This window comes from Lissotriton helveticus, chromosome 6 (genome assembly GCF_964261635.1).
Source record: "Lissotriton helveticus chromosome 6, aLisHel1.1, whole genome shotgun sequence".
In the NCBI taxonomy this organism is placed as follows: Eukaryota; Metazoa; Chordata; class Amphibia; order Caudata; family Salamandridae; genus Lissotriton; species Lissotriton helveticus.
The window spans coordinates 88,397,263-89,550,695 of NC_136067.1; the positions used below are offsets into that span (position 1 = coordinate 88,397,263).

General features: G+C 45.8%; 2 protein-coding genes and 1 long non-coding RNA gene across 3 annotated transcripts; 1 reads left to right on the forward strand and 2 right to left on the reverse strand.

Moving 5' to 3' along the window:
• The first annotated feature begins 38,154 nt into the window (after positions 1-38,154).
• On the forward strand, positions 38,155-51,732 carry MRPL14 (mitochondrial ribosomal protein L14). Its single transcript, XM_078646704.1, has 2 exons — positions 38,155-38,250; positions 50,685-51,732. Exons 1-2 carry the CDS (start codon positions 38,174-38,176, stop codon positions 51,049-51,051), a joined length of 444 nt encoding a protein of 147 aa, XP_078502830.1. The 5' UTR covers positions 38,155-38,173; the 3' UTR covers positions 51,052-51,732.
• A 117,820-nt stretch (positions 51,733-169,552) lies between these two features.
• Positions 169,553-851,025, reverse strand: LOC144762194 (ATP-binding cassette sub-family C member 10-like). The gene is given in 24 exon segments (XM_078647347.1): positions 169,553-170,491; positions 191,478-191,590; positions 192,199-192,296; positions 193,173-193,318; positions 202,960-203,213; positions 280,621-280,781; positions 298,339-298,508; positions 304,645-304,988; positions 345,881-346,067; positions 389,051-389,177; positions 435,688-435,993; positions 453,005-453,082; positions 493,165-493,354; positions 527,719-527,817; positions 577,390-577,561; positions 659,336-659,415; positions 681,005-681,156; positions 767,783-767,939; positions 783,743-783,970; positions 849,436-850,441; positions 850,443-850,626; positions 850,629-850,723; positions 850,725-850,796; positions 850,958-851,025. Coding segments are annotated over 24 exon segments (4,623 nt in total). The 3' UTR covers positions 169,553-170,355.
• A 74,053-nt stretch (positions 851,026-925,078) lies between these two features.
• LOC144761229 (uncharacterized) lies at positions 925,079-1,057,377 on the reverse strand. The gene is made up of 3 exons (XR_013595638.1): positions 1,057,243-1,057,377; positions 929,241-929,303; positions 925,079-925,157 (listed from the first exon to the last, which is right to left on the reverse strand). It is a non-coding gene; the product is annotated as an uncharacterized LOC144761229 (long non-coding RNA).
• Positions 1,057,378-1,153,433: the final 96,056 nt, after the last annotated feature.

Here is a 1,153,433-nt window from a genome sequence, read left to right on the forward strand (position 1 = left end):
GCCACAAACATGCTCTTTAGCTGCAACAAATACAAATACAACAGAGAATGCTGCTCTTCCCATATCTACTGTGAGCCTCTCTCATGAACCTACACGGTTTCACAACAACTCGGAGAATGATAGCCATGTAACAGCTTCCATGCCTACACCTGAAGGGGAACCAAACTTACGAGACTCAAACGACGCCTCTCCGCTGGATATCATACTTCAGCTATTAAGCAATCAACGGACTGAGGCTCAAGAACATTATTTACAATTAAGAGAAGACAATAACAAAGTACAGACAACTCTACAAGAACTGACTGGGAAATTTGGAGGAATCTCACAAGATATGGCGGAATTACAGCAAAGAGTTGCTGATGTGGAAGAAACAAGCTCCAGAAATGCATCCTCATCCGATAAACACGAAACACAGATTGCGACTCTACAGCAAAAAGTGGAGGACTTGGAGAACAGACAGAGACGTTCGAATCTTAGAATCTTCGGCATACCTGAAGGAACAGAGGGATCTGACCCGAGGGCCTATCTAGTGGGGCTACTTCAGAAAGCTTTCCCTGATCTGGCGGACTGGGACTGGGACTCACAAATCCAGAGAGCGCACCGTATTCCTATAATACAGAGAAACAGAGGGGGCCTGTTCCCCCGTCCCTTCTTGGCTTATTTTGGCAACTTCCTACTCCGCCAAGCAATCTGGCAGAGAGCTCGTCCTAACACCCCGGTAACTATTGGTGCAATCTCGATTTTTGTCCGCTCTGATCTTAGTAAGGAAACCATGGATAGGCGATGGTCGCTACGCAAGCTGATAGATCCCATTAAGGCAAGCGGTGCCCAAGTATTTCTTCAGGAACCAGCACGTCTAAAGGTAACAAAAGGGGGCTGCACCCACTTTTTCACGGACAGAAAAGAAGCAGAAGCATATCTAGCTGACACTGATGCTGGCTCAAGCAAGACTAACTCCAATACGAAGAACTAAGTACAACAGCAGAGACACCGCTCGAGAACTTCTTCTCTCTTTTTGCTAGAAGCTCCCTTTTTTCTTTTTTTTTCTTTTTTCTTTTTTTTTTTTGGTATTTCTTTCTCTCTAGCGTTATGTCTATAAATTTGCTATAAATTTGCTTAGTTAGTGTGTTTACACCACTTAAGATTAATACTAGTTTACTTCTTTTTTTTCTCTTTTTGGTGGACATATAGATTCTGGATTGTCTAAGCGCAGAGAGGGGGAGGGCTTAGGTGCAGAGCTGCCAACCAGCTGCCCATTCAGCGGCAGCAGATGCTGAGGGCTGGCTCTACCCCGGTCGGGGTAAGAGCTAGGGGGGTGGGGGGTGGTGGGGGGGTGTTCTCCGCACTCTGGGGGGTTGTGGGCGGGGGAGGTAAAATAAAAGAAAAAAAAAGTTTGCAGGCTGAGGGGGTGGAACTAAACAATGATATTGGAACCTTTTTTAAAGAAATTGGTACACAATACAGGAGACTAAGTCAATGGTTTGATAAGTATAAGATAAACCTCGATAGTAAAGCTTTACTTCCTTTTCTTTCTTATTGTTTTCTCTTTTGGGATAAGTCAACATATAGATGTATGAAATAAAATGCCTAGCCTGGAACGTTGCTGGGCTAAATAGCAAGAATAAACGAATGCTGATAAAAGAAGAATTAAAATTACATAACTTACATGTAGCTCTTCTGTCCGAGACACATATTACAGGAAAGGATAGAAAACTACTTAACCATTTAGGATACGAAGTTATCATCAGTTCATCATATTGCCAACCTATTAGGGGAGTTGCTATACTCAAAGATAAACGATTTAAGGCTGATACAATACAAACCTCTTGCGACAAAAACGGCAGATGGGCAATTGCTCAGATACGGCTGGAGAATGCTTACTATGTTTTGTGTGTGGTTTATGGAAGTAATGTAGATGAACCTACTGTCTTTGACGAATTAAACATTAAACTCTTAGACTGGGAGGGAGAACTTATTGTTATGGGAGACTTTAACTGTATCATGGATTATAGAATAGATACTACTAGATCTGGGGGACAACAAAGAATGCACAAAACAAGGGCTTCTATACTGGATATGTGCTATATACATAACTTAAAAGATGCATGGAGATACTTATATGCCAGCAAGCCAGGATATACATACTACTCGGCACCCCATAAATTATGCTCAAGGATTGATATGGCATTTATAAGTGATAACTTATTGAACACAAGCTCTATGATCTTATGCCCACGCATCTCCTCCGACCACAACGCTATAATTTTATCATTTAAAACAACAGAGCACAGAGCCACTTCTAGGCCATTTTCCTTTCCAAGACACCTAATATCAGACACAGAATAAAAAAAAAAAAAAAATCAAAAAAAAATCACTGTGAGCTATTGAAGGCTAAACAATTAGCGTATTGTTATCAGACACCCCCATGACCAACTTCATTGACTTTAAGCCTAATGTCCATTCACCATACAGCTAGATACTGTGGTTTGAACAAAACACTTTGGTTGGGGGCGCTATGACTGAGCTGCCATGTTTGTTAGTGAGAGTGCAGTCTTTGGGTATGTCTGAACATGTGTGCATATGAAAAGGATATATTTGTATGGGTGACTTAGAGCCTGGGTCATTTGAACTTGCAGCACAGGACATACCGTTGGCCATATGTGGCACCGTTACACGTATAACACAAACATACAATATATATTTTTTTTAATGGGATACATTTAAAGTGCATAAAAATGTTCTGTAAAATGTTCAAACTATGGAACTATTTTTCTGCACTGTACGTTTCTCTTATTTCAAAAAAATGTTGCATTTTTCAGTTATACCTATGGCACTGTGTCTACTGGCCACTTGGAGGAAGAGACCTGTTGTTTGTAAATAGGACACTTAGAAATGGGAGAAAATTAAAATGAAGTGTTAGTTACTCATTAAGGTAACTTACTTTTCTCACATTTAAAAGCATTCAGAAATGTAATTTTGTTCACAGCTGTAATTTTGAGTTGACAAGGACTTTTATTTAAGAGTTAAATACCTCAGTGCTTCAGTTGTTCACCTTTGTGCCCCAGCCTCAGTCATAAATCTGACTGAGCACTGCTCCTTATCAGGCCCTTCTATCTGCAGCCTGATGATAATAATGTAAAATAAACACAGCCTTCCCTTAACTTTGAAAGGAAAATATGACCTTGTACTTTATTAATAAACCCAAGGCTGTGAGCTACTCTGAAGGTGTCTGGGAGCTACTGGTGGCTCACGATCGACAGGTTGGAGACACCTGCTTTAGAGACTGACATGCGGGCCATGGCTCTGGAGTGTCGGTTGTGAAGCATAAAGCATGTCTGGGACACTCCTCTGGCCCCTGTTCAATCTAGTGTATGTGTGCATGGGCTCTGGTTTTACTCTACTGAGAATGGTCACCAGATAGAAAAGACAGACCTATATTCTTGACTGGTCCTTGCATGTTCAGATGAGTATAGCATGTGTCTCGACAGGCTCACAAGGCACCTCTTGGCTCAAGCTGCCTTGATTCCAGAGGATATATGGTAGAGCATTAAGGCTTGATAATCTAGATCCTGCCTCATGCTTGCTGCGCAGGTAGATGGTATGCATGTAAGAGTGGAGGGTCGGAGCTGGACTCAAAGCCTGTCCACCAGGTGGGTGAGATCCATGCCAGAGTCAGGATAAAGTAATGTCTGCTTTAGTCCTTTAGGGACAGCGTTTCTTTAATGCACACAACTTTGTTCCAAATTGAGAGGGTGGACTCATTTAAATGCTCAAAGTTGTTTTTTGATGGGCACAGTTTGTTTTACCTCTGCTGTGTTTTCCCAAAGGGAGTCATAAAACAGAGGTCACCCTGCTGACACTGGAACCGACTAGCCAGCGCTCCTCATCCCATGGAGGTGACAGTCTGACTGTCCCTGGCCTCCTACCCAGAGCTTTAACTAGAGCTTTGAGTAAAAAATTAAAAAAAGATGGTAAAGAAGCCTTAAAAAGCCAGAGTTCTCTGGCTTCAGATTGATAAGTTAGTGTAAAAACGTGGTACTTTGCCTTCTGCAAGTGAGGCTTTTCACGCAAAGACCAAGGGAGGGTTGACAAACAATTTGCTTTGACTTACTCTTGGAGTAATTTATGAATGATTTACTCCTGGAATCCAGGAATTTGCCAAGTCACCGAAAGAAGAGACACGTTATTGTGAGCAGCTAACAGATGCACACTTATGAGCCCAATCCATTGGATGGTTGGAAGCTAAATAAAATAGTGAACGTCTTTACCAAGGTTACCATGCTGGGAGTCCTTGTCGGTAGAACATTACATTACATTACATTACATTTACATTTGTAAAGCGCTCTACATACCTGTGAGGGTCTCAAAGCGCTGGGGGGGGGGGGGCTGCAATTGATTGAAGAGCCAGGTCTTGAGGAGGCTTCTGAAAGCCAGTAGGTCCTGGGTCTGCCGTATGTCGGTGGGGAGAGGGTTCCGGGTCTTGGTGGCGAGGTAGGAGAAGGATCTGCCGCCGGCTGTGGTTTATCGGATGCGTGGAACTGTGGCGAGGGCGAAGTTGGCAGAGTGGAGGCTGCGGGTGGGGGTGTAGAAGCTGAGTCGGTCGTTGAGGTAAGCTGGTCCGGCTTTGTGTAGGGCTTTGTGTGCATGGATGAGGAGTTTGAATGTGATCCTCTTGTTGACGGGGAGCCAGTTCAGGCCTCTCAGGTGGGGTGTGATGTGGCTGTGTCGGGGGACGTCGAGGATCAGTCGCGCTGAGGCGTTCTGGATGCGTTGCAGCCGTCTCAGGTGCTTGGTTGTTGTTCCTGCGTAGAGGGCGTTCCCGTAGTCTAGTCTGCTGGTGACGAGGGCCTGGGTGATGGTCTTTCTCGTGTCGGAGGGGATCCATTTGAAAATCCTGCGGAGCATTCGGAGGGTGGTGAAGCAGGATGTGGAGACGGGGTTAACTTGCTTGGTCATGGAGAGGGCGGAGTCGAGGATTACCTCCAGGTTGCGAGCGTGGTCGGTGGGTTCTGGGGCTGTTCCGAGTGATGTTGGCCTCCAGGAGTCCCAGGCTGATGGGGTGGGGCCAAGGATGAGGACCTCCGTCTTGTCTGAGTTCAGCTTCAGCCTGCTATCCTTCATCCATTCAGCGACGGCCTTCATTCCTCTATAGTGGTTGGCTTTGGCGGTGTCGGGGTCTTCGGTTAGGGATATGATCAGCTGGGTGTCGTCAGCGTAGGAGATGATGTTGAGGCTATGTTGTCGTGCGACGTGGGCGAGTGGTGCCATGTAGATATTGAACAGCGTCGGGCTGAGGGGGGATCCCTGTGAAACGTCGCAGATGATCTCGGTGGTCTTCGAGTGGAATGGGGGGAGGCGGACGCTCTGGGTTCTGCCAGAGAGGTAGGATGTGGTCCAGGCCAGGGCCTTCCCTTGGATTCCGGCGTCATGGAGGCGTGCTGTTAGGGTGCGGTGGCAGACTGTGTCGAAAGCTGCTGATAGGTCAAGGAGGATGAGGGCGGCTGTTTCTCCTTTGTCCATCAGGATCCTGATGTCGTCGGTGGCGGCGATGAGGGCGGTCTCGGTACTGTGGTTGCTGCGGAATCCGGACTGGTATGGGTCCAGGATGTTGTTGTCTTCGAGGTAGCGGGTCAGCTGTCTGTTGACTATCTTCTACGTGACTTTCGCCGGGATGGGGAGCAAGGAGATGGGCCGGAAGTTCTTGAGGTCTTTGGGGTCCACCTTGGGTTTCTTCAGTAGGGCGTTGATCTCGGCGTTCTTCCAGCTCTTCGGGAAGGTTGTTGTCTCGAAGGAGATGTTTTCCGGAGATGGAGTGCGATGGTGGTGCTTGCTTTGTTGAAAACGTGGTGGGGGCATGGGTCAGATGGGGATCCGGAGTGGATGGAGTTCATGGTCTTGATGGTGTCTTCGTCGCTGTTTCTGGACCAGGCGGTCAGGCGGCTAGTGAGGGTGGGGGTCGCAGGGATGGTGGTCTCGTGGCGGAAGTGGGGGTGTCGGAGTTGAAGCTGTCGTGGATGTCGGCGATCTTGCGGTGAAAGAAGGTGGCCAGAGAGTGGCGCAGGTCTTGTGATGGTGGGATGTCGTTGCTGTTGGAGCTGGGGTTGGAGAGTTCTTTCACGATGTTGAAAAGCTCTTTGCTGTTGTGTGCATTGTTGTCTAGGCGGTCCTGATTAGTTGGTGGTGCCTGCAGGTGGCGTTCTTGTGGGCTGTGTAGCCGTCTGGTGTTCGGTCGCAGAGCCAGTTCTTCTCCAGCTTCTGACAGGTGCGCTTTGAGGCCCGGAGGTCTTCGGTGAACCATGTGGCTTTCTTGTTAGTGTGGTTGGGTGCGGAGGTCTTGAGTGGGGCGAGGGTGTCGGCGCAGTCGTTGATCCACTGTTTGAGGTTGATGGCGGTGTCGGGGTCGGTGGGGTCTGCGGGTGGTCCCAGGGCGAGGGTGGTGGTCATTTGGTCTTTGGTGATCTTGCTTCAGCAGCAGCGTGGTAGGTGTTGGGTGTGGTGGTGTGTGGTGGGTTTCCTGAAGGTGAAGTGGACGCATCTGTGGTCTGTCCAGTGGGGTTCGGTGGTGGGGTTAAAGGAGACGTGGGGACTTGTGGAGAAGATGGGGTCCAGTGTGTGTCCAGCGGCGTGGGTGGGTGTCGTCACAAGCTGTTTGAGTCCAAGGTTGTCGATCAGGGCGGTGGAGTTGGCGTCGTTGTTGTTCTTGAGGTGGAAGTTCAGGTCCCCGAGGAGGATGTAGTCCGCGGAGGCGAGGGCGTGGGTGCTGATGAGGTCGGCGATGGTGTCACTGAACTGTGGTCGGGGTCTGGGTGGTCTGTAGACGAGTGTTCCTCTGAGGGTAGTGTTGGGGTCGGTGTGGATCTGGAAGTGCATGTGATCGGCGGTGGTGAGGGTGTCGTCGGTGTTGGTCGAAACTCTGAGGGTGTCCTTGTGGATGATGGCGATTCCCCCTCCCACTCCGTTGGTGCGGTATCTGCGGGAGATCTTGTAGCCCTCTGGGATGGCTATGGCGATGTCCGGTGCCGAGGTGGCATTCAGCCAGGTCTCCATCAGGAAGGCGACGTCGGGGGTTGTTGAGTCTAGGAGGTCTCAGAGTACGATGGCGTGCTTGCGAGCGGAGCGGGTGTTGAGGAAGATGCATCGGAGGTGGTTGGGTTCTCTGGTTGGTGGTTTGGTGGGCCGAAAGCTGGTGAAGCTGCAGTTCCGGCAGGTGAAGGGCCCTTGAGTGCGCTTCGAGATGGCCTGGTGGGAGGGGTGATCTCGTCCGGGATTGAGTGCGTGGAGGGTGCTGGAGTCGTAGCGCAGTCTGGTGCTGTGGCGGCTTCGGGGTCCAGGGGTTCTGGCTCTGGGCGCGGACGGGCGCAGACGGGCTTGCCTTTGGCGCACTGTCGGCGCGCCCGCTGCGCGTCCGGGCGGCGGTTGCCATTTAAGGTGGAGAGGGAGGGAAGCTCAGCTGGGAGGCGGGAAAAAGGGCAGGAGAGCGGGCGCGAGGAGAGGGGAGGGGCCGGGAAACCAGAGGGAGACAATGGGGAAAATGGCAGAAGTAAGCAAGAACCGGTCACAAAATAAATGTAGAAAAAGATAAATACAGAAAAGGATAAACAGTCAGAATTTGGCAGAAATATGGCAGTAGCTCACAGCAGCCTCGAACCCACGAGGCAGGGGACCAGGGGTAGCAGCGGCTCACTGAGGCTGTCGGGGGAGAGCGGGACTGTGACCGAGGGGTATTTGGGAAAGTGTTGATGAGTTGGAATGCTGTACTTGAGGCTTTCCGTGCCCAGCATAAAACGCTCGCCTGCCATAGCGATCACTTTGGGGTTGTCCCGGGGGCTGCCAACTACTAGCATTCAGGGCAGAGTGCTCTGGCTCCCGCATTGCCTGCCTTACAGAGGCAAGAGTTAGTTGAACAGATGCTGCTCCTACCCACTATTTCTGTACCTGCAGTCACACAAATAAACACTTCCGCTCTTCGCCTGGTCCTACTTAACCGTAGCGCTTATGATAGTGGCACTGGTCCCCTGACATTACCCCCATACTTATTTATCATTTACTTCCTTCCCCCTCCTTGCTCCACTGACCCTGCTCCCTCTGGTGACATTCCATCTGAGTTACCTAGCCATTCCTGCCTGATAGTTCCCCTCACTGTTCCTGTCAACTGTTGGTTTCCTAATTCTTGCTGCCTCTTCGCACTGTCCCTGGGGTCTATTCCATGAACGCACTGATTACTTTAATTGCGAGGTCATGGCATGGCCATTTCTTAGCCATGCTGTGATTTTCTCTCTGAGTAGACAGATCACTCTATTTCCTTCCATGTTTTATAAATTGAATAAAAACTTAAAGAAGAGGTATTTGGAAAAGTGATGTTTGTAAGTAGAATGACATGAGCTGGCAGCTAGGAATTCCATAAACTAGCCAAAGCATTTGTGATACATTTGTCGCTAGAATGTGATTTCAGTATATTCAGCAGATCCTGTGGTGACGAGAAGCGGTCCGTGATTATTGATGCCATTAGCAGTTCCAATCGGAGATGACTGCCTTTACACTTGTTCTAATTAAAACACTTAGGAGGTTGGAGATGTTTTTTGAGCTAGCATAACGTTATGGAAGACTTCTTTGGGTTAAATCAGGCTTTGTGATTGTCGAAAGACTTATGACAGCGAAAACAAATCTATATATAAAGGAACACTAGCTGTATACAAGAGAATGATTCTGGAAGAAAAAAAGAAATACTTTGAGGAACAAATCGAGAACTCAAAAAACTCAACAAGGCAATTATACGAGGTGGTAAAATCATTGGCTGGGAAATCTGAAGATTTAGGCCCCCCTCCTTCGCAGGAATTTTGTGATGCCCTAGCTAACTTTTTCTACTCAAAAGTACACGATATTTATAGTGAGTTTTCAGTAATGACTACTTCTATTAAGTTGAAGGGTACTTCTTTAGTCAAACCTCTGGACAGTGCATTCTCCCAGTTCAGAGAGAGAAACGAGGAACAAACAGCTGATATCATCAGGCTTATAAAAACAGGCTCTGCCTTAGACCCATGCCCTCCAAAAAAAATTCCCCCAATAATTGACTTAATTAGTGAAGTTGCAACACAAGTTTGTAACAAGCTGTTTATGTAAGGGGTTTTTCCGGACAGATTGAAGAACACCTTACTCAAACCTCTTCTTAAAAAATCTGGTCTTGAGAAAAACACGTTAAAAAATGATAGACCCATTGCTAGCCTGCCGTTTCTAGCTAAAGTAGCAGAGAAAGCAATGAATAAACAACTGTCCGAATATATTGAACATAACATCTTACTTGACGACTCCCAATTTGGGTTTCGTAAAATGCATGGGACTGAGACTGCACTTATCTAGGCCACCGATGATATTAGGATCATCGGGGACCAAGGAGGGGCCGCGGTGCTGGTCCTGCTGGACTTATCCGCGGCCTTCGACACGGTCAATCATTCTATTCTGATTGACCGTGTCGGAGAAATGGGCATTCAGTCCATGGCCAGTGCCCTGCTTGCCTCTTTTTTGTCAGGCAGATCACAGGCAGTAACTTTAGGATCCTTTAGATCTGCGGATCTTGCTCTTCCATGTGGTGTTCCCCAGGGCTCATCCCCAAGTCCGACACTTTTTAATATCTACGTGTCGGACTTAGCTAGGGTTATTAAAAACTACCGGATGAGCCTCACCACATATGCCGATGACACTCAGTTGGTGCTTGCCATCAAGAATGATGGAGAGGAGGTGGCAGCTCGGTTTCAGGAAGGTATGCTAGCAATTAAGGAATGGATGGCCGATAACTGTTTACAACTTAATTAAGGGCATAGGGAGTACTATCGAATAATTGCCATTCAAATGGGCATATCACTGAACCTGTTAATAATTAACATCTACAACAATATGTCATTACAGGGTCTGGAGAGAGCATTAAATGAATTGTCCAACACGGTTGTGTCTATTAAAGAGCAGTACGGGGGTGAATGGGTTATTGCTTTTATGGGCGATTTAAATTGTTATTCCTGTCAACATGCCTCAATGGGACTATGTGAGTTTTCTTCCACCCCTGATAATGACCAGCCACGCCCTGATGGACAACGGAGAAACAGCGGCCCTCATCCTCCTGGACCTCTCCGCGGCATTCGACACTGTCTGCCACCGCACCCTAGTACAGCTCCTCGGCAACGTCGGAATCCAGGAGAAGGCACTGGAATGGATCACCTCCTTCCTCGACGGAAGAACACAGAGAGTCCGCCTACCACCGTACAAGTCAGAAGCCACCGAGGTCATCTGCGGCGTCCCTCAAGGATCCTCGCTGAGTCCCACCCTCTTCAACGTCTACATGAGCCCCCTCGCGGCCATCGCACGCCAACACAACCTCAACATAATCTCCTACGCCGACGACACCCAGCTGATCCTCTCCCTGACCAACGACCCCGCCGCTGCCAGAGCCAACCTGCACGAAGGGATGAAAGATGTAGCCGAGTGGATGACGACCAGCCGCCTGAAACTGAACTCAGACAAGACGGAGGTCCTCATCCTGGGCTCCTCGCCCTCCGCCTGGGACGACTCCTGGTGGCCCCCCGCCCTGGGCACCGCACCCAAACCGACGGACCACGCACGCAACCTGGGCTTCATCCTGGACTCCTCCCTCTCCATGACCAGACAAGTCAACGCCGTCTCCTCGTCATGCTTCAACATCCTGCGCATGCTACGGAAGATCTTCTGGTGGATCCCCACCGAGACCAGGAAGACGGTCACCCAGGCCCTCGTCACCAGCCGACTGGACTACGGCAACGCCCTCTACGCCGGAACCACCGCCAAGCTCCAGAAGAGACTCCAGCGGATCCAGAACGCCTCAGCCAGACTCATCCTCGACATCCCACGAAACAGCCACATCTCCGGACATCTGAGAGACCTGCACTGGCTCCCCGTCAACAAAAGAATCACCTTCCGTCTCCTCACCCACACACACAAAGCCCTACACGATCAAGGCCCGAGCTACCTCAACAACCGAATCAACTTCTACGCTCCCAAGCGCCACCTCCGATCAACCAGCCACGCCCTCGCCGCCGTCCCTCGCATCCGAAGAGCGAGAACAGGAGGAAGGTCCTTCTCCTACCTGGCCGCCAAGACCTGGAACTCCCTCCCGACCGACCTGCGCCTGACCCAAGACCACCTCTCCTTCAGGAAGAAGCTCAAGACCTGGCTGTTCGAGCAGTAACGGCACCCCCCCCCCTAGCGCCTTGAGACCCTACGGGTGAGTAGTGCGCTCTATAAATGTCTTTGATTGATTGATTGATTGATTGATGATACCCCAAATCACTTTATGCACTCTAAAACAGGGGAGGTATTAAATAATTTTTTAGCACATTTTAATTTAGCCTTTGCAAATGATTTATGTTTCCCACCGAAACCCTTCAAACCTTCCTTTCATGGAAGAGGTACAAATTCTACCATTGATTTTGTACTTTTTTCCAAAACATACGCTTCCCTGATATCCTCTTGGGATACACTTGACCATTTATATGGTGACCATTATCCCTTAGCTCTTTCTATCCTCTTACCATCTTCTACTACTCTCCATCAGTCTCATCCCATAACCTATGAGCAACCAATCACATTAGGGGCGACAAATGGCTATACCCTAAAATGGGAAAAAATTGATCCCGCAAGCCTCCTTAAGAACCTCTTGCAGTTGAGGTGGGACGAGGTGCACATTTGTCTATCCCCTATTGAACACCCCCAAAAAATCCTTAAAGCGTTTTTAAAAATTCAAGAAAGTCTAAAAAAGCTACTTACTCGTCAGTTCAAGCCAGGTCATTTTACTCCAAAAGGATGGTTTGATAAAGATTGCACGCGAGCTTTAAAAATTCTGAAGAAAGCCTTACAATCTATACCAAAGTCACCATTGGATATTCGTCCGGCTAGATCTCGGTACCGCCTTGACATAAAGAGTAGGAAAAAATCTTTGAAAGCGGAAGCTTGGCAGGCACTGTTGTCAACTAGTGAAAGCCGTGATTCCTCAGCTTTTTGGAAATTTGTTAAAGCCCCACTTCCGTGGGTCAAAATGCCCGAGAGGAGGTTAGATCTGGCAATTGATGGAGATACTTGGGCTGCATATTTCCAAAAGCTGTATAGCAAACCTAGTCTTTCTGACACATCTCCAGCGGATCCCACTCCTTCTTTCAATGGTACCACAATGGGTCTGAGAGAGGGATCTCCTAATATTGTTTTCCTTTGTGAGGAGGTTACTCTCGCCATTAGAGAGAGCCCTTCTGGCAAGGCCCCCGGCCCAGACGCCATTCCAGTGTATGTCTTGAAGGCCAAAATAGACTTTTTGGCCCCGTTATTAACTTCTGCCTTGTACTGCGCAAATGCTTATGGCCAAATTCCAACCTGGGCAGAGGCCATTGTGGTACCCATATATAAAAAAGGAGATAGGACGGTAACAAGAGGGTACATGCCTATCTCCTTGCTTGATGCGCTAATGAAAGTCGCGGGACGTATCATCTTAAAACGTATCCAAAGCTGGACAGAGGAGGCGGATCTACTTTCTAGATTTCAATATGGCTTTCGAACTGGTAGGGGCACAGTCGAACAGAGAATTTATACTTTCTAATGTCAAAATACATGGAGGCTAAAAATAGTAACCTCTTTGTAACATTTATAGATTTGAGCTCTGCGTTCGACTGTGTCGACCATGACCAGTTATGGAGTGTTCTTAAGCAACTGGGGTTGAACTCATCCATTCTTAACTTTATCATGGATTTGTATAGAGATGCGGGGGCAGGGTGCAGTATGGACAGAGAGGGGAAAGTTCCCCTAGATTCACCATTGCTAGAGGTGTGAGGCAGGGGTGCATATTAGCCCCACTGCTCTTCTCTCTTTACATAAACGCTGTTGGCGACCATATGCGGAGGGATGAATGTGACTACCCTAAGGTGGAGGGTCATGCCGTCCCAATCTTGTTATATGCCGATGACGCGGCTCTATTGTCTCAAACAAGGTTGGGGCTGCAAAGGGCTGTTACGAAATTTACTCACTTCATGCAAGAAAAGGGTCTGAAAGTAAATATCGGTAAGACCTTTTCCCTGGCTTGCAGTAAGGGTACCAAGAAAATCCGATGTCCGATATTTATTGAAGGACAAAAAATAGATACCGTAGAACAATTTCCTTATTTGGGTATCTATTTTCATAGAAAGGTGACCTGGCAGTCTGCTGTAAAAGCCAGGACGCTTGCCCTTACTAGAGCGACTGGGGCTTTGCGGGATTTTGCTAGCAAAATAGGGGGGAGACCTGTCAAGCAGCTTATTACCATCTATAAAGCAAAATGTGTAGCAACGGCAATCTATGGGGCTGGACTCTGGGGAATCGACACTATAACATCTATCCAGAAAGTTGAAAACCAGTTCCTAAGGTACTTGCTAGGGATCCCGAAGTCAACATCTATTTATATGATCCATATAGAGCTGGGGCTACCGTTTATTTCTGACGTAATTAAGACTGAGCCCTTTCTCCTCTGGCACAAGATTTGGACCACCATAGAGACAGCTTTTAACCGAGAAATAATTGTTGACAGCCAAAAACTAGATGGGGCTAAACATATAAAATGGTTGTCATACGTTAAAAGGTTTTGCTTTGAAATTGGTTGCCCAGAGTATTTCACTGACCCTCTGAGCTTGGAGCATATTACCCGGAAAGCTTTGAGAAAGCTCCTAATGGATCACCTAGAGGCAAAAAGATGGACTATTCAAAAATCTCATAAAACTGTCTTGGATTTTCAAAGGATTACCTTGTCCCAGGGTCTACAATTAAGTGACATCACTTGCTTCACAAGAATGCTCCTCTCTAGACTCAGATTGGGCTCCTTTTTTCGGCTTATTACTTTTCCCTCCTGCAATGACTGGTCCCGAAATTTGCCCCCTTGCCCATGCGATGACATTTCACCCCAATCCAATATCCATTTTATATTGTTTGGTAAATATTACCTAGTCCCCAGAAAATTCTAATTGAAACCATTATTGAAGACCTGGGGTCTGCGGTCCTGTAAAGATGCTTTTGACCGATTACAACAACTGGAGAACAGGGATGTGATATTTACTATGGGAAAATTCTTGAAATTGCTGCTAAAATTCAGAAATTCGTTAATTTAGGAATCTGTTACGATGGGTCATATGGATTTGCATAAATATCTATCGTTCTTTTATTGTTTTTATGGAAAATGTAACCCCTCTGTTCCTTGAAACTCATGTTTCTTTTATCGATTTACATTTGCATTTCTTAAAACTTTTAATGATAAATTGATTATTGTAATGTACGCTTTTATGATATCCTTGTGATAATCGAATAAAGCTGATTTTGATTTGATTTTGATTGATTTGACTTAATTCAGAGAAGACCGAAGTAATCATCTTCGGAAAATTATTCCCATTGTGGTCTTCCGTCTGGTGGCCTTCGTCAATGGGAACTCTACCAACCCCTGTCCATAAGGTTAGAAATCTAAGGATAGTCTTTGACGAAAAACTGAATTTTACAAACCATGCTACCCAGATAACATCGGCCGCCTTCCACAAACTTAGGCTTCTGAGGAAAATCCTGCCATTTCTTCCAGAAAATGCAAGGAAAACGGTGGTGAGTTCCTTGGTATTGTCAGCTCTGGATTACTGCAACGGTTTGTTTATGAATCCTCAATCTAAGGTGGTGACCAAATTACAACTGATTCAAAATGCCGCAGCAAGGCTGCTGTCAGGCACCCCGAAATACAAATCCGTTAAGCATGTAATAAGGAGCTACCACTGGCTAACTGTAAGAAATTGGATTAAATTTAAAACTTTATGCCTTACTTTTAAAGCACTTCACGGTCTTGGCCCGGTGTTTCTCAGACAGAAGCTTATCCTATATCAACCCAGGAGATCACTCAGATCCAAGGATCTGCACCAACTAACAGTATCACGGACCAGGACGGCCACCTGGGGCGATAGATGTTTTACAAACACCGCGGCCAAACTTTGGAACACTCTGCCAATGGTGATAAGAACTACCTCATCATTGTTGCAATTTAGAAAGTTGTTAAAAACTTGGCTATTTGACCAATGATCATCTCTTCCATGGTATTACTTTTGAAATCAGACAATCTTCCTACTGAGACAAGAAGTTGAGCTACAGCGCCAAGACACCCACGGGTATAAGTCGCGCTTTATAAATCGTAAAAATAAATAAATAAATAAGTAATACATTAGTGGTGTAGAAATGTTGCCCCAAAGAACAGTCCTGTACGATTGAGCCAGAGGCTACCCAGATTGCTATGTTTGAAGACTCTGTGTACAGTGTGATCTCTTTCAGAATTGTTGTGTGTGGGAGAAGCTGTAGTAGTATCTCTTCTGACATGGAGCTAAGCTTAGTCATATCAGCGGTATAGAAGAGTGTAAGGATGTAGGTTTACACTTTATGCTGCGTACAATCTCCTTGTTTGGCTCCATTGTCTGAGCATTCGGTATCCACTTATTGGAGTAATATTAGAGCAGTATTGATTAGAATACAGTTGCTTATTTATTTAGGGTATTGATTTATTCTGAGCACAGGATGGCCGAGTGGTTTACACAGCATAGCACAGAAATGGCAGTAAACAAAAAAGATGACATAATAATTGGATTTTTCAGAAAAATACTGGTATCCTTGTAGTGCAGGTTTGTGGAGCCCAGATAAAACAGGCGGGTACAGATTATGGGATTTCTTATAAGAAGTGATGAGTAAGGTCCCTTAAAGAAAGGGAGATTGATGTGACCTATGGGATATAAATTGGAATAGCCTTCATATTCAGAACACAGAAAGGAGGTAAGTATCCTAACGGAGCTAGGCAACACCAGTAACCTCATATGAGGTGCACCACGCCCACTGGGCTAGAATACCATTGCCCTAAACCTCTTAACTTACTCTTACAAAGAGTAACATGTGAGTTTTATAAACATCAAGAAGTGGGGAGGTTCTGAAGATGGTCTGTGAAATGGTGGCTCCTATCACACGGTTTTAAATGTTGCAATTCTTATCACAGTTTTGCTTTTTGCCTTTTCTATAGATAGAATGTCTGCCATTTAAAGTGCTATCAGCCAGCTCAAGGTTACTCATTTCGTTGAATTAAGAAAGGATAGTGAGCCTATCAGAATTTGGACCCTTGGCCCCTCAGTTCACGAGGATGTTTTTATTCAACCCTGACAAGTACCACGCATCACGGGTTGAACTAACTTTTTATGTATAAATCACCGCAAGTTCCCTAATTAGTCACGCATATCTGTTGTCTTCAACTGATTGGGTGGTTTCTTAATAACAAAGACCTTTCTAGTCCCATAATTGGCACCACCTCCACTCCTATCCGGCTGAATGCAGGACGCCTGCCCGACGTTCACTATGCTCTTTATCCTGCTGTGCTGTGCTGTGCCAGTGAAGAGAGAGAGCAGTACAGGGGCATGCACAAGGCGCCACAGCCCTCACGTTGTTACCCCCCCAGGTGCGGTTATCATGGGGGGGGCTCTCCCATTTTTGCAGCCTATGAGCAAAGTCATGACAAGCGGCTGCTGGCTGGCTGGCTGAACCCTGCTGTACCCAGGCAGCCCATGTTTTTCTCGAGAAGCGCAAGGACAAAAATTGAAAAGTATCAAAGTGCTGGTGGCAAAGAAAGCACATCTCAACCTGGTGTTACCAAAATTCTAGAGAAAATGATCAACGGGTACATCACAGATCTTCTGGAAACCAACCAACAACATTCTTCACCATACCCTGACCGGTTTCAGCGCGAGCTGTTGAACAGAAACCACTCTTCTCAGGGCCACAAAGGATCTGAAAATTGTCTTGGATCAGTGACATTGATCCTCCTGCCACTTTAAATACGTTCTCCTACCCAACCCATCATCGGAGATTGGAAGAAGTTGGTATTACAGGGAAGGTGGTTGGCTTAATTTTCTGGATAAATGTAGCCTCCAGGTCAGCAAGGGGCCATTCCTCTAATCCAGAAATCAGTGGCACTGTGGAGTCTCGCAGTGCTCATCCTTGAGCCTTACACGTTTTTAACATTTATGTCCTCCCCTTATCAGATATCATGTTTTTCTTCATTTTCAAGATGGCATCTTACGCCGATGATACCCAGCTGATTGTTATGCTGTCACCAGATATGGCCTCTGTTTCCATGAGACTCAACAGCTGCTTATCAAAGGTGTCTGAGTGGATGGCATCCAGCTGTTTAGAAGTAAATGGCAGAAAAACTGAGGTTTTGGTCTTGGGGAAACACACCAAAGCCCTGGGATCAGATCATGTGGCCATCTCCCTTGGGAGAGTGCCCATCCACTAAGTCAGAAGTAAAGAGCCCAGGGACGACCTTGGACAACCTGCTGACCATGGCCTCCCAAGTAAAAAAAGGTGGATGGCAGCTGTTTCAGCCTTTTGAGAGCCCTGAGAAAGGTCTTCAAATGGCGCCCAGTAGAATCTTGCAGAATCGTGATTCAAGGTCTTATCCCCGTCCCACCTTGATTATGGCAAAATTAGTAATAAATAAACAACTGATTATTCATAATGCTGCCGTCCGGATACTGTTGAGTATTCAGAGAACACAATCAGCTGGCATTGTGCTCAAAATGCTTCACTGGCCGCCCATAAGCTGCAGAGTACAATTTAAGGCACCATGCATCTTTCATCGGGCTAAGCATAACACAGGCCTGTTTGTCCTGCAGGAAATGCCCCCCCCCCCCATCATGCCAACAGGGGCCTGCGATCAAACAACCTTGAACTACTTCTTGTCCCCAGAAACAAGAGAGCTAGAAGTGGGGGTAGGTCTTTTGCTTACTTTGTACCCAGGCTTTGGAACTCTGCATATCAGCCTCAGAATGGAGGTCAATTTTATGAGTTTCTGAAAAAACCTTAAGACCTTTCTTTCCCCTAATTCTTTTTTTAACTTACTCACTGCACTCAGTCAGACCGCGTTGGACAGCTCAATTTTGGGTAACCATGTGCTCTACAAATTCTGTAGAATAGAATAGATTAAAGGCTCCTGGAAAAAGGCACCTTCCATGTATAAACGGGTACGAGGAGTCAGCATGGGGGCAAGCTGTGCACCCAGCGTTGCTTGCCTCTATGTGGGGGAATTCGAAAAACAAATATCTACAATGAAATGGCCCCCTTCCACGAGAATGTTAAAATCTGGTCTCGATTTATCGATGACGTGTTCTTTATCTGGAAGGGGGACAATGAGATGTTGGACGAGTTCCTCATGTGGCTGAATGCAGCGGATCCGAACCTTAGATTCACCCTACACGCTAGCAAAACAAGGATTGAATTCCTGGATATATGGGTGGAACATAAGGAGAACGAGCTCAGGGTTTCACTATACACTAAACCGACCGCTAGGAATACGCTACTTCAATATGGCAGCTTCCATCCCCGATGTCAAAGAGACAGCATTCCTTATAGTCAATTTCTTCGGATTCGACGAAATTGTATTGACATCTGGGACTTTCTAGCACAAGCTGACATTCTGAAAGCCAAGTTGAAACATCGAGGATATCCACCAAAACTAATAAAGGATTCATTCAAAAGGGCAAGGTATACTGACAGAGAACGTATCTTTGAGCCCAAACAGAAGGACTGTAAGGATCAACTAGTGTGTATCACCAAACACTCCATTCTAGACCACAGGGTCAGACAGGTGATCAATTCTAATTGGCACCTCCTCAATTTGGAAGAAAAAAAAGTACCTTTGAGCAAACCTATCTTTGCCTTCAAAAGAAATAAAAATCTAAAGAACTACCTAGTCAAAGGCAAACCAGTGGGACCTCCCACTAACCAACAGACTTCCATTACCAATATGAATCCCATCTTTGGCAACCACAGATGTGGTACTTGCCAGGCTTGTCCGCATGCCATAGTAGGGGATACCATCACGACCACTGACCGAACCATTTCTGTAGCTCGAAACAAAAAACGGACTAACTGCCGCACTGCGAATGTGGTCTATGTAATCTTATGTCCCTGTGGCTTACCATACGTGGCAGAAACGGGACGAGAATGTCGCCTACGTATAGGCGAACATAAATCTAACATCAGGAATGAGAGAACTGTGGCCCCCATTGTGACACATTGGATGGAGAAGAAACATTCGGAGAAAGAACTCAGATGGTTAATTCTTGTGAAAATCCAAGCAAAAAGTCAATCCTGTAGCCCTGCGAAAGAAGCGAGAGGTCTTTTGGATTTTTATGTTAACTCAGTCCAAAAAGGCCTCAATGAGGAATGTCCTTGGTCCCAAGCCATAACATAAGATCTCTATGGCCGTCTTACTTCGGCCTTTATTTTCCATATATTCAATCTAAGCCTGTTATTCTGACGCCACTGTTACCATTGGATAAGTTACTAAGGGGACATATGAGAGGGAATCCCTCACATTTATAAGGGGGAAAACAATCCCTTGACAAACAGAAAACTCCCGGCTCGAGGGGCCTCCTGATTACACCTCTCTATGGGAACAGCTTTTTTAAATAAACCTACGGGACAGACCTGTAAGGTAATCTGATCTCAACCCTCAGACAGTATCAGGAGACCCTCTCTGGCATAGAAAGAAGAGCGCGTCCTATCCTCACCATGAGGGGCTATCTGATTACACCCCGTTATGAGAACAGTGTCCTAATTTATGGTTTTTGATCACACTCCTTTATGGGAATAGGGTCCCAATTTATTAAATATATGGAATAGACCGGCTGGACTATTTCCATCCTGGCGACGCTTGAAAACTGACCCGTTCTAACCATCTCAGTCCTCCGTTGATGATATTGACGGGGTTGGCCCACACAGGCTTAGATCGAATATTTGGAAAATAAAGGCCGAAGTAAGACGACCATAGAGATCTTATGTTATGGCTTGGGACCAAGGACATTCCTCATTGAGGCCTTTTTGGACTGAGTTAAACATAAAAATCCAAAAGACCTCTCGCTTCTTTCAGTGATCTTGTCGGGGGTGGGGCACGGCTTCCGGAGTTCCACCTGCGACGTACTCCTGTCTAAGAGCCCGCAAAGGGATGGTGCAGAGATAAAATAGTTTTAGTCCCCAAGTATACAATAGGTGTTTGCAAAATTAAAGGCTCCACTCTCTCCCAAAGATGGTACCTGCTAAATTTATATTGTCAGGATAAAGTAGATTTGTTCTTCTGGGTTACCGTTTTTGTCGCAATAAGGGCTCGCAATAATCCACCGGTATCAGGGGAGGAAAATGACTGTCGAGGATCAAAAGAGCAAATAGTTTAGCCTCAACGTCATATGGGGGCTAAATGTCACAAAACCTCGATCTCCCCAATAGGCTACACTTCTTTCACTCGTTTAGGTCAGAATATTGTGTAGGTCCCCGCCAAGTTAATCAAGGAACAGGCAGATTAATATAAACAGTCATGGAGGGGTGGGGGGGCAGAGCCTCGCATGTCTACACACTCCCCAATAGGTTCAATTTCTTCCCCTCGTTTAACTCCCATTAACAGGGAATAGTCAATTAAGGGGCTTAAAAAAGGAACTAGTGACCCGTTGTTAGGTATGCCGAGTTCGTCATGGGTTTATTTTTATTTATTTATTTGCTTGTTAAGCGCCTGAGTCAATTCCCGAAGGGATATCTCTGCGCTGTTGCTTACATTGGACAATTTACTGTGTGACTTGAAGCTGTATGAGGGAGTTTTGAATAATTCTATGGCAGGGTAAAGAGGTAAGTTTTGAGTTTTTTCCTGAATAGTTCAAGATTCCTGATCTGTTTCAGTTCAGAGGGTAGGGAATTCCAGAGGATAGGTCCTTTGTGAGACAGAGCTCGACCTCCCTGTCTGGCTCTTCTTATCTTAGGGACCAGTAAAAGTTAATGGTAACTTGATCGTAGTGTACGTCCGGGGGTGTATGGTACAAATTTTTCTTTTAAATATTTGGGGCTAGTACCAAACAGGAATCTATGTATCAGACTACAGATTTTAAATTTGATGCGCTGCTTTACTGGCAGCCAGTGAAGTTGGTGAAGTAGAGGGCGGGAAGGCGTTCTGGGAGGGGCATTGAGAGCCAGTCTAGCTGCCGTATTCTGGACAACCTGAAGTTTATGTAGCTGTTCTTCATTTGCCGATAGATATAGTCCGTTGCAGTAATCTATTCTGCTTATTATAAGGGTTTGGATGAGTGTTTTTCTATGATGGTCTGGCAGAAATGGGAAGACGCACCGCAATAACCCCACCACATGGAAGCAAGCACCTACCACTTGAGTGGTGTGCTCCTTAAGCAGGAGCGCCTGGTCTAGTTTGACGCTGAGGTTTTTTGCTATTGGCTTGGGGTTGGGGACAGGACCTAGCTCCAGGGGCCACCATTCTGGGGACCACAGAAGAGTCGCCCCCCCCAAACAGCATAACCTCGGTTTTGGGCACATTACATTGGAGGAAATTTTGAGCCATCCAATGTGCTACTGCTCTCATCCCATCCGCAAATGATGACTGAATTGCTGGTGTGAGGGTTTGAAAGGGAAACAAAAGCTGGGTGTCATCAGCGTATGACACCGTAGTGAATCCGTAGGATCTTATCAGATTTGCTAAGGGGGCCACATAAATGTTAAAAAGCGTGGGGCTGAGTCACAAGCCCTGTGGCACTCCCTTAGTTAGCACTCTTGATGGTGAAGAATGAGAACCCAGTCTGACACCTTGAGTTCGGCCAGACAGGAAGCTTTGCAGCCATGATAGAGCCATTCCTCCTACCCCCACATCACTCAGTCTTTCGAGAAGAAGTTCATGTGATACCGTGTTCATGTGATACCGGGTTTCGGTTCCTTTCAGCTTCCACCTCCCGAGCCACAATCTGTGTCTACAGAGAATGCAGGGAGCATATAGTAAGCATTAAATGCTAAAACCCTAGCTTGTGGTCAAAGCAAAGCGGTACGGCATTCAGATTAATTAGCCGTCATTCTGTTTTGGTAACAAAACTAAACAGGTACTATCCTTGAGATATCGTGGTGCGTTTAACTCTATAGATCTGTACTCGACATTTGAAGACTAATGCAAGTTTTATTCCATTTTATTTTGTGACCATTTTTCTGTGGTGTTTAGACGGTGTTAGCTATATTTTGGAACTCCGTAAACTGTACTCCACCCCTTATATGATCGCTGAGGGGACCCTCCACTAAAACGAACTTGATCAAGGACCCTTAGTACTCTTTTTGGGTAAGTGCCCTTATCACGGAACTAGGCCCTGGGGGAGGAAAGAAAACTTAAAAGGAGGGAGGAGGGGAGACACTATAATTCCCTGTGACTGTGAATAGGCTTGATATTTTAAACACCTTATGATTATAATGAATCATTAAGCTTATCCATCTAGTCACTAGATCGTTGTAAAGTATGTGCTCTCCTGCTGTAAGGAGATGGGTGATAGTTGAAAGTGAATACCAATATGGTACTGTTATAAATGTTGATGGCGATGATAAATTCTTAGTTCTCTGTGCTTTGAAATAGGCGTTGACCTTTATGTAGATTCTACTTATCAATAAATGATCACCTTGAGAGACCAGCAGTCCTCCGAGCCAAATGAAATGTGTTTTATACTGAGTCTGTGTGCTAGAAAGAACCTCCAGCACTGAAAGAATTAAATGTTGTGCAAATCTATTTATCTTTTGTATTATAGTGTTGTCCTATACACCGCGGTACCTCTTCACCCTGACGAAGGTGTGGCCTGACCTGGCCATTCACCGAAACGCGCGTTGGCGCTACTTGTGTCTGAGGCAGAACTCTTGTTCCATCTTGGATGGTCCCTTTTCCCAACCTGACCTGCCCTACACCCCAGATCGTCAAATGAAGCAATCTCCACCTTATTTTCCTTTATGGGCACAGATGTACCCTGGTGTTGCTGTTTTTAAATGTATGGAAGATGGTATGATGATGAGAAGTGAAAAGGATATGTCTGAGAATTGAGTGTTGATGAAGAGTGTGCGGTGTGTGTGGGACAATATCACTGTTTATAATGACATATAACCAGATATGTACCTTTTGTATGAAATAATTTATGTAAAGCATTCCACTGAGAAAAATCATATATACTTGAAAAAAGATAAAAAATGAATAAATAAAATGATTTGAATATAATCTATATTGTTGGATGCTATTTTGGCTCTGAGTGTTGGTCAATTACGATGTATATATACCAGGGATCCCATTATAGGACCCATATAAAGTGGCAGGGTATACTACCTTTTTCTTGTGTTGCTTTAGTAAACCAACATTGGCCTAGCCAATGGGCCTCGCCTTTTGGACATTATAAGTGTGTAACCATGCAGCACATTATCATGAGTGCTGTGCTGCGAGGGAATGAAGAGCTATACTGTATTGCTGAATTACATTCTTAAAGTACCTGTTTTTTGTGCAGATTCGGGTGGGAAATAAGCAGCTGTCGAGTTCTGCAAGAGTACTGAAAACTAGCTGGCAACGAGTGACTAACTTGATTGGTGTACAAGTCCGTACACACCAGCATTTTCCCTAAGGACCTATGCGTGAATTTTCATATGGACTGCTATGTATTGAACTAAATTCAGCAAGGGAAGGCGAATATAGAAAGGGGTGTTGATCAGAGGATATCTACATAGGAAGGAAGCGCCAATTGGAGAAGTAAGGCATTTTTTTTGTCTTCAAAATTCAGTGACTGTACTCCATGTGCCAAAGCGACACTTTCAGAGTCACGAGAAGCTCAACAGTTAATTCCTTTGCTCCAGCGTCTGCGTGACCCAGCTCATTGGCACGTTCTGGTACTCTCAGCGGCAACACAAGCTTATGGGTGAACAGCTGCTTTCCTGGTGTGTGCACGAGAAAACAAAATGCTTGAAAAGATGGCCCCGTCATGACACGTGAGGTGAATGATGTCATTGTATATGGCGTGCGGCCACCATCCTAAATTTGGGCAAATTCATTAAAAAATCATAACTGGAAATCACTGTAAATAGATGTGGTCACAATTCTCTCTGCGAATTGGCAGTTCGTAACAGGAAAATAATACCTAGCCATTGGAAAGTGTTGCATCGTTGGGGGTGTCTGACTTATTCAATAAAGAATTCATGAAACTTATATGGAGTCTGCCTTTAAACACAGTGCCCATAAAGCATTTTGTTTGATATAACGTAGTGGTGGTAATTTGTTTCTAAAATGTCTGCCATGTTTTCAGTGCTAATGACTCAGTTGCGAGCACTTGTCCCTTATCTGTGTCTTCTACTACCCTCCTACCTCCATGAACTCAAACAAAAACGGGCAATAAGCGCTGCCTGGCATCGGAGCTCAGGGCAACTGAAAACATTGAGCGCTCGTGAGGTGGGCTTAGACAAAGGAAAAAGTAGTCCCTTTTACAGTTGCTGTAGTGAGACAAGTGTAAGGGTACAAGTAATGGGGTTCTGCTCTGTGGGAGTGAAAAACTGACAAAAAGGAGGGACAAATAGGAAGGATTAACCACTTGAAAGCAAGGTTTTATAAAGGACACTGAAAGAAACAGATGAAAAGCAATGGGCGGGCTGTAAGCTCACAAAGTATATACAATGTATCTCAAAGTGACAGCGCAAGTGCTGTCTAGGTTTGGCCTAAAAAGAAAGATTCTTTTTACAACAAAAGAAATGGGGATGTGCATGTTAGCGGAGTAATCTAGAGCATGAAAGTCCAGTCTGGTGGATTAAAGTGCCTGCTGCAATAATGTGTATGTATACTTCAAGCCACAGGTTCTGATGCTGTAAAAGCCTTCTGCCATGAACCCCCAAATAGATAACTTTTCATAAATCTGGCAGAATAGTACTTATTTTATCAGCTTTATCAATTTCCAAGTTAAGATTCTGAACAAAATGGAAATACGCCTGACCGAAGATATCAATCACCAAATTCTCAGGATTGGAAAAGTTATCACTTTCCTTGATAGAGCACACACTAATCATCCATCCTCTTCTGTATGTGTTAAGAGCTAAGACAACTTAATAAACTTTCTATACTACTTTTATTTGCAGCTAAAAATATTTTCAGGTTTGTATGCCCTTTCTCTAAAAACCTCAAACCTTTTCCTCTTTCAAGATAGATAATCAAAATGTCTATCTACTAGACCGGATGCTTCTTTTCTTTTCTGTTTTTTTTTTGCTTCATTCCTTGTTTTATTTTGAGAAACACTTGAGCTTGATCTGATAATGCAAAAAAAGCCTTATGCATTTGTGTAAAAAGGATTCATCCCTGTCTGCAATTTCATTTAAATGGTAAACGTCCTCTCTGCTCTAAACCCCTTTTCATATTTTCTAAAGTTTTCCTTACTTTTCTGTTGTAATTCAGAAAAGTAATTGCTTTCTCTAACTTAGCATTGGGATAATTTAGAAATCTCTTCATGGAATGATATTGACGGCAGGCAAATACAAAACATGAGATAACTGATGTAAGAGATAAGTAAATTAAATGTACAACAATTTGCTGAATTATATTTGACAGCGTCTATATTTAACTTGGCTACTAAGATTGTTCCGTCCATTAAGAATGTTTGCAAGGCTCCTAGGTCTGCAGTTCCATCTCAGTGTGCGATACTGTAAGTATCAAGATTGGCAAAGATCTAGATTGTTGTGAATATTATCTCCTGATTTCAATGTAGATGTTAGGATATTTTCTTTAACCTGTGTTATAATCTAGAGATTAGTTTGATAATTAGGCAAAATGCATTGGTTTAAAAAATATGAGTAAATGTGCATCATTTTTCCTAGACGCTCGGAAGGCTTTTGACTGAGAGTTCCTTTGTGGACTTCTCAATAGCAAGTTGGTTTCTCTGAAAAACAAGCATTAGAAATGCAATATGTCTCGGATTTATTTGAGTTAGAGGTAATGGCATTGTAAATGGCAATGTCTTTTATCCATGTGTTATGGAGTGTATGCATGTGGTGTGTAGTAGAAATATGTGGGTTGGATTGGAATTTTATCAATGGTGGCATGCTGCTCTTTAGATAAATTTGTTTAAAAGTGAAGTGCCCCATACTGCGATTGCTACAATAGTTTATTGTGGATGCGTTAACAATTGATGTGTGCACTGATGGCTGTTGGTGTGTGTGCCTGTAGAAATTGTTCACTGATGGATGGTGGTGTGTGTGCTTGGTGGAAGCGTGCACTGCCGGCTGGAGGTGTGTGTGGTTGTGTGTGTGGTTGTGTGTGTGGTTGTGTGTGTGTGTGTGTGGTGTGTGTGTGTGTGGTGTGTGTGTGTGTGTGGTGTGTGCGTGTGTGTGGTCTTGTGTGTGGTCTTATGCATGTGTGTGTGGTGGACTTAGTTCGAGTGTTCGTATCCTGCACACTCACACACTGCCCCTACACACTCACACTGTTCACCCTGCACACTCACACACTGTTCACCCTGCACACTCACACACTGTTCACCCTGCACACTCACACACTGTTCACCCTGCCCACTCACACACTGCAGTCACACTCACTCTGCACTCGCAGTCACTCTGCACTCACTCTGCACCTGCAGTCACTCTGCACTCACTCTGAACCTGCACTCACTCTGAACCTGCACTCACTCTGAACCTGCACTCACTCTACACTCACTCTGGACCTGCACTCACACTCACACTCACACTCACTCTGCACTCACTCTGCACCTGCACTCACACTCACTCTGCACTCACACTCACTCTGCACTCACACTCACTCTGCACTCACACTCACTCTGCACTCACACTCACTCACACTCACTCTGCACTCACACTCACTCTGCACTTACACTCACTCTGCACACACACTCACTCTGCACTCACTCTGCACTCACTCTGCACTCACTCCAGCAGTCTCTCCCATCTGCCCCGCAGGACTACTAGTGTGCTATGCACCATCGTAAACTACCTTCTATGGGTCATTTTGAGGTCTCATTGCTCCTTCTACCAGAGGAGGGCTAATGGTTTCACAGCACTAACTCATCTACTAAGGAATCAGCAAGTGTTGCATTTTCTGTAAACGGTAAAAAGCACAATTTTCTGGATTTGAAACTGAAAAATACCTTATTGTCAATGTCTTATCCAATAGACAACTGCTACCAGTGCCATGGTTCGAAATGATGAAGGGTTTGTACACTGGTCAAATGCGTAGCAGTGCACAACATTATTTAACACACTTGAACTCAACTCAACAATTGAAATGAAGAGGAAGGAAGCAGACAAAAATGGCATTTTGGACACCAACTTAACGAAGGCTGCATAACAAAACCAATGGATTATGTATATGTGACATTATTTTAGTTGCACACAATAACTGCAAGCTATATACACTGCCACCTTTCCTCAAATGCTTAATGATATTCCTGAAACACTTTATAAATAACTAAGAGCTCCAGGAGGCCTGCAAGGTCCACCCGTCAGCCGCATGCCACTGTTCTACACATCCACTGCAATGACAATCCGCTATACTAGGTCAAGTAATGGAACATTGGCACCCTTGGCACACAGCAACAGCCAAAGAGGGATCTTGAGCAGTCAGAGGAGATCCCATAAACGTCAGAAGGAACGCACCAAATACATCTGCACAGGCACCAGAGACGTCCAGGGAGGTCACCCCGAGGACCAGTGAAAGAGGTCCACTGCGATGACAGAAAGGTTAGTGGGAACACAAGGGGTCCATAGGAATATCGAGGAGGAATACAGGAACATCAAATAAAGGCCACAGAAAGACCAGAGAGGGCTAGACGCAGGAATTATGGGGGTCCACAAGAACACTAGCCGAAGGACGCACAGAAATACTGCTATTGGGGCCACAGGAACATGAGAGGGGTGCCTTAGGGACATGCAATTGGGCGTTCGGAACATGAAAATGCATCACAGGATTGTAACAGGGAATGACAGGAAGGCGACAAGTAGTCACAGCTAGACTGTAGAGGGCCACACTATGACAAGAGCAGTTTAAAGCAACATACAAGAAGGCCTCAGAATCTAGGCACGCTCCTAACATCCATATGTCCAGAACATGGAGAGGTGTGAACAGGAGCGAGCGCAGCTGAGATGTGTAAATGTTATAACATTCACACACCACAGATCAACAAAATGTAGCACCAAGGGGATTCACAAGCACAACAAAATCAAGGTGCACAGTCCATGGAAACACCAGCTTGAAGCGCGTTCTTAAGAAATGTCAGAAGGAACGAGGAACATCTATTTAAAAATAAATAAATAAATAAAGATCGTGCTTTTAGTGTGAATAAAAGTACTCAATAGATATGCCTGTGGAATAATAGCTAAACTAACGATAAACAACACACCCAGAAATACTCACGAACGCCATGTACCACAAGACAAAAAGCCACAGGAATGCTCTAAGAAAGTGCAAAGAAATACTCAAGAAGGCGCCCCTTCTTGGCAGAGTCCTATTTCTAAAACTTATTTTTAGAAACTTTCATTGCCCAAGTGGATCCCTTAATTTGAGGCGTGTGGGAGTGTTCTGGCAAGAAGCTTCCAATAAAAGTATGTGCAGAACAAACAGCATTTACAAAGGGAGTTAAGGCCTGGCGTGCCAGGAGTATCTGAAGTATTTGGGATTCTCACACTGCTGAAGAATGCGCGAGGTGATGTCTCCGAAATCCATAGAAGGCCTCGTCCTCCAGCGGCCAGCCTGTTTGAAGCATCTTCTCACGCAGAGGCTTTCAACGCGGCCACAACACCTCAAGGAACAGGAGCAGAGGGCAGCGATTCCGCCCTCGCTGCAGTGAGAGCAGCAGCAGGGCCATCTTCACACCACCAAGACCCAGCACCCGGGGGTACCCTGCAGCCCAGGCTGGAATGTGGCAGCACAGGCTCAAACATCATCTGCTGTCAGTGATCTGTTTTTGTTTCAAAACTCCTTCAGTTCCACTTTTATGAGCTTGTAATGTTTTAAAAATGCAGAGCTGGCTGAACACTGTGCATGAAAGGAGGCTGTCGGGACTTGAGATTTATGGACCCAAAAAAACGCAACGAAAACCCGACAGCAAACCGTGTGAGGCTCTGGGTGGCATCGCGGTCCCTCGCCGGTCTGTGTATGGGCCCGTGGCAGTGTGAGAGAGAAAAGAAAATGCACGGCGAAGAGCGGGACGGTTCCTGGAGGCACGTCTGCACTGCGTGGGGGCCTAGCCACGAGAGCACACAGCAAAGAATGGTGCACGCGCGCCCAGCATCTGTCTTCAATTACCGCGGGCCCTGACAGCCACGATAATTGAAAAAATATGCCCTTCTGCTGCGCGTGTCCGCACGGAATATGCAATAGGCGGAGCTACTCAAACGCCTATGGCCTATTGCGTGCTCTCTTCCGAAAACACACGCACGAGAAGGCCAATCGAAAAGCAGTTGCCATAAAAAAAGACGAAAAATCACGAGCAGCCAGGAATCTGTTAGGTAGCTTTTCCGAGACCCTCACACAAGGACTCTTAGGCTCCGCCTACAGTGCTACGCAGTGTGACGTAGGCCCGAGCCCTAAAAATGTCTTACTGTTTGATCGCTACTTTATGAAAAGTATGCCACTGCCATAAAAAGGCTTTTAAATATAGAGGGAGTTAAGCATATTCATTCAGAATACGAGATGACATTGTAGTGTTTGTGTGGTGTTTTTGATTGACTACAAAGGCTTCAAATTCAGGGCGCCAGAATGTGCCTGTGTGCTAAACTTCAATTAAATGTGACACTATAAAACTGGCTCCCGGTGAATGCAAGAGTCTACTTTAAAGAACTCCCTGCAGTACCCACGGCCATCTGGGGGCAAAGGGTCTGCATAACTACAGAAACTAGCACCGACAGGAGCTTGGGCTCCCAGCACACCATCTGCCGGCTATAGTATGGAGAAGGCCCAGGCTGTGGAATGGCCTTTGCTATATCCTAAGCACAGTAGCAAACACAAGCACTTCATAAGAACCTTGCATTTCATAAAAATCCTTAAAACTGACCTTTTCTAGCTCACCTCCGACCGGTCGACATACAACTGTGGTTCATGATTGAATAATAATGGATTTGGAGGCTCCATTCCCAAATTGTCTCTACTCTTCCCACCTCACAACAGACAACTGTGTCACAACTACAGCGCTCTCAGGTTACTGTAAGATAATGTATATTTCATCCTTAAAACAGTCTATTAAATACATATCTGAACCTGAATTCTAAACTCATTAAGTGTGTTAAATTGCATGGCCAATTGTGTGGAGGTCTTAGTTTACGTATTTATGTAAGTTTTGCCATTGTGGTCCTTTCTCTAACTGTGGCTAAACATGGCTTGGAAAAAAAAGCAATGTGGATGTCTTAAATCTCATAGAGGAGATAAACTTAGTTTTTGGTCTAGGGAGACTGTATAACTAAAACTGGAGAGTTAGTTTTCATTGAAGTTAACCAATTGCGGGCAGGTAAATACTAAAAATATGGTAGCATTGCACAGGGTATTGCTCACGTCCTCCATTGCAAACTGATAGTATGTTTAGGAAATGTATGCACTAATCAATAAATGTATCTGGGCTGATACAAAAGCTAGTAAAATAAGAATGAAAAAGACAAAGATTAAATTGCTGTTAGGTGAATTTGGCCTCTCTAACCCTTTTAGTTACTTTAGAGGTAAATCTTGGAGGTGAGTTTGGGGAGGTTTTGGGTTCTCTGGTATAAAAATATGGGCAAAAGTAGACCAATCTGCATTAAAACGTCATAAAAGCTCACATTCAAACAAACACCTAAATGTTTGTGCTGAAGAGATATTGTTCGCAGGGGCATCCAGTATTGAAGAGCCCTGCAATGCAGAAACACAGTCCTTGTAACATTGTAGAAACTGAGCATTCCAGAAAAGGCACCTGACAGGAAGACAACTAGGTAACACCATGCTCTAAACTTCTCAACGGGAAAAGCGAGTTTCCTTACTCGCATTGCGGACCCCACACTGGGAAGACCTAGAAAGGGATGAGAGCTCCAAGAACAGTGGGTGCCAGAGAGTCACTCTGTTGACACCTAATGCTGTGGAGATCCAAGAGCCTGGAGACGGGCCCCTGTATCTTCAGTTCTGTCCGCATGGCACACTTGGCAAGACCTAGGGTACCTTGCGGCCTCACTGCAACCAGCCAATGTCACTTAAGTGACCCATCTTTTGTATATGCAGTACTTAGCTTGTGTCATTTGGTGCAGTGGATGCCTTTAGCTTTTATATTTGGCCACTAAAAATATTCTCTCCTCTTGCAGGTGACAGTATACCATGTATTAAATAAACCACTGTATATGGCTTCTCCTGTCCCCCAAAGACATGTATCTGGAATAACTAACAGAGAAAACTTACTCTCTGTGAGGGCACGGGGATTCGGGAGGTGGGGTTGAGCTTATACAAGGGATATCTGGAAGAAGCAGGACAGAAGGTGAGGACAGGGGCACGTTGTAGCCTGCTGGTGTGAATAGTGGCCAGGAACTGGGTAAACAATAGGAAGGTAATAGGGAGTATAGAACAGAAGAACAATGGGCAAACTATAATAAAATGACAGTTTTTATGCTCCTGCAAGAGCGATTTGTCTGTAACTGAAAAGAGATCACAATAAAGCAAGGAACAGTTATTCTCAGTGTCTTGAGAAACAACCAGCAGCACTTCTGGAAGAAGATCATCAAGTGAGTTTCTGTAGATGAGGCATTACGTCTGAGGCCCTACTGTCTCCTTCTGGTTGTACTAGGATTAGAACACAAACACAAGAGACCACGCTGAAGGGAGCAAGAGGGTCAGAATTCAGGACCTTGGCTAAGCTAACTAGGATTAGCTTCTAACAAATAGTGAATTGGTAAAACGTGATAGAATACAGGAAGAGCAGGACAGTCAACATCACAAACTAGGAAAAGCAGTCTGGCAACTTAAACAATGAGAGACAAACATGAGGCGCAAGGGTAGGAAGTATGCAAATAGACAACTTAAATTAATCTAGTTAGAGTACACCCTCCCTGACATAAAAGCACAGACTTCGCCAGGACTTCTTCTCTGCCGTGCCGCAGCCCTAGTACTGCAAGGTCTGCCACCCATGATATCTGCCGTTGCAGATGGACTGACTGGCCAGGATGCACCTGAGAAAGGTGATGCATCTTTTTCAGTTTACATTTTTTTTCAGTGCTGCTTTTTGGCTGTGCACGGTGTTCTAGCAGCTGGTGGTAATCGAGGAAACTATGTTTACTGTGTTGTGGTGGAGACGAACAGGTAAAGAGTAATGTTTAAGATAACTAGGTGCTCTAATATACCCAGTATGAAGGTCTACAGGAATATTATTGCATGGAATAAAGCCTTTGTGATTGCTGTTGATGAGGCTGACTTCTTAGCAATGCAATGGTCTGCAGCTAAGTCAAGCACTGCATTCGTGCTGACCTGGTTGGTTGAATGTATCTGTGGATTTCTCTAGTGTGTATCAGTCCAGGTGAGAGCCCTTGCACCACAGCCAGAACGAAGGGGAGAGGTCCAAGTAGGAAGCACCCCAAACTTGGCAAAGCAGCTCTGAATAGGGCAGGTTCCTTTCCTTCCCTTCCTTTCCCTGACCTGATGGGATGTTGGGGATAGTATATCTACACCACCTCTGTGATCTAAAGTCTGTTCTTTTCTTTCTGCACCTTCGGATGTTGATTCAGAGCTCCATCGATTCCGGTCAACCTGCCATCCTGTCTGTACGCTCAAAATTTCCAAGTGCACTAGGGACATTTCCCAGCAGGGTTCAAACCCTGCTGGGACTGTTAACGCCAGATTATGGTGACCGATACCCATGAAGGCTGTCACTGGTGTCTCAGCATCATGAGACTGTTGTGTGAGGTTGAACATTAAGGCCATCCTCGATCGCAAAGCCAAACTTGCCATCGCAGGACTCCGAAGGAAGTTGAAGAATGCACAGTCCTGTTCAAAGTTGATGGTACAGACACGCTCCTGCTCCCAAGGCCAATCTCACGATGGACCTCGTCAAAGTAATGAAACTCTGGTAAGTCAAAGAAGTCCAAAAAACATAACCTGTCCAAACACCGCTCTCCTTCATCCCGCCATGCCCACCATTCACAGTCGCATGATGCGCTGAGTACCTCTAGGTCACCAATTCGCTCACCCTTTTAGGAACCAGCTCCGATCCTGCTTCTGTTGCACCCGATTTGTCTGGACCATCCGCGACGCTAGTGTGGCTTCATGAGCTGTAATCTGCCCTGTATAAAATCTTTGGTACTCCTCCGGATCCCTCTGGTGCACCTTTGGCCCTAAGGATCATAGGTGGCCTCCAGTCAGGCTACAACTGGAGTTTTCATCCCAGACACTGACTGTGCAGTTCGACTGTTACCCAAGACTGGCCCCATCCTCGAGCTGTGTTGCACCAAACCAAGCCCCAGTGCAATGTTTGCCGCCGCCTGCACTGTGACCCACCCCGACTGCCCGAGTCTCAATGCCGACACTAACACCGGCAGTGGAGGCAATATTCGTATCAGACCAGGGAGCTCTACCACAACCCTCCTAGCTGCTGAGGTCACAAGCAACCTACTTTTACTCCCGCTCAGATCCTGAACATCATTATGATGATGATAATGTTGAAGATGAGAGCCCTTCCATGAAACCATGTTTATGGATTTGCAGGATGCCAATGGTCTGGACGCCTTACCAGACCTTTCTACCCCTAATGCTGCCACAGAAGAATCTTCTCCCTTCGCTGCAGTAATTCGGTGGGCAGCAGAAGTCTTTACCTCACCCTTCCAACCACAAAGGTCAACATTCGTCCTCGCTGAGGTCCTTTTTCCAGGCCAAACTAATCTGGGTCCTCACCTCCCTTTTAATGACACCCTATCGGACATACTGCTGGACAAAGCCAGGATCTAGCCCCCCAGTTAACAGACAAATTGCAAGGTGACATAGACATGCCCCTGAAGATCAGGACTTCCTCATCCAACACCCCACCCTGGAAAGTCTGGTGGTGCTGTTGTCTACAAGTGGACTCAATTCCAGCACGTTTCCAACTACCCCATCAGACAGGGAGTCAAAATAAATGGAAACATTTGCCTACCGCATGTTCTCGCCCATCAGCCTTGCCCTCTAATCAGTAAGTACCAGCTGCTTGATGCGGAGGCTCTAGCATGTGTTGTGGGGCAGAGTGGAGGACATCTTGCTAGCTGTCCCTGATTACATCGGGGCAACCCTGCAATGCCCCATTACGTACCACCAGGAAGCATGTGGTACTACATATATTAAGCTCTGGAAACAGCCAACTGTCTTGGTAGGGCGGTCGGGACCAGCGTAGTGCTTACGCACCACGTCTTGATTCTCTGATTTGGCTTTTCGAATGATGTCCAGCAAGCCTTAATTAACATGCCCTTTGATGTCTCTAAACTCTTTTGGAGCAAAGGCAGACCCTGCCTTGGAAGATATAAAGAGAGCAAAGCCACTGCACACTATCTAGGCCTAGCTCTGCCTGCTCAACGCTTCCTCCAGCAGTTCAGTCACTTTCAAGGCTTTGGCAGGGGATACCAGCAGAGATGCCAGAGTGTGCCTCAACAGTAGTATGACTCTCACCTCTTTTGGAGGTAGAGGCAGAAGAACAAGCCAACAGCAGCAAGGTTCCCAGGGGTAACACATTACTCAAACCCCCTTCCCCTCCTGCAGCTGCCACAAATATGCCTAAATAAACCCCCTGTCGCTCATGAACACCTGGTGGGAGGACATATCTGCTATGAATTATGAAACCCGTTTATCCCCTACCCAGTCACGTCCCCCTGATATTCCTGCCACACCACAACACCTCCCAGGGTACCACATGTCTATACTCTGCTGAGAAGTTCAGGCTCTCTAAGCCAAGGAAACAATAGGGTGCTGATATTAGAGATTGGGACTGACTGCTACTCCATTATCTCCTAGTTCAGAAGAACAGAGGCCTTCGTACCTTCCAGAAGAAAAAGTTCAAAATGGTCACCCGGTTTCTAATTTTGCCTGCTCTGGATCCAGAAGACTGGATGGTGGTGTTGCATTAGCAGGACACTTATTCTCACATCCCTGTCCAGCAATCCCACAGACGTTACTTGTGGTTTCAGGTAGGCCAAGACCACTTTCAGTTCTCTGTCCTCCCCTTTGGCCTGACCAGTGGACCTCAGGTGTTCATTAAGGTAATGGTGGTGGTCACAGCCTATGTTCGAAGGTTGGGACTACTAGTGTTTCCATACGTCAAAGACTGGTTGCAAGCTTACCTCAAACAATGGTCCTTCATCTCCAGACGACGAACGACCTGTTGACAACATTGGGCTTTCTCATCAACATGCCGAAGTAACACCCAACTCCTTCACAGAAACTCCCCTTCATCAGTGCCATCTTGATTACGATGCTCAACTTCCTTTGGCCTTGGTCTCATCTCAGTGAGAGCAGGTCTGGGGCTTCTGGGGTTCTTGGCCTCCTACATCCTGCATGTGAAACATGCAAGATGTGCAGTAGAATCTGAAAATCTGTGTGCTCAGCAGCAAGGGAACCAGTCTGATTCCATCCAGGTGTCAAAGAAGACTGCGAACGATCTGTAGTGGTGGCTGCTAATCCGCATTTGGCCTGGTGGCAGCCGCCTCTTCCTACTTCTCCTAGAGTTAATGATCATGGTAGATACATTGTTGCTGGGTTGGGGAGGTCATGTGGGAGAGAAGGAGATTAGAGGACTGATCTCTGGCGAAGGCTCATCTCCACATCAACTTTCTGGAGTTGCAAGCGATTTGCTTGGCATTTAAGGCATTCGTCTCAACCGTCAAGGGAGAACGGGTACCGCTGCTTACAGACCATACGACTGCAACAAACGGGGAGGTTGGGGCTGAAGGTCCTGTGCCAGGAGTCTCTATGACTCTGGAAGTGGACGAACACTCAAATCATCTCCCTGACTGCCCAACACCTGGGCGAATCTTTGAACACCAGGGCATATGAACTCAGCTGACGGTACCTAACGGATTACTAATGACAGTTCTACTTGGAGGAGGTACAGGGCATCTTACAAATATTGGGAGAACCCTGACTTGATCTATTCGCCAACAAAGAGAACGTACAGTGTCCAAAAGTTTGCATGTTGGTGTTCCCAAGTTGGGTCTCCCTCAAAGACACCATTCACCAGGACTGGGACAAGGGACTCCTGTACACTCCCCCCCCCCCCTACCCCCCCCCCCCCCCCAAGTAGTTGGTGCCATCTTGGTAGCCAGGTGTCCATCTATCAAAACTGTCTATGTAGAACGCTGGGAGGAGTTTTTTGTCTATTTTCTTCTATAATGTCCAACCCTTGAATGCAAGGTTCTTACCTGCCTGATACGCACCCCCTTTGAACCGATGTACAGTTGCTTTCTGTCTGCTCTCTATATAGACAGTGTTTCTCATTGCTATAGCATCTGCCCTTTGAGTGAGCCAGCTCTTGCCCATACATCAATCATATACATCTTTTTTTCCGGACAAGCTGGTCCTCCGGCACGAATGCTGCTTTCGTTCAAAGGTAGTCACACCCTTCAACATAGACTTTTTATGCTCCACCTCATCCCTCTAAACAGGAGGAACATCTCCACGTCATGTCCCTAAGATGGTGCTCAGCTTTTACATTGATTGGACCAGAGACCATTGATTAGACACTGGAAAGGGGAAATTGATGCAGAAAAGGCCCATCTCTTGATGCATCATTTTATGTATTAAGATCTGCAATTGGCTAGCCAAAAAGCAACCCCAGAAGGCTTGAATGCTCACTTCAACAGAGCAAAGGCTGCTAACTGGACATCTGTTGGGCTGCCACATGGGCGGCCCTCAACACGCTCATAAAGCTCTGCTGCCAGGACAGCCAGGTCTGGAAGGATGGGCAGGATTTTCTGGGCTGAGCCATCCCACAAACCCACCACCTGGTCAGGTACTGCTTTGGTATCTATTTAGAAGTTGAGGAATCTGCGGTTAGTCTCCATCAGAAGAACATGTTGCTCACCTTGGTAATGCCTTTTATGGTTGAGACTCTGATTCCTCACCTGATTCTACCTCCTCCCCATTCTGTGGAATGGACTCCTAAAGTCCATGAATAAGATCCCGATTTAGAGTTCTGCACCCTGGCATAATCTGTTTTCTATGGGGTCCATGTCGGTATGACGGAGATCAGAAATAAACAGACATTGATGCACAGAGGTGGCTCAGATACAGTGGCCCTGATGCCACATCTGGGGTGGGACAGACCAGATGCTGAGCTGCACGACTTAACCTACCGAGACATGAGGGAATTGCTGTCAAAATCCTTCTGATCTAGCCTGGCACCTGGGGGAATTCACTAGGTGAGGAATATGCGGTTAGATGGAGTGTCTACCAGAAAAGGCATTAGAGAAGGTAAGTAACTTGTTCACTTATGCCATAATTCATTTTAATTGTGTGACAGTAACTGTCTAGCACAGCTGCCGGTACCAATGTTGTAGGTGGACGACGGCCTCCAACGAAATACTTAGGGCACTTTTTTGTTTGAATGCATATTGAGGATTACCAACTATGGTGAACAACAGAGATTTAGAGACCGAGGTCTATAAAGTATTTAACTTGAATTAGAATAACAGGATTTCTGTTTTGATATGTGTAAGCTTCAGGTAGGTTCTAGACTTCCAGGAATGGATGTGGTGTAATCAGTGTTTGAGGCATTGACTGTCTGGTGTCGGGGAAACATAATCTGGTTTTGCGTCATTAGAGTACTGGTGATATTTAGTGTTCTTCTTTGAGCATTAGCCTAGCGTGTTTTAGAGGGGAACATATTTCTTATATCTGTAAATGTAGAGTCTTTATCATAACCACAAGTATTACCTCAATCACCCTATTATTTAAAACCTATGTGCACATCGCATGGTTTGGGACCAAAATTGATTCTTTTGATACAGGCATACACATACTATTATTACATAGGACATATTTTCAATTTTAAAATTAAGTAAAATGAATTGATTTGCCCAGTTACCGAAGCTGAGATTAAAACCCATGTCTCTGCCTGCAATTACATCATATCTCCTCTCAATCACAATCGAGCTGTGATTTCAAGAAGTTTACTACTGGCTTGTTCCTGATGAGATTACCTCTTTTCTTTTGTGTGTGTTGTTATGCTACCTAATTTTCAGTCTGTGTCCACACTTACAAGATGTGGTAAGCTTTGTGTTATCCAAGTCTTGGTTTCAGCCAGTGTTGTGTTTTTTCTCACACAGGGGAAAAGAAAGAGGGACAGCCATGGCTCTACTCCAGAGAAGTGCAAGTGCGCTCTTGAGTCGCACAGTAAGCAGCGCCCTCTGCCTACGCTCATTCAGGTAATATTCCAATTGCTGTGCAGAAAGTGTTGAAAGTTGCATCCTTGGGGTTGTGGGGAGGTTTTTTGCTATTGTATTCTCTTTTCCATGTATGACATCACAGATGCTTCAACAGTAGACATCCACCATTACAAGGAGGGATAACGCATCTAACCGCATATGCAGGTATGTACTCTGAGTATGTCCTTTTCAAACATCCCAAGAGTTTGTGGATTTGGAAAACAGTGTGGTGTGGAGGACATCACCGCTTATGCTGACTACACTCTATATGAATCAAGCTGTGAAGTCATCTGCTATGAGACTGTGTTTGACACAGCGTGGATTGGAGGCACTCGTGAATTTTCCTAGTTGTTAGTAAAGGAAAGACCATACATAATAAACAAGCAAGATTGGCAGCATAATAATGTAATCAACTATCAATGCCAGCATCTCCATCCTCATCGGAGAACTTAACTTTCACCTATAAGACCGCATTGATCCAAACTCTATGGCCCTTCTAGAAAACCTTGAAAACCTTCGCCTTACCCAGCACATTACCAAACTCACTCACACAGCCAGACTTCTATTGGACCCAATTTCCTTCTCAGCCCACATCACAATCGACAAGCCAGCAAGTATGAGCTGGACAGACCATGCCCTTGTCAGTTTCGAATAGCCAATCTACACCATCACAGACCTATCACCATCGAAACCACTCTCTCAGCTGGAGAAGGACCTCAGAAAAGGAGTGGGCTCTGCCCTCCACGAGCACTGACCTGAGCACACCATCTACTTGCTGAAAACCTCAAGAGCTGGATCACTGCATTTGCGGACACCCTGGCTCCCCTCAACAGCAACAACCCAACGGCAAGAGCTGGATCACTGCATTTGCGGACACTCTGGCTCCCCTCAATGGCAACAACCCAACGGCAAGATCCAGACGATAGGCCAGCTGGTACACAGAGCAATTCAGGCTGATGAAACGCCACTGCAAGCAACTGGGATGAAAATGGAAACAAATTAAAGACTCTGCAGCTAAAGGAATCTTCAAATCACACCTAAGATGCCACCACCAGCAGATGGGGAACACCAAGCACTTAGCTCTTGCAGATTGCATCAACATCAGCACTAATGGCAGCAAGGAAATCTTCACCATTATCAAAGATTTAATTGCGCCTCCAGCAACATCAACCACTCACAAGACCTTTGCAATAAGCTCTTGGAATTCTTCTGTAAGAGAATCCCCTCCATCTATAGCAATTTCGACCCTCAACCAGACCCCGTCAGCTTCACAACTCAGTGACCTCGTGGCCTGCTGTCACCACTATCAAAATCGCTGCTACCATGAAAGCCATCCACTCGGGCGCTCCATCTGACCATTGTCTTAGGACGCCTTCACCATAGGATTCCTATCGATCAGTGAAGCACTAGCACCCATTCTCAATACCTCCATCAACTCAGCCACATTTCTGGACACCTGGAAACATGCCACCATCATGCCTCTGCTCATGAAACCACCAGCTGATCCAGCCGAGATTTCCAACTACACACCCATCTCCCGCTTACCATAACCTGCATAGGACTTCGAGAAACAATTCAACCTATGCCTCACTAACCACCTCAGTAACCACCTGCTCCTTGACACCCTGCAGGCCAGTTTCAGGCCCAACCCCAATACAGAAACAGAGCTCCTTCCCGCCTGTGACGACATCATCATAATACTTGACAGAGGAGACACAGCAGCCCTCATTCTCCTGGACCGCTCTGCAGCATTTGACATGGTCTCACACCCCATCCGCATCAGGCAACTGCACAATACTGGCACCCAATGAACCAGTCTCTGCTGGATCTCCTTCATATCGGATAGAACACAAGCTGTCAGCCTGGCACATTAATCCTCGGAAGTCTGCAAACTCATCTGCACAGTCCCTCAATATTCATCACTCGGCCCCACTCTCTTCGGCCCATACATGATTCCCCTGGCTAGCGTCATCCACGCACCCAACATAAAAATCCTTTCCTACGCAGATGACCTGCAACTCATTCTCTCCCCCTGGGACAAGACCCTCCCAACACAGGAAACCAGTTCAAAGCCTGCATGTCTGAAATCGCTAACTGGATGAAAGCCAGCCTTCTCAAGCTCAACCCTGACAAGACAGGAATAGTGATCTTCAGCAAAAACACCTTATTATGGGATTCCAACTGTTGGCTGGCCAAACTCAGACCCACACCCAGAACTAACACCAAGAACCTCTGAATAATTAACTGCAAACTGGACATGGTCGCACAGGTCAACACTGTGACTGCATCCTGCTTCCACAGCCTGAAGATGCTGAGGAAGATCTTCAAATAGCTCCCAAGCAACACTAGAACAACTGTCGCTCACGCCCTAGTCACCAGCAAAGTGGACTATGGGAATATGCCGGGATCACCAAGCAACTCACTAGCCAACAACAAGCCATCCAGAACTCAGCAGCCAGACATCCTCCATCTATTACACAGAACTCACATCACACCACAACTCAAGGAAATACGCTGGCTCCAGATACACAAACGCACCCAATTCAAACTGCATTCTTACACATTAAAAACACTACACTACCTTGGCCATGGAACCACTGGCGGCGTGGGTCCGGATGGATGCACAGCTGCGGGGCATCGAGTGGAATGCGGGACCATCCGACAGAATTGCGCTCTACGCGGACGATGTCCTATTTTTCCTTACAGACCTTAATAGATCCGGTCCGCGGGTCCTTGACATTATGCGGATTTTCGGGGAGGTATCGGGCCTTCGACTGTGGGTGCTAGGGGAGCGTCGGAATCTGGGGTCCTGGACCGGGGCATTACAGGAAGCAACGGGAGGTATTAAGTATCTGGGGATATTCCTGACAGACATGCACGGAGTCTCCTGGACGCGCAATGTCGTGCCCGTATGGGAGCGTATCCGCTCGGACATGACTGCGTGGTCCCGTATGCCTCTAAACGTGTAATGCCGCTCAGCCATCTTTAAAATGGTGGCCCTCCTGCATCTCATATACCAACTACAGAATCATCCGTACCCTATATCGCCGCAGTGGTTCCGGCAGGTAGACTCGGCGCTTAGTAATTTCCTCTGGGCTGGGGGAGTAGCGAGAGTGGCGCTCCGCACATGCTTTCTCTCCACGTACTGTGGCGGCCTGGCAACGTCGGACATCCTGTCCTATTATCAGGCTTCCCACCTGTTAATACTGAATGACTGGTGGTATGGGGATCGAAGTGATCCCGCCTACGCCCTGGAGCGATTCCTGATGGACCCAGACACACTGCACAATTTACTGTATTCAGCTGCTAAAAAGAAGAGGCTTCCGATGGTCACACAAATAGTATTCCAGATATGGCGTGGTGCGCTTCGTCGAATGGGATGGTGGAATAGACTGACGAGGGAGACCCCATTGTGGCAGAATGGGCAGCTGCCGGGGCTGTAGTCCCTGCAGGGCTTCCGTGGCTGGGACGCGATTGGCATCTCGGCCGTTGGGCACGTGGTCAAGGGCACGACCCTCAAATCGTTTCAAGAGCTACGCGAGGAATACGACATGCCCCAAACCCAATTTTACAGATACCTACAGCTCCGTCACGCCATTGCCCCTGCCCTGAGAAACCTCGACTCGCTGCCCGAATTTAGCCCCCTGGAGGTTAAGGTATTCATGGGGGAATTGGAAAGCAAGAAAATCTCAGCAATCTACCAAACACTAGTCACACATTGCTCAACCTCGCTGGATGCACTGAGGGCCAAGTGGGAAAACGAACTGGGGCATTTGAGGAGGAGGATTGGAGAGAGGCGCTTGAGGCTCCCAGAGAGGCGGCCATTGCGGTACGACTGCGATTCATTCAGTTCAAGTTTCTCCACAGGGCATACTATACCAGGGAACGACTGTGGAAGGCCGGCTTGATTGTGTCTCCTGATTGCCTGAGGTGTGGCAGAGAAATGGGCACGTTCCTGCATACAGTTTGGGCGTGTGATGGTCTACGGAGGTTCTGGATGGGAGTGTGGGACTGTTTGTCGGAAGTGCTGGGCTGGGACTTACCCCGCACACCGCAACTAGGCCTTCTTCATATCCTGGAACAGGTGGGAGGCAAACTTTATAAACACCACTTGTTGTTGTTGGGTCTCATGGTGGCCAAGAGGGATGTGGCCCGTGCCTGGAAAGACCCCAGAGCCCCCTTATTGGGAGTATGGAAAAGGGGACTTGACTTTTATATGGGATTGGAGCCCCAGATCTTCGAGGCCAGGGGCTGCCCCCGGAAACACTATAAAATCAGGAAGAGGTGGACAGAGTACAGGGAGCTGTTGCTGGAGCTGCCAGCATCCGGTGGACCGGGTGAAAGACACTTGGACATTGAGCCCGCGTGATGAGAAATACACACTCATTGTTTTTCTTTTGCTATACTTTTTTACACATGGACTGATTAGGCGCTGTGCAGAGGGAGGGATGGGGGGGAGTCTGGGTGAGGGAGTTGGGGGGGATGAGGGGAAGGGGGACTTGGGGTTAGTTCTTACATATAAATGACTGATTGAATTGCTTGCAATGTGATTGTTAATTTCATGCTCACAGTCTTTCCGGGTTTTCGGAACGCTGTATGTCTTATGTAATTTTTCAACAGCTCAATAAAATGTTGTTCTGAAAAAAAAAACCACTACACTAGCTTAAAGAGTCGCATCTTCTTCCACCAAGCATCTAGACACCTCTGCTCTTCAGGACTCGCACACAACCCACATATACACAGAATCAGACCAGGTAGACCGGTGCTCTCTTACATCGCTCCTAAAGCGTGGAACGACCTTCCACTCCACATCAAAACCTAATTCTCTCTTCTTGAATTTGTTAAGAAGACGGAGATCTGGCTTTTCAATTAACCAACCTGCCATTGGCAGGGCTAAGTACATACACATGCTTAGTGCCAGGATATACCCTTCAGGTAGTCCGCCTTACAAATACACATTTGTTAACAATATGGTCTTGCCATAAAATCAAGAGGTGCTTCTATTATTTCCTTCCAACTACCAAAATTGACCACCATCTTCGGTCTCGATCATTATTTCATTAGAAATGTTCTATTATGAAATAATTAACGTATTACTATTTTTTCCAGGAAACTGTACAGTTTATTAATATTTAAAATATTGATATCTTCATTACTAATACCAACAATGAAAACAACCATAACTCTAATGCTAATTTATAAATGCATAACTATTATTCTTCTCCTTCTCCTTCTCATCTACTGCTTTGACATGCCCTTCTTTTCTACCATCTGTCTTCCTCTTTTTTGCTGCCACCTTTTATGTTCTCTGCCTTTTCTCCCTTCATCTGGTTGTTGTCCTTTACTTGTTTAGTGTGTTTTTTTGTCCTTTTCTCCTCTTATTATTTTTCTCCTGTTGTTAAGGCCGTACTTTTAGAGCGCACGGCTACCCCAAGGGTTGTCGCGGCGCTTTGGCAAAGAGACCTGAAACCTAAAAACACAAAGGCAGCAACACCACAGTCGCAGTGATTACGCGGAAAAGAGCATGGTCTTCAGCTCTTTCCTAAAAGCTAAGAGACTCTTAGCTTTACGGAGGGAGAGAGGGAGCTCGTTCCAAAGGCGAGCTGCCACAAATTGAAAGGACCGTCCTCCCATCCGAACTCTTCTTCCTTATCCCAGTCTCTTGTATTATCATCCTCATTCTCCTTTTCTTCTTCCTCCTTCTATTTTCTGTTCTTTAGGTGTGTATGTAGATGGTATTTCTATAGTACAAACATAGTCAAAAAGGAAACAGCGCTCTTTGCATGGTCCAAGAACAGCAACGAGTAAGAGGAGAGAAAGTAGGGTTGTAGATTGTTAATGCATTGTGGTGTATTGCGTGTTAAAGAGGACAATCTATGGCTTTCCTAAATTGGAGTGGCTTCGGGGCAGTCCTAATCAAAACAGGGATGTTGTTCCAGATACCGTGTGCATAGATCGAAAAGCCCTGCTACCTTGTGTTTACCTTTTTACACTTCTTAGTCTGCTCTTGTCCTGGCTGTGGGTGTGCCAAGAACCACCAAAAATGGTGAGCTTGTTTGCAAGATAGGCGGGGTTGCCAGTCATGATGGCCTTGTAAATAATGCATCTGGTTTTGGAGACGATGCAGGCCAGTATGGAGAGCATGTGGAGTTCCATCAGGACATGGGTGATGTGATTGTATTTCCAGAGGCTCTGGATAAGACATGCTGTGGCACACAGTGTGCCCTTAAAGGGGGGCCAGTATGGAGTCTAGGAGGCCTTGAAGTTGGGCATTGACACTATCCAGATCTGAGAAGATAAAGGCTTGAACAGCAGTGCTGAAGTGGGTTTCTGGAAAAAATGGGTTGACTTCTTGTAGAAGAAAGATCTGGTACCAGCCAGTCTTAGCTTTTTGGCAGTGTGTTCCTTGAGCATGAGGTGGGTGTCCATGGTGAACCCAAGTGGCTTGGCGTTTGGTTGAGGTTTGAAGCCATCAACATTCATGTGATTGAGCGATGTTTGTATGATTTCTTGTTTGTTGTTCTCGGCAAATAATGGTAATTCTGTCTTGGTTGAGTAGAGCTTCAGGTAGGTGCTGAACATCCAGGTCTGGATGACATTCGGGCAGTGCTTGTTGGACTCTGTAGCAAGTGAGGCTTTCAAGTAAAGTTGTTTATCATCAACATATCTGTGTATCTTGAATGTTTATTCTTCTCCTCCTTTTTCTCCTCTTCCTCCTTCTTATGTACTTCTTTCTACTTGACATTCTGCCACAGGTTTCTTAGACTTTCTCAGTAAAAAGATGTACCGGACATTTTTGGCTGTTTGTCCTTACATTTGCTCCAGACAGTTGGAAAAGTAGTTTGTTTTTGAGAATTTAGCCATCCGATGTGGCAAAAAATGGCAGGATTCCGGGAAATATATTCCTTCAATAAAGCCACACTGTTTTGCTCAAGCTTGTTTAAGACCCCAGGATTCTTGCACTTCCTCCTCCGCTCGATCTTAGCTACGTGAAGACAGTTATCAGAGGCTTGCCTCTGGGGCTCCCTGTTCGCTCTTGAGACCTATCACAAGAGGCATAGAGGGGGTATTGGACTTGCCTCTTAATAGAAAAAAATGACATTCAAAAACCAGCCACCTAAAAAAATGTAAGATGCTAGCAGGGATGAGTAGGTCTATTGGTACCTCTCGTGATTGTCAGCTAGGAGTAGAATCTCATGAATCTGAATGTTTTTTGGATTTCCAAATTTAGGAGCTTGATAACTGTGGGCGTCGATGGCATGTGTATCATTGGCCTATTTATAGTATTCGCATAAATTAGGGGTGAACTGTACTCGGTTCCTTCTTGTGGAATATACAGACATTGATTTATCGGTTCTTGAGTAATATATTATGTCCTTCCTTTTTCTCCTTCTTCATTTCTATTCTGTCTCATGGTGGGCCATTTATTTAGATAATTGCCACCTCCCAGAGTGGAGGTTTGCCACCTATATGCTCTGGTTTTCTGCCACAATATATACATTTCCTTGAATTAAAAATGATTTATTGGACTGGCCCTAATTTATAAACTCCCCAAGTAATTCAAACAATCATCATGACTTCGGTCTGTGAGTGAAAACAAAATGGCTACACGACCTCAAATACGGTGACGTTCACTGTAGTTGAAATAGTGACCAAGATGCACCTCACCTGCCAAGCTTGTGATAGCTTAACAAAACTTGCATTAGCAAGAAATCTCAAACACGAGACGCAGGATTGCAACACTTTGAGAATGCAATTGTGTTAGAGCTGGCTATTTCTGGTAGGCTAAGGCTGACGCCAAAGCCAGGCAGAAACCACCATTCTAGTCAGGGCAAGGGAGTCACACGCCAAGATAACCCCTGCTCACCCCCTTGGTAGCTTGGCACGAGCAGTAAGGCTAAACTCGGAGGCAATGTGTAAAGCATTTGCGCCAGCACAAAACAGCAACAACATCCTAGGCACACCACAAAAGGAACTCCACACAAGGTTATATAAAAACAACTTCTGTATTGTCAAAACACCTCAGATAGAAATCACACATGTACATTGTGCCAACTGGCACGGGCAATATTCACAAGGGACTATTCACAAGACAGGGCCACTGTCAGGATCAATACTTTTAGAAATAGAAATACTGTCAGAAATTAGAATATAGGATATAAAATCACTGTAGCACAAATTAGCAAATATAGCACACAACCAGTAACTACTGGTAACAGGTAAGTACCACCTACGCAACCCTAACCACCTTAGGAGAATGTCACGCAGGGGACCAGGACCTCACTAGGACCACCTGTACTGGAAAGAACAACCACCTAAGAATAAAATACATTTAGGGGTATAAGCAAGAACACATTACACATGATGCATCAAACATTCAGAGGTGTAGGGAAGGAAAAACACATGATGTATCAACCAACACATTCAGAGGTGTAAAATCCAGGAAGACACATGATGCATAAAAACATTCAGCGGTGCCAGAACATAACTCCATAGCGCAAAAACACATGATGCCCAAAAACATTCAGAGGTGTAAGATCAAGGTGCGTAATCATATTAAATGCATTACATTTCCTAGCACCACATCACATTGCGCAAAACTCACATTAGGCAATTACCATCACATAATAATCACATTGCGCCTAAATAAAATCACATACCAGCCCCCATCTAATAAAGGGACTAAAGAGCCCTGTGTCCAGAATGTCAGAGCGCGCTGCCAATGCAGCGCCAGTCAGGGGTGCGCCACCGGCGCAAAACCTAAACGTTGCAGGTGCCCACTACTTGCTGGGCACCTGAGAACAATCACTAGGGCCTAAACGTTGCAGCTGGCACCAAGTGCTGCGCAGCTGTAGCAGGCCTGGCACCACTGTGCCACCTCTGTCCCACACAGGGACTCTCTCTCCAATTGCGCCTAAACGGTGCAGCTGCCCACTAATTGCTGGGCAGCTGGAGACAAAACTGCGACAGGGCCCTCACTGGCCCTTGGACACATCTGCGCCATCTGTTGGAGCCCCACAGGCTCTGAACTCTGCGCACGTTGGAGCCACACAGGCTCTGAAAACACTTGTGTCCCCCAAGAGCCTCACTGGGCTCTAAACATCATGTGGGCGGTGAGCCCCTCTGGACTCTAAACAATAAAATGCCCTCAAGAGCCTCACTGGGCTCTAAATAAAGTACATGCGGCCACGAGCCTCGCTGGGCTCTAAATCAACAATGTGCCCCCTAGAGCCTCCGTGGCTCTAAACACAAAATGGCCCGCCGTTGGAACCTTGCAGGGCTCAAAACAAACAATGCCCCTGAGCCTCTCTGGCTCTTAAGCAATCATGCCCAATCGTTGGAGTCCCGCTTGGGGGACTCAAGAGATAATGGCCCCCAGAGCCCTCGGGGCTCTACACACAATCTGGGCCCTGAGCCCCTCAGGGCTCGCAACCAATGCCCCACTCGTGGGAGCGGCCCTCTGGCAACCGGGCCCGCTCTAAAAAGAAAGAAGAAACTGCCCCCTGCACTCACCGGGTCCTCGCTGGTGCTGCGGGAAACACTGCCGGTCTCTTCCGTCAGGCAGCGCGGGGCTCCTCTTCAACACCGGAGCCCCTCTTCAACACCGGAGCCCCGCCTGCACTCTCAGCCGTTCTCCTTCCACCAAACCTCCGGGGCTCTCCCTACACTCTGGAGCCCCGGGGGACTCAACAGGCAGCTTCCTTCTCTCGTCTTGCGGCTCCGGTGGGGGCGGGACTTGCGGCCAAGCCGCGCTGGGATTGGCCGGCCGGCCAACCACTTCCGGGTCGTCTCGGGCAGCGCGGCGGCCCATTTCAGGCACTCGTAGGCTGGGGCTGAATTAACCGAGGAGTGGGCTCCCTCGAGTTAAAATATAAAAATAGCTGCCAGGTCCCTGGCAGGGTGGGCACCTGCCAGGGGACAAAATAATCACAAATAAGCGAGTGCCGTGGGCACTCGCTAGGGCAACCATAAGCAGGGTGGGCACCTGCAAAGCAAATAAAGCGCTCCCAGCGCTAAATGGCAAGATAAAGCGCTCCCAAGCGCTAGAGCAAAGAAAAAGCGCTCCCAGGCGCTAAGGGGGGGGGGTGGCAGAGTCCATCAAGCCCCCAAGGCAAAGACTCCCATAGCAAAGGGGTCCCAGCAAAAAGTCCTTCAGGGGTCCAGGACAAGTCCATCAGGAATCCAGGGGCTGGGCAGGGCCCAGGGATTCCCCTGGGCCCAAGCAGCAGCACGCCCCTGGCAGGATTCAAGTCAGAAACAAGAACATTTTTAGAGTGTCACAGCACCCTTTTTATACCCAAAATCCTTTGTCTAAAGGGTGCAGGCAGTGTGAGAACCAGCTAGAACTGGTTATAGGGAATTCCTTTCACTGGCCAGGCTAGGGACATCAGACGCACCCCAGGGGGTGGAGCCAGCATTGTGTGAGGAAAACCCAGCCTCACTCAGGACCCTCAAACCAGACGGTCAATCCACAAGCAGGCCCAGGCTCACTCCTCCCCTCACATCAGCATGCTAAACACTCCATTCACCACCGGGGCAGACCCTCCCAGACTCTTGGAGCCAGGCTCACCAGCCAGCCTCAGCCAATCACACACCAGACACAAATTACACAAATATGCCAACTTCTAAAAGTGGTACTTCTACACTAGACACAATCATGCCGCATATACCATTGCGCAGCATTCAATCTCACAAGTTCGCACATACCAAACTCGACCCTGCACTCCCCACACATCAGGAACTAGCATGGGCATACATATTTCCCATTCATTCCTATGGGAGGGCAGGTCACTCACAACACATACCGGGAGAGCTCACGCACTTTACACTGTACCACAGTGAAAAAGTGCGCAGAGGCCTAAGATCACCAACTCCAGGTCACAGAAACAGGCTAGGAAAAAGCAAAAAGTTTCGGGGTGAACCTGCCAAAAGGGCCAGGTCCAACAAATTGGCAGTGTTACCCAATCTGAGCACGAATGAGCCATGCACTGATGGGCACGTGGAAAGTGGTGATCAGGTTCGAATTTGTCAGAGGCTATAATGATGTTTGGTAAAAGAAGATCCCATTTCTAAACTAAATTCTAGGGACACTTAAATTGAACCCACAGCCATTCTAGAGCCAGGTAGCATGAAGCCATAACAGTTTTACTGGATTGCACTATAAATTAACACCACGCATTCGCTCGTCCGGTACATTATCTACCTTCTCACGCTCTTGTCTTTTGCCCGAATACTCTATGCATGGTTTTCTCTGTGTAATTACCAATTTAGATAGGTTGGTCAACCACAATGTTCACTGTTTCTTCTGCTTGCTCAGTGGTATCTGCTCTGGAAGTCTACTTCCAGGGGGCTGTTGCAGGTTATTCGGACCTAGTTTTGCAACTTATTGTAATGCCATTGCATTATACACAAGATTATTGTGACTAAGGGGCCTATTACGATTGCGGTTTTTCCGCATCCTCCGGGCCGGCGGAAGCCACCGCTGGCCCGAAGGATGCGGAAAAACCGCAGCGGACCCACCAATACATTAGGATGGCTGGTGGGTCCTGGTTTCGTTCCGCAGCTTTTCCGCCGCGGTTGGCTTACAATCGCGGCAGAAAAGCTCTAATATGATGGCGGTGTCTCTCAGACACCGCCAGCCATATTAGGATGGGTTTAAAAAAATGCTTTTCCGCGGCGGGTTTTCCGCCGTGGAAATGCATGTGGAACTTCACTGCGGGGCCCGTTGCGGGCCCCCTGGGTGAAGGTGGGGTGGGGGGTGCACATGGGAGGTACCTATGGTACCCCCCTGCATTTGTATGCAGAAATCGGCATACAAATGCAATGTATGCATTTTTACCATTGCGGCGGGTGCTGCTTGAAGCCGCACCCGCCGCAATGGTAAAAATAGAGGATGTGACCGCCAGGGTGGCGGTCACATCCTAATTGGACAGGAGGGAACTCCGCAGACCATGCGGAGGTTCCCTCCTCCTCTATGGTCGCGGACGGACTCAAGTCCGTCCACGATCATAATGGGCCCCTAAGTTTGTAGTATATTTTCGTATGCTTTTGTTTTATTTTGATTCTTTTTTCCTATTAACCAGATTGATATGTTTTCTGTTTCTACATCTTTATTGGATTTCTTTCTGTAACCTCATTTTGATGATATATTTCTGCTAGACGTTTGTTTCCCTCTATGGTGATACAGACCAAATTACTTATACCACCCCCCAAAAAAATACGGTAAAACTTTACTAGCCAGTAAAAGTTTCTCCATTGCAACAGATTAATCCAAGATCCACAATCCTTCCTCTACATTAATAATGAACCTGTGACTCCAGAGCTCAGGATGTGTATCTCTTGAACACTGGAACCCTTCAGTTGTAATGCTTATGGTTGGATCCATCCAAGTAAAAAGGCTTTCATTTGTTCCTTACCTCTTTTCATTCTTTCAGCATCACCGCATCCTGCAGTGCCATTCAGAAGATGACCCGTGTTCGCGTGGTTGACAATAGCTCCCTTGGCAACACCCCCTACCACCGACCACCAAAGTGCATCCATGTTTATAACAAGAATGGAATCGGCAAAGTAGGAGACATGATCTTGCTGGCCATAAAGGGGCAGAAGAAAAAAGCGCTCATTGTGGGCCATAAGATGCCAGGCCCTAGAATGACCCCAAGATTTGATTCCAACAACGTCGTCCTCATCGAAGACAATGGGAACCCTGTGGGCACCCGCATCAAGACACCAATTCCCAATATTCTGCGCAAGAGAGAAGGGGAGTTCTCCAAGATATTGGCCATTGCTCAGAACTTCGTTTAAAGATTAAACGGAAGACAGGCAAATTGGGTGGAACACAAAAACAATGCATTGTCCTCTTCCTGCTAAGGCGACATAGGTTGAGCTAAGATCCAGATTGGAACTCCTTCCTTATTATTATTTGTTTTTCATTAAAAGAGCCAAGTTTGCTCTGTTGCTTGAGAGGTCACTCCGGTGTGTTATTTAAACATTGCTGCAAGCAGTGCATATGTTAAAAAACAAAAAAAGGTGTCTTTTCGTTCAACATGTACCTTGTGATAAGAGTGCATACTCCTTGGTTTCCTCTCAGCTGAGCTGGATTAAAGTACCCCAACAGAAAGTGTTACAGCTTCCTCTAGGGGTGATCTCCTGTACTCTGCCTGATATATTACTGGTATCTAGGGCTGGGCCTATTGGACCTCCATATGATAACACCCATTCAGGCAAGCAGGCATTCAAATGGTCTCCACTGTAATTGGTTATGTTTATTTACCTCCTAAATATTGGTTGTGGAGCTACTGAAAACCTGGTTAGATTTTACCTTTTAGAGGCTTGACGGGCTGAACCCTAGTGCTGTCTGAGCCTGGCCCTTTCTGGAGGGGGTGGGGGAGGGAGTCTAGAGTGATGTGTGCTTTCTATCAGTGGCAGCTTCAGAGAACTATTCGAAAATTTGTTAGAAAACTAAATAAATGAATACAAAAACTGTAATAATAAGTGTATCTTATTGATTTAACTGTTGGCGAAAAGGTTATTAATGAGCATCTGAATCCAATTCCTTAGCCCAGCTTTGAATGGGAGGTGGTATGAGATCAAAGGAAGGTTACAGTGTAACTTATTTCCTCCAGAAAACAGTCTTCGGCTCCCAAGCTGTGAGCTGAGCTTTTAAGCTACAACAGAGTTAATGCTGGTCATACATTGAGCGAGGTCTTTGGGTGTAGCCGAAGCCCATGTTTGTTCCAAGTGGTGCTCTACTGACGGCGCTATTCATCCTGATCTCTGACCTGCCTCAGGGAGTAGCCTATCAGCCCAGGTTAGGCCACCTGGAGATAATTGGTAGTATTCAGGAGGAGGAGCAGCAGCCATTACAGTAGGCTACCTTCAGTCCAATGTGTCCTGTGCACGAACTGAGGTCTCCCTTTGCTACAAAACAGGACTATGCTATTGCAAGGAATCCTAAATGGAGAAATACTTTTACAAATCAATGATGTTACAGAACTATGCATAAACAGGAACAACTGCAGTGAAAGAAGTTACATAAAAGTACATTGGCAGAAACCGATGCAAAGTGCAGTTACTGCAAACATAAATCATTTTAGGTCGCTTTGTAAAAACCTAAACCCCATAACATTATTTATTTCAAGATTATTTAAAAAGAAACATTTACTTTAAGAGGTTATAGATGCTATAAAGGGACAGGGATAGGGTTATTAGGTGTACAGTTTAGGGGTGCATTGGGTTGGAATGAGGGTTCAGTTTGTGGTTAGAGTGAAGATTGAGGATAACCGTACCAAGTTCAGTTTAGGGTTCGGGTTGGGGTCAAGCTTTGGTTAGGGTAAGGATAACAGTGTTAGGGTTCAGTTTGGAGTTAGGTTATGGATATAATTAGGATAATTTTAAGACAGAGAAAATAAATTTTGGTTGCAAGGAAATGAGATACATCAGTTTAGTTTTGAGAGCAGCTGGATTGCTAATGAAAATCCTGAGTTTCCAGCGGGTCTCACAGGCCGTGGTGAGGCTTCACTAGCTCCTCGTGCATCGAATTATTCTCTTTAAAGGGCTTTACGTTACCTATAAAGTGCTTTACGACAAGGTCTAGCCTTCTTAAGAGAAAAACTTAGAAGGTACGTTCCCAACAGGACTCTTAGGTCAACAATCTGGTGGGACCACCGTGCAAGCTCTCCTCATGGGGAGGTAAGAGATTTTTGGTTTGTACAACTCAAAACTGGAATCGGTTTTCTTTGGAAATAAAATCTACCCCCTCTCTCTGGAGTTTCTACATGCTTTTAAAAACTTGGCTCTTCACTTCATCTTAACTGTGTTCTTAGTTTTCATATTTCATAACGCCAAGACACCTCTGGGTTTTTGTTCGTTCTTTACAAAACTCAAATCAAATTGTTCTAATGATAAACATATGTTGATCTTTTTAGTAGACGTTTCTCTGTAAAGACATTGTTTGTAAGGGATATCAGCAGACTTCACATCTGGCTCGGGTCTTGTGATGTTTTAACAAATCCTTTGTCCCATCTCTTTCCATAAGGCAGAACAACGAGAACTGTAATTTCCTTTCTGCAGCAATGTGTATCTCTGGTAGAATGCAGAAGAGCTCTTTTACCCCGGGCTTTAATGAGCCCAGCATTTTGAATCAAACTGTTTGTTTATCCCACTTGTTCAAGAGTAAATTTGTTTTGATTTGATATGGACAGGTCCTGGTAAACTCTACAATGAGTTGAATGAGCGGAAGCGTTTTTTTAGGTTTGTATCCTGACTTGCTCATTGCATTAGAAATGGTAATCATTCATTGCCTTGAAATTAATTGCGTATAGCAGCAATATGCTTTAACCTATATCTCCTTTCAGAGAGGTTTCTAGTTACAATCTTCTATGTTAATAAGAATACTCCAGCTCTGTGAGGTTCCAGCTTCGTATGTCCCTGTACAGCACTTTGCTCCAAAAGACAAGTGGCGAAGATCTTGTGAAATAATCTTGGTGGATTTTTCAGATGTGTGCTCTGCGATGTCATTAACTAGAAGCATAAGTAGAACCATATGTATGTTCTTTGAGTGTTGCACACTACAAGAGTTCTGGAATATAAGGCTGCTGTTTTGGGGCTATTGGATGGAGGTGATCTGTAGGAGAGAGCCCTGCTATTCTCTGCCATGGTTATTGGTTAGCTGGTAATTGTGAAGCCACTCTACCTTTTATGAGCCAATGGAGAATAAGATGCAGTTGAGGGGAAATATAATTAGAACAAGGCAGTCAAATGCTGTCTTAAAAACGTTTGCCAATTAACTATTCTGATTGTTGCTTGAAGAATATTGATTTGTTCTCGACAGCTAGAGAAGGTATTAAGCTGATTTCCCGCAATGTAAAGTTGTCTTGCAAAATGTTGTGTTCTTGTTTTCAAATTATGTGTTTTTGCAGCATGAATCCTTTACTAGATTCACATGCTGCACATCTGTTCCACTATCTAGTGGCTTGGTCCGGGATTGTAATGTGTCACATTTTTTTGTGGGCATCATTGACCACCATTTTGTGTTAAATACATCCATTGTGTGCGTCCAACAGCTTATCAGAAGTTCCTGTGCGTCGTCACCATCTTCAGATTGTTCTTTTTGCTATTAGGTCTGGAAGCACACAGGAGGAGCTCCGAAGAATCTTGAAGGCTCTGTAGAGAGAGAAGGGAAAGAGCATCGAAAAGCACATAAAATAACCATAGGCCATAAGGAACATTGAAGCCCATGACGAGAGCTCCCCTTGGGGAGGAGAACCCCATTGCTGGAGGACACATGGCCAGAGAATGCAGATGAGAGGGACAGATAAGGGATCTGGAGAAGACCCTCTTTAAATTCTGCCCACACTGCTACCACAAGTTTGTGCAGAGGGATCCACAGGAGATCTGTAACCTGTATCTCTCAACGGATCACAGCGCAAAGACTATTTCCAGTGGATGGTCACAAACCATGGGGAGCTGGGAGAATCTAGTGTTTGTCACATCAAGGATTCAGAAGAAAGAATGGTGGAACCTGACGAACGTGTAGGGCCACCTTTAAAGCTACCAACTCCCTCGGTGACCATGAAAACAAATGTTATGTTATGTTATGTTATGTATTTGTAGAGCGCGACAGCTGCCCCAGCGACGGGGCGTCCCGGCGCTAAGAACCATATCATAACCAACTGAGAGGGGAGGAGAAAGGAGGCCTACCGGGGGGGGGAAGAGATGAGTTTTAATAGCTTTACGGAAAGCTGAAAGGTTGTCGAGGCAGCGGATATGGAGGGGAAGGGAGTTCTATAGCTTTGCCCCCAGCAATCTGAATGATCGTCCTCCGATGCAACAGAACTTGGTGTGTGGGACCACGACTAGATGTTGCCCTCTAGAACGGAGGTTGCGTTGGGGGTTGTAGGGTGTTAACAGCGGGCGTAGGAGCTCGGGGCCCTCAGCTTTCAAAATTTTAAAGGCGATGGTGAGGGCCTTAAATTGGATGCGGGCTTCCACGGGCAGCCAGTGAAGTCTGTGAATGGTAGCTCTCGCGGAGCACCTTCTTGGCAAGCCCACTATTGCCCTGGCCGCAGAGTTCTGTATACGTTGAAATCTCTTGGTTTCAGCCTTATTAGCGCCTAGCAATAGGACACTCGCGTAGTCCAGTCGGGCAAGGATGGTCGATTGTACAATGAGTTGCCGCGTTTGGGGGTCGAAGAAGCCAAGGATGGGGTTGAGGCTTCTCAGTAGCCCAATGCAAGTCGCGGCAACTTTTTTGGTGTGGGACTGGAAATTTAGCGCAGAGTCCAGCCAAACTCCTAGGTTTTTTGCCAGGGTTTTAGGGGGAGGGGCTGGGCCCAGTGAGGGGGGCCACCAGAGGTCACTCCAGCTGTTGGGGTTCTTGCCTAGGAGCAACACCTCCGTTTTTCCTGCATTCAGTTGCAGGCAGTTTGCAGTCATCCAATTGGCGACGGCGGCCAGTCCATCCCTGAATCTGGAAGCATCGGGGGAGGGCGCCTCGTTGAGGGTGATAATCAACTGTGTGTCGTCGGCGTACGACACCATTGTGAGATCCCACTTTTTGGCTTCCTCCGCCAGAGGCTGCATATATAAATTAAAAAGGGATGGACTGAGGGCGGAGCCCTGTGGGACTCCCTGTCCTATAGCTTGGGATTGAGAGGTAAAAGGAGGAGCTGATACCCGGAAGGACCTATTCGAGAGGAACGATCGCAACCATTCTAGTGCCAAGTCTTGGATCCCGATCTTTCCCAGGCGCTTTAGAAGGATGTCATGGGAAACCGTATCAAAGGCCGCGCTGAGATCGAGCAGTATCAGCGCAGCACTTTGACCGGTGTCCATGATTTTCCGCAGATGCTCCGTGGAGGAAAGGAGAGCGGACTCCGTGCTATGGCTCGGCCTGAACCCGTGTTGGGAGGGGTCCAGGATATTATTTTCCGCCATATGGTCATTTAATACTTTGTTCGCCTGGGCCTCTGCTAGTTTGGCCACCCAGGGGAGCAGTGAAACGGGTCGGTAGTTCTCCGGTTTGGTGGGGTCTAGGGAGGGTTTCTTTATGATGGGAGTGACCCAGGCCTGTTTCCAGGAGATGGGTACTGTGGCCGAGGCGAAGGAGAGATTGAGGAGTGAGGTCAGAGAGGGGAGGAAGAAGTCCAAAGCTCCCAGAAAATGGACTGGTCTCATAGGATCTGCAGGGGCCCCGGATTTCACCTTCCTGCAGAATTTGGCTAGCTCCTCGTGAGAGATAGCTGGCAGGCAGGTGAGCCCGGAGCCCTCGAAAGGGGCGTTGGGAGAGTTAATGTACTCTGGAGGGTTATGAGTGAAGGAATTGTAGATCTTCCTCACCTTATCAGTAAAGAAAGTGGCGAGGTCTTCGCACTGCTGCGTGGAAGAGATGTAGGAGGCAGGCTTATCTCCATTTTTGAAGTTTTTGGACTATTTTGAAGATAGTTTTCGTGGGGTTAGGGCTTGCTCTGATCTCATTAGCGTAGAAGGCTGCACGAGCTGTGCATATGGCTTTGTGGTATACTTTGAGCACGACCAGGTATGATTTTTTTTCCTCGAGCTTGTAGTCTTTAATCCAATGTCGTTCCGCTCTCTTACATTCTTTCCTCAGTATTTTCAAATTCTCATCGTACCAAGGGTTGGAGGGTGTGTTACGTCCTTTAGTCCACTTGGCTGGAATAATAGCATCCAGTCCCTTGGTGATCCACTCCTGAAAGGCAGCATACGACGTATCAATGTCGTTTGTACCCTCAAAGTTAGGTTCTCCTAGGCTGGCAGCAAGATCTATTTTTTGGAGTTTGTGCCAGGGTCGTTTCAGGCAGGAGGCGACTGCCTTTATAACGGGTGGGGTAGTGATCGGGATAGAAAATGTGACCAGAGAGTGATCAGTCCAGGCCATGGGTTTGGGAGAGTCAGCTCTGGCTTCTGGGATGTTGGTAAAGACCGGGTCAAGTATGTGGCCAGCGACATGCGTGGGCGATTGTACGAGAGGGATCAGCTGCAGGGCTGATAAGTCCGCTAGGAGATTGCTGATATTAGTGTCTGAGGTATCGTCTAGGTGGAGGTTAAGGTCCCCTAGGATTGTAAAGTTAGCGGAGCTAGTGATCAATGCGTGGGCTGTCTCAAGGAGCTCTTCTATGAACTTCGAGGAAGGCCCCGGGGGTCTGTAGATAAAAAGGCCAGAAAGGGAGCAGCGGGGGCTCGTGGAGATTTTAAAGCACGCACATTCGCTGCCAGTAATGTTTTCCTTTTGAAAAATGCAGGTGAAGGAGGTCCTATAAATGGCGGCAATGCCGCCTCCTCTCGAGTCTCTATTGATAAAGGTCATGGAGTACCCATCCGGTAGTGTTAGATTGGGGATACTGGTTAGATCATCTCTAATCCAGGTTTCACATAGAAACATGATGTCTGGGTTCTCGTCTATTAGAAGTGTTCTTACCTCCGCATGGTGTTTGACCAAGGATCTAACGTTGAGCTGCGAGATCGTGAGTGAAGCTTTGTTCCTTCTGGTAGCTTTGTGGCTCAGTAAACGTGGCTCAGGTATAGCTAAGTTACAGCCCTTACATTGAAGAGCGGTTAGTCCCATGCCTCCCTCTAACTTGTCACATCGTGGGCCTGGGTTGAGTGACCAGAGTAGGTTCCTGTCGTATACGTATGCTGCCTGAGGTTTTTGTGCAGGGGTCTGGTGAGAGGCGAGGACTTGGCGAAGACGGGCTTGCCTTAGGCGCGCAAACGGCGCGCAAACGGCGCGCCCGCTGCGCCCGTCCGCTGCGCGTCCGGTGATTACACATGCTTAATAGGAGAGAGTGGGGCGGGGGGCGTGGCCTCGGAGAGGGCGTGGCCTCGCTGCACGCCGTCAATGGCGGCAGAGACTGCAGGTGATTGTTATTTTCCTGTGACAGCGCTAGGTCCGCTGTGTACAGGGTTCACAAGGCACGACGTAAGGGTGCCAGGCAATATACGCAGGTGCAGTTTTTTAAAAGAAGCAACACAAGTAAACAAGTTATCAGTGACACCAAATATTTTAAAAAGTCAAGAATCTCTCTCCCGGCTTTCCGCCTCAGGAGGGTAAGTAGTTCTGTAAATAGCGCTAGCAGTCAGCGCTTTTATATGAGTGGGGCGGGGGGCGTGGCCTCGGAGAGGGCGTGGCCTCGCTGCACGCCGTCAATGGCGGCAGAGACTGCAGGTGATTGTTATCTTCCTGTGACAGCGCTAGGTCCGCTGTGTACAGGGTTCACAGGGCACGACGTAAGGGTGCCAGGCAATATACGCAGGTGCAGTTTTTTAAAAGAAGCAACACAAGTAAACAAGTTATCAGTGACACCAAATATTTTAAAAAGTCAAGAATCTCTCTCCCGGCTTTCCGCCTCAGGGCTTGGAAGCACACATGGGGAATCTGAAGGTCAGAGGTGTCTGGAGCACTATGGAAGTTGTGAAATACATAACCTGGAACCAAAGACGGACTTCCTAGAGCTGAAAGCCTTTCAGGTGCATGTGAATGGGTAGACTTTGCTTATACAGATAGACAATACGGTTATGTTCTACCTTGTTAGGGAGGGGGCATTTGAAGGGGTGGATAGTGCTTATACATATGGCCAACACAACAGCCATGTTCTACCTTAATAAGCAGGGGGGACAAAGTCCTTCCCACTGTCAAAACTAACGCAGGAGATATTGAAGTGGCCAATCCAATGGAACACGACCCTGGTAACAATACAACTTCTGTAGACGGATAGACTGAGCAGGCAAGAGAACACCTCCCATGAATGGAAGATAAAGTAGGAAGTGCTGGGCAGAGTGTTCAAACAGTTTGGAACACCAAGTATAGACGTGTTTGCAATCCTGGAAAACGATAAATGGTTAGCTAAACCGCACTGCTAGTCTGAGGGGAATGCCCTGTTGATAGACTGGTCAAGGAAATTTGCCTATGCCTTTCCATCGATTCCCCTGATCCCAACAGTGCTTGACAAGGTCCGACAACCACGAAGGTCACTCATACTAATTCTTACACAATGGGCTAGACTGCCATGGTATTCGGATCTACTGGAGATGTCCAAAGAACAAATCATACCAATCAAGGCAACCCAGGACCTGTTAACCCACAGCCAGCCACACTTGACCTAGTGGCGTGGCTCCTAATTATCTAGAGTTTGGGCACCTTCAGCTGCCCTCCGGGACAATGGAAATCTTGAAGGAGGCATGGAAACCGAGCACCAGAAAGTGCTAAATGGCCAATTGGACTAAATACATCCACTGGTGTAGAGACCAAGAAAGATTAGAGACCAGGACCGAGCATAGGACAAGAGTTAACCTATCTTACCCATCTACTGGATGGCCGCCTGACTTTTACATCACTAAAGGTCCACCTTGCCACCATTGTCGCTTCTACCAGAGGAACAACAGGGATCAGCCTCTTCACACTGCCAGTAATGAAAAGATTCCTGGAAGCATCTAAGAGTGTGGCGCCACCAAAAACAGCACCATCGCAAATGTGGAACCTGAATATAGTATTCAAACAACTCATGTCAGAGCCATTTGAACCAATGCGCAAGACTGAATTTGACGGTTTTAACCATAAAGACAGCGTTCCTAATAGCCATCACATCACTCCACAGGGTTAGCAAACTGCAAGCACTGACGATCTACAACCTTACCTTCAAATCCACAAGGACAAGGTTGTCATGAGAACAAATCCACAGTTCTACTAAATGTGGTAGCGCCTTTCCATGTCAACCAGAGCATCCCAACTACCGGCCTTCTATCAGGACCCTAAGACCTAAGTAGAGAGGGTACTTCATACCTTGGACATGCGTAGAGCGTAGAGCACTTGTTTACTATAATAATAATAATAAACTTCTTTATTCGGCTTATTCGCAGAGGAAAAGCCATAAAAGAGACAATTCACACAATACAGTTTTACATGAATAAAACAGGAGAAACACACAATTTCATTAAAATCGTACAAAAAAGTGATAAAAATAAAAAAGAATTGGTTATCATACATTTCATCAGAAATCAACTCAAAATTTCGTAAATGAGGACATTTATAAATTTTTCCTGTGCTTCATGATGCATTTTAAAAAGTTACTCACAAAATAACAGACACTTTCAGTTTCCAGCATTTGGAGTCTAAGAAAGGCGGGCCTGCATTGTCTCAGTCCCCAGCTCCTCAATATTGGTAGTAACCAGATTTTTCTATGCGGATGATGGTATTTACAAAGCATAATCACATGTAGATTGGATTGTATTGATAGTCCGTCACACGGACAGGGTGGCAAAATAACTTCCCAGCAGTTTTTCGATGGGAACGTAACCAATCTAAAAAACGTGTTTAACCTAAATCTGGTCATTAACATTCTCTCATATGTTGGAATTTGGAGTGTCAGATACGGATGAATGCCATGGGCTATTTGTACCATATTTGCATGGGCTACCGCAGTTTTTAATGATTCAGATGCCAGTCTTAGAGACTCCAAGTGTCTTAAAGCTAATTGTTTGAGATCTCTCTTTGAAATGTCCATTATGGATTCTGGTTCAAGGAAGTAGTTCTCAAACCCTAGATCCTTGAAAAAATCTCTTACATAGGAAAGCCATTTTACTTTAGCGGATTTATCGAGGGGGCCATCGAGTCAGCAATGATGGACTTGTTTACTGCCTACAGGAGTGCAAAGCAATACAGAAGGGGAACCAGCAGTGTTTAATTTGTAAAAAGAAAATAAGTGCCGGGCTCTCGTCCGGAGGCAGCTTGCAACAGATCATTTCTCTTGTTAGCGCGGACTAAAACAGAACCAACTACTGTCCTTGAAAGTGGGGAGAGGATGTGGGGTAATGGCCAGAGCTGCCGACGTCGGAGCTGGGGAATCTGGTTCAAGTCTCTGTGTCAGCTCAACATTATGTGAATGTGGGCAAATCACTTACTCTCCTGCTAAATGAATGTCCTTAACTGGTACTCAGGAAAAGCGCAGGTGTTGATGATTATGTGCCAGTGCTGAGCACCGGAAATCACTGTCTCAAATTAAGCACTGCTTCAAACCATATAGACCCCTTCAGCCAGATTAATCCTCGACCTCCCCCCGACGAACCCCCATCCCCTCAGGCAATTCTATTGGCTTCCCGTACAGTAGAGATGCCAATTCTAGCAGCCGATCAACACACAACGCTACATAACCAAGGGCCCACCTACATTAACCACTGCCTTAGCTTCCACAGACCGTTGAGAAGACCACACTCCAGTTCCCTGTCACTTACCCACACTCCCGCATCTACCAAAGCAGAGTGGAGAACGCTCCTCCTACATCAGCAAAGTCCTGGAAAAGCCTCCTCACACAGCTCCTGACCATCACATCACTTCCGGAATTCCGAAGTGCCCTCAATACCTGGCTGTTCGAATGAGCCTTCCGGGACTTGCAAGCGCCTGGATACCCAATCAGGTGATTAGCAGCACTTTATAAATCCTGATTGATTGATTGATACCTGGGTATCTCCAAACACCTTCACCAGACATTACTGTGTGGATATCGGTTAGACGAAAGCACAGGTGGGACACAAAAATACTACGGCATATGTTTGCCAATTCACCCACATTTCAACCTATCGTTTCCAGAGAACCATACACTGCTACTTCATCATATGTACTGCATGTGAATCCAGCAAAGGATCTGTGCCGCAAAACAAAATGGTTATTTACCAGTAGGTGTAGTTATGCAGCCTGGAGAGTTTTCTGGATTCACATGCCACCCTCTCTCCTTCCTGAAAACAGGGGGGAGGAAATAAGCAGGCGAGGAGAACAGCGATTCAAGACTAGAGGAAGTTTAAGGAACAGCACACGCAAAAAAGAGAAAAGGAGAAAAAAGAATGTGAAGATGATGGCAACGCGCAGGAATTTCTGAAGTGCTTTCTAACACACATAAGAAGCTACCACCATCATGTAGGATGTAAGCAGTCACAGCACATCAATTTGCATACTATGTTCCATGCTCCTCCTAGTGGGAAGTAGTGCCTTTCTCCTGAAGCAATACCAGAACATGTTCCGTCTGTCAGCCGAGTATGCTAGAGTGGGCTGGATGCCCATGCTGCTTGTGTGCTGTTCCAGAAGCATAACCTGACCCTAACATTCTTTTTTCTGCTTCCTTCCAAAGACGACCTACTTTAAGCCCTTTTTTAGCTGCTTGACCTTGCAGTGGTGTCCCAGCCTGTTAACAGTCAGTGGTCACTCACTGAAGAACAAGTGATTAGACACCCCAGAACACAACACTCACGACCCTCTCAGGGATTGCGGTTGCAGGACACACCCTTTCGCTCTCACATTCGTACTAGTCCTCGATAACATCCGACAGACACAAAAAAAGTTTAAAATGTTTATTTTAACTATTGTGCTCTAGAATGCAGTATACCTGCAACAATGAGTAAGAAAATGCCTAACACAAATACGGTTAGCATAGTAAGTCCATAAATCATAAAAGGAGCTGTCATTATATAAGACAGGGTAGCATTACCTCCCCCCCTTCTACAGAAGCAAAGTGAATATCTATCAGAAGATCTCTGGCTGGGTGTTAGCTGAAGACCCTGTACCTTAGCATACACAGATGACAGTTCTACATCTCAGGGGCTTTCACGATCTCTCTCCTGAAAAGATTTATTTATGTTTATAAAGTTTCTCTCTCCAAGTGTGTTTTTACCTATTCTGTACATAGCTATGTGACAAAGTATGTGTTCCCAAACAGCTGCATTTGGATGTTTTGTCTCGGTGCTGAGGCCTGACCTGAACAAAATAACAGGGGGTATTGTCGTTCCGCCTTGTCTATGGTGTGCAGATTAAATCCCAGGAAAGAACAGAACGCGAAAACAACGGCAGGTTCTGTGTGAAAGTACAGCGTGATGCGAAGTAAAATATGTTTGTATAGTAACATGCGCAAAGCAGAGGACAGTCTGCAACGTGCTTTTGCAAACCTAGGGCAACAACAAGGTTATATGTCCCCTGCATGGGACATATAACAGCTTTATCTTGTTGAAGCATGTATGTGCTCTCTTAACTCACATCCAGTTTTGGGCACGAGTCTATAGCAAATTATCCTGACTTCGGTTGTGGTATAGTTTGCGAATGGATTAAGAACATTTTAGTCATGTTTTTCTTTTACTTAACATTCAATCTTCGGCCTCCAGTGACCGGGCTGTTTCTGCAGTCCATGAGAATGCTTGTGGGCATATTTGTTATCAGGGCTTCATTTTTAATCTGTTAAGCTATAAAGTGTCAGGAGGCGAACAGCCTCTCTCCCATTGCATTTGGCCATGACCCAGTCTATTTATTGCAAACCTGGGGCAGGACGCAGATGTGCAAACCTGGGGCAGGACGCAGATGTGGATGTTGCATTGGCTGGTGTCTGGGTATGTCTCTACTGCAACAGCATGAAGGGCCCACCTTGCATCCTTTAGTTGCAGAACTGTACAGAGGGGTTTGTAAATATGTTTCCATTTGGTGCCTGGAGCCATAGGTTGTCATGACCTGCTGGATGCATGTGAAGCAGCTGCATGTGTTGACCGTGGCGTAGAACCAAGGAAGGTGACCATGCAAGTGTACTGTGTTGTGGACATGGGTGTTCACATTTTGGGTTGTGTGCAGGGGGTCATTTCCCTGTTGTGAAATGAAATCATGTTGTGGTATTGTGTGATGTGATAATGAGTGGAGGTTGTGTTAGAGGTATCTACGAGACAGTGGTCCCCTTCTAGCATATTTGATCCACACTTCCTAGATGCCTTTTAATAGTCCTGTTTTAATTTCCTTCCCGAAGGATACGTGGTCTGAGGGAAGAGAGTTCCAGAGGCTTGGAAGCTCGTTGCTCCCTTTTTCTTCTTTTTAAAAGAAGCACTTTGAGTTAGCATTTTTTGGTTCTGAAGCTGTGGCAACAGCTATATTTATTTAGGAAGATGGGCATGAAAGAAATTAGGCCCTTTGCCATGGTGGCATGTGTGACTGAGTATCTGGTGTCTACAGTAAGCCTTGTAGTTTGGGGAGATGTGTTTTCCGCCGTTAAACTGTAGAAGGAGCCTGGCTGAGGCTTTCTGGACTCTTGTCTTCTTCTGAAGTAGGCTAGGCGGCCCAATCTAAATGTGTGGTGGTGTAAATGAAGTGCAGAACTGTATGAAGGAGGTTGTTAATAGAGATGGCTAACCCGGAAGAGAAAAGTACTTCTCTGGCACCTCCCACTAACGTTGTGAATATCTACTGATTTTCTGCGAGGATAAGATATGTATTATAGCTTTAGAGCCCTCCATAGCGAGCTTTAACAGCAATTAAAGGCCCGCTACTTGCCTTTAACAAGGGAGGAGGCCTTTAATGGCCCGTAGAGCCCTCTACGGAGGGCTCTAAGGCTATTAGAACATTCCACCCGTACATGGCAGAATGTTAAACTTTGTAAATCAAAGGCCTCACGGAGCCCAAGGGGGTTGAAATCCCCTCGAGCTCCGTGAGGCCTTTTGTCCAACAGCTGAAAACAAACTTTGGAATGTTGGAGCGTGGGGCTTCTACCGGGCATTAGAGGCCCAGAGTACTGCATTGTTTTTAATGGAACTCCCAACAGTCCAATGTTCTAACATATAAATGAATCCATCATAACGGCTCATACCATTTGACTCCATTCCATCACCCCGTCATATGTTCTTTCATTTTATAATCCTATCACAGAAAGAAAATAATACTACCGGCCAAGAAAACCAAAGCCTGTACCCCCCAGGTGGATTATTGTCTAACTGCATTAATGACAAATGTAGACCTGGGCGAAATGAAAATTACCCTAGCGTAATCTGCCTAATTTGGCGAATTTCATGTTACACTTGCTACGCGAAATTCCCAAAATTATGCTAAGATGCAATTCTGTGTAATTGCACATCGTTCGCAGTAAATATTTACCATGAAAGGACAGAAACAGAACGTGAGCAGCTGTTGTTTTACAGACTTTTGTTTTTTGCACTGTTTCTTTAAGTGTGAAATGCATCCTTGTGTCAAAAATGTATACACGAAAACATAGTAGTAGATGTAAATTATAGTGCGAATTGGCTGATTTGCATTTCATGGATCACTGAAATAATATCGAGTGACAAAATATCGACTACCAAACATATCGAGGAAAAAATATCTACAGACAAAATATTGAGTTTGTATCTACAAACAGGTAAGTACAAAAATATTGAGTACAAAATATCGTTTACAAAAATATAGTTTTAAAAAATATCGACTTTATTAAAAACAGTTAAATTAAAATGTAAAATTAATTACTTAAATATACTTACAAATACTTAAATTAACTTATAATAATTAAATATTAAATAAAAGTTATAACGATCATATTTGTAAAAACATATATATATATATATATATAAACATAATATAATTAAATAATATCCAATATTACTAACGTACAATAGCAAAATGTAAAAAATACTATTCCCACTCCAGTGGGTGCAACAGTGAGCAAAGTGTTGGATAGCGTAGGGGTAAAAAATACTATTCCCACTCCAGTGGGTGCAACAGTAGGGAAAACGTTGGATAGCGTAGGGGTAAAAATTACTATTCCCACTCCAGTGGGTGCAACAGTAGGGAAAGCGTTGGATAGCGTAGGGGTAAAAATTACTATTCCCACTCCAAAGAGTGCAACAGTAGGAAAAGCGTTGGATAGCGTAGGGGTTTAAATTACTATTCCCACTCCAGTGAGTGCAACAGTAGGGAAAGCGTTGAATAGCGTAGGGGTTAAAATTACTATTCCCACTCCAGTGAGTGCAACAGTAGGGAAAGCGTTGGATAGCGTAGGGGTAAAAATTACTATTCCCACTCCAGTGAGTGCAACAGTAGGGAAAGCGTTGGATAGCGTAGGGGTAAAAATTACTATTCCCACTCCAGTGGGTGCAACAGTAGGGAAAGCGTTGGATAGCGTAGGGGTAAAAATTACTATTCCCACTTCAGTGGGTGCAACAGTAGGGACAGCGTTGGATAGCGTAGGGGTAAAAATTACTATTCCCACTCCAGTGGGTGCAACAGTAGGGAAAGCGTTGGATAGCGTAGGGGTTTAAATTACTATTCCCACTCCAGTGAGTGTAACAGTAGGGAAAGCGTTGGATAGCGTAGGGGTTAAAATTACTATTCCCACTCCAGTGAGTGCAACAGTAGGGAAAGCGTTGGATAACGTAGGGGTAAAAATTACTATTCCCACTCCAGTGAGTGCAACAGTAGGGAAAGCGTTGGATAGCGTAGGGGTAAAAATTACTATTCCCACTCCAGTGGGTGCAACAGTAGGGAAAGCGTTGGATAGCGTAGGGGTAAAAATTACTATTCCCACTCCAGTGGGTGCAACAGTAGGGAAAGCGTTGGATAGCGTAGGGGTAAAAATTACTATTCCCACTCCAGTGGGTGCAACAGTAGGGAAAGTGTTGGATAGCGTAGGGGTAAAAATTACTATTCCCACTCCAGTGGGTGCAACAGTAGGGAAAGTGTTGGATAGCGTAGGGGTAAAAATTACTATTCCCACTCCAGTGGGTGCAACAGTAGGGAAAGCGTTGGATAGCGTAGGGGTAAAAATTACTATTCCCACTCCAGTGGGTGCAACAGTAGGGAAATTAAATACTTCATATATTATTTCAATAAATATAAATTAATATCTATCAAAAATTAATTAAAAGTAATTACAAATTGAATATAATATAATAATTAATCTATTAAAATTACAAATTAAATTTAATTATTACAATTATTTAACTATTAATACAAATTAATTACAAATTAACAATTAATAATTTAACATTTAATTTACAATAAATTCAAATTAAATACAATAAAATAAATAGATTTATTTAATTGTTTATAAATAAATTACTTCCCATCCTATTCCCCTATAAACCCACAACCCACTACAGAAAATAAATTATTAAATTAACATAATTGCCAATTAATCAATTAAATAAAATTAATTAGCAATTCTAATTTTATTAATTACCCATAAAAAATTAATTAACAATTAACTCTACAACAATACCAATAAATATGTTTGCATATTTAATTAATTATAAATAAATTACTTCCCACCCAATTCCCCTATAAACCCACTACAGAAAATAAATTAGGAAAATTAACATAATTAACAATCAATTAATTTAAATTAATTGCCAATTAAAATTTAATTAATTGCCAAATATAAATTAATTAACAAATAATTAAAAATTAGTAATAAATACATTTACATATTTAATTAATTATAATTAAATTACTTCCCACCCTATTCCCCTATAAACCCACAACCCGCTACAGAATTAAATAACGCAAAAATTAAAAAATTAAAATGTCATTAATTATAATTTATAACCTAAATACACAATTTTAACACATATAACATAAACACTATAAAAAATTCAATATTATTAAAAATTCGATAATTTTAATAACCTATATTATATACTTCGATATTTTAACTGTCTATGTTTTTAAGTCGATATTACTTTACTTTCCTTAAAAACGATATTTTTGGGGGCGTAGTTTGGACGCCGAGGAAAATGGCGCCTTAGTCCTTTTCTCCTCCCGTAACGGTGCTTAACAATCGGCATCGGAACCTCTCTAACTTGCCTCACCCTGGTGGGAGTACCGGTACAGTAAATCGGAATGTGAGGGGAGTGTGGCAAGCCGAGTTTCAAAGGTGAAGGAGCTCGGAAACTCACAAAACTAGAGGAATCTCGGAGCGCCCATGCTGCGGCGACGCTGACGGGAGAGCGTGCGTACGGGGTCTCCAAGGCCAGCCTTCGTGACCGATGCACTCACCAATGCGCTGCAGATCTGGAGTCACTGAGTCCGCTCTACCTCACTGGAGATCCGTGAGCAGTGGCGGCTGGTGACATTTGAAAGTAGTGGGGCGAAAAATTACTGTCATACTAAAATTAAAGAATTGCGGGCACTCAATACCTGACAATATGTCTAGTGGTACAGTACAGTCTGACTGTCAGGACTGGAAGTCCAGTTCTGACGACGCTCCGCCGCCTAAGGAAACACATAACAAAGAGGCCCCAGCCTCCGTTTTCCGACGGTGCGCCCTTGCCTAGGCCCAGATATTGACTGCCAACTCAATTTCTCATAATGTGAGATCATTATCAATAACTTATTTGCTGGATAATTAAGTGACAGAAGGGGGATATAATTACATCAAATGCTTTCAACTTTGGCGCCTCTGTGTAGCTGCTAATTGCCGCATTTTCCGAAGGAACCCTGCTGCCCGGGCCTGCCCATCGGCATCATTTCAATTAGCTGGGCCGTTAATATTTCGAGCCTTATGGTTCGAAATGGAAGAACCGCCACTGCTCGGCAGTGTTAGCAGAAACGTGTTGGTAGTGATGACAGAGTAAGGGTTACGAAGGATGACAAAAAATGTGCTCTTCAGGTGTACTTAGCTTTTTCTTGCAGTTTTATGAAGCACGAAGCTGACAAGAAGGTATTGGAGCGCTTTATTAAGCACACCTGCATTCCTTTTTTTTTCATTTTTGCCACGGGGAGATGAAGTTATGTGACCAGAATCACCTGATTTTGAATCAACGGCTGGATTCGAACCTGAGTCCCGTCGGGCCCCAGCGCCACATCCTCTCGCATCTTATTTAAATTTAAATCCTTTTGTGATTGTTTTTCATTTTTAACCATCTTGTTTAATTTTACTCACGCATACAGCCCGGGCTCTTAACGTTTCATTTACACATATACAAACCTATAGGATGTCGTTTACTAACAGGAATCGAAGCACTTCAGAACGTCTCAAGATTTTTTTTTTTTTTACAAAAAGCGGAGCCACTGTTAGTTACTCAAGCAGCCAAGCAAATGAGACTCAGGTGGCAGGCATGTTAATGTGTACGTAGCAAGCCTGCTCTTATCTGACTCCGTGGCTGCGTGAGCGAAGCAGATATTCCTAAGCACTACAACAACAAATATATTTAAAATAAAAATAGTAAACTTACTGTCCGTAGAGACTCCGTCCCGACTTCTGCCGCCATGGTTCAAGTCCTGCAGGCAGTACGTCATCAGGAAGGCGGCGCGGTAGGCAGTCTCCTTCTCCACCGCCGCAGGTTGATTGGTGCGGCCGGCTGCCCCAGGCTATGTAATTTTCTCAGCAGCATACAGAGAGTCAGGGACTGGGTGCGTTACTCGAGGGCAGGGGGGAGTGGCTTGGGGGAGTGGCTTTCCCACTGTAGTTAATACTGTCTGTCTGGGCGGCCTCAGGCTGTCCAAACAGTCAGTATTCACAACAGTGGGCAAGCCACTCCCCCAAGCCACTCCCCCTGCCCTCGAGTAACACCCACTCTAAACCAGGAAGTTAGTTCTGCTTTCTCGCCGTGCGAGAAGGCAGAAACAAATGGTAGTTATAAATAACTACCATTTGTTTCTGCCTTCTCGCACAGCGAGAAAGCAGGGGGGGCGGCGCCCAAACGCCCCCATGGAAGAGCCGCCACTGTCCGTGAGTACACTTGCGCTCAGACCGGCGAGTAACGGCTGACATAGCTGACACGCGAAGCCTCTACCAGAACAAAGCCTTTACCAAGATGGCTGCCGCCGCTCTCATGACGGCTTGATGCGGCTCAATTCCCCCACTACGTGTGCATGTGACAACGGCCAACACCCGCACCAATAATGACCCCCGCATCTTGAGTGAAGAGGAACTGGGCATTTAAGGGATACATTTCTAGCATATCTGGCATTTTATGGCGCAAGCCTCCAACGCACGGCGCTATTAATGATGCAACCACGTGTTTTGGCAAACCCGAACACCCAATCATGACGGCACATTCTATAGCAAGCTTTACCAAGCTGCAAATGATCACAAATGAATGCAGATGAATGCTGGCTGGTCCCTGCAACTGATGTTGATGTGCTCCTTGATCCCTGGTTTCCTGTGTGGGTCAACAACGCTAGGTACACGAATAAGGAGGTGACCTACCGATCCTTTGCCACTGACAAGCCTCATACAGCCTCCTAGTCACTCACTGTCATACTACTGGGCCCAAAGGGTGGCGGTGTAGATTTATCTCAGCTGCCAAATTTAAGGTGGAGAAGAGCACCAGGGAATCCCACTTAATCAGGTGTTCTGCTGTAAGTTCTCCGCTATTTGCCCATAAATACCGTCTTTCACGAGGGGCCACACAAGCACTGGAATTGATACTGGGACAATGGATTCCAAGGAGCAAAACTCCCTGAAGAGAGTCAAATCTGACCACTCAAACCCAGGTTCTCCTAACAAGACCAAAAAAGTCACACCGGACGCAATAGACTTGATCCTAAGCAAGCTGGATGCGGTGAAAGACCTAGCCAGGTCAACCAAAGAAGAGGTTGTGGCAATTAGACAAGACATAAGGGACACCAACGCTCGCCTTACAGAGACGGAATCAAGGATTAGTCGACTCGAGGACATCGAAGTTAATACGTCTGCGGCTCTGAAACAATTGTGCATATACTCGGATTCCACTGCAAGAAAGCTGGCTGAATTGGAGGACAGGAATAGAAGGGGGAACCTGCGCATTTTCGGGGTTCCGGAGGGATCCGAAGACTCGGAAGGCTCATGTATCCAATTCCTGGAATCATGGTTCGCACAGGCTACAAATCTGACCTTTGTTCATCCTCTAGAATTCGACAGGGCCCACAGAGTGCCGGGAAGGATCACTAAAACGCAAAAAGGCCCCAGGCCTATAGTGTGTAAACCGCTGCGCTACCAACACGTGGAACAAATCCTTGCCTTTGTCCGGAAACACAATCATAGCTTGTGGAAGGATGCGAAGATCTACATCTCACAGGACTACAGTAAGGAAACGGTGGATGTGAGGAAAGCGTTCCTGGCGCTTCGACCACATTTGAAATCAAGGGGCTACCAGTTTGGCTTTGTAGGTCGGGCAAAATACAGAGTGATCGTGCGGGGGTCTCCACACATCTTTTCAGACCCCTTGAAACTAAGACGTATGTTGACTGATCTGGATGAACGTGACATGGATACCAACAACATGGAAAATGGGACAGCTTCGGCCTCTGGCTATAAATGAGTATCCTTTTGCTTATATTGTCTATGTGAAATTTCACTGTGCTCTCACAAGCTAACATGTCTATCAGTACAATCACTCTGCATACAATATCTGCAGGTTTGTTGCTCTTGACTGTTGGTAGGAAGGTCTGGCAGTTAGCTACTCATTCTCTTTTGCTCGGACTTCCGCAACGCTGATAATTTAGGTATAGACTTTATACTAGCTCTCCGCCATTCCTAGGCATAATTTATAGTACTCAACTTGCTCGCTACTGTCCTACATCAGTCGCCTGATGGTGTGTTAGACCCAATAGGAGCTCTTTACCTTAAATCAAGTAGGCCCTTCCAAATCTGTTTTCTTAGAGTTTAAGATGCACAGTCTCAGAAATATTGATGACTACAGTTAGCTTATGTGTGGAGCCCTTTGCTCCTTTTACAGTATAAAACTGTTTTCTCATTGTTATGCATAAATGTTCAGTGTTGGAAGGGGGTTACCTTGAAGATAAACCTGTGACATTTCTCTCATGGGGCTACTTGAGTTATCACTATGTTGAATGTACACAAAATTGTTCCGATGTTTCTATTATATTAGCATATACGGGAGGGAACACCGCGGTTTTCCTCAAGTCACCATGCTTCTGTTTGCGATTGGGGAGGGGGGTGAGGGGGTGTGGGAGGATTGGGGGGGGGTATGTGTTGTATGTATTGGTTTTCATTTTCTTGCTTTCTCTTTTTCTTTATTTATGCCGACAAGATTTGGCGTTTGCATGTCATCCTTATAAGCTTGCTCGATTACTCGACATTTCTATGGTTCGGGTGCTACACTGAACAGGTCATTGAGTCTACAACAATCCATGATCTCACTGTATCACATAGAGCTAATTTCTCTGAGAATCATGCCAATATATTCTATCTGTAATTCTTTAGAATGACGCGCTCTACTATTGATACGCCACTTGGGGTGGCCACGACAGACAAATTAAAAATTCTGTCTTTAAATGTGAAGGGTTTAAATCAACCCGTTAAAAGGCAAAAGATACTGGACTATTTGCGCAGGCAGAAAGGAGATATTGTGTTGCTACAAGAAACCAAATTAGACAGCAAACAATTCTATACGTTAAGAAACAAATATTATTCTGAAGTAGTAGGCTCTGATGCGGTGGGGAAGAGAAATGGAGTATTGATATTGATAGCTAAACGTTCAAAAGTTGAGTTACTCTCTTCATCAGCAGACGAGAAGGGTAGATGGGTTACGACCAAACTAAGTAGAGACAACACAGAGTTCTATGTCACCAACATCTATGCTCCAAACACTAGTGACCTAACTTTCTGGGAGGGGTTAGCAAAACAGGTTGAGACTATTCCAGACTCTGCTATACACATACTGGGGGGTGATTTCAACTTTCCAATGGACCCACTCCTAGATAGGGATTCACGATGCACTTTCAAATCTAACAAGTCTCACAAGGCTCTCCTTAACTTGTGCCAACGTTTCCAACTGGTTGACACATGGAGATTACAAAATCCCACAGATAGGGACTATACGTTTTACTCGTCACCGCATGATTCCTATTCGCGTATTGATTACATCCTAATCACACAGAATGGGGTTCCGAGAATAGAGGACTCTTCTATCGAACCAAGGGTTATGTCCGACCATTCGTGTATCTCCCTCTCCATAACCAACGCCAAGCCTTCTTCACGACAAACATCGTGGCGTTTAAATGACGAAATACTGAATAAAGATAATCATCGACTCGCTATCCAATCTGCCATTCGCTCGTATCTGGAGTTGAATGAAAGAGGGGATACTTCTGACTTAGTTCGATGGGAGGCATTAAAAAGCACGATCAGGGGGTTATGTATCAAAATCCGTTCAGCAATGAACAAGGATCACAATGCTAAACTGGAAGCACTGGAGCGAGAGATATCGGATCTAGAAAACAAACATCTAATAGATAGGGACAGAGTAATTCTCAACACAATGACAGCTAAGAAATATGAATACAATAAACTTGTTAGCGAAAGAGCGGGCGTGTGGTTAGACAGGAGATATAGACTCAAAATTTGCGAATCCAACAAAGCGGGTAAGAGCTTGGCCGCTTATCTAAAGTTTAAAGTCCAAAAGAATTCAATTAATGTCATTAAGGACTCATCGGGGGTGGGCCACTCTGAACCAGACGAAATAGCAGAAGTTTTCAAAGACTTCTACGAAACCCTCTATGCCAAAAATCCATCTGTAGAGGAGGGTAAGATTCAGGACTACCTGAACGAATGTGACCTACCGAAACTCTCCCTAGATGATCAACAGAGGCTCAACGAACCAATTACGGCAATTGAAATAGAGAAAACAATTAGTACTCTAAAATGTGGTAAAGCTCCCGGCCCTGACGGCTTCACTGCTAAATTTTACAAAAGCTTTGCCTCCTTGCTGGTGGACCCCCTCCTCCATTTGTTCTGGGAAATAAGCGATACGGGTCCAGTAAGAGGAACTCTGGCGGAAGCTACTATCGCTGTCCTCCCGATAGAAGGCAAGGACCTCTCCCTTCCAAAAAATTATAGACCTATTTCCCTAATTAATCTAGACTGCAAGATCTTAGCCATGATTCTCTCGGCACCCCTTCAACGTGTTCTCCCTAACCTGATCCACCCTTCTCAAGCAGGGTTTCTTAAAAATAGATTATCCAGTGATAACACCAGAGTTCTAGCGCACGTCCTGGAGAAAGCTAAACTCTTAGATACACCAACGGCGGCATTAACATTGGATGCCGAGAAGGCTTTTGATAAAGTGGACTGGGCCTTTCTCGAGGCCGTGTTAAATAAATTCAATCTAGGAGCAACGTTTACGAAACTTGTCATGTCACTTTACGCCTGCCCCACTGCAAAGGTTAGGGCGGGTGGCTCTTTCTCCTCTTCCCTGTCCCTGAAGCAGGGTACGAGACAAGGATGCCCCCTCTCCCCATCCTTGTTTTTGTTAGCAATTGAACCGTTCCTGTTTCATATAAGGCATAATGATGCAATTGCAGGTATTCCATTCCAGGATTGTAACATAAAACTGACCGCGTACGCGGATGATGTGCTAATTTTGTCTGAGAGAGTGGATGAGGCTATTCCGGCACTCATGCATACCATTGATGAATTCTCCAAGGTATCGGGCTACAAGCTAAATAAGGACAAAACGGAGGTCAAACTCCTCAACAATATTGGGAATAGTGAGATCCTTGGAGACTCCGGCCTCACCTGGCAACCACACTGTTTCAAGTACCTAGGCCTTGATTTTGGGAAAGATTTAATTTCAACACTGAGAATCAATGAGGAACTAACCCTGAAAAAGATCTCAACACTATTAGATGGTTGGTCACCCAAGTTTCTCTCCTGGTGGGGCAGAGCAGAGACTCTCAAAATGATTTCCACCCCTCTGGTGAACTACCTTGCTAGCATGCTTCCTATGACTTTTACGGACGACTTTATTAAGAAAGTGGACAGGCTGTTTGGTGAGTTTTTGTGGCGGGGGAAGAAAGCCAGGATATCTATGAAAAATCTGCAGATGGCAAAAGAAAAAGGCGGCCTGGGTCTCCCCTCGTTCAGGAACTACCAGACCGCTTTTCTTTGCAAGCAGGGAACCTTATGGCTAGTGGACTCCCCACCATATGTTCCAGTGTGGCTAAACATTGAAAAATCTATCATAGCACATGCTCCTTTACCGACCCTTTTTAGTATGAACTTGTCACATCTACCTCATTCCAAATATATCCTACTGAATACCAGACAAGCTTTACTACGGCTCAATCAAGCCCACAAAACTAACCTCACTATCAAAAAAACCACTTGTTTGTCACTTTGGAGGAACCCTATGTTCAAAATAGACGGCGAAACCCTTTTCTGGGAATCATGGTCTGAAAGGGGCATTAACATGGTTAAAGATCTCTACGAGGGAGCGCAACCCATTCCCTTCTCGAAATTACAGACGACATATGATTTGTCCCCCATAGACTTCTACCACTTCCTAAAACTGAAAGCTATCATTTCCAAACGTAATCTCACCACCGACACTCCTTGGCTTGTGACGCATCTTCCACACTTTACTCATGTTGGCCACTTTGTATCTAGAGTCTTAAACTACTCCTACCACTGCCAGGGAAATCCCACAAAAAGGCGGAAGGTAAATGGGAATCCGAACCCAACACGACGGGGATAGTGTTAGACTGGGACATAATTTATAAAACCGCCCTAGCTAACAAAGTGTCCCCAATTCTCTGTCAGACAAAATATATGTTGCTGAACAGGACGTTCTGGACTCCACAGAGATTGTTTAAATGTCATCTGAGAGACACGCCTAATTGCTGGAACTGCCAAACAGGGGTAGGGGATTTCGCACACATGCTTTTTCTATGCCCTATCTTACAGACATTCTGGGGGAGGATTTTCGATTGTATTCGCCAAACCTTCCACATCAATCCCACTAGGGAATTTATTTATGTTATCTTAGGAGCGCTAGACCCACAGCTTCGTGGCATTCAGGACCGCCGACTTCTTGATCTAATGCTGACACTGGCTTGCAAGGTCATCTTGTGTAAGTGGAAAAGCTCGTCAGAAGTTACCTTTGCAATGTGGCGGGAATGGCTCTTCTTCTTGAGAGGGGCAGACAACCCAGCGTTGCAGTCGACTACTTGGCGTCCCTCAAATACAAAACTATGGAAATCCCTCGATGCTAAGCATTTTCAATATGACCCCCCGTGAGGCAACGGGTGTGACTGTGTTTTACTCTTGTATGATTCCCTACTGGTTCAGCTTGCATCTGGCCGTCTGAGCGACCCTATTGCTGCTAGCTTGGATGCCATGTATTTGGTTCTCTTATCTTATGTTTCTTTTCCTTAAGTGTAAGTGTCATTTAATTAACATGTATCAATCCACCTATGTAATTGAAGCTTTTTTGTAATGTTTTGCCTTTGTTTTATCCTAAAATTTCAATAAAAATGATTTGAATTAAATAAAAACGATATTTTTGATGTCTATATTCTGTCCAGTCGATATTTTGTCCATTCGATATTTAAAACTCGATATTATGTCCAGTCGATATTTTGAAGTCGATATTTTGACTGTTTACCGCATTTCATGTAACTGCATAATTTTGCAAATGGCGCAGGTTTCTCACACCCATTGAAAAAAGAAAAAAAAAAGCTTTTCCCTGTCCACGGGAGAAGTCACAAAAATAATTAACACTTATTCTCTTAACTGCACGTTAGCTATATCTTTCAAACATCCAGTCATTACCTTCCTCAAGAAACCTACAGCTGACCACAATGCGCTCTCCTGCTAAAGACCAATTGGACAATTTGAAAATTCCAATATCCAAGCAAAGTCATGGAAAGTGGTCTCCAGACAACTGCAAGACTGTTTGGAGCAGAACTTCAGTCTGAGCAATCACTAATCTGGAGTTAGACCTTCTCAAGGCACAGAATCAGCACTGGCAAATGTGAAAGATGACATCCTTATCGCCGTTGACAAAGGTCACCAAGCAGCTGTGATGCTACTTGTCCTCTCAGCCCCCACCATCACAATAGAGAAGTCAACGGTGGTGTGCTAAGGTGGTGGAATGATGGAGCGGCAAAAGCCCAGCATTGGCTGAGTGCACTAGCAGTGGCTGCACTTCTTGACAGTGAGTTACAACTGCGGAAGGTGAATGTGTAGGTGTAGTGTGTTTTGTGGTAGACATGGCTGTTCACCTTTTAGGTGATGTGCAAGGGTCGTGTCCCTTTGTGAAATAAATTAATGTTGGGGTGTTGTGTTACTGAGTGGCGCGCGTGATGAGAACAGAGGTTGCGCTGACTCATGTTGTTTGTCGTTGTTTTAAATTATTTGATGGGGAACCTTCATCAGGGTTCAGGCGAAGTTGTGTTAGCCATGTCTACAAGACAGTGGTTCCCCTTGCAGCATATTGTGCCCAGGACCCACTTTTCCTAGACACCTTCTAATAGCCATATTTCCATTGTCTTCCTGAAACATAAGCGCTTTTCTTCTTAAAGAGGAGCAGCTATAAGTACACCTGAAGCTGGGACTTGAGGGAAAATAGGCCCTTTGGTATGGTAAGCTCTATGTATGACTTGCCTAGGTGAATAATTGTAAATCTAATCTACATTATGTGTCGCATCTGGTAGGTCGCTCCTCTTCCGCTGCAGCGCCACCTGTACTTGTGCCCTCCTGTTGCCTCCTGCCTCCTGCCTGCTGACTCGCTCCTGATGCCCGCACCCGACCTCCTTCTTCGCTGCTGCTGCCGCTCTTCTCCCGCTGCTGTGTGCCTGTGCCCTGCCCGTTTTCTGCTTCTGGTTCCTGTGTGCCTGTGCCCCTGCCCTTTTTCACTTCTGTACCCAGTGTGTGCCTGTGCCCCTGCCCGCTTTTCCAGTTTGTATTGCCTTTCCTTTTCTTCAGCTTCTTTGCCGAGTTTGTCTTCCCGCCACTGCCCCCGGCGGCCCCACCCCCCCCCGTGCCCATTCGCTGCCCGGTCAACCCGCCTCCCAGCTTATCCTCCCTCCCCACCTCCCTTTATTTGGCAGCCGCTGCGCAGTAGAGAGAGCGACCCTTGACCTTCCTGGTAGGTCGCTCCCCCTCCGCTGCAGCGCCACCTGTACTTGTGCCCTCCTGCTGCCTCCTGCCTGCTGCCTTGCTCCTGGTGCCCGCACCCGACCTCCTTCTTCGCCGCTGCTGCAGCTGTTCTCCCGCTGCTGTGTGCCTGTGCCTGTGCCCTGCCCGTTTTCTGCTTCTTGTTCCTGTGTGCCTGTGCCCCTGCCCTTTTTCACTTCTGTACCCAGTGTGTGCCGGTGCCCCTGCCCGCTTTTCCAGTTTTTGCCTTTCCTTTTCTTCAGCTTCTTCGCCGAGTTTGTCTTCGCGCCGCTGCCCCAGGCGGCTTCGCCCCCCCCGTGCCCATTCGCTGCCCGGTCAACCCGCCTCCCAGCTGATCCTCCCTCCCCACCTCCCTTTATATGGCGGCCGCTGACGCGCCAAAGGTGCACCTAAAGCAAGCCAGTCTGCGCCCATCCGCGCCTGGACCGCGCCCAGCGCCAGTACCCCTGGCTTCCCCACCATCCGTGTCGCCTGCCTCCGCTACGACGGCAGCACCCTCCTCGCTCTCAACCACAGACGGACCTTCGACTGCTACAAGGCCACCCCCAAGCGCACCCACGGCCTCTTGCTCACCACCACTTCACCAGACGTCGCCTTCCTGACCGAGACCTGGATGAACGAAACCTCCGCCCCAGTCATCGCAGTGGCCATCCCCGACGGATACAAGATCTCGCGCAGAGACCGCACAAATGGAGTCGGAGGAGGCATCGCCATAATCCACAAGAACACCATCAAGGTCTCCACAAACACCGACGACACCCTCACCGCCACCGAGCACATGCACTTCAAGATCCACACTGACCCCAAGACCACCCTCAGAGGCACCCTCATCTACAGACCACCCGGCCCACGTCCCCAATTCTGCAACTCCATCACCGACTTCATCAGCACGCACGCCCTGACCTCCATCAACTACATCCTGCTCGGCAACCTGAACTACCATCTAGAGAACAACAATGACCGCAACTCCTCCACCCTGGTCGACAACCTTGCCACCCTCGGAATGAAACAGATCGTCACTACCCCGACCCACATCGCCGGCCACACGCTCGATGCCATCTTCAATGCCAGCCCCCACGTCGCCTTCAGCCATGCCACCGAGCTCACCTGGACTGACCACCACTGCATCCACTTCACCTTCCAGAAACCCGTTACCCACCACCGCACTCTACAGATCCCCCGCCGACGCTGGGGCAAAGTCACCAAGGAACGACTAGAAACACACCTCGCACTCAACCCTCCGACCAGCCCCACCGACCCCGAGGAGGGGGCCCGCTCCCTCAGACGCTGGATTGAGGACTGCCCCAACACCCTAGCACCCATGAAACAACCCACCGAAAGAGACACCAGCCAGAGAGCCAGCTGGTTCACCCCGGAGCTCCTAGCCTCCAAGCGCACCTGCCGAAAACTCGAGAACATCTGGCTCAACGATAGAACACCCGCCAACCGCACAGCCCACAAAGACGCCATCCGCAACCATCACCACCTCATCAGGACCACCAAACAAAACCTCATTCAAAGACCGCCTCGACAACAACGCACACAACAGCAAAGAGCTATTCAACATCGTGAAAGAACTCTCCACTCCCAGCTCCTGCACCGACATCCCACCTTCACAAGCCCTGTGCGACACCCTCGCTGCCTTCTTCCACCGCAAGATCACGACATCCACAACAGCTTCAACCCCCGGACGCACCCCACGGACCCCACCACGACGAACACCCCGAGCTCCTCCAACCACGATCCCCTTACCTCTTGGACCAACGTGAGCACCGAAGACGTAACTAAGACCATGAGCACCGTCCACTCAGGCTCCCCGTCTGACCCGCTCCCCCATCACATCGCCAACAAAGCAGACAGCCTCATCGCACCCCACCTGCGCAACATCATCAACCTCTCCTTCGAGACCGCCACCTTCCCGAAGAGCTGGAAACACGCTGACATCAACGCCCTCCTGAAGAAACCCAAAGCCGACCCGAGCTACCTCAAGAACTTCCGGCCCATCTCCCTGCTTCTGTTTCCGGCAAAAGTCATGGAAAAGATCGTCAACACCCAGCTATCCCTCTACCTAGAAGACAACAGCATCCTGGACCCCTCCAAGGAGCAACCACAGCACCGAGACCGCCCTCATCGCCCCCACCGATGACATCAGAATCCTACTCTACAACGGCGAGACAGCGACCCTCATCCTCCTGGACCTCTCTGGCGCCTTCGACACCGTCTCCCACCACACACTACGCACACGCCTCTACGACGCAGGAATCCGAGACAAGGCCCTGGACTGGACCAACTCCTTCCTCACTGACAGAACCCAGAGAGTTCTCCTCCTCCCATTCCAATCCGGAACCACCAAAACCATCTGCGGCGTCCCCCAGGGATCCTCCCTCAGCCCAACTCTGTTCAACGTCTACATGGCCCCCCTCGTTCGCATTGCCAGAATACACAACCTCAACATAATCTCCTACGCCGATGACACCCAGCTAATCCTCTCCCTCACCAAGGACCCCTCACCGCCAAATCCAACCTACCTCTGGGCATGAAGGCCGTCGCCGACTGGATGGAGGCAAGCCGACTCAAGCTGAACATGGACAAGACGGAGATCCTAATCCTCGGGCCCAACCCCTCAGCGTGGGACGACTCCTGGTGGCCTGCATCACTGGGAACCCCCCCGGCACCAACCAACCACGGACACAACCTAGGGGTCATCCTCGATTCCAAGCTCAGCATGACCAACCCGGTCTCCTGCTTCTACACCCTCCGTATCCTCCGCAAGATCTACAGATGGATCCCGACGGACACACGGAAAACCGTCACACACGCCCTCGTCAGCAGTCGACTTGACTACAGAAACGCCCTCTACGCCTGAGTCCCGTCCAAACTCATCAACCGACTCCAAAGAATCCAGAACGCCTCCGCGCGCCTGATCCCAGGGCTTTAAGTGGGGGCCTGAGCGCCCCCAGTTTTTTTTGGAGGGCCTCGAAAGGGGGCTCTAGGGGGCTCTATTTTCGGGCCTCAAAGGTCAAAGGTAGGGTGAGCAGACGTCCCAGTTTTTGTTTGGTGTTAATAGTGTCGGTAACATGTCTTGATAGTGAAATACTGCCAATTTCGTTTTTCACTATTGAAATGCTATCATGCCCATAGGAGAACATGGGAAATGCTTTGTAACATGTTTACCTGCATATCTTCCCATAACCGCAAGATAGACATATGGAATCTGGTATCCCTGAACTCAGGCGCGCAACACCCATTGGACTCAAAGGGCTACAGCCCCCCCCCCCATCATCTGTGGCAGCCCGGGATGAGACGCTTCCCGGGCACACACAGCCGCACCCGAGCACTTCACAGGTCTTTAAAAGACCATTTGCATATTAATGAAGAATTGTTGTTGTCTCACTCCTTCTAAGAGCCCCTGCAGCTCCACTCTGACTATTGCTTAACCCCTTCCGCGCTAATGACAAAGCCAGCTCGTCATGGGCGTTACCTGCGCTACGCGGATGACGAGCTGGCTTTGTCATAAACAAGCCATTTTTGAAATTCCAGCGCACAGCGGGAATTCGCGGTAGCGCGGAAGCGGTTAAAGATTCAGCCTCCCCCCCCAAATTTTTTTCTTAGCCCCCCCTGAAATTTGGCTGTAGTTGCGCCTCTGCCTGAACTCAGAATTTAATAACACATCCTTTAGTGAAGATGGTTTTTAAATTCTAAATTTGGAAATAGCAAATGTTTTTTTAAAGTGTTTGGTATTTTATGTCTTATACTTAATAAATATACTTTTTTGCCTATTTTATTATCCTTTGTTGGATGCGACTTCATGATTTTCATAAGGAAACAATACTAGTTAACTTGATTTAGACCACGCCCCTACTTGGCTAGGCCACGCCCCTTTAAGAAATGTGCCTCGCCCCTTTTAGAGCACCCCTAGTTTTTTCCCCCCACTTAAAGCCCTGCCTGATCCTCAACGTCCCACGACGAGACCACATCACTGTTGTATATTGTATTTCTTCTATTGCCACGTTTGCCCTCATTACCTTTACTATGTTTACTGTGTCACGTCACATAATTCCATCATGGAACGCTCCGATGGTATTTATGTGACGTCACACATTCCACACCGGCATTCAGCTGTTCCGCTTTGTTAATCGCTGACGTTCTGCCGTTTCTTTGTGAGCCTGTGTATTTACATAATAAATACCTAAATCATCTATCCAGTGTCAGACTCTGACTACAACAAGTGGCGACGAGGGCTAAGAAACGAATCTGATGAGGAACAGGCTCACGAAGGAAAACTGTATCGGGTTTGAGAAAATCACCCGCAGCGGTTAGAGAGTGAGATGCCTAACCGGTAATGAGCATGAACAAGCGAAGTAAGTAAAATACCTGCGCGCGAAAGCACAGCTGATTGAGAGCTACGCGCAAGGAAAACAATCGATGGATGCATGACAGAGCTTCTGACAGACCTAACGCGTGAAGCATTCTGGGAGTGACACGAGCGTGTTAACCATTCCCATTGGTTGTACAGCTCCATACGTCACCATTGCAGCGTCTAAGCGGCCATTTTCATCGGTCAATTTCAGTTCTGAGGCGGAAACAAGCACAAGTGTTTGAAAAAACTATTTTGAAGTGCAAATAATAAAATAAACAGCGCGCCTGTATACTAAGCATTTCTAAAAGTGATATGAATGACTATACAGGGAAATATTAAGGAATATCCCATAAAAGTAAAGTGAGGAAAATAAAACTATTTTAATTCTGTGACATTTGTGAAAGGATTGAAAAGAGGGACTGAGCATAAACTAATATAAAGTACTACAGCCAGCCATCTGAACAGAGTATAAAAATGGCGCAAAGCAATAATATATGTGTGCCACCACTTTTCTTAGAAGAACCAGGAAAGCCAGCTATGAAGTGGAAGAGTTGGTTAAGAGCATTTGAAAATTATATTGTGCCTATTGATGGCAAGAAATACGATGCCGAAAGGAAAAAGTCGCTATTATTGGGTCTATTAGGAAAAGTTGGTCAAGAAGTATTTGACAGCCTGCCAGAATTTGAATATCCACCAGGTGTATTTATACCTATGAATGAGTATGAGGAGGCTATAAAAAGGCTTGAAAAACAATATGATGAAGAAACTAACATTATGGTGGGAAGGCACAAATTCGCTTTGAGAAAGCAGGAGGAAGGAGAGACTGTAGAGGAGTATATAGCGTGCCTAAGAGTACTGGCAAGAGATTGCGAGTATGATGATTTGACCGATACGTACATAAGGGACCAGGTGGTGTTTTACTGCTATTCTAAAAAAGTGCAGGAGAGATTATTAGCATGTAGGAAACCAACCTTACAGGAAGTAGTGGACATTGCCAAGGGGATTGAAAGATCATTAATTTCTACTAAAGAGTTATCTTGTACCAGTGGTAATTCTAATGTATTTTACTTACAGGACAAGAGGAGAAATGAACGCAAAGGTAATGAGAGAACATGGGGTGATAAAAAGGTAGGAGGCAGAAATGTGAGTTGTTATAGATGTGGTTCTCAAGAACACCTAGCTGATTGTAAGGCATGTCCCGCCATAGGAAAGAAATGTATGAAGTGTAAAAAATACGGTCATTATACATCATTGTGCAAAACCAAGAAAGCAACAGGTAATGTTAATGTGAATGCTGTTGGAGATTTTGACGAGGAAATGTGTGGAAGCATAGTGCTATATGTGGAAATGGTAGATGGCAAAATAAAAGGGCCAATAGGAGAAGGTAAAATAGGAGATGTAAAATTACAATTCACTGCAGACTCTGGTTCACCCATTACAATTATATCAGATAAAATTTTTGATGAAAAGTGGAATGGTATTGAACTACAGGAAACTGATGTAAACCCAAAAGCATTTGGGGAACAGGACATAGACATGGTGGGCTACTTCAATGACACTGTGACGTAAAAGGGAGAACAATTGAGACCAAAGTGTATGTAGCCAAGAGAGGTAGAATACTGGTAGGGTGGAAGGATCTAGCAAAGATTGGAGTGATCCTGCAACCAGGTTCTGATGATCCTATAATATTGAGGGAGGATTTTATAAATAGCATAAAACTGGGAGTAAAAGAGAATGACATGGAGGAATTACTGAAGAAATATGAAAATGTATTCAGAAATGAGATTGGTTGTGTAAAAGGTTTCACACATGCAATTAAACTGAAAGATGGAGCAATGCCAACAAAGCATAGAGTGAGGTCTGTACCCTTGTCAATAAGGAAAGAATTAAAAGGTGTATTAGAAAAACTGAAAGGAGAGGGAGTAATAGAAGAAGCAGATGCCTCTGAATGGGTGTCGGCTATTGTCGTTTCAAAGAAGAAGAAAACAGGAGAGATCAGGCTGTGTGTAGATCTAAGATCGCTCAACCGAAACATTCTGATAAATTGCCATCCACTCCCCATGATACAAGACATACTACAGTCTATAGCAGGGTCAAAGTACTTTTCATTGATTGACCTGAAAGCAGCTTACCATCAGGTTTGCTTGACAGAAGAATCAAAGAAATTGACCACTTTTGTGACTCCTTTTGGGGCGTACAGGTACATCAGACTTCCATTTGGTCTTGCCTCTTCTTCAGGTGTGTTTCAAAAACTCATGGATAGTCTTTTTGGAGAATTAAATGGGGTTGAAGCATTTCAGGACGACATCTTGATCCATTCAAAGACTGAAACAGAGCACCTTAAACTAATGGATCAAGTACTAAAAACACTAAATGAAAGGGGCATGACTGTGTCCAAAGACAAGTGCAAGTTCATGGAGAGCAGTATTGAGTATTTGGGACATGTATTGACTTCAAATGGGATAACGCCAAAAGATGACCTGGTGGAAGCAATTAGAGAGGCACCCCAGCCTCAAGACAAGGAAACACTTAAGTCCTTCCTAGGATTAAGCGAATATTATTCCAAGTTCGTTCAAGCATATGCCACCAAAGTTGAACCACTGAGAAAGCTTCTCAGAAAAAACGTGAGTTATCAATGGACAGAAGAACAAGATAAGTCTTTCAATGAAATAAAAAATGACATTGCCAAGGCTCCTGCCTTAAAACCTTATGACCCCGAGTTAGAAAATGTCATCACAGTTGATGCCAGTGCAAAGGGCATAGGCGCAGTTTTCTGTCAGAAACAAGGGAAGAAGGAAAATACAATAGCTTTCATTTCCAGGAGGTTAAGTGAGGCCGAGACAAGCTATAGCACAATTGAGCGGGAAACACTCGCATGTGTTTGGGCAGTGCAAAGACTCAAAAGTTACCTGTGGGGAAAAAGTTTTGAAATTATCACAGACCACAAACCATTGATTTACATGATGGATGGGGAAGGGCGTGGCAATGGCAAAGCGAGTTCCAGGTTGATAAGGTTAATGTCAAAATTGCAAGAGTATACCTTCACCATACATCACATAAAGGGGGGTTTGAATTGCAGAGCTGATTGCTTATCACGATTGCCGATAAAAGGTCCTTCTGAAACTACTCTTGACGAAACTGAATGTGTTGTAGCGTGGGTCGATGCAACTGAAATGTGCAACGGGTCAGTAACTGAGGAAGAATGGTTGAAGTGCCAGGAAGAAGATAAAGTAATGGAAAGAGTGTTGAGTCATGTGAAAACAAAGTGGCCACCAGTCAGAAATCTTCATAAAGAATTGAGAAGCTTCCAACAAGTTAGTGATGAGTTAACTATCGAAGGAGGGTTTCTAAAGAGATGTGACCTGTTTGTGCCACCTGCAACCATTAGATCTAAGTTAATATCTCTAGCACACAAGGGCCATCCCGGAAGTAGCGCAACGAAGAGTCTGTTAAGAAAGCACTACTGGTGGCCAGGAATGGACAACGATGTGTGCAGTTTCATTGACAGGTGCGTACAGTGTCTGAAAGCTGATAAGCACTGGAAGACCAGTAAAGGAGAATTGCAGATGGTGGACATACCAGAGGAACCTTGGTCGAAAATAGCAATTGACTTTGCAGGACCATTTAATTTGCTACCAGAATACGAAAAGTACATGATAGTTCTAACAGACTATTACTCGAAATGGGTTTATTTTAAATTTGTGAAAAATGTGACCACAGAAAATGTGATAAAGTATCTTAAGAAAATTTTTGCTATAGAAGGCCAACCAAAAACCTTGGTGTCTGACAATGGAACTCAGCTAGTGTCAAAGCAAATGACTGAGTTTTTGGAAAATATAGGTGTAAGGCAAGAAAAAACACCGCTTTACAGCCCAAAAAGTAATGGCCAAGTTGAACGCATGAACAAATTCATGAAGGAAGGTATTCAATTGGCAATGCTTCTAAATTGAACATCAAAAGTTTTCTAAGAGATAAAGTAAACACGTACAATATCACACCAAATGGTACTACAAAATTCACCCCATTTTACTTAATGAGAGGAAGGAGGTGCAAAAGTGAACTTACTCCCAAGTTTGGGAAAGTGTACAAAAGTGATGTGTCTACGGAGAGCATAAATGACAAAACACTCAAAGTGAGGGAGAACATTGTGAATAAACAGTTAATGACTAAAAAATATTCTGATGAGGTCAATAAAGTGAAATATAAGGAAATGGAAAAAGGAGACTGGATTCTAGTAAAGAAACCATTCAAAGTGAACAAAGGAGAATCTATTTTCAGTAGACCAGAACAAGTGAGTAGAGCATCCAAAGGGGCAGTATTCATAGATGGAAAAGGATGGCGCTGCAAAGACGATGTTGTAAGATTAAAAAAAGGTCAGGAATCACTAATAATGAAAGGTATGGAGGATGTAGAAAGCAATTTGGATGACAGCATTCTGGAATGGGATGAAGTGCCTGTGCACCACAGTGATCAAACTATCAATGACAATGTCAATAATCAAGGACAAGAGGAAGAGAGAAACACAAGTATGGATGATGGACACGAGAACATAGAAGGAAGATCATATGTTTTGGAGGGATCCAAAGAGAGAGAGGGTTGCAAAAGAAATGATAATGTAATGGACAACAGACATGTTGACATACGCACCCATACTAGGTCTGGTAGGGAAATATGTATTCCCAAACGTTATGACAGTTATATATTAGAATGATTATCCTGTACCACCCTGTAACAGTTACCTGTGATAGATGTTTTGTTTCCTTTGACGAAGGGAGATGTTGTATATTGTATTTCTTCTATTGCCACGTTTGCCCTCATTACCTTTACTATGTTTACTGTGTCACGTCACATAATTCCATCATGGAACGCTCCGATGGTATTTATGTGACGTCACACATTCCACACCGGCATTCAGCTGTTCCGCTTTGTTAATCGCTGACGTTCTGCCGTTTCTTTGTGAGCCTGTGTATTTACATAATAAATAGCTAAATCATCTATCCAGTGTCAGACTCTGACTACAACAATCACCCCGCACCGAAGAGACCTGCACTGGCTCCCCGTCGACAAAAGAATCACATTCAAGCTCATGATCCACGCACACAAGGCACCCCACAATACCGGCCCTGCCTACCTCACTGACAGACTCTCCTTCTACGTACCCAACAGGAAACTCTGCTCCGCCGACCTGTCCCTGGCCACCGTCCCGCGCATTCACAGAACCACTTCCGGGGACAGATCCTTCTCCCACCGCGCAGCGGAGTCCTGGAAGGCCCTCCCCCTCCTCCTACGTCAGACCACAGACCTCCCGGTCTTCAAAAGACTGCTCAAGACCTGCCTCTTTGACTACTAGCAGCAGCGCCTCCCCTCCCCCCCCCCCGCGCCTTGAGACCCTAGCAGGTAAGTAGCGTGCTCTACAAATTCTTGATTGATTGATTGATTGAGTAATTGTAAATGTAATGTGTAAATATGTGTCCTTTATCTCCTATGTATCCTGCACCCCGACCCGCACTATTCGATTTTTCACTTGGTGATTCTAAGCCTTTTTGTACAACGCAAGGTTCCCTGTAAAGCGCTCTGATACCCTAACGGGTCAAGTTTGCGCTCTATAAAACACAATAAAACAATAAAAAAGTGTCTCCAGAAGACTTCGTAGTTTGGGGAGATGTATTTTCTGGGAATCAAGTGTTGAAGGAAGCCTGGCTGTGGAATTCTGGACCCTCGCAGTCTTCTGAGGTACGCTGAGAGGCCCAATGTGTTGTCGTTATCTAGCCAAGAGAATAAGGACGATACTAGCCTGAACTCTTTGAGGGTGTGGCAGGTAGGGGAGAAGTCATAGGGATGGTAGAAGCCTAATTTGATTACCCTGTTGATGTGTGGCTCAAGTGACAGTTCTGAGACCTTGCGTATCCCAAGGATTTTTTTTACTGTCCTTGATGGGGAAAGTGCAGGGGACCTTGGTATTTAGCCAAGAGGCAGTAGGTAAGGATATTTATTTTTGAACTTTTTTGAACTTGTGCAGTCAGCTGAGAAGGTTGTTGTAGACATACTGGTAACCTAGATACTCTGAAAATGATCTGTTCGTCACTTGCATAATTATAACATGTCATTCTAACTGAGCCAATTAGCAAGATTAGGGCTGTCCTGGTGCATTGAAAGGTGATGAGTTGTGCCTTGAGGAAAAACAGGTGACTGGACTGCTTTCCGGGCAAAAAGGTAATGGGTCATGTGGACATTCAGATTATGGTTTCCTAGGATCCAGTCTAAGGCAGATGGTTGGATACCCAGGTAGTTCAGTGCGGTAAACATAATCCAGTGCTTTACTATGTCAAATGCAGCTGGGAGATGCAGGAGTATTGGGATCCATTGGTTATCCTCCTTGGTTATGGTTTTTAGGTCATCCTAGATGGAGACTACACTGGTTAGGTGTCTTATTGGTCTGAAACCTTCATGTGCCTGGTGAAGGTGGGAGTATGTATCAAAGTGTATAATGAGACAACATACTCCCAACCATACACCCTACATGGTGTATCTTGTGTCCCATGTAGGCCAGCGCTTCAGGCTATATATGAGTAGTAAAGGCACTATAAATGCTGCAATGCAATACAATAAAATATGTTAATTGAAAACATAGCGCACCAGTTTTTTGGCCTGGTAGTGGTCAATAGTTGGCGAGTTCTGTATCTACAGAGGGTTTTTGGAGGAAATAGTCTGATTTGTTCTAGTTTGAATTGATCCCAGCTTTTGCATTTGATTGAAGACTGCAAAATTGTTTTTTGAGGTCCAAAGAAAGTTTAGTAGCTCTTTGATTAACACCAAATGGCAGGGGTCTAGGAGAGATAGGCAGGTCTTCTAGTTCGTATTAACCGCATGCGCGCTAGCGGTTTTCCCGCTGCGCGCTGCGATTTTAAAAATCCCGCGTTACGTGACAAGGTCAGCTCGTCACACGCGCAGCGCAGGTAACGCCCATGACGAGCTGACCTTGTCACAAGCGTGGAAGGGGTTAAATGGTGTAGTTGAGAAGTGACACAAGTTGTACATCGGAGGAGCTGGATTTTGGTTGTGTCCGAAGCCTGGGTTTGGAGAGAGTTGCTTTCACCTGGAGCGGTCTTGTACTGTAAGCTATTAAAGGTGTGTTATGAAGTCTTTTGGAGTGGAGTAGTTGGTCGGTTTGTTGCAGAGCTCATGGGTAAAAGGAGAAGTGTTGGAAATTGCCTTTATGATGCACGTTTTGCTGATCCCAACAGGTTGCTGCAGTTTACCTTTTTCTAATACCTGTTGTTGCGCTGAAGGGTTCACGTTGTTGCGAAGCCAATCTACCGTTTATGGAGTGGAAGGACTGTCATTTATGTTCAAAGCACTGGTAATGTTTTTTAAATTTAGTGGTGGTAGAGTAGGATTTGGAGTGGTTCATCTTTTTGACGCATGAACATTTCTTCAGTGATGCAATGGCACCAAGGGTCTAGTTACAAACGGTGTTGAGTGCCTGCGTGGAAGAGCATAGGCTCAGGAAGTAGGGGGTATGCAGGGTGCTGATACACCCCCAGAAATACCCATGTTGGAGTTCTGAACACAAATGAGCAACAACGATGCCTTGAATTGTTGTCTTCTTCTTGCAGTGCGTTCTAAGCCAGAGGTCAAATGTCAGGCTATGTCCTCTGACAACTTGCTGCTTATCCTTTTAATATGGAGAATAGAGGCTGGATGGAGTACCAGGGGTGTGAAAGGAAAGGCTGCAGAATGTAATTTTATTCTAACACAATAACATTTAAATACATGTAAATGTATTGTACAATTATTTCAAAATATATCAGCAGTTAACAAAGCACAAATGAATCCCAGTTTCTCTAATTCTGAAGTGTGATGAAAGCAAAGATTTTTAATAGGATTAAACAAATTAAGACACTACTTGCTGATGTGCAAATGATAGGTCGATGAACGCCAATTCTACACTTAGTCGTTGGTTCACTATATAGTTTTATCAGTAAAACTGAACGTCTTTGAAAATGTAGTGCCCATATCAATAGAAAATGTGCGGTCTATAAATGACCGTGTGCCACCATACCATGCTATATTAATATATGTGCAACAGTGTGATCCAAAATAGGCCACCTGCTACAGACCAGACCTTTACTTCTCTCCTGCTGAATAGGCAGGGCTCATTTGCTACATTTGTTCTTTATGTGAGACTTGAATATTTCACAGTCCCTATAACTTCAGGGATATAACGCAGATAACAGCACCCCCACTCTGAACATTGTTCCAGCCTCACTGTGGGAGAGCCTGAATCGCCGGTTCTGAGAGTGAGGTTAGGGGCACCTCTTGTTTCCCAGTTTTGTCTAAATGTTGTAGGGCGTTTGTAGTTTTCTGGAGAGTGTAAGATGGTGAGATTGAGACAGGATTGATTGTGAAGTGACCCTTGATTTGTAGTATTGGTCATTCTAGCGCAAGAAGGGGGTGGTTGAGAATGATGTGTGCTGCTATTTCCGATAAAAGTTCTGCACATTTTGGTTTGTAGGAGGGTAGTTTGTATATGAAGTGAAACCGCAGTAGTGTAGAGGATGACTGAGTAGTGTAGGAGGACGCCCTTAAAGGCTGGTGGGAGGTTTGACAGGCTTGGTATGTTTTGCGTATGTGCAAGTGAAATACCTTCATTACACTTGGTGTGATTCTTGGGTATAATTCCAGAATAGCATGGTTGAATGATCATCGGACATAAATATTGTGACCTAATGTGATAAAGATCAATTTACAATGGTCAGGCGATTTCAGTAGTTGTTTCCTAAGTTAAATTTGCCCGGCGTAAAACGCCTCTAATACCGTACGAAGTTATTCAATAAAGAGGCAGGCGCTGGAGACTGGAAGACAGGAAACAAGTTTTATTCCGGACGAGTAGAACACGTCAGATCGGACAACAAGGTATCGTCTCGAGGTGCTCTCTCAACCTCTCTGAGACCTGGTCTTTTATACACTGGTTTAAGACATGTGAACGTCCTTTATTACAACAGGGACATTGTAGAGCATGAGAATGACATCAGAACGATATCCCCGGCACCCCCCAGTTCCAGCCCACTCCAACACATGACAACAGTAGAGACCCTTTCCCCTCATATGATTGGGAGGGGCTATCACGCAGCTGAGTGTTCTGCCGATCTCTTTGGAATGTGTGCGCCTGATCGAATCTCCGGGGGTGGGGATGTCATGATCAATAGTGGCTTCTTTCAGGAGAGGCGAGTGCATGCAGTAATGGGCAATAAACTGTATCCTCGGGCTAAAGGATGACCAGCAGTCAGTGCTGACGATCAGGCTCAGAGGAAGGGGTCATCAAAGGAGGGGTATTCATGGACGGAAAGGAGGTGTTGGTCAGGCGCGGGGTGCGATTCCCTGAGACCGAGTCATGGGAGGGGAGGGTTCATGACTTGTGCATGCGAGTGCGGGGGCAGCCAGGGTGCGCGGGGAAGGCGTGCATGGTCAGGGAAATGTGCTGACGGGCAATCGTGAACAGGGAGACCATGGTACCTAAAATGGCTGTCGTGTATGCTCGTACGTGGGTCTGCAAGATGGCGTAGATGATGTTCAATACCCGAACTAAAATTCCACAGTCCTCCCTTTAACATGTCTCGCCAGCTTGTCAGTTCGGATCGATCCCCATGAGCCCACGCACCTCTACCTCGTATAGGGGACTCATGTGCTCAGGTTTAAAGTTCAAAGTCTTCGGGCACATACAGTTGGAAATGAGTGCACATAAAGATGGTAAACATTGAATACCTAAACAACACCCACATAGTATCATGATTGGTATTAGTAAAAACGTGAACAGTCTCCATCCCCAGTTCTTTAAAGTGTCCCAGAACCAGCCTCCAAGCGACCATCCTTCCTGTTCCTGGTGAACCTCCGAGGACAGTCTGTGGAGGTGTTCGATTGCTTTGTAGACTGAGGGTGAGTTATCTGGCACGTAGGTGCAACAGCTGGAGCCGATGATACGGCATGCACCTCTACGGTCGGCCAGAACCACATCTAGAACAAGACGGTTTTGAAGAGCCACCAGGCGAACTGCCTGAAGTTCAGCCGTGTTGTTGGCGAGGATGCCAGCGGTGATATTAATGGTTGTTTCTAATGCCTGAGTTAGGTGTCGGATTGCGCGGCTATTGGCCATTGGTCCCCACAGAGGAACAAGTCCCTTTGCTGCATCCAGGAACTGTGCTCCGGTGGAGTCAGCTTGTTCAACATCTCCAGCGCGCTTTTGCCGGTGGTGGTTGGCTGGAGCCACATACGTGGGAGGAAGAATGAAGGCGATGTAGCACGTACCCTTCCAGCCTTTTGGGAGCCACGTGTAAGCTTTGGTGCCACAAACAAAGTACATATTCGGGGAAGCAACAAAGGAGGGGGGGGTCAGCTGAGGCCAATGTTTTGGTGATGCGGCAAGAACTGTGACCCACCAGCTGCGTTCCTTGTCCTTCGAGGCATACGAGTCCTGTGACATTGATGACAGACAGGGCCGCAGTCAGGGTGGCAGCCGTTTGTTTCCGTAGGTGGGAGAAGGTGGATCTGGCTGGATTGTGGAGCACCTGCATTTCGACCCTTTCTTTGGCAGGGATGTTCGTAAGGAAGGTTGAACCTGACATTGCGGGACAAAAGGGCTTTCCTGTGTTGTTCAGCCAGAACCCATAGTAGAAGTGCGACACTGTCTGACCAGAAGCGGCGTTGTCCTTGTGGCTTTCTTGCATGAGGATCAACCAGGCGAGGCAAGAGCCGTGAACTGAGAAAGGTGAAGGAATAAAGGGGATGGAGTGTCCGGTAGCATGTGGGAGCAACCCACAGATCCAGCAGTTTGTGGCATTTGCAGCAAGGTTGTGCTGATGCAACAGTTGTACAAAGGAATTGTTCCAGAATTCCCTACGCCTTTCTCGAAGCTGAGGTGAAAGGGTGATCAGGTGGTGCTCTTTCACGGTGGTTGGCTGGACAGTGGTTGGCAATATTAGGTGAGCGGGTGTGCTTTCCTCCAGGATCCAGAAGGAAGTCATGAGGAGGAGGCAGAACAGGGAGATAATGAAGAAGGCGATTGTCTTTGATTTGTGCAAATTGTCAGTTTTTGGATTCCTATAGTGGGTATTTCCTGTTGCTTTCGACGTCTTCTTATCTGGCGCTTCCATCATCTTCTTATCTGGCGCTTCCATCATCTTCATCTTCAAGGTGCTCGGTAGTGGGCAGAACCACAGACTTAGTTTAGCTTCTCTCCAGGTAACCCTTGGTTGCTTTGGGTCACCGTTCTGAGATTTTTAACTTAGTCAGTGGCCTACTTAGCCGAAGCTCCCTCCTTTCGACGCAGGAAATACCCTTCTCGAGATGGCACAGTGGGATCAGAGTGTTTTGCAAGTTCAAGTGCCTCGGTATCAGGATAGCAGTTCAATGATGGTCGGTCTTTGTTCAGGAGCTCTTCCTGGGTGCTGACGTTGTCTGTCGTGGCCAGGGTCGAGGAAATCTTTTTGCAGTGGTGGGCGTGCAGCCAGTGCTTCTTCCCCTCCACTCGAAGAGCCGTCCGAGTGGTGATCAGTACTTGCCAGGGGCCCGTCCACCGGGGTTCCAGACTCTTCGCTCGTTGAAAATTCCGGATTAGGATGTAGTCACCCGGTTGGATATCGTGACCGGGACCCCTGGAAGTATCGGGGATGGCCTGCTGCACCTGTTGATGAATGACAGACAATGTCTTAGTTAACTTGTACAAATAATCTGACAGCAGGACGTCGGGGACGTCATGAATGGAGGTTGGTTTGAGGGCAGTCCAGAGGTTCATAGGCCGTCCAAACACAACTTCGTAGGGGGTCAAGTGATGCTTAGTGGGGGTGGAGCGCATCGATAGTAATGCCAGTGGAAGGGCATCTGGCCACTTAAGTCCTGTGGTGGCCACTATTTTTGACAGTTTCAGTTTTAGTGTAGCGTTGTGTCGTTCAACCAGGCCAGCGGATTGGGGTGGAAGACCGCATGGAACCTTTGTTTGACCCCCAACCCCTTCAGGATAAGTTGGATAACTTCAGCTATGAAGTGGGGGCCATTGTCGCTCCATAAAATTCGACAAAGGCCGTAGCGAGGGAAAAACTCCTTCAGTAGTACTTTGGCAGTAGTCATGGCAGTGTTATCACGGGTCGGATAGGCTTCCACCCATTTGCTGAAGGCACATACAATGACTAATACGTACTTCAAGCCTTGGCACCTCTCTAGTTGGATGTAATCCATCTGGAGGACCTCAAAGGGGTGGTCGGGGATCCCAAACCCTCCCCGGGGTACCACAGTTCCTTTCCCGGGGTTGTGTTGTAAGCAGATAAGGCACTGTTGGACTAGGCGTTTGGCTGAGTCGGGGATCTTGCCGTTGTGCCAGACTTTGGAAATGAGTTCGATCATGGGGGCAGAACCTATGTGTGCAGGGGAATGTGCCATTGTCAGTATGGGGATCAAGTATGCATCAGGCAGCAACCATTTGTTTGTGTCCTTTGTCCGCCAGCAGCCTTCATCGTCCCTTAGACCCACCCGTGCCCACTCAGTCAGTTCGTGTGGTGTGCTGATCGATTGGATATCCCTGATCGTTTCCCTAGCGTTGGTCCATTTTTCTGCTTGTGACCTGGTCACATACATGTGTGTCGTGGCCCTATTCTCAGCTGTGGTTCGGGCAGTGATGTCGGCTAGTGCGTTTCCCTGTCCAACTAAATCTGTCACCTTCTTGTGTGCCTGACATTTGATCACTGCTAATCGTGTGGGGAGAAGGACTGCTTCAATCAGGGCGGAGACTAAATCTCCGTGAAGGATGGGTGTACCATGGGACGTCAGGAATCCCCTTTCCCTCCACAGGATCCCAAAATGATGAACTACCCTGAAGGCGTACTGGCTGTCCGTGTAAATGTTCGCCGTGGTTCCTGCTGCTATGATACATGCTCGTGTGAGGGCAATTAGTTCTGCTGCCTGTGCGGATCGTTGTGTGATGCAAGCAGTTTCAACTACTGTTCGAGCAGTCGTTACCGCATAGGCAGCGGAAGTGGTGCCGTCTGGGATTTTGATGCAAGAGCCATCTACCCATAGTTCTCCGTCAGGATCTGTGAAAGCAACGTCTCGGAGGTCAATTCTACTCCTAGTCTGCTCGTCTGTAAGAGTCACGCAGTCGTGTATAGGGGGCACATCGGGGTCATTTTCGGGCAAGGGTAACAGTGTAGCAGGATTTAATATCGTGCATCTCTTCAGAGTGATGTGGGGTGCAAGCAAAGTCAATTCGTATCCTGTCAGTCGTGCACTAGTCAGATGTTGAGTCTTTGTCTGGTTCAAAAGCGTGTCAACTGCATGGGGTACTAATACTGTGAGAGAGTTCGAAAGTACAATTCCCTCACTCTGTCGGATAGAGAAAGCAGCAGCGGCTACTGCTCGAAGGCAGGCTGGTAGAGCTCTGGCGACTGGATCAAGAGTGGCAGAGAAGTAGGCACAAGGGCGCTGTTTGGTGCCGATGGGCTGGGTTAGAACGGACAATGCGCATCCCTCCCTTTCGTGAGTGTAGAGGGAGAAGGGCTTGGAGTAATCTGGTGTTCCTAGAACGGGTGCCGAGCAAAGGGCATCTCGCAACTCCTTAAAGGATGCTTGGCATTCGGGGGTCCACGGGAGTGGGAACGGAACATCTTTGGCCAATAGGGAAAGTAGGGGTTTTATAATGAGACTGAAATTTGGTAGCCATTGTCGGCAGAAAGAAGTAAGGCCTATTAATGAACGGACTTGCTTCTGTGTTTTTGGAATAGGGGTGTCTAGGATGGTTTGGATTCGGTCGGGTGTAAGTTTTCTCCCTTCTTTGGACAGGAGATGACCTAGGTATGTTACTTGGGACTGACAGAACTGCAGTTTCTATTTGGAGACTTTGTGGCCATTCTCCGCGAGAAAGTGCAAGAGTTGGATAGTGGCTGTGATTGCAAGTGGAGTGGTGTCGGCCGCCAAAAGGATATCATCGACATATTGGATCAACACCACTCCATCTGGTAGCTGGACGGCGTCCAGCTGCCTTTTTAGGGCCTGGCTGTAAATGCTGGGACTTTCAGTGTAGCCCTGGGGAGCTCTACAAAATCGGTATGAACGGTTTTTTAAAGTGAAGCCGAAGAGATAACGGCTGTCTGGATGGATGGGGATAGAGAAAAATGCATTTTTAAGATCTATAACGGTGAAGGTGGTGGCAGTGGACGGGATGAGGGTCAGAATGGTGGCGATGTCTGAGACTACGGGGTACTGTGGCACCACCACTTTGTTGACTTCTCGCAGGTCGATGATGAAGCGGTACGCTTTCTCATCCCCCTCACCTTGCTTCTTAACAATGGGTAGGATAGGACTATTGCAGACATTACTAACCACTTCCTCTACCACTCCTGCATTTACCAAGGACTGAATGATCGCTACCAATGCCTTCTCGCCTTCGGGCGATATCCGGTACTGTGGGAGTTTCGGGAGTATTGCATCTGGTCGAACAGTTATGTGTACAGGATCGATCATCATTCGTCCTACATCCGAGTCGTTTCTGGCCCATAGGTGCAGGGGTATCGAATCGAGCAAGGATAGGTCAGCATCTGTTAAAGTGTACATATGTCGTGCGGGGTAGGGTCCGGACATGTTCGGGTTGTCGTACAGGATAACTCGGACTCCTTCCGGGGAACACCTAATAGTGGCTCGAAAATGTTTCAGTAAATCAATACCCATAATAGCGCCAGGGGAGTTGGAGGAGAGCAGAAACGTCGTGTCAGTGGGATTGTTTCCTAGGTCAAAGGAGATAGGTACAGACAGGGGATTAGTGGAGGGCGTCCCATCGAAACCTATCGAGGTAATGTGTGAGCCAGACAAGGGTGCCCTTGGAATCAGTCGTTTTGATAACACACTACGTGTCGCTCCAGTGTCTACCAAAAATGGAGACTTTGTACCCAGGACCTTAGCGGTGACATAAGGACCTTGCTGGTCAACACAGAGCTCGACTGGATCCCTCCCTTGCCCCTGGCAGTCCTATGCAGAGTCGTGATCATTGTAGCCATCGGACTGTTGGCACTGATTCTGTCGGGGGCGGTCAAATGTGTTTGGTCTACCAGATCGGTCATTGGTGGTGTCGTGGGTCTGTCCTCGTCCCTGCCCTCCAGTTTTGGGGCCATTTGCCATGTCCCTTGTCTCTTTATTTTTAATCAGTTCCCGAAGGGCTAGGCATTGAGACTTCCAATGTCCAAATTCTTTACAAAATGCACATTGGTTCTCATCAAGGTCGGTTCGTGGAGCGCCAGGGGTGGGGTTGCGGTCTCTAGGGGTCGAATTCCTAGGGGCATTGACTGGTAGTTTCCCCTATACCGTTCCCTCCCTGTGGTCACTCCCTGTAGTTGTGCAATCATTACTCGTTCCTTTAGGTCCTTTTTCTTTTTCTCAGTTGCCCTTTCGTTCTCGTTCTTTTGGTGTTCGTAATACTGAGCCATCTGAAGGATAGCTGCAGGTTTAGAGGCTCCCCAACTACTTTCGCTAGTCTGTAACTTTTGGGAGACCTCTTGCGATAGCCCCTTTACGTAGTTCTGCACGAATAGGTGTTGTCCGGTTGCGGTCGTCATGTCTTGGCCACTGTAGTCGGAGAACACGGTTTCAAATCGTGAGAAGTATTCTGATACGTCCTCCTGAGGTTTCTGGCGGCAGGCTGTGACTATCGACCAGTCTACCTTCTTTTCTGGGATTAACGTTTTTAGCTTCTGCACTATTTTGTCGGGGAGTTCCAATATGTCTTTTACAGGTTTCTTTCCGGGCTCTCGCTGCCTATCTAGTTCGAGTTTTGTCCAGGTGTGTCCGAACAGATCTGTGTGGTCGGCTCTCCGGATTTGCTTCCACACATCAGCCGGCAGACACAACGCGAAAAACAAATCCATGTCCGCTAGAGTCATTATGGTTGAGCCCAAGGCTGTGCCTAATTCGGTATAGAATGCTGTAGGGTTCTTTCTTAAATCGGGCAGGGTTTGTCTAAAAGTTAAAATATCTTGTCGATCCCTTGGTTGGTAAACCCAGTTGTACACAACCCTCCCTTTGGCATCTGCATGGTTGATATCATCGTTTGTTCCCTGACCTCTTGGGGGAACCCAATAGGGGGCGGCTTCTCTGATAGGCATCATGGTGTTGGCTGCTTCTAATGAGGGCTCAATCGTCTCAGGGACTGTGATCTTGACCTCTGGTTTCTGTTCCGCGAGGTGGCGGAAGACCTCAAGCGTTTGCATGAAGAGGTCCGTCACATCGCTTTCAGCCCCATCTCCGACATCAACCCTTCTATATAGAGCCGTCACTTTAGCAGGACCCTTAGTCTGGTACCTATCCTCATATGCGTTCAGGGTGTGGTAGCTGAACCGTAAAATAAAATGCCGTCTGTGACTACCGGCATGCGAGTTGTGCATATTCATCGTATATTCTTCGCTCTCTTTTCGTTCTACCAGGGTTTTTGCTATTTGGTCGATTCCATCCCGCTCATCTTTGCTCAACCTGTTTGGTCTGGCTGTTGGATGCCTGCTGATCTCATGTTCTTCTGCTGTTGTTACCAACGCGGTTGGTGCGAAGGCCGTAAGAGCCGGGGCACTAGCGCTAGGGTTACTCACACCTGCATTTTGAACTGGTGTGTGTTGTGCTAGAGGTTGGCTGGGAGCATAAGGAGGAGGCATGTAGATAATTGGAGGACCGAGCAGTAACTCGTCATTTGCTCGCTGTTTGGAGGGAATCTCCGGGTAGAGCGCAGCGGTGGTCCTGACAGGGCATTGACCTGTCAGTCCTGGTTCTTGCGTTTGTTTAACTTCCTCTCTTCTTCTTATTTCTTCATCTAGTTCTTTTGCGGCTAGATGGGCTGCTTTTCCTAATTCTTTCACTGTTTTTACTTCCTCTCTTTTCCTGCGATGGTCTGCTTCTTTGCGCCACATGGCAATACTAACGAGCATAGTGGGTGTTACCTTATTTATTTTTACAGCTGCTTCTAGTGTTTTTATTTTATTTTCATCAAAAGAACCTATCAGTGGCCACTGGTTTTTAGGATCCCTTTTTGTATATTTATGCCATAACTTACTATAAGCTATAGCGACTAGTCCTTGCTTAGTAAACATGTCCTTATTAGGGGTGCCCTCCAGTGGAGCTGGATGGTTCATCTCTAATAAGCGGTCTGGGTTGACCCAACTATGAGCCAATGGGGAGAAGATAGGCATGACGGATTACAATGGGGGGCAAAAGCCTGCACTACCTATCTTTTCACTATTTGCAAAAACTGGACAGAATATTCTATTCTACGCTGTTTGCAAACAGAGAATACCTCCAGAAAGAACCAATTCCAAACAGTCAATGTTTGGCCAAACAATCAATCAATGAGGAACGAAATAGGTACGACGTGTTAAAGGTTTGCGTTACCTACCCTTCACTCTCTGCAAAGGGAGAGAGAATATTCCTATTCTTCCCCGTTTGCAGGCAGAGAAGATTCCTAAGAGAACCAACTTCGAACAATTCAATGCTCGATTCAATCAATCAATCAATGGGGAGAAAAAAAGAATAGGCACGACGTGTTAAAGTTTTGCGTTGCCTACCCTTCACTATCTGCAAAGACTAAACAGAGTATGGCGATTCTGTGTTTGTTTGCAAAATAGAGAATTTCTCAGAGACAGTCAATAAGTAATACTAGTATTTTCAAACAATCAATCAATCAATTTCGCAATTTGCCGTGTGTCACGACCTTACCCGGACCGCATGGACAGTTTCTCGTCTTCCGCTTCCAGCGCCCGATCGTCCTCTATTCTCTGTTGCTCTCACGGCACTCCTGGTGGTTCCCAGTCAGGACCGTAGATCACTCGGGAGAGGTCTGCTCGGAATCAGTGAAGTTCAGATGATCGGCTGTCAGACGAGGGTCTATCGGACAGGAGCTCTTCCGATCGTTGCAGTCGTTCACTCTGTCGTCGGGACCTCTCCCACTGGATCCACGTGTCGCTGATGGGCCCCGCGTTTGGGGCGCCAATTGATAAAGATCAATTTACAATGGTCAGGCGATTTCAGTAGTTGTTTCCTAAGTTAAATTTGCCCGGCGTAAAACGCCTCTAATACCATACGAAGTTATTCAATAAAGAGGCAGGCGCTGGAGACTGGAAGACAGGAAACAAGTTTTATTCCGACGGAGTAGAACACATCAGATCGGACAACAAGGTATCGTCTCGAGGTGCTCTCTCAACCTCTCTGAGACCTGGTCTTTTATACACTGGTTTAAGACATGTGAACGTCCTTTATTACAACAGGGACATTGTAGAGCATGAGAATGACATCAGAACGATATCCCCGGCACCCCCCAGTTCCAGCCCACTCCAACACATGACAACAGTAGAGACCCTTTCCCCTCATATGATTGGGAGGGGCTATCACGCAGCTGAGTGTTCTGCCGATCTCTTTGGAATGTGTGCGCCTGATCGAATCTCCGGGGGTGGGGATGTCATGATCAATAGTGGCTTCTTTCAGGAGAGGCGAGTGCATGCAGTAATGGGCAATAAACTGTATCCTCGGGCTAAAGGATGACCAGCAGTCAGTGCTGACGTTCAGGCTCAGAGGAAGGGGTCATCAAAGGAGGGGTATTCATGGACGGAAAGGAGGTGTTGGTCAGGCGCGGGGTGCGATTCCCTGAGACAGAGTCATGGGAGGGGAGGGTTCATGACTTGTGCATGCGAGTGCGGGGGCAGCCAGGATGCGCGGGGAAGGCTTGCATGGTCAGGGAAATGTGCTGACGGGCGATCGTGAACAGGGAGACCATGGTACCTAAAATGGCTGTCGTGTATGATCGTACGTGGGTCTGCAAGATGGCGTAGATGATGTTCAATACACAAACTAAAATTCCACAAATGTCGTTTCCAAAGATATCACCCCGTTCGAGAACCTACACCCAAAAGGATGATAGACATGTAAACTATATTTAGGTCATGTTTACGGAGGACATTATAGTTGTCCCCAATATTCTGTCACAACTGATTCTTGTGTACTAGTTGATAGACAACGGGCATACCATCATATGTGATGGGGACACTTTAGAAAAGGAGTTAACTTTCTGAGGATCTTCTCTGGTAATAAGAGAGTAAATGTGTTGATGTGACAAAACTGACAGTTTTAAGCCCAATGTATCTTGTCGCTTGTTTTAACCATTTGTAGCAGTTGATCGCCCAAACCGCTGCCTGTTTTTGAGGAAGAGGGTAGCGCGCACTCCTACACAGTGTGTGCTACCATCATTGTAAGGTATCCAAACACTGCCTAGCTTTAATGCAAAATAAGGGGCCACCAATCCTGCATCTAGTATTGAATTTCATCATGAGTAGGACCTGGTTACCAGCACCACGTACAATACCCACTGATCCTCCAATGTGGAGGTGTTTACGTAGGGCTTTGCTTGGTCCAGAGTTTGAAAGGGGATTCAGGTTGGCTTCTTCATTATCAAAGATTGTGCAGGGCTTGAAGACCGTGGCAGACAGGGGGTTGGAGGCTTTGGAGAAATTGGTGGTCTCGCACAGGCACATTCATTAACCTCATGCGTGCGGCGCATTTTCCCGCCGTCCGCTGAGTTTTTTAAAAACCCGCGGTTCATGACGAGCTCAGCTCGTCATGAGCGTACGACAGGCGTACCTCATGATGAGCTCAGCTCGTCATGAGCGTCTAAGGGGTTAAACAGTGTGGGTCCCATACCAGTGGCGGTGCGTCCATTTGGGGCGTTGGTGCGTTTCCCCACTAATGCCACGGCCCCATTTAGAAATCGTTCTACTTCTGACGCTAATTGCAGCAATCAGGACTCCTGATTGGAATTAGCGTCAGAAGTAGAACGCAGGCGCTGAAGGGGGTGGGGCTGCGGCAGCATTCTCAGGGTTGAGTGATTGTGCGAATGTTCGTTTTTGGGTTGATAATTTTTACGATCAGCCCGAACATGCGCACTAGCCTTCCCCTTAAGAGACCGAGGGTTGGTTCATGCGCAGCCCATAGTCTCCTAATGGGCCAATCCTGGCGTGCTGGAGCACCGTCTGGATTGGCTGAGAGGGGTTGCCAGCCACTCATGCAGAAGACGTTGAGAAGGCACCAACGCACCGGACCTCGGCCCATGAGCAGGCAGCAGAGGCGGCGCGGACCCGCCTGGTCAGGTAAGTTTTTTAGTTTTTTAGTTTTTTTTAAATACATTTATTTTTAAACCCGCTTCGGCCCCCAACACCACCCCCTCCACCCCCACACCCCCTGCGAGTATTGCGAGCCGCGACGGAGGACACCGCGCGCCAAATTTGATAAATGTAAAATTATCTGTAGTTTCTCCAGAGGGCAGAAAACTCCTGCTTAGTCGAGTTGATGTTAAATCTCGGTGTACACCAAGACACATTTAAGTATGTCACATATGAGCTCCCAACTCATTTCTAATAATAATGCTTGTGGTACAGAGGTGGGCCTTAACAATTAATTTCAGCAATAAGTGGGAGAACGGAATTAAGTTTTCTCAGCAGAATTTTTATCAAATCAAATAAACTTTATTCGGTTACACAAGGTCAACCATAAAAGTTACAAAACTACATATACATAGAATGAGACATATTAAAACACAACATAAAAAACAAACCCACTCCAGGGCAATTTCCAGTTTCAGAAAGAAAAAAGGTCCAAAAAAGTACATAGCTACTAATTCGAAAAATCAGACATCCCATAAAACATCATAATAAAATAGGCCTGCTTTCCGCCTGCATCCTTTGGAAAACTAGGCCTTCTTACTGTTACATACCCAGTGAAACATCAACCCCCACATTATACATCCAAACAAGCCCTTGATTTCATTATGGATTTTAAATAACCCACAATAAAAAATATACAATTCTCATTCATTAATTGAAGTAACAAAAGGGCTGGGCCAACCTGACTAAAATTCAACTTGTTTAAAATAGGAACCAGGAAATATTTCAGTGGAATTGAATTTTTTTATACAAACGAACATGAAGTGTAGCAAATTCTGTGGAGATTGACCGTCGCGGCCACAGGATGCTAACACTTGTCCTCTATAACAAACCTTGGGTCTAACCAACAGGAGGTGAAAAAGGTTCACCCGGAACCGAGTTAGTAGAACCTTCTCATGTGTGGATAGGGACCCTAGGAGGTAGGGCTCTGTAAGTGATGTTGTTTTAAGCATTAAAAACCTGCGAACACTTGGTTTCTTGAGTTCCTGCTCATCCCTATCCAATTTCTTCAGTGATAAGAAGGCTTCCCTGACTAGTTCCACATCCTTCTTGGTAATGGTTTCAGGTTTGTAAAATAACTCAACACGACCTACCCCCTCTAGACTACTTTTAGTATAATTAAGTCATGGAATTTGAGATACTTTATCAAGTGACAAGCAATATCGTGTGGATGAGGTTTAGCTCCTGGTTCAACCAGCATTTTAACCAAAATACAAGAGGGCGCGAGACCAGAGTGTCACTCAAAAACGGACCCCCAATTCTTCATGGGCCGCCAAGTTAGAAAGGCTTTAATATGACCCCAAATTTCACTTCCATAACTGGCTATTGCCAGGCTATTAGCCTAATACGCTTTTAGCATAGCACCAATTGGTTTCCTCCCTATTTTAGTGAAAAAATTAATAATTGCCACATTTGCCCTGCCCAAACTCCCCTTTTTTTCATAATTTGGGGCCCCCATTGTAACTAATCATCCAGGAGAACCCCTAGATAAGAAAAAACATTTTTACGGGGAATAACAGAAGAACCGACCCTAAATTGGAAACTTTTTTTTGATCGGGACCCCACTTGCATAATGTAAGGTTAATGGCCCGATCAGACATAAAGTTAAAAAATGCCTCAATTACTGATTGAAGGCCTAATGCCGTCCTCGCTAGAAGGATGTCCTCGTCCGCATAAAGTAGGACGGGAAGTCCACGCCGCCCTATGTATGGAAACTCTACCTCCATATTTCTTAATACTTTGTCCAGATCATTTAAATAAAAATTGAATAAAAAAGGGGCCAGTATACACCCCTGCCGTACACCCCTTTTTATTTCCAGGTCTCTAGTAACCCTGAGGTCCTGGGAGAATCTCACATTAGCCTTAGATGACCTGTGCAGATCCTCCAAAAAGTCAACCAGACTATTCTCTACCCCCATTGCCCTCATGGCCTGCCACAGCTTAATCCTGTTTACACAATCAAATGCTGTGGACAGGTCCAGTCAGGCAAGGTATACAGTACCTGGTGGCGCAACTATATATTTACTCAATATCAGGGATAGATTGAGGCGTTGTGGCCACAGTAGAACGCCCGGGGCGAAATCCAAATTGGACATCTGATAACATCCGATAACATTTTTTGCTCCTCCACCCAGCTAAACAATCTATCCAAAAGTATACTTCCCATAACCTTGACCACTGAATCAAGAAGGGAGATTGGTCTATAGCAATAGGTGCTATTCCTATCCCTCTTCTTGAAGACGGGGACGATGGTAGAGGTAGCCCAGGACTCATGGCAACTATTTTTTGCGGCGGCGTTAAGCACAGCCGCTAGTATTGCTGCCCAGAATGAAGGGTCAAACTTAAATAGGTCCAGGGGAATACCGTTGGGGCCCTGGGCTTTATTGCTTGTTAATCCTACAATGCCTTCCACCACCTCCCCAGTTCAAAGTTCACTACGGGGGCATTCATATCACGGCCAACCTGTGGGAGAAGCTCTGTTGGCGTCTCAAACAGTTTAAAATGGAGCACCCATTCCTCCTCTGTAATATGGGAGTCAAGGGCCCTCACGTTATCCTGATCAAGAAGGGGGCCATTCACGATGCTCCAGAACCTGGAGCTGCTCCGGAGGGTACTAGACTCTAACAGCTCCCTCCAGGCCTCTTCCTTCATTTCACCTTTCCGTTTTGCAAGGGATTCTTTATACTCCTTCCGGCATACTCGCACCTGGGAAGAATTCCTAGGGTTTGCTGACAAGGCTTCCCTCAGGTTTTTTAGCGGCCTTGGAGCAAGCGGATTCAAACCATCTAGGTCCAAGAGGCCCAGTTCTACCAACCGGGACACTTAAAATGTTTCCAACTTTTTTTTACAATGAATTCATATGCTTTGATAACCTCGCCTGCGGAAAAGCCTTCATCCATGCACAACCCTACCTCATGGGCGCAAGATTCTCTTACCTTACGATAAAAATTATCTGGGAAATATGCGACCATTTAAGACGACATAGACCGTCCGTTGGTTTAAGCGTACCCGTGGATGCTACTCCACTAATCTGTGCTATCAATGGACCCTGCAGATAGACATACAGAGGGTTGTGATCACTGTATACACTCTCCTCAATATTAAAACCGCTAAATGATGCTTGCAGAGAGGAGGAAATTAAAATATAATCAATGAATGACCCCCTACCTCTTCCATTAAAGGTGGGAACAGGGAAAGTACGATATGGGTCAGAGATGGTCATGAGGCACATCATGTCCAAATCACTTATCAAATTGTTTAATGCCTCGCCTTGTGTTCAAAATAAAACCCCTTTAGACGTGGGAAAGCCGACTCGGAAACACTGGTGAGCATAGGGTTTCCACAAGGGTGAATGTTAAGGTCCCCAGTAATAGTTAAATTATGTAGAACAGTGCCAAAAAATGTGTTAATAAAAGTGCCCAAAGTAGCAATATTACTCACACCAAAGGGGCAAGCCACAGAGTTATAGAAGTTGATAAATCCCCAGCTGTTGTCTCCCCTTTTTAAGATCAATGCCAATATTCCTAGACTAGGGGATGGAAGGACCTGAATCTGACAGTCGACCGCCAGGGAGATGTAAGTTACTAGTCCACCCCTGGGTCTACCCCCAGCTGAGGGGATGGCTGGTACAAAACAAGCCCTGTAAACATCCAAAAATAAGTCGCATTCCACGACCAGGTTTCTTGGAGGTTAATCACGAGGAATTGCTTCACAAATTTTAGCCATAGAGGATCCTGAAACTTGCTTGCTAGCCCTGCAATATTCCAGGATAAGACATTTTTATTTACAGATACACCTATATTCTCCTCCACTATCTCTTGTGGTTGCTGGGAATTTAGGTCAGGTCAGGACCCTCTATCGAGACATTCCTTAGTCAATCACAGCCCTCCATCCCTGTTAGTGATGAAAATCTGTTATGTAGCTTTATCATGGAGCTTGCACCATGCTGTCCAGCTAATAAGAATGGAGTATGGACCGCAGGGATCGATCCTTGTGACAACCCACCTTGGGAAACTGACATTTTAACATTGCGGGGTCTTTCCCTGGGATGATCGGCTTTATAGAAGTAACCTAACGGGAATGCCCTGATTACAGATCCTGGCTAAGTAGAGGCCTGGTGTGCGTCCCCAAACAGTATCCTACCCGCGGTATGTGGGTTGTCAAAATTAATAATGACACAGTCACCCATACCTATTTTGTTATGGCTCCCGATCCAGTTCACCCTACAGTCCATGATAATATTTTGGGCCACTCTAATTGAGAGCCAGTGGATTGTTTTATTTTTAAGCTGCCCAAAGTCTTCACTCCCCTCCCCCCCCCCCCCCCCCCTCCCCGCTCGGGGGAGAGGTGGAACATTCGCCAAGACCACTACGTAGGGGGTAGATTCAGGGGGAAGATCTATTACAGTTAGACTCAGCAACTGCACTCACTGACTTCACTGTCCTCATATTTCCCGACCCTGGAATTATGGCGGATGTCAAGGACACTGCCGGGGCCGCTACCACTACTACATACCGGTATATCCCTGCTAAAGCCTACTGCGGCGACCTTTCAATCATTCCCCGCAGGTGCTACAAGATGCTTTGGCGGATGAATTAAGGGGGAGGCCATAGAGATCGGCTGAATGGTCGGTTGATTGATCCGAGACACAAAAGCCCTTACATTTTTCTGACCTGGGTCAGCACTTAGATCTCCTAAGGGGGGGTGCTGTGGACTTATTAATATGCAAAGCTATGGAATCCTCAATCCCGGTGAACCTCTCAATAATAGGGTCCAATTTTGCATCCAGTAAGTTAGACAATGATACCTGGAGAGCCACTAACGCCCCGGGTTGGGGGATTAATAGGGGGAGCTGCATCAAATACAGAAGATTTAGCACCCAAGGTGGATTTAAATTTTTTAGGTTGTCCCCCTATAGATTGAGTTTTTCTTTTGGTGCCACCCCCCAACTGCAGGGTCCCTTTCGTTATCTGGGCTGCCTTTTCTCTCAGTAAAAAGGGGGTAGTTTCACTATGTTGCTAGATAGGCTGGCATCAACTACTGAAGGGTCCCTACCCCCAACAGCTTTATTACTTATTACAATGACAGGTGATAAAGGAACTGACAACAGAGGATCGTTAAAATGAGTAGGTAACAGATTAGAAGTCCCAGCAACATTCTGGTAGTCCATACTTAAATCCTCACATAAGTCCATGGAGAGCTCAGGGCAATGACCCTGATTAGCAGGACCGTCATTCACTTCCGTCCCTGGTACACAGCAGAATTTTCCTTTTCATTAAAAACATTATTATGCTCTTATTTATACTGCAGATTGTAGTGTAATGTGCCGCTTATCGTTGTACTTTCTCTAGCAGCTAGTTGTGCCTCATTTTAAGTAAATTAGGAATGAAATAGTTTAGTGTGTATAATATTATTTTGAGATATAATATTTCATTACTTTCTATGTACACTAGTTAATGCTACCAGGGCATCAGCCGTGTGACGTGATCCGTAAGGACCACAGTGGTGCTAGGCTTCATCGTAAAGGGTTACCATTTTTATGATGTATGCTAATGCAATTCTTTTTTTTACTTTGGTTTCAAAACATTTTTCATACTTGCTCTTGCTGTGAAAAGCCCCAATGGTGGCTTTAGTTAATCAGGTGGGCCACTGAGATCTGTATGTTGATTGGTCATTTTGGGATAATGCATGAGTCGCCCCAGTAAATGTGTCCAACTTGTCCGGCTTATCTGGACAGGACTTCTCTTGACTTTACGTGTGAAAAAGAGGGACGGACTCGTCATTCGCTCTGTTTTTAAAGTTGACTTTCTTTTGATATTGCATGTTAATTCTTTACTAATGCATGCTGCAGGTTGGCCATTGTTTGTAGCTTGTATGCTTTGGTTGGTGTACAGTGGTTGCTGGTTCAGATTGTGAAGTGTCCACATTTCCTAGCACCAATAGGATTGGCTGTCAGACTTGTTGAGATGGTGCTGTACTCTTTCAGCAACAAGAGCAAAGCTGTGTGAAGTGAGGTGAGGGGAGGTGCAGAGACCAATCTATGTTTATTAGGCCCAGCACTGATTGCTTTATTAACCTTCGGGCTTCCTCAAATTTGCTTAAAAATGCACCGTTTGTCCACACTTTAAAAAATATATATTCTTGGGGGGGAATAACCCCCCCAATCCCCCTACAGGTTGTTCGAGCTCGCTGGCCGCAGTGCAGTACAACAATAATGTAACTCGCCACCACTTTCAAATGTCACCAGCCGCCACTGTCCCATTCCAACATGGCAGTATCTGTCCAGTGTTTCCATAGTTCAGAGCAATCTCATTCCTTATCCACGAAGGCGCCTCAGTAAGTGTAGGCACACTTCCTCTTCCGAGGCACTTGAGGTAGAAACAGTATCTAAGCACACCTTCACAAGAACAAAGTGCCTAGCAATATCTTATGTTGCGAGGGTTTTCTCCACTGTCCTGAGTTTGTTTACCTAGCCCTTGCCGCTCTTTCAGGTTCCCCTTCCAGGCACACTGGGAGATTATTTTGTTGCGCTTTTATTATTGTTTTTCCTCCTTATGCAGGCTTGCAGTTTACCTTCCTGGGCAACCATCTTCAGCTTCTCCTCAGTCAGCTGACTCAGACTCCACGAGGGTGAGTGTAATTTGGTAGATGAATATTTGCAAAAACATCTGTTACTGCTTTTTTGCCTCTTTCTACTCTTGTGTTAGCTTCTGTTTAGAAGCTTGAGTGTTCCCTGAATGTGTGCGTGTCTCCTTTCCTTTAGTTGTCCTCCCCCATCCCCCCGCTGTTTGTCCCGAGTCTAGCCTGTCGGATTTTCTATATGTTCACCAAGTAATAACTAGGTCTGATGCTACAGGGAGGCAGGGGGTCAGCCTTGGTCAGCATTGGTTCCTCACATTCATGACAGGTCGTCCGAAAAATTCCCATGCAAGCAGTGAGAATAGGTTCTGGAAAGGTGGGAGCATCCGGTTGCAAGGCCATCCTTACCTGGTACCATGTGAGATATTGTGTCTCATTCAGGTGCAGACGTGAAGAGCCTTGGAAAGTGCATCAAATTCCCAGGTCATGGACCAAATTGTTTTCTACTTCGGACTAACAAAAGTTGGGGGCTCAACTCAATTTAGTAGTTTGTCCGAAGAAGCAACTCCACCATATGACTGAGCCCGTCTCCAAATAGTGAAATTGAAGACCCTTTCCAGAGGGCACTTGTGTGGGTAGAGGTGGTGGAGGGTCACGGTCGCTACAAGCCCCTTTCAGAGCTCTGAAGCGGAGGGTCACAGTCGCTACAAGCCCCTTTCAGAGCTCTGAAGCGGAGGGTCACGTATGTTCTTAATTCCCTTTTAAAGCTATGAAGCGGTGGGTCACGTGCGGCGTAAGTCCTTGTTGAAGTTCAGAAGGCCATTTTTTGCATTTTTAAAAAATTTTGTTTTTTGATTCCACCAACAATATGGTTTTAGGGCCGGTGAAAATGAGTGAGAGATGAACTGCCGTTTTGGCCCATTCTCTTTTGTCCAAACAGAGGAACCATGTTGACATTTTTTCCATTTAACAACACTTTAATATTAAGGACATTTATTTTAATAAATTCGGGTACGTGGCGCTTCTGCAAAGTGTATCTTCACCCTAGAAAAAAACTGTAAAAATGCACATGTATATATCATTCAATACATTTTCATAAGAATCAGGCTGATGGTTAAAAACAATATGCACAAAACATATTGAAGGCAACATGTGAACGCTGATTGAAATAACAGCGGCCGTGATGCAGAGCAGAAAAAAATAGTAACCAAACAGGTTTACTTTCTACATCATTATGAAAACACCTCCTGTAGCAGCAGCCTCGAGATGGGAAGCCAGGTGAGGGTGTGATCTCGTCATTTCACCTTTGAGGAAGCTTGGAGTTGTCCCCAGCAGGAGGACACGCCCAGGATGGAATCTTCCAAACACCTGACTGAAATGGATGTCACTAACAGTGATACTGATTCAGCCCTGTCTCATTTCAGGATCTGCGCCCACAGTGGGAGAACCAACTCTACAAGATGCAAAGACTGTAAGAATTTCAGGAAACTGTAGATTAAGATAATAAACATTGCATCCTTTCAAGAAAGAAAAAGAATTGCCTGAGAATTCATGGCCAAAATGTGTGTCTTTAAGGGTTGGAGGCCGGACAGCACACCGAAGGACAAACTGGTTGCAAAGGGGGGACTGTTGCTATACAGTAGCTAATAAAGCCTGTTATATTTGCAATACCCAGGTTGTATTCTCTTGTTATTATTTGTTACATGTTCTAATTCTATTGTTAGCTTCCAAGCAATCAGTTGCACCGTGTTGCTCTGGAGGGCTGTTGTTCCTGTTGCTATGCTGCAACCCTATCTACATTAAACTACTTAATGTAACTTGACATATTGGAGTTCTTTCAATGGAGACGAGGGAAAGAACACTACTCACAACAAGAGACAGCAGCACAGAGGAGTTGTGTTCTTGAACCGCAAAAATGGTTTTTTTTGAAGGTGGGAATTCAAGAAAAGGAAGAAAAATATTTAAATTGCTCTCTACAGGAGAAATACATTCGGGAAATGGATAGTTGATATAACTGGATTATTTCAAGGAGAATCTGGATTTCATATTGGAGGTCTTTGTAAAAGAAAATATTCTTGGATCCAGAGGCATTGAAAGGAAGTTTAACTGTTTAAAAAAAAAAAAAAAAAGAAGAAACAAGGGCAGATAAGGCTTGGAACTTATTCGATGATTTCAAAAGGTACTGTAACTCTTAATCATACACTTATTTGCTCGTAAGACTGGCGAATTTCAAATGAAAATAAACGCTCTTGCCAACTAATACGTGCAAGCATCTTTTGAATGTCATTTCTGAAGCTTCACGCGCTCTGTGCAGCAGTGGCGGCTGGTGACATTTGAAAGTGGCGAGGCGTAGCACGCGTGCGTACCCGAACAAACCCCCCGACCCCCGAAAAAATTGTCTTTATGTATGAACTGGCTTGGCTGTCCCTGCTGGACTGTTCTGTTTGGAGCAGGGTGAAGACTGGTTTGCGTATAGCTGGGTCCAAATTAAGGTGACATGGTGTGCACAAAAACAACGAATTGGAATGCAGCCTGTGTAATCACCTGATGAATTCAAGAATTCCATCCATCACTTTTTTGTATTCTTTAGGATGTTTATTAAGGTCAGCTTACATGAATCTCCTAGTTACTCGTAATAGAAAATCGCATGAAATAAATACAAAAATACAAAAAAACTGCACGATTTTTAAAGCAAAACTACTAATCCCAGAATGCAACATCCTGTTTTATTGCAGCTTGGAAAATGTTGTCAGACTTGGTTAGTCCAGGCTGGGCTTCCCAGATGCTTTGATGTATGTAAATCCTATTTGGTAAAACGTGTGTTAACTGAGTGGCTCATTTAGATAATGAAGGGCGTCCAAAGGAAGGATTTAAAAGGCTGCTTCATTTACTTTTCGGTTTCTCTCTTTAAACGAACCTTGATGATTGAAAGGGCCTGTCTCCTGGCTTGTGCTGCAAATGCCAGGGCCAGTGGAAGAGAATGCACCATCTGGGGCCTAAAAACATAAATTGCTCTCGTGCTGAACACTTTTGCCCCGGTGCTGGGTAATTTTGCACCAGCTTCGGGCAGTTGGTCTTTTTAGTAATGCACACCCTGATAAGAAAGTAAATAGAGCAAAGTGAACACGAAACAAACGGTCTGTTTAATTATTGCACCTAATTACATTTAATTGGATTTATATAGCGTTTACCGCCCCTTAATACATAACGATTAAGTGGTCTCCGTTACTTATCAGTGCCAGGATTGGCTATGAAGCAGCGTAACTCCCTGCCCCATTCGGAGACCGGAGGCTGCGGCATGAGGCAACCCTCGGTCTCTCAAGGGGGAGGCTACTGCGCATATTCGGGCTGGTCAGAAAAATGACCAGCCCAAAGCAAACATGCGCGCCAGCGCCAGTAGCACTGCTGAGCAGCTGTGAGCACGCACGCTCACAACAACCCGATCAGATACAGCCCCACCCCCTTTCTCCCTGATAAACTAAATCTGGTGCGGCCGGTGAAGTTTCAGATGGCGGTGCGCATTGGTTGGTGGGGCAACGCCCGAACGCCCCAATGGACGCACCGCCGCTGCTGTGCAGGCAAGAGCGGCATTCAGCAACTTCGGCGTCATTCTTTTTCTTCAGTTCGGATTCTCGTCACCGAAACTTGAATACTGGGAAGACTCGCAAAGCAATCTGGGACGCACAGTGATTTTTTGTTGGAAGTGACGATAGCACGCAAGGAAAGTGGGGGCCATTTTGTTTTCCTTAGATACATCCTTAGCAACGATAACGCTAGCTGTAATGGGAAGCAATAGGTTTCTGCTAACGCTGTGTATATCGAATTTTAAGAAGGACATTTGATTAAATATTTGAAGGAAGATTAAATACAAGTAAGTTAATCAATTTATTTACAACAAAAGGACTTTTAATTTAAATAGCATTTGGCAAATATCTTTAAAAAAAAAAAAGCACATTCAGTCATCATTTGCACTTGAATGAATAATAATTAAAATATATATAAGGCAAATAATTTTTTTTAACACTGCAGTCTACAGTGTAAATGAATCTGTTTAATCTCAATGCTTAAATATACCAGTTATTAAATACATAAAAAAAGAAAACTGCAAAAAAAGGAAAAATATATATATATATTATTATTATTATTAAAATGCAGTTTGAACCACCGACTACATTTTTACGGTGTAAAGGGGAACCACCACTACAATTGGCAAGATGGAAAGAAGAGTTTATAAATGATAGGAAAGCTGTAGATGGAGAAAGAATGGGAGCAGAAAGAAATAAAAGTATTTTGTTACACTGTGTTGGCTCGGAAGGACAGATGGTGTTTAGAGCTTTGCCTCAAATAACTGTTGCAGAGAATGGAGAAGCTACCAATGTGTACAATGAAGCTTTACTTCGGATGGAGAAAAGATTTAAACCCACAAGTAATATTGCGTTTAATAGGTTTACATTTTATACTAGGATACAAGAAGAAAATTAATCATTTGATGACTTTTTAACAGCTCTACGCACTTTAAGTTTACATTGTAACTTTGGCAGCATTTCTGATGAAATGATTAGAGATCAGATAATAGTTCATGTCAGATGTAAAAAAATTATTATGGGTGATCCTAAACTTTCGGAGGCCATATCAACTGCAACAGCTTTTGAACAAACAAAAATGGATGCATACAGTTAAGAATATTAGTAATAAAAATGAAAAAGCAGAAGAGGTTTGTGCGGTAAAACATCAAGATGAGATAAAAAATTATATACATAATATGAACTCTTTGTCGAGTCAAAATTCAAATTTTAATGGTAATAAAAGATTTTAGAGAAATGGAAAAAGTATATCTTGCTACAGGTGTGGCTATAAAAACCATATGGCTTCATTTAATGGATGTCCAGCTATTAGAAGAGAGTGTAAAAACTGTGGAAGAGTCGGACATTTTGCAAATATGTGCAGAGACCAAAGATACTTTTCAACTCCATATCGTCCCAGGATTTCGTCTATGATAGAAGAATCTGGTCAAAGTGTAAATAATGAGGGAATGGAAAAATCTTGGAAAATACGACAAATTCAGGGTTTGTTGTATCTGTTCGGAATAGCATAGCAAATGTGGAAGATTCAAATAACATGCCCATTACTAATTCTCCAATGTGTATTGTTCAGGGATCAAATGTGGAGTTGAGTCTCAAGGCTGACTGGATCACCATGGACTATAATTTCAAAACAATATTTTGAAGAAAAGCTTAGCGGAATTTTTTATATAAATAAAATTACTCCATCTGATATAAATTCGGTAAGCTATGATGGTTCACGCATTGACATGGTGGGTTATTTTGAAACATTGTTGAATTTTAAGAAAAGAATTGCAAATGTACATCTATATATTGCTGTGAGAGGAATAAATGTACTTGGTTGGAGGGATCAATGGAAACTGGGAATAATGTTGATGGATCCAGTGGTTTTGGATGAGTCTGTATGTACTAATTACATTTTTGTTACAGGTGGTGAGGGTATGGAATTATTTTTAAAAGACACGTTCAAAGAAGTTTTTACTGATTCATTGGGAAAACTTAGACTACTCTCATCAGATCAATGTTACACCGGTTAGACAAAAAATAAGACCGGTACCGATTAATGTAAGGGAAGAGCTTAAGGAAATGTTAACAGAACTTGTGGCAGAAGGTATTATTAACTGCATCGATGCGGTGCATTTTCCCGCTGTGTGCTGGAAAATGCAAAAAACCGCGTTACATGACGAGCTCAGCTCGTCATCAGCACACGAGCGCCGTAGCTGATGACGAGCTGAGCTCGTCATCAGCATCAAAGGGGTTAAACCAATCAACTCATCTGAATGGGTTTCACCCATAGTTTTGGTCCGAAAACCAGATAAAAAATAGAATAATTGTGGACTGTCACCCATTACCTAACATAAATGAGGTAGTTTCGATGTTAGAGGGGGCCAAAGTTTTTTCTACATTAGACTTGAGATCGGCATATCATCAGGTTCCATTGACAGATGATTCAAAAATGTTAACAGCATTTATAACTCCACAAGGGTTATATCAGTACACAAGAATGCCCTTTGCCTTAGCCTCAGCGGCATCAGTATTTCAGAGAATCATGTTTAACATTTTTGGAGACATTGATAATTTCGTCAAATGTTTTCAGGACGATATTTTAATCTTTTCAGAAAATGATCAGGATCATCTTAAACATTTGTCTGAAGTGTGTTATAGGTTAAAAAGAAATGGTTTGACTCTGAAAGCTCACAAATGTAAAATGTTTAAGAAAAGTGTAGAATATTTAGGTCATACTCTCACAGGTGATGGTGTTGTACCAAACAAAATCTAATGTTGAAGGTATACTGGATGCTCCAGCTCCTAAGAACAAAGAGCAATTACTATCTTTTGCGGGCATGTGTGAATATTATTCTAAGTTTGTGACAAACTTTGCTACAAAAATTGAGCCTTTGAGAAGGCTGTTAAGACAGAATGCTGTATTTGAATGGACGGAACTGCAACAAGATGCATTTACTGAAATCAAACAGGATATTGTAAACGCACCCACCCTCAGACCATTTTGCATGAAGACACATTGCATTATCACTGTAGATGCAAGCCTATATAGAATTGGTGGTGTGTTGTCACAAAAAAGTGGAAATGAAGAATGGAATGTGTGTTTTGCCTCAAGAACTTTGAATGAAACTGAAAGGTGTTATGCTGTTATAGAGAAGGAGTTACTGGCAAGTGTTTGGGCTATAGAGCATTATAGAAATTACATTTGGTGAACCAGTTTTACCTTGAGGACAGATCATAAGCCTTTGGTAAATATCCTTTCACCTGGTGGTGGTTGGAATTCTACCACAAGAATTGCCAGGTTAACTTCAAAATTACAAGAATATTGTTTCAAAACGGAATTTGTGCCAGGGAAGAAAAATGTACGGCTGACTTTGTCCCGTCATCCTTGCGAGTTACAATAAAAAAAAAAAAATGAAAGATGAAGATTTAGATATTGTCACCACAATTCAGGATGTGGTAATTGGAGCTTTTTCATATATTTCAGAAGCAACATGGAAAGGTAGTAAAAAAAAATGATGTGTTATGGCAATTGGTCAAGAGGTATATGGTGGAAGGTCTGGCCTAAAAGAAATAATATTTCTGAAGAACTTATGCCCAAGTTTCAGACGAGTTAAAGTTGGATGGGGATTTCATTTATAAGAGTCGAAAATGTGTACCACCTGTTGGAGTGCGAGAGACTATTCTTAAATTAGCTCATAATTCCAATCCAGGTATGTCTGCAATGAAACACTTAATTAGAAGTTACTTTTGGTGGCCAGGAATGGATCGCATGGCAGACCGTGTAGTTAGAGAATGTGTGGTTTGCACTTCAGGTGATAGAATGCTGAACGTCAATGTTCCTCCCTTTAAAAGTGTGGATTGGCCACTGGAACCTTGGAAAAAACTTGCTTTTGATATATCTGGTCCATTTCTTAATTTACCATTGGATTCACGCTATGCTTTAGTGGATTACCACTCAAAATGGCCAGAGGTTAAGTTGGTTCCAATGGCTACCACTAATAAAGTGTTGGATTTCTTTAAGGAAGTTTTTGCTTGGGAGGGTTGTCCCTCAATCATTGTTACAGATACCGGGGTTCAACTGATTTCTAATGATATGGAGAATATCTTAAATGTCACAGTATAAAATACATTACAACATCCTTGTATGCACCACATGAAAATGATCAGGTGGAACTCTTCAATCCACTATTAAAGGGTTATATTTCTGAAGTGATTAAGGAAAGAGAGGATTGGAAAAATATGTTGAGGGAAAGATTGTGGATGTATAGAATTAAGCCACATTCTATTACAGAGGTTAGTCCATTCTGCCTTTTGAAGGGCAGGGATCCAGCTTCAAATATTTGTCCGTGGTGGCTTAAAGAAAAATGCGGAAATAACATAAGGAATGATTATAATTGATTTGATACTAGCTTAAAAGTAAAGAAAAAACAGAAGAAGTACAAAGTATGGTATGACAAGAAGTGGAACACTAAGCAACATAACTTTATAGTAGGAGAATGGGTGAGAATTAAGAAACCAGGTTTATTGGGTAAGTGTATGAGTAAATTCTCTAAACCCATTAAGATCACTAGGATTTTTAAAAACTTTCTTATAACTCAAGATGGTAAGTTGTGGAATATCAGACGTGTTTCTAAATGTCCTGAAAGTTTTAGGGCCAAAGTCATATCAACCAATGACAAAAATGATGATTTGGATTGTAATTTAATTGTTCCAAATACTTCTCATAATGTCCAACCAAATTGTTCTGATACCACCTATGTACCTGATGATTCGGTGGCTAATAGGGTCAAGGACTCTACACGTTCAAGATTGTTACCTGTTAAATGGGTAGATTATGTTAGATAGTGTGTTTGCATTTATGTTCATTGTTGATTCCATACTTGTCTTGTTTATTTTATATAAGAGAGGTATGTTATATTTGCAATTCCCAGGTTGTATTCACTTGGTATTATTTGTTACATGTTATAATTCTATTGGTACTCTGCTTTAGAATGTTAGCTTCCAAGCAATCAGTTGCATTTTTGTTGCTCTGGAGGGCTGTTGTTCCTCTTGCTGTGCTGCAACCCTATCTACATTAAATTACTTAAGTTTAACTTGACATATTGGAGTTCTTTCAAAGCCTAATCGGAGAATTTAGATTTTTAACTTAAATATGGCGATATCAAACTTTAAAAGGGCCTTCCTGCTCATTCAAACAAATATCCTGGGAGACAGCAATTTTATCTGGGTTTTGTAATGTACCACAAGGTTGCAGGCTGGTCTTACAGAGTGCCTGGAAGCAAATTTAAAAGAGTCTGAGAACCGAAAGGAATCTAATGTGAATGAGGAACATGAGGGACCTACGGGCTTTCACCCATGGATAGCCCAGTCTGAATGAATAAGAACATACAAAGGTGCATGGTAAAAGCAGGGAAACTGGATGGTTAAATAGTTCCACCCTCAAACCTAGAGAGATCCATGGCGATCAAGTACAAATATAATTTTAATCTGATTACACTATGAATAAAGAGACCTTTCAGTTTGTACACATAGTGAGACAGCTGCAAGCACACCTGTATTTAACTTGGCGAATCTCCCAGGCTGCCGGTTTCATTCATACCCAAGGGATGTGTACTCCGGTTGTTGGTAATCCATTGAGCTGCCGCTTGCCAACATGTTGTCTCGCCATCACTTGCCATTATTGGCTGTGTGCTATGTTTTAAGCCAGGGCGGTGTTTGGCTCATTCAGAGATTGTGACCTGTGGTGCCCCTGGTCTGTTTCTGAGGTGTAGTGTGGGCTACACTTCACATCTTTCTTCCACTACTCAACATCTCCTGTCTCTTAATCTCAGTCTTGCAGATTTATTTCATCCCGATTTTTTCCATTTGTCTCATTTTTCTCGATTTCTCTTCTCCTTCTTTCGCCCTTTCTCTTGCCAAATATCACAGTCTGAGGATGGACTATATGTCCTGGACCCCAAAAATGAGTTCCTGTGCCCACTGCCTTCAACCATCGGCACAAATTAAGCAGCACGTCTCTGTTTCTGGCCTGCTCAGGACCAGGTGGTCACTTTCAGAAAGCGGGGGAGCCATCCAAGTCCTCTGGCACCAACACAGCCCCTTTATTTCAAAGGGTGGAGATGAGCAGGATGGCCTGGTGTGGTTCTTTCCCAGATTGGGGCAGTGAGCTGCAGACAGCCACTGCTGCCTTGTCTGCCTCCACACAGGTCTGCAGTCCTAGGCAGGAGTCCGCAAGTATAGCTCAGCGAGACCCACTTTAGAGCAGGCGTCTCCAGCCAGTCAGTCACAAGCTATCAGTAGCTTACACTCACCTTCACAGTAGCTCAGGCTTGAGTTCATTTTTAAATACGCATAGTGTGACATTATCCTAAAGGGAAGGCTGTGTTTGTTTTATATTATGATAATCAGGCTGCAGATAGCTGGGCCGGATAATGAGCAGTGCTCAGTCAGATTTATGTCTCGGGCTTGGACACGTAGGTGAAGAATCAAAGCACTGAGGTATTTAACTCCTAAATAAAAGTCCTTGTTTTGGAGTGTGAGAAGAAAATTATGTTTCAGAATGCTTTTAAATGGGAGAAAATGAAAAGTTACTTTAATAATTAAGTTAACTATTTAAATTTTCTCCCATTTCATTGTCACATTTACAAACAGCAGGACTCTTTCTCCCAGTCGCCTTTAGACACTGTGCAATATTTAAACTGAAAAATTCTTTTTTTTTTTAAATGGGAAAAATGCAAAGTGAAGAAAAATATTTCTATAAACATTAAGTCTTAGTGTTTTTCTCGACTCGTAATTAAGCCAATAACCTCTTAATATTTTATGAAGCACGTTTCTTCAATTTAAATTCTTCCCATTCAAACAAAAGACTATATTTTTTGTGTTTATAAATATGTACTTGTGTCTACAGGCCACTGGCAGCACAATGCCTGCTGTTTGTAAATGTGATACTGAGAAATTGGAGAAAATTTAAATGATGAATTTTAAGGAATCTATAAAAACTTAGAGTTGATCCTTCAGTTAAATGTTCTCCTATTTCAAAGTGTTGCCTTTACACACAGCAGACATCTTGCTCTCAGGGGCTAGTAGACACAATGACATAGTTATAAGTGAAAATTTCAGCCATTGTAAGTGTATGAAATTTAAAGTGCAGAATTTCCCCCCATATTACGAACATTTTTACATAATGTTTTTCTGCACTTTAAATTTCTCATTTAAAAAATTTGTTGTATGTTTGTTTTATACATGTAACGGTGCCACTTATGGCGAAAGATATGTCCGGTGCCACAAGTACATAAAACATAGCTTCTCAGTCTTCCATACACATTATCACATTCGTATGCACACATGTTCATACACCCTCTAAGACCACGCTCTCACTGTCACACATGGCAGACCTTTCATAGAGCCCTTAGTCAAAGTATGTTGTTCAAACCATAGTATCTGGCTCTATGGACATTAGGTTTAAAGTCTCTGTTGCTGGGCATGAGGGTGTCTGGTAGCAGTGTGCAAATAGCTCAGCCTTCAGGAGCTCACAATAATGTTCACAGATCACAAGTAGCTCTCACTACAGAACAGGTTGAAGACCCCCGCTATAATGCAATACAAGCGCCAGATTATAAAATAAGTATTGCCACAGCCAATAGACCAGAGTTTAATGTGCGAATACATGTAACATTAGCACATTAGAACTAGACACATGAGATGAAGCCAGCAGGATAGGACAGGTATGTCCATACTTGTACGGTAGTCTCTCCTGCAGCTCAATGGAAGCCCTCTAGGAGCGGCGCAAGATTACAGTCTAATAGCCAGTAACATAAAGTGAATAATGAATATATTTTACTGGGCTGAGCCAAAAAGTGATTGACACAATCTCAAGCCAATGGCAAAAAGAGGATGGTCGAAGACAGTCAATGGTTAAAAGAGGCAGGACCAAAGCCCACTCTGACTGAGCTAGGAAGGGTTTGTGGGGGCTAACCTAATCAATCATTTCTTTAATAATCAGTAATTTCTTTATGGTCGAACGTGCCCACAGAGTCCCCGGAGGTAGACCTAAGCCGGGGACCCCCCACCCCCGTCCAATGATTGCTAGAGTTTTCAATTACCGGGACAGAGATGCAATCTTCCAGGCTGCCCGCACCGGTGCCCCACTCTGATTTGAAAATGCAACTTTATCCTTCTTCCCGGATTTTACCACGCTGGTTCAGAAACCACGGCAGAGCTTCTTGACGGTGAAGAAAAAACTGAGGGATAGGGGTATGAAGTATGCGATGATGTTCCCAACTCGCCTCCGAGTGGTGTTTAAAGAGAAGGCCTGTTTTTTTTTTACAACCCTGATGTCGTGGCAGACTGGTTGGACACTATAAACATGCCAGACTCCGAGAGTCAAGACCGCACTGAGACGGACGACTCATGATTTCGTAAATAAGGGGACTAAAAGGGATTGATCTGTTGTCAGTTGCTGAGGGGTTTTGGGGAGGGGGCTATACTTATGCATCCCCTGTCTTATTCTATTCTGCAAGTACATCCAGGGGATCGGGTGACAATGTTGGTCGGGGCGGGTGGGGAGGGGTAGGCGGGTTTGTTCAACGGCCCTCCTCTGTTTTCTACTTTTAGTTAACTATAGATTAGATTGGGGCGACAGGCACACTGCTAGTTGGGGATGAGCATTGGCTTTATGCAGGGGTGCAGGGTGGGGGGGAACTTAGAGTTGTGGGGTATCAGGAGTTTCAGTTTGATTTTAATGTATGTCTCTTTTTTTTTGCATCGGTGTCATCGACAGACCTAGAAGTGGTGTATTATTATAATGTCTTCTAGTAGACCGGGATTGGGGATTGCCACACTCAGTTGGAATGTGAACGGGCTAGGGGATAAGATAAAAAGAGGAATGGTAAACCAGTTGATTAGGAGGCGCTCCCCGGATGTGGTGTTGTTGCAGGAGACACATCTTCTGGGTAAGCGTTGTATGGCATTACATAAAGGGGGGTACAAGCTAGTGGCGCACGCACAGGATTCACCACAGAATCAAGGGATGTGGGGATACTTGTTAAAAACTCCTTTCCGCTGACCATTCAGGCCACATGGGCGGACAACCGAGGTAGATACATTGGTGTCTCTTGATTGTGGGAGGGGAGAACTGTTACTTTCTTGTCTGTGTATGTCCCACCGGCCCTACAGGCTAACACCTTTCGTGACCTGTGTAAAATATGTTTGACTCTGCCTTTTGGGATGCTGATCATAGGAGGAGACTTTAATGCTGTAATGAATGGAGAAGTAGATAGACATCCTGCCCGAATTCTGCCGCCCTCCCGGCGGTGGTTGTCGGACTTTGTAGAAACCATGGGGCTTGCTGATGGGTGGAGATTGAAAAACCCAGGTGAAATACAATATACGCATGCCTCAGCCGCACATTACTCCCCCCCAAGGATAGATTATGTCTTGGTGCCGGCGTCACAGGTGGCATGGATCCGAGAAGTGCGTCATCTGGCTAGGGGGGTATCTGATCACTCGCCGGTCTGGCTTAGCGTTGAGGTGGGTCAGAGAGACATGGGTAGAATTTCCCCCATTAGCGCTTGGCAGCTGAGAGACCCTGACACTAAGAAGGAGATTATACGAATTACTGAAGGATATTTCCAGAATAACGTAGGAACAGTGTAATCAAAATGCTCCCTGTGGGAAGCATACAAAACCGTCATTAGAGGGGAAGTAGTATCTATAATCTCGGGGAAGAAGAAAAAGACCCGGGCAGAGGTTGACAAGGTGGAGGCAGAGTTGATGGCCTTGGAGAGGGAGGTGTCGAGAGATGCTGCCCCAGAGAAGATGCACCGTTTGAGATTCCTCAGAGATGAATACAGGAGTCTAGCCAGAGACAGGGCCAAGATGCAACATGCAGATACCCAGAGTAGGAATTATGAACACGGTGACAAAGCTGGGAAATTGATCGCATGGCTGGAAAGGGGGGGTGGGCATCGCGACTGGTACCGGAGTTACAGGCGGAGGGCTTATGTAGAATAACAGATCCGCAACAAATAGTAGAGGAGTTCTCGACCTATTATAGGGCAGTATATACAGCGGAATGTAAGTTCATAGAGACTGACAATGCAGATATGATACATGATATCCCGATGCCCACACTCTCGGAGGAAGACAGGGATTATCTGGATTCCCCCTTCACAAACGACGAAGTTGCACAGGCCATTAGAGGGATACACTCCGGGAAGGCCTCTTGCCCAAACGGGCTCCCCATAGAGCTATATAAAGTGAACGCTAACAAGCTAGCTCCTTTCCTTCGAGAAATGTTTCTTGAGAGTAAGGAAGAGGGTCAGCTTCCATATGATCAGCGAGTAGCTAATATTATAGTCATTCATAAGGACGGTAAGCCGAGGACAGAGTGCTCCTCTTATCGGCCAATCTCACTTTTGAACGCCGAGCCGAAGGTGCTAGCAAAATTGCTGGTGACTAGACTGGTAGAGGTTATTACGACCCTGGTCCATCCGGACCAATCTGGTTTTATGACCTGCCTCAATACAGCCCTTAATATACGTAGGTTGCATGGGATTCTTGGTGGCGCGTCAAAAATACATGAACCGGCAGTCCTGTTATCATTGGATGCTACCATGGCCTTCGATAGAGTTGAGTGGCCTTATCTCTTCGCAGTCTTGGGTAAGATGGGTATTGGACTGGAATTTGTAGGTTGAATCCGTCTCCTGTATTCTGGTCCCCTGGCCAGAGTGGTGGTGAACAATCATAGGTCTGCTGACTTCCCTTTTGGAAGGGGCACTAGACAGGGATGTCCTCTCTCCCCACTGTTGTTTGCGCTGACACTCGAGCTGATGGGACAGGTCGTTTCAGGGGCTGAGGTGGACGACTGAGTGGGAAGATAAAATATCGCTTTACGCTGACGACATCCTGCTGTATCTTACCACCCCCAGGAAATCCCTGATTGTATTTCTGGATGTTCTGGCCATACTCGGGAGGTACTCTGGCTTTGCCATTAATTGGACGAACGATTCAGAAAAGGGGGTGGTGATGAACAGAGTGTCTGAATTAAGCAGACCACTCTTACCCAGTCCAAAGATCAGGGCTTGATCCATCACCGTTATTTATCTCACTGCCCCATCCCAGCTCAGAACCTGGCTATATGCAAATTAGTCTGTCCCTGGCCCAGTGCATCATGGGAACAGGGCAGACCAAACTACCAAGCCAATTCTTCACCAGAAAGGAGACAAGCTACCGGGGACCGGTTTCTGGCATTTCAGCCTCTTCGGCCCGGCTTGCTTGAATCCTGATGGAGCAGTGAGAAAGGGACTCATGTCTGAGTATACCCTGCCACACCTATAGTGGCCAAAAACGATTCAGAAAAGGGGGTGGTGATGAACAGAGTGTCTGAATTAAGCAGACCACTCTTACCCAGTCCAAAGATCAGGGCTTGATCCATCACCGTTATTTATCTCACTGCCCCATCCCAGCTCAGAACCTGGCTATATGCAAATTAGTCTGTCCCTGGCCCAGTGCATCATGGGAACAGGGCAGACCAAACTACCAAGCCAATTCTTCACCAGAAAGGAGACAAGCTACCGGGGACCGGTTCCTGGCATTTCAGCCTCTTCGGCCCGGCTTGCTTGAATCCTGATGGAGCAGTGAGAAAGGGACTCATGTCTGAGTATACCCTGCCACACCTATAGTGGCCAAAAACGATTCAGAAAAGGGGGTGGTGATGAACAGAGTGTCTGAATTAAGCAGACCACTCTTACCCAGTCCAAAGATCAGGGCTTGATCCATCACCGTTATTTATCTCACTGCACCATCCCAGCTCAGAACCTGGCTATATGCAAATTAGTCTGTCCCTGGCCCAGTGCATCATGGGAACAGGGCAGACCAAACTACCAAGCCAATTCTTCAGCAGAAAGGAGACAAGCTACCGGGGACCGGTTTCTGGCATTTCAGCCTCTTCGGCCCGGCTTGCTTGAATCCTGATGGAGCAGTGAGAAAGGGACTCATGTCTGAGTATACCCTGCCACACCTATAGTGGCCAAAAACGATTCAGAAAAGGGGGTGGTGATGAACAGAGTGTCTGAATTAAGCAGACCACTCTTACCCAGTCCAAAGATCAGGGCTTGATCCATCACCGTTATTTATCTCACTGCCCCATCCCAGCTCAGAACCTGGCTATATGCAAATTAGTCTGTCCCTGGCCCAGTGCATCATGGGAACAGGGCAGACCAAACTACCAAGCCAATTCTTCACCAGAAAGGAGACAAGCTACCGGGGACCGGTTTCTGGCATTTCAGCCTCTTCGGCCCGGCTTGCTTGAATCCTGATGGAGCAGTGAGAAAGGGACTCATGTCTGAGTATACCCTGCCACACCTATAGTGGCCAAAAACGATTCAGAAAAGGGGGTGGTGATGAACAGAGTGTCTGAATTAAGCAGACCACTCTTACCCAGTCCAAAGATCAGGGCTTGATCCATCACCGTTATTTATCTCACTGCCCCATCCCAGCTCAGAACCTGGCTATATGCAAATTAGTCTGTCCCTGGCCCAGTGCATCATGGGAACAGGGCAGACCAAACTACCAAGCCCATTCTTCACCAGAAAGGAGACAAGCTACCGGGGACCATAAGCGTGGAAGGGTATACTCAGATGTGAGTCCCTTGCTCATTGCACCATCAGGATTCAAGCAAGCCGGGCCGAAGACGCCTGAAATGGCAGAAACCGGTCCCCGGAAGCTTGTTTCCTTCCCAGTATAAGAATTGGCTTGGTAGTTTGGTTTGCCCTGTTCCCATCATGCACTGGGACAGGAACAGACTAATTTGCATATAGCCAAGTTCTGAGCTGGGATGGTGCAGTGAGCTAAAAAACGGTGATGGATCAAGCCCTGATCTTTGGACTGGGTAAGAGTGGTCTGCTCAATTCAGGCACTCTGTTCATCACCACCCCCTTTTCTGAATCATTTTGTCCACCATAAGCGTGGAAGGGTATACTCAGATGTGAGTCCCTTGCTCATTGCACCATCAGGATTCAAGCAAGCCGGGCCGAAGACGCCTGAAATGGCAGAAACCGGTCCCCGGAAGCTTGTTTCCTTCCCAGTATAAGAATTGGCTTGGTAGTTTGGTTTGCCCTGTTCCCATCATGCACTGGGACAGGAACAGACTAATTTGCATATAGCCAAGTTCTGAGCTGGGATGGTGCAGTGAGCTAAAAAACGGTGATGGATCAAGCCCTGATCTTTGGACTGGGTAAGAGTGGTCTGCTCAATTCAGGCACTCTGTTCATCACCACCCCCTTTTCTGAATCATTTTGTCCACCATAAGCGTGGAAGGGTATACTCAGATGTGAGTCCCTTGCTCATTGCACCATCAGGATTCAAGCAAGCCGGGCCGAAGACGCCTGAAATGGCAGAAACCGGTCCCCGGAAGCTTGTTTCCTTCCCAGTATAAGAATTGGCTTGGTAGTTTGGTTTGCCCTGTTCCCATCATGCACTGGGACAGGAACAGACTAATTTGCATATAGCCAAGTTCTGAGCTGGGATGGTGCAGTGAGCTAAAAAACGGTGATGGATCAAGCCCTGATCTTTGGACTGGGTAAGAGTGGTCTGCTCAATTCAGGCACTCTGTTCATCACCACCCCCTTTTCTGAATCATTTTGTCCACCATAAGCGTGGAAGGGTATACTCAGATGTGAGTCCCTTGCTCATTGCACCATCAGGATTCAAGCAAGCCGGGCCGAAGACGCCTGAAATGGCAGAAACCGGTCCCCGGAAGCTTGTTTCCTTCCCAGTATAAGGATTGGCTTGGTAGTTTGGTTTGCCCTGTTCCCATCATGCACTGGGACAGGAACAGACTAATTTGCATATAGCCAAGTTCTGAGCTGGGATGGTGCAGTGAGCTAAAAAACGGTGATGGATCAAGCCCTGATCTTTGGACTGGGTAAGAGTGGTCTGCTCAATTCAGGCACTCTGTTCATCACCACCCCCTTTTCTGAATCATTTTGTCCACCATAAGCGTGGAAGGGTATACTCAGATGTGAGTCCCTTGCTCATTGCACCATCAGGATTCAAGCAAGCCGGGCCGAAGACGCCTGAAATGGCAGAAACCGGTCCCCGGAAGCTTGTTTCCTTCCCAGTATAAGAATTGGCTTGGTAGTTTGGTTTGCCCTGTTCCCATCATGCACTGGGACAGGAACAGACTAATTTGCATATAGCCAAGTTCTGAGCTGGGATGGTGCAGTGAGCTAAAAAACGGTGATGGATCAAGCCCTGATCTTTGGACTGGGTAAGAGTGGTCTGCTCAATTCAGGCACTCTGTTCATCACCACCCCCTTTTCTGAATCATTTTGTCCACCATAAGCGTGGAAGGGTATACTCAGATGTGAGTCCCTTGCTCATTGCACCATCAGGATTCAAGCAAGCCGGGCCGAAGACGCCTGAAATGGCAGAAACCGGTCCCCGGAAGCTTGTTTCCTTCCCAGTATAAGAATTGGCTTGGTAGTTTGGTTTGCCCTGTTCCCATCATGCACTGGGACAGGAACAGACTAATTTGCATATAGCCAAGTTCTGAGCTGGGATGGTGCAGTGAGCTAAAAAACGGTGATGGATCAAGCCCTGATCTTTGGACTGGGTAAGAGTGGTCTGCTCAATTCAGGCACTCTGTTCATCACCACCCCCTTTTCTTAATCATTAATTGGACGAAGTCAGTCCCCTTTGTTATCAGCAGTGATCCCCCAGATGTCCCTACAAATTGCCCATTGAAATTGGAGTCAGTGGGGTTTCGGTATTTGGGCATATACGTGACAATGGATCCAAGGATAAGATATGATAGGATTTTGGGGCCCCCATTGGCCAGATTCCGGAGGGATGTGGCGAGATAGAAATCATTGCCACTCTCCCTGTTAGGTCGCGCTGTACTGTTTAAAATGATGGCCCTTCCCCGTTTCCTATACGCGCTCCAAAACACAATGGACCCAGTGCCCCCCTCATATTTCTAGGAAATAGAGTCCCTTCAGAGACGGCTTCTTTGGGAGGGCAGATCACGCTTTGCGTTTTCCAAGCTTACGCTACCCTTGTGCAATGGGGGGGGATTGGCCTGCCAGACCTCCAGAAATATTACTGGGCCTCCCAGCTGGCGGCGATTAATCAAGCAAACTATGGATTGCCACTAGACCCCGGATATGCGATAGAATGTTGTCAGATGCCAGGAGGTGAATATAAAAGAGCTCTCTAGGCCAGAAAGGGCCGATTTTCCCCTGGTCGGGCCGGCGGTGCATGCAGTACAGGTGTGGCACGAGGCTAATCGGTCTCTTAAATGGGAGGGGAGAATAACTTTGGCTACGCTGCTATGGAATTCGGAAGGCTTGGGAAGCTTGTGGAAGACGAAGGGCTTTGACAAATGGGATCTTATTGTGATCTCTCAAGTCAGAGATGTGTGGGGAAAATACGGGATCCTTAGTTTTGATGCCCTACAAAAACGGCACCCAACTGCACGAGAGTGAGTGGTAGCGATACACACAGGTTAGACATGCGTTGCTTACTAATATTCCCCTTGGAGCTACGCCTCCAGAGGCTTCTCCATTAGAATAATCTTCCAAATAATAATAATTTCTTTGATCTATAAAAAACATATTAATCACACTGAGGACCCACTTGTAACCATTAGGGAACAATGGGGTGCCGATGGCCTAGAATTGGACGATGAAGACTGGAGGGAGGTGGTTTCTTCTCCGAGAGTAGTGGCCATACAGATGAGACTCAGGTTGGTGCAATTGAAGATCCTCCATCGTTCCTACGTTACAGGACCTAGACTGGTGGGAATGTGTTTGGCAGTGAATGGAGAGTGCCGAAGAGGATGTGGGGAAATCGGAACGTTCATGCATATATTATGGAACTGTACTGACATACAGAGCTACTGGGTCAAAATACAAGACAAGATATGGAGAGTGATGGGAGTGGAATTGGGGTTGGAGGCTCGATGCTGTATCCTAAATGTCTGGGAGCCGACTGATCTTAATTCACACGGGAAGCAATGGGTTACACTGGCATGTGCGGTAGCCAATCGAAACATCGCTCAGCAGTGGGGAGCCAGTCAGGCTCCCCAGATTGGAAAAATGGATGGAAGATTTAGATTGGTGCATGTTTAGAGAAAGATCAGTATATGTTGCCAGGGGGAGGCCCGGGAAATGGGGGAACATCTGGGGCGCTTGGAATAGCTACAGAGGAGATATTTGTGATCCCCCAACTGTAAATGAAGATACTGTAGTGTTGGATTCGCATTGATCTCTGAGAAACATTACGATGTGTATTTTGAAGAATGGAAGATGTATAAATAGATGCTGTGTTGTCGACTGTCACCTGATGCATTTAAATGTAATTCTTGTATGTGTTAATAAAAAGAATTTAAAAAAAAGCCAGCATAAAAAAGAAAACCATGTATTATTATTAAAGGCATAGTAAAGAATAAGACATTTTTTGAGGCCTAGTCCTGAATGAGCAATAAAAATGGGAGCTCTCTGCAAAAACAGAGCATTTGTATGTGATATGTCTAATAAAGGATGCATTTTCTCCAACAACTAAATTGACAGGTGTTTCCTAGTTAACATTAAAACACAGTTCTTTATTATGAGGCTAAATTTACCTACAAATGTTCAATGTTCACATTATTGTGACGAAGACACTCGCAACAACCAATGACAGAGAGCTAAGGTTGAGGGTAATCTCTGTCCCTGCAGCCCTCCAAACTGGTCCTATGATTTTACATCGGAGAAGAGTGCTGTACGGCATTAAATCGCACTTAAACGTTGTGAGCGAACATTACAGCGCTGTCCTATTCTTCCGATGGCTACTTTTAACCTGATGCCCTGTAATAAACGTGACCAGGGGGCATATGTAGGTAGCCGTTTGCGATTCGCAAACGCCGAAATTCGGCGAATTTCAGCGTTAGCGAATCGCAAACGGCGTTTTGATATGTAGATGCATATTAGCAAAATAAGGAATCACAATTTTGCGATTTCTTAAATGCTATGTAGGAGTCAATTAAAAAATGCGATTCAGGCTTAAGGAATCGCAAAATACCACCTACTCCAAGTAGATGGTATTTTGCGATTTCCTTTAAAAATGCATTTCTTTTAAAAATTCTAAGTGCCATGTGGCGCACAGACATGCCCTTAGGGCATGTCTGTACGCCACATGTACTTACAGGCACATTCCAGGGGTGCAACAGGTGTCCTTTGGACACCCTGGCACCCTTGGAATTGAGATTCTCAAATTGCGATTTTCTCATAGAAAATCGCAATTTGAGAATGTATCCCCCTTCATTCCTATGGGCCTCTTGGCCCATAGGAATGAATGGGACACTCATTCCTTAATTCTGATTCGCAATTTGCTAATCGCAATTAAGGAATATTAGGTAATCGCAAAAAAATTGCGAATTATTACCTACATTCCATTTTGCGATTCTCAAATATTGATTCCTTAAAAATCGCTATTTCAGAATCGCAAAATGGAGATTACCTACATATGCCCCCAGATGAGGTATTCTTTAGGCATTTGGAATCCGAAATTTGTGAAGAACCACTGAGAATGGAGCAGGAAGTAATTTCTTATGTGATGCCGCCACCTGGTGGTTTTCACACATTATGGCAAACAGTTTATAACGGATGCTCCCGTATATGGATCGCTGTGAAAACACTACTTTGGGTTTTCGTGGAGCAGAAAAAGAAGTTCACGACCCTCTGCGCCAACACGAAAATTCTATTTATCAGAGAGAATATGTGTAAAATGTCTTTTAAACCTGTAAAATTCTGTGCAATTTACTCAATCTGCTTGTCATTCAGCCCATAATAGGAGATATTTATTGGGGGTAATAATGCATTCATGATTGTTAGAGGGCTGAGATATTGATACACAGAGATATGGACGAGTCTTATATCACCCACTCTTCTATTAGGCACCTACCTTTGCCCCCTATGACCTTTCATTTGCCCAAAGAGAATTGAATGGTACATATAGGCAGGGCCGCTGGGATTATGCGATTGTGCGGTGATAATTATAGGTTTGTTTTATTTGCTTCATAATCCATAATCTGCCGCATAACTGCAGATTTTAACAATGTTTCTAGCTCACACAGATCAAAAGTTAATAAAAATACAGTCACACGTGTTGCTGCGCAGGGGAAGGTCCTTTGCAAAGCTGGACTGGTCACCTTTCTGCTGTTTATTGCTTTATTTGGGTATTTAACTAGTACTAATGAGGTACAACCAATGCCCAGACAGTGTTACCAACTTTAAAAATTATTAAATAATGAAGTAATAATATTACAAAATCTGCTGCATTATGCCGCCTAATTTGGCATTTCTTGCCACATAATTCCAGTGGGCCTTCATATAGGTCATTGAGGGCCCATAAATAAAAACTCGCCCCACCTCTTTTTTTGTTGTGTGGCACTCACTCTTGTCTGACCACTTGGCAGTTTTTGTCCTTCTCATTTTCTCTCTCCTCCCCATATTTCCTCTCTCACACCTCCCCCACACTTTCCCTTTATGTCTCCAAGGTTATGCAGTGGGGAGAAAGAGGTTGGATCGGAGAGGTGCACAGTGGGAGCTTCTGTTTGGGGAAAAAGTAAACCTGAGATCAACATATTGTAGCATCCTCCCCAGCCTCGGTATATGTAAATGATTACTCCGCATGGAGCTTAGTATTACAAGTCTTTATTCCTCAGTGTGTAACCGTGAATTCAACATTCTACATCATGAATTCTGTTAACCACACCCGAACACTTATGTCACGGTTCTACGGAGTCTGTCAGGAACCGAAAGGGGCCGTCATCTCTAACTCACAAGACACTACATCTCCCCCCGCCCCCATGGCAAATAAAAAAATATTACATATATCCATTACAACTCTGTGATAAGTGTGGCTCGAATCAATCACCCAGATCGTGTCCTATGAGACTGTGAAGAGATAGGAGAAGTGCCTATGACTGGGGCTGGAGATACAGAGACCGGCGCAGCAGTGGGCTTTCGGAAGTCTCAATTGGAACTGTCGCATTTCTGACAGCTGGAGTTGGCGAATGATGAGACATATGCTTGAAATTTCCTGTAGTCACAACTTTAAATGGTTCAGCATCAAATGGGACATCAGACGTGTTTTCTCATCTGTCTTAGTAGGTCTCGACCTCCTTCTGTAAACACACTGGGCAGACATATAACCTGCCAAATAGCACCTCGCAAATTGCATCGCATTTGAGACTCGCAATTTGCAAGGCACTATTTGGCATGTACAACAGTGTATTTAACATTGCTTGTGATTCCCAAAGGGGTCACAAATTGTGAGGTTCATGAATATTAATGAGACTCTCACGAGCCTATTGGGAATGACAGGCCCTCCCAGGGATGGTGGCCCGCTGGGCTCAGCAGACCACCATGTCTGGGACTGCTTTTAAATAAAGCAGCTTTTTTTTTTTTAAAATGCAGCCCATTTTCCTCAAAGGAAAACGGGATGCATTTAAAAAAAAAAACTGCCAGCCACTGCCAGCCCTTAAAAAATAATATGGAATGCATTTGCAAACGGGGAGGAGTCCCCTGGAGACCCTTTCCCATTTGCGAATGCATTACCACCTACTTGAAGTAGAAGGCAATTTGCGCGTGTTTTGCGACCGCAATTGCGGTTGCAAAACATTGGTACATTGCTTTGTGATTGCTATTAGGAAGGGAGCGCCCCTTCCTAATAGCAAGTCGCAAAATAGTATTTTTTCTGGTCGCACATTGGCCCATGCTTCTTAGCGTACGGAAACGGGTCTAAGACCCGATTGCGCATGCCAAAAAGCGTCGTGAATCTGGCCCACTGTTATTAGCACATCGGTGTTTGTATGCATAGATTTTCATCTGGTGTTTGTGACACAAATCTGTTTGACGAAGTTTACCATCAATTGTTGATCTTTCATTGGTCCTTTGTGGCAACTTGATCATCATGACTCTCCTGAATATGAAGGTGGCAGTACTTTCACCGGTCGTTGAATGGGGAGTCGACCGGTAGGCATGAAGAACAGAATGAAGAGCTGATTTGAGATCAAGTTTCTCCAGTGCAGCAAGCTGAACGGTCTTCTTGAGTGGGCTCATAAAAAACACTTGACAACGGCATTTGCTTGTGGCCAAAGAGGTGTGCTTTTCTGATGCTTAACCCCTTCCATGCTCATGACGGAACGGTTCCGTCATGAGCGTCGGGTGAGCTGTGCTCATGACGGAACCGTTCCGTCATGAGCCCATAGGCTCATTAGAACCTTCAGCACAGCGCGAAAATTCGCGCCGCGCTGAAGGGATTAAACACTGAGATGATTAAAGAAGTCTGAATTTTCAACTGTTGAAAGATGGGCTGTTTTCAGACTTTAGGATTTAAGGAACACCCAATGTTGCGAAAATGTAATCTAACCTCTCGATAACATTTACCTGAGTGATCAATGAGAGGTCTTCTACCAAAGGAAAATGAAACTATTCATCAATGACCACCATCAGGTGATGTCCATTGTCAAGGGGTCCAAAGATGTCAGTAGCGATTCTATCCCACACATGCTTTGGAAGATCAGACATTTCAATGGATGCTGGGCTGTTTTGGGAGATAAGCAGTTGCACAAATGACAGACCTTGAATTCCTTTCCAAGTCTTTTGTCAAGTTGAGGAAACCAGACTCTGTCTCGGAGTGCTTGTTTAGTGGCGACAATTCCACAATGTCCTTCATGTGCTACTCAATTACTTGTCGCAGCTTCTCCTGTACGACAATTCTCGAACCTCGTAAGACCATACCTTCTTGAGTAACGGACAGTTCATCGTTCACATTTTAAATTTCTGATATTCACTATCATTTCTAAGAGGTCGAGTGTGCTGTTTCCAGGATTGATTCCAGGATTGATTTTCAATATGTCTTTAAGTATCAGCATGTCACTATCTGTGCTCGTGGCAGTAATGATTTTTTTCATTGAAATAGCGGCAAGTTTACTGGAATTTACTATGAAATTAATGTATGCTTCAGCAGCTTTGAAAGTGTTGCCATGGCACTTATAAAAAATAGGCAGCAGGACTTTGAACTTTCCCTTGTCAGTGCACAATAGTGTAGTAATATTCCTGTAGTTGCAAACCCCAGCGTTCAATACAAGGAGACATCTTGGATTTAGGACCGAAAAAGATGGTAAGCATTGCTTGGTGATTTGTAGCAAGAGTTAAATCCTTTCCATATAAAAATACGTGGAAATGTTCACAAGCCCACACCACTGCTAGATGTTCTTTTTCAGGTTGTGAACTGGTACATTCAGTTTATGACAAACCTCTGCCAGCATATGCCACAATATGCCTTTGAGCATTTGGGTGTTTATTGTGTTGGACAAGGATTGCGCCTAACTCGACCGGGCTTCCATCAAGAACAACCTCTGTATGAAGTGTTGGATCAAAGTAGGCCATTTCAGTGGCGTTCTCAAATGCATGTTTGATTTTCTTCAAGCTTTGTTCAAATTCATGTGACCACTGAAATTAAGCATTTTGTTTTGTTAAGTTTCTTAAGGGAACACTCACTGTGGCACAGTCAAATATGTACCTGGAACAGTAACTGGCCATGTCAAGAAAAGAACGTAACATGGTAATATCTTGTGGCGGGCAGGTGGCTGACAAAGCCTGTACTGTAGCGGGCTCTGGAGTCATTCCCCCATCAAAGAAAATATGGCCAAAGAATTTGAGTTTTGTTTTGTGGAGCTCACACTTCTCTGCAAACAAAGTTAGACATGCATCAGCAAGTAATCAACACACGTGTGCAAGAGCTTTATCATGTTCCTTTCGTGTTGCCCCAAAGACCAATATGTCATCACTGTAATTGAAAGCCTTTGTGACAGGCTGTATTTTATGTAGAATGATATCTTGAAAAAGTTCTGCAGCAGATGACCCACCGAAACATAATTTTTTATACCTGAACATGGGTAGAAAAGGTGTAATGTCCCTGCAAATTTCTTCACGTTCCAAATAGACTTTAGCACCATTTAGCTGTGTGTTCATGTCGGCAATGTGTGGACCTGCATGTCCTTCTCTTTCAAATGTCTTGTTACCTTGATGCTTACCAATGCAGATGCATACCTCTCCTTCACTGTCCTTTGTGGTCATTACCACTATGGGTGTAACCTATGGTGTCGGACCAGTAGATCGCTCAACAATATAATGCTTTAGTAATGTCTCAAGTTCCATTTCAACAGCTTCTTGCAACTTAAATGCAATTCGATGATGTCTTTGAGCAACGAAAGTCCTCATTGATATGCACTTGCACTTCCATGGTCTTAAGTTTTCTTAATCCATGAAACAAAGATGGAAACTGACTTACTATTTTGTGATGAGTATTCATGTTGTAGTTTACAGATATCAGTTTCATATCAGCTGCAGTACTGAACAGACAGTCAACGCAGTACCTTGAAGTACATGAATGAGAGCTTGTAAGTTTGTCTTTTTGTGTTTCATTGTTGCTACGAATGAACCTTGACTTTTTGATGGCGTTGATGTAGCCCATGTATACACTTTAATCTTCAAAAGTGAGAGACGGGGCACTGGAGACAGTACGCGGTACTTCTCCTCAGGCATAATGTTTATCAGCACACCACTGTCTATAAATAAAGATATGGAGCAACCGTTCACCTGTAGTGTAATTTTAGGACAATGTTTGAATGACTTTTGTGGTTTGACATGCAACTTTTCTTTGACTCGTCTTCTTCCTTGCATGTGGCCAGGGCGACATGCGCACGTTTCTCTGAGGTTAAAACAGACATCGCACATGCATCCTCTTCACTCTCTCTTGACAAGGGCTGGACACTTACCTTCATCTGTAAACGTGGTTTCTTTTTCTTTGGAGACATCACTTTGTGTCCTTCAATCAAGATTATTATGAGGATTCTTGGTAGTAACATCAGGTGTGCCCTAGACCAGTAGAGGTGATATATTTTCATTTGGAAACCCTTTTGAAAAACAGTCAGTGGCTTTGCGAGTTTTTTGGGCGCTTAGGGGCATTTCTCTTAAATATGACCCCTTCCCTAATGTGACAACAATTTCAAAACAACAGACCCCGGGTCTTCCTTTTTCTCACACAGGCCCGCAAGAAACTTGCTACAGAGAAGCAGACCTAGCGATCGGATAGTGCCTTTAGAAAGTAAAGTGCCACCCTACATTGTGCAAAATTATAGCGCCTTAAGAGTGGGAGGATGAAAACTTTCCTTTCAGTCTGGTAAAAACTACAAAATAATACTAAGTGTAAATCTGTCTGAGGTGAGTGGTTATCACACGGGCAGGGGGACAAGTCTGAGTGTTTAAACCTGTCCTCAGGGAAACCTAGCATCAATGACATAAGATTCAAGCGGAAGCACAGTAAAATAAATCCATCCTGAACAATAGTAATGCGAGAGAGGTACGAAAATCCTTCCACTAGTCTTGGTGAGATAAGATCATATGCGAGGGATGCCTTTTGATGTTGGTTATTTTCCCTCCATACCGAAATAGCCCTCTGCATATATAACTCAGTGAATTGCTGTTTTGAGACACTCCTGTAAGCCGGGGGGTCCCTAAATAAATTTCCCTGCCCGATTGCAGTCAATTCAGCCTCTACATATTTGAGCCAGCCAATCTTGTTGCAATGATCCAGTTTAAGACAGTCAACAATTATGCGTGGTGTTAAATTTACAGTGGGCCTATGCCAAATTGAGAGCCACAGCAATATTGGCCCCAGTCTGATGGAATCTATCAGATAGGGTAGCCCTAATTCCAGATGTAAAATGTAGTTTGAAAATGAATGGGGTACTAATACCCTATTTTAAAAAAAGGTGTCTTCTATACTCTGGAGTTGCCATCCCCCATACACCCGCACCATACATTGCCGCTGCCTTTGATTTTGCGCGGTAGATATTTTTAATTATGTCCAAGGGACTGGCTCCCAATTTCCTGGCAAAGCCCTTTATAGCTTGGAGGCTCCTTTCCATGCCTAGTGCTCTTGCCTTCACCAGGTTTATCCAGGAGTGTTTTTTATCAAATAGGACCTCCTAGGGTTGAGAAGGAGTCTACTACTTCGATTTTCTTAGAGGCCAGATGGAAATGGGGAGATTTTGCACCTCTGTCAGCTCCCGCAATGTTAATGAAAGATTTTGATCAATTTATTTTAAGACATTGTAAGGCCATAAATGAAGCATACAATGTTAAAAGGCTTTGTAGGGCAATCCCTGTCCTAGCTATTAGGACTCATTGTCCAGTATTGGAAGGGGGTGTTATCAAATGTAGGCACGTCCGGTGGTGAGCCAGTCAGGGCCGCCCCCACCCCGTTTGTATAGATAGAAAAAAGAAACGGGGTGAGAACGCATCCCTGCCTGACTCCCCTCTCGATCTTAAATGAGAGCCTTCAGTCCCCGTTTGCCCCGTGCCTCACGCAAGCAGTGGTATTGGCATATAGCTGTCGAAGGAAGCTGATTCTCAGGGGATCAGCCCCTAACCCCTCCAGCATGGGCCACAGATTCTGGTGGGACACACAATCAAAGGATGCTGACAGGTCCATGAAGGCCATATAGATCTTCCTGCCTTTTACTTTGGTATACTTATCTAAACAGAGCGATAGGTATTGATCCACTGTCCCCTTACCCCTCTGAAACCCATATTGTGCGTCCATCAGAATTTTATGCTCTTGTGTCCAGTCCTCAAGTCTAGCTAGTAGGTGAGTTTGGCAGTGGTGTCCAAGCGGGAGATGGGTCTTTAATTCTTCGGGCTGGCCCTGTCTCCTTTCTTGTAAATGGGGACTATTGCGCTCTGGTTCCAGGATGGAGGTTGACCCGCATCCGCTATGGCGTTGAAGACGACTGTTAAAAGGGGAACCCACATATCATAATTCTCCTGGAAGAGGTCAAGAGGGACCCCATGTGGGCCCGGGGCCTTCCCTGCAGCACAGGCCTCCAACCCTCTGCTAACTTCAGGAAGGTAACATCTCAGACTCCCTTGGGGTAGGGGAGCTTGCTCTGCAGATAATGGCACGGGCAAGGAGCTAGAACCAAAGACACATTCAAAGTGCCTCTCCCATGAATCCTCATCTCTGTGTGAGTCCAGCGAGGGGTTCTTGTCGTCTGAAATAAGGGGCGTTTATTACCTTCCAAAACTCCCTGCTGCTGCCTGAGACAGCAGCTTGCTTCAGATCGTCCCGGGCGTTCTTCCTGATATCCTTCTCTCTTTTCCTTCTGGCCTGCGTATATTCAGTGCGTAGCAATCTTATCAATACTGGGTCTCAGTTGTGGGCCTTTAATGCATTGGTAAGGGCTTTTTTGCTGCAGAACAAGATTGATCAAACCATCGGCTGGTTCAAATGAAATTTGCCGGCTTAGTACGTGTGAGCGCTACTTTTAGTTTCCTTAAGAGGACTCTAAAGTAGGTGACTAATTGCAGATGAGCCAACCCCTCGTCTAAGCAGTGTAAAATTTCTCCCCTTGCTTGCGCTATTATTTCTAGTACCAGTTACAGCTTCTCGACCTATACCCATTTTAATTGGTAGCCGTTCTTCCTAGTTAGGTATATGGTATCCACCAGCAATTGATGTTTATTCTCCTCACAGAGAAAACTTAGATGAATGAGTAATAGCATGATCGCTAAAGCATGTAAGTTGGTTGTCAAGGTGGGCCACTTTCCCACTTATTGTGGAAGAGACTAAAATAAAGTTGATCGTTGACTCATGGTTACCCGGTTTGATGTTTTCCCCAACTGGCCTGCTTTTATGTTCTTAATTATTTCTAAATTACTCGTAAGTAATGAACAAATTCATTGTGTGAGAAATGGGTGAGGGGGTTGCCCTTACAATCCTCTAGGCCAAACACCTTAGCCATATTATGCATGCAGAGGTGAATATTAAAGTCCCCACCCAGATAATATTAAGTAGGCCCTTTTTTTGGGTACATTAATTTTCCTTAGTTCTCTGGTTAGATCTTCTTCTACCTTCATATTTCTCCCAAATTCATTGTTATGAAAATGTATTAAAAACCAAGGATCTTCGTTTCTGTGCTTGAGTTGGAAAACCTTGAAATTAGTATTTGGCGTGCCAACCTGCCTCACCTGTAGGGGTGTGATTTTAGAAATGAAAGTTAGTAGTTCCTCTTCGCTCTGCCTGACATTAAGGGCACTGCAGGAGTATAGAAAGTACGGAACCCTGGGAAAAAAACGGCTCCTGAGCCCATGTTTCTTGGAAACAGATAATCGCCAGGGATTGCCTGAGATTATGCCATTGATCATCTCCTATCTTTGACACAATCCCTGCCACATTCCAATATGCTAAATTAGTCTTGTTTTTACCTGCTATCATTCACGGAGTTAGGAAAGTAGGAGTTACCTGCATTCCATGTACTGGAGTAGGTAGTGTGGCTACTCTCCCGGCAGATGGAAGGGTAAATGGTGGTAGTCAATCGCAGGAATCCAGGTCTGAGAGGGGAGCAAATCTATTTTGCAAAATTACCCCCAAATTAGTATTGGTGCCCTCCACATATCCCGTGAGCAAGTGGCCTACCCTTGGCCTGACACTGTGTCCATTACCTGGCGCTATACCCTGCATGTAGAAATGCTCTAACGGTAAAGGAATAATCTGGGTACTCCTAACAGACGATCAGGAGAGGGTGCTTAACAAGAGATGGCTCTCGTATGGGTTGTTGAAATTTATCACCACACTATCTCCCACAATGGCCTTTGCTGAACCACCCAACCAGCCCACTCTCCTAGCCATAATAATTTTATTTGCCAGCTGATGGTTCGTCCGTCCAGTGCTCTTGAGGTGGTATGAAAGCCAGTGCAAGCATTTGTCCATCAGCTGGGTCGTAGATTCAAACTGGTTTACCCGAAGAGGGGGAACATTGGTGAGGTTCAGTACCAAGGGGGAAGCTGCCGGTGGAAGATGGAGAACTGGTAGAACATGATTGTCTAAGGTCATAAATAATATGTCTTGTGGGTCATTTTGTATTTTTTTTACAACTTTGTTTTATTGATTTTTGTCATTGGAGCAAATACATTACAATTCCCAAATACTCCCATGTTAACGCGGGAGAAGATAGACCCGGACTCCCACCCATCTCCCTGAAGTTGAAGCGATTCAACAAAAGGTCATCGGGATAGCGAGTGTCCGTGAGTGCTGCGAGGCCGAAGCTCCGGTCCCATAGTCTCGTACCCGCCCCCACAATGCCCAGAACAGAACAAGAACACACTTAACCTTAAACACCCCCCCTCCCCTAACGGTGAGCCATATGGTGTTTTCATAGGTCGTCAGATGTGAGGACCGCCAAGTGTTTTATTCCCAGAGGCATCTGATGGGGACGATTTGTCGGTTAGTCGCAATAGACAGACACACTTTGGGCAAGTAACTTTGTTGAATTCCATTGACGGGAACGACAGAATAGCTTGCCAGACCGTGTGGAAGGATGCCATGGACTGCGTGAGGGTGACTTGAATGCATTCCATACCCAGTGTGTACCATAGTTTATGCATATAAAAACAGAAGGTGTCCCTTTGTTTAAGGCAAGTGGACCCCTGGTAGGATCCAACAGGTTGCGATGTTGAACATACAACCTTTGAGGACAAAAGCACCAACCACACAGGATGAACTCACTACTATAATAGGGACTAACAACAGGTTAAGAAAATATTTCGACAATGCCACCAGCGTCAAAAAAAATTATATAAGTCTTAACAGAACCATCAATACACAATTTACACCACAGTATATAAAAAATGTATTCACTGGTTTGTTGTTTAAAAATAAAACATACATGTTTATTGTGTTTCATACAGTTATTTCAACAATTAGCAGCAATTCAATACATACATAGATTAAGAAATCACATTACTAAACAGATAATACACAAATTATTATTTTTTTTAAATTGCACAATACGTTTTTTGTTTTTTTTTCAGAGTTTTATATAGCGTGAACTAGAACCGAACCGAATCAGTTATCAGAGCGCTTTACATAGCACCAGTTACGTTACATGAGGACACACTTTCATTTTTTTAGGCACGGGGAGATTAAGTGATTTGCCCAGAATCACAGGGGGTTTTTGGCGTCGTTACCGAGACTCGAACCAAGTTCCCCAGGTCCGAGGTCGAGCGCCTTAGCCGTTAGGCCAACCCCTCTCCCCTTTTTAAAATTGTTCGTGAGAACAAATGTCGACGCGGCGTTTCGGTTTTTGGCGATAAGCACCTTCTTCAGGACAGTTTCTCAGCTAAACATACTCCGGATTCCCTCTGAGTAATTAGCACTGCGACATCCTGATGTGGGTGCAGAAGATTCAAAAGGTCACCCCCTTCTATAGTTCAGGGTACATAGTTGTAAACAATTTCTTGATTCTGTTACACAGACTCGTAGCCTGTCCAGGAGGAGCCACCGAGTTTGCTTCTGATAATAATTTTCACTCTTCAATCGAAATTAACAAAAAATCGCTGCAGCTGCGGACCTACTTTGCTTCGTTCGTCGGCGTTGCAATTCTCGTGGGTTGACCTCACGTTTAGTATGCAATCAGTTAAAAAATGGTCGGCCTCCCTCCTCCTCCACGGACAGCGTCTTGGGGTTCTGGTATAACCCGTTATAACCTGTTGTAGTCATAAGCACCTACCCTCCTCCCCGGTGGAGAAAAGGATAATGTACTGTATGCTACAGGCCTTGCTTTATACACCTTCAAAAAGAACTGAAAGTAAAAGGACTTTGGCTGTGCATCCTGGGATACCGAGGGTCTCTGGAGAGTTCCTTAAAGGCATGGTATCCCTTTTCCAGACACATAATGGTAGCCTATGGGGGCTTGTCTGTCCAGCCCTTCCTCTCCATCATTTGAAGGATTTTGGTGAAGGAAGGTTTCTCTACGGGTGAAACTTGGCAAGTTGTGTAAAATTAGATTTTATTTGGCTATTCTTTTCACTTTGAGTTGAAGTACTGGCCAGTGTAGCCTTGTAATTATAGGCTGCATTATTTGTCTTTGAATTTCTCTTAAGTGTCTATGCAGGACTGCAAAGGAGACAGCTTAAGAGAATATTTTTGATTGCTCCGGGGTCCCTGCACATGGGTGGGACTATTCACTAGATTATGACTATACACAGAGATCCCCTACTACAGAACAAATCTTGCTACTATCCAAGAGGTTCAAACTGAAAGACTCATCACCTTTGAAGAATTTGCAGTGAGAAAAGAAGGACTATGCAACAAAGCCATGGAACTTGTGCCTCTAGAATCCCAAATAACAGTTAGTCAAGAAACTCCCGTCTACAATGATGTAGCATCTGACTATACTAACATGTCAAGGGACCAAGCAGCTCCAGCGATTTCAAATAATTCGGATGCAATACCAACAATTGACAGACCTGCCTCTGCCTATTTCATCAACTTTGATAACTTTTCTGAGGATCCCAGTGAGTCCGAAACAACGCCAGCAAATAAAACTTTCAAGGAACAATTAACGGAACTTTGTCACCAGCTTGCAAATACATATCTGGTTTCACCATGGGTTGAATTTTAGATTGTGTTAGGTGTACTTTTTCTCCTACTATGGCCGATTCTCGTTTTAAGTTTGGGAAAGCTGATAGATGGAAAATATAGTAAAATGGACACAGCAAGTAAGAACATCAACTTGCTCTTGAAGCCACACAAATCATCTCATCGTGAACAAAGAGACCTGTCATCGGTGAACATCACAGCCGTTCCTCTACCTGGTGGTATAGCATGGGATAGAACTGATTATGACATTTATGGCCCTGTAAAGCTGCTGAAAATTCCACACCTATTTAAGGTTTCCTTGAGTGATTTCGTTTCACCCAGCACATTTTCTGATGATTGGGACTTTGAAACTGTTAATAGCATGATGGCAGACTTAGAAATGTCAGCAAAATTTACAAAACATGAATATTTAGAAGGTTCATCAGATTATGAACAAATGTATTGTTTTAATAATTTTGGTCACCATTATTTGCACAAATCTGCAAATCCTAGAAACGTTTTAACTTATAATCAATGGGAACATTGTCCAACGCCACCAAAGGGTAGCTCTAAAACATTTTATGAAAAATTTCCGTACTTTTCAGGTTTCAATACTACTAATCCAGAAACATTTTACTTTAGAAATATTAATAAGAGAGGAATGAAAAGTATGATGACTAATACAAAGCAAATTTATTCTGCTGCCTTTTATGCTCAACTGTCCACATTTGGTTTTAACTTTTGGAAAGACAACATTGAGACAAAAACTGTCTGGGGCACAAAGGACTGGCAGGTGCAAGGTTTAAAAGCCTTATTTAGAGCCTGCATCATCCCAGAACAAATAATGTTTTTAAATGAAACTGTTCAACAGATGTCTTGTCTTGGCCTCGCTAAGATAAAAGATTTAAACAAACCGTCCATACCTAAACCCACACCTGATAGTAATGGAACTACAGATGAGGCGGTAAACTCAAACTACATTTTACAACAGAACAGAACTAATCCTGATTGGAAAAAATGGTTAATCTGGCCCACATACACGATTAACTGTCAAGATAGATTCCTGAACAAGACACAAGGGTTTACAGTAACTAGGCCAGATCCAAGATATGTACAGAGACAACATCATGGGATAATAACAACTTACAGTGTAGGAAAACTGTGCCTTGAGTGGCTACAAAAGTCCACAATCCCAGAAATAAAACAACACTTAACTTTACTTAAAGATGGCGTTGATTTGAGAGACTTCTTACAAGCGCCTCGTAAACCACGTCATAAACGTTTTACATACGCCGGTATATACGCTGCTTATAATGAAACAGAAAATCACGCAAATGGAAACAGCAGAACGAATACGAGAAATTGATCGTAATAATTTAGAGAAAGCACTCTCTGTAGTTGACAATGGTTTAACAACTCTGTTGTCCAGAATGCATTCTTTGGACAGCATTGTATCCTCTGCCATAGACATAATGGAACAGGACTTGCTAATGTTACAACATGGCCAGTCTCAATTGCGTTCTATAATGCTGCTAGGCTGGACGGTACAAAACCTTTGTTCAGGATATGTGCCTTGGCGTCTTATCAACACCACGTCATTGTTTACTGGATTGAACCTTACAGATAAACAAATCTCTTTGGCACAGAGGGGAGAAGACTATACGGTGCTGAGCATAGAAAAACTGGAGAGATTACCACTGACTTTTTCTGAGAAACCAGCCGTTGAATGGATAATACCTGGCACCATCACGATACCAGTGACAATTTTCCAGTTTCAGCATTGCTTAAAACACATACCAGCAGGCCTGTATGAAAGGGTAGGTAAAGAATACATAAAGTCGACCTGGGATTTACCATACACACACAAATGTTGGAGTGGGGAAAAGGAGGTGTTTCTTAGTGGTAAAAATTGCAACAACGCACTAAGCGGAACTCTTCTATGTCAAGGCATTAATTACATGGAGCCTGTGATGGTTCTCAAACAACTTATCATGCCACCTGCAGGGTTCTCCGGCAGCAGTGATAGATCCAATTTTAAGGCAGCTTTCCAATGGGAACTGCATAATGTTGAATGATCGCAGCTGTTGTGGAATGAAGCCAGGAATAGCCTATCTCGTTAGTGTGTCAGCCAGGGTCACTTGTTGTATGCAAGTATTGTTTCCTGAAACTAAGACAGATGGGGAGTCGCCGCAACGGCCTTCACTGAACATCTCTTTTATACGAATTGATACTTTAAGCAGAATGAAAGCCATTCTTTTACAAAAACTGTGCCACTGATCTCGTCCAAAGAGACATATGATCTACAAGTTGCAAGGTCCTCTGCAGAGATACATGCCTCATTATCAACAAACTGCCCCATACATTTTGCAGAAATGTTAGGTTGTATCTTAAACATGTCTGATACCAGTGGTATAGTACATGTATTTAAGACAATTTTTTTGGGACTGCACCATTTGAAGCAGTCCTAGACATTTTTCCAAACTTCGTGCACTCTTCCTTCTGCTCTATTATGGCAAGTCCAGTCACCGGCGATACCCAGATTACCAAGGAGAACGCTCTTCTGGCAATGCAGTATCATGATCGCATAACACAAATTCTTGGCTTGGCTAGTTTGAGAGATCTGAATACCACATGGTTCCTATCGTTCAGACCTATCTGGCAAGATTGCATCTTAAGATGCCTGCTTTGTGGAGAGGAATGCGTGTTGGATATCTGTCTAACACTTCCATCAGCACTGCCAACGGATGTTGACGCTTTGCTTGGTTCGGTAATGGCTCATGCATTGTGTTGTCCCCAAAGGTACCAATCCTGATGACGGCATTCATTGAGGTCTCACCAGCAATTCCAGCAGAGGGTGAGATACGTGGACCAACAGGCACACACGTACCATCTACTGCGAACATTGCTAATGCGACTGACGCTGATGGCGATGCTTCTCATCTGTGTACAATTGATTTACTTAATGAAGTGGTTCAACTTTCATCTACTGTGGTAGACAATGTTTTCTCCTGGCACCGAGAATAACTTTTGAAATTAGCACACAGCGTTCTATGAACTCTGAATTCAACCTTCGCTTTTCAAAACGAAACTTCTAACTTTGGAACTGCATTTTTCTATGATTTGATTTATTTTTTATCCAAAATTGGATTTTTTGGCACAAAGTAATCTGCTTAAAGTAGAACTATTCTTAGAGAACAAGAATTCTTTGAATACTTCCTAGAAACAATATTGACCTTATCGGCAAACCAAATCAGTTTATATATTCTGCTATGGGATGGTCTCGACTTTTTCTTCTGTAACTAGGAGCCATTTCATAAATGTAATTTCATGATTCATTCGGTTAGCATTGTCAATATCACACTATATGGTTACAATGAGATCATTGATTTTAAATGTGTACTGTACAAATGCTCATTATTTTGTGTACATCCATTTTTAAAAATGCATTTTATGTATTTTTGGGTGGGATTGTAAACACATGCTTTAGATAATGTTTTAGTGCTTAAGATTTAGTAATATTGAACATAATAAAGTGGAGTGGGTGTTGTATAGCGTTTTAGGACCCTAGTGTAATTTTCCAGATTCATGCCCTTCTATAGGTTTAAATCACCTTGTCTTTACATAGGCATAGAAATCCTAACCATATTTAGACATGGCCCATGCATTCCAAATACGGCATGGCTACTTCCACTAGTTCCGAAAAGTCACAACATTTTCTTGGAAAAACTCGGCTTCAGCAGTTGGGGACTTCCCCTTGCTTGAATATTGATTTGTCCAAGAACTCATGGAGTTATCAAAGAACTGAAACTCTTTGATGACGTTATTATGTCCACCTTTAAGTCAAACTCGGCACCTTCAAGGTATAAATATGCCCACACTTGCCATAGCAAACACACAGTGGTTTGGAGTAGTTTGACTATCTACTTGCCCAACTCATCCTGCTGCAGCACATGCCGAAGGAAGCCGACCCTCCAGCAGACGTACTGAGAGAGACGATGTCTTTTCTCTTGCCGAGAAATCCAGCTCCAGTGTTTCCAATCTCCGCTTGCGGGGTGTTAGGAAATCGAGTCCTGAGAAAGAGAGATACCAGACCGCCTTCATTCTAAACCAAGGTACGGAGCTGATTAGACCCTAAGAGAAATCTTGGATAGATTCTTGGCTAAAAGAATACTAGATTTATGCTACACCTCACTTACTCCTTTCCTCGTATTAGACTTAGGTTAGGTACATCGGGGTAGGCGTGTTTTAGAAGCACCAGTTGAGTACTTTTTAACCTTTTGTTATTTATGTATGTATTTTATGGCTTAGAAACCATACCATGCTTTTACAGTATTATTTCATAATACTCTTCTTGCTGTACGCATTATACTTTACAGCCAGTATTACGATTGTAGCAGTTCATTTCTTCTGCACGAGAAAGAAGACTGTTCAATAAATACTTTTATTGAAAACGCCCATCTCCCTATTTCTCTGCACCTCTGGTGAAACGAAGCATGCACGATTGACTGAGTAAAATATCTATCTATTGTTTCCACAACTCTGAAGATCAGTTTTATCTTGGGAAAACAAAGATGACATGTTTATGCGGATGTCAGAAACTAATCCCTTCTTGTTCATTCGAGAAAGTTTCTAGTGACCTCTGAGCTAGCTGGCACTTACAATTAAGTCTAGTATATTCGATAGCGACCTAGTAGACACAAGTCCTACATCATATCTATAGGATATATTATTCCAATGCGCAGAGCCTATTGGGAATATAGGAACTACACTGCAATTGTTGAATGGGGTTGATTCTGTGGTGTGCTGCTTTTGACACACTGGTGTTGATTATCCACACAGTCCCATGCCACACAATTTAACTCCACACATTTCCAATCCACGCCACATATTTAGAGACCAAACCACATATATCAATTCATCAACAAAATTACACAACACACCACAAACATCCAGTCCACACCACAGAATTCCATATCTGCCACAAAATTTGATAGCACACCACATATTGAAACTCCACTACATACCATTCCACATAATTACACCTCATACACACAATCCCACCCCACATAATTCCACTTCACTCAAGCCACATAATTCCACTACACACCAAGCCACATAATTCCACTACACAAATACTCTTCACACCACGCAATTCCACTACACACAATTCCACAACTAACAATTCCAATGCAAACAATATAATTCCACTACACACCACATAAATACACTCAATACACATGGGTAAAATATAATGCCATTTACAGTGCCAGTAGCTCTAACTCAAGCAAATGCAACACCATAATTAAATTCCACTGTATACATTTTTTACTGAGCAATGGCGGTGTTTTTCACTATCCTGTGAGATTTGTGCACACTGCCAGTGTACTTACTAGGTATACATCTCTTCATAAACTGGGAAAGTGGGATGGTCTTCATTAACCTGTGAAATAATGTGCGTACTGCCCGTCTAGATATCACGTGTACTATGTAATACCTAATCAGATAAATAAGTGCACATTGCCGGTTTAGATATCAGATGTACTATAAAATACCTAACTCATACTGTATGACTTTTTGCTACCGTGTTTGGCAGGCCAGCCATAGACTCCATGTAACCAAGAATAATATGAATGTTGTTAACTGTATCATACACAATGAAGATTGTCTGTGTATCTTATGTATGACATACGTTAATTGTATCATATACAATGAATAGTGTCTGTGTCACATATGATGGTTTAATACATGAAATGGTATTAGTCAAAAATCAGTGTTCGAATAATTATTCCCATGAATGGGCCTTCATTATAAATAATAATAGCTTCATATGAAGAGAATACATTCTGACCCATTATTTGTCCATGTATTTAAAATAAACGTTGTCCGTATTATGCCTGCACCAATTAGTCCATCTCTTTAGAAAGGACTCTATGTAAGTAGAGAAGTCAGGCAGGAGGAAGATATATATATATATATATATTTTTTTTTTGTATATTCTATCCGGAGAACACATAAATCGTGTTCTGAAATCCTATGCACTGTATTATGGATCCCCATATGAACCTTTCTCATCTTTTGGAATTGGTGGGCACTGAATTATTAAATTATTACCCTGGCGAGCCGGGTAGTAGTAGTCTCTCTACTACCTCTAATGCGGCCCCGGTGTTAGGCCCCACCCTCCCTTTCCCACCAGGAAGTTTACTTGGCCCTGTCAGTTGGGGCGGAGATCCGAGCGGTGTGTGGCAAAACAAATCGACGTCTGTTCAAGCGTTTAAGGTAAGCGCTCTTAACTATACTCTGCTCCTTGCCCTGGGTGCCTAGAGGTTAACGTGACGCATTAGGGCCTAATACATAATAACTCCATCGGTATTTCCGTTTCTTTCTGCAGAAGAGGTTATGCTGGAATAATACGCGCAACCATGCAGTCAGACATATCCTTCGAGGTAAGCCTGACGTTTCTTAAAATTACCTGCCGTTGGTGAAGGTTTCCTGTCAAAAAACGGCTTGTATACCAATGCCTTCCATTCTTCTTCCAACTAAATAGTAAGCCTTAAAGGTCCGGGGTTTTGACGCAGAGTACATCGCGCTTGGCTGCCGAAATAGGTGACGGTGTCCAATTCATTTCATTTTTACCGCTACAACGTAGATGTTGAGGTAAGCCCCGCTTCTGAAACCATACATTTTAAATGCTTACAATGTTCAATACTATCTCCATACCTAATGCCCTCCATCCTATCTAAAGGCAGAAGATCTTGTGATCAATCAAAATCCATCTTTGGGCAAGACGCCTCGAGAACCCTTTGTGTTCAGAGGTATGTTCGAATTTATATTAATTACGAGGTACAAATAATTTTTTCCAAAAATGTATTGAAAAATTGAACCATTTCTTTGATATTGTCTTCTCTGCACAGGCGTCTTTTACTAAGCCTTACGAGTGGACAATACGAATTAACTTTGAGGTTCAAGGTACGATCCGTACAACTGAAATGTATTATGTTTTATTGTATAATTAGGCACCGGTAAATCTAACAGATTCCTTCTTATTGGTTATAGAGAAACGGCATTCAGGTCCATATCACACATGAAATATACGCGCTTCCAGATTTTATAGAAGCACATGTGAGGTATGGCATTTTTTCAATTTAAAAAAAAAAAATTTTGGTAAGAGACTACATCTGAAGCCCTTTGGTTGAATGTACTTTAGTAATGTAATGCCTTTTAGTGTTGAACCGGAGATCGTTCAACTTAATGTATGCCCTATAATTGGTTGCAGAGAGACAGCATTCAGGTCCATGCCACATATGATTGACTCGTGCTTCCAGACAACACACAAGCGCTCGTAAGGTACGTCCCTTTTTGAGCCCAAGTTGGGCCAAATATGCAGCTAGCGCACTCGTAGTATATATATTTCAACTGGTTGTCTCGGTAAATTGGAGTCTAGTGGAGCCCCTTTGGGCAATCTAATAGTTTCCTAACAACGCAATGATAAAAGGTGTGTCTGGCGTGTTAGACCGATAGATGACAATGGTTTTCCTTTTAATTTTTGTGCAGGATCGTATTGCAAGTTCCGGGAAATATCATCACCCCCTGGTTATTCTGTTCCTCTCGCCCTCTGCGATAGGTGAGCCAATATTGGACTCTATATACCCTGATTGCAGTTCCTTGCAATACTAGAGCCATGTGTTTAATGTTCTTTGGCAATTTGACAACGCGTTTTTTAACTGATATGTTTCGCAAAATCCGCCTTCCTTGTATTCATCAACAGGGTGGGTGTGTGTTAATTGATCTCTTTTAATTACTTTTAGGAAGTTGCCCACCCACAACTATTTTGTCCTGAAGAAGACCCGCTTTGTAAGGACCATCATCCTACACGTATCTTGGGTCGAAACGTAGACCACACAACTATCACCAACTCCTACCCCAAGCTAGACTTTAGCGGCTGAAGGCGAGTTAGGTTGTCTACATCAGTTCGGTTAGGACTCTGTATGAGCCTTATGCTGTGGCCCTTGGCTCAGGAACCACATGGACTTAGTTTTTGAAATTGTGAATAATATTTGTCACTGAATGATTCTGACTATCCCCCCCCATCCTACTTTATCCTTGACACTTTCCCTCACTTCACTTCCCCTCCCCGTTGTGTATGTGGGCACATATACAAAAAGCTTGTTGAAACATTGTGATGTGTTTTAACCACTGTAAGGTAATATATGCAAATTTGAAATAAACTCTTTTGCATTTAGTAATTTTGTTTCTTGAAATAACTGTATCAAATTTAAATTACTTGTTCTTTGTCTGGGACCCCTTCCCTTTGTACCACATAATTAAATTCCACAACACAAAATGCCATTCCACATAATTCTACTGTGACACACAATCACACTCAACATAATTGCAGAGCACTTAATACCACATAATTACTATCCAAGTAACTCCACTAGACAAATCCACTCCACACAACACAATACCAAAACACACATACAATTCAACAACTAACAATTTCAATCCAACCCACATACATCCACTACACTCCAAACCAAAACACAAGGTAAAAGACATTGTCATTTACTGCGCCAATAGCTCAAAATCTCGCAAATGAGAGACCTATTGCACTGTAAATGCTTGTTAATAATCTGGTTTCATGCCTGTATTAATATCCCAATGCTCGTTTACTTCAGCAGGTTTTCAATTCAACAGGCCCTATTCTAAAATTAAAAATGGCAATCAGGAGTGGCTCCATTTTTCTTGAATACAAAATGTTTGCAATCTAGTTATGCATTAGACCTCTGTAGTGACACTGCAGTTATTACAAGGGAGTTAACTGACAGACTGCTGCTGTTGCTGAAAGTACGTTTGATTCAGCAGGTCAGAATATTTTACTGAGATGGATTAGGAAGATATTTGAGAAATCACAGAAATTGTCACCTCATTTTAGTTTCTAAAGCACTAACCATAATTTCTGTGATAAAACGAAATCCCTAATTTTTATATTTAATCCAGTATCCTCTAAAGAAAATGCTTTTAGTGTTACCACTTTCATCAAGATGGCTTCAGGTGTACGACATTTTCTTCCTAAAAACAGAATGTTAGCACTGAATATAATTCATTTGTACACTGGGGGAAACTGCAATTGATTAATTTGGAGTTAACAGACAGGCTGCTGCTAGTGTTGGATGTACAATTTACTCTGCATGTCAGATTCTTTTATTGAAAAGGGTGATGAAGATATTTGGAACTCATAGAAAATGTGTCCTGATTTTAGCTTTTTAGATCACTAAACATAATTTCTATGACAAAAAGAACCTCCACATATTGTTCCTTTTTAACGAAAACACTTGAAATTTTGCAGGTTTTACTCTTTCAAGATAGCTTCAGATGAGCCACAGTTTTGTCATAAATAAGAATGTTAGCTGCCGTAGAATACTGGAGAATATACTTGGCAGGCCGCTTTTGGAAGTACATATTTTACTGTGATAGTGTGAATTTCCACATAATGTACTTTCATTTCACCTTCTCTTTATTATGTGAGAACATTTTTCATAGAGTAAAATCATCTTAGGACACACCACAAATCCTAAAATTAGTATGGTACCATCAACAAATGATTTATATTGTGGTTAAAATCTGTTATCACCCTTTGTAATTGTAATTGGAGGCATTGAAGCAATTTACATTGAATAGTACGCTACTCCAGAACCCAAGGTTAGTAGTTATTCTAGCAATCATTGTTGGTTATTGCGATTAGTCATGTGTTTTCAAGAAAATGTTTTATTCATTTACCCCAGTTAGTTTGTGATATCGTAAAACCAGATAGGTGAAATCATTACTGGGAGCAATGTGGTTTCAGATAAATGGTTGATGAGATTGATAGGCAGGCAGAGATTAGGCAATGTTAGATTACAGGAATAGGGTTTTAACGAGGAGAGGTTATGATCAATGAAATGAGGTATCAGCCAATTGCAGAATTACAATAAAAAGGATTGAAGCAGGCAGGCATGAGATTGAGAGGCGGCTACCCTTTATATGTGCTATTTGGCTCTTGGCATTCACTAACATGCATTTCATTGGCGATCATGCCCCAGAGCTCTGTAATGGCTGCCATAACATGGTGCCCATGTTGGGGGGCCAACCAAGCAAGAAGCGGCTCCCTTGGGGACCCGCTCAACCACATGCCCCTTACGGTCAAACGCGAGCTCACCTTGCCCCTTTATATTTTTTTGTAAATTATTTTTTAGGACGCAAGAATCATGGGCCCGATTCACAGAACTAACTTAAGACAAAATCCTACACTTACTTCCATTTTGGTATTCACAGAAGGCACTTACTCGTTTTGGTATTCACAGAAGTCATTTAGGAGTCCTAAAGTTAGGAGTCATAACTTTATTACTCCTAAACTGAGAAAAATCCTAACTTTAAGACTTTCGGTATTCACAGATGGCATTTAGGAGTCCTAAAGTTAGGAGTCCTAACTTTAGGACTCCTAAAGGCCTTCTGTGAATCAGCCCCTAGTCTCTAAGTCCTGTAATGGCTGCCACAAAATACTGTTCTATCAGGATTGACTAGTCCATTTAAATACATACTTTCTGAGAAATGCTCCAACTTTCTGCCCCGTCTGGTATAATTCCGTTGGGTATCTGCAGTGGGGCTATAGGGGCCGTTACCTCCCCTTTATAGCCCTGATTTTGTGTTTTAATCCTACCAGGGGTTAACAAAAAGAATACAAAAATTGAGGGTTGACCCGTAGGTTGTTTTAATTACATGTATCTGCACTGTTTGGTCCTGTCTTTAAGGGGAATATATTTCCCTCCTTTTTAGTTGTGTCACGTTTTTACGTGCTGTTGTGTGTTCTGTTACTTTTTCCAAAAAAAGGTCTATCCAGGTCAGCTCCTATCCTGAAAGTTTGGGGGTGATTCGTAAAGCAGGGGCTGAGAAAAAAGGGGGTCCCAAAACGCGTTTTCCCCATGTTAATTTCCATAGGAAATTTTGCGACGAGCTATAGCCTGAACTGCTGAACGGAATTACCCCAAATTTGGCAAAAAGGTAGAGCTTGGTTCAGAAAGCAGCCTTTATTTAAATGGTGTAAATATGTTCAGTAATTTTTGAGAAATTCAAAAAATAAGAGTAAAAAAAATCAATTTCACATTGGAAACTTTGGGGCAAGGCTACAGCCGAAACTACTGAACGTAATTTCCCCAAATTTGGCAAAAGGGTAGTGCTGGGATCAGAAAGCGACCTCTTTTTAAAATGGTGTAAATCCATTCAGTAGTTGCTGAGAAATTAGAAAACTTAAAGTTTTGATATCTGGGCTGAGCCTAAGTCAGGAGCAAGAGCTTCACTGTAATTGGCTGCCAACACTCTAAACCAGGAAGTGTTGGCAGCCATCTTGTGGCTCGGTAGAAGTGAGTCACCAGAAAACAGAGAAACAAAGGTATAAAACAAGAGAAGGGGGCATGGGTAGAAACACCCTGACCCCCTAGGTCTGCTCAGGGGGTCCCAGAAGGACCCTCAGAGCCAAAAAAGGGTTATAAAAAAAATCAGCACAATTCACGCTGGGGTCGTGGGTTCTCACATTTTATTTTAATGAGGCCTCTGGGTGGGCTTGGTTCCGGGGCATTTCTTAAAAAATATTAGCGGGGGCTCGCTGGTGTTGGGGGGCCCGCTGGGGCCCCTGCAGCCCCGCGGCTTAACTCATGTTGGGAGGGGAGTTGCGTGGCCCCCCTCTTGGAGCCCTCCATGTGCTTCTAACTTTGGCGTCGTTTGACGAATCTTTACGGAATTTACCAAAAAGTTTCTCTTTTTTGATCAGCTCTTATCTTGAAAGTTTGGGGGTGATTGGTCAGGGGGACACTGTGAAAAAAGGGGGGTCCCAAAACGTGTTTTCGCAATGCATTTTCCATAGGAAAGTTTAGACAAGGCTACAGGTCAAACTGCTGAACGGAATTAATCCGAATTTGGCAGGGAGAAAGGTCTTGGTCCTGAAAGTACGCTTTTGTTTAAATGGTGTAAATCCGTTCAGCAGTTTTTGAGAAATAACAAATTTGACAGATATTGATATTTGGGAATTCTGACATCTGATTGGCTGAGGGGTTACGAGCACGAGCCTGCGGCTGTTTGGCTGTGAACGGTTGAAACTAGGAAGTGTTGCTAGCCATTTTGTGATTCAGTCCGTCAGCTCGTATCTGTCCCTCTACAAGCCATCGGGTCTGTAGTTCTACCTCTGCGAGGCAACACTGAAAATATACTGCAGCTCTGTCTATGCGAGATACCCCTTTCACGGTCCCTCTTCCCTACATCACCGGCTTGAGGCTCGCTCCCCACGTCACAGGAAACCAGGACCTCAGTATGTTGTGGTGTACCAAAAATACACCTCGGTGCACAGAAACCCCTATCTGGATAGCTATAGTATGTCATTTGTTCTTCGTACTACAGCGGAGCTACCAATGATTAGATATCCTAGAACAATGCGACTCAGCTCCTCTCAGAATTCGTGGAAACAAGACACTCTTTCGCTTAGACACTCATACCTGTTCAGAATGTGAGTAACCAAAGACTTTGTATAGTTTAAAATGTTTATTTCAACTAACGAGCTCTGTAATGTAGTACACGTGCTAAGGTGAGCAAAGAAATGCATGTAAACAATACAATCACCATAGTTACAATTGCATAAAGTACGAATGGGGAAAGGATATTATAATGTCAGTGGATTAAGCCAAATAGCGCTTAACACCCTCCCCATGCTACGAGCTATGTTTATTATATCAGTGGAAGACCTCTGGCTCATTAGTTCACCGTAATACAGCAGAGCTACGAATGATTAGATATCCTAGAACAATGCGACTCAGGTTCTCTCAGAATTATTGGGAATAAGACAGTCTTCCGCTTAGACACTCGTATCTGTTCACAATGTGAGTAACTAGATACTTTGTATAGTTTAAAATGTTTATTTCAACTAACGAGCTCTGTAAAATAGTAGTACACGTGCTAAGGTGAGCAAAGAAATGCATGTAAACAATACAATCAGCATAGTTACAATTGCATAAAGTATGAATGGGGAAAGCATATCATAATGTCAGTGGATTAAGCCAAATGGTGCTTAACACCCTCCCCATGCTACAAACTATGTTTATTATATCAGTGGAAGACCTCTGGCTCATTTGTTCTCCATATTACAGCGGAGCTACCAATGATTAGATATCCTAGAACAATGCAACTCAGGTCCTCTCAGAATTTGTAGGAACAAGACACTCTGTCGCTTAACACTGATACTTGTTCACAATGTGAGTAACAAGAGACTTTGTATAGTTTAAAATGTTTAATTCAAATAACAAGCTCTATAATGTAGTACATGTGCTAAGGTGAGGAAAGAAATGCATGTAAGCAATACAATTAGCATAGTTACAATTGCAGAAAGTATGAATGGAGAAAGTATATTATAATGTCAGGAGATTAAGCTATATAGAGGTTACCACCCTCCCGATGCTACTGATGGAGCAAGGATTCGCACGTATAGCGACTTGCTTGTACTCATGAACCTCGAATAACGTTAATAATATAACCAACATGTTCGTTTTACTAATTTGTATATTTTCCCTTTACACAGGGTATTCGAATGAAGCTTGCTTATGTGTTTACTATTGTTAATACGCTTGCAACCTAAAATGGCCGCTGCTACGTGGGAATTTAGACTGCGCATGCGTCGGTCATACCCATGTGACGTAACGTATTAGTTGTCTTGGTGGGAAACTGTTTGCACTTGTGCAGTAGAGCTAAGATGGCTGCTTTGTGTTCTCACATGCGAGAAGCTTGCATTGCTGCTTTTGCTAAACTGTTCGATTATGCTTAATCTTAATGCTATAGTTTATTATAAAGTAATGGGAGTAGTGTAGAGACTCATGGTATACAGTGAAGTCATTTATTCTGTGTTCTAAGACTGTTTCCTTTTAACTTTCCCCCACAGCGTAGATCTACTGAAATAGTGCCACTAACGTTGGATTTCTTTTATATAAAAAAGGGAACTATCCTAAATCCAACATTACTAAAAACAAAATGGAACCCTGTAATAAGAAAAGCCAAAATCCCTGAAAATGCCAATAATTGGGGAATTGCAACAGAAAATAGGTTCTTGGCCCTTTCAGGTCTAAGTCAATGTGATTGACTGGAAAAAACAATGACCACAGGGAAATCAAAGAAGATCATAAAGGCTAAACACAGAAACAATAGCATCCCAACAACATTAGGATTGGACTGTTGCGAGGGACAGACTACTGACCCTAGGGATCATGCCTCTAATGTAGTTAATAATAAATCATTAGCTGATTATAGTAGTACTAATGTTGTTGTACCTAGTTCTCTATCCCGTCCGTTTTCCCATAATCAGACTATTCCCCTAAAAAAGAGGAGTGTGGAAAGTGGAGGTAGCATTAAGTTTCTATCATGGAACATTGCGGGTATCCTACATAAAATAGAGTCCCCAGACTGGTGTGAGTTCATTGACAGCTACGATATTGTGTTGCTACAGGAAACATGGTCAGTGCCACCAGTCTTTCGACAGGGCTTTTTGAACTTTTATGTGCCCGCGAAAAAGAATACTAAGGGACGCCCTTCAGGGGGTCTACTCATATGGATACGCCAATCCCTGCAATGTATAATCAAGCATACCCATATTATCAATAGTGACCTACTCTCTATTGTGCTCAATTGGGGCGATGGCCACAAGATGGCAATATATAATATTTATGCAAGGGGAACTCAAGGGGCACATTTTCTGATATAATAGGTGCCTTAGATAATGATTTAGAGATGTTAGCTACCCAGTATATCATCTTGGTGGGAGGAGACCTAAATACAACATTTGAACCTCTAGGCTGTGAGGATAGTGATCTGACTCAAGAGGAAGATACTAAGTGGGGAATCCCCCAGTTAGATCTTCCGATGGTAACAAAGTGGACGGAAGTAGCTGTCCAGACTAAAAGTTTATGCTTATCCAGAGGACTGAGGGCTGCCAATGGCCGCACCCTTTCTGACCTACAGGGTAGGCATACCTTTGATAACCTAAGATCGAGTAGTAGAATAGACTATATTTTGGTAGATGTTAGAGGTTGGAATAAAGTTATCGATATGCAGGTTATCCCCAGGTTGGAGAGCGATCACAACCCCTTGTCATTGCTATTCAACATAGAACAAAAAGTAACCTGTGAAAATCTAGCTAGGAACCTGACGACCTTAGATGTTGTTCCAACCAGCAATCTCCGCCATATTAGATGGATAACTTTAGTAGATAATCTAGAGGCTAGGCAGGCGCTCGAGGGGCTAGTCATTGATGAAGTAACCAGACTACAGATTTTAACGAATGATATAAATTTTAAATCATGGATTGAAGAGTCTCAGCCAAAGTTTTTTGCTAATATACAGAAGCTATTCTTCAAAACAACCAAGAAGAGTAAGGGTATAGGACCACCCATAAAAAGGGGCTGGTATGATCAAGCTTGCAGAATTGCAAGACAAAATCTTAGTTTAGCATTAAGATCTAAAGTAGGAGTTTTAAATGCAAGGGACAAATATAGGAAAATTCAGATCCAGGCAAAAAAGCGGTGGGATGAGAATCTTTGGCTGGACTTGAAAAAAGCATGTGCTGAGAAACACCAGAAAGAGTTTTGGGCCATATTAAAGTGGGGATCAGGGGGCATAGCAGACTGTCCAAAAAATCATGTACCAAAGGAGTCCTGGGTGGACTTTTTCAAACCCCAATATGCAGACAACTTAGGGTCGCATACTGATTTCCCCATAGAAAGGGTATTTTTTACTAATGAATTATTCACGATGAAAGATGTACAGGAGGCAATGGATGGAGTGACCAGAGGTAGGGCGCCAGGTATTGATGGAATACCGGCGGATGTTTTCTTAGCGGACAGAGAAAGCTGGTGTAAATACTTTGTGTGGCTTGGAAATGCCATTGCGCAGGGGGCAAAGATACCAGCAACATGGAAAGGCGCGGAAATAATACCAGTCTACAAAAAGGGGGATAAGGCTTTACCAAGTAACTATAGGCCCATCAGTCTTATTGATTGCGCCCAAAAACTGATGGGCAGGATGGTACAAAACAAGATACAAGCCTGGATAGTCGATAAGGACATCCTTTCCCCATATCAAGCTGGTTTTCGCCCCTTAACTTCCTCTGTCGATCAGGTATTCCACTTTTTAACCATATACTGGAAAAATGTAACCCTGCTAAAAGGTCCCCTTTTTGCTGTCTTTGTTGACCTAAAGTCAGCTTTTGACCTGGTCCCTCGACAAAAACTTTGGACTGTCTTAAGGGAACTAGGAATAAGCCCCGAACTATTGACTTTGCTTGTAAGGCTGCATGAGAACAACTATGCCCGGATTAGGTGGGGTGCCCAGGGCGATGTCACGGAATCCTTCCCTGTGGAGAGAGGCGTGAGACAGGGTTGCGTCCTGGCCCCCACCTTATTCTCTCTCTACATCAATGGCATAGTTGACTTCTTGAAGCAATCTCCGACGGATGCTCCACTATTAGATGGGAAACGAGTCCCAGTACTAATGTTTGCAGACGACACCTTGCTGGTCTCGCGGACCCCTAGCGGCCTACAAAAGACATTAAACGCCTTTGGTGAGTTCTGTCGGATTCGGGGCCTGGAAATAAACACATCTAAGACTAAATTTATGAATTTGAATCCCTCCATGAAATTCAAGGGGAAAATGGTTTACAACGGGGCCTATTTGGAAGAAGTGGATGCCTTTATCTACCTAGGCATCTCTTTGAATGCTAATATGAACTGGAGATCACATATGGACTTGGTAGTGCTAAAATTCAATCAGCTGGCAGGGGCAATAGCCCAAAAACATAAATCTTCATACACCAAACCAATTCAGCCCATACTGGAGATTTATGGCATGAAAGTTCTGGGTGCATGCCTCTACGGTTCAGAACTATGGGGTTTTTCCAACTTGAACACCTTAGCAGTTGCAGAGAACAAATTCTTACGGCGCATAATTGGTGCTCCTCAGAGTACTCCCTCGACCCCACTCCATTACGATCTTGGGAGGAAAAGGATCGAGGATATGGTCAGACTGCGTCCCCTTCTGTATTGGAGGCGCATAAAAACTACTCCTGAGTTGAGCCATTACGCAGCTGCCCTCTTGGATGTTGTAACTCTGATACCTTTCACAAAGTTCTTTGGCTTAAAGAAGTGAGGACATTACTTCAAAAGTTGCACCTTGAACACTTATGGTCTGCAGTAGACCCAGACGATTTTCCGTCTAAGATTATGTTGAAAAAATTGTACTGGGACATGATAAACAATGCTGCATTGACTTCTGATCAATCATCTGCCTTGACATCCCAGTTCCTGGAAGTTAAAACAATCCCGAAATTTGAACAGTTTTGGGATTTGATCTCCAAGCCCCTAGATAGGAAACTGTATTTCCAGTTTAGAATTGGCTCTTTACCCCTAAATGCTTTCACAGCCAATTGGTGTCCGGATAATGTAAATACTTGTTCTTATTGTAAAAATCATGTAGAAGATATCCCACATTTTCTATTTGTATGCCCCTTATATGCTGCCCCAAGGAACAGATGGTTGAAGCCTGCTTGCAGAAATTTGGGCACTAGGAAATGTTTGGACGCTTTAAGGATTTTAAGATCAAACTGTGCCCCTAATCTTGCAATTGCAGTGGCTAAATACATGGGGTGGGCATGGATAATACGCACGCGCACTTTAAAACTTCTATGAACTATTGAACTACTAGACCCTGTGATTTAAACTTTGTGCTGTGTCTCTATTTTAAAAATGATTATTTTTTGTCTTATTCGTCAACAAAGTATAAACTGCTTAGAATTTAATACTTTTTTATTTCTAGATTAGTATTTATATTTGTATAGCTTAGGGATATGCTTTTATGACAATGTTGTCGAATAAAGTATTTAAACTTGACTTGACTTGGTTACCACCCTCCCGATGCTACTGATGGAGCAAGGATTCGCACGTATAGCGACTTGCTTGTACTCATGAACCTCGAATAACGTTAATAATATAACCAACATGTTCGTTTTACTAATTTGTATATTTTCCCTTTACACAGGGTATTCGAATGAAGCTTGCTTATGTGTTTACTATTGTTAATATGCTTGCAACCTAAAATGGCCGCTGCTACGCGGGAATTTAGACTGCGCATGCGTCGGTCATACCCATGTGACGTAACGTATTAGTTGTCTTGGTGGGAAACTGTTTGCACTTGTGCAGTAGAGCTAAGATGGCTGCTTTGTGTTCTCACATGCGAGAAGCTTGCATTGCTGCTTTTGCTAAACTGTTCGATTATGCTTAATCTTAATGCTATAGTTTATTATAAAGTAATGGGAGTAGTGTAGAGACTCATGGTATACAGTGAAGTCATTTATTCTGTGTTCTAAGACTGTTTCCTTTTAACTTTCATGTATCGAAAACTTTGGGCCTGAGAGACGGGAATACTCCATTTTGAAAGTCCTTTGCGCACGGCACGCTATAAGAGGAGGGCTGAAATCATCTCTCATTGAATCCCAGGCAGATGGCAACTCCAGCCAAGATGCGCCTGGGAAGACGAACCCTAACCCAGCCAGAAGGAGCTGGACTGTACTCAAATTATTACATTGCATACAATGTTAAATTTACCATTGGTATGTATAAAGCATATGTCATGAGAACCTGAAATTCAAGGGGCGTATACGAAATTCAAATGAGGAGCCTGAGACAGTTTAAAATTTAGGTGGTGTGATGACCTGTCCTTTTCCTCTGTCCAATCGAAATTGGGGATCCTTATACTTGCAACATTTGGGAGGTGGTACACTGACCTGGAAAATAGTATAACTAGCCTAGGTTTAGCTAGAGAAATTGTCCGACTTGTCCGAATAGCTGACCTGTCACTGACCCAACGCACTCAATAGCTGATTGAGAACAGAGGTGCTGCGGAGCACTCTGTCAGAAGACTCGCTGACCCAATCGGGGTTCTGGGACCTGAAGTGCTGGCGAATACACTTTGCTGGGGAATTCGATAACCCAATCGGGGTTCTGACTGATAGCTGCAGAGAGGGTGTAGCGCAGGCGTTGCAACTGAATGCGGGTGCTGGTCTAAACTTTGGTGGTCCGGTTCTGATCCAAATCTGGTTTTCCTGTCCTGTCTCTGACCTGCACTTGCTGGCCTACTGGCGTTTGCAACTTTCGGGGTTTCTATCCTTAACTGACCCGTGGCCAGGGTTGGTCTTTACTCCGTTCTAAGTAAATATAAATCTGTGAGGGAAACAAATAGTACATTTGCGTCCTTTTCTTATCTTTCCCTTAATCTTGCTGAAGTTATAATCGCATATGTTCCTTTTTTCCCTTTCCTTTGTGACAAAATACCAAGTCGTAAACTTGACATTATTAGCGTGTTCCATTTTCTTCCCTCCTCCTTAGTCTTGGGTGTTAAGTACCGTTTTCTTTTGAATAAATAGATGATCATTTTTCTTTACCCCTCCCTTAGGCAAATTGAAGCGGTTGTCCTGAATTATTAGCGTGTTCCAATTTTCTTACCTTCCCTCTAGTTACATGGTAAATTCAGATACGTCATAATAATTGGTGTTTCCTCTATTTACCCACCCTTTTTGAAAGTGGTTCAACTGTGACTTATAGCATGTCCATTATTTTTCCCGTCCTTTAGAAAATACCTTACCAAGTCTAGCTTTTATAAGTGCATTTCAGTATGTTCCTTGTTCTTACCTTCCCTTAAGGCTTCTAAATGGTTGGCATCATATATCTTTTGCATAGTTATACTCTTTTTATGATTCTGATTATTGATAGCTTGCTTGCTGTAAACCTTTGGCTCATGACAATTGATGAAGATTAGATAAAGGTTTTAAAAACTTTCCGAGTCTGTGGTCATTACATGAGTGCAAATGTTATTGTATTATTGACTGCCTTTCTTTACAACTAACTCCCTGATCCATTGTGATCATAGGTATCAGTGTCAAGGAGTGTAAGTCAAGGTATTGGATCTAGGAAATATACAAATTCTGGTAGTCAACGCCCAGGTTACCTGTTCTAAGTGATTGTAATAAAATTGTATATGGGCCCAGGTAAGTATCTTGTAAAAGTATAGACGGGTGACCTGTGCTCTATATCACTACGAGCTATGTTTATTATATTAGTGGAAGACGTCTGGGCTTGGACAGCGGAACCCCCTACCTCAAGTCTTATATGATAGGATTTACATCTCCGGAGAAGCACAGGTGTTCGTCGGTAAAGATTGTTCTCCAAGTGTGTGCAATTTGCATCCTGTGCAATAGTAAAAGCACTCGAAATTTCAGAAGCGGAGGTCTGTTCCATGTTATGTCTTTCATTTTAGGCACGGGGAGATTAAGTGATTTGCCCAGAATCACAGGAGGTTTTGGCATCGTTACCGAGACTCGAACCCAGATCCCCAGGTCCGAGGTCGAGCGCCCTAGCCGTGCAAGGTACAAACTCATGCTAACTTAGCAAAGTTCGTTGGCACCTCGTAATCCCCACGACACCCTCCCCTTTGGGCGGTCTAATGCACAATGAGCAAAGTAGAACACAGAGTCCAAAAAGTCTGAGCCAAGAAGAGCAAATATCCAATTTAGGAAAATGAAGAAGGTAAAGAATGTCAACATTGTTGAAAACAGAAAAATGTAATAATACCATGGTAAGAGAGATAAAAAACATGTGGCACAGCCAAATTAATCCATCAGTGTGTAAGAGCAATAAGTTGCAACAGCTTCCAATAGTAAATCATTATTTTCGTCTGAAAAAGTAGACGCTATCCAATTGTGCAATTCGAAGGACAAACATGTTTATTGATTATCGTGGATGATGTCATCAGTGATGTCATTTGAGATGTCACTGACCATGTCATGAATGATGTAATATGTGACGTCATCACCAGAGCATTGCGGGTGCACGAGTAATAGTTAGCTGAACTAACTATAACGGGGGAATTTCTATGGTTTTGTACGAGTGAAATGTCCAACTAACTATAACGTCCCTAAAACCAATGTTTTTTTCGGTGAATATATATATACATTGAGGAAGGAAGCGCAGCTTCCGAAACGCGTCTGTGCAAGTAAAGTTGCTGTTGGAAATCCAAGATTCCCGTGTGTGCAGTCCTTATTTCCAAACCCGGGACCGGGGAAGGATTGAGCTTTAATTTATAAAGCGCGAGGCTCGGACGCGCTCGGACCGCACCCGCCCACAAGAGTGCCACGCATTTTGGGGCAGAGAGCGAAGATATATATATATATATATATATATATATATATATATATATATTTACATATATATATATATATATATATATATATATCTTCTATATATATGAAGAAAGGATCCCAACCTGTCACTGGACGACAGGCTACGGCAGGGTGCAGACCTCAAGACGCCACATCAAACGGTCAGCAAGGCTCAAGAATGTATCAACTCCAGTGAGTATGCAGGAAAACGTTTTTATTTTAAATGACGCGTTTCACTCCACAAGGGAGCTTGTTCACATATATATATATATGAGATAACCCACAACAAAACAACAGGAAATCATCCGGCACTCCAATGTAGGAAACCGACTCAGTTTATTATATATATATATGTATATCTATATCAAAATTGTTTATTGCGGATATAGAAAATACATAGAAAAATGGAAAATCTGAGAATAATAGCAGGATAAAACATTAGTAAGGTTAAAAACAGTAAATGACAGTCAGTGCATGCAAAGTGCCAATGCCAAAAGAGTACATTAGCACATAAAAAGCAGAATACAAAGCAGCATGGCATTCAGGTTAAATATGAGTCAAAAAGAATAAGAACTTAGATCTGAAGTGCAATTAAAATGCACTGATAATAGACACAAAATAATCAGTACTTCATTACTGAGCACCACAAATACGGGAAAGCCAGACAGCTTGCAAAAACGTAGTCATTGCAACCTCACTGGTATCAGAACGCAAGATTCAAATTGCAGGTGCATATTGCTGGAAGCCCAAAAGTTTGCGTAGAGGTTTTGCCAATGCTTGCATGATTTGGCATAAGCGGGGCAAAAAAGCAAAGTGGTGGAGGGTTTCTTCCGCAAGGTTCTAGGAGGGGCACTCACTTGAGCTACAATACTTCTTGACCCACATCATACAAAAACTGTTCACTGGGAGAATCTTCTACCTCCATTTTAAATAGAGTTGTAATGGGGTAGAGCCAGGGAGAGTGTAAAAAAATTCATAAGCAGGTTTAATCTTTATATCTAAAAACAAATCAATCATCCTCTGTGCTTTGACACTTTTCAGACACAAATTCTCTTTTAACCTCTTTGCTGCTAGGCGCCCCCCATGCTAAGATATTTCTGGGCAATTTGGGGTAGTTCGCGCTGAGGCCCCTGTAACTTTTTGTCCACATAAGGTATCCATGTCAAATGTGCATCCTTTTTTCAAATCCCCAGAGGATTCTAAAGGTACCCAAGCTTTGTAGATTACCCTGAAGGGGACACAGAAATTAGCCAAAATACAGTAAATTATTTTTTTAAATGGGAAAAAAGTGCTGCAGAAAAAAGCATCAGTTTTTTCCCCTGCAAATGGTATCAACAAAGGCTTTGGGGTGCGGAAATAACCATCTTCTCAGCTTTCAGAGACAGGTGACTTTTGTCAGAAAACCAACATTTTCTACACAATTTTTGCATTTTACTGGGGCATAGCCTATTTTTGCTACTTTTTATGCTTTCAACCTCCTTCCAGTTAGTGGTAGAAATGGGTGTAAAAACAATAATGGATCCCGGAAAGCTATAAATTTCTGACAAGTAGACAACATTCTAAATTTAGCAAGGGGTCATTTGTGTAGATTCTTCAAGGTTTTGTTTTTAGAAACTAACAGTTGAAAATAAAGAATATTGAAATTGAGTTGAAAAAACAGCCATTTGTGCCAAGGTTTTCACCTGTAACTTCTTCTAAGTATGACCGTTTATTTAAAGCAATATACCGTTACATCTGCTGGACCCTTCTGGTTGCAGGGATATAGAAGACTTGTAGGATCACCAAGAACCCGAGTAACCAGAGTCAATAGCTGAGCTGCGTCTTGCAATGGTTTTTAATTGTGTATATAGCAATTAATTAGATAAAACATAAAGAGTACCAAGGAACCCTATATACTTCCGAAACGGGAACAAAACATAGAGTTTAGAAGCAGTAGTTATTTGCACTTCTCCAAAATTGTGTGTTCCGATACAAGCATGTTTATTCAAGGTAATTTTTCAAAATGACTTCTTTTTTACTAATTGTCTTACATTTCAAAGGCAGAAATGCAAAGAAAGTCAATTGGTTATAACACTTGTTCTACTATTCTGTGTTCCCCTAAGTCTCCAGATAAAAAGGCTAAATCACTTGTGTGGGTAGGCCTAGTGCCTGTGACAGCACACAGCCCAACACACAACATGGACACATCACATTTTTCCAGTGAAAACTGACCCTTCTTTGTAATGTGCCTAGGTGTGAATTTTGGACCCTAGCTCAGCCGGCACCTAGGAAAACCCAGCATGCCTTTACATTTTTGAAAACTAGATACCCAGGGGACTCCAGGATGGGTAGCCTGTGTGGCTCTTCCCAGGTTCTGAATCCCAGAATCCTTTGCAAACCTCAAACTTTGTAAAAAAAACTATATTTTCCTCACATTTCTGTGATGGAAAATTCAAGAATCAGCGCACAAACTTCCACCCACCCAGCATTCACCAAAGTCTACCGATAAAAATGGTACCACACTTGTGTGAGTAGGCCTAGTGTCCGCGACAGGTAACGTCCCAAAATGCAACATGGACATATCCCATATTTCCAGTGATTTTTTTTTTTCCCCCAGCTAAATCTAAGGTTTGCAGGGGATTCTGGGTAGGAAAACGTTGAGATATCCACACAAGTCACACTTCCCTGTACTCCCCAGGGTGTCTAGTTTTCAGAAATGTCTGGGATTGGTAGGTTTCCCAAGATGTTCGCCGAGCCCAAGATCAAAAACACTGGTGACTCCCTCGTGAAACAAGGTCTTTTGTAATCAATAATTTTGAAATTTCCATAGTACATTTTGGGCTGTTTACTGTCACGAGCACAAGGCCCACCAACACAAGTGAGGTACCACTTTTATCAGGAAACTTGGGGGAGTGCTGGGTGAGTGGAAGTTTGTGGATCCGCGCAGATTTCAGGAATTTCCATCATAAATGTGAGAAAATGTTTTTTTGTTGTTGTTTTTTTACAAAGTTTGAGGTTTGCAAGGGAATTTGGGTAACAGAACCTGGTGAGAGCCACACAAGTCGCCCCATCCTGGATATCCCTGGATGTCTAGTTTTAAAAAATGGAAAGGTTTGCTAGATTTCCTCAAGTGCCAGCAGAGCTAGGGTCTAAAATCCACAGCTAGTCACATTAGGAAAAAATGTCAGATCTCAGAGGGAACTGTGCAAGATCTGCAGTTCTGGCTAATGAACAGCGATTGGATCAGTGGCAGACCCTCTTCCCCAACCCGAGCTGCCTGTAGTGAAAGATGCTTCATTCCTGGAATTATGTGGCCATCTAGGAGTTTCCCAGGCGGCTAACGCTTGGAGACGCTTTTCACCTTCAGTGGAGCTTTGACCTTTTGTACGCATTTCCGCTAATTTCACTCCTGTCCTTCTCAAGAAGATCAGGAACGACCAGGCCTAAATCCTTTGTGTGGCTCCGGATTGGGCGCGGACAGTCTGGTATCCCAAGCTGTTGATGATGAGCATTGGTCCTCTGGTTAAACTACCCTTTGGGAAGATTTTCTGTTGCAGCAACAAGGGGAGGATTCTACACCCGAGCGTTTCTACCTGGTGCCGCTTATGTATGTACCACGTACTTCACTTCTGATGACCCGGCAATGCCCACGAGGAGCCAAATGTCATCACCTACCCACGCACAGGAGTACTGCTTGAAAATTAACGGATCCAGTCTGACTCCTTGAAAACGACCCTCAATGTATTTACCTGCATTGTCAAAACTCCATTGTAACAGTAACACACTTTTGACAACAATCTTGCATACTTTGGTTGTTGACAAGTCTAAGTAATTGCCCTTAACAGTTAAGAAATATCTTTTGGGAAATACATTAACTCCGGGTTAGGCATCCCCATATCTCACAAATAACAATTCCTCTGTTCAACTCTTCTGAGTTCAATAGTAGATAATGCCTGAACAGTAAGAAAATATCCTTTGGGTGTGAGGTCTCAGGCAGGAGTTTGTCATATAGTTTTAGTTGTTCTTTACAATTCTGCCATTCACATTTCCAACATCAGAGAGCGGCCCGTCTGGAATACTCTGCCACCAAGCGATTTGCTAACAGCAGTGCAAGAGCAGGGAATTTTTGTTTAGTATGCATGTTGCTGGGACCCAACCAAACAGAGCACCACCAGGGTAACTCGGCTTGGGAATTGTGGTATTTTGTGCATTGTATCTGTTGTGTATCTGTTCCCAAAAGGCAACAACCTTAGAGAACATTCGCTCAAGGTGAGGGGACCCTGCTCCGTCCTTAACACATTGTTCACAGCGGGAGCTATTGTGCAGTTCCATTTATATAGTACTAGCAGAGTGTAGTATATGCAGTGTAGGAATCTGAAGTGGATTATTCACAGTCTACTGCTAGGCAACAATTTATCTGTCTGTAAGCAGCAGTATTCCCAAATGTCATCTGTGAGGGCAGTGCCTATCTAGATCCTAATAACATTCCTCCCTTGCGGGAACAGCGTGCAGGGAAATTGCTCCCAAGGTCTCCCAGTATAGTGTTGTAATGAGCTGTTTGTGAGTCTTTGCAGTAATAACCTTTGCAGTTTATCTAATCCATGTTCTATGGGGAAGTCAGGTGAATTGTTGTTACAGGTGCCCTTGATTCTGTGGTAGAGTGGGCTTTGAGGGTATCAATAGAGATGCTATGGCCTTCTGTCTACATGTCTGCCCAGACATGTAGTTTATGCAGGTAAACGGCCGTTTTTTTCTTTAACTATGGGGATGAAAGGGTGCAATGACAATGGTGTTAAGGGCGTGCATTATAGTTTGTGTTTGGTCTTGCTAATGACGCTTGTCCCAAGCTGTAGCTGCACAGTGTACTGTACTGATTTCTTAGGTTTTGATAGAGCCATAGACCCATAGAGTGGCCTGCAGCAGAACAGGCCCTTCCACATCCCTTTCCACTGTAAGATGAGCCATGTAGCGCTGAGGGTTGAACCAATAGCATATGAAATGTGCCTATGCACATAGATAGTACAGTTCCATATTGGGTACTGTGGAGCCTACCTGTTTGTATGGCTTAGTGTTTGCCAGGAAATTCTAGTTTATTTTTGGCAATGCCAGTTTGATCAATAGAGTGGTAAGAGATGCAAAGAAATTTTATTTAAGATAGATAGGAATATTGAAAAAGTAGTATAAGAATTTGGGGCAAACACACATTGTGATTAATCCAAATCCTAAAGCTGTAGTGAGTGGCAACTGGCTATCTGTTAGTTTTGTGACCAAGGGTGCTCATTGCATTACCATTGTTAATCCTTATGATTTTGTCCTTATTACTGCTTATAATCTATATGTCTAGGTATTTAAAGGGTTCATCTTGCTGTTTCAGTGGGAAATCAAGTTCTGCTTCTCGGGTCTTCTGAGTAAGGGGGAATATCACTGATTTACCCCAATTAATTGTCAGGCCTCACAAATTTCCAAATCTGATGATTTACTGCATTATGGGATTGAGACTGTTTTGAGTGTTTCTGAGGTAGAGTGTTCTACCATCCGCAAAAGACATGGAGTGAGGCCAATATGGGTCATCCATAAATCTTGAAGAATATTGCGAGTATTTATTTCTGAATTTGGCAGCAAGGGGTTCAAGCGCGGTTGCAAACACAATGGGCAATAGAGAGCACCCCTAATGGGTGCCCCGTCCTATTGGGACAGAGAGGGAGATTTGGCTGTTCATATATAGTTTAGCGTTTAGATTGGTATATAATAACCTGATTAGTTTTATTGGGATAGGGCTTGAGATTCAGCTGTTCATATATAGCTTAGCAATTGGATTGATATATAATAACCTGATTAGTTTCATTGGGATAAGGAAGGGGATTTGGCTGTTCATACATAGCTTAGCACTTGGATTGGTATATAACAACCTGATTAGTTTAATAAAAGGCTTAGGCATACCCATCCAAATCAGTATCGTCATCAGTTAGGGCCATTCAAGGTCAAACACCTTGGTGTCATCCAAAAAGACTGCCACTGCATTAGTTTCAGGTTTAAGCTAATAGAGGACAACAAAGATAGTAAACAGGTTATGTGTTCTATTCGCTACAATTTTTGCAAATACTTTTCATGTCACAAGTAATTAGTGACTGGGTCTGTACAAGTTGCAAATTTCCACACATCCGATTTCAGGATGACAATCAGAATGGCTTCCAGCAGAAATTGATGACCTCCTTGAAGATGGACAGTAGTTGAGGGGCTAGTAAATCAGCATAGTGTTTATAAAACTCTGTAGGAAGCAAGTCAGACCCCAGAGCCTTGCCATTTGGATGTCCTTGTATCACCGCCTTAATTTCTTCTATCATAAGGAGCTCAAACTACCACATTGAGTGTTGACCATCCATATCTGATGTGTGTTCCCTCCTAATCCAGACACTGCAAACTCTGCCTACTTATGTTATCGTCCTTCCAGGTCGCCACCCATTAGCCTCTAGTTTTCCCTAATTCTCCAGTCATTTTGCTGCTTTTGTTTCTCCGCCATAATATGCCATTCCTGACCATTCCCGCAAGTGAGCGCCTGACTTCACCACACCCCCTTTCTTCTATGCCGTATTCTGACTCTCTGATGGTACTCTAGAGAGGATCCAGGTCAAGAGCATTAAAACTGTGGTGGGTGTGTTCCCCCGGGCCAGCATGGTACAACTACCCACACTGGCCAACATTTTGGGCAATGCACGCCCCATGTTCCATGCCAATTCAGTCCTAAACAGTGTCAACAGTTTGCCAGGTAATATCATTATGGAGGTTACCCACCAGGACAGGAAGAGTGACACTGTCACAGTTAATGCAGGGTTGTACTCTGTGGCCAGATGTCAATAACAGTTCATTAGCAGGCACCAGACCAAGCCTGAATCTATGATACCGAGGTTGTCTAACCCAGTGCCGATCTGTTAACCAATGCAGCTCCTTCTCCATACTCTCAGCCAGCGCCTTTGCTACATTGCTACACTGCAGCGCACTGGCCTTTCTGTCATAGCTGTTCGCCATGGACAAGCCGGTGGAAAGCAGAGTCTTTCTTGTTACACAGCACTTGAGGGGAGCCCATCTCCACCACCTTCCCAGCCTGCATCACCAACACCCAGTCGGAGTCCATGATTGTATCCAACCTGCATGGAGAGAAAGGCAAGAGAGGTGCATTAGGGAAGATTGTAACTGGGAAGAGAGCGACAGTACTGGAACTGCAAGGCTGATCCTCATATAATGAGTTATGGAAGCTTTGGAGTAAGGAGAGTGCAAGTCCTAGTGATTCCCTCACTCAAGGCTCAATGGCTCCCACCACACAGCTACTGTTACCTGCAGCTGGACACGCTCAGGTGGAGCATGAGTATAAAACAGACAGGAAAATTACAGTAATTCATAGAGGTTCATCCTGTAAGCCTACCCATCATTTAAAACATAGTCAACCTCATTTACCACTCATCTAATTCAATGCAATTTAGTGTTGTGAGCCTTTAAAATAGTAAGTAAATGTGATGCTATCTTTTGAAGTGTGAGCGTCTGCACAAAACATTATTAAATTGGGGCTGATGATGATGTTTACTCAGTGAATTGTGAACACCTGTCTGTCTTACTCCAGTTGTCCAGGGGTGAAAAATACCCATCTCCAACTATTATAACTTTATAGGTGTCTCTATCAAGAAAGTAGCAGGAGGAACAAGATGCTATATGAGGTAATGGGAAACTCGATTGGCAGCATAAAGTCCTTTCGGCATATAATACAATGAGCAAAATGAAAGCGAGGACAACAGTGTACAGAATCTTACAAAGCCTCTACAGACAGAATATACTGACAGTGGCAGTATATAAATGATCCAGGTTTTAATATACGCAGAAACGCAGACAAGCTCTGCTCATTCCCTGCTTGTGTGACCTGAAGAATTCATCAGAGATAGCTGACAACTTCACACTGTGCTGCAGTAACAAACATACAAAGATGGCCTAAGCATTATACACTGTGTCAATCAATCAATCAATCACTCTACACACACCAGGGGCCCGATTCACAGAATGAACTTAAGACTAAATCCTAAACTTACTACTATTTGGTATTCACAGAATGCACTTACTACTTTCGGGATTCACAGAGTGAACTTACTACTTTCGGGATTCACAGAATGAATTTACTACTTTCGGTATTTACAGAATAGATTTAAGACTACTAACTTTACGTCCGCACTCGGGCTGGAAATTCCGGCCCGGAGGCGGAGTTTCCAGCCCGGAGGTGGAGCTTCCGGTTTGGGGGCGGAGCTTGCGGCCCAGAGGCAGGGCTTCCGGGCCGGAGGCGGGGCTTGCGGCCCAGAGGTGGAGATTTCAGCCATGGCTAAATCCCCACATCCGAGCCAGAAGCTCCGCCTCCAAGCCGCAAGCCCCGCCTCTGGGCTGCAAGCTCCGCCCCAAACCAGAAGCTCCGCCTCTGGCCTGGAAACTCCGCCTCCGGGCCGGAATTTCTGGCCTGAGTGCGGACGTAAAGTTAGTAGTCTTAAATCTATTCTGTGAATCCCGAAAGTAGTAAGTTCACTATGTGAATCCCGAAAGTAGTAAGGGCATTCTGTGAATACCAAATAGTAGTACGTTTAGAATTTAGTCTTAAGTTCATTCTGTGAATCGGGCCCCCAGATCACACACCATATAACACTTTGCCTCAACTCATTCTTCTGCACTTACACTGAAGGCCATATGGTATGTAATGTTTACAACGTGTTTGGTAAGTCCAACAAGGGCTATTCGAACAAGTTACTTACCATCAGTAACGCCTTTTCTGGTAGACACTCTATCTAACCACAGATTCCTGACTTGTGATTTTCTCTAGGAGCCAGACTGGATCCGGAAACTTTCCAGCAACTCCCTTGTGTGTTGACAGGTCCACGTCAGATCTGTCTGCTCTGGAAATGACATTGGCTCCCCATAAATATGTCATCTCAACACATTTGATGTCAGTTTCTTTCTGATCACTGTCCGTGCTGTCGGACATGAACCTCTGGAAGTCAGATAGTAGTGTTCACATGTTTAGATTTGAATATGTACTAATGAACAGTATGAGTCCTTTCCACAGAACTGGTAGGAGGGTGAGTCGATGAGGAATTGCAGTAAGAGTCTTTGCTAGAAAAGACTTTACCAAAGGTAAGTAACTTGTCCATATATAGACATTTTTAACTGCAGATTCCTCACCTTGTGAATAGATACCAATGCACTTTCTTCTGCAGTGGATCTGTGGAATGGGTCAGACCAGGAATTCATGCAAAACAAACTGGGTAAAGTGCCCTTCCCACCGGGACGTCCTATCCAGACAGTAGTGAGAGAGACGCCCATATTGCGGCCTAGCAAATGTCCACAGTTGATATACCGTGCACCAGCATTGTGGTAGCAACCTTTACTCTGGTGGAGTGAGCGCATAAGCAGATCTTGATGCATAACACATACCATCTTGAGATGGTCCTCCCCTGCACTTCTCTTCCTTTCTTAGCTGCAGAGATACTGATGAAAAGTTTGTTATCCTGTCTATGGTTTACTCTACATAAAAGCTAAGAGCCTTCTTAGGGTCAAGGCCATGGAGCCATTCTTCCTCCTTGGAAGGGTGGAGTGGTACATATAAAGCTGATTGCTTGTCCTATATGACAGGCAGTGACTACCTTGGACAAGAATGCCACTTTTGTCTGCAGGACTATATTGTTTGGGAAAAAGATGTATAAGGTGGAAGCACTGACAGTTCACTCACTCACCTGGCCTAGGTTATGGTGATGGGAAATGCCATTTTGTTAGTGAGGAGGCGAAGACAGCTACTGCGCATGGGTTCGAAGGGAGTGCACATGAGGTAAATGAGTACACACATTAAAGTCAACTGAAGTTTTGGCTGGAACATGTGGATGGGCCCCATCAGAAATTGCATCACAACCGGTTACTTGAAAAGGGATGGCTGAACAGGTAAATGTAGGAAGGCCAAAAGATAACCTTTAACTGTAGTCACAGAAAAGCCTTGCTGGGCTGGAGACAAAACAGAAGAACATCCGATAACTGTGCATTCAGGTGTTTTTTCAGGAGGAATTCAAAGAAACAACCTTCTACCAGCGCTCTGCATAGACAGATTTTGTGGATGACACCTGGATGCTAAGCTGACACCAACCACTTCAGGAGGAAGATCAAAATCTCCACACATTTAGGTGTAAGTTGTGCAGGCGTGGGTGCAAGACTCTGCTCTCCTGCTACGACGTGAGATTCTCCCACAGGGGCATCTGTATCAGAGGACAAACGCTCATGTCCAGAAGTTCCAGGTACCACACTCTTGTTGTTCAGTCTAGAGCCACTAGGACAACCTAGGTCCTGACTCTCTACATCTTCTTCAGCACCCAGGGCAAGAAGGGGAGAAAAATCATATGAGTCCTGACCCTCAAAGCTGGCTAAAGGCATCTCTGAGGGAGGACTGCTGGTGGACCTTCAACGTGCAAAAGTTTCAACACTGAACATTCTGTGTGGTGGCGAATAGGTCAAGCCAGGGTTCCCCCCTTTGCTGGACTCGGCCTGCGCCACCTCTGAGAGTAATTACTATTTGTGATCCTCTGGTCAATGTCGAATGACTTTGTCCACCCTGGTGTTTAAAGATTCTGCCAGGTGCCAGGTAATAAGGGAGATGCTCTTGGAGTTTCCACTTTCAAGAGATGCAAGGCCTCTTAGCACTGAACCCCCGGTGCCCTGTTTGTTGCAATACCACATGACAGTTGTGTTGTCCGTGAGAAGCTGCACCCATTTCCCCTTGATGGTTGGGAGGAAAGCTTTCATTACCAAATGACGCCTGCAAAGCCAACAATTGGGGCCCACTTCTCCCAGATGATCTACCAAGCCCAGCAATGATGAATTAGTCACAACCATTAGCTCTGGGTCAGCTACAAAGAGTGGGCTGCTGCTGGTCCAACTGCCGTTGAGCAGACACCACTCCAGATCTTTTTCAGTCTCCTTCAACATTTGGATGGAGTCTGATAGGTTGCCTTGTTGCTGAGCCCACTGAGACTTCAGATCCGACAGCTGAGTTTGCATGGGGCCACCAGCCATCGTCCACAAGCAGGATGCAAGAGGCAAAGAGAGAGCCACTCTCACTGAGATCCAGGTTAAAGGCTGCAACAAAGGGATCATAGCCCGAATGTCCTGGACTCTAGATGGAGGGATGGCTCAGAAAAGCACGATATCCAGGATGGCTCCGATGAAGAGGTGGCATTGTGAAGGGCTTAGATGTGACTTTGGAACGTTGATGAAAAAACCCAGTAATGTCAACAGGGCGGTCGTTGTCTGCAAGTAATTGACAACTACTTGAGGTGAGACCACCTTCAGCAGCCAGTCATCAAGGTATGGGAAGACTATTATTCTCAACTTCCGTAGATATATCCACTACCATTACCACCCGAGGTGCGCTGGTAAGGCCAAAGGAGAGCACATAGAATTTAAAGGGCTCTTGGCCTACCTAAAACTGCAGGTAACATATGTAGAATTGTAGAACAGGGTTGTGTAAATATGTATCATGCAAGTTCAGTGCTACCCTCGAGTTTCCTGGATCGAGGGCAAACAGAATGTGGCCAAGGTGAGCACCTTCAAGTTGTTCTTCAGGAGGCAGAAGTTCATAGAGTGAAGCTTTTGGATGGGGCGAAGGCCTCCGTACTTTGTCGGCACGCGAAAGTAAGGTAAAAAGTTACATGTAACTCTGGTTCTCCAGCATTGACATCTATCATAGATTCACATGTTTGAATCATTCCCCATCATTAGATTGGGAACCCTCGATTATAATGCTAATATTGCAGTGTAGGCCCTACACACAAAAACATTGACATTTCTCACAGACTTTAGTAACTCATTTAACTCATTATGTATGAACCAAACTGCAGTCAATCAGAGACCAGCACCCTTAGACTGCCCCCGGCTAGAAGCTTTCAACTGCCATATTTTTCTAGCTCCTACAAGAACATAAGATAAGGATAAATAGAAGCCTCATGACAAGAAAAAGAGGGTGGGTTGCATGTGAATTCATGAGAGATGCCAAAGCTGGAGAACCGGAATTATAGCTAAGTAACTTTTTTCCTTCTCCAACATTGGATCGTTCATAGGTTCACATGCTTGAACTAAGATTATCATAGTAGTAGACAATGTGAAAACAGTAGATGGGCATGAGGCTTACCTTATTGAAAACATAGCAGAGCCCTTTCGACTGCCGTATCTCTTTTAACATCCACGTCAGTACTGTAATGCTAGGCGAAAGCTTGGTAGTTCTCCAGGTGGCATCCTTGCAGATGCCAGCGAAAGTCCTGCAAAACGAGCTTTGGTGGCTGCGATCAGTCTTGTAGAATAAGCTCTTACTGATCTTGTAAGAGACTTATTCATGCGCTCATAGGATTTGTGATGCAAGCAATTATCTATCTTGTAAGAGTCTGTTTCGTAACTGGACCACCTTTATTGCTCAAAAGTCTACAAATAATTGTTTGGTTTTTCAAAAAGACTTTGTGGCTTGTAGATAGAACTTTAAATGTCTTATGACATAGAGGAAGTGCAATGACTTTCCTCTTCAGTCTTTGGCTCTGGAAAGAAAGCAGGAAGCCCTACATTCTGTCTCAAACGAAAAGTCGATTGTACCTTCAGAATGAACTTTGGATTGGTTATAAACATGACCTTTTTCTTTGAAAAATGGCTCTTTACAAGATGGCGCTTGTAACTCACTCACTCTTTTAGCAGAGGTGATATCTAGCAGGAAAACTATGTTCCATATACATGTTGGATACTTGCTTTGTGGATTGCCTTAACACCTTGCCTGCTAAGGCAATTCCCGCTGGGTGCTGACTCTTCTGGATTCCCATTGTTCATGACAAGGTCAGCTCGTCATAAGCACAGCTCCAGTAAACTGCATGACGAGCTGACCTTGTCATTAGCATGGATGTGGTTTTAAAGGGTTGAGTCATTATCTACCTAAACCGTATTCAACTGCCAATCAGGACCCAATCTTGGAGATGGGGTAGAGTATAAACTCCTTAACAGTACGTTTGTAGAATAAAGAGAACTCATTGGGTTTCCTCAAAATGTTTTACAATATAGCTAGATGTATGTTGATTTAAGCAATAGACAAGTCTTGCTTGGCTAGACTTAATAGATATGGCACAAATTCATAGGGTAACATTTGAGGTGGGTCTAGCTTTTGTTTCATAGCCAACATATTAAAGCGTGTCTGTTGGAATGGGAAAGTCCTTTGCATGGTATGGTAAAGACGCGTACCTCTGCCCTGAGTCCCCAACTGTATTGTTGTCTGGATCCCTAATGCAGCATACCATGTAATGATCAGTAGTAGTGAGCAGGTCATTTTTACCCTGTGTCATTGGAGTGAGGCCTATAGGCTCACTCAGCTTTTTAAAAGTTCAACTTCTGTGTGTTTAACTCACCCTTGGCCTACATCAGGTTGAGTAGAGGTGCGTGCGTAGATAAAATGCGCTGAATGCATGTGAGCGCTCAAGACATACACTACACAAAGGGTGCAGTGTGGAACAGTGTGCACATGGCAAATGTGTGTGTGCTGGCAGAGGGTGTTTAATGTGACATAATCTGGTGCAGTACAGAGAGACTGCAGTTTTGAACAGTGTACACAGATTTAGTGCGTGTGCTGCATGTGGAAATGCTGGTGGTAGCATGGTACATGGTCACAGCAATACTAGTACATAAGTGTTACGTAAATTTGCTCTTAACTGCTGATTTTTAATTGCTGTTCCTTGTTTTTAAACTGTATCTCTGTCTATTCTGCACACTACAATTTTTGTTTTTAAAAAAATGCATTTCTGCTTACTTGCAAACTAAAATTTTAACTCATATAGAACTTTATTCTATAAATACATTTTCGTTTAAACTACTTGCCGTGCTTACTTTGGTCTAAACTGTACCTGTGTTGGTCTTTTGCCTGGTTTCCTTCGATTTTGCACTTTGTGGTATGGCCGTTCCTAACTCCCAGCCACTGTAGCCGCACTAACGCCTCTCGGTGGTAGGTAGGCGTCACCCAGAACGACACTCTAGCTGCTCTCTCTGGTCCCTGACTCTATTTCAGTGGCCCGAGGCAAGCCCGTCTGCGCCTGTCCACGTCCAGCGGCAAGAAACTATGGGCAAAACGCTAATACATTAAAGAAGAGAATTACATACACAGCTGCGCAACTTCATAAATACAGTAAATCCACCTCTTCTGAATGCACTGTATGTATTCCCCCATACCTTGGCTTTATTTGCTCCCAATGTAACTTTACACTGGGTCCCATGCGTTCTATAAAAACTATCACCAGCACTGGTCTTCAGGTCTGTCGCAGCCCTGTACCTGCCAAGACGGCCTGTAGCCAGAATTTTCATTTTCAGAGCCTCAATTGTCGCTCTTTGACCAAAAACAAATATCATATTTTTGATCTTCTTAGCACGGAACTTCCAGACGCATTATTCCTAACCGAAACCTGGCTCTACGCAAGCTCAGGCCCAGATATCGCCACATCCCTTCCACCTGGATATGTCATTGGTAGGAAAGACCGGGACACAGGCAAAGGCAGGGGAATTGCTATAATTATTAAATCTATTTATTTTTGTAAATTTGAAGTCCTTTCAATCATAGATTGTGAAGCTGTCTTGTTCAAACTTTCTGTTTTTCCTCAGCTGACCCTGTCTGGTATTTTAATCTATCGCCCTCCGGGGAACCCAGGTCCCTGGGTTTCCTCTTTTTCTGAGTTCATTGCACCCTACAATTCTTGGTGATTTGAACCTCCACTTAGAGGACGATCAGAATTACATCTGCCGTACCTTTTTGTCTGAATTGGAGGTTTTACGTTTACGGCTATGTAACCTGGCCCTTCTCACAGGGCGGGACATCTTCTTGATCCAATTTTGTCTAATCTCAGTTATGATTGCAGTATTCCTGCGTCTCGGTTAGACTGGTCCGACCATTTTTTTATCTTATTTAATTTGCAGTGTCCTACATCTAGGGTAGTAGCTTCTGTGACTAACTCAGGTAATTTCAGACTCAGGGATAAGCTGAACATGCAATCAATCAATCAATCAATCAATCAATCAAAGCATTTATATAGCGCACTACTCACCCGGAGGGTCTCAAGGCGCTGGGGGAGGGGGGTCCGCTACTGCTCGAACAGCCAGGTCTTGAGTTGCTTCCTGAAGGCGAGGTGGTCCTGGGTCAGGCGGAGGTGGGTCGGGAGGGAGTTCCATGTCTTGGCGGCGAGGTAGGAGAAGGACCGTCCCCCTGTGGTGGCTCTTCGGATGCGGGGGACGGCGGCAAGGGCGTGGCCGGTCGATCGAAGCTGGCGTTTGGGAGCGTAGAAGTTAAGGCGGCTGTTGAGGTATCCTGGGCCTTGGTTGTGTAGGGCTTTGTGTGCGTGGGTGAGGAGTCGGAAGGTGATTCTCTTGTTGACCGGGAGCCAGTGCAGGTCTCTCAGGTGTCCGGAGATGTGGCTGCGACAGGGGATGTCCAGGATGAGACGTGCTGAGGCGTTCTGGATCCGCTGGAGTTTCTTCTGGAGCTTGGCGGTGGTTCCGGCGTAGAGGGAGTTGCCGTAGTCCAGACGGCTGGTGACGAGGGCCTGGGTGACCGTCTTCCTGGTCTAGGTGGGGATCCACCGGAAGATCTTACGTAGCATGCGCAGGATGTTGAAGCACGACGAGGAGACGGCGTTGACTTGTCTGGTCATGGAGAGGGAGGAGTCCAGGATGAAGCCTAGGTTGCGTGCGTGGTCTGTTGGTTTGGGTGCGCTGCCTAGGGCGGGGGGCCACCAGGAGTCGTCCCAGGCGGAGGGTGAGGATCCCAGGATGAGGACTTCCGTCTTGTCCGAGTTCAGTTTCAGGCGGCTGTTCTTCATCCATTCGGATACCTCTTTCATCCCTTCGTGAAGGTTGGCTCTGGCGGTGGCGGGGTCGTTGGTGAGGGAGAGAATCAGCTGGGTGTCGTCGGCGTAGGAGATGATGTTGAGGTTGTGCTGGCGTGCGATGTCTGCGAGGGGGCTCATGTAGACGTTGAAGAGGGTTGGACTGAGCGAGGAGCCTTGAGGAACGCCGCAGATGACTTCGCTGGCTTCAGATCTGAACGGGGGGAGGCGGACTCTCTGTGTCCTTCCGGCAAGGAAGGAGATGATCCACTCCAGTGCCTTCTCCTGGATTCCGACGTTGCTGAGTCGCTGCACTAGTGTACGGTGGCAGACAGTGTCGAAGGCCGTGGAGAGGTCTAGGAGGATGAGGGCTGCTGTTTCTCCGCTGTCAAGCAGTGCTCGGATGTCATCGGTGGCTGCGATCAGGGCGGTCTCGGTGCTGTGGTTGGCCCGGAAGCCGGACTGCGAGGGGTCGAGGGATCCGTTCGTCTCGAGGAAGGCGGCCAGCTGCTTGTTGACGGTCTTCTCGGCGACTTTAGCAGAGAACGGGAGCAGCGAGATGGGGCGGTAGTTCTTGAGGTCGGTGGGGTCGGCTGATGGTTTCTTTAGTAGAGCGCTGAGTTCGGCGTGCTTCCAGCTCTCCGGGAAGGTAGCGGTGTCGAAGGAGGTGTTGATGATGTCCCGCAGGTGGGGTGCGATGACAGCGTCGGCCTTGTTGAAGATGTGGTGAGGGCAGGGGTCGGTAGGAGATCCGGAGTGGATGGAGTTCATCGTGCGGACGGTGTCTTCGGTGCTGATCGGGGTCCAGGCGCGGAGGGTGGTGGTGGGGGGCGGTGGTTCAGTCGTGGCGTGCGTCGGTTGAGTGCTGAAGCTGTTGTGTATGTCCGCGATCTTGTTGTGGAAGTAGGAGGCGAGGGAGTTGCAGAGGTCTTGCGAAGGGGTGATGTCGTTGTTTCCGGCGTTGGGGTTGGAGAGCTCTTTAACGATGTTGAAGAGTTCCTTGCTGTTGTGTGCGTTGTTGTCCAGTCGTTCCTTGAATGCGGTTTTCTTGGTGGCGTGGATGAGTTGGTGGTGTTTTCGGGTGGCGAGCTTGAGGGCAGTCATGTTGTCCGGTGTAGGGTCTCTGCGCCATGTTCTCTCGAGGGCTCGGCAGTTCTTCTTGGAGCTCTTGAGTTCGTCGGTGAACCATGGGGCTTTCTTGCTACCGGGTCTGCTAGGCGGGGTCTTCAGAGGGGAGAGGTCGTCTGCGCAGTTGCTGATCCACTTCGCGAGGTTGGTGGCCGCCTGGCTTGGGTTCATTGCGCTGGTGGGTGGGTTCTTGCTCAGGGAAATCGCGAGCTGGTCGGCTGTGATCTTGTTCCAGCTTCTGCGTGCAGCCTGTTGCTGGTGGTGGTGGATCGTGGTCCTTCTGAAGCTGAAGTGGACGCAGCTGTGGTCCGTCCAGTTGAGTCCGGTGGCGTTGCTGAAGGCGATGTCCTTGCAGGATGAGAAGACGGGGTCGAGTGTGTGTCCGGCGTAGTGGGTGGGGGTGTTAACCAGTTGCTTGAGTCCGAGGTTGGCGAGGTTGTCCAGCAGGGTGGTGGTGTTGCGGTCGTTGTTGTTCTCCAGGTGGAAGTTGAGGTCCCCGAGGAGGATGTAGTCGGCGGAGAGGAGGGCGTGCAGGCTGATGAAGTCGGCGATGTATTCGCTGAATTGTGTGCGTGGTCCCGGGGGTCTGTAGATGAGGGTGCCTCTGAGGGTGGTCTTGGGGTTGATGTGGACCTGGAAGTGCAGGTGCTCGGCGGGTGCAAGGGTGTCGTCGGTGTTGGTCGTGATGCGGATGGTGTTCCTGTGGATGATGGCGATGCCTCCTCCGGTCTGGTTGATGCGGTCCCTTCGGATGATCTTGTAGCCGTCTGGGATGGCGATGGCGATGTCGGGTGCTGAAGAGGCGTTCATCCAGGTTTCCGTGAGGAAGGCGACGTCTGGTGAGGTTGTGTCGAGCAGGTTCCAGAGCTCGATGGCGTGTCTGTGGATGGAGCGGGTGTTGAGTAGGATGCATTTCAGGTGGCTGCTGCTGTTGCTCGTCTTGGTCTTGGTTGGTGCAGGAGTATTGCTGGTCCGGATGCAGGTGAACTTGCAGACGTTGCAGCAGAAGGGTCCGTGGGTGCGTCTCGGGGTGGCTCGGTAGCATCCTGGGATTCGTCCGGCGTTGAGTGCGTTGAGGGTGGCGGCGTCGTACGTCTGGCGGGTGGGCTGGGGTCTGCGGGGGACGGGCGTAGACGGGCTTACCTTTGGCGCACCTTCGGCGCTCAATCGGTGCTCCCGCTGCGCGCGTCCGCTGCGCGGTCGCTCTGGGGGCGTCATAAGAAGGGGGACGAGAGGGCGGGTCAGCTGGGCGGCAGGAGCGGCACGGCCAATGGGCCGGTGGTGGGTGGGGCCTGTGGCGAGCTGCGGCGGGAAACTGGCGAGCGGGCGGCTCTGCTGAGGCTGGGCCGTTCGGGGGGACAGGGGGGTGTCTGCGGCGAAAAAGGCCGGCAAGGCTGGCAAGGCTGGCAGGCAGGAGCAGGCAGGAGCAGGAGGCGGTAGGAGGAGCAAGGGGGTGACCAGGCCTGGTGAGAGGCGCAGTGGTCACTCCCGAGCACTCCTTGCTGTCCCCTTAAGAAGGGGGACGAGAGGGCGGGTCAGCTGGGCGGCGGGAGCGGCTCGGCCAATGGGCCAGTGGTGGGCGGGGCCTGTGGCGAGCTGCGGCGGGAAACTGGCGAGCGGGCGGCTCTGCTGAGGCTGGGCCGCTCGGGGGGACATGGGGGCGTCTGCGGCGAAAAAAGGCGGCAAGGCTGGCAGGCAGGAGCAGGCAGGAGCAGGAGGCGGCAGGAGGAGCAAGGGGGTGACCAGGCCTGGTGAGAGGCGCAGTGGTCACATGGAGTCTCTTAACACTCTCCTGGTCACTAGCATACCTGATACCACTTTATCCGTGCTCTCATTAAATGCTTCTGTTTCGGACTGGGTAACCACGGCCATTGATACTTGTTTGCCCCTTGTGTCAAAACGTTGTTTCACACATCATCCTCCAGCCCCATGGTTTACAAACGACCTCAAAATCACCAAGTCTAAGTGTAAAGCTCTAGAGAGAAGATGGAGGAGATCGTACTCTCCTACTCGCAAAGATGCTTATTAAGCTGCTCTCAAAGGTTATCACTTAGACTGCAAAACGGCACGCACCTCTTATGTTGCAAGTACAATTACTCAGGCATCAAACCGTCCCCGGGCCTTATTTTCTGCAGTAAAGAAGCCTAATGGTTCCGATACTACCCCACCTCCCCCTGTTCTTGACGAAAGTCAATGCAATAATATCGCTGACTTCTTTATCCAGAAGGATGAACTCATTAACAGGTCACTTTTGGCTTCTCCCTCCTTGTACAGTATGACTTCTCCATCTGACCTGATGAATTGCAGTACTTCCAATTTGACAGCTAAACTTTACTCCTGGGATCCTTTTCATGCGACGCCCTTTCAAAACTGTTTAAATAGCGTCAAGTCTGGCTCTCCACTCGACCCTTTGCCCATTAATATCCTACCCCAGCTCTCTTTAACATTTAAAGACGCTGTTATAGAACTTCTCAATGCCTCTATGCGGGAGGCTACGGTTCCCCCTGAGTGGAAGCGGGCCATGGTCGTCCCTTTACTGAAAAAAGCCGGAGCAGATTCTTCTGTACTATCGAATTTCAGGCCTATATCTCTGCTCTCTGTATTTTCAAAAATTTTGGAAAAACATATCTATACGCAACTGACTGAACACATAGAAAAAGTGGGTTATCTCCATTACTCTCAATCCGGGTTCAGAGCCAATTTCTCTACCGAAACTGCTCTGCTTGGGGTCACTGAGAAGTTGCGCCAACATCTTGACCGAGGGGAAACAGCGGCACTCATTCTATTAGACCTGAGTGCCGCATTTGATACCGTGTCACATAACTTCTTGCTTAATGCCCTCAGGTCACTTGGGCTCGATAGCATCGCCTTATCTTGGTTTGCCTCATTTCTCAGTGGTCGAACCTTTCAGGTTTTTTCTGCCAAGTCATCATCTAAGATCTGCGCATCAGCACACAGAGTCCCACAGGGGTCCATTTTAAGTCCCTTGCTTTTTAACATCTACGTTAGACCCCTGGCTAAAATCGTGGAGGAGGCAGGATAATCCCTCTATTCGTATGCTGATGATACGCAGATTGTTTTTTCATTGTCCACCACCAAAGACGCATCTGCCCTTCAGTGCGGCCTACGGCAAGTGACAGAGTGGATGCGCCTCAATTTATTGAAGTTGAATGGGGACAAGACGGAGGTTGTTATCCTAGGTAAGCATAAGGACCTATGGGGCCCTCACCACTGGCCTCACGAAATGGGTCTCTTTCCCGTTCCTGTCACTCATGTCCGCAATCTGGGCTTCATCATTGATGAAAATCTTTCCATGAGACAACAGACGGCTAATGTGGCTGCCATCTGCTTTACGATCTTGAGATGGATTCATAAGATCATCTGGATGCTCCCTGTCTCTACCCAACGCACGGTAGTCCAGGCACTTATTACCTCTCGCCTCGATTACGGCAATGTTCTTTACCTTGGTAGTTGTCAAACGGTACTGAAAAAGTTACAGGTAGTGCAGAACTCTGCAGCACGCCTTCTCTGCCAAGTTCCCCGACAGGCTTCCATCTCGCCTTATCTGCAAGAGCTCATCCTTCCCTACAGTCCTTCACGTCCCCTGCGCTCTACAGCTCATGGGGACTTTGTTATCCCCAGATTCAAATTAACAAGAATGGGAGGTTGCTCCTTCTCTTGTCTTGGCCCCAAAATCTAGAATTGTCTTCCTGTGACTCGTAAAAATGACTCGTCTTATCTCAGCTTTCGAAGAAATCTTAAAACGTGGCTTTTTTAGCAGTAAATGTGCTTGTAACCACTCGCTTTCTAGCAACTTGCGTCCTAGGCGCCGGGAAACCCTTTTTGGGTATCTGCACACACATTACAAATTTAATTTATTAATAATAATAATAATAATAATAATAATAGACAGTGGATTGTGCTGTGAATGTATGCTGAGTTCAGAAGAGCCTGTACTGGTACAGTACAAGGAATTCATTGGGTTCCATTTTGAGAAACCCAGGCTTCTTTGTATATTGCTGCATTCTTCCAAGCTGGGTAGGACAAGCACTGGATGAGGGGGGATGTCGGCAGGTTGTCCCTGTGCAATTCAAAGGGTTATTTGATTCAGTGACAGATCACAAGAAAAGGGCTTGGACACAGTTCTGGAAGAGAGAGATAGGGCTGATAAGAGATTCATAAAGGGTAGGGCTGAGGGACCAGGATTAACATTTGATGCACGGATCACTGTGGCTGACATCCAAGTGTGAACTCTGGTCACTTCCAGGAATCTTGTTGTGAGTTATTCAGCTTCAAAGTCCTGAGTGCTGTGATAGCCATCCTTCGGGAGGAAGCAGAAAGGAGAGATGTCCATTTCAAAGAAGTAGAACCTCAACATAAAACTTCAAAGGTCCAGATCCTAAATTACATTTTGTGTTTGGCAAAGAACTATAACTAGGATAGTCTGAGACCCCATACTTTGTCATCTGCCGAGCAATCAGTTGGGCACATGAGGAGGGAAAGCTCTGCAAGACATCTGCCTGTGACCAAGGGTAGGGGCCTAGCCTACTAGTCTCCCTTCTGGGTGTGCAGAAATTACCTAGGGAAACCAAGATCACCGGCCCTAGAATCTGGAGCAACAGCAACTGCTTTCTTGCTAAAACCGGTGAGCCTGTTAGGGAGAGGGTCGTCAACGAGGTGTGAGGCGCTGTGCCACACTGAACAGGCCATTGCTTGTGTGCCACACTGTGCAGTTATTCAACCCCGTATGCTAGGAGGGGCCGCCGTGCACCAAGGACAGTGCTGCAACGATTGACTTGTTGCTTGTGTGCAGCGCTGTGGAAGTTGGCGACCCCGTATGCCAGAAGGGGCTGCTGTGTACCAAGAAACTGTGTTGCATCGATTGGGCCGTACCCAACCGTAACCACAACCCCATAGTGAATAGGCAACCTGAGGCAGAGTGACCGGACAGTGAGGTTCATTGGAGCGACCCCGTTTGCCAGGAGGGGCAGCTGGAAGAGCTGAGGCCGGAAGTTCTGGTCGTTGCTTGTGACCCAAAACTGCTGTTACAACCAAGATGAGGGAGGCTTTGTATCCAAGGAGACTCGAGGGCAAAGGAGATGCCATCGGAGCCCCGCCGGAGCAAGGAGGTTACCCCTATCCCAGAGCAAGAAAGAAAAAGACATACTGCGCATGGCTGGAGGTGGAGCAACTCTGATCTTCTGGACTCTGATATGCGCGGCTCAGGAGAGACAGCCGGCACCTACCAGGAGCTGTGAACTCGTGCAGACCGAGTTTGCCAATTCGGGTTAGGACTGCACATCACCGCTGCCAGGGTTTGTACCATCAGAGCAGGTAAGCTGAGAACTGGGTCTACCACCCCAGGGGATATAAAGCCTTTGGGGTTTGCAACCCTACTTGACTCTAAGTGACTACACCTTATTGACTGAGTCCAAGAGGGGGAGGTCCATGAACAGAGCCTAGTGGTTTACATTCCCTGGATGTTGCGGCATGTGAGTGGGAAATAACAGCACACCCGTAACATGGGACCTGGGTAGCTGGGAGAGTGGCCTGACAACTACAGCGTGCCTGCCTCATTGGGGACTGCGTTATTGCAAATTGCATGTCGTTTACCTTTGCATGTGTAGAATTAGAATTCAAATACTTTTTTTATACAAAATAGGTATTTGACTGGACATTGATTTATTGTGTGCACTGCGTGCACGTCGAGTTATGAGTTGTGTTAACTGATCTGTATCTACACTTGGGAAGGAAACCGAATCGAGGAAGCTCTCAATGCTCATGCTATGCTACTAACTGACAGTCAGACGTAGAAGGAGGTGTTTGACCCAGTTCAGCCTGATCCATAGTACGGTGAGCCCCAGGACATCAGGAGTAAAAGGCTTCAACCACCTCAGTTGGGCCCAGTAACCCCTGCTGGGCCAGAGGCCCCCTGAACGAGGTTCCGACAATTGGCGACTAACGTTTGAGGAGTCAAAAGATACAGAGGTGGCATTAGCCATTTTCAACTGGCAGCAGCGTTGCAATAAGTCCAGTTTTTTTCTGTTTACAGGCAAAGGTGACACACTTAGGAAATGTAGAACACAGGGTTGGAAATTGACCTCAACCCTATCTCCATTGATCAGATGAAGGATTTATGTAGGAACAGAGGGTGGAGGATTCCCATGAGATAGGGACAGAGCCGTCCTTGCTCATTTCATCAGGGACCAGTTTGAGATACTGGGTGAAAGAGAGGAGGCTGTAGCTGACTCTGGGGAGTGAACCATATAAGGAACCCAGGAAGAAAATGTTGTGGATTCAGGCTTTAGGATCCCCTTAGCACAGATATATCACAGACGCAAGCTGAGAGTGTCCCCTAATACATTTTCCAGAGTTTCACCAAGACACTCACCACATTTTGTTTCTAAAATATCGCAGGTGTGTTCACCACCTCGAATTTCAAGGTTACCACTGTCACCACTTCCAGGAATAAATCCCTTGGGTGAGTTAAGTTCAGCAAAGACCTTGAGCTCACAGTTGGCTCTTTAGAAAGCTAAAGCTGAGGAAGATGAGGAAGCCAGGAAGTTTGAGAGGGAGAAGCTATGACTAGCTCACCAGGAAAAAGAGGCGAGGAGGCTGGAGAGACGGAGGAGTGGGCTAGGGGAGGAGAAACAAAAGGAAAAGGAAAGAGAGCTAGAAAGGGAAAGGATAGCCCTTGAGAGAGAGTGAAACTTAGGATGGCAGCAATGACAACTTCATCTGGGATAAGTGACTCTACTTCCAGTTAAGGCCAGGTGTTGGCCAAGCTTCCAAAGATCTTGTACATGTGGATGTGAAAGGTCAGGATATTTTGGAATGGTTTGAGGGCTTTGAGGTTGTTTGTTAGACACAGGCCTTGAATGAGGTGTCTAAGGTAGCTGCATTAATGGGGCGCATACCATTAGAAGGGACAGCCGTCTTCGGAAAGATGCCTGTGGCAGACCAGATGGTCAATGAGTGAATGAAGAAAGCTCTTGTTAGGAGGTTTGGCTGAAGCCAGCTCAATACTTGCAAATATTCCATGACTACCAAAGAGCAAATGGTATTCATGGTGTATTGTGTGATTGCAATGAGAGGTTTAGAGGGATGGATGCCAAGGATTTTCAGTCCCTTAACCAGTTGATGGTGACACAGCGACTCAAGGAGGAGTGCTCTACCCTACTTAGGCAATACCTGTCTGATCTGAAAAAAAGGCATCCAAGAAAACTTTCTGTGTTAGTTGACAAGTGGTTAGCTAACAGGGTTTACAAAGGGTTGGAGAAGCATAGTTCTAAGCCAAAGGGGGAGAAAAACTGGTTCCAAATCGGAGGGTAAGTACCAGAGTATTTTCCATGGGACTCAAGGTGGGCCCAGGAAACATGGCAATGTTTGTCCAGGAAGGAGCATCATGAGAAGGGAAAGTAAGGCAGCCCTTCTATGTCCAAGATGGTGACTTTTTTTAAGTGGCACAAGGTGGGACTTTACAAAAGAGATTGTCTAGAGAAGGAACTTGACACAGACACACTCTTGATAGCAAGCAAGTTACACGTGGATGAAGATATCCGTGAGGGACTGGTTGCACTCAATCTAGTAGTTATAGACATTTGGGAGAGGGCCCCAGAGGCTCTGAAGCACATTCATTCTAACACACTGGGCTTTGTGCAGGAAGTTAGTATCAATGGGTGGAAAGTACCTGCCCTGAGGTATACTGGGGGCCTTCCACACTATGGTTGAGATGAAGTATCTTAAGCCTGATGAGATACACCCTGTAACCAAGGATACAGAATTGGTAGCCAGTGGAGAGGGCTTGGAGTATCCACTTGCCAGAGTTGAGACTGAGCTCAATGGCAAGGTGGCCATGGTTAATATTATAGTGAGGGTAAAGCAAGGAGCTGGATGTCTCTTGGGCAATGATTTGATTATCCCTGGCTTGGTGCCAGGGCCAGAAGCCTTTATGGCTTGGACGTCAGCTGTGTTGATCAGAACACAGGCTGCATCACAGTCCCACAGTGAGGCTGGGATCATCTCTGATTTGCAGGGACCAGGACAAGGTGGCTTGCAGGAAAGGGAAGACTCTGGGAAGGCAATAGCTGTGGAGACCATTGCTTCTGCTCCACAGGGAGAGAAGGATGAGACTCCCAAAGCGGACATGTACATGTCTGGGTTGCTTCCAGAGTTGCAAGGGTTGTTAGCTGCTGGAGGGCCCACCCAAGAAGATTTCCACAACTCACAAGAAGAGTACCCTACGCTTGAGGGACTTCGGAAGGAAGCCCAAGAACAGGTCAACAAAGGGGTGGTAGGGAAACACAATGGGCCAGATTCACAAAGGTAAACCTATACTTTTGTGTCAGTTTACTACTTTTTGGTATTTACAGATGTAAACTTGGACCACAAGTATAACTTTACTACTTTGCTAGTATTTACAAAGATAAAGTTAGACCAAAAGTCTAACTTAACTACTTTTCGGTATTCCCAAAGTTATGTTTCTACTAGTAAAGTTAGACATTTGGTCTAAGTTTACTTTTGTGAATACTGAAAAATAGTAAAGTTAAACTTTTGGTCTAAGTTGACTTTTGTGAATACCGGAAAGTAGTAAACTTACACAAAAGTGTAAGTTTACCTTTTTGAATTGGGCCCCAAATTGGCTGGCACGATGGTCTACTGTATAGTGAACTGGCAAATCCTAAAACAGGTCCTAGCAGGAGGCTAGGGGTTCCATTAGTGCACAGGAACTTCCTATTATAACTGGCCCATGAAGTACACTTAGGGATTAGAAAAACCCAAGAAAGGTTCAACTCTGTTCTACTGGCCAGAGATGCACAGAGACACAAAGCAGTTCTAAAGAACCTGTCCTGCTTGCCAACTGAATGGTAAGACAGGAGGGACGACAAAGACACCGTTTGAGCCTCGACCAGTTGTCGATATTCCATTTGAGAGGTTGAGAATAGACATAGTTGGTCCGTTTGATCCCCCCTCATAATCAGGCAACAAGTATATCGTGATTGTGGTGGATCATGCCACCAGGTATTCTGCAGCTGTACCTCTGAGGAGCATAACTGCAAAAACAGTAGCAAGAGCTCTCCTAGGGTTTTTTTCTACGGTCGGATTTCTAAAGATGGTAATTTTCACCCGGGGAACCAACTTCATCTCTTCTTACATGAAAGAGATGTGGGAGAGGCTGGTGTGACATACCACTTCTCCACAGCATACCACCTACAAATCAATGGCTTGGTGGAGCGGTATAACAAAACACAGAAGAGTATGATGAAAAGTCTACCAGAGAACATCAGGAGGAAGTGGGATCTTCTCTTGCCATGCCTCTTATTTGCCTACAAAGAGAGTCTGCAGAAGGGAGTCAGGTTCAGTCCCTTTGACCTCTTCTATGGACACCCAGTGAGGGGTCCACTTGACTTAGAGAAGGATGGCAAGCAACCTCGAAAATCCCACAGAAGAATGTGGTAGTCATTGTGATTGGCCTCATGATGCAATACAAGTCAGGCAAACGGAATTCTTCAGGCTAGCCAACCTACTGATTAAGGAATGGTGCAATAACGAAACTATGCTGAATGAGTATCAAGAAGGACAAAAGATGTTGGTGCAGAAGCCTGTTCGTCCCAGGGCTTTGGTGGACAAATAGTGTAGGTCATACTAGCTAGTTCAGAAAGCGTCTGAGGTAAACTACTTTGTGGACACAGGTGCCACAAGGGAATTCAAGAAAGTGTTCCATGTGAACAACCTGAAGCCTTAGTTCCACAAAGACTACACAGTGAATGTCACGGCTATGGCAGAGAAAGTGGAGGAAGACAGCGGTCCTCCTCCTGACTTCCTGCATAGTGACATGAAGGAGTGTACTGTGGAAGTGGTGCAGTTAACTCATGAGCAGCAGAAAGAGTGTAAAGATGTGTTGGAAATGTTTCCCCATCTCTTCTTGCTGACTTCTGGGTTAACACTTAACATAACATAACATTAAACATAACATAACATAAACATAACATAACATAAACACTTGTCTGTGTGCATGACATAGACAAAGTAGACAGTCTGCTAGTAAAGTGCAGGATGTACAGATTGTGTGACCGGATTCAGTGATGCATTGAGGCAGATGTTGCCAAAATGTTGGACCTGGGATCACTGAGAGATCTCATGGTCCTTGGTCTAGTCCTATAGTTTAGTATCAACGAAAGGGTCTACTGACTTGCAGTTCTGTGTGGACTACAAAGCCCTCAATTAGGTAACCAAAACCAAAGGCCATTCAATTCCCAGAGAGGATACGCTTGTGATTCAGTTAGGTGCTGCCAAATACTTGAGCACATTTGATCTGACCAGTGGTTATTGACAGACTGCATTAGCACCAAGTGCAAAGGAGAAGACTGTCTTTTCTACCCCAGAGGGGCTGTATCACTATACCACTAAACCACTAACAATTCTCTGTAAAATACCCACACTATGCCCCAAGGCATTCACACGGCAGCCAACATGGTATACATCCTTTACAACGCAACTTTTACCACGCAGTGCTGTTACAACGCAGGTTTTACTACGCATACCATTACAACGCATTACATTGGGGGGCTCTCTAGGATAGGGAATACGTTTAATTTACTATCCAACACCTTCCCTAGTGTCCACGGGGACTGGAGTTGGAATAGTAAATTAAACTATTCACTATCCAGCACCCCCAAGTGTAATGCGTTGTAATGGTATGCGTAGTAAAACCTGCGTTGTAACAGCATGCGTGGTAAAAGCATGCGTTGTAACGTCATACATTCGCCAACATCCTTCATAATGCACTTCACTTTACCTACACTATATTACACAGCACCCACAAAGTACTCTACATCCCTCAAACTGCACTCTACAGTGCACTGCACTACACCCACATTGCACACCATAGCACTCACTGCACTATACAGCGCTCCGAACATATAGATTTTACTTTAGTGGTCTACCTGCCACTAGGACTTTGTCCCTAACTGTCCCTAGTCATGCTTTACTCTCCTTGCTAAATGATGGGCCCTCAGCAAATAATGTTCTATTTACAATATGGTGGTAATGAACTCTTGACTAGTAACTATGAAGCATTTTGTGGAGGGTATTCTGGTACCTGTGAGCGATTGTAAGCACAGTTTTATCAGCAAATCGTTCTCTGATTGTCTGCTGCAACACCCGGTCAGTCTTCTGGTCCACGCTTGCTGTGGCCTCATCAATGCAAAGAACCTGCACCAAAGGGAGAGAGGATGAGCGGAGAAAGGTAGCTTTATTTTTCTTTAAACCTTGGGGAGGGGGTTCTAGTGGGATTTAACAGTTCTGCCTGTTTTCTGATCTGGGTGAATACCAAGGGTAGTGGATTTGAGAGCTGTGGCTTTTCCTGTCTCGCCAATCCACCAATATATTTTATACTTATACAATACCCACAGTATACAACTGCTCACTGATGTTCTTTGGTTGTCACCTTCTTCCACTGATCTAAGAACCATCGCTTCTAGGACCCAGATTATTTTGCTTTTGTGGGAGTCAGCCACAGTTTATAACAAGACTGGACCTTTAAAACCCCAGCGTTTAAACTACCTGTTCTTCTACCTTGGTAGCAATATCGGTCTTTGGCTGACTGTCACATTTTAAGTGCTTCTTTAGACTACTACAATATTTTGATCTCTCAGCTGGAGTCAGAGAACCTGAAACGTGGATGATTCTCAATTAAAATGTCTGCTTGTGTTTTGATGCATGGGGCCTCTGTATACTTGGGGAATGCTGCTTTTTCTCTCTTAGGACACTTTTCCTGAAGACATACTTGGTCTTTTCATGGTAAATCAGGTGTACCATACCTTGGCATCCGTCAGGAGAGCTCTTGCTAGGCAGAGAAGCTGTCTCTGCCCCACCGAGAAGTTCTTCCCTTGTTCTCCTACTTCAGCACTGAGTCCACCTGCATAGGGACAAAACATGATGCGAAGAAAAATGTCAGACTAGCAAAGAAAAGCACGAGAGACCTCCATTACGTCCACTTTTCTCGCCAATTTATTTCCATCATGTTGTATTTCTTCATTTTGCATTTGTCACCCTAAGTGGGAAGGGTATGCCCAGACGTGGACCCATGCTCACGGTGCCACTGGATTGAAGCTAGCCTGGCTGATGAGGGGTGATGCCCCAAAACTTGTTTCCGGTCCAGGGAGGACCTGGCTTGGCAGTTTGGTCTGGACTGTTCCCATGAGGCAGAGGGTCAAGACAGATTTGCATATGGCTGGGCCTATCGTGGGTTGTCATGGTGAACAAAAGAACAAAGGATTTAACCCATATCTATTGACTGGGGGTGAATGTTTGATTTTCTCTGCATGACGGTCCATCATCTGGGTGTCTTTTGTATTTCTTCATTGAGCATAGGCTCTTGGAAGGCTCATGGGTTGCAACTCCTCTCTCATGTGATGCTTTCAGAGAGTAATGAAGTCCACATTTGTAAAAGTCCACATTTGTAAAGCGCACAATCACCCGTAAGGGTCTCTAGGCGCTGGGGGCCGTCGGGAAGATTAAGCGAGCTATTGCCCAGAGTCACATGGTGCTGAGCTAACCTGCCGCCGGAGCCGGGGATCGAACCGTGGTCCCCAGATTCCAGCGTCAGTCGCCCTGGCCGCGGCGCCACACCTCTAATAGGATCCACTGTAGAGAGCGTTGGCTTGACGTTAATATCCGATTAAGAGTCAACAACACAATTAAGACCTAAGGGATGTACAACTGGATGAACAATATAATAATGGCAGTTTCTTACAGATTACTCTACATGGATAATGACCTGAACTACACTTACCCATGCAAGCTACCACCTCTTTCAGGTGGCACTGCTCCAGGACTTGGTACAGCACAGTGTCCAGATGACTGCCCCTTGGGTCTAGGTTCTCCCGGATCGTTCCACTGAAGAGAAATGGGTCCTGGGGAATGATGGCCAGCTTGGACCTGTGCATAAAAGAATGTGAGACATATCACTTAAATTAAAATTTTGCTTTGACGGGAACAATGGAAAATGCTACTTGTCCAGTATACATCTGTTCTTGGCATGTAGAGCTGTAGATTCACATGCTTTGCATAGCCTGCCATCTAGTGTCTGGTCCGGATGTTTGCACTGTGTTTTTCTTCTAAGAAGTCTTTCCAGTCACGAAGTCGGTGACTCCTCCTTTCGGTGATAGTGCGCTTGGGCATCAACTCCAATGTTAGATTGTTTTCCAGCAGAAGGTGATAATGGAGTTAGTAAGAGTAGTAGAACAGAGATGTCCATGTGTATGTATCTAAGTAAGATATAACTGCAACAGGTACAGGTACCCGGGGAGGTGGGTGGGCGCATGTGAATCTACAGCTCTACATGCCAAGAACAGAGGCATACTGGGTAAGTAGAATTTTCCGTTCGAATCATGCTTTGCGTAGACTAGAAAGCAGTAATCTATTAAAGTAGTGGCTAACCTGTAGCTGTTGCAGAGGTTCAAAAGAGTGTACGTAGAACTGCCTGGACCACACCAACTTGTTAGCACATCTACACAATAGTGCTTTGTGAATGTGTGCGGTGTAGACCATGTTGCAGCTTTACAAATGTCATCAATTGGGATGTTTCCTAAGAATGCCATAAAAGCCGCTATTTTACGAGTGGAGAAAGCTCTAGGTGGAATTGTTACTGTTCGTTTTGCTTTTGCATAGCATGTTTGAATGCATTTGACTATCCACCGTGCAATACCGGATTTTGAGATGGGATTGCCTTTATGAGGTGGGGCAAAAGCTACAAAAATTTGTTTTGTCTTACGGAAAGGTTTTGTCCTTTCTATGTAATGGAGAAACACTCTTTTAACGTCTAAGGTGTGTAGAGCGCGTTCTGCCACAGAATCTGGCTGAGGGAAGAACACAGACAACTCAACAGATTGGGTGATATGGAAGGCAGATATGACATTGGGTAAAAATGTAGGATTAGTCCGAAGAACCACTTTGTTTTGGTGCATCTGTAAACATTGTTCCTCTATGGTTAGTGACTGGAGCTCACCCACTCTTCTCAGTGATGTAATAGCTATGAGGAAAGCAACTTTCCAAGTGAGGAATTGCAGGTCACATTTGTGCAATGGCTCAAAGGGTAGACTCATAAGTCTGGTGAGGACAATATTGAGGTTCCAGACTGGGGCAGGTGTAAGTCTTGGAGGAATGACTCTTTGGTGTCCTTCCATATATGCTTTAACAGGCACTCTGAAGAGAGACAGATGTTGTCTATTTTGAAGGTGCTATTGCTGCAAGATGTAAGCATATGGATGTGTACGCTAAGTTTGAACGCTGTAAATGCAGTAAACAGCAGATGATGTTTTGAACTGAAGCATCAAGCTTGTTGATTTGATTGTTATTACAATAAATAACAAACTGTTTCCATTTTACTGCATATTAAGCCCTTGTAGAAGGACATCTAGCCTCTTTGATAATGTTTATGCACTCTGGCGGAAGATTAAGGTAGCTAACCTCTATGACTTCAGGTGCCAGCTCGCAAGGTTGAGATGACCGGGATCTGGGTGTCTTATCTCTCCACGCCTCTGTGTGAGGAGATTGAGTGTGAGATGTAGTGTTTGGCGATGGACTACTGAGAGCTCCAACAGGGTGGTGAACCACAGTTGACGGGCCCATGTGGGAGCAACTAGGATTAGTGTCAGGGTCGCCTGTCTGAGCTTCCGAACCACTAGTGGAATGAGTGAGAGAGGCGGAAAAGCGTAGGCAAATATCTCTGACCAGTTCATCCATAGTGCATTGCCTTTGGGAAATGAGTGTGGATTCCTGGAGGCGAAACTTGGGCATTTTACATGTGGCGGACAGGACAGACCCACATTTAAAAGAATTGGAGGAGAACTTGAGGGTGGAGTTCCCACTCGTGGATTTGTTGTCTCTGCCTGCGGAGCAGGTCTGCGATTTCGTTGTCTACTCCGGGAAGGTGTTCTGCAAGGAGATAGATTTTGTGACATATGGCCCACCTTCAGATGGTCTAAGCAAGTACTGACAGTTGGAGAGAGTGTGTCGCCCCTTTATTTGCATGTAATACATGGCTGTCATGTTGTTTGTACGCATCAGGACAGCTTTGCCTACAAGGTGAACTTGAAAGGCTTTGATTGCTAGGAAGACTGGTAGCAGCTCTAGATGGTTTATGTAAAGCTGCTTCTGCTGCTGACTCCACATGCCCTGAATGGTGTGTGCTTGGAGACGAGCTCCCCAACCAGTGAGAGATGTGTCTGCTGTTAGCACTGTCTGTAGAACCGGGTCAATGAAGGGCCGCTCCTTGGAAAGTTTTGTGGATTCCACCACTGCAGAGAGCGACGAGTGCAGCCGTCCACCAACACTACATCTGATAACTGACCCTGAAACTGATTCCACTGACGTGCTAAGCATTCCTGGAGGGGACACATTTGAGGTCTTGAATTGGGAACTATTAAGATGCAAGACACCATCATTCACAGTAACTGCATGAATACTCGCGCTGGTAATGATTGACTGGGCTGGAAGAGAGAAATGAGAACTTGAATTTTGTGAATTCTGGCTGGATTTGGGCAGGCTAGAGCTTTTTGTGTATCTAGAGTTGCCCCCAAATATGTCTGTGTGGGGGTGGGTTGGAGATGGGACTTTGGTAGATTTACTGGGAACCCAAGGTCGTGTAGCAGTTGTACTGTTTTGGAAGTGTGTTGTTGACATTTTGCTTGTGAACTGGCTTTGATGAGCCAGTAGTCCAAGAATGGGAAGACATGAATGTGTTGTCTTCGTAAATGAGCTGCGACTATTGCCAGGCTTTTGATGAAAACCTGGGAGCAGTGGTGACTCCGAACAGGAGCAATTTCAATTGGTAATGTTGTCAGGCCACTACAAACCTGAGGTATTTGCGATGAGCGGGGTGGATTGGAATATGGAAGTAGGCGTCCTTTAAGACTAAGGTTGACAGAAAGACGCCTTGCTGAAGGAGTGGAAGCACTTGCTGAAGTGTTACCATGTGAAAGTGATCTGATTGGATGTATAGATTTAGATCTCAAAGTTCTAGTATAGGCCTTAGTGAGTCGTCCTTTTTGGAAATTAGGAAGTATAGGGCGTATACTCCGGTCCCTTGATATTGTAATGGGACTGGCTCTATGGCTCCTTTTTTGCAACAGAGAGAGACCTTCTTGTTTGAGTAAGCTCAGATGTTCTTGAGACATACTGTGTGATCTTGGAGGAATGTTTGGGGGAGTGGCTGTTAGTTCCAGGTAATAACCATATTGGATAATTTGTAGAACCCATATGTCTGAGGTGATTGTATTCCAGACAGGTAGAAATTGGGAGAGACGTCCCCCGACAGGTGTGGAATGATCGGGGGTAGAGGAGGGAAGTCACTGTGGTGATTACAGAGGAAGTGTATGTTGAGTTGCCTCTGCCTCTTCCCTTGCCATTGTTCCCTCTAAAGCCTCCCCTAAAGTAACCTCTTGAGAAGGACGATTGATTATTGCCCTTGTAAGAGGAGGAGGGATTTTCTGAGGAAATGGTTTTGGAGCCACCCCTGTAAAAGGAGTGATGAAAGAATCTCCTATTGGAGGGAGTTGCAAAGCCCCCATGGATTCTGCGACCTCAGTATCTTTTTTCATCTTCTCTAGAGAAGTGTCCACTGTAGGACCGAAGAGGTGCTCTTTGGCAAAGGGTTGGTTTAAGATGGAGGTTTGAACTTCAGGCTTGAACCCTGAAATTCTGAGGCAAGCATGTCTGCATAATAATACACTAGTGTTGAGCATGTGGGCTGCTGTGTCGAAGGCGCACCTAATGGAAGTGTTAGTGATTAGCTTCCCCTCCTGAATTAGGTTATTGGCTCTGGTTTTGTACTCGTCGGATAAAAACTCTTTTAATTTCTCTAGCTCATCATAGTGAACTGTATCGTAAAGAGCTAACAGAGCTTGAGAATTTGCAATGTGCAAGTGATTGGCTACTTGCCATGCTATACTTTTGCCCAATGCATCAATTAATTTCGACTCCTAATCAGGAGGAGGAGCATCACCTGTAGCCTGAGAGTTTGTTCATTTCTGAGCATTGTGGACAACAAGTGAGTCTAATGGGAGTTGACCCTTAATGTAAGTGGGGTCAGTAGGTGCTGGTTTATATTTCTTCTCAATTCTGGGCGTGATAATTCATGCTCGCACAGGGTCCTTAAAAATTTCGTTGGTAAGCTTAAGCATTCCCTTAAGCATAGGTAGGGTCTGTCATGACCACTGACAGGAACTTAAGGTTTCAAATAGAAAATCCTCTTCAAGTGCCTCTCTGTGTAATTCCACCCCATGGTATTGAGCAGCCCTATTAAGTAATCTCTCTATACCCTATGTTGTCATCAGGTGATGAGGGTTTACAGGGGTATAGATCCGGATCGGTCTCTGTGCACGGATATGTATTATAATCATCCCATGGGTCATTTATGTCCTGTGGCCTATCTTCATCCCCATCCCCATCCCCTTCATGTTCTGGGTTAGGTGATTGAGGTTGTGGTGAATCTGTGGGTGTGATCAGCAAATTGGGATCACAGGGTGAAGGAGGTGTAACGAGAGGAGGAGAAGGGTTAGTACCCACATTCTTGCGCTTTAAAGGAAAGTGGTAGTCCTCTTCTATGCCCATTTTCCTTTTTTCTGGCATTTTCACATGAATATGTCCAGTATCTGGATGGATAAACAGTTCTTTTTATTTTGGATCCATGTTTGCAGGTGTAACATCTACATGAGGCTCTTTGGGTGGAGCAGTAGTCTTTTCTTTGGACACCACAGTTTTCGGCGTCAAACGTTTCGACTCCAAAGGTTTCAGCACCGAAGATTGACTTTTTTAGTAACGTGGGAAGGGCCACACCGACATGCTTCGTTTTCGATGCCGAAGATTTCGGTTCAATATCAACATGCTTTGATTTTGATGCCGAAGATTTGGGTTCAAAAATGGAAAAGTGACTTTGCACACCTAATAGTTAATGTGATAAAGTTTGTTGAAACCAAAATGTAATCAATTTTAATGAGATGTGCGTGCATCCACTGAAGGAGAGATGTGGCCCCCCGATCGAAGATTTGGGTTTGGCATTGGAATGTGGCCAACTCGATCCCGAGCCGCAAGGCTTCAATTTATGTTTTGGAGCCGACCCGGAGGGCGGCCGTCCAAAACGTTTTCTTGGTGCTGACCTTGGCCCGACAGCAGAAGAAGGACAGGAGCCTTTTTCTTTAATACGTGGCAGTACTCACAATACATTGACCCGGTGTTACTTAGTGGAGTAGTGTGGCTCACTGGTTAGAGGCGGCAGGCCCGAGAGCAGAAGTCAGCCTGGGACCAGGGTTCAATTCCCGACGCGGCAGGGTCGTGGATCTTGGTCAGCGGACTTGATAATTCTCGCTTCGGTGCTTACTCTAATCAGGGGTTCCACTCGGCAACTCTGGGCATTAGCTTGCCTAATCTCCACAACGGCCCCACCAATTCCGGGGATGCCTGGCTCCACCTTGGGGACTCCCAGCAAGGGACCATCCCACAGGGAAAGCCAGGACGGGTTCCCCAGAGTTATACAGCGCCGGGACGCCCCGTTGCTGGGGCAGCTGTGCGCTTTACAAGTATACTACATTTACATTTACATTTACATTTACTTGGTCTTCCGCGTCGGATTTGGCTTCGGACATAGAGATGTGTTATTTCTCTACTTCAACTTCCTGTGCGTGGGATTCTTCGTGGTTAGAGTCTTCTCCAAAGATATCTGGTGCAGAGCCGTTTTGCTGATGCATTTCATGATGTCGAGCCCGAAGGTCACAGATTGTCTTCTTTGATTGAAATGATCTGCAAGCTTTGCAGTCTCGTTCGTCGTGTTTCAGGGATAGACAGAGATTGCACACTTTGTGCAACTCGGTGCACAGAAATTTAGCGCAACACCCGGGACAGAATTTGAACGGAGTCCGTACCATTGACTGCTGATGCGCCCGACGCGGGTAGGCCTTACGGCCCTCCGCAAAACATCTGATTGAAGACTTTGACTATAAACAATACGTGAAGATGGAAAACGCGATTGAGAAACAAAACCGTCAAGGGTAAGTGGATTGCATGTCAAGGGGAACCCGAGAACGGTGTTGAACCGAAGCGCCGCAATTCACATCCGAACCCGATGATGGAAAAAAACTATCTAACAATGGAGTCGATGCCCATGAGCACTATCACCGAAAGGAGGAATCACTGACCTCATGACTGGAAAGACTTCTGTGAAAAAAACAAAGTGCAAACATCCGGACCCAACACTAGATGGCAGGCTATGCAAAGCATGTGATCTACAGCTCACATGCATCAAACATGAAATTATGTTAACCAGTTAAGTCCATGAGCAAATAAGATGGAAAAAGTTGAGGAGAGAGTGAGGAAGAGACAGAGAAACTTTCAACCTTCCCTCTCTTGTTTACAGACATTTCATGGGTGACTTACCAGGCTGAACAAATGTGCAAGTTCTGGAAATCTGCGGAATACTGCACCTTTTATTGGCCATTGAGATACAAGTAGGGCAACTGGCTAGGTGATACCACCTTTGTCATTCAGGAAGTGAAAACTGGACAGTGACCCTGATCTTCTGTGTCTTGTAGCTTTCTTTACTATTGCCCAACCTAACAGGAAATCTATATCTCGGGCCTCATAGAGAGAAATTCTTGTCTATAAAACTACAAAGAGATTTGTTGGCACTGGTCATCTGAATTAGAAGTTTGGCACTAGTGGCAGGAAGGTTTTGAGCTTTTTTTATGTATGTCGGCAACTGAATAAGGAGCCTCAAGTCAAAAGAGCCTGGATGGCAAATCTTCATTGTCACTGAAGGCCATTGAAGGGATCTTCGTGTAACAGCAAGGTAGACTCTCCTAAGTTCTAAAATTAGCCAGACTATCTGCATAGGCTGGTTGAAGAGGCACTGTAGTCCAATGTAATAGAACTGCAGCAGAACTGACAGGCGTTCCTAACCGCTCCTTCTGCGAAGGGGATCCCTTTGAATTGGAGAAGAAATCCAAATATTGGAGTTTGGGGCAGAATGGCTTAGAGAATTTTGTAAATTTGTGTTTCTGTTCATGCAATATCCATCATGTAGGAAGGACAAGTACATTGATGTGAAAGAAGCTACATTCCTGCTCAGAATTTAGCTATCTGTGCTCAAGAAGCTTTAATATGGGCAACATTCTTATTTGGCTGAGAAATTGGAGATTTCTAAGATGTTTGGCTGCTTTTTTATTCTGTAGTCGAACACAAAGCGCCCATAAACAGAAGAACATCACAAATACGTGAGTGAGGTGACACCCGTGTTTGGGCCCTCAGTTTTTATATATCTGCCTGTGCTGGGAGCTTACATATCTAATTGAACCTTTTTGTACTCTTCTGTTTTAATATTTGGGAAACCTAGTCTAGGTCAACCTGCTAATATGTGCTATTAAATGTGCACATAGCGTACCCTATTCAGACACCCATACAGATCACAATGGAAGATTTTTTAAGTAGGCTAGGGAAGGTGTGTTCATCTCTGTCGATGTACCTTGACTTTCCTAGTGCTGGACTTGCACGCACCTGACACAATGAGGGGGCTAGTGACACATTTTATCTCTTGAAGCATATTTAACCGCTACCGCGTTTTCCCGCTGTGCGCTGATTTTTAAAAATCGCGCTGTTTATGACAAAGCCAGATCGTCATCCGCGTAGCGCAGGTAACGCCCATGACGAGCTGGCTTTGTCATTAGCATCGATGGGGTTAAGCATTTCCTGGGGGTGACACCTAAATGCAGTGCTCCTGGAAGGCATGTCCATATTTATCTAAAACCCTGGAATCCAAATATTATTTTTAAAGAACATTTAGCAGGTTTGTACCCAACCTCTTGTCTGGGGCAGGGATGAATACGTCTATCACAATGTCTGGCAGGCAGCCAGCCAGTGAATATTCTGGCTGAAAATGTCACACACAAGATAGAGCCATTAAGTGTGACACCCGAAGTGGATGCCTGACTGATAAGGGCAAAACCGGTCTTGGGTAGCTTGAGGTCCTGTTTAGGAATCACCTAGATGGGCAATTCAGGCTTGACTGTTCATATTGTAACAGGGTCAAGTCTGATTTGCATATGGCTAGGTCCAAAAAGAGGTAGCATGGTGTGCAAAATACCAATGATCTGGTATGCTGCCTGAGTAATCACTAGGAGCTGAGATAAATTCAAACATTCTTTCCATCACTTTTTTGTATACTTTGGCCAGATATTGTCATTAGGTCCCATCTCACCACTGTTGAGAACTTAGGACCAGATGTACTAAGAACTGGTCGCATAAAAACTGGTTGCAATTTGCGACCAGTAGTTTTGTGACCAGTGTGGTAATTTGCGAGCCAACCCTGTACTAATAGGCGGTTCACAAATTACTGATTCCTAGTGGGTCACAATTTAACCACCTCATAAATATTATTGAGGTAGGACACAAATTACGACTCACTAGGAATCGCAGCGGTGTTAATTTCTGTAAAATAGAATGTGTTTAGAAGAAATTTGAAAAGCATACATCTCATTTTTTAAACGTAGACATTCATCCATGGGACCACTCGCTACTTCTAAAAATGTCCTCGTCAACATTCATAAAGGGGTTGGAATCCCTTTGTGACCCGTTCCTATTTGCGAATGGCTTATCACCTCCTTTGAGGAGGTGGTAAAAGATAATTGTTTTGCAACCAGTATTCACTTGCAAAACATTAAAACATACAAATCCAATTTGGTACTTGGAAGGGAGGCCATTAGCAAGCCCCTGAATTGGTATTTGGTTGCAAACTTAAATTGAGATCTGGTAACATGTTTCTGAATTGCAATTTAGTTTTGCATATAAGAAAAGGTATTTCTGGGGTCGCACATGACCCGATTTTGAGAATCAGACCTTTTGCTACCAGAAAAAGCTTTATACTTTTGGTCCTTAAATCCCATCAGATGTCCTGTACTGGACAATGGATTAACAGAAGAGGTAGAATCAATTTTGTGCTGAAATAAAAATAATATGGCCCTCTTTTTTTATTTTTTAAGTTTATCTGGAAAATGGATTACGGAAAAGAAAAAAAAAGCCTAAATGTGGTTCTAAGGCCATCTAGAAACAGGGAGGATTCTTTCCATATACCTAGCAGAACCACTTGTTTCCAGCTAGCCTTCAGCCTCCCATACAGCAAAACAGTCTGGGGCAATCAGGCTGCCAACTATTGTTGTGAATAGGTTGGCATCATCCAATCTCGGGGGTCTAACCACATAGACTTTTTCCAAATAATTGATGGCAGCAAATAAGAAAACTAAAACAGAATTCTGTTCACCAATTGGTTGTCATCAGCCAATCAGAATATGTTCAGTGGTTAGTTAGACTCTTCTGATTAGTCCTGATCAAATAAATAATGCATAGGGTATTACACGCTCAAGGAGAAACTCACCATAGATTTGTTGCTGCAGTATCTAGACTTACACCATAGAATTAATTAAACAAAATATGTGCAAAATAAATAAAGCAAACCTTTTTACTAGAAATATACAACTATGTAATACGTCATAAGACTTGTGTTACACAATTTGATGTATTTCAGCCTATCGTACCGCAGTGCCTCCAGTCCAACCAACTGGATGTTGATATTGTCTATAAGAATCTGCCCTTCTTTCAGCTCCATCATCCGAAACAGGGCCATGAAGATGGTTGATTTGCCGGATCCAGTCCGTCCCACGATGCCCAACTTCTCTCTGGAGGAAATAGTGAAATCCACCCCATCCAGAGCATTAGGGAGCCCCGGACGATATGCTAAGAATGCATTCCGGAATTCCACCTGCCCATGAGTTGGCCAATTGGAAGCAACCTGCCAAAAAAGAAAGACAGAATGTAATTTTATCAGAGCCAGCTTTACATACAGTCAAATATCTTTGCAGTTATTTCACTAATCCAGTGTTGGAATCCTTAAACACTTGTCAAGAATCCAGATCTGTGAGCAGACAAATTAGATTGATCCTGCCAGTCAAGCGATGTTTCTGGTGAATTGAACATTTTCTAGCATAGGTGAAAAATAATTTTCTATTCCATTAAGGATACGGAAACAAGGATTATGCATGCTCTTCCTTGCTTAATTTTAGCTATATTAAAAACAGTAAACAGAAATTCAAAGGACTACAATGACCAAGGCACTTTGAGAAAAAAGTATATTTCCCATTATCAATTCAGTCCACTAGTGACAGTTTTTTTTTGGTTCTACATTAAATTAGGGACAATCTTGTCTCATGGAAGGGCAGGGTTGTAATCATTTGTTGATTTCAGGACATATTGCTTGTGGTAGTCATTGTGGCACTGAATGTATCGTACCTCACTGCCTCCAGTCCAACTAATCTAGTCCCTACGTGCCAGAGGGTTCCCCCCTTCTCCACTAACCGTAAAGGTAGGCCCTAGCAATCTCAAGTATAACTAGGGAAGGCACCCCACAATGCATTTGTATGTATCCTAGCATCCAACTTTAGATTCTGAAGCAATACAAATAGCATAATTTAAATTTAAAAAGATGTTGAACACAGAAATATTTGAGGTATTTTTCATGAATCGTTGTCTTAATTTTTCAAGTAGCCAGTAGGAGTGAATGCCTCGCGTTACTTAGGAGTTCTCATCAGGACCCAATTTAGCAAACCACTCCGTAACGACTATGCTTTTCCTAAACAACGTACTCTGTTGGCTATTCCTAGGCGGAGACGTATGAGGCACCGACAAAGACGCCTGAGCTTCTCTACCAAAGGTACGACTCCTTCGCCCTTCACTTAGGAGCCTTGTAATGTAGCATTTACGCTTTCTTGAAAATGACGGTCCCCTCTCTTATGTTTTAGAGAGATGCCTGGCAATTCAATATACACAACAAATACAGATTAAAAAGACAGCAGGACATTGGTGTATAGAACACAGTAAGTTAATAAGTTGGGTATAAATGGTATTGCGGTATTTACTGTTGAGAGAGCTGGAAGAGATATATGATTTTGTCAATCTCTTCCTTGCTAGATTGGTGTATCCGACAGGTTAACTCCATTTTCCTCCATTTTCTCTTGTGGATAAAGAGGTAAGATAAGGAGGTGCTAGTTATTGGTGAAGGCAGCAGTGAGCTAGCAGTGTTTCATATCCTAAAGAAAGGTTTCTTTCTTTTATTAAAGATTTTTGGTCCTGATGAGAACTCCTAAGTAACGCGAGTTCGAAACGCGTAGACAGTTTATAAGCCCAAATACAGAAAGTCACTTAAACTGGAACATAAATAGGCTTTTGTTGTTGAAAACATGAATTATGTAATGGCTTTGTTGTGAATATTGTTTATTCCAGCGCTCATTTAATACTTCTTATCTTTTGTTGTTTGTAATGGTATGAGAGATGTATGTCTGAAAGTCTGAATGATGAATTTTTGAAATGTACTGTTGTAAATAGTAATTGTGGTGATTTATAACAAATATAAAATTGAAAAATTGAAAATACTAAATAGAAAAGTTTAAAATATAAAATGATGAAGTCAATTAAATAAAAGAAAATAAGAAACACAAAAACATTGCGTTTGATTCGGATGTTTTGAGATAAGTCTTTAGGTTAACATAGTAGCGGCATTTGCACTTTTTTTGTTTATTATAAGCTTGTGGCAAGCTGTGCCGTTGGGAGCCCTGACCCTTTGGTGGTTTTTCCAGTTGTTTTGCAGGTAGTTGCCTGTGTGGTCCTCTTCTCAGTAGAAGTAGTACAGCTAGGATATTGTTTATATTTAACTTTTTAGCAGGAACCAAGTGTCTGCGCCCGTGTTTTTTAGTGTGTATGGTGACCTTGTGGGAAGATTGGATTGTAGTTCGTTGTGAGTATGTCTGAAAATGAAACGTTTGCATATAGTGAGGAACATATAAAAAATCTGCTTTATTCGCCTCTGCATCTTTGAGTGTCTCTGCTCAAAACCAGAACGAAATAGACAAACTAACTCGGCTAAAGAAAAAGCAAATCCGTACAGACCTTCATGGTCATTTTTTGCTGCAACATTTGAGAGGTGGAACAATTCCAAATGGATTACAGATTAAAAATGTTCCAGTGATCTTTACTGAGGATCCCCTATACAAAAAAGGCTACAGCTACATTGAGACTAAATTTTGTCGCGACTTAATGGTATTGACAATTGAATCTAAATCACAGTTGGAAGAAATAGAGGCTTTGGAAATTGCAATCTCCACAAACCAACTAATTGTCGACGCAAAAACATTATTGAAAAAGGTTCAAAAGGATATTGGAGACTTTAAAGACTATACAATAAATCAAAAGACAGCACAATTCGACAAAGATAAAAGGAACTTTAACCTTGAGAAAGTATACCCCTTTCTCCAACCTGATTTTTATACCAGGCCTGAGGCAAGAAGACACTTGCAAGAGTAACAAGGGAGATCATCACATAATTTTATTACATTTTCCGACACGTCCTCATCTGGAAGCAGCAGCGAGGGAGACAATTCAACCCCTCGGAGAAATAATAATAGACGCGGAGGATTCCAGCAGCAACATCAAGGATTCCAACAAAAACACCAAGGCTCTTCTTTTTTAGCCAGAGGCCAAACAAAACCTCGCGGAAAAACAAGGTTCAATCATCAACCATGGGAGATGTCAACGAGACGACAGAATTACAAGAACTGACTCCCTCCCAGATATTTAACTTGTCTAATAAAATTCTAACAAATGACGAAGAAAAAATCTTGAGAAAAGGACAAACATTTGTCCCAACGAGACAGACTGACTTTGTTAAACTTAAGACAGAAGTCATTGAATTCTGCGAAAAGTGAGGTTAAAATCCTTCTTTTTGGAAAATATACATCAATCTCCAACGGAAACAACGGGACTATGTAACAAATCATCCTTTTGTCCACCCACTAGTAAGGTACCAAAAGAGGTTATTATATTTGAAAGAACTATATTATCTGCTGTGACTAACATGGAAACAGAGAAAAAATGGATCAAACACAATCTCTCCCAAGTAGAATCACAAGCATTAATTAACCTCAAAAAAGATACTTCGGTCGTGATAAAACAGGCCGATAAGGGTGGCTCAATTGTCATTTGGGACAAGGATTTATATATCAATGAGGTTAATAGACAATTGAATGACGGTACAAGTTATCGCAAAATAAACAAAGATCCTGCAATGGATTTGAAAAATGAACTACACAAAATCATCGATGAGGGCTACAACCAAGGATTCCTAGGCAAAAAAGAGATGGAATATTTAAAAATCAAACATCCCAAAACGCCATTATTTTATGTGTTGCCAAAAATACATAAAGACGAAAAAATGCCACCAGGACGACCACTAGTCGCTGGATGTCAACCACTACTGGAACCTATCTCTAAGTTTGTTGATTTCTTTCTTAAACCTTTTTTACCCCATGTCAAATCATTTATTCAGGACACTACGGATTTTATCAACAAATTGGCCACAATTAATTTTGATGAATAAAATCATTGGATGGTGACTATGGACATCACGTCCTTATATACACAAATTCCACAGGATGAGGCAATTTATGTGTTAGAAGCTTTTTGGAAGAAAGAGAGAGACCTCACAAAATACCCACTATCTTTATCCTAAAACTTGCTGAGTTTGCTCTGAAAAAGAATTACTTCAATTTTAACTGAGAGTTCTTTTTCCAAACAGGTGGCGTGGCGATGGGATGCCCATTTGCCCCTGAATTGGCAGTTTTATTCATGTCCAAATACGAAGACACCTTTGTTCACCATAACAACCCGTTCGCCCATTGGATACAACATTGGTATCGATACATAGACGATATCTTTTTCATCGGGACAGGCTCGGAAGAGGACTTAAAGAAATTCCATGATTGGATTAATAACAGAGTACCATCAATCAAGTTCAGTTTGGATCATTCTAAAGTAAAAATGCAGTTTTTAGATGTAGAGGTGTACCCCTCGGAAGGGGGCCTAGTAACAACACTCTACAAAAAACCAACGGATCGCAACAAGGCTCTACATTTCAAAAGCAATCATCCTCCCAGCCTCAAAGATAATCTCCCCTACGGGCAATATTTAAGAATTCAACGCAATTGTCAGTATAAGGACGAATATTTGAGACATGCAGCAAACCTTACAATTAACTTACAACAACGTGGATACCCCAAAAAACTTTTTTTTAAATCTCAAAAGAGAGCATGGTGGACACCACGCGAAAGCTTGTTGGAAAGAATATCCAAAAAAGAAACAGACAGAATGGTCTTTGTCTCTACATTTTGCCCCAATTCCAATGCATTAAAGAAAGTGGTCAAACAAAACTGGCATTTACTTAAGAATTTGGACGAGGCATTCAATAAGGAACCACTCTTTGCATTTAAAAAGAACTGCAGCATCGCCAATCAGTTGGTGAGGGCTGCGTTGCCACAAGAAAAAAACCCCGACCTACGCTCGATGCTAGGCTTACCACCAATTCAAGGACACCACAGATGTGGGACCTGTTCATGCTGCGACACTATCAATCAATCAGACATTTGTATAGTGCGCTACTCACCCGGAGGGTCTCAAGGCGCTTGGTGGGGGGGGGGTCCTCTACTGTTCGAACAGCCAGGTCTTGAGTTGCTTCCTGAAGGAGAGGTGGTCTTGGGTCAGGCGGAGGTGGATGGGGAGGGAGTTACATGTCTTGGCAGCCAGGTAGGAGAAGGATCTTCCTCCCGTTGAGGCTCTTCGGATGCGGGGAACGACGGCGAGGGCATGGCTGGCCGATCGTAGTTGTCGGGTGGGGGTGTAGAAGGTCAGGCGGTCGTTGAGGTATCTGGGTCCTTGGTTGTGGAGAGCTTTGTGTGCGTGGGTGAGGAGTCGGAACGTGATTCTCTTGTTGACGGGGAGCCAGTGCAGGTCTCTCAGGTGTCCGGTGATGTGACTGCGGCGGGGGATGTCCATGATGAGGCGTTCTGGATGCGCTGGAGCCTGTTCTGGAGTTTGGCTGTGGTTCCGGCGTAGAGGGAGTTGCTGTAGTCCAGACGGCTGGTGACGAGGGCCTGGGTGACCGTCTTCCTGGTTTCGGTGGGGATCCACCGGAAGATCTTGCGTAGCAGGCGTAGGATGTTGAAGCATGACGAGGACACGGCGTTGACTTGTCTGGTCATCGAGAGGGAGGAGTCCAGGATGAAGCCCAGGTGGTGTGCGTGGTCCGTTAGTTTGGGTGCGCTGCCCAGGGCGGTGGGCCACCATGAGTCGTCCCAGGCGGAGGGCGTTGGCTGTGTGCTGAAACTGTTGTGTATGTCTGCGATCTTGCTGTGGAAGAACGATGCGATCGAGTTGCAGAGGTTTTGCGAGGGAGTGATGTCGTTGTTTCCGGCGTTTGGGTTCGAGAGCTCTTTGACGATGTTGAAGAGTTCCTTGCTGTTGTGGGCGTTGTTGTCCAGTCGTTCCTTAAATGAGGTTTTCTTGGTGGTGCGGATCAGTTGGTGGTATTTTTAGGTGGCGTGCTTGAGGGTGGTCATGTTGTCTGTAGTCGGGTCTCTGCGCCAGGCTTTCTCGAGGGCTCGGCAGCTCTTCTTGGAGTTCTTGAGTTAGTCGGTGAACCAGGATGCTTTCTTACAGCCGGGTCTGACGGGGGGGGGTTTAGTGGGGCGAGGTCGTCTGCGCAGCTGGTGATCCATCTTGTTAGGTTGTCGGCGGCTTGGTTGGGGTTCGTTGAGCTGGCGGGAGGGTTCTGGCTCAGGGATGAGGTGAGTTGGTCGGTGGTGATCTTGTTCCAGCTTCTGCGGGGAACCTGTTGCGGGTGGTGGTGAGTGGTGGTCCTACTGAAGCTGAAGTGAACGCAGCTGTGGTCTGTCCAGTGGAGTCCGGTGGAGTGGCTGAAGGAGATGTCGTTGCTGGAGGAGAAGACTGGGTCAAGCGTGTGGCCGGCGTAGTGGGTGGGGGTGGTCACCCGCTGTTTGAGTCCGAGGTTGGCGAGGTTGTCCAGCAGGGTGGTGGTGTTGTGGTCGTTGTTGTTCTCCAGGTGGAAGTTGAGGTCTCCTAGGAGGATGTAGTCAGCGGAGGGGAGGGCGTGCGGGCTGATGAAGTCGGCGATGTCTTCGCTGAATTGTGCGCGAGGTCCTGGAGGTCTGTAGATTAGGGTGCCTCTGAGAGTGGTCTTGGGGTCGGTGTGTATCTGGAAGTGAAGGTGTTCGGCGGTAGTGAGGGAGTCGTCAGAGTTGGTCGAGATGTGGATGGTGTTCTTGTGGACAATGGCGATGCCTCCTCTGGTCTGGTTGACGCGGTCCTTCCGGATGATCTTGTATCTGTCCGGGATGGCGATGGCGATGTCGGGCGCTGAGGAGGCGTTCATCCATGTTTCTGTCAGGAAGGCGACGTCAGGAGATGTGGAGTCGAGGAGTTTCCAGAGTTCTACGGCGTGTCTGTGGACGGAGCGGGTGTTGAGCAGGATGCACTTCAGGTGGTTGCTGCTTGTGCTCGGCTTGGCAGGTGCGGTGCAGGTCCGGGTGCAGGAGAACTTGCAGGATTGGCAGGTGAAGGGTCAGTGGGTGCGTCCTGGGGTGGCTCGGTGGCAGCCGGGGATCCGGCCGGTGTTGAGACTACTAAAGAAGGAACAGTATTCACATATAAACAGACCAGTTGGAAACATGAGGCATTCTCTAACTGTAAATCCTGGTACGTAGTGTATGGAATTGTATGTCCATGCAATTTAGTATACATTGGAAAAATGAACCAAGAAGTGCGTTTACGGAGACAACAACATAAATCGAGAATAAAAAACAATGTATTGACTGCACCTCTAGTGAATCATTGGCGAGACAAACAGCATAAAGACAGTGACCTAGTATGGACAGTTATCTCGAAAGTTGAAAATGATGCCAGAGGAGGCGATTGGGATGAAAAACTTACAAGAAGGGAAGCCATGCTAATAGTAAAATTCGACACAGCGATGCATGGACTGAACGAATTGATGGAAATGTTCAAATTATGAGATCTGTTTTTCATTTCACCCTCGATAAGTCATTACTTCATTCCCCCGGGTGAAAGAGATTAAGGCTATGAACATCCTATTTCATCATCACTCACAGGATTAGTTAAGTATATGCGCTAAGTAGTCATTTCATTGGTGACCCCCGCACTTGGTTTCGCATCACGACTCTACCCGGAACTTACATGGATATTCGCTATCCATTTGCCGACATCCTGAGCCTCCCCCTTGGTTACATGCCCTATGGAACTTAGAACGAGCTTGCAGTACCCCTTGTTTGGCACCTACACTCACACGGATCACTTCATTGGAACATAGGCTTCCGCTTTGAGAAACTACCTTTCCCAGGGTGCCCCCATAACAGTGAGATAATACTGGTTACTTTCCCTACCCGGATTACACCATTGTTAAGTTTAAATACATTTTCGGCTTTCATTTTCATTCCTATTTTTTTGCATTTTTTTGCATTATCCTGCGAATTTTCTAAATAAAATATTGCCCAGAGGATCACCATCCGCATGCAACATGCATATGTACAGTGAAGGAGTGCTTTAAAACACATCGCGGTACACGGAACTCCATCTCCCGAGATCCCTTTCGGACCCGGAAGCATGCGCGATTCAGACGCGGCTGTTGTTTACAATGAGGAGACCTGTTTGAGGCTCCGCACATCGACCGGACTAGGTAAATAACTTCTTCTTTTCCTTTTAAGTTTAGTTGCTCACCCAATTTAGCAAACCACTCCGTAACGACTATGCTTTTCCTAAACAACGTACTCTGTTGGCTATTCCTAGGTGGAGAAATATGAGGCACCGACAAAGACGCCTGAGCTTCTCTACCAAAGGTAAGACTCCTTCATCCTTCACTTAGGAGCCTTGTAATGTAGCATTTACGCTTTCTTGAAAATGACGGTCCCCTCTCTTATGTTTTAGAGAGATGCCTGGCAATTTAATCTACACAACAAATACAGATTAAAAAGACAGCAGGACATTGGTGTATAGAACACAGTAAGTTAATAAGTTGGGTATAAATGGTGTTGTGGTATTTACTGTTGAGAGAGCTGGAAGAGATATATGATTTTGTCAATCTCTTCCTTGCTAGATTGGTGTATCCGACGGGTTAACTCCATTTTCCTCCATTTTCTTTTGTGGATAAAGAGGTAAGATAAGGAGGTGCTAGTTATTTGCCCTGTTCCCATCATGCACTGGGACAGGAACAGACTAATTTGCATACAGCCAGGTTCTGAAACTGGGATGGTGCAATGAGCTAAAAAACAGTGTTGGATCTAGCCCTGATCTCTTGTCTGGGTGAGAGTATTCTGCTTAATTCAGAGACTCTGTCCCTCACCACCCCTTGTTGTAAATTATTTTGTCCACCCTAAGCGTGGAAGGGTATACTCAGACATGAGTCCCTTGCTCATTGCACCATCAGGATTCAAGCAAACCGGGCCGAAGACGGCTGTAATGCCAGAAACCGGTCCCCGGAAGCTTGTTTCCTTCCCAGTGTAAGAATTGGCTTTTGTAGTTTGGTTTGCCCTGTTCCCATCATGCACTGGGACAGGAACAGACTAATTTGCATACAGCCAGGTTCTGAAACTGGGATGGTGCAATGAGCTAAAAAAGCAAAAAGGCTTTTGTTGTTGAAAACATGAATTATGTAATGGCTTTGTTGTGAATATTGTTTATTCCAGCGCTCATTTAATACTTCTTATCTTTTGTTGTTTGTAATGGTATGAGAGATGTATGTCTGAAAGTCTGAATGATGAATTTTTGAAATGTACTGTTGTAAATAGTAATTGTGGTGATTTGTTTTTTTGTTGTGTACATAAGGTCTTAACAAATATAAAATTGAAAAATTGAAAATACTAAATAGAAAAGTTTAAAATATAAAATGATGAAGTCAATAAAATAAAAGAAAATAAGAAACACAAAAACATTGCGTTTGATTCGGATGTTTTGAGATAAGTCTTTAGGTTAACATAGTAGCGGCATTTGCACTTTTTTTGTTTATTATAAGCTTGTGGCAAGCTGTGCCGTTGGGAGCCCTGACCCTTACGTGGTTTTTCCAGTCATCAAACATGAGGGCCAGATCCACCAGCTGAGCCTACAATCTTTGAATCTGGCTGCATTGCTCATGAAGTCAGACAATATGGGCATATGACCCTTCCTCCAGAAAATATGGAGATTCTAAAATAAAAAGAAGGTCTCTCAACAATATCTTGCTATGTCTAAAAATGGAATGTGGTGCCTTGATAAAGGTCATAACCTTATCTCATGTCAAGAGCTTTACCATATCAATGTTTTAAGCACAATCTTACTTTGAGACTATAAAAGCCTTCCCAACGGACTTCTTTATTCAAAATTCAAGTGGTAAAGGACTTTTTAGAGGGTCTAAAATAAGTCTATGAACCAACAAAAGTCACCTTCTCCACTCTAGGAAATCAACCTAGTTCTTTCCAAATTAAAGTGTCCACCATTTACACCTATACATATGTCCACATTGCGGCACCTTTAATGGAAAACTATTTTTCTTATTGCAATCATTTGTACTAGAAGGATTAGCGAATTGCAGGCTTTATCAGTTGATGAGTTTTTTAAAACTATTTTTCTCTCTTAATAGAGTAGTTTTAAGGATTCATCCCTCTTTTTCTACTTAAAGTACTGTCAGATTTTCATACCAACCAAACCATTACTCTTCCAATAAATACTAGGAGCTCGATGCACAAAGTTACTTACGTGTAGTAAAATTACGAGTGCAGAGTCTCCACATTCATGGTGGAATCTCCTCACTCACGGCGGAATCTGCACATGGCACACTCCGCCATAGAGTGTGGAAATTCCACCCTGAGTGCGGACATTCCGCCTAGAGTGCGGAGATTCCGCCATGAGTGTAGAGACTCTGCACTCGTAACTTTACTACATGTAAGTACCTTTGTGAATCAGGCCCTAGATTCACTAGATGTTAGGAGAATATAGCGATTTTACTTACACAGAATTAAAGGCATCAGAAAAACAAGAGTTATTCATTAACTATGTTGACATCAGACAAGGATTAGATACTTCCAAACAATTCTTTGCACCCTGAATTGCACCATGTATTTCAGTATTTTACCAGCTGGCAAATAGACCCTTACCTGGTAGACCTAAGGCCTATTCCACTAGAGGAAAATCAAATACTACAGCTTGGATTAGAAACATTCAAATCACTGTGAGATGCTACATGGAAACCTGTCCACGTATTCACTAAACACTATTGCCCAGACTCCGATACTCAGGCAAAATCCAAAGTAGCTCAGGAAAAACTTAGGAATCTTTTCAAATGATTTCCTGCATAAAAATGATCTCCTTCTGTCTACAAGTACTCTTGTAGCTATTTCCTGCCAAACAGACGCTGTATACAATGTATACCCTATTCTAGCATTTACGACTATAAATGAAGATCCTATGATGCAAAAGACAATGTTAAATACATGTAGTTCTGTTTTTGCATCACAGATATCTTCCCTGAAATCCTTAACAACCCACCTGCCTCCCAGGCTTTTACAATATGGGGCGGTCGGGTTCTCACCTATCAATAAAAACGAACTGGCTCTGGGAGGCAAACAACCAGTGCAAGGCATTGTGGGAAGGGGTGAATCCCAGGTTCATAAGACACAGTCTGCCTTTCCCCTTACCTGTCAATTTTGTACCTCTATTTACACTTTGTAAATAGATTGCTTTGTATTTTTGATACTTTAATGAAATCCTTTCTAATATTCTACTGCCTTACAAGACATTGAGGAAAAAGTTAGGCCTCTAATAGGGTTTCATTGCATTTCACATTATTACATCCATGAACAGAGACTCTGCTGCTTTCTGTGGAAGAAAACTGTGTGAAAAGATGTTCTTGGGTTCTGCTCTCATCATGGCCTACAACTCTGTAAGCTGAGTTTTTTTGTTTATGATGAGCAGAACCATTACAATTAGAGGTTGAACGGTATAAAACCCTCAGGATATGCCCCCTGCTCTCAGTATGAAAGTTGATTCCAGGAGCCATCCTGAACGTGTCTTTCACCTACAACACATGCTGCTTCTGCAGCAGAACTCTGATAAGGAATAGCCAGAACCAGCTGTCCAAAGGTATGATTTGCGATCCATCCTAAGAAACTTGCAAGACAGGTTTTGCTACTGAATGCTTAACTTAGTATAGCGCTTAGAAATAGCTCTACGGTGTTAGAAGGTGAAAAAGTCACTAACAATGTTAGAAACATTTATCTTGCTTTCGCTGACCATTACATGCTTAACTGCTTTTATTCTCACAGTATGCGTATTTACCGTACATATTTTATGCACTGGGCTGAGAAATTGAAAATAAACATTTTAAAGTAAATGTCCCCCTTTCTTAGTACTATCTTTGAGTGTGTTATTCATAAATGAAAGATTGTTTGGATTTCCACTGCATCTGTGAATTCATCTACAGCAGTGGTCTTCAAACTTTTGGATGCCTAGACCCCCCTGTCAACATTTTCAGGCGTAAGGACCCCACTCCTGACAACAATTTCTACACCTGTCGGCAGGGCTACTGGAATTATGAGAAAGGTGAGGACCAAATTACGTGACAGGCTTGACTAAATTTTGTGGAAAGAAAATGTAAATAATGTTAAGTGATGCCGCGTATTTTGGGATAGCACTGCTTCATTATTTTGACATTTTTTACACACGGTAACTCTGAGGAAAGATTTCACCCCATTAGTACCAGTTTATAACCAAAATACAGCAATTCACATCAGAAAGATGTCTAGTCAACCTTTGTGATGAGCCTTCCACTCCGCAGGAATACGTGCTGCCACATTAGAAGCTCAACTGGCCCAGGCCAGGAGCAGCAGGGGTCCCTTAAAACCCTCGCAGTCTTCTGCAGAGTTAAGCAGTTTACCCATGCCGCTTTCATCTCACTCCCTCCCTTCCATCTCTCCCTCTCTCCTCTCCCAACACCGGATCCCTCTCTCACATTGCAGGCCATTTTCTTTCACTCCTTTTTACAACTTCTGAACTCTTCCCATTCAAACTCTCACTTCACCTTTAATCACCTCTTGCCATTCTGTCTTTTCACTGCCCTCATCTCTAACAGTCTCTCGCATTTACATCATGGCCTCTCTGGCCCCGTCACCTACCGTGCCCCTCAGCACTTCTCATTCACCTCAATTCTCTCCATTCAAATTGTTGTTTGTTTGTATCTTACACCTCTCCAGTCCCCCCATTCATCTTTCACATCTCCCGTGTTCTTCCACACCTTCTTGAACCAACGTCCCTCTCCCCTGTTACCTCAGTACCAGTGCCTAATTTGAGCAGGTGGTTTCCAGTGCTCTGCACTGGCACCTAATTGTGCACACTGGCACTATGACAGTCTTCCACATGGTGGCTCTGTCTGTGTAATTTAGAGATGAGCAGAACATCTGGTTATTAATTCAATATACATTAAAAACGATAAACTCCTGACACCCATGCCATTCTTATAGCTTTGGGGGCTTGAAATAGTCTGAATAGTCACACTTGTACAAATGTTATGGTTGGTAGTTGCATAGCTATTGTCATTGACCGCTCAGGCAAGGCAATGAGTGGGTGGTTAAAGTTGCAGTGGCCTACTGGTGAGGATCCTGGCACATATTTTATTACAAATTAATCACTTCTCAGCACCAACCCCAGTACTCCCTCTCTTCCCTCTATCGCTGCTGTCCCTCACCCATGTCGCAACAAATTGTCATTTTAGGTCACAGATCATCTCTCAGCTATCTTCTCTCACAGTTTAACAGTAGCCCTCACCTTTCGCTTACACTCACTTCTTGCGTGTCCACACTTCCCTTCGGCACTTCACATTTCTCCTCATCCCTGACATCTTCAATTGAATTCTTTCACTCCCTTGCTATCCTCTCTCATCCTCTCATCTCTCCTCACCGAGCATACAGGTCGGACCCGTATGCTCCTCTCGGCCTGTGCCACTCTGCTTATTGTTGCCTAATTCAGGAAGGCATGTATTGTCTATTTTGCTGTTTTGGTGCAGGCTGCGCAGTTATGGAACTTGCACCCTCCTTTGCTTCGCTTCACCAAGAATCTAATATCCTTTAGGAAGATATAAAAACCTGGCTATATGTTCTGTAGGTTACCCCATTTGGCTGGTTCTCATTCCCCCTCTGTGTGTTTCTCATTTGCTGTTTCCTCCTTCTCCATGAATTCCCTCAATACCACTCACCAACAATGCACCTCATCTCTCTATAGCACCCTTCTGACAAAACATTTAATTTTTTTATAGCGCTACTTATAGTTTACTCACAGTCAGTTCTGTGATATGCATGGTACAATTTCTTTGTAGCAGGCACATTAACCCTCTGTCCTGTGTGGGTGACAGGAGTGCCTATGTGAGTGCACCGCGAGTGATGCGATGCTGTGAAAGTAGGGTAAGAGGAGTGAATGCAGGGTGAGTGATGTGACCATATGAATTTGGGTGCGGATGTAAGTGTAGACTGGGACGAATGAATGCATGGTTACAGATGGGCCTGTTCGAGTGAGATTGCAGATTGAGCAGTGAGGGGGACAGGCGAGTGAAGTGTCACATGAGTGCCGGGTGACTAGTGTGCTCGTGTGACTGCAGGGTGAGGTATAGGGTGAACAGTGCAAGAGCATTGTGAGTGCAGAGTGATCACTGTGAGGGCAGGGTAAGTGGGTGAATGGTGTGAGTGCATGGTGATCAGTGTGAATGCATTGTGATCGCTGTGAGTGCAAGATGAGCGTGAAAGTGGAGAGTGAGAATGAGGAGTGAGTTGTCTGAATGCAGGGTGCATTACTAGATACTTGAAGTAACTCAGCTTGTTATTGACGGCGGTGTAGGGTTTCAGATATAAGTTAAACTATTGCTATTATGGCATTAATCAGGGATCGAGGGTGGGGGAAATAAATAATGTGCTGGTCCTGCAACAAACTTCCGGTCTTATGATTAGGGTTGCCAGCTCATTATTTTGAAGTCCCAGACGGTACAAAAATAATCAGCCACCTAAATCTGTATTTTCAGTATCTATCTGCGCATACTTCGAACAGCAAATATTGGTAAACAACCTTTACAACGCAACTTTTACCACGCAGTGCCTTTACAACGCAACTTTTACAACGCAAACCATTAGAACACATTGCGCTGGGGGGCGCTCTAGGATAGGGATTAGGTTTAATGTACTATCCAACACCTTCCCTACTATCCACGGGGACTGGAGTTGGAATAGTAAATTAAACAATTCACTATCCAGCGCCTAAAAGCACTATGCGTTGTAATGGTATGCGTGGTAAAAACCGCGTTGTAAAAGCATGCGATGAAAAAGCATGCGTTGTAATGTCATACATCCGCAAATATTATTAGAAAGCACTTTTAATTGTGTTCTAGGGCTGCCTCAATGATCCATGACTGATAATTAAAGAGAACAAAAGCAGAAAAGTCACATAACGAATGAATACATACTTTTTTATTTATAACTCTACTTAGTGTCAGAGGGGGTCTTTGCAGGCTCTTTAAAAAATACACACCTGGCATTTTTCTTTTCGCAACCCTACTTTATATTCCTTTTCATTAAATGCATTCTCACACTACAGCAGTAAATGTAAAATACAAATGTAAGGAATAGGCAGAGTGGGGGCCCAGGGGGTACTGGAAACAGAAAAAAGCTAAGCGTTGGTAACTAGTTTACAAAGGCATGTAAATATGCAAATGGTCTTTCAAGACCTGTGAGAAACTCGGGTGTGCTGGAGATAAGACTCCAGACACTGTCCAGCTGAGACCACAGCAGCTCGGGCTGCACTGAGGCAGCCCGGGCTGAGAGACACGACGGGGGAGGAGGAGGGCTGACACCCTTGTAGTCCTATGGGCTTCGGCACAAGTGTGACTGGGAATGCGCTACCCCCTTTGAATCACTCCATGGCCCCCCTGGGGGTCGTTTCCCACAGTTTGAAGACCTCTGATCTACAGGGACTAAGAGTAACCTGAAAATCCTGCCTGCAAAGATTGCTCAATGCGTTTCTGTTAGGGCTGCAATCTAACAGGCTTTCTAATTCAATGTTGATGCACTGAAATAAGTTCTTGCGTTAATCCTAAGTCCTTGCATTTAGAAAACTGACCCCTGCGACTCTGTGGACCCCCCAGATTTTGTGTCTGTAATAAAAGAGCCACTCTTGTGATTTTGGTACCCTATGATGACCCTCAACCACCACCATTTTAACTGACTTTAGTGTGTTATTTTACCCTAGCCTTAACGTAGGATGGTCCTGCATATGCCTGCTTCTCTTCTGTCCTGTAATCTTGCTTTCAATGGGAGCTGTTGCGGAGTGGAACAGTCTTGCCAAGAGCAGAGCGTGTGGGATGTGCATTTGAAGACGTGCAGTTGTGGAGGAATGTGTATTGTATTGTGCATTGGTGAGAATTATGAGTTCTTACTTTTGGCTTTGACATGGTTTAATGTCATTCTGTTTTCTTACTTTACCTTGCTTTATGGCAGTGCCTAGCTTAAACATGCTTTCATGTCATCTTGCTTTTCAATTCCATCTTGATATGGGCCTTTCTGTGTGTATGGCCTAACTAACTCCATTTTCAAGACTGAAGCTATTTTCTGTGCTTGCACGTAGCTGGAAAGTGGCGAGGGCATGTTTTGCTCCTCCTCCTGTTTTTCACACTTTACTGACTAGAGAAAACCGGTTCTTATCAGAGGAATGTACTTGGTTCGTCTCGAAGCCATAGCAAAGGCCTGATCAACCGATGCCGTGGCCTTGGAGCAGACTGGTAGGGCTCTCATGAGCACGAGGGGGCAAGGCTTGCTAGAAGCTTCGTTATGTTCGGATTTGTATTAAGAAGAGAAGCCTCCACTGGTCTGGCTGGAGTTTGGATTCCGAGTGAGGACAGACGTGTCGATCTCGGATTGAACCCTGATTGCTGAGCTCTGTTTCCCGGCTGTGTGAAGACTTCCCCCGGCCAGAAGTGGGCAGTGTATGCATCAGGTGTTGTATTGAGTTCTGTGGTTATTGCCATTGTGATGTGAGCCAGTGGCTGTGCTAGTTTGAGGTGTTTTCTTTGTGGTGTGGGAGGTGCACAACCAGAGTGATCCTCTACTCTGTGTGTATATATATATATATATATATACATATATATATATATATATATATACACAGAGTAGAGGATCACTCTAAATATATATATATATATATATATATATATTCACTGAAAAAACCATAGGTTTGACACCAGTTATAGTTAGCTGGAAATTTTACTGATATAAAACCAATGAAATTCCACGTTATAGTTAGTTGGACTCACTATAACTTGCGCGTGTAATGCACTGCTGATGACGTCACATATTACATCACTCATGACATCACTGATGACACCATTCAGTGAATGTGTGTCTTTCTGAAAAATAAATATGTGTTATATATGTATATATTATTGAATATCTTAGTGAATACATATATTACTGAGTAATGCTTAAATATTTAAATATATGTATTAGTGTTTCACTTTGTGTATAAGTGGCTGCATGGGTTGATGAGTAGGTACATGTGTATGTATATAGGTTATTAGATGTTTTTCTTAGTATCAGTATGAGTGTTTGCATGGTTTGGTGGGGGTATTACTTAGTACATAGATGCAAGAATGACTGAGTCTCTGTTTGTATGTGTTTTGAAGACAGCATATGTGCAGGACTGTATGGGTGGATTAGTGTGTATATGTCTGTGTTAGTGAGTGAATGACTGTCTTATTAGTGTCTTTATCAGTAACTACATATGTTTTAATGTAGTATATGTGAATATTGATGTATATAAGGGACTATATGTGAGAGTGAGGGATTGTAAGAGTTCCTGTTTAAATTAGTATGTGTTTCTATAAGTGATTTTTTAAGAGAGTAAGTATGTGTAAGTTTCCTTAGAAGTAAAGTGGTAGTGTGTGTATAGCTGTTTATGCAAATAAATGGATGTTCAATAGTTTATTTGCATGTGTGAGTATGTGTGTGAATAACTTTTGGATGACTGTCGGTGTGTAACAGGATGTGTAGGTGTATCACTACATATGATTAGTGAATATATGTATGAGTGACTATATAGAACTGTTGGTGAATTAGTGCATGTGTATATAGATGGTGGAATTATTGAATTGGTTGTTGTAACTGGTATGGGTATCTCCATTTTTTTGAAAATTTTAGTTTCTATTTTTGAATATGTGTTTCAAGGGTTAGATTACAGTGAAAGGAGGTCTGTCACTGTGTCACAAGGATGGTGTCATCAGTGATGTCATGAGTGATGTAATATGTGACGTCATCAGCAGTGCATTACACGTGCAAGTTATAGTGAGTCCAACTAACTATAACGTGGAATTTCATTGGTTTTATATCAGTAAAATTTCCAGCTAACTATAACTGGTGTCAAACCTATGGTTTTTTCAGTGAATTTCATAGGTTTTGTAAATCCTACTTCCTAACTATAACGTGTGTAAAACCTATGGTTTTTTTCAGTGAATTTCATTGGTTTTTAAAATGCTAATTCAGAAATATCTCGTGTATACAACCTATACTTTTCTCAATAAAGTTCTGGCAATATTTTTTTCAGAAACAAGCCGTTTTCTTCACTGTTCAAGTTGCATAGAGACTCCTTGTAAAGCGATACAGAATTAGAAAGTCTGTACCTTGCCTTTTTTTCAACGCATTAAAATTTGCCTGTAAATAAAAATAGCCTTTCTAAACTTTCGTGCACGACCCGGTGTGCGCACTCTCGGCAACAGTTCTCAATAAAATGGATAGCGCATTTCCAGGCTTTCGTGCGCGACCGACTGCGCGCACCCGCCTATATATTTCGTGAAAACTTTGCAATCTGAACTTATTGAATTTCTTCATAGACCCATCAAAGAACTTATAATACGTCAAAGAGACTAAACCTAGGCTTCTTTTTTAATATTATGAACATTTTCATTAAATGGAGCCGAATGTCTTTTTAAACTTTCGTGTGTGACCAAATGTACACACCTTGGTATTTTAAAAAAAATATATAAAAGGTTTTATACTTTAACAATTGTATGCTTGAATCGAGCTCAGAAGATATATTAAATCCGGATATGTTTGGATTTACTCCTTTTCACGTTTTGAAACTTCGCTGAATTAGACCGCTACTTCCAAATGGCGTACGTGACCAGATACTATCACCGCCTACACGTCCTGAGACGCGTATGTGAAGTCATGTGACTTGAAAACAACACTTCCAATTGGTTCTTAGTAGTTTCTATTCTGCAATTTACACGAAGAACTCCACCCACTTCTCTCACTATCTTTTCTACTCTCAAAAGAGAACAACGTTCAACACCCTTCGGAAGACTTTGCTGAAATGGCTGCCGCCCCGCATTCATCTTCCGAATCTGAAGGAAATGAGCGACTACCTTTAAAAAGAAAAAAGGAATCTTTTATTTGACAATTTTTCACTTATCCTGAAGAACAAAAGAAAGTGAATGCGCCAAAAGTTACCTGCACGATATGCAATTCGGTTCTCTCAAGAGGAAATCCAAGAAAAAAATATTCCTTTTCCATACATACCATGGTGCGGCATGTCAAACAAGTGCACCCTGTGGAATTTGCACAGGCATCGACAAGAGCCCTGGCCACGCTATTACCATCAGAGGTGGCCAGCACATCCTCTGATCGACGACCTGTATCTCCATCGAGTGCTGTGATGGACTTGAGACCATATCTTGCAAAGGTGCACATGAAATGCAACGAGTGTGGACAAATTCTTCTGTACGGAGAGCAGAGCCTCATTCTTACTAAACTAAAAATTGAGAGTCATAAATGCCCCGAGAAAAGATAAATTTCTTCATTTCATTTTGATCCTGTGTCACACATGAAAATGTTGTTGCAAGTTAAAAAAATCTAAAACTGCATGACACTGTTCCTGTCAAGGTAGCATAGCTGGCGGCCTAGGGGTGGAGGACCGTTGTGCAAATACCCCGGGGAGGACTCTGGATAGGCTTGGTCCCTGAGATTCTTCGATGTCACTGCCTTCCACAAATGGCATAAGTCCTGGATGTTCGGTGCCATACTTGAGGGTTTGACCTAAAGACACGTCCTGCGGTGCCCTGGTCCAAAATCAAAAACAACATAACACTTGTTTAAAAAAAAAAAAAAGTTCTTTTCAGAACTAACTCATTGTACCAAAAACAGCTCCAGGAGCATATTATAAAGGGGGTTTATCTCCCCTTTTTTGGCTTTCGTTCGTGCGCGACCGTGTGCGCGCACCCGCCTATATATTTCGGGAAAACTTCGCGATTGCAACTTATTAAATTTCTTCATAGACCCATCAAAGAACTTATACTACGTCAAAGACAGTAAACCTAGTTTTTTTTTTATTATTATGAAAATTTTCATTAAATGGAGCCAAATGTCTTTTTAAACTTTCGTGTGTGACCGAATGTACACACCTTGGTATTTAAAAAAAAAAAAAAAAAGGTTTTACACTTTAACAATTGTATGCTTCATTCAAGCTCAGAAGATATATTAAATCCGGATATATTTGGATTTACTCCTTTTCACGTTTTGAAACTTTGCAAATGGCGTACGTGACCAGATACTATCACCGCGTACACGTCCTGAGACGTGCATGTGAAGTCATGTGACTTCAAAACAACACTTCCAATTGGTTCTTAGTAGTTTCTATTCTGCAATTTACACGAAGCACTCCACCCACTTCTCTCACATCTCTACCCTGTTATCTGCAATTGTGAACATCAAAAGGAGCTCCGCTACGCCCCTGTAAGAGGCCTCACTCCCACTGCTGCAACGACTTAGCAGTCCTCCAGATGCACAGGAACAGCCCCTCCGATCCATTGATGTTCTGTGTCGGTCTCAATACCACTTACGAAATGAAAATAAGCACTGAAGAATATTTATGCTGTAGCAGGAGGAGTACTACATGCTTGCAGAATGCATTCTATTACCTATAAAAAAGTGAAACACCCACGCTACAATCATATAGAATACTTCCTCTAAAGAAGCCTGTGAATAACTTTCGAACATCAGGTTAACCTTTTTTTACTCTCTCATCATTGTTAAAGATAAGTATTTACAATACTATATTAAACAATGCCATGATTTTTCCTTTTTAATTTTAAAAATCTTGCAATCTTTCACAAACCCAATACTCATGGCTTCTTTTTCGTGACAAAAATCTTGCAATATTACATACCTACATAGAATAACAGAAAAAACATAACACTACAAAGGCCAAACAGTCTACTAAACGCGGATTTGTAACCTATGGGGCAGATTTATGTTAACTACTTCATACCCAGATATGCACCAGTTAATGTGCACCACAGTATGGTAGTGCTCCGTTACCCATGGTGTGCCACATTTGAAATGTGCCGCACCATGGTACAAAAACACCATACATGCATAACACATCTGTGCTCAAAAACTAATACATTGCTAGAGTTGCATCGCAACTGTGATGCAGCTCCAGCAAGGCTCACCAATGCACTATATTCACAATGCTGCGTCAATACCTACGCCTGCTTCAAGCACATGCACAGTTTTGAAACACCATGGGCCTGAAAGTCACTGAGTGAAATATCATACATTACAGTCAGCCACTTTCAAGACGCATTCCTTCAGAGGAACACTTACCGGTTATTAGAGGTAGATCGTCCGACTCCACCGGAGGACACCCCTAATAAAAAGACATATATATAAAATGCGGACTAGCCGCTGTATCGTGCTAGTAAACTTTAACTTAAAAATCGTTAGAAAAAACAAAAGGAATCGAGCAACATCAGTAGGCCACTGATAGGATCTCTTTTTCACCTCGCTAAAATAGAAACATTAGGAACAACCCCTCATGAGAAATACGAAACTAGTGAGAGAAACCGAGCTCGACGCCATGATGGCTGCAAGATAGCTCGGCTCCGCCGCCCACCCCGCCCAAAATAACGACAAACCCTATACAAATATTATAAATAAATACAACACACCAGCAAAGTAACAGGGTAAAACGTTTTATTAAATAACTATTTACATGGCAGCCTGCTGCAACATGAAAACAACACTTCCAATTGGTTCTTACTAGTTTCTATTCTGGAATTTACACGCAGCACTCCACCCACTTCTCTCACTATCTTTTCTACTCTCAAGAGAGAACAACGTCCTACATTTTTCGGAAGACTTTGGTGAAATGGCTACCGTATCTCATTCATCTTCCGAATCTGAACAAAATGATCGACTACCTTTAAGAAGAAAAAAAGAATCTTTCATCTGGCAATTTTTCACTTATCCTGAACATCAAAAGAAAGTAAATGCACCAAAAGTAACCTGCACGATATGTGACTCGTTTCTCTCAAGAGGAAATCCAACAAAAAAATATTCCTTTTCCATACATACCATGGTGCGGCATGTCAAACAAGTGCACCCTGTGCAATTTGCAGAGGCATCGACAAAAGCCCCGGCCACGCTATTACCATTAGAGGTGGCCAGCACATTTTTTGATCGACGACCTGTATCTCCATCGAGTGCAGAGATGGACTTGAGATATTTAACTATATATGGTCTATAACCTAGGCTTTTTTCAGTGAATTTGCTCCGCCGCCCACCCCGCCCAAAATAACGAGAAACCCTATGCAAATATTATAAATATATACAACACACCAACAAAGTAATAGGGTAAAACGTTTAATTAAATAACTATTTACATGGCAGCCTGCTGCAACATCTCCGCCAGGAGACGGCGTGGGGTGCACTGGAAGGGAGAGGCGGCGCGAACGAGCCTCCCCCACCTCCCCAGGTGGAGGTTTCTCAGCTACACCCCAGCGCTTCACTGATCTCCTTGTCCTCAGTCAAGCATCAATAGTAAGATTTTCATAGGTGAGTGTAGGTTCATAGTTTGCCATCCACAGACTAAAAGCCTGGAGTGGCAGTGAAAAAACCATAAATAGGTAAGAAGGAACGCAGAGGCTGTAGGAAGGACTCTGCATATGCTTGGTCCCTGAGATGCTTCAATGTCACAGCCTTCCACAAATGTCATAAGTCCTGGATGTTGGGTGCCATAGTTCAGGGTTTGACCTAAAGACACGTCCTGCGGTGCCCTGGTCCAACCATCACATATACCTGCGCCAGGAGACGGCGTGGGGTGCACTGGAAGGGAGAGGCGGCGCGAACGAGCCTCCCCCACCTCCCCAGGTGGAGGTTTCTCAGCTACACCCCTAAAGACACGTCCTGCTGTGCCCTGGTCCAACCATCACATATACCTGCGCCAGGAGACGGCGTGGGGTGCACTGGAAGGGAGAGGCGGCGCGAACGAGCCTCCCCCACCTCCCCAGGTGGAGGTTTCTCAGCTGCACCCCAGCACTTCACTCGACATAGGCGGCCGGCTCCCGGGGTCCGGCGGAACTTTTAGCCTTTTGGTGACTCTTCCATTCTGGACCTTGTCCCACAATCCGTTTGACCTGAAGACACGTCCTGCGGTGCCCTGGTCCGACCATCACATATACCTGCGCCAAGAGACGGCGTGGGGTGCACTGGAAGGGAGAGGCGGCGCGAACGAGCCTCCCCCACCTCCCCAGGTGGAGGTTTCTCAGCTACACCCCAACGCTTCACTCGACAAGCTGAGTTGCGCCCGCTCCTGCGGCACAGTGCCTCGCTCGGCCAGCTGAATTACGCCTCCTCTTGCTATACAGCGTCTCACCCGCCATCCGGCTGAATTACACCCACTCTTGCGGTACAGCGACAGGCGGCTGCCACGGAGCTCAGGAAATGGCGGTCGGCTCCACAGACTTGGGCCTGGCCTGCAAGGATGGCTCTGGACAACCCTGGAACTCGGACGCTTGACTGCTACGGCATGGGCCCCATTCCCAAAAGCGTCCCATCAGCCTTGAAAATTCTACAAGAGTCACCGGGGCCTCACACTCCCGCAGAGTTCCGGTGGGGAGCTTCTGCCATGATTGCTCGCAGAATGGCCACGACGTAGCCACGGGGTGCTCTCATGCTGACGCCAGCTTCAGTCTGAAACTTCCAGAAACACTGTAGACTACCAATTCAATCAGTTCCGGTGGAGCCCCAACGACGTATCGCGTTGTTGCATAATGCGTCATATGACACGCTGCGTTAGCGCACCCGGAAGTGCTCCGGTGCGTGAGGCGCGAAGCGCAGCTTCCCGGAAGCAATCCGGGGCGCGGCGCGGAGCGCGTAACGTAAGCATAACAGGTCATGTGACTTGTTAATAAAACTTTTCATTGGTTTAGAAATATTTTTTGTCCCAAATGATGAAAACCCCTCCTTGTTTCCTCTTGGCTCCTGCCCCCTCCCCAAGTCTTGCTCAGCCAGCTGAGTTTCGCCCACTCGTGCAGCCTACGACATGGATACGCCGGGGCGTTATGGATCAGTATGAGCAAATATACACTTGGGGATTCACAAGCAACAACAAGCCTTTGTATTTGGGGCTCTAAATCAACAACAGTGAGAGAACAGAACAGAACTAAGCACTCAGGGGCTACGTTTAAACGTAACATCATCTCCCCAGAGGTACATCACCTTACACACACATGCACTCTGATCTCCTTGGCCTCAGTCAAGCATCAATAGTATGATTTTCATAGGTGAGTCTAGGTTCATGGATTTCCATCCACAGACTAAAAGCCTGCAGTAAGAGTGAAAAAACCATAACTAAGTAAGAAGGAAGACAGAAACAGAATCTTCCTCTGCAACATCCGGCTCTGCATCGCTACTTACTTATAAATGCAGAAAAAACTCAATTAACACAAGGGCTCTTTTCAGAGCCACCTTATATCAAAGCACTCAAACTTCTGATTTATCTCCATTTTCACACTCTTCTAAATAAGTGTGCGCGCCTGAGTGCGCGCACCCCGCAACTTTAAAAAAAAAAAAAATATATATATTTTCGCCTTTAAGGACCTTACTGCACACCCTGAGAAAACCTACGCAGCAAAACAATCTCTACCTTCTCCCCTTTCCATGTTCCAACGCTTTCAAATGAACAATATATTTACTCGCAGTGACAAAATGGCGGTCAACACTTCCTGATTTCCTTCGAATCGAACGTTAACACACGTCACGCAGCAAAAAAAAAATTCCGCTCGCGCGCAGCCGTTTGAGTGCGCGCACCCGTGCGCGCTTACAGATATATAATTGACTTTAAGTTTAATATTTTCTCAGCAACTACTGAACAGATTTACACCATTCCAAAAAAAGCGTAATCTGCGAGCCGGACTCTACAGTTTTGCCAAATTTCTTATACATCCATTCAGCCGTTCGACCTGTAGCCGTGTCTAAACGTCCTATGGAAAATAACATGGAGAAAACACGTTTTGGGACCCCCCTTTTATCTCAGCCCCCACTTCACCAATCCCCCCCAAACTTTCAGGGAAGGAGCGCAGCGGACCGAGCCATCTTCTTTGAGAAATTCGCAAAGATTCATCCACCAGGGCCAAAGTTAATCCAAATAGAATGTTGAGGATTTCCTATGGAAACTAGGTCCTAACTATAACTACCTACTGGCGACCGCCAGTAGGTAATATATATATATATATATATATATATATATATATATATATATATATATATATATATATATATATATACTAGCAGCCCGTCCCAGCGTTGCCCGGGGCAGAAGGGGGCTGGGGGCAACATTTCAGGCTTGGGTGCACTCCCGCCCCGGCCCCCACCCGCCCCGACATTGCCCAGACTGCCTCCCGGCTCCCGCAGCCCGCCCCAGCATTGCCTGGGGCAGAAGGGTGCTGGGGGCAGCATTTCCGGATTGCGGCAGCGTTGCCCGGGGCAGAAGGGGGCTGTGGGCAACATTTCAGGCTTGGGTGCACTCCCGCCCCGGCCCCCGCCCGCCCCGACATTGCCCAGACCGCCTCCCGCCTCCCTCCCGCCTCCGCCTCCCACCTCGCCTTTGCCTTACCTGAGCCGCCGCTCTTCCCCGCGATCCGGACTTCACCGCCACTCCTCGCTGCTCGTCACCGCTCCTCCCCGCCTGTCGTCATCACGCACGTTGCGGACATCGCTAGGTCGCGGACAGCGCTACCTCGCGGCCGGCGCTACTTTTAGGGGACTACTTTGTTTTTAAAGTTTAATTTACGTTTTTATTTTTTATTTTATGCAGCCTATGTCCATCTACACACCCTGAGGATTACAACAATGTATTGGGTGTGTGGATTGGCGCTGTTGTTCCCGAGTTTACCTTGCCAAAAGGTTTCTGTTCTCTCTTTATAATAGTAGTATAGATATATATATTACCTACTGGCGGTCGCCAGTAGGTAGTTATAGTTAGGATTGTTTTCCATAGGAAATCCGCAACATTCTATTGGGAATAACTTTTGCGCCGAATGAGGGATCTGCCTGTAATTTTCCTTAACTTTGCCTCGCTGCGCTCCGCTCCTTCCCTGAAAGTTTCGGGGGGACGGTCAAGCGGGGGCCGAGATAAAAGGGGGGTCCCAAAACGTGTTTTCCCCATGTTAATTTCCATAGGGCGGTTGGACTCACTTTTAGCCCAAACGGCTGAATGGATTTCCACCAAACTTGGCAAAATTGTAGGGACTGGTACCCCGATGTGCCTTTGCTATGTCTCATGATATATGCTCCAGTGGTTTTTACGAAAATTAACTTTGAAAAAATATATATTGGGCTACATTGGGCTATATAAATGTTAGAGCCCAAATGTAGCCCAATGTAGCCTAATGTAGCCCAAAGATGGCCACCAGAGACAAAAAAAACAAATGTAGCCCAAATATCAGCCAGATGTAGCCCAACTATAGCCCAATGACAGAATGTCCCAGAGTGTTCTAAAGAACAACTAGAGCGCTAACAGTCTTACTTATGACAAAAGTATGGCACACCTGAAGTCATCTTGATTGGAATAAAGTGTTAACACTTAAAACATTTAATTTGCAAAGAAACAAAATGAGGGGGTTCATTTTGCCATAGAAATTATGATTAGTGCTGAAGAAAGAAAAAGTAGGGCACATTTTGAGTGACTTCTCAAATCCTCTTATATTTCATTAAAAAAATTCTGATATGCAGTCTCCCAAGATGGCCACCAGAGACAAAAGAGCCCAAATATCAGCCAGATGTAGCCCAACTATAGCCCAATGACAGAATGTCCCAGAGTGTTCTAAAGAACAACTAGAACGCTAACAGTCTTACTTATGACAAAAGTATGGCACACCTGAAGTCATCTTGATTGGAATAAAGTGGTAACACTTAATACATTTAATTTGAAAAGGAACAAAATGAGGGGTTTCATTTTGCCATAGAAATTTTATATATATATATATATATCATTCCAACACCCCCTCCGACAGTGAGAGTGCAGAGACCAACAACGGAGAACCAGCGAAAACAGCATTTATTCCATAACAGCAGGTAGGAGGCTTCCTTGTCTCCCGCTTAAAAGCGAATGCATTTCGGCTTAGGTCAGCCTTCTTCAGCGCCGCGAGTGAACTGTTACAGGTGGTGGCACATTTCCCTGATACAAATACCACGCCCCACCTAATTAGTCCTGCATTGCTCCACCCCTTCTGGTCCAAATACCAATTGCAATAGTCCTTGGTAAGACGCATCATGCACCGCGACTACCAGTCCCAGAATGCATTAGATATGTTCATTTCTGGTGGTTGCGTGGGGATAGGAAAAATGCTGTGATGGTATGGAATGAACTCCCCTCTCTGCCGCTGCAGAACAAACTGCTTCCTCCTGTCTCCTACCGTCTCACCCTCCATACGTCTGGTGTCATCTGAACGGGGACTGGATGAAATGCTATCCTGCCCAAAGCGAAGTCTTTTTTGCCGACTCCTTACACCGCTACAGTATCTCCCAGACGAGGGGGTGGGCTCTGACATATCCCGGTACCCCAGGTAAATCCAAGCACCGCCGAGGCGGCAACCAGCAAGTCAGGGCCAACTTTGAAAGACGGGAGTCTCCTTGCACGGCGCTGGAACCCGCGCTTAATATCATTCCAACACCCCCTCCGACAGTGAGAGTGCAGAGACCAACAACGGAGAACCAGCGAAAACAGCATTTATTCCATAACAGCAGGTAGGAGGCTTCCTTGTCTCCTGCTTAAAAGCGAATGCATTTCGGCTTAGGTCAGCCTTTTTCAGCGCCGCGAGTGAACTGTTACAGGTGGTGGCACATTTCCCTGATACAAATACCACGCCCCACCTAATTAGTCCTGCATTGCTCCACCCCTTCTGGTCCAAATACCAATTGCAATAGTCCTTGGTAAGTCGCATCATGCACCGCGACTACCAGTCCCAGAATGCATTAGATATGTTCATTTCTGGTGGTTGCGTGGGGATAGGAAAAATGCTGTGATGGTATGGAATGAACTCCCCTCTCTGCCGCCGCAGAACAAACTGCTTCCTCCTGTCTCCTACCGTCTCAACCTCCATACGTCTGGTGTCATCTGAACGGGGACTGGATGAAATGCTATCCTGCCCAAAGCGAAGTCTTTTTTGCAGACTCCTTACACCGCTACAGTATCTCCCAGACGAGGGGGTGGGCTCTGACATATCCCGGTACCCCAGGTAAATCCAAGCACCGCCGAGGCGGCAACCAGCAAGTCAGGGCCGACTTTGAAAGACGGGAGTCTCTTTGCACGGCGCTGGAATATATATATATATATATATATATCTATATATATATATATATATGTATATATATATATATATATATATATATATATATATATACATATATACACTGAAAAAACCATAGGTTTCACACCAGTTATAGTTAGGAATTAGCATTTAAAAAACCTATTAAATTCACTGAAAAAAACCATAGGTTTCACACCAGTTATAGTTAGGAATTAGCATTTAAAAAACCTATTAAATTACTCGCATAAAACCATGGAAATTCCCACGTTATAGTTAGTTGGACTCACTATAACTTGCGCGTGCAATGCACCTCTGATGACGTCACATATTACATCACTCATGACATGGTCAGTGACATCACTCATGACATCTCAAATGACATCACTGATGACATCATCCAGTAAATGTAAATGTAAATGTAAATTGATACTTGTATAGCGCACTACTCACCCGCAAGGGTCTCAAGGCGCTTGTACGAATACCGCTGTGGAACCCATCCTGGCTTTCCCTGTGAGGTGTCCACTCCTGGGCACCCCCAAGATGGAGGCCAGGCATCCTTAGCGTTGTGGGGGCCGTTGTGGAGATTAAGCAAGCTATTGCCCAGAGTTGCAGAGTGGGACTCCATGATTGGAATAGGCACCGAGGCGAGAATTATCAGGTCCGTGGAATTTTGAGCCCAAGACCCACCGAGGTGGGGAATTGAACCCTGGTCCCGGGCTAGACCTCTGCATCAGGGTCTGCCGCTCTAACCATTGAGCCACACTTCTCCACACTTCTCCTTTTTTAAGAAAATGTTAGTTTCTATTTTGAATGTGTGTGTCAAAGGTTATTTTATGCTGATAGGAGGTCTGCCACTTTGTCACAAGGATGTTGATATATTCACTGAAAAAACCATAGGTTTCACACCAGTTATAGTTAGGTGGAAATTTTACTCGCATAAAACCATTGACATTCCCACGTTATAGTTAGTTGGACTCACTATAACTTGCGCGTGCAATGCACTGCTGATGACGTCACATATTACATCACTCATGACATGGTCAGTGACATCACTCATGACATCACTGATGACATCTCAAATGACATCACTGATGACAACATCCTTGTGACAAAGTGGCAGACCTCCTATCAGCATAAAATAACCTTTGACACACACATTCAAAAATAGAAACTAACATTTTCTTAAAACAGGAGAAACCAATACCAATTACAACAACTTATTAGGTAATTCCAACATCTACATACACATCAACTCATTCACCAACAGTTCTATATAGTCACTCATGCATGTACTTACTCCTCATATGTACTCATACACCTATACATCCTGTTACACACTAATACTCATCCATATAGTTACTCACACACAAATTCACACATGCAAATAGACTATCAAAAAACCATTTACTTGATTATACTGCTATATACACACCACTACACATACTTCTACAGAAACGGAAACATATTTAATCTCTTAAACAATCAATTATAAAAACACATACTCACTAACCCACCCATACACACAATCATCCACCCATACAGTCTTGCACACATGCTGTCTTCAAAATACATACAAATAGTGAGTCACTCATTCATGCATCTGTGCTCTAAGTAATATCCCCCACCGAACCATACAGACACTGATACTGATACTCAAAAAAACAACTAATAACCCATATACACACTCATGTAGCTACTCACCAACCCATGCAGCCACTTATACACAAAGTGAGACACAGATACAGATATTTAAATATTTAAACATTACTCGCTAATATATGTATTCTCTAAGATACATTTAATAAGTCAGTTAACCAATCAATTTTACACAAAAAAAATCCATTTAGACATTTATTTACCCATTTATTCTTCCATCAACCTTTAGATATACATATATAAAAAATATTTATTTTTCAGAAAGATACACATTCACTGGATGATGTAATCCGTGATGTCATTTGAGATGTCATCAGTGATGTCATGAGTGATGTCACTGACCATGTCATGAGTGATGTAATATGTGACGTCATCAGCAGTGCATTGCACGCGCAAGTTATAGTGAGTCCAACTAACTATAACGTGGGAATTTCAATGGTTTTATGCGAGTAAAATTTCCACCTAACTATAACTGGTGTGAAACCTATGGTTTTTTCAGTGAATTTAATAGGTTTTTTAAATGCTAATTCCTAAGTATAACTGGTGTGAAACCTATGGTTCTTTCAGTGAATATATATATATATATATATATATATATATATATATATATATATATATATATATATATATATATATATATATACATATATATAAAATTTCTATGGCAAAATGAAACCCCTCATTTTGTTCCTTTTCAAATTAAATGTATTAAGTGTTACCACTTTATTCCAATCAAGATGACTTCAGGTGTGCCATACTTTTGTCATAAGTAAGACTGTTAGCGTTCTAGTTGTTCTTTAGAACACTCTGGGACATTCTGTCATTGGGCTATAGTTGGGCTACATCTGGCTGATATTTGGGCTACATCTGTTTTTTTTTGTCTCTGGTGGCCATCTTTGGGCTACATTGGGCTACATTGGGCTACATTTGGGCTCTAACATATATATAGCCCAATATATATTTTTTCAAAGTTAATTTTCGTAAAAACCACTGGAGCATATATCTTGAGACATAGCAAAGGCACATCGGGGTACCAGTCCCTACAATTTTGCCAAGTTAGATGGAAATCCATTCAGCCGTTCGGGCTAAAAGTGAGTCCAACCGCCCTATGGAAATTAACATGGGGATAACACGTTTTGGGATCCCCCCTTTTATCTCGGCCCCCGCTTGACGGATCCCCCCGAAACTTTCGGGGAAGGAGCGGAGCGCAGCGAGGCAAAGCTAAGGAAAATTACAGGCAGATCCCTCATTCGGCGCCAAAGTTATTCCCAATAGAATGTTGCCGATTTCCTATGGAAAACAATCCTAACTATAACTACCTACTGGCGACCGCCAGTAGGTAACATATATATATATATATATATATATATATATATATATATATATATATATATATCTTTCTGATGTCTTGCAGGGCATCCAGTGTATCTTATCTTATATCAGGTATTGCTTGTTTATTATTCAGTATTATAGTTTGCTCAGTTATTGATTCATGCCTTTAGATTATAAGTTTGTTACATATATTTGAATCTTATTCATTTGGTATCTGAGACAGTCTTTGTTTAGAGAGTATTATGTAATAAACCCCAAGCCTTATTCTAAAAGTGATAGTCTTCGCATTTTGTTAAATAAAACCTCTTTTCAAAAGGTGCTGTTTGTTTGTGTTGACGTCTTGCTGTGCCAGGGGTGGTAAGAAATGCTCAAAAGTGTATATTATTCAAAGGTGCAGTGGTATATTTGCGGGATTGGGTGTGGGTTACTGGTGAGAAGCCACATTCAAAACAGTGTCATTTTTAGATATCATTTCGCAGACTCCCACAACCTGAAGTGGTAGCAGTTGACCTTCACCTGCATGTAGGGGAAGATGGCAGCATGTTCTCTTTTTTTAAATTAATGTTTTAAATCGGAGGTACAGCTAACAAGCAAAATCGAATAACTTTACATCTGTTGTCATTCTCAAACTAAACAAGCATTGCAAGAGCCATTAGGTCTCGCTTTTGGGACCATATAAGTATTTAGCAATGCAGCACATTATCCTGGGTGCTACACCATCTACTGTTTCATCAAGTGCCAAAACTTCCTGCTGGACACTAGCATGAAAGTCTAGCAAACAAAACAATTTTGAAAATGTACATATTGAAAATCACCAGCTGAAACAAATAAAATGATGAGACACCAACAATTTGCTTAATAATGCTAGTGAAAACACATTGCAGTTCCTCTTTCCAGTTCGTTATCTGTCCAAACACCCATTTGGTAGCAAGTAGCAGGTACACCCCAACTGCATGGTATTTAGTAAATATCAAAGGGATCGCTAGTGGGCTGCCAACTGTCGGGGTCACACTGAGATAGAGAATATGCACGGGCACCAAAATAAAAATGCTGCCCATTAGTGAATTAAATAGCTGAAAAAGTGTCATCTATAAGCTAATTATAATGCACGTTATTATGCAAAAGGAAAATATTAATAGACTACTGCGTAGAATATCTGAGCAAAGCAGTAAAAAAAGTATATAGATATGTAAGTCCAATTCAGAGAGGACTATATTAATTCTATATCATGCATTGCAATATTTTTACTTTCTCCCACTGGAAACTTGTTCTGCCCAATAAAAGTTAATGTGTACATGTTCCCCCATGTTTCATTAAAACCCTCCCATATTGTTGCACCAAAATACATTTAAGCCTTCCTTGTTTATGTACATGAGGGCATACATTGCTCATGTTCATGCTTATATTAGGTGAATCGCTTCATTGCCATCTAAGAGAGGCATAATAGACTTTCAATGTCCCTCTCTGTGACATTACAGCACACTGCCTATGCTAATTTGCAAGCCCTATCCCTCTAAATCCTATTTTTTAGGTCTCGGCTAGGCAGCGCATGCGCTGTCTCGTCGAGAGATGCTGTATACAGTATAGCGGGGGAAGCTCTGCCCACTTTCCGCCTATCATTTTGATTGGCCGCAATTCTAAATGCTGCATTTTGATTGGGTTCTGGGAACTTAATCCCGCATCCTGACGGCCATGCCGTCATTTTCCTCCTTCCGAGGCTATCGGCCCCTTTACTTCCAAAACAGTTTTGTTCCCCTGCCTCTCCCCATTCCCTCCCGCAGTCTGTGACTTTTTAGACCACGACCCCCCCCCTCTTCTGTTCGTGCCTTCTTTGACATCCACATTTCTGTTTATAATGCACTAGGTCTCGTGTAAATACAAGTCCTATTGCATTTTAAATGCTTGTTTGTCCTCTGATTGGTGGGTAAATTTGCACTTGTTTTTGTTTTGCATGCGCTCGATGCCTCTGGGGCTGCGCCTGCACCGAACACACGGTATGCCATTATTTGTAATGATATCCCACATGCGGAGGTACGCATGCATTGAAACAAGTACAAAGGGCCAGATGTAGGTAGGCTTTTACCGGTCGGTAACGCCAGAAATCGGCCGTTACCGATCGGTAAAAGCCTTTTACTATTTAGGAGGCTATTTTACCGATTCAGTAAATACCGAATCGGTATTTACCGAATCATCATTTACCGATTCGGTATTTACCGAATCGGTAAATGAAATGTCGGAAGCACTTCAAACGGTACTTCTGGGCTCAAAGGATTCGTTATTTACCACCAACTATTAGTTGGTGGTAAATAACGAATTCCTATGTAAATGCAAATATGTGCATTTACACCTGTGCCATGTGACAGACATACATGCCCTTAGGGCATGTATGTGTGTCACATGTGCACACCAGCACTAATCAGGGGTGCAACAGGGTGTCAAAGTGCCACCCTGCCACCCTTGTCTTTTTCCCTATTTTACCGAATCTGTATTTACCGATTCGGTAATTGACATTCATTCCTAGGGGCCTCCAGGCCTGTAGGAATGAATGGCAAATACCGAATCGGTAAATACCGATTCGGTAATTACCAAATCTTAACGATTCGGTAATTTTTACCAAATTTTTATCTACATTGCAATTACCGATTCGAAAATACAGAATTGGTAAAATTCGGTATTTTCAAATTGGTAATTTGCAATTACCTACATCTAGCCCAAAGTCTTTAATATATTTAATAGGAGAGTGCCGGCACTTCTCAGGGAGAAACAGGTTACCTAAATAGGGAGTGCCTGCCCTTCTTTATTTGCAGTCAAAGCAGTGAGTATGGAGCAATTATCAGCTGCCCAATTAAAGAAAGTTATTGCAAACCCTGTCTGAGAGGGCAAATGAACAGTCGCAATGTGTGGTATTATTAGTGCACAGCGATAAATACATTATTACTTAAGGGGAGCTGAACATGGGATTTGACATTCTAGTCAGCGCACCCTTCTCGGAGCAACGGGTTTTAAAGTTTGCCCTAGATCACAGGGCGCCTATTCAAGTGCTCTCCCAGATGTGGGAAGCCTGCAAGCACGTCTTCCAGCTCAACTTTTCACTTACTTTTGTCTGTTAGCTCTTCGCATGCTAGGATCTGTGATGGTAATAGAAAATACAAGTCCCACAATACAATACTTTCTTAAGTAAAATTAAGTACTGGCTGTATGTCTCAGATGACTTTATTTGTTGTGAGAATATCTGGTGATTTGATTAGCAGGCGTTACTGTCTTTCTACGCCCTTCCTCTGGATTAACACACCTATTCCGTTCCTGCCTCCGGTCATGTTTATATAATTAAATAATATTATCGCAGTTTGTGCTTCCCGCCACCACAGGGTGACAGCTCATACCCTGAGGGTGATAGCCAACCTGCTTCCTCTGGATCTGCTGGAGTGGAAAAATAAATTCTCGCCCCCCACGCAATGTCTCTCAATAACCATTCCGGATTTAGGTCGGCAGTACTGTTCTCTTGCCCATTCAGAAAAATGCCCCTTGCTACTTACTAATAATTGGATTGCTACTTAAGAGTGCTGCTATTAAAGTTTGCCAGGTTGCAGGTTGTTCTCCTGAAATGTAATGGGCCATTTGAGGATTGAGAGAGGCCATCTGCAGTGCCTGCTGCGCACACACCTGAGAGATTCTTCTGATGGGGCCTTGCATTACTCAGGTTTACGATGATTCTTGTCAGTTCATACACCTTGAGATATTCAGGTTAGACTACATGCAGTGCTCGGCTGAAGTTCCTATATCTCCTCTTTCCCGTTTGTATATGTTTACAATGTATGTTTTATGTGTAATTTACTGCCATTTTGTCGGGCCTGAACATGTGATGAATGCAACTTCCTGGCCCACACTTAGTTTAAATTAGACCTAAAATGTCAAGAGGAAATCAGCGTGATCTTGTTTGGATGGAGGCGAGTGGCGCAACAGACTGCTCCTAATGAGATTTAACTTATTTTAATGGAAGACTCTGGCCAAAAAACCTGGCTTGAGTGAGCATTTCAAATACTTATTGGAGCCGAAATGTGTATTTTTTTTTACAATAGGGTCCTCCCTGTACCATTCAGTATCAGTTGCTGTTATCATCCCTTTCACACTGCATACAAATTTTTATAGTGTAGCAGTGTGTAACAGCTTTCAGATGGGTGCTTCATGATAATTTTAAAGACGGGATTGCAGATTATTAAATTTTACTTACTTTAATGCTAATTTACACAAATTCATTAATGGAAATGCCTGGAGGCTATAACATTTATTTCCACTGGTTGGGGAAGAGCACCATTCCTGGAGGTACTACAATACCTGGTTGATGCATAGAATGGAAACGTTTGATGTGATCCTCATCAGCTGTTTTCCTGATTTTAATTTATAATAAGTGTACCGCGGCTCTGTGTGCAAGGATGTGGTCTTTTTAAACCATACTGCTTACTTTTTGTGCGATAATGTGCTTCATCGCTAAATACTTATAAGGTCCCGAAACCGAGACCAATTGCATTGCAAATGCTTGTTTTTTTTGGGCTCATGCCCCCTGTACTCTGCATTTTAGTGATTGCAGTTTTGCTGTTTTTAGTATCTGTATGGACTTAAATATACAAAAGTGATGTTATTACAAGCCTTAAAATAGCAAATGTGTCACATATTGTGGCTTAAGTGAGGACGGAGGGGCAGGAGACTGACTAGATAAGTGGTGAATTAATACACCAGCCTCGTCGCACTCACACTTCCTTGAAGGCTTGTTCAGGGTCCAGCAAAGTCTCTCTAACACGCTCCATTTCTGAAGGGAAACCAACTGTGGCAAGCCTGGGAGAGAGCCGCTTGATCCAGTCATTTTTGCAGAGCTTGGGTAACTGTTGTCTTGTGATGCAGGCGGCATGTCTACATGTGAAATGAGATGGTATTGCAACTTTCAATCCTCTCACTCTTGAATGGGATTAGAAGTGTTTGTTTATGTTAGCTGCTGTTTATGGCTTTCCCTGACAGTGCTCTGTGGATAACACATGCTCCTGCAGTTAGCAGATATTTCATTTCCAAATTCAGGGGTTCTGTGAGAGGCACAGTGATCAGAGCTGGCTCACAACTTTTTGTGTATTAAGTTTATGTGCCGGTCAGTAGTGTAACATAACTTGAGCCACCGCAAAAACCATGGACGCCCTTCCTTCCCCCAGACTGTCAGGATCTCTCAGGCCAGAATAAATTAAATGACGGGTGTCATGTATTCATATTGTAATCTCAAATTGTATATAGTTTTGTATTATCATGTTTCACATTCTAATCACGCCAATGTGTAATATTGTTTTAAACCTTCGTTGTTTAAACAATATAGCAATGTAACTTGCTTTTTATGCACTGACTTTTATTCACTGCTCTGGGTAAAAGCAGCTTGTTCTGCTAATCCTTCCCTAACTTTCCAGAAGTGTCAAAGGCAGACAGGCTCGCTGAGTTATTCTTGGTTATTGAGTGAGTCTGTTACATTCTTGCAACATTTCTTCCAGTCAGCCTGTTTATTCTTAAATCTATGGTGACAAGAGTCTCAGATAAGATTCAGATCAGTTCAGTGTAAAAGGCTTTCCGTACAGAAATACATGTAAATGTTCACAAGTCCGTACCACGGCAAAACTTTCTTTTTCAGGCTGTGAATAAGCATGTTCTGTTTGTGACAAACTCCTACTTGCATACGCCACAATATGCAGTTGAGCATTTCTTTGTCTGCTGTGAAAGGATGATGCCTAACCCAACTGGGCTAGTGTTGACAACAGCCTCTGTATGAAGCTTCGGATCGAAATATGCAATTTCAGTAGCATTCTCAATGGCTTGTTTGATTCTCTTAAAACTTTTCTCACATTCATGTGATCAATGAAATTAAACATTTTTCGTCAACTCTCAATGGAGCACTTACAGTGGCAAAGTCTTGTATATATCTGAAACTGTAACTGGCCATGCCAAGAAATGAATGCACTAAGGAAACATCTTGTGGGGAATCAGCATTTGACAGCGCTAGTGTTTTAGCAGGGTTGGGTGTCCTACCCCCGTCAGAAAAGATACAACCAAAGAATTTTACTTTTGTCTTGTGAAACTCACATTTACCTGCATTCAAAGTAAAACCTGTATCCGCAAGTAAGCGATATGCCTGGGTTAGAGCCTTATCGTGCTATGTCATTGCTATAATTGAACGCATTTATGACAGGCTGTATGATACGTTGAAAGATGCCTTGAAAAAGTTCTGCAGCCGATGACACACCCGAACTTAGTCTTTTCTATCGAAACAGACCAACATGTGTGGAAAAGGTTGCAATGTACCTGCAATTTTAACCTTTATTTAAATCAAGGCGAGAGAAGACCTTTGCACCGTTTACTTGTGTATCATGTCAGCAATGTGTGGAGTTGGATGTCGCTCTCGTTCAATTGCCTTGTTTGCCTGACACATGTCAACGCATATGCATACAACCCCTTCACTGTCCTTTTTTGGCATTACCACTATGGGAGCTACCCATGGTGTTGGACTAGTAGAGCGCTCAATGATATAATGCTTTTTTTAATGATTACATTTCTTTTTCGACAGCATCTTGAAAATGAAAAGCAATGTGACTATGTCTTTGAGCAACAGGATGGCTATCCTCATTAATATGCAGCTTTACTTTAATAGTCTTAAGCTGTTCTAAACTGTGAAACAACGAAGGGAATTGTCTTACTATTTCATGGTGGGCATTCATGTTGGATTTTATGGAAATCAGTCCCATATCTGCAGCTGTGCTGTAAACTGAACAGACAGGCACTTGACGCTGTACCTTGAAGCACATGGATGGGTGCTTGCACCTTCGTTTTATCGTGTTTCATTGTCACTACAAATTAACCTTGACTTTCTAAGGGAGTTGATGCAGCCCATGTATACACTTTGGTTTTCTGTGCTTTCTGGAGCAGTAATGGAGACAATTGATTATATTTCTCCTCAGGCATAATGTTTATTTAAGCACCATTGTCGATGATGAAAGGTATCAAACAGGTATTTATTTTCAGTGAAATCTTTGGACAATGTCTGAACGACTTTAGTGCATTAGCATGTGGACTTTTCTTTGACATTTCTCTTCACATGCAGATCCTTTTCTGAGCTAAACATCGACATGGCACAGCCATCTTCTTAACTTTCACTTGATAATGGGCTAGAAGTGCCACTTGATGATGATTTAGATGACAACCGACTTTGTTCAGTGTCGATTTGTCTTAAGTGATGTTGCTGCTTGGCTTGTGGGTGAGTGTCGAATGTTTCTTCTGGAACATACCGGCGGCCATTTTGTCTTTGCGCCGTGACGCACTATTTTTACTTTGCTCTGCAAACAGTCACAGTTTCTCCTAACCACAACCGTTACATATCAGTCCAATGGTGGGACATTTACCTTTGTGTGAAAATGAAAACCCACATCTAAAATACAACTTCTTTTTAGGTGTAGACATCACCATGTGTCCTGTAGTCTTTTGCTTACTTTTCATACTCATGACTGATTCTTTCTGGGTACCTCCGGCATCCATGTCAGCAGATAGTCTATTATCGGCGCGCTCTCCTGCTTTGGCAGCCATTAACACTCGCTCCAGACCAAGAGTTTCTCTAAGCTTTCATTGTCTGAATGAATTGGACAAGTATCCATCAAATACTCTAAGATGTATAGATTCTTCATCAGTAAATTCATTGAACTTAAAGTGTTTGATGAGTGTGTTGAGTCTCTCTACAAATTCACTGATGGTTTCACCAACTTTCTGTCATTCTTGACTGAAAATGTATCCTTCATAATATAAATTGGGCATTGGAATGAACTTGCGATTCAAAGTTTCTTTATTCTGACAATGTGATTTTTAGGTCAGTTTGTGGCATTTTCCTTATGACTTCTTTTACACCATCACCAGCAAGGTTTTTGAGGTATATGATAATCTTTTTGTTATCAGTATCTTCAAGTGCATTAATGAAATCTTCATATGTGTCTATCCAGAGATCCATCTATTGCCAATATTATGCTTTCAGGCGGTATTAAACAGCTGTGGTGATTTCAGGAACGCAGTAGTGTTGTACATCAGTGCGGAACTTAATGACACCACTTGTAGATAGCTGTGACTTAGTTTAGGCAACTCATCGGTGAGGCCTTGCGACGTGCTGTCCACGAGATCATATTTAATGGTAGCTGGAAACAAGACTTTCTTCGCTGCCATCTGAAAAATTTCACTATTACGAAAGTCACTCTTGGCTCTTTATTCTTCGAAGACTGTGAAGTTGTTCTGAGCCCCACTCAGCAGCTTTGGTAACTAGCCACTTTGGGTATGGATGGCTCAGTAAGCACAGCCTTTCACATGTCTCCTGGTGCCACTTCACCGCGTGCACCAGTACTAGGACTCTCTGTGCTTGGTTTGGTAAGCCAATTATTTCCGCTTTTCTATATATCAATTTGCACTTTCTGATGCATAGTTGGTCTCCTCCTTGTAGCAGTTCTGTTTCCAGCGTTATTTCGCAATTTATGATTATCAATGACGGCTCTTTGAAAACCTGTATGTATCAGCCTTCAGCACAGTCACTCCATATAACTTGATCATGCGTGGATGCGCGGTACATTTATGTGTGCCTGACTAGCAGATTCTCGACCATCAATGTGAAGATTCTCTCCAACGTTTTCGTTATCATCAATTGCATAACAGCAGCTGGAGCTGCGCTTTCACTCCAAGTGTATTAAGTGTTAATTCTGTATTTCGACAACAGCACACGTGGCACCCACAAGCAATTTGCTTGGACCACGGCAAACTTTCTGGGAGAGCACTGTCGATTTTTGGGCTACTTATCCCCTATCTTGTCGCCATTTGTAGCTTCTTCCCCAGACAAGGTACACACGGAGCTTAGTACTACACATCTTTATTCTTCTCCGTGTAACTGCAAACTCAACATTCTAAATCAGCTTTCATTGCATTGCGCTCTAACACCTAGGTCATAGCTCTACAGAGTCCATCAGGAGCCAAAAGGATTCCGTCATTGCTAACTCGCGAGACACTACAATTATTCATAAATATATTGCACATATTGCGTATTCATATTTGACAATGAAATGGCCAACAAGCATGATCAAATAACATTATATCCAATATCACACCAAAGATAAAAAATCATTCATGAATATATTGCAAAGATTTCGTATTCATATTTGACAATGAAAAAGAAAGGTATACAAAAAATGAAGTTTGAACATGCTAACATTAATACATATATATGAGAACACAAGTGATCACTTACTGCTGGGCATGCAAAGTGCTCCCAGTTTACTAAATTTCAAGGCAATCCCAGATCACAAAACAAACAACTTCACCCATTATCTTACTCTCTCCTAATCCATTCTGAGAAAGAAAAAATTAGTCTAGTCCTCCAATGTAAATCAATTTTTGACGCCTCAATAGTGTTTCTTGCATAGGATAGTAGCCTAACAGTGCGAGTACAGGCTCACGTGGGCTTTGAAACTGTAGGTGATTTTCTAGGTATTGGAAAATTGTAGCCCAGAAATTCTCTAATTTGGGACATTACCATATGATGTGGGACTAGTTTTCAACCTCAGTAGTGACCTCTAGAACAATAATAGGAACACTCTGAATGTTTTCCTATTTAAAAATGGAGATGTCCCATAGATTAATAATTTGGAAGAAATTGCATTTTACAAAAACTAGAAAAGTTCGATTCATTCATTTTATTCCATATTTCTTGAGTTAAAATAATATTTTCCCGTTTCGCCCATTCACTTTAAATGTTTGTAAAAAAGTACCCCATATCAATGCTCATGAGGTATTTTTTCCACTCCCCTAACTTTTTTAGTACTGTATGTTCAATTCCGTTTGTAACCAGTTCCTTATTTCTGTGGAAAGTATCTGGGTCTGTTGTCTTTAATACGCCACAGATAGCTTTGCAGGACCACTGTAGACAGTGGTGAATCTTTAGGGGTTGGAATTTCAATTTAAGCTCAAATTTTCAATCTAAACTGTCTGGCAATTGTGAGAAACCATTTACCCTCCATTAACTTACAATTTTCTGATCCATCACATTCAGTTTACCAGTTTCTATGGTATCCAAACAGGTTGCAGAGTTAACATAGGGAATGGAATAGCTTTTATAATACTGGGCTTTCCGTTTAAAAAAATCCTTGCACTGTTTTATACTGCACTTTCTTAGGAGATTTTATCAATCTTAAAATACCTTTTATATTGTTATCTCTTAATACCATGATCATCAAATCATTGTCAAAATGAATATATGATACTCCCCCAAATCAAAATGTATATTGTGCAAAATGTGCATTATAACAAGTTTTCAAATTTGGAAGTGCTAATCCTCCTTTTGCAGTGTACTTATGTAAAGAGCCTAAGGCAAACTTCAGGTTAGAAGCTCGCCACATAAAAGACTAGATCAGAGACATAAATTTTTCAAAAAAAGGTTGAAAACATCATTCAAATCAAATCAAATAAAACTTTATTCGGTTTTTGTCAACCCATAAAAGTCACAGATAAAAAAATACAATACAGAAAGTGCTTTACGAAAAAAGACATTGATTTCAGAAGAGAACAACTTGACATGCTTAAAAGACATGCAAACCCATCAAGGCCCGCCAAATCGGGTCATTTAAAATTTGAAATCCTTGATCAGAATTTAGATCTGTTTAAGTATGTCAATTTTGTTAGGCATTTTTTAAACATGACACCTCGCCCTATAGGAAAACAATTTCTTATCAGTATAAAGTGCATAGTGCCTTTGACCATGGTGTCCCAAAGAAAACAGCTTAACACATTTAAAATTCGTAAGGACACCTGAGAATATTACACAAGGTGCAACTAAAAAGAAATAAATAACAGAAGAATTGCCATTTTAGTTAGAGCTACCCAGCCTGAAATAGGAAGGGGTATATGCTTCAATTTTGCTAAACCATTTTTACTTTGGCAATAAGAGGTTTATAATTCATATCATCGAGGTTCTCTATATTTTCTGAAAATCTAACTCTCAAATAGCGTTTTAGCAGATTGTGTACACAACTTTGTAGCTTTTTTTTCTTCTGTTTTTAATAGCATTTTGATTAAAACATTACAACCACAGAACAAGCCAGTTTGTAGTTACATCAATCATGAGCCATGGTGTAGACATTTGCCATATGGTAATACAAATATGCAATAGATGGTCACGTTATGCTTTCAATAAAGAGGTACACATACTTAACGTCCGTATAGTTTTGAGGGGTCTGCGACACCAAAAAATAAATCATACAAGGGTATTCAGGCCTAAAACATCAATTAGCCGCCATGAGAGACATACAATCCCATCTATACACAACCATTTGCCCCACCTCGCTATAGGAATTGTGATATAACGGCCTGCCATCTGGTATGAAGTATCCAAGTACCCTCCCAACCACTCCGAAGGCTGCACAACTGCAGTGTTTTCGACTTCAGCAGCCTCTTTTTGTGTCTTGACCCATTGTAGGTAAGGTTCCCAAATGTCGCGAGGTCGGGAAGTAGGCGGCATAAGCTCCAATTGTGTGTGGCCGTATGCTACATCGGCCAGCCAACCCCGATCGATGGCGCCCTCCTCCTGCCCCAGTGTACAGCCACTCGTCTTTTAGCAAAAAGGAGAAGTAAACATGCAGTTTCCGTGATTTGGGTGGAGTGTTTTTGACATATCCCAGTATGCCCAGCTCGGGGGATGGGGTATCCGATCTTCCAACAATCTGATTCACCGAGATAAAGATCTTAGACCAATAATCTGTAAGAGCCGGACAAGACCATGTTATGTGTAAAAAAGAGGCGGGGGAAAAACCACATCTCCAACAGCCATCCTCGTCTCTGAGTCCCATCCTATGTAGACTTATGGGTGTCCTATAGAATCTGTGTAGGTATTTAAAATATATCAAGCACAGTCTATAATTAGGCGAGAGTTCCGTAAGTTGACCGCAACAGAATTCCCATTGGTCTTCGGTCAGCGGAGACGGAAGGTCTTCATTCCAGTACTGCAGGGATTTTGGCTGGATCACTGGCGCTGTGGCCTGCAGTTACCTGTAGAGTCTGGTAACGAACTTGCGGGGAGACGGGGATCCCACCAGGTTCTCCAATGCAGGGAAGACCGGGGTAGCCGACGGGAAAAAATCAGTAATGGCTCGGCATGCTGTAGTCTGTGATACTAAAACATTTCCTAGAAGGGCACATCCTGTTCCTCTTCTGCTGCCAGAGGGGGCATAAATTCGTTATCAGGAAATAAATCAGCATATGTGTAAACGTGAAGCTTTTGTTCCAGGGATTTGCTAATCCCCCCTGCAATACATGGCAGCATTGGGTTCTGCGAAAGCGAGGGAGCATATAATATTGGGATTCTCGCGCTTTTACGCATCACTTCCCATACCCATCTCAGTGTGCCAGCGGAGTCTACATCCCCTTTGGGACGTCGCGCCTTTGCACAGATGGCCACCTTCAGCGGGACAGGCACAACCATATCTTGTTCTACCGCTACATGGGGTTGGAAGGGGGTCGGATGGACCCAGAAATGCAAGAATTGGGCCTGAGTGCAGAGCGCATAGAGGTGCATGTCCGGGGCGCCCAAACCACACTGACTCAGAGGAAGAATCAACATATCCCAAGAGACCCTAGACTGTCCACCCGCCCATGCCAAGGCAACGAGATGTGATTTAAGAGTATTGAAAAACTGGGATGTAAGTGGGATCGGAATGTTTGCAAAATGACCAAGTTAGCCAAGGCTATCCTCCCAGTGAGTGACAGAGGCAGCCTCGCCCATATTTTGACCTTCTCCTCAAACCACATGACAGCCCTCCATTAGTTCAAGTTCCAAATTTCCTGAAAGTCCCGGCTTATCCATATACCCAGGAATTTAACCGCCTCTGCTTCCCATTGTAGGGGATACTCGGAGTAGACCTGTGGGGTAATTACTGGTCGAAAAATTACCGATTTCGACCAGTTAACAGAGACCCCAGCCAATCGGCCAAATCTAATAAATTCACGCAACACTGGGTCTAGATTGACTTCCGGGTTAATAAGATAAAGGGTCACATCGTCTGCATATAGCGATATAAGGAGGCTCCTGGAGCTAAACTGTATGCCCCGTATTGTGTGGTGGTGTCGGATGCAGGCAGCCAAAGGCTCCATTGCTTGAGCAAATAGTAGCGGGGAGAGGGGGCATCCGTGCCTCGCGAAATAGGGAAGGGTTCAGAAACCAAGCCATTCACCCTGATCCTAGCTCTAGGCATTGTGTATAGCAAACAAATCCTGTTAATGAAGAGCGGACTGAAACACATATGCCACAATATAGCAAATACATATGGCCACTCAAGGGTATCAAAGACTTTGGAAGCGTCCAAAAACACCACTGCAGCATGAACGTCCAGATGAAGATAGTGTAGAGTTGAGAAAACGGTCCGTATGTTGTGTGATGTTGAGCTGCCCGGAATAAACCCCGATTGATCAGGGAGTGCTACCATAGGGTGCAGTGGCTGTAACCTGTTAGCTATCAATTTGGCCAGAATGTTGACATCAACGTTTAGTAATGAAAGGGGTCTGTAGGAGTCCATCTCCTTTTCTGGTTTTCCGGGCTTTAACAGTGTGATAATCATGGTTTCTCTCATGGTTTTGGGCAGTATTCCCTCCTCTAAGGCCTCTTCATATACCGCCAGTAGTCTGGGTGCCAGCTCTTCGACATAAGTTTTATAAAAGGCCGTGGTCAGGCCATCTGAGCCAGGGGCCTTGTCTAGAGGCAGGCTCTTTATGACTTGGGCGACGTCTTCCGTAGTTATCGGGAGATCCATATATTTCCTGTGAGTATTGTTAAACCAGGCTAGTGCAATCGAATCCATAAAGTATTCCATTCCCTCCAGCCACGCTTCCTGAGTGGCAGTGTATAGGTTGGAGTAGAAACCGGAGAAGGAATTTAAAATTTCCCCCTGGCCCCTAATTGTGGTGACCGAATCTACCCGCCAACGTGCGGCCCGCCCTCTCCATATCTCCTGGCCTCTGTATATTTACCCAGAAACTTCACCTCACACTGCGTCTCATCAGCATAGTCTAACAGCTTAGTTTTTAATAAACCAGAGATTTACAGATACACCGGTTACATAAAATTGTGTCTCAAGTTCCTTTATGCTAACCTCTAGAGATGCAAGCGTGCCTGTTATGGCTTTCAATACTCCCGCCTGACGGGCTATGCATTGGCCTCTAACTACAACCTTAAACGCCTCTCAGAGTGAAGCCTCGGTACCCACCGATCCTGAGTTTAGCTCAAAGTATTCAGGGATATCTTTTTGGATCTCCTCCTTAAAAGTTTCATCAAGGAGAGCATGGGGCGGGAAACGTCAGGAGAATGCACACCTCAGCAGGTTCGGGATCAATAATCTCAATAAATTTCTAAACCCACTCCTGAGGCGGAAGCCGGGAGCTGGCGGTACGAGTGCATTTACCTGTTCACTGTTTTTAACTTGTTGTGTCACTTATACTTCTGTAAAATTGTAAATACTACTTAAGCATAGCCTACCTCCTTCAATCCTCATTTGGGGTAGAAGCACACTGATCGTGTGAGAGCACAGCCGATTTGAACGCTGTAGCGCTCATTGTTTACCTGAGCGGCCGCCATCGCCGGCGTGCTCGCTGACCATGCCCCCTCGAGGCCACGCCCCCGCCCAGCCTATAAGACGCTGAAAACTAGCGCCTTTCACTAATTTCTAAACCCACTCCTGAGGCGGAAGCCGGGAGCTGGCGGTACGAGTGCATTTACCTGTTCACTGTTTTTAACTTGTTGTGTCACTTATACTTCTGTAAAATTGTAAATACTACTTAAGCATAGCCTACCTCCTTCAATCCTCATTTGGGGTAGAAGCACACTGCTCGTGTCAGAGCACAGCCGATTTGAACGCTGTAGCGCTCATTGTTTACCTGAGCGGCCGCCATCGCCGGCGTGCTCGCTGACCACGCCCCCTCGAGGCCACACCTCCCATAGGTAGATATGTGCATGTACAGGAAGCGCAGCGGACGAGCGCAGCGGGAGCGCCGTTTGCGCGCCTAAGGCAAGCCCGTCCGCGCCAAGTTCGCGACAGACGCAGGAAACTCTGGTCTTACACCCCCGTCAGTAAGGTACCAACCCAACGACCTACACCGTCTACGCAGGATAAACAGCTGCACTTGTAAGATCGATATGAAGAACATAAATGGACCCTTCAGCTGCAAACTCTGTAGGTGGTCTTCTTACAGAGACCCAGCCAAGACACTAATTCCTGAATTCAACCCTATAGATAATAGGTCGCACTTTAAAGGAGGGTTGATCAACGCTCGCTCCATGTGTAGCCACAGCCAAGATATAAAAGACCTTATCCTAGAGTTAAACCTCGATTGCCTCCTTATAACCGAAACCTGGTTAACTGATAATAGCAACCCTGATCTAGCCAACGCCCTTCCCCAGGGCTATACCATCTTTAGGCAGGACAGACTGAAGGGGAGAGGTGGATGAGTTGCTGTGGTGCTAAGACACGGTTTCAACTGCCACACATTCAACTTAGACCCCCTAAAAGATACGGAAGGCCTTGGCTTCTCAATCAAACTGAACGAAACCTCCTCCTTCTCTGGAGGACTGATATACCGCCCCCCCTGGTAATGCTAACAGATTTCTTGACACTCTTAGTGACTCTTTGGGCCACCTTCTCATCAGATACCCACACTTCACTCTTTTGGGTGATTTTAATCTACACCTCGATTCCAAAACTGACTTACAGGCCATCAACTTTCTACAGACCCTAGAAATTTTCAACCTCCAACAAAGGGTTACACAGCCCACTCACCAAGCTGGTCACATACTCGATGGGGTATGTACGAACCTTCACCTTTTAACAACCCTACCTCCTGTCCCACAAATATGGACTGATCATAGTCTGATCCCGTTCTGTATCGAAACCTCCCGGCCCCAGAATGCTAGTAAACTCCGTTTACACTCGGATAACCACGTCAATTGGAAAAAGATAGAGGAAAATTTCGAACTTAAGCCCATCACCCAAACACAGGTCCCTAATCTTACAGGCGACGCTGAACATGACTCTAAACTCTTTCAGAGCTGGATACAGCAGGAGATCAGAGCTCGCGAACCTCCCAAACGTCCCCGAAGAATAGAGGAAAAACTTAAGATAAACGCTCCCTGGTTCACTACTGAATTAGCCAAAGCCCATCTACTATGTAGAAAAGCCGAACGCAAGTGGCGGATAACGTATGACACGGCAGACAGACTCTCCTACATCCAGCTGAGGAAAGTATATCACTCCAACATTAAAACCGCTAAGAAAATCTTTTATACTAACGCCATCATTGATGCCAAACAAAAACAAAAAACATTGTTTTCGATTGTGAAGACTTTCACCCATCCCAGAGCGTTACAACCTGAAATTCCCCCATCCCAAGAGTTTTGCAACCAAATAGCCGACTTTTTTGAGGAGAAAATTGACACAATTCAAAAAAAAATTCACACACCTCAAGTGGCTCAGACTTCAACCTTGTCTGTTCAGAGAGCAAACCCAATCGGAAGTCTTAACACTTTCACACCGGTCAGTTTAGACCAAACAAGAGAAGTAATTCTGGCATGCAAATCAGGATCGCCGTCTGACCCATGCCCCCCAGAATTCTCCACCAACTAATTGATGTGGTGAATCCAATCATAAACAAGATTGTTAACTCCTCCCTCATCACTGGGATCGTGCCACGTGAATGGAAACAGGGAATAGTAAAACCCCTGATGAAAAAACCTAATAAATCCCCATCTGACCTTACAAATCTACGCCCTATATCTCTCCTCCCTGTTCTAGGAAAAATTACCGAACAAATGGTCTATAGAGAACTTAAAAGTCATCTTGAAGCATACAACGTACTCCATTCCCAACAGTCAGGTTTTCGTCCCCATCACTCTACCGAAACCGCACTGATTGAATTGACAGACTCTATAAAGCTGCTGCAGGATCAGAAGAAGAACGCTGTTCTGATTCTTCTGGACCTCACAGCAGCGTTCGATACTATTTCGCATTCCATACTGCTAAGCAGACTGAAAGATATCGGTATCTCAGATGTGGTCCTTGCATGGATTACTTCCTTCTTAACAGATAGAACCCAAACGATCGCCCTGGGTCCCTTTCTCTCTAAAGAAAAGAGGGTCCCATCGGGAGTGCCCCAAGGCTCCATCTTGAGTCCTCTACTCTTTAATATATACCTGATCCCTCTTATATCACTGATTGAGTCATTCGGCATACTGGTAACATCGTACGCCGACGACACTCAACTCATCGTACCTCTAGAGGAACATTCCACCAAGGCCGAACAAAACCTTAAAAACTGTCTGAAGGCCGTTTTCCATTGGATGGATAAAAACCACCTAAAATGCAATTCCAGCAAGACAGAAATCCTCCCTATGGGAAAAAAGGCTAACTTCTGCCCCAGCCTATGGTGGCCGGAAGACTCCGCTGCTCCTCCCCAGACTGTAGCAACAGCAAAGAATCTTGGAGTCCTATTCGACACTGAACTATCCTTCGACCAACACGTCATGACTGTTGCCGGCCGCTGCTTCGGTATCATAAAGTCTCTTAAAAAGTTCTTCGACTTCTTACCCACGGACTCTAGAAAAACTGTAGCGGTGGCTCTAATTCTCGCCCGCCTAGACTACTGCAACGGTCTCCTGGCAGGCGCAAAAAAATCTACACTTAAAAAACTCCAAAGTGTACTCCACTCGGCAGCCAGACTAGTTTTAAAACTACCCAGAAAATCCTCAATATCATCTGCCTTAAAAACTCTCCACTGGCTCCCTCTGCATAAAAGAATACTTTTTAAGATTCTTATTATTGCATTCCGAGCATTCAATAACACAGGTCCTAAATATCTCATCAGGGGTTTTCCCCACTACAACCCTAACAGAACCCTGCGATCCTCCAATGACAATCAAATCATGCTAGCAAGGTTTAATCTGAAAACCAAAGGTGGCAAAACCTTAAACTACCTGGCCTCTAAAGCCTGGAACTCTATGCCTAAAAATCTTAGGTCCCAAACCCAAGAAATCCAGTTCAGGAAACTACTAAAAACCTGGATCTTCAATCTTCCAGATGATTACACTAGGGCCACCATCTAATCTTAACCTTTACTAGGTAACTGTCCTCCTACCAAGAAATCAGCGCCATGATGCCCCTTTCAGAGCGACCGTTGCGCTCTACAAATACCACTACAAATAAACAGGGAGCGTGGTCGGACAGGGAATGCGGCATGTGATCCACACTAGTAGTCCAAGTAGCAACATCCCTAGATACCAGCCAGAAAGCGGCACCATGCATTGTGATGATCGCAAATGCAGGTACCTTCCCTCAGTGAGTGGTGTCTGCTGCGCCATATGTCCACCAACCCACCGTCAGCCATTATCGCCTTCAGGGCGGAGCTAGCCGCCGGGTGTAGAGTCCGGGCAGGTCCTCGTCCGTCAAGCGCATCATCTAGGATGGCATTAAAATCCCCCCCCACCCCCATAAAATTGTGCTGCAGCCAGTCGACCCTGACGTTCGTCCAGACATTATTAAAGAAATCTGGGGAGTCCACATTAGGGCCGTATACAGCAACAATAACTATGGATATACAACACAAGGTACCCTGTATTAAAGCATATCTACCCTCTGGGTCGCCACTTCTCAGCCCCTCCCTCCAGTCCAGCCCTGGCTTAACCAATAAGGCCACCCCACGCGCATAATTTGAGTAGACCGCGGAGTATATATGACCCCATGTCGAAGTCTCTGGGATGGCGTGGTGTTCAAATGTGTCTCCTGTAATAAGTAGATGTCTATGTTGTGTTGCGCCAAATAAGCATGGACCAGCCTCGACTCCCTACCATCATTAAGCCCTTGTACATTCACAAGTTAGACAATTTAAGATATTATCAGACATATGTGTGATGCGTGCCTGCAGTATCTATCATGAATCACAACAACGTGACCCTTTCCCTCCCAAAGTGGCAACGGCTAATCACCAATTGACATTCGTACTGGCATTTAACAACAAAACAAACCCCCCCCCCTGCCACCCACCACCCACTCCAACCCCCCAATCAGGTTGTAGATGACCCACCCCAGCTGTAAAAAACTCCAAAGATTCAGCAAAGAAGGGAAACTTCCCATGGGGGAGTAGCATTACCGGCGAGCTACCTTGTATTGTACAAGGTGGCCTTGAAATCTGTGGATGTCTCAGTACGTCCAGGGCCACAGTGTTTTAAAACAGTAAAAGTCAGCATGGCAAAGGACTACAAAACCTGCAATTACGATTAATATATTGATTCTCCGGGCCCCCAGTAAGGCAGCGTAGCACAGTCAGTATGCATGAAAATACGATACCCAAATCAGTCATTGTCACTTAGATGACATCCTGCCGCCTCCGTGACTTCTTGACGCCCTCTGTCTTTCTTCGCTCTGACATGCTTGGCGAATTTCAGGGCAGACTTCGGATCAGTGAAAAAGTGGGCAGTTCCGTCTAATGACACTTTAAGCTTGGCTGGATACAGGAGGGAGTATGGGATCTGTGCATGCAGAATAACTCATTTTGCCGGGAGAAATTCCCGTTTTGCCGCCTGCACCGCTGGAGTGAAACCCGGGTAGAACGAGATCTTGTTACCTTTGTGGGTGATCTGTCCCTTTCCCCTGGCCTTCCTCAGGATTAGGTCTCTGTCTTGATAATTCAAAAAGCTTCGCTATTATTGGCCTGGGTGGCGCACCAACAGGGGTTTTCTGTCCCAGTGATCTGTGCGCTCTCTCCACCACAAAGATCGATGAGAGGTATGGGTCAAATAATTCATGCAACAAATCTGCGATGTAGGTCTCCATTTTAGATATAGCAGTCTCTGGAATTCCAGTTACGCGAATATTGTTCCTTAGTCTCCACCTGGAACTCATGGAAGTCGGTATGTCAGTTTTCCAGTGCGTCAAGGCGGATCTCATGTGTGGACACCTGCGCCTAGACAGAGTCCAGCTGCGACGTCAAAGTTTTGTGTTTATGTTGCGGAGACTAGATCTCATCCCCAACATGAGCGTTCTCAGATTCTCTCCTTGATCCTCTGCCTGAGAGTCGCGCTGACCCTAAGCCTGTGTCTCCTTATCTGAGTCCGCGTGCCTGGTGGAGCACTTGTTTTCAAAGTTCAATTTCGGTTGTTTAGCATCTTGTTTACCCATAACGACAAAGGCGTTGAGCGTTTGGCAGGAGTAATCAATCTAGGCAAACCCAATATCTCCCGGGGGGCTACTTTCTGGTACTTTCCTGGACCCCAAAAGACAGAGTGGCGGTCTCACTTGGTTACACCTCCACTCTCAGCCTCACTGCCTAGCCCCGTAGTGCATGCATTCGGGACTCAACCACGCCAGGGTATTCCTACCGCATACCAGGGCACTGTCTGGCCGCCTCCCATGTAAATAGTCACGGCTCCACGGTCTCAGTAGAGGCAGGGATGAAAGCCGCTCTCAGCTCGGGCCTCAGCAGCGGTAGTAGCACGTATGGGGCCGTCATCCACCATAGACTTATTATAGCGCAGCTCACGCACTTGAGGTGCAGGACAACTTGCAGCCAGACTCGATTCTCCCTTTGGTTAGCACCGGTTCAACACCCCCGCACACAGGCAAATTCACTTCCACACCTCAGCAGCAGAGGGTCTCCAGCGGCTTCAGCGTCAAAAGACAGTGTCATCTCGTCTCACTCAATCTCCGCCAGCCAGTCCACCAGCAAGGGGTCACCTCATAAATCCCAATGCGTAGTCAATAAGAGCCGTAGGGCCCCATGTGCGCTACGCCCACAATGTAGATCAGTCCCAGGCACGACGATCCCGTAAGCTAAGCAGAGATCACGGGCAAAGGGCACAGGTTTCAGAAAATGGCAGTCCTAGACGTGCCTGCAAACTATCCTCAGGCGCCGGAGCTCGTGTAATGCTTGCAAGGGGTGTATGCTCTCACTCCAACCCCTACCTCGCACCGCCCGGGTCGTACTCCACAAGTCTCAGCAGTATCTTCCAGAGAGCGTATGCGCTGCACTCCCGGCCAACGTCGGGCCCGCCCTCAGCCGCACCTCAGGGTCCGCACACCGGTGATCTCCAGGCAAAGAAATTGCCCACGTCGCTCGCCCCCGCCCGGCGGCAGGGGGCACCCAGCAGCTCTCCACTCTACGCCCGCGAGGCATCTTGTCGCGGGCAGGCTATTCCCCCAGCAGCGTTCAAGAGAAATCCCTCTCAGCAGCGATAGGCCTATGAGACTCCAGCAGCCTCGGGCTCAATTTTCATCACACCCCGCCAGCAGCCTAGCACGGTGTCGCACTGTCCTCCGGCACCCGCACCTCCGCTCACTTAACTCAGCCCCAGGGTGCAAGCAGGTCCCCGAAACACTCCCTGTGCAGTCTCCACACTATCAGCTGTCCCTGCAGCGGACCTGGGCAACATTCTGACGATCCGAAATGTAGGATTTAATCAGGATTTTATCCCAGCTGGCAGAGCGCACTCAAAGAGCGGCCATTCCGCTGCACAGCAGGCAGGCCCCCCCCCCACAACTTTGTAGCTTGGGTAATGAACTATCTTTCTGGCAGCTACATAGGATAATTTCAATCTTTGTTCTATTAGGCTTAAATAACGACCGCTGCGCGACAGCAGGAGTGACCCCTGACCCTGCTTGCAGGACAGGTCGCTCCCCTGCTGCCACACAGCTCCACCTGTGCCCCTGCGCCTCCCTCGCTGCTGCTGATCCTCCCGCTGTGTCAGCCCGTTCCCGCCGCTGCTCCTCTGTGGCCCGCCCCCTCGCCACCCCGCTCCCACCTCCCAGCTGCTCCTCCCTCCGTACCCGCCTTAAATAACGGCCGCTGCGCGACAGCAGGAGTGACCCCTGACCCTGCTTGCAGGACAGGTCGCACCCCTGCTGCCGCATAGCTCCACCTGTGCCCCAGCGCCTCCCTCGCTGCCGCTGATCCTCCCGCTGTGTCAGCCCGTTCCCGCCGCTGCTCCCCTGCGGCCCAACCCCTCGCCACCCCACTCCCACCTCCCAGCTGCTCCTCCCTCCCTACCAGCCTTAAATGGCAGCTGCGGTGCGGCCCGCAGCAGGAGGCGCGCCAGGTGCAAGCCCGTCTGCGCCCATCCGCACATGGACCGCGCCCAGCGCCAGAACCCCAGGACCCCGCACACACCACGACGCCAGACTCCGATATGATGCCAGCACTCTCCTTGCACTCAACACCGGCCGTGACAACCGCTGCTTCCAGGCCGCCCCACTGACCTTTCTCTTGCCGCACCTGCAACTTCACCTGCAACAGAACCATCAAACCTCCAAGGACCGGACCCAACCACCTTCGCTGCATCCTCCTCAACACCCGCTCCACACGCAAACACGCCGTCGAGCTCTGGGACCTGCTGGACACCTCCACCCCAGACGTTGCCTTCCTGACCGAGACCTGGTGGAACGACTCCTTGGTGCCCGACATCGCCATAGCCATCCCGGACGGCTACAAGATCACCCGCACGGACCGCGCCAATGGAACTGGAGGAGGTCTTGCCATCATCCACAAGTCCACCCTCCAGTGCTACACCCATTCAGACGACACTCTCCACACCGCTGAACACCTGCACTTCCGGATCCACATCGACCCCAACACCACCCTCAGAGGACCACTCGTCTACTGACCCCCCGGACCTCGAGCTCAGTTCTGTGACTCCATCGCTGACCTCGCCAGCACCTACACACTCGCCTCCACGGACTACATCCACCTCGAGAACAACAACGACGCCAACTCCGCCACCCTCATCGTCAACCTCACCAACCTCGGCCTCAGACAACTCGTCACCGCACCCACCCATGCCACCGGCCACATGCTTGACCCCATCTTCGCCACAAGCACCCACGTCGCCTTCAACCACACCACCGAACTCCACTGAACCGACCACCACTGCATCCATTTCACCTTCCAAAAACCAACCGCGCACCACCGCACCCAACAGCTGCCCCGCCACTGCTGGAGCAAAGTTACCGAAGACCAGCTGACCTCCACCCTCGCCCAGAACCCCCCCACCAACCCAGACACCGCCGCCAGCAACCTCAGACAGTGGATCGACGACTGCGCCAACTCCCTCGCCCCGCTCAGGAAACCCTCCAACAACCACACCAGCAAGAAAGCCACATGGTTCACCGAGGAGCTCCAGACCTCCAAACGCACATGCCGGAAACTGGAGAAGAAATGGCTCCATGAACGCACACCGGACAGCCGCGCAGCCCACAAGGACGCCATCCGCAGACATCACCACCTCATAAGAACAGCCAAGAGATCCTCCTTCAAAGCCCGCCTGGACAACAACGCACACGACAGCAAAGAGCTATTCAACATAGTGAATGAACTCTCCATCCCAGCGCCAACACCAACGACATCCCGCCTTCACAAGATCTGTGCGCCTCACTGGCCACCTTCTTCCACCGCAAGATAGCCGACATCCGCGACAGCTTCAACACCACGACCACCCCAACAGCGCCAGACTCCAACACCCCCTCGAACACCACCAGCACCAACCACCTGACCTTCTGGTCCAAAGCCAACGATGACGATACGCGCAAGGCCATGAACTCCATCCACTCAGGATCACCATCGGACCCCTGCCCACACCACATATTCAACAAAGCGGACGCAACCATCGCACCCCGACTACGGAAGGTCATCAACATCTCCTTCCAAACAGCGACATTCCAGGAAAGCTGGAAGCACGCCGAATACATAAGGGACACCAAGTATGTACTCAGTATACTTGCTGACATCATGTGGGAAGACACCATGACATTGGTGACCCTGGATGTTAGTGCCCTGTACACAAGCATTTAACACAACTTAGGTCTATTTGCACTGGAACACACACTGAATCCTTGGCCAGGCCAGCCTCTGGGAACATACTGGCATGCTTTCAGAACGGACCAATCTAATTCACGAGAACAATGTCTTCCTCTTAAGGATGAGTGGTACAAGCAAATATGTGGAGTAGCCATGGGTTTGAAATTCTTCCCATCATATGCGAAACTCTTCATGGGGTGGATGGAGGAACAATGGATTTGGGGCACAAAGGGCACTGATTGGAATGATTCAATCCTCTACTGGTGCAGGTATATTGACCACTGCCTCATGATCTGGACGGGGAGTACTGAGAGGTTGTCTGATTTTCTGACCTACTTGAACAACAATGATGCTAACATTCGCTTTACCAGCAGTCATGGTAAGCGTTCAATAACTTTTCTTGACGTGGAACTGTTTGTCTCCAAAAACAAGATAGAAAGTAGACTACATAGAAAATTAACAGCATGCAATAGCATATTGCATGCCAGGAGTGCACACCCACAACACTAGATAGATGCCATACACTACAGTGAATTCATACGCGCCAGGTGCAATTGCAGTACAAACCCTGACTTCAAAATCTGCCTTAAAAGCATGGAGGACAGTTTTAAATGCAAAGGCTACAAACAGAGGACTATTAGCAAAGCCACTAAACGAGTCTCCAAGATTGACAGACAATATACTTTGAATGACAAAACAGGGGTGTGGAATTTATTAAAATATCTACTTGTCCATGGGGCAAGTTGCTTCATAAATCTACTTGTCCTGTAACAAAATCCACTTGTCCCTTTGGTGCCATGTAGTGCGGTGACAAATTAGGGCAGCAATCTCATTATATAAGAGCTCTTATATAGCCTCTCTCATTATGATAGCGCTCATACCATAGTAGTGTTTGAATACTAGCAATCCCTTTATGTTGTCACGTTTCGGCAGATCTACATACTGAGACTGACGGTAGTGGTAAGCAATAGTTCCAGTGTTGGAATGCCCTTTTGAGTCGGAGTAAACCTACTAATTTGCATGTTTTAAGGTTTTAACAACTCTGCTCTAATCTTTTCCCATACTGAGAAATGTTGGAAATTTACTCTTGATAATGGCAAACGTAAACCTTCTTCCAGAGTTGGGGAAAAAGTGGTTGGAGGGAAAATGAACTTGCAAACACTTAGGTTTTCGCATGAGCAAATCTACACATGCATATTTGCTCATGCTAAAATGCAGTTCACAAACATTTTCTAGGAGTACGATTTCTTGCCCTACTTCTGCCAATTCTTGTGAATTCACGAAAGCCATATAGCTGTGCTTAATGCAAGGACATATACCAAGGGTGCACTTTTGAGACTTTCTTTAATTATTATAGGTTCCATTCCATCAAGGGGGGTCTGTCAAAAAGCCAGGTTTTGAGGTTTCTTGCGAAGATGGGGAGCGATGTTGTCTGTCTGTGGTGGAGCGGAAGGGCGTTCCATGCTTTGGCAGCGAGGAAGGAGAAGGAGCGGCCTCCCGATCTGGTCTTTCTGGTGCGGGGGACCACGGCGTAGGAGAGCTGGGCTGATCGTAGGGTCCTTTGGGGTGTGTGGAATTTGAGTCGGCTGTTCAGGTATGCTGGTCCGGTGCTGTGGAGGGCCTTGTGTGCGTGGGTGAGCATCTTAAAGGTGATTCTCGCCTCGACAGGGAGCCAGTGGAGTGTGCGCAGGTGCTGGGAGATGTGGCAGTGTTTTGGCAGGTTGAGGACCAGTCTTGCGGCGGCGTTCTGGATGTTCTGTAGCTTGCGGATGAGGTTTTTGTTTATTCCGGCATAGAGTGCGTTGCCGTAGTCGAGTCTGCTGGTGACCAGGGCGTGAGTGACTGTCTTTCGGTGTTCGAGGGGGATCCATTTGAAGGTCTTACGAAGGAGGCGGAGGGTGTGGAAGCAGGAAGATGAAATAATATGAGAAAAACAACCTAGGCCGTCAGCAAGAGTTAGTGAACAATTAGTCCAAACTATACAGAGAGAGGAACAATGAAATATAATTATATATTAAAAATATATGTTTAATTAGCATAGATAAAAATCATATAGTAACTACCTCAAAGATCTGATTGTCCATTCTCGATTTACGGCCAATAATGTGCGCTCAGAATTTGTTCAAAGATCAATTGATGACAACTTCCCAGTCAGGGGCACTGTTAAATGCTCATCCTGCAAATCATGCAATAATATCTTAACTGGTGAATCTTTTGAACACAATGGTTGTCAGACTAGTGCCAGTGATATGTGGAACTGTAAAACGGCCAACTGTATATATTTCATCCTTTGTCCCTGCCAACTGGGCTATGTTGGTGAAACCTCCAGACCTATACAAACTAGACTTACAGAACATAGGTCAGCCATTCGAACAAATAAGAGTGTGGCTCCGCTTGTTAAACACTTTGTAGAAAGCCAACATGGCCCTGATGATTTTAAATGGCGCATTTTAGAAAAGATAAGACTCCCAAACAGTAAAGGTGGCGACAAAGTCAGGAAGAAGAGGGAAGTCTTCTGGATTTTTTCCTTGGGTACCTTCCAGAGAGGCTTGAATGCCGAGATCCCCTGGGAAAATGCCATAATATGAATCTTCTGGTATTCTGTTAGGGTTGTATTACACGTTTATGACTGCGCGTTCTATACCCTTTAGTCCTTACTATGATACGGGGAATTTTAGGAAATCAATTTCGTGTTGGAATTATCTGTTGAAATCTCAGTATATCCCCATGGTCAATTTTAGCTTAGCATCAAATAATAGTCTCTTCTACGAAATTTAGAAATTAACAAATATCACTTGTTAACAGGCTAGTGTACATCTTCCAATATAGATTCATTTTATTTATTTATTTATTTCTTTTGTAATTAATGGTCATATTATTATCGTTTCTATTTTCCTTTCAGTTTTAATTCATTTTTCATCCTTTGCTAGTTCTGTTATATTAATTTACAGGTTTATAGTTAAATAATTGGAATTTTAGTTTGAGTTTATCCTTTCAGTTTTAGCTTGATATCTGCCCATGCATACAATATATTCTGGATCCTTTATGTGCTTCACCACCTCTGTGGCTCCAGTCTGAGCGCCATCTTTGAATAGGGTAGTTGCTAGGTATTGTAGCCTTTTCGCCCTTTTCTTTGATATTATTGACAAACCACTAATAAAAATAAACTAACGTCAAGGAATATCCCCTTATTTCTTCCTTATCCTTGCAATATAGCTACCGAAAGAATAATAATCGTCATTCAAATTCTTGTTATTTGCCATTCTGAAACGAACCATTTCCGCAGTATAGTCCGTTTTTGCTTCCCACAACGAGTAGGGATCCTAGCCCGTCATCACTGTTCTTTGCAATGTCCGATCCGGTATTTTTCGCGCCATTTTTAGGGGCTTTAAATACAAGCCCGAGTTAGAACGTTCATTTCTTTTTATCGGCGAAGCGGATTCCTTCCAGCCAGGAACAGCACCATCTTGCTGCACGCTCGGCTCTGATCACTAAAATAGGTAAGAAATAGCAGAGGAGTGACGTTATTTAATCGGTTACCGCTCAGTTCTGCTTGTTTTTAATCCGCCTTCCCTATTCTACAAGTCCAAACTTTTGGGTTCTTTTTTATTTTTCAGTTTTCTACAGCTCGTAAATATCCAGTTAGAAGAGGCGGCCTTAACCCTTTGTAAAGACCACTGTTTCCGAACTGAAAGAGGTTGTGATATGTTATATAAGGTATTTTTGTTGGCTATACCTTTTCTATTTAAATAAATCTTTTTGTGTGGGTAGAGCACCCATAGCTAATTTATCATTAGTAACCATTTGTCTGTACATTGTGTGCATATCTTTCCCTCCACAGTAACAGACTATCAAGCAAATTTTTATGATACTGGTCATCTTTGGGGTTACCAGCCTCCCCCCCCCTCCTTTTTTTGAATTAACACGTCAATCCAGGAACTTAAGGTAATTAAATAGTGTTACATCACTACAACGTAACCATAATATGTCACCTCTCTGGCATCAATTTGGTGTCATAGTCATTGCGACATGTGAGTTTTTCCAGCTGATCTCACTCCATTCTTCGTTTACCTTGTTCCTTAGTGATGTGATTTGTGACGCCAATATAAAAGGTGTTCATTTACACTTTTTACCGCTGTAGAAAAGCTATCCGGCTACTCCAACCAACCTTTCCTTATTTGTTTATACAAGATTACTACAATGATTACAACATAATTTATCAGGTAATGAAGTTATCTATTTTGTTTCCGTTTATTAAAATCACTCCTTCTTATAGTTAGGCAGTAGCAAATATTCGATATGAGCATGTTACTTGCTACATACTGTCTCTTTAATATCTATAGACCCGAGATCATATACCCGGATTCGTTATGAATCCGATGACTATGAATTCAATCTACATAGCACTTCTTTAGCTACTCATCTAATAGAAACTGAAACAATGAACTTATCTTTTCTATAGTGCTATAGACTAGGTCCTAATCTATCATTTATCCACTGTAGTGAATAGGACTGAAAGAACAACATCATATATGTATATTTTCTTTATATCTATTCCGGAAATATGATGGTTGAGAAATGAGCTCTTTTCTCAACTTTCTTTTAGTTAAGTCAATATGTCCAGTATATTATACAACCATGTGTGTTCAAAATGATTCCACTATATCTTATATATTTGGATGTTTTTAATTAACCAGGAATTAGCCTTTATCAAGTGGCTCCCCTTGTGAAAATGAAACTATGAGATGATGCTACCCAATTTCTGATGTACTAAGCAAGAACACAATACTTCTGATGTAAGTTGCTCTTGAAAAACTCATATATGCCATATCATGTTTTGAACTATCTGTTACCTCTTTTCAAAATGTATGTATTATACCACCATCAAGAAGAAGGCACCTATCTGTTTTCTATATACATATCAAGATGTTTTGAATGTTATCTAACTGAGCACTGAGAAAATATTTTCAAGTAAATAACTGTCTATCATATGACTTTAGTGTCCAAATTCATAAGTCTAGAACTTTCAGGTTGAGAGGAACTTTGATTTTAATAACAAGGAATGTGAAATTGTTATATCTTTGCATTTGTTTTTTGGCATTTATGTAAAAAATGTTTTTCTTTCATGTATATTTTTTTTTTAAACATAAATTGCTCTCTAGTATACTGATATATGTCTTTCTTGTAAAATGTATTTTCAGAGTTATCACCAGTGACTCCTGAGGAAGGCGTTTTTTCAGCCGAAACGCGCGTCGAGTTTTTTGTAATTTTTATTATGACATCTGTGTATGAACTGTTTTACTTGTAATGTTTATGATTTATATATGCTGTGCATTTATTGTGAATATAATGTGTGAGGTTTCCTTTATCGTATCATATAGTTTCAACGTGTTTGTAGTTACTATATGATTTTTATCTATGCTAATTAAACATATATTTTTAATATATAATTATATTTCATTGTTCCTCTCTCTGTATAGTTTGGACTAATTGTTCACTAACTCTTGCTGACGGCCTAGGTTGTTTTTCTCATATTGGTTCTTACCCTGCCCTAGGAGTCTGCGTACCTTACTACCCAGGGGGTCCTTGTTTAATTCTCACTGAAGCAGGAAGATGAGACAGAGTTGATCTGGCGGTCCATTTTGAAGTCGGAGTCCAGGATGATTCCCAGGTTGCGTGCGTGGTCTGTGGGGGTTGGCAGGTTTCTGAGGGCGGTCGGCCACCAGGTGTCGTTCCAGGCGTCGGGGTTTGGGCCCATGATGAGTACCTCTGTTTTGTTGGTGTTTAGTTGTAGGCAGCTGTTTTTCATCCATTTGGCGACGGCTTCCATGCCTTCTCGAAAGTTGCGTCTGGCGGTGTTGGGCTCGTTGGATAGGGAGAGGATGAGCTGGGTGTCGTCTGCGTATGACACGATGTTGAGTCCGTAGGTTCTGACGATGGGGGCAAGTGGAGCCATGTAGACGTTGAAGAGCGTCGGGCTGAGGGAGGAGCCCTGGGGGACTCTGCAGGTGGTAGGTGTGGGGTCCGAGAGGAATGGGGGGAGTCTGACCCGCTGCGTCCTGCCGGAGAGGAAGGAGCAGATCCAGTCGAGGGCCTTGTCCAGGATTCCTGCGTCATAGAGTCTGCGTATTAGGGTGCGGTGGGAGACTGTGTCGAACGCCGCTGATAGGTCGAGGAGGATGAGGGCTACTGTTTCTCCTTTGTCCAGTAGGGTGCGGATGTCGTCTGTTGCGGCGAGGAGGGCGGTTTCCGTACTGTGTTTTTTTCTGAAGCCGGATTGGGAGGAGTCGAGGATATTGTGTTCTTCAATGAATGTGGCGAGTTGGCGGTTGATGGCTTTCTCGATGACTTTCGCTGGGAACGGGAGCAGGGAGATGGGTCTGTAGTTTTTGAGGTCGGTGGGGTCCGCTGAGGGTTTCTTTAGGAGGGGGTTCACCTCGGCGTGTTTCCAGTCGTCGGGGAACGAGGCAGTCGCCAGGGAGCGGTTGATGGTGTGGCGGAGCATGGGTGCGATGGTGCCGGAGGCTCTGTTGAAGATGTGGTGGGGGAAGGGGTCCGTGGGGGCCCCTGAGTGGATTGACTTCATTGTCTTCAGTGTGCCTTCGGTGGTGAGGGCTGTCCAGTCATCAATCGCTGGTTTCCGGGTGTCGGGGGTGGTTGGTGAGGGTTCAGTGTGTTGGTTGTCTTCGTCGAAGTTGTCGTAGATGCTCTTGATTTTGTGTTGGAAAAAGGTGCTGAGTTTGTCGCAGAGGTCTTGTAAGGGAGGGATGTCGGTAGACTCGCTGGTGGGTTGGGCGAACTCCTTGATGATGCTGGAGAGTTCCTTGCTGTTGTGTGCGTGGGTGGAGATTCTGTCTTCAATCTCTTTTTTCCTCGTTTCTCTGATGAATTGATGGTGGGCGTTGGTGGCGGCTCTGAAGTTGTTGTGGGCTTCTGTGGATTTGGTGTTTCTCCAGGCCTTTTCGAGGCGGCGGCATGTGCGCCTGGATTCTCGAAGTTCGGTGGTAAACCATCTGGCTTTCTTGGCACGGGTATTGTTGTTTTTCTTGAGGGGAGCTATGGTGTTGATGCTGTCCGAGATCCATCTATGCAGGGTTCGGGCTGCAGTGTTGGGGTCGTCGTTTTCCGCGATGGTTGGGGTGGAGTTGTTGAGTGAGGAGGTGAGCTGGTCGTCTGTGATTTTGGTCCAGTTTCTTTGTGGAAGCAGGTGCTGGTGTCTGTGTATGGTGGGTGTTCTGAAGGTGAAGTGGACGCAACGATGGTCGGTCCATGGGAGTTCGGTGGTGTGGCTGAAGGTGATGGAGTTTCCTGTAGTGAAGAGGGGGTCGAGGGTGTGTCCTGCTGAGTGCGTGGGCTCGGTCACGATCTGGCGGAGTCCAATGTTGTGGAGGTTGTACAGGAGGCATGTGGTGTTGGGGTCCAGTTGATTGTCGAGGTGGAAGTTGAGGTCTCCCAGCAGGGTGTAGTTGGTGGATGCGATGGCCTGCGGGGAGATAATGTCCGTGATGGAGTTGGCGAAGGGTCCGCGGGGTCCAGGGGGTCGGTAGATGAAGGTTCCTCGGAGGGCGGCGGTGGGGCTGGCCAATATCTTGAAGTGAAGGTGTTCCATCAGTTCTGTGGACTCGTCAGGGAGTGTGCTCAGGCGGAGGCTGGATTTGTGGACGATGGCGATTCCTCCTCCTGGGTGGGTGGCGCGGTCCTTCCTGGAGATCTTGTATCCTTGGGGGATGGCGATGGCGATGTCCGGTCCCGAGGTGGTGTTGGTCCAGGTTTCGGTGAAGAATGCTACGTCTGGGGTGGTGCTGTCAAGTAGGTCCCAGATTTCTGTGGCGTGTTTGTGGAGGGATCGGACGTTGAGGAGGATGCATTGCAGGGTCTTCGGTTCGGTTGTGTTCTTGTGGGCGGGTTGTGCTGGATCCGTGTTCTTGGCGGTGCTGCAGGTGTGCCGGCAGCGGTGACAGCTGAAGGGTCCATGGGTGTCGGCTGGTGATGCTAGCTTGCAGTTGTTGTTGCAGCCTGGGTTGAGTGCGTGGAGTGCTGCTGGGTCGTAGCGTTGGCGGGGCGGAGGTCCAGGGTTCCTGATGCTGGTCGCGGACGGGTCGCAGACGGGCGCAGACGTGCTTGCCTTTGACGCGCCTTCGGTGCACCAGCGGCGCGCCATTAAGTAGTGGTCGGGGAGGGCTGGACAGCTGGGAGGCGGGAGCGGGGAGGGGAGCTGGATTTGTCCGGTCGCGCTGGGGGGGGAGGGGCCGCGGGGGCAGCAGCGGCGGGGAAAGGTAAAGGGAGGAAAGAAGGGATAATGAAAAAGGGAAAATAAGCAGAAATAAGGCACAAAAGAGCAGAGATGCAGAAAAGAGCAGAAAGGTGAAAGGTAGAAAGGGTAGAAAAACGAGTGAAGGATCAGAGGGAGAGAAAGGGAAAATGGGCAGAAATAAGGCACAAAAGAGCAGAGGTGCAGAAAGGTGAAAGATAGAAAGGGTAGAAAAACGAGAGAAAACGAGTGAAGGAGCAGAGGGAGAGAAAGGGAAAATGGGCAAAAATAAGGCACAAAAGAGCAGAGATGCAGAAAGGTGCAGAAAGGTAAAAGATAGAAAGAGTAGAAAAGCGAGTGAAGGAGCAGAGTGAGAGAAAGGAGACAGAGGTCCACTGTACCACCAGGGATGAGGCGCAGGGAAACCTGCGGGTGGAGGAGGGCCTCGATCACCAACACTAAAGAGTGCAGGGGCAGGGGCACCTCACTTAATGGTGGAGCTGCGAGGGTGGGAGAGCAATTTCACTGACAATGAGTCAGTGGTCTTGCTCGCCTGTCCCCGCAGTGGCCGCCATTAATTAGGGGTCGGGGAGGGCTGGACAGCTGGGAGGCGGGAGCGGGGAGGGGAGCTGGATTTGGCCGGTCGCGCTGGGGGGGGAGGGGCCGCGGGGGCAGCAGCGGCGGGGAAAGGTAAAGGGAGGAAAGAAGGGATTATGAAAAAGGGAAAATAAGCAGAAATAAGGCACAAAAGAGCAGAGATGCAGAAAAGAGCAGAAAGGTGAAAGGTAGAAAGGGTAGAAAAACGAGTGAAGGAGCAGAGGGAGAGAAAGGGAAAATGGGCAGAAATAAGGCACAAAAGAGCAGAGGTGCAGAAAGGTGAAAGATAGAAAGGGTAGAAAAACAAGAGAAAACGAGTGAAGGAGCAGAGGGAGAGAAAGGGAAAATGGGCAGAAATAAGGCACAAAAGAGCAGAGATGCAGAAAGGTGCAGAAAGGTGAAAGATAGAAAGAGTAGAAAACCGAGTGAAGGAGCAGAGTGAGAGAAAGGAGACAGAGGTCCACTGGACCACCAGGGATGAGGCGCAGGGAAACCTGCGGGTGGAGGAGGGCCTCGATCACCAACACTCAAGAGTGCAGGGGCAGGGGCACCTCACATAATGGTGGAGCTAAGAGGGTGGGAGAGCAATTTCACTGACAATGAGTCAGTGGTCTTGCTCGCCTGTCCCCGCAGTGGCTGCCATTAAGTAGGGGTCGGGGAGGGCTGGACAGCAGGGAGGCGGGAGCGGGGAGGGGAGCTGGATTGGGCCAGTCGCGCTGGTGGGGAGGGGCCACGGGGGCAGCAGCGGCGGGGAAAGGTAAAGGGAGGAAAGAAGGGATAAAGAAAAAGGGAAAATAAGCAGAAATAAGGCACAAAAGAGCAGAGATGCAGAAAAGAGCAGAAAGGTGAAAGGTAGAAAGGGTAGAAAAACGATTGAAGGAGCAGAGGGAGAGAAAGGGAAAATGGGCAGAAATAAGGCACAAAAGAGCAGAGGTGCAGAAAGGTGAAAGATAGAAAGGGTAGAAAAACGAGAGAAAACGAGTGAAGGAGCAAAGGGAGAGAAAGGGAAAATGGGCAGAAATAAGGCACAAAAGAGCAGAGATGCAGAAAGGTGCAGAAAGGTGAAAGATAGAAAGAGTAGAAAACCGAGTGAAGGAGCAGAGTGAGAGAAAGGAGACAGAGGTCCACTGGACCACCAGGGATGAGGCGCAGGAAAACCTGCGGGTGGAGGAGGGCCTCGATCACCAACACTCAAGAGTGCAGGGGCAGGGGCACCTCACTTAATGGTGGAGCTGCGAGGGTGGGAGAGCAATTTCACTGACAATGAGTCAGTGGTCTTGCTCGCCTGTCCCCGCAGTGGCCGCCATTAAGTAGAGGTCGGGGAGGGCTGGACAGCTGGGAGGCGGGAGCGGGGAGGGGAGCTGGATTGGGCCGGTCGCGCTGGGGGGGGGGGGAGGGGTCACGGGGGCAGCAGCGGCGGGGTAAGGTAAAGGGAGGAAAGAAGGGATAAAGAAAAAGGGAATATAAGCATAAATAAGGCACAAAAGAGCAGAGATGCAGAAAAGAGCAGAAAGGTGAAAGATAGAAAGGGTAGAAAAACGAGTGAAGGAGCAGAGGGAGAGAAAGGGTAAATGGGCAGAAATAAGGCACAAAAGAGCAGAGGTGCAGAAAGGTGAAAGATAGAAAGGGTAGAAAAACGAGAGAAAACGAGTGAAGGAGCAGAGGGAGAGAAAGGGAAAATGGGCAGAAATAAGGCACAAAAGAGCAGAGGTGCAGAAAGGTGAAAGATAGAAAGAGTAGAAAACCGAGTGAAGGAGCAGAGTGAGAGAAAGGAGACAGAGGTCCACTGGACCACCAGGGATGAGGCGCAGGGAAACCTGCGGGTGGAGGAGGGCCTCGATCACCAACACTCAAGAGTGCAGGGGCAGGGGCACCTCACATAATGGTGGAGCTAAGAGGGTGGGAGAGCAATTTCACTGACAATGAGTCAGTGGTCTTGCTCGCCTGTCCCCGCAGTGGCTGCCATTAAGTAGGGGTCGGGGAGGGCTGGACAGCTGGGAGGCGGGAGCGGGGAGGGGAGCTGGATTGGGCCAGTCGCGCTGGTGGGGAGGGGCCACGGGGGCAGCAGCGGCGGGGAAAGGTAAAGGGAGGAAAGAAGGGATAAAGAAAAAGGGAAAATAAGCAGAAATAAGGCACAAAAGAGCAGAGATGCAGAAAAGAGCAGAAAGGTGAAAGGTAGAAAGGGTAGAAAAACGAGTGAAGGAGCAGAGGGAGAGAAAGGGAAAATGGGCAGAAATAAGGCACAAAAGAGCAGAGGTGCAGAAAGGTGAAAGATAGAAAGGGTAGAAAAACGAGAGAAAACGAGTGAAGGAGCAAAGGGAGAGAAAGGGAAAATGGGCAGAAATAAGGCACAAAAGAGCAGAGATGCAGAAAGGTGCAGAAAGTTGAAAGATAGAAAGAGTAGAAAACCGAGTGAAGGAGCAGAGTGAGAGAAAGGAGACAGAGGTCCACTGGACCACCAGGGATGAGGCGCAGGGAAACCTGCGGGTGGAGGAGGGCCTCGATCACCAACACTAAAGAGTGCAGGGGCAGGGGCACCTCACTTAATGGTGGAGCTGCGAGGGTGGGAGAGCAATTTCACTGACAATGAGTCAGTGGTCTTGCTCAAAGGGTTTGTGTTGCAGGGGGTTGGGTCTACTTGTCCCAAGGACAAAATACACATTAAAACGTGTTGCCCTTGACCCCAAACAATATGTCCTGGGTGTCGGGCTATAGGAATTCCACATCCCTGCAAAACTAAAGGAGGGAAATCGAACACCATACAAATGATCACGGACTATAATCAGCTGAACACAACACTAACTCGCAGCTTGAAGAGACATTGGCACCTAGTCTGTGCTGACAAAACTCTGGAACTGTTCATCGCCTCCAAGCCAGAAGTGAGATACCGTCAGGGCAAAAGTCTCTGGAATCTGTTGAGTCCCAGTTACTCCAGATTCAGGACAAATACACTTTGGCTCACACCACACATGTTGGGTTTCTTCAAATGAGGACACTGCACCGTGTGCAGATGGACTGCTGGCAAGAAGAGGGATTTCACTGACCCAAATGGCCATACCTATAAAATAGGCACACACATCAGCTGTTACACCAAGTTTGTCATCTATGCGATTGAGTGCAAATGCAAACGCTGATACATTGGAAGTACTATCAGGGCACTGAAGGATTGCATTGGGGAACACATGAGGGCAGTGAAACAAGCTGACGCCAGATATCCAGTAGCAACATACATCGGTGAATGTCCTGCACAGGACAGCCACAGAGCCTTCTCCTTCTCCAGGGTTGATACCGTACCTAGAGATGCTAGGGGAGACAATAGAGAGCTGACACTCAGAAGGAGGGAGGTCACTTGAATCATGCACCTCAAATGCGTGGAACTGGATCTCAATTCCGATCATGAATTGCAGAATTTCCTGGGTGACTGATGTGTATGTTCTCTCATCAGCATTGCGTGTATTCTGGACATATGATTCTCTTTTCTTAACGTTCTCCTCTCACAACACTTGATCCGTACATTGCTAAGGATTCTATGTTTGAACCTAGTAAATGAGGTGTGCCCTCTAGGAACTCAATTACATACCCAGCATGGGGATAGGACTGTGTCTGTAGGTCCTGTCCCTACTCCTGATTAACTAATTGGGATGTGTTATGCTACTCGCTGCTTTTCCATACTACTATACTGTGTGCCTGTCGCACCATAGTTTGCTGGAATCTCCTTTAGTTTGGAACACAATGCATAACATTTTTTCTTGAACATAGCTAAAAGTCGGGTGTGACTGTCTCTTAATGTTGCCACTAGTTTAGGATTTGATACTCCTAGTTTTTGTTCTCTCCCCATATAGTTATACTTATATTATGGATGACTGGCTTTTACGTAACAATTATCCTTCACAGCATCTTGGAACAAGTTGGTTCACTAATACAGTCCAAAGCAATCAAGTTGATTTTGATCTATTCCTTATAATCACTCAGGGAACTAGCTTCTATAAATGTTCACTTTATTCAGAGTGACAATGAAACACACGCTCAATAAGGCCGCCACCTGATCGAGTAATAGCACTTTGACACGCACAGATGGAGAATAGCTTTCTCCACTGAGAGATACAATAGGCTAATGTAGGTGCCTTAACAGAATGCACAAAACGTAATAATCGCCCACCACTTGAGACTACGAACACTGCCATTAATGGGCAATCGTGTCTAGGTCTGCTTGGACAAAAATAGGATAGGTGGGCAGTCCAAGATGGCCAACGCACCACCTTCACTACAGCCTCCAATTGACAGAGCACCAATTTCATAATTTGTCCTTCTCTATTTTGCCTACTTTACCTACTTAAGGAGAGGAGATCATTCAGCTGGTGAACGCCGTCCATCTCACATGCGGGAAACTTCACCAGCTGCTTCACCAGTAAGAGATTCCTTTGAGGGCCCAATACTCATGGCCACAACCTCCTTTTCGGTTGGGTGGTTCAAGCAGCTCATTACTATGGAGTACTCCCTACATAGGAATTTCTCCTCAGTAACTCAACCTATTTGTTCTTGAATCCACTCTAGGATCGGGTGACCAGGGGCAACACAATCAACGCTGACTGACAACAATAACCGTACGAAAAGAGTCTCAGAATAATTAGTAGCTGCATAATTTGAATACTTGTCTACATCACAGAATATAGGTAGGTGCAATTAACATTACAATGTTAAAACATTTTTTGAGCCCTAGTTTCCCTACCATAATACTGACCTTTGATTATTACTTTGTGCCTTATCCCCGTTGAATCTGCTTCATGAGGAAACTTTAATTAAATGGAATTCTCGTCTCTGTTACCCTTGAGACCATCTACTACTATTTACCTTCAGGATGGAAGAACAACCGACAATAAGGTTGGTTTTATTACTATCAATCCACACATTATGTGTTTTCATGTCATGGTTGTATTCTGGAGTACTAATCTCTCTGATTGAACCCTTTTCCCTGCTTTCCTAAAGGACCGTAATCATAGGAATTTAGGTAACTCTATCCCTTTTTTCCTTCAATACTTGCATGGACTTTGGACTGGCGACATTAAGGGGGCGGAATAGGCCCACAAATTCACACTTGCACCATGCACAAGTCACCATTTTAAGTAATGACTATTCAGTTTGTCAGAATACCATACAACCACATTAATGCTGTCACAATGATAAGTAACACAATTTCACTAGTGCTTTCCAAACCTGGGGCCATATTATCAAAAAAGGGCGATACATTATCGACAATTTTATCGGCAGGAAACTGCCGCTAAAGCGGCGATAATGGGCTTGATAATATGCCCTTGTGAATTCCCGTAGGAGCCCAGGTTCTGGTGTTAACAACAACAAGCCTTGGCAAATCCAACAGTTGGGTTGCAGGACACAATGTTTGTTTGCAGACCAGGAAGGTCTGTGGGACTAACCCAACAGGGGTAAGTCAGGCCAGCCCTCAGCATGTAGGAGAGCCATCTGGAATTGATGGAGACCTTCGAGGACCCTCTGGCAGCAGGCACAGGGGTATGCAAAGGAGGCCTCAGCAGAACACAGAAGATGGAAACCCATGTCGCAAGGAATGCAGAGTAGATGATACTCTTAGAGCTGTGCGATGCTTGAGGCTGGGGCTTCTTGGAGCTTGAAGATCTTCAGTCAGGAGAGATGACAAGCCTTGGCAACGGCAAACATGCGGTGCACAGGGGTTTAGGTCGGCTGTAGGAGGATTACAGTCTCAAAATTTGCAGGGAAGACTGGTCAGGCCTCTGAGGAGCCACCAAACCACCAGCAGCTGTGTTGCCGAGCTGTAAGGATCAGCAAACCAGTCGCCGATGTTGAGGTGCCGGCGGAAGCAGGGAGGTGACGTCTTCACTCCAAGGGAAACTCTTATTGCTCAGATGCATAAAGAGTTGTAAAAGACTCAGAGGATGCATGTACAAGGAGTTGCAGAAACTTAAAATAGCACAGAGATGAGGTTGCAGTAGGAGCCTCCCTACCGGGAGCAGTTTTGTTTTGGTTCCTGGCTCGATCCAGCAGCAGAGTTCCAGTGTCCAACTGCAGAAGAGTCTTTAGACAATCTTAAGACGACAGTTCTTCAAGATGTACTCCGAACGGATCTAAGGACCTAAGGACCCACCGTCAGTGGAGCCCTTAAGTAACCCTAAAAGGGGAAAGGCCACCTTCTGTGGTGACCCACCTATCAGAGGGGGCCAGGCACACTACTCTGAGGACCTAACCAGTCTGATGCTCCAAGGGGGCCAAGATTCAATATGGCAGAATCAAGTGGCCACCAGGAGGAGCTCTGGGCATCTCCCAGGGGAGGAGCTGCACAGGGGGGTGGTCACTCCCCTGTCCTTTTTGTAGTTTTGTGCCAGAGCAGGAGCCAAGGGCTCCTGTACTGGTGGAAGCTGGTTAATGCATGCAGGGCACCATATGTGCCCTTCAATACAATATGGAGGCCCTTGCAAGCACCCCCACCCAACCTAATTCTAAAGAAGAGATGGTCACACCTTTCCACTACAGGAAATCGATTCTGCCTTCCCCTGCCTGAGTTAAGTTCATCAGCAGGGGAGCAGAACAGTGTCTGCGGTCGGCAGCAGCACGAGTTGGCAGGCAGACCCTGCAAGGCTATACAGATAGGTATGGGGGGGGGGTCCTTTAAGGAGCTCCCCCAGTACATTGTGGCATGCAACTAGCACTGGAATCGGTCTAATTGCGTGATTCTAACATGTTTGATTCCGAAAATGAACAGGTTCGAATTGGGCCAGGGAGGAAGAAAGCGCTCTGACAAGTGAAGACAAAAAAACAAAACAGCGCAAGCCTGTGGCCGAACCCTGGGCAGAAATACTTAGAAACTTGGAATCTAGGGACTCCAATGAGGCAGGGAGCAGTAGTGATGGACCCTCAGTGGCAGAAGAGAGGGAGCATCCCCCTATTCCCCCTCTGGGTGCAACAAGGGACAGCCAACCTAGCTTGTAAGAGCCAAAATGAAAGGAATGTAGCCTGGGGGAAACCGGGCCCCAGTGTCATTACCAATTTGGAACTGGTGGGAGTCCTGGCGTGCGCTCCCTCGTCTCCCCCCGCCTCCAGCTAATCGGACAAGTAGCAATAGTTGTAGAGACAGATGTGAAAAGGGGGACCCCGGACAAGGCATAAGTAGCTTGCAATTGTTATAATTGTTTGTTACATAATTGCTAACCATATAGTGAAAATCAGCAGGAAAAGATCATAGAACAGTACAGACTGCGCACCGGGGCTCAGTACGGACCTGGAACACGAAAACAATCTAGAAGACAAAGGTATAACCACAAGTATAATATCTAAGCATACACAATGTAAGAAAGATTGATTAGATGATAGGTTACACAGTAAACTGAAGTCGGAATTTATATGATGTTGGATATGTGATGCTCCTTTGTATCAACCTGATTACAAACAATGTGAAATATGTGGTGAACTGTAGACTTGCTTTAAATATTCAAAATGCTAATTTAAAAACAAAAACATGACCAGGTTCGAAGAAGCCATTATGTAGTTTGACATCTCAAGCTGCCAGTGTCCAGTACATACCTTAAGAGGGTTTCCCCGCACCCACTGGAATGGAGATCAGGTTTGTAGGGGTACCTCTGCTCCTGCAGGGGTACCCACACACTTAGAACCATGCACTAAGCCTGTGGGCTGTACGGCCTACCTTAGGGGTGACTTACAGGTCTTAAGTGCAGTGACCGGGATATAATGAAAACCTTATATCTAAAGTGAAGGGTGCATGCACCATTTCACACATTTATTTATTTATTTATTTATTTTTTACATTTCTAGAGCGCTCTGTTACCCGGAGGTGTCCTGGCGCTAACCGATTAAAACTGGTGCGTGTGGGTAGGTGTTTAATGGATAAAGAGCCAGGTCTTCAGTGCCTTTCTAAAGGATAAAAGATCAGGCAACTGTCTAATGTGGAGGGGAAGCTTGTTCCAGGCTACTGCCGCTCCTAAGGAAAAGCTCCTGCCTCCCCATCTTGCTCTCTTGACTCTAGGGACTGATACCAATGCCTGCTGACCTGATCTGAGAGATCTTGCTGGTTTGTACCAGAGAAATAGTTCCTTCATGCATCTGGGGCCCAGATCATGAAGTGCTTTGAAGACCACACAAAGTGACTTAAAGGTAATTCGTTTCCGCACTGGCAACCAGTGAAGTTTTGCCAGGTCCTGTGCCACAGATGCGAATTTAGGTGTATCTGTTATCAGGCGTGCGGCAGCATTCTGCAATGTCTGTAGTTTATTTAATATGCCAACTTGGGCGTTCAGCATAAGGCTGTTACAGTAGTCTAGCCGAGATAGAACTAGACCGGTGACCACTGTTTTTCTATGCTCTTGCTCCAAAAATGGTAGCACTTTCCTAATTGTTTTAAGAACAAAATGGGTGGATGATACCAGGGCATTAATCTGAGGTTTAAAAGATAATGAGTCATCCACCAGAATGCCAAGATTTTTCACCTTAGTCACTGGGGCGGGCAGGGTTCCCATTTCTTCAGGCCACCATCTCGGGGACCCGAAGTTATCTTTGGAGCCAAAGAGTAGCACCTCTGTCTTCGAAGAATTTAATTTAAGACCGTTTTGAGCCATCCAAGCACCCACTTCTCCCATGCAGCCTTTGAACCTATCCGTCGTGCTGTCTAAGTCCCCCGGCATCAGAGACACCACTATCTGCGTGTCGTCCGCATAAGCTGTGAGGTTGAAGCCAAAGGTTCGAATTATCGGGGCTAGAGTGGAAGCATAGACATTAAAAAGGGTAGGACTCAAGGAGGAGCCCTGGGGCACTCCACAAGGAAGCGTAAAGGGGCAAGATTCAAAGTCCCCCAGTGCCACCACCTGAGTCCTGTTGGAGAGGAAGGCCTGTAAGATCTTCAGCGCCTTACCTTGAACTCCGCAGGCCCTCAATCGGTCCACCAACAACTTGTGATGGACCGTGTCGAAGGCCGCGGAAAGATCCAGCAGGATCAGGGCAGCTCTACCTCCTCCGTCCAACACTCATCTAATGTCTTCCACTGATTTGATTAGGGCGGATTCCGTGCTATGTTCTGCACGGAAACCGTGTTGGCAAGGGTCTAGATGTTCTCCTAATCTCAGGAAGATGCTTAACTGGGTGTTTAAAAAGCCTTCAATAATTTTAGCTGGAAGGGGCAATCTTGCAATAGGCCGATAATAGTTTAGGTCGGCTATGTCCAAATTGGATTTTTTAAGGAGGGGTAAAATGGAAGCTCGTTTCCATTTTGCAGGGAGTTCCCCTCTATCCAGCATGAAATTAAGGAGGGGGGTGAGTCCGGCTGCAATAGTGCCTGGCGCTAATTTAGCAATGGAGGCCGGGCAGGGATCATGCGGGGAGCCAGATTTTACCGTTCGAAAAAGCTCCTTTGGAGCATTGCTGGCTTCTTTAACCTTTTTTGTAAAAAAATCTCGCTTAGCTTGCTGGATCTTCTCTTTGTACGCTCTTTGCTCAGTGTTCAGAATTTTTTTATCTGACTCACTAAAGGTTGTCCGCCAGATTTTTTCCTTTTTTTTGCACACAATTTTAAGGTCCCTGATCTCTTTCGAGAACCAGGGGGCGGAAGGAATCGACCGTGTGGGGAGAAAGGTTTTAGGGGGAGCAAGTTGTAAACATGCATCCTCAAGCCATCTCGTGTACGCCCTGGTTGCTTGTTCCGTATTTCCACACTGCGATAGCAGCTCTGCAGACACAGTTTGCATGGAGTCCCTTGGGTGGCATAATACATGCTGCAGCCCATGGGAGACCCTTGGTCTACCAATGCCCTGGGTACCTCAGTACCATATACCAGGGACTTACAGGCAGGGCCGGACTGGCCGTAGCAGGCACCGGGCAATCCCCCGGTGCGCCGCACGGGTCTGGGGGACGGTGCCAGTATTCCAATTGTGGGGTGTAAAAAGTATTTAACAGTCAATTTGGAGGAGAGAGCACTGGGGTATTGGTTAGCAGGATCCCAGTGAACTACAGTCAAAACAAACTGACACCAGGAAAAAAGTGTGTTTAACTATGCCCGAAAGATCCTACTGTCCTACAATGTACACAATTGGGTTAACTCTCTGGCATCATTTGATAATAAAGCAACATCATTTTATTTTTCTGTGACTGGTTTAGGCATGTGTGTAGAGCGGGGCGAGGCCGGAAAGAGGCAGGCACTTAGAAGTGTGCATGTAAGTTTGGCCGACCTCTTAGGTCGGCTAAACAGACATGCGCATTTCTATTTCTCAGCCGGGTTGGAAAAAAGCTGCAGAATCCCAGGCAGTGTCTGAATGGCAGACCAGGCTGCTCAGACCAAATCCTGGTGCTGCTTTCATAGCACGAAAGCAGCGTCTGGATTGGGCTGAAGTAGTTGTCTTGCCTGGTGGGGAGGGGCTCACGTGCATGCTCTAGAGGTGGGGCGAAAAGGGGGCAAGGAAGAGAAACCCGGGGGCCCTCTGTTCTTCCCAGATGCCAGACTGCAAGGCCTTGAGAAGGCTGGCTTGCCCAATGGCAGCCTGGTAATTCTCCTGGGGCTCCGCTGAGATTTCTAGCTCTGGTTCAGTTCACTTTCACAGAGGGTGGCAACCTTCTTGACCCCTTGGCCAATCAGTACCCGCGCCAGGACTTTCAAGAGTTTCCAGGCGGGGTGGGCACAAATCACCCTACTGGTGAAGGTGCAGATGATGGCAAGTCCCAGGAGCACACCCAGCCTACAAACCACACCCAAACCTAGTCCGACTGCTTCTGTGAGCCAGGGCTCAACCTGAGTATGGCAGGAGCCTACGCTGCCACAGCCTCGTAGAAAGCAGCCTTTCCCCATCCTCTCTTACCAGGCACCTGTGATTGTGTACATGCTCCCTTGGTCTCCACTGTGCTTTAGCCATTGGGGGCGAAGATGGAGTTGGAGCTAGGTTGAAGGTTGAGGCAGCGTCTGACCTCCTGTGTGGCCGTCAGCCTTCTGTGTTGTTAGGAGCAAGTACGGTCAGTAGCAGAGAGGGGTGAGGGGAAGAACACGCAGCGGGAGCAGCTCCTGTCAAGTTGAATGCACCGATGGACGGCGATATGGCAGCGGCCGCCTCAGGGGTCCACGGTGCTCTTGTTCTGGTGGATTTCAGTCACATGGCCAGAACTTTCAGCCAGAGCCGTGTAACCGTGGTAGAATCTGTAGCTTCTGCATCTCAAACCGCATGGCTCCAAGTGCGCCGACCACTCCACTGCAGCAGCTCAGACTCCTCCTCCTCCTTGCGTCATGCCGAAGTCCTCCACTATCTACCTGGAGTAATTTCAGGGACATGGCAGACGTTCGATCTTACTACAGGGCAGAGCAAACACTAGTTATTAACAACTGGCTGAATGGTGGGTGGGATGACCACATATTTAGAGGGGAGGTATCACTGCTTGGCCTGGACCACATTCTGGACTTTCCATGTGGCGCACCTATTCAATGGTCACCAGGGTGGTCCTGCAGGCATGGAGACCAGTGCTTCAGTAGCCTGATTAGGATCAGAGGGTGACACCTTTGACCCCCCCCCCGGGAGGCCAATGGCTGACACACTTGGAGGGGCTTCATGGTTGGAACCATATCGGATTATCAAAGTTGGGGGATTTGTGGGGAAGAGCATGAATTAAGATTTTCCAGGAGCTCCAAGCTTACAAAAATCCCAGTTCTACTGCTACCGACAACTACGCCTTTAACTTTCTTGTCACCGGGGAACTCTATCTGATGTTCCTGAATATAGTCCACTAGAGGATAAACTACTCATGGGTCCCTTGGGAAGGAGGGATCTCTAAGAACTACAAATTGCTATAATTTTTTTCCCCGATCTCATCTCGGGTCTTAAAACATGCTGGGAGAGGTAGTGTGCCACGATGAATAATAGTGATTGGGGAGACGCCTGTTTGGCGCCCATGCACCTGTGCCATTTTAGCCGGACTGTGCCTCATTCAACTCAAATACTTCCATCTTACCCACCTCACGCCCCAGCGGATGTTATTGGTAATTGGGATTTCTAAAGTGCATAATCACCGACAGGTCTCCAAGCGCTATGAGAGAGATCCTAACCTCGGCACATCTGCAGGAGTGTGCATCGAAAACTTGGCTTAGATTGTGCCCGAGGCTTCAATAAAAGGAGTGTTTTTAGTTTCTACCTTAATGGGAGGAGGACAGGTTCCTTACGAAGGCTTGCAGGTAGCTTGTTCCAGAGTTGAGGAATCATTGTGGAACAGGCTGTGCCCCCTTTGGAGGAAGTATTAAAATGGCCGGCATCCGAAGGATGGAGGGTCCGCCCTGGCACAAAGTTTACCAGCCGGTTCTTAATGTATGCTGGGGCCTGACCATGGATGGCTTTGTCGGCTGTGCATAGACCCTTGAACCTGGTTCTCTGCTTGACCGGAAGCCAGTGCGGCTGCTGCAGTAGGGGGGTGACGTGAGCCAGCCTTGGGAGTCTGAAAATCAGTCTGGCAGCATCATTCATGATTACCTGGAGTTTCATTAGCAGCTTCTCCGGGAGGCCAATATACAGAGAATTTCTATAGTCTAATCGTGACATAATCATTGCAGACACTGCCATTCGGAGTGCCGTGAATGAGAGAAGGGGGGGGGGGGCGAGTCTCCCTAGCTGTCTTAGCAGGCCCACGCATGTTCCCACCACGGCTGATACCTGGTGAGACATGGAGAGCTTGGTATCGATTTTTATGCCTTGGCTTTTTACAACTTGGGCTGGCTTGGGAGGCCCACAGATTACCTGAACATAAATTATTTTACTGCCCGGAAGTCAATAGGTATTCTTTCCACATAGTATGGGGTTGTCCAGTTATATTAACGTACTGGCAAAGAATGTTTACCACCCTGTCGAGAGTCCTTGGCTGTCACATATACCCCTCACCAAGTCTCACCTTGCTAGGGATCCTGGAATACTTGGGGAGTCGCTGTGGGGATCACAAGATAGTAGGGATTGGAACTGTGACTGCAAAAAGAGATATTGCTAAATGCTGGAAATCTCCAGGTACTCGCTCCCTAGCAGAATGCATTTAGCAATAGACTGCTGTGCGAAATTAGGAGGAGTGCATATACGTTGCACAGGGATATTCCCCAAAACATGGCCCAATCTGGGGGAGAGAGTGAGATTATTAGGGCCTGCGCTAGATGACACTGGATCTTAAGATTCAAATGTATGTCACCGATGTGAACTTAGATGGCTTTAGTGTGAACCATTGTGTGCACTGTTCTGATTTATTTTGTTTATTTCAAAACAATAAAATGTGATATTAAAAACGAAAGTCTGCCGAACCCCTGAAGAGCCTGATCAGTTATCTATGAGCGTTCTATCCCCTGTGCTTTTACTTCTTTCTTGTCTGCTTCTTTTCTGAGCCTGTACCGGGTTGCAGAAGAGCCGCAGGTATGCACACATCTCTACCTTCTGAGTCCTATGTTCAGGGCCTGTTCTTGTGTTTTAGGGCCCTATCCAAACTTATTTATTTTCTCAGGGCCTTCTCCAAGTATTGTTATGATTTTGCCCTTGCTTTCTCTTCTCAGATCCTGTTTGGCTACTTCTAAAATTCTAGGCACCGACATACTCTTCTCTGTCTCAGGTTCTGCCTTAAGTATCCCTAGGTTTCAGTAAATTGTACCTCTTCTTAGGGCTGTAACTCCTGCTTTCTTTTCTCAGGGCCTACTCATAGTCCCATGGCCTCCACTGTTTAAGCTGTCTGTCATCAGGATTCAGCTGCCCTTGTTCTCCTATTTGCCACATCAGTGAAAGCAGTCATTTCCTTTTCAAAAGTCAACATTATAAATAATAAGTTTGTGCGTGGTGTTAGAGTGTTGGAAAAGTCACACAGACATCACTGGGGCAAACAACATGTTACCTGCAGGACCTCCTCTTCTGGCTCCTTGGGGATCTCGGTGGAGTACTCCGCGATTCGCTCAACGCTGACCATCATGGTCTCCGTAAGTGTGAAGTAGAAGATGAGTTTTGACAGCACACTACTGATAGAGAGAGAGTACGTGAGAGCCAGGCCTACGAGTGCTGTGGAAACCAAGAGAAAAACAGAGATCTTAGAAACGGAGGGAGTGACAGTGAGGGAGCTGCACCTGTGTGTAAAAAGACCTAGATGGGGAGAAAATACACCAGAGGAGGAGTGGGGTAGTGGGTTAGGTATACAAGGGTTTTTATTTCTACTAGTATGAACCAAAGTACAAAGTCACAGAACACTGTTCAAAAGTGGAGTTTTACTATGGAGAGTTAATATTGGGACAAAACCTATCTGCATGGCTTGGAAATGCTGTGCCACCAAGCCTTGAATGTTTTTCTTGCCCTACCAATGTTTTTTCTCCAGTTAACCTGGCCATCCACAGATAATCCGGAGATGTTCCACTTTTGCTGTACTGTTCATGAGAACATAATAGCTCTGCTGATGAGGGTGGAGGAGGGGGCCTGGGCGACTCAAAGGAAATCTTTAACTTGAGTGAGGAAGGTTAATATCCTCTTCATTCCTTTTCATGATGAGAATGGCAGTGTAATTTTACTCCAGCGGCACATGCCTTTTATTTTTATACTGCCAACTGGATCACCCCTGTAGCATTAATTAAGTCCCCACTAAATGGGTTTGTGCCTATTCTTAGGTATAACCCGTGTGTGGATACTGCATATGTGTAAGTGTTTCACGAGGGAATATGGTATTTTGGTGTCCATTCGTGAAGCTGCGTATCTTCTGCACAAGATGGTGCATCTTACTGCAGATTTGTCTTTGTCCTCTTGTAGACCTAACGAACTGCACACTCCCTCCTTGGGGCCCATTCCATAAAACGGGTGTTACTTGTGGCCGCCACAATATTTAACATAGGTTTCCCTTGCTCTTTTGAGAAGCGAGGACCTGGAGATTTCCCTCTCTAGTTGTGAAGCTGGCTGTCGCCCAGCAACTATACCTTTGTGTTGGGTACACCCCGCACATGGCAGAAAGGGAAGATGCATTTCCCCACAATTAGTAAAATGCCTAATCTTTTTAAAAAGGCAGCAGCTTAGGAGGCACATGTGGCTTGAGCATGCCACTATACATGAATGCCTGACATATTTGTCCAGTAAGCTGTTTGAACTTCCAAACTACCAGGGCGGAGCACGCGTTGCCAGGAGCTAAACCTCTTTTGACTTGTAACTGTCTTGTGCAGGCTGAGTAAAGGCCTGGAACCTTCAGAAGAAGCTTTGGAGATGTCACCTGCAGAGAAGAGAAGCTGGCAAGCTCTGAGGAATAGGTGATCCCTCAATGAAGAATCTGTCTTGATCCCAGGAATATCTGTTGAGGGCCCAGCAGATTAAAGAATCTCTGTGGATGATGCTTTATTGGCCCAATATCACACAAGAGCCCCATTATACCTACAGCCAGCCTGGCCAGGAGACACTAGACAGAATCAAGGCTCCAGAGAATCATCAACTCGGCTGTGGAATAACTATTCTTCATGCTACTGACCATGCACCATCTCTATCCCTGGGGAAACAACCTTTACAATGCAGTCATTACATCGCAACATCCTTTACATCGCATGTCATTACAACGCAGCCATTACATTGCATGTCACTACAATGCATGTCATTACAATGCATGTCACTACAACGCAGGCATTAATTCGCAAGTCATTACAACTCATACCAGTACAACGCATAGTACCCGTACACTATCCAACACTTACGCTACTGTTGCACTCACTGGAGTTAAAATAGTAATTTTTACCTCTACACTATCCAACACTTACCTTACTGTTGCATTCACTGGAGTTAGAATAGTAATTATTACCCCTATACTATCCAATACTTACCGTAAATGTAATGTAATGGTATGCATTGTAAAGGTATGCGTTGTAAAGGTATAATGCGATGTAATGGAATGCGTTATGACGGTAGTTTCTGAAAATGCAATGTAATGGCATGCTATGTAAAAGAATGCGTTGTAAAGGATGTTGCGATGTAAAAACTGTGTTGTAAAGGCATGCATTGGAAATGTATGCATTGTAACGTCATACATTCCTATCCCTGTACCTTCATGGTGCCAGAGGAATCAAGAGCAGAGCCTTCTCAAACACTGTTTGAAGTCCAGTTTATTTGTCTGTGGGGTTTCTTTAGAGGAAGTTATCTTGATTGTAGGCTGTTTGAATAATCTATCTAACCCTTGCAGTTCTGAGTATCTGTACATTCATAGTATTGGTTAATCTAGTGGGAAATGTTGAAGCACTGGTAGCCAGACTTGTGGGCACCTATACTCCTACAACTGCGGCAGGTTGTTTCTGAGAAACAGGCCTAGAATGATAGGCACCCAAGGGGCTCTCATAGTGGTTGCTGATTCTATTGCAGGACCGGAGGCTTCGGATTATGCTTTTCTTTCTTTTATTTGCTACTCACAGCAGCCAATGAAAAACGTTTTGTATGCAAATAAAACTAAATTTCCCATGATGCTTGTCCATACATCACAGCCTGTATAGCCCAATAAGAGCTGCTGTATCCTGTTTCTCCTCCTCTTTCTTTGCTGCTCACGCAGACAGTTAAGTGCTCGGAACATTATGCTATGATTGATGTCTTAGTTGACTGTTTGATTATCTTTGACGGTATTGCCAGTATGTTTGCGCTCATATCGCGCTATGTTAAATACTTGTGCCAAGTAGGTGCTTTGGTTGTACTAGGAGTATGTATTTCTTGACTTAGCGCAGAATTGCCATATTTTTCTTGAGCTAGCGCTCGCGGGCGCTATTACTTATTAAGGGCGGAGCGGCTCCCGCTGGGAGCGGTGTACTCCGCGGAAGCTTTGCTTAATTAACGGTGCGGCCCCTCCGGCCATGTTTTACCTCCCCCTATGGCCTGCGAGCATGGTAGAGTTTCTCGCGGGGAGCGGCGTACTGGTGTTGCGCCTTCTCCCGCAGCAGAGTCTGTGGATTGCTCTGTTGGCCCGTTCGGGCGCCGCTTCAGTCCCTGCTGGCCGCTGAATACCGCACGGCTTCATGGCTCACTTAAACAAAAGGCAGGCGCGCGTCGCCTTGATTAGCACATTCTGGGACTGAGGGTACGGCGGTGTATCCGCAACGCAGGTGGCCTTATCAGGCTTAATTGTACTCCCGCTGAACTCCAAATGCCGCGCTGCCCTCGATAGCCTCCCTCCCCATTGCTAGGGTCCACAGGCCTCATCAGGTTCGCGCTTAATGGTTTTACATAGAGTCAATGTTGCCTTGGGGCAAGGCAGTTGCCTCTTATCCCAGTGGTGCAGGGTTCGATCCCAGGTTCTCCGGGTCATGTTTTCAATTACAAAATGATATTAAAAATGTATATTTTATATATATTCATATTCTTCCTACAATTTAGGTTTGATATTCTCCTGTTGTATGTTTTCACTAGTTATACTGAAATGAATTAGTGCGCTTGGTAGCGTTTTTGGTTTCACCCACCGATACCACATTCAGATCGCTCCCGTGGGAGTGGAGATGTCGTGCTAATTATGCCGGCAACATACTGGATTGGACCCGCGCTTGATCTTTATGGGAGGCCTGGGCTCGGCCGCACACTGAATCAAATGCTCCCTCAAAAGCTGAAATGCGGCGCTGGCGTTGCGCCATTGTGAAATGAATAACTGTGGTTTGTGTCTAGATTTTTGCTCATGCGATTTCAACGATTATGGTTTCTGAATTACTATTTTTTCCTGTCACTTCCATAGGGTTGTTTGGATTATTGCGCGGTCTCGCGCTTTCTCTGCCAAAGGCTTTCCCTAGTAGCCGAGTGCGGGTATGGAGTCATAACGCTCCGGTGTGCGTAACCCACTTGAGCTTCATTTGGGCTATTGGGCCTACGCACGTCGCACGCGTCCCCTGTTTGTTTCTAGGTCACAGTGCCTCGTGCTTTACATGAGCAGATTTCCTGGTAGCATCCAGGCTATAACAATAGGCTGGCCCTCGGAATGCGCACAGGCTCCTGGTATTTCACTATGACTCGGACGCCCATTGGGCTGATATAATGACTACAGCTTTGCTGAGGAGCTGATACATTATTCATTTCTCTGTTTTAGTGTGCACAGGGTTGGCTCCCCCTCTACTTCTTCAATTGTGCTGTGCTTTGCACTACTTTATTCAATACGGATATCCCTTGAGGATGATTGGTGGGATATATATTTGGAGGATGACAACTAATCGATAGGAGCGCAAGAATCTCCGGAACTAATTATGTTGACACTCAGGTTCTCCACGTTCTTGTGTGGTCAACAGGGCCCCAGGTATGACATTCCCTAACTCAGCGTTATAAGGCTTGATTGACGCTCATCATCGTTCTTCGACCACAAATCCTTGAGCATGATTTTGTTTTTATTTTAATTTTATTTAAATTTTTTCCTATCTCACCAATACGTTGACGGATGGTAGGGCATCCGCGCGCGTGCGACGGGCATTAGACTAGGGCGTTGCGACCTCCTTTTTTTGGGTACGGTTGAAGAATTGCCCGACGGCGCCGCCAGGCTCCTTCTTTTCTAGTTGTCTCAGAAAGGGATTATCCAGACTTGACAGGCTGCAAAACAAAATCCTAGTCGTAGTCAGCCACAATCGGTGATAGGCGTCGGTATGACGCCATCTGCGCCAGCGCTTCCGAGAGTCGCAAATCCTTTCACAAGGTTGGGCTCCCTGACATCTGATCTACGTAGGCCCTTTGCAACAGATACCTCTGGGACACATTCGTTATTTGTCGCATCTATAATAGGTAGACGTATTTTGCTTGTGGTCACATTCCTACTAGTTTATCAATTCCTTTCCCATCATATTCCAAGGCTTCTTGCATATAGCGTTCAGGAGAACGTCTAGTGGTCGCCACCTTCCCTTCTTTAGCGGCCGTTATGGTGGCCGTTCTGAGGGTTGATGATAGGTATATGTTATCTCAAGCTCTCAGCTCTCTGGTGCTCACCAAGTACCAAGTTATTTTACCTTTCGAGTTAGCGGGATATAAATATATGGATAGGTCTATCTTTACACAGTCACAGGCCTTGGCCTCACACTTTCCCGACATCGGATTATGATTTACTGGACCATAACCTTCATACAATTGTGCCTCTTAGATTAGATTTCCAGGTTTATCTCGGTCCTATGCAACTAAGTTATTGCAAGACCCAACCTACAGTGCTATGAAGAGTTTTTTTCCAATGGTATCAGTGCAGAAAATTCCATTCGGGCGAGTGCCAAAGTGGCGTTGCGTTTGGCATCGTCACTCAAACAGTTTTTCCGATCTTTCAGTTATTCGGGTTCTTTACCGCGCAGGCCTCTTGACGCTTACTGTTCAGCATGCGCAATATCTCGACTGCAAGAACTATCAGCGGGTATAGGCATACAGGGTCAACTTCTTAGTGGACTTGTTCCAGGACCCAGGGCATTCTGCCGAAATTCTCAGATTTAGGTCACTACGGAATACATCCTATAGCATACAGGACAGTAAAGGACTGGTACCTCGGGTGCATTCAGAGGGCGATGGGTGGCAACTTCATCCGAGAGACAGTCAGTAATTGTAAGCCTTTTGAGTTCTTGCTCACAGATCCTTTTGGGGCAGGACTGATTCGTCAGTTACAGGCATTCCAGTTGGAGGTCAGTACCATTAGAAAAGAATGTAGGTCTGGTCTCACGAAAGTCGATGGAACTGAATTTGTCCCCTCCGATTTCTGAATATTTCCGGCGACTGGGGTCGCAACTTTCGCGCATGGAGGTCTCCATTTTGTATTTCCAATGCTCCTTGGGTCGGCGGCGTCCTGCTCGGTTTCCTACCTTATCTCTACAATTTTTCCCTTTTTTCTCATGCAGCAGCGCTCATGTGGATCGGGGCAGATGTCCTTTATAATTCACCAGGGAGCTACAGTTCGCAAGTTGATCGTTGCCTTTAGTAAGCACGGGTCAGGGTTTGACACATGGCAATGTGGTAAGTACAGTTTTTCCACAGGTGGTATATATTCCGACTTTGCTTTTTAGTTACGATTAAGTTTCCGGTATCTACAGTACTTTCCAGGTTTTTCGAACGCGCTGAGGGCGTTCATTTCGTATTTCTGGGTCCTTCCACTCACGCAATACGTTTCGGCATTAGAGGGTCGCATTTGTTGGTATGTACACCATGCAGCAGCTCTGTGAGGACTGATTTCACTAATTCGTGAATTATTTATCAAATAATGTAATGGGAATTAAGTAGCGTTCACTTTATAGTCGTCCGTTGTCTGCGTCTCACTCTCGGTTCAGAGCAGGTTGCTGAACTTGCGTCGGGTCTTTCTTTCGAGTTCTTTTTGGTGACGTAAAAATCCCAGCCCGGATTAATTCTCGTAATTTCCTATTTTGTTAATAGATAGATAATAGCATGTCGAACGGAAATTAACTATTGTCAGGCTGTGTTACGAGTCATTCCACCTCTAGGTGTTCCTACGGCGAGACAAGCCCTCGATTTACAGGTACAGTAGCTACTCTAGGAAGTTTGCACTGTAAGCAATGTCTGGACTGCATGTGGTCAGGGCCTGGTCACATGAAGTCTTCGAAATAATGCACTTTATGGGTGTTTCTTTCCATTCTTTAAGGCTTGCAACAATGACCCTCGGATTTACTATCTGAGGTTTTTTCCGCATAATTGTTCATATTATTGTTGATTATTACTGACATTTTATATGTGGGTACGAGGCTATTAAAGCCGATGGTTGAGGGCATTTTTGCCAGGATTTGGTGTTCAAAACCAAATGTGAGACGCAGTCTGTTCAAAGGGACCATACTTATCATTCTTGTTTTCATGATTCCCATTGTTTAGGAAGTTCCAATTCTACTGATTGATTTTTCTCAGGCTATATTTACACAGTTTATTATGTACCGGTGGGAGATATATGACTGTAGTTGTGTGGATAAGCGTTAAACTAGCATAATCCAAAGCCTCCGGTCCTGTAATAGAATCAAAAATTAGCTAGCATTCGCGCCAAGAATTTTCAATTCTATTAAGGACACGGAGGCGAGGATTATCACACCCGGTTTATTACAATACTGGTAATAATTACCCACCCGCATGTACTTGATATTCTGTATCAGCAGAAGTTACGGGTTTTCCCTGTCTCATTTCTTTCAGCTTCGAGAAAAGAAGAAGGAGCAGGTGTTCTTCTGGCTTAGAAGACGTAAACGTCCCAGTTTAAAGATGGTTCTTTCATGTTGAAGGATGATTATTGGGACTCATATTCCGCGGATTGGACTGGATTTATTAATGTGTTGACTATAAAGGTTCGAGCAAAGAAAGAGGAGGAGAAACAGTGTACAGCAGCTCTTATTGGGCTATACAGGATGTGATGTATGAACAAGCATCATGGGAAATGTAGTTTTATTTGCATACAAAACGTTTTTCATTGGCTGCTGTGAGTAGCAAATAAAAGAAAGAGAAGCATAATCCTCGCCTCCGTGTCCTTAATAGAATTGAAAATTCTTGGCGCAAATGCTAGCTAATTTTTGATTCACTGCTAGTGAGGGTTTTATGTCTTTTTAACATCTATTTTCCTCAGCTGTGCTCGGTCCTGATTGGTCAGGTTCTACGAATCTGTGACGAACCTGGGTGGAGCCAGTTGTGCCCCCCAGGTATGCACGTAGCAGCACGGACGCGCTGTATGGTACGAGTGGTTTTTGGAGTGGGGAACTGTTTGATCAGCTGTATTTCACTGTGCTAAAAAGTTGACTGTGAATGCTGCCATTTCCTCGCAGCTAGCGAGTGTTTTATGTCTTTTTAACTTTCCATTTCCTCTGCTGTGCTCAGTCCTGATTGGTCAGTTTCAGCCAATCTATGACAAGCCTGGGTGGAGCCAGTTGTGCCTCCCCAGCTACTTGATACACGCCGCAACACAGACGTGCTGTATGGTACGAGTGGTTCTTAGAGTGGGGAACTGTTTGATTAGCTGTATTTCACTTTGCTAAAAAGTTGACTGTGTATGATGCCATTCCCTCGCTGCTAAGGAGTGTTTAATGTCTTTTTTACTTTCATTTTCCTTGGCTGTGCTCTGTCCTGATTGGTCAATTTCAGCCAATCTGTGACGAGCCTGGGTGGAGCCAGTTGTGCCCCCAGGTACTTGCTGCACGCCGCAGCATGGACGCTCTGTATGGTATTTATTTTATTTATTTATTTATTTAATGCATTTTTATAAAGCGCTGACTTTACCCGAAGGTGTCAGAGCACTGTACAATAGAACTAGTTACGTTACATTTGAGAACTGTTACAGTAATGGAACAAAACAAAAGTAGCAGGCCATTGAATCAAACGACGCAGGCAAAAGGAACACAATCTCAAACACAGCAAGCACAGAATGTACGGGCAAAAATATGAATGTATATGACAAAGTTACAATGACTAAAGAGCTTCCTGGCGAAAAATAGCAGGTCATAGAATCAAAACAATGCAGGTAAAAGGAACACAATATCAAACGCATCAACCACAGAATGTACAAACAAAATATAAATATATGTGAAAAATTTACAATGACTAAAGAACTTCCTGGTGGGGTCTGAGAAGGAGGGAATTAATTCTGAAAGTGTCTTTGGAATAGAAGAGATTTGAGGTCCCCTTTGAAGATCTGGATGGAGGTGATGGCATGGAGCGAAGGAGGAAGCGAGTTTCAGATTCTCACCGCATTACCTGAGAACGATTATGCCATACATTTTTCCCTGTTGAAGGAGGGGGACTCAAAAAGGAACTTTTTCTGATTCCGAGAAGGTCTTGAGCCTCCAGACAATTTCAGTTTATTCGCCAGATAGCGAGGGGAGGAAGAGTGCAAAGCTTTGTGGGTGATGCACGCCGTTTTGTATATAGCTCTAGCCTCGATGGGAAGCCATCGGAGTGAAGACAGGATAGGAGTGATGTGATCACTTCGTTTGGACCCTGAAATGAAGCGAGCTGCTGAGTGGAGGATGGATTTGAGGGGGGAGAGGTGAGATTTGGGAAGGCCAGTCAGAAGAGAATTACAATAATCCAGTCTAGAGAGAACTAGCGATTGGACCAAGGTTTTTAGGTCATTCTCCGGGAAGAACCGACGAATCCCCCATAGAAGGCGCAGCTGATAACGTGCGGTCTTGGCAATGGAATTGATGTGTGGGATTAGGTTGAGTCTTATGTCAAGTATGACACCTAAGGATTTAGCGCAGTCCACAATGATGGGTTTACTGTTGAGTAAATACAACTGATCTATCCAGGATTGAACAGGAGGCGGGGAGAGAGAGCTAGACAAGAGGAGGAATTCCATTTTGGAGGCATTGAGTTGGTTAACTAACATCCAGTTGTGAATAGAGTTGAGAGTAGAGTTGAGTAGTGAGAGATCATGAGGGGAAGACACCTTGAGGTAGATTTGGGTGTCATCCCAAAGAGATGGTAGAGGATTCCAGATTTGCTTAGGGGTGGAGCAGTGGTAATCTGGTCTGATTTGGATATACAAATAATCAACAAAGTCCACCTCATATAAACTTAGTGTATATACTGGTGTTAGTGGAATACACTGTGTGTGTTAAAATACCCCTCACACACCAAAAGGGCCCTTGGTGTCATGCTTCATCATCGGGGTCTTCCCGCACTGCTGCGGGAAGGGGCAGTGCTGCGACAAGCGACTACGCTGGAGCACCTTTTTATGTGGGTACTATGTGAGTGGATAGGAGTGAGTGTCAGTGGGGTCAGGAGTGATAATAAAAAGTGAAGTTAAAAAATACCTGGCCAAGTGGTAGAAAAAACTATTTAATAAACACTGGCTGGTATTGTTAAAAGGGGTGATGCGGAGAGATAAAGCAAGTTACTGGGCTTACTCTCCTGTGTGGGTCAACATGTTTCGGGGCGCCATGCCCCTTCGTCAGGACCGGGTATAGATCCCCCTGTCACTCACTAATGTTATACCACAAATAATGGGTGTAATTAAATGTTTCTATTTATCAATGTGTATAGATATAATTAATAAATACACGTATTCCTAGCTATCTCAGAAGTTCTGATGTAGTAAGCCTGAAAGAACAAGAGCACATAGTTATTAGTGCGCGGATCCCAATGCGCTGGACTTTTGGTCACCTGTAAGGAAAGCAAAATGAAAAATCACACACATGCAGACTGTGGTACATGGCATCCCAGATGAATCTGGAAAGTGCCATATTATCAGTCATTTTTGTGTTAATGACAGACAGTTAAAACACACATACACATTAAGACACCTTACGTTTGCTATCAAAGGAGGAAGTATTCTATTCAAGATACATACTTTGGAAATGAGGAGTCAGTGCCCCATGAGCCAAGGCTGGGCGAAGGGTAATTTTGGGGGTCCAACTGCAATTGGAGAGAAAAATGGGAATGAAGGAAAGAAGGGTTTGCTTGAACCTTGTTGTGCTGTAGGCAAGCTAGTTTTTACGTAAAGGTAGCGAACAAGGGCTCCTAGCTGGTCCATTCGGCTATGCCGTACTTACTCAACCCCCAGCACCACGGTGCTTCCTCCTTCGTCAGTGGCTTCCGTGTTAATGAGAAGCCGGGATGGGGCGGGTGTTTTATACTCTGGGGTTAATTGGGTAATAGCCAGTTAATTGATTAATGACTGCAACTCGGGATAGGTGTGTCCGGGAGGGCGAGTCATAGAACACGGTTCATGCGGTGGCCATTCTTAAATGTTTAGTTCTGTGAGGAAAGGGACTCAATATGTTGAACTAAATGCACGCCCGAAACTCTACCGGGTGAATGAGCTCGCTAGGTTCTATTCTTTACAAGTTAAATTCGTCTTAGGGAGCAGGAGCTATCGCTAGTGGCAAGGCGGGGTTCTGAACGGAGGGCGCATGCGCGAAAGAGTCCTGTCGTTTGGGACGCACTGCGCATGCGCGGGGGAGTGTTGTTTCTACGCGCGTGCGCGTGCTTTGGTCTCTGATGCCTCAGAGGAAACGAGGCTCCAACATAGATGTAGAAATAATACGGGGTGTTGTACTCACTATATAATCAGTGATTTTGAGCAATTTAAAAGTTTAAAAAGGGGTTTAATACCTCCCTGGTTCTGCTAAGTTAAAAAAAGCTAGTCCAGAGGATGCTGCCATATTGAAGGTGATAAAGAGTGTGATAGGCACTTCTTATGTTAGGTCAAGTTAAATTTTGAGTTGGGACCAGGGTATTTCATCAGTCAGGCCTGTCTGGTGAGTACCCAAACGGTACACCCAACGTTGTTCCTTCGATAAAAGATCCTTGTCGTTCTTGAAAGCCTCAATGACTGTCCATTTCAGATCATGGATGCTGTGTCCCATTGTCACATAATGAGTGGCCATTCTGGTTGTAGTTTTTTTGCAGCGCACATTGCTGCGGTGTTCTCCCATGCGACTTTTACTCGCCTGGTGGTCATACCCACATATTCTTTCTTGCACGGGCAAGTGACCAGATAGACTACGTTCCGGCTATCACAGTTTGTGAAAGAACGTTGCTCCCAAGTGGACTGGTTGGAAAAGGTGATGCTGCGGCTTTTATGCGTGTATGGACAGGACGCACATGAGCCACATGGATAATGCCCGCTGACAGTTGTTAGTTTTGGGGGTTCATCATTAGTGAAGTTTTTTGGTCTTGTATGGACCAAAAGATCTTTTAGATTCTTACCCCTTCTGTGTGAAAACATGGGTTTTGGAAAGTTCAGTTTATCGCAATTGAGTATTTTCCAGTGCTTGTTTACAATCTTTGTGATCCGGTTCGAATTAGTATTGTATGTTGTAACGCAAATGGGGCGTTGGTCAGGTTCCTTTATCACTGTTGGTTCTAACAGAGCCTCTCTGTTGTTATTGCGCGCTCTTTTGAAGCCTTTATTGACCACTGTTCTTGGGTAGTTTCTGTTCAACAATTAGCTCTCTAGATCAGCTGCTTGGGCTTTGAAATCTTTGATGGCACTGCAGTTACGCCTCAGGCGAAGGAATTGCCCATAGGGTAGGTTGTCACATAGGTGACGTGGGTGAAAGCTGCTGTAAAGTAACAGGCTGTTCTTTGCAGTGGGTTTGAAGTGGGTACATGTTTCTAATTTCCCATTGATGGGATAGATATTCAAATTAAGGAAGACAAGGTTCTCCTTGGAGACTGTATGGGTGAACTTTAGGAACCGGTCTTGTTGGTTCAGCCAAGTCATGAACTGGTTGACTGAGTCTTGGTCTCCCCTCCAGATGACTAGCACATCGTCAATGTATCTTTTCCATGTCACCACATGGTTTTTGTATGGATTCTGGTCGTTCAGGATTTTTGTTGTTTCAAGGTGGTGTACATACAAACCGGCTAGGCTGGGGGCACAAGTGCTCCCCATGCTCGTGCCGTGTTTCTGTAAATAGTATGTACTTTCATACTGGAAAAAGTTTTTTTTCAAGGATAGCGATATACACTCAAGGACCACCTGTCTTGGTGTGTGGTATTCCCATGGTGTAGAGAAAAGGACTTCCTCTATTATTTCCAAAGTTTCTTGGTGAGGGAGGCTTGTGTAGAGGCTCTCCACACCGAGGCCCAAAAGAAGGTCCTGTTCTGGATCGAAAGGTACTTCTTTGACCAATTGTAGGGCGGCTTTGGTGTCCTTCAAATAGGTATTCGTCATTTGCACTATAGGTCTCAGGAAAGCGTCAGCGAATTTAGACAAAGGTTTGAGGATTGACTCAATCCCGGACACTATAGGGCGGCCCGGAGGGTAGGGGGCATCCTTATGAATTTTAGGTATCGTGTAAAAATAAGGTGTCTTTGGATTTTTTTGGATTAGGAAATCGCTCTCCTGTTTGATTAACCAGTCATGTGCTCTGGCTTCCTCAATCATTATGAGGATACAGATTCTGACTTCTTCAGTCGGGTCTTCTCTGAGTACCTGGTAGTTGCGTCTGTCTTCTAACAATTTCCTGCACTCTCTGTCGTAATTGGCATAGGTCTGTATGACCGTAGCCCCGCCCTTGTCGGCTGGCTTAATTACGATATCTTGGTTGTTAGCAAGTTCATGGAGTGCGACTCTCTCCAGTCTGGTAGTGTTGTTAAAGGTGTCCCCCGCGTCTGTCGGCAATTGTTCTAAATCTGCCATGACTGCCTTCTCAAACGCTAGGAGTTCAACTGGTAAGGTGGAGTCTATTGGAGTGAAGGTGGATTTATTTTTTAGACCCGTATCTGATTGGACAGTGGTCTCATTGTCAGAATTCTGAAAAAAGGCTTTTAGCTTTAATTTCCGTATAAACTCCTTCATTTCTTGACATAATTTAAATTTGTCCATCTTGTTGGTAGGGACGAAACCTAACCCCTTACCAAGGAAATTCTCTTGGGCCTCCGTTAGTTGGTGGTCTGACAGGTTTACCACTAGGTTCCTCGACTGGTTGATGCTGTTTGGCTCCGGGTTGACACACCCGGGGGTATCACTGGTTCTATCCCTGGTTGTTGGTTCCAATGGACCTGTGTGCCTTTTCGATTTCTGCCCCTTCGGGGTCCTGGGCGCTGGCCTAAAAAAGGCGGTGGGCCATAGTAGTTAAATGGAGGCACCTGTTGGTCCCATGGTTGGAATTGGTTACCCATATACGGTGGTCCTGGTGGGTATTGCATATAGCTTGGGGGTCCTTGCATGAAGGGGGGTGGCCCTTGATAGGGCCCCCAAGTAACCCCACAGTATAAAACACCCGCCCCAACCCGGCTTCTCATTAACACGGAAGCCACTGACGAAGGAGGAAGCACCGTGGTGCTGGGGGTTGAGTAAGTACGGCATAGCCGAATGGACCAGCTAGGAGCCCTTGTTCGCTACCTTTACGTAAAAACTAGCATGCCTACAGCACAACAAGGTTCAAGCAAACCCTTCTTTCCTTCGTTCCCATTTTTCTCTCCAATTGCAGTTGGACCCCCAAAATTACCCTTCGCCCAGCCTTGGCTCATGGGGCACTGACTCCTCATTTCCAAAGTATGTATCTTGAATAGAATACTTCCTCCTTTGATAGCAAACTTAAGGTGTCTTAATGTATATGTGTGTTTTAACTGTCTGTCATTAACACAAAAATGACTGATAATATGGCGCTTTCCAGATTCATCTGGGATGCCATGTACCACAGTCTGCATGTGTGTGTTTTTTCGTTTTGCTTTCCTTACAGGTGACCAAAAGTCCAGCGCATTGGGATCCGCGCACTAATAACCATGTGCTCTTGTTCTTTCAGGCTTACTACATCAGAACTTCTGAGATAGCTAGGAATACGTATATTTATTAATTATATCTATACACATTGATAAATAGAAACATTTAATTACACCCATTATTTGTGGTATAACATTAGTGTGTGACAGGGGGATCTATACCCGGTCCTGACGAAGGGGCATGGTGCCCCGAAACATGTTGACCCACACAGGAGAGCAAGCCCAGTAACTTGCTTTATCTCTCCGCATCACCCCTTTTAACAATACCAGCCAGTGTTTATTAAATAGTTTTTTCTACCACTTGGCCAGGTATTTTTTAACTTCACTTTTTATTATCACTCCTGACCCCACTGACACTCACTCCTATCCACTCACATAGTACCCACATAAAAAGGTGCTCCAGCGTAGTCGCTTGTCGCAGCACTGCCCCGTCCCGCAGCGGGGTGGGAAGACCCCGATGATGAAGCATGACACCAAGGGCCCTTTTGGTGTGTGAGGGGTATTTTAACACACACAGTGTATTCCACTAACACCAATATATACACTAAGTTTATATGAGGTGGACTTTGTTGATTATTTGCACTTTCAGAAGAGGAGGATTCGCCCACCTCGGTGCCGTCTGGCACCACCTCTTCACTCCCCCCTATTGAGTTTATTACTGATGTGGATATAACAAGGTCCAGAATTGAGCCCTTGGTGTAATTTCCGAGCAGTGTTGGGCAAGATCATTAGCTGAGAGAAAGGTTGCAAGCTTGTCGAGTCTTCCACGGAGCCCCAGTGGAGATTGAAATCACCTAGGAAGGTCTGTTTGTCGCTTTGTGAATATTGGTCACTAATGAAGTCGATAAATTCCTCCATGAAGGAAGAGCAATTACCAGGCGGGTGGTAGATGGTATGAAACCTGAAGGGTGAGCCATGATAAACTTGGAGTTCTAGGGAAAGGCATTCAAAGGTGCGAAAGAGGATGGTGGGAAAGGCTTTGATTTGGAGGGCGTTTCTAAAGATAATCGCAACACCTCCCCCGATCTTGCCTGTTCTGTCGTTTCTGAGGATAGAGTAGTCAGTAGGAATCAAAAAATCAAATGAAGTGTGAGAGGAGTCATTAAACCAGGTCTCATTGAGAAAGAGCATGTCGAGATTGTGGTGAGTGATAGTGTCAGAGATTTCCAGTTTGTGTTTGGTTGCAGATCTGCAGTAATGGAACATACAGTGTAGCTCTGACGCAACTGTTTTGGTGATGTGCGTGTCTGGACTGATGAGGGGGATAGAGATTAGATTCTTGAATGAGGGTGCCCCTTGAGGGGGAGGCTGGTGAGTTCTGATGGAAGAGATGGTCTGAATGGCAAAATTGAGTAGAGTTGTTAGGAGAGGCGAGTGGAGGGGAATTGACATTGATAGTCTTGTAGGAAGCCAGTAAGTTGGTGATGGCTGTGGAGGACAGATTGTGGTTGGCTTTATTGGGGCGCGGGAGCAAGGAACTCCTCGGGATGTTATTCCGGGAGGGTGATATCTTAGCGCATAAGAGTGAAATGGATGCTTCAAGCTGGGAAATGAAAGAGATGAGAGAATCAAGTTTAGTTTCCAGAGAGAGGTGTGCTGAGCATGGAGTGAAGGGTGGCTCAATGGTTAAGGGAGAGAGTGGCTTGGGCGAAGGAGGACAGGAGGAAGTGGAGGACCGTGGGGAGTGTTGGGGAGCGATGGTCGAAGGTGGGGGAGGAAGTGAAGTAGGCGAAGGAGGACAGTGGGCTGTGGGGGACTGGGGAGAGAGATGTGATGCAAGGGTCTGAGGGGGGGAAAGGAGTGGATGGAGTTACCGTGATATTTTTACTGGAGTTGAGCAGAGGTGAAGAATAGAGATCATACATAGGAGGAGAAAGTTGAGAAGTAGAAATGGATGGCTGGAGGAGGAGGGGGGAGGAGTGGGGTTATGGGAAGGCCATGGATGCGGTGAGATGAGAGAAGGGGCTGAACAGGTACGGAAGGGAGGGAGGGAGGTCAAAGGGGGGCCACAGAAGTGGGGAGAAGAGAGAGGGTGCATGCCAGGTACCATGGGTAATGAAAGTACGGGTGGTTCTTAGAGTGGGGAACTGTCTGATCGGCTGTATTTCACTTTGTTGAAAAGTTGGCTGTGCATGCTGCCATTTCCTTGCTGCTAGCAAGTGTTTTATGTCTTTTTAACTTTAATTTTCCTTGGCTATGCTCTGTTTAGATTAGTCAGATTCAGCCAATCTGTTCTGAGCCTTGGTGGAGCCAGTTGTGCCCCCAGGTACTTGATGCATGCCGCAGTGCGGACGTGCGCCAAAGGCAACCCCGTCTGCGCCAGTCATGACCCAGGCACTCTGCCCCTTTGCCCTCCCCCAGGTTGGTCTACTTGCATGAGGCCCTTCTTGCTTTCCACCATGATGTGCCCTCCCGTGGGAGTCATAGCTGGTCTCCAACCGCCTGCCTCTCCCATTGCAATTCGTGTCAGTTCAAGGCCAGTACCAGCCTGTTAACACCGGCTCCCCCCTCCCACAAGAGGTAGTATAAAATCTGCAGCCTAAACTGCCGCTCCCTGGTTAAGCACATTGTGAGGGTCTTCTACCTCCTACAAGTAAGTCTCCCGATATTCTATTCCTTACAGAGACTTGGCTTTCTCAGGATTCTGTTGCCTTTCCGGCCCTGGCCCTGCCCGCTGGTTATGCTATGAACCATCTGAACAGAACAGTAGGGAGAGGTGGGGGCACTGCAGTCATATATAAAGATTCCTACCCTTGTAGTCTCACCTCCCCAGCTCGTCTGGGGAGGTCTTGAGTGGACTCCGTTGACGTCACATTCAGAGTTTGACGTCGCTACGAAGTCGCACAACACCCTCTAATGACGTGCAGGGGTACTGCTGCAAAAGAATTCTGGATCCAGTTTGGCACCTGGGAGAATTCTAAGATAAGGAATCGGCAGAGAGATGTCGCTATCATATTAATGAAAATGTAAGGCGGACGAAAGTCCCATGAAAATTTTATGAATTTGTTTAAATCTGATCGTAAAAAGTTTTTTGAATTCTGGAAAACATTTAGTATTTTAATGTGAGTATGATAATGGATAGCGTGATTTATTAACACATTGTGATATAATGATTTGTTGTAAACCAAAATAAACATCTAAAATCAGGGACAAACTAGGAAAAAAGCAGAGAGGAACCGACAAATAGAAGCTCTGGGGAGAACATGCAAGGGAACACTTGTTGCGAACTGTTAAATGACTAAATAAAAAACATTTGACAAATAAAAACATACATCCACATGTGCAGTACCACTGCATAGGTAACAGCTAAAGATAGAGCTAGAGATCATAAGAAGGTGCGACAACCCACAAGGCAGATGGAAAGCCTTAAACCCTGCTTCTCTGGTAACAATGCTCTAAGTGCCTTTGCATGCACGACGCCTACTCGCCTGGAGGAGAAGAGGGGGTGTTAGTAAAGAAAAAATACCTGGACTGCCAGATTCCATCTGGTGCTGAATGATGGCGATTATTGCAATAGCTGTGATGACAACAACACCGATCATCTGCAGACGGATATCCAGCCACTGCATGGCTGTGTCACTGGCAAACTTACAACGCTGGTTTATCTCCAAGCGCTCCTCGTTCTCCTGCTCGAGCCTGCAGGAGATCAGAGCAATGATCAGAGATCTATGGGCCTGATATAACGTAGAATTGAGTAGTGTCACAGGGAATTATCAGAGAATCCGCTAACCTTCACATGAGCAGATATCAGTGCAGAATCAAATGTTCCTGCATATCAACAAGTAAACAGAATCAAAAATATTCACTACTGATGATAGACAGAAGGAAAACAATTACCCTTCTTGCTCTTCCTCTGACTAGCAAATACCTGCAGCCACTGAAAGGAACAAAAAGAGTATCTAAAATAAATCAATCCCTTTAGTGGTACTCAACAGATCCCTATTCTCACCCTGTCTCTGCCTCACTAGTGTATACCCACCTGTTCCATTCATGCCAACATACACTTTTCTGATATGTACAGAATTAGCATATACTCTGAAAGGATGGTAGCATGCCACAAGAGGGAATGCGACAGATTATCGCTACCATTATATCGTCCAGATAAGTATATATAGGTAAGTACAGCCTTACTAATCTTAACTTCACACCTATGTACCCTGGAACCAATTACATTGTTGAAAATAAAGACATCTTTCAAAGAATATATCCAGTCTCACAACTGCAAAGCTTCCAAAATATTTCCAATTTACCATTTTTAAGGATTGCAACCGGAGCAAATATTTTAAGCTGCAGAGGATCATGACTAGCCTGATGCCACCAGGTGTCTGGGAAACTTTGAGTGACCCGGAATTAAAAAACCCTGGAGCCTCCCAAGAAAGAGCCTTTTGGCAGTAGCTTTATTATTGACGTACCAGTCCAGGAGACCTTGTTTGAGTGAACAGTCCCCGTATCCCCAGGGAGCTAAGTAGGGGCTAAAACCCTGGAATGCTTTGTCCAAATCTCCATCATACAGGGAATATACATAACCCTGTACTCTCAGTCAATAAACCATTTAGAGTCCACCAACCAACAGTGTTCATGGTTAATCAATCAGGGACTTTGGATCTATTGGCCAAGTTTAGTGGATCATATTGGGTTTGTTCACGGCCTTCAACAATATTGACCATGGGGGCTGCTCTGCCATGTAGATTGGACAAAGTGCTTTACAACAGGTTCCACCCAGATAGTCAACATAGGTTCTCATGTTACTGAAGGGTCATCCAAAAACTCAAACTGACAGTAGGTTTTGCATTCTCCGGTCCGTGGTTCTGTTTTTTCTTGGGCATGTTTTCCCTCCTGAACATTATGTTCCTTTCTTAAGAATGGTACAGTTTTATACTGAGAGCGATTGGTTTTCAATGACTGATTTGATTTTTCCTAGAACAATGTTTTTTTTATTTGTAGAGTAGTATCAATCCAGGCTGTGATTTCTTTTTTCTCATGCAAATGTAAGGTTTTTTCCTGACAGTGGTTTGGCATCTCACCTTACCCTAGACAGGTTGTGCTCCCTCATCACAGTTTTTACAGTTCTTTTCTTGTCTGATAGTGGTTTTGTTTCTCATCTAGTGGTTTTAGTTTCTCCTGAAAGTAGCTTTGTTCCTTCCTGCCAATGCTCACTTTCCATCCCAACAACACTGCCTTTTCTTCTGACAGCTGTTTATTTTCTTTCCTGGTTGATATTCTTTTTCTCATGGCAGTAAATCTGCTTCTTTCTCGACTATGGTTCATTCTCTTTAATTCTAATGGGTTAATTTCTCTCTTGGTAGATTTCAAGCGATTCATAGATACTATCAGAGCAATGCATACTGGAAAATGTTATTTTGTCTCAAGATTATTTGCACCACATATTAATATGAATCCTGTAGCATCTTACTTCTCCCAGGTATTTAGTGGAAACCTGAGAACAATGCTTCCAAATAATTCTGAGCGTTTCAATGGGCCCGCAGGGATAAACTCAGGCATTACTATTTACTAGGAGCAGCTCTTCCTAAAATCTCAATATTTAACCAAAATCTCTTTTTGGTAAGAATCAGCAGAGCAAAATTACTTAAAAAAGCTCTCTGGAACAGTGCTTTACCTCACTTACCAAGTTTATCCCAAACTTGACTGTCTCCTGGAATACTAACGGTCTCCTATACAGGATTAAGTGCTCTGCAGTGCTGCGTTATTTTAAGTGGAAGAGGTGTGGCGCAGCGGCCAGGGTGCCTGACTCCAGACTACGGGGTTCATGGTTCGATGGTTAGCCCAGCACCATGTGACTCTGGACAATAGCTTGCTTAATCTTCCCGAGGGTCCCCAGCGCCTGAACACCACTTCGGAGGTAGCCGTGCGCTTTACAAATACTGGTATTTCATTATTTCACTAAGCGATACCAGCCAGCAGTTGTCCTACTACAGGAAACTCATCTACTGGGCTTGCAATGCACTTTTCTGGTTTGCTTTGGGTATGACAGGGATTTTCACTCTCTGTTTGTGAGAGGTTCCCGGGGGGCAACTATACGGATACACAAATCCTTCTTTTTGGTTATCACTAAGGTCCACAGGGATCCCCAGGGGTGATATGTAGAAGTTGAGTGTCGCTTGACGGGCAAACAATATAACTTACTTTAATTCCTGTTATGTTCCCTCAATATTATTGCAACCTACGCGCCAGATGTTACAATCCTTTATCCTGACACTCCCTTGGGGATCACAGTGATTGGCGGGTACTTTAACGTGGTGCCTGATCCAGATATTGATGCCTCTGCACTTTGTATCCTCTGTATTGTCTGTTTGTCCTCCTGGGCGGATTCTATGGGTCTGTACGATACATGGCACTCCTGGCATCCTGCAATGCAAGCTTATATACATCAATCGACGGCTCACGGTCCGGAATCGCGAATCGACCTGCTGTGGTTGCCAGCTGTAGACCTCCTCTCTATCCAATCGGTGTGCATTCTTCCGCGCTGCATCTCTGACAATGCGCCTCTCTTAACGGAATTGGGTGTTCAGCCTGTCATCATCCGCCCCGCCTGGAAATTCAGTGCCTGGCACTTGCAGACCCATGCATGTGTCACATTTGTGGAAGAGGAGCTACAAGCCTTCTTCCAACTTAATGTAGACTCGGTGTCTTCTGCGGTTATGTTGTGGGCATCCACAAGCCCTCCCTCAGGGGTCACCTGAAGGGCTATGCGCAGCATAGTGAGGCCCATCAGCTGGTGTGGATAGCTTATCTTGAGGGCCAGATACCTCAGCTGGAGGCAGACTGCCACCGTTGTGACACAGAGGAGACCCGTCGCCTCCTGTCTGTCGCTCGCGCTGATCTGAGACAGATCTCCCCTGAAGAGGTGAAGCAGTGCTGGAGGGCCTCGACCCAGAAACTGTACGAATCAGGTGATAAACCTGGCAAGTCGTTATATTGGTTAGTGACCCCCCAGCATCTCTGACAGGGTGTTGCCCCCGGTTTGGGACTCATCCTGGAGGGGCTGCTTGAGATTGCTCAAGGTTTTGAGGGCTTCCATCAAGCTTTGTATGCCAGACGCATGCAGTTCTCATCAAAGGTAGAACATCTCATTCCCTTTGATATTCCACTGCCGTCCATTACCGTTTGTATATCCTGGGAATTAGAGCAACCCCTCACTGTAGAGAAAATAGGCTCTGCCATGACGGCTTTGCAATCCGGGAAAACAGCAGGCCCAGATGGTTACCCCATTGAGTATAATAAGCAATTTCTGGACATTTTGACCCCCCCAGCTCCTCAATTTTTGTGCTGCCGCAATACAGCGAGGCTCCTTTCCACCAGATCTGGACTGCACCACAAATGTGATTATCCCTAAGGAGGGCCTTCCCAGGGACTAATGTTCATCCTACCATCCCATCTCTCTTATCAACACTGACATGAAGATATATGCCAAAGCCCTAGCGATTCACCTGACCCGCACTCTCCCTTATCTGATTAACGAGATCGATGTGGGTTTAAGGTGGGTCTGAGCACCCGCCACTGTATTCGCAGAGTGCAGGTGTCTCTCTCTCAAACACAGGACTTTGATGACACATTAGCCCTTTTGCTTATTGATTTTTCTACGGCCTTTGACTCTGTCTACTGGGACTTTTTGGACGCAGTCCTCCTGGAGCGGGCTTGGGAATTACATTTCGTCTGATGATCTGTCTCCTTTACTGTACCCGGACGGCCCAAGACCAGGTGAAAGGCGTTTTATCCACCCCCTTTCCTATCGGACGGGGTAAGCACTAGGGCTGCCTGCTTTCTCCCCTATTGTTCGCGTCTTTGGCGCGTCTTATCAGGTGCAACACGCAGGGGTAGACGGGTTTGAGGACCTCATAGAGTTACAGGCGGATGACATTCTCTTGTTTCTAGGGGACCCTTGGACCTCTGGACCTTGATGCTTGGAAATCCTTCACCTATATGGCGATGCATCAGGCCTCCAAATGAATGCAAGCAAATCCACTTTGGTGGAGCCGAGGGGAGTTGCAGAGTGGCAATCCTGGTGCCCAGACATCCCCACCCGACACAATTCTTTCAAGTACTTGGGGATTCATGCATCCCACCTCGCCAATCTAGCATGAGCTCTTAACTTCTGGGGGCTTTCTCAAGCTCTTGATCGGGGCCTACACCGTTGGGCCACCCTACCCTTTAATCCTTTGGGGCACATTGCGTTGTTCAAGAAGGTGTGTCTCCCCTGCTATTTATATGTCCTGGGGAATTATCCATATCCCATTCCCCACAGATGGTTCCACTCCCTGATTTCCAAATTTATGCATTATGTTTGCGTGTGAGGGTGTCATAGAGTTGCCTTTAAATTGGCGCGTAAGTCCCCTTTGATTGTGGCCTCGGAATGTCTGATCCTTTCATTTACTACTTGGCAGTGCATTCGGTACCAATTAATTACTAGTTTACGGGTGGTTGGGATGATCTCGCTTATCGTCTGGAGCTCCATCTTTGCTCCACCTTGTCGGCTTTGAGGATCTAATAGACCTCCACTCTGGAGCACGGTCGCCCCTGACATAACCTTCTTGGATATAAATATCCCTCGTTTGCTGGAGTGCAGCCTTACGTCTTATTCAATGGGATCAACGTCTGACTGGGATGAGACCCTATGGCAGGGTACGTGGCTCCGACAACTCTCTGCCTTGGAAGGTTCCCCCACTGGGACCGGATTGGTATTTCTACTTAGGTGACGTGTATAAAGGGGACAAGTTAATGTCCTTCCAGGACCTGAAAGATCAATACGCCTTAGCTAATTCGCAACTTTTCCGCTTCCTTCAGCTGTGACATGCGCTACGATCACATTTCTTCCTTGACACCTCCCTCCTCAAATATAGTCCACTTGAAGCCAAATTTTTCTTGGGGCGCTTGGGGAAAGGTGCCATCTCACTGATCTTTCGCTCATTGGTTATTCATGCCCCAGATGGCTTGATCTGCTTAAATATAAATGGGAATGCTGGGTGGGGGAACTCAATGAGGACAACTGGAGGGAGGCGTTGTCTCTAGCCCCGCAAATTGGTAATCTCTTACTGTATGCGCCTGATCCAACTGAACTATTTTCATGTGGCTACCTCTCCCCACGCTGCCTGCAACAAATGTCTCCCAATGCATCAATTACTTGTGGGCGATGTGCATTCCTGATGGCAGATTTTTTTCATATGGCGTGGGTTTGCCCGGTGCTGCGCCCCTTTCGGGACGAGGTGGATCAGGAGGTCTCGACGGTCCTCAGGCGCTTTCCGGATTTTGGTCTGTGCACTGCACTGCTGGGGCTGATGGAGGAGCTTGGAGGTACGCGGGCTGAGCAAATGTTTATTGGGGTGGCCAAAAGGGATGCGGTCCGGGCATGGAATCAGCCAACACCCCCCTCGATCTTGTGTTGGCGCTGGGGGGTAGATTGGTGTGCCCAGAAGGAAAAACCTATTTATGTTGCTCGTGGGTGTCCTCACAAACATGAACGAGTGTTGGGGAAATGGTGCTCATTTCATTGGCTATTGTTGTGATGTACCTATTCTCATCTGCTGAAGTGTTGCCATGTCTTGAGATGTCACTTTATGCAGTCTTTTCTGTATGCACCAATGAATACCTGTGCCGTAAAATTTGTAATAAAGTTGATTATTAAAAAAAAAAGCTCACTGGAATGCTACAGAACAAGTACCAATTAATCACCTGAGGTTCACGTCAATGAGCTATTCAGTGTTTCATCAAGTGCCAACAGGAAACATGCTAGAACTGAATTGTCGGAGTCGCTTACCTGCTTGTAGCCCGGGTGGCACGAATGGTGGTCAGCCCGGTAAGGGTCTCAGAGAAGTGCGAGTAGATGGGGGACAAGGTGATGCTGTAAAGTCGTTTCAGCTCCCTCGAGGTGTGGCGGTAGTACTGCTGGATATAGAAGTAGAGGACCGCCAGTGGCACCAGGACCAGTATGATCCATGGTAGCCCATAGCTTATCATCACTACCTTGCCCATCAGGCTGAATAAAAACATTAGGAATATGTTGAGGTAATAGGCGAGGTTGTCATCAGTGAAGCATAAGTCGGATGAGAAACGGTTAATAATTCGACCCATCGGAGTAGTGTTAAAGAAGGCCATAGTCGCCTAGTAAAAAGAAAGAAACATTACAGTGAAAAACTTATCTTTGAGCTATAATCAGATAACAAACTAGTCATACAGTCTATCCTGTACAAGAGCCCATTTTGATGGTCCAAAACATTAACCATTTTGGTGAGTGTACCTCATATATTCGCAAAAAGAGTTTACTGTGGTCTGAAAATGCTTTTCTTAAAGTTTGTGAAGATATTGGGGATGAGGAACCAAGTTAGTGATGATGTCTCAAAAGTGTGCATTAAAATGGAACTTAGTTAGTGACCTATCTATAATACGTTTTCTAGAATTTTCTAGACAACAGGAGTCAATATCCTCCCCCCCCCCCCCCCTGTAATTTAAGACTCAGTCAATGCACCAATCAACACCAGAATATCAGTTGGGCTGCAGCCAATACACAAGCCATTGAGCAATATTTGTGTTAAGATGTGCTTCTGGTAATGATCTGTACCAAGAATTGAGACAGGGACACTAAGTGGAAATCCAGAGCGTCTTTCATAAATGAATCACACACTTGAGGAGCATCAGGGAACAGAATGTGCATGTTAAAAAAATACTTTTAAAAGCTCATTCTAGTGCCTCATGCATGATTTGTAAGCACACAGGATATAAACAATACAGCACAGTGTTAATGAACGAATTCTCTCTTACATTAGGGAATACTGTAATATGGTTATTATATTTCTGGCACTAAAACCCTCGTATGCTACCTCTAAGCACTATACCAGTTGTGGCATGTTAGGAAATAACTAGCCTACCTTGAGTTTTGCAGGCAGTGCACACTCTATACCTGATTCAGAACAGCAGGGCGTATTGTTCTGTCTGAACAGCAAGCCTGCTATGTCTGCCACAGAGCAGCTGTGTCTCAAAGAAAAAAACACATCCGCTCGAGGAGCGGGTGAAGGCCACTTGTCACCGTACTGTAACCTTCGATTAAGATGGTGCTGAAGTTGTGCTCATCCTGTCTTGATAGTGCTAGAGCCGCAAAGATCTCCTCTCTAACATCTAGTCCATAAGGCTCACTTCTATAATACTTTCAGCAGAATCCTATTAAAGGCTGGTAGGATAAAGAGTCCGTAATAAGCTGTGCAATGCTTTTTCAGCTATTTCAAATTATTAAAAAATATTCTTTATGGAAAGCAAAACATAGCATGCAGTTTCTAATCCTGTAGAAGCTATGTTTGCTTTTCAATGGGATTGGGATTGGGATGGGGTGCAAACTATCACCCTGATAGACCAAAAACCTTTCAACCCGAACAATCAACTACTTGTGACATGTGATATTGTATCGTTGTATACTAGCACCCCACAAGAGCCAGCACTGGAGGTGATGAGAGATGTCTTGAACCAACGACCTGCATAGATGGCAGTCCCCACAGGATTTATCATCTCCCAACTGACCGTATGAATGAAGAAAAACGTCTTCTTTTTCCAAGGGTGCCATTACATACAGACAAAGGGCGTGGCAATGGGGGCAGCCTTCGCCCCAGACCTAGCCATCATCTACATGGACAATTTTGAGAGACTATTTGTATTTAATAACAACCCCTTCTACCACTGGGTGGATCTGTGGAAACGGTATATCGATGATATACTGATTGTCTGGAATGGAGGTGCAATTGAACTGGGCCGCTTCCATGAATGGCTGAATCAATGTCCTCAAGATATAAAATTAGGTATATGTATGGAGCAGGTGTTAGAGAGGTAATCAATGCTATGGCTATCAGTAAACCCAGCCATCAGAGGGTGAAGGTGGTAATGTCTGGGTTGTCAGAACAAGTTGGGTGAGCCAGTGAATCCTCAATGCAGTGGAGCTAAGGACATATATGCGTTGTTCAAGGTAGCAGGGGGAGTCACCAGGTGAGTGAGGCTATGTAAGGAGACTTCTTGGAGGTCCTGAGGAATGGGTGAGAGGCTAGAGTCCATTGAAGGTTTGAGAGGGTCACTATGGATAAGGGAATTTTGAATCACGGAGAAACTTTCAACAAAGATTCCTAATTTACGATCAGAGGCTTGTATGAGGATAGTCCCATTGTTGTAAATGGATATGGTAGCAGTCGCGCTGAGTGCCAGTGACGGGGCTGCAGAAAGTCTTAAGCCATGAAGACATTTCTTAGCAGAGGAGATCCTGAGTAGTGAGTAGAAAGCCTTCCTCCACTGGGCTCTTCGTTGAGCATAGAAAATCAGATCGCTTGTGATAGCTCCTTTATTTTGGCAGAAACATGGACCAGAGATAAAGGTTTCTTGATAAGATTTAAGCAATCTGTGTCGGAGGGATTTTACCATGTTTTTTGACAAGAACAAAGTGGGTGTAAGGTCCTTCTCCTACCTTGCAGCCAACAAATGGAACGCGCTCCCCCTCCACCTCCCGCAAAGCCAGACACCGGACCATTTCAGGAAAGACCTCAAGACCTGGCTCTGTGAATGAACCCAACGGAGCTGTACCCTCACCCTCAGCACCTTGAGACCCTAATGGGTGAGTAGCGCGCTATACAAAACACTGATTGATTGACTGATTAAAGAACCAACAATAATGGGGTTTATAGTAAAAAATATATTACAAAGGGAGAAATCGGGAGGAATAATGAATTGAGAGAGAATATGGCAAGGATTGGAGTCATGAGTAATGTTATACACTGAGGGCCCAATTCACATAGGTAAAATGAGACAAAACTCTAACCTTACGGTGAAATAAAGGAAGTGTTCACTACCATAGAAAACTTTATGCCGTGTGCAGACACATAAACCGCACAGAAATTCACACATATCTTGACAAGACAGCGGTCTGATAGCTCCTCCCCCCAGAAGCGGTGCTCGTGCCCGTCCACACGCCATAAGCGGAGGAGGGCAACGTTGCAGCTGGACAACACAGCAATAGCATGGCAGAATGAACACACAGGAAATTCCTATCCCAAACCCTCACAATATAGGAAATAAAAGAAGTGGTATCAGATTTGCTGAGAGGAAAAACTGCAGGTGCAGATAGACTCCCTGCTGAGCTATACAAGATGTACTCTGACCTGCTGGCACCTCACCTTCTGAAAATCTTTACCAAAATCGCCAACAGGTCACTTTTTCCAGTGCTGCAGGAGGCTATCCCGATAGTCTTGCTCAAACCATCTATACAAGAAGATAGCTGCAACTCATATTCCAACTATCACTAATTAGTTGTGATCCAGTCAGTCAATCAGTCAGTCAAAAATATTGTTTATTTGTGAGACAGGCTTTTTAAACATCCTTGCATATATATTGTCCCAGTTACAAATACAGATAAAACTGAGTTACACTATACATTCACACATCATAGAAAATACAATATATACAACAGCATCCGAACAGATGATCAAAATACACACTCTAAAAAAATATTAAAACTTATTGACACTCAGTGTGCACAATCATGGTACAGTAGTCTTTCAATATCATTAGGGATCTTGCCAATGCACAAGCTACATCCCAAAATTGTATTTCAAATAGAAAACTCCATGCAGTCAATCTTGATCTTATATTGTACTTTAAAAAACAAGCATTAAAAAAAATTACCACTGTGTCAATAAAAACAAGCACTGACATAGCCAATAGCCTTTGGTATCTTGTAAGTTGGTAGTTAGCCAGCAGATATTCTTATGTGCAGTAATATAAAGTGTTGCATGGCTAAAAATTTATAAGGTCCTGAAGTCGATACCTATTGTTTTTTTTATAGCAAATAAGACGTAAAGCAAAACATTTGTATGTGTAGGAGTACAGGTTTGTAAATGCAACCTATTGTTTTTGTAATAGCATTTTAGCATTTGGTTCCATGATTGTATTACCCTGTTATTTGTATTGTTTATATTTTCTTTGCACTATAGTTCACATACAACTAAAAACAGGAAAAGATAATCCTTCAAGCTGACAGTTCTTCACTGAAATCGCCAAAAGATGGATTCACTTTAAACATACTAAAATTCAGGAGAGAATAAAAGCCTTAGTGTTGGAAAATGTATAAATAATGGATTCTCTAGTTGGTAGCCTCAAGGTTCGAAGACAACACAACATCACAAACATACATGAGTACTCAACACCAGTCCCATCCACTGGTCTTGAATGGTAAAACCAATTACCCACTTCCTACCATCATCTGCGTTGCAGCTAGGTCTGCTTTTTCTGAGCATTTCTATAGTTCGTAACCATCCCTTAGGCTCACCCATAAAACTCTCCTGCGACGTGAAAGAAACAAAAACAAAAAACGTATCTTGAAAGCAAAATCCTGCTTCCTCAGATCTCAACTAGACGAAGCAAAAACAATCCAAGTAAACTCTTCAACATTAACAGACAAAAATCCAACCCTCAAATGAGACTGTCTCAAACCCCTTATGTGAGAAATGTGAGGAGTGCTCTCAATTCTTCACAGATAAGACCAAGAAGATAGAACAGTCATTGACTAATGAATCTATGGACATGCTCTCATTTTCAACATCACTACCTGGCTATTTCGAGAGCTCCTCTGACAGCTCAGTGGACCCCCCACATCCCTCCTCCATCACGACAGAAACCAAAAAACAAAGCCACCTGGAATGAATTATGGCCAGTTATAGCCTCCTACTGGAAAATAATCTGACCCAAAATTGCTCAGAAGAAACACACCATAAAGGAGCAATCCTGGACACAATTATTACCAAAAACAACGCAATCTCCATTGACCACATCATTCCCATAGAGTGGTCAGACCACCACATCATTCTCCTACACATCAACCTAATGGTCCAAACTCAACCCCCCAAGCAGGACCCCCCAAAATGGGTCTGGTACACAGCTCAGATTACTCGGTCTGACCTAGAAGAAAGAATAAGTTCGCTCCTCCCCAGCTCGACTGATCACCTCTCAACTACTGAACTTACCTCTCTCTCTACAATGTCAATCTGACGCTCACCCTGGACCACCTTGCCCCCCTGAAATAAAAAAAAACAAGATCATCCCTTCTAGATCAGGGTTCACCGTTGACATCAATGAAGAAAGAAGACAGCTCAGAGCCTCAGAAAGAATCTGGAGGAACAATCCCTCCACCCGCCATCGTGATCAACTCAATGAAGCCCGCAGGAACTACAAAAAGCACATTAAGAATAAAAAGACAGCTTTCTTCTGTTCTGCCCTAAACACAGCTAAAAACCGTCCCAAGTAACTCTTCAGTATCATCAGGAATCAAACATCCAAGTCTACGTCCTCTTCAATATTGGCATCCAAAGAACAATGCAACAACTTTGCCGCCTTTTTCAATGACAAAATCGCCAAGATCGACCTCTCGCTTGGCTCAAATCTCTCCCCCGCCACTGAGATCAAGGCGCACGAAATTAAGGATAGTTCCTCCGTGAAACACCCTAAACACTGGTCCTCCTTCATCCCCATTCAGGAAGCTGAGATAATCAATCTAATCTCCTCTGCTAAACCCTCATCTCATGCTCAAGAGCAGCTGGCCCCGTGTCTGGCCAAAGACCTGAAGCTCACCCTAGCCCGATATGGTGTAAGATTATAAACAGCTCTCTGAGCTCTGGAATTGTACCAGACTGCCTCAAAGTAGACCAAGTTACGCCACTACTGAAAACTGGGGATATGAACAACTTTAGACCTGTTTCAAATTCACCCCTCCTGTCCAAAATCCTGGAAAGATGTGTACTCCCCCAGCTGACCCAAAACCTGGATAACATCAATCTCCTAGACCCTCATCAATCGGGCTTCAGAAAAGGCTGTAGCACCGAAACCGCAATAATTAATGTCCTAGACGATCTACACAAGTAACTGGATTCGGTTCAATGCTGCCTTCTCATCCTCCTAGACTTATCAGCCGCGTTCGATACAGTCGACCATTCTCTGCTCCTCAAGGTCCTCCAAGAAAGGGCCGGGCTTGAAGAGACAGTCCTCCACTGATTCTCCACCTTTCTTCAGAACCGCTCACAAAGAATAAAAATCAAAAACTTTGAGTCCGACCTCCGACCAGTCACTAGAGGTGTCCCCCAAGGGTCAGTGCTTTCCCCTCAGCTTTTCAACATTTACATGGAACCCCTTACCTCACTACTTAGGAATTCTAACATCCCTTTCCACCTATATGTGGATGATACGCAGCTTTATCTGGAAACCACCTCCATCGACGACATCCAGAGACTTAATGACACGCTCAAAGAGGCTCAACATTGGCTCACAATCAACCACCTAAAACTCAATCAAGAGAAAACAGAAATACTCCTCATCTCCAACAGAGACGAAAAACCCCAAATTGAAGAATGGCTGAAAGCCATGGACGCCCTCAATGGGACCCTCACCCCAGCGGACTCGGTAAAATCTCTAGGTATCACCCTAGACTCGAAAGTGAACATGAAAAAACACATTTCAAGATCCGCCAAAAGTGCTTTTCTCAACCTGAAATTACTGTACAAAATAAAACCCTTCCTTCCCCCTAAAGATCTCCAACAAGCCACCCAAGCACTGGTGCTCTTCAAAATTGACTATGGGATCGCAACCCTGACCGTAACAGCAAAATCTCACCTAGCACCTTTAAAAATAACCTTCAATGCTGCAGCAAGAATGGTCACAGGAAATAAGAAATTCAACGACATCTCTCCTGCACTCAGGAAACTTAAATGGCTCCCAATTGAACTGCGAGCCGGCTTTAGAACAGCCTGCCTCATGCACAAAGCCCTACACACAGGCAAACCGGAATACTTAGCCGCCAAACTCAAAAGAGCCGGCCAGTCCAGGAACCTCAGGAGCTCTAACATCCTATTACTCATCCATCCAAAAAGCTCGCAAGCAAAATACCGCAGCTAAATCTTTCACTGGAAGCACCCAAAAAATCTGGAACTCCATCCCCCCTCACATCAGAATGATTCCCTCATTCCCTAAATTCAAGAACCTGCTCAAAGTCCTCTTCCTAGACCGTTCTCGAGCGAAAAGATAAGATCCAAGTAAGCTCCTTTCAAGCTTCTCCATCTTACTGTATTCTCTTAACTGTGGACTCTGACCCAGAAAACCTCCTGGTCTCCCGTCCTGGTTAACATAGAATCCGATTAGAAGCTTGTCCTGAATGAGCGACTTCCTACCCGCCCCATGCTCGTTCGCTCTCGTATCTGATCTATTACCCGGCTCGAACCTGCATGGTATATCATAATATTTGTATTGTATATCTGCACATAACTGTACATGCTGTAAAGCACTCTGATACCCTCAGGTCCAGCTAGCGCTATATAAAACTCCTAAAATAAAAAAATAAAATAAAATAAATCTCTAGTACGAAGCCTACTGCCCTTCCTCCCTAATCAAAGATATCATACTCCTTATCTCACATCTCTGGTCCTCAATAATCAACTCTTCCATGTCAGTTTACATCCACAGATTTAGAGGCACGCAAGGAAAGTGCATACAATCTATAGGTTAGTAACCATGAGAGTAATCAAAGGTATTCCAATTCAAATTTTCTTTCTTTTATTTTCCGATCTTTTTCTTATCAAAGCGGTGACATGTGTTTCATCCTATGGACTTTTTCAAGGCTGAAAACAACATATATGCATATAAAAACACACAATACAGTCTGGAGTCAGACATCAAATATTCATAAATAGCAGTCCAGGTTCCCACGACAAATTGTCTGTGTACAGAGACAACCTTTTGGTTCTGTTTGATAGCAGAAGAGCCCAAAGTCAATCTGGATAAAAGAACAGGGACAAACCACCAGACACATTGTTTGTGAAATTAAACACCTATATTAAGGTATATATATAGTGAGCATTCTGCAAAGTGCAGACCAGAGACAGGGCAGAACGCGTAAAGTCTCAATAGTGCATTTTCAAATACTCCCCAATTGCATTAGAGGTGGAATACAGAGTGACAGGTCTAATATTATTATTATTATTATTATATTGAAATGTATAAAGCGCGCAGCTACCCGGAGGTTTCCCGGCGCTAGGGACAAGATGAGAAACAGGGGAGCAGCACAAGAGATTTAGCAACAGAAGATTGGACAATCTATTGGTTAAATAACCAGGTCTTCAGGTCCTTACGAAATTTAAGGTAACTAGGTTCTGTACGCAGGTGAAGTGGAAGAGAATTCCAGAGGGATGGAGCTAAGTAAGAGAAAGAGCGTTCACCCATTCTGGCTCGTTTAATCCTGGGTACCTGAAACTTATGCTGGTTAAAGGAACGGAGGACACGAGAAGGGCAGTAATGGTGTACTAATGTTCTAAGATAAGGTGGAGCCCTACCAGAGTTAATTCTGTGCATAAAGCACAGAGCCTTGAACTTTGAACGACTTTCGATGCGGAGCCAATGAAGGTTACGCAAGGAAGCCGATGTCGAAGATTTACTAGGAAGTTTGCACAATAGCCTGACAGCTATGTTTTGCACCATCTGAAGTTTCCTTATTACTTCCTTGAAGGTAAAGAACGTTGCCGTAGTCCAGTCTAGATGTTATTAGTGCCTGGACTACGGTTTTTTCTGTATCGTGAGGGAGCATCCATATGATCTTCCTCAACCACTTGAGGATAGTGACACAGGTAGCCGAGACTCTGATCGCATGTTGCTTCATGGACATTTGGTCATCAAAGATGACACCAAGATAACGAGCCGTTTTGGAAGGGGATGGAAGAGAACCCATCTGAGGAGGCCAATGGTGTGAGCCCCATAGAGCTGTGTTATTGCCGAATGGCAAAAGTTCGGTCTTCCCCCCATTAAGTTTTAATTTATTTTCAAACATCCATTTTGCAACATTATTGAGTCCAGAGCATATGGAAGATGGATTAGAATGTGAATTTGCAGAGAGTGAATATATAAGCTGGGTATCATCAGCATATGAGTAGATGGTGAGCCCAGCTTGTTCTGCAATAGTGGCTAACGGGCTAATGTATAAATTAAAAAGTAAGGGACTCAAAATGGAGCCCTGAGGGACACCGTATTTAGAGTAATGTATTTTGGAAGCAGATGTAGTAGAAAAAACGTGAAAAGTTCTGTCAGAAAGAAAGCTAACAAGCCACTTTAGAGCCAAGCCAGTAATATCACAGGATTGAAGGATGTTGAGAAGGATCGTGTGGGAAACCGTGTCAAAAGCGGCACTAAGATCGAGTAAAATAAGTACCACGGTTTCCCCTTTGTCAACTTGGCCACGAATAGTCTCAGAGACACCTAACCGTGTCGATTCTGTCGAGAATCCTGACCTAAAGCCAGACTGAGAATGATGGAGGAGGTTCCTTGATTCAATGTATTTGGTAAGGTGAAAATTGATATGTTTTTCTAAAATTTTTAGAAAAGACCGGCAGCAAAGATATAGGGCGAAAGTTCGATGGATTTTCTGGATCGGCATTTGCCTTTTTTAGCAAAGGTACTATCATTGCATGTTTCCATGCCTTGGGGACCTTAGCTTCCCTTAGGGATGAGTTAAGAAGTTCTAAAATAAGATTAAGATTGGAAGTATCCAAAACTTGTAGAACTTGTGGGGGGACAGGATCCGTAGGGGAACCAGATTTAATATTGGTAATAATATCGTTAAGTGTAGAAATGTTAAGAAGGTCCCATGTTGTTAGCTGCTGATTGGGGTTGCTGGACGTTTGGTCTAAGGTATCAATTTTGCTGGGGGTAGCCTGTTCAGCCGATGGTGTAAATGTGGGAGTTTCGTCACAAAAATCAGCATAGATATTATCGATTTTAGTGATAAAGAATTCCGCCAGAACATTACATTGCATGTAATCCAAGCACTTTTCCATGTTGACATCGTGCTGTGACATGCATGTATGTAGAGTGAAAACATGCCTCCGGAATTCTTACAAAATAAATTACTTATTATCCCAACAAATGGGAAGTGAAAACGAGCCGGAAAGATCAAGCGGCAACAATTCCTAGCACGCACTGAACGCCATACCATATTACTGGTAGAAAATCTGTAAAAAACTGTAGTGCAAAATAACAACCCTTTGAAAAGACCAATCCTCCTAGGCCTCCTCTGCCAAATCTGGAGAAATAATGTAACAAACACTCCATGTATACATACACCGTAATGAGACCAATATGAGAATAAATACCTTATCTGCTATCATACTGAGTAACCATAGTGCTCCTTATACTCCTTCAAATCCCGGAATCCATAGCATGAGTGCAAACGGTAATTACAACCAAAAAGATATCAACTCTTCCATGTCACAAGGTGCAGTTCCAGACTGCCTGAAATCAGGTCAGGTTAATCCACTCCTCCAGAAAAATGGAGCGGACTCCAAAGTTCTGAACAACTTTTGTCTGGTGGCCAACCTACCCCTTCTGGCTAAAGCACTAGGAAAATGCATACTACACAACTCAATCAGCACATTACATGGAACTTAGTTAGTGACCTATCTATAATACGTTTTCTAGAATTTTCTAGACACCAGGAGTCAATATCCTGCCCCCCCCTGTAATTAAAGACTCAGTCAATGCACCAATCAACACCAGAATATCAGTTGGGCTGCAGCCAATACACAAGCCATTGAGCAATATTTGTGTTAAGATGTGCTTCTGGTAATGATCTGTACCAAGAATTGAGACAGGGACACTAAGTGGAAATCCAGAGCGTCTTTCATAAATGAATCACACACTTGAGGAGCATCAGGGAACAGAATGTGCATGTTAAAAAAATACTTTTAAAAGCTCATTCTAGTGCCTCATACATGATTTGTAAGCACACAGGATATAAACAATACAGCACAGTGTTAATGAACGAATTCTCTCTTACATTAGGGAATACTGTAATATGGTTATTATATTTCTGGCACTAAAACCCTCGTATGCTACCTCTAAGCACTATACCAGTTGTGGCATGTTAGGAAATAACTAGCCTACCTTGAGTTTTGCAGGCAGTGCACACTCTATACCTGATTCAGAACAGCAGGGCGTATTGTTCTGTCTGAACAGCAAGCCTGCTATGTCTGCCACAGAGCAGCTGTGTCTCAAAGAAAAAAACACATCCGCTCGAGGAGCGGGTGAAGGCCACTTGTCACCGTACTGTAACCTTCGATTAAGATGGTGCTGAAGTTGTGCTCATCCTGTCTTGATAGTGCTAGAGCCGCAAAGATCTCCTCTCTAACATCTAGTCCATAAGGCTCACTTCTATAATACTTTCAGCAGAATCCTATTAAAGGCTGGTAGGATAAAGAGTCCGTAATAAGCTGTGCAATGCTTTTTCAGCTATTTCAAATTATTAAAAAATATTCTTTATGGAAAGCAAAACATAGCATGCAGTTTCTAATCCTGTAGAAGCTATGTTTGCTTTTCAATGGGATTGGGATTGGGATGGGGTGCAAACTATCACCCTGATAGACCAAAAACCTTTCAACCCGAACAATCAACTACTTGTGACATGTGATATTGTATCGTTGTATACTAGCACCCCACAAGAGCCAGCACTGGAGGTGATGAGAGATGTCTTGAACCAACGACCTGCATAGATGGCAGTCCCCACAGGATTTATCATCTCCCAACTGACCGTATCAATGAAGAAAAACGTCTTCTTTTTCCAAGGGTGCCATTACATACAGACAAAGGGCGTGGCAATGGGGGCAGCCTTCGCCCCAGACCTAGCCATCATCTACATGGACAATTTTGAGAGACTGTTTGTATTTAATAACAACCCCTTCTACCACTGGGTGGATCTGTGGAAACGGTATATCGATGATATACTGATTGTCTGGAATGGAGGTGCAATTGAACTGGGCCGCTTCCATGAATGGCTGAATCAATGTCCTCAAGATATAAAATTAGGTATATGTATGGAGCAGGTGTTAGAGAGGTAATCAATGCTATGGCTATCAGTAAACCCAGCCATCAGAGGGTGAAGGTGGTAATGTCTGGGTTGTCAGAACAAGTTGGGTGAGCCAGTGAATCCTCAATGCAGTGGAGCTAAGGACATATATGCGTTGTTCAAGGTAGCAGGGAGAGTCACCAGGTGAGTGAGGCTATGTAAGGAGACTTCTTGGAGGTCCTGAGGAATGGGTGAGAGGCTAGAGTCCATTGAAGGTTTGAGAGGGTCACTATGGATAAGGGAATTTTGAATCACGGAGAAACTTTCAACAAAGATTCCTAAATTACGATCAGAGGCTTGTATGAGGATTGTCCCATTGTTGTAAATGGATATGGTAGCAGTCGCGCTGAGTGCCAGTGACGGGGCTGCAGAAAGTCTTAAGCCATGAAGACATTTCTTAGCAGAGGAGATCCTGAGTAGTGAGTAGAAAGCCTTCCTCCACTGGGCTCTTCGTTGAGCATAGAAAATCAGATCGCTTGTGATAGCTCCTTTATTTTGGCAGAAACATGGATCAGAGATAAAGGTTTCTTGATAAGATTTAAGCAATCTGCGTCGGAGGGATTTTACCATGTTTTTTGACAAGAACAAAGTGGGTGTAAGGTCCTTCTCCTACCTTGCAGCCAACAAATGGAACGCGCTCCCCCTCCACCTCCCGCAAAGCCAGACACTGGACCATTTCAGGAAAGACCTCAAGACCTGGCTCTGTGAATGAACCCAACTGAGCTGTACCCTCACCCTCAGCACCTTGAGACCCTAATGGGTGAGTAGCGCGCTATACAAAACACTGATTGATTGACTGATTAAAGAACCAACAATAATAGGGTTTATAGTAAAAAATATATTACAAAGGGAGAATTCGGGAGGAATAATGAATTGAGAGAGAATATGGCAAGGATTGGAGTCATGAGTAATGTTATACACTGAGGGCCCAATTCACATAGGTAAAATGAGACAAAACTCTAACCTTACGGTGAAATAAAGGAAGTGTTCACTACCATAGAAAACTTTATGCCGTGTGCAGACACATAAACCGCACAGAAATTCACACATATCTTGACAAGACAGCGGTCTGATAGCTCCTCCCCCCAGAAGCGGTGCTCGTGCCCGTCCAGCTGGACAACACAGCAATAGCATGGCTGAATGAAACACACAGGAAATTCCTATACCAAACCCTCACAATATAGGAAATAAAAGAAGTGGTATCAGATTTGCTGAGAGGAAAAACTGCAGGTGCAGATAGACTCCCTGCTGAGCTATACAAGATGTACTCTGACCTGCTGGCACCTCACCTTCTGAAAATCTTTACCAAAATCGCCAACAGGTCACTTTTTCCAGTGCTGCAGGAGGCTATCCCGATAGTCTTGCTCAAACCATCTATACAAGAAGATAGCTGCAACTCATATTCCAACTATCACTAATTAGTTGTGATCCAGTCAGTCAATCAGTCAGTCAAAAATATTGTTTATTTGTGAGACAGGCTTTTTAAACATCCTTGCATATATATTGTCCCAGTTACAAATACAGATAAAACTGAGTTACACTATACATTCACACATCATAGAAAATACAATATATACAACAGCATCCGAACAGATGATCAAAATACACACTCTAAAAAAATATTAAAACTTATTGACACTCAGTGTGCACAATCATGGTACAGTAGTCTTTCAATATCATTAGGGATCTTGCCAATGCACAAGCTACATCCCAAAATTGTATTTCAAATAGAAAACTCCATGCAGTCAATCTTGATCTTATATTGTACTTTAAAAAACATGCATTAAAAAAATTACCACTGTGTCAATAAAAACAAGCATTGACATAGCCAATAGGTCTCGCCTTTGGTATCTTGTAAGTGGGTAGTTAGCCAGCAGATATTCTTATGTGCAGTAATATAAAGTGTTGCATGGCTAAATATTTATAAGGTCCTGAAGTCGATACCTATTGTTTTTTTATAGCAAATAAGACGGAAAGGAAAACGTTTGTATGTTTAGGAGTACATGTTTGTAAATGCAACCTATTGTTTTTGTAACAGCATTTTAGCATTTGGTTCCATGATTGTATTACCTTGTTATTAGTATTGTTTATATTTTCTTTGCACTATAGTTCACATACAACTAAAAACAGGAAAAGATAATCCTTCAAGCTGACAGTTCTTCACTGAAATCGCCAAAAGATGGATTCACTTTAAACATACTAAAATTCAGGAGAATAAAAGCCTTAGTGTTGGAAAATGTATAAATAATGGATTCTCTAGTTGGTAGCCTCAAGGTTCGAAGACAGCACAACATCACAAACATACATGAGTACTCAACACCAGTCCCATCCACTGGTCTTGAATGGAAAAACCAATTACCCACTTCCTACCATCATCTGCGTTGCAGCTAGGTCTGCTTTTTCTGAGCATTTCTATAGTTTGTAACCATCCCTTAGGCTCACCCATAAAACTCTCCTGCGACGTGAAAGAAACAAAAACAAAAAACGTATCTTGAAAGCAAAATCCTGCTTACTCAGATCTCAACTAGACAAAGCAAAAACAATCCAAGTAAACTCTTCGACATTAACAGACAACAATCCAACCCTCAAATGAGACTGTCTCAAACCCCTTATGTGAGGAATGTGAGGAGTGCTCTCAATTCTTCACAGATAAGACCAAGACGATAGAACAGTCATTGACTAATGAATCTATGGACATGCTCTCATTTTCAACATCACTACCTGGCTATTTCGAGAGCTCCTCTGACAGCTCAGTGGACCCCCCACATCCCTCCTCCATCACGACAGAAACCAAAAAACAAAGCCTCCTGGAATGAATTATGGCCAGTTATAGCCTCCTACTGGAAAATAATCTGACCCAAAATTGCTCAGAAGAAACACACCATAAAGGAGCAATCCTGGACACAATTATTACCAAAAACAACGCAATCTCCATTGACCGCATCATTCCCGTAGAGTGGTCAGACCACCACATCATTCTCCTACACATCAACCAAATGGTCCAAACTCAACCCCCCAAGCAGGACCCCCCAAAATGGGTCTGGTACACAGCTCAGATTACTCGGTCTGACCTAGAAGAAAGAATAAGTTCGCTCCTCCCCAGCTCGACTGATCACCTCTCAACTACTGAACTTACCTCTCTCTCTACAATGTCAATCTGACGCTCACCCTGGACCACCTTGCCCCCCTGAAATAAAAAAAAACAAGATCATCCCTTCTAGATCAGGGTTCACCGTTGACATCAATGAAGAAAGAAGACAGCTCAGAGCCTCAGAAAGAATCTGGAGGAACAATCCCTCCACCCGCCATCGTGATCAACTCAATGAAGCTCGCAGGAACTACAAAAAGCACATTAAGAATAAAAAGACAGCTTTCCTCTGTTCTGCCCTAAACACAGCTAAAAACCGTCCCAAGTAACTCTTCAATATCATCAGGAATCAAACATCCAAGCCTACGTCCTCTTCAATATTGGCATCCAAAGAACAATGCGACAACTTCGCCGCCTTTTTCAATGACAAACTTGCCAAGATCGACCTCTCGCTTGGCTCAAATCTCTCCCCCGCCACTGAGATCAAGGCACACGAAATTAAGGATAGTGCCTCCGTGAAACACCCTAAACACTGGTCCTCCTTCATCCCCATTCAGGAAGCTGAGATAATCAATCTAATCTCCTCTGCTAAACCCTCATCTCATGCTCAAGAGCAGCTGGCCCCATGTCTGGCCAAAGACCTGAAGCTCACCCTAGCCCCGATATGGTGTAAGATTATTAACAGCTCTCTGAGCTCTGGAATTGTACCAGACTGCCTCAAAGTAGACCAAGTTACGCCACTACTGAAAACTGGGGATATGAACAACTTTAGACCTGTTTCAAATTCACCCCTCCTGTCCAAAATCCTGGAAAGATGTGTACTCCCCCAGCTGACCCAACACCTGGATAACATCGATCTCCTAGACCCTCATCAATCGGGCTTCAGAAAAGGCTGTAGCACCGAAACCGCAATAATTAATGTCCTAGACGATCTACACAAGTCACTGGATTCGGTTCAATGCTGCCTTCTCATCCTCCTAGACTTATCAGCCGTGTTCGATACAGTGGACCATTCTCTGCTCCTCAAGGTCCTCCAAGAAAGGGCCGGGCTTGAAGAGACAGTCTTCCACTGGTTCTCCACCTTTCTTCAGAATCGCTCACAAAGAATAAAAATCGAAAACTTTGAGTCAGACCTCCGACCAGTCACTAGAGGTGTCCCCCAAGGGTCAGTGCTTTCCCCTCAGCTTTTCAACATCTACATGGAACCCCTTACCTCACTACTTAGGAATTCTAACATCCCTTTCCACCTATATGTGGATGATACGCAGCTTTATCTGGAAATCACCTCCATCGACGACATCCAGAGACTTAATGACATGCTCAAAGAGGCTCAACATTGGCTCACAATCAACCACCTAAAACTCAATCAAGAGAAAACAGAAATACTCCTCATCTCCAACAGAGACGAAAAACCCCAAATTGAAGAATGGCTGAAAGCCATGGACGCCCTCAATGGGACCCTCATCCCAGCGGACTTGCTAAAATCTCTAGGTATCACCCTAGACTCGAAACTGAACATGAAAAAACACATTTCAAGATCCGCCAAAAGTGCTTTTCTCAACCTGAAATTACTGTACAAAATAAAACCCTTCCTTCCCCCTAAAGATCTCCAAGAAGCCACGCAAGCACTGGTGCTCTTCAAAATTGACTATGGGATCGCAACCCTGACCGTAACAGCAAAATCTCACCTAGCACCTTTAAAAACAACCTTCAATGCTGCAGCAAGAATGGTCACAGGAAATAAGAAATTCGACGACATCTCTCCTGCACTCAGGGAACTTAAATGGCTCCCAATTGAACTGCGAGCCGGCTTTAGAACAGCCGGCCTCACGCACAAAGCCCTACACACAGGCAAACCGGAATACTTAGCCGCCAAACTCAAAAGAGCCGGCCAGTCCAGGAACCTCAGGAGCTCTAACACCCTATTACTCATCCGTCCAAAAAGCTTGCAAGCAGAATACCGCAGCTAAATCTTTCACTGGGAGCACCCAAAAAATCTGGAACTCCATCCCCCCTCACATCAGAATGATTCCCTCATTCCCTAAATTCAAGAACCTGCTTAAAGTCCTCTTCCTAGACCGTTCTCGAGCGAAAAGATAAGATCCAAGTAATCTCCTTTCAAGCTTCTCCATCTTACTGTATTCTCTTAACTGTGGACTCTGACCCAGAAAACCTCCTGGTCTCCCGTCCTGGTTAACATAGAATCCGATTAGAAGCTTGTCCTGAATGAGCGACTTCCTACCCGCCCCATGCTCGTTCGCTCTCGTATCTGATCTATTACCCGGCTCGAACCTGCATGGTCTATCATAATATTTGTATTGTATATCTGCACATAACTGTACATGCTGTAAAGCACTCTGATACCCTCAGGTCCAGCTAGCGCTATATAAAACTCCTAAAATAAAAAAATACAATAAAATAAATCTCTAGTACGAAGCCTACTGCCCTTCCTCCCTAATCAAAGATATCATACTCCTTATCTCACATCTCTGGTCCTCAATAATCAACTCTTCCATGTCAGTTTACATCCACAGATTTAGAGGCACGCAAGGAAAGTGCATACAATCTATAGGTTAGTAACCATGAGAGTAATCAAAGGTATTCCAATTCAAATTTTCTTTCTTTTATTTTCCGATCTTTTTCTTATCAAAGCGGTGACATGTGTTTCATCCTATGGACTTTTTCAAGGCTGAAAACAACATATATACATATAAAAACACACAATACAGTCTGGAGTCAGACATCAAATATTCATAAATAGCAGTCCAGGTTCCCACGACAAATTGTCTGTGTACAGAGACAACCTTTTGGTTCTGTTTGATAGCAGAAGAGCCCAAAGTCAATCTGGATAAAAGAACAGGGACAAACCACCAGACACATTGTTTGTGAAATTAAACACCTATATTAAGGTATATATATAGTGAGCATGCTGCAAAGTGCAGACCAGAGACAGGGCAGAACGCGTAAAGTCTCAATAGTGCATTTTCAAATACTCCCCAATTGCATTAGAGGTGGAATACAGAGTGACAGGTCTATTATTATCATTATTATTATTATTATTATTATTATATTTAAATTTATAAAGCGTGCAGCTACCCGGAGGTTTCCCGGCGCTAGGGACAAGATGAGAAACAGGGGAGCAGCACAAGAGATTTAGCAACAGAAGATTGGACAATCTATTGGTTAAATAACCAGGTCTTCAGGTCCTTACGAAATTTAAGGTAACTAGGTTCTGTACGCAGGTGAAGTGGAAGAGAATTCCAGAGGGATGGAGCTAAGTAAGAGAAAGAGCGTCCGCCCATTCTGGCTCGTTTAATCCTGGGTACCTGAAACTTATGCTGGTTAAAGGAACGGAGGACACGAGAAGGGCAGTAATGGTGTACTAATGTTCTAAGATAAGGTGGAGCCCTACCAGAGTTAATTCTGTGCATAAAGCACAGAGCCTTGAACTTTGAACGACTTTCGATGCAGAGCCAATGAAGGTTACGCAAGGAAGCCGATGTCGAAGATTTACTAGGAAGTTTGCACAATAGCCTGACAGCTATGTTTTGCACCATCTGAAGTTTCCTTATTACTTCCTTGAAGGTAAAGAACGTTGCCGTAGTCCAGTCTAGATGTTATTAGTGCCTGGACTACGGTTTTTTGTGTATCGTGAGGGAGCATCCATATGATCTTCCTCAACCACTTGAGGATAGTGACACAGGTAGCCGAGACTCTGATCGCATGTTGCTTCATGGACATTTGGTCATCAAAGATGACACCAAGATTACGAGCCGTTTTGGAAGGGGATGGAAGAGAACCCATCTGAGGAGGCCAATGGTGTGAGCCCCATAGAGCTGTGTTATTGCCGAATGGCAAAAGTTCGGTCTTCCCCCCATTAAGTTTTAATTTATTTTCAAACATCCATTTTGCAACATTATTGAGTCCAGAGCATATGGAAGATGGATTAGAATGTGAATTTGCAGAGAGTGAATATATAAGCTGGGTATCATCAGCATATGAGTAGATGGTGAGCCCAGCTTGTTCTGCAATAGTGGCTAACGGGCTAATGTATAAATTAAAAAGTAAGGGACTCAAAATGGAGCCCTGAGGGACACCGTATTTAGAGTAATGTATTTTTGAAGCAGATGTAGTAGAAAAAACTTGAAAGACTCTGTCAAACCCACCAGCTTTTGAAAGTCTTGTCATCTGGGTTTTTGGCCCAGTGCTAGATGGACATCTAAGGAAACCTACCAAACCCACACATTTCTACAAAGTAGACACCCGGGGGCTTTCAAGGAGCTATGGCTTGCGTGGATCCACCAACGTTCTCTTACCCAGAATCCCTTGCAAACCTCATTTTTTGCTGAAAAAAAAAACATTTTTATGTTATGTTATGTTATGTTATGTTAATTAAAATTTATAAAGCGCGCATACGCCCAAGGGCTTCTTGGCGCTGGAAAGAGATTAAAAAACAACATAACAAGGGGTAAATCAACAGAAGTCTCTATTTCAAGTATGCCTGTTTGAAGAGGTGAGTCTTAAATGCCTTTCGAAAGTCAAGAAGGTCCTTGCTCTGTCTGAGAGCTAGCGGCAGGGAGTTCCACAAGGTGGCTGCTAAAAAGTGAAAACTACTGCCTCCCTGTCGTTTTTTCTTAAAGCGTGGTACCTCAAGTAGGCCTTTATGTGCTGATCTCAGGCTACGTGAGGGAACATACCTTCCAATCAACTGCCTGATAAAAAGGGGACCCTTGCCTTGCAGTGCCTTGAAAATAATGCACCCTGCTTTAAATTCGGCTCTTTGGGCCACAGGCAACCAATGCAAGGTCTCTAAGCCTAATTTGATCGATTCCCATTTAGGTACATTGCAGATCAGTCTGGCGGCCTGATTCTGCAGGTACTGCAATCTTCTAAGTTGGCCTACGGGTAGGCCAAGATAGAGACTGTTTGAGAAGTCGATATGGGATAGGACTAGGGCCATGACTACCTGAATTAGAGCGGTGTGGGTAAGGAAATGTGCGATTTTCCTAATTTTCCTCAGTTGGAAAAATCCAGAAGAAACCACGGTTCCAATCTGGGATTTTAAAGTAAGGTCCTCATTGATGGTAACCCCCAGGCTTTTTACTGTTTGAGATTTCTTTGGGGGGAGACCCAAATCAGCAGGCCAAAAATTAGGGCTCCAGCTGATTTCGCTCTTACCGGGCAGAATCAACTCAGTTTTCCCCGGATTTAACTTGAGATGATTTAAGGACATCCAACTCTGGATGAGGGTCATGGTGGCCTGAAAATCCTCCACAGCATTTGAAGAGTTGAGTACAAAGACTAGCTGCAAGTCATCTGCATAGTTGTATACAGTGACTTTGTGTTTTCTTAAAACAAAAAGAAGGGGCCGCATATACAAATTAAATAATAAGGGAGACAACGATGAGCCTTGGGGGACCCCACAAAAGGAATTGGTTTTAGCAGCAGAAAAGGAGCCTAGGCAGACAGCTTGGGTGCGTTCAGATATGAACGATTTTAGCCAGGCCAAGGCAGAGTCTCTAAGACCTGCCTGTTCGACACGGTTGACCAGAATGGAATAGTCAACCGTGTCGAAAGCCGCAGACAGGTCGAGGAGCACCAGGGCTTGGTGAAGATTTTTATCAGCGTTGGACCTCAAGGTGTTCTGGACAGCCAGTATTACTGCTTCAGTGGAATGACCAGGCCGAAATCCTGCTTGGTTAGGTTGAAGATAGCCCGATTCCTCCACAAAGCTTGAGAGGCAGTTTGTAACATGAGCCTCCAACATTTTGGAGAGGAAGGGCAGCAGGGATATGGGCCAGTAATTCGTGAGGTCCAGCGGATCAATACCAGGTTTCTTAGTGAGAGGTATCAGTAAAGCCTGCTTGAAGCTGCTGGGCACTATCCCAAGGGTGAGAGAGTTGTTAAGCAAAGGTATCATGCTATTAGGGATGGCCCGGCCAATTTCCCTCATAATTTGAGGGGGACAGACATCCATAGGGGAGCCTGATTTGACTCTAGACAAAAGTTCTAAAAAGACTTGCAAATCAATAGGGGGAAAGGAGTGTAAGGTTGAAGCATTAAAAGAAATGTCGTCCACCGGGGCACAAGCTGGAAGTGTGGAGATGTTCTGTTTAATCAATAAAATCTTTTCACTAAAGAAGTCATTCAGGGAATTACATAATGCTTGGGTAGGAACTACGGGAGGAGAAGTTCTGTCATCATTACATAAGTCGTTCACTATCCTAAAGATTACTTTCGACTTATTGGTAGCGTTTAAGATTTTAGATGAGAAGTAGGCGGTCTTTTGGTTATGTAGAATTTTTTGATAAGCCTTCCTGGCTAGGCAATAAGTAGCCCTGGCTAGAGGACAATACTGGGAGCGCCATAACCTTTCCTGTTGCCTCACTTCCAGTTTTAATTTTTTAAGCTCAGGTGTGAACCATTTGTGTGCGTCCGAGCTCCTAGAGCTGCAAAGACGCGTAGGGGGAGCAAAGATGTCAATTGCTGAAGTAAGCCATTCTTTAAGCCGATGATCGGCCAGCTCCACATTAGTGGTCTCAGGGGGAAGGGAAGTATTTAAGAAATTTAAAAAAGCTGACATATCCATGGAAGTCCATTTCCTAATGGTCTTACTGGTTTGTAGCTTGAATTGATTGGTCTTATCTAACTGAAAAGAGAAGCTTATACTAAAGTGATCAGACCAACAGCACGGTTTTATGTCTATCGAAGATAGTGATAGGTTCAAAGACCAGATTTGGTCGAGACTATGACCTTTCTGATGAGTCTCAGTGCGAATGTGTTGTATCATATTGAGGTCGTCAAAAAGGTCTTTCATCTCTGCATATTCAACTACTGGGAGTCAAGAGGGGTAAAGAAGACTGGATCGCCCTCCACTCAATCAGACACTAATTCAAAAAATGACCCAGTCCTCAAGGCAACGTAAAGGTAAGGCCTGCTATAAACAGTTCTAGATCGTCCAAAGCGCTCTCTAGTTATATCCCTATTTGTAGAGATTATACCACCGTTTCAGGCTATTGCCAACGTTAAAAATTAAGCCCATCTCTGATAAACAAAAAACCTTTTAACACAATACAGACATTCATTCAAAGGGACAACATTAAGAAAAAGGTGTGAATAGCTAGATGACACCTCACGGGCGCACCACCAATGGGGCCCCTGGTTGGTACTCACCAGGTTAGCCCTGTTCTCATCATCGGTGTCAAATAGCTTAACGCAAAACGTGTCCAAAACCCAAAGTAAGGAACATAACAGTGAATGGTGCAGTGTACAAACAACATATATGTGACACAAGACTAACCGCATTCAACATATAACATACACTGAACTGCGCAGCAAGCTATTACTCATACTTTATTGATATCTTTTGTTGCATTGCAGTTCAACATGTAATATAAAAGGGTGAAGTATGAATACTACCTATCGCTTCATACTCAACCCGCAGCCGACATGTTTCATTGCCTTAGGTGTAATATCAGGCAATTTCTTCAGGGCCAACGTACATTTACGGTGTCACTGCCAGCGGTACTGTGCTTTTAGATGCTGGAAATCAAGAACATAAAACACACATATATATATATGTGAGCATCTGCCTGTAGCAATACTGCATAATTAATATCTGTTTTGCACCCTGTTATGGACAAAAAACGCCTTTACCTAGCTGAGGCAGTTGCTTTCATACCGTTACCGCTCTGGCTCTGTGCAAAGACTTTGTCCCCCTTCCGCTCGGTAAGTAGGGTCCCGCCTCCCTTCCTGTGGTGCCTGGATTAATGACACAGGAGAACGCCATACGGGCCGACATTAACATAAGCATATCTACTCTCACCATATCTCCAGTGTCAGATACCGCGTGTGCGTGCTTACTCGCAGGGGTCCAGCAGACGGCGTTTCCTCAACACCGGAGCGTCATAGGTTGCGCTCGTAGTGTATTTATCCCAGCTTCTGTATAGCTGGATTCTGATTGGCCCAAACACCTCACGTGAGCAACCGATCGACGATTGGGCCATGTAACCACGTGACCGCTTGCTCGTATACACTGTCTAATTCGTTGTATACAGTCTAGTTTAACCACCTTCACTCATCCGAGCGGGGAATACACAGGTAGAATTAATGTGGACACAGATTTTAAATTCACTCATATGACTTTGCACCGATCGAAATGGCGGCCGCCATCTTGGAACGGGCTCTCTCCATGACTTATCCCTTTCCAATATTATAACATTATAATAACATCTCGGCCATCTTGAAATATACAACAATTGGTTTCCAATACAGGCCCCCTCTTATTGTCAGTTATTTTTTGTCTTCTCCAATTCCCATTAAGATCGTATTCCTACTGGTGTGGTGTTGGAGTATTCTCATGGCATTGCCTATAAGGTAGAGACATATTACAAAGTATATAGGTCAGATCACCTATGTTAGATAGATAAGTGAGACTTGTTCTATTTACCCATAAGCCCAATATACAACCGGTACTCAGACAATTTCTATTTTTACAGTTTGTTATAGAATTATTGAGCCAAGGGACAACTGGGTCATCGTAGTTTATTCCACTCTAATAACTCATTAAGTCCCTGTTGTTCACTAGCTTCTTGGAAAATCCAGCGCGCTTCTTTAGTTGCCAGTCGTTTCTCCATGGATTGTGCATCCCCCATGACTCTCTCCAGTACAACCCATGTGAAGGTGTGCTTATTACGATGGCAATGTTGCACTAGTTTTGTCGTTAGCTTGCCCTGTCGTATCGTGCTTAAATGCTCTTGGATGCGCAGCTTGATTTTGCGCGACGTCAGCCCGATGTATTCAAGGCCGCATTCACAGTTCAGCCTGTAAACTACATTCGTAGTGTTGCAGTTGCTAAATTGGTTTAGCGTCCAAGTTTTTCCGGATTTCAATTGGATGGTGGTGCATTTGTTGGTGATGTGGCACACAGAACAGTTGCCACACGGGTAGTGGCCTTTAGGTACCGTCGAGCTCTCTGGTTGTTTCTTGTCTATCATCCTAGTGTGGACGAGTTTGTCTTTTAAATTGGAGGCCCTTCGAAACGCAAAACGAGGGGGTGGCATCTTGTGGTCCTGTGTGTTAAGAAGGGACCAATGCTTCCTGATTGCCTGTCTGATTTTTGTGGCTAGTGGGTCGTAGGTCATGACCACTGGAATGCATTCGGATTTTTCTTTTTTGTTAGACTCTAGGAGTGCTGCCCTCGGAGTATTCAGCGCTCTCTTGTTGGCTTGACGTATTATTTTTCGTGGGTAATCCCGAGCTTGTAGCCTATTGCTCAAATCAATAGCCTGTTCTCTGTAGGTCTCCGTTTTTGAGCAGTTCCTCCTATATCTCATAAATTGACCCACCGGGAGATTGTCCCTGAGGGCCCGGGGATGGTACGAATGGTACGTGAGGAGAGAATTTCTATCTGTTGGTTTTTGATGAACCCTGGTCTCAAATTTGCCATCTGCTGCCTCAATGTCCAAATCCAGGTACACTGCCTTCGTACGGTGGTAGTTCCAAGTAAAGCGTAGACTCCTGTCTTGCGTGTTAAGCCAATTCAGAAATTGGAGGAGAACGTCTTCCTCTCCTGACCAGACAAGGAGCACGTCATCGATATACCGCCTCCACAGGCGTAGATGTTCCCTGAAAGGGTTTTGGTCGGTATCGATGACGTGCTCCTCGAATTGCCCCACATAAATACAAGCCACACTCGGTGCCATTGTAGCCCCCATCGACGTTCCCGTCACTTGGAGGAAAAGCTCATTTTTGTAGCCAAAGAAATTTTTTGTTAAGGCTAACTCCACGCATTGTAAGATAAAACTCTGTGGAGCATCGTAGAACCACTCTTGTTTGCTAATTGCTTTAGCAGTTGCTAGTAGGGCCGCTTCCTGGGGGATACACGAGTACAGCGACTCGATGTCTATAGTCACAATGTACTCTGTGGCGGGATTGTAGGTCATTGAATCTAAGACATTTAAAATATCGGCTGTGTCCTTGACATAGGATCGTTGGGTTACTACCGATTCGCGTAGGTAGTAGTCCGCGAATTGGGACAGGGGTTCCAGGATAGACTGGATACCAGCCACAATGGGCCTGCCAGGTGGAGGCCTGGCAGGCTTGTGTATTTTTGGGAGGACATAGAAGGCAGGAGTCCTAGGGTTTGTGTTAACTAGGAACTCTGCCTCCTTCGTACTTATCCATTTCTTTTCCTTCGCGTTGGCAACGATATCCCTAATCATCTCTCTTATTTCAGGAGTAGGATCTCTAACAAGGGGTTGATAGTTAGTTCTAACGTTTAGAAATCTTCGGACTTCTGCCTCGTAATCAGATGTATTTAAAATCACGATAGCACCACCCTTGTCGGCATTCTTGATTGTTATTTTATCGTTGTTCTGCAGGGTTTTGATGGAATCCCAGTTTTCTTTCGTCATATTCCTGAAACCTGCCATCTGGTTCCTATTTTCAATGCCTTTAATTTCCTCTAGGACTTTTGTTTCGAATACCGCAGTTTCTGGGCCAAGCGTAGCAATTGGCGGGCAAAAAGAGGAGGGTTTTCTCAAGTTGGAATTGTAACCCTTGCTTACTTCTGTAGGTTGTTTAAAAAAGAATTTTTTAAGTTTGATGCGGCGCATTGTTTCATGAAACTCCATCCGACATTTGAAGGCATCATGGTTCGGTGTCGGCACGAAGCCTAATCCTTTGTTTAGTACTTCTTCTTCACCCCTCGTCAAATTGTGATCCGAAAGATTTACAACAATACTCAGCCTAGCGGTTTCTTGCCCCGGCTCCTGGTCATCCTCGGGGAGGAGGTTTGCCATTGCTGTTGCTGGGGGGGTCGATTTCCCCGTCCTCTTCCTCTTCCCTGTTGTTGTTGAAATCCGGGGCCTTTGTTGGAAGCTTGGCCCTGTTCTAAAAAATTCCTCAATAGCGTGTTCAAATCTGTGTTTGTTGGTGTAGGTTGATTAAATCTCACTCTGCTGGTACTTGGGGCCGGTTCCGGGTCTTCCTCGCTGGATGTATTCGCGAAAGACCAATTAGAGGGAGTTCTTTTTTGTTGAAATCTGTTCCCCTTACCACCTCTGTTGCCACCAACTTGTGGTTGTTGTTCTTGGGCAGACTGGTAGTAGGAGTCGTTGGTATAAGGGAAAGCCCACTCGTGTGTGTAGCGTTGCAGGTTACGTTGTAAACCTCTGATCTTTTGTGTTACCATGTACTGTTTGTATTCTTCTAGATCTGTTTTGATCTTTTCCAGTTGTTCCTTGGCATCAACAAAACTACTATCACGGTTTATTGCTTCCTCTAGTTCAGTAATTTCTTTTAGAACTTCTTCGCTAAGACGTTGGGCTGTACTGATTATGAGGATCAACCAATCCCTTGTACATTTATTGGCGATAAAGCTCCAATCGTTACGGAATTGCTTATCGTCCAAAAAGATACGCGGTTCAATTCGAACAATCAGGCTGGCAGGGGAAGCGCCTGCTTGATAATACTCTGACATAAGAGCTCCATGTAGAGCAATCCTTATGTGTTTCTTTTTTAAGGCACTTAGTTTTTCCCACTCTTCCCTTACTTTATTTGACCCAGCAAGGGGACTGTCACTAAACAAAGAAGGGCCCGCTAAAATTGCCGCTATTTGTGCCTCAGTAAATGCTAAGCAATTTTTCTCCATCACAGAGACTAGGTGCAAATGCAGAAGAAAGGCAGTGTTAATGAAAAAACAGCACAGGTTTAATAATTAAAATCAGAGCAGACACATTTACTGAGGCACAAATAGCGGCAATTTTAGCGGGCCCTTCTTTGTTTAGTGACAGTCCCCTTGCTGGGTCAAATAAAGTAAGGGAAGAGTGGGAAAAACTAAGTGCCTTAAAAAAGAAACACATAAGGATTGCTCTACATGGAGCTCTTATGTCAGAGTATTATCAAGCAGGCGCTTCCCCTGCCAGCCTGATTGTTCGAATTGAACCGCGTATCTTTTTGGACGATAAGCAATTCCGTAACGATTGGAGCTTTATCGCCAATAAATGTACAAGGGATTGGTTGATCCTCATAATCAGTACAGCCCAACGTCTTAGCGAAGAAGTTCTAAAAGAAATTACTGAACTAGAGGAAGCAATAAACCGTGATAGTAGTTTTGTTGATGCCAAGGAACAACTGGAAAAGATCAAAACAGATCTAGAAGAATACAAACAGTACATGGTAACACAAAAGATCAGAGGTTTACAACGTAACCTGCAACGCTACACACACGAGTGGGCTTTCCCTTATACCAACGACTCCTACTACCAGTCTGCCCAAGAACAACAACCACAAGTTGGTGGCAACAGAGGTGGTAAGGGGAACAGATTTCAACAAAAAAGAACTCCCTCTAATTGGTCTTTCGCGAATACATCCAGCGAGGAAGACCCGGAACCGGCCCCAAGTACCAGCAGAGTGAGATTTAATCAACCTACACCAACAAACACAGATTTGAACACGCTATTGAGGAATTTTTTAGAACAGGGCCAAGCTTCCAACAAAGGCCCCGGATTTCAACAACAACAGGGAAGAGGAAGAGGACGGGGAAATCGACCCCCCCAGCAACAGCAATGGCAAACCTCCTCCCCGAGGATGACCAGGAGCCGGGGCAAGAAACCGCTAGGCTGAGTATTGTTGTAAATCTTTCGGATCACAATTTGACGAGGGGTGAAGAAGAAGTACTAAACAAAGGATTAGGCTTCGTGCCGACACCGAACCATGATGCCTTCAAATGTCGGATGGAGTTTCATGAAACAATGCGCCGCATCAAACTTAAAAAATTCTTTTTTAAACAACCTACAGAAGTAAGCAAGGGTTACAATTCCAACTTGAGAAAACCCTCCTCTTTTTGCCCGCCAATTGCTACGCTTGGCCCAGAAACTGCGGTATTCGAAACAAAAGTCCTAGAGGAAATTAAAGGCATTGAAAATAGGAACCAGATGGCAGGTTTCAGGAATATGACGAAAGAAAACTGGGATTCCATCAAAACCCTGCAGAACAACGATAAAATAACAATCAAGAATGCCGACAAGGGTGGTGCTATCGTGATTTTAAATACATCTGATTACGAGGCAGAAGTCCGAAGACTTCTAAACGTTAGAACTAACTATCAACCCCTTGTTAGAGATCCTACTCCTGAAATAAGAGAGATGATTAGGGATATCGTTGCCAACGCGAAGGAAAAGAAATGGATAAGTACGAAGGAGGCAGAGTTCCTAGTTAACACAAACCCTAGGACTCCTGCCTTCTATGTCCTCCCAAAAATACACAAGCCTGCCAGGCCTCCACCTGGCAGGCCCATTGTGGCTGGTATCCAGTCTATCCTGGAACCCCTGTCCCAATTCGCGGACTACTACCTACGCGAATCGGTAGTAACCCAACGATCCTATGTCAAGGACACAGCCGATATTTTAAATGTCTTAGATTCAATGACCTACAATCCCGCCACAGAGTACATTGTGACTATAGACATCGAGTCGCTGTACTCGTGTATCCCCCAGGAAGCGGCCCTACTAGCAACTGCTAAAGCAATTAGCAAACAAGAGTGGTTCTACGATGCTCCACAGAGTTTTATCTTACAATGCGTGGAGTTAGCCTTAACAAAAAATTTCTTTGGCTACAAAAATGAGCTTTTCCTCCAAGTGACGGGAACGTCGATGGGGGCTACAATGGCACCGAGTGTGGCTTGTATTTATGTGGGGCAATTCGAGGAGCACGTCATCGATACCGACCAAAACCCTTTCAGGGAACATCTACGCCTGTGGAGGCGGTATATCGATGACGTGCTCCTTGTCTGGTCAGGAGAGGAAGACGTTCTCCTCCAATTTCTGAATTGGCTTAACACGCAAGACAGGAGTCTACGCTTTACTTGGAACTACCACCGTACGAAGGCAGTGCACCTGGATTTGGACATTGAGGCAGCAGATGGCAAATTTGAGACCAGGGTTCATCAAAAACCAACAGATAGAAATTCTCTCCTCACGTACCATTCGTACCATCCCCGGGCCCTCAGGGACAATCTCCCGGTGGGTCAATTTATGAGATATAGGAGGAACTGCTCAAAAACGGAGACCTACAGAGAACAGGCTATTGATTTGAGCAATAGGCTACAAGCTCGGGATTACCCACGAAAAATAATACGTCAAGCCAACAAGAGAGCGCTGAATACTCCGAGGGCAGCACTCCTAGAGTCTAACAAAAAAGAAAAATCCGAATGCATTCCAGTGGTCATGACCTACGACCCACTAGCCACAAAAATCAGACAGGCAATCAGGAAGCATTGGTCCCTTCTTAACACACAGGACCACAAGATGCCACCCCCTCGTTTTGCGTTTCGAAGGGCCTCCAATTTAAAAGACAAACTCGTCCACACTAGGATGATAGACAAGAAACAACCAGAGAGCTCGACGGTACCTAAAGGCCACTACCCGTGTGGCAACTGTTCTGTGTGCCACATCACCAACAAATGCACCACCATCCAATTGAAATCCGGAAAAACTTGGACGCTAAACCAATTTAGCAACTGCAACACTACGAATGTAGTTTACAGGCTGAACTGTGAATGCGGCCTTGAATACATCGGGCTGACGTCGCGCAAAATCAAGCTGCGCATCCAAGAGCATTTAAGCACGATACGACAGGGCAAGCTAACGACAAAACTAGTGCAACATTGCCATCGTAATAAGCACACCTTCACATGGGTTGTACTGGAGAGAGTCATGGGGGATGCACAATCCATGGAGAAACGACTGGCAACTAAAGAAGCGCGCTGGATTTTCCAAGAAGCTAGTGAACAACAGGGACTTAATGAGTTATTAGAGTGGAATAAACTACGATGACCCAGTTGTCCCTTGGCTCAATAATTCTATAACAAACTGTAAAAATAGAAATTGTCTGAGTACCGGTTGTATATTGGGCTTATGGGTAAATAGAACAAGTCTCACTTATCTATCTAACATAGGTGATCTGACCTATATACTTTGTAATATGTCTCTACCTTATAGGCAATGCCATGAGAATACTCCAACACCACACCAGTAGGAATACGATCTTAATGGGAATTGGAGAAGACAAAAAATAACTGACAATAAGAGGGGGCCTGTATTGGAAACCAATTGTTGTATATTTCAAGATGGCCGAGATGTTATTATAATGTTATAATATTGGAAAGGGATAAGTCATGGAGAGAGCCCGTTCCAAGATGGCGGCCGCCATTTCGATCGGTGCAAAGTCATATGAGTGAATTTAAAATCTGTGTCCACATTAATTCTACCTGTGTATTCCCCGCTCGGATGAGTGAAGGTGGTTAAACTAGACTGTATACAACGAATTAGACAGTGTATACGAGCAAGCGGTCACGTGGTTACATGGCCCAATCGTCGATCGGTTGCTCACGTGAGGTGTTTGGGCCAATCAGAATCCAGCTATACAGAAGCTGGGATAAATACACTACGAGCGCAACCTATGACGCTCCGGTGTTGAGGAAACGCCGTCTGCTGGACCCCTGCGAGTAAGCACGCACACGCGGTATCTGACACTGGAGATATGGTGAGAGTAGATATGCTTATGTTAATGTCGGCCCGTATGGCGTTCTCCTGTGTCATTAATCCAGGCACCACAGGAAGGGAGGCGGGACCCTACTTACCGAGCGGAAGGGGGACAAAGTCTTTGCACAGAGCCAGAGCGGTAACGGTATGAAAGCAACTGCCTCAGCTAGGTAAAGGCGTTTTTTGTCCATAACAGGGTGCAAAACAGATATTAATTATGCAGTATTGCTACAGGCAGATGCTCACATATATATATATGTGTGTTTTATGTTCTTGATTTCCAGCATCTAAAAGCACAGTACCGCTGGCAGTGACACCGTAAATGTACGTTGGCCCTGAAGAAATTGCCTGATATTACACCTAAGGCAATGAAACATGTCGGCTGCGGGTTGAGTATGAAGCGATAGGTAGTATTCATACTTCACCCTTTTATATTACATGTTGAACTGCAATGCAACAAAAGATATCAATAAAGTATGAGTAATAGCTTGCTGCGCAGTTCAGTGTATGTTATATGTTGAATGCGGTTAGTCTTGTGTCACATATATGTTGTTTGTACACTGCACCATTCACTGTTATGTTCCTTACTTTGGGTTTTGGACACGTTTTGCGTTAAGCTATTTGACACCGATGATGAGAACAGGGCTAACCTGGTGAGTACCAACCAGGGGCCCCATTGGTGGTGCGCCCGTGAGGTGTCATCTAGCTATTCACACCTTTTTCTTAATGTTGTCCCTTTGAATGAATGTCTGTATTGTGTTAAAAGGTTTTTTGTTTATCAGAGATGGGCTTAATTTTTAACGTTGGCAATAGCCTGAAACGGTGGTATAATCTCTACAAATAGGGATATAACTAGAGAGCGCTTTGGACGATCTAGAACTGTTTATAGCAGGCCTTACCTTTACGTTGCCTTGAGGACTGGGTCATTTTTTGAATTAGTGTCTTTCATCTCTGCAGCCTGGGGGTCTTGCGATATATTGTCAAACCAAAAATTTAGGTCCCCGACCAAAAGTAGTTTAGGATGGTTAATGACCAGCGGGGCCAATAACTGTGCTAAGGTAGATGGAAATGTAGCCATGGTTTGGGGTGGGCGATATAGTAGCACCAGTGCAAGTGATCCATTAGGGGTGTCTAATTTGGCGACAATATTTTCTGTATTGGATAAAGGCAGGGATGACAGTTGTCTGAGTTGATGTTTCTTATGAACAATAATGGCCACTCCTCCCCCAGTTTTCCCTCCCGGACGTATTGCTGACAGTATGTAATAGTCTGCTGGTAGAGCAGCTAAAATGTCCGGTAGGGAATCTGGGGTGAGCCAAGTCTCAGTCAATAGCAACATATCCGGTTGTATGTCCATTAATAACAGAAAAATGTCCGCCTGATGTTTAATCATGGAGCGGGTGTTTAAATATATGCACCTAAACGAACAGGTAGTACTAGGTGTGGTAGTCAGCATCGCATACTTAGGGACAGGGTCAGCTATAGAAGTAGCGGGAATGCTTATACCCAAGTGAGCGATTCGTTTAGCCGTGTTGTGAGGGACGGGTGGACACATCGTAGTAGTTGGTCTCAGCGCTAGTAAATCAGCGGATGTGTATGTGTAGGAGCAGGCACTATCCTTCGCCCCTAGCTCCGGACGCTCGCGGACGAGCGCAGACGAGCTTGACTCTAGCGCGACTCCGGCGCGCCTCCGTCGCGCCCGCTGCGCTCCCACCAGCACATCACGTTTTATGTGAAGGAGCCTTGAGCAACTGGACCGCTGCCTCAGGTCCCAGTGCTCTCGGACTCCTCCCAATATGGCGCCCGCTCTCACCACCAGACCGGCACCAGGAGCCGCGGTAGATGAGCCGCCCTCCACACAATCGGCAGGGGAGCCGCGGTGGACCGGGGCAGAGGGGCTGCTATCTGAAGGTAAGTAAAGGTGGCGCTAGTAATCAGCTGCGCGGCGTGCCTTAGACGATGTAATTGAAAAACACCTTCAGCCTGAAAGAGAATCTGACAAAATGAAAACCGTTTTAATCACAGTTAGTCAGTAAGGCATAACATTAGTGCAAATGAGCATAGGTCAATAGTTAAAAGCAAAGTTTAAAATTACGAGCAAAGTTCTCAAGATATGCCCTGTGCGCTGTCTCTCTTTCTAATGGCGCCGGGATGCTGCCACCAACCCGGAATCCACCTTTATGTGTGGGAATGCGTGGCACCACTGGGCTCACACAAATTTCCTCCCACCCAGTGTCCCCCCAGGTCTCCCGATAAAAATGGTACCTCACTTGCGTGGGTGGCTCAAGGACCCGCGACAGGCAAGGGCCCCAAACCTAAGGAGGCGACATCAAAATAACCTATCACTAACCAACCTGGTTTTGTAAGGGGGTTCCCATGAGTTTTTGGCCCGGGCTCGGCAGCCATGTAGGGAAACCTACCTAACCCACACATTTCTGGAAACTAGACACCCGGGGGAGTCCAGCGAGGTATGGCATGCATGGGTCTCCCAAGGTTTGCCTACGCAGAATTCCCTGCAAACCTTAAAATTAGGTTAAAAAAACACTTTTTCATACATTTTTGCGTGGGATCTCCGTGCCGGCACAAATGTTCTACAGCCCAGTGTTCCCCTTGTTCTCCCGAGTAATATGATACCTCACTTGTGTGGGTGCCCCAAAGCAGAACAGGCTAAAAATGAATTTTTAAAAATTGTAGTGTTTGGGATTGACAAATTAAGCACCTCACCTTAGTCACAGGCCTTTGGGCCACCCACACAAATGAGGTATTATTTTACTCGTTTCGGGCAGCCCCGACCCTAAAAAAAAGTGCACTCAAAAAATTCCCTGGTGCATAGTGGACTTTCTGCCCACCCGGGGGGGGGGGGTAAATTGGGGGCTACTGCCCCCATCTGTCCCCCGGGGGGGGGGCAGAAAGTCTGTAATGGTGGTGGGGGGTGGGGGCATTGGCGTGCCAGTTTGGGGCAGCCCCCACCCTAAAAAAAAGTGCACAAAATAAAATCCTTGGTGCATAGTGGGCTCTCTGCCTCCCCCCGGGGGGCAAATTGGGGGCTATTGCTCCCATTTGCCCCCCAGGGGGGGCAGAAAGGCTGTAATGGTGCCGGGGGGGGGTGGGGGCATTGGCGTGCCGATTTCGGGCAGCCCCCACCCTAAAAAAAGTGCCACCAAAAAAATTCCCTGGTGTATAGTGGGCTTTCTGCCCCCCCCCCAGGGGGGCAGATTGGGGGGCTATTGCCCAAGACTAAATACTATAAATGTATTCATGGGGGGGAGTGAAGGCCCTTGCTCCCCCCTCCCTGTTGTCTAGTGGGTGGACCCTGCTTGGGGATCGCCCTCCTGGGGCGATCCCCAAGCAGGGATCCACTCGGGAGGGGTACCATTGGAAAGATACCTTTCCCGTCTTTCTACGTGCTCAGGGGGCTGAGATAGCCCACTGAGCATGCAGAAAGTGAAACTGAAATGAGCCTAAAGGCTCATTTTAGTTACGGTTTGTGTTCAATGACGACATCGCGACTTGCGCGCTGGTCGTCATTGAACAGAAACCAGGGAGGGGGCTGCGGGAGCTGGGGAAGCTCTTCCCCAGCTCCCAAGGTCAGAGGGGTGAAAAGGAAATCCCTCTGCTGTCTGCAGCAGAGGTATTTCGTGCCCCTGGCCTCATGACGGTTCCGTCATCAGCACAGGAGCACCGATGCTCATGATGGAACCATTCCGTCATGAGCATGGAAGGGGTTAAGAAAAAGCGTTTTGGTTATAGTAGTGATTTTTAAGGAATATTATTGCATTTTAAAAGTTGAAACTTAGAAGCTTTTTCAGTTGAAATTGCCAAAGTTATCCAATGGAAGGAAATCCAATTTGCAGGTAAAGTATGTTCATGTTACTTTTGTAATCCAGTGCTGGACTCCTAGGTTTAGCACTGTGGCCTTTATCTAAAACAGGTAAGTAATTACGTTTTTATCGTTGGCACGATTTTTAGAGAATATTTATACGTTTCAAAAAACAACACTGAAACTTTTTCAGCAAAAAGCAGGCAATGATACCCTATGGAGGGAATTCAAGTTACTGTGCTGAAAGATGCAGCACTGAGGTCTCTCCTGATAACAGGTGAGTAAATCGGAATTCGTAGTTCGGGTGGTTTTAGATGAATATTTTAAAGTTCCAAAACTCCACACTTAGAAGAATTTCCAAGTGAAACCATTCAATGGTAGTCTATGGAAGAAAAGGGAGTTATAGGCTTTTAGGTAAGTACTCGACTGGCAGAGTTAAGGTTCTGGGCATAGACTCAGGGGTCTCCCAGGGTCAGGTAGGTACAGTTGGTAGACCCTCAGCGGCACAGGGGCAGCCGGGTGCAGAGGTAGTTAGGCCCATTGTTATCCAATGAGAGGCAGGGGGCCTTTGGTTGGTGGCTGCTGGCTAGCAGGCCAAACGGCTGTGGGAGCTGGGCTCCTGGTCACTTGCTCAGGGCAAATGGGGAAGTAGGATAGGACAACGGTTGCACTGCCAGGGGCACTCGTGCGGGTGGGTGCAGGGTGCTTTAGCTATTCAATGGAGATCTTGAAAAGGGAACAAAGGCTGCAGGCTCCAGGACGGAGGATCTTCTGGAGCGACCAACACTTCGAGGGGTAAGTTGGGATCTTGGAGGGTAGGTAGGCATCCCGGAGTTGGGCACAAGGGGCACCGGGTGCAGGGTTGCCTTTTGGCGTTGGGAAATCGTACCCTCTGCTAGTCGCGGCTGGGGAGGGGGGTCCCTGGTTCTGAGGCTGCAGGCGTCGTCTGGATCGTCGAGGAGGGTCCTTGGGCACTGGATTTCAGGTCAGAATCGCCGGGGGACGTCCTCAGGGTCTTTGTCCACTCAGGCACACGTGGGTGCAGAGTGGGCTGGATTCGCGGTTCCTTGCTGGCACCAGGGGTATTGTTGTTTAAGCAGAACCACTGCTCATGGGAGTCCCAGTCTCTAATAGGGTCAATGCGGGCAGGTCCTCCGGGTTTCTCGAGGTTGCCGTCCGCAGGAGACGCCGGGATATAGCAGGAGCAGGTTCAAGGATCAACCGGCCTGTAGGGCTGGGGCCAAGTCTGTTGGTGTCGTCCTCTTGTTAGCAGCTGCACAGCAGGTTTTCTTCTTCTTGATCTTCTTTCTTGTTTTGAAATCGGGATCTGAGGAAGGAAGGTTCAGGGTGCCCCTAAATACTGAATTTAGGGGCGTTACAGGTAGGGTGAGGGCAGGCATCAATGGGTCCCTGTCCTGGGGTGAGTACACCCCCTATCCTGCTCCTCTCGGGTGGGAGGGTGGCAGCAGCCTAGGTGTGATTTGGGCAGGGCTCCCCATCCTCAAGATGGCAGGGGCCTGGAGCTGTGCTTCACCTTGCCTCTCCCACCTGTGGGGTGGAGTTGGCACAGGCTGGCACACCCCCTTTCCTCACGTAGGGTTTCCCGCCAGTCTTCCCGCCAGAGTGGGGGTCAGAACTTGTGAGGGCCAGTTGCTGAGTACAGCAAGTGGTCTGGAGAAGCTCACAAAGGTGGCATGTCTTTGAAGCTTTCCCCTGTTCATCCTGGGGGAGACCTAGCACCTAGCCCAGGATGTGCATTGTTGCAGGCCCAGGAGAGCGGGGGCTCTCCACCCAGTGGTCCAGCAACATGTCTGCTGTGTGGCAGCCTAGGCAGCCTCTGAGACAAGATGTGGATTGTAGGTTAGGTTTCAGGGGGCATCTCTAATATGCCCTCTGTAGTGCATTTTACATTAAATCCCTCACTAGCATCAGTGTGGGTTTAATGTGCTGAGAAGTTTGATATCAAACTTGTCAGTCTTCAGTGTAGCCCATATGGTGCTGCGGAGTTCGTAATGACAACCTCCCAGCACCATATACTCTTAATGGCATCACTGCACTTACAGTACTCAGGAATGGCCCTGGGTACTGTAGGGGCACAGGGCTCATGCACCTGTGATCACACCACTGGCATAGGGCACCCAGCTAGAGGGGTGACTGATGTATGCCAGGGCAGTGGGTTTGTGGGCATGGCACACAGGGATGTGTGCCATGTTGACTCTTTGTTTAGTTCTGCACCAGGACACTCAGTCTGCAAAGGCAGTGTGTGGGTGTCAGGGTGCAGGGCCTCTAAGGGTGGCACAATAAGTGCCGCAGCCCCTTAGGGGTCTTCTCTGGTCACAATGCCCCGGGTACCTAGGGTACCATTTACCAGGGGCTGACATGTGGCCAGAGATGCCAATTGGGTTTTAGCTTCAATACAGTTTTAGAGAAGGAACACAGGCCCTGGGCACCTGATTGGCAGTAGCCCAGGGCACACTCAGTCAAAGCACATCAGCAATTCAGCAAAAAGTGGGGGCATACCATACAAGAAAGATGGCACTTTCTCACAGGATGTCATCCATGAAACCAGCTGGTTTCAAGCCATGCGGAGACTGTCACAGGCAGATGTATGTGACAGACCCCTATCTGGTTTGTTTGTGGTGCTTGAAGCGTGACCACTACTCCAAGGCCTCTGAGGACAGCTGCGTCATGCACCCTAAGGCGCTGAGGGAGCAATCCCTTAAGCTCCTTGCCGTCTGACGTCGGATGACTCTGCAATGCTCAAGATCTCGGTCAAGCAGAATGTCCTGGGATCCTTCGAAGAGCCGTACCCGGCGGTCGTTGTCACACTCCAAGTCGTCAGGTAAGTCCCACAAACATAAAAAATCCAAGAAGTCAAAGAGGTCTTCGATTTCACTTTGACTGTAGAAGTCTTCCAACGAGGCATGGGAGCATCAGCAGTGCCAGAGTCAGGGTCTTCTCTGCGCTTCCCTGATTTATCGAGAGCTGAAGCAACACCCACCCAATGCAAAGAGTTTTATGAGGCAATGCACTTCATATTTAGGTGGCCTGCCTCTCTGAAGCGCCTTCACACCCTGTGGGTTCAGGAAAGGCCCCCACTGGATCCTCGCCAGCAGGTTCACCTCCTGCACCTGCTGGGTCCCATGGATCCCTTGCTGAATCCAGACTGGAGCGGCCAGCGAGACAGAGACCATCGTCGGCACCCGCTGCAGTGCCGATGACCCACGACGGCACCATCCCCATCTTCATTCCTTACTCCTACAGAGGAGCTGAATGGGTGTCGCCCGACATAGGTTCCGGTGCCGACTGGGACCATGCTCTCCGGAACACAGCCAGTGCCTTTTTCTTGCGATGGGCTTGAAGTGGGAGAGAAATAGGAGGGGTCTGAGAACCCTTATGATTACCCGCATACCTTAGATGAGGAGGACAGCTGATATGACCAACTGGTGGAGGCCAGTGGGCTGGACACTTCACCTGAGACTGGCTTGGTCTCTCCTCCTACCGTGTCTGTGGCTATGGAGGAGGGAGCCTATTTCGCTATGTTGGTGCATAGAGTGGCTGCGGTCTTGAATCTTCAGCTGTCTTTAGAGGCAGTCACAGGTCTTGATACAGGTGCACCAGCCGGGAAACACCCCCTCCGAAGTCTTTTAATGAAGCCCTTACTGAACTCCCACTCAGGGCCTGGTCCAAGCCCTGCACAAGGGCTCCTATGCATAGGAAAATTGCCCGCCACCCTCGCCCTGCTACTGGGGATCTCAGTTTCCATACCCAACAACCCAGCCTGGACAGCTTGGTGGTCCAAGTCTCCAATTCTAGGATCAACGCCAGCATGTTCTCTGCCACTCCACTGGAAAAGAAATCCAAAAGGCTGGATACATTTGGAAAGAGAATGTTTTTTTCCGCCAGCCTTGTACTGCGGTCGGTGAACAAAGAGTGACTTTCAAGCCTATATTCCTATACAATCTGGGATTCGGTTGCACAAGTGCTACCCATGGTTTCGAAGGAGGCCTGAGCCATATTCTCCCAAGCTATTGCAAACGCAACAAAGTGCACCGTACGATGTGGACTTGACACAACTGTGTCGCTGGATAGAGCAATTTAATCGTCAGTGGCCCTATGCCCAAGCCTCACTTATGGACATGCCCGATGATGGCTCTCGCCTTTTAGGAGAGAACGCAAACTCAGCGATGGTGCGCTTTAAAAACAGCAGAGCTACAGCCACGTCCTTGGGCTTGCCTATGGCCCTACGTTACCCACAGCCCCCCTTCAACACCTTTTATGGCCACTCAAGGGGGCTCCAACCACGTTCATACCCTTCCAGCCACCACAGTCAACAGGCTTCCCATACTTTTCGTGACCAAGGATGTGAGTTCCATAAACCACGTGGGACAGGCAGCCAAAGGTTGGGTTGGTCCACCACCCCATGGCAGCCACAGCCTCCAAAACCCTTTAGTTTGCCCTACGACCATAATGGGCATCCAGTGGGAGGTAGGATACGCCATCACCTATACCACAGTGGTAAATAAAATCAGACCGTTGGGTTTTGCAAACAGTCCAAAGGTGTAACTCTGTCTCCTTTGTGACTTCCTCATCCATCCAAGCCACCCACTTATGACCGGCTGACAGAAGATCACCTGTCCTTGACCAGTCAGAAAGAATTGTCTCTCTTGGCCTAGAGAACCATTGAAAGGATGCAAGCATCAGAAGAAGGCCGTGGTTGCTATTATCGCTACTTTCTGGTGCCTAAGAAGGACAGAGGCATTTGTCTTATTCTAGACCTCTCACCTCTCAAATTCATCCTGAAATTGAGAAATTTAAGACGCTCATGCAAGTTCTGTCTGCCCTGGACCCGGGAGACTGGATGATAAAATTAGATTCACAGGATACATATTTCCACATTCCCGTCATGCATGCCCGCAGACATTACCTGGGAGTCATAGGCCAAGAGTACTTTCAGTTTTGCTGTGCTCCCCTTCGGTCTTACCAACACCCCTTGGGAGGTCACAAAAGTGATGGCAGTAGTTGCACTCATCTGCGGAGGTTGGGGGTTCCAGTCTTTCCCTACCTCGACGATTGGCTGTTGAAGTCAGGCTCGCCCCAGGCAGTGGACTCCCACCTTCAGACTACAGCAAACCTTCTGCACTCACTGGGGCTCACTATCAATGTGCCGAAGTCACACTCGACTCCCTCTCAGACGCTTCCTTTCATCGGAGCTGTTCTGGACACTGTGCAGTTTCTGGTTTATCCTCCCAAGCAGTGAGTCCAGTATATTCAGACTATGATACAGATGTTTCAATCTCTATCCTGTATTTTGGTGATAAACACTAAGGTTGTTGGGCCTCATGACCTCCTGCATCGGATGTATGGCATATTCATGTATGCTTTTCCAACGCATGCCTTTACAGCGTGGGCAATACAACAAACGCGCCGTTACCACGCGTTCCATTACAACGCAAGTCGTTACAACGACTTGCCTTAGGGTAGCGCTGAATTTTGGAAGGTGTTGGATTTAAAATCCAACAATGCATTCCCTGAAGAAAGTCATTGTAACTACTTGGGTTGTAATGGAACGCATGGTAAGGACCCATTCATTGTAGTGCCAGCATTGTAATGGCACCGCGTAGTTCTGTCTGCGTTGTAAACGCTGTTTCCCCCTGTATCCTGCTTTAGGATCATGCCCATTGGCATATGCAAGCTCTGCAGTGGGACCTGAAGTCTCAGTGGACAAACCATCATTGTAATCTCACTGACATGGTCCAGATCTCGAAGGGAACTGCAAATGTTCTTCAGTGGTGGCTGATGAACCCCTATTGGGTCAAGGGCAGACCACTCTCCCTTTCCTAACCTCTGTACAATTGCCGTCTTAGTCTCTTGACCATCATAACTGTCTTCCTAGTGGCAATAACATCAGCCAGGAGCGTCTGCGGATTACAGGCATTCTCAGCACACCCTCCATACACCACCTTCTACTCAAACAAGTTGGTCCTCTGGACACATGCTTTCTTCATTCCAAAGGTTGTGACACCCTTCCATGTAGGCCAAAACATCCCCCTGCCTACCTTCTTTGTTCTGCTTCATCCCTCTAAAGAAGTGGAGAGACTCCACAAGCTGGATCCAAAAGAGAGTTGTCATTCTATCTCGCCTTACAAAAGACTTCTGGGTGGACGACCAACTCTATGTGGTGTACACATGTGCTAAGAAGGGGAAGGCTCTGCAGAAATAAACTTTTTGATTCAGAATTGGCTTTGCAGACCCACCTTCAATTAAGGCATTGTTTGTATATGTGTTCTAAGATAAGGAATATGCGCCTAAAAGTTTCTATCAGTTGAACAAGTGACTTACCTTCGGAAATGCCATATCTAACCACAGATTCCTTACCAATCCTCTTGATTCTGCAAGCCAATTGTAATATCAGGGACTCCCTTCTCAGTGCCTTAGTTTTTCCACATCAGTGGTCAGTTCTCATTGAGGCTCAACGCTCTTGGCTTTGAAAGTCGCAAAAGTAATTGTGATGAGTATTGCTGTTAACCTGGATATTGCTGTGTATTGCCTGTCTACATGCCTATTTTTCAATAAAAAGAGCTTTAAAAATAAAAAAGATTATGGTAAACAGCATGAAATTATACAGACACTACAGTCAGTTACCTTCAGGACCCTTTGAAGCATCCTCTCATGGATGATTAACGAAGCACGGACTGTGCCATAAGCGTATATGAAGGCGCGGATAAGTGTTAGAAAGGAGTTGGCTGCCGCTATGCATCCATAAACGGTGAGATAGAACTTGAGATCCTCGGAGATGAACGGCTGTGCAGGAGTGATGGAGGTGGAGTGTCTGGTGAGTCAGAAAGAGGTAAACAATATGACACTCCTAATTCATTACTGAGAAGTGACTGCAGAAGATAGGTACTGCTCCTTGTATGTGGTGCATTACTGTCAGATGATTGTCCTATAGAGTACATTAAAACAAATACACAAAGCTGTTTTTGAATTGACATATGATATTAATATTATTGGTCTCTGTTTCATGTGCTGCATGTCTAGAAAACATGGAGTATAATTCAGAAAGGATGGACACATGGTTTAGGAGGCGGTAGGTGATAATTTGTGTTAAACAAATATAACTTAATGGGTAATATAAATATACATTATACCAAACATATTGAAAGGAGCAGTACAACAAATGCCTTCTACCAGAAACACATATGAAATACTCTAGATTTAAATCTCAGCAGCATATTTTTGAAGATTGTATACCAATGAACAAGCCTATCTGGGGGACGGGAGGTGGTGGTTTTGAGGGTCTTGATAGTAAAATATGCATTAAGTCCATTAAAGGTCTTTTAAATACGTGCCATGGCATACTTTGCCTTTGGTGCATGAACACCCTGGGAATGCACTCGGGCACCAAAATTCCCTGCTGGAGCTCTGACAACTTGCTAAAAGTAAAAAAATGTGGACTGTGCATGCAGTAAGGAAGGAGCACCTCTTTCATCTGGAGCAGGAACTAAACGTGGGTGGCGCAAACTCATGCTCCAAACACAAGGAGATGATAGACGGAGAGCTGAAACTTTTCAGACACTCTCCCCCAGTCACAGATCTAGGTGAATCCATCATCGTTCTTTAGCTCACTTCGCCACCCCAGTTCAGACCAAACCATATGCAAATCAGTCTTGATCCTGTTCCTCATGGGAAGAGGCCAGCGAGAACTGCCATGCCAGGTCTTCCATGGACCGGAAACAAGCATCCTGAGACAGGTTTCTCAGTAACACCCCTCTTCAGCCAGGTTAGCTTGAATCCAGTGGCAAAGTGAGCAAGGGACCCACGTCTGGGCATACCCTGCCAACTTAGGGCAAACAAAGCAAACACAAAGAGATGATGGACGGAGCGCTGAAACTTTTCAGACACTCACCCCCAGTCACAGATCTAGGTTGAATCCATCATCATTCACTAGCTTAAAAACCGGTCCCAGGATGCTTGTTTTCAGGTCCAAGGAGGATCTGGCCTGGCAGTTCGGGCTAGACTGTTCCCATTGGAAACAGGGACAAGGCTGATTTGCATAAGATTGAGGCCAAACTGGAATGGTGCGGCGAGCAAAATAACGATGTATTAAACCCAGATCTGTGACTGTGAGTGAATGTTTCACGATGTTCAACATTCCGTCCATCATCTTTTTGTGTTGTTTTTCCACCCTAAGTGGGAAGGGTCTTCCCAGATGTGGGTCCTGTGCTCCCTACGCCACCGGTTTCAAGCTAGCGCGGCTGATGCGGGGTGATGCCCCGAAACCGGTCCCAGGATGCTTGTTTTCCAGTCTAGGGAGGACCTGTTCTGGCAGTTTGGGCTGGACTGTTCCCATAGGGAACAAGACCAAGGCTGATTTGCATATGGCTGAGTACAAACTGGAATGGCGTGGCAAGCAAAATAACAATGGAATAAACCCAGATCTGTTACTGGGGGGTGAATGTTTGACAAAGTTCAACATTCCATTCATCATCATTTTGTGTTGCATCATTTTGTGTTGCATTTTCACATTAAGTGGGAGGTGTATGCCCAGATGTGGGTCCCGTGCTCGCTACACCGCCAGTTTCAAGCTAGCTTGGTTGATAAGGGGTGATGCCCCGAAACAGGTCCTAGAGGGAGGACCTCTTCCCTTAGAGAACAGGGTCAAGGCTGATTTGCATATGGCTGGGTCCAAACTGGAATGGCGTGGTGAGCAAAATAACGATGGATTAAACACAGATCTGTGACTGGGGGTGAAGGTTTGACAATTTTCAACATACCGTTCATTATCATCTTTTTGTGTTGCTATCTCATGCTCCACCAACAATATGCATTTCATCCCAGGTATTCTTCCCTGTGCCTGAAACCATTCAAAGACGGTTGTCTAGTGACACATCGTTAGAGAATGGAACTTTCCAAGGTGTCTGGACTTCCCACACTCCTCAACCTTTCTTGCATCTTCCTGTTTCTCTCTTTAAAAGGTGTCCATATCATCAATTAGCTACTTTACAATGCAGTCATAGAATGTGTTGGTGTGTCATTCACCCCCTTGTTCTCTCATTCATGTAAAATACACAGATCTCTGCTTTAGTCGAGAGGGCACTCTCTAGCTTTTCCTTACATGCCTGTGCTTGCTGCATCTTCATCTGCCTTTCACCAGAAAACTTTCTTTGAATTCCTAAACTTGTATTGGTTTCCTTTGGCTTTATTCGGATTCCTGTATAACAAGAACTTGACCTGTTTTTTTAGCCATTGTGTTTTTTTCCTCTGGATTCTGTGGCCCTATGCTGCAGACACCTGCTGTCCTTACCAGGTATGTGGTAATCACCAAGGACAAAGTGGCTAGAGGGAGTCGCCCATACCTCCGGCAAGCTAGAGAAAAGCTAAAGGTTACTGTTGTGTCCAGCTATCTGCAATTCACTCCCTCCTACCTCTCACTGGTCTCTGATCATATGCCTGCCATTGTCGTCAGCTTCCCCTAGAATATGTCTCATCTTTAGAGATCATACTTGTCATCATTCCTCCTAGCAGAATGACAGCACTCTCCATCTAATCAAGAACACAATTTGTGGAAACGTCTAGAAGGGGTGCTGAGGCACTTATTTTCTCTTTAAGACTATGGTGGGTTAACAAATGTTTAATTCACAGTCAAGTCGACTGAATTTTCCAGCTAAGTGACTTACTGCCTCAATGAAGACATAGCTTCAGTAATGACAAAACAGTGATGGCCAACGATTCTACGGCAGACCAATACATTTTTTTTATATTTTTTAAAGAGAGACCCCACTAAAACAGTGTATATCCTCTAAAAATGTAAACGAATACACCCAGATAAGTTGAAAATTGTTTTTTAAAAGCTTGGAAGACAGTTTTAGATGTTTCTTGTCTATGTACTTGAGAGTCCCAGACAGGAAAAAAAGTCTGGAGTCTGAGGCAAACCTAGATAGAATTGGGTTTCTGGTGCCATTTCTACTGGTAGTTACCCTGCTACAAGGGTTCTCCTGATAGCAGAGCTGGCAGTGGCTCCACAGTCAGGAATACTGTCATATCTTGCATTACAAATAGCAAGTAAGTAACCCAGTATTTGTAAAGGGCAAACTAATCACACCTAAGGGTGTCAAGGCGTTGTGGCCCATCAGGGAGATTAAGTGAACTAGTGCAGAGATTCACAAGGTGCTCGGCTGAGCTGCCGCCGAGGATCGAATCGTGAGCCCCATGTTCAACCGCCCTGGCCACTGCGCCACACCTCTGTGAGGCAGGTAATGTGAAACGTGGGCTGCTGTGTAGCTGATGAATGTTGGCAGATGTCTCATTATCACCCGATTCTTAACAAGCTTCTTATTTTGTCACAAAAAGACATGGGCTGGAACATCCAGGCCTAATATCTCCACATCCTGTCTGAATGAACATGGTTGTTTATCTCAATCCCCATGTTACTTTCAGTGTAAAACAATGTGGCCCCATTATTGACGTGGCTGAGAATTCCTTATCGATATTCCAACACTCAGGATTATCAAAACTGGGAATAGCAGTATTTCTGAGATGTTGGAATCTCATGGTAGTCCAACCTGGATCATAAGGGTAGAATTCTAAATTTAGCACAGAAATCAAAGATACGCACATGTTTCCTGCTGTGATTTCACATTTTGGCACATTTACCACCGCAGAAATTTACCCAGATTTTGGCTGCTGAAATGTCACGGTGTGGGAAATACTAAGACATGCTACAGTATTTCCCCATTTGAAAGAAAAAACAAGTTACTTACCTGTACACTGTGGTTCTCTTTCATAGATTCACATGGTTGTATCTTCCCAATCATCATTGTGGGAGTCTCGCAGTAGTTAGAAAAGTAGTGCCATAGAAGTACATTAGAAACCACCAACGGGAAAATAAAATGTTAACATTCATCAGCATCTTTATGTAGGTACAAACTTTGACCAATCAGAGACGAAGCCTAGATCTCAACTCCCCAGCAGAGCCACCAGACCTTGGATTTCGCGCACAAGTGTGCTAAGGTTAAGAAGTAGACTGTGGTAAGAGTAGCGAGCTTAGACGGGGAGGAAGGAGGGCCACATGTGAATCTATGAAAGATATCAATACTGGAGAACCACTGTGTACAGGTAACTTGTTTATTCTCCAGTACTGAATCTTTCATAGATTCACATGCTTGTATAGAGTAGTCAGCAGTGTCATTCCTTAAAAACTTTGCAACTAGGCGAAGACTTCATATGGATTAAGAATGAACACTTTTCAACACACCGATCTATATGAATCATGAAATCCAAGTAAATAACTATAAACATATAAATTTGTGAAACCAAATAAACAACATAGAATAGAGGTGATAGATATAAATAGACTGTACCTTAAGAGAACAGATGCCTCAGGACCGCTTGACCCACTGCAGTATCTGATTTCCATGCCAAATCTAGGCAGTAGTAATTGGTGAACATATGCACGTTAGACCATGTTACCGCTCTACAAATGTCTGGAAACTATACCCCGGCAAAGAGGGCTGTAGAAGCTGCCATCTTCCTTGTGGAGTGCTCAGACACCTTTGCAGATAGAGGTTTTCCAGCTTTGTTATGGCAGAAAGCAATTGCAGAGGAGGTCTAACATGCAATACTGCTCCTTGAAAGGGCCTGGCCTTTCTATGGCGAAGTAAAGGAAACAAAGAGCTAATCCGATTTTCTGAAAGTCTTTGTTCTATGGATGTAGTACTTGATGCATCGCTTTACATCCAAAGGGTTCAATGCTCTTTCAGCAGCGGTTGAAGGATTTCCAAAGTACGTAGTGACGACTACCGGTTCATTTAAGTGAAAAGAAATTGGGACTTTAGGAATAAAACTAGGTTTGTTCTCAATAATAGTATGTCTTGCTTAAATTGAAGAAAGGGTGTAGCCACAGTAAAAGCCTGAATCTAACCGATTCTTCTAGCTGATGTGAGGGCCAATTGGCTGGCCGTTTTCCATGAAACATATTTTAAGTCACCTTTGTGTATCGGCTCGAAAGGCAATTTAGTCACTTGGCTAGGACTGTGTTTAACTCCCATCGGACTGCTGGGCGCTTTAAGGGTGGAAAATCTTTGAAAAGGCCTTTCATAAACTCTTTAACAATTCCTGTTGACCACAGAGAAAGTTCGCCTTGTTTTCTGCGAAACCTGGAAATTGCAGCCAAGTGTAATTTGATTGATGAATGAGCCAATTTTGACTTAGCTAAATGTAGTGGGTAAGGTAAGACTTGCTCCGGGGTCAAGAGCAAAGGATGTATGTCCTTTTCTACGCACCAATGGCAGAATCGTTCATTTCAATACACTTGGGGGCTTGAGGAGTTTTAAGGACCTGCGTGAGCCAACTACCCACCAAATTAATGTCACACAAAAAAAGGAGCAACAGGTCCAGATTAGAAGGAGGTTATTTAGCTGTCTGAATGTGCTCTGCCATGCATGAACAGGTGGTTTTCCTTATCCGGACGGTTCCCCTTCACACACCAGAGGTGTCATGCTTCATCATAGGGGTGCCTCCACATGTGAAAGACCTAGTCTTTGCGTGGGCTACAACCCCCTCTCTATGAGCTCAGGCATGCTTTTATTGAGTCAGGCAGGATGTACTAAACCCCTATGTAAGGCTGGCGTGTGTGTAAAAAATGCAGTGCTGTGATGTGAGAGTTTAGAACTGGCTACAGGGTTAGCTATATGTGACTTTATTCAGCTACCCGGTGTCAGGATTAAAAACAGTGAGAAGCTGATAACACAAGTGCCGACATTAGAAACAGATGTGTAGATCACTAGACCAACATGTTTTGGCCAAAAAGACCTAAATAGTCTCACAGCCTTCTTCAGGGTCAGTTGTTCAGCTACTGCAATAATTAAGTGCAAATAAGTGAAAAAAACATAAAAAACATGTGACTAAATCAAGAGTATGATACGGAACCAGTGTAATTGACTGTTCAGTATGTGCTGCATACAACCTATAATAGAGACAAAAGGCATGTTGTCACCAAATGCATATACTGTGTACCTATAGCATGAGTCAAACATACAGTTTAAGGGAGGAGCCAAGATGGCGACCGGACTGGACGTGTAGGCTCCCGGCTCCTCGAGCCTCCGCACCCCGCACGGACATCCTGTTCATGATCCTGACATTGCAAGGTAGCGGGGTGACGGTGAATTTGCGCTGACATCGCACGCGCAATCCCGCGGCCTCTGCCGGCCTTCTACCCGGAGATATCGGCAAGACTGATTTGCGGCCTCAACGATCCTGAAACCGCGACCTCGGCCGAGCAATATGGCCGGGTGTTAGCGTGTCAACAACGACCGGCCGAGCCTGGGCGGAGTCGGTCCGTCGGACGCTGTTATTACCGAGGGGGCAGATTTCTAGCAGGCGCTTTGATTTTCAAAAGACGCGACCGGACGGCTTCCTCGAGGTGGGGGCTCATTGGAACGGCCATTTGCTTGAGGGACGCTGAGGGTACATTGTCTCCGCTCTGCCTCCGGTTCTGCCCGGTGTTTCTGGGACCCTCCCGGTTTTGCCGCTGGCGCTGATTCGGAGTGGGGACTGCCATCACTGTGTACCGCTCCCTGGATGTGAGTTTCGCGGCCCCCCGGGTGTCGGATTGCTGTATGTCCGAGCCGTACCCGTCTTTGTTCTGCCTTCACTCTCCCCGCGAGATGGACCTGTTTGATGGCCGCTGGAACGAGATGCAGCACGTTGCCCTGCCTCTTGACTCACACTGGGCTTGGGACTGCGAGTTGCCGAGTGGTGCTATGCTGAGGGCAACACAGCCCACGTTCTCTCGCATTGATCTCCTGGCTGCTCTCGAGGACTTACAGCTCGTTTTGCAGGTTGGTTCCCAGGCGTTGGAGAGGATGCTTGACGATATTACGCCCATGCCGGGGCGCTTCTGGTCGGATGGCGCTCCGATACGGGAGGAATGCCCCTCTACTGTTCTTGAGGGGAGTACTATGCCTGGGAGTGGGTGCGATGCAGATCGGAAGACCCAAGACTTTGTTGGTGCTCGTGAGCAGATGTCTGTCCACCTCTACTATCCTGAAGGATTCCTTTCCCGGCAGGGGACGGTGGACTCACCTATTGTAACGCCATTATTGACCCAGACATTGTTTCCACCACTGTTGACTCCTATGACTGCTTCCCTTTTCCTCGCCCTTTTATGCTTGCTGTGGGCTACGGGTTCTGAGATGGACCTGGGGGTGAGGGCTGTAAGTGCAGATGGCTCGGTCGTTATTCGGCTGCGTCCATTTTATGTTACCATGTTGTTCTTTTCTCAGGTGTGGACATTCTGCTTTCCTAGATCGTCTGGGATGGGATTTCATCGGCGGGCAAACCTCGAGGGACTTATACGATCGGGCCAGGGCTAGGTGACTTTCTTTACCGATTGACTTTTGTGTGGCTGGCGGAGGAGCGGTTTTGCGCGCTCCTGTTTTATACCTTTATGCGCTCTACATGATGATTCTCCCCATTTCTTAACATGCTATTCAATTACTGTTGTTTAATGTGGCGTCTGGGGTAGACGATATATACATGGCCGGGGAGTCCGGGAGCCTGCGTACGTGCGTGGCCCTCCTCCAGTTTTTTCTATATACCCTTTTTCCTTTTCCCTTTTTCGGGTTTTCTGGGGCGACAGGCATGCCTATGGGGGGGGGGGGGGGGGGGGGGGCCGTGGCCTTCCGCTGCATGCAGGGTGGAGGGTGGGGGTGGGGTGTGTTTTTTCGTTTTCTCTTTGTCTCTATGGCCCGCTTTTCCTTTCCTCTTCTTTTTTCATAATTCTTCCTTAATACCTTTGTAGCTCGAGTCGGGGGTTTAGGTTCCTCGAGTGGATGATTCTTTGTGTCTTTTTTTTTTTGTTGCACGATCCTGTTCATATCGACTGCTTAGTGGGTGGGTTATTGTGCCATGATGGACTGCTCTCGGACTTATATCCTCTTGTTGTGTTCTTATTGATGCGCTGAATTGTCGGCTATTGTCTCTACATGTACATGGCATAGTGAATGACGCCGTTATGTTGCATTTCATCTGATTTCTCAATTATGTTTGACTTGCTCTCCTTCCACATCCTGTAACGTTGCTGGCAATTCTGTTCGTCTAACCTGATTTATTGTTGCCGGCGTTGCTGCAGTTTACGATGTCACCATCCTGTGTTACACGATAATTTGGCCTCCCTATATTATTTCATAGCCTCCTGTCCTTTATTTGCTTTGCATGTGATTTTATCCTGATAGCGTATTTTTAGCTGCCCCTCCGATTGCGATTCTTGGCATTGTTGATAATATGTTGGGTTCATGGCCCCCTCTTTGCTTTTTGCGGATTGCATGGCGACTGTTTCTTTTCATTTATAAACTTTAAAATTAACCTGATTTATCCTGTGCTCGGCGGTCACCTTTTTATATCTGTCATTTTGTCCACTGGCTTTTCTCTAGAGACTGCTGAGCCGTTCTATTGTTACATTTGTGCTCCATTTTGATTTTGAGGCCGGCCAGGACGGTTGTAGGCCCGTGTCTGTATGTTTTTGTGATTCAATAAAGGTTTAAAAAAAAAAAAAACCATACAGTTTAAAACCTCCTCCGTGCCACAATAGTCTGCATAAATATTTGCCGTGATCTGCACCAGCTGTCTCCAGCATCACCCTCCAGTGAGCAATATCTCCCTCAGCAAGACGGCAATCTTGCGTGGCACCTCCACTGAATTGCTCTACCGCCCCAGTCAGCCCCAATACAGGTGGCTAGACTGCACACCCTCCTTTCTCACCACTTACCACTATGCAGGGACACCCTGCTTCAGCTCCACACAGTTTCATCCTGCTCTGGCCATAACAGTCAACGGCCCCAGTTGTGATCAGGGGAGTGGCGATAGGACAATTGGGGGCTAGGCAGGAGATCCATAAGAAACGCGAGGTGGAAGACAGGTTAAAGATTCTGGAGCGGGAGGCAAGTCTTGATCCGGGGAAGAAGGGAGATTTACAGATGGGTTACATTGACCATGCTGAGGTTTTAGAAACACTAAGGACGATAGACCTTAAGGAATATTTACGGCGCCAACATACTGAAGCCGATAAGTCCGGTGCACTATTGGCCCGGTTGGTATGTGACCAACCAGACTCACCGACCATAACTCAAATACGGGACCTGAGTGGTACCTTGGTTTGTACACAAGTAGAGGTGAACCAGGCCTTTTTTGCCCATTTGAGGGATCTTTATGCACCCATGGGCCTGGAGGACTCACGGCAGATTGCCGACTTCTTGAGTGATCTTCCCTTCCCGGTCCTGTCGGATGACACACAAAAGACACTCGAAGAACCTATTACGCAGCACGAAATACGCGCTGCGATCAAGTGCCTTAATCGTAATAAAACGCCAGGTATGGATGGGTTACCGGTGGAGTTTTAATCGACTTTTTCGGATATCCTTGTACTGGTTCATGAAAAGATGTACAAAGTGGCGTTCGAAGACGGACACTTACCGGAATCGACCATGCAGGCCCTGGTTATTTCCATACCTAAGCCAGGTAGAGATACTCTGGACATGGCCAATTATAGACCTCTTTCCTTACTCTTGACGGAATACAAGTTCCTTAGTAAGGCCCTGGCCATGCGCATTCAACCTCACCTCACCACACTTATACATCAGGACCAGTGCGGTTTCCTTCCAGGGCGCAGCACCTCCTTGAACATACGTAGATTGCATGCCTCAGGATCTTCCACGGTGCGGGCTGTATAGTGCTTGATCTGAATGAATATGCTACTTACCAGTATGCATCTGTTCTTGGCATGTGGGGCTGCTGACATTCATATCTATAGCATAGATCGCCGCCTAGTGCTGGGTCCGGATGATTGCACATTGTTGTCCTGGAAGAGTCTTCGAAGTATCACGAGATAGGTGGCTCCTCCACTGGACTACAGTGCGCATGGGCATCGACTCCATCCCCAGATTGTTTTTAGCCATTGTGGCAAAGATGGAGTGTAACAGTGTGAGCGATGACCATGCTAAGAGTAAGTGTAAGTGCTGCAGCCGCGACAGGCGCCGGGGAGGAGGGCGGGCGATATGAATGTCAGCCGCCCTACATGCCAAGAACAGATGCATACTGGTAAGTAGCATATTCAGTTTGAGGCATGTGGGCTGCTGAATTCATATCTATAGCATAGAATATATAGCAGTCCCTCCATTAGCAGCGGCCGCCCGTGCCAGCTGCAGCAGTTTGAAAAAGTGTTTTTAGAACAGCCTGCCCTACAGCTCCTTGCTGCTTGGAGTGCACATCTACACAGTAGTGTTTTGTAAATGTGTGTGGGGTAGACCATGTGGCTGCTCTACAAATGTCTTCTAAAGGGATATTTCCAAGGAAAGCCATGGAGGCCCCCAACTTGCGGGTGGAGTGGGCTCTTGGGGGGATTGTTAAAGTGCGCTGAGCTTTTTGATAGCAAATCTGAATACACTTAACTATCCACCTGGCTATACCTGCTTTGGAAATGGGGTTGCCTTTGTGTTGTGCGGAAAAGGCAACAAAGAGTTGTTTCGTCTTCCTAAAATCTTTGGTCCTATCAATGTAATACATCAAAGCTCTTTTGACGTCAAGAGTGTGGAGCATTCGTTCTGCCACTGTCTCAGGATTTTGGAAGAACGCAGGCAGTTCAATAGTTTGATTGATATGGAACTGCGAAACCACCTTTGGAAGAAATTTAGGGTTAGTGCGCAGCACCACCCGGTTGGAGTGAATTTGTATGAATGGCTCTTGTACAGTTAGTGCCTGGAGTTCACTAACACGTCGCAGTGACGTAATGGCTATCAGGAAAGCCACTTTCCATGTTAAGAACTGAATCTCGCATGAATGTAGAGGCTCAAAAGGTGGACCCATCAGCCGTGTGAGGACCACATTAAGATTCCATTCAGGAGCAGGTGGGGTCCTGGGAGGAATGACTCGCTTGAGTCCCTCTAGAAAGGCTTTAATGGCAGGCACTCTGAAAAGGGAGAGATGCTGCCTGTTTTGGAGATAAGCCGCTATGGCGGATAAATGTATTCGAATGGAAGCATATGCTAGGTTGCATTTGTAAAGATGTAACAGATAACAAATGATGTTGTGCGTAGACGCGTCAAGCGGGTTAATGCTGTGGTCTACGCAATAAATGACAAACCGCTTCCATTTTGCCGCATAGCATGCTCTGGTGGTGGGCTTTCTTGCCTCCCGTATGATATCCATGCAGTCAGGAGGCAAGTTGAGGTAGCCAAACTCTAAGACCTCAGGAGCCAGATCGCCAGGTTGAGCTGTTGCGGATCTGGGTGCTGAATGTCACCATGGCTCTGCGTCAAAAGTCTGGGCGTGAGGTGCAGCCTTTGATGCGGTACCATGGAAAGTTCTAGAAACGTGGTGTACCATGGTTGGCGTGCCCACGTTGGAGCAACCAGGATGAGCGTCATCGAGTGTTGCTTTAGCTTTCGTGCCACCAGCGGTATTAGAGGTGCTGGGGGAAAAGCGTACGCAAATTTGCCTGACCAATTCATCCATATCGCATTGCCCTGCGACTGTGGGTGCGGAAACCTGGCGGCAAAGCTTTGGCATTTGGCGTTTTCCCTTGTGGCGAACAGGTCTATCTCTGGATGACCCCACTGCTGAAAGTATGGGCGGAGTACTGATGGATGTAGCTCCCACTCGTGCATTTGGTGGCTGTACCTGCTGAGCAGATCCGCCATCTGATTGTCCTTGCCAAGGAGGTGTTCCGCCATGAGGAAGATGTTCCTTTGAATGGCCCACTTCCACATGCTCTGAGCCAGATGAGACAACTGTGGAGAGTGTGTACCTCCCTGCTTCTGAATGTAGTACATGGCCGTCATGTTGTCCGTCCGGATCAACACAACCTTGTTGCACAGATGTACCTTGAATGCCTTCAAGATCGCCATCAGCTCTAGAAGGTTGATGTGCATTTTCTTCTTCTGCATTGTCCATAGTCCCTGCACCGTGTAGTGGAGTACATGAGCTCCCCATCCCTGGAGAGATGCGTCCGTTGTTAGGATGATTTGTGGCATAGGCTCCTGGAATGGTCGGCCCTTGCAAAGGTTGTGTGGATTCCACCAATGCAGAGAGTTGTATGCACGACCGGTCACCAACACTAGGTCTTTTAACTGTCTGTGAGCCTGAGTCCACTGACGTGCTAAGCACTCTTGAAGCGGACGCATATGTAGTCTCGCGTGCGGGACTATGAAGATGCAGGAGGCCATCATGCCTATCAACTGCATGAACACTCGTGCAGGAAGAGAGTGTTGCGGTCTGAATTTCTGTATCAGCAATTGAATGCTGTTGATGCTCACTGACTTTGGTTGGGCTGTGGCCGCCAGAGTGTTGATTGTCGCGCCCAGATACTGCCGCACATGGGCGGGCTGAAGGTGGGACTTTGGATAATTTAGTGAGAATCCCAGATCGTGAAGAAGGTGAATGGTGTGGGACATGTTGGCAGCGCACTGCTGTGCCGACTTTGCTTGGACAAGCCAGACGTCCAAGTAAGGGTAGACGTGCACGTTTTGTCTCCTGAGGTGCGCAGCCACTGTCGCCAGGCACTTTGTGAACACCCTGGGCGCTGTGGTCACTCCGAAGGGGAGGACTTTGAATTGGTAATGCTGATTCTGAATGGTGAATCTGAGGTATTTTCTGTGTGACGGATGTAGTGGAATGTGAAAATATGCATCCTTGAGATCTAATGTTGCGAGGAAGTCCCCCTGATTGAGCAACGGAAGAACCTGCTGCAGTGTGAGCATATGAAAGTGTTCTGATAGAATGTACTGGTTTAGGGGTCTGAGGTCCAGAATGGGTCTGAGGGACCCGTCTTTTTTCGGGATTAAGAAGTACAGGGAGTAGACTCCTGTGCCTCTTTCCTCCACTGGCACGAGCTCGATTGCCCCTTTCTGCAGCATGACGAGCACCTCCTGCTGCAATAAGTGCAAATGCTCTGTGGACATAGGACGGTGTCTTGGGGGTATGTTGGGTGGAGTGGATGTTAACTCTAGACAATAACCGTACTAGATAAGCTGTCTGACCCACCTGTCTGTGGTGATGGATTGCCAGACTGGCAGGAACTGCTGTAGTCTCTCCCCGACTGGTGTTGTATGGTCGGGGGCAGTGACAAGGCGTCACTGTTTGTTGTCGGCGGAGGATCGGGAGTTGTTGTTTCCACTACCTCTGCCTTTTGCGCTGTTTCCACGATAGCCACCTCTACTCTGTTTGTTGTACGTGGTTTGCGCGCCACTTTTAGTGTACTGTGTTTGCTGGGACAGCTGGCCTCTGGAAACACCTCTATTGCCTGAACGACGAAAAGAACCACCCCTGAACTGCTGGGACTGAAGAGCCCCCATAGACTTTGCAGTCTCAGTGTCCTTCTTTATTTTTTCCAGGGTGGTGTCCACCTCAGGCCCAAATAAGTGATCTGGGTTTACAGGCTGGTTTAGGATGGTGGTCTGTATCTCCGGCTTGAACCCTGAGATCCTGAGCCAGGCTTGTCGCCGTAACATTACACTGGTGTTAATGACCCTGGCCGCGGTGTCTGCTGCGTCCAGTGCACACTTAATAGAAGCATTTGAGATGAGTTTCCCTTCCTGAATGAGCATCTCTGCTGCCTCCTTATATTCATCTGGCAAGTGTTGTAACAGGGTTTCAAGTGTATCGTAATGTGCCCTGTCATATCTGGCCAAGAGTGCCTGAGTGTTTGAAATGCGCCAGATATTGGCCGCTTGAGCCGCCACCCTCTTCCCTGATGCTTCTAGCACTTTAGATTCCTTGTCAGGGGGAGGAGCATCACCAGTAGTTTGTGAATTCGCCCTCTTCCGGGCATTAGAAACAACTAGAGAGTCCAACGGCAACTGGCCCTTGATGTAGGTAGGGTCGCCAGGCGCCGGCTTGTACTTTTTTTCAATTCTGGGGTTTATAACCCTGGCACGTGTGGGTTCTTTAAAAATGTCTGCAGCATGTTTCAAGACACCCTTCAGCATTGGCAGAGTCTTTACGGTCTTTTCAGAGGTGGAAAAGGTGTCAAACAGAAAGTCCACCTCAATAGGGTCAGCATGGAGCTGGACGTCATGATTTTTGGCTGCCCTCTCAATAAGCGCATTAAATGCCGCTGAGTCCACAGTAGGTGATGGTTTGACATTATACACTTGAGTGTCCGGGGCAGTTTGTGGATCCCCTGGGTCCGCAGCATCTGCCCATGTGTCATGCTGATCCTCGGGATCAGTGTCGGCAGGGTAGTTGTACTCATCATTGTCACCTTTCCCAGCCTCCACATCTGAGTAAGTGGGCGAGAGTGGAGCAGTGTCCTGACCATGTGGAGTTATTAGTTCAACAAGAACGGGTGAATCCGTGGAATCTTTCTTCCTCTTTAAAGGAATTGTGTAGGACTCCATCGGCTGTGCTGGTTTGATTTCCCGCTTGTAAATGGAAAGTTTACCGGTGTCGGCGTCAATAAATTGTTCCGACTGCTCCTCCAGCAGGGGCCGTCGATACGTTGTGGCCACAACTGCAGGGGTAGGCTTCGGCCCCGTGGACACCTTCATGGACGCCTCGACAACCTTCTTTGGCGCGAATGCTTTCGGCGCCACTTTCGGCGGCACCGTGAACTGGATCGGCGCCGTCGACTTTTGCGGTTTGGTGGCAGGCTTCGGCGTGGAAGTATCCTTCGGATCAACAGCGGAAGCCTTGTCCTTGATGCGTTTTAATGATTCCGACACCTGCTTCATGAAGGAGGCGGACGGTTGCGTCGACTCGACAGGTGCCCGTCGAGCCACCACCCGGTGCGGACTCGAGGGTTGTAGTACTTTTGGCCTTGTCCGGCCGACGCGCAGGATCGACAACTTTAGGAGCTCCGAGTCCTTTGTCTGTGTCGACGGCCCTCTGCGCCGAAGCCTTCGGGTCGACGACCTTGACAAGTACTTTCGGTGTCCCCGTCTTCGGCTCGACGCCCTTGAGCGACTTCACCGGTTCGACAACCTTCTTTGGTTTTGTCTGCACCGACTGTTCTGAAGACGTGGAGCCGACCAAGGCGACACGCACTTTCTGTTTCGACGGCGCCTCTATCACTTTCGGTTTCGTCGACACCGAAGCTTTCTCTTTCGGTTTCGATTTGACCAATGGCGGCTCCTTAGAAGTGTCCGTAGCCAGGCCCGGGGGCGAGACCGTGGAACTTGGTGCAAGATCTTGGGTAAGGCCATATGGCGATCCCTCAACCTGAGCCGTAGATATTGTCTGAACGGGGCATAGCTCCTCGCTTGAGCTATCTTCCGTGGCCCCATAGGCCCCATCGTCGTCTCCTACCTCGTCGACGATGTCTTCTGTATCAAGCATTTCTACGTCTGCGTCGTAGTTGGAGTCGATCTCTGCCGCTGGATTGGAAATCGGCTCTCGATCTTCTTGCTTGTCTACCTCTTCTCCCTCGGTATCGAAAATGTTCACCGGGTCAGGTGCCGTCTGCTGGGCCTCCTGGCGCGCCACGCGCCGAAGTCGAATCGTCTTCTTGGAGCGGAAACGAGAACAAGCCATACAGTTGGCTTCATCGTGATCCAGCGACAGGCACTTGTTGCACACCGGGTGGACGTCGATGTGGGGATACTTTGAGTTGCACACGGGGCACCTTTTGAACGGGCTCAGTTCCATGATGTTTTGTCGAATAAGTCTTGTTGCGCCGACCGGGCCTCGAGCACCGAAGAGCCACGCGACTCCTCTGGACGTCCGACTCGGGAACTGAGCTGGAACAGAGCTGGGCACCGATCGTAAAACAATACCGACAATAGGAAAGGCCTTTGGCCGAAAGAAAGTTTCTATTGATTCCGAACTTGAGTGATCAAATATGCATCCGAACCCAATGGCGGAAAAAAACAATCTGGGGATGGAGTCGATGCCCATGCGCACTGTAGTCCAGGGGAGGAGCCACCAATCTCGTGATACTTTGAAGACTCTTCCAGGACAACAATGTGCAATCATCCGGACCCAACACTAGGCGGCGATCTATGCTATAGATATGAATTCAGCAGCCCACATGCCTCGAACACAAGCATTTCATTCCCTGTCCTGGGCTTTTATGTTCTACTCGCTGAAATGGTATGGATTCCCGGATGCCTTCATATGCTGGATACGCTTATTATATACTACCCCTACGGCCAGGGTGCGCACGGGCAGGTATGTCTCCGAACGCTACACAGTACACAGGGGTACCCGACAGGGTTGCCCCTTATCCCTGATCCTCTTCGTGCTGGCATTAGAGCCTCTGGCATTGGCACTACGAGATACCACAGACCGGATGGGCATCCCGATACGGGGGACTCATCACTTGATATCTATTTACGCTGATGATATCATAATCTATTTACGAGACTTGGAGGCAGACGACGCGGCGCTCTCCAATATTTTTCAGCAATTTGAAATAGTGTCGGGCCTAGCGATCAACCCTGAAAAATCGGTTGGATTCTTCTTTAGGGTAGGACTGCAACCCTCTCATATTTCTTTGGGGCCATACCCGATCCCGGTTGCCCCTGTCTCTTTTAAATATCTGGGTATACAAGTGTATAGGAAGCCGGAAGATCAAATAGATGGGAACATCAAACGCGCCATTACACGACTTCGCAGTAGCGTGGGATTCTGGACCTCATTACCACTGTGTGTAATGGGCAGAGTTGCTATATCTAAAATGGTTATGCTCCCCCGCTTATTGTACTATTTCGTGAATATACCGGTAATCTTTCCCCAACATATTTTTTATTCAATCAATACTCTCTTGATCACCCTTATTTGGGGCACTGGGCAGAGACGCATTAGTTTGCGTAAACTCCAATTGGGGGGAACTGGGGGTACCAGATTTTAGGAGTTATTATTATGCCAGCCAATTGCAATGGTTATCCTATTGGGTCGCAGGCCGGAACCTGCATGAGATTGCTTTTACGAAAGAGCACCTGGACAGAGGGGAACTCCACTCCCTATTGCTGCCAAAAGCTCGGATTCCCCCAAATTGCTTTCCCCTCCTACACTCAGCATTAATATGCTGGAAGAAAGCCCTATCATACACGTCCACAGTACCGCCTTATGCGGCGAACATCCCAGTATTGGGCATTCCGACACCGCAAGGTAGACTTACACGGAATGCGCTACGGATTTGCATGGACAACGGGGTTGGAGACGTGGGGGCCTTTTTTGGAGATGAAACGCTGTTAGATCACGACTCCTTCATCCAGATCACGGGAGCCCCTTCAAGACTATATTTATTACATGCCACGGTATATTATTATATTAAGAACACATGGGCACCCTTAAGACTAAAGCCCGCACAACATGAACTGGTCTATCTGCTGTATCATATGGGGGAGGGGGGACACCTCGTACACTGGCTCTACACTGGAAACAGGGAACATGCTGCAATTCCGCTTAACCCCTTCCATGCTGGGCCGTTTCCGCCGCTGTGCGGTAAACAAAAGAACAGGGCGGGGCCGTGACGAACCCCAGCCGTCATCAGCACACGAGCGCCGCAGAGCGTGACGGCTGGGGTTCGTCACCAGCATGGAAGGGGTTAAGACTCTTAGAACGACCTGTGCTCAGACCTCCGGTCTGGAACTAATGGACAAGATGTGGCAGCTTATATTGGAGCACCCGAGAAGAATATCCCAGAATGCAAAATTCAGGTTTATTCAAACGATTGTGGTAAATAAATAAATAATTACCGGTACTATTTTTCTATGCATTAACTGAAAAGGATAGCTCAATAAATAAGAGGCAGGATCCGAGGTGTCTGAGTCATAAGGGCTTTAATCAGATGGCTCGAGCCAATGGACCATCGGGTTCCATCACCTGCAAAGGTTCAGGAAGCGACAGGAATGACAGTCTAATATCTTATTAACATCATACAGTATATATAGTAAAACAGTACAATTACATTGAATACAGTAGGCGTAACAAGTGACAAACGAAAGATAAGAACATATGGGCGTAAAAAGAAGGCGTGCACAGGGCGTGCACGAAGACATGTGATGTAAACGTCACAGAAGTGTCATAAATGGGTGGATACATGGAGGGGGCTACCTGGGCAGCTGGAACCTTTAACCTACTGGTGCGCGCAAACGGGCCATGACGTGGAACTGGGGAGAGCTGGGGGCTCTGACTTCTGGCACTAGAAGAGGAGACTAAAGTCTGGGATGTCAGGACGACATGTACCTATAGCATATCTGATATCTCGTGTTTGGAGAACATGTTGATAGAATCTAAAAGTCATCAGGGTAAAGGCTACTTGTCACTAAGGCTGATGCATGCATATATTTCTTAGTGTATTGCGTGTGCTATGAATCTTCTATGGATATTAATTCAGTAATTCTCTTGCATGGAGACAGGAAGACTAGACTTATAGATGAAGATGTTTATGCCGTTCGTTAGCTGAGGAATGTGAAGCCGGGGAGCTGAACTGATAACTAGAGGCATAACATATTCTTGGCAGACAGGCAGGCAGGCCAGGCCGGGCACCGCGCTGCTTGGCAGAAAGTAAGTGAAGGGTCAGGGATGCGGGAGGGGCTGCATCGCTCCTCGGAGTGGTTCAGGAGACTGGAGCTTGAATCTGGTGTTCGGGCCCTATGAGGCCTAGAAACGGGGACAACTCGATGAATTAACGTGCACAATGTAAAGACGTTGGCAACATAGGCCTAAAAGCCTAATTCACGTTGCTTTCACGAAGAACTGGATAATTGGCATACTAACGTTGGACACAACTATAATTGCGTCTTTATTCGGTCAAGGGGGGTAAATATGCATATCGATCATGCACATATAACATACGATGGGGAACACGTAGGGACACATGACAGGGAAAAATTCAATTTTCCTCATTCCCTCCTTGTTCCCTACGTTTCCTTCAGGAGACATCAATATTCATGATACCATCTATCTGTTCATACAGCATCATTTGCTCGTCTCTTATTTTCTGGGAATGGGACTTAGGACTTGGAATACAAGAGGTAGCGCACAAACCGCAAATCGCAGGGCCACATTGTAAACATAGGCAACAACTGAATATGGTCATTACTACTATTCCTAGGAATGACAGTACTTTCCATCCCCAGGCAGATATTATACTCCAGAGCCAACCGGACCATGTCCAGGTGCCTGGATTCTGGTGTAACTGATGGGCTATTTTATGAAGTCTAGTTATAGCTGAATATACAGACGGTGCGTTATTAGGAATGAAAATGCAACAACTAGATCCGATGACTCTACAAGCTCCGCCCCTATCGGCCAGTATGACGTCAAGAACAAGGCGGTTCTGAAGAACAACAAATCTCATAGCAGATTGTTCTTCTGTTAAGTTACCTAGAGCGGAAGTAGTCTCATTCACTACTGCTTCAAGGGTTCTGGTTAACCTACGTATTAGCTTACTATTCTGGACAGGTCCTATGAAGAAAAAGAAACCTTTATTGAAATCTGTATACTGTTCTAAGGCAGTTTCAGTCTGATCGACAATTGGGGACTCGATCTCCCTTCTATGTCTGACGTGTACTAGATGTGTATTTCTGTGATAATCAGATGGGGCTAGGAAAACTGGTGGCAGTAGGAAGGCAATGTAACATGTTCCATCCCAATCTAGGGGCAGACGTACATATGCGGTCTGACCACATACAAAATATGAATGACGTGAGGCTTTGAAAGTAGATTTCCCACTGTCACTATACTCGACCACAGTAGTACAATCACTGTGTCCTAGATGTACCGAACCATTCTTTCTAACACATAATTCGCCTTTCACTGGTAGGACTGTTATAGCAGGCAAATCTGGAGTAGTCTCGGACTGAACATTCAGAATCATGAAATTGGAGGAGAAATGACCTAAATCATATACTTCATTTTCTAGAACTAACCCTGTCCTATGGGAAAGACCTTCCTTGTCTGGGAAACATGTCCTATTCAAAAGGGACTTATCGTCTAAGGATGATGTTAACGTAAACCATGCTCCACACAAACCATTGTGTGAAAACGGATAGGGAAAAAGTGGCAGAACTCCCTTCGGTGTCTGGTAAGGGGGGAGTCGACCACACACCCAACAATTAGTGGCATTGCTGGTCTGGTGTGAATAGCGTAGCATACGGATAAAAGTATTGTTGCGCATAGCAAGTCGGTAGGACAACTCGTGAGGAGGTAGTTCACTAAAAGTGTGCTCTACTGTATCATTAGAGGAAAGATGTACATGCGAATCAATAGGAGGAAAAAATACATGTAAAACATAACTTATGCATGTAATCGTAAGACTCAGAAATAACAAACAATAAAGTGACGATACATCTGCTGCGCAGATTTTTAAAATAACGTATTTTCTTGGAGTTTCGTCTAACTCTCTCACTATGGGGGTCTATCTCATACATGTCAGGAACCTGTCTAACCGCTTCACCCGAGAGGGACTTAAACAATTAAACTGTCTGACTTGCTAGACCTCAGTTTCCTTTTATACTCCTGCTGCGGAGTTTTCTCTAACAGGGGAAGTTTAGAGTCAGTATCGGGGCAGTCCTTGAAAAAAGTCTTTGGACGGAGTCCATGGAAACGCTTGATGTGGCTGGAGTGAAGCCACCCCTTGCGGCCCTCCACTTTCACTGCTGTCCTTGTGGTCATCAGAACGAGTTTCGGCTCTTTCCAGCGGGGCTCCAGCGGGCTTGAACGATCAAAATTCCGGATCAAAACCAGATCACCTGGAACGACCTCGTGCGGTTTCACCTGGGTGTTGTCTGGAAAGGCAGCCGCGACCTGTGAACGACAAGAGAGTAGTGCAGACATCAAGGAAGCTAGGTAATCTGTCAGCATAGTACTGTCAACATCGGTTATTTTACATGGCATCAGTGTACCCCACATATTCGGGGGACGACCGAAAACAACCTCGAAAGGGGACAGACCTGAACGGGAGTGAGCGACCATTCTCATGTAAAAAAGGGCGACTGGCAGAGCTACCATCCAATCTACGCCTTTCTCGGCACAAACCTTTGCAATGCGGATTTTCAGAGTCTGATTGTGTCTCTCGACGAGGCCAGCTGCCTCGGGGTGTCGTACACAGTGGAACTTCCACTGGTACCCTAACAGAAGAGATACTTGTTTCATGAGTTCGGATGAGAATGGCTGGCCGTTGTCTGAATACACGACCCTGGGCAAACCATAGCGGGGGAAATACTCACGAACCAACTGCCTGGCAGTGGTCGCGGCAGTGTAATCTGGGACTGGATATGCTTCTGTCCATCTGGACAAAGCGCATACAACTACGAGGACACACTTGAAACCTCAACATCGATCCATCTGAATATAATCCATCTGGAGGACTTCAAAAGGGTGGTCAGGAGGATGGAATCCACCTTGTTCCACCGGAACACCTTTACCTGGATTGAACTGACAACAGATCATGCAGGTACGCACTTTCTGCTTGGCTGCTGCTCGTAAATGCTTGTTAAACCAAAGGTTCTGGATGCTGTCTAACATGGCTTTTTCTCCTAAATGTGCTGGACTATGTGCTGTATTAATAATGACTTGAACCATAGAGTCGGGGAGAAACCATGTGGCTTTTCCCTTCGTCAACCATCCCTGATCTGTCTGGACCCCTCCTTGTTCAGACCATTTCTTGATTTCGTCTGGGGTAGCATGTGACTGTATGTCTAGTACATCTTGTGTAGGGTCCTTAACTGTCATACAAGTCGTCTGGACTGGAACATCTGTCTTTGTCGTGTTAACTGGAATGTCTGGAGTCTGAGCTGTAAGCTTGGCTGTTCGATCTGCTAGATCGTTACCTTGGGAAATGGTGTCAGTGGCTTTCGTATGTGCTTTGCACTTCATAATGGCAATGGCTTTCGGTAAATGTATTGCTTTTAACAGAGCTTGAATGAGGGGGCCATGCTGAATCTTGGCTCCATGAGAGGTCATGAAACCTCTTTCTTGCCAGAGTACTCCAAAGTCGTGTACGACTCCGAATGCATAACGTGAATCTGTATATATGTTTACTTTCAGGTTCTTGGCTCGTATGCAGGCTTGGGTCAGGGCGATGAGCTCTGCTGCTTGAGCAGACAGGGTGTCAATACGATGTGTTTCTATAACTTCAGTTTCAGTAGTCACTGCATACGCGGCTACTAGTTCTCCTGTACTCGTTCTCATACATGAACCATCCACGTAAAGTGTCAGGTCTGGATCAGGTAATGCAATGTCTGTCAAGTCTTGTCTTGGCTTGGTCATAGTGTTAATGACTTCCACACAATCATGTGTGGCAGGATTTGATGTAATCGAGGGTAACAGTGTAGCAGGATTTAAAATGTTGCAGCGTCTGATTTCTATGTGTGGCTGAAACAGTGTCAGTTCATATCCTGTTAAAGGTGCAATTGTCAAGTGCTGAGTCTGTGTTCGGTTTAAAAGAACTTCCACGGAGTGTGGAACTTGTACTGTCAGGGAGTGTCCTAACACTATGGAATCACTTTGTCTGATAGCTAGAGCTGTGGCTGCAACTGACTTGAGGCACGCAGGCAGAGCCTGGGCTACTGGATCTAATGTGCTAGAGAAATAAGCACAAGGCTTGTGTTGTCCTGCTTGATCTTGTGTAAGAACAGATAATGCTGTACCATCACGTTCAGTGACAAAAAGTGTAAAAGGCTTACTGTAGTTTGGTGTCGCTAACACAGGTGCAATACATAAAGCTTTCTTTAACTCTTTGAAAACAAGTGTATGTTCCTGGGTCCAAGGGAGGGCAGTCGATGTGGCTGCCTCCTGTGTTGTTAACTGTATCAGTGGTTTGGCTAGATATGCGTACTGAGGGATCCATTGTCTGCAGTAAGAAGTGAGGCCAATAAAAGCTCGTACCTCCTTCTGTGTCTTGGGCTGTGGAAGATGTGCTATTAACTGGATACGGTCAGGTGTCAACTGTCTACCCCTCTTGGACAGTAAGTGTCCTAGGTATACCACTTGCTGGACACAGAATTGCAGTTTCGAAGGGGACACCTTGTGCCCCATCTCGGCCAGAAAATACAAGACTGTAAGTGACGCACGTTCGCAGTCACGTTCTGTACGGGCTGTGATCAATAAGTCATCGACATACTGGAGCAGGGCAGTGTCAGTTGGCATGTGAATACTGTCTAGTTGTCTTTTAAGTGCTTGACTGTAAATACTAGGACTTTCTGTGAAACCTTGAGGAGCACGTATGAATTTATAGCTTCTTCCATTTAAACAGAATCCGAAAAGGAACTGGCTGTCTGGATGAATGGGGACACTAAAAAATGCGTTCTTGAGATCAATAACAGTAAAGAACGTAGCTTCAGAATCAATGGCAGTCAATAGGGAAGATATATCTGGAACCACTGGGTACTGGGGTATGATACATTTATTAAGTTCTCGGAGGTCAATCACTAATCGATAAACTGGAGGTGCATTTGGATCAGTACGTTTAAGAATCGGAATGATAGGAGAATTACATACATTGGAGTCAGTTTCTACAACTACTCCTTGAGCAATGAGCTCGTCAATGATTTTCGATAAGGCTGCTACAGCCTCAGGTGGCAATTTATATTGTCGGATTCGTGGTAATACAACACCTTGTTTCAGAGTAACACGATATGGTGTAATGTGCATACAACCTACATCAGTTGGACCTTGCGCCCATAAATGCTGTGGTACATTCAATAATCTTGGATCAAAATCACGTAACACATAATGACCTTTAAAATCACGTAAAAACAATCTCACTCCTTCTGGAGAACAGCATATGACTGCTCCTAATTCTTTCAATGTTTTAATACCAAGTAAATTTTCAGGACATGATTTCGTAAGTAACAAGTCTGTAGTTCGGGACAATGGACCAACTTCTAGGGAAACTGGTTTCGATATTTCATTAACGATAGGCTTTCCTGAAAATCCCAGGGAAACATTTCTTGAGCCTGAGAGCGGAGCCCCTGGAACCTCGTCATGACTGATGGTAGTCCTACTTGCCCCTGTATCAATCAGAAACTTTCTGTCTTTCCCTAATACTTGACTGTGTACATAGGGACCCTCTTGATCTACAGGAATCTCGATGAGAGGCAAGCCAACCTCCCTCTCTAGGCTGTTTCATGAATACTGCTGATATTCTGGATAATCTGACTGTGCGTACTGGTACATCTGCTGTGTAACGTGTTGTGTGGCAGCTATAGGCTGCGGTACTGTAACTGTCTGTTGTGCGTTCTGCGGCGGTTGCGAATTCTGCGGAACATGTTCTTGTCTAGGAGGACGCGGTCTCTCTTTCGTCTTACCTGTAGCTATGTTGTGTTTCAGAACTGCACATTCGTTTATATAATGACCTGGCTGTTTACAGTAATTGCATGTCCCTTTAACGGGAGCTGCAGAATGACTAGTTTGATTCGTACCCCTCTTCTGACTATCTGCTGGAACAGACTGTGCAACTAGTACTTTCATTTTCGTATCCTTCATACGTCTTCTTTCGTGTTCTTGCTCTTCCCTGATTCTGTTCTGGTGGTACTGTAACATCTGGAGCATTTGGGACGGGGTATTAGCTTGCCATGTACTCTCGACTTTTAATACTCGATTTTTAACTTGCGGTAAATAATTCTCAACTAGTTTGGTAACAAAAAGATGTGGATACGACTCACTACTTGTTTTCAAACCGCTATTAATAATGAAACATTTCTCAAATCTGGAATAAAAATCACTAGTGTCTTCGTCTTGTTTCTGTTTACAGGCTGAGATAGCATCCCAGTCTTCCTTTTTCGTGGCTAGTAATCTTGGCAAGACTTGTATTAACAGTTCGGGCAACTCTTTGGCTTTTTCCCCAAGACCAGTACCTGGAACTCGTGTATTATCTTCGTTCTCTAACGCGGTCCAATCAATCTTTTTCTCTCCCACCTCCCATTCTTTTTCTTTGAGTTTTTCATATATGCCCGCAGGCAACAGGACCTTTAACATTTTGATGATATCAGGATACGTGTATTCTCCCATACGGAGCATGTCTTTTAATTCTCGGTGGAACCCTGCTGGATCTTTATCGTGACAGGGCACTAACTTTTTCATTTCTAGTAGTTCTATTTTTGTTATAGGGGTGTAAAATACTCGTTCGAGCTCACCCCCCGTTCCCTTAACAGGATGCACTTCTCTCAACGGATTCTGTCTATCTATGTAGAATGGGGGTGAAACAGGAACAAAATGCGGAGTCAGGAACGTTCTGTATTTGTGGCGCTGTTCTAAAATGACACTAATTAAATCGGTACCTAGACCTTTCCATTTGTTTAGGAGTAACTCGTTTAGTACATTATATAAAAGGACCTGGATCAGAATGCTGACTCTCATACAGTGTAATGAGGTGCTGGATCATGTACATACCCACCAGGCGCTGCTCGGCTGGGGGCAGTTTCAGAAACATTTGAGCCACTACTTCGTCTGAATACGTGGTAGAATCGCTAGTCCATCGGACTGCTGATCGGGCTAGTTCCTGTTCATGCATGGTACTAAGCTCACTGTAACCTATTCGTAATTTCAGAACTTTATCGGTAGCCTGGAATAATTGTTCAAGAGAACACTGTTCTGGTACGGGAGGAGGAAAAACTTTCTTGTAATCTAGGCGTGTGTGTCTATCGGAAGGTCTTGTCCTACCTACATACGCTATTCTGGTGGGATTCTCGTTGTCTACATCTTCGTCTGAAGAGTCATTCTCTTTCTCTGCTACTATTCTTGCTTTCTCCCTCTCGTGTATGCCTATAATTTCTTTCCGAATCTTTCTGTACATGGTTTCTATACTATTCTGTGTCTTGTGTTTTCCGTCTGCTATATTGTCACTCCATCTTATCAGGACTTTCATCTCTTCTGGATTTTTATCAGGACGATCCTGTTCTCTTATTAAACAATTTATTAAAAATTGCAAAATCATGCCTTGAGTCTCGACTTTACTGTGTGCCATAGCTTCGTGAATACTTTCTGGTTTCTCCCCTGTTCGGATAAAATGATATATTCTGTCTAAATGTTCTTTCATATCTGATATGGTGATCAAGAAGTTTGCAACTCGTCGTAAACGTACGGAATATAATATCATGTGATCTTCACCTGGCACTGGGTCATATCTACAATCAGTAAGGTACTTTTTGAGGGCTTCATACGTAGCCACTTTTGGCGTACGCTGTAATGCTGCATCTCTCAGCGTCAGGCGCTTTGTTTGAGGCGGGGTGATAGGAGTACCTTCCCCTGCTCCTCCTGAACTAGAATCGTCAATTAATACTGAATGTGCGGTTGCTGGTAACGTGACTGGTAAAGTAGGTGTACGTAATGTGGGTTGGTCCTGGGGTACTGGCACATGGACAGGATTCCCGGGACCCACGGCTGGAGGCACAGTAATTACGTTATTAACAGGAGGTGGAACTTGAACAGGCGGAGTAGGATTCGTATTTGCATATTCTGGGACAGTGTCATCTAAATAGGAAGAAAGGAAAATTTCAGCTGCAGTCGGTTTATGACGCAGCTTAGTCGGGACCAATGGTGGCGGTAGATTACAGAGTGTTTCCGGGGTCGCCTTCGGCAAACCCTCGGCGAGAAGAGGATACATACCTTTAATAAGGGCATTTCTCTGTCTGTCTGACTGTTCTGCTCTAACTCGTTTACCTTCTTCTAGTAATTCCCTTTCTTGGGCTTTTTCGGAGGATTCCCTACTTAGTTCTGCTTTTCTGAATTCCTTTTCTGTTCTTTTATGAGATTCTTTACGCCATAACTCTATGGCATCTTTCTGGGATTGTCTGGCTTTCTTTTTCCATAATGCTTCTTCTACTCTCATGATGCACTCGGCATCCCATGTTCCTGATACAGGCCACCTATATTTCTCTTCGAGATCTTTGGTGTAATCAACCCATAAATCTAGATACAGTATGGCATCTAAGCCATGCTTATGATACATGAAATGTCCAGGACTGTCCCTGGGAGGAACAGGAACTGATTCTTCGAGTAACCCTTTTCTGGTTTTTATCTGACGTAACTTCGAAAACAGAGGCATATTTGAACCGTACTTGAACTTGAACACAATACACAATGAACACAGTAATGAATAGCAAAACAATCATTCATACCACGACATCAAAAACACATAAATAACAGTTCGAACAGAATACTACCTGATACATTGAAAACATAATACTTGAACTTCTCGAGAACAGACTTACTAGAATTTCTGGATGCACTGCTAAAACAGTACAGAACATACCGGTCTCCTAAAGAGACACGTCATACCGTATCCACCTAGGTGAACACGTCGGACCGGATCTGTGTACCCAAACCCGTCGGACCGGGCACAAATTAATGAACACCCGTCTAGATACCCCCAGCAACGGTACTCACCGGGAAGCAAAACTGAAGGCCTCGGACTGGACTGGACTGCTACGACGTCTGGTTACTGCTACGCACTACGCATGCGCCTCGGGCTTCGGTTACAGGTGGGCCTCCGGATACCTCGGACCTTGCTCTCTCGGCTTGGGCTCTGGTCGGAACGAACCGCCTTCCTCACCGCCTCGTCTGGATGCCGGACCGCAGTCTCCGTCTCCTCCGTGGGCCTGAGGGAGACTTGAAGCAGAAATATCTGCACGTGCACGTAGGGTTCCGTCACGGCTGTAGAAGGGTCAGGGGGCCTGCGTTACATCGCCGGCGCGTGGGGAAGGGGCTCGTCCCTATTCGGGCGCCATTTATGTGGTAAATAAATAAATAATTACCGGTACTATTTATTCTATGCATTAACTGAAAAGGATAGCTCAATAAATAAGAGGCAGGATCCGAGGTGTCTGAGTCATAAGGGCTTTAATCAGATGGCTCGAGCCAATGGACCATCGGGTTCCATCACCTGCAAAGGTTCAGGAAGGGACAGGAATGACAGTCTAATATCTTATTAACATCATACAGTATATATAGTAAAACAGTACAATTACATTGAATACAGTAGGCGTAACAAGTGACAAACGAAAGATAAGAACATATGGGCGTAAAAAGAAGGCGTGCACAGGGCGTGCACGAAGACATGTGATGTAAACGTCACAGAAGTGTCATAAATGGGTGGATACATGGAGGGGGCTACCTGGGCAGCTGGAACCTTTAACCTACTGGTGCGCGCAAACGGGCCATGACGTGGAACTGGGGAGAGCTGGGGGCTCTGACTTCTGGCACTAGAAGAGGAGACTAAAGTCTGGGATGTCAGGACGACATGTACCTATAGCATATCTGATATCTCGTGTTTGGAGAACATGTCACTAAGGCTGATGCATGCATATATTTCTTAGTGTATTGCGTGTGCTATGAATCTTCTATGGATATTAATTCAGTAATTCTCTTGCATGGAGACAGGAAGACTAGACTTATAGATGAAGATGTTTATGCCGTTCGTTAGCTGAGGAATGTGAAGCCGGGGAGCTGAACTGATAACTAGAGGCATAACATATTCTTGGCAGACAGGCAGGCAGGCCAGGCCGGGCACCGCGCTCCTTGGCAGAAAGTAAGTGAATGGTCAGGGATGCGGGAGGGGCTGCATCGCTCCTCGGAGTGGTTCAGGAGACTGGAGCTTGAATCTGGTGTTCGGGCCCTATGAGGCCTAGAAACGGGGACAACTCGATGAATTAACGTGCACAATGTAAAGACGTTGGCAACATAGGGCTAAAAGCCTAATTCACGTTGCTTTCACGAAGAACTGGATAATTGGCATACTAACGTTGGACACAACTATAATTGCGTCTTTATTCGGTCAAGGGGGTAAATATGCATATCGATCATGCACATATAACATACGATGGGGAACACGTAGGGACACATGACAGGGCAAAATTCAATTTTCCTCACGATGGTGCTCCATAGTGCATACTTAACTCCTACGCGACTACATCGCATGTTCCCGGACTCCCCACATTGCTGCCCCCGGTGTCACGGAGACAAAGCTGATCTTATACACATGCTGTGGTCCTGCCCGCGGTTGCTAAGCTACTTGGCGGACCTGTGCCAGACGCTCCATACTGTTACCCAACTACCTGTTCCGACGGAGGCCCTATACTGCTTGGTGGGGATGCGCAAGAGATCCAGGTCGTTGAAGGTTAAACTAAAATTCCTAGACCTGGCCCTGATTTTAGCGATTAGATGCATAAAAATGAGATGTAAGTCCCCCAGGCCTCCTAGGTTAACCACATGGCAATAGAATCAGTACAGTGGGGTCGGGCAGAGGGTGCGGCCTTACGCAGAGAGGAAGAGAGAGGCCATAGGAAACAACCTATAGCAATGGAGTGGTACGCGATGGTACTGAAATTGGAAGGATTGGATTCCGAAGTCCCTCAAGTAGAAGGATCACAATAGATTGCTCCGGAGGGTGGAATTGGGTTGACGGGGTGGCCCCCCCCCCCACAGGAAGGTGTACAGGATAGTTAAACACTGACGCTGCAGTTCGACAGTCTTCTTGATTTGCCCTACAGAGACTCACCTAAAGATTTCCGAAGCGACCAGGAGAGGGTGGGTTAGAGGGAGGGAATGGTGTTGAGGGTGGGAGTTTAATGTTTTCCGATTAATATTGCTCCTATATGAGGCGAACTTATAAGACGCAGTCAGTGAGAGGAACTGACGACGGCTGCAGTTGGAATTTACCCTGAACACTTTGGCCTTATGAACAATAATTTGTTAAGAAACTGTTCTTATATATTGTGACACAGGAGGTTAAATATGTCATACAAAATGGAGAAAAAAAACATGACTGAAATTTAGACATGTCCTGATATAAATGTGAACTTTCATTGCAGTCATTAATAAAGAGTTAAAAAAAAAAAACAGTCAACGGCCCCCCACCTCACGGGGGTTGCTTGCTTGGCTGACCCCCTGCCACCTTTCCAGCTTCACAGCCATTACTGCCCTCCCTGGGCATTGAACCATTCCCACTTCCCCGCTACTCCCACCCGCTCACCTGCCCCCGCTACACATCACGTCCATTGCTGGTAAATGCTCGGGTTCTCCTGTTGTATGCTTGTCTGTATGTATGCCTACACTAGTGCCTCTTAATGACAGCGAATTAATACGCACATCCTTCACCGAGTCTAACCATAGGCCATCCGGCATTCCAGTTGCACTTACGCTCTATCTTTAAATCCCTCCCTTGGGATCTCCTGTTTTTAGTACCATATACTTCTTTTCTGCAGGTTTTGGTGCACGTACCATATGACTAATATGCCGGGACAGACGTAGTGAATTCCGCAACCTACTGGGGTGAGTCACACGTCACTCTTGACCACACATTGATCTAATATGTACATGTGTTCGAGAAAATTACCACTTAGGAGGTTTTAAACTGTATTTTTGACTTATGGTATATGTACACAGTATATGCATTTGGTGACAACATGCCTTTTGTCTCTATAATAGGTTGTATGCAGTACATACTGAACAGTCAATTACACTGGTTCAGTATCATACTCTTGATTTATTCACGTGTTTTTCATGTTTTTTTCATGTATTTGCACTTAGTTATTGCAGTAGCTGAACAACTGACCCTGAAGAAGGCCGTGACACTATTTAGGTCTTTCTACCGAAACATGTTGGTCTAGTGATCTGCACATCTGTCTCTAATGTCGGCACTTCTGTTATCAGCTTCTCACTGTTTTTAATCCTGAATAAAGTCACATATAGCTAACCCTGTAGCCAGTTTTAAACTCTTACATCACAGCACTGCACTTTTTTACATACACGCCAGCCTTACATAGGTGTTTAGTACATCCCGCCTAACTCAATAAAAACATCCCTGAGCTCCTCCCTCGTAAAGAGAGGGTTGTAGCCCACGTGAACACTAGGTCATTCACCTGTGGAGGCACCCCTATGATGAAGCATGACACCTCTGGTGTGTGAGGGGAACCGCCCTGAAAAGGGAAACCCCCTGTTCTTGCATGGCAGAGGACATTCAGACAGCTAAATAACTTCCTTGTAATCCGGACCTGTGGCCCTTCTTTTGTGTGACAGAATCGTTCATTTTGCAGCGTATGACCTATTAGTGGAAGAAGCTCTGGCCCGTTGAAGGCTGGACCTGCCAACCGGAGCAATATTTAAATCTTTGAATTCATAGTTGTGAGGTTCCATGCTGATAAACTTAGAGATTTTATCTGAGGATGAACAATCTGTCCATTGTTCATGGACAACAGGTTTGGCACTGGAGGAAAGAGAATGTGCGGAGATATCAAGCACAGGAGAAGCTCTGTTAAGCAAAACTGCCTCAACCATGTCGGAGCGGTGAGAATGAGATGGCATGGTTATTTGTTCATCTTGCTCAACACTCTTAGGATGGGAGGAAACGGGTGGAAAGCGTAGGCGAACGTCCCCGTTCATTGCATCTGCAGAGCGTTCCCCAACAGTTTGCATGAGGAAACCTGCTGGCGAAACTTTCACACTTCTTGTTGCTTGCTGTCGCGAAGAGATCCAGTTTTGGAGTACCCCACAGTTTGAAGACTTGTCACAGCTGCTTAGAGAATCCGCCCAATCGTTGTCCATGCCCGGTACATGCTCTATCTGCAACATTATTTTGTGCTGAATTAGCCACTTCCAAATTTCCTTGGCCTGTTATGACAATGTGAGAGACCTGGTGTCCCCTTGCTTGGCCAGATAAAACATCGTTATGGTATTGTCTGTTCTTACCAGAACAGAGGATCACTGGATTCTTGGGAGAAATACCAAAAATAGAAGAGAGGGTTCCAACTAAACCAAAGGGATAGGACACCAACAGTAGACACTATAGTCAAGTAAGATGATCCCTTTGGGCTCTTTTTGACGCATACAACACAATCACACTGCCTCCAGTCATAAATCTTTCACCAACACCAATTAGAAACCCAGAGCATAATATAAGAAAGTCATATATTTTTAATTTATTTGCTGTATATCAAAAACTATGCTCTTTAAAAAAAAGATTACAGGTATTTTCTCAATGCACAATGTTAAAAACATATTTAAAACATTTAATTCACAAACAAGGGAGAACTTGCTGCACATTATGGACACTTCAGATACATAAAAATAAGTGCTAATGTATCGAATAGACTCAAAAGGAGGCCACTAAGGTAGCAATGTTAATACACTTATATTAACCTCTTACGGCACATGAAAGCAGAATAAGAGAATGAAGAGTCCTTCCCTGGACATTTATTTATATTGCTCAGTTTTGACACTTTAATACATATCGTTTAGGGAGGGCACTTTAGCCCCAATTAACCTCTTAAGGCACATGTAAGCGTAGTAAGAGAATGAAGAGTCCTTCTCTGGACATTTATCTATATTGCTCCTTTTTGACACTCCATTATATATTTTTCTAGGGAGGGCAGTTTGGCCCCAATAACGAGTGTCCACTTTGCGGTTTATTCAAGAAGGCAACCGGTTTAGTGATAAGGAGAGATATATATCCTCCTTCAACTCAACAATTAAAGGGTGGGTATTTCATTTAATATCAATGAAGAATGTGTGTAGTATAAGAAATTATGTGAATGAGCCTGGTGAAAAAGTGGCATGTAAGAGTATGGATAGCACCATTTGTGGAACCAAGATTGGAATTTGGAAACCTATGGTCTGTTTAGTTTTTTTATATATATAAAGAACGTTTACCCTACTGCTATTAATTACAACATGAAATGTGAAATGCTATATGAGCTGTATATCATGTTATGAATAGAATATTTGTGAATTAAAATGTTTTTCTAAAAAAGTTTTCTTTTATATTATTGTTTTTAAGATCAATAATTGGGGAGATTTGTTTAAAGTACTTGTTAGCCTGAAGAAGGTGGTGAACCATTAGATACCACCGAAACGCGTCGCTTCTGTGTCTAAAAGAATACCCTAACAACACCTGGTCTGAATAGAGCTGGTTCGGTTAAAATATTTGTAATAACATCTGGCTTGAACAAAAGGGTAGATATATCATGTATACATCAAATGTGATACATTAGCACTTATTTTTATGTATCTGAAGTGTCCTTAGGGGCAGATTAGGATGGCGGACGGACCTGCGTCCGTCCGCCACCCCAGAGTTGGAGGGACCGTCCGCAGGGGCAGCGGCGGTCCCTCCATGCAAATTACGATGTGACCGCCACCCTGGCGGTCACATCCTGTATGAATAACATTGCGGCGGGTGCTGCTTCAAGCAGCACCCACCGCAATGTAAAAAATGCATGTATTACATTTACATGCACAAAGCGGCAGGCACCGCGCGGTGCCTGCCGCTTTGTGCATGTAAATGTTGGGGGGTACCATAGGTACCCCCCATGTGCACCCCCCACCCCCCTGACACCCTGGGGGCCCTTGCGGGCCCCCAAAAGCCAAAGTCCACATGCTTTTCCACGGCAGAAAAGCCGCCGCGGAAAAGCATGTGTCCGTGCAATTCCTAATTTGGCTGACGGTGTCTTGCAGACACCGTCACCAAATAGCCCTCCCCACCCGCGGATCAGCGGCGGACGGACCTGCCGTCTGCCGCTGGTCCAACCGCACTCCCACCGCCATCCTAATCTGGCGGTGGGTGTTCCATTTCACTGCGCCGGTGAATCCGCATACTCCGGGCCGGCGGTGGCTTCCTCCGGCCCGGAGTAGGCGGATTCTCCGCAATCATAATGAGGCCCTAAATGTGCAGCAGGTTGTTGTTTTTGTGGCTTAGAAAATATTTTTAAGTTCTCCTTTGTTTGTGACTAAGGGCCATATGTAGGTAGCTTAATACCGGTCGGTTACGGCCGAAAATCAGTAAATTTGCCGTTACCGACCGGTATTTCGCTTTTTCCAATGTAGGTGGCTGGATTTAAAGATTCGGTGATTTACCGATTCAGTAATTTAAGGAATCGGTAAATTACCGAATCCTTAAAATACAGAATCCTTAAATCCTATGTAGGGAGCACTCAAGTGAGTGCATTTTTGATTTAAGGATTCGTTATTTACCACCAACTACAAGTTGGTTGTAAATGTCGAAAACCTTTAATAAAGCAATTTTGTGCTTTTTTAAAAGTGCCATGTGGCAGACATACATTAGGGCATGTATGTGTGCCACATGTGCACACATGCACGATTCAGGGGTGCAACAGGGTGTCAATGTGACACCCTGCCACCCTTGAATATGTTCCCCCTATTACCGATTCGGTATTTACCGAATCAGTAATAGTGAATGGCTTCCCATTCATTCCTATGGGCCTCCAGGCCCATAGGAATGAATGGGAATTACCGAATCGGTAAATACCGAATCGGTAATACCGAATCTGTAAATTTATCGAGTTTTCACCTACACACTAGTTACCAATTCTTAAATACCGAATTGGTAAAATTCGGTATTTAAGAATCGGTAAATAGTGATTACCTACATATGGCCCTAAATGTTTTTAATATGTGTTTTTAACATTGTGCATTGACAAAATACCTGTAAATTTGATTTTAAAAAAGAGCATAGTTTTTGATATACAGCAAATAAAATAAAAATATATGACTTTCTTATATTATGCTCTGTGTTTCTAATTGGTGCTGGTGAAAGATGTATGACTGGAGGCAGTGTGATTGTGTTGTATGCTTCAAAAAGAACCCAAAGGGATCATCTTACTTGACTATAGTGTCTATTCTTGGGAGAAATGCCTGCAGCCCCAGAAAAATTGCCTCAATTCCAAGAGATTAATGTGCAATAGTGTTCCCTGAACGGACCATTTTCCATGTATTTGCAATTACTAGAGATGTGCTCCCCAACCGTCCATTGAGGCATCCGTGGTCATAATGTAACAAGGCTGTGCTGCTTGAAACGAGAAGCCTGGAGAGATACTGCTTTCCTTCCCCCATCATGACAGAGACTGCTTCATTGTCTGAGAGAGAGACATAATGTCCTCGAATGAGTCCTGCGCCTGAATCCACTGCAGGTCAAACTGCTCTTGGAGAGGCCTCATATGCAGCCGGCAATTAGGGATGACAGCATCCCCAGTAAAGACTTGAACACTCTTACAGAAGTGGACTCTCTTGGTTGCTAAGCGCCTTACCTTGAGCTTCCGTTCTGAAATATGAAACGCCTTCATCAACTTGGTGTTCAGTTATGGCCAGAGAAAAATACGCTTCTGACCTGGAATCAAGTGCGACTTCTCTACATTGAGTTGAAATCCTAGAGACTTGACAAGCCAGTGTAGATTTTCTTGTACAGTGGAACGTAGTCCCTTTCACCAGCCAATCGTCCAGGTAGGGATAAACCTGGTTTCCCTGCCTGCTCATTAAAGCCGCTACCGAAGCCATACATTTCGTGAAAACTCTGGGAGCTGAGCAAATGCCGAAAGGCAAGACCTTGAACTGGTAGTAGTCCCCAGCCACCTCGAACCTCAGAAGTTGACAATGCTTCGCATGAATGGGGATGTGAAAATATGTGTCCAAGAGATTGAGGGACGCTAGAAAATCTCCTGTGTTTACTAATAAGAGAATCTCTTGAAGGGACAACATTCTGAATGATTGTTTCTTGATGTATTTGTTCAACTGCCTGAGGTCTATAACCTGTCTCCATTTCCCGCATTTTTTCTTTTTGAGGAAGAAATTGGAATAAAAGCCCTTCCCTCATTGATTGAAAGGCCCCTTTTCTATTGCCGCTTTCTTTAGCAAAGTCGAGATTTCTTGCTTTAAAAAGAGAAGATGATGAAGATGCATTTTCTTTGGGGGCGGATTTCGTGGAGGCTTGTGGACCAATTCTAGAGTGTGGCCCCATTGAATGATGTCCAGTACCCATTTTTCCTTCGTAATGGCTTGCCATTGGCTTAGAAATGGAGAGAGCTGCTGGGACTGCAGAGGTTGAAGACGAGATGAGATGGCTGGAGACAAACGTCACTGTTGTCTAGAGAAACCTGGCGACTTTGGGACAAACTGGAGACCTTTAATGTCCAGTTTTTGATCTGTCAATGACGGAAGACGCCTGAAGGTGATATTTGTTGATATTGGCAGAGAGGGTGACTTAAACACTGTCTTTGACGGAGCGCCTGGCGCCGGGGCGATGTTCCAGTCGAGGAAGTCATAGACAAGATCGTCAACGCAGTGGTCGTTGCCGTCGCCGATGCCGTCGACGAGGAAGTCGTCACAGTATTCGTTGACAAAGCCGTCACCACAGCGGTCAACAATGCAGTTGTCGCCACAGAAGTCGGGGATTTGGTAGAAGTCCTCGACAACGGGTCCGTCAACGGTGCTTTTTTCGTAGACGAAGTCTGTTGTAGAGGTGTGACAGGCAGAGAAGCAGTAGAGAATTTTTTCAGGCCTGTGTCTTTTTGCTTAAAGGCTGCTTTATCGGCAGTGGAGATTTTTCTGCCTTCAATCACTTAGAATTAACCTTTAATGAGGTAGCATATCACACACAAGATGATGGACGAATGTTGCACAATGGCGAAACATTCACCCCCAGTCGCAGATCTGGGTTTAATCCATCGTTATTTTGCTCACCGAGCCATCCCAGTTCAGACATGGCCATATGCAAATCAGTCTTGACCCTGTGCCTCATGGGAACAGTCAAGCCCGGACTGCCAAGCCATGTCTTCCCTGGACAGGATTCAAACATCCTAGGACCGGTTTCTGGCTATCAGCCGTCTTCAGCCCGGATAGCTTGAGGTGGTGTGTAAATGTATTGCGACTTATATAGCGCACGTATCACCCGAAGGCATCAAGGCGCTTGCTTAGGGAACCCGTACTGGTATTCCCCTGTGAGATACCCCGGCAGGGTATCCACAAGGTGAAAGCCAGGCATCCCGCCGCGAGGGGCCGTAGTGGAGATTAAGCAAGCTATTGCCCAGAGTCGCAGAGTGTGACCCCGTGAGTCGAGTAGGCACCGGAGCGAGAATTGTCGAGTCTGTGGAATTTTTGAGCCCGAGTCCCGCCGAGGCAGGGAATCGAACCCTGGTCCATGGCCGATCTCAGCTTCCGGGTCTGCCGCCTCTAACCACTGAGCCACGCTTCTCCACTGGAGTGCGGAGTGCAAAGAACGATGGTTTTAGGCCTAGAACTCTGTAATGGGGTAAATGTATAACATTGTGCTGCATTCTGTCTATCCACTGTTATTTTTACATTTAATGAGTTTGAGTTTAAAATATTTCTTAAGCGCACGTACACCAAGCGGTTTCATGGCGCTGATTAAACTGAACTCCTGAAGCTTCAAGGATGGGAGGGATGGGAGCGGGGGTTTAGGAGGGAAAAGCCTGAGTGAAAAGAAAAGTCTTCAATGCCTTGCGAAAAAGTGGGTATTGAGAGCAAGACCTCAGGTGAGCGGGGAGGGAGTTCCAAAAAATAGGGGCGAGTGTGGAAAATTTGGATCTGCCCCACTTTTTGCGTTTGAAGCGGGGGACTAGGAGCAGTTGTTGGGTAGAGGAGCGCAGCTCCCTAGAGGGGGCATAGGAATGAATTTCAGAAGTGATGAAGGCAGGGGCAGAACCGGCACGAGCGTTAAAGATGATACATCCTAGTTTAAACTGGGCTCGTTCACGGATGGGGAGCCAGTGTAGGGTTTTAAGGAGGGGAGTGACATGATGGGATTTGGATAGGTTGAAGACCAGTCGGGCCACCTGGTTTTGTACTAGTTGGAGGCGTCGCAAACTGTACGCGGGCATGCCACAGTCAAGGGCATTGCCGTAGTCCAGGCGGGAGATCACCATAGCAAGAACTATAAGTTTAAGAGCCGGATAAGAGAAGAATCGGGAGACTTTGAGGATGGTACGAAGGGCGCGAAAAGATGAGGACACCACAGAGCTGACTTGGGGGTGAAGTGAGAGTTGGTGATCCAGTTTGAAGCCAAGGGTTTTAACAGAAGAAGAAGGGATAGGGGGGGAACCCAATGAGGGGGGCCAGAAGGAGGGGGACCAGGGACTGGAACAGCCACCTGTCAGCACCAGCTCCGTTTTGTCGGGGTTGAGTTTCAGGTGGTTGTGGTTCATCCAGTCCCGGATAAAGATCATGATAGATTGGAATTTGACAATGGACCGAGGGGAAGAAGATAGGGAAAAAAATCAGCTGGAGGTCATCCGCATAATTAAAGACAGAGACCTCCTGCTGTTGAAGGGCAAAGATAAGGGGAGCAATGTACAGATTGAACAATAGCGGGGATAAGGAGGAACCTTGGGGGACCCCACATTTGACAGGTTGGAAGTCCGCTGCAAAATCTCCCAAGTGCACAGCTTGGGTACGGCCCCTTAGAAAGGAGGACAGCCAGACCAGGGCAACGCCTCCGATTCCCGCCGCCTTGACACGGGATAATAAGATGGAATGATCAACCGTGTCAAAGGCGGCTGAGAGATCGAGGAGAACCAGGGCCTGGGGATGATTGGTGTCCATACCCTCTCTGAGGTTGTCAAGAACTGAGAGAACAACTGACTCAGTTGAGTGAGAAGGGCGGAACCCTGCCTGCCGAGGGGCTAATATCATATTCTCCTCCACAAAAGTGCTGAGCGTCCTAGTTACGTGGCGCTCTAGGACTTTCGCCAGAAAGGGTAGGAGAGAGATGGGACGATAGTTAACCAAAGTAGAGGGGTCCGCTCCAGGTTTCTTTAGAATGGGTAAGATGACGGCTGTTTTGAGAGAAGGAATTACAATGCCCTGAGATAGCGAGCTGTTGAGAAGAGAGAGAGGGGGTGAGGTGCAGGCCGAGTAGATCTGTTTCAGAATGGGTGCAGGGCAGGGATCTAGAGGGGAGCCGGACTTGATCATCGGTAGAAAAGAAAGAAAGCTTTCTTCTGTAAGGAGAGGAAATGAGTCAAGACGAGCTGGGTTGGGGGGACACTGGGGAATTGCAAAAGAAGGGGAAGGCGGAGAAATATTGGCTTTGATGGTGGAAATTTTATCAAGAAAAAAGGTATTAAGGGAGTTACAGAGGTGCTGGGAAGGGGAAGGTTTCAGGGAGGCCCTGTCCGAGTAAGCGAGATCGTGCACAATGGTGAAGATTTCCTTGGATTGATTCTCAGCGGCTAGAATTTTGGAAGAAAAATACGTTTTCTTGGTTGCTAAGATGGATTTTTTATACTGGGCCAGAAGAGTGATATACTGTTTTCTTAAGGTTGGACAGTAAGCGTGCCTCCATGAGCGTTCCGCCCGCCGGACATTGAGTTTTAGATCTTTGAGGTCCTGGTTGAACCAGCGGTTGGCGTCGTTGGTGCGTTTAGATGATACACGCCAGAGGGGGGGCGACTAAGTCGCAACCTAAACAGAGCCAAGAATTGATGGTATTTGCTTGTTCAAGGGAAGAAAGCCCATGGAGAACTGGGCAGGAGGCGGAGTAAGTGGTGGACAGGGAGGTCACATCTACGCGGTTCCAGGAGCGCGCCCAGATGTTTTTGGGAAGGGGGGGTTTGCGGGATGAACAAATGGGTAGTGAAAAGGAGATAAGAAAATGGTCGGACCAGGTGCAAGGGGAAATAGTCAAAGACGATACCGGGCAGTTAAGGGACCAGATCTAGTCTAAGATGTGGCCCTGACAGTGGGTAGGGTGAAGCACAGCTGGCGAAAAGTCAAGAGAGCGAAGGGATTCCGAGAATTCCTTCGATGTTCAACATTCGGCCGGATCTGAAGGCCAGAAGTTGAAGTCTCCTAGTATCAAAATGGCTGAGTGGTTTACTACTAGGGTTGCCACCAGGTCTAGAAAGGTCGTCAGAAAGAGTTGAGGAGAGGAGGGAGGACGTTATAACAGCACACAAGTGAGCGGAGTGCTGAAAGAAAGTGAGCGGGCAACTAAATAATCCGAAGATCCAATAGGGGAGAAAGTAAGAGATTGAAAGACGATTTCTTTGCGGGCAATGAGGGCGACGCCTCCTCCTGATTTGCCGGAGGGGCGGTCAGCGCGGAGTGCGTAATAAGAGGCCGGAAGTGTGGCAAGTAGAGATGGAAGAGAACTTTCGCAGAACCAAGTTTCCGTGAGAAATAAAAGGTCGGGTTTGTGCGAGTCCAGTAGAGTAAAGAGCTCGCGATAATGCTTGATGGCTGACCTAGTATTAAGGTAGAAAGCAGAAAGAGTGGTGATGGGAGGACCTGCCGAGGACATAGGACGAGATATATCAGAAGATATAGGTAGGGGAAAAGAGGGGGAGGGAGGGGTGGATAAAGGGGACAGCCCCAGTCTGTTTATGCGTGCTGTGACGCCATCATCCAATGGCCACGCATCTTGGAGTTTGAGTAGCTGCGCGGATGAGTATTGAGTGCGAGAGGCAGGGTGACGGGCCCCTGGGCCCGGTCTGGCGCGGACGGGCGCAGACGGGCTTGCCTTAGGCGCGCCTTCGGTGCGCAAACGGCGCTCCCGCTGCGCTCGTCCGCTGCGCTTCCTACAGATGCACATATTTAGCGTGGGCGGGGGGGCGTGGCCTGAGTGCACGCCGGCGATGGCGGCCGCTCAAGATTCTATGACCGCGACAGCGTTCAGTTGGCTGTGCGGTATACAGGAAGATGGGTTTCTGCCCCAAGAGAGAGCGCAGGTAATATGCTTAAATTAAAAACACAATAGTACAAGTGACAGTCAATTTTAAAAGAAATATCGCGTACCACCAGCTCCTGGCTTCCGCCTCAGTTGTGGGTTCAAAGTAACTAAGGACGCTAGTTGTCAGCTCCTTATATGCTGGGCGGGGGGGGGGGGGGCGTGGCCTCGGGGGGGCGTGGCCTGAGTGCACGCCGGCGATGGCGGCCGCTCAAGATTCTATGACCGCGACAGCGTTCAGTTGGCTGTGCGGTATACAGGAAGATGGGTTTCTGCCCCAAGAGAGAGCGCAGGTAATATGCTTAAATTAAAAACACAATAGTACAAGTGACAGTCAATTTTAAAAGAAATATCGCGTACCACCAGCTCCCGGCTTCCGCCTCAGGAGTGGGTTCAGAGTAACTAAGGACGCTAGTTGTCAGCTCCTTATATGCTGGGCGGGGGGGGCGTGGCCTCGGGGGGGGCGTGGCCTGAGTGCACGCCGGCGATGGCGGCCGCTCAAGATTCTATGACCGCGACAGCGTTCAGTTGGATGTGCGGTATACAGGAAGATGGGTTTCTGCCCCAAGAGAGAGCGCAGGTAGTATGCTTAAATTAAAAACACAATAGTACAAGTGACAGTCAATTTTAAAAGAAATATCGCGTACCACCAGCTCCCGGCTTCTGCCTCAGGAGTGGGTTCAGAGTAACATGAGGTAGAGCCCTCATTCTTACGCCCTCATTCTTACGCTTCCTCTCAGCTGAGGATGGCCCAGGATTCTCTTCAACATCAGATTGGCCTCTCTATCCTTTAGAGTTTTGGCTGAATAGGTTCTGCAGTATTTACAGTCCTTGGCTGTATGTTTGGGGAAAAGGCAATAAAGACAGTCCTTATGGGGATCTTCAGAAAATAGCCTTGCCTTCCCACAAGATCTGCAGGGTCTAAAAACCCTCTTCTTAGAACCCTCTGACATTTTTGAAGCAAAGAAGGTAGAAAGACAATACCTTGAGGTGAATTCTAGCAGGGTCAAACGTTCACTCACTCACAAACTGAGCAGAGCTCAGGCATACTCCCTTACACACGACGTGCGGTTAGAAATCGGAGGTCTGGTGGCTCTGCTGGGGAGTTGAGGTGTAGGGCTCATCTCTGATTGGTCAAAGTTTGGACCCACATAAAGATGCTGATGAATGCTAAAATTTTCTTTCCCTTTGGTGGTTTCTAATGTACTTCCATTGTACTACTTTTCTAACTACTGCAAGACTCCCACCATGACGACGGGGAAGATACAAGCATGTGAATCAATGAAAGATTCAATACTGGAGAACCCCATCAGTACTTGAACTTTATTAGAAACTAGAAAAATGAGCTTTAAAATATAATCCTTTGGACACTGGCATTTCACTGGTAGATCCCATTTTAGCACAAGCAAAAGTGGGATGCGGGCATCTAGTATAGTGTGGTGCATCTAAACAGCTACACATCAATGCAGGGAAAAACAGAGATCCTAATCTTTGGAAAGGCCCAACAGCTGTGAGCTGACGACTGATGGCCCTCTGCTCTAGGTCCCTGCCCTCCCCCAAAAACAACAGCTCGCATCCTTGGCGTACTCATAGACACCAATCTCTCTATGTCTAACCACGTCAATCAGGTAGTGCGCACATGCTACGGGTTAATGTGTAGCCTGAGAAAAATCTTCAAATGGATACCACTGTCCTCTCGTATGCCATTAGTGCAAGGATTAATCATCAGCCGCCTTAACTATGGCGACGCCTTGTTGGCATCCATTAATGAAACTCACCTAACTAAGCTCCAGGTTCTACAGAATACCGCAGCAAGACTGGTCCTTAATCTCCCCCCCCCCCGTTCACCCTCCGCGCCCAATCTTAAGTCTTTACACTGGCTGCCCAATAAAAACGGATCACTTTCAAAATATGCTGCCTCGTACACAATACCCTAAACAGTAAGGGACCCAGCTACCTAGCGCAGAAACTAATAGCATATCATCCCCCAAGAACACTCCGCTCATCCAGCAAACATCTCCTAACCATACCCAAGACGCGCACCATCAAATATGGCGGCAGGTCATTCTCCAAAATTGCCCATACTATCTGGAACACATTGCCCTTACTCCTCAGAACAGAAGGCGACCACAAGAAATTTGGAAGGTCCCTTAAAACCTTCTTATTCTAATCTCCTTTTCCTCAGCTCGTCCTCCCTGTGACCTATGGTAACTGCTGATGCAGCGCTATGAGACTGTTTGGTGATATATGCGCTTCATAAATGTCACATACATACATACATTATTGTTTCTGCTTTTTTATTTCACTTTCATGGCTTTTTATTTGACTGTTTTTACTATTAAGAGCATCCTCATCTGATTGTGGAAGCAAGTGTGTATTGAAACCAAATAAGATAAATGGCTTACTTTGGATCTGCCATTGAGTGATTATGTGACGGAGCTGCCTGATCACCCATGGAAAAGTTTCTTCCGGTCTGATTCCTCAAAGTAGATACCCAGAGGGACAGCCACCAAGCAGTGAGTTCACGGGAAGCTGTGAAGACAAGATGCAGGCTGTTGCAATGAATAAAGTAATGCACTTGTTGAAAGCTATGACGGGCAGATGTCTTGACCTGTTTTCTTGGAGGCCACCAAATTTAGGTGTCGATTAGGATGGCGGACGGACCTGCGTCCGTCCGCCACCCCCGAGGTGGAGGGAACGTCCGCAGGGGCCGCGGCGTTCTCTCCATAGGAATTAGGATGTGACCGCCACACTGGCGGTCACATCCTGTATATTTAACATTGCGGCGGTTGCTGCTTAAAGCAGCACCCGCCGCAAAGTTAAAAATGCATGCTTTGCATATGCATGCACAAAGCGGCAGGCACCGCGTGGTGCCTTCCGCTTTGTGCATGCACATGCAGGGGGGTACCATAGGTACCCCCCATGTGCACCCCCCAACACCCTGGGGGCCCGCAAGGGGCGCCCAGAAGCCAAGGTCCACATGCTTTTCCACGGCAGAATATCCGCCGTGGAAAATCATGTCTCCGCACACATCATAATATGGCTGGCGGTGTCTTGCAGACACCGCCACCATATTGTGGTCCACACCCCGCGGATCAGCGGCGGACGGACCTGCTGTCCGCCGCTGATCCCACCGCCATCATAATCTGGCGGTGGGTGTTTTCAAGGACCTCGGCGGTGAATCCGCATCCTCCGGGCCGGCGGTGGCTTCCACCGGCCCGGAGGATGCGGATTCACCGCCATCATAATCGACCCCTTAGTACGGTTGGAAGGAGTTCACATAGATGAGCTGGATGGAGGTAGGTCACATCCCTTGGATGTCATAAAGCTTAGTCGTCTAGATAGAGGTTTCTAGTTAAAATTTGGCTGAAATAAGAGTTATTACTAAATATTTATTAAAGGAGCTACTAAGGCACTGCCATGACAGAGAGCAGTAACACCATGTGCTGGACAAAGTTGTCATTACTTTCAGAAGAATGATAGAGACTCCACCCCTTAATTGCTATTGCGACGTCAGCACTTGTATCTAATGACTATATCAGTCATCTATGAAGGGAAGATTTAGCACGGCTTACCTATTTTTGAAAGCCTTGATAGCATTTAGCGAAGCCTAATAAATCTCACCGAAAGTGTCTATTCTGAAAAACAAGGAACACCTTGGAAAATATGCTGCATTTATATACCATAATATAGATCTATGACATAATATCGACAGACAGAACATAGACATACAAAAATATCGAAGCAAAAATATCGACATCAAAAATATCGAAGTTCTATCTACATAAAGGTAAGTACAAAAATATCGGGAAAAAAATATCGTAGTACAAAAATATCGAAGTTAAAAATATCGTTTTTTTAAATGTATTATTAATAATGTAAAAATAATTTAAAAATGCATTTAATTTAACAAATTATAGATATAAACATTAAAACGTATTTAAAAAATAATAACTAATACATATACATTTAAAATAAATTAAAAACTCTACATATAAATTAATATATATACTTACTCCACATATTGCATCAGTAGGAAAAGTGTTGGACAGCGTAGGGGTAAAAATTACTATTCCCACTCCAGTGAGTACAACAGTGGGGAAAGCGTTGGATAGCGTCGGGATAAAAATTACTATTCCCACTCCAGTGAGTGCAACAGTAGGGAAAACGTTGGATAGCGTAGGGGTAACAATTACTATTCCAACTCCAGAGGGTGCAACAGTAGGGAAAGCGTTGGATAGCGTAGGGGTAAAAATTACTATTCCAACTTCAGAGGGTGCAACAGTAGGGAAAGCATTGGATAGCGTCGTGGTAAAAATTACTATTCCCACTCCAAAGGGTGCAACAGTAGGGAAAGCATTGGATAGCCTGGGGGTAAAAATTACTATTCCCACTCCAGGGAGTGCAACAGTAGGGAAAGCGTTGGATAGCGTAGGGGTAAAAATTACTATTCCCACTCCAAAGGGTGCAACAGTAGGGAATGCGCTGGATAGCGTAGGGGTAAAAATTACTATTCCCACTCCAGAGGGTGCAACAGTAGGAAAAGCGTTGGATAGCGTAGGGGAAAAAATTACTACTCCCACTCCAAAGGGTGCAACAGTAGGAAAAGCGTTGGATAGCGTAGGGGTAAAAATTACTATTCCCACTCCAGAGGGTGCAACAGTAGGGAAAGCATTGGATAGCGTAGTGGTAAAAATTACATATCCCACTCCAAAGGGTGCAACAGTAGGGAAAGTATTGGATAGCGTGGGGGTAAAAATTACTATTCCCACTCCAGGGAGTGCAACAGTAGGGAAAGCGTTGGATAGCGTAGGGGTAACAATTACTAATCCCACTCCAAAGGGTGCAACAGTAGCGACAGCGCTGGATAGCGTAGGGGTAAAAATTACTATTCCCACTCCAGGGAGTGCAACAGTAGGGAAAGCGTTGGATAGCATAAGGGTAAAAATTACTATTCCCACTCCAGAGTGTGCAACAGTAGGGAAAGCGCTGGATAGCGTAGGGGTAAAAATTACTATTCCCACTCCAGAGGGTGCAACAGTAGGGAAAGCATTGGATAGCGTAGGGGTAAAAATGACTATTCCCACTCCAGAGGGTGCAACAGTTGGGAAAGCGTTGGATAGCGTAGGGGAAAAAATTACTATTCCCACTCTAAAAGGTGCAACAGTAGGGAAAGCATTGGATAGCGTGAGGGTAAAAATTACTATTCCCACTCCAGGGAATGCAACAGTAGGGAAAGCGTTGGATAGCGTAAGGGTAAAAATTACTATTCCCACTCCAGAGGGTGCAACAGTAGGGAAAGCGCTGGATGGCGTAGGGGTAAAAATTACTATTCCCACTCCAGAGGGTGCAACAGTAGGGTAAGCGTTGGATAGCGTAGGGGAAAAAATTACTATTCCCACTCCAGAGGGTGCAACAGTAGGGAAAGCGTTGGATAGCGTACGGGTAAAAATTACTATTCCCACTCCAGTGAGTGCAACAGTAGGGAAAACGTTGGATAGCGTAAGGGTAAAAATTACTATTCCAACTCCAGAGGGTGCAACAGTAGGGAAAGCATTGGATAGCGTGGGGGTAAAAATTACCATTCCCACTCCAGAGAGTGCAACAGTAGGGAAATCGTTGGATAGCGTAAGGGTAAAAATTACTATTCCCACTCCAGATGGTGCAACAGTAGGGAAAGTGCAGGATAGCGTAGGTGTAAAAACTACTATTCCCACTCCAAAGGGTGCAACAGTAGGGAAAGCGTTGGATAGCGTGGGGGTACAAATTACTATTCCCACTCCAGAGGGTGCAATAGTAGCGAAAGCGCAGGATAGCGTAGGCATTATATTAACATACTTGTCAATTACATATTTTTTTAAAGAAAAAAAGATGTAATATTTTATTTACAAAAATATATCACTGAATACAAAATATTTATAATTAATATTTACTAAAAAATTACTTCCCACGCTACTCTCCCTTTAAAACACAACACACTACACATACAAAAAAAGACAATTAATCTAAATATCAATTAATCAATTAATAACAAGTAATATTATCAAATTGATGTTATTATAGATTAACTAATTGACAAATATTAATTACCAATTAATAATTAATTACCAATTAATAATTAATTAACAAGAAATTTACAAGAATAAACAATATTTATTAATACATTATTTATAATTAATATAAATTCATTTTAAAAAACGAATTACCAATCAATTAATTACCAATTAATTAATAATAAATATCAATAAATAAATACAATCTCTTTAATTATTTAATGTAATTATGTCACACCCTATTCCCCTATAAACACACAACCCACTACACATAAATTAATCACATAAAAAATGTAATTATCATTTAATTACTTAATAATAATTAATTACCAATGAATTAATTAACAATAACAAAAAATAAAAAATATTACTACATTAGCTCTAATTAATTTAATTAACTAATTAATATTAATTAATTACTAATTAATATTAATTAATTACCAATTAATTCTTAATTAACAATTAATTATTAATCAAAAATATTTAAAAAAACATAATAATTAATTAATTATAATGAAATTACTTCCCACCCTATTCCCCTATAAACCCACAACCCGCTCTGATACTAAAACGCAAAATGTAAACAAAATTACCAATTTCTAAACATGTTTAACAAACCTATAAAATACATAATAAATATTAATAACATAGATACCTTAAAATCGATATTCTGTCCATCGATATTATTGCACATCGATATTCTATACCATCAAAATTGAATCATCGATATTATTGTATATCGCTATTTTCATTTCGATATTTTGGCTACCTACCCCCATAATATGCCTGGAAATACCAGGATTACACTACTATCACATAGAAGCATTGGACTGCTGCTCTCTCTGCTGCTCTCTCCAGGGGTGTGATATCATCATAGGCTAGTTGCTACCTAATAGACATTCATCCTGACACTTGATTTGAGTGTGCAAATCCCACCAGCCCAGGATCGATAACTAAATTTAGATGGCTCGGTCTACAACATTCTCAAGGAAAGCTCCTGTTCCTAATTTCCCTGCATCCCATCTGTGGCAGAAACCACATTGGGCAGCGTGCCTCAAGGAAAGGTTGTCCCTGGAACATTTAAGGGCATTTTGTGGTGGGTACTGTTGTTCACCACTGGTGTGCTAGTCTCCTTTTGTATACTTGACTGTCCAACCCCAACAGTAGCAGAGCCAAGCAGTGAAGGAGGTATTAGTTTAAAACACAGCTAAGGAAATGTTATATGCCTGTAGACATAGTTCTGCATCATACGTATCGTCATTGAAGTCATAAACCATGACAAATTCCGTGCTGGCTGTGTGGATTCCAGAATACCTTCTTCAATATACATTAAGAATCCAGGAAAATATCTGCATAGTGTTAATCACTAGAAGGCATTTTCCATATAGTAACAGTGTAGACTGTCAGATATGTATTTTCCTAGAGAATGCTGGAGAAGAAAAGCCACACGAATACACTGAAAAAGACCTTTTTTGATACTTGCAACTTGTCATAGAAAAGAGGCTGCCCTTGACATAGACAGCATGAGAGGAGAAGACCGCCTGATAGGCTAACACTGCAAAGTTTAAAACATGACCTGTACGTTCAAGAAAACTAGAGCAACCCTATCCCACAATGGACTGCAGTTTGCCTGCGAGTTTTAGTTCTTTTGTACGCGAAGCACAGGATATTACCATCACCTGAAATCCGGGGACGAGGGAGCATGTATATGACTCCAATGAAGATACCTACGATGCAGAACTATGTCTACAAGTATGTAACTTTTCCTTCTGCATCATAGGATCTTCAATGATAGCCATTAACCTTGAATAGAATAGCAAGTTGGGAGAAAAAAATCCTACAGCGACTGTCAGGTATCCATACTCTGTGAGACCGTAAAGTGTTTGATTTAAGACATACTATCTAGAACCAGAGATTTAGGTCCATGAAGACAAGATTAACTAACTAGATGAATGGATTTCCTAATGTTTGTCCAAATCTAGACTCAGCATGGGTATCCATGTCTAAAGAGTAGAATGTGCGAAGAGACCTTCAAGTGGCTGCTTTACAAATGTCTGGGATAGGGACTTGTCTCAAGCCGTGGTTGCAGCTTTTCCTCTTCTTCAGTGGGCTTGTGGTCTGCCTGGAAAAGCTGTGTTTGCAATCTGGTAACCAAGAAAATACAGTAAACTATCAATCTAGCTATGGATTGCTTGGAAATTGCTAGACCCTGTCTCAGACACCCACAGTTTATAAAGAGGTTGGTACATTTCCTAATGGATTTTGATCTCTCTAAATAGAAGCGAAACACTTTTTTTTAAATTTAGTTTTTTAAACTTTATTTATGAATTTTCTCAAAGGAACAATATAAACATGATCGACCACTGTCACAGTACATACACGGAGTAGCATGGAATCAAGGATATAAAGCGTAACACTCTTTTAAGGTCAAGAGAATGTAATGTTCTCTCTGCTGAAGAAGTAGGGTTTGGAATAAAGATAGGTAGAGTGACAGATTGGTTGATATGAAACTCCGATACCACTATAGGCAAGAAACAATGTGTACATAATTACACCCTATTGTGATGGAAAACTGTGATGGATTCTTCATAAGATAAAACCTGCAACTCGATAACTCTACGAGCTGAGGTAATCAAAATTAAAAAAGCCTTTTTCCATGACAAGTGTTACAGCATTGCTTTATGGATTAGTGTGAAAGGGGTGCCCATCAACAACACCTAGTTCAATCCCAAAGGAAGAGAAGGTCTTCTGACTTGAAAATATTTGCATTATTATTGTATGATAATATTTGCTCATGTTTACTGCTAACTATTCTGATGCAAGCAAGTGACTCTATGAAAGATCCAATACTGGAGAAGAAAATAAGTTACTCACCTGTAACTGTAGTTCTCCAATAATGGTATGTTTCATAGATTCACATGCTTGAAACATTCGCTGTTATCGAATTGGGAATCCCACGGTACTATAATAAAGCATTATGTTTAGTAAGCATAGGTTATAATGGGACTACGCCATTATTTTAATAGCCTATCTAAGTCCTATATAAAATTAACTAACAACTAAGACATATAAGTGACTGTAACACACGCAACGTCATTTATTGTATTAAATGCTCGTGTGGCAAAGCTTACACGGGGAAAACAGAACGGAAAATTAAAATAGGTCTCACTGAACATAAGAGCACAATCAGAACACGTTGGAGCTTTTATTAGCCAATGTCTAAATATGGGAAAACTTGAATTCAGTTTAGCCTTAGACGATCTGCCAAAGGGATCATACACTTGGGGAATATACGTTGGGCTGATCTTGAACCAAAAGGGAGCACTTTGAACTGGTAGTGTGTGCTGGCTACCTGGAAACTTAGGTATCTCCGAGGTTTGTGATGAATCGGGATGTGAAAATATGCGCTTAAAGCTCGAGGGCCGTCATGTGGTCCCCATGGTTGTGAATGTATAAAATGTCTTCCAGGGTGATCATCCGAAATGACAGTTTTTTCAGGTATTTGTTATTTGTTCAGCTGTAGAAGATCCAAGATGGGTAGCCAGTATCTTTACTTTCCGTTAACAAGGAAGAAACAGGAATAAAAGCCAATGCCCTCTGGGACTTAAGGACCTTTTCTATTGTACCTTTTTATAACATGATAGCAACCTCCTTCAGTAGTTGTTTTAGATGGGGGTAAAATGTCCTTTTTGGTGGTACATTTGGTGGTATGTTGATGAATTCGAGGGTACGCCCCCGAGCTATGATGTCCAGGTCCCACTTGTACGATGTTATCATGGACCATTGGTGGAAGTAATGGGAAACACAACCCCATAAGCTGCTCCCTGGGATTGGGGAAAATAGCCGACACAAGAGAACAATCATTGCTTCCTAGCGACATCTCGTGCCCTGGTGGGCTGTTTTCCTCTTACTGGCTGTTTGTAAGCCGCTGCAGGTGGCTGTCTGTACTATTGCGCATTTTGTGGCCTGTACTGTCCTTGATAAGACTGATATTGTTGTCTATAATTTTGGAATCTTCCTCTGAAAGAGAAGGAATATTTGCCTCTAGCTCCCCAAAAAGGTTGTGTGAGAAATGTTAAAGATCATAAATGTTAAATGTCGTATACTTGTAAAGCGCACAGCTGCCCCAGCAAAGGGGCGTCCCGGCGCTGTATACCGCTGGGGAACCCGTCCTGGCTTTCCCTGTGGGATGGTCCCTACTGGGAATCCCCAAGGTGGAGCCAGGCATCCCCGGCGTTGATGGGGCCGTTGTGGAGATTAGGCAAGCTAATGCCCAGAGTTGCCGAGTGGGTCCCCAGGTTAGAGTAGGCACCGAGGCGAGAATTGTCGAGTCCGCTGACCCTGGTCCACGACCCTGCCGCGTCGGGAATTGAACCCTGGTCCCGGGCAGACTTCTGCTCCCAGGTCTGCCGCCTCTAACCAGTGAGCCACACCACTCCACATAGGGATTTGGTGATGTCATTATCTGCTTTACATGTAACAATTGGCCCTAGTGGATAGACTACTAGACATACATTGTGTAGTTGCACCTGTAAAAGTAATTCAAAATTCTCAAACGGGAAAATAAACACATGTATTCATAGCAGACATGGATTTCTCATGACTGGTCAGAAAATAGCATGAATGTACGTTTCACAAATTCAAACATTTATCTTCAAGTAGGTGCCCCAGAAGGAAGGGTAAGGTAAGTGTAACATTGTGCTAATGTGAAGGTAAGTGGAAAAGGGGAGGGCAGTGAGCAATATATACATCAAAATCAAGTTAAGAGTCCAAATCCGGCCTATAGCATGGCCAATCCGTTTATAACACCATTTTTCATGGACACATAGGAATCTTAATGCTGTTGTCCAAGATGGTGTTATGTAGTTGTCGACGTTTCGATCCTGGGGGGTAAACGTAGTTACTTGTGGTTTTTACATTAGGGTCTTCATCAGGACAAGGAGTGGGACACCCCATATCCACCAAGGGAATACGGTGGTAAGTAGAAAAGGGTGGGCCCGGAGGCTCGAACTGCAAAAAGGGATCTTTAGTAGTGTTTGTAACAAATCAAGGCTGTTAATCAAGGGATCGATAGATTCAAAATTCCCAAGTTGCTTCATCAAGAAGAGGAAATGACTTATATCCTAATGCAGCAGGTCAAGGTAACAGTTTGCAGAGCTTTGTCAATGTGTTTTCCAAATAATGCTTCTCCATCATAGGGCATATCCAAAAAGTTAGTTTCGACCTCTGGACTAGATGTTGTTACATTTAGTGAGCCCTGTCTGCGAAGAACTGCTGCCCCAGCTAGTTGCCGGAAACCGGTTTAAGATATCGAGGGTTCAGTCAATTATTTCTGAAGAAGCTTGTTCGCCTTCTAGGAGAATATTCTTGGCGTCAGGTTTAACATCCTTTGGAACCAGATCAACATATTGTGCCATATCTAACCACAATTGTCTGTCAAATCTACTTAGAATTGCTAGAGAATTGGCTGCTCTTAGTTATTGCTGCCATGTTAGCTATCGTTTACCAATAGTGTCAAGACGACGCCCATCCCTATCTGGTGGTGTTGTGATAGGGAAGGTAGGATTCCTGGAGCGTCTCTGGCTGCTTGACTGATGATAGAATCTGGTCTTGGTTGTCCAATACAGCATGCTGGAGCATCATCCAGTGCCTTATATTTCATATCCAATCTGGGCATAACTGCTGCCACTGTGGCTGGGTTTTTCATGATACGTATTCCCTCTTGCCAGTAAAAATGTATATGGGGATCGCTCTTATTGACTTGTTTGTTGGTTTTTTAAAGTCAGAAAGAAAATAGTCTGCCTGTTTGGTAGTGCAAGGCAACTGAAAATGTTTTGCTACCCTCTCCATGATGTTATGGAAACCACCTATATCGTCCGGCGGTGAATCCACCAGAGGAGATGGTGAAGGAACCTTTGAGGAAGGTCTGTACTGTCATTTCTCCTGAGACTTTTTAGAATGACCAGATGCCTCATGGTGGGATTTCTCAAGGGCAATCATAGGTCGTTCAGAAGACTCCTTGTCAGAGGATCTATCTGAGATTTGCCAGATCTCAAACAATCATCACTGTCCCCCTCAGAAACTGGGTTTTCCTTTGATTTAAGCCTCTGTTACCACACGAGAAGTATTCCCTCTCTGTCTTGCAGGGCCTTTTGGGAGAAAGTGCAACAGATTTTACAGTCTTTGACTGTGGGATCAGGATAGAGGCAATAAATACACTTTTATGAGGGTCATCAATGTAACGTCTTTTTTTGCCCAGGTGTTACATGGCCTAAATAATCCCTTCTTAGAATGTTGGTATTAGAAATAATTATTTGTCTGACCTGAGAAGAAGTTTCCTGAAAAAGGTCAAGTTTGGTCCTTTCTTAAAAAGGACATAGATAGGCTATGAAATTCATGCCCTAGTGCCATTATAGCCTATGCTTACTAAACATATTGCTTTATTATAGTACTGTGGGACTTCCACTTCCACGACGGGGAATGATTCAAGTATGTGAATCTATGAAAGATCCAATACTGGAGAAATATCATTACGTAAGTGATTTTCGATACATAGTGATGCGGGAGTCCCACGGTAAATTACAAAAGTAGTGCCATAAGTAAATAATAGTAGTAGGCTAAAAGAAAAAAGCCTAGGGCCTAAATCTTAGTAGCCTAGCTACATCATTATAGTAAATCGAACCAAAAGTCAGCTCCAACCAATCAGCTACCAGCACCCTCTAGAACACTCTCAGCAGAGGCAGTTCTCCTCAGATTTTCTTAGCACAAGTGAGAAGTAAGTATCCCAAATCATAGAGAACTGACTCGCCGGGGAGGAGGGTGGGTGAATGTGAATCTATGAAAGAGACCAATACTGAATAACTGTAGTTACAGGTAAGTAACTTGTTTTCTTATCCAGTATTGGTGTATCTTTCATAGATTCACATGCCTGAATCAGAGTAGCAAGTAGTATGCCAAAGTATTGTCGTTTGCGGATGGTGGGAGACTAGTGTTCATAAACTCCCAAACTGCATCCACAAGGGTTGAGAATTTTTTTAAATAGCCAAGCCTTTAAAAGATCAAAGACATTATCGAAATTAAACATGAATACATAAATATTAAGAGATTGATATATATACAAGGACAAACGGGATCTGCAAGCAGTAGCACCTCAAGTACTCAGAGCCCCCTCAAAACACTATTTATACAACTTGAAAGACTATTTGAACGCGAAATTAGAAAATGGTGGGAGGCAACTTCGCTTCAAAATTACTTAGAAGCTCAGAGAATACCGCGTGGGCTCCGTGTACACACTGTCCCCTCATATGAAAACCCTGACCCACAATTGCTTGATGAGTGGGCCAGCTACACTGCCGAAATGTCAGCAGGCATGCTGAAAATCCTTATTAAGTTTGGCTGGAGCGATAGAGCCAAATGCCAAAAAGAGATTGAAACACTAGAGGCTCTAATAGCACAAGACCCTGACTCAACACAGCGAGATGAACTTAGAGAAGCCATGGAACAACGCCGTATTGCATTGGAAGACAAAATCAGAATCATAAACAAACTAAGTTTCAAAGAGATGCACGTGATTTCAAGTAAGGACGTATCCTAACATTTGTTTGCAAATTCGACGCTCCAAGAAGAGCATTAAGAAATACCGCTACTAAGAAAATCGAGCAAATAGCAGTTACCTCAGATTCAGATGTAACCACAGATACCGAACAATCTGGGGACGAAAGAACAACAAGAGAATTGGTACCCGCGCAGTCCCATTTTCGCGAGGAGTTCCAATTAATGCGACAATCCAGGCAGAGGGGAGCCAGAGGCAAACCACCAGAAAGAAGACAAGACAGACGAGGAGAGGGGGCTTCCATACAAGAATATCAAGGAGTAGCCGGGCAAACTCAAAGCAAGAGGGGCAACAGAAGACAATAACTCAGGATTATCTCACGATTGTGAATCTAACTACATACAAACTATCAAAAAAATCAAGAATCAGTGCTTCAAAAGGGACTGACATTCTGTCCAACACATGATTTTGAATTCACACAAACTAGAATAGACTTATTTCTTTTCACACGTAAGCTCAAGCTATTGAAATTTCATAAGCTAAGAAATCCCTTGAATACCGCTACTAACATAGAGAGCATTGCGTCATCATTGGAAAATCTAGTAGATGATGATCTAAACACTCTACAAATAATGGCTAGTCAACCAATAACTGAAGAAGACGAACAACCAACAAGTAGAGTCGAGGTGGCTGAACAGTTTGGGATCACCCAAAAAAGAGCCAAAACGAATTTCAAACCTCGATCGAAATTTATCCCAAATATGCCATTGATGTATTTGAGGAAACCATGAAAGAGACTTGGAAAAAATGCGAAATAAAAATGTTCAAAAATCCAACAAACAACAATGGAACCTGACAATTGATCAGAGACTGGCATTGGATAAACTAAAACCAAATCCGAATCTAGTTTGCAAACCTTCAGACAGGGGCGGAAATATCGTCCTTATGACCCGAGAATTTTATTGCACTGAAGCACTACGTCAACTACGTGATACGACCTGCTACCGCAAAATCAGCAAAGAGGACTATCACAAAAGCATAAATGAATATCATGAACTGCTTGATAAATGGGCCCTAATAGGGATGATTGACAACTATGAACATACATTTCTGACATGTCTGCAACCAGTGACTCCAACATGTTATCACTTGCCCAAAATACATAGGAACGCAACATCACCTCCGGGCAGACCCATTATTTCATCAAAAGGAAGTCTCACTGAATCTATGTCTCAATATCTTGATTTCTTTTTGATTGATTTTGTTAAAACCTTACCCTCTTACATTCGAGATACATCTGATTTTATTAGGATTATCTCAAATATTGAATGGGAACCTGATATGCTGATGATTGTGTTAGATGTCACAGGACTGCACACATGCATTTCTCATCACCAGGGTATCCAAGCAGTGCAATACTTCCTGAAAGGTCGCCCCTTATAGTTCTCATTACATAACATCATGTTAATTGAGTTTATGACTTTCTGTTTGAACAATAATATTTTTTTGTTCCAGAAACAGCACTACAGGCAAATCAGAGGGACAGCGATGGGGGACCTGCTTCGCCTCCAGCTACGCGAATTTGTTAGTCGGCTGGTGGGAGAAGCAGGTCGCCTGGGCTGATCAGAATCAGAAATGGGTCTCCTCAATTATCGGGTGGCACCGATATATTGATGATTTATTTATTTTTTGGAAAGGTTCTCGGACTGAGGCTGAAGCCTACATTAGACAACTGAACAACAATACTGTGAACTTACACTTCAGCGGTAATATTAGTGCAACGGAAGTTGACTTCTTAGATCTCAAAGTCTTTATACAGGAGGGCAAAATCTGCACCTCACTGTTTCGTAAAACTACCGCAGAGAACTCAATTCTGGAAGCAAATAGCTGTCACCCTAAACCCCTAAAAAAAGCATTCCATATGGCGAGTTGCTACTCCTAAAAAAAAAATTGCACATTAGAACAAGACTTTGAAGCGGCTGCCCAATCGTCAATGCAAAGATTCAAAGTGAGGGGTTACTCAGATCAGACTCTGCAAAATAATTTTGATAAGGTCCAAAGAATACCCACACACTGTCTATTAAAAGACAAATGCAAACAGAGCAATAGTGATGATAGGAGCCCACGATTTATCACAACCTTCACATGTGATTGGAAACAAATTCAAATTGTCCGATCACGCAATTGGCACATCCTAAAGGCAGATGGAATAATTGGGGGTGATATATCAGATTATCCCAGGATAACTTACAAAAGGTGTAGATCGTTAAGAGATCACCTAGTACACAGCTACTTTGACTCAGTCCCGAGAACACCTAGATTGGGAAATCTAACTGGATTTTTCCCATGTACTCGCTATAAAGTGTGTAGAACAAGTTCCAAAACCACAACCTAGAAAATACCAGGCAGAGACGCACAGAAAAAGATTACCAAATTCATCACATGTGTCACACCATACTGTGTATATTGCTTAGTGTGCCCCTGCAATCTTCATTATATCGGCAGCACGATACACCCTGTCAAACGTAGAATTCTTGAACATGCCAGAGCAATCGAACATAATGACCCATCCTTTCCTGTCGCAAGACATTTTGCCAAAGAACATCATAATGATCGAAGCCTCCTCCCCTTTTTCTGTCTTGATCATGTCCCCATTAAAGACCGTGGGGAGGACAGAGAGATCCAACTTAGGAGACTTGAATCGAGATTTATAATTGATCTGAAAACCAGAACACCTTTCGGTCTCAACACTAAGGAAGAATTAGCTATACATTTAGGAAAATAGCCTGCAGACCTAACACATTCTGAATCTTCAATCATTTTTCACTCACAAATTTATCTGAATGAATTTTCTAAAATTGAAATAGTGATGGTCACATACTGATTGCCTATTCAAGGCTAAATTGTTTTTCGAAAACTACTAAAATAGAGGATGAAACAGTTGGATTAAATTGAGTAACATTCAGTGTACAAATCATGCAAAAATAAGAGTGTATAGGTACCTTATAAACTCAGAGGAAATGAATTGCATAAAAATGTACATATGTATAGAGTTTTCTCTTATTTTCGAATTTATTGCATTTTCGTTGTTTCCAACATTGAGAATGTATAGAAGAATATATGTCCTCTCCAATCATAGACCAACAGGAATGTAATCTAGTGATGATAATAAGATTAGTCATGAGTTTGCCCATACAGGGCTTAATCATCATTTTTTGGAAAAATCCATGCATTTTGAATGAATTATGCCGGTATTTAGTGCCTTTCTAACTGATAACAATGAAATGTTAAGATGGCCGCCGCATTAGAAATTGAGAGCAAGTACCTCATTTATGTCACTGTATCTAGAGGAAATGATGCAATTTGACGAGCCATGTTTTTGTTGTTGAACTTTATTAATAATTTGAATACACCTACTATATGGTTACAGCTCGAAGGAGGCGCAACGCCAAAACGCGTCCTGTTGTGTGGTGAATAAACCTCAATTGCTTCAACCAATGAGTGTGGTCTGGTCCTTTACGAGGCAGTAAAGGGATTGGAGTGAATATATATATATATATATATATATATATATATTACCTACTGGCGATAGCCAGTAGGTATATATAGTTAGGATTTTTTCTCTATGGGATTTCTGAAAATTCTATGTCTAATAACTTTGGCGTTTGGGGACGGAATTGGCTGAAATTTTCAGGAAAATGGCACATTTTGTTTCTGAGCAGCCCCTGAAAATTTGGGGGGGTTTCGTCAAGCGGGGGCCGAGAAAAAAGGGGGGTCCCAAAACGTGTTTTTAACATTGAGTTTTCCATAGGGCGGTTGGACTCACTTTTAGCTCGAACGGCTGAATGGATTTCCACAAAACTTGGCAAAATTGTAGGGACTGGTAGCCCGATGTGCCTTTGCTATGTCTCAAGATATATGCTCCAGTGGTTTTTACGAAAATTAACTTTGAAAACTATATATTGGGCTACATTGGGCTATATATATGTTGGAGCCCAATGTAGCCCAATGTAGCCCAAAGATGGCCACCAGAGACAAAAGAGCCCAAATGTAGCCCAAATATCAGCCAGATGTAGCCCAACTATAGCCCAGTGACAGAATGTCCCAGAGTGTTCTAAAGAACAACTAGAGCGCTAACAGTCTTACTTATGACAAAAGTATGGCACACCTGAAGTCATCTTGATTGGAATAAAGTGTTAACACTTAAAACATTTAATTTGCAAAGGAACAAAATGAGGGGTTTCATTTTGCCATAGAAATGTTATATATATATATATATATATATATATATATATATATATATATATATATATATATATATATATATATATATATATTCACTGAAAAAACCATAGGTTATAGACCATATATAGTTAGGAATTAGCATTTACAAAACCTTGAAAATTCACTGAAAAAACCATAGGTTATAGACCATATATAGTTAGGAATTAGCATTTAGAAAACCTTATTTTACTCACACAAAACCATTGAAATTCCATATATAGTTAGTTGCACTAACTATATATCGCGCACCCGCAATCCACTGCTGATGATGTCACATATTACATCATTCATGACATGGTCAGTGACATCACTGATGACATCACTGATGACATCTCAAATGACATCACTGATGACATCATCTAGTGTCTGTGTGTTTTTGTAAAGTTTAAATACGTTTTACATATTGAAGAATGACTGGATGTATGGAAGACTGAGTGTGTGTGTGGCTGGCTGGGAGGTGTGTGACTCTGTGCATATCAATGTGTACTTGTATCAGTGATTGTATAAGAGAGTAAGTATGTGTTAGTATATGTGTGAAAAGTATGGTGTTCTGTGTTTAACTATAGATGAGGAAATCGAAGTGTGATTGATTCTTCACAGGACTGACTAGGTGTATGAGTGCATATGATAGTGTTCTAATAATAACTGACTGTATGTATGAGTAATTGTATGGGTGAATGAGTGAATGTGTGTGTAGACGTACGAATCAGTGAGTGCGTATGTAGTAACTGGTATTGGTGTGTCATGATGTCATCAGTGATGTCATTTGAGATGTCATCAGTGATGTCATTTCAGATGTCATTAGTGATGTCATCAGTGATGTCACTGAAGTATGGTGTTCTGTGTTTAACTGTATAGATGAAGAAATGGAAGTGTGATTGATTCTTTACAGGACTGACTTGGTGTGTGAGTAACTCCATGGATGAGTGGCAGTGTGTGACTGTCTGCATAGGTGTATGAGTGCATATGATAGTGTTGTAATAATAAGTGACTGTATGTATGAGTTATTGTATGGGTGAATGAGTGAATGTGTGTGTAGACGTAGGAATCAGTGAGTGCGTATGTAGTAACTGGTATTGGTGTGTCATGATGTCATCAGTGATGTCATTTGAGATGTCATCAGTGATGTCATCAGTGATGTCATTTGAGATGTCATCAGTGATGTCATCAGTGATGTCACTGACCATGTCATGAATGATGTAATATGTGACATCATCAGCAGTGGATTGCGGGTGCGCGATATATAGTTAGTGCAACTAACTATATATGGAATTTCAATGGTTTTGTGTGAGTAAAATAAGGTTTTCTAAATGCTAATTCCTAACTATATATGGTCTATAACCTATGGTTTTTTCAGTGAATTTTCAAGGTTTTGTAAATGCTAATTCCTAACTATATATGGTCTATAACCTATGGTTTTTTCAGTGAATTTCATTGGTTTTTTAACAGCTAATATCTGTAGCTGTAAAATGTATTCTTCTTTAAATCCAAAAATATATTTTATATGTTTATGAATAATTTTTTTTTAAATATTTTTTTTTCTTCGTTCCCGCTTCGCGAATCGGGAAGCTTCCCGTTAGCTGACCTTGATGCCGCGAAATAGACCGCGAGCCGGTAAACGTTTCTTTACCGCAAGTGCCGCATTAGAAAACAACATCGTGACGCCTCCCGTCCGCATGACGTTTCACGTTGTCGCGTGATACGTCATATGACGTGCTACGTTAGCGAACTGGTACGCGAAGCGAGTCGCAAAGCGCAGGTTTCTGGAAGCAAACCGGGAGGCCCTGCAAAGCGCTTAACGTAAACACAGCAAGTCATGTGACTTGGTAATAACACTTTTCATTGGTTCATTTCACTTTTGGTTTCCTAATGATGTAAGACTAGGTCATATAATCTAAAATGAACACTTTTGATTGGTTGAGAACTCTTGTTTTTCCCAAATGATGAAAATCCCTCCTTCTTTCCTCACTCTGACTTTCATCATTGTGAGAGAAAGACCCTTTGTGATCACTGAGCAATGGCTTCTTTAGTAGCTTCAGCTGGTGCTTCCCCACCACCTCCACCACATCCAAGGAAGAGTGGACCACCTGCTCAAGTTATAATTCAGCAAGAAGAGGAAGAAGAGGAAGACGAGGAAGAGCAGGAAGAGAGGCAGTTTTTGCCTGAGGAACCCAGGACGTCTCACCGGAAAGAAAACTTCATTTGGCAATTTTTTAAAATTCCCAAAGGTCAGAAAAAAGTAAATGCAAGATACGTAACTTGCCTTATATGTCAAGATAGACTGTCCAGAGGAACCGAGAAAAAATACAGTTTCGGAAACTACACAATGCATCGCCATATGACTAGGTGGCATCCTAACAACTACAGTGCTGCACAGTTTCGGAACGACCTAGATAATCTCCCTATTATGGCCAGAAGATCTGTTGTACCGGAAGTAACGGGACCAGAGGGCAGGGAGATGGTGCCAAATATACAAATGAGATTTGGTGAAGTAAAACACACCTGCGTATTTTGCGATGGATTCATTTGCTACGGAGAAAGAAGCATCACTCTGATCAACAGAGCTATTGACTATCATATGCAAGTTTGTACGAAACGCCCAAAATAATAAATACTTTTTTTTTGTTTTGTTGCTCCTGTTGAGCCCTTTACAATGAATCGTTTTCATTGCCCCCTCCAAGAAAACCCCCAAAAAATATAAAACTGATCAGAAAAATTCAAAAAAAGTAAAAAAATGTTCTGAAAAATAATAAAAAAAATATAAAACAACAAAAACAATAAAAAAAAAGTTATTTTCAGAACTACCTCCCCGTTATTAAAAAATTGGTACAATATTTGGAACTGTGCCAACCTCTATTTCTCTTAGTTCGCTTCCCAGTTCGCTCGCCGGTACGCGAACCGGAAGCGAACCAAAAACAGTAAGTATAAGGGAAGGAAACAGACACTTATGTTAAAAGAAAGACAGTTATAGGGGAGTAAACTAGAGATACTATTACCCGTAATCCACTGCTGATGATGTCACATATTACATCATTCATGACATGCTCAGTGACATCATCAGCAGAGGATTGCGGGTTTTTTGGCAACGTGCCTTATCCACGGTTTAATAACGCTGCCTTTTGCTTTATATAAGTTTTCAAATTGTATGAAATATATACCAATAGGTCGTTATGAACCTTTAGGTAGTGCTTTTCTTCATGAGGTCTGGTCGCTTCCATACACATACAGATGTTTCAAAGATGATCAAGAAGTTTATCTGAATGGAGAGGAATGCACTGAGACGCCAGATCATTCACTAATGTGTAGGCACATACAGTTACACGGTTCATGCAACAAACACCGACCAAATATGGCTTGCGTGTTGCAAGGCACGCCAGTTCCTGCTATCATCCCCACGTTCAAGTTGTTGGAAAATGGTAGTTATTTGATGCTCAATAATGAAGATTGTTCTGAGTTAATTAAAAGTATTCCTTTTATCGTAACAGTAAGTGAACGGGTTATTTGCTGCAGAAATGTTCTATTTTCTCCCACACATGAACATAGGGAGTTTTCAATCTGGCCACAAATACCAACCTTGGGAGAGATTTCAACGGCATGGCAAGAATAAGAGCTCTTTTGTCTCAGAGAGAGGTGGCCTTGAGTTCGGCCCGTGAAACTTTCGTGCTTCACATAGCGAACACCCGTACAGAGGTGCAGACCCTTTTCAATTCAGATTTGCCTTTCAATTTCAGCAAGATGGTTCGGACTATCTTTAACGCATCCTCCACAAAGGCCCTGGCGCACTTTTTTAAAGTTGTTACCAGTGGTCTCGTGACTTCATTTGAGAAAATCTTTGGAGTCATCCCTGCTTTCTTTCATTCTATTTTCTCCACTCTGCTTCGTGGATTGGCATTTTTACTTGCATTACCGGCGGACGCTCTTGTGCTTTTTTACATTTCTAAATATGGATGTCCCTCCTATGCAACCTCCCACCCTGCAGCTGCTGACACTGTTCCGCAATCGCATGCTAGAATATTATGGCACAATGCCGTTGGCGATATTAAGCACGGCATATGGATTATCTTTTCGATTCTCCTACTTCACCTGTGTCCAGCCTGTATTTCACTGCCTGACCTGAGATTTCGATTGGGCCATTGATTTGTGTCTCTGCGGACCGGTTTCTCCTGACGTCGACTTTAATCAGCTGATGACTCCTATCATTACTCACGAGTTGGTTTGTCCTGGCGAAAGGATTATGGCTGTGGCATTGATGCATGGACTAATTGGTCCCTGGAATTTATTGGCGGCAGCACAGTCTTTCTTGGAACAGAGCTTTCTTGAAAACCCACCGAGCTGTCCTCTGATGGTGATAGAGGATCCGGTGCTGGGAGAGCACGTATGTTCTTTTCCGCTTTTAAATTGGATGGCTGAACTGTTTTCGGATGAAGACGGTGACTTCCTATTGGAGGCTGTTGCAGCTTATTTTGCATACACAGTTATGTCATAGACCTTTTTCATGTTTGATATGCTGAGTACTAGCATTTCATTGACAATTCATTGACTTATTTGTCAAGTTTTTATTATTTACCTTGCCTATTGGCTTAAGACTCGATAAAGTACTTGGCTGTTTTATTTTTCTTTAGCATTAAATTTTCCTAGTTTTTAATGCTTTACCTTGCGGACCGTCCACATATAAACTTGCAATCTGCTCTCATGAGATGGCACTTCTATTATCTTATTCAGTTCGTTTCCGGATCATGGGGAGGTGTCATCTAGGTCCTGGATATCTTTACACCGTGTTAAGTTAGCATGGGCTCATTACCGGTTTAAACGCCATTTTTCCTTTTTTGCAACTTCTGCACACGACACTTAGTTGTTGCTTTAGCTTTCCACCTAGTAGTTCATCGTGGTTTACATGAGAATAATATGTTCTTGCTCTACTATCTGCTTTGCTTGTTAAACTATATCTGTACAGCGAGTGCTAAAGTTTCAAGAACAACACGATACAGAATTGTTATGAGGTCTGATCTCCACGACTTCATACTCATAACATAAGTGCAACTTCTGCCAATTCTGGGCATGAGGCGGGTTTTATATTGCTTTGCCGAACACACATACACAACAGTTGATGCGGTTCACATGAAGAGAGAGCTAGTGTATGCTGATGTGATTCCTTCAAATCTAAGACACTAAAGTATGGGCACGCCCTAAACCAACACAAAGAGACCTTCTTAGCAAATAATATAATATGTGTATTAGGGAGGGTGAGATATAAGCAGCCGCGGGCCGTGGAGGGAGTTACGGTGAGGCAGGGAGGCGGGGAGGGGGAGAAGCAGGGTGGAGCCCTCTCTACCCTGCCCCTCCCCCTCCCCGCCTCCCTGCCCCACCGTAACTCCCTCCACGGCCCGCGGCTGCTTATAAGTGTTGCTAACTCTTATTCATTTACAGCATGTTAACATACTGTCACCATTCGCTTTTTATGTACTAGTAACTATGCTGGTAATTTTGCTACTGATAATATGTGTACTTGTATTATCTAAGATACTACGCCTGAGAAGACGGCATTAGTAAATAAACATTTCAAATACACATGTGTTCTTCTTAACTCCATGTTCTGGTTTCTAAGAAATATATAACGACCGACTGTTCATGAGTTCCACGTATCCTGAGGTACTATAAGTTCATATTCTGGATTGTCTAAACATTGAGAGTTTGTTATATCCAATGTGACACTGTACCTAGCTTGCTAAGGAGTTTTTGATTACTAACGTGAGTTTTGGGACACCCTAATTCGCCGAGGTTCCAATCCTCTGTCCACAGTTCTGTGTGAGAACAGAAACCCTGCGACAGGGGCACCCCCGACCCTTGCTGGAGCTTCATCACACTTGCGATACAACTCCAGCAATGCGCCACCTTTACGGCACAGATACATCACGCATCTGTGCTGTTTTTGCCCCATGATGCGCCGCATTGTAAATGCAGCACACCATAGGTGACGGAACAGCGGCACAGAATGACTAACACATCCCTGGTGATGCGCCAGTCATCATAAATGTATCCCTATGCTTCTTATCTTGTTAGAGATGAACCGCCATATGTATCATCAAAGTTTTTTGCATTTCCTAAATAGCGAACTTTAAGGAATAAATAGCGATTCTTTACCATTCCTAGTTTGCGATTAGCTATTTGCTAATTACAAATTACCCATTCATTTCCTTCATTTCCATAGGGCGGTTGGACTCACTTTTAGCTCGAACGGCTGAATGGATTTCCACGAAACTTGGCAAAATTGTAGGGACTGGTAGCCCGATGTGCCTTTGCTATGTCTCAAGATATATGCTCCAGTGGTTTTTACGAAAATTAACTTTGAAAAATATATATTGGGCTACATTGGCCTATATATATGTTGGAGCCCAAATGTAGCCCAATGTAGCCCAATGAAGCCCAATGTAGCCCAATGTAGCCCAAAGATGGCCGCCAGACACACAAAAAAACAAATGTAGCCCAAATATCAGCCAGATGTAGCCCAACTATAGCCCAGTGACAGAATGACCAATCAGCTTCGCAAACCTCCGTTACGCGAAGCGGAGCGCTGTTACAGATATATATCTTTTTTTGAACGTTAATTTCTCAAAATCCACTGGAGCACATATATTGAGACCTAGCAAAGGCACATCGGGCTACCAGTCCCTAATATTTTGCCAAGTTTCGTGCAAATCCATTCAGCCGTTCGATTATTATTATTATTAGTTTTTTTGCCCCGCGGGGCCCTTTTAAAACCTCCACATCAAACCTAGGGGGTCAGCGAGGATCTACTATGCCCCCTTATGGTTATTTCCCCCTTTGTTTTGGCCTCCTCTTGTCTCTCGATCCTACCGAGAGACAAGATGGCGGCCGCTACGGACTTTTTGGAATGTTGACAGACGCCAGAGAACCAATCAGCTTCGCTTCACAAAGCTCCGTTGCGCGAAAAGTACGCGTCCTGGGACGCTGCCCGGTCCGCTGTTACAGATATATATCTTTTTTTAAACGTTAATTTCTCAAAATCCACTGGAGCACATATATAGAGACCTACAAAAGGCACATCGGGCTACCAGTCCCTACAATTTTGCCAAGTTTCGTGCAAATCCATTCAGCCGTTCGGGCTAAAAGTGAGGCCAACCGCCCTATGGAAAACTCAATGTTAAAAACACGTTTTGGGACCCCCCTTTTTTCTCGGCCCCCCCTTGACGAACCCCCCCCAAATTTTCAAGGGCTGCTCAGAAACAAAATGTGCCATTTTCCTGAAAATTTCAGCCAATTCCGTCCACAAACGCCAAAGTTATTAGACATAGAATTTTCAAAAATCCCATAGAGAAAAAATCCTAACTATATATATACTGAAAAAACCATAGGTTATAGACCATATATAGTTAGGAATTAGCATTTAAAAAACCTTATTTTACTCACACAAAACCATTGAAATTCCATATATAGTTAGTTGCACTAACTATATATCGCGCATCCGCAATCCACTGCTGATGATGTCACATATTACATCATTCATGACATGGTCAGTGACATCACTGATGACATCACTGATGACATCTCAAATGACATCACTGATGACATCACTGATGACATCATCCAGTGACTGTGTGTTTCTGTAAAGTTTAAATATCTTTTACATATTGAAGAATGAGTAGATGTAGAAGTGTCTGGATGAAGGATTTAGTAGGTGCGTGACTGACTGTATGAGTGAGTGATTAAATGTGTCTCACTGAGTGCATGGGTTAGTGACTAAACTGTCTTAATTTGTGCATCATTACGTCTGTTGTTCTGTAAACTGCTGCATGTGTTGATCAGTAGCTATATGAGTAACTATATGGGTTATTGATTGATTGTCCAAGTATTTGTATGGGAGACTGAGTGTGTGTGTGGCTGGCTGGGAGATGTGTGACTCTGTGCAGATCAATGTGTACTTGTATCAATGATTGTATAAGAGAGTAAGTATGTGTTAGTATATGTTTGAAAATGTAAGGTACTCTATGTTTAACTGTATAGATTAGAAAATGGAAGTGTGATGGATTCTTTACAGGACTGACTAGGTGTGTGAGTAACTCCATGGATGAGTGGCAGAGTGTGAGTGTCTGTATAGGTGTATGAGTGCATATGATAGTGTTGTAAAGATGAGTGATTGTATGTATGAATGATTGTATGGGTGAATGAGTGAATGTGTGTGTAGACATAGGAATCAGTGAGTGCATATGTAGTAACTAGTATTGGTGTGTCAATGGTTTAAAAAATTATATTCTGTATTTAACACTGGGTGTAACAGAGGTTATATTAAAGTGTGAGGAGATGCATTGTATTGTCACATGAATGATATCATCAGTGATGTGACCATTGATGTCAAATGAGATGTCATCAGTGATGTCATTTGAGATGTCATCAGTGATGTCATCAGTGATGTCACTGACCATGTCATGAATGATGTAATATGTGACATCATCAGCAGTGGATTGCGGATGCGCGATATATAGTTAGTGCAACTAACTATATATGGAATTTCAATGGTTTTGTGTGAGTAAAATAAGGTTTTTTAAATGCTAATTCCTAACTATATATGGTCTATAACCTATGGTTTTTTCAGTGAATATATATATATATATATATATATATATATATATATATATATATATATATATATATATATATATATATATATATATATATATATATATATATATTTAATCACCAAGGAGACCCGTTTTCCACAAAGTCCGCGGCCCGTTGACAGATGGCGAGTCCGACCGAGCGGGACACTCTGTAATTTTGTCTACCACCAAACTCTTTACTTTACGTTAAAGAGAGAAAGACTCGCGCTTGGGATAACCAAAGTTTATTTTAAGCAAGGTAACGCGTTTCAACAGCAAAAGCTGTCTTGATCACAGGTGTGATCAAGACAGCTTTTGCTGTTGAAACGCGTTACCTTGCTTAAAATAAACTTTGGTTATCCCAAGCGCGAGTCTTTCTCTCTTTAACGTAAAGTAAAGAGTTTGGTGGTAGATATATATATATATATATATATTCCATATATAGTTAGTAGTACTAACTATATATCGCGCACCCGCAATCCACTGCTGATCATGTCACATATTACATCATTCATGACATCTCAAATGACATCACTGATGACATCACTGATGACATCTCAAATGACATCACTGATGACATCACTGATGACATCTCAAATGACATCACTGATGACATCACTGATGACATCTCATTTGACATTACTGATCACATCACTGATGACATCATTCATGTGATAATACGATGAACCTCTTCAGACTCTAATATAACCTTAGATACACTCAGTGTAAACAGACACTCACAGACTGTCACTCATCCATGGAGTTACTTACACACCTAGTCAGTCATGCAAAGAATCAATCACACCTCCATTTCCTCAACTATACAGTTATACACACCTTACTTATTCAAACATATACTAACACATATTTACTCTCTTTTACAATCCCTGATACAAGTTCACAACATCCATACAGCCACTCACACATTCACTGGCTCTTATGCACAGTTATTTATATATGCCAACTCTCACATGTACTGTGTTTTACATATGTACTTACTTTGACATGTAGCACTGAGATATCCATTCACTCACCAATACACTGATGCACACAGTCAACCACCCATACAGCTGTTTCCACATGCACTTTTGAACCCATACATCTAGTGAATCAACTGCTCACACATCTATGCACAGAGTCATACACCTCCCAGACACCCACACACACACTCAGTCTCCCATACAAATACTTGAGCAACCAATCAATAACCCATATACTTACTCATATAGCTACTGATCAACACATGCAGCAGTTTACAGAACAACAAACATAATGATGCACAAATTAACACAGTTCAGTCACTAACCCATGCACTCAGTGAGACACATTTAACCACTCACTCATACAGTCAGTCATGCACCTACTAAATCCTTCATCCAGACACTTCTACATCCACTCATTCTTCAATATGTAAGACATATTTTAACTTTACAGAAATACACAGTCACTGGATGTTGTCATCAGTGATGTCATTTGAGATGTCATCAGTGATGTCATCAGTGATGTCATTTGAGATGTCATCAGTGATGTCATCAGTGATGTCACTGACCATGTCATGAATGATGTAATATGTGACATGATCAGCAGTGGATTGCGGGTGCGGGATATATAGTTAGTACTACTAACTATATATGGAATTTCAATGGTTTTGTGTGAGTAAAAAAAGGTTTTTTAAATGCTAATTCCTAACTATATATGGTCTATAACCTATGGTTTTTTCAGTGAATTTTCAAGGTTTTGTAAATGCTAATTCCTAACTATATATGGTCTATAACCTATGGTTTTTTCAGTGAATATATATATATATATATATATATATATATATATATATATATATATATATATATATATACATTTATCTAGACATATAAATATGTATGTTGTATGAATATTGAAAGCAATAAAATAGTATATAAAAGAGAAAGGTACCTGAATCTGACCTTAACCGCATGCGCGCTAGCGGTTTTCCCGCTGCGCGCTGCATTTTTCGAAAAGCCGCATTACATAACGAGCTCAGCTCGTCATGAGCGTGCGAGCGGCATAACTCATGACGAGCTGAGCTCATCATGAGCGCGGAAGGGGTTATTGAAAGAGATGGCGTAGTACAGCCTGTCCAACCGCTGCATTTTCTTGTGCAGATTGAAGGCAGTAATGTTTCATGAACGTCTGGTCATTTTTCCGTGTCGCAGCACAACAGATACTTTCCAGCGTCACTCCAGCAAACAATGCTGTAGAAGCTGCCTTAGTTCTTGCAGAATGAGCCTTTGCTTTCCTCTGTAAAGGTTTGATGGCCTTGTCATGACAGAAATTAATCGCAGATGCCAGCCATCTGGCGATTGTTGCCTTTGTTACTGCAGTTCCAAATGTTGCTTGACCATAGGCCATGACCAGTTGGTTGTAATGTCTGATGTCCTTAGTTTTTCGTAGGTAGAATTTTAAACAGCCCTTAACATCCAGAGTGTAATGCTCCTTCAGCTGGAGTGGATGGATCCAGAAAGAAAGTTCTTAATCTTACCGGTTCATTCAAATGTAATTGTGACAGTACTTTAGGGTTGAATCTAAGGTTTGTTCGAAGGATTACGTAGTCCTGAGTAAAATGTAGAAAGGGTTCCGTGATAGTGAAAGCATGGATTTCACTAACCCTTCTTGCAGAAGAGCCAGTAAGAGGGAACCTTCCAAGTGACTAATTTGAGTTCAGCTTTGTGGATCGGCTCAAATGGACGTTTCATTAATTGCGCTGGCACTGTGTTGAGTTCCCACTCAGGAGGGGGTGCTCTCAATGGAGGGAAGGCTCGGAAAAACCCTTTCATGAATTGTTTGAGACGTGAAGACCAACAGAGAGAAGGAAGCTTAGCACATTTTCTGAATCTAGAGAGGACAGCAAGATGGACCTTGACCGATAAAAAGGTGAGCCCAGACTTAGCTAGAGAAAGTAAATAAGGGAGAATTTGTTCCGCAGGAGCTTGAACTGGGTGAATATTATTCGCCTCGCACCAACAGCAAAACCGCTTTCATTTTAGGCGATAAGTCTTAATTATGCTCTGGGCACGAGATTTTGCCAGAAATTCACAACAGTCTTGTGAAATGTTGAGGTCCTTGAACTCTAAGAAATCAGTGGCCATGCGTGCAAATGTAGGGACTGTGGGTCCGGATGAACCACCTGGCCTTTTTCCCTTGACAACATCGTAGGCGTCGGAAGAAGGCGAATGGTCTTGTCCTGACACAATAGCAGAAGTTCCTGGAACCAGTACTGTCGTGGCCAACAGGGTGCAATCAGAATCTGACGGCAACCCTCCAGCTTCATCTTGCGGAGCACCTCCGGGATCAATGATATTGGGGGAAAAGCGTATGCACAAATCCCTGACCATTGCATAGACAGGGCATTCCCCCTTGAGCCCTGTTGAGCGAACCTGCTGGCATAGTATCGGCATTTCTTGTTCTCTCTCGTTGCGAATAGATCCAATGCTGGCTCGCCCCAAGCCTGAAATACTCTGTTCGCCTGTTCCTGCTCCAGCTCCCACTCGTGAGAGTCCGATTGAGACCTGCTCAGCGTGTCCACCAGAGTATTGTGGAGACCCCTGACGTGCTTGGCTCTCAGGGTTATCTTGTGGAAAGTGACCCAATCCCACAAGTCTTGAGCCTCCTGCGAGAGCATAGCTGATTTTGTTCCTCCTTGTTTGTTGATGTAATACATGCTGGTCGTATTGTCGGTACGGACCAGCACTGAGGAAGCAGCAATCCTTGGAAGGAACGTTTGCAGAGACAGAAAGATGGCGCAGAGCTCCAGTCTGTTGCTTGTGTACTTCAGACCATTTTCCTTGAATTTGCAAATCTTGCAGGTGACCTCCCCAACCCTCTATGGAGGCATCTGTCATTAAAGCGGAGTCTGGAATGGTTTGAAGGAATGTGAGACCTTAGACTAGATTCACTGTTTGTGACAACCAATGCAGAGAATCTATCATGCGCAGAGTGACCCTGATGGAATCGTCGAACGAACCCACGGCTTGTTGCCACTGAAGGTGTAGCTCCTCCTGAAGAGGTCTCATTTTGAGTTGTGCCAAGGGTATGAGATTTATTGCAGAAGAGCACATTCCCCAGAGTGAGGCAAACATCCGGACAGAAACTGATCTTCTTCTTGAAATTATAGTTGCCAGTTTTTGAAGACGTATTTGCGGTCGTGTGACAAGAATGCTTTGCACTGTACCTTGTCTATCATTTCTCTGAGAAAAGGAATGACATGCAGTGGACGCAACTGTGATTTGCTCTCGTTGAGAGTCAGCCCGAGTGAAGCGAAGAGATGAAGACATGCTGTTGTGGTAACCTTGGTTTTGTGTTCGGAAGGACCTTTTGAGCAGACAATCATCTAAATAAGGGAATACTTGGATTCCTTGAGATCTCAATGCTGCTGCCACTGATTTCAAGCACTTCGTGAAGATACTTGGTGCCAATTTCAGCCCAAACTGGAGCACTTTGAACTGGTAGTAGGCCCCAGCCACTGTGAAGCGAAGATATTTGCGATGTTTGGGGTGGATAGGTATGTGGAAGTATGCGTATTCCAAATCCAGAGAAGCCATAAAATCTCCTTCATTTAAACAACTTATAATCTTGGAAAGCGTGACCTTCCGGAAACTTTACTTTTTGAGGAATTTGTTGAGCTTGCGAAGGTCTAGAATCGGTCGCCATTCCCCTGACTTCTTTTTGATCAGGAAGAAACGAGAATAGAAACCTGTCCCTTTCTGAGATGATGGAACCTCTTCTATCGCATTCTTGAGGAGCATCGTTAAGGCTTCTTTGAATAATAAGTGAAGACGAGGGGGCGGGGGACCCCTGGGTGGAGTAGTAGGTGGCTGTTTTATCAATTCAGGGTGTCACGGTTGGTTACTAGGTCCAGACCCCATCGATCTGAAGTAATTTCCCGCCACTTGTGAACAAAAGCTAAAATCTTCGCGCCCAAGGGTATGGAAGGTAATTTGGTTAGGGCCCTGTGGAGATCACTGTTTCCTATTAGTGTCTCGACTTTGATTCTGTCTCGACTTTGATTCTGTGATCGCTTTGGACCCCCCTGACGGGAGAAACTAGACGTTAAGGATTGCGGTATGATGACTGGTTATAAGGCTGCCTATACTGGGATTAATACTGCCTATTTTGTTGTATTTTGTATCCTCCTCTTGATGAAAAACCACATCTTCTTGCGCCTCTGAAAGATCCGCGCCTGTATTGAAGGGCGCCTAACGATCTAGCGGTATCCGTGTCAGTTTTGATAGCTAAGAGGGCTTCATCAATGTGTTTACCAAACAAACAGCCTGATTCATCATTCTCCCGTTTTGCGAGCCCCTAATATTATTATTATTATTATTATGCGTTCTTATATAGCGCTCGATTACCCGTAGGCATCTCGGCGCTTGCCTTGGGAACCCGTCCTGACTTTTCCCTGTGAGATACCCGAACTGGGCATCCCCAAGGTGAAAGCCAGGCATCCCGCCGCGGGGGGGCCGTAGTGGAGATTAAGCAAGCTAATGCCCAGAGCTGCAGAGTGTGAACCCGTGACTCAAGTAGGCACCGAAACGAGAATTATCGAGTCCGTGGATATTTGGGCTCAAGACCCTGCCGCGTCGGGAATTGAACCCTGGTCCCAGGTCTGACCTCTGCTTCAGGGTCTGCCTCCTCTAACCAGTGAGCCACACTTCTCCACCATAACGAATCGCTATTAAGGACTTGCAAAACGGGATTCATGTAGAAATTGCATAAAGAAATGCGATTCCTACACATTCCTTATTTGCGATTAGCAAATTGATAATCGCAAATAAGGAATAACTCCCCAGTCATTCCTATGGGCCAAAAGGCCCATAGGAATGAATGGGGAGTATTCCTTATTTGCGATTAGCAATTTGCTAATCGCAAATTAGATAGCGATTTAAAGGGTGCCAGGGGTGTCCAACGGACACCCTGTAGCACCCCTAAAATGCAAATTGAAACAGGTGTTGCGCACACACATGTCCAAAGGACATGGGTGTGTGCAACATGCAACTTCGAAAAATGCTTTTAAAAGCATTTTTCTAAGTTTTCGCTATTTACCACGAGGTTTGACCTCGCGGTAAATAGAGGGCCGAAATTGCGAATTCGCAATTTTTAAATGGATGATGAATTGCATTAAGGAATCTCAAATAGAGATTCCTTAAATGTAATTCCTCGCAAAATAGCGAAATCGCTATTACCGATTTTTGCATTTATGATGATGAATCCCAAATGCAAAAATAGCGCTCGCAAAGGGCCAGATTCTCGGAATCTGGCCCTTTGCGAGCCGATTTCCGCTTGATGAATCAGGCTGTATGACTCTCCGTCATAGGCTATGTCTAAAACTTTGTTTGTACCTCAGGTCTGAAAGTAGTGGCTTTAAGCCATCCCTGGCATCTAAGCACTGCAGCCACGGGGAGTTGACAAAAGTTGGTATTCACAATGTCCAGTGTGCAATCTATAGTCTCAGACGCGGCACGTTCCCCCTCCAACAGAATTTTCCTTGCTTCCTGCCTACAATTTTCAGTAATTAGGTCAATGAGACCTGCCATATCTGACCACATTTGACGATCATAATGGCCGATTATTGCCAGAGAATTAGCAGCTCTAATAGAAGCCGCTGCCATGGTAGAATTGTTTTTGCCTATAAGGTCCAGACGATGTCCTTCCTTGTCAGGCGGTGTAGTGATAGGCGTTGCAGGATTTTTAGATCGCTGTTGGGCGGCTTGCGAAATTACAGAATCTGGTTGTGGATGACCATTCAGACAAGATGGGCTGTTAGTAGGGGCACAGTCTTTTTTCTCTATGCGAGGAAGCACTGCTGGAAATGATGCAGGCGTCTACATGATCTTAACCCCCTCATTCCAGATATAGTCTATGATTGGTACAGCTCTCGTGATTTTCCTGGACTCTTCCTTGAAATCATGTAAGAAACATTCTATCTGTTCGACAGTAACAGGCTGTTGGAATCTAGCTGCCACCCGCTGCATTAAATTATGAAAGCCCCTGATGTCCTCAGGGGGAGAATCGGAAGGTAGAGGAAGAGGTGGAGAAGGTATTGTTATTACATACTTGTCCCAGCGATCCGTATTTTGAGTATTCTCAGGCAATTAGCCCTCTTCAACATCCTCTTCAGAGGAGGTAGTGTCATGCTGCACGTGTTCAGAAGGGCCTGAAGGATGAGCCGGTGTAACAGGAACCTCAGACTGAGGTAACGGTTCAGGAACCACCGCTGGTAGGGGTGGATTCTCTGAAACAGCCTGTTGTGGGGGGGAACATCTGCCCGTAATCCGCAAGCATGGCCTGGAGATCCTATATGAGCGCAGGAGGGAGGTGACTCATTTCCCTCTGGCGTGACTCGCTGTGATGAAATCTATGGTGTAGAACCTTGAGTTCCTCTTGGTAATATTGTTCCTGGTAATCGTCATCGTCATCCTGACACTTGATGTTGAGCTCAGAAGGATGGTGAGCTGTGCCAAAAGGTCCCTCATCGCCTTCGTCCTCATAGTCATCATCCTCAACGTAAGTCTTTAGCAGATACGAAGGCAGAAGTGGAGAAACAAGCAACCTAATCCAACCCCTGACAAGATCAAGACCTATTCCCTACCAGCCCAAGCAGGACCCAAGCCCAGCACCAAGGGAAAACTAATCAAGGGACTTCTAAATGTCCGATCCCTTCCAAAACATACTACCGAAATACAGCTTCTGATTGAGGCCAATAACCTAGATATCCTTTTTCTAACCGAGACATGGATGGCTGAAGGAACAGAATCAGAGCTAGGCCCAGCATGTCCAGAAGGTTATAAGGTCATTCATAAACCCAGACATACAGGACGAGGAGGAGGCCTGGGGATCATCTTCAGGGAGGAACTAAACATCACCACCTTGGACGTTGATACCGTTTCCTGTGTCGAAATCCTTGGGATTTCCATAAAACATGATTCTGAACATTGCCTCACGGCCCTAATATGCTATAGGTCACCGGGGCACTTCAATGCATCACAACAACAGGAATTGATCACGGTCATAAATAATATTTCAATCTCTCACAGCAGACTGCTGATATTGGGCGATTTTAACATATGGGACAATGACCAACTACGTACAGCCCTGCACAATATCACTCAATCCTGCCACAATCTAGGGCTGAAACAGTGGATAAACACTCCCACACACATACTAGGAAACACACTAGACTTAATATTCGCGGCAGAAGACCTTTTGACCTTAGATACTATTCTTCCAGTAGGTTGGTCAGATCATCACCTCCTCAGATTCAACACCCACATCCCGACCCACACAGGATCCACGAGGTCACAGACCAAAACCTTCATAGGTCGTGACTGGAAGAACCTGATGAAGAGGAAGGAAAACTCGATCTTCGCCAGGCCAGGACCTCGTTCAAAATAGAGAACGATGTCACTACAAACTATCTCTCATTTTGTAACGAGATAACCAAGAAACTCGACGCCATCATTCCGCTGAAAACAATTAAGAAAAGGGGAAAACCCTCCACGCCCTGGTACACGGACAAACTGAAAGAACTGAAAAACACCTGCAAAAAGGCGGAGAAGCTCTGGAGGAAAAATTACTCAGACCAGGAGAAAGTTCGATGGAGGCTTACCATTGCACAATACAAGAAGGAAATAATTATAGCCAAAACAAGCCACTTCGCAGACCTAATCCTCAAAAGCTCCAATAAATCCCGCGACACCTTCAGGCTCATCAGAGAGCTTTCCCATCCTGCTTGTGCTGATAGCCAAATCAAGCCCTCACAAGAACTCTGTGATGGCCTAACAGTGTTCTTTCAGGAAAAAATCAGTACTATTGTAGAGGGAATGAATAGCAAATCTATCCCCACAATGCTGGATAACAGCAACCAAGTGAACAAAGATGAGAAGGTGGAATATGTCAGAAACCCCTCATCAAACGCTATTCTTAAAAATTTTGTGGTCCCTTCAGAACAGGAATTTCTAAGAACAGCTCTCGATACGTCATCAGGCTCCCCTCTAGACCCTCTTCCCCATAGAATAGCCAAGAAATTCGAGGATGACATTCTCCCAGCTCTGCATCAACTTTGTAATCAGTCTCTTTGCACAGGCTCCGTACCAAAAAACTGGAAACTGGCGGTTGTCACTCCGCTATTAAAAAAACCAAATCTGGACCCAAACTGCCAAAAGAACTACCGACCTATATCCCTTCTACCATATCCAATAAAGATCATAGAGAGATGGGTCAGTAGATCCCTAGCCCTCTTCCTAGAAACCAACAACATTCTGGAAGAGGAGCAGTTTGGATTCAGACCAGTTCACGGAACAGAGTCAGCTCTGTTGACAGTCATGGATGACCTGCGAATGAGGGCGGACAGGGGAGAATCAGCAATCCTGATTCTGCTTGACCTGTCCGCCGCTTTCGATACGGTGAACCACGGCATCCTGATAGAAAGATTAAAGAACATCGGAGTCGGAGGTGTCGCGCTCGACTGGTTCCGCTCTTACTTGACGGACAGATGGCAGGCAGTAGCTATCCCTCCATACCAATCAGAGTTCATCAAAGTCCCGCATGGGGTCCCACAGGGGTCCGCTATCAGCCCCATACTTTTTAACATTTATATGCAACCCCTGATGTGGATCATCAAAAGCCATGGCATCAGCGTGACAAATTACGCAGATGACACTCAGCTGATGATCTCGCTTGATGGAGCCATTGCAAACTCACTGGAAACTTTCCACACCTGCATGCTGGAAATGTCACTCTGGCTCAACCAGAACTCACTACAATTTAACAGTGAGAAAACTGAAATACTGCACTGCACAGTAGGAAAAATCCCCAAAAGTTTACCTTCAGACTTTTGGCCTCAGCTATTAGGGGACTCGCCCACCCCAGTGAACTCAGTAAAAAATCTTGGAGTCACTATTAACAACAAATTGAGCCTAGAAACTAACGTCAACAAGCAGGTTAGCTGCTGCTTTGCTCTACTGAGAGGACTCCGAAGGCTGCTACCTCTCCTGCCCCCACAGACCAGAGCCGACATAGTCAGGAGTACCATCCCCAGCCGCCTGGATTACTGCAATGCCCTTCTGCTGGAATCCCCTGCCTATCTTATTTCCAGACTTCAAAGTATCCAGGCGGCAGCAGCCAAACTGGCACTCTCTCGCGAGCGAAGATCTTCTACCACTCTCGCCCTGGCCGACCTGCACTGGCTGCCTATACATCAGAGGATCTGTTTCAAATCCCTATGTGTTGTCTTCAGGGCAGTTCACGGGCTAGGCCCCCGACCACTCCAGAACAAATTCAATTGGTATGAGCCCACCCGGTCTCTCCGATCCTCATCTTTAAACTTCATTAGCATTCCTAGGATCAAGAAAGCCACCTGTGGGGGACGAGCCTTCAGTATAGCCGCAGCCCACCTATGGAATGACCTCCCCACCGACATTAGAAAAACAAACGAATTTATGACCTTTCGAAAAAAGGTGAAAACGTGGCTTTTTCCCAAAAAATCCCCCAAAAATCCACCAAAATAAAAAATCCAATCTGATCAGTACCATGTCCACTGCCCTCCCCTGTTCTCATAGAGTTCTTAGCTATATGTACTCAGCGGCAGAATGCCCGTAGGGTTACAGAGCGCTTTACAAATGCTATAAATAAATAAATAAATAAAATCTTACTTTTATCCTGATGTCCCTGAAAAGTTTTGAGTTGGTAAAGTCCCGACGATATGGGTGTTGACTGAGTAGGTAAAACTATCACCGTCGACACATTAGACTGAATTGGTAAATCCGTCGTCGACGGGCTCTTTGTCAACGGACTCTTCGTCGACGGACTCTTCGTCGACGGACTCTTCGTCGACGGGCTCTTTGTCTACGGGTTATTCATCGACGGGCTCTTCGTCGATGGACTCTTCGTCGACAAACTCTTCATCGACGGGCTCTTCGTCGATGGACTCTTCATCGACGGACTCTTCGTCGACGGTGTCTTCACTGGTGGTGCTGTCGTCGACGGAACGGTCATTGACGGAACAGTCGTCGACGGTGACGGTTATAGAAGTAACCTGTTTAGACTAAAATCTCCTACTGTGGGAGTCTGTACCTGTTCTCTGCAGCTTTTCTGGAGACTGGTGTGGGGAAGAGCTCTCCATTCTTTTTCGTTTCTTCCTCTCTTAGTCTGCCTTCATGTCCTCCATACAACCACTCAGCCTAATACCTTCCCTGTCTCTAAGTGTCCCTAAGTTTACTGCAAATGCCACGGCCCTTTGTGAGGTCTTTACAAGATAAACACACCACATATACCCTTGTGGGCATCAGAAGAAGCTTTCTTTCAGCCACAGGAAGGACATTTTGTGAAGAGAGCAGGCACTTTGACAAATACACGCTTCAAAATTTCAGAAAATAAGATATTACTTGACAATAAACACAATAAAATGTGAAGTAAAAAATTATTTTAAAGCACTGAGAATTTTTCTCAAAAGATTTTTAGGTGAAAAAAACACCTGATGTGCTCCGAGATCCGGGAGCAGAAAAAAAGAACTGACACTCACAGGCCATGTTTTAAGCTTACCTGTGTTAGCCTATCAGGCTGTCTTTTCCTCTCATGCTGTCTGTCAAGGGCAGTCATTTGTCTATGATAACATGTGCAAGTACCAAAAAAAGGCCTTTTTCCAGTGCATTCATACGGTTATTCATCTCCAGCATTCTCCGGGAAAATACATCTGACAGTCTACAGTGTGACTATATGGAAAATGACTTCTAGTGATGCACACCATGCAGACATTTTCCTGGATTCTTAATATATATTGAAAAAGGTGTTCCGGGGTCTGCGCAGGCAGCACAGAATTATTCAAGGTTTATGACTATCAATGAAGATCTTACAATGCAGAAGTTATAGTACAGTAGTTACACACACAATAAGAACAATAGTTACTTACCTGTAATCTGTGGTTCTCCAGTATTGGTGTCTTTCATAGATTCACATGCCTGAATCATTCCCCGTCGTCGGAGTAGGAGTCCCACGGTATATAAAAAAGCAGTGATATGCCATTTGTACATAGCAATAACAGTTATAATATACCAGGAAGTAAAGTAGCCTCAGCTACCAATGAAAAACGTCCACATTAGTGACTATCCAAGTCATTATGTTAGACCAAACTGCAGCCAATCAGGCCACAGCTCCCACCAAGGTATTCTCCCCAGAGACCCAGGCTGTCAGATTTTTGTAGCACTGGAGTGTACCAGAGTATATATACATATATCTTAACAGTCCGGGTGAGACTCTGAGGGGAGGTGGGTGGGTGCATGTGAATCTATGAAAGACACCAATACTGGAGAACCACAGATTACAGGTAAGTAACTATTGTTCTTCTCCAGTATTAGGGGTGTCTTTCATAGATTCACATGCCTGAATCCGAGTAGTTAGCAGTAATACAATATGTCGCTCTTATACGCCAAAAGAACAGTTTTCATGCATGAAAAGAAAGCAATGCAACAACATATGAAAGCGTAAAAGAGCAAAAGGAGGTGGGAGAGATCACCAGAGGCTCACCTTATTGAAAAAGATTACGCAGGACTGCTCTCCCCACCGAGGCATCGGTATCGCTTGAAGAATCCAGACAGTAATGCCTCGTGAATGTGTGTCTGCTGGACCATGTTGCGGCTCTGCAAATGTGCGGGAGAGGCACACCAGCAAACAAAGCAGTTGAAGAGGAGACTGCTCTCGTAGAATGTGCTCTAGGTAAGGTCTGTAAGGGTTTACCTGCTTGTTGATGGCAGAGCCCTATCGTGGATGAGACCCACCTGGCGATAGTCTGTTTTGTAACAGCACAGCCTTGTCTTGGTCTGCCATACGCCACAAACAGCTGATCCGTTTTTCTGATGGCAGCTGTTCTTTAAAGATAAAATTTAAGGCATCTCTTAATGTCTAATGTGTGTAAAGTCCGCTCAGCTGGTGACTGCGGATTGGGAAAAAATGTCTTAAGTATCACTGGCTCATTTAGATGAAAATCCGATGGTACCTTGGGCATGTACTTCGGGTTGGTGCGTAGTATCACAGAGTCATGTGTGAATTGCAAGAATGGTGGCTTAGAGGTGAACGCTTGCATGTCACTCACCCGTCTGGCTGATGTTAATGCCAGCAGTAATGCAACCTTCCAAGTGATGAACTTGAGATCGACCTTATGGATAGGCTCAAAGGGATGGCGCATAAGCTGAGCCAGTACTATATTCAAATGCCAAGATGGAGGTGGTCGGCGTATAGGTGGAAACATACGAAATAAACCTTTAAAGAACTGTTGGATTATTCTTGAGGAGTATAGAGAATTCTTACCATCCTGACGGTATCGGGATATGGCCACTAAAAACACTTTAAGTGTTGAGTGCGCCAAACCTGATTTAGCCAACTGCAAAAAGAAGGGTAATATCTTTTCCGGCTCTGCATTCATTGGATGTAAATTCATAGTTTGGCACCAAACACAAAAACGCTTCCACTTTAGTTTGTAAGTTTTGTTTGTTGAAGGTGCCCTAGCATTGGCCAGGACTTCTTGACAGTCCTGTGGAATGTTCAAGTGTGCAAATTCATGGTGTTGAGGAGCCAAGCCGATAATTTCAGAGAATGAGGGTCCGAATGATACACCCTGCCATCTTGAATTGTTAGAAGATTTGGAATGCGAGGTAGTTGGACTGGCTCGCGCTCTGACAGAAGGAGAAGCTGTGTGAACCAGTACTGTCGTGGCCACCGTGGAGCAATCAGGATTATTCGACACGGTTGTTTCCTCATTTTCTTGATGACTTTGGGAATTAACGGAATTGGCGGGAAGGCGTAGGCAAAGATCCGTTCCCAATTCATTGACAGAGCATCCCCGCAAGATTCTCTGTGGGGAAGCCAGCTCGCAAAGTGAGTACATTTCTTGTTCTGATAAGTTGCAAAAAGATCCAGATCGGGGAAACCCCACCTCTGGAAGATCCGATCCAGCGCTGGCTGATGCAGTTCCCATTCGTGAGTGCTGTTCTTGGATCTGCTCAGCGAATCTGCCAGTACATTGGCTACTCCTGGAACATGCACCGCTGACAAGTTGATGTCGTGATCCAGAGCCCAATTCCAGATCTCTTGAGCCTGTTGAGACAATCGGGCTGATCTTGTGCCCCCCTACTTGTTCAGGTAATGCATGCTCGTTGTGTTGTCTGTTCGAATTAACACTGTGGAGCCTTCTAGAACTGCCTGAAAGGATTTCAAGGCGAGGAAAATGGCCCTTAATTCCAACAGATTGATGTGCCATTTCTTTTGTTGAGTGTCCCATTTGCCACTGATCGTCATCCCTTGAAGGTGAGCACCCCAACCTTCTAGCGAGGCATCCGTGGTCACTATGAATCTGGGGACTTCTGCGAGGAAAGCACAGCCCACTTGCAGGTGGTGTTTCTGACTCCACCATAGGATTGTATCCTTCATTCGAGGTGTTAAGGTAATGATGTCCTCGAAGGAACCCGATATCTGCACCCATTGGTGACTGAGTTCCTCTTGTAAGGGTCTCATCCTCAGACGACAGTTTGGAGTGAGAGGGATGCACGATGAGATCATCCCTAGGAAAGATTTGAATCTCCGAACAGAAACGCACTCTTTTCTGAGGAGTGTGGTTGCCATTGTTCGGATCTTCTCCTGTCTTTCGTTTGAAATGAAGACCTGAGCGAGCTTGGAATCCAGCGTTGCTCCTAGGAAAGACTTCCTTTGTGATGGAATCAGATCCGATTTCTCGAAGTTCACTGAAAACCCCAGGCTTTGAAACAGGCAAAGGCATTTTTGGACATGTTCGTTTGCTGTGTCGTAGGAATTGGCCTTGATAAGGCAATCATCCAGATATGGGTATATCTGAATTCCCTGCAATCGTAGGTGGGCCGCTACAGGTGCTAGCATTTTTGTGAATACCCTCGGGGCTGAACGTAGTCCAAAGGGAAGCACCTTGAATTGGAAATCCCTGCCAGCCACTCTGAACCTTAGGAACTTCCTGTGTCTGGGGAAGATAGGGACGTGGAAGTAGGCATCCTGAAGGTCGAGTGTTGCCAAGTGGTCCCCTTCTGCCAAAAACTGGAGGATCTCTTGGAGAGTTAACATTCTGAACGTCAATTTTTTGATGTATTTGTTGAGGGCACGCAAATCGAGGATTGGGCGCCATTCCCCTGATTTTTTGCGTATCAAGAAAAAACGAGAGTAAAAGCCTGTTCCTCTCTGGTGTTGAGGTACTCTCTCGATTGCCCCCTTTCGAATCATTGTATTGATTTGGATGAATAGCTCCTTGAGATGTGCTGGGGGCGGCCCTTTTGGTGGAGAATTTGGAGGGGTTTTTACAAATTCTAAAATGTGGCCCTTGGATACCACATCCAGCACCCATTTGTCTGTAGTAATCTTTGACCATTTGGAGCAATGTAGGGATATTCTTCCTCCAATTCGTTTTTGGCTGGGACACTTTGGCGGCAGGAAGTGAATCTCACTTTTTGTTGGTGTTATCTCTCCCCCGATAAGTGGCTTTTCCTCGGGGCTGTGAGTAAGTATTTCTTCTTTGGCCATAAGGTTGTTGTTTATATGGCTGGTACCTCTGGGTGTTTTGTGTGTTTGTATAGGTGCGCTGTTGGTAATATCCTCCTCTATTTGAGAAGCTTCCCCTTCCTCTAGCGCCACGAAAGGAAGACTTACGATACTGCAGAGTACCCAAAGATCGTGCAGTTTCAGTATCCTTTTTTATGGCCTGCAAAGCCTCATCCACATGCGAGCCGAATAGGTACTCGCCATCATAAGCCATGTTTAACACCTTGGCCTGTACTTCATGTCTAAAGGATGTAGATTTCAACCATCCCTCTCTCCGAAGGACTGCGGCTCCTGCCAATTGTCTGAATCCTGTAGCTGCTACATCCACTGCAGCATCAATGATCTCTGACGACGCACACTCCCCTTCTTGCAGAATTTTGATAGCCTCAGACCGGTCCGGTTCAGGCAGTTTCTTAATGTAAGGCGAAATGTCAGACCACATTTGCCTATCGTATCGGCCAAGAATTGCCATAGAATTAGCAACCCTCACTGTGGTCGCTGCAATCGTTGATACCTTTTTTCCAATGGTATCTAATCGTCTTCCGTCTCTGTCCGTAGGAGTGGAGATTTGAGACGACGGGTTCTTCGCTCTCTTTTGAGCTGCCTGTGCAATGACTGAGTCTGTCTTGGCCTGTCCAATCAGGCAAGCAGGTGAAGAAGCTGGCGCTCTGTACTTTTTATCTACTTGTGGTAAAACTGGAGGTAAAGAATTTGGTGTGGCCATGATCTTTAGACCTTCTTTCCAAATAAAGTCTATGATAGGTATTGACCAACTTTGCCTTTGAGACAAATTTTTAAAATCGTACAGGAAACAATCGTCCTGTTTAGTCTCCATGGAAATGAGAAATCTCTTGGTTGCGTTGTCCATAATCCTATGGAAATTCGCAATATCCACCGGTGGTGAATCAGCTTTTGGTTGTTCATCTGGAGCAGGGGAGTCAGCCTGATAATCTTCATACTCCGACGAATCCGATTCATCCAATTCACCTTCCTCCTGAGCCTCCTCCTCAGTATTCTCATCCTCCGGTTGATTATATGGCACCGGTATGGATGGGGTATGCCCCGATTCTTCCGGTATAGTAGGTATTGAATTCGGGGTCACTCTAGGCGGGGGGAAGAGATGTGTGATTCGCCCGACTCTGAGGGCGGGAAACGGCGATAGTAATCGTCCAACATGGACATTAAATTTCTAAATAGTTCCATGGGCATTTGTGTCCCTGGTGGTGGTGCAGTATCCAACCTGGGCTGTTGTGTCACTTGCTCCTCTTCCTCCTGATCCTTCACTTGTATTAGCAAGTCAGATGGACTTGTAGCTGCTTGAAATAATTCTCCACCAGAGTCCTCTTCTGAATCCAAGAGCCTGTCTGGCATTGTTAGTGCTGACATACATGCAGACTGCGATGGGCGTTGTAGAAGTGCCGCAGTGGTGGCTGGAGATGGCAACGATATCGCGTTGCTTCTTGCTGACCAGACCTGGATATCTGTGCAAGTTGACAGTTTTGGCGTTATTGGATTCTCTTGAGCCACTGGGAAGTCTTGTGGCTTTGACTTTGTTGTGAGCGATGAACTCGCCGTCGTTGATTGCGTCGTCGACAACTGTGGCTGGTAAGTTTTCGTCGACGAGACGTTTTTCGACGTCGACGACGATGTCGTCGTCGACGGAACAATTTTCGTCATCGACGGAACAATTTTCTTCGTCGTCGGGGCCGTCGACGGGGCCGTCGACGAGACCGTCGTCGACGACTTCGTCGACGGGGCCGTCGACGTTTGGATGGTGGCCGGGTCTTCCTCGTCGACGATGGGATGGTCGACGGTTGCTTCGTCGACGGTGACGTCGTAGACGGTAAGGATTTGTTCGTCGACGGTAAAGTCGTCGTCGACGGTAAGGTTTTTGTCGACGCTGATGTGGGCTTCGTCGACGGAGGCTCGTCGACGGTAGGAGAAACTTTCTTCGTCGACGAGAGGGGACGAATCTGAACATGAACAAAAGTTGGTGAGGACGCTGAGGACACCACCAAAGAGGTTTTTGGTGAGGAATAAGCCATGGTTGAAGTCACTGTAGTGGCTGTCTGACAGGAAACCGGCAGAGTAGTTGCTGCCTTGGTTGCAGGCCTCTGAGGTGACAATAAAGACACAGTCTTTTTAACTACAGGCGGCCTCACAGATTTTTCACAGGCTTTCTTCACTTTTGAAGTAGAAGGCTCCTCAGCAGCAAGAGTGTGCTGGGCCTGTTTCGCCACCTTTGCCTTAGGGGTAGTCACCTTACCCTCAGCCATTCTCTTTCTAGATCCCATAGAAGACATAGAGGCCAAACTTCCTACCTCAGATAGTGACAAGTCCTTATCCTTATTCCGTTGTATCCATAGTAGAAGGCGACCCTCTCTGTCTCTGAGGGTTTTAGTAGGAAAAGTGCGACAAATCTTGCACTCCTTAGCCTGATGATCCGGATACAAGCAGTATATGCAGAGAGAATGAGGGTCCTCCTTGAACAGCCTTGCCTTGCCACAAGATTCACAGGCCCTGAAAAGGGACTTAGATGTAGACATGTTGGAAAGAAAGAAACTTTCAAGTGTAGAAGAAAAAACTGAGCAGAGCTCAGAGAGACTCCCTATCACACGACGTGCGGTAAAAAATCTGACAGCCTGGGTCTCTGGGGAGAATACCTTGGTGGGAGCTGTGGCCTGATTGGCTGCAGTTTGGTCTAACATAATGACTTGGATAGTCACTAATGTGGAAGTTTTTCATTGGTAGCTGAGGCTACTTTACTTCCTGGTTTATTATAACTGTTATTGCTATGTACAAATGGCATATTACTGCTTTTTTATATACCGTGGGACTCCTACTCCGACGACGGGGAATGATTCAGGCATGTGAATCTATGAAAGACACCCCTAATACTGGAGAAAATCAATGTTCCTCAAAACGAATCTTTATAAAAGACAAATTTTTTTTTTTTTTTTAAATATTAGAAATGCAGGTCAGTTAGAATAAATCACAAAGTCTTTATCACAGTGTGACTGTGCACTCTGGTTAGCATTAAGAGTCCATGGGTAAAGTTATCCAGTAGCAAAGGATCACAAACACAGTTGCAAGACCAGCACAAAATGTGGCTACCTTCCCCCTATGGAAAAAAACGTAATTGGCTCCTTATGCAAGCATGTTGTACATTTAGATCTGCATCTATAACACCACACTACCTAAGCAAGAATGTTTCCTTATCAGGAAACCATATACAGCTTCATATCAACAAATATTTATACCTTGAAATCAAGCACTGCAACAAGACAACGTTTTATTGCTCTTTCTCAAGCAGCACACCTAAGATATTAAATAAAATACTGATCAAGATAAGGGGGCACACCTAAGATATGAAATAATATACTGATCAAGATAAGACCGAACCCTCTTTCATTTTGTTTAAAAAAACACCTCCTTCTGACAAACACCATAAACATCCACCTCTTATCATTCCAGCATGAATACGAGTTTTCTTCTTTCATAATTCCTGTTGATGAATTTGCAGAAGAACCCCATGTGCTTTTATTCTGCTCTAATAATTGTTGTGGTAGAGGCCAGGAATTGTTCCTTAAAACCCATTTGTTTCAGGTATAATCTTTCTACTATCATTGACCTGATATGTTGTGGCTAATCCCAAGCCACCCTGCTGCAAAATGTTGCCCTTCAGCACTTTCAAACCACTGCGAGAAATAGTGAAAATGCAAACAAGTTTTATAATTTTTGGGACAGCACACATTGAAAACATTGCTGTAAAAGTTGCATCAAGTTTAGGCAATGTCAACATGTTTGGCGATTCAAACACACCTGCAGCGTTTTTGGCTTCCCCAATGCTTGTTAACTTTGCCATAGTTTATGGTCTAAACCATTCAAACATGGTCGCTTGTGGGTGTGTAAGCATTGGCATGGAAGGACAGCCATCTACGAAAATTTTTGCTCAAGTAGTATAACATACCATTTCATATCTACCCATGCCCCACACACTGTTGTAGACATATTGAAATGTTTTGTTTTCTAAAGTATAATAAAATCACTCCAAGATGGTCATTGATGACTGCAAATGCGTGCTGACACATAGCAGCTATAGAGAACACAATGTCCCAACAGGTAACAAATTAAAAGGCAATTTAGTTGTGTATGCAAAAAGCATTACATTAGAAGGAAACAAGGAGGCTCAATTAGTTAAAGCATGGCTTGTAATTCACCAATTTTTGAGATATTTACACATGGGAATACAGTTGAAAGCAGCACTGTACAAGAAAAATTCATGTGACAACCCAAGGGCACTTGGTGACAAAGTGATATATACAAGTGAGAAGTGACGACGCAAGTGATGGGAGTGAACAGCGTGAACGGCGCGAAGTGACAAAGTTATATACAGTAATGGCTCAATGATTGATACATTTTAGTCCTTTGTAGCACATTAGATCATAGTTATGAGCCAAACGCTATAGTGCGCCAAACAATTGCGCTGTAGTGTCGACGGCGTTTCGATCCACAATGGTTTGGGATCCTCTTCAGGACAGGGTTGGAGAGTTGGTATAGTTCTGGTATTCGGAAAGACGCTGGTTCAGTATTGTACCAAGATGTCAAGGTGTGATGGAATCCATGGAGAAAATTTAATTGTATCCTACGCGGATATCCCAGAAGATACGGTAACGTCTCAGAGTCGGCGTATCTGGATAGGGGAAGGCGTCCGTGTCCAGATGGACGAGGAGCAATTCAATTTTCTCCATGCGTTTCGATCCACAATGGTTTGGGATCCTCTTCAGGACAGGGTTGGCGAGTTGGTATAGTGCTGGTATAGTGCTGGTATTCGGAAAGACGCTGGTTCAGTATTTTTACAAGACGTCAAGGTGTAATGGAATCCATGGAGAAAATTGAATTGTATCCTACGCGGATATCCCACCTGCCGACCTGCGATGAGGAAAACTGCAGTTTCCCTCATCGCAGGTCGGAACTTCAGCTTGTGATTCAGGTCCCCGCAGCAGTAAGGATTTATTCAGACGCTGCTCCTCGTCCATCTGGACACGGACGCCTTCCCCTATCCAGATACGCCGACTCTGAGACGTTACCGTATCTTCTGGGATATCCGCGTAGGATACAATTAAATTTTCTCCATGGATTCCATCACACCTTGACATCTTGGTACAATACTGAACCAGCGTCTTTCCGAATACCAGAACTATACCAACTCTCCAACCCTGTCCTGAAGAGGATCCCAAACCATTGTGGATCGAAACGCCGTCGACACTACAGCGCAATTGTTTGGCGCACTATAGCGTTTGGCACATAACTATGATCAAAGGACTAAAATGTATCAATCATTGAGCCATTACTGTATATAACTTTGTCACTTTGCGCCGTTCACGTTGTTCACCCCCATCACTTGCGTCGTCACTTCTCACTTGTATATATCACTTTGTCACCAAGTGCCCTTGGGTTGTCACATGAATTTTTCTTGTACAGTGCTGCTTTCAACTGTATTCCCATGTGTAAATATCTCAAAAATTGGTGAATTACAAGCCATGCTTTAACTAATTGAGCCTCCTTGTTTCCTTCTAATCTAATGCTTTTTGCATACACAACTAAATTGCCTTTTAAAATTGTTACCTGTTGGGACATTGTGTTCTCTATATACTTCATACCCAGTCCCAGTTTGGTCTATGGGTCCTACTCCTGTTTCATATCACTAGACACAGAGCAGCTATCATGTAAAAAAAATGTCCAACACTTTTTTCTTAATTTATCGTTCCAAGATGGTGTAAGGTTATTTTGGAATAGCAAATCAAGAAATAAAGTATGAGCGAGGATTTTGCTTATATAGACAGAAGCAAGCAGGAAATAGCAGTGTAGAGCTGCCAGACTCTTGCAAAACAAAAAATAATAAAAATGAAGGAGGGCGAGAAAGGGGTGGGGAGTGATATGGAAAGTGAGCAACAGACGAGTGAAGAAGTGAGAGGCCTGGTAGCAGGGACCATCGAAGTAATTGAAACAAGCATTTGCAATGCAATAGGTCTCGCATTTACGCAAGTTTGAGCTATTGGCATTGTAAATGACAATGCCTTTTACCTATATTTTGGTTTTTAAAACATAAATAAAAGACATTGTCATTTACAATGCCAATAGCTTAAACTATTGCAAATGGGAGACCTATTGCATTGAAAATGCTTGTTTAATTATGCGAATAGTGAATAATATTGTTCACTGTTAGTGTTATATAAAATGGAGTGTATTAGGTAGAATATGAACGTATCTGGAAGCATGCGCGTTACGTAGGCGAGACCTAAAAAATGAAGCAGGAAGAGGAGGGGAAGGAGAGCAAATGACAAGCAGGCAATGAGGAGGAGGGAAGCAGGAAGAAAGCGGATGAGGAAGAAAGAGAGGAAAGCGATGCACGCTTGTGGACTGCTAAACACAAATGAAAAATATTTCCCTGATGTCATTGAAAGGATACAATTAATTCATACGATGGTATAGAAGCTACGCTCCGAGAATTGTGTCAGGGGTTAGGGAGATATGGGGTCAAAAACAAGACTAGGGGAAAAAAAACACTGAACCAGGAGCATTGAACTGAGGTAAACAATAAAGCCATTCAATCATGAGCAAGCGGCTGACCTAAAACCCACTCTGTACTTCACTGTAAATAAAATGTCAGCAGAGGAGCTAAAAAAGAGTTTGTCAAAAGTTGTTTACAGGGAAATACCAGCAGTTTATTAGTAACAAATCCTATGCAAATATGTCCACAGGGCCTAGCAAAATTGTACGTTGGCAGAATAGATATAGTTGTCAGCTCAGCCCACATCTGTCTTCACACAAATAGGACTCATTCATAAAGTACACATTTTAGCATTTCAGATAATGCGATCAGCTAACACTTGAATGCCACACACATTGCAGCTGGAGATTGAGAAGTACTCAGAATAAGAGTCTTGAGTTACCTTGCGTAAAGAGGAAAAAGCACAGGATCGCACATGCCAAAGGTGTGCCCATCGCACTGCAGTATGCCCTGTAGACCAGGGAGGACACCAGGCCAATCTTCTTCTCTTCCTCATTGATGAGTTTATGGCCACACCCGGACTCCTCTGACATCTGGCCGTTGTCTGTATCATGGTGGTGACTGGTGTCAGTCTTAGGGTGCTCCCGTGACTTCTCCTCATCGTCTGACTGCTCTCCTAAGTCCATAAGGATTTGACTTTGTTTCTCTTCATCATCCTCTTCTTCTTCGTTGTCGCCCTCAGATGATGCTAATGAGACACAGCACAACTAAGGCATCAAACAAGAAGCACAACCCTAATGTGTTCAGGTTAGATTGGGAAAGCTTGCATGCCTGTCCATGAATTATTTATGAAGCTTATGTTATTCCCTGGAAAATAGTTATTACTTTGGGTGCATATTTGTTAGAAATGGGATCCCTGGTTGGCCAAGGCTTGCGCCAAGGCCAGGCAGAAATCGCCATTTCTAGTTAGGGTAAGGAAGTCACCCGCCAAGACAACCCCTGCTCACCCCCTTGGTAGCTTGGCACGAGCAGTCAGGCCTATCTCGGAGGTCATGTGTAAAGCATTTGCGCACGCACCCCCAACAACAACCTCCCGCCCCCCCCCCCCCCACAAAAGGAACTCCACACAGATATATATGAAAAATAGACTTTGTATTGAAAAACATACTTTGGGATAAATACACAATATACACGGTGCCAGGGGCACGGGCAGGGTTTACAAGGGAATATATACAGGACAGGGCCATGGGACCACTGCCAGGAATATGCACATGATGGAGCTGGCATTTAGGACACATAACAACTGGGAGCTTCCTAGAACTAGGACTAGAACACATAACAACCAGGAGCTAGCATTAGAACACATGACAACCCAGAGCTTAATAGAACTAGCAGTAGAACTCACTCTAACCAGAAGCCACATACATGAGACCTAGGATATTTAGGAGGGAAGGAATGACAAGGCACATAACACATCAGACGCACCTTCGGAGGCGCAACACATAACAACTCTTAAGGAATCACATTAACATTAGCCAAGAACTTTCAACAGGCTAACTGGCCTTTCTAGGGCTAGGACGCCCAATGTCACGATGTTCAGAACAGACTGTAGGTAGTCAGCACAAACCTACACGTAGCAGCTGCCCACGAAGTGCTGGGCAGCTGAGGGGCATCGTGGGAGCCTCGCAGGCTCGGGGGAATAATTCGCGCCATGAAGGAGCCTCTGGGGCTCGAGAACGAGATGCTGGGTTGAGCCTCACAGGCTCGAAGGAACAATGGACAACAGGTGGAGCCTCTCGGGGCTCATGAACAAAAAGGGGGGAGTCCCTCCCGGGGGACTCGATCTCAATGGGGCCCCACGGGCCATGATGGAGCCTCTCGGGGCTCGGGGACGATTCTGTGGGCAGGCAGGGTCCCCCTCGGGGGACCCGGCATCACTGGGGGCCCCACGGGCCATGAAACACATGGGCGCTCGCGCTGGAGGGGAGGGGCGGGCACCGGCAATGTGCCCCGACGTCCCACCTCTCCCTCCTGCAGCACTCACCGGCTGATGGACGCGCCGGTCTCTCCTTGCTCTCCGGGGCTCCCTCTCGCTCCTGGGGGCCCCGGGGGGAAGCGGCCAGTCTTCTGGGGGAAGCAGGGGCGCGGAGTAGGCTCCCGCCTCTCCCTGCCTCGTCTCTCCTCTCTGCAGCCGCCTCCTCAGCTCCTCGGGCCGCCGGCCAATCACAGCGCGGCCCGGGGAGACGTCAGCAGCCAAGCCCGGGCCGGCAGCCAATCCCAGCGCGGCCCGGGGGAGGCGTCACGAGGGGTCCCGGGCCGGCGGCGGTGATTCTGGGGAAATGACAAGGGCCAGGCTCCCTCGAGAATGAAGGGCAATATAGCGAGGTAGGCACTCGCTGGGAATGTAACCTCCGTGGATCAGGGCAAATGCCGGGTGGACACCGGCTCGTTGAGTATAGCGCTCCCAGCGCTATTGTCACGAAGGAAGCGCTCCAAAGCGCTAGGGGGCAGGAATCAGCGCTCCTAGGCGCTAGGTAGGAGGGACAGCGCTACTAAGCGCTGGGGGTCCGAGGAAAGCGCTCCCAAGCGCTAGATAAAAATAGCAGAGTCCATAGGAAGTCCAGGACCTCAGGTGGAGCACAGCAGCTCCTGGAAGGGTAAAGGCCATCAGAAGTCCAGGAGTAGGGCAGGGCCCAGGGAGGCAAGCCAACCCTGAGCCCAAGCAGCAGCAGCCCCTGGTAGATTCAAGTTGGGAACAAGAACCTTATAGAAGAGGTCACAGCCTCTTTTTATACATGAAATTCCTTTGTCTAAAGGTGCTGGGTGGGGGAGAAACCAGTCGCAGCTGGTTTTGGGAGTATCTTGTTTTCCCCAACCACCCCTTTCCATTCATCAGGCAGGCCAGGTCATCAGACGCACCCCAGGGGGGTGGAGCCAGCATTGTGGGGGAAAGCCCAGCCCCATACAGGATACAGGCACAGCCCCTCCCTCACATCAGCATGTTAATCTCTCCATTCACCACCGGGGCAGACCCACACAGACTCCTGGAGCCAGGCTCCCCAGCCGGCTTCAGCCAATCACGCGCCAGCACACCTACTGCACACACACACCCATGTCTAGAAGTGGCACTTCCCTTCTAGACACACTCACACCGCATACATCATCTTTCAGCATTTAAACACACGAGTCCACACATACTAGACTCGAGCCTGTACCCCCCACGCATCAGGAACTATCGGGGACACACACATTCCCCATGCATTCCTATGGGGGAGGCAGGCCTCTCCCATCTACACGCACGCAGAGTGGGAATCACCATCCCCAGGTCACATATAGCAAGCAAAAACTTCAGGGGTGGACCTGCCAGAAGGGCCCAGTCCAACACGACCCCCTTCCAGCCAAAACGCAGGGTAGGCCAATCACCACCGTGATGGACTTCCCTGCTTTGGGCGACAAAACATGGACGCGGGCCCGCACTGCAGGGACACCCTCCAGTTATACGCCACGTTGATCTATAGACATACACAGACTAATAAAAAAAAAAACCCAGGCCCAACTAGGCTACCCCACTGGCACTCCTTAGTTGTCCACGGCTAGGACCAGGCCCTAGGCCACCCAGATACCGCTGGTCCCTGCCGAGCCAGAGTGGGGGGTGGTAACCCCTGGCCCACGACAGCCATTCTCCACTCCCTTTCTCTGTGTAGTTCCACTTTACCACTTTCTCTTCCACCTAGGGTCCGCACCCTCAGGTTGGCCAGAGGTCACGGGCAAGCTCGCCCCACCCTACCTCTACTTCTGAGGTTCCGTGCTCTCCCAGGAGAAGCACCCTCCAGAACACCTTTTCTCACCAGTCTCGGAACTCTCTCCCTCCACTGGTCTCCCACCTGGGAACTAATTTCACCGGATGCCCAGGGGTCAGACTCCCTCTCACCCCCTTCCAGTTCCGCACCCTCCCATGTAGAACAGGGTCCCTCCACTTAAGGTGGGCCCCACCTGCTCTCAGCGCAGTACCACGACACTCAGCCAAGAACCCTAAAGATCCCTGCTAGGCCTGTACCACCCCTTCTGGGAAACACAGGGTCTCTTCACTTAAGATGAGCCCCACCTGTGTCCACAGGAGTACGCCTAGGAGACACACCGGCCAGGACACTGGCTACAGTCGCCCTGCCATCCAGATCCGGAAACACCGACTACTGGCTCCCCAACCGCGGGCAGTACCCTACCGGCCAGATGCCTGGCGCACCAGGACTTCTACAAGATGAAAATAAAATCTAAGACTGTCTCTCCTCCTTCAGCAGGCAGGCAACCACTGCAGGTCAATACCCCATACAGCTTACCCGGTTCCTCCTCTTCAGGCAGGAGTTCCCTCTTGTACTAGGATGAGCCGCGACCACGTCAGCAGGGCTCAGAGTTCAGCTCTCCCCAAGGCAAGCCGCGATCCAATCAGCAGGGCTTCCTTGTCCGGGATACAACTTAACATTCACTTCAGCAAGATGAGCCGCGACAACGTCAGCAGGGCTCAGTGTTCAGCTCTCCCCAAGGCAAGCCACGATCCAATCAGCAGGGCTCCCTTGTCCGGGATACAACTTAACATTCGTTCACAAGATGAGCCGCGACCACGTCAGCAGGGCTCAGAGTTCAGCCCTCCCCAAGGCAAGCCGCGATCCAATCAGCAGGGCTTCCTTGTCCGGGATACAACTTAACATTCATTCAGCAAGATGAGCCGCGACAACGTCAGCAGGGCTCAGTGTTCAGCTCTCCCCAAGGCAAGCCGCGACCCAGTCAGCAGGGCTTCCTTGTCCGGGATACAACTCAACATTCATTCAGCAAGCTCCCCCATCTCAGAGAACTTACACTCCAGTATTCAGCACGCTCCCCATCCCAGAGAACGTACACCCATTATTCAGCACAACTCAACATTCATCCACACACCCTCCCCTGGACTGGTAAGACAGTTTCTACCGCCCCTGATTCCTCAACCTGACCCATGTGGCACAGGTACCATTACTCTAGGGAAGGGACAGGGACCACACACATTGGACAAATTTCGCTGCCACCACTGGATCCTACCCTTCTGGTGAATCCAGAAACCACATTGCACTTAGGGGGATGATCTACCCTCCCGAGCTAGGGACACCTAACTCACAGTGCACCAGACCCACATTTTCCACAGACACAGATACTTTTAGCAACTTAAACAATAATCCCTTTTCTTTGCGACCATCCAAAATGCAGAGTTTTGTAGTGGGGCCAGTTATCGCTGTGGTACTGCGCAAACACAAGTCCAAATCCCACCGCTAGCCAACAATGTTAGAAATGGGATCCCTGGTTGGCCAAGGCTTGCGCCAAGGCCAGGCAGAAATCGCCATTTCTAGTTAGGGTAAGGAAGTCACCCGCCAAAACAACCCCTGCTCACCCCCTTGGTAGCTTGGCACGAGCAGTCAGGCCTATCTCGGAGGTCATGTGTAAAGCATTTGCGCACGCACCCCCAACAACAACCTCCCGGGCCCCCCCACAAAAGGAACTCCACACAAGATATATATGAAAAATAGACTTTGTATTGAAAAACATACTTAGGGATAAATACACAATATACACGGTGCCAGGGGCACGGGCTGGGTTTACAAGGGAATATATACAGGACAGGGCCATGGGACCACTGCCAGGAATATGCACATGATGGAGCTGGCATTTAGGACACATAACAACTGGGAGCTTCCTAGAACTAGTACTAGAACACATAACAACCAGGAGCTAGCATTAGAACACATGACAACCCAGAGCTTAATAGAACTAGCAGTAGAACTCACTCTAACCAGAAGCCACATACATGAGACCTAGGATATTTAGGAGGGAAGGAATGACAAGGCACATAACACATCAGACGCACCTTTGGAGGCGCAACACATAACAACTCTTCAGGAATCACATTAACATTAGCCAAGAACTTTCAACAGGCCAACTGGCCTTTCTAGGGCTAGGACGCCCAATGTCACGATGTTCAGAACAGACTGTAGGTAGTCAGCACAAACCTACACGTAGCAGCTGCCCACGAAGTGCTGGGCAGCTGAGGGGCATCGTGGGAGCCTCGCAGGCTCGGGGGAATAATTCGCGCCATGAAGGAGCCTCTGGGGCTCGAGAACGAGATGCTGGGTTGAGCCTCACAGGCTCGAAGGAACAATGGACAACAGGTGGAGCCTCTCGGGGCTCATGAACAAAAAGGGGGGAGTCCCTCTCGGGGGACTCGATCTCACTGGGGCCCCACGGGCCATGATGGAGCCTCTCGGGGCTCGGGGACGATTCTGTGGGCAGGCAGGGTCCCCCTCGGGGGACCCGGCATCACTGGGGGCCCTACTAGCCATGAAACACATGGGCGCTCGTGCTGGAGGGGAGGGGCGGGCACCGGCAATGTACCCCGACGCCCCGCCTCTCCCTCCTGCAGCACTCACCGGCCGGTGGACGCGCCGGTCTCTCCTCGCTCTCCGGGGCTCCCTCTCGTTCCTGGGGGCCCCAGGGGGGGAAGCGGCCAGTCTTCTGGGGGAAGCAGGGGCGCGGAGTAGGCTCCCGCCGCTCCCTGCCTCGTCTCTCCTCTCTGCAGCCGCCTCCTCAGCTCCTCGGGCCGCCGGCCAATCACAGCGCGGCCCGGGGAGACGTCAGCAGCCAAGCCCGGGCCGGCAGCCAATCCCAGCGCGGCCCGGGGGAGGCGTCACGAGGGGTCCCGGGCCGGCGGCAGTGATTCTGGGGAAATGACGAGGGCCAGGCTCCCTCGAGAATGAAGGGCAATATAGCGAGGTAGGCACTCGCTGGGAATGCAACCTCCGTGGAACATGGCAAATGCCGGGTGGGCACCGGCTCGTTGAGTATAGCGCTCCCAGCGCTATTGCCACGAAGGAAGCGCTCCAAAGCGCTAGGGGGCAGGAATCAGCGCTCCTAGGCGCTAGGTAGGAGGGACAGTGCTCCCAAGCGCTGGGGGTCAGAGGAAAGCGCTCCCAAGCGCTAGATAAAAATAGCAGAGTCCATAGGAAGTCCAGGACCTCAGGTGGAGCACAGCAGCTCCTGGAAGGCTAAAGGCCATCAGAAGTCCAGGAGTAGGGCAGGGCCCAGGGAGGCAAGCCAATCCTGAGCCCAAGCAGCAGCAGCCCCTGGTAGATTCAAGTTGGGAACAAGAACCTTTTAGAAGAGGTCACAGCCTCTTTTTATACATGAAATTCCTTTGTCTAAAGGTGCTGGGTGGGGGAGAAACCAGTCGCAGCTGGTTTTGGGAGTATCTTGTTTTCCCCAACCACCCCTTTCCATTCATCAGGCAGGCCAGGTCATCAGACGCACCCCAGGGGGGTGGAGCCAGCATTGTGGGGGAAAGCCCAGCCCCATACAGGATACAGGCACAGCCCCTCCCTCACATCAGCATGTTAATCTCTCCATTCACCACCGGGACAGACCCACACAGACTCCTGGAGCCAGGCTCCCCAGCCGGCTTCAGCCAATCACGCGCCAGCACACCTACTGCACACACACACCCATGTCTAGAAGTGGCACTTCCCTTCTAGACACACACACGCCGCATACATCATCTTGCAGCATTTAAACACACAAGTCCACATATACCAGAATCGAGCCTGTACCCCCCACGCATCAGGAACTATCGGGGACACACACATTCCCCATGCATTCCTATGGGGGAGGCAGGCCTCTCCCATCTACATGCACTCAGAGTGGGAATCACCATCCCCAGGTCACATATAGCAAGCAAAAACTTCAGGGGTGGACCTGGCAGAAGGGCCCAGTCCAACAATATTTCTATTGCATTAATTTATTAGTAATAAACAGATACAATCTAAAATAAACACACTCCTTTTTGTCTAGGTTTTTTGGTGCGTGGCCCCTGTGTATATATATTTTCCATGGGCGAACAACCATTGAGTTTACCTGAGACAGGGAAAAAGGCTTTACTCGTTTTGAAATAAACAGAGTTCTATTGATATAGTCCTCTAGATCACTTCCCTTCTAGGGCTACGGAGAGCCTGACTGAGAACATCATTAAAGAATAACCTGAGGATTATCCTACAATCCTTTATTTAATTTCAGTAGTTTTGAATAATTTATATAATCTGATAAAGTTTTCTAGCTGCAGATTCCTTACCTTAGAACATTAACCAAGCGGTCAAATTCAAATTCATCTTAATTCGGTCATTATAGGACAATACAAGCACAGGATAAAACAGTTACATCTTCATAAAATATAAAAAAAGACTCTAAAAGCATCATAAAACAGATGATCATTAACTGATAGCAGAAGTGATATAACTGAGTACAGCGGTGCAAACATCGAGTGATTCTAAGCTTTGTAGATAGCTCAAACCCTCTTTGTAAGAATTAAAGTGCTTATGTAGTAGGGCTGGGCGTAAAAAGCGCACACTAAGGGAGTCATATAAAGTACAAAAGAGCATAAAATGAACAGTTGATTGAACAGAAACACAGTCACAGGGGCAGTGAGGAAGGGAGAGAAACCAGGAGCCCACTACTGGGAAAGCCACAAGGAAATGGAATATACTTAATCTAAATCTAGTGAGATAAAATATGTGCTCTGGGTTTACGATCCAGATCAGATAAGGCTGCATATCAGATGATGTGGATATCTGCATATATTTTTTGTAACTGTGGTCATATCAAGAGATGTTTCTACTCTAACTCCATCTTTGTAAGTTTCATAGCTCTTCTTGACTTCCATTTTAAGATCAGGTGTTATACTTTGCGGTGACTCAAAGAGATAACTAGGTTATAAAAGGTGCTTCACACATAAGCCAACCATGGGATAGCAGTCATGTTATCAAATTTTAAACAGTCTAGTAAGACCTTCCGTGTGACGTCTGCATTTGGGGAGCTCCATAGCTTTATCCATAATAGAAGGGGTGCCATGGAGATCCGGTCTGCCTTGAACCCTATACCCAGTTCCAAATGTGAAATACGGCTGGAGGAGTATTTAGGAATGTCCAGAAGCCTTCACAAAAACCTATTTTTGTCTAACTGAAGTTTTGTGCAGACAGTACAATCCCAGACTCTGGCCCCATAAGTGCCCACTTATAGGCACTTGCTTTTATAAAGTTAGACCATTTTGTATACCACCTTGTGGCCTAACCTTTTTGCAAATCTGAATATTGCATCTTCAGCTGCACACATCTTTTGAGCCTTGTGGATAAGTAACCTTTCCCATGATCCATTTGCCTTCAATAAAATACCAAGGTAGTTGAAAAAAGGAACTTTTTCAATTTGTGCCCCCCGATAAAAAAGTTTTTGACTTCGGGTGTTTTGGACCACGGGTCATGATAAAAGATTTTGACTGATTTACCTCAAGTTTTAATCTCAGCATAAAATCACTAAACTTGTTCAAAAAAGCTTTTGGAGGGCATTTGCTGTCAGACCTAAAAGAATCGCGTCATCCACATAGAGGAGCACAGGGACTGCCTCCATCCCAATCCTGGGAACATCGTCACAGCAAGCCCTTAAAGTGGTGTTTAGGGAATGGATGTATAATAAAAAAAGGGAAAGGCGCTTATATGCAACCCTGTCAGACCCCACTAGTCACATTTATTGGGGCTGTACAGTCCCCTTTCAGTGTAAAGCGCACCCTCATTGTGGAGTCCCAATCCTTGCGTTTTACCAGATCCACTAGATGGCGGTCAATACCCGCCTGCTCCATCAGGTCCCATAATATGCTCCTATCTACAAGTTCAAAAGCACAGGAGAGGTCCATAAATGCCATATGTATGGTTCCTCTCCTAACTTTGGCATATTTGACCATGGTGAGAGTTAGGTTAAGGGTTTGTTCTACAGTTCCTAGGCCTTGACGGAAGCCGTACTGGGCAGCTGGGAAAAAAGAGCTACCCTCTGCCCAGTCTTCCAATTTGCCCAATATTACCCTCCCCAGGATCGATAAAGTGGAATCAATCAATTAGATTGGGCGATAACATGCCGGACAGTTGCATTCCCCCTTTTTTTTAAAAGATGGGTACAATGATGGCTTTTCTCCATGAATCTATAAGGTCACCTTGCACTGCAGGCCTAAATACATTTGTGACCACGGGAGCCCATAATTCAACGTTGTTTTTAAAAAGATCAATTGGGAGCCGGCCTGGCCCAGGGGCTTTGCCATTTGCAGCACTCATAATAGCTTTTTTGACTGCAGCTAAGTCTACAAAATCAATCAGCCACTCCTCGTAATAGGGTGGTGATCGGGAATGTTTTCGTTTAGGGGCCAACCGACTCTGTTGTCTGGATTAAAAAAATCGAGGAAAAGTCAGCGGTCCAGTCGGCCTCAGGAATATGGCACTCAATGCTAGAAGTTCGGTTGACTACGTCCCAGAAGGGTCTAGTCTCTTTCAGATCAGCTGCTTTATTTAGATTCTCCCACGCTTTAGCTCGAATAACCAGTTTCCTTTCTTATAGGGCAAGCTTATATTTATGTTGTGCTTCCCTTATGGCAGTAGAATCTCGTGGTATTTTATTAGTGGCGTGTTTTAGGGCTTTGAGTGCTCTAGTGCATTCAGGACTGAACCATGAATGCACGGCTCGCTCATTTAGGGGTTTGTTCGATACAATCCTGCAGGATATAAATTCATAGATCTTTGTAAAGATAGCTCGAATTTTGGACGGGTCTTCTCATTGGAGACTTCTGTCATCAAGGTGTTAAAAAAGTTATTTGGATCTATCGATCCACAGTTTAGATGAACCCCAGGCGGTCAAACTGGATCCAGAAAGTTTTGAGGAATCCTCTTGTGCGCAGGTAGGTGGTTCCATTCGGATCCTCGTAACGTCATTGGCAATGTCCACGTTGGCATGGTATCTATTAGGCACCACCACAGCACACTGACCGTAGTTCCTTTATTTCCATGCCATCATTGCAGTTCCAGACGATCCCCCCACAGTCATTTTTTGAATGTTTTCTTTTTACATTTCTCAAAGTCGAGTAATGCACCTTGTTTCTTTAACTATTTTTCGGAGATGTCCCAAAGAAACCTACTGGGTTCACGCCTCATGGTGCCTGGCACAGATACATGTCTATGACAGACTCTGAATTGGTGTTACTATGGTGCCTGGAGCGGGACAACAACTTTGCGACCTGCACGGAGTGCAAGACCACGACTCCCAAGGCCATCCACAAGCCAGCCATGAAGCCTTTGGCCGCTCATCACACTCCAAGTCCGGTTCGCAAGGGAGGTCTCGGGACTGCTCCCCGAGTTACTCGCGTCGATCCTTGTCATGATCCTGGACTTCTTCAGGTAAGTCCAACATAAAGAAGTCCAAAAAGTCGAAGTGTTCTTCAAATTTTCTGAGTGTTCCTATTGTTCAGACGATACAAGAGAACGACTCCAAAGAACCAGGTCTTGCTCCCAGGTTGTACCTTTGGAGCTGGTGACTGACCGAGTTTCGTCGAGTTTGACTGAGCGACCTCTGCCCAACTATGAAAATGTTATGAGGCCAGGAGTCTCATTTTTTGGGCAGTCAAACCCCTCTTGGGCTCCTTCAGGTCCCATGGGTTCGGAAAAGTGCCCCACTGGGGCTCCTCCAGCGTGTCTGTCCTCTGCACCAGACGACCCTCAGGCTCCATGGTGGATCCAGATTGGCTCCGGCCACAACTTCTTGACCTCATGTGGGGACCATGCCAGTGGCGCTGTTTCCGGCACCACCGACAATCATAGGCAGAGCTGATCTCACCGTGATTCCTGAATCGATACAGAGCCGGACCGGCAACTCTTGACACTAGCTCAGACCCGAACAGGTCCACATGGCCTAAATTGGAGACGGAGCTCAATTTTAATGGTGGGGATCAGAGAATCCTTATGGCTACTGCAACCCCCTAGGAGAGTCAATGGCCGATGACACCTGGTACAAGGAGTTGGCTGATGCCCGTGGCCTAGACACCTCACCAGACACTGGCCTTCTCTCTTCTACACAGTTCCTACGGAGGAAGGGGCATTTTTTTGCAATGGTGGTCCAGAGGGCGGCTAAGATACTGGATCTGAAGCTGCCCACAATCGAGATCAAAACCAATGTCTTGACTTACTCCCCATTAATGAAGCCCTCACAGATGTCCTGCTTAGGGGTCTGGGTCACGCCCTGCACAGGCACTCCTGTGCACAGGACCATTGCCTGCTGCTGCCGCTCGCCCCTGCGAACTCAGACTTCCTCTCCTAGCACCCCACCCCTGAGAGCCTGGTGGTCAAGGCCTCAAGCTCCAGGTTAAATCCAGAAGCGTTCCCTACCACACCACCGGATAGGGAATCCTTTGGCAAGAGAAGTTTCTCTTCCACCAACCTGGAACTGTGGTCCATTAACACTGCTTGCTTATTGGGACATTATTCCCATAATCTGTGGGATATGGTTGCGCAAGTGCTACCTGGGCCACACTCTCTCAAGCTGTTGCTGATGGGAGGGATGTGGCAAAGTTCACCATCAGATGCAGATTGGATACAACTAACTAGCTGGGCAGAGCAATTGCTTTCATGGTGGTGCTTTGATGTCTTAGCTGGCTGACAACAACTGACTTTTTGGGAGATGTCAAGGCATCCCTTACAGACATGCCCTTCGATGGAACACAGCTGTAAATGTAAATGTAAATGTAAATGTACATGGATTTGTATAGCGCAAATCACCACTGGTTTCTAAGCGCTTGCTTAGGGAACCCGTCCTGGTATTCCCCTGTGAGATACCCTGGCAGGGTATCCGCAAGGTGAAAGCCAGGCATCCCGCCGCGAGGGGCCATTGTGGAGATTAAGCAATCTATTGCCCAGAGTCGCACAGTGTGAACCCATGAATCGATTAGCGAGAATTGTCGAGTCCATGGACATTTTAGGACTCAAGACCCCGCCGAGCCGGGAATTGAACCTTGGTCCCGGGCTGACCTCTGCTTCCAGGTCTGCCTCCTCTAACCAGTGGGGCTTACCATGACCCTATGAAGGCTGTAATCTACCTTCCGCCCCTTTTGTGGCTATGGTAGGGGCTATAAAGCATGTCCATTTTCCCCTAGCCATCAGAGCCAGCAAGCATTACAGTTCATTTGTGGACACGGATGCGGTTCCCAAAGGCCTCATGAGAGCCAGAGGTCGACCCAATTGGTTCCCCCTCCTGGCAACTGCAACTCAGAAGCCTCGTTAGTTTGTACTCTTACCACCATAGTTACCCTTGTTAGTGGCAGGATTCGGCACTACCTGCCCCAATGGTGGAAAATAAGTTTCGGCAAGTAGGTGCTCAGATCGTCCACCCTTGCCACGTCCATCGATTGACTGACAGAGGACCACCGTAGGCTATTGCGACAGGAAGAACAAGCTCGTCAGGCCAAAGAAGCCATCACGGAGGGTGCAGGCATCAGAAGTTGGTCATGGTTGCTATTCCTACTACTTTCTGGTGTCGATAAAGGATGGGGGCCTCCATCGTATCTTAGATCTTCACCTCCTCAGCTACTTCCTAAAAATAGAAAAAATCAAGATGCTCATTTTAGCTCATGTTCTGTATGCCAACAACCCTGGATGCTAGTGCTGGACTTGCAGGAAGCCTACTTCCACATCTCGGTCCTGCTTGTCCAGAGGCGCTATCTGCGGTTCATGGTAGACCAAGAGCATTGCCAGTTCACTGTGCACCCCTTTGGTCTTACCACTGCCACTAGGGTGTTCACAAAAGTGATGGCATGGTTGCAGCTCATCTGCGGAGGTCAGGGTTCTCAGTCTTCCCCAAGAGCATTTCCAGTTCATTACGCACCCCTTTGGTCCTACCATTGCCGCTAGGGTGTTCACAAAAGTGATGGCATGGTTGCAGCTCATTTGCAGAGGTCAGGGTTCTAAGTCTTCCCCAACCTGTTAGAGGAAGGCTCGCCCCAGACAGTCGTCTCCCTTCTCCAGACTACGACAGACCTTCTTCATTTACTGGCGTTCTCTATAAACATGCCAAAGTCACGCCTGACTCCCTCCCAGACGCTCCCTTTCATTGGAGTTAATCTGGATGCAGTGCAGTTTCGGGCTTATCCTCCAGAACAATAGAATCCTGGATATTACAGTTATGAGTCCGATGTTTCAGCCTCTATCCTAGATTGCGGTGAGACTGACTCTGAGACTGCTGGGTCTGATGGCCTCCTGCATCCTGCATGCCTACTGCCTACTGGCATATGCTGGGCCTGCACAGGGATCTGAAGTCCCAGTGGGCACAGCTTTAGGGAAATCTCACCAACCTGGTCCAGATTGAGGAGGGAACTGAAAAGATCTGCTGTAGTGGCTCACGGACCCTTACTGGATCAACAGCACACACCTCTCTCTTGCACACCCAGAGCTCATGCTGGTGACAGATGCCTCACTAATGGTTTGGGGCGGCCATTTGAGAGAGGTAGAGATCAGAGGACTCTGGTCGTGGACAGAGTCTCAACTCCACATCAACTTATTGGAACTGAGAGAGATATGCCTGACACTGAAAGCCTTTCTTCGTTCCATCAAGGGAAGGCTGGTTCCGGTGTTCACGGACAACACCGCCACCACGTGGTATTGCAACAAGCAGGGCGAAGTGGGGTCTTGGACCCTGCATCAAGATGCCCTGCCTCTCTGGACCTGGCTGGAATATCAGAGCATAGTCCTGGTGGTTCAACATCTGGTGGGCAAGCTGAACGCCACAGCGGACAAACTTAGCTGTCAGTGCCTCACAGATAATAAATGGAGTCTTCATCCGGAGGAGGTGCAAGGTCTCTTTAGAGAATGGGGAGACCCTTGGTTAGATCTATTAACCACTGCCGAGAACATGCCATGTCAGCACTTCTGCGCGCTTTAAAGTTTCCAAGTTTGCTCTTGCCCGGAGACACATTTTGTCTAAAGTGAAGCTCAGCATTCTTTTACGCCTTTATGCCGATACCATTTCTGACCAGAGTTCTCAAGAAGATCAAGAAAGACCAGGCCCAAGTCATTTTAGTGGCCCTGGACTGGGCAAGGAGAGTGTAGTATCTCGAATTCCTGAGCATGAGCATCTGTCCTCTGATCAGGCTGAACCTTAGGGAGGATTTCATTGTTCCTCTACCTGCACACACTCCACCTACATGCCTGGATGTTGGGCGGCGACAGTTGAGGGTGTTTGACCTTTCTCCCGAAGTGTGTGAAGTCATTTTGGCAGTCAAGAGTACCTCCATTAAACCATTTACTCCTGTCGACTGGATATAATTGGGGCTCTGTGCTCTACAAAATCTGTTGATCCTCTATCTGCACCCATGTCTGAAGTTCTTTTGTTTGTCTTATCCGTAGCCTCGCAAGTCCTTGCTTTGGTCACAGTTAAAGGATACCCTATTACCATCTCCTAATTCCTGTGGTTGCCAGACCATCATTCCCCGTTTAAGTAATCTGTTGAGACTTTTTTCGTAAAAGGTTTACAAAACATGATTTCACCTAAGCCCTTCATTATGCCCCAATGGGAGCTTAATTTAGTGTTTACTTTTCTCATGAACTCAACATGAGCCTATACACAGCTGCCCTCTAAGACTACAGACCATCAAAACGTCTTGCTTGTGGCAATAACATCTGCCTAGAGAGTTAATGAGTTCAAGACCCTTTGGGTTCATCCACTGTACATAAACTTTTCCAAGACAAACTTGGCATTAGGAACTGTGGCTCCTTATTACCAAAGGTGGTTACACTTTTTTACGTTGGGCAGACTGCCACACTGCCTACCTTGTTCAATTCCCTCACTCTACCAAGCCAGAGGAAAGACTCCATTGTCTGGACACAGAAATAGTGTTTACGTTTTACATCTATCTTACCAAATACTCCCGGGTGGACGATCAACTCATTGTTCGTTTTAACTGTACGAGGAAAGTTAAGGCAGTTAACAAAAGAACCATCTCCAATGGCTAAAAAGCAGCACCTCGAGAGCTTGAGAGCTCATATCACCAAAACTAAAGCTGATATCTCTGCGTTAGTGAAAGTGGTCCCTGTTCTAGATATCCGTGAGGCAGGTACGTGGGCACTGCTGCACGTTTGTCATACATTACTGCCCAGACAGTCCGGTCCGGCATGATGGGCACTTTGCCTGTTTGGTCCTCCAGGACTTCATAGTGTGACGCAGTCAGCAGAGGGATTGATTTGGTATCTATTCTATCAGATAAACAAGTTACTTACCTTTGGTAATGCCTTATCTGATAGAGACTCTTATCTATCTGGAGAGTCCTTACTGACCAGCCCATCTCCCCCTTCTGCAAACTGTATTTCGTTTACTAGTGAAGAGATCCTTCAGGACCTTGCTTTGGCACACTATCATTTCTCCTCAACTTGGATAAATGCTCTGGTGCAGAAAAACAATGAAGAACTGAGAGCAATGCACTTGGGTGGCACCTATATAAGGAATGTGCAGGTCACTTCCAGCGTGGATGACGCCAACTGGGCTACGTGGAGCTGAATGACTCCCCATACCTGTGTGCAAGTAGATTACTCAAACAATTCCGGATTGAGTCAGAAGCCCTGATGCCTGGGGAATATACTAGAGTAAGGAATCTGCAGCTAGATAGAGGCATTGCCAAAGGTAACTTGTTCTAATCTTAGTTCAGGATTCCATTGCTATTCCTGAATCCCTTTCCTTAACTCAGAATGTGCTTACTGTTACAGGATCTCTTGCTTAGTTCAGAATTCATGTAATATTCCTGGATACATCTTCTTAGCTTAGAATTCCCTCCAGGATCTCACTTAGCTGAGCATTCTTCCCAGGATTTACCTCCTTAGATCCTAACTCCTGATCTTTCCATAATCTCTCTTTAGCTGAGACCAACCTTTCTAGTATATGATTCCTCTACCCAGCTTTGAACTCCCTCTTTATTTCGTGATCCCTCTCTTTACTTCAGGATTCTCTTATGATCGCCTAAATCCTCTCATTGGTTCAGCATTCCTCATTTATTACTGGAATGTTATCCTTAACACAAGATTCACTCCCGTTTGCCAGAATTCTGGTTTGCAATTCCTGGATCCCTCTACCTACCCAAGGAGTTCCTCTCTCTGCTGAGATCCCTCTCCTTAGTGCACGTATCCCTTTAAATTCTTGGATCCATCTCCTTACACCACTCACTATTCACTGACAATTACAAAAAGGGTTTCTTTTTCTTTGAAGGTCATCTCTATTCCAGGGCCCCTCTCGTTAGGTGATGATTCTGTTAACTTTCTAGAAGCACTCTCTCCAGCTCAAAATTCCCTTCAAGATTCCTCTTCTTAGCCCGAATCCCTACAGCATTCTTCAATTCAGCTCAGGAATTTGCTGCTACACTAGCATTTTACTCCAAACTCCCATTCCCTTGCCTTTCCTTCTCTTACTCTTAATTTTAATTTACTAAATAGTTGGCTTCCTCAACAGGACCAGAGACCATTAACTGGTGATGCAGGTAGGAAGTCTGAGTTGGACACCTTTTTCACTGATATTATTGTGTTATCGGGTGGCAGGAGTCTGTGGTGGAAGCGGTAGCCCTCAGGCCCCTATTTGTCAAGCACAGATAGAGGCCTCATTAGATGAGGCGATTGTAAGCATGCAGGGCTGGTGGTTGAGCACATGAGAAAGTGTTTCTAAATGGAATGTGCCTCCCATTCACACCTTAGCCTGCTCTTCATATCTCAGACATTGCAACAAATGAAGCAGCAAAGAGAGAATTAATTCAGTCTCACCCTACATCATCTTTTACTATCCTGATTCTGCAGCAGTGGGATTAGATGAAAAACACGAGTGATATTGCGAAAGATTTACTAGTCTACTATACTTACCCACATACATTTTCTTTCTTCCCTTGCTGCTGTGCTTAAGTGAGGCTTCCACCAACGGAAGAATCTCAGAGGGTGTGCCTAAAGGAGAAAAGTCAGCAAAAAAGAAGTATAAAAAGCAATTTCCTCACTGTCAGTGTCTAGATGGTGCATGCACATACAATTATATGAGGAAATGTTTAATGTGGGCTTATAGCCAATGTCTCCTTCATTACAGGGTTTAGGAAAAGGAATGGTGTAAGCATCAAGTATGAAGCATGGTCTAATGGCAAATATTTCATTAGCAGGGTGAAATGTACTGGTTAATACACTGGGTTTAAGGTTAGTATATTGATTGGTGAACAGTAGCTGTACGGCAAGCTAGTCTTTAATTATCTTTTGTATTTTTCTGTAGCCATTTGTGTAGCATAAACCTTGCCCAGTAGGGCAGACCAGGACTTTACATAAGGCTTTATTCATAGACGTCAAGCCACCAAAATGCCAAGAGTAGTGGAAGTGATATCATGTGCCTTTTGTCTCGAATGGCATCACAGGAAGTGATGTCATATGACCTTTCTTGTCTTTTTATAGTCTCTTTTACCGGTCTTCCACCTCTGTCCCACTAACTCACCCTTCTCTTTTCACCTGCCTTTGTCTCTATATCACTTCCCTAGGTTTCCCCTATTTCCACCACCTCACTGCTGTTGCTGTTTCTTTCTCAACTGTCTCATTCTCAGTGCTTTCTCATCTATCTCACATTTTTTTAATTTATCTCTTTAGATCCCCTCTCTCACCTATCTACCCTCTTTCCCTGAGTAATGTCTCACACCAGTCTGCCTCTTCATCACCTCTGATGTCTCCCCTTATATCTCACTTCTCTATCTCTTTGAACTATCTCTTTAAAAGCTGTCCGCTCTCTTTGTCTTAGCTGTCACTCTGCTATCCATCCATTTTCATCATTAATTTCTAACCAGTGTCATTCTCTCTACTGCCTCTTTATCATCTGTTGGTATAGTCGGTATCTTTCCCTCACCTCTCTGACCTGTCTCAATCTCCTTTACAGGTGTTGATGCCCTACGCCTATCACAATGGTCTCCTCTGTCTCCCAGTTGTCTCTTGAACATACACATGCACACACCTGTCTTCGTCTGTCACTGACCTGCCACTCTGTAGTGTCCTCCTCCTATCTGCTTTCTCCTTTCACCGCCCTCTTCCCCTATTCCCTCATTCTCTTTCACTCTCTCCTTTACCTCATCTTTCTGCTATGCTGATTTTTTCTCTCCCCACACATGCTCACAGACAGCCAAAGACATAGACCTGGGCCTTATCAATTAGGAAAATAAATAATTATGTTACACAATTGCTGCTTTCTGAGATTGTTTTACATGCCTGTTCCGCACATGAATCCATATATTCTCATAAACAGTAAAAATAATTGCTGGCTTTGTTTGATACACCACATATAAATGATATGCAGTTCAGTCTCTCATGTTCTTTAGGTGTGATTTATTCACCTCATCCAGTCACCATCCAAGGTCAACTGAATCCACATTGAATATACATAACATTCTTTGGGTTCTACTAGAACCTTCTACTATGACATAGCACACTTCTCCCCCCTTTATGAACACAAGTCAACTTACATAATGAACTTGACTGTTAAAAGAACGAAGAGAGTTGCCAAAAACTACTAACCTAAATATCACATTTAAAAAAAAGGTAAAAACATACGAGAAGTGTCTCTATATAACAATCTGGTCATGAAAACACTGTGCATCATGTAACATCAAAATCAAATACCACCACTAAACCTCACAAACAATCTTTCATATACAATGTTTTTTCCGCACTCTTAGACTCCTCTCCCTAAAGAGCCCTTACTATGAATGTGACTCTGTATGCCGTACATCACCACCTTGTCCAGGGTACTGATTGTAGATTTGTCTCTGTTGAATTTGAGCAGAATCACAATAAGTTTTAACCACCACAACCCAACTTTTATTCCAAATTCTTCCATCCTCTGTCTTCACAGTATTTTTGAATAATGTAACCACTTTTCTCTCTTGGGTATATTTTGACCATGGTTGACATCCCACAGGTGCCCTTATTTTACCACAGTCACCCACAACCACATGGCTGTCTACTACACATTTCTTTTTATCAAAATACTGTTTTCTATACTCGATACCTGAGTTTCTTATTCCTCCATTCACCAACATCATTATCCTTCAACTCTTTATTCCACACCATCCACCCTGGACACATCATTGAGTTAGCTGCTCTTCCTTTGAACAGTTCAAAGGGTGACCTTCCCGTCGTGGAATGAGGGGACATGCGATATGCTGTTATCCTGTCTTGCAGAACTGACGTCCAATTTAAGTAATTTGCTCTTGCTAACTGAATACTTTCTTTCAGTGTTTTATTCACCCTTTCTACAGCTCCATTGGTCTCTGGGTGATAAACAGAACTCCTTTAGTGCATAATCCTACATTCCTTTAAAAATCTTTGCATTTCTGTTGTACAAAATTGGAAACTATTATCTGATAACATCGAATTTGGAAAACGTTCCCTTTTAAATATGTCTTCCAAAAATGTGATAACATTTGCAGATTAAATATCTTTAAGACAGGCTACTTCAACCCATTTCAAATACAAATCTAACACCACTATAAAATATGGAGTGCTACTTTCACCATGGAGCGGTCCTACTATATTAATAGCAAATTCATCCCAGGGAGATTTCGGAAGCTTTCTACGGACCATGGGCATTTGTTTTTCAAAATCTTGTCACTCATACAAGAGTGCATGTAGTCTCTCACCACCCTTTCTACTTCCTTATTCATTCCAGGCCACCAAGACTGCAATCCTAATCATTCTTCCGTCTTCACAATGCCCAAGTGACCATGTTATGTTATGTTATGTTAAAATCATTTGTACCGCGCACGGTCACCCAGCGGTTTCATGGCGCTCAAACAAATACGGGAGACAGGTGCAGGATTTACTCAAAGGTTTGCTGAAAGAGGAGAGTTTTAAGCGTTTTGCAGAAACAGTCATAGCTAAAGCAGAGTCGAAAGGATATCGGAAGGAAATTCCAGAACTTGGGAGCTAAGAAAGAAAAACACAGCCCACCGTGCTTTTTCAGTTTGAATTTAGGGACAACCAGTAGGTTGTGCAAAGTGGAGCGGAGATCTCTCGGAGGCACATAGCACTTCAAGCTAGAAGAGATAAAGGCAGGAGCTTGACCAGACAGGGCCTTGAAGATCGTACAACCAAGTTTGAACATGCAACGCTTAGCCACAGGGAGCCAATGAAGGCTCCTAAGCAGCGGCGAGACATGTAGATGTTTAGGCTGGTGAAAAAACAGTCTAGCTGCCTGGTTTTGCACCAGCTGCAGGCGGTGAAGATGGTAAGCAGGGATCCCAACATAGAGAGTGTTGGCGTAGTCAATACGGGATGTGATGAGAGCCATGATAACAAGAATAAGCGCATCCGTGGTGAGAAACCTGCTGATTTTACGAATCCTGCGAAGGTGGAAGAAGCAGGATGACGTGACTGCATTAATTTGAGGCCTCATAGACAGATCGCTGGATATAATTATACTAAGGCTCTTTACCGAATTGACAGGGCTAGGCGGGGACCCAAGAGAGGGGGGCCAAAAGTTAGTATTCCAGGGGTTAGCCAGCCCGCCTATCAGCACTAGCTCAGTCTTGGTGGGATTAAGTTCAGCTGGCTGTGGTACATCCACTCCGAGATGTCAAGCATGGTGGATTGAAAATTGACACAAGAGGATAGGGAAGAGTCAATGGGGAAGATCAACTGCAAATCATCGGCGTAATTAAAGATGGTAACCGGGGTATTACGGATGGAAGCTATGAGAGGTTGCATATACAAATTAAATAAGAGGGGCGACAGGGCGGAGCCCTGCGGAACTCCCCAGGATAAGGGGGAGTAAGAAGCAGAAAAGGTGGACAAGTGCACAGCCTGAGACCGCCGATGTAAAAAAGATCTAACCCACTTAAGGACCAAGCCTTGAATGCCCGCATTGTTGACACGGTCGATCAGTATCGCATGATCGACCGTGTCAAAGGCCGCCGACAAATCCAACAGGACAAGTGCCTGGGAGATGTTCTTGTCAGCACCTTTCCTCAATGTGTCCATCACGGCCACAATGACCGCCTCAGTAGAGTGGGCTGGCCTAAAGCCAGCTTGCTGATCATCCAAAAAGGATGAGCTCTCAATGAAGCACCCAGGCAACGAGTGACATATATCTCCAGAATTTTCCCTATATAAGGAAGAAGGGAGATTGGCCTAAAATTACTCAGGATCGTGGGGTCGGCATTAGTTTTTTTCAGTATAGGGACCACGACCGCCTGTTTAAAGAGATCCGGGACTATGCCGGTAGTGAGGGAGTTATTAAGCAATGCTAGCGGAGGATCAGGGCAGGCCAAGAAAGCATCTTTAAGAATTTGGGGAGGACAGCAATCATTGGGAGAACCAGAGCTCACCTTATGTAGCAGAGAAATGAACTCCATGGGAGAAATGGGAGGAAAGGCATCCAGACGGCGAGGGTTCATGGGGGGTAATGACGGGGGAGTAAGGGAAGAGGGGGAAGGGATATTGTTTTTAATGGTAATAATTTTATCAATAAAATAAGAGTTAAGGGAATCGCACAGGGCTTGTGTAGGTTGAGGTTGGGGGGTTACCCGATCAGGTAAGGAGAGCTCGTTAACAATGGAAAAGATGTCCTTCGCCTTAGAGGCTGAATCCATTATTTTCTGTGAGAAGTAGGTGGTTTTAGCCAGCAGGATAGATTTTTTATAGGCTTTCAGACGGTCTACATACACGTTTTTTAATTGCTGGAGTGGTGTGGCTCAATGGTTAGAGGCGGCAGACCCGGAAGCAGAGGACGGCCCGGGACCAGGGTTCAATTCCCGACGCGGCAGGGTCGTGGACCAGGGTCAGGGGACTCGATAATTCTCGCTTCGGTGCCTACTCTAACCAGGGATCACACTCGGCAACTCTGGGCATTAGCTTGCCTCATCTCCACAACGGCCCCCCCACATACGCCGGGGATGCCTGATTTCACCTTGGAGATACCCAGTAGGGACCATCTCACAGGGAAAGCCAGGACGGGTTCCCCAGCGGTCTACAGCGCTGGGACGCCCCATTGCTGGGGTAGCCATGCGCTTTACAAGACAACATAACATAACATAACAATTACATCTCCAGCGGCGCTGGGCTTGGCGAAGAGCCAGTTTGTCCAATTTTAACTGATCCGTGAACCACCACTGGGCGTCATGGCGACGCTTTGTTTTTAAGGTTTTCAGCGGGGCCACTTCATTGCTGGCAGACAGCAGCCATTGTTCAAGGTGGGAGGCCTGGCAGGCCACCGGGGCCGGGCCCTTGGGGGCAGTAGTGGCTAGTATAGAATGAAATTCGACCAAATTGGCTTTTTTCCAATTGCGGGCAGAGAAGTTGGTGATTGAAATGGGACGACTAGGTGAGATAAGGTTAAGGGAAAATGAGATAAAACAGTGATCGGACCAAGGGCAGGGGGACACTATAGGGGAAGAAATATCGAGATTAGCAGTCCAGACTTGGTCCAGGATATGGCCTCTGCTGTGTGTGGGGAATTTGACATGCTGGCAGCAATTCATTCCAGACAAGAGGTCGGAGAATTCCTCAGAAAGATGACTTTCCCGAGTATCTAATGGCCAATAGTTAAAATCTCCGATAATAATGACATTAGCATGGTTAATAATAAGTTGGGGGATTAGGTCACCAAATTGTTGGGGAAAGAGAGGCAAGTGATCAGGGGGTCTATAAACAAGGACACAAATAAAAGAGAACCTAGGAGAGGAAAATTTAAGAGTAAGACTGTCAGTTTTAGGGAGCGTAGCAGTAACCAACTCTGTAAATTTATGCTGAGAACGAATGATGGCTGCGACCCCACCACCGGCTTTCCCAGTGGGTCGATTGCCTTGCAGAATATAAAAGCCGGCGGGGATAGCAGCGAGGATATCTGTGGCAGAGTCGTCAGTCAACCAGGTTTCGGTCAGAAGAAAGATGTCCACTGTACTGTCATAAAGCAGTTGAAATATCTCAAGCTGGTGTTTTACCATTGACCGAGTATTAAGATAAATCACCGTCAGGGGAAATAGCCCCGGGGATCCCGCTCTAGAAGATGGTGAAATAAACTCATTACAGTGAGTGAGAGTATTCAATACAGGAGTACATGGAGAGAGTCCTTGGGGAACAAAGATGCCACAATCCTGAGCGTGTGCAGGAACAACAGGAGTAGAACCCATAGACCACGTCGGGATGGGTGTAGAGTATATATAAAACAACAATTCCCAACAGGTATCAGTCTAAGGCAGTTAAACGATGTATGCAGTCAGCATTACATAAACAAGAAACAAGGAGGCTCATATGGTTTAAAAGCTTGTTATTCACCAATTCAGAAGAGGGTGTTTCACATGGAAATACAGTTAGACAGCACTGTACAGAGAAAATCATGTGACGACCCGATGGCACTTGGTCAATAGTGATATGTACAATAGGTGAAAAGTGAAGATGCAAGTGCTGAACGTGAACGGCGCAGAGTGACAAAGAAATTGTACAGTGATGGCTCCACAGGATTAAGTTATAGTCACTTAAATCATGGTATCAAACAATTTTATAAGAGCCAAAAACGTTAGACGCGCCATAAAAGTGCGCTGTGATGTCGACGGCGTTTCGATCCCCATAAGTCGGGATCGTCTTCAGGACAGGGTTGTCGGAGTCAGGCAGTGTTGTACATGTGTTGAGAATTGCGTGGTTCCTGAGATCCTAGGCGCAGACAGCGAACAGTCGGTCAAAAACTTGTCGATGCAGCCGAGTGCAGGTAAGAAGAGGCAGCGCCTGAACAAATCAAGGCGGCCTAAGGCGATGAGGGCTCTAAACGCACGGGTAGCTCGTAGTGAGTGGGAGCAGCTCCGCAAAAAAAGCTGCTCCCACTCACTACGAGCTACCCGTACGTTTAGAGCCCTCATCGCCTCAGGCCGCCTTGATTTGTTCAGGCGCTGCCTCTCTTACCTGCCCTCGGCTGCATCGACAAGTTTTTGACCGACTGTTCGCTGTCTGCGCCTAGGATCTCAGGAACCACGCGATTCTCAACGCGTGTACAACACTGCCTGAATCCGACAACCCTGTCCTGAAGACGATCCCGACTTATGGGGATCGAAACGCCGTCGACATCACAGCGCAATTTTATGGCGCGTCTAACGTTTTTGGCTCTTATAAAATAGTTTGATACCATGATTTAAGTGACTATAACTTAATCCTGCGGAGCCATCACTGTATAATTTCTTTGTCACTCTGCGCCGTTCACGCTGTTCACGTTCAGCACTTGCATCTTCAGTTTTCACCTATTGTACATATCACTATTGACCAAGTGCCATCGGGATGTCACATGATTTTCTCTATACAGTGCTGTCTAACTGTATTTCCATGTGAAACACCCTCTTCTGAATTGGTGAATAACAAGCTTTTAAACCATATGAGCCTCCTTGTTTCTTGTTTATGTAATGCTGACTGCATACATCGTTTAACTGCCTTAGACTGATACCTGTTGGGAATTGTTGTTTTATATATACAATCCTGAGCGGCACTTACAGCGGGAGCATGAAGAGGCGCCGAGCAGTGAAGCGCCAGGAGGTCAGCAGAGGAGTAAGTAATTAACTGGGCATAAGGACTGGTCCCTGGACCCGGCCGGCCGCGGACGGGCGCAGACGGGCTTAACTTAGGCGCAACTTCGGCGCGAAGTCGGCGCGCAAGCTGCGCTTCCGCCAGAGCCTCATGTTAAATACACCAGGAAGGGAACTACTAGACCGCTAACCTGCAGGATGGAGGGGCAGGGCGGAAGTAGTGCAGGAAGTGACGCTCAGCAAAAGACCCTCCGCAACAAACGGCACAATGCCGGGGTGGAACGGGGTCAGGAGCGTAAAAATGCAGGTGAGTAAAGTGCAAAGCTCCCACAGTTTATACAACACAACTCATGAGGCAAATACACGAACAAAATAACAGAAAAAAAAACAGGTTTTAAAATCAGCAGCGCTCAGAGCACCACGTCAGCAGCCTAAATCGCCGCGTTCGTCAAGAAAAGTGTGCTACTGTGGCGCCTAAATGCACCATCATGCGCAACGCTGAGTAACTTGATACGCACACCAAACGTGGTACAGGTTTTGTTCCACGAGAAAGCATCTCATTCATCACTGAAAACTCTTCTCAAATCAAAGACCAGGGTTTATCCAAATGATTATCTTTTCCCAATAACATCATCTTAATTTCCTTTGTAATTTTCTGATCCTTGCGTATCTCACTCATTCATTTCTCTTCTTCTATGGCTACTAATGTGACCTCACACATATTCACCTCTTCCTCAAGGTTTTCTTCTTCTTCCTGATTAATTTCTCCCACATCCACCAAACGTGACAAACAATCAGCCAAACAATAAATCACTCCTTGTTTATAGTCAACTGAGAAATCATGCAGCAGTGATATAATCCATCTCTTAATCCAACCTCTTCTTAGAGAAAACTTATTTCAATGGTTTATGGTCTGAAAGTACTTTAACCTTCATACCCCAAATCAAATTCCTATATTTTCTTTTTTTTTATAATTGATTTATTGGCATTTCAGAAAAAACAGACACAGAGTACAAAGGCATCAAATCGTGGCATAGAAGATACATACATCATTTGTGTATCAGAGCTAATTTTCAACAGATGACCCATAGTCCAAAAACACAGTAAGAAAGTAATTCATCTCAGTCTGACAGCAATCAACCCACAGAGGGACAAACATCTCTGATTGCACTCCCTGCGTACCCCTCCCCCACGCCGCGTCGAGAGGCCCCAACCGAGGCCACACTGCTCATCTCCATGTGAGCAACCTGTCCAAAAACCGTCCTCAGTCTATGGTGTAGACCCAGCCCGAGGGTAATTATGTGTTCTCAGTAAGCAATCCTCATGTGCATGTGTAACCGTACTCTCCACGTCCAATGTGTCCGGTGTGGGCCTCTTGTCTAGGAATAGTGACCAAAATTTCTTAGGTCTGTGAGTGGGGGCAACAATTCGCTATATAATTCGGTCTGGGTGCTGCAATATAGCATGTTGTTATTCCACTGCTTCAGCGTCGGCACCGCGCCGCGCATCCAGGAGAGAGCCACGCACCTTCTAGCTAAGAGGAAGTCCATGTCGATTAGCCTTCTAAGATCCTTCCGGAGGGGTTTGGAGTAACCCAGAATAGCCAACAGAGGGTTCGGAGATAGCGTTAAGTCAGTAATCCTATTCACTTCCTCATAAACCCCGCTCCAAAAGGAAGCAATCCCCGGGCAGGATCAGGCTACATGAAGGAAATCAGCCACCTGTGCTCTGCATCTATCACAGTGGGGACTCTCTTGGAGACCATATCTGTGGAGTCTCTCCGGAGTATAATACACCCTGTTCAGGAATTTAAAATGTATCAGTCGGTGGCGTCCGTTGAGAGATATTCGCCTTGTGCTTGAGAAACAGTATTGCCACATCTCTTCGGTTAGATCTACCGCCAAGTCTCTCTGCCATTCCAGGCAAGGTTTAGCATATTCCGCCGTCTTTTCTGAGAGGGTGATGCGATACAGATTGGTTACCAGCTTAGCGGGGGACTTAGCGTTAATAATGTAAGTGAAAGCCGTAACCTTGGGGGGTTCCATCATGTCCTCCCCTAGGAGGTCCCTGAGGGCATGCCGCAGCCTGTGGAACTGAAAAAGCGGCAATAACGGATAGTGAGCTTCCTCCGTCCCAATCTCCTCCCAGGTGCGTACAGCGCTGTCCGAAAAGAGATCCCCCATATTGCGTATTTCCAGTGAATCCAACGCATCCAGCACCCCACTGTCTCTACACGGTGCTAACCAGGTACACCAAGCGAGGGGGGAAGTCGGGTCATAGAGTAAGCTGCAAGCCTGTATGTCCTTCATATAGTGCCACGCGTGTGTGACCGTAGTAAACGAGTCGAGGATACCGGAACGACGATCTCGAGGGCTAGACAGCAACGCAGGAAGAGGGACAGGAGCCGCGACAATGGATTCTATACGTACATGGGGGACATCCGCCGGGCCATGGATCCAGTGGTAGGCGTGCAAGCTTTGTGCTGCCTGATAATAAAGTTCCATGTCGGGAGCACTCAGGCCACCCTCCAGATACGGACGAGTGAGAATTTTCCATGCCACCCTCGGCTGCTTACCGGCCCAGGCCAGACGGATCATCAGCGAGTGTAGCTGTTGAAAGAAGGATTTGGACAGCACCATGGGTATATTGCTAAACAGGAACAGGAAGAGGGGCGGCACAATCATTTTCATGAGGGAGATCCGCCCCATCAGCGACAATGGCAGAGCAATCCACCTGTCTATGTCATCTTCCAGTTTGGAGATGGCTACACCATAATTCTCCCGTAGTACAAGCTCAGAGTCCGTATGCAAGCGTATCCCAAGGTACCGTACCGCCTCAGTGGTCCACTGAAGTGGGTATTCCGGAACCACCATCTCCGTGGCCGGTGTTAGTGGAAACATGATCGATTTGCTCCAGTTTACCTGGATACCCGAGAGGGAGCTGAACAAGACCACCTCACGTAGCACCGCAGAAAGGTGTGCCTCGGGGTTGCGAATATATAAAAGGGTATCATCCGCGTACATGGACACTATCAGGTTGTATGTGAGCAATCGTATCCCCTATGCCCGTGATATTCCCGCAAAGCGCATGCGAGAGACTCAACCGTGAGTGCATATAGTATGGGGCAGCCTTGCCTCGTGCCCCTGCTGATTGGGATGGGATCAGTGGTCAAAGCACCAATCCGAATGCGAGCAGTGGGAGCATTGTACAGGGTCACTAAGAGCTGAAGGAATAGCTCTCCCACCCCCATTCGGCTTAAGACTTATCTCATGAATGGCCATTCAACAGAGTCAAAGGCCTTTTCCATATCTAAAAAAACTACAACTGCGGGGACCTCTCGGCTCGTGTGCTGTAGAACTGCAAAAACCTGTCCTGAGATTATAGGTGAGGTTACGACTGGGCACGAAGCCAGCCTGCTCGGGCGCGACCATCGTGGAGACCATGGGATTTAGCCGGTTAGCTATCAGCTTGGCGAATATCTTCGCGTCGACATACAGTAACGACAGGGGTCTGTACGAGGCACACTCTCCTGGAGGTTTTCCCGGTTTAAGTATGGCAACCAGTATCGCCTCCCGCATGGTGGGTGGCATAACTCCTGAGTGAGCTATGTCCTCAAACAGCCAAGTAGCCGTGGGACCAGAAGATCCGCAAAAGCTTTATAAAAGGCGACGGTTAAGCCATCGCTTCCCGGCGCGCTCCCCGCTCGCATAGCCGACAACGCCCATACGACTTCCTCCCGTTCTATCGGTCGTACCAAAAATTCCTGATGTAGATTAGACAACCAGGGTAGTTTGATGTGAGAAATGTAGTCAAGTATGCGTTCCTCTGGGGCAGGTCCATGGGAGGCGTACAGAGCCGCATAATACTCACGAAACTTTCCCGCTACCTGATCCTCTGGTAGTGGAGTGTCCGATGGCAAGTCCCTTATGTCTGGTATCACAACTCTGTCCCTACGCTGCTTGGCCAACTGCGCGAGAACCGCCCCAGGGTGCTCTCCCGCGGCGTAGACTCTAGCAGTAGCGCACTTTCCCAGGTGTTTTACTTCAGAGTCCGCCTCTTCATAGTATTCACTCAACATACTAGCGAGTTCTTGCATGAGGGCGTCACTGCTGTCCGTTAGACGATGAGCCTCTAGCTCTTTAAGCTTTTTCTCTAGGGTCTCCAGGCGACCCCAAATCGATTTGAGCACCCCGCATGTTTCGAGATGGTGATCCCCCTAATGTACAGCTTAAAGGCCTCCCAGACTGAAACGAGTCAACTGTGCCAACGTTGGTGTCAAAGAACATCTCGATAGATGTAGCTAACTCCTCCCTGAAGGTGTTATCCAACAGAGAATAGGGTGAGAAGCGCCAAGCAAACGGAGGGATCCGCTTCTTGGGCGTGACAATCGTCAACAGTAGCGGTGAATGGTCCGAATAGGTGCGTGGCAATATCGAGCATGCTTTCACATTGTGAGTTAAGTGAGTAGAGGCCAGCCAATAATCAATCCTAGTGTGTATATTGAATGGTGCTGAATAATGAGTATAGCCTCCCTGGGATGGGTGTCTGTGTCTCCATACGTCACTCAGATCCAGTCGTGTCATTGATGTCTCTATTGTCCTTGCCGAAGCCGAGGGGCCGTCTGGCAGGGCCGTCCGATCTGTCTATACTGGGCTGTCGTACTATATTAAGATCACCCCCCCCAGAGGACAGAGCCCAACGAGCTCTCTAGAATCTTATCTGTCAAATCTGCATAAAAGGCGGGGTAGTCGTAGTTAGGGCCGTAGGTGTTCACTATACAGATCTCCATGCCTTTCCTACAACATTTCGAGATAGTGTATTGTCCCTCCCCGTCTGTCTCCAACGGCGACAACGTCAGAGAGGTCTTAGGGTTGACCCATGTCAGCACACCCCTCGCATACGATGTGAAACCCGCCGCGTGTATATTACCCAGCAATCCCCTGGAACGTAATATTAGACTGTCTGGATGGAGGTGCGTCTCCTGTAAGAGAGCGACGTCAACTCCAAGTCTAGCAAGATATTGTAAGATCTTCCTAACCTTTCGGTGGTCGTTAAGACCCCTAACGTTCCAGGTCATCAATGTCAGTGTGTCCAGGGAACCCCCGTCAGCTGTCATCCCTGGGTTAGCGATCTGTATATGGGCTGTGGCGATATATAATGTACCTTTGCGATCATGTCATGCCCTGTCGCATCTGTGCCAAAAAACCAGCAATGAACCCCCACCTCCCCCCCTTGCAAGAAAAACCAACACATTTTCCCATCCAAATTCAATTGCCTCTTGAAATGGTCACAACCCGCCCTCCCAACTCCCTCCCACGCCTGCCCAAACCCAACTCGGCCGCGAAAATCCCCCCTCCCCCGCAACATCCTGAACTCTCCCCTCCCCATTCTCCAAGAACATCAAACATAAAAGAAAGAAAGGCGTGATTCACGCGGGGGCGGAAGTAGCTGACAGAAAAATCTCAATACGTTCCTATTCCACGTGGTCACTCACCCACCCCCCCATCTCACAACAGTTATAGATCGTATGCAACAGTGCCGTGCCTGTGTGTACCTCAAACCTAAGTCTATATGAAGCATCGCCCAACATAGTCTCTGATTCTGCTGTCGCTTCTGACCCTTCAGTCGGTGGCCCACGCTCCCCGCTTCCCCCGAACTGCAAGTGATATAAACTCTTATAGTGGCACCCTGCTGCCGGTGGGATACCAGAACTCCAAAACAACATGAACATTAGATCAGGAGGTCACGGAAAATCAAATCCAATCGGGTTCCATCCCTCCTCCCCCGCCCCACCTCCTCCCATTCTGCAGAACTGAGTCTTTCGTGGACAACAGCGCAGATAGTGCCATCGTAGCCCCGGCACATAATTAAACTGCAATATAACCGCCGCGTACCACACAACAGCCAAAACATATACTCAGCCATCCTTAGCCATGCGTTGTGGTTAGTCCTGTTCATCAAGGGCGCCTCCCGCCGCCTCATCCAGAAGAGCTCTGTTCGGGGAGTTGCGCGAGTCCTTGCGCCATTCCCTAAGGGCCTTCTGCAGCACCTTAGGGTCAGTGAAAATCATGGACTTCCCTTGCCTGTTGACCCCCAGTTTGGCGGGGTACAGCATCGCATAGTCAGTTCCCATTTCACTGAGCTGTCTCGTCATTGGTACGAATTGCCGCCTCGCTTCCTGCACTTTGGTCGTAAAATCCGGAAATAATGAGATCTCCGACCCCTCGTATTATAGCGGCTGCTTCTCATTGGCCAGTTTGAGTGCCACATCCCGGTCTCTGTAGTTTAACAGCTTCGCTATTATAGGCCGCGGGGGCGCCCCAGGCTTTGGCCTCGGGCCCAGGGATCGGTGCGCTCTCTCGACCACGAACATTCCGGAGAAGGCTGTGTCCCCTAGCAGCTTTTTTAGTAGGTGTTCTACAAACAGCTCCATATTCCCGGTTTGTGTAGTTTCCGGAAGGCCCGTAATGCGTAGGTTGCATCTTCGGGAGTGGGCCTCCAAATCCTCCGTTTTGTCCTGTAATATCTGCATCACCCTGCCCAGCTGCTTGTGTTCCGAGTCCAGGGATGTATGTGCCTCTTCTACCTCGGTGAGGCTGCGTTTGGACATATCAATGCGTTCCGCCTGCTTATCGAGCCTCTCCGCGATGCGGTCCATGCGGTAGGCGAGCGCGTCCATCTTGGACCCCAAGGAGGCAATCCCACCCTGCAAGCTCTTCTCCATGGCGAGTGAAATGCTGCATATATCTTGTTGCGGGTGTTCTACGGTTGGCTCCGTCTCCCTGGGACCTCCTTCTGGTGCGGATTTGCCAGGTTTGGGCCTCTTCGGGGCAAAGGAGAGCTTGGGCTGGCTCCTGTCCGTCCGACCCATCATGTTGCCCCTGTGCGTCCCCCTATCTCAGTGGTTGTGAGCAAGATGGCATTGACTAATTGCGGTGGTCGAGGCGGATCCCGTCTCGAGGTCAAACCCTCCGCAAAAGGGGGACAAATACTGCAAGCAGCAGAGCACCCGCTCATATATCAGACTGCATCCCTTAAAGGCACTTGAAGATTAACGTGGCGCTAGGGCTGCCAGCAAGTCTCCTTCGTCTTTAATCACCCCAATATGACCTTAAGGCTTCCAAACCTGTCCCCAGCCAGCCTCCTCACTCTGGATCCAGATGAGCCCCTTTATGTGCCCCAGTAGTGGTATTGCTGTGCAATTGGAAACGTCCAAACTCTTGGTGCCCATTAACAGGTGTCACGGCCCGTGTGGCCCCCAGCAGCAGTACACTCGCGCGCCTCACCGTTGGCCGCGTTTCAAATATTCTCTCTGGCAGTGGGGTGGGTCCCTTTGGGCCCGTAGAAGTCCCTGTGCCTCAAAACAGACAAGCCTCCATGCTCAGCAACCCCGACCTCCTCCTCCGCTGCGGCAGGCCTGGCCCACTTCCACTGCTGGGCCTCCCCACCTCAGAAGCGTGCCTCCGTACTCGTCCGATGCTGTGGGAAGGGGGGGGGCAGGGAGCACCCCCGAGCCGCGTACAATTCAGCCCGCCACCAGAGCACAGCAACAGGCGCAGGCTCGCCCGACCTTGCGCCTCACCCTCCACAGACGATGCGAGGGGGGCCCGCGCCACAGGGCCCAGTCCCCGCCGGCAGCCGCACTTCAGGCCCAGCCGGGCCGCACTCACCTCACCACGCTGCTCCGCGCTCCCCCGGGCAGCCCTTCAGTCTGCTCCTCTCCCGGGTACCGGCGGCGTCCAGGGATCTCGCAACTCACTGCTCCCCGCAGATCACTCGTGCAGCTACCGACATCGGCGAGGCGCCAGGGCAGCGATCCGGTCCGTGCCAGGCCCAGACGTCGCGATCCAAGCGAACGGGGGGGGGGCTAGAGGGCACAATTTGCCAGTTTGCGGGTCACAACAGTCTTGTAGCACTTTTCTTCGGTGCAAGGCTGTGAAGCACCATACAACACGCAGGATTCTGACTGGATAGTAAGTGAATATTGTGGTATATTAAATGTACAGTGTGAAGTCAATACACAGCATAATAGCATACACAGTAATAGAGGGGTTGAGTAGGGATGTCAAAGGGAGAAGCTAGGCTCAAAATACCAAGTTTTTTATACCATCATAGTCTTTGTATTTCAAAAAAAGAATTTCATCAATTATCTACATTTACACACATAGTATTCAGGAAAAAGTGCAGAGTGTCCCATGTGCTTTTGTGAGAACCAAAGAGTAATTGAGTGACAGTAAGTGAATATATACAGGTTTCTGCTGGGGGTATTTACAAGGAAAAGGAAAATGACCATGAACAAAAATACAAACTATAATTATACAGTGGCTATCTTCAGTCATAGGCACTGTTTGTGTGGTTCATTTCCTATGGCGTCAACGGCGTTTCGACCCATGAGATGGGAGGCGCTCAGAGACGGCCTACCCTTCGGGCAGTTTTTGCGCATCTGCCGCAATTGTGCCAGAAAGGAGGATTACATGAGACAGGCAGAAATCCTGAAAAAGAAACTACTACTCAGAGGATATCCAAACAAAATAGTGAAAAGATCTCTAAAACGAGCGTGGTACTGCCCACGAGAAGAACTCCTCGTCACTAGACCCAAGAAAGAAATGCAGAAAATTGTATGTGTGACCTCATTTGGTACACACACCAACAAGATCCGGAGCATGATTACGAAGCTTTGGCACATCATAAGAAGCATTGATCCCCTAATGGAAGTGCCACTTTTTGCTTACAAACGGGCAAAAAATGTATAAGATCAGTTAGTAAAATCATCCACAGAAACGCCGAAAAAGAAAAGTGGCACACTAGAATCCACCTGGGGCCTTCCACCAATCCTGGGCCACCACCCATGTGGAAATTGTGTGCTATGTCCCCTCACAGAAAAAAACACCACCTTCAAACATGGTAATTGTGAACACACATTGGAATTTTTTTCCAATTGCAATACGCGCAACGTCGTATACTGCATTTGGTGTCCCTGTGGGCTTCCATACATCGGACAGACAAAACAACCTATCAAAGCCAGGATAGGTCAACACCGCAGCCGCATTAGAAAGTCAGTCATGACCGCACCTCTAGTGCCACACTACAAATAGACAAATCACTCAGCTGATGAGATCAAATGGCAAATTATTGATATTGCCACATTGCCAGAAAGAGGCGGCGACATTGCCCAAATACTACAACGCCGTGAATGTCACTGGATCGACAAAATCAATTCAATCAGCGAAGGTTTGAATTCTGTTGATGAATGGAGAGGATTTGTGTCGATTCTTGCTAACTAAGACCCGATACACTCAGCTATCCCCCTCCACGCACAACTAGGAAGGGACATATAATATAATTCTGTCTAAACATGCAACACCACTGATGTGTCCATTCAATGTAACCTATATTTGGTAATTGTAATGTTCATGAACTTTTTCATAATGGTTTTAATTGTTTATGGTTATCCTCTTATGCACTATGACTCTGACTCCATCTATGTGTAAAATCTCAGTATATATGTGCTCGCTACCCTCCTTGAACGATACAATGTGTACACATGAACCAACCGTAATTATACCAAGCTGTTCTCATTCATGATGGTATCATCAACCATGCAGTCATTGCATAATATTGTGAGCTTAGATACTGCTAGCTGTCATTAACCATGTTGCCTGGCCTTACGTTAACGTACCTGGACTGTTACCATACACTATAGGTTCCTATAGGCGCACAGGCTACACGTAGTAACTGAACAGATCGAGATTGCATTGTGACCGCACTTCGATAACTGACGAGGATTGAGCACCACGCTCTCCTTGTCAGGAGTGCGCACGTATTACGTGCAATACAGTATAACCGCAAGGACGTTGGCCCCCGCATTTTATCGAGTTCTCAGACAGACTAACACGGACTGAGAGACGCGATCGCGCGCCGCTGTTCTGCACACAGGTATGACGCCACTTTCAGCTCCCTTTACGACCCCCACAGCCCTGGTGGGACACTATCCTCATCTAAACAGCCCTTTTCATTATCAGGCATCTTCCTGGCTGAACACTCCTCGATATGGATTACCGGCATTATCCGTTTCCCTAAATCACCACCGAGCCCTTTATACCCGGATTACCACCAGCAGTGGTAAGTACCAATACCAGCCTCTAACTATGGTTTTTAGTATGTACCTCGTTCAGTGCATCGCGTTCTTACCTCCTCGTTTTCTCTCCCTCCACCATGCCACAGTACCCAGCCGGGTCCACTGTAAGTAACTTTAACGTTCCTCTATCACGCATGGGTTGTGTCCTTATAAATCAAGCACACCACAAGGTAATTCTACAATCCTAGCAGTCCTCGTATTTCTACAACCCCAGACACATAGTACCATGCCCTCACTGACTGTTTCCATTCCCCCAGGTGTCCCTTAACGATCAGTCCTGACGCGACCCCCCATCTCACGGGTCGAAACGGCGCCGACGCCATAGGAAATGAACCACATAAACAGTGCCTATGACTGAAGATAGCCACTGTATAATTATTGTTTGTATTTTTGTTCATGGTCATTTTCCTTTTCCTTGTAAATACCCCCAGCAGAAACCTGTATATATTCACTTACTGTCACTCAATTACTCTTTGGTTCTCACAAAAGCACATGGGACACTCTGCACTTTTTCCTGAATACTATGTGTGTAAATGTAGATAATTGATGAAATTCTTTTTTTGAAATACAAAGACTATGATGGTATAAAAAACTTGGTATTTTGAGCCTTGCTTCTCCCTTTGACATCCCTACTCAACCCTTCTATTACTGTATATGCTATTGTGCTGTGTATTGACTTCGCACTGTACATTTACTATACCACTGGAACCACTGTTTTCTTGATAAACTAATTGCCCTGGTTCATTTGTGAGTAGGGTTCCCTTGTTTCTCTCTTGTGGCGGATAGTAAGTGAGACAGGGGAGCTCTCGGCTCAAGCAGCCATCTTGGTTGCGAGATAGCTCCGTCCCCCAAATTCCTATATTTTCTTAACGTCCAATAATTCGCCAATGCCTCCTTCTTAATATCTGAGTAATTCTGTTCTGAACCTCTCAAGCATCTAGAGGCACCAACTATCAAATGTTCAAATCCATTCCTTTTCTAAAGTAACACTGCCCCAATTCCTTTTGCGACAGTATTAATATAAGTTTCCTCACCTGGAATAAATGCCTGCAAACAGGGTGCACTTTTCAGTTTCTCCTTGAGCTGATCTGGACTCTTTATCACACTCTGAACTCCAATCAAAACTCATATTTTTGACAAGTAACTTCCTGAGGTTTTGAGTCTTGTCCGGATAACCTGGTATATATTTACAGCAATATTCCATCATCCCCAAAAAGGATAACAGCTCTTCCTTATTACTGGGTTCCTGTAATTTCACAATGATGTCCACTAACTACTTTTTGGGGAAAACACCTTGCCCAGTAATACAGTTCCACAAATAATTAACTTCGTCTACACAGAACTTAAACTTGTCCTTCCTCAAAGGTAATCCAGCCTTCTTCAACCTCTCAAAAACAGTACACACCCTCGAATGATGTATTTTCTTGTGTTAACATAAATCAATAAATCCTCCTGATAGCATTTCACACCTGTGACTCCTTTTAGTATACTCAACATTATCCTCTGGAACACCGAAGCCGTGGAGGCTAAACCAAACGGCATTCTCAAAAATGTAAAATGTTCCCACTGGTGTGATGAACGCAGTCAACTCCTGTGAGGATTCATCTAGTTCCACCTGATGGTAAGAGGATGCTAGATCCAAAGTGGTGAAATATTTGGCACCCGCCAGAGTAGAGATAATCTCGTCAATATTGGGCAAGAAAAACCTATCCAGAATGACCTCCCTATTGAGTGCACGAACGTCAATGCCCAAACGAATGCACGTTAAGTCAATGCACAAACAAATCTCACCAATGGATTTTTTGACCACTACAATGAGAGCCAATCACTTTGTTGCCTCCATTGGTTCAATAATCCTCATCTCAACCAATAGCTCTGTCTCCTTATACACACCAACTTGTTAATTCATAGGTAACCATCTTACTTTAGCAACAACTGGAATCGCTCCCTCTTTCAACTTTATGTGATATTTATACCCTTTAAGCACCCTAAACCACCCTGAAATACATCCATGAACTGCTCATCAAAAGCAACCAATGAGTCATCCACCTCCTGTACCTGTACCTGAAGAACAGCATTCGGATTCAACATGATACCCAACAAATGCTGACGTGACCACCCTAGTAATGCATACCCTCTTTTAGCAACATAAACATTCCCAGCTACCATTCTCTCACCTAGTTCAATACATGTTGTGAAATACCCTTCCATTTTTATTGGTATCCCACCATACCCTACAGGTGAGACATCGACCTTGCACAACTTTACCTTTCCCTTAAAGAAAGTGTCATATGTATCCATGGAAACCATGGTCAGATGAGAACCGGAATCAAATGTCATCTCAATCTCAATTCCCTCAATCTTTACTGTATGTGATGGATGCTGGGCTTTTCTACCATCCACTTGAAACACAATCTTTTTAACCTCTTGTTCATCTCCTGTCTTTATTTTACTTTTGCAACACCTAGGGAAATGCCCTTTCTTCCCACGCGCATTGCAAATAACCTGCAAAGCTGGACAGAATATCGCATTCGCTCTATGGCCTATCCTACCACACCGGAAGCAGGTGTTTTTAATTTCTTGTACACCTTTGCTTTCTGGAACATGTATTAATTTTTTATTTTCCGAATCTGAGGAACGTTAACTTTTGACCTGGAAAACTACTTCCTACACTTTAGTATTGCTTTCTTTTAACTCGTTCTTGGCATTGCTTAACTCATCTACACATTTCACTATGTAATCCACATGTTTAGGAATCATAATTACCTCCTCCAATGATGGTTCAACAGCAACTCTTCTCTTATTCTATCATGTGCACATTTTAAAACAAACTGATCCCTTATCCTCTCCTCTACACTCCTCCAAATATCCAACTGGCCTCCAAATTCCTGAGACCAGTAACAAAATCTTCAACCGACTCATCTTTTATTTGCTCCCTTAACCCAAAGTAATGCCTTTCCATGATGGTACTGACATGTGGTAGATAATGGCAATCTGATTGCAAAATACATATCTCATATTCATTTAATGTCCTCTGATCTGCTGCACTTAGTTTTGCATACTCTAGCGTAAATTCCCCAAATCTTCTTCCACTTCTGTCACTTAATTGTCGGATCACCTGGATTACTTAAAAAAATGGAGGTGGAGTCACATTGTGCATTTTCTCCTAAGATATTCAAAACACCTTCCGCTCTATACATTGCAGATTTTCCTGTAAAAATGTCAATTACTGTGACCTTAAAAAAAGAGAAATAACCTTAAGACCTAAGAGAGAGAAAAAATAAAAGAAAAATAACTTTTCCTCTGTTATCTCATAATGCATCTCAACCAACTGCCTTTGCTTGCCAAACTTCCACTGTGTTGCTGTAGATATCCCAAGCTCCAAAACATGAGCACCAACAACTTGAGTAAGACGAACTCCAACTGAAGAAAAGGTGTGCCAATAACCATATCACGACTCCTGTTCTTGGGTCAGTCGCAGGTGGATGGGGAGGGAGTTCCAGGTCTTGGCGGCAAGAAAGGAGAAGGATCTGCCGCCGGAGGATATCCGTTGGATGCGTGGAACGGTGGCGAGGGCGAGGCTGGCGGAACGTAGCTGGCGGGCGGGGGTGTAGAAGTTGAATCTGGTGTTCACGTAGGCTGGACCAGTGTTGTGGAGTGCTTTGTGTGCATGGGTGAGGAGCTTGAAGGTGATCCTCTAGTTGATGGGGAGCCAGTGCAGATCTCTAAGGTGGGGGTGATGTGGCTGCGGTTGGGGACGTTGAGGATCAGTCGTGCGGAGGTGTTTTGGATGCGTTGTAATCGTTGCTGGTGTTTGGCTGGGATTCCTGCGTAGACGGAGTTTCCGTAGTCCAGTCTGCTGCTGACGAGGGCTTGGGTCACTGTTCTTCTGGTTTCGGTCGAGATCCACTTGTATATCCTGCAGAGCATGCGGAGGGTGTTGTAGCAGGAGGAGGAGACGGCGTTCACCTGTTTAGACATGGAGAGGGAGGAGTCGAGGATGAATCCTAGGTTGCGTGCGTGGTCCGTGGGTGTTGGAGCTGTTCCCAGTGTGGTCGGCCACCAGGAGTCGTCCCATGCGGAGGGGTTGGGGCCGAGGATAAGGACTTCCTTCTTGTCCGAGTTTAGCTTCTGGCGGCAGGTCGTCATCCAGTCGGCGACTGCTTTCATTCCCTCGTGGAGGTTGGTTTTGGTGGAGTGTGGGTCTTTGGTCAGGGAGAGGATGAGCTGGGTGTCCTCGGCGTAAGAGATGATGTTCAGGTCGTGCTGGCGGGCCACTTGTGCAAGGGGGGGCCATGTAGACGTTGAACAGGGTTGGGCTGAGGGAAGAGCCCTGGGGTACGCCGCAGATGATTTCAGTGGCATCGGATCAGAAGGGTGGGAGGCAGACTCTCTGGGTTCTGCCAGAGAGGAAGGACGTGGTCCAGTCCAGGGCCTTCTTTTGGATTCCGGCTTCTTGGAGGCGTGTTCTTAGTGTGTGGTGGCAGACCGTGTTGAAGGCGGCTGACAGGTCCAGGAGGATGAGGGCTGATGTTTCGCCGTTGTCTAGTTGGCGCCTGATGTCGTCTGTGGCTGCGATGAGGGCTGTCTTGGTGCTGTGGTTACGTCTGAATCCTGACAGGGATGGGTCTAGGATGTTGTTGTCCTCGAGGTGGCGAGTCAGCTGCATGTTGGCGATTTCCTCGATGACCTTCGCCGGGAAGGGGAGCAGGGAGATGGGCCGGAAGTTCTTGAGGTCTTTGGGGTCCCCCTTGGGCTTTTTGAGGAGGGCGTTGATTTCGGCGTGCTTCCAGCTTTCCGGGAATGTTGCTGAGTCGAGGGAGATGTTGATGACCTTCCGTAGTTGGGGTGCGATGGTTGCGTCTGCTCTGTTGAAAACGAGGTGTGGGCATGGGTCTGAAGAGGATGCAGAGTGGATGGAGTTCATGACTTTGCGTGGCTCGTTGTCGTTGACGTGGGACCAGGAGGTCAGCTGGGTGGTGCAGGTGGTGTTCGGGGTGGGGTCTGTTGCGGTTGAGGCAGGTGAGGTGTTGAAGCTGTCGTGAATGTCAGCGATATTGCGATGGAAAAAGTTGGCCAGTGAGTCGCACAGGTCTTTTGAGGGCGGGATGTCGTTGGCGTTGGCGTTGGGGTTGGAGAGTTCCTTTTCTTTTTTTTTTTTATTATTTTATTTTTATTCACCAGGTAACATTATTATTATAGCAGTTCACAACATTGCCATTCACAGTATTTTCAGAGTACATTTCAACATTCCTTGTCACAATTTAAGGTCTCATCCTGACTTAATACTATTTCTGCGACTCTATCAGGCTTCGAGCTACATCACTACCAAACACTTTGCTGTTTCCTGTCATATCTGGCATGATGTATAAACTTACAGGCAATACGTTAAACTGTTAGTTGCAGATGTATGTGGACATTACCCGGGACCCCCTGTCTCAGTGTCACCCACATTGCCCTCTGTCTCGTCCCCTGTGTCCGTCGGTTGGTCTTCCTGATATTTTTGCAGATAATCAAGAAACGGTTGCCAAAAATCTTTGGGCCTAGAAGCCTGAGGTAGGCTTTCTTCATAAGCACCCAGTGTCTCTTTGCAATATGTCATGTCAGACAGCCAGTCCTTGAAGCGCGGCGGGCGTTTGCTGCCCCACTTAACTTCAACGCGTCGCTTTGCCAACAAGAGGGCCACAGCCAGTAACTTGCGCTGTCTAGGCAGTTTGAGTTTATGCATACCCAGTAAGCATTCCAATGGCGCATTTGGAATTGGTTCAGCTAGCATAATGGTTAATGCTTCTACCACTTCCCGCCAGTATGTCTCCAGTCGAGGGCATGCCAAGGCTGTATGTAGGAAGTCTGCCTTAGGGGAGGAGCATCTGTAGCAGTTATCATCCGCTCTAAGGCCATATCGGTACAATTTATCCGGTGTATAATATGTCTGGTGGATAAATCTGAAATGTATGATGCGTAGATTGCCGGGGCATATATTGGCGACTTCCGTGCCCTTGTCGCCAACTTATGCCATGCTCTAGAGGTGCATTTAACCGGGTGTATTACTTCATTGGGGTAGCTCCCTATAGGGTCTGATATGTATTGCATTAGACTTTGCGGGTGGACACTCTCTGTTTCTACTGCTATGTGCGGGATGTGTGAGTGCGGTTGCGTCCAGTAATGCGCATGTTGTGCTTGCGTGCAATAATAGTACAATTGAAGGTCGGGGCGGTGAAACCTCCCCGGTGGTATGGTGTCGTAAGTTCCTTCCAGCTCAGCCTAGGCTGTTTCCCAGCCCACGTAAGCCATTGTAGCGTTGTGCGCATTCTGGCGAAAAAGGCGTGCGTAAGCCATATCGGGATATTCCAAAACAAGTATAGAAATCTGGGCAAAACTACCATCTTCTGGAGCGCTATTCTATCAGCCATTGATAGTGGCAGTTTAATCCACCTCTCAATCTGCTCTTCCAGTTTGTTCACCGCTACGCCATAATTTTCCCTAATCACTGTCTACGGGTCTCGATGGATCCATATTCCCAGGTATTTCACCGGGTCTTTGACCCATTGCAATGGGTAGTCTAGGCTTGGTTCCGGGGTCTCTGCCATCAAGGGGATTACTACAGATTTGTTCCAGTTTATACTAAGGCCCGAGTATTGTTCAAATTTAATGTATTCCCTGATCAGCGGATTCAGATTCTTGTCTGGATATCTGGTGTACAACACCATGCCGTCCGCATATAAAGATATACCCACTGGGCGCAGGCTAAATTGGAGCGCTGTTTCCGGATGATTTTGTCTGATTTTTCAGGCCAACGGCTCCAGCGTGATCGCAAACAAAAGAGGGGACAGCGGGCATCCCTGTCTGGTACCACGTCTAATCTCAAAGTGCTGTGAGGAAAGGCCGTTAATAAGTACCCGGGCCCTAGGTTCATTGTACAGTAGGGCGGTCCACTTCAGGAACACTGGAGGGAATCCCATCCTAGAAAGGACAGTGATCATAAAGTCCCACTCCACCGAGTCGAATGCTTTCGCCGCATCAAGGAGTACGGCGGCCGCCGGCAACTCGGGGTTTAGACTGTGGTACATCGCGAAGATTGTACGTATGTTTTGGGCTGTGCACCTCGTGGGTATGAAGCCTGCCTGGTCAGGGAGTACTAGGAGCTTAAGCAGCGGTTGTATCCGAGTCGCTAGTATCTTGGCTAGTATTTTTACATCTATATTGATGAGGGAGAGTGGGCGATATGACTCGCAGTAAGCAGGGTCTTTTCCGGGTTTTGGTAGGGCTATTATTAGCGCTTCTCACAATGTCGGAGGAAGGGCGCCTTCTTCATAAGCCTCCTCAAACATCTGTGCCAGCTGTGGTATGAGCAGGTCTTTGAATTCTTTATAGAATTCGCCCAGTAGGCCGTCTAGGCCCGGGGCTTTATTGTTGGACAATGAGCTGATTGCGTCTTTAAATTCGTCTTCAGTGATATGGTGCCCTAAATATTCCCTGTGGGTCTCTGAGAGCCATGCCAAGCCTATATCGTCCAGGTAGTCATGAATATCCGATTGAGTATGTGACATTTGTGTGTCGTATAGTGTGGAGTAGTATTCACGGAACCTGTCCAGGATTGAAGGAGTGTCATAGACGTTATCATCCTGGTCATCTGCAATGTGTGTTATAAGTGTGGTGCCTTGCATTGGTTGAATTTTTTGTGACAGTGCTCTGCCCAGTCTTCCTCCCTCCCCATATGCCCTAGCTTTGTAATGTCTGGATAAGTACTTGATTTCTGTGTCAGCGTATTCGTGGTACGTGTCAACTTTTCTCCTTATGTCCACTAGCAGGGCATCCTGGGACGTGTCCGCATACGCTGTTTCTAAACTCTGGATATCCCTTTCCACCTTGGACAACTGTTGTCTAATGTCCATAAGGATACCCGCATGTTTGCAAATGCAGTGACCTCTTATAGTGGCTTTAAAGGCCTCCCATAGCGTCCTATAGCTCTCAACTGTCCCAGTGTTAATCTGAAAGAAGTCTTCAATAGCCTGTCGCAGTTCCCCCCAAAAGACTTGATCTGTCAGTGCTGCAGGTCTTAAGCGCCACGTGAATTGCCTCGGGGTATGAGTGGGAACTTCTAGAACAATCCGTACTGGGGAGTGGTCCGACAGGGTCTTGGGCAAGTGTTCTATTGTTGTCGTCCAATTGCTTACCTCCTGTGTGGTTAGCCAGTTGTCCAGTCTCGACCAGGTTTTATGGGTTAGGGAGGTACAGGTGCCCTCCCGCCTCCCCGGATGTCTCAGCCGCCACACATCTACCATGGACCACTCGTCTATTCCCTTCAATATTGATCGGGCTGCGCATCTCCCATGTCTTTCAGTTCCAGAGGCTCTGTCTAGAAGTAGGTCTAAACATGTGTTGAAGACCCCACCCCACATGAGTGCCTTCGGTTGTATCTCTCTAAGTTTGGACCATATACTGTCATAGAACTGTGGATCATTAGGGCCATAAGCTGTTACAATTGTAAGATCTGTGCCCCCGAAGTTACCCCTGAGTATGATGTATCTTCCCTGATCATCTTTCGTCACTTTAACGGGTGTAAATGGTGTACCGTGTTTAATCAGAATTAGTACACCTCTTGCGTAATTGGAGTAAGAAGACGCCACTCGATAATGCGCCCAGGAGAGTTCCTTTTCTATGTTGAAGAGTTCTTTGCTGTCATGTGCGTTGTTGTCCAGGCGGGCTTTGAAGGAAGATCTCTTGGCTGTTCTGATGAGGTGGTGGTGTCTGCGGATGGCGTCTTTGTGGGCTGTGTGGCTGTCTGGTGTGCGGTCATGGAGCCACTTCTTCTCCAGCTTCCGGCATGTGCGTTTGGAGGTCTGGAGTTCTTCGGTGAACCAGGTGGCTTTCTTGCTGGAGTGGTTGGTGGATGGTTTCTTGAGTGGTGCGAGGGTGTTGGTGCCGTCACTGATCCACTGTCTGAAATTTCGGGCGGCGGCGTCTGTGTTGGTGGGGTCGGTGGGTGGGCTCTGGCCGAGTGTGGAGGTCAGCTGGTCTTCAGTGATTTTGCTCCAGCAACGGCGGGGGAGCCGTTCGGTGTGGCGGTACGTGGTTGGTTTCTTGAAGGTAAAGTGGATGCAGCGGTGGTCGGTCCAGTGGGGTTCGATGGTGTGGTTGAAGGTGACGTGGGTGCTGGTGGAGAAGATGGGGTCAAGCGTGTGGCCGACGGCGAGGGTGGGTTCAGTGACGAGTTGATGGAGGCCGAGGTTTGCGAGACTGTCGATCAGGGCGGTGGAGTTGGCGTCGTTGTTGTTTTCTAGGTGAAAGTTCAGGTCACCGAGGAGGATGTAGTCCGTAGAGGCGAGTGCGTGGGTGCTGGCGAGGTCGGTGATGGAGTTGCTGAAGTTGTTGAAAGTTAGGCTGAAACCGTCAACATTATCGGCGCCCTCTTGCTCTCCTTAACCTTTTTGTGCGTGTAAAACAGCCGCCATTTTTGAACACCATGGCTTCCCTGCTCCCGCCGAGAGCCAGCGCGCCTCTCTCCCATTCCTAACTTCGCCGGCATCCCCCGCATACTGACAACCCCCCTGCCTGCACCTGCCGCGAATCATAAAACCCCTCTTCAGCGCTGCTCTGCCCCAGACCCTCGTCCTGTTCCCAGCGCGACACCTCCCTTCTTCCCATTTATGATCCCCGGCCCTTTGATGCAAACCCCATTTCCCCGTGTGCCCGTTTGTCTTCCCCGTTCCCAGGCCGACACCCAGCTCTGCCGATACCAATCCCTTGCCCCTCCCCGTACAATAGAAAGCTTTCCTCCTCTAAGGACCCCCGAGATGATCAAAGCCCCCCCCCATCCCACGAGATCCGATCGAAACCCACACACACTGTGGATCGGCGGAATACCCAGCTGCGCGATGATCATCACCTGTTGTGAACGGGGCGGGGACTTCCACTGTAACCTTGCGTGGGAACGGGCTGGGAAAGGGGGGATTCTAAGGATGTCTTTCCGTACTTCAAAGTATCAACGAGAATGTGTTACATGCAATAAACAGATAAACGTGTGTATAAGAGGCCAGGCCTCAGGGATGCAGTTAGAGCACCTCAGAACGATACCTTCTGTCCGTTTTCGTTGTGTTCTCCTCCGGAGTGAATAAAAACCTTGTTTCCTGCCTTCCAGTCTCCAGCGCCTGCCTCTTCAATAGTTTAACTTCTTTGTGGGTTCAAGAGGCGACACCGCCGGGCAATAATTAAGGATCTTATATTCTGGTTGGTAGTGCCCCCCAGTTAAATTCCACAATTGGCGTCCCAAGCGTGGGGCCCATCAGCGACCCATGGATCCAGTGGGAGAGGTCCTGACGACAAAGTGAACGACTGCAACGATCGGGAACGCGTCTGTCCGATAGACCCTCGTCTGACAGCCGATCATCCGAACTTCACTGGGTCCGAACAGACCTCTCTCGAGTGATCTACGGTCCTGACTGGGAACCATCAGGAGTGCCGCGAGGATAACGGAGAAGAGAGGACGATCGGGCGCTGGATTCGGAAGACAGGAAACTGTCCATGCGGTCCGGGTAAGGTCGTGTAACCACGACAAGTCGCGAAATTTGTTTGATTGCCTGTTTGTTAAAAAATACTAGTATTGCTCTTTTTTGTTTATTTGGAGATTCACTGTCTGCAAACGGAGAAGCAACGGTCTCTCTCTTTGCAAGCAGTGGAGGATAGGTAGGCCAGCAGCCGTGCTTATTTTCTCCCCCACTCAATAATCACCTGAAACTGAACTGTTGTTCACAAACTATTGTTTCCTGGAGATTCCCTGTCTGCAAACAGGGAAGAGACCACCCTTTTTGCAGATAGTGAAAAAGGTAGGTAACGCAAATCTTTGCGGACCTACTCATTCTCCCCATTGTTATTTATCGGTCTTTTGTTATCTTGATCTATGAGGGATTCACTGTCTGCAAACGGAGAAACAACGGGCTCTCTCTTTGCAAACAGTGGAGGATAGGTAGGGCAGCAGCCGTGCTTATTTTTTCCCTCCCACTCAATAATCTCTTGAAATTGAACTGTTGTTCGCAAACTATTGTTTCCTGGAGATTCCCTGTCTGCAAACAGGGAAGAGACCACCCTTTTTGCAGATAGTGAAAAGGGTAGGTAACGCAAATCTTTGCGGACCTGCTCATTCTCCCCATTGTTATTTATTGGTCTTTGGTTTTTTGATCCATGAGGTATTCACTGCCTGCAAACAACGTAGAATAGAAATATTCTGTCCAGTCTTTGCACCTAGTGATAAGATAGGCAGTGCTGACTTTTTAGTCCCTCGTTACGAGCCGTCATGTCTGTCTTCTCCCCACTGATTAGTAGCCTGTTTAGCCCGGACCGCTTATTAGAGATGGACCATCCAGCCCCACTGGAAGGCACCCCTAATAAGGACATGTTCATGAAGCATGGATTGACCGCTATTGCCTATAGTAAACTATGGCATAAATATACAAAACAGGGTCAAGAAAGTCAATGGCCCCTGATAGGATCCTTCGATGATGATAAAATAAAAACGCTAGAAACTGCCCTGGGTAAAAACAAGACAACACCTACTATGCTTGATAGCTTCGGCATGTGGCGAAAAGAAACTGAACAGCGTAAAAAGAAAACTGAGAGTAGGTTGGAAAAAGAGCTGCAAAAAGCAGCCCACCTAGCTGCTCAGAAACTAAAAAAGGAGATAGAGGAAAGAGAGAAAGCTAAACAGAAACTAGAAAGGGAAACGCCAAGCCAGTGTCCGGTTAGAACCCCCTCCATGCTCTACCCTGATTTACCCTCGAAACGACAAGCCAATGAGGACCTGCTGTTAGGTCCTCCTATCATCTACATGCCCCCTCCATATGCCCCTTCTCAACCCTTGGCGCAGCACGCGCCACCCCCAGGTACAAACAAAGGTACCGCCACAGCGTCGGCCCCAATGGCCTCTGTGCCGGCCGAACCCCTTGTATTAAAACCCGCATCAACAACGACGTTAGACGACCATGAGACTCGAGGGGCTGGCCCTGCAAGAACAAACAGGCTAGACAAAGATGAGCGAGCGGGGATCGACAAAATAGCAAGGACACTGGTAGAAAGGAAGGATGATGAAGAGTACATCACAGATATGTTCAGCTCGTATACAGGGAGTCACAGACGACATTTTACCGTACGACTGTGTTATCATGTCTTGAATGCATACGAGGACCGATATCGAGAAAAAGGTCCCGAGAGCCTAAGGACTCTGTACCGGAAGGTCGATATCGGGGATGAGGGCGAGTGTGATGTGTCGGACCTCCTTACGCGTACGCTAGAGGTTTTCCGCCACCTCACTGAACGAAAGCCGGGAGCTAAATCCGCAGCCCCCGTAGTGACCGAACCACCAACCGAGCAATCTAACACCATGATGCCGATACGTGAGGCTGCCCCTTACTGGGTTCCTCCTCGGGGTACAGGGACTCACGATGATGCAAACAACCAAGATGCGAAGGGAAGGGTAGTATACAACTGGGTCTACCAGCCATGGGACCGGCAAGAGATACTGACATTCCGGAAATCTCTACCCGACCTACGTAAAAACCCCACTGCCTTCTATACTGAATTGGGGACAGCCCTGGGTTCAACTATCATGACCCTGGCTGACATCGACTTGTTCTTCGGGTTATGTCTACCAGCTGATGTGTGGAAGCAAATCCGGAAAGTCGACCACCTTGAGCTGTTCGGACATACCTGGTCACAACTCGATGAACTGGACAAACAACGGGGACCAGGACAAAAGCCGTTGAAATCCATTCTAGACCTCCCAGATAAAATCGTAGAGAAATTAAAAACCCAAATCCCAGAAAAGAAAGTGGACTGGTCGATAGTAACAGCCTGTCGCCAAAAACCCCAGGAGGACGTATCGGAGTACTTCTCCCGGTTTGAAACGGTGTTCTCCGATTACAGCGGCCAGGACATGACCACTGCAACCGGACACCATCTGTTTGTCCAGAATTATGTTAAGGGCCTATCATTGGAAATCTCCCAGAAACTACAGGCCAGCGAGAGTAGTTGGGCAGCCTCCAAACCTACAGCGATTCTCCAAATGGCCCAATATTATGAGCATCAGAAAAATGAAAACGATAGGGCGACAGAGAGAAAGAAGAAAGACTTAAAAGAGAGGGTGATGATTGCCAAACTGCAAGGGGTGACTATAGGACGAGACCAATACCGGGGGAACTACCAGACAAACGTCCCTTAGACTGCATTTCCCCAGGACCGCACTCTGACTCCCTACAGTGGACGCACAGACCTTAGAGAAGACCAGTGCGCTTTCTGCAAAGGGACTGGCCATTGGAAATCCCAGTGCCCAGTTCTTCTGGAAATGATCAGAAACAGAGACCCCAGGGATGTAGCAAACGGACCGAGACCTAAGGGACCACCACGAGGGCCCCCAAATGACGCAACGAACGACAGATCAAGCAGACCAAATACGTTCGATCGACCCAGACAGAACCAATATCAACAATCTGACTATGACGACACTCACACCTTTGCATAGGACAGCCAAGGGCGAGGGAGGGATCCAGTCGAGCTCTATGTTGACCAGCAGGGCCCTTATGTCACTGCTAAGGTCCTGGGTACCAAGTCTCCATTTCTGGTAGACACTGGCGCAACACGTAGTGCGTTATCTAAACGACTGATTCCAAGGGCACCCTTGTCTGGCTCACTCATAACATCGACAGGTTTCGATGGAACGCCCTCCACCAACCCTTTGTCTGCCCCGATTCTCTTTGACGTAGAAAACAACACCACCAACACCACGTTCTTGCTTTCCTCCAATAGCCCTGACGCCATTATGGGACTTGACTTACTGAAACACTTCCGAGCGACGATTAGGTGTTCTCAAGATGGAGTTCGAGTGTTTCTTTACGACAACCCCGTTCTGCTTAGACATTGTTCCCCCCCGGCACATGTTTTCCATCACCGACGTTGACGCGTCCCTGCTTGACACTCTACCTCCGTATCTGTGGGCCAAAGCGGATTCGGACGTAGGGCGTATGTTAATTGACCCAGTGCACATTACTGTCCGACCAGACGCAACACTCCCAAAACTCCCACAATATCGGATATCGCCAGAGGGCGAGAAGGCATTGGTAATGATTATCCAGTCACTGATAGACGCAGGAGTGGTAGAGGAAGTGGTTAGCAACGTTTGCAACAGCCCTATCTTGCCCATTATCAAGAAGCAGGGAGAGGGAGATGAGAAAGCATACCGTTTCATCATCGACCTCCGAGAGATCAACAAAGTGGTGGTACCCCAGTACCCTGTGGTCTCAGACATCACCACCATCCTGACCTTGATTCCATCCACTGCCACCACCTTTTCCGTCATCGACCTCAAGAACGCATTCTTCTCCATCCCCATCCACCCAGACAGCCGATATCTCTTCGGCTTTACCCTAAAATCCCGCTCATATAGGTTTTGCCGAGCTCCTCAAGGCTACACGGAGAGCCCTAGCATCTACAGCCAGGCCCTCAAAAGACAACTAGACCAAGTCCGGTTACCCGACGGGGTGGTGTTGGTACAATATGTCGATGACATCCTTTTGGCAGCCGACACCACCCCTCTAGCGGTTACCGCCACCATTCAACTCTTGCACTTCCTGGCGGAAAATGGCCACAAGGTCTCCAAGAAGAAGTTGCAATTCTGCCTACCCCAGGTCACTTACCTGGGCCACCTTCTGTCCAAAGATGGAAGGAAACTCACCCCTGATCGAATCCAAACCATTCTAGATACCCCTGTCCCTAAAACCCAGAAGCAGGTCCGCTCCCTATTAGGCCTCACCTCCTTCTGCCGACAATGGTTGCCAAACTTCAGCCTCGTTGTAAAACCACTGCTTTCTCTGCTAAACAAAGACGTCCCTTTCCCACTCCCTTGGACTCCTGAGTGTCAAACTTCCTTCACGGAACTACGAGATGCCCTTTGCTCAGCCCCTGTCCTGGGTACCCCTGATTACAGAAAGCCCTTCTCCCTTTACACTCACGAAAGGGAGGGGTGCGCTTTATCTGTCCTGACCCAGGCCATCGGCCCTAAGCAACGACCGTGCGCTTACTTCTCTGCCACTCTTGACCCTGTCGCCAGAGCCTTGCCTGCCTGCCTTCGAGCTGTAGCTGCTGCTGCAGTCTCTATCCGACAGAGTGAGGGGATTGTACTCTCGAATTCCCTCACGGTACTGGTACCCCATGCAGTCGACACCCTCCTGAACCAAACCAAGACGCAACATCTGACGAGTGCACGACTGACTGGATACGAACTAACCTTGCTTGCCCCCCATATCACCCTGAAAAGATGCACCACACTGAACCCAGCAACTCTGTTACCCTTGCCAGAGAACGATCCCAATGTGCGCCCCGTACATGACTGCGTGACTCTTACGGACGAACAGACCAGGAGTAGGGTCGATCTCAGAGACACAGCTTTCCCTGACCCCGACGGGGAGTTGTGGGTGGACGGTTCTTGCATCAAACTCTCCGATGGTACCACTTCCGCTGCCTATGCAGTCACCACGGCTCGAACTGTAGTAGAAACAGCCCGCATCACCCAGCGATCTGCCCAGGCAGCGGAACTGATTGCGTTGACACGAGCCTGCATCCTGGCAACAGGAACCACAGCGAACATTTACACTGACAGCCAGTATGCCTTCGGGGTGGTTCACCATTTTGGGCTCCTCTGGAGGGAGAGAGGATACTTGACCTCACACGGCACACCCATTTTGCACGGGGATTTAGTCTCCGCCTTAATCGAAGCTGTCCTCCTCCCCAACAGACTTGCCGTTATCAAATGCCAGGCACACAAGAAAGTGACAGACATTATTGGACAGGGAAATGCACTAGCCGACATTACCGCCCGAACGACAGCTGAAAATAGAACGACAACACATATGTACGTGACCAGGTCACAAGCAGAAAACTGGACTGACGCCAAGGACACAATTAGAGACATACAAACGACTAGCACACAACACGAATTGACTGAATGGACACGGGTGGGATTGAAAGACGATGAAGGCTGCTGGCGGACAAAAGACACGAACAAATGGCTACTACCTGATTCGTACTTGATTCCCATATTAACCATGGCACACTCCCCTGCCCACATAGGATCAGCCCCCATGATCGAACTTGTCTCCAGGGTTTGGCACAATGACAAGATCCCAGATTCCGCCAAACGCCTGGTTCAACAATGTTTAATATGCCTGCAACACAACCCCGGGAAAGGAACTGTAGTACCCCGGGGGGGATTTGGGGTCCCAAACCACCCATTTGAAGTCCTGCAGATGGACTACATCCAGCTAGACAGATGCCAAGGCCTGAAATATGTACTTGTCGTGGTGTGCGCATTTAGCAAATGGGTGGAAGCATATCCAACCCGTGACAACACCGCTATGGCCACTGCAAAGGTCCTGTTAAAGGAGTTTTTCCCCCGTTATGGCCTCTGTCGTGTTTTGTGGAGTGATAATGGCCCCCACTTTGTAGCCAACGTTATCCAGCTCATCCTAAATGGGCTGGGTATTAAACAGAAATTCCACGCAGTCTTCCACCCTCAATCTGCTGGGCTTGTCGAACGACACAATGCCACACTCAAGCTTAAACTGGCCAAAATAGTGGCTACGACGGGCCTGAAATGGCCAGACGCCCTCCCACTGGCATTGCTATCGATGCGCTCCACCCCCACCCGACATCACTTAACCCCTTATGAAGTTGTCTTCGGTCGACCCATGAGCGTCTGGTCTGCCCCGAAACCAACTTCCATTCATGACGTTCCGGATGTCCTAATGTCTGATTATCTGTACAAATTGACTGAAACTTTGTCTGTCCTTCATCAGCAGGTGCAGCAGGCCATCCCCGATGCTTCCAGGGGTCCGGGCCACGCCATCCAGCCGGGGGACTTCGTGCTGATCCGAAATTTTCAGCGATCAAAGAGTTTGGAACCCCGGTGGACGGGCCCCTGGCAAGTGCTGATCACCACTCGGACCGCACTTCGAGTGGAGGGGAAGAAACATTGGCTGCACGCCCATCACTGCAAAAAGGTCTCTCCAACCCTGGCCACGACAGACACCGTCAACACCCAAGAAGAGCTCCTGAACCAGGACCGACCATCGTTGAACTGCTATCCTGACATAGAGACACTTGAACTTTCAAAACATCCTGACCCCACTGTGCCATCTCGAGAAGGGTATTTCCTGCGGCGAAAGGAGGGAGCTTCGGCTAAGTAGGCCACGGACTAGGTTAAAGAATCTCAGAACGGTGACCCAAACTACCAAGGGTTACCTGGAGAGAAGCTAAAACTAAGTCTGTGGTCCTGCCCACTACCGAGCACCTTGAAGACGAAGATGATGGAAGCGCCAGATAAGAAGATGATGGAAGCGCCAAACAAGAAGCCGACTGAGACAACAGGAAATACCCACTACAGAAATCCGAGAACAGACAGACTCCATAGCTCAAAGACAATTGCACTCTTCATCGTAATCCTCCTCTGTTTTCTCCTCATGACTACGCTCTGGATTATGGAAGAACACGCACCTGCTCACGAAACATTCCTAACCACTGCTCAGCCTACCACCATGAAGGAACATTATCTAATTTCGCTCTCTCCCCAACTAAGAGAGAGGCGAAAGGAGTTTTGGAACAATTCCTTCGTGCAGCTACTTCACCAGCACAATCTTGCCACCAACGCCACCAACTGCTGGATCTGTGGGTTGCTACCCCATGCCACTGGACATTCAATACCATTCATCCCTTCACCCTTCTCCGTCCACGGCTCCTGCCTTGCCTGGCTGATCCTCCTGCAAGAGAGCTATACGGGAAATGCCACCTCCAGCAGAACTGCAGCACATTCTTCTCATGGGGCCGGGCGAAACAAGACAAAGACACACTTCTGCCCGCTGACCCCCAGCGACTCGATCCAGATGGACATCCCGGCCAAAGAACGAATCGAAATGCAGGTGTTCAACAATCCAACCAGACCCACCTTCTCCTATCTGCGGAAACGAACGGCTGCCACTCTGACTGTGGCCCTGACGGTCATCAACGTCACAGGCCACATGTGTGTAGAAGGACTTGGGACACAGCTGGTGGGTCGCAGCGCTTGTCGTTTTACCAGCACTCTAGATTCCACGGATCCACCTTCCTTTGTGTCATCTCCAAACATGTATTTCATCTGCGGCACGAAGGCCTACACCTGGCTCCCCAAAGGCTGGGGGGGCACTTGCTACATCTCCTTCGTCCTTCCTCCAACTTATGTGGCCCCAGCGAATCACCACAGACAAAAACGAGCCAAAGACGTTGAGCAAGCCGACTCAACAGGGGCACAGTTCCTCGATGCTATGAAAGGACTCGTCCCTCTCTGGGGCCCGATGGCAAACAGCCGTGCCATCCGACATTTGACTCAGGCAGTCGAGACAACCATGAACATCACAGCGGGCATCTTTGCCAACAACACTGCCGAGCTCCAAGCGGTCCGTTTGGTGGCTCTTCAGAACCGCCTCGTTCTAGATGTGGTTCTGGCGGACCGTGGAGGAGCATGCCGCATTATTGGGGCCAGCTGTTGTACATACATACCGGACAACTCACCCTCAGTGTACAAAGCCATCGAACATCTTCACAGACTCTCATCGGAAGTTCACCAAGAGCAAGAAGAATGGTCGCTTGGTGGTTGGTTCTGGGACACCGTCAAAAGCTGGGGCTGGAGACTGCTCACCATTATCCTGATTCCCGTAGTTGTAATATGTGGCCTATGCTTAGGAATTCAATGTTTGCCACCTATGTGTTCTTTATGTGCGAGTTGCATTTTTCCCAAAACTGTGGACATTGGAAGCGAGCATATGAGAGCATTGTATGATACCGAAGTTAGGAATTTGATGAAAATTGACATTGAGTAAGCAAGTTGGCTAGATATGTTGAAAAGGGAGGACTGTTGAAAGTTAGGCTGAAACCGTCAACATTATCGGCGCCCTCTTGCTCTCCTTAACCTTTTTGTGCGCGTAAAACAGCCGCCATTTTTGAACACCATGGCTTCCCTGCTCCCGCCGAGAGCCAGCGCGCCTCTCTCCCATTCCTAACTTCGCCGGCATCCCCCGCATACTGACAACCCCCCTGCCTGCACCTGCCGCGAATCATAAAACCCCTCTTCAGCGCTGCTCTGCCCCAGACCCTCGTCCTGTTCCCAGCGCGACACCTCCCTTCTTCCCATTTATGATCCCCGGCCCTTTGATGCAAACCCCATTTCCCCGTGTGCCCGTTTGTCTTCCCCGTTCCCAGGCCGACACCCAGCTCTGCCGATACCAATCCCTTGCCCCTCCCCGTACAATAGAAAGCTTTCCTCCTCTAAGGACCCCCGAGATGATCAAAGCCCCCCCCCATCCCACGAGATCCGATCGAAACCCACACACACTGTGGATCGGCGGAATACCCAGCTGCGCGATGATCATCACCTGTTGTGAACGGGGCGGGGACTTCCACTGTAACCTTGCGTGGGAACGGGCTGGGAAAGGGGGGATTCTAAGGATGTCTTTCCGTACTTCAAAGTATCAACGAGAATGTGTTACATGCAATAAACAGATAAACGTGTGTATAAGAGGCCAGGCCTCAGGGATGCAGTTAGAGCACCTCAGAACGATACCTTCTGTCCGTTTTCGTTGTGTTCTCCTCCGGAGTGAATAAAAACCTTGTTTCCTGCCTTCCAGTCTCCAGCGCCTGCCTCTTCAATAGTTTAACTTCTTTGTGGGTTCAAGAGGCGACACCGCCGGGCAATAATTAAGGATCTTATATTCTGGTTGGTAGTGCCCCCAGTTAAATTCCACAGGGGGCCTGAGGTCCGGGAGGTCTGTAGACAAGTGTTTCTCTGAGGGTGGTGTTGGGGTTGGTGTGGATCCGGAAGTGAAGGAGCTCGGCGGAGTTGAGGCAGTCGTCTGTGAGGTTGTGGACCCAGAAGGTGGACTTGTGAACGATGGCTATTCCTCCTCCGGTGCCGTTGGTGCGGTCTCTGAGGGAGATCTTGCAGCCGTCTGGAATGGCTATGGCGATGTCCGGCGCTGGGAGACGTTCCACCAGGTCTCGGTCAGGAAGCCGAGGTCTGGGGTGGATGTGTCGAGCAGGTCTCAGAGCTCAACGGCGTGTTAGATTGCTGAGCGGGTGTTGAGGAGGATGCAGCAGAGGTGGTTGGGTTCGGTCCCCGGAGGTTTGGTGGTTCTGTCGCATGTGAAGTTGCAGTTGTGGCAGGAGAAGGGTCCGTGGGTGCGTTTCGGTGCAGCCTGGAAGCAGTGGTGGTCTCGGCCGGTGTTGAGAGCGTGGAGGGTGTTGGCATCGTATCGGAGACTGGAGGTGTGGCGTGTGCGGGGTTCAGGGGTCCTGGCGCTGGGCGCAGTCCAGGCGCGGACGGGCGCAGACGGGCTTGCCTCTGGTGCGCCTCACTGAGATTCCTGCTCAAATCGGCCCTCTAGAAATGCACATTGCAGCAAATAACTGGAAACCTATTGCGGCTACTGTAGTGCTTCCCAAATAGCCGCCATGCACGTCACACATACCATATGAGCATTTTCATTGGGAAATAGAGCTTTTTTTAACGTTCCAAACATGAACAAGCCCACTTTCTTGAGGAAATTGATCTTGCTGTGTAGCGGCAGCTCTTGTTTTTAGAGCCGATGGACCTCAATTCTTCACAACGGCCACAATGAACGGCAAATTCGTTACAGTCCACATCAGCCAGCCGGACTCCTCACCTTCTTGTCCAACCGGACACCGCAGCCCAGCTCTCAAGACCCTCTTTTTGTTTCTGTCTGAGATCCCATGCCGGAGTATCAAAGGCAGTCCCAGGATTAGCAGGGGGCAAGTCAGAGGTCACAGCTGCGACCTCTAGCAACCCCTAAATGACATCCATGGCATTAATCACACTGAGTTGGTTACATGAGTATGGACAATGTGTATGGAAGATCAATGCCGCTTATACAGGTACAAGCGAAGACATGACTACATTCACATCAATGATCGAGCAGATGGAAAGCAGTGATGAAACAGGAAGGAGGGTTTAAGTAGGGATTTTAGTTCTGTCCAGAGGGTGTGTGGGAGACAGGCCCTGAAGAATGGAGAACTCTTCCTCAGACAAATGGGGTCTTGTCTTCTTTGACCACTGCGGGGATCTCCAGTTACAACAGGTTCATGCTGCAGGTAAAGCTAAAGAGGGAATAAGGCGTGTAGATCAGTAGACCTGGCTACTGCTGTGCATGGCCTTGAAGATGAGGCCGAGTGATTTGAACTTGATACGTGCTGGAAAAGGAAGCCAGTGGAGATTCACAGAGTGGGATGATGTGCTGGCAGTGATGAGGCATGCAGCTGCAAGCAAAATAGCTTAAGATGCAAATGTGTAAGGCGGAAGATTTAATGAGCAGTGCCTTTCTATAGCAATGCAAAAGAGAATTATTAATGCATTGTGTTCAGGATGCTCTATAGGGGTAAAAGAAATAAGCTTGACATTGTGGCCAGCTTTAGACACAATGGCAATAAAATGATTTCGCAGGGACCCAAAAAAAATTTGTGCAAGAATTTGTGGCTAAAAATGCATAATTTTAAACCACATCTTTTTTTTTTTTTTTTTAGATAATCTATGTTGTCCTTCTTGCATGAAGTGAAAAAATGCATTTCAATTTAAACCCCCCTTGAGAGATTAGGCAGCACAAGCACTGCAGGTGGGAGTGTGAACAGACACCTGTACCTCTTCTAGTCCCTGCTTCCTTCTGTTGGTAGTATCTACCTTATTAAATTGTGTAAAACTGTCAATTATGATGAAATTGTGTGATGAGTGCAGGAAAGTCGCCCCAGATCAGCCAGCCTGCTGCTTTCCTCAGTATGGTAAAGGCCTGCTGGTCCTAGCAGAAGTGATACTGGAGTCACAGACAAACACCAAGAGCCACCACCTGCTATGGGAGTTGCCATGGTGGAGGTGGTGTGGGAGTCCCCTGGGAATTGAATGTATGTATAGGGAGGGCCCCCTACATTAATAAAAATTTCCTGAGGCTGGGTAAAAACAACTGTACTGTAAATCCGCAGGCAACCTAGCTACTAATTCATATATATATGTACATAATATGTATATTATAAATGCATTATGTATTATAAACGTGATTTACTCTGTTATTTATGTACATTTATATATGTGAATGAGTAGATAGGTTGCCTGAGGGTTTACAGTACCTGAGTCCCCTGGGAAGCCTTTTTCGTGGTGACATCAGAGCTAGCAGGAATAGATGCAAACGTTTCCAATGTAAATAAGGCCACCTGTCAGGCAGGCTCTCGTGCGTTCTTCAAGAACAGGTACTGGAAGGTTTGAGGTAATGAGAGAAAGTAATTACCTGTCTGAATAATTTTTCCTTCATCCATCAGAATCAAAAAATCTGCCTTGCTCAAGAGTTCTGTCCTGTGAGTGCAAAGGATTCTCGTCTTGTGTCTGAGAATTCCCAAAATGCACTTCTCTAGCAGGTGCCTGGCAACATCAGCATCAACGGCGGCCAAGGGATCATCAAGAAGATAAATCTCTTTATCCTGAGAAGAAAGATAGAACAGATCTATGAAAATAACAGTAGTAATGACATACAATACTTCACTTTCCCAACAGTAGCAGGAGAACAGGTTAGAATTCCTATAAAGTCTGGAGAATTACGCCCTGCTGCTCTCAGCATGTAAGGTTTACCGTCAATGAAGCCTACACTAAAAGGAGCGGTCCAGAGATCCGATGCCTTCTACTAGACCATGTTCCTTTAAATATTCCACCCACCCGACCACACTTTCTTTAGGTTACCCACACAGGGCAGTGTTTAACTTGCGGTCTCTTTTTTCATCATAGTTATGTTGGGTATAATGTATAACTGATTGATTGTGTTCTACCAGTTGCCTGCCAAGCTCCGCCGCAGTCCTAACCCATGGGCTTGCATGGTATCAAACCAGTCCCATCGCCTTTCCACCTCTGATCCTAGGTAAAACCATATTTGAGTCAGAAGAATGAAGGTCAAGCCGCAGATGTTCTACTCTCTTTACCGGCCCTATACTCCAGCAGCTGATTATATACTGTGCGTGCCACCAAGAAACTCAAACTGTACTATGTAGAGATGGCACATAATTGAAGGGGTTCCATGAGCTATTTCTACGAATAGCAAATGTCCATCAGACACACTGGGTGATACTAGTCTCTTACGGTAAATAAGTAATGAACCAGCTAAAGGTTTACTGATTAAGAAGAATTGAACTGAGGCCCAAAGTCATTAACTTAAGCAAGATCCCTCAACTGCCTTGTCCAGTAGCAGATGTCAGATGTTTTTGTTAGTTTTGTGATGGTTTAGTGAAACAAAGAACACCACAAAACAAGTATTTGAAATGCAAACAGTCTCGCATTTTGGGGCCTTGTAAGTATTTGGCTATGCAACACATTTATCGCACATTACTACAACGTAGCTTCGCTCACATGTATTTGTAGCACAATGACATTCCCAGATGACGATAATCACCACAACACATTCAATACTTTGGAACTTGTCAGTGGCTACTGTGACAATTGCTTCTGATGAACAAAAAGCCCCAGATTAATATCGCGAGAGAAGGAAGACATGCGAGTGAATTTGGTTACAGTTACACAGCGTGGTTTGAGTGGGAATGACAATGTTTTATGTAGAGAGCAAAACAACATGTTTTGTAGGCATGTTTTATGGTCTAGTGAGCCTATTTTTACAGTTATTTCCCTGATATTAAAACAGACATCAGCAGCAAGAAGCTGACATTCATGTAGTGTCCCCTACATTGCAAAACACTTATAAGCGTGTCTTTAGAAGTTCAAAACCTCTCCAATTTGCAAACATGGGTCACGTTTTAGCTAACGGTTTTACAAATAGAGACTCTTGTGTTGGCGCTCAGGACTATTTTTGACCCAGTCCGACCCTGGCCACCTTGCATTGTTGAACAGTATGGAGTACGATTCACTGTACTGCAGTGTCCAGGATGTGTTATTGTCCCACAGAAGAGATTGTTAACCGACGCTTTTTATGGCATTGGACTACTAACATTTAACAAAAGTCACCAACACAGGGTTTGGCTTATATGCAGAAAGGCCACCCCAATATAGTAATAAACAACTCTGAATGCCAGTACTGCACATTACTTTTACCTTTCCATTGATAGACAATGAATCAAACACTTGCCATCAACAACCACTTTTTCAGTTTGATTTAATCAAAAATTCATTTCAATCACTTTACAAGATTTGTTCATGCACAATGAATGGGATACATTGGAAACATGAGCATTTCACAAAACGCAAATCTAAATTTGTGGTGTACGGCATCCTGTGCCCTTGCCAAAAGTTATACATTGGCAAAACTATGCTGAACCCTTTTTAGTCGAAGTTTGAATGCACAGTTGTAATGGAAATGGAATTCCACGTCACTACTTCGGGGAGAGGATGTAGCCTTACGGCTACAGCGGTCGACGTGGAAGCTAGGGAACTGGGTTCGAGTCTCGGCAACGAAAGCTCACCATTCTGTGATTTGGGGCAAATCACGTAATCTCCCCGTGCTGAACAAAAAGTAATGTGTCCTCATGTAATGCAATTGGTGCTCATGTAAAGCGCTCTGATATCCAATATCTTCAGGTCTATATGAACGTGACACGCATCGAACTGTGCTATATAGACCTCTAAAAAAAAATTTTTTTTTATATTTCGTAACAAAGCATAACCACCACAACGCATTTCTGGCCCATACTTTGCAACATTAAAATTGGGACTACAGTTTGAACACATGCAATACGACAACTGCTATGTGTACATTAACACCTGAGACATTCCCAAGAAACACTAACAGTGCTAAATATGTGCTCCAAAAATTAATTAATTGTTTAAGATGTTTTACCTTGACTAACTCATTCCAGCATCCAATCCATAGCACAGAACTACATTTTGGTTAGTGTTTGATATGTCCAAACTTTACCCCAACATCACGTTTATTTGTCCACGCCTGAGTAGGTATGCAGTCCACTTTTTTCCCCTTTACATTCAGGGACTAGCAGCGATGCGTGTCACGTTCATACAGACAGCTGGGATTGAAAGCTACTCACACACACACACATGGACCTGGGAATGAAACGGGCTGTGCTTGCTTTTCCTGTTTTAACGTTTGTGTTGGTCAATCAGTCATAGACGTATGGAAAACAGCACTCCTTTATGTGGTGTGGCCCCATCCCCTTTGTTCTTTTTGGTGTTTTATTTTTATGTTCGCATCTGCTAGTACAAGTGCCTTCTGTCGGGAAGGGGCCGAGGGGGGCAGGCAGGGTGTTGTCCAAGCCTGGGGTGCAATTAAACCACATGTGGCCCTCGTGAGCCGTGCCACTGTATTTCCATTTTCTCTGACACTAAAGTGTAAACTCTGCCTGCTCATGGCAGGTCACCGTTTCCGAAGAGTGGTAGTGTGTATCTAGAAGGTTTGTGTAGTTGGGACCCTCCCCCAGGGTCTGGTATACGGGGCCAGGCATGTGCACACCCCTCGCCCTTGTGTCTTCCTGGAATAAAAGTAACGAGCTGCGCTGTGCCCTCCGGGAATCACCCAATCAATCAATCAATCAATCACAGACATTTATATAGCGCACTACTTACCCGGAGGGTCTCAAGGCGCTAGGGGGGGGGGGGGGAGTGCTGCTACTGCTCGAACAGCCAAGTCTTGAGCTTCTTCCTGAAGGAGAGGTGGTCTTGGGTCAGGCGCAGGTCGGTCGGAAGGGAGTTCCAGGTCTTGGCGGCCAGGTAGGAGAAGGATCTTCCTCCTGCTGTCGTTCTCCGGATGCGGGGGACGGCGGCGAGGGCGTGGCTGGCTGATTGGAGATGTCGTTTGGGAACGTGGAAGTTGATGCGGTTGTTGAGGTAGCTAGGGCCTTGATCGTGTAGGGCTTTGTGTGCGTGGGTGAGGAGGCGGAAGGTGATTCTTTTGTTGACGGGGAGCCAGTGCAGGTGCAGGTTTCTCAGATGTCCGGAGATGTGGCTGTGTCGTGGGATGTCGAGGATGAGTCTGGCTGAGGCGTTCTGGATCCGCTGGAGTCTCTTCTGGAGCTTGGCGGTGGTTCCGGCGTAGAGGGCATTGCCGTAGTCCAGTCGGCTGGTGACGAGGGCCTGGGTGACCGTCTTCCTTGTCTCGGTGGGGATCCACCGGAAGATCTTCCGTAGCATGCGCAGGATGTTGAAGCATGACGAGGAGACGGCGTTGACTTGTCTGGTCATGGTGAGGGAGGAGTCCAAGATGAAGCCCAGGTTGCATGCGTGGTCTGTCGGTTTGGGTGCGCTGCCCAGGGCGGGGGGCCACCAGGAGTCGTCCCAGGCGGAGGGCGAGGAACCCAGGATGAGGACTTCCGTCTTGTCTGAGTTCAGTTTCAGGCGGCTGGTCGTCATCCACTCGGCTACGTCTTTCATCCCTTCGTGAAGGTTGGCTCTGGCGGCGGCGGGGTCGTTGGTCAGGGAGAGGATCAGCTGGGTGTCGTCAGCGTAGGAGATGATGTTGAGGTTGTGTTGGCGTGCGATGGCTGCGAGGGGGCTCATGTAGATGTTGAAGAGGGTGGGGCTCAGCGAGGATCCTTGAGGGACGCCGCAGATGACTTCGGTGGCCTCTGACTTGTACGGTGGTAGGCGGACTCTCTGTGTTCTTCCATCGAGGAAGGAGATGATCCAATCCAGTGCCTTCTCCTGGATTCCGACGTTGCTGAGGCGCTGCCCTAGGGTGCGGTGGCAGACAGTGTCGACCCAGACCTGTTCAGGGAAGAGGTGTGTGTTTTGGGGGGAGGGGGCCTTGTTCTGCCGACGTCAGTAGCTTCAGTCCATGCTCACCGACAGAAGGAATACTCAAACTTGTAGCCGAGCTCACAGCTCCTCACTTTCCTAGTCAGTTAGTACCATTTTTTAGGTCTCACTGAGCAATACGTAAGCATTGCGGCGAGATTCTAGGAACCGGTCCGAAAACTCTACCAAAACTGCGGATTAGACACAGCTCATGTGAGACAGGCGCGTACACAAGCCAGCCACATCACACACCACCATTTGTCTGTGCCTCGGCATCAGATTTCAAAGGCTGCCGCTCCCCCCAATCAGACTTCAAAGGCTGCCGCTCCCCTGCCCCCCATCAGACTTCAAAGGAATGCGCTCCCGCTCCCCCGTCCACCCCCCCCCGCCACAGCAATGCCGAGAGCTTGTTATTCTTCTTTATCTTTACATCTTTCTCCCCCTTCTCTTTTTGTATCTTACTCCATCCTCTTCGTATATATTACACTTTCTCTATTCCTTCCCTTTCTCTTCTCACACTTTCTCTTCATTTTAACCTCTATATTTCTTTCTTCGCTCGTATTCGTTTTTTTTCTCTTTGCTTGCATTTCACTTTCTCCATTTTACTCTTCCTTCACTCTCTATCTCACACTCTCACCTTTTACATTGAGCTCTATATTTGTCTTACTTCCCTTGTTCTTTTTCTCCAATTCTTTTTGCATGTCTCGCTCGTTTTCTCTCTCTTTTCATCTCCCCTTCTGCCTCTTTGTTTCCCTCTCTGTCCTTCTTTGTTTAACCCACCTAGGCCTCCGTTGCTCTCCATCTAAGCCGCTCTCTTCCAACATTTTAAATCGTGCGTCGGTGCAGTATCTTCTCCCACGGGTGCATCGCCAGGCAGGAGGCTGCACGTGCCTCCCGGAACCCAAGGACGTCACGTGACCATCCCTTTGTTTCATGATATAGTTTAAATCGATATGCTTACAACAGGTTTCCTGGAAATACCATATATTTCCAAATCTTCCTGAAATAAGACGGCAGTTGCCAAGGCGCTGTATTGAACTGCATTGAAATTACATTTATGTAGCGCTTGTTCCTAAATTACTTAAATTAATTCTTCATTGCTCCCTCTTGCATTGTCTATCCGTTTTAGCGTTTATTTCTGTTTCGCCCTTCCTAATTTGAGCCTTGCAATGATTTTACTTTCTTTTCCACCTATTTTCTCCTTCTTCGCACTTTAAACTCTGTGTCTGGGCCTCGCATCCATCCCTCCCTCCCTCCCTCTTCATCAGTGATTTAAGTGGGATGAAAAAGTATTGGGGCCATAATACAAGTTTGACTTGAAGCCTTTACGCGCAGCGTTAGCAATGTAAATAATCCTGGTCAAATAGCATCCCGCGTTTGACAAATTCATAAATAGGCTCTCAGTGGCAAAGCATAATCCATATTAAAATTTTTTATTTAATAGTTAATGTAGCACCTTTCCACGGGACCAGAAGCAATTTAAATTATACATTTAAAAGTAAGTTTGAGTACATTAGTTATTCAGTTGCCATGAAATAATGCCCCAGGCCCTGGAACACTAGTGGTAAACAACTGTAGCCGCCTGTCTCTTAGTCCCTGTGTGGTGACTTGTGGTGACATCGCGTTGCAGCACTAGCCTGTGACAGACAAGATGGTCGTGGTTTTCAGCTTGCAAATTACGAAAGCAAAGGGCCTCATAGGGTCTGGTTCAGGGGATGCCCTGGCATCCTTTAAGCACTGCTCTGCATGCATCGCTCTCGTCGTTCGTTGACCTCTTCTCCTTTACCTTCTTTTATTTTCCTACCCTATTACTCTTCCCCCACTGTCTCCACCTCGTCTAACACTTCACTCTTCCCACTCGTACCTCGCCCTCCCTGCCTTTGCTCTTTCTCACTTGTTCCCAGTCACTCTCCTTTCCCCTGCATTCTATCCTTTTCTCTCACTTCTTTCCATCCCTTCCCTGGTTCTATATCCCCTCCTCCCCCTCTAATCTATGCCCTCTCCCTTCTCCCCTTCCCTCTGTCTCTTCCCTGACTCCGTTCATAGTCTCTCCCTTTCCATTCGATCTTCCTCGCTTCCTCCTCCCCTTCGACTCTTACTCTCACCCTTCTCTTCCCTCTGCCTCCACCCCTGTGCTCTGGATACCAAGATCCTTCCCAGCCTTTGATCTTCCTGCCGTGGAGCTCTGGCTGCTGACCTCTAGCCCTCAACTGACTGGAGGAATGTCCCTGGGGGTGCTGGGGCAGTCCTGCCAGTCCTGCTTTCATGGAGCAGATCTCAGTTCCTGTACCTGCTGGCACACGCTCACCTCCCTCCGCCCCCTAGGCACTCACTTCAAAGCTCAGATACAGAGCTGATCACCCCTCTGCAATAGGCCTACCGTCTGCATAAACATCCAGATGTGTCAAAGGCTTAATGCGCAATTTTTCAAGTGACACCAAGTGTTAGACCTGGCACCTTGGCGTGAGTCCCCTTTCCACTTTTTGCTGCTGTGCCTAATGTGTTTTGCTGGTGTTAGCTGCTCAGAGCACTGTGCCACTGCCAATCAGTGCCACAGTGCAAGTGCTCCTTTTATAAAATGTATACCTGGATTGGATTCCATGATTGGCTCATTTGGTTTACTATCAGACCCCAGTAAAGTGCACCAGGAGTGCCAGGGCTCGTAAATACAAATGCTGCTGGTGGGCTTGCAGCACTGGTTGGCCACCCACAGAAGCGGTCTGGTAAAATGTGTCTAAGGTCTGCCATTGCAGAACCTGCGTGCAGTCTGGTACTGTCATGCTCACTGCGCAAGTGCACCTACTTGCCAGTCCCCAAACCTTCCCTTAACTTCATATTAGTCACCCCTATGGTAGGCCCTGTTCGAGCGACCGCGAGAGATGCAAGCCGGTTCCTCGCTCTATTGATTAGTGTTTCCCCATGTGAGATTGACCTATTGGCACTTGCACAGCGTGTGACTCCAGCCTCCTGTGTATCCAGAATTCAACCCAACTAAACCACCCCCCCGTTTTCCCCATGTGACCCCCCTTGTCTTGATAAAGATCCGCGTGACCACCAATCGGGGCACACTAGGATCGAAACGTCGACGCTTAATATTGGTCAAGAACTCTCCAGGAACAGGCACAGTCACCATCTGTCTCCTTGGAGTATTAACTCAGAACTCTGACCGCCAAACCATTTCCCCCTGCCCATTGTTTCATGTACAAATTTTGTAAATACCTGTAAATAAGTGTCACTAAAATTGTTGCACTATTCACCTTGTTCACCAACAGTCACTTCTTCACCTATAATTGAAATTGAAATGGAATGAAGTAATTCCGGTGTTTTAATGTGACTTTGTTCTTCATAAAAATACTTTGAATTTTATTTTGTTGTCAGAGAGGTTTTCTCTTATGATTCGTTTCTTTTTAAAATTTGTTTTCTCCTAAAATTGGTCTTTTCTTTAAATGTGTTATTCTTTGTTATGAGCTAACCTTAGCCTTCGTGTAAAAGCAATTGATTCACCCGACGGAACCATTTTTGTCTTTAACCACACATACCCAGGTTCTGAGGGACACAGGGTCACCCCTTTTTGGTATAAACACGCTGGTGGGCTTGCAGCACTGGTTGGCCACCCACAGAAGCGGTCTGGTAAAATGTGTCTAAGGTCTGCCATTGCAGAACCTGCGTGCAGTCTGGTACTGTCATGCTCACTGCGCAAGTGCACCTACTTGCCAGTCCCCAAACCTTCCCTTAACTTCATATTAGTCACCCCTATGGTAGGCCCAAGGGACGGGTGCATTGTAAGCATAAGGTAGGACAAGCCCTGATGTGTGTGGCATGTCCTAATAGTGAATTACAGCCAATTTCCTTTTTCACTATTGCAAGGCTACCTGTTCTCATAGGGCAGAATGGGCTGCTGGAATTGTTACATCATACATTCCTAACAGACTCAGGGAACATGGTAGAAAGTCAAGTTTAGTATTCCTGAACTCAGAATAATAAAATACATCTTTCAGTAAAGTTTATTTTAATATCCTGTGTTTGCAAATACCACTTTTAGAAAGCGGGTATTTTCTTGCCTAACCATTTCAGCCCGCCTCTGCAAGGATGTGTATCTGCTGTCTGGTTTCTGTGTGTGACAGGGCTGGGGGATTACAGGAGACAGTCTGGGCTGCCAGGTGGTGAGAGAGATTACACGGGGATGGTTGGGAGGAGTGCCCCTTGACTCTGAATAGGGCTGTGCTCTGCCACCACAATGCTGGCTCCACCTCCTGTGGAGCATCTGATGTCTCTGCCCTGCACACTGAAAAGATCAATCAATCAATCAATCATGCCATTTGTATAGCGCACTACTCACCCGGGAGGGTCTCAAGGCGCTTGGGGGGAGGGGTATGCTACTGCTCGAACAGCCAGGTCTTGAGTTGTTTCCTGAAGGCGAGATGGTCCTGGGTCAGCCGAAGGTGGATGGGGAGGGAGTTCCAAGTCTTGGCAGCCAGGTAAGAGAAGGATCTTCCTCCGGCGGTGGCTCTTCGGATGCGTGGTACGGCTGCGAGGGCGAGGCTGGTGGACCGTAGCTGGCGGGTGGGTGTGTAGAAGGTCAGGCGGTCGTTGAGGTACTTGGGGCCCAGGTCGTGGAGAGACTTGTGAGCGTGGGTGAGGAGCCGGAACGTGATCCTCTTGTCGACGGGGAGCCAGTGCAGGTTCCTCAGGTGGCTGGAGATGTGGCTGCGTCGGGGGACATCCAGGATGAGTCGGGCGGAGGCGTTCTGGATGCGCTAGAGTCTTTTCTGTAGCTTGGCTGTGGTTCCGGCGTAGAGGGCGTTTCCGTAGTCCAGTCGGCTGGTGACGAGTGCCTGGGTGACAGATCTTGCGAAGCATACGCATGGTGTTGAAGCACGATGAGGAGACGACGTTGACTTGTCTGGTCATCGAGAGGGAGGGGTCCAGGATGAAGCCCGGGTTGCGTGCGTGGTCGGTTGGCTTGGGTGCGGTGCCCAGGGCTGGGGGCCACCAGGAGTCGTCCCAGGCGGAGGGCGAAGATCCCAGGATGAGGACTTCCGTCTTGTCCGGGTTCAGTTTCAGGCGGCTGTCCTTCATCCACTCGGCGACGTCTTTCATCCCTTCGTGTAGGCAGGTTCTGGCGGTGTCGGGGTCTCTGGTGAGGGAGAGGATCAGCTGGGTGTCGTCGGCGTAAGAGATGATGTTGAGGTTGTGCTGGCGTGCGATGGCTGCGAGAGGTTTCATGTAGATGTTGAAGAGGGTGGGGCTGAGTGAAGATCCTTGCGGGACGCCGCAGATGACTTCGGTGGCCTCGGAGCGAAACGGGGGGAGGCGGACTCTTTGTGTTCTTCCGGCGAGGAACGAGGTGATCCACTCCAGTGCCTTCTCTTGGATACCGATGTTGCTGAGGCGCTGGACTAGGGTGCGGTGGCAGACCGTGTCGAACGCAGCAGAGAGGTCCAGGAGGATGAGGGCCACTGTTTCCCCCTTGTCGAGCAGGGTCCGGATGTCGTCGGTGGCTGGGATGAGGGCGGTCTCGGTGCTGTGGTTGGCTCTGAAGCCGGACTGCGAGGGGTCGAGGGATCCGTTCGTCTCGAGGAAGGCGGTCAGCTGTCTGTTGACGATCTTCTCGATGACTTTAGCAGGAAAAGGGAGGAGCGAGATGGGGCGGAAGTTTTTGAGATCGGTGGGGTCCGCTGTAGGTTTCTTCAGGAGGGCGCTGATCTCGGCGTGCTTCCAGCTCTCCGGGAAGGTGGCGGTGTTGAAGGAGGCGTTGATGATGTTCCGGAGTTGGGGTGCGATGGTGGAGTCGGCCTTGTTGAAGACGTGGTGTGGGCAGGGGTCGGTCGGTGATCCGGAGTGGATAGTGTTCATCGTGCGGGCTGTGTCTTCGGTGGTCACTGTGGTCCAGGTGCGAAGGGTGGCGGTGGGGGGCGTTGGTTCGACGGTTGGGTGCGTGGGTGGAGCGCCGAAGCTGTTGTGGATGTCGGCGATCTTGCGGTGGAAGAACGAGGCGAGGGAGTCGCAGAGGTCTTGTGACGGAGTGATGTCGTTGGTGCCGGTGCTGGGGTTGGAGAACTCCTTGACGATAGTGAAGAGCTCTTTGCTGTCGTGGGCGTTGCTGTCCAGTCGTTCCTTCAGGGATTTCTTCTTGGTGGTGCGGATGAGCTGGTGGTGCTTGCGGGTAGCGTGTTTGAGGGCGGTCATGTTGTCGGTGGTTTGGTCGAGGAGCCAGGCTTTCTCGAGGGTGCGGCAGGTCTTCTTGGAGTCCTTGAGGTCGTCGGTGAACCAGGATGCCTTCTTGCTTCTGGGTCTGCTGGGATGGTTCTTTAGTGGCGCGAGGTCGTCGGCGCAGGCGGTCAGCCACTGTGTGAAGTTGCGGGCTGCTTCGTTGGGGTCCGTTGTGTTGGCGGGTGGGCTCTGGCTGAGGGAGTGGTGAGCTGGTCTGCGGAGATCTTGCTCCAATTCCTGTGAGGTACCTGTTGCGGGTGGTGGTGGGTCGTGGATCTTTTGAAGCTGAAGTGGACGCAGCTGTGGTCGGTCCAGTGGAGTCCGGTGGCGTGGCTGAAGGTGATGTACTTGCTGGAAGAGAAGACGGGATCAAGCGTGTGGCGGGCGTAGTGGGTGGGGGTGTTGACCAGTTGCTTGAGTCCGAGGTTGGCGAGGTTTTCAAGCAGGGCGGTGGTGTTGCGGTCCTTGTTGTTCTCCAGGTGGAAGTTGAGGTCCCCAAGGAGGATGTAGTCAGTGGAGGGGAGGGCGTGCGGGCTGATGAAGTCTGTGATGTCTTCGCAGAATTGTGTGCGTGGTCCTGGGGGTCTGTAGACAAGGGTGCCTCTGAGGGTCGTCTTAGGGTCAGTGTGAATCTGGAAGTGGAGATGTTCGGCTGCGGCGAAGGAGTCGTTGGCGTCGGTCGTGATGCGGATGGTGTTCCAAGCATCACCAAGACAAGCCAGAGTCTCCAAAACAAAGTGCTCTAGAACTGGGTGAAACTAGGCTCAGGCCCCCTGGCCTGCAAGAACAAAAGATTTGCTGTATAAATGTAGGAGCCCTGCTCCTAAGAAATCAGATCCTGCTTGAACCACGAAGAACCTCTGCCCGACTAGAAGGACCTGGAAAAGCTGAAGGAGGAGTACTGTCCCTGACCTGGGGGACTGGCCTGCAGTGGGTGCCTTGCTGAGAAAGGAGAGGAAAAGACTTGCAATGACTTTGCAGAACTTGTGCTTCAAACTAATCTCCAAGGGCTTGTGGGTGAGCTTGCCCCCTGAACAGAGTCCTAGGATTATAGGACTCCTCCTGCCTTCGCTGTCTGCTGCTGACCTTTGGCCTTCCTTATCGCTGGAAGCTGCGATCCCCAGTGCGCCTCGCCCCCCTCTTTGTCATAATGCTGTTGCCTGGCCGTCACCGCATCATGTGAGCCCGCTCAAGCTTCGAGCCGCTCCTTGCACGTCCTGCTGGGCCGCCCGCACTCTGCCTTACTTTGCCCCGCATCGCTGCCCCCCCACCGCTGGAAGCTGACCAGAGTGCCTCTCTGAGTGTGGGACGATCTGTACGCCCAAAGCATACGCGCCCTCTCGCATCGCACTTGGATTCCCAGGGGCCGTGCCGTACAGAGAGAGCCGGCCAGTAGGATTCATACCGGCTGCCTCATGCCGCGCTGCCCGCCTTTCCCCAGCAGTCCACGGCCCAAAGGTACGGCTCGTACGCCATGACCGTGCCTGGTAATCCGCATCGCCCGCCCGCTCCGTGAGGCCCCCCTGCTCTCCGCCTCGGCCTAAGACGCCGCCAGAGCCAGGGCCCGCCTCGTGAGGAGCCGCCAGCATCTTGTGGACGCCACCTACGACCTGGACTCCGCCTCACAAAAGGTACTAGCGCTACAACGCGTGCTACAGAGTGTACGCCACGGACCCAGGAGTCCGCAACGTGGGATTAATGCTTTTTGTGACATTATTGTAACTCTGAAAGTCGGACAAGAGTGCGCAACGCACACAAACAAGCGAACTACGTACTTTTAAAGAACGCTTTGCCTGAAAATTATTGTGGCCTATTGTTAAACGTTATCTGGGTCTTGTATTAAGTCTGCTTAAGAAATATATAAAGAAACCTATTTTTTATATCAAAACTAGACTGGTGTCCATTTGTGGTGTATTCTTGAGTTACTGTATATGGTCATAAATGCTTAACCAATAACGCTCTGAGGATTAGCCTTGTCTGCTTGCGCCACGCAACCTAGAGGGTGAGCAGGGTTTATTTTAAAGAGTAAGTCCCTTGCCCTGACTAGAGGAGAGGGTCCCTGCTTATCACAAGTACTTACCTGTGCCAACCAGAGACCCCCAAATCTAACACCAAGGCTGTCATGCGTTGTGCAAAGATCACACGGACTGTCAGTCGAGCAAAACTCAAAATCAGATTCTAGTTCTTCAGGACAGTTTCCAACTGATAAATGCCATTTAAATGCACATACACAAAACACTGTGATGCCATAAATGCCAGATTTGATGAAATAATTGTATTTTGAACCCATCTATGTTAGTATTGGACTAGGCCTCTCTACTTGTTACAGCAGTGGCTGTAGTGATATATATGGCATAAGGAGATGCTTGGAAGTTGTTTGTGGTTAAATAAACAGTGCAACCTCACCGTTTTAATTCAGACTTGTTCCTTAGCAACACAAGAACCTGCATAGTGAAAATATGCATTCTTAACAGCCCTTGTTGGGTAAACATCAACAAGGACGTGATCTGTAAAAAAACAGCCTCCTTTAAAAAAAAATAACACCGCTGCTGCTACACCCGAAAACATGCCAGGCTGTTTTATTTATTCTTTCCGCTGTAACCTTCATCAAAATGTTTAAATTACATTTATTGTCAAAAACTCTTCCACCGTTATTTCCTTCCTTTAGATTATTTTTAGCACGCAATCACTTTATTCAAAGCGAGAAGGATGCAACAAGGAGTCTGCTGTCCGAAAACAACATTGTATACTTTGCAGTTTGGTAACAGGCGATAGGTACACTATATAAAAGACGATATTAGCACAACTGTTAAGATTATCACTGCTAAAACATATGTGTTTTTTTGACAACTTCCACAGCATTGGAACTTACTTTTCAAGAGGCTTAGTTACTGGATGTAGATTACAAATTACATTAGTGTAGTTTGGGTGGATTAAAAGTTTTAAATGAATGACGGAAAAATTAAATATTCATACTTTCATTTTTGTGCATGCTTTATTCCACTCCCCACCACTCTGCTTTACTCCATATTACTCTGCTTTACTCCACTCTGCTTTACACCACTACACTCAGCGCCACTCTGCTTTTCTCCACTCTACTTTACTCCACTCTGCTTTACTACACTACGCTCTGCTTTACTCCATTCCAATTTGCTTTACTCCACTCCCCACCACTCTGCTTTTCTCCACGTCAGTTTTCCTCCACTCCAATTTACTCCAATCTGCTTTACTCCATTCTACTCCACACCGCTCAACGCCACTCTGCTTTACTCCACTCAACGCCAGTCTGCTTTACTACACTCCATTTAGCTCAATGCCACTCAGCTTTACCATACTTCATTCAGCTCAACGCCACTCTGCTTTAACTCACTCCACTCACTGCCACTCTGCGTCACCCCACTCTGCTTTACTCCACTCAACTCCAATCCGCTCAATTCCACTCTGCTTTACTCAACGCCACTGTGCTGTACTCCACTCTGCTTTACTCCACGCCACTCTCTCTCTAATTTTTTCTCTATCCTCTCTCGCTCCACCCTATTATTCTCTGTACACCCTTTCTCTCTCTCCACCCTCTCTAATTCTCTCTCTCTCCTCTATCGCTCCACCCTTTATTCTCTGTACACCCTTTCTCTCTCACTCAGGAACACCAGGGCATCACTGTGCACTACCACAGCATCACTCAGCATGACCCCAGCATCACTCAGCACCACCACAGCATCACTCAGGGGCACCACAGTATCACTCAGTACCACCACAGCATCACTATGTGCTACAACAGCATTACTCAACGCCACCACAGCGTCACTCAGCACCACCACAACATCACTCAGGAACACCACAGCATCACTCAATACCTCCACAGCATCACTATATGCTACCACAGCATCACTCAGCATAACACAGCATCACTGAGGGGCACCACAGCAACACTCATCGCCACCACAACATCACACAGGAACACCAGAGCATCACTCAGCACCACCACAGCATACCTATGCGACCACAGCATCACTCACTACCACCACACCATCACTAAATGCTACCACAGCATCACTCTGCAGCGCAACAGCATCAAACAGCATCACCACAGCATCAGGCAGCACCACCACACCATCACTCAGGGTCATCACAGCATCACTCAGTACCACCACAGCATCACTCAGCGCCACCACAGCATCACTCAGGGCCACAACAATATCACTCAGTGCCATCACAGCATCAGTCAGCACCACAACAGCATCACTCAGCACCTCCACAGCATCACTCAATGCCACCACAGCATCACTCAGCATCACCACAGCATCATTCAGCACCACAACAGCATCACTCGGGGCCAGCACAGCATCACTCAGGGCCACCACAGCATCACTCAGCACCACCACAGCATCACTCAGCACCAATACAGCATCACTCAGGGACACAATAATATCACTCAGCTCCACCACAGCAACAGTCAACACCACCACAGCGTCAATCAGCACCACCACAGCATCACTCAAAGCCAGCACATCACTCAGCATCACCGCAGCATCAGTCAGCACCACCACAGTATCACTCAACACCACCACAGCATCACTCAACACTACCACTACATCACTCAGCGTCACCACAGCATCACTCAGAAACACCACAGCATCACTCAGTACAACCACAACATCACTCAGCAGCTCCACATCATCAATGAACATCACCACAGCATCATACAGCACCACCACAGCATCAGCACAGCATCACTCAGGGCCACCACACCATCAATCACCACAACATCACTCAGCACCACCACAGCATCACTCAGAAATACCACGGCATCACTCAGCACAACCACAACATCACTCAGCAGCTGCACATCATCAATCAGCATCACCACAGCATCACTCACCACCACCACCACAGCATCACTCTGGACCACCACAACATCACACAGCACCACCACAGCATCAGTCATCATCACCACACCATCGCTCAGCACCAACACAACATCACTCAGAAACACCACAGCATCACTCAGTACAACCACAACATCACTCAGTAGCTCCACATCATCAATGAGCATCACCATAGCATCATACAGCACCACCACAGCATCACTCTGGACCACCACAACATCACACAGCACCACCACAGCATCAGCACAGCATCACTCAGGGCCACCACAGCATCACTCAGAAATACCACGGCATCACTCAGCACCACCACAACATCACTCAGCAGCTGCACATCATCAATCAGCATCACCACAGCGTCACTCACCACCACCACCACAGCATCACTCTGGAACATCACACAGCACCACCACAGCATCAGTCATCATCACCACACCATCGCTCAGCACCAACACAACATCACTCAGGGCCACCACAGTATCACTCACCTTCACACAAGCATCACTCACCACAACAACAGCATCACTCAGGAACACCACTGCATTACTTAGGAACACCACAGCATCACTCAATACAACCACAACATCAATATGTGCTACCACAGCAACACTCTACAGTGCCACAACATCAAAAAACATTAGCACATCATCAGTCAGCACCACCACAGCATCACTCACGGCCACCACAGCATCACCCCTTCAGTGTAATAAAGGATTATTCATTTCTAACATTGTGCGCAACACCCTGAATTAAAACATTAAAGCATTCAAACCACAATGTGTTGCTGTGGCGTAGACCTATGATGGTGATTTACATTTTAAATACAGTGAGGTCCATTGGTGAACTCACGGCATTGCCTTTCCACTGGCAGTTCTTCTATTTAAGTAACTATAAATAAATAGAGGAACAATTGTAAACTTAGGTGGAAAAATCCTATTACACGTGGTTTATACAAAACCCACGTATGATCTGTAGGGCTTCAGACATAGCACAGCTGTGTCCAGTGCAAACACAAGGCTTTCTAGTTGCTTATTAATAAATTAACAACTGATGTCGATCCACTTCAATATCCATGTGCAAAATGCAAGTGGAACCAGTTTTAATTGACTCCATTACAATTTGGGAGAGTAGTTGGCCTAACGGCTAGAGCAGTCGACCTCGAATCTGGGGAACAGGGTTCAAGTCTCGGCAATGACGCTGAACATCCTGTGATTCTGGGCAAATCACTTAATCACTCTGTGCCTAACAAAAACAAACATTTGCAATGCAATAGGTCTCGCATTTACGCAATTTTAAGCTATTGCCATTGTAAATGGCAATGCCTTTTATTTATGTTTAAAACGCCAAATCATAAAAAATGGCATTGTCATTTACAATGCCAATAGCTCAAACTTAGTAAATGCGAGACCTATTGCATTGCAAATGCTTGTTTCCTGTCAGTTGTCGTTAAGTCACGCCGTCATTTTCGTAGGTCGACTTTGCATCAGTGTTGTTTAGTTGGCTGCACCACCCATCACGTGAAATACTGGAAGCATTGCATTGTGCTTTCACTTATATAGCGCTTCATTCCCTCAAAAATGCATCGAAGCGCATGATTTGTAATGGTCTCCTTTACCTCTACGTTAAAAGGCATGCCGCATGTGAGATGTACTTGTCAAGGTTATTGGGTTAGTTCAGTCTTATCTAGCAGAGGAAGAGGCCTCGGTTGCTTCATGGCGCTAGAGAAAGACTTGTAACCGATGCATTGTAGAATGATTCTTGTACTTGAGTCTCAGTTATGTACGAGCCCATAGACAGCACATCCCCCCCCCCCCCGGGTTTGTGTATAATAAACAGGCATGTAGTTACCATAATCACCCATTGCCTATAAATTAGACTACCCACACAATAACCAAATGAACACATTTTAGTGATTGCTGTTTTGCTTTTGAAGAGACACCACTCCCCGAGTTATGTTCCGGAGGGCTTCCTAATGCTTTTCAGTCCTCTCTGAACACAAAGGACATCCCCTTTACTTCAGACTGCATACGGCTCCCTCGTGCTTTTCCTGGCTCCCTCCCCTGCCGCCCAGTGGTCATGCTCCAGGGGTCTGGTGGTCGGGGGTGTCTTTGTCCAGGCGGCGGCAGGGCCGGCCTCCCTGTGAATGAAAAAAACAGCCCCCGGGTCCCGTTTTTCACACTAGCGTGATTCATTCAATCCCTGAATGGAACCACATTGAAGCAGCCGTAGATAACATGTCGGCGCTGGCAGTGCTCGGGTGCACACCGTCTGCCCTGGAAACCTCTTCCTACACAGAATTGTTGTTGCTTCTATTGTTCGGAGACTTGTTGAGTGTTGTCGTCTGAGGCGGCGCGCGCTGTTGCTTGGTGCAGAATGTGGCTGATTTGTAGTGCAGATAAACTCTCTTCACTTGAACATCAGACCGCGCAGACCTGGACACCTAACGTCAACAAAGCTGGCCCGTCCCATCAACATGTGCCTGCTCAGGACCAATGTGGAAACCAGCTTAGTGACTCTGATCGTAAGACTAACTAAGCAATAACAACTTTATGCACTGCTTTCGATACACTTACGGGGGAGCTCAGGGAAAGCAAGAGGGAGGAAGGAGTTAAGGGTGGGTGCATGGTGGGAGGTTGACTCGTAGAGGGAAACAAAGATAAACCCCTTTAAGGGGCTTGTCTTGAAGAGAGGAGGTGGTTTAACATATAAAGCTGCCGACTTTGGAGCTGGAGAGTAGAGTTCGAGCCTCAGCCCCAGTCAACTGATCTGGGTTTAATCCATCACCATTCTTTAGCCCACTCTGCCACCCCAGTTCAGACATGGCCATATGCAAATCAGTCTGACCCTGTGCCTCATGGGAACAGTCCAGGTCGAACTTCCAAGCCATGTCTTCCCTGGACCAGAAACAAGCATCCTAGGACTGGTTTCGGATTCATAATCCTCATCAGCCAGGCTATCTTAAATCCAGTGGCAAAGTGAGCAAGGGACTCACGTCTGAGCATACCCTGCCAACTTAGGGCAAACAATGTGATACAAAAGGAGATGATGGACGGAGCGTTTGAGCAAATCAAACACTCACCCCCAGTCAACTGATCTGGGTTTAATCCATCACCATTCATTAGCTCACTCTGCCACCCCAGTTCAGAAATGGACATATGCAAATCAGTCTGACCCTGTGCCTCATGGGAACATTCCAGCCCGAACTGCCACGCCATGTCTTCCCTGGACCGGAAACAAGCATCCTGGGACCGGTTTCGGATTCATAATCATCATCAGCCAGGCTATCTTGAATCCAGTGGCAAACTGGGCAAGGGACTCAAGTCTGAGCATACCCTGCCAAACAAAGCGATACAAAAGAGATGATGGATGGAGCTTTTCGAGGGTTCGAGCCTCAGCTGGGCTGTATCACCTAATTATAAATAAATAAACAGCGATCTCGGAGGGGGGTGGGTAGAGACAAAAAAACACAACACATGTGGAGGGGTGAGAAAGATAATATGTAAAAAAACTGTCAAATGTAGCATCTGAAACCAACTGAAACAAACAGTGCAGAGAATCGAAGGGAAGGGAGGGGGTGGCACAACATTTAACGCTGCCGACTTTGGAGCTGGAGAACAGGGTTCGAGCCTTGGTGTGGGCTGTATTAGTCATAAATAAATATACATAGTTCTCAGATGGGGGTAGGGAGAGAAATAAAACAAGCATTGGCAGCGCATTACAATAGGGGGCGCGAGAAAGCATCAGACAGCGGAAGGAAGGGGGTGGAGGCAACGGAAGAAAGTAGTCTGTGCAGTAAAGGGGCCAGTAGCTGTGGAAGGACACAAATTAAGACATGTCCATCATAAGGAGGGACTAACAAGCCACCAATCGGAAGGCAGCATTTGCGACACAAGCCAAAGAAAATGATGGGCGAAGAGTGGGCGGAGCTTTCATGAAGCTTCCACGCTATAGTGTATACTGTTTCAACGAGACAGCGCAAGAGCTGCCTAGGTGAGACCTAAAAATGAGCAAATGTCACATGGTGTAGAATATGCTGAACATATTTTAGAGAGACAAACTTGCATTGGGAATAAATAAGGGCGGAAGATCTGGTTCACGCAAAATCTCAGAACCTGGAGTAAATCACACGTTTTAAAACATGAGCATTTGCAATCACCATCACACAACAGAATGAGATATGCTTTTGCAGGGTGGGTAAGCTACTCAAATATCCTCTGCTACTTGACCATGAGAACAACATTTAAGGCATGTCGAGAGTGATCCTAATGAAGCCACTGTATGCCAAGCTACCAAAAATGAAGGCTAATCGTAAAGGTGATCACATAAAGGAGGACAGGTATTGTTCATTTTAAACCACAATGCCAGAATATGTGGGTGCTCCTTAAAGTATGTAAAATTGTTGTAGCTAAAGAAGAACAGTGTGGACATAAATACCGATGTAATTTGTAGGGAAGCAATTTGTGCCTGCCATGGATGGATACAGTTTAGACTAAACCAGAGCCCTGCTCTCATTCCACATGCAAAGGTTCCTGGATGACGTTGCCCTCCGCGTCCTGGGTTTCTGCCTATGTAGTCTGATGCACAGTACTAATTCTCTTCAGGTCATCCTCCAACTGTGTCAGGTTTCTGTAAAGTTTTTATTATATCTTTGTGAAGTGGACGTAGGTCTGCTAATGGCATTGTGTCAATCTCTGGATGCGGTGTGTAAGCCGCCAATACTAGCTAAGTGACTCCATCTCTTCCGAGTGGACCTCGTTCTACTTTGTCTTTTGTGTGGGGAAGGCGCCTTTAAACAGTTTATGTGCATCTGATAGATGAGCAGAACTTCAATGTCCTTATACGAACAGTATTCAAGTAGTGTTTCATCTTCAGTGTAAAAATTAAATGTATTTGATTGTGCATCTGCATATGGAATTTAACCCATGAATAGAATACTTCTGTTTTATATGACTTTTAAGCCTCAATCACAAAAGTTACTGTCCCACCCCTAGCTGTCACTCTATAGGCAGCTAGTCTTAAGGTAAGGGCAGTTCTAAGATTTTCTGAAATGTTAATTTTCCATTCTAATTCTTCCACGATTACCGCACATTGTGCTCGCACAGCGGCGTTTTCTTCAGTCATTGTTGAAAAAGTTTCAAGGAAGAGATTCAAGGAAACTCAGATAAGGTTTTATGCACAAAAATAGGAACTGTTTGTCCTGCAAGCTTCATAAACCTACGGCCAATAAATAGGAATTTTGCCTACTCAACAATGGCGGATAGTTCCCTTCCCACTCCAGACGTCTCTGAAGAACCGTGAGTAAGGGGCTCTGAGAATAGCATGACTGAACTACTCGGATTTGACAGTTAAATAAGTACCACACCAGCGTTGGGCGCCATGTCACGTAGTTCCTATAAACCAATAAAGGATTTGCAGGTTTAGACAACATACACTGTAGGTTTGGTGTCCGGACTGATTCTAGACACCTCTACCGGGTATGTTAGCCTGTATGCCAGCTATCTCACAGTGATACAAAAGGAGATGATGGACAGAGCGTTTAAGCAAATCAAACACTCACCCCCAGTCAACTGATCTGGGTTTAATCCATCACCATTCTTTAGTCCACTCTGCCACCCCAGTTCAGACATGGCCATATGCAAATCAGTCTGACCCTGTGCCTCATGGGAACAGTCCATCTGGAACTGCCAAGCCATGTCTTCCCTGGACCGGAAACAAGCATCCTGGGACTGGTTTCATATTCATAATCCTCATCAGCTAGGCTATCTTAAATCCAGTGGCAAAGTGAGCAAGGGACTCACGTCTGAGCATACCCTGCCAACTTAGGGCAACCAAAGCGATACAAAAGGAGATGATGGGCGGAGCGTTTCGAGGGTTTGAGCCTCAGCTGGGATGTATCACCTAATTATAAATAAATAAACAGCGATCTCGGAGGGGGGTGGGTAGAGACAAAAAAACACAACACATGTGGGGGGGTGAGACAGATAAAATGTAAAAAAACTGTCAAATGTAGCATCTGTAACCAACTGAAACAAACAGTGCAGAGAATCGAAGGGAAGGGAGGAGGTGGCGCAACATATAACACTGCCGACTTTGGAGCTGGAGAACAGGGTTCGAGCCTTGGTGTGGGCTGTATTAGTCATAAATAAATAAACAGAGTTCTCAGATGGGGTAGAGAGAGACAAATAAAACAAGCATTGGCATGGCAATACAATAGGGGGCACGAGAAAGTATCAGACAGCGGAAGGAAGGGGGTGGAGGCAACGAAAGAAAGTAGTCTGTGCAGTAAAGGGGCCAGTAACTGTGGAAGGACACAAATGAAGACATGTCCATCATAAGGAGGGACTAGCAAGCCACCAATCGGAAGGCAGCATTTGCGACACAAGCCAAAGAAAATGATGGGCGAAGAGTGGGCGGAGCTTTCATGAAGCTTCCACGCTATAGTGTATACTGTCTCAACGAGACAGCGCAAGAGCTGCCTAGGTGAGACCTAAAAATGAGCAAATGTCACATGGTGTAGAGTATGCTGAACATATTTTAGAGAGACAAACTTGCATTGGGAATAAATAAGGGCGGAAGATCTGGTTCACGCAAAGTCTCAGAACATGGAGTAAATCACACGTTTTAAAACATGAGCATTTGCAATCACCATCACACAACAGAATGAGATATGCTTTTGCAAGGTGGGTAAGCTACTCAAATATCCTCTGCTGCTTGACCATGAGAACAACATTTAAGGCATGTCGAGAGTGATCCTAATGAAGCCACTGTATGCCAAACTACCAAAAGTGAAGGCTAATCGTAAAGGTGATCACATAAAGGAGGATAGGTATTGTTCATTTAAACCACAATGCCAGAATATGTGGGTGCTTCTGAAAGTATGTCAAATTGTTGTAGCTAAGGAAGAACAGTGTGGACATAAATACCGATGTAATTTGTAGGGAAGCAATTTGTGCCTGCCATGGATGGATACAGTTTAGACTAAACCAGAACCTTGCTCTCATTCCACATGCAAAGGTTCCTGGATGACGTTGCCCTCCACGTCCTGCGTTTCTGCCTATGTAATCTGATACACAGTACTAATTCTCTTCAGGTAATCCTCCAACTGTGTCAGGTTTCTGTAAAGTTTTTATTATATCTTTGTGAAGTGGATGTAGGTCTGCTACTGGCATTGTGTCAATCTATGGATGTGGTGTGTAAGTCGCCAATACTAGCTATGTGACTCCATCTCTTCCGAGTGGACCTCGTCTTACTTTGTCTTTTGTGTGGGGAAGGCGCCTTTAAACAGTTTATGTGCTCCTGATAGATGAGCAGAACTTCAATGTCCTTATACGGACAGTATTCAAGTAGTGTTTCATCTTCAGTATAAAAATGAAATGTATTTGATTGTGCATCTGCCGGTGGGAATTTAACCCATGAATAGAATACCTCTGTTTCATATGACTTGTAAGCCTCAATCACAAAAGTTACTGTCCCACCCCTAGCTGTCACTCTATTGTCAGCTAGTCTTACGGTAAGGGCAGTAGTAATATTTTCTGAAATGTTAATTTTCCCTTCTAATTCTTCCACGATTACCGCACATTGTGCTCGCACAGCGGCGTTTTGTTCAGTCATTGTTGAAAAAGTTTCAAGGAAGAGTTTCAAGGAAACTCGGATAAGGTTTTATGCACAAAAATAGGAACTGTTTGTCCTTCAAGCTTCATAAACCTACAGCCAATAAATAGGAATTTTGCCTACTCAGCAACGGCGGATAGTTCCCTTCCCACTCCAGACGTCTCTGAAGAAACGTGAGTAAGGGGCTCTGAGAATAGCATGACTGAACTACTCAGATTTGACAGTTAAATAAGTACCACACCAACGTTGGGCGCCATGTCATGTAGTTCCTATAAACCAAACCAATAAAGGATTTGCAGGTTTAGACAACATACACTGTAGGTTTGGTGTCCGGATTGATTCTAGACACCTCTACCGGGTATGTTAGCCTGTATGCCAGCTATCTCACAGTGATACAAAAGGAGATGATGGACAGAGCGTTTAAGCAAATCAAACACTCACCGCCAGTCAACTGATCTGGGTTTAATCCATCACCATTCTTTAGCCCACTCTGCCACCCCAGTTCAGACATGGCCATATGCAAATCATTCTGACCCTGTGCCTCATGGGAACAGTCCAGCCCGAACTGCCAAGCCATGTCTTCCCTGGACCGGAAGCTCGGCATGGGTTGGTGTGGTGAGCAAAAAAACGATGGATTTAGTCCCAGATCTCTGTACTGGGGTGAATGTATGACATTGTTCTGCATTCTGTCCATCAACTGTTGTTTTTGCATTTGTCACCCCGAGTGGGACGGGTAGCTCAGACGTGAGTCCCGTGCTCTCCACAACACTGGAGTCAAGCTATCCTGGCTGATGACGGCTGATAGCCAGAAACCGGTCCTAGGATGCTTGATTCCAGTCCAGGGAAGATATGGCTTGGCAGTTCGGGCTGGACTGTTCCCATGAGGCACAGGGTCAAGGCTGATTTGCATGTCTAAACTGGGTTGGTGTGGTGAGCAAAAAAATTATGGATTTAGGCCCAGATCTCTGTACTGGGGTGAATGTATGACATTGTTCTGCATTCTGTCCATCAACTGTTGTTTCAATTGAGCAGACTAGCTCCATTACAGAAAGAAATTCCCTTTCCATAATACTCACCCAGCTTTTTGTGGGAGTCACAGTATCTAGCTTTTGTGTTCACCTTATTGAAAATGTAAATCAATAAATGTTTTGGTATACACTAGGAGTATTAGTCTTTTTGTCCTCTTTACCGACACCTGTGGGGATTAGACCATGGGATATAGTGATAGCGTCCACAACAGATGGTTAGGGTTTTAGATGTAAAGCAATTTTTGCCTGGGCATATAAGACAGTGCTTGTTAACTATGCCCTATTATTTCTTTCACACATTAGAGCGGGGCCTCATATTCCCGAGCGGTCTCCCACAAAAAGCTGGGTGAGTATTATGGAAAGGGAATTTCTTTCTGTAATGGAGCTCAATTGATCGCTAAGTATAAAATACTTACGCTGCTGTGTTGTCTGTACGGTTTCTGTGTAACCATGTGGATATACATGTAAATATGTGTTTGTTTGTGTATGTTGTTTCCAACAGGAGAAAAGACAACTTACTTCTTCCAGTATACATTGGGGCTCCAAGTTCCTGGTAGATATAAGTAGTGTAAAGTATATCATTTATTTTTCATTCCTTATTTTGCACATCATCACCACTTTAGATTTTTCATATGTTGCAGTAGCTTACCACCTTTAAGGTCCTGAAGAAAGCCGGATAGAGTTTCCATTTGGCTGAAACATGTTGACCGTCCTGCACAGCACCACAGTGTAGTTATAAATTTGGACTACCAGGCGTGGTTTTAACTTTGATACTTGTACAATCTTCAATAAACATATTTTTTGTCCAAGGAGGTAATTTTAATTATCACTTCACTAGAGCACTGCACAGTACTCTATTAGCATCACCCTCTGAGTAACATTCTGGCTAGAGTTTCTTCTGATATCCATATCCCCACCATCAATTGATGGTTTGGCCGGTGTTTGGACTGAATCACTAATCCCACATGATGAGATTCCGCCAGAAGGGTGGGCTGATGAGAATTTCTCAGCCAGATGTAACTCATATTTTCTTTACATGAATCCCATTGGTTCCTAGTCACTAGTACAGAAGCATACACAGCGGACCTGTCATCTCTGTTTTATATTTTTGATATGATTAGAGTAAGGGAGTGAGATGTCAGGTCGTTAAATATATTCCCTTTGACCCTCTTAGAAATATTATTTTTTGGTATAGGGATCTTATTCCAGATCTTGAGTGCATTAATGGAAAAGGCCTGCTGCCTTGTTTTTTCTTTATTGATACTTCTTAGTCTGCAGTCTGATGGTGACCTGGCTACAGGTGTGCAGAGAACCACCAGAGACGGTGAGCTTGGCTGCAAAATAAGACGAGGTGCCAGTTGCGATTGCTTTGTTTATGATGCAGCTGGATTTGGCGATAGTGTGGGCCAGCAAGGAGAACCAATAGAGTTTTATCAGGAGGGGGATTTAGGGCCCGATGTAGGTAAAACGCATTTACCGATTTTAAAATACCGATCCGTACCGAATCGGTATTTCAAAATCGGAAAATGATACGTAGGAAATAATCATCGGAAAAATACCGAATCGGTAGCATTCGGTATCGAGAGTCGATACGTACCGAATCGCCAACTACCGATTCGGTATAGGCCGGGTCGGACAAGTCCGAATCGGAAAAAAAAAAATGCGGAACCAACCGAATCGGTAAACGCCGAATCGGAATAATAAATACGCCCCATGGGCCGAAAGGCCAATAGGAAGACATTATACATTCCGAATCGGTATTTACCGAACACATTCGGAAAATACCGAATCGGTAAATACCGATTCGGAGAATGCCGTTTTGCCGAGCTGGTTGAGTGACACTGAAGACATCAGCCAATGAGCTGTAAGCACCCTCCCCCACAGGGTGTGGCAACCCAGGCAGGTGCAACTCATCAGAACTTTCTGGAAAGCTGCCTGAGCTGAGCAAACACAGAGAGAGCAGCATTGTGAGCAGGATCCCTGAGAGACATGGACACCAGCACAGAGAGCCAGAAGGCAGGGCGTAAGCGCAATCCTAAATTCAGCACCATGGAGCTACAAACTTTGGTGGAGGAGGTGGTGAGGGTGCACACCCAGCTATATGGCAGGCAGTCCCTGACTGTCCCGGAGAGCACCAAGAGGAGGCTGTGGATCGACATCGGGGAGAAAGTGAATGCAGTTGGTGTCACCCACAGGAGCCTAGACGACCTCAAGAAGAGGTTTTATGACATCCGTGGCGTGACCAAGCGCAAACTGGCCGACCTGCACAAGCAGGCTGGACTCACTGGAGGAGGAACAAACCGTGCGCCACCCCTCACTCAGCTGGAGGAACTAGTGGCGACCACCATCGAGAGGGCCAGTGTCGTGGGAATTGGGGACCTGGATAGCTCATCCCGAGCTACAGCTACAGGTAAGAAGCATGCGCAACTTGACACACCATACCAGACACCTCCCCTACAGACCCAATGCACAACCAAACCCCAGGCCAGTACTGCTAGCAACAGACATGAGCAATGCATCTAGCTAAATGTACTCAGCAAAAGTTACCAAAAATGCCACAGCAGGAGCATGAGATAAATAACTGTAATACAGCATCAACGTGTTTGTAATGAGACGTGCAATGCTTTAATAGTTGTGACTGGAACACATTAGCACCCCCTTGACAAATGCTTCTTTGTACCTAGGGGCACCATCAGGCGGGGGAGCAGCATCAGCTCCAGCACCAGCTCCAGCACCAACAGCCAGTGCGGCGGTGGCAAGCACCAGTGCGGCAGCACAGGAGGAGGAGGACAACAGCTGTGCCCTGGCAAATGAGGAGGACACAGGACATTCCCTCACAACTCCACACTCCCCCCGACTGTCTCAGTCTCAGTCGCCCTCATTGGTATTCTCCCCGGACAACACACCACCACAGAGCCACCCTGCACCTGCCACTTCCCCGGCCCGGAGGAGAATAGTGGCTCCATTAGTCATCATGGAGGGGGCAGCGGGTCAGGCTCCTGCACAAGACCCCGTGACACCAGCGACACCAGAGCACACACAGCAGGGCAGCAGAATTCCACGTAGGCCACGTGCTACCAGCAGCCCAATACCAGCACCGGGAGGCAGCGTCTTCGCAGGGCTGGAGACCAGCATGGTCACAATACAGAGGATGCAGGCGAAATCCATCCTGGCCTGCCATCGCCAGTTGCGCCTGCACAACCTGCAGATGGGTGAGATGACACAGGGCTTCAAGACCTTCGTTGACAGCAACAAGGACATAGCAACATCAATTGGCCGAATGACCACTGCCATCACCCAGCTCTGCACCAGGTTGGATGACCATGAGCTGAGTCGTCGCAGGGATGCAAGAGTCACGAACAGGTCACTCAACCGCCTTGCGGCTGCGACTGCCCAGCTATGCCAACGTGGGGCAAACATGGAGGCCAGCCTCACACAGAACATGTCCGAGGTCACTAGGGGCATGGGCCGTATAACAACAGCCATGGAGACACTACTCATCTCCAACACCGCAGTGAATCCCGTCCTGGGCGAGGCTGGGGACAGCAGCAGCCGCAGCAGCCCGGCCAGCGCTGCGTCAGAGCCGCGCCGGAGCACCAGGCGCTCAGCTGAGGCTGCAGGGCATTCTGAAGGGGGTGAGGTTCATCCCAGTGGGCCTGCTAAGCGCAGCAAAAAATAGGACTGCCACTGCGGGTGAGGCAACCCGGACATTAGACATTCCTACCCCTTGTTGTTTAACTTTTCTTTTGTTGCACATCAGTGCAGTAACGTTGATGCAACATTATTAAATGTAATTTCTGAACACATACATTGACCTGTTTGTGCATCTGTACTCACTCAGAAATAGTTGTCTGTGATCTCCTGACGCCTGTATCTGCCGTCAGATGGTGCAGAGACTCCAGCAGGTAGTGGTAGTGGGACAGCATTGTCATCGTCAGGGTCCTCGTAGTCGGATAATTCTACCTCAGTGCCTTTCCTGACTGCAAGGTTGTGCAACATTGCACAGACAGCAATAATCTTGCAGCAGGTGATGGGGGTATATTGCCTTGCACCTCCGCTCTTGTGCAGACATCTGAACCTGCTCTTCCAGATGCCAAAGGTCCTTTCCACTACGTTCCTCGTGCTTTTGTGTGCACGGTTGTACCTCCTTTGGCTGGGTGTTGAGGGGTTGAGGTAAGGTGTGAGAATGAACGAGCGTAGGGCATATGCACTGTCGCCTGGAAGGAGAAGGGGTAACATTACTCACATGCATACATGTATTTCACACTGCAATTTTGGTAATGGGGGTCTGACACTGTGTCTTACCTAGGAGGTATCCTTCGCCAAATTCCCCTGCCATCAGCCGTGCATAAATCCCGCTACTCTGGAAGATATAGGAGTCATGGGTACTCCCCGGAAACTTTGCAACCAGGTCAGTGATCACACACTTGGCATTGCATATCACTTGCACATTTATGGTGTGCTGTGACTTCCGATTGCGGTATACGTATTCGGTGTCAGCAGGGGGGCAAATCGGTATGTGTGTGCCATCTATGCAGCCAATGATGTGGGGGAATCTTGCCATCTGATAGAATTCAGCTTTTGTCTGTGCCAGTTCTGCATGGGTGGAAGGGAAGGAAATGTAGTGGGCCATCCTCTGGATCATGGCATCAAGGAACTTGTGGAAGAACCTTGACAGGCTGCTCTGGGTCACCCCTCCTGCCACAGCAACTACACTTTGATAGCTGCCAGACGCCAGCAGGTGTAGGCAGCATAGCACCTGCACCTGCACAGGGATTGCATGTGCCCTTGGGGTGGGGTGCTGCAACAGGGGTTGGAGGTCCCTGATGAGGTCTCTGATGGTGTCTGCCTCCAGCCTGTACCTCTGTAGGATCTCTGGATCTGTCAGCATGCACAGGGTCACCCTCTGCCTGTACACCTGCTCCTCTCTCTGCCATTCCCTCTCTCCTTCCTGCTGTAGCCGTAGCCGTCTAGCTATGACATAGAAAGCTGCCATGTTGCAAGTAGAACTGCATTTTGGGTCCTTTTTTATAGGTTGCACCTGGTTACCACCTGATTCCAATCCATGGTAATTTCCGACTCAGAAATACCGATTTTTGAGCAAAATCGGTATTTCTGTGCTTACCTACATCTCAATCTTAGGGTTTTCGCATGGAATCGGATTTTCACCGAATCGGAATATATACCAATTCGGCGATTTTACCGAATCGGAAAGTCACCGAGTCGGTCGGATTCCGAATCGGAAAAATGTAGGAATCGGAAAAATCTCCGAATAGGTAATCTACCGATTCGGAGATTTTTTCCGATTACTACTTTTTTCCGATTCGGAATCCGACCGACTCGGTGACTTTCCGATTCGGTAAAATCGCAGATTTCGCTGGATTTCGGCCTCCTACATCCCGTTGTCTGTATTCCGATCGGTAACGGCCGAAAATACCGATTTTCGGCCGTTACCGACCGACCTACATCGGGCCCTTAGTGACTTGGAGGCATGAGCATTTACTGTAATTGAGGGATGAGCATTAAGTGTTGTAAAGGTATAAACTTCCAGCATCATGGAAGCGTAAGGATTTAGTGTCACGGAGTAATAAGCATTCATTGTCATGGAGGCGTGAGCCTTCAGTGTAATGACAGTATGAGCATTCATGGAGGCACGAGCATTCACTGTCATGGAGGTAAGGATGTTCAATGTCATGGATATGGGAGCATTCAGTATCATGCAGCTGTGAGCATTCAGTGTCATGGTGGTGTGATTATTCAGTGTCATGAAAGTTTGAGAATTCAGTGTCATGGACGTATGGACATTCAGGGGCCGATTATGATGCGTCACGGAAGACTCCGACCAACAGTCGGAGCCTTCGAGCCACATCATAATGGGCTGGTTGGATTCCTTTACGAATGCCTCATTTTGATGGAGGCGGTCTGAAAGGAATTCGAATGGTCATTTTGGCTAGCTTCCGACGGCTCAGAGAGCCCGTCCACCAGTCAGAATGCGGCAAGTAATCTCAAGGGCGGACCTTTCCACCCTTAAGACTACGATGAATTTTCCAACATGGTTTCCATGCCGGTCTGTCCGACATAGAAACCATGTCGGAAAGCACCTTTGGGGGCTCCCAACAGGCTGCCTTGGGAGCACGGCCCCCAGTTGGATGCAGAGGGGGCACCTATAGTGCCCCCCTGTTGATCCCTGCACCTTGTGGCAGGAGTTTGAGTTTGAGTTTGAGTTGGGATTTATAAAGCGCGTAGCTACCCTAGGGCATCCCAGTGCTGACATGACCTTAAATCCAGAGAGGAAGAAGGGAAGGGGGATTGGAGGTTTAAGGGAAGAGCCAGGTTTTTAATTGTCTGCGAAAGGTAAGGAGGTTATGCTCTCTCCTCAAATCAAGTGGGAGGGAGTTCCACAATTTTGGGGCGTTGTATGAGAACAAGCGGCCGCCTGATCTGGCCTTTCTTATTCTTGGAACGCTGGCAAGGGCAAGAGAGTCGGATCTTAATTGTTTGTTGGACTGATGAGGTTTCATCAGGGGTCTCAGAGTTGGGGGGCCTTTGTCGTGCATTATTCTGTGGGAGATGCACAGGGTCTTGAAGGTAATTCGTTCTTTCACTGGGAGCCAGTGAAGGCTTCTGAGAGCTGGTTTCGCCGAGCATCTCGCTTTAGTTCCAGTTAGGATTCTGGCAGCTGCGTTCTGGGCGCACTGCAGTCTGTGAACCACTGATGCCGGAGCCCCCAGATACAGGACGTTGCCGTAGTCCAGTCTGGAGTTCACCAGCCCCTGCATCAGTAGTTTTCTTGATTGAGAGGGGATCAGGTGGAGGATCTTTCGGGACATACGGATGAGGCCAAAACAGGTGCCTGCAGTTTTTCTGGCCTGAGTTTTAAAATTGAGGTCCTGGTCCAGCCAAATGCCAAGACTTTTGACCTCGGTCTTGGGGGTTGGAGGCGTTCCCATGCATGGTGGCCAAGGGAGGGTTGTAGGGATCTTGTGTGGGTTTCCAAGGAGAAGTATCTCCGATTTCTCTCCGTTCAGTTTTAGTCGAGATTCACACATCCACTGATACACCCTGTCTAGGCATATAGCCAGGTTATCTAGGCTATTGCTCGATTGGTTGATAGAGACCACCAGCTGGGTGTCGTCGGCGTACATTACTGTTTTGATGCCACAGGGAGCGACAATGTCCTCTAGAGGGGACATGTAAACATTCAAAAGCGTGGGGCTCAGGGAGGAGCCCTGGGGGACCCCACACTGAAGAGGCTGGGCCTTGGACGTGGCGGTGCCATCCGACACTTGAAAGGATCTTTCTTCCAGGAAGGATTTGATCCAAGCCAGGGCGGAGTCAGCGACTCCTATCAGACTTAGCCGGTGGACAAGGGTGGCGTGGTCCACCGTGTCGAAGGCGGCACTCAGGTCGAGGAGGATCACTGCCACTGATCCTCCTGCGTCCATGATGTTTCTAGCCTCTTCGACCACGGCTAACAACGCGGTGTCTGTACCTTGTCCAGGTCTGAACCCGGTCTGGGATTGACGTAGCAAATGATTGGCTTCCAGGAAATTAGAGAGTTGATGGTTGGCAATACGTTCGGCCACTTTGCTGATAGCAGGGAGAAGCGATATGGGTCTGAAGTTGGATGGGTCCGTGGGATCTAGGTGAGGTTTTTTTAGGAGAGCCCTGACCGTGGCTTTCTTCCAATTGGCCGGTAAAGAGCCTAATTTAAAGGAGACATTAATGAGATTGGTGAGAGAAGGAGCCACCGTGGAGGCGACCAATTTTAACTTGCTGATGGGAGCTGGATCTGACGGGGAACCACTTTTTACAGTTTGTAAGATGGACAGAAACATCTCTGTGGTGATCTGGGGAAAGGTTCGAAGGCAAGGAGCCTCTGGGAGGGGGGGTGAATTAATGGGAGCTTGTGGGGAAATGGGGGCCGGGAGTGAGGTCAGAATTTTGTCGATTTTTGAAGAAAAGAACTCGGCCATCTGGTTGCATCTGGTGCCCTCTGAGTCCGGAGTGGGTAAAGGGTTTTTGGAATTTAGTGAGGAGACGTACAATATGGTAGGTTTCTTTTGCAGAATTGGCTGCTGCTGCAATCTTTTCCTCAAAAAAGATAGCCTGTGTTGTTTTTATAGAGTTTTTATGGAGCTTGATGGTAGCTCTGTACTCTGTTTTACTTTCCGACGACCAGTTTTTTTTTCCATAGGCGCTCCAGTCTTTTGCATCTTTTTTTTTAGATTACGTAGTTCCTGGGTGAACCATGGTGATTTGGCGGATTTCCTGATACTAGGAAGGGATTTGAGTGGCAGGATGATGTCTAGAGATTGGTTAATCCACTCGTGCAGTTGGACATCGGCTCTGGAAGGATCTGGGTCCAGTACTGGTATGGTGGAGGAAAGTACTTGTGCCCAGGAGTTTATGTCCAAATTTTTCCATGGGCGGGAGGGAGATTGGGGGGGGGGGGTGTCAAGAGCCTTAACCGAAATGGTCTGACCAGGGGAGAGGGATGGGGGATTGTACTGACAGTCTCAAGAGGTTGGAAAATATGGGGTCCAACAGATGTCCTTTGATGTGGGTGGGTAGGTTGCTTAGTAGTTGTAGACTTATGGAGCCTAGGTCTGCTTTAAGATCCGCAGCTGGCTTGCTAGAGTGGTCATCGAAGTGGAGATTTAAGTCTCCGAGGATCGTGAAGTTCGGGGATACGCAAGCGAGGGAAGAGATGGCTTCAATTAGGGAGTCACTAAAGCGTCGTACCGGTCCAGGTGGACGATATACTAGTATCCCTGATAGGGTAGTCGAAGGTGGCTGGTGGATGGAGAAATGAACAGTTTCGCAGTCTAAGATAGGGTTTTCTTTGAACTGGCAGGACAGGTAGTCTCGATATATGATCGCTATTCCCCCTCCAATACCTGCGGGTCTGTTGTGAAATTTTATAAGGTATCCAGGTGGAAGTGTCTGGATAATATCTGGCTCCGAGCCTGATGAGAGCCAGGTTTCGGTAAGAAAGAGGACCTCGATATCCGAATCCTTCAGGAGTAAATTGATTTCTGTCTGGTGCTTTGGGAGGGATCTGCAATTGAGCAGGGCCATGCCGAGACAGCTTGGTTTAAGGGGGGGCTAAGGACTGAACCTGTAGGAGCAGTTGGGACATCTTGAGTGTCCTTCCTCCAGGGCAATAGTACCGTTACATAGGGTGGCTGGGAGGCCTTTTAGTCTATGCAGGGTTTCCTGGGAATATTTGAGGTGTAGTTGAGTGGATGAAGCAGGGGTTGTGGGCTCTGGGCTCCGTCTGGCGCGGACGGGCGCAGACGGGCTTGCCTTAGGCGCTCCCGCTGCGCTCGTCCGCTGCGCTTCCGGCCGTGGCACATGATATATGCGGTATACTGAGGAGGAAGTCAGGGGGCGTGTCCTAAAAAGGGGCGTGGCCTGAGTCCTCGCGCTGCTAGCGTCTGTAGGATTACTCAGTTTGAGGCAACACGGTAGCGTTAAGATCCGCTACCTGAGCTGAATAATCTGCTCGAGTGCCCTGCAGCGTGGTGAGTTTTGTTTTAAAAAGCTAGCACACAAGAATAAGTGACAGTTGTAAATATTAAAAAAAATTGCTGTGAGCTCTCCCGGCTTCCGCCTCAGGAGTGTGGTCAATGGAGTATCTGGCGCTTGTAGTCAGCGTTTTGTACTCGTCGCAAGGTGGCGTGTCCTAAAAAGGGGCGTGGCCTGAGTCCTCGCGCTGCTAGCGTCTGTAGGATTACTCAGTTGAGGCAACACGGCAGCGTTAAGATCCGCTACCTGAGCTGAATAATCTGCTCGAGTGCCCTGCAGCGTGGTGAGTTTTGTTTTAAAAAGCTAGCACACAAGAATAAGTGACAGTTGTAAATATTAAAAAAATTCGCTGTGAGCTCTCCCGGCTTCCGCCTCAGGAGTGTGGTCAGGAGTGAGGTGCCTGCCATGGGGTGCAGGGATGAACTGCACCTCCTATTTTACTATCGGAGCGTGCATTACGGCCGGAATGCATGCTCCCATAGTAAAATGCAGGAATGCAACCAAACAGTGTTTTTCGGTCGCATCCTAATGAGACGGTCGGGGCTGCCGACCGGATGTCTGTCGGACCCATGACCGATGCGGTGTCGGGTGAAAGTGATTCCACCCAACATAGTAATGAGGGCCTCAGTGTCATGGAAGAGGGCACATTCAGTATCATGATTTCTACAGGAGTGTTGCATTGTCATTTAGTGGCCTGTACAGTCAGAGAGTGAGGACGAAATGAAATGAGACATGTAGGCATGAGGCATGGATATGGAGTTGTATACTCACATGAGGGTAAAGTATGCTCACACATTTCCTTCAGAATATAAGAATAGAGTGGCATCAGTTACTCACTTGGTATATCGCCCTTGCCAGGGCGATCCGAGCCTTCTGCCCCCCGCTGAGGGTGACACCATTTTCCCCCACCTCAGTCTGGTCACCTGCTGGTAAAATCTGAAACAGAAAAACACCAGTTAAGTCTTAAAAATTATATATTGGATCATTTATTCAGTCTGTGTGCCTGGAATTCACAGATACATTTTGTAACTATTGTCCCCATATTTAAAGATCTTCCCCTTTGATATGGAATAAGCATTAATGTGATGCACATTACCACATTTAATGTGTTCAAAGTTATCACCAGCTACTTACGTGTTCATGGTAATCTGTCATGATTTATCAGCGCTCTAAAGCCGTTTTTCACTAATAATATGGTAGGCGAGGTATTGTCTTGTAATCAAATGTTATTGGGCAGTAACTATTAAGGTTACTCTTGTTTACCCCTACTGCAGTGGGACCATAAAACATCTGCACTGAAACTAAATGAACAAATACTTCCTTCTTGAACTTGACTCTCTCGGCGTGGGGTTAGAAATACAGAAACCAGTACAACACTTTTGATCATTTAAACCCATTCATGGATCAGGGATATGCAGATATTACTGGGCACCAATTGTTTCAATTGAGTCCTTTTACTCCTGATGTCCGGGGCCTGATATATCAATGACCCAGAAACAGTCACCTAGCACATTCTTAGCATTTAAGCCTCATAGCAGAGAAGCTGAGCGATCCAAGACATACAAAGGGGGGAGGGAGGGTTGGGGAGGAGAGGTAATACTGAGTTAAAGGCACAACAACAGTAGTACACAATAATTTAATGTCCAACCAGTGCTTTATCTTTTTTCTAGATAGAATGAAAGAGTAAGCGTCTAATAAGCAGATTGGGGTCTCTAAGCAATCTTTAAGGGTAATCAAAGTCCGTGAATAATGATAGTGTTTACTTGCCAAAGAGATTCTGGAATCCTCTTTCTCTGGTGCACAGGTCCCACAATACAGAGTCTCTTTCTGCCTGTTCACCCTAGCATTTACAATCTGTGGAACACATTCTACTTTGCCACGATCTGTGACCCACACTCTGACCTGTTAGGTTGTAAGTTCATCCAGGAGAAGGAAAGGCTGGCACCATATTCTAAGTGTTGGCACTGCTTGGAGAATGGCAGCATGTCTTCCTGGGCGCACAAAGTGAGAAACCTAAGCTCAGTAGCAAACTACACCTCCCACAAAGCCACACTACTCTCTTGAAGTTTGCAGGTGGTGGAGGCCATCTTGATATAACAGAGTATTCATTCTTGTGGTCCAGAGCGTCCTTGCTATCCAATCAAAATACACTGTTGCTGAAGCCAGACTCTTGTTGCCAGGGATAAGCAAAACTGTGATAATTTCGGAATTGACTGTAGTATGAACTCAAAATAAAGAGGTATTTGTAGAAATTCATTTGTGTGTAATGGAGATAAACTATATTTCCTAAGTACTCATTCAATACTGTTCTTTAAATAGAAAAAACGTGTATGTTTGCACACCTAGTTATTCAATTTAAGAAATTGGAAGTATCCTCGTCACGCCAAAGTCTTTGATACATTTGTCTTCTGATGCACGCATTAAATAAAAGTAGCAATAAAGGTTGCAGAGGTTTTTGCTTGTTATCTCAGGGAACTTTGTCATTCTAATGCACATTTGTTACCTTGCTGTTCAAATCAAATCAGGTGTTTGTTAAGCGCTACTACTCACCCGTAAGGCTCTCAAGGCGCTGGGGATGTGGGGAGGGGTTCGCAGGTTCTAGTCCATCAAGAAGGGGGTCTGTCGAAGAGCCAGGTTTTGAGGTTTCTTGCGAAGATGGGGAGCGATGTTATCTGTCTGAGGTGGAGCGGAAGGTCGTTCCAGGCACTGGCCGCGCGGAAGGAGAAGGAGTGGCCTCCCGATCTGGTCTTTCTGGTGTGGGAGACCACAGCATAGGAGAGCTGGGCTGATCCTAGGGTCCTCTTGGGTGCGCGGAATTTGAGTCGGCTGTTCAGATATGCTGGTCCGATGTCGTGGAGGGCCTTGTGAGCGTGGGTTAGCATCTTGAAGGTGAATCTAGCTTCGATGGGGAGCCAGAGGAGTGTGCGCAGGTGCTGGGAGATGTGGCAGTGGCTTGGCAGGTTGAGGACCAGTCTTGCGGCGGCGTTTTGGATGTTCTGTAGCTTGCGGGTGAGGTTTTTGTTTATTCCAGCATAGAGTGTGTTGCCTTAGTCAAGCCTGCAGGTGACCAGGGTGTGAGTGACGGTCTTTCTGTGTTCGAGGGGGATCCATTTGAATGTCTTACGTAGGAGGTGGAGGGTGTGGAAGCAGGAGGACGAGACGGAGATGATCTGGCGGTCCATTTTGAGCTCTGAGTCCAGGATGATTCCCAGATTGTGTGCGTATGCCGTGGGGGTGGGCGGGCTTCCAAGAGCGGGGGGCCACCAGGTGTCGTTCCAGGCGTCTGGGTTCGGGCCCATGACAAGTACTTCCATTTTGTTTGTGTTTAGTTGTAGGCAGCTGTTTTTCATCCATTTGGTGAGGTGTTCCATGCCTTCTCACAAGTTGTGTCTGGCGGTGTTGGGTTCATTGGATAGGGAGAGGATGAGTTGGGTGTTGTCTGCTTATGACACAATGTTGAGTCCGTAAGTTCTGACGATGGGGGCGAGCTGAGCCATGTAGACTTTGAAGAGCGTAGGGCTGAGGGAGGACCCCTGGGGATCTCCGCAGGTAGTAGGTGTAGGGTCCGAGAGGAAAGGGGGGAGTCTGACCCGCTGCGTTCTGCCGGAGAGGAAGGAGCGGATCCAGTTGAGGGCCTTGTCTTGGATCCCTGCATCGTGGAGTCTACGTATCAGGGTGCGGTGAGAGACTGTGTCGAACGCCGCTGAGAGGTCGATGAGTATGAGGGCTGCTGTTCTCCTTTGTCCAGTAAGGTACGGATGTCGTCTGTTGCGGCAAGGAGGGCGGTTTCCGTACTGTGTTTTTTTCTGAAGCCGGATTGGGAGGAGTCGAGGATGTTGTGTTTCCAGTCATCAGGGAACGAGGCGGTGTGGCAGAGATGGCTCCATTGAAAATGTGGTGGGGGCAGGGGTCCGTGGGGGCCCCGAGTGGATTGACTTCATCGTCTTCAGTGTGTCTTCGGTGGTGAGGGCTGTCCAGTTGTTGATCGCTGGCTTCAGGGTGTCGGATGGTTGGTGAGGGATCAGTGCGTTGGTTGTCTTCGTTGAAGTTGTCGTAGATGCTTTTGATTTTGTGCTGGAAAAAGGTGCTGAGTTTATCGCAGAGGTCTTGTGAGGGAGAGATGTCTGTGGACTCGCTGGTGGGTTGGGCGAACCCCTTGATGATGTTGAAGAGTTCTTTGCTGTTGTGTGCATGAGTGGAGATTCTGTCTTCAATCTTTTTTCCTAATTTTTCTGATGAGTTGGTGGTGGGTGTTGGAGGCGGCTCTGAAGTTGTTGTGGGCTTCTGTGGATTTGGTGTTCCTCCAGGCCTTTTCGAGGCGGTGGCAAGTGCGTCTGGACTCTGGAAGTTCGGTGGTGAACCATCTAGCTTTTTTGGCGTGGGTGTTGTTGTTTTTCTTGAGGGGGACAATGGTGTTGGTGCTGTCTGAGATCCATCTGTGCAGGGTTCGGGCTGCGGTGTTGGCGTTGTCGTTTTCTGCGATGGTTGGGGTGGAGTTATTGAGTGATGAGGTTAGCTGGTCATCGGTGATTATGGTCCAGTTTCTTTGTGGGAGCAGGTGCTGGTGTCTGTAGATGGTGGGTGTTCTGAAGGTGAAGTGGACGCATCAATGGTCAGTCCTGACTGTTTATAAAACAACCACCTTGAATGCATTTTTGAAGGAAGCGTGCTCTCCTAAGACAGAACATAATTATTTCATAGGCAATATTTGAGTTTCAAATTTAAGGACACTTAAAGTTCCTATCAAATGTTGAACTAATGTGGCCCCAGTGTATTGTAACTGCAGATGAAAATTTCTTTCACAATTGTACTTTTAAATTTTTTTTCCAGTTCAGTCTTAACTTGACAGTATTTTGTAGCCTTTAGTAATCATAAGAAGAACTTTGTTAAGTCTAGCGTAATAACAGTCTTCCACTAGTCTGTTTAACGGATGTCTTATCTTATCTTAAGGGAAACTTATATAGCGCTCTGTCACCGTAGGTTTCCTGGCGCTGGTATGGATGGTATGGATGTATGACATTACAACGCATGCTTTTACCACGCATGCCTTTACAACGCGGTTTTTACAACGCATGCCTTTACAACGCATAGTCCTTTGGGGCGCTGGATAGTGAATTGTTTAATTTACAATTCCAACTCCAGTCCCCGTGGATAGTAGGGAAGGTGTTGGATAGTAAATTAAACCTATTCCCTATCCTAGAGCGCCCCCCAGCGCAATGCGTTGTAATGGTTTGCGTTGTAAAAGTTGCGTCGTAAAGGCACTGCGTGGTAAAAGTTGCGTTGTAAAGGATGTTTCCCCTGTTGAACTGCTATTGACCTTTTGCTTGCACCCAGCACAGGTTCCAGTTTGGGGCAGTGGATTAGCCCACTGTAGACATTGACTCTCTTGTTTCTATACCTGTTCTAAGCACAGCCTATGCTAGGAAGCACCTGGATTGTTCCATTAAAATAATATGGCTTAGTTATTTTTTTTCATTTATAATTTCTATTAAAAGCATAAGACTTACACGTTTAGGAAGCAGTATTTTTTTTCTTAGTCAATAGAGAGGAAGTGCTTGCACCGATATTCAAGCCTGAGTTAACAAACAAACCTAATATGGGAATTATTGCCACATACACAACAGAGCACTGGACTTAAGGGGGAGTCTGAGTAAGCACTGGGAAATCCTCAAGAGAAAAAATACATTGAATGATGTTATAGAGGATTGTCCCAGAATTCTCTTTAGGAAGGGCACTTCCATAAGTGATAAACTTTACAGAAGTGAAGTTACTAATTATAATCCTACTCAGACAAGTGCAAAGGGTTTTTACACATGTACTAAGTGTAATAAAACATTTATTTTTCCTTGTAACTAATATATACAGAATTATTGACAAACATCTGTCATGTATGTCAGATTATAGTGTATATGTATTGCTGTGACCATTTGAAAAATCTAATGTAGGCAGTACCATGTTTCTAGTGAAAAATAGAGAGTGCTGGAACACATGTGAGCTATACAAAATAAAGACAAACACTACCTTGTAGCAAGCATCTTGAATACAAACATGAGAGCAATAGGAATTTGATACCGTTTTTTGCTATCGATCGTATACCCAAATCCAGTATAGGTGATGATAGGATAAGGAAACGATGGCAACTTGAATCAAGGTACCAATGGGCCTAAACTCCGATGAGGAGATGTCGACACAGCTAAGGGAATGATCTGAAGATGCAACATATGCTAGTTTCTCCGTTTTTTCCTCCTCTCCTGCCATATCTCTACTGGCTGTCCTTCCGTATCTCCCCTAGCTCCCTTTTCTTTCCTCTTTAGTTTTCTTCTTTCTCTTCCTCTCCTTTGCTTCCCCCTTACATTTCTTCCTTTGAGCCCTTTTATTCTCTTCTATATTTTGGTCTACCGTTTTCCCCTTTTTTCTCACTCAGTTAGTGCTTGCAGATTTAGGGGACGATTATGATGTTGGTCGGAAAGCCTCCAACCTGGTTGCAATTCCGACTGCCCTATAACAATGTAGGCGGTCAGAATTGAAACGAGCTGGTCATTCTGGTTGGAATCTGACGAGCTTAAGGAGGCTGTTAGCCAGTTGGAGGCCCCAACATAATCCCTGAGGATGGCGTTTCCGCCATTGGAATTACGATGTCGGTTTTTGACAGGCTTTCCAAGTCAGGCATTAACAAGCAGCACATTTGGTGCCCCCCTGCCAATCCCTGCACCGAATGGCAGGCACTGTGTGGTGCCTGCCACGCGGTGCAGGGATTAGCAAAAACTCCTAATTCTCTATGGAAGCTTGTACTGCGGCCAGTTTACGGCCGCAGCACAAGTTCCCATAGAGATATGGGAGTATGCGACCAAACAATGTATGGTCGCATTGTAATAGCAGCGTCGAGACCGCCGACCACAGGTCAGTCGGTCCCGAGACCGCAACAGTGTCGGGTGGACGTAAGTCCCCCCGACATTGTAAAGAGGCCCTTAGTCATTTTAGAGGTCTCTGATGATTTGTTTTGTTATTCGCACTGTGAATAGTGGTATGAATAGGTTTGTTTTTTGTTTATGTTTGTTTCTGTCTTTCATATTTCATCTAAGACCTGCCGTCGTAGGTATACAGTGAGCTGCACAACATGTACTTCTTGGGTCTGGGCACTTCTTTTCCCTTCTTTCACTTGGAAGGCTGCAGAATTATCCACAGGCAATATGACAGTAGGGCTGTATACATTCTGTTACTTTCTTGCGCGTATGGCATGATGACACATCTATTGTATTCTTCTACTCTAATTTGTTTGCCTCATTTCTTTATTTATATATGACCAGTAACAAGGCTTATAGCAGTAACAGTACTTACGTAGTGCTTTTTGCTATCAAGAATACATCAATATGTGCCCACTGGGGCTTGATTGGGGGTGTACGGGACAAACTTGATATTTGCATGCACAGCCTCTATCCATGGTTTAGGCAGGAAGTTGTATGGGGAATTTGTGGTATGTGCCCACTTGGGCTTGATTGATAGTATTACAATAATTTCCTGACAAACTCTGAGTAAGACACTCTGAGTAAGACAAACGGAGTACTATAAGTAGTGGATATCTGCTAATTTTCTTATTAGGAGACATAATTATCATTATTTCGATTATCATTATTTCCTTTGCTCATGTTCAAATGTGATCAAGAGTACCATGATACTAATGTGGCACAAAAATAAGGGTATTGAAGTATTTATTTGTAGGATTGTGTGTTGTTGCTTTATTATGTGCATTATTATTATTATTTGTTGTACCATATTGCCCATTACCACATAATATACATGTCTATTGTGTCTCCAGTGTGACATAAACTGTATGAAAAGACGTGTGAAGTTAGCCAACGGTTTTCAGCTAACTATGTTGACTGCGTTTTATGTCTGTTTTTTATGTTAATGTAATGCACTTCAAATATATTCCGGTAACAAGCCTATCCCACAGTGAGCAAGGCGTGTTCAACGCCAAAACGCGTTGGGTTGTTCAGCATTTGAATCAAGTTAAATTTCATGAATTCAAATTGGGCTTAGGATTTCTCTTTGTGTGGAGGGGAGTGGGTGTCCCATGCACTTTGGTTAGCAATCAAAAGTGACTTCAATTAGAGGTTTCCTCTACCCCGACTCACACAGGTGCCGGTCCTGGCTCTGTACCATTCCAAAATACTATTATGTTTTCAATAAGTTACCATATATTCTAGAGTTAAAACATTTTCTTTTTTAAATATATGTAGCTGCGGGGCGGCTAGGACATTTTTCCTGCTTTCTCCGAGTCGCCGCCAATACCAGCACCCATCAGAGCCCGCTGGCTCCCTCCATTCCACCTTCGGTGTGTGCTGCAAGCTGCCACCAGCACAGGGCACTAGTCGGAGCAGAGGGGACAGTGGGCTGAGCGAGGCAGACTGCGTACGAGCCTGGGAGCGGCTTTCGACTTGGACCTTGCTCGGTCTCGGCTCCAGCTATGCTCGGCGGACGTCAAGTGAGGCCGGCGGCAGCGGCCCCTCTGTGCCACTGAACGCTCAGACTTGGAGGTGGGGCCCCCCATCTCTGCGGGCTCTCCGGAGGTGAGGCAACAGCGGAACATCGGTTGTGGGACTAGCCTGGGGGCCTGCTCTGAACCTGGGTCCTCCTCCTGTGAATGGGCTGCCCGCCGCCTGGCACTCACACCTGTTGCACTTCTCTCCGCCCCTCACTCCATGCTCGGAGCTCTCCTGTGGGGGACCTGAGGCCTCTAGCGTCGGACTCTCTGGGGCCTGGCACGGGCCGGTACTTGGATGGAGGCCCTAGTGGGGCCCCCAAGCTTTGCTTTGGTCTTCGGCCTTGCGCTGGGGGCCCCACCACGAACACCAGCACTATATTGGGCATCGGAGAGGGCCTAGAGTTGGGAATGGCCCAACACGCTTGTGGTCCTGTGACCTCCGCTCATCCCAGGTCTGCGGGGCCTGCCCAACTGTAGCATTTGGTGCCCCCCCTCACCGCCCGATCCCTGGAAGAAACACGTTGGCTTGAGCGGGCCCGGTGGCATGCCCTAATTCTTTTTGCCTGATCACGAAGAGGAGGGATCCACAGGGCAGTATCTGGCCCAGCCTCAGTGCAAGCCACAGCCTGGGAGGAACAATAGGGAGGCCCAACGCGTGTCTTGTGCTATTTGTCTGCCAGGCCCGGGCATTGGTGGGACCGGCGGAGTGCACTAAGGAACCCCGGTCACTCCCGCGACCGCACAGCCGTTTCAGTGTAGAGACTGAATCCTGAGACCTGGTGTGGAGTTGGGAGGGGACTGTCCCTCTGACTGGGGCTCATTGTGCTGTGGCCGACTGGGAACACTGAGGAGCTAGTTCCACAGTGGTCATCACACTGAGATCCCTGGGTCAGCGGGTGACGTCCGAGCGTAGGCCCGAGGTGGGTCCACCATAAGCGCTAGCACCCGTGAACACACAGCAGCATGGCGGTGAACAGAGCCAAGAAAGACCGCTCTCTCAAGGACATGTTCGGCAAGCAGGGAAGCGCCATGGAGGACAAGCCCGCCAGTGCAGGCGCAGAGCCTAAAACGTACTCTGAAGACCGGGAGGGCCCAGTGACTAAGGCCATCCTGGAATCGCTGTTCACCTCACTGCGAGTGGATTTACAGGTGATGACAACGGAGCTGATGGCTGAGTTGCGAGAGGTGTGACACGATATGGACGAGGTTGGCGAAAGAGTGGCCGCTTTAGAAGACAGGGAGCCTCATCAAGACGGATAGCTTGGATGGCTCCAATAAGAGGTCCTGATACTCATAGAGCAACATTTAGACCTTCAGGCACATAATGAAGATCTGGAGAAATAATATATGTGTCAGAGGCGTGCCATTCACGGCTAATCTAAGAGACTACACCACTGCACTCTTTCGTCATGTCCTGGACCCCAAAGATGAATCTTCCCTGCAGTTGGACCGTGTCCACTGGGAGGGACCCGAGCTGGCAAGAACAGGCCCCCTGGCAGACATTTTAGTGTGCGTGCACAGTTTTCAAACCACAAGAAATATCCTTAAAAGAGCACGGGTTGTTCATCCAATCCAATTAAAGGGCCACACACACCGGTCCTATACCAGGACCTCTCCAGGATCACTCTTCAAAAATATAAGGCCTTTCGCCCAATCACACACCACCTATGGAAAGCCAGCATTCCTTAGACTTAGTGTTATCCTTTCCATATCATTTTCCGCTACAAGAGTACGTTCCACCAGATCCGGTCCCTAAAGGGAGCGTGTGCCCTGTTGCGTGTCGACATGTCTGAGGACGCTGGGGATGGACCCCAGCCTTCGGGTGCTGCTGGCTCGCGACAACAATCTTGTCAAGTAGTCAAGTGAGGCCGACGGAGATCAAAACCGGACCAAGACACCATTAGCAAAGACAGACAAGCAGTCCTGCAAGCTCACACAGCGGACTTTGCCCTCTCCGAGGCTTCCTGAGGCTGGGACAGATTGGCAGCGCATGAAAATGAAGGAGCCGAATGGCGATGACAACAGCGGCGAGACGACAGGAAGATCAAGGCAACAGAGGCTAGACCTTTAAGAAGACTCCTTACTGGTCCTGCCCAGTCCTCCATGGCCGCAGACCGCCCCTACCTAACAGAACAGACAACGTTTGGTCTTCAGAAATTTTCATAAGTTAATATTTTTATTTGTCTTGTTATTCTGTTGGGGTTTGGTTCACTCTTTTGGGATGCCCCTTCCAAAGAACCACTCCAGATAGATCCCACACTCAAGGGCCCTGATGTAGGTCCTCCTCACCAATGGGGCTATGTGAGCTATATACACACGACTGTGGAGGTACTTAACCAATCGTTCATAGCTTGCTTTCCTCCCCCTAACCATGGAAACAACAATCCTTAGTCTCCATGTGCGCTGCAGCCTCAATAACCCTATCAAGAGAACATTCAAAACCATGAAATTCGAGGAGAAATTACCTAGATCGTATACTTCATTTTCGAGATCTAACCCTGTCCTATGGGAAAGACCTTCCTTGTCTGGGAAACATGTTCTATTCAGAAGGGACTTATCGTCTAAGGATGATGTTATCGTAAACCATGCTCCACACGAACCATTGTGTGAAAATGGATAGGGAAAAAGTGGCAGAACTCCCTTCGGTGTCTGGTAAGGGGGGAGTCGACCACACACCCAACAATTAGTGGCATTGCTGGTCTGGTGTGAATAGTGTAACATTCGAATAAAAGTATTGTTGCGCATTGCAAGTCGATAGGATAACTCGTGAGGGGGTAGTTCACTAAAAGTGTGCTCTACTGTATCATTAGAGGAAAGATGTACATGCGAATCAAGAGGAGGAAAAAATACATGTAAAACATAACTTATGCATGTGATCGTAAGACTCAGAAATAACAAACAATAACGTAACGATACATCTGCTACGCAGATTTTTACAATAACGTATTTTCTTGGAGTTTCGTCTAACTCTCTCACTATGGGGGTCTATCTCATACATGTCAGGAACCTGTCTAACCGCTTCACCCGAGAGTGACTTAAACAATTAAACTGTCTGACTTGCTAGACCTCAATTTCATTTTATACTCCTGCTGCGGAGTTTTCTCTAACAGGGGAAGTTTAGAGTCAGTATCGGGGCAGTCCTTGAAAAAAGTCTTTGGACGGAGTCCATGAAAACGCTTGATGTGGCTGGAGTGGAGCCAGCCTTTTCTTCCTTCTAGCTTTACGGCGGTCCTTGTGGTCATCAGAACAAGTTTTGGCTCTTTCCAGCGGGGCTCCAGCGGACTTGAACGATCAAAATTTCTCACTAGAACGAGGTCGCCTGGAATGACCTCGTGCGGTTTCACTTGGGTGTTGTCTGGAAAAGCAGCCGCGACCTGTGAACGACAAGAGAGTAGTGCAGACATCAAGGAAGCTAGGTAATCTGTCAGCATATTACTGTCAACATCGGTAATTTTACGTGGCATAGGTGTACCCCACATGTTCGGGGGACGACCGAATACAACTTCGAAAGATGACAGACCTGAACGGGAGTGAGCGACCATTCTCATATAAAAAAGGGCGACTGGCAGTGCTACCATCCAATCTACACCTTTCTCGGCACAGACTTTTGCAATACGTATTTTCAGAGTTTGATTATGTCTCTCGACGAGGCCAGCTGCCTCGGGGTGTCGTACACAGTGGAACTTCCACTGGTACCCTAACAGAAGAGATACTTGTTTCATGAGTTCGGATGAGAATGGCTGGCCGTTGTCTGAATACACGACCCTGGGCAAACCATAGCGGGGGAAAAACTCACGAACCAACTGCCTGGCAGTGGTCGCGGCAGTATAATCTGGGACTGGATATGCTTCTGTCCATCTGGACAAAGCGCATACAACTACGAGGACATACTTGAAACCTCGACATCGATCCATCTGAATATAATCCATCTGGAGGACTTCAAAAGGGTGGTCAGGAGGATGGAATCCACCTTGTTCCACCGGAACACCTTTTCCTGGATTGAACTGACAACAGATCATGCAGGTACGTACTTTCTGCTTCGCTGCTGCTCGCAAATGCTTGTTAAACCAGAGGTTCTGGATACTGTCTAACATGGCTTTTTCTCCTAAATGTGCTGGACTATGTGCTGTATTAATAATGACTTAAACCATAGAGTCGGGGAGAAACCATGTGGCTTTTCCCTTCGTCAACCATCCCTGATCTGTCTGGACCCCTCCTTGTTCAGACCATTTCTTGATTTCGTCTGGGGTAGCATGTGACTGTATGTCTAGTACGTCTTGTGTAGGGTCCTTAACTGTCATACAAGTTGTCTGGACTGGAACGTCTGTCTGTCGTGTTAACTGGAATGTCTGGAGTCTGAGCTGTAAGCTTGGCTGTTCGATCTGCTAGATCGTTACCTTGGGAAATGGTGTCAGTGGCTTTCGTATGTGCTTTGCACTTCATAATTGCAATGGCTTTCGGTAAATGTATTGCTTCTAACAGAGCATGAATGAGGGGGCCATGCTGAATCTTGGCTCCATGAGAAGTCATGAAACCTCTTTCTTGCCAGAGTACTCCAAAGTCGTGAACGACTCCGAATGCATAACGTGAATCTGTATATATGTTTACTTTCACGTTCTTGGCTCGTATGCAGGCTTGGGTCAGAGCGATGAGCTCTGCTGCTTGAGCAGACAGGGTATCAATACGATGTGTTTCTATAACTTCAGTTTCAGTAGTCACTGCATACGCGGCTACTAACTCTCCTGTACTTGTTCTCATACATGAACCATCCACGTAAAGTGTCAGGTCTGGATCAGGTAATGCAATGTCCGTCAAGTCTTGTCTTGGCTTCGTCATGGTGCTAATGACTTCCACACAATCATGTGTGGCAGGATTTGATGTAATCGAGGGTAACAGTGTAGCAGGATTTAAAATGTTGCAGCGTCTGATTTCTATGTGTGGCTGAAACAGTGTCAGTTCATATCCTGTCAAACGTGCAATTGTCAAGTGCTGAGTCTGTGTTCGGTTTAAAAGAACTTCCACGGAGTGTGGAACTTGTACTGTCAGGGAGTGTCCTAACACTATGGAATCACTTTGTATGATAGCTAGAGCTGTGGCTGCAACTGACTTGAGGCACGCAGGCAAAGCCTGGGCTACTGGATCTAATGTGCTTGAAAAATAAGCACAAGGCTTGTGTTGTCCTGCTTGATCTTGTGTAAGAACAGATAATGCTGTACCATCACGTTCAGTGACAGAGTGTAAAAGGCTTACTGTAGTTCGGTGTCGCTAAAACAGGTGCATTACATAAAGCTTTCTTTAACTCATTGAAAACAAGTGTATGTTCCTGGGTCCAAGGGAGGACAGTCGATGTGGCTGCCCCCTGTGTTGTCAACTGTATCAGTGGCTTGGCTAGATATGCGTACTGGGGAATCCATTGTCTGCAGTAAGAAGTGAGGCCGATAAAAGCTCGTACCTCCTTCTGTGTCTTGGGCTGTGGAAGATGTGCTATTAACTGGATACGGTCTGGTGTCAACTGTCTACCCCTCTTGGACAGCAAGTGTCCAAGGTATACCACTTGCTGGACACAGAATTGCAGTTTCGAAGGGGACACCTTGTGCCCCATCTCTGCCAGGAAATACAAGACTGTCAGTGATGCACATTCGCAGTCACGTTCTGTACGGGCTGTGATCAATAAGTCATCGACATACTGGAGCAGGGCAGTGTCAGTTGGCATGTGAATACTGTCTAGTTGTCTCTTAAGTGCTTGACTGTAAATACTAGGACTTTCTGTGAAACCTTGAGGAGCACGTGTGAATTTATAGCTTCTTCCATTTAAACAGAATCCGAAAAGAAACTGGCTGTCTGGATGAATGGGGACACTAAAGAATGCATTCTTGAGATCAATAACAGTAAAGAACGTAGCTTCAGAATCAATGGCAGTCAATAGGGAAGATATATCTGGAACCACTGGGTACTGGGGTATGATACATTTATTAAGTTCTCGAAGGTCAATCACTAATCGATAAACTGGAGGTGCATTTGGATCAGTACGTTTAAGAATCGGAATGATAGGAGAATTACATATATTGGAGTCAGTTTCTACAACTACTCCTTGAGCAATGAGCTCGTCAATAATTTTCGATAAGGCTGCTACAGCCTCAGGGGGCAATTTGTACTGTCGGATTCGTGGTAATACAACACCTTGTTTCAGAGTGACACGATATGGTGTAATGTGCATACAACCTACATCAGTTGGACCTTGCGCCCATAAATGCTGTGGTACATTCAATAATCTTGGATCAAAATCACGTAACACATAATGACCTTTAAAATCACGTAAAAACAATCTCACTCCTTCCGGAGAACAGCATATGACTGCTCCTAACTCTTTCAATGTCTTAATACCAAGTAAATTTTCAGGACATGATTTCGTAAGTAACAAGTCTGTAGTTCGGGACAATGGACCAACCTCTAGGGAAACTGGTTTCGATATTTCATTAACAATAGGCTTTCCTGAAAATCCCAGGGAAACATTTCTTGAGCCTGAGAGTGGAGCCCCTGGAACCTCGTCATGACTGATGGTAGTCCTACTTGCCCCTGTATCAATCAGAAACTTTCTGTCTTTCCCTAATACTTGACTGTGTACATAGGGACCCTCTTGATCCACAGGAATCTCGATGAGAGGCAAGCCAACCTCCCTCTCTAGGCTGTTTCATGAATACTGCTGATATTCTGGATAATCTGACTGTGCGTACTGGTACATCTGTTGTGTAACGTGTTGTGTGGCAGCTATAGGCTGCGGTACTGTAACTGTCTGTTGTGCGTTCTGCGGCGGTTGCGGATTCTGCGGAACGTGTTCTTGTCTAGGAGGACGCGGTCTCTCTTTCGTCTTACCTGTAGCTATGTTGTGTTTCAGAACTGCGCATTCGTTTATGTAGTGACCCGGCTGTTTACAGTAATTGCATGTCCCTTTAACGGGAGCTGCAGAATGAGTAGTCTGATTCGTACCCCTCTTCTGACTATCTACTGGAACAGACTGTGCAACTAGTACTTTCATTTTCGTATCTTTCATACGTCTCCTTTCGTGTTCTTGCTCTTCCCTGATTCTGTTCTGGTGATACTGTAACATCTGGAGCATTTGGGACGGGGTATTAGCTTGCCATGTACTCTCGACTTTTAATACTCGATTTTTAACTTGTGGTAAAGAATTCTCAACTAGTTTGGTAACAAAAAGATGTGGATACGACTCACTACTTGTTTTCAAACCACTATTAATAATGAAACATTTCTCAAATCTGGAATAAAAATCACTAGTGTCCTCGTCTTGTTTCTGTTTACAGGCTGAGATGGCATCCCAGTCTTCCTTTTTCGTGGCTAGTAATCTTGGCAAGACTTGAATTAACAACTCGGGCAACTCTTTGGCTTTATCCCCGAGTCCAGTACCTGGAACTCGTGTATTATCTTCGTTCTATAACGCGGTCCAATCAATCTTTTTCTCCCCTACCTCCCATTCTTTCTCTTTGAGTTTTTCATATATGCCCGCAGGCAACAGGACCTTTAACATTTTGATGATATCAGGATACGTGTATTCTCCCATACGGAGCATGTCTTTTAATTCACGGTGGAACCCTGCTGGATCTTTATCGTGACAGGGCACTAACTTTTTCATTTCGAGTAGTTCTATTTTCGTTATAGGGGTGTAAACAAATACCCGTTCGAGCTCACCCCCCGTTCCCTTAACAGGATGTACTTCTCTCAACGGATTCTGTCTATCTATGTAGAATGGGGGTGAAACAGGAACAAAATGCGGAGTCAGGAACGTTCTGTATTTGTGGCGCTGTTCTAAAATGACGTTAATTAAATCGGTACCTAAACCCTTCCATCTGTTTAGGAGTAACTCGTTTAATACATTATATAAAGGACCTGGATCAGAATGCTGACTCTCATACAGTGTAATGAGGTGCTGGATCATGTACATACCCACCAGTCGCTGCTCGGCTGGGGGCAGCTTCAGAAACATTTGAGCCACTACTTCGTCTGAAAACGTGGTAGAATCACTAGTCCATCGGACTGCTGACCGGGCTAGTTCTTGTTCATGCATGGTACTAAGCTCACTGTAACCTATTCGTAGTTTCAGAACTTTATCGGTAGCCTGGAATAAATGTTCAAGAGAACACTGTTCTGGTACGGGAGGAGGAAAAACTTTCTTGTAGTCTAGGCGTGTGTGTCTATCAGAAGGTCTCGTCCTACCTACATACGCTATTCTGGTGGGATTCTCGTTGTCTGTCTCTTCGCCTGAAGAGTCATTCTCTTTCTCTGCTGTTATCCTTGCTTTCTCCCTCTCGTATATGCCTACAATTTCTTTACGAATCTTTCTGTACATAGTTTCTATACTGTTCTGTGTCTTGTGTTTTCCGTCTGCTATATTGTCACTCCATCTTATCAGGACTTTCATCTCTTCTGGATTTTTATCAGGACGATCCTGTTCTCTTATTAAACAATTTATTAGAAATTGCAAAATCATGCCTTGAGTCTCGACTTTCCTGTGTGCCATGGCTTCGTGAATACTTTCTGGTTTCTCCCCTGTTCGGATGAAATGATATATTCTGTCTAAATGTTCTTTCATATCTGATATGGTAATCAAAAAGTCTACCACTCGTCGTAAACGTACGGAATGCAATATCATGTGATCTTCACCTGGCACTGGATCATATCTACAATCAGTAAGGTACTTTTTGAGGGCTTCGTACGTAGCCACTTTTGGCGTACGCTGTAATGCTGCGTCTCTCAGCGTCAGGCGCTTTGTTTGAGGCGGGGTGATAGGAGTACCTCCCCCTGCTCCTCCTGAACTAGAATCGTCAATTAATACTGAATGTGCGGCTGCTGGTAACGTGACTGGTAGAGTAGGAGTACGTAATGTGGGTTGGTCCTGGGGTACTGGCACATGGACAGGACCAACGATTGGAGGCACAGTAATTACATTAACAGGAGGTGGAAGTTGAACCGGTGCAGGATTCGTATTAGCATATTCTGGGACAGTGTCGTCTAAATAGGAAGAAAGGAAAATTTCAGCTGCAGTCGGTTTATGACGCAGCTTAGTCGGGACCAATGGTGGCGGTAAATTACAGAGTGTTTCCGGGGTCGCCTACGGCAAACCCTCGGCGAGAAGAGGATACATACCTTTAATAAGGGCATTTCTCCGTCTGTCTGATTGTTCTGCTCTAACTCGTTCACCTTCTTCTAGTAATTCCCTTTCTTGGGCTTTTTCGGAGGATTCTCTACTTAATTCTGCTTTTCTGAATTCTTTTTCAGTTCTTTTATGTGATTCTTTACGCCATAATTCTATGGCATCTTTCTGGGATTGTCTGGCTTTCTTTTTCCATAATGCTTCTTCTACTCTCATGATGCACTCGGCATCCCATGTTCCTGAAACAGGCCATTTATATTTCTCTTCGAGATCTTTGGTGTAGTCCACCCATAATTCTAGATACAGTATGGCATCTAAGCCATGTTTATGATACATGAAATGTCCAGGACTGTCCCTGGGAGGGACAGGAACTGATTCTTCGAGTAACCCTTTTCTGGTTTTTATCTGACGTAACTTTGAAAACAGAGGCATATTTGAACCGTACTTGAACTTGAACACAATACACAATAAACACAGTAATGAACAGCAAAACAATCACTCATACCACGACATCAAAAACACATTAATACCAGTTCGAACAGATAGGTAGTATCGTCGAAAACATAATACTGGAACTTCCTCGAGGAGCTATACCATAGAACAGACTTACTAGAATTACTGGATGCACTGCTAAAACAGTACAGAACATACCGGTCTCCTAAAGAGACACGTCATACCGTATCCACCTAGGTGAACACGTCGGACCGGATCTGTGTACCCAAACCCGTCGGACCGGGCACAAACTAATGAACCCGTCTAGATACCCCCAGCAACGGTACTCACCGGGAAGCAAAACTGAAGGCCTCGGACTGGACTGGACTGCTACGACGTCTGGTTACTGCTACGTACTACGCATGCGCCTCGGGCTTCGGGCTTCGGTTACAGGTGGGCCTCCGGATACCTCGGACCTTGCTCTCTCGGCTTGGGCTCTGGTCGGGACGAACCGCCTTCCTCACCGCCTCGTCTGGATGCCGGACCGCAGTTTCCGTCTCCTCCGTGGGCCTGAGGGAGACTTGAAGCAGAAATATCTGCACGTGCACGTAGGGTTCCGTCACGGCTGTAGAAGGGTCAGGGGGCCTGCGTTACATCGCCGGCGCGTGGGGAAGGGGCTAGTCCCTGTTCGGGCGCCAATGAGGAAAACTGAATTTTGCCCTGTCATGTGTCCCTACGTGTTCCCCATCGTATGTTATATGTGCATGATTAATATGCATATTTACCCCCTTGTCCGAATAAAGACGCAATTACAGTTGTGTCCAACGTTAATATGCCAGTTATCCAGTCCTCGTGAAAGCAACAAGTATTAGGCCTATGTTGCCAACATTTTACATTGTACACGTTAAATCATCGAGTTGTCCCCGTTTCAAGGCCTCACAGGGCCTGAACACCAGATTCAAGCATCAAGTCTCCTGAAACCACTCCGAGGAGCGATGCAGCCCCTCCCGCATCCCTGACCCTTCACTTACTTTCTGCCAAGCAGCGCAGTGCCCGGCCTGGCCTGCCTGCCTGTTTGCCAAGAATATGTTATGCCTCTAGTTATCAGTTCAGCTCCCCGGCTTCACATTCCTAGCTAACGAAACGCATAAACATCTTCCGTTATAGTCTAGTCTTCCTGTCTCCATGCAAGAGAATTACTGAATTAGTATCCATAGAAGATTCATAGTACACGCAATACATAAAGAAATATATTCATGCATTAGCCCTAGTGACAAGTAGCCTTTACCCTGATGACTTTTAGATTCTATCAACATGTTCTCCAAACACGAGATATCAGATATGCTATAGGTACATGTCGTCCTGACATCCCAGACTTTAGTCTCCTCTTCTAGTACCAGAAGTCAGAGCCCCCAGCTCTCCCCAGTTACACGTCATGGCCCGTTTGTGCGCACCAGTAGGTTAAAGGTTCCAGCTGCCCAGGTAGCCCCCTCCATGTATCCACCCATTTATGACACTTCTGTGACGTTTACATCACATGTCTCCGTGCACGCCCTGTGCACGCCTTCTTTTTACGCCCATATGTTCTTATCTTTCGTTTGTCACTTGTTACGCCTACTGTATTCAATGCAATTGTACTGTTTTACTATATATACTGTATGATGTTAATAAGATACTAGACTGTCATTCCTGTCCCTTCCTGAACCTTTGCAGGTGATGGAACCCGATGGTCCATTGGCTCGAGCCATCTAATTAAAGCCAATATGACTCAGATACCCCGGATTCTGCCTCTTATTTATTGAGCTATCCTTTTTAGTTAATGCATAGAAAAATAGTACCGATAATTATTTATTTATTTACCACAAAATGGCGCCCGAATAGGAACTTGAGCCCCTTCCCCACGCGCCGGCGATGCAACGCAGGCCCCCCTAACCCTTCTACAGCCGTGACGGACCCCTACTGTGCACGTGCAGATATTTCTGCTTCAAGTCTCCCTCAGGCCCACGGAGGAGACGGAAACTGCGGTCCGGCATCCAGACGAGGCGGTGAGGAAGGCGGTTCGTCCCGACCAGAGCCCAAGCCGAGAGAGCAAGGTCCGAGGTATCCGGAGGCCCACCTGTAACCGAAGCCCGAAGCCCGAGGCGCATGCGTAGTACGTAGCAGTAACCAGACGTCGTAGCAGTCCAGTCCAGTCCGAGGCCTTCAGTTTTGCTTCCCGGTGAGTACCGTTGCTGGGGGTATCTAGACGGGTTCATTAGTTTGTGCCCGGTCCGACGGGTTTGGGTACACAGATCCAGTCTGACGTGTTCACCTAGGTGGATACGGTATGACGTGTCTCTTTAGGAGACCGGTATGTTCTGTACTGTTTTAGCAGTGCATCCAGTAATTCTAGTAAGTCTGTTCTATGGTATAGCTCCTCGAGGAAGTTCCAGTATTATGTTTTCGAAGATACTACCTATCTGTTCGAACTGTTATTAATGTGTTTTTGATGTCGTGGTATGAGTGATTGTTTTGCTGTTCATTACTGTGTTTATTGTGTATTGTGTTCAAGTTCAAGTACGGTTCAAATATGCCTCTGTTTTCAAAGTTACGTCAGATAAAAACCAGAAAAGGGTTACTCGAAGAATCAGTTCCTGTCCCTCCCAGGGACAGTCCTGGACATTTCATGTATCAAACATGGCTTAGATGCCATACTGTATCTAGAATTATGGGTGGACTACACCAAAGATCTCGAAGAGAAATATAGATGGCCTGTTTCAGGAACATGGGATGCCGAGTGCATCATGAGAGTAGAAGAAGCATTATGGAAAAAGAAAGCCAGACAATCCCAGAAAGATGCCATAGAATTATGGCGTAAAGAATCACATAAAAGAACTGAAAAAGAATTCAGAAAAGCAGAATTAAGTAGAGAATCCTCCGAAAAAGCCCAAGAAAGGGAATTACTAGAAGAAGGTGAACGAGTTAGAGCAGAACAATCAGACAGACAGAGAAATGCCCTTATTAAAGGTATGTATCCTCTTCTCGCCGAGGGTTTGCCGAAGGCGACCCCGGAAACACTCTGTAATTTACCGCCACCATTGGTCCCGACTAAGCTGCGTCATAAACCGACTGCAGCTGAAATTTTCCTTTCTTCCTATTTAGACGACACTGTCCCAGAATATGCTAATACGAATCCTGCACCGGTTCAACTTCCACCTCCTGTTAATGTAATTACTGTGCCTCCAATCGTTGGTCCTGTCCATGTGCCAGTACCCCAGGACCAACCCACATTACGTACTCCTACTCTACCAGTCACGTTACCAGCAGCCGCACATTCAGTATTAATTGACGATTCTAGTTCAGGAGGAGCAGGGGGAGGTACTCCTATCACCCCGCCTCAAACAAAGCGCCTGACGCTGAGAGACGCAGCATTACAGCGTACGCCAAAAGTGGCTACGTACGAAGCCCTCAAAAAGTACCTTACTGATTGTAGATATGATCCAGTGCCAGGTGAAGATCACATGATATTGCATTCCGTACGTTTACGACGAGTGGTAGACTTTTTGATTACCATATCAGATATGAAAGAACATTTAGACAGAATATATCATTTCATCCGAACAGGGGAGAAACCAGAAAGTATTCACGAAGCCATGGCACACAGGAAAGTCGAGACTCAAGGCATGATTTTGCAATTTCTAATAAATTGTTTAATAAGAGAACAGGATCGTCCTGATAAAAATCCAGAAGAGATGAAAGTCCTGATAAGATGGAGTGACAATATAGCAGACGGAAAACACAAGACACAGAACAGTATAGAAACTATGTACAGAAAGATTCGTAAAGAAATTGTAGGCATATACGAGAGGGAGAAAGCAAGGATAACATCAGAGAAAGAGAATGACTCTTCAGGCGAAGAGACAGACAACGAGAATCCCACCAGAATAGCGTATGTAGGTAGGACGAGACCTTCTGATAGACACACACGCCTAGACTACAAGAAAGTTTTTCCTCCTCCCGTACCAGAACAGTGTTCTCTTGAACATTTATTCCAGGCTACCGATAAAGTTCTGAAACTACGAATAGGTTACAGTGAGCTTAGTACCATGCATGAACAAGAACTAGCCCGGTCAGCAGTCCGATGGACTAGTGATTCTACCACGTTTTCAGACGAAGTAGTGGCTCAAATGTTTCTGAAGCTGCCCCCAGCCGAGCAGCGACTGGTGGGTATGTACATGATCCAGCACCTCATTACACTGTATGAGAGTCAGCATTCTGATCCAGGTCCTTTATATAATGTATTAAACGAGTTACTCCTAAACAGATGGAAGGGTTTAGGTACCGATTTAATTAACGTCATTTTAGAACAGCGCCACAAATACAGAACGTTCCTGACTCCGCATTTTGTTCCTGTTTCACCCCCATTCTACATAGATAGACAGAATCCGTTGAGAGAAGTACATCCTGTTAAGGGAACGGGGGGTGAGCTCGAACGGGTATTTGTTTACACCCCTATAACGAAAATAGAACTACTCGAAATGAAAAAGTTAGTGCCCTGTCACGATAAAGATCCAGCAGGGTTCCACCGTGAATTAAAAGACATGCTCCGTATGGGAGAATACACGTATCCTGATATCATCAAAATGTTAAAGGTCCTGTTGCTGCGGGCATATATGAAAAACTCAAAGAGAAAGAATGGGAGGTAGGGGAGAAAAAGATTGATTGGACCGCGTTAGAGAACGAAGATAATACACGAGTTCCAGGTACTGGACTCGGGGATAAAGCCAAAGAGTTGCCCGAGTTGTTAATTCAAGTCTTGCCAAGATTACTAGCCACGAAAAAGGAAGACTGGGATGCCATCTCAGCCTGTAAACAGAAACAAGACGAGGACACTAGTGATTTTTATTCCAGATTTGAGAAATGTTTCATTATTAATAGTGGTTTGAAAACAAGTAGTGAGTCGTATCCACATCTTTTTGTTACCAAACTAGTTGAGAATTCTTTACCACAAGTTAAAAATCGAGTATTAAAAGTCGAGAGTACATGGCAAGCTAATACCCCGTCCCAAATGCTCCAGATGTTACAGTATCACCAGAACAGAATCAGGGAAGAGCAAGAACACGAAAGGAGACGTATGAAAGATACGAAAATGAAAGTACTAGTTGCACAGTCTGTTCCAGTAGATAGTCAGAAGAGGGGTACGAATCAGACTACTCATTCTGCAGCTCCCGTTAAAGGGACATGCAATTACTGTAAACAGCCGGGTCACTACATAAACGAATGCGCAGTTCTGAAACACAACATAGCTACAGGTAAGACGAAAGAGAGACCGCGTCCTCCTAGACAAGAACACGTTCCGCAGAATCCGCAACCGCCGCAGAACGCACAACAGACAGTTACAGTACCGCAGCCTATAGCTGCCACACAACACGTTACACAACAGATGTACCAGTACGCACAGTCAGATTATCCAGAATATCAGCAGTATTCATGAAACAGCCTAGAGAGGGAGGTTGGCTTGCCTCTCATCGAGATTCCTGTGGATCAAGAGGGTCCCTTTGTACACAGTCAAGTATTAGGGAAAGACAGAAAGTTTCTGATTGATACAGGGGCAAGTAGGACTACCATCAGTCATGACGAGGTTCCAGGGGCTCCACTCTCAGGCTCAAGAAATGTTTCCCTGGGATTTTCAGGAAAGCCTATTGTTAATGAAATATCGAAACCAGTTTCCCTAGAGGTTGGTCCATTGTCCCGAACTACAGACTTGTTACTTACGAAATCATGTCCTGAAAATTTACTTGGTATTAAGACATTGAAAGAGTTAGGAGCAGTCATATGCTGTTCTCCGGAAGGAGTGAGATTGTTTTTACGTGATTTTAAAGGTCATTATGTGTTACGTGATTTTGATCCAAGATTATTGAATGTACCACAGCATTTATGGGCGCAAGGTCCAACTGATGTAGGTTGTATGCACATTACACCATATCGTGTCACTCTGAAACAAGGTGTTGTATTACCACGAATCCGACAGTACAAATTGCCCCCTGAGGCTGTAGCAGCCTTATCGAAAATTATTGACGAGCTCATTGCTCAAGGAGTAGTTATAGAAACTGACTCCAATATATGTAATTCTCCTATCATTCCGATTCTTAAACGTACTGATCCAAATGCACCTCCAGTTTATCGATTAGTGATTGACCTTCGAGAACTTAATAAATGTATCATACCCCAGTACCCAGTGGTTCCAGATATCTCTTCCCTATTGACTGCCATTGATTCTGAAGCTACGTTCTTTACTGTTATTGATCTCAAGAACGCATTCTTTAGTGTCCCCATTCATCCAGACAGCCAGTTTCTTTTCGGATTCTGTTGAAATGGAAGAAGCTATAAATTCACACGTGCTCCTCAAGGTTTCACAGAAAGTCCTAGTATTTACAGTCAAGCACTTAAGAGACAACTAGACAGTATTCACATGCCAACTGACACTGCCCTGCTCCAGTATGTCGATGACTTATTGATCACAGCCCGTACAGAACGTGACTGCGAATGTGCATCACTGACAGTCTTGTATTTCCTGGCAGAGATGGGGCACAAGGTGTCCCCTTCGAAACTGCAATTCTGTGTGCAGCAAGTGGTATACCTTGGACACTTGCTGTCCAAGAGGGGTAGACAGTTGACACCAGACCGTATCCAGTTAATAGCACATCTTCCACAGCCCAAGACACAGAAGGAGGTACGAGCTTTTATCGGCCTCACTTCTTACTGCAGACAATGGATTCCCCAGTACGCATATCTAGCCAAGCCACTGATACAGTTAACAACACAGGGGGCAGCCACATCGACTGTCCTCCCTTGGACCCAGGAACATACACTTGTTTTCAATGAGTTAAAGAAAGCTTTATGTAATGCACCTGTTTTAGCGACACCGAACTACAGTAAGCCTTTTACACTCTTTGTCACTGAACGTGATGGTACAGCATTATCTGTTCTTACACAAGATCAAGCAGGACAACACAAGCCTTGTGCTTATTTTTCAAGCACATTAGATCCAGTAGCCCAGGCTTTGCCTGCGTGCCTCAAGTCAGTTGCAGCCACAGCTCTAGCTATCAGACAAAGTGATTCCATAGTGTTAGGACACTCCCGGACAGTACAAGTTCCACACTCCGTGGAAGTTCTTTTAAACCGAACACAGACTCAGCACTTGACAATTGCACGTTTGACAGGATATGAACTGACACTGTTTCAGCCACACATAGAAATCAGACGCTGCAACATTTTAAATCCTGCTACACTGTTACCCTCGATTACATCAAATCCTGCCACACATGATTGTGTGGAAGTCATTAGCACCATGACGAAGCCAAGACAAGACTTGACGGACATTGCATTACCTGATCCAGACCTGACACTTTACGTGGATGGTTCATGTATGAGAACAAGTACAGGAGAGTTAGTAGCCGCGTATGCAGTGACTACTGAAACTGAAGTTATAGAAACACATCGTATTGATACCCTGTCTGCTCAAGCAGCAGAGCTCATCGCTCTGACCCAAGCCTGCATACGAGCCAAGAACCTGAAAGTAAACATATATACAGATTCACGTTATGCATTCGGAGTCGTTCACGACTTTGGAGTACTCTGGCAAGAAAGAGGTTTCATGACTTCTCATGGAGCCAAGATTCAGCATGGCCCCCTCATTCATGCTCTGTTAGAAGCAATACATTTACCGAAAGACATTGCCATTATGAAGTGCAAAGCACATACGAAAGCCACTGACACCATTTCCCAAGGTAACGATCTAGCAGATCGAACAGCCAAACTTACAGCTCAGACTCCAGACATTCTAGTTAACACGACAAAGACAGATGTTCCAGTCCAGACGACTTGTATGACAGTTAAGGACCCTACACAAGACGTACTAGACATACAGTCACATGCTACCCCAGACGAAATCAAGAAATGGTCTGAACAAGGAGGGGTCCAGACAGATCAGGGATGGTTGACGAAGGGAAAAGCCACATGGTTTCTCCCCGACTCTATGGTTCAAGTCATTATTAATACAGCACATAGTCCAGCACATTTAGGAGAAAAAGCCATGTTAGACAGTATCCAGAACCTCTGGTTTAACAAGCATTTGCGAGCAGCAGCGAAGCAGAAAGTACGTACCTGCATGATCTGTTGTCAGTTCAATCCAGGAAAAGGTGTTCCGGTGGAACAAGGTAGATTCCATCCTCCTGACCACCCTTTTGAAGTCCTCCAGATGGATTATATTCAGATGGATCGATGTCGAGGTTTCAAGTATGTCCTCGTAGTTGTATGCGTTTTGTCCAGATGGACAGAAGCATATCCAGTCCCAGATTACACTGCCGCGACCACTGCCAGGCAGTTGGTTCGTGAGTTTTTCCCCCGCTATGGTTTGCCCAGGGTCGTGTATTCAGACAACGGCCAGCCATTCTCATCCGAACTCATGAAACAAGTATCTCTTCTGTTAGGGTACCAGTGGAAGTTCCACTGTGTACGACACCCCGAGGCAGCTGGCCGGATCACTGAAAGAATATCGACTACCACAATATCGAGTACCCAAAATATCGAGGTGAAAATATCTACTACAAAAATATCAAGTTTGTATGTACAAACAGGTAAGTACAAAAATATCGACTACAAAATATCGTTTACAAAAATATCGTTGTAAAAAATATCGACTTTACTAAAAACAATGTTTAATTACATTAATATAAAAAATTAATTACTAAAATATAATTAACAATACTTAAAATAACTTTTAATAATTAAATATTTAATGAAAGTAAAAAAATAAATATATTTTTAATCATATTTCTTAAAACATATATATATAGTAACAACATTTAATTAAATAATAGGCAATATTGTATATGTACCCCAAAAACCCAAAACTGACCCTGAACCCTAAAAATACCCCTTTACCCAAAAACTAAAAACTGACCCTGAACCCTAAAAATAACCCTTTACCCAAAAACTGAAAACTGACCCTGAACCCTAAAAATTCCCCTTTACCCAAAAACTGAAAACTGACCCTGAACCCTAAAAATACCCCTTTACCCAAAAACTGAAAACTGACCCTGAACCCTAAAAATACCCCTTTACCCAAAAACTGAAAACTGACCCTGAACCCTAAAAATACCCCTTGACCCAAAAACTGAAAACTGACCCTGAACCCTAAAAATACCCCTTTACCCAAAAACTGAAAACTGACCCTGAACCCTAAAAATACCCCTTTACCCAAAAACTAAAAACTGACCCTGAACCCAAAAAATACCCCTTTACCCAAAAACTGAAAACTGACCCTGAACCCTAAAAATACCCCTTTACCCAAAAACTGAAAACTGACCCTGAACCCTAAAAATACCCCTTTACCCAAAAACTAAAAACTGACCCTGAACCCTAAAAATACCCTTTACCCAAAAACTGAAAACTGACCCTGAACCCTAAAAATACCCCTTTACCCAAAAACTGAAAACTGACCCTGAACCCTAAAAATACCCCTTTACCCAAAAACTAAAAACTGACCCTGAACCCTAAAAATACCCCTTTCATTTAACATAATTAGCAATTAATCAATTAAATAAAATTAATTACCAATTACATTTTAATTAATTAACAAACATTTTTTAATTAACAATTAATTAAATATTACTACCAATTATTAAATTAACATATTTAATTAATTATAATTAAATTACTTCCCACCCTATTCCCCTATAAACCCCATCAGCCCCATTCTTTTTAACGTGTATCTTAAACCACTGATAACGTTAATTAAGTCATTCGGGATAACAACGATCAACTACGCCGATGACACCCAGCTTATTCTCTCATGGGAGGGAGAAGGCTTTACCCCCTTAACCTCCTTCCATGACTGCCTGCGTGAGACGGCTGGGTGGTTACACAGGAACTCCTTACAATTTAACTCCTCCAAAACTGAGGTTTTGTACTGTGCGGGAAATTATATTTCTCGTCAGTTCCCGAGTGATTTCTGGCCTCCGGAATTTAAGGAAAAACCACTGCCAGTTACCTCGGTCCGTAACCTGGGAGCTACGCTCAATAACAATCTGAATATGGACACCCAGGTCGCCAAAACGGTGGGGACATGCTCGGCTCTCTTACGCTCTCTGCGTAAAATTATGCCTCTCCTTCCTTCACACGCTCGGGCGATGATAGTCAGGTGCACTATACTTAGTCGCCTCGACTATTGCAACGCCCTGCTTCTTGAGTCCCCAATCACGCTGTTAGACCGGCTTCAAAGAATTCAGTCTGCCGCCGCTAAGCTAGCTCTTGGCTGGACGAGGAGATCATCGGCCTCGGCAGCACTAGCCGAGTTACACTGGCTACCTCTGAAGCAGCGGGTGGCGTTCAAGTCCCTCTGCATCGTCTTTAAAGCGCTGCATGGACTTGGACCCAGACCGATGCAAGACATGTTCTCATGGTATACTCCCACTAGAACGTTACGTTCTTCCTCAGCATATCTGGTAATAGTGCCCAGATGTTACAAAGCTAGGACGGGGGGAAGATCATTCAGGGTCGCAGCGGCCAAATTATGGAACAGTCTGCCTATTGACATACGCCAAACCTCTCAACTCCTCCCCTTTCGGAAACGGATCAAGACCTGGTTGTTTCCTTAATTCTCATTCCGCCTGTTACCCGTGACTAGTTATCCTCAGTTGAAGTATTCTACAGCGCCAGGAAGCCTGCAAGGTATCAGCCGCGCTATATAAATTCTAAAAAATAATAAATAAATAAACCCACAACCCGCTAGAGAAAATACATTATTTTAATTGACATAATTAGCAATTAATCAATTAAATAAAATTAATTACCAATTAAATTTTAAATAATTAACATATATTATTTAATTACCAATTAATTAATTATTACTACCAATTAATAAATTTACATATTTAATTAATTATAATTAAATTACTTCCCACCCTATTCCCCTATAAACCCACAACCCGCTAGAGAAAATAAATTATTTTAATTGACATAATTAGCAATTAATCAATTAAATAAAATTAATTACCAATTAAATTTTAAATAATTAACATATATTATTTAATTACCAATTAATTAATTATTACTACCAATTAATAAATTTATATATTTAATTAATTATAATTAAATTACTTCCCACCCTATTCCCCTATAAACCCACAACCCGCTACAGAATTAAATTACACAATAATTAAAAAAATAATTAATTAAAAAAAATAATAAAATAAATTGACACTTTTCACACATATTATAACATAAACACACTATAAATAATTAAATATTATTTAAAAAACTATATTTTTTACTATCTAGATTATATACTTGGATATTTTCACTGTCTATATTATTTACAGTCGATATTACTTCACTTACCTTAAAAACGATATTTTGGCTGTCGATATTCTGTCTAGTCGATATTTTCTCCAAACGATATTTAAAACTCGATATTCTGTCCAGACGATATTTTGGAGTCGATATTATGTCTGTGCACCAGCTGGCCTCGTCGAGAGACATAATCAAACTCTGAAAATACGTATTGCAAAAGTCTGTGCCGAGAAAGGTGTAGATTGGATGGTAGCACTGCCAGTCGCCCTTTTTTATATGAGAATGGTCGCTCACTCCCGTTCAGGTCTGTCACCTTTCGAAGTTGTATTCGGTCGTCCCCCGAACATGTGGGGTACACCTATGCCACGTAAAATTACCGATGTTGACAGTAATATGCTGACAGATTACCTAGCTTCCTTGATGTCTGCACTACTCTCTTGTCGTTCACAGGTCGCGGCTGCTTTTCCAGACAACACCCAAGTGAAACCGCACGAGGTCATTCCAGGCGACCTCGTTCTAGTGAGAAATTTTGATCGTTCAAGTCCGCTGGAGCCCCGCTGGAAAGAGCCAAAACTTGTTCTGATGACCACAAGGACCGCCGTAAAGCTAGAAGGAAGAAAAGGCTGGCTCCACTCCAGCCACATCAAGCGTTTTCATGGACTCCGTCCAAAGACTTTTTTCAAGGACTGCCCCGATACTGACTCTAAACTTCCCCTGTTAGAGAAAACTCCGCAGCAGGAGTATAAAATGAAATTGAGGTCTAGCAAGTCAGACAGTTTAATTGTTTAAGTCCCTCTCGGGTGAAGCGGTTAGACAGGTTCCTGACATGTATGAGATAGACCCCCATAGTGAGAGAGTTAGACGAAACTCCAAGAAAATACGTTATTGTAAAAATCTGCGTAGCAGATGTATCGTTACGTTATTGTTTATGTTATTTCTGAGTCTTACGATTACATGCATAAGTTATGTTTTACATGTATTTTTTCCTCCTCTTGATTCGCATGTACATCTTTCCTCTAATGATACAGTAGAGTACACTTTTAGTGAACTACCCCCTCACGAGTTATCCTATCGACTTGCAATGCGCAACAATACTTTTATTCGAATGTTACACTATTCACACCAGACCAGCAATGCCACTAATTGTTGGGTGTGTGGTCGACTCCCCCCTTACCAGACACCGAAGGGAGTTCTGCCACTTTTTCCCTATCCATTTTCACACAATGGTTCGTGTGGAGCATGGTTTACGATAACATCATCCTTAGACGATAAGTCCCTTCTGAATAGAACATGTTTCCCAGACAAGGAAGGTCTTTCCCATAGGACAGGGTTAGATCTCGAAAATGAAGTATACGATCTAGGTAATTTCTCCTCGAATTTCATGGTTTTGAATGTTCAGTCCGAGACTACTCCAGACTTGCCCGCTATAACAGTTCTACCAGTGAAAGGCGAATTATGTGTTAGAAGGAATGGTTCAGTACATCTAGGACACAGTGATTGTAATACTGTGGTCGAGTATAGTGACAGTGGGAAATCTACTTTCAAAGCCTCACGTCATTCATATTTTGTATGTGGTCAGACCGCATATGTACGTCTGCCCCTAGATTGGGATGGAACATGTTACATTGCCTTCCAACTGCCACCAGTTTTCCTAGCCCCATCTGATTATCACAGGAATACACATCTAGTACACGTCAGACATAGAAGGGAGATCGAGTCCCCAATTGTCGATCAGACTGAAACTGCCTTAGAACAGTATACAGACTTCAATAAAGGTTTCTTTTTCTTCATAGGACCTATCCAGAATAGTAAGCTAATACGTAGGTTAACCAGAACCCTTGAAGCAGTAGTGAATGAGACTACTTCCGCCCTCGGTAACTTAACCGAAGAGCAATCTGCTATGAGATTTGTCGTTCTTCAGAACCGCCTTGTTCTTGACGTCATACTGGCCGATAGGGGCGGAGCTTGTAGAGTCATCGGATCTAGTTGCTGCATTTTCATTCCTAATAACGCACCGTCCGTATATTCAGCTATAACAAGACTTCATAAAATAGCCCATCAGCTACACCAGAATCCAGGCACCTGGACATGGTCCGGTTGGCTCTGGAATATAATATCTGCCTGGGGATGGAAAGTACTGTCATTCCTAGGAATAGTAGTAATGATCATATTCAGTTGTTGTCTCTGTTTACAATGTGGCCCTGCGATTTGCGGCTTGTGCGCTACCTCTTGTATTCCAAGTCCAAAGTCCCATTCCAAGAAGATAAGAAACGAGCAAATGATGCTGTATGAACAGATAGATGGTATCATGAATATTGATGTTTCTTGAAGGAAACGTAGGGAACAAGGAGGGAATGAGGAAAACTGAATTTTGCCCTGTCATGTGTCCCTACGTGTTCCCCATCGTATGTTATATGTGCATGATTAATATGCATATTTACCCCCTTGTCCGAATAAAGACGCAATTACAGTTGTGTCCAACGTTAATATGCCAGTTATCCAGTCCTCGTGAAAGCAACAAGTATTAGGCCTATGTTGCCAACATTTTACATTGTACACGTTAAATCATCGAGTTGTCCCCGTTTCTAGGCCTCACAGGGCCTGAACACCAGATTCAAGCATCAAGTCTCCTGAAACCACTCCGAGGAGCGATGCAGCCCCTCCCGCATCCCTGACCCTTCACTTACTTTCTGCCAAGCAGCGCGGTGCCCGGCCTGGCCTGCCTGCCTGTTTGCCAAGAATATGTTATGCCTCTAGTTATCAGTTCAGCTCCCCGGCTTCACATTCCTAGCTAACGAAACGCATAAACATCTTCCGTTATAGTCTAGTCTTCCTGTCTCCATGCAAGAGAATTACTGAATTAGTATCCATAGAAGATTCATAGTACACGCAATACATAAAGAAATATATTCATGCACTAGCCCTAGTGACAAGTAGCCTTTACCCTGATGACTTTTAGATTCTATCAACATGTTCTCCAAACACGAGATATCAGATATGCTATAGGTACATGTCGTCCTGACATCCCAGATTTTAGTCTCCTCTTCTAGTACCAGAAGTCAGAGCCCCCAGCTCTCCCCAGTTACACGTCATGGCCCGTTTGTGCGCACCAGTAGGTTAAAGGTTCCAGCTGCCCAGGTAGCCCCCTCCATGTATCCACCCATTTATGACACTTCTGTGACGTTTACATCACATGTCTCCGTGCACGCCCTGTGCACGCCTTCTTTTTACGCCCATATGTTCTTATCTTTCGTTTGTCACTTGTTACGCCTACTGTATTCAATGCAATTGTACTGTTTTACTATATATACTGTATGATGTTAATAAGATACTAGACTGTCATTCCTGTCCCTTCCTGAACCTTTGCAGGTGATGGAACCCGATGGTCCATTGGCTCGAGCCATCTAATTAAAGCCAATATGACTCAGATACCCCGGATTCTGCCTCTTATTTATTGAGCTATCCTTTTTAGTTAATGCATAGAAAAATAGTACCGGTAATTATTTATTTATTTACCACAATGGCCCAACACGCTTGTGGTCCTGTGACCTCCGCTCATCCCAGGTCTGAGGGGCCTGCCCAACTGTAGCATTTGGTGCCCCCCCTCACCGCCCGATCCCTGGAAGAAACACGTTGGCTTGAGCGGGCCCGGTGGCATGCCCTAATTCTTTTTGCCTGATCACGAAGAGGAGGGATCCACAGGGCAGTATCTGGCCCAGCCTCAGTGCAAGCCACAGCCTGGGAGGAACAATAGGGAGGCCCAACGCGTGTCTTGTGCTATTTGTCTGCCAGGCCCGGGCATTGGTGGGACCGGCGGAGTGCACTAAGGAACCCCGGTCACTCCCGCGACCGCACAGCCGTTTCAGTGTAGAGACTGAATCCTGAGACCTGGTGTGGAGTTGGGAGGGGACTGTCCCTCTGACTGGGGCTCATTGTGCTGTGGCCGACTGGGAACACTGAGGAGCTAGTTCCACAGTGGTCATCACACTGAGATCCCTGGGTCAGCGGGTGACGTCCGAGCGTAGGCCCGAGGTGGGTCCACCATAAGCGCTAGCACCCGTGAACACACAGCAGCATGGCGGTGAACAGAGCCAAGAAAGACCGCTCTCTCAAGGACATGTTCGGCAAGCAGGGAAGCGCCATGGAGGACAAGCCCGCCAGTGCAGGCGCAGAGCCTAAAACGTACTCTGAAGACCGGGAGGGCCCAGTGACTAAGACCATCCTGGAATCGCTGTTCACCTCACTGCGAGTGGATTTACAGGTGATGACAACGGAGCTGATGGCTGAGTTGCGAGAGGTGTGACACGATATGGACGAGGTTGGCGAAAGAGTGGCCGCTTTAGAAGACAGGGAGCCTCATCAAGACGGATAGCTTGGATGGCTCCAATAAGAGGTCCTGATACTCATAGAGCAACATTTAGACCTTCAGGCACATAATGAAGATCTGGAGAAATAATATATGTGTCAGAGGCGTGCCATTCACGGCTAATCTAAGAGACTACACCACTGCACTCTTTCGTCATGTCCTGGACCCCAAAGATGAATCCTCCCTGCAGTTGGACCGTGTCCACTGGGAGGGACCCGAGCTGGCAAGAACAGGCCCCCTGGCAGACATTTTAGTGTGCGTGCACAGTTTTCAAACCACAAGAAATATCCTTAAAAGAGCACGGGTTGTTCATCCAATCCAATTAAAGGGCCACACACACCGGTCCTATACCAGGACCTCTCCAGGATCACTCTTCAAAAATATAAGGCCTTTCGCCCAATCACACACCACCTATGGAAAGCCAGCATTCCTTAGACTTAGTGTTATCCCTTCCATATCATTTTCCGCTACAAGAGTACGTTCCACCAGATCCGGTCCCTAAAGGGAGCGTGTGCCCTGTTGCGTGTCGACATGTCTGAGGACGCTGGGGATGGACCCCAGCCTTCGGGTGCTGCTGGCTCGCGACAACAATCTTGTCAAGTAGTCAAGTGAGGCCGCCAGAGATCAAAACCAGACCAAGACACCATTAGCAAAGACAGACAAGCAGTCCTGCAAGCTCACACAGCGGACTTTGCCCTCTCCGAGGCTTCCTGAGGCTGGGACAGATTGGCAGCGCATGAAAATGAAGGAGCCGAGTGGCGATGACAACAGCGGCGAGACGACAGGAAGATCAAGGCAACAGAGGCTAGACCTTTAAGAAGACTCCTTACTGGTCCTGCCCAGTCCTCCATGGCCGCAGACCGCCCCTACCTAACAGAACAGACAACGTTTGGTCTTCAGAAATTTTCATAAGTTAATATTTTTATTTGTCTTGTTATTCTGTTGGGGTTTGGTTCACTCTTTTGGGATGCCCCTTCCAAAGAACCACTCCAGATAGATCCCACACTCAAGGGCCCTGATGTAGGTCCTCCTCACCAATGGGGCTCTATACACACGACTGTGGAGGTACTTAACCAATCGTTCATAGCTTGCTTTCCTCCCCCTAACCATGGAAACAACAATCCTTAGTCTCAATGTGCGCTGCAGCCTCAATAACGGCTATTCTTTCCCTGTTGGAGCACGCTCAGGGTGATATAGGCCTACACCAGGACACACACTTACTCCCTAAAGATACACAGAGGACGTCCACCAGGAGGTTCCCGCATCAATTTTGGTACCCAAGGAGGGGGAAGACAGGGGTGTGTCCTTTTTCCTTTACAAACACTTCCCCCGTTCAGCATTGGGGACTGTTGCGGAAATCAAGGGTCGACTGCTAGCACTTTGAGTGCAACTGGGTACATTTCACTTTACTGTAGCTTCAATTTACTTCCCAAATGAGTAACAGGAGTCCTTTTTGACAGATGCACTAGCCAGTGTCCTCACAACCGAGATGCAGCAGTGGTGGTGGGTGGGGACTTGAACATTGTGATGGACACGAAGAGGGACCATTTGGGCCTTAGATCCGGTAACTCAGGGGTTCTCTCTCCTGGGGACGGGATTGGTTGGAAGAATGCGGGATGCTTGACGTATGGCGAGCGCAACACCTAGACGCCCGAGACTATACCTTTTACTCTGCAGCCCACAAGACATATGCACGTTTGGACCATTTCCTAGCTTCCCCATCGGCATGGGAGTGCGTGATCGCTTCTACCATAGAGCCTCCCTCGCTATCTGACCATGCACATATAACACTGACCCTCTGGACTTCTGCGCTCTTCATGCAAATTCCTCCCTGGCGTCTCCGAAAGACACTATTGCAGTCATAGATGACAGTCACTGTACTAAAAACAACCATACAAGATTACCTAGCACATAATTACACAGGCTCCACAGCAGTGTCCTCGCTTTAGGAGACCTTAAAACTGGTGCCTCGGGAGGGGGGGGCTCTCATAGTGAAGGCAGTATTCGACAATAAGTTGAGGAAAACCAAGAGGGTTGAGCTGGAAAGGTCCGTGCTCGAGCTCGAATCGATACACAGGCGCACTAGTGCCCCCTGGATTTGGAGGCAGCTGGAGAAAGAGCGTCTAAAACTTAAATGCTTTGACCTAGATAGGGCTGAACATGCAATGCTACGTCTCAAACATAAATTCTACCTGGGAAGCAATAAGGGATGCCGCATGCTGGCACATCGTCTCCTTAGCATACAGTCAAATCTGTCCAGACAGGCTCAGGGGTTGTGGTGTCCGATGTACATGGCATCGTGGATTCCTTTCAGGATTTTTACGCGGGGCTGTATATGTGCGAACCTGCTGGCCTTACGGACCCTCATTCCTTTTGAGGAGCGGTCGCGATCTCCCCCGTCAGAGGCTGAAGAACTAGACAAACCCATACGTACTGAGGAGGTAATCTCTGCGATTTCTCGCTTAAAGCCCATGAAGTCTCCTGGCCCTGATTGGTTTAGTGCGGTATTCTATAAGAATTTTTGCACAGAGCTCGCCCCTATACTCACTCACTTATTCAACTCATTTGCTTATACGAGTCAATGCTTCAAACCTCGATATCAGTCATCCCGAAACCTGGTAAGGGCTCTAACCAGTGCAGTTCATACTGCCCTATTTCGCTCCAGAACATCGATGCAAAGTTGTTCACCAGTGTGCTAGTCCACCACCTTAATACCCTGATGCCTTTGCCTCACAGACCCTGATCAGGCAGGTTTAATTCCCGGCCGTCAATGTGGGGACAACACTAAACGCATTTGTCATCTGATTGACAAGGTGCAGCGGTCCTGGGAGGGAGCCCTATTGCTAGCAGTGGACGCTGAGAAAGCATTTGATAGAGTGCACTGGCCCTATCTCTTCGCAACCCTTGAGCATTTTGGCTTGGGCTTGCGTCTTAGCAATTGGATCAAGAGCATTTATAGCTCCCCAGTGAGGCGATCTGAGTGGATGGTGTGAGATCTCATGGCTTTACTCTAGAAAGGTGCAGGTGACAAGGCTGCCCGCTCTTACCACTTCTTTTTGCTCTGTACATGGAGCCATTTTCGCTGAGACTTAGAGATAATCCTAAGGCAGAGGGTATCTGATTTGGCGCTGATCGACACCTTATCAGCCTTTACGCGGATGATGTTATCTTCTTTTTCACTCAACCTCTGGTCACTCTCCTGACTGTTGTTGTGGATGTTCGGGACTTCCGAGCGGTTTCGGGGTTCCGCATAAACATGCAGAAGTTCCAAATCCGGAAACTTAGCGTTGCATCTAAATCTGAACTGGCCCTACGTACCCAGTTTGACTTCCAATGGGTCACGGAGGACATCCAGTACCTAGGACTGTCCATAAGCCAGTGCCTCCCCAAAACTGCTGAGACCATTTACACAAAACTCCTCTCCCTGATCCATAATGACTTGACACAGTGGCAGCGACTTCCACTCTCTTGGTTAGGCAGAATTGCAGCTGTAAAAATGTATTTTCTTACCCGAGCTCTCTATATGTTTCAAACCCTGCCCTTTGCCCCACCTACTGGCATGATCCACATTCTCCAAAGAGAAATTGAGCGTTTTATATGGGGCAAGACGAAACCTAGGTTACAGAAATAACTTCTACAGCGTTCTAAACAAGAGGAGGGCCTTTCAGTGCCCAATCTGTCCTGCTACTACCAAGCAGCGCAACTGCGCTATTTGGTAGAATGGAATCGCCCACTGACGGAGAAGCATTGGGTCTTTATGGACCAAAGAGTCACAGGTTCAGATATATGGAGGAAAGTCTGGCTGCCTCGGCCACAGAGCGTGGGGGCTTTATTCCCCTCCTGTAATGCGCATGACAATTCAAGTCTGGAACAGGGTAGCAATTGCAGCGGGCATCACCACTTTCCCCTCGCTCATGATGCCTCTGTTTGCTAATCTGGACTTTCCGCCAGGCAAGTGTCCACACACTGCTAAACGCTGGATTGCAGGCAGATGCAAGCACATAGGAAGCCTCTTTGATCATAATGGCCCCATCCCTTTCGACCAATTAAAATTAGAGTATGCCCTGCAGGAGTGGGACTGATTCACTCATATGCAAATGGCCCATGGGATGCATGCCCCCGCCATACGCCCGAGAGTGGAGAGACCATGACAGCTTTTGAGAAATGGCTGTTTCTCAAGTCAGACGATAAGAAGCTTATCTCAGAGATCTACAGATACCTCTCGAAGACGGTGCATAAAGGCAAGTCCCCGGGACAGATCCGCTGGGAACCGGGATGAGGCCGTACACTAGCAGATAAAGAGTGGGAAGATATTTTCTATAGAACACACCACACAGCACACAACTCAGGGCACACTGAAACAGCCTATAAAATCACTTCTTATTGGTATTATACCCCCTCTCTTTATTTATTTTATTTTCTTATAAAGCGCTAACAATCATCCAAGTAGGATATCACGGCGCTATGATTGCTAATGTGCATGAACCGTTGGCATAATACGAGTTGGGTTAGTCTGGATGGGGGAAGAGGAAAGTTTTTAGCTGTTTCCTAAATGCCAAGTGGCATACTCTGCCATGCCTACGAACAGGGAGTTTCCGTAGTCCAGCCTACTCATCAAGAGAGACTGGACCAGGATCTTTCTGCACTCTATTGGAATCCAGGGAAAGACTCTTTTAAGCATTTTTAGTATTGCAAAGCCTTTACCGCATATGGCAGCTACATGGGTTTTCATGGATAGGGATGTGTCTATAGTTATTCCAAGATTCCTTGCTGTTGGTGTCGGAGCAGGTGGAGTGCCCAGGGCTTCTGGCCACCAGCTGTCGTTCCACAGTGGCGTGTGACCTCCGAACAGTAGTATCTCTGATTTGTCTGCGTTTAGTTTAAGGCAGTGCTTGTGCATCCATTCAGCCAATTCAGAGAGACAGTTTAGTAGCCTGTCTTTAGGGTTGTTCTTTTCATCCAGGATAACAGTAAGTTGAGTGTCGTCGGCATAAGAGCAGATTTCTCTCCTACAGAAATGGAACAAACTGTGGGATGGTCTGTGCGGGCGGGGCTATGGGAACTCAGAGATGCTGATCCACCTTTTATGGCTTTGCCCAAAGCTACGAGATTTTGGGACCAAGTCCTGAACGACATAGAAAGTGCATTTGATACCACAATCCCCAGATTCCTCGCCTACAAGCTGCTGGGGCTTACTAACACACTTACATTCCCACTTTATTCCATTAATGGAAGGCAATTGGACCTGGCATTAATTGCCGCTCATAGAGTGTTGCTGGCTAGCTGGGGTACAGATAAAAATACTGATCATCAACAGTGGCTTCATCAACTTTGGTCACTGCTGGGCTTGGAGCGGCTCTTGATGGTGACGGAAGTAGATCCCTCAGCATACACTAAAATCTGGGCCCCCTTTATCATTATCCTCTCCTCTGAGTTCAGGGAGCTGACATGTCCTAATTATCTACGTATCTTGGGGTTGCTGTCTGACACTTTGGATGGGGATTAGACGTTGGCAGGATCGCAGAGTGGCCCGTGCTTTTAACATATTTCTAATGCAGGCATTTCACCTTGTTTAGTAGATGGTTCATCCGGAAGGGGGTAGGGTGGGAGTTGGGGGGACAGGTTGCTTGTTTATTCCATTTTACTTGTTGGATGAGTTGTAATGTTCCTTTGTTTTACACTCACCTAAGTGACTGTAGTTGCAGTGTCTGGTAAATGCTAGCACTGTTCGAGGGGGAGACATCCATTACAACGCAACTTTTACTACGCAGTGCCATTACGACGCAACTTTTACAACGCAAACCATTACAACGCATTGCGCTGGGGGGCGCTCTAGGATAGGGAATAGGTTTAATTTACTATCCAACACCTTCCCTACTATCCACGGGGACTGGAGTTGGAATAGTAAATTAAACAATTCACTATCCAGCGCCCCAAAGCACTATGCGTTGTAATGGTATGCGTTGTGAAAACCGCGTTGTTAAGGCATGCGTTGTGAAAGCATGCGTTGTGATGTCATACATCCGTTCGAGGGAGTGCCCGATGGGGACCGTCTCTGGACAGGACGAAACGCACAAGCAGTTGGTGTGCTACTGCCTTGATTGTACTGACACAGCAGGCCTCTTGTTGTAGATATTCCAGTACGAGACCGCCTCCCACATTAGTTACTGAGCAAAACATCTAGACAATGCACTATCCTATTGCCTGTTCACGATGCCCTGTGACAGACTACAGGGCAAGCCGGGCTGGCTTGTAGGTGGCATGATATGTAATTATTTCTCTGCTTCTTTTTTTACTATAAAAAAGAGATTTGATTTTAAATATATGTTGCCAAATTACAAATACATTTTTTAATCTAAATTTTCTTTTTTGTGTGACAGAATGCAGTGATTAATTTGGTCAAACATGCTATGCATGGAAAATTTGCTTTGAAAAACTATGTTATTCCATACTATTTGTAATAGTTTCAAGGACATGAAAGGTAGCACGTTGAAATATATTTTTAACTGTTAGCACTAGAGTCATATTAGAGATTAACACCCAATAAATATTGCGCACATTTCTTCTTGCGAGAGTGCTAACACATAACTGCATAAAACGTAAAGTGGAACTCATGAGATTAGGAAGACCATTTTTAGTCAAATCATAAAAACAACAAGATCCTACAAATTTCTAGTTTGCCTATTATTTTTTTATTTATTTTGGGGTGTTTGTGAAGCTCTGCTTCACTCATTAATCAGAGTTGAGTAGAGATCTGCCAAAATAGGGTGCAAGGCTGATAGAAAACGAATGAAAAAAACCTGTGTTTTATCATTTAAGAGCCTAGTTTTAAGTTGTTCCGTAATTCAAGTAGTTGGGTTTGGCTCTTGTCTGTGAGGTAGCGAATTCCAAATTAAGGGTTATTCAATCAAACTTCCTACCCATTTGCGGAGTGTAAACTTCTTTAAAGAGGACTTAAGTTTCTTTCTTGTTCTAAGACAGCCAGATGAAAGATAGTGAAGCGAGAGCAAACTATATCACCAAACGGAAACAATACATCTCGGACATTAAAGATGCAAAAAAGGCGTATTTTACTCAACGCATTCATGAGAACAGCAACTCAGCAAAAGAACTGTTCAGAATAGTGAAGGAGCTTAGCAAACCATCCAGCACCTCACAAACCCTCACCCCCTCAACCGAGGCTTGTGAGCGCATCAGCACTTTCTTTTCCGACAAAATTAATAGAATATACTCCACCTTCACTCCCCTAAATATCCCTAGCAAGCCGGACAACCCTGGCGAGCACATAATGACATCAGAGAGACGCAACGACCAATTAGACTTAGGCAATACACCTCGTCTAACTAGTTTTCAACTACTCTCTGAGGAGGAGGTATTAGCGCTACTGTGCACAGTCAAATCCGGATCCCCCTCGGACCCCTGCCCCCACTTCGTGTTTTCCAAAATCGCACCCACGCTCTGCCCCCTTGTCACCCAACTCTTCAACAAGTCGCTAACCACCGCTACCTTCCCTGAGGCCTGGAAACACGCCACCGTGACCCCCCCTCTTGAAGAAAGCAGGATCCGACATTTCTAATCCAGAGAACTACAGACCTATCTCCCAGCGTCCCTATCTCTCCAAAGCCTTGGAAAAGTCGGTCAATATACAATTGACCCGGTATCTGGAAGATAACTCTCTCCTGGATCCATCTCAAACCGGGTTTAGAGCTAACAATAGCACCGAGGCAACGTTGCTGGCAGTGTCGGACAGTATCAGATGCTCCACTGATCAAGGGGGATCGGTGGCACTGATACTGCTTGACCTGTCAGCGGCGTTTGATACGGTTTCCCACGACTGCCTGCTAAACACACTCCTGAGTAAAGGAGTGCAATCAACAGCACTGAACTGGATTCGATCCTTCCTGAGCAATCGTACCCGGGCAGTGCATATGGGTCAGTTCCACTCAAAACCCAACACCATCGGCTGTGGGGTGCCCCAGGGGGCCTCTTTGAGCCCCACTCTTTTCAATGTCTATATTTCATCACTGGCCGACATTGGAAGGAAGTGGGGCATTGGCATATGCTCTTATGCTGATGATACACAGCTGATGGTGGCAATGGATGAAGGGCCTGAGACAACAAAGAAAAAGCTTCACGACTGTCTCTCCGAGATGGCCCAATGGATGCACAACCACTGCTAAAATTAAACGCCGGCAAATCGGAGATTCTCTTGTTCGGGGGAGCCAAACTCATATGGGACGCCACATGGTGGCCACCCACACTAGGACTGGCTCCCACTCCAAAACAACACGCGAGAAACTTGGGGATCATCATGGACGACGCCCTGTCCATGAAGGACCACGTCCGATCACTCTGGGGCAAGGGTTTTGCCATACTCAAACTTCTCTCAAAGATATTCCCCTGGATACCCCTGGATTGCAGACGCTCAGTCACCCAGCCGATGTTGATCAACTCTAACCCGGATGGGCTAGAAATCGAGGCCCCGGCTTCAGCCCTGAAGTAGGCCGAGAAGAAAACACGACGTATCTTCGTCACCCGGTAAGTTGGAAATTCCGGGATTGCACCGCAGGAGTCAGGAGCACTTCATGTGCATGGGAGTCCGGCGTGAGGAAAGGATAGAAAGCAGGATATCCGAGCTGCCGGCGGAGGTCGGCGGAGCCGGGAGCTTATGCGGCCATCTTGCTTTGCAGCGTAGCTCCTCCTCAAAAAAAAAGTTGGTGGTAATCTTGCTGCGGTAGTAGTCTGAGTGTCACAGAGTTCTTGTAAAGGGGTGGATGGAGTTTTCTCGACTATTCTGAAAAGTTCTTTGACTTGGTTGGCCGCGGTGTTGATCCAGGTGGGGATGGCTGCTTTCTTGACTACATTGATGTACGCGTGATAGTTGGTGAGGGCTGATAGTGAGCAGCTCTGTCGTGGGGTACTTTGTGATATGCCACCACCTCTCCAGTTGGTAGCAGTTGAGCTTGGTGGTCATGAGCTCAGGGGTGTACCAGCTGTTTTGAGGTTTTGTTGGTTTCAGTGGGGCGACTATGTCGGCGCAGGTGATAGTCCAGCTGGAGAAGTTGTGGAGGGCTTAGTCGAGTTCTGCTGAGGCTTCGGGCTGGGTGCTAGTGGGGGCCTGTGTCGACTGGGTTTTGGTGACTTTGCTCCAACTGTGGTGGGAGGATGTGTGGCACTCCTTGATGGCATAGTGGACATCAGAGATGGTGAAGTGCACAATGGCGGGGTCAGTCCAGGTGAGTTCTGAGGTGTGGCTTATTTTGATACTGTCCCTGGAGGTGAAAATGAAGTTGAGTGTGTGTCTAGTCCTTGTGCACTAGTTCGGTGACCAAGTAGGACATAGTGGTGCAATTCGATGGCCAGGAGGGGTGATGCGGTTGGGGATGGCGTCGCAGAAAGTAGGTCGGGCCTGGGGGTTTGTAGGTGAGGGTACCTCTTATCGTGGTCTTTGGATCTGTAGCTGAAAGTTGATGTGGCCATGAGCGGCATGGGGTTGTCGTTGGTGATTGTGCACGTGATGGTTCCTTGAAGATGATGCCAATACCTTCTCCTTGTTTGCTAGTGCGGTCTCGTTGTATGATCTTGTAGCCGTCGGGAATGTCGATGGCGATGTCGTGGGTCACAGAGGGGTTGAGCCACATTTCGGTGATGAAGGCAACATCCTTGGAGATGGCGGTGAGGGTGTCCAAGAGTTCCGTGGTATGTTTGGAGAGGGAGCAGACGTTGAGCAGGATACAATGGAGCGTTTCCTAGTTTTTTGTGGTCTTCTGAGCGGGAGAGGCATTGGCTCCTTTGTAGGATGTGTTGCAGCAGAAGTGTCAGTGTCGGCAGGTGAAGTGTCCTTTGGTTGTTTGTGGTGTGGCGGTGATGCAGCTGTTGCTTCGTTTCCAGTTCCTGGAGTTCTCTGGCAGGGTATTGGTGGGTGGCAGGAAGGAAAGGGGTCCTGGAGCTGGAAGCAATCCCAGCGTTGATAGGCACAGACAGGCTTGTTATCTAGAAGATGATGAAGTTCGAGATGGGCTGTGAGTAGCTTGTTGTGGGCATTTTCACTCACTTTGGCTGGTTAGGGAAGCAGGGAGACGGGTCTGAAGTTGCTCAGATGATTCGGTTGGGCTGTGGGCTTCTTGAGGAGGGCATTTATTTCAACAAGTTTTCATTAATCAGGTAAAGAGGCGGACACAATGGAGGTGTTGACGATGTGGGTCAGGGTGGTGATGAGTGCTGGTGTTGCCAGGTTGTAGATGTGGTGAGGGCATGGGTCTGTTGGGGCCCCTGAGTGGATGGTCTGCATGATTGCTGCTATGCCTTTTCTGGTAAGGGTTGTCCAGTCGGTCAGTAGGCCATCTTGGTTGGTGCTGGGTAGATTAGCAACAAATTTCCTGGGGTTGTGGTGGTTTGTGATGTTGCCGTAAATGTTTGTGATTTTGCTGTGGAAGAAGTTGGATAGGTTGTCGCAGAGTTGTTGGGAGGTAGTGATGTTGGTGACAGTCCTTAACGATCAAGAAGATCTCCCTGCAGCTTCCTTTGATGCGGTCTTGTAGATAGTTCTGTCGGTGGTGCTGTGGCTAGCTCTCCATTTCCTCTCTAGCTGTTTACAATGTTGTTTGGTGTCTCTGAAGTCTTCTGTGGACCAGGTGGCCTGTTTGTTTGATCTACTATGCTTCTTAGGTTTGATGGGTGTGGGGGAGTCTGTGCAGTTCTTGATCCAGTTGTTGATGTCCTTGTTTGTTGAGGTTGTTTGTGGGGCTAGGTTAATCCGTTTTAAGAACACTGAGCCAGTCTGCTTCTGTGATTTTGCCCCCTCTGTGGCTTGGAATGTTGAGCCTGGTAGGAGTGTTGACTTAAGGTGTGTTGATTTGGAAGTGGATGATAGAGTGGTCAGTCCATGTGAGCTGTGTGGTGGAGTTGCATTTGATACTGTCGCTTGTGGTTAAGATGGGGTCTAATGTGTGTCCTGCGGTGTGCGTTGGCTCTCGGGCGAGCTGGGTGAGCCCGAAGTTGCTCAAGCTTTGGAGGAGTGATGTGGAGCAGGGGTTGTTTCGGTCTTCCAGGTGAAAGTTGAGGTCACCAAGGACATGCATGATGGGCATGCTGGGTCAGACACCCAGGGAACGCTCGCAGCGGCAAAGGCAAGCCCGTCTTTGCCTGTCCGCACCAGGACTGCGGCTTGCACCAGGAACCCTGGCCTTCCCCCGGTAATACAGCTCTTACCTGCCACTTATACGGGGGAAGAGCTTTTAGATCTACAGCAGAGAGGAATCCTCTGCTGTTATCAGGTGGGCATGGACGCCTTAGTTGGATCTCCGCTATATGTCTGCCCTTCTTGCAATTTTCGCATGTCCCAGGCTGGTGTTGGCTATATGGAGAGACTCTCGCCCTCCCCTTCTTTCCTTGACCACACCTACATGGGTTTTCTCATCAATGCAAGGTCCCGTATTAAGAATAAGGTTGCTTTTAGGGACTTTGTCTCGCTTCGTAAGCCGGATTGGGTATTTGTCACTGAGCTCTGGGCTAGAGACTGCTCCGGCCCTGATCTTGTGGAGGTAATTCCCTCTGGTTATGTCTTAGCAAGATTTGACAGGGTTGGTAGATTGGGTGGAGGTCTGTTCATTCTTTATAAGAATGGATATGCCTGTCATACCGACCCTCTTACTACATCCCTTGATCCATTTCAGGCTTTATACTTCTCAATAACATTCCATCCGACCGAAAGCTTCACTGGTATTATGACATACGGCCAACCTGGACCAAGGTAATCATTTAGCCATGATTTTAGCACCCTTATAGAACCGTACCTAGCAAGACCCAATCTCACCCTTTTGGGTAATTCTAACTTTCACCTGGACAAAACTCTATGTAAGGATACTAGAAATTTCGTGGAAACTCTAGACTGCTGTGGTCTACCTCAATTGGTCAGGAGCCCCAATCATGTAGCTGGACACATACTGGATGGTATATTTTCTAATGACTCCCGGATCATGATTCAAGAGCCTATACCTCTCTCCTGGTCAGACCACTATGCCATCCCTTTCAAACTCCAGATACCTGTAACGGGTACTATCCCTCCCACTAAAAGGGTAAAGGAGAAGAAGAGAAATCTTAAGTCGCATTAGTGAAGAGGCTCTTCTCAATTTACTTAATACCCATCATAGCTCTCGCCACTTGGATGCTAATTTGGGGGCTACTGACCTCTCCAACTGACTTTAAGCAGCCTTGGACACTTTAGCTCCCTTTAAGGAGCACTATGCGGCGAGAAAAAAGCTCTCCGCCCCCTGGTTCTCTGATAGACTGAGAAGACTGAGGAAATCCTGTTGAAAGCAGGAAACGATCTGGCGTCAGGACCTTAACCCTGCTGGAAGAGAGTTACATAAACAACGCCTAAAGGAATATAAACCGCTATTATTGAGGAAAAGGTATAATTTTACTAAATGTTCACAGAATCCCTTAGGTCTCCTAGAGACCTTTTTAATGTTATCAACTCACTTTCCTCCCCCTCAGGCCCTAATTGAACAGACTCCTCCCAGGAGCTCTGCGATAGAATGGGGGATTTTTTCCGCTCAAAAATTATGGCTATATATTCCACCTTGGAAACTTGTAATACAGAGAGCCCCCTATTGGTCCCCCCAACTCCCCCATCCCCTTTGTAATGTCTATAACCACGCCGGAGGCACCTAAGTTACTCTCCTTCCCCCCCTGTCTCCTGAGCGTAAGGACCTCCTGTTAGGGGGTACTACATCAGGTTCCCCGATGGAGGCATGCCCTTTGATAATTTGGAAATAAGGATGGTAGGCTACTGTTCTCCACCTCACTTCAGTACTTAATGCAGCTCTCCCAGTGGGACTGTACCTCATCCCATGGAAGACTGCGGTGGTTACAACTCTTCTAAAGAAACCTTTGCTGGATCTGGCTGAATTACAAAACTATCACCCTATCTCTTTGTTACCTGTTCCAGCTAAAACTTTAGAGAAAAATCTGAATTTTCACCTTAGTTCTTTCTTGGGAGAGCACTAGCTGCTGATGGTTCGCAGCATGGTTTTAGAAGGAATCACAGCACGGAGACAGCTCTAACCACGGTAATTGATAATATCCGTGTGCAGGGCACACCACGCTGTTGACTTTTCTTGACCTTACCGCAGCCTTTGATATGGATGTATGACGTTACTACGCAATCAAAATGATCGCGGTACATCACAACACAGCTTTTACAACGTAAGTCGTTACCACGACTTGTGCTGTAGGGTGCTGGACTTAGGAATAGTATCATTTACTATTCCAACTCCAGCTTACGTACAGTAGGGAAGGTGTTGGAATAGTAAATCAAACTATTCCTTAGTCTAGAGCGCCCTCCAGTGCAAGTCGTGGTACGACTTGCGTCGTAAAATCTGCATTATGAAGGTATTTGGGTGTTTTGACCGCGTAGTAAAGGTTGTTTCCCTTTGGTACTCTATCTCCCATGAGACTGGTGGAACGGCTCAGGGAGATAGGCGTCGGGAGTACGTCCCTCATGCTACTTACCTCCTTACTTAGTGATCGGGCACAAATTGTGAAAATGGGTCCATTTTACTCGGCTCCCAACCGTCTGTTATGTGGAGTCCCGCACGGCTCTTCTCTGAGCCCGACCCTTTTCAACATTTATGTTGCCCCATTGGCTAGGGTCGTCAGATCCTTTGGATTGGAGGTGTTGTCCTATGCCGACGAAACACAAAATTATGATGTCTATCACCCACAGCATCGGGGAATCTGCAACTACCTTTAAACACTGTATGCAGGCAGCCTCCTCTTGGATGGTTGAGAACTTTCTTAAACTTAACAGAGACAAGACAGAGGTCTTGATCTTTGGAAATCAACTGTATGTTTGGTCCAATGATTGGTGGCCAGAGACACTTAGTGCCTGTCCTTGTCCTGTATCACATGGAAAGAATCTAGGGGTCGTTGTCAACAATTCTCTCTCTTTGAGCCTTCAGATAAACTGAACGGTGTCCACCTGCTTTGGGATTATTAGGATTCTTAGGAAAATCTCTAAATTCCTTTCCTTTGCCTCCCAAAAGCAGGCAGTTGTAGCCTTAGTGCTGTCCAGACTGGACTATTGTAATGCCCTTTATTTGGGCATTAACAAAGGCCTTGTACGTCGTCTGCAGCTGGTACAGAATGCAGCAGCCAGGCTGGTGATGGATCTTCCCAAATATCACTCGGTCTCGGGCTCTCCCAGCAAGCTGCACTAGCGCCCCTCAAATCGAAGAATTTTGTTCAAAGATCTCTGCCTTACTCATAAGGCTTTTTATGACCCAGGCTCAGATGCCATAAAAGGGCTTTTTTTGCGCTATATCCCCTCTAAACAGCTTAGATCGGCTAGTAAAAATCTGCTGATAGTCCCTAGGTTTAAGAGAGCTAAATGGGGAGGCAGAGCATTCTCCGTTGCTGCTGCCAGGCTCTGGAATTCCCTCCCTGCTGAGATTTCTGGACAAGTATCAAATTCTCTATTCAGCAAAGCTTTGAAGACCTGGCTTTTTACAGGTATGCCTGTCTGAGTCCTACTCTATTTCTGTCCAACATTCCCTCTCGCAGGACCTTGACGCCTCCAGGCTAAGTTTGCGCTTTAGAAAATGAATATTCATTTATTCGAGGTGAATGTAGGCTCTTGAGTCAATGGTGAGCAGAGCGACGAAGTTGGTGATAAGTTTGGTGAAGATGGTGATGAGTTTGCTAAAGGTGGCTCGTGGTCTGGGTGGTCAGCAGGCGAGAGTTCCATTCAGAATGAAGTTTTTAGAGATTTGCAGCTTAAAGTGCAGGTGTTCCATGAATGGGCTGGCGTTCTCTGTGAATGTTGTGCATTTGATAGATTCCTTGTAGATGAAAGCGAGCCCTACACCTGGCTAGTGAAGGCGGTCCATAGAGTGATATTGTAGGCCAATACTATGGGACTGCTGTGGTGATGTCGGGAGCCAATGAGGGGTGGAACCAGGTCTCCGAGATAAACAGGATGTGGGGTGCATCACTACTCAGCAGGTCCCATTTTTCAGTTGTGATTTCGCTGAGTGATCGTGTGTGAGAAGCATGCATGCAAGTGGGTGTTGACGTGCAGGAAAATTGAGGCTTGTGATGTAGGGTGGGCGTGTAGGTATTGTTGGTTCAAGTGTGGTGTGTGTGTTGGGAGGGGGTGGCAAGGGCGTTGTTGGTATTTGCATACAGAGAAGCAGCAGTGGGTGCAGTTGAAAACTCCTACCGTGATGTGAGGCAAGGCAACAGTTGGAAGAACGGCATCTGAGCTCTAGCGACCTAAGGAGTGCTGTGGAGTATCACTGGGCAGTGATAGGACCAGGGTTCTTGGTGCTGGATTGGTCTAGGAGTGGACCAGCATAGGCATGCTTGCCTTTCAGGATGTCTCTTCACTCTGGCACAGAGAATCTCAATGTGCAACCCAGTACATGAACTAAAAAGAAGTACAAAAGTTTACTTACCATTCCCCGAATGACGCTTAAGTCCAATGACTGTAGGGGCTTTACTTATTTCGGCCCATATTTCTTGAAATAGTTGCCAAGCTATATCAGAAAAATCACTTCCCTTTGCTCATATAAACAGGCCCCAGTGTAGGAATAATACCTGCCCAGAAATACATGTTTACTTTTTTGTACCAGGTGACCAGGGTTTCTCAATTAAATATTGCAGGTATGTTTTGTAGCACACTGACATCTCAACTCTTGATTCATAACATTAATTACAGGGCAGACATATCCCATGGTGTTCACATGCAGCAAGGGCTGTTGCCAGTGTAGGCTCTGACATAAATGTTTAATATTGACATCAGTCAGTGTCCAGAAAGTGGAAGTAAGGTAGGGTGGGAATTGGTTAGTGTTAGTATGCAAGGAATGTTGACAGAGGTTGATCTTTGCTGGTGGCTAGAGTTCAGTCTGAATCTGAAGTGAAAACTCAATCTGCCATTCTCCATTTACTGCATATCAAATACTATTTAGTGGAGAATATTTTTGTGTCCTGGCTCTTCAACATCCATCCATTGAATCATAACCCTTTTTAAGGGGGTTCTCAAAAAGAATCACGATTCACCCTCTCCTAGGGCTCAGATCACCACTAAGCACTGTGGGATATTTTCAATTATCGGCTGGTGAAACATATATCCTAGGTTAATAGATAGTTCACCTTTAGTCATCGGGTTCCACAAATGCTGGTTTCAGTTAGCCAAAGCGATGTCTAAAATGTTCAGCCTGCAGAAGTTTCCTAAAACAAAGAGACCCGGGTTTGCTCTCAGTGATGAATTGAGGATGTTGGAGAGTTTCAGCTCTCATATTCCTAATGCCTATCCCCATGTGTGTATGAATAAGACCAGAGTAGTAACACTTGCAGAATTAGTACTGGAATTAACAAGTCTTCTCTACTTTACAAAAGACAAGGTGGTGTCAACGTGTTTGATAATCCAGGGAGGGCGGTTCTGCCGGGGCTTCGGGGTTGGTTGGGAGGTGCTGAGTCTATTATCTGAACACATAACAAGATCCAGAGTGTGTCCTTACCAACAAATATGACTGGAGTTGCCTTGAGATTGGGAAGGGAGTTTCAGAAGTGGGATAACTAAGGTTGGTCTACCCAGATGTAGAAATCAGCCACAAAAATGGGAACAAAAGAGAAGGAGCAGCCCTGCAGCTGGCATAACAGCTGCCACTATTCAATCGTATGCAAGTCAATGATTTCACATGTATCTCGGCTATTACTCACACTGAGATCATACGTCAGCGCACAGGCCTCAACCACTTCCTCGTAGAAACTGGCAATGAACCTTTTCCCAAACAGGATGTTCTTTCTCACTGTGTCAAACTGTATCCAAGGCTCCTGGGCAACAAAGCCGAATCCATACTCTTGATCGGAGATAAATAAACAGCCAGCTTTTCTGAAAAAAAAGTAAGCAACACCAGAAAGACATACTGAAGTGCAAGGACGTGAGTAGCAGGAACTCTTCTTCAAAATGCTTGTTGGCACAGTGTCATGGGAATTGAGTTTTTCATAATAGTGGAATAGAGCACATAGGTTAGTTATTTGTAATAAAGTATTATTTACAAAGGTTGCATTGCTCAGGTTTCTTCTGTGTAATGCATTTTGGTGCCAATTCATACTTTAAGAATATTTAAGTATATGTGTTATAATAGGGCACCCATAGGAATGATGCCTTAGCTTTTTTGCAGGTACCTCTACCTGCCCCGGTGACAACATATAATGCTGTTTTCTTGTGTCTTAAATTGGGGTGCCCTAAATGAATAAGGACAACACAAGAATGACTCCATGGCAGTACAAACTTATCAGACTGACCTACTTAGATTTACAACTGAAGGCAAGACAAAGATGTAGCAAACCCTGTGAAACCTCTGCAGATATTTCTACATGAGGTTAATGTCACATGTTTGATTCTCAGCAGGCCTGCTAAGTCTCTAATCCTTCAAGAGAGTTATGATGACATCACGTAGACTCACATATTGTTAAATAGACAACTAGTTTTTATTAGTTATATTCTTTATAGTAGGGTCTCAGACAACAGTATATCCTCTTTTACCATGAGTACTGAGCTCCTGCCATCCAAGACTGCCATGTTATGTTATTTTAATTTGTAACATACACAAATCACCCCGGGAGGGGTATATTGGCGCATAAATTAGACAAAGGCAACAGCAGCAGCTTAATCAGAACAATGTTTTCTTAAGTGCTTTCCTGAAGAGAAAGCAATCCAAACAAGTTTGAATATGATGCAGCAGTTTGTCCAATAAAAAGGAGCTAAGTAAGAAAAAGACATGAATCTAGAATGGGCCTTTTTGACGTGAGGAACAGTTAATAGTGCTTTATTCCTAGATCTATGGAGTCTAAGGGCGATAGTGCCTTCGTTTTGAAGCTAGGTATCAAGGACCTTTTCCAAACAGGGCTTTTTGTGTAAGGCGATACATTTGCAAAATGATTCTCTTCCGGACCGGTAGCCAATGAAAGGCACGCAGGAGGGGAACAGATGCAGCTCTGATGGAAGCCTGCAAATGAGGCAAGCTGCGGTGTTCTGCACTACCTGTAGTTTTGATAACAACATCTCACCTGCCAAAGCCATTAGGTCATTACCGTAGTCAAGAGCCTGAACCACCGTTTCCCTCACTATGGGTGAAATGGAAAGGTTCTTCTGAGTAGGCGCATTATTTGAAAACAGGAGCCTAAGGTGGACATCACCTGCTCTTTCATAGTAAGAGGTTGGTCAAGATGAACTCCCAAGTTGTTAAACACCCATTTGGCTGTGGGCCACCAGTCAGAAGCCCACAGTTGTTTACTCTTCCTAAATCATACATAATTGTTAATTGATAGAAACCTGTTTTAATGAATGTTAGGTTACAACTGGTGAGGATGGTGGGCACGATAGCCACCAAGATGGTCAAATACTTGTGAGGCTGCGGACCTGATGGTTCCCTTCTTGCTGTTTGTAGCCACCAAAGCCCTCACATTCTGCCATGGGCGATTAGCTGAGGATGCGGTGCTCTGGGTGGCCACGGGGGAGGTGTCTGGCTGGAGTTTTTGATGTCCGTATCCAGATGAGAGAGGGGGGGCGAGTTTGAGTGGCCGACACAGCCTTGGAGGCCTTGTAGCGACATGGGCCGCGGGTGAGTCTAAGGCAAAGATCATCCGATCTCAGCGGTCGATAGCGGCTCCCACCCTCCTTTTCCACACCACGCTGAGGAAAGTGAATTGTTCGCCCCGTTGGGTGCGCCTGCCGTCTTCCTGGGCCGGTGAACTGCAAGACTGTGGCCTACTGAAGAGGCGTGGGTTGGGTGTTGCTGGGGCCTATGCGGGAGCGGCGGACTGCCTGGCTCTGGCATGACCGCACCTGGGACGAGGACCTGCTCCCTGCAGCTACACCTGATCCAAAAGAAATCATCGTGTGTTCTAATGCAACACCTTCAATAATGCGGTGAGTGCTTTCCTGCGTGCTGGTCCCAGCTCTGCATACACACCCGCTCCTTGCCATCTGGTACGGTGAGAAATGATGTACGGCAGCCCTCCATTGCCCGCCGATGCCTACCCATCCAAAGGAGACCTAGAGGGACCAGCAACCACGCTACAGTAATAGCTGAGAGCAGCAATCTCATAGCCCCCGCTGACTCTGACACAACACGAGGCGCCCTGCCTTGCACACCCTCCATTCTCTTTGGATTGCAAGACTGCTGTGCCGCCCGGTGGGGGTTGTACATCACTAGCTGCCTACTCCCCTGAATAACTGGGTCTAAGATAGCTGCCTGGACCTTCCCTATTTGTGCAAGCAAAAGCAGGGGAAGAGAAGGGGGAAAAGCACACAACATCCTGGGTACATGGACTATTGGCCATAAAGCTAGAACACTACTTCACTGGGGCCCCGTTATGGGACACTCGGACCCCAAACAGAGGAGGCCCATCTCTGACCGCGCCGTCCCTGCTGGGAACCGGTGCTCCCACTCGGATACTAAAGAGGCCCTGGGCTACGGCACTGATGAGGCCCCCCATATGATATCTCCACCGTAATGACTGAGCTCAGGCTTCAGCACTATGGAGGCACAGTTCGACACACTGGCAGGCTGCATAGACAAGTTAGGAGAGTGGAAGGACGGGCAGGGGGCCCGGATCAAAGGCGCAAAAGAAAGAATCTCAAGCCTAGAAGACACCACCACAACAATGAAGAAGCAGTTAGACGAAATGGAGAGTATACTAAAGCAGGTGGCTATCAAGAATGAGGAGATATAGGGTCAATCCCGCAGGAATAATAGCCACATTTCCAGCCGCGATCCGTGCAGGTAACAGCGGTAGGGCCCAGTGGGGGGAGGAGGGGGGATTTCGACATAGGGCCACGAGGAAAAATTAAATATTCCCTTGCGGTAGTATGTTGAAATCCCCCCACCTGTCCCCACCCCTCTTACCTGTACGGGCCGCGGCAGCAGCAAATTTCTGTCATTGCAGAAACGACGAACATGGGACGGCCCGAGGGCTTCGTGCAGCATCCCAGCGAAGAAGAGCTTGTTCTACACCAAAATCTCTCATCTAACTGTTCCTCATGGAATTCTCATCCACTTTCATTCTACACGTAGCTTAGTAACCAACGCTATGACATAGGTAAGTGGACATCTCTACATACATGTTGCCTAGGTTTAAATCCTACATTGTCTCAGTATACCCTTGCTCCACGATATGGCTAAAACAGTTGAACTATCTGTCATTTCATGGAACAAAAGTGGTATAAATAATCCGCAAAAAGGGAAGCAAGTACTGTCATATCTTAATAGGCACTCCATTAGAAGTGCCTTTCTTCAGGCGATGCATCTAAACCCGCGCGCTGAGCATGACTTCGCCAAGAACTGGGGTACACACCGCTATTTCTCATGCTACGGTTTATATTCCCATGGCACTTGAATTCTTATCTATAGAACAGTGCCATTTCTCTGTCATTCCAATTGTTCGGACAAGGAGGGCCGGTATATTCTCTTGCATGGCACACTCGGGAACAAAAGCATTTTGTTAGTAAACATTTATGCTCCAAACATAGATGACCCTGATTTTTTTTAGAGATCTCAAGTCCCGGTTAGATAGTTTCGAGGTGGATCATCTAATAATAGACAGTGATCTTAACATGCTACACTGTCTGCAAACTCAGCCCGCAACCATCTGATAAACCTCGGGCCAGGGAAGCATTTCGACACATCATGAATAATTACACACTGCATGACGCATGGCGGACCCACCATCCCACTGTTCCCGGCTTCGCATTTTATTCAGCACTGCACTCAGTTTGGTCATGTTACATTACTGAACAGAAATTTCTTGCCGAGCAAAAATTATATATAAGTTAATTGCGTATATTACACTTTCATAGATTTGGATTCCAAAGGTCAAATATTGTCCATTAATCAGTAAGACACTCAGATCCTACTACAAGATAATCCTTGTTTATTCTCAACTCAAAGTCACGCGTTGCAGTATAACAGTCTTCCAATTCACAATAGTCTTTATATTCAGATCAATCTTGATAATGATAATGAAAGCATCGTGCTGACAACAAAATATTAGTCACCTTCACATATACAATTATCAAGACTTAACAGTTTGACTGGTAAGCGACGCTCTCGGCAATATACTACTATTACTATTTGTGACCAAGGATGAAGTCACTTAGACACGTTCATTTTTCTTTCAGAACTTGGAAGAGATTAAAATAGTAAACCGGTTATAAAGAACTGGGAAGAATTGTCTACTATATGGATAACGTATACTATAGAAAGGTAAATTAGTAATAACCTTTGATTAAAAGAAAGACTAGAGAGCGAACTAGTACGTATTTGGAAATGACGATAAAATTGATTTAAATAATATTCTGATTGGAGAAGATAGTCAGGGCGGGGTTAAAGGTTTCCTCATATCATTTCAGATATTTCTAATGCCTGAGTGATTAATTTCTTTAATAAAATCTTTAGAATTGTAACATAGGGAATCGTGTTAAAGGCGATAGACCTAAATGTCTATGATGTGCACTGTTATATGACACTGGGATCCACATCTAAGTTATTTTATATACACTGATGTATTGGGAACTTTGTGTTTTATTCTCACTTAGGAGGTGCTAGAATGAATAATAATAATCTTTCTATATAATGATAGAAGTGTACAGTTATGCTTTTAGTTTATACTCTGTTTTTTTGGATTACAGCCCTGATGAAGTTGTTGTTACAACGAAACACGTGTTGGCTGATCCATTTATAAGATTATTGAGAACTGAATGATAAAGAATCTACATTTTGTGAATTTAAATTGGATGCTCTATTCACAAGATTGATCTGAATATAAAGACTATTGTGAATTGGAAGACTGTTATACTGCAACGCGTGACTTTGAGTTGAGAATAAACAAGGATTATCTTGTAGTAGGATCTGAGTGTCTTACTGATTAATGGACAATATTTGACCTTTGGAATCCAAATCTATGAAAGTGTAATATACGCAATTAACTTATATATAATTTTTGCTCGGCAAGAAATTTCTGTTCTATTGATCTCCTGGAACCAGGAGATTTGCTAGGGAGTTAGGTAACCTCCCTATTCTGCCTAGTAGCAAAAAGAGTAAATCAAGAATTTGACTTCGCCAAAATTATATGCAGAGCGCCCACTTACCTGTTACCTACATCCTAAATGTTACATTACTGGTTCAAGTCGGCTGTCGCCCATTCGTGGGTGTCAGAGATTACTGTCATTTTGAGGACACTCACAGACCACAACCCCGTCCTTTTGAAACACCGGATCCCACATGGCTGTTGCCTTGAGGTTAGCTGGCGATTTCACGGCGATGCACTCCAGGACCAAGTGTTCTGTAGTGAGTTGCAAAGCTCAATCATCAAATATTTCGGGACTGACAATGGAACTGTGTCCATGCAGGCAACCCTGTGGGAGGCCTTCACAGCATACATCCGGTGGAGGGAGGAAGAGGGTGTATTTCCAAACACGTGGGTATCCTTCCAGACATCCGTACTGCAGAATATGGAGCTTAAGGCGGTGGCCAACGGGAATGACAGGGATGACGAGTTGCATCAACGGGCAGAGCTCCTGGTCCAGTACCCGGATCTAGTGGAAAGGGAAATTGTGTACATGGGTAAAACATGTTCAGGCCCACCGCTATGAAGAGTGGGAGCGACCAGGTTCCACCCTTGCATGTCTATATCGCCCCAATATGTCGCTTAATTATGTGGCGGAGCCATGAGCAGGGGGTGGGGAGACTATTACGTGTTGGGAAGGCATCATGGCTAAATTTCGGACCTATTATCATGAACTGTATACCTCTCATATCCCTCACACTCCTGATGCAATATCTTCATATCGTGCAGACATTGCGATGGTTTGGCTTACAGATGGCCAGAGACAATTTCTGAGTGAATCATTAATGCTGGAAGAAGTGATACAAGCTATTGACGCATTGGATGCATCCAAGGCGCCCGGCCTCGATGACTTAACTGGGGCTTTCTATTAAGCCTTTACGCAGCAGATCACCCCACACCTTTCGGCATTATATAACTAATCAATAATGACAGGTATCCTGTCCCCCACGCTTTGGGAAGCTGTCCTGACTCTTTTGTTAAAACCTGGCAAGGACCCCAGCAACTGTGCTTCATACCGCCCCATATCATTGTTAGACTCAGATATTAAAATCTTGGCTAAAGTGCTAGCTACAAGAACGGCGCTGGAAATGGAACAGCTTAATTTCCCTGGAACAATCTGGCTTTGTTTTACACAGATCGACCTCCCTAAATCTTAGAACCATCTTTGCAGTGCTTAATAAGATCTCCCCCTCCACCTGTGCGGCCTTAGCCCTGTTAGATGCAGAAAAGGTATTCGTTTCTCTTGATTGGCCTTTCCTCAGGGCCGGTCTGGGTAAACTAGGCGTCCCTCCCCCATTCATTGCACTGATAATGATTTTATACACCAACCCAGGTGCCCAAATACGAGTGAACGGCGCCCTGTCTGATGCATTTCCGAATCTGCGTGGCACCCGGCAGGGATGCCCATTGTCTCCCCTTCTATTCATAATTGCGATGGACCCCCTGGACCGTGCGATGCTGGAATGCCATCTGATGACATCCTGCTGTTTATTCAGCACCCTCACCCCAATCTCCCGCCACTTATGCAGGAGATAGCACAATTTGCTGATCTCTCTGGCCTTCGAATAAACTGGGCCAAATCAAAATTATTCCTGCTGACAGAAATAACTCACCTGCCGCCTGCGGAATTCCCTCTTAAGTAGGACATGTGTGGTACAAACTATCTGGTTATCCACATCCACTGAGACAAAGACCAGGTCCTACAACGTAATTACAGCTCGGTGATGGTTGACCTCAATACACACCTGGATTGCTGGATCCGACTTCTCCTTTCCATGGCAGGATAGGTGGCCATAATTAAAATGGTTGTCCTACCCCACTTCTTGTACCAACTTTTTTTTCGCACACTTTGCGGAGTCCATCTGCGACTGACATGGGCGGGGGCCCGCCCCCATGTCCGGTGGGACACGCTCCCACTCCTCTATTGTTATTCCCGAGTTAGGCCCACGTAGCAAGACAGCTTATTCCTTACATTGTCCTAGAAAATAACATTTCAGGGGTGACCATTTGCACACATTTGCATGCATGACAATATTGGATTTGTTTCTCTGAAACTACTTTGTTTATACATCAGCTTCGCACAACATTGTCAAAATGCCCTGAACATCATGTACTAGGCCTCACTACGCACTGGGTACAAAAGTCGTGCTATCTTCATCCAGTGAGCGACATCACCATCCACATACCGATAACAAAACGAATTTCGCGCGCACAAAGCAAACGCTGCTTTTTATTTTAAATAATAGACTCCCGATAGATTGGTCGAGGAGACACTTCTGCTGACACCAAATGACCCTGCTTGCTGAGAAATCACCACTCACTGGTCTGACCTTCTGAGAGGGGTGTCCAACTCGAGACCAAGATGGGGTCCTTCACTCTCTCCTATCAGGTAATGGGGTTGGATGGTCCCTGGGGGGATTCTTGGCTCTACACCTACACACACTCTAGATACACTCAGAGTAGGGTTCACATTGTAGGAGTACTGTAGATTACCATATTGCATATATGCCTGCATATATTTATTGCTTCAGCATCATGGTAGAAATGTGTCTACTGTTTAGTCTTTTGGTACTTGTAATCTCCTTTATTTGCTTCTGTCTCCTAAGCATTGCAGCACACGTATTTTATGTGAGAATAACGTTGGTTCAATAAATATTATTGAAATCGTCCCACTGTGTAGTCTGTGTATATTTTCCTGAGAACAAGTGAACACGAGTGACTGAGTGAAAGGTTCTTTACTGTTTCCACAATTCCTGAGGAATCAGGTTTGTCATGTTCAGTGATTGCCAGAAACTGTTCGCTTCTTGGTAAGTTAGAGGGGGCTTGCAGTGGCACTGTGATCGAGCTGGTCTACAGGCCAACATATCCTTCTGGGATGTTGTCCGAAATGAGTCTTGACACTAAGCCCTTGGTTTATGTTGTACAAACAATGCGCAGATCCTACATATTAGTAGGAAATACACGACATGGCGCCGCCAACTTTGTTTAGGCACTTATTTAATGTTCAAATCTGAGTAGTTCAGTTGTGCTTTCTCATAGACCCCATCTCATCTGAGTAGGTACGTCGTATGTATTGGTTATAGGTTTTATGAAGCTTGAAGGATTAAAGAATATTCCCATATTGTACAAACCAAAATCCCTATAAATTAATTTTTGGAGAAATACTTTTAATTTTCAAACAATGACCGAACAAGCTGACGGCAGTGGAGTACAAGAAGATACTCTAAATATTTCAGAAAATTGCAGACAGGCAGTTACTATGAAACTATTACAACATGGCGCCCTGGCAACAGGTGGAGATGTTACCTTCATGGTTGAGGCACACGAAGCATTCAGGACTGAGGTATTCTACTATTGGGTTACATTCCCAGCTGCAGACGCAAGCACACAATTGTTTCATACTTACATTGAAGATGAGATACCAGAAGAATCCTTTCCATAATTGGGCATCGAAGTCCTGTTAACTTCCCAAGAGCATATAAATTGGTCTAAAGGTGCCCTCCCCCACACCGTAAAAAACATGAGACTCGGTCTGCTCAGTAAAGAAGGAGTGACCAGGCTGGTCTTAGCTTTGTATACTCCACACCCTGAAATTCACAGGCTAGGAGCAGCAAAAATGCGTACACTATACGAAGGTCTAGTGAAAATTTACAGAAATCTTACACAATATATAACGCAAACACTTATAATTCAACCCGTGAGGGCTGCTCAGGCTGCACAACCTCAATTGGCTAGCATGAGTATCAGCCCTCGAAGGCTGAATGCCGTAATGGGATGAAGTACTACCAGTCGGCAAAAGCACCATTCAGGATAGCACAAAATATAGCACAGATTAAAGTTGTTTTTCGCCACAGAAAAAAACATAGAATTGTAACTCTTTGCCTGCCGATGGGGATGGCTCCCCGATAGAACATTGTTCCACCTGGGGGACAGTCTTTGCTGCCTTGTACATCAGAACACATGGTACCCCTTCAACAGCAGTAATACCAGATGCATTGAATCAAATACAGAATGAGTAAGTGGCAGAACCTGCCCCGGATTTAGGAATGAAACTAATAAGCAATTTTGCCCAGATCTCTGCAATTATGTTAAGCAACACAGAAAGGGAGGCAGCCGCGACGGCTATACGCCAACGCCTAAGGGAGCACTCTCCTATACAACAGGAGCGGGAGTTACCTAAGATTATCACAGAAACATATGCTTTCTTGGGAAGGGATTATCTGGGAGCCAGGCCTAAGAAACCAGTGGTTAAGGGTAATTCTAAAAGAATAACTCTAAGCAAGCAACCGATTCTTCTAAAAAGAACTGGGATAATAAATAGAAAAATAATAAGCAAAATAATCAACAATCAAGGAGTGGGTCTCCTCAACAGGAGAACGCTGAAAAGAAATATAATCTCAGAAACCGTGATAAAATTAGAACATCTGACAGACATCAGCATAAGGATACACGCTGCTCTTGTTCCTTTCCGGATTAAATCTGGAGAAATTCTTAGAGAGAGGAGGACAGTCAGAGCAAAGATCAGAAGAGCGAACAAAGCCGAAATGGGAGACTCATCGCACTTCAGACCAAATCATCAACCAAGAGGACAAAAAGAAATCTACGAAACCTCAATTTAAAAATAAAAAAGTAGCAGGGATTAAGGTCAGAGATGCCCAGGCTACTGAGGACTCTGCTTATGAACGGGGAATTGGCAGTGACGATGCTGGACAGCACAGCAGAAGTCACAATAGCTTGCCAGAACATGAGGGATTTTCTGGAAGTAGTAGAGCTGAGTGAGTATATTACGGTGGAAACACCTGATACGAGAGTGAGTGTCCCACATCATTTAAACAGAATAACACTTCAGACAGAAGGGGACATACAAAGGGAAGTGAAGGGTCTCTTTTCGGAAGACCCGACACATGGTTACAACATTCTTTTGGCCGAAAAAGATTGGCCACCTGTGTTCATAATGGCATAATGGATTGCCCTATGAGGGAAGAAGTATTTTTACCTGCTTTCTGAGACCTCGTAGCAGAATCAGTTAATCATTTATACACACATTTGGCATCTGCGCTACCACAATTGTGTTGGGTGGGATGATGAGTCCCCTCATCAAAAAGATCCCATAAAAACGATCCCTTAACCACAGAAACAACACTGAATTAAACATGAAGCAAAGAAAGAAGTCAGAGAGATCCTAGATCAACTTGAGTACCAGGGTGTAATAAAGACCTGAACCTCGTCTATGAATAATCATTTGTTCCCTGTAATGAAACCAGATAAGTCACATAGTTTAGTCTTGGATTACAGACATTTGAATGCATCCACACGCACATTTGCAGTACAGAATGCACACAGTGACGCACTGTGAATAACATTGTGCAGAAGAAATACTAAACGACACTAGACATCTCAAATGGTTATTTTTCTGTCAGAATATAGCGCCTGGGAGTAGATGCTTCAGAGCATTTTCAGCTCTAGGGTTTGTTGTTTACCTCAAGGTATAAGAATATCCCTGGGCTGTTTTCAGTCAGAGTAACAGAGTTACTTTAAAGCATTGATGAGGGGGCAGTGTCCTCTGTGGATGATATTTTTCTGATGGACAATGAATTAATGGAACATTTGGCTAGAGTAAACAACATAATAGTGGAGTTTGCTTACCAGGGCTACAAATTCAATAAAAAAAAAAATCTAAACTATCCCACCTCAGTGTCCTGTTTCTGGAATACAAATTATTAAGTGAAGGCAAAAGCCTGGTGACACATTTTGCTAAAAAATGTGCATTGCTCTAACCTCCAACAACTCTGAAGAGACTACAATCCATTTTGGGATTTTTTTTTTGTCAAAGGTCTTTTTATTCAGCATGTCCATCAAATAACGCATAGTGCGCCGGACCTCATATGTATACATGCTGCTAGTATGAGTTCAGTTTCTTATGTTGAGAAGTCCCATCGTCTCTCCCATGATACAAAGCATACTTGTTTTATTAAATCAAACAGTACGGGTAGCCCCCCAAATGTAACAACAAACAAACCCCCCCTAACCCTCCCTCCTCCCCTTCCCAGTGGTGGTGGTGTCTCTAAAATCAAACGTCAGGCCCTCAGATGTGTCTTAGAGGACAGGTGTTGCTAGCTTATCATCCATCCCCCAATGGGACACTACTGTTTCATGTGGGGTTGTATGGGGTCACCCTCCAGACCCTTTCAGAACTGAAATAAAAGCATGCCTCGAAGTGAAGACAGGCAGGCCGCCGAAGGCAGGCCACGGGTCAGAAATGTTACCAGTGGACCACATTTATACTCGAAATTCTTGTATTCGTTTAAAAAAATGTCGGCAAGCCTTTCCATGGTGAGAATTCTCCAGAGCCTTGAATGCCACACCAATACACCTGGTGCATCCGTTTTCTTCCAGGCTGCTGCTACTGTTAATTTGGCCGCCTCCAAGCAAGCCCACATGATCGCCTTGTCTGCTTTTGTCTGATGCTCAAGATTAGGATCCCTGGTGCCCATGAGGGTCCCCTCTTTGGTAGTCAGAATGGGGTATCCCAGTATATCTATGATGTGTGGCAGGATTCCCTCCAAAAAGCGCGGATTCCACGGCAATCCCACCATATGTGACGGAAGTCCCCCTGCAGATGGCATCCTCGCCAACATAGGTCAGAGGTATCTGGAAAGATCTGTTTGAGTTTAGTGGGATATAGATACCAGTCAAAAAGTGTCTTATAGTGGGCTTCCCTCAAGGCAACTGAATGGTTGTGCCAGGTTAGGTCCTCCCACATATGTTTCCATTCATCCTCAGCAATCTCTCTCCCGATCACTCGATCCCAGAAAGGGATGTATTGTGCTCGTGGGGCATGTTGTGTTGCTAATAACATGTTATAAGCTGTTTTTATTGTAACACGCTCAATTGCTACCGGAGTATCCTGGCGCGGTATACCGCTGGGGAACCCGTCCTGGCTTTCCCTGTGGGATGGTCCCTACTGGGAGTCCCCAAGGTGAAGCCAGGCATCCCCGGCGTTGATGGGGCCGTTGTGGAGATTAGGCAAGCTAATGCCCAGAGTTGCCGAGTGGGACCCCTGGTTAGAGTAGGCACCGAGGCGAGAATTATCGAGTCCGCTGACCCAGGTCCACGACCCTGCCGCGTCGGGAATTGAACCCTGGTCCCGGGCCGACTCCTGCTTCCGGGTCTGCCGCCTCTAACCAGTGAAACACACCACTCCACTAGAGTGTAGAGTGAAGAGATTGCCCCTTTCATGGTGCCTGCCCTCCGTACCAACTGCTCTATCGATGTACGCTTTCTAGTGGTGGCATCTGTCACCCGTTCCAGGGATACCCAGTGTTTGATTTGGAGGTAATGGTAATGCTCGCTTTTCGGAATCTTAAACTCACTTTGACAACTCTCAGACGTGAGCACGTCATAATTGTGGAATATGTCGGATGCCATCAAGCAGCCCCCCTCACGCCACCAGTCAAAGTGCCCTTCATGTAGTGCTGGAGGGAAATCAGTGTTGAAATGACTGGACGTATAAGGGGAAGGGAAAGAGGTCTACCCCTCTTTTTTCTTGATCTCATCCCAGACTTTAAGTGTAGTTCGTTTCGAGGTGCTGAGATACGCTTTCGCTGGCCTGTCTTTTTTTGGTTTCCAAAGAACATCCCAAATAGTTCTGCATACTATCGCCCTGTCCATGTTGAGCCAATGTTTATCGGACTCCCTCAGGCAACAATTTTGGAAGCAATGTCTCCATTTAATGAAAATTGTGTATAGAATTTACATCACATGCCAGGGTATTAAAAAACGGTATATTGTGTTAACCGATTGATTGTGAATATTAAATTGTAAATATATTTCTATGTCTTTCCTTTCTTCTCTTTTCTACCAAGCACTTGACAATTTTTCATCCTCTGCACGCTCTTCCTTGGGCAACTTAAAAAAACTCTCTTATATAGAGACAGTCACAAATGCAATGAATTATCGCTGTTGTATGTTTGTTCCCCTTTCTTTAAAAAAGTTCAAAATCATTAAGTGTATAGGGTTGATCTGTGAGACATATCCCTTAACTAGGTGAAATATTGAATATGTATTGATTTATTCATCTTTAGTGGAAGTAATGGTTAGAGACCATTGTATTTGAATAGCATATAACACCCAGGTCTTTGACTTTCTTGGGTTACCCCATTTTGATAATGATAATAAAGCGCGACATCAGGTGAGGGCCACTCCCCCATCTTTTCTGAGCGTTGTAGCATGTGAAAGGGCAGCCGTGCTCTTCCACCCTGCCAGATAAATTTAGTAATGAGAGAGCGTAATCTAGGCTGTAGATCCAGATCTAGATCCACCGGTGGCGCCTGAAATAAGTATAGGAATTTTGGCAACACTGTCATTTTTACGGCATTTATCCTTCCCTACCAAGAGATGAACAAGGGCCTCCACCACTTAAGGTCTTGCTGGAGTTGCAACATCAGGGAGGGGTAATTGGCCTTGTACAGGTCTTCGATTCTTGGGGTAAGTTGGATGCCTAGGTATAAAAGAGAGCGTTTAGCCCATTGTAGCGTGGCTCTCACAGGTCCGTGCACGGTTCGCGGGGTGGGTAGGGAGAAGGCCGGCAATAGTGAGCAAGTAATTCCCCAAGCCCCTTGCCGTATCGACCGCCCTTCCCTCACGAAGTACACCTCCATGACCACTTAAGCACCGGATGACTCCTCACTCTCTTTCCTTTGGTGTTGGGTATCAGAGAAAGCCTCTCACCAACGTTTGTTTTTATTTATTTATTATCTTGAGGAAACCTTGAGTACAAAGTACCTCGACACTGAGCCGCCAGGGAAAACCGGACCATTTGAAAAGGAACATTTGTGTGACAGATAGGAAGTTTTATCCACAATTGAATCCTGGCACAGCCAACCCGTCGTGTGTACGGAATAAAAACCACTCAAACCACTGCTGTTGTAGACCTCAATCCTTGAACCCGCTCACAATTGGTGGAGAATGCAGTCCATTAGTACTGAGATAATGGAAGCCTTAATCCAACATATCGTCAAGAGAGACTTGAATGGGCGGTGCTGCGCCAGATGACCTCGGCACAGGCCGACCGGGATTTAATCAAAGATAGTATAGCAGCACAATTAGAAGGGCTCCAAAAAGTTATGGAGGAACAGGTGCCTTCCAGGATGCAGGAGGTGAAGACCAGCACTTCGAGCCCACCTGATATTCCTCTACAGAAGTATGTGGCAGGGGAGGACCCAGATGCCTTCCTCCTCAACTTTGAATATGGCAGCAAAAGCCTACGGTTGGCCCCTTGAGAAATGGCCCTTTTTCCTAGCGCCTCTCCTCACTGGTAAAGCACAAGCAGCCTACCAGGTGGCGAATGCAGGTACTACACCATACTCGGAGATCAAGGCCACCATCTTAGACCATCTCAGGATGGATGCTGAAGCTTACTGGGTATGCTTCCGTAAGGAAAAAGAGTCCCAGGGAGAAAAGGCCAAAACCCTTTTCTTCCGCCTTAAAGCTGCCGCGGACAAGTGGCTAAAGCCCAGGGAGAGCAGCAAAGAAGAAATAATGGATATGATATACTTAGAGCAATATCTAGAAGCTCTTACCTTTACTACTCAGCAGTGGCTGAAACATACCCACCTCACCAACAAACAAGCGGTCGAAATGGCCACAACGTTCTCCCGTGCCCAGCCTTGTTATGTTATGTTAAATGGGTATTTGTAAGCGGTCAGCTACTCAATCTAGTGTCCCGTTGCTGTGACATGAAAATAACCTGATTCTGTACGGTGCGACAACCATAATTAGGTATTACAGCTGGAATAGCCAGGTTTTCAATAATTTCCTAAAAGCTAGGAGATTATGTGACAGTCTTAGTTCCACCGGAGGATTGTTCCACAGTTGGGGCGCCTGAACCAGAAAAGAGCTACCCCCTATCCGTGCTCGATGGTATTTAGGGACCCGTGCCAGTTGAAGTGTTGAGGACCTTAAAGCATGACAAGGACAGTAGAACTGGACTCTATTCCTGATGTACCCGGCACCAATGCCATGGAGGGCCTTAAAAGCCAGAACCATGGCCTTAAAATAGATCTTCTTGCGGATTGGGAGCCAGTGCAGGGTGTGCAAACATGTGGACTTCCGTGCTCTTGGGCCCAGCAAGAGAATAGCTCTCGCTGCCGCATTTTGGGCTACTTGCAGCCTTGACAAAAGATACTATGTCAGCCCCAAATACAGTATGTTAACGTAGTCCAGCCTAGAGATTATCAAAGCTTGGACTACGGTTTTGTTGTGAGCGATCGGTAGAAGCGGCAGGAACTGCTTTAGCATTTTCAACATGCCAAAGCAGGAGCCTGCCACTGTCTGAATCTGGGCCTGCATAGAGAGCTTCTCATCCAACTTCACCCCCAGATTTTTCATTGTACTAACAGAGGTAGAAGGGGCGATATATCCGCTGGCCACCAGTTCTGCCACACGCTGCAAGGGGGATGGCCGAAGAAAATAATCTCCGATTTTTCGGGATTACATTTGAGCTGATTGGCCTGTAACCAGATGAACATTTTGGTCAGGCAAGAATTTATCAAATCTCCAGTAAAATCAGAGTCTTTATCGCAGGTAAAGAGAAGCTGTGTATCGTCGGCGTACAATACTATTTTAGCTCCGTGTGCCTCGGCCAGAGATGCTAATGGAGCCATATATATGTTAAAAAGGGTAGGGCTCAAAATTGAGCCTTGAGGAACTCCCACCACCAAAGGGGGAATGGGGGCTGCAAAAGGCGGAGACCAGACTATTTGGCTACTGTATTTTAAAAAGGAGGCGAACCAATTGAATACCGTGTCCCCAAAGCTGCATTACTGGAGTCTAACAAGGAGCCGGTCATGGGGAACGGTATCAAAAGCCGCAGATAAGACCAATAATATCAGTGCGGCTTCTCCGTCTTTATCCAAAACTTACTTAATGGCTTCAGAGACCTCCAGCAGCGCTGTTTCAGTGTAAAGTTCGTTCTGAATCCGGACTGACTGGTGGAGAATGGAGTTGGTTTCCACAAAAGCAGTAGTCACCTGATTCACGACCATTTCCAATGCCTTGGAAAAGAAAGGAAGCAGAGATATTGGCATGTAATTTCCCTCTATGGGAAACAGAAAAACTTGGCAGTGCTACTCAAGGGAAGCAGGTCAAGAGGACCCCACCACATAAACCTGTATCCGAACCACCAAGACTCCGCCCATACAAAGCGGATACACCTATGCATCGGGGGCCCTAGTCTTTCGAGTGCAGTGAGTGGGGACACATAGCCCATTTGTGCCCCATAAAAAGCTTCAAGACGAGCCAATGGATGTCAGCCATACCCCAAGAACAGTCAAAGTGTACAAATAAACAGACGATGAATCATGGCTTCATTGAACTCTGGATGCCGACAGTCGGTCATCCAGGAGAATCTGGTTGACAGCAACCGAATCCTAACAGACACCATGGTACATATACGGTGTGTGCACGGAGATTTCAAGCTCTACCCTTTAGCGTAAGTGTCCCTCAAACCCGTCCAAGGACCCCCATACAGAGTCCGGGTGGGGGTGTTGGGTGAACTCCCCGAGGACTTAATAAAAGGGACTGATAATCCTGGGTTCTTGGAGATGTTTTTGTCCACTCTCCAGTCCTCTAGTAAAGGGAGAGAGAGAACAACCCCAGAAAATCCCCACCAACGGCCCTTAACACCCCAGAACCCTGGCTCCTAGACTAAAACTTCAAATACCCCCAGGTTAACGATCCTACGTTACAAAATGCTTGGCAAGCGGCCCAAGACTCTGATCCCACCAAACCCATGACGTATCCCCGATTTTTCGTAAACTAAGGCCTTTTATACCGAAAGGCAAGTCCCCCCAGTTAGTGGTACCCCTGGCCTTCATGGAGCAGGTACTCTTTTTCACCCACTCACACCTCACAGCGGGACAAATGGGGACAGAAAAAACAATACAGAATATATTGAGACATTTCTACTGGCCGGGGTGTATGGCTCCAAAAAGAAATACTGTAAGGAATGCGAGGCGTGTCAGAGAAGAAATCCCTATTGTCCTCCCCCTGTGCCCCTTCCGCCACTTCCAGTTGTCGGCAATCTGTTTGAGCGAATTGGGAAGGATTTGATTGGTCCCTTGCCAAAGACCAATGTGCCCTAGTCATAGTGGACTATTCCACTCGCTACCCTGAGGCCTTTCTCCTAAGAGCACAAACCACCAAGACGATCACAGAGAAACTCATTGAGCTCTTCTCCAAGGTAGGCTTTCCAAGTGAAATCCTGACGGATCAGGGTACCCCTTTTGTCTCTCGCCTGATGAAGGAGGTATTTCGGACCTTGAACATCGGACATGTCAAAACCTCGGTTTACCACCCCCAAACCAATGGGCTCGTAGAGAGAGATATAACAGTACCCTGAAGCTGACCTTAAAAAAAATGCTGAGAAATGAGGGGAAGGATTGGGATCAGCTTCTTCCTCTCGCCCTATATGTTATACGTAGTCAAGTCCAGAGCAGCCTTGGCTGTTCCTCCTTTGAAATGTTGTATGGCAGACAGCCAAGATCTTTTCTGGAAATGACAAAAGAGGCATGGGAGAAGGAAGAAGAGTATGAGACTCTGGAACCTCATGGGAACAGTCCAGCCCGAACTGCCAAGCCATGTCTTCCCTGGAACGGAATCGAGCATCCTAGGACAGGTTTCTGGCTATCAGCCATCATAAGCCAGGATAGCTTGACTCCAGTGGCGTAGTCCATTATCCCCTTTGGTATCGCTTTGTTCGCCCTAAGTTGGCAGGGTATGCCCAGACGTGGGTCCCTTGCTCACCCTGCCACTGGATTCAAGATATCCTGGCTGATGAGGGTTATGGACCCGAAACCGGTCCCAGGATGCTTGTTTCCGGTCCAGGGAAGATATGGCTTGGCAGTTCGGGCTGGACTGTTCCCATGAGGCACTGGGTCAGACTGATTTGCAAATTGCCATGTCTTAACTGGGGTGGTGGAGTGAGCTAAAGAATGATGATGGATTAAACCCAGATCAGTTGACTGGGGGTGAATGTTTCATTTGCTTAATCGCTCCGTCCATCATCCCCTTTGGTATCGCTTTGTTCGCCCTAGGTTGGCAGGGTATGACCAGGCGTGGGTCCTCTGCCACTGGATTCAAGATATCCTGGCTGATGAGGGTTATGGACCCGAAACCGGTCCCAGGATGCTTGTTTCCGGTCCAGGGAAGATATGGCTTGGCAGTTCGGGCTGGACTGTTCCCATGAGGCACTGGGTCAGACTGATTTGCAAATTGCCATGTCTTAACTGGGGTGGTGGAGTGAGCTAAAGAATGATGATGGATTAAACCCAGATCAGTTGACTGGGGGTGAGTGTTTGATTTGCTCAAACGCTCCGTCCATCATCCCCTTTGGTATTGCTTTGTTCGCCCTAAGTTGGCAGGGTATGCCCAGGCAGGGTATGCCCAGACGTGGGTCCCTTGCACACTCTGCCACGGATTCAAGATAGCCTGGCTGATGAGGGTTATGAACCCGAAACCGGTCCCAGAATGCTTGTTTCCGGTCCAGGGAAGACATGGCTTGGCAGTTTGGGCTGGACTGTTCCCATGAGGCACAGGGTCAGACTGATTTGCATATGGCCATGTCTGAACTGGGGTTGTGGAGTGAGCTAAAGAATGATGATGGATTAAACCCAGATCAGTTGACTGGGGGTGAGTGTTTGATTTGCTCAAATGCTCCGTCCATCATCCCCTTTGGTATATGTTAAGGTCAGGCATGGGTGCACCCTTACAGTTTCAACTAAGGCCCACAGTCCTCAGCCTCACCGGAGGAGCTTACTATAGGGGATAATTCACCAGGACAGATCTCACCCAGCAGAGGTGCACCACCTCCGTGCCTCGCTCACCTCTTATTCACGACTCAACTGCACTACAATCGCGTTCTCCCAAAGAGCCGCGTCTTGGCTCGCGGCTCTGCACTGTCATCAGATGCAGCGTGAAAGCTGCATTGAGCCTCAACCGGCTCCCCACTGCCGCTCCGCGCAATCGGACACGCTGGTTCAGCCTCCACTGCTCGGGGCCTGTGACTCGTCACAGCCACTGGTAATTAGGGAGCTGCGTCTTCCTCGTCGTTCACGGTCCTCAGCACCATTTTGGGAACTCCTTGCGTCCTCTGCCCCTCATTTGTTTCATCTCGCTGTAGCTCAAACTGCGTGAAGTCAGGACCTCCTGGAGATTCTTTCCGGCCAGACTTCCTGCTTGACCGACCAAGGCGAGATTAGGTCCTCCACGTCCGCTCAGCCATCGTGCCTGGCAACGCCCCCATTTTTGGCTTTTTACATTTTGACAGAACTTACATTTTGAATTACGCAGAAAGGGTAAAACCATTCTACGACTTAATTAGACCTGACTTTTCAGTGCAACACTGGACACAGAAACATACTGATATTTTATATTCAGTACAAGCTGACATGCTAGCTTCCGGACATTTACAAACACGTCTCAACACAACTAACTTGGTGATCCGCGTAGTTGCTGGACCAACTCGGTATACCTACATCACTTTCAATAAAGGAGATACAGTACCTATAGCATACAAATCACATCTGTACACGAGCTCTGAAATGCGTTTTGCATCCACTGAGAAAATACTAACAGCTGTACAGACTGCTGTAATGAGAGAGAGAGCCCTGGCTCAGGACAAACGCATAATTGTCGTCACCCCAGTACCTACCTTAGAGGCGGTTACTAAAGCGAGCCTCCTGAATGCTAAAGCTCTAATTCGAAGATGGATCCAATGGGCTATCTCACTGCAACAGATGTAGATTACAAATTTTAAGCTAAATTACAAACACAAGCATTCCTGCTTAAAGAAAAAGAATATCCTGAATGTATTATTTTTAGCCATGGATCTGCTCAACCTGCTGTAGGATCGAAACAAAAACATTCAGCGGCATGCACAATTGTAAAAGGGCACATGCAAGACGGACAGTTTTTTCTGTGAATAACACACACACAGTTCCTAGGGGACAGCAATTTCTTATGTGAATAACACACACACAGATCCTAGGGGACTGCACAGTGCAGTCGGCAGAACTAAAAGCCCTGATACTGGCACTACAAAATATGGATCGCAAATTCCCCTCACTTATAGTGTTTGATTAATTTTACTGTGTCCATTCTTATAAAGAATATCGTCACTATTGGGACCAAAATGGGTTTCGAGATTCGAAGGGTTGTACAATCAAGCACAAGATGCTTTGGGAACAAGCGGCAAAGCTGAAAGAAGGCCTGCCATGGGCTCATGTAATTATATGTACTATTCTTGATTTTTATTTTATAAAAACATGACTGTTAAAAACACTCTTTTTCTGAGAATCGATTAAAATCACATTAGTTTCCAATGCTGCTTGTACCATTACACTCTTTTGCATACATTGGTCAATATACAAAGTACATTCATTATAAATAATAAACAATCAATACAACAATAAAAAGTCTTCATGTCGACGCGTTTCAGTGTCTCTATGTATAAAACACCTTCTTCAGGACAGAACAGATTAAAACATCACTACAGAAGACGGCTGAGACGAACGGGACTCTGGTTTTTTACGCGCTCTAAGGCGCGCCATGATTGACACCCATCTAATGGAATAAGAAGGGTGATATACGTATATACGAAGGCTAACTGTTTAAATAGTCATACCGTATTGAAAACACTTGGGGACTAAAGGAAAACGTAACCCAAACTGATGACACAAAGAACACCTTTACCAATCAAACACAAAGGAAGGCTCGATTAAGGAGCATCAAATCAGACGTACCTGATTGATTGAAGGTCCGGTTTCTGAAGAGTGGAAATATTAAATAAACACTCAATAAAGAAGACTTGATGTTTTAATCTGTTCTGTCCTGAAGAAGGTGTTTTATACATAAAGAGACACCGAAACGCGTCAACATAAGGACTTTTTATTGTTGTATTGATTGTATATTGTGTATAATGAATGTACTTTGTATATTGACCAATGTATGCAAAAGAGTGTAATGGTACAAGCAGCATTGGAAACCAATGTGATTTTAATCGATTCTCAGAAAAAGAGTGTTTTTAACAGTCATGTTTTTATAAAATAAAAATCAAGAATAGTACATATATCTACGTGTGTGGCTACATTATATGAATGGTTTACTAGAATTAGGGATGGTCATTGTAATAAATAATCTGTTATTTGGATATATTTAATTGAGTACACAGAAAGGAAATTTCTTTGTTTAATACTTGCAATACCCGGTCCTTTCTGGGTGTTTTGGGAAACTCTCTTTTTTGAGATGGGCTCATGTAATTCATACACTGAGTCATCAGCGTATTGGTGTTTGCGTTGAAGGGAATTCAATGGTGGATATAGTTGCCAAGGCAACAGTGCAAACTGCTACAGTTGCTGCAATCACTCGTTCTAGCACTAAAATAGACTGAACAACTAGTTGCACTAGATTCATGCTCTAGATTCCTATGGGTTTGGCCCCAGCCTTTGGCTGACGCCCAAACAGTTATGAAGGATTTGCAAATCTTTTTAGGGGCATACGCAATTGGCACATTACATTCTGACCAGGACCTGGCATTTAGATCTCGGGCTTACAAAGAAGCCATGGGAAGTTTGGGTGTGGCATTGTAGTACTCCTCCCCCTACCATCCAAAGTGAAATTTGGTCGATAAGAGGAAGAACCAGGACTTAAAGCAATCCTTAACAGATATGAAATTAGGCTCAGTGGCATTTGGGTCAATAACCTATACGGTGTCCAGAGGGCACTTGACAACATGCCAAGAAAATCCCAAGGGGGTCGTACACCATATGAGCTGAGTAAGGCCCCACTCGTATATGCTAGCCTGCCTAAAGCCTTATGAGAGGTGTACACGTATGCTCCTAGATCAACGCTTTTATGGTCTTGAAACATGTTGGTGATGTGCTTATGTCTCTTTCTCTTTCCCCTCCTGGATGATGTGCAAACGTCTGTTTGTTGTTGACTTGAAAAACTCAAAAAATACATTTTAAAAAAAGGTTACCACTGGTGTACTCTACATGTTGATAAAATGATGGATTGCCCTACATGAAAGGGCATGGCTACTTCAAACGGTAATGCTGTTTTACTTTGAAGGACTTATTTGTCTGGAAAAAAGGATACAAATGGTGGAACAGAAGATGAGATCACCTGGTAGTTGTTATGGCGATGTGGAGCACTGTTTTAAGCATAATCCATACTAATATAATAAAGAGAGAGCCCAAACCTTTGAGGCGGTTATCTCAGGAACCACAGCACCAATCACAAAACCCAATACAGCGTTGGAAAGGGCAGTTGCAGCAGAAGGACATAGGCTATGCAGACGCCCACCATATACATTTAAAAGGTAAAAGAACCGTGCCAGCAAAGTAGTCCCTTGTGGGCGTGTCTGCGGTGTGCTGTGGGCGTGTGCTGGGGGCATGACAAACACTGGGGGCGTGTGGTACGTTCCGCCCTTCATGCCATGTCTCATATCATGTGCTGGGGGCATGGGCGTGTGCGGGGCGCAGGATGCTAAGTCTAGGCAAACCCTTATTGCAATCATGACCCAGCTTGGCTTGGCAGATTTTTGGAAAGAAAGAGCTGGTAACAAAATGGGGGTGTCCTTCCGGAATAGCCGTTTCAAACACAAATCTAGAATTGACTATGCCCTTTTTAGCTACTGCTTGAAGGACAATCTGACAACCATAGACTATCTCCCCTCCCATTTATCAGACCACTCTGCTTTGGCATTTACTTTGAGATCCGACAGTAAGACTAATTTTCCATCTTGGTCATTTGATCGGACACTCTTGCTCGAGGACGAAGAAATCAAGTTTTTGGTAGCGGAGTCCTCTTTATTTTTTTAAATAAACCTCGACTCCTCAGCCTTAGCTGTAGTCTGGGAGGCATTTAAGGCTTTTTTAAGAGGTCTGATCACTAATAGAGCCTCCTATTGGCGGAAAAAATACAGAGAAAAGATAGCTAGCCTGGAGCAGGAAATGAAACTATTAGAGCTAAAAATCGGCCTGCCCCTAGGATCTTTAGAGGAGCAGACGAAACTGGCTGAGTTAAAATTACAACTCGAAAACATCTTACAAGAGAGGGTAAATAAAAGGTGGGAAGCAAGCAAGATCTCTCAATTGGAATTTGGAGAAGCCGCAGGGAGGGTATTGGCATGGAAAATAAAATCTGACCAAGCCCTCAAATATATTAGAGAAATCAGGGTAGATGGGGAGGCTACATTAAGATCCTCTAATTTAGACATAGGCAATGCCTTTTTCAAATTTATTGAGACGATTTACAGGGAAGATCTTCCCAACGACCAGCTGGCAAGGGAAAGATGGCTGGAAGGAATCACGCTCCCAACCCTCTCAACAGTACAGAGCAACACCTTAGAGATGGAGATAACGGAGGCCGAGGTGAGGAAAGCTATTGGCCAAATAAAAAAAGGAAAAGCGTCAGGCCCAGATGGTCTTCCGAGTGAGATCTATAGAGCACTGGAAGATGTCATCGTTCCAGTGCTGACGGCTCTTTTCAACGGCATTCTAAGAGAAGGAGATTCACCTCCAAAATCATGGGGTGAGGCCACAATTGTCCTCATCCCGAAACCAGGGAAACCTCTCTTGGAATGCGGGTCTTATCGCCCAATATCGTTGCTGAATAATGACTATAAAATCTTTACAACAATCATTTCGGCAAGATTGGGCAGTGTAATTGGCAGTATAGTCCATCAAGACCAGAAAGGTTTTATCAAAGGGCGACAATTATCAGACCTAACACATGACCTGATAGGGGCCAAAGACATTGCCTCGGCCTTTTCCCTTCCACTGGCCACCCTCACCTGAGACGCAACCAAGGCCTTTGATAGGGTCAATTGGCCCTATCTGAATGACGTACTAAAAAAGTTTAACTTTGGGGAGGGCTTCCGGAGAACTATAGTCCATCTGTACGGAGCCCCTTCGGCTAGGTTGCTAATCAACGGGGTCTTAACAGAAGCCTTTGACATCACTAGAGGCACGAGGCAGGGCTTCCTGCTTTCCCCCCTCCTTTTTAACTTATATATTGAACCGTTTGCCCAGGTCTTACGGGCGGATGATAATATTCCATCTTTTAGGTTTGGGGAGTGGGAAAGGCGGGTAGCACTATATGCTGATGACATCTTGGTTTTTACGTCGGATCCAGTACTGTCATTTCCCGCTGTCATCCAGCGGGCAGAGGAATTTGGGCATATCTCGGGTTACAACATCAATTCGAGTAAAACTGAAATAATGGCATGGAATATACCTGATATACAGGTGGGTGTAAACACTTCAACTTCCATGCACTACCTCGGGATATGAGTCACCCAAGAAGTGGGTAGTATTGGTCAAACCAACTTGGATAGAATATTTAGTGAGAGTAAAAGGCTTCTGAAATCTTGGACTCACTTGCCACTTTCTATAATGGGTAGGGTCAATTTGGTAAAAATGTGTATCCTTCCTAAGTTCACGTTTATTTTCAACGCTATTCCCCTGGCATTTGATGTCAAAATGATTGATAAGTGCCAACGAGAAATTAACTCCTTCATATGGAATTATAAATCCACCAGACTCGCTTGGAAAAAGTTGAGGAGGAGGAGAGAAAAGGGAGGTCTGGCTCTGCCTGATCTATTATACTATGCATGGGCCTTTCAGATGTCTCATTCTAGGATGCTTTTAAAAACACTATCCAACCTTTCTAGTGGGTCGATATATAGAGCCATGGTAATTGGGGCAAATTTATCTGAGGATGAGTTCATGTTTAAGTTTGGATGTCAGAAATTCTTTAAACAAATCAAACTTAAAATTTTACAGTCATGGGATAACGCCTGGTTAACCATCAGAAAAAGATTGGGGCTGTCTAACTATTCTAACTTCGCCCCAATATGGGACTCGCCTGGTCTATCACTATGTTTAAGAGATAGCCTGTCCTCCCCATTAGAGGATGCTGGGATCACAAGATGGGGTGAGCTACTGAAGGAAGGATCGGTAATAGCCTGGGAAGAATTATACGAACACATTGGCCCCGGGCTCTCCAGATTTAAGTACATCCAACTGAACAGCTGGGTGAAAACCCAGTGTCGTAAAGGTGCTCAACTTGGGAAGGCCAGCATACTGGAGCGGCAGTTAGTGGAACGACCTAGGGGAGGAAAGGATGTAGCCCTATGGTACTGGCAGCTGATGGAGGAAATTGATGGTGAGTTTGCCCTTCCAGATGAGCTGTGGGGGGATGCGACTGGTCTCCATTGGAAGGAGGTATGGTTAAACTCTTTCGCCCTCCTTCACAAAATAGTGAAACCATCATGGTTAAGACGAAATCATCTTTTCACAGTTCATCGTGCATATATTACACCGTTGAAACTTTCTAAATTTCCCCCGGACAAAAAATGTAATAAATGTAATCTTATGGGAGCATCTGATATCCACATGTTCATGGATTGCCCAGACATCGGCCGGTTCTGGGAGGAAGTGAAGTTTACCTTAAACTCCATCCTAAATACATCACTGTCAATTACTTTGCCACTTATCTTCGGCTCGGACGACAACATCACTGGCAAAGCTAGGTCCCTCCTTTTCTACGCCATTTTGTTGGCCAGAAGGCAAATATGTTTACATTGGTTAGAGAGAACAGCCCCATCACACTCTCGTTGGCTTACGTCCCTATACGAAACATCGAAGGTTGACCTGAATAGATCATGCAGTAAACGTAACCTGGCTTTTTGGGAACTGTTGACCAAGTGGAGATAGTACCCCGGGGTTTTTTTTTTTTCCCGGGTCGTATGATTATGCCACTAACACTCCTTGGACCGGGTCCAGCCTCATTACGATATTGGTCCCATAGGTTGAAATATACCTAGATGGAGTCAGCACAAGCCCCTCTTCCCTTTGGGACCTCTCTGCCACCATTATAAATACTCGCGTTCTGGCACGGGAGACGGGAACAATTTATTTTGCCCCGCTTCTAGGTGAAGGACTCGCAAGGTGGTTGGTATCTCCCAAATTGAGGGTAAGGCAAATGAGGACAAAAAAAATAAATCCATACTAATATAATAAAGAGAGAGCCCAAACCTTTGAGGCGGGTAATCTCAGGAACCACAGCACCAATCACAACACCCAATACAGAGTTGGAAAGGGCAGTTGCAGCAGAAGGACATAGGCTATGCAGACGCCCACCATATACATTTAAAAGGTAAAATAACCGTGCCAGCAAAGTAGTCCCTTGTGGGCATGTCTGCGTTGTGCTGTGGGCGTGTGCTGGGGGCGTGACAAGCGCTGGGGGCGTGTGGTACGTTCCGCCCTTCATGCCATGTCTCATATCGTGTGCTGTGGGCGTGTACTGGGGGCAAGGGCGTGTGCGGGGCGCAGGATTACGGAAAAAAATAAGCGAGCGTTGTGCCCAATATTTCATTGTATTTTCTTCCCAGGTTCTGTACATTCCAGCTCCGGGTGTCCACCCTGCTCCCTTTAAATACCCCAGCAGCCCATAATCATAACCCACCCTTACTCCTTAAAATACCCCAACTCCCTTAAACACTAACCCATCTTAACCCTATAAATATACCCTGTACCCCAAAACCCAAACCTATCCCAAAACCCTAAAAATACCCCTGTACCCCAAACCCAAACCTAGCCCTGAACCCTATAAATACCCCTGTACCCCAAACCTAGCCCTGAACCCTAAAAATACCCCTGTACCCCAAAACCCAAACCTACCCCTGAACCCTAAAAATACCCCTATACGCCAAAAAACACAAACCTAGCCCTGAACCATAAAAATAACCTTGTACCCCAAAACCCACACCTACCCATGAACCCTAAAATACCCCTGTACTCCAAAACCCAAACCTAGCCCTGAACCCTTAAAATACCCCTGTACCCCAAAACCCATACCTATCCCTAAACCCTAAAACTACCCCTGTACCCCATAACACAAAACTATATCTGAACCCTTAAAATACCCAAACACCCCAAAACATATACCTCAGTACCCCAAAACATATACCCCTATACCCATACTTACCTTATCCAAACATTAAAAAAACATGCTTTTACCATTCATGCATTTACAACGAATTTCGTTGTAAATGTATGCGTGGTAAAAGCATATAAAATATAATGCCATGCGTTATAATGGCATTGCGGAGTCATGGTACTTTCGTAATGAAAGTATGCGGAGTGATGGTATGCGGAAAGAAAGTTGCGGGATAATGGATGTTCACCCTCCCCCAGTAAGTACATTGGTGGCACGGTGGCCCACATCTCCTGCAACATACTCATATTTTTTCACCACCGATTTGAAAAATGCACAGGTCTCTCTCATGGATGGCCAGCACCGACATACACTTTTAGACACACCTCCCGCCACAAGTTCTAGAATTGCGAACTTTAGAGCTGGGGAGCTACGTTCGAATCTCGGCATCAGCTCAACATCCTGTGATTCCAGGCAAATCGCTTTGTCTCCCCGTGCCTACCACAAATGAATGTGTTCTTCTGTAATGTAAATAGTGCTCATGCCATGTTGTCGAGTTTGCGCTATATAATATTGCAAGGAAAAATAAAGTAGGGAAACTCGAGTTCACACACTACTGAACGCGCACTCTTAAGTGCATCAGCAGTGCACTGTGAATCGCAGTGTTTCACAGGCCTGTCACAGATAAGAATTGCTATCAAAACGAAATCCTACAAAACAATATACTACTGGCCGGCAGCAATTCATACCCGGACAACGTCGGGACGGGCTGCTAGTTAGGCATAAAAGACAACTGTGCATAGACTAAAAAGGCAAGAACATCAGGGAGATCAAGGCAAGATTTAAATTCCACTGTCGCAATATAAAAGAAGAAGTAGGTGGGAACATCTGGTCAGCCCCTTTATAAAACGCATCACAACAGGTGATCTGAAGTGGGGTGGATGATCTGGTAAAAGTAGAAAGGCCTATTAAGTAACTTTTAACTGTGGCCAAAGCAAGGCTTTGCTTAGCAAATGATAAACAAGATTCAAAATATCAGATAAAGAAGCTTGTAAAGGTGGAAATGTGACAAGAAGAACACCACACAATAGTAGTGTCCCAAATTTACTCCACCCACCTCAACAATAGGATTCACTCAGGGAGAAATGGGAGGGTAGCCTAGGCAGACTTGAGGACAACAACTGGAGCTAGGCATGCAGGTACCTGAGCAAAATAGCAAATATGACATGAGTCCGACTGATTCAGTTTAAACTATTTCACAGGACATACTATCCTTCTTTCATTTCTTTGATGCAATCAGCTTTATGTTCTATGCTCACTGCAATGTGCAATGTGCAAGGATCAGCTAGTGGGCGGAGTGATTCAAGCAGTGCAGCTATCAGCAAGCAGCGGAGCGGGTCGGATACCTGCGTGGTGTTAAGCACAGAGAAAGTACAGAGGAGCACGAGCAGTAGTCGAGCAGCGAGAGGGGGGAGGAGCGAGAGGAGCAAGTTGAGTAGAGCGGAGGGGGGCATTGTCCGGGTGGGGAAACGCACTCAGGAAGTATCTTCTGCTCTTCACCCCCACGCCTCGGGAAGTCTATCGCTCCGTTTTGCTTCGCAGCTTGCTTCGTAGCTGCAACGCTGCAACGCCCAGGTCCTAAGCAAATAATAATGTACACAAAATAATCAGAATATAACCAACGATGGGTTACTCTAGCCATCCAGTGTCCAGCCGGACAATGGAGTTTTACTTTTACAATGGAGAGAATAAAGTCAGAAATACTTTGAACAGCATAAATAGTGAGGAACGGGCTGGAAGACCCGGAAATTTGTGAAATTTCATCAGCGTCAGAGCTCTTGGAATCCCAGTAAAGGAGGCAAGATGCACAAGGGCAAGGAAACCTGGAAGCCCTAGAAATATCCTCAGCACTGGAGCCATCAAATAAGGATAACCAACATATGTATGGGGAGAATATGGCGAACCCACAGGCAGCTGGCAGAAACAACCAACATGATCTGTCTCTGTCCCTATCCCAGTCACGGAATCCATCAGCAATTAAAATCCTCACCTTTAATCAAAGCTCGCCCTTGCTGGGAGCGGGGCAGAGAGAGAATAGCCTCCTCGGAGAGCAGAATCTCCTTCACTCCACTGCCGAAACAAAGTGTACATTTCAAAGCGGTTGCCATAATCAAAATTCTCTGTTTTCCTCAATAAACTCCACATTAACAACACCCATCAATGCGCTTACTTGGCAAAGACAAAAATTGGAAATTCAAATGGATACAATGCAGGCAATTGCAATAGCCATGATTAACATTGAAGCTAAAATTGATACCCCAGCAGGAAATTTGGTATTACTGAGGATGCAGCCAACCACTAGGTGCTCGTGTCTTCCAATTTTGGAGAAGCTCAGCTCTCTACCAGAAGTTTTGACATCAATCTTTACAGAACTTAAGCAAAGGCAAAACAAAACATAGATCAGCCAAACCAAAGAACACCTTGAAAGAGCATTAAATGATGCAAAACAAAATGGAATTATTGATTCATCTGGGGCCGCAAGCCCCCCCAATTTGTTACCCCAAACAACAATGAAGAATGCAAACCATATACCGCATAACACATGCTCAGAAGAAAAGATGTCCAGGCAAAACAATATATTCAACTCAGCTAACCGATTTTGAGGACGGATACACCTCAGGCATCCTCGCAGTTGGCATCAGTTATGTGCCAAAGCACATCCAAAGATGAGGAAGTCATAATGGGCTAGATCCTGTATAATAACACCAATGGGGCAGTCAATCTGGAAAACACCATGGAACCCTGTAAAACACTATCTAGAAAAGCAAAAAAACATTTGAAAACGCAAGCTAAAAATATAAAAAGACACAGCCATGCAAAGGAATTACAGCTGGGCCCGATTGCACTAGATGGCATCAAGGGCCAAAAAACACATTCAAAGAAGGACTTCACACAAAATAGTCTGGAGCTACAGAAAGTCTATCCAATTTTTCAAAAGGAAAGACCTTGTGTTAGACCAGGAAACAGCCAGCCAAAAAATCGATTAACATTCAAATTAATTATAAATTTGATCTATGAGGACAGACAGATTAACAAGATGCATGAACAGTCCAAGCAAGAGCCTAAAGCGCCACTAATAATAGACAGTAGAGGTAGTCTCTCTGCAGTACAGCACCCAGATAGCCAAAATTGGGATGCACGGCCACACACCATGGACAGAGACAGGATATCTTTCCCTCTATTGGATAACACTGAGATTTCAGGTACTAAGGCCGTTCACCAAGATATCGGAGTAACTACAACAAATGCTCAAAGCTCTGAAACACACTCCCTGTGGCCAGTCAAAGGGCCCAAGGGCAAAGGGAAGTGGAGAATAACATCATCATTTTTACAACCGAAGATATATATCACGGGGAAGCTCCGATATATTAAACAGGTCTAACATGTTACAAATCTTTCAACACATCCCAGAGCTTTCTCCCATCGTGATCGAAGACCTCATTCAAGTACAATTTAAGGCATTGGGGAACAACACAATAAGAGATTCAACAATATTAAAATGGAAAAATAACTCGATACCCAAAAAAATTATGAAAGAAAGAGATCAATTCGCGAAATGGGGGATTGTGGTACACACACCAAAAGATGAGAGATACCCATTTATGCTAGAAGGTGGAGCCAATGCCAAAAAGACACAGATCTTATGAAAGTACATCTTAAGAGGGACAAATCCAGTTCCTCGCACCACAGCATTTCTTAGTTTAAGAATACACCTTTCGTCCAACTTTACTCAAACAGGGCGTACAATCACAGAAAAAGGAAAAACTGATCAACACAGAAACAGAAGCACAAAAGAAATGGCTGTCTCAGCAGCGGACCGAACAACACTTCGAAAGTAATCTCATGGAATGTTTACGGGCTAAAAACTACACTGCAGAACAGGGCGGCATTCGAATTTTTACAGACTGGGGACCTGTTATGTCTCCAAGAAACTTGGTTGCTTGCTCCAGTGGCTATCCCAGGCTTCACGGAATTCCAGCAGCTAGCAAAAAAGTACAACATATTTGAAAGGCCATCAGCGGGTCTATCCATATACACACAAATTAGCAGCAACATAAGAAGGCATACACTTATTACACATGGATATGATCCAAGCCATTCACTTGCAGGGTCTGAAATTGAACGGCTGCCCATTGACGATTGTACTCCTGAATGTCTACTTTAACTGCAAGGAAATACCTAGACACAGCAAGATGAGGACTCTAGTGAATATACTTGAAGAGTTGTTAAGTATTCAGCCGAACTGTGGGATCATAATGGCCGGGGATTTTAACACCCTAAAGCTGGGGACAGCACCAGATGCAGTATTGCCTAAGAACCACGCTGGGATGTTAATGAACACATTTCTAAACACGTACAGATTAAAGTCAATACAACCGCCCCACCTCAGCCATGAATAAAGACCCACAGGGGAAAAGTAAATCTTCGATTGACTATATCCTTATGTGCAATCGCCTGTATGGACAAGTGACAGAATTTCAAAAACCTGTGTTGCACACCAGTGATCATCTTCCACTGGCCATAGTTATCACATTACAAAAGGCCAGTCTACCGCACATCTCCCTTTTGGGTCATTCTAATGGGGAGGAAATTCATGCACTTCTGAGAAGATTAAAATGGAATAAAATAGATACTTTTCCAGTTTAATAGACCTGATGTAACTGGTCCACAATGGCTAAGGATTTCACAGTAGGCAATGTTGCTGAGAACTGGAACAAAGTGGCGCCGGAGGTCTACCATCTTTTGCTAGGTAATAAAACAAAACAACATCAAGCTTCCGGAGAAAGGGTATGCTGCCAATTTCAACCCAGTTGCGGAAAAGTGGAACAAAGTAAGCGGGCCTTGAGACAAGCCACCCGCATTCACATGTGAGAGGGAAACGACAAAACATCAAAAAATCAACAGTTAGCAAGGAAAATACACAGGAAAAATGTATGGGACTTTAAAAGACAACAGCAAGAGTCTCAATGGCTGTATATTTGCAGCCTGCTGATTCCAAGCAAACAGGCAGAATTTTGGTCATATATCATTAGGCTGTCTGGCAATGGCCATGATCGGCGTAATGGGGTCGCTAGTCACACATGGATCACCCATGTGACCACATTGAAATGTAGTGCTCCAAATCAGACCCCACTGCATCACCAACGTCTCTCCATCAGTACTAGTTTGCCCAACACTCTTCCTCCATCCACTGAAGAAACAACCAAATCTCCTGATGTAGAGAATCATGTGACAACAATACTAAAAAACATCACAAAAGGATTGGGCTCCGGGACCCAACGGCTTACCGGGACATCTCTTGAAAGAAGACTGTGACTTCTGGAGAACCATACTTACGCCGCTCTATCAGTATTGATTGGCAAATTCAACGATTCCAGAAGCCTGGAAAGGCTCTTTGCTTGAACTCATTCACAAAAAGGGCAACACCGGAGATCCGTCAAATTATAAGCTGATTGTCATCCTGGATACTGAGGCAAAAGGATACACAAGCCTACCTTTTGCAAGACCTGCAAGATTGGGCCGACGACAATAAAATCCTACCAGCCTATCAATCCGGCTTCAGGTCAGGAGCGTCAACACTGGACCACATCATAGCTCTCGCGTATCTCATAGAACAGTCCACTCAGAAAAAGCTGCCACCACTTTTCGCATGTTTTGTGGACTATTCTGCGGCATTTGACGGTATTAATCGGAGCCTGCTGTGGTGGAAATTACAAAACTGGGAGACTCCGGTGACGCTGCTGAAAGCAATCATCTCTCTTTACACTGGAACTTGGGTACGGGTGAAACTATGTAATGTTAAGTATTCTTATATAGCACACAGCTGCCACAGTGAAGAGGAGTCCCGGCGCTGGTAGCAGTGTCAGAAGAAGGCTAGAGACTAAACAAAGGGGAACAAATAGGCTTTGGTGGCCTTACGAAAGGACAGTAAGCATTCCATGCGACGGATCTGAATAGGGAGGGAATTCCATAGTTTAGCAGCAAGATACCGGAAGGACCGTCCCCCTGCTCTGAGGCGCTTCACTCGAGGGACCGTAGCCAAACATCGCTCAGCAGAGCGTAGCTGGCGGGAGGGTACATAGGGAACCTGTAGATTGAACAGAATCTCATGGGATGAAGCCTTTAGTATTTGGAAAGTCAGGCACAGCGTTTTGAATTCAATCCTTTTTGACATGGGTAACCAATGCAGGCGGCGCATTGCACGCGTCACGGAACATGTTCTAGGGAGTCTCAACAGGACTCGGGCGGCTGCATTCTGGACTCGCTGTAGAAGAGTCACTTCTGCCTTATTGGCGCCTAACATGAGCGAGTTAGAATAGTCGAGCCTGGACAGAATAGTTGCCTGGACTATTAACTGGTGGGTGAGTGGATCAAAGAAACCCAACATGGGCCTCAGTCCCCGGAGTAGGCCAAAACAGGTGCCTGCAATCTTCTTCGTATGTTCCTGGAACCCAAGAGTTGAGTCGAGCCAGACCCCAAGATTTTTCACAACTGACTTAGGTGTGGGGGCGCTGCATAAGGTCACCAGCCACCATTGCATACTCCAGAGCCCCATATCTCTCACCACCAACAACACTTCTGACTTATTAGTGTTAAGCTGAAGGCAGTTGGTGGTCATCCATTGCGCGACTGCCGCTAGGACGCTCCTAAATTTGGAAGCGCCCGTGTAGGATCATTGGAGAGGGCCACCACCAGCTGTGTATCATCAGCATACGAGACCATGGTCAAGCCATGCTCCCTCACAACCGCAGCCAGGGGTTGAAGGTACAGTACAGGGCTCAAGGCCGAGCCCTGAGGGTCCCCCTGCTTGATGGAATGGGCACAGGAGAGGAAGGGGGGGCAGTGACTTGGAATGTTCTGTCAAACAGAAAAGATTGAAACCAATCCAAGGCCAGACCTACCACCCCAACCTCCTCTATGAGACGTAGGAGGATCCGGTGAGAGACCGTATCAAAATCGGTGCTTAGATCGAGCAGTATCAGGGCCGCAGTCTGTCCCTCATCCAGAATGGTCCGCAGGTGTTCGGTCACAGCTAAGAGCGCAGTCTCAGTGCTGTGGCCAGGGAAGAAACCATTCTGGGAATGATCCAAGACGCCACTGTTGTTCAGAAAGCCAGAGAGGATGTTATTAGTGTGGGCCTCAGCAACTTTAGCAGCCGAAGGCAGTAAAGATATAGGCCGGAAGCTTTCCGGTTTAGTCGAGTCCAGTGAAGATTTTTTCAGCAAGGGGACCACCTGAGCTTGCTTCCATAACAAAGGCACCACAGCAGTGGTGAAAGAGGAGTTGATTACCTGACACAGAGGCGTAAGGAGTACAGGTAAGGTGTCCCTAAATTGGGCAGGCCTCAGAGGATCCATAGTGGAGCCCGATTTGACTTTCATACTCAGCTTGAGGAACTCATCTTGGGAAATAGGGGGATGGCTGCCAGAGTGAGAATGGGTGGAGGAGCCTGCGAGGCGGCGGGATCTGTAGGGGGTATAGGAAAGGATTTGTAGATGGCTTCCACCTTCTTAACAAAGAAGGTGGCCAGGTCCTCACATTGCTGCCCGTAGGTGATCACCGGGCTGGATGGATATTTACTGTTTTTAAGGTTGTTAGGTATTTTAAAGATACTTTTGGAAGTGTTCTTACTAGACTGATCTCATTCGTGAAGTAAGCTGCTCGTGCCAGATGTATAGCCTTATGATAACACTTAATCGCATCCTGGTATGACTTCTCAGACCCCAGATCGTAGTCCCTTCTCCAGGCCCGTTCTTGTTTTTTACAGGTACTGTGCAGGGCGGCCAGAGAATCGTTAAATCAAGGATTGGAATTCGAGCAGCGACCCTTGGACCATTTAGCAGGTATAAGAGTTTCTAGGGCATGAAGGATCCAGTCACAGAGTGATTTGTACGCCAGATGCGGATCAGTGGCTGGGATAGGGGAATAGGATGACGAGATGGCGTGTAGGTCCTCGACGAATTCAGCAACCAAAATCATCTACACAGACCGAGGGTTAAAACAAGGCTGTATATTGGCGCCTTTGCTTTTTAACCTATACACTGCGGGTCTCGTCAAAACAATATCTAAAGCCAATCAGTTACCCCCTAAAATTGGGTCAACTAGACTATTTTTAATGCAGTTGCAGAAGATATGGTGCTATTGGATCACACCAAAATAGGTATGCAAAGAACACTGAATGCACTAAGCACTTATAACAACGCAAATGACTTAAGAGCAAATGCAGCAAAGACAAAGGTAGTAATATTCGGGAAGTATGCCAACAAACTTAAACAACAATGGAGAATGGGCAATCTGAAAATAGCAACAGCAACCAAATACAACTACTTGGGGGTTTGGATTATGAGTAACTGGAAGGCTACAGTACACACTGCTTCCATCAAATCAAAAGCCAAGGCAGTGATGTATGCCCGATGTAAATTGAATTCCAAACTGAGCAGCCCGACAACTTAACCCATCAGAAAGGTTGTAAGAGCTGAACTACTCCCCTCAATTACATACGGGCAATTAATATTTCCTGCGGCATTAATCAATATCATTAAAGTGTCAACTGCCAAGCATTCAAGCAGATCATTCAGATTCCAGCCCATGCCGGGAATGCTATGGTACAACTTGGATTCGGGCTAAGCGAACAAAATTACGAACACTGGGCATCGATTGTTCGGTACTATCGAAGAGTCTGTGCAGCACCCCCGCAAACAATGAAAGCAACACTGAAAGAAATTTTCATGAAAGGCAATAATTTGTGGACCAACAGCCACACCGCCTGCACTGAACTGCACCTTGATATGACTAATTGGCAGGATTTTACTTACCAACCTGGAATTTTAAAGTCTGTTTTAAAAAAACAAGTCAGACTATTATCCAAGGAAGATGACATGAAGGAACTGGAATCCTCCAGTAGTAACATTAGGATATTAGCTAGCTCCTATCAAGGTTGATTGAGGCAGACATACCTTGATGCCGCCTTGAACAAGACAATTTTAAAACAAATTTTATCAGTGAGACTTATGGTATTGCTGATAAAAGATATTAATACGCACTGGGAAAAACTAGAGGTGGTTACTACTTGTAGACTGTGTCACAAGTATGAGGAATCTATGGTTCACTTGGTTTGCATATGTCACTGGTTGATTCACGCACGTTGCACTTTATTGAAACCTCTATTTTTAAAGTATGGCACACGTACTACACAGATGCCATGAAACTTCTTTTCAATTTGGAGATCCTATAGAAACTGGCCAGATTAGCGAAATTTGCACACAAGGTGAAAGAACTTTTAGGCAAAGTCTTAGTCAAGGACTAGAATTTACGTTTTTAATATATGGATAATACCTCTTATCTGTCCACATCGCTTAAGTGTTGTGATTATTATATCTATCTTGTTCATGTTTTAGCCATCATGATTAGATGCGTTAATTATGTATTACTTAGAGTGAAGAAAGTGCGTGGTAGAGATAGTTTTGCTTGTTTTTTTTGTAACAATTTTTAACAATTGATACAGTAAATGTATTAATTAATTCATACATTAATACTATACACAGGCCAGCCTGTTTCAGATGGGCAGGGCATCAGATAACCTCTGACTGTGCTGATTGCGGAAGAGGGGCACCCAGATTCACACACTGTGGGAATGTCCAGGGATCCGGGAGTATTGGGAGCAGATTGTCACACACGAGTAGCAGACCACTGGGCCAGGAGATACAGCTTACACCACAAAAGATTGTACTTGGTATCTGGTGGGAGCAATCCTTGGATAGATACGCACAGTTTTTCAGTAACTTGGCCTTCATGGTGTCACGCTGTGACATCCTCATTTATTGGGGGACAAAGACTTTGCCGACTCGGCGGAAGTGAGAGGAAGGTATGGACGACTGAATAGCAGCGGAACCAGCATGGGGATGTCCCCAGAAGTTCAAAAGCATTTGGGGGCCATGGATGGAACTGAACGAATGGTGAGGGTAGACTGCCAGGGGAAGATTGAGAAATGGTGGGATAGAGATCTGTCGTGGACTTTGCACACAATACCAGGGAGGTGGAAACCCACTGAGGAAATGAGGGGTTTGTGCTGTAAACAGCATTGTAGGATTACAAAAATGAGAAACATTGTACATTGGTGGCCACACGCCTGTCCTTATGCCTTCTGTATAGGGGGTAAGGGGTTGTTATTGTTTCATGTTTTGTCTGAAACAAAACAAACAGAATTCATTTGTTTTAAAAAGAACACCACACACTAAAAGTTTCCCAGTGTCGTGCATAGACAGCCTTTGTTGAAGGACACCTGACTGCCAGAATAACACCAACCACCTCAGGAGAAAGATAACATGTCACTGCTCAATCTCCAAGCACTGAGGTGTAGGTTGTGCAATCTCAAGTGAAACACCCAGCCCTGCTATTGCAACAGGAGATCATCCGAAAGGGCAACCAAATCAGACAACATATATATATATATATATATATATATATATATATATATATATATATACATATATATATATATATATATTTATTTATTGACTGTGACAAAATAGTATGACTCCTTGTTAACTATAGCTGATTTTCTAGATTTGGGGACAAAACCAACCTATGTTAATTAATGCCTGTGTTACTATATACAAAATAGTTTCAATCCTTGTCTCAGCTGTCTGGTCTCCACCCTCTGGGCACACCGGTTTCTCTCTCCCGAGCCTCTGTAGCTGCGTCCCTGCACTGCATGCTATGTAAGCCCTGGAGAGGGAGAGGTGCACTTTGATGTAGAAGCCAGGGCTTCTCCTATACCTCCCGAGCCACCTTGAGAGAGCATGGTGTTGAGATTTGGTTGCTTGCTATCCCAGGTGTGGATGTGGACAGACGAGTCTGCTGAGACTGCCCGAAAGCCCAGACATTGAGACCTCTCACAGAGAACTGCTTCGGACCTGTACTGTGTCTGAACCTACCTGGGATTATTGCTATCTCTAGATTCCTTTAGCCCTGTGTCCCTTGCTTGTCTCTATGTTGCGTAGGAAGGTCCAGGCCAACCGAGTGGCGAGTTATTTTCCACCAGCAGAGGCCAGTCCAGGGCTCAATAGCCTCTCCTAAGGAAACAATGTGGCACTAACAAAAGAGGACCTCCTCTCTTTTCTACAGGAGTTTAAGAAAGAGCTATGAGAGGAACCCAAAGTTGACACTAAAGCCTTGTTCGATTCCTTCAAAGTGGAGGTTATCTCCCACTTAGTTTCCCTCCAGGCCGATGTGGATTTAGTTGGGACCAGTGCGCTGGACATGGAGACTAAACTTAAAGAAATGGATCAACTGATGACACAGATGGAGGGTAAGATGAAACTGCTCCACTTCCATCTACAGGCAGCTCTCCTTACCTGCGAAGATTTCGAGAATAGCTCCCAGTGAGACAATATATGTGAGTGTGGGCCTGGCGGAGGGAATTGAAGGTCCTGAGCTCACAACTTTCATGGTTGGCCCCTTGGGCAATAAACACCCGGAGGTGCAGATCGAACGTGTGCATTGAGTGGGGCCGCAGGCTGCTGGTGAAGGGAAGCTACCCAGAGATGTTTTAGCCAAGCTGAGTTAATTTAAAAGCACAGAACTGATGGCCAGTCAGCTTGAAATTGTGACAATATAAACTTTCAAGGAGCGACATGTTCGGTATATCAGGACATTGCCCCGGCTACCTTGGCTGGTAGATTACAATTCTGACCTGTCATTGCAGCGCTGAAAGACCACCACATTAAATACAGATGGACTTACCCTTTTGGTGTTGCCTTCAAGTTCAACAACAAACACCAGCATTTCACAGAGTTTGGCGGGGCTGCCTTGCTACTGGGTATAACTGAAGTGGAGACTACGAGGAATAATGCTCCCGTAGGGGATTCCCCGGGATCAGTTGAGTCCGACCTCTCACAGAAGAAGGTAGGGAAACTAATAAAAAACGAGAGGGAGGGTACTCTCTTTTTCTTTTCTGGGTGATTCTTTGTTGACAAATCACCACTTCTCACCTCATATTTAATCTGATGATATGGTGCCCTTGCTGGCCTCTGGGGCTGCCTGTGAGGAATTGCTCTCTGTGGAGGTGAGGGAAAGGTTGATCCTCAAGGAGCGCTACCTGTGTGCGGGAGTTTTGAGAACGTTTCTTTTTAATTGGTTAGTTTTACTGGTATGGAGGGGTGCAGAATGCTGTGGGTGGGATGGGAAGATTGAGGAGGAGGTGGAAAGGTTGGAGGGGAGAGGGGGTAGAGAGGGAAGTCTTATTGAGGCCTTATGTATCAGTTATGGAGCAGCTACTATCTACATGTTCAACTTTAAACTCCTGATATGACATTAAACACCTTGACGTGGAAAGTTTGGGGTCTAAACTCTCCCAATAAACAACACCAGGTTTCGAACTACCTCAGTGAACACCATTTTCATATAGTATCCCTTCTTAAACAGAGTGAAGAGAAGAAACTACATCACAAATCATACCCACTTATTTATAGATCTTCTGCCATTTCCAACATAAAGGGGTGGCATTACTATTTCACTCCTCAGTTAAATTTCACACTCTGGGCAGCAAGACAGATAAGGAGGGGAGAATCTTATTGGTTAAAAGGCTACTCGCCGGTAGATTGTGCACTAAAGCTACAATATATGCCCCTAAAGCAGGGCAATCCGAGTTTCTTTTGGCCTTCCTCTGCTTGCTGGGCCGCTTTTCTGAAGGAGGTATAATAGTGCTGGGAGACTTTAACATGATTTTGGACCCTGTCTTAGATATCTCCATTGACACAGATACCAGACCGGCATCTTTACCAAAGCAGCTAGATCAGCCCTGCACCATTTAGGGTTAAATCATGTGTGGAGGGAACTTCACCATACCGCACGTGACAACACCTTTTTTTCACACTCCCATAGAACATATTCTATGATTTACCATATTTTCATCAGTCAACAGCTACATCATGTGGTTATATCAGTAGTGATACAGCCAATCACTATATCAGACCAAGCCCCATTAGAGGTTATCCTGTCTTGGCCTAAGCTGAAATCTTGAAATCACAGGTGATACTTCCCTAAGGTACTTTTACGCAAGATTGTCTCTTTCGTGATGAAATTCGGAAAATAATCAAAGAATTCTTCCAAACAAATGACCCCAGTGATAACTCCTATGCATAGGACGCCTATAAAAGTGGTTATCTGGGGCTAAGTGTATTTCCCTGGTGTCTACTTTATATCAACAAAAAGTCAAGGAGAGAAAGGCATTGGAGAAGGAACACCTTCTAATGGAGAAGGCCCATAAACCTAAGTCCACTCTTGGTCTGCAGAGGAAGGTAATGGCCCTGTGGAGGAAGATTCAGGCTATATATGCTAATAGAGCCGAGATGACCCTCTTACGCCTGAGGAAGACTACCTACAAACAAAGTATCAAAATAGGCTCTAACTTGGCACACCTGTTACGAATGAAACATGAATGGACCTGTATAGGTAAATGTATTTCGATTTATATAGCGCACTAATCACCCAGGGGTCTCAAGGCGCTTGCTTAGGGAACCCGTCCTGGTATTCCCCTATGAGATACCCCGGCAGGGTATTCACAAGGTGAAAGCCAGGCATCCCGCCAGGAGGGGCCGTAGTGGAGATTAAGCAAGCTATTGCCCAGAGTCACAGAGTGTGACCCCGTGAGTCGAGTAGGCACCGGAGCGAGAATTGTCGAGTCCGTGGAATTTTTGAGCCCGAGACCCGCCGAGGCGGGGAATCGAACCCTGGTCCACAGCTGATCTCAGCTTCCGGGTCTGCCGCCTCTAACCACTGAGCCATGCTTCTCAGGTCTAATACAGGATGAGGAGGGGACCGTGTTTCACTCAGAAAAAGAAAAGGCAGGAATCTTCAGAGAATTATATCAGCTTTTTTACACCTCTGCCTCTTTGAATGCTGGGAAACAATCACTCCTCCTAATTTCAGTTGAGATTCCACAACTCTCCTTGGAGGTGCGAAATAGCTTGAATAATCCCATCACGAGAGAGGAGGCACAGAGTGCGATTGGATCACTCAAGCTCCATAAAACATCTCACCCTGACGGATTTAACGCTCATTTTTATAAGACCTTTAGCTCAGACCGTACCCCATTATCTGACAATCTCTTTAATGATATAGCTGATTCCCACACGGTGTCCAAAACAATGAGCTACGCCTTAATTATGGTCATTCCTTAATCAGGGAAAAACCCTAAATATTGTGCATCTTATAGGCAATCACCCTACTTAACATGGATGCTACATTATATGCCAAAACTCTAGCTAATAGACTTGAGGACGTTCTGCCCGAACTGATTCATTCTCACCAGTCAGGATTCATCAAGGGCCATCAGACCCATGATAACTTGAGGCGGGTAATCCATATGATTGATAAGGCTACTAAGAAACGTCCCGGCTGTCTTGCTGGCGATTGACGCTGAGAAAGCCTATGATCGAGTGAACTGGTCATACTTGAGCAATACCTAGCGCCACTTCGGATTTGGTGAACGCTTTATATCCATGATGCAGGCTAACTATTCCCATCCTTGAGCTCGTGTCTTCATCAACGGCACAGCTCTGGACTATTTTGAGCTGAACAGGGGACGCAACAGGGTGTCCCCTTTAACCCCTACTCTTCACTCTAAGTATCGAACCCCTAATGGCGTAGATAAAAGCTAATCCCTCTATTTAAGGGCTTCAATTCGGTGCTGCAGAACAAAAAATATCTCTATTTGCAGACAACATCTTATTAGCTATTACTTCTTCCTGCACGTCCCTCCTGGCTCTTCAGACAGATTTACGTCTTTTTGAAAATGTGGCATACTTCCGGGTTAACCTTCAAATGTCTTTCCTGATTAATTTGACGGTCCCACGGATTGAGATTATTATTATTATTATTAAATTACACTTGTATAGCGCTATCTACCCGGAGGCCTCGTAGCGCTTATGACTGAAACTTTATTAGCGCGGGCTCAGGGCAGATCAGCATGATTTCGCATACAAGTGTGTTTTCAGGGCTTTCCTGAAGGAGAGATGATTAGTAGTTTCCCGGAGGGGTAAAGGGAGGGTATTCCAGAGCTTGGCCGCGGTGTATGAAAAAGAGCGGCCGCCCCAGCGGGTTTTCCTGACTCTGATGGAGGTGGCCAACTGGAGGGAACCAGAGCGGAGGGGGCGCGAAGGGACATAGGGAGTGACCAAGGTCTGTAGAATTGCGGGGCCAGTGTGATGAAAGGCCTTGTGTAGAATACACATAGCCTTGAACTGTACTCTCGCTGCAATGGGGAGCCAATGGAGTTCTCTTAAGGCATTCCTAGCTGTCTGCCAGCGAGGAAGATTGTAGAGTAAACGGGCCGCACTGTTTTGGGTGACTTGGAGCTTTTGGATGACAAAGGCGGGTGCTCCCATAAAGAGAGCGTTCCCATAGTCCAGGCGCGATAGTATAAGGGCCTGGACCAGGATCCTCCTGGCCTGGAATGGAAGCAGGGGGCCTCCGAGATGTCGGAGATTGCAGTGGTTTCTTCCTTTCAATGGGTTAAAAAGATTATTTCCCAATAGATCTCCTATCCTTAACTACGGAAATGATAAATCTGTATATGGCATGACATACTTCATCTGTCTGGAGCAGCTGCATGTACTCCAGTGCCTCTTTACACTTCCAAATGTTTAGAATTCTCAATAAAGTTCTCAATATGCAATTACACTGTTCTTTATACCGCTCGCCGGAAAAAAACCAATGAAGCTGTGATTGCGGCACTGATGTATTACAAGGCTACCGCAGCAAATCCATACCAGTATACACATTGGAGGGATAAGACACCAAAAAATGGGCCAATCCAAGCCTAAATCTAACTAGGTTGTACCTTTGTTTACGTGGTATCTTGAGCAGATATGGTTCAATATCTGAGGTAGAGGGAGTTATAACTCGACAGATCTCTTCTTCAGATTGGCCACCTATCTTCTTTCAACTGAAAGCTTTAATACTTTACCTTTTACTCGAGCTTTGCCCAAATGATTGATGCACTTTGTGTTATCAAATAAGTCCATTTAATTGATTACTTGAAAAACTTCGCTAACTTGCATGAGCCATTTAATTTTGTTGGCCCGTGCCAATTTAAGGCAATCAGAAACCACTGACTGAGTTGAGCTCCTTCTGGCCTGGACTAGCCTGACAACCAAAGAAAGGTGGGCGCCAGCCTTTATATGTCCCCCAGATATTGAAGGCATAGCTCTTCATGTGCAATTATGGATGGAATGGTATTGGGAAGTAAAAGTAATCTAGGCAAAAACCTATTTTCACTGGTTTGTAGATCGGAGTGATTTGTGTATCCCCAGACCCAGCTCCATAGGAAGCAACCAGAATCGGTCTGGTTTGATATATTGGGATTGTAGCATCCGATGACACAGCACCTAATTTGGCAGCAAACATAAACAAGGAAACTGTAGCTTGTGCAAATTGAGACTCTTACATTCCTCAGATACTCCCAGATGTTTTTGCTTTGAAACAGGATCCCCAAGTAGGAAGGTGGGCACACATGTAAGTGCTGAACCGTTAATATAGAAAGGTGCCAACCTGCTCCGAGGGTGACGGCAAACCATAGCATAAGATTTTGTTTTGTTTGTTAGGAGGCCTACATTGGACATGAATGCCATAAAGCGGCCTAAAGTTTCTGAAGGCTCGACCCGTTCTGGCCATCAGGATGTAGTGGTCTGTGTATATAAGTACAGGTAGTGGGCGATTTCCTACCTCGGGCGGGTCTGCTAAAGCACTTCTCAAGTGTTCAAAGAAGTCATTAATATAAAAACTAAAAAGAAATGGTACCATCACACAATCCTGCCTGACTTCCTTCCTAACCTTCATTTAAGAGGTACATTCTCCACCTGGCCCAAATCTAATGGTATCCTCAACATCTGTGTGCAACCGGGCAGGTAAATAAACAATATTTGGGCTGGCAGACTTATTCAATAACATATTCCACAGTTTATACCTTAATATATTGTCAAACGCCGGTGGTCGAGAACAATGAGGACAGAATATCATTGTATACCGATAATATCCTCCTTTATGTGGCATCGCCAAGATTCTCAATTGCTAGAATTCTAAACATCTTCGCGACCTACCAACAGTAATCCACTGGTTGAAGTTGGTTATCTTTATCCTACGTGGGGGGGGGGGAGCATCGGGTTTGCCAATAGATTGTGTGGTGCAGGTGATGACAGATGGTTTCCGATATCTCGGGATATTCGTGACTGCGAAATTGTTCATGGCGCATAATTTGAATCCCCCCAGTGACTTAGCTGTCGACGTACAGCACTGGAGAGCGCACCCGCTCTCCCTGCTAGGTAGGGCTACCCTTTTTAAGATGATGGCTTTGCCGTGATTTTTGTACGACCTCCAGAATACACTCTTCTCTATACCGGACAATTATTTTAAGTCAATTCGGGGACAGTTGAGAACGTTGTTATGGGACGGGGGCTCTGAGAATAGAGCTAGATAAACTCAGTAAGGGGTGGTACGATGGCTGGATAGCCCTCCCAGTTATCCGAAGCTATCACCGGGCAGGGCACTTAATGGTGGTCAACCAATGGGTGCATACTCCCATGTCAGAACCAGCATACTGGATGGACCGATTAAACCTAGGTCTGGCGGGATATCTCAAGGTGCTATACACCCTACCCAAAAAGCGCACCTCGGAGCGCCTACGGGGCTGATGGTAGAGATCTGGAAAAGTATGCTGGGAGAGCTGGGGTGGAAGAATAAGATGACACAAGCTACACCACTATGGGACTCGCAGCTCCTAGAGAGACTCAAGGAGAGGCACTGGGACCTGGTGGGTGTGTTGACTGTCCTAGATGTGAGGAGGGGAGGGAAGATAAGGCCTTTTGCTGAATTACAGAACGACTATAATTTGGCTCCCTCGGAGGCGTTTCGATATCTGCGACTATGCCATGCACTGCAGGCAGCCCTTTCTGGGGGGAACCCGCTTCCAGAATCGTCCCGCTCGAAAACAGGTTACTGGAGGAACATCTAACTAAAAAGGAAATCTTGCTAACATATAAAAAACAAATGAATCACACTCCTGACTGTTTAAAAGTAAACTGGGAAACAGATATCCAGGACTGTCAGGACGAGGACTGGCGAGAGGCACTAGCGTGTCCCCGTGAAGTTGCAATCCGGGCCAGTTCCGCCTAGTCCAACTTAAAATACTTCACAGAGCCTATATTGCATGTACCACTTTAATAAAGATGGGGAAAATAACGAACGCTTCCTGCTGGAGGGGCTGTAATTTGGTGGGCACATTCTTTCACATAATATGGGCCTTACCCAAAATTCAGAAATATTGGGCTACAATAGTTCAATGCTTGAGTGGAGTGTATGGCAACGAGTTACGTTGTGCACCTAAATGGTGTCTCCTAAATGTGTGTGAGGCGACTGACCTGAGTAGTGGGGACCAAACTGGGGTGACATTGGCCCTAAGGGTCGCCAAAAGAAACATAGCCCTGCTGTGGGGCTCGGAGGTGCCTCCATCGTCGGAAGAAGGGAAGAGAGATATGGACTAATGCATGGTGGCAGAAAAGGCTGTATATACAAACAGAGGATGCCAGAGTAAATGGGGAAGGATCTGGAGTAAGTGGAATCATTACAGAGGCAACCCATGCACTCCACCTGAGCCCCAGGGGAGGGTGGACGATCTGATGGAATACACTTGAACATGGGAAGTGGAAGGAACGGCAACATAGTTATGTGCAAGGTTGGGGTTTGCTTTTAAAATGTGTACATGTATTCTGGTGCAGTTGGAAAACGTCATTCATGTAAGATTGTAACAGCATGTTATGGTTATAATAAAAAGATTTATTATTATATTGTCAAAAGCTGCACTGAGGTCCATATATGCCAGATAGAGACATCTTTCTTTTGGAACAATGTATTTACCCATGATTAAATGGAGGTTTATTATGAAGAGAAAGGGGTCCCAGACTGTCAGACAATTATTTAGAAATTGGTGAAACACAAATTAGAAAAAAAAAATTCTTACAGCATATGAATTAAGGGTTACGGTGTTTTTATTTCACAGAGTAACCAAGCAAACCGATAAATGGTTCAAGCAATTTGTAAAGGTTCCTTGGCAGTTCATAAGCATATTAGTGCCCACATGGAGAGGGGGTGGGAAGTGAAGTGAGGGATTTTGTGTGAAAAAAGTGACAAAATACATAAATAATCAATTGCACATCATTGATCAAAGATTCTTTGTTATATATATATATATATATATATATATATATATATATATATATATATATATATATATATATATATATATATATACTGGTCTCCTGAATTCGGAGCCACATTCAAACGGAATGATTCACAATCAAAATTCAAAAAGAAACAATATCTCCTATCTATGGCTGTACAAATCCTGTGTAACCATAGGAGTACATATCAGGGAAAACGTCTACGTTTCGACCCTATGCGGTAGGGTAAATGGCCGTTACAAGGCGGGTTTTCATCAGGACATTGGGGCAGTGGGCAGACCTCCTAGGGTGAAAAGAGAATGAAAAACTACTTAATAGGGTAGTGGTTACCCAATTGCCTCTGTGTGTGTGGTCCGCGGGGCAGTGCATTAAAAACAACAAACTTAAAAAGGACTATCATGATCACAAGTGCTGTTACCTTAAGAGTGGAGGGGCGATGCAGTAGCCTTTCATTTGGGTCGTTACCGCAAACAGGTATTCTAAATGTAAAAACGGACCCCAAGAATTAGTTCCATGCACTACTAGAAAAGATCGATCAGAGCAATGCATGCCGACAAAAGGGAGAGAGATTGTAGAAATTACCTTCGGTCCCATTCAAATCGTCAGGAAAATGTCAACAGATCTAATCTGAATCAAATGAGAAAAGTGTCGGGATGTGGATCAATACTGGAACCATTGTGTCGGTACATAGACTTTTTTCTAAAACCGCTGGCTGAACAGACCAAAACGTACTTGCGGAACACAACACACACTATCAACATAGTTGACGGACGCCCAACATGTGATATCTTGTCTCTGTACACGAGTATCCCCCAGGACGAAGCACTCGCGGTGGCTACTCTGGCACTGGAGAAGCGGGTAGCTCCTGTACGGGTTCCTACCAGATTTATTGTCCTACTACTGAAAATTGCGATGATGCGCAACTTCTTTATCTTTCAGAATTGCTTCTATTTACAGATAAAGGGAGTCGTGATGGGAGCCGCCTATGCCCCGGACCTAGCGATTATCTTCATGTCCGCTTTTGAAACTTCTTTCATCTTGAATGATATCAATCCCTTCCGTTCAGGAATAAAATTGTGGATGAGATACATAGATGACATCCTCCTGATTTGGTCTGGCACAGATGACGACATAAACCATTTCTTCTGCTGGCTCAACAATAGATCACGGGACATACAATTCACGATCCATTTTGATAAACACAAGATTAACTTTTTAGACCTGTCAATCATTGCTGAAAATGGGGCACTTCATACCAACCTTTTCAGGAAACCCACAGAACGAAATTCTCTATTGCAATACACGAGTCATCATCCGAGGAGCCTGAGGGACAATCTACCCTTCGGGCAATTCCTCAGAATTCGACGGAATTGCAGTAAGAAGGAAGATTACATGGAGGAGTCAAAAAAACTGATGGACCGCCTAATTGAACGAGGTTACCCAACAAGACTTACTAAGAAGGCCCGCAAGAGAGCATGGTTCAACCCACGGGAGACGCTATTACAACCCAATGACCGCGTCAACAGCAATGATCACAAACTCATTTGTGTCACCACCTTCTCCACGAAGAGCAATGAGATCAAAAAAGTGGTTAATAAACATTGGCCAATGATATCGAATGATTTGGGGTGCCAAGACTTACCTCTACACTCCTTCAGGAAAGGCAAGAACATACGTGACCATGTGGTGTGTTCACTCCTGGGCACTACCCCTACGCCCTCCATCACGTCCCTCTGGAACCTGCCTCCGATTTTGGGACATTTCAAGTGTGGTAATTGCAAGGCCTGCCCGTCAACTATTCAAACCAAGGAGTTCACCTTCCAACAGCACCGTGTGAAACTCAAATCTCACACCAACTGTAACACGGAGGATGAAATATATACTGCATTATCTGTCCTTGTGATCTAATATACGTCGGCCAAACACAACAGCGCATGAAAACGCGCTTCCTACAACACTGTAGTAGAATAAGATGCATGGTGGAGGGTGCACCCCTTGTGGAACATTGTCTTAAGAATAACCACCTACCAGAGAGCCTGAGATGGATAATTTTGGAACATGTGAAATTAGGTCCTAGGGGAGGCAACATTGCCCCTATCCTAAATATGAGAGAACTAAAATGGATGCAAACTTTTGACTCAGTACGGAATGGTTTGAACGAATCCGATAGTAGCTTTGCTCAACTAGCGATCCTAAAGGTACCTTGTGAATACTTCTTGGACAATGCCCTTTACCTTCCATTGTGAACAGTTTAACAATCCAAACGTAGGTGCATTTTACCACCTTGCACGGTAGGTACATGCACCCATACATTGTTGCCAAGTGCTAATAGTCCTATATGCGTACACTATGTCCCGATTGTATCATGATTATGGTTCATTTGTGTAATGTGCATTTTACCGCCCTGCGGGCAGGTACATGCACTCAATCGTAACAATATGTCAGACGCCTGACCCCGTGTGATTGTGGAACAACATAGTCCCTTAAGATGCACATGTTTTTAAAGTGTCTCTCATCGTATAAGCATTCGCTTAGTTTAGAGTCCTTCTACTGTGTGACATTATGTTAGATTCCTGAGTCTGTGGACCGTTGGAGCGACATAGTCCCTTAATATCACATGTCTTTAAAGCGTCTATCATCGCATAGCAACCGCTTAGTTCAGAGTCCGTCCACTGTGTTGGCACCCGACGTTATAAACGTAACCACGCTCCCCTATTGCCACTTCCTGGTTACGCGAGCCGCTTTGCATTGACTGCCTCGAGACCACGCCAGCGCTTTGTTTGACAAGGTAAAAAAAAAAACCGCCTTTGTAGTTAGTTACCTAATAATGCGCTAGGACGCTACCATCCTGCATGGAACCTATTCCAACTGACGAGGCTATGTTCTCTCATTTTTCTCATTTGATTCAGATTAGATCTGTTGACATTTTCCTGACGATTTGAATGGGACCGAAGGTAATTTCTACAATCTCTCTCCCTTTTGTCGGCATGCATTGCTCTGATCGATCTTTTCTAGTAGTGCATGGAACTAATTCTTGGGGTCCGTTTTTACATTTAGAATACCTGTTTGCGGTAACGACCCAAATGAAAGGCTACTGCATCGCCCCTCCACTCTTAAGGTAACAGCACTTGTGATCATGATAGTCCTTTTTAAGTTTGTTGTTTTTAATGCACTGCCCCGCGGACCACACACACAGAGGCAATTGGGTAACCACTACCCTATTAAGTAGTTTTTCATTCTCTTTTCACCCTAGGAGGTCTGCCCACTGCCCCAATGTCCTGATGAAAACCCGCCTTGTAAGGGCCATTTACCCTACCGCATAGGGTCGAAACGTAGACGTTTTCCCTGATATGTACTCCTATGGTTACACAGGATTTGTACAGCCATAGATAGGAGATATTGTTTCTTTTTGATTTTTGATTGTGAATCATTCCGTTTGAATGTGGCTCCGAATTCAGGAGACCAGTATATATATATATATAACAAAGAATCTTTGATCAATGATGTGCAATTGATTATTTATGTATTTTGTCACTTTTTTCACACAAAATCCCTCACTTCACTTCCCACCCCCTCTCCATGTGGGCACTAATATGCTTATGAACTGCCAAGGAACCTTTACAAATTGCTTGAACCATTTATCGGTTTGCTTGGTTACTCTGTGAAATAAAAACACCGTAACCCTTAATTCATATGCTGTAAGAATTTTTTTTTTCTAATTTGTGTTGTTTCACCAATTTCTAAATAATTGTCTGACAGTCTGGGACCCCTTTCTCTTCATAATAACCTATCACCCAGGTCCCAATGACTATCTGGGTCTGACCCTGTTACTTACTAACGTAAATGGAGGTTTAGGCACTGATCGACTGTCCCTAAACCCTGTCTAAAACTAAACTGTACTGATGTTAAAATGCCTTTCTCATCCACCCAGTTCTCAAGCTGGTCCAACAGCACTTTACCCAATACCTTGGCCGTCTAATCGATTATGGATATTGGCTGATAACAGTGAGGGTCAGACCTATCTCCCTTTTTTGTCAAAAATTATTTTTATTGAGCATCAAGCAAGACAAATAAATTGACAGTAGAACTACAGAAGGGCGCGCAGGCTCAGAGGTTGCAAAACATTCACCTATTTTGGGATCAGTTTCATACAGCCCCAGGCCCTACCACAACCCCTAGCAAAATAAGTGATGCTGAGTTTTGAACAACCCCTGAGGAGGTTCTTCAACCTAGAACCTATCCTCCGAACACCCCTCACCCTCGCCTCTAAGACAACCCCCCTCCCCTCCCAATCCCGGTGGTGATGGAATTGTGCAGTTGAGTCTTGAGATACTGAAGCACTGCCTCGGGTTAGTGTGCGCAATGTAGGGCCCCCTCAGATCACATATTAAGGGTCACGTTGTTACGAGATGAGCTACGGTCGACTCAGATTTGAAAAAGGTGCATAGCCCGTATGGAGGCTGGGCAGACTGCAGAGGGCAGACCTTGGGATAAAAAGGCAACCAGTGGTCCCCAGCTAAGTTCGAAGCCCTTATAAATAACGCTAAAGATGTCTGCCAGGCGTTCCATGGAGAGGATCCTCCATAACCGGGCATGCCACAACAAAATCGCTGGTGTTTCTGTATTTTTCCATGCAGCAGCTATGGTGAGTTTGACCGCCCCTAAGCTTGTCCACATGATCGCCTTGTCGGATTTAGTTTGGTGTTCTAGTGCTGGGTCCCTAATACCCAGAAGAGCAAACTCTATGGTGGTGGGAATGGGATACCCCAGCATGTCTTTGATGTGGGATAGAATTGCATTCCAAAAAGGGCAAATTCTCAGGCAGTCCCACCAGATGTGTCAAAAATCCCCCTGTAACTCATATCCCCGCCAGCAAAAATCTGAGGTATCAGGGAAGATTTGTCGTAGCTTAGTAGGATACAGATACCAGTCATGTAGCGTCTTATAGTGAGCTTCCCTTAGGGCGAAGGACTTAATGTATTTGGTAATTTCTCCCCAGATGTGTTTCCATTCTACATCGGTTACGTCCCTTCCTAGGACTCGATCCCAGAAGGTCATGTATCGTGCATGCAGAGTATTTAAGGTGGTCAATAGCATATCATAGAGGGAGGAGATGGTGCCTTTCATGGTACCTGCCTTGTAGATCTCCATCAGCTACATGGGTGTAAGTCCCTAGTGGCCGCCTCTCTAATGTGTGGGCATGTAACCCAGTGCTTAAGCTGGAGATAGTGGTAGTACTCACTTTGAGGGATTGCAAATTCTCTCTTACAACTATCAAATGTTAAGACCTCATTGTTATGGAAGATATCTGAGAGTTTGAGGCATCCTGCCTCCCTTCAGCAGTCGAAAGGCCCTAGTGTAGCGCCGGAGGGAATGCCGGATTGAAGTTAATGGGTGCATGGGGAGATGGGAATGAGGTCCAACCTTCTCTCCGTGTGAGTTGGTCTCAAATGGTTAAGGTGGTGTGTGTGGGGGTGCTAATGTACGTATTTGCTGGACGGTCTTCCCTAGGTTTCCAGAGGACATCCCAAATGAATCTTCCCACAACCGAGCGGTCCATGTGGAGCCAGTGTTTATCAGATTCCCTCCCCGACCACTCCGTCACCACCCTTAGTTGTGAGGCCTGATAGTATAATGCGAAATCAGGCAAAGCCAGTCCCCCCTTGTTCCTTGGGCGTCTTCGCACATGGTAAGGCAAGCGTGCCCACCTTCCCTGCCAAATGAATTTAATGATCAACGAGCGTAGGTGTGGCATTAGAGTTCGCTCAAGTTCGATGGGTAGGGCTTGGAACAGGTATAAAAATTTGAGAAGCACTGACATTTTAACTGCATTGATCCGTCCAAGCCATGAGATGTAGAGGGGAGACCATCTCTTGCGATCTTGTTGTAGCTGCTCCACTAAAGGTGGGTAGTTAGCTTTGTATAAATCGCCTATCTTGGCCGTAAGCTGTACTCCCAAAACAAGTAAAGAGTGTTTGGCCCATTGAAAAGCCATCTGGCTTCTCAATCTATTTCCCCGGCAGTAGGGAGGGTAAGGTTAAATACTGAGGATTTGGAGAGATTCACCTTAAAGCCCGCCACCTGTTCGAACCGGTGTAGTTCTCCTTGCATCGCCCGTAGCGAAGAAGCAGGATCCGTAAGTGTAAGCAGTATGTCATCGGCAAAAAGAGATGCCTTGTGTTCAATGCCACTAAATGGAATGCCTAGTATTTCATCATTGGACCGAAGCTTGGCCGCTAGGGGTTCAATACTGAGGGCGAATAAAAGGGAGGATAGCGGACACCCCTGTCGGGTGCCTCTACTCACTATCTCCCTTTTTAAAAATTGGGACAATGATTGCCCTAGACAAGGATTTAGGAGGACCAGTACAGCCCACACTGCACAGCACATTCGCCAGGACAGGAGCCCAAAGTGCCAAATTGTTCTTGAAGAAGTCTATGGGAACTCCATCTGGCCCAGGTGCTTTATTATATGGCCTTCTATTCACAGCCGCGATAACATCCTTGGCAGCAATTATAGGTTGCATAGTACTTTCCTGGCTGGGTATTTCCTTTATAGAGCTGCTCTCATTAGAAGCTGAATCCTGCAAATCATGCAGATTGGAAACATAGGAAACCCAGATGAGTTCAGGGATATTTATTTCAGTGCTAATGGTAGAACTATTGGAAAAAAGGGTGTGTTATCTACCCTCCAAATTTGTGATGAATCTTTACTAGTACAGTGGAATAAGCTGGTCCTAGGCCTCTCTTCTACTCTCCTCTTTTCACTTTGCCATGGCCTCTTTATAGAACTTTCTCAAATTCCTAATTTTCACCATGTCTCTCGGGGAGATTTTCAGTACTTTTATAAAAGATTCACATGGGCACGCAAGCAAGATTTATCGAACCATTTATTGGGCTTAGAAGGGTGTTGCCTCTTGAGTGCCATTAGGTGCTCAGACAACTTGTTAAAAATTACAGCACAGGCCCCCAGAACCTCTACCGGATCAGATTCAGAATTTGGACATCTCAAACTGCTCATTCCACAAGTAGTCCTAGGAAAGCATTTGGTTCCACATCCTGTCATTTCCCACCACACGCCCCCCTCTTTTGAGCATTCAATCTGCCCAGCCACTTTATGTGATACTGCTAACAGTCCAAGGCTGAAACCTAAGGCCAACAAATTAAAATCGCTCAACGGTATTGTCAAAATCTGGAACTCACAGACCTTCCTTGCCCAGATCTTAGAAAGTGCAAAAAAATAAATCAGAGACCCATTCCCTCTTCTTGTGAACATTACCTGGTTAAGTACTACTTTCGATGCCAGGTCTATTTTGAGAACAAGGTAATGGGTCTTCAGCAACCAATTCAATTTTACACCATATGGATTATGAGAAAAGTAGGAATAGTCAAGGAAATCATTATCATCCCCACTGCAAACATGATCATCAGTAATAGGACACAGTCTCAAATTAAAATCGCCCCCCCCCCCTACAGTATAACAAAATCTTCTTTTAAATCTGATAACAAAGCATCCAAAGCATTGTTAGTCAAGAAATTGTTATGATAAAATGAATAAGTACTACTAAAGGTACTCCTACCAAGGACGGATAAATAAACTGAAAAAAGCAGAATCCACAAAAGTTCACAGTATTTTTGCTCCCATTGTAGTGCTTATTAAAGTTAGAAGGCCACCGCTGTCATGTCCAGAAGGAGATGAGACTTCAGGAGCAAACACTGAGTAAAAACCATTAATATGGGTATTTGTCTGAGACTAAGTCTCCTACAAGCAGACAATTTGGTAGGTGGTGAATAGCGATCCCCAGGTTTTGTTGGCTAGTTTAGCACTTAGACCTGCAATGTTCCAATAAAGAAGACTCAGGTGAACAGCTGGGGCACCAGTGTTGTCTTCGGAGGACACAACTATGTCAGTTAAAAACTGGATGGAACTGAATTGAGCAATACTTTTTGGTGGAGCTTTGTTGGTTACAGTGCCAATCAAGAATGGCTGGGTGGTAGTAACCAATGCTGGATTCCCCTAATCGGGTGATGACAGTTGGGAGGAATGTTCATGGAACGTAATTCCGTCTTTGGGACAGTCATTAAACTTGCTCTGGGCTGCTATAATATCAGTTGACTTATCTAAATTGGGACTATTAGCAATTGCTCCTGTGAGAATAACAACCTACAAATCACGAGGTAGTCTGTTTACTCCTTCCAAGGCTTCAAAACGGTTGTACGATATTGAAATGCCAACTATTTCCAAGATAGCCACCTAATGTGGAAGGAGAGTCAACAAATCTGGGCCTATGAAAGAAGCCCAGAGGAACAAGGAGTATCCCTTGAGGGAGTCCATGGGAATTAGAAAGTCTATTCAATATAAAACCCACCAATTTGGTATCACAAACGTTTATGACAATACAATCCCAAACATCCATATCCTTCTTTTTGCCAACCCGTTGTACCCTGCGAACTCCAATTATGTCATGTGACAGAACACTGCTGTTGATACATTAAAGAGTTCAACTGAACCAGTAGAGCACCTTATTCGTCAGCTGCGGAACTGTTTCAGATTGAGTGGGTCGGAGAGGTGAAACATTTTCTAAAACTACACCATATGAAGTGCACTCCGGGGGAAGTTGTAGAGTCTGGAAATTCTTTCTGCTATTAGCCACTCCTGCAATGGCAGAATTACTAGTTGGAGCAGAAGTAGTTGGTCTATTTGGGCACTGAGTCGGACTAACACTGGATTCAGTGCCACAATTAATTTGATTTGTCTGGTTGGATCCCTGTTACCCACCACAGCCCTTCCACGGATAATAGGCTGGGCCGCCAGCTCAGAGCAGTAACAATGTCGGGGTGCAGGTTTTGCCAGACTAGTTGACTCATGTTGGGCCAGTGCAATCAATACTTTCAAGGACTTGTCAATGCTCTGTAAAGTCATCACCACAAGTGTCAATAATTTAACAGGAACTCCTTCCAAAAGCCGAAAAATGCTGGCAACATTTGCATCCCCCGATATTACAGGTGAGGTCTGAGGTTGTTTATTGTGAGCGATCGAACCACCCCAGTTCTCTATCGACTCCAAGACCTGGCATTTTTTACCACCACATTTAGGCACGTGCACCAGGTGTGCACTGCCTCTCTTCCTTTTATTGGGTGGGTAGAATATAAAATTGACAATTGGATGACTTTCAATACGGGGGTGATGCTCAAGGGTTGCTACAGCAGCATATTTTATTTATTTATTTGCTATATTTATGAATTTTCTGTATAGTGCGAACATGACCCTAGTGGGTATCAGAGCACTTTACAGGAAGGGAGGGTAGCCTATAATTGGAATAACTTACAAGTTCACATTTATAATGAAGTAAAGTGCCTTGAGAATACACAAATTACTTTGCTTGTTATCAGAGGTAGTCAGCAAAGAAAAGGTCTAGCCTCATAACAAGAGACACTGATATGGTTACAATCGATAAAACACAGAAGTGATAGCTTATGGTAAAAATCCCCACCACCAATATACAAGGACTACTTGTGCCTAGAAGGGGAGCGCTAATGGCCTCCCTTCAATTTGTCAAGTGCCACCACGTACATCTACTTCTGTGGGGATGGCTGTTTGCTCATTGTTAGTCACAGATGACAAAGATCTCCTAGTTACCCCAACCTCTCTTCCACACATCCATTTCGGAATTGATAGCCTACGTTGCGGTCGTAAGATAGCTAGTAATCATCTCTACTCCCCGTTGATTATTTACGGGAACTGCAAGGGTCCTTACCCATGATTCGGGAACACTTGTTAGCAAAGGCAATAACTTTCTATGGCCACGCCAAGAGAGGTGGCCCACACATGTGCAGACGGGCCTGCCCATGGCCTGCCCGTGCAGTCCCAATCTGTGGGGAAAACACTGCCCTTAGGAGGGCTACCGGGGCCAATCAGTGCGGCGTGGCCGCCTCCTAGCGGGGGTCTGCAGCGGTAGGTGCTGGGTATCATATTCTCCATCTCAAAGCAGGTAACCAGTTTCTGCTGCGTTCTGCGCAGAAGATACTGCCCTTAAGAGGGCTGCTGGGGCCAATCGTTGCTGCCTGGCATCCTCCTAGCAGGATTCTGCAGCGGTAGCTGCTGGATATCATAGTCCCACTCTCACAGCAGGCAAACAGTCTCTGTAAGTTTAGTAATTACAGGAACAAAACTGTCGACCCGTAGGCCAGCACTAATCTAATATTTATGGTATAGGCTTGTTTCAGAAATCTAAATAAACAGCTATCATATTAGTTGTTAAATCTAAATAATGATTTGTGGAGCATATTAAGGGGCTCATTTACAATTTGATGGCAGCCACATTTAAACTTGTTTACCGACATTGCAAACTGTTTGGGTACATGGAAGGAGCTCCTTCTGATATAGGTAACTTGTCAACACTCATTCTTCAAGATAGATTACAAAATCTGGGGTACCATGGAATGGAATGGGAGGGTAAAATGATGCCCCCACAGACCGTTCTCCCAATGACCACCATAGGGGACTTTTCCAGACATTTTTGTTGGGTCCGCTGGTGGAGACGGCATAGAAAGGTAGGAAGGAGTGCCCAGTCAGTTAACTGGGTGATCACTTTGTTGCAATTCCCAACAACATCATGTTCAACAATGGAGTTCTTTTAATTGCAGACTCACCAAAGGCTCCACCATTGGTGAGATTATCTTAACAAGTATGCTAAATGATGCATAAAAAAGTAGAGGTGGGCATTTGGGATAGCTGCCGTTTTTTTAGAGGCTGGCATTTTATCACCCACTCTAAAAGAGGTCCAAAGATGGAGCTTTTGCCTCACAAACAGCAGTCTCCATGCAAGTTCCCGATCAAAGAGGACCTCCAGGTATTTAAAACCGACAGTCATTCAAAAATGATCCTTTTCTAGCCTCTATTAACTTGTAAGTGGTGATTTACCAAAATGTAATTTAGAAGGAATTTTTCAGGCATCATACTGGATTCAGAAACTTTTGCGTGAGCAATACACCAATATAGGTGCCACCCAGGCGCACAGATGTCAGTTACTTTTTACGACTTTCCACACCAGAAGTGCAGAGCCATGAAGTGAATTAACTAAAGTGTGTCCAAATTAGGACCCTGAAAATGGAGCAAACCTAGCCCTATAAATGTGTCAGAAGAGCGGGAAGGCATGGGTGGGTCTGTAAGGAATCTGCAGCTAGATATTGTCTCTACCACATAATGCATTACTGAAGGTAAGTAACTTGTTCATCTGATAGAAACCTCTGTCTGCAGATTCCTTACCCCAAGCCCTGGCATCCAGGCGGTGGGCTGCAGACATTTTGACCAACTAAGAAATCCTGCAGGATCAAACAGGCGAAATGCCTGTCCCTGCGGACCTAACTGTAGTGCTTCGCAAACGCGTGCAGAGACGCCCACTTTGCTGACTGGCAGATGTCCAGAACTGGCACAAGCCACTACTGTGGTCACAGCTTCTCCCTTGGTGGAATGGGCCTGTAAATCCTCAGGAGGCTGATTTTTAGCCAGGGAATAGCAGACTTCGATACAGAGTATGGACCAGCACATAATGGCTCCTTTCTGACCGTTTCTAGCCCCCAGATAGCCCACGAACAGTTGATCACCCACCCCGAATTCTGTTGTGTGGTCAAGGTAGATTAACAATGTTTATTTATTTATTTTTGTATTTTTTTTTTTGTTAAAGACTTTTATTGAGCAATCAAAATAAAAATTACAAAGATGGGCCCACAACCACACGGGCTGGCCGCTAATAGCAACACACAACATAAGAAGCAAACGATCACTTTTGTGGCCAGGCACAAAGCATATACCAATTATTGCTCAAAGCAAAGGACAGGACATAAAAATTTTCTATATTAATCATAAAAACAACGAACTCTAAACAAGGCGAATGCACATTAATCCAGTCAGCCCAGAAGGCGGAGGGGAAGGCCACTAATCAGGAAGACAAAAGCAAATCAATGGGACTCGGCAAGGCCGGGGGGGGGGGGGGGCCAGCGGGGAGGGCAGAAAAATCCTAAAACATCATGAGAAAATTTCGGGAACGTCAGCCTAGGGAGATAAGGTAACATCGGGAGTGTCAACCAAGGGAGGGGTACAAATATCTCCACGATATGCATTCCACTGACCCCAAATCTTCGTCCACGCCCTGGGTCTGCCCCTAGCCACATAAACGGTCTTCTCTCGGAACATGGACCAGTCCATGTTATCCACCCACACCGAGACTTCGGGCGGTCGGGATGCGCCCCAAAGTTGCGCAATGTCCCGCTTCGCGACCATGTATCCCAAGGTCGCCCATCTGGTCTGGGCCACAGAATAGTCGGTGGGTTCCCACACGTTCAACAGGCATCGTCGGGCCTCAGGCCGCAGGGTAATACCAGTCACATCAGTCATCACCGCAAGCACATCAATCCAGTAGGCTGCTACCACCGGGCACTCCCAAAGAATATGCAGAAATGTAGCACTCATCCCACAACCAAGCTTGCATACGCCATCAGGGGAGAAACCCATCACAACCAGACGCGGACCAGTTACATACACCCGGTGGAGGATCTTAAGTTGAACCAAACGGAGACGGGCGGGGATGGCAACCTCTTTCGGAGAAGAGAGTGCCGACTGCCAATCCTCATCATCCAAGTCCAAACCGTCACCGACCCAAACCTCCCTAAGTCGGACCAATAAGTCAGCGCGATTATTAATCAGTTTCTTGTAAATAAGGGAGATAGTGCTATCAGGCAGGTGTCCATCCAGTATACGATCCTCAAGGGGGGAGGACTCGGGCAGGGTCACATCAGGAGTCAGAACTGAGGCCAGGGCATGCCGGACCTGCAAATACCGAAAAAATTCCCTATCACTCAAGTCATATTCTGCCTTAAGGGCCTGGAAAGACTTCACACTACCCTTCACACAGACGTCACCCACCTTACATATACCAATCATATCCCAGCGGTCAAAGCCCTTAGTAGACCAGAGACACCCCAAACGTTCAGAACCATAAAGCGGAGTCGCCATTGTCAGTCGGTTCTCCCATCCCAAACTCACATTCGCGGCGCGCCACACATTGACAGCGGTCCTGGACGGGCCCACAAGATGGCGCCCGGCCGATCTGGAATAAAGCGCTCTATTAAAATCCCTCCCCGGCAGCTGGAGTCTATCCATCTCAAAGGCCGGATCTCGACCCGGGGAATACATTGCGTGGTTAATGGCAGACAGCTGGGCAGCCCAATAATATCTCTTGATATCGGGGAGCGCCATGCCCCCGTCATACCAAGGGATGGTAAGTTTCGCCAGGGCAATACGTGGACGCCCGTCCCAGATCAGCTGCCTCTGAAGACTCTCAATCTCTCGGAAATAGGTAGCGGGAATGTCGTCATAAGAATTTTGAAGCGCGTAGAGGATTCGCGGCAAAGACATCATTTTAAAAAGGGCAGCCCTGCCAAGAGGAGACAGGGGTAGCTTACGCCAACGGGCCACATCCAGTCGCAGTCGAAGAAGCGGGGGGAGGAGGTTATGCTCGAACCGGAGCGAGGAGTCCAGCGTAATAAAGATCCCCAAATATTTGAAGCCAGATTGGACAACCTGGATAGGAAACCTGTCCGGTAAAGGGGGCAAAACACCCGAGAGAACATACACACAGGACTTAGCCCAATTAATAACCAGACCCGAATTAGCACCAAACGAAGTAAGAACGTCAAATAAGACATTTAAAGATTTACGCGGGGAAGTAAGATACAGAAGAATGTCATCCGCGTAAAGCGAGACGCGGTCTTCAAAATCCGGTGACCAACGGATCCCTTTGAGTGAAGGTTCCCATCGAAGCCACGCAGCCAACGGTTCCAGAGCAAGCGCGAAAAGCAACGGAGACAAGGGGCACCCCTGACGGGTCCCCCTACCAAGACAGAAGGGAGCAGAAACCCGACCGTTTACCACTACCTGTGCCAAGGGTTCAACGTATAACAACTTCACCCAACCAATAAACTCAGCCCAAAACCAAATTTCTCAAGAGCTGCCCAAAGATAGGGCCACTCTACCGTGTCAAAGGCCATCGAGGCGTCTAGTGAAGCCAAAATGGCCGGCTCCGTCAGAAGCCCCGCCCTCGCAACAGCGCCGTGGAGATGACGTAGGTTAAGAGCCGTGTTGCGATGCGGGATAAATCCGGATTGATCCGGATGAACCAAGCCACTAATGACCGTCAAGAGGCGGGTAGCCAGGAGCTTAGCCAGGACCTTGGGTTCAACATTCAACAGGGAAATGAGCCTGTAAGACGAACAAAGGTCCCGAGGTTTACCTTCTTTGGGAATCACAACTATCGTAGCCAGACGCTGATCATATGGGAGAATACCCCGTTCGCGGGATTCCAAAAACATGGTACGAAGATAGGGCGCCACCCTGTCAGGACGTAGCTTGTACAATTCAATTGGCAATCCATTCGGGCCCAAAGCTTTGCCCGAACGGAGTGAGCGAATGGCCGTCGCTATCTCGTCCGTAGTAAAAGGGGACTCTAAAGAGACTCGGTCCAAATCGGAAACACTGGGCAGAGCTATATCACGCAACAAAAGGCGAGAGTCATCAACATCCCGTTCAGACACAGGGGTATAAACCACAGGAAAATAATCCGCAAAACATTCAACTATTCCAACCGGGTCTGTCACTCTCACACCGTTCAAAGTTTGAATCACAGGCACCACACGATTCGCCCTCTCCTTCTTATCCAACCATGCCAGTAATTTACCCGCTTTGTCCCCACATCATACAAACGACCCTGTTGCTCCCGAAACATCAGTTTAGCCGCATCTGTGACCAAAGACTTATAAGCAAATTGTTTCAGACCCAGGGCGTGGAGTTTATCAGATGTGACATCCAATTCTAGGTCAGCCTCTATCTCAGCAATCTCCCTCTCAAGGTCCACCACCTCCCGATTCCTCGCCTTTTTGGATTCAGTAATAAGGGAAAGGGCCTGCCCACGAATCACCGTCTTAAAGGCCTCCCACAGGGATACCGCAGAGGAGACGGAACCCTCGTTGTCCAAAAAATAATTGTCCAAAGACTTAATCAAGAGATTGCGGGTCTCGGGGGAGGTGAGATACCAAGGGTTGATAGGAGCCACCCGGCCCGCCGCCTCCACTCCCACCTCAAAACAAAGCCAGAGCGGAGAATGATCAGAGATGCCCCGGGGGAGGTGTCTAATCTCACGAACCGCCGGCGACTGCGCCGCAGGCATCAGGAAATAATCCAGTCTAGACAGACTCCCATGGGCCCCAGAGTGGAAAGTGTATTGAAGCTGAGTAGGATGCATGAGCCTCCAGCAATCCACCAGGCCGAACGTATCCAGAAACCCACCCAGCCACTGTTGGGCCAAAGGGGTGTCCCTAGGGGGTTGACGATCATGTAGACCGGAAAACACCGAATTAAAGTCACCTGCTATGAAGAGAGTACTATCTGGGAAGGTCAACAACACACGGCCCAAATCGGAAAAGGTAGAGGTCTGTAGACCAGGGGGCACATAAACGGCAAACAAGGAAAGGGTCCGACCCTCATAGCGACCCACGAGGACGGCATAACGTCCCCGATCATCAAGGATCACATCATCAATAGCTAGGGGGAGGGAAGCCCGAACAAGGATACCCACCCCCCTAGAACCCGTGGTAAACCCCGAATGCGCGGCGAGGCGATAGCCCCACCTATTCATTGCACGACAGGTATTGCCCACCAAATGAGTCTCCTGTAGAAAAACAATATCTGGAGACAAACGCCGTAGACATCGCAACACCACACCCCGCTTAATACGATCCCCCAGACCATTAACATTCCACGAAATAAACCTCAACCCGCTACCCCCCATCCCACACAGCAACGCCGCAACCCCCCTCCAATGAGCATGACATCAAAAACATCTTTAGCAAGATAGTATCGCCTTGAGAACACAACACACAAACATCAAACTTCCCATCCACCCACCCCCCAACAATAAAGGAAACACCCCCCACCCTGCACCCCTGCAAGAAGCTAAAAAGCCACCCCAACATGCAGTGTGCCTGTCGCCCAAAAACCCCCATTCTACAAAAAGACCCCGGAGGAGGAAAGGCTCTGGTCCACCCGGCACCCCCAGAAAACAAATAACAAGAAAAACACATAGACAATAGAGGCACTGAGGCATAGAATCCCAGAAGAAGTTACTTTACACGAGGACCCGGGCTTAGACCAACAGTTCAGCTCTCTACACCACCCTCAGCACCACCCGGGTGGGCGGCGGACTCAGCCGCAGGAGGTCGGTCCGGCAGAGAGTCCAGCCAGTCATTCACAGAATCAGGCCGATCAAAGAAAAAGGTTCGGTCATTGTACTCAACTCGCAGCCTGGTCGGAAAAAGCATAGCGTAGCGCAATCCCATGTCCCTGAGACGCTTCTTAACTTCACGGAAGCCCATACGCTGTTTCTGCACCTGTTGAGAAAAGTCCGGATAAAAGTTCACCATGGCATTCTCAAAGGCCACCGGGCCCTTCACACGTGATGCCTGCAGGATAGCGTCCCGGTCCCTATAGTGGAAGAGTTTCGCAACAATAGGCCTCGGCGGGGCGCCCGGCTTACCCTGGCCTCCCGGAACACGATGGGCACGCTCCACGGCGAAGAATTTACTCAGCCCAGACGGAGAGAGGTAGTTCTGGATCAGGTCCTCGACCAGGAGATCAACAGAGTGCGGTTCTGGATTCTCCGGAACGCCAACCACACGCACATTACAGCGACGTGCCCCGTTCTCAAAGTCCTCCAAGCGCCGGGTCATGAAATCGTTCACCCTACGGAGGTTGCCAATCTCCGTCTGTATCTCCGAGACGTCTGCCGTGAGGCTGGATGACTTGAGATCCAATGACTTCACCTTCTCATTGGTTTTAGATAGGTCGGCCCGAATCAAGGTCACATCAATGGCCACAGTGTCGATTTTGTGGGCCAAAGCTTCATATTGTTGGCCTATCGTTTCCTTCATGCCAGAAATGGCGCCCATGATGTCCTGCAAGGACGGTTCCAGTGACGCGTCCACACTGTGGTCAACCGCACTTGGGCCAGGCAGGGCAGCTCCGGGGGACCCCTTCGCATGGGTGTAGCGGTCCATAACGTTAGACTGGATCGGGCCCCCACGCAGGGGCGTCTTGGTCTTCCGTGTCTCTCGGTCCCCTCTGCCCGCCATGTCGGAAACCGCGTCACCAGGAGACTCACTCGACCCGATGGAAATGGCCACAGGAAAGCAGGGCGTCGGGACCAAAAGGCAGCTGCAAGTGTACCACTAGGAGAGGACCAGCCTGAAAGGAGAATAAGCCAGCCAAAGGCCCGACAGCCGTCTCGTGCGCCGGACCCAGCCCAGGCCAGACTCCCCAGCCAGATGTTTCAGTCTGAGGCCGAATCGAAACCGAAACTTAAGAGGGGGACCCACTAGTCCAATCCCCCTGCCGCTGTTGTTCAACTCCGAGACGGCCAGAGAGCCTCACCCAGTCCCGGGCGCACCGCGAGGGCGGACCCCGAAAGTTCGAATCGCCGTAACTTCGGCGCCCCGGGTCCAAATCAAATTCCAAAAGTCCCAGGAAGATCAGCCCAGCGTCCTCTACATAAATCCTTGTGAAGAATCAGGATATGTTCAGGATATCATGCCGGGAGTGGCGGGGGTCCGGAGAGCGCTTTGCTCACGCGGCCATCACGGATGCCCGCCAAGCTCCTCCCTTTAGATTAACAATGTTCTTTTTGGGTCCAGATGGTGGAGTCATTCCTCCTCTTTAGAGGGATGTGGAGGAGCATAAAAGGTGGGCAGGGCAACAGATTGTTCCAAATGAAATGGGTTCACCATCTTAGGTAGGAAGGAGGCCCAGATGCGAAGCATCACCTTGTCCGGGAAAACCATAAAATAGGGAGGCTTGAATGATAAAGCCTGCGGCTCACTCACCCTCTGTGCAGTAGTCTGTCCTGATGGCAAGTAGCCAGAGGGGGGCAGGTAAGTGAGAACCAGGTTCAGATCCCAATGAGGCATTATGAAGGGCAAAGGGGAAAACATATGTACAAGCCCATTCAGAAACCTATTTACAATAGGGTACTTAAATAAAGACGATTGGTGAAGCAGTTGCAGGAAAGCGAACAGAGGAGAAAGATAACCCTTGAGAATACCCAGAGCACAGCCCTGCTGGGCAAGGATGAGAATAAAGAGTAGAACAACAGAAAGAGGTTCATTAGTCTTCTCTGTACAATATTTCGCCAATATTTGCAAACGGCAGACGCATACCGTTTTGGTGGAGGGATGCCTGACTGACCGAATCACTTCACAAACTTCAGGAGGAAGGTCAAAAGCTATCAACAGTCAATGCTTAATCTCCACGCAAGGAGACAGAGAGTTGACAGATTCGGGTGGGGGACTCTCCCCTGCTTCTGCGATAGAATTCCTCCCCAAGGGACAGCCTGATCGGAGAATTGATACTCCTTTTCAGAAGCTAGGTATACCAAACTCTCTGTGCCCAGTGTGGAGCCACAACAATGACTTGGGCCGAGTCGTTCTTGATCTTCTTGACAATTCTGGACAGGAATTGTATACGCGGAAAGGAATTCCGGAACCCTGAGCTCCACTCGAGCATAAAATCGTATGCCGAAGGATAGCTACCTTGAAAACTCCAACACGCAGAACTGCTGACAGTGTGCATTCTCTTCAGAGGCGAACACATCTAAGCAAGGCTCTCCCCAAAGCTGAAATAGACTTTGCTTCACCTCCGAGTGGAGATGCCATTCGTGATATGCTAGGCATCGACGGCTGAGTTTGTCTGCCCTGGCTTTCAAAGAACCTTTCAGATGTTCAACCACCAGGGTTATGATCTGCTGTTCAAGCTATGTCCAGGGAAGCAGGGCCTCTTGACAAAGGGCCCACGACCTCACCCACCCTACTTATTCCAGTATTACATTGCAGTGGTGTTGTCCGTGAACACTTGCACTAACTTCCCCTTGACTGAGGGAAGAAATTCTTTCAATGCCGGTCAGATCACCCGGAGCTTTACAAGGTTGATATGGAGACCGGATTCTGAAGGAGGCTAGATTCCTCTTATCTCCACCTGCCCCATACCAGGAGTGACATATGAGGGGTCTGCCTCTTACACAATCGCGATTTGTTAGCTACCACCGCAGGTCCTTTGTGGATCCTTTGGAGAACTGCACCATATCGGAGAGATTCCGCAGATGCTACGCCCACTGGAACTTCAGGTCCCGCTGCAGAGCCAGCATATGCCATCTGCATGATTTACCAACCGGATGCAAGAAGCCATGAGGCACAGCAGCCTCAGAGTCATTCTCACAAAAATCCAGTGTAGAGGCTGAAACATGGGTATCATACCCTGAATATCCTGGACTCACTGCTGGGGTGGATAAGTCCGAAACGGCACTATGTCCAGAACAGCTCCAATGAAAGGAGTCAGGTGTGACTTTGGCACGTTTATAGTAAATCCAGGAAAAGCAGAAGGTCTACCTTAGTCTGGAGGTGGAAAAAGACAGTCTGGGGCAAGGCAGCCTTGTCCAGTCGTCAAGTTAGGAGAAGACTGAACCCCTCAACCTGAGCACAGGTATCACCTTGGTGAACACCCGAGAGGCTCAGGTAAGGCCAAAGAGGAGCACCGTGAACTAAAAGAGCTTGTTGCCTACCTTGAACTGCAGATAACGCCTGTGGGCTGGCAGGATGGGGATGTGAAAATACGCATCCTGCAAGTTCAACGCTACCAGCCAGCTAGTCTTCTTGGTCTAGGGCAGACCAGACTTGAGCCAATGTGAGCATTTTGAATTTCTCCTTTTTGAGTAAGAGATTGATGGTTCAGAGGTCTAGAATAGGACGAAGACCGTGGTACTTTTTGGGTATCAGAAAGCAGCAGAAATAACAACCACAGCCTACTTCTGATAAGAGAACCCTTTCTACAGCTCGGTTGGCCAGGAGAGCTGCAACTTCTTCTCAGAGCAAGAAAACAGGATCCTCCACCAGCTGTTTGTGATATGGCGGAAAAGAGGGAGGGAAAGTTCGGAAAGGGAGGGAGTAACCCCATTGAATGATCTGCAAGATCCAATTGTATGATATTATGGACTGCCAGTGGAGGCAATGATGTTGTATTCTCACTCCAACTGGGCAACCATGATCTTGCAGAACCAAACTAGGAAGGCTTTGAGGCTACAGCTGCCAAGGAGTTGGTGGCGGATGACTTCTGGCTACTATTCCCACATGATTCAAATGCACCGTGTCCACGTCCTCTCACAACTTGGGAATCCTGCACAGGACGGTGGCTGGGGTATGGGTGGCACGTTTGAAATCCCCTTCCATAGACCTGGAAGAGGCAAAAGGCTGTCTGGGTGTGAGGTGTCACCGAGAGGCCCAAGGACTTGGCCATAGCCAGCGAGTCCTTGTCGCTCCAGCGCCGAGTCTGCCTTCTATCCGAATAGACAATCAATAAATCAATCAATCAGGGGCGTATAAACCGCGCTACTCACCCGTGAGGGTCTCACGGTGCTAGGGGGGGGCTTCCAATCAGTCGAAGAGCCAGGTATTGAGGTCCTTCCTGAACGTGTGCTGGGTCGGGAGCGCCTGATGTTCAAAGGGAGCTTGTTCCAGTTTTTGGCTGCGATGTAGGAGAAGGCTCTCCCGCTGGTTCTGTGTCTGTGGATGCGGGGGACCTCTGCTAGGGCGAGGTCCGCGGTGCGGCGGTTCCTCTTGAGTATGTGGAATGTATTTGGGTCCGATGTTGTGGAGGGATTTGTAGGCGTGGGTGAGAAGTTTGAGGTGACCCTCTTCTCGATCGGGAGCCAGTTGAGGCCTCGTAGGTGTTGGTCATGTGCTCATGGCCCGGTGTCCCGAGGACGAGTCTGGCAGCGGTGTTCTGGATGGTCTGGAGTCTATACAGGAGAGTTTTGTTGATTTCGGCGTAGAGGGCGTTGCCGTAGTCCAATCTGCTGGTAATGAGTACGTGGGTGACGGTCCGTCTTGAGTCGGAGAGGATCCACTTGAAAGTCTTACGGAGGATGCGAAGGCAGTTGAAACTAGTGGATGCGACGGCGCTGATCTGGCGGTTCATGGAGAGGGAGGAGTCAAGGATGATGCCGAGATTCCAAGCGTGGTCTGTACGGGTGGATGGGCTCCTGGTGTGGAGGGCCACCAGGTGTTGTCGTAGGCAGAGGTGCAGGGACTGAGAATGAGGACCTCGGTCTTCTCTGAGTTTAGTATCAGGCAGCTCTCCTTCGTCCGGCTGCCACGTTCTTCATGCCTTCCAGGAAACAGAGTCTGGTGTCTTCAGGATTCTTCGTGAGCGAGAGGATGAGCTGGGTTTCGTCGGAGTATGATATGATGCTGAGCCCGTGCTGTCTGACGAAGGTGGCGAGGGGGGCCATGTAGATGAGCTCCATCAAAGGGCATGTCCATAAGGTTGGCCTGCACATCTCCCAAAAAGCCAAATAAATTCAAAAGTAAGGAGTCTTCAGCTGGAAGTCTCAAGCAGATATGAATATTAATAAAGATGTAGTGTTTGCATGCATCCATTCCACTCATAAGAATAGCAAATATATTTTAGACACAACTTTACCTGCACAATTTGTTCCCCTAGCGACAGTGGAGTTTGTGGACTGTTAGATACAGAGGGTCAGCCACAACCACATTTTATCCATACTCCACAGGGCAAGGCCTTGAACTCTATTATTATTGACAATGACCTGGGCCTTATTAACACTAATAATTTAGTCTGCAGCTTCTTACCCCAGTGTCCTACGTATGTTGGAGGAGGTAAAGAAAGCACAATTGATTTTATGTTTATTACTTAAAAGTATACTCTGATTTTTGGTGACTTTGAGGTGGCACCAAACACGGCAAGTGACCATAACACTTTAACTGTTCTCTTTCGCATAACATCTAGGGTTGGGAAAGGTGATGAACACCCCATTGATTTTAATCAAAATAAAGGAATAAGATTAAGTTGGAGTAAAGTAGATTCCACCTAATTTGAATCAAAAACTGTTACGACAAATTGTAACCTCATTATGAGCTGCCTCCACACAGACTCTCTCCCTGACGAGGTGGTTTGTTACTTTGAACTGATCTATGCAGATGTCGCAGAAGATTTGACCAGATCATTTCGAAGAGGGGAATCGCTGGAGGCGCGATGGTTTAACACTGAGTGCTCCAGGGCGCATAAGAATCTTAAAACAACCCTCCAAGCCAACCCCCTTGATGGAAAATTAATTAAAAATGTAAGACAGACCTACAAGCGCACTATCAAATTAAGACAAGAGGAACTGAGCAGTTTGGCTTGGGAGAAGTTGGAGAGAGCCAGCGCCCTAAAAAGACTTTAAGAGATTTAATGCTGAGTGCTCCCGGGCACGTAAGAATCTCAAAACAGCAGTCCACGCCAACCCCAGTGACCGAATATTAATTACAAATTTAAGACAGACCTACAAGCGCACTATCAAATTAAGACAAGAGAAATTGAGGAGTTTAGCTTGGGAGGACTTGGAGAGATGGGAGCCAGTGCCCTGAAAGACTCTAAGAGCTTTTGGGACATTATTAATCACCCTCTATTGAAGGATGAGCCTAAACCCATGGGTTCACTGATCCTGGGGAAAACCTGGGAATCCCACTTCTCTGCAATATTTAACCCCAAAACTGCCTTGATAGTTGAAGGAATCGGGGAATCAGCCTTTGACCTAGCCTTGGCCTCTAAATTAAGCTCATCATTTACAGTGGCAGAGACTGAGGAGGCCTTAGCGAGGGGAATTAGCATTACAGCCTATGGCCCTGATGGGGTGCCTTTGGATTTGTTTAAAAGAAACCCCAAATTGTGGACACCCTTGCTCACTAATGTTTTTAAGCTTTAGTGATTGGAAAGAGTCAAATGTGGTTCCAGTATTTAAGAAGGGTAACAGAAGTGACCCTGCCTGTTATAGGCCCATCTCACTATTCAACGCCACTGTAAAGGTATTGGGGATAGTTATCCTTGCACGTCTCGAAACATGGGCGAACTTTGAAGGAATTGTGTCTAGATTGAAATGTGGTTTTAGAAGGGGGAGGGATACCACAGAACAGTGCCTGAATTTGTCCCTCGTCATGGGCAACTACATGAAGGCCAGGAGGGGTTCTGTCCACCTGGCCTTCATGGACTTGTCCAGTGCTTTCAACAAGGTTAATCGGGACAATTTGTGGGAGCAAATGGAGCAAATGGGTTTTGAAGAAACTCTTAAATCCCTCCTGCGTAGACTTAATACCTCTACAATGGTTGCCATACGATATGGTCCTAGGGGGGAGATGATGGGATCCATTGTCTTCACAGAAGGTGTTCCACATGGCTGCATTTTAGCTCCAATCCTGTTTTTATTGTACACAAATGGTGCCGCTGCGTCCTTGAGTGACTTTGAAACACAGGGGTCTCTGCTGCCGATTTTGGGCTTGTGTTGTGCTTCGCAGGGGTCGCGTGCGAGGACCCGCTGCGTGTGGAAGCATCTGTGGGCTGTATCTCTATCCTCCCGAACGCCCTGCTCTAACACCTGGACGCTAACACCCAGAAGGCTCTGGGGCTGCTCACACCTGGGACGGGGCTTGTTACTGCCCCCAGCATCGGTCTATAATTTGGGGCGGGTACTCCGCTACGCGGGAGCGTGCCGGGAGAAGCCCGGGACAAGGGCGGGACCATCTGTGGCCGTCAATGAACGGAAGAGGACGGGACGGGCTACCCCCCTTTCGTCTGCCGCGGACATCACCGAAGATTGGACACTATACTAAAGGTATTCTTATTCGGACCTAACATGCCCTGGCCAATACTGTTCAAATACTTATCCATTTTGTAGCCAGGAGGGACTAATTAGGAAGGGCGTATTACTTAACCACTATTTATTTACAAAAATGAGCCATTTGGGTAAAAAACATAAACCAGCTGTATCTCGCCCAAATACTAGGCTGCAGGCGCCCACACCACAACCTTTACCCAGTTTAACGGCAATTGATAAGATGTTGCAAAAAACTATCGGTGTAGTAGCTACTGCAATTGAAAATACAGAAAGAAGATTTTCAATTACTCCCACGGTATGTCTCCCCCACCAAGGAGGGGACTATTCAACTATTGAAATCAATGCCCCTGATTCAAGCTCCTACCTAACATCTTCTTTCGCGGAGCTGCCCTGTGCCCAGGCTTCTATAGAGGCCCCCATAGATATTGAGCCTAACTCTCCTGCTTTGAATTCTCCCCCTCCATTGGAAATCCCTGCTGTAAACGAACAGTGCTCCAGAAACAAAAAGGAAAGACTACCCAAAAAATGGGTAAAAAAATTTGGCTAATCATAACCTTGTAACACCAACTCTTAACACCCCGCAATCGACTCTAGGAGTACCGTGCTGGGTAACTAATTTGGTGGCTGATTTACAGGCCTGTTTGGAGCAGACTATTGCTACCCTAAGCCTGATAGATTAGCCTCAACTCTTAACAATATGGTGTAGGGGCTGCTAAGCCCGTAAATTCCTTGGGGAACCTTGCTCCTTCCGAGCTTGGTGGTACATCCAAAAATACACTTAGTGATAGGGCAGCATCACTAAAAAACTGTTCCTTGCAGAATAAAAATGCAAGAGTTCCACCAACTATCATTGAGCATGCATGCGTCCCGACTCCCCCCCTTACTAATAACGCACAAGGCCAAACCCATCAGGTTGTTGGAAACTCTATTCCTAACGCTGATAAATCTAGATCTAACCCTAAGGAGGGTATAATTGGGAGTAAAAATAGCGAGTCAAGGAACAGAAACGTATCACCTAAATTCACCCCAGTTGAATTGCAAATTATAAATTTACCCCCAGAATCCCTACCCTATGTTGTAGTACTCGCAGGAGTTCCGCCTTTAAGTGAGGGGAAAAGAGAAGACCACACTGATCTAAAAAACAAGTGTATCCAATTGTTAAATGTAAATAGGCCATTACCTCCAAACGTTTGCGGGGAAATACTTGCTGTTAGAAGAATAGCATGGATCGGGAGGGGTCCTAAAACAATGGTAGGAGATACTGTAGTAATCAATTTTAGGGACACCTTTGCTGTAGATTACATTTGCAACATGCCTCCAAGTAGAACTAATAGCCAAATCCACCCACTTCATTTGTCCCACTTCTACCCTGTTCAACACCTGAGATTACCCTTTTTTAAAAGTGTTCATCACAGCGAGGGTTATAGGGATCCAACAAACAGAAGGCAACAACTGGGGAGGGCACACATTTATATAAGTTTGCACTCCCTATGTTAGCTCACAGGAATAGGTTTAGCGTGTTGAAGGTAGTGGATTGACTCCTATTGAATGGTAACCCACCACTACAACTTGTTATTGGAGAGTCTACCAAAGGAACTGTAATGAAGGAATGCGATCCTACTACCTCCCCAGGAGAGGGCACAATACCTTATAATGTGATGAGGGAGGGAAATGGAGAAACGGGGGAATTGGAGTACCAACAGGGGGCTCGGTCTCTCCATCGAGAAGTAGCTAGTTAAGACACATGGGACGTATCCAGCCTGGAAAAAAGGGATGAAAACACCCGGCCAAAGACCCCCCATTAGCGATAGCCCCCCTGCAAATGGACTAGGGGAACTACAAGGAACCGCTGAGGCAGTGGAAGGAGGTCTAAAAATCCTCTCTTGGAATATAGCCGGGTTAAAAAATAAACTGCTCACACCAGAGTGGGTCTCCTTTATGTCAGCACATGATATCTGCATGCTGCAATAGACTTGGGCACTTGGGGGGAGTGCGATTCCCGGCTATGCAACTTTCGATATCCTGGCAACATCTAGGGGCAGGGGCCGCCCATCGGGTTGTCTATCGATATGGATAGGCACCCATTTGGGCACCCATGCCACTCAAATACAAACAAATTCCCCAGATGTCCAATGTGTGCTACTATCACCTCAAAATAAGCCTAAAGTAGCCAGAATCAACATCTACTCGAGGCCAGTTAAGAATGGGCAGGAATCGAGCACAATCAAAGCACTGGACATTTTTATCCAGGCATTATATCCCTCAACCGTGATAATCCTCGGAGGTTATTTTAATTGTCAATTCGAGCCTATGGGTAGTCCTGAGGTGTGTGACCAGGATGAAGAAGATTCGTTTTGGCACATTCCCGACCCCAAGATCCCTCCGGTCAGGGCATGGACCCCGTTGGTCCTTCAAATAAAGTCTTTCTCCCTTGCAATGTCTCTGCGGGCGTGCAACGGGAGGTTGGACCCTGATCGGCCAGGAGCAGCTACATTCAATAGGACAGACCAAACTTCCACCATTGACTATGTTATGATGGAAACAAAACACTGGGTCACCTTGAAAGAATTTAGGGTCTTACCGAGGCAAGATAGCGATCATAGCGATCAGTGGAGGGGTGTGGCTCACTGGTTAGAGGCGGTAGACCAGGAAGCAGAGAACGGCCCGGGACCAGGGTTCAATTCCCGACGCGGCAGGGTCGTGGACCAGGGTCAGCGGACTCGATAATGCTCGCTTTGGTGCCTACTCTAACCAGGGATCACACTCGGCAACTCTGGGCATTAGCTTGCCTCATCTCTACAACGGCCCCCCACATTCGCCGGGGATGCCTGGTTTCACCTTGGAGATACCCAGTAGGGACCATCTCACAGGGATAGCCAGGACGGGTTCCCCAGCGGTCTACAGCGCCAGGACGCCTCAGGGCAGCAGTGCGCTTTACAAGACACATACATTTACATACATTTAATGCCTTAGTCCTGACCCTCAAGCCCGGGTCCTTCGGATTAACAAACTCCGAACCTAACCCCAATACTGTGGCCATACCCCTTATGCTAACGAATAACAGGCGAAGGGTTAAATGGCCCTATTTCCTGGATTCCCCTAGTAGGCTTGCTAAAATATATCAGATCGCTGTTCCTCGGATCATCGAGATGGGTGATTCGGCCTTAAACCGACAAGCCGTTGAAATACATAGGCAGTTAGCTGTGGCACTTGGGGATGTGTTTTACCCATTGAGTGGAAATAAACGGCATGGGGATAAGACACACCCTTGGTTTGACTATGCCTGCAAGAAGGCAAAAAGGGATCTCCTCATAGCAGTTAAATCCAAAGACAGTGTAAAAATTAGGTCATCTAGACTGCTTTACAAAAAGTTAATCATTAGGGGTAAGAGAGAGTGGGAGGAAACGAGGTGGGAAGAGCTGAGATCTGCGCTTTTCTTAAAGGATGCCAAGTTGTTTTGGGCCATAGTTAACTCAGGTGTAAGGGGGGGAGGTGAGGCCATTTCCCCGAACATTGCTCCCTCAGTGTGGGAGGCACATTTTGGAGAACTCTACACAAGTCTTGAGTGTGACGATCACGCGACACTAGGCCGGGATTAGACGTTAGATGGGGCCACGGCCCTGCCGTCACCCCCGGCCCCAGACCTCTCACACGAGTCTCGTTCACTGGGGGTCGTGGGATCACGGCTGGACCACCTGGATAATCGGGAGGCGATACCCCATGAAATCGGAGAGGGTATTTCCCTTAAGGAAGTGGAATCTGCTATTGAAAGACTTCTCCCAAACAAAGCCCCCGGCCTTGATAGATTGCCAGGTGACTTGTTTCGTTCCCAGCCTAAAATCTGGGCACCCTACCTTGTAATCCTGTTCAATGCGGTCCTTAGGGGGTCCGATTTACCGGACACCTGGTTGGGAGCTGAGATCGTCCCCATCTATAAGAAGGGTTGCCCGCTAACCCCATCTAATTATTGGCCCATTATCCTTATAGATACAACTCAAAAACTAATGGACAGGATCATATTGGACAGGATACAGGGATGGATGGAGGAACATGAAATACTGACTACTCTCCAGGCCGGATTTAGATCTGGCATCTCGACCCTGGACCAAATTTTTAGGCTCCAGGTCCTATTCTGGAAAACTGCAAGAGTAGATGGTGGCAGCCTCTACCTTGTTTTTGTGGACCTGCGGGCCGCATTCGACCTTGTGCCTAGGGAAAGATTGTGGAAGGTGTTGAAAGAATTGGGCCTCCCGTCGTATCTACTCGACGTCTTGATTAGATTCCATGCAGGGAACTACGCCCAGGTTAGGTGTGGAAGGAATGGGTACCTTTCGGCCCGTTTCCCTGTATCTAGGGGTGTTCGTCAGGGGTGTGTCCTGGCTCCAACACTATTTAGCCTTTACATCAATGGCTTGGTGGAAGCCTTAAATGGTCAAGGATAATGACGCTCCCTGGTTAGCTACTGGTCGGGTGCCCGCTCTGATGTTCGCGGATGACACTCTGTTGCTATCCCGAACGTCAACGGGCATCCAGCGGGTTTTTGATGGGTTTGTAATTTTCTGTGCCTCGCGGGGATTGGAGGTAAACTTGGAGAAAACGAAGTTCATGATCTTCAATCCCCCGAGGCACACCCGCCCAAACCCTGTTCTGAACAGCATCCCTCTTGAACGGGTAAAAACCTTTGTCTACCTTGGTGTCACGTTGACAGAGGACTTTGATTGGGGCCACCAAATATGTAAATCTGCCCAGAGACTCTCACAGATTATAGGGGGTATTGGCAAACTCCACAAAATATTGGATTTTAAACCTGTTGCTCCCGTCCTTGAGATATATAGACTACAGGCCAGGACAGCAGCCGTATATGGCGCAGAACTCTGGGGACATAACAATACACTGAGCCTCCTTAAGGTTGAACAGTCCTTCATGAGAAATTTGGTGGGCCTACCCCAAAGTACACCGCTAACACCCCTGCAACTGGATTTGGGTCTGGAGTCTATTAAGGAATTGGTAGCCGCACGACCGCTGCTCTATTGGAGAAGGCTCTGGTCTGTACCCGAGCTCTCAGCCTATAGAGCGGAATTTCTTGAGGTTTGGGGACAAATAAAGAACAAAAACATTCTCTGGTTATCTCATATTAAGGCTCTTTCCTATTATGTAGGTTTGCCCCAGCTATGGGAAACCCCCGAGCTGAGCTGCCCGAGGATACCTAGGTCAGAGTTGCTGGCCTATGTGAGGCATCAAAACACCCATGCACTACAGCGCTCGACAACTCTGGGCAGCCTCTCTGCTACGTTTATGTTGGTAAAAGTTGATTCCCAGAGGGAGGAATTACTAGATCTAGTGCAACCTCCCCTTGCAAGGAAATGATTCACCCAACTGAGACACGGCTGCCTGCCCATTAGAGTGTTTACTTCCAAATGGGCCAACATTGATGAGGGAACCTGCCCAGCTTGCAACTGTACCAGAGAAGATGTTGTGCATGTTATGTTCTTTTGCCCGGCGTATAGTAAAATACGAAAATGTTGGCTGATCCCTCTATGTAGAAACTTGGGACTTAGGAAATGTGTGCAGGCGTGTAGGGTTTTAACATATGATACCTTCCCCCTCATTGTCTTTGCTGTTTCCCGTTTTCTACATGGTATGATGCGCAGAAGGAAAGGCTTTTTTTACGGTCAAATGGAAGCAATTTGAATCAACTGCACCCCTTCTCCCTTGTTCCTTTTATAAACAATTTTTCTTATCCGAGTCTCTTTTGATAACTAACTGTTTAATAACTTTTTATCATCTATTCCAATTGTTTATATTTATGGATTTTATCATTGTGCTTTGTATGTATTTTATATGCACTTTTATGGTCTATGACCGAAATAAAGTTATCAAAACTAAACGGTTTAGAGGCTTTTTTCATGGAAAAGGAACTTGATTTCCCAAAAATTGGAGGCAACGCGATTCCGATGTTATCTTATGCGGATAACACGGTTTTAATGGCTCTGACAGCCAATAGCCTCCGAAAGTCAATGAATGCTTTTACTGATTTTATGATTCAGAAAAGGGGGTGGTGATGAACAGAGTGCCTGAATTAAGCAGACCACTCTTACCCAGTCCAAAGATCAGGGCTTGATCCATCACCGTTTTTTAGCTCACTGCACCATCCCAGCTCAGAACTTGGCTATATGCAAATTAGTCTGTTCCTGTCCCAGTGCATGATGGGAACAGGGCAAACCAAACTACCAAGCCAATTCTTATACTGGGAAGGAAACAAGCTTCCGGGGACCGGTTTCTGCCATTTCAGGCGTCGTCGGCCCGGCTTGCTTGAATCCTGATGGTGCAATGAGCAAGGGACTCACATCTGAGTATACCCTTCCACGCTTATGGTGGACAAAATGATTCAGAAAAGGGGGTGGTGATGAACACTGATTTTATGGCAGCGTTGGACCTAAAAGTAAATTTTATTAAATCTTATGTCATGGTGTGTGGCCCCAAAGTTACGAAAACCATGTAATTTGAGATTGGGGGTAAGACCATTGATAAGATGAAAAGTTTTACATACCTAGGGAACATTTTTAACGATACCCTGATTTGGGACCACCTCGTTATAGTTAGGGTAAAACATACGAGTCGGGTTAAGGAGGGTTTATTTCGCTTTGCCCGTAAGCTAGGCCATAAACCAGTGACAGAACTTGTTAGCTTTTACAAAGACAAATGTCTTTCTCTGGCATCCTATGGGGCGGGGGTTTGGGGCTATCATAAAACCCGGCGCCTGCAGGGTCAGGAAAATAAATGTAGTAAGAGACTGTTGTTGGCCTCAAACTGGAATGGCATGGTGAGCAAAAAAACTATGGATTTAGGCCCAGATCTTTGTACTGGGGTGAATGTATGATATTGTTCTGCATTCTGTCCATCAACTGTTTTTGCATTTGTCACCCCGAGTGGAACGGGTATGCTCCGACTGAGTCCTGTGCTCTCTATGCCAATGGAATCAAGCTATCCTGGCTGATGAGGGCTAAAAGCCCAAAACCGGTCCTAGGATCCTTGTTTCCAGTCCAGGGAGGACCTGGCTTGGCAGTTAGGGCTGAACTGTTCCCATGGGGCACAGGGTTCAGACTGATTTGCATATGGCTGGGCTCAAACTGGAATGGCATGGTGTGCAAAAAAACGATGGATTTAGGCCCAGATCTCTGTACTGGGGTGAATGTATGACATTGTTCTGCATTCTGTCCATCAACTGTTGTTTTTGCTGTTGGCCCCAAATAGGGAACCCACAGCCTTCTGTCATCAGGAGCTTGGGTTGGCCTATCTTGAAGATCAAATTAATTTCGCCCCACTGCTTTTATGGGCTAAGATTTGGTTATCTGAGGACTTCATATTCTCAAGGGACGTTATCAAAGATTGTATCAACTTAGATAGCACACTTTCCATCCCCTGGCTCTGTTTTGTGAAGGGCATATTATACAAGTTAGGGTTGGGACACTATTACGACAATCCTGCAAGTATTGTAACTAATGCGAAAGATGTTATAAAAGAGGCATTTTCTGCTAGGGCACATCTGCACCGTGCCCAAATGGTAGCATCAGGCCCCTTATGTTTATTCCCCGGTGAACAGAAATTTTATTTAAGTTTTACCATTAATTTTCAAACACAATTTTACCTGACAAGGTTTCGATTAAGCACATTGCACTTTCTAGAGGCATTCCCTAAATCAGGTTGGGGTCAAAGTTTACCACCTTGTTCGTGGGATAACCTATCAGTTCAGAGCATGTTGCACTTTATTTTATTCTGTCCTCTTTATAAAGAGACAAGGGGGAAATATTTAACCCCAATTTTAAGGGTAATATAGCCATGCACCTATATTGATGGTTTTAAATGTTTACAGTCTTTGTCTACTTCAACTATTTGCGCTGCTGTTTCGAATTTTATTAGAGTTGAGATGTCTGTAAGAAACCGCTATGAGTCACTGTAACTTAATTAAAACCAGTGTGACCCTTTTACAAAAATTAATTAAATGGATGAAATTGTATGGGTGACATTAGAGATGCATGTTTGGGGTATTCATGGTTTCTTTTCACACTTGCTCGAATAACATATTGTTTACTTTTTAGGTCTCGCGACCTATCGATGCGCGCATGCGCATCGAGCGGAGCGAGAATTCAAGCGGCGAAAACATCATGAAACCACCAGCTTTTTGCTGGCGTTTTCATGAAGTTCATGTGAACCACGTGTTCAAACATGAACGCGCATCAGCCTCCCTCCATTTGCCGCACAGCACATCAAAGGGCTTCGCCCAGCGTGCGCTCTGCGGCTTCTCCTCCCCTAATTACGCCGCACACAGCCTTCCTTTCATTTCTCCTCCCCCTCCCCAGCCAGCTTCCCCCAGGCCGTGTTCCGTCAGATATGCTATTGCATATTGTTTGCTACCTCTTGTATTTTGTTGCTCTTGATACTTGCACAACTGTCACTATTGCCTCATGTAACGTAACGTTTGCTTTTGTAACATGCTCACTTGTAATTTTTGCTTCATGTATCACTACTGTTGTCCGCACTATATAAAAAAACGCCTCCCTCGCTCTTCTGCTGCCGCCATTGCCTTGGGCTCTCGCGCTCCTTTCTCCCTCTCTCCCGCTGCCTAGTCCTCCCACCCCCTCCCTCTCCAGTGCGCGCTCCACTCGCATCTGCCTGCTGCTCCGACCCAGCAATGCCGAGAAGCTTGTTTCCTCTAGTAACATATCGTTTGCTACCTCTTGTTTGTAATTTGCAGGAATTATAACATCTAAGTGAATTATATGGACTTCAACCCATGGGATGTATAAGCATTAGTACAGTTACTGAGTTACAGTATAATACACTGTTCGTGGGACAGCGCTCAATACACATGTAAATAATACTCTCGGGGTTCTGAAGTTATATGCAATATATTCGGTTTCGCCTAGAATTATTATTATGCCATTAAAAAAACTATATAATATGCATACCTTTTTTGGGGTTTCTTATTACCAGTTCTTGAGTTGATGTGTGCTTTTTGGCTGAAGAGACCGGATGCGTTCAGCAATACATGCTTATTTTCTGAACTCTTTCTCCCCGCCCCTCCCCCCCCCCCTCCTCCATTGTAGCTCTGTCTGCTCCCCCCAACCATCCACCCCTTCCAGCAGAAGCTTGGTGTTTACATCCACTTCCTGGTGTTTTCTACACAAGGTGATTTGTGGAATTGAGACGACATTGATCTCGACACACACACACCAGCCGTCCGAGATTGGCGGCACGCTTGCTTTCCTTGCAATAACTGCTTACGTGACAACGCGCCTGCATCAATGTCAGATTACCCCAACTACTTCTGTTAATTACAGCCTCACACCCATCCACTCTGACACAACCGCACTGAGCAACCTCGCTTTTTTGTTGGCAAAACTGACTACGAAAAGTTGGAAGGAAAGAAGGGTCTTTTAATCTTTGATCGGCCTAAGGTCGACACCTGGTGGTTTTATGTGGCAATTGCATCGTCTTGACATATTTTCCGTATATTGTAACGCCACAAATAACAAGCATTGGCATTGCCAATAGGTCTCGCTTGTGGGACCTTATAAGGATTTAGTTTTGCAGCACAATATCCGATTATGCAACAAGGATATTGTGCTGCAAAACTAAATACTTCTAAGGTCCCACAAGCGAGACCTATTGGCTATGCCAATGCTTGTTATTGTCTGTTTTTATCTATGCCTCTGTAATCATGACATGAAATCTCATTTTAGTAATATATTTTTGTGAACTGTTATGCTTCTAGGAACCAAAAAAAGATATTTTGATTGATTAATTGATATGGATGGTAAAGAGGGAGTTTTGAAAGGGAGGGAGTAACCCCTTTTAATGATCTGCAAGACCCATTTGTCTAATATTATGGACTGCCAGTGGAGGAGATGATGTTGGAGTCTCCCTCTAATTGGGCACCCATGGTCTTGCAAAACCCAACTAGGAAGGCTTTGAGGCTACAGCTGCAGAGGAGTTGGTGGCGGATGACTTCCGGCTACAATTCCCATATGATTCGAATGCACCGTGTCCACATCCTCACACAACATGGGAAGCCTGCACAGGTCGGTGGCTGGGGTATGATCGGCACGTTTGAAAGCCCCTTCCATAGCCATGGAAAGGGCAAAAGGCTGTCTGGGTGTGAGGTGTTACCGAGAGGCCCAAGGACTTGGCCATAGCCCGCGAGTCCTTGAATCGCTCCAGCACCGAGTCTGCCTTCTCTCCGAATAGACGAGTCCCATCAAAGGGCATGTCCATGAGGTTGGAATGCACATCTCCCGAAATGCCAGATAAATTCAAAGGTAATGAATCTGCAGCTAAAAGTCTCAAGCAGATATGAATATTAAAAAAGATGTAGTGCTAGCGTGCATCCATTCCACACATCAGAATAGCAAATATATTTTAGACACAACAAGAAGGCCTTACAGTGTTTATATGTCACTATAATAGAAAGTAAACTAGGCAGCAAAGGACACTGAGATTCAAGAACGTATTCCACAGCAATAACCCGACTGCACCATTAACTGTCTCTGAAAAGTCTTTAAACACCCGATGCAAAGTCTGAGCAGCCTGAACTTTTACCTGACTGGATAGAAGTGCCAATGCCATTGCATGGTATGTTATATAGAAGTTCTTCCTCAAACCTTTATGATCTATTATTTCCCTTAGGACCCAGTCAGGAAAGTAATCAATAGTTTCAGTGTTCATTATCATCAGCTTTTACTGACAAACTACAACAATTGATTACATGGACAGTGGTTAGGACAGCCTTATAAAAAGAAGTCAAAATCAATGCCCACCACATACAGGTTAAGGATGTTACTGGACCATGTCACTGGACATTCATTTAATTCAGCTGCTTTGGTTGCCTGAAAGAGCTTCATCATTTTGGCGTATGATATATCAATGCTGATATAATCCATACAGAGCATGCAGGGAGTTGGTGCTTGGTAGTAAAAGTAACCAGACCAACTGGTTAAAGTTGATTCTGCACGCATTCAATTGAAGTAATTTAAATATATTTATTTAATGGATGTCCCATGCCATTAGCTGATGACTCAATTGGGAGGTTGGGAAAAGTACCTTAGATCTAACAAGGAGTATTAGGAAATCCATATGATAGAAAACAGACTTGTACAATATAGCACTTTCAAATAAAATAAATATTTAAACAATTGAAGCTACTTTTAAGAAGCTCTAGCAACTTTCGACAGGTTTCACAGAAGTACTGCTACAAGGCCATTAAGAATATGAAGTGGTGTATTTGCATGATATTGTGATTTGTAGTAGGTAAGATCACATTGAACATAAAGGAAAAGTACGAATAATGCGGAGGCACCTGGAGATCTTGATGTGGACTATTTGTTCCATGGGGAACACCATCAGTATATCCTTGAAAAGGCCGTGAGCTGTACATTAAAAAATACCCGACTGACTAATATAAAATTGGTACCTGTTCAGTTCCCCAGTGATTGCTGCAAGCAAAGAGCTTTTCCCACAGCCGACTTTTCCAACTACCCCAACTAGTGAACCCTGAAAGGGAGAAAAATGAACAGGAAAAAATGATCACTAAGTGAGTCGGAATATTGATAAGTACAGGGCATGAAAGAGAACCTCCCTTCATCTGAATCACTCGTCCAAAGTATGTTGAGGTCATTAATTACCAAAAGAGGTATCCGCAATAATTGTGCAATTGAGTTCCTGTTGCCATATATCCACATTAGACTTTTACAGTCACATTTGATGCTAACATGCTATTTTGCTGGATTACACATATAAAACCGTAGAACGTAGCAACCAAACAAAATCACTCATACACATTTTGAAGTCACAAAAAAAAATACATTTCCTCTTTCTATCAACCCTTCACAAGTATTTTGGTATAGCATCCATTACTATTTTCTTAACATAATATAGAACATCATAAACTAGGTTCCATCATAACAGGTCACAGAAAACAAAATGGCAGTACCAGAAAATGAGCTGTAAAGCTCCCCCTCGCTCTCCCAGTTACAACTTTTGTCATAGAAGTAACCTGTGAAAATGTGTAGAGCCCCTAAATGCTATGCTCCACCTGATGACTGAGGCCAATGAGCGCTTCTCAAACTCATGAGGTTTATTAAATGTTCAGGTTCTCATCAATTGCAGCCTTGCCCTAGATTGCATTGCAGAATGTTACAAAATAGATAGGATCACTCCCTGCCCAAAAGGCAAAAAGAACATCCCATGAAGCTTTCTAAATACAAGACAATATCATGCTGACAAGCTCTGCCAAAAGTCCCGGAAAAATCCTCGCAGAGCAATTTTATAAATATTTCGAAGACAACCGAGCAATAAGGTTTCTGCCTTTAACACAGTACCCACATCAAGATACCTACCTTTAATGAGGGACATTTCTCTCCTGCTGGATCCGAGTCCAGCATTTGACACAATGAATCACACAACTCTCTTTATAAAATTTAAACAGCTTAACGTAATCTCGGGTCTTGCGATCCCTTGGACAGAATCATTCCTTTCAGAATGCTACGAATAAGGACAAATGGAGACAAACGTCTACAACAAGAGGATCAACAGATGGATCCCACAATGACAATTAAATGCTTAGGGCCCGATTCCCAAAGGTAAGCTGAGACAAAAGTATAATTTTACAACTTTTTGTATTCACAAAGGGCATTTGCGAGAAGTAAAGTTAGACTTTTGACTCAGTTTTGTCTCAGTTAAATGTAAGATCAAAACTTAAGTTTAACTGAGACAAAAGTCTAACTTTCCTGCTCTGCAGTTTATAAGCACAGCAAATCACACCAAATTCAATATTACGCAGATTATTGTACTTTAGGAGGATGGAAGGCTGAGCTAGATTTGCAGTGATGAAGACGTGTGATAACAAGTGATTACCGCTTGTCAATAATAAGTGAAACTTACTAGGACAAGTCAAGGTCAAACAAAGTTGGAAGTATCTCAGCATACCCGAAACAAACCTGAACATGAATAAAAGAAAATGTAGCAGTTGTTAATAATTAATATGATTATTGAGGGGGCGTGGCTAAGCCGCAAAGCGTGATAGTCGCAGCCTAACGGAGCTCCACCGATTCCTCTCCTCCCTCATCAATCCGCTACACTGATCCAGAATCCAAACTCACCATTTTAGGTGGAGAAAATATCCCCTACATGCTCATAGAAAAATAAGCTTTGAGGGGTCACCAGAGACTGCAATTCGGCCGTGTACGCCATGAGGCCCTGGCGTTGACGGCGAGACCGGTGCCTCGCATGGCAGGCAGTGCGGAGAGTGTGGCTGTTCTGGAGATGCCCCGACGGAGGAATTTGGTGTTGGAGTGTGCCGGAGGTGCGTCTCCGATGCGCCTGGCATATAGCACCACCGGGAGGGGGGCAGATTTATGAAGGCCTTGCGCCGCCGGTGCGTCATTTTTAACATGGGAAAAAGTGACGCACCGGCGGCGCAAGGCCTTCATAAATCTGCCTGGTGCGGACCTGAGGACACCTGGGGCCTCATTTATTAAAAGTGACGCATCGCTGCGAGAAAACAGGGATGCGTCACTTTTCATTTCACCCTCCTTGCGACCCCAATGATGCGTCATATTTATAATATGACGCATCATTGTGCAAGGACTAACAGATACGTCAGTATTTCTGACGTATCTGTAAGTGCAAAAGTGACGCATTGCTGGAGTGTGTGACAAAAGTGACGCAACTCCAGCAATGTGTCCTTTCACATGGGGCAAGCCCCATGTGAAAGGACCTGCATCAGTCTTACGCCTGCTGTGAGGCAGGCGCAAGATTTTGACGCAACGGCGTCCTAGAAGTGACGCAGTGAAATCTCATAGATTTCACTGCATCACTTCTATGACCTTTCTTGCATCAATACACCCCCCTTGCATACATTATACCTGGCGCAGGTATAATGTGGCGCAGGGGTTTACAAAGTGACGCATCTACCTAGATGCGTCACTTTGTAAATATGATGCAACAAGGCACATTTTTTACGCTGCTGGTGCGTCTCAAAAAGTGACGCACCGACGGCGCAAAACTGACGCAAGGCCTCATAAATGAGGCCCCTGGGGTCTAGTGGAAGACCTGATGCCAGAGCCTCATTCCTGAGGCAGCTGGTACGTGACCAGGGTGCTCCTGAAGCCTGATTGAGGAGCCAAGCAGAGGCAGATACTTACTAAGTGGACACAGCTCGAGGCCCCCCTCCCCCTCCCTCCTCCTATATTGACAACGCAATGGCTGCAGGAATTTGCGGGAGCGGGTTTGCGGAGCACTGTGGTGGTGATTTTGGGGGCAAAAGTGACCTGGACCCGGAGTGGGTCTAAACTGCGCACGCATTGCCGGATACCTACTGGGAGCATAAGTACCAGTGTCTTGACAGAGGGGCCTACACAGTGAACGGTACTCGTGGAGGCCTAGGGAGTCATGTTGCCCTAAGTGTGTCCCACAGGCAGTGACTCTAACCACATTTGTACCATCACAGGTTCGATTGACGCTGCGACTTCCAGGCAATAAGTCGTGGTGCCGCCAAGCGGAGGTAACCTACTGATCGCACTAACGGATGTCCCTCCCCCCCTTGGGACATAGTGGGCACACGCCCTGTGGGACACCATAGGAGATTGCAGGCAAGACGTCACTACAACCAAGACTTCTATGCCCAGTCACTGACTCACAACCTGGTTCCCACGTGACTATTGGAGAGGTGAAGTGGGGTAACGGAGTGGCTTGCTATCTTGGGGAGCAAAACCCCACGGTTGTAGCACTGGGAACAATCTGGTGGTATTATGTTGTCATCAAGGGGCAGTAAACCAGTGCAACAAAGCCAACTTGATAGATATACCCTCCCCAAGTCCTCGATACCTGACTCTTCCCCTGGGGGTAAGGGAAGCCCAACGCAAGGAGAAGTAACGCCGGAGCCCACGCTGAAGGATGCCCTGGCAGCGATTGCGGATATCAAAACCTCCCTTGAACACAAGATGGGACGCCATCACCGTTGAAGTCAATCTACTCCGGGCAGATAAGAATAAAAACAACGAAAGGGTGAAGCAAGTGGAGCTGAAAACCGCAAGCCTAGTGAACGATACCTCTGAGCTGTAACGTGAAGTCAGAGACCTACAATCAATTCAAAAATTTGCTGAATCCAAGCTGGATGACTATGAAGGACGCTTGCACCGTAACAGCGTGCAAATTCTTGGCGTCCCGGAAAAATCAGAGGGGCAGTCTACAGATCTCTTCGTAGAAGATATTATCCTGGAGCACCTACAGCCCAAGGGAATTGGAAATTTTTTTGTGATTAAAAGAACTCATAGAATTCCTGGAGTTCGGCCTATGCCCGTGGCACCCAGCGTCCGATCCTAGCTAGGGTGCTCAACTTCCGCGACGGTGATGTCATACTCCAACATGCCAGAGCAGGACCACCCCTGAAATACGAAAATGCGGACATTACATTTTTCCAGCACTTCACCCAACTAGTTCAGAGAAAGCAACACTCCCTTCTGGGATTAAAAAATGGACTGAGAGATAAAGGCTACAAATACTCCATGCTGTTCCCGTCCAGGCTCTGAGTTGAGGCTGATGGTAGAGCCAGTTTTCTTTAACATCCCGAATTAGGTGCGGAGTGGCTTGAGAGTCGCTGATCAGTGGAGCATTGGACTCAGTGGTGAGACCGGCGGGGGCAATGGGTGGTAGGGATCCTGAAAGGGGCCTTCATGTTGCCCTAAGTGTGCCGGGACTGGGATCTTAAAGGCGGCCACGCCAGCGGGTAACTTTGGACATTTTGGGCCCTCTTGGTGCATTATGTTGTGCAGTGCTTTGTTTGATCATTATGGGATTGTGAGATTGCGATCTAATGACTTAAGGGAGTAGTGAGGGGCACCATGTACCCCGCGTTTCTACTTTTAGTTATCTGACGGGGCGACAGGCACTTTGCAAGTTTAATCATGGGCAGTTCAAAGCCCAGAGTGCAGGGGAGCAGGGAGGGGGGCAGTTAGGAGGACATTTTCATGTTGTTTGCATTTGTTTTTCTTGAATGTATGGATCAATCGACTACACAGGGCAAAGACCTAGAGCGGGAGCGAGATACTTGCGCAATCTCAGATGTTTACTCAGTGGGATGTTGGGGTTAGAGTCCTCAGCTGGAACGTTAATGGGCTGGGGGACAAGATTAAGCGTAGTATGGTGCATCAGTATTTCAAAAGGCAAGCCAAGGATATTATTCTGTTGCAAGAAACTCATCTAATTGGCAACACGTGCCAGGCTATGAACAGAGGAGGGTATCAATTGGTGGCTCACACGGGCATCACAACAGGATCCAGAGAGGTGGGTATATTGGTCAGAATCTCGTTTCCTTTCATGGCGCAGTCTACATGGTCCGACAACAGGGGTGTGGGGATATCAGGGCAATGGAAGGGTCGAACTATCACGTGCATTTCAGTATATGTTCCGCCCGGCCTTCAGAGTGAGACGTATAATGATTTGGGTGCAGTGCTGTTGACGGTCCCGCTGGGCCTTCTAATTGTGGGGGTGACTTTAATTCTGTAGTATCCGTCGAGCTGGATCGTCACCCCTGCGTGACATTAGACCCGCGCAGCGGTGACTCTCTGACTTCCTTGAGGCTGTGGGGCTGGTGGATGGATGGAGGACACATAACCCAGACAGAGCCTAGCACACCTTCCGATCTGGCGCCCACCAGAGTGTGTCCCTCATAGACTATATCTTGGTCCTGGCGGCACAGGCCTGTGATATCCGTGAATTTCGCCACCTGGGTAGGGGCATCTCAGATCACTCCTCTATCTGGGTGCGACTGGTTCTGGGTCAAGCTAATGTAGGGAGACTTGCCCCCATTAACCTGTGGTACTTACGCGATCCTACCTTTCGCAAGAAATTAATACAGACCACAAATTATTACTTCCTGGAAAACAAGGGATCAGTAAACTCTGCCCAGACGCTATGGGTAGCTTACAAATCAGTAGTTCGTGGGAAAGCCTTATTCCTTATTAAGGGTAGGAAAAAAGACAAGCAGAAAGAGTTGGAAAAGGCGGAGGATGCAATAATCAAACTGGAGGAGGAGTTGGAACATATAGTGACCCCTGAAAAACTACACTTACTGAGCCTACAACAAGATGAATTTAGAAGTATAGCGACGGCACAGGGGAGGGAACTGCAGAGTAGACTCTATGAACATGGGGACAAGGCAGGGAAATTAATTGCATGGCTGGACTGGAAGGAGTGGGCATCGCGACTGGTACCCGAGCTAACCGGTGAAGGGGATGAAATCATCTCAGACCCGCAACGCATAGAAGACCGGTTTGCAGATAGATTACTATCAGGGAATTTACAGTACAGAGGGGCGGTAGGAAGAGGGAGACAATGTCGCCTTACTCCGTGATATCTTACTCCCCCACCCTGGCCGACGAGAATCGTGATTTTTTTGGAGTCCGCATTCTCCGTTGATGAGGTTGCCCAAGCTATACGTGCGATTAAGTCTAGTAAATATTCAGGCCCTAATGGTATCCCGATCGAGTTGTACAAGTTGAGACCGGACAAGATAGCGCTCTACATCCACGCAATGTTTATGGACAGTAGAGACAAAGGTACACTTCCACTACCACTAGATCAAAGAATTGCTAACGTGGTGGTCATTCATAAAGAAGGCAAACCTAAAACCCTTTGCACGTCTTACAGACCGATATTGCTTCTCAATGATGAGCACAAGATTCTAGCCAAAATGCTGGCAAAACGCCTTATTAAAGTAATCAATACCCTGGTGCACCCTGACCAGTCTGGCTTCATGCCACACCGTAACAACGCCCTAAACTTACGTCGTCTCCACGGAGTGTTGGGTAGAGCGCCAACTATCTTAGAACCCGCAGTCCTGATGTCACTTGATGCCACCATGGCGTTCGACCTGGTGGAGTGGCCGTATCTCTTTGCAGTACTGGATAAGATGGGATTCGGGTCCCAATTTGTGAGCTGGATCCGGTTGTTATAAACTAAACCCATGGCCCAAGTGATTGTGAATCATCGGAAATCTAGAGCGTTTGAGCTTGGCCGCGGGACGCGTCAAGGGTGTCCCCTGTCACCGCTAATCTTTGCCCTGGCATTGGAACCATTGGCGGCATGGATCTGCAGAGATCCAATGATCCGCGGTATGCGTTGGGCCCCTGACTGGGAAGATAGAATATCGTTGTACGCGGACGATGTGCTGTTGTATTTGACCTCCCCTAGGGTCTCTTTGATATGCTTGCTGGATATCCTCGCAATCTTCTGTAGATATTCCGGATTTACCATAAACTGGTCTAAATCTGTGATTTACGTCTTACACAGTGAGCTGCCGATTCTCCCGAAAGGATGCCTGATACAAATTGCGGCAGATGGCTTTCGGTACCTTGGTATCTTCATTACATTAAACGCTACGCTCCGGTTCACTCGTAATCTCCTGCCACCACTCCAGAGATTGAGGAGCAATATTAGTCACTGGAAGTCCCTGTCCGTTTCCCTATTAGGTTGGCCGTTTTATTTAAATGATGGCGTTACCCTGTTTTCTATACACCCTCCAAAACTCTATGGACCCAATCCCCAAGTCAAATTTTAAAGAAATAGAAACTTCACAACAAACTCTTTTATGGGAGGGGAAACCTCGAATCGCATTAGCAAAATTCACCCTCAATTGGTATGACGGCGGCATCAGTCTTCCCGACATCAGGAAATATTATTGGGCAGCCCATCTGGCTGCGATCAACCAGGGAATGTATGGTCGCCCCGACGACTTAGGGTAGGCCATGGACAAGTGGTTCCTCCCAGGTGGAGACTACAGTAGAATGCTCTACTCCAAACCCGAGAGATACCCCCATACGGGCCCGACCGCTCACTCGTTCAAGTTTGGCATGAGGTAAATAAGCATCTGGGGTGGGACTGCAGGTTCACACTGGCAACTCCCCTCTGGAATTCTGAACAGCTGGGGAGCCTCTGGCAAACTAAGGGATTTGATGAGTGGGATCTCATTGGTATTTCCCAGATTAAGGACCTCTGGGTCAAGGGCACTATCCTCTGGTTTGCCTCTCTCCAACAGCAGTATAAATTGGCGTGTACCGAGCATTATAGATACATACAGGTCCGACACGCACTTCATACTCACCTTACTGGTAGAGCCCCCCTTCCCGAGGCATCCCCTCTCGAAGACAGGATACTGGACGGCCATATTCCAGAAAGGTCTATCTCGCGGATTTACAAAAAATTGTTCAACAATACGGAAGATCCCCTCTAGTCCCTTAAGGACAAATGGATTAATGATGGAACTGAACTGGATGACGAAGACTGGCAAACAGCGGTCTCCTCCCCGAGGGGGGTGGTGATCGAAGCTAGGCTGCGGTTGGTGCCAGATTTAGTATGAATGGGCAGAATGGAAAATGGAGTGTGCAGACGTGGTTGTGGGGAGGTGGGTACATTTATCCACATAATATGGGAATGTGTCAATATACAATCGTACTGACAATGCATAAATCGCACTCTCAGGGACGTACTCGCAGTTGACTTACAACCCGAAGCCCGCAGGTGTCTCCTGAACATTTGGGAACCGACAGACCTCACCTCACATACCAAGCAAAGGTTGGTCCTGGCACTAAAGGTGGCCAAAAGAAATATAGCACAGAATTGGGGGGCCAACACCAGATAAATGGGAGGAAGATTTGGAGTGGTGCATGTTCAGGGAAAAGTCAGTGTATGTGGCCAGGGGGTGTCCCAGGAAGTAGAACAAAGTGTGGGGGCCTTGGAACCTGTATAGACGTAATATTTGTATCCCACCAGGGCCACTGAATGACGATGAGACTCTTCAAACCCCCTATCAATCAATCAATCAATCAATCAATCAATCAATATACTTATAAAGCACACTACCCGTTAGGGTCTCAAGGCGCTGGGGAAAGGGGATGCTACTGGTCAAAAAGCCATGTTTTGAGGCGTTTCCTGAAAGTTAGGAGGTCCTGGGTCTGGCGTAGCTGGAGTGGTAGAGAGTTCCAGGTTTTGGCGGCGAGGTGTGAGAAGGATCTTCCTCCGGCGGTGGTGCGGCGGATGCGGGGTATGGTGGCGAGAGCATGGTTGGCGGAGCGGAGATGGCATGTGGGAGCGTGGAAGGAAAGTCTGTCGTTGAGGTAGGCTGGACCGATGTTGTAGAGAGCCTTGTGTGCGTGGGTCAGGAGCTTGAAGGTGATCCTTTTCGGTATGGGTAACCAGTGTAGGTCTCGGAGGTGGGGGGAGATGTGGTTGCGGCATGGGACGTCAAGGATGAGGCGGGCGGATGCGTTCTGGATACGTTGTAGCTTGGTTTGTAGCTTGGCCGTTGTTCCTGCATATAGGGCGTTGCCATTATCCAATCTGCTGCTGACCAGGGCGTGGGTGACGGTTTTACTGGTCTCTACAGGATCCACTTGAAGATCTTGTGGAGCATGCGGAGAATGTTGTAGCATGAGGAGGAGATTGCGTTGACCTGCTGAGTCATGCTGAGAGTGGAGTCCAAGATGAAGCCCAGGTTGCGAGCATGGTCGGTGGGTGAGGATGCGGTGCCTAGGGAGTTGGGCCACCAGGAGTCGTTCCATGCTGAGGGGTTGAACCAAAGATGACGATCTCTGTTTTATCGGTGTTTAGCTTGAGGCGGCTTGATTCCATCCAGTTGGAGATGGCGTGTAGTCCGTTGTGTAGGTTGTTTTTGGCAGTAGTGGGGTCTTTCGTGAGGGAGAGGATCAGCTGGGTGTCGTCTGCGTATGATACTATGTTGATGTGGTGTGTCTGAGCGATGTTGGCGAGAGGAGCCATGTAGACATGGAAGAGCGTTGGGCTGAGGGAGGATCCTTGAGGGACGCCACAGATGATCTTGGAGGCCTCAGACAGGAATGGCGGAAGGCGGACTCTCTGGGTTCTGCCGGTGAGAAATGATGAGATCCAGTTGAGAGCCTTGTCGCGGATTCTGGCGTTGTGGAGTCGTGTGCGGAGGGTGTGATGGCATACCGTGCCGAATGCGGCAAAGAGGTCCAGCAGGATGAGTGCTGCGGTTTCTCCTTTGTCGAGCATGATCCTTATGTCGTCTGTGGCAGCGATGAGTGCGGTCTCGGTGCTATGATTGTTTCGGAATCCGGATTGGGAGGTGTCGAGCGCCTTGCTGTCTTCTAGGAAGCGGGAGAGCTGGGTGTTGACGACTTTTTCGATAACCTTGGCCGGGAAGGGGAGGAGGGAGATCGGCCGGTAGTTCTTCGGGTTGTCTGGGGCCGCCTTGGGCTTCTTCAGTAGTGCGTTGACTTCTGCGTGTTTCCATATTTCCAGGAAGGTGGTTGACTCGAAGGAGCTGTTGATGGTGCTGCAGAGGTGGGGAGTGATGATGTTGCTAGCTTTATTGAAAATGTGGTGAGGGCAGGGGTCCGATGGGGATCCGGAGTGGATGGAGGCCATGGTGTGAGTGACGTCTTCTTCGTTGACGAGGGTCAAGGTGTGGAGGAGGTTGGTGTTGCTCGGGGCGTCGGGTTCGTGGGTGTCTGCGGTCTGTAGCTGTTGTGAATTTCTTCTATCTTGTGGCGGAAGTGGGTGGCGAGGGAGTTGCAGAGCTCTTGTGATGGAGGGGGTTCGTTGGAGCAGGTTCTGGGGTTTGAGAGTTCTTTGACGATGCCGAAGAGTTCTTTAATGTTGTGGGCGTTGTCTATGCGGTTTTTTACGTGGGTTCTTTTGGCGGTGCGGATCAGTTGGTGATGCTTGCGGATGGACTCTTTGAGTGCGATGTGGTTGGGTTCGGTAGGATCCATGCGCCAGGCCTTCTCTCTTTTGCGGTGTTCTCGTTTGGAGTTCTGTAGATCAAGGGTGAACCAGCTGGCCTTGGCGCTGTGTAGGGTGTTTGAGGACTTTTTGAGCGGAGCGAGGGTGTTGGCGCAGTCTGCTAACCAGCGATGCAGGTCGGTGGCGGCTGTGTAGGGGTCCGAGGTTCCTGGCGGTGGGGTCTGGGAGAGGGTGGAGATCAGTTGTTCTGTTGAGACTTTGCTCCAGTTGCGTCGGGGGTGTTGTGTGCGGTGGTGGTGAGTAGGTGGTTTCTGATAGGAGAAGTGGATGCAGTGATGGTCTGTCCAGTCTAGTTCGGTAGTGTGGCTGAAGGCGACGTGGCTATTGGCAGTGAAGACGGGGTCGAGTGGGTGGCCTGCGGTGTGAGTGGGCAAAGTGACGAGTTGTTTGAGGCCGAGGTTAGCGAGGTTGTCCAGCAGGTGGTTGGTGTTGACATCGTTGTTGTTTTCTAGGTGGAAGTTCAGATCGCCGAGGAGGATGTAATCCGCTGAGGCGAGGGCCTGGGCACTGACGATGTCGGCGATGGTGTCTCAGAATTGTGCTCGGGGGCCTGGGGGTCTGTAGATCAGTGTTCCTTTGAGGGTGGTGTTGGCGTTGACGTAGATGTTGAAGTGGAGGTGTTTGGCGGAGTTGAGGGTGTTGTGAGTGCTGGTCGAGACTTTGATGGTGCTTTTGTGGACTATAGCGATTCCTCCTCCTGGTTTGTTGGTGCGGTCTCTCCTGGTGATCTTGTAGCCTTCAGGGATGGCAATGTCGGGTTCAGAGGCCGAGCTTGTCCAGATTTCGGTGAGGAAGGCGATGTCCGGTGACGTCAGCAGGTCCCAAAGTTCAATGGCGTGTTTGTGGATGGAGGAGGTTGCTGGTGGTGTAATGGTGCCTGGGGGTGTGGGGGGGCCACGGGCCAGTGGGACTGGCGCTAGGTGCGGTCCAGGCGCGGGGGGGCTTGCCTCTGGCGCCCTTCCGGGGCGCCAGCGGCACACCCGCTGCGCGGTCGGGTAGCGACCGCCATTAAGAAGGGAGGAGGGAGAGAGGAGCAGCTGGGAGGCGGGAGGGGAAAGCGAATGGGGGCGCTAGGGGGCGGGGCCGCAGGGACTGTTATGATTTGTATATTTGTTTTCTTTTTTGACTCACTGTAACCTAGGCCAGCGAATTGGAGTACTAATAATCTCTTGCTCATGTTGTATAATGACATGTAATGTTGAGTTGTTTATAATAAAAAGTAATATATGAAAGAAAAAATAATATTATTATTATTAATCATCTGTAAAGCGCAACTATCACCCAGAGAGCATCTTGGCACTGATTACTTATCAGTATAGAAAACTACTGTTAAAAGGTTACATCTAGGGCTATTTAACCATAGCTGTCCTTTGCTGGGGCAAAAGCCATGTCTTTAGCCATGTCTTCTTTTTCTGAAACTTAACAGGTTTGCATCGGTTCTTAGATAGAGTGGCAGATCATTCATTAGTCGAGCAACTCTGACCTGGAACGCTTTGCCTCCCAGTTGTGTCTTTTTAAAAGAAGATACAGTACCAGGCAGGCGCAGGATCATCTCAGCTTTCGTGCTGGCCTGTAGCTTTTAACCCTTTGTTGTACAGTCTTGGGTATCCTGCCATTTAATGCCTTGTGCTGTATGTAAAGGTCCTTCAAAGTGCACCATTCCTTTACCGGGAGCCAATGGAGTTCCTGCAGCGTTTCAGTTACGGAATACCTTCTCCCTTTGTTTAGCGCTAGTTTGGCAGCCATCACCTGGATCATTTGAAGCCGCATGAGCAAACAGTCTGGACTAAGTAAGAAGTTGCAGTAGTCCAGTCTTCTCAGTACAGTGGCCTGTACCACAAGTCTTCTAAAGGGCTGTGGAAGCATAGGAACAATTTTCTTCTAATTTCTTAGGAGTCCATAGCATTATGCTACAGTTTGATTGGCGTGCATCTCCATTGAGAGATTATCCTTAAATTGAACTCCAAGAGTGCGCAGATTCGAGAGCTGACTTTATTGGCCACTGGCAAAAGTTGGTTGGGAGTTGTTGTTGTAAATCCCCTGGTGAGCAGCATAGAAATTCTGTCTTGTATCCATTGAATTTTAACATCTTCTGGTCAAGTAACTGGGCCATCTCTTTCAGACATGTGTGAAAGTTGTTTATTTGATAGATGACGCAACAAGACACTCCTCGACCCCGGAAGATGCAGGCCGGCGGTTGGCCCTATTAGTTGAATTCCGCGATGCTGTGGACCGTGAGATCCTTTTCATGTAAATGTATTGTAAATGTATTGCGACTTATATAGCGCACGTATCACCCGAAGGCATCAAGGCGCTTGCCTTGGGAACCCGTCCTGGCTTTTCCCTGTGAGATAACCCCTACTGGGTATCCCCAGGGTGAAAGCCAAGCATCCCGCAGCGGGTGGGCCGCCGTAGTGGAGATTAAGCAACTATTGCCCAGAGTTGCAGCGTGGGACCCCATGATTAGAATAGGCACCGAGGCGAGAATTATCGAGTCCGTGGACATTTTGGGTTCAGGACCCTGCCGCGTCGGGAATTGAACCCTGGTCCAGGGCCAGACATCTGCATCAGGGTCTGCCGCTCTAATCAGTGAGCCACACTCCTCCATGACAAATACCATCCGGGCAAATACCATCCGGCTAGGCGATACGGAGAGGGCGAAAGGTCCGGCAGGGTTCTGGCGCAGATGTTGCGGCCCCCATACAACAAAGCTTGCATCACTGAGATACATTCCACCTCAGACAAGATTCTCACCTCCACTCTAGAAATCCGGGAGGAATTCTTAGAATACTTCACTGCATTATACTCCACTAAAACGGGCACAGACTTTACAGCCCAGGAGGCGTACCTCTCGGAAATAGCATTAGTGTACCTGGAAAAAGATATGCAAGACTTTCTCGCTGAACCGATAACAAAAACTGAGGTTCGTGGCGCCATTGCTACCCTCTGTTGCTCCTCAGCCCCTGGCCTTGATGGCTATACTGGGGACTTCTATAAAACGTATGCGGACCTCCTGGCCCCGCAACTGATTGAGGTCTATGCAGAGGCCCTTGAAGAAACAGTTGCTGCCCCTATGTTATGAGAGGCAGTTGTGATCCTTCTTCCCAAACCAGGAAAAGACCCAACATTGTGCGAGTCATATAGGCCCCTATCCCTCTTAAACCTAGACTATCAAATATTGGCTAAAATAGTGGCAAACCGCCTATCCCAGCTGATGGAGTACATTATCTCCCCCGCACAGTCTGGATTTGTTCCCCATAGATCCACCTCTCTTAGAACTCTTTTTTCGGTCCTCCATAGAATCGACCCTTCGGTCCCTACGGCTGCCGTTCTATTAGACACAGCGAAGGCCTTTGACTCGTTGGAATGGCCCTTCTTTCTCTCGATAATGTGCCATTTGGGCATGCCGACTGGATTAATGGCAACCACGGCCCTGCTCTACAGTTGCCCCACAGCTCGGCTACGCATAAACAGAACTGTAGCTCACCCTTTTTCTCTGTCACGAGGCACACGACAGGGTTGCCCCCTATCGCCCTTGTTATTTATGGTGGCCATGGATCCCCTGATGAGACATTTTCAGGAACAACATCTACAGTGTGGCTTGCAATTCAACACTGGCCCGTCCTTGTCTCTCTCTACACGGATGATACCATCCTCTACGTTAGGGACCCCGGGTAAATTTAGATCCCCTCATCAGGGAGATTCTCCGGTTTGGCCTCTACTCCGATCTTGGGATGAACTGGCATAAGTCAGTTATATTCCCACTCACCTCCAGCATGACCCACTGGGAGTGCGAGTTTCCCCTGGAGTGGTGCTCTGACTCCGTCAAATACTTGGGTAGCCACATCCACTTAGAATCCGCCCAAATCCTTCAACTAAACTATGGTGAAGCCATAATCGCACTCGAAGCCCAGATTGAAAGGTAGTTGCTATTACCTCTAACCATGGCTGGACGAGTCCCAATCCTTAAAATGGTAGTCCTACCCAAATTCTTATACCTCTTCAACAATATTCCTATCTCCCTTACAAACGTTTTTTTTTTTTACACTTACGCAAACTCCTTCTTCGACTGATATGGGGAGGTAAGCAGGCCGCAAATCCTTACCATGCCGTACGAAAGAGGAGGCTTTGGAGTACCTGACTTCCAACTGTACTATTTGGTTGCACAGTGCTGCTTCGCATACACGTGGTACCACCCAGATGCGCGAATACCCTATCTTCGACCAGAGGCAGATTTTGTCCTACTGGACCGGCTGTCTGCTGTGCTACCTAGGGGTGTTCCCCGTGATCCCACAGACATACAAACAGTATCCACTACTAGCTGGGCCTGGGAGAAACTTCGGCAGATCACACCGGCTTCCATACTGTATTCCCCTGACTTGCCGGTCCCGTTGGGTTCCTATTTACTGGCAAGAAGCTGATCCAGCGCACTCTCACCCACCAAGTTTGACATTACCACATTCCGGGACCTATATCCTGAGGGACATAGTTTTTTCCCCGTCGGAAGACGCCCAATATCAGACAGCCACATTCATGGATAGCTTTGTTCTGAGCCGTATATGATCTGCGCTGCTCTGCTGGGCTTTCCCCTTGAGCCGGAGCCTTTTCCCCCCTAACACTTGTAATTGAAAACCCTACTGGGGTGCACCTCATTTCCAAAATGTATAAATCCTGTGCGACCTTACGGCCCATCCACGACGATAAGATACGAGCGGACTGGGAGTCTGACCTTGGGCACCCCATCACAGACGTGCAGTGGGCTAAATGCTGTGCAGCGACACAAAACGTTTCACGGAATAGTAGGCACACGTTACTGCACTACAAGTTTCTGAGGCAAACCTATTTCACCCCGGCTAGAACTCACCGCCTGGACCCCACTAGACCCCACACTTGTCGCAAATGCAATGCCCCACATGCCGACTTTGCCCACCTCACTTGGACCTGTCCCAAGATTCACACATATTGGGAGGAAGTACACAGCACTTTAGGCACCATCACGAAATTGAATATCACCCCAATTCCGGAAGTTGCTCTACTGGGATACACTGTGAATTTCCCCAAACACCTCAGGCTGTTTGTGTCACTCAGCCTACTGTTAGCTAAATGCAAAATTGTCATTCTATGGGGTCGCAAGACTGCCCCCACTCTGACAGCTTGGCTGCACAGCCTGGCCTATTGCAACACACACAGTGAGGTACATGGTGAGCTCATGCCAGGGTCCTCCCGGCCTAAAGACATCTGGGGCCTGTATAGGCAATACATAAGTGGCCTCCTACAAGACGCCAACTCACAGTCACATAATGGCATAGTCCCAGAAGGCGTGGGATGAGACACTTGTTTTACCACATTTATGGTCTACAATACGGCTCCCATTTCGCATCAGTAGTCTCTCTGGTTGTTTTGCAAGACTTAAAGCACCTGTGGATTTGTAGTGAATACAGGCTTTGGAGCATTACTGCCATTATAAGTTCCATGCTAAATGGGGAAGGACCTAGAAGAATATGTTTCATTGTGACATAGTACTATCCAGCGAGTTTGTACAAGTCTGAGCTATAAGGAGCCTATGAATATTATGCAACAAGTAGTTTTTGTACTCATTATTTGTTCATGTACGGTTATCATGCCTCAATATGTAATTCTTTATTTATGCCTGCACTTATCTCTCTATTGCCAAAACGATAAATAAAGTTAAAAAAAATAAATTTAAAAAAGTTGTTTATTTGATTTACGTCTGTCTGACTTGTCTAATGATATTATTTGTTGAGTATTGTCTGCATAATTAACAAACAATATCACAACTGACTTAATCACTGTCAGCAATGGTCTTAAGTAGACATTGAAGAAGATGGGGCTCCTTGCCTGATTTCTGTGTATTCCGATACTTAAGGTGGGAGAGTTACTGCTTGGCATCTTTCTGATAAGTAGGATTCAAACCATTTAAGCAACTTAACTCTTGTCCCAATCTATTTTAGAAGTGCTAGCAGAATTTGGTGGTTGACTGCGTTGAATGTGGTCGATAAGTCCAAGAGGACAAGAACTGCCATTTGACCACCATCAACTTGCATCCTCAATTCATTTGAGGCTAAAACCAGCACTGACTTTGTTCTATGGGCTGGCCTAAAACCCATCTGTTCTGGTTGGAGAATGGTTGAGAAGGCAATTAGGATTGGTTCAAAGTCCAAAGTAATTTACACTGGTGGCAAACCCGCTTTTCCCTTCCCTTGGTCCTAGAGTCACCAGAGATAACAACACCAACAGTTAAGCAAGATTAAGAGAACATCTCCTTTCCTCCTCAAATGGATTATGTCATAAAACAAACAAGGGCCCTTCACAAGCAGGTAAAAAACAGCACAGTCATTCTCCCAATCCCCCAAAAAGGTCCTAACAGGGATACTAAATTGGAATATTGTAGTTGACTTTATTCAAAAGTGCATCAAAGGACACTTAACACTCTGCAGCTTCTACAGAATCTTCCAGACAGAATCATATAGGATATAGGACAAAAGTAGAGTGTATCACCCCTTTCCTTAAAGAGTTTCATTATTTACCCATCTCCACTAGAATTGATTTCAACATCCTTTATTTAGTGCACAAAGATTTCCGTAAATAAGATGAATCCTACTTCCAGGCCAGAATTGACCATAAGAGTCAGAAACCTGCAGCCAACCCTCCAACCACTAAACGTCTGAGTATTATAATAAATAGGGTGGAGATCCATTCTCTGATGCTGTATTGTAAATATGGGAAAGATTCATCCTGAGCTGCTGTACGGTAAACTGCCATGTGATAACAATTCATCAAGACCTGAAGACTGGTCAATATCTCTGAGCTCCAGCCAGTTTTGAGATGATGGTAATTACAAAGTTCCTATGAACCGTGGTTTTGATGTTTCAGTTCAACAGTAACCCTGTTGAGAGTCCAAAAGCACAATCCGGCCTCAATAATGTTTTTTTTTTAAATATATCTTTATTGGCATTTATAACAAACATTACAAACATCAGCATGTATTTTTTCGTTATATCGGAAGACCCTAATACTGCAGTGGATCAGTACTGCACCTGGTTGGATAATGCGGTGGAAGCTCATGTCCCTGTTAAAACAATCTAAAAAAACAGGAAGGTGCCCTCAGCTCTGTGGTTCACAGAAGCCTTAAGAAAGCAAAAGCAGATCTGTAGGAACTAAGAAAGAAAGTGACGAAAGACTTATGATAGTGATTGCAAACTTAAATATAAAGAAACACTAGCTGCCTATAAAAGAATGATTCAGGAAGGAAAAAAGAAACACTTTGAGGAACAAATTGAAAATTCTAAAAATTCATCAAGGCAATTATATGAGGTGGTTAAAACATTGGCTGGGAAATCGGAAGACCTGGGTCCTCCTCTCTCGCAGGAATTCTGCGATGCCCTGGCTAACTTTTTCTTTTCTAAGGTACACGACATTTACGCTGAGTTTTCAGCAATAAAATTGAAATGTACTTCTTTAGTTAAAACCCATCCATGTTCATTTTCCCAATTTAAAGAGATACAAGAGGAGGAGACAGCTGATATCATCAGGCTGATAAAAACTGGCTCAGCCCTAGACCCATGCACTCCTAAAATCTTTCCCCCAATAATTGATCTTATTAGGGAAGTTACAACACAAGTCTGTAATAAGATGTTTACATCAGGGGTCTTTCCGGACAGATTAAAAAATACTCTATTGAAGCCAATTCTCAAAAAATCTGGTCTAGAGAAAACCATGTTAAAAAATTACAGACCCATTGCTAGCCTGCCGTTCTTAGCCAAAGTAGCTGAGAAAGCAATGAATAAACAACTGTCCCTATACATGGAACAAAGCATCCTACTTGACGATTCACAGTTTGTGTTTCGTAAAATGCATGGGACCGAGACTGCACTCATCAAGGCCGCGGACGACATTAGGACCATTAGGGACTAAGGAGGGACAGCGTTACTGGTCCTGCTGGATTTATCTGCGGCCTTCGACACGGTCAATCACTCCATCTTGATTGACCGTGTCGAAGAACTGGGAGTCCATTCCATGGCTAGGGCCTTGCTTGCCTCTTTTCTGTCAGGCAGATCACAGGCAGTAACACTAGGACCCTTTAAATCTATGGATCTTGCTCTTCCATGTGGTGTTCCTCAAGGCTCATCCCTAAGTCCGACACTTTTTAACATCTATGTGTCGGACTTAGCCAGGGTTATTAAAAGCTACCAGATGAGCCTCACCACATATGCCGATGACACCCAGTTGGTGTTGGCCATCAAGAATGATGGGGAAGAGGTGGGAGCTCGATTTCAGGAGGGCATGTTGGCAATTAAGGAGTGGATGGCAGGAAACTGCTTACGTCTCAACTCCGAGAAGACAGAGGTAATCATCTTCGGAAAATTATTTCCTTTGTGGTCCTCCGTCTGGTGGCCTTCGTCATTAGGAACCTTACCGATTCCGGTTCATAAGGTTAGAAACCTAGGGATAATCTTTGACGAAAAGCTGAATTTCACCAATCATGCTAATCAGATAACATCGGCTGCCTTTCATAAACTCAGACTTCTCAGAAAAATCCTACCATTTCTTCCAGATAAGGCGAGGAAAACGGTGGTTAGTTCCTTGATATTATCATAACTGGATTACTGCAACGGTTTATTTGTGAATGCTCAATCTAAGGTGGTGGCCAAATTACAACTTATTCAGAATGCAGCAGCAAGGCTGCTGTCAGGCACCCCTAAATTTAAATCCGTTAAGCATGTAATAAGGAGCTACCACTGGCTCACAGTAAGAAATCGGATTAAATTCAAAGCCTTATGCCTTACCTTTAAAGCATTGCAAGGTCTTGGCCCGGTGTTTCTCAGACAGAAGCTCACCTTATATCAACCCAAGAGATCACTTAGATCCGAGCATCTGCACCAACTAACAGTGTCCCGGACTAGGACGGTCACTTGGGGAGATAGATGTTTTACTAATACTGCGGCCAAACTCTGGAACACTCTGCCGATGGTGATAAGGTCGACATCGTCACTATGGCAATTCAGAAAGTTCATGAAGACTTGGTTGTTTGACCAATGATTTTTTCCTCAGCATACCACTTTTAAAACTTGACAATGTTCTTACTGAGATAATAAGATGAGTCATAGCGCCAAGACACCTACGGGTATACGCCGCGCTTTACAAATCGCTAAAATAAATAAATAAGTAAATTTCATAGTCATGCTTTAATAAGTAGCGAATCAACATGTGCATTAGGTTCATGGCCCAGTTACAGTACAGGTAAAGTCAACATTTCAACTAACATCAACAATAATTTCACCATTATGCATGTTGCCTCGTCTGTGTCCAACCCCATGGGTGCCTACTATAGTCTATGCCTCCAAACCTATGAGCAATCTAGTGTCTACCGATCCATTTCAACTAGATCCCCCCACTCCAAACCATGTCTGATGTACGGTCCCAAGTTATGCGTCCTTGTCATTTAACCTCCCAGTTCGTGTCCATTCACTGCTCAATATGTCCGCGCTGCCCAGCCCCGTCCGCCTCCTTCTTGCCGTCTGGTCCACTCCAAGGCTGTGCGCGTACCTCAACCTCCTCTCCTTTTTTGTATTCCTCCCCACACTTGTCAGCTCTGCTACCATTGCCCTCCAGGTCTGCAAGTCATCTTCCAACTTTTCGTCTCGCCTGTTTGGCTGCATTCGAATCACCTTGGCTGTCGCCCATTCCTGCATGCTTGTACCCATTGGGTAATTTTGGGCGGTCGGCGACCCAGCCACGAGATGGCGATCCGCCTTTTCACAAGCACCAGTCCCAGGAGGACAAACTTCCTGCTAAGATTCTTATTCTTAGGTCGGGCAGCAAACCCAACAACACCACCCGGATGTCTCCTGCTATCTCCCATCCTGTTGCTACCCGCAACACAGTAAGGACCTTGGTCCAATATCCCTGAAGCGCAGGCCCAGACCATGTGAACTAACGTAGCCTATGCAGCATCTTGGGGGTCAGATACGTCTGATGTACATAGCTGAATTGGATTAATTTAAACCTCGTATTCACGCTCACTTGCTTAACCCCTCGTGGATCTTGGCCCAGTCCTTTTCAGTGAGATGCTCTCCAGTCAGTGCCTCCCGTTTCGCTTGGATTGGCAGTACCCCGACCGTCCTGTCATCCCATATTGCCCGGTAGAGCTGGGAGATCAATCTGCAGCCTTTGGCCATTAATATGAAGGTCTGTAACATCTTTGAGACAGGAAGCTCGTCCAGAAACATGAGCCATAAGTCCCTCGCCACTTGCGCTATCTTCCCATATTGTAAGAACTGTCCTGGACCCAGCTCAAATATTTCCATTGCCTGCCCACGTGTGATGTACTGTGCATTATCGTAGAGGTCGCCATGATGAGGGAACCCGCGCTCACATCATTGGCAAATCAGGCAAATCCCTGTCTCCAAATGTCCCCGCCAGCAGGGCCTTCTCCCAATTATAGTACCCATCAAGCCAGTGTACAGCATGTTGTAATTGCAAGGCCGCGTAATAATATTCCAAACACGGGACCTCCAACCCTGCGTTTTGCCACGTTCTTTGCAGAAAGTCAGACTGACCCATCTTCGCTTGGGTCCCCACAGTAGGTCAGTTAGGGGCCTATCCAGTGCTATTAAAGTGTTGGGGGGATCTTAAAGAAAGAGTGTTGCATCACGTACAATCATCTGGGCAGGACCACCATTTTAATCAGAGCTATCATCCCCATAAATGACAGAGGCAGCTCCCGCCAAAAGCGCACCGAACCTCGCTACGCCTCCACCACTCTACCAATGTTAAGCGCCAGATATTGGTCGACTGTCTCCGCCAGTCTGACCCTAAATATTGGGGTGCGGTCCTCATACACAGGAGCCCTACCTCTGGGACTCCCTCATCCAGCCTCAATAACGTTGTATCTCCTACAACTGAAGTTGCAATATACATGGAAAACTTCACAAGTGTTCTTCACCCCCTCAATCCAAGGATGGGAAATTGCATTCTCATTATTTTACATCAATTGTATTTGTGGAACAATAAGGTTCTGCTCTGCTTTTTCTCAAAATGATCAGTTATAACAACCAAAACCCTGTTTGTAAACCAAATACCAAGAATGTTTTTATATATTTGTTCCACAGTTAGAGGTTTTGGATTCCGTAAGCATGTATTTTAAATATGATATAAAAATATATAAACATAAGTGCTTAATTTAACTTTTCTGTTGATTTGTCGAAGTTAAAATGAATGTAAATTTGGCAACTTTACCTCAGTCACACCAAATTCCCGTAGGAAGAAACTACCATACCTGTTTCACTGCCAGATGATGGATGACGATCTCCAATGTGCCCTTTTGCTCCTCCTTGGGATCAATCGGGCCAACACCGCCTTCCTTTGGCAGACACCAGGAGAACGTGGCATTGCTTACTTCTAAGGCCAAGTCTGGATCTGAGGCAGGAGCTGAGAAAGGATACCACAAAAGATCAATTAAAAAAGTAGTCTGTAAAAAAGAGAGATTTTTTGTTATAGACACACTATGGTGTAAGTATATTTTATTGTCACCTAAAGAAGTTGACAGTCATCGCTATGCACATGATTGTTGCGTTCTGTATTCTTATGTCCAACCCTGGACACCATAATTACTGCATCCCCTGTCACCATCTGAGTTCTGGAATGTTGACAGTTCTCCTCAGCTCTGCACCTTAGCGGAGTCTGTGTTGGTAACTCTCAATAAAAAAGTTCTTCATCATAACTTTGTACGATCATCGTTTTCCGTACAATTTCTGGTGACGAGTACCAACACAGGAACCCACGTGAATTCAAAATGCATGACATGTACGGAAAAGGATGTTCATACAAAGTTGTGATGAAGAACTTCTTTATTGAGAGTTACCAACACTGACTCTGCTAAGGTGTGGAGCTTAGGAGATCACACCAGCTTCCTCGGTCAACAGCTGCGAACTGTCAACATTCCAGAACTCAGCTGGTGACAGGGGATGCTGCAGTAACTACGGTGTCCAGAGTTTGACATAAGAATACAGAACACAACACATATTCCCCCTTGGGGAACAGGGGCAAGGGGGGGGGGGCGGAGAGTGGGTGGAGAGAGGCTGCATTGGGTAACATACACATTAAAGGCATGAGCATAGGTGAGTAGAGCGTTTCCAGTTATATACTATTCACACACATATTCTGAGAGTGTCAATGGAGGCACCAACCTTCCCCTTACTCTACTTGTGTTACTGGGACGGGGAGTCCCTTGCATGGGAGTAGTGTTGGACTCAGGGGACGAAGCCTGAACCTCGATTTTAGATTGAGAGGAATCAGAGTCAACCTCCTCATTTGACACATCACTCACTGCTCTTCCCAGGGCAGGTGTGCGTGAATCATTGTTGCAGTTGCTATTTAGGGCATGACTGCCTATGTCGGTGCTGGCAAACTCTACAGGGTTTTGTTTGCACAAAGAGAGCGCCGAGAAGTGCCACACCTTACCATCACTAAGGAGTGCTGCATCGCAAAATACCTTGCGCACTGATAAGGGTTGTGAGAATTTGTTCATTTCTTTGCTAGTGTGTCCACTCCTTTTTACTCTGACCATGTCTCCAGTACTTAATTTGACAGCTCTGCAACCATGTTTCTTGTCATAACGGTCCTTGCAACTGGATTGTGCCTCTACCAGCCTACGCTTCACTTGGTCGGCCGACCAATGAACACTCTTTGCAGCCATTAACCAACCCACATTGTCCTTTGACAAGGGTGTCCTGCCTCTCATGATTTCAAAGGGGCTGTGGCCAGTACTGCTGCAGGGTGTGATGCGATAGGCCCAGTTTGTCTCAAGGATTTCCTGTTTTGTGGAAATCGAAAATAATTGCCGTTAGCATGAGCTGAAGCCATCTTGTTTGTGGCATCCATTTTGTTAGCTATGTAATTCTTCAGTCTTCACTGTTGCTTGCCTTTCTATTCTGCTTGTGTCATCAGCTTTAGTTAACTCCTTCTGTACTAAGCCAAAGGCATGCTTAGAAAAGGCCTGTAGCTGCTAGAATGCACCTGGCTAAAGATGTAACTGTCATTTACTCTTTGCTGCTGTAAGCAGTTATGTTTCCCCTCTCACTTTGCTGACTAAGTTATCTCCCATCTGCCCATGTTGGTCGGTAGTTGTTCCTGTGTATGCGTGTACCTTCTATTTGTAATTACATGCTTACTCTGCAACAAAGTATGTATAAAAGCACCATGGTCTGTGTATTCAATGTACTACCTCAGGCAGCACTGGAGAGTGTTGTATTGACGTAGTTCCACTCATGACTGATTAACCCCTTGACTGCGGCGGCTATTCCGCCGCAGTGCTAAGGGGGCGGGGCGGCCGCATGCTGGTGACGGAACCGCTCCGTCACCAGCCGCGGTTGAGCTGTGCTGATGACGGAGCGGTTCCGTCATGGCCACGCCCGCTCAATAGAACGCCCAGCGCATGCGCGGAATCCGCTCCGCGCAGGCGCGGCGGCAGGGCCATGACGGAACCGCTCCGTCATCAGCACAGCGCCACCGCAGCTGATGACGGAGCGGTTCCGTCATCAACGTGCAACGGGTTAATAAACTTTTATTTAAATTCCAGCTTCAGTGCCAATCTCTATTTTGTTGGTCTATAGACCCGTGGACAGAGAAGGGTGAACCCTGCACTGGTGGGCTTATTAAAAGGCACATTTCCACAGTTGGCGCCCGACATGTGGGTCCTCATTGGAAATGCGGCCATCCAAAGGAGTGGTCTTGATGGAAGAATGGAATTTTGCTGAGGAGACGTCCTGCATTAGGAGACCTTAGTCTGTGCAGCAGAAGTGATTTTTCTGGTTTTCTTGATCTGACCCTCCGGGTGGTGGCCGGCCCCATCTGAGGTTTCCTTTGGCACAAGTATTTGCAGTGACCATTAGGTCAACCAAGAGATTGGCAGTTGGAGGTTGGAGACTTTTGTTTGGCAAGGTCGCTGAAGCGGCACTCTTGATTTGCTTGGCCAAGATCCTGGTTTGGTTTGTTTGATTTATCCTTTGCAAAAGATAAAGGCAGGTAAAGTGGAGATTTTTCTCTACTTGTGAATATTTTGGAGACGTAATATTTTGCAAAAACTTGGTAACATGCCTGTTCCTAGCACACTCCATAGGTTGTGTTGCTGTCTTGGAGGTACCAAAATGGATTTAGAAAGAAGTCTGCCTGCTCCCCCAGAGGGGACTCCTAACAGACATATGTACATATAATACGGTATTTCTTCCATAATGTACAGTACACTGTGGAACAAATATATGAAAAAGGATCCTGATTTACGATGGCCTGTGTATGGGTCATTTGTCTTTAAAAAGATTCAATATTTAGACCAGTGTTTAGTCAAGAAAAAAAGTTGATAAGATATGTTTGATTGTGTACGAATGTGGGAGAAAGAAGTGCATGAGACAGTAAGGAAAGAAGAAGCTATAGCAGAAAAAGAACAGCGAAAAACAATATATCAAAAAGCATTGGAGTTGAAAAATAAGGAAATTAAGGAAATAAAAGAAAAAGAAGATAGGGAGCATCGTTTAGAGGTAACTGGCCAGTACCCTATTAGGCGCCCCATTTATCCCATACTTAACAGACCTCAGGATGATTCCATTTTGTTAGATCGACCTCCGCTCCCGTACAAGTTTCCCTCCGCCCCTGAGGGTGATCTTTCTGATGGAGAACATTTTTCTTCAGATGAGAAAGATATAGATAAGCAAGATGGGCGGCAGACTCGCTCTACTTTGACTACTGAAGGCAAGGCCACTCTTCGATCCGCTGCTCGTAAAGCAGCTTGCAGGTGTGCCTCTGTTCCAGAACTCGTAGCAATGGTTCAGCAGTGCAAAGATTTAGAGCAGTTATATTTTGTAGAGACCTTTACTTAGGAAGTAATACTGAGTTTTAGAAAAAATTCTGATGATCTTGAACCCTCCGATATAAAGTCTGATTATAAATAATAAAGTGATGGCACCTTTCTTCATTCACAGGTGCCTGATCTAATCAGCAGAGTGGTTAAATTGCAAACTTACACGTTCCATTTGCGAGAGGAGAAAAAGCAGCTAGCAAAGCTACAACTGCACAACCAGTTCAGACCCCAGCACGACAAGAAGGAGCTATGGGGACAGATAAAGACACTAGTGATATTGTAGTTACTGTGACACCAATGCGCAAAGCTGCGCCTTTGTATGTTCCTCCGAAGGGTGAGGGAACAAGTGAGGATAAAACATCAGATGATGCAAAGGGATATTTTATTTATAATTGGGTCTATACCCCTAGGAGTAGAGCAGATGTTATGGCTCTTAAAGCTACTTTGCCTGATCCGCGGAAAAATCTGGCCGCTTTTTATGAAGAAGAGAAAGGAGCTATTGGCATTTGCACTATGACCCTGCCAGATATTGATATGTTTTTTGGACTTATTTTGCCCCCCGATATATGGAGAACAATTCGGAAGATAGACGATAATGCAGCTTATGGTGATACTTGGGTGCATTTAGAGGAAATAGATGCAGCTAGAGAGCCTGCGCAGAAACCGCAACAGGTGATATTAGATCTTCCCAAAGCTATTCTGACTAAGCTGACAATTCTAATATCCCCTAAGAAAATAGATTGGACTACATTAGCGTCTTTTAAACAGAAAGCGGATGAGTCAGTTTCTGATTTCTTTACGCGATTTGAAGAGACATTTCATGACTTTAGTGGGCAGTCATTGACAGATGACCTGGGTAAGCATCTGTTCGTCGACAACTTTGTGGCTAATATGTTGCCAGAAATAGCTAGTCGCCTAAAGGCCAGTGAGAGTTCATGGACTACGTCTTCCCCTGTCTCCCTTTTGACTATGGCCCAGTATTATGAGCTGAAATCAACAAAAATGTACAAGGTTCCCCAAGGGAGGGTGAAGGGTTAGAAGAGTGACTCTCTCACTGGAAGTGGTGTAAAACCATGACAGGGAATAAGGTGATCCCTTATCGGAACTGAGGATGCCTCACACAACTAAAAAGCTGGACGACTGTTGTCATCCTACCTGATGGTTGTATTGTGTCATCATTGGCCTCCTGCTCCAACGACAGGCTGGCGGTGCAATGCCTGACGGGTAGCACAGAGTGCTACTCTTTGGTGGAGTTCTTTTGTTCCTGGCCAATGGATGCGTGTGTGTGAGGGGCCTGGGAGATGAAGAAGTGAGCGTGAAGGAAAAAGTTAAAAAAAGGTCAGAAAAGTCCACTTCAGATTACTTTATTCATGTGGCTTACTGCCTTATTAAAATAGTGAAGGGAGGGGTACCGAAGCTCAAAAATTAGGTGGTTCGGCTTCGTTCAACCCTCACCTGTAGTGTGGTCAACATGTTTCATGCCTCAACGGCAATTCATCAGGACCTAAGCGTGCTCATCAACTTGTAAGGGAAATCTATCAAGTTTGGAAGAAGTTTCACATACAACCTGCGTGGTGGATGTACCAGTGCAGGAGGGTGTCCTGCGTGGGTTCCCGCCCCCTAATCCTTGGTGGATGGTCCCCACAGACTGTCCTTGTGGGGCCTGAGCTGTTGGGTGATTACCTTATTTGCTCGAGGCAAATGCCGGAATGCACCTACCCCTACCACGACAGCGATGCAGGATCGCAGGACAGCCGCAGTATTATGAGCGTCAGGAATTCGAAGCGAAAGTCAAGGAGGATAAGAAGGTTAAGGATTTAAAGACGAAAGTTATGTTGGCTCAAGTATATGATCCACCATTCAGAGGTAGTGGTAGAGGCGGACATGCAGAATATACACCCGGTGTACCCCCTTTCTCTCTAGCAACTTTGTCTTCTGATCAGTGTGCTTATTGTAAAGAGATTGGACATTGGCGTTCTGAGTGCCCCCTTTTGCGAGGTCAGCAGTATCAACGGGGTAGAGGAAGCATGAGAGGACGCCCAGGGAATTCAGGACAAAGGGGAGGAATAGGAAATCGTCCCATGTTTGAGGCAGTTGAACACAGACCAAATTATTCTAATACTTTTGATAGATGAAATAGATATCAAATGTCTGATTATTCAGCTGATGGTCTTGGGGATTCTGGTTATGCATGGAATGCCTGGGATGGGTAAGGAACCGGTTGAGGTCCCAGTAGATCAGAAAGGTCCTTATGTTGATGCAAATGTCATGGGCTCTACTGATCAGTTTCTGGTTGATACAGGAGCTACTCGTAGGGCTTTGTCTAAACAATGTGTTCCTAGGGCTTCCCTGTCTGGCGCAATGATAACATTGATAGGATTCGATGGGACACCTACATCTAGCCCACTGTCAAAGCCACTTGCATTTAGTCTTTATAAATTCACTGCAGCATGTTTATTTCTGCTTTCCCCTAACACACCGGAAAACATTGTGGTTATCGATAGGCTCAAACATTTCCGTGCTGCAAAACGTTGTTCCCCAGAAGGTGTGTGTTATTTTAAATGATAACTATCCAATGGTTGAGAGGTCTTGTCTCATTAAAGAGGATGTTGCCCTGACATTGTTACCTAATACTTTGTGGGCTACATCAGATACGGATGTGGGACAAATGTTTATTCCACCAGTACATATATATATATATATATATTTTTTTGATTTATCAAAAACCTTTACTGAACAAGATTGCGCAACACGATTAGAGGTCACCGGGCGCTAGGAGTCGCAGCTTAAGAGGTAAGATACTAGTGTACCCCATATGTCAATTGGGCAGGATCTGGCTGGCATGAGGTCCCAAAATTCGGACAGGAGAGTCTGGCAGCGCGATGCATCCTCGAGCCAACAGGCGACCTTAGGTGCAGGCCTGCGACCCCAGCACATGGAGACCCTATGCTGCGTGAGCACAAGGAGCATGCCGATCAAGCGGCGGGAGGCGTCTGGGCAAAATTTAATGAAGCCTAAGAGGCAAAGCAGCGGATCGGGCTGGACCAACGATGAGGAGATCTCAGAAATGGCTGTGCAAACCTCGCACCAGTAAGCGGAGACCTGGGAGCACAGTCAGGTGAGGTGGGAGAAGTCAGCTGCAGGGGCACAGCAGCGCAGGCATCTGTCAGAGGGAATCAGACCCATCTTATGCAACTGGACTGGAGTCCGCTAGAGCCTATGCAAATACTTAAAGTGGATAAGGCGCAGATGGTAGTTTGGGGATAGACGTTTATTCTGATTACAACAATAGAGCCAGTCAGTTTGGGAGATTTCAAAATCCAAGTCCTCGCCCCATGCCACCGGCGCCCGGTCAGTGGAGATGGAAGATGCCGCCAGCGTCAAGGCGTAGAGTTTAATAACTCATTTCTGAGAGGAGGGGGTCGTATAAAGGAAATCGGGAGAGGCCATCGAGGGGCTGGGGAAACGAGGGGGCCGGAATCAGCGGCAAGTGAGAAAAAAGTGTCCCCGGGGTAAAGATCTGACACTGTCGACAGCCCTAAGCGAGAGGCGTGTTTAACCATCCCAGAAGTCTGGAGAAGAGGAAAAGCCGGATGATGAGCAATTGGCATCGTATTTGCAGACAGGGAACCAGAGCCAGAAAGTTTACGGAGCCCTTCCCAGGCCCAACATAAGGTCTCAACTGTATAGATCTCAGTGCATGGAAGTTTCGCCGGGGCGAATAGGGCGGTCGTGAGCGGGCACGGGGCAGCAAGGTCGGATTCAACCGCGACGTGAGGCTGAAAAGGAGTGAAGAAAACTGGCCTGGGCACTGAGGACATAAAGTTTCAAAACTGGGGCACCAAGGCCGGCAGACGACATCGGGAGGGTTAGAATATTATATGCGATCCTAGGCTGTCGATCGGCCCAGACCAGAGTGATGAGCAAAGAGCGAATTTTGCGAGAAAAAAATGGGCCGTGAGGGGGATGGGAATATTGACGAATAAATATAAAAACTTCAGGAGCACCAGCATCTTGGCGATAGCTATGCGACCGGCCAGTGACAGAGGTAGCCAACACCAAAGGGGTATCTTGGACTCAAACCAGTCTACAGCGCAACCAAAGTTGGCTCTCTAAAGTTCGTCCACGTTCCTGCTCAGCCAGATACCTAAGTATCCAGTGGGGCCCAACGCCCACACGAAAGGGTAGTCTGGAACAAAAGGCATTGTGGCGTCAGTGAGGTGGAACAGCACGGACTTATTCCAGTTCATCTAGATTCCGGAGTAGCCACCAAAGCGTATCACCTTGCAAACCATTGGGCTGAGGTTCTCCTGAGGATTTCGGACATAAAGAGTGATGTTGTCCGCGTACATGGAGACTAGGAGGGCGCGTGCCACAAAGCCAATGCCTCTCTATGTGTGGTGCTGGCAGAGTCTGGCCACGAGATGTTCTATTGCGATGGTGAAAAGCATGGTCGACAGCGGGCACCCCTGCCGGGTACTATGCTCAATAGAGATAGGCTCAGATATTTGACCCATTGATTCAGAGATGCGCAGTAGGAGGGATTTAGAGAGGAAGTATTTTTACGCATGCAAACCGGGCTGAAGCCCAGGCAGGGGAGGAGATAAAAAAGGAAGGGCCACTCTAGAGTATCAAAAGCTTTGGTGGCATCGAGCAGGGCAGCCACTGCCGGGAGCGAGGGGTTAATTTGATGGAGGACGGAGAAGATGGTTTAAAGGATATGAGAGATCGCACGGCTGGGAATTAAGCAGGACTGGTCCAGGCGGGCAATGAGCGGCATGAGGGGGAGAAGGCGAGAAGCGAGTAGTTTGGCGAAGATTTGATTGTCCGTGTTAATAAGTGACAAGGGGCGATAAGAATCTCGCAACTCAGGGGGTTTGTCTGGCTTTAGGAGTAAAGTAAGTAACGCCTCGTGAAGCGAGGGGGGAAACTGACCATTCTCATAGGATTTATTGTACATGGCGGCTAAGTGCAGGACTAGAAGAGGAGCGAAGGATTTATAGAAGGAGACTGGGGGGCGTGGCCAAGATAGCGGCGTGAGCAGACGTACTGCTCCGGAGCTCCCGCTGACTGCCTTCACCAGCAACGGCTTGCGGGCCGTCATAGCCACAGTCGGTCCATATTCGGATTTTGACCGGGAATCACGGGAAGCAGCCGAGAGCCGGCAAGCGGCTCCCAGAAGCCTTTTGGCGGCCGGAGGAGACTGGTGAGGTCTGAGCCCGCGGCGGGTGGCTGTAGGCCCTGCCGGGCTGCTTTGCGCCTTCCTGGGCCGGTGAGCCTGTGTGCCTTGGACGGAGCGGCATGAGGACTGTGGCACTCCCGGTGGGGGCGGGCGGGCGCCCCCTCACCGGTGACCGGAGATCGGAGACCCTCGCTGGGGTCGAGCCTGGCCGCCACTTTGTAAGGAACCCGGAGCAATTGGGCTGAGGCTGCGGGGACCTGTGGGGCATCTCGCCGCTGACTGAGACCTGCGGGGTGCTGGGACTGGCGCAGCTCATCTGCTTCTGCGGAGATACGGCTGGTGGTGGTTACCGGCTATCCTGGCGTTGGAGCTGTGAGGTGGGGGCCGCCATCTTAGAACGAGCCCACCGTGATCGGACGGCAGCTGGCGTGGGCCCTGGTGGAGCTGCCAGTAAGCGGTTGGACTGGACTGTGCCTGTGGGGCGGCCGGACCCCGCCATGAGGAAGGACAACTCGGCTGGCAGCAGGGCATTAAAAATGGCCCATGGCGCCGATCTGTGGAGGCCTGCTGCGCGGACTGGTTGGCGGGGCCCGAGGTCGGATGAGGAGGCCGGCCGCAGGAGCTTGCAGCGGTCCCAGTGAGTGAGGCGGAGCTTGGCTGGAGGCTCTGGGCCCCGGCGGAGACTGGGGAGTCGGCACTGGCTTGACTGTGTGCCACGGAGGGGAGCGGAGCGGCTGCAGGGGACACGGTTGGCCTTGGACAGTGCTGTGCTGATGGTGGACAGGCCCGGGAGTCTCTCTTAGGAGTGGCAGCGGCTGCTAGTGATGGGAGGGCGGCGCAGACGCGGCAGGCCCTGGTGGAGAGCCTGGAGACGCTGCCAGTGAGTGGTGGGTGGCGTGGCAGAGGGCCCCTTGTGACAGAGACTGCCCAGTGGATCATTGGAGAGGAAGGACTAGGTGAGCTTGGTGGTGGTGGGCCGTCGTCTGAGGGGGCGGCCAGACTTGCATAGGCGTGGGGAGAGGCAGCCAGCAGCGTGGTGTTTGACAGTGGCGGCCGGGTGTGCCAGATCCGGCGAGATTGCAACGACTAGAGGACCAGGCTGAAGCAGAGCACTCCCCGCGCCTGTTGAAGAGTTACCGGAGATTACCGTCCCTGAGAGCCTGGAGCTCGTTCTTTGTGGTCACTTGCTGGGCAGGAACTGGTAACTGCGACGTGCGGGGATCCTCTGTGCTTTGCTTGCGCAGCTCCAGGGAGGGATATGTCCTCTTCCAGAAACAGGAAAGACAGGACCATCAAAGACTTATTTTTTAAGGCGCAGTCAGATACAATGGCCTCTACCGCGGCGGCCGGTTCCTCCGGGCGAGGGCCAAGCAAGGAAGATGGAGCTGAGCCCATTACCAAGGCGTTCCTTGAGTCCATGTTCGCCGCTCTCCTGGGGGACATCCACACCCTCAAGCAAGAATTTACCTCGGAGATTCGCGAAGTCCGCCGGGAAATGGATGGAATTGGTGAGAGGGTTGCTGATCTGGAGGGTAAGAGCGATGGAAGGGACACCGAAATAGTGGCCTTGCAGCAGGAGATACTCCGAATCCATGGTCAGCAAGTAGATCGTCAACCCCATGTCGAGGACCTGGAAAACAGGTCCTGGCGCCACAACATTCGCATTAGGGGAGTGCAAATGGGTGATGATTCGAAGGATCTGTTTTCCAACGCCAGGGAGCTTTTCAATCACATCTTGGCCCAACCCTTGGAGACTGAGGTGCGACTGGACCGCGCACACAGGTTGGGTCCCCCGAGGGCCCTGACGGCTTCACCACCGGACATATTAGTCTGTGTCCAGGACTATCGCACCAAAGAAGCCATCCTCCAAAAGGGGCAACAAATGCAACCTCTATCGTTTCGAGGACAGTACCCGGTTCTCTATCAGGACTTTGCAGAAGAGGAGGTCCTTCAGGCCTATCACTGCGCACCTGCAGCAACACAATATCGCCTATAGTTGGGGCCATCCGTTTAGATTGGTATTCCGCATGGACAACAAACTGTACCAGCTACGTTCATTGTCGGAGGCCAGCAGACTGCTAGGTGTGAAACTGCCGGAATAGGAGGGGGAGGAGGAAGATTCCAAAGAAGAGGTTGAGGATTCCAAGCCCCGATGGCGTCTACAGGGCCGCAGGCTGCGCATCAGGAAACCCCGCGTGGTGGAAGTTATGGAGGGGAGAAAGTCGGCTCTGGAGGCAGTTTCTGCAGAATCCCCCAACACTCCGCATGGTTGACTATTGACTCTGTAGCAGACCGATTGTTTGATTTTCTACGGCCTAGGCCATTGGTGGGAGAGAGGGAGGGCTCTCCTGTTGGTGATGTACCCAGATATCTTTCACTAATCAACCATGGTTGATGGACTGTATGTTTCTGAACTATTGTGTTTTTTCAATGTGTTTGGTAGTTTGGGAATGAACGGGAGAGTAGGGGGAGGGTGTCCAGTGCTCCACGTCCGAACCATTTGTAGCTCTAGAGTAGCCTCCCATGCCCGAGCTGTCACACTCCCTATGGTGGTCCATTTCTCTGGCGATGCCGCTTATGACCCCCTGGGGGTACGCTTTATCCTGGTACCTCCTGGTCATGCCTGCTGCTACTCTTAGGATCCTCACCCTCAATGTGAGGCGTCTTAATAATCCGGTGAAGCGCAGGGTGATACTGTCGTGCTTGGAGAACGCACAAGCAGACATCTGCTTGCTCCAGGAAACTCATTAGCTGGCACACGACTGTCACAGGCTCCGGTCCCGTAGATTTCCCACTCAGTTCTTCTCTTCCTGTTCTACTAAGACGGCTGGAGTGGCAATACTGGTAGCGCAACGATTCAAGGGGGAGGTACTACACAAAGGTGCTGAGCTCCTACACGCCGCACTTACTGAGGCTACCGACATGTCAGATCGTAATATCATCTTGGGGGGCGACCTGAACTTAGTGTTTGACAACCTTTTAGATAGATCCTGTCAGCGCACGCACCAGGTAGCGGCGATATCTGCAGAAGGACGGAGGAGACTGAGCGATCTGGACCTGCATGACCTCTGGCGTAGTTTTCATCCCTCAGTCAGGGAATACTCCCATTATTCGAATGCAGATAAGACCTACGCACGGCTAGATAATCTGCTGGGTTCTGCACCAATGCGCACGCTTGCGACCACTGTTGAAATGTGGGTGGCCTCCCTCTCTGATCACGCCCTAGTTCTCGCCACTTTCACTCTCCCACCGGCCTCGCGCCCCTCTAGGGTGTGGCGCCTCCGGATACTCTTTTACATAGAGCTGACATTGTTAAACACATACAGGCCACCATCACTGATTACCTCTCACATAATGCGAACTCGGAGATCTCTCTGGCAACGCAATGGGCTGCGCTGAAGGCTGTAGTTAGAGGGGAATTAATTGCACTTTCAACGGCTGACAATATGGAGCGCCAACGTAAACGCGAGGAACTCACTCAACGCGTCAGTGAATTAGAACAGATACACCAGAGGACGGGGGCCCCGAGGGTGTGGCGACAACTTAAGGCAATGCGCCTTCAATTGACTGCACTTGAAGAGGATAGAGCAGAGTATGCGGCCTTGAGGCTTAGGCACGCATATTATACTGGGGGGGATAGGTGTGGGAGACTGTTGGCTAACACGTTGAGGGAGGCTCGTCAACAACAAGGGGTTAGAGAGATCATTAGGCCAGATGGAACCAGCACATCGGAAGATGCGGGAATAGCGGAAACGTTCCGCAACTTTTATGCTGCCTTGTATACGGAGGATCTGTCTGATAGCTCAGAAGGGGCTGCTTTTCTGGATTCTGTTTCCCTGTCCTTTCTGACGAAGGCTCAGGCCGAGCACCTGGACAGAAATATCCAAAAGGAGGAGGTCATAGCTGACATATCCCGCCTCAAGTTAGTGAAAGCTCCGGGGCTGGACGGGTTCCCCGCTATTTTCTACAAGAAGTTTTGTACGGTGCTTGCCCCCCTTCTTACTCAATTGATTAATTCCTCTGCTGAACTGGGGGCGATTCCATCTGATCTCCTAGGGACTTCTATCGACGTGATTCCTAAACCTGGGAAGGATGAGACGAAATGCGGGGCATACCGCCCGATATCCCTCCTCCATGTTGATCTTAAATTGTACACAGGGATTTTGGCCGCCGGCCTCTCTCTTCTCATACCCAGTCTCATTGAGCCAGATCAGGCGGGTTTTATACCCAAACGTCAGACGTCGGATAACACCAAGCGGATTCTTCATCTTATAGAAAAGGCCGGCCTGGTGCCAGGGGAGTATATGATGTTAGCTATAGACGCCGAAAAGACGTTTGACTGCGTCCATTGGCCCTATTTAGAGCGAGTGTTGGAGAGGGTGGGGGTGCGGGAGAAGTTCCGTACTTTCATTTTTAATTGCTACAAATTCCCGACAGCAACGGTCAGTGAATGGCTACACCTCTTCTAGTTTCTGTTTCGGCAGGGGCATGAGGCTGGGTGTCCATTGTCACCCCTCCTCTTCGCCCTTATATATGGAGCCTCTGTCCCTGAAAATAAGACAGAATTCGGGTGTTGAGGGGATCAAGTTTGGGGCCTATGTCCACAAAATAAGCTTATACGCGGATAATGTGCTGATCTCCCTTGCTAGCCCACGTACAGCACTGCCAGCCTGTTTGGCGGACTTAGACGCTTTCGCCGGGGTGGCCGGCTTCAAGGTGAATGCGGATAAGTCCATGGCTTTGGACCTCTCGCTGTCACCTTCTACCCGGGATCACTTGCAGAGATCGCTTCCCGTGCAGTGGACGACGGACACTATTCCATACTTGGGAATACAGCTGGATCCTTCCCTTTCTGTCATGGCTACTACCAACTATGCTATTCTTTGCTGGAAAATCCGTCATGAGATCAGGCGGTGGAAGCACTATCCCCCTTTGTGGTTAGGGAGAATCGCGGCAGTTAAGATGACTATTTTGCCACAGATCCTCTATCTCTTCCGTGCTCTCCCTCTCTGGCCGCGGGGCGGATGGATCCGGCAGACACAATCTGACCTGACCCAGTTTATCTGGAATGGTAGGAAGCCGAGAATGCGCAGTACGCTAACGACACTCTCTCCGGAGATGGGTGGACTGGGAGTTCCCGATCTTAAGGTGTATTATCAGACGGCACAACTACGATATGATGGAGCAGATGGGAATCGGAAAAGCACTGGCTGTTCCAGGACCAGGTGGTCGTGGCGAGGACGCTACAGGAAATCCCCTTTTTACACAAGTTTCACAGACCCCCTAACTTGTATGCCTGTCACAGAACGAGAGTTCCCCTTGAAGTGTGGGACGCTACTAACATCAAACACGATTTTACGACTTTCCCGTCTCCCCTCACTCCGTTGGTCGACAATCCGGACTTCATCCCGGGGGTAGTGGAGACGGCCTTCGCGCACTGGAAGTCGGCCGGTTGTCGGTTCTTGTATCACATATATGGCCCGAGGGTATTTTGCCCTTTCCTCAGTTTAGACAAGAGTACGGGTTCCTGGAGACTGAGAGACTACGATACTTACAGGTGCCGCATTGGGCATTGCAACCGCAGGTTCGCAGCTGCGCAAACAGACATCTCTCAGCTTATGAGCGATGGCTCATCACTCGCACGTCAGACTCCAAACTAATCTCCGACCTCTACAAGATGATGCAGGCCACTCTGACATACACACACAGCCCCGGCAGGGAGCGTTGGGAGTGAGAGATCGGTAGGACACTCACTCGGAAAGAATAGGAGGATATATATCATAGGGCCCGACACTCTGCGTACCACATGGAGCTCACAGAGACACTCACAAAGGTGGTGACGTATTGGTATTATACCCCGGAGAGGCTGCATGAGATGAATGAAATGAATGAAATTAAATTTATAAAGCGCATGGCTGCCCGGGAGCGTCCCTGCGCTATAGGACAAGGAACTACTGTATAGGAAACCGTCACTTAGGAGTCATGGGGAAACAGAAACGTCTTCAGGAGCTTTCTAAATCTAAGGTAGTTTGGTTCAGTACGGAGACTGACAGGGAGGGCGTTCCACAAGGTAGCCGCATTAACTGAGAATCGACGTCCCCCTGTTCGAGCCTTTTTGACTCTAGGAATTTTGACTAACTTACCGTGAGCAGAACGGAGAATCCTAGTAGCCTTGTAAGGGTGAATAAAACTATCTAAGATAGGGTGCCCCTTCCCCTGTAGTGACTTGTGAACGGTGCAAATGGACTTGAATTTAATTCTCTCCCGTATAGGTAGCCAATGAAGGGCTCTAAGAGAGGGCTTGGCTGAGGATCTAGGGGACGTGCCAGTAAGCAGCCTAGCTGCCGAATTCTGAACACGTTGGAGGATATTGATAGTGGCTTCCGGGGCAGCTAAGAAAGGGCATTGCTGAAATCCAGCCTGCACAGAATTAGACCTTGGACCAGCAGCTTCCTAGAATGGGGTGGTAATAGAGGGAGAATCTTTCTGGCAGATCGGAGTAAACCAAAGCAAATGCCCGCCGTCTTTTTTGCATGGGTCTTAAAAGAGAGATCTTGCTCAAGCCAGACCCCCAAGCTCTTAAGAGATGGACCGTGACGGAGACTCTGCATGCTGGCGTGGCTGTGGCCAGGAATGCAACCTGGTGCATTTATTGTGGGAATGCGTGCATATCCAATCTTACTGGGCCAAGTGCTGGATGAGGTAGACAAACATTTCGAGAACGACATCCCGCGCTTCCTGGCTTACGTACTATTAGGTCCCCCTAATCCCCTGACCTACCCATTAAAGTCCCATAGGGGCAGACAGATGGCCATCACATTAGGCTCTGCGACGCAAAACATACTAGCACATTGGCGCACTCTCGCCATCCCCTCCTTTGTGGGTAGGTTACATCACCTGTGGCAGGTGCTGGGGATGGAGAAGTTGTCGCTTACTATGGCGGGGGAGGGATCTAAATTTGATGGTTTGTGTCAACCATTTCTGTCTCTTGTATCCTCCGAATTTAGAGAAATCACATGTCCCAGATATTTGAGATTGTTACGCCTCACGGAGCCACAGAAGGCGGATGGTAGGGTGGACCCTGGGGGCTTAGCGTGATTCGGGAGGAGAGTAGGGGGATTGCTGGACGACACAGGGCACTGGGCAGGGAAAAGGGGGGTTTAGTTTGAGGAGGGTGGGTTGCTTCTTTTATCTGGTTATTTCTTTTTTGGTTTTCTTCCTATGTTGGTATCCCATATCTCTGATTGAGAGGCTGGGCTTCAGCCTTTTGGCGCTGGCCAGCTGTACTGCTTAGATCTTAATTGATGATACCTGACTGCATATGGAAGTCTTTACGTGTTTAAACTCAATAAAAACATTTAATCCATAGAAGGAGACTGGCAGACCGTTCGACCCGGGGGCCCTGTCTCCGTGCATGCCATTGATCGCGGCTAGGATTTCTTCTTTAGAGAAGGGCTCATCGAGGAATTCCCAGTGAGGGTTGCCCAGCCAAAGGAGCTCAAGGGTGTCAAAATCCAGTGAATCGCGCTTTGATTTCTTCAGGGGAAATGGTTCTATCCGGGCCACCATCCTGAAGGGCGATTATATAGGACGCAGCACGAGGCGGGTGGAGGAAGTTAGCGAGGGTTTTACCAGGGCGATCACCCTCGCCAAAGCGGCGCACGCAAGCCTCCCTGTCGAGAAACGCGATTTCCCTGTTGGCCTCATCGGCAAAGTCGGTGAGCTTCCCTTGGATCTGAGCCAGCGTGTCAGGGTTGGGGTTTTGGGAGTGAGAAGAGTCCAGAGCCTTGATTTCCATTTCATCGAGAGCACCACAGATAGAGCGCAGGACGCCTGACTGTTTAGAGATACATTCCCCTCGAATAACAGCTTTGAAACCCTCTCAAAGTGTGGAGGGGGAGTCGACGGCGCCTTTGTTAAGCTCGAAATAATTAATAATAGCGGTTTGCATCTCATCGCAGAAAACCGAGTCACGTAGCACTTTTGGGGAGAAGCCGCCAGGAGAGCACGCGATAGGGAGAGTGAGGGAGGTGCAGACAAAGGGAAACAGGAGTATGATCTGAGAGGGTGCGCGCCATGTGGGCAACGGAGGTAGGCCAAGCGAGAATGTCCTGGGTAGTGATCCAGAGGTCCAGGCGGGACCAGCAGCTGCGGGAGCCAGTGACATGTGCCCTCACGTGCCTCAGGGCGAGTGTGGCGCCACGCATCGTACAAGGAGTTATCAGTGAGAATGGAACTAAGGAGTGTAGCCACGCGTGGGTGGGAAGCGTGGGGGCCGGAACGATCTAATGTGGTAGATAGTGTTACAATAAAATCACCACCTCAGAGGAGCGCAGCTGGGCCAAGGCAAGAAATATAGTGCGAAGAAGTCCGGATCGTCACTGTTGGGCCCATACAGCGCAGCAAGTATCAGCGGCTGGGCCTGCAGGGTACCAGGAAGGATTACAAACCGTTCCTCAGGGTTGACAATTACCTGGGAGGTCTGCCAAGGAAGCCCTCTACGTAACAGGATGGACATCCCCCGGGAATATTTAGAATAAAAGGAGGAGTGTGTCTCGCCCCATTGCCTGGAGAGAAGTCTGGAGGAGGTCGCAGGGTGCAAGTGGGGAGCAGGTGGGTCTTCTGTAAAAAGCAAATGTCTACCTTATGCTGGGTAAGGTGGGCATGAACCAGGCACGCCTTGCTGTGGTCGTTAAGGCCACGGACGTTCCAGGTCCAGCAGGTGGTATCTGTCATGGTGCTATGTCAGGGAACAAGGGTTGGTTGGCACGGCGCACTGCTTGATGGTGGGAGTTGAAGGTATCTGGAGTTTCTAAAGTTTTGTGGGAATATTTAGGTGCACCAGCAGGTAGCGTTACTGTCCTGGAACGCTGGTGATAGAATATGGGGTCATGTGCATTACCTCTCGTGTAAATGCATCCCTGCTATCTGGGCACACTAATGGTGGTTCAAGGTTGAATGAACAACCGACTCCGAATGTTGTATAACAGTTAATTCACTGTTTAATAAACAAAAAGTTTCATATTTGATAATGTCTCAAAGTTTTTTGGATTTCCAAAGGAATACATTCAATCAGATGAAGTTTCAATAGATCAATAAGAGCTCCGATGCATTTCGGGCTGGGATCGCCCTTTCTCAAGGAGCGCTGTGGAAAGAATGCAAAATACGGGCACATCAATGTTTTAAGCGAAAAACGCATGTATGAATTCAATTACGAGGTGTTAGGCAGGTGTGGGGCTGGTGGTGAACTCGGTGAAGGTGTCTAACAAGCAAGCATGCATACCGGTTTGTGGGTCTCAAACAGGGGTTGTGAGGGGTCAGGGTGAGAAATGGCTACGGAGAGTGAAGGATTAACAGTATCATACTGTGTGTGAGTCCGCTTAGCGGAACACGGAATGAACCGTTTATGTGACTGGGGTGCGTTAGTTAGCGCGATTAAGTTAATCTTGCGTGATTCAATGTGAAATGAAAGTGAAGTCGGAATCGGAAAAATTGTACCCCGTGTGAAAACGGGACTTACGTATTAAGTGTCAACTATGACCCCATATGCTATGTCAGGGAAAACAGCGTACAGAGAAAAATGAGTGAGGGAAAAACATCTAGCAGAAGCATTGAGCGATGCCGGAAATAGTGAAAGAAAAAGCACAGTGCATTAACATTGTAAGCGCAATGAAAGAACAAAATCAAGAACACAATCAACGTCTCAGAAGGAAACGCCAGCCCCGACAGCACGGAACCCCCAGTAGGGAAATGAACAGCAAAGGTACATGGGGGACACAATACAGTGAACCGGAGGAGTGCAGAAGAAGGACCTGTACCAATGCAGTAAGGCGTCATGTTGGGACCAGATGAAAGAGCATGTATTAAAACAAACAATTTGGCCTCAGAAGGAGGCAACAACCCCCTAGAACCTCCTGCTCAACCACCCACACCAACCTCCAATCAGGTTGAGAGACCATCCATACCCACCACGGGGACCCACAACTGGGAAAGGGGTAGTCTATGTCCAAGGAGGGAATCATCCCCTGGAGGCATGGCGTCGCTCGTTGTGGCGGACAACAGTATGAAGGAAGTAAGAGGAACAAGGGCACCCAGCCGGAAGCATAACTATGGTAAAAAAGAGCCCTGTGAAAACGAGAAATGCAAACTAGGCCCAAACCAACCAGGTGGTCGAGCAACATGAGAAAGAACCAACAGGAAAGTTGATGGTTCACATTCAGGTCAGTCACTGTCGCTTAAGTTAGAGTCGGCAGTGGCTTCTGAGTTAGCAGGAGAGGAACGAAGTGACCTGTCTAGTTTATTTGCAAAGGCAAAAGCGTCCTTAGGATCCTGGAAAACAAGCATCTTTGAGCCTGTCTGACATGTAGTTTAGCAGGATATGCCAAGGAGTAGGACGCTTCATGCTTTTGGAGCATCCGTTTCGCAGGGAGGAACTCGCTGCGAGCAGCCTGCACCGCCAAGGTGTAGTCGGGGTAAAAAGACAGGGTAGTGCCCTTATGACGGATCTCACCCTTCTCCCTGGCCACCCCGAAATTAAGGATTTTGGCGATGATTGGGTGACCTGGCAGGCCTGGGCGGGCGCGGGCCGAGGGAGTGATGGGCACGCTCAACAATAAAAACAGGAGAAAGGACATCGCCAAACAGTTCGGGGATGAGTTGTTCAACAAAGTCCTCCATACGCGAGATATTGGTGGATTCAGGCACGCCCGTGATGTGGAGGTTACTCCTACAGGAGCGTGCCTTCAAGTCCTCATTCTTATTTCGTATCAGTTCCAGAACCTTATCCATTTGAAGAAACTTTTGATGATCCTGAGTGGCATCTTCAGCGTCAGAGACCCTCGTTTCAACGTGCAGAAGGCGAGCATCGTGAGAATCAACACGGGCCTTGACTGTGTCCAGACGGGATGACAACTGTTCAAGCTGGGCCGCAATACCAGTGACTGCAGATTTAACTTCTAGCATGATGGACTTGAGATCGTCGTCTCGCACTGAGGCCATCTCCAAGGGATTAGCAGGGTCACCCCCATCTGCAACCGCGCCATCCTGACACTGATCAAAGGTCTTCCCCATAACCGGGCGGAGGCAGATGAGGGAAACAGCCCCTCAGAAGGGAGGCAAGCTGGTAGAGCCCTCAGGTGTGGAGAAAACGACCAGGTGAGAGCCAGGTGGATCGAAGAGGCGGTGATGCAGGCCGTCAATAGGCAGGCAGTAGCCAGACCAGATGCGGGGAGCGTCAGGGCAGCTGTAGGCAGCGCCCCTCACAATGACAAGCTGCCATGGGTGCCCCAGCAGGTCCGCGGGTCCCAGCAGAGGAGTGGCATGGAAAGCGACGAGGTAGTGGCATTGGGCAAATGGAGGAGGTGTAGAGAGTTTGAAAGGACGGTTGCATTCTGGCGAGTAGTGGGCTCGGCAGTGACCGTCCGATTGCCGGTGCCGCAGAAGGTGGTGTAGCCGCGGGGGTAGTGGCCGCGGGGAAGCGCAGGGGCGCACGGCCTTCGCCGCGGGGCCAAAGCAGCAGAGCCAGTGAGTGCGGGCACCAATGAGATACTCGGATGACATTGGTGGAAAACAGGCCCCGCAGTATGACACGCACGACCCCAGCCCTGCCGCGGAAACCCTCGCAGCAGCAGTACTCACCTGGGGCGGCAAAAAATGAGCAGGAGGCAGGCCCCCAGAGCAGCTAGCACTGGAGGAGAAGCGTGGGTTGCAGATGGCCGCCAAAGTCACCCCCGAGTAGCCGATGGCCGGGGAGCCCACCAGGACGGCCCACAACCGGGACCGGGGCTAACAGGAGGGCCGCGGTAGAAGCCAGGCGTGGCCCTCAGGTGCAGGCAGGCAGAGAGTGCGTTGCAGTAGTCAAGAGGCCAAAGGCTGGGCACCAGTTTGGAATGCCATCGTGTAGGGCCCGCCGCAGGGCGGATGCAGCAGACGGGCAGCCGGGTCTCAGGAAGGGCAGAGACGTTTCCGCCAGTTGCAGCGATGCGTCGTAGGGAGCCGGTGGGCCGCACCGGAAGAGAGCAGCAGGCAGCGGAGAGTCGCCGGGGCGTTCCACCCACGTCGCCAAGCCGGGTGGGGGGTGGGCGGCCGTAGCGGGCGCCAGTAGCAGGAAAATGGCGCCCGCGCAATGAGAGGGCCGGGGCCGGATGGTGCAGCAATAATACACATTGTTCAGGATTTGATCAGAGTGGGGGTTGTGGAATAAGTTCCTTACAATACCTGTTAAAGTCCTATTCTAACCTATTTTGAAAAAAGACACTGATGCTAAAATGTATCGATTCATTATTGACTTACGAGAGGTCAACAAAAAAGTGGTGCCCCAAAACCCGGTAGTTTCTGACATCACAACACTTCTTACTATGATTCCTCCTACTGCCACTACATTCAGTGTAATTGATTTACAGAACGCATTTTTCTCTATACCTATTCACCCTGACAGCCGTTATTTGTTTGGATTCACTTTGAATAATCGATCCTTCAGGTTCTGCAGAGCTCCACAATGGTATAGAGAGAGTCATAGCATTTATAGTCAGGCATTGAAAAGTCAGCTTGATTCTTTCCCTGTGCCAAAAGGGGTGGCTCTTATTCAATATGTCGATGACATCTTGTTGGCTGCTGATACCCCTGAACAGTGTGAAAAAGGTACACTGTTATTGCTATCATTCCTTGCCTCTCATCATCACAAAATATCTCGGAAGAAATTGCGATACTGTAGACAGCAGGTTACCTACTTAGCTCACCTCCTGTCTAAGGAGGGACGTTCTCTCACACCAGATCACATTCAAACTATTTTGGACACGCCTGTTCCCCTTACTCAGAAGGATGTTCGTGCATTGAGTGGCCCGACTTCTTTCTGTAGGCAGTGGTTCCCTAGTTATTCTCACATTATTAAACCTTTATTGGTCCTTTTGACACTCTGATGCCTCTCCCATGGACCACTGAATGCCAGAATGCTTTTCATCAGTTACGTCACGCTCTTTGTTCTGCACCAGTATTAGGAACTCCAGACTACACTTAGGCCTTCACACTCTATGAACACGAGAGGGAAGGTTGTGCCCACTCAGTTTTAACACAGACGCACGGTGATAAGCAACGTCCTTAAGCATGTTTCTCAGCTGTTCTTGATCCAGAGGCTCGTGCATTGCCTGGATGTTTTCGAGCGGTGGCAGCGACGGCTGTGTCCATACGTCAGAGTGAGGGAATAGTCTTGTCACAGAGATTGTGTGTCAGTTGATTCTTTGTTAAATCAAACGAAAACACGACATTCGACTAGTGCCCGTTTGATAGCCTATTAATTCACACTTTTGGCTCCTCATATCACACTGAAAAGATGTTTGACTCTGAATCCTGCTACATTATTGCAATTTCCAGCTACTCAGTCTCAGTCACAAGAGTTACATGACTGTATATCCCTAACTGAAGAACAAACAAAGATACACCACTTTCCAGTGTTGATGGGGCATTGTGGGTTGATGGGTCTTGCCTGAAGTTGCCTGATGGTCCTACGTCTGCTGCTTATGCAATTACAATACTTCAGACAGTAGTTGAGACAGCACGCATCCCACAGAAGTCAGCTCAAGCAGCTGAGTTGATAGCACTGACAAGAGCATGTGAACTTAGTACAGATTTGCTTGTTAACATTTACACTGATAGCCAATATGCTTTCAGAGTGGCTCATGATTTTGGGCAACTCTGGAACGAAAGAGGCTTCCTCAATTCACATGGGACACAAAGTAGTGCATGGGGAATTAGTACATAATCTCCTTACTGCCTTGACATATCTTAAGAAAGTGTCAATGGTTAAGTGTAGCGCACACAAGAAAGTGACTGTAAAAATAGGAACAGGCAATGCCTTTGCAGACTACACAGCTCGTGAGACTGCAATGCCGCAAAGTACTACACCTATGTATGTAGTTACATCACAGGCTGAGCGTTGGCATGATGCCAGACATGAGGTGCTGGACATGCAACATTCTGCTTCTGTTGAAGAATTAGGCCAATGGTATGAGGAAGCATTGGACGATGAGGGCTGTTGGAGGAATCAAGAAATGACGAAATGGAAGTTACCCACAGCCTATTTACACCCTATGATTCACATGGGGACGGCACATGTTGGAGCATCCTCAATAGCAAAGCAACTTATGCAAGTTTGGAATCATCCAGGGGGGTGTGGCCACGCTGAGCAGCGGAATGGCCGCGTTTTAAACCGGCTCCGCCGGCCGAGATTACAAAATCCGTAATTCATCCGATAAAGACACGCTGGACGGTCCCTGTTGTGCTGCGGGTGTCGCTGAGAAATCCCCGGGACATTATGAGAGGATTTTAGTAGCAGTGCAAGCATAATTCACGTGGGTTACACGATCGGGACAGAAGGCCTCGAGTACACCGCTGCGGGACCCCGGGACCTGGAGTTTCAGACTGCCGAACGTGTAGTGACGTGATTGGAGGATGGGAGACCCTGGTGCGCGAGGCTGCAGTGTAGCGGAGGCACAGACCGGAGATCAAGCGCCCCACACCCACGCCTTCCTTGCTGGATCGTACCCGGTGGGGACTGAGATTGGCGGACCCCGCAATCGCCGAAGATCTGTCCTGCAGAGCTGCTAAAGTGCTGCAGCCGTGTGGAGGAGAACGGAGAGTGACAGGGGATCGAGGCGAGAGCAGGCACCAGCGTATGCGGACCAACTGCGGAAGGGTGGATTGGCGGCGACTTCCCCTGCTGAGCGGCGCGGACATCGGGCAGTGAGTGTAGAGGGCCGCCGCGGCGCTGTTGCGAGTGGCGATTGCGCGGCCGCTATTTTCGGAGGAACGGCGGAGGCCCAAGGAAACGTGCTGTGGGCGCTGTGGGTGGCTGTTGCGGCGGCCAGAGAATTGATATGTGGGGGGCTAGTTAAAACTGCTGCTCATATCTATCTGAGGACGACTGTGGACATAGCTGAGGATAGTAGAGCCCACGCGTCTGCTGGACTTGGGATAACTACAGGGGAAGCAGCCATGTTCCGAGGAGGCTAGTGAAGGCACATGACAGTCGAGTGCCACCTCCCCCCCACCTCTCCCACAGCTACAGAAACAAGACTGGACAATGGTGGACTGGGGTCCCCTACAGTGACTTATAAATGGGCTTAGATGCGCGTGGAAATGTCCTTCATAATTATTGTCATTCAGAAGTGAAAGGTCCGGGGTTGCAAGCAAGACTGATGAATACCTGCCCTCCCTTGAGGTGACGTGCGGCCAGCACTGAAAAATACTAATATTGTTGGCAGCCTGTGTTGGAGAGGTTGATTGCCAAGAACCTGAAAACCTGGCTGTTTTCATCTTAAACTAGAATGGCACTCTCGATCTCTTTAGCCCCAAGACGCCGTCGGGCATTCGAGCGCTCAATAAATCCCCAAAATCAAAATCAAAATCAAAATCTAGCTCGTGGCATTCGCCAAAGCTCATCAGCGTGCTGTTGGAGGAGCGTGTGTGACCCTGTGCTGACAGTAGGAGTCCTGGGCGCAGTGCCTGTCGGGGTGCGCGCTGTACGATTGCTGGCTTTGCTGACCTTGGGTGTGGAGGAGAGAGCGGCTATAGCCTGGACGCGACGGTGTCTTCCACATTGCGGCGCCATTCGTATCGAATCCAGTATCTCAACATGGGAAAGCCTAAGACAAGACAGCCGAAGATCAACTACTATAAAAAAAATCCGGTAAGTGGGTGGACAGCGACGTGGGGCAACAGGAGCTGCCTGGCAGTGGCGTGGCGGACAACCCTCCGGCAGAAGACATAATGGAAATGTTTAAAGAGCTTAAATCTTGCCTGCAGGGCATAGACTCCAAGATGGACTCGCAGGCAGAAAGGATGGACAGGATAACAAGCCGCGTTGAGAAGCAGGAGGGTCGCATGGCCTTGTTAGAAACAAGAGTGACGGAGAAGGAGGAGGGCCAAACGGACATGGACAAGTAATTGCGCGGGATGGACGGAGTGCTACAGCTGATCAAACAGAAGAATGAGGACTTGGAAGCTAGGTCTAGGCGCAACAATATACGGATCATGGGCATGGAAGAATCGTTAGACATTCAAAACATTGAAAAATACGTGGAAGAAATGATGGGAGAGCTATTTGGCCCTGATCTCTCAGCTATGTTTCTGATCGAAAGAGCTCATCACTCGTTGGGGCCAAGGCCGAGGTCAGGAGCGCCGGCGAGACCAATAATAGCCAGAGCCCTCAACTACAGGGACAGAGACACTATCCTCCGCCTTGCGCGAGAGAAAGGAGAGATCCAATATATGGGTAACCATATTGCTCTATATCCGGATTTTACTCTACAGGTTCAGGCGGCTCGCAGGGAATTCATCCATGCGAAGAAGATCTTTCAACAGATTGGAACCAGGTATGCCTTGATATATCCTGCTAAGCTGAGAGTCTGCCTTTTTTACGGACGCTAAGGCCACCTTGACTTACGCAAAGCAGCTGGCGAAGGAACACAAACAAATTGCAATATCGACTGAAACACAGATTGAAAGCGGCATGAGTGACAATGACTGAGAGATATCACACGAACGCTGAAGGTGCAGATAAGTTTGTTACTGTGCATAGCGACCTAGGGGTGGTCTGTCCCATGTGGCCATGGGTGGACGATTTAGATAAGGGGGAAGCGGTCCCATAACTATGTTCTAGGCACTGACTGTTTAAATGGTTCACCGGGATGGGGGCCTCCATGGCACGCTTGGACGTTGGCGGTCTGCTGCAGTCTCGGCCACCTCACCAAAAGTGTGGGGGAGGTTTGCCAGCATCCTCATGTTCCCTCATGGAATGATTCCCTTCAGTTTATGTTTCCTGTTTATGGGAGCGAGGGTGGGTGATTCACAACCTAATTGGGGGTTGGTGTGGGTGGAGGGGGAAAGGGGAGTTCTTTAAGTCCTATTGCCTGCCATGCCTTATGTTCAAGATTGTGATTTGTTTTCACCAATTTGGCATTGCCGTGAGACGCGGACCTGTTGTGCGACTCATTTGCGCAGTGCTACAACGAGTCCCGCAACTAGACGAGTATTGTTGTTGATAGACACACACGTGAGAGTACAAGCTTATAGACATATTTGTTACCCATTGCGACTGTGAGGGCCGTTAAATGTCTTTCATGGAACGTTAGGGGCTTGAATGATCGACGGAAGGTACGTTTGGTCCACTCTTATTTGACTCGACATGGGGTAGATTTTTGTCTACTGCAAGAGACGCATTTGAGCCCTACACTCAATAACATGCTACGACACAACAGAGATAGTGGAGGCCCCATACTCAAATTATTCCAGAGGCGTGGCCATAATAATCCGTAGGGGATTGATTTGGAAAACACATAGCGCGACAAAAAAGGGAGATACATTGTGATACAGGGAGCGCTGTTCAACACCCCATTGGTAATAGTAAACACATATGGTCCTAATGTAGATAGCCCGGCATTTTTTCAACACCTTTGGCACAGGATCCAATCGTTAGGCCAGATGGCGGTGTTGTGGGGGGGAGATTTCAATGTGGTCTTGTCCCCTACAGCTGATAGGCAGGGCGCAGCTCGAGAGCACCATCCCAAGGCTGCTGCAGTCCTACGAGATATAGTGGAGGAGGGCCACCTGGTGGACACATGGAGAGCCTTATACCCGTGGATCAGAGAGGGTACGTGTGTGACTGCACATAGGAACGCCTGGTCAAGGTTGGATTATTGGTTGATTTCAAAGGATCTACGTTCCCTAGTTATGGGGGCCGCACACCTTCCTTCAGATCATGCACCTACCCAGATCACTCTGCAAATCCCCCCACAGTATGTACAGCCGTTTAGTAGGTGATTCCCGTCGCGGGCACTACTGGATCAGGTGTTCCGTGAAGAACTAAGGGAATAACTGCCGGAATACTTCGAGACAAATGAGGGGTTGGTGGAGTCACCGGGGACACTCTGGGAGGCCTTTAAGGTTGTGACAAGGGAACATTGCATGGCGCTGAAGGTGGGAGTACTTAGAGCCATACGAAATACATTGAGTACGTTGGAAAGAGACCTTACTGATTTGGAAACAGAATACAGAGAGCACCCTTCCCCAGTCATTCAGGCTAAACTACGCACTAAGCTGACTGAATTCCAGGCGGAGGCCGAAAGAGAAACAGCCTATTTACCCAAATATGCACAGGCTAGAAGATATGGGGAGGGAGATCAGGCGGGAAGAACGTTAGCTAGTCTACTGCGCGCTCCAAGGGGAGCAGACTACATCACTGAACTACAGGAGGAGACTGGGGAGGTGGTGAGGACACCGCAAGATATCCTTCAGAGAATGACTAACTTCTATCGGTCACTCTATACTTCAAACACCGATCCAACTAACTCAGACGTCACAGACTATCTGGGCACCATAGCGTTAGCTTGGTTTAATAATGGAGCTAGGGCGTACTTGGAGCTTCATACAACGGTGGAAGATGTAAAACAGGTTATTTCTGGATTGCCGGCAGATAAGGCGCCTGGGGCGGATGGGCTCACTGCAGCCTTCTATAAGGAATATGTGGACATTGTGGCGCCTAGATTACTCCAAGTATACTTGGAGGCGATGGAAACTGGTGTGCTCCATCTACTACCTTGAAACTTGACAAGGACCCTACTAAGCCGGGTTGGTACCGTCCACTATCGTTAATCAATTTGGACACCAAAATATATGCTAAATTACTAGCTGATAGATTAAAACCCATGCTCCCGCAGATAGCATTATCTGACCATTCAGAATGTATACCGGCAGGTCCATGTCCTATAATCTCAGAGTAATATTTGGGCTTCTTCACTACTTGGCCCCACATGTTCAGGCGGCGGCAGCGCTTCTTGATGCAACGATAGTGTTCGACTCACTGGAGTGGAAATTTCTATTTGCCCTCCTGTCCAGACTGGGATTTAGTCCTCTTTTCCTAAAACAAATTCAAATTATATATACAGGTCCAAAAGCAAGGGTAAAGGTGAACAGGCATGTCTCAAAACCATTTTCTATACATGGGGCACGAGGCAAGGCTGCCCTCTCTCACCGCTATTGTTTGCGATAGCCACCGAGCCATTAGTGGCAAGATTAGGCCAACACCACAAGCAACGTAGTATCGGCTTCACTTCTAGAGGCCTGCTGATATCTATGAATGCGGACGATATGACAATCTATTTGACCAACCCCAAAGACAATTTTGATTTAGTAATGAGAGAGTTCATTAGATATAGTGGGTTAACTGGCATACAGATTAATTGGACTAAGTCAATATTGATGCCATTGACTGATGATACAGAGAGATGGGAGACTGAATTCCCTATCCAGTGGACGAGCAGCGATGTAAAGTATCTGGGTATATGGATCTGTAGATCCACACAGGAAATATGGTTAGCAAACTATGGGAGGGTAATTGATTGGATGGAGGGTAAGATTCAGAGGTGGAAAAGACTGCCGCTCTCACTAACAGGGCGAATAGCTATAACAAAAATGGTAATTCTCCCTAAGCTGTTGTATTTATTTGTTAACATTCCCATGCCGCTAAACACCCATTTCTTCAAACCGCTCCGAACCGGGATCCTGGAGTTGATATGGGCGGGACGTCAGCCTCGAGTCTACTGGAAACTTTTGACTCTTCCATTCTCACAGGGATGATTGGGGCCCCTGATTTTGAGTTGTATGTGTTCAGTATTTGCATTACTGGCAGCATCCTACTCCTTACCAGCCACATGTCGCTATTGAAATGGATATAGTGGCGCCCACACCGCTGGATGCGTTGGTCTATCACCCATATAAACGTCCCCACGAGGACATAAACCCAGTTGAAACGACACGCTGGGCATGGAGAAATATTGCAAAGCAGGCCGGACTAAAAGAATTGTATGCGCCGTCCATGCGGTTGGGTGGTAATCCACTAATTGGTCCCTCAACAGATAGGGCAGTGACTGAACACGCCAGAAAACATGGCCTCATAGTAGGTGGCAACCTGTATCCAGATGATGAATTCTTGTCCATTCAGGGGATGTGTGGGACGGAGGCGCCCTCGGCTTCTGACAAGTTATTTTACTATCAATTACGGGCAGCGTGCAGGGCTAGATATCCAGAATTCCCACAGGCTCCGGCTCCGCTGCCAGCACTCGAAAATATATTGGCAAATAATTCCCCCAGGAAACTGATCACTCACATCTATAGCACTACACAAGAGACATCTCCAGTTGTGCTCCCCACATCTCCAGTTGTGCTCCCCACATCATCCTGGAAAGGGAACACGAACTCCAACGGGGGGGGTTTGCAATACCTACTGCACCTTTTGAGGGCTGATTGGGAGAGGGAGAAAGACAAAAAAATCACAGACAGGCAGTGGCAATTCTGCTGTTCCCAATTGGAACACCTATCGCCTAATTATCGGCTAAGAATTATACACTTCAACTACCTGCATAGAACTTACCGTACACCCACCCAGTTACACCGCATGGGCCTGTTACCAGACGCAAACTGCTGGACATGCGGCGCGTAGGGGCTTCGTTTCTCCATCTGGCATGGTTGTGCAACCCAATAGTAGACTATTGGTCGGAAATTATACGACACATAGGGCGCATCATAGATATAGAACTGCGGGCGGACCCACTGGTGGCACTTCTAGGATTGGTCCTGGATATACCTAAAGCCTCTCGCAAGCGGATGGCGATCCTACTGCTAATGGCCAAACGTCAAGTGGCATTACACTGGAAAAAGTTGAATCCCCCCCACAGTGGCGGGCTGGCTGCAAGCGGTCATATATTGTAAGGACAAATTGACAAATTATTGGGATCTGTTACCTAGCAGCTCTAGACCAACCGATATATGGCAACCTTTGGTAGTCTGGTTGGGGCAGGAAGGTTCTGATCTTTGTGCGGCTAGACATGGAGAACTAAGATCCCGAGTAGGTTAGAGGGTTCAGATGTGGAACATATGTTACTGGACTTATATATATTGCTTAATTTTTTTTTCCCTTTACGGAGAGGGTCTTGTTGTGGCGTGGGAGAGGGCATATGTCGGGTTATTTTACACTGGAAATTTAACAGGTGCAATCTAGATATGTTCAGTGGGCGATGTGGCAGGGTGGGATGGGGTTTATCTATAAGATAGTTCATATTAGTATCGTAAAGCACTAAGAAATTTCTGCTATTAATGACACTCACAAGCTTTACATCCTCAGTATAAACACTCCTCTTTTGCCGCCGGACCCCCAGGTTGTCGACTACATGGCTGTGTTATTATAGTGACAATTGGTAACTTTCAATGCTGCCGGCCCCAGGGTTGTAGGCACACAGCTGTGTCAGATGTGCGATACTTAATAAAGGTTTTGGGAAATAAATAAAAAAGTTTGGAATCATCCAGAGATTGTCAGTACAGCTAAGAAACTAGTCCAGTCCTGTCTGATCTGTCTTCAATATAATCCTGGAAAGGGAACACGAACTTCAACGGGGGGGTTTGCAATACCTACTGCACCTTTTGAGGTTCTGCAAATGGATTATATCCAGCTTGAACGCTGTAATAATCTGAAGTATGTTCTGGTAGTGGTTTGTGTCGTTAGTAAATGGGTTGGGGAATACGCCATGAAGGATAATACAGCTCTTACTACAGTGAAGGTGCTCCTAAAGGAGTTTTTCCCCAGATTTGGCATTTGCTGAGATTTGTGGAGTGACAACGGACCCCATTTCATTGGGCAAATTGAAGCTGGCAAAGATCCAGGCTTCCACATCCTTGAAATGGCCTGATGCACTGTCTTTAGCGTTGCTATCTATTAGATCGATACCAGATACAAGATCTTTTTTTTTTAGTCCTCATACACCATATTGGGCCTTCGTGAAGGGATTCCTCCTGTCTTCTCATTTGGCTTGCTCGTTCCAGACCAAATATTGGGCCAATAATGATAATGAGATGGGGTTCCCTCAAGTCAGAACTGTTTCCTTAGTCCACTCCTGTTCACCACAGCTCCCAAGCCATGCGTTACTTAGGAGAAAAAGAACCAACAGTACCCAGGTAAAATCACGGGATCACTTTACTTATTGCGCCAGGCCACAAGGGCCAACCATATTTTATCCAGGCTCGTATTATCACAGGCAATATCTGATTCACTAGTAAAAATTATGTGTGACAGGCACTCTGCAAACGTCGGGGGGGTTTGCAGATTTCCATGCTCTACAAATCTCTCTCCTAGCAAGAATAACAACATAAAAAATAAATTTAGATCTATAGTCAGGCCGAAGAAGATTGTCCTAGGGTTAACCTCCACCTGTTGTTGAAGAACATCTTCAAGAAACCTTTTCACCTCAAGCCAATAGCTGATGATCTTTGGACAATCTACAAACATGGAAGTCGTCGGCCGCCAAGTACTTGCATCTAAGGCAATGATATACTGACCCTAATGCCATAGCTAATTTCCCTGGGGTCCAGTAAACCCTATAGACCGTGTAGAGATGATTTCTCTTGAGGGCAGCTGGTTTTACTACTGCCCGCAACATAGTGAAAGAATCCCCCCAGAAGTCATCTAAGTTATGCATATAGGGACCAAAACATTGCCCCAAAGATGCTGGGTTTCAGATGCCACCAGACTTTCATCTTTCAACAGGGCCCAATACCAGAAAGAGATTTCTCGCTTCCATCCTCCCTTTCTAGAGACCAAGTTAAACCTGACACTCAAATCTTCATGATCCCAAGACTGGGTTGCCCACCACCCGACAGTTGATAATATTTAAATCTGGTGAGCATGCCACCTGTTATGTTGGAGAGAGATTCCCAGCTCAACACCTGTGAATCCTTCTGGAGATCACCCCAAAATTGAATCCCTGCAGTTTTCAGATCCTAATAGAGGGACACAGGAGAGGAACATGGCGGCGGGCTGACGCCGGTCGTAGGAAATCTTGCACCGGCCGGACGAATCCCCTCCACAATGCCCAGCACGACGTACCTTTTTTGACGCTGACTGAGCCAATCCCAACAGTGAGAGTGGTGGGGGAGATTTTCCTTTCCGAACGGGGGATAGAGTGATTGATTTTGCCGTTTTTTCTTGTTTTCACCGTTTAATGTGCCGTGGCTGCCGGGAGGTCCCGTGAGTGGGGAGACCGAGGAGCCGAGAGGCGCAACGCAATACAGCGGAGGTCGAAGCCTGGAGCCGAATCTGCTGACAGAGCCGATCCCAACGGTGAGAATTTTCTTTTCCAAACGGGGGGGGGGGATAGAGTGATTGATTTTGCGTTTTTTTTGTTGTTGTTGCCGTTTGATTTGCCGCGGCTGCTGGGAGGTCCCGTGAGCTTCCGTGAGTTGGGAGACCGAGGAGCTGAGAGGCGCAACCCAACACAGCGGAGGTTGGAACCTGGAGCCGTGCTCTAGGGCCGAGGAGCCGAATCTGCATGGGGGTGGAGACAGACGCGGATTTTCGAGCCCGTTAATTACACGGTGGTCGCTGCTCAAAGGTTTGGAGGAAATTTCAGGCGGCAGTTGCCAGGATCGATTTTCGCACTCCAGGAGGAGCGGCAGCTGCACGGTCAGTGGCGGCAGGGGGGGCTGGTTTGCCGAGAATCTGTGGGCTGCTCACTAGTAAGGAGGAAGGTTTCTGGAAAACAAGCAATGCTCATGGAAATGGTCCATCCGTAGAATACAGAGAGAGAGCACTTCCTGCGGTTCCTGGACCTCCAGCACCCCTAGTACCCCTTGCACCCCCAGCAAGGAATAGATATCAGCTCCGTTCTCAGAACTAGCTGAAGAGCACTGCCACAGAAGAGGTTCAGGAGGGGGGGCTGGAGGGAAGAGGAGGTTTACTGGCATTGACATCTCTTAAAAAGAAAAAAGTGCAAAGGCTGGAGAGTTCAGAAAGCGAAAAAAATTCAGGGACTCTGCCCTTCCCTTAAAGCCCACACCCTCACTTAAATCATATTTCAAGATTATGGAACAGGTGGCCATTTCCAAGGGGGGGGCGGGGTGGAGACCCGGAAATCTCCCGCTAAACAAGATTTTTCTATCATTGCTACTGAGAATAGGTACGCCTCTTTGCTTTGTGACCCTGATATGAATGTAGGGAGTGTATCGGAGTCTCCTGTTCCTGTCCATCCGGACCAGATGGACACTGTTACACCGCCTCTGTGCCCTAGACCCACTGTCAGCCTGGACCCAACTGGCACTCTGGCAGGTTTCGCACCAGTCTTTTCTAACAGCAACGACGCCGGAGCTCAAAATCAGACGGCAGTAAGAAGTTATAGCTCCGGAGAGTCTGAGTTTCGGCCTGAAAAGGCGGATAAGGGGCTGTTGCAACTGAGAGAGCTGTTTCAGTCTCTCAGGAGACCTCAGAAGGCAAGCAAAAAGCTATACACGAGAAATGTGAAATGCTGGAGTCTAAACTAGACGATATATGCAAGTGCACTGGGGCCTTAGAATTAGAAGTAGAGGCACTCACTGAAGTAGTTCAGGGGAATACAAAAAACATTCGAGATATGAAGTCACAGAATAATTCACTCCAGATGGATATAGAGAGACTAGAAATGCAAGCTAGGAGGAATAACTTAAGGTTCTTGAAAATCCCGGAAGGGGCAGAATGTGGTGATGTTAAAACTTTTATTTGCAAATTACTCAGAGAAGGACTATTGAAGCATAGGCCTGATATTGACCTAGCGGTACAAAAGGGGGTGGTGATGGACGGAGTATCTGAACCAATCAAACACTCACACCCAGTCAAAAGATCTGGGTTTGATGCATCACCGTTCTTTAGCCCACTCTGCCACCCCAGTTCAGACATGGCTATATGCAAATCAGTCTGACCCTGTGCCTCATGGGAACAGTCCAGCCCGAACCGCCAAGCCATGCCTTCCCTGGACCGGAAACAAGCTTCCGAGGACCGGTTTCTGGCATTACAGCCTCCTTCAGCCCGGCTTGCTTGAATCCAGTGGCAAAGTGAGCAAGGGACTCACGTCTGAGCATACCCTGCCACACTTATGGTGGCCAAAAGCGGTACAAAAGGGGGTGGTGATGGATGGAGTATCTGAACCAACCAAACACTCACACCCAGTCAAAAGATCTGTTTTTGATCCATCACCGTTCTTTAGCCCACTCTGCCACCCCAGTTCAGACATGGCTATATGCAAAGATATCGACCTAGAACAGGAAATTCAGAGGGCTCATAGGGATCCCTTCAGGCTCCATCCAGACAGGAAGGCTCACAGAAAGATCTTGGTTAATTTCCATACCTACACAGTTAAGGAGCTGATCTTGGGAAGAGCATTAACCGACACAACACTACAATTTAATTCTGCTAATTATCAAATCCGTTCTGATGTTGGTAAACTAACTTCTCAAAGGCAATGGGAGCTGGGCTCAAGAATGCCCGAGCTTAGGAGCGAATGTCCAGATGAAGTTCCCGGCGCTCCTGAAAGTGATGTGGAGGAACAAACTCCACAATTTTAGCTCCCCCCAGGAAGTGGATACTTTTCTGATCTTAATGAAAGAGAACTCTTCATCTGGTCCTCCTTAAGCCTGTGTTTTGGAGGCGAATGCTATAATATATATCCCCCTTTCTTACTACAGCAGAGGGAAAAATAATAGGGAAAGAAATATATATATATATATATATATATATATATATATATATATAAAAAATAAAGAGAAAGAAGGTGGAAAAAAAAAAAAGGAATAAAACAAATTTTGATGAGCCTTAAGCATAATGTCAACGTCCGAAAGGGGTTGCTTTTGCTCTTTTTAATTTTGGGTTTTATGTTTTCACTTATTAGGGGTTTGTTCTGTTGCTGGTGCAAGGGTAGTCCTGAGTAGGCGACAATGATCGCCGAAGGGAAGTATGAGGGGGTTCTCAGGGGGTGGAGGGTGTTGGGTGGGGGGTTGGGGGAGGGGAGCAAAATAAAAAAAATAGTCCTGATACAACTAAAGTAAAAGAAAGTACATCACTAGCTTGGGTATGGAGTATGTCTTTTTGGGAAATTTTACTAAATGGCTAGTATTACAAGAATTAAAATAATAAGTTGGAACGTGAATGGCCTGAGAAATAGGAGGAAATTATCTAGAGTGGCTGAATTTCTTTACAACTGTAAGGCCCATATTTGTTTCCTGGAAGAAACCCATCTAGAGGCTCATGAGTGTAGGATGGGGTTCAGCAAGTTCAGTTGGATCCAGGAAGGCCTGTACTCAGAACAAAGGGGTAGTTCCCGGAGTGTGACAATTATTATTAGAGGTAATACAGGCATAAAGGTTGAAAAGTTTGAAACAGATCAATCCGGAAGGTGGCTGGTGGCTACTCTCTCGATACATGGCACACCCCTGGTATGTGCAGTTTATTATGGGCCGAATCATGATAATCCAGGGGCTATGATTAAGTTAAAGACGAGTCTATTGGCCACATCCGCTCCTGTTATTTTGGGGTGAGATTTCAATCTTGTTTTCGATGAATTTTTGGATCGCACTTCTAAAGCCAAATACATTGTTCCCCGTAGATCATATTTTGAGCTGAAAACTCTCATAAAGGAATTTAGTCTTAGACATATGGAGAGTGAAAAATGGCTCTAAAAAGACTTTTCCTTTAATAGTAAAAAGTATAGAGACCACTCTAGAATAGATTATTTTTTGTTAGATGAGATTATTTTTTTAGATGTAGATTCAATCTCCTATGTCCCCGCTATTCTCTCAGACCACTCAGCCGTGGTACTGGTAGTGAATCTAAAGCAAAAAAAATGTCAGATGAGGTGGACCCTAGATAGATTCCTTTTTATTAAAAAAGGCGGTAAAGGCGGAAGTAGTAGCTCAAGCAGAACAATACTTCAGTTATAATCTCGGCACTACAAATGATCAGATAGCATGGGAGGCCTTTAAGGCCTTTTTAAGAGGCGTGTTAACCTCGCTAATGATCAGACAAAATAAATCCAAGAGAAAGTTGGAGGAGGATCGGCTCTGTAAGATTAAAAAGAAAGAACAGGAGCTGCAGTGGGCCTCGGTAAGCGCTCAGAACCAAGTCCTAGGTCTACAAACTGAGCTTGAGGGCCTCCGGGCAGAATTTCAGGCAAATTTGGATAAGATCTTAAAGGATAGATGGGACGCCAGCAAACTCCAAAACTTTTCATATGGGGAAAGATGTGGCTCTCTCCTGGCTTGGAAGGCCAGGGCGGATAGAGCAAGGAATCAGATAAACAGTCTATCTAAAAAAAGCACAGGAAACATCTTACATGACGATGATGAGATTTGGGAGGAGGCTAGACTATTTATGCAGGACCTATATAAGGAGGATCTGAATTTTAGCGTTCAGGAAGCAAAGGATTGGCTAAATCAGATTGATCTTCCTCAGCTGTCACAAGCGGATCGGGCTTTTTTATATTTCAGCATTACAGAAGGCGAGGTAGAGGCCCAGCTTAAGAAAATGGCCCGAGGTAAGGCGCCCGGTCCAGATGGCCTCCCCATAGAGGTATATCTTGCTTTATCGGATATAATTGTGCCTGTCCTAAAAAATCTTTTTAATAAAATATGTATGCTGGGAGAGCCCACTCCAAGTTCTTGGTCTGAAGCCACTGTTACCCTCATTCTTAAAGCCAACAAAGATCCATTAAAAACTGAGTCTTACAGACCCATTTCTCTTGTAAACATAGGTTATACAATCTTTGCTGGGGTATTGGCAACTAGGACCGCGAAAAATATTAAAACTGTAATACATCAAGACCAAAGGAGCTTTATATAAACTTCTTTATTCGGTTTTTAAAAAAATGAAAAACCATAAAAGAGGCATTAAAAGAAAAACAGAATTACAATAGACATTACAATATTACATAAGATAATGAGATTCACTAAAATTTCATACATATATCAGATGACAGATAGACATCATGTTATTGAATCATATCATTAGTCGGTTCTGGTTAAAAAATACTTGTTATAAATTTTGCCTGTGTTTCATGACACATTTTAAAAAGTTGAGAACAAAGTAACAAACTGTTTCAGTTTCAAGCATTTGGAGTCTAAGCATTGCTGGTCTACATTGTTTGATGCCCCAGCTCCTCAGTATAGGATGTAACCAAATTGATCTGTGTGGGCGGTGGAATTTACAAAACATGGTTACATGTAGGTTAGACTGAGTTGATTTTTCATCGCAGGGGCATAAAGAATTATTAGCTTCATTTCCTTTTCTCATGGGAAACGCGACCAGTCTGAAAAAAGTATCTAGCCTAAATCTGGTCATCAACATTCTCTCGTAGGTTGATACCTGTAGTGTCAAATAGGGCTGGATGCCAAACGTTATTTGTACCATATTTGCATGAATGACCGAGATTTTAGACGCTTCAGATGCCATTCGTAGCGTCTCTAGATGGTGGAGGGCTTGTTGTTTTAATGCCTTTTTTGAGAGATCAATTATGGCCTCTGGGTGGGAGTAATATTTCTCAAGTCCAAGATCTCTTAGGAAATTTCTGATATAGGAAAGCCATCTTACTCTGGAAGACTTGTCCAGAGCCATTGTGTCGGCTACGATAGACTGGGTCAGCGCATTTTTCACAGACGTCCAAATGCGCCGCCACAGCATCAGAGGTTGTATCTTGATCAAGTCCTCCAGGTAAGGGATTCCTAACTCTAGATGGGAGGCGTAGATTGAGGTGCCTCTTGGGGTGGCCAATAGGAATCTTAAGAACGCGTTTTCTGCTATCTGAATGGAGCTTGAATCAGTGTGTCCCCAGACACCCGCTCCATACAGCGCAATGGTCTGACATTTGGCGCTATATATTTTCAGTAGCTCTAAAGGGGGCCTTTTCCCCAATCTCTGGGAGAAACTTATCAGAGCCGCTGTTGATCTTTTAAATAGATGGCATCTTGTTTCTACGGCTGCCTTCCATGTCAATCGATCGTCCATCATGATACCAAGGTACGGGTACTTGGTGGTGACCTCGAGTTTGTGATTGTCGAGGTAGATTTCCTTTACTCCTTTTTTCTTCGTACCTGATACCATGACGAACGTTTTCTTGACATTTACCTGGAGATCCAGACCCCCCATGAAGGTTGTATATCTATTCAAGGAGTGCTGGAGCTCTCGGGGAGTACGCGCAAGGATAACTGCGTCATCCGCGTAAAGCAGAGCGGGAATCAGGTGCTGTTTAATGCGCGGGAGGTCCTGGGCCCCCCTCAGCATCTCCTCCTCTAGACCGTTGGTGTAAAATGAGAAAAGGAGGGGGGCCAGGACACAACCTTGCCTGACTCCGCGCTCTACTCCAAACGGGGCTGTCAGCTCGCCCTTGAGTCCGTAGCGCACTCTGGCCGAGGCTCCTGTGTAGAGCTCCCTCAAAAAATCTATGAGAGGGGATTCTACTCCAATGTAGCATAGAACCGACCACAGCTTTGAGTGCGAAACGCAGTCAAAGGCTGCGGAGAGGTCCACGTACACCATGTATATCGTGGTCCCCTTGGCCTGCATGTATTTGCCCATTAACAGGCTAAGATTTAGGGCCTGTTCCACCGTTCCGAAGCCCTCTCGGAATCCGAACTGGAGATCGGAGATGATGCCTCTGTCCTCACCCCACTGCTGGAGTCGCTCTAGGATTACTCTCCCCACAACTTTCCCGAGCGAGTCCAGCAGTGAGATGGGACGGTAGCATCTCACGTCTTGTCGGTCCCCCTTTTTAAAGATAGGGACCATTATAGACTTGGTCCAAGAGTTCAGAACTCCCTCATTAGCAGCAGCAGTGCATACTCTTGTAAGGATGGGTGCCCAGAGGTCCAAGTTATGCTTGAAGAGGTCCACCGGGACCCCATCAGGCCCGGGGGCTTTCCCGCTTTTGCTTGATTTGAGTGCCAGTAATAGGTCAGATATATCAAAATGGACGGGGATTGGGTATTGTACTTTAGGAGTCAAGTTATCAGGGCGATCTTGGGTTACATTGTTTTTAAATATTTTGGAAAAATGCGCCACCCACGTATCCTCGTCTACAGCGACTTCGATTTTGGGGGTGTTTGTGTCAGAGAGATAGGGGGCTCTGACAGTGCGCCAAAAAGCCTCGCTGTTTTTTGTGACCGCACTCCTATGTAGGTCTTCCCAGAGTTGTTGTTTCAGCTCTTTTGTTCTTTGCTTACGTTCCCCTATATATTGGCGTCTGAGAAGTTGGATTTGTCCCATGTCCCTCGGTTTATGATGTACGGCATGTTTTAATTTAGTGAGGGCTGTGGTGCAATTGTGATTGAACCACCCTTTCTTTCCTGAATTTTTGTTCGTTACTTTGGATGAAAGTAGTTCGTTGATTTTTGCTAATATTTCTGTGAAATTCTCTAAGACTTCTTCGTGACTAGTTGAAAGGTCCAAACATTTTATTATGTTTGGATAAATCAGCTCGACCAGTTTTTTTGTGGTTTCGCTGGGATTAACTTTTTCCCACTTAATTGTAAAACCATTCTGTTTCCCCACCTCTAGCTTGTTCTGAGCAAGAGTGTTAGCAATTTTGGTGTTTTGAGATTTAAAGTGGGGTAGGTAGAGCTCCATCCTCAAAGCAGAATGGTCACTCAATGTGTTGTTAATGGTCTGAAAATTTCTGGCTAAATCTAGTAGTCCAGAAGACAAGAGAATAAAATCAATAGTGGTTTGGTGACCTCTGCCCACATAGGTCGGATGAAGGGATTTTAAATCCGCCCTTGGCCGATTAGCAATTTGCAAATCTAGTTCAGAAAGCACACTGTTTAGAGCGTTCCCTGCTTTGGTATGGGTAAAGTGTATTAAGGGTATTTCATGTTCATCCACAATCCCACAGCAATGTAGGTTCGCCAGTGGGCATGGATGAAGGTTAAAGTCCCCACCCAATAGTAAGTGAATTGCCCCATGGCTACCTTTCCGTTGGTGAAATTGAGTTATTCTCTCCTGTATGGTTCTCAGGACGATCATAAACTGATCTTCATCTAAGTTATTATACAAGTTGATCAATAAAATGGTCTCCTTGTTGACAAGGGAGAGTGATAGAATATGGTAATTGGGATCCAAGTGGACGATAGAGGCTTTAACATTTTTCAAAGTGTTTGCTATATACACTATTAGTCCACCTTTGGGCCTGCCTATTATAGAACTTACTGCTGAAATAAAAAAAGGTTTTAAATCCTGGTATATGGAGCTCTGTTGTAGTCCATGTCTCCTGAAGGCAAATTATTTTGTAAGATTCTAAAAAATGTTGGGCCGTTCCATCCTCAAGCTTTGATCGCAGACCAGCTACGTTCCAGAAGAGGATGGGTATATATTGGTGATCATTATTTTGCGCTGATATTACTATTTGGTTAGGAGAATTTGTGTTCCGTGTGGGGGGGGATAAATGAGGAGTAATGGGTTCCTCTCCTGTTGGTGGTCAATCGACCATTTCTAGTCCACTGAATCTATTGTTCAGCGGGATGTTATACCACGGTTCCCATCGAGCTGGATCTCTGTGTGTCATCCTCTGGATGTATGGCCTCGGTTCTTCCCAACCTCCACCCTGGTATCGTTGGCCATAATATCGTGGGCCCACTGAATGCCAAGGATTATCTTGCTCATGATGTCTAGGACCCCCATAATGGTTGGCGTTTGGGAAATCAGCTTGGCGGGAGAGGGGTGCTCCCCAGGAAGAATCACTATCCTGGGAAAAAACATCTAGTTGCCTAAAAGGATAGAAAATCGAAAGTGGTTTAACATTAATACCACCACTTACATTCGAGTCACCCCAAGAGCAGATATATTCCTCTGTTCGAGGGTCTTCGAAGGTTATCACTATGCAATCCCCTGGAATCGTTTTCCTAGTTTTACCCGCCCATGGTGTTCTGCGTGCTGACCTAATCCTTCCATGCCAATTAGGAGGCATGGGACGATTGGTCTGCAGCCAGTGTTGTGCCTTATTCATCAGGGACCAACCCGGTTCGACGCCGTGTTCTGCCAGTTCTGGGGCACCCGTCATAACCACCACATAAGGTGAGGCCCCAGGTGGCAGATCGGCTGCGTGTCTAGTATCCCCCGCATTTCTAAAGGTGTTTCTATTTGCTCTTGGAACTGGGGGATTAGAAGCTAGAAATTGTGGCCCAGGTGTATTAGAGGTTGTTTTAGTTACAGTCTTATTATCTGCCACTAGATTTGACACAGGTATAATTGGGGCCTGTATGTTATCCTGTAGTCGAGTGACGGGTGTTTTATTTGTCAACTAGGACCGCGAAAAATATTAAAACTGTAATACATCAAGACCAAAGGAGCTTTATTCCCGGAAAACAGTTGAACAAACTCACTTTTCAAGCCATTGGCGCCATCGACGTGGTGGTAGATAAACAACTCCCGCTAACTTTAGTTGCCATCGATGCAGCCAAGGCTTTTGACCAGGTGAGCTGGTTATATCTTTGGGAATCTTTAAATAGTTTTGGATTCCCTAGTAACTTTGTTTCTGGTGTCAGATCTCCTTATTCTGCTCCCCGAGCGAAAATTTTAGTTAACGGTGCTCTTTCGGACTGGGTTAATATCTCCAGAGGCACCAGGCAGGGGTGTCCCTTATCACCCCTTTAGTTTAATTTATATATAGAACCTTTTGTTTGCCGGCTTAGGACCGATCCTTTAATTATACCTTTCAAAATCTCGGACCTGGTGCTAAAATTTTCCCTATATGCAGATGACCTGCTTATGTATACAACCAATCCAGCAGAGGCTATACCTAGACTGCTAGAGCAGGCCGAAGTATTCGGGGAAATCTCGGGCTACAGAATAAATAGGGACAAGACTGAGTTCATGGAGTGGAACCAGGCTAATGGAACACAAGGGACTAAATCTCGTATGAGGTATCTGGGCATTCAACTAGCTCAGAAAATAGAGGATATCCCTAAGATCAATTGGAACAGGGTCTCCAAAGAGGTTTGCAGTCTCCTCCTTCGGTGGTCAAGCCTCCCGTTGAATATATTTGATAGAGTAAACCTTATAAAAATGATTGTCTTGCCTAAGATAACTTTTTGTATTCAATTCTATCCCATTATCTTTTTGTGCTTTGAATATCTGAAAATTACAGGGAAAAATCGTCTCCTTTATCAGGAACACCAAATCGCCCAGAATTGCTTGGAAAAAGCTCAGGAGAAACTTAAATAGGGGGGTTTAGCCCTACCAGATTTACTTAATTATTGCCATGCATTTAATTTGAAAAATTTTAGAATATTGGCCAGTAAGCATGTTCCGTCCTCATTGGGCCTATTGTTTCATGCTTTACTCCACGATATTCTGCAAGGACAGGAGTTTTTTCTCTTTAAATTCGGGGACCCTAAATTTTACAAAAAAAGTCAGGCTGAAGGTCCTGGGGGCTGCATTAAAAAACTGGATTTACGTCAGGAAGAGTCTCAAAATACCGTACTACACATGCCAGGCTCCCATTTGGGACTCTCCAGGCACTCCTGCTTGTCTCAGGGATCATCTCTCTCAGCTTATGAAAACTGCAGGGATTCAATTTTGGGGTGATCTCCAGATACAAGATCTGGCCTCACATCTGAGGTGTTTTTTGGAATGCCAATGAATATTTGGGGAACTCCTAAGCCACGCCCTATACATGATGTACCCTATGTATTGATGAACGACTATTTGTCTCAGTTGACAGACAGTTTGTCTTCTATTTATCAACAGGTTCAGGACACTCTTCTAGACAGGTCGCAAAGTGAGGGCCACTTCTCATGGCCTGGAGACTACGTGGTAGTCAAGTCCTTCCAGAGAGCCAGCTCTCCAGCACCGAGGAAGAACTGGGTCCATGTGACACACTGCCGGATAGTGTTGAAAGACCTAGTGAGCCCAGCTGCGTTGGCAGATCACTGCGATATCCTGGCCACAGAGAAAGGACAAGCTACGTCATCTGAAGGACCTGAGGAAGTCTTCACGAACCACACGATCCCTGGTACATCTCAATATCAGCTGCGACCCTGGAAGAAAGACACTTTGTTGCTGAAAAAGACTGTTCGAGCCACTGTCCTGGGTGGTGATGAAGCAAAGCTTCGCATTTTGCGACGTGCTTTTGTCATGAACCTCGTTAATGTGTAATAACGTAATAAGTTGTACGTCTTACTAACGTTTATTCTATGTTTAAACGAGGTTCCCCGACGCTTGCCTATGTGTTTTACTAAAATAATTAACTCGAGTCTTTTAAAATGGCCGCTGCTTGGAAGTAAGTGTCTGCGCATGCGTCAGTCACACTCACGTGTCCTGATGTGTTCGCGGGTTTGGAGGGAAATAGTTGCGCATGCCTGTCTGGGGGTCTGACTGAGCTGAATGCCATCTTGGAGGGCCTTTCTGCGCATGCTCCTCCATCTGGGGAACTGACAACCTTGACTGGTGGAACTTGGCCAGCTGGCAGGGATGGGCAAGATGCTCCTGAGAACTGACCTGAAAACCCAGGAAAATGGAGCCATGTGTCCCTACTCTGCAACAATGTAAAATTGTCATTGTATTTCCCTGCAGTTTCTCATGGGAACCCCAATCTTGCTAGGCGGTACCCAAAGATGCAAATTAGGCATCCAAATAGTGTGTTATGATTGGTGTGTTACCCAAATCCTACCTTAGGACCAATCCAAATTGAGGGATTCTGACACTTTGCAACATTGGGGGGTGGTACACCGTCCCCAAACTGTATATCTACCCTGGGTTCACCTAGGGAAATTGTCCGACTTGTCTGGTTTAGCTGACCTGTCACTGACCCATCGTACTCAATAGGTGACTGAAGATACAGAGCGCTGCGGAGCACTCTGTCCGAAATTGACCATAGACTAAGGTTTTACTGAACCTTAAAGTGCTGGCGAAGCACTTTGCTGGGAGTTCGCTGATCCAATCGGGGTCTTGATCGATAGCTGCAGAGAGGGTGGAGCGCAGGCGTTGCTTCCAAACTGCGGGTGTGGTCCTGTCCTGAGCGGTCCTGTCCTGAGGGTTTGCTGTCCTGTCCTGAGGGTCCTGTCCTGATTCCTAATCTGAAGGTATCCTGTCCTGTCCTGGGTGTCCATTCTGCACCTGCTGTCCTTTGAGGGGTATCCTTCCTTGAGGGTTTCCTGTCCTTAACTGACCCGTGGCCAGGGTTTGGTTTTCACACCAGTCTAGGTAAATATTGCTCTAAAATTCTTTGAACTTGCACCTTTCTATTTTTCTGTCTTTGCTTCAATAAAGAGACACCTTTGCACATGTTGATTTTTCCATGCTTTTTGCCGCAACTATTGAAACGTAAAGTCAATTGCATATTTTCTTAACTTGTTCCTATGTTATCCTACCTTTTAGAAATCATATTTTGCATTGCAGTTTGTCATTTTCTGATATGGTCTAGAACGGCCTTACTTAAACTGTCTAAAGAACTTTTACCTTAAATGCATAGCGTTTCCTGTTGCATCTCATATTAGTATTTCCATGATTACCCTGACTTTATTTCTCTATAGTTATGTACTCTTCATTATTTTGATTATTGATTGTCTCATTCTTGTAAACTTAATGCTCAACGAAAACGAACTTTAGATAAAGCTTTTAAAACTTCCAGTTGTCCGTGGTCATTTTACAACAGTATTGAATGTCATTTTGAGTTGGTATTTTGCTGCCTTTCCCTTTACAGCTAGCTCCCTGATCCGTTGAGGTCATAGGTACCCGTGTCGGTGGATGGTAAGTCGGGTACGCTGAGTAATAACAGTAGGGAAATTCACACAAATTGGTAGCAGCCCGTGAAGTCACCCTGTCAATGAATAGTGTGAATTGAAAGTATATGGGCCCGAAGCCGGAAACGGCGAAATTATTGGCTGGGTGACCTCGCGCGCTCTATCAGTTTTTCTGGCTAGCAGAGGATGGTTAGGGACTAGTTGAAGGTTAGGCAGGATTAGTCAGACTAGTTAAGTCGGTAGCTGCTAGTATATCAATGCTGCTACAAAAGCGGCCATTCCGAGGGAACCGATCACTCTCTTGAAAGGTGTTGCTTTTTGAAAATTCATGAATTGTTTTATCATTGTTATTCTTGTTCTTATATTGTTATATGTATTAATCCATGCGTTTGTAAACCGTATCGTTCATTGTTGTCCGAACTCCCCGGGGAATTGAAAAGGCAAGTGGTGAATAGAATCCATTGCCTTGAGGTCGCAGGCTTAAGGAAGGTTAGGTGCAGGTTAGGATAACCGGGAAGCACTAACTAGGGTTTTTCTGAATACGTGTGTGAATAAATGTCAGTAACAAGGTTCATTGGCAAAATTCCCATAGTGGCGTAACCTAGTAAGGGTCACATCGGAAGAGTAGCAGGTTCCTCGGAGCTTGGGTGAAAGCAGAGGGGTCTGCTGGGAAACCTTAGACTCAGATATATCCCGGAGAAGTGGATGAGTTTAGGGGAATAACAGGTTCACCGATGCTAGAGTGAAGGGTAGGCGGAAGAGATCTGCCCGCAGCGCGTGAAAAGTAAATGGAAGTAGTTTACTTGCAGTAAAACAAACGCTATCCTGTCTAGACACTTGAGCACTGTGGCGAATGTGTATTCGTTGTTAAATAACCAAGCACTAGCACTTTAAAAAGAAAGAAAGTTTCCGTTACCTTGTGAAGGGAGGGAGTCAGTCGCGAAGCGCCTCTGACGTCACTCCGTGCCGCGCTGGGATTGGTAGAAGCAGCGGGCGGGTAGCGGGGCTGGAATTATAAAGGAGGGGTGAAGCGCCGGAGCGTGAGAACAGTCTCACGAAGGGGCCGCGCACCCATTGGCCGAGATTCTTTGAACGCGTGCACCTCATTGGTCGCACGGAACTGCAAGGCGCAGTCTGATTGGAGGTGACTTTGTAAACAGAGTTAAGCGTAGAAATCGTATGTGGCACTCGTATTGTCCAGAGACTAGACCCGATCCAAGAAACCAAGGGTTTGAAAGGGATCAGTGGAAAGCCAATAGATACGATATTATGTACGGAGCTAAGAGAAAAATGTCCCTTGTGAATAGGGTAAAGAATTATTTCAAAACGGACAAACCAATTAAGTCCAGAGAGGGCGTTATTGTCCCGCCACCGAATACTCCCGCCTCGTTCATGATGTTTGACCGGGGGTACAATACCTGTGTGTGGTTGGAAAATTGGGTAAAGTACACAAAAGATGACGGAATATTGGCTTTTCCGTTAGACGGTACTTTCAATGGAAGGATTTTATTTAATTTGAGAACCCGAATGAATGAATTGCATCCCCGACCGAGACTAACGCAGTATGAGGCATTAGAGGAATGGGAAATTGAGGCTTTCGAAAGGGAGAAACCCCGAATGGACAAAGGTCTGACCAAGTGGTACCCAAGGCTGAAGCAAGAGACCAGGGATAAAAAGATGAAACAGTGGAGGCAGAGCATGATTGTTGAGGGTCTGTTTCCAATGATGCCAGCAGGTACCCCTTCTATGGGAGAGAAAAAGACAGAAAAGAGTAAGCATTGGGGAGCGCCTGGAGAGTCAGACGATGAATTGTTAGATGACATCTTTACGAGAAGTCCGCCCCCTTATGATGAGGGAGCCCGACTTTCCAGTACAGGAGGGAATCCCCAGCGTCCATCTATTAAGGAGGAGGACAGATCCCTAAGTAGGGGGGGGAGGTGGTCAAGTACTGCCCTATTTTGAGAATCCTGGACCCGCGGAGGTACGAGATATATATCCTAGAGTGCCCGTGAGCCCGGAGGAAAAATATTCCCGTGAAAGAGCCTTTTTCCCCGGACCTCTTTATGAAAACGAAGAAAAGCCATTAAGTTCAGGAATGCCCTTTTTGCAGCCTCCATATGGGGAGGAGCGCAGGTCATTTGGCACAGGAACTTTGTTCCCAAAACCAAATTATGGTGGGGGACCGAGTGAAACGCATCCTACTGCCCCGAGTTTTACCCCTCACCTGACCCCACAGATAATACCTGACCGAACCTTAGGAAGAGTACTAGATGAAAGGGAGCAAGAGGCCATAGCTAGACAGAGGACAGAAATAATTCAGAAGATCTCCCAGTTAAATGCCAGTCCTGAGGCTTTGACTATTCCGGTAACAATCGGACCAGTGGTTCCGTTGTATGGGAATAATCAAGGAAGTCCAAACCCTCCAGTTATGAACCCAATCATGGCCCCGCCGAGGCAGGAGCCCCTACTGATAGACGATCAGTCCAGTGAGTGCGAGTCCGAAGTTGTGTTCTTGGACCTGCCAAACAAACAGACCGGGAAGGGAGTGCAGAAGAGGCATAATCCTTTTATTGTGAAAGAGATAAAATTAGAATCCACGTCAGGTACTAGGAGTGTTTCCTTGGTGACTCCGGAAGAAATTGAAAATTGGAGTCGTGAATTAGAGAAACAGACTCCGCAGACGAAACCTTTAGACCTCTACAAACTGAGGGTAGAAATAGAGGAATTAATGGCAGGAAATGTGGGATTAGACAGATTAAATACCTACTCTGAAGAAGAGTTGCTGTTTATGTGTAAAAGCCTTACCAGAAGTACCAGAGTGCTCCACGAAAAACTGACAGACACTGCAGCTAGTATGGGGGTAGATATTTCAAGATCCAAGCCCTTACAAAAGCCTTACAGAGCTGAATTCTCAGACAAGGATATAGAGAACTTGAATGTGTCAGGGAAAAAGTTGCAGATTAAAGAGTTGATTGCAGTTTTGCAGAAATGGGGAGACGTGGAAAAATGGAGAAGCAGGTGGGCACGAAAGAAAGATGAGGCTCGATCCAGGCAAGCCACCCCTGAGTTCCCTTTGAGAGAGGTAGACAAGCCCGAAACGTTATGCCCCATGCGTGAAGTACCAGGTGGGAGGTATGTGCACGTTCCATGGTCCAGACAGGATATTGTGTCCTTTACTAACGATTTCCCGAAACTGCGCGAAAAGCCAGTTGACTGGTACCGGCAGGTGGAAAGGTTCGTAAAGGTGCAAAAATGCCTATGGAAAGACCTGGATGGATTTTTCGACATTGTGGTCCCGGTAGATCTATGGACCGAGTGTAAAATTGCCATAGGCTGGCCTAGTGAGGAGTACCCGAGGGACTCTAACACAGGGGAGCCGTCGATTGAAGTGATGAAAAAATACGAACAAGTAATGTTGCATTTGAAAAATAAGGTGCCCGCAAAAGAACCTGATTGGACCAGGATAGATAGAACTACACAGGAGAGAGACGAGACAGTGCACTCCTATTATGAAAGGCTGTTGCAGGTGTTTAAAACGTACAGTGGTATAGATAACATCGAGATGAAGGATATGACGCACTTCATTTACAGGTTTGTAAACGGTTTAAGGCCTGAAATTTGTCAGTGGATAAAAGATAACAAAATTTGTTGGCACTCCAAAAAGATAGATGAGGTCCTGCGGTACGCAAAGTACTGCGAGGACGAGATGGCAGAAAAGAAAAAGGCACTCAAGGAAAAGGTCATGTGGGCTCAGGTGAAGCTCGCAGAACAGCAGGAAAAACAGTTGAGTAATATGGTCAAAAACACTCAGAACCTAAGTTCTGGGGGTGGCGGAGGAGGTAAGCCCCGGCCCAAAATGAGCAGGGAGGAAGCTATGAAGAAATTTCCCTGTCACCAGTGCGGAGAAATTGGACACTGGCGTAACGAGTGTCCTTATTTGCCTGACGATAACCCCAAAACACCTGATTTAACTCCACAGACGCAGAAAGAAAGACCAAGAAAGACTCAACCACAGGTAAAAACGGTTCAGGTGCCCCGAGCTCCTAAGCAAGTACATAAGGGAAAAGGAACAGAGGGTGATGAAATAGAAGTCTGGGAAAGCAATGAGAACAGAAATGCAGCAACTTCGCAGTATCTGTTGAACGATACCTTCCTTTGTGATGACCAGTACTGACGGGGCCTGAGAGGGGAGGACGAGGAGTGCGTACTTGGCGCCTCCTTGCCGGTAGACCAGTCCGGACCATACATTGAAGGAAAGGTTGACGGAAATGATGTCACTTTTCTGTTGGACACTGGCGCTACCCGTTCTACTGTGAGAACAGTGGACGTTCCAAACCTACCCCTCTCGGGAGAAGCCATCCAAGTAGTGGGTGTATCTAATCAATTGATTAGTACTCCTGTTACCAAGCCCATGGAGATCTCAATTGGAAACTTTAAGGAAATGCATAGATTTGTCGTTTGTGACACCAGTCCAGTGAACTTACTGGGACGTGATTTGTTGTGCAAAATGAACTGTACCATCTTTTGCACACCAAAGGGTGTTGAAATTCAGACCCCAGACGAAGACGGCATTTATAAATTAATGTTAATCAGACCTGACTCAGAAATTAAACGAATGACCATGCAGGATTTGCCCCAAGAACTCCAAGAAGCAGTGAAGCCAGAGGTATGGGACTTTACTGGGAAAGATGTAGGGTTAATGAAAAACGTGGACCCCATACAGATAGCAATCAAGGACAATGCGGTATACCCCAATACTAAACCCTACAGAATGAATGCAGAAGTGAGAGCTGGTGTTACCCTGGAAATACAGAAATTGCTGGAAGGAAACATCATACAGGAAGTAATGAGTAGCCCATGCAATTCCCCGATTATGGGCATCAAGAAGCCTAGTGGCAAGTACAGAGTAGTGCAGGACCTACGAAAAGTCAACAAGATAGTGGTCCCCTGCTGCCCTATTGTCCCGAACCCAGCAGTGATTCTGTATCAGATTCCCTGGGATGCTGAGTGGTTCACTGTGATAGACCTGTGTCATGCATTCTTTTCCATTCCCTTGCATCCAGATAGCAAATTTCTTTTCTCATTTGCCTTCAATGGTCACGTGTATGTCTGGAACAGGGTCCCTCAAGGGTACACAGAGAGCCCCTCTATCTTTAATCAGATCTTGAGAAAATGTTTGGAAACTTTGGTCTTACCTGGGAACTCTGTCCTAGTGCAATACATAGACGACCTCTTGGTGGCGTCTAAAAGTCATAGGGATTGTGTGATTGACACCATTGCCCTACTGAATCACCTGAGTGAAAAGGGACATAAAGTGGCCCCTGACAAATTACAGTTTTGTGCAAAATCAGTGAAATATCTGGGGCACCAGATAGAGAAAGGGGTCAGGAAAGTAACATCAGAAAGAGTGAGAATAATTCAAAAGATGCAGTTACCCCGTACTCAGAAAGAGATCAGAATGTTCCTGGGAGTGATAGGATACTGCAGACAGTGGATTCTGGGATTTGCAGTCCTAGCTAGGCCCTTGATAAAAATGACCAAGAGAGGAACACCAGATATTGTAGAATGGGATGATGAAAGCTTAACAGCCTTCACCAAACTGCGAGATTGTCTGTGTACAGCCCCTGCATTAGGAATGCCAGACTATTCCAAAGAGTTTGTCCTATTCTGTGACACTCGCGATAATTGCGCGTTATCAGTCCTGACACAAGATCATGGCACAACGAGAAGGCCTGTGGCATATTTCTCTGCCACCCTGGATCCAGTGGCTGCTGAATTACCAGGTTGTCTGAAAGCAGTAGCTGCTACCTGCGCAAGTTTAGAGCAGAGTGAGTCCATTGTCATGGGACATCCGGTAACTGTGTATGTCCCACATGGAGTGGTAATTTTACTGACCAGAACAAAGACTCAGTATCTCACCCCTAGTCGGCTGACTAAATACGAGAGGATTCTTGTGGGTGCTGCAAATGTAAACATTGTTAGGTGCAGTATTTTGAACCCTGCCACTTTACTCCCCGACCCAATGGATATGGAAGGTGGGGTGGATGATGAGCATGATTGCATTGATTTAACAGAATTCAATACCAAGCCACGTCCAGACATTAAAGAAACACCATTGCCTGTGCATGACAAGGAATTATTTGTGGATGGTTCATGTCTAAGACATGAACAAGGAGGCCTGAGTGCTGCCTATGCGGTAGTCTCCTTAACAAAAATTGAAGAAGCAGGTTATCTATTTGACATAAAGTCTGCACAAGTAGCCGAATTGATTGCTATGATAAAAGCTTGCAAAATTGGGAAAAACCTACGCATAACAGTGTATACTGACAGTCAGTACTGTTATGGGGTTGTGCATGACTTTGGCCAGTTGTGGCTACAGAGGGAGTTCCTGACTTCCTCAGGTACCCCAATTCGAAATGGAAAAGTCGTTCAAGACCTTTTAGAGGCAATCCAGTTACCAAAGGAACTGGCAGTGGTGAAGTGTGTTGCTCATAAGAAGAGTATGGACACTGTATCACTGGGAAATGATTTTGCTGATCGAGTGGCCCAATGGTGCGCCAGAGATCGGTATATCGTAAATCCAAAACGAGGGGGGCCAGGAACCAGCTGCCAACTTCAGGTGTTTGAAGAAGTGCCTACATGGGATGAAGTGAAAGAGTGGCAGCAGGCGGCACCTTGGCAAGAGAGAGAGAAATGGAAGGAAGATGGGTGTAGACCAAGACGTGTGGATGGTGTCATCTTAGGTCCAACTGGTATGCCTGTGTTACCTAGACACTTACTTAGCACAATGGCGAGGTTGATACATGAAGGATCACACATTGGTAGGGACGCCATGATTCTAGTGTTCCAACAGACTTGGTACAGTAAAAAGTTCAGGAAAGTAGCAGAGTCCCTCTGCCAGAGGTGCCTGTCATGTCAAAAGATGAACCCAGGGAAGAAAACTGTGGTGGAACTGGGGAAAATTGGGAGGTCCGGGGGTCCCTTTGTGAGAATACAGGTTGATTTCATCACCATGCCCCGTTGTGAAGGGAAGCGATATGTCCTTGTCATGGTCTGTTTATTTTCAAAGTGGGTGGAAGTTTTCCCTACTCCCCAAAATGACGCAAAAACAGTAGCTAAGTGTTTACTAAAGGAACTGATACCTAGGTTCGGGGTTCCAGTCACTATTGAATCAGATCAAGGCTCACATTTTCAGAATGAGGTGATCGCCGAACTCTGTAAGGCCTTTGGAATATCACAAAAGCTTCACTGTGCATACCGTCCAGAGGCTTCTGGAATAGTGGAACAAATAAATGGAACTATCAAAAACAGACTAGCAAAACTGTGTGATGCATCTAAGATGACCTGGGTGAAGGCCCTGCCCCTGGTCCTGATGGGACTCAGAAGTGTTCCTGACCGCAAGACAGGCCTAAGTCCCCATGAAATCATTATGGGAAGAGTGATGAGACAAGCATGGGTGCCAGGAAGCAAACTGTTGAGTATTACTGATGATTTGGTGCTTGAATACTGCAAGAGATTGGGTGACCAAGTGCGTTCTATCTCTCGCCAGATCGGAGAAGACGCCATCCTCAATCCAACGACTCCCCTCCACAAACTGGTCCCGGGGGACTGGGTGAAGATAAAGAAACATACTCGGAAGAGCTGCCTGGAGCCAAGGTGGGGAGAGAAACGTCAGGTGATCCTGGTAACTACCACAGCAGTAAAGTGTGCAGGGGTTCCACGCTGGGTACACGCCAGCCACACCCAGAAGGTATTACCAGACGAGGAGCCTGAAGAAGAAGGGCGTCCAGCGGAGGACTCTGCAGGAGCCAGACCAGAAGTAGCTGACGACGTACAGCCCAGTACCAGTCGAGCTGCAGAATCAGCAGATGTTGGCCCAAGAATAGTTGATAACGAACTACCAGGAGCCCAGCCTGCTGAAGGGGTCCAAGAAGCTGAGCCAGAAGTAGCTGAAGACGAGCTGCCGAGCATATGGCCAGAGGAGTGGATACCATTGATTGATCTCACTGAAGACCCCATTCGAACAAGTGAGCGACTTTGGGAAGGTAGAGAGTGGAATAGAGAGGAAAAGAAAGGCACAGGCGAAGAACCTCAGGATCTTGAGATTCACATCAAAACTGAGGAAGGAGAAGGTCAGACAGGGACAGAACAAGTGATTGATACAGAACAGGTGATTGATACTCCTCCACTGACTCCTGATGTCGGGAAGGGACAGACTAGACATAGCGTAATAGTTCGAGCAGAAGAAAGTCCAGAGATCGAAGTGCTTGAACAGGATCAGATAGGATTAGAAGAACGTGTTCAGGAAACAGAAACAGAGACATTTGAAGACCAAACGCAAAACTGTCCTGAACGAGGCCAGATTAGTAACCAGGCAGAAGAAATAGATGCTAGCCCTGGAAACAGTCAGATAGAAGAGGAAGAAACTGAAACAGAATTGCCACAAACTAAGGAGAACAAGAGGGCCAGAGAAGAAAACGAAGTCCAAGTACCAACTAAAAGACTTAAGAAAAGAAAGCACATTGAGCCTGGATACATAAAGAAATTGAGACTGAGAATAAAAACAGTAGAAGAAAAACGTGCAGAAGAAAGGAGAAGTGCTCGCATAGCAGAACAACCAGAAGACACTTCCAAAAGAAGGAGTGATCGAATAAAGAGACAAAACAAAAAGTACAAGTCACCTGAATGGACACTTGTGTTGGAAGAATTTGAAGATCTTGATCTAACTGACGAGAGCGACGGAGAACCAGTCGCTGAGTATTCTGCCGAAGAAGAAGACGAGCCACCGTGAATTTGCACAAAGTAAGCTACTGGTGTAAAGACACAAAGAGGGGTCGAGAAACTTCTTCTGAGCCAAAATGTCTGATTCAAACGTGAATGGTAGACCTAGTTGCAGTCCTTGCAAAACATGCTGCAAGGTATGTGTATGTAGTATAGTTATACTGATATTACTCTGGATAGGACTAACAGTTTTCATTCCTTTTGCGGTGAGCAAAAATACTAATATTGTCCCTACTGAAATTGTAAATACTGACAGTGAGGAGCTGACAACACAGAGTGTAGCCAGACATGAGAGAGCACTGAGACAAACAAAACAAGACTTAGAAGCATCAGATGAGGGAGAACTACATTATCATGGAATTAAAAATAAGACGCGCTTAAATGTTTTCGCAAACTTGTTAATACACTATGTAGAGACTATGGAAATTGAAGATTGCTATGTCTGCATGAAGCTACCTACCTCTGTAGCTGAAGGCGTGACATACCATCACTTGCCGCTGACATACGGAATCTCCTGTTGCATTTTAGCTAGTTTATTTTACAAAAGAGGACCGTCACAGTACTATTATTCTAATAATGACGTGATCTTTTCTGAGCTTCCTATACGTGGGAACTTGAATCCTGTACATACCAAAAGCGACGTAATACGATATATGGGAGACTATTTCCTGACTATTGGTGATATTGACATAGGTGACGCACACAGAGATAACTTGACTTGTTCTTTGCGTGAGCAGGAAAAGATGTTCCTGAACATGGCAGAGAAAAGGAGAATTAAAATACAAAAGAAAGCAAATGACGAAAGTCAGAAAAGACCAAGGTGGGCAGAGAACATGGAAGGCACCTCAACTGGTGGGGCGGGTCCTGCTCTGTTGCTGGATTTTGAAAAGAAAGGCAAGCTATGTCTTCACCGCGAGAAGACTAGCTATTATAATAACATTTTCATTGGTTCCAGTGAATGCGAACATAATTACAAGGTAATTGGAGGTTGGGGTTTCAAAAATGGGTCAGAGCCTGTGTTTCCTGGAATTTATTATATCTGTGGGGACAAGGCTTATTTCAAATTGCCGGATCACTGGTATGGAAGTTGCTATTTTGGCATTGTCTTCCCGAAAATATACCATGTGAATGGAGTTGCTGGAAGCAGTGAAAATACTAATGGCTTAGTGCGTAGTAAAAGAGAAAGCATAGGTGAAATAATGGGTAGTATTTTCAGTGCACTGATACCTGGAGTGGGAGTGGTTCTGAACACTCACAGAATTTGTAAATTGTCCACTATAGTGGATGCGTTGTCTACTGACACAGCTCATGGATTTCTGCTGGTCAATACCGAAATGGTTGCGATCAGATCAATGGTTTTGCAGAACAGACTTGCTCTTGATACCTTATTAGCAAAAGAGGGCGGAGTCTGCCGGATGTTGAAGGCGCAACATTGTTGCACTTATATTCCGGACAAAAGTGTGCAGCTCAAAAGATACGTGAAAAACATTACTAATTTGGAAAGGGAACTCAAACCACTCGAGGTTGACAGTGCCTGGAAGAGACTGGTAGATGGTCTCTCAAATGTAGGTCATTGGTTTGCTAGCCTAGGTAAAAGCTTATTGTTTAAGATACTGATGCCAATTGGAATTATAGGTCTTATCCTATTTTTCATATTTGCCTGTTGCAAATGTCGCAAGCACACCGGAAAGCATCAAGTGAATGCCAGAGGAGTGAAACGAAGTGTGGATGAGCTTGAATTAGAGGAAATGAATAATCAGATATACAAAAGGGTGAAAAATTCTCACCCTACTAAAGATGAGGAGGAAAAATTGAGCAAATTGTTGGAAGAGATAGAGATGTATAAGGTGTGAGAAGTTGGCATCTGGTTCCATATATTTTTGTGATGATAGTAAATATCATCAAAGAGGGGATTGATGAAGCTTCGCATTTTGCGATGTGCTTTTGTCATGAACCTCGTTAATGTGTAATAACGTAATAAGTTGTACGTCTTACTAACGTTTATTCTATGTTTAAACGAGGTTCCCCGACGCTTGCCTATGTGTTTTACTAAAATAATTCACTCGAGTCTTTTAAAATGGCCGCTGCTTGGAAGTAAGTGTCTGCGCATGCGTCAGTCACACTCACGTGTCCTGATGTGTTCGCGGGTTTGGAGGGAAATAGTTGCGCATGCGTAATGCATAGCTTTGCCAGTAACGTGGTACTGCTCGTGCCACTGCTCTTGTGTACGTATACATGTAGCTAACATTTAGACTGCTTAAGTATATTTTATAGTGATAAGTTGAAAGTACAAACCCTGTGATGTGTTTTCATAATGTTATTTCTATGTATTAATTTGTTCTCGCTTACTTTTCATGTACCGCGGGGAATGGGGGTCTGACTGAGCTGAATGCCATCTTGGAGGGCCTTTCTGCGCATGCTCCTCCATCTGGGGAACTGACAACCTTGACTGGTGGAACTTGGCCAGCTGGCAGGGATGGGCAAGATGCTCCTGAGAACTGACCTGAAAACCCAGGAAAATGGAGCCATGTGTCCCTACTCTGCAACAATGTAAAATTGTCATTGTATTTCCCTGCAGTTTCTCATGGGAACCCCAATCTTGCTAGGTGGTACCCAAAGATGCAAATTAGGCATCCAAATAGTGTGTTATGATTGGTGTGTTACCCAAATCCTACCTTAGGACCAATCCAAATTGAGGGATTCTGACACTTTGCAACATTGGGGGGTGGTACACCGTCCCCAAACTGTATATCTACCCTGGGTTCACCTAGGGAAATTGTCCGACTTGTCTGGTTTAGCTGACCTGTCACTGACCCATCGTACTCAATAGGTGACTGAAAATACAGAGCGCTGCGGAGCACTCTGTCCGAAATTGACCATAGACTAAGGTTTTACTGAACCTTAAAGTGCTGGCGAAGCACTTTGCTGGGAGTTCGCTGATCCAATCGGGGTCTTGATCGATAGCTGCAGAGAGGGTGGAGCGCAGGCGTTGCTTCCAAACTACGGGTGTGGTCCTGTCCTGAGCGGTCCTGTCCTGAGGGTTTGCTGTCCTGTCCTGATTCCTAATCTGAAGGTATCCTGTCCTGTCCTGGGTGTCCATTCTGCACCTGCTGTCCTTTGAGGGGTATCCTTCCTTGAGGGTTTCCTGTCCTTAACTGACCCGTGGCCAGGGTTTGGTTTTCACACCAGTCTAGGTAAATATTGCTCTAAAATTCTTTGAACTTGCACCTTTCTATTTTTCTGTCTTTGCTTCAATAAAGAGACACCTTTGCACATGTTGATTTTTCCATGCTTTTTGCCGCAACTATTGAAACGTAAAGTCAATTGCATATTTTCTTAACTTGTTCCTATGTTATCCTACCTTTTAGAAATCATATTTTGCATTGCAGTTTGTCATTTTCTGATATGGTCTAGAACGGCCTTACTTAAACTGTCTAAAGAACTTTTACCTTAAATGCATAGCGTTTCCTGTTGCATCTCATATTAGTATTTCCATGATTACCCTGACTTTATTTCTCTATAGTTATGTACTCTTCATTATTTTGATTATTGATTGTCTCATTCTTGTAAACTTAATGCTCAACAAAAACGAACTTTAGATAAAGCTTTTAAAACTTCCAGTTGTCCGTGGTCATTTTACAACAGTATTGAATGTCATTTTGAGTTGGTATTTTGCTGCCTTTCCCTTTACAGCTAGCTCCCTGATCCGTTGAGGTCATAGGTACCCGTGTCGGTGGATGGTAAGTCGGGTACGCTGAGTAATAGCAGTAGGGAAATTCACACAAATTGGTAGCAGCCCGTGAAGTCACCCTGTCAATGAATAGTGTGAATTGAAAGTATATGGGCCCGAAGCCGGAAACGGCGAAATTATTGGCTGGGTAACCTCGCGCGCTCTATCAGTGGTTAAAGACTGATTTTAAAGGGGGGTAGCCTTTTAGTGACTGCTCGTCTCAGTGTTAGTGAGGAAACCAACATCTGCCCAGGACCTTAGGGCACCATCTGTTTTATTGTTCAATGACGAGATGAACATGCCTAAGGAGAAGAAGCAAACTGCTGCAAGAGTCTGTGATCAAAAGAGTATGTCCATTATTGGACTCACTTGGATTGTTGTTATTATTGCTATAATAACATTGGATGTAGAGGGAGTAGCTCCTACTCGAAATCTACTGATTGGTACTACTCCTGCCCCCATTGAAGATCACTACTTCACTCTTCTTTATCATGAGCAGAAGCACAGACTGTCCTACCTCAATAACACTTTCATTCAGATGTTGCATCATACACACAGTGCTACAAATGTTACCAACTGCTGGGTATGTGTAATGATGCCAGCTCAACAGAAAAAGGGAGGAACGCCTTTTATTCCCTTGCCGTTTTCACATATTGGCTCCTGCAGAGCCTGGTTTGCATTGTTGTGGGTTTCTGAAGTTGCTAACGGTACTTATGCTGCTGTAGGAAGACTAAACACTCCAAGGGCGGTATGCGCCCGTCTGTGGCAGGCTAATGCTGGGCTGGGCCACCCCTCCTGGCTCCTGCAGAAACATCTTACCGGTAAGAAGACTCCGATTATACAAATCTGTAAAGTGTAATAACAGAGTATGGGCAAGAGAAAATTGTCGCCAAGTGGTGGGAAGGCATGCAAAAAAATTCACCAATAACTAACTTTTTGAAAAGTGCAGTGGGGTTAATCAATAACAAAATAACCCAAGTTGAAGAAGAACTTGCTGCCACAAAGGATGCCCTAGATGCAGTAATGAAAAAGTCGGAAATTGAGGCAGGGAATACACAATTTGTCTCACCGCCCACTGTGTCAAAGGATGCCGATAAGGGAATTGAAAAAGTTTCTGTGGTTGATCCCATATCCATTAGTCATTGCGAAAGCACATTAGAGAATATTAGAGGTATAAAAAATGCCTGCGTCATGACAACCCCGCTAGAAATTTCTGTTATGTCCGAATCCTTGGAATTGGTCTCTCCACCGGCCAAAAAATTGAAACAACAACCTTCCAAAGCAAAAGGAACATTGATATTGAATCAGCAAAGAAAGGTTACATCTAAATTGAAAGCTAATAAAGGAGCAAAAAATGAAGGAAGTGTACGAAATGAAAACGTGACCAACTGTGCTCCAAAATCATTGAACTTGGAAAATGTGTTTAAAAAACTCCATGGGAAAATGGACAGCATTGAACGTACATTGATGTCAGAAATAGCCCTAGTGAAGGACGTTATGCACCTTATAGAACTTGTCTCAAAATTACCATAGTCAAATATCCTAGAGAAAACATCAGCTGAGATACGGAAAGATTGTTCTGGAGTGAAACTGGTTTACATAACGCAGATAGTAAAATGTGACTAAGATCTACACCTCAAGTACCACCACACCAGAATGATTCTTCATTTGGCCAACAAATAAGACTGGACAAAGGTGGCCCAAAAACTACAACTAAAGTAAAAATGAAATGATAAATGGGTTAGACGTAGTAAGTAATAATGCAATTGATGTTCTACACCTACCCCCACATGCAACCCCCTATGTGATAATTTTGCAAAACATTCCTAAAGCAAGGGGGATTAGAAACGAAATCATATGATACACTAAAAAAATCAGGTGGTGCATTGGATTGCAAATAAGACAAACTTTAATACTAATCTACTACAGTAAAAAATTATAATGTTGAGAAGAGTAAGCTGGGTAGGGAAATCAAGAAAAGACTGCCATGGAGATTGTGTGGTAGTTAATTTCCTCAGTAGGGAATTGGTGGGTAACTTGTTAAATTGGTTGTGTAACCCCATGGTAGAACCCACTGTATACCAAGGAGATTGCATTACAGCTCTTCCACTCGGATATTTATATAATCCAAGAAATGAGCAGTATTATAATGGTAACAAAAATTTGGGAATGCCTGAAGTTATGGGGATTACTCCCTCACCAAATAGATTTCTCCCACTAAGTCAGCTTAGTGATATAGATTGACAAGAAATTGAATCCATAGATGATCAGAAAGCCCACCTCAATTATAATAAGTTACAACATGTAAAAGAGAGTAGAACGTCAGCTAAAAATGTTTGTGCTAGGAAGCCACCCCTGAAACAGTGGTCTTTAGTTTTTGAAAAGGGGACGAGTATCGAACAAGTGGTTAGAGGATGTCAATCCCTGCAAGATAGTTTAAGTATAATGTCATGGAACGTGGCAGGGGTTAAAGCGAAACTAAATGATGAGGAATGGCTGAAAAACCTTGAGAACCATGCCATAATTATGTTACAAGAAACAATGCATATTAAACCTTTTTTTATAAATGGCTACCAAACCATATGCACTCATGCCATACCATCTAGGATGAGACATGCAAAAGACGGCCTCGCAGTTGCAATCTCATTATCTTCTTTCCTCGTTTTAATAAAATCATATATTGTTTCACAATTTTATCAACTATTTTATTTTAAAGTCGATGGGAAACAGTCCATTGTTGTAATAAATTTCTATAACAACATTTTTGATAAAAACAAGATCTAAGGTAATTAATTCCCTAGAAAAGGATCTTGATGATTTCATGATAGGGATGGGGGGTGATCATATGCTCATATGGGCTGGTGACTTTAATACAGATAAATGTAGAGTCACAGTGGGGGAACAATGTAGACATCTAAATGATTATGGAGATCAAATCTCTAATTTTCCCCATGATACGTATCGAGAAGCCATTAATTCGGCTATCCATAAATATGATTTGGCAATTTTGGAAGCAAAGGATGTAGATGAACAATCGCCCTCCTATACATTTGCAGGTGCTAGATCTTTTTCTATTATTGACCATTTTATCATTACTGAACAGCACAGGGAACTAGTGTGTTCCTTTTTAGTTCGTGCAAGTCTTCTTAGTGACCACTACCCTTTAGTCCTGACTTTGAAGATAAATATTTCTAGGACTAAAAGAGGGAAGGCAACAGAGAAAAACATTGAGCCTCAATGTACCAACGGAGTTTCCTTAAAATGGACAGGAGTAAATCCTTACCTGTTTATTGAAAATCTTACTGGGAAGAAACAACGCAACATTGATATCTGTTTAGATGGTACATCAACTAATTCAGATATTATAGGTGCATTTTCTAGCATAATTACTGAAATAGCTGATGATCTAAAAATAAGGCAGAAGATTAAAGCATACAACCAAGAACCTAGATGGTTTAATCAGGAATGTTCAAAGCCGAATAGGGAATTGAAAGATATTTTAAAAATTAAACCTAGGAACATAGCTGGAATAAGAGTCTTAAGGAGAAAATATAACTTAGCTCTGAAAACCAGGAAAACAGAGATCCGAGAAGAGGCCTGGGGCAAACTAGTTCAAGCTGCAGCAACACACGATACAGTAGAAGAGTTCTTTATTTGTTTTTTTTACAACCATAAAAAATAAAACTTTAAAATATATTACAATATGAGTTAATAGCAAATTTTACGATAAAATACATCATTATATCTGGATATGTGCAAAATAGATCCTACTCATTAATAACCATGTTCACAAGTTCGCAGTAGAGTGCATCATTAAATCTAGATCTGTACAGGGTTTTCCAACTCATTAGTAAAGGTATTCACAGGTTCAATGTCCGTGTGTCAATCAAAGGTAATAACTTTACACCACGACAAATTAAAATGGTTGATGATCCCCCTGCCCAGCAGGTGATGGTCTGCCTACATGTACGAATATTAAGCTATTTTACAATTGGTTTTAAAAGCGTTCTTCTCGCTTCACTGACTGTAGGACAAACACACACTGCACGTGGCACAAGGACTCCTTATGATATCCACACAGTCTGCAAGTTACGTTGTGATAATTCCCTTTCCAACTTGGTTGCAGATCCTTTGTTTCGTATACTCCAATCCGATAGAGCATATACTTATTTTTTAGGAACAATCTGAAGTGAGCTGCTAGATAATCTCGCAGTTTTAGTTTTACATGAGAATGTATCACTGTCCACGAATGACATCTTTTTGCCACTACATTTTTGTAGTCTAGGAAAGATAATTCTTTTGTAGCGCCATTGCACACTCTATTAAAAGCCACCCTCTCCATCTTGCTCTCCCATGCCTCTTCAATGTCCAATTCCATCAGAGCAGTTCTTAGGTGAGCACCCCATGAATACTAGGTTTTTTGGTCGAACTGGGCCCTTATTTCTGTCCAGCATAGATAATTCAGGGTACCGGGTTCCGAAGAGCGAAGTTTTCAACACAATTTCACGAAAACAGATTGCCTCTGGAATTTCTGGTTTTGAAGTCCAAACTCCAGGCGAATCTGGGCTGGTGACACTTCTCTAGGGAGCTTGAAAATGGCTTTTAAAATTTTAAATTCCCGGCCATGCCATATTTCCAATCCGTAGGCTATAGCTAGGAGTAATTGTGCTGCCAATGTTTTTAAAAGATGACTATAAGACGGGCCACTCAATTTTGTTTGTAGCTGTTTATGTGCAAAAATTAAGGTTTGGGCTTTTGCTTTTATTGCATTTTTCTGACCCGTAAAGGACATACTTCGCCCTAAAAGTATGCCCAAGTACTTGTAAGTGCCAACTTCCTCTAGCTCTTTACCCTTGGCGAACCACTTGAATTTTTTTGATCTAGGGCCTACTAAATGCACCACCTTTGTTTTTTGCCTATTTATCATCAACCTCTGATGGTCGAAGTAGTTAATCAGGAGGTCAATGACTCCTTGTAATCCAATAGGAGTTTGGCTTAGGATCACAATGTCGTCTGCGTATTGCAGATACTGTATGTGGTCCTCTGCCAATTTCAGGGGATGAGCAATTACTTTTGACAGGTGGTTGTTCAGATCTGCAAGGTACAAGTTAAAAAGGCTTGGGGCCAAAACACACCCCTGTTTCAGACAACTTTTATTTCAATCTTGGATTATACTATGCTACCATCTCCCTGTTTCACCCGGGCCCAGGTTTCACTGTGGAGGGCTACTATGGAGTTTATTAGTTGCTGCAGTACCCCCCATCCTTTCGATTTTGCCAATAGTCGTTCACGTGGGACTCTGTCAAAGGCCGATTTTAAGTCTATATAACATACACAAAGACCTGATTTCTTTAGGATTGCTTTTTCTGTAAGAAGTGCTATGGCTACCAAACTTGTGCTTGTACCCATACCTTGCCAAAAACAGGTTTGGTATTTGGGAATAATACCTTTCTCCTCCATCCATTCCTGTAAATGTAGTAATAAACATGAAGCATAAAGTTTTGCGTCAATATCCGTCAAGGCTATGAATCTGTAATTACTAGACTCATTGCGATTACCATTTTTACATATGGGATGAAATATGCTCCCTCTCCAAGAGTTAATGATCTTATTTTGAGAATACAAATAATTAAAAAGCGGAGTTAGAAATTTTGATCAAAATTCTGCATCGTGTTTGAAGATTGCGTTTGGAAGCCCGTTCGGCCCTGCACCTCCCTCCTTTTTCAATTTTTGTATTATTTCTTTTAGTTGTTTGTTGTCAATTAAGGTGGTTATGCCATTATGATTTGGTTCCTGTGATAAGTCTTCAGTCTGAGCTGTATCATGGGGGACTAAGATTTATTCACTTTGTGCAATTTTCCAGAATGAGTGGTTAGTATGCTTATCCTGTTGCCGCTGCCGGACATCCGGTCCAGATCATTTCATGGTTAGTATTGTTGTATACATTTTATATATGTTGTTCCAAAAATCTTTTCACTTATTCCAGCTTTTTGAGATATTCCTGTTCCTTTAATTAACTTATTTATTATGCCCCAAAATTTGCAGCTGTTGGGCTGTTTGCTGGCCCAAAGTAATTTTTCCCACAGCTTTTCCATACGTTCATTTTTTGCCAATCGACACCTCTCCCTAAAATTCTTCCTCATGTCACTAATATTGTTATTCATCACAGGATTTCCGGATCTTATGGCCATATCAGCTTTTCTTGATTCCCTTATGATTTCCCTTTTTTGGTTGCGCAACTGTATATGAAACCATGGTTCATAAATTCTACTTTGTGGTCCGTGATGTCCCGGGCGAACCGGAAATGTATTTAAAAGAAAATGTCCCAATTATTCCCAAGAGTCTTCCGGTGATTTGGTACACTGTGAACCGGCATCGTTTATGTATTTATGTACAGCAACCATTATTTGAGAGACATTTGTGCTGCAGATTGTATATCACTGGAATTTCTGTCAATGCAGTTATTTTCTCTTTCTCAAACAGCTTTGCATTGATGGTCAAAACTTGCGGCAAATGATCACTTTCCGGGCGGGGTTTTATGTAAAAGGAATCAACTGTTGTGTAAAGTTCATCGCTGACTATGGTATAGTCAATGGTTGATTGATTCTTCCCACTTAAAAAAGTGATCCTGGCTGGTTGATCTCCCTTTATTTTATCATTCAGGATGTATAATCCCATGGTGTCCAAATCAGTTTTCAGCTCATTAGCCTCAAACTCCTTTTGACACTTTCTTTTGTTTGACTTACTTCCTATTAGGTTGGAATTAAAGTCACTTGTAATCATCATCTCACTATTTTGATGACTTTTCTGCAAAACCTTGATTAAGTTAGTCAAGCATACCAGTTTTTCCTTTTTCAGCTTTTTATCTGGGTGAATATATATATTTAAAATCAGCAGCTGCCAGGGCATTTTATTTCCAGAATTATTGCTTTCCAATTTCACAACCTGAATCCAGTTTTCACAAGTATCAAGCTCTTCTGTTTGCCAAGATAATTTTTCTGTTACATAAATGGACAGACCACCCCTTGGGTGTCCATATTTATGAATTTGTTCTGCTGAGACATGAAATTCTGTATATCCATTAATGGATTTAGGAATCAAGATCCAAGTCTCTTGTAACATAATAATATCAAAACTTTGTAGGATGGCTTGCGTCTCAGGATCTTGGGCTATTTCATTGAATCCGTGAATGTTCCATGAACAAATTCTAATTTTGTGGTCCTTGGGCGTACCTAGATGGATCACTAACGACTGTAGCTTTTGGGGATCGTTAGAATCATCAGGATCGTTTATGGCTCAAGAAATGAGGCACCCACGACCAATCGTGGAGTTCTTCCGGCAGTTGATTTGAACAAGCTTGATCCTGATTTGTCATCTCTGTTGTTTTAATTAGCGAATATGAATTTTTAGGAGTGGTGCTTCGTGCCACCCTTAGGCAAGTTTTTGGACAATTCTCCTTTCCGAATTTAATCGGGTGCACAGTATCCAATAAAAGTGGGTGAGGATATTTTGGATTTTTTGGGTAAGATAGCGAAATTCCCCATGCATCAAAGTTTACTCTTTCTGAGAAAATCAGAGCTGTTATTTCCTTTGAGGACCAAGTTGTTAGAGTAACCTCCTTTTCTGATAATGTTTTCATTTGCAAAAACTCTACTGACAAGAGATCTGCTGTAGTGATATTACGCAGCTTTGGTATCTCTTTAAATAATCTCATTAGGTTTCCCCTATTTAAGGAGTCCAATCTGCCCTTTGTTTGATATTCTGGCTCAAAGATCAGTTCACTCTGTTGAATCCCCGTTTGACGGGAACTATTCTGTTCTAACTGTGTGTAATAGACTTTATTTCTGATTTGTACTACATTATATGAAGTCTCCCTTTCCAGCTTTATTACATGCACTTGACCATCACTTGTTGTCGTACTTAATCGGACAGGTTTTTGGCTTACTTCTGTACTTATACAGTCTTGTAAGTTAGATTGCACTATTGGAAACTCGCAGACCCATCCCTGTTTATCTAGGGACATTTTTTATGTATTCCAATTTCGGTTTTTCATAATTTCATTCAAAGAACACGGAGATTTTTTTGTATATTCCAATAACAGCCTGTCCGATTTAATTTTGTTTCGATCTTCTTGTACTCTGTCTTGAGTGGTTACCATACTGTGCTCTTTCGGCATTTCTTCACAATTTGAGGACATAATTTGTGAATTTAAAGAGTCTCCATTTACGCCATCTTGACTATTGGTTACGATTTTATCATGAAGCTGTGTCTTTATGAAGGCCTTGTCCTCATTAGCAATTTTTTCTTTATATCCTTCTTTTGACGGGTCTTTGATTTCTCCTTGATTTAACTCCAAATTGTTTTCACTCACAGAAGCTTTAGAATTGTCTGGAATGTCCTGTTTTTTTATAGTTGATGTACACTCTTTGTCTCGTTTTGTTTGTTTGACACCTTTATTTAGGTGTATTTTGCTTTTTTGTGTACCTAAAAATGAATCACTATGAGGGGGTTTATTGAAACGTACAATCGGATCTTTCAACTGAAAAGTGGATCCACTTAAGTCCACAGGAGGGCCTTTATTGCTAAGCTGGTCGGTTTTATGGCTGTACAATTGGGGAAAAATTTGATAATTTTTCTTCTTTTCTTGTACAGTTTGCTTACTCACGTTTAGCCTGGCCTTACGTGCTCTTTTCCGTTGTCTTTTTGTTAACCCGCTATTTGATGGACTAAGTGTAGGAGTTAATTCATGGGCGGTTTGCACTTCCCCTGATCGATTTGATTCCTTGATTTTATTTTTTGTAATACTGCCGTCATGTTGGGGGCAAGGTGTCTTTTCTTTTGCTCCTACTTTGTCGTCCATCATGTCTTTTCTTTCGGTCATTACTGGGTGGTCCTTGTCAACCTTATTGTCTATTGGCTTAACAACATGTAGGATTTCTGTTAATATTTCTGGAAGGGATGCCAATTTATCAATTATCTGGCTACATCCACAATTTGAACTTAATAGGTATCCACTGCCTGGAGCCTTACTTTGGTTGTCCTTAGTAATCAATACAGATAGTGAGTCCAGTTTGGTGTTAATACCTGCAATATAAGTAGCAATCAAGTTCATTAGATCGATCTGAACATCAAGTTTATCTGATTGAAAGTTTAAAACATCTATGGCTCGCTGTAAGGATCTTAATAAAGTATCACTCCATTTTACTGAGTGGGAGGATTGCGAGGGGAGTTCTGTAGTTGAATCAATTCCACTCACTGAGGAAATTGTAATTGGGGGTGACCGGGTCCATTGACTTCTCATAGGGCTAGTGATTAGCTTAATATTTTTTCCCTCCTGCCGGTCTGTGCACACTGAATGTTTTATTGGAGTGGAAGCTGCCCCTCCTTCCTCCCCAACTGGTCCATCCAGTGGTGAGCCTAAAACAGAACTCCTTCCTGGATCTTGAATGTGTGCATCCTCATTTGGCTGAGTATTCAAAATCAGTGCATGAATGAGGTCGGCATCATCTGATATGGAAAAAAGAACTGATCCATTGATTGATTTGTACTTTGTCATTTTCATTATGTCTAGCTACACCGAGGTCTCCTCTTTATATTGACAGGGTACGTCCTTAGACTGGAGTTTGGGCAGATACACCTGCGCTGTAGTAATTATCAACCCTTTTTTTAGTGACACATCGTCATTGGCCGCCTCACCATTTGCATCTTGGTTTGCCTTAATTATATCATCCTCATTTATATTTGTTTCATGGTTTGTCATCCTTATGTGTGAGGGTTTTTCTCTTTCGGATCTGGGTTGTATTAATTTAATGTCAGTAAAACATCCTAATAACTGTAGACTTCCTTTATCCTGTAATGTTGGCATTATTGGACTAGGGACTAGGCAAGCCATGAGTCCCATCTGTAGAATATATTGCGGCCATTGGATCCTTTAGAAAATGAAATATCTGATTCTCATTTTTGGTGTTTACACCGAAACCAGCTTTTCCTTTTGTGATGATAAATTTTCTTTCCTTCTCTTAATGTTTGAGGTAGAGTTTAAATCTGTTTTTGACACACTCTTTTTCGGTTTCCTCTGTGGTGTTTGCCGGGTTTTTCCTGATCTCATAATCCTTAGTTTCTCATGCAAACCCCTAACGGATCTGCTCTCTCCGAAAAAAGATTTCACTGGTTCAACTTGCCCACTTTCGTAGCTGGCAGTGGGTGTGGGGACTAGATCAGCAGATATTGGATGGCCCCAAAAACCCTATAAGACTGTATGACACACTATCCGCGGCGAGCACTCAATTAATATTTTCCTTGCCTTTTTTTTGTTTTTTGTTTTTCTGAGGCAAATCAGTGGATATTCCAAAAAATGGTAAATCAAAGAACGTTTTTATTTGATCCGCTTGTTGCTTCCACGGCTCTCAGCCTTTTGAGTTTAAACACAGTCACTACAGATGCCAAAGCCACAGCCTCTACCGCAGGAGGAACTTGTGCTCCAAGGTACGACCACCACCACCCTTTTCCCACCAGTCCGCTGCCTTCAATGGTCAAAGCAGGCGACCGGGACAGCAACGGCAATAAGTAAGTGTGGCGGTGGCTGGGAGGTGACTGGAGCAGTCCGGCAAACCAGCAGTCCAGTAATCAGACAGGAAGCAGTACCTCCTTATATGCAGTGAGCGATTGCTTTCAGCAGAGTTAATTGCTGCTTTCCTACAGCTCACTCTGCACACTTGCACAGAGCCAAAAAACCCACAAATTAATGGGGAGACAAAAGGGGCCAGAGCCAGTGGCAGTGAGAGTCAGTAATAAAGTAATGAAGATTAAATCAGAGCGTTTTCAAAAGGCAAAAGATACTGGTAAGTGCGCGTTTTTAACTTTAACTTTAACTTGCTCAAAGTGCAGTTCCTACTACATTTTGCTCCGCTCTGCACCAGCAGAACCAGGTGCCAAGAGCTGCTACTGCTGCCGTTGGCGAGAGAGGGAGGGGGGAGATTTCAAACCTTGTCAAGCCCTGTCCCCGTCTCCCGTCGTGCCTGCCTGCCTGCTTCAGCCGCTCACAGACTCTATGCTCCTACTCTCTGGCAAAACGTGGAGTGGAGTCAGGCAGAACAAGGCCGCACAAGGGCACAAGAAACGCCAGGGGTGACCGTGAGGTGCCAACTCACGCCGATGCAGCACCAGCTCGGCGCCCGCTCCGTGAGCCCCCCTCCCGCACAGCACCTCGAGCACCTCCGGCAGCGCTGGAAAACAAGAGCCGGGTTTCCAAGTGCTGGGAGCTGGAGTCCGGGATCCAGGGGCCGCGGGGGAGGGGGGGGCTGCACGAGACAGCACTCGGTAGTTTGGAGGTCTCGGCATCTTGGCGTCCCTCTCCTTCTCCCAACGGCCAGAGAGACGAGACGCGACGAGACGAGCAAACCACTGTCCACTGGAGGGCAGCAGTGCAGCACAAACGGAACCGAACAGAGAAGGAAGATGCCCAATTCAATTGCAACACGGGATACAACTTTATTCTGGAAAATAATAAATTACCCTATTTTTAGGGATGCTACAGCAGTAAAAATAGACGCCCTAGTGCCTACAGAGGATTGGATAACCCACTTTGGAGGCATTTTTAACCCTGGAGGGATAGATACCCCGCAAAAGAAGGAATCGCCTTTTTTAACCATAGAACCCATAGCGATACCCCTGATACCCCTGATAACTATAGAAAAAATAAAAGGAGCACTTAATAAAAGTGCAAGTGGCAAAGCTGGTGGCCCCGATGGGGTCCCTATCGATGTTTTTTAGTATGACATTGAATTCTGGTCTCCTGTTCTACAGAATTTTTTAATGCAACCCTCGATGGAAAATTGCCTACATCTTGGGTTGAAAGCATTATAGTCCCTATATTTAAAAAAGGGGATAGAGGAAATCCCAAGTGTTATTGCCCCATTTCCCTCCTCGAATCTACTTCAAAATTGATGGGTAGAGTCCTATTGGGTAGACTAGAATCCTGGGCCTCTGAAAATAACATTCTCACAGATGCACAGTATGGGTTCAGGAGAGGGATAGGGACAATATAACAATGCGTGAACTTGGATCTCCTGGTGGGAAAATACACTATAGCTAAAGGGGGTTCCCTGCACATTTGTTTTGTTGATCTCACCAGTGCTTTCGACCTGGTCAATCACGAAAAACTGTGGCGAACACTGGTACCTATCTCAGATTTATTCTTTTCTGTTATCCAGAGTACGATTTGGTCTGAAAGGCGACCGCACGCCTGATTTTAGGGTAACGCGTGGGATAAGACAGGGGTGCGTAGTCGCACCCCTTCTATTCTCACTATATATAAACAATGTTGATTGTTGTTTACAAAATCTTAAGGCTGACGCACCGAAAGTGGAAACTCGCGACACACCAGTGCTTCTTTATGCAGATGAAGCCATCCTTATTTCAAGGACGGCAAATGGTTTGCAACACCTGATTTAAAAAATTGCACTTTTTGTGAATGAACAGGATTTAAAATTGAATTTAAGCAAAACCTTCGTCATGACTTGTGGCAAAAACAAAAGAATGATTAAAAAGCATTACGTGGATGGCATTGCGATTGAGAGGGTCTCGAGTTTTACTTATTTGGGTTTATTGTGTAATGAAAATGGCACATGGGCCTTGTAGGAGAGTAGGGTCTGCAATCCTATGATCACCCAGATTTTAGCTTTTTGCTTCACTGGTTTACGACTTTCCTTGGCTGTGGGCCTGCTAATCAGACCCACAGCCTAGCTGTTCTCTCTACTCCAAATTGTACCCAGGTACTGAATTGGCACTGGGCCCTCTCCAAGTCCCTGTACCCAGGGCTGAGGTGCACCCAGAAGTCTCCCAGGGGCTGCAGCATGTATTATGCCACCCCTGGGTTGACTAACTAAACCAGACACAACTGGCTGCTTGACAGCTGGGGCAAGGTGGTGTAATCACCCTTTGCTTTAGATATAGTATTCCTATATCTAAACCTACAATGGACACCTATATTCCTATCAGTCACTCCTATGGCAGGCCTTAACAATCCTGAAGGCAGAGTGCGTGGAATAAGGTGAAATGGTGCTCTGGCATGAGCTGAGCCCGTTTGCAGCTTGCGGAACCAAGTCCTAATAGCTGTTCCATGATAACGCATACCATATACTCTTAAGTGCATTATAATCCTCGCGGTTATATGCCAACTCTGGTATCGCTTTATCAAAACATGTCGAGTAAGGTGTCATACGAATTGGAATACTAACCCCTCGCCAATTCTGGCGACGGGGTTAGCATTCCACCCTTCTAGAGGGACACAACATGTATGTAACCTGTAACCCCGGTTAAAGTCAGACATAGCCTCAGCTCCACAAGATGGATGCTGCCACCGAGACACAAGTCTGCCCTCCTGCTGCTGGGAGTCCTCCCAGCACAGGAGGCAAGGACAAAGGGCTTCCTGCCAGGGGCGGTGCCAGCACCGTCCCAGACAGGATTTTGTGTATCCTAGGTAGGCAGGGCTTTAGAGGAAGGTGACTGCAAGTGGCACCCCGGTGCTCACTGTGCATAGGCCGGCTTGAACCAGTTCCAGGGGCACTCCAGCCCCTGATCTGGGGAAAGCCCGCCAAAGGAGAGGGGTGTAACCACCCCCCTCCTAGTCCCACCCATAGGGCAGGACTTAGTCGCGTGCCAGCCCCCTTTTGCAGGATAAAGGTAGGAGCAGGCCCCCTTCCAAATTAGATCATCTTTGAATCCTGAAACTACTTTCCACGAAAGGAACTCAAGACTTCTTCCTAAGATTTCTCCCTTGTGACTAAGGAGTAGTCACCCTGCAGCAGCAGGCACCAACCAAGCATCGCGGTCTGCTGTAAGTCTCCTCACCGGATCAAGACTGCCCAGCTCGACGAGAACCGGCTTCCCTGGCACCTCTGACCTCTACCTGCATCATCAGCCCAGCTGTGATTCGTGGGTGTGACGAGACCTCGAGGGATCGGCCATCTTCCAAGACTGCACGACGCTTGACCAGCACGACTCCCGAGTGACCCTCGACCGAGTGCTTTGGGGTAAGAGAAGCCCCAACCCTGAGCAGCTCCAGCACCGAAGTTCAGCTCCCCTGCATCCACGAGATCTGCGTGGGGCCCTTCTGCTCTTTGCTGCTCACCGCGTTGTCCAGGTCGCTTGCCCGTTGGCTAGTGGCCCTCTGACGACGAATTTCGACGACAAACACCGCTGGTCTTGTTGCTCCAGACTGGCCCTTGCTCCCCTCCAACAGAGGAGCGCCCTGGACCCTCCTGGTCCACTCCAGACGCCATTTTAAGTCCACCGCGTGGGCTTGCATTTGCCAAGACTTGTTGCCCCAATCCTGGGTCCAGCGACGTCGACAGCAGATATCTTCGTGGGACAGCTCGCACCTCCATCCTGGTCGCCGACAACGCCTCCTGGTCCGAGAGACTGCAGAGCCCAGCAGCGCCCACTCACCTGGCTGAGGTGACTTCGCCCGGTGCCACTCTGGTGCCCACCTAAATCACTGGCTAGTGATTCAGAACTTGGTCCCCTCTGCTTACAGGTCTTCCTCTTCCCGATCCAGGCTTGGATCCCCAAGAACTTCTTCACTGGTCGCCTGCCAGCAACTTCTTTCTTCAGGCTCCTGGTTCATCAACGAAGAAACCCGACGACATTTGAACCCTATGCAGCCGCAGCCCCTGGGCTAGGTAAACCGAGTACTCCGGTGCTCCAGCGTAGACCAACTCTCTAAGTGTCTAGATCCACTTTCGTTTTTGACCTACCTAGTCGGGTTCGCCCGAAAACACTAACTTTGCTTTTACTAGCCTCCATAGACTTTTTCCCGCCTTACGCGTGAGAGTTCCCACTCTGCACACGACGTCCCTAGGCCTCCTGCTTGTAATCTAAAGGTTCAGTAGTCCAGTCCTAGCGATCGTAAAGCCTATGAGAATAGTTACTTACCTGCTAGTATTTCACATTCCACTTGTATAGTATATGGTTTTTCGTGCCCCTCGGGCATTTGTGTAAATTGTGCGACTTTAAGTATTTCTTTAAGAGTTTTGTTGTGTGCTTAGCTCCCTGTCTCATAAAGAGCCAGGGTAGTCTTGTTATAAATAAATATACTTTATTTTTCATAACAACTTGTGTGGTGTCCTTTCACTTGGTGTTCAAGGGGTATATGCGATGGTAAACCAGCTGGCTTAACACGCCCTCTAGAGTTTAGCCTAAAGACTGCACGTGTCCATGCTACTAGGATAGCTAGTCTATCAGGTTGACTTACAACCAAACATCAATAAGGGTTGTTTGGACTGATACATAGTGTTCACTAGAATAGTGAGCACTGCATATCAGGCCAACTTCTCACATTGGTGGCAGACAGATGGGTCAGAACAAGGGTCAAGCAGAACCAGACTCAGAACCAGGGTGGTCAGAAGAAAGCAGACCAGAAGGGTAGTAACAAGAGTGAACAAAATGACCAGAAGTCTTCAACAGGTCCCCAACAAACCAAAGAGGGTGGGGGTCAGGCTTCACAGCAGAAAAAGAAGACTCAAGAAGGCCAGTCAAAAAGGTGGTGCCAGTACTGTAAAAGTAAGTCTCACTGGTTTAGTGAGTGCACCAAAAGAGGAGGGCAAACTCCTACCACTACAGCCCCTAAGGCAACTGCACCCCCTAGTACAGTCAGTAGTGGTAGTGCACCTCCCAAGGGAATAGTTGGGTTAACCTTGGGAACTGAGGGGTCTGACAACTTAGTTGGCACACTCACTCAGGCTGTCCTTGTCTGTACAGGGGATATGGATATGTCCCCTGATGTCAGTCCCAATACTTTGGGCAAATACAGGCAGACACCTTTGATAAATGGCAAAATGGCTCAGGCCTATAGGGACACTTGTGCCAGTGTCACCATGGTGACACCTAACTTTGTGGACCCTGGACAGATCATGCCAGGTACAGATTTCCTGGTGACCAATGCCAGCAACGTCACTACCAGTCATAGTATGGCGATTGTTGCTTTCTCCTGTGGAGGGGTAAGTGGCTAAAAGAAAGTTGTGGTTAGTTCAGACCTCCCAGTGGATTGTTTGTTGGGCAATGATTTGGAGTCATCACTATGGTCAGAAGTGGAGCAGAGGACTCACATGGAAATGTTAGGCTTGCCAGCACATGTGCTTGCTGTGACTAGGTCACAGGCCAGAAGATGCCCCACTGAACAGGTGCTGGATCCTGGAACAATGGACCAGACACCTTCCAAGAAGAAGAGCAGTAGGGTTAAGGCATTGCCTTCCCCCTTGCCCCAGGTTGAGGATCAAGTCTCTGAGGAGGCTGATCTGAGAGAGCTGAGGGAAACTGAGCCTAAAGAGCTTGAACTTGATCAAGTTGAGTTTCTGGGCTCAGGGGGACCCTCCAGAGAAGACCTGGGGAAGGCACAGTTAGACTGCCCTTCCCTTGAACCCCTCAGACAGCAGGCTGCTGCTGAGGCTGCAGGGAACGCCACAGGTGCCCACAGGGTATATTGGGAAGATGGACTCCTGTACTCTGAGTCAAGAGACCCCAAGCCTGGTGCAACCAGGAGGCTGGTCATCCCCTTGTCTCAGAGGGGGTTCCTTCTCACCTTGGCCCATGAGATTCCCCTTGCAGGTCACTTAGGCCAGACAAAGACTTGGGACAGACTTGTCTCACACTTTCACTGGCCTCACATGAATGAGAATACCAAGGAGTTTTGTCGCTCCTGTGTCACTTGCCAAGCCAGTGGTAAGTCAGGTGGCACAACAAAGGCCCCCCTCATACCACTACCTGTGGTGGGGGTTCCCTTTGAAAGAGTGGGGATTGACATTGTTGATCCAATGGAACCCCAGACAGCATCAGGGCACAAGTTTATACTGGTGGTGGTGGACCATGCCACCAGGTATCCTGAAGCTATTCCACTTAGGACCACTACAGCACCTGTAGTGGCAAGAGCCCTAGTTGGAGTGTTCTCCAGAGCGGGCTTCCCTAAGGAGGTTGTTTCTGACAGAGGTGCAAACTTCATGTCAGGATATCTGACTGCAATGTGGAAGGAATGTGGTGTCAACTACAAGTTCACCACACCCTATCATCCACAGTGCAATGGGCTTGTTGAAAGATTCAACAGGACCCTCAAAGGGATGATTCATGGACTACCTGAAAAGCTCAGGCGTAGATGGGATGTCCTGATACCCTGCCTCTTGTTTGCTTACAGAGAGGTCCCACAGAAGGGGGTTGGCTACAGCCCTTTTGAACTTCTGTATGGGCATCCTGTAAGAGGACCCCTGTGTTTGGTGAAGGAAGGATGGGAGAGACCTCTCAAAAAGCCTGCAACCAACATAGTGGACTATGTACTTGGTCTCCGCTCCAGGATGGCTGAATACATGGAGAAGGCATCTAAAAACCTTGAGGCCAGCCAAGAACTTCAAAAAGCTTGGCATGACCAGAAGGCTGTCCTGACTGTGTACAAGCCTGGACAGAAAGAGTGGGTGCTGGAGCCAGTGGCCCCAGCAGCACTCAAAGACAAATGGTCTGGGCCCCACACCATCATTTAGCAAAAGGGAGAGGTCACCTACCTGGTGGACCTTGGAACTCCCAGGAGCCCCGTCAAGGTGCTCCATGTGAACAGGCTCAAGGCATATGTCGACAGGAAGGACATGAGCTTGCTCATGGCCACAGATGAGGGACAGGAGGAAGAGAGTGACCCTCTCCCAGACCTGCTCACTCAGAATCCTGATGATGGGTCAGTAGATGGTGTTGTCTTTTGTGGCAGCCTCTCTGAACATCAGCAACAGGATTGTAGACAAGTTCTGCAATCCTTTAGACATATGTTCTCTCTGACCCCCAGTCAGACTGATTGGTGTACCCATGAAGTTGACACTGGAGACAGTCTGCCTGTCAAGAGTAAAATCTACAGACTGCCTGATCATGTCAGAGACTGCATCAAGACAGAAGTGCAGAAAATGTTGGAGCTGGGAGTCATTGAGCCCTCAGATAGCCCTTGGGCTAGCCCAGTAGTTCTAGTGCCAAAGCCTCACACCCAGGGTGGTAAGAAAGAGATGAGGTTTTGCGTAGACTACAGAGGACTCAATGCAGTCACTAAGACTGATGCCCACCCAATACCAAGAGCAGATGAACTTATAGATAGATTGGCTTCTGCCAACTACTTAAGTACATTTGACCTGACAGCTGGGTATTGGCAAATCAGGTTAGCTGAGGAGGCCAAGCCCAAGACAGCATTTTCTACCCCTGGTGGGCATTATCAATTTGTGGTAATGCCCTTTGGTTTGAAAAATGCACCTGCCACCTTCCAAAGGCTGGTGAATCAAGTTCTCACTGGGTTGGATGACTTCTGTGCAGCATATCTGGATGATATAGCTGTCTTTAGTTCCACCTGGGAGGATCACCTGGTCCACCTGAGGAAAGTGTTAGAGGCACTGCAGAAGGCAGGTCTCACTATCAAGGCCACTAAGTGCCAGATAGGGCAGACACAGGTTGTATACCTGGGCCACCTTGTAGGTGGAGGCCAGGTTCAACCCTTGGAGAGCAAGATACAGGCCATCAAGGACTGGGCTCCTCCAACCACCCAGACTCAGGTTCGAGCTTTCCTGGGCCTGACTGGTTACTATAGGAAATTTGTCAAGAATTATGGGTCCATTGTGACTCCACTTAATGACCCGACAAGTAAAAAGATGCCAAAGAAAGTTCAGTGGACAGCAAGCTGTCAGAAAGCATTGAATGACCTAAAGCAGGCCATGTGCACAGCACCTATCCTAAAGAGTCCAGACTACTCCAAGACCTTCATTGTCCAAACAGATGCTTCTGAGTTGGGTGTGGGAGCTGTTCTATCTCAGCTGAATTTTGATGGTAACGACCAGCCCATTGCTTTTATTAGCAGAAGGCTGACCCCCAGAGAGAAAAATTGGTCAGCTATTGAGAGGGAGGCCTTTGCTGTGGTGTGGGCCCTGAAAAAGTTGAGGTCATACTTGTTTGGCACTCACTTTAAGATTCAGACCGACCATAAGCCCCTCTTATGGCTAAATCAGATGAAGGGTGAAAACCCCAAACTACTTAGGTGGTCCATTTCCCTACAGGGGATGGATTTTACAGTGGAGCATAGACCTGGTACTGATCATGGCAATGCTGATGGGCTCTCCAGGTATTTCCACTTAGAGCAAGAAGACTCACCTGGTCAAGGTTAGCTTATTGTCCCAAAGTTTGGGGGGGGGTCATGTAGGAGAGTAGGGTCTGCAATCCTATGATCACCCAGATTTTTGCTTTTTGCTTCACTGGTTTACGACTTTCCTTGGCTGTGGGCCTGCTAATCAGACCCACAGCCTAGCTGTTCTCTCTACTCCAAATTGTACCCAGGTGCTGAATTGGCACTGGGCCCACTCCAAGTCCCTGTACCCAGGGCTGAGGTGCACCCAGAAGTCTCCCAGGGGCTGCAGCATGTATTATGCCACCCCTGGGTTGACTAACTAAACCAGACACAACTGGCTGCTTGACAGCTGGGGCAAGGTGGTGTAATCACCCTTTGCTTTAGATATAGTATTCCTATATCTAAACCTACAAGGGACACCTATATTCCTATCAGTCACTCCTATGGCAGGCCTTACCAATCCTGAAGGCAGAGTGCGTGGAATAAGGTGAAATGGTGCTCTGGTATGAGCTGAGCCCGTTTGCAGCTTGCGGAACCAAGTCCTAATAGCTGTTCCATGATAACGCATACCATATACTCTTAAGTGCATTATAATCCTCGCGGTTATATGCCAACTCTGGTATCGCTTTATCAAAACATGTCGAGTAAGGTGTCATACGAATTGGAATACTAACCCCTCGCCAATTCTGGCGACGGGGTTAGCATTCCACCCTTCTAGAGGGACACAACATGTATGTAACCTGTAACCCCGGTTAAAGTCAGACATAGCCTCAGCTCCACAAGATGGATGCTGCCACCGAGACACAAGTCTGCCCTCCTGCTGCTGGGAGTCCTCCCAGCACAGGAGGCAAGGACAAAGGGTTTCCTGCCAGGGGCGGTGCCAGCACCGTCCCAGACAGGATTTTGTGTATCCTAGGTAGGCAGGGCTTTAGAGAAAGGTGACTGCAAGTGGCACCCCGGTGCTCACTGTGCATAGGCCGGCTTGAACCAGTTCCAGGGGCACTCCAGCCCCTGATCTGGGGAAAGCCCGCCAAAGGAGAGGGGTGTAACCACCCCCTCCTAGTCCCACCCATAGGGCAGGACTTAGTCGCGTGCCAGCCCCCTTTTGCAGGATAAAGGTAGGAGCAGGCCCCCTTCCAAATTAGATCATCTTTGAATCCTGAAACTACTTTCCACGAAAGGAACTCAAGACTTCTTCCTAAGATTTCTCCCTTGTGACTAAGGAGTAGTCACCCTGCAGCAGCAGGCACCAACCAAGCATCGCGGTCTGCTGTAAGTCTCCTCACCGGATCAAGACTGCCCAGCTCGACGAGAACCGGCTTCCCTGGCACCTCTGACCTCTACCTGCATCATCAGCCCAGCTGTGATTCGTGGGTGTGACGAGACCGAGGGACCGGCCATCTTCCAAGACTGCACGACGCTTGACCAGCACGACTCCCGAGTGACCCTCGACCGAGTGCTTTGGGGTAAGAGAAGCCCCAACCCTGAGCAGCTCCAGCACCGAAGTTCAGCTCCCCTGCATCCACGAGATCTGCGTGGGGCCCTTCTGCTCTTTGCTGCTCACCGCGTTGTCCAGGTCGCTTGCCCGTTGGCTAGTGGCCCTCTGACGACGAATTTCGATGACAAACACCGCTGGTCTGGTTGCTCCAGACTGGCCCTTGCTCCCCTCCAACAGAGGAGCGCCCTGGACCCTCCTGGTCCACTCCAGACGCCATTTTAAGTCCACCGCGTGGGCTTGCATTTGCCAAGACTTGTTGCCCCAATCCTGGGTCCAGCGACGTCGACAGCAGATATCTTCGTGGGACAGCTCGCACCTCCATCCTGGTCGCCGACAACGCCTCCTGGTCCGAGAGACTGCAGAGCCCAGCAGCGCCCACTCACCTGGCTGAGGTGACTTCGCCCGGTGCCACTCTGGTGCCCACCTAAATCACTGGCTAGTGATTCAGAACTTGGTCCCCTCTGCTTACAGGTCTTCCTCTTCCCGATCCAGGCTTGGATCCCAAGAACTTCTTCACTGGTCGCCTGCCAGCAACTTCTTTCTTCAGGCTCCTGGTTCATCAACGAAGAAACCCGACGACATTTGAACCCTATGCAGTCGCAGCCCCTGGGCTAGGTAAACCGAGTACTCCGGTGCTCCAGCGTAGACCAACTCTCTAAGTGTCTAGATCCACTTTCGTTTTTGACCTACCTAGTCGGGTTCGCCCGAAAACACTAACTTTGCTTTTACTAGCCTCCATAGACTTTTTCCCGCCTTACGCGTGAGAGTTCCCACTCTGCACACGACGTCCCTAGGCCTCCTGCTTGTAATCTAAAGGTTCAGTAGTCCAGTCCTAGCGATCCTAAAGCCTATGAGAATAGTTACTTAACTGCTAGTATTTCGCATTCCACTTGTATAGTATATGGTTTTTCGTGCCCCTCGGGCATTTGTGTAAATTGTGCGACTTTAAGTAGAGTTTTGTTGTGTGCTTAGCTCCCTGTCTCATAAAGAGCCAGGGTAGTCTTGTTATAAATAAATATACTTTATTTTTCATAACAACTTGTGTGGTGTCCTTTCACTTGGTGTTCAAGGGGTATATGTGATGGTAAAACAGCTGGCTTAACACGCCCTCTAGAGTTTAGCCTAAAGACTGCACGTGTCCATGCTACTAGGATAACTGGTCTATCAGGTTGACTTACAACCAAACATCAATAAGGGTTGTTTGGACTGATACATAGTGTTCACTAGAATAGTGAGCACTGCATATCAGGCCAACTTCTCACAGGGCTCACATGTTAATATAGCAAATTTAAAATTCATCCAAAGTATAGAGGGCTTTTTTAGATTCTCTGAAAAAATAGGAAATAAACCCATCAGGGAAATTCTCTCCCTCTACAGAACTAAAGCTATTTCTACTGCATGTTATGGTGTAGCACTATGGGAGAGAGCTAATATTGCAACCCTCCAAATACAGGAGAATATGTTTTTAAAACGTTTGTTAGCAGTCCCAAGTTGTACATCTAATTGTATAGCTCATAGTGAATTGTCTGTCCCTTACATTAGCGATTTTATAAAAACAGCTGGGTTAACACTATGGCATTGGATTTGGACACGAGAAGAAGCTAGGTTTCACAAAGAATATAATACTTGACTGCTTGGCTCTAGACAATAGTAGAAAATTAGGGGCCTATTAGGATGGCGGACGGACCTGCGTCCGTCCGCCACCCCCGAGGTTGAGGGACCGTCCGCAGGGGCAGCGGCGGTCCCTCCGGTGCAATTAGGATGTGACCGCCACCCTGGCGGTCACATCCCGTATTTTTAACCTTGCGGCGGGTGCTGCGGGTGCTGCTTGAAGCAGCACCCGCCGCAAGGTTAAAAATGCATGCATTGCATTTACATGCACAAAGCAGCAGGCACCGTGCGGTGCCTGCAGCTTTGTGCATGTGAATGCTGGGGGGTACCATAGGCACCCCCCATGTGCACCCCCCACCCCCTGACACCCTGGGGGCCCGCAACGGGCCCCCAAAGACCACATGCTTTTCCACGGCGAAAAAGCTGCCGCAGAAAAGCATGTTTTCTGCCCCATCCTAATATGGCTGGCGGTGTCTGATAGACACCGCCACCATATTAGAGCTTTTCCGCCACGGTCGGAAGGTGACCGCGGCGGAAAAGCGGCGAACAGTCGTCCCGTCCGCCGATGACCCCCCAGCCATCCTAATCTGGCGGGGTGTCTTTGTTGGCACCGCAGCGGTGAATCCGCATCCTCCGGGCCGGCGGTGGCTTCCGCCGGCCCGGAGGATGCGGATTCACCGCAATCCTAATCGGCCCCTAAGTGTGGCTTGAATATATACAAACATTACTAAAAAGCTGCAAAATAATTCTAGAGCATAAGGAACCTATGTCGATCATAGAATATAGTAAGAAAGAATTGAAAACGAGATTTATTGCTGCTATGGACCTAGCAAGGGAGGGTGAGCAAATAACAAAACAAAGTGTTATTTCTTATTATGAACACCCTTTTTTATGGGCATACAACCCTACCTTGTCCTAGTAAGAAATAAGAAATGTCCAACAAAGGTTCTTTCTGCCTAGATTAAGATTTGGTACCCTACATTATTGGGTTGCATTCCCCACGAAGAGGAAAATGTATCATTTATTACCAAATTGCCCATGCAATAGTAAATCGCCGCAAACCACGCTGCATTTTTTAATATTTTGTGTTTTTTACAGGGACATTCGTAGATTTACTTTGAAACCTCTTTTTAAAACAAATACATATTATCACTATAAGCAAGCTTTTAATATTATATGTAGCTTGGAGGATGAAAAAATTATGAATGCTGCTTGTAATTTCATTCAAATGGCAATTAGGAAAAGAAAGACATATTCCCAACTGGAGGCTTTAACTTATGAGAATTATGAAAACTGACGATCCTGAACATTTTATATTTGCGAAACTTAAAGCTGAATGCACTTTAAACAACATGTGATGTTTTTGTTCTGCTTTTAATGTTAATGAATGGTATACAACCTTTACCACGCATTTTTTACCACGCAATACCATTACAACGCTGGCATTACAACTCAAACCATTACAACACATTGCGCTGGGGGGCGCTCTAGGATAGGGAATAAGATTAATTATCTATCCAACACCTTCCCTAGTGTCCACGGGGACTGGAGTTGGAATAGAAAATTATACTTACCACTATCCAGCACCTCTAAGCGCTATGCGTTGTAAAGGTATGCGTGGTAAAAACCGCGTTGTAAAGGTATGCGTGGTAAAAGTATGCGTTGTAACGTCATACATCCTAATGAATTGATGAGATTTTTGTTTTTAATATTAATGAATTGATGAGATTTTAATTGATTTTATTGAATTGCCTTCTTGGATTTATCGAAATATGGACTGTACTTGCAAATTAATAGACACTGTGTAAAATATATATATATGTTCTCATGTTTTTAGTATGCTTTTATGGTCATGTAAAATGTACCGAATAAAGCTTTTTGAATTTGAATTTGACTAAACACTCAGTTGAATAAAGTGTGTTACCCTGACGAGGAAGGAGATCCACAAGCTAATGGAACTGTATGGGAAATGGAGGAGTATTGTCAAGGAAATTCCTCTGCACGCTATGTTTTCCCTAATACTCGAACAACCAAGGGAAATGGGCCTCCTGTTATCGCTGTCACTAGAGCTTGAGCGGATATTTGTGTGAGCAGTATTGGCAGTATACCTGTGGGAAAAAGTGACTGTACTTTAGTGTTGAACATTACTGGAATAGGCAGTAGTTTTTTGTCTTCACATAACACCTATTTCATTTGCAGAAGTAAAGGTTATTATAATCTACCTATTGGTTGGTCTGGAAGCTCCTATGTGTCCTTTTTGTTTCCACCTGTGTTTTTGGCATCTGCATCCTATCATAAAGTCTATGAACTGTATAATGACATTTCTAAGAGCTGATTCAAGAGGACAATAAATCACGATGAGGTGGATCAAACTGATACTGCATTGCAGCAGTATGTTGACTTCAACTTGGGACTATTCTTTATTGAAGCGGCCTTAAACAGCAGGAAGATAAGGCGCTTGACATGTGTTATAGAGGCTGTAACTAATCAGACAGCCATGGCACTTGGAAATATCACAGAAGAACTGCAAATTGCGAGAATAGTAGCGCTCCAAAACAGGATGGTCCTCGATGTGATCCGGGCCGACCGTGGTGGAGCATGTTGCATCATTGGGAGCAGCTGTTGCGTATACATCCCTGACCACGCCGCTTCAGTTTTTGAAGCAATTTCTAAAATGCACAAGATAGCCACTGAAATCCATCAGGATTCAGGAATTTGGACTTTGACTGGATGGCTATGGAACATGTTTACTGTATGGGGCTGGAAATTACTGTTAGCTCTATATATATTTTATTAGATTCTTTTCACCTGTTGCCTATGTATCTAATGTGGCCTGATGCTCTGTTCCCTTTGTATTTCTACCTGTACCTCGTGTATACCAACTAAACAAAATGTCAAGAATGGACCAGGAAATTGATGAACTCATGAGAATAGATGTACATGATATCTTCCATGCTCCTTCTAAATCATAGAGATGTCTTCAGCCAATGCTAAAAGGGTCGTCATTGGAAATCGGAAATAATTGCTGTTAGCATGAGCTGAAGCCATCTTGTTTGTGGCATCCATTTTGTTAGCTATGTAATTCTTCAGTCTTCACTGTTGCTTGCCTTTCTATTCTGCTTGTGTCATCAACTTTAGTTAACTCCTTCTGTACTGAGCCAAAGACTTGCTAAGAAAAGGCCTGTAGCTGCTAGAATGCAGCTGGGCTAAAGATGTAACTGTCAATCACTCTTTGCTGCTGTAAGCAATTCTATTCTCCTCCCACTTTGCGGACTAAGTAATCTCCCATCTGCCCATGTTTGTCGGTAGTTATTCCTGTGCATGCTTGTACCTTCTATTTATGACTACATGCTTACTCTGCAACAAAGTATGTATAAAAGCACCGTGGTCTGTTTATTCAATGTACTACCTCAGGCAGCCCTGGAGAGTGTTGTATTGACGTAGTCCCACTCATGAGTGATTAATAAACTTGTTATTTGAAATCCAGCTTCATTGCCAATCTCTATTTTGCTAGTCTATGGACCCGTGGACAGAAAAGGGTGAACCCTGCACCGGTGTGCTTATTAAAAGGCACATTTCCACAGTTTTCACACCAGCCTGTTATTGTTGGCTAATTTGATGATGCCTGTGATGAACCTGTTAAAACGTTCAACTGCACCTTTGCCAGCTGGATGGTAGACGGAAGTGGTATTATTGCTTTTCTTGTTCCTGTCTAGATAGTACCTGAATAAGTCTGAGGTAAATTTGGGTCCATTATCGCTACTGATGCACTTAGGTAGGCCTTCACGGAAACTGACGACACTGTGGGCATCAGGTTTAGTGACAAACTTTATCTCTGGCCACTACAAAAATGATCTATGAGTACTATAGTGTACACTTGCTCGCCCTGTTCAAGAATGGGCCCCATGATGTCTGAGCCAATTCTTACTAAAAGCATGGTGGGACATGTGATAGGCTGTAGGGGAGGTCTGAAGGTGACTTGGGTTTTATCTGAATTGACACAAGACGCACAGTCCCTGACTATTCTTTTGACAGCCAAACTGATACCAGGCCACCAATACCAGTTTTTGACTCTACTCTGTCTTGCTGATGCCCAAATGCCCTTCATGGTAAATTTCCAGTAATTTCTTTCTAGAATGTTGACAGTTGCAGCTGTAGCACACCCTTATTAGTCACAATAAGTTTTTAAAAAAAGCATATATAACGTATATATATGTCTCAACAATGCATTAGAGTTCTAGGTCCATAGGCGAGTTTATTATATTCAGATCATATGTTGGTTTTCAAGGACCATCCATTAGTCATATCCGTTGAAAAAAAATGTCTTTTATTCTTCTGAGGCAAGTTTCCAGCAGTTATTGAAGCCAACACGTGTTTCGTCTGTACATATCAGTATTCAGACTTTTTCAAGGCTGGAAAATAAACATCATATATAATTCATGAGATATTGTAGCTGTGAGCTACTAAGAGCACAAATGCTGTCAGTTAAAAAATCTATCCACATTACTCATAACGGTAACAAGTTCTTAAAAAAGAGAAGAAATAAAGAGACCTCGTAAACTGAAAATAATATACAAGGTGTCATCCTACTGACACATAGTTCAATAGTAAATGCCCGCAATTGCAGACTATATTCAAATGTGCAGAGAGTTAAGAATGTATGACCTGCCCGAGTAAAAAAGAGAAGGAAAAAGAAAGACCAATGAAGCCACACCATTGAGTGAATCACACTGTGACAACGGAACAAGGACCTGTTGACCCCCATGCAACATGCATAATGCATTGCATGTGAACAAACCAGTGACTTGAAGTGCTAGTACACTCCTAAAAAAACTATGAATGAATCAACACCCACCACGAATGTTGAACATAGGCCAGGGTTCTACGGCGTAACGAATCCCATCTTATTAGTAATGTTCAAATAAATACTGAAAGTAAAATAGGACACTGTAAGTAATATGAGACAAATAGTTATTATAATCAGTGAACTTTGAAGAAAACACACAAAATTCAAAATATGCTAGAAGTCAAGTCGGCTTGTCAAGATGCAAATCTGAGCAATAATATAAAGCTGTACGGTCAAAGAACACCGCAAAATAAATACAGTTCTCAGCACCCTATATTGGCGCCTGTGTTGTGTTCCTAATACATAGAACACATCTCAACATCCTCCTGGCATACCCTCAATCAGGCTTCTCCCCACTGGTGGTATTAGTCTACCAGTGCTTGGTGATGCCCCATACTCATGTTTGCCGGTGTGTCCACCCTTATTTCTTCCCATATTAAATGCATAAAGCCAGTAAGAAACCCTAACATTCCCGCAAATGATCTATCAATAATATAGAAAAAATGAAGACATATACTCATACTTCCATGTAATCCTAACCATATTAAATGCCATGTGGTGCCACTCACCCACCTATATCTGATAAATCTTGGACTAGCTGGCAAGTCCTCCGCTATATTAGAAATAGTTAAGATAGTGTTGATAACTGATGTAAAAAGTGCACCAGTACTCAGGAAAACCTACGAAAATCAACATGGGATAGATGTCAGCCACTCTAGCGATATATGCCAAATTAGAACGAAATACTCCCCTGTCCCCGACTGACTCACGCCAGCTCAGGCTAGTTGTGCCCCACGTAGTGTTATCACAAACGTCCCTCTGGCGATGAAGTAGAGTAAGCCTTCGTAGCCGTTCTAGGCCAAACCCTGATAAGTTGTCCCCCTGTAAATATAAATAATAAGGTCGATCACCCCGTGTAGATAAAGTGGGTAAATCTCCTTATTGTAACTTTTCACTCGCCTCTCGCACCAGAGTGAATGACAGACACCGCGTCCGTATACCTCTCCGTAACCCACAGAAGACACTGGCATGTTTCTCACAGCTTGTTTGTAGCTGTAAGATGATCACATGACCGGACACGCAACGTAGCAAGAGTGGCCCTAAACCAGCGGACAACAGTACCAAAGGAGCCGCCATCTTGCAATTGTAATCGGGCCAGAACCTAGCCCATAGAAGCCTTATTAACCGTGCAAGTAGAAGAGCGGTACATTATCCTCTCACTCCATAGTGGAATTTAAAACATATACATCTAAGGGATAAAGTTCACATTAAAATAACAAAGTGACAGCATATATATATCTGCCTAAAAACAAAATTACGTTCCTTGTTGGTATAATTGTTGATACGGCAAGGGAGCAAGACAAAGCACATCATCTGCACCCCTCTCCTCCAAAAATGTCCCAAAACCACACATAGTATCGTAGAGAGATTCTTCTCTATTACAGTAAGGTTATCACCAGTCTGAGTAACAATATAAAAGAACTGAACTGTCATCTTAGAAGGGGATTGTATAACGTACACCCAAATTGTGCATGCCTTGGTGCGCGGTGGTGAATCCACAAACTACTGCCATATGAAAAAGCATTGGCCAAATCCACATAGCTCGAGTGCCGTCCCAAAGGGTCAAGACGTTCTATCAACACGACGGTAAAATCCAATGTTGTACATAAATGTAGACCAAAAGTTATGTAATATAATAACAAGGTCTATAGGTATATAGTCCAGTGGTTCCTCGAGTTAGATTGGGACCCTCAGAAGATAGAGCCCGGACATGACATATTGGTTAGTATCAAAACAAAGCACCGAAAAGAGTGACAAGACCAGTCAAATAGCAATTGTAATCCTTCTTAAACAAGTTACGTCTCTCTAAGTTCCCATCACAAAACATGTTGAATTATACATTAATATGAGTCATGGGACATTGGACACGTAAGACATTCCTTATATGATCATTTGGCCCGTAATCTATACAGTGTCATGAATAAAAAATCCAAATATATATTGTGAGACACTGGATGTGGTCCCGCATACCTGAGAAAGCGCTTCAGTTTCTGTGGGCCTACCAGGCAGCTTTGCTCAGCTGCAATGCTTTTGGCCCATGTCCCTAGATTTTGCCTGAAGAGGGTAGGCGGCAGCTCCTTTGCTTACAAGGTGGCTGTGGCCTGGAACCAACTTCCTCTTTACCTCCGCAGCATCCAGGATTCTAAGCTCTTTAGGAAAAATCTTAAGACGTTGCATCTAGGACGCTATTGAATTATTTTTCTTCTGTCTGCTTCTCCTTCCAGAAGGCATGCCCCGGGATACTCTTTGAGTAGCTGTGCGCGCTACAAATTCTCATTAATAAATAAATACATAAAAATAAAAATGTAATATAAAGCTGATGATATAGTGGATGTAAACTATCCATCCATAATCCTGAAATAAGGCTCAATATACTATTTTATACTGCTCTTATAACCTTTCTAGACACTGTGAATAACAGTTATTGCTAATATCCAAGCTAGTGGTAATTAATTAACCAACCTTGGAAGGACAGACGGCTGATTTGGCATACCCAGGATTTCAAATTGTGCCCTGCAGATCACAGGAAATGTCAGAATTCGGTGTTTAAATCAGAAATCCATATTTCTAGCATTCAGTGGTCCACTTTGTACAAACCTTTGCATTCCTTTACGTGGTTTTACAGTTTCTATATCAATTGTAGAATAACAAATGCATTTTAATCCTGAAGTTCTGATAGCCCTGGGATTACTTAGCTACATTCCGCCATATCTGGTGCCTTCTGAACCTCCTTGACTTCCCACTACTGTTTTGTTGTTTTGCTGTCCCTATTCCTTTGCTGGCCTCATACCAGTGATGTAATAGGAGCCCAGGTCTTGATCTGGAACTTGGAGGAACCGCTCGATCCGATCCAGGGACACTTTGGATTGCAAAACTGACGTCAACATCCATGGGAACACGTTGAGCGGCAAAATCAGCAAGTTGATGAGAGACAAGGTTGTAAAGACCTATGGTAAAAGTAGGATATTGTATTACATGTTTTTGTCAAAGAGATTTATAACCAGATGTTAATAAGTGACAGTGTCAAGGACAGGTAACTGTTGATTTCTGAAAAGCTGAAAACTCATGGCCACAATCATTTTTTTCTGTTTGTGTACGCCAGGTTGAAGTACCCCGCCTGCCACACTTCAAATCAGGCCCTTGATTTCAAAAATATTAGGTGAATTTTTAACATTCAGTTCTAGATCAGCTGGTGCCTACCTACCCTAAACAATGACCACATTTTAGAATATTATTTTTGTCAAAGGGAATACAAAATTCAATAATTCAATGCTACAATACATGCCATAATAATATGTGTTTCTGAGGGAATTTACATTTAGAGCAATAATGATAGATACACAATATAATTAAAGCCCCGCTGTCCTCCCCATTGAGGTTTTGTCATGGATCAGTTACCCTGTAGTTCTGACAAAATGAGAAGGAAAATCATTTACATGAACTTACTCAACTCCCAAGCCCAACCCCCCACAACACGCAGCATCTCACATGGAGCATTTAGGGTATCCATTCCTCAATTACAAACATTTATGTCTAGTCCCATTGTCCTCTAACTAACTGTGAAAAAAAAATATAAAGTTTGGATCCTGGGACAAATGCTAATTTCACTGTACATGTGTATCAGGTATTCTATCGCTGGGGACCAAATTTGAAAAAATTTAGTATTTGATCACTAAATATGTGTCAGTTTTATACTGCTAGTGTGCAAAAGGCTATTCATCCAATGCACATCTAACGCTGCCTTGTTTTTCTTCCAGTACAGCGTGATGAGTTGTTCGGCTTCCCCTAGCAGATGTTCTAATGGTGCTATTTGTCCCTGCCCCACTGCCCCACTCCTATCCTCCAGGTGTAATTAAATTATAGTCTGATTTCTAGATGTTGTTATACTCCAATCACATCAATGCGACTAAGGATTTCCTTCTAGGTTTTTATTATCTCGTACTTCCACAAGATGTGAATAAAGGTGCTCCTGTCTTTTCCAAATCTCCAGCAAATATCTGACCTTGCTGGATACATTTGTTTTAATCTACTTGTGGTCCTGTACCATCCTATTAGTAACTTATATTCAGCTTCGCAGTGCTGAATGCTCATAAAGCTTTATGTATATTACACTTTACTCTTTCCCACCCTGTGATGTAAAGTCACTTTCTGTTTTTAGTTCTCATTGACTGTGGTAGCCCCATCTTTTTTGCTGGAATGCGAACACTTAGAAGACTATATAGATTGAAGAGTAGACCATTTGTTGTATCATACAGGGACTTCTCAAAGGTGGTCAGAGGTCTATTGGATATCTCTTTAACTTGTGGGTGCATTACCTAGTGTTTCATCAGTACGTATCGCATTCTATCTAGTTCAGTCAGCTAGAAATATTTCTTGCATTCTAAGTTATGTTAAATGTATTTGTTTAGCAAACAAATACCTGAGGGAGTCTTGGAGCTGGCTACAGAGTGCAAAAAAATGTACTGAATAACCAGGTCTTGAGGGATTTCCTGAAAGTCAGAAGTTTGTTTGAGGATTTCATAGAGAGTGGAAGATTGTTCCAGGTGGTGGAAGCACCAAGCAAAAAGCTGCAGCCACGCCAAGCCGTGCATTTGAATTGAGGGATAGTCACAAATTTGGATGAGGCCAATCTTTAGGCCCTGATTGGAGTGTAGCAGGTGAAGTTGTTTTTTAGAAATGTGGGACCTTGGTCATGTAGCGCTTTAAACACGATACAGAGAGCCTTGAATGTAACTCTGTGTCTGATAAGCAGCTAGGAAAGCCTTTTCAGGTGTTTAGGCACAGATTGATACTTTGGAATATTGAGAAAAAGATTCGCAGCTGTATTCTGTAGAGTTTGAAGCTTGTTGAGACCAGACTTGTGTACGTTAAGGTAAAGAGCGTTGCAATAATCAAGTCTGGATATTGCAAGAGATGGAACAACTGATTTCTGAAGTTGAGGTAGGATAAAAGGACCAATTTTATTAGTTTAAGATTATAAAAAACTTTAGAGGAGACTGTATTGACTTGGTCTGTGCAAGAAGGTTCGTCATTCATCATGACTTCCAGATTGCGGGTTGTGTTAACTGACAAGGGAAGAGTACCCAATGTATGCGGCGCCCAGGTGGGAGTCCAAAAAGAGGGCTGGGCACCAGAAAGCAGGATTTCTGTCTTGCTAGAATTTCTTGTACATCCAGGTGCTGACTGCCAGCAAGCAATTGCAGACGCGGGTGCTTAAATCAAGCCCCTTACTACTGAAAGAAACAACGATTTGGGAATAGTCAGCGTAGAATGTAAGGGCGAAACCAAAAGACTTGATGGGCTCTGCTATCGGAGTGATACAAATAGTAGCGGCTGCTACTGAATGGGGGTGGTGAGTCGGGATGAACAGAGGGGTGAATAAAAAATAAAATAAAAGGACTTACCTGGGTGCCGCCGCCTCTCCTCCGTTGTCTTCTACGCACCACAACAGGAAGCACACAGCCTCCCAGAATCCCCTGGCCAATCATGATGCTGCCTTACAGCAGCAATGTGATTGGACTGAGTGCCGTGGTTTGACCCTCAGACGGGGACAGGGAGGCTGTGCATGTTCCCCACCAGGCTGTGTAATGCAGCCTGGTGGGGCCATGCAAAGTGAGCAGGACGGGATGGCCGGCCCCAGAGGACCAAACCATCCTGCTCACTTTAGAGTGTGCCTAACACTACTCCCCCGGGCCCCTACTCTGGCCAGCCCAACCCCACCCGTGCCACACCTAAACAAGAAGGAAAACTACATTGATAATAACATTAGTTATCATTTTAGTTTTCCTTTTTAAACTGCTTGCAGAGCAGAGGGGCGATGCTCCTCCGCCTTAGTAGAGTAGCCGCCGCTGGATATAAATATTAAAAAGCATGTGACAGAGTGAGGATCCCTGTCGGGGCCCACAAGGATGGGAGAAGGGCACGGAGACAAAGTTATCAAGATGGACCACTTGTTCGCGTGATTGTAGGAATGATCTGAGTAGGTTCCCTGCAGAGCTTGTGACACCAATCTCAGTAAAGATGGACAGCAGTTTCTTGTGGTGGACGCTGTCAAATTGCGCTGACAGATCAAGGAGGATCAGAGCAGTTTTGCCACCAGCATCCAGGGCCATTCTAATCTCTTCACTGGCCTTATTAAGGCTGTTCCCGTGCTGTGGTCTGAATGTAACCAAAAATGAATGGTATCCAGTAAGTTGTGGGATTGAATGAATTCAATAAGTTGAGAATTCATTTCTTTCTCAACAATCTTGGCCGGAAGAGGAAGGCAAAAAATCGGACGAACGTTTTTTCGATCGGATGGTTCCAATGAGAGGGAGGACAGAAGCTTTCTTCCATCCATCTGGAAAGTGACCATGCAAAATGAGTTGGAAAATATCTGTGAGGACCGGGGCCCAAGGTGTTAGCCTAGGAGGACAAGGGTCATTAGAGGAACCAGATCTGGCTGACGTGATCATTCTAGCAACAGAGTCGATGGAAGATGGCGTGAAAGTCGAATAGCTGGAAGCTACCTGAGGAAGGCTAGAAGAGGGAGAATTACCCTGCAGCAGATTATGAGTACTGGACAGGTTGTTGTAGAACGAGTTAACTCTGATAAGACAGAAGCTGACAATCGTGTTGCAAAAGGACTGGCTGGAGTTGGTGAGTTTCTTTTTTTTCCTTCGGAGTTTTATATAGCACAAACTTGACCCGAAAGTATTGGATATCAGAGCGCTTTACATGAGCACCAGTTACGTTGCAGAAGGACACATTCATTTTTGTTGGGCACAGGGAGAGTAAGTGATTTGACCAGAATCACAGGATGTTGAGCGTCAGTGCTAAGACTCGAACCTGGTTCCCCAGATCTGAGGTCGACCACCCTAGCCCGTTGGGCCACATCCTCTCCCTATCACATCCTATCTTATCAGGGTTCTTTTTAACAGTCAGAAAAAGTACCTTAGTTGAAATCATAGAAAATTCAATTTTCTTAGTAAAATATGTTGCCTTAGCTTTAAAATATTATGATTTATATAGGTACTTAAACACAACTTGCATTTGGCCTTTTCAACAGTGTTATAGATGCAGCACCAGAATGTATCTTGCCTTCTGCAGGTCTGTTTGGAAGTTCTTAGGTTCTCCGAAAACCAGTGGCTGGAGGTCTTGTTCCTTCTTGGTTTGTCTGGCTTAAGAGGAGCCAAGGATGTGGCAGCTGAGTCTAACCACTGGTAGTATTGAGCAGGGGCTTCTTCAGGATCATCAGAAAGAGTGGGGCAAGAGTTAGCTAGGAAGCTAGCAAGAGTGGGAGGATCAATTTTGTGCTATGCGCGAGTAGAGCTTTCATGTGGGGTTGGATGGGAAGGAAAATTAAGCAAGTTAGTGGGGATATGAAAAAAGGTGGCATTATGTTCGGACCAAGCTAATGGTAGAGAGTGTGAGGAATTTAAAGAGGCGTTATTAATAAAGATGCCGTCCAAAGTGGAGACGGCTGAATGAGTGGCACTGCCCACCAACAGGGAGAGGCCTAGGGTGGACATTGTGTGAAGAAGGGCTGAGATGTCTGGATCATCATGTGCTTCCAGGTGAAAATTATAATCACCAAGCACTGTGTGGTCTTCGTGAATTACGTTACTCTCGAGCACAGTACTTGAGCAAAGGATGCTTTTAAGTCATGGAGGCGATAAATCAGCGTGCCTTTAAAAGATTGGAAATTAGATACCCTGATGTTAAGGGGCTAAGAAGGTCAAATAAGAACTTGTCCCTTTTCAAACATATCCTTAATCAGCAAGCATTCTCCATTTCTCCATTTACAAAAGCTCACTCCATCCATCCCGGCTGAGAAAAGGGTAATAACGTATGAGGGGCCTGTTCAATAGTCAGACCGCTCTCGATTCCCCTTCAGCACATATCAAAAGGATGCCCTATGTGATGGGTATGACAATGCCCCCCCGCACCCCCCAAAAAAATGGCCACAATCTTTTTGCCCCCACTTGGGGACATATTGAGGCAATATTCCCCAATTTGCCCCCCACTCACAGCGCAGGAGAAAGCCCACTAGGCATTGACCTTTTTTTTTTTTGCAATGTGCCTAGCTGTGGATTTTGGGTTCTAGCGCAACCGGCACCTACAGAAACCTTGCAAAATCAGGTCTTTTTGCGATAGATAATTTTGATGTCTCCAAATAAGGCACTTTGGGCCCTTCCCTGCCGCGGGTACTTGGCCCACCCACACAAGTGAGGTACCATTTTTACTGGGAGACCTAGGGGAACAGTGGGTATTAGGACATTTGTGCCGGCGCCATGATCCTAAACAGAAATGTAAGGGAAATGTGATTTTGTTAGCTAAGTTTGAGGTTTGCAATGGATTCTGGGTAGGAAAACGTTGGGGGATCCATGCACGGCACACCTCCCTGGACTCGTCAAGGTGTCTAGTTTTCAGAAATGTCTGGGAATGGTAGGTTTCCCTAGATGCACACCGAGCCCGGGCCAAAAACGCAGGTGAATCCCTTGCAAAACCAAATGTTTTTGTGATTGTTAATTTTGAAGTCTCAACAGTTTGTTTTGGGTCATTTCCTGTTGCGGGATAAAGGCCTAACCGCACAAGTGAGGTATCATTTCTACTGTGAGACTTTGGAAAATGCTGGGTGGGTGGAAGTTTTTAGATCCCCACAGATTATAATCTTTCCATCAGAGAAATGTGAGGAAAATGTGTTTCTTTTTACAAAGGTTTGAGGTTTGCAAGGGATACTGCATAACAAAACCTTGTGAGAGTCACAAAAGTCACCCCATCCTGGCTTCCCCTGGGTGTCTAGTTTGCAAACATGTACAGGTTTACTAGGTTTCCCGATGTGACGGCTGAGCTATGGTCCAAAATCCACAGTTAGGCACATTGCGAAAAAAGGGTCAGTTTTCAGTGGGAAAATGTGATGTGTCCACATGGCATTTTGGGACGTTTCCTGTTGCGGGCACTAGGCTTACCCACACAAGTAAGGTACAATTTTTATTGGGAGTCTTTGGCGGAATGCTGGGTGGGTGGAACTTTATGGCTCCCCAAAGATTCTAGAACTTTCCATCATAGAAATGTGAGGAAAATGTGTTTTTAATGACAAAGTTTGAAGTTTGCAAGGGATTCTGGGTTACATAACCTGGTGAGAGGCACACAAGCCACCCCATCCTGGATTCCGCTGGGTGACTCGTTCTCAAAAATGTACAGGTTTGCTAGGTTTCCCTAGATGCCGCTGAGGTAGAGTCCCAAAACCACAGCTAGGGACATAGCAAAAAAAGGGTCAGTTTTCTGTGGAAAAATGTGACGTGTCCATGTTGCGTTTTGGGACATTTCCTGTCGCAGGCACTAGGCCTACCTACCCAAGTGAGACAATATTTTTATTGGGAGACTTAGGGGAATGCTGGGTGGGTGGAAGTTTGTGAATCCACGCAGACTCCAGAAATTTCCATTGCAGAAATGTGAGTAAAATGTGTTTTGTTTTACAAAGTTTGAAGTTTGCAAGGGATTCTGGGTAATGGAACCTGGTGAGAGCCACACAAATCACCTCATCCTGGATTCCCCTGGATTTCTAGTTTTCAAAAATGTATAGGTTTGCTAGGTTCCCTTAGGTGCCGGCAGAGCTAGGGTACAAAATTCACATCTAGGCACATTGCAAAAAAAGGGTCAGTTCTCACTAGAAAAATGTGATGTGTCCACGTTGCGCTTTGGGCTGTTTCTTGTCGCGAGTACTGGGTCTACCCACACATGTGAGGTACCATTGTTATCTGGAGATTTTGGGGAATGCTGGGTGGGTGGAAGTTTAAGGCTCCCCACAGATTACAGAACTTTCCATCACAGAAATATGAGGAAAATGTGTTTATTACGACAAAGTTTGAGGTTTGCAATGGATTCTGATGAGAGCCACACAAGTTATCCCATCCTGGATCCCCTGGGTGTCTAGTTTTCAAAAATGTATAGGCCTGCTAGGTTTACTTAGGTGCCGGCAGAGCTAGGGTCCAAAATCCACAACTAGGCACACTACATAAAAAGGGTCAGTTTTCACTTGAAAAAGATGTTGTGTCCACATTTCGTTTTGGGCAGTTTCCTGCTGCGGGTACTAGGCCTACCCACACAAGAGAGGTACCATTTTTATTGGGAGTCTTGGGGGAATGCTGGGGGGCTGGAAGGTTGTGGCTCCAGCAAATTTCAGAACTTCCCATCACAGAACTTTGTGATAGCCACACAAGTCACCCTATCCTGGGTTCCCCTGAGTGTCTAGTTTTCAAAAATGTATAGGTTGTAAATGTAAATGTATAGGCATTTATATAGCGCACTACTTACCCGTAGGGTCCCAAGGCGCTTCGACCGCTGCGAAACCCTTCCTGGCTTCCCTGAGAGATGGTCCCTTAATGGGTATCTCCAGGGTGAGACCAGGCATCCCCGGCGGTCTGGTGGGGCCGTTAGTGAAGATGAGGCAAGCTAATGCCCAGAGTTGCCGAGTGTGATCGCTGATCAGAGTGGGCACCGAGGCGAGAGAATTATCGAGTCCGCTGACCCTGGTCCAGAAACCTGCCGCACCGGGAATCGAACCCTGGTCCCGGGCCGTCCTCTGCTCTCAGGTCTGCCGCCTCTAACCAGTGAGCCACACTACTTCACAGGTTTGCTAGGTTTCCCTAGATGGTGCCTGAGCTAGGGTCCCAAATCCACAGCTAGGCATATTGCAAAAAAGGGTCAGTTGTCTGTAGAAAAATGTTATGTGTCCATGTTGATTTTTGGGACGTTTCATGTCGCTGGCACTATGACTACCTACACAAGTGAGGTACCATTTTGATCAGGAGACTTTGGGGAAAGCTGGGTGGGTGGAAGTTTGTGGATCCATGAAGATTACAGAACTTTTCACCGCAGAAATGTGAGGAAAATGTGTATTTTTGACAATGTTTAAGGTTTGCAAAGGATGCTGGGTAACAGAACCTATTGAGAGCCGCACAAGTCACCCATCCTGGTTTCCCCTGGGTGTCCAGTTTTAAAAAATGTATAGGTTTACTACGTTTCCCTAGGTGCCGGCTAAGCTAGAGTCCAAAATCCACAGCTAGGCACATGGCAAAAAAAGGCTCAGTTTTCACTGGAAAAATGTGATGTGTCCATATTGAGTGTTGGGTCGTTTCCCATTCGCAGGCACTAAGCCTACCCGCACAAGTGAGGTACCACTCTTATCAGGAGACTTAGCGGAACATAGAATAGTAGAACAAGTGTTACACAAATTGACTTTCTTTGCATTTCTGCCTTCCAAATGTAAGACAATGTGCAAAAAAGATGCCTTTTAAAAAAATGCCCTCTAATTCACATGCTTGTATGAGTCCCCACAATTTCAGAGATGTGCAAATAACCACTGCTTCTAAATTCTATATTTTGTTCCCATTTCAGAAATATATAGTTTTCCTTGGTACCTATTTTTTTCACTCTTTACATTTTACCAAATGAATTGCTATATACCCGGTGCACAATGAAAAACCGTAGTAAGACACAGCTCAGTTACTGGCTCTGGGTACCTCGGGTTCTTGGTGAACCTACAAGTCCTATATATCCCCGCAACCAGAAGGGTCCAGGCGAACGTAACGGTATATTGCTTTAAAAAATATGCCATTCAAATTTCAATATTTTTAATTGAAATTTTTAGTTTCTATAGAAAAACCTTGAATGATCTACAAAATTACCCCTTGCTGAATTTAGAATTTTGTCTACTTTTCAGAAATGTATAATCTCCGGGATCCACTATAGCTTTCAAACCCATTTCTAACACTAACTGGAAGGAGGTTAAAAGCAGAAAAAATAAGAAAAATAGGCTATGTAGGAAATTGTGAGGAAAAGTTTGTTTTTTTTGACAAATGTCTGCCTGTTTCTGAAAGCTGGGAAGATTGTTATTTTAGCACCACAACCCTTTGCTAATACCTTGTGCAGGGAAAAAACCAGATGCTTTCTTCTGCAGCATCCTCTTCCCATTTTTCTTTAACCTTTTCCATGCTAATGACAAGGTGAACTCGTCATGAGGCACACTGGAGTTGTGCTCATGACAAGGTCAACTCGTCATGTAGAATGGGATCTTGGATATTTCAGCACCCAGCGGGAATTGCCTTAGCAGCCAAGGTGTTAAAAAATAATAATTAGCAGTATTTTGGCCAATTTCTCGGTTCCCTCAAGGGGAATCAACAAACCTGGGTACCCTTAGAATCCTCAAGATTTTGGAAGAAAAGGACGCAAATGTGGCGTGAATACCTTATGTTGACAAAACGTTGCAGAGCCCATTCGCGAACTACACCAAATAGCCCAAAAAAGGCTTAGCACAAAGAGGTGGGGAAAAAGCCTAGCAGTGAAGGGGGTAAAAGGAGTTAAACAGTGTTGTGAGGGGGCCTAGCAGGAGGGCTGAAAAGTCTTTATAGAAGACCATTGAAAACTAGTCCGGGCCTGTGAACTTCATGTGGTGCATGGATTTGGTGGTATGAGATCTCTTCTGCACCTACGGGTTTATCTCATTTTGTTCTCCATTCTGCTGTAGTTGGGAGCTGAATCTACTTGAGAAAGGCGGATAGGTCTTCAGCTTTCTCTTATCCTGTAGTGTATATTTTTCTTATTGAGATTTTAAATAAGGTCCCACTTCCTGCTCTCATTTAGACTTCAAGGCCCCCCAGGGATCTTTAATTAGATACATGATTTCTCACTCTCAATCTTTGGGCTAGGATCTTAACTGGCTTGTTCCCCTTGTTGCTCTTTAATACCCTCAATTGGCCTCACAGAAGTAAAATTAATCTCTCTCTGGCTTTAGTAGGTTCTTGTTTATGCTTGTGAACTGCCTTCCCCAACTCTTGTGAGAGCTCATGTATGCCCGCTCAGTCCTAATGGGGAAGTGCGTACTTACTTAACGGATGCCTCAAAACAGTTCTATGACACATTTAATCATGTTGTCTTTTTCCATTCCTACAATATATGTTTTCCAGATCCTCACATTTTTACAGAAGCCATTAGGTCTGAGTTTCCAGGTGGCAAATTATGGTGGAGACCAGCTGCTCTGTTTCCACAGTGTTTCATACTCGGGATTCGGCCTGTTCCAGTATTTGGTCCAAATTTTGAAGATCTGTTTTGATTTAAGCCTCTTTTCTTTCCAGTATCAGGTTCCAGCTTCGCCAGGCTATCCTATTCTGCACTGTTTTCTCTAGGGCGAGCTTTATGTCTCCCAAGCTGGGCAATTCATTTAACCACATTGAAGACTCTTGAGTGGCATGTACATGTACATTGTCAAACTTTCACTGTGCGCTCTAAGCTTGGTGGATTTTTTTGGTGTAGTCTTTGAACGGTACAAGGCTTTGGGAGAAAGGGAGATTCTTTGCACAATGAGCCTGGAAAAGGAGGGGTGCCAGTTTATGGACTACACATTAAGGCTGTGGAAAAACCACTGGGCGTAGTTGAAACCCGTAGTACAGGATCTACTGCCCAGCCAGTTGCCGCCACCCTTCTGAGTGGAGCAACACTGTGCTCCTTGTCACCCCCATCAAATAGATCCTGTACTACAGGTTTCAACTACGCCCAGTACAGGACTACTAGGGCCCCACAACAGGCTACTCCCAAGCCTGTTTTCCAGCTGTGCACTATATTTCACATAGCTCCTGAATAAGTGCCACCCGATTCCTTTTGGAACAACTAGGCACAAAACATGTCAACCCCACCTTAGAGACCGCCTGTTAGGAACATTACATTCCCACAGGGCGTCCAGTTATTTTTATTTAGGCAGGATCTACCTTCACCATTAAACCTTTTGAGATTAGGATTGACCCTGATCACCTCACACATGCACATAACCACCCACTGCCCCCACACCCACATGCATCCAACGGCTTCTCCAATTAAAGATCTACGACAAAGAGCCCTGGAAACGGTGAGCCCGTCGAGCATTGCAGCGCCGGCCCGACGAGGAGCAAGGCCCAATGTAAATGTAAATGTAGTATACTTGTAAAGCGCACAGCTGCCCCAGCAACAGGGCGTCCCGGCGCTGTATAACGCTATGGAACCCTTCCTGGCTCTCCCTGTGGGATGACCCTTCTGGGCACCCCCAAGGTGAAGCCAGGCATCCCAGTGTTGTTGGGTCCATTGTGGAGATTAAGCAAGCTATTGCCCAGAGTTGCAGCGTGGGACCCATGATTAGAGTAGGTGCTGAGGCAAGAATTAGCGAGTCCGCGGACATTGAGCCCAAGACCCTGCCGCGTCTGGAATTAAACCCTGGTCACGGGCCTGATCTCTGCTTCAGAGTCTGCCGCTTCTAACCAGTGAGCCACACTCCTCCACAATGATGAAGCATGACACCTCTCAGGGTGTGTGAGGACAACATGACAAAAGTTTTGTCTTTTCCCCTTCCCCTTTCATCAACCCCTTAGGAACTGCACTCCCCTCCCCTACACGTGCTCCTTGGAGCCACGTGTGCAGGACCTGCTTAAAGATTGGCTCCTGGTCCCACCCTCTTCTTCCTCTAACGTATCCAAGCCTGGCAGCCAATGCCTAACTTTGATTGAATCAAGAAAGCATCAATTCCTCCTCAACACTAACAATACTAGTCAAGGCCCTGATCTAGGCTTGTCTCTATAACTAGTACTAATAATAGCAACTTGTATTTAATATAGAGTTTCGTACTGCATACCTGCCTTTCTTAAGTGTTCTACTTAACAGGGGTTAATATTACTCAATTTATTAATACGAAATTTACCATCCTAAGTAGGGCGCAAAGCTAAGGCGGCCATCAGATAATCTGAAGTTGAGACCATGCAGTTTAATGCATATTTTAACGAGGAATGTCAAATTTATGGCATCAACATGCTGGCTCCCTACATAAAGCTTTACAGACTCCTACCTCTACTCTAGACAAGCACAAAATCACTTAGGTTTATTACAAACCAAGAGTTCCCATTCAAGAGACGCATTGCAAAGAAAACACAGACCGCCAGAAACAGTTTTTACTCTTTGGCAAAAAGAAACAATATTATGAAATGGCTTAGGAAAAATCCTTCCTGACCACACAGGCCCAAGATTACTCCCTTTGCAAGGACACATTACCTTTAAAATATGCAACATCACATACAAAGCAGTGATGACTAGAACACCATCCTATTTGGCAGAAAAAAGGTCTCCTCCTAAAAAGCCCAAGACATAAGCAAGCCATGCAAAGAAACCCTCGCAGAAACTACAAGTCCAAGATGGAGGCTCCTGTATTCCTTAAACCTAATCGTAATCCATCAAGGTAGACTAATGTTTCCTGTTCCAGTCTCTCATCTCCTCTTTTGACATATGTAGAAGGCTACTAAAGTACTCTGTGTCACAACACAGTTAAAGTCTCATTATTTTCGGCAGAAGTACTGCAGTCTACTGTTGCCTCAATCCTGGAGTTCAGACAGTAGTACTGGATCTCTTGAGTCAGTGTTCTATACCAGCAATTTCCATCACCAGTGAGTTTTTCTGTGCTTTGAACATTTTCCTCCTTGAAGACAGCAGTTTTTGCCACAGTTACCTTATCCCTCTGATATGACGCTGTGGAAGAGCAAGCTGGTTCCTAGGGGGTGTTTCCCTTACCTGAGGGTCTCCAAATAGAAGCATCGCAAAGAAATACCTACACCTCACAGTTGCTGATTCCATAATGTATATAATGATTAACAGAGTAATGTGGGAATGGTTGTCAGATTTTCCTAGTCCTGCAATCTGTGGCAGTATAGATAGGAGCATATACATGGGGTATTTCAGTTACGTTTGTGGCAAGAATTACCAGATTAATCAGAGTAGCAGCAATGAGCCTTTCAAAATGATGCAGAAGCAAGAGAGTTGGAACATTTGCTGAGAGCATTTCAACACTGAGGCCATGGAAAAATCAATTATGTCAAAGTAAGGACATTTGACAAGAAGCTTACCTGATAAGGGCTAAGGCCAGTCCTCGAAAAGATAGTTTTGAGCTTTGGCAAGATATACACTAATGTCCTCGAGGCATGTATATTTAGCCCTGCCTTCTTATGGCAAGGAAAAATGGACTGTAAAGGATAAGAACATAACCTTGGTGGTAGATGGCATAACTAAAAATGATAGTTTAGGTTTCAAAAACATTATATCAGGACGGGGCCAGAGCGGCAGGGAGACAAAAACTCATACAGGCGCAAACACTGATGCCTGGTTCTCTCTTGTGGAACGAGAGGAAGTGACTTACGTTCAGACCTTGTCATCTAGGAGAAATCCTGTGGCACAAGAACAGAGGAGGGTTATCCATCCACCAGATACTTGCCGTGCTAAAGAATGCTTTGGAAACAGTGGAATAATAACAAGTGGTTTTGGATGCATTGTTTCAGGATTGGGCAGCTATCTGGTAACACGATTAGGCAAGCAGGGCAGTAGAAGCCTAACTAAATAGTGCAATAGGACTGCCCACTGCAGAACAGAGTGGAAGGAAAATCCACTGCATAATGCCAAGAGGACTCGGCCTGAACCTTGGGAGTAGGGTCCATGTAAAGGTGCACTAGGGAAATTACTCCTTCATCCTTTTCCACAAAGGGGATATGGAGAGTGGGTTTTCGTAAATGACATGAACACTACTGAATAAACATTAAATATAAATCAAAAGGCATAGCATGTGGATGTTACATGGTGTCAACAATTTAGAGACATAACATATGCTTTACAGACACCATGAGATTTTTATGCACAAGTAGTCATCAGGCAATGAGAGATGCAAACTCTATTTATAGAGCAGTCTATTGGATGTTTGCAATAAAAGAGGTTTGCAGTATAGGTTAGCTTGAGTGTAGCACAGTAGACAGCCCAGTAGTTGATAGAGTTGAGACTGTCTCGTCACATGACTGATCTGCTCAGGCGCTAGCAGTTTCGACACCTTAAGAGAGCTTGAGAATGGATTCCACAAACAGAAGTCCAAGGGCAGCACAACTGACCAGAGTTTCTCACTGAGGCTGGAAGCACCATGCTGGCCGGGGTGGAAACTGACATATGCTTGAACATGGAAACAACCAATGGCTGGATGAAGTTTGAGGAGGCAGCCATCTTGGGTGATAAAAAAAAGTGAACTCTATAGTGGCCTTTTAGATCACAAAATACAGACTCTCTAATAGGGCCATATGTATCATACTCACTATTTGCGATTTCTAAATAGCGATTTTTAAGGAATCGCTATTTAGAAATCGCAAAACGGTATGTATGTAGGAAATCGCTTCTTTTTAGCGATTCCTTAACATTCCTAAATTGCGATTAGCAAATTGCTAATAGCAAATTTCCCATTCATTTCTATGGGCCAGGAGGCCCATAGGAATGAAGGGAAAATTTGCGATTAGCAATTTGCTAATCGCAATTTAGGAATATTTTCAAGGGTGCAGGGTGTCACAAGAACACCCTGCTGCACCCCTGAAAATGACATGTGTGGGCATATGGCGCACATACATGCCCTAAGGGCATGTATGAGCGTCATATGCCACCTTTGGATTTTAAATAAATTGCTTTTTCAAAAGAATTCGCAATTTACCACCAACTAGAAGTTGGTGGTAATATGCAAATCCTTATGGGCATTTTTGCATTCATTTTTATTTGATACATTGCATTTAAGGAATCGCACAATTTGCGATTCCTTAAGTGCAATCGCAAAATAAGGAATGGCAAATTTTGCGATTCCTTATTTTGCTGGGAAAATGTTTCATACATTCCATTTAGCAAATTAGCATTCGCAAAGGCCGAAATTCTGCGAATTTCGGGCTTTGCGAATGCTAATTTGCTTGATACATATGGCCCATAGTCCTTTATAATTCCAAGGTCATGTTGAGGAGTCTTAATTGTCTTCACATCCAATAATCTGGTGCATGCAAGTTATTATGTCAGGTTGATAACTGTATGGTAACCTCACATCTTGTGAGGGGGTGTAAAAATTAGCCAGTTGGTCCATCGCAAGTGAAAAATAATTTTACTGCGGACATGAGACAATAGTTCCCTACTTATATATCACATACACCATTTTAAATATTTTACCATACAATATAAATAACACAATGCTTTGTAAAAAAGGTCCTAAAGTATGACATATGTAGGGCGCGATTCACAGAATGAACTTAAGACTAAATCCTAAACTTACTACTATTTGGTATTCACAGAATGCACTTACTACTTTTGGTATTCACAGAGTGAGCGTACTACTTTCGGGATTCACAGAATGAACTTACTACTTTCGGTATTCACAGAATAGATTTAAGACTACTAAATTTACGCCCGCACTCGGGCCGGAAATTCCGGCCCGGAGGCGGAGTTTCAGGCTTGGGGGCGGAGCTTGCGGCCCGGAGGCGGAGCTTCCGGCCCAGAGACAGAGCTTCCGGCCCAGAGATGGAGATTTCAGCCATGGCTAAATCCCCACCTCCGAGCCGGAAGCTCCGCCTCTGGGCCACAAGCTCCGCCCCCAAGCCGGAAACACCGCCTCCGGGCCGGAATTTCCAGCCCGAGTGCGGACGTAAAGTTAGTAGTCTTAAATCTATTCTGTGAATACCGAAAGTAGTAAATTCATTCTGTGAATCCCGAAAGTAGTAAGCTAACTCTGTGAATCCCGAAAGTAGTAAGTGCATTCTGTGAATACCAAATAGTAGTAAGTTTAGGATTTAGTCTTAAATTCATTCTGTGGATCAGGCCCGTAGAACGGTGGCTCCAACTTTAAACAGAGAGAGAGAAGGAGGATTTTGCCTGGATTTAATGCAAATTTTTTCGGAAGAGCAAACTACACACTAACCGTGGCTGCAGAGAGCTGATGCCCCAGCAAGATGTAGATGGTGAAGATCACAATACCAAGGAGCACAGGTAGCGCATCAAATAGATAGGAGCAGAATGCGTCCACATACTTGATGGTCGTCAGCATTTGAAGCTCCTTGTCACGAATGGTCTTTACCTTGACAGCAAAGTGGTTCTCCCAAGCGTAGAACTTTATCACCTGGATTCCACGCAGGATTTCTGTCATCAGCTGTAAGGCAAGAGTAAGTAGAAAAATTAGAGTGAAACCTAGGGGCGACTGCCAAACTTTGAAAGTGGTGAGGTGAGCGAAGTGCCCCACCGCTTCCCTTAAAGAACACACCCCCTCCCTCCAAAAGCCCATAATAAAACACCACCACCCTCGATAAGTCCAAAATAAAACACTCCCTTCCTCCAAAAGCACATCATAAAACATCCCCTCCCTCAACCCAAAATAAAACGACACTAATATTAATAAAATGTTAAAATAAGTATCGGGTGTGTGCATCTGCCAAGACCACCTCGGGTGGCCTAATCCCCCATTTACCTGTGTGCGTATATCATATGGCAACATGTCTTGGAGTAAAGCAGGTCACTGTCCTCTGCAGGAGGTGCATGGAATTCAGCTGGGCTAGAATTCAGGCAAAAGGGCGATGTTAACAGTCCATCAGAATTGCTCCTCTGTCCAAACGAAGGCAGGTGCAGCTTATATATTACATGCACCCTAATGCCAGAGATCCTGTCAAGCAGTGCTTATTTATGCTATACCCTTCCAGAGCTGTCAACTAACAGACAACAACCAGTAAGGACATTTTGTGTAATGTACTTAGGGCCAGATGCACAACCCTAAATTGCATGTGCAAATGGGTTTGCGACCTGTTTGTGCATGCAAAATGTTCCAGGGCCATGTACAATTCCTAAATAGCGAGTCACAATTTATTTGCGATTCGCTATTTAGGAATTGCGAGTCTCAATTAGGAAGGGGCATTCCCTTCCTAATTGCGTCTGCAAATCAATGTATGAATGTTTTGTGTCCACAATTGCAGTTGCAAAACATTCGCAAATTACCACCTTCTTCAAGAGGGTGGTAATGCAGTCGCAATTTTGAGGAGGTCATCAGGGGAACCCTTCCACTTTGTGACTGTCTCTAAAAATATTTTTTTTTAAATGCATCCCGTTTTATTTTAAGGAGGCAGATTAGCCTAGAGGCTTTGCATAAAGACAACTTAGAAAAAACTGGCACTGTGCCTTTAAGACCTCCAGGACCTCCAGACTTCCATCATGCCCCACAGGTGAAAGTTAGGTCAGGTCTTTTTGACGGCGTATAACATTGTAATCATAACATGAGTAACAGATATATTCTCATAGACATGGTATTCTTCCGGGGAGGAGGGAGGTTTATGATTTTGATGAGTATACCCCTGGAAGGGAACTAGGATTACAGTTAAGTAACTTCTCCTTCTCTTCCAGGGGATACTCATCAATAGTCATAAGCACTGAACAGAGTAGCAAGCCCATCCCTGGACCAAGCGGACAAATACCAAAAATCAAAAACTGTTTTCAATCATGTATTACCCAAATACATTTCTCAAGGATGCTTGCCCAAATTGAGCATCCGCCTGCGTATCGGAGTCTAAGCAGTAATGGCGTGCAAATGTTTGGACTGAACACCATGTGGCTGCTTTGCATATTTCCTGAATAGGTAAGTTTTTAGGCATAGCTGTATTAGCAGCTTTTCCCTCGTAGAATGAGCCCTTGGCTTGCCAGGGATCTGTCTGTGTGCCAGCTGATAGGATAACATAATGCAAGACACTATCCATCGAGCGATGGACCTTTTAGAGGAGGGGAAACCAGTGTGTAATGGACCATAGTTAACAAAAAGACGGTCTGACTTTCTGATACCCTTTGTTCTATCCAGATAGGATTTCAGCACTCTTTTAAGATCCAGAGAATGTAACTCCCTCTGAGCAGGCGCGGTAGGATTTAGAATAAATGTGGGAAGAGTGATTGATTGGTTACTATGAAACTCCAAGATCACCTTAGGTAGGAAACTCGGTTGAGTCCTCAACACAACTCTGTTAGCATGGAAAACGAGATAAGACTCTGTAGAGCATAAGTCCTGCATCTCGCTCACCCTGCGAGCAGATGTAATCACCACTAGAAAAGCGGTCTTCCACAAGAGGTGTTGTAGAGAGGCTTTGTGCTTTGTGCATTGGTTTAAATGGGGGCCCATTAACTTAGATAGGACCACATTAAGTTCCCAGGAAGAAGACGGCAACCTAATAGGTGGGTAAACCTTTTTGATCCTCTCCAGGAAGTCTTTAACAACTGGAATTTGAAAGAAAGAAGCCTGAGTGGGAGACTTTCTATACGCTGTAATCGCTGCCAGGTGTACTCCGATAGAAGAGAATTGTAAACCTGCTTTGGCTAAGTACAACAGATAGGGTAAAATAACCTTTTCTTGACCTCGGATAGGGTCATGACCATTAACCGTACAACACAGATAAAAGCGCTTCCATTTGATGGAAGTGCAGAGACGATTTACGGTCGGATGATTTGCAGGCAGATGATCTTAAATGTAAAATGTAGTGCTTATATAGCGCACGAATCACCCCCGAAGGGGTCTCAAGGCGCTGTACACATACCGCTGTGGAACCCTTCCTGGCCTTGCCCACTCCTGGGCACCCCCAAGGTGAAGTCAGGCATCCTAGCGCTGTTGGGGCCCTTGTGGAGATTAAGCAAGCTATTGCCCAGAGTTGCAGCGTGGGGCCCATGATTAGAATAGGCACCGAGGCGAGAATTATCAGGTCCGGGGAAATTGAGCTCAAGACCTGCCGAGGTGGGAATTGAACCCTGGTCTCGGGCCAGACCTCTGCATCAGGGTCTGCCGCTCTAACCATTGAGCCACACTTCTCCACTCTTGAAGCAGATGATCTTTGGGCATGCAGAGGATCTTTTGGAGAGATCAAAGCTCTACCGTTAATTGGTCAGTTAGAGCAGTTGGAGTTAGTTTGTAGCCAGAAGTGGTATAATCTGAGTGAAGAAGTTAGTTGAACAAATGGTTCTCAGAGTAGCGGAAACTATACTATTGGATTGAAGCTTTAAAGTGAAGACAGTTCGTGGGAGAGGTGAAGTCAGTGCAGATTGGACGGTGCAGAGCTGAGAGACAGAGACGAAGACCAGAGAAGGGTTCCAGTGCTTTGGAGGGGTGACGAAGGTGAAGGAGCATAGCGGTGCGGACGTGTATCCGTGGATGCAGAGTAGAGTCTGAGATGAGCCGAGGCACAGATGAGAGAGGGACCCAGACGACAGCCAGAATCGGACTACGTAATTATAAGGTGAAGTCTGTCCTGCTATTATAGTGCGCAAATATACATTAACTCATTCCTTTGCTTTTCAGGCTATGCTTAGGTTGCTAGATGCTATTATGAATGCAATGTTTATTCTTATTGTTTAATAAAGGGACCCCAGTTCTTAATAAATGCATCTGTGTATTGTTTCCATGATAGAGTTAACCTTTCTTTTTAGCCAGGTGCTGACGAACAGAAGGATGGGACATTCCCTTCTGAGAAGGTAACTGATGACAGGGGAGAGTGTAAGTCATATCAGGGAATAATTCTTGAATGTAATAATTCGGCAGTTCTTGTGTGAGAGGATCGGATCTCCTATCCATTACATGAGGGATAATAATAATTCATATGAGGTAGAAGATACTTCCAGTAGATATTAGGTACTTAGGAAATTCCCAATTGAGAGCAAGAGGTATTAATGGGACAGTGGGGACACTATAAAGAGAGATCGCTCAGGATAGGGCGTTATACACTGGAACTGCTCCCCGAGGAGCGAGGGGGTAGAGTAGTCCGGGCCGGATTGTCGTGGGACTACAAGTGGGGACACTATTAAGAGAGATCACTCAGGATAGGGCGTTATATGTTGGAGCTGCTCTCCGATATGAGAGAGAGTAGATTAGCCCGAGACAGATTGTTGCGGGGCTATCAGGTGAGATCATAGGATATAGGATGGAATTCCGAGGTTCCTTTAGGATTTAGTGGTATATTAGCTGTGTAAGCTTGTATATATTGGGGGGTCCCCATTCCCAGGTAAGTACCCCAGATACTGTTGTAAATAGGGTCTGGGAAGGGATGAAGTTACGTGATGACTGGGTTTGTGGTGTTTGGGTGAGCTGATAACTTGGTCAGAAAATCCGGTCATTACAAATACAAAAAGTATTATAAAGTAGTACTGTAAAAGCATGATGTGGTTTCTAAGCCATAAATTGCCTAAAACATATCAAATACATACAGTGATAAAATAATTACTAAAAGTACTCAACTGGTGCTTCTAAAATACGCCGACCCCGGTGTACCTAACCTAAGTCTAGTACAAGGGAAGAAGTAAGTGAGAGTAGCTTAAGTTTTAGTATTTCTCTGCCAAGAGTCTGTCCAAGAATTCTCTAAGGGTCTAATCAGCTCCGTACTTGGTTTAGAATGAAGGAGGTCTTGTATCTCTCTCTCAGGACTCGATTTCCCAGCAACCCGCAAGTGTAGCCTGGAAACACTGGAGCTGGATTTCTCGGCAGGAGAAAAGACAGCATTTCTCAGTGCGTCTGCTGGAAAATCGGCTTCCTTCGGCACTTGCTGCTGCAGGGCGTCGAGCAAGTAGTTAGTCGATCTGCTCCGAACCACTGTGTGTTTGTCTGGGCAAATGTAGGCATATTTATACTTTGAAGGTGCCGAGTTTGACGTGTGATTGGACTTAATAACGTCATCAAAGACTCAGTTTTTCGAAAACTCCTTGATTTCCTAGATAAATTAGTATTCAGGCAAGGGGAAGTCCCTAGCTGCTGAAGGCGGGTTGCTCTAAGAAATCGTTGTTGATTCTTGGAATTTAGTGGAAGTAGCCATGCCGTATTTGGGCTGCATAGGCTCAGTCTAAATATGGTAATGATTTCAATGCCTATATAAGGATCGGATAATCTATACCTATATAAGGGCATGAATCGGGAACAATTACACTAGAGTCCTAGATTCATTTACAACAACCCAAAAGGTGTGCCAGAAACTGCGAGTGCTATGGATGAAGTTAAAAGAACAAAATAGCCCCCTGAGCTTTAACTCAGCTCACCCAACAAAAAACAGTAGATTTTAAAAAAATTCTCAAAATTCTAAAAAGATTGCAGTGAGCCCTTCGCGCCTAGCGTATGCTCGTAATCACCTATGTTTACCGCTTGAACAAAGCATAATATGCATCCTTTCAGATAGTCCTGTATTTTCAGTCAGCAGCAGAAGTCATGCTGGGACCTGGAGGATGATGTGAAAAATTAAAACATTCTACTTACTACATGAACACCAATAAGACAAAGGTTCCCCCATCCATAAATTGCCATAGTTATCACCACTAGTTGCTTGTCATTCAGAACAACATATTCCAACCTCACCATTTCATATAATAAATTGATGCGCCCTGAAAGCTGTAATCTCGAATCTCTTCAACTTAAGTTCTTACAGAATATACTTCAATAAAATATGATTTGGACATAGCCAGTAAAATGTGTTTATGGATCAAATTAAGCAACATGCTTACTAGGATGTTTTGGTATCGATACTTGAAATAAAATCTAATATTAAGGTATAGTGTATAAATACAATCTTTATGTCTTGATTGAATTTTGCCCATCATTGGCGTAACACTTAGGTCTATAATTATGAGCTTTGGCTGAGTAGGCATCACAGTGAGGAATGAAGAAAAAGACCATACGCCTGCTTCAAACTAACAAAGGGAAAAACACTAATGGGGATCTGATAGAGACTTTTAGCTGAAGATTCCTTACCTTATAACAATTCCCAAGCATCAGACTGGATCCAGCATATTCATGAGCAGTGCCTTTGCATGCCGGCATATGACGTCTTTCGGCTTGGCATGATGTAATCGGCAGTCTACGACGGAAGACACGCATGCGGCGCCTATATTGGCACCACCTTAGCGCGCTGATGTACGTTTGCTTTCTGCGCCAGTCAGCGCAGATCCAGAGAAAAGCTACTTACCTCCATTCACTTTTGATTGATAGTTTTTCGACCCTTTTGTCAAATATTTTTGAGAAATTGTCTCCTGGTGTGGCAGGTAGGTCCATGTGGAAGGCTGGTTTCAAGCCAAGTGTCACCTGTCATCTGCAAATGTCGGTGACAGATTCACACCTCATATGCATTTGATGTCTCCAGCGAGACTACAACACAAAAACCTGCGTTGATTATCACACCATGCATCCCCAGGTCTTGAGAGAACAGTCCCTCAAGCTCATTGCTGCTCAACATGCGATGCGGCATCGGTCTCATTCCCAGTCGAAAGGAAGGGCCCGGGACCGGTCGCGGAGACGTTTTAAGTGCTCACAGTCGCAGTTGAAGTCATCCAGGTGATCAGGTAAGTCCCACAAGCATAAGAAGAACATGAAGTCGAAGAGGACTTTGTCCAGCACATCAAAGTCTTCAGACGAGACAAAGGAACATCGGCACTAAGGGCCTTGCTCTGCAGTTGAGCCTGCACCAGGGCCATCTCCGCACCTCCCCGAGTTTCCTAGAGCCGGAGCGACCCCTTTCCAACTCTGTGAGATTCATGAGACCATGTACCTCATATTTCGTTGGCCCGTCCCCGCTGGCGCACTCGGGCCCCGCTGGTTCGGGAAGGGTCCCTACTGGTTTTCCACCAGCAGGCTTCCCCCAGCGGTAGTCCCGCTAAGATCTATAGACGGATCCGGACGAACGTTGGTCGAGTCACCTCGACCTTACTCAGCACCGGCTCCACTGCCATACCCGATACCGACGCCTGCACCGTCCCCATACTCATACTGATCCCACACGGAACCAGTTGGGCATCGTCCGATGCAGACTCTGGTGCCTACTGGAGGCAGTCCTTCCATGCCGGAGCCTGTGCCCTATTCCAATGGGTTAGGACTTGATGATGATAGTGAGTGCCACCAGACCCTAATGAATACCAGCCCCAGGATGTCAACGAGGACACATGGTGTGAGGATCTAGCCTATGCCAGTGGACTGGACACCTCTACAGATAGTGGCTTTGTCTCTCCTCCAACCGTGGCTATGGAGGAGGGAGCCTCCTGTGCCATGGTGGAGCAAAGGGCGACCGAGGTCCTGAACCTTCAGCTCCCCTCTGTGGTGGTCAAGACAAATGTATTGACGGAAGTGCTTCAGCCGGTAGTGACCCCATCCAAACTGCTTCTCCTGTTTTAGGAAGCCCTCATGGGGGGGTTGTGGTGGCGACCACCACCAAGATGGCTGCTTTCTTGTGAGGCACCAGCACAGGTAGTCTGCCCTCACCAACAACCACTGCTGCAACAATGTGTAGGCCACCTCTGGGCTCACGCGGCACCTGTACGGACCCCTGAGAATTGACCGGGAGAGGAGAAGGCGGTCCCTTTAGAGGAGCTCAGGCACTAACGTGGAGTGGAGGCGGGCGCCGCCAGCACCGCCTCGGAAGCGAAGCACCGTTGGCAGGTGACAAGCCTCCCAGCATGGGTCGCACTGACACCAAACAACGGCAGCTCACGTTTGACCGCCCCAAATTCACGGACAGTCGAGGGGCCCACCCAGACACTGAGGAATCTGCTGGAAGAGGACATGACAGCATTCCAACTGACAATATGGAAAGCTTGATGGCAGAACTAAAGGCTGGGTTAAGTGAGATGGACCCGTGCTTTGACACACTCGCATGCCGCATCGATAAGATGGGGGAGAAGATTGATCAACAAGGGGCACACCTCAGAAAGGCAGAAAAGAGGGGTTCAGACTTGGAAGACACCTCCACCACAATGCAAAAAAGGCTGAAAAATGTTGAATGCATGCTAAAGCAAGTCGCCGCAAAGAACGAATACCTCGAAGCGAGGTGACGCCGCCACAATATAAGCATGTCTGGAATAACGGAGACTACAAACATGGGGCGTCCAGAAGTATATATAGAACAGCTCTTGATTCACCTATTTGAATGATCCAGGTTCTTAGCTTTTTAGCAGTGGAACAAGTGCACCGGTCTCTGGGCCCACGACCCCCGGAGGTCACACCACCCCGTTATATCATCACATGTCTTCTCAACTACAGGGACAGAGACACTGCACTCAGAATGCCCATGGGAAAGGACCATTGAGATATCAGGGTGCTGGCATTCCCTGATTTCACTGTCATGGTTCAGGCGGCTCGGCGAAAATTCAACGATGTAAAAAAAACGCTCTGCAAGATGGCCATTAAATATGCCATGCTGAGCCCGGCAAGTCTCTGGGTAGAATATAAAGGATGCCCCAGCATCCTTACATACTCAGTCTTCACGTACAGGTCAGGGGATCATAACTGCTCACCGTCGGATATGAACCACACAGGCCTGCATGACACCTTTGTCAAAGACTAACTAGGAGCCTGCCTATACAGGTGCAACATATAAGATGTAAAACTGGTATATATGGCTCTAATCAAATAAGTGGTTGTTCACATACAAAGGCATTTATCCTGTTATAGTCGACTGCCATAGCCGAGTTGCCGACACACCCCCATGGTATACGCCAAATGTTCTATAACGGGAACATTTTTGTTTATGTCACTTCGTTCTCACAGAGTTCCTAGGATTTGCTGGATGAAGTTCAATCTGGTGTGGGAGGGGAGAAGGAAAGATTGGGGAGTATTTTTTCTTGTTATTATGGAGAATAGTCAAAATTGTCTTGTATTGTTGCATATGACACTGACTGCATGCTACCATCACACAATTGACAGTAGATCCAACAACACCCTGAGTCACCAACACTTAGACATACCTATGACAGTAGACATTTCTTTTATATCCTGGAATATCCGCTGTATTAATAACCCACGGAAACAGAAGCAGGTACTCTCCCATCTAAACAGGCACAATGTTAAAATAGCCTTGCTTTAGGAGACCCATCTGTCCCCATGTACTCAACCCCCCTTTACCAAACAGTAAGGAACACATAGATACTTCTCCTGCTTTAGTTCCAGGGGTACATGCATACTAGTTCATAAAAGTGTACCATTCTTCCTCAAAGCTCAGTATTCTGACCCAAATGGCAGATACCAGTACGTTCAGGGTGCATTAGCAGACCAGAAGATCCTAATAGTTAAAGTCTATGCACCAAATATTGACGATCCAGTGTTTTTTAACAGTTATATACCCACTTGGACAGCTTGGGGAATGGCCTCTGGAAACTGGGAGGTTACCTGAATATGCCATATTGTCCACAAATAGCACACAACCCACCAACAAACCCCATACCCAGGAAGCGTTTTGGCACATTGCTGACTCTTATCTTCTTTTAGATGCCTGGCGCACCCATAACCCATCCCCACACACTATCTGGTCTAGATTAGATTTCTGGTTCCTTTCACCGATTGTATATCAATGTGTTAGCAACATTACAATCCTCACACGAACATTGGCTGACCACAGCTCAGTTATATTGCAGCTAAAAATTCTGCACAGTTGCCCCACAGCCTACAGCTGGTGATTCCATGGAGAGGCCCTACTGGACCCAGTATCCCGCACTGAACTCCCGACCTCCATTACAGAGTATTTTGACATAAACACAGGCACAGTTTTTACACAGGCGACTCTGTGGGAATGTGGGAGGCCTTCAAGTCCTATATCCGCAGAGTGTGTATCTCCAAACATGCGGGTATACTGCGCGATATTCACACTCAACTACAAAAAACTGAGAGTGCACTTCACAAACTGGATGTACCAGGCTGCAGAGGACGAGGGAATACAACAGGTGCGCCAGTGACATACTCTCCTCGTGGAGTTCTGCGACTTTGCAGACAGGACATAAAATACATTAACAAATACACCAGGGCACGCTGGTACGGGGGTGCGGAGAGGCCCGACCGTACACTAGCTAGACTATTACATCCAATTAGACAGCAAAATTATATAGAAGGCTATGCTTAGATACGGGAATCACCATCATACGCAAAAACTTGTAAACATCTGACACCACGTTCAATCCCTCAAACATCACCTCCTACCTTGCAGATATAGCTATGGTATGGCTTCAGAACAGACCGCAGAAATTTCTTAATGAACCACTAACCCTGGAAGAGGTAACACAAGCTATTACTGCTATGGAAGGCTCCAAGGCACCAGGCCTTCTATAAGGTATTTAAACAGCAGTATGCACAGCTCCTCGCCCAAAGAATGAATCCTTAACCACAGGTGAGCTACCACCCACGCTCCGAGAGGCGAGCCTCACGATACTACTGAAACCTGGCAAACACCCCAGTAAATGTGCCTCTTACCACCCACTGTCATTACTTAATCTTGAGAATAACATTTTAGCCAAAATTTTGGCCAATAGGATGTGCCTGTTGATGGAAAAGATTGTCTCACCAGCCCAGGCTGATTTGTTCCACACCGCTCAACCGCCCTCAATCTCCGAACATTATTTTCAGTACTAAATAAGGTAACCCCAGCCGTGGTGGCCCTATTAGACGTGGAGAATGCCTTCGACTCGGTCGAATGGCCATTTCTGAGAGCTGTCGGGGCAAAACTAGGAATTGCTCTGACACTTTTAGCACTGATCCTCCTGCTCTACACCAAACCAATAAGCCGTCTCAGAATAAATGGAGCGCTCACAGACACTATACCAATATTATGCGCGACCAGGCAAGGGTGCCCACTTTCACTCCTTCTATTCACCATTGCAATGGACCCACTGGTGAGTACACTACAGGATAAGCACATTCACTGCGGCCTGCAACATACACATGGTCCATTGTTATTATCACTATATGCAGAAGGCATTTTACTATTTATACAACACCCTAAGGATAATTTACCTCCACTTATGCAGGAGATAATAGGATATGGTCGACTCTTAGAGCTCTGTATTAACTGGACAAAATCAGAGCTATTCCCGCTCACAGACTCCGCCCAACCTTTAGCAACAGAATATCACCTTGGGTGGGCATCAGATGGCACTAAATATCTGGATATACAACTGCACAGGGAAAGAGACCTGATCCTTTGACGCATTTATAGGCTGGCAGTAGAAATACTGAATAGACAAGTTGACAGATGTATAAGACTACCTCTCTCACTAATGTGGCTGGTGGCAATTATTAAAATGGTGATATTGCCACGTTTTCTATATTTGTCCATTAATATTCCTATCCCACTCCGACAATCCTTTTTCAATAATCTCTGCGGCATCCTGCTGTGGCTAGTCTGGGTGGGGGGCCGCCCTCGGGTACACTGGGAAACACTGACCCTCCCCTATGAACGTGGAGGACAGGGGGTGCCTTTACTACATTACAGCACAGTTCCACTATAAATATCACTGATACCACCCTGATGCATGTATACCATACACACGCCCAGAGCGCGCTCAACTGGATGGACTGCTACACTCATAGATACTGCCGCGGGGCATTCTGCTAGAAACCACAGACATACACACAGTCTCAATAACCTGCTGGCAATGGCGTAGGATGAACCGTATGTTGCAAGGAGGCCCTCTTTACTTCGAAGCCATCCCCATATCAGACAACCCCTGGATCCCACCTTCAATTGAAGTAATAGTTAAATGCACGCTTGTCAAACACTCGCTATCTACCTTTGGCGACCTATTCCCCAATGGCCAAGTTATACAACTGGCAGACGACACTAGGGTACAAGATGCCTCCTATATGGATCTCTTTGTCTTCAAGACAATCCAGTGCTCCCTCAGGTCTTTCATACCTGCATATCCCCTCCCACCAGAGGACTTCCCACCCCTGTCCTTAGTAATCAAAGCACCAAACAGGGGCTATATGACCTCCAAATTATACTGCGCCTGCCTAGCCCTACGGACAGACACAACCACCCGAGTGAAGTAGGTCTGGGAGAGGGAGTTGGGAACACCACTCACTGATATGATATGGAGAGACTGCTGTGAACAAATAAAACATATCTCCATTAATCACAACATAAACTGATTCACTTTAAATACGTATATAGGTGATACCTCTCCCTAACGGATATTGTGAAGTTCGACCCCACCAGGTCTGACAAATGCTAGTCCCCTGGTGCCTACTTCTCCTATCTCACCTGGACTTGCACGGTGATCGCGAACTACTGGGAGAATATATTTGCCCAGATTTACAATAGGACTGACTTTAAAATGACTCCTGATCCGGTAGTCGCACTATTAGGCTGCACTCACAATGTGCCCCTGGGAATCTGCCGATTAGCCTCCACAGCATTGCTCCTTGGCACGAGCGAGATATCCCTGAGGTGAGGGGGTGGGCCCAGACCACCCTCCACTAAAGAATGGCTTGAAAACATGAGCAGATGTGTAAGTATGGGGGAAGACTATGCCAACCTACAGCCCCTTACACCACGATCCAAGGATATTTGGTAACACTTGCAGGTATACCAGCACACCCTAGACCGAGAAATGACTGAACCTCCTCAAACCCCACAAAGTTCCCCCACAGGGACGCTTCCTCATACCTGAATGTACGAACAACAGCTGTCATGCAACCTATAATCTACTGCCCTTTGAAGATTACATTTAATGCTGTTGCAGTTCTCTTTGCTCTAGGTATGGACCTCAGTTCTTGTAGCCAGAGGATATACCTCATTCTTACTATGCAGTACTTGTTGTAACATGTATCTCATTTTGTAAAAAAGGAAGCCATCATGGACGTCCTACGCGGGGACCTGGTACAAGCCCTGTACAGGGGCTTCTGTGAATAGGACAATTGCCCGCCATGCCCTGCCCCAGGGAAACACAACTTCCCCACCCAGGCCTCCACTTCCAGAGTAAATCCTGGTGCATTTCCCACCACTCCACCGGACAGGGAATCTAAGAGACTGGATACTTTGGGAAAGAAGATGTTTCTTCCGCTAGCCTGGCACTACTTTTGGTGAACACCACATGCCTTTTGGGCCAATATTCCCATTTATTCTGAGACTCGGTTGCCCAAGTGCTACCTATTGTCTCGTAGGAGGGCCAGGCTATGCTCTCCCAAGCTACTGCCGGTGGGAGGGATACAGCTAAGTTCACCATACGCTGTGGGCTGGTTACAAGAACTCACTAGGCAGAGTGGTTTCATCGCCAGTGGTCCTTAGGCGCTACGCATTGTTGAGGACAACTGGTTTTTCGGGAGCTTTCCGGGCCTCGCTCATGGACATGCCGTTTGATGGCCCTGTCTCTTGTGAGAGAAGGGAAACTTATTGCTAGAGCGCTTCAAGCAGAGCAGAGCTACGGTTAGGTCCTTGGGCCTTTCCATGGCCCCTGGCCAAACCCAGTCTACCTTTCGTGGCCACTGAAGAAGATTCCAGCTGAGTCTCTACGGCACAGCTACCACAGCCCGATGGCCTCCCAGCCCTTGTGTGGCCAAGAACACAGTACCTATAGACCTCGTGGGCCAGGTAGCCAGAGGTCGGGCCAGTACCCCCCAACTGCCCACCCAAGCAGTTGCAGCCTTCAAGCGTCTTTAGTGTGCCCTCTGATCATCATGGGCATCCAGTGGGGTGGGGGCAGGATCCGTCATCACCTGCACCACTGGGGGTCAATAACATCCAACTGCTGGGTTTTCCAGATTGTCCAAAAGGGGTACTTCCCCTCCTTTGTGACTACCCCTCCAACAATACCAACCACTTTCGACATGCTGACGGAGGACCACATTTCTTACTTCAACAGGAAATAGCGGGCTCTTGGCCAAGGGAGCCATAGAGAGGTTGCTGGCATCAGAAGTAGGTTGTGGTTCTTATTCCCGCTACTTTTTGTCACCCAGGAAGGACGGAGGCCTACGTCCTATCCTAGACTTGCACCCTCTCAATTTCTTCCTGAAAAAAGAGAAATTAAAAATGCTCACTCTCATGTCCTGTCTGCCCTGTACCCGGGAGACTAAATGGTAGCTTTGGATGTGCAAATGCATATTTCCACATCCCCATCCTGCCTACCCACAGACACTAACTGTGGTTCATGGAAGGCCTTGAGCATTTTCAGTTTACTGTGCTCCAATTTTGCCTTGGGGGGCCCCTCGGGTATTCACCAAGGGGATGGCAGTAGTTGCAGCTCATCTGCGGAGATAAGGGGTGCTAATCTTCCCCTATCTCAACGACTGGCTGTCGAAGGCAGGCTCCACCCAGGTGGTCGTCTCCCACCTCCAGACCACTGCATAACCCCTGCACTTGCTGTAATTCAGTATCAACATTCAAAAGTAACACCTGATCTCTTCTCAGATGCTCCCTTTCATCTGAGCTACTCTGCACACAGTGTAGTTTCGGGCTTATCTTCCCGAGCAAGATATTCAGACTAATATACAGAAGTTTCAGCCTCTATCCTGGTTTTCAGTTTCCTGAATCCTGCAAATGATGCATGCCAGTGATAGAGATCGCAGGTCACCCGGCCAAATATTTTCACCATACACGTACCAGGCCCATATACTTGTTTCAATTTATCATATACCTTGATCGGGTGACCTTACACTCTCTACTACCAGCAACCCTGGTTCCTTCCTATTTATTTCTATTTGTACCCGACTTACCAATCCACCGTTACGGGTACCTATGACCACAACGGATCAGGGAGCTAGCTGTAAAAGAAAGGTAGGCAAAATACAATACCGACTTTTATTTCTTGTATTTATCAAATAACCACAGACTACTGGAACGTTTAAAAGTTTATTTAGAATTCAGATTCAGAGAGCATACAATTTACCACCAAGAGGCAGTCAATGATCAAAATAACGAACAGCACATAACCGTAAAGAAAGAAAACTAAGGCAACCATTTATGAGTCTAATGGAAGGTAAGAACAAAGTGAAATATGCTAAACAGATTCGGGAATAGATCACGACTAGAATTTTACTGTTTGGGAAATACTTCAAGAGTAAAAGATTGGAAATCCTATACATCTATAGGAGGGGAAAAAGTGGAACACGCTATAGTTCTAGCATCATTACTTCAAATCAGATTGCAGGAGAAAATTATAAACCATATCTATAATTTATAAACAGTATGGAAGAATGTGCTCTAAAAGGTAGGGAAACATAGGGACATGCTGAGGAAAATACAATGTATGATTTTTATAGTAGATTGCGGAAAGCATGGAAAATTAACGTATGCAAAGGTATGTCTTTATTAAAGCAAAGACAGAAAATAGAGGTGCAGTATAGAGTTTCAACCCTATATTTACCTAGACTGGTGTGAAGACCAACCCTGGCCACGGGTCAGTTAAGGACAGGAAATATCCCAAGGAAGGACAGTCATCTATGGGACAGCAGGTGCAGATTGGAGACCCCAGGACAGGACAGGAAAACCAGATTAGGATCAGGACAGGACCACCAAGGCACGACCAGCACCCGCAGTTCGGAAGCAACGCCTGCGCTCCACCCTCTCTGCAGCTATTAGTCAGAACCCCGATTGGGTTAGCGAACTCTCCAGCAAAGTGCTCCGCCAGCACTTAAGGTTTAGTAAAACCTTAGAGTCTATGGTCAAATTCGGACAGAGTGCTCCGCAGCGCTCTGTATTCAGTCTCCTATTGAGTGCGTTGGGTCAGTGACAGGTCAGCTATTCAGACAAGTCGGAAAATTTCTCCAGCTAAACCTAGGCTAGTTATACTGTTTTCGGGTCAGTGTACCACCCCCCAAATGTTGCAAGTGTCAGAATTCCCAATTTCGATTGGTCCCCAAGTAGGATAGATCAGCACACCAATCAGAACAACAGACTGAGACAGAGAGACTACACAGAGAAAACCATCAGACTCTGTAAAAAAAGAGCCAACAACCAACCGAGAGAATGCCTCCTCCAAACATTACGAAAAGAAAAGACACCTGATCTAACTACCTGTGTCACAACGTTCAGCCAGGTTTCTTATGAAGTAAAGAAATTAGTAAATAAAAACTGGCATATTCTCCATACAGGCCATTTTGATTGGCCGAGACCAAGGTTCGCCAATAGAAGATCAAAAAACATCAAGGACGCCGTGGTACATACCCGACCACCAAAAAAACTGAAAGCAGTCCTCCCCAGAGATATAACCATGACACCTGTAACTGGACATTACCCTTGTGGGTCTTGCGTAGCATGCAAAACGACAACTGCAACCAAAACACTACAACTTTCCGATACCCTCCTCTGGCAGCAGCGCCAACATACGAATTGTAATTCGACCCATGTCATCTACACAGTGAGCTGCCCCTGTGGCAAACGTTATATCGGAATGACATGTCGAAAAATAAAAACAAGAATTGGCGAACATCGGAGCAATATTAGATTAAAGAAGAATACCACCAAGCTTTGTTCCCATTTCGTGCAGGCAGGTCACTCTTGCGATGAAATCCACTGGACAGTAATCGAAATGCTAACCGACAAGTCCCAAAGATGTGAAAGAACATTATTTGAGAAAGAACAGAGGTGGGTGGAACGACTCAAAACTTATGAAGATGGCCTGAATGATTCTATTCCGTGGCACCAATTTGCTTAATGACCCAACATATAAAGAACATAAGAAACTGTCTATCTCATGAATATAATCAGCCATGGACTAATAAAGTTTTTCTGCATAAAAAAACACGGAACTTTGCTACACGCACAATACGTAAGCTCAAGTGTCTGTCCCCTTTAAAAACGCCAGCCCAGCCGGAGTTACGAACTTCCGGGGGCAGAGTCAGCACTAGACGAGTTTGCAAGCACACGCGGGTAATGGCGGAGTTTCGTTACATTAACAACTGAATCCCGGTAAGGCGATCATGCGTATTATTTACTAACACGATACGTTCTAAATACAGCTCTGTGTCCTGAGGGCCCCCCGATGCAAGCGAGTACTTCCCGGTCACAAGGTATGATAACGCGCTGCGTTTTTAAATAACCCGCCTACCTTTCTTCGGAGGTTTGTTTACGCGTGCACCCAGAAAAGCCAGCGCGTAACAGTAAATACTTACCCCCGCTTAGTGTGCGTTTTACAGTCCCCTTCAATGATAGTCTCCATAACTATGTCTATAGCGTTAAACTCTACCCTGGTACGTAGTACCCCCCTTCCCAGTATTGATATTCTGGAATGAATGAATAATAATTATTATTCTACCTAATGCATTAGCCTAAAATAGGATGTTTGCAACGAGTGTGTTTTTCTCTTGTCCTCTCGCTATTTCTTTTCAGAAACCGGAGGAGTCAATATCCTTGAAAATTTCACAGGTTATTAACATAATACAGCACAAAAGGTGTGAGTAATACGTACAATTTTCGTTCAATTTTTGTTTTGTTGTGAGTCCTGACGAATGCTCTATAGACCCCTGTGGGCCGACAGAGCAGAAACATGTCGACGTTTGTGTAATAAGTGTTTCTAACTACTTTGATCTAGTAACTCGATCAATTGAGTAGTATCAGATTATTTTTAACAATCTGAAAATCACATTAATAAATAAAATCAATCAAGGTGATTTTTCAGTTTTTAAACCTTCTTTCCTTTTTTTGAGATTCTAATTTGACACACTCCTTTTTTCTTTCTCTGGACACTGCACGACAGGCCAGAGGTGCCTCGGGTTGAGGCTGGCAACATCACTAACTTGGAGTAACCAATGATAACGGCCAACTACCCATATGCGGGGCGGACGAATCAAATATACCGCACCTACCACATTTGCATTGGGTTCTTGAGGTTACTCTAAACTTATATAACCCATGGCCTGAGTGTTACAAGTGTCTGTTTCCTCTTTGATAAATAACCTACTTACCCTGGGGAATGAAACAGACCTTCCAATCCCTAGTCCCTCCCTATTGATTAACTAGTACTTAAGCTGCGTGCAGCAGCGGGATTAAATATTATATATACATCCTGTATATATATATATATCACCCAGAAACTCAAAATGGAGGGGAACCTGGGTTTGAGTTTTGACGCGAATGACATAGAGGAAATCTTGGCAGGACAATCACTCCTACAGAACACTGAACTTACGGAAGCATTAGCGCAAGCAGATGATTGGGATAAATTGACGGAGAAGAAAAGAGAACAGATGAGAACATCTATACACGGTATCATTATGACAGAATATCTGAGAGTGAAAGCAGCCCCCAGAGGCCTCTGGGTCAACAACGCCCCACGCATTTTTCTGAGTGACCTAGCCTTTCGACGGGATTGGTCCTCGATATCGTGGAAGTGTACTCTTGATTATTTAGTACTCATTGTTAAAACCGCTAAAAGACTATCAGATAGGCTCTTAAAAGAGATAGAAGATTGTGAGAAGGAGCTAAAGAAAGGTATCAATCCCGCAGTTTACAAACAGAGGTTGGACGAGATCAATAAAGAATTGGAGGAAAACCGGGAATTTCTAACACAAAGCAAGCTGAACAAACTTGGTAAAGACCTAAAAAAATTTAACCAAGAAAAGATGCACCCGTATACTGCGGAAGAATACTCCCCACAGGATACAGGATCAGATAACGAATCTAACAACTCCTCAAATAATTCTTTCAACAGCACGGACGAACAGTTCTCCAGGAGAGGCAGGAGTAATTATAGACAGAACCGCCCGAGGAGAGGAAATAGATGGCAGAGACCATTCTTTCACGGGTACAATATGCCATATTACCAGCCATTCGTTCCACCATATGGAGGCTGGATGGATCCATATAATCCGGGTATGCAACAATTGCCAAATTTGGGAGACCAACAGATGGGGCACACCATGCACACTACCCAAAAAGAACCTCATTTTTTATCGAGAGGCCAAAACCAGCCAAGAGGAAAGAAAAAATCACTGAGATGGCAAGACCAGCAGAGGAATGTGCAAACACGCAGTATGGCAGCATCCAACCCCTCCACCAGCCGAACCAATCTCTCGTAGTAAACCTCTCAGGTATTGAATTACCACATGACCAGATCGAAATCCTCAACAAAGGATTGGGATTTGTTCCTACCCCCCGCCTTGACACATTTAAATTAAAGAGCGAACTAGCAGAATTTTGCAGGACACTAAAATTGAAGGCCTTCTTCTCCAATCAGAATACCAACATGGGGACGACAGAACAAGGTGATACTACTTTGAGGAATAAATCCACCTTTAATCCGCCGGCCTCAACGGTACACCCAGAATTACAGACCTTCGAGCAGGCACTGCTAAATGGAGTAGACAAATTGAAAAATAAGAAACCTTACCAAAATCTGAGTAAAAAGGAACGCTTGGCCCTAGAAGCGTTAAAAACCAATGATGAAATTGTGATCAAGCCAGCGGATAAGGGGGGTGGAACTGTTATCTTGAGCAAGGAAGGATATGATCAACAGTGCTTAGCTCTACTATCAGATATAAGGTTCTATCAAAAGATCGACTCAGACCCCACTGAAAGACTCAGGAATACCATTTCGATTATGGTAAACGAAGCAGAGACTAAAGGCTGGATAACATCGAGGGAGGCAGATTTTCTGATGACAAAAGAACCTATCACTCCCCAATTTTATTCCTTGCCGAAAACGCATAAAAACAGAAACCCACCACCAGGTCGTCCCATAGTTTCGGGCATCGGTTCAATATTAGAACCGCTTTCTAAATTTGCCGATGAATATCTGAAGCCACTGGTCCAACAAACACCGGCATATTTAAAGGATACACGTGATCTTTTGGTACAAATAGACAAAAAACCTTTCAATCCTCAAACGATGCTACTTGTGGGCCTAGATGTGGAAGCCCTTTTCACAAGTCTGCCTCAAAATGATACCATGCAAGTTTTGGAAGACGTATTATTTTCGAAAGACTGGCAATTTAAAACACCAAGACACTTCATCCTAGAGTGTTGTAAGCTAGCGCTGAAGGAGAATTTCTTTGCCTATGGGGAAGACTTATATCTTCAAATCCATGGAACTTCCATGGGGAGCGCCTTCGCTCCCTCTGTGGCCGGGCTCTATGTCAGTCATTTTGAAGAACTCCACATAACCACTGGTGTCAACATCTTCTCTTCCAGTATTTTATACTGGAAGAGATATATTGATGATATCATTATGATCTGGGACAACAAAATGGATCTACAGTGTTTCATGAACTGGCTCAACAACCTTGACCCATGGCTAAAGTTCACTCATACAGCCACCAGTTGTAACCTGGATTTCCTGGATATCACCATATTCGTAAAGGACAATGAGTTACACACAAAAACGTTCAGGAAACCAACGGCCAAAAACAGCATCTTGTCCTATAAAAGTTTTCACCCTAAACCATTGAGGGACAATCTTCCCTACAGTCAATTTTTGCGTTTAAAGAGGAACTGTAGTAACAACTCTGATTATAGATTGCAAGCCAATGAATTGAGCGACAGACTGAGACAGAGAGACTACACAGAGAAAACCATCAGACTCTGTAAAAAAAGAGCCAACAACCAACCGAGAGAATGCCTCCTCCAAACATTACGAAAAGAAAAGACACCTGATCTAACTACCTGTGTCACAACGTTCAGCCAGGTTTCTTATGAAGTAAAGAAATTAGTAAATAAAAACTGGCATATTCTCCATACAGGCCATTTTGATTGGCCGAGACCAAGGTTCGCCAATAGAAGATCAAAAAACATCAAGGACGCCGTGGTACATACCCGACCACCAAAAAAACTGAAAGCAGTCCTCCCCAGAGATATAACCATGACACCTGTAACTGGACATTACCCTTGTGGGTCTTGCGTAGCATGCAAAACGACAACTGCAACCAAAACACTACAACTTTCCGATACCCTCCTCTGGCAGCAGCGCCAACATACGAATTGTAATTCGACCCATGTCATCTACACAGTGAGCTGCCCCTGTGGCAAACGTTATATCGGAATGACATGTCGAAAAATAAAAACAAGAATTGGCGAACATCGGAGCAATATTAGATTAAAGAAGAATACCACCAAGCTTTGTTCCCATTTCGTGCAGGCAGGTCACTCTTGCGATGAAATCCACTGGACAGTAATCGAAATGCTAACCGACAAGTCCCAAAGATGTGAAAGAACATTATTTGAGAAAGAACAGAGGTGGGTGGAACGACTCAAAACTTATGAAGATGGCCTGAATGATTCTATTCCGTGGCACCAATTTGCTTAATGACCCAACATATAAAGAACATAAGAAACTGTCTATCTCATGAATATAATCAGCCATGGACTAATAAAGTTTTTCTGCATAAAAAAACACGGAACTTTGCTACACGCACAATACGTAAGCTCAAGTGTCTGTCCCCTTTAAAAACGCCAGCCCAGCCGGAGTTACGAACTTCCGGGGGCAGAGTCAGCACTAGACGAGTTTGCAAGCACACGCGGGTAATGGCGGAGTTTCGTTACATTAACAACTGAATCCCGGTAAGGCGATCATGCGTATTATTTACTAACACGATACGTTCTAAATACAGCTCTGTGTCCTGAGGGCCCCCCGATGCAAGCGAGTACTTCCCGGTCACAAGGTATGATAACGCGCTGCGTTTTTAAATAACCCGCCTACCTTTCTTCGGAGGTTTGTTTACGCGTGCACCCAGAAAAGCCAGCGCGTAACAGTAAATACTTACCCCCGCTTAGTGTGCGTTTTACAGTCCCCTTCAATGATAGTCTCCATAACTATGTCTATAGCGTTAAACTCTACCCTGGTACGTAGTACCCCCCTTCCCAGTATTGATATTCTGGAATGAATGAATAATAATTATTATTCTACCCAATGCATTAGCCTAAAATAGGATGTTTGCAACGAGTGTGTTTTTCTCTTGTCCTCTCGCTATTTCTTTTCAGAAACCGGAGGAGTCAATATCCTTGAAAATTTCACAGGTTATTAACATAATACAGCACAAAAGGTGTGAGTAATACATACAATTTTCGTTCAATTTTTGTTTTGTTGTGAGTCCTGACGAATGCTCTATAGACCCCTGTGGGCCGACAGAGCAGAAACATGTCGACGTTTGTGTAATAAGTGTTTCTAACTACTTTGATCTAGTAACTCGATCAATTGAGTAGTATCAGATTATTTTTAACAATCTGAAAATCACATTAATAAATAAAATCAATCAAGGTGATTTTTCAGTTTTTAAACCTTCTTTCCTTTTTTTGAGATTCTAATTTGACACACTCCTTTTTTCTTTCTCTGGACACTGCACGACAGGCCAGAGGTGCCTCGGGTTGAGGCTGGCAACATCACTAACTTGGAGTAACCAATGATAACGGCCAACTACCCATATGCGGGGCGGACGAATCAAATATACCGCACCTACCACATTTGCATTGGGTTCTTGAGGTTACTCTAAACTTATATAACCCATGGCCTGAGTGTTACAAGTGTCTGTTTCCTCTTTGATAAATAACCTACTTACCCTGGGGAATGAAACTGACCTTCCAATCCCTAGTCCCTCCCTATTGATTAACTACTACTAGGTCAGCTATTCAGACAAGTCGGACAATTTCTCCAGCTAAACCTAGGCTAGTTATACTGTTTTCGGGTTAGTGTACCACCCCCCAAATGTTGCAAGTGTCAGAATTCCCAATTTCGATTGGTCCCCAAGTAGGATAGATCAGCACACCAATCAGAACAAACTTCTACAAGCCTAAATTTACATTTCTGGAACCACCTATTGATTTTGGGGTTCCCATGACCTATTCTACAGAATACAAAGAAAGAATACAAATGTTTCAAATGTAGAACATTTCGACTTATTCGGCTGGGTGAAGGTGCATCTTCCCAGGCACATCTTGGCTGCCACCTCTGGTTGGCAGTCGTTCAATGTCACTGGCCGAAGTCTGTCATGCGCATTAAAGTACTTCAATATGGTGTCCCGTGCATCCCATCAACCCTCAATATCGTGGTACATGAAAAGTAAGCGAAAACAAATTAAAACATAGAAAATAAATGAATTTACTGTATACTATGAGTAACTACTTTATACTCCTTAAATTGAAAAATATACTATGGCATTATAATTAGTGCAACAGACAAGAACACGAAAGCATCTGCGCAAGCTTCACCACGTTAGGACACAGACAGCCATTTTAGACGCAAGTACGCAGGCGCACAGTTTCCCACCAGAACTGCAACTACGTCACGTCACGTGATGTGACTAACGCATGCGCAGAAGAAACCCATCAAGCGGCGGCCATTTTAGGAACACGAATTATTGGGTTAGTAAACACATAGGCAAGCGTCACTATGACACTCAAATATAAAGATAAAGGAAAATTAGTAAGACGTACAGGTTGAGTTATGGGGTTATAAGTTATTCGAGGTTCTTGATTTCAAGCAAGTCGCGTAATATGCAAAATCTTGCTTTATCAATCCCCTCTTTGATGATATTTACTATCATCACAAACTAATGGAACCAGATGCCAACTTTTCAAACTTTGTGCATTTCCATTTCTTCCAACATTCGATTCAATTTCTCTTTCACATCTTTATTAGGGTGAGAATTCTTCTTCTTTTTGTAAATCTGATTATTTAAGTCTTCCAATTCAAGTTCATCCATGCTTCGTTTCACACCTCTCTTATTCACAGTGTATTTCTTTTTGTGTTTGCGGCATTTGCAACAGACAAATATGAGAAATATGACGAAACCTATCACTCCAATTGGCATCAGTACCTTAAACAATAAACCTTTACCTAAATTAGCAAACCAATGACCTACAGCGGAGAGACCATCAGTAAGTCTCTTCCAGGCACTATCAACCTTCAGGGGTTTGAGCTCTTTTTCCAAATATGTAATGTTCTTCACATATTTTTTAATTTGTACACTTTTGTCCGGTATGTAAGTGCAACAATGTTGCGCTTTCAACATCCGGCAGACTCCGCCCTCTTTTGCTAATAAGGTGTCAAGCGCAAGTCTGTTCTGCAAAACCATTGATCTGATCGCAACCATTTCGGTATTGACCAACAGAAATCCATGAGCTGTGTCAATAGACAACACATCCACTATTGTGGATAATTTGCAAATTCTGTGTGTGTTCAGAACCACTCCCACTCCAGGTATCAGTGCACTAAAAATACTACCCATTATTTCACCTACGCTTTCTCTTTTACTACGCACTAAGCCATTAGTGTTTTCACTGCTTTCAGCAATTTCATTCACATGATATATTTTCGGGAAGACAATGCCAAAGTAGCAACTTCCATACCAGTGATCCGGCAATTTGAAATAAGCCTTATTTCCACATATATAATAAATTCCGGGAAACACAGGTTCTGACCCATTTTTGAAACCCCAACCTCCAGTTACCTTGTAATTGTGCTCACATTGACTGGAACCAATGAAAATGTTATTATAATGACTAGTCTTCTCGCGGTGAAGGCAGAGTTTCCCTTTTCTCTCGAAATCCAGCAACAAAGCAGGACCACTCCCACCATTTGAGGTGCTTTCCATGTTTTCAGCCCATTTAGGAGTTTTCTGTCTTTTATCATTTGCCTTTCTTTGGAAACTCTCCCTTCGTTTCTCTGCCATGTTTAGAAACATTTTTTCTTGTTCATGTAATGAACAGGTCAAGTTATCTCTGTGTGCTTCATTTAAGTCTATGGTACCTATAGTCAGAAAGTATTCTCCCATATAACGTGTAACGTCACTTTTAGTATGTACAGGATTCAGATTTCCACGTATTGAAAGTTCAGAAAATATCACGTCAGAGTTAGAGTAGTAGTACTGTAACGGTCCTCTTTTGTAAAATAAGCTAGCTAAAACACTACAGGAAATTCCATAGGTCAAAGGTAGGTGATGATAAGTCACGCCTTCAGCTACAGAAGTGGGTAGCTTCATGCAGACGTAGCAGTCTTCTATTTCCATAGTTTCTACGTAATGTACTAAAAGGTTAGCGAATACATTTAAATGAGTCTGGTTCTTAATTCCGTGATAATGTAGTCCTTCCTCATCTGGTGCTTCTAAGTCTGATCTTGTTTGTCTGAGTGCTTTTTCACGTCTTTCTATACTTCATGTTGTCAGTTCTTCAGTGTCAGTGGTCACAGTCTGTGTAGAATCACTATTAGTATTTTTGCTCACCATATAAGGAATGAAAACTGTTAGTCCTATCCAAATTATTAACCCTATAGCTATACTACATATACATACTTTGCAGCATGTTTTACAACAACTGCTTCTAGGCCTTCCATTCACATTTGAATCAGACATTTTCGTTCAAAAGAAGATTTCAACCCCTCTTTGTAACTTTGCACGGGTAGCTTACACTGCGCAACTTCAGGGTGGTTCGTCTTCTTCGGCAGAATGATCAGCTGTCTGTTCTTCGTCACTTTCGTCAGTTATATCAAGATCCTCAAACTCCTCCAAGATCAAATATGTCCATTCAGGATCTTGATATTTCTCGTTCAGTCTTTTTATTCGATCACTTCTTCTTTTGGAACTTTCTCCAGCTTGCTCTGCAATACGGGAACTTTTCCTTCTTTCCTCAAGTTTTCTTCCACTGTTTTTAGTCTTAGTCTCAGTCTCTTAATATATCTGGGTTCGATATTTTTCTTTTTCCTGAGTCTTTTAGCTGGCACTGTGTTTTGGCTTTCTCCTAATGTTCTTTTATTTTCATTTGCTTGTGGCACTTCTGATTCTTCCCTTCCTGTCTGACTAGTTCCAGGTCTTGTCTCTATTTCTTCTGCCTGGTTACTAAGCTGGCCTTGTTCAGGTGTATATTGGAATAGTCTTTTGGGTGTTTCAGTTTCTTTATCCTGAACACGTTCTTCTAGTTCTATCTGGTCCTGTTCAAGCACTTCGAACCTTTGATTTTCTTCCGCTTGAACTTTCGCCCTAATTTCTGTCTGTCCCTTTTCAACTTCAGGAGTTTGTGGAGGTGTGTCGATCACTTGCTCTGTCCCTGTCTGACCTTCTTCTTCCTCGGACTTGACGTGAATATCAATAATCCGAGGATCTTCGCCTGTGCCTGTCTCTTCCTCTCTATCCCACTCTCTGTCTGCATAGGTCTGACTTCTTGTTCTGATGGGGTCGTTAGTCAGATCGATTATGGGTATCCACTCATCTCGACTGGTGCTCGGTTGTTCGTCATCAGCTACTTCAGGACCATCGTCTGGAGACCCCTCAGCTGGACAACCTTCAGCGTCAGTCTTCTTTTCGTCTCTTATTACCTTCTTGGTATGGCTGGCATGGATCCACTTCGGGACGCCGGCACACTTCACCGCTGTCGTGGTCACCAATATCACTTGGCGTTGTTGTCCCCACCTCGGTGCAAGGCAATCTGAACGAGTATGCTTCCTGATTACAACCCAGTCCCCTGGAACCAATTTATGGACTGGAGGTGTTGGATTGGCGACGGCGTCTTCCCCAATCTGGCGAGAGATAGAACGCACTTAGTCACCTAGTTGCTTGCAGTACTCAAGTACCAAATCATCAGAAATGTTTATCAATTTATGTCCTGGTACCCATGCTTGTCTCATCACTCTTCCCATCAGGATCTCATGAGGGCTCAGGCCTGTGTTTCGGTCTGGAATACTTCTGAGTCCCATCAGAACAAGAGGTAAAGCATTTATCCAGTTCATGCCAGTAGATTCACACATCTTTCCTAATCTCGCATATATCTGCTCCACCACTCCAGAAGCCTCTGGACGATATGCACAGTGCAGCTTTTGTGTGATCTTGAATGCTTTACAGAGCTGATCGATTACCTCATTCTGAAAATGTTTGCCTCTATCTGATTCAATTGTGACTGGGACCCCGAACCTAGGTATTAATTCTCGCAGTAACAATTTTGCTACAGTTATGGCGTCATTCTTTTTAGCAGGGTAGGCTTCCACCCATTTTGAAAACAGGCAGACAATTACAAGGACATATCTCATTCCCTCACAACGAGGCATGGTGATGAAGTCAATCTGTACTCTCACAAAGGGACCCCCTGATTTCCCAATTTTTCCTAATTCAACTACTGTTCTTTTCCCAGCATTGAACTGCTGACATGTTAAGCACCTCTGGCAGAGTGACTCTGCTACCTTCCTGAACTTCCGATTATACCATGTTTGTTGGAAAACCAGAACCATGGCGTCCCTACCAGTGTGTGAATCTCCATGTATCAGTCTGGCCATTGAAGCAAGCAGATGTCTAGGCAACACAGGCATACCATTTGGGCCCACAATGACACCATCCTCACTTCTCTGGCGACAACCAAGTTTCCTCAGTTTTTCCTTTTCTTTTGATGGCACAGCATGCTACCAATCTCTCAATTCTTCCCAGGTAGGCACATCCTCAAACACCATAAGTTGGCAGCTGTTTCCAGGTCCCCCCAATTTAACATTTACAGACATGCGATTTCTGGCACAATGTTGGGCCACTTCATCAGCAAATCGATTTCCTAATGTCACATGGTCAGTGCCAGTTTTGTGAGCAGTACATTTGACCACTGCCAATTCTTTTGGTAATTGGATTGCCTCGAGTAAATCTTGTACAACTTTTCCATTTCTTATGGGAGTACCTGAGGAAGTCAGGAACTCTCTCTGTAGCCACAATTGGCCGAAGTCATGCACAACCCCAAAACAGTATTGACTGTCAGTATATACTATTATTTTTTTGTTTTTCCCAATTTTACAGGCTCTTATCAATGCAATCAATTCGGCTACTTGTGCAGACTTCACTCCAAATAAACAGGATGCTTCTTCAATGCCTGTTACTGAAACTACAGCATAAGCAGCGCTTAGGCCTACAAGTTCGTGTCTCATACATGAGCCATCAACAAACAGCTCTTTATCTTCCACAGGCAAAGGCACTTCCTTAATGTCTGGGCGTGGTTTAGTACTGAACTCTGTCAGGTCAATGCAATCATGCTCGACCTCCCCCTTTGCTTCTGCAATCATTGAGTCAGGCAGTAAGGTGGCTGGATTCAGAATGTTGCACCGAGCAATGACTACATTCGCAGCACCCACGAGAATCCTCTCGTATTTAGTCAGCCGACTAGGGGTGAGATACTGGGTCTTAGTTCTGGTCAGTAAAATTACAACTGCATATGGAACATACACAGTTACAGGATGTCCCATAACAATGGATTCACTCTGTTCTAAACTCGTGCAAGTTGCTGCTACTGCTTTCAGACATCCGGGTAATCCAGCAGCCACTGGATCCAAAGTGCCAGAAAAATATGCCACTGGACGTCTAGTCAACCCATGCTCCTGAGTTAGGACTGACAGTGCACAATTATCTCGTGTGTCACAGAATAGTGCAAACTCCTTGGAATAGTCAGGCATCCCTAAAGCAGGGGCTGTACACAGACATTCTCGTAATTTAGTAAATGCTGTTAAGCTTTCATCATTCCATTCCACTGGGTCCTTTGCTCCTTTCTTTGTCATTTTTATCAAAGTCTTTGCCAGGACTGCAAATCCCACAATCCATTGCCTGCAGTAACCTACCACCCCAAGGAACATTCTGACTTCTTTCTGAGTATGGGGTAACTGCATGTTCCGAATTATTCTGACTCTCTCGGAGGTAACTTTTCTGACGCCTTTTTCTATCTGGTGCCCCAGATATTTTACTGACTTTGTACAGAATGGCAATTTGTCAGGAGATACTTTATGTCCCTTTTCACCTAGGTGATTCAGTAAGGCAATGGTGTCAACAACACAATCTCTCTGACTTTTAGACGCCACCAAGAGGTCGTCTATATATTGCACCAAAACAGATTTTCCAGGTACGACTAAAGATTCAAGGCACTTTTTCAAAATCTGATTAAAGATCGAGGGGCTTTCTGTGTACCCTTGAGGGACACGATTCCAAACGAACACGTGACTGTCGAAAGCAAATGAGAAAAGAAATTTGCTGTCTGGATGCAAGGGGATCGAAAAGAATGCGTGACATAAGTCTATCACAGTAAACCACTCAGCATCCCAGGGAATCTGATATAGGATCACTGCGGGGTTTGGACCAATAGGACAGCAAGGAACAACTATTTTGTTTACCTTTCTCAGGTCCTGCACTACCCTATACTTGCCACTAGGTTTCTTGATTCCAATTATCGGTGAGTTACATGGGCTACTCATCACTTCTTGTATGATGTTTGCTTCTAACAGTCTTTTTATTTCAATGGCAACTCTTGCTCTCACTTCTGCACTAATTTTGTATGGCTTGGTATTGGGGTAAACTGCGTTTTCTTTCATGGCTATTTTGATTGGGTCTACATTTGCCAATAAACCTACATCCTTTCCAGTAAAGTCCCATACTTCTGGTTTCACTGTCTTTTGGAGTTCTTCAGGTAAGTCTTGTACAGTAATTTGTTTAATTTCTGAGTCTGGTCTAATTAACATTAATTTGTATATGCCATCCTCGTCTGGGGTTTGAATTTCGACGCCTTTTGGTGTGCAAAAGATGGTGCAGTTCATTTTGCACAACAAATCACGTCCCAGTAAGTTTACTGGACTGGTATCACAGACTACAAATCTATGCATTTCTTTGAAATTCCCTATTGTGATCTCCATGGGCTCAGTAACTGGGGTACTAATCAATTGATTAGACACGCCCACTACTTGGATTGCTTCTCCCGAGAGGGGTAGGTTTGGAACGTCTGCTGTTCTCACAGTAGAACGGGTAGCACCAGTATCCAATAGAAAGGTGACATAATTTCCGTCAACCTTTCCTTCAATGTATGGCCCTGACTGGTCTACCGGCAAGGAGGCGCCAAGTACACACTCCTTGTCCTCCCCTCTCAGGCCCCGTCAGTATTGATCGTCACAGAGAAAAGTGTCATTCAACAAAAATTGCGAAGTTGCTGCATTTCTATCCTCATTGCCTCCCCAGATTTCTATATCATCACCCTGTGGTGTTTTCCCTTTATAATTTGGTTTTGGCACTCGGGGCAAATGACTTGCCTTTACCTGATGCTGGGTCTTTCTTTGTTTCTCATTCTGCGTCTGTGGAATTAAATCAGGGGTTTGGGGGTTACCATGTTGTAAATATGGACATTCGTCTCTCCAGTGTCCAATTTCTCCGCACTGGTGACAGGGGAATTTCTTTTTAGCTTCTTCTCTACTCATTTTTACTTTGGGCTTCCCTCCACCCCCAGAGCCTTGATTTTGGGAATTCTTATTCATTTTATTCAGTTGCTTTTCCTGTTGTTCTGCCAACTTTACCTGTGCCCACATGACCTTCTCTTTCAGAGCCTTTCGTTTGTCTGCCATCTCATCCTCACAATACTTTGCATATCATAAAACCTCATCCATTTTCTTGGACTGCCAACAAATGTTATTATCTTTTATCCACTGGCAAATTTCGGGTCTTAAACCGTTTACAAACCTGTAAATGAAGTGGGTCATATCCTTCATCTCGATATTATCTATACCACTGTAGGTTTTAAACACCTGTAATAGTCTCTCATAAAAGGAGTGCACAGTCTCATCCCTTTCCTGCGTGGTTCTATCTATTTTGGTCCAATCAGTTTCCTTTGCAGGCACCTTTTTCTTTAAGTGTAACATGACCTGGTCATATTTCCTCATCACCTCATCCGAGGGAGCACCAGTAACAGGGTCCCTGGAGTATTCTTTATTAGGCCAATCAACTGCCACCTTGCATTCGGTCCATAAATCCACAGGAACCACTATGTCGAAAAACCCATCCAGGTCTTTCCACAAGCATTTTTGCACCTTTACAAACCTTTCCACCTGCCTGTACCAGTCCACAGGCTTTTCTCGTAATTTGGGAAAGTCATTGGTAAAGGACACAATATCCAGTCTAGACCATGGAACGTGCACGTATTTTCCACCTGGCACTTCACGCATAGGGCATAACTGCTCTGGTTTGTCAGCTTCCTTTAGAACGAACTCAGAAGACGTCTGTTTAGATCTAGACTCATCTTTCTTCTTTGCCCATCTGGCTTTCCATTTTTCTACGTCTCCCCATTTTTGCAACACAGTCAATAATTCTTTGACCTGCGCCTTCTTCCCTGACACATTCATATTTTCCAGATCTTTGTCTGAAAAATCAGCTCTATAGGGTTTTTGCAGTGGCTTTGATTTTGAAATATCTATTCCCATACTAGCTGCAGTGTCTATTAATTTCTCATGGAGCACTCTGGTATTTCTGGTAAAACTCTTGCCGATAAACATCAGCTCTTCTTCAGAATAGGTATTTAATCTGTCTAAACCTACATTTCCCGACATCAATTCTTCCATTTCTACTCTTAGTTTGAAGATATCTAAAGGTTTCGACTGAGGAGTTTGTTTTTCTAATTCTCGACTCCATCTTTCAATCTCTTCAGGAGTCACCAACGGGACACTCTTGGTACCCGAAGTCGATTCCATTTGAATCTCCCTCGTATTGAAAGGATTATGTCTTTTCTGTAACCTTTTTCCTGCACCCCTAATGGGCAAATCCATTAAGGAGACCTCAGACTCACATTCACTGGTCTGGTCATCCACGATTAAGGGCTCTGGTCTCGGCTGTGCTATAACTGGAGTAATAACTGGAGTCTTCGGACTTCCCTGTCTATCCCCATACAGCGGAACCACTGGTCCAATAGTTACCGGGATTGTCAAGGCCTCAGGACTTGTATTTAACTGGGAGATTTTCTGAATTATCTCGGCTCTCTGTTTAGCTAGAGCCTCTCGCTCCTTTTCCTCCAGTATCCTGTCTAATGATTTTTCATGTAATACCTGCGGGGTCAAGGTTGGAGCATAACTCGGGGCAGTGGGATGTGTCTCACTTGGTCCCTCACCATAATTAGGTTTTGGGAACAAACTTCCTGTGCCTAGGGATCTTGGTTCCTCCTCATACGGGAGTCTTGAGAACGGAATTCCTGAAGTTGAGGGCCTTGCCTCACCTTCGTAGGGAGGTCTAGAGCAGAAGTCTCTTTCTCTCGAGTATCTTGACTCCCCACTGATTGGTGTTCTTTGACAGATATCTCTAGTACCTAGGGGTCCTAAACCCTCATTATACGGAGGTATTTGACAACCCTCTCCTACACTTACTGATCTGGCCTCCTCCCGGGGAGGAGGTCTCCGAGAATTATCCCCTTCACCAGAGGGTCTGTGTCCTTCATTATAAGAAGGCGGACTTCTCATAAACATGTCATCTAATAATTCATCATCCGACTCCCCAATGGGCATCCAATGTTTGCATTTTTATGTTTTCTTCTCCCTGCAGGAGGACCACCCATGGACATCATTGGAAACAGTCCTTCTACAATCATATTCTGTCTCCACTGTTTCATCTTTTTATCTCGGGTCTCTTGCTTTAACTTCGGATAACATTTTGTTAACCCTTTATCCATTCGGGGCTTATCTCTCTCAAAAGCCTCTATCTCCCATTCCTCTAATGCTTCGTACTGCGTTAATCTTGGTCTGGGATGTAAATCATTCATTTGTTTTCTCAAATTAAATAGAATTCTGCCATTGAATGTACCCTCTAACGGAAAAGCCAAATTTCCGTCATCCTTGGTGTATTCCGCCCAGTTTTCCAACCATACACACGAATGGTACCCTTTATCAAACATCATGAACGATGCAGGAGTATTAGGTGGCGGAATGACAACCCCTTCTCAGGTTCTAATCGGTTTGTCCTTTTTGAAATAATTCTTAACTTTAGTTACAAGAGACAATTTTCTCTTATTTCCGTACATAATGCTAGTGTTATGCCCTTTCCACTGATCGTTCTCAAACCCTAAATGTCGTGGATCAGGTCTAGTATGCGGTCTATACGAATGCCACATACGATTTCTGCGAGCGACTTTGTTTAAAAATCACTCCCAATCTAATTGAGTCTTTTATTTTCATGCAACCAATCAAATGAACAGTTTTAAATAATCTCGACCAATGGGTGCGCGGCCTTTTTCGCGAGACAAGTTCTCACGCTTCGGCACTCACCCCTCCTTTACAATTCCAGCTCCGCTACACAGTCGCTGCGTCTACCATTCCCAGCGTGGCACAGAGTGACGTCAGAGCAGCTCCGCAACTGACTCCCTCCCTCACAAGGTATCGGAAACTTAATTTCTCTCAAAAAGTGCAAGTGCTTTTGTTATTTTAACAAACGAATACACATTCGCCACTGTACTCAAGTGTCTAGACAGTAAAGATTTGTTTCACTGCAAGTAAATTACTTCCATTTACTTTTCAAACACTACGGATAGATCTCTTCTGCCTACCCTTCACTCAAGCATTAGAGAACCTGCTACTTCTTAGACTTATCCACTTTTTTCCGGGATATATACTAAGTCTAAAGTTTCACCAGCGAACCCCTTTGCTATCACCAAAGCTCCGACGATCCTGCTACTCCTTCCGGTGCGACCCTTACTAGGTTATATCACACAATAGAAGTTTTGCCAGAGAACTCGTTGCTATCATTTATTTAAACATACATTCAGAAAAAGTAAAAAAAACAACTAATTAGTGCTTCCAGTTCTGCCTAACCTGCACTAACCTTCCTTAAGCCAGTGACCTCAAAGCGAAGTGGATTCTCTTCACCACTCGCTATTCAATTCCCCGGGGATTCCCAACAAACATAAAACACTTTACTAACGAGTGGGTTAATACATATATCAGTATAATAATAAGAAAAACAATTTAAAACATTTCATAATTTTTCAAAGCAAACATTCCACGTGATTGATCGAGTCACAAAAATTGTTTACCTTTTTAGCAGCAATAAAAGGTCAGCATCAAAATTTTTAGCAGCATCCAACCTATCTAGCTTAACTAGTCCTACCTAACTTTAACTAGTCCCTAAACCATCCTCTGCTACCAGAAAATTACTGATAGAGATCGCAGGTCACCCGGCCAAATAATTTCACCATACACGTACCAGGCCCATATACTTGTTTCAATTTATCATATACCTTGATCGGGTGACCTTACACTCTCTACTACCAGTAACCCTGGTTCCTTCCTATTTATTTCTATTTGTACCCGACTTACCAATCCACCGTTACGGGTACCTATGACCACAACGGATCAGGGAGCTAGCTGTAAAAGAAAGGTAGGCAAAATACAATACCGACTTTTATTTCTTGTATTTATCAAATAACCACAGACTACTGGAAAGTTTAAAAGTTTATCTAGAATTCAGATTCAGAGAGCATACAATTTACCACCAAGAGGCAGTCAATGATCAAAATAACGAACAGCACATAACCGTAAAGAAAAAAAACTAAGGCAACCATTTATGAGTCTATAGGAAAGTAAGAACAAAGTGAAATATGCTAAACAGATTCGGGAATAGATCACGACTAGAATTTTACTGTTTGGGAAATACTTCAAGAGTAAAAGATTGGAAATCCTATACATCTATAGGAGGGGAAAAAGTGGAACACGCTATAGTTCTAGCATCATTACTTCAAATCAGATTGCAGGAGAAAATTATAAACCACATCTATAATTTATAAACAGTATGTAAGAATGTGCTCTAAAAGATAGGGAAACATAGGGACATGCTAAGGAAAATACAATGTATGATTTTTATAGTAGATTGCGGAAAGCATGGAAAATTAACGTATGCAAAGGTATGTCTTTATTAAAGCAAAGACAGAAAATAGAGGTGCTTTATAGAGTTTCAACACTATATTTACCTAGACTGGTGTGAAGACCAACCCTGGCCACGGGTCAGTTAAGGACAGGAAATACCCCAAGGAAGGACAGTCATCTATGGGACAGCAGGTGCAGATTGGACACCCCAGAACAGGACAGGAAAACCAGATTAGGATCAGGACAGGACCACCAAGGCACGACCAGCACCCGCAGTTCGGAAGCAACGCCTGCGCTCCACCCTCTCTGCAGCTATTAGTCAGAACCCCGATTGGGTTAGCGAACTCTCCAGCAAAATGCTCCGCCAGCACTTAAGGTTTAGTAAAACCTTAGAGTCTATGGTCAAATTCGGACAGAGTGCTCCGCAGCGCTCTGTATTCAGTCACCTATTGAGTGCGTTGGGTCAGTGACAGGTCAGCTATTCAGACAAGTCGGAAAATTTCTCCAGCTAAACCTAGGCTAGTTATACTGTTTTCGGGTCAGTATACCACCCCCCAAATGTTGCAAGTGTCAGAATTCCCAATTTCGATTGGTCCCCAAGTAGGATAGATCAGCACACCAATCAGAACAAACTTCTACAAGCCTAAATTTACATTTCTGGAACCGCCTATTGATTTTGGGGTTCCCATGACCTGTTCTACAGAATACAAAGAAAGAATACAAATGTTTCAAATGTAGAACATTTCGACTTCTTCGGCTGGGTGAAGGTGCATCTTCCCAGGCACATCTTGGCTGCCACCTCTGGTTGGCAGTCGTTCAATGTCACTGGCCGAAGTCTGTCATGCGCATTAGTGTACTTCAATATGGTGTTCCGTGCATCCCATCAACCCTCAATATCGTGGTACATGAAAAGTAAGCGAAAACAAATTAAAACATAGAAAATAAATGAATTTACTGTATACTATGAGTAACTACTTTATACTCCTTAAATTGAATAATATACTATGGCTTCACCACGTTAGGACACAGACAGCCATTTTAGACGCAAGTACGCAGGTGCACAGTTTCCCACCAGAGCTGCAACTACGTCACGTCACGTGAGTGTGACTAACGCATGTGCAGAAGAAACCCATCAAGCGGCGGCCATTTTAGGAACACGAGTTATCGGGTTAGTAAACACATAGGCAAGCGTCACTACGACACTCAAATATAAAGATAAAGGAAAATTAGTAAGACGTACAGGTTGAGTTATGGGGTTATAAGTTATTCAAGGTTCTTGATTTCAAGCAAGTCGCGTAATATGCGAAATCTTGCTCTATCACCTGCTGGCATATGCGGGATCTGGAGTAGGACCCTAGTTTCCTGAATCCTGCAAATGATGCACGCCTGCTGGCATATGCGGGATCTGCAGTAGGACCCTAAGTTCTAGTGGGCGCAACATCAGGGGAATCTCGCCGACATGGTCCAGATCTCGGAGAGCACTGCAAAAAACCTGCAGTGGTGGATGAGAAATCACTATTCGGACCCCTCTCCCTTCCCCAACCAGATCTGACAGTAGTGACTCCTGGGCTGGGGCAGCCATCTGTGAGAGGTGCAGATGAGAGACCTCTTGTTTCTGGCAGAATACAGACTCCACATCAACCTTTTTGAGCTCAATCAATCAATCAATCAAGTAATTTGTAAAGTGCGCTACCTACCCGCTAGGGTCTCAAGGCGCTGGGGGGGGGGGGACCTGCAGTCAGTGGTCGAAGAGCCAGGTCTTGAGCAGTCTTCTGAATGCCGGGAGGTCTGTAGTCTGTAGTCTGTCATAGGTGGAGGGGGAGGGCGTTCCAGGTCTTGGCGGAGCGGTGGGAGAAGGATCTGCCCCCGGAGGTGGTTCTGTGGATGGGCGGGACGGCGGCCAGGGAAAGGTTGGCGGAGCGGAGTTTCCTGTTGGGTGCGTAGAAGGAGAGTCTGCTGTTGAGGTAGGCTGGGCCGGTCTTGTAGAGTGCTTTGTGTGCGTGGATCATGAGTTTGAAGGTGAATCTTTTGTCGAAGGGGAGCCAATGCAGGTCTCTCAGGTGGGGGGTGATGTGGTCTCTGTGAGGGACGTCTAGGACCAGGCGTGCGAAGGCGTTCTGGATTCTTTGGAGTCTGCTGATGAGTTTGGCCGAGGCTCCGGCGTAGAGGGCGTTTCCGTAGTTGAGTCGGCTGCTGATGAGGGCATGGGTGACTGTTTTCCGAGTGTTCATTGGGATCCATCTGTAGATCTTGCGGAGCATACAGAGGGTGCGGAAGCATGAGGAGGAGACTGCGTTGACTTAGTTGCTCATGCTGAGCGTGGAGTCGAGAATGATCCCTAGGTTGCGTGCGTGGTTGGTCGGTTCCCAGGGAAGGAGGCCACTAGGAGTCGTCCCACGCCGATGGGTTGGGCCCAAGGATGAGGATCTCCCTCTTGTCCGAGATCAGCTTGAGCAGGCTTGCCTCCATCCAGTCGGCGACGGCCTTCATACCCTGGTGCAGGTTGGATTTGGCGATGAGGGGGTCCTTGGTGAGGGAGAGGATCGGCTGGGTGTCGTCGGTGTAGGAGATTATGTTGAGGTCGTGTAGTCTGGCGATGCGGGCGAGGGGGGCCATGTAGACGTTGAACAGCGTCGGGTTGAGGGAAGATCCCTGAGGGACGCCGCAGATGGTTTTGGTGGTTCTGGATTGGAATGGGGGAGAAGGACTCTCTGGGTTCTGTCGGTGAGGAAGGAGGTGGTCCAGTCCAGGGCCTTGTCTCGGATCCCTGCGTCGTAGAGGCGTGTGCGGAGAGTGTGGTGGCAGACGGTGTCGAAAGCGGCGGAGAGGTCCAGGAGAATGAGGGCTGCTGTCTCGCCGTTGTCGAGGAGGATTCTGATGTCGTCTGTGGCGGCGATGAGGGCGGTTTCGGTGCTGTGGTTGCTGCGGAAGCCAGACTGGGATGGGTCCAAGATGTTGTTGTCTTCTAGGTAGCGGGTGAGCTGGGTGTTGACGGTCTTTTCAGTGACTTTCGGTAGGAACGGAAGCAGGGAGATGGACCAGAAGTTCTTGAGGTCGCTCGGGTCTGCCTTGGGTTTCTTCAGGAGGGCGTTGATCTGATTGATCTCTCTGGCATTGAAAGCCCTTCTAAATTCCATCAAAGGAAGACTAGTGCAGGTGTTCACGGACAACACCACTGTCATGTGGTACTGCAACAAACAGCGTGAGTGGCGTTGTGGACAATATGTAAAGAGGCCCTATGTTTCTGAACATGGCTAGAACATCAGGGCATTTCCCTGGTAGTTCAACACCTGGTGGGCTTTATGAACGATAGAGTGGACAAACTCAGCCAAAGATTCCCATTGCATCTACAACTAGTGTTGAGAGCCTTGGTTAGATGTGTTCACCACCACAGACAATGATCAATGTCAGCAGTTCTGCGTGCTGGAACTTACAAGGCGGCTCACGCTCTGAGACACTTTTCGTCTTGAGTGGAGCTCCAGCCTCCCGTAAGCCTTTGCTCCCATCCTATTACTGCACTGAGTTCTCAAGAGAAACAGGAACAACCGGGCCCAAATCATCCCTGTGGCTCTGATACGGGTTTGGACAGTCTGGTATTCTTCAGAGCTGTGGAACATGTTCATTGATCCTCCGATTGCGCTGCCCCTTCAGGAGGATCTTCTGTCGTAGCAGCAGGGGAGCGTTCTCCACCCGAAACTGCCACTGTTCCGCCTTGATGTGCGGAGAAGGAGGGGTGACAGCTTACGACTTTCCACCCAAAGTCTGCAATGTTATTATGGCGGCTCGACGTCCCTCCACCAAGAAAGTATACGCCTGCCGCTGGAACTAGTTTGTGGCATGGTGTACAGCCAAACAGGTTGACCCTTTATCTTCACCCCTTTCCCAAGTTATTTTGTTTATCCTTACCCTGGCCCAGCAGGCTCTGCATTGGGCCCATTGAAGGGTTGTTTATTTGCCATCGCCGCCTTCCTGCAGCGACCAGATGAGCCTTCCCTCTTTAAATTGCCTATTGTAAAGAGGTTCCTTAAAAGTCTGAAGCACATGTTTCCTCCAGCTCCTTTTGCTATGCCTCAATGAGACCTTAACTTGGTTTTTACCTTTCTGATGTGTTCTCATTTTGAGCTGCTTCACATCTGCCCTCTTAGGCTTCTCATCATCAAGACGGCCTTTCTAGTGGCAAATACATACAACCAGAGGGTCAGTAAACTGCAGGCGTTGCAATCTCAAACTTCATGCGTCTCTTTCTTCCCAGACAAACCGTTCTTCGGACTCAAGCATCCCTTTTGCCGAAGGTAGTCACCCCATTCCATAGAGGCCAGTCAATCACTTTATCTTCCTTTTACATTCTGCCTCATCCTTCTAAAAAGAGGATATACTCCACCAGCTGGACCCAAAAAGAGCGTTGTTGTTCCATCTTGTCTGCACACAACCAATCCGGATGGACAATAAATTTTTCTTGGGATATGTCAGAGCTAAGAAAGGGAAGGTCGTGCAGAAACGAACCATTTCCCAATGGATTGTACTCTGCATTAAGATCTGCTAAGCATAGGACATAAAGCAGCCCACAGAGGGTTTGGATGCTCATTCTACCAGAGCAATGGCTGCGAAAACCGCATTAGCTCACAGAGTTCCAGTCCTGGACATCTGTCAGGCAGCAATGTGGGCCTTGCTGAACACGTTCACCAAGCACTATTGCCTGGACAGTCGGCTCCATCAGGATGGGCACGACTGCAAGACCTTCTAGTCAAAATCATGTTCACAGACCCACCTCCGGGGAGGTATTGCTTGAATATCTAGTCTAAGGTATCTGCGGCTAGAAGTCCCTAACAGATTAGCAAGTTACTTACCTTCAGTAATGCCTTTTCTGGTAGAGACGCTATCTAGCCGCAGGTTCGTTACTGATCCAACCATCCTCCCTGCTCTGTGAAATGATTTATAGGTACAAGGCTATAACCTTTTCAGGGTGCAAGTTCCAAACACCAGCGGTCAGTATTCTTCGTGGCTCCGCGCTCCTGGCATGGAAAGTTGCAAAAAAAAACTGACACCAGCACGTTGGGGTGGTGCCTATTCACACATCACATGTGTCACTTCCGGTGCAGACGCCAGTGATGCTAGGTGGAGCCAAACAACGCCACCTACCAGCGCACAGGGGTACTGCTCATGAAAAATTTCCAGATCAATTCTGATACCTAGGGAATATTCTTAGGTAAGAAATCTGCAGCTAAATACAGTCTTTACTAGATAAGGGGTTAACAGAGGTAAGTAATTTGTTCTTTTGGTACCCACTTTACAGAATCTAGCCCGAGCTATGGAGGACAATCCAAACAAAATCAGCAGGCTAATCCCTGGCATTACAGCGGGAAACAGAGCAAAGAAAGAATGTATATCTGCCCTCAACCCCACTCAACTTGATAAGCTCAACTCCTCCTAGCTGAAGCCCAGCTAGTACTAGGAAACCCCAGGCAGACCATGATTTTCTCGGGAGATGGGTGAATAAGGATGGATGTCAATGTGTAGAGCTTGTTCGGTCCCTGTAGCCATTGGGCACAGCACCTTTAACCCCCAAGACAGAGGTCTTGTGTATTCACTAGATCAAGCGTGAGGTGCTCAGCCAGTCCAGTTTTCACATTACATTCTGGGAAAAGTAAGAATAAAAGTCCCAGAAAGCAGAGAAAAAACTCAGACTAGATGATTTTCCATATATTGGGCTTTCTACCAATCCGTCTGTCAAGAGGATGGTGGACAGACATTTTCAGGTGTTTAACTCCAATTTGTTGGTACACCTTCTTAATAAGTTAAAAGACGATTGGGGTCCCTGAACCTTTTGACTGTTTGCGCTACAAGTAACACCTTGGGAAAGAAAGAGGTGAGCTTTACCTGCTACATTGTCATCGAATTACAGATTAGCCACTGTCTCCTTCCTTGTTATAGGGATTACATTTAGTCTCCATTTTTTTTTGCTTTTTAACTTAGCCTCTCTGTAAGATGGTGGTTTGAACATGTTTTTCACAAACACAAGAACATGAAACACAGTGATTTACTTTTGGGAGACATTGTTGTTCTGTAGTCTGCAGTGTTAGTTCCAGGGACACACATTCTAGAACACAATGTATTTGCTTTATTTTGTGCTCGGTGGAGACCTCTTTTTTTGCTCAATCTAAGTAAAAGATGTTATTTTGCATCCCTAGCAGAATGAAATACGGCTGGTGTTTTATTTTTTAACTCTTGTCAAATAACAAAATTCCCTTCTGTGTCACATTCACTAAACTTTAAATAGTTTGCACTGAACCAGAATCTGCATATCAATATTAAATGTTGTGACTAGTCAATTTGAATAAGTATATTTTATTACACATAATGCAGACAAAGACCTGCTATTGATTGCACCTTGTTGTATGCTTAAAGTTAATTAATTATATATTACTTCATTACCTGTATGTGTTAGTAGTTTACACTTGAAAGAGGATTTACAATCTGTTACCATGGTGTCATTAGTTCTAAGTTCCAGTCGGGAGAGGTTGGACAGCACTTGACTGAAACGGATGCTGTACTGTGCTCCTCACCATCAAATATATTTTATTTTTATAATTCCTTGTTTGGACTGCTTCTAACAAAATTGCCGGCGATACTTTGTTGGTCTGCTACATAACCAGGAGCACAGGAGCGACCATTTCTTCTAATCTATGCATTTTCTTCCCCAAAAATGGTTTCGCTGTATTTCTAGAAATCTGGATTAATTTTCGATTACTTTCTTCATTGGCGCAAATTAATTTCATTACTATTGTTTCACTATTGCATTTTTTGGAACAAGCTTACTGAACAAGCTTACTGGAGCAAATTTTTGTTTACTGTTTTTTGTGTTGAAGCCCGACTTCCAAGCAACTCTTTAACATCAATATAAGGTAACTGATTGTTTTACCTTTCATTTTTATTTATTTTTGCTTCATTCTTGTGGACTTCGTTACAGACGCTGTAGCTCGCGCATCGTTTACCTTTGAAACTCCTCTGCCTGTCGTTATTCGAAGCCTTGAGCGAGCGTGGTACGAGCGTCCTCCACCGCTCTAGCCTCAAAGTTCTTCTCTATGGCTCCAAGTTGCGTCTGACATTATCACGCATACGTGGAGGCCATTTTTGTTTTTGTGGTTGTCACGGCAACCTTTAGTATCGGGCTGACGAGCGCTGGGTAGTTTGTGGGATTTACGCTTCACATCACCAACCAACGCAAGAATATTCTGATGTTCTACAACAGAGGTTTGACTTTTGATGTATTTTATTATCTCTGAGTTTATTTAGTATTTTCCTTGCTTTTTTTGAAATTTCACGTACTTCTGTCATTGAGCATTACTCTTTTGGATTTTTGCTTATATTAAATAGAATATCTTCACTATCTGGAACTACTTCTTCACAGTCTTAATTTTGATTTTTGCACTACATATTGTGCAGTGTCGTTTTCATAATGCAATTTGATCCTCCATCCAAAATTCTCCAATTTAGGAGAGAGCCTCCTATACCGTGGAACAGGTGGAGAGAGGAATTCTTAACCTTCTTAAAGGCAATAGATGGTGATAGATTCTCTGCAGAAAGAAAAAAAAAACATTCTTTTGCACTCATTAGGCTCTGAAGGACAAGTCATTTTAAGAACGCTACCAGAATCTGATGGGGGTGGTGATAGAAATGTTTTTGATGATGCTATGAAACGTCTAGAAACAAGATATAAAACTACATTTAGTATTGCGTTGAACAGATACAAATTTTATACAAGAGCGCAAGAAGAATCAGACAAATTTTATGACTTTCTGTATGTATGTGTATGGAGGCATACTTATATATCGCGTCTGTCACCCAGAGGGCATCCTGGCGCTTTCTAACTGCGCTACGGTATCTGTCTACAAATTGTAATTTTGGTCCAATCACGGACGAGATGATTAGGGATCAAAATATTGTTCACACCAAAAGTAAGAAAATCCAAGAGCAACTATGGATTATGGGAGATCCTGACTTAAAAGATGTTATTATCACAGCCAAAGCTATGGAACAATCTGACAAATGGATGAAATCCTTAGAAAAAAATCCGAAGGAAAAATCCGACGATGTCTGTGCTGTTAAGGATTCTGTTCCAAATGTATCGGATGCCACAAATTCTCAACGGAATTTTAATAGTTCTCAACGCACGTTTAGAAAGAGTGACAAAGAGTTTTATTGTTTTAGATGTGGAAGTGTTAACCATGCTGCTTCTTTTCCTAAGTGTCCTGCCATAGGAAAAGAGTGTAAAAAGTGTGGTAGACGAGGACATTTTGCTAACGTATGCAAGAATTATTTTCCGGGGAATATATCTTCGGGAAATATTAATAGAAGCAGGGTTTCGTTTTTGAATAAGGAAGAAGGTAATGAGACGGAGTATGAAAGAGGGATTGTTGTGTCTAATACTGATTGTGGTGGACAGTGTGATTCCTATACTTCTTCAAATAAACTTAAACAACCTGATTGTCTTGTTGAAGTTCTTGGTGTTTCTCTTAAGCTCATGGGGGACTCAGGAGCACCTTGGACTATTATAACTAAAGAGTATTTTGTTGAAGTGCTTAAAGATATTATTGGATTTCATGATCTTAAAAGATCAGATATCATTGCTAGAGCATTTGATGGTTCTGTCATTGATATGGAAGGGTATATTGGTGTGGACATGCTATTCAAAGGACATGTTGCTTTTGTGAAGGTTTACGTAGCTATTAAGGGAGTGAATGTACTTGGGTGGAGAGACCAAGCAAGTCTTGGAATTATTTTGAATCCAAGAAGTCGTGATCTTGTAATGGAGATTGTGTGTGGATTTGCGTGCGTTGAATGCCAATTTAATTGTAGACTGCCACCCTTTGCCGAAAATTAATGAGGTTGTGTGTATGTTGGAAGGAGCGAAAGTTTTCTCTACCTTTGACCTACGTTCATTTAACTGCCTTTCTTACACCAGAAGGTCTATTTCAGTATAAAAGGATGCCTTTTGGGTTGGCCTCTGCGGCGTCCATTTTCCAACCTGCTATGCATCATATTTTTAAGGATTTAGAGGGATATGTTAAGTGTTTTCAAGATGACATTCTTGTCTATTCCCCTAATAATGATGCACTCAGGGAACATGTAATTGAAGTTTGTAAACGTTTGGAATCACATGAGCTCACTCTCAAGGACAACAAATGCAAAATGTTTCGCGATTCAGTAGAATATTTAGGACACACCCTATCTGGAGATGGTGTTGTTCCTAAAAAATCACTTGTAGATGCAATTGTAAAGGCTCCTCATCCAGACAACAAAAAAAAACTACTATCCTTTACAGGGTTATGTGAATATTATAGTAACTTTATATGGGGTTTTGCTACAAAGATGGAACCTTTGAGAGAGCTTACCAGGCAAAATGTTGAGTTTTGTTGGGGGGAGAAGCAAGAATCTGCTTTTCAATTAATTAAAAATGATATTGCTCATTCTCCCACTTTGAAGCCATTTTGTGTGAATAGGTTACGTGTAGTTACGGTCGATGCTAGTGAGTATGGATTAGGAGGTGTGCTGTCTCAAAAATGTGGAAAGGATGAGTGGTGTGTAGCGTTTGCCTCTAGGACACTTAATGAAACTGAGAGGAGGTACTCAGTTATTGAGAAAGAACTTTTAGGTTGCATTTGGGGTATTGAGCATTTTCGCAATTTTTTGTGGGGAAATAGATTTCTTTAGAGGACGAACCATAAACCGTTAGTTTCTATATTGTCTCCAGGTGGTGGGAGGAACGCAACTGCACGCATTGGAAGACTCATGTCCAGCTTGCAAGAGTACAATTTTTCTATTGAGTATGTCCCAGGGAGAAGAAATGTAACTGCTGACTGTCTGTCCAGGTTACCCTGTATTTCGGAGGAAGTGACTGATGGAGGAGATGAGGACGAAGTTGTAGCATCACTTAGTGATTTTGTTGCTAATTAATTTTCCGCCATATCTGAAGATGTTTGGAAGAAGTGTATTGTGGAAGACAAACATTGGGAGTTATTGAAAAAGTATATTTTGGAAGGTTGGCCTAAAGTTAATATGATTTCTCCTGAGTTGAGGTCTTTTCAGCAAGTTTTGAATGAATTAGAGATTGACAATGACATTATTTTTCAAGGGGGGAAATGTGTTCCTCCTGAAGGCATGCAGGATATTATTCTTAAGCTTGCTCATGAGTCTCATTTGGGAATGTCTTCCATGAAAAGGTTGGTAAGGTCTAGTTTTTGGTGGCCGGGAAGGGATAAGATGATAGACAGAGTATTCAGAGTATGTCCTACTTGTATCAATAGTGACAAAATGTTGAAGGCACATCCTGCTCCTTTAATTCCCATTGCATGGCCAAAACATCCTTGGCGCAAACTAGCATTTGATATCTCGGGTTCCTATCATTGTTTACCTCAGGATGCCCGTTTTGCTCTAGTCTTAATTGACTATCATTCTAAGTGGCCTGAAGTAAGGTTTGTTTTGCATGCCACTTCTCAGATTATTGTGGAATTTTTCAGAGAAGTGTATGCTCGTGAGGGAAGTCCAGAAGTTCTCATCGCTGACTGAGTGCAATTGAAGTCTAAGGAAGCTGAGGATTTTCTTTGCTCATGTGGAGTTAAACATATCACTATGCCTTTGTACGAGCCACAAGGGAATGGCCAAGTGGAAAGATTTAATCGTGTGCTTAACGAGTGTGTGGAATGGGCTAGGAAGAGTGGAAGCGATTGGAAACGGGTTTTGAGAGAGAGATTGTGGATGTACAGTATTACACCACACTCAGTTACAGAACTTAGTCCATTTCATCTTTTGAGAGGTAGAGAACCAGCTTCCAAATTGTGTCCATGGTGGATTAAAGAGAAAATACGTTGTTCTGTTGCTTCTGATAGTCATAGCACCTCTTTGAGAGTCAAGTGTCACCAAGAAAAAATGAAGCAATATCATGATGTTAAACACAATGTAAAGATCCTTCTTTTAGAATTGGTGATGCTGTTAAAATACGCAAGCCAGGTTTCCTGGTTAAAGGTTGTTCGCAATATGGACCCATACGCAAAGTGGTAAAGTTAATCTTCATAGTATTGTTACAAATGATGGTAAGGTATGGAATGTCAGGCGTGTTGTTAAATGTCAAAATGTTCCTGAGAAGGATCAGAACTCAGAAAGAGAAGTTCATTCTACAAGTGTATCTAGGGACAACACGGTGGCTTCTAGAGTAAAAAAACAGTAAAAGAGTTATAAATGCTCCAAATAGATTTAGAGACTATAAGTAATGTATTGCATGTTGTTTGTTCTGTTTTTACAGGGATAAGATGTGTTGTATGCTTAAAGTTAATTAATTATATATTACTTCATTACCTGTATGTGTTAGTAGTTTACACTTGAAACAGGGTTTACAATCTGTTACCATGGTTTCATTAGTTCTAGGTTCCAGTCGGGAGAGGTTGGACAGCACTTGACTGAAACGAATGCTGTACTGTGCTCCTCACCACTAAATATATTTTATTTTTATAATTCCTTGTTTGGACTGCTTCTTACACACCTCTATTCAAAATTGGTTAAAAATCATCACAATAATACAGCTAATTGCCTGGAGGAGAACATGGCGGCAGTGAGCTAAAGCGGTCGCTTGTCGCCGGTTGTGCTCTCACTCTGCTCAATGAGGACATGCAGTAGCGGGGACTAGCAAACAACAACCTGCATTTTTGTCTTCTTTTTTTGCTTGTCTTCTTCCCTCCTTTTCCCCTTGGGACTCACCAGGGGTATGTGCGTTGGTGCGTCGGGGGATCTCCTGCGCTGGTTCCTAGCGGCCCTGGAGTTGAAGAGGGGCCGAAGGCTAGCGGCACGTGGTCTTCCCGAGGCGGCCTCTCTTGAGGTGATTCCGGAGAAGCCGGTGGCAGAGGCAGCACAGGGAGAGCTGCCGCCGCCATGTTCACTCTGGAAAGGAACGCCACTGCGGAGGCAAAGGGGAGAGAGACAGAGACGAAGACGGCGACGGTGAAGGAGATGCTAGACTGGGGGTCGATTGCGGTGAGTTGTGGATCGGCCTGTGCAGTCTCTGCGGCCTCGAGGCAGGAATCAGAGGAGCGTGAGGTATTGGGGGACGGAAGTTCGCGTGAGATATCAGAAGCCGGTAAGCTGTCCTCCCCTTACTAACCCCCAACCGGCGAACAAGGAAGGGGGCGACTTGGTTACCCTGGTTGCCAGCCCATACAGCCTAAAAAAGCTACGCAGGCAATTAAACAAAAAGCAGGCAAAACCCCGAAAGCAAAAACTGGAAGGAAAGGCAGGAAACGAAGTGCTGCGCAGGGACCCATTGTGCTGGGGTCCGGAAAGGAGAAACCTTATGAAAATATTACTAAGCTGTCCCTAGAAGGTAAAACTGCCTCTGACATTCAGGAGATGGGGGGAACACTTTGGCAACAGGCCCTGAAGCCAGTTTTTCATACTTTTGGGAGAATAAAGGTAAGAGTCCCAAAACAAACAGAAAGAAAGGCCACCCTGTGGAAGCTAAAATAAAAATGACTCTGTCATTAAGGTCTTATTTTAAAGTTCTCCCACAGGTTCTAGACGTGGTTAAACAGGGGAAAGCCCCTAGTAAAGCTTCCGGGCTGACAGAGACGGCAAGACAGCCTCCTGTGGGTCTGATGGAAGATACTGAGTTGGGAAATATCCCCTTCTCTACCCCCACCCCGGTACTTACACCTATACCAGCTTCCCCCCCTAACTCCACCAAGCAATGGATCACTGAACCGCTAAGCAGCCCAGAGATCACATGAGTAGGTACAGTTATGAGTACAGTGTCAATCACAGAGAACGCTGGAGGAGAAAGTTTAACAGGGGGGAGTGCAGGGGCTAATGGCAGAGAAAATGGGAACGGTAACAGTAATGAGCGGAGTAGGAGCAGCACAGAAACAGAGAAGACTTCCAGGGAGGGAAAGTCCTCATGTGGCTCCTTTGGAGGTTTTATTCTCCACCCTGTCATTAGATATTAGGAAAGGGTTTACTGTCTCGAGTCTAACCAAGGAGAGATCAGACTTTTTTGTGCATCTCTTGAGAAGAAATTCGACCTTTTGGACTCTAGGATGGTGGTTTTAGAAGACTCAGTAGAGGCGCTTAAAGAAGATCTGGGAGCAGCTCAAGCCGATATTATAACACTTAAGAAGGATGAGGCTACGCTCTGAGATAAGTTAGAATCACTGGAGAATAACTCCCGACGTAACAATTTACGCATCTTGAATGTACCGAAGGGTAAGGTGGGTGAGGACCTTAAAGCTTATATTGTAACCCTCATAAAAGATTCAGTTCAGATCAAGGACTGAGAAGAAGACTTGATGAGGGATATACAAAGGATTCATAGGGACCCCTTCAGGGGGCACCCTATTTGAACCAAACCTAGGAAGATCTTAATCAATTTTCTAACCTTCTCCTTGAAATAAAGAATACTAACATTCGCCCTAAAGCAGAAATCATGGAAACCCAGAGACTTTGCTTTCGAGATCCGATAGGATCTTCTCTTGCAACCCTGGACCGACAATGGGAGTTGGGCAGAAAAATCGAGGATTTTAAGAAATTGGGGGCCGTCGCCCACCTAAAGTTTCAAGCACAATTAAAAATGATGTACAATATTAAAATGTACAATTCAAAAACAATGCAGGAGGCAGAAGAGCTTTTGAGAAATTTAAAATAACTCTTAGTAGAACATCTCAGCTGGGAAACGACCCCATATACCAAGGGGAGCATGAGAGGTAGTTAACTGATCACGATGGGACGCATCTTCTAGATCCACATACATTGGCAAATAATTAATATCATAACCCAAATTTACTTAAGAATACGTGGAGGTTACAGTATGAAGCAGTAAAACAAGATATTGGAAACAGAATCATAGAAACAGTAGGAGCCCTAGTGGTAGTTTTAGCTATACACGGTCCCTGACAACTGGTAATAGTTAAACACTGGGCAAGAGTGGGGCACACCGGCAGGCAGAATCTGGACTAAGTCCAGGTAAATGGGGGTTGGGTTCTCCAGGGTGGGGATCAGGGGTGGGGATGGTGATTGGGATGAGGAATCACGGGTGGGGGAGCATAGGGGTAAAAAAGAAAAAAGAAACATTCTCATTCACTTTAAAACTCTGTTTTTACTTTTTGGCTATTATTTTTGGCTAGGTGTCGACATTCAGGGAGAGGAAGATGGTTCAGGGTTCAGCCTTTTAATCCCCCATGAAAATGTTACAATGCCTATCTTGGAATGTAAATGGTCTCCGGGTCAAAAGTAGGAGGGAAAAAATTCTTCAATACCTCAAATACTCACCTGCACAGATAATCACCCTGCAGGAAACACACCTCTTGAGAGAAGAGATTACCGGCATCTGCGGGAAGCTAGGGTGGGTGAAGCACTGTGTCAATTCCTGTCAAAATGCAGATATCAGGAGTGTAGCCATTTCAGTTAAAAAACAAGCTAATGCCTGTCTCCTAAAGGCTATGACAGACCCAAGTGGCAGGTGGGTCATTGTCAAGCTATCCAATCAAGGCGCACTCATAACAGTAGTAGGTTATTATGGTCCTAACCAGGATGACCATTCCACACTAAAAACCATCTTTGCAAATCAGTTGGGGTTTCCCAATTCGATTATTCAGACCTGTTTATTTTTTTTGGACACCTACAAACCGGACCTAATGTTCCTAACGGAAACTTGTATTCGCCCTGAATCCCTGACTAGCATATTGGCAGCTTTGCCCACTTCATACTACGCTTTGCGAGCAGACCGGCCTTCTGGCAAAGTAGGAGGAGGGGTGGCCTTGATTGTCTGTTCTGGTATTCAGTTCCAACTACTTTCTTTTCCTTCGATTTTAGCTGTTGATTTTCTGGTTGCCCGTTCTGTGTCTTTCCAAACTCCTATTACTTGTGTCCTGATGTATCGCCCACCCCAACACATGTCCCATTTTCTCCCAGCTTTCCAGGAATTACTAGCTACACTCGCAGTAAGCCACTCATCGGGGGATTTTAACTTCTGGCCTTCCGATTCAGCGGAAGACGCACCTTCCAGGGACTTCACCGAACTGCTCTACAGCTTAAATTTCATCTCACACGTTCATACCCCTACTCATGTTCAGGGCCATACCCTGGACCAAATCTGGTCCCTTAACATCCCTATCCCTGTCCCTATTGTTACCCCTTGTTTGTGGTCTGACCACTACTTGATCTCCTTCTTCCTGGATTTGAGGTCAGCTCAGAAGCCATCCTTCCCAAAGAACACCTGGGCGCGTAATTGGGTAAAGCCGACATTCCATCTTTGTGTTCCTCTCTTTTAATCTCAAGCCCAGCCATTGATAACCTCTCCACTTCATCTCAAGTAGAGGCCATTAATAAATGGCTGTCTAGGACATGTGATCAGGTGGCTCCCCTCAGGCGTGTTAAGGTGAAGCGCACTCACTATGCGAACAAGTGGTTTAGCCAGGAGCTCAAGGAGAAAAAACTAGCGGCTCGCCAAGCAGAGCGTGCCTGGAGACGTACCTATAGTGAGACTTCTAAAATCTTGTATAACTCTATACAGGCGGAGTACAAGAAAGCTATTCTTAAGGCAAAAACCTCTTATTTTTCTGTCGAGATTCTCCAAGCGGAGAACAAACCGAGGGAAATTTTTGCCACAGTGTTCAAATTGGCCTCCTCGGACAGAACAACTGCCAAACCGGTTCCCTCTCAACAGCTGTGCGATTCCCTGAATGATTTTTTCATCAGTAAAATCGAAGACATCAAGTCCAATATCCCCCCCCTTCAGCATTATCTGACATCGTCCCGCCGCATGACACCTGTCATTTTGACCAATTAACTCTGTTATCTGAGGAGACTTTTTTTTCTATTCTCCTTAGTGTTAAATCTGATTCACCTGCAGATGTCTGCCCGGCCTATATTATGCGTGACAACTTTCGGAGTTGCCCTTTTCCTCCCCTTACCTTCCTCAATGAGTCCCTTAAAACAGGAACTGTTCCCCTCCCTCACAAGTCAGCCACGATTGTCCCCATTTTAAAAAAGTTTGGCGCAGATCCTACAGTATTAGCCAATTATCGTCCCATTTCCCTCCTCCCCTACCTGGCTAAGGTTCTGGAGCGGCACATCACTATAACTCTTAGCTCTTTTATTGAGTCCAGTGGGTTTCTTGTCCCCTCTCAAGCAGGTTTCCGCCCCCTTCATTCCACCGAAAAGGTGGTGGTATCCGTTATGGACACACTCAGAGAGGGGCTTGATTCCAATCTCCCACAGCCGTTGATTCTCCCCGATTTGTCTGCCGCTTTCGACACGGTTGATCATACCATCCTTCTTTCCCGTGTCGAGGCGGCAGGCATCGGGGGCTCCGCCCTGGCTTGGGTGAGTTCATTTCTTAGTGATCGCACCCAAGCCGTCCATCTGGCGGACTTCTCCTCTATGGCTCACAAAGTGCAATGTGGTGTTCCCCAGGGCTCTTCCCTTTCCCCTCTCCTCTTTAACTTGTATATTTTCCCACTTATTTTTGCTTTACAGCGGATGGAGGTCACAGTGTTTAACTACGCTGATGACCTCCAGCTTATTTTTACTTTGTCAAATTCACCCTACTCCATCCACAACTTCCAGTCAGTGATGGTATTTATCAGGGATTGGATGAACTCTAACCATCTGAAACTCAACCCTGATAAGACTGAGCTCGTCCTGACTGGTGGTAAACTTAATCCTTGGTCTTCTGCTTTTTGGCCTTCTTCGTTTGGTTCCCCCCCTCTTCCCTCTTCTTCTGTCAAAACCTTGGGGATCATTCTTAATCAACACCTTACTCTTCACTCGCACGTTAGCACGGTGGTCTCTTCTTGTTTTTTTGTGTTGCGTACTATTCGCAAGATTTCACGTTTTTTTTTCATTTTCAGCTCTTAAACTTATTGTTATGGCGATGGTCCTCTCTCGCCTTGACTATGGTAACGCACTGTACAATGGCATTCCCAGTTATGCCCTTCGCCGGCTCCAGCTAGTACAGAACCAAGCCGCTCGCTTACTTTTCAGCTTACATAGGTCTCAGCACATTACTCCTTTTCTCTGCTCCTTACATTGGCTCCCTATCAAAGAAAGAGCCCTGTTCAAGCTTGGATGCCTGACTTTCCAGGCTCTTGTCGGGACAGCTCCGGCTTTTATCAAATCTAACATCCATCATTACTCTCCTAGCAGGCAATTACGCTCCTCTTCCCTATCTCTTCTGGTGGTGCCCCGATTTAAGAAAAGCAGGACCGGAGGCTGTAAGTTTTCTGTTCTCGCCCCGTCTTTTTGGAACTCCTTACCTCTTTCTATTCGAACATCAGCGTCTTACATGGAGTTCCGCGGGAGACTGAAAACTCTTTTGTTCTCACAGGCCTTCTCAACTTGATCCAACTCTGCGCCCGTACTTGAAATTGAATTGACCCCACAGCGCCATGAAACCGCTAGGTAAACGTGCGCTATATAAATATTTTTAAATTCAAATTCAAATTATTCTTGCTGGGGATTTTAATATAGTGTTGGATACTCAAAAGGATAAATCCCCTAGTAATAGGGCAAATGCCTTGTCTAAATGCAGGACATACCTAAAGATGATGATGAGACAGAATGCCTTATCCAATATTTGGAGAGAAAGATCAGGTACCCAACTAGGTGTGTCTTTTTACAACAAAAATATAGACATAAATCAAGGATTGATTACATCTTGATCAGCAATGATTTAAGGGGTAAAGTAGAAGATATAGGTTATCTGACCCCTGCACCTTTCAGACCACGCAGCGGTTTGGATAGATCTAAAATTATTAGATAAAGAACAACGGAGGGCATGGACATTAGACCGTACACTCCTCCTAGATGAGGCTGAGAGCGGGTATTTATCCCAGGAGACAGAATTCTTCCTAAACATAAATGTTGGCTCGGCGGAGCCTTCAGTGGTATGGGACACCCTGAAGTCATACCTGAGAGGCTTGGCAACAAATAGGACCTCCTATAAGAACAGGCAGTATAGGGAGGAAATGATATCCATTGAGCATGAAATGAAGGAGGTGGAAAGGAAGTCTAATAATGAAGTTGATCATGCTACTTGCCAAGCACTAGAAGAGAAATTGAAAACTCTGCAAGATCTGCTACAGGACATTATTCAGGCTAGAATTTCTAAACGATGGGAAGCTAGCAAGCTTGCCCATTTTGAATATGGTGAGGGGGCCGGCACATTATTGACATGGAAGGCTAAAACTGATAGGGTTCATAAACTTATTAAACAAATCGATAATGTGCATACTAACACATCGATAACTAACGATGAAGGGATAGGAGAAGCCTTCTTCACTTTTTTAAAGATCTATACAATGAAGATAACGATGTAGACAGTACATGTGCACGCGAATGGCAAAACCAGATCAATCTCACCTCCTTGGATTCTGCTCAGCGAGAGAACTTAGAGCTTGAGATTTCACAACAGGTGGTTAGGAAGGTGTTATCCACCTGTAAGACAGGTAAGCCTTCTGGGCCGGATGGCCTTCCTATGGAATTATATAGAAGTTTAGGAGAGACAATAACTCCATTCATGACAACTCTCTTCAATAAAATCTTGGTAGAAGGATTTAGACCACCCACCTCAAGGGGTGAAGCCAATATAACACTGATCTTAAAGTCAGGTAAATCTCCAACTAAATGTGGGTCATACAGACCTATTTCACTTTTAAACAATGACTACAAGATTTTTTCCCGAATATTGGCAGATAGACTGGGTGCGGTAGTAGGAGGTCTGCTGCATGCTGACCAAAAGGTTTTTTTGAGAGGCATAAATCTTTTTGACCTCACCCATGACTTTATATGTGCCATCGATTTGGCTTCTACTTTTTCACTCCCTTTAGCAGCAATGACCCTGGACGCCATTCAGGCATTTGACAGGGTCAGCTGGAATTACTTAGCGCTCGAATCTTGGACCGAAATGTTGCCGAACCGTCAGCCTTATGTATAGTGACCCCTCAGCGAGGCTTGTGGTCAATGGAAAACTAACCAGACCCTTTAAAATCAAAAGAGGAACTAGGAAGGGCTGACCCCTCTCCCCCCTTTTTATTCGACATATATATATAGAACCATTTGCTCAACGTCTCAGGGAGGAGACAGATATTACACCCTTTAAGAGTGGAGCATAGGAGAGGAAGGTAGCTGTGTATGCGGACAATATATTAATGCTGTCATCGAATCTGGAGTCATCCTTTCCTCATATCATCCGTTTAGCGCAGGATTTTGGTTGGGTCTCGGGGTACGAAATCAATGCAGACAAAACCGAAAGTATGACATGGAATCTACTGGGGTGTCAACATCAGGTTCAAAATTAGATGCAATATCAGAGAGTGAAGATTGTCCAGGACATTAGCAAGATTGCCGAAACATCTTAAGAGAATGTCAAAAACTCATGAAGTCCTGGGCACACCTTTCTTTGACCATTCTGGGTAGAATCAATGTAATCAAAATGGTAATTCTACCAAAAGCCACCTTTCTTTTTAATGCCATCCCTCTACACTTTGAGAAGCCGGTTATAGATAAGTTTCAGCAATCTATTAACTCATTTGTGTGGGCTTATAAGGCGACAAGAATAGCGTGGAAAAAGTTGAGACGCAGGAGAGAAAAAGGTGGTCTTGCACTCCCAGACATCCAGTATTATGCCTGGGCCTTTCAGCTAACACATTCTAGAATGCTGATAAAATGCCCGGATTCATCAGAAAGGGGGAATATGTTTTTAGCTATGTTAGATCAAGCAGGGTTATCCCTTGAGGGCTTTCTTTTTAAATATGGAGACCAGAAGTTCTTTAAGAAAATAAGGTTGAAGGTATTATTGAGTGCTGCTCAAATATGGGCCAGAATTAAAAAATTGACGGGCCTGGAGTACTGCTCAACTCTGGCTCCTTTGTGGGACAGCCCGGGGCACCAAGTTGTTTGAAGGATAAATTGGCAGCCCCTCTTAAAACAGCTGGGTTCCTGGTCTGGGGAGATCTGGTCACTGAGGGAACACTTTTGCCCTGGGCATCATTTGATGAGAAAATGGAGGATGGTATGTCTAGATTTAAATATCTACGACTAAAGAGTTGGTCCCAGAGCTTTAACCCCTTCGATGCGGATGACAAAGCCAGCTCGTCATGGGCGTTACCTGCGCTACGCGGATGACGAGCTGGCTTTGTCACAAACCGCGCATTTTTGAAATTCCAGCGCACAGCGGGAAAACGCGGTAGCGCGGTAGTGGTTAATAAACCTACAGGTAACATTTTGAAACAACATTTGGTACAGAGAGGAGGAGCTACGCGCGCATCCGAGATGGCCGCGTGAGCACAGGGCTCCTGAGGACCCTCGCTGCCTCCCGCATTTATCCTGGATAATATCCTGATTTGATGGAAGGTCATTGAAGACACAACCCGGCTGACGTACAAGCAGGTTTTTGGGTCGGAATCGGACGCAGGGTCCCCGAGTTCTGCCGTCTTGAAATTTGTGGCCTTCTCCATGGAACAGCCTGGACCTTGAGTTGTAGCAGTGCCCAGGTCGTAACTTAACAACAACGGCTTGAGGGGATCAGACCACAGCCTCACTTCACTTTCGGTTTCGTTTCTCCAGCACACTGTCTCCTATCTGCGATGTGTCTGTTGATCGGACGGGCTCCGATGCCAGCTCCTTGAGTTTCGAGCTAGGGACTGTTTGGCTGTGGATTCAAATTGGCCCAACTTCGCCTCCTATATTCTTGTGTGTGAATTTTAAGGAGCTATTTGGACCAGATCCCAAGCCTCCCTCCGGGGCACCCGGCTCGCCATGACGGGCAAGCCCAAGGGTGAAAAACGGAAAGTCAAGACCACTATCCGTGGAGGTTCAACCCAGACGAATGTCATGGATCGCTACACACTTTCTAAAGGATCCCCTGGTGGTGCACCTAAGGCCCGGGAGGAGGCTGTCGACGATCCTGCTGTATTGGCGGAATTAACGCTACAGGACGTGATGGGCGCCATTGCTGGTATTCAGTCTTCTATTGGCCAACAGTATGAAGCCCTGGCTCTGAAGTTGGACACGGTGGCTATTGATGTCAACCTCATTCGAACTGATTTGGCCAAGACGAACGAGAAAGTGAAGTCATTAGACTTAAAGACATCCAGCCTTACCACGGATGTGTCCGACTTGCAAACAGAAGTGTGCAACCTTAGATCTGCTAATGACTTTTTTGCTCGTCGCTTGGAGGATTTTGAAGGCCGTGCACGGCGCAACAACGTGCGTATTATTAGGGTCCCGGAAGATTCTAGTTCACTCGCCACTGATCTTCGAGTGGAGGACCTCCGTCTTAATCATCTTGCACCCAAGGGCCTGAGCAAATTCTTTGCCATCGAACGTGCGCACAGAGTGCCAGGGGGACAGGCGAATCCCGGTTTTCCTCCCCGTCCGATTATTGCACGGATCTTCAACTTCAGAGAACGCGATGCCATTCTGCAGGCGGCACGGACAAGCGGCCCTATGCAGTTCGAGAACGCTGTTGTGAACTTTTATCCGGACTTCTCTCAATCGGTCCAGAAACAACAAATGGGATTTCAAGGGGTGAAACGGCGACTAAGACATGGAATTAAAATACGCCATGTTATTCCCGGCCCTCCTGCGTGTTGAATATGACAATCGAACATTCTTCTTTGTCAGGCCTGAGGAAGCGAGTGATTGGTTGGACACTTTGCCGGCTCGCCGTACCGGTCAGGAACATGCTGGTGGTGCTGAGGGGGGACTGATGGACCAAGAATGATTATGGTGCCTGTGTCCGGACCATTATTCAACGTGTTCAGCTGAGGCTCACTGACTTCCTTGATCATTCCATTCGTATCCTGGGAGGTAGCGGGGATGGCGGGACCCCTTTCCCCCTCTGGGGGTTTTCTTTGTGTAGATTAGTTCTTTGTTTGTAATTGTTAGGGCGACAGGCACACTGCAAATTGGGGTGGCTTTTGAGTTGGTGCAGGGGTGCAGGGTGGGGTGGAGTTGTATTGGGAACCTTGGGGGGAGGGAGGGCCATGTTTTGGGATTGTTTGTTTTTTCTTTTTCAAGGCACGGTACTTTCATTATCTTTGACATGGGTGTGATGCTCGTTTTGCGATGGGAGTTCATTGTGGAGCTGGATCGGGGATAGAGGGTTGAGGGTATTATGCTGGAATGTGAATGGGTTGGGTGATCGGATAAAGAGAGGGGTGGTCATGCAGCTGTTGCGGCGCCTTTCGCCTGATGTCGTTTTGCTACAAGAGACACACTTGATAGGAAATACTTGTCACGCTCTCAATAGACGGGGTTATCGTCTTGCTGCCCATCTGGATTTACATCTAGTTCTAGAGGAGTGGGTATTTTGCTTAGGGTTTCCCTCCCCCTCGAGGTTGACGATGTGATCCTTGATGCCAGGGGTCGATATGTTACACTTGTTGGGCGGTGGGAGGGAAAACCAATTTCGTTGGTGTCGGTGTATGTCCCTCCGGGCTTACAATCCACGACATTTACGGACCTGGGGCGGATGGTTCTGGGTCTCCCGGAGGGTGTTTTAATACTGGGTGGTGATTTTGACTCCGTCATTTCTGGCAGAATAGACCGCTATCCGCCCCGAGATCTTCCTGCTGCGCAATCCTAGTTGGGTGACTTCCTGGAAACATTGGGACTTATAGATTGTTGGAGACTAATGCATCCAGACCAAACACAGTTTATTTTCCATTCGAGAGCTCATGGTAGTCTTTCTAGATTGGATTATATCCTGATACCGGCTGCCCTGTCCCCTTCGATTGGAGAGATTAGACACTTGGCCCGGGGTATATCAGACCATTCCCCTATTTGGTTTCATTTTAATCTTAGCATCGGCGCCGAAGGGAGGGTGGCCCCGATTAACCCCTGGTATCTTCTTAATCCTAAAACTCACAATGAATTAATTAAATCATTTTATCTGTATTTTACTGAGAATGCTGGTTCTGTATCCTCGCCTGTTTGTTATGGGAAGCTTTTAAGACTGTGATCAGGGGATAGGCATTGTCTTTGGTGGGGTGTGCTAAGAAATGTAAGAATGAGGCAATTGTTCAGCTCGAGACTGAAATCACAGACCTGGAGACTGCATTGGAACGAGAAGTGTCTCGAGAAGCATTGCATGTCCTCCGCCTTAAACAATTAGAATATAAAACATTGGTTACTGATGCGGCAAAGATGATGAGTAGGGAACAGCAGGGACGGCTATATGATGTGGGTGATAAAGCAGGAAAATTGATTGCCTGGCTGGACAGAAGGGAGAGAGCTAGTCGAGTGGTTCCGGTGATTGAGACATGTGGTGGTGTGCGTGTAACGGACCCTGTTGAAATTGTTGAATGCTTTGCTGATTATTTTCGAGAGGTCTATACCTCGGTATCCGACAGGCCCGAGGAGGATTCGCAGTTGTTGCTTCGAGATATAGCACTTCCATGTTTGTCAGAATCGGATCGGGACTGTTTGGATGCCACGCCCTCGGTGGATGAGGTGGCTCTCGCGCTACGCTCGATTCGTTCCGGCAAGGCCCTGGGTCCCAATGGCCTTCCTGTTGAACTGTATAAATTACGCCCTGATACTCTAGCTCCCTATCTTCGTGATATGTTTTCGGCTGCGCGAGACGGTGGCTCCCTCCCCAGAGATCAGCGTCTTGCTACCATTGTGGTGATCCATAAGGAGGGTAAACCACGGGATCGCTGCTCGTCTTATAGACCCATTTTGCTCTTAAATGCGGAACCTAAGATCCTCGCCAAACTGCTTGCTAATCGTCTGATTACGGTTATTAGCAACCTGATTCATCCGGATCAATCGGGTTTTATCCCGCACCGTAACACGGCATTAAATTTGCGACGTTTGCATGGTGTTCTCGCGAGGGCTCCGACACTGCGCGAACCGGCCATCTTGGCGTCCTTGGACGCCACGATGGCCTTTGATACAATCGAATGGTCTTATCTCTGGGCGGTACTCGCCAAATTTGGATTCGGCGCTGGTTTTATTGGTTGAGTCAAACTCCTGTATGAAACGCCACTGGCACAGGTGGTGGTTAATGGCCGTGTCTCCGTGCCTTTTACTCTTGGGAGGGGCACGCGGCAGGGTTGTCCGCTGTCCCCGCTCCTCTGTGCTTTGGCGTTGGAGCCACTCGCACCGTGGCTACGGTGGGAACCTTCGATGAAGGGTATACGCTGGACGCCGGAATTTGAAGACCGCATTTACGCGGATGATATTTTATTATACCTTACATCTCCCCAAAAATCGCTCAACGTATTGTTTGACATACTTAACTCCTTCGGGAAGAACTCGGGCCTTATCATTAATTAGTCAAAATCCTACATTTATGTACTTGCGGGTGATGTCCCTCGTTTGCCGCGGGGCTGTCCCATTCAGTTGTCGCAGTCTGGCTTTAAGTACTTGGGTGTGTTTATCTCGTTGGATCCGGCGGTTCGCTATGAACGCAATTTACTCCCCCCACTCCAAAGGTTGCGCTCCGATGTAGCGCGTTGGCGTAAATTATCGTTATCTCCCCTAGGGAGTGCGGCCCTTTTTAAAATGATGTCCTTACCGCGGTTCCTACATGCACTTCAGAATAGTTTTGATGTCATCCCGTCGAAATATTTCCGGGAAGTAGAATCGTTGCAGAGGCAATCAATATGGGACGGACGTTCACGCATCGCTCTTCCAAAATTGACACTTCCCTGGTATGATGGCGGTATAGCGCTCCCGGATATTCGTAGGTATTATTGGGCCTCCCACCTTGCTGCCATCAACCACGGGATGTATGGCCCGGCGTTGAACTCAGCATTTGAAATGGATAAGTGGCTGCTCCCGGGTGGTGATTACTACAGGACGCTTTATTCGGGACCCTCGCGTTCACAACTCTCGGGACCTACCGCCATAGCCGTGCGGGTATGGCATAGCGCGACGGCGGCTATGGGCTGGAGTGATAAACTAACTGGTGCAACTCCGCTCTATGCCTCTGCAAAGTTGGGTGGCCTATGGAGGACGAAGGGATTTGATAAATGGGACACGATCGGTATTAGTAAAGTGCGTGATCTCTGGGTTAATGGAGAGGTGAAGACCTTCTCGGCTCTGCAAGTAGAGTATAAGCTGAGTGACAGGGAAACATTTCGTTATGTCCAGGTACGCCATGCTCTGAACTCTGTGTTGCCAGTGGGTAGTGATATTCCGGATTCCTCCCCCCTCGAAGATCGTATACCAGACGGTTATGTGCCAGACAGTACTATCTCGTTGTTCTATAAGAAAAGGATCAATGACCGATCGAGTCTGCTTGATCGCCTTCGTGAAGCTTAGATTGCTGATGGTATTGAACTGGATGATGAGGACTGGCAGTCCGCGATCTCCTCTCCCAGGGAGGTGGCGATTCCGGCCCGCCTCCGTCTGGTCCAACTCAAGATCCTCCACAGAATCTATGTCACCGGTCCCCGTCTGATCCATATGGGCTACTCCACGGACGGCATGTGTAGGCATGGGTGTGGTCTCCTTGGCACCTATCTCCATATCATATGGGAATGCCCTGAGGTGGTGCGATTTTGGAAAAGTATACATGAGGTGATGGATGAAGTAACGGGTGTTGTGATGATGCCGGAAGCCCGACAATGTTTATTGAATGTGTGGGGTCCGAATGATTATGACGTGTTGCAGCTTCGATGGGTGACTCTTGCCAATATGGTTGCGAAGAGGGATATTGCGCAGTTGTGGGGGTCCCCGAGGCCGCCTACAGTGACTGCTTGGAAAGAGAGTTTGGACTGGTGCATGTTCAGAGAGAAGACAGTGTATATGGCAAGAGGCAGACCTAAAAAATGGGGGAAGATTTGGAACCAGTGGAACTTATACCGTGGAGATATCTGTACGCCCCCACTCACTGCGATTCCTAGTCCTTCCCAGTCGCCCTGACCTACATTCCTTCCAGCTGTGGTATATTGTGCTGTTCATATGCAATTCTACCTTTGGCCCCCTCCCCTCATCTGTATTCAAAAAGTATTTTCTCCTGTTGTCATATATCTCCCGTCCTCCTTGAGCGCGGGCCCCATGGCTGTATTATTGCTGTATTGCCTTGATTGTTTGTTTGATGTGTTGTTTTTCTTTGTTTTATATAATAAAAAGTTACAAAAAAAAAAAACATTTGGTACAGAAGCCAGTAGGAAAGAAAGAAGTATTGTTCTTCTACTGGTCTATTGAAGAGACCATTGATGGAGATTTCAGATGAGCCGAGGAATTATGGGGAGATTCTCTTCCGGTTACAGACTGGGCAGACTTGTGGCAAACCTCCTTTAACACCTTGTTTACAGTTGTGAAACCAGCCTTGTTCAGAAGAAACCACTATTTCACCACACATTGGGCCTATTTATCCCTGGCGAGACTTACTAAAATATCTAAGGCCCCCCCGTCACCTGTAAAAAGTGCCACATGGAAAATGCCCCAGACACACATATGTTTTCGGACTGCCCAGCTATTTCAGAATTCTGCAAGGAAGTAGGGAACACTCTTACGGTTATTCTAGGGTGCCCAGTATGCATCTCCCTCAGGCTCATTATCTTTGGCATATTAAGTGAAATCATAGGCTTGAGCAAAGGCTTTTTATTCTATGCCAATCTGCTGGCCAGACGAGAAATATACAAGAGATGGGCTGAGACCATACCCCCCAAGCATCAAGATTGGCTTCCTCTTTGTATAAAACCTCCAGAACTGATTTGGATAGACTGGGAAATAGTAGGAAGAAAGCTATTTGGGATTGCCTGATAAACTGGTCTCCTGGTTAAACAGCAACTATTTGCTTTGCGCTAATAAGATCACTCACATAATCCCTGATCCTATTATTAAGCCTCACGGGAAGCTGTTGGGCTGTGTTGCGTCTTTTTGTTAGTCTTGGTCTTCGGGCTCAATTGCGAAAAGCCTCACAGCAACAGTCACCGGTTTTAAGTAATCAGAAGAGAGCATGATCACTCTCTCCTCGACAACGAGAGGTCAGCAACAGGAAGGGGGTATGTCTGCCACTGGTAGGCGGGCGACAGAGATGCGGGGTCTGTACCTCGTGGGCCTACATCTCATAACTAAGTAACACTGGCAGCCTCCCAGTCTCCTAGGTGTCTGGGGTTGGAGGCGAATGAGGAATAAAAATAAATAAATAATAATACATCTAATAGGCAATGTCTTTAGACCAATCTTTTCATAAAAACATTATAGGTACATGATACTCAAATCCATTTTATACATCTGAATTAAAACAAATATGACAAAAAACAATATATCAGTACATTTGAATAAAAAAATTATGTTTTCAAAGGACAATGTGTTTTAATTCAGATGTATAATATAGATTTGAGTATCATGTACCTGTATGTTTTTATGAAAAGTTTGGTCTAAAGACATTGTCAATTAGCTGTATTATTGTGATGATTTTTAACCAATGTTACATAGAAGTGCAATCAAAAGCAGGTCTTTGTTTGCATTATGTGTAATAAAATATACATATTCAAATATACTAGACACAACATTTAAATATTGTTATGCAGATTCTGCTTCAGGGCAAACTATTTAAAGTTTAGTGAATGTGACACACAAGGGAATTTCGTTATTTGACAAGTGTTAACTACCCGATCCCTTTTGGTCTAACTGGGGTAAAGTCTCTCTTTTTTGGGGTTTTATTTTTTAACAGCGTTCATTTTGAATTCGTGAGAGGCCCTTCACACCAGAGTTATCATGAAAGCTGCTGAGAGCTGTGACTGAGATGCAGCTTTGCAGGCCCCGACATCCTTCCTAAGAAGGAAGATCGCTGCGCAGACAGATGTGTGCAGGCATGTACACTGAGACAAAGTGCATTCATTAATTCACTGATGCTGGTATGAAGTATGGGGTTAGATCATTCCAACTGGTCTGGTAGAAGGGTACTCCCACCATGCTCTCGCTAGTGTAGGGATAGTAGAGATAGATAAGAGTAACATTAGGCACAACTAACATGGTTAAATAGTTTTTTGTGTTTTTCAATATTCTAATAACGCTTATAACAATGATGTGTCCCATCTGTCTAATGATCGCAGGTCATGTTTTATTTACAAGGATTATATAATTTCAATAAACATTTGAAAATGTATTATTGTCTCTTCTCTTTGTGAAACATTGGACATACAAAGTGATAAACAAAAGCATTAGATCTGTTTCGACTAATTCCTTGGGAATAATTGTGGTGAAGCTTGAGGTTACAGACAGCATCTAAGACTCTTGAGGTTTGGGAGTTTAGATGTGGTACTGTCAGCTAGCCGAACCAACATTTACTGCTGAGTTTAGAAGACTGAAATCATTCAGTATGAAGCGTTTGTTGATCTAATACTAAGTCCTACAAAATTTGTAGGAACCATAAAACATCCTCTTAAATGTGATGCCTGGTTGAGGCCGCAGATCAGTCATGCTTGGTCTCTGCAGAGAAGGGTGACAAGGAGGACCATATCATGTTCAAGTGATAAAGTGGTTGAACAGCATTTACTGTCTGTGTAGCATCCACCTCTGTCCGCTCTTCTCCAGCGCCAAACTCCTGCTCTGGTGTAGCTGTCAAGGCTTGTTGCACATGCTGAACCCACTGTGTTGAAGGGTGCTTCAATACAGAATGTATACACCAGGAGACAGTGCTCTTCCTTGGCTGTGTAAATGCTTGAAGACAATGGTGCAGACAAGGCAGACAGTGGTACATGTGCTGGGCCTGAATAGGAAGTGACTCTGCTCCCAGCCAATTTGATTGTAGATATGATGAGGCCCAACCCATACATGCAAACAGATCGGATTCAGGTGGGTGACTCCAGATTTTTAAAACTAAAAATGGCTTTATTTTAGGTGTCTCCCCAATACAATGGCTGCTGCTGCAATATAGGCCAATAGGAAAAATACATGCCCAGATTGCTTTTTACAAAATCTTCTAGTTAAGAAATGTTGGCATGTACGCCCCCCTGTGCCCATCGCCTTAGCCTGACTATGCCAACTTTTTGGTTTCCAAAAACAGGCAGGAAGGATCTCTACCCCTGCAAGTACTTGGGCCTTGCAGCGGCTCCTCTCTCACCATTCAGGAACCCATAAAATCGGATTAAAAACAGAACACAATAAAATTAGGAAAAACTAAAAAACAAACCAGAGGCTTTTCACTTATGGGGAGAGACAAAAATACAGGCTGTCCGAGCCCTCCCGGGCCTTTCCCTCCTGTGGCTTATGAGCAGTTGCACTAACGCTACATACTCATTCTCAATCCCAAACTCTCTCTCCCCCACTCTGTTTTTTTACTTTCCCTCTCTCTATCTCTCTCTCTCTCGCTCTCATTGTGCTCTACAGACTAGTGCAGAGATTTGCAGTATAAGCTCTGAAGATGTCTCTATGTTCATTCTAGTGCATGATGCACAGTAGGACAGGCATGCACCACAAACCCGAGGAGAGGTGTACTGTGATAGTAGTGTGGTGATCTCAGCACTCTAGTAGGGAAACATATAACACCATACCTTTACTTTGATGTTAAGTGGTTGCTTCACCACATTTGATAGTTGTTATTTTCCTTAACGTACTTCTCCATTGCCTTTGGTTGTTTGTATTCAGGTTTCTGGGTGTAATGTTCATATGTTTGGTTAAACTAGCATCCCTGATAAACAGACAATCTAAAAAAAAGTCTACTGGGACACTGAAAGCCACAGAACTCAAGACCATTTAACATCTTGTTTGTTAAGAGATCGATTCAGATCTTGTAAGGTACTGGTGGTTCTGTCATCTAGCCCAAACCTAGACCTCGACAAGCGAAGCATCCAAATAACATCCAAATAACTTGACACACATCTATAGACTACTGAGTACTTTTCAAAATGTGGTTTATAATTGCAGAATCAAGAATGAGAAAAGTACTCTGCGAATCTCCGACAATTGAATTGACAATGGACCGAGCTGGACCCACAGGACGAACTATATGCTAAATGTATCTTTTTTCTTGATTTGTACCTTGATTCAAATGTGTCGTTTTGATTGTGACTGCTTTCCTGACTCTGTTTTTATTCCTAATAAAATCTTATGTTAAAAAAAAAGAATGAGAAAAGTAGTGTGCCATCTGCAGGGATGTTATATTTAGCTTCTTATAACAAACAGGTTCGGACAGTGGACCACTCACGCACAAAGTACAGCACCAATCCAAATATCACCGGATTAATCAAATTTCTAATAGGTCAGCGTGCTTTTTTCCATATGCTCCCTGTCCCAAGAGCATTACCCAAACTTGGGTATAAAGTCTTTTTTTTCTAGATGGAAAAGCACCACTACAAGAATAAATCTCTTCCAATCATGAGCGGATAATAAATCTTTCAAATGTCCTTTTATATAGACGCTGAGTCGTGATATGCAAAAATCAAATGTTCTTTTAATGGTCCATTTAGAGACAAGACACCAGCCAACGCGTTTCGTTCTGTCACCAGAATTTCTTCAGGGCTGTGAGTTAAAAAACATACAAGAATAACACTATAAATGCCACACCAAACAATATACACATATACATATCTAAAGCATATACAGTGCCTACAGGTTAAAACACAATTCATGCAATATTATACAATTCACAACATACAGTGACACATACAATTTCCTATACACAAAGTTTCTACGTTCGCACTATCCTTAGTTAAAAACATTTTTGATGTCACAATTGTTATCAAAAATTTACTTTCAACACTTGTAATCTAGCTCTAGGCCATTTTATATCAAAGTTCTAATCATACTCATCAGCGTCATTTGTTACGTAGTTCACCAAACAAAAATGGCCTAGAGCTAGATTACAAGTGTTGAAAGTAAATTTTTGATAACAATTGTGACATCAAAAATGTTTTTAACTAAGGATAGTGCGAACGTAGAAACTTTGTGTATAGGAAATTGTATGTGTCACTGTATGTTGTGAATTGTATAATATTGCATGAATTGTGTTTTAACCTGTAGGCACTGTATATGCTTTAGATATGTATATGTGTATATTGTTTGGTGTGGCATTTATAGTGTTATTCTTGTATGTTTTTTAACTCACAGCCCTGAAGAAGTTCTGGTGACAGAACGAAACGCGTTGGCTGGTGTCTTGTCTCTAAATGGACCATTAAAAGAACATTTGATTTTTGCATATCACGACTCAGCGTCTATATAAAAAGACATTTGAAAGATTTATTATCCGCTCATGATTGGAAGAGATTTATTCTTGTAGTGGTGCTTTTCCATCTAGAAATTTTTTTTTTTTTATATTTAGCGATCATGTTGAATACAGTACTGCAGTGCACGCCCAGGAGTAATTCAATGCATAGAAAATAATTTTACCTTAAGACGTGTGTCTTTGTGCTCCATGAACCTCAAGTCGTTGTTAAAGACACGGGTGGCAATCCACTTGTTTATTGGCACGAGAAGAGATGTGAGTCCAAGGCCCGCCAGGGATGCCAGTCCTACTTGTTGGTACAGCAGATAGAAGGCAACAGAAAACTCGATGGGCAGAATCCAGATTTCATGAAAGGCAGAGCAGAAGTTGGTCAGCTTTTCCGAGTCAGAGCTGATAAAGTTCACGACTTCACCCGTTGAGAAGCAAGACAGGCTCCTGCTGTTGGCCTTCACAGTTTTGCGGTAGATGGTGGACACAGCTGCAGCTCTGACCATCAGCTCCACCTTGTGCACTTCATAATCAAATTGATTGTGCAATAGGGCACCAAAAAAAGAACAGGCAAAGAGCCCGAAGGCATAGAGTAGTCCGTAGCTCAAAGGTTCATGGCGGTTCTCCATAAAATTCACCAACCGATTGAGCAAAAGAGGTCCTGCAAAGGCCATGATGCTGACTACTACCCTGACAATCCCTAGTGAGAAGTATCTCAGACCATAGGCTGAGCTGAGTACAGACAAGAAGCGTACCTCCTTTTGGATTTCTGAAGTACCATGGGGAAGAAAACTCAGATCTACTTCATCTGTGGGACTGAGAAGTCTACTGCTTCCATCTTGGTTGGCCAAACTGGATATCCCCTTCAGGGTGGCTTTCTTTCTTTGCCAGCAGGTATTGAAGTGCTTGCAGATTATTTGCGTTTGGAGATTGTATGGTAAATGATAGACATCATCAGGCTGCTTCAGCTCTTTTTGGTATCCACGTTTCAATAAAGGATTCATCCAGTGGAAGAAAAAACGTGAAAGCCAACTCTCATTATTTTCATCAATCCTCTGCCACTTGGGCACTAGGGCCTCTGAATCAGTCAGAAGAGGGGTGCAAACCAAGGGGTCTTTTATGGTGACAAAGGCTTGGTGAGCGGGAATAGGAGCCATGAACACAAGTATGCAGGCGGCAACAGAGGCCAGCGAAAATATGTTTCAAAATGGGTCTAGGAAGCATTGTCTATGACGCCATCCCATTATGACTATACCACTCAAACAGGAAGATCATGAATGGCACAAGAAGGAGCACCAAGACCATCAAAACCAAGGGGCATATGGGGGTGCAATTTGCCGATCTGTGGAGCCTGAATAGAGCTATGCATGAGTGATCCAGGCTAGTGCTGAGATTCCACCAGTCAACACTTCCAAGGCAAATTTTTCCTCCTTTAGAAAAACAGGCTCCAGGATAAAACTGATGAACAGCAAAGAGAAATAAAACAGTGATCCAGCACTTCGAAGCAAGCCTGCGACGATGTTCAGATTCAGGAAACCTACAATAAACAAGGAATAATGTTAGGGAATACAACATCTATTTATCTACAAAAAGATGTATAGGATGAGGGCTATTAACCAAGGAAAATGAACACAAATCAAATGAGATTGAGGAAGACTACAGCTTAAATCTAAGAAGTCTAAAAATATCTTATTTTACGAGTTATGTTCTATGTGGATCATCATCAAAAAGATATCCTCCAGATTCTCAAGGAACTTGCTATCCATTCCGGTTTTACATCCATAGTCCTCCCTATGCAAGAGTTGTCTTACATGTAGACGATAACACACCCACAACCTGTAAGTGAAATAGCAGATGCATAGACCCGAAAAGAGACAGAGAAGGGATTAACAGTGAGAAAAGATTAGACAGGGGAAGGAAGAAAGAGGGAGATGAATGGAAGGCCTAGTGAGGGTACGACAGAAGGAGGATCAGCTCATGTATGCTACTTTTCTGCAGTAGCGAGTGTCTTCCAATGAGGGTTAGAACCAGTACTTGTGGAGTGGTTATGTCAGATCACTAAACGTCTTGGAGATGCTTGTGTATAGGAACTGTCCATCAGTTCAGTCGCTATTAGAGAGACCAAGTAAAGGACTCCTAATCAAGAGAGACCAGCTAAAGGGCTCCTAATCCAGGTCTAATGAACTGAACAGAGAATTGTGCCTAGGAGTATTGCATCAGCAGGTTCAATCTAAGGTTTAACACCAACACCTTAAGAACCACCTGAAGGTTCTCCGAGGTTTTGGGGCCCTGATACAACATTACATAGTCCGATTTTAGCACAAAGCATCCTAAGATAAATTCACATGTCAAGGGTACAGGCTCCTGTGTAGTTCATGCATGATTAGATCTCTATGTCCTTGTGTAAACAAGAAATACAGAGACTAAAGGTAGCAACATTGAAGACAATGTTGTGGGGCTAGGCTAGTGAAAAAATAAATGGGGCCTATCACATCACAAATTACTTTCTTCTCTGCGTCCACATAGTGGGTGTAGCCTTCCATGACACTGATCCCTAGGAGACACACCACAGTGGATACCTCTAGGGTACTTGGTGTAAGACATTAGTCTGTGAAGAAGAACTCAAAGTAGTCTGGGCGGGGTGCGTTAGGGTGCTTATCTAGAGGATATCTAGGGGTTGGAGAATCTATGTAACTGAGTGGCCCATTTGGTAATGCTTAATTTGCCACTGGAGATCGGGTATTGGTTGAGGGTCCCATGAATACCTGTGACATGTCTATGACTTTAATAAAATAAAAGATGCCTAAATCTGCACTCTTTCTTCAAAAGAACAAATAAAAGTCTTCGGAGCACACAGAGCACATGTTTATGTTGCTAGGAAAGAACTCATAGCCAAAATCAATCAAATGCTTAAGAAATGTATACAAAAGCAACCTGGACAGTATCTCATAACACAGCGATGCAAATGATTTCCTATATTTTATCATATTCCAGTTCCATAAGTATGTCATTTTTTGCCATGTCTTCATAATTTTCTTCAAAGGTAGGACTGAAGCCTTAGTTTCCATCCAGATACTTTTCATTGATTGCTTGTGCCATGAGGACATTAGAAGTACGAAATAATTTATAAACCACTGCAACACATTTCGAAGAAAACCCCTTCTTCAGGAGAGCAATCGTCATAATCCAAAGAATAATGACAACCTATAGACAAAGGTAAATAAAAGTGAACTAAGGGTTCAATTCTGGCATTTAAGAAAATCGTTTGCAAACTACTTACATACTAACTGAATTAGTTTTGTGCTCCTGCAATAGATCTTCTTGCACTAAAGTTTTTTTAAGAATGAAATTAGGCGCTATGGTGTAATTTCAGGAATTTAGCGTAACAAGCGTAAATTGCCAGAAATTGCACAAGATTATGCTGGTATAACAAAAATGTTACCTGGGCCCATTCAGGACCTTGGTGATATGTACATTCCTGTGACAACCATTCCCACTTTTGCTTGCCCAGTTTTCCTCTTTTTTTCAGAGGGAATTTCCGGTGACAGCCTGTCCATTTCCTCTGCGTGTTAACCCTGCAGCCTCATCCATGTGCTACTTATTTTTTCCCTGCCACTGTTCCACAGCCCACACTCTCCTCACTAACACCGGCTTCAGGTCTGCCCACTCACCTAGCTGATGAGACTGACTTGGCCTCCTCCTCTCTTTTTATCCCCCCCAAATCATCATTAGTCTTGCCATATCCTACTCCCATGTCGTTTAGTAATGCCAAGAAGAGCAGGCTCAACAAGGCCGGCAGTCACAGGTAGTACTTCTGGTTCAACATCGAAGTATATAAGGTAGTGGAGGCATACGGAGTCCCTCTCTGTATGATCTATCTGTAAGGAGGGAATGTTCTAAGAGCTAAACGCGTCATAGATTAAGCTAGTAGGAAAGTAACAGAACCTGGTATCTATCACAATGTTCATCTGTGAAACAGTAGTCTGTCAGCGTTCAGGCAGCAGCCGATCATTCTTCCATGACCAAAGAATAAAGCTAATGAAGCTGAAGAAAATATTGGCGTAGCAATCAAGTGTATCATTTTAATTGGGGATTGTTTTAGTGACCTATACCAGAACCAGAAGACCAGGACACATTCGACTGCTCACTTGATCAAAACCTTTGTTCAAGTTAAGCTAGGGTTGCAAGACCCGGTACGGTGCACAGACATAATATCGACTCCAAAATATCGTTTGGACAGAATATCGAGGAAAAAATATCGTTTGGACAAAATATCGACTGGACAGAATATCGACAGCCAAAATATCGTTTTTAAGGTAAGTGCAGTAATATCGACTGTAAATAATATAGAAAGTGAAAATATGTAAGTATATACTATAGATAGTAAAATAAATTGTTTTTATTTTTAGGGTTCAGGGTCAGTTTTGGGTTTTTGGGTAAAGGGGTATTTTTAGGGTTCAGAGTCAGTTTTGGGTTTTTGGGTAAAGGGGTATTTTTAGGGTTCAGGGTCAGTTTTCAGTTTTTGGGTAAAGGGGTATTTTTAGGGTTCAGGGTCAGTTTTCAGTTTTTGGGTAAAGGGGTATTTTTAGGGTTCAGGGTCAGTTTTCAGTTTTTGGGTAAAGGGGTATTTTTAGGGTTCAGAGTCAGTTTTCAGTTTTTGGGTAAAGGGGTATTTTTAGGGTTCAGGGTCAGTTTTCAGTTTTTGGGTATTATTTTATTATATTTTATTACTATATATATATGTTTAATAAATATGAAAGAAAAAAATATTTATTTAACTTTCATTAATTATTTAATTATTATAAGTTAATTTAAGTAATTTTAAGTATATTTTAGTAATTAATTATTAATATTAATTTAATTTAACACTGTTTTTAGTAAATACGATATTTTTTACAACTATATTTTTGTAAACGATATTTTGTACTCGATATTTTTGTACTTACCTGTTTGTACATACAAACTCGATATTTTTGCTGTAGATATTTTTTCATCGATATTTTGGGTAGTCGATATTTTGGTAGTCGATATTCTTTCAGTGATCCACCCGGTACATGAGGCGCTGCAGTGAAATCTGGCTCAATGTGTTAGTAAAAGACACTGACTTGATGACTTGATACTTCTAATTCTCTTTAGTATATAGATAGGTTGTCCTCTCCAAGATGGTGTCTACTGGGACACTGGGACTACTGGCCATTGGTAGCAGTGGCTTGAAATGTCCTTCCACTCCAGGCTGAAGACCCACCTCGCCATCTTCCAATGAGGACCCAGAAAAAGAGCAGAAGAACAGAGGACATAGTGCCTCTGGGGCAGCAGTAGCCCATCCGTATGGGTGGAAGGGCCACCCCGCTGCCTTTTTCCTGACATGAAGAGTGCCTGTCAGGCTGAGGAAAGGTTGGCCTGACTGACAACTTTTCTTGTTCAGGTAAGGCAGGCAGGAGCTAGACATGCGCTAAATGTACAGGATCCTAGCTGCCTGAGCTGAACTCTACCAGACTGAGGATTTCACAGCCCTGTGAGCGTATCCTCCTCTGCCCAGTAAAAGTGTCCCGAGGCCCTTCCCCTCATGACATGGGGGAGCGTCACCTCATCACAGATTGGGGTGGGTCAGCAGTCTCACTGATCCCCTGAGGGTAATGAGAGAAAGCAGCAGTCCCAACCCTCCTCGGACGGCTGAGGCATCTCTCCCAAGCTGCAGTGAAGCTAAGTTTTATCATTTTTGATGTTTGGTCCACAAACATATGTATGTATGAATGTATGTATGTATGTGTATTTGTGAGTGTTGCGAATGTGTGTCTGTGAGAGTTGTGTGTGCACATGTGTGAATGTATGTGTGTGAGTGAATGTGTCTGCATGTGACCCCTCGCCACCTGCCAAAATTACCAACCATCACTGCTCTGGGTGGGCACCATGACAGAGGGAAATGATCCCCTTCACCGAAGAAAATATGAAGATCAGTTACCATAATTCTATCAAACTGGAAGTATTATCTCCACCTGAAAGAGAGAATAAGTACCATGGCAACAAAAGTGTAAATTTTCTTGTTAATCATAACTGACAGTTCAGTAGTCTCCACCTAAGAGATGCACTGCCACATGCAACAATAGTAGGATTTGCGATTCCTAAATAGCGATTTTGAAGGAATCGCTATTTGGGAATCCCAAATCCTTATGCATGTAGGAATCGCAAAATAAATGGAACTTTGTTAATATTAACTATTAGCGATTTGCAAATTGTGAATACCTATTAGGTAATGTTACTTCACTCATTCCTATGGGCCGGTAGGCCCATAGGAATGAATGGCAATGTATTTGCAAATTGGGATTACCAAATTGATAATCGCAAATTGAAAATGCAATTCCAAGGGTGCCAGGGGGCCTAAGGCCCCCAGGATGCACCATCCCAAAAAGGTAAGTGTGCCCATGTGGTGCACACACATGCCATAAGGGCATGTGTGTGCGCCACATGTCACTTTGAAAAATGCACTTTGGTGCATTTTTCAAAGAATATGCAAATTACCATCAACTTGAAGTTGATGGTAATTAGCGTTTCCTAAATGCACAGTTTGCATTTAGGAAAGGTTTGATGCATCGCCTTTAGGGAATCGCAAATTGCGATTCCCTATATAAATTTGGAATTTAGGTCATCGCAACAAATTGCGATTACCTAATTTGCAAATGAAAATGGGTTCATGCATCTGAAAAGGCCTTTTTCCAATCGCAAACGGGAAGATTCTGCAAATCGGCCCTTTTGCGAGCAGAAAAAAGGTTGATGCATGTGGCCCACAGTCCCTTACCAATTGGTACTGAGGAGAGACTAAAGGTCTCTGGGGTACTTTAAAGTGAGAAAGGCAGCGATGCTGGGCAGCCAAACACTGTGTAAACTGTGTAAACTGCCAGGAGGATAGGTCCCTAAGACACAGTTAAGCTATGTATCAAGTAGAACTAGGAATGTGGGGTTCACCTGTACTCTGAGTTATAGATGAGAAGCTAGCATTCCAAGGATGTCACTCGGAGTATGATTGTTGCGAAAGGATGTAGATGAAGAAATTAAATGAGTAAAAAAGATCGAAGAAAACAAAGGATAAACAAGATTGATAAAAATGGAAGAAATATGGATTAACTGCAGGAGTCGATCTATCTGCAGGTTAGCGGGACTAGCATGGGCAGCGTTTTTGCTCCTAGTCTCGCTAACCTGTATGTCCACAAATTTGAACAGGACCACATTTTTGCAGACACGAATCCATATCAGCAGTGCCTGCGATTGTGGAAAAGGTATATAGACGACGTCCTGGTAGTCTGGCGTGGGACGGTGGAGGAGCTTCAGCTTTTTCATCTCTGGCTGAATGAGAGGAATCGATTCCTCAAATTCACTATTGAATTTGATAAACATCAATTGGCTTTTTTAGACCTGCTAATTACATCTTCAGCAACAGGGCTACAATCTGAACTACATTGCAAACCCGTGGCGAGGAATTCCCTGTTGAGCTATGAGAGCTGTCACCCTAAGGCTCTGAGGGATAACTTGCCCTTTGGGCAATTCCTCCGAATACAGAGGAATTGCTCCACCAAGCCCGCTTTTGAGGTCCATTCAAGGACGCTGGCGACCAATTTGGCCGATAAGAACTATCCCAAATGCCTGATTCGGAGCTCAAAGAAAAGGGCCTCTAATAACAACAGAGAGAGCTTGCTGGAGCTGGTGCCTCCGAATCCTAAACAGGAAAGGATTACATGTGTAAATACTTTCTGCACACATTCAAACCAAGTGCAAAAAATTGTAAGGAAGCACTGGAGGATTTTAAATACTGCCACTGATTCTTTGCCACCTCCTCTGTTTGCTTTTAAAAGAGGACAGAGTCTGAGAGACCAACTAGTTCATACCAGACCGAAAACAACCATTCCTCGAGCGGTAGGGACACTGTGGGACCTGCCTGCTGTTACAGGACACCACCCATGCGGGAATTGCGCTGCGTGTCCTCAAACATCGAAGACATACTATATCGACATTGGCACTGACCGGTCCTGGCAGCTCAGACGATTCACGAACTGCAACAGCACGAACCTTATTTATCTGATTACTTGTCCCTGCAAAAAAAATTATGTAGGGATGACGACCAGAAAAATTAAGGTACGGATTTCTGAGCATAAGAGCTCAATCAGGTGCTCGAAGCAGGCCACCAGACTGACCAACCACTTTTTAGAGGTGGGACATCTGCCTACTGATTTACATTGGACAGTATTGGATCAACCGCTGATTCCTTCAGAGGTTACAGACATCTCTACCTTTCTGTTCAGACGGGAACAGAAATGGGTTTTCAGACTTAAGACAGACAAGATAGGGCTAAATGAAGAAATTCCCTGGATGTCACTCTGAAACTTGATCCCCGAGTAAAATACGGGGTAGAGTGCTACGAAATCACATATTTCTGTGGTTGATCTGTACGAATGCTTTTATAACTACATGAATACACAGATGGGAGGTATTGGGAGGCATTCTGACTGAGAATCTTTGTCCATAGTACATCTGGCTCCATCTGGGTCTGTCTGGGAGTGTTTTGTAAAGATCTTGCTTGGGAGCCCGCTTTGTGTCAGACTTCCCATTATTTTTAACACTGCACATCGACATCTCAGCTTTGGTTAGTGTGCTGTAAGAGTAGGAAATTACATCTCCCTCGATATTTGTTGCAGGACGCCATAGTGACTTTATTATACACACGGACAACGAGAGGCGCCCCTGTTGTCATTGACTATGGTCTGCTTTAGTACTTGCCATGTCACACTTGTTTATATTCGTGTCGCTCCTTGGCGATGGTATAATACGGTGTTTTTAAACTTGATATCAAATGTGCGAGCGTAATGGCCTTGCCGAGTAGAGCTATGGTCTGTGTCTGCAATTGCTAACTCTTCAACGGGATATACTTTTTATTTCAATTTCATGTCGCTGCCTTGCGACGTAATACTACGGTGCTTATCAGCCTTTGGTTTTATTATACTAGCGTAATGGGCATCGTAGGATTAGGGAACTACATTTCCCTAGAAACATGACGCGGCACCCCATGATGACGTCACACGCACGCACGACGCTGGGGGCCGGAAACGAACTTAGTTGCAGCTGGTACACCGTGTCGGCAACTCCCCAAGATACAGCCCAGAGGGACGACCGGTGTACCGACGGATAAGTGAGAGGATTCATGCCCAGTAGTTGCGGTGAGAGTGATGTTCATAACGCGACTAGCTGAATAAGTGAGCTGTGACTGACAGTGCGTATAGTGCGACGAAAGCCGGTTCGGTTTCGGCGACTAACGCCTAGAGGGCACGGCAGTTTGTAAATACTCGCTACCACTCGAGTTTGTTTAATAACTACCGGACAGAGTCTTGATTGTGGGTCGATTAGACCAGTGACACATAGTTTAAACAAAAGAGACGCAACTACATTGGTAGGCATTTCTTTGCCATAATAGAGTGATTATGTGAGAAGCGAATCGGCGCCCGATGTGGCACGTGAGAGATTGGCGATTTGTTGTGGTTTTAGGGAGACATATTTCCCACAGCTGTCTTTTTTAATCTTTCCTTCTGTTAGAGCGGTGCTCCTAGTACCTGAGCTGACGCCAGGTGAGGTGGGGCTGTTCCCTTCTGCCTAAAAGGTGAGTGAGCACGAATAATCACTAAAAGTGGTAGACTTAATTGCCCACACGTGGCTAGCATTTATTAACTAGCGTAACGAGTCAGATGAATTTATCTCTTGATTCAAGCACATGGTTATAGTCACTGATTGTGCTTTGTTGGTCTTTCTTTTTTATGTATCCGGACTCTCCCCTGCTGAATGTTGTGTTTTGAAGTCAGGAGGATGAAAACATATTGCTCTTTTCAGGTGATATTACTCCTTTTATATTTATAGCAGTAGCACTAATGGTCCTGAGGAAGCAGCAGGAGACCACCTGGCTCCGATTGTCTGCAGAAACATGTCGACCTAAGATTCTCATTGGTAGTCCTTTGTTACACTACTATTTGCACTGTTTTTATTGATTTGGGAGTGAAGGGGTGCATAATAAAAGGTTTTTCCCCCGTCAATATCCAATTTTATAGTATTTCACTTTTTCACTGATGCACTTTCACTTTAGTTGGTACTGCTATTCAGTTCCTTCAGAGACACGTTTTCATATTTTAGCCTTTCCTCACTGACATACTCACCTCAGATTAGGTTCATAGCATCTGCCGGTCTGTTGTGGGTATCTGTACCCTCGAAGTTTGAGAGTCCCCAGATGATGAAGGGTGGTCTCAATGGTGGACTGATGGGAACTCCTTCATGTTGAGGAGGTTCCCCTGGCAAGATTTCACATTTGCTTTTGAACACAGTAGTTTTGTTTTAATGGATACATAATTTAATTAGTCCCATGACCCACTGCTATTTCTTCATTGGTGTATATGGTAGATAGGGGGCATAGCAGTCTTGGTCGTTAAACTTCCCCTAGGACCCTCCACCCCTAGTATTTTGTTAACTGAAGTATAACATGAGTTTGATTTATTGGACTTATTTGAAGGCACGGCTGTGCAGCTTGACGGGGTCACAATTGGCTCCTCTTCAGTTTGGCTTACCTGAGTTCACGGCATCCATGGGCTTAGACGCGGAGACACAGCGTGGGATTTGGCAGCGTGCAGAGGGTCTCTTACAAAAGACTCGTGCGGCGTTAGAGGCGGCCGGCTTCCGGGTCGATAGGGGCAGAGGAAGTACTGGCCGCTGGCCGCTGGAAGAGAGAAGTCCTGGGATTAACGTGGAGAGCTGCGGGATGAAGAGGAGCAGTCCGTGCACCAGAACATGCAAGTAGAGGTGCAAGTGTTGGATGCGGCTGGAGGTAGGAGTGTGAAGACCAGTGGATTACAGGTACAGGGGTGCACACGGGAGGCATGGAGGCTGATCGAAAAGGAGCCTCAATCCAAGGCTCTACACCCAGTTCGAGAAACAGGGGAAGTGAGAAGAATCAGTGCGATTGAGAGCACGGGCGCAGGAATAACCCTTCCCCCAACTGTCAATGTCAGTCAATGTCAGATATTCTTGTAGAGCGCACGTATCACCTAGAGGTCTCAAGGCGCTTGCAACAAAAAACAGCGATACAGACAGCAACCTGAAAACTAAAGGCGAACTTACTGAGGGAAAAGCCAGGTTTTCAGCTTACTGAAAAAGCATTTGTGTTCAACTATGGACGAGAGGTGTGACGGTAATTTATTCCATAGCATGGGGGCAAGATAAGAGAATGAACGGTCACCTTTACGAGAAGTGCGAATGCGAGGCTGAACAAGGTATGATTTAGTGCCAGACCTTAAGGATCTTCCCGGTATGTACCATTGAAGTTTTTTGCTAGGTTGTTAGGGCCATTATCTTGTGTGTGAGACTTAAGATTTTAAAATGGCCTCTTTGTCGCACTGGGAGCCAGTGAAGGGTTTTGAGATTTGGGGCAGAGGGGGATCTAGGGGGAAGATTAAGAATAAGTCTAGCTGCGGTGTTTTGAACAACCTCGAGCTTGGAAAGCAGGTCCTCATTAAGTGCCGTGAACAGGGCGTTTCCATAATAAAGACAGCTAATAACTAAACCCTGCACCAAAGGTTTCCTAGCTTCAATGGGTAGCCACTTAAAGATTTTGCAGAGATTGTGCATAATCTCATAGCAGACACCTAGAACCTGGTTAACATGAGTTTTCATGGACAGAGAACTGTCGATGGTAATTCCAAGGTTACGTACTGCTGACTTAGGAGAAGGACATGATCCTAGTTCTGAAGGCCCCCAGTCTTGCGCCCAGAATTCCTCAGCTCTACCAAATAAGATGACTTAGTCTTACTCCCATTTAGTTGTAACTTGTTTCTACTCATCCAGTTATTTGGACCATACAGCTCTTGAAACGAGATTGTGTGCCAACGTAATCAGAACCACAGGTGACAAGCAATTGGGTATCGTCGGCATATGGCACAGTTTCAAACCTGTACGATCTGATGATACCAGCTAGAGGTGTTAGATATAGATTAAACAGCATGGGGCTGAGAATGGAGCCCTGTGGGACCCCAACAGTAACTGGATTACTAGATGAGACTAATTAGTCTACAAGAACAGTAGTAGAGCGGTCGGTCAAATAACTCTCAAACCAGTCTAAGGCCTTCCCGCTGATACTCACCTCTCAGAGTCAATGTTTTAAAATACTATGGGAGATGGTATCGAAGGCTGCAGATAAATCTAGGAGAACCAGTATTGCTGGTTCTCCTTTATCCAATGTGAGCCGGATGTTGTCGATAATCTCAACGACCGCAGTCTACGTACCATGGGCAGCCCAGAAGCCTGATTGTGAGGGATCCAGGAGACCATGGTTCTCTAGATGGGCAGTAAGATGCTTGTTATCTAGATGCTCCAATATCTTCCCAAAATTGGGTAGCAGGGAGATGGGACGATAGTGAACTGGTAGATTAGGGTCGGCTTAAAGTTTTTTTAAGAATAGGCTTGACTTGAGCGTGTTTCCACCTAGTCGGAACTTTGGCTTGCTCTAGTGACATGTTAACAATTTCAGTTAATACATTAGAGAATAGAGGCATGATCTTCGTGCAGGAATGTGTGTCTGTGAGAGTTGTGTGTGCACATGTGTGAATGTATGTGTGTGAGTGAATGTGTCTGTGTGTGACCCCTCGCCACCTGCCAAAATTACCAACCATCACTGCTCTGGGTGGGCACCATGACAGAGGGAAAGGATCCCCTTCACCAAAGAAAATATGAAGATCAGTAACCATAATTCTATCAAACTGGAAGTATTATCTCCACCTGAAAGAGAGAATAAGTACCATGGCAACAAAAGTGTACATTTTCTTGTTAATCATAACTGACAGTTCAGTGGTCTCCACCTAAGAGATGCACTGCCACATGCAACAATAGTAGGATTTGCGATTCCTAAATAGAGATTTTGAAGGAATCGCTATTTGGGAATCCCAAATCCTTATGCATGTAGGAATCGCAAAATAAATTGAACTTTGTTAATATTACCTATTAGCGATTTGCAAATTGTGAATATCTATTAGGTAATGTTACTTCACTCATTCCTATGGGCCGGTAGGCCCATAGGAATGAATGGCAATGCATTTGCAAATTGGGATTACCAAATTGATAATCGCAAATTGAAAATGCAATTCCAAGGGTGCCAGGGGGCCTAAGGCCCCCATGATCCACCATCCCAAAAAGGTAAGTGTGCCCATGTGGTGCACACACATGCCATAAGGGCATGTGTGTGCGCCACATGTCACTTTGAAAAATGCACTTTGGTGCATTTTTCAAAGAATATGCAAATTACCATCAACTTGAAGTTGATGGTAATTAGCGTTTCCTAAATGCACAGTTTGCATTTAGGAAAGGTTTGATGCATCGCCTTTAGGGAATCGCAAATTGCGATTCCCTATATAAATTTGGAATTTAGGTCATCGCAACAAATTGCGATTACCTAATTTGCAAATGAAAATGGGTTCATGCATCTGAAAAGGCCTTTTTCCAATCGCAAACGGGAAGATTCTGCAAATCGGCCCTTTTGCGAGCAGAAAAAAGGTTGATGCATGTGGCCCGCAGTCCCTTACCAATTGGTACTGAGGAGAGACTAAAGGTCTCTGGGGTACTTTAAAGTGAGAAAGGCAGCGATACTGGGCAGCCAAACACTGTGTAAACTGTGTAAACTGCCAGGAGGATAGGTCCGTAAGACACAGTTAAGCTATGTATCAAGTAGAACTAGGAATGTGGGGTTCACCTGTACCGTGAGTTATAGATGAGAAGCTAGCATTCCAAGGATGTCACTCGGAGTATGATTGTTGCGAATGGATGTAGATGAAGAAATTAAATGAGTGAAAAAGATCGAAGAAAACAAAGGATAAACAAGATTGATAAAAATGGAAGAAATATGGATTAACTGCAGGAGTCGATCTATCTGCAGGTTAGCGGGACTAGCATAGGCAGCGTTTTTGCTCCTAGTCTCGCTAACCTGTATGTCCACAAATTTGAACAGGACCACATTTTTGCAGACACAAATCCATATCAGCAGTGCCTGCGATTGTGGAAAAGGTATATAGACGACGTCCTGGTAGTCTGGCGTGGGACGGTGGAGGAGCTTCAGCTTTTTCATCTCTGGCTGAATGAGAGGAATCGATTCCTCAAATTCACTATTGAATTTGATAAACATCAATTGGCTTTTTTAGACCTGCTAATTACATCTTCAGCAACAGGGCTACAATCTGAACTACATTGCAAACCCATGGCGAGGAATTCCCTGTTGAGCTATGAGAGCTGTCACCCTAAGGCTCTGAGGGATAACTTGCCCTTTGGGCAATTCCTCCGAATACAGAGGAATTGCTCCACCAAGCCCGCTTTTGAGGTCCATTCAAGGACGCTGGCGACCAATTTGGCCGATAAGAACTATCCCAAACGCCTGATTCGGAGCTCAAAGAAAAGGGCCTCTAATAACAACAGAGAGAGCTTGCTGGAGCTGGTGCCTCCGAAACCTAAACAGGAAAGGATTACATGTGTAAATACTTTCTGCACACATTCAAACCAAGTGCAAAAAATTGTAAGGAAGCACTGGAGGATTTTAAATACTGCCACTGATTCTTTGCCACCTCCTCTGTTTGCTTTTAAAAGAGGACAGAGTCTGAGAGACCAACTAGTTCATACCAGACCGAAAACAACCATTCCTCGAGCGGTAGGGACACTGTGGGACCTGCCTGCTGTTACAGGACACCACCCATGCGGGAATTGCGCTGCGTGTCCTCAAACATCGAAGACATACTATATCGACATTGGCACTGACCGGCCCTGGCAGCTCAGACGATTCACGAACTGCAACAGCACGAACCTTATTTATCTGATTACTTGTCCCTGCAAAAAAAATTATGTAGGGATGACGACCAGAAAAATTAAGGTACGGATTTCTGAGCATAAGAGCTCAATCAGGTGCTCGAAGCAGGCCACCAGACTGACCAACCACTTTTTAGAGGTGGGACATCTGCCTACTGATTTACATTGGACAGTATTGGATCAACCGCTGATTCCTTCAGAGGTTACAGACATCTCTACCTTTCTGTTCAGACGGGAACAGAAATGGGTTTTCAGACTTAAGACAGACAAGATAGGGCTAAATGAAGAAATTCCCTGGATGTCACTCTGAAACTTGATCCCCGAGTAAAATACGGGGTAGAGTGCTACGAAATCACATATTTCTGTGGTTGATCTGTACAAATGCTTTTATAACTACATGAATACACAGATGGGAGGTATTGGGAGGCATTCTGACTGAGAATCTTTGTCCATAGTACATCTGGCTCCATCTGGGTCTGTCTGGGAGTGTTTTGTAAAGATCTTGCTTGGGAGCCCGCTTTGTGTCAGACTTCCCATTATTTTTAACACTGCACATCGACATCTCAGCTTTGGTTAGTGTGCTGTAAGAGTAGGAAATTACATCTCCCTCGATATTTGTTGCAGGACGCCATAGTGACTTTATTATACACACGGACAACGAGAGGCGCCCCTGTTGTCATTGACTATGGTCTGCTTTAGTACTTGCCATGTCACACTTGTTTATATTCGTGTCGCTCCTTGGCGATGGTATAATACGGTGTTTTTAAACTTGATACCAAATGTGCGAGCGTAATGGCCTTGCCGAGTAGAACTATGGTCTGTGTCTGCAATTGCTAACTCTTCAACGGGATATACTTTTTATTTCAATTTCATGTCGCTGCCTTGCGACGTAATACTACGGTGCTTATCAGCATTTGGTTTTATTATACTAGCGTAATGGGCATCGTAGGATTAGGGAACTACATTTCCCTAGAAACATGACGCGGCACCCCATGATGACGTCACACGCACGCACGACGCTGGGGGCCGGAAACGAACTTAGTTGCAGCTGGTACACCGTGTCGGCACCTCCCCAAGATACAGCCCAGAGGGACGACCGGTGTACCGACGGATAAGTGAGAGGATTCATGCCCAGTAGTTGCGGTGAGAGTGATGTTCATAACGCAACTAGCTGAATAAGTGAGCTGTGACTGACAGTGCGTATAGTGCGACGAAAGCCGGTTCGGTTTCGGCGACTAACGCCTAGAGGGCACGGCAGTTTGTAAATACTCGCTACCACTCGAGTTTGTTTAATAACTACCGGACAGAGGCTTGATTGTGGGTCGATTAGACCAGTGACACATAGTTTAAACAAAAGAGACGCAACTACATTGGTAGGCATTTCTTTGCCATAATAGAGTGATTATGTGAGAAGCGAATCGGCGCCCGATGTGGCACGTGAGAGATTGGCGATTTGTTGTGGTTTTACGGAGACATATTTCCCACAGCTGTCTTTTTTAATCTTTCCTTCTGTTAGAGCGGTGCTCCTAGTACCTGAGCTGACGCCAGGTGAGGTGGGGCTGTTCCCTTCTGCCTAAAAGGTGAGTGAGCACGAATAATCACTAAAAGTGGTAGACTTAATTGCCCACACGTGGCTAGCATTTATTAACTAGCGTAACGAGTCAGATGAATTTATCTCTTGATTCAAGCACATGGTTATAGTCACTGATTGTGCTTTGTTGGTCTTTCTTTTTTATGTATCCGGACTCTCCCCTGCTGAATGTTGTGTTTTGAAGTCAGGAGGATGAAAACATATTGCTCTTTTCAGGTGATATTACTCCTTTTATATTTATAGCAGTAGCACTAATGGTCCTGAGGAAGCAGCAGGAGACCACCTGGCTCCGATTGTCTGCAGAAACATGTCGACCTAAGATTCTCATTGGTAGTCCTTTGTTACACTACTATTTGCACTGTTTTTATTGATTTGGGAGTGAAGGGGTGCATAATAAAAGGTTTTTCCCCCGTCAATATCCAATTTTATAGTATTTCACTTTTTCACTGATGCACTTTCACTTTAGTTGGTACTGCTATTCAGTTCCTTCAGAGACACGTTTTCATATTTTAGCCTTTCCTCACTGACATACTCACCTCAGATTAGGTTCATAGCATCTGCCGGTCTGTTGTGGGTATCTGTACCCTCGAAGTTTGAGAGTCCCCAGATGATGAAGGGCAGTCTCAATGGTGGACTGATGGGAACTCCTTCATGTTGAGGAGGTTCCCCTGGCAAGATTTCACATTTGCTTTTGAACACAGTAGTTTTGTTTTAATGGATACATAATTTAATTAGTCCCATGACCCACTGCTATTTCTTCATTGGTGTATATGGTAGATAGGGGGCATAGCAGTCTTGGTCGTTAAACTTCCCCTAGGACCCTCCACCCCTAGTGTTTTGTTAACTGAAGTATAACATGAGTTTGATTTATTGGACTTATTTGAAGGCACGACTGTGCAGCTTGACGGGGTCACAATTGGCTCCTCTTCAGTTTGGCTTACCTGAGTTCACGGCATCCATGGGCTTAGACGCGGAGACACAGCGTGGGATTTGGCAGCGTGCAGAGGGTCTCTTACAAAAGACTCGTGCGGCGTTAGAGGCGGCCGGCTTCCGGGTCGATAGGGGCAGAGGAAGTACTGGCCGCTGGCCGATGGAAGAGAGAAGTCCTGGGATTAACGTGGAGAGCTGCGGGATGAAGAGGAGCAGTCCGTGCACCAGAACATGCAAGTAGAGGTGCAAGTGTTGGATGCGGCTGGAGGTAGGAGTGTGAAGACCAGTGGATTACAGGTACAGGGGTGCACACGGGAGGCATGGAGGCTGATCGAAAAGGAGCCTCAATCCAAGGCTCTACACCCAGTTCGAGAAACAGGGGAAGTGAGAGGAATCAGTGCGATTGAGAGCACGGGCGCAGGAATAACCCTTCCCCCAACTGTCAATGTCAGTCAATGTCAGATATTCTTGTACAGCGCACGTATCACCTAGAGGTCTCAAGGCGCTTGCAACAAAAAACAGCGATACAGACAGCAACCTGAAAACTAAAGGCGAACTTACTGAGGGAAAAGCCAGGTTTTCAGCTTACTGAAAAAGCATTTGTGTTCAACTATGGACGAGAGGTGTGACGGTAATTTATTCCATAGCATGGGGGCAAGATAAGAGAATGAACGGTCACCTTTACGAGAAGTGCGAATGCGAGGCTGAACAAGGTATGATTTAGTGCCAGACCTTAAGGATCTTCCCGGTATGTACCATTGAAGTTTTTTGCTAGGTTGTTAGGGCCATTATCTTGTGTGTGAGACTTAAGATTTTAAAATGGCCTCTTTGTCGCACTGGGAGCCAGTGAAGGGTTTTGAGATTTGGGGCAGAGGGGGATCTAGGGGGAAGATTAAGAATAAGTCTAGCTGCGGTGTTTTGAACAACCTCGAGCTTGGAAAGCAGGTCCTCATTAAGTGCCGTGAACAGGGCGTTTCCATAATCAAGACAGCTAATAACTAAACCCTGCACCAAAGGTTTCCTAGCTTCAATGGGTAGCCACTTAAAGATTTTGCAGAGATTGTGCATAATCTCATAGCATACACCTAGAACCTGGTTAACATGAGTTTTCATGGACAGAGAACTGTCGATGGTAATTCCAAGGTTACGTACTGCTGACTTAGGAGAAGGACATGATCCTAGTTCTGAAGGCCCCCAGTCTTGCACCCAGAATTCCTCAGCTCTACCAAATAGGATGACTTAGTCTTACTCCCATTTAGTTGTAACTTGTTTCTACTCATCCAGTTATTTGGACCATACAGCTCTTGAAACGAGATTGTGTGCCAACGTAATCAGAACCACAGGTGACAAGCAATTGGGTATCGTCGGCATATGGCACAGTCTCAAACCTGTACGATCTGATGATACCAGCTAGAGGTGTTAGATATAGATTAAACAGCATGGGGCTGAGAATGGAGCCCTGTGGGACCCCAACAGTAACTGGATGACTAGATGAGACTAATTAGTCTACAAGAACAGTAGTAGAGCGGTCGGTCAAATAACTCTCAAACCAGTCTAAGGCCTTCCCGCTGATACTCACCTCTCAGAGTCAATGTTTTAAAATACTATGGGAGATGGTATCGAAGGCTGCAGATAAATCTAGGAGAACCAGTATTACTGGTTCTCCTTTATCCAATGTGAGCCGGATGTTGTCGATAATCTCAACGACTGCAGTCTACGTACCATGGGCAGCCCAGAAGCCTGATTGTGAGGGATCCAGGAGACCATGGTTCTCTAGATGGGCAGTGAGATGCTTGTTATCTAGATGCTCCAATACCTTCCCAAAATTGGGTAGCAGGGAGATGGGACGATAGTGAACTGGTAGATTGGGGTCGGCTTAAAGTTTTTTTAAGTATAGGCTTGACTTGAGCGTGTTTCCACCTAGTCGGAACTTTGGCTTGCTCTAGTGACATGTTAACAATTTCAGTTAATACATTAGAGAATAGAGGCATGATCTTAGTGCAGGATCGAGGTGAAAAAGGGTCCGCTGGGGAACCTGATTTAATCTTGGCTAAGCCTTCTTGTACTTCAGTAATGGTTATGGGTTCAAATTCCATTAACCATGGGGTATCATTTATTTCCGACAGTGGGAATGCCATAGACATATTAGTAATTTGGTGATATTAATCTGTGTCATGATGAGGAAAAGATGAGTAAATGGTTTTAATTTTATTATCAAAAAAGGAAGATACAGAATCTACCCGCTCTTGAGTGGGGGAAAATGAGGAATGCTCAACCCGAGGGGATGTGAACTCTTTCAATATTTTGTAGAGTTCCTTACTAGAGTGTGCAGCATTGTTTATTCGCTGAGTTAAATAAGTCTTTTTAGCCAATTTGATGTTTTTCATATAGTTAAGATGTGACTGTCTGTAGTTCCTGCGATCTTCGTCAGTTTCAGTTTTCCTCCATTGGCGTTCAGCTGTTCTACTAATTTGTTTGTGAACTTTTAGTCCAGTCGTAAACCACAGTGAAGCTTTATTTTTTACATTAACCTTGGTCAAAGGGGCGACTTTGTCTAATGCGAATATATTAGAGGTTTCTAAAATAGTTATGGCCTGTTCCACCGTATCAGACTGGCATATCTGCTGTGGCTTGAAATGGGCTGAGAAGGCATCTGGAGTTAGTTTACGCCAGGGCAGAATCAAAGTGCTTCTATTTAGCCCTGGTTTCCTTTGAAAGTTTGTGGGCATGCCGAATTTTAAAAGATAGTGGTTGGTCAATAATATTGGAAGAGGTGGTTCAATAGTCAATTTGGGGGAATTCGTAAATATTAAATCTAACGTATGACCGGCTAGATGCGTTGGGCCTATTACCCTCTGCGTCAAACCTAGTGTGTCCATAGTCCCAACTAAGTGGCAAGAATCAGAGTCCAATAATTGCTCCGCATGGTAGTTAAAATCTTCAATTAAAATAAAGTTGTCAGTAGCTAGGACATGTGGCCCTATTACTTCCAACAGATGGTTAACAAATTTTGTTTGAGGGCCAGGAGGTCTGTAGACTAAGGCTCCTCTCCAAGTTTCAGAGTCAGGAATTTCAATGTTAAAAATCAGTATCTCAAACATTGTGTTAGTTAAGGTCTCTAATACATTAATCTCAAAGGGGGCCTTAGTGGCGACTGCAATACCTCCTCCTCTACCAACTTCCCTATCTAGTCTGGTTAAATGATACTGAAGAGGGAAGGCTATAGTAACATCAGAAGAAGCCTGGCTATAAAGCCAAGTTTCAGTAATGAAACAAATGTTGGGCTTTTCGGCCTCCAGAAAGCTCCAAAGTTCGAGTGCATGCTTAGGTATAGACCTAGAGTTAAGATATAGAGCCATAAGCAGTTTGGAGACAACGTTTATGTCAATGGCAAGTGTATCAGTTGTATCGTGCGTTGGTGCATTCATCTTTTTCCCGCAATGGGGGATGGACTGATGATTGTCAGAGGGCTCAATCATAAGAGGAGACTTTCCATGGTTTTGTAGACTCAGGGGATTTTGAGATTGCAACTCCACACTGGAATAGCGCAACATGATGATAGATGAGCTTACCAGGAAATACGAAGTAAATTACACAGGGGTCCTGGCGACTGCACGCGTCCGCGCCCTGTTAGGTTTTAAATAGCGGGAGTGGGCGGGGTCAAATGCTGAGACGCTGACCCACCGGGAAACATATCTCTCTCAGTGGGGGTACAGCGGAAGTAAGACTCAAGTCCCTCCGTTCAACCGGCACAAGCCGCGACGGATCGGGGACAGGCTGATCTGAAGTGGTGCAGGACTCGTGAAGAAAGTGCAAAATAGAAATACTAAGTGAGTAAGGTATTAAAAGGATAAAAATGCATACAATAATTAAATCACATAGTTAAAATCTCAGGACGTAAGAAAAGAAACAAGCGTTAGCGCGAGCAACTGACAGGTCACTGGCCGTGAGACTGAATATTCGCTGCGCACGTCCGCGCCCTGATGGATTTTAAATAGCGGGAGGGGGTGGGGCCAAATGCTGAGATGCTGACCCACCCAGAAACGTATCTCTCTCGGTGGGGGTACAGTTGAAATAAGCCTCAAGTCCCTCCGTTCAACCGGCACGAGCCGTGACGGACCAGGAACAGGTTGATTTGAAGTGGTGCAAGATTCGTGAAGAAAGTGCAAAATAGCAATACAAAGTGAGGAAGGTATTAAAAGGATAAAAATGCATACAATAATTATATCACATAGTTAAAATATCAGGACGTAAGAAAAGAAACAAGCGTTATCGCGAGCAACGGACAGTTCACTGGCCGCAAGACTGAATATTCGCTGCCTGGCACACCTCAAATTAAGTTAGTCACAGCGGAGACAGGAGAGCATACCATTAAAGATTTACTTATAAACAATGAAACACAAGTCGCTACCAGTTGCGGTCGCTCCCGGAGGGTAAAAGTAAGGGTAGAGGAGGCCAAGGAGGAGAATCAGGGGAGCAGACAGTAAGACAGTAAGAGAGGCTGTAGCGATCTCCTCTAAAAAGAAGGTGCCAAAGTTGGGAGGGAGACCCAGACGCTGCGGTCCAAAGGAAGCGAGTGTGCCTGTCAAGCCGTCACCTTCCCTAAGATCATAATTTAAAATTATGGAACAGGTCGAAATCTCACAAGTAATAAGGCCACAAGGCAGACACTGTCTTTGTAGAATCAATGTACTTCACTGGCACGGTCCATACAGGGGGAAGTGGAGCTAGCTGAAAATTTAAGTCTTTGTCCCAGGCCTGTTGCAATCTTAAGTATGGAACCACCCCACGGTAGCAGTGAGACGGGGGAGGTGGAGAATTCCAAGCAAAGTGATGGTAGTCCTTATTGCAATGGAGGCAAAAATTCAATTGAATGAATGTTTTTGAACCTGCAGCGGGATATCCTTATGAAATTCGAAATATCCGAGACTAATTAGAAAGGGATTTGAGATAAATGTGAAGTATCAGAGGAGAAACTGGATGGCATTGCGCAGCGTACTGGAATTTTGGAAGGGGAGGTAAAATCATTATCTGTAGCAGTGTTAGAAATTCTAAGGATATTGAGTCATTAAAAAAACCAGAATAGACTTAGAAAGATTGGAAACACAATCTTGACGTAACAATCTGAGATTCCTCAAAATTCCGGAAGGGGCTGAGAAAGAAGATGTTAAGGCCTTTATATGCTGTCTCCTGAGAGAAGAAATTCTGAAAGATAAACCAGAAATCGATTGGGAGAAGGAGATACAGAGAGCACATAGAGACCCCTTTAAGTTGAATTTGGATAGGAAGACTCCTACAAAGACCCTGATAAAGTAAACTTCCTGTCATTTGTTGTGAAAGAGTTAGTGTTGGTACAGCCTCTGAAGGAGGGTTCCTTAAGTCATGACGGTTTTAATTATCAAATAGGATCAGATCTTGGTAAGAGGATCACTCAGAGGCAGTGGGAATTGGGTACTAGAATGAATGAGTTACGAAGTAAAAGGAGCTCAGGTTCAGCTGAAATTTCCAGCAATGCTAAAGATGGCAAAATAAAATGTATAACATTAGTAATCCAGAGTAAGTGGATACTTTTCTATCACAGATGGAGTGATGAGTTGGTAGTTTATATTAAAAAGATATGAGTTCTTTAGGACATCTAGAACAGATGGCATAGATAGATGTTATAGATAGATGTTATAGACAGGCTGTGTCTCTTTTTTTTTACTAAACTTTTTGTTCTCTTCTAGGGCGGGACAGGAGGGTCGCGAAGGGCGGATTGTATCGCTCAAGGTGCAGAGAGGGGGATTCCGGGGGAAGGGGGGGGGGGGGTTGAGGGGCACTGGGTGTGGGATGCAGTGGGGGAAAAACAAAAAGAATTGCCCTCATTAGGCTACTTTTTGAAGGGTTAGAGAATAATTCTGGGACTAAAAAGATTATGAGATTTCATAAGTTCTACCAGATAGAGCATGGCCAATCTTAAAATAGTCAATTTCCTAACATGTAACTGGGTTGAGATCTAGAAGGAAGGTGTCTCGGGTCATGGACATTTTAAAGAATAATGCGGCCCAAATCATATTATAACAAGAGACTCATCTAGAAAAAAATGAGTGTGGGCAATGTTTTGATAAGTTTAGATGGGTCTAGGAGGTAGTTTACTCAGACCAGAGAGAAGCACTAAGGGAGTAGCCATCATTATTAAAAGAAATAATGGAATAAGATTAGGTAGATATGAATCTGATTACTCGGGTAGATGGTTAGTGGTAACTTTTTTATTTCAAGATAGGACATTGGTCTGTGCTGTATATTATGGGCTGAATAACGATAACGCAGAGGCCCTGATTAAGTTGGAATCCTGTTTATTAGAGACAACAGCCTCCATTGTATTGGGAGGAGATTTTAATGTAGTTATGAACAAAGGGTTAGATAGGACGTCAAAAGCTATGTATACTAATCCACCAAGAGTGTTCTCCAGACAGATTGAAAAGCATGATAAAGGAATTCAACCTGATCGACATTTGGCGAATTAAGATGAGGGAGATTAGAGAGTTTACTTTTTCCAGCAAAAAGTATAGGTATCACTCCTGTGTACATTATTTTCTATTGGATCAGGGACTATGTGGAGAGGTAGCTGAGGTAGTTCATATTCCTGCGATCGTGTCAGACCACTCCGCAGTAGCTATGTCGTTACATCAAAAAGAGGGGCTGAGAAGATGGACTTTAGACAGGACAATACTATTAGATGAGGATGTGATGCGTGATTTAAGGGAAAAATCTGAGATTTACTTTCAGGTTAACATGGGATCACAGAAAAATAAATGGTCTGGGATGCCTATAATGCATATTTAAGGGGTGTCCTAAAATCTATAATGGTGGAGGAAAGAAGGGTGGCGAACCAAGAAGACAAGAACAGAATTAAAGAGATCAAGGAGAACTACAGAAGGCTTCATTGGAGGATCTAGATAGTGTGCAAGTTTTGAGTAAAGAGTTGGAGAGGTTACAAGTAGCATTTCAGGCACAGATAGATTAAAAAAAAGTACTTGATAAATGGAAAGCTAGTAAGCTTCAACATTTTGCTTATGGAGAAACAAGTAGTTCACTATTAGCCTGGAAGGCTAAGGCAGGTAAAGCCAGGAATACAATTCGGGAGCTAATTAGCAGGGGATCTTGGAAAGTATTGCACACTAATGCAGTTATATGTGGGGAGGCCTGTAGTTTTATGAGCGATCTATATAGTGAAGATATTCAACCGGGCCGAGAGGCTATAAAAGAGTGGTTAGGATTGACGACACTCCCACAGCTAATTAACGAACAACAGAAAGCCCTAAAGGGAGAGATCACAGATGAAGAGATTAGAGCCCAATGTAGGAAAATTGTAAAGGGAAAGGCAGCCGGGCCAGATGGTCTTCCTGCAGAGGTGTTTCTCTGCATTATAGGCATAATAATCCCAGTCCTAAAAGTCCTATTCAATGTGATATACAATTTAATGTTGTTTACAAGCAATCCCAAGACACAATCCCCAATCTGAGGAGGAAGGCGGAGCAATTTGGCAAAGTTTCTGGGTACAAATAAATAAAGGGAAAACAGAGAAAATGGAATGGAATCAGGGTCTGCCGAGTCACGGGCAAAAACACAAATACGGTATCTCTGAGTATTAATTACCCAGAAGATAGAGGATATTACAAAAATGAATTGTAGGAAAGCAAGTCAGGAAATAGCAGGGCTCCTGTTAAAATGGGTGAACCTACCTTTAAATACCTATGGTCGGGTAAACCTTATAAAAATGATTATTCCCCCAAAAATCACCTTCCTGTTCAACACTATTCGGTTAGTCTTTCAGAAGAAAGGTATAGCTAAACTCCAGGGGAAAATAGGAAGCTTTATTTGGGCATACAAGGGCCTTAGGATAGCCTGGAAAAAAATGAGAGAAGGCTAGAGGTTGGAGGACTGGTGCTTCCAGACTTACTTGCCTATTGCTATGCCTTTCAGTTAAAAAATGCTTGCATGCTTGCTAACAAGACAGGTAAGTCATCCATTGGCTTACTTTTTGAGGCTATGTTAGTGGACGTTCCGCAAAGTCGGCTACATTGCCTTTTTAAATACAGAGACCCTAAGTTTTTAAAAAAGTGCGGCTTAAGATCTTGAGTCCGTATTGAATATGTGGATGTATGTGAGTGTTAGACCTGGCACCATTGGCGTGGGTCTCCCTTTCATTTTTGCTGTTGCCTCATGTATTTTTGCTGGTGTTAGATGCTTTGGGCACTGTGCCACTGCTATCCAGTGCCACAGTGCAAGTGCTCCCTATGGTACATTGATGTATTAATCAGTGGTTCCATGTTTGGCTATTTGGTTTACTTGTCAGACCCTAGTCTAGTGAACTGAGTGTGCCCAGGGCATGTAAATGCAAATGCTGCTGGTGGGCTTGCAGCACTGGTTGTGCCACCCACAGAAGTAGCTTGTAAAATGTGTCTAAGGTCTGCCATTGCAGAGCCTGCGTGCAGTCTGGTACTGTCATGCTGACTGGGCAAGTGCACCCACTTGCCCGTCCCTAAACCCTCCCATTTCTTCATATCAGTCACCCCTACGGTAGGCCCAAGGGCAGGGTGCATTGTAAGTATAAGGTAGGACAAGCCCTGATGTGTGTGGCATGTCCTAATAGTGAATTACAGCCATTTTCGTTTTTCACTATTGCAAGGCTACCTCCATAGGCCAGAATGGGCTGTTAGAGTTATTACATTTTATAATCCTAACTGTCTCAGAGAACATGGTAGAAATTATGCCTGAACTCAGAATAATAAAAAACACCTTTTAGTAAAGTTTATTTTAATATTCTGTGTATGCAAATACCACTTTTAGAAAGTAGGTATTTGCTTGTCTAACCATTCAAACCTGCCTCTGCTAGGTTGTGTATTCCTTTGTCTGGTTTTGTGAGTGACAGGACTGGGGGGATTCCAAGAGACAGGTTGAGTCACCCAGTGGTGAATAGAGAGATCTGCATCTAGATGGGAGGGAGGAGTTTCACCTGAACCTTGAAAAGGGCTGAGCATGCCTTCCACAATGCTAGCTCCACCTCCCGGGGAGCGGCTGATGTCTCTGCCCTGCACACTGAAAGAAGAGAAGGAGTCCTGTAAACAAAGTGCTCCAGGACTGTACTTGCCTTCCAGAATGCTGGCTCCACCTCCTGTGGGGCATCTGATGTGCCTGTCCTGCACTGTGAAAGGAAAGGAGAAGTCTGGTAAACAGAGTGCTTCAGAACTGGTTTGGACTGGGCAAAGGCCCCTCTCCCCTCAGAGAACAAAGGATTTTGGGGTATAAATATTGGGACCCTGATCCCATGAAATTAGATCACTTTGGACTACAAGAAGAAACCTTTACTGAGGAGAGGAACCTGAAGAAACTGAGGCGAGACTATTCCCAAGCTGAAGTGCTGCTTGGGGGATTGGCCTGCACTGCCAAAGGAAGGAGAAAGGAACTTTGTGTACTTTGCAACTTGTGAAGGATCTCCAAGGGTTTGGAAAAGAGCTTGCCTCCTGCTGAAGTCTCAGGGCATTTAAAAAAAAAAAAAAAAAGATACCTGGCCACCAATTTCAGTACTGCTAATTAATACTGCATATTCGAAATACAACGCAAACAATCATTGTACTTTACTTTCATATTTGTATTGATTCAACTTCATTTTAAACAACTATTCATCACTCTTGATGCATAGGAGGAATACACATTTCGTTCAGTATATTGTGCGACTCAAAATTATATGAAAAATATTTTACAAAAACATATTAGAAAGTCAAAAACAAAGACAAAACACTGTTGTATTTGCATCAATTAATTACACCAGTCCAAAATTTCAACAATTGCCTGTCAAAATTCAAATTCTATGTGACACTATGACAGGCAGACTGCGGGGCAAATTATTTTTTTATAAAAGTTCGCTCTCGGGGTATATTTCAATTATGACACCCTCACTAGAGTCCCATTCAATGTTGGTCCCTCGCAGACGATTAAAGACGTGCCGACGCGTTTCCAATCCCCTTCTGCATTGGGGGATTATCATCAGGGCTTTAAACCACGGTGTAATCCTAGTAATTAACAAAATAATATATAATGAGTAACGCCCTTCTTTACCTCTCCTTATCCAACTTTTAAATAAACCAACCCACTAAGCACATACTGAGGGTACCTTATAGCTTTTGATGGGGTTCTTTTGATGGTCCACGTTCTGTCCCTAAACACAACCAAATTGATTTTATGTAAATTGGAGTCTGACGTTATGGGACAATCTTAACTATGATCGTTGTTTTTTTTGACTTAGAGTTGGAAGAACCTACTGGAGTCTTCGTACATCTATTTCGATGACTCCCCACTTGTGTTCGTGTTTCCAAACACAGTCAACTTAGGACGTTTTCAATTCACCCTACAAACAAATGAATTGCTATTGTTTAAACAGACCGAAGTTTCTCACTGTTTGTATCTTAGAGCTTTCTGCGGCATTTCTCTTACTAGTGTGAAAGGTTTCGCTTCTACCAAGTCTAAGGGACAACAGACTTCACACCCCAGCTCCCCAGAGTTCTTGTGGGAGTGGCTGCTGCTTTTTTGGGCCTTCTGAGGAACTGCGTGTCGCAAGGAGCTGGAAGCGCGACTCAACGGGAAGAAGCGTGTCGCTGTGCCTGCCGTCGCAACTTCGAAGGAGGGTGTCGCTGCTGGAACTGTTGCACTGCACCGCATCGGAGAGAAGCGTGCCGCAACGAAGAGGAAGCGTGTCGCCGTCACTGCTGCCGTCGCATCTCCGAAGGAGGGTGTCGCCGCTGTAGTTGTCGCACTGCACCGCATCAGGAGAAGAATCTCGCAACGAGTTCGGAGCGTGTCGCCGTGCCTGCCGTCACAACTCCGAAGGAGGATGTCGCCGCTGGAACATTGCATTGCACCGCATTGACCAAGAGCATCTCGCATCCCCGAGAAGCGCGCCGCCATCGGAGCTGCTGCTGTCGCATCTTGGATGTCGCCGCATCGAGCGGAAGCTTCACGCATCATGGGAGAAAAGCGTCGCCGCTGGAGCTGTTGCCGTCACATCATAAGGGTGTCGCCACTGCAGTCCACACATCGAACCGAGGACTTCTCGCATCCCCGAGAAGAGTGCCGCATCTGGAAGATCTTCACGTCTTTATTTCTTTGTATCCGAACTTTGACGCATTTCCCATCGCTGCGACATTGCTTGTCATGGAAGCGCAACGCAACTTAAGGTACATTGACGCATCTAAGAACTGAACTGAACTAAGCTTAAATCTACCATCTTAAAGTAATCATAGTGCGTATTTTGTCGTTTATGGTCTTGTGGTAACTCTATATAAAGCCTCCTTATTTTTTATATAAAACTTGTGTGGTGTCCATTTGTAGTGTTGACACTATATCACTGTATGTGGTCACAACTGCTTAACTTACAACGCCTCTGAAATAAGCCTTGACTGCTCGCGCCACGCAACCTAGAGGGTGAACAGGGGTTATTTTAGGAGTGTAATCCCCCTTATCCTGACTAGAGGAGAGGGTTCCTATTTGTCACAAGTACCTACCTGTGCCAACTAGAGAACCCCAAATCTAACATTGGCAGTCAGCGGGAAGGATTCTGGATTTGCATTTGTGACTCATGTACAGTGACAAGTGAACAATACTTAGTGAGTGCAGACTGTAACGTTACCACATACTTTTGGTAGATTCCTTTTTGGATTTTTGGTTCTATTTTTGAAAGATGGCTGATTGAGTTGTAGTAGAGAGAGCAGAATCAGTAGCCTCACTTAGTTGCAAATGGGAAGAAGAGAGGCTGGAATGCTGCACAGTAAAGCAGATGAAGTACTTTTGCAAGAAATTCAATGTTTCCACTTCTGGATTTAAAGTGAAGGAAGAATTGTACAAGGCGCTGAGGGCCTGGGTAGAAACAAGGAAAACTCCTATGATTGAGGAGGATGATGATGCAGAAGTACAACAGGAAGAGCCATTGGGCTTAGGAGGAAGGAGACCACCTTCCCCTGCAGGTAGCAATGCTTCTAACAAAAGTCTGTCTCCAGAGGAGTTGGAGGACAGAGAGAGATCAAGGAGACATGAAATGGAACTGACCAAGTTCAGGGTGAATAGGCAACTGGAAATAGAAAAAAGAAGATTAGATATTGAGGAAAAGAAAATGCAGTTAGAGCATGAAAAAGTTTTTAGGGAATTGGAGTTTAAAACAAAAAGTTTAGAAGTTACTCCCTCTGGAAGCAGCATACTGTCAGTACATATAAAAAGTAGAGTGTATATTCCCAAGCATGTCGTGAAAGAGTTTTACAGAAATGATGATATTGGTCAGTGGTTCAGAGCCTATGAGGTAGCCATGTCTTCCCACCGGGTCCCTGAGAGAGATTGGGGAGCAGGGTTGTGGGGAAGGTTCCTTAGTGAGGGGCGGGATACATAGTTAGACTTGCCTTCTGAAGTCCACAATTCATACAGCCACATGAAAGATGCATTGATGTCTAGATATGGTTTGACACCTGAGCTCTATAGGCAGAGGTTCAGGAAATGCAAAAAATTAGAAAACAGTACTTGGGTTGAATATGTCACTTTCTTTTGCAGAGCATTGCATGGTTGGGTAAAGGCCACCAAGGTTAATGATTTTCAAGGTCTCTTTGATTTGATTGCATGGGAGCACTTGTCTGATAATTGTTTTCCAGAGCTGCGCCAGCATCTGATAGATAGCAAGCTGACTAACCCTAGGAAGTTTGCTGAGAAGGCGGACCGCTGGGTGAGCACCCGGGTCCACAAGGGTCACATGGGAGACTCAGCCAAAGGTAGGCAGGGTCCCCAGCAGAGGAGTGGGGGAGACAAGGGTAAACAGAAGGAGTTCCGCAAAGGCCCCCAAAGTAGCCCCCAAGGGAACCCAGTGAAAGGTTCCCAGCCTCCCCCTGAGAGAAAGCAAGGGGCCCGACAGGTAATCCTGTTCCCCATGGGCCCCTGAAATTTTACAAGTGTGGTGACCTGGGTCATAAGGCGAATGATACCAGGTGCCGCCTGTTTGGTAAACAAGCACCCACTGGTGCTCCGCCCGGCAGATGGCTAGTGTAGCCTTGGGGGAGGAGATTGGTGTCCAAGGTGTGTGGGGTCCCGCACAGATGCCCCTAGTCTCTTTAGGAGACTGTGAGATGATCTCAGAAGCTCAGCTGCCCAGGAACACTAAGAAATATGGGCAGCGAGTGACCATCAATGGCCAAAAGGTGGAGGCGCTTAGAGACACAGGAGCCAGTGTGACAGCTGTCAAGTGTCACCTGGTGTCTCAAGAGCAGATCATTCCACATGCATTCTGCCGAGTTGTTGCCGCCGACAACACAGAGAGTCATTGTCCAATGGCTCAGGTTCCCTTTGAGTGTGGTGGGGGTCTTTGGTACTCTTCAGGTAGCTGTGAGGCCCGCCATGCCTGTTGACTCTTTGTTGGGAAATGATTTGGAGAGCTCCCCTAGGGAAAAGGTGGAGAAAACAACTCACTTGAAGATGGTTGGACTGCCTGACTGGGCGTGCGTGACCACCCGGTCAATGTCAGCCAGTAAGGGTTCTCAAGAGGACCTGGAGCCTGAGAGGGAGGCCCAGGAACCTGCCTTGGAGAGAAGTGGTGAGGGGCGCGGGAAACCGGCCCCCGAAATTCCCACGGCCCAGGAGGAGGTAGACCCTGAGGGGGATGCCCTGGAGCCTACGGGGAGCAAGTAGCTGAACTGGGGGACCTGCCAGAGCTGACCCATTGGCAGCAAGAAGGAGGCCCCTCCAGGGAAGACTTTTGCAAGGAGCAGAGAGAGTGCCCTTCTTTTGTGGGCTTGCGGCAACAGGCTGCAAGCCAGGCAGCAGGAGATCAGTCAGGGTCACACTTGATTTACTGGGAGAATGGTCTCCTGTATAGTGAGCCTAAGGTTGCTGAACCTGGGTTCCCGTGTGCTGGTGGTACCCTAGAAGTTCAGAGCCTTCCTACTGGGGCTGGCTCAAGATGTGCCATTAGCAGGTCATTTGGGGCAGGACAAGACCTTTGAAAGGCTTCTCACCCACTTCCATTGGCCCCAAATGCGCAAGAGTTCAGATACTCATTGCAGGACTTGTCAGACTTGCCAGGCAAGTGGAAAGTGTGGGAGGAAGCACAAGGCTCCTCTCCAGTCTTTCCCTGTGGTCAGTACCCCCTTTGAGCAGGTGGGGATTGACATTGTGGGGCCACTGGACCCCAAGACAGCCATGGGCAACAGGTTCATGTCAGCCTCCGAGCAAGATGGGTCAGTGGATGGTGTTAACCTCTCTTCCACCATGAGCAACAGAATGACGGACGCCAGTTGCTGGGACAGTTTTCTGATCTGTTCTCCCTGGTTCCTGGTGTCAAAGATTGGTGCGTCCATGATGTGGACACAGGAGACAGCTTACCTGTGAAGCACCAGTCTTACAGGGTAACTGACAGGGTAAGGGCTTGCATTAAAGAGGTCTCAAAGATGCTTGCACTTGGGGTGATTGAGTCATCTAGCAGCCCTTGGGGCCAGCCCAGTGGTCTTGGTCCCGAAAGCTGCAGCCCCGGGTGCCACACCTGAACTCCGGTTCTGTGTGAACTACAGAGGGCTCAATTCAGTCACGAAGACTGATGCACACCCAATCCCCAGAGCTGATGAGCTCATAGATCGGCCAGGGGCTGCACGGTACCTCAGCACGTTTGACTTGACGTCTGGGTACTGGCAGATCGCCTTGACTGATGGGGCAAAGGAGAGGTCAGCATTCTCCACACCAGATGGGCATTTCCAGTTCCGTGTTATGCCCTTTGGGATGGAGAATGCCGCTACCACCTTTCAGAGGTTGGTCAATCAGGTGTTGGTTGGACTGGAGGAATTCAGTGCCGTCTACCTGGATGACATCGCAGCGTTCAGTGCCAGTTGGGAGGAACATCTGCACCATCTCTGGGAAGTGTTGATAGTGCTGCGGAAAGCAGGCCTCAAGATCAAGGCAAGTAAGTGCCTGATCGGGCAGGGTTCTGTGGTGTACTTGGGACACCAAGGGGCCCATTAGGATGGCGAGCGGATTGCAGTGCCTGTCATGATGTGCTTGAAATGAACAACGTACATTTTTAGCATTGCTAAAAATGCGGGAAGCGCCCGCCACTGTGACGGGCGCATCCTAATATGTACAACGGGACCCCCGCCCTTATGGCGGGTGGTCCCATTCACCGGTAGGAGGACGGACGGACAAAGTCCGCCTGTCATCCTAATGGGGGCCCAAGTTGGGAGCGGCCAGGTGAAACCATCCTGGCTTGGGAGCCACCCAAAACCCAGACAGAGGTGAGAGCCTTCTTAGGTCTCACAGGGTTCTACAGGAGGTTTGTCAAGGGGATATGGCAACATTGTTGCACCCTTGACAGAGCTGACTTCCAGGAGGCAGCCAAGAAGGTGATCTGGACTGACACCTGTCAGAAAGCTTTTGAGACCCTGAAAGCTGCCATGTGCACGGCGCCCGTGCTCAAGGCGTCCCAACTTTTCAAGTGAGTTTATCATTCAGACAGACGCTTCAGAGCATGGTGTGGGGGCTGTTCTGTCACAGATGAATGAGGAGGGTCTAGATCAACCTGTAGCCTTTATCAGTAGAAGGTTACTTCCACGGGAACAGAGGAGGAGTGCTATTGAGCGTGAGGCATTTGCTGTGGTCTGGGCACTGAAGAAGCTGAGGCCATACCTGTTTGGGACTCACTTCCAGGTTTGGAGAGACCACAGGCCCCTCAGATGGTTGATGCAGATGAGGGGTGAGAATCCAAAGCTGTTGAGGTGGTCTATTTCCCTACAGGGTATGGACTTTACGGTGGAACACCGCCCTGGTACAGAACACGCCAATGCTGATGGTCTGTCGAGATTTTTCCGCCTTAGTGAAGAAGACTCCCAGGAGTTAGGGTAGTTCTCCCCACTTTTCAGCTGGAGGGGACACATGTTAGACCTGGCACCATTGGCTTGGGTCTCCCTTCCATTTTTGCTGTTGCCTCATGTATTTTTGCTGGTGTTAGATGCTTTGAGCACTGTACCACTGCTATCCAGTGCCACAGTGCAAGTGCTCCCTATGGTAAATTGATGTATTAATCAGTGGTTCCATGTTTGGCTATTTGGTTTACTTGTCAGACCCTAGTCTAGTACACTGAGTGTGCCCAGGGCGTGTAAATCCAAATGCTGCTGGTGGGCTTGCAGCACTGATTGTGCCACCCACAGAAGCAGCCTTGTAAAATGTGTCTAAGGTCTGCCATTGCAGAGCCTGCGTGCAGTCTGGTATTGTCATGCTGACTGGGCAAGTGCACCCACTTGCCAGTCTCTAAACCTTCCCTTTTCTTCATATCAGTCACCCCTACGGTAGGCCCAAGGGCAGGGTGCATGGTAAGTATAAGGTAGGACAAGCCCTGATGTGTGTGGCATGTCCTAATAGTGAATTACAGCCATTTACGTTTTTCACTATTGCAAGGCTACCTGTTCTCCATAGGCCAGAATGGGCTGTTAGAGTTATTACATTTTATAATCCTAACTGTCTCAGAGAACATGGTAGAAATTCGAGTTTAGTATGCCTGAACTCAGAATAATAAAATAAATCTTTTAGTAAAGTTTATTTTAATATTCTGTGTTTGCCGTTGCAACTCCGAAGGAGGGTGTTGCCGCTGGAACAGTCGCATTGCACCGCATCGACCAAGAGCACCTCGCATCCCCGAGAAGCGCGCCGCCATGTGAGCTGCTGCTGTCGCATCTTGGATGTCGCCGCTGTAGCTTCACGCATCGTGGGAGAAGACCGTCACCGCTGGAGCGGTTGCCGTCGCATCGTAAGGGTGTCGCCGCTGCAGTCCACGCATCGAACCGAGGACTTCTCGCATCCCCGAGAAGCGTGCCGCATCTGGAAGATCTTCACGTCTTTATTTCTTTGTATCCGAACTTTGCCGCATTTCCCATCTCTGCGACATTGCTTGTCGTGGAAGCGCAACACAACTTAAGGTACATTGATGCAGAGTGTCGCATCTAAGAACTGAACTGAACTAAGCTTAAATCTACCATCTTAAAGTAAACATAGTGTTTTTTTTTGTCGTTTATGGTCTTGTGGTAACCCTATATCAGAGGTCTTCAAACTTTTTGATGCTGAGACCCCCCTTTCAAAAGATTTTAGGCGTAAGGACCCCTCCTGAAACAAATTTCTGGAACCTGGTACTCCTCATCCTCGACAACCATAAACGTCCCCAATTCCCACAGCAAATCATTTTTATGGTGGTGAAACAATATTAAACTGTACGGACCGCCATGCCTATAAATGTAACCTGCATGGGTGCAGCACATAATGTAGTAGTAGCACAGTGCCCGGTTAATTTAATATGCAGGTGTACCATGCTTGATGATGTAGTTGGCGCCCACTTTCATCATTATTTATTTATTTATTTAAAGAAAGCAACCTGGCCTTCTTCATGCCTCATTTAAACATGGCACCCGCTTTATTAAATACCTATAGGCTCCGCGCTTCCTGTTGCAACACGGCGCCTGTGGCACGCCGCCCACCTTCGGAGCTGCAGCCAGTTGCCGAGAGAGCAGGGTGAAAGTGAAATGCTCTGCATCAGGATGCTGGAGGATGTCCCGAGGATCAACGGACAGGAGGCAGCTTTCTGCCGGTAAAGTTCCACTGGTTGACAAAAATCAGAGTTGGACTCAGTACTGAAGTAAGCAGTAAGCAAACTTAGCACTCTTCTACAGCAACACATGTTAAAGAGCAGTGCATGCTGGTTCCCATCAAGTCACTGTGCGGAAACAGCTTCTTTAATATGATGCATTGTTATCTTTACTCATTAACTGTAGTGATTTGGGAATATCAGCTGCATTGCATCCTGGTAGTTAATTTTCCCAATGCTTGCACGCACGTACTGCAATGCATCAAAATCGTATTTTGACATTTTTAGATATGGGCTTTTCATGAGAATATGTGAAATACATAGCTAAAACTAGCAATGGGATATTTATAGGCCCAACGGAACTGCCCATTAATAGCACATGCCTGTATTGCGGTCTCTGTTGGCATTTCGCCGGAAGTAGCTCAAGTGGCTGTTAGTATTTCTAAGATGGCCACTGCACCTTGTGAGAGATCAGCCTACTCCTGCCCCTGACAAAAGGAATGTTTAGTGAAGCAGAGAGAAGAGAAAGTGTGTGTTGAGGCCCCATTGGACATAAGCTTGGTCAGTAGGAGTCTCGCCCATGGGCTGCATCCATACTAACACCTGTGAGGTCATTGCAGCCTCATACTGTCGGAGGTACTGGGCTGTTAGCAGTTGAGCCAGACTGGCTTAGTGTGCATGTTTAGGGTCAGTCCTCTCTAAACTCCGAATTCCTGGTGATGTCTAAACAACTGCACTATGGGAGCAAAGACAAGCTAAGCGATTCCATACACACAGAAATACTATGTTTTGCTTGCCACCGTTACAACTTTGGAGCAGTTGAGGACTTGTGACAGGATCACACAGAAATGTGAGTAAGGTTAAATGCCAACTGCTAAGCAGAATGAGATATAAAAGCTCATAATGTGCTATTGCAGGCACTTTTTCCTTACATAATTACTCCAATATAAAAATAAAAACATAATTTATAATACCTGTAGCTTTTACTTTTATAAGTGCGCGACCTATTGTATTGTAAATGCTTGTTCTTGCTACTTACTGAAATTCAACACCTCCTTCCCGATACTAAGCGCTATGTAAATATATTTGCAATTAGAAGCACGCACTTCACAGCTCGTCACTATGCTTCCAGGGAGGGATTCAATCAATGAAAGTCAGTACCAAGCATTCTTTACATCTACAAATTGCCCTTTACACTTTCAAATTAACTCGTAGCGCGCACATTTCCAGTCCTTTCAGGCAAGCAGGCAAACCTTGCCTAGCTGTCTGATCAGCTCCGGTTTCACAGCACAGGAGAACACTTCCTGAATTGCAATGAAGCTCGAAGTATTTTAATTTAAAAATGAACTGCCCAGGGACAGTTTACTTTTCCAAGAGGCCAGGCGGAAGTGAGCCCAGGGAATGCGCGACCCCCTTCCCAGGACTCCACAACCTCCCTGGGGGTCGCGCCCCACAGATTGAAGACCTCTGCCCTATATTAAGTCTACTTATTTTTTATATAAAACCTGTGTGGTGTCCATTTGTAGTGTTGTCACTGGGTTACTAAGGGTAACCCATGGACCCTTCACATGCCACTCCTGCAAGTTCGACTGCATCAGACCCCACACCAAACCCACGAACTCCGAACAGAGCTCCGACACTAACCACCTAAATTGCATCCTACTCAACACCCGCTCGGTCCACAGACACGCCATTGAACTCTGGAACCTACTCGACACTACATCGCCGGACGTCGCCTTCCTTACAGAAACCTGGATGAACGCTTCATCAACGCCCGACATCGCCATAGCCATTCCGGACACCTACAAGATCATCCGAAAGGACCGCACCAACCAAATAGGAGGAGGCATCGCCATCGTCCATAAGAACACCATCCGCATCACGACCAGTTCCGACGACAACCTCGCTAACGCCGAACACCTTCACTTCCAGATCCACACCGACCCCAAGACCACACTCAGAGGCACCCTCATCTACAGACCATCAGGTCCCCGCACACAATTCAGCGAAGACATCACCGACTTCATCAGCCCACACGCCCTCCCTTCCGAGGACTACATTCTACTGAGAGACCTCAACTTCCACCTGGAAAAGAAAAATGACAGCAACACCACCACCCTTCTGGACAACCTGGCCAACCTCGGACTCAAACAACTAGTTGATACCCCCACCCACTATGCCGGACACACGCTCGACCCAATCTTCACCTCCAGCAAACACATCTCCTTCGATCAAACCACAGCTCTCCATTGGACGGACCACAACTGCGTTCACTTCAACTACAAAAAAACTACGACCCACAACCACCCACAACCGATTCCCCGAAGAAATTGGAACAAAATTACCACCGACCAGCTCTTCACATCGCTTCACCAGAACCCTCCTGCTAGATCATCGGACCCTAACCAAGCAGCCACCAACCTCTCACAATGGATCACCCACAGCGCCGAGGAACTAGCACCCATGAAAAACCATCAAATCAAGCAAGGTAGCAAAAAAGCCCCCTGGTTCAACGATGACCTTAAGAAATCCAAGAAGTTCTGTCGCACCCTCGAGAAAGCCTGGAGAAAAAACCCAACCACTGACAACCTGACCACTTTCAAGAACGCCATCCGCAAACACCACCAACTGATCCGATCCACCAAGAAATCAGCATTCAAGGATCGCCTTGACAACAACACCCAAAACAGCAAGGAACTATTCAACATAGTCAAAGAATTTACCAACCCCACCTCCGGCACCAACGACATCACTCCCTCCCAAGACCTCTGCCACTCTCTATCCTCTTTCTTTCACAACAAAATCGCCGACATACATAACAGCTTTAAAATCCAGTCCGAAAACCAGTCCACTCCACCCACCTCCGAACCAAAACCGCACTCTAACAACCTTTGCAACTGGAACCCAATCACCACTAAAGACACCATCCGCCTAATGAACTCCATCCACTCAGGATCGCCAACCGACCCATGTCCCCACCACATTTTCAACAAAGCAGACTCCATAATTGCACCCCATCTCCGCGACGTCATCAACTGCTCCTTCAACTCCACTACCTTCCCGGAAAGCTGGAAACATGCCGAACTCAGCGCCCTTCAGAAGAAGCCCACAGCAGACCCCACTGAACTTAAGAACTACCGCCCCATCTCGCTCCTCCCATTCCCAGCCAAAGTCATTGAGAAAGCCGTCAACAGTCAGCTCGCCGCCTTCCTTGAATCCAACAAATCCCTCGACCCCTCACAGTCCGGATTCAGAGCCAAACACAGCACCGAAACCGCCCTCATCGCAGCAACAGACGACATTCGAACTCTACTAGACAACGGAGAAACAACCGCCCTCATCCTACTTGACCTCTCCGCAGCCTTCGACACAGTCTGTCATAGCACCCTCATACAACGCCTCAGCAACGTCGGAATACAAGGAAAAGCATTGGACTGGATCATCTCGTTCCTCGCCGGAAGAACCCAGAGAGTCCGCCTCCCCCTTTTGGATCAGAAGCCACCGAAGTCATCTGCGGCGTACCTCAAGGATCATCACTCAGTCCCACCCTCTTCAACGTATACATGAGTCCCCTCGCAGCCAACACAACCGCAACATCATCTTCTACGCAGACGACACCCAACTGATCCTCTCCCTCACCAAAGACCCAAATACCGCTAAAACCAACTTACACGAAGGAATGAAAGAAGTAGCCGAGTGGATGAAGAACAGCCGTTTAAAACTAAACTCGGACAAAACGGAAGTCCTCATCTTAGGTTCATCCCCCTCTGCCTGGGACGACTCATGGTGGCCTCCGGCCCTGGGAACCGCACCCATACCTACGGATCACGCACGTAACCTGGGCTTCATCCTGGACTCCTCCCTCTCGATGACCAGACAAGTCAACACCGTCTCATCATCATGCTTCAACATCCTACGCATGCTCAAAAAAATCTTCCGTTGGATCCCCACCGAAACAAGAAAGACGGTCACCCACGCACTGGTCACAAGCCGACTGGATTACGGAAATACCCTTTACGCCGGAACCACAGCCAAACTACAGAAAAAACTCCAACGCATCCAAAACGCCTCAGCCAGACTCATACTGGACATCCCCCGTCAAGCTCACATTTCCGCTCACCTGGAAGACCTCCACTGGCTCCCCGTCAACAAGAGAATAACGTTCCGTCTCCTTACCCACGCACACAAAGCCCTCTACGACCTAGGACCCGATTGCCTCAACAAGCGACTGTCCTTCTACACCCCCACCCACCAATTAAGATCGTCCAATCAAGCCCTCGCCGCAATTCCGCGCATCCATAGATCCACCATGGGGGGAAGATCCTTCTCCTACTTAGCGGCCAAAACCTGGAACTCTCTCCCCACCCACATCCGCCTTACACAGAACCATCTCTCCTTCAGAAAGCAACTAAAAACTTGGATATTCGATAAGTAAAGCTCCCCCCCTCCCTCAAGCGCCTTGAGACCGTCTGGGTGAGTAGTGCGCTATACAAATTTCTGAACTTGAACTTGAACTGTATGTGGTCACAACTGCTTAACTTACAACGCCTCTGAAATAAGCCTTGACTGCTCGCGCCACGCAACCTAGAGGGTGAGCAGGGGTTATTTTAGGAGTGTAATCCCCCTTATCCTGATTAGAGGAGAGGGTCCCTATTTGTCACAAGTACCTACCTGTGCCAACTAGAGGCCCCCAAATCTAACAGTGAGGAAAACACTGAGGGGTCCATATTTCTCGTCATGGGCTCTGATGTGGGACTCTCCGGGTACCCCTGAATGTTTGAGGGATCAACTTAGTCAGCCCTTGAAATCCGGGGGCATCTGTTATTGGGCAGATCTTAAGGAGGGCTCAAATTCAATTAGCTTTGAAGCTTTAAATAACCTTACCAAGGGACGGCTAACAAGGTTTAAATATTATCAACTGAGCTCCTGGTGGGAGACACAAGCTTGGGCTGAGGAGGAAGGGTTTTGGTATAGGGCTTTCCTGGAAACGGATGTGAAGATCGAAACTGAAATTCTAAAACTGTGGGGTAAAGAGTTTGGTGGTGGAGATCTGAAGCAAATGTGGTGCGACTCATATGGTATTTTACAAACAGTAGTAAACCAGCACCACTTAAGCGTAACCATCTATTTACCACCTATAGAGTGTATTAGTCACCTGGGAAGTTGTCCAAGGTTTCTAGTAATACATATAGCTGTCCAAGATGTATGCTTGTAGCAGCGGATGATGTGCATTTACTTATGTTATGGCCTAAAATGGTATCTTATTGGAACTCAGTCTGTGACTTTTTAGGAGAAGTTATTGGGATACAGATTAACGTAAGCCCTCGCCTAATCTTCTTTGGGCTGAATTCAAAGGAAGAAGAACAGCTCACAGCGGTTAGTTCAAAGTTTTTGTTCTATGTTATCTTGTTAGCAAGGCGGGAGATCTGCAGACTATGGAAATCTGAAAACCCTCCATGTTTTACTGAGTGCCTCAGAAACATCATACATACAAGTAAGTTCAACATGGCATGCGGCCCAAGAAGCAAGGATAATATTTGGGCTCCGTTGATAAGGTGGAGAGAGAAAACAATGTGAGTCCTCTGATTAAGCCAATGGTATCTCCTCTTTTCCGGTGGTCTCAGTATGAAAGGGAGATGGAAGTGGAATCAGCAGTTTAATTGTGGGATACTACTCCTCCTCTTTCGGTCTTTGGTTTGGTCTCCCCTTGTAAGACCCAGAGGGATCAGAGTATAATCTAGCAAGATATTCGACAGAATGAGGACATAAAAAAAGAAAAAAGAAAAAACCTCTGTTTGATGTATCTCCGTAATGGGGTACAAGAATTGGTGACAAAAAGACAGTAAGCACCTGCAACAGCCCAAGGTAGCTTTGAACCCAGTGATCGGCTTCAACCCCTCTTGCTCAGCCGCGCAGCGGTTTGAAGCTCAGGAGGACTTAATTTCACCTGTCCTAGGGCAAGCGGGTGGATCGTACCTGCTCTGGAATTTTATTTTGCTTTTTTTTATGGCGGAAAGGCTTTTAATTTGGAAGAAGCAGACAATCAGCAGGAACAAGCTGGGGGGAGTGTAGTGTAGTTCCTATTTTCCCAATAGGCTCTGCGCATTGGAATAATACCTACAGCAGTAAAGGCCTAGACCAGACGTTAACTAGGTCTACTACTGTCGATACTAGACTTAATTTTTGGGTTTGCCAGCTAAGCTCAGAGTTCGCTAGAAACTTTCTCGAATGTTCAAGGAAGGATTAACTTCCCTGATTAGACAAGAAGGGATTTAGTTTCTGACAACCATAGAACATGACAACTTTGCTCTCCCCTAATCAAGAGTCAATCTCGAGAGTCGTGTGAGCACAAGGCAATTATTTTACTCAGTCAGTACGTGCATTCTTAGTCTCATCAGAATGTAGAGAAAAGGAAGAGACGGGCGTGTTCAATAAAAAGGTGTTATTTATTGATCAGTCTCTTTTCTCATACATGAGAAATGGATCGATATTATTGCAATACTTATAGTTAAGTAAAGTGCATACATTAGAAGGAATAGTATAAAATAATACTGTAAAAACATTGATATGGTTTCTGAGCCATATGATGTTTAAAATGATTAAAATATATTTACATACACATATACATTTGACTAAACGTACTCAACTGGTGTTTCTAAATACGCCTACCCTGTGTACCTGACCTAAGTCTAATGCGTGGGCGGGAATAGAAAGTTACAGTTTAAGTTAAGTTTGTTTTTGCCAAGTGAATAACTAAAGAATTCTCTGTGAGGGGTTATTCAGTTCTGTACCTGGAATTTAGGATGAATGAGGAATGGTATCTCTTTCTCTGCTCTCGATATTCCAGGCTGCCTGCGAGGGCTGCCCAGAAGCGCCGGTGCTGGGTCTCTCGGCTTGAGATAGCAGCGCTTCTCTCAGCGCGTCAGGAAGGCGGGGCTGCTGCCAGCGGGGTCTGCTTCTGCTCTCGGCTTCGGCAAGTATGGCTGCTCCGTCTTGTCACCACGCGTGTGTTTGCATAGGGCAAGGTCGGCAATATTTATACCTTAAAGGTGCCGGGATTGACGTAAGGATGGACATAGGTACGTCAATAAAGATGTCATACGACTTGCTCGTTAGCACATTCTTTACTAAAGTTCTCTGTGAAATCAAAACAATGGCCGCACGGATTATCCAGGTTGTCATAGGTTTGATTTGTTATGAGAACGTCGTATGCCTTATCAGGGGCTGGAGGAATGTCGCTTGTCTAATTAGATCTCAAGCGTTATGACCTAATCAGATAACACGTTCCTGTGCCGTAGTGTGACTGCGTCAGATAACGGTATCTGCATCATGGGGGTTTTCTTGCCTCATGGGCTGACTGTTAGTTAACTTGATAGTTAGTTTAACCAGAATAGGGTCAGGAATAGGGGGATCGATTCAGAACCTATAGAAATACACGACACCCACTCCACGCTAACTATGGTCATATCTACTAATCTATGCATAGTATAACATAGTACAACATACTATAGAGTATAGTGTATACCTTACCACCCCAAAATACATAAATGCATTTCGAAATTTTCCAATATACTGAAAAATTGCAGTCATATATATATTGTATGCACTTAAGCTATGGATTAAATGCAAAAGTAAACACGCATTTTTTATGCATTATTGCTTTTTGGTATATGAGAAATACACATGAAATGGCTCTTAATATGGCTATACAGAAAGGAAGTTCGAGACCATTTCATCACATAATAAAATATTTGTGAACATACCAGCGGGCAGCTAAAGTCTATAAAGTCTATAAAATATCTAAAAATAGAAATTTTAGTTCTCTAGGAATAGTTTCTTACTTTAAGCAGAAGATCAGTGTCCCGGGAAAAAAATATATATAAAAATATTTTAAGGGGCTTGCTGAAAAAATTGCTGTCCGTGAACTGGATTGTAATTGTTCATGTGACTTTATTTTTAAAGTTGAAGGCCGAATTCAGGGAACGCCGTGTGCGAGTTTACTCAAAAGTCTCTATTTCTGTTCCGGAGAGAACATCATATCATTCAGGCTTTCGAAAAAACTGTCAACAGCTTCATGGGAAAGTTCCACTAAGTCGGAAATAGGGGTAACCATGCATTCGTGCGCATGATTGTCTCCATTGACATTCTGATTTGCATTGCTGACAGAAGGTCGTACCTGTTCGATGTTGCTTTCATCTTGAACTTCACTACTCTTCAATCGTAGTGGTGAGGATTCCAGGAATGCCGTCATCAGGATTGGCAGCCTTTGAGGGCAGCACAAAGCGTGAACCTTGGTAGGAACCAACAGTGTATCTGCATCCACCGGCGCATCCGATTGAAGCGTCAGACAGGTGTCTAACACGCATTCTTCTCCGCATAGCAGACACCTTAGTACAGGTAAAACACACCTTTGCCACATTGGTCGAAATGATAGAAACCAAGTCATGTTTAGGTCTCTAAGCCGGGAGAGTCCCAGGATTTTTGATATCCGGTCCCGGTATCCAATGGCTAGGATCGTATCTTCCATTGTCGCGAGAGTTTGATCTGTGACATGGGTTGCCATAACGAAAAATAAGGACTAGGAATAGGATTCCTGCAATTAGTCCCAGGATCAGGGGAAGTCCGCCAAAAATCGAATGGACGAAATCTGGAAAAATACCCAGTATGGCTTTGAATGGTGTTAATGCCATCGAAAATACTGTCTTAAATACCTTTGAGACCCCAGTGGTATCAGAAATATTTAAGATTTCGCTTAGGATTTCCGCGAAATGTACGGGGGAATTAGTTGATAATAATGTATGTATCTCTGCAGTCGTCCTTGCGACTTGTAGATCATACGTTTCTTTTGATGACGTGAGCCTTGTAGGCGTCTGAAGAAGCACTGTTTTCATTCTGCTTAAAGTGTCTATTCGAATAGAAGTAATTTTCAAACTGGGCCATGCCCTTGCCTCCCTGTCTGGAAAGGAGCTGGGGAACAAAGAACGTCCACAGCACTTGACCTTCGCTGTTGTAGTTACTAGATAAGGAGTCCCGGGCATAAGACTGCAACATCTGCGGTCTACAATAAGAATGTAACTCCCATTATAGAGTCTTTGAAAGAATGGTTCTATTTCAGTTGCAGGTGCGCCTTGCTGGTGACATGAAAGGTTGTATGAATTCCCTTCACAGGCTCCATGCAAACTAATTCCGTTACACAGAAGCGTGCCGCTTAGTGACATAGCACAATTGTTGCCACTAAGAAACACTTTCTGTCCTTTATTACTGACACATGCATGTGAATAGGGCAGGTTCCAAGTTGTTTTAAGGTACCCCTTTCCCAATTTCTCGTACATGCCAGCCTGTATATATTTTTGGCAGTATTGAAACCTGAAGGTTGAGATTGGAATATTTATGATTCCGTGGATTATCCATTCACTGACAGGTCGTTCTGACATTGTCAACGGTAATCTTTCTAGTTTTTCAATGCTCAAGATTGTATAATCAGCACCCTTCTGCGCCATACCGATTTGTCTATCAGTAAGGTTAAAGATTTGGAATAATGACGTTGTGTTGATTAAACGCCAAGGCACATAGCCTGAACGCAGATTTTGTAACGTCCAGCCAAGCTGTACAATAGAACGCAATTGTGACTGACCATGTTGTAATAACAGTAAGTCTTGCGATAATATATCGATTGCTGACGACACAATGCTGTCCAAAGAAAAAATTCTGGAGGACAGAGTCATTAACCCATTGTCCACTACAGAAAGTGATTTTTCCAAATGAATACGATCAATTTCACGTATTCTCTCTGCTGTTTCAATTTGAGTAACCTTCCAGGCCTCATTGTATGCTGCATATACAGAGGCTGCTATGAAACGCTTTTGACGCTGTTTGCGTGGTCCCATTATGAAATCACGCAAGTCAGCACCATCAGTAAGTAAAGTTAGGTGTTGCTTAATTTCAGGCAGTGTGGAAGTCTGTAGCCATTGAAGGCATAATTTGCCCACACTGTAGGTTGTTATTATCCCTGGGTGATGTCTTTGGGGATATCTAGGGTCTGGCCTGGTCATTTTAAAACCCTGTGTTTTATTCAGGAATCTATCTTGACAGTTATTTGTATCTGTGGGCCAGATCAACCATTGTTTCCAATCAGGATGTGTTCTGTTTTGGTTAAGTATATGGTTTACGTCTATCTCTTCATCTGTATCAGAGCTATTGCTAAACATTGTTGGCTTTGGAATAGACGGTTTAATTAAATCTTTGATTTTGGCTAAGCCAAGACAGGTGGTTTGTTGAACAGTGTCGTTCAAAAATATCATTTGTTCTGGGATCATGCAGGCTCTAAACAAAGCTTCTAAACCCTGTACTTGCCATTCTTTTGTACCCCAAACACTTTTTAAATCAACATTTTTGTCCCAATAATCAAATCCAAAAGTATTCATTTTTTCAAAGAAAGAATCTGAATATATCAATTTTGTGTTGGTTATCATGGTTTTCATCCCTGTCTTGTTTGACAATTTGTAATAAAATGTTTCAGCATTACTTGTGTTAAAACCTGAAAAATATGAATATTTGTCATAAACGGTTCTAGAGCTCCCTTTTGGAGGTGTAGCACAATGTTCCCATTGATTATAATTTAAAACATTTCTAGGTTGTGCAGATTTATGCAAGAAATGGTTACCATAATGGTTATAGCAATACATACTATCATAATTTGTAGAACCTTGCAAATAATCATGTTTTGTAAATTTAGCAGACATTACTAAGTCAGACATCATATTGTTAATACTTTCAAAGTCCCAATCATCAGCAAATGAGTTTGGTTTTGCAAAGTCACTCAAAGAGATCTTGATTTGGTGTGGATATTTCAGGATCTCGACCGGACCATAAATTTCATAGTCAGTGTTGTCCCAGGCTACCCCACCAGGTATTGGAATTGCTGTGAAGTTGGCTGAAGAAAGTTCTGAAGAAAGTTCTCTTTTCTCGACGTGCGAAGATGTGTGTGGTTTGAGGACCAAGTTGATGTTCTGACTTGCTGTGTCCATTTTAGCATATTTTCCCTCAATGAAGCGTCCCAAAGTAAATACCATGATGAGCCAAAGTATGAGGATAAATGCACCAAAACCCACCCAAAATTCAATCCATGGAGAAATCAGATATGTTTCTTTCAGTTGTTTCAAAAGTTCCTTCGCTTTGTCTTTAAAGGATTTTGATGATGGCTGTGTCTTTGATTCACTGAAGCCTTCAGAGGAATCATCGAAGTTGATGAAGTAACCAGATGCAGTTCTGTCAATTGTTCCAATTGGTTCAGGATTTTTGTTTTTTGCAATTTCACTTGGTACTTCAGTATAGATTGGTGTGTCTCTGCTAAATGTCTTTATTTGGGTTTTCAGAGGTCTGAGTTCTATTGCATTGTTGCATAGTCCTTCTTGTTCTTCTGTAGGCGTTTCGAATGTGATGAGCCTTTTTGTTGGGACCTCTGTACTGGTAGCAAACCTTGGTGTTCTGCTACTTATTGGGAGTCCACTTGGCCTACCGTTTGTTATCGGCCACATGTTGTGGTTTTACCAGGTCGATGGATACAACTCGGTTCTCCTTTTTTCCAGCAAGTGGCGGTAGTACAACTGATCTTGTCCCGTTGACAGACAAGACAGGAACTGCTTTTCTGTAAGAAGGCCCAAATTCCTTCTTTACCGCGATCTTCTCCCTGACTAGATCCCCGACTTTTGGAATCCAGACAGGTCTTGCTGGGACAGGTGGTGATTCTTCAGTGGTTGTTGGCTGTTGTTTCAACTGTATGTTGCTCAGGTCTTTTCTTGTTTTGTTTAAGTCCTGCAAAATAGCCAAACGGTCTTTGACATCAAAGGTTTTTTCTATTACCACTGAAGTCTGACTATCAAGGTCAGAGATCAACATCCTAGTTCCGAATAATAATTCGTACGGACTGAATCCCTTCAGAGAATTTCTTGGCAAGTTATTTAGACTACGTTGGACACTTATTAGATGTTTGACCCACCCAGCTCCCGAACCTAATACCTTTGCCGTTATAGATTGCTTTATGTCACGTTTTTTTCTTTCAACAATTCCGTTCCCCTCAGGGTGAAATGGACAAGAGTACCGCAATTGCACGCCCATGCTGACCATGGCCTCCTTATAAGCCCGAGAGCTAAAAGCAGGACCATTGTCCGAATGCAGAATGCCAATTGCGTATGTGCCGATAAAGACCCGCAAATCTTTTATAACAGTTCTGGCGTCAGCCGTTCGCTGGGGCCACATCCATATGAATCTCGTGCATGAGTCCACTGCGACCAAGATATATTTATAGTTACCATCCCTTTGTAAGGGACCGCAGTGGTCTAGATAAACACAGGCTAATGGTTTATCCGAGATTAGAAGGGGCGTCTGTGCTGGACGTCTCACAGTTGATACTTTCATTTTTTGACATATTTCACATGCTAGAACATAGTTCCTTGTTTGTCTTCTCATTTGTGGCCACCAGTATCTCTGTTTTAATAATGATACTGTGGCTGAGACGCCAGCATGGATAGAAGCAAGCCCTTCGTGTGCCGCTATTATTAGTCCTAACCTATGCTCCATGTTTGGAATTGCCCTATCCCCCACTCCAGGGATTCGAGCAAAAGGAACATTGTTTGCATCAGTTATGTATGAGTATTTTACTGGAAAGCCTTTAGGGAGTGGTTCTATCGAATCCTTTTCTGAAGCGCTGACAGCTTGTAATATTTCGCTGTCTATTTTTGTTTTTGACCGGGTGACGGCGGCTACGGAAGCCATTTGCACAGCTGCCTTCGCGGCCTCATCAGCCAATGAATTCCCGGCAACGTGAACGCCATCACGTTGATGACTCAGTGTATGTATCACGTGAGTCTTTGGTAGTTCTTTTTGTAAAAGAGCTACTTGTTCCCAGAGCATTTTATGCTTGATTGTGCCACCCTTTGCATCCTTGAAACCGTTTTGAAGCCAGATCTGCAAGTATTCATTATAAGACTGAACGCAATAATACGAATCGCACACTATAAGTGTGGGGAATTCTCGATCGGTATTTTCAAGCGCCATCTTGAATGTTAGTAGTTCAGCTCGCTGAGCTGTGCAATCTCCTAGAGATTGTGTTTTAGTGAGGGTTGGGTTAAATTTCCCTTCGTGCCAACGACCTTTAACAATCGCGCACGCAGCACTGTAAGCTTGTTTACCCCCTACTGCGGGTTGTGCTGATCCGTCTGTATATATTATACAGCCGTAGTGTTCTAGAGGCAGAATTTCGGTAGGCGGAGGACATTCAAATTCATATTGGAGGAATTCTTGTGTTTTTAAGTAAGGATCAAATTCGTACACCACGTCTGTTGCAGCAAGAGAGTTAGCCCATTGTATCCATCTCGGATGGAGCGCTTTAGCATTTGGAATGCTTGCCTTTGTTACCGCCTCTAAGGCTGGTATTGGTGTCACGATTACTATTCGTTTACCTTGTGCCAGGGCTCGTTCTTTTGCTATAGCTGTCTGTGTTGCTGTAAGAATTTTTTCCGTTGGGCTAAATTTCATTTCAGCCTTAGTGTACAAGTGTGATTTGAATGCAATTGGTACCTTATCTCCCTCATTAGAGGTCAGGTATGTGAATCCGCATCTCCCTGGGATGACTCGGATCACAAGGTTGCGTGTATTATCACGGGTTTCTAATTTTGTTTTAATTAGCATGTCTGTTTGTAAGGATCTCAAAATTTCTGTGTGTGTTTGAGTCCAACTGGATCTTTTAAAGTCTGGTTTAATTAGATCATAAAGGGGTTTGACCCTTTCTGCGTAATTTGCAATGTATGTTCTTCCGAAATTTAGGAAGCCTAGAATTGACTGTAGGTTTTTTAGTGTTTTAGGAGCTTGGATTACGGCACATTTCTCTAGGAAATTGTCTGCCAGGCTTTTACCTTCACTTGATAACTCATATCCTAAGAATAGGACCGTCAGATGGGCAATTCTGGATTTTTTGAAGTTGAATTTGTAACCCTCTGCAGCGAACCCAAGTATTATGGTGTTCACTCTTTTCAAGTGTGTCTCCAAGTCATCATCTGTTAGGTAAATGTCATCAACATAAGATAATGCTTCATCATCATATAGTTGTAGTAATTCTGTTACTCTCGCTGAGAATACCCCCGGGCTGTTCTTGTACCCCTGGGCTAACCAACAGAATTGTTTTTGAGTGCCATTTACTGAGAATGCAGTTAAATATCTGCTCTCCGGAGCTATGTTTTGACAAAAGAATCCATTGGAAATGTCCAAGGTAGTTTTGTATTTTTTGCGCACTATGTTATTCATTAGTGCAGCACTGTGTGAGTTTTGCACTGCAAAGGTTTTGCAACATGTGTTAAGGTGTCGGTAATCCAAAACTAGACGATATGAATTGTCTGGTTTGGAGACCGGAAACAAAGGATTGTTCATTTGTGAGGTGCAAGTTTCAATCACCCCCTGGTATTCTAGCTGATCTAGTATTTCATTTACTTGTTTTTTAGCTTCTTGCTTAATTGGGTACTGCCTTTGTGCAGTTGGTTGTGATTTTAATTGGATTTTGTGAGGAGGAGAATCCTCATCCCATCCTGCATGATTTTTATATAAAGCAGGTGCTAAGGCCACTGCCCACTTTCTAGCAAGTGTATATTTTTTATGAATCGGTATTTGATTCGAGAAGGCAGGCATAATTACTTCTTCGCCATGAGGGCACTCCCTGACAAACTCTGGTGGCCAGTCTTTTTCAGCTAGAAGGATGTCATAGCCTTTGGAGAGGTTATCCCAAAATAGTCCCCTTATTTTCCTAGTCTTATCTCCCTCTATACGTAATGTTATCTCGTATATCTTGTGGGGCTTGCTAACTCTGGTGTCTGCAGTTTCCACTTGAAGGTATTCATTCGTGTCCACTGTCTCCAGATGATTCATAAGGACTTTGCGAGCTATGCTCACCTCTGCTGCGCTGTCTAGCATTGTCTGAGCCCACTCTCCGTTTTTCAGTTGTGTCCTCAGTATTCTCGGCATTGTTAACTACCTTGATACTGGCTACCTTCTTTTTTGGAAATTGTAATTTCTTTTTCAGTTGAGCAGGTTCCTTGTCTTTGGACTTGGTGTGCTCTTCTGATCGTCCTCTTCTTTCCGATTTCTGCGAGGAATTCTGAAAAGATTGAGAGGGACGTGTATCAATGTCTTGATATCTATCAGGTTTTTTAATATTATCCCTATTTCTAAGGTTATATCTATTCCCAGAGGGGTCACTCTGCGGTGACCTCTGTCTTCGGTTTGGAGATTTTTCTCTTCGCCTAGGAGACCTTCCTCTGGACTGGAATTTCTTTTCTTTAGGATTGGATTGTTTATTTCCATCCCAGTTCTTTTTTGGTGAATTATTATTATTAAAAAATATTTTTTCTGGACTTGTAGTCAGTTGCGGTTTTACTGGTATTCCACCTAGACTATCTCTGCCTAGTTCTTCATAGGATTTTTCTATGATTCTGGCAATTTCAGCTGGTTGGTCTGCTATATCTGTCTCTTTTAACCTCTGGCGGATCGCCACGTTTGCTGCTTCACCTTTTATGTTGGCTAGTAATATAGCCGAGACCTGTTTGAAGTCTTTTAGTAATTTCATACCAAGAGTTAAAGCAGGTTCTGGACCGTATTCATCTTGAATTTGTTTTAGCACATCTGGTATCACCGAAATGGATGGGACACCGTGCGTTTTTGTGTAGATGGAAGCAAAGACTGTACCCCAAGTGTCACAGTCCTCAATGTGTGGTGCGATTCCCATTGGGAGACATATAGTCAGAATCCTGTGTTTTTCTAATGGGGTGGTGTCAGGAAACACCGCCTCTATTTGGGTAATTTTCTGTGCCAACCAGAATGGTATTTGTTCCCGTTTAGCTGGAACTTTACCTAGGCAGGACTGTATGTTCTGTGGTGTAATTTTATTTGTGTTCCCCTGATGAGGGGTCAGCTGTGGAATTTTAATTGCTGGTTGGATTGTTGAAGTCCGCATTACATAATGAACTAATTGTCTGTGAATTTTTAGTAGTTGTTTTAGCTGTATTAACAGCTCTGCTGCAGGCATCCTATCGATGTCTGGATGTGGTGTGTATCCGGCTAAGACCGGCCACGTTGCTCCTGGTCTTCCTAAAGGACCGAGCCTTGTAATGTGATTGTTATGTTTTAGGGCGCCATCAAATAAGAGCAAATGCTCTTGGAATTTGAGTGGTACTTCCACCTCCTCGAAAGGAGTGTACTCATTAGGAGGTTCCTCTACTTTGTAATAGTGGAAGTACTTTGTTACAGCATTTGCTGCTGGAAAATGTATCCATGTATAGTATACCTCTGTCTGCCGATATTCGTGTGCCTCGATTACGAATATGACTGTGCCACCTCTAGGTGTCAGTCCATTTTCTATAAGTTTTAAGGTTATAGATCTCCTTTTGGCGACCTGGATGAGTATTATATCCGGGTCTGCATCGAGTGCTGTAGTGTCAGCTGCTGCTATTTCAGCTGCTAATCTAGTAGCCTCTCTTTCTTCATCGCTGTCCATTTTACTGACAGAATGGTATTATGTTTATTTGCAGATCAGGTTTCTTTATGGGAACAGAGATTAGATGCACAATATTTTGGAACTGTTTATCCTTCAACGTTGACTTGACCAAAAACCATACATAGGAGTTCCCTCCTGCGAGGTTTTGGAGGATATTACCTTTCACCCACTCCAGACGTCTTTGGAGTATTTGGGAAAAGGGGTCTGAGTGAGAAAGCACGACTGAGTTACTCTAAATGTCTTACGTTAGTTTTATCGCCCTTTCCAAACGCGTTGGGCGCCATGTAGTGTAGTTCCTATTTTCCCAATAGGCTCTGCGCATTGGAATAATACCTACAGCAGTAAAGGCCTAGACCAGACGTTAACTAGGTCTACTACTGTCGATACTAGACTTAATTTTTGGGTTTGCCAGCTAAGCTCAGAGTTCGCTAGAAACTTTCTCGAATGTTCAAGGAAGGATTAACTTCCCTGATTAGATAAGAAGGGATTTAGTTTCTGACAACCATAGAACATGACAACTTTGCTCTCCCCTAATCAAGAGTCAATCTCGAGAGTCGTGTGAGCACAAGGCAATTATTTTACTCAGTCAGTACGTGCATTCTTAGTCTCATCAGAATGTAGAGAAAAGGAAGAGACGGGCGTGTTCAATAAAAAGGTGTTATTTATTGATCAGTCTCTTTTCTCATACATGAGAAATGGATCGATATTATTGCAATACTTATAGTTAAGTAAAGTGCATACATTAGAAGCAATAGTATAAAATAATACTGTAAAAACATTGATATGGTTTCTGAGCCATATGATGTTTAAAATGATTAAAATATATTTACATACACATATACATTTGACTAAACGTACTCAACTGGTGTTTCTAAATACGCCTACCCCGTGTACCTGACCTAAGTCTAATGCGTGGGCGGGAATAGAAAGTTACAGTTTAAGTTAAGTTTGTTTTTGCCAAGTGAATAACTAAAGAATTCTCTGTGAGGGGTTATTCAGTTCTGTACCTGGAATTTAGGATGAATGAGGAATGGTATCTCTTTCTCTGCTCTCGATATTCCAGGCTGCCTGCGAGGGCTGCCCAGAAGCGCCGGTGCTGGGTCTCTCGGCTTGAGATAGCAGCGCGTCTCTCAGCGCGTCAGGAAGGCGGGGCTGCTGCCAGCGGGGTCTGCTTCTGCTCTCGGCTTCGGCAAGTATGGCTGCTCCGTCTTGTCACCACGCGTGTGTTTGCATAGGGCAAGGTCGGCAATATTTATACCTTAAAGGTGCCGGGATTGACGTAAGGATGGACATAGGTACGTCAATAAAGATGTCATACGACTTGCTCGTTAGCACATTCTTTACTAAAGTTCTCTGTGAAATCAAAACAATGGCCGCACGGATTATCCAGGTTGTCATAGGTTTGATTTGTTATGAGAACGTCGTATGCCTTATAAGGGGCTGGAGGAATGTCACTTGTCTAATTAGATCTCAAGCGTTATGACTTAATCAGATAACACGTTCCTGTGCCGTAGTGTGACTGCGTCAGATAACGGTATCTGCATCATGGGGGTTTTCTTGCCTCATGGGCTGACTGTTAGTTAACTTGATAGTTAGTTTAACCAGAATAGGGTCAGGAATAGGGGGATCGATTCAGAACCTATAGAAATACACGACAGGAGCAAGGCTATAGAGCGTGAGCATTTGCTTTGAACCCATGCGACTTGCTGTGAGAGACGTTGCGAATGTAAGGCCATGAAGGGAGCAGAGTGCAGCGCGCACCTGATGCCTGTTGACACAGCACTGATTGGACCTATGCATATTGCATACGCGAGCTCCATCTTTGTTTGGGCACACATTGCACACATGGTGATGTGCACACCGAAAAGTGAGAAGATTTTCCAGTAACTTTCTACTGAATATCGGTGCCGCTCTTGAACACCAGCCCCTCAGTCCGCGTTAAGGCTTGGGCTGGGCGGTGTAGTAGGGTGGCACTATTGGTTCCTCAGCACAATAAGGAGGATGGGGAATTTGCTATTTCGGATATACAGCACAGATATTATGCAGCCAACCTGCAGCATGCAGCGCAACAGCAATTGGGAAAAGAGATTGTTCCTTGACATACTAGGAGAAGATGCGTTGGTGCGTCTGTTGATGTGGGTGTTGACCCGAGCACACGTTCCCGTCCGTGGTACGGCAAACTGTGGCAATATGGGAGGAAGTGGTGGGGAAGGTGTTACGCAAGGCCCCTTTTCACAGGGAGTTTCGTCTTTGGGAACTCGCTCCGTTTAGGGCAATTGATAGGGATATGTCTATGGAACTCTGGAGGGCGGGGCTGCATGGAGGGTGGGGGGAGTTGTCCCCCATGGAGGTTTTCCGTACAATTCAGGAGGCTTGCAAGACTTTTGAGGTAGGGCCACGCTTGTTCCTTTAGTATGCCAAGCTGGAGAGTGTCACATGGGAGGTTTGGGCTGGTTTCCCTGCGGCTCCTTAGGCCTCTGTGATGCTAGGTGGCCTGCTTCGATGGGGAGCGGGAAGACATCTCATCTCCTTATTTTATAAGGCGATCCGTGGTGACATTGCGAATGCTCCATATGCTTCCCGTGGGGCCTGAGAACGTGAGCTGGGGAAGCTCATTAAGGATGTTGACTTAGAGCACACATTTGGGTTGGTGAAGGGGGTGTCCTGCAACCATAGGTTTCAATTGCTTAATTTTAATTTCTTACTTGACACCTATAGGACCCCTAGGCACTTGAACAGGATGGACTCAATGAGGAAAGCTCAATGAGCATGGTGTGGGGATCTGGGGGTCATCATTTTACATTTGGCTTGGGCATGTCATGAATTTAGGGGTTTTTGAGGGCTGTGGTGCCTAAAATATTGGGGCAACTGATACTGATATTCTTTTGACCCCATTGGCCTGCCTCGTGCTTGTCCAACTTGCCCAGTTATTGGCCAAACAGTAAGTAGCCCCTGGATGAATGGGCACTCTGGTACCGCTGGTGTCCTTGTGGCAGCAGGATCTCGTTGATTGGGGAGTGACTGATAAAATGCATATGCGTATTGCCTGAAACGTTGAGGGTGCCTCTGATGCAGTCATGTTATAGGAGTATCTTCTCAATAAATTTGCTTGGGAAAAAGTTTCTGGTTCGGAGGAGGGTTCTGACGGAGAGGGATGATGCCTATGCTCTTAGTACAGTGGCAATGTGATTCTGTCAGCCAAGCTTGTGTAACTGGAATTTACTGTATAATCTACGTTACAACTTGGCTTCAACCTGCTCTTGACTTCTGAGCTGTTCTATGCATTTGGAGTTCAGTTCAGCAATGTCTACTGCTATTTCATGGTTTTTTCCCTGTACTATCCTGACATATGACTGGAATTTCTGTTTCCTTAACAGTGGAGCCATGCACTGCTTGTGTGTTTTCTGTTCTGTTTTTGTTGCATGAAATCAATAAAAAGAGTTTAAAAAAAATTACGCTTACAGTGATACACACAACTTTTACTGCATGTCATTCATCAATATTCTTGGTAACTACACACCGTCGATATGGACTCCTTTTGACTTTAAAGATTTTCAGGGTTGATTGTAAAAAGTACTTACATACTGCATAGGCCCTAATTATTCACTTAAGTTCCATTATGCAGTCTCAAAATGCCGTTATTACTCTTCCCTTGTTTTTGGTGCAACCTGGTCCCTTATCAGTGAAATAGGAGGATTGGATAGAGATGTTTGAGACATATGTTGAAGCAACAGACGGTCAGGAATTTAGTGTTGCTAGAAAAAAAGTGTTACCCTTGAACACGCTTGGTAAGGAGGGTCAACATGTATTTAAGTATCTGCCGTTAGCAACTGAACTAAAAGGGGATCCAACTGAGGATGTCTATGACGAAGATAAAAATAACCTCAAAAGCAGGTTTGCTAAAGAGGTGAATCAACTCATGACCCTGTATGAATTTTACACATATCCTCAAAATGAGAGTGAGACACTTGAGTTTGTTTCCAAACAACGGGAATTGTCGCTGAAGCATATGTTTGGAGCAATGACTGATGATTTAATTCACAACCAATTGATTGTCTGTTGTAAGAGTAAAAAAGGTCCAAGAGCGACTATGTGCCATGAAGAATTTGTCCCTGAAATATGCCACAGACATTTCCAAAGTGGTGGAGCAGTCAAAACGATCCATAAAAGAAATGGAAAAGAAAGACACCAGCTGTGATTAGATTTCAAGTGTATCTAGAGGGGAGTCTGATGTGGTTGCAATACTTAGGTCTAGCAATAAGGTAGCCCAAGCAACATAACAAATCGTGCTATTGGTGTAGGAGCAATTTTCATACTGCAGACTATCGCATGTGCACAGCAATCGATAAGGATTGCAGAAAGTGTGGTCATAAAGGCCACTTTGCTATTGTTTCCAAGCAGAGGAGTAAACCAAGAGTAAGCACTGAAGATCAGAAATGCATGATGAAGGTGTGTGAAGATCGTATCCTTTGAGTGGGGAATGTAGACCCGGGCAAAGGGAGGAGATATAGACCCAAGGCGGAATTTGAGGTCAATGGGAAACCTCTAGAACTTATGGTAGAATTCGGGTCAATGTATAAAATTATTCCCAGAGAATTGTTTGCCAACCATTGGTCGGGCAACAGTCCTGTCGCCTAAGGAATATAATCCTGTGGGATATCAAGGGGAAATCATTGATTTGGTAGGGTACATGGAGTCTCCAATAACATTTAATGAAAGAGAGGTTAAGGGAAAAGTGTATGTAGTGAATGAAGGTGTGCCTATTTTGGGTTGGAAACATAAGTATGACCTCAATATTACTATTAATCCCAGAGCTTCCAATCAGGTGATGGTAGTTTCTGTTTCTGAAAATGTTATTATCAGACATTTTAAGTGAGGCACAGGATGTCTTCAAGGAAGGATTGGGTCATTTGAAGGGATATTGTCACAAAATTGTATTGAAGCCTGATGCCATACCAATTCCACACAGAGGGAGAAGAATCCTTTCAGTTGCTCGTGCTGCAGTTAAGGCGATGTTTTTACATCAAAAGCCAGTTTGTAGTTTCCACTGTACACCCAATAAACCCTGAGACAGAAGTCTGGTAGGACAAAAGCAGGGTTTTCCTGCAACCAGACAGTGAATACGTAAGAATTGTCCTGGCAACCTGTTTCCTTCCTTTCAAATGTGCCCCAAGTGTTATATGTAAAAGGGGAGACTGAAGTCTGATGGATAAAAGCAGGGTTTTCCAGAAACAAGACAGTCGATACACAAGAACTGTCTTGGAATCCATTATCCTCCGTTCAGGTGTACCTCAAGCGTTAAGCAAGCAATCAATCCGTATTTGCATGGTGCAAAACTGTCATGCATAGGGGTATCTGGGCGCTGAGGTTGCTGCATCTCCATCAAAGAGCCAGGTCTTGAGTCGCAGGTCATTTCAGGTCTTGGCAGTGAAATAGTAGAAGGAGCGGCCCCCGCTGCAGATGAGATGGATGTCATGGGTATGCGAGGGCGATTGAGGCGGAGCACAAGTGTCTTGCAGACTGGTGGAAGTTTGGACAATGGTTCATGTAGGAAGGTCCTTGGTTGTGTAGAACCTTGTATGTGGGCGTGAGGAGATTAAACTGCCATCTGTTCTGGATGGGGAGCCAGTCGGGGTCTCTGAGGTGAGGGGTGACGTGGGTCAGTTTGGAGAGGTCTAGGATGAGTCTGGTTGCAGTGTTCTGTATAGTCTGGAGTCTCTTGGGGGGCATGGTGGAAATTCAGACGTAGAGAGCGTTGCCATAGTCAAGGTGGCTTGTGACGAGGGCCTGTGTCACAGTCTTTCTGATGTAGATTGGGATCCATCTGAAGATTCTGCAGAGAATGTGAGTGGTATGGAAGCATAAGGAGGTGACTGTGTTTACATGCATATTGTTTCAGTTGGCTGTCGAGGATGATGCTGAGGTTGCATGCATAGTCTGTTAGTGTGGGTTTTGGTCTGAGTTCTGCTGGCCACCAGCTATGGTCCCATGCGGAAGTGTCTTTTCTGAAGAGCAGTACTTCTGTTTTGTTGGAGTTGAGTTTAAGGTAGCTGTGTCGCATCCATTTTGCTATGTTAGTCATTGCATTGCAGAAGTTGCATCTGATGTTGGAGGGGTTCTGGGTGAGCGAGAGGATGAGTTGGGTGTCATCAGCTTAGGCGATTATGTTGAGTCCGTGGGATCTGTGTTGTCTGCAAAGGGGGTCATGTAGATGTTGAACTGGGCGGCCCGAGAGATGATCCTTGGGGCATGCCGCATATGGTGTCCTTAGGAGCTGAGGTGAAGGGAGGCAGACAGATGCTCTGTGTGCATCCTGGGTGGAAGGCGGTGATCCACTTAAAGGCGTGTTGCTGTATGACGAGGTTGTGGAGTCTTCTGATGAGGATGTGGTGGGAGACATTGGTTAAATGCCGCAGAGAGGTCGAGGAGGATCAAGGCCATAGTTTCTCTGAGGTCGAGGAGGGTTATGATGTTGTCTGTGGTGGCGATCAGCATGTTCTTAGTCCTGTGGTTTGGCCCAGAATCCTTATTGTGAGGCAAGTAGGTGGTTTTGTTCCAGGTAGTCAGGGAGCTATTGGTTTTAAGCTTTCTCAAGTATTTGACTGGGTATGGGAGCAGAGACATCTGTCTATAATTTCTGAGGTCGCTGGGGTTGGCTGAGCGCATCTTTAGGAGGGAGGGTCTGACCTCAGGGTGTTTCCATCAGCCTGGGAAGGTTGCAGTGGAGAGGAAAGCATTGAGGATGCTGGTGAGTTCGGTGCTGTTTATGTTGGCTCTGAGGATGAAGAGATGGTGGCGGCAGGGGTCAGTGGCTGCTCCGTAGTGGATTCGGGACATGATGGTCATGGTGGTCTGAGCGTCGAGTGGAGACCAAGTTGTTATGATTCGGCCGGTGTTTGGTGGTTGGATGAGGTTGTCGAGGTTGAGCATGGTGGGTTTGGGGTCGAAGGTGTTGAAGATGTTAGTAATCTTGCTTTGGAAGAAGTCTGAAAGGGTGTCGCAGAGCTGTTGTTATGGGTAAACAGTGTTTTCTGTGGCTGCTAGGTTGGAGAATTCCCAGATAATTTTCAAGAGTTTCTTCATGCGGTTTGCCCTGGTGCCGATGAGGTCGGTGATGACTGCTCTTTTGGCCTCCTTGATGCATCGTTGAAAGTTGCTTAGGGCTGCTATGTGAGCTGATCTGTTGGAGGTGTCCTTGGCGATGCACTATCACTTCTCAGTCTTACTAGGCCTCACAGTAGTGAAAAACAAATGTCTGTCTTTGCCACTACCAGGCATACAAAACATTACAGTAAATATCCTACCTTTTACTTACACAGGACCCAGCCCTGTGAGCTACCTAGGGCTTACGTTAGGGGTGACTTAAGTGTAAGAAAAGCCACTTGAGGGGCCTGCGGTCAGTCTGAATCAGGAAGTAAGTACAAAACAGGTATGATTTCAACCTCTTCAGTGCCCAGACCACAGCAAAAGCTCCTCCTTCTATACCATGCTACGTTTGTTATCTGGGGTATAACCACCTGAAGATAAAGGCAACAGGTTGGTCTAGACCCTCTTCATTAAATTGCGACAGTATTGTCCCTACAACATGCTAGGGCATCTGTTGAACAATAATCCTCTGGGAGAAGTGACAGGCCTTGAGTACAGGGGCTGTGCACGTGGCCTGCTTAAGGGAGTCAAATGCAGTTTGGCATGCCTCTTTCCAAATCACATTTCTGGGCTGCTTCTTAGAAGTCAGCTATGCCAAGGGGGCAACAACGGTGCCAAGTCTGGGTATGAGCTTTGGGGGTCTCCCGGGACATGATAGCTTCTATCTGGGCCTGGACGGGCTGCATCTTACCCCTGCCCACCAGGTGTCCCAAGTACACCACAGTCCACTGCCCTATCTGGCACTGTAGGAACCTGGGGTTTTGTTGCAGTATCCCAACTTTTAGCCTGGTCTTTGGTGCATCTTTTACTGAAAGTGTGCCGGGTTCCTGCTCACCAGTTCCCCAGCACCAGTGTTCTTTCCCTCAACTGTACAATGGTCCACAATTGGCAAACCCTTTAGGCCTCCTGGAAGTTCCTAGAAAGTGGTATCCCTGGTACCTATGGCATTGGACCTAAATAGGGTCCAAAGCGGCTGCAGGTCGAATTGTGCCACACTAAGAGACTGCTCACCAAGCTCATGCAAATTACAAATTCAGCCTGTTTGTCTTGGTGCAGTCAATCAATCAATCAGGGGTTGGTGAAGCGCGCTACTCACCCATGAGGGTCTCAAGGCGCTGAGGGAGGGGTAGGTCTAACAGCTCCAATCAGTTGAAAAGCCAGGTCTTGAGTGCCCGTCAGAAGGTGAGTAGGGTAGTCGAGCATCTTATTTCAACTGGGAGTTTTCCATGCTGTGGCGGCGGTGTAGGAGAAAGCTCTACCTTCGGTTCTGCTTCAGTGGATGTGGGGACCTCTGCCAGGGTGAGGTCGGAAGAGCGAAGGTTCCCCTTGGGTTTGTGGAAACTCATTCGGTCGCTGAGGTATTTGGGTCCAATGTTGTTCAGGGATTTGTACGCGTGCGTGAGTAGTTTGTAGGTGACCCTCTTCTCAATGGGGAGCCAGTGGAGCTCTTGTAGGTGCAGCGTCATGTGTTCCTGGCGTGGTAGTCCTAGGACGAGCCTGGCGGCGGCGTTTTGGATGGTTTGAAGTTCGCGAAGTAGTGATTTGTTGATTCCGGCGTAGAGGGAGTTGCCGTAGTCGAGCCTGCTGGTGATGAGTGCGTGTGGCACTGTCTTTCGGCAGTCTGAGGGGATCCATTTGAAAGTCTTATGTAGGGTTCGGAGACAGTTGAAACTGGCGGCAGCAATAGCGTTGATTTGGCGATTCATGGAGAGTGAGGAGTCGAGGATTGTGCCGAGGTTCCGAGCGTGGTCTGTTGGGGGTCGGAGGGGAGCCGAGGGCGGGAGGCCACCAGGAGTCGTCCTAGGCTGAGGTGCTGGGAGATGAGAACCTCGGTCTTTTCGAAGTTGACTTTGAGGCAACTGTCCTTCATCCAGGTGGCTACTCCATTCATTCCCTCCTGGAAGCTCATTCTGGTGTCTTTGGGGTTGCTGGTGAGGTAGAGGATGAGCTGGGTGTCGTCGGCGTAGGATATGATGCTGAGTTCGTGCTGTCTGACGATGGCGGCAATGGGGGCCATGTAGATGTTGAATAGGGTCGGGCTCAGAGAGGATCCCTGGGGGACCCCGCAGATGATGTCGGTGGGTTTGGAGAGGAAAGGGGGAGCATGACCGTCTGTGTTCTGCCGGAGGGGAAGGATCGGATCCAGTTAAGGGCGTCTCCACGAATTCCCGTGTTGTGGATTCTGGTGGTTAGTGTGTGGTGTGAGACGGTGTCGAAGGCTGCAGAGAGGTCAAGGAGGATGAGGGCTGCGGTGTGTCCCTGATCGAGCAGCATGTGGCTGCGATTAGGGCTGTCTCGATGCTGTGATTGCTGCGGAAACCAGATTGGGAGGGGTCCAGTATGTTGTTTTCTTCGATGAAAGTTGTCAGCTGGGTGTTCACGATTCGTTCTGAGACTTTGGCCGCGAATGGAAGGAGGGAGATGGGTCTGTAGATCCTGACGTCAGTTGGGTCAGCCGATGGTTTTTTGAGGAGGGGCCTCACTTCGGCACGCTTCCAGTCCATGGGGCAAGTGCCCGAGGCCAGGGAGGCATTGATGGTGCGGGTTAGCTTGGGAGCGATGGCCGTGATGGCTCTGTGGAAGATGTGTGGGGGGCAGGGGTCCGTGGGGGCGCCTGGGTGGGTCTTCTTCATGGTGGTGGTGATTAGTTCAACTGAAGCGGGGCTCCATGTGGAGAGTGTTAGGTTGGCGCTGGTCGTGATTGTAGGGGCGAAGGCCGTAGTTGGTTTGTTGAAATTGTCGTAAAGGGTCATAATCTTTTGATAGAAGAAGGTGCTGAGCTTGTTGCAGAGATCTTGGGTGGGTGTGATGAGACGTTTGATGACGTTGAAAAGTTCACTAGAGTTCGCTGCATTGGCGTTGATTTTTTCCCTGATGAAGGTTCTTTTGGTGTCCCTTATTAGTTGGTGGTAGTTCTTCATGGCGGTCTTGTGGTTGATGAGGGCTTTGTTTGTCTTCTGGTTCCTCCATGTTTTCTCGAGTCGCCTGCAGGCACGTCTAGTCTCTAGTAGTTCGGTGGTGAACTAGGCGGCTTTTGCAGGGCGTATCTTGGAAGAATGCCGGAGGGGGGCTAGTGTGTTAGCGCAGCTGGTAATCCACCGGTGGAGTTCCTTGGCGGCGGCGTCTGGGTCGGTGGTGGCTGCGGGAGTGTCGTGGAGGAGGGTAGTGTTGTTGAGGAGGTCTGGAGTGATCTTGCTCCAGTTCCGCGTAGGCGGGCACGGGCTGGTTTGGGCGCGGTGCTGGAATTGAAGGTGAAGTGGATGCAGTCATGGTCTGTCCAGGGATGCCGGCTGGTGTGGGTGAACCAGATGTTCGGCCCTTCGGTGAAGATGTGGGTGGATGTGTTGACTAGCTGCTTGAGTCCTAGGTTGGCGAGATTCTCCAGTAGCGCTTTGGAGTCGGGATCCTGAAGGTTTTCGAGGTGAAAGTTTAGACCTCCGAGCAGAATGTAGTCTGTGGAGGCGATGGCGTGGGCTGCGGCGAGTTCTGTGATGGTGGCAATGTTATATGATATATATTATGTTATGTTATATATGACACAAATACTCAGGAGTGTTCTGGCGCGGAACTGAACTGAGGTCTGTGGGCAGAGAATAATTAAATGGACTGGTTAAAAAGATGAGTTTTAAGTAATTTCCTAAAAATACAGAAATCCTGAGTATGCCGCGGTAAGCCAGGAAGACTTTTCCATAAAATGGCTACCTTTACTGAAAGCGACCTGCCCCCCATCCTAGAACGGCGGAACCGGGGAGTAATCATCAGACGGTGAGAAGCAGAGCGTAGAGAGCGGCGAGGATTGTAAAAGGCCACGCGCTTCTTGATATAGGAAGGTCCTGAATCATGCAGGGCTCTATAGGCTAAAGTAAGAGCCTTAAACTGCACCCGCTGGGCCACGGGAAGCCAGTGTAGGTCACGTAAATGTAACCTCACACTGGATCTCTTAGAGATGTTAAATAAGAGTCTGGCCACCGCATTCTGAATCAGTTGTAGTTTATTCATCAAGTATCCAGGGATACCGATGAATAACGCGTTGGCATAGTCCAGCCGGGACAGGATAAGTGACTGCACCACCATTTCCTTCGCCGGCTGCGGTAGCATAGGAAAAAACCTACTCAGTGTCTTAAGTGTGCCGAAACAGACACCCGTATGTCTCTTAATATGCTCAGAGAACTGGAGATCCTCTCCGAACGATACCCCTAAGTTCTTTGCTGGGCCACCCTCAGATAGTGGGCAGGGGAAATCCCGAGGCCACAGGGCTTCTCTGAAAAGCGGAGGAAATTGGCCATACAACAGTATCTCAGATTTCCCCTCATTGCACTTGAGTTTTGCCTGTGCCAGCATGTAAACACGGCTGAGAGACACCTCTGTGCAACCCCAGTACTCAGGTCAAAGCCTTTCCAAGTAAATAGAAGCTGGGTGTCATCGGCGTATGCCATGATTTTAGCACCCAGCTCTTCAGCCAGGAAGATCAACTGAGTCAAATAGATATTAAAAAGCAGAGGACTCAAAGTCTAGCCCTGAGGGACTCCTGTTGATAACTCCCTGGCAGAGGATGAAAAGGGGGGCATCCAGACCTGCTGGGTGCATTCATCCAAAAAAAGATTTTAACCAGGCCCATACTGCACCAGAAATGCCAATGGAGGAGAGTCGGGCAAGAAGGAGCTGGTGAGGCACCATGTTGAAGGCGGCAGAGAGGTCCAACAAGATCAGAGCCGCTCTGCCGCCCCCCTCCAAGCACTCACTGACCGCCTCTGTCATCTCCACCAGCACTGTCTCTGTGCTATGGGTTGGGTTGGGCGCGAGGTCCTGGTGGTCTATAGATGAGAGTGCCCCGCAGCATTGTCCTGGGGTTGGTGTGTACCTGGAAGTGGAGGTGTTCCAGGCTAGGAAGCGCGCTGCTTGGGCCAGGTATGGTGAGTTTGAGTTTGAGGGAGGTTTTGTGTGCGATGGCGATTCCCCCCCCCCCCCCGGTCGGTTCGGGCGGTCTAACCTCTTGAGCTTGTAGCCGTCTGGTATGGCTGTGGCGATGTCAGGTACGGAGCTTGAGTTGGTCCAGGTCTCAGTGAAGAAGGCAACGTCAGGGGCGAGAGTGTCTAGTAGGTCCCAGATTTCTATGGCGTGCCGGTGTAGGGAGCGTACGTTGAGAAGGATGCAGTTTATGGTGCTGGCGGGTCTGGCTTCCAGTGTGCCTTTGTCGGTTGTGTGCGGGTGGTACAAGGAGAAAGTGTTGCGGCAGTGGGCGAATGAGAAAGCTCCTTGAGTGTTGAGGGGTGAGGCCCGCACGCAGGGTTTGAGGAGGCTGGGTCAAAACCGAAGAGTCAACATGGCCCACAGCCCTGTGTGCCATGCCTGCAGACACTGCATGAGATATAGGTAAGCTGCCCCCTACAGCAGGCCTTACAATCCAAAGACAGGGTGCACTATATCCCATGTGTGGACATGTCTGCCTGATAAAGTCCATTCTTAGACATTGTAAGTGAACACGGAAGCCATAACGAGTATATGGGTTGGACACTTGTCATTACGAGTTCCCCAGCTCCATGCTGGCTTCATAGTAACCAAAGATGTTTGGTACCAAACATCTTTTCTTAATAAACCGGAAAAGTTGAAAGTGTCGGATTCATTAATAAATGAACACAGCAGGCACCTTACCAGCGCCCCTTGAAAACCTACTGACTACTATTGTGGTTGCTGACTGGTCTCAGCCAGCCTGCCATCACTAGACTTCCGGGGGTGAGAGCCTTCACTCTCAGAGGCCAGGAACAAAGCCTGCTTCAAAGGCTTCAAAGCTTTAAAGGCCATGCCGCATTTGAAATGTGACCCAGGCCTTTCCAGTTAGTCAACGATGCCAACCCCCCTGTCCTGACCCCACTTTTCGGTGGGAGGACAGGCAGGAAAATGTGTTAGATTAGGAGGTGGGCCCACACCTACCCAGCGCCATCCCTACGGTGGGGCAGCTGATATGGACCCCACTTTTCCAAATCCTCGATCTTGTGTTGGAGAGAGGAGTTGGCCTAACGGCTAAGGTGCTCGACCTCGGACCTGGGGATCTGGGTTCGAGCCTCGGTAACGACGCCAAAAAACCTCCTGTGATTCTGGGCAAATCACTTAATCTCCCCGTGCCTAAAATGAAAGTGTGTCCTCATGTAATGTAACTGGTGCTATGTAAAGCGCTCTGATACCTGATTCAGTTTGGGTCTAGTTTGTGCTATATAAAACTCTGCAAAAAAAAATTTGTAAAAAAAGAATTAGTCTATTAAGAGTCAGGGTTATGTTCACTTCCCACAGGAAGTGGTCATATAGAGGGTGTAGTCCCCCTAAGGTAGGTAGCCCATGGGCTACTACCTGGTAATGCTCCTTAACTGAGTAACATACACACAGCAGAGTAGCAAGCCGCTCTTGATATTGCACCTCCCCCTTGTCCCTATTTGTCAAAAAGTCCATAGAATGTTTATAATGCGTGCACTGAACCAAGCATCTGCCACTCTCAAGGTGCGGCCCGATGGTCAAACCCATTCCACATACACAAATGTTAATGCACCTCAAGCTCAGAGTCCATTTATATATAAGTCCAATCCAAATTGTACGTGTTTCAATGTATCTTTATTTTCAGATTTCACTGATGATATGGAAAAGACAGCCACCGCATTTTGTTCACCAAAACATTCATTCCATAACCCACACTTTCTTCCCAGGCTATAAGTCCACAGTGCTAGAAGTGTGGTCCTATCACTCCTTCATTACACCCTGACTGGCTTCTAAGTTGCTGGAAGCTTGATTCCACAGCTTAGCCGTTTGGCTTCCCAAAGCCAGAATGTAGCTCATTACATGCTGGGGAATCTTCATGGGAGCTTACTCCCACCCCTCTTTCACCAAATTCAGATGTCCTCTAACAGGGTTCCCATGCAGAAGTTCAACGGGGCTCAAGCCCACTCCGTTCTGTGATACCTCCATGTAGGCAAATAATAGGCATGTCCCACTTACTCCTGAAGGCCTAAGGCAGGCCTCTAATCATGCCTTTCAGGGTTGTGTTGCATCTTTTAACAAGCCCATTGGTTCGTGAATGAAAGGGTGTGGAGAACACGCAGGTTACCCCACCCTCCTTCCACACTGACTGCATATAAGCAGCTATGAAGCTGGTGCCCCTGTCAGACACCACTTCTTTGGGGAAACCAGCTTGGGTAAAAAGCCCCATTAGGGCCTTTGCCACTGCAGGTGCAGTTATGTTCCTCAGAGGGACTGCCTCTGAGTACCTAGTGGCACGATGAACCTGACCAGAACCAGGATAAACGTGTTGCCTGAAGCTGTCTGGGGGTCCAAAGGCCAATAATGTTGGTGCCCACCCTCTCAAAATGTGTGCCAATATCAGGCAACAGATTGAGGGTGGCTTTAAGCCTCTGCCCTGTCTTCCCACTGGTTAGGCATGTCACACAAGTACTACAGAATGTATCTGAGGAAGTTTGGATTCTAGGACAATAAAAGTGAGAAACAAAACCTGCAAACTTCTTGTCTTGCCCCAGGTGTCCTGCCCAGGGAATTTCATGAGCAAGCTACAGTTGGAAGGCCCTGTAGCATTGGGGGACCACCATGGTCCTTGTTGTGCCATGCACAGGAGCCTTAGTCTCACTGTAAAGGATGTTTTCCTCCCAGTAAATATGAAAATATAATGGTGGCTAGGTAAGTAGGCGCACGCAACTCAATCAGTGTAAGCAATATACATGCATAGGAGTCTGTATCTTGAGTGTCCATATATCATTTGGTGCTCTAGAGGAGGGAGAGTCACCTGATCTTCCTCTGTCGGAAAAGGCTTTTTCAGGTTGAATTCTAGAAGGTTCTTCGAGCACCCAAAGAATCAATCATATGTCAAAGTCGTGGTATCGACAGTTCTTTTACTGGACTATCCAACTGTAGTCCTTACAATAGGACTTTCCACTTGCCCACACATTTCGTCTTTCGCTGTAATCGTGACAGCAGACTTCGTCAGGGCTATAATATAAATATAACAGTATTATGGAGAGGATGCTCTAGAAATAGTTACAGTACTGTCACCAGGGTCTGTGACTCAAGGGGCACCCAACGTGTACTGTATTTGGTCCTAATGAGTAAGACCAGGGGGTAATGAGATGTTATTACAGGTGGTACAGTTGGTATGGGGAGAGTGACAAGGAAGTGCTGGGTTCAATGCACACAGTGTATAGGTGCAATTATCATTCAAATTAGTGCGGAATGCCAAACACCTGTGGTGCAGGGCGTGTGTCTCATCAGGTCTTAGCTGTGGCTATGTTAGTAGCCAAATAGAACCATAAATACTTCCATGTAACTGTGTTAATAATTGGAGGCAACTGTCACTGTGATTATATGAGAGGTGTGGCTCACCTCGTTCTCAGTGTTGTTCAGATTAGTACATATATCTGTGGTTATAAATGCATCCTTCCGCTTGGTCTGGGTAGTCATAAGATGCATAATCAGCTCTGTTGAGTCACTGTAGATAATCACAGAATGTAATTTTTTCCACGCCTTTTGTAGAAACTTGAATTCCTTTGCAAAGATCTTTCAGCTGTGTCACAGTGTAGGACACTTCCTTGGCCAGCTCAAAATCAATTACTACAGGTGCAGGAGCTGCATCTCCAGAGAGAGACCTGGTTTAGCACAAAAAAAGCAAAAAGCTAAATAGCGAGAACTGAAAAGGGTTCAAATTGGTCTTAGTATAGAGTTGTGGGGAACAATGAGTTATTATATGGTATTGCACAAACACAAGTCCTATCCTCACCGCTGATCACCAATTTTAGAAATGGGGTCTCTAGTTGGCAGAGATATATATACCCCTTGTCCAAGTAGGGAAAACTGCTCTAGTCAGGGTAAGCTAGATACACACATAGGGCCCGATTCACAGAACTAATTTAAGACAAAATCCTAAACTTACTACCATTTTGGTATTCACAGAAGGCACTTCTCATTTTGGTATTCACAGAAGGCACATGGTCATTTTGATATTCACAGAAGGCACTTACTAATTTTGGTATACACAGAAGACACCTAATCATTGAGTCTGGCGAACCAACCTGCTAGACCGATCATTCTTAGGGTGGTCTTTCCCCAAACATTTTGCCTGCTTACCTCTCTTTGCTGATTCTTTTTGTTGGCCTTAGGACTTTACCACTGTTGACCAGATACTTAATAATATAAGACTCGCATGCAGCACTGATTTACCTCTCTAACCCTCGCAAGTATGCACTTGCTCTAAGAGTATTAAGTATTAAGGGGGTAACCATACATACTACCCAACCTGGGTCAATAATGCAGTACAGAAAGAAGTGGTCACGGTAGGAACAGTTAAACTTATTTGTCAAACAATATATAGTAGCAAACACTGGTTGTTGTGACATGAGTCCAATTTATTTACTTCTTTGGACCGAGCATCTAATGCAATTATATTCAAAGCATTAGTAACTAATGGCACTTCAGCCACTGCCTGTCCCGTCACTTGTGGCGTCCCTCAGGGTTCTTCTCTTTCTCCCCTTCTTTTCAATCTTAATATTCTTCCTCTTATCTTGGCTCTTCACAAACTGGACGTCACGGTATTTAATTACGCTGACGATCTCCAGCTCATCTTTAACATCTCTTCCTCCCCTTCTTCCATCCTCAATTTTCAATCTATTATGACCTTTATCAGCGACTGGATGAGCATGAACCACCTTAAGCTCAATCCAGATAAGACCGAGCTGGTTCTTACCAGTGGTGTTCTTAGCCCCTGGTCTTCCATCTTTTGGCCCTCTTCCATTGGTTCTCCCCCTTCCCCCTCTCACACTGTTAAAAGCCTAGGCATTAAGGTCAGCAGTGACCTTTCTATGCATCACCAAGTCAGTGCTGTGGTGTCCTCATGTTTTCTCAATTTGCGCATTATACGTAAGATCCCCCATTTTTTTCCCATCGAGGCGCTCAAATCAATTTTGTTAGCTATGGTTATTTCGCGCCTGGATTACGCGAATGCCCTGTATGTCGGTATACCTGCCTACGAGCTTCGCCGTCTTCAACTTATTCAAAATCAAGCTGCAAGACTAGTCTATAAACTTCCTAAATCCCATCACATCACCCCTCTTCTTAAATCCCTTCACTGGTTACCCCTCAATGAACGCACTTTGTTTAAGCTTGGTTGCTTGATCTTTAAGGCCTTAGTTGTATCTGCCCCTGTGTTTGTGTCCACTAAACTTAAGCTTTACATTCCTACTCGTGATCTTCGTTCCTCTACTAAAAACTTATTGCATGTCCCCCGCTTCAAAAGGAAGAAACATGGTGGCCTATGTTTTTTCTACCTGGCCCCTTCCTTTTGGAACTCTTTACCGTTTACTATCAGAACTACGGCTCATTACATGGAGTTCCGCAAACGGCTGAAAACCTGGCTGTTCTCACAAGCCTTCGCTGAGTGAGCAGTTCTCCTCTTACATCTGTCCTCAGCGCCAAGAAACCGCTTGGTCATCGTGCGCTCAATAAATTCCTTTCAACTTCAACTTCAATGACGCTGCTCATTAAGGTCACACATTGGCGGAGGTAGATAGACGATGTACTCTTGATCTGGTCGGGGGAGGAAGTAGAACTACAAAGATTCTTTGAGTGGCTCAACACCTGCTCTCAAGATATCAAGTTCACCATCCACTGGGACAGACACAGAATTGACTTTCTGGATATCACAATCAGAACCAAGGACGACCACTTATACACATCACTGTATAGAAAGCCAGCGGAAAGAAACTCCCTATTGAGGTATACCAGCCATCACAACAGAAGCCTACGAGACAATCTACCGTTCTGTCAGTTTCTCCGGATACGGAGGAACTGCTCCTTGAAGGAAGGCTACTTTCGGGAGTCAGATGACCTAATCACCCGCCTGATGGAGAGAGAATATCCCAGGAGCCTTGTCAAAAGAGCCCGCAAACAAGCCTGGTACTACAATAGAGAAACACTCTTGGCACCCAGACAACCCAAACCCAGTACCAACAGAATGATCTGTGTCACAACCTACTGCACTAGAAGTAACAAGTTCAAGAAAATAACCAATGGACACTGGAAGCTCATAGCAGATGACCTCGACACACTGGAACCTCCGATGCATGCCTTCAAAAAAGCAAAAAATATCAGAGACCACGTAGTTCGCTCGCTCCTTGAAATGCCACCAAGACCTACTATTCAAACGATGTGGAACCTCCCAGAAGTAGTAGGCCATTTTCAATGTACACGATGCAAGGCATGTAAAATCGAAACCAAGTCCTTCAGTTACAAACAACACACCATCCAACTCAAGATACTTACCAACTGTAATTCAAGTGACGTCATCTATGCCATTCTATGCCCTTGTAATCGCTTATATGTTGGACAAACTAGACAGAAAGTCAAGACAAGGATACTGCAACATTGCAGCAGGATTCGCTGCGACACTCCTGGTATTCCACTAGTGGAACATTTTAGGACACACTCACATGCACCTGACTCCTTAAGATGGCTGCTCCTTGAAAAAGTGTCTTTGGGGCTAAGGGGTGGTGATCTTGGGCCTATCTTGAATGGCAGAGAATGTAAATTAACGTATCTTTTGGACACAGTAAACAATGGACTAAATGAACTTGATGGCACTAATGCCCAATTGGCAGGTCTAACCCCAGAGTAGACACCATAAGGCGAGGGACCTTTTCTGCATCAATTAGCCTTGAACTGCCATACCCACTGTAATGAGTCATTTCTATTATTTTTGTACACCTATACAACCGATGAGCAAGCACCAAGACGTGCCCACACTGGGACAGTGTTAATGATGCTGAAATCAAATGATGTTTTCATATGTAATCGCGAAGTGCAACTATACTATATGTGCCCTCAGCATGGCTTTATGCATGATGCTTTGATATGTAACCTCGAAAATGCACAAGCATTTTGTAACCGTGTACTCTGCCCACAGGGCTTTGTTGTAAATTGGATGCCAGTGACAATTTGTACATATTTAGAATCCCAGCTGTGTATTTTTATTGTTGAGCAAAGCCTGATAGTGTTAACCCTTCTAATGCAAGTCTATCTCTAAAGTGTTGACACTTTCTAGCATATAGCAAACTGTTTAATAGGTCCTCTTCCATACCCTGGCACAGGACATAGCAACCGCATATATTGCTCTTCACGACGAAATTATATTTTTAAATACTCCCTCTCATTTAGCATATATGATGGCCTTGTGGTTTTTACATACTCCCTCGTCGCAACTGAGCATGACCTGCCATTTGTATCTCATCACACACGATTGGCTAGTCTTAGACGAGCCCCATGACGAAGCTGACAAGGAACATGCACGCATGCCACATCAATCTCTCCTTATAACAACGATCCCTTCTAGCACCCAGCCTGCATTCAGAGCTTCTGCCACGAATGACAGGTAAGTGCGCCCCCTTGGTATACATTCATCTATGGTCTTGAATTTTTGGAGATTACCTATTTTCTAACTTGTTTATGGTTCATATTCTAGTAATAATCACTTGGACGGTCCTCGGCCCCGCACAACGGTTGCTTTTAGAGGCGTTTTTTAACCTCACCTTTTGAGTTAATACCACGCTATTAAGCTCGTATTCGAGGTTTAGGATTTGGTCAATATGCGGCACTTGACAACCCGTGAGCACCCCTCACCCGGCTATAGAATCACCGCCAGCACACCGAGCTTCATCTAATTATATTTTACGAACAGCACTGCTACTTAGACGTGATATTGACAGATTTTGAGCCCAATGAGAACTTTGCATCATAAGTCCATCAAGTTGTAACGGCTGCCAAACTGTATTATTACACCATTCATGCCAACACCACGTTATCTAACTCACGTTCCAGCGTTAGGAATTGGTTTTTATATGCGGCATTCAGCACTGCTAGGGTTTGGGGCATGGCCCTTAAACGAGACATCAGCATTAGTAGAGCCCTAATACGCACGATCTATCGCACGCTGACCTAGGTACACACCACGATATCCGGTTCTGTGTACCCACAGATATCGATTTTCGGTATTAGCTGAACTAGTCATTTGGTCTTTAGAAACATGTTTTGTACTTCGTACCACCATACCACATGGGAGACACTTAGGGCCCGATTCACAGAACTAACTTAAGACAAAATCCTAAACTTACTACCATTTTGGTATTCACAGAATGCACTTACTCATTTCGGTATTCACAGAAGTTAGGAGTCCTAACTTTAGGACTCCTAAATGCCTTCTGTGAATGCCGAAAGTCTTAAAATTCGGATTTTTCTCCGTTTAGGAGTAGTAAAGTTAGGAGTCCTAACTTTAGGACTCCTAAATGCCTTCTGTGAATACCGAAAGTCTTAAAATTAGGATTTTTTCTCAATTTAGGAGAAATAGGGGCTAGGAGGCAACCTTGTTTCAGAGCTACACTACAGGCTCTGCTGACTTAGTGATGCTAGGCACGATGAGAAGCTAAGTTGGCAATCACCTCAGTGGCTCTCAGTCACCCAACCCAAAACAAGTTAGTGCGAGGGACAATTATGAAGTAGTGTGGCTCACTGGTTAGAGGCGGCAGACCCGAGAGCAGAGGACGGCCCGGGACCAGGGTTCGATTCCCGGCGCGGCAGGTTTCTGGACCAGGGTCAGCGGACTCGATAATTCTCTCGCCTCGGTGCCCACTCTGATCAGCGTTCACACTCGGCAACTCTGGGCATTAGCTTGCCTCATCTTCACTAACGGCCCCACCAGACCGCCGGGGATGCCTGGTCTCACCCTGGAGATACCCATTAAGGGACCATCTCTCAGGGAAGCCAGGAAGGGTTTCGCAGCGGTCGAAGCGCCTTGGGACCCTACGGGTAAGTAGTGCGCTATATAAATGCCTATACATTTACATTTACATTTACAACGGAGATTAAAACTGTCAGTGAGCAGACAGACTGCTATGTGATGCAAAAGCTGCCAAATTTCATTGTTTATCTGTGATATTCCATACTTTTTGTGTGACACTGTATGTGAAACTTCATTGTGATAAAAACCATGGAACAAAAATCCCTGTAAAGATACATTTCAGAAATTACCACAATTGGTGCTATATGAAGCTTAGAAATAAGTGCACATTTTTGCTCAAATGTACTTGCTCTGAGGTAGTGGTGTATGGCTGCCAACGGTTCAGCTTGGTTATGTATAACATTTCCATTTTGATATTGCACTTATGTGTACCGTTTCTACATTGTAGCTGTAAGAGATTATTGTGGAGAGGAGTTGGCTTAACAGCTAGGGCGGTCGACCTCGATTCTGGGGAACTGGGTTCGAGTCTCGGCAATGACGCTGAACATCCTGTGATTCTGGGCAAATCACATAGGGGCACATGCATCAATTTTTGTTTTAGCGATTCCTTATTTGCGAAAAATAAGGAATTGCAAATAAGGAATCGCAAAATGCAATGCATAAATGAAATCGCAATTTTTTTGCAATTCAGTAAAAATCGCAATTTCTACCGAATTGCAAAATTATAGACATTCTGTATTTGCGAAATCGCAAATTGCGATTTTGCAAATTGCGAATTACCCATATTGCTGAATTGCTATTACATCACAACCAGGAAGCAAGTCTATTGATTACACACACCTGTTTCCAGGGAGAGCTGGAAGAGAGGCAGTTGGAGCACAGCTTGGAGCAACGGGAGCTGAGTGTGACAAAAGGGGGTGGTGATGGACGGAGCATCTGTACCAATCAAACACTCACACTCAGTCAACAGATCTGGGTTTAATCCATCACCATTCTTTAGCCCACTCTGCCACCCCAATTCAGACATGGCCATATGCAAATAAGTCTGACCCTGTGCCTCATGGGAACAGTCCAGCCCGAACTGCCAAGCCATGCTTTCCCTGGACTGGATTGAATGTGAGCCAGCAGCAAAAGGGGAAATGGCCTCAAAAAATGCAGGAGAACAACTACAGGCTAGGCTAGGAAAAGGAAAATTAAATTCCGTGACCAGGAACTGGAAATTTTGATTGAGGAAGTGACCATGAGGCAGGAGAAGCTGTTTGGCAAAAAATCATTGAAAGTGCCAGAAGCAGCGAAAAGGAAAACTTGGCTTGGAATCCAAGCAAAAGGTAATGCAGTTAGTATTGCCCACCGTGACATTAACAATTTACAAAAGCGCTGGTATGATCTGCGCAGTCGTGCAAAAGAAAGGATTGCCAACAGGATAAAGGCAGCCAAAAGGACCGGCGGTGGACAATCCAGGGATAGACCTAATACCCCACTTGAGTACTTGGTGGAAGGCACCCTTGCAACAGAGGCAGTTGTTGGTGTCTCAGAAATTGACACCTCAGACCATGTTGGCACATCCAAAGGTAAGAGCACAACATCATGTGTATTGCATGCATTTGTGACGGAAAGAGACCCCTAAAGTAGTCATAGTAGCTAAGAATTTATCCCCCTAATGTAGTAATTGATACATATGAAACAGCAGTATCCAGAACCCCATGTACTAACTGTACCAATTCATCATGGGAGTTGTAGTCAGGCAAAAGTTAGTGTGAAGTACAGAGTCAATGAGTTCAAAAGTGATCATGGCACATTCTGTATGATCGATTAGGAGACATGTCATGCGAAATGGAGCTGTTTATTTGTAATTTTCATGATTTTACATAGTCACAAGTGCAATTTAAAAAAGTAACAGGCTTTTTGCACTGTTTCAATCATAGATACAGAACAGGACAGCAATGCCATTGAAGGGGCCGAGTTCCACAGTCAGGACTTTCCGAGGCAGATGACTCAGACTCACCCACATCATCACCAACAATTGCACATAGAAGTCACAAAAGCAGAGTGCGCCAACTGCAACAGTCAGAGAGTGAGGATGACCTGGATGTACATATTCCAGAACAACAGGCAGCTCTTACACCAGCAACCCCACAAACACAGCAGAGCGGGCGGAGTAGGTTGCAACAGTTGTACAGGCGCAGGCCGCGACATTCCCAGAGCCAAACAGCAGATGATGAGGAGAGGAACGCCAGTGTTGTGGAGGTCAAAATACTTAAAGTACAGCGCCTACAAGGCAAAGACATACGTGTCATGAAAGGTAAAATGGGGAAAATCAGTCAGTACATTGGTGACATACACAACTGTCTTCAGCATATGTCCAATGTGATTGAGGAAGGACAGAGGGCAACATCTGCCAAACTGGACCGTGTGGCTGCAGCAATGGAGGCAATGTGTCAAACACTACAGGCGCAGCAACTATCAAGTGACCGTAGGCATCATAGGGCAATGTCCAGCATTCAGGGGTACACCAGGTCAATCAACCATCTTAGCCACACCAATGCGCAGCTTTCAAAACATGCTGTTGCCATGCAAGTGGAGATGACCCACTGTTGTGGAGATGTTGCCAGGGGAATAATGAAGGTCATAAATGTAGTAGAGGGTATGCAGGCTGCTGCTGCAAGTGGAAGCCTACTGCATGGTGGTGGGAGTGATGGGGGCTCAAATGTGAGCAGCCTACTTGTACCTGTTGTGGCCGGTGGACGCCGTAGCACCAGAAGACATGACAGTGCAGAGAGCCCAACTACGGATGATGGGAGGAACACAGAAAAGGCATTAGGAGTGCGCGGGTGCAAGAAGTAGGATATAACTCAGTGACCCATATGGGTCTGGAACAAGAGACGTCTGAAGAGACTGCATAGCTTTGACTGTGAACAGTAAATGCATTTTAATATGCTGTCAGCACACTGCATGCGCTAAGATGTCTTACGTACCCTGAATCATTGCTAACATATTTACGATTAAAACATTACAGTTATGCACCAGATGTGTTGTGAAGTCCTTACCTACGTCAAAAGTAATGTTGAGTTGTCTCTGTCCTTCTTCTTCTCCCCTCTGCTGCGTCAAGTCCACGTAGTCTTGGTGTGGTTATCAACTTGAGGCTGTACATCATCATCCTCCATCATCATCCTCCAGTGCTAAGCCTCTTCTAGTGGCTACGTTGTGCAACATGACACATGTTGCAACTATTTTACAGCAAATTTCAGGACGATATTGTAAATCCCCGCCAGTCTTATGTAGTATGCGAAACCGAGACTTCAGTACCCTAAATGCTCTCTCAATTATGTTGCGGGTTCCTATGTGTGCATTGTTGTAGTGCTGTTCTTTCCGTGTTGCTGGATTCAGATAGGGAGTTAGAATGAATGACCTATGCACTGTCACCTATGGGATGGGATGGGATGGAAGACACAAATTAGGAGTCCAATGTGACACCATGGTACAGAGATGTGCAACAATCAGAGGCAATATATTTACCAAGCAAATATCCATCTCCAAATTCACCAGCAAGCAGTCGTGTGTGGATGCCACTATGTACGAATCATGGGCACTGCCAGGGTAACTTGCAACTAAGTCAGTAATGATATTGAATTGCATATCACCTAAATGTTCAGTGAATGGTAACATTTCCGGATGCGGTAAATGTACTCATTTGCTGACGGTGGACAAATGGGGACATGCGTGCCATCTATACAGCCAATCACATGGGGAAAATGTGCCAAATTGTAAAAATCAAATTTTATTTGCAGCAAATCCTGAGGTGTGCTGGGAAATGTAATGTGGTGCTTTATCCTTTGCAACATGGCATTGAGGAAAGCATTGAAAAAACGCGAAAGGGAACTCTGGGACACACCTCCAGCACTAGCTATGACACCCTGGAAGGACCCTGACGCAAGGAGGTGTAGGGAACACAAGACCTGCACATGGGTGGGTATGGCAAGTGTCCTGCGTGTCTGTCGCTGCAAGATTGGGTCTAATTCAGCAATCAAATCCAAGATTGCACCTGTTTTGATGGTGTCTCACATTTTACCACCTGGTCTGACTTCTTAATTTTAAGAATTGCAATTTGCGAATTTTTAAGAAGTCGCAATTTGCGAAATTTCATGCATGCACATTTTCAGCCGATATTTGCGATTCCTTACCTGCGACATTTTAAGGAATCGCAAAAGAATTGCGATTCCTTAAATTGCGAAACAGTACAGAAATGATAATGCATCCCAAAAGCTGAAATTGCATTCACAAACGGCCGAATTTTGCGATTCGCACTCTTTGCGAATGCAATTTTCAATGATACATGTGCCCCTTAATCTCCCCGTGCCTAACAAAAATGAATGTGTCCTCATGTAATGCAACTGGCGCTATGTAAAGCGCTCTGATACCTTCGGGTCAAGTTTGCGCTATATAAAACAACGTAAATAAAAGTAAATAAATGAAAATATATTGTGAAGCAAGCTGAGTCGTAATGTTGGTGTAATAAAGAGTTGAAAGGGGATAAGCTATCTCCCTCTACTGAACTATGTGCAATTAGTGAAAGTGAGTGCCTACCCATTTCAACAGATGCAATAGGGCAGTGGGTAATAGAGCCGGCATCTCGTCACCTCCCTCGTGTGTATGTATTTGCTTATGTGTGCGTACATATTCTAGTGCATATGGAGCACGGATTGATCTTTATACAGTAAAGTACTAGTTGTATGGATACCACAAAAACACCTTCACATTCAACTCTGCACTTGTCTATAGGTCCGAGAATCCCACATGTTAAAATGGACTGTCTACATCTACTAAGTACATGTCTGAAGCAGCCAAGACCTGCCTGTGCCTTGCTGTCCTCGCTGAGAAGCAGTAAAAGTATCTGTATATATCCTCTGTACACTATGGTCAAGCCCTGGCTTCAATTAGTGAAAGTTGCGAGCGGTGGCGAGACTTAGGCCACCATGTTAGTATTTACAAAATATTTCTTACTGCTGGTGCACCCCATAGAAACTCAAACTTTCGCTGACAGTGGAGTATTTCAGATCTCGACAACATTACAATAATTACTCTTTACCTTCTTGTAGAGGGATGCTGGCTTTCTTTTCTATGTGCCTCTGCAAGGTGCATGCAAAGCACCAGGCGAAAGAGTGCAATGTTGCCCAGATCCCAGTGCATACTCTTTAGTCTGTTTATCTGACCTAGACATGGCTCATCATTCATAACCGGACGTCTGTAGACAGCTACTGCTCAGTGCGACAGCTGCAATATCTAAGGAGCCAGTAAACACATCGACAGCCAGGGAAGCTCACCTGCCACCCCTGATAAGTCAAATAGTCCCTACTAGCATGGAGGTGCAGGCCGCTTGACAGATTGAGGCAGACATATGGGGTATCAGCTGCTAACACAGTCAGCTGAGCCCAGCCAAACGCGGCACGACCACGAGGATGACAGACAGTATGGCAGTTCTTGCAAGCCTGGAAAATTGTATTAGATTAATGTGCAGACATGAGAGGCCAGTAGAAGAACAAGTAGTGAGATTGCAGCACCGTCTGCAGCGCACTCGTACGCCGTACTGCTCCAAATGCCGCTCCGACTGTCGTGGTCACTCACTGCTTTACTCTCACAGCCCTTAGGTGGTCAAGACACTAAAAATGCATGATTAATGCATTTTAATGCAGTTATGTGGACGCCCACATTAAAATACATTAGTCTACGCCTGATGTGTGGTACTTGGCAGGGCAGCATCTAAAAACCCAAAATTATATGCTGTGTGCATCAGTCAATAAAAAATTACCCTTCTGTGGCTCAATGATCCCAAAAGAGCTGCATATGTCTTACTCCAATTCTATAACCTCTAATATTTTATTTATTTATTTTATTTTGAAAGTTTTATATAGCGCGGACAAGATCTTTGCAGATATCAGAGCGCTTTACACAGAAAGGGTACATGAGGGAACATATTCAAAACAAATAAATCAGAGGAGCAAACAGTACAAATAAGTGAGGGCAAAACCAATCATGTAAATCAGTAAATCAATCATACAAGTATTAAAAATATGCAACAGGGTCAAACAAATAATACAGATCGGTGCCTATTCTTAAGGAGACCTAAGTAATAGTTCAGGTGTATTTTGCCATAAGGATAGCTTTTACTTCTTTCTTAAAGATTGTAGTGGAGGAGATGAGCCTAGTTTCGGGGGGGAGTGAGTTCCAGATTCTGGGTGCCATTCCTGAGAAGGAGCGTTTATATGTTTTTTCCTTCCGGAACCTACGTGGTTTCAGCAGAAGATTGTTTGTGCCTCTCGTGTTTCTAGCGCCGCCAGAGATTGTCAACTTCTGAGAGAGGTAGCAGAGAGTTCAGGTGTACCGCCTTGTGAGTCATGCAGGCGATTTTCAGATGTATTCTGGCTTCAAAAGGCAGCCAGTTCAGGGATTTCAAGTCAGGGGAAATATGAGAGTGTTTTTTTGACCCAGTAATAAGCCTCGCTGCAGCGTTTAGAGAAGCTCTTAGGGGTGCGGTAGTAGTTAGCGGGAGTCCGCAGAGGGCGACACTGCCATATTCTATTCGAGGGATGACTAGTGCTTGTACTGCGGTTTGGAAGTCATTGGCTGGGAGGAATGGTTTGAGTTTCCTCAGGGTATTGATTTGGAAATTCGCTCCCTTAGTTGCCTTGTTGATGTGTTGCTGCATGTTGAGATTGGTGTCGAGGGTTATGCCTAGAGATTTTGCTGAATCCACGATGGTGGGTTGGACATTGAGTGCAGTTAGGTGTTTGAGCCAACTTTGAGTGGTGGAGATCTTCGCTGGAGGTGAGATCAGAAGGAACTCTGTTTTCAGAGCATTGAGTTTGAGATGATTATCGGCCAGCCAAGATTGGGTGCTTCTGATCATTGAGTTCAGGAGCAAGATGTCTTTGGGGGATTGTAATTTGAGGTAAAGTTGGGTGTCATCGGCATACATGTGAAAGTGTATGTTAGCTGCCTGTAGCAAGGTGGTGAGAGGTTCCATCACTAGGTTGAACAGAGTTGGGGATAGTGAGGATCCTTGGGGGACGCCCAGCGTTACAGGTATTGGAGAGGACATCAGGTTGTTGCTCTTGAATTTCTGCGACCTGTTGTGAAGAAAGGAAGTGAACCACTTGAGAACAGTTCCAGATAATCCCATTCTAGTGCTTAGTAGTTCGAGTAAGTTCTCATGTTTAACGGTGTCGAATGCTGAAGAGAGATCAAGAAGGATGAGAAGGCAGGTGTTGTTTTGGTCTAGCATTTGAAGTGCATCGTCAATTATGTGGGTCATAGCAGTTTCTGTACTATGTCCTGCTCGGAAGCCTGATTGATGAGGATTGAGGAGATCAAATTGTTCAATGTGTTTAGTCAATTGTAGTTGTATGCATTTTTCCAGCAGTTTGGCGAGAGTGGGGATATTAGTGATGGGCGCCGTCTTAGGTTATGAATATAAACACAGGCTAGACAATAAACCAAACGCCAACTCACCTATCATAGTGTCATGCAAACGTTACATTCTACGTAGGAGCCATGTTGGATCAGGAATTAGACCTACAGATAGAAAACAGATCAATATACAACACTTCTTTACAATAGGTGCTCGAAGCTCATAGGAAAATTAGCAGCTTTATCCCATTAACTGTGAATGTGGCACAATTGTTATAGGAACTTAAATCACCATATAAATGTATGCTGGCAACCTGATCAAAGAAATACTCCTACCACGGCTCCAAATAAATATGCTCAAACAGCTGTTCATGTTACTAAATACCATGTAAAAAACCTTAAGAACATGATCATATAACTACACCATAATCCATATCACACATAAAAGAAAGAAGGGAAACAATATGTAAGAGAGAAAGATATGCACATCTTACCTACAAGTCCTATAACTAATGAACACCCAATAGTAAGGTTTCAGTCCCCTGTTCTGGGCAAGTATTACACATATAGCACAGAAATTGTACACCAACATCATACCTATAAACCAGCATATACATCAGAATAGAAAAGGAGAGGAAAGCACCCATGAATGTAGGGTCCTTAACCCTCTTTTGTGCCTGGTTGTTGTGTCACACTAACCCTTCAAACATGTTCAGTCTCACACAAGGCTTATGCTACTTATCCAGAAAGCATCTGTTCTTGGCATGTAAAGCTGTAGATTCACATGCTTTGCATACTCCTGTCATCTAGTGTTGGGTCCGGATACTTGTAAGTTGTTTTTCCTCGAAGAAGTCTTTCCCAGTCATGAGGTAAGGTGACTCCTTCTCCATTGTTAGATTGTTTTCTGTAAGAGGGTGAGAATAGAGTGAGTGGGAGTAGTACAGAGATGTCTATGGTGAGGACCATGTTGCCGCCTTACAAATGTAAGCTATAGGGATGTTTCCTAAAAAGGCCATAGACACTCCTATTTTACGAGTGGAATGTGCTCTAGGAGGTATAGATAAAGTTATTTTAGCTTTAGCATAGCAGGTTTGAATACATTTAACAATCCATCTAGAAATACCAGATTTAGGGGCAGATGTATCATCCGTTTTTTTTGTCGCAAACGCTGCAATTCGCACAATAGCAGCGTTTGCGACAAAAAAAACAGGATTTGGAATGTGTCATGCAAAAAGCCTCGCAATATTAAGAAATCGCAAATTTTGCGATTCCTTAATATTGCGAGGCTTTTAAGAAATGGCAAATTGCGATTTCTTAATTGAAATGTATTAAGCATTTCAGTGTTGCGATTTTTGACTAAGAATTCGCAAATTACCACCAACTTGTAGTTCGTGGTAATTGGCGAATTCTTCTCAAAATGCACTTTTTTAAAATTCTAAAGGTGCCATATGACGCTCATACATGCCCTTAGGGCATGTATGTGCGCCATATGCGCACACATGTCAAATTCAGGGGTGCAGCAGGGTGTCCTAAAGACACCCTTGCACCCTAGAAATTATTCTCAATTTGCGATTAGCAAATTGCTAATCGCAAATTGAGAATATTTTCCCATTCATTCCTATGGGCCTCCTGGCCCATAGAAATGAATGGGAAAATATTCCTTAATTGCGATTAGTAATTTGCTAATCGCAATTAAGGAATTTTAAGAAATCGCTAAAAAATAGCGATTTTCTACATACATACCATTTTGCACTTCTCAAATAGCGATTCCTTACAAATCGCTATTTGAGGATGGCAAAATGGTATCTTGATACATCTGCCCCTTAGAGATCGATTTACCTTTGTGACTCACGTCGCAGCAGACAGACAAGCCTCTTACCTGATCTCCTGTATACAGGGAGATAGGTCCTGAGACGTACGGACAGCTGGCCCATATGTAAATTCCTAAAGAAAAAATGATGCTGGCCATACAGAAATTTATAACATCTCCTTATTTAGAGTAACAAATCAACTTTAGTTAAAGATTTGTTTGGTATTATTTATTTATACCTTTTTAGTTCATTTATTTTTAGGTAGAAAATAGTTCCGACAAAAAGACATACCATATACATACACTTATTCAAGACAAAAGAACATACTTCAAATGACTATACTCAATCACAACAACATTACATGAGACATAAATCAAAAACATTTCATATATACATTTGCACAATTATTTGTGTACCAACATCAATATTCATAATCTGCATTTTCAATACAGTTAATTTCCAATCAAAGAATCAAGAAAAAATCAAGTGGAGACAAGATAAATAAATATCATGCACAGTATGAATGAAACTGAAAAGCTTAATCAATAATCAAGTCATTAAGGGAGCAATTTATTCCCAGATCTTTAAACAGTGCTTGTCTCAATTTGGCCGACGCGTTTCGAACTCGCTATGTTAATTCGCGTGTTCTCATCAGGGCTTTATGACTTATCCTTACGGAAATTGTCGGGTGCTGCAGGGGATAGCTACCACGTGGCATAAAGTGAGGCACGCGATCAAATTAGGGTATTATTCAGAGAGAGCTCCTATATGGGACTTACCCGCACCCCCAGCTTGGGCAGAAGACGCATTAACACAACCACTAAGAGAGGCCGAAATCATCTCCTGGGGAGACCTGTTCACGGATGGCTCTCTACTTCCTTGGGATTATTTAACTAACAAAGTCGGGCCAAACTTATCGAAATTCAAATACATACAAATATCAAGCTGGTCTCAGAGATATAGTGTGCAGCCAACCCGGAACAGCAGCTCACCTATAGGTGGCAACAGCGAATTAGTGACGTGCCTGCTGGACAATCCCCCTGCAAAGAAGGAAATATCGCTCTGGTACAATAAGATCATGGAGGAATCAGACGGTAAATTTTCCCTTCCATTATCATTATGGGCGGATTCAATGCCAGGCATAGACGTGGAGGAGCTGTGGTCTGCTTCTTGCGAGGTACTATGGGACTTGGTCAAACCAGCCTGGCTCCGTAGGAACCATCTTTTCACAATACACAGGGCCTACTATTCCCCGCAGAGGCTTTCAAAGTTTTCTTCGACAGGCCCGGTCTCGTGCCCAAGGTGTGGACTAGCAGCTGCATCTGACATTCACATGTTTTATGAATGCCCAGAAATAACCTCATTTTGGGACTCCATAGGGAACAAATTATCTTCGTCACTGGGCTTCCACATCTCCATTGACCTTGCCCTTGTCATTTTCGGCCTGAGGGGCAAAGCTCGCAATGCTGCCTCTAACTTGTTGTTTTATTCTATTTTGGCGGCGCGTAGGGAAATCTGTAGACACTGGAAGGACGGCCTGCCGCCCACCTTACATGAATGGCGTTCTTCAGTCCTCCAGATTTCAAACCTCGACCTAGCCAGGGGCGGAAATCTGAGTAGGAGAGCTTTTTGGACACAGTTAGAGCAGTCAAACTGAGCCTGGGGTTTTTTTTTTTTTCCCCCCCAGGTCCTATGATTATTGCGGGCATTGCTCACCCTGGTTTCTATGGCCAGGAGCCATGGAGCTTATGGGGCTTCGGTATCTCGGGCACTATCTACCAACAAATAGCCCTGTGCTTGAAGTTTCAAGGCTTACGCGTATGTGTTGCTGGGATCTGGCCACCTCCTCACCTACGATATCCCTGCCAGCTAACCGCTGAGACAGCACAAAAGTATAGCCTGATTTCCTGCTCTGCGGCAACCTTTTTGTTTTGATAGATTGGAGCTAAGCACGCAAATGAGGATAAAAAAAAAGAAAGAAAAAAAAAAATCCTTACAGAAATTGTCGCAGTTTGTTGGGGTTCAGTTATTTTGAGACGTTCCTGCCGTGGTTTCTTGTCTATGTATTCCCTTCTTTAAATCAAAATCGGTAGACATCCGACGTTGTTTTGGGGGGGGTTATATATTTTTTTATTTTTTTCGTTTTCACAAACACCCACGGATCCCGTTTATGAGCCTGTGCTCCGGGGCTCAGCGGGGGATGTTCTCTACTGCTACAGGCGTCTTCAGGCACAGACTGCTCACTATCAGTTAGAGCGGTCCAAGTCCCGTTGTCTTCTGTTTTGGGCTACACTTCCAGCTTACAGCGACATAGCATAATTGCCCCGCTGAGCCCCGGAGCACAGGCTCATAAACGGGATCCGTGGGTATTTGTGAAAACGAAAAAAAGATATAAACCCCCCCCCAAAATAACGTCGGATGTCTACCGATTTTGATTTAAAGAAGGGAATACATAGACAAGAAACCACGGCAGGAACGTCTCAAAATAACTGAACCCCAACAAACTGCGACAATTTCTGTAAGGATAAGTCAGAAAGCGCTGATGAGAACACGCGAATTAACATAGCGAGTTCGAAACGCGTCGGCCAAATGGAGACAAGCACTGTTTAAAGATCTGGGAATAAATTGCTCCCTTAATGATTGGATTATTGATTAAGCTTTTCAGTTTCATTCATACTGTGCATGATATTGATTTATCTTGTCTCCACTTGATTTTTTCTTGATTCTTTGATTGGAAATTAACTGTATTGAAAATGCAGATAATGAATATTGGTGTTGGTACACAAATAATTGTGCAAATGTATATATGAAATGTTTTTGATTTATGTCTCATGTAATGTTGTTGTGATTGAGTATAGTCATTTGAAGTATGTTCTTTTGTCTTGAATAAGTGTATGTATATGGTATGTCTTTTTGTCGGAACTATTTTCTACCTAAAAATAAATGAACTAAAAAGGTATAAATAAATAATACCAAACAAATCTTTAACTAAAGTTGATTTGTTACTCTAAATAAGGAGATGTTATAAATTTCTGTATGGCCAGCATCATTTTTTCTTTAGGGATCTTACCTGATCTCAGCAGGCTGCATTGAACTCTTTTGTGCCCCGTGGTGCTTTGAGTCTCTGGTGTTCCTCTCAGGCTGCCGCCGCGGTCGTGCGATCTCCTCGGTCCGACCCTCATGTTCAAGTCTCTCGGGGGTTCTCAGCTCGTGGGTATAATTCCTTCAGCCCGCTATGGGTCGGCTCGGACCGCCTTCACCCTGGGCTCCAGATCAGCAGCAGTACCTTTGACTGCTGACTGAAGTCAAATCTTCACTCCTCCTTGGGAGCTGCGGCCATCTTGTGCAATCGTCCACTGTTTCGGCTCACACTGCTTGAAAGTCTTCCTATGCCATTTTTGATTCAGATTTTGCCCTACATGTTCACAGGGCTTCTCCCCCCTTCTTCAAAGATTTTGTTGGGGTGTTTAATTGCAGGATATCAGTCGATAGAGGATCACAGGGCGAGAGCCCCACGAGCCGCGTCCTCCTACATCGGCACCTGGCCACGCCCCCCTTCCACCTTTTTCAAAGATAACTCGAGTAGCTATGATAGTTCGCAGGTGCATTGAGACGGTGGTGTTGGTAACTCCTCTATGGAAATCGCAGGTGTGGTACCCAATATCATTAGAAACATTGGTGGGTTATCTGATTCTGTTGCCCGTGTTTACAGAAATCTTGATGGGCCCAGCAGCGGAACTACACAAATTTGGTACTAAAGGTCAATTGGAGATGTTGGCATGGAAAATTACAGACGAGTATGGAAAGTGCCAGGACTTTTACAAGGGGCATCTAATCTTATCGTGGAATTGTGGGCACCGGGATCACAAACTGTTTATAGATTGGCTTGGCAAAAATGGATTTGCTAGTGTGTGTGGAGAGGGGTTTGATCCCGTTTCAGTGGGTATTGTGGAAGCAGTATATTACTCATCTGAGCTGCTTATAAAAAAAGTAATGTTCATCGCTCAAGTATTGCAGCCGGACATAATCTTACTAATGTTATTTTTTGTGGGGCAAAAAGTCCTAGTAAGAAGTCTCATTCCAGGAGTATACGAATTTCAAAGCCTCCCGATTTCTAGATAAACTTTAGTTTGGGATGTGACCAAAGTCCTGAGGTATTTGGATGGTGTGGGCTCCAATTAATTTCTTGATGTTAAATCTTTATAGCCAGGGATGTGGAATTCCTAATGCCCAACACCCAGGACATGTTGTTTGGGGTCAAGAGCAACACGTTTTAATCTGTATTTTGTATTTGGGACAAGTAGGCCTAACCCTTTACAGCACAAACTCTTTTGCTGCTAATTTACAGTAGCATATTATGTATCAGGGAAGAGCAATGTCTGCAGTTAAAGTAATATTTCTGTCCGTGTGTTAATGCTGTTCAAACTTGTATTGATGGTTAATTAATGCAAAGCCTTTATTATTAGGGTGAGTGCTCTAAGTAGATGTTTTAAGCTGAGCACGGATTGTACTACTGACTGTGGTTCCAGTATAAAAGTGTGTAAACACGTTTTCAAAGTTTAGCAATCTGAGGCTATGTATAATGCTCCGAGAATGCTCTCTGATTAGATGCAAATATTTGCAGAGGTTTGAAAGCAAGCTTGAGGAGTCTTTGCTTTCAAAATGAAATGTTCACAAAACAATGCAAGTAGGAAAAAAACATTTGGCTATACTATTGTAACATTTTAAGTACTGTTTCTTTGCAACATCATGTAGAAAAATGTGTTGATGTATTGCAGTATTTCCCAAAGATATTCATAATGGAAAATCAGTGTACTCAGTTTCATAAGATTGCGGGAAACAAAAATAAACATGCATTAGCAAAGCCAGCAGGTCTGAAATTGAAGGGTCAGCGTTTTGGTTTTGTGAATGTATGACTTGGTTTGGCATGGCTTTTGTAAAACCAAATTGGTGTGGGAGCTGCCGGGTCCTCACCATTATAACAAACATTGGCAAAAGCAAACATTGTATTTGGCCTCAAAAAGCACATATTGCCAGAGTAGTTCCTGGCACTGAACAATACTACTTTGTGTGCGAATATGCTCCTTGTGAAAGAGCAAAATGCTGTCACTCACAGTGAAGCCAGCTGACAGACAGAGAGAGAGACAGACGGAATTTTAATAAACCCAAAAGGCCATGGTTAACGCCAGACCTAATTAGGGGCCCAATTATTAAAGAAAGTCTCAAAAGTGCACCCATGGTATTTGTCCATACTATAATATAATAAAGAGAGAGCCCAAACCTTTGAGGCGGGTAATCTCAGGAACCACAGCACCAATCACAACACCCAATACAGCGTTGGAAAGGGCAGTTGCAGCAGAAGGACATAGGCTATGCAGACACCCACCATATACATTTAAAAGGTAAAAGAACCGTGCCAGCAAAGTAGTCCCTTGTGGGCGTGTCTGTGTTGTGCTGTGGGCGTGTGCTGGTGGCGTGACAAACGCTGGGGGCGTGTGGTACGCTCCGCCCTTCATGCCATGTCTCATATCGTGTGCTGTGGGCTTGTGCTGTGGGCGTGTGCGGGGGCGGGAGTACGGAAAAAAAAAGCGAGCGTTGTGCCCAATATTTCATTGGTTTTTCTTCCCAGGTTCTGTACATTCCAGCTCTGGGTGCCCACCCTGCTGCCTTTAAAAAACCCTGCACCCCATAATCATAACCCACCGTTACTCCTTAAAATACCCAAACACCCTTAAAAACTAACCCATCTTAACTCTATAAATATACCCTGCACCCCAAAACCCAAACCTATCCCTAAACCCTAAAAATACCCCTGTACCCCAAAACCCAAACCTAGCCCTGAACCCTATAAATACCCCTGTACCCCAAAACTCAAACCTACCCCAAAACCCAAACCTAGCCCTGAACCCTAAAAATACTCCTGTACCCCAAAACCCAAACCTACCCTGGAACCCTAAAATACCCCTGTACCCCAAAACCCAAACCTAGCCCTGAACCCTTAAAATACCCCTGTACCCCAAAACACAAACCTACCCCTGAACCCTAAAAATACCCCTGTGCCCCAAAACCCAAACCTAGCCCTGAACCATAAAAATAACCCTGTACCCCAAAACCCAAACCTACTCCTGAACCCTAAAATACCCCTGTACTCCAAAACCTAGCCCTGAACCCTAAAAATACCCCTGTACCCCAAAACCCAAACCTAGCCCTGAACCCTTAGAATACCCCTGTACCCCAAAACCCAAACCTACCCCTAAACCCTAAAAATACCCCTACACCCCCCAAACCTAGCCCTGAACCCTAAAAATACCCCTGTACCCCAAAATCCATACCTAGCCCTGAACCCTTAGAATACCCCTGTACCCCAAAACCCAAACCTACCCCTAAACCCTAAAAATACCCCTACACCCCCCAAACCTAGCCCTAAACCCTAAAACTACCCCTGTACCCCATAAACCAAAACTATATCTGAACCCTTAAAATACCCAAACACCCCAAAACATATACCTCAGTACCCCAAAACATATACCCCTATACCCATACTTACCTTATCCAAACATTTTAAAAAAACATGCTTTTACCATTCATTCATTTACAACGAATTTCGTTGTAAATGTATGCGTGGTAAAAGCATATAAAATGTACTGCCATGCGTTTTAATGGCATTGCGGAGTCATGGTACTTTCGTTATGAAAGTATGCGGAGTGATGGTATGCGGAAAGAAAGTTGCGGAATAATGGGTGTTTACCCTCCCCCGGTAAGTACATTGGTGGCACGGCGGCCCACATCTCTAGCAACATACTCATATTTTTTCACCAACGAATTGAAAAATGCATAGGTCTCTCTCATTGATGGCCAGCACTGACATACACTTTTAGACACACCTCCCGCCACAAGTTCTAGAATTGCGAACTTTATAGTTGGGGAGCTACGTTTGAATCTCGGCATCAGCTCAACATCCTGTGATTCGAGGCAAATCGCTTTGTCTCCCTGTGCCTACCACAAATGAATGTGTTCTTCTGTATTGTAAATTGTGCTCATGCCATGTTGTCGAGTTCGCGCTATATAATATTAAAAGGAAAAATAAAGTAGGGAAACTTGAGTACACACACTAGTGAACGCGCACTCTTAAGTGCATCAGCAGTGCACTGTGAATCGGAGCGTTTCACAGGCCTGTCACAGATAAGAAATGCTATCAAAACGAAATCCTACAAAACAATATACTACTGGCCGGCAGCAATTCATACCCGGACAACGTCGGGACGGGCTGCTAGTCCTTGTATAAAGTGCAGATATACAACTTTTGTGAATACACAAAAAGTTACAAAAGTAGGCCAAGAAATAGTACTCCTAGAAGATATGTGTGATAGCATGAGCAAATATGCATGTGTAGATTTGCTCATGCAAAAATCGTGTGTTTGCAAGTTCATTTTCTCTACAACCACTTTTTTCCCAACCCTGGAAGAAGTTTCACATCTGCCATGGTCGGGAGTTAAGTTCTAACCTTTCTCAGTATGAGAAAAGATTAGAGAAGAGTTGGTGAAAATCTTTAAAACATGCAAGTAAGTAGGTTTGCACAGACTCAAAGGGGTATTCTAACCCTGGAACTATTGCTTACCACTACCTTCAGTCCCAGTATGTAGATCTGCGGAAACGTGCAAACGAGCCTGCCATAATCAGAGAGGCTATATCAGAGATCTTATATAATGAGATTGCTGCTATAATTTGTTGCCGCATTACATGACACAAAATGGACAAGTGGATTTTGTTACAGGACAAGTAGATTTGTGAAGCAACCTGCCCCATGGACAAGTAGATATTTTATTAAATTCCACACCCCAGGACTTGTCAGTACCATAGACTAATAAACAAAAATATTTTATTGTCTAGTATCATCTTCATCATATCTAAAAGCTTTATCTAACATTTTTTTATTGAACGTTGCTTCAGACACCTTATAGTACAATACACAGACAAGGTGAAAAATGGTAAGCAATGGTTCGGAAAGCTCAATATTAATCCGTTTACAATGCACTATACTGCCAGGGCGTAAAGCAATCCGGTTCTATCCTCTGCATCGCAAAACTAATCCTCCCTCCTGTCCCCGCCCAGTTCAGCACCCCATGAATTAATTCCTACATTGTACCCAAGCAGCCCAGATCTTTTCCCATTTGTGAGGGCAGCCTCTACTCTGATACAGCCAGGTCTGGTGACTCAGTAGACTAAAGCAGCCACTTACTTCGACCTCATGGTCACAGGTTTAAATCCCAGCGTGTCCACTCAGCCTCTGATCCATCTGAGGTCGATAAAATGAATACCATTGAGTTGGGTAACAATAAACATCGGTTATTCAGCGCCAGGACACCTACGGGTAATCGTGCACTTTACAAATACTTATGTTATGTTATAGATGTTTTTTACCGCCTGTTGGCACCAGTGTAAATCTCTTTTCCAGTCTCCATTCTTTGGAGGCCCAACAGCTCCCCATGCTCGTGCAATATTCTCCATCTGCAAGCCTGAGCTATATTTTTGTATATTTCGGCTAGTCCATCTCTCCCATCACTCCTAGTATGTGGCACCGTGCATCAACCGGGACTTGTAGGCCCACTACTGCTGTCATCACTCGGGCAACACCCCTCCAAAACTGTTGAATTGTGGGACAGGTCCATAAAATGTGAAAGAAGGTGTCCGTCTCCCCACACCATCTAGCACACCAGACCAAGTCGCAGCGACCCATACAGTGTTGCAGTGTCCTAGGGACATATGACCTATGCGGGATCCAAAGTTGGATCGATTTGAACCGTGCCCGTATAGCAATTTCCCTTGGGCTCTGTACGGCTTTCACCCAATCATCATCTTCTTGGACCCTGCGTCTGATTCCCATGCCATCCTTAGGGGGCCCATATCGCCTGAGGAACTATTCATAATTTTCTGATATGTTAGGGAGACAGCTTTGTTGATCACTGGTCAAGTAGGAGTCTGTCCTCTAGCAGGGTGTATTTGGGTAGCAGTTTCGATATGTGGCATCTGAGGGTGTGCCTCAGCTGTAGATATTGAAAACATTGCCCCGTCCCCCATCTGGTATGCCGCCTGTAGGCTTTCAAAGGCGATCATTGTCCCACCGCGCCAGACGTCTCCTAGATGATGTATCCTGATGAGTACCCATTTATGAAAATCTAGCAGGTGCCGAACCTCACCCAGCATATCGCAATCCCAGAGTGGGGTCTACTCCGTTAGCTTGGTTTCCCGCCCTAATAATTTTGTGGCTTTCCGCCACGTCCGTACCACCGTCAGCATGTGCGTTGGGAACTACTTTTCACAGTGTTTACTGAATAGCCCGGTCGGATAACCACTGTTTCCCATAGCGAGGTGGTCCAATCAATAGGCGGGCTCAGAGGTTGGAGTGAAGACCCAATCGTTAATGCTAATGAGGTAAGATGCCAAATAGTTGTTCCTAATGTCCTGTACCAGCAGGCCACCCTCGTGGACCGCCCGTTGCAGTTATCTAAAAGCATTTTTGTGAGTTCCACAAAGTTTTTTTTTTTTAACAATCTTTATTCACAGCTTCATTGATCAAACATTACAGGACCATTGTCTCCACGATACATCAGCTGGCATTTTATCTTTTCCACCCCCTTATGATATCGTCCCCTCACATACGTATGCTGTTTCATGTAACGACAGGGGTATCGTACCTCGTCCCTCTTAAATGGCATTGTAAGCATTCACTGTGTGAAAGAGAAAAATATAACCAAACAAACTGCAAAACCCCCTCCCACCGCCCCTCTCTCACATGTGATCCCCACCCCCCACCCTGTGTCTCCTGGTAGGCTAACATTTCCATATTATTACATGTGTTCCCTCCTACCTCCCGTGGGTACCAATGTGTGCTGGGTCCTTGTTTCGGGGTTAGTTCAGCTAGAATCCCTTTGTTCCCTCAATACATTCTCAGTCTACCTCCTCAATTCTGCGATCCGTGTCCCGGCTCCGTGGCAAGATAAATTTATTCCAATTCAATGAGCATCAGCTCCCAGTCTTGGGCAATTGGGAGTTTTCGGTGGCCCCTCGCTTCTTCTTTCCTGAGTGCCGCCCCTTCAGCCCTCCCCCACTTAAGCACCTCCGCCTGCCATAAGTGCGTTCCCGGCTCTCTGGGGGATTTCCACCTCATCGTTATTGCTCTTAGAGCCAATAGGAGCGCTAAGTCCAGTAGTTTCAATTGGGCTTTTGACATCTTAGGTCGTTTGCGCAGCCCCAGCAGGCAAGGCAAGGCTTCCTCCGGCAATGGTAGGTGCGTTACCGTCGGCAGGGTCCGGCACACTCCCGACCAATACTCTCGGAGTCGCACACACGACCAGATCATGTGTAGGAATCCGGCTTCATCCTCTCCACATCGCGGACATCTGTGGGGGGAGTCTGGGAACATCCTATGTAATCGCCTTGGAGTCAGGTATGCCCTGTGTAAAATCATCCCTTGAATAAATCTAAACTTGACATTGCGCGATACTCGCCTAGGGTGTTCCAATACTGTGCGCCATTCCTTCTCCGTGAAGTCCCTATGCACTTCCTGAGCCCAGGTGTGCTTAAGCGCAGTGAGCGGAATCGCCGCCTGTGCCCTGACCCCCGTGGAAAGCCATCTCACCAGATGCCCACCCCCTCCCATATAGTATAGCAAGTGGACTAGTTCGTGTTGAGGGGGTTGAATGCGTTGTGGTGCCCAGGTGTGTTGGATGTAGTGCTTAATAGTGGCATGTAATAAGTATAGTCGGGGAGGGGCGCCAGTGGTCTGCCTGAAGGTCTCGTGATCGAGGAGGTTGTCATCACCAAAAAAGTCACCTACACCCACCACTCCGACCTCCCGCCACGGGCCTAACACTCTGTTCGTGAGTCTACCTTGGGGTGTTGGAATACCTAACAAGGGGATATTCGCCGCGTATGATCCGGTCAGTTTTGTGTATGCTAAGGCTCTCTGCCAGCACGTGAGAGCTGTATGAAGGAGCGGGTGGCAGTCCCCGGGAATGCGGCTCCGCGGGAGGAGCAAGGAATGTAGTTCTCCCCTCCCTATTCTCTCCACTGTGTAGTCTATTTCGTGCAGGATCCGTCCCGCTGCCCAGTAGGAGAGCCATTGGAGTTGGCTGGCATAGTAGTATCCTTTAAAATCCGGGGCTCCCAGGCCTCCCTCCCGGGTGCTCAGCTGCAACTTACGGAGTCCTATTCATCTCCTCCCAACTCCCCATATTAAGGTGGTTAAAAGTGTGTTAAGCGTGTCAAAGATTGATTGCGGTAACTGTACTGGGAGGTTAACAAAAAAGTATAACAGGCGGGGGAGCATTACCATTTTGGAGATCGCAATCCTGCCCATAACAGATAAGGGTAGTGTCGACCAAAACCCTACGGACGCGCGGAGTCGTGTGATAGCTCGTTTAATGTTCCCGTCCATCTCATCCTCCTGCCGTCTGTATACTTGGATCCCCAAGTATTTGAACGTGGTTGGTTCCACCAGAATAAGGTGGATTCCAAAGCATACGGGACCCGCGCTCGGGACATCGCGGAAGTAGAATCCTATCGACTTAGTGGGGTTTATGGCCAGCCCTGAGATAGCTGTGGAGCGGTCGAAGATCTCAGAAATAGACGTATGGTCTGCTGCCAGGTCCCGGAGATATAATATAATGTCATCCGCATAGATCGAAATCAGGTGGTGCATGCCATTACTTGGTATTCCCTGCAGTTCCATTTTGGCTCGTAGGGCTATGGCTAGGGGTTCTAGGGCAAGTACAAAAAGCAATGGGGACAGGGGGCAACCCTGCCTAGTGCTACGGTGTACAGTATAATCATCGGACACATGCCGCCCCGTGCGCGCCCTTGCCGTGGGTGCAGTATATAACAGCTTAATCCACGCTATGAGAGGGGCGGGGAGTCCAAACCTATCAAGGATGCGAAACATAAAGGGCCAGGACAGTGAGTCAAACGCTTGTTTCAGGTCCAAGGCTATACATCCCGCCCTAGGCAGGTCTTGTGGGGTGATTGCCATGAGGGCTTGCAGCCTCCCTATATTCATAGAGGTGCTTCTGCCCGGGAGGAATCCGCATTGGTCCTTGTGTATAAGGGTAGGTAGATATGCCTGGAGCCTCAGGGCTATTGCCTTGCTCAATATTTTATATTCAGTTGATAGCATTGATAAGGGTCTGTAATAGGACATATCCATACGATCCCTACCGGGTTTGGGCAGCGAGACTACCAGAGCTTGCATCGTGGAGTCAGGCAGTCGGCCTTCCTCCAGTGCCGACCGATAGACCTTTTCAAGTACAGGCACCAGGATGTCAGGGTAAGCTGCGTAGAACTCCACCGGGAGGCCGTCCTTTCCAGGTGCTTTATGGCGGTTCAGGGACTGGATAGCTACCCGTATTTCGTGTTGTGTGATGGGGCCTTCCAAGTCCCTCTGAGCATCAGCGGTCAGCGTTGGGAATGGGAGATCAGCCAGGAAATCCTCAATGTGATCTGGCTCCATCCGCGCGGGTTGGGCGTACAACTTAGTCAGGTGGTCACAAAACGCCTTGTTGATCTCAGCTTGCGTATTGACTATGTGCCCCTCGCGCGTCCGTATGCTAGTGATCATCGGTACCTCTGGGTGTTCCCGAATCAGGCGGGCCAGCAGGGCACCCGACCTATCTGCATCCGCGTGTTGCCGACGGAGGTATTCTTTGTAGTCTATGACTCGCAGCGTCTCGAGGGTGTAAGCATGTTCTATATTCTCTTTTTGTAGATCTGCCTCCTTTGTGGGGTTGACCCCCACTTCTAGTTCCAGCGTTTTCAACCTGTCCTCTATATCTCGGAGTTTCCGGTGTACTTCCTGTCGGGCTCCCACCAGTTGTCCAATTGCTGCACCGCGTATCACCACCTTCATGGCATCCAACACCACCAGATTCGAGGAAGCAGTATCCCAATTCTCTGCAAAGTATTTATCTAACATCTCAGACAGGGAGGCTTTAAACGGGCCATCCTCTAACAGAGTCGGGTTTAGTCGCCAGGTAGGGACCGGAGTCGGGACCCTGCCCCACTGCAAGGTGAAAGTGAGGGGTCTATGATCAGAGAAGATTTTTGCCAAATATTCTGGGTTTTCTACCCTCTGGACTAGCGAGTCAGTGCATAAGAACCTATCGAGCTGAGTGTGGAGCATATGTATATGTGAGTAGTGGGAGTACTCCTTGGCCTCGGGGTGAAGTGCGCGCCATATATCGTTCAAGTTCCAGCCCGCCACCCATGTCCGAAAGTATTCCGTGATACGCGATACTCCTGCCATCTGCAGCGGGGGATGCGACCTGTCCCGGCATAGGTCTAGAATCGTGTTCCAGTCTCCCCCCAATATCCAGGGCACGCCCGCCCAGTCAGCCAATGCCAGACCCACTCTCTGTAGGAACCTATCCTGATCGAAGTTCGGTGCATAGATACAGCCAAGCACTACGGTGAACCATCTAATGTGCCTTTCACAAATATATAATGGTCCTGCTCGTCCACCCGCTGGGCCTCCCCCAAGAAAGGTGTACCATGTCTAACCCAGATTGTCGCCCCCCTGGAGAAAGCAGAGTAAGAAGTAGAGTAAATCGTGCCTCTCCATTTTGTCCTCATTTTTGTGGCTTCTGATGTCGTAAGGTGTGACTCTTGGAGAAAGGCGATCTGGGTGTGGTGTCGTATGAGGAAAGCGTGTACTCTATGTCTTTTCTGTACAGCCCCTAGACCCCGCACATTCCACGTTGTAAATCTATATGTTCCTGTCGTGACAGCCATAAACGGGTATACATGTATTTTTGCAACTTCCAGGGCTTATAGGCCTGGTCCACTCGTATTAGCCGCCTGGAGACATCCCCCTCCCAACTCCCTTCATAAAACCAAACAATTATGGCGCAGCATAAAAAACAAAACTGTGCCCAACAATAAAAAAATCTCACAATAGTGATAAGTCCGGTGCATTCGCCTTCAGGGGGGTGGCTGAGCACCATGTCAGTTCTTGTTGTTCCGTTAATCGGTCCTCCCTGGCTCTACGGCAAGCTGTCTATAGGAGCAATATTACCAATGTGTAAAGGAAAACTACTATCATGCACCCAAACCCAATGTACATGTCGGAGGGGGGACTATTACACCAGGTATGTCGGTGTCAACCAAGGTATACAAACTTAGGAATTGTCAATGTCCGCTGGTGAAACACCCACCTCCCTCCTCCTCCCAGCCCAACATTAATACTACTATGCAGTGGAATCAAGAAATGAAAGATACAATACGGTTTGCAGGCGAATCAACCAGTCCCGGGCAGATCGTCCCTCACGCAATTGTCCATCATATCATCTGTAGTGCCGGAAGTGACAGTAGGGAACAGCACCACGCTATTGTCCGAGTCAGAATGGATCGTACTATCTTCTGAGTCTGTTTTTATTTTCTCGGGGTCCTCTCTGAAGGTGCCCACTACCGCCAGAGCGTCCAACTGTGTCTTTTTCTGTTGTTCCCGTGAAGGTCCCCTTCCGCGTCCACCACGTCGTGATCTGAGGGACTCCCCGGTCCTTCTGGTCTGAGTAGTGTTTGATTCATCAGTAGTCTGCTCCTGTGAGGCCCGTTGGCTTCCCTCTAAGTCCATCACTTCTAGCCATTCCTCGACCTCCGAGGGGTTTTCGAAAAAGTGTGTCTTCTTATCATTTATGATTTCCAAACGTGCAGGAAAAAGCAGTGCATATTTGAGATTGGCTTTTTGCAGTCTTTTCTTCACATCCAGATAAGACAAGCGCTGTTTTTGGACCATGTTGGTATAGTCCGGATAGAGGGAGAATTTGTGGTTGTCATACTGAATAAGGGACTTCTCCTGTGCTTTCTGCATTAGGACATCTCTGTCGCGGTAGTTCAGGATTCTCACTATGAGGGGGCGTGGAGGGCGGCCGGCACTGGGTCTGCCCGTCGGGATCCTGTGCGCTCTTTCCACGCAGAAGTGTGGAGATAGGCCGTCCTCAGCGACATGGTCTCGGAACCATTGCTCCATGAAGTCCGCCGCCCGGTTCCCCTCACATCGTTCCGGAAGGCCTATCACGCGGATGTTATTACGGCGATTACGCCCTTCCGCGTGCCTCCACCCGGTCCATGAGAGATGTAACTTGTTTCTGGAGTTGTTGAATGGAGACAGTTGGTGTGATCTCGCCAATAGTCATGCCTTGGTCTTTTACTTTGTCCGCTAACTTGCTATGGTCCGCCTTTAGCAGGGACAGGTTCGTCGTCAGAGTGCCCATCTGTTGTTCGAGCACCGCCCTAGAATCCCTTATCTTCTGCAAGATAATGTCCAGTTTATCCACGTGTTGCCCATCGATTTGTATGGGAGGCGTCGTCGACGTTTCCTCTTCATCCGTGGGCGACACAGTACGCGTCGCGGTTGTTGTGCCTCCTGCACCATCCGCTGTCTTCACGCCTTTGCTGACCATGATGAAGAACGCTCCTGGGCTTCACAACCTACACCCAGGGCCCTCCGTCGGCGTCCTTCTCTGTCCACTCGATACCAGGTCTAGTCCCCTCTAGTGGTCGTCCTGCACCGGGATGACAGGGCGCTTCGCCACGGGATCCCTAGCCGTCGCAGGCTCTCACGCTCCCAAGGAGTGGCTTCCCGTGATTCCACCTCTGGCTTCAACCCGAGGGCACGGGGGATAGCGCTTTCTGATTTCAGCGTTCTTCAAGGCGCCCCCGCAGGTCTCCAGTTGGGTCACTCTCGCGTGTTACTATCGGTGTCACTGGGCCACTCCGACCGCGATCAGGACCCTCCACGTGGCCCACACCACGTCACCCCCGTCGAGGGCTCCTTCAGCTCCCGCCGCACTCACCGTCCGTGTGCAGTCGCAACGTTCCACCCTCCGCAAGTGTTCGGCCGGGTCTGTGGTTATCGGTGGGTCCCCCACCGTCCCCGTAGTGATCGTCCGGGTAACTCCGCCGGTCAAGCCTCCTGCCTGCGTCCGAGGGTGCCATGAGGTGTCAGCAGCTGTCTGGTACCGCCTGAGCCCCCCTTTGGGCAGTTTTTGCAGGAAGACTTTCACACAACAGTCCCGAGTGTAGGCATAGGTGGGGTGCACCATCCCCGGCGGGCCAGGAAGTCCAAGAGGGAAGGGTGGCGCGCCGGGTCGCCCGGCATCTGCTCCGTATGTCGTCTGCGGGGTTCGCCCACACCGCAGGAGTCCTCCCGGTTTCTATGCTTGGGGGAGCTCTTCCGGCACTATCCTCCGACCACTCGGCATCAGCGCCAACCCCCACTGGCGATCGTCCCTCTCCGGAGTACTGAGGCCCACCGCGGCAGGATACACTAACGTCACAGGCTCCCACGCTCCTGGTCTAGGCCCTCTGGTGTCTCCGTCCCGGGTCCCTACCGTGGGGTGAGGGGGATATCGTCTCCCTTCCTATAACGTTCATCGTGGTACCTCCTCAGGCCTCCATGCAGGTCTCATCAGCATGTCGCGGTCGGGGCCTCCGGGCCACCCCAGTCGCGATCAGGTTCCTCCACGCGGTCCCCGACGGTCCGCCACCATCGGAGATGTCCTTAGCTCCCTCTGTTCATACCATCCGTGGGCAGCGGCCGCGTTCCCCCTACCGCAGGTGTCCGGTTCGAGCCACTTCTTCCGATGGCTCACCACTGTCCCGGGATCAATCTCCGGGGCACTTCCGGCGCCGTCAGCCCCAAGGCGGCCGGCCCAGCCCCTCACTGTGGGTCCCGGCTCCCGCTCTCACTCTCACGCTGCAGGCCTCGCCGCGGCAATCAGGGTTAGAAAGTTCGCCGCACCAAACGGCCGGGTCCGAGGACGCCCGGAGGCGCCAGCAGCCCTCCTGTGTTCCGTGCTGTCCCCCCCCCGGGGGCTCCCAGGGTATTTTAGACCGGATTATGCCCCGATCAGCACCGGAGCTCTAGCGGCGCCCGCCCGTTCACATGGCTCGCTAGCCACGCCCCCCGAGTTCCACAAAGTTAAACGGTCTTTCATTGAGAAAATCTCCCACAAAACTTCGTAATTCTTTTTAGTCAGTTCTGGCAAATCATATCTTTAAATGCTCTTTCAAGATCAATCTTTTCTCCCTGCAGTTTACTGATGATCCAATCTGAATTAATTACCGAGATATCCATCAGGTTATTTGAGGAATTAGTCGATTCCTGTTATTATTTACACATCAGATCTTCGTCCAAATCGTCATATGACATAAAAATCTGTGATCTCAGACCCCTGGGAACACGCTTCCTTGAAATATTGTCTAAGCGCAGTTACATCCCACCATTTAGATATCTCCTCCTTGTTCCCCGGTCAAAAAAGCCATGTTTTATCAAAGCAAATCAAAGAATCATGTTACAACAACAAATAGACAGTTTAGGGGTGCTACCCACAGCTACAGATAAATAGCAACAAAAATGGCAGCAAGAAGATCTCAGATGCACACTGCCTACGTTGTGAATTTGTGATTGTGATATTTGTGTAATGACATAGGCAATTTTACTATAGTGGATGGCACAACCGGTGCTGCAGTCCATTAATGCATTTAACCTTTGTACCACATATTAGGAATTATAGGCAAGGGGGGGACAGGCACTTTACTACTGGTTGGCTGAGGTAAAGTGCAGAGTTCTACAGCCAGCAAAAATCTAGGGTCCAGGAAAAGGTGAAATAAATCTAGGGTGACCATGCAGAAAATGTGCATTTCCTAGATCCTCGTTTTTGGGTTGAGGTCAGTTATACGGATAAAACATGGCACTCTTGTTCACGAGCTACTATGGTTCTTAGCCAGCTTCTAAGTTTTATAATACCAAATTTAATTGTGTTATTACTCGCATTTGAGCCTGTCTTTACTGTAAAAATGTAAGTCTTCTTTCAAAAGATGAAGGGCAGATGAAACTTATAGAAAGGTGGCGTATTATGTGGTGATGCTGGTTAGGTTCACCATGCAATACTCTGACAGACCCCAAAGATGGTCCTTGGATTCACACTAAAATATCCTTAGTTCAGTCCCGGTAGAGTGGCAAAGAGCAATCAGGCTTTATTAGAGGAATATGTTTTAAGCATTTCAGAGGACCAACATGGAATGATAAGTAACTGGCACGACTCAATAGAAATCTGATACCAATTTATAAAAATAAAGTGTTTTTTTATCTTAATTTAGATACCAACACAAACAAGATAGCTGACATATAAGCGGAGTTATGGATTTTAGAAGCAATATAAAATCAGTGCAAAATAATACAGTTAAATGGAAAAAAACACTAGTCACAATCGGTCACTTTCAGGTCGAGTTGCATGTAATCCTCACAGAGTAAAGGTGATGTGGGTCCAAAGACCAGGCCATAACAGTCAGATCAAATTAATCTGTTCCGTATATCCCAGGTTTAGAGTTGTCCAGGCTGTGCCTTGTGCTGAACGGGAGCCTTAAGAAAGCTGCTTTCAACACATACACAGGTCTTTGTTGACGTTGGTCAAAGGTTTTGCAGGATGCCCTCCAGGGTGCAGAGTAGAATGAAGGGGTCGGTTGTCACACTGGTGACCAACAAGCGTTGACAGCGGTAAATAAAGCAGATTGTTACTTCAACGTCCAGGGGAACATGGTAGCTGCCTGAAACTGCATGGAAGGCAGGACTTGGGTTCCCACAAATCACTAGACCATCTGGTTTAGGGCGATCCCTGGGAGGGTCCAATGTCCAGTGATTCTTCGATTTCGGAGGGTTCATTTACCTGCAGTTTGCAGGGGACTAGTCCTACTATTTCCAAGGGAGTCTGAGCTAGCTTTTGGCTCTCACAGGGATCCCTCTGTCGGGGGAACCAACCTTTAGCCTAGGATGGGTTTAGTTCATGATGTTCAAGGACAGTAGCCACAGGTGTAGAGTATTCCTCTTTTGCTTTGCGTAAAGTCCTGTAGTCGCAGACACGGATCCCTTCTTTGTCCTCCATGATGCAAGTTGGATCTAAACTGAGGTTCTAGTGTCAGGGTTGTCCCGTAAATCCTAGATTTAGGGGTGTAGGAGCAAGTGGCCAATGGGCTAGTCCCTGCAGCTAATCCGCCCCTGAGGTGATCACATCCGGGGTTTTGGTCACCTTTACTACCCAGAACACACTATTTCTGCCACTTTTAAGCACACCTCCTGCATACCTAATTTTTCCACCTGCCAAGGTGCAAATGTGCCTGGGGCACAGGGAGGGTTGTTTACTCCTCTGGTAGACAGCATGGATGCCTATCAGAGGCTTTACAGCATTTGAAGCTCACTGCCTTCACTAGCTGTCCTGGGAGAGAGGAGATGTGACCTTCTTCCTGCCAAGGCCTTTGTTCCTGGGAGTGATCGGACTGCCTTGAAGGAGGTCAGAATCCTGCCTTGGCAGCAGCAAGAGAGGCCAGCCAGAGCACAGAGGAGCTTGGGCAACCAGGTTGGCCACCTCTAAGGAAGCCACCTGGATGCATGTCACATCACCCTTGAGACGAGAATTGTGTCAGGGGTTAGAAGGCACGTTGTTTAATACCCAACCCGACATATTTAGGTGATACCATAATGGTGCTAGCGACCCTGGGTCCCCGGGTGCAGGCCCTTGTTAACCCATGGAGCACCTATCACTTATAGTGTACTTTAATGGTAAAGGTCACTATAGAGACATACAACTTGCACCTACATACCTACACCTTTAATATACTGCACCCTGTCTCCTGGTCCCAGGATGCCTTCCTTAGGGGTGACCGACATATATTAAAAGCAGTGCAACGACTTTGCCACACAGGGTAAGGGCAAAGTCGAAATGGAGCAGTTTACACTGTTCCTGCAGTCTGCAATGGCAGGCCTGCTGTCAGAAATTTATGTGGGTCACTCAGGGTAACACAAACAATACTGAAAGCCTGGGGAACCCCTTTATCATCCATGCCCTGGGTACCACTGTTACCATATACATTCAGGACTTATAAGGGGGGGTGAAGTCCTTGTTAATTGGGGTTGCCAGTTTACACACATCAGTTTTAGGGTGAGAGCACTGGCAGCCTGGTTAGCAGGCTTCAGTGCACTGTCATAGTCGAAAACCATCATCTAGTAGTCCAAATGGGGGCATAAAGTGGGGAGACATCTGTAAAAAGCCCTGTTTTTGTACAACATTATTTTACTGGCTGCAAATCATTATAATCCATTTCTTTACTGGAGGGCGTGGCTGACCAGCGGCCAAGAAGGCCTCTTGGCTTTGTAGCTCCGGAGCCGTCTTCTGACTTTTTGTCCGCCACCTCTCACACTGTGGCTAAAACTTGATTTTCTACATCGGATCCAGCGATGTAAGTGCCCAACACCTGAATGGACCACTCGTGGTCCCAAAAGACCCCCGCTGCATTGAAAACGGATCATCCGCGCTCCGGGGCCTGACGCAGCCCTCGGTGGCCCCGAGATGACAGGGGTCTCGGGTGAGCCTGAGGGTGGAGCCCGGTGAGCAAGCGGAAGACTGCCGTTGGGCTTCGGTCCGGAGCCTCGTCGCAATGAACGGCCCAGTCCGAATAAGGTGGGGACCGCGCTGAGACCTCCCGCTTTCGATGTAGCCGATCAGGAAATGCTCTCCAGGTGCGGCAGGACTATGAGGTAGGAGGTGCCTTCCTCCCCACAAATCAACAGTGGTGCTCGAGCCTGCAGCGCTAGGCCGCATCTCCCTCCCTTGGTTCTCTTTAAGGACTATCTTTAGCATATTGATGTATTCGGGAGTAACAGAAATATAAAATGGGACGCCTACCTCGAATGAATAAAATGGGACGCATGGACCCCAAAGAACGCCTGTTAAACTTCGAGGATGGTAAGACCCCGAGGCGTGATGAGACCAAAGGCGCCACTGAAACGGAGCCGCACCAGCTAGAAGGCACCGCCGCAAACATGGCTGAATTGTGGGCCAGCTTTCAAGCCATTGACGCCCGCTTAGACACCCTTACCACCAGACTGGAGGACATCCATGGTCGCCTGGAAGCAGAAGATACCCAAATCGGGAATGCCGAGCAACGAATCTCCGATTTGGAGGATGCGCAACCCACGGTTCAGAAACGACTGGAGAGGGCGGAGAGTCTGCTAAAACAACTCGCCTCCAAGGTAGATGATTTGGAAGTGTGCTCGCGCATAAATAATATCTGCATCATTGATATAGCCGAATCCAAAAATACGGCTGGCCCTAAGAAAAAATTTGTGGAGACTGTCCTCTTACATGTCTTCGGAAGAGAGGCCGTATCTGGTACATTTGCTGTGGAATTAGCACACCAGACATTAGGGGCGCCAGGCGTGACTCCAAGATAGATCATTGCCAGGATTCTTAACTATCAAGACCGAGACGCTGTGCTCCAGATGTCACGGCAGCACGGCTCAATCAGTGTCCAGGGATCTGACCTCGCTGTTTTTCCGGACTTTATACCAGTTGTGCAAGAGGCGACTAGTAAATACATGGACATAAAGCGTACCCTCCAAAAAGCGAATATCAAGTACGCAATGCTGGGGGGCGGAACTAGCTCGAGACCAAGATGGACGCTTGAGTCTCGAGCTCCGTAATTCTGACAAAAGATCCTACAAAATCCTAAGTCCCGGAGACGCTGGGGACGTCCCTTCTCAGCTAAGAAGCTGAGTACAGATCCTGGGCCCCACCGATCGTGCTGCGGAAAGGAGAGCTGGCGGATTTGTCCAGCTGGAGGGGAATCTTCTTGCAGGGCGGCTGGGCCGAGAAGCACCGGCCTTGATTTGACGGCCCGCCCAGCGACGTCGCCCTGCGTGCGGCTGAGCAGCGTGCAGAGCATCGGGTGACACAGAGATCCTCGGCGGAACTGGGCGGTGCGGGCGACCCTTCCTGCGGGTCGACGGCTGTGCCCGATACTGTGCCTGCCCTTGACGCACCCCGCGCTACCTGTTGAACAGCAGCGAAAGATGGCGAGATCCGGCCGGGGAGCAGCGGCGTGACGGGGGAAGAGACGCGGCGGCCGCGGGTGCGGTGCGGCTACCCAGGGGGCCAGGGGGAGTTGTGCGTCCTCACAGAAGCAGATCCGGGGCCACTTTTGAGTGCCCCGGCGGCCCCCACGAGACAGCGCGGCTGTGTGGAGGACCCCATCCCCAGATTTGAAGCCGGAGCGGAACCGTCGGCCCTGTGGCTAAAGTAGTGCGATCTACTCTGGGGCCCTGCAGCCTGCCACACCAGGGAAGTCCTACATTGGGACACTAGTGTGGGCAGAGGACACGTGCCCGCTGCATTGGGGGCCACGCGATGCTTTGAAAGTTACAGGCGCTGAGAGGAGCTGCGGCCCGTGGGGGGGGGGCCTACTTGTTTTTCCCTGGATGTGGCGCTGGACGACGTAGCAGGAGAGAGACTGAGCACCTTGTGATTTGCGCACGTTTCTGAGGAGCAGTGGGGAACTGTGCCTAGGGCTGCGGCAGTGGCGCTGTTCGGTAGCCTGAAAGTCCCCGGAGTGGTTGGTGGAGAGCAGAAAGTCCCTGGGCCTGGACCCCTGACGCGGGGCATGATGGGGAAAACGGACCGCCGTCAGTCCAAACTTCCATTTGCACAGAGGAGTGCGAAATTGCAAGACAAGTCTATTGAAGATGGTAGCAGGTCCTCCTCCCCGGTGCAACAAGATCAGGACATCAAAAGCCTCTTGAGGTCCATGGAGAAGGGGCTACAGGATGGTATATCGTTGCTGGGGGCTAAGATGGACGCGCTAACGTACAGACTGGACAGAATGAGAGAGCGACTTGATAAGCTCGCGGAACGCCTCGACATGTCGGAAATAAGGATTACTGAGGTGGAGGAGGCGCAAACTACCATCGATGCTGGTCATAAGCAACTGGGGAAGGTGATACAGCTACTCCAAGATAAGACCGAGGACTTAGAGGCGCGCTCTCGGCGCTGTAATGTGCGTATAGTTGGACTTCCAGAAACGGCCCAAACCGGTAAGATGGAAGCCTTTATTGAGAGATTACTTACGACCCTGCTGGGGGCGGAGGTCTTCTCAAACATGTTTATTATTGAGCGGGCGCATCGATCGTTGGCGCCGCGGCCAAAGCCAGAGACCCCGCCGCGTCCCATTATTGCGAAGTTCCTCAACTATAGGGACAGAGATGCAGCCCTACGAGCAGCACGAGAAAAGCAGACCCTGACATACGAGGGCTCGAACATCTCTCTGTACCCGGACTTCACTGCCAGAGTTCAAGAGGCGAGGAAACACTTTATACCTCTGAAAAAACAACTGCGGGAACTAGGGCTGCTACGCGATGCTATATCCGGCAAAGCTGAAGGTCAACAAAAACGGACAATCTCACATCTTCACGGACCCGAGAGCATTGCAGAAGGTGCTGAAAGAATGTGCGAGAGACCAGAGGAAAACCCCGTATCGAGAGGCGGTGGTGGAGACCTCCAGTGGCGGCATGGACGACCAGGACTGAGGGTCTCTGTGGTCAGGTACTCTACAGGGTTATTATGGGTGAGGAGGCCCGAGTGAATGCTAGGCCATTTGGAAGTCAGGCGGGGAACTGCCTACGATGGGAGCCGCTCCTGGTGTGGACAGGACATCTAGCTGTCGGCTAGGGGAGGCGAGACGAGTGTCAAACACAGGGCTTGACTTTTGACTTTGGCTTTTGGTGTTGAGCAACCTCCACCCGCATGTGGTGACACTGAGTGCGGGGGAGTTGGTTGGGAGGGGAGGAGGAGGGGGGTAGACCTGGGATTTGGAAGCATTGCGACCTAGTTGGGGGTGGTCCGCTGTGGGAGGGAACGGGTGTTGGGGTTCGGGGGGGAATCAAGGTTTAAGTTTTTCGATGCCAGACTTTGTCTATTTGATGTCAATCTTTTTCCAGGGAACAATGTGGTCTACCATGGTTCGTTGCATTGGTATATGTAAATGCCACTTGATGGTGTGGAAGTAGACAATAGGAAGGAAGCGCTTAGAGCTTTGACGTGGAATGTCCGAGGGCTGAATGATTTTAGGAAACTACGTAAAGTCCTGAACTATTTGCAAAGGCATCATAATGACTTAGCGATGTTACAAGAGACACATTTGCCCGAGAACAGCCCAAGGTTGCAGGCTAGAGGCCTGAAGGGACAGAATAATGCGGCAGGCTTCACAACCCATGCGCGGGGGGTAATGACCTGGGTGAACCCGAAATCGGAATGTACTTTGAGAATGCTATGTGCTGACCCTGGGGGCCGGTATGTAATGTGACAATTCACGGGCAGGGGGATGGAAATACTAGTGGTCAATGTATATGGTCCTAATTTCGAATGGCCCGAGTCCTACCAGCGGCTAGCTGCAGTGGCGCTTGGCTTTTTTTCGGGCCATAGTGTTATCTGAAGAGGGGACTTCAATAAGACCAGAAGCCCGGAGCTGGACAGGTCGTGTGGCCCTGACAGGAGACAAGCTAATGCTGCCAGGGAGCTGGACAGGTCATTAATTAGCGAGGACCTCATGGATGTGTGGCGTAGCTTATACCCGGGAAAGGGGGGATTCACGCACTACTCTGGCTACCATAACATACATACACAAATCGATTACTGGCTCGCCTCTACGAGACTTCTTCCCCTGGTGCGCAGCTGTCAGGTGCTCCCCCGCACTCTCTCCGACCATTCCCCGATCCTGATGACACTCACAACTCCACAGAAAGTCATCCCGCCGTTCACGTGGAGATTCCCACCCTATTCGCTACAAGACGCACAATTTAGGGAGGAACTCCATGAAGCGATAGAGACATATTTTGCAATTAATATAGGGTCAGTTGATAGCTTCACTACAGTTTGGGAAGCCTTTAAGGTTTATATTAGAGGGGTAGCTATGTGTAAGCACTCAAGGGTGCTCCGTTCTATTCGACAACGATTGGCATACCTGGAGCGGCAGGTGGCGGACTGTGAGACACGACTGCTAGACTGCGACACCGACCACACCCGAGAAGAACTTAGGGGGCTAGTGGCGGAGTATCAGGCGGAGGCGGATGCAGAAATTAAACACCTAGGTAAATATGCGACGGCTAGAGTGTATGGGGAGCGTGATCGTCCGGGCTCGGTGCTGTCCAACCTGGTGAAGCAACAGAGGCGGAAAATAACGGTTACTGCCATAAAGTCGAAGGAGGGGGACCTGCTCACGGCTGAGGAGGAGATCGTCTCCAGATTTAGGGACTATTACTCGGAGCTTTATGACTCGCGGGGGTCGGTAGCGAGAAAGATATTCTGGACTACCTGGAACACATTGAGCTCCCGTTTTTATCAGATGTGCATAGAGAATTCTTGATGCTCCCAATAGAACATGATGAGATTCGAAAGGCCCTGGGTGGGATGAAGGCAGGTAGTGCACCGGGGTCTGATGGGCTTACAGTGGGCTTTTATAAGACATTTCTGGACTTACTGTTGCCCCACCTTTCTGCCTTATTCGCTGATATGAGAGAGACGGGTGTGATGCCGACCTCTATGAGAGAGGCATTGATTGTGGCCATCCAGAAAGCGGAGAAACCTCCTCAGGAGTGCGGCTCCTACAGACCGCTGTCACTCTTGAATGTCGACACTAAAATGTATGCGAAAATCCTCGCGACAAGGTTGACACTGCTGACCCCGGAGTTAGTGGCGCCAGAACAAGCAGGATTTGTGGCGGGTCGGAATATTACGTATAATTTAAGGACTGTGTTTGGTGCTTTACAGCACATCTCCCAGGAACGGAAGGCTATTACAGTGTTTTTAGATATGGAGAAGGCATTGGATTCGGTGGAGTGGCCTTTCATGAGAGCGGTACTAACGAGACTAGGACTAGGTCAGGGGTTCCTACAGATGATGGCTGACTTGTATTCAGACTCGACGACTCGCATTCCACTTGGGAACCGGGTGACGGATCCAATCTCTATCAGGAGGGGCACCCGCCAGGGGTGCCCCTTGTCGCCAACGCTCTACGCGCTGGTTGCGGAAACGTTGGCTTGTGCGATGCAGGAATACCACAGCCATCATGGGCTGAACTTTCCTAATTATCGCTTGATCATCTCCACCTATGCGGATAATACCCTACTCTATGTCCGGGAGCCTGAACAAAATCTGGCGACGCTCTTGCGGGAGGTGGTGCGGTTTGGGGCCCTTTCTAGGTTAACGGTTAATTGGAACAAATCCATTGCGTTCCCCCTGACCGCGTCTACAAAGCAGTTTGAGATGGAGTATCCTTTGAGGTGGTCCACTGACTCGGTACGTTATCTGGGTATACAGCTGCAAACGGATCCGGAGGTGGTTATGCACGAGAACTACAGGACTGCCATAGCACGGCTAGAGGATAACGTGAATGTTTGGGTGGGTCTCCCACTGTCTTTGGAGGGTAGGATATCGATCATGAAAATGATAGTACTACCAAGATTGCTGTTTCTATTCTTGAACGTCCCTAGGGTCTAGCCAAAATGTTTTTTTAGTCGTCTTAAATCTTTGATGATAAAGCTGGCGTGGGCAGGGAAGCAAGCTAGGGTGCAGTGGAACGTTTTGGTTCTACCATACCACCTCGGAGGTCTGGGTGCGCCGGACTTTGAGCTATATTTTCGAGTGGCGCAGGCCGCACAGGTCCACAGCTGGATACATGACAGGGAGAATGCGCCGTTTGTACAGCTTGAAAGGCTGCATGCTGCTCCGAAGCCACTGCCAGCTGTAATATTTGAACCGGTGGATAGACGTACGGGATTGCTAGACTCATTAAACTCGCCCAGACATGCTTGGAAGGTGATGTTGCAATATTATGCTGTGGGTACAAAAGGGGGTGGTGATGGACGGAGCATCTGAACCAATCAAACACTCACACCCAGTCAACAGATCTGGGTTTAATCCATCACCGTTCTTTAGCCCACTCTGCCACCCCAGTTCAGACATGGCCATATGGAAATCAGTCCGACCCTGTGCCTCATGGGAACAGTCCAGCCCATACTGCCAAGCCATGCCTTCCCTGGACCGGAAACAAGCTTCCTAGGACCGGTTTCTGGCATTTCAGCTGTCTTCAGCCAGGCTTTCTTGAATCCAGTGGCACAGTGAGCAAGGAACTCACGTCTGAACATACCCTGCCAACTTATGGCGAACAAAGCGGTACAAAAGGGGGTGGTGATGGACGGAGCATCTGAACCAATCAAACACTCACACCCAGTCAACAGATCTGGGTTTAATCCATCACCGTTCTTTAGCCCACTCTGCCACCCCAGTTCAGACATGGCCATATGCAAATCAGTCTGACCCTGTGCCTCATGGGAACAGTCCAGCCCGAACTGCCAAGCCATGCCTTCCCTGGACCGGAAACAAGCTTCCTAGCACCGGTTTCTGGCATTGCAGCCGTCTTTAGCCAGGCTTGCTTGAATCCAGTGGCAAAGTGAGCAAGGGACTCACGTCTGGGGCGCTTCTGTACTCCCCGTTGATGCCCATTGAATGGATGGTATGGCTCCCTCCGTGCACTGAAAAGGGGGTGATCAAGGCCCTGCGGCTGGTGATATGTTTGAGGGGGGATGCTGAAACCACTAGCGGACACGCTTGCACCAGAGGCTACATCCACGGGGCTCCAACGCTTCTAATTCCACCGAGTTCGAGAGGCTTGGCGGGAGCAACTTGGGGATGACTTAATAGAACCCACAGAACTGTTAGAACTCACGCATGAAACAACTTCCCCGAAAAAAAATAGTTTCTGCCCTCTATAGGATGGCCCTCAATGGTAGAGCGACAGGGTATAGTAAAGCACGTCTCGAGTGGCAACGAGACTTGGGGACTGCAGTTGACGACGATATGTGGAGTTACTGTTGCACTAATACAAGGCGTATTTCCTTAAATGGAAGACACCGTTTAATATATTTTAAATTGATCAATAGAGTTTATCACACTCCGGAGAGATTGTGCAGATTTGGTCTGCGTATTGATGCGAATTGTTATAGATGCGGGGCTGGTAACGCAGGGTTCTTACACTTAGCCTGGGAGTGCCCGGGGGTGCGACAGTTCTGGGGTAAAGTGTTCTGTACTATAGGTAACATTTTAGATGATGAGATTCCCCCGTCCCCCGCCCTTGCCCTGCTGGGATACTCGAAGGGACTGCCGAAAGCACAGAGGTGCTTAGTGGATATGGGACTGCTGTTGGCAAAACGAAGGCTGGCGACATGTTGGATGAGGGGCCCTCTGCTAAAGATAGAGCATTGGGACGGGGATTTGACTTACTGCTGCACGCAATCGGAGAATTACAGTGACCTTTTACCGTTGAAAAGCAGGCCCAAGAATTTTTTGGGGTTATACCTCGATTATAAGAGGCGTCTAGCTGCGTCATCAGGAGAGGAGGCAGAGGGTAATGAGAGACGCATTGCTAAGCTACACGTTGATGTCACTTCGGCCCCTGCAGAGGCTTGATTCGGAGTGGGCGGTTACTGCCCCGATAGTGGGAATCGGCATCACATCAGAAGCCTTCTATCAGTTCATAGCCAATCGGGTGCTAAGAGGATGTATAGGTTAGCGCCACAGGTTCTCGGATTATATGGCAGCAATTAGGGCATCTTTTGTTGTTAGTTGTGTATATTGTTTAAATGTGACAGGAATTTTAAGTACGACATGTGCCTCTGACTGGAGAGAGCAGCATTGACTTGCATACTATGCCGCCCGAGCTCCGGGTTGTGGGCTGAAAGGCTGTGTCTGTCTAGTGTGATGTGGGTTTGCTGTGCTCAGGGTGAGACACGACTCTCTTTGATTGTATGCACTATTCCTGTCACGGTTACAAATAAATTAAAAAAATAAAAAATTTAAAAAAGTACGCAGTGCTATATCTGGCCCGACTCCGAATCCAGATCGGTGGTAAAGCGCACATCTTCGACACCCCTGCAGATGCTACGAAGTTCTGGAAACAGCACCCGAGCACGAATAAGTAAGATAGACATGGTGGAGACCACAACCCCAACTCTTAGCAGCTGATGGCCGCCTCGTGACACTGGGTGCGTCTGAAACACCCTTGCTGCAACATGGAACGTGGGAAATCTATGAACTATATCTGAGGCAGCAGAGTGACATTATACGTATGTTGTAGGTCATAATTATACTATGCAGAACTGCCCTGCTCTGAACATTCCTAGCTGTGGAACAGTCATATATTGTGCGAAACTGTCCTAGCCCTTTCTGCCTTCTCTGCACAGACGGCTCCCTTGGAGTGTTGCCAAACCCCCTCAGGATGTTCTCCTGCTCTCTTCTTTTCCTTCCCTCCCCTTTCTCTTTTTTCCCTATTCTCTCTGTCGGACTTCGAATGGGATTCACCAGGTGCTTTCTTTTGTGTAAACGATGTGAGTGGGGCGACAGGATGGATTGCTTTTCATTTTTCTTTCGATAACTTTATTTCGGTCGCAACGGACCATAAAAGTACAGAATAAAATACATACAAACACTACATTACGAAGAATAAATATCATAAAACAAAACAAGGACAATCACAATCATATATGTACACCTACATCACAAGTTTAAAACCATCACATATTAAAATCAGATTAAACCATTTGAGGTAGTTATCGAAAGTGTACATTTAATTTCCTACAAATATGTAAATCAACAAATTATTTCATTAAAGAATTCCTGCGTTTATGCCACGTCCCGTTTAAAAAACGGGAGACGGCAAAAACGATAGGGGGGTGGGTATCATATTTTAGTACTCTGAAGGCCTTATAACATTCTCTGAAGCCAAGGTTCGTACAGATGGGTTTCACCCAGCGTTTGCGTACAGCCTGGTAATTGGGACAAAAAAAAAGGATGTGAATCTCATTTTCAAGATGGTATTTGCACGCTGGGTACTCAGTATTTTTATTTATGTCCCATTTGCTGGTAAATGACATGAGCGGCAGACTACCCATCCTGAATTGCATGTATAGTTTCCTTGCCGAAGCTGGATAAATCAGGTCAAGGAAGTCCTCCTTTTTGTAATCCTCTTTTCCTTGGAGGAACTGAGATGTCAGTCTACCAACTGTGGAGCTCACATGAAGAGACAATAGATTGTGGTGCCTATGATGGTATGCCAGATCGGCCCTAGATATTGCCGGGCACGCTACTTCTGGTGTTCCCCATAACTCGGGTAAGCCAATCCTACTGCTGAGTTCCTTGATATGAGATTACTACGGGATTTTCTTAGTTCTGATTTCAGCCCACACATCCCTGAACTCATTTCTGTAGGAAGCTAATTCAGGAACTGACCATAGACTTCTCCAGTAAGTAAGTGGCCTTAAAGCCACTTCCTCCTCAATGGGGAGTAGCCCTAGGACCAGCCGGAGAGGTACTAACGGGGTGCTAACTGGCAGTCCCAACAGGTTCCTCATAAATGAGTGCTAAACCCTTGTAAGGCTTGTGGGCCTATGGTGCCCCCAGAGCTCCGCCCCGTACAAAGAAGCCGCTCTGGCCTGTACTTTATAGATTTCTATAACAGGAGCAGCAGGCTTGTACTCAGATACTCTGTGCATTTTCGATATCCCTTCCACCGTTTGAGTTAACTTTAGGGCAGCCTTTACTACCTGAGCTTCCCATTCCAAATGTTCCACAAGGATGATGCCCAGATACTCAAATGTTTTTACTCGCTCCAAAGGTATGCCATCCAATACTGGATTTGGGCGGGTCTGCCTGGGTGGGTTGAAAATCATAAATTTAGTTTTGGATACATTTATCTCCAGGCCTCTTAATGCACAGAAGTCGGCGAAGCCATCCAAGGTTTGTTGTATACCCATTGATGTCTTGGACAACAACAAAGTGTCGTCCGCGAACATCAATGCGGGTACCCGACCTGAAACTATCCTTGGGGCATCAATATCCTTTACACCTAGTAAGTGATCTATAAGCCCATTTATATATAAACTAAAAAGGGTAGGGGCCAGGACGCACCCCTGGCGCACCCCCTTTTTTACCGGGAAGCAAGCTGACAGTTCTCCATGCTTTCCGCACCTTACTTGGGCATAGATTTCTGTATGGAGCCTTATTAACACATCCAGGAGGTATAGTGGGATGCCAAGATCTAAGCTTTTGGTACAGAGCAACGTTTTTTTACACTGCTGATAGTATGACTCTTACGTATTTGCATGATGCAGTGAAATGTTTTGCGCAATTTAGATGACTTCCCCTGATGAGCGCAGCTTTGGTCTGCACCTTAAATGTCTTTCCTGGAATGTGAGAGGGCTTTTTAACCCCAGGAAGGGACGCCATGTCCTAGCGTATTTCTCCGGGCACACTATTCAATTGGCCTTTCTCCAAGAGACACACTATGCACCGCTCCCAGTGCATGGGTTTGCATCGTCATGGGGCAGCCACCGTTTCTTTTCCAGCTATAGCTCATATTCACATGGATTATGCATATTGGTACATCAATCTCTCCCTTTTCAGGTCTCGAAGGTGGTGCTAGACGATGAGGGCAGGTATATTTTAGAGCTGGGTTCGCTGGGAGGGGAAACACTTATTTTAATTAACGTATATGCACAAAACGTCGCCACTACTGACTTTTTTCCCAAACTTGCTGCACAGATTGAACGTTTTGACGCTGGTAATATACTCTTGAGGGGTGACTCACATTAGGCCCCACAACAGACACTACCAGTCCAGGACGTATCACGAAACCGCATGCAACACAGGGTCTTACCACACTATTGAAATCCGCATTGTTGGCAGATCTCTGGCGCACAAAAATACCAATGTTCTGGAACTATTCTTTCTATTTGGGCCCTCACAGCTCCTGGTCCCGGATTGACCACTGGTACCTTACACCGCAACTTCTATTGGAGGTCGAGACAATTGATTATATGCCCTGTACATTGTCTGATCATGCTCCCGTTCTTCTCGCGATTGAATTCTCCATAATCCCAAAACATCGACCTCTATGGAGGTTCTCTAACTCTGCCCCGCTGGACCTGGTTTTTCACACAGAGGTGGGTGGCGTTATTAGCTAATACTTCCTGATAAACAAGGGAACGGTAACTTCAAAATCCATATTGTGGATGCCTTTAAGACATATATTTTTGGAGGGTTTGTATCGCTAATCACCTGGTGTGTTGCGTACTTTATGGAGAGATTAGGAGATTGTAGAGTGAAAACTAAAAGATATGGACAAAACTGCACAGACTACCGCTTCGCCCCAGTCGCTACATAGCCGAGCAACATTTTTAGCCGAATTCACGGAATTAGCCACCCAAGAAGTTAAATATCTCGGCAAATACGCAATGGCCCATGCATATGGGGAGGGTGAAAGACCCGGCAGGACACTCGCTAGGCTGCTTCAGTCTCAATATCAGTCGGCATTCATCACACACCTTGACACTAACACTGATACAGTGTTAACGAAGGGGATTGACATCACTGCTGCTTTCCTTTCTTATTATACCCACTAATATTCAACGCGCAATCCCCCTGTAGGACAAGCCCTGGCAAATTATTTACAAGAGGTGGCTATGGTCTGGATAGAAGAGGGACTGCACGATTTTTGGCCTCCCTGATAGATGAAGACAAAATTAAACAGGCAATAAGAGAACTGGCCAGTAGCCGTGCTCGGGTTTCGATGGTCTATAAGGGGAGTTTTATAAAGCCTATCAACATGAACATGCTCCACAACTGTTAGAAATGCATGACGAGGCTCTGTAGAAAGGATCTCTTTCCCTTACCATGCAAAAAGCCATAGTCACGCTATTGCTCAAGCCAGGAAAACCACCACGCCAATGTACATCTTATAGACCATTATCCTTACTTAACCACAACTATAAAATTCTCGCCAAGATATTGGCTACCCATCTGTCATTACTAGTTAATACTGTGTTGTGCTCCTTTCAAGCGGGATTTATCACTGGTAGATCCACCTCACTTAATTTACGCGCTAATTTTTCAGTGATGAACCAAATTGAACTTACATTACTGGATGCGGCTGTACTACTTGATGCCAAGAAGGCCTTTGATTTGCTGGAGTAGCCTTTTCTGTACGCGGTGATGCAGAAACTCAGGATTCCAATCGGCTCTCAAAATTTGGTATGTCTTTTATACTCTAGCCCAGTTGCCCACCTGAAGTAAAACGGTAAAATAACATCTCAATTCCCATTTATACGCAGCACCAGACAAGGATGCCCCTCTTGCCCCTATTATTTATTGTAGCTATGGATCCCCTGGGAAGGCTCATACAAGAGAGACATCTCCATTCAGGCTTACAATTCCACGTGGGCCCCTCGCCGCCTCATTTTATACGAACAATGTCATGCTGTTTGTACAGAAACCTGCAACAAACATGTCCCCATTTTTGCATGAGGTGGTCTTATTTGGAGTATACTCGGGGCTGGTCATTAACTGGACCAAATCAGAAATGTTACCCATGACACCGGCCACTACCCAAGAAGAGTTTGAATTCCCTCTGAAGTGGTGTACTGACCCCCCAAAATATCTCAGCATTTTCTTGCACTGCAGTGCATCAGAGGTGATCCGGCTTAACTATGGTCCGGGAATCAACCGACTCAAAACACAGGTAGAACGGTGGATCAGACTTCCTCTTTCCATGGCGGGCAGAATCGCCTTACTGAAAATTTTGGTTCTCCCGCATTTTTTGTATCTCTTCCTGTATCCCATCGCTCTCACCACAAACTTTGTCGATACACTCCGAACCTCACTCATTCGCCTTGTTTGGGCTGGTACACAGCCGAGTATAGGCTGGAACACTCTGATTATGTATTATGAACAAGGGGGATTTGGAGAATGTTGGGGACCTGTTCAAAGATACACGACTGTGCACCACGGAAGAACTCCTTTCCCATGCGGATGCTCCTTACATGGACAGAGTCCTTCTTCATAGGATCCAGGGGTCCCTGATTGGGACAGTTCCGGACGTTGCAAGGGAGCCAGTGGACTTTTCCCCCCTACGCTAGTTATAGCTTCACTGGAAGGAACCCATTTGGTTTCACGTCTATATCATCTCTCGTTATCTCTCCGACCTACTGTTGGCGTCAAGGCGCATGCAGCCTGAGAACGGGATCTGGGTACACCAATAACTGACAAGATATGGCAATACTGTTGCACACAAACGCGTTACATTTCGAATAATCAATGCCATAAACTATTACATTTTAAATATAAACATCGAGCTTATATAACCCCACAATTGTTAGCCAAGATGGATCCCAGCACCTCACATGCGTGCGCTAGATGCGCTGCTCCTAATGGCGATTTCTCACACCTTACATGGAATTGTGGGCCGATTCAGGCATACTGGGGGGAGGTCTTCCAGTATTTATCTCTCATGGCTGAACAGACCATACAACCCATACTATTGACACCATTGGCGGGGTATTTCCAACCCTTGAAAAAGAGTATAAGACGATTTACAGCAATCACTCTGCTAATCGTGAAGCGACAGTTCTCTCTATACAGGGGCAGAGCACAGATGCCGACAGTAAGGGTCTGGCTCCGTGACCTGATTCACTGTGACACTTTGAGTGATATATACTCCACACTACTACCACCTATGTCACGTCCGGGGGACATCTGGCAACCACTGAAGAGCTACTTACTGGAATATCCCCTGGACGAGGACTGAAACCCTCACGTAAATATATTTTAAACGGTGTATAGCACTGGGAGGTTAAAATATGATGTGGATTGCTGCTCAATATTAGTGATTGCAAAAAGATGTACATTCCTGAAATCACTGCAAGAATTGTAAAAGCAAGTGTATTCGATGTAGCCCAATATGGGCACAATTGTCAATTCCTTGAAGGTAGTTTTCTGTACCCTGTTTAATGTTGGGTTATGCTTTTTGTTATTTTTGATTTATTTCAATTGATTTGTGATGCTGTATCTCGCTATGCACGTGCGATTGTACATTGCAAATCTCAATAAAGAAAATGTATTAAAAAAAAAAATCATTCTTCACTAATTTTGGACAGGTGCAACTTCACAGCAGATAAGTTGGAATGTTGACAAGGAGAAGGAGCACTGCTGCTTCTTAGCGCTTCGCGCTATCCTCGCTATATAGCGCTTTTAAAACTTACTTTCCGTTTTCGTTTTTGTTTTGATTTAATGCCGAATGCACAGGGTTTTTAAAATTGCCCCTTACCTTGCACCATAATCGTTCTCCACCGCTGCTTGAGCGGGTCCGGGTCTCAGGGTGGATCCAATCAGTGGCAGACATCTTGGAGTGGGGTAGGAGTTTGGGCGCCATGTTTTAGCGAGCATTCTAGTGCGCTTTAGCACAGGTGGGACGCCTATTTAAAGCTCCCTGCCTAGCGCAGCGGTATCGCGCAGCGGGATCGCCTACGCTTAGCAGGAGTCGTGCCAGAGTCCTGCCCGTCTGCGCCATCCGCGCTACGGCCGTGCGGGTCGCTGCGGTTGCGGGGCAACGACACTTATTCTTCTCTTTGTGTCGCAATGCTGACATACTCCAGCGAAAGCCTACATTCCATTGGTCAGGTGAGCTATAAATGTGATCTACCGCCTGTCCACCCGCTCTGCGGTCCATACCGCTGCCCTTGCAACGGTTGGGCTCTTGATTATCCGGGGTCCATCCTCCGGGAAAACAGCTCAGATGTCCGCCGCAGTAGGGGTTCTTTTTCCTCTCTGCGGATTCTTAATCTGAATGTTAGATCTGCGTCAAAACATTACCAGAACATCTACGATCTAATTGAGGATGAAGGCCCCGACATCTTTGGCATCACTGAAACCTGGCTCCAGGAATCGGACGCCGCTATTATCAATCTTGCATGCCCCCCTGGCTATTCTATGTTCACCTTGAATAGATCCTCTCGAGGTGGGGGCATAGCTCTTATAGTCAGGTCCAGTTTTTCCTGTGTGTGGAGTGCCCTTAATATTCCTGGATGTGAAAGCGCCTCCTTTAAGATCTCTGTGAGTCCCGAGTTTACATTTTCCGGGATGGTTGTGTACCGTCCGCCGGGCAGTGATGTGGTGTTTAGAAATGCTTTTCCCGATATTGTTGGCACCTTGGTCATTGACTGTGCCAACTTTTCCATCCTGGGTGATTTGAATCTGCATTTCGACGCCCCCTCCAATCCGACGGTACGCAGCATTTCCGCAGACTTAGAGGCCTTTCAGCTCTCCCAGCTGGTTTCTCAGTCTACCCACACTGGGGGACACACTCTTGACCCCTTCTTCACCAATCTACCGGAGACTAAAATTACATCTATTTCTCCGGTGGAGTGGACTGACCACTTTTTGGTGTCCATTTTCTGTCCTATATTGGTTGCTCCTTCCATCTCATCAGCGAGACGGGTACCTAGGAGGTTATGGAACAAACTCAGGCTAGAAGACTTCCACCGTCTTCTGCTAGAGGAGCCGCTGGGTCCATTGAATGGCGTAGAAGAGGGATATGACCTCTTCTGCTCCTGGCTTACCAGGGCGCTGGACGCTCTGATACCCATCGTATCGACTAAAATCAATACTAGAGAGTCGAGTCCCTGGTATGATGGTGCCTTACTTGCCTTGAAGGGAGCCTGTAGACGGGCGGAGAGGGCATGGCGGAAGACGTATGCGGCTGATTTAAAAGCTGCATACGCCATGTCCGTCAAGCTCTATCATCGGGCTATTTGTCGGGCTCGAGCGGAATTTCGAAACAGCACTAACCCGTCGAAGGCCATCTTCAAGGCCGTGAAAGATCTGACGGTGAAGCGGACCACCTCTATGACCGTGAGCTCCATCTCTCAATGCGAATCCCTGGCCTCTTATTTTCTGGGGAAAGTCCAAGCAATCTATCGGACATTCCCTAGCACAGGGACTGGTCTGGGAAGTTCCGATGGGACACCTCATCAAATCACCCTGCTCTCATTTCCCTCTCTCACTGTGGAGGGGTTTGACAAACTTGCGTTGCAAGTTAAATCTGGATCTCCATCTGATCCAGTAAGATCTGCTCTCTTTCGAGATCAGACCTTTATGGGGCGCTCTGCTGTGCGTGCCCTTGTCAACCTCTCCCTTGAGTCGGGTGTAGTTCCAACTAAGTGGAAGCAGGCAGTGGTGTCCCCAATTATTAAAAAACCTTCCCTGGACCCATCGAAGCCTGAAAGCTACCGTCCCATCTCGTTGCTACCCTGGCCGGCAAAGATTACAGAGGTCTATGTCAATCTGGCCCTGTCAGAACATCTGGCCCGGACCAACGCCCTCGACCCCACACAAAATGGCTTCTGTGCTGGACACAGCACGGAGACCGCTCTTCTTGTGATGGTGGAACATCTTCGGGCGAGGTTGGATGAGGGTCAAACGGCGGCGCTGATATTGTTAGATCTCAGCGCCGGCTTCGACACGGTATCCCATAGCATCCTCCTGCGTCGGCTCGAGGAGATTGGTATCGGTGGCCGGGTGTTGCAATGGTTCCGCTCCTTCCTCGACGATCGGTCCTTCTGTGTTTCCATCCCTCCCATCAAGTCCAACTTCCAGCCTTTGGCCACGGGGGTTCCGCAGGGGTCCTCGCTGAGTCCCACGCTGTTTAATCTTTATGTGAGACCGCTGGCTGATGTCGCCAGGCAGTGGGGCCTTACCTTGGTCTCATATGCCGACGACACTCAGCTGGCGGTTACGCTCAGCGGGGACGCGGAACAAGATGCCCCCAGGTTTCAGACTGGACTGAAGGAGGTGGCTAGCTGGTTGACAGGTAACTGTCTCCAGCTTAATGCCACTAAAACGGAGGTAATGGTCGTCGGAAGGGGAGTGGAGCTGTGGGTCGACCAATGGTGGCCTCCCGAGCTGGGACCCACTCCGACCCCGGTGTCGGAGGTGAAAAACCTGGGGTTCTGGCTGGATACGGGCCTTACCTTTGTAGGACACACCAAAAAGACAGCAGCGTGCTGCTTTGGTCTGTTGAGATGCCTAAGACCAGTATTAAAATTCTTCGATGCCCCAACCAGACAGCTAGTGGTCCAGGCAACTATCATCTCTCGCTTGGATTACGCTAGCTCTCTCCTGGTTGGGGCCAATCAGGCTGAGTTAACTCGCCTGCAAAGGGTTCAAAATGCTGCGGCGAGAGCGATTGTCGGTCTGCCCAGATTTTGCCCGGCGGCGAGTGTTCTTCGCTCCCTACACTGGCTCCCAGTGAGGAAGCGTATTCTCTTTAAGGTCCTTTGTTTGACCTTTAAGATTTTGAGAGGGATAGGCCCCGACATCTTGTCCAGCTGTCTTTCTTTTTATGTCCCCACTCGCACCCTCTGCTCTCAGGGCCAAGCCCTTGCTGTAGTCCCTAGATTCAGACTCAGTCTTATGGGGGGTCGCTCCTTCAGAGTAAAAGCTGCGCTGTCTTGGAACTCTCTCACAGTTGAAATCCGCCTACTAGAGGACCTCATGACCTTCCGGAGAACAATAAAAACTTTTTTGTTTTAGCTGTCCCTTTTCTGTCTTACCTCTTTCTGTTGTGTTATGTTTCTCCTTGTCTATGCGCCGGGACGCTCCTTGGCTGGAGTAGCTGTGCGCACAATAAATCATTATAACATAACATAACATAACATAACATGTGCTAGCCATTACTGGCATAGTTAACCCACACTATATGTAATCTCTGTTCTGAGAGTGTATATGTTATACCCTGGGTCTGGTATGTTGCTAAGGGACCTGGAGCTTTGGAATGAAATCTTTTCAAGCATAGGGAAGCTCCATCTGAATTAAATGCAGTCAAATAATAGGTCCCATTCTAGATCATGACGCTCAGTTCAGCATCCACTGCCAACCTGAAAGCTGTGCATTACCACAAGATGAGCAGCCATTGCGTAGCAGGAGCAGAAGAATCAGGATTCCACCAGCTATCGCCAGTAACAAGGAGAATCCTCTGAAGACGCTAGAAAAAATAGAATGACTAAAAGCCGGTAATACTCCAAATATCATCAGAAAAGAAGTCACAAGGCCCGATCCCACAAGTTAAAAGAATGAGCAAGGACTTTGATATCAGACGCATTAAATATTTGAAGTATAAGCTCCCCAAACTGAAGTGGGAGGTTCGTATTCAGAAGTGACTGAATCGCGCTACATGTTCTAGCCACCTGCAATTCTTAGGTCTCTTGAGCCGAAGTGAGAGGCACTTCTTGTTGTTTCAACTTCTTGTTGAAACAATAGCGCTTTGAGTCTGCTTAATTTGTTGAAATCTATTTTCAAAGTCGGAATGGAAGGCCAAATGGAACTATCTACATTCCCATGCGGGTCGGAAAAAGCACATTGCTACAACAAGTAACCCGTTGTGAAACTGTTACTATATACGGGATTCCTGCCTGTAGACCACAGCAGTAGTGGTTATTCAAAATAAGATAACTGCTGTTAGTAAGCAATGTAAAAGCGGGAATTATAGCTGGAATTTCATTTAAAAAACAAGCAAGATTTGGCATGTATACATTATAAGTGCCGTGCAACTTAACGTGTTTACAAACTAGGGAATGTCCTAGTGTGGAATCGTAGTCCTCCCCTGTTTGGAAAACCTCCTTATCCTCCTGTTGACATCTGTAAGAGAAAGGTAGGGGCCATAATTCTAGGAGAAAGGCACTACCCAGGAGTTTAAAGCGGCCAATTGAAAACATTTTCATACAAGATTCAAACTAAAACAGCGAAAGTGGGAGAGAGATGACCCCATGAATTAACCATACACCTGAGTCCGTCTCCGCCACGGAGAACGGCAAGTGTTCTAATCACTCAATGTGTAATAGCGTGTATGTAGCAGCTTTCTTGGACATAAATCTTTGTATATCAGTTAAATTAAATGGTAACAACAATGCAGAAGCGTTCAAATAATCCCAAGGCACTTTTCCCATTTTGAGAATCTGTAACGTCCATGCAAACTGCTTCACTGATCATAATGGATTTTGACCATGATATAACACAGATACATCATTCTGAGCAGTATCAATAACAGAGGAAACAATATTATCCAAGGTATAGATGCGTGAAGACAGTGTATTGATAGTATTGTCGACCACTCTATGGACTTTTTCTAAATTTGCTTTGTCAATTTGGCGCAGACGAAGCGCTGCGTCAAGTTATGTAAGTTTTCATACATCATTGTAAGCTGCATTGATAAATCATTTTGTTCTAGGAATCCTAGGACCTAAGATAAAATCCGCCAAATTGATGTTGATCGACAAGAGTGACAAGTGTTGTTTCACTGACAACAAAGTGGAGTGTTTCAACCATGTTTTGCATTTGAATTGGTTTGACATATTAACCAGTCGGACAGGTCACCATCAAAGACATTGAAAGTGTCATTTTGAAATAAAGCTTGCAATACATCTATTGTATAATTCGTCTGTGTATGCCAATTTTCATGTTCCGCTAAAGACAGTATAGATGGGATACTAACATTTTTGGCAGTTTCCAAGCCAAAATAAGTAGTTTGGTGCACTGTATTGTTTAAAAACAAAATTTGAGTTGGTATTAGGCAGGCACAATGCAATGCTTCAGTTCCCTGAACCTGCCATGCCTTAGTGCCCTAAACTGATTTCAAGTCAATGGTATTTTTCCTGTGATCATAACCCTCAGAGGCCAATTCAGTTCTTAAGGAATTAAAATAGATTAATTTAGTGGAAGTAACAATACATTTGGGCTGTGATGTCAATTGCAATTTAAAGAAATAGGATTCTGGATTGGACATGTCATAATCGGTAAAATAGGTGAACTTTTCCTGAAGTGTTTTAGAACTCCCCTGTATGGGACTTGGACAATGCTCTTACTGCGTGTAATTTAAAACAGGTCTTAACGTGTTTGTTTTGTGTAAGTAATGATGCCCATAGTGTTGATAACAGAATACATCAGCATAATTAGCAGAATTTAAATACAAATCTTCAGCATCAAATGCAGCTTTAAATAATACTTTAAATAAAAAAACAAAAAATATACTGCTTGTACATCCCAATCATCAGAATGTATGTCCGATGTTACCATGTCTCCTAAGGAAACGGGAAACACGTATGGTATCTTGAGGGCATCCGACGGGCCGTGAATTTCGAAAGATACTTTATCCCAAACTATGCCATCTGACAACTGGAAAGCTGAATTGTTCACATGAGTTTGATCACGTTTCATGATTTGGGATGATGTATGAGGGGCCAGAAATGCTTCTTTTTGTCGGTGGAAGTGCCAAAGTGGAAGTAGAGGAGGAAGAGTCATAAGCAAAGCTCACACTGTCCCCGAAATAACCGCTTGCACCTATGTTCATCAAAGGTGGTAGGGAAGTATCAGCTTGATGTTGTCAAGGACTGGTCGGCACCTTACTTTGGGACTCATCCGCAGGGTAAGTATACTCAACTTCGTCGTGGGATAAGATGGGGGCAGGACAGTCAAAAGGTCAATAGTAGTGTCCATCTCACTCTCAGAGATACCTGGATTAGTTGAAGAGGATGAATGCACCGGATTCAAAGAAATAGCGTTGCATAACATTTCAGGAGTTATGCTATTCAGAATTGGCCATACGGTGTAACTTGACATTGTCCACTGAAATGTATCTGTTTTCTTTACGAACAGGCAAAGATGGTAAAATTTCTGTACGAGTACCCTTTAATCCAAGTACTGGAACCGGTGTACGATAAGAGGGACCAAATTCATTTTTGTTCTCCAGCTTTGCTCGTACCAAATCTCCAATCTTAGGAAGCCAACTGGCAACCGAAATCAGCAGTGCTGTATCATCGGTATAGGGCAAATGTTCCGTTGCGTAGCAGTCAGGGGTCATTTGTAGGTCCTGTAACATGGTAGAATGAGTATCTACTTCAAAGGTTGCAGCACCTGCCACAGCGTATAGACCATCAAGGTCTGGCACAAACATTTAAATGCATTTCGTATGGGGTACTCCCACCCAGAGATCTTCTAGGGAGATTATTGAGTGCACGTTGAACTCCATACAAATGGGACAGCCAGTTCCTGCCAGTACCTAAGAGCGTAGCTGTCAAAGATTGCTGTAAGTCACGGTTCATTCGCTCCAATTTAGAAGTGCCCTCAGGCCTGTATGGAGACGAAAACTGCACCTGCACTCTCACCGACGTCATCACATCCTTGTATGTCTTAGAGGCGAACTCTATATCTTGGTCAGAATGGAAGGTGCCACAGGCAAAAGTCGCGACAAAGACACGCAATTCTCTAATGACATTTCGAGCGTCAGTACGGCGTTGTGGCCAAACCCAGAGGAATCTAGGGCCCGATGTAGGTCGGTCGGTAACGGCCGAAAATCGGTATTTTCGGCCGTTACCGACCGGTATTTGAGATTTGGTATGTAGGGACACATATTTTACAGAATCGGTAAATTTACCGATCGGTAAATTTACCGATTCTGTAAAATACCGAATCGGTATTTCTACCGATTAGGTAAATTTGGTATGTAGGTGGGACTCTTCTGAGTCCCACAAGCCTTACCGATTCGGTATTTTAGCATCAAATTCAATTTGATGTTAAAATACCGATTCAGGTGTGCATGCACATGTGTGCATGCACACCTGTGCCATATGACAGGCAGACCTGCCCTTAGGGCAGGTATGCCTGCCACATGGCCCCCGAACCTTTTTTGGGGGTGCTAGAGGGTGTCAAAGTGACACCCCCTGCACCCTTGTCAAAATCTGTATTTACCGATTCGGTAAATACCGACCGGTAATGCCCCATTCATTCCTATGGGCTTCAAAGCCCATAGGAATGAATGGAGCATTACCGGTCGGTATTTACCGAATCGGTAAATACAGATATTTACCGATTCGGTAAATGGAACATCTGGATGTTCCTACATACCCCCCCTTCTTATTTACCGATTCTTAATTACCGAATCGGTAAAATTCGGTAATTAAAAATCGGTAAATGATTCCTACCTACATCGGGCCCTTAGTGCACAAATCAACTGCAACAAAAATATATTTATATGCTGTATCTGAAGTCAACGGACCGCAGTAATCAAGATATATACAGCAGAATGACTGATTTGATATTTATAGATGTGTCTGTGGTGGATGTAAAACTGTAGACGGTTTGATTTGATGACAAATGTCACAAGAAAGCACATAACTATGAGGTTGTTTGTACAAACCACCCCACCAATAAGGTTGCTGTAGAATAGACACTGTCGCAGACACTCCAGAATGTGCGGAAGTCATGCCTTCATGAGCTGCTTTCATGAGCTGCTATGATCAAAGGAAGTCTGCGGTCCATGTTGGGAATCAGCGGATCCCCAACGGATGGAATTGAAACATAAGGAACTTGTTCAGGAGATAAATGATATTTTGAAGGGAAGCCCTGCGGATAAGCAGTTCCATCCTTCGTAGCAACTATAGCTGCCAAAATGTAATTATCTATCTTAGTCATGGAACTTGTAACTGCTGCAACAGAACACATGGCCACTGCAGATTTGGCTGCTTTGTCAGCCAAAGAATTACCAACAGCAAAAACAATTGATGGACAGAATGCAGAACAATGTCATACATTCACCCCAGTACAGAGATCTGGGCCTAAATCCATTGTTTTTCTGCTCATCATGCCATTCCAGTTTGAACCCAGATATATGCAAATCATTCTTAACCCTGTGCCCAGTGGGAACAGTCCAGCCCGAACTGCCAGGCCAGGTCCTCCCTGGACTGGAAACAAGCATCCTAGGACCGTACTCATTCAAAGGAAGCAAAGACAACGGAGGAGGATGAACATGTTCATATTGTAAAAACTCCTGTGTCTCAAGAGCATTATCAAAGATAACTGTGACATCAGCCAATGTCAAATATGTAGCCCATTGAATCCAGGGGGATGTAAAGCCTTAGAGTTTGGTACACTTGCCTTAGTCACTGCTTCTAAAGCAGATATAGGTGAAACCATCAGAATGTGTTTTCGTTGCGCCAGCAAGAGTTCTTTCAGAATTGCTATTTGGACTGCAGTTACATTTTTCAACATTCGAAAAGTGCATTTCCGCTGCTGTGTACAGATGTGATTTGTATTCAATAGGTACTGTGTCCCCTTCAATGAACGTTAGGTACGTGAAACCTACTGTCGCTGGTAGAATGCGTATGGCCAGGTTCGACGGATTGGTGCACAGACGTAATATTGAGTTGGGAATATCGAAGTCCCATAATATTGAATTGGAAATATCAAAGTGACAGAATATCGACTGCAAGAATATCGTGGACCAGAATATCAACTTTAAGGTAAGAAATATCGTTTTTGTTAATATCGAAGTTAGTAATATAATTTGTAAAAATATTATTGTTAATAATATTGATGCTTATATTAGTGTTATGTATTGTAGTATGTATTTTAAATGTATGTGTTCTATATTTTTGTTTAAGTATTGTATTTTTTTTAAATATATGTATTAAATGTTTAGAAGTTAATAAAAAAAAAATTCCCAAGTCTGTTTTATTTTAAAAGTTAACACCCATAGCAGGGTCGTACAGACACAGCGTTAAGCCTACAACCCCAAAACAGGGTCGGCCGCGAGAGAGAACAGCATTCAGGTCCTAGTATTTGCGCATAGAAACATATTTTACACAGCGCCTTGCCTACAACCCCAGTGGGGCCGGCCGCATGGCATAATATAAGCTGTTGCATCAATGTGGCGAATAGGTAACCCAAATCACATTGCCATTAGGTATGGACTAACGGGCAACTGGCCCAACACTTATTGACGGCCCAACGGGGCTCAGCGATCACGTAGAGAATCCAAAGACAGAGAAAAGGAAAGAAGAAAGTGAAGGAGGAGTAGGAGAAAGGAGAGATAGAGAGAGTGTCGTGAGGACGGGGCGTGCATGCGCCATGGGGGGGGCCAGCAAGGAGGGGACGTCCCAGGTAGCTCCTGTGTCGTGCAGGATATCTAAGGAAGCAGTCTGTTGGGGTCTGGAGGGGCGACAGCATCGTCAAAAAGGCACAGGGTTCTGAGCTTGGTAGGCATGTGACGCGTGTGTTCTATTGAGCAGAGGTAGCGTACTAGGGGCTTCCAGACAGCCCCAAAACGCGCGTCGCGCGCTTGCAGTCGCGCTGTGAGGAGTTCCATCACTAAAACGTGCCAAAGCCGCACAAACCAGGCTGCTATGGGTGGAGCTTCAGGTCTTTTCCAGTATGGAGCTACCAGCTGTTTGGCCGCCCCCAGCATTTGGAGCGTCAAAATCCAATCGCTGCGGGTGAGCGCCTTGAGAGTGGCGGGTCTAATACCAAGTAGAATTGTGCTCACGGCTTCAGGCAGGGGAAACCCCCGCACCCTCCTAATGTGGCTGAGAACCTCCTTCCAAAAGATAGTTAGGATCGGGCACGCCCACCATATATGGATAAAATCCCCAGATGCAGACTGACACCTCCAGCACAAAGGGGAGACCATGGGGAACATCTTATACAGCCGTAGGGTCATGTAGTACCACAGAGTCAGAAGTTTGTAAGCATTTTCCCTCTGCGGGGATATCTCTCCATAGCCTGTCCCACTGCGAAGGTTCAATGTCCGCGCCAACCGCTAGTTGCCACTGGCGCTGGTATAGGTGGGAGGGCGCAGTCAGCGGATGTTGCAGGATGTGGTAGATCTGGGAGATCAGCCCTTTTAATCTCCTAAGGGAGCGCGCCAACTTTTCAAAAGGGGTAAACTATCGTGTGGCTGCCTGGCTCATTTCCCCGTCAGAGACCCAATGTCGCAGCTGAGCATACTGCAGTTTTGCCTCTGGTGGTACTCGGAATTCTTCCCGACAGTGGTCAAAGGTTTTGAGTGTGCCCCCTTCATAGAGATCGTAAATCACCCTGCAGTCCCCTTACGTCCATTTGTCAAATGCTCGAGATTGATGGGCTGGCGGGAAATGCGGGTTCCCCACTATGTGGGTATGGGGGGACGGGAAGGTGGTAAGTCCTTTGGAGACGGCGATGCTGTCCCCAATGTCTAGGACCGTCCTCGTGGGCACTGCCACATAGGCGCTCTTAGAGCGGGCCGTCCGATGTAACCACGCTAGGTCCCAGATAGTGCGCCCCGTTACTGCTCGGTCCATATGTAACCATCCTTTCTCGCTCTCTCGCACTTCCCACTCCACCACAAAGCGGAGGTGGGAGGCCCATTAGTAGTGCACTAGGTTGGGGCAGGCCAAGCCCCCCCTACCCCGTGGTGCCATGAGGATTTTCTGCGAGAAGCGGGACCGTTTTCCGCCCCATATGAAGGACGTAAGCTCGCGTTGTAGACTCTGTATACAGTGAAGTGGGATCGGGTGGGGAGACATTGGAACACATATAGGATTTTGGGAAGGATCGACATCTTAACAGCGTTGAGTCGACCCAAAACATCAGAGGCTTACACCTTTGCAGGTCCTATAGGACCTCTTTTCAACATTCCCGCCAATTTGCCGGAGACCATGCATCCAAAGAGGGGGTCAGAAGAAGGCCAAAGTATCGGATATCGTGGTCGCCCACTGATAGGGCGCCGCATCTTTCAAAAAGGGTATCTCCTCTTCCGGGATGGTGAGATTAAGGGCCCAAGACTTATCATGGTTGATTTTGAGGCCAGAGGCCCTCTCATAAAGGCAGAGCACCCTATGTAGGGTCGGAAGAGACTCCCGCGGACGTGTAAGGGTAAGAATCAGGTCGTCTGCAAACAATGCCACCTTGTTGTCCCGCCCACCATGAACGACTCTGTGGATGTCCGGCTCTCGGCGTATCATTTCCGCAAGTGGCTCTACTGCGCGAGCAAACTGCAGGGGCAAAAGGGGGCACCCCTGCCTTGTGCCCCTGTGGATAGGTAGCGATAGTGTTAGACAGCCATTGACCCGGATCCTGGCCTGTGGCCCTACATATGGGGCCATGATCCTTGTAATCATCTTCGGACCAAGACCAAATTTGTGAAGTATCGCCCTAAGGAAGGTCCAGTCCACCGGCGTCTGCCGGGGTGGACTCCCTCCTGTACAGGGCGGTGTAGTAGTCCATAAAAGCTTCTTGTTTAGCCCTCTACGAGACAGCCCTGGACCCATCTGGGAGCTGGACTTAACTATATGGGCCTTAGCCGCCGCACGCGCCCTCAACCTCCCCGCCAGCAGTCGCCCTACCTTGTCTCCTCCCTCAAAATACCTCTGCTTCAGTGCCAGCAGAGAGTGTTCTGCCTTATTGGTGCGTAGAAGCCGAAGCTGTCCCCTTAGGTTAGCCAGCCTCCTTCTGGACTCTAGGGACGGACGTTCTCGATCCTGTATCTCGGCATTTTTAATGTCCTTCGTCAGGCTAACTTCCAATTTACAGGCTTCACGCCTCCGTGCTATTGTTAGGGAAGTGATGTGGCCCCGGATCGTGGCTTTGAAGGCGTCCCATATCGCAGGGAAGGGCGTCTCCGGGATGTCGTTGCAAGTAAAATAAGAATCTATGGCCTCCCGTATGCTTTCAACATCCGCGGTGTCTCGGAGGATGCTCGGCGGCAAATACCAACGTGTCTCTCGAGTGGGGCATGTGGTCGGGTCCTGTAAGAGCAGCTCAACATGAGCGTGATCAGACAGCGATATATCCGATATGGAGGCTCCCAACGTATCCCGTACCAGGTGGAGTGAAGTAAATAGGAAATCTATGCGGGAATATGACCGGTGGGCATGTGAGTAAAATGAGTAGTCCCTCAGCCCCGGGCAGTGGTAGCGCCACGCATCGATTAACCCTAGCTCCGTAATCTGTGTGAGTAACGCAGAGGACATAGCCCCGGTTCCGCTAAATGTGACGTCGCTACGGTCCATGTCCGAGTCCCAGACTAGATTAAAGTTCCCTCCCAGTATTAAGGACGGGTCACCACATGGAATCTGTTCCCGCAGAAGCGTCTGGAGGTATCTGTCCTGCATCTGGTTGGGCACGTCTACGTTACATAGGGTAAACTGGCGCCTCCCCATGTGTACCTTAACTTTGAGAAAACGCCCATCCCCACTCCTAAGGGGCTTTGTGTCTCCCCGCCTGAAGCCAGCCCTGCACAATATAGCCACTCCCGCCGTTTTAGTGTCAGCAGCAGCCCAAAACTGTGGATATTTGGGATGTGCCATGCGCTTCGTGTCTGCTTGCAGCAAGTGTGTTTTCTGAAGGAATATGATGTCAGGTTGCTGCTGGAGGAGGTAGCGCCATACCTGCCTACGCTTGTTGGGGGAGTTCAGGCCCTTAACGTTAAGCGTCAAGACCTTTAGAGGCCTAGGGATGTTCACAGCCATAACGCGCAGCAATCAGGGGCGCCCATGCTCTCCACTCCCGCCATTTTGAGGGAAAGGATATAGGGGCAGCACCCCCCCTCCCATCCTGCCCAGGAGTCTGCAACCACCCGGTCCGCACCCCGTCGCACACGAAAAGGAGAAGAGAGAGAGAAAAAGAAAAAGGCCAGAGAGGAGATAAAAAGGGAGGAGAGTAATAGGAGCTCTATAGGCAGCCAAGCAGGCCTTTCAACAGAAAAGGTCAACAGAGGCCAACAGGGCCACAGTATACTGTCCTAGTCACAGGGCATCCTCTACCCAAGGGTTCAGACGCACTCAGAGATGTCACTCCCTAGGGAACAGTTTGGGGGGGGTACCCACAGAAATCTCAGGAGTTAACAACCCCAGAGCCCCAGCACCCCTACCGCCCAATCAGGAGCTTGAGTGTATTACGCTTATGTTTAGTCATGAGCAACGTAACCTCGTTCATGGAATGGCCACGAGGGTTTCCCCATGTAGAGTTCCTGGCTTAGAGTCCCCATGGACCGCGGAGGACGTTTGGTAGCCGTATGGGGAGCGTGTAGCGAAGAAACCTAAGATCCAGCACCCCATCCTGGGTATGATTTAGGGTCATGCCATCTCTGCAGGGTTCAAGTAAACATCCGGTCATCTCCAACAGACCCAGGGGGCCAAGGGTGACGTCCGTAGCGGCATAGTCGTGGGGGCGTAGTTCATCGCTGGTCACCGGGTCACGGGGTGAACGGGTGCGGAGGTGGTCCCCCACACTCCCCTTCAGGATGTGTGCTATGATGTCTTGTTTGGCCTGCGAGGCGGACCTCTCATCCAACGGAGGGGAGCGGCGGCAGTGTAGCACTGTGGTCCATGCCGGTCGGGCAGGGACTCTCTCCTGACGCCGTGGCCAAGAAGGGCTATGTGCCGGCGACTCCGGCAGTTTGAGCAGTTGTGCCGCCTCCAGTAGGACCTTATTACTCTGTGTTTATCCTCCCAGTGGAAGATAAGGGCGAATGGATGGCCCCATTGGTAGGAGACGTTAATGGCCCGTAGCTTCTCCGTCACCGGCCTGAAAGCCCTCCTTCTGAGCAGGGTGTTGGGCGCCAAGTCTTGGAAGATTTGGATCCTGTGGCCGTCATAGCTAAGATCTGGTTTGTCCCTCGCCGCCTTCAAAATGGCCTCCTTCTCAGTAAAGAAGTGCACCACCGTCAGAATGTCCGGGAGTAGGCCCGGTCTTCCCGTGGGGCCGGAGACCCGATGGGCGCGGTCCAAAGCCGGCGGAGAGGCGTGCTCATCCCCCCAGACCTCGTGAAGGAGTTGTGCTACATAGGTCATGATGTCCTTTTCCTCCTCTTCAAGAGAAACCCCCCGGATGCAGAGGTTGTTCCGGTGGCTTCTGTTTTCAAGGTCCTCCTGCTTAACTTGTAGCTCTATGCTTTGTTCCTCCAGCGCCGCCAGACGTTGCCACAGTTGCTTTTGGTCCTCCGTACGTGCATCCACTATTTTCTCAATTCCGTCGACCCGGTCTCCCAGATCAGTGACCTCCTTCCGCAGTTCCTTGACGCAAGTGTGCACCTCGGAGCGTAGGGAACCTATCTCCGTCTTGAGGTCAGACATGAAGGAGGCCATGAAGGCCTGGGTCACCGGCGGCGAGTCCTCAGTGGCCTGCGAGGATCCCTCAGCAGGCGCCGTCGCTCCAGCCTTGCCCCACATGGCCACAACCGAGTTGTCTCTGGACGTCGTCGCCGAATCAGCCCTACCCCCCTTAGACCACGTCATTGCCAGGTCTGCGGCTGCGGTCAGTCAGCGTACCCCGCACTGATCGATCGGGGTGCACCCCAGAGGGAGGAAAGGGGTGAAGAGGGGGGAAAAGGGGGGGGAACGCACCAGCCCGTGTCTTCACCTGTACCTCAATCCAGGACACAGCTCCCCCACTTCAGTGTACCAGACCCAACCCCAGGGCGGTCCCACCGCTCAAGAAGGTGCCTCCCCCTCACCGCAGTGCTATATTCCAGGCAGCAAGTTACAGGCACAAAATAGCGACACCAGCGCCCCGGGATTGCTGCCCAAGTGTCTCCGGCCTCCCGGAAGTACCCGCTCAACAGTTTCCTCTCACAGCTCAAATGGTGTCCACTGAAGCCTGTTCCTCCACAACAATGTCCTCAGGCCTAAGTCCCAAGGTGGTAGTCGATGACGATGGCCGGGTCTCTCAGTCCCTTGGGCCCCACAGGACCTGCCAAGCGGTGTCAGCCTGAACAGCAGAAACTGTGTCCCTCGAACCCTCCTCAGGGCAGCGCTAGACAACGGGCAGGGGTCACCCAAGGGGGAATCTGACCGCAAAATAATCCTCAGGGCCCAGGATGGTGTCCAAGCTGTAGCGCAGGGTGACCGGGAGGCAGGGTCTCGGGGGGCAGTAACATGCAAAGTCTAGGGGCCCCTGGCGCCGGTCAGAGTAACGCGCCCGGCAGCGGCCCCCGACCCCCACTACGCCGTGTCTGCAGCCGGGGCAGTGCCCCACCTCCGCCACTACAGGGCCGGGCTCGCACTCCAGCTCCAGCTGCTCACCCGGGGGAGCTCCGATGGCCCCCAGGGCTCCTGTCAAGCGCCGTCTGCTGGACCCTCGCTGCCTCCACCGTTCCACCCCTGGGGCCTCCGCTCCTCCGCGTCGAGTCTTCGTGGGCCCGTCGCTCCTTCAGGGCCAGATGCCGCGCTCCACTCCAGGGCGGTTACCCAGGCCTCGGCGCCTTCTCTCGCTATACCGCCCCAGCCAGCATACAGGCGGAGCCAGGCGGGGCTCCGGGCAGCCCCCAGGGCACGAGTCCGCTGCACTGTCAGGGGGCACACAATGGCAGGCACAACCACTCTCAGGAGCGCGGACAGGCACTGCCAGCCCACGGTGCAGCGATTCAGCAGCTTACCGTCATCCGCAAGTGTTCCTGCCCCCAGGCAGGCCGCGAGCAGCACAGCCGGGCACCGCTGCTCTCCGGAGGCCCCCCCGCTGTCTCGGGTGCAAGGCCTGTCCACGCATCAACAACAGCGGTTCCACTAGGCCGTGCAGCACCCCACGTTGTTCGCTTAGTCACTCGGCCTCACCGGACCATGCCTCTGCCGCCGTCGATGGTGCCCCCGGTCCGGAGCTCTCCGCCACCAGTCCAAGCCCAGTCCACAGCCCGTAGGCAGCTCACAGGCGGGATCAGGGCGCAGTCAGCCGCTCCGGCAGGCACCACAAAATGCTGCTCTCGGGGACGCCGGCACTTTACCCGGCAGTTCGCCTCGCTCCACAGGTGCGCCCACTCTCAGGCAGCCCCCACCGGTCTCGGGGTCACGGCACAACACCCCAACTCCGCCAAATAAAGCCTATAAAGGCGGCAGGGCACCGGAGCTCTTGGAAGGCACGTCTCACAGCATCGCCGATGAAGCCACGCCCCCCCAAGATAATAATTTATTTTAAGTAAATTTAGCATTTTTGTTCCATAGGGGGTTGTGGGTTTATGGGGGAATTGAGTGGGAAGTAATTTAATGTAATAAATGTAATCATACTTTTTAGAAGTTATTCATAATTTTTAATTTCATTTTGCGTTTTTATTCCTTATTGGGTTGTGGGTTTATAGAGCAATAGTGTGTGAACTAATTTAATTATAATTAATTAATTAATATTTTTTATTAATTAATATTTATATATTTCATATGTTATATTGTTAATTTTGGGAATTAATCCATTATCAATTAGTTATTAATTGTTTGTTAATTATTCATAATTATTTGGTAAATATCCTAATTGTGTTATTTTTTTAGGAGCTGGTTGTGGGTTTATAGGGGAATAGGGTGGGAATTGATTTAATTATAATTAGCGCTCCTGGTTTAATGGTATTTATTCTTTTAACATTTCCGTCTGTATTTATCCATATTTATTTTTGGGTAATTTTATCTGTATTTATCCACATTTATTTTTGTTGCAAGCAAAAGACGACGCTGCAGCTAGTATCTTTTCACATTTATTTAAATGCACACTGCGCACTTGCACTCAGGTGTTATAAGTTTAGATATATTTATAAATATGCCAAATTAGGTAAACACAATACATTCATCTGAAAACTTTGCCAGAATAATTTTATGTGAACGTAGGCCTAAACCGAACTTGAGTAACTTGCATTAAGAATCAGAATCAGAAAATGCTTTATTCGATTCTTACAAAGGATCATAAAAGCAAAATAATCACAATAAAAAAATTCATGATTAAATACAGAGTAAGAACAATACTTTAAAATATTTTACTTATACAAATTGATTGATCTGTCCTAATCCATAGAGTTTCTATATTTAATCACTGCTTTTAAAAAAGGAACCACATGTTCAATACATTTTTCACATTCCAACATTTGTAATTTAAGGAAAGCAATACGACAATGTCTTAAACCTAAAAGTTACAGAATTGGTTTTAAGAACCTTTTTCTTGGGAGTACATAAAATGTGAAAAATAGCGTGGTATGTAAAGTAGTTTGTCTAGACATATCATCACATGGGCAAATAATTGTGTTTTTGGTCCCGTCCATGCTTTTAGGGAAACTAACAAGCTTATGAAAATTACCCAGCCTAAAACGGGTAAGAAGCATCCTTTCATAGCTAACCTGTACATGGGTCAGATAAAATTGCAAGCCTCAATTTGTTAAAAGCAAATTATTGTCTCTCACGCTCACTTTGCTACATTGCTCTAGCCATCTCTTGTTACTTAAAAAAATCATGCAGAGATCTTTTAACATTTTCCTGGGCACACTTCTCAAACTTAAGGGACAGTCATAAAATTCTGGTCTGCCGATCTTAATTGATAAGGTTTTAATAAAGCATAACCAACCAATATTGCAAACCCTGTCCAGCTTTAGGCAGTCCATAATAATCTCCCTGTTAAAACTCATCTCTTCCATTGTCCATATCCTATGCCATAATAAAATTACATTAGTAATAATTATGTCTGAGATATATGGTAAGCCAAGTTCCATGTAACAGATATAGGTAGAAGTGGAATTAGGGACTGCTAAAAGATAGCGTAAAAAAGCATTTTCACCTAACTGCAGCGCACTGACATTTGAGACACCCCAAATACCTGAACCATATACAGCAGTAGAGATACATTTAGCTTTATATATATCTATTAGTTCAGGGACTGATCTGCGCCCAAGTCTCTTCGCAAAGTTCTTTAACGCACCAGAGGCTCTCAGAAACATTTGTTTCCTTGCGTGTATAGCAGCAGACCAGGAACCAGAATGCTCAAAAACGATTCCCAGATAGGAAAATTTTTCAGTACAATCAACCTTACTATTTTCTATGTAAATATCACATCTTTTTCATCGTTTGGTTCCACATTTCATGGTATAGGTTTTGCTACTATTAACCTTCAGGCCCCTCTTTTCCATAAACTCCACAAAATGTGTCACTATCGTTTGTAGTCCAACCTGGGTTCTACTCATTAAAACAGCATCATCTGCGTATAGTAAAATAGGAACCGGGGATCCGTTAATAAAAGGATAATCTTTACAAGAATCAATTAAAAATTGTCCTTAACCGTTAATATACAATTGTAACAAGCATTTACAATGCAATGGTCTCGGCATTATTAAAGGTAGAGCTATTGGCATTGTTCATGACATTTTATTTTTTTAAAACAAATAAATGGTATTGTCATTTACAATGGCAATAGGAGAGCATTAGAGAGTAGTAGAAAGTATTCGCGGACAGAGCCACACAAACAGACAGAGCCGCGCACACACACACACAGACAGAGCCGCACACACACACACACAGAGCCACGCACACACACACACACAGACAGAGCCACGCACACACACAGACAGAGCCACGCACACACACACAGACAGAGCCATGCACACACACACACAGACAGAGCCACGCACACACACACAGACAGAGCCGTCTGTGTGTGTGTGGCTCTGTCTGTGTGTGTGTGTGTGTGGCTCTGTGTCCGGGAATACTCTCTACTACTGTCTAATGCTCACCTATTGCCATTGTAAATGACAATACCATTTATTTATGTTTTAAAAAAAAAGAAAATGAAAAAAAATATCATGAGCAATGCCAATAGCTCTACCTTTAATAATGCCGAGACCATTGCATTGTAAATGCTAGTTGCTTTTTCTATGTGTGCTGCATTTTGCAGCACACATAGAAAGAGCAAAATGTCATTAATGATTGGTTATGTGCAGGAATGTGCAGGAAGGCTGATGAGGGGTGAAGCCCCGAAGCCGGTCCTAAGATGCTTGTTTCTTGTCCAGGGAGGACCTGGCTTGGCAGTTCGGGCTGGACTGTTCCCATGAGGCACAGGATAAAGACTGATTTGCATATGGCCATGTCTGAACTGGGGTGGCATGGTGAGCAAAAGAATGATGGATTTAACCCAGATCTCTTGACAGGGTGTGAATGTTTTGATTTATTCTGCATTCAGTCCATTAATTGTGTGTCTTTTGCTACCTCACCCTAAGTGTGCCGGTTATGCCCAAATGTGGGTCCCGGCTCACTGTACCACTGGATTCAAGTTATCCTGGCTGATGAGGGGTGAAACCCTGAAACCGGTCCAAGGATGCTTGTTTCTGGTGAATGAAGGACCTGGTTATACTTTAGTCACTTTGTGTTAACTCAGTTTTGTGTCATTGCTATGCCTTTAATCAGTGTTGTATCCAAAACACTCACAAAGAAGAAGCATGTTACATAAACTTAACAATTTACCCTCGTTCCACAGGCTAGTGCTCAGACAGCTGCCAATTGCACTACCAGTCGTAAAAAAAATGACTGAACCCACAACCTACAGATTACCTTAAACACCACATTCAAACTAAGGATTGTGAAATCTTCCTCGTCAACATCCCTCCAGGATCTAGTGCAGATTATGCCAAGGCATCGATACCTGGCAAGCCTAGGACAGACAGATCACTGCCAGCTTTTCAGAATATCATTTACAATGAGCCTCTGTGGAACCCATTTACTTAATTAATGGTCAACCTGCAAGGATGGCTTGGAGCCGATCTTTCTGGACCTACATTGAATACACTTGCTCTAGGCTATTGCCAATGCACACAACACTCACTCTATTACAAAGGGTAGAGAGGATACCAAAAGATCTAGGGCCAGATGTAGGTAATCCCCGATTACCGATTCTTAAATACCGAATCATACCGATTCGGTATTTAAGAACTGGCAATCGGGATGTAGGTATATTTACCGAATTAATTACCGAATCGGTATGATTCGGTAATTAATGAATCGATATTTACCGAGTCTGTAACTGCCATTGTTTCCTATGGGCCTTGAGGCCCATAGGAATCAATGTCAATTACCGAATCGGTAAATACCGATTCGGTAATTGTGGGAAATATTGAAGGGTGGCAGGGTGTCACTTTGACACCCTGTTGCACCCCTCAATTGTGCAAGGGTGCACATGTTGCTGACATACATGCCCTTAGGGCATGTATGTCTGCAACATGGCACTGTTTAAAAAGCAAAAAAAATGCTTTTTAAATGGTTTTCTTAATTTACCACCAACTACTAGTTGGTGGTAAATTAAGAATTCGTAAACCCTTGTAGCACTGAAAACAGTGCTACCTACATCTCAAATTACAGAATCGGTAATTTTACCAATTCGGTATTTTACCGAATCGGTAAAATTACAGATTCGGTAAAATTACCGATTCTGTAATTTTACATGCCCCTACATACCAATGTCCAAATACCGGTCGGAAATGGCCGAAAATCGGTATTTTCGGCCGTTTTCGACCGGTATTTGGACACCTACATCTGGCCCTAAGTCTGGCACTCTGGCTACATTCCAGAATGTAACTATTTAATATAATGTGCAGTCCTTTCTGTGTGATTCCAGAAGCACAAATTGCACTGCCTTTGACCAGATGATAACCCAACCCATAAAGGTACCTATGCACTCAGCACTTGATGCATTTCAGCCCTAGGGTCTATTTTTCCCAAACCAAACCACCTCTAAGAAGTTACATAAAAACGAAACATTTGTAATCTTGCCTAAGTGGCCTCTGTGACATTGTCTCGTCCAAGAACACAAAATATCTGCCTCAGCTAAACAGATCTATGGCAAAAATAAACATGCTAGGCAGGAAGGAAATCGAATTCTGGTGCTCTGGAAAAACCTGATGCCAAACAATACATTTACAGCCTGATTCATGTACGGGCCGTTTTGCGTGGCCCTAATAGCGAATCATAGCGACTCGCTATTGAGGACACGCAAAACGGCATTCATGTAGGAATTGCTAAATCAATAGCGATTCCTACATGTTCTCTATTTGCGAGTAGCAATTTGCTACTCGCAAAAAAAGGAATAACTCCCCATTCATTCCTATGGGCCAAAAGGCCCATAGGAATGAATGGGGAGTATCCCTCATTTGCGAGTAGCAATTTGCTACTCGCAAATCAGATAGCGATTTTAAGGGTGCCAGGGGTGTCCAAAGGACACCCTGTAGCACCCCTAAAATGCACAATTGAACAGGTGTTGCGCACACACATGTCCAAAGGACATGTGTGTGTGCAACATGCAACTTAGAAAAATGCTTTTAAAAGCATTTTTCTGAGTTTTTGCTATTTACCGAGAGGTCTGACCTCTCGGTAAATAGCGGCCCAAAAGTGCTAAATCGCAATTTTTTATTGTGTCATGAATAGCATTTGAGGAATCTCTATTAGAGATTCCTTAAATGCCATTCCTCGCAAATATGCGAATTCTTAAATAGCGATTTTTGCATTTGGGATGATGAATACCAAATGCAAAAATCGCACTCGCAAAGGGCCAGATTCTCAGAATCTGGCCCTTTTGCGAGCGCTTTTAGCTACATGAATCAGGCTGTATGTCATTAGCCATGAGTTTTTCTCAGAAAAACAGTAAATTGATTAACAAAACAAAAACGACGAGGTCGATTTTTCTCAAAATCCGATTTCAAAGTAATCTGAATTCATCCGTGTTGCCGCCAAGAGAAGCTGATGTGCTGAGACGCTGGGTGAATCTGGTCAAAATATATTCCGTTTATTAAGAAGACAAAAATCAAAGCAAAAAAAATATCGGGCTAGGAGGAGGTCTGTGGGGAGCAAAGCCTGGTGAAATCGAAGATATAAGAAAATGCATGCATACCATGGAAACAAACACGCATGCACACCATTAAAGCAGACGAGCAGGGGGCGTAGTTTGGTCAGTAAAATTGGGGGGTTGGAGGGCTTCAGATTTCCCAACAACCATGTGGGTTAAAATATATTCATTATACGAGAAGCAGGACAGGAGGGGGGCCTAAAGGAGCAGCAGGAAGGGAGAGGAGAGTGGAATGTGAGGGTACTTGTAACTTTATACAAAATAACCCAATTTTAAGACATTTAAAACGGAGTCAAGCGTACCTGTTTTAGTCTGCATGTGTTTGTAGAAATCTCATGTGAAATCCTACGAACACCTCACCATACCCGACTTAAAGCACTTGTACGCAATTATTTACAGCAGAATAAGTTTTTCAGCGGGTGTTACCACCCCAAACACCCATCCTGAACCTACGCCCCTGCGCAAGATAGAGAGGTAATGATTTCTGCGAAAGAAGTGCACAGGTAACCAGCTGTAACCTGCTCAGCCCTGTGAAGTCAAACACCGCCATTTGGAAGAAGAATACTTCAATAACCACAGCATTTGAATGGCACGTGGTACAATCACATTCAATGTATTGATTTGGTTTAGAGTGGTCTCTGCACATCTCCTCTATCAACTTGAAGACTCTGAAAAATGTTTCACAATTACACAATAAAACAAGCACCTACCTCTCAGTGCCCTCACTGCGTTGCGAAACTTCTCGATGCCGGCCAGGAAGAGAGCAGTCATCGGCGCGCGGCGGAGACGGTGGCGCCGTGTGCGTGCGCGCGACTGAATCCGCGCGTGGCCAGCTCTTGTCGCTCTTCTCCCATTGAAAATGCTGGGCGCGTGCCCAGCTGTTGTCTCCTTTGCCGGCTGAAACGATTACAATAGTTCTCTGCCGAGAACGCGCTTCGCGCGTCTCTAGGCCGAGACCTAAAAAGGAAAGGGGCGAGTACGCACCCTTGCCTCACCCCTTTTTGTATTAAAAACTTTTTAGAGATTTCACCATGTTTCCCGTATCTCACCTTGGCCCCCGCCTCACTGTATAATTCTCTCATAAAGAGAATTAGTGGAGGGTCAACTCCCATAGCACCAAGCGTCTCCCACAGCTGTATAACACAATCAAAGGCGCTGCTCAGATCTCCAAATGTCAGAAAAATACTGCCCTTTTTTGCATCCGTGTATTTACTTATTAGGAGTTTCAGGTTTAGGCTCTGTTCCACAGTTCCAAGACCTGCATGGAACCCATATTGGAACTTGGATAGAACCTGTCCCTCACTATCCCATGCTTGTAATTTGCTCAAAATAACTCGGCCGGCCACTTTTAGTAACGAGTCGAGCAATGAGATGGGTCGGTAGCATTGTGGGTCGCTTCTGTCCCCTTTTTTAAAAATAGGGACCACTTTCGCGTCTGACCATGATTTTATGAGGCCCACTTTGGCACAACTGGCCAATACATTGGTAATAATGGGTGCCCACAGCTGTGTATTTGCTTTATATACATCAACCCGGACCCCATCCGGCCCGGGGGCTTTCCCTGATGCACTCTCACCTAGTGCTTTATTAACTTCCTCCAATGTAAAACTAATCATTAAGGGGAACTCTATACCCAAATCAGTATTTGAGACACTTACCATATCTATGTCACTATTCTCTGGTACAGGGATGTTCACACCATAAAGTGCCTGATAATGGTCCAACCATCTATCCTCTTCTATTGCTATCTCTATTGTATCAGTTATTCCAGGCGCAAGGAAAGGGGCATTCACTGCTTTCCAAAAAGCTCCCTTGTTCCCGCTAATACTTGCCTCATGCAAGGTCTGCCAAGCCGCGGCTGTCAGATGGTTCTTTCTTTCCTTTAAGGCTTGGTTGTAGACACGTCTGGCATCAGCTACCTCTTCCCTATTCCTCACAGATTTATTAAGGGTTTTTTTAGTTCCTTCTGAGCTACACGGCATGCCTTCTCAAACCAGCCTTCAGACTTTTTTGCTCCTTTTTTGGTGACCTTTAGCATTTCTGCAATATTTTTTGTAATTACTCCAAATGCAGCAAGCAGTATTCAAATTCATCTTTACAATGATTAATCAGCTTAGGTAGAAACAACAAAGGATCAACCTTATCCCATCCTATAGAGTAAACATTTGTGCTCAGCAGCTGAATAGGGGAGTCATATTTCCTTGTCTTACATGTATCTTTTCCCAACTTTTGATGGTCCAATGTGAGAGTAAGACCAATAGGATAATGGTCACTCATGACCACCTGATGGGTCATCATCTGTTTAATCATTCTAGCATGCCTATCTGAGAACAAAACAAAGTCTATGGTAGTATTGCAGCCTCTCCCAATATATGTTGGATAAAAAGGGACAGATAGCTTACAAATTTCATTCGCATAGTCTAAATTAAACTGAGAGGCCATTGCATTTAGATACCCACCCTCTGCAGTATGAGCAAAATGAGTGACTTCCACAAACTTTCTTTGTCCTAAACCACAAATCCCTTTCTTACTATGCCTGCACAGGTGGCAATTAAAGTCACCGCCCCATATTAAACAAGTGTCATCCGAGCTAGACTTGTCTAGTAATTCAATCTCTTTGCTCAGGTTTTGTAGCAGAGAGTTTATTTGAAGCGTGGGGCAAATATTATAAAAATGTATTAAAACCACTCGGTGCCCTTTTGCCTCCTCCAGCATAATAAGTTGATAGAACAAAGTTTCCGCTGCAAGTTTAATCATTTTCAGGCCTGACCTATTCGATATATCCATACATAGACCACCCTGATTGCTTTCCCGGGTGCTAGCCTTTGCTGGGGTACAAACAGTGCGATACCCTTGTATATGTATTGCCTTTTTGAGCCATGTTTCTTGTATACAGATTATTTCAAACTCTGACACAAAACGTAGCCAATCGGGATCTAACACCTTTGGGGCCAATCCCGCAAAATTCCAAAAGAGCATTTTACAGAGCGAGCTATCATCACTCCTGACCTCACTTTCTGAACTAGAATAACCCCCAGCGCACTGCACTCCTCCTATTTCACTTATGGGATAAGTATCTATACTAAGTGGGGCTATAAGTCTATCTTTCTTTATCGGGGGGACAATATTACCCAATTTCTTCCCTGAGGGCCCAGCCACATGTGAGTCAGAACAGACAGAACCCTCTCTGCACATCAGCTTGTCCCCGTTACCATGGCGTCAGTCTACTCCCTCCAAAGAGGACAAGATTCAAAAGCGATTTGTCACAGCAATGTTGAAATGATCTGTCAGGGGACTAATTGAAGCCCTAGGGATAGGTCTCCTGTTTGCATGCACACTTGGTTGGTAAAAATAGGTCAGAGGTACCACTTTAAATGTAAATGTAAATGTACATGTATTTATATAGCGCAAATCACCAACACGGTATCTAAGCGCTTGCTTAGGGAACCCGTCCTGGTATTCCCGTGAGATACCCCGGCAGGGTATCCACAAGGTGAAAGCCAGGCATCCCGCCGAGAGGGGCCGTAGTGGAGATTAAGCAAGCTATTGCCCAGAGTCGCAGAGTGTGACCCCGTGAGTCGAGTAGGCCCCGGAACGAGAATTATCGAGTCCGTGGAATTTTTGAGCCCGAGACCCGCCGAGGCGGGGAATCGAACCCTGGTCCACGGCCGATCTCAGCTTCCGGGTCTGCCGCCTCTAACATTCTGTCAGAGTTTGCATTCTGGCTAGCACAGCATGGACCAAACCGGGGTTACTAAGGGTCAACACCACACAATCCCCCTCGAGCATCTTTGGCCCATTGCCTACCCATTTCACCTGTCTAACCATTGTGAAGTTGGTAAATAGTGCTTGTGTTAGGCCCTTTTCCCCCCCCCAGCCAGCCTAAGGTTTTATTACGTAGAGTAACCCAGTCTTCGCGATCTGATACATTGGCCAAAATAACCACGTATGGGGTTACCGGCGGTGGCAGATCTAGATGTGAGTCCATAGATTCACGTGTAGTGTTCGCAGGGCTATAACCACCATTACCATTTGTGCGTGTTATCACGCTTCCAGTACTCTCCGCTCTATGCTCAGCTTGTTCAGTTAAACGGGGATGGAGGCGATTTTACTACCCCTCATGGGCTAACTCAATTGTCCCGCTATCATGTTCTTTTTATCTATAGGTCTCTCAGCACTATGTACAGGCGGCTGAATTGGTGCCACACAGTCCTTACTTGTGGCTATGGTTGAGCTACCAGTATTCGCCTCCACATAGGTCGGGGACCCACCCAAAATTCTTAGTGTTTTCTCCAAGCCCCCCACTCTCTCAGATAGAGCCGTCAAGGTCTCCATGACTGTGTTATGCATGGTACACATTTGTTCCAAGATGGTCTTGAGCTTAATCTCTCCGCTATTTATATGTTCATGGGGATCAGAGACTGGCTTTCCAGACCCTTGGCCCCTAGCGCACTTGCACTTTGCCCCAGTTATTTTCTGAGCCTTGCCCCCTTTCTTAGCAGGTTTTATACTGGTCACAGCATTGCTACAATCTGTGACCAAAACTTCCTGACTTAAGATCTTTTTCTGTGGTTCTTTGGCGTGTTTTGCGGGCGGTTGTGAGACCAAAGCACAATCTGACTCATTCATAAAACTGCTTAAACCCTCTGATACTTCAGCAAAACACCCATTTCCCGTGCTCCTTCCTTTAGCGGGCTCCACAATAGTACATAAAGAGGTGTCCTTGCTAGCAGGTGCGTTTTCTGTATGTATTGACCCCCCAGATTTGTTTTGTAAGAGGGTTTCTTCCACTGACTGTATACGTTCTCAATGACACTCATAGCCCCCGTAAGGAAGGTCAATAGGGATTGCTGGCCGCCAGTCCCTGGGATGACAGATGGTATCCCACCTGCTTTTCTTTTGCTCATTTTTAAAACTTAAAATGTATACCAATTCACAGAGTACCTCTTAGGTGTCACAGATCTAGGTCCTTGAGTCCTTATGGGTGTGCGTCAGAGGGGTTGCCCAGCCCGGCCTCCTCCGGCCACTGACAGGCAATAACGGGCCCGGCCGCGCACATCCCGGGTTGCGTGGGGCGGGAGTGCTTTAGTGGTGCAAGGGCGTCGCAGCTGTGGCGTCGGCAGGCCTGTGCTGAGCAGGGGATTCTGGGGGCAGTAGTTTTTGAAGAGCCATTCCCCTCACGGCGTCTAGATGTCTCACTCCCCGCTCTGCGGTCTGCCCCCTCCGCACCGGTTCAAGCGGGCAAGAAGACGAAGAAAGCTGTTCCCCTCATGGCTGGAGAAGCCAACAGGTAAGTGCGTCCCACGTTGCGTGGGGCGGGAGCGCTTCAGTGCTGCAAGGGCGTTGCAGCTGTGGCGTCGGAAGCCTGCGCCGAGCAGGGGATTCTGGGGGCAGTCGTTTTTGAAGAGCCGTTCCCCTCACAGCGTCTGGATGCCTCACTCCCCGCTCTGCAGTCTGCCCCCTCCATACCGGTTCAAGCGGGCAAGAAGAAGAAAGCCGTTCCCTTCACGGCTGGAGAAGACAACAGGTGAGCCAAGGTAAGCGCGTCCCCCTTGCATTAAGAAATCTTTACTGTGGGGCTTTACACCCCAGACACCAGCGGGGAGGATATAACTCCCTTTTTGCGCTGCGGGGGGAAGCTGCCACCTCTGGGGAGGACCTGCCACACAATCCTAGTGCCGTGAGGGGAACGGCTGAAAACTTATCTGCCCCAGCAACCCGACCGCCGCGATGGCAAGGCACTACATCCCCCAGGTGCCCCCGCGGTCGGGTGACGTCAGCGGAGCGCCCGGAGGCGCGGGACAAAGGCGGGAGAGCCGAGCGCTGCCGTTGAGCGCTGCGGGGGGAAGCTGCCACCTCTGGGGAGGACCTGCCACACAATCCTAGTGCCGTGAGGGGAACGGCTGAAAACTTATCTGCCCCAGCAACCCGACCGCCGCAAGGGCAAGGCACTACATCCCCCAGGTGCCCCCGTGGTCGGGTGACATCAGCGGAGCGCCCGGAGGCGCGGGACAAAGGCGGGAGAACCTCTCGCACCGCGAGTCGCGCGCGGGAGCGGCCGGGCTAAGGCCGGGACAAGGGCGGGACCATCTAAGGCCATCATAGGCCAGAGGAGGCCGGGACGGGCCACCCCCCCTGGCCGTGCATCTAAAATAGGTAAGACATCTTGTGTTAAGTCATTCCAAGTCCCTGTAGGTACCTGCTGCTACTCACAACATGTCTTCTAAGGGGGCCCCGAAAATTCGTACTGGGACTAGGGACCTGGCCAAGGGGACGATGGTCCATTACTTAATCAAGACAACACCGTCTACTGTCCAACAACCTGTTAGATTAGCACGAGAGCGATTGTCTACTGACTGTTCCTATAGTGACATCATTCCCCCTCAGTCTGCCGTTGCATCACCAAACCTATCATTCCTGGAGGAACTTAATAGTTTATGCAAATCCAAGTACGCGGCCGTTAAGTCGACATCTGAGCACACTAATGCCTCCTTTTGTCCTATAGTCATCACAAGCCCCCACCCCAGTTCATCATCCTCACCCTATGGAAACCTCTTGGGTACACCCCTCTGCCCACCTGAAACAGGTAACACGAACCCCATAATATTCTTCCAGGACCTTTCTGGTGAAAGAAATCGACCAGCGGACAAACATACAGGCACCCAAGCTATGGACAATAAATTGCTTGCACCCCCAATTTCACCAACACTCTTGGCTCAGATACAATCTATGTTTAACGCCGCATTACACCCTTTAATAGAAAGAATGAACGATCTTGGGGAAAGGATCACGGCAATAGAGGAAATGACCATGACAAACTCGCTACTCCTAAAAAACATGGCAGACCCTAATCAATCACAACCTTTAAACGACATTGTAAAGCCTTTACCAACTCCACAAAGTAGTGTTCTTCAACTCCGACGGGCAACACCAGGTATGCTAACTCAATCCAGCGAGAAAGCTCCCACCAAAATAAAACCTACACACAGCTGTTCCTTTAAATCGGGGCTGAACAAAGTAACCACACCTCCTAAAGGGCCACTCCCCAAGAAAATGAACACGCAAAGAAAAACAAATCACATCCATTTACCACCGGAGGCTGCCCCGTTTGTGGGTGTCCTTTCTGGGGTGCCTGAACTCACAAAGGGAAAAACTGAAAGTGAACAGGAGCTGAGAAATAAGGCACTATTTTGGCTAACAAAGAATAGACCCCTACCCCCAGACATCGGCGGTAGAATACAATGTGTCAGAAGGGTGGGATGGTTGGGTCCGCTTCGAAAAGAGAGATCCGGTGATCTGGTGCTGATAAAGTTCATAAACAGCAATGTTGTCCCTTACCTCCAGTCTTGGAAACCACAGATAGGAGATGGACTCATACACACCTGGGGCTTATCTGACTTTTATCCCAGAGAATCACTTCACCCCCATACAAGATCATCGAAGAGACTATCCTTTGGGTGGGCCAAAATCGCTCCGGGGTGAGGGGTTCTCAATATCCAGACTCTGATGTGATATACTATTGATTTGATTTGATCTTAAAGATTTTATTTTATGTTATAAGGTCATTTACTCTGATATGATTTGAAATGTAATTGTGCATACATTTTGTAATGTGCTTTTATGATTTTATACTTGAAAATCGAATAAAGCTAAAGTTCATTCATTCAACTCCCTTTTTGTAAACAGGCTTTTAAATCCCTTTCTTGTCTAGTCACATTTTCTGAGCATTCAAAGACAGAGGTCAAATGCCAAGCTGTGTCTTCGAGGGAGCAAACTATTCTGTTTTTTCATTGCAGAACAACTTCTTTCTTATATATTTTTTTTTAATGGAGATCAATATTTTACATCATACACTATGATAAATCTCTCTTTATAAATTGCTAAAACGCAAGTTGAGTGTTCATATTTTTGAGGGTAGGATGAGGGTGCAATATGTATTATTTCAACAAAGGAAACATTTTCCCCCGGAGCGAACACACAGAACAATGGAACTCGACCTAAAGGTCTTGAAGCCTTTTACCTGAGCGCCAGCTGAATTTCATCTGGTCATTTGCATTGTTTAGCAGATGTGGAAATTAAGTGATATGCCGAGAATCACATGATGCTTTGCCGATGCAGAGACCTCAATGTAAATGTTGGTGTGCTTTTTAGTGGTACTGAAAACCATTCCTGAAACTGCCATCCACCCTCATCCTGATGGCCATCAAAGTCACAACAGCACCACATCGCGCACACCAATGAAAGTTAACGTGCAGCGGATGGTGTAGCATCGGCTGCCCAGTCTTGTAACTAAATTCTAATTCTGTAGCCGTTTTAACAGAGACATTAATCACCCCCCCCCCCACCCCTCCACCCCCTGGACCAGAAGAACAATGAGACTGCAAAAATGCACACCCTATAAAGCAATGTACTCCCCACTGGGAGAGCGCGCCGGATGAGAATGACTACACTAGGCTCCCCACTGGGTTCCACTCCTGGTGAATGGCATGCAGAGGGAGAGTGCAAAATGCAGCGCTAGCGGGTCCATTAGGATGACGGGCGGACTTTGTCCGCCCGTCATCCTACCGGTGTATGGGACCACCCGCCATAAGGGCCGGGGTCCCGTCCTACATATTATGATGCGCCCGCCACAGTGGCGGGCGCTTCCCGCATTTGTAGCATTGCGGCGCGCAGTGCTGAAAGCACCGCCCGCCGCAATGCTAAAAATGCACGTTGTGCATTTCAATGCACAACATGACAGGCACCGTGAGGTGCCTGTCATGTTGTGCATTGAAATGCAGGGGGGTACCATAGGTACCCCCCATGTGCACCCCCACCCCCACGGAGTCCCTGGGGGCCCGCTACGGGCCCCCGCAGGGGGACTTGGCATGCCTTTCCGTGGCGGCATTGCCGCCACGGAAAGGCATTCACAAATGCCTATCCTAATATGGCTGGCGGTATCTAATCGACACCGCCACCATATAAACCCTTTTCCGCCCCGGCCGCAAGGCGACCGGGGCGGAAAAGCGGCGGACGGTCTTTCCGTCCGCCGCGGCCAACCATGCCATGATAATATGGCGGGGGGTCTTTTTAGTCAGGATGGCGGGCGGATTGCCCCCGCCAGGCCGGCGGTGGCCACCGCCTACCTGGCTGGGGCAATCCGCCCGCCATCCTAATGGACCCCTTAGAGTCTGCCCCATTAATAAGGCGCCTTTCATGCGCCGGGGGCACCTGCATTCCTCTATGCACCAGATTAGGCAACCCAGACAGGAGTGGTTTGTCAGTATTTTTCCGTTTATATTTATAAATGCAGACAGAGGAAAAAAAGTTTTCTGTCTGCATTTATATGTATACTAGCAGCCCGTCCCGACGTTGTCCGGGTATGAAATAGAATGTGTGTAATGTGTGCATTTGGCAAGGGCAATTTATTTTAAAATCTCGCGGTAGACAACATTTTTTGTTTCATTAGAATAGGGACGGAGAAGGCCCAGCTGCAGCCCTGGTTGATGTTAGAAGGCGCGTGTAATTGGTGGAGTCATCTGCCGCCTGAGCCCGGCTACAGCCCTGGTTGATGTTAGCAGGCGCGTGTAATGTCGTTGAAAGAGAGAGTTATCAGCCGCGGGTAAATCCGTTTAATGAGAGAGTTGAGTGACAGCGAGTAGGAGAGGCTGCTGTAATTGTCCCCGCAGACACGCTCATTTGCGTGTTCCCCCGCTTGAGGCCCAGATGCAGGCCTGTTTGATGTTAGCAGGCGCGTGTTCCCCCGCTTGAGGCCCAGCTGCAGCCCTGGTTGATGTTATCAGGCGCGTGTAATTAGTGTACTGATCCGCCGCCTGAGCCCGGCTAGAGCCCTGGTTGATGGTAGCAGGCGCGTGTAATTTCGTTGAATGAGAGAGTTCAGTAACAGCGTGCAGGAGAGGCTGCAGTAACGTTACTTACCAGGCCTCCAGGTGAACGCGTTTGTCACGCCCCCAGCACACGGCCACAGCAGACGATCTTCTGATTAATGTACGACCCACATGGCATGAAGGGCGGAACGTAGCACACGCCCCCAGCGTTTCTCATGCCCCCAGCGTGCCCCTTGATGAAGCGCAATTGCGTTCACATGGCATGAAGGCCGGACACACGCCCCCAGCGTTTCTCACGCCCCCAGCGTGTCATGCCCCCAGCATGCCCCTTGATGCTGCGCAGCAACGTAATTGGCGCTTGTATGTACGACTCACATGGCATGAAGGGCGAACACACGCCCCCAGCATTTGTCACGCCTCCAGCATTTGTCATGCCCCCAGCACACGCCCACAGCCCACGATGTGATGGCCGTACCACACGCCCCCAGCGTTAGTCACGCTCCCAGCCCACGCCCACAGCACAACGCAGACACGCCCACAAGGGACTACTTTGCTGGCACGGTTCTTTTACCTTATAAATGTATAGAGGAGTTGGCCTAACGGCTAAGGCGCTCGACCTCGCACCTGGGATCTGGGTTCGACTCTTGGTAACGACGCCAAACATCCTGCAAATCACTTAATCTCCCCGTGCCTAACAAAAATGAATGTGTGTCCTCATGTAACGTAACTGGTGCTATGTAAAGCGCTCTGATACCTGATTCAGTTCGGGTCAAGTTTGCGTTATATAAAACTCTGCAAAAAAAAATATATATATATGGTGGCCGTCTGCATAGCCCATGTCCTTCTGCTGCAACTGCCCTTTCCAACGCTGTATTGGGTGTTGTGATTGGTGCTGTGGCTCCTGAGATTACCCGCCTCAAAGGTTTGGGCTCTCTCTTTATAATATTAGTATGGATATCCGTTTAAACGGAAAACCGGGAGCCTTAATTATAATTAATTAATAAATAATTTGTATTATTTAATAATTAGCTATGATTTTCTATTGTTAACTGTGGTACATAATGTCATTATCAATTAGTTGTTCATTATTAATTAATTGGTAAATATGTAAATAGTGTTATTTTTTAGGAGCAGGTTGTGGTTTTATAGGGGAGTAGGGTGGGTATTTATGTTTTTCAAAGTTTATATTGTAAATTGTGGTAAATAATATATTGTTAATTATTTACTAATTGGTTATTTATAATTATTTATGAATTATTAATTATTTTGTGTCATTTTTTTAAGGGCGGATTGCAGGTTGATAGGGAGTAGGCTGGGGTAATTTGATTTCAATATATATAAAAAAAAATTAATGTATTTTAGGTTGTTTTATACTGTTAATTGTGTGAACTAAATTATTATTGATTGTTTTTAAATCGCTTGTTAATTGTATTTAATTAATTAATTATTAATTAATTATGTTAATAGTGTTATGTTTTACAACATTGTTGGTGTCATTTATAGAGGAATATGGTGGAAGGCAATTTTTTAAAATTAATTAATTGTTTGTTAACTAATTTTATTTATTTTGCTTGAGTGGAAATAGTAAATTGTTCTCCTATGCAATCCAACACTTTCCCTACTGTTGCACTCTCTGGAGTGGGAATAGTAATTTTCACCCCTACGCTATCCAACACTTTCCCTACTGTTGCACTCGGTGCAGTGGGAATAGTAATTTCATTCCCTCAGTTATCCAACACTTTCCCTACTGTTGCACTTGCAGGAGTGGGAATAGTAATTGTTACCCGTTTCCTATCCAACATTTTCTCTACTTTGCACTCCCCGGAGTAGGAATAGTAAATTATTCTCCTCTGCTATCCAACACTTTCCCTACTGTTGCACTCGCAGGGGAGGGAATAGTAATTGTTCCCCCTCTGCTATCCAACACTTTCCCTGTTGTTGCACTCGCTGAAGTGGGGATAGTAATTGTTACTCCCCCGCTAACCTACACTTTCTCTACTGTTGCACTCACTGGAGTAGGAATAATAAATTATTCCCCTCGGCTATCCAACACTTTACAAACTGCTCTACCTGCTGGAGTTTGTACAGTAAATTATTCCCCTCCGCTATCAAACACTTTTCCTAATGTTGCACTCTGTGGAATGTGAATAGAAATTTGTACCCCTCCGCTGTCCAACACTTTCTCTAGTAAAGCACTCTCTGGAAAGGGAATAGTAAATTATTACCCTCCGCTATCCAAAACTTTCACTACTGTTGCACTTGCTGGAGTGGGAATACTAATTTTTAGCCCTCCGCTGTACAACATTTTCCCTACTGATGCTCTCTCTGGAGTGGGAATAGTAAATTATTCCACTCCGCTGTCCAACACTTTCCCTACAGTTCTACCTGCTGGAGTGGGAATTGTCAATTATTCCCCTATGCTATCCAACTCTTTCCCTACTGTTACTTCCTGGAGTAAGAATAGTAATTGTATCCCCTCCGCTATCCAATATTTTCCCTACTGTTGCTGTTAATGTAGTGTAAAATGTAATTGTAAAAGAATACATATATTTTAATATTTTAATGTATTATATATTTTATTTTTATTTTACTGGTATATGTATATATATAAATATACACACACATATATGCCATTATAATTTGTAATATGTTTCTAACATTTTATAATTTATTATAATAATTATTTATTAATATTATTAAGTACATTTCTATATTATACTTTATATATCCTTCCTCTAAAGAGAACTGGCACTCGGAGGAAGGTGTGCCAGTGAATTTATTAAATGATTAACTCCTTGCCCAGAGACATGTTTCAGCATTTTTCAATCTGGCACCATAACATGTTTAAAAAGTTAAAGTTCGTAATTTAACATCCTCGTTCAGACAGAACAAACACTCCACGTTTTCACTTTCACTGGCATCGTGGTTGACGAAATCCCCAGTCTGCTCGGTGAGTGTTTGTAATGTCAAATGTGCACGCAAAACACAGTTGTGGTTCTCATTATAAAAAGCAGTTCTTAAATGTAAAAAATTCACCTCCTGTGAACGAGTGGCCAATCACTTTCTTCCCACTGCATTCCATATCAGTGCCCTGCTCCGTAGTCCATTCTCTAGGGGCAGACTCTCGACTGCTCTCTTATATTTTATATATATGTACGTTTCTTTATTTTTTTACATTATATTTATTATTTCTAATTTTAAATATTTTATAATAATTCTAACTATCTTTTTTTACCTCTATATATTATTTTCTTTATTTTAAATTAAACTTTTTAAAAAATGATATTTTTAACAACGATATTTTTGGAAGAGGTGTGGCGCTGCGGTCAGGGCGACTGACACCGGACGCTGGGGCTCACGGTTCAATCCCCGGCACCGGCGGCAGGTCAGCTCAGCTCAGCACCATGTGACTCTGGGCAATAGCTCACTTAATCTTCCCGACGGCCCCCAGCGCCGGGATGCCTCCGGGTAGCTGTGCGCTTTACAAATACTGGATTTACATTTTTACATTTTTCCAATATTTTTATACTTACCATGATGTAGATAGGATGTCGATATTCTTGACATCGATATTTAGGTTTTGAAATTTTAGGACCTCGATATTGTGGTTGTCGATATTCTGTCAGTGATTCCGTAGAATAATCACATGTCAACAAGAAGTTAGTCTCTAGCAGATCAGACTGCAAATAAAGTAAAATAGAGGTATGTTCCGGTAACCAGCAGGCAGAAGTAAATTTAGGTTGTATCAACGCATATAACGGCTTGATACGCTGGGCGTAATTGGGAATGTATGTCCTCCCGAAATTCAAAAATCCAAGAAAAGACTGAAGTTTTTCAGTGTAGAAGAAGGTTGCATTTGTGCATATTTTTCCAGAAAGTGGGGAGCCAACCCCCCGTAGCGCAAAAAGAAATCACTGCCAAGCAAGCGATGTGTGATTTTGCAAACTTAAATTTGGATTCATAGTTGGCAAATGACAATATAATTCTGTTGACTAGGACTAGATGCAGCATCAGCTCATCATCTGTATGAGAACGCATCAGGGTCTATGCTGTGCAATAAAGATACAACACGTGCAGCAAAAGCCCCAGGGCTGTTCTTATACCCCATAGGCAAGCGTGTATGTTTTTTCTGATTCACAACGGCGGTAAATGCTGTCCAGTCACAGCTCTCAGGAGCCATGTTGTGACTATAGAAACAACTGGATATATCCAGTGTCGTCTTATATTTTTTACGAACTATGTGGTTCACGCAGAGCTGTGGGTGTACCGCGAATGTACGACAATTACTATTCAAATTTCGATATTCTAAAACAATGCGATATTAACCATCCGGTTTCGATACCGGAAAAAGAGGATTATTCATAGGAGATATACAGGATTCAATTACACCTTGATATTCCAATTGAGTCAGAATGTTACAAACAGGAGCTTTAGCCTTTGTTTGCGGCTGCGGCATAGACTGTAATGGAATCTTGTGTGCTGGTAAATCTCTATCCCAGCCCACTTGATTACGGTGCACAGCTGGAGCAAGGGCCAGAGCCCACTCAGCTGCAAAAGCCTTTGCATGCTCCTCAGGGACGTATGGTGAAAAACTCGAAGTATCATGTCTTCTCCCCTAGAAGCAGCCAAAATAAATGGGGGGGCCAATCTGCCTCAGCCAACAAAATGTCATAAGAGGAAGTCAGATTTTCCCCCACAAAACGCTGTCATTGTGCGCTGTATATCACTCTTAATTTGGAAGACAACTTCATAAAGTCTATCTGGATGAGCAACTCGAGTATCTGCTGTTTCTACTGTAATTAATGTATCAGTTGCTCTCTCCTCCAGACAAGGAGGCAGTACCTCTCGCACTATGGTAACCTCCGCTGCGCTGTTGAGCAGAGTCACCACCCATGTCCAATCTAGAAGTCGTGTTCTCACCACCTGAGGCATACTTCACTGTTAAAGCGACAACATTTTTCTTTAACGTCAAACTATCAAGGTTGATCCCGTCCCTGCTGCGTGGTCGGACCTTTGCCACAATTTGCTCCCCACCATCGACTTGAGAGTCCGATGTGTCCTGTAAAGAACGAGACAAGCGCTGTTCAGGGACTTGAAATCTTTCAGGAGTCTTAATTTTCGCACGGTCACGCGAGTCATAAGTACGCTCCGAAGACTCAGGTGTCGGTGAACCAGCACGCGAACCTTGCTTCTGTTGTTGTTGTCCCTGTTTTTTATTTCTCCAGTTCTTTTTAGGAAAGAACGGGTGCCCATCCTTATCAGTCTGGGCCTTTTGTTGAGGTTGAGCTTGAGTTGGCGGCTGAGAAAAAGGCCTGATTCCCACACTATTGCCCCCTAAGGTTTTATAAGCTTTAGCATTAACCTTTGGCAATTTGTGCTGTTTGTTTGTGTCTGCCACAGCCTCCAAGCGTTGCGCCACTTGTAAGCTCACAGCATCACCATTAACATTAGCAAGGATCATATTGCAAACAATGTCGAACTCACCCACCAGTCTCATGCCCAACTCCAGGGTCGCCTCGGCCCCATGTTCATCCTGAACACATTTTATCACGGAAGGGAGAACGGTCAATGAGGGAGTGCGGAAACACATTGAATGTATCGCTGCAAACACTCTACCCCAAGTGTTACAAGCAGCTAATTCGGAAACAAGGTCTTTAGGCAAATTCATGGTCAAGATTCTGTGTTTCTCGACAGGCATGGTATCTGGAAAAACAGCTTCGAGTTGTCCAAACTTTTCAGCAAGCCAATAAGAAAGTTCATCCTTATTTTGCGGACGCTTGCCCATCACAGAATTAATCATTACTGGACTGATGATTACACCACCACATGCTGGTGGTTGCGCAGCAAGGCTAGATGGTCTCACCTGGAAGTTGCTCGACATTAACTGAATAACAGCTCTATGTACACGTATTAACGAAGTATGCAATACGAGTAGCTCTGCGATTGTAACAGTGAGATCATTTGGGTGTGGGGTATACCCAGCAAAAACAGGCCAAGTGGCCCCATCTATAGATAAGGGGCCTAAACAGACCGGTGTGATAGGGTGAGGAAGGGCGCCATTAAACTATATTTGATGTTGCCAAGCCGTTAGCGGAACTTCAAGAGACCTATAAGGATGGTCATTCTGAGGAAGGGCCATGGCAGTGTATTTGTGGAACAAATTATATCTCCCTTGGACTGCAGGAAAGGTCACCCAAGAAAAAAACACCTCGAAGTGGTATGCCGCATTTGCTTCAACTGCAAAAACAAGTTCAACACCTGCATCAGGGACTCCATATTGAGTCAAATAAACCTTGATAAATGCGTGGTTAGGAGGTGCTATGACAACTGCCATAATCAATACTAGAGAATAACAACCTATGTATGTCAGCGCAATACCTGGCAATAAAAAGAAAATGACCTTTTAAAATTCAAGCTTGAAAAACCTATAAAATATCACAATATAGGAGGCTACACGTCGCAACTGTCTCCGGAAACAGAAGTGAGGGGATTTTGGACAAGCACAAGCACTACTCAGGAGTCTCGCAGATAAGAACCAGACCAAACATTGGGGGCACCATGTTGCGGGGATTCTGCTCATACACAGAACTATGCCCAGGAAAACCAGACCTCGGTGTATAGGGGCTGTACCTTCCCACCACCTTAGTACCCAAAATCCCCAAAACGACTAGCTATAGCGTCTCATTCGTTCTCCTACATAATCACGAAGCCACAAATGATTAGACAACCCAGAACGCAACACTCCCGACTCTCTCAAGAATCGCGGTAGCAAGACGTACCCTTTTGCTCGCTCACTCGTACTTGTCCACAATAAGAATTGTCAGAGTCATGGTTATAATTCAAAATGTTTATTATAACTATTGTGCTCTATAATGCAGTATACGAGCCGCTACCAGCAGGAAAATGCATAAACCTAAAACAGTGAGCATTGATACAATTCCATTTAATATAAAGGGAGATATCATCATATACAGACAGTAGAAAAAGGACTATACGGCCTAACCACCCTCCCCTTGGTAAATTGAAGTTTATTATATAAAGGAAGATCTCTAGGCTTTGTCAGCAGACCCCATACCTTAGTGTCTAGATGTAAGTTTTACATCATCTGAACAGCATAGCTCTTCTCCATTGAAAGGTCCCTCTCCAAGTGTGTGTTTGAACAACATTCATCCCCGTACTATCAAAGCACAGGTTTCTAGTAGTGAAGCTGTGTTAGCATGTTTTGTCTATGTGCTAGGGACTGACCAGAACAGAATAACAAGGGGCATTGTTTATTGACCTTGCACATCATGTTCAGACTAAACTGCAGGAACAGACAGAGAACGCAGAAAGCAGAGAGTTATCATGTAAAAGGCACAATGAGAGTCTTGCAAAATAAAGTCATGTAGTAACATGCGCAAAAGCAGCATCATGGCAGCAGAGCTCCTGCTAACTTAGCAAGGTGGAAAATGACCCTAACGGCCATATAACACCCCTCCTATTGGAAAACAATCAGAGGACGTAGGAGGACGCGAGGAGGGGGAACTGACATCCTGAGTCCACGGAGGTGAGCAAACGTGAGGCAGTCCGATTAAGGGTGTAGATGAACACAGGGACTGGCCGGAAAGCCGCGACCTGGCTCCAGGCATTTAAATAAACAAGGAGTGCATGGTGTGCCCTGTGCACATATCGTAGTGCGGCCTGAAGGACAAGAGCACGCACAATTTCACTAATTGGATACCGAGAGCCTTTACCCCTCATCACAAGTACAAAACGAGGGGGACTGACAATATCAGGCAACTTTCCCTTGCATTTACAAGTGCCATATTGGTACCCATTCACGCTGAGGCCTAGCAAGGGAATACCCGCACGGGGAGGGTCAAGGAAGCCACGAAGTTCCAAGACAAGCCAAGGACAATAATAAAAGTTCCCAGTAGTTAAGAGTGATAGAGTCCTAACCCCCTGAAAGAACCTACTCCAGCGCTCTACTTGCTCTCCACCATGGGGAGATACCCAGAAAACGTGTCCAGAACGCCACTGACACAGGATCAACCCCTGCTCAAACAGATGAGGAAGAAGAAACAGGACTACAAACAGGGGAGACCTCCCAGGATCGATCCACGTTGTCCGGTATAATGCAGGCCATCACTACGTCCCGTGAAGTTCTGGAAGCAAAAATCAATGCCATTGATACTCATCTTAACTTACTTAAGAATGATCACCATTGGGGGAACATCACTTACAACGCAACTTTTACCACGCAGTGCTTTTACATCGCAGCTTTTACAACGCAAACCATTACAAGTGGAGAAGCGTGGCTCAGTGGTTAGAGGCGGCAGACCCGGAAGCTGAGATCAGCCGTGGACCAGGGTTCGTTTCCCCACCTCGGCGGGTCTCGGGCTCAAAAATTCCACGGACTCGACAATTCTCGCTCCGGTGCCTACTCGACTCACGGGGTCACACTCTGCGACTCCGGGCAATAGCTTGCTTAATCTCCACTACGGCCCCTCGCGGCGGGATGCCTGGCTTTCACCTTGTGAATACCCTGCCGGGGTATCTCACAGGGGAATACCAGGACGGGTTCCCTAAGCAAGCGCCTTGAGACCCCTGGGTGATTAGTGCGCTATATAAATCGAAATACATTTACATTTACATTTACAACACATTGCGCTGGGGGGCGCTCTAGGATAGGGAATAGGTTAATTTACTATCCAATAACCTTCCCTACTATCCACGGGGACTGGAGTTGGAATAGTAAATTAAATAATTCAGTATCCAGCGCCCCAAAGCACTATGCGTTGTAATGGTATGCGTTGTAAAACTCGCGTTGTAAAAGCATGCGTTGTAATGGCGTACATCCTCACCATTGCCAAGCTAAGAGGGTAACCTTCATCGAGCGCATGCTGAAGGGATTTCCCTGGGGATGTTGGCTCTGCAGCAATCACTAACCTCCATGGAAAGCAAAGTCCGTACTTTAGAGATGCGCCCAGAAGACAGTGAAAATAGATTTCGTAGGAATAATAACCGAGTAGTTGGCATTCCAGAGCAAGCAGAAGGCGATGATATGGTGGCTTAGTTGAAGAACTGGTTGTGCACCGAGGTGGCACCCGAGGGACTCTCCTCATTCTATGACTTGGAAAGAGCACACAGGGTCCCAGGCCAAACACCTAAACCTGGAGATCCTCGAAGACCGGTTGTAGCCAGGCTCCTCCATTTCAGAGACCGGGATCATAAACTGGTGCGAGCCAGACAATGAGGCGATCTTCAGATCGGAAACAGTAAGATGATGATATTTCTGGACTTTACACGGGAAGTGCAGAGACATCTAGTCCTGATTACCCTCCAGGGAGAAACATATCAGGCACCGTTGTCCGGAACAAGAAAACAGTTTCAAGTGGCAGAAAAACTCCTACGCTGGCAGAAGTCTGGGATGAGCGACATTAAGTAATCCGGGCAGTGTCGGAGATTAGTAACGCTAGCACGAGTCCCCGGTCCCCACATAGTGATCAGGAAGGCCGGAACTCAGATACAGGCCGGAATTCCATCTTTGCAGAGGACTCTGACCCCGAGATGCCAACAATTACCCATAAACAGCGGATGAGATTATATGATACGGAGAAGGGTGAGCCACTCGATGGGAAGAACTTACTCAGTTTGGTTTATGAACACACAGTTTACTCTGCTTCTGCTCATTACACACTAGATGGGGGAGCCAAGAAACTATGTATACTCAAAGGGGAATTGGGGGAACGGGCGGGGATGCTCCTTATGAACACTAGTAGCGCTTCTACAAACCCACCTCTTTTGCTTAGTTCCATAGTTTTGCGAGATCCCTCGCGAGTGATACCAGTTGGTATTGAGTTTTGATGGGGTTTGGTCTGATACCTGTCCTGTGGTGTGGGAGTTGGGGGCTTCTTTGTTTGTTGAATTTTGATTCAGCGTGCCTGGCAGACAGAATTCTACTTAAGCATACTACCTGAAGCAGCTGGTGCCAGGATGAGATGGGGTTCTGGGGATGGGGGACAGAGCGTTTCACTGACCACAAGGGACCAACCGTAGAATATAGATATCTCGCATGGAATGTCAGAGGGATGAAGTCCATGGCTAAACACCACAAGGTATATGCTTATTTAGCTAGGAAGGGGTTGCACATCACCCGGTTGCAGGAAACACACATCAATGCCAAAGAGGGAACGGCACTACAGCGTAGGTGGAGGGGTCAGGTCCATTACACAGACATTTCTGCCTTTGACAGAGGGGTGCTGATCTGGATCACAGCAGGGGCCCCCTTCCGGTGTACCAACCACATACTAGACCCAGAATGTAGATATGTGGTGGTAACTGGTAAGTTAGATGGCAGAGACGTGAAAATCAGGAGTGATGGCCCGAATGTGGACCAAATCTAATTTTTATCAGCTTTTTCTAGGTCCTTAGTGCCTTACCTTATAGGATCGGTGATGCTGGAATGAGATTATAACTGTGTGGAAAATACAGCGTTAGACAGGTCTCACCCCCCCCCCCCCCCCCCCCATGAGATGCCCCCACTATCAGAACAGCCAAGGCATACCAGGATTGGCAGAAAAGCTGTGGTTTGACTGACTAGTGGAGAGTGCTTCACCCAGGAGTAAGAGACTACTCATTTTTTTTACACTTGCACGAGTTACATGGTAGATTAGACGCTATCCTTTGCACACCTGATGTTCATGACCATATCCTTACCAGTGAATATTTAGCTAGGACAATCTCAGATCTTAACCTCCTTTTGCTGGGACACAGTTGGAGACGAGTTAGACCGGCAATCCCCACCTGAATCTCTGGAGGACCCAGTGTTTCAGGCAGTGATACGAACGGCTATAGCGCAATATTTTGCAGAGAATGACAGCACAGCATTGAGTCCATTGGTGGAATGGGACGCATTCAAAGCAGTGATCAGGAGTAGGTGTATTTCTGAGGTAGTGGGTATCCGAGGGACACTACTAACTAAGGGAAACTCTGGCAGCAGAACAACAATTAAGGGAGTTTGAGATAGATAGACCTGAGAGACGTGAGCTACAAGAAACATTATTAGAGGCCAAGGAAAAGGTTGCAGAGCATGTGAATAGATTGCGCTGTTTTGATTATAGAAACTATGGGCCCGATGTAGGTAATTTAATTTTACCACTTCTTAAATACCGAATCATACCGATTCGGTATTTAAGAAGTGGTAAAATGGAGGGGGGGGGGATGTAGGTATTTCAGAATCAGTAAATACCGAATCGTTGAGATTCGGTATTTACCGATTCTGTAAATACCGATTTGGTAATGCCCATTGATTCCTATGGGCATTGAAGCCCATAGGAATCAATGGGCATTACCGAATCGGTATTTACCGATTTGGTAAATACCGATTGCAGCAAGGGTGCAGGGGGTGTCACTTTGACACCCTCTAGCACCCCAAATACAGGCATGTGTGCCATGTGGCACACAGACATGCCCTAAGGGCATGTCTGTCTGTCACATGGCATAGGTGTGCATGCACACATGTGCATACACACCTGGATTCGGTATTTCACCACCCAATTGGATTGGGTGGTAAAATACCGAATTGTGAAGGCCTGTAGCACTGTAAACAGTGCGACCTACATCTGGAATTTACCAAATTGGTAAAATTACCGATTCGGTATTTTACAGAATCGGTAAATTTACCGATTTGGTAAATTTACCGATTGTGCAAAATATTGGCCCCTATATCTCAATCACCAAATACCGGTCGGTAACGGCCGAATTCGGCCGTTACCGACCGGTATTTGGTGACCTACATCGGGCCCTATATGATTAGAGCGCACGGAGAACAGGACCAATCTGGAGCACTGCTGGCGTGGTTAGCGAATCCTGCTAAGAGAGGGTCGGTAATCCTAGAGCTCAGAGATGAATGCGGGACAACACTGGTCCAACAACAAGATATCAATAGAGTTTTTCATGACTATTATGCCGATCTATATCAGAGCAGGGTGTCTGGTAGTGAGGAGGATAGGGATTACTGCTTAGAGTCCATGAGGCTACCGACTATAACTACATAGGAAGCAGAATCACTAGGCAGGGACATAGAAATTCAGGAAGTAAGGCTGCAATTAAGGCTATACCAAAGGGGATGATGGATGGAGTGCTTGAGCAAATCAAACACTCACCCCCAGTCAACTGATCTGGGTTTAATCCATCATCATTCTTTAGCTCACTCCACCACCCCAGTTCAGACATGGCCATATGCAAACCAGTCTGACCCTGTGCCTCATGGGAACAGTCCAGCCCGAACTGCCAGGCCATGTCTTCCCTGGACCGGAAACAAGGATCCTGGGACCGGTTTCTGACCAATCAGCCGTCATCAACCAGGCTAGCTTGAATCCAGTGGCAAAGTGAGCAAGGGGCCCAAGTATGGGCATACCCTGCCAATTAGGGGCGAACAAAGCGATACCAAAGGGGGTGATGGACGGAACGCTTGAGCAAATTAAACACTCACCCCCCGTCAACTGATCTGGGTTTAATCCATCATCATTCTTTAGCTCACTCCACCACCCCAGTTCAGACATGGCCAGATGCAAATCAGTCTGACCCTGTGCCTCATGGGAACAGTCCAGCCCGAACTGCCAAGCCATGTCTTCCCTGGACCGGAAATTAAGGCTATGGCTAGAAATAAAACACCTGGCACTGATGGCTTACCAGTTGAATTTTTTGAGACGTATGTGGAGGTGCTGGAGGTGCTTGGGCCCAAACTGGTGGAGCTTCATAATTTAGCAAAGCAAAATGGGAAGCTATCAATGTCCATGAGGGAAGTCCTGATTATTCCGCTGTTAAAACCCAGAAAACCGGCCACAAGAAAACAGCCTACAGACCGCTATCAATGCTCAACTTTGATTACAAGATCCTGAGCAAAGTATTGGCCTCACAACTTCTCTTGTATATAAAGACCCTCATTCAAGATCAAGTAGGGTTTATACCGGGTCATAATACGTTCCTTAATACCTGCAGACTGTTATGGGTATTGGCTGCTGACTCCTATTGTAAAGAGCAGGCAGCAATATTTGCATTCGACATAGAAAAAGCCTTTGAAAGCCTAGAATGGTCATACTTATTCAAGGTGATGAGGCTCTTTGGACTGGGGTCAGGGTTCGTGAGTTAGACAACTCTATTATACATGGACTCACAGGCCAGGGTAGGAATGGGGGGTATAATCTCCAACAACTACCAGGTGGGCAGGCGAACTAGACAGGGCTGCCCCCTGTCCTCCATTCTGTTCACTCTACCTATGGAGCCTCTAGCTGATTGGGTCCAAACAGGGATCCTGTATCGGGACCCGGAGATAATGGGTACATATAACCATATAGCACTATATGCCGATGACCTACTGCTGTTCCTTCGAACGGTTATGGAAGATTCCAACAGAGGTAGGGAACTATTGGCGCAACTAGGTTTCAGGTCTAGTTGTGAATTGGAAAAAGTCATGCTTGTTCCCCACCCAAGTAGATATGGAAAGGCAGGCAATAGTGGAAGAGGTGCTGAAGGAACCTGGCTGTCTCCCATACTTAGGGACTAAAATAAACCACGACCCGGGAGATATATTGGTAGGGAATGCAGGAAAAAGCCATTGGGGTGCGGAATGGAATATATGGAATTCTGGGTGTCACTCCCCCTCTTGGTGATAGGTAGAATTGCTTTGCTGAAAATGGTGACTTTAACAAGGTTATTATACTACTTTGTAGTGCTCCCTGTGTGGATATCAGCAAAGGTATTCCAGACACTGAACTGACTGATAACCTTTTTATGGGGAGCGGGCAGATGTAGAGTGGCGGGCAGATGTAGAGTGGAGCTGAACACCCTTCAGAGACCCAAGTCACTAGGGGGCTAACACTCCCAGACTTTGAGAGCTACTATTTAGCAGCACAATTGCAGTGGCTGACTCAATGGGTGGCTGGGAGAATACGTAGGGCAACTCATTCGGAACCTGGGGTGCCGGAACTGGACCTGCTGTCTCGCCGGTTGTCCACATCGGGCAAGGCGGAAATTAGAGTGCCCTGCAAGTGTTGGATAAGGAGCTTACAAAGGCTGGAAATACGAAGACCATACACCCCAGATATTCCATTGGGAATCCTCATGGTCCAGCCACATGGGGGAGATTGGAACAGCCTGAGCAAATGGATTACGGCAGTAGCATCCACGGTTGGTGTACTTTTTACCTTTTGAAGACTTCCGAGGGAGGCTTGACCCACCAAGGGAACACTTCTTGCTACACAGAGGCTTTACTGCAGCAATACATAAATACTGGGGGGGCAGAGCTTTCTGAGCCACCTTTGTCGAGCGGGTGCCAATATGTAGTGTCCTCTTCTGTGAAATACAAAGCCGTCACCTGTCTATATCGCAGGCTCTGGAACGAGACATTGCCTGTACTTACCAACTTGCGATTACGCTGGGAGGAAAATTGAATGGATTTAGTGGAACAGGTCCCAAAAGTCACATAGAAACGCCAGGTTTCAATTGATAAACTTTTACACATTACACAGGGCATACTCCACGCCTGGACAAATAAAAAGTACTTCCTGAAGGACACAGCTAAGTGCCAGCGCTGCGATGAAATAGGGACTGACTTTATACATAGGTCCTGCTGAGAGTTGGGAAACTATTGGGGAGCAATAATAGACATATTAGCGGAGGTAACCGAGAGGGAGTATCATTGCACACCGGGACACTGTGTACCACACTGGTTTCCACGCACCTCTAAGACCAAAGTAACTAGCAAATTCCAGGACTGGGTGCTACTCTTAGCCAAGCGAGAGGTTGCCAGACAGTGGAAATCCCAAAGAGGGCCCTCAGTGGAGGGATGGAAGAAAGAGTTACTGAGGTAGGTGGATTATGGGGGAGCTACAAGACTGAGAGAGTCCAGAAGGAGCAGGGGCTCCTTGGAGGCAGCCAGGGCATGGGAGGTACTAGTGACAGCTCTGTAGAACCCAGACCCACCCCCTCCAGCGGAGATGCTAGATAGCACTTGAAAGTCCCAGCTATGCAAACGTGGGTTAGATCATACAGGACTATGCAACTACATAATTAGGCCCCAAACAAAATGTTTGAAGCAGAATGCTCAAAATTAATAAATTTGCTTAAATACGGGATACCAGCACATGCCATGGAAACGTTGAAAGTTACATCAAGGCACTGAACCCAGCCAGGGCAAGCCAGGAGGGAGGGGGGAGGGCAGAGAAGGGGATTAGTTGGGGAATTCAAACCAGAGATGTGAGGTACAACATGGGTATAACATGCTTAGACCTGGAGAAACAGTGCACCGCGTGTGTAAAGCAATGATATTGTTAAGAATGTACACTCTGAACTAGACTGACTCCTGCCTGTATCCTGTCTGATATGCAGCGGTCGAACTGACAAATGGGAGGCCTGCAGAGCCCTGGACATTGATTCATTGTACATGTATAACTCGTGCCCTGTTTGCATTTCATAGTCAATAAAAAAAATTGTTACAAAAAATACATTTGAATAAGGTGGAAAAGCATAACTGCTCAGACCCTTCCAATCCTGTCTGAAAGCATCTATGCCTGCACACTCTGGATCCAGGCGCCAACTGTAAAATACTTCCAAGTGAGTGTTTAATCTGTCCGCAAACAAATCCACCTGAAAAGGTCCCCAAAGATCCATCAACCTCAAGAATATCACTCTGTTCAGTCTCCAGTTGCTGGAATCTCTGAGATTCCTTGAGGACCAATCTGCCAACACATTGTTCAACCCTGGGATATGTTCCACCTGAACTACAATATTCTGTTTCAAGCAGGAGTCCCAAAATACTTTTGCCAAATCTTTTGACTTTGGTCCCCCTAACTTGTTCACATACCTTACAGCAGAGACAATGTACATCCACAGAGAGATTGAACACCTTGTCTTGTCCTTTGTAAAACTTTTTACCGCAAAACAACCAGCCAGAATTTCCAAACAATTTATGTGCTAATTAGTTTCCTGTTCTGGCCAAAATCCTCCTGTAGGGGGGGCGTGGCTTGGCGAGCTATCATGGCGGACGTGAGCTAAGAGCGCTCCGTCCAGCCTCACTGTTATCCTGAAGTTATCCTGTCTCTCCGGTCACTCACTTAATCCCTGAGCAGTCCTGTGTTGATCGGATGCCGCAGACCGGCGCCTGGGCAGGTTTCGACATTGCGGGGTGCCCGTGACGTTTGTGCGGCACCCAGAGGGGGACACGGCCTTCCAGGTGACGCAGCTCTTAGTGCAGCCGGGGAGTCGCCTGGCTTCTCAACTGAGGCGGTGTGACGCTGCGGCTGCGGCAGTGTTGGCGGGATGCATATTGGAGGTTGCTGGATCCCCGGCTGGCATCGGAGGGCGGAGATCCTTTCTCATGGGTGGGCTGCCCCCTGGCCCTGAGGTCTCCTACGGAGGTGTGGTGCGGCTCGGCAGCCATTTCGGGCCGCAGTGACTAGGGAGACCACTTGATGCAGTCGTCTGGCTGCCATTTTGGTCCTGTGTCTCCACGCTGCGGCAGCCCAGTCAGATATTCCAGGTGTAGGAGCTCTGTGCAACGTCTGGAGCCCCCTTGTCCTAGCGGTCGGCTGGGACATGTGAGTAATTGCGCACCTCCTGGAAGGAAAGCCCGACAGAAGCCCACACCCCCTTTATTCCTGGGCCTGGCACCTCTTCTCTCCCCCCTTCTCTCGGCACAAGTTGGCTGGTGGCTCTGCAGTCTTGTTGGGCCGCAGGGGGGGTAGTGCGCAGATAAGCATCATCGAGGGGGACCCTAGGGGCTTAAGGGCGCGGGGAGATACTGAGAGGCGGCCCACCAGCATACTGGTGGGGCTAGTGCCCATTGCTTTGTTGTCTCTCCCCCTCCCTCATCATATATCGGACACCGTCGACCGGCGGGCGGCCGGGCTGTGCTGGGGGCGGCGCAGGGAGGCGGGCGGCACTCTAGTGTTGAAGACTCCTGTGTGCAGCATTACATGGCTCGGCGACCATACCGGGCCTTGGTGAGGAGGTGCTGTGGGTGTGCGCGGCGCGGTCGGCTTGCCATAGTCCCTGTGCATCGTTGAGTGGCAGTGGTCTGGCCGGGTCCGGGCTGTGAGGGAAGCCCACTACAGCATTTGGGGCCTTTCCCATCCCGGCAGGTGGCTGGGGCCCGCGCCCCCTTCTACATCTTTGGGCTTCAACTTCACTTACCCTCCCCATTTCTTCTTGTGTCTCTCTGCTGGGGGTTCGACGGTCTTGCCGGACCCCGGGGGAAAGTGCGCGCTAGGGTCGCCTTCAGGGGGTCCTGCTGGGGGCCCCTCTTGGTGGGTCATTGGGCCACATTGACTGGTGTGTAATTTTCTGTATTCCGCCTGCTCTGCCGTGTGGTAGATTGTTGGGTCCCAGGAGCTGCCAAGAGTGAGGCGGCTGGGGCTGAGGTATTACGTATTGCCTGCCTCTGCTTGACTGTGATCTGCTTGCTCGCCTGCAACGGGGTGCTGTGATAGTTGTTGACCTCTGCCTTGAGTTTGGCGGTGTTAGCGGGCCATCATGACGAGGGACAAGCCGAGCGGCGTCCCGACCAAGCAGAGCACGATCGATAAATTCATGGGTCAGGGATCCCAGGCAGCGGCAACTGGGGGGTCCCCGGGCACGGTGCCGGACAATGCTGCCCTCATGGCCCTCATCACTCAGTCCAGGGATGCCCTAGAGGCCAAGATCGGGGCAGTCGGCTCCAATGTAATGCTGCTGCGTCAATGCTGTTGCCCGTATTACAGAGACGGAGACGAGGGTCTTGGGAGTAAAGGATACAGTCACCATGCTGCAGCAAAGGGTAATATCTCTCGAGACAGCACAACGGGGCCTAGTGTTGAGGGCGGAAGATGCTGAAGGGAGAGTGCGGCGCAACAACCTGAGCTTCGTGGGTTTCCTGGAGGGCTGCGAGAGTTGAAACGTGTAGCGGTTTCTCACACAATGGCTTGAGGGGTGGTTCCCCGCTGGGGAGCTGTCATGATGCTTTGTGGTGGAATGTGCACATAGGGCCCTGAAGCAGAAGCCCTCTCCGGGAGTCACCTTAGGCCTATCATTGCTAGACTTCTTAATTATTATGATCGGGACGTTATCCTGAAACAGGCCCGAGCCAAGGAGCCGTTGCTACTTGATGACTCGCGCATACTGATCTTCCTGGATTACACGAGACAGGTGCAGCAACGGCGGCAGTCTTTCCTGGCGGCCAAGACCCGCCTCCAGGAGCTCAAACTCCCCCTACGCCTTGCTTTATCAAGCGCTGCTGCGTGTGGTGTACCAGTTCGGCACCCACTTCTTTGATACACCGGAGGAGGTATTCCTATGGACTGACAAGACGGTGGGGCTGCGTCCCCAAATAAAAGGGAGGGAGTCCGACTCCTCCTCAAGTTGGCCCACCCGGAATCAACTCAGGCCGAAGGGGAGAGGTGGCAGGCGTTCAAAGTCCAGGCGTCGGTCCCAGTCGGTGGGTGCTTCCAACATCCAAGGGTCCCCTGTTACCCTTAACCAATTGTTGTAAAACTGAGCAAGTCTGCCACCCAGTTTTTTGGGGTAACACAATGGTCTAGACTTACCTGATCCATGAGAACGTTGCTCTCCTCGTATTCCTCTCCCTTAGTCCTTTGTTTCTGTGGGTAAAACCCTCCTGTTTGGAATGAGGTTTGATATAGCCTAGGTCTAAATCCTACTGAAAAAGAGGTCCTTGTAATTTCTTGACCTCGGCCGAGGAACCAACCCCTCATTCGCCCGGCCCAACCAAAAACCTGTCTTTCGAAAACGTTTTAATCTCTTTGAGATTTTTTAAGGTAACTGAAGGCACCCACATATTTTGACATTTCCTTTAAGAAGGCATCCCCAAACAGTAAGCCATTTGTCACTAGCCCTTCCTCATTATTGGCTAGCTCAACCAGCTTGGGGTTAATTTAATAGGATAATTTTCCTACGCTCTACTGAAATCATGGCATTTGCGTCCCCTAGGAGGCAAACTGCTCTCTGTATCCATTCTCTCAATTCTTCCACATTAACCGAACTCTTTTCCACATATGCCTCTTCCACCATGTCAAACATTTTAGTTAAAGGACCTGTTAGATCTAAAAGTCTGTCTTGGCACATTTTTGCCCTTTATCTACTCCTTTTCTGGGATCTCGTCCTCCTTTACTAACTTTATTGGCAAAGCTTGGTCTCGGGCATTCTGACCGGAGGAGTAATCTGACATCTTTTGGTATTTGTTTTCTGCACCAAGCCTGCACATAGTCTGCGACGTGCAGCTGGCGCCCATTCTGGAGATAGTGGATGTTTTTATTAACATGGGGTCAAACATGAACTCTTCATATGGATCTGTAAATACCCAATGCTGCTGCTCTTCCACAATCTTATGTAGACTTTCTCTCTTTATAATCACTTATCCTTCTTTCTAATAGGATTCAAAGTCTGATGAGCAGCCTATTTCAACTTCTGACCTCCCTGAGGAGTCATCTCATTGCACAACAGCATGTTTGTATGCTTGTTTATTATTTTTATATTTCACTGGACCATTACACAGGTCCCCTTGTGTGTCATCAACACCACCAAATCTTATAGAAACGCCCACTTTATTTTTGCCCTGGTCAAGTTTCCCTCTTTTAGACTGAAAACCTACAGAATCTAGGTGTTTTCTTTTCCTGTTTACTTTCTCTCCTTTTTTACTTTGGGAGCCTTCTCCAGCTGACCAAAACCTTTCCTCTTCCAATGTTACTCTTTTCTCTTGTAATACATTCTCTAGCTTCTTATCAATTTTAGCATTAAGCTCTTCTGTAAATTTCCTTAGTATACCAGTTAACTTATCCTCCAAAGATATCTTTACACTCCCTAAATTATTCTCCTCAGACATCTATATATATAGCTGCAGTTCACATAATAGGCATGAAACGACAATCCAAACTTAGTCCTTCATTAATCTTTACTGTGCTCGCATCACGTCATTGACCAATCTCTCATTGTGTCAAAGTCCAGATTGCCGAACAAATCTGTGCCTCGTCGTTGAGTGCAGGAGTTGAACAAGCCCCTACACTCTGCTAGGGGCCGCGCGGGGCAACGCAGATTTCTGGCGAGCCCGCGCCCGAGAGTAGCGTTTACCGCTTCTCGCTCTCTCCATAGACACCATGCGCCCAAGTCAACACCATTCCAGTGATTGCGTGAGCGGAAAGGAAGATCCGCGCAAGCCTCCAAGCAACATACACAAACCTAACCGTCACTTAGAGGTAAATAACGATAACGAGTAAACTAATACAATATAATATCAAAGTAGTCAAACGCTCTCCCCAGAGCACTCTTGCTCTTTCCACAGAAAATAAATGGTCACTATTATTAATCAGCTTGAGATGGAATTCATTTTGAAAAACGATTCGTAAGTCACGAAATACCAGTCGGTAACGGTATTTAGAATTTGGCATGTAGGGGCCAACATTTTACAGAATCGGTAAATTTACCGATTCGGTAAATTTACCGATTCTGTAAAATACCGAATCGGTATTTTTACCGATTCGGTAAATCCCAGATGTAGGTGACACTCCTAAGAGTGCCACAGGCCCTTAAGAGTCTGTATTTTACACCCAATCCTATTGGGTGGTAAAATACCGAATGCAGGTGTGCATGCACATCTGTGCATGCACACCTGTGCCATGTGACACACAGACATGCCCTAAGGGCATGTCTGTGTGCCACATGGCACACGTGCCTGAATTGGGGGTGCTAGAGGGTGTCAAAGTGACACCCCCTGCACCCTTGCAGGATTCGGTATTTACCGATTCGGTAAATACCGAATCGGTATTGCCCATTGATTCCTATGGGCTTCAAGGCCCATAGGAATCAATGGGCAATACCGATTCGATATTTACCGAATCGGTAAATACCGAATGTTACCGATTCGGTAATTGAAAATTTAATATTACCTACATCTCCCACCTACTATTTTACCGATTCATAAATACCGAATCGATAAAATTCGGTATTTATGAATCGGTAAAATAGTATTACCTACATCTGGCCCCAAGTAATTTACATGTAAATTCACAATATTAACCTCGTCACACCCAATCATGCTATTCATCTCTCAACATCACATAAGCCACACAGAGAAATAAATGTTAGACTTACCTGCTCAGTGGCAGCCAAAAAAAGAAGGAAGAGTTCACAGTGTTCTGGGCTTTTATTAGGTTGGAAATGTTTGTAAAGAAGTGTTCTCAGTTCTTTAAAGAGGCTGAGTGGTAGCAATTAAAGGAAGATTGTAATAATGTTAGCCTCCAGTCTTGACATACAATTATATATTTCTTGGAGTCTACAGAATACAATGATACCCACAATGATGACAAGAAAATAATTCTTGATACTTTTCAGTATTCAAATAAGCATCTTCGGAGGAGGAGCTTAGCGCGCACCCAAGGTGGTCGCGTGAGCTCAGGGCTCCCGGACCTTCGCCACCTCCACCGACTATCCTGTACCCTATCCTGACTTAGAGGACGGGTTATTACTGGCACGGCCCTGCTGATCGTTTATCCGTTTTCGGACTTCGATTCGGACCTCGGGAGCCGAAGATATGGACTCTTGAACTTTTCCGGCCTGCTCCGTGGTGCTGCCCCGGGCCCGGTTTCTCTGCCAGCCGGACAGTAATTGAACAACAACGGATCATGCGAGCCACCCTTGCCCGGTGGTCTACTTTCAGTTTCGTTTCTCGCGCTTAGACCTATTTGACTTTGTCTCGATCGCCCTGGCTTGTTGTTTTCAACCTAACCACGATTCAACGACTGGCGACTCGGCCTCCTGCTACTCATCACCTGGTGCTAGGTCCCCATCTTATTTTCCAAATTGCAGCGGGCGTATCGAGTTTAGCCATTTTTACTAGGTCTCAGACTACCCTTCGGGCGCACAAACTAAGATGGCCGCCAAGCCTGAGGGAGAGAAACGCAAGACCAGACCGGCAATGCGAGGAGGCTCCGTGCAATCAAATGTCATGGACAGGTACACCCTCGCCAAGGGCTCTCCGGGCGGGTCGACTACATCCCCGGCCAATGTTGGAGAAGAATCCCCGATGGATGAAGATCTGTCGTTGAGGGACGTCATGGGTGCCATTGCCGGGATGAAGGCCGCACTGGGTCAACAGTATGAGGCCCTGGCCCACAAGTTGGATACGGTCGCTATCGATGTTACCCTGATCAGGGCTGACCTTGCGAAAACCAATGAAAAGGTCAAATCCCTCGATCTAAAGACATCTAGTCTTGTTACTGACGTCTCCGATTTACAGGCAGAGGTCGGTAACCTGCGAGCCGCCCGTGCTTATCTCACTCGACGCCTGGACGATTTTGAGGGCCGTGCACGATGGAACAACGTCCGTCTGGTCGGTGTCCCGGAAACATCGGAAGCATCCTCGGTGGACCTGCTGGTGGAGAATCTGGTCCTGAATCATCTGGCACCCAAGGGCCTTAGCAAGTTTTTTGCTGTAGAACGTGCACACAGGATCCCGGGTGGCCCGCCTAAGCAGGGGGCCACTCCGCGACCCATCATTGCTCGGATCTTTAGCTTTCGGGACAGGGATGCGATCCTGCAAGCGTCACGCCTATCTGGTCCAACGGCTTATGAGAACACTACAGTCAGCTTCTACCCGGACTTCACCCAGCAGGTTCAGAAACAGCAACTTGGATTCCAGGGGGTGAAAAAGAGACTAAGGAAAAGAGACATGAAATATGCTATGCTTTTCCCGGCCCGGCTACGTGTGGTGTACAATGAACGAACATTTTTCTTTGATCATCCAGGGGCGGCAAATGACTGGCTGGACACGCTGCCTCCAGGACCAGATCATTCTGAACACTCTGGACACTCCGGTGGAGCGGAGGGAGGCCCGGTGGAGCAGGAATAGGGGGCGGAATCGGCTCCCGGTCCATCGTATTGACTTTCGGCTGTGGTTTGGTGCTATACCACTATTGCTTGCTAACATGCTATCTTATTGGGGGTGTGGGCGGGGGGGGTGGGTGAGCCTTCCTCCTCTGGGGTTCTTTTCGTAGAATAGTTGTATGATAGGGCGACAGGAACACTGCAAGTTGGGGTGGCTTTTGAGTCTTACGCAGGGGTGCGGGGTGGGGGGTGTGTTGTACGGGGTCTTTTGGGGGGTTGGGGGGTTGCAGTTCACGTTTTATTGTTTTCTTCAAGGCATAGTATCGATGATCTCCTGCTGTATAGTGTCTCATCCGGTGTGGGGTGGGGATGGGGTTGATCTTTGGGATGGGGGGTAGGGGGCTTAATTTACTGTGTTGAAACGTTAATGGGTTGGGGGATAGGATCAAGCGGGGCGTGGTGTTGCAGCTGTTGCGACGTTTGTCCCCTGATGTGGTTCTGCTTCAGGAGACGCACTTGCTTGGCAATACGTGCCATGCCATGAATAGGCGTGGCTATCGTCTCTTGGCGCACTCAGGTTTCACTTCTGGCTCCAGGGGGGTGGGCATTATGGTTCGGAGCTCCCTCCCTCTTGCTGTTGACGAAATCATCCTTGATGATAGGGGACGGTACGCCGCCATTGTGGGGCGCTGGGAGGGGAGGGTTATTACCCTGCTCTCCGTATATGTACCGCCGGGTCTCCAGACTACTACTTATGCGGATCTGGGAAGAGTGATCTTGGGAGTCCCCGAGGGTCTGCTTGTAGTGGGTGGGGATTTCAACTCTGTAGTGTCGGGGATGTGTGATCGCTACCCTCCCCGGGAACTTGCGAAGTCACAATCCTGGCTGGGGGACTTCCTGGAGGCTCTAGGGCTCACCGACTGCTGGCGCCTGCTTCATCCTGGGCAATTGCAATATACCTTTCACTCTGGGGCCCACGGCAGTCTTTCGAGACTTGATTATGTTCTGATGCCCTCCTCCCAGGCCTCCTCCGTAAGGGAGGTGAAACATCTAGCTAGGGGCATCTCGGACCATTCCCCACTTTGGTTGGTAGTGGACGCTCACTTGGGGTCGGAGGGTAGAGTGGCCCCGATAAACCCCTGGTATCTCCGCGATCCCAAGGTCAGGGCGGAACTAATTAAAACGATTGATCAATACTTTGCTGAAAATGTGGGTTCTGTGTCCTCCTCTGTCACGTTATGGGAAGCGTACAAAACTGTCATTCGGGGCCAGGCCCTCTCCTTGAATGGCAATGTTAAGAGACGTCGGCGGGAGGAGGTTGTCCGTCTTGAAAATTACATCACCGTTCTTAAAGGGGAATTGGAGTCCGAGGTCACCCCGGAGAGGCTGCACCTTTTGGGTCTAAAACAACTCGAGTATAGGGCGATGGTGACTGATGCGGCGAAAGAGATGAGCAGAGAACAGCAGGGACGTCTGTATGATGTGGGAGATAAGGCGGGGAAATTGCTTGCTTGGCTGGATAGGAGGGAATGTGCGAGTCGAGTGGTCCCTGTGATTGTGGATGTGAATGACGTGAGTATCACCGACTCTGCTGGTATTGTTGAATGTTTCGCTGACTATTTCCGGGAAGTGTACTCCCCGGTATCTGATAGACCTGAGCAGGACTCCCACTTGCTCCTGCGCGATATCTCGCTGCCACGTTTGTCCGACCCTGAAAGGGATCTCCTAGAGGCTCCGCCTGCGGTTGATGAGGTCGCGACTGCCATCCGATGGGTTCACTCGGGGAAGGCCTCGGTCCCTAATGGGCTCCCTATAGAGCTTTACAAGCTCCGTCCGGATGTGATGGCACCGTATCTACGGTCGATGTTTTTAGAATCGCTGAAGGCAGGCTCCCTCCCTCCTGATCAAAGATTGGCTTCCATAGTGGTGATTCACAAGGACGGCAAGCCACGTGACCGCTGCGCCTCCTTTAGGCCCATATCATTGATTAACGCTGAACCGAAGATCCTGGCCAAAGTGCTTGCCAACCGCTTGGTCACTGTCATAGGCGATCTGGTTCATCCGGACCAATCCGGATTCATACCCCATCGCAACACGGCACTGAATCTCCGGCGCTTGCATGGAGTCCTTGCGCGGGCGGCAACTCTGCGTGAGCCGGCCATCTTGGCATCACTGGACGCCACCATGGCGTTTGATACGCTGGAGTGGCCATATCTTTGGGCGGTTCTCTCTAAATGCGGCTTTGGCCCTACCTTCATTGACTGGGTGAAACTGCTATACACCGACCCCTTGGCCCAAGTGGTGGTAAACAGTCGTGTCTCGGCCTCCTTTGCTCTCGGTAGGGGAACGCGCCAGGGCTGCCCTTTGTCTCCTCTCTTGTTTGCCCTTGCTTTGGAGCCATTGACGGCGTGGCTGAGATGGGAACCGTCCTTGAAGGGCATTAGATGGACTCCGGAGTTTGAAGATCGGATATCCTTAAACGCTGACGATATACTCATGTATCTTACGTCGCCTCGGAAATCGTTGATTGTCCTTTTTGACGTCTTGACTTCTTTCCGTAAAAATTCCGGTCTTGTCATCAAGTGGTCGAAGTCTTGCGTCTATGTTCTCTACGGCGAGGTTCCTCTCTTGCCTCGTGGATGTCCTATCTCGGTGGTGCGGGAGGGATTCAAGTACTTGGGGATTTTTATCACCTTGGACCCTGTGCTTTGTTATGAACGCAATTTGTTGCCCCCTCTCCAGCGCCTCCGTGCTGATGTGACTGCGTGGGGTAGGCTCCCTCTCTCTCCTCTGGGACGGGCGGCGTTGTCTAAGATGATGTTGCTCCCCCGGTTCCTTTATGCGCTGCAAAATACACTTGATATTGTGCCTGCCCGCTACTTCCGTGAGATTGAAAGTCTACAGAGACAATTGATATGGGGGGGCCGTTCTCGTATCGCTCTTGCGCAGCTGACGCTCCCGTGGTATGATGGGGGTATCGCGCTCCAGGACATCCGCCGCTACTATTGGGCCTCTCAGTTGGGGGCCATCAACCACTGCACTTACGGTCCCTTGCGGAGCCCTTTTTTGAGATGGATAGATGGCTGCTGCCCGGTGGAGACTACAACAGGGCTCTGTACGCGAAATCTGCCGGCAAATCTCTCACGGGCCCCACTGGGACAGCGGTGCAGGTGTGGTATCGCGCGACAGCGGCCCTGGGCTGGGCTGATAAGCCGACTCGTGCTACCCCGCTTTATGCGTCGGACAAACTTGGATCCCTCTGGAAGTCGAAGGGTTTCGATAAGTGGGATGTGATCAGTATCAGCAGGGTGAATGATGTTTGGATCAAGGGTAGAATCAAGACGTTTGAGGAGCTGAAAGTTGAGAATGAGTTGACTGATAGAGAATCCTTTCGATATGCGCAAATCCGACATGCGGTTTTGTCTGTCTTTCCCCTGGGCTCAGATATTCCGGAGGCGTCCCCACTTGAAGATCGGATACTAGATGGGTATGTCCCTGATAGTACGATCTCGCTCATTTACAAAAAGTTGATCAATGCCAGAACCGACCTACTGAGTAACCTTCGAGAGGTATGGACTAGTGATGGTCTGGAACTCAATGACGAGGATTGGCAGGCTGCGATCTCTTCTCCGAAGGAGGTGGCTATCCCGGCACGCCTCCGGTTTGTCCAGCTCAAAATTCTTCATAGGGTATACGTGACTGGTCCCCGTCTGGTGCGCATGGGATTCTCTGTGGATGGACTGTGCAGGCGTGGCTGTGGTTTGGTAGGCACGTTTCTCCATATCCTTTGGGAATGTCCTGCTGTGATGCGCTATTGGACTCGCGTGCATGAAGTTATGAGTGATGTCACGGGTGTGCAATCGATGCCTGAGGCGAGACGGTGTCTGTTGAATGTCTGGGAGCCGAATGATTATGACCTGGCGCAGCTTCGATGGGTGACCTTGGGTAATATGATTGCCAAGAGAGACATTGCTCAGTTGTGGGGTGCCCAGAGGCCACCGACGGTTCTGGTGTGGCAACGAAACATGGATTGGTGCATGTTTAGGGAAAAGACAGTGTATGTTTCCCGTGGCACGCCCCGCAAATGGGGGAAAATCTGGAATCAATGGAACGCATACCGTGGTGATATACGTACCCCCCCCCCCATTCAGAACTGGACACTGACCCGTCGTCCTCCCAGCCTGATGTTTCCTCCACGGGAATCTAGATATCTTGCTTTTTCCTGGTCTCCTCCCCCCTCCCCGATCTCTGACATTTGATTTGAAAATGTACCCAGCGCCAAAATGACACATTTGTAATGTACTGCCTTGTTTTCTGTTTTCTTTTTTCTGTTTTATGTTATTTGAATTCAATAAAAAGATTCAAAAATAAAAAAATAAGCATCTTCATTATCTAGTAGACTATTAGGAATATGTCAAACATTAACTGTTTAGCAGCGTCTCTGTTCCATGAACCTGAAAAAGGACCTATAACTGGGTAGAGAACTTGTTCCCAACAACACCCTCCAGTACAGGATAGACAGTGATGTTCTATAATAGTGGTATGCAGTTCCTAATGTCTAAACCAGGTAGTTGTGTGTGATCATGGGCTCTACATAGACATAGTGGTGTTGAGTCAAAAAGTCAGGAGAAGAGTCCTCTCCTTTCGGAAAAAGACCCTCACACACCCAGCCAGCTAGGTGTCTTGCTTTATCATCGGGTCTGCTCCTTATCGCGTCGGCGCTGCAATACCGATCGGCACCCGAGATGGGACCTTCTTGGCAGAGATCTTTATTCCTTATGCCATTGGGTGAGGGGCGTGTGAGGACTCTAGGTCAGTGTAGGTGATAGTGATGTGTAGGGATGTGGATTAAAATAGGGAAGGCGGTCCACTCAAAATAATTTTAATGAAAGGTGGCCCCCACCCTAACTAAAAGTAGAAGGGCGCGTATCTCCACTCCAAGGATGTGAAGTTATGCGCTTGTGAAATAGGTCAACTGCTGACTTTACCTACAGGCCAGTGTACCTGGGAGGCTATGTCTCATCCCCACACATATACGTTTTTCTCTTCACCCATTAGGACAGTACACCTTAGTGTCTACAAAAGCCGGTACTGATGCCATGCGTCCTTAACCCTAATGGGGTAAGTTTTTGCAATGAATGCTTCTCTCATCTGTCAAGTTTTGATATGTTTTTTTTAACGCTTTGAGTCATACCGAGCTCTCACTTCACGCATGCCACTAGTCACGTGTGTTTAGCATGCTTGGGCTGCATCATAGACACTGTATGGTGCTTATGCTCCTCATTTTAACCAGAATATCCTGACTTGATACATTAATGTTTATTCTGTTTTTCTTTGCAGGTTGTTTTTAGATCTACAGTTACCACTTTTTAGGGTGATGTAAGGGTGGTCATTACCTCACTTCACCTAGTTGTTGACCACCACCAAAAAGTGTAGGTAGATCCTATTTGGTCCTAAAGAATTGCCATCTAATAGAAAAACGGGCAAGAAACATGTTGACCTATTTCACAAGTGCATAACTTCACATCCTTAGAGTGGAGATACGCGCCCTTCTACTTTTCCCAATTTTAATCCACATCCCTACACATCACTATCATGTACACTGACCGAGGGCCCTCACACGCACTTTACCCAACGGCATAAGGAATAAAGATCTCCGCCAAGAAGGCCCCATCTCGGGTGCCGATCGGGTATTGCAGCACCGACCTGATAAGGAGCAGACCCGATGATGAAGCAAGACACCTAGCTGGCTGGGTGTGTGAGGGTTTTTTTCCGAAAGGAGAGGACTCTTCTCCTGACTTTTTGACTCTACACCACTATGTGGATCCCATGATCACACACAACTACCTGCTTTAGACATTAGGAACTGCATACCACTATTGTAGAGCTATACCAACGGGCATGTATGCTGGATCTGAGTAAAGAATAGCCCGTACCTCCCTCCCTTTGGATTAATAGACAGTGATTTTCACACCATGATTATTCCGTTGTGCTCCATGAGAGAAGAATGTGACTGCAATTCCTGAAATACGGACGATGGCACAATTTTATCAGGAATATAGTTCCCATTTATCATGAGCAAAATATTAATCAGCAATCTACTGCACATTAGAAGTAAAACACTCCAGTAGAAGTCCAAATATATGACCAAGAAAGGTATCTGTCACAAAACCAACAGCAAACCAAAAGCAATCTGCAAAGTTGATTAATTATAGAAGAATTAGTTATGTAGCTTATTTCAAATTCTGCATCTGGATTATTCTCATGCAGTTTAACCTCCTGTAGAGGCACCATTTCAATCAATATAGGTTCCTTTGGTGGCTCACAGAAAACCATAGCATTCGTTTCAACTGTGGGGATTGTTGAAATTGCAGAATCTGGTTACTCCTTGGGCAATGGTACCTGATGCAAAGCTGGAGCCACTGCAGGTTACCTGATCCCTGGAATGGTGCTCAGGATGTCAGTGTGGCTGTACTCTCCTTGGGCTAAGTCTTGTGGAGTAAGGAGAGGATGTGCTGATCTACTCCAGAAGCACCTTGATGGCAGCGGGGGGTATGCTAAACAGAATTGGCTACATAATTCTTTTTAATGTAATCAATCAATCAAGTGGCTTGCATAATGTCACTGCTCACTCGTAAGGGTCTCAAGGCGCTGGGGAGAGGGTGAGGGGGGTGGGGCTGCGGATCTGTCGGAAAGCACTGGGGTTCAGTCCAAAAGCCAGGTCTTGAGGTCCTTCCTAAATTAGGGCACTGATCGATGGGCATCTTCCTTTTTTTCTTTGAGCCAGGTAAGGGCAGTAAGATTACTCTTTCAGTGTCTTCTCCTGCAAAGTACTGGAACAGGTGGCCTATAAGATGGCCTGAAAACATGCTTATCAGGATCCATTGTGGCAACAGCTCTCCCACTGTAGGGAGCCACCTGTCAGCACCTTCACAAGTGGCAGATTCACAGTGTTTCACATTAGAGTTTGGTTCTGACTTCTTGGACGTTCTGCAATACATTTAAACTGACGAGAAAGAACATTTTTATTCGGCCACCTTTCTGGGGACCTAAAGATCAAGCACATACATTAGTACTGCGACGAGTATTTCGTATGGGGATCAGCCACTTAATGCTAAAGTAAAATTATTTAATGATGTCTGGACTCTACACAGACTCTAAACAGATCATACAGCCAGCTCAATCTCGTATTCAATATCTTAGCGGTCAAAGCCTGTTTCGACATACTGTTGGCGCATTCTACTATTCGGTTTTCTTCCAGATGAAAAAGATGTAAATAAAATAGTAGTCCTCTCATAGCAGACACAGCATCCCTAAGCACCTTAGTGGAAAATGCATGAACATTGTCTCAATAAACGGTATGACCTGCTCCTAGGCATGCAAATCTTTTATGACTGCTCAAGCAGTGGCATTTTTCTGTCATCAAACCCACAGGAATACGGAGCATGAATCAACAGCAACCACTGTGTATATCACTTTATGCTTGGGATTGGTCCGCCATGGTCAAAAAATTGTACGGGCAATAGTAAGGGGATTGTGCGCTGATATCACAACACCAGTGTTTGATCTGTTGACATATAGTGCATTGCTGCACTTTTTTTTCATCTGCTTTAGTAAAAATGGTTACCAGTATCGTGGATGTAGCATTAATACAGTAGCCCTTATGCCAGCATCGGAAGATGCTAGCCCTTCATAAGCTGTACTGACTGAATTAACCTGGTTCATTTAGGAACTGTCTATCCCCTACTCGGGGAATAAAAACTATTGGAACATTATCGTGAGGGAGTCAGTGTCAATTCCTTCGCTTTTATTTCCATGGTGTGCTATACGTGGACCAAAGGATACTTATCCTGGAGGGTAGCCACCTTTCCCTAAAGTTGATTATTCTATACTGATTTTCCTTTCGATTCTGTGAATCTGTCAAAGAACTTATGTGGTAAATTTACATTGTATCCTTACACACACAATGCTGAATCCAACACTATTACTGTGGGAACTGATAGATGAGACTTTAGTAGAGCAAATAAAAGGGCATACATTTCTGCTAGCTGAGCAATGGAATTGCCTAAACCGTTAGCGTGTGTGAACGTAGGGCCTTGAATTGGCCATCTTCAAAAATGTCTTGCACTGCAGCACAAGCCGCAGAATATTTGTTTAATACCAACCGCATGCTCTGCAGAGCCATCTATGTATAACACACTCTTGTATACATTTATGGGTGAAACATTAGGGAGTCGATTCCGATTAGGAAAAAGCGCTCCGATTAGCTGTATGGATCGTTTTTCCCGTACGAATCGTACACCTACAATGTCCCCGTACGAACGAGCAAGTACGATCCTAACCCAAAGCGCCACTCCGTACGACTCGTACCAAACACCATACAACTTGAAAGTACATACAGATTGTATCCGGGTGACGAGGTACGATACGTCCGAACGTAAATAGGCCGCTCTTTCCGGACCAGGAAGTACGATCCGTGTTGAAGACACTCCGTACGGCACTTTTGCTATGGGAGCTGAAAACAGCCTTAAAAACTGAGTCCGGCCTTAACCGCAACCCGGTACTCGACATACACGACATGAACCCCATCGTCCGTGTCATCCCTGTCCTGTACGCCTATGACCTCGTACATAGAAACCGACGACGGCGCAGACGATGAGTACAACGTACCGCAACAACGGAAGTATACCTGTATGGTGCGCTCCACGCTCACAACACCATTGCAATAGTGAAACGTGCCGCATATACGCCATTAATGTCGGGGTACGGTGCGCCACACGCTAGCGCATATGTCCATTGCAAGAGTGATACATGCAGCACATACGCCATTAATGTCGGGGTACGGTGCGCCACACGCTAGCGCATATAACCATTGCAATAGTGAAACCTGCCGCATATACGAAATTAATGCCGGGGTTCGGTGCGCCACGCGCTAGCGCATATGACCATTGCAATAGTGATACGTGCAGCACATACGCCATTAATGTCGGGGTACGGTGCGCCACACGCTAGCGCATATAACCATTGCAATAGTGAAACATGCCGCATATACGCCATTAATGTCGGGGTACGGAGCGTCACATCTGAGTGGTGGGTGGAAAAGACTCCCAGCAGTGCCCAACAGTATTGGGGGTGAGTGCAGAGGACTCCCAGCAGTGCCCAGACATAGGAGGGGGGTGTGGATATGACTCCCAGCAGTGCCCAGACATAGGAGGGGTGAGAGCAGAGGACTCCCAGCAGTGCCCAGACATAGGAGAGGGGTGTGCGTAGGACTCCCAGCAGTGCCCGACATAGGAGGGGTGGCTGGATATGACTCCCACCAGTGCCCAGACATAGGAGAGGGGTGTGGATATGACTCCCAGCAGTGCCCAGACATAGGAGGGGTGAGTGCAGAGGACTCCCAGCAGTGCCCAGACATAGGAGGGGTGGCTGGATATGACTCCCAGCAGTGCCCAGACATAGGAGATGGGTGTGGATATGACTCCCAGCAGTGCCCAGACATAGGAGGGGTGAGTGCAGAGGACTCCCAGCAGTGCCCAGACATAGGAGGGGTGAGTGCAGAGGACTCCCAGCAGTGCCAAGACATAGGAGAGGGGTGTGCGTAGGACTCCCAGCAGTGCCCAGACATAGGAGAGGGGTGTGCGTAGGACTCCCAGCAGTGCCCAGACATAGGAGGGGTGAGTGCAGAGGACTCCCAGCAGTGGCCACACATAGGAGGGGGTGTGTGGATATGACTCCCAGCAGTGCCCAGACATAGGAGGGGTGAGTGCAGAGGACTCCCAGCAGTGCCCAGACATAGGAGGAGTGGCTGAATATGACTCCCAGCAGTGCCCAGACATAGGAGAGGGGTGTGGATATGACTCCCAGCAGTGCCCAGACATAGGAGGGGTGAGTGCAGAGGACTCCCAGCAGTGCCCAGACATAGGAGAGGGGTGTGGATTAGACTCCCAGCAGTGCCCAGACATAGGAGGGGTGAGTGCAGAGGACTCCCAGTAGTGCCCAGACATTGGGGTGTGCATTTTCAACATCATACAACAACTACATGCCTGTATGTGTACATCCCTAACCTGTAACACTCATGATAGTTGCATATCAACACATCAACCACAGCAGTGACCTACTCCACGGAGAATGGTATCCTGTCACACACTGGGTGACACACCACATGTGGTTGTTTTATCAGATCCCACATGCATATCCACCCATGGAGGTTGCTGGCACACACCCCCACCCCCAGCATGACTCAATAGTGTGTAGTCATGTAACAGACCACTTAACAAATGAAGCACAAATGGACTAATAAAGTGTCATGTACATCCCGGACATGATGTGAATGTCCAGGTGGTGAAACATGTACTCCCTCATGGAAAGAACAGGGTAGAAAACACCTAGATACAAAGCACCCAAATGTGTTTTGTGTGCACAAATTTCAAATTTTACAACCAGAATCATGAGGTCAAGGCGGATAACATTGTCATGCATATTGTGAAAAATTATGATAGACTCCCTGAAGGCATTACTACACACTACAAACCCAAGCACAGTGAGTAGCATGGATGGCACTGACCAAATATCAGATTGCATTTGTGAGCAGGCATGGCCATTGTGCAAGTGAATGTACCAATCTATGGAAAATCCATACTAAAGTCACCACAACAATTGTGCAACTGTCTGTAGTAAAGATCTCATGTGTCACTGAGGAAGGGACACTCTTTTGGAAAATGTCTGTATGCAAACTGCACACACTCCAATCTAGATAATTAGCTGCAACATCGGGATAGCACAGAGATACCATGGTCCACCTCATTCCCATCTTAAAAATAGACATCTTTCACAATACCAAAACATTAACATTACACCAACTTGTAGGCACACAGCACCTAAAGCAATTCCCTGAAATGAAATAGTTCAGAAAGAAAAATAAAATGCTTTATTCAGCGCAATAATGTCAAAGAATGAATAAATGAGTCCAGGCTCACAGAAGGCCAATGGCCAGTGCAAAATACTGTCCATAACAGTGGTGACTTTGTGGAGGTTGTCACCCCAAAACTTGCCAGCACATGGTGGACTTAGAGGTCAGTGGACCCATGGGGACATCATCGGAGTCAGGGTCCGGCACCGCAGGGACAGGAGAGGGAAGGGTAGGTGTAGTGGGTGCAGGTGGGGAGGATTCCTCCACAGTGGCAGGTGCAGCGCAGAAGGATGCAACATACTCAGCGCTGCACACTGCTGCCAGTTCTGACAGGCTACCACCTGAACCCGGGGACACAATGGGAGTGGAGGTAGAGGGCTGTGAGTCAGGTGTAGTGTGTCTGTGGGTGGGTGTGTGATGTATGTCCCCTGTCCCTGTGGGTGTGCGTACATCCCCCTGAGATAGGGTGCCTGGAGGTCTGCGCTTCGACTTACGTGTGGGTGTGCTGGGTGTCTCTGTTGGGGTGTGTGAACTGGTGCGTCTGCGTGTATGGTGGACAGGTATGGGAGAGGGGGATGTGGATGGGTCAGAAGGAGTGGGGGGGATTGACGCTGCAGGATGGCAAGTGCTGCCGTCAGTGTTGTGTCTATGGACGCCAAACTCCGACGTTGACCAGACATGTCAGCTGACATGCCCTCCATGAATGACAACAACTGTATCATGATTTTTGTTTGGCCATGGAGGACAGTCAGCATTGACACCTGACCAACTTGAATCTGCCGGAGTAGGTCTACAGACTCAGCACTGAGGGCAGCAGGGGAGACAGGGGCAGGGGCTGCGGTGCCGGGGACGAAGGAGACACGGGGGGCAACATGGACCGAAGGGGCCCTAGCAACTGCGAGGGTGAAGATGGGTCTGGAGGAGGAGGGGAAAGGCATAGTGGGTGCAGATGCTGTTGCTGCGTATTCCCCCTCCTCCTGGGAGTCCGAAGCCGAGCCGTCTGCATGATATGATGTGTCTTACTCATGAGGTCCGGCCGCCTGGCTCCCTTCACCCTCTGTGCCACTGCCTCCCTCCGACACCTCAAAGCTAGTGGCACTGTGGCTGGGTCCCTCTGCCTGGTCCGTGCTTGGGTCTCCTGCACTTTCGGGTGATGATGCTGTTGGCAAGGAGAAAGTAAAAATATATATCAGTCACCTGTACACATCAGACATATGAGCAACAAATCATTTGGGGTCATTTCTAATAATGGCATGCATCATGAGTCACATGCCACATAACTCAGCACATATTTAAGTCTAGTACTGCGCAATAGTAATAGACACAATGCTCCTTGTATACAAAGATACAAGTAACAGACCAGGCCACAACTTGAATGAGAGTCACAATGATGAGCCACTGTATGTCAACAGGTCAGGTGTTGATCCATCACCGTTCTGTTGCCCACTCTGCCACCCAGGTCCAGACATGGTCATGTTCAAATCTGTCAGAGCCTGTGCCACATGGGAAATGTCCTGCCCGAACTGCCATGTAATGCCATCCCTGGACCTGAAACAAGCTTTCTATTACCTCTCACTGGCATCACACCTGTCTCAAGCCAGGCTTGCGTGAAACACAGATGTGTATACAAACAAGCATGGCTGAAGACGGCTGTAATGCCAGTAAGTGGTCCCAGGAACCTTGTTTCCAGTCCAGGGAAGGCATGGCTTGACATATTTGGCTGGACTGTTCCCATGATGCAAATGGACAGACAGATTTGCACATGACCATGTTTGGACTTGGGGGGCAGAGTGTGCAACAGTAAGGTGATGGCTAAAACCCTGACCTGTTCACTGTGTGTGAGTATATGATTGGTACAGAGGCTCCCTCCATCACCAAACACTATTGTGACACTCCTCACAGGGGCATCTATCACCAGATCATCCAGTTGCTAGCACATAACACACTGGCTGTCAAGTGAAGTGGCCCACATGTCCAAAATCCTGAAAATGCCTAAGCTAATGTGCCTGCAATAGTGAATATTACAAGCATCGCTGCATTGTTGACACACCCTCAACCACATGGGAAATATGAATACAGTAGTGTGCACACCAAGACAAAACTGCGTTGCACCACCAATACATACATGTTGCACAAATCTATGTGTAACAATCATCTCTCTGAGACAACAACATAGCCTCTAAATCCAACAATGACAGCATTGTCCTGCATCACAGGGTAAGTGCATAGTGATGAGTACACATCAGAAATTACATACACAGCTCACTACTGACAAGGCAAAACTGGCAGGCCCATCACACCTCCCCTGCACAACACCCCATCACTCCGTCAATGTGAGTGATACAGCTGAAGTAGTGAAAACTCTGTTTCAGGCTATCAATAACTGTGCAGCAAATTAAATTAACACAAGGTCACCTCGTGTGGCTGCCCCTCCATATTGGTCACAAACAACCAGCAACATATTCTTGTGAATATGCACACACGCACTGCCCAGTGTGAGTATGCACAAGCCAAACATTGTATACATGGGCAGTGTGCACATGTAGCTAACACATGATAAATACAAAGTATACCAGGCTCAAAGGCCACTGAGGCAGACCGTGCTGAACTCCATGTTGAGACTCATGATCAGTTCCAAATAATCATTAAGGGCAAACACAGTGCACAGGTCGTAGAGCAGGTAAAGTACCAACATGTGTCACAGACCTCCCTCCAACATGAGGATGTGCTAAGCAATATGCATACTAATACATTGCACCCTAGGAGCAAATACGCAAAAATGAAATACCCCAAAGCAGGGGACACATGTGGAGGAGGGGAAGGGATGTAAAAGAGTATCAGCTGAATATGGGGCATTGAAATTACAATGCATAAATTGCCTGTCTGACCAGACCACCCCAACTGTGGGAGTGTCACCAGGCTTCTGAGCACTGCAGGTAGCATGTGACACACATAACAACAAACAGACACGTACCTACCCCCTCCTTGCTGCTGTCACTCCTGCAGCTGCCTATGGAGGTCAGGAAAATCCACTTCCAGGACCTGGAGCATGTGGGGGGTGAGGTGACGGGGGCCGCCATGCCGGCGTGGAGCTTCAAGCGTCAGCTGTACCCGGGCGATACGGCGGGTCCAGCACCGGATGTCCTGCCACCTCTTGCGTATGTTCCGGATCCTTCGGCGAGGGCCCCCCACAGACCTGACAGCCCTGGCTATGTCGTGCCAGATCTCCCCCTTCTCATAGGCAGTAACCTGTGAGGAAGACAAAGTGAAACAACATCAGTACACCTGCTCCATGTCCCAAAGACACACACTTGCACCACATTGACGATGACAACAGGGCACAGGATGCTGACAGGACCTGCATCATTGTCCATGTGAATGTGTCCTGTAAGCAAACACTAATTCACTACATGCATTTGAAAGCCAACAGATGCCATAAGGGTGCAAACCACTCACTGAGCATGGCACACAATGAACAATATATGCAACTTCAGGGTGGTGGACAGCACGTGACATGCTGTCAGATATCACACAACACCTAAGAGCCCTCAGCAGACCACACATGCACACCCTGGCACAGTTCATTTGCTTGTCATTGTCAACAGTGTATACAACCTCACTTTGCACATGTCACACTTTACAAAGATGTGACACAGGCGTCACGCTAACTGTCCAAGTCATGCACACGGCACTGCATACTTGTCACATCATATGGGTACAGCTGTGGCATACGCCATGCATCAGTGTTGCCAAACATCACATACACAAATAGCCAGGTGACAAAGAACATTCACACTCTTCAATGTCCATGACTTCAAAGCATGCATTTGTCCAACATCCAGACAGGTCACAAAAAACTATTAACAACAGTGAGTACATTCATCTGTCACTCTGGGGGGGAACACTGTTACACCTCAGTAAACCATGGCTAAGAAACATGCAAGGTGTGGCACCGCAGAAAGTGTGATTCACATTGCATTGAATGTCACAGTTAGCACAATGCAGGTAAGCAGTAAACACTAATTAACTACATCATTCACTGCATGGGAGATACCACAATGTACACACCCGGCACTCACACAAAACAACATTGCATCTCGGTTCCACAAATACACAATGGCTGTAGTGACACACATACAACAGGTGCACAGTCCAAGGTAGTGCAGTCATCACTCACCTGCTCCCCTGGTCTCCCATACAGCTTGCTGAAGTTTGCTGAGGATGAAGGCCTTGGCCAGGATGCAAGCGATGAGGAGGATGATATCCGGAGCCAGCTCATACGCAACTTCTTCTCATGATGGTGAGTCCAATGAAAATATTGTACAAGCTTGTACCATAGAGGGGCATGTGTAGCATACTGTGTGTCCAGCTGACTGTATGCAATGTCACTTTGATGTTTGTTGTTGCAGTGTCACACAAGTGCTGATATAATGCCACACAAATACGTGCAATGTGTGAACATGGAATGTACAAGTGTACTACATTCTTAGTGTATTATACCTGACCATGTCAGAAAGAAATTTTTCAGAACGTGAGCCCTTGTGTGCCTGTCATTCCCAGGTCGCCCTGCCTGTTGTCCGTTGGTGTTGTCTTAGTCCTCCTGCTATTCCTCATGAAGTTTGCAACGTCAGCCGAATCAGCGGTACATGCACGGACATGTTGAAATGTCAGTTTGGGTAAGGATTCCAAACAGGCTGTTTTGTGTTGGTATGGTTTCAATTGTGTGGTAAAATTTCATACGCATGTTGTCTGACCATACATACATGTCACATTACCATGTCTCAAATTTCATGTTGCCCCACTCCCATGACAGGACAGTCAGCCTTCTTGACAGTCATCTGTAGTTGAGTTTTGACTCTGGTGAATGCATCAATGTGTGTAAACCTTGACCCTGACACATTGCAGATACCACGGTTTGACATTGTGTGGGATATCACAACCACAGCCACTGTGGGGAATTGCAGCCTCACTGTGTGCAGCAGGATGTGTCTAGATCATCCCCTCAACCTTGTGTGCCAGTACAGTTTGATTTCCCAAATACCATGTTGTGTAGGTGTGGGCCCGTGTATGTCCCACACGTTCATTCAACTGTCCTGTGAGTCTGTTTGCATGGATGCATTGCCCCTTGTGCCAGTATGTCATGTCACTGTCATGTCGTTACCTCAGTGCCGGTGGAGAACACTGCCTCGCTAGCCTTCTCTGTGAGTTGATATTAACTTTCCATTCCCATGATGCCAGGTATGTTGCGCTGATGTCATCACAACGTTGTGCTGTAGCAAATGTTAAATCTCTGTGGCACCAGTTGAGTGAGGTCATTCACAGGATTAGCTTGTGCCGTGCAGCATCTCATGGTCACGGTAGGGTATTTTTTTGTGGCTTTGTTCCTCATTACTCACTGTTGAGTTTTGTTCCACCTGCTTGTCATGTTTAGCATACTGGGGCACAGTTGCAAAAGCCAATGACTGGCTCCCGCGGGGCTTCCTTGTGTTTAGGTAATTCCCTTCCTCATTGTAGGAGCTGCTTACGGCTCTTGCGGGTGATGTCTACTTTCCCCTCATGGCCCTTTCGGATTCACAGGGCTAAATACGGATTGTTGGCTTTGTGTCAGTGGCACTGCTCTACATTACATTTTCACAGATTACGACCCTCAATCATACACTGTGACTTAGTTGATGGCCGCATGGATCTAATTGCATAGTAGCAGCCTTGTGAGCGTTACACATGCTTCGTTTAGGTGACAAACTGTGCTACCTTTTATGTGTCCGTGTTCAAGCATCTGATCTTGTCTCATTGCAAAATTTGTGATCACACATAGGGTACAGTGGCAGCGGTTACACTTCACAGGTGTGACTGGTACAATGTAGTTCCGGAGGTATTCTGTGATTCTGTGACAAAAGAATGGATTCCTTACACTTGTTTTTCTTTGTTTCAGATCTCCCTCCCTACAGTTCCCCTCCTCTCCTTCCCTCGCCTGATCTCCCTTTTGTGTCTGTCTTTTGTACTCAGACCAAGGGGCTATTCGGAGATGGAACCCTTTCAGCATCGCACCCCTCTGATGGTCAAAGGTACGGACAGTCCCTGGCAGTCGTGTGGAGAATCTTTTACCAGCATTACAGGTAACATCATTGCATGACTGATTGTCTTCAGAGCAATGCCACTGGGCATGTACATTGGCTAATGAAGCATGGCCTCACAAACAACTTTATCCTATTGTGTAGGAAGTGTGTTTCACACAGTACATTGTGCCTCATTGCTGTCAACGCACATCTCTTGCCAGTCTGCATGCGTTCAATATGGCATTGTTTTTGCTGATTGTTCATATGTGTTTACATGTACAGTGACAACATGCATGCTGTTGGTAATGTCAAATGTACCATATTGTGCCTGACGTACATGGTTGTGTATGTGTTCTTTAGCTCGCTACACACGACGTGCAAGCTACACCTGCTGACGCTGTGTGTCCTGTGCCCCGTTTGGCCTTAGGGTGCGTAATCCTGTGCCCACGATATTTGGCGATTGTACACCCATTTAGCTCAGGGTGACCCGTGTGTAACCAGACACTCCTGCCTTCACATACACATGTCATTTAGTGCCCTGCAAGAATCCTTGGGTTTGTGTGCTTGTTTAGCATGTTGTCTCACCCATTCTGCCGTCATGTGTTCACTCATTCCTGCTGCTGCATCCCCAGCCACAACGCAGCACCACACACACCTACATGATACTCCTCCATCCATCTATTCTTAAAGCATGCCGCAGCTTATTTATTTATTTATTTATTTAATGGTAGAAGCCTGCATTTTGGGCCTTTTCCCACTTCCCAAGAAATCGAAGCTGCTGCGTCGCTTTGCAGGCTTAGCTCTGATGATAGCAAAAAGGCTGATTACACAGCGCTGGAAATCTTGCACGCCTCCATGTGCGGATAGATGGAAGGAGGAGGTTCTCCGTTGGGCTACTTCAGAGAGGGAGGCCCTACAGCAGGAGGAGTATAGGGGACTACGTCTAATATCCTTAGACTGGGCACAATTAGTAGAGCTTTTCAAAACGGACACGGAGGTGGTCTCAGGAATCTCTCAAAACTCCACCGGCCGCTGAGGATATGGTTATTATGTCCCCCCTCACGCAGCGGTTGGACACTTAACAGATATCCTTTGAGTGGATTGTCATTTCCCCCTCCTTCTCTCCTCTCCCTTATGTTGCTAATGCCTCCCCTCCCTTGTCCTTCCTAACAGTATCGGTCATACTTCTCCCCTGGTACTGTCTACCGGGATATTATGTAGCACCTTCGTAGCAGCAAGTGTTTTTTGTTTTTTTTGCAGGATGGTTTGTTGGGGGTGGGTTAGGGTAGGTGGGATGCATTGGGTTCTAATCATAAATTACCTCGGAGGCATACCTAATGATGTAATTGTTAGAAGTAAACACAGCTGACACTTGATGAAGAAGAGCTAGTTTATTCACGTCTTGGTCTCTCGCACTCGCCAGCCTCACACCCCAACGTTCTAACACAGTAATATTATATTGTGGATATAGGTGAACTTTCACTCGATTTGAATACGATTACACACAAGAGCAAATCTACAGACTATGATATGTAGATGTACCATGAGACATATATAATCTGTACTTCATTCCTGTACAAATTTAACATGTATGAAAAATTGCATAAATATGCACTGTACACCAGACATACCCAATAAAGGGGGTCATTAGGATGGCGGGCGGATTGCCCCCGCCAGGCAGGCGGTAGCCACCCACTGCCTGGCGGGGGCAATCCGCCCGCCATCCTCAGCTAAATGCCCCTCTGCCACATTAGTATGGCCGGGGGACCGCGGCGGACGGAAAGACAGTCTGCCGCATTTCCGCCCCGGGTGGCGGTGTCTATCAGACACCGCCAGCCATATGACAATGGGCAGTAACAGATGCCTTTCCGTGGCAGGCATGCAGTCTTCACTTCGAAGGCGAGGTGGGGGTGCACATGGGGGTACCTGTGGTACCCCCCAGCATTTGCATATACAATGCGGTAGGCACCGCGTGGTGCCTGCCGCTTTGCATTTATAGCATTGTGGCGGGCGGTGCTGAGATCGTATGACCGGTTATAATTCCGACCCGGTCCTGATCGGGTGTTGACAAATATATGTGGATGTGATGGATGTGCTCCATCAACGCGGAGCGTCACCGACAGAGCCCTTTCCTGACTACTGGCTTATGAACAAGCCCTGAACATAGGCAAAGCGGATTTGCTTGCCTACTAGTGACCGACCGCACACCCAGCGGCGGCACTTCCGTGATACTCGAGTTGATGGAGCACATCCATCACATCCACATATATTTGTCAACACCCGATCAGGACCGGGTCGGAATTATCACCGGTCATACGATACTGTCTACAGCACAACCCTAACAGCCCTGAAGAGTCACGGGTCAACCCCGTTTTTGACGAAACACGTGTCGGCTGGTTTGCATGTATAAAATACCTTCATGTGATATATTAAATAAGGAAAGGAATAACTAAAGAAAAGTTTGGTCTTATCCTTCCATTAAAAAAACACATTACCAACTATTGAAAGGATCCAAGTTGTGTGCGCTTGACCTGGTACATAGACTTATAGAAGGCAGAGCTCCTCTCCCCCTTCTCTCGCAGAGAATAGGGTTATCTCTGATCAAGCAGCACCAACAACTACCAATCACTATAACTACCTCATACCAACTAACTGTTGAGCGCCTTGCTATTTCTGAACATTGCAATAACCCCACGCCGAACTTTGGACTTCAGAGGGGTTACATTTACTATTCCCATTCCAGTCTGTGCAACAGCCGGGAAAGGGTTAGACTTGAGAAGGGTTAAATGTACTATTTATTTTATTTGCAAAGTTTTATATAGCGCTGGCTAGACCCGGAGGTATCAGAGCGTTTTACATGAGGATCAGTGCATAGACAAGTTACAGGTTGCATAGACAAGTATAGACATCGGAAAAAGAAAAACACATGAGGTTACACAATAATGTGAGATAATTAGCATGTACACACTTCTTATGGGGAGTCAAGAGGTAGAGGGGGAATCGTAAATGGGGTAGGGAATGCAGGTAGGAAAACACAACGGGGCGGCGAGAAAAACGATATCCGATGTCCAGCTAGGTAGGTGCCGGCCGAGGGGTGAACCAGAGCCAAACTCCTCTATAGCTGCATATGACAGCTCCACCGGACATCAGCCAAAGTAGCTCGGGCACCGCAGTATTATTTGCAAAGTTGTATATAGCGCTGGCTAGACCCGGAGGTATCAGAGCACTTTACATGAGGCTTATGGGGAGTGAAGAGGTAGAGGGGGAGTGGTAAACGGGGGTAGGGAATGCAGGTAGGAAAACACAATGGGGAGGCGAGGAAACGATGTCCGATGTCCGGCTGGGTAGGTGCCGGGTGAGGGGTGAACCAGAGCCAAACTCCTCTATAACTGCACATGACGGCTCCACCGTGCATCAGCCAAAGTTGCTAGGGCAACTATTCCCACTCCAGTTTGTACAACAGTAGGAAAGCGTTGGACTCCGGAGGGTTAAAATTGACTATTACCAGTCCAGTCTGTGCAACAGTAGGTAAAGCATTGGATTCTGGTGGGGTAAAATGTAATGTACCCACTCCGGTTTCTGCAACAGTGTAGAAAGTGTTGGATTTCAGAGGAGCTAAATTTAATATTCCCGTTCTAGTCTGTACAACAGCAGGGAAAGTGTTGGACTCCGTAGGGGTAACATTTACTATTCCCACTCCAGTCTGTACAACAGTAAGAGAAATTGTTGGACTCCAACGGAGTAAGATTTACTATTACCACTCCAGTCTGTGCAACAGTAGGGAAAGCGATGGACTCCAGAGGGCTGACATTTACTATCCCCACTCTAGTCTATGCTACAGTAGGTAAAATGTTGGATTGCTTGAGGGGTTAGATTTAATATTCCCACTCCACTCTATACAACAGTAGGGAAATAGTTGGACTCCAGAGGGTTAACATTTACTGTTTCCCTTCCAATCTTTGAAACAGTAGGGAAAGCGTTGGACTCCGGATGGGTAAAATGTACTCTTCCCACTCCAGTCTGTGCAACAGTAGGGAAATCGTTTGACTCCGGAGGGGTAATATTTGGTATTCCCACTTCACTCTGTACAACAGTAGGGAAAGCGTTGGGCTCCGGAAGGGCTAACATTTACTATTCTCACTCCAGTCTGTTCAACAGAAGGAAAAGTATTGGACTCCGGAGGGGTAACAATTACTATTACCACTCCAGTATGTGTAACAGTAGGGAAAGTACTTCACTTCAAACACATAACATATATGAAATATAACCCTACTAATTTAAAACAAATGTAAAACTCTTAATATAAACTTTAAAATGAGATATATATATATATATATATATATATTGATATCAAAGCTCCCAAGTGCCCACAGGCAAGGACGCACGCGACCAACAGCTTGCTGAAAAGCATTTATTTGGGCAAGGTTGAGTTCCGCATTCCGATAACATTACAGCTCTCATGTCGGAAGTTAAAAGCCTGACGCGTTTCTGAGCTACTGCTCTCTTCAGAGGCTCGACAAGAATTTCGTGCTATTTGACACACCCACAAGTTAATTAACCGCCCTCAGATGGGCTCCATCATAATGTTCAACGCAGAGCCTGTTGGGCCTTGTGGTCTGTGTCAGCAAATTACTCCACTGATGGATGCACGATAACTTCAACTGTTTGCTTTCAAAGCCCTCAGATGGGCCTTGGAAATACGTGACAGTCCAAAATCCCATCAGCTGCTGGTTCCTTTGCGAGGCTCAGAAGAATTTCAGGCCCCAGGACCCCCAGTCATCACGGGGTGGTGCGATACTTCGCGGCTGGGCTGCTGCGTTTAACATCAAAGCTCCCAAGTGCCCACAGGCAAGGACGCACACGACCAATAGCTTGCTGAAAAGCATTTATTTGGGTAAGGTTGAGTTCTGGATTCCGATAAAATTACAGCTCTCATGTCGGAAGTTAAAAGCCTGATGCGTTTCTGAGCTACTGCTCTCTTCAGAGGCTCGACAAGAAGTTTGTGCTATTTGACACACCCACAAGTTAATTAACCGCCCTCAGATGGGCTCCATCATAATGTTCAACGCAGTGCCTGTTGGGCCTTGTGGTCTGTGTCAGCAAATTACTCCACTGATGGATGCACGATAATTTCAACTGTTCGCTTTCAAAGCCCTCAGATGGGCCTCGGAAATACGTGACAGTCCAAAATCCCATCAGCTGCTGGTTCCTTTGCGAGGCTCAGAAGAATTTCGGGCCCCAGGACCCCCAGTCATCACGGGGTGGTGCGATACTTCGCGGCTGGGCTGCCGCGTTTAACATCAAAGCTCCAAAGTGCCCACAGGCAAGGACGCACACGACCATAAGCTTGCTGAAAAGCATTTATTTGGGTAAGGTTGAGTTCCGCATTCCGATAAAATTACAGCTCTCATGTCGGAAGTTAAAAGCCTGACGCGTTTCTGAGCTACTGCTCTCTTCAGAGGCTCGACAAGAAGTTTGTGCTATTTGACACACCCACAAGTTAATTAACCGCCCTCAGATGGGCTCCATCATAATGTTCAACGCAGTGCCTGTTGGGCCTTGTGGTCTGTGTCAGCAAATTACTCCACTGATGGATGCACGATAATTTCAACTGTTCGCTTTCAAAGCCCTCAGATGGGCCTCGGAAATACGTGACAGTCCAAAATCCCATCAGCTGCTGGTTCCTTTGCGAGGCTCAGAAGAATTTCGGGCCCCAGGACCCCCAGCCATCACGGGGTGGTGCTATCCTTCGCGGCTGGGCTGCCTCGTTTAACATCAAAGCTCCCATGTGCCCACAGGCAAGGACGCACACGACCAACAGCTTGCTGAAAAGCATTTATTTGGGTACGGTTGAGTTCCGCATTCCGATAAAATTACAGCTCTCATGTACGAAGTTAAAAGCCTGACGCGTTTCTGAGCTACTGCTCTCATCAGAGGCTCGACAAGAAGTTTGTGCTATTTGACACACCCACAAGTTAATTAACCGCCCTCAGACGGGCTCCATCATATTGTTCAACGCAGTGCCTGTTGGGCCTTGTGGTCTGTGTCAGCAAATTACTCCACTGATGGATGCACGATAATTTCAACTGTTCGCTTTCAAAGCCCTCAGATGGGCCTCAGAAATACGTGACAGTCCAACTTCCCATCAGCTGCTGGTTCCTTTGCGAGGCTCAGAAGAATTTAAAAGCCTGACGTGTTTCTGAGCTACTGCTCTCTTTAGAGGCTCGACAAGAAGTTTGTGCTATTTGACACACCCACAAGTTAAATAAAGGGTGTGGTGGAAACGTGAGGATTGAAAGCGGGCCTTGGTGCTTGGTATCCTACCAAGTTCTTGTGGAGTGCAGCGCCAGAGAAAGCTAGACCGAGCGCATTGTGGGGCCCATCCAGGGCCAAGCATTGGGGACACCATGGACACGGCACCCATTTGGGTAGCAATACCGCACTACAGGTCCCAGAATCCTGTGAGGGACTAAGGCACCTGTTTATTTTCGACAGCCTATCAGAAGGCAGCAGGGATGTGGAATTCCTACAGCCCGACGCCCAGGACATATTGTTTGGGGTCAAGGGCAACAAGTTTTAATGTGTATTTTGTCCTTGGGACAAGTAGGCCCAACCCCCTGCAGCACAAACCCTTTCGCTGACAGTTTGCAGTACCACATTAAGGATCAGGGAAGGGTACTGCCTGTAGTTAAGTTAATATTTGTGTGCATGTGTTAATGCTGTTCAAACTTGTATTTATGGTTCATTAATTGAAAGCCTTTATTATTAGGGTGAGCGTTTTAAGTAAATGTATGTTCTGACTGCGCTACTGACAGTGGTCTTAGTATGAAAATGTGTACACACGGTTTCAAAGTTTAGCAACATGAGGCTATGAATGATGCTCGCAGAATGCTCTCTGGTTAGATGCAAATATTTGCAGAAGCTTGAAAGCAAGATTAATGTTGCTTTGCTTTCAATATAAAATGTTCCTAAAAAATGAAAGTAGGAAAATAAACATTTTGCTAAAGTACGGTAAAATTTCAGGTACTATTTCTTTGCAGCATCATTTAGTAAAATGTGTTGATGCATGCCAGTATTTCCCAAAAATATTCATATTGGAAAATTTGTGTAACTAGTTTCAATAAGATTATGAGAAACAAAAATAAACAAGCCTTGGCAAAGCCAGTAGGTCTGACATTGGTGGTCAGCTTTTTAGTTTTGGCAATGCATGACTAGTTTTGGCATGGCTTTTGTAAAACTTTATTGATGTGAGAGCTGCCGGGCCCTCACCATTATAACAAACATTGGCAAACGCAAAAAATGTTTGGTCTCAAAAAGCACACAGTGCCACATTAGTTACTGGCACTGAACAAAACTACTTTGTGTACCGATATGCTCCTTGTGAAAGAGCAGAATGCGGTCACTCACAGTGAAGCCAGCCGATTCAGAGAGAGAGAGAGAATTTTAATCAACACAAAAGGTCATGGTTAACGCCAGACCAAATTAGGGGCCCAATTATTAAAGAAAGTCTCAAAAGTGCACCTCTGGTATATATGGCTTTCAGTGAATTCACAAGAATTTACATTAGTAGGGCAAGAAATTGTACTTCTACAAAATATTTATGAACTGCATTTTAGCATGAGCAACTATGCAAGTGTAGATCTGCTCATGTGAAAACCTGGATGTTTGAAAGTTCATTTCCCCTCCAACTACTTTTTTCCCAACTCTGAAAGAAGGTTTACATCTGCCACTCTAAGGAGTAAATTTCCAACATTTCTCAGTATGGGAAAGATTAGAGAAGATTTGTTGAAAACACTTAAAACATGCATGTTAGTAGGTTTCCACAGACTCAAAATGGCATTACAACACTGGAACTACTGCTTACCACCATCTTCAGTCCCAGTATGTAGATCTGTGGAAACATGGCAACATAAAACAGCTCCTATATAATGAGATTGCTGCCATAATTTGTGGCAGCACTACATGGCACCAAAGGGACAAGTGGATTTTGTTACAGGATAAGTAGATTTATGAAGCAACCTGCCCCATGGACAAGTAGATATTTTAATAAATTCTACACCCCTGAGGCAGTATTGATTTGAATAAAGAGTGTGGTGGAAACGCTGTGTGTTTGGTGAACTATGCCTATGAGGAAGGGTGCAAACCCGAAACGCGTCAGGCTGCTCCTGTCATGCGCCTGGTCTACTGGAGACTCGCTGCAGCTCGTGTGCTCCCTCGCCTATGGGTGACTTTGGAGCTTTCATTTTTACACGGCCGCCCGGCCGTGGAGGGAGCACCACCGTGAGGATTGGAAGCGGGCCTTGGGGCTTGGTATCCTACCAAGTTCTTGTGGAGTGCAGCGCCAGAGAAAGCCAGACCGATCGCATTGTGGGGCCCATCCAGGGCCAAGCATTGGGGACACCATGGACACGGCACCCATTTGGGTAGCAATACCGCACTACAGGTCCCAGAATCCTGTGAGGGACTAAGGCACCTGTTTATTTTCGACAGCCTATCAGAAGGCAGTATTGATTTGAATAAAGGGTGTGGTGGAAACGCTGTGTGTTTGGTGAACTATGCCTATGAGGAAGGGTGCAAACCCGAAACGCGTCAGGCTGCACCTGCCATGCGCCTGGTCTACTGGAGATTTGCTGCAGCTCATGTGCTCCCTCGCCTGTGGGTGACTTTGGAACTTTCATATATATTTATATGGCCTTTACGCACTGAAACACTACTTGGGAAAGAGACCAATTAACTTGTATAAGCACACCTGCATTCTACTAGAAATGACAGAGTGGTGTCTGACCAATAACATCTTCATCTTTGACAGGCTCCACTATAAACAAATGCAAGGATCAGCCATGGGTACTTGCTTCTCCCCCAGCTATGCTAATCTGCATATGGGTGGTGGGAGGAGCAAGTTTTGAGTGTGACACAATCAGAAAGTATGACCAACAATGAAATTTTTACAAACGCTTTATTGATGATATTGTTATCCTTTGGCAAGGAAGTGTTGAAAGTGCAGAACAATTTGCCTATGATTTAAATGAAAATGCATTGAATTTAAAGTTCACATGTAACACGAGCACAACCACCATACAGTTTCTTGATGTAGAGCTATTTGTCGAAAACATGAGAATACAAACACGCACTTACCGCAAACCAAAGGCGGGCAATGCCTTATTGCACGAAAATAGTTTTCACCCGACATCCCTCAAACAATCCATCCCCTATGCTGAATCTCTGCGCATGACCCGCAACTGCAGCACTGCTGAAGGGCTGGCAATGTCCAAAGAGAATCTATTCTCTAGACTGAAGCAAAGAGGGTACACCCAGAGAACGTGTATGAATGCGAACATGAAATGTGGCACAAAGACTAGGAAGGAACTCCTCTTCCCCCCTGTGGTAGTGACCAATACTGAGGGTAATGAGCGCCTACCTTCTAGACTGATCACGGGGTTCAATAGGTATCACACTAACCTCAGGAAAATTCTCACGAGACATTGGCCTTTGGTACGCAACGATGCGACCATAGGCAATCATGCCAGTGACGTTTTATTTATGAAGCAAGCAGAAGAAGGCACACAGCCGAAACGCGTCCTTGCAAATAAAGTTATTTTAAAAAGGACCCCGCGAGTGCAGCAAGTTTCTTTGAAACTGGAGCGTTGATATTTGGCATGGACCCACCTCCGTGCGTGCATGCAACCCGTCGTGAAGAGTGCAGCTGCGCCTTAAGGTGGAATATGGAGCGAAATATATATATATATATATATATATATATATATATATATATATATATATATATATATATATATATATACTAGCAGCCCGTCCCGACGTTGTCCGGGGATGAAATGTTATGTGTGTAATGTTTCACAGCGTTTTTTATATGTGCCTCCTTAGATGTCCCGTATTTGCATCTCCTTAGTTCTGTGTGCGTCCTCAGCTTTGAGTATTTAAGCTTTTGTGTGTGCAAGTGCGTTGTGTTTGATGTTAATTTGACCGTGCCCCTTCACTTTGTAATGTTTTTGGAAGGTGTTTGTGTGGTTCTGCATGCAGTGTTAGTAAGTGCGTTGTTTATATGTGGCTTGTTAGGTGGCCCGTATTTGCAGCTCCTTTGTTGTGTGTGCGTCCTCAGCTTTAAGCAGTGTCCGGCGTGTGATTCCGTGCTTGCGAGGGCTGGTTTGAAGCCACGAGCGTTGTCTTTCAAGTTAACGTGTGTAGGCTGAGAGTGCTGTGTACGCTGAGAGTGCCCTGCGTGATCCCGTGCTTGCAAAGGCAGTTTTGAGCAGCTTGTTGTTTGAAGAGGTACGTGTGAGAAGTGATCAGAACGGTAAGGCGGAGCGTGAATGTTTCCGCAATCCGGGCCCCTTTTTTTTATTTAATTGTAGTACAACCCCCTACGACAACGCTGACGCCTAAAAAGTTAGCGGCGCACTATATATCAGTAATGTCGCATCATGAGAACGGCAAGGTGGATGGTTAATGTGCGCGCACATTCCTGGCACAAGCCACACCCCTTTTTAGTATAATTTTGTTTTTTCCCCATGTGACAACGCTAACACTTATGCCCACAAAGGTTGGTTCGCACAATATATGATTAACGGCGCCTGATGCGGTGCAGCTTGTTTTGAAGTTGGAGCGTGAATGGGCTTGCACATTGCTTCTGAAAGGCACGCTAGTGAAGTACGCGGCCATTTTTTAAAAATGTGTGGCACGCCCCTCTGACAACGCTGTTCTGCCACGCCCCTCTGAGAACGGTGCACGCCCACAAACTAATAATGTGAAGTGTAGTTTGACACGCCCACGCCCACGCCCAAGTGGAGTTTGACACGCCCACGCCAACGCCCACAAGGGACTACTTTACCCCTAAGGTTCTTTGACCTTTCTAATGTATATGGTGGCCAGCTGTATAGCCTATGTCCATCTGCTGCAACTACCCTTTACAATGGTGTATTGGGTGTTGTGATTGGTGCTGTACTTCTTGAGTTTACCCGCCTCAAAGGTTTCAGCTCTCTCTTTATAATAGTAGTATAGATAAAAACAAACATATATATGTATACAAAACTAGAAAGCTCATAAAGAGCGAACAAGACAAATGGTGGGAACACAAATCGTTCCATAGATACCTAGAGGTTGGCAGAATACGGATCATGATACCACGGAGCTATGAAAATCCTGATCCAAGGATGCTAAGTGAATGGGCTGGTGAGTGTAATCTGGACTCCTCTAGAAAACTTGTACAAATCATGGTTAAGTATGCAGAAAGCGACCGGGTTGAATTTTAAAAAAAGATTGATGATTTAAATGAAGAAATCAATAGATTGGAAGTTACAAAAACTATCAGTAAATACTGTGAGGATATGTTGATAAGGTTACAGAGAGAGAAGGATTTTATTGAAAAGAGGAAAGCTTTAAAATTCCAGGGTGAACAGCAGGACTACGAAAATGGACAAGTTTTTACATTTTCAAAAAAATATGATTCCCTAAAAGCTGGAATAAAAGAGACATCCAGAATGGTCAGTCAAGTGAGTACCAGTGCCAATACTCAAATCTCCACCTCCGTATCTGACCTCAACTCAGCCTTAGAGCGCGAATCACAGCAAAGTAGAGGAGGCCCATGTTTGGGGTTTCCAAAACTCTCTTTGGCAGGGGAGGTAAACGTCCTGGGGGAGGTAAACGTCCTGGGACAGGACAGACGGCAAACTTTATGTCCAAGGATTCAAAATGCGAACCCAAACAAAGACGCAACAAAAAGCACAGTGAAAGACGCAAATAGTGCCGTAAATGGCAAAACTTTTCAAAAAAACAGTAAACAACAAATGGAAACGCAAATAAATAACATCAATAAAGATTCTACTACAATAATAAACATGTCGTCGATAACTCTAAATGAGGCTGAGACACAACTGTTACTTTAGGGTTATCGTTCTGTCCAGAAAGCAACTTCAGCTATGCTCAAACTTGCATAAATGTGTGCAAGTTTATTCGAAAGTTAAAATTGAGCAAATACCATCTTCTGCGAAACACAAACAAAAAGAACCAATTCTCAATAGAACATACTAGTGTATTAAGTCCATGCATCCTAACATCAGCGGACGTTGAATTACTAACGGATCTCCATCAATTGCAACATGAAAATATGGAAGACACAGGCGAACTAATCAATCAATTGCCTAATACCTTTGGGACTCTGCACACCAAATTCAAACCCAAGTCTACCTATCATGTTACGAGACTCATTAGATATTTTCAACGATCATGTAACCTCAGAAATAAAAAAAACTGAACTATCGAATATCAGATGCTCACAAAAGATATCATTATCAGAGTGACAAGTATTACCAACTGAATAAGAAATTACAAAGGAATCATCAAATCATCATACGGAACTCTGATAAAGGAGGAAACGTGGTAATTTGGCCAAGAAAGGACTGTATGGAAGGAGCAAAAAAACAGCGAAATGATAGAGAATGTTACAAAAGGAGTAATCTCCAAATAGTGAAGGCTTCTTGGTGATGAACTGAAATACTTCAAATATGATTACCCAACCGGCATTGCCGGTGATATACTTTATACCTAACATACATAAGGATGCATGTAAACCGCCTAGCAGACCGATCATATCTGCATGAAAAAGCTTGCTAGAAAACACCTCCCGCTACATAGACTTTTTTCTACAGGAGCATGTACGATCATTGCCGTCATTTATACAGGGCACTAGTGACTTGCTAAGAAATATAATTAACTATAATGTGGGAACCAAAGTATCTACTAATGTCCCTCAACGTTACTTCATTATACACCAGCATTCATCACCAAAACGGCATTTAGGCCGTAGAACTTTATTTAGGTTCTAGGCCAATGCACCTGTATCAACATAACAAAATGCTTGCGAACATGATCTCATTCTGTATAGAAAATAACTATTTTTTATTTCAGAATCAAGTATTCCAGCAAACGCGGGGTGTAGCAATGGGGGCATGCTTTTCACCTTGTTATGCCTGGCTCCATATGGGGTGACGGGTAGAACTGGTGGAGAGGTGTGGTGCAGCGGCCAGGGCAGCTGCCTTTGGAGCACAGGGTTCACGGTTCGATCTCCGACGGCAGCTCAGCACCATGTGACTCTGGGCAATAGCTGACTTAATTTTCAAAACGGCCCCCAACGCCTTGAGACCCGCAAGAGTGAGTAGTTTGCGCTTTACGAGTACGGATTTACGAGAAGAACTACTCTTAAAAGTCAAGTATGAGAGCACGTTGAAAAATCATGTTATTGGCTCGTTGAGGTATATTGATGATTTCTTAGTGATTTGCCTACGAAGTTTGGAGATCCTATCACCCCCTTTCACATTAGGTAATACACGGTCTATGCCAAAATAGCAAAATGCCTGGCCACTGGATACGTGGCATCCTTTTTAGGTCTTGACTATTATATCCCACAGGGATTAATAGGCGAGTGTATAGGAGGCGAAACAAACTCTTGAACAAGCGCGGATTCCTCCCAATGCATGTGAAGTATTGAAGCGTGCCACTTCGCCAGCGCGCGCTTGGCCTCACTCACACCCCATATGCTCATTCCCTCCCACTCGCTCGCTCCCCTGCTCCCCTGCCCCCCCACCCCCATCTGACTTGTTTATTTTCGTAGCGCCATGGATGCTTTTACTTTCACAATGCCGGACCGCACACATCACTCGCGGGTCCCTGCCCTTGATTAGTAATGGCTCCCACTTCATGTTAACATAAGGTGCCCAAAAATTAAACCTCGAACAGTTTCAACTTCTAAGAAACTAGTACATTCGAGATTTTAGGCAATGACGTTGTTGACAACCTCCTCAAAGAGTGCACTGTGGAGCCGCACAGCAAGGCAAGGGTGTGTGGTTTCACCGCCAACGCTGCAGCTATCCTGAGAATGCACAAGGCATTTCAGTCAGTGCCAGTCTGTCAGTCACAGCACTGAAGCCCCCTATGCTCCCTGTACAAATATGTTTTTATTGGCATCCCCTAATTAGCTCACGGACATCGGCAGAAATCCTCTTAGTACAGTAACTAAGTGCAGCCGCTGCCGCCAGTGACAACACCCGCGCGCCCACTGATCAATGGGAATTACCACAGAAAGCAGCGCGAGGCATTAAGTTAAACACAGTAATATATCTCACAATGCACATCTTACAGAAAGCTATCTGGGCACAAACCAATCCATCCGCACGTGAATCCATCATGCCCTCTCCGTCGAAAAATGTGAGGTATGTGTAATGGTCAATCTGGTACACATTATTTAGCCTATGGTGATGTAATGACGTCCGTTATTTGCTTACTTCTTAATGAATAACTTAATCGTCTGCCTCCAAGGACGGGCCCCTTTCTGAGGTTGAAGCAGGAACTATATGATAACATGAAACTGAATGATCTAGCGCTAGTAGCCAAATACCTTGCTTGGAAAGGGGGCACTAACATTTAATAACGGCCTGCCCTCCACAATGCTGAAGTTTGTGATGTCATAATGCCCCACAGGCCGATCGGAATGTCTCGCAAAAATGTTTCCTCTGCTACTTAACTCTTCCGAAGATAGTCATTGTAGCCCCGCACGTGCCTGGTAACCGAGATAGCTTATCAAGTACATTTTGCTAAAGCACATAGCCGTGTTTGCTTTCTTTTTTTTTTTTTTTTTTTAAACAAGAGTCTAAGGGAGAGTACGTTGAATCCCCGATGCTCCCAGGTATGTTTAAAATACATTAGTGCATGTTTTTGATACCATTATCATTGAGATAATGGCGTTTTGTCTGCCTATTTCCTGTTTACTAATTCTACACAGACTTTTATGGGGGGCAAGGCAGATTACAAACATTTGCCACTGTGCAGGGCAATTTTAGCCAGACATCTTCAACAACTTACCAGCAAATAAACATACTTTGCAGAGAATGACACTTGTAAAGGCAGCATTGTTGCAATGAACAGCTGGCACAAATGTCTTAATCTTTCTTTTTTCTTTCCTTCGTTTAGTTCTTTTTCTTCCCTTTAATCTTTTTCTTCACTTCCTTCTTTCCATTTTTCTCTTTATTTATTTACCTGTATCTTTCCATTTTGCTATACTTATTTCTTTCTTTACTTCTTTTTCTTTCCTTCATTCTTTCCTACTTTCCGTTTTTCTTTCCTTCCTTCCTTCTTCCAATCTCCATTTTATTTTCTTCTTTACTGACTTTCTTTTTTCCATCTTTCCTTGCATCCTTCTGTATTTCATTCTTTGTAGCATTATTTCCTTCTTTCCTGCATTTTTTTTCTGCTTGTTTTTTTTTTTTTTTTACCAGCGGGCAGTCTCTTGCCCTCGGCTGCTTCTATAACAGTGTCCGAGCTTAAATTAGGGCGCTGTCTGCCGGGACGCTTAGCCCTCTCTTTAAGTTTATGTCTTAAAAACTATCCACGCTCTGCCTCTGTCACATACTACCGCCCACCCATGATGTGCGCTAAAAATCAACATTTCTGCCCTTCTCGCGCTGATAGTCTGCCCCATGCTAAGTGTCCCTCTCTACCCAAGTAATCTGCGCGCCACGCTGTCTCCTGCCCACGCTCTGCCTCTCAGTCACATGCTGCCTTCTCCGTTCCCCCAACACCATCCATGCTGTGCGCCACTCTGTCTGCCCCATGGTACGTTCTGCTCATTTCACATATTGCCTCTGATCCCCCACCCCCGTTCATACTATGTGCCCCTCTGAACCCACATCCGTGCTGCGTCCCACTCTGCCCACGCTCTGCCTCTGTCACATTCTGCCCCCCCGCCCATGCTGTGCGCTAAAAATATGCATTTCTGTCCCTCTTACGCTGCTACTCTGTCCCATGCTATATGTCCCTGTGTTCCCAAGTACGCTGTGCGCCACGCAAAAGTCAGTCTGGCCGTGCGGAGTCCTAGCACTTCATCAGCTCTCCATTGATGTGGCTGCTCCTCTCCCCTGCCCCCCCCCCATCATCACATTTCAAAGGAATGCGCTCTGCTCCCCCGCCTCCCCCACAGCAATGCCGAGAGCTTGTTGTTTATAGTCTCAATTTACCACATGTTTATTGTGGCTTTAGTTTAGGGATTACCATAGTAACACGTGTACCCCACTGGGATTTACAGGGTCTGTTGGCCACTCGCTCATTATGGCTCCGTCTAAGATGGATTCCCAGTCATGGTGTGCTAGACTGTGGCTTGAGGGCACCGTGAGCCTTGTGTTTAATTTTGCTTCATCTTAGATTTCCGTAGATATACGTATGCTGCGCTTTGGGTTTGCCTAGCTCTATCTTTAGCTCTTGCGGACTTTGTAGTGTGTTCATGAGGTTGTGCAGTAGAGCATGTAGTGTGTGTCTATGTCTTACAGAGTGCTTCGTAGTCCAGCAGAAGGAACATTTGCTCTCCATGCAATGTGCTTATTGTCTGTCTATGACAAATTGTGTGCAGATCTGACCGGGCCGATGTTCACAGCTCTCCCGCTGCAGTGTGTTCAGAGAGAGCACATCCAGTCTTCAGGTCTGTAACTAGTGACTAATTCCAGCCTTGGTCGGAGTAGAGAGTATACAAATGTTTTTGAGCCACATTTACTGTGTAATTTATCAACTTACCATGTTTATTACAAAGAGGGAAGATAACGTGCAGGAAATGGTCAACACATTTTCAATATCGACTTGCTAGCTGCAATGATGTCTGCCCTGCCACCATTTACTTCGGACCCTCACCCTGTCACCCTCTCACCCTCACTCACCCTCACACACCCTCACTCACCGTCACTCACCCTCACCCACCCTCACTCACCCTCACACCTTCACCCCCCTCACCCTCACAACCCTCTCACCCTCACTCACCCTCACACCCTCTCACCCTCACTCACCCTCACAACACTCTCACCCTCGCTCACCCTCACCCCCTCACTCACCCTCACCCCCTCACACCCGCTCACCCTCACACACCCCCTCACCCTCACTCACCCTCTCAACCACCCTCACACACCCTTTCACCCTCACACACACTCACCCTCACACCCCTCACCCTCACCCCCTCATCCTCACACACCCTCACCCCCTCACACCGCCACACACCCTCAGAACCCACACCCCCTCACCCTCACACACCCCCTCACTCTCACACCCCCTCACCATCACACCCCTCACCCTCTCCCTCACACTGCCACACACCCTCAGAACCCACACCCTCACACACCCCCTCTCTCACACCCCCTTACCCTCACACCCCCTCACCCTCACACACCCTCACCCTCACACACCCTCACTCTCACTCACCCTCTCACTCTCACACACCCTCTCACCCTCACACACCCTCCCACCCTCACACATCCTCTCACCCTCACACCCCCTCAACCTCACACCCCCTCACCCTCACTTACCCCCACACACCCTCACTTACCCTCACATCCTCTCACCCTCACCCACTCTCACACACCCTCTCGCCCTCACACCCCCTCACCTCACGCCTCACACTGCTGCACGCCTCACACTGCTGCACACCTCACACTGCTGCACGCTGCACACTGCTGCATGCTGCACACTGCTGCATGCTGCACGCCTCACACTGCTGCACGCCTCACACTGCTGTACACCACACTGCTGCACACCACACTGCTGCACGCCACACACTGCTGCACGCCTCACACTGCTGCACACCTCACACTGCTGCACGCCTCACACTGCTGCATGCCTCACACTGCTGCACGCCGCACACTGCTGCATGCTGCACACTGCTGCATTACTCACACTGCTGCATGCTGCACACTACTGCACGCCTCACACTGATGCACGCCTCACACTGCTGCCACTGCTGCACGCCTCACACTGCTGCATGCCTCACACTGCTGCACGCCTCACAACACCACCATATCACTCTAGGACACCACCATATCACTCTAGGACACTACCATATCACTCTGGGACACCACCACATCACCCTGGGACACCACCACATCACCCTGGGACACCACCACATCACTCTGGGACAGCACCACATCACTCAGGGGCACCACCACATCACTCAGGGGCACCACCACATCACTCAGGGGCATCCCTCAGGGGCACCACCACATCACTCAGGGACACCACCTCACTCACAGACACCACCACCTCACTCACAGACACCACCACATCACTTACAGACACCACCACATCACTCACAGACACCACCACATCACTCTGGGACACCACCACATCACTCTAATACACCACCACATCACTCAGCCCAACCACATCACTCAGCACCACATCAGCACTGTCCTTGCTTGCTACCAAAAAGAATTGCCATAGCCAATAGGACTCGCATTAGGAAAGTGTAAGCTATTGGCTTTGTAAATAACAATGCTATTAATTTATATATTTTCAAAGCCAACAGATATTTTTGAAAAAATTTCATTTACAATACAAATAGCTCACACTTTCCTAATGCGAGACCTATTGCATTGCAAATGCTTGTTGGCTATAGCATGCATCTGTTCCAGAATTCGAATTTTAATGGAGTGAATAGGGCTTTCCTATATACCTAAATCCACATGGACATATTAGGCAATATCCCGCATAAGCAGTGTTACACGTAAGAAACTTGTTAATTGTTGTACACTCTTTCAAACCTGGTACATTATATGTTAGTGTTCTTTTACTGACAATACACGCCTTACATTTCCCAAACGGGAACAAAATACCTCATCTCTTTCAGGGTTCCTTTGTTATTAGACTTTCATTTTGAACTGAAAAAGCCCCAGGCTTGCATGCCGAAGACGGGCGAAACACGCGTAGGATGGGCTAATGTAAGGTTGGGATTTAGTGATTCTGATGCTCTTAAGAATCACTTTTTTAGCTCTGGATTTTTGGGAAAATAAAGACCTCACAACTACCGTGAATTCGACATTATTCATGAATATTCTGGTTTTCAAAAATACTATTGATATACTTACCTGTCCTGGTTCACCTATATTTCTACAAAATGAATGGGTGAGGGATTCCCCATTTTTAGGACGGGCAAATCCGCAAGACCCATTACCTCTCACACCTTTGAACTACAAAGTTGACTTATCTCTAAAAAAAGTGCCACCTACAGGGCTCACGTGAGAACAGTTTAGTCTCGTAGCTCATTAATGGCACTGTTGCCAGGGTGGGGCCCGGTAGAAGGGGTTCGAAGTAACACTTTTAATAAGTACATTCCAGTGCTATAATGTGACCTATTAATATCAACTTTCCCACATATTAATGAAATCGTTTTGAACTTTGAAGGGATTCATCGTCATATTCATGGGATGTTGATTGATTTAAGGCAAACCTTTGCAGGGCTTTGCTTATGCACGAGCCGCAAGAGACAACCAGGCCTTTGGCTCGGCTCGCCCTATTAATGTTTTGGCTCGCCCACATTTACTAAGTGATGAAGACATTGTCGCATGTCAAATGTGAGCAGATTGTCTGATCGGATTTTTACTTTTACTTTTACTGCGTTCTGGTAGTTTAAAGCTCAGAATTTGTGAAGGTAAAACAAAGTGCAGAAGCAAGGCAGCGGCGCGGTACTCACCCAGGGCTGGTGGGCGAGATGCTTCCGGGTCACGGAGGAGGGTCCGTCCCGAGCACCGGCTGAGCTGGGCCGTCTCCCGGTGGCAGCGCAGTGGGCCCGGGCATCGGCTGCATGTAATAACATAGCAGCGAGCCCTCACCCTGGGTGACGCAGTTCACAGGCGCGTCGGCCGCCGTAAGGTAAACCGCGTGACGTGACACCGCGTGCCGCCTTCAGCACGGCCTCGTGGCTGAAAGCAAATAAAAAGATTAAAAAACATTTACACGCGCCAGGAAGTAAACACGGAGTATACATGCATGTGACCTTCAAGTTCACTCCTCCTGGTCCTCCTCATTTGGGATGCCCGCCGTCCTTCTGGTCGTCCTAGGTCAAGCTCGATAACATCATAAACAAGCATTTGCAATGCAATAGGTCACGCATTTGCGAGATTTTGAGCTATTAGCATTGTAAATGACAATGCCTTTTATTTATGAGTTTAAAAACATGCAATAATAAAAGGCATTGTCATTTAACTATATCAATAGGTAAAAGTTTCGAAAATGCGAGACCTATTGCATTGCAAATGCATGTTAATAAAAGTTTAAAAAACAGAGATTTACAAAAAAAGATATTGTGCATTTACACCTCTAGATGTATGCTCAAGCACCAGTGCCAGTGTACTGAAATCTGTAATTCACAAACATTCACACGAGTACACCTGGAAAGTTTAGCCTGTCGCAGCTTTCATTCCTAAGGCAAGGTACAAACGCAGGGGAAATCCAAGTAATGTGCAAATGCATGTTTTTTCTCTTCATTGTTTTTTAGGTCTCGTCTACCGTTGCAGCGCATGCGTTTCTCGCTTGGCAAGACATTGTATATACTATACGGGGAAGCTTTTTGTAAGCTCCGCCCACTCTCCACCCATCTTTTTGTTTGGCTTACATCTGAAATGCTGCCTTCTGATTGGTTTTTAGCATGTTAGTCCCTCCTCCTAACGTCCATGGCGCAATTTGTACACATCCGGGGCTATTGGCCCCTTTACTCAACACTATTTTTTCCCCTGCGTGTCCCCCCCCGCACCCTCCGCAGTTCGTTACTTTTCGCCTCACTCTCACCCCCACTCCCGTTTGTGCCTTGTTAAATGTCCACACTCCCATTTTTATGGCAATACATCCTGCAAAAATGTGAGTCGTATTGCAATGCAAATGCTTGTTTTTAATGTAGTTCCTGCCTTCTTATATCGTCCGGCCGCACTAAGGTGGAGTAGAGAGCTGAAGATGGTAGTGTCTGTGAAGAAAGCATGCGCAGTCACACCTCGGCTCATAGGTTGAGTCACCCCGCTCCCGTAAGCTACCCTGCCCTCTGCAAGCAGCGGAGGTCCTTGCTGGCCCGGCCGCTCTCTGGTGATCCCGCGCTGCAGCCCCCGATGGACTCCGATACCAGGTCAGAGTCAGTTATTCTCCAAGGTACGACTGTACAGGAAGGCTGGACGCAAGCCTGTCCTTCCGGCAGCTCCGTCCTTTGCCTGCACAGCGCTTGTGCTCTCCAGTGTGCACAGCGGCTGCCCAGCATGTCCTGTTTATTCCCCGTGGCTGCACTAGAATAAAACCTTCCATGAAACCAGGAGGTGCCTGCTCCGATTCCAATAGCACTCACCAGTAGCCTCGGCGCAACGCACACAGGAGTGCCTATGTGAATGCACAGTGAGTGATGTGACAGTGGTAGAGTAGGGTGAGAGAAGTGACTGTAGGGTGAGTGATGTGACTTATGAGTTTGGGTGCGGATGAAAGTGCAGAATGAGAGAAATTAATGCATGGTGAGGAATGTGCTTGCTTGAGTGAAACTCCAAAGTGAGCAGTGAGAGTGACAGGTGAGTAAAGTGGTACAAGAGTGCAGGGTGAGTGGTGAGCTTATGTAAGTGCAAGGTGAAAAGTGTGATTGCATGGTGAGTGGTGTGAGTGCAGGGTGAGCAGTGTGCTGATGTGACTAAAGAGTAAGTGGAGGGAGAACGGCGTGAGTTCATGGCGAGGGACAAGTGCATTGTGGTTGCTGTGCGTACAAGGTTAGCGGTGTGCCCGTGTGAGCACAGGGTAAGAGGAGAAAGAACAGTGTGAGTGTAAAGTAACAGTGTGAGCTCCTTCTGATGACTGTGAGTGTAGGGTGAACAGTAAAAGTGACAAGTTGACAAGTGAGTAGAGTGTCATGTGCGTGCAGGGTGAGTGGTGTGCTCATGTGGGTGCAGGGTAGGAGGAGGGTGAATTGGTTTGAGTGCATGGTGAGCAGTGTGATCGCTGTGAGTGCAGGGTGAGCATGAATGTGAAGGGTGAGTGATGAGAATGAGGAGTGAGGTGTGGGAATGAGGATGTATACAAAGACACTTGGGGGCATATTCTCAAGGAACTATCGCCGAGTTATCAGCAGTTTTTAGCAGCCATAGTCGCAATAAATGTATCTCCCCATGCACAAGCTGGTGCTAACAGCCCATATCAACAGTGTACCTGAGATAGCAGCCGCAAAAAACATCGCCACAGATGACCCCGGCAACTATCGCTAATGAGATGCAGAGTAGGCATTCCCGTGCCAAAAGCTGTGACAACACCACTCCGCAACATTCTCAACGACCAGCTAGATCGGCCATAAGATCACAAAACATGCGATAAGGCACGTTAGCAGCAGGAAATTAACACCTGCTCTGACCTGGTGGAAAGTCGTACGACAGCCTACACCAGAAAAGGGAGACCAGGCCAGAGCCACACCTGAAGGGCAACACATGCCATGGAGCCACTGATCATGCAGGCTGGACACCCAAGAGGACCACAACATCTACCGCCACCACCCCTAGGACCACCCACTACCCCCCCACCCGTGCTCCCTACCCCAGGCACACTCCACCTCCCCCAGACCAAGATTGCACATCACTGTCACAAAATCATGAACAAAAGCATTCGCCTGATGTCGCACCTTTACAACAATCAACATACATTTGAGTACAGCAAATCTGATAAATTAATTCACCATTGAAAGTCCAAACAAAACATCACTTTCAAATATGTCTCCAAACAACTATTTTGAAGAGTCCCGGCGGGCATCCCTGGACAATCTGTGAGTCACAGCCTGCAAGACAATATCCAAGATAAGAAGGTGTGTCAGGCACTCATCAAAGTACAGAGAGAGAGAGAGAAAGAGAGTGAGAGAGAGAAGGAAAGTGAGAGAAAGAGAGACTGAACAAGGAACGCAAGGCCAATTGGTCCCTTTGCTCATTCAAACATGACAACTGCTGCGTGTGTTTCGCAATTGGTGCACCCCAAATCTAAGGCCTGGCATCAAAGTCAGAGCGAAGGCCACATTACGTTTAAAGAAATGCAAGGAGAAGTCAGACTAAAATTAGGTATGAAAGCTCTTTTGTCTCAATACACAAGGCGGAAGGACAACCAAACCTCCAACCTTGGTCCTGAATGCATCGGGCACACCCTGCGTGAGATACCATACCAGCCTCCGACGACTCTCACTCTCACTCCACGAACTGCGCTAATGAAAGACCAATGTGTCCACACCCCACACACACTCGTCTCTGCATGAGCTACACCTGCAAGGGATGCCCTTGACACATTGGTTAAGAATAACCCATACGTCCAAACATTGCACACACATACGACTCATTGCCGAGAGCTGTGGCATATCGTCCACCGCTGGTCTGAGGATTGCCGGTGCTACGAAACCAACAAAAGTAATGGCTGGTATTCTCGGGCACATGCACAACCCCTGTCACATGGAACTGTACCATGCACGAAGCTGCATCTGTTGGGATCAGCGCCAATGCAATGCAGTTTTGCAAATCAGTTTCCGTCTGGGTTTCCGTCTTGCCTACGTCCCTGGATCCACTGTCAATCATGCACATTCCAGTGGCCCATGGTTGTCTGCCTATCCAACGCAACAGTGGCTGAACTGGATTATAACCTGATAGAGCACCCACTGTTGGCCCACGAACAGGAGTGTCACCGGAATACCCGTGCATGGGATGCACTGATCTTTGGCGTATGTGCTGGCAGTTGTGCACGGGAGATTGCACAACTCCTTGTGTGCAGTGACCACATCGAGGTGCTCCCCTATTGGTCTGTGTTGTGGATTGGTGAAACGGCGTGGACTGAGCAAATCTGCCCAGACCAGTTAATGGATGGGCTCTCCCTGGTGTTCCTTGAACTCGACAACAATATACTCTTGGAACAGATGCCCATGAAGCTGCGCTCGCATTCATGGATGAGTAACTACTTTCCTGCAGCCACATCTGATTGTCACCCACAGCACAGGTCCCCGCACCTTGTTGCATCTTGGGGAATGCTCACATATCCCACCACAACAGTGGACATGTCTGCCTTCACCTGGACTCAGAATGCATGTGCGTGGAACTACGCGTGTGTACACACACCTGTGCAAGGTGATGCAGTTCCATGGGCGGAGCAGCACAACGGTGTTTGGCAACGTTCCCAATTCGGACATACTGCTGGGGGGAGAGTACACACATGGCAATGTAGCACGACATGTGACCTTGTCAGACCCTTTCACCTGCTCACTGTCAGCAGAGCAGACAATCAGCGTAGTCCGGTGGTAGAGAACTATGCAGATCCCATGGACTGTGAGTCGTGTCCCCTGACACGGGGCAATGAGCAGACGCCAAACATCACATGACTCGTCCAGCAAGACAAGGTGGGCTGAGACCGTTGCCATCCGTAATGATTTGTGTACATTTTTGTCTCCCCATTTCTTGCACCTCAACATATTCCCATGCTGAATGTAAGTGTCTTAAGCATTTCCCTGCATGTTGTGGCCCTTGCCTTGTCCATACTGACACACATATGCTAATAAAGTCTACGCAACTGCACTAGTGTCCAACTGTGATGAGTGTTGATTAGAATGACAAGTCGTGTGCCTCAATGAGCATTGTCCATACCCAGGGAGGGACTGACTGACGCATGTAAAATGGGTGTTGGCCCCTTTTGACGGCTCCACCTCTGTGAGACAGACATTGTGTTTAGGATACTTGCTGGCAGACCTGTGCACTTACGTTTCTTCAGCAATGTGAGTATGGTGTCCAACCTCTGGCCATGTAGAGCAATGTTACACATCAAAACAGACTGTGTCCACACAGATGTGTGTGAGTAGGTATGCAAAGTGACATTCTGTTGTCACATATGATGGAGGACACCACACCTTGCCTGCTACTGATTTTATCATTCCTACACACAGTCCTATGTGCCTATGTTGGGGGGTTGTGAGATTGTTGTTCATGTGCAATGAGGCCACAGCTAGTTCACATCTTCAGTCATCTACGTGGCCATGTGGCTCAGTGTCATTTACCAGGGTGTACCTTCTTGTGCAATCAATGTACCTACATCTATCCATACTTTCATACTTGAGTGAACATAGACATGACACATCTGTGTGATTTCGAATGTTTTATTCACATTCTGGTGAATGCCGGAGCTGGAGCTGTACATGGCCATGCCAAGCCCATATTACATGTAGCCCAGTGGTGCGCCAACCAGAGTCCTTTGGGGAATGAAAAGTGAATTGGAAGAGGGAGATTGCAGTCTGCAGCCGGATTGCTGTATAATTGACAACCAGTGAAGATATGGCAGTCCATGTCGGGGTCCAGGTGAATGTCGCAGAGTGTTCCGGGGGACAATGGGAGGTGCTGTTCTAGGGCATGATGCATAGGGCTGAACCAGGCAGGGACAGGCCATATGACAGGGATGGATGCTACTACCTCCTTCCTCACACAGTCATTACCATCCACATCTTACTCCTCTGATACGTCTTCTGTGTTCGGTGTGTAAGGTGTGTATGTGGTAGTGTTATGGCTGCATCACTGTGTGCCACTGACACATCAGGGTGCGAAGGTGATAGGGCTGCATCACTGTGTGCTACTGACACATCAGTGACACATGTGTCTCAAACTTCCTGCTGCAGTTATCTGGGACAGGCTCAGTCGCAGCAATGGCAAGATGAGAACTGCAAGGCATGGAAGATCCCAGCTAAATCTTGCTGGTGTTCAGTTGTGGCAGCCATACTTCCAGACTGCATCGGCCTCATGGTCTCCATTGTCCTGCACATCTGTGCCAACTCTGTGCTGCCATCGCTGGTGCCTGTCTAACTAGACAGTTCTTGTATCTGAGTAATGGCCACAGCAATGTCAGCCAAGGATTGTCGGGGAGCAAGGTACGGACAGTGGGTGTCCGTTAGGGACTCTGACACCCACGTATGGCATCAAGTTTGGCTGCCACAAGCTCTAAACCCATGCACAGCTGATCAACCATCTCCTCCTGGCAACCCAACACATGGCGTTGGAATTCCATGTGTTGGTCGGGATGGTCCTGGGAGACAGCCGTTGTGGTGTGTGTTTCCTGCTGTGTGGTCTGTGCAGGGGGTGGGGTCACCTCGAGGCGGCTGGGCTGCCCTGCTCCTGGGGGTGGGGTGCCGAGGCTGTCCATTAGCCGTTGGAGGGTGTCTGAGCATATGTGCAGGTTGTCCTCTTCATCATCACTGATGAGATTTGTGGTCTGCTCTGCATTAGGTGTTGATTGTCCCTCTGCAATGTAAAGGGGAGATGCAGGTTAACAGAGTGTCCCATGTATGTTGAGGCTTTGTAGATGTTTACATACAAACTGCATGACAATGTACATTGTGACTGTTTTGGTGGAGCTGGCTATTTGATGGCAGACAGTGGAAATTTCAACACATGACAGATGTGTGGTTGTACTCATACATTATCATCTCACAGCGTCATGCAATGCCAGATGTGAGTGGCCAGTTACTACGCACAAGCGGAACCTGTTGTGTCCTCTGTCCTGTGGTGTAGGTGTTGCACTTTGTACCACATTGCCATCAATATTGATGTGCTGTGATTGCTATGTGTGTGAGCTGCATTGTTGGAGAGTCGCCCCTGCAGCTCTGATTTTGCTGACCCTTATCCCGTTGAGGCGGTGTGCCGTTGACCTGTGTCCTTTTCGGGGGCTGGGATGTTTGTGACTTGTGTCATTTGTGCTCTTGGACAGATTTTGTGGTCTTGTACATTGGTTGTCTGCTGATGTGTTATGGACGCCATGGGTTGTAGTGTGACCTGCTCCTTTATGGATGTGATCCACACTGGGCCACCTCAATGTTGAATCGTGCACCATGTCAAATATTTTGACTGCAGCCATACTATTAGTCATGCAGTGTCACTTGCATAGTCAGTGTGGCTCACACAGCTGCTGCCTTTCTGGATTCTGTACATGTGCATGGGTAGGTTGCGGCATTGGTGATATGGAGGGGGCATATTTGTGCACATTGTGGACGGACCCTACTTGGTGTTTCTATGTGTGCTGCAGTGTGCCAAGGGTATCAGGGACATGTTCCACTATCATTGTGCGTGTGCAGTGTGCCTCACATGATTGTGCATGTGTGTCATTGTGCCCATCTTTCCCCGTCCCCCCAGTCCCTGGTCATTACTCACCCTGTTGCTGTTGGGTCAGGTCATATCGAGCTGTGCCCAACTCCTTGCACCGTTTCCACACTGGTGACTGTGGTCACCATTTCCTCCATCTCATCCAGCTCCTCCTGTGGTGCAGGACTCCAACCTCCAGTTGCCTTTGCTACCTACCTGTTGGCAGCGAGTTTCTGTTTGGTCTGGCTTTGCACATCATGGCAGCACCTCTTGACCTCCTCTATTGACCTCCTCGACGCTCCGACTACATTGACGTTGCTGACGATGGTCTGCCATATTTCCATTTGTGTTGCCGATGTGGAGGTGATGAACGTTGTTGGTAGTGTTCTGTCACCTCCGTGACGATGATCCGGTCAATCTGCGGACTGAACCCCGTCTTCCTCTTCCTCTTCTCCTTGCCCTTCGCCGAACCCAGCGTTCCTGGCTGGTCCTCCGTGGGGCTTGTGGGGTTCGGGTTGTCCTCTGCACTCGGCCGGGTGCATCCAAGGTGCTACGCAATTTGCTTTGATTTTGGTGTATTTTTTTGTGCTTTCATAGTGCATTATCCCGATAGACGCGTGGGAATTGCAGGCCTGTCGCTGGTTGTCGCTGATTTTTGTATTGCGATTTGTGGCATTGCAAATTTTGGTAGTTTGTGTTCCACATTTTTTGTGCGTCGCGTTGATTTTTACGCGGTCATTTGGCGCGTTATCCTGCTCCTATTTCATGGTGCCGTCGGGTTGGGATTTGGAAGGTAAGACAGTGTTATTTTCTCGCGATAGACTGCGATATGCAGAGTTGCGTTAAGCTAAATTTGCGATGTTTATCATACGTTCTTGTGAATATGCCCCCTGGAGTAACTCAGAATTGCATTGACGTGTGGGTTGAATATGCACAGTATGAAGCCTGGCCACAGACTGAAACCTTTTAGTTAAAAGTTGTGCTACTAGAAGAAGGGCCCAGAAAATGATCTTTGGGGTGGTAAATGAATTAGATTCAAGTTATAAAGGTGTATATCCATGGCAAAAAAAGCAAAAAACTGTTCATTTTGCAATTGCGAATTTTTCTGGAATCCCCTGGCAATCAGAGGTTACAGGCTCTAACTTTATTAATTACAGGTTTTTAGCACTAATGTCCTGGGGCTTTGTCTTTCTGTTGGAAATAAAATTAAGAACCAATACCATCCCTTGAGCACTTGAACTCGTGTGTTTGTGATCAATAATTGTCCATCACTTTATTCCGAACACACAATTCAATACTGTACATAAATGTTAAAGGGAATTAAAATAGCATGCAATTAGTAAGACTTTTTTCCTACAAGCAGAAGGTCTGACTTATGCTATTTAAACGGCACTGGCGTCAACGCATTCAGTGCACCTGCAGGAGGGAAAGGCTGATGGGTTGTATTCTGTTGACCTCTAATGGTTCCCAGCCCACCCTTCCCAATGGATAGTGATGAAGAGTGATGTGTTCCAAAGTTCTTGCTGCAATGCCTCACCTTTGCACTGCACCTTGTTTCCGTCTTCGCAGTCCTCTGCAGGCCGGGCATGCTGTGTGCAAGCTAGGGTGAGAGCCATGCTGCTTTTAGTGGTTCATCATCCACACAGCTCACAGCAGTCCCACTCAGTGATTGTGCTCTGACTTGGCCAAGAAAGCTTTGGTTTCTGGTGCACCTGGTGCACATACTTGTGCCTCTGAAGAAAAGCTGTCATGGAACTCTGGGTGGTGAAGAGGATCTGCTTCGCCAGAATCCTTTGATGGTCGGGGTTCTTCAGTGGGAGATATTGCTCAGGCCCAAGCAGGAACTCAACATTCAAATAAAGCGAAGATCCCACCTCGCATCACAGTGGTGATCCAAATGGGGTCGAAGTAACCACTGATTGCAGTAAGAAATCTGGATTTATTGCCAACTTTCTCAAGTTGCTTTGGCTTCTTCTGGTAAGACTGACAAATGTTGTCAGACTTTCTAAACACCAAGCCTCCATTTTGCATCCTGATACACTTCCAATGTCTGGGAAAACAACTTCAGCCCGACATGTGCACAGGAACATGTCTGGGATGTCCCAATGGAACACATAATCCTTCCTCACTGCTTCACATACTGGATATACTAAAATAGTCACACACAACATACTCTTGCACAGAATTAGGTGATAATACAGAGTATAAATTATGCTCCTCTTGCCTTCCATCCTCTGTATACCTTCTGTTTCTGAGAATAGCCTCCTGTCTCATGCCCATCTGCCTCAATCCTTCTTATTGTAATACTGCAATTGGCTGATACTTAATGTCATCGATTACAACCTCTCCTCTTTAAAACCCTATCCCTGTAATCTAACATTAGCTAATCTCTACCAGCCTATCTTTCTCACCAACCACTCACCTGAAGCTACATCGCCCCTTCTAATTAGCACACCACCCTGGTATTAATACATAACTAAATGAATGGAGTAAATACATGCACTATTTCTTGAGAGCACATTACTAATCACAATAACTAACAATACCCATGAACCTTGGGTTCCGGAGTAGCATTCTACTTGCTGTAAAGCGCTCAATGCCTTGTCAGGGATAGTAAGTGCTACATAAATCCAATTACAGCTCCAGGTGGGTTGAATTTTTTTAGAGGGAGGAGAGGGGTTTGTGGGCGACATGATGACATTTTTTGTGAGTGCTTAGCCGTCACAACCACTCTTTCTTCTGGGCACTTCGCAGGGGCACCAGTGTAAAATAAAAAGTAAGAAATAGCAAATAGGCAGAGTGGGGACACAAGGGATACTGGAGTCAGTCAACAAAACAACAAAACCTCCTTAACCAGTTCTAAAGGAATGTAAATGTTCTTTTGAAGACCTGTGAAAAACGTGTGTATGGCAGAGATCAGATGCCAGAAATAGCAGCTCCAGCTGCAGCAGCAACCCCAACCCCCCAGCACTCCAAACTCTGGGAGGGATATATCCCCTTTGTCCCCCACACTTCCTACACCCATGCTACACTGTCTGAATCCTAAATTGCATAATAAGTGTTTTGAAAAGTGCTTGTTGTACAAATTACAAAAAACATAGGGGCATAATAGCAAGCGCACTATCGCCGCTTTAGCGGGACTTTTTCCGCTCGCTGTAAAAAGAGATGCGTTACAGCAGAAGCTTTTGTCAATCAAATATATATATATATATATATATATATATATATATATATATATATATATATATTATTCTATGCTTATGGGACTCTGTTTTATTTATCTATCACAATATGTAAATCTAAAATTGCTTCACTATTAAAATACTGAAGAACATATACAATTTAAAACAGTAGTGAATAAATACACAAGACAAGATGCCTTAGAAGCTCTAACACTCTACTTCTCATCCCGCCGAAAATCCGCAAACAAAAAACCGTGCCACGATCCTTCTCTGGAAATGCCCCCAAAATTTGGAACACCATCCCAGTCCATATTAGAACTACTCCCTCCTTCTTACAATTCAAAAGACAACTCAAAGACTACTTCCTTAACCGGTCTCGCCCGAACGGTTAACCTCGGCTGAAAAGCCCTATCCTGCACTCGACTGGTCAGAAAAACCACCTCACCAAAAAGTTTACCTCTCTCCCTCCTGGCATATGCTCATTACTGTGACTTGGTGACTCCTTGACCTGAATTTATTTCTAATCACTTAAGACCTCCTCGTATGTCTTGAATCAATGTATGTATATCCTCCCATTGATGCTGCTTTAACCCATGTTGTGAAGCGCTCCGATACCCTCGGGTCTGGCTAGCGCTATACAAAACTCTACAATAAATAAATAAATAAATATAAAGTGCACCTTTAAGCTTGATATATTAGCTTCCACATACATATATACAATATATATGTACTTATGTATCTATATATTCCTACTGTAGAAGTAAAGAAGAAATACAAAATTGTTACTCTCTCCAATGCACTACCCTATGTCTCTCCCTATACCTCCCTCACTATAGCCTCTACCTCCACTCTCTGACTCATCCCAAACCTCATTCTACTACAAAGTATTTTTTTTTTATTGTGATGATTATTTAAAATCTTACAACATAGCACATATAAAAGAAACTATTAAAATATATATTACAGCATAAAATCGCATAAAGTTATCATTGCTGGACCTTTACGAAGAGTTAAGTTTTGCAGTGGTTACATCTCTGAGTTTCCTTTTGACCAGCATCAGGAACTTTGCGAAGGATGCATTTAGAGCAATGTCATTTGAGTCCATACATTTAATTACTGCCTACAGTTATGACAAAACAGACAAGGCTAATTGAAAAATACGACCAGTAGTGGCGCCTGCTGTGTGTCACGTATTATGATTTCCGTAATTTATCTGCGACGGTGCCCCAGAAAGGAGGAATAGCCTGAAACCCCCAAGTTGGACCTTGGTCCTAAATACAACAAAACATGGGATCTGTGCACACGTCAATTATTAAACTGTACAATATCGACAGTTAAGTTACATGCAAAACAATTCAGAGACAAAGAATGTTGATTTAGTCTTGATTGCTGTGATCTTCAATTTTAATTTGCAACGTCCAGCCTGGGCGTTGCAAATTAAAATTGAAGATGGATCCAAATCTTGCTTTAATGAGCACCTGCTTATTTTTTTCTGTCCACGGAGTTTTCAGATATTGTTGTATCTCCTTCTTTTTATAGCCATTTAGCACCGTCCAGGCATGTTTTCTGTTGGTAAGGGTAGCCTTGTCCTTTAGAATGGATAGGTGGTCTGCAGCTTTAATAATGATTTTCTTGAATGAAGACTTGGTTATGTTCATTTACCATATCGAGATAACCCCAAGTTCATTAATCGCATCTCTAAGATAAAGAGCTGCACTAGAATTAGTGTCCTTCTTTATTTCTCTCCATAGCAGCACTGAGATCTCATTTTGATAGTCACTTTTTATTTGGTTCCAAACTTTTATAAAGTGGACTTGCCTTGCAACGTGTTGATTTGTTAGGCCAAACTCCATCCTTATTTGCACTGGAGAAGCGTTCACTGGAAGTCTACTACTATGATCTCCAAGATATTCCATCCTAGACTCTTCACTCCTCTTTCCCTCCTTGGATCACCACAAAACTCATTTTACTTCTATGATTTCCCAAAACAACCTTTTCTAAATTCATGTATCCCTCCTTTGACTCATCCCAAACCTTCTCTTACTACAATGATCCCCAAAAACTACAATTTAGACTCTTCCCTCTTCTATCCCTCATTGTCCTGTTCAATCCAACTAACAGACCCACATGTCCACTGTTCAACTTAACTAACACTTCCCTATAGAAGTCCACTACTAATTATTTTTGTGTTCCAGAGTTGCGTGCTACTCGCCAAAAAGTGCTTTGAGTCCCATAAGGGGGTAGTACGCGCTATATAAATACAATTACAATCTTCAGTCAGGGCCCCTGCCTGGGATGAAGGAAGGTCCACAGTCCAAAGAACTCTCTCTGTGTCCCCAAATAGCCCAGCTCATTGTCCTGACAACTTGCACCCCACTACCCGCCAGTACCCCTGGTTAAAGTCGGCATGGGATGGGTTGGCACATTTCCCACTCAGGCCACACTCATGCCAGGGAGCGACTGCTACCTTAAACCACGTGATTTGATACCAAGTTGTGCAGCCTGTGTCACAGCCTCGGCTCGTGGGCATTCAGACGGAGGCTGCGATGTAATGTACATTAGGTGCAGTCAGCTGAAGATTGTTTAACAAATTATACACCACATGAGACTCAAGTTTTAATAGAGACACAGCGCCCATGTGACATATTCTTTTGTAAATATGCACGCTGAAGGGGAAGCGGTCTGAAAGCAAAACAGCTTTTTAAAAGCGGATGTGTGCCAGGAACCTAAACCGGAGTCTAAACATGTGACCTTCAGGTTCACTTATGAACCTCCCCATCCAGGATGTCTGTGTCTTTTGGCGGCTCTAAGTCAAACTCGGTACGATTACAAGAAACATGTTTTAGTGGATTTGACTATGCTTATATGTGTAGTGTCCTGCTAGACTCATCCTGCAGCAGCCACCTCATAGGGGCAGTACTGACACCTACACCCATACAACACAGGTATCACAAGTCAGATGACTCTGTTAATAAGAACTGGCACAGCCAATAGTTCTCGACAATTCAAGAGATATTGCCATTGTCAATATCAATGTCTTTTACTATGTGTTATGAAGTAGAGTGGATATACATGGTGTGGATTGTAATAGAATTGTTTGATTGTTGTGTAATTGTGTGGGGTGAAATTGTGTGGCATGGAATTATGTAGTGTTGAGTGGAGTATTGTGCAGTGGAATTATGTGGATAGTCATTATGGAGCACTGAGTGTAGTGGAATTACGTGGAGTAGGATTGTGTGTCATGGAGTGTAATTATGTGTAGTGGTATTGTGTGTTGTGGAATGGCATGTAGTGGAGTAGAATTATGTGAGCTGGTGTTGAATTTTGTGGTATGATGTGGATTTCTGTGGTGTGTATTGGATGTATGTGGTGGGCAGTGGAATTATGTGTTGTGGAGGAGAATTTAGTGGAGTTGAATTCTGTGGCGTGGAACTAAGTGGTGTTGGGAGAAATTATGTTGAGTAAAATTATGTGACATGGTGTGGAGTGCATTTATTTGGAGTGTTTCTATGTAGCATAGGATGGAATTATGTGGAGTGTATTTATGTGATATTGAGTAGAGTGAATTATGTGGTGTTGAGTGGTAATATGCAGAGTATAATTATGTTGCGTTGTGTGGAATTGTGTGGCGCTGAATTGTGTAATGTGGGATTGTGTGGAGTTGCATGGCATTATGTGGCATGGTATGGAGTGGAATTATGTGGAGTGGAATTATGTGGCATTGCAGAGTTTGGATTTTGGGGAGTGTTTTTTGTGGCGTGTTTTGGGGTTGAGTGGATGTGTATGGAGTGTAAATAAGTGGTGTGAAGTGTGATTATGTAGGTTGGAGTGGAATTATGTGCAGGGGAATTAACTGGAGTTGAATTGTGTTGCAAGTGGAATTATGTGGTTTACAGTGGAATTATGTTGCGTGGAGTGCAAATTATGTGAAGTGGAACTATGTGGCATAGAGCAGAGTGGAAATATGTGGAGTTTACATTTTTGGGATCGTAATTATGTGGCATGGTGTTGAGTGGAAGTGTATGTAGTTGATTTGTGTGGCAGGGAATTATGAGTTGTTTAAATGTGTTGTGTGGTGTGAAATTATGCAATGTGGATTTGTGTGTTGCAGAATTATGTGGCACTTAATTGTGTGACGTTGTGTTGAATTATGTGGAGTTGAGTGGTTGCTGTCATCACGGGCCAGCTTGTCCAGTGATCTCTGCAGGTCTTAGATTGCTGCAGGCAGCTTATCTACTGCAGTGCTGCGGGAGCAGCGTTCATGAGAGATGAGACAAGGTTGTTTCTCTTTTCTGTCCTCTCACCTCTTCCCCCATCTGGAGATCGGTTAAAACAAAGTGAATGGCATCCAGCAGATGTTTCTGCCTCCCCTGCAAGAGCACTCCAGTCTTGAGATGATTTCTGCTTCGGGTGATCGGATTTATCACTGCTTTGAAGTTTCAAAGGGGCTCTGCAGGGGCAGGAGGGCATTGTGATTAAAGGTGGCTGGTTATAGCCTACGCACTGAAAGTATTTTTCATTGGAAGACCATAAATGTCCAATATCCTGCAGATGTACAACGAGCAGGGATCCATGTTGTGGAAGTTCATCCCTGAACCCAGAACCAGGTCCGGTTCTAGGATTTGCGAGGCCCTGGGCCAAAAGGGAATGTGCGAGGCCCCTCTAATTTACATAAGTGAGAGAGCACCAAATCTGGAAAAAAAATGAATAAGTGCACCATATTTACAAGCACGTAGTTAGTTTAAACATGCTTTGCACACGAGTGTTTTATATCTAGAAGTGAAATACACAGAGTGTCTTATATTCAGTAGTGAAATGTATAGAATGTTTAAGTAGAGTAACAATAATCATAACTGTGTGAGATTAATGTAGAAGTGTTGGAATGAATATGAAAACCTCACGTTCTCATGTTAAAGGAATCATGTAAGAGTTAAGTGGAACTCTACAAAACCAGTATATTGTGTAGGCCTCATGGCAATTCACAGAAAATCTAAACGTGCTGCTAAAATAATGTGAGGTGGGGTTAACGTGGTTCTTCCAAAAATGATATATCGAATTTAGTTTGAAATATATGCTTTATAGATGTGTGTTTTAAGGAACGTATGTTAGTTAAGAATGCTGTTTAAATCAAGTTAAATGTTTTCAGAATGCAGGGACCCGCTTCATGTAAATCAAGTAGGGCCCGAACTGATAGGGATGTTCTTTTTGATCTGTAATGTGCTCGTTAGAGGAGAAGTCGAGAGGTGCCAAGTACAGAGCTTTCCATAATGCTTTATGACCTATAGATATGGTGGAGTTTGGAATTTGAGGCCCACTGTGGGACGGCCTGTATGTATGCAGGTGCGAGGGGTCCTAATCAGTCGAAATGAATGGAGCTTTGTTCAGTGGCGCTTGGCGCAGGCCTGTAGGAGTCTTCAGGAATTTCAGGGGGTATCGGCGCACTGGAGAAGAAGCCTGGGAGCCAAGGTCAACTTTAACGAGGGTCTTGAAGAGTACCATCATGGAGTTTACCGCGCAAAGATGTACCACGTGAGGGGCGTCCCAAGGGGCGTTCCTATCGGAAATGTGATTTGGTATTAGGGAAAGCGACCCGGGAAGAGGGTAGAGCAGATGATTTTGGGAGCCTAAGGAAGCGGATGAGTAGGCAGATAGACTGACCAGGAGAGTCCCATTATCAGGGAAGAGAAAAGAGAAGTGCGTGATCTTCTTAGGAAGTCACCACGGCTGACACCTAGAGGGGTAAAGATCTTGTTAAGTAGGGATGTCACTTAGTGTAGTGTAGGGACAGACTAACCTAAATTTTCTTTTCTGTGATGACTTTGAGGTTGCAACTTGTATCCATTTTGGCAACGCTCATGATATTCGAACTTGTACTCATTATTCTGTTTTGTAGACTTAGACTATTCAAAGAATTCATGTTCATAGTGATACCAGTTTATCTTTTGAATCTCATCTTAAGAAGTTTGTATCTTCAGTTATCTTTGACTTTATATTAAATCTTTGAAACTTAATCCTGGTCAGTGGTCATTTAGAGTGTTGTAAGTTCTTAATTGATTGACTAAATGCTAGATTGCCTTTTACTCAATGACAGATACCAACGATCCAGTCGACTTGGTTTGGGATCTGGTAAGGTAACTAGTAACCAGTAATCCCGCGTTAACAGTTGGTAGCAGAGTAGGATGGTTATCTTCTTGAGGAAGGTAATCTAGATAGGTTAGCTTACCCCAAGGCCCCTAGACATCGAGAGACGAGCAGCGGAAGAATCGTGCGCCGAAGGTGCAGACGGTGCGAGAAAAGCAGCAGTATCGGAGGAGAGTGAGTATAACAAGGGTCATGCGTGAACAGATTGCAGTGTTTTGTGTTGTATTTGTATTGTGATGTCTTGCGGAGTTGAATGCCTGTAGTGTGAATGAGAGAAGGTTGTGAGCGCGCGCAACCTGGTAAACTGGTTACCTGGTAAACGGGTGAACTGGTGAAATCTTAAGTTCAGGCCAGAGCTTAAGTGGTTTTGGGTGTATCGAACATCCAGAGTAGTTGTCGACCATAGTACGGAGGTCACGAGGTACCATTGACCGCCGTGGAACCGAGATAGGGGGAGTGTAAGAGTGAGCGTATGAGTAACGGACGCTGGTCGGAAGTTACTGTGTGTGAGTAACCTGTCAGAGAAGGCGATTGTCTGGAAGTAAACGGAAAGACATTTCGTCAAGTTAAGGTGACAACTACAGAAAGACTGTGGGCGTACAGTCAAGAAAGGTGATCGCTTGGACGGAAGTAATCATTTTTCAGAGTATGAATGGGACGCATGCATGACCGAGGAGACGAACTGAGAAAGGAGGGGAACTGCTGCAAAGGGGGACGAGTGACGTCAGAAAGAGCCGCGCTGAGATAGGGTGGCGAGTGAAGAGCCGCGACGCGATAGGACGGTTGGTGTGGCGTCGGCAAAGAGCCGCGACGCGATTGGGCGGCTGGTGCGACGTCAGTGAAAAGTCGCGATCGGATAGGCCAGTTAGCGGAAACGGCACGGCGATTGGTAGATTGTCATTAGGAAGTAAACAAACGCAGAGAAAAGAGAAATCATGAAGTGTTTTAGTGTTTGAAAGGGATTTTTAAAAGAAAAAGAAGTGAACATTATTACGGGGAAGAGGCACCGCCGGAGGGTACACCAGCTCATTATATGGCAACGAATGTGGGGCTGCATACGATATTATGGATTGGGGCTTGGAATAAGCTTACGGAAGGAAATGAGGAAATGCAGTTCCCAAAGTACGGAACGTTTAAGCTAGAGGTGTTACATCGGCTAAAAGCAACCATGTCCTCATTGAAACCCTCACCTAGACCAACACAGTTTGAGGCCCTTAATGCATGGATCAGGGCGGCACACGATAGAAATTTGGACAGGCGTCAACAAAGATTGACGCGATCGGTAAGAGCAGTGCGAGATTCCAAATGGGACGAGGAGGCAAAGAGATGGAGGGTACAGGCTATTGAGGTGGAGAAGTTGTATCCAATGAGGGAGGTGGTAGGTGGGAGGAACCTCATGGAAAAGGATGAGGAGAGCGAGTCGGAGGACAATGTTATAAATAGATTATTGATGGACAGACCACCTCCGAGAGTTGAGGAAATTGAAGATAGAGGGCTCGCAAGGGAAGATGGGAATGCCATAGAGGGGTATACACCACTCCCTATATCGGAATGGACACCTATCAAAGGTGGGGAGACACCTCAACCTAGTACAGTACAGAGTGTAGTGGGAAGGTTTGTGGTGCAGAAAACGCCAGCCACCGAAAGGGTTGAGTCCTTTGGATTGCCAGACGCTCTTCAAGTGCCTGTTACCATAGGACCTATAGTATCGATCTATAACCCTGAGAGAGATAGAGAGGAAGAACAGAGGCAATTGGATAGAGAAAGAATCGAGATGGAAAGGAGGAATAACGTGACAAATGCATGGAAGCAATTGCCAGGTTCGGTAACGTGGAACACCCCATTAGATACAACTGTAGGTCCCAACGCAGGACAGGGAGGTCAGAGAGGACCGATGGACCTAAGGGGACCGCGGCCAAAGTCCTATACAGAATTAAGAGCTGATTTAAGGGAATGGGATGGGTCCGCGGTAACCCCGAATAACAGGTCAAGAACAGAACCAGAATGGGAAAGCAGAGATAACAGGTCCGTATCTCATTGTGGGGCCAGCGAAAGCAGTCAGGGGCGGGAAGGTCAAAATCAGGAGAATAGAGGAGTTACACGTCCTACGATTGAGAGGGAACAACAAGAGCAAAGTGGTAGGAGTGTAGAGTGTGAGGAGATGTCCCGTCTCTGGGAGAAAGGTGGAGACCAAATGGTACAAGCTTTTCAGAATAGGTTTAGGTGCCTTCATCATGTACTAGGAGAAGACGTCCAACATTGGAGAAAAGAGAACAGTGATAGGACCCGCCATGCCTCGAATAATCAGGAATCACAGGGAAATAGTGAGGAGAGAGGGAGTAACGGAATATCTTACCATGCATCCCGTGAAACTAGTCAGGATGGGGAACGTGGGGCTATGAGGCGTGAAGGAGTGTTTCACCATCCACCCCGAGAAGATGGAAAGGCATGGGACCTAGAGAGATGGGAACAGGGGAGAACTCCCTATAACTCACCAGTGCCTAAACGTAGATCTCGGAGCTGGGATGGGAGAGATGCGGATGGAGTAACTAAATTTAGTGTGTTGAAAGCTGAAATTAAGGCAAGGAGACTTGATGTCACCAGTTTAAAATCAGATGTTGATGAGATAATTGATGGAACATTGCCTTTGGAAAGGATAGAATTGTATGAACAGGATGAGTTATTGTTCATGGCAAAGGATATTACTAGGAAAGCTAGAGCGTTTCATGAGAAACTGACCAATTTGGCAGACAGGTATGCCGTGGATTTATCTAGGACAAGGGCATTGCAGAGTAACCACAGATTGCAGTACGCAGACCAAGACCTAGATGAGAAGAGAACTACTGGATTAAAAACACACATAAGAGAGTTGGTATCAGGGATAAGGGTGTGGAGAGAACTGGACAAATGGGAAGAGAGGTGGTCAAAAAAGGGCACTGTTAGACGGAGTACAAGTATGATGACCCCAGAGGGAAGGATAATGCAGATGGAGGCATTCCCTTTGCGAGAAATATCGAACGGAAATTATGTACATGTGCCCTGGAGTAGAGGAGATTTAGCTGCATTTACCAACTCATTTCCGAAGTTGAGGGACAATCCAGTAGAGTGGTATAAGCAGGTAGAAAGGTTTGTAAAGATCTCGAAAGTATTGTGGGTTGATTTGATCACGTTGTTTGACATTGTGGTCCCATCTGATTTGTGGACCCCGTGCAAGACTAGTGTTGAATGGCCAAATACTGAACCAGTGAGGGATGCTTGAACTAATGGACCGTCCGAGATTGTCATGCGAAAGTATGAAAGGGTAATAGCTTGGCTGAAAGATAAGGTACCACCACAGGATATAGATTGGGTGAAAATAGACCGAACGAGACAAGAACCGAAGGAGACCGTTCATGAGTTTTATGAGAGGTTGTTGAAAACATTCAAGCAATACAGTGGACTAGATGTAATGGATCCCAAAGATATAGGACAGTTTGTGTCCAAGTTTGTTTTGGGGTTGAGACCTGATATTTGTTTAATGATTCAGCAACATTTAATTTGCTGGCAAAACAAACCACTAGATGAGATCCTACGTTATGCGAGATACTGTAGTGACGAAATAGATTCTAAAGCCAAGAATCTAAAGGAGAAATTGATGGTGGTGCAAATGCAGTCAGCCGGGAAGGGTGGACAGCAGAAGCAGGGAATGGGACGAAAACCAAACGGTCAGAACAAAGATAATGAAGAAGGGCAGAGACCTAGGGTAGACTTTGCCACTTTAAAGAAAACGACAAAGTGCCATTTGTGTCACCAGGTGGGACATTGGCGACGCGAGTGTCCCTTTAACCCTGAAAATGGAGAGCTAGAAGTAGAAGAGCAGGTTCAAGAAATCCCAGCTCCAAAGGTGACAGTTCCAGGAAGCAAGGTGGCCAAAGGGGGGACTTCGGCTCCACGGGCACAGTTCCCACAGCCACCGAAAATAGCGACAGGGGGAAAAGTCTTTAAACAGATGCCTCTCTTCATCGAGGAAGAAAAGTGTTATTACATTGATCCATTGACAGGACAACGTGTGAGCAGTGAAGAGGACTGTACCCTCGGGGCAGTCCTAGAGGTGGATCAAAGAGGGCCGTTTGTTGAGGCAGAAGTGGCAGGGTGTCCCACAACGTTCTTAGTGGATACTGGGGCTACTCGATCAACTCTGAGGTCAGCGGTGGTTCCAGACTTGCCGATGTCAGGGGAAACGATTCAGGTGGTAGGAGTCGCAAACAAAAGGCTGACTAGTCCATTGACAGAACCAGTGTCTGTGAAGATAGGAAACCATATGAACGAACATCAGTTTGTGGTTTGTGATTCGAGTCCTGTATGTCTGTTAGGAAGGGATTTGTTGTGCAAATTGAACTGCACAATATACTGCACCCCGCAAGGAGTGGAGGTACAGACTACAGACGATGATGCTACTTTCAAGGTAGAACATTCAAAATCCTGTGTAGAATTATATCCTACTCTGACAGTAGAAGATCTTCCCCAAGACTTAAGAGATGCAGTGGCGTCAGAGGTATGGGATTTCACAGGAGAAGAAATAGGATTGATTAAAGGGGTAGAACCGGTAAAAATAATGGTAAAACCAAATGCCGAGTTTCCAAGAACGCCTCAATACAAATTGTCCCAGGAAACGATTGCAGGAATAAAACCTGTGATCGAGTCAATGATACAGCAGGGAATACTGAAAGAAATTGTGGGTAGTCCTTGTAACTCCCCGATTATGGGTTTGCAGAAACCTAGTGGGAAATTCAGGATAGTGCAGGATTTACGAAAAATTAACAACATAGTCGTTTCATGTTGTCCCGTGGTACCGAATCCATCAGTGATACTGTTTCAAATACCATGTCAAGCAGAATGGTTCACAGTGATAGATCTTTGTCAGGCTTTCTTTTCAATCCCATTGGATGAAGAGAGCAGATATCTTTTCGCTTTTAAAATGGAAGATCGCGTTTTAACATGGTGTCGAATCCCACAAGGATTCACAGACAGCCCATCTATCTTCAACCAATTGTTGAAGAAGAATCTCGAAAATCTAGTACTGCCGCAGAATTCGGTTCTGGTCCAGTACATAGATGACCTACTTGTTGCGTCAGAAACTGAGGAAGCTTGTAAAGCAGATTCAATTGCCTTATTGAACCATTTAGCTGAAAATGGACATAAGGTATCTCCGAGCAAGTTGCAGTATTGTCTGACTGAAGTACAATATTTGGGGCACCGGTTAGAAAAAGGAAAACGCAAGGTGTCCCCAGAGAGGATTGAGGCGATAATGAAGATGAATGCGCCTACGACACAGAGAGAAGTTAGAATGTTTCTAGGGATGGTAGGTTACTGCCGACAGTGGATAGTCAACTTTTCACTGAAAGCAAAACCCTTACAGAAACTGACGCACAAGGAGGTGAGTGATCCGGTACCATGGGACGAAGAATGTCTGGTGGCGTTCTTGCAGCTGAGAGACGATTTATGTCGTGCTCCGGCTCTGGGAATGCCCGATTACGAGAAATCATTTTCACTCTATTGCTGTGAGAGAGAGGGATGTGCTTTGTCAGTCTTGGCACAGACCCACGGAAATGCCCGTAGACCAGTTGCATATTTTTCGGCTACATTAGATCCAGTAGCCGCAGCGTTGCCCGGATGTCTCAAATCCGTTGCTGCAACGGGTGTCAGCATTGAAAGGAGCGAGAGTATTGTGATGGGACATCCAGTAGTGGTGTATGTACCGCATTCAGTTGAATTGTTAATGACCAGGACGAAGACGCAGCATCTGACCAATAGTAGGCTCACGCGTTACGAGCAAGTTATTCTTGCCGCGGAGAACGTGACACTCAGGAGATGCTCTGTCTTGAATCCTGCTACTTTGATGCCATTACCCACTGTAATAGAAGGCGAAGGATGTGAAGACCACGATTGCCTTGATGTGACTGAACTATGCACGAAACCCAGACCAGATATTGTGGATGAGCCATTGTCTGACCCGGATGAGATTTATTTTGTTGATGGCTCATGTTTAAGAGACGATACTGGTCGGTTGAGAGCAGCTTATGCTGTTTGTACCATTACTGGAGTTGTGGAAGCCGCTTGCCTGGAAGGAGTACATTCCGCACAGGTAGCAGAAATCATTGCCCTAACTCGTGCCTGCATAGCAGGAAACGGAAAGAGAGTCACCATATACACTGACAGCCAATATGGTTTCGGTGTGGTTCACGATTTCGGGCAGTTGTGGTCTCAGAGAGGTTACATGACCGCCTCTGGTTCGCCCATTCGAAATGGAGAATTTGTGCGATTGTTGTTAGAAGCATTACAAGGTCCAGTTGACATTGCAATAGTAAAATGTGTAGCTCATACTAAGAATACAGATTTTGTGTCACAAGGCAACAGATACGCTGACGAAGTCGCACGTTATTGTGCGGAACAAAATTATTCTTTCTCAAAAGTAGAAATTGAAGGTGCAGAAGAAAAGACAGAATTGAGCATGATGTTAGAGACCGTGGATACCTGGGAAGATTTAAGGGTAATGCAGGAGAACGCACCAAAAACTGAGAAAAAGGCATGGGAAACAGCAGGATGTGTGCGAAGTGAAATGGATTTTTGGGTTTCAGCAGATGGGAGGGCTGTGTTACCTGAAGAATTAGCTAATCCCATGGCGAGAGAAATACATGGTCCAGTACACCTAGGAAGGCATGCTATGATGAGAGTGTTTAGACAAACTTGGTATTGCCCTAAATTCAGAATAGCGGCAGAATCAGTATGCAAGCGATGTGTTACCTGCCAACAACTGAACATAGGCAAAGGGACACCGGTCACACTGAGTCACATTGGGAGGTCAGGGGGGCCTTTCAATAGAATGCAACTAGACTTTATTGAAATGCCAAGAGTCAATCGCCTTAGGTATGTGTTGGTGATTGTATGTGTATTTTCCAGATGGGTTGAAGCGTACCCTACACGTAGGTGCGATACACTCACAGTGGCTAAATTGTTGCTCAGGGAGTTGATACCGCGCTTCGGGGTGCCTGCCTCTCTGGAATCGGACAGAGGAAAACATTTTAACAGCGAAATAGTGAAAATGTTGTGCTCCACTCTAAAGATTGATCAGAAACTGCATTGTAGTTGTCGACCAGAAGCTTCAGGAATTGTGGAACAAGTGAACGGCACTCTGAAGAATAGATTGGCTAAAGTAGTGGCATCCACATCTTTGAGTTGGCCAGATGCTCTTCCTTTAGTGCTCATGAGTATGCGCAGCACCCCTGACAGGAGGACAGGTCTCTCCCCACACGAGATTCTGATGGGGAGGGCCATGAGACTTCCCACGGTTCCAACTGCTGCCCTATTGAATATTACAGATGATCTGATCTTGGATTATTGTAAAGGACTGTCTGACGCCATCCGTTCTGTGTCTCTTCAGGTGCATGCGGCTGAAGTTCCAGCATCGAGGAACCTGTGTCATGACCTGAACCCAGGAGATTGGGTGTTGGTCAAGAAGCACGTCCGGAAGAACTGCCTAGATGTTCGCTGGCGTGGGCCCTTTCAGGTAATCCTGATCACGAACACCGCGGTGAAGTGCGGGGGGCTGCCAAATTGGATCCATGCATCCCATACTCGAAGAGTTCCAGCACCTCTAGAAGAAACAGCTCCTATCCCAGACGAAAGTCCAGAAGTGGAAGAAGAGTCACAAGAAGGGATCGAAGCAGCTGAGGGGGTGTCGGAAGAAGTTGGGAACGCATCGGATCCAGACGAAGAGCGAAGACAGGACGGCAGTGAGACTGAAGACGCAACTGAAGGAGAGAGCAGCAGTGAATACGATTCAGACACAGATCAGTACCAGAGCGATCAAGAACCGAGTGTGAGGACGAGAAATAGGAAAATAAGGCTTGGAGCTGCCACTTGGCCGGAAAGAAGAAGGAGGCTAAGTTTAAGGTCAGCCCAGGAAGAAACACTTGCTCCTATATCCGAAGACTCGGATCCAGAAGAAGATACCCGGGATCAAGCCGAGGAGGGTCCTAGAAGGTCAAGGAGGGTGCGAGTGCCTAGTAGAAGGTACTCTACTCCCGATTGGACCTACCTCGTTGCAGATGTCTGTGGGACACCGAAGCGGGAGGGTCAGGGAAGTGAACCTGATCAGAACTGATCCGATCATTACAGTACAAATACTGTTCCTGCTACCGGGGGCGGAGACCGAAAGGTTGCTGACACTCAACATCGTCTATCCTCCTCTCCTAAGCGGAATAAGAAAATTGATTTTAGAAACAGTTGATTTTACGGTTTGCTGTTCACGATATCCAGTGTTGGAGGGAACTCTTCTTCGACTGGAAATGCTTGAGCGAGTAGTGGAAGTTCTTGGAACACTCATTGTCTTGGATTAATACCTTGTTGTAAATGTCTTCAAAGGGGCGCAGAACTGGGAAAGTGAAGAAGGTGATTCTGGTCAGAACGGACCCCTTTGTAACTGTGGATGTAGAACTGATAGTACCAGGAGTAGAGATTGAAAAGACATTAACTCTTCATTTTGTTCGTCCCCTGGTCCAGAGTGAAATAAGGAGAATAATCCTAGAGACAGTTGAATTCCCATGTTGCTGCAAGGAATGCCCAATACTTGAGGGAATGTTTCTTCGTATGGACATTTATAAAGACGTAGTGTCACTCCTTGCAACATACATAGATTCTGCTTGATAAAAGACTTTTTGAAAAGGACTTTGAAAAATATTGCTGCAAGATGACCTAGCGCCGAGTGGAAGAAGAAAAAATGGTAGGGGTTTCCTTTTAGCGGATGGAGAAGGGCTAGGGTTGTCTGTTTTCTACAGGACTTTAAACTGTTTTGCGGAGCAAATTGTCAGCTTCTAAGTGTTCAAAAGAGAAACATTGTTTGAAAGAAAGTCTTTGTTTGGAGAGAAGAAGAAGTTGATGCTGGAAGAACATCCATAACTACACTGTTTGAGATCATGGAGGCTGGCAACCCGAACCGCAGGGCAAAATGTATAGTTGGCACACTTTTAGGGGTGGTGATTTCACTTATAGTTTTAGTGGTTACTGTCTCATACATAGTGGGACACGAGAGGGATGCAACTGCAGTCAAGGAAGTCAAGGGAGTGTCAACACCGAGAACCACTACTGTTAATTATAAGGGAAACATCAATGATAAAGACAAAGCGTTGTTAGATGCAGAAATAAAAAGGTTACACACAGACGAGTCACAGGGAAATTTCAGGTCAAATGCTTATGCAAAATTGCTTTACGAATACATTGATGTCATGGAGGCGAAGAATTGCTACGTTTGTATGCAATTACCAGCTTCGGTGGAGGAGGGTATCAGATACCATCATCTTCCATTGACATATGGAATCACATGCAGTTTGTTGTTGAGCATATTCTATGGACGAGAAGGATTTGAGTACTATTTCTCGAATTTCGACTCGACATTGCCAGAGGTCCCAAATTACAAGCATTTAAATAAGTGGGACTATTACAAAAGCGAAGACAGATTACATAAATGGTTCATTCCATGGAAAACGTTAGATACTTCACATGCCCGAAGAAATAATCTGACTTGTCAAGTGTCAGAAATCGAGAAAAAGTTTATAGGGCAGGTGGATACTAGATACAGGAGGCAGAAGATTCTAAAGGCTTCAGGGCAATGGGAAACGGATTGGACCAAAGAAGAAAGGATACACCAAAGAAAGGGTAGCTTTGGTCCAATTGCTTTAGACAAGGAGAAATGGGGGAAACTGTGTATTCACAGGAGTTACTCCTATTATGAGAATCTGTATGTAGGTCAAGTCAGTTGCGAACATGCCTTTCAATTGGAGTACTACTCCAAAGACTTTCTGAAAGAGATGCAAGCAATTCCAAATGTATATTTTGTATGTGGAAGAAATGCCTATGTGAAGCTACCAGATAATTGGTACGGATCATGCTATCTGGCTATTGTCTTCCCTAAAATATATCATGTTGAGAATTTAGAAACGACAAAGAAAGGAATACCAACTAGAGGGAAGAGAGGGCTAGGTGCAGCAGAAGTAATTGGGGATGTATCCGGTGCTGCATTCCCTATCCTAGGAGTGATACTGAATGACATCAAAATTAGGAGATTGGCTACAGTCGTAGATAGGTTATCTGCCAGTACTGCTAGATCATTAATGCTGGTGGAGGGTGAGATGCAATCGATAAGGGCAATGGTTCTTCAGAACCGACTTGCTTTAGATGTTCTGTTAGCCAAAGAGGGTGGAGTCTGTAAGGCTTTGAAGGTCCAGGAATGTTGCACTTACATTCCAGATAATTCAAAACCTCTAGAGAAGTATATACGAAACATCACTGCCATACACCACGAAATTGAGGATCTGACAAAGATAAACGTGTGGGAAAAAGTAGGTCATGGAATGGGTAAAGTTGGAGGTTGGTTTGCCAACCTAGGAAAGGGTATCGTTTGGTACATACTGAAACCCATCATCATAATTGTGATTTGTGTAATCACTTTGTGGGGATTGGTGCGTTTGTATCAATGGTATAGAGCAAACAGATTACAGAGATCTATGAGAGAACAGGAGAAAAGGTTGACAGCGATGCAAGATACACAATATAAGAGTCTGAAGGCATTGGAGACAATGAAAAGAAGTGGTACTGCCACGACCTCACTTTGAAGAGTCCTACATTTTTGTGATGGTGTTTTGTTGGTGATGACCCCTGAAGGTCATCAAAGGGGGGACTGAGAGAGCACCAAATCTGGAAAAAAAATGTATAAGTGCACCATATTTACAAGCACGTAGTTAGTTTAAACATGCTTTGCACACGAGTGTTTTATATCTAGAAGTGAAATACACAGAGTGTCTTATATTCAGTAGTGAAATGTATAGAATGTTTAAGTAGAGTAACAATAATCATAACTGTGTGAGATTAATGTAGAAGTGTTGGAATGAATATGAAAACCTCACGTTCTCATGTTAAAGGAATCATGTAAGAGTTAAGTGGAACTCTACAAAACCAGTATATTGTGTAGGCCTCATGGCAATTCACAGAAAATCTAAACGTGCTGCTAAAATAATGTGAGGTGGGGTTAACGTGGTTCTTCCAAAAATGATATATCGAATTTAGTTTGAAATATATGCTTTATAGATGTGTGTTTTAAGGAACGTATGTTAGTTAAGAATGCTGTTTAAATGAAGTTAAATGTTTTCAGAATGCAGGGACCCGCTTCATGTAAATCAAGTAGGGCCCGAACTGATAGGGATGTTCTTTTTGATCTGTAATGTGCTCGTTAGAGGAGAAGTCGAGAGGTGCCAAGTACAGAGCTTTCCATAATGCTTTATGACCTATAGATATGGTGGAGTTTGGAATTTGAGGCCCACTGTGGGACGGCCTGTATGTATGCAGGTGCGAGGGGTCCTAATCAGTCGAAATGAATGGAGCTTTGTTCAGTGGCGCTTGGCGCAGGCCTGTAGGAGTCTTCAGGAATTTCAGGGGGTATCGGCGCACTGGAGAAGAAGCCTGGGAGCCAAGGTCAACTTTAACGAGGGTCTTGAAGAGTACCATCATGGAGTTTACCGCGCAAAGATGTACCACGTGAGGGGCGTCCCAAGGGGCGTTCCTATCGGAAATGTGATTTGGTATTAAGGAAAGCGACCCGGGAAGAGGGTAGAGCAGATGATTTTGGGAGCCTAAGGAAGCGGATGGGTAGGCAGATAGACTGACCAGGAGAGTCCCATTATCAGGGAAGAGAAAAGAGAAGTGCGTGATCTTCTTAGGAAGTCACCACGGCTGACACCTAGAGGGGTAAAGATCTTGTTAAGTAGGGATGTCACTTAGTGTAGTGTAGGGACAGACTAACCTAAATTTTCTTTTCTGTAATGACTTTGAGGTTGCAACTTGTATCCATTTTGGCAACGCTCATGATATTCGAACTTGTACTCATTATTCTGTTTTGTAGACTTAGACTATTCAAAGAATTCATGTTCATAGTGATACCAGTTTATCTTTTGAATCTCATCTTAAGAAGTTTGTATCTTCAGTTATCTTTGACTTTATATTAAATCTTTGAAACTTAATCCTGGTCAGTGGTCATTTAGAGTGTTGTAAGTTCTTAATTGATTGACTAAATGCTAGATTGCCTTTTACTCAATGACAGATACCAACGATCCAGTCGACTTGGTTTGGGATCTGGTAAGGTAACTAGTAACCAGTAATCCCGCGTTAACATAAGTGACACCTTGCAAGGAAACCATTTAGAGACACTGCGGGAGGCCCATTGTCCAGCATTTTAGCGCCCCCACAGTTTTAACTTTCAGCCCACAAGCAATATTCACACCTTCAGCCCGATAGGTGTGAGAATTGCTTGTGGGCTAAAAGTTAAAACTATGGGGGTGCTAAAATGCTGGACAATGTGCCTCCCGCAGTGTCTGTGAATGGTCTCCTTGCAATTGGGACAAGAGGAAGCGTCTCCCTCTCCTAGGCCTACGGACACCATCTCTGAGAGGCCCGGGGAGGGACGCCTCCCATGGACCCTAATTGCAAGGAGATAGGGAAACAACAGGGCACATGATCGGTTCGGGCCCCATGCTGGTGGGCTGAGTGCGAGGCCCTGGGCAGCTGCCCACACTGCCCATGCCTAGCACCGGCCCTGCCCAGAACGATGTGAAACAAATGGTCTTAGACCGCTCTTTCAATTACACATGCTCCTCTCGGTTGAGCTTTTTTATAGAAAGGGAGCAAAGGCTTTACGTAAAATAGCGTGAAACATTAAGAAGCGAGGGAAAGGCAGAGCTGTCAAGTTTTCCAAGACCCTGTTTGAGAAACTCGTCCAGTCAAGGTTGATTTTTTTGCATTTTGGGATGATTTCATATTGAGACTAACAGGACTACCAATCCCAGAATACAAGAAAAACCCTGGACTGGATGATTTCCCCACGCATGGTCCGGTTAAACTTCCGAGCCCCAGAAACGTCAAGATTTACCACAGGAACATTTGTTCTGGAAAGGCACAGGTTTTAAAAGTTTTGTACTGTACCTGCATGCTACTTCACACCCACAGTAGGCAGGAATCCTGCTGCAGAGGTCATGACAGACAGAGTCAGGGTGCCAGAGAAGAGAGAGACAATGGTTCTGACACACTTGGGGTTTGGCTCCAGGTCTCAGCTCTCTCTCGGATCTCAGCTGCTAAAGCTCCACTCAGGTACACTCACTGTGAACACAGAGCTCCCAGGCATCCTAGGACCATGCGTGAATAGTTTATCCAGTCCCTGTTCATGTTCTCATTTTTAGGTCGAACCTCCGAGGCATGTTGTTTACACTTTGCATCCCTGGCTTGGCAGTTTGTGCTGGACTGTTCCCATGAGGAACAGGGTCAAGACTGATTTGCATACGGCCATGTTTGAACTGAGGTGGCGAAGTGAGCTAAAGAATGAAGATGGATTCAACCCAGATCTGCGACTGGGAGTGAGTGTCTGAAAAGATTCAGCGCTCCGTCCATCATCTCCTTGTGTTTGCTCTGTATACACTTTGTGGGTTTACATCCTGTCCTTTGCTTTTCATTTGTTACTTGGATTGTCCTTCCAAAATGTGTGCTTGCTAGTGGTGAATCCTTCCTCTTTGTTCCTTCTTTTTGTCTTTTGTTTCCTCCCATGCAGCACGCCCAAGTACTGTATCTTTATGCTTTGGCTCTTTATGTGTTCATTTTGTGGGACTATTTTTTTGATTTGTTTCCTGCTCGTGTTACCGTCTGCCTGCAGCATTCATCCTTCCCATGACGCTACATGCCCGTCGCACCTACCCCCACATCAGTGTTTGCTTATATCACATGAAGGTTTTCAAGCGATTTCTTCTCTTGTCCGTCTTCTTTGCAGTGTGCACTCATGAGTCAAATTGACCCTCATCCCAAAGAAACCTGCCCTTACCCAATTCACTGCTGATGTTCTATAAAACTTGATTGCATGCAGCTTTCCTGCGCCCTAATTCACTTCCAATCATGTGTTGTGATCAATGTGTGCTGCTAAAAGAAGGGTGTTATTTTTTGCCAGGCATTTTTAGTTCCTTGAATGGGATCTTGGGGGTAGCCAACCACACGGAGGTTTACCCCCAGAATAATTTGAGGACTGGAGCAGTCTGGAAACAGCTGTGGGGTTTGGGCTATAACGTAGCCCAGATGTATATATTTGTCCATTTTCTGCTACCAGCCACCATTTTGTAGTGGTGACACAGTGGCTGGTAACAGTTCATGGAGCGTTTTTTAGTGCCTTTTGAGTGGCTCTTCGTTAGCTTTTCATTGGTGTCACAAGTTACCTGATTGCAGGACTGTTGAAACTGGTTGGTGGAAGTGAAGGCCGTGGCAGTGCTGCGACTCGTAGGGGATGCAGGGAGGATTGATTTGTTGATAGGTGATGCAGCCTGTCATGGCCGGCCAAGGCGCAGAGCATTGGTGGGGTCGCAGCAGCGATAATGGCCTGCTCACAGCCGCACTGGATTCCTGTGATTCAGGATTGCCAGGTGAGGGAACGGGGCTGCTCTCGTCTTCGGAGATCGGCCTCAGGAGCTCGGGTGGGTCACAGGGCATAGTGCCAAAATCGACCCCACTCACCAGCCCTCCCGCAGCAACATACAGATAGCATAAATAAGCAGACAAGACAACTTTTTGGTTGGAGAATATTGCTGCAGGTTTATTAACATACAAATATGCCAACATGGTGGGTTATCTTACAGGCGATCCAAAGGCAAGCCGCCCCTCGTGGCCTACCACCTGACGGGCCAAATTTGCATTGTGGCCTTAGCCAATCAGTGCTTAGCGGTTGTGGTGAGGGGATAGCCACTCCCACTTCCGGTGAACCATCGGTCCACCCTCTTGCTCACGCCCCCCCTACGAGGGGCGGAGCGTTCCAGCGACCCCCAGTTGTACAGGTTTCCAACCGCCCGTAGGACAGACGGGGCGCCGTCGCACCCCAGGGTCCACCGCACAGACTCCCTGGGGATATTAGGCCTCAGCACCCTTTGTGCTCCTGAAGAGGGTACCCCTGAGTACCTTTCCACCTCTGGATCGCCCTGTAACTTCGCCTGCAACACAAAAAAGATTAGATCAATATTTCCCCCCACCCTGAAAACACCGGGTAAGCGGTAGGGAGGGAAACAGCGTCAGGGTAAGGGGACAAAGAGGCCGCCAGGTGGGCCGGGGAGGAATATATACCTCTCCCCGCCCCCCACCCAGGCCGGAAGTGACAAGCGGGACCCTAAAGGGGTCTTAGAGCACTGGGCTGCTCCGTGTGCCATCTTGTGGCACTAAGCGGGCCACCCTCTTATGAGGGTCCCCTGCGGGGATGAGTCGGTCAGACCGCATAGTGCCAATATCGGCCCCACTCACCAGCCCCCCCGCAGCAACATACAGATAGCATAAATAAGCAGACAAGACAACTTTTTGGTTGGAGAAAATTGCTGCAGGTTTATTAGCATACAAATATGCCAACATGGTGGGTTATCTTACAGGCGATCCAAAGGCAAGCCGCCCCTCGTGGCCTACCACCTGACGGGCCAAACTTGCATCGTGGCCTTAGCCAATCGGTGCTTAGCGGTTGTGGTGAGGGGATAGCCACTCCCCTATCCAGTGAACCATCGGTCCACCCTCTTGCTCACGCCCCCCCCTACGAGGGGCGGAGCGTTCCAGGGACCCCCGGTTGTACAGGTTTCCAACCGCCCGTAGGACAGATGGGGCACCGTCGCACCCCAGGGTCCACCGCACAGACTTCCTGGGGATATTAGGCCTCAGCACCCTTTGTGCTCCTGAAGAGGGTACCCCTGAGTACCTTTCCGCCTCTGGATCGCCCTGTAACTCCCTGGGTGTGGTGACCGTCGCAGCCAGGGCCCCCCACCAAGGCCGGCCTTCCTCCTTACTATTTCTTACTTGCTATTTCTAGGGCCTCCCCCCTATCCAGCAAGAAAGAGGTCCATGCTTATACTGGACAGCTGTACCCTATCGTCCTGCAAACACCCTGTGAATTTGGCGTTTAGCACTCATGTCTAATAGAGACAAATCTCTTCACAATAAATTTATGCATCGCGCAGATGAACCTCCTGCGTGCCAAATGCCTCACTTCCCCCAACAGAGCTCCATGCCACGGGTGCAGGGGGTGAAGTTCACCTGTCCCCAACTGGTTGCCAATTGCCCCTTGTGGTCTTCCTCTAGGGTGCATTACTTTGCCCCATTGACCAGACAAGTTCACAGTTCTTTTCCATTGATCCCTGACGAACATAGCATGGTGTCACAACATGTTGGAGGGAATGAGTGTATGGTGCCTGTTTATTAGACACTGCAATCTTTCGTGAAAGGCCAACTTGTGCAGCCTACCCTGCTTGCTGAACCTTTGACCGGTCACTGATGCCCGGTCCCTGCTATCCACCTGTGTGTGCCTTGATACTTACACCTATAATGGTGTCGGACTACCAGATTCTGTGTCACCTGTTTCGCTGTAGTCCCTTTGGTGGCTCCGCTGGAACCCTTCTGTATCCCTGCAAATACTGCGTCACGCACTATGGCCCTTTAATGCCCTTCCCCGTCCCTCAAAGACATCTGACAGCCTGATGCCCCCTCGCAGCTTTGGTGAAAGGCATTGGGCCCAGCACACCCAGTCAGTGTTTGTAACATTTATCTTCCTTAGAGAGGCCAGTTTTTGAGAGTGGCTAGCCCTGTCCTGGCAAGGCATGTCAATGGCCGTTCCCACCTTTGGTGATTTTTTTGCCATGAGATATGTGACACATGCACAGGTGTCCCTGTGTACCTGCCGTGTAAGAGGAAGGAACAACATGAACGAATACTTGCCCCTTCTTGAGCAGTGGGAACGCCAAAACAATCCTTCTTCAATCGTTGTAGCCAAGATATGCTCTGACCCCATGTTCCTCTCACCTTATTGACCCGCACCCACAAAAGCCTGGCTATACAGCGGGTCTTTTTGCCTGTCTTGGATGATCCATCTCTTGGTGCATGCTTGCAACCCTTAACATATTACATTAGTTGGACAGCCCACTGCCTGGCCGCAAGCTTCTCCATCATGCGTTTAAGGCCAGCTTGAGTTTTGCTTAGGCAACATCCCTTCTAACACTGTGTAGAGTATCTCTTCATGTTTATCACTTGTACAAGTCGTCCCCCTTTGCCTGGCACACGTTGGACCCTCTGAAGCTTCTAACACTGGGCTGCTCCATGTGCCATCTTGTGGCACTAAGGGGGCCGCCCTCTTATGAGGGTCCCCTGCGGGGATGAGTCGATCAGCCCGCAGAGCCTGAGCCCAGGCTGCCCGCCCTCCCGGGTTTGTAGCACATGTGTGCGCATGAGGCGGCCACTGAGAATTTGGATATGCGAAGGCCCGGGTGGGTAGCAGGAAAGCCAGCAGCATGGAGATAGAGCAGGAAGTTGCATGCTCTTTGGTAGTGGTCGGGGCCGAATGAAGCTAGCTGGTTGAAGGCAGTAGGCGGCGCAAGGGTCGACTCGTACGCTGCATCGAGGAATGGGAATGGGGGAGGAGTATTGGAGGCTCCAGGGCTTTAAGTGGGATAAAAACACTGGGGGGGTTCTCTCAAAGGGGTGTGGCCAATGTAATTAAAGGTGTGGCTTAACAACAAATAAGCTAAAAATCTGTGCTTAACGTTGTGTGAGCAGCCCAACTCGTTTTTGCTGTTTCTGTCATTGCATCCAGATATATGATACAACAAGTAACATCATACCTACAAGTCAGAACTTTTGGTTTTGTCAATGATTGTTAGTTGCATAAGATAAATAGGCAGCAACTATGGCATCTATATAATAATGAAAAAGCTTCCACTTAAAGCCCTTGTGACACCAGAACAATGTTGCTACTCCTGAGTTTCAAAAAGTAAAGGGAAATCCAGAGAGAACATGACTCTCTAGGATTTCCCTTCCCCAACAACACTCACCTGGCATGACGTCATGCCGTAACTTCTCCACTAGTGAAAAGTGAGCAGTGTGAGCAGCGTACATTGTTGCGCCTGCTGTCACTGCAGTCCGGAAAAAAACGGACCGCCTGTGCCAGGGCACAAAACAGAGCCCGACAGAGACCCGTTTTGAGTCCCCTTTTAAAAAACTCCCCGTGCTCAGCACCGGTGAGACCCGTCCCACTAAAAGCCCTGGGAGGCTCTTAAATCATCTAGTTTTCAAGGCCAAGGAAAGAGCTGACACAGCTGAGGAAAAGCTATGCTTTGAAGCAGGTACGAGTTGGGGGGAGGAAAAGCAGGGATGAGAGAGTTATTACAGGGCAGTGATGGGGAAAGCTATGGGTAAGGTGGACCCCACAGATGGAAGTATAAGAGAGAGTGCAGGGTAGAGTGGAGTGGGGAGGAGGGGAATAGGAGCTGGGGGAGGGGAGGTCATGTGCTTCCAGATCATTGGATGGGGGGTCTGTTTGCTGGGTATGCCAGCAGGTGCACAGGAATGCCTGGCACAGGTGGTTGTGGGGGACAATGGGTGTCCAGCCACAGGGCAGCAGGGGGCTAGGACTCTTACGCAGGGAGTACCAAATGTGCAGGCTGCATCTATTTGGGCAGGAGGTTTGGAATGAAGTGATGGAGCAGGAGCAAAGTCAGGATGAGGCTGTTTTAGGCGAGCAGAGGATTTGGAGTAGGAGTGCAGTGCCCATTGTGGAGATAAAGAGACCCTAGAAGGTATATGCCAGTGTAGGCCAACACGCTGAGGTGCGGTGGGTACACGGCGTGGGGGTGGAAATGCAGGGAGAGGAGAGCAGGGCCCTGGAGTGGCGCGCTGGGTTGTCATGTGAGGGGGCAAGTTTCAGTGGGCTTGTGGTAGTGACCAGAACACTGGGCCACTCATCTTTTCTGGAGGCTGGTTGGGATGGTGGCCTGGTGGACTTGGCAGGGGGAGCACGGTGCAGCTCTCACACCCAGAGGTAAGGAGGAGGCTGGGTCCAGCACGGCCAGCTGGATAATGATGAGGGACCACAAGATCATTATCCCAAGAAGGTCCAGAACGAATGTGGCAGTGTAACTAGCTGGTGGGTACACTGCTATCCCTGGTGGACTGCAACACAGGACACAGTATCCTGGAGCGGAGGTGGAGTTGGGAGGGCAGAGTACGGCCCCTCCAGCACAGGTCGGAGCAAAGCTCAGGTTTCACACAAATGGTTATGATGTGGTGGCAGGCGGCAAAAGCTGCCACAGAGGATGTGGTTGGCATTAATATGGAGGATACGCTGCTGGATTACAATGAGAAGAGTTTGGAAGAAAGGGAACTGGTGGAGGATGATGAACGGAAAGAAGAGGAGATGTGATGGTGGCAATCTGGCTTCCGCTCAAATCGTAGCACCGAGACCGCGCTCCTTGAGGTTTCTGAAACTATCAAAGGGGTGCTGGACACCGGGGGCAAAGTCATGCTGGTGTTGTTGGACTTGTCGGCGGCTTTTGACACCGTCCCCCATGATGGCCTTCTCGCAAGACTCTATGAGATCGGCCTTCGGGGGACGGTGCTCAGCTGGTTTTCGTCCTTTCTAGCTGGCCGCCGGCAAACGGTCTGGACATCGCCTGACACCGCCGTGATGCCGCCTTTGGGAGTTGGGGTCCCTCAGGGCTCTATATTGAGCCCGACCCTCTTTAACATCTTTATGACCCCTTTGGCGGCGGTGGCGGAGTCGTTCGGTGCCCGGATCGTGTCGTATGCCGACGACACCCAGCTCCTCTTTTCTTGTGAGAGAGGGGCATACTTTGACGGGGAGAGTATCCAGAATTGCCTCGGGGCTGTGTTTACATGGTTCCAACTGAACAACCTCAAGTGCAATTCCGATAAGTCCGAGGTACTCTTCTTTGGGTGCGACACGGAGCCCAGCTGGCAGGCCTGGTGGCCCATCGATATGTTCCCTCCGTCCGGTTCTTCCCCTATGGCTAAGAACTTGGGGGTTAAGATGGACAAGGGGCTGACGATGAAAGCCCAGATCCTTGGGGTGACCGGCACCTGTTTCGGTCTATTAAAGATGCTGCGGAGGTTCCTGCCTCTTCTGTCGGAGGAGCACAGGAGGCTGACTGTGCAGGCTCTGATAGGCTCCAGGTTGGATTATGCCAACATTCTTTACCTGGGCCTAACAGAGTACCTGGTGCAGCGGCTTCAAGTTGCGCAGAATGCGGCGGCTAGGGCCATTTTTGGTCTAAACAGACGTGCCAGCGTCTCGGGTCTATTGCTGGCGCTGCACTGGCTACCCATCCGCAAACGGATCGCCTTTAAGGCAATGACTTTAGCCTACAAGGCTCTCCACGCGGTGGGAGCAAAGCATCTCCAAAGGAGACTGGCCTTTTACCATCCGGCCCGCTCTCTGAGGTCAGAGTCCTTACTTCTGGCGGTTGTTCCTCGAGTCAAGAGAGCGCGCCTGGGTGGCCGCTCCTTTGGCCTGCTGGCTCCGCAGATGTGGAACTCGCTTCCGCTCCCACTTCGGGGGGGGCTTCTAGTCTTCTTGACTTCAGGAGGGGTCTAAAAACCTGGCTGTTCACCCAGTAGGCCACCAGCAGTCCCTTTTTTTACTTATTTGTTCTTTTTTACTTATTTGGTCTGTCCTCTCTTTTTACTCTGTTATGTTATTGCGAATTAGTTCTCCTTACCTAAAGCGCCGGGACACTCTTTTTGAGTAACCGTTGCGCTATACAAAAGAATAAATAACATAACATAACATAACAATGCAGGATGGGGGTAGTGGGGAGGGAGGGATACTCATCTTACTGTTCATACTGTATTACAGAATGTACCTGCTGAAGTGCCTGAATGAAGGGGACAGGTGGTGAAAAAGTGGGCTACAGAACGGGCACCGATGTTGACGCCAGGTAAGGATTGTAGAGGTGAGCATATGACTGTTCAAATGATTCTGGTTGGTGTGGATGCAATGGATTTGCATGATGGGGACAATACGTTTACCCGGAGGTTTTTATGTGTCAGACACGGGGCTAGTTACGGTGGAGTGGGGCTCCATTGGGATTGGCAACTCTGGGACCGGGGACACAAGCTGAGGGTCAAGGAGGGAGCACTGGGTCAAGAAAGTACGGATGGAGGGTCACAGGAGTGAGGAGTTGGAATGCTTGTGCTCAGACTGAGCATGTGGTTCAGTTCATTTCGAAGTTGATTGAAAAGGCTACCGTCACAGGTAAACTAGCAGGGATTGGTTTCATGAGAAACGTTTGTGGGGCTATGCTATACCGGAGGAGGAGTTGGGAAGTAGGATGTTAGAGGAGTGGTCCAAAGAGGTATTGGGACAAAGAGGAGGCCGCTCATGTGGGCCTTACTTTTAAGTTACTTAGGAGCCTGTTGGGGACATGCACAAGCCATGAGGAAAATGTTTTGTTCCCCACGCTGATGTTGTGGATATTCTTTGGGGCTTTTAGGGTGTCTGAGCTCTTGGAGGGCAGAGGGACTTAGGGTGCCATATGGGATGAAGTCCAACCGTGCGTGGAGGGTTGCAAGTTTGGCAGCATAAATTGAAAAGGGATCAGGTAAGATCCGTCTTGCTGCACAGGTACCCTGTGGGCAGTGTTTGCCCAGTGCAATGGACCACCTCCTTCCTGAAAAAATCCCCAGGAGGTACAGGTCAGGGTTTCAGGCATAATAATGGCAGGGCTGGAATGGCATTTCAACTATTGGCTGTACTGCGTAAGGGTCTGACACAGATGGGAGTATATGTGAAAGGTTTTGGGGCACATTCGTTCCCCATAGGAATGGTGACAGAGGTGGGTAGGAGGGATTGGAGCGAGACAGATATCATGGGCCCAGGTATATGGGCATCTGATTGTTTTCACCACTACATGCGGGACGGGGAGTGTTAATACATTTCTAAGTTCAACTTTTTATAGTTGTTTCGCAGGTTCGGTTCCAGGTTGAGAAGTTGCCCAATTATCACTGTGGATAGTGGGGCACTTGTTTGTTAAATGGGCCGAAAGACTGACCAGGCAGGCAGACATGGTACCAATCTGGGTCTTGACACCAACAGATTTCAAATGCGGTGGCATGGCAGAGGGGGCATGCGATAACGAAAACTGTTACCCTATTTGATTAGGTTGATGATACGAGGGAGGTGCCCCCAATGTTTTGTTGCTGCAATTAGGGGAGAATGATCTAGTGGTTTAAAAAAGGATGTGTTTGATAAGAATAATGAAGAATGACTTAAAAGAGATATTAATGCTGTGGTCAGGATGCCACTTTGTGTGGATTGAGGTTATCCCTAGGACAGTGTGGTGAAGGGCCAGCAAGCCAGCAGCCATAGAGAAAGCAAGGAAGGAGATAAACAGGGAAATTAGAGTATTTTGAGGGGAAAATGCAATCAGTAGAATTGAGCACAAAAGTCCGGAATGTTTCCGCAGGGACGGTGTCCATCTTTCATTCTATGGGATGGAGCTGTATTTATTACGGGTGCAGGATGTGCTGGCTAAGGAATTTAGCATACATTAGTGTCTGGTGGGGCTAGCAGAAATAGGTGATTAGGATCTTTTTCTGGATGGAGGTTGGCAGAGAAGTTGGCATTGGTTAGCCAAGTTTATTGTTCTTGATAGCGGCAATCCAGGCTGAAAGGGAATGGGTAGACAAGCTCACACCTCGACGAGGCAGGACGTTTAAGGTTCATTAGGAAGTTGACTTAGTTAGAGTTCAATAGTTGCAGGAAATATTTATTGGACGTTCAAGGTCTCAATTGCTGAAGATCAGCACAGGAGGAGGTAGAGAATTGCATGCAAAGTTATGTGGGGCGGGAGTTTAACATAGGTAACATATCAATACAGTGAAGTTTTCGTTTTGAAAGGCGAAAGGCCCAGGCTTTATATTTGTGATGTGCACCTGTTTCAATAAAAGAGGGCTTTTTCACACAAATCCGGTGTCAGTACTATGTGCTGCTCCACCTATTCCCCAAGGTAGATGCAGACAGGGATTTCTTAAAACACCTCCTACCTCATCGCTGCTTGCAATTGCGACATCGTCTGTTCCTTGTTATTTCAAGAACAGCCACTGCCAGCCTCCCTTCAAATGTCACAAGCACACAAAACCAACTCGGATCTTGAGAAGGAAGGGGGTGGAGACACTGTGAACACAGCTTACTACAGTCTGTCTTGCCTCACATGGTTTTGGTACCCACAGGTCAGATATGGCAACTGGACAGCAGTTTGTGAGCTAGGCTTCAGAATTAAAATCGTTTGCATCCTGCTTCCTACCTGCTTTTTTCGGTTTTAGTTTGCTTCTAGCACCATGTAAATGTCTGTGTACTCAGTTAAAGTACAAGTGCTCAAAGGCGTAGCCCAGGTTCATTAGGGTGCAAAACAAATATTGAGATTAACTGAGCTAATGCCACCTGACTTCATTGCATGTCTCCAGAAGTGCCTATGAAATGGCTTAATCACGTGGCAGGAGAAGATGATGTGGCATAACTGCTAGAGCTGCTGACATTAAAACTCGGGAACCAGGTTAAAGTCTCAGCGTCTACTTAACATTCTTTGATTGTGGACAAATCACTTGCCTGAAAAAAATAATGAGTCCTTCTGTAATGCAACTGGTGCTCATGTAAAGAGCTCCAATACCTTCAGGTCGGGTCATCCCTATATACACTGTAAAAAAATAAAGAAAAGTCGTGACAGACTTACAACTGGCCTTTTGTCATTGACGGAGCCCGGCCTCTATTTTTTAGAGGTGGGACTCTGTCCTCCTTTTAAAAATAGTGGTCGCACTCCGTCAATAACAACAGGGCAAGAACAACAGAGTGTTAGTGGTGTCAAATTGTGCCCCACTAAGTGGCTCCTTGCATTTTCTTTCCAGTGCAAGGCATCACCTACACTTGTGAGGTGACGACCTCCTGGGTGGTTTTATTTCACTCCGCTGACGGCTTCCGCGTTTCCCACTGCAGCTTCCACTTTATCTGTGCAAACAGCCAAACAGGAATTTATCTTCGGCTTGCTTAATGACACCCATTAACCTGTGCCTGGCTTACAGAGGTGCTAATGTCGCGAAGAAACACTAGGGGCCATATGTAGGTAACTGAATACCGGTCGGTAACGCCCGAAATTCGATAAATTTGCCGTTACTGACCAGTATTCAGACCATCGAGATGTAGGATGTCAAAAAGTAAGGATTCGGTAAATATGAATCGGTAAATACCGATTGATCATTACCGAATTCATAACTATCGAATCGGAATTTACCGAATACATATTTACCGAATCAGAAATTACCGAATTCTAATTTACCGAATCGGTAAATATGAAACGGTAAAAGGAGAAAAGATATGTAGGTAAAATCTTAAATACCGAGGTCCCGATTCACAGAACTAACTTAAAACAAAATCCTAAACTTACTACTTTTGGTATTCACAAAAGTTAGGATTTTGTCTTAAGTTTGTCTTAAGACAGACTTAAGACAGACTTAAGTTAGGATTTTGTCTTAAGTTTGTCTTAAGACAGACTTAAGAGAAAATCCTAACTTCTGTGAATACTAAAAGTAGTAAGTTTAGGATTTTGTCTTAAGTTAGTTCTGTGAATCGGGCCCTGAATTTCATGAAATTCGGTATTTAAGAGTCGGTAAATAACACCAACTGGAAGCAGGTGGTAATCATCCAAATGGTATATAAGCAATCCCAAAATGCAACAGTGTGATCACTATGGCAGCTTTCTACGTCATTGCAAGGCGGCTACGGCTACAGGCAGCAGGAGACAGGATCTGGAGGCGGGAGGAGCAAGTCTACAGACAGCGAATCACACTCTTCCAACTTACTGAGGCAGAGATCCATGAGAGGTACAGGCTACACCCCCACACCATCCTGGACTTGATAAGGGACCTGCCGCTCACAAGCCATTCCTGGGGCATTAGTACTTTATTTGGACCTTGGACATTCCTGACACGGAGCCTGAACTTTCTTGCCACGGACACTGAGGTGAATGTTAAACGCCGACTTGGGGCAGAACTACACCGCCTGCAGGGGCCGGGACTGCGAGACCCAGCGAGCATCGCGCATTGAACAACTCAGCGCATCTGGCGTCTCTTCCCGTCCCCCAGCTCCCCCGCTGCTATTTACGGCTCACGGCCCCCGCTCCGCGGGCGCCACTCGCAAGCCGTTCCTGGGGCATTAGCACTTTATTTGGACCTTGGACATTCCTGACACGGAGCCTGAACTTTCTTGCCACGGACCCTGAGGTGAATGTTAAACGCCGACTTGGGGCAGAACTACACCGCCTGCAGGGGCCGGGACTGCGAGACCCAGCGAGCATCGCGCATTGAACAACTCAGCGCAGCTGGCGTCTCTTCCCGCCCCCAACACCACCTATTTAACTACGCCCTTTTCCTGCAGACCGCGGGACGTGCGTGGGACGGAGCACGGGGCGAAGACCGGGCCAAGGGCGGGCCCGTTTCAGCCCGTTCCTGACCGGTCAAGACCGGACCGGGCCATCCCCCTTGGTTTTTGTCGTTTCTGTGGCCCAACTAGGAACGGACCTTGAGGATCCTGTCCGGCCGCGAGCTAAGAAGTAAATCAACGCTGGCAGGCGGCTCTATTACAGGAGGTATGGGACATTTTTTAATCAGAGCTAATTCCTTAGTCGAAACTGAAATCTTAGCTTTGGAAAAGCGACTATCACAAGAAATCTCTGCAATTAAGAGATCATCCCTGGGAGCGATTGCAATCGCTAAAACCCCGGAGAGGAATATGGCTGCAGTATCACTTGTGCCTCGTACCCTGGAACTGGATGTTTCAACCCGAGTGGATGAGCATGATTCGCAGGACTTGGACATTTTGGTCAATGATACCTTGCCTGAGATTAATTTATTTCTTGATGTCCATGCTATTACCCCCGTTGTCACTGAGGGAACTATAATTAATACGCTTAACCAAGGGAATAAGGAAGGGGCAATTCCTAAAAGGAAACATGTGTATCATCAAAAAGATGGGAGGAAGGCTAAAATTGTTAAACGACAGAGTGGCGGCAGTTCATCGGTTAGGCCCACCGCTGGTGCAATAGAACCTGTGAATGGGCCGGCCGATTTAACTGCCTCCGCTTCTGGTATTCATTTGCAGGCCCAGCCTGGCACTGAGATGTCTTTTGAAAGCCTGGGTGCCCTTTTTAAATCCCTATTGTATCCCCATGAAACTAAACTGGATAATATAGAACTCAGACTGGCTAATATTGAGAAAGTTACATCTGGCCTTGTAGAGAATTTAAGAAAGGCCATTAAGCCGGATGTAGCTAAGAACGCTGTGTGCCAGAAGGGGGGGACACCGCCTATTGTTGACTGTAGACTCCCTATCCAACCGGGCTTCAATCTGGTTCATCAGCAGCCCCCAAATCCGATTATTGACCCCTTGCCCAACAGTAGCGACGATGCTTGTAATAGTAGAGTAGATGCCTGTAAATCTGTTCCATCAGAACAAGGAAAAGAGTGCAGAGTTAATAAATCCCTACTACCTGATCTCCCTCCCGAAGCAAACCGTCTGATGGTTGTTTTAGCTGGCGTCCCAGCCCGAGAGGAGGAGGCTAGAGAATCCTTTAGTTCTCTAAAAAGTAAGGTCGTCAGATGGCTAAATTGGAATAGACCTTTGCCGGCCCATTTCTCTAATGAGATCATTATGTTAAGAAGGTTACCCTGGTTGGGCAAAACAGCCAAATCAATAAATGGAGACTGCATAACAGTAAATTTTAGAGATCCAAGAACTGTCTCCTTTATATGTGCCGGTGTTAATAGGTCACCCGATTCTACTATTCAGACACTACCTTTGTCCTTTTTTTACCCTCCGGATTTTATGGCTAATGAGAGAAGGAATGATGACTGGGTAAGAGTGGACCGTAGAGGAAGAAATAGGGGACATCCTGGTAGATTAGGCTTTATGCCTACCCCTGCCTCCTTCTGTGATTATAATCGTTTTAGTTGCCTAGATGCAGTAGACTGACTACCCCCTGCCAATCCGATGCCATTCGGTGGCGCAGAGCCTGATGGGAGTAATGCCTTACCTGTGGGATCTGTCGACCGACTGGTGAATGAACCTGCGGAGTGGGCATCAAAGGTTGTAGACCCTTCAGGGATTAATCCCCAGTCCAACTCTATTACAACTACAGGTGGCATGCAACCTTTGAGTGTGGAGGCCCCAAATAAACCCGGGGCTTCTTGTATGCCTTTAGACGAGGTTTTAGGATTGGGTGGGAGAAATTATGGTAAAGGGTACAATTTTTTAAGTTGGAATATTGCTGGATGGCGCAAAAAAGAAGACTCCCTTGGTTGGCGGGAGTTTGTTAATAATTATAATATACTATGTTTACAAGAGACGTGGTCCACGGAACCGATAATTTACGATGGGTATGTCTCTTTTAATCTCCCAGCACAGAAATCAACCATGGGTAGAGCAAAAGGTGGTCTTCTGGTATTACTCTCTGTAAATTTTCCTCTGCTAGTTAAAACCTACATAAAGATTGGGTTTCACTCGCAAGTGCTTTGGCTGCAGCACATTAGTGGCCATAAGGTTTTGTTAATCAATCACTATAACAACGTGTTTGATTCTTCTAGTTCTTTAGTAGTTAATGAACTAGAGTATGCCCTTGATAAATTATGTGGGGCTAATCCAGTCTTTTTTGTCTTTATTTGGGGGGAGGGTTAATATTTCTATGTGCCCCTTCTCATTTACGAATGCCTGTGGATTCGATGGGGACAGAGGGGAGGATTGTGCACACTTCACACATAGCCCATATGGAGAGTCGCTGAATTCACTCCTGATTAAATATGAACTGTTTATATCCCAGCCCGCAAAAGATAAGGAGGGCAACTCTATCCCGACCTTCACAGGCAGGAACTCTTCCTCTGTCATTGACAATCTGTTGATTTCGGAGAACATTAGTATTTTTGTGATAGACCGATAATCCTGGACTTAGTCTTTAGTGACCATAATTGTATTACTATGTCCCTTCTTATCTGGGGCAGGAAGGACCAAGTTGCCCAAAAGATTGTTGATGACATAGTTCCTTATAGGTCTAATGGCATTAGGATCAAATGGTGCGGGGATAACTCGGAGAAGCTGCTGACATCCAAGAGTTGCATAGTTGTTTAGATGACAATGCAGGTGCTGTATGTATTCTTGCTGGTTTTGAGAAAATCAATGAGATAACTAAAAAAAAATAAAACGATCACCAAGGTCATTAGAAAGAGGGACAATATAGGGTGGTTCGATGGTGCCTATACCAAGTCCCTACGAGAATTGAAGAAAGCTTTATCCAATAGCCCTAGGGATAAGGGAATTATCACAAACCTCAGGGCAGTTTATAAATATCAGCTGAAACGTAGAAAGCAAGAGTTACGAGAGGAAGCCTGGGATAATCTCTCCAAGGCGGTAGAGCTTTCCAATAGCAAGCTCTTTTGGTACACAGTTAATAGCCCCTTCCTCAAGAAAGAGGAATTCCCCGTTCTAACAGCCCAGGTCAGTGAGGAAAGTTGAGTTTTGCACTTTACCAGCATTTTTGACCAAGGGGGAGAAATCTCTTCAAGCCCCGGGATCGAAATTTGTGGCCCAACACTACCCCTCAATATTACAGTCTTGGAGGTGGATAATGCCATCCGGAGTAGTAAGGGAGGAAAAGCCCCGGGTCCAGATGGGGTGCCGATCGACCTGTATAAAGCTGATACTTTGCTTTGGGGCCCCTTCTTGACCAAGGTTTTTAACGCGGCAGCAGTGGAAAGCGCACCCTTAACTTGGGGTGAGTCCATAATTATTCCAATATTTAAGAATGGAGATAGGTGCGAAGCTAAGAACTATCGACCTATCTCCCTTTTAGACTCATCCCTGAAAATAATGAGCAGGGTGCTCTTGCTCCGTTTGGAAGAATGGGTAGAGGCTAATGGTATCCTGGCGCAATCACAGTATGGGTTTCGTAAGTGCCTCGGTACTATTGAGCAGTGTATTAACCTGGACCTTATTATAGGGAAATACACAAGGGCAAAGCAGGGTTCGTTTTTCCTCTGCTTTGCGGACCTATCCAGCACATTTGACCTGGTGGACCATGCCTTATTGTGGACAACTTTACTAGCTCTGGGTGCCCCTGTCGCAATTATTAACTTTCTGGCCAGACTGTACACTAAGCTATCTGCCCGGATACGATTTGGTCAAGCGGGGGAATGCACCAATAATATTAAGGATAATTCAGGTATCAGGCAAGGTTGTGTCCTTACCCCACTCCTTTTCTCCCTTTTTATCAATGCCATGGATACTGAGTTAAAATTGGTTAATTCCGATGCACCGCTAGCAGAGGGCCAAGCAATTCCTGTGCTGCTTTATGCAGACGACACGGTCCTTTTATCAAGAACACCTGTCGGTTTGCAGAGACTAATGGATAGATTTTCAGATTTCATTAGGGGAAGGAAACTGAAGATCAATAACTCTAAAACTTTCATTATGTCTTGTGGAAAAAAAGTAAGGAAACTAAGATCATTCCAGATCGAGGGAAAAAAAATCCAAGTGGTAGACAAATTCTGTTATCTTGGCATTACTTTTAGCAGTAGTGGCATGTGGGCACAGGAGATTTTTAATGTCAAAGCAAAGATGGGCAAAAGTGCTTTTGGTGTATTCAAATTTGCTTCCAAACTGGGCAGCCGATGTATCTATGACATGCTGCATATTTATCGCCATAGATGTGTTTCAGTAGCACTTTATGGATCAGGTGTCTGGGGCCACTGTCGTCATGGGGATCTGCAATTAAAGGAAAATAGATTCTTAAAAAAACTCCTCTGCCTCCCAACATCAGCCTCTACTGGGCTGATTCATCAGGAAGTAGGGCTAGAGTATTTGACAGATCTTATTGGGCTAAGACCTCTTATGGCCTGGAGATCGATCTGGGCCAAGGAGGAAACTGGCTTTACCAGAAGAATAATCAGTGACTGCCTCCGCCTGGATAAATTCACTTTGATCCCTTGGCTTAACTATGTTGTAATGTCGTTCAGAGAAGTATTTAATTTGAATGTTTTGGTTAACCCAGCTAGTACTAATGATATTTCTAAGAAGGTGCTTAAACGTACTTATCTGGGGGGAAAAGCCAAAGCGCGTAGTGACGCCGCAAGCCAGCTTTTAACCCACCAACTTTACTATTCTAATATTTTGGTTAGTTCTGGCTTTTCAAAGTACCTAAAGGTGGTTACTAGGCCATCTCATCAATACTTTCTTACCAGATTAAGATTAGGTATTGTACACAATCTGGTGGCCTTCCCCTTGATAAAAAAGCACCCTTCCGTCTTCTGTCCATGCGATGGGACTACGAAGCAGAGCACTGTGCACTTTTTGCTCTTCTGTCCTCTGTACCTGTATCTTTGTATCGCCTATCTTAAGCCGCTTTTTAAAAATACTCTGTATCAACCGTTAAAACTGCTATGAGGCTTTTATTTGCACTAGATGAACCCGATGTGTGTTTTTTTACTGCAGTATTTATTTTGGAATCCATGGCTGCTAGGAAAAGTATGGCTTCGCCATTAATTGATACTGTCCTTAATTGATGTTACACTAGCAAGTTTTTTGTCTATTGAATGTTCATTTCGGTCCTTTTTCCCTTATGATCGCAATATTTTAAACAGTATATTTGTCTTGAAATGTTATGATATGTTTTTATGTGCTTTTATGATTGTTTTAATGATCGAATAAAGCTTTTTGAATCGAATCGATAAGGGACCTGCACCCACTCCTTGAGCACCCAACACCAAGGGCACATGCCATACCACCACATGTGCAGGTGCTCTGTAGCCTACATCTCCTTGCATCTGGCAGTTACCAGGGGGTGATAGCTGCAGTAGGCGGGGTGTCCCAGAGTTCCCTGTCCCGGTTCTTTAGAAAGTTCCTGGATGCCATGATGCAGAGAATGCACCACTACATCAGCTTCGCAAGCACACTAGCGGAACTGCAGAAAACCAAGACAGACTTTTATCAAATGGCACAGTTCCCGCACGTCATAGGCTGTATTAATGGGACACACATTCCAATCTGCCCTCCTGCAGCCACAGAATACATCTACAGGAACAGAAAGTCCACCCACTCAATAAATGTGCAGGTGATCTGCGATGCTGGCATCATAATTACTGACATTGTGGCCAAATTCCCTAGGAGCACCCACGACTCCTACATATTCCAGAACAGTGGGATCTACACACGCCTTGCTGCTGGAGAATTTGGGGAAGGATACCTGCTAGGAAAATCACTGTGACTCACCTTGATAGATACTGCTGCTGATTGTTTTTTTAGTATGTAACTAATGGCACTCTCTTTCCCACCTAGGCAATAGCGCTTATGCTGGGCTGTCCTTTGTCCTCACCCCCTACCTGAACCCATCAACCCGGAGTGAGAGACGTTACAATGTGGCACACAGATCAACACGCAATGTTGTGAAGTGCACCTTTGGACTATTGAAAAACATGTTCCACTGCCTCCACAAAAGCAGAGGTGCACGTCAGTACACACCCATCATCTGCTGTAAAATCATTGCAACCTGTGTTATGTTGCACAACCTTGCCACAAAGAGAGGTACAGAATTTGAAATAACTTATCATGAGGACATTGATGATGGCCTTGAACAGCCAGAGCCCTACGCAGCAGGAGCAGCGCCAGGAACAGATGGGAGACTGAGACGGGCAGAGATCAGACGCAACTATTTTTAAGTAAGGAGACACAGCCAGGCGTTGCATGTGCATGACATAGTTTAATAACTGGGCACTACTTCAATCAGAAAATGGCACACTATGCCAGTCAAATTAGCGACAACCTTAATAGTTTATCATGGGTTACTTCACCCAAATAAAGTTCATGAAGGCGTGGGCAGCATTAATGTCTGCGCCCACGCACTACAGTGCTGGATGCCTGCAGCTGGCTTTCCACACTGGCTGTTGATTCAGGGCCCGCAGAATGGGGCCTGCTGCTCCTCCTGGTTACGGGTACAGGTGTGCTATTGCTGCTCCTGCTGGTGTTATCTTCACTCTCCCCCACACCTAGAGCACCAGCGTTGGCTGACTGGGTGGTCAGCAGCAGTTCCATTGTGAATGTCACCTTCCCCATTCCCCTGGTGACATCAGTGCAGCAGTGCATGAGCCCCTCTTGCATTGCCACAGAGCGCCTGCATAACAGGGAAGTGGCCGTTGCCAGACGGTTCACTGCCTTGGTGTGCTGCTGCATGTACTGCCTCTCCCTGCACCTTCTTGCCCTGTCCTCATCAAGTTTGTCGCAGAGTGCCATCATGGACTGGGACATGTCCCGCATTCCCTCTGCCATTTCCCTCATGCTCTCCGCCATGGAGCTGATGCCCATGTTTTGATTTAAGTGCAGCATCTGTCTTTGCACTGATTGTATGGCCTTCCCCTGCAGGCGCTGCACTTTAACCGTGGTGGCCTCCAGCCCGCCGAAGACCTGCCGAGTTGTGCTGCTCTCCCGGACCCTATGGCATCTTGCACCTGTGTGCACACCCTCGGAGGTGGACTGCAGCCCAGCATTGGTTGCCTCCAGTGGAACAGTTGTGGTGTCACCCTCCCTTTCGTCATCAGAGGACGTCTCCATGACATGGAGAGTGGGTACAGCATGCCTCCTGGGCCTTACCACTACTGATGAATTTGAGGCTGACTGTGCTTGTGAGTCCTGCTGTGGTGATTCATTCAGCAGTGGCAATGCTGGCTGTGCTGTTGTGGCTTGCTCTGGTGGTGAAGCAGCCTGTGGTGTTGGTGCAGGTGGTGGTTCAGTGCTGTGGCCTGCACTCGTGCGGGCATCCTCAGTCCTTCCCTTACGGGGTGCCCTTCCCTCCTTCTCCTGCGCTGTCCTGCGTGATGACTCTCCTGTGGACAGATATGGACATTAGCTCAGTGGTGCTGCAACTCTGTATTTCACTATTAAATTACAATCCTGTCACACTTTCTCAATGTTTTCAACTGCTTCTGAATGATGTGTGTGGCGTGCCTTGTTGTTTTGTGTGATGACTGTCATGATGGGTGTTTCGGTGAGGGCAGGTGCCCTGCTCCTTCCTCCCCCTGTGACCCTGGCCTCTTTCTTCTGTGCTTGCAGACTCTTTTTGGTAATGATCCTGAGATCATACCAGTGTTTTTTTAAGTCATCCATCTCTCGTGGGCTCACACCTATGGCGTTCACCTTTGCCTGGATTTCCAGCCAGGTCTTCAGTTTCACAGCCTCTGCTCCCTGCAGGGACTGTTTCCCAAAAAGCTGGGTGTGGTGTTTGACCACCTCCTCCACAAGCACCTGAAGCTCACTTGTGCTTAACTTCAATTTCCTTTTTCTATCTGCTCCTTCCCTCTGTGATTCCTGGGATGCCATCCTGCAGTTCTGCTCAGCTCAGTACAGCCAGTGGCTCAGTTGCTCACAGCTCTCCAGGAGGTTCTGATTGTCTGCACCTGCATGGGCGTGGCCACTTCCTGGTAGTGGGGTGGGGTGGATGCACAGGATTGGTTGGTTCCTCAGTTGCTTGCTTGTGGGTGTGGTGGATGCGCATGATTGGTTGAATCCTCAATTGCTTTTATTTTGAATCTCCGATTCGGTATTTACCGATTCGGTAAATACCGAATCGGTATATTTTACCGAATTTTTCCGATTCGGTAAATGTTACCGACTTTTTCCCTACATCTCATTTACCGATTCTGGAATACCGAATCGGAAAAATTCGGTATTTAGGAGTCGGTAAAATAGATTTACCTACATATGGCCCTAAGTGGTAATACACCCAGCACATTTTTACTGTAAACCAATTTAAAACATCATAATCAAGTTCCACAACTTTGTTTTAAAATATTGTAATATTCAGCCATTTATTAGCTGAGCTATACATTTATATATGGAAATCTTTTATGTGATTTATGAAGAACAAGTTACTTATCTTTGGTAACGCATTATCTGGTAGAGACCATATCTAGCTGCAGGTCACTTACCTTAGAATTTCCCAGGCATCAGGCTGGATCTGGAAACTTTTGCGTGAACAGAACCCTCTTGGGCCCTGCCGTTGGGTTGCTCTATTCGGCTCCGCGTGATCTCATCAATGTAGTTGGCATTGTTTATGACGTTGTGGTCACCTATATAGGTGCCACCCACGCTTGCGTACATCAGTACTTTTCACATTTCCATATCACAGGCACAGACCCATGAAGTGACTGACATAAGTGAGTGCCAAAACTAAGGCCCTGAAAAAGGGAGTAACCCTAGCCCTACCCAATAAGTCAACAGAGCGGGAGGCATGGGTGGGTGTGTGAGGAATCTGCAGCATTACTTGTTCATCTGATAGCTGCAGATTTCTTACTTTAGAATAGATACCCAAGGGATACCCTACTTTTTTTGTATTTGTATTTGTGTTTGTTTTTGTATCGCGCATAGCTCACCCATTAGGTCTCGTAGCGCTGACAGATGGATAAAAACAGAAACAGTATGTATGGAAGATGGATGACTAAGGTTTGAAGAGCAGAGTTTTTAGGTTCTTGCGGAACATAATCAGGTTGGGTTCTGCTCTCAGATCTAGGGGAAGTGAGTTCCAAAAAGTAGGACCAATTTTTGAGAAACATCTGTCCCCGTTCTTCACTGTACGGACTCTAGGCGTCTTTAGCAGTAGTTGGTTGGAGGAGCAAAGATTTCTCGCTGGGCTGTATCGGTGCAATTTGTCTCTGATATATGCCGGTCCTTGTCCGTTTAAAGATTTGTGGACTAGGCAGCAGACCTTGAACTTTATGCGTCTGTTAACTGGTAACCAGTGTAGTTGATTCAGACAGGGGGCAGACGGGGTTCTTGGTGGAAGGTCCAGTGCTAGCCTAGCCGCGCTGTTCTGAATGGTCTGTAATTTAGCTATATTAGAAGCATTTATGTCCGCAAACAATGCATTGCCATAATCCAGCCGGCTGGTTATTAAGCTTTGGATTAGTGGTCTTCTGCTAGTTAAAGGAAGCCATTTGAATATTTTTCTAAGGCTTCTCATAAGGCCTATACAGGTGTGGACCACTTTGTTAACGTGTGGTTGCATTGTGAGTTGGTCATCCATTGTAATTCCTAGGTTTCGGACTGTACTTTTAGGGGGGGGGCATTGACCAAGTTCAATGGGCCACCAGTCCTGTTCCCATATTTGGTGTGCCTTTCCGAACAGCATTATTTCGGATTTTTCTGCATTAAGCATCAAAAAATTCTCGGTCATCCATTTTTTGATGGCCACCATGCAGGACCGGAATCTGATTTTGGTGTCGCCTGGGTCGGGGCCCATGGTGACCAGGATCTGTGTATCGTCAGCGTATGAGACTGTTTGGAAGCCATGTTCCCTGATTATCTTGGCTAGGGGGGACATATAAACGTTAAACAACGTTGGGCTCAGGATTGAGCCCTGGGGGACGCCAATGTTGTTATCTGTGGTATCAGACAGGAAGGGACCGGTTTTAACTCTAGATTTCCTGTCTGTCAGGTAGCTTTGTAGCCAGCCCAGCGCCTTGCCCCCGACACCAACCCCCACCAGTCTCTGTATTAGTACTGTGTGGGAGATGGTGTCGAACGCTGCGGAGAGATCCAACAGAATCAGGATTGCTGATTTCTTTGAATCAATGGCAAGGCGGATGTTATCTACTATTTCGAGTAGAGCTGTTTCCGTACTGTGGTGGGCTCTAAAGCCTGATTGGGTGGCGTCCAGTATCTTGTTGTCTTCTAGATGTTTCATTAGTTGGGAGTTTATAGTTGCCTCCATCATTTTGCCAAACAGGGGGAGGAGGGCTATTGGGCGATAATTAGAGGGAGTTGTGTGGTCAGCATTGGTTTTTTTGATAATGGGCCTGATCGTTGCTTCCTTCCAGCTGCTTGGAAATGTACTTTGTGCGAGAGAGGTATTAAAAAGAGTGGTAAGTTCAGTCGCTATAGCTGGTCCTATTTTGGCTAGAATTTGTGATGATGCTGAGTCTTTTGGGGATCCTGATTTAATCTTCCCTAGATTCTTTATTACCATGTCTATAGTAAAGGGGTTGAATTCTAGTAGTTGCATGGTGGGTATCGGATTCTCCATATGTGGAGGATACAGGGAATGTGGAGCATCAGTGTTGGGGGTGGAATTAGGGAAGGTCATATATATATTATTTATTTTGTCCTTAAAATATACGGATAGCTGGTTTGCCCATTCCTGGGATTCAAGTGCGTTTGCATGGCAAGGTAAGGGGTTCGTGAAGTCTTTCACTATTTTATATAGTGTTTTTTGGCAGCTCCCTGCTTGATTTATTTTGTCGGCAAGATAGTTTTTTTTTGCTGTTGCTATATTCGCCATATATTCATGGTGTGAGGTTTTGTATTTGGCTTTGTCGTCTGAGTTTTTGGTTTTTCTCCAGCGCCTTTCTAGAGCCCTAGTAGCTACTTTTAATCTCTTCAGTTCTGGGGTAAACCAGGGACTGCTTTTTGTGGGGCGTTTAGTTGGGCGCTTGGGAGCTATTATGTCGAGAGCTTTCACAATGGCTTTGTCTAAGTCCACTGCCATCTGATCCGCCGATTGGGTGGCAGGGGGAGGAATGAAATGCCTCTGGAAAGTCTCTACTGGCAGTGGGCTGCAGACAAATTCCTCACACTAGAAAGTCCTGCAGGACCGAATGGGTAAAATGCACGTCACTGCAGACATGACTGTCAAGGCAGTAGTGCTTGACAAACGTGTGCAAAGATGCCTACCTTGCTGCCCGGCAGATGTCCAGGACTGGGACACCCCAAGCCCACGATGTGGTCGCTGCCTTTCTCCTGGTGGAATGGACTCCTAATCCCTCAGGGGGCTGCTTCTTAGCCAAAGCATAGCAGATCTTTATGCAGAGAATGACCCAGTGAGAAATAGCCCTTTTCTGCAGTGCCCGACCTTTCTTAGCTCCCATGTACCCCACAAAGAGTTGGTCATCCACCTGGAACTCTTTTGTGCGATCAAGGTAGAACAAAAATGCTCTTTTTGTCTCCTGAAGGTGGAAACGCTCCTCCTCCTTAGAAGGATGCAGGGGAGCAAAAAAGGTGGGCAGCTTGATAGATTGAACCAAATGGAATGAGGTCACCACCTTTGGAATAAATGAAGCATGGGTGCGAAGCACCTCTTTATCTGCGAAAATCATCATGTAGGGGGCTTACATGATAACGCCTGCAACTCACCCTCAGGGCTGATGTTATCACCACAAGAAAGGCTGTCTTGATGTTAAGCAGTCAGAGGGGACAGTTGTGCAAAGGCTTGAAAGTAGCACACAAAAGTGAGGACCAAATTAAGGTCCCACTGTGGCATGACAAAAGGCTTGAATGGAAACTAGTATGGAAACTAGTGACCAGGCCCTTTCAAAAACCTATTTATAATTGGAGATTTAAACAGAAAAGGTGGGTCTTGCAGTCACAAAAAAACGTATAGCAGAAAGATAACCCTTAAGAGTACCCAGAGCAGATCCCTGCTGGGCAAGGGTAAGAATAAAAAGAACAGTAGGAAAAGAAGCAGAAATGGGGTCAATAGAACTTTCTGTGCAATATGATACAAACCTTTGCCAACAGCAGTTGTATACCGTCTTAGTGAAGGGCTGCCTGGCCGCCAAAATATTATTGCATACTTCAGGAGGAAGGTCAAAAGCTATCAACTGCCACTGCTCAATCTCCTTGCATGGAGGCGGAGAGTTGACAGGTTTGGGTGAGAACCCTCCCCAGTTGCTTTGACAGAAGATCTTTCCGAAGTGGCATCCTGATTGGAGGATCGATACTCATTTTCAGAAGCTCTGGAAACCAGACTCTCCTTGCCCAGTCTGGAGCCACAAGAATTACTTGGATAACCAAACAAAATGCCAATACTGAATTCTACTCTAAACACCATCAGTTATAAATGGCTAACAACCAATAAATTATTAGTCATGTATGGATTTAATCCGTCATCATTTATTTCATTTCCAAAACTTACAAAAGACACAAAGTACAAATAGTATTTATAAATATGTGTAACACCTATAATTTAGAGACAGACGTGAGCAAACAATTAACAAAAAATTAACAAAAAATTAACAGCGAATATAACCATTCATAACCACATCTTTTGTAACCTGACTCAATTCGTCTTCATGTTAGCAATCAAAACCTTCAAGCTCCCAAACACGAAAAACATACAACACAAAACAAATTGGGCCTATGTCAAAACATATATCAATAAATATCATTACAAACTTCTTCCCATAGTTTCAATACTGAATGTACGTTTCTACTCAAGGGCGTCAATGCATATACAATTATTTGACATAGGATACCAAAATAAAGGTCGACGCGTTTCGAACCGGACCCTTTGTCCGATTCTCATCAGGACCAAACAGAGAATCTGAAAAGAGGAAAGACAAATTCCCTTAAAATCAAAGACATACAGTGTATTAATGAAGACCACACCACATATATACCAACTTCCGCTGTCCCCTACCTGAGTAGTCAAGGTCTAACTTCAACCAGCTAGTGGGAAGCGTTGACGTCTGTGGGAAGGGGTTAAGTTCTGATTAGATTATGTGCAGACAGTGTCTATTGTCAACCTTGGTTTTGCTGAACCGGACAAAAATTACCTGCAATTGGACTGTACACAGGGATATGTGCTTTCCTGAGTGGGGCACTGGGTGGACGGGTTGTCTTCAGCGAGTTTGTTATTCAAAAGCGGTTTAACTGTGGCTGTAAGAATGCACACATAAAGAGAACTTAGTAATGAGCCTGTTGCACTATGAGGCAAAAACGAATCGGAGGCGCAACAAAGACGGTACCTTTTGAGGAAGTCGTCTGGCTGAATGTGCCTATCTTTATTTACGGAAGGGGAGAAGGGCGGTAAATCAATTTCACCATGAATGGCAGCGTCCTGCAAGAAAAGTAATTGCAGCGCGATTAGTCTTGGGCGTGTAATATCGCTCCGTCGGACGTGGTAAATTTCAAAGCTGCAGAGCCTACCTTCACTTGGAAGTTAAGTTCGTTCTCTTCATGCCGCGTCGGAACATACCGGTGCGGTCGACATCACCCGGAAGTCTGTGTGTTGATTCTTAGGGCAGAATGGAACGCGTAGCGGTTTCCTAGATGGGCGGTCTGGTGCAATCACATGATCATAACTAGGATCATGGTAGTTGTAGTTTTTGACTCAGTTGTCAATATTGCATATAGAATATACGGACGTACGGTTTGCTCCTGGACACGGACAACGGGACGGGTAATTAAAACACTCGTGGAATCTCAGAGAATTCATTGAGTCCGTTTGTGACCGTATCAAATCTAAGGATAAGCTGTATTTGGCGCTGGCTGAGTCTGCCTTCCATGTCACCCCCTCTTATGTCCATTTCCAATTTTGAGAGCACAGTCCACTTTATGTCATTTTCGGTATGTACCTCAGTGGTCCAGTGGCTTACCAATGGTGCATTTGCCACTAATCTTCTTACTCTTGATTTGTGTTGAGTAATCCGCTGACGGATTTCCTGGGTAGTTTTTCCTACGTAAAGTTTTTGGCAAGGGCACATGATGCCATAGATGACATTTCTTGTCTTACAATTCGTAAAGGCTGAATGTTTCCAGAAAATGTCATTATATGAAAAGACATCTCCTTCCATTGTATTATCACAGCACACACAAGTACCGCATTTGTGATGTCCATGAATTGGCTGTAGGCCCAGCATACTTCGTAATGTTGGTGTTTCTTTTTTCGGTAATGCTGCCCGCACCACCCAATTTGCAATACTTTTTTCTTTTTTGAAAGCAAAAAGGGGGGGCTGTTGTAAACTTCCTTCGAGATTTTTTACCAGGTGCCAATTCTGGGTGACGATTTTTTTGAGTTGATTGGCGTTTGGACAAAAAGTGGTAACACAGACAATTCTCTTTAATGGTGGTTTTTCTTTTTTCTCCAGGAGGGCTTCTCGGGGTGTTCACCAGGCACGGCGCAGTGCATGCTTTAACAGTTTCTTTGGATAGCCTCGCTCTTTTAGGCGTACCAGTAGGTTCTGCGCATGTGCAAAATATTCGTCTTTAAATGTGCAATTTCGCCTAATCCATAAGAATTGGCCAAATGGTAGATTTTGGCGGAGATTTCGGGGATGATTACTTGTGAGGTGCAAAGCTCTATTGCGGTCTGTCTTTTTCCTGAAGAGTGTAGTTGCCAATGTCCTTTCTGATGAATAAACTTTAACATCCAAGAAAGTGATTTGATGTGTTGCGTAATTGATTGTGAATTGAATATCCTTTGTGCGTCTGTTGAGCCAGTCTAGGAATTCATTGAGTTGATCCTCGTTCCCATTCCAGATGAAAAAAGCGTCATCAATATAACGCATATAATGACTAATGCATGTTGAAAATGGGTTGTCATTGAGAATGAATTTGGCCTCAAATAGTCCCATGAACAGGACTGCCAGTTCCGGCGCAAAAGGGCAGCCCATGGCTACCCCTTTGATTTGGTAGAAAAAAATCTGTCCTAAACATGAAATAGTTTTTTTGCAATGCAAGTTTTGCTAGGGCAGTGATAAAGTCAGTAGGAACCCTGACTGGTTGTTTTAGAATTACTTGGGCATGGGCGCTCCTGATGGTTTTCAGAACTATGGGCAGAAGTGGTATGGGCGGAAAGGCATACAACAGGCCTCAGCTCCACTCGCAACAAAAAGCATTGCCAAGCTCCAGCATGTAAAACTGCTGACATGGCGCATTTTCTTCGGAGTTGAACAGTGATGGAACAAGAATTCGCACGTAAAGCGTCTTGCTTGTATTCAAGAACCTCGCATAACGTTAATAAATATAACCAACATGTTTGTCTTACTAATTTCCCTTTATTCAGACATAGGGGATGTCCCAGAGAAGCTTGCCTATGTGTTTATTAACTTTAACACGCTTGCTATTAAAATGGCCGCTGCTTGGCGGGGTTTTCCTCTGCGCATGCGTTGGTCACACTCACGTGACGTGACGTACTCGCAGTTTTGGTGGGAATCTTTGCGCTTGCGCACTCGAGGGCGGAGTCTGCAGAATGTTGAAAGCGCAACATTGTTGCACTTACATACCAGATAAAAGTGTAGAACTCAAAAGGTATGTAAGGAACATTACTAATTTGGCAAAGGAACTGAAACCACTGGAGGTTGACAGTGCCTGGAAGAGACTTACTGATGGATTTTCGGCCATAGGTCATTGGTTTGCTAGCTTAGGTAAAAGTTTTCTGATTAAAGTACTAATGCCAATAGCATGAATAGGTTTAGTAGTATTCATCATATTCATCTGTTGTAAATGTCGAAAGCACCAGAAAAGGTATACTGTGAACCAGAGAGGGTTAAAGAGAAATGTGGATGAACTTGAATTAGAAGAAATGAACAATCAGATTTATAAAAGGGTGAAAAATTCTCACCCTAATAAAGAAACAAAAGAGAGATTGAACCGAATGTTTGAAGAAATTGAATTGGGCAAAAAGTAAAGAAGTTGGCATCTGGTTCTAATGTTTTGTGATGATATAAAATATCATCAGAGAGGGGATTGATGGAGCAAGAATTCGCACGTAAAGCGTCTTGCTTGTATTCAAGAACCTCGCATAACGTTAATAAATATAACCAACATGTTTGTTTTACTAATTTCCCTTTATTCAGACATTGGGGATGTCCCAGAGAAGCTTGCCTATGTGTTTATTAACTTTAACACGCTTGCTATTAAAATGGCCGCTGCTTGGCGGGGTTTTCTTCTGCGCATGCGTTGGTCACACTCACGTGACTTGACGTACTCGCAGTTTTGGTGGGAATCTTTGCGCTTGCGCACTCGACTTAAGATGGCTGCTATGTGTTCTCACATGCCGAAGCTTGCACTGCCGCTTTCTGCATTACTGTTCGTTTGCACTAATATTAATGCCATAAGTTAGTATAAAGTAAGGGGAGTCATATAGGGATTCCTGGTATACAGTGTATTCATTTATTTCCTGTGTTGTAATTTGTTTTCGCTTACTTTTCATGTATCGAAATCCGTGGGCATGAGGGATGGGAATGCTCCATATTGAACAACCTTTCTGCGCATGACAGTCTTCTGCCAGTGGACGACTTCTGTGACATTGAACTCTTGCCAACCCGAGGTCCCAGCCAAGATGTGCCTGGGAAGATGCACCTTCGCCTAGCAGAAGAAGCTGACATGTACTGAATGTATCATAATTCATAGATGCGCTATTGTAAAATTGAGACCTATGCCATGGGAACCCCGAATTCACTAGGCGGTCCCAAAAGATGTAAATTAGGACTTGTGGACGTGAAATCTGGTTGGTGTGTTGACCTATCCTACTTGAGGACCAATCGAAATTGGAGATTCTTACACTTGCAACATTTGAGGGGTGGTACACTGACCCAAAAACAGTGTAACTAGCCTAGGTTTAGCTAGAGAAATTGTCCGACTTGTCTGAATAGCTGACCTGTCACTGACCCAACGCACTCAATAGGTGACTGATACAGAGGGATGCGGAGCACTCTGTCCGTAATTTCTCCAGACCCAAGCGGGACTTTTTGAGAACCTTAAGTGCTGGTGGAGCACTTTGCTGGAAAATTCGATAACCCAATCGGGGTTCTGACTGATAGCTGCAGAGAGGGTGTAGCGCAGGCGTTGCTACTGAACTGCGGGTGCTGGTCTTACCTTGGTGGTCCTGTCCTGATCCTAATCTGGTTTTCCTGTCCTGTCCTGGGGTGTCCATTCTGCACCTGCTGGCCTACTGGCAACTGTCCTATTCTTGGGGTTTCTTCTGTCCTTAACTGACCCGTGGCCAGGGTTGGTCTTCACACCATTCTAGGTAAATATAAAGTGCTGGGAAATCTATTCTGCATCTTTCACTCTTTCTTTTTGCTTAAATAAAAGACGTACTCTTGCATAGTGATTTTTCCATGTTTTCTTTTGCATCGACAAATGAAAAGGTCATACCTTATAGTTGTTATTTTAGCATGTTCCAATATTTACCTATCCTTTAAGTACATTCCTGCATACAGTTCATGAGATATAGATGTTCCTTTTCTTTACCTTCCCTTATATAAGTAAAATTGTTTTGCTCTGATATTTAGCGTGTTCCACTTTTTACCTTCCCTATAGTCACGTGTTATTTCCAAGTCGCTATAGATTGACAAAATTCTCGTACTGTACCCACTTTTTTGAAGGTATATATTCTAGTATGTTCCTTATCTTCCCCATCCTTTAGGCACTCCTAGTCTAGCTTAAATTCCTGACAATCCTTACTAGTATGTTCCCTGTTCTTACCTTCCTTTAGAATTCTGAATGGTTGGCTTGATTTATTTCCTATATGGATACGTGCTCTTTATAATTTTAGTTATTGACAGCTTATTGGCTATCAATCTAATGCTTAATGAATCTGATGAAATTTAGATAAAGGTTTTCAAAACTTCCTGAGTTTGTGGTATTATATGAATGCAATTATAAAAGTATATTGTATTTTGGTATCTGCCTTTCTTTTACAGCTAGCTCCCTGATTCATTGTGGTCATTAGGTACCCGTAGCGGTGGAATTGTAAGTCGGGTACACTAGGAATAAATAGGAAAGAAGCAGGGTTACTGGTAGTAGAGTGTAAGGTTACCCGATTAGTGAATATGGAAATTGAAAATCGTATGGGCCCAATACGTATATGGTAAAATTATAGTCGGGTGACCTGCGTGCTCTATCAGTAATCTTCTGGTAGCAGAGGTAATGGTTAGGGACTAGTTAAAGTCAGGTAGGACTAGTTAGGATAGGTAGGTAGGTTAATTGCTGCTAATTGTGAAAATATTATTTTACTGTTAAGATCGATCTAATGTACAACTGATGTTTTATTGCTGTGAAAATTATGAAATGTTTTAAATTGTTTTTCTTGCTGCTATATTGATATATGTACTAATCCACTCGTTAGTGATTGTTATATGTTTGTTTGGAATCCCCGGGGAAAGAATAGCGGGTGGTGAGGAGAATCCATTGCGCAGTGAGGTCAGTGGCTTGAGGAAAATTGGCGCAGGTTAGGCAGAACTGGAAGCACTAATTAGGGTTTTCTGTATAAATGCATGAATAAATGGTAGCAAAGAGTTCGCTGGCAAAACGTCTATTGTGATATAACCTAGTAAGGGTCATACGGAAGGAGTAGCAGGTTCATCTAAGCTTGATCGATAGCAAAGGAGTTCACTTGTGAAACTTTTGGCTTACTATATATCCCAAAGTGGATGAGTCGAAGGAGTAGCATGTTCACTAATGCTTGTATGAAGGGTAGGCAGAAGAGATCTACTCGTAGTATTTGAAAAGTAAACGAGGGAAGTTTACTTGCAGTGAAACAAATCTTTTCTTTCTAGACACTTGAGTACATTGGCGAATGTGTTTTCGTTGTAAATTAAACAGAGCACTTGCACTTTAAACGATAGAAATCGAAGCGTTTCTTACCTTGTGAAGGAGGGAGTCAGTTGCGGAGCTGGTATTGGTCGAGACAGCGGGTGTATAGTTGAAGCGGAATTGTAAGGGAGGGGTGAGCACATGAGCGTGAGAACTCGTTTACGAGAAACGCCGCGCACCCATTGGTTGAATTATTTTGAAATCGCGCATTTGATTGGTTGTAGAAAAAAATAGAAGACGCTTTTTGTTTGAAGGTGATTTTGTAAACAAAGTCACTGTGGAAAATTATATGTGGTATCCAGAATTTTTACCTGATCCGAAATATTTAGGGTTTGCTAAAGAACAGATGCTAAAAGGCAGACCTTATAATATGTACGGAAGCAAGAGAAAAATTACTTTAGTAGACAAAGTTAAAAATTATTTCAAGAAGGATAAACCCATCAAAACTAGAGAAGGAGTTGTCATCCCACCACCTAATACCCCCTGCATCTTTCATGATGTTTGATAAAGGGTACCACTCTTGTGTGTGGTTGGAGAATTGGGTGGAATATACTAAAAATGGCGGAATTTTGGCATTTCCATTAGATGGTACTTTTAATAGCCGGATTCTGTTTAATTTGAGAACCCGAATGAATGATTTACATCCCAGACCCAGACTAACGCAATATGAGGCCTTAGAAGAATGGGAGATAGAGTCTTTTGAACGAGATAGACCCAGAATTGACAAGGGAATAAGCAAATGGTACCCAAAAATGCATGGAGAAGCCAAAGAGAAAAAAATGAAACAGTGGAGACAGAACATGATAACAGAAGGATTGTACCCTATGATGGCACTAGAAGAACCCATGGGAGGGAAAAAGACAGAAAAGACAAAGCATCTGATGACTGGTGGGGATTCAGATGATGATTATTTGGAGGAATTGTTAATGAAAAATCCGCCTCCTTATAATGAAGGACTAAGACCAGTAAGTGCAAGAGACGGCTGTCTAATACCTCCTTATGCGGAGGAGCCGAGATCTTTAGGTACAGGGAATCCATTCCTGTAACCTAATTATGGTGAGGGACCAAGTATGACGCATCCAACTGCCCCGACTTATGCCCCGACCCTGACTCTGCAAATAGTGCATGAAACAAGCCTGGAAAGAGTACTCCAGGAGAGAGAGCGAGAAGCCATAGCTAAACAGAGAACAGAATTAATTCAGAAAATCTCCCAACTTAATACAAGTCCTGAAGCCTTGACAATCTCAGTGACTATTGGACCAGTTGTTCCATTGTACGGGGATAAGCAGGGGTGTCCAAAGACTCCGATTATTACCCCAGCTGTAGTGCAGCCAAGAAAAGAACCCCTGATAGTAGATGACCAGACAAGTGAATGCGAATCTGTGATTTCCTTGATGGATTTACCGATAAGAGAACCAGAAAGGTGTTCACGGAGAAAGAACTCTCCTTTCAATTCAGGAGAAGTGCAGATTGAGTCAGATTCTGGTACTAGAAGTGCCACCGTAGTGACTCCCGAAGAAATTGAGAGATGGAGTCGAGAATTAGAGAAACAGAATCCTCAGTCGAAACCAATAGATATTTACAAATTAAGAATAGAACTGGAAGAACTGATGGCTGGAAATGTGGAGTTAGACAGACTAAATACTTTTTCCGAGGAAGAACTGCTGTTTATCTGTAAGAGTATCACCCGTAATACCAGAGTGTTCCATGAGAAACTAATGGATACTGCGGCTAGTATGGGAATAGATATTGGGAAATCTAAAGCGTTGCAAAAACCCTACAGAGCAGAGTTCTCAGACAAAGATTTGGAAAACATGAATGTGTCAGGTAAGAAGGTACAGATCAGAGAATTGTTAAACTTGTTGCAAAAATGGGGAGAGTTAGAAAAATGGAAAGCCAGATGGGCTAAGAAAAAGGAGGAGATTAGATCTAAACAGATGGCTTCTGAGTATGTCTTAAAAGAAGCAGACAAGGCAGAAAAATGATGTCCTATGCGAGAAGTGCCAGGTGGAAAATATGTGCATGTTCCATGGTCCCGACAAGATATTGTGTCCTTTACCAATGACTTCCCGAAATTACGAGAAAAGCCTGTAGATTGGTACAGACAGGTAGAAAGGTTTGTGAAGGTACAAAAGTGCCTTTGGAAAGATCTGGATGGGTTCTTTGACATTGTAGTTCCCGTAGATTTGTGGACAGAATGCAAAATTGCTATTGATTGGCCAAGTGAGGAATTCCCGAGGGACCCTAACACTGGGGCTCCTTCACCAGAGGTAATGAAAAAGTACAACCAGGTAATGTTGCACCTGAAGGGAAAAGTGCCTGCAAAAAGGAAACTGATTGGACTCGAATAAATAGAACTACCCAGAATAGAGATGAAACTGTACATTCCTATTATGAACGACTGTTACAGGTGTTCAAAACGTACAGTGGCCTGGATAACATAGAGATGAAGGACATGACCCACTTTATTTATAGATTCGTGCTAGGGTTAAGACCTGAGATTTCACAATGGATCAAAGACAATAAAATCTGTTGGCAGTCTAAACCAATTGATGAGGTCCTAAAGTATGCCAAGTATTGTGAGGATGAGACGGCAGACAAACGAAAGACATTGAAGGAAAAGGTCATGTGGGCACAGGTAAAATTGGCAGAACAGCAAGAACAACAGCTAAATAAATTGACCAGTAATCAGAATCAAGGCCCCGTGGTGGGGGAAAGCCCAGAGTAAAAATGAGCAGGGAAGAGGCCAAAAAGAAGTTCCCCTGTCACGGGTGCGGACAGATAGGGCACTGGAGAGACAAGTGTTCACATGTACAGAATGGTAACATCCAAATAACTGATTTAAATCCACAGACGCAGAATGAGAAACCACGAAAGACCCAGCAACAGGTAAAACAGAATCAGTTGCCTCGTGCACCTAGACAGAATTTTAGAAGCAAAGCACAACAGGGTGAAGACACTGATAAGTGGGAAGTCAGGGAAAATAAGAATGCAGCAACCTCACAATTTCTGTTAAATAACACGTTTCTCTGTGATGACACCTACTGACGGTGCCTGAGGGCGGAGGACGAGGAGTGCGTGATTGATGCCTCCTTGCCGGTGGACCATTCTACTGTGAGAACAGCAGACGTTCCAAACCTACCCCTCTCGGGAGAAGCGATCCAAGTAGTGGGCGTTTCTAATCAGCTAATTAGTACCCCAGTTACAAAACCAATGGAGATTAAGATTGGAAATTTTAAAGAGATGCATAGATTTGTTGTCTGTGACTCCAGTCCTGTAAACCTGTTAGGACGAGATTTGCTGTGTAAGATGAACTGTACTATCTTTTGCACACCAAATGGCGTCGAAATCCAAACCCCTGACGAAGATGGAATTTACAAATTAATGTTAGCTGACCCGACTCTGAAATTAAAAGGCTGACAATGGAAGACTTGCCTGAAGAGCTCCAAGGAACAGTGAAACCAGAGGTATGGGATTTCAGTGGAAAAGACGTAGGATTAATGGAAAATGTTGACCCAATCAAAATAGCCATAAAGGAAAATGCAACATACCCAAATATTAAACAGTACAAAATTAGTGCAGAAGTAAAAGCAGGAGTTGCCATTGAAATAAAAAGATTGTTAGAAGCAAACATCATACAAGAAGTAATGAGCAGTCCATTTAATTCGCCAATAATTGGAATCAAGAAACCTAGCGGAAAGTACAGGGTAGTACAGGACCTGCGAAAGGTTAACAAAATTGTGGTCCCTTGTTGTCCTGTCGTACCAAACCCTGCAGTAATTCTGTACCAAATTCCATGGAATGCTGGATGGTTTACCGTCATTGACTTATGTCATGCATTCTTTTCAATCCCATTGCATCCAGACAGCAAATTTCTTTTCTCATTTGAATTCAAGAGTCACGTGTACGTCGGGAATCGCGTCCCTCAGGGGTATACAGAAAGCCCCTCAATCTTTAATCAGATTTTGAAAAAATGCCTTGAGACCCTAATTTTGCCCGGAAAATCAGTTTTGGTGCAATACATAGACGACCTCGTGGTGGCGTCTAGAAGCCGAAAGGACTGTGTAATTCACACCATTGCCTTGCTAAACCATTTAGGTGAAGGGGGGCATAAGGTATCACCCGAAAAGTTGCAATTCTGTACCACTTCAGTAAAATATCTGGGACACCAGATAGAAAGAGGTATCAGAAAAGTCACCTCAGAAAGAATCAGGATAATACGAAACATGGAATTACCAAATACCCAGAAAGAAATCAGAATGTTCCTTGGAGTTGTAGGGTACTGCAGGCAGTGGATTGTGGGATTTGCAGTCCTAGAAAAACCGTTAATAAAAATGACAAGGAAAGGAGCAAGTGACCCAGTAGGATGGGATGACGAAAGCATGACCACTTTTACAAAATTACGAGACTGTCTCTGTACTGCTCCTGCCTTAGGAATGCCCGATTACTCAAAAGATTTTGCACTGTTCTGTGACACACGAAATAATTGTGCACTTTCAGTCCTGACCCAAATTCATGGTTTGACTTGACGTCCAGTGGCATATTTTTCTTCCACATTGGACCCAGTAGCAGCTGGATTACCTGGATGTCTGAAAGCTGTAGCTGCAACTTGCATGAGTCTTGAACAAAGTGAGTCCATTGTTATGGGACATCCAGTAACTGTGTATGTTCCACATTCTGTTGTAATTTTGCTGACAAGGACCAAAACCCAGTACCTCACACCTAGTCGGCTGACTAAGTATAAGAGGATCCTTGTAGGTGCAGGAAATGTAACCATTGAACGATGTAACAATCTGAATCCAGCTACCTTACTACCCAGCTCATTTGCAGAGGAAGTGAGGGAGGAGTTTGCACATAATTGCATTGATTTGACTGAGTTCAGTACAAAACCACGCCCCGATATCAAAGAGAGCCCTCTGTACAGTGAAGATTGTGAGCTGTTTGTAGACGGCTCATGCATGAGACATGAGGATGGGGGCCTGAGCGCCGCCTACTCAGTTTGCACTCTAGAGCGACCAGTTGAAGCATCCTATTTACCTGGAGTTAAGTCTGCACAAATAGCCGAATTAGTTGCATTGACAAAAGCTTGCAAATTTGGGAGAAATTTGAGAATAACCGTATATACTGATAGCCAGTACGGTTATGGGGTTGTGCATGACTTTGTGGCTACAGAGGGAGTTCCTGACTTCTTCAGGCACCCCTATCCGAAACGGAAAATTCGTGCAGGATTTACTGGAAGCAATCCAGTTACCAAAAGAATTGGCTGTGGTCAAGTGTGCTGCTCACAAATCTGGCAATGACGATGTGACAGCAGGTAATTGTTATGCAGACCAGTTAGCCAAACATTGTGCGAAATACAAAATGGCAATCAATATAAGGGTTGGGGGAAGTGGAAGCAGCTGCCAACTTTTGATGCTAGAAGGAGTGAATACATGGGAGGAAGTGAGAGATTTACAGGAAGCAGCAGACCCACAGGAAAGGCAAAGATGGAGAAACTTGGGTTGTCGTAGGAGACATGAAGACGGTGTCATTGTGTACCTTGATGATGCGCCTGTGTTGCCAGAATGTATGCTTGCTCCTATGGCTAGGTTGATTCATGGAGACACCCATGTAGGCAGAGATGCGATGATTCGCATGTTCCGCCAAACATGGTTCAATTTGAAATTCAGAAGCGTAGCAGAAGCACTCTGCCAGAGGTGTTGGACCTGCCAGCAATTTAACCCTGGAAAGAAAACCATAGTATTGCCAGGGAAAATTGGAAAGGCAGAAGGCCCTTTTATTAGATTACAACTTGACTTCATTCAGTTGCCCCCTTGTCGAGGAATGAAATACCTACTTGTCATTGTCTGCCTGTTTTCAAAATGGGTGGAAGCTTTCCCTGCACGCAGAAATGACAGCATCGCTGTAGCAAAATTGTTACTCAGGGAACTAATACCTCGTTACGGTTTCCCGGTCTTAATTGAATCAGACAGAGGAAATCATTTTCAGAATGAAATAATAAAGCAAATCTGTGAAGCATTCAAAATCACGCAACATCTGCACTGTGCATATCGTCCAGAGGCTTCTGGATTGGTAGAACAGATAAATGGCACAATCAAATCAAGATTGGGAAAGATGTGTGAATACACTCAGCTGGAATGGCCAGATGCTCTGCCTCTCGTACTGATGGGACTCAGAAGTATTCCAGATCGGAACACGGGCTTGAGTCCCCATGAAATCCTGATGGGAAGAGCAATGCGGCAAGCATGGGTACCAGGATACAAATTAATAAGCATATCTGATGATTTGGTACTGGAATATTGTAAGGAACTGGCTGATCAAGTGCGTTCTATCTCTCGCCAGGTTGGGGGAGAAGACGTCGCCAGGCCAACGACTCCAGCACATAACCTGAATCCAGGTGACTGGGTCGCAATAAAGAAGCACACTCGGAAAAGTTGCCTTGAACCCAGGTGGGGAAAACCACGACAGGTGATCCTGGTAACCACCACAGCTGTAAAGTGTGCAGGAGTACCTCGCTGGATCCATGCCAGCCATACGAAGAAAGTGACTGAACCAGACCTAACTGAAGCTGAAGGTTGCGCAGCTGAAGGATCCCAGGCCATCGGTCCTGAAGTAGCTGAAGAACAACCGAGCTCCAGTTAAGAAGATTGGATTCCAATTATCGATCTGACCATCGACCCTATACGAACTAGAAGTCAAGCTCAGTTAGATAGACATTGGGATAGTGAGGACGAGACAGGTGAAGAAGAAGCTACTCAGATCATCGAAATACATGTAAAATCTGTTTCTGAGGAGGACCAGGTAGGGAAAGAGCAGGTAATAGACACTCCTCCAAGAACACCTGCACCAGAAGAGGGACAGATAGACATTAGGGCGGAAGTTCAGGCAGAAGAAAATCAAGAGTTCGAAGAGCTTGAACCGGAACAGGTAGGACTAGAAAATTGTGTTCAGGAAGAAGAGACCGAAACAGATAAAAGCCAAGCTCAGCAAACACCTGAACAAGGCCAGTTTAGGGACCAGGCTGAAGAAGCAGATGAAAGACCTGGATCTAGTCAGCTAGGGAACAATACAGGAGATGAACTCGATTCAATTGTGCCACAAGTGAACGAAAACAAAAGAGTGTTTGGAAAAGGCCAAGACACAGTGCCAGTTAAAAGACTCAGAAAAGGTGACTCAGTTCCTCGATTTGTAAAAAGGCTAAGATTACGTTTGAAGACAATAAACGAAGAGCCTAACCAAATAAATGAGGTATCGAGTCAAACAGACCCAGTGGTGACAAAACAAAGGAGAAGAAGTGCTTGCATTAAAAAGCTGAATAACAAGTATTCGAGCCCTGAATGGACTTACTATGTACTGGAAGAATTTGAGAATCTGGAAATAAGTGACGCAAGTACTGAAAGTGACGGAGAATTGATTGCTGAACAAAGCGAAGATGAAGCAGAACCACCCTGAAAAATTACTCGAGTAAGCAAAATTGTGCAGAGTTACAGAGAGGGGTTGAAGCTTCTTTTGAGCCGAAATGTCTGATTCTTCTGAGAATGGGAGACCGAGACGAAGTTGTTGTAAAACATGCTGCAAAGTATGTTTATGTAGTGTAGCCATAGTACTAATCCTTTGGATAGGACTAACAATAACCCTTCCTACTATGATGAGCAAAAATCCAACTTTGTACTCAAATAATGACTTACCTGACGACACTGTAGAATCACATACTAGAAAGACACCACAAAGAGTAGAATCATTGGACAAACCACTTAGCTTGAAACGGAGACAAGTAGACTTAGAAGCACCAGATGAGGAAGGATTACACTATAACAGAATAAAGAACAAGACTCACCTAAATGTTTTTGCAAACCTGTTAGTACATTATGTAGAAACGATGGAAATAGAGGACTGTTATGTCTGCATGAAGCTACCTACCTCTGTAGCTGAAGGCATGACTTATCATCACCTGCCCTTAACCTATGGAATTTCCTGTAGTATTTTAGCTAGTTTATTCTATAAAAGAGGACCATTACAGTACTATTATTCTAACTCAGATGTGATTTTTTCTGAACTTCCTATACGTGGAAATCTGAACCCTGTACATACTAACACGTTATATGGGAGAATACTTTCTAACAATAGGTACCATAGATTTAGGAGAAGCTCATAGAAATAACCTAACCTGTTTGTTACATGAGCAAGAAAAAATGTTTCTAAATATGGCAGAAAAGAGGAGAGAACGTTTCCAAAGAAAAGCAAATGATAAAAGACAAAAGACCCCTAAATGGGCTGAGAACATAGGGAGCACCTCAAATGGTGGAGCAAATGCTGCGATGCTTTTGGATTTCGAAAAGAAAGGGAAACTCTGTCTTCACCGAGAAAAGACTAGTTATTATAATAAAATTTTCATTGGTTCCAGTCAATGTGAACACAATTACAAGGTAATTGGAGGATGGGGTTTCAAAAATGGGTCAGAGCCTGTGTTTCCTGGGATATATTATATATGTGGGAACAAGGCCTATTTCAAATTGCCAGATCACTGGTATGGAAGCTGCTATTTTGGAATTGTCTTCCCGAAAATATACCAGGTGAATGAAGTTACTGGAAGCAATGAAAACACTAATGATTTAGTACGTGTTAAAAGAGAAAGTGTAGGAGAAATAATGGGTGATATTTTAGCGCATTGATACCTGCAGTGGGAGTGGTTCTGAATACCCACAGAATTTGCAAATTGTCAACAGTAGTGGATCGGTTATCTACTGACACTGCTGGAGGTTTCCTGATGGTCAATACCAAAATGGTTGCGGTCAGATCAATGGTTTTACAAAACAGACTTGCTCTTGACACCCTATTAGCAAAAGAGGGCGGAGTCTGCAGAATGTTGAAAGCGCAACATTGTTGCACTTACATACCAGATAAAAGTGTAGAACTCAAAAGGTATGTAAGGAACATTACTAATTTGGCAAAGGAACTGAAACCACTGGAGGTTGACAGTGCCTGGAAGAGACTTACTGATGGATTTTCGGCCATAGGTCATTGGTTTGCTAGCTTAGGTAAAAGTTTTCTGATTAAAGTACTAATGCCAATAGCATGAATAGGTTTAGTAGTATTCATCATATTCATCTGTTGTAAATGCCGAAAGCACCAGAAAAGGTATACTGTGAACCAGAGAGGGTTAAAGAGAAATGTGGATGAACTTGAATTAGAAGAAATGAACAATCAGATTTATAAAAGGGTGAAAAATTCTCACCCTAATAAAGAAACAAAAGAGAGATTGAACCGAATGTTTGAAGAAATTGAATTGGGCAAAAAGTAAAGAAGTTGGCATCTGGTTCTAATGTTTTGTGATGATATAAAATATCACCAGAGAGGGGATTGATGGAGCAAGAATTCGCACGTAAAGCGTCTTGCTTGTATTCAAGAACCTCGCATAACGTTAATAAGTATAACCAACATGTTTGTTTTAATAATTTCCCTTTATTCAGACATTGGGGATGTCCCAGAGAAGCTTGCCTATGTGTTTATTAACTTTAACACGCTTGCTATTAAAATGGCCGCTGCTTGGCGGGGTTTTCTTCTGCGCATGCGTTGGTCACACTCACATGACGTGACGTACTCGCAGTTTTGGTGGGAATCTTTGCGCTTGCGCACTCGACTTAAGATGGCTGCTATGTGTTCTCACATGCCGAAGCTTGCACTGCCGCTTTCTGTATTACTGTTCGTTTGCACTAATATTAATGCCATAAGTTAGTATAAAGTAAGGGGAGTCATATAGGGATTCCTGGTATACAGTGTATTCATTTATTTCCTGTGTTGTAATTTGTTTTCGCTTACTTTTCATGTATCGAAATCCGTGGGCATGAGGGATGGGAATGCTCCATATTGAACAACCTTTCTGCGCATGACAGTCTTCTGCCAGTGGACGACTTCTGTGACATTGAACTCTTGCCAACCCGAGGTCCCAGCCAAGATGTGCCTGGGAAGATGCACCTTCGCCTAGCAGAAGAAGCTGACATGTACTGAATGTATAATAATTCATAGATGCACTATTGTAAAATTGAGACCTATGCCATGGGAACCCCGAATTCACTAGGCGGTCCCAAAAGATGCAAATTAGGACTTGTGGACGTGAAATCTGGTTGGTGTGTTGACCTATCCTACTTGAGGACCAATCGAAATTGGGGATTCTTACACTTGCAACATTTGGGGGGTGGTACACTGACCCGAAAACAGTATAACTAGCCTAGTTTTAGCTAGAGAAATTGTCCGACTTGTCTGAATAGCTGACCTGTCACTGACCCAACGCACTCAATAGGTGACTGATACAGAGGGCTGCGGAGCACTCTGTCTGTAATTTCTCCAGACCCAAGCGGGAGTTTTTGAGAACCTTAAGTGCTGGTGGAGCACTTTACTGGAAAATTCGATAACCCAATCGGGGTTCTGACTGATAGCTGCAGAGAGGGTGTAGCGCAGGCATTGCTACTGAACTGCGGGTGCTGGTCTTACCTTGGTGGTCCTGTCCTGATCCTAATCTGGTTTTCCTGTCCTCTCCTGGGGTGTCCATTCTGCACCTGCTGGCCTACTGGCAACTGTCCTATTCTTGGGGTTTCTTCTGTCCTTAACTGACCCGTGGCCAGGGTTGGTCTTCACACCGTTCTAGGTAAATATAAAGTGCTGGGAAATCTATTCTGCATCTTTCACTCTTTCTTTTTGCTTAAATAAAAGACGTACTCTTGCATAGTGATTTTTCCATGTTTTCTTTTGCATCGACAAATGAAAAGGTCATACCTTATAGTTGTTATTTTAGCATGTTACAATTTTAACCTATCCTTTAAGTACATTCCTCCATACAGTTCATGAGATATAGATGTTCCTTTTCTTTACCTTCCCTTATATAAGTAAAATTGTTTTGCTCTGATATTTAGCGTGTTCCACTTTTTACCTTCCCTATAGTCACGTGTTATTTCCAAGTCGCTATAGATTGACAACATTCTTGTACTGTACCCACTTTTTTGAAGGTATATATTCTAGTATGTTCCTTATCTTCCCCATCCTTTAGGCACTCCTAGTCTAGCTTAAATTCCTGACAATCCTTACTAGTATGGTCCCTGTTCTTACCTTCCTTTAGAATTCTGAATGGTTGGCTTGATTTATTTCCTATATCGGTGGTTCCCAAAGTGTGCGCCGCGGCTCCCCGGTGCGCCGTGATGAGAAGCCAGGGGCGCCGCGGCGCCACCCAGGATGTGGCTCCTTTGTGCTGAACAGGGAACACCAGCCCTCGCCCTCTGCATTTAAATGGCTCAATTAAGAGCTCGGTGCAGTTACGGAGAGTGCTGTGGACATTGCTGTATGGTTTGTTTCAGAGTTTAAGCACTGGTCTTTGTTCCTGAATGAACGTCTTACCCTGTGCATTGTGTTTTTTTGTTGATGGTAAATGCAAGTTATACAAAGCTCTGGTTGTTTCCATTTTACTTTCGTGGAGTGTGGCGATTTCCTTCGGAGTTCCAGCCGGGTGCGTCTTGTGTCATAAATCGGAATTACATTGTAGGCAGAAATAGCTTCGAACACGTTCTTGCGGCTGACAGCACGGGAGAAATAGAGTGGGAGAAAGCTGTCAAAACAGCAAAGGTTGTGTTAATAATTACTATTGCAGAGGTGGATTTCTACAGTGGGGCCAGCACACTTACTTCCGGTTTGGATGTATCGAATAGAGGTGGACAGCCTCGAATAAGTGTGATAGCAAGTTTTCAAAGAAATGGATATTTGAAAATATAGCTTACAAATATTTCTTTGTGGCAAATACTTTTTGAGGGAAGGGTACTCAATAGTTTTTATTCGCAAGGAAGCAGCATTACCGTGAGGTGTAAGAGCGCTTTACATAATAACCAGTTGTGATACATAAGGATTTAGGATTACATGCGTTACATAAAAGATACAAGCAGAAAAAAATTGCAAATGTACAAGTTATAAAGTCACACAGGGAAGAGATATAAACAGAAGAAAATTGCAAATGTACAAGTTATAAAGTCACACAGGGAAGAGATATAAACAGAAAAAAATTGCAAATGTACAAGTAGTAAAGTCACACAGGGAAGAGACAAATATAAAAAATTGCAAATGTACAGGTTGTAAAGTCACTCAAGGAAGGGATACAAATGGATAAACTCACATAGGAATGGTAGAGAGTACAAAGGTCTACTGCGGTGGTTCCCAAAGCGTGCGCCGCGGCACCCCGGTGCGCCGTTACAAAAATGGTGGGGAGCCACGACCCGCTGTCAATTAGGTCAAGGGAGCCACGGGTCAAAAAAGTTTGGGAACCACTGTCCTATATGGATACGTGCTCTTAGTTATTGACAGCTTATTGGTTATCAATCTAATGCTTAATGAATCTGATGAAATTTAGATAAAGGTTTTCAAAACTTCCTGAGTTTGTGGTTATTATATGAATGCAATTATAAAAGTATATTGTATTTTGGTATCTGCTTTTCTTTTACAGCTAGCTCCCTGATTCATTGTGGTCATTAGGTACCCGTAGCAGTGGAATGGTAAGTCGGGTAAACTAGGAATAAATAGGAAACAAGCAGGGTTACTGGTAGTAGAGTGTAACGTTACCCGATTAGTGAATATGGAAATTGAAAATCGTATGGGCCCAATACGTATATGGTAAAATTATAGTCGGGTGACCTGCGCGCTCTATCAACAGATCTAACCAAGGTTCTTCCCACTGCTGAAAGAGACCTTGTGCCACCTCCGACTGGAGATGCCATTCGTGATATGCTAGTCATCAATGGCTGAGTTTGTCGGCCCTGGCGTTTAGAGAACCTGCCAGGTGTTCCAGCCATGCCCAGAGACACAGGGCCTCATTACAAAGAGTCCACGACCCCACCCGCCTTGCTTGTTGCAGTACGACATGGTGGTGGTGGTGTTGTGGTGTTGTCCATGAACACTTGCACTAACTTCCCCTTGACAGAGGGAAGAAATGCTTTTAATGCCAACGGAATCGCGCAAAAGCTCCAACAAATTGATGTGGAGCCTCGACTCTGACGGGGGCCAGAGATCTTCACCTCTCCCAGATGGCCGCCCCATCCCAGGAATGATGCATCTGTCACCAATGTGTGATCTGGTTGGGAAAGGGAGAGGGGTCTGCCCTTAACCCAATCGCAGTTTATCAACCACCACTCAAGATCTCTTGCAGTTCCTTTCGAGATCTGGACCATGTCGGTGAAATTTCCCCAATGCTCCGCTCACTGGAACTTCAGGTCCTACTGCAGTGCCTGCATACACCACCTGGCATGCTTTACCAACAGGATGCAGGAGGCCTTGAGGCCCAACAGCCTCAGAGTCAGTCTCACCGAAATCCAGGATAGAGGCTGAAACATCAGAATCATAACCTGAATATCCTGGATTCACTGTTCGGGAGGATAGGCTCGAAACTACACTGAGTCCAGACAGTTCTGATGAAAGGGAGCATCTGAGAAGGAGTGAGGCATGACTTCGGCCATTTATAGAGAACCTCAGCAAATGCAGGAAGTTTGTCTTAGTCTGAAGGTGGGAGGCGAAAGCCTGGGGCGAGGTCACCTTCAACAGCAAGTTGTCGAGGAAGGGAAAGACTGAAACCTATAACCAGCGCAGGTGAGCAGCCACCAGCACCATCACCTTGGTGAACACTAGAGTGGTGCTGGTAAGGCAGGAGGGGAGCACAGTAAACTGAAAGTGTGTGTGGCCTACGTAGAATCGCAAGTAATGTCTGTGGCACTGCAAATTCGGTATGTGAAAATATTAATCCTGCAGGTCCAATGCTTCCATCCAGTCTTCTTGGTCTTGGACAGACAGGACCTAAGCTAAAGTAAGCTTCTTGAACTTTTCCTTCTTGAGGAAAAGATTGATGTCTGAAGATCCAAAATGGGCCGTAACCTTTGTTCTTCTTTGGAATTAGAAAGTAGCGGGAATAACAGCCACTGCCTACTTCAGAAACCGGGACCCTCTGTATACCCCCCTTGGCCAGGAGAGCTGTATCTTCCTCTTGGATTAATTTTAAATGATCCTCCGCCAGCCGTTCTTGAACTGGCGGAATAGGAGGAGGAAACTAAAGGAAAGGCAGAGAATAGCCCTCCTGAATGATCTGCAAATCCCACTTGACCGATATTGGGACCTCCAGTGGGGGAGATGATGATGGATTCTCCCTCTCACTGGAGTGGCATGACCTAGCAGAGTGTAACTAGGAGTGCTTGGAGGGTGCAGCTGCTGAGGGCAGGGTGGCTGATGACTTCTGGCTCCCATTCCTAGGATGGAATGAGCTGCAACAACGTCCACGCACAACTTGGGAAGTCTGTGCAAGACGGTGGCTGGGATAGGGCGGGCGCGGCTGAAACCCCCTTCAGTTGCCATGAAAGGGGTAAAATGTAGACTGGCCAAGAGGTGTAGTAGAGCGGCCCAAGGATCTGGCTGTAGCACATGAGTCCTTGAACTGCTCTAGGGCCAAGTCTGGCCCTAGAGCAAACAGATGGGATTCATGAAAGGGCAAGTCCATCAAATTAGCTTGGACATAACCCGAAAAGCCAGACGTTCTAAGCCAGGCATGGCACCGTAAGGCCACCACCCAGCAAATCAGTTGTGTTAAGTCCACACCTGATGGTGAATGTTGCTGCATCCCTCCCGTCCTTAACTGCCTGGGAGAGCACAGCCGTGCCTCCTCCGGACTTGAGACAGCACTTGTGCAACTGTCTTCCAGCCCAATAGGCATGCGGTATTCACCGACCGCAATTCGAGGCTGGAGGACGAAAACAACTTCTTCTCAAGTTATTCCAACCTTTTGGATTCTCTGTCCGGGGGACGAACGGGAAAACGCCTTGAGAAGTTGAAGCCTGCACCACCAAGCTTTCAGGGGTGTGGTGTTGGCTGAGGAACTTTGCCTAGCCCGGAGCCGGGTGATGCTGGCGTACCACTGTTCTATTCACAGGAGCCCCTGTGCTAGTCTACAACCACATGCCTAGTAGGACATCCGTCAGTGCTTCATTATAGGGCAGAAGGGGTTCAGAGGTGGAAGCCCCAAGCATTTTAGTCAGGAGATTAGTCCTGACCTGCACCGAGGAAAACTCGAGTCAAAGGACCTCAGCTACCCTCCTTACCACCATGGCCAAAGATGCACCTCCTCCATAGCGACAGTTGGTGGAGAGAGCATGCCAGTATCTGGGGATGCAGCCAGTCCACTGGCTTCTCCAGGTTCATCATACCGATCCTTCTGCTCTGCAGACACATCCTGGTGTTCTAAAGGAGCCATGGACCCTTCCCAGTTCTTTCCCATGCCTGAAACATCATGGAAAATGCACAGGCAACACCATAGTACCCCTGGGTTCTATCAGCACCAGAATAGGCATTGAGCAATGCCGATCTGACTCCATGTTGTTGGTAATGAGGTTGGGGCTGTAACCCTGAGGCCCCACTGTGGTCGGAGCCAAGGGCATCAAATCTGATGAGCCCCTTCTGACCCCGTGGGGCCCGAAGGCTCACCAGAGGGGTCAGTCGAGTCCAATGCATGGCACATGGTCTCATAGAACTCTTTGAGCGTGGGTAGCTCTGGTTCCTGGAAAGGGAGGGAGGCGTGAAGTTGACCTTGGCTCCGGCTCTACAGAACCGTGCCTAGAGCCTTGGTGCTTCTTGCCTCATTCATCGACGGATGACTGTCGAGGTGAAGACAAAGTCTGCTTGGACTTCTTCTTCTTCATGTGCCTCTTCCCCTAGAGTCCAGAGAACCTTGAGTGGGAGGAAGAGGACTTGGAGCTCTGGGAGCAGACCCACTGCCTACTCTTCTTCGATCGGTACTGGGATCTCCACCGGGTTCTTGTTGGCCAGTGTTGACTGCTGGGCCGCAAGAAGCTTTAAGATCCACTCCCGCAAGGCCTTCAGAGTCATGGCCCGACAGTCCGAACACAATTTCAAGTTGTTGTTGTGCTCGAGACACCAAAAGCAGAAGAGGTGGGGATCGGTAACTGACATGGCACGGTGACAAGTGCCACGCGGTTGAAACCCTGTCTTCCTCGAAAACATCGCTCGACCGAGGATGGATTTATTTTTTAAGTCGACAAAAAGTTGAAATAGACCTGTCAAAAAGCGACAGTAGGGGTAGCTCTTCCCGGATCCGTGCTTAACTGGTGAGGAAAGAAAAGAACTGACTAGCGCTGGCCTGGATGGTGCCCATATAAGTGACCGCGACGTCATAATTCCAACGACGTCATGCGTAGCCAAATGGAGCATATGATGACAGCACGCGCAAAGGATACTGCTCATGCAAAAGTTTCTGGATCCGACCTGCGTCTGGGAAATGCTAGGGTAAGGAATCTTCAGCTAGAAGCCTCTCAATAATATTCTTTTCACGTTTTTGTGTGACTGCATTAATTTTTTCTGTAAATTGCATATGTTTTCAGAGGCCACTTCAGATCACAAACTCATAGGCCATTTCACATTTTTAAATGTGTCCCAAAAAATATTCTTTAATGTTATATATCACCACTCACCAACGTCATTAGCTCTACATACACATGCTGTTAAGAGTATGTAGATTTTTAATTATATATGTATCCATCATTTTAATTTAGAAATTAATTACATACAATAGTTCATTACTTGATAATAAGCAAATACTTGAATGTATATTCACGTATTGTGTAAAACATTCACAGCTATGCATTCATATAACAAGTTAATGCATATGTATTTACCGATTGCTTTCGCACCTCTTTTGTCATATCCCCTCAAACAACTTTGCTTTTAGGAAAAAATTGCACTTATGAGCATACTTTTAGAGTAGTTTATTGTAAAAAAGTGTGTAGTAATTGTATAGCTCTTCAATCTCTGGCGGCACAGCACCCAGGATAATGTGCTGAATAGCTACATACTTATAACTTCCAAAAGGGAAGACCTATTGACTATGCAAATGCTTGTTGCTCTCTGAGCCTTGCATTTCTGATTGTATGCTGTGACAAACGGGACTACAGATCCCATAATGCAAAGAAAATTTGTGAAATGGATGATCTGTTCATGTATAGACCGGGAGTGCTGCGAGAATATTTAAAAAAAAAAAACACTAGACCTGAACCAGAGTTTTTTCAAATGAACCAGAGCAGGGAATTGTTATGTTCTGCCTCGTTTATTCAAGTTATTTTCATGTCTCATATTGAGAAGGTTCCAGTGCACAAATTAAAGACTACTTTTTTTTTCCAAAACTTTATTCGTGATTGTACATGTAGAGCAAAAACATACAGCAGTAAGTATTGGGCATTTGGTACATCACGGTTTTCCAATTTAACCCTTTCCCATAGTACAAGCTATGACACTTTAACCTAATCACACATGTATGAAAAAACGTACTTGCATCCGTATCATCCGTTATGAACAGGACATAACCCACACCCACCCGTTTCCTCCCCAACAATCCCTCCCCCACCCTCTGCTCCCGGGTATACTAATCATTCCACAAGTCAATCTCCGTTCCACGGTGGTGACCACTCTATTTCCAAGATAAGCAAGTAAAACATACATAAGCATATCAGTTCCATCATGTCCTCTGTTATACTCGGCCCTCTGCGCTCAGTGTGTGATGTGCGTTCAATCGTCCTGGGACGGTGGCAGGTCAGATCTGTCCAGCTCCATTAGCATAACCTCCCAAGCCATTTCCATTGGAATTTTCCGCCAATTAAAGACTACTTGAGTCCAATTTTCATTACATTGAGCATTGTGGGCTGTTAAAAATCTATCACTCTACACTACGAGACCAAAAGATGTCAGGTCTGAGCAATATTAAATCAGGGTGTCCAATAGAGGACCAGATGGGCTGGAGGCATGTCACACTGCCAGGCTATCAGATAAAATAAATGTACCTACAAAACATTTTGATGGAAATCATTCACAAAGTAATTGGTCATCCAGAAAATATGGCACGCACCCACTCTTCTGGACCAAGGGTGGCCTGGTTTTATTGCCAAAACTACACCCACTCTTCTGGACCAAGGTTGGACTGGTTTTATGGCCAAAACTATTTGCATTGTCTCAATTCATCAGGCAAAACTATATCATGATCTTTAGAATATTTATTATTTTTGTATTACTCTTATGATGCAGGAATGCTACATCAAGGATCAAACACACTTTATGATAGAATCAGAGTACCAAAAAATGCTCCTGTGTCCCACCACAATTAACAAACAACGAAGCTTCATTACATACAAGATTGGTATTTAGAGACCATGCAGTCAGTGCATTTCCTGCTCCTTTGGGCATTACTTCTCCCCGTTTGGTATCCAGTTTTACCCTTGGTTTCTTAGCAGTCTCTCTCAACCGAGTCTAGGAAAAAATCAATTGGACTGTGTTATATAGGGCACTACATAGCTGGGTGCCATGGGAGATGCTTGACATTGTTTTTTAGCAAACAGTTGTGTCATTTCATTCAGAAACCTGTAGTTTCTTGTTTTAACGTTGCAAGTAAGTACTTAAACCCTCGGCCTGCAAATTGCTTTTGGTTTAAAAAAGATACTTAAGGAAGTACACATGGCATTGGGCTACTGGGCAACAATGAAGTTGTAATGATACACCTCTGACGTTGGAACAGTGGTCATCTCTTAGTGTCATGCGCTCACCTGCTCCCAACCCCGGAGATTACACTGAGGCCCATGCTGGACCTCCTATCCCACCCAAGAATAATGCAGATCCAGGAACTGAAACCTGAGAGTTCACAATGTCCCCTAAGGGGAAGAAGGGTAGAGATAAAGTAAGAAAATAGAGACTTGCAGTACTGGATCTGCTCAGCAGCTGTGCAAATTTGCGTAAAAGGATTTGTCATTTCTGCGACCATCTACGTTTGCAAGGTAAATGTGCACTGGACCAGAACCTCTGACTTTGCGATGATGCAATGCAATTTAAATAACAAGAGGAGGTAGTTACCATCAGTACACCGACAAGCCTTTACATACAACAAACATGCATTAACTTTAGTGACACTAACTTGCGTGTTCCATCAGCCACTCAGTACGAAAGAAGAAATACCAAAATTACAAATGGAAGTGTCACTCCTAGAAATAAACTTGAAATACAGATTGGAGTTATTGCCACTCCTAGAAATAAACTTAAAATATAGACTGGAGTTATCACTCCTCAAGATACACTTGCGGCATAGGTTGGAGTGACTTGTACTCCTAAGGATACACTTGAAACACAAAGTAGGGTCCAAGGTTGATGCATATATCAAAGACTCTCAAGTGTTTTCTCTTGGCACTACTGTTCATCATAGAAACACAGGACTAAAGTATTTAATCCTTGAGTAGTGACAGTTATAGCATCATGGTTGTAAGAGAGGGGCAGGTGTACAAATACATAACAAGCACTGGAGTAAATCACAGAGAGGAAATGGAGGAAATGTTTATAGTCTTTGAAGACGGCCTGTTGGCCTGTTAATGCCCTCCTATCTAGGAAGCAGCTCTCGGCCAAGTTGGATATGTTGCTGTGCCTGTCGTCGTGCGGATGTGAGAGCCCTCGACGTTACAGGTAGAGTATTTACCCCAGAAGGGGTTTCTTTCACTATTACTGGACGTGCCAAAACATTGTCTCGTCATATTGATTACAATGCTTTTCAAGAAAATGAGAAATTATGTGTGGTACAATGTTTAAAAACATATGAGGACTGTACAAAGGTCTTGAGACCACAAGGTTGCTCTCAGCTGTTGATTGCACTGCAGAAACCGTTTAAACCAGTAACAGCTGCCACCATTGCTAGATGGCTTCGTTTTATAATGCAAGAGGCTGGTATTGATATCCAAATGTTTGGTGCTCATTATGTAAGGGGCGCTATGGTGTCAAAATCATACATGTTGGGTTCTAACATTCAGGACATTATGCGTTGTGCAGATTGGTCTTCTGAATCAACTTTTAAAACGTTTTATTATAAGCCGGTAGGTGATATTACTTCTGTGGTTTTCAATGAGCGTTAAACTAGCATAATCTGAAGCCTCCGGTCCTGTAATAGAATCAAAAATTTGCTAGCATTCGCGCCAAGAATTTTCAATTCATTTATGGACATGGAGGCGAGGATTATCCCACCCGGCTTTATTAACAGTAAAAAAGCTTAGCCGCCCATGTTCACTGTTATGACATATTGGTTTATACAGTGGTTACGGTTGTCTCATTTCCTTTATTTCAGGATCAGACAAGAAGTCTGAATAGAAGACGATGGATGGCACGAGCTTACGCTTGAAGACTTGTTTATTCTTCCTTGTTGGAGGAGGTTTTGGACTTATTCATGTTAATGTTTGGACTTGCGTTCTCTGCAAAGAAAGAGGATGATGGGACCACGCAGAGGGATCTTATGGACTATGGAGGCGTGGCTTATATGTATGCATCATGGGCAATGTAGTTGTTTATACAAGAACATATGTGTTTTCATTGGCTGCTGTGTTTTGCAGTACAGATAAGAGAAGCGTAATCCTCGCCTCCGTGTCCTTAATAGAATTCAAAATTCTTGGCGCGAATGCTAGCAAATATTTGACTCTCCCCTTACACGTCACTTGACTTACTACAAAAGTGTCACTGAGAATCTGACATTGCATGTGTTCTAAAGCATCTCGAGCCACGTTAAAAGTTGTGTTATAGTTGCGCAGTGACATTCCACAGAAACATTTAAACACTTATTTCATATTTTAAATGAAAATTTATGCCGTGGGGCCCAGGGCCAACTCCAGGGCTCACAGACATGCTCTTGTCACAGAGCTGCACGGTGCAGGAGCCGGCTATAAGGCCCTGCCATGACTCTGCTCCAGCCCTCATTTATTAAGGACACCGGATACCGAACTCGAAGTGGTCAAAATATGTGATTAATGCATTTTGATGCCGTGATGCGGTCCACCACATTAAAATGCGTTAGTCTAATGCCTGATGCGTGGTACTTGGCAGGGCTGGGTAAGAGCGGGGGTGGGGGTTTGGTGGCCACCGGACAAATTGTTCGGGGGAGGGGGGGTTGCAGCAGACGAACGACTTGTTCAAGGCATGTTACGGTTGATGGAAGACTTGTTCTTGGGCAAGGGAGATGGTGGTAGTCATGACTCCCGTCGCCCCCAAAAAACGCCATTCCCCCCAGCTACGCCACTGAGTGAGGATGAAGCCTGGCTAGTGCACCTGCCACTCAGCTTGGGCTTCTCTACACTGCAGAAGAGAGGTAGTGATATCAAAATAGCTGCTGGAGGACAGAGAGGATGGGAAAGGTGTGGAGAGCACCCCATGCACCCTAGCTGCTACCTACAATTTCCAAAAGAACAAGTGAGAAAAGCAGTTTTGTGTAAGGGGAGCCGATGGATGATGGAGCCCTCTGTGGGACTGGGCCAAGATCAGCAACATATATGATCCAGCCCTTCCCTGTTAACACAAGTCCAGTCCACGACAACACAAGGAAGTCCATAAGAAAGGCTTTGTTGGCGCCTAATTGTTGAGACAACTAAGAAAATACACAGACAAGACTGTGAGCATCAACTCACTGGGACACCAACAAGTAAAACAAACGAGAAAGGCTCTGGGCACAAGCCCCACACTGACAAAGGAGACACAGAAGTAGTAGGTTGAGGTCACTGCCCAGGGGTCCCAGTACTCATCTGCTCCCAGCAATGCACCTAGTTTTGCAGATCCACTTGAGAGGGAGAAGGAGACCCTACAGTAGGCACCCCTACTGCCCAAATCCATAGAGATAGCAGCCCGGTGCAAAGATAACCACAAGAGGTGAGCCGTCCTGACTCAACATTTCAGACACAAATAGGAACCAAATAAAGACGATTACAGGAGACGTATAAGGCGGTGATCCACTATGAATGCATCACCAAAAGTAATTGTATGTTGAAATCTATTCAAGGTTCACTGGACAAAATAGGGAGGAAGATCAAAGCATTGAAGGGAAACTATGATCGTGAGGGTGGGGCTGTCATATTTTACTGACTTTTGAGGTAAATATAGAGAAGCCGGAATATATGGCAAGGGAGAATGCCCTGGGCACACAAACTGAAACAGGCCGTGAGCAACGTGATTAGAATAATGACAGATAAAGGTCGTGTCTACATGGCTATGCGCATATAGTAGCGACCTTTACAGAATTCTATAAGCAGCTGTACTGCTTATGATCTTCGAAGACCTTGAGATATTCATATATTTTTAAATACGGCAAAATTGGCATGGTCGGAACCAATTCATCATACTTCACTGTGCCAGCCTGAAAAAAAAATGCAAGTTATAGCCCGCTTAAAGAATAGCTGTACTCCTGGGAGCGAGGGCCTCCCGGCTGAATTTGATAAAATATTTGCAGAGGAACTAATCCCGACACTACTGTAGATCTATACGGGGCATCTCACAAAGGCAGCCTCCCTGAAACAATGTCAGAGGCGATTGTAACCACACTCTAGCCTGAGAAACCCCCTGACAGATGTAGTCCTTACCGGCCCTTATCCCTAAAAAATGTAGACAGTAAATCTTCACGAAAATCCTACTGAATAGGCTATTGCCCCTAATGTCTGCCCTGTTCAACCAGACCAGTCTGGCTTTATCCCTGGCCGCTCCACAGTGTATAACTTACATATGACATTTGACATAATGCATCAACTAGATCGAGGCTGGTAGTGGTGGTGACGTTCTTACATGCAGATTCCATTGAGTGGAACTTTTTGTTTGTAGTGCTAGAAAGGTTTGGAGAAGGGAAGGCCTTTCTACAATAGATCAAACTAACCTTTGGTGTCCTCATGGCCAGGGTGAAAGTTATTGACAGACCCATTATATAATCCGTAGGGGAACGAGACAGGGATGCCCGCTATTCACACTCTTATTTGCTCTTGTGATGGAACCTTTGGCTAAGAGAGTACCACCATGGAAGAGGAATCCGTTTCAAAAACACAACCTGCTCTTGCCGATGTATGTCAATGACACCATGATCCTGGTCAAAAATCTGGCCCATAACTTGCATCTCATTATATGGGATGTGGTTGTATACGATTAATGGTCAGGGTTAACAATAAACTGGGGTAAATCTAGCCTGACGCCACTGCAGTGCCTGAACTCAAGTTTCCTATGTGCTGGAGGACTGACCCAGTGAGGTATTTGGATATAATGTAACATAGAAATATAGATATTATCATAGCGGCTAATTATGGTAGATATACATCAATCATGGTTGACCTAGTGCAAAGGTGGCTCAAACTCCCCCTCACTGTAACAGGCAGGATTGCACTAATGAAAATGGTGGTCCTGCCAAAAGTTCTGCATCTTTCCCATTAGGAAAAGTGTTCTTCACCCAGCACAGGTCGCTTATGATCATCCTGACCTGGGCTGGAAAACTACCGCTTATCAGCTGGTCCAAATTACAAAAAACATATGATCAGGGTGGGTTTGGTACCTCAAATTTCAAGATCTATTACCTGGTGGCAGAGGCACAATTTGCCCATCATGGGATTCAGAATAGTAGAAATACCTCACATTATGACCTGGAGTGCGATCTGGCAGAGCCGATCCCCATTCAGGCTGTACTGTACAGGAAGCAGAAGCTGGCCAGCCCAGACCGCGAAGTTCCCAGGGTGAGATGCTTGGGGTGGGCATGGGAGTATTTAGCTATCCTACTGGATAGCCCGCTTATGTATTCACCCCAGGCTGAAATTGCACACTACCTCTATGCACACATAGACCACAAGGCTGTAGTGATTCCATTGCTGCATCATTGGAATCTTTGAAGAATGGATGACCTCTTCCTGAATCAGACATTTATCTAACATAATGATTTTTTGGGTGTATAACACTCCCCTGTCCTAGGCACGTTTGGATACTAAAACCTTAAACAGCTACTAACGTCCTCTCATTTCCGTAGGCTCCGGCAGAATTGGAATGGCTGACTTTATTACTATCGAATGCCATTCATAAGGGACTGTTCACCTGCATCTATACTGTAGCGCTAGAGGCTTGCTTGGGCTGGAAACACAGGCTAAATCTTTTAGGTCTTCTGATCAAGATATTGTAATACCAGAGAAACAATTGCCCAACTGCTGCACATAGACCAAGGAAGTATCTCCCAATGGGAAATACAGATTAATACCCTACAGGTACCTGCATATGGTCTACAGTGGCCGTATTAATATAGTTAAACATGGCATATCGAATGATCCCAGCTGTTGCAGATGTTTGGCTGCACATGCTCACATCTGGCATCGGGTTGCCCTACAAGGCCGAGTACTGTACGCTGGTCATCCAATTATTGATATAATGATTAATCAGTCCTTGCCTATTTCCCCAATGGTTGTTATGCTGTGATTTGTGTTAGACCCTTTCCTCCTTTTACTATGTATGCTTACCATGTTGTTCTTTGTGTCATTATTAGACTGGTGCTTCATCATGGACAAGCACGCTTAGAGAAGAAAAGAGAAAGGATTATATTCTTGGAACTATCTGACTTAAGACCTGACAGCCTTGCGAAGTTGACCCTAATGGACCTTCTCTCTCTTCCTCTGATGGAGGAGGAAGGGTTGCAAACATCATCAGGACTTTTCGTCCTTAACTTCATCTCTTCCTCTGACCAGGAGAAACATGTCCAGACAATTCTACAGTAAGATACGCCTGCAGGAAAGATCTAGATTTGGGTGAGATTCATGGATATCTCCACGCAAATCTGGGGGTTCTTGAGCCAAAGTCTACTCCAACAGCCAGTGGGGGGTGACTTCCACCAGTCTCAAAGAGAGGCTCTCCTAGTATCCCCTTCACAAGCTCATAAAGACCATAATCAAAAAGAAATGTGAAGATTTTGATATGGTTGCGATTCTGAATTTCCGTTTCCACCACCACAATTCAGAAAGTGTGGGCACAGTATTGCCAGAGAACATCAAGGGTATTACCTGGTGGCAAACTTAGCTGACAAGTTTTCTGCATTGAGACAGGGCACTACTCCCAAGTGAAGTATTCATGATCCCAGCCTTAATGCGACAGATACAGTAAAAAGAAATGTAAATAATCTTACAGATGACATTATCTGTAACGGCGGAGGGCAGAGTTTCTGGATTCTGCCTTCTGGGCTCGAAGCAGAGTTTTTTTTCCGTTTGCACGCCTGAGTTTTGTTTTGCCACTCGCTCGCAACACAATATTCTCGGGCTGCTAGCGAACGAATGCAAGACTTAGCGGCAGCTCGCATAGAATCTGGCTACGGTGGCGCCAATATACAGCCTGATTCATCAATCTCCCGTTTTGCGAGCCCCTAATAGTGATTCATAACGAATCGCTATTAAGGACTTGCAAAACGGGATTCATGTAGGAATTGCTAAATAAATAGCGATTCCTACACATTCCTTATTTGCGAGTAGCAAATTGCTAATCGCAAATAAGGAATAACTCCCCAGAATGAATGGGGAGTATTCCTTATTTGCGATTAGCAATTAGCTAATCGCAAATAAGATAGCGATTTAAAGGGTGCCAGGGGTGTCCAAAGGACACCCTGTAGCACCCCTTAAATGCAAATTGAAACAGGTGTTGCGCACACACATGTCCAAAGGAAATGTGTGTGTGCAACATGCAACTTAGAAAAATGCTTTTAAAAGCATTTTTCTAAGTTTTTGCTATTTACCGAGAGGTCTGACCTCTCGGTAAATAGCGGCCCAAAATTGCATTTTCGCAATTTTAAAATGCTTCATGAATTGCATTTAAGGAATCTCAAATAGAGATTCCTTAAATTCAATTCTTCGCAAATGTGCGAATTCTTAAATAGCGAATTTTGCATTTGGGATGATGAATCCCAAATGCAAAAATTGCACTCGCAAAAGGCAAGATTCTGAGAATCTTGCCCTTTGCGAGTGCAATTTAGCTTGATGAATCAGGCGGTTAGTGCTGCTCTTTATCGCAAACGCGCTTTTCAAGTAGCTATTGTGCTCACGAAGCAGCAAAATCTACATTAAGAGGTTCCCAAGTTGATTTTCTCCCCCCAACGGACCGTTGAAGTTGTTTTTGTGTGTGAGAAGCCTTCTTTTTCCAACTGGAAGGAAGTGCCCTAGAGACACCAACTTCCTGTACATGCCCAGCATGCTCCTCCCAGTGCTTTATCTATCTCCGGCTCACTTTTTATTTGGATTTAGAGGTAGAAAGATCACTCTCTTTGTCTGCTGCATATATATACAAAATGAGAAATGTTCGTGACATTTAGTGTAAAAAACGCTATTAAGCGGAATAGAATTAGACATCAATGCACGCTGAGGACTTTACCTTTTAAATATGGTGCAGTCTGGGGCTTGTAGTTGGGTGCTACAGGCATATGACCACAAGGATCAGCAAAATGCACTAACCTGTGAACAAGGCGGCCCCACGCAGAACCGCGTAAGGACTTCATGAGTGCTTCTGATCTGTTACGCATTTGGACGAATAAAGTCAGCCTGTTTAGAAGTTGGAGTTGGGCTCTATTCTTTTGTTTTGTGGCAAACCCTTATCAGCAGGATCTCCATTCCTGTTTCAAGAGCCCGCCCTGCAGGGTCGGTGGCCACCTGCAAAATGGAGCCTCTTTGAAAACATTTGACGGCGGGGGCATGACCCGCTTCCTAAGCATACCATCCAACAAGGATTTCCATGGCAAGGTGGTAACGAGTGGAAGAAAGGGAGATGAGAGAGGTGACCCTCTCTTTGGTAACTCTGTATTACAGGCAAATTACTTAAGCATGGCAGGGCTATTATGCACTTTGCAGCTAGTAATTTTAAAGTGTGCACCTTGGAACAAAATACGAAATGTTTGTGACATTTGGTGTAAAAAACGCTTTTAAGCAGAATTGAATTAGACATCAATGCATTGGATTTGGATTAATCCCCCTAAGATGAAATGTACAACGCGACGGTCTTCACAACTCTCTTTTTTAATTACCACTTATTTTTTTCATTATTAGCACCGAGCACTTTAGGCAATGGTAAAATAAAACATTAGAGATGAGTAAGGGTGATGTGGCATCCGGGACCGGATATCAACCTTGAGCTTATGGAAATTTATGAAATACACTTGAAAATGTGAACCTGTAAATAATGTATGAATATCGGTAGAATCAAAAGAGCAGCTAATCCTCGTTATATTTGCACATAGGCGACTGCATTGAAGCAGGATAATCTTGCACTAAATAGTGCGTCATTTTGCACATGTTGTTTTCAGCATTCATGCTGGCATTCTTTTAACTCTGAAAAAAATGTAACAATTTTTTTTTTAACTCTGAGTTTATACAATGATTATGAGATTGTCTGGTTTTAAAAGTGAAAAAATCTTTTAAAGGCATGTTCTCTTAGTTGTGTATAGTGTAAATAATATGATAAGTATTTAATATCGTATTTATTGATTATTTATTGCAATATGGGTGCACACAAAATTAACGCATTTATGCTGCTATAAGTTGAACTAAAAGTGAAATGAAACCGATTACAATGGATGTATATTTACACCAGGAAGTGCACGTTTAAAAGTCTCTAACATTGCCATTTATTTATATATATATGCACTTAAGTATCTCTTCACTGTTTCCTATCACGTGGTGGTCAACGAATGAGAAGAGAAAAAAATGAGTATTCAAATGTGAATGCGTACTGCATAGTCGCTATGTGAGCAAGGGTATTCGTTACCCGAAACGGGTCATGCCTGAAGTGACTTTTGAAGAGATAATAAACCTTCTTTAAATACTTACGAGCTGCTTGGTGGTCCGTGATTCTGTGGTGTTACGCCGGTGAAACAGAAGCTGTGTGGATATATATATATATATATATATATATATATATATATATATATATATTACCTACTGGCGGTCGCCAGTAGGTATATATAGTTAGGATTTTTTCTCTATGGGATTTTTGAAAATTCTATGTCTAATAACTTTGGCGTTTGTGGACGGAATTGGCTGAAATTTTCAGGAAAATGGCACATTTTGTTTCTGAGCAGCCCTTGAAAATTTGGGGGGGGGGGTTCGTCAAGGGGGGGCCGAGAAAAAAGGGGGGTCCCAAAACATGTTTTTAACATTGAGTTTTCCATAGGGCGGTTGGCCTCACTTTTAGCCCGAACGGCTGAATGGATTTGCACGAAACTTGGCAAAATTGTAGGGACTGGTAGCCCGATGTGCCTTTTGTAGGTCTCAATATATGTGCTCCAGTGGATTTTGAGAAATTAACATTTAAAAAAAGATATATATCTGTAACAGCGGACCAGGCAGCGTCCCAGGACGCGTACTTTTCGCGCAACGGAGCTTTGTGAAGCGAAGCTGATTGGTTCTCCGGCGTCTGTCAACATTCCAAACAGTCCGTAGCGGCCGCCATCTTGTCTCTCGGTAGGATCGAGAGACAAGAGGAGGCGAAAGCGAAGGGGCAAATGACCATAAGGGGGAATAGTAGATCCTCGCTGACCCCCTAGGTTTGATGTGGAGGTTTTAAAAGGGCCCCGCGGGGCAAAAAAAAAAAATAATAATAATAATCGAACGGCTGAATGGATTTGCACGAAACTTGGTAAAATATTAGGGACTGGTAGCCCGATGTGCCTTTGCTAGGTCTCAATATATGTGCTCCAGTGGATTTTGAGAAATTAACGTTCAAAAAAAGATATATATCTGTAACAGCGCTCCGCTTCGCGTAACGGAGGTTTGCGAAGCTGATTGGTCATTCTGTCACTGGGCTATAGTTGGGCTACATCTGGCTGATATTTGGGCTACATTTGTTTTTTTGTGTGTCTGGCGGCCATCTTTGGGCTACATTGGGCTACATTGGGCTTCATTGGGCTACATTGGGCTACATTTGGGCTCCAACATATATATAGGCCAATGTAGCCCAATATATATTTTTCAAAGTTAATTTTCGTAAAAACCACTGGAGCATATATCTTGAGACATAGCAAAGGCACATCGGGCTACCAGTCCCTACAATTTTGCCAAGTTTCGTGGAAATCCATTCAGCCGTTCGAGCTAAAAGTGAGTCCAACCGCCCTATGGAAATGAAGGAAATGAATGGGTAATTTGTAATTAGCAAATAGCTCATCGCAAACTAGGAATGGTAAAGAATCGCTATTTATTCCTTAAAGTTCGCTATTTAGGAAATGCAAAAAACTTTGATGATACATATGGCGGTTCATCTCTAACAAGATAAGAAGCATAGGGATACATTTATGATGACTGGCGCATCACCAGGGATGTGTTAGTCATTCTGTGCCGCTGTTCCGTCACCTATGGTGTGCTGCATTTACAATGCGGCGCATCATGGGGCAAAAACAGCACAGATGCGTGATGTATCTGTGCCGTAAAGGTGGCGCATTGCTGGAGTTGTATCGCAAGTGTGATGAAGCTCCAGCAAGGGTCGGGGGTGCCCCTGTCGCAGGGTTTCTGTTCTCACACAGAACTGTGGACAGAGGATTGGAACCTCGGCGAATTAGGGTGTCCCAAAACTCACGTTAGTAATCAAAAACTCCTTAGCAAGCTAGGTACAGTGTCACATTGGATATAACAAACTCACAATGTTTAGACAATCCAGAATATGAACTTATAGTACCTCAGGATACGTGGAACTCATGAACAGTCGGTCGTTATATATTTCTTAGAAACCAGAACATGGAGTTAAGAAGAACACATGTGTATTTGAAATGTTTATTTACTAATGCCGTCTTCTCAGGCGTAGTACCTTAGATAATACAAGTACACATATTATCAGTAGCAAAATTACCAGCATAGTTACTAGTACATAAAAAGCGAATGGTGATAGTATGTTAACATGCTGTAAATGAATAAGAGTTAGCAACACTTATAAGCAGCCGCGGGCCGTGGAGGGAGTTACGGTGAGGCAGGGAGGCGGGGAGGGGGAGAAGCAGGGTGGAGAATACAAGTACACATATTATCAGTAGCAAAATTACCAGCATAGTTACTAGTACATAAAAAGCGAATGGTGACAGTATGTTAACATGCTGTAAATGAATAAGAGTTAGCAACACTTATAAGCAGCCGCGGGCCGTGGAGGGAGTTACGGTGGGGCAGGGAGGCGGGGAGGGGGAGGGGCAGGGTAGAGAGGGCTCCACCCTGCTTCTCCCCCTCCCCGCCTCCCTGCCTCACCGTAACTCCCTCCACGGCCCGCGGCTGCTTATATCTCACCCTCCCTAATACACATATTATATTATTTGCTAAGAAGGTCTCTTTGTGTTGGTTTAGGGCGTGCCCATACTTTAGTGTCTTAGATTTGAAGGAATCACATCAGCATACACCAGCTCTCTCTTCATGTGAACCGCATCAACTGTTGTGTATGTGTGTTCGGCAAAGCAATATAAAACCCGCCTCATGCCCAGAATTGGCAGAAGTTGCACTTATGTTATGAGTATGAAGTCGTGGAGATCAGACCTCATAACAATTCTGTATCGTGTTGTTCTTGAAACTTTAGCACTCGCTGTACAGATATAGTTTAACAAGCAAAGCAGATAGTAGAGCAATAACATATTATTCTCATGTAAACCACGATGAACTACTAGGTGGAAAGCTAAAGCAACAACTAAGTGTCGTGTGCAGAAGTTGCAAAAAAGGAAAAATGGCGTTTAAACCGGTAATGAGCCCATGCTAACTTAACACGGTGTAAAGATATCCAGGACCTAGATGACACCTCCCCATGATCCGGAAACGAACTGAATAAGATAATAGAAGTGCCATCTCATGAGAGCAGATTGCAAGTTAATATGTGGACGGTCCGCAAGGTAAAGCATTAAAAACTAGGAAAATTTAATGCTAAAGAAAAATAAAACAGCCAAGTACTTTATCGAGTCTTAAGCCAATAGGCAAGGTAAATAATAAAAACTTGAAAAATAAGTCAATGAATTGTCAATGAAATGCTAGTACTCAGCATATCAAACATGAAAAAGGTCTATGACATAACTGTGTATGCAAAATAAGCTGCAACAGCCTCCAATAGGAAGTCACCGTCTTCATCCGAAAACAGTTCAGCCATCCAATTTAAAAGCGGAAAAGAACATACGTGCTCTCCCAGCACCGGATCCTCTATCACCATCAGAGGACAGCTCGGTGGGTTTTCAAGAAAGCTCTGTTCCAAGAAAGACTGTGCTGCCGCCAGTAAATTCCAGGGACCAAATAGTCCATGCATCAATGCCACAGCCATAATCCTTTCGCCAGGACAAACCAACTCGTGAGTAATGATAGGAGTCATCAGCTGATTAAAGTCGACGTCAGGAGAAACCGGTCCGCAGAGACACAAATCAATGGCCCAATCGAAATCACAGGTCAGGCAGTGAAATACAGGCTGGACACAGGTGAAGTAGGAGAATCGAAAAGATAATCCATATGCCGTGCTTAATATCGCCAACGGCATTGTGCCATAATATTCTAGCATGCGATTGCGGAACAGTGTCAGCAGCTGCAGGGTGGGAGGTTGCATAGGAGGGACATCCATATTTAAAAATGTAAAAAAGCACAAGAGCGTCCGCTGGTAATGCAAGTAAAAATGCCAATCCACGAAGCAGAGTGGAGAAAATACAATGAAAGAAAGCAGGGATGACTCCAAAGATTTTCTCAAATGAAGTCACAAGACCACTGGTAACAACTTTAAAAAAGTGCGCCAGGGCCTTTGTGGAGGATGCGTTAAAGATAGTCCGAACCATCTTGCTGAAATTGAAAGGCAAATGTGAATTGAAAAGGGTCTGCACCTCTGTACGGGTGTTCGCTATGTGAAGCACGAACGTTTCACGGGCCGAACTCAAGGCCACCTCTCTCTGAGACAAAAGAGCTCTTATTCTTGCCATGCCGTTGAAATCTCTCCCAAGGTTGGTATTTGTGGCCAAATTGAAAACTCCCTATGTTCATGTGTGGGAGGAAATAGAACATTTCTGCAGCAAATAACCCGTTCACTTACTGTTACGATAAAAGGAATACTTTTAATTAACTCAGAACAATCTTCATTATTGAGCATCAAATAACTACCATTTTCCAACAACTTGAACGTGGGGATGATAGCAGGAACTGGCGTGCCTTGCAACACGCAAGCCATATTTGGTCGGTGTTTGTTGCATGAACCGTGTAACTGTATGTGCCTACACATTAGTGAATGATCTGGCGTCTCAGTGCATTCCTCTCCATTCAGATAAACTTCTTGATCATCTTTGAAACATCTGTATGTGTATGGAAGCGACCAGACCTCATGAAGAAAAGCACTACCTAAAGGTTCATAACGACCTATTGGTATATATTTCATACAATTTGAAAACTTATATAAAGCAAAAGGCAGCGTTATTAAACCGTGGATAAGGCACGTTGCCAAAAAACCCGCAATCCTCTGCTGATGATGTCACTGAGCATGTCATGAATGATGTAATATGTGACATCATCAGCAGTGGATTACGGGTAATAGTATCTCTAGTTTACTCCCTTATAGCTGTCTTTCTTTTAACATAAGTGTCTGTTTCCTTCCCTTATACTTACTGTTTTTGGTTCGCTTCCGGTTCGCGTACCGGCGAGCGAACTGGGAAGCGAACTAAGAGAAATAGAGGTTGGCACAGTTCCAAATATTGTACCAATTTTTTAATAACGGGGAGGTAGTTCTGAAAAGAACTTTTTTTTTTATTTTTCTGAACATTTTTTTACTTTTTTTGAATTTTTCTGAACAGTTTTATATTTTTTTGGGTTTTTCTTGGAGGGGGCAATGAAAACGATTCATTGTAAAGGGCTCAACAGGAGCAACAAAACAAAAAAAAGTATTTATTATTTTGGGCGTTTCGTACAAACTTGCATATGATAGTCAATAGCTCTGTTGATCAGAGTGATGCTTCTTTCTCCGTAGCAAATGAATCCATCGCAAAATACGCAGATGTGTTTTACTTCACCAAATCTCATTTGTATATTTGGCACCATCTCCCTGCCCTCTGGTCCCGTTACTTCCGGTACAACAGATCTTCTGGCCATAATAGGGAGATTATCTAGGTCGTTCCGAAACTGTGCAGCACTGTAGTTGTTAGGATGCCACCTAGTCATATGGCGATGCATTGTGTAGTTTCCGAAACTGTATTTTTTCTCGGTTCCTCTGGACAGTCTATCTTGACATATAAGGCAAGTTACGTATCTTGCATTTACTTTTTTCTGACCTTTGGGAATTTTAAAAAATTGCCAAATGAAGTTTTCTTTCCGGTGAGACGTCCTGGGCTCCTCAGGCAAAAACTGCCTCTCTTCGTGCTCGTCGTTCTGTTCCTCTTCTTCCTCTTCTTGTTGAATTATAACTTGAGCAGGTGGTCCACTCTTCCTTGGAGGTGGTGGAGGTGGTGGGGAAGCACCAGCTGAAGCTACTAAAGAAGCCATTGCTCAGTGATCACAAAGGGTCTTTCTCTCACAATGATGAAAGTCAGAGTGAGGAAAGAAGGAGGGATTTTCATCATTTGGGAAAAACAAGAGTTCTCAACCAATGAAAAGTGTTCATTTTAGATTATATGACCTAGTCTTACATCATTAGGAAACCAAAAGTGAAATGAACCAATGAAAAGTGTTATTACCAAGTCACATGACCTGCTGTGTTTACGTTAAGCGCTTTGCAGGGCCTCCCGGTTTGCTTCCAGAAACCTGCGCTTTGCGACTCGCTTCGCGTACCAGTTCGGTAACGTAGCACGTCATATGACGTATCACGCGACAACGTGAAACGTCATGCAGACGGGAGGCGTCAGGATGTTGTTTTCTAACGCGGCACTTGCGGTAAAGAAACGTTTACCGGCTCGCGGTCTATTTCGCGGCATCAAGGTCAGCTAACGGGAAGCTTCCCGATTCGCGAAGCGGGAACGAAGAAAAAAATATATAAAAAAAAAAAATTATTCATAAACATATAAAATATATTTTTGGATTTAAAGAAGAATACATTTTACAGCTACAGATATTAGCTGTTAAAAAACCAATGAAATTCACTGAAAAAACCATAGGTTATAGACCATATATAGTTAGGAATTAGCATTTACAAAACCTTGAAAATTCACTGAAAAAACCATAGGTTATAGACCATATATAGTTAGGAATTAGCATTTAGAAAACCTTATTTTACTCACACAAAACCATTGAAATTCCATATATAGTTAGTTGCACTAACTATATATCGCGCATCCGCAATCCACTGCTGATGATGTCACATATTACATCATTCATGACATGGTCAGTGACATCACTGATGACATCACTGATGACATCTCAAATGACATCACTGATGACATCTCATTTGACATCAATGACCACATCACTGATGATATCATTCATGTGACAATACAATGCATCTCCTCACATTTTAATATAACCTCTGTTACAACCAGTGTTAAATACAGAGTATAATTTTTGAAACCATTGACACACCAATACTAGTTACTACATACGCACTCACTGATTCCTACGTCTACACACACATTCACTCATTCATCCATACAATCATTCATACATACAATCACTCATCTTTACAACACTATCATATGCACTCATACACCTATACAGACATTTACACTCTGTTGCTCATCCATGGAGTTACTCACACACCTAGTCAGTCATGCAAAGAATCAATCACACCTCCATTTTCTAATCTATACAGTTAAACATAGAGCACCTTACATTTTCAAACATATACTAACACATACTTACTCTCTTATACAATCACTGATACAAGTACACATTGATCTGCACAGAGTCACACACCTCCCAACCAGCCACACACACACTCAGTCTCCCATACAAATACTTGGCCAACCAATCAATAACCCATATAGCCACTCATATAGCTACTGATCAACACATGCAGCAGCTTGCACAACAACAGACATACTGATGCAAACTTTCACACAGTTTAGTCACTAACCTATGCATTCAGTAGGACGCATTTAATCACTCACTCATACAGTCAACCACGCACCTACTAAAACCTTCATTCAGACACTTATACATCTACTCATTCTTCAATATGTAAAACATATTTTAACTTTACAGAAACATACAGTCACTGGATGTTGTCATCAGTGATGTCATTTGAGATGTCATCAGTGATGTCATCAGTGATGTCACTGACCATGTCATGAATGATGTAATATGTGACATCATCAGCAGTGGATTGCGGATGCGCGATATATAGTTAGTGCAACTAACTATATATGGAATTTCAATGGTTTTGTGTGAGTAAAATAAGGTTTTCTAAATGCTAATTCCTAACTATATATGGTCTATAA

Coding starts and splice junctions, on each gene's coding strand:
- MRPL14 (XM_078646704.1), top strand. CDS start 38,174: ATGGCTCTACTCCAGAGAAGTGCAAGTGCGCTCTTGAGTCGCACAGTA. Junction 38,251..50,684: donor CTCTGCCTACGCTCATTCAG/GTAATATTCCAA, acceptor TCATTCTTTCAG/CATCACCGCATCCTGCAGTG.